The following is a 1,099,965-nucleotide window of genomic DNA, read 5'->3' on the forward strand; positions in this document are numbered from 1 at the left end:
ATAGCCCCCATACAGCCCTCCGCTCGCCTCATACAGCTTCCCGCCCACTCCCCATAGCCCCCATACAGCCCTCCACCCGTCCCATACAGCTTTCCGCCCACTCCCCATAGCCCCCCACAGCTCCCCATAGCCCCATACAGCCCTCCGCCCGCCCCATACAGCTTTCTGCCCACTCCCCATAGCCCCTCACAGCTCCCCATAGCCCCCATACAGCTTCCCGCCCACTCCCCATAGCCCCCATACAGCCCTCCACCCGCCCCCTACAGCTCCCTGCCTGCTCCCCATAGCATCCCATACGGCTCTCCACCCGCCCCCTATGCTGTCCCCATACAGCTCCCTGCCTGCCCCCCATACCACCCTCATACAGCTCCCCACAGCTCCCCACCCACCCTCCATACTGCCCCGTACAGCTCCCCGCCCGCTCCTCATACTGTCCCATACAGCTCCCCACCCACCCTGTACAGCTCCTTGCCTGCCCCCCTACCACCCCATACAGCTACCTACCAGCCCCCCATACCACCCCCATACAGCTCTCTGCCCGCCCCCATACTACCCCTATACAGCTCTCTGCCTGCCCCCCCACCATCCCATACAGCTACCTACCAGCCCCCCCATACAGCTCTCTGTCCGCCCCCCATACTACCCCTATACAGCTCCCCGTGTGCCCCCCATACCGCCCCATACAGCTCTCTGCCTGCCTCCTATACTACCCCCATGCAGCTCCCTGTGTGCCCCCTGTACCACCCCAGATACAGCCCCCTGCCCCAATCTGCCCCCACCCTGCCCCCTACAGCAACACATACATCTTCCTGCCCCTCACACTGACCTAACAGCCTCGCCCTGGCCCCCTACAGGCCCCGGATACCAGCCCCGCTCCCCACTTCCCTGCCCTGCCCCCACCGTGGCCCATGAACCCCCAGATACCATCCTCTTCCCCCACCCTGCTGTCCAGAGCACCTGGGTACTGCCCCCGCCCCCATCCCTGCCACCTACACCCCCAGATACCACCCCCCTATTCCTGCCCCCTGCACCCCTACACACTGACCTGCCCCCCTACACCCCCAGATACCGCCCCCACCCCATCCCTGCCCCCTACACACTGCCCTGCCCCCACCCTGCTTCCTTACACCCCCAGATACCGCCCCCACCCCGTCCCTGCCCCCCATGCACTGCCCTGCTCCACCCTGCTCCCTTACACCCCCAGATACCGCCCCCACCCCATCCCTGCTCCACCCTGCTCCCTTACACCCCCGATACTGCCCCCCCATACCTGCCCCACCCTGCTCCCTTACACCCCCAGATACCGCCCCACCCTGCTCCCTTACACCCCCAGATACCGCCCCCACCCCATCCCTGCCCCACCCTGCTCCCTTACACCCCCAGATACCGCCCCCACCCCATCCCTGCCCCCCTACGCACTGCCCTGCCCCACCCTGCCCCCTTACGCCCCCAGATACCGCCCCCACCCCATCCCTGCCCCACCCTGCCCCCTTACACCCCCAGATACCGCCCCCACCCCATCCCTGCCCCACCCTGCTCCCTTACACCCCCAGATACCGCCCCCACCCCATCCCTGCCCCCCTACGCACTGCCCTGCCCCACCCTGCCCCCTTACGCCCCCAGATACCGCCCCCACCCCATCCCTGCCCCACCCTGCCCCCTTACACCCCCAGATACCGCCCCCACCCCATCCCTGCCCCACCCTGCTCCCTTACACCCCCAGATACCGCCCCCCACCCCATCCCTGCCCCCCTACGCACTGCCCTGCCCCACCCTGCCCCCTTACACCCCCAGATACCGCCCCCACCCCATCCCTGCTCCACCCTGCTCCCTTACACCCCCAGATACCGCCCCCACCCCATCCCTGCCCCCCTACGCACTGCCCTGCCCCACCCTGCCCCCTTACACCCCCAGATACCGCCCCCACCCAATCCCTGCTCCACCCTGCTCCCTTACACCCCCAGATACCGCCCCCACCCCATCCCTGCCCCCCTACGCACTGCCCTGCCCCACCCTGCCCCCTTACACCGCCAGATACCGCCCCCACCCCATCCCTGCCCCCCTACGCACTGCCCTGACCCACCCTGCCCCCTTACACCCCCAGATACCGCCCCCACCCCATCCCTGCCCCCCTACGCACTGCCCTGCCCCACCCTGCCCCCTTACACCACCAGATACCGCCCCCACCCCATCCCTGCCCCACCCTGCTCCCTTACACCCCCAGATACCGCCCCCACCCCATCCCTGCCCCCCTACGCACTGCCCCGCCCCGCCCCCACTCTGCCCCCCAGAGTCCCTGGAAGCGGCGCGGCTCGGCTCGGCTCGCTCCCGCCTGCGCCAGGCTCGCTCCGCAGTCGGGCTCGGGGCTGGAGAAGATGGCGGAGCGGGCGGAGATGTTCTCCCTGGCCCCCTTCCACGCGCTCTCCCCGCCGGGCTGCAGGTAAGGGGGCCGGCCCCGCACCCCTCCCGGAGCCCCCCGGCCGGCCTGGGTCCCCCCGGTCTCTGCCAGCCCCCCAGCTCCCCCGGGCTGGGGCCCCCGGTCTCTGCCAGCCCTCCAGCTCCCCCCAGCACCCCCGGGCTGGGTCCCCCGGGTCTCTGCCAGCCCCCCAGCTCCCCCGGGCTGGGGCCCCCCGGTCTCTGCCAGCCCTCCAGCTCCCCCCAGCTCCCCCGGGCTGGGTCCCCCGGGTCTCTGCCAGCCCCCCAGCTCCCCCCAGCTCCCCCGGGCTGGGTCCCTCCGGTCTTTGCCAGCCCCCCAGCTCCCCCCAGCTCCCCCGGGCTGGGTCCCCCGGGTCTCTGCCAGCCCCCCAGCTCCCCCCAGCTCCCCCGGGCTGGGTCCCCCGGGTCTCTGCCAGCCCCCCAGCTCCCCCGGGCTGGGTCCCCCCGGTCTTTGCCAGCCCCCCAGCTCCCCCCAGCACCCCCGGGCTGGGTCCCCCGGGTCTCTGCCAGCCCCCCATCTCCCCCCAGCACCCCCGGGCTGGGTCCCCCGGGTCTCTGCCAGCCCCCCATCTCCCCCCAGCACCCCCGGGCTGGGTCCCCCGGGTCTCTGCCAGCCCCCCATTTCCCCCCAGCACCCCTGGGCTGGGTCCCCCCCTGCTGTTTTTCTGCCAGCCCCCCATCTCCCCCCAGCACCCTCGGGCTGGGTCCCCCTGGTCTCTGCCAGCCCACCCCCATTTCCCCCGAGCACCATCGGGCTGGCTTTCTCCCCTCCCCCCACCAGACCTCTCCCCAGCCCTCCCCCCACCCTGGCTGGGATGGGTCTCCCCCACATCTCTGTCAGCCCCCGCCCCGATTTTCCCACAACACCCACAGGCTCTCTCCCCCCGCCCCCAGCCAGATCTCCACCCAACCCCCCCACCACTCCTCCCCCGCAGGCTGGGCTGGACCTCTCCTTGTCCCCCCTCTGTGCCAGATCTCGCCCCAGCAACCCCCCGGGCTGACCTGGGCCTCCCCCTGCCCCCAGCCAGATCTCCCCCAACACCCCCGGGTTGGGTTGGGCTGGGCTGGGCTTCGCTTCTCCCTCCCCTCTCCTCCCCACTGCTGCAGTGTTCCCGCATGGCTGTGGCCAGCTCTGACCCAGCTCTGGGGCAGGGCTGTGGATCTGCTGGCCCAGGCCTGTCCCAAGGGGGGCTGGGTGGAGGGCTTGGCACAGCTCTGCCCATGGATGGGGCAGGCCCCTGGGTCTCCCCAGTTCTGCCCTGCTAGGGGCCCTCCCTGTCCTGGGCAGAAAGTGGGGCAGTGAGTCCAGGGACGGGTTCTGGCTTTCCAGGGAAACATCCTGCCCTGCCTCGCAGAATGAGCTGCCACCCTCGCCCCTGTGCCCCCAGCCCTGCAGCCTGCGGCCCTCTGGTGCCTGGCGGTTGGTTTCATTGGCTCTGGTTCCCCTGGCAGGAGCTGGGTCCAGCCCTGTAGCGATCAGGGCTGGGGTGTGAATAGGGCGAGCTGGTAGGATGGGGCTTTGGGCCGGTGGCTGCACTCTCCGCCCTGTTCCGTTCAGGTCCCCTGTTCCCCAGGACTGAGACCCCTCCCTGGACTTAGTTCCCCGGGGCACCGCTGGGGGAGGGGCAGTCCCCAGCAAATGGTGCACGTGGGGAGGGGGCATGCCAGGCACGGATCGTCTTGTGTGTGCTGAGCCCCGGGCCTTGGCTGGTGCAGGGTGATCAGCCCAGCTGGTCCATCCAGCCTGGGCTCCGACTGCCCCTGTGCTGTGAGCCCGGCCCTTTCCCCGGGGCAGTTCCCAGCTAGCTCCACCCCTGCGCTGGTGGGTGATTCCCTAGCCCCCTGCTCAGCCAGGAGGGGGGCCGGCCGTCCAGCTGTCCTTGCACTAGTTACCCCTTGTGCCATGCTGTGTCCTTGGGATTTACGCAGGCTTTGAGCACGTCCCCTCCCCCGCCCTGCTGAGCCTGACTCGAGAGATTTCGCTGTTTTAATCTTTCCCAGGATGTGGCTCCGTTGCTCTGCTCTGCTCTGCTCTGCTCTGGCTGCAGGTTGTTTACTGCCACGCCTGCTGTTTCCCAAGGGCCCATCCCCTCAGGCCCTGGCTCCTGGGCTGGAGCAGCACTTTGCTCCCATGTGGATGGGCTGCAGTGCCCAGCCAGGGGCCCGATTCTGGCCTGGGCAGGCCGGGGGTATAGCCTGGGAGCTGCCAGACCTCTGGCAGGGAAGCTGCATAGCTGCTGGGCCTGCGTCTGCTCCCTCTTGGGGTTTGTGGGCAGGTGAGGTCAGGGTCAGACCCACAGCGGTTCCAGGGTTACCCCTTCCTTGCAGGTCTCTGGGGCAGGGGAAGGGTGGCCCTGTGCCCTGCAGCGAGAAGTCACAGGCCCCGTCGCATAGGAGCGGAAGGCAGCCATGCCGAGGGGCTCTGGGTCTGGGCCGTGCGGCACTTGGTCACAGAGAGTGTTTCATCGCAGGCTGCTGCTGCACCCTCCATCCCCCACTCCTACCCCCACCCCAGACTCTGCAGGTGCAGACCTAGGGATGCCCAGGAGTGGGTGACCGTGCAAGTGGTAATCTCAGGATGGGGCCGGCGTTGGCACCTGGCATCTACAGCATCAGTGGTACCGTGGGCTCCGAGTCCTGCGTGGGTACCGGTTCCGTCCCCGTATCCCAGGAATGCAGCTAGCCAGGGCACTGCTCAGCACTGGACGAGCAGCATCCCCCTGGCTGTGAGGTACCAACATCTTGGAGACTGAGTGGCCATTTCATGGCCCTGTGCCCTCCTCTGCCCTTGTTAGCTCCTGCTCCGCCGTGGGGGAAGAGGACTCCCCATCAGTCTCAGCTTCTTGTGGCAATCCCTTACAGACCCCAGTGGGTACCCTCCTTCGTGCAAGGACCTTGTGGGTCACCAAGATGGAGGAAGGGATCTGCTATGCCAGCCCAGCTTCCGCATGGACCCCCCAGTGCTGAACTGGGGCCAGTGCCCAATATCCACCAGCAGCAGTTTAACACCAGCGGAGGAGGCTGTGGTTCCACTATTCCCCAAGGCTGATGCCTGCAGACGGTGTCAGGGCCTTGCTGGAGGTGTAGCTGTCACCTGTGGGTGCTTTGGGAGAGGTCAGAGAGCCACGGCGCATCATCACCATCACCATCACCACCGATAACCGTGGGCTCAGCGCCCGTTGGTGTCTGATGCCTCTCTCGCTATTTCCTTCCATCTTTCCCTGTCCAGTGCAGAGGGGCTTAGTTTCTGCAGACTGGCTCCGCACCAATCTACTACATCACCTACCCATTCTCTGCGGGGTCTGCCTCCCCTGTTCGAACCGGCCATCGTGCCAAATACCAGCGTCTTGATTTTTCGTTCGTCGTCCATTCCGCAAATATGTCCAAATAGTTGTAGCTTCCATTTTATAACCTTCTGCAGCAGGTTCTCTTGTGGCTGCATCTTCCTATATAATTCCTCATTGGTGACCTTCTGCCTCCATCCTATTCTCAGAATCTTTCTCTAGCAACTCCTTTCGATCGCCAATATTCTTCTCTTCGAATCTTTCGTTATCACCCATGTCTCACATCCGTACAACCTGCTGCTGAATACACACGTTCTCAAGACGCCCAGCTTTGTTCTTAAGCTAATTGCTTTGCTTTTCCAGATCTTACCCATCACCTTCAAACTTACTCTTGCTTTCGCTATTCTAGCCATGGCACAGGCTGGTAGATATTTTGCAGTGGGCAGCGCACTCTGAGTGGTGCTGTCTGGTTCCGATGGCAGGGCAGACCCACGTCACTCCTCCACTGATGCGCCCAGGGCATATGGGAAATGCTATGTGCCCCTGAGGGATTCCTGGTTTTATCCTCCAGCTCCACCCCCACCAGCTAGGGGTGGGTGCAGTGAATGAGCAGGGCAAGCAGCACTTGTTGAGAACTCCCCAACGACTGGCGCTCACTGGATGACCATCTGACTGCAGCCGTGCAGCTCCAGACCATGGGCAGTCAGGCAGTCCGGGGCCAAAGGCAGCTGTACTCATTACAACAAACCCAGCCACAAGACTGTCGGGAGCGGCTCCAGTCCGCAGGTTTGGAGGCCGGCTATCGTCCGGAGCAGCTGTCCAGAAGTCCCCACGTGTAGACGCTGCAGCCAGCACGGTCTCCACAGCAGGCGCTGTGCACAGGGCAGCATGGCTCCAGCTCCCTGGCTTTGAGAGGGATGTTCAGAGCTCTGCAGAGCAGCTCCCCTTTGAAGGTTATCTCAGAGGCCACAAGTTACTCCCTGCACATGGTGAAGGATCTAGGGCAGCTCCACATCCCAGGGGCAGTTACGTACCTGTGAGCAGGTACGTGGCCTGTTCTTGGGGTGCCACAGACCCAGGGAGCCCCCTGGAAAGAGAACTAGATCTCTGAGGGAAAGGGCACCCAGCTGCCCTCAACAGCCACTCAAGCGTCACACGTATGGCAGTTGTTCCACTTCTCTCACGGGGCAGAGGGCTCTACTCAAAGTACCTCCTCGTGCCAAAGATGGACAGTGGTTGGAAGCCAATCTTAGATCTCAGACAGCTGAACAAGTTCATGAAATCGCAGCAGTTCAGGATAACAGTTCTGCCAGCTGCAATTCCCTCATGAGAGGAAGGGGCTAGCTGGGTCTACTTTTGGTAAACTGTGTGCCTACTGCACAGGAAATGCCTATGATTTGCCAGGGGCCAAGGTCATTGCCTGAACCAAATACTCCCTTTTGGCCTATCCTTGGCCCCAAGGAAGCATTCGAAGGTCCTACCAGGAGGGGAAGCTTGTCTTCAGTAGGGAGTGTTTTTCATCTTCCCATAACTCGATGATCAACTACTCAGCCAAGGTTGCTTGCTGGATCTGAAGCCATCTGTGTTAACCATCGGTCTGGCCTCCATCTCAGCCTTTCATCCTTTGGTCACAGGATTCTCCGTTTTTGCTCGTGGGGTAACATCCAGATTTAGGTAGCTAATTCCCCAGCATTAGATCCTGGTTCTCAGCCACCTCATGAGACCTCCATCTGAGCCGATGGTGACCTGCTCTCTACTCCCGCACCAAACCCAAAATAAACAGTAACCTGAGCCTATCTGACTAAACATCTCCTTTCTACCTAAAACAAAAAGCAGTCGTGTCGCACTTCTTTGTGTTGATGGAATACAGACGAACACGGCTCTCTCTCTGTCACTTTCTACTCACCTATCTGTATGCCCAGGTTGTCGTGTGGCTTGGATGTTTACTGGATTCCTTAAGCCCTGCTCAGGTTTAAACATCTCTGAGTCTCTCTCCTCTGGCCACACAAAAGACAGCCCCCCAGCAGGTAACTGCTTCAGTTCAAAAATCCCACCCCGCATTGGCTCACCTGGGTGCTTGCCAGCTGAGAGCCCCCTCTCGCTGGGGTTAACCTTTCGCAGGCATTCACACATGACAGGGTCTCCACATTCACATCCGAGGCTTTTCCCAAAGGTTATGTTGGATTTTCATCTTGGCCAGTCTATCCATCCACTGACATTTCCTTCCAAAAGCTCCCAGTTCTCAGCTGGACTGTGGTCTCCATATCTGGGTGCGAGAAGGGTGTTGGCTTTCTGAGTTCTTAGACAGGCCTAAGCCATTTAGGAGACCTCCTGGATCTGCGCCCCATTCACAGATCAGCATAGGGGTTGCTTGTTCTGCTTTTAGCCTGCAGACACGGGCATTGCATTGTCTCTCTGCCTGCTATGAGTCACTGGTGAAAGCGTTTGGCCACGACACTGGCATTTGAAGACAAAAAGCAGTCAAGTAGCACTTTAAAGACTAGCAAAATAGTTTATTAGGTGAGCTTTCGTGGGACTGACCCACTTCTTCAGACCATAGCCAGACCAGAACAGACTCAATATTTAAGGCACAGAGAACCAAAAACAGTAAGCAAGGAGGACAAATCAGAAAAAGATAATCAAGGGCTACGTCTACACGTGCATGCTACATCGAAATAGGCTATTTCAATGAATAACGTCTACACGTCCTCCAGGGCTGGCAACGTCGACGTTGAACTTCGACGTTGCGCAGCACCACATGGAAATAGGCGCTGCGAGGGAACATCTACACGCCAAAGTAGCACACATCGAAATAAGGGTGCCAGGCACAGCTGCAGACAGGGTCACAGGGCGGACTCAACAGCCAGCCACTCCCTTAAAGGGCCCCTCCCAGACACAGTTGCACTAAACAACACAAGATCCACAGAGCCGACAACTGGTTGCAGACCCTGTGCATGCAGAATGGATCCCCAGCTGCAGCAGCCAGAAGCCCTGGGCTAAGGGCTGCTGCCCACGGTGACCATAGAGCCCCGCAGGGGCTGGAGTGAGAGCGTCTCTCAACCCCTCAGCTGATGGCCGCCATGGCGGACCCCGCTATTTCGATGTTGCAGGACGCAGATCGTCTACACGGTCCCTACTTCGACGTTCAACTTCGAAGTAGGGCGCTATTCCCATCCCCTCATGGGGTTAGCGACTTCGACGTCTCGCCGCCTAATGTCGATTTCAACTTCGAAATAGAGCCCAACACGTGTAGCTGTGACGGGTGCTATTTCGAAGTTGGCGCCGCTACTTCAAAGTAGCTGGCACGTGTAGACGCGGCCAAGGTGAGCAAATCAGAGAGTGGAGGGGTGGGGGGGAAGGTCAAGAATTAGATTGAGCCAAGTATGCAGGCGAGCCCCTATAGTGACTCAGAAAGTTCCCATCACGATTTAAACCACGTGTTAATGTGCCGAATTTGAATATAAAAGCCAGCTCGGCTGTTCTGCATACTTGGCTCAATCTAATTCTTGACCTTCCCCCCCACCCCTCCACTCTCTGATTTGCTCACCTTGATTATCTTTTTCTGATTTGTCCTCCTTGCTTACTGTGTTTGGTTCTCTGTGCCTTAAATGTTGAGTCTGTTCTGGTCTGGCTATGGTCTGAAGAAGTGGGTCTGTCCCACGAAAGCTCACCTAATGAACCATTTTGCTAGTCTTTATAGTGTTACTTGACTGCTTTTGTTTTGATAGTGTGTAGACGAGCACGGCTCCCTCTCTGGCATTTGAAGGACATGGAGCTGCACCTTGGGGCTCAGGCTGTGTGTGTTCTGAGTGTTACGCCCTGCTCAGTGCCCCCTGATGGGCTGCAGCACTCAGCTCTGCAGTACTGATCTGCCACTGGCTCCCCCCACGGGGCCCCAGCAGGAGCTGACCCGAGGAAGGACACGCTGCTCTGCCTGCACAGTAACGAGCTGTTCGAGGGCTGCCGCCCCTGGTGTTCCACAGCCTGCCCTCTTTCCCCTCTGCCACCAGCGTTCCCTGAGGAGCTGCGTGTGGGTTGCCCATGCACCTGGGGCTGTCTTGGTGCTGCCAGGAGGAGGCACTGGGTGTGTGTGTGTGTGCCAGCGAGCGCTGTTAGGTCAATCTCCAACTGAGAGCCACAGAGGTGCCCCTGCGGGGCCAGGCGCCTCCGTGGAGCGGGGTCACTGCAGGGGAGAAGCAGGAAGGCCGGCCAGTCCTCCACGGGGCAGGGTCACCGGCAGCCCCGCTACAGCTAGGCAGCGGGTGTCCTGCACACACAACAGCTGGACCTGGGCCGCCTCCTGCCCTGTGACCGACCGCTGTGCTATGGCCTTGGCATTGGGAGAGCCATGACTGGCAGTCACTCTTCAGCCAGCGTTCAGGCTTTGCTGAGCTCTGGGCAGGCAGCTGCAGCAGGGCAGTGCCTGCCCCCAGACGTGCATTGGTTAGACAGACACATGGAGCATCCCCCCTGCCCTGCTACCAGGATCTTTCCTGCTGGGCCTGTGGGCCTGGGGGAAGCCACAGGGCAGCACAGGGGATGTGAGGGGTGTCTGGTATCATCCAGGCCTGGTGGCAGCATGAGGCCACTGCCCTGATGGGAGGGGAAACAGGAGGTGAAGGGGCTGGCAGGGGCAGGGCCTGTCAGAAAGGCCCAGAGGGCAGCATGTCTTTTTTCCTGGTTCTACTCTGGGCTGCAGAGCTCCCTGCTGTTAGCACCACATTCCCCAGCCTCGCTCCGTGCATGGTAGAACAGATGGGAAATAGAGTCGCAGCCCTGGGTCAGGGCTAAGATGGCCCCAGAAGTAGGGGGAGCACCAGCTCCACCCCCTACAGTCTCCCATGGGGTGTTGGAGTTCAGGGCAGGTTCCTCAAAGAGGCCTTGCCTGCACTGCCTGAGAGGTTAGGTTTCAGGGCATGGTTTATCCTACAGCTGCCTGCCTGCGCTCAGCTTTGTTCAGGCAAAGGGAGACTGGTCCCAGCCCCTGGGAACTGCGACTTGATACAGGGATCTGAGGTGGGGACAGATCAGGTCATGGAACCAGCCCTGCAACCCAATCCCACAGGCACTGCAGAGATTATGGTGAGCATTGAGTGCTGGGGGAGGTGGAGCGAGGGGTGAGCGCTGCGGGAGGAAGAGCGAGGGGTTAGCGCTGGGGAAGTGGAGCGAGGGGTTAGCGCTGGGGAAGTGGAGCGAGGGGTTAGCGCGGGGGGAAGTGGAGCGAGGGGTTAGCGCTGGGGGAGGTGGAGCGAGGGGTTAGCGCTGGGGGAGGTGGAGCGTGGGGTTAGCGCGGGGGGAAGTGGAGCGAGGGGTTAGCGCTGGGGGAGGTGGAGCGAGGGGTTAGCACTGGGGGAGGTGGAGCGAGGGGTTAGCGCTGGAGGAAGTGGAGCGAGGGGTTAGCGCTGGGGGAGGTGGAGCGAGGGGTTAGCGCTGGGGGAGGTGGAGTGGGGGGTTAGCGCTGAGGAAGTGGAGTGGGGGGTTAGCGCTGAGGAAGTGGAGCGAGGGGTTAGCGCTGGGGAGGTGGAGCGAGGGGTTAGCGCTGGGGAGGTGGAGCGAGGGGTTAGCGCTGGGGGAGGTGGAGCGAGGGGTTAGCGCTGAGGAAGTGCAGCGGGGGGTTAGCGCTGGAGAAGTGGAGCCATCCGTTAGCGCTGGGGAAGTGGAGCGGGGGGTTAGCGCTGGGGAAGTGGAGCCATCCGTTAGCACTGGGGAAGTGGAGCGGGGGGCTAGCGCTGGGGGAGGTGGAGCGAGGGGTTAGCGCTGAGGAAGTGGAGCCATCCGTTACCGCTGGGGGAGGTGGAGCGAGCGGTTAGCACTGAGGAAGTGGAGCGAGGGGTTAGCGCTGGGGGAAGTGGAGCGAGGGGTTAGCGCTGGGGGAGGAGGAGCGAGGGGTTAGCGCTGGGGGAGTGGAGCGAGGGGTTAGCACTGGGGAAGTGGAGAGAGGGTTTAGCGCTGGGGGAGGTGGAGCGAGGGTTTAGCGCTGGGGAAGTGGAGCGAGGGGTTAGCGCTGGGGGAGGTGGAGTGAGGGGTTAGCGCTGGGGGAAGTGGAGCGAGGGTTTAGCGCTGGGGGAAGTGGAGCGAGGGTTAAGCACTGAGGAAGTGGAGTGAGGGGTTAGCGCTGGGGGAGGTGGAGCGAGGGTTTAGCGCTGGGGAAGTGGAGCGGGGGGCTTAGCGCTGGGGAAGTGGAGCGGGGGGCTTAGCGCTGGGGGAGGTGGAGCGGGGGGCTAGCGCTGGGGGAGGTGGAGCGGGGGGCTAGCGCTGGGGGAGGTGGAGCGAGGGGTTAGCGCTGGGGGAGGTGGAGCGGGGGGTTAGCGCTGGGGAAGTGGAGCGAGGGGTTAGCGCTGGGGAAGTGGAGCGGGGGGTTAGCGCTGGGGGAGGTGGAGCGGGGGGTTAGCGCTGGGGGAAGTGGAGCGGGGGGTTAGCGCTGGGGGAGGTGGAGCGGTGGCCTAGCGCTCAGGAAGTGGAGCCATCCGTTAGCACTGGGGAAGTGGATCGAGGGGTTAGCGCTGGGGAAGTGGATCGAGGGGTTAGCGCTGGGGAGGTGGAGCGAGGGGTTAGCGCTGGGGAAGTGGAGCCATCCGTTAGCGCTGGGGAAGTGGAGCGGGGGGTTAGCGGTGGGGGAGGTGGAGCGGGGGGCTAGTGCTGAGGAAGTGGAGCCATCCATTACCGCTGGGGGAGGTGGAGCGAGGGTTTAGCGCTGGGGGAGGAGGAGCGAGGGTTTAGCGCTGGGGGAGGTGGAGCGAGGGTTTAGCGCTGGGGGAAGTGGAGTGAGGGGATAGCGCTGGGGGAAGTGGAGCGAGGGTTTAGCGCTGGGGAAGTGGAGCGGGGGCTTCATGCTGGGGAAGTGGAGCGGGGGCTTAGCGCTGGGGAAGTGAAGCGGGGGGTTAGCGCTGGGGGAGGTGGAGCGGGGGGTTAGCGCTGGGGGAGGTGGAGCGGGGGGTTAGCGCTGGGGGAAGTGGAGAGAGGGTTTAGCACTGGGGGAAGTGGAGCGAGGGGTTAGCCCTGAGGGAGGTGGAGCGAGGGGTTAGCGCTGGGGGAGGTGGAGCCGGGGGTTAGGGCTGGGGGAGGTGGAGCGAGGGGTTAGCGCTGGGGGAGGTGGAGCGAGGGGTTAGCGCTGGGGGAGGTGGAGCGAGGGGTTAGCCCTGGGGGAGGTGGAGCCGGGGGTTAGCGCTGGGGGAGGTGGAGCGCTGGGGGAGGTGGAGCGAGGGGTTAGCGCTGGGGGAGGTGGAGCGAGGGGGTAGCACTGGGGAAGGTGGAGCTAGGGGTTAGCGCTGGGGGAGGTGGAGCGAGGGGGTAGCGCTGGGGGAGGTGGAGCAAGGGGTTAGCACTCGGGGGGGTGGAGAGAGGGGGTTAGCGTTGGGGGAGGTGGAGAGAGGGGGTTAGTGCTGGGGGAGGTGGAGCGAGGGGTTAGCTCTGGGGGAGGTGGAGCGAGGGGTTAGTGCTGGGGGAGGTGGAGCGAGGGATTAGCGCTCAAGAAGTGGAGCCATCCGTTAGCACTGGGGAAGTGGAGCGGGGGTTAGCTCTGTGGAAGTGGAGCGAGGGGTTAGCGCTGTGGAAGTGGAGTGAGGGGTTAGCGCTGGGGAAGTGGAGTGGGGGTTTAGCGCTGGGGGAGGTGGAGCGAGGGGTTTGCGCTGGGGAAGTGGAGCGGGGGGGTTAGCTCTGGGGGAGGTGGAGCGGGGGGGTTAGCTCTGGGGGAGGTGGAGCGAGGGGTTGGCGCTGGGGGAGGTGGAGCGAGGGGTTGGCGCTCAGGAAGTGGAGCTAGGGGTTAGTGCTCAGGAAGTGGAGTGAGGGGTTGGCCCTGGGGAAGTGGAGCGAGGGGTTGGCGCTGGGGGAAGTGGAGCGAGGGGTTGGCGCTGGGGGAAGTGGAGCGAGGGGTTGGCGCTGGGGGAGGTGGAGCGAGGGGTTGGCGCTCAGGAAGTGGAGCTAGGGGTTGGCCCTGGGGAAGTGGAGTGAGGGGTTGGCCCTGGGGAAGTGGAGCGAGGGGTTGGCGCTGGGGGAGGTGGAGCGAGGGGTTGGCGCTCAGGAAGTGGAGCTAGGGGTTGGCCCTGGGGAAGTGGAGTGAGGGGTTGGCCCTGGGGAAGTGGAGTGAGGGGTTGGCCCTGGGGAAGTGGAGCGAGGGGTTGGTGCTGGGGGAAGTGGAGCGAGGGGTTGGCGCTGGGGGAAGTGGAGCGAGGGGTTAGCGTTCAGGAAGTGGAGCGAGGGGTTGGCGCTCAGGAAGTGGAGCCATCCATTAGTGCTGGGGAAGTGGAGCTGTGTTTTAGTGCTGGGTCGTCTCACACAGCCACCATTCTCCCAGTCCCAGTGCCCTGGCACCCAGAGAAATCATCCGTCTCCACTCCCCTCCCGCACTCGGCAGGCCGAGTCGGTGTCTGCTTCCCTCCCTTCGCTGGCCTGTTTGCCCTACGTGCCGGAGCTGATGAGCAGCACCGTGGGAGGTTCACAGGCTGGGCCAGAGCCCATAAGTGAAGCTTCTCTCCTGTGACCACTGGGCCTTAGCTGCCATCTTCCCCCACATTGTGCCGGTGTGCGCCCCCTAGAGAGGCGCTTCTGGGGTGAGGCGGCGCCAGCGAAACGGCCCCCCCCACACGTCGTGTGAAAGAACAGGACTCATGGGGACAGGGCTGCCCTCTCCCTCCCTGAGAGGCAGCACTGGTGCTGAGTTCCTGTGCTGCGGAGACCCCTTTAGCTGTGCAGAGGGCCCCTTGGGTGCGCGCTGGTGCCTCTTTTGTGGGCCAGGGCTGCTGGCAGTGTGACCATCCAACCCTCCCATGCCACAGCCTGGCATGGACGCACTGGCATTATCTTCTCTCGCTCCATACTGGCCTGGAGCGACCCCCTCCAGCCTGACGCCCCTTCCTGGGGGACACCCTCTGTTGGGGTTATACCACAGGCCTCTTTGCTTCCTGGGGCCGCATGTCTCACAGCCCCTAGCTCAGCTGTCCCACTGTGAGCTGCCTGAGGGAGACCCCTCACGCTGGGGCCGCCGCACCCAGAGGGAATAGCGCAGCCCTGTTCTCCAGCCTGGCGTGACTCACTCGGAGCAATGCAGAAGGCTTACTGAGGGGAAGGATAGCTCCGTGGTTTGAGCACAGGCCTGCTAAACCCAGGAGTCTGAGCTCAGTCCTTCAGGGGGCCATTTAGGCATCTGGGGCAAATACGTTAAAAAAAAAGAAAAAGCTGCCAGGGCTGCAGTAAGTGCGGTGCTCGCCCCCGGCCAGAGCAGGTTCTCTGGCCCCATCGTAGACTCACAGAAGCCTCAGGAGGTCAGGGAGTCCAGCCCTCCTCGGTGTGGCTGGCTGTGTGGAGCTGGGGAGTGCCGGGGCTGGTGGCAAGGGAGAGGCAGAGGACGCTTTGCTCAGGCTGGGCACAGGCAAGTGCTCTTATGTCTGGCGATGGGGCGCCAGCGGCTTGACCTGAAATCTTCTCTGGGGAGGCAGCAGCTGCTGTCCAGCAGGAGCCCAGCGTGCCCCCCCAGAACCTCAGCCGGGTCCGTCTGTCCGAGGGCTGCACAGGCGGCTGCGGCTGGTGGCCGGGACTGGCCGTATTTCAGGGGAGTCGGAGAAGCCCTTTCTGGAGACATGGGCACAGCCCGGGGGTGCCCACAGCTCTGCTGCTTCCCCTGCCTGGCTGACATGCTGCTGCCCCGGAGAGGTGCACGAGGCCTGGGCAGTGGCACCCCAGTGACTGGCCTGCAGGGGGGTGCTGGGGGGCTCCAGCGGGGGCTGGCCAGGTGCGTGTGCTTGTGCTGGGGGAGCATCCTGCACTGCAAACCGGATGGTGCCGTTCCACAGCTGCCTGTGGTTCAGTCTGCACAAGAGCCTTCTGCGCGTCCTGGCCCGGCCCCGGCCCCGGCCGGAGTTACACAAAGCAGGGCTGCTTGGTCCAGGCCGGTTTGTGGCCGTGTCCCGCTGCTGCTGCCCTTCCTGGCCACGTGCCGTCTGTAGCTCCTGGGAGCCCTAGCTCCAGGCCAGACCCCCGGCCAGGGCTGGGTAGAAACTGAACCAAAGGCCGTCCCGTCCCGTCCCTGAGCGGGCTTGCTGAGGGAGACCAGTGCCAAACGGTGAGCACAAGCAGAGAGCGCTGGTCAGCGTCATCGTCGGGCCTGCTCTAGCGGCAGCCAGGCAGAGGAGGGGACTGAAGTGTGCCCCAGGGAGCTGGGCCGCTCCCTCCAGAACCCCCACTTTTGTTGCTGGGGCTTGTGGGGAGGGGCTCCTTCTCCTCTGGGCTGGGATGGAAGCTGCTGGCCTGGCTCTGGGGAAGCTCCTTTCGCAGGGACGTGCACCCGTCTCCCGCGGGCGAGTGCCACGCACTGCAGGCACAGCCAGCCCAAGCCAGGCTGGGGCCCGGAGGCGGCAGAAGTGTGAAAAGGGAACTCCTCTGGGGACAACAGAGAAAAGTACCTCTGGCAGCTCTGACCCCTTCAACCCCGCAACCCCCTCAAGCTCCCTCCTGCCATGTCAGAACCCCAAGCAAACCCCCTGTGGCCTGGTGGCACTGCCAGAGCGCCAGCCCTGGAGCCTGAAGGGCTCTTGGCCTTGGCTCTGACTGAGACAGCTGGAAGAGCCCCAGAATAAGTCTTCAAATGGACCTCAGCAGGTGACACCAGTGCGCATCCCTGCCCCCCACCCCTGCCCCACGCTGCAGACAGGGGCTGCTCTTTCTCCTGGCAAGTTCAGACTGCTTGTGCCAGCTGCTGGGTAGGAGTAGGAGCCAGTCCCTGCCCACGAGAGCTGGGCTCAGGCCAAGCCCTAGGAGCACCGGTGGTGGGAACCTGGGATGCAGGTTGCAGCGAGAGGAAGACGAGGGCTCACGATTGTTCAAATGCAGGCTGGAGGCGCCAGCGTTGGGTTTAATAGGGCAGGGGCTGGAAGATGTGGCCCTGACCAGGCCCAGCCCTGCCCCCGCTCTCTGGCTGGCTCCTGTGGGGTCCCAGCCCAGCGGGCGTTGCGTGAGCGGCGTGGGAGGCGGTGGCACTGTGAACCGATGTGAACCAGTGCTCCTGCCCTCTGGGGTGAGGGCCCTGGTGTGTTGGCTGTGCTCCCCACCACCTCCTTCCAGACCTAACGGTTTGGGGCTCTCCACCCTGCAGCCAGACCGCCCCGCCAGCCCCAGGGCGCCTGCCTGCTGTCCTGCTTCCCCGCAGGGGCTCTGGGTGAAGGGGGGCCAGCCCTGGGTGGTGCACAGGAGACCTGACCCAGCTCCCTCTCCCTTTGCTCCAGGCCCCCTCAGGACATCAGCCTGGAGGAGTTCGACGATGAGGACCTGTCAGAGATCACGGACGACTGTGGGATCGGCCTGAACTACGACTCGGACCATTATGAGAAGGTGAGGGGGAGACGGGCAGAGAGCCTGGTGCCTGCGCAGGCCGCCCGCATGACGTGCTTCCACCTGGGAGTGGGAGGCCAGAGCTCCTGCTCCTGACCCACAATCCGCTCCCCTGCCCCCCACTGGGTAAATGGGCAGAGCTCAGGCAGGGGGCAGATGCCAAAAGCAAAACCCCTTGTGAGCTGTGACAGGACGGGGTTTCCAGGCACAACTAGAGAAATCCATCCAGGTGCCTTTGCTGAAAATCCAGGCCACTCGCAGCCCCAGGCTGGGATTTTCTTCTCACTAAGGCCAATCCAGCCAGCCCCCACAGCACCTCTGCCAGCCCCACTGGCCAGCCAGAGCCACACCAGCAAACCCCCAGATTCACCAGCTGCTCTACCAGCCCAGACCATCATCATCATCACCATCATAATCATCATAACGGTGGGCTCAGCACCTGTTGGTGTCCAATGCCTCTCTTACTATTTCCTTCCATCTTTCCCTGTCCACTGCAGAGTGGCTTAGCTTTTGTAGACTAGCTCCGCACCAATCTACTACATCATCCATCCATTCTCTGTGGGGTCTGCCTCTCCTATTCGAACTGCCCATTATGCCGAATACCAGGGTCTTGATTTTTTTGTTAGTTGTTCAATTCTGCAAATATGTCCGAATAGTTGCAGCTTCCGTTTTATAACCTTCTACAGCAGGTTGTCTTTCAGCTGTATCTTCCTATATAATTCCTCATTGGTGACCTTCTGCATCCATCCTATTCTCAGAATTTCTATAACAACTCCTTTCGAACGCCAATATTCTTCTTTTTGAATCTTTCGTTATCACCCGTGTCTCTCATCCGTACAACGTGCTGCTGACTACACGTTTTCAAGACGCCCAGCGCCGTTCTTAAGCTAATTGCTTTGCTTTTCCAGATCTTATCCATTGCCTTCAAACTCGTTCTTGCTTTCGCTATTCTAGTTGCTCTTCTTACAGTCTAGATCATACGTTATGTTGCTCCCCAGATATGTGAACTTCTTTACATTTTCTAGTTGAATATCGTCCGCACTGATCTTCCGTCCTATTTTCTTGTCTCCAAATACCATTGTTTTTGTTTTATCGATGTTCATCATCAGTCCGTACCACCTCCCTTCTTCATTTAACACCCGCACCGTTTTCACTAGCTTCTCCTCACCTTCCTCAATGATAACTATATCATCCGTGAACCTCAAGATGTTAATTCTTTTCCCGTGCACAGATATCCCTTCTGCGTCATCCTTGATCTTGTCCATTGCTCTCTCCAGATGTGCGATGAAGATACTTGGTAATATTGGATTTCCTTGTCTTGTACCTCTACTTGTTTTAAACCAACTTCCCAACTCCCCCCATGTTTTCACTGCTGGCTCCACATTATCACTGATATCTTTCAACAATTGTATCAGTCTGCTATCCACTCCGTACGACTCCAACACTGCCCAAGTCACTTTCTGATCTATACTGTCAAATGCCTTTTGAAAATCGACGAAGCACGTGTATACGTTTTTGTTCTTTCATCGAGCTTTCTCCACTATCAGTCTTAATACCAATATCTGCTGGATGGTACTTCTATCTTTTCTGAACCCTGCTTGCTCATCTGCTATATGTTCTTCTATCTGCGATCTTAATCTCTGTCAGTGTCATCACCAGCACCTTACCTAGATGACTCGTTAGGGCAATCGTTCTGTAATTCTTGCACTCCAGTGTACTTCCTTTCTTGAGTATTTTCACTAGCATAGATCTTTCCCATTCCTTAGGTGCCTTCCCTTCTTTCCATGCTATATTACGTAGTTGGAGTATTTCCTGAATCCTGCCTTCTCTGCCGTATTTGATCATCTCTCCCGTGATCTTATCATTTCCAGGGCTCTTGTTGTTCTTCAGTTGTTTCACTGCTTTTTCTACTTCCGCCTTTGAAATATCCATCTCGCTCTCCATGCCTGGGGGAGATCTTCAGTTCTTCAATCAGTCTCTCTGAGACACGTGGGTCCAACTGTGCTTTGTATAGATCGGTGCAATATCTCATCCATCGCTGCACAATCTTCTCCCTTATCAGAGGGGTAGCCGTGTTAGTCTGGATCTGTAGAGCAACGAAGGGTCCTGTGGCACCTTATAGACTAACAGAAAAGTTTAGAGCATGAGCTTTCGTGAGTTAACTCACTTCTTCAGATGCTGGTCCTGGAAATCTGCAAGGCCAGGTATAAATAGGCCAGAGTAAGGCTGGGGATAACGAGGTTAGCTCAGTTAGGCAGGCTGAGTTGTATTGTCATCAGTAGATCTGGAGGTGTGAACTCCAAGAGAGTGGAAGCTGCTTTTGTATTTAGCCAGCCATTCACAGTCTTTGTTTAATCCTGAGCTGAGGGTATTGAATTTGCAGATGAATTGTAGCTCAGCAATTTCTCTTTGGAGTCTGTTCTTGAAATTTCTTTGCTGCAGGATAGCTACTTTTAAATCTGCTACTGTGTGTCCTGGGAGATTGAAGTGCTCTCCTGTGGGTTTTTGTATATTGCCATTTCTGATGTCTGATTTGTGTGCATTTATTCTTTTACGTAGGGACTGTCCAGTTTGTCCGATGTATATGGCAGAGGGGCATTGCTGGCAGATGATGGCATAAATTACATTGGTAGATGTGCAGCTGAATGAGCCCACGATGGTGTGGCTGATCCGGTTAGGTCCTGTAATGATGTTGCTGGTGTGTATATGTGGGCAGAGCTGGCAACGAGGTTTGTTGCATGGATGGGTCCCTGAGATAGAGTGACTGTGGTGCGGTGTATAGTTGCTTGTTAGGATTTGTTTTAGGTTGGCAGGTTGTCTGTGAGCAATGATAGGTCTGCCTCCCAAGGCCTGTGAAAGTGGGGGATCATTGTCCAGGATGGGTTGTAGATCCCTGATGATGCGCTGTAGAGGTTTTAGCTGAGGACTGTAGGTGATGGCTAGTGGTGTTCTGTTGGTTTCTCTCTGTTGGTTTCTGTTGGTTTCTGTTCTGTTGGTTTCTCTCTGTTGGTTTCTGTTGGTTTCTACAACCCATCCTGGACAATGATCCCCCACTTTCACGGGCCTTGGGAGGCAGACCTATCATTGCTCACAGACAACCTGCCAACCTAAAACAAATCCTAACAAGCAACTATACACCGCACCACAGTCACTCTATCTCAGGGACCCATCCATGCAACAAACCTCGTTGCCAGCTCTGCCCACATATACACACCAGCAACATCATTACAGGACCTAACCGGATCAGCCACACCATCGTGGGCTCATTCAGCTGCACATCTACCAATGTAATTTATGCCATCATCTGCCAGCAATGCCCCTCTGCCATATACATCGGACAAACTGGACAGTCCCTACGTAAAAGAATAAATGCACACAAATCAGACATCAGAAATGGCAATATACAAAAACCCACAGGAGAGCACTTCAATCTCCCAGGACACACAGTAGCAGATTTAAAAGTAGCTATCCTGCAGCAAAGAAATTTCAAGAACAGACTCCAAAGAGAAATTGCTGAGCTACAATTCATCTGCAAATTCAATACCCTCAGCTCAGGATTAAACAAAGACTGTGAATGGCTGGCTAAATACAAAAGCAGCTTCCACTCTCTTGGAGTTCACACCTCCAGATCTACTGATGACAATACAACTCAGCCTGCCTAACTGAGCTAACCTCGTTATCCCCAGCCTTACTCTGGCCTATTTATACCTGGCCTTGCAGATTTCCAGGACCAGCATCTGAAGAAGTGAGTTAACTCACGAAAGCTCATGCTCTAAACTTTTCTGTTAGTCTATAAGGTGCCACAGGACCCTTCGTTAATCTTCTCCCTGTTCATGAGCACTTCTTCGTTCTCATCTTTGATCGCCATCTGCTTCGGTTGCCCTTTCCTATTAATATTCCTAATTGTCTTATACACCTCCCTGGTCTTACTTTCGCTGTAATACCTCTCGATATGTTCATATTGCTCCTCTAACCATTTCTCCTTATCCTTTCTGGCTGCTTTGCTTACCTCATTGGATTTCATCCTATATTGCTGTTCTGCCATCTTGGAAACATCTCTTTTGATCTTCAACACTCTTTTCTCTTGAACCAACTTCAGTGTCTTCTGGGTAATCCACTTCTTATTGATCTTTTCTTCTGCTGGAACAGTCTGCTCAATTGCCTCTTCTATAGCGACGACTATCCCTGCGACTCTCTTATCTAGGTCTTTCTCTGTGGCGATATTCTTAATCTTCTCTTCGAGTGCTGTTCTGTGTGCGTTCCCTGTTTCTTCCTCACATGGCCTCACCACGTCTCTTCTTTTCTTAAACTGTGTCTCACATTTTCTTTTGAGTTTTATCTTGATGTTTGCAATCACTAGGCTGTGGTCTGAGTCTATATCCGCTCCTTGGAAAGTTCAGCACTGCTGTACTGACGTTATCCATCTTCTTCTTATCAAAATCATATCTATCATGTTCTTGGACTTCCCGTCATTTGATCGCCACGTCCACGTCCTACAGTCGTTCTGTTGGAATCTCGTGTTGCAAATCACCATCTCATGCTCTGTAGCAGACTCTAACATTTTCTCACCTCGTTCGTTTCTTTCTCCATATCCAATCCTTCCCATGACTCTGTTACAACCTTCGTTATCTGTTCCAATCTTCACATTCCAATCTTCTCCGATGACCAACACGTCTTTCTTCGGCGTGTCCTCCACTGTCTTTGTCAAGTCTTTATAGAATAGCTCAATCTCTTCCTCCGTACTGTCCGACGTGAGTGCATACACCTGAACGACTGAGATGTTGAACGGTTTTGCTTCGAATCGTGCGACCATCATTCTTGCACTCACCGGTTTGTATCCTAATAATGCTCCTCTAGCTTTTTTGCTGGGAAGGAATCCAACTCCTGCTTCATGCTTCGTTTCGTTTCGTTTCCTGACCAAATGACTTCACAACCGCATCTCTCTCCTGATCAACAACCCCCAAATGCTGGTGAGAGGCTCTTTAAGCCTGTTTAACCCAACACCCCACAGATTCTTCCAGACCCCAAAGGGTCCAGCATCAGACCCCGGTCAATATAGACTTGGATCTTACCCAAACAACATGCAAAAGCCAGATCCTTACATCTAATATCTCAGGATTTATTAATGTCAAAGAAAGAGCAGGGCTGGCAAAAAGGACGGGTAGAGCAATACTTTACATGCATCAGTCACAGCTACCGGTGCAGCCAGCGATGTTATTTGCTGATTCTTGACAGTCTCTGAAAGTTCATTTCAGGTCACACAGATTCAGTAATTGGAGGGTTGTAGATCTGGCCCGCTGGAGTCCATGTGCTGGACATGGACCTTGGGAGACCACGAGACAAAGGATCCAAGATGGACACTGCTAAGTCCACATCATCCCTCTGAGGGATGGGCCCCCAGTCCAGACAGGCTGAACTCCTAAGGACTGAAGAACCAAGAAGTCCCTGCCAGGGCCCATCTTACAGCTGTCCATATGTGGAGGGAAAATTCCCTTCTTCTCCATAGGCCTTGGCCCACCACCTGCCCCGGTGACTCTCTGTGCTGAGCTCCCATTCGTCGCAGTCCCTGTGGGAAAACCCACCATCATGAAATGGGCGTCGGCCGTCTGGGCCTTTGCTTGGTCTATTGTCCTGGCTGGGGTGGAGCCCCAGCTCCCTCTGTGACCCTCAGCACTGAGACATTCCTCACACCCCTGCAGAGCTAAACATCTGTAACTTTACCGACATGCGTGATACAGACACGCCAGCAGCACACACAGATTCAGGGCCCCATCAGCTTTCATTTGACAGCTCAGACCCCCCCAGCACAATAGTTGGGGCCGGTAGCCAACCTGGGCACTAAAATGGTTTCCAGACCCCATATAAAAGTCCATCCACGTGACATGACCCCAGACCTATGCCCTGCCCACCCCCCCCGGTGCTGCACACAGAGGTGAACATGCATGTACATGTGAGTGCACTGTGTGTTTGTGCCCATGCGTGTGACTGTGCCCACGCACACAGGTGTGCGCGCGCACACAGCAGAACTCAGCCTGTCTGCATCCTGGGCTGCCTCCTCCCCCCCCCACCCGGCACTGCACTGGGAGCTGGTGTGGCCCCTTCTCTGGCGATGACACTACATGGCCCAGTGTCCCAGCTCGCTCTGCTGAGGCCCCTCGGTCTAAGCCAGCAGCCCCTACCGCTGCTTCATATCTCTCCCCTGCCCCACATCTAATGGACATCCTTGGGGAGCCTCCACTGATCTGATCACACATTACTGAGTACCAGAGGGCTGGTCAATTTAGCAAACCAAGAACTACCAAGATCCATCACTACCAGATGAAGACAGACATATTCAGGCTAGAAATAAAACAGAATCACACAGAATGACAGAATCACAGGGCTGGAAGGGACCTCAGGAGGTCATCTAGTCCAGCCCCCTGCTTCAAGCAGGATCAACCCCCTCAAAGTCATCCCAGCCAGGACCTTGTCCAGCCGGGACTTAAAAACCTCAAGGGATGTGCCTCTCTTTTAACAGAGAGGCACAGGTTACTCCAGGCCTTAGTTCTTAAATCAAGATTTGCCTTTTTCTAACAGATCTCAAGAGTTCATACAGGAGTTTTTCCCAGGAAAGTCTGTCACCTGTTTTACACTGGAGTCCCAACTACATCATAGGCTATTGCAAGAACCAAGCTCAATTCTTTGCTTCAGTTTCTGAGGGAGCTGTGCCCATGCCTGAGCCGTTCTTTTTAGGTGACAAACCTGAGGAACTTGGAGAATCATAGGTTTGGAAAAGACCTCAGGAGGCCATCGAGTTCAAGCCCTTGCTGAAAGCAGGACTGATCCCAATTAAGTCATCCCAGCCAGGACTTTGTCAAGCCAGCACTTAAAAATCTCTGGGGATGGAGATGCCACCACCTCTCTAGGTAGCAGATTCCAGTGTTTCACCACCTGCCTGGTGAAGTCATCATCATCATCAATAACCGTGGGCTCAGCGCCCGTTGGTGTCTGACGGCTCTCTCCCTGTTTCCTTCCATCTTTCCCTGTCCAGTGCAGAGGGGTTTGGTTTCTGTAGACTAGCTCCGCACCAATCTACTACATCATCTACCCATTCTCTGTGGGGTCTGCCTCTCCTGTTCGAACCATCCATTATGCCGAATACCAGGGTCTTGATTTTTCATTCGTCGTTCATTCTGCAAATATGTCCAAATAGTTTGTAGCTTCTGTGTTATAACCTTCTGCAGCAGGTTCTCTTTCAGCTGTACCTCCCTATATAATTCCTCATTGGTGACCTTCTGCATCCATCCTATTCTCAGGATCTTTCTATAACAACTCGTTTTGAACGCCAATATTCTTCTCTTTGAATCTTTCATTATCACCCGTGTCTCACATCCATACAACATGCTGCTGAATACACACGTTCTCAAGATGCCCAGCTTCATTCCTAAGCTAACCACTTTGCTTTAGCAGATATTATCCATCGCCTTCAAACTTGCTCTTGCTTTCGCTATCCTAGTCACTATTTCTTTCTTACAGTCTAGATCATATGTTATGTTGCTCCCCAGATATGTGAATTTCTCTCTATTTTCTAGTTCAATACCATCCACACTGATCTTTCTTCCTATTTCCTTGTCTCCAAATACCATTGTTTTTGTTTTATCGATGTTCATAATCAGTCTGTATCGCTTCCCTTCTTCGTTTAACACCTGCACCGTTTTCGCTAGCTTCTCCTCACCTTCCTCAATGATAACTATATCATCCGCGAACCTCAAGTTTTTAATTCTTCTCCCGTGCACAGATATCCCTTCTGCGTCATCCTTGATCTAGTCCATCGTTCGCTCCAGATGTGCGATGAAGTAGTTTTCCTAATATCCAACGTACTCCTCTCCTTCTGTAACTTCAGACCATTGTTCCTTGTTCTGCCATCTGTCACCACTGAGAACAGCCTCTCTCCATCCTCTTTAGAGCCCCCCTTCAGGTGGGTGAAGGCTGGTATCAAATCCCCCCTCACTCTTCTCAAGACTAAATCAGCTTCTTCTGATAAGTCAAGTGCTCCAGCCCCTGAATAATTTTGTCATCTTCTGCTGGACTCCTACTGTGTCCACATCCCTTCTGTAATGGGGAAAGGGCCCAGAACTGACTCAATACTCCAAATATGACCTCACCATTGCTGAGTAAAGGGGAATAATCACCTCCTTAGATCCACTGGCAGTGTTCCTACTAATGTGTCCCAATATGCTGTTATCTTTCTTGGCTGCAAGGGCACACTGTTGGCTCATATCCAGCTTCCCATCCTCTGTAATCGCCAGGTCCTTTTCTGCAGAACTGCTGCTTAGCCAGTCAGTCCCCAGCCTGAAACAGTGGTTGGATTCTTCCGTCCCAAGGGCAGGACTCTGCACTTCTCCTTGGTGAACCTCATCAGATTTCTCTTGGCTCAATCCTCCAGTTTGTCTAGGTCACTCTGGACCGTATCCCTACCTTCCAGTGTACAGTAAACCTTTCATGCCCAGCAGCCTCAGGGCCGTGCGGTTGCCAGGTGTTCAATATTCTGGATATTAGAGAGGTATACCCAGTAATGCCGAAGACTAAAGAAAAACAAGGTTAGATATTAAGAAACAAACACAAAGGTATACAGAGTACTTTATTTACCAGCACCAGTAGCACTGTATGCTGTAAACTTACACTGTGTTTGCTGTATTTATTTTCGCTGTACTGTAATTCTGGAAAATGTAACTAAAATTTACTTATGGTTAAATGCCGGTTATTTGAGAGTTCTGGATGATAGAATGCTGGCTATGAAAGAGTTTGCTGTGGCAACCTGTCCCCTCAGTTTAGTGTCCATTTCCAGGGCAATTGATTGAAACTATTGTAAAGAACAGAATTATCAGCCACATAGATTATCACAACATGTTAGGTGAAGAGTCAGTATAGCTTTTGTAAAGGGAAACTGGGCCTTACCTCGAATTCTTGGAAGAACTCAACAAGCGTATCGTCAGGGAGATCTGGTGTATTGAGATTTCCTGAAAGCCTTTGACAAGGTCCCCTGACAAGGGCTCTTCAGCGGAGTGAGATATCATGGGATAAGAGGGAAAGTTTTCTCCTGGGTCAGTAGGAACGTCAGGGAGAAAAGGGTCGGTTTTCAAAAAGGAGAGAGGCAAATTGTGGTGTCACCCAGGGGTCTGCCTCAGACCAGTCCTAGTCAACATACTCATCCATTATCTGGAAAAGGGAGTGAAGAGGACACAAAATTACTCAGGATAGGACAGTCCAGAGCAGACTGTGGAGAGTTACAAAGGGACCTCACAAAGCTGGGTGAGTGGACTACGAAATGACAGGTGAAATTCATGGTTGAGAAAGGCAAAGTGATCCATGCTGGAAAATGAGAGGATCTAAATTAGTTGTTACCACTCGAGAGAGATCTTGGGGTTGCTGTGGATAGCTCTCTGACACCATCCACTCAAGGAGTAGCAGCAGTCACAAAAGCAAACGGAGTGCTAGGCGTCATTAGCAAAGGGCTAGCCGGTGAGACAGAGAATCTCTTACTGCTGCTGTACAAACCCCTCGTGCACCCACGTTTTGAACACTGTGTGCAGATCTGGTCGTCACACCTCGGAGAAGGCACATTGGAATGGGAAAAGGGTCCGTAAAAGGCAGTGCCCCACACCAGTCTGTCTGGGGAGTGGGGATAGCACAGGAGTTAGGGGGCAGTGCCCCACACCAGTTTGTCTGGGGAGTGGGGATAGCACAGGGGTTAGGGGGCAGTGCCTCACACCAGTCCATCTGGGGTGGGGTTAGCACAGGAGTTACAGGGCAGTGCCCCACATCAGCCCATCTGGGGGATGGGGCTAGCTCAGGGTTTGGGGGCAGTGCCCCACACCAGTCTGTCTGGGGGGGTGGGGTTAGCACAGGGGTTAGGGGGCAGTGCCCCACACCAGTCTGTCGTGGGGGGTGGGGTCAGCACAGGAGTTACAGGGCAGTGCCCCACATCAGCCCATCTGGGGGATGGGGCTAGCTCAGGGTTTGGGGGCAGTGCCCCACACCAGTCTGTCTGGGGGGGTGGGGTTAGCACAGGGGTTAGGGGGCAGTGCCCCACACCAGTCTGTCTGGGGGGTGGGGTTAGCACAGGGGTTAGGGGGCAGTGCCCCACACCAGTCTGTCTGGTGGGGTGGGGTTAGCACAGGGGTTAGGGGGCAGTGCCCCACACCAGTCCGTCTGGAGGGGTGGGGTTAGCACAGGGGCTGGGGGCAGTGCCCCACACCAGTCCATCCAGGGGGGTGGGATAGCACAGGCGTGAGGGGGCAGTGTCCCGCACCAGTCTGTCCAGGGGCGTGGGATAGCACAGGGGTAAGGGGCAGTGTCCCACACCAGTCCAGGTGAGAGTGGGGTTAGCACAGGGGTAAGGGGGCAGTTCCCCACACCAGTCCATCCAGGGGGGCAGGTTAGCACAGGGGTTGGGGCAGTGCCCCACAGCAGTCCGTCCCGGGGTGGGGTGGGGTTAGCACAGGGGTTAGGGGGCAGCACCCCACACCAGTTCATCTGGGAGTGGGGTTAGCACAGGGGCTAGGGGGCACTGCCCCACACCAGTCCGTCCGGGGGGCAGTTAGCTCAGGGTAGAGGGCAGTGCACAGCGGTAAAGGCTGTGTGCCATAGGAGGCGAGGTTAGGAAGACTGAGCAGATTCGTCTTCGAAAAGAAGAGACTGGCAGCACCAGGCTGGTGTGGGGACAGGGAATCAGAAGGGGCTTTCCCATTACGTATCGCCAGACCCTGCATCACACGATGGCTTTACCGTCGTGTATTGCCAGACCCTGCGTCACGCGATGGCTTTCCCGTCGCGTATCGCCACACCCTGCGTCACGCGATGGCTTTCCCGTCGCGTATCGCCACACCCTGCGTCACACCATGGCTTTCCCGTTGCGTATCGCCAGACCCTGCGTCACGCGATGGCTTTCCCGTCGCGTATCGCCAGACCCTGCGTCACACCATGGCTTTCCCGTCGCGTATCGCCAGACCCTGCGTCACGCGATGGCTTTCCCGTTGCGTATCGCCAGACCCTGCGTCACGCGATGGCTTTCCCGTCGCGTATCGCCAGACCCTGCGTCACGCGATGGCTTTCCCGTCGCGTATCGCCAGACCCTGCGTCACACCATGGCTTTCCCGTCGCGTATCGCCAGACCCTGCGTCACGCGATGGCTTTCCCTCGCGTATCGCCAGACCCTGCGTGTCACGATGGCTTTCCCGTCGCGTATCGCCCGACCCTGCGTCACACCATGGCTTTCCCGTCGCGTATCGCCACACCCTGCGTCACGCGATGGCTTTCCCGTCGTGTATCGCCAGACCCTGCGTCACACCATGGCTTTCCCTTGCGTATCGCCACACCCTGCGTCACACGATGGCTTTCCCGTCGCGTATCGCCAGACCCTGCGTCACACCATGGCTTTCCCGTCGCGTATCGCCAGCCCTGTGTCACGTGATGGCTTTCCCGTCGCGTATCGCCAGACCCTGCGTCACACCATGGCTTTCCCTCGCGTATCGCCACACCCTGCGTCACGCGATGGCTTTCCCGTCGCGTATCGCCACACCCTGCGTCACGCGATGGCTTTCCCTCGCGTATCGCCACACCCTGCGTCACGCGATGGCTTTCCCGTCGCGTATCGCCAGACCCTGCGTCACGCGATGGCTTTCCCTCGCGTATCGCCAGACCCTGCGTCACGCGATGGCTTTCCCGTCGCGTATCGCCACACCCTGCGTCACGCGATGGCTTTCCCGTCGCATATCGCCAGACCCTGCGTCACACCATGGCTTTCCCGTCGCGTATCGCCAGACCCTGCGTCACACGATGGCTTTCCCTCGCGTATCGCCACACCCTGCGTCACGCGATGGCTTTCCCGTCGCTTATCGCCCGACCCTGCGTCACGTGATGGCTTTCCCTCGCGTATCGCCACACCCTGCGTCACACCATGGCTTTCCCGTCACGTATCGCCAGACCCTGCGTCACGCGATGGCTTTCCCGTCGCGTATCGCCAGACCCTGCGTCACGCGATGGCTTTCCCTCGCGTATCGCCACACCCTGCGTCACGCGATGGCTTTCCCGTCGCGTATCGCCAGACCCTGCGTCACGCGATGGCTTTCCCTCGTGTATCGCCACACCCTGCGTCACGCGATGGCTTTCCCGTCGCGTATCGCCCGACCCTGCGTCACGCGATGGCTTTCCCGTCGCGTATCGCCCGACCCTGCGTCACGCGATGGCTTTGCCGTCGCGTATCGCCAGACCCTGCGTCACGCGATGGCTTTCCCTCGTGTATCGCCACACCCTGCGTCACGCGATGGCTTTCCCTCGCGTATTGCCCGACCCTGCGTCACGCGATGGCTTTCCCTCGCGTATCGCCACACCCTGCGTCACGCGATGGCTTTCCCGTCGCGTATCGCCAGACCCTGCATCACGCGATGGCTTTCCCTCGTGTATCGCCACACCCTGCGTCACGCGATGGCTTTCCCGTCGCGTATCGCCCGACCCTGCGTCACGCGATGGCTTTCCCGTCGCGTATCGCCCGACCCTGCGTCACGCGATGGCTTTCCCTCGCGTATCGCCACACCCTGCGTCACGCGATGGCTTTCCCTCGCGTATCGCCACACCCTGCGTCACGCGATGGCTTTGCCGTCGCATATCGCCAGACCCTGCGTCACGCGATGGCTTTCCCTCGCGTATCGCCACACCCTGCGTCACGCGATGGCTTTCCCGTCGTGTATCGCCCGACCCTGCGTCACGCGATGGCTTTCCCTCGCGTATCGCCACACCCTGCGTCACGCGATGGCTTTCCCGTCGCGTATCGCCACACCCTGGGTCACGCGATGGCTTTCCCTCGTGTATCGCCACACCCTGCGTCACGCGATGGCTTTCCCGTCGCGTATCGCCCGACCCTGCGTCACGCGATGGCTTTCCCGTCGCGTATCGCCACACCCTGCGTCACGCGATGGCTTTCCCGTCGCGTATCGCCACACCCTGCGTCACGCGATGGCTTTCCCGTCGCGTATCGCCAGACCCTGCGTCACGCGATGGCTTTCCCTCGCGTATCGCCACACCCTGTGTCACGCGATGGCTTTCCCGTCGCGTATCGCCAGACCCTGCGTCACGCGATGGCTGCAAGAAGCCAGAGCCTGAGGACACCTGAGAGGAAGTGTTTCCTCGTACCGCTCCTAGAAGATCCCGCAGGACAGGCCTATCGGTGGCAGTTGCACAGTGTGGTGGGGGAATTAGCCCGTGCTCTGAGCATTGCTCGCTCTCTGAGGGCAGAGCTGGGCCTGGAGGCAGGGGACCGAGCACTCATTAATTGCCTGCTCCTTTGGTTCCCAGTAGCCGCTGGCACGACCTTTGGCCTGACCGACGGTGGCCAGTCTGGTGTCCCCAGAAGGTCCCCGCTGGCGCGCAGGCTGGGACAGCGTCCAGCCCCTGCCAGTGCGAGTCCTGCGGTCCTGGTTCTGTGCAGGGCCAGGGCACATGGCGGTAATGCCCCAGCCCCTCAGGCTGGCACCCGCCCACAACATGCTGGGGTGCAGAGGGCAGGCCCAAGGCCAGACGCTGCCTCTGCTCTCACAGAGGACAATGCGCTGGCCGAGTCCCCAGCTCTGCTCTCCGGCGGCTCCGGCTGGGTGCCGGGTACCTGCGGCTGGCGCTGACTCAGTGCTCTGGCACCCCTGCCCAGCCGGCGCAGGCTCCGCTACTTGGGCTGAGCCCCTCCAGGCCCCACATGGGGCAAGTGGGGGGCACTGCTAGGAGAGGGAGAAAGGAGAGAAACAGGGGGGCAGATGGACACGGGGGAGGGATGTATGGGGCCAGACAGACCTGGGCTTCAGCCTCCTGCTTCCGGGGAGGCCCAGCCCCTCTCGTTCCTTCACGTTCAGGGATTTGGCAAACACTCCACATCACATTTAAACTCTGACCCCCAGATGGACTGGTGTGGGGCACTGCTCCCTAACCCCGGTGCTAACCCCCCATGGATGGACTGATTTGGGGCGCTGCCCGCTAACCCCCATGCTAACCCCCCCCGGATGGACTGGTGTGGGGCACTGCTCCCTAACCCCTGTGCTAACCCCCCACGGACGGACTGGTGTGGGGCACTGCCCCCTAGCCCCTGTGCTAACCTCGCCCGGATGGACTGCTGTGGGGCACTGCCCCCTAGCCCCTGTGCTAACCTCGCCCGGATGGACTGCTGTGGGGCACTGCCCCCTAGCCCCTGTGCTAACCTCCCCCGGACGGACTGGTGTGGGGCACTGCCCCCTAGCCCCTGTGCTAACCCCCCCCGGACGGACTGGTGTGGGGCACTGTCCCCTAACCCCTGTGCTAACCCCACCCCCGGACGGACTGGTGTGGGGCACTGCCCCCTAACCCCTGTGCTAACCTCCCCCGGACGGACTGGTGTGGGGCACTGCCCCCTAACCCCTGTGCTAACCTCCCCCGGACGGACTGGTGTGGGGCACTGCCCCCTAACCCCTGTGCTAACCTCCCCCGGACGGACTGGTGTGGGGCACTGCCCCCTAACCCCTGTGCTAACCCCACCCCCCGATGGACTGGTGTAGGGCGCTGCTCCCTAACCCCTGTGCTAACCCCCCCCCGATGGACTGGTGTGGGGCACTGCCCCCTAACCTCTGTCCCCCCACCCCCAGGATGGCCTGGTGCTGGAGCGCTCTGAGCAGCCCCACCCCATCTGCACATTCCCGGAGGAGTTCCAGGAGTTCGAGATGATCGACGACGAGGAGGACGAGGAGGAGCTGGAAGGGCCTGGCCTGGATGCCCCACCCTCACCTTCAGCTTCCCCCATCCCATCACCCGGCCTGGAGGAGACGCAGAAGCCGCGGCCCAGCACCCTGAGCCTGAGTGTGCCAGGGACCCAGGTGAGGGACCTGCAGCTCTGTGCAGACGGGGTGGGGAGGTCGGCACGTGGCAGAAGGGAGTTGGGGGCCTGTCTGTGGGCTCAGGGGTTTGGGGGCAGCTCCGTGCGCTGTGTCGAGCGGGTTTAGGCGGTGTCTGCGTGCAGCACTGAGAGGATGGAGGGTCTCTGCCTCTGGCGTTAAGGAGGTTGGGGTTTCTCAGCAGGCTGGCTGAGGGGTGGGAGGGTCACTGAAGGGGCTGGGGGGTCTCTGTCTGAGGCACTGAGGGGGTTGGGTGGGGTTGGTAGGCAACCAGCTTGGCTTAACGGGGAAATCCTTAGTCCGCTTAAACTCAGAAAGTGTGCGTATAGGAAATGGACACGGGGACAGTTGACTGAGGAGGAGCATAAACATACGGCTGGAGAACGCCGGGCAGTGATCAGGAAAGCGAAAGCACGATTGGAACTGCAGCTGGGAAGGGATGTGAAGGGTAACAAGAAGGGTTTCTACAGGCATGTGAACAATAAACAGGTTATCGGAGAAGGTGTGGGGCTGTTACAGGATGAGGGAGGTAACCTAGTGACAGATGATGTAGGAAAAGCTGAAGTGCTCAAGGCTTTTTTTGCCTCGGTCTTCACGGGCAAAGTCAACTTCCACATGACGGTCCTGTACGATACAGTATGGGAAGGTGGAGGGCAGCCATCTGTGGGGAAGGAACAAGTTGTGAGCTATCTAAAAACACTAGATGTGCACAACTCCATGGGTCTGGATTTAATGCACCCCAGGGTACTGAGGGAATTGGCAGAGGTCATTGCTGAACCTTTGGCCATTATCTTTGAAGAATCTTGGACATCGGGAGAGATCCCGGCTGACTGGTCAATGGCTCGGTATCTGGATGGCGGATGGTTTCAAGCGGAGTGCCCCATGGCTCAGTCCAGGGGCTAGTATTGTTCTATGTCTTTATTAATGACCTGGGTGAGGGACTGGATTGCACCCTCAGCAAGTTTGTGGATGACACAAAACTAGCGGGAGAGGTAGATACGTTGGAGGGTAGAGAGAGAATCCAGAGTGACCTGGATACATTGGAGGACTGGGCCAAAAGAAATCTGATGCGGTTCAACAAGGAGAAGTGCAGAGTCCTGCACCTGGGGCGGAAGAATCCCAAGCGTTGTTATAGGCTGGGGACCGACTGGCTCAGCAGCAGTACAGCGGAAAGGGACCTAGGGGTTATGGTGGATGAAAGGCTGGATATGAGTAAACAGTGGGCCCTTGTAGCTAAGAAGGCTAACGGCGTACTAGGGTGCATTAGGAGGAGGATTTCGAGCAGATCTGGAGAGGTTGTTGTTCCCCTCTGTTTGGCACTGGTGAGGCCACATCTGGAATATTGTGTCCAGTTTTGGGCCCCCCAGTATAAAAAAGATGTGGATTTGCTGGAGCAGGTTCAGTGGAGGGCAACAAAAATTATCAAGGGGCTGGAGCACAAGACCTACGATGATAGGCTGAGGGATTTGGGCTTGTTTAGTTTACAGAAGAGAAGACTTAGGGGTGATTCAATAGCAGCCTTCAACTTCCTGAAGGGGAGCTCTAAAGAGGAGGGTGAGAAATTGTTCTCAGTGGTGTCAGATGGCAGAACAAGGAGTAATGGTCAGAAGTTACAGAGGAGGAGGTGTCGGTTGGATATTAGGAAAAACTACTTCACCAGGTGGGTGGTGAAGCACTGGAATGTGCTGCCTAGAGAGGTGGTGGATTCTCCATCCCTTGAGGTTTTTAAGTCCCGGCTGGACAAGGTCCTGGCTGGGATGACTTAGTGGGGGTTGATCCTGCTTGAAGCAGGGGGCTGGACTAGATGACCTCCTGAGGTCCCCTCCAGCCCTGTGATTCCATGATATCTGTGTGTGGCACTGAGAGGACTGGGGGGGTCTCTGTGTGAGGTGCTGAGGGCTGGGGGTTCTCTGCGTGAGGTGCTGGTCAGGTTTGGGGGTCTCTGTGAGGTGCCGAGGGGTGGAGGTCTCTGTGTCAGGAGCTGAGCTCGGGGGGTCTCTGCGTGCGGCGCCGGTGAGGTCAGGGGGGGTCTCTGTGTGCGGCGCCGGTGAGGTCGGGGGGGGTGTCTCTGCGTGCGGTGCCGGTGAGGTTTGTGGGGGTCTCTGCGTGCGGCGCCGGTGAGATCGGGGGGGGAGGTCTCTGCGTGCGGCGCCGGTGAGGTCGGGGGGGTCTCTGCGTGCGGCGCTGACCTTTGTTGCGTGGGATCCCAGTGTGTGTGCCTGCAGTGGGGTCAGGCCGGCAGACGGATCCAGGGAAGGGGAGCAGCCAGCTGTTTCAGCAGGCAGGTGGAAGCAGCTGCAGCTGAGCGCTGAGAGCCTCCCAGAGGGGAGCAGGGGCGAGTGAGATAGGGAGGCAGCTGAGACACTGGTAAGGGGAGACAGGACAGGTAAGAGACCCCTGGTGCTTGCAGAGACAGCCAGGCAGGTACCCCTGCCCCAGTGAGGCCGACAGCCCTGGCCCAGGCTAGGGGAAGGGAAGAGGCCGGGCACCCGGCCCACACAGACAGAGGTGGGCACAGCCTGAACTCTCCGGCTGGAGGGAGAGGCCTGGGACCCGAGTGTGACGGGGCAGCTTCCCACAGTGCACTGTGGGGGCACAGGTCTTGTGTCAAGCCCTGAAGCTGGCTGGGGCTTGGGTCTCTGCTCCCACCAGGTCAGGGCGTGCGCCTGCACCACGAGCCGGGCTGTCGTGCGTGGCGCTGCCGTTTGTGCCTGCCGCTGAGAGGCCGCGTGTGTCTGAGCTCATGGACGGAGAAAGCCCTCCAGGTCCTGGCCTGTCCCTCTCTCAGGGGCCAGGGCAGACCAGTCCCAAGAGCGCAGGGTTTCCACCAGCTCGCTTGTGTCTGTAAGTCCCTTCTCCCCTCCCGCCTTGTCCATGTCATGGGTTAAAGACAGTTAATTCCTGGAGTGTGGAGGACAGTCCGGGAGGGTTGGCAGCCTCCGTCCCATCCTGTCTGGCCTGGGGTGCTGGTGCCCTCACGCCAGGCCCAGGCTGGACTCATCTCCCTGCTGGAGAGCAGGGGCAGCCTCCCGTTTGCAGACAGGCACACCTCGAGCCTGTGTGGCTGCAGGTCTGCATTCACACGGAGCCTGAGCATGCTGCACTGAGGCTGGGAAGAGCCTGGCCATGGCCTGGGCTCACCTCAGAGACCAGGCCAGGCCTTTCCAGTGCCCACGTCACCCACCACCGAAAGAAGGATGGGGGCCGGCCACGCGGCTGCGAGGTGTGGCTCGTTTTGGTGCCATGGGTGTGTGATGCTGACAGACCCGGGTTGCCGGCCCCAGGGATAGAACGTGCGAGCAGAGGGTCTGAAGCCCTGCACTCTACCACGTGAGCTAAAGGCCAGCTGGTGCTCAGCCGACGCTGTGGAGCAGAGACTTCGCTCACCCCAGAGGAGGTGTCAGTGCCTCTGGGTGCTACAGGGGAATGACACCAGCACCGTTAATGCCTCACTCTGAGCCCTGGGCGTCTGAGCCACAGCCAGAGGAACCAGTCACCGTGGGAGCAAACAGGGCCAGGCAGCCTCTTCCCTGGCTTGCTGCTGGAGACCCAAGACAGATGCTGCTGCACCAGCAAATCGAGTGCCAGTGGCGAGTGTGATGCTGTAAGGCGGCCTGAGGGGCTGTAACCCCATGTACATCCCTGCTGGGCCCAGGCCCGAATGCAGCTTCCCACGGGGGCATCCAAACCCCACTGCGGGAGAGGTGCCTGGCCGGGGAGTCACACACCATGAGCCAGCAATGAGGTGCGATGCCAGGGACCAGGGGCATCTTCTCAAAGGGGCATCTGAGAACCCACCACATGGCCACCAGCAGCCGCTGCTGCCCTGGCACCTGGGGCACAGCAGCAGCAAGGGCTGGTCCGGCAGCGAGTAGCTGTGATGCCGCTGCAGTGCCGCCTCGGGGTTTTCCCTGCAGGGTGCTAGGCCCTGGCCCGGTGGTCCAGCCCGTGGCCGAGAAACTCCCAGAGCTGGGCCCAGGGGGACGAGGGGCAGCGGCTCACCAGTGAAGTCCCTGCGAGTCCGGCGTGACCGGGCCAGCTGCAGAGGGTTGCGTGCCGCGACGGGTGCCCTAGGCCTGAGCCGCCCCCGAGTTCAGCACGGAGTGGGAGGAGCCCCCAGGGCGCTCTGGCTTTCCAGGGAGGCAGGGTGACCAGTCCACTGGGCGCATCTTGTGTTGGGGCCACAGACCACAGAGGGGTAACTGGGCTGTGGTGCTGCCCATAGGTCCCTCCTTGGCTTCTGTCACAGGCCGCCTGAGAAGGGAAGAGGCTTGGAGAGGAGCAGGCCACAAGGCCAAGTGCCAGGATGAGGCACAGGGCGAGAAGTAGCCCCACCGTGCCTGGGCTGCCTCCTCCCCGCAGGGCCGGGGAGCACTGCACCTTCCTTTCCACCATCGTGTGGGGCCCTGCCACACCTGCATCCACCCTCCCTCTGTCGGGGAGGGGGTCCTGGCCCTTCCCTGGGGCAGTTCCTGCCCAGATCCCCCCGACAGCAGGAGACTGGCCCCAGCTTCCTGCTGGGAGCAATTCCTCTCTAGATCCATATCAATTATTCTTTCCTTAATTCTGTTCCGTTACACCCAGCTCCACTCCAGGGGTCCTCTTGCTCATTGTATACTGATTTCCTGCTCAAGCACTGCCGGGGGTCGTCTGCCTCCAGGGCCAGTTGCAGGCTGGGGCTGCACCCCCTCCTTGGACATCACACCTCCAAGCCCGGCGGGCTGAGCAGTTTGCATTTCTTCAGCACCAAGTTCTGTTTCTCTAACATCCTGGAGACCAGGCACTCTCAGTTAAACCCAGTGTGCCCAGGGCTGTGGAGAGAGAGAGAGAGAGACTCTCCTTTCTCTGCTCCCCAGCACAGGGCAGCCCCTGCAAATGTAGTTTCCTGGGTTGTCTTTGCTGAGTTGCCCCCTGCTTCCGGCCGTGCAGCATAGAATCACCTGGGCATCTGCTGCAGCTGTATTCCCTGCCGAACCCCTGTCTGCTCCACCGCCCTGTGCTGCACCTCAGCCGCAGTTGCGGTCCGTGTTTCTTTCACTCCGCATGGACGTGATCGCTGGGCAAAATGTCCCAGCTTGTGTAATATGGGAGGTTTGGGGGGCACCACTGAAAGGGTCAATTCAGGGCAAATTGCTCAGCCCAGACGGGGGCCCTCCGCTGCTGGGCACACCAAGCCAGTCACACAGAGTGCTTTGCTGAACACGCCGCTCACGCACTCGCCAGCAGGAAGTCGTAGGAGCAATTCCCTTCCTATGTTCCAGGCCTCCTGTGCTGCCAGCAGCACTGCTCCTTACACAGAAGAGAGGTGGCGAAAGCCAGTCCCACCAAATCCAAAGAGAGTCTTCTGGTCCTAAAGGACCATCCACACTCGCAGGTCAATTTATAACTCAGCTCCTAAGCAGAAAAGCGCAGTGCGCCAAGCCTTCGGCATCTGACGCCTTCGGCATCTCACGCCTTCGGCATCTAACAGTCTTTATTAATAGAAGGAAAGAAGGAAAGAAAGACTTGTTAAAGGAATTGATACGGACACCAGTTGTGCAGTTCTGGCGCAGGTCTGTGGCAGAGAGGGAACAAGCTCCTGGCTTAAGTCAAGTCTCTGGAATACATCCCCTGACAAGATGGGTCGTTCACAGCTTCAGCTTGTGGGAAAGCCCCTCCAGAGGGGAGGGTGGGATCAGAGATAAGATGGAGGAGACTCCAGGGCCCTTTACCCTTGGCTGTGTGGAGAGGCGCCCATGGGTCTCGGTGTAAAAGCGTGTCCCAGAATAGAGTGGGTCATGTGGGCCAGTCACCTCTCCAGCACGACTCAGTTACTTCCAGGTAGCCGCCATCATTCCCATGCTGCTCTGCTGGGTCGCGGTGGGGACGGGGAGAGCTCAGTGCCTTGAGCATTGGCCCTGTAAACCCAGGGTGGTGAGATCACCCCTTACAGAAGCCATTTCAGGTCTGGGGCAAACAGATTTAAAAAAAAGTCTGTCAGGGATGCTGCTCAGTCCTGCAGGGAGGGCAGGGACTGGACTCGATGACCTCTCGAGCTCCCTTCCAGCTCCAGGAGACGTGTATCTCCATATATAATCACAGAAAAGCTCATCAGATGTGGACTGGTTCCTGTCCAGGCCCGTTGCCAGTGCCACACTTCTGTTCACTTGATTTGTCCTGTCGCAGTAGGCTGGCCAAGCCTGCTGTTTGTGTCTCCCAGAAGTGCAAGCACAGAGCCAGTACTCGAAACAAACATGAGCCATCAATATGAAGAGTAAAAACAAAATGAGTGAATCATCAGCTTTTCGTGGACACCTCACTTGGCCCACAGGGTCCAATATCTGGATCACCTGTACTGGGCCAATTGCATGTTTCTGTCCCACATCACTGCTGTGTCTCAGCCCCAGGATTATAGCATCACCCTCTCTTGCACTCACAGCTCCTTCCTGCAGTAAACCCTCCTGTCAGGGACGTTCCCCACTCTGACGCTCCGAGTGCAGAAGGTGGGCCCTGCAGGAGACTTTAAATACCTTTTCTCTATAGGATCTGCTTAAAAAATGTCTTTAGAACACAGAGAGACACACTCTGGATGTCTCCTTGTGGGGTACCCCGCAGCTCTTAACACTCCCATGGAAGAGAATTTGCAAACAAAGAAGAAATTAAGCTGCTCTTTGATAGCTGACCTTTTGGCCTGAGGCATGGATAGACACAGACCCCGTTCTAGGACACAGGAATCAAATTGTTGCCTTAAAATGTAGTGTATTAACAAAACAGAAAATAAAGTATAAGTGGTTGGGATGGGGTTCGGGGTCCCCCTGCACTGCACCCCGTCCGCTGGCAGGAGTGACTCTCACTCAGCAGGTACAACACAAGGTTTATTAGGCAACAGAAGCCCAGTTTCTCACAGAAGCGACAGTACAGCAGCCAGAAACAGTCCTTCCAACCTGTCCTGGGGAGACGACCCCGATGGGTGCCCCTCTGGGGTGTAGCTTCCCCCTCCTCAGGCTGGCTGCCTTCCAGCTCTCCCTTTTCCTAGCCTCTCACTGCCGCCCCCGATTCAAAACCCCAGCTCAGCTCCTCCCTGCTCTTTGTTCAGGCAGAGGTGTTACCTGCCAGTTGTAGCCCCAGGGTCATCCTTAGCCACTGGGAGCTGCTGCTTGCCTCAGACATCCAGCCTGACTCACACATGCACTCCCCCCACTCCATTACATCTCTCCCCCCTTCCAGACCGAACTGAGCGGGGTCACTTAGCCCGTGACCTGGGGAAGTTCGGGGCCCTCTCTGCATGACAGGGCATCAGCAATGGTGTTGTTCCCCTTCACAGGGACCACCTCCATGTCGTAGTCCTGCAGTAGCAGACTCCACCGCAGGAGCTTGGCGTTGGCCCCTTTCATGTGATGCAGCCAGGTCAGGGGTGAGTGATCGGTGTACATGGTGAAACGCCGTCCAAACAGGGATGGCTGCAGCTTCCCCAGCACCCACACCATGGCCAGACATTCCTTCTCTATGGCTGCGTAGTTCTGCTCCCGGGGCAGCAGCTTCTTACTCAGGCACACGATGGGGTATTTCTCCCCTTTGTCATTCACCTGCATTAGCACCGCCCCCAGCCCCACGTCTGAGGCATCGGTGAACAGCAGGAAGGGTTTGTTGAAGTCTGGATTTGCCAGCACTGGGGCCCTGACCAGAGCCTCCTTCAGCGCGCAGAGGGCCTCTTGGCACTGCTCTGTCCAGACCACCTTGTCAGGCTTTCCCTTTTTACATAGCTCCGTGAGGGGGGCTGCGATGGAGCTAAAGTGGGGCACAAACCTCCGGTAGTACCCTGCCATCCCAATGAAGGCCTGGACCTGTTTCTTAGTCTGGGGTGTGGGCCAATCTCTGACAGCCTCCACTTTAGCTGGCTCTGGCTTTAAGCAGCCGCTGCCCACCTTGTGGCCCAGGTAGGTCACCTCAGCCGTTCCCACCTTGCACTTCCCTGCCTTGATAGTCAGACCAGCCTTCTGGAGTCGGTCCAGCACCTGCTTGACCTGGGACACATGGTCCTCCCACGTCTGGCTGAAGATGCAAATGTCGTCCATGTAAGCCAGGGCAAAGCTCTCCATCCCTTTCAGTAGCTGGTCCACCAGACGCTGGAAGGTAGCGGGTGCCCCCTTGAGGCCAAAGGGCAGGACCAGGAACTCGTAGAGCCCCACAGGGGTGATGAAAGCCAACTTGAGCCGGGCATCTTGGTCTAACGGCACTTGCCAGTACCCCTTGGTGAGGTCTATGGTGGTGAGGTAACGGGCTCCCCCCAGCTTGTCTAAAAGGTCATCAGGCCTGGGCATGGGGTAGGCGTCCGAGACAGTGATGGCGTTAAGCTTGCGATAGTCCACACAAAACCGAACAGACCCATCTTTTTTAGGGACTAACACCACGGGAGAGGCCCAGGGGTGGGAGGAGGGTTGGATCACCCCCAGAGCCAGCATGTCTTCAACCTCCCGCTCTATGTCCTGAGCCGTCCTCCCTGTGGCTCTGAATGGCACACACTTGATAGGGGCGTGGGTGCCTGTCTCTATTCGGTGGACAGCCAGGTCAGTGTGTCCGGGTCTGTCCGAGAACAGCTGTTGATGCGAATGCAGCACCTCCTTGATCTCCGTCTGCTGGGCAGGGGTCATCTGGTCTGAGAGGGGAATAGACTCCAGCAAGGAGCCGGCTCCAGTCCTTGTGAGTAAATCCACCAAGGGATTATCCCCCTGCCCCTCCCAGTGTCTGCACACGGCCAGCACCAAGTTCTGCCTGTCCCAGTAAGGTTTCATCATGTTCACATGATAGACCCGGTGGCTGTGGGCCCGGTTCCACAGTTCCACCGCATAGTTCACGTCATTTAGCTGTTTGACAACCTTGAAGGGCCCATCCCAGGCCGCTTGCAGCTTGTTGCGCCGCACAGGTACAAGGACCATCACTTGATCCCCGGTGGCACAGGCTCGGGCCCTGGCGTTACGGTCATACCAGACCTTTTGCTTCCTCTGGGCCATGGAGAGGTTCTCCCTGGCCAGGCCCATGAGCTCGGTGAGTTTTTCCCGGAAGGTCAGTACATACTGTACCACTGACTCCCCTTCAGGAGAGGCCGTCCCCTCCCACTCTTCTCTGAGCAAGTCCAAGGGTCCCCGTACCCTCCTTCCGTACAGCAGCTCAAATGGGGAGGACCCCGTGGATTCCTGGGGCACCTCCCTGTATGCAAACAGCAGGTGGGGTAAGTACTTTTCCCAGTCATGGGGGTATTGATTCATGAAGGTTCTCAGCATCTGCTTTAGAGTCCCATTGAACCTCTCCACCAGCCCATTGGTCTGCGGGTGGTAGGCTGTGGCCCAGGTGTGCCGGACCCCACACTTGTCCCACAAGCTTTGCAGGAGGGCCGACATGAAGTTGGACCCCTGATCTGTGAGGACCTCCTTGGGGAACCCCACTCTGCTGAAAATGGACAGCAGTGCATCCGCCACGGTGTCAGCGTTGATAGAGGTCAGGGCCACTGCTTCTGGGTATCGTGTGGCAAAATCTACCACTACCAAAATATATTTCTTCCCCGAATGCGTTGCCTTGCTGAAGGGGCCCACTATGTCCATAGCCACTTTCTGGAAAGGCTCCTCTATGATGGGCAGTGGCCTCAGGGCAGCTTTCCCCTTGTCCTGGGTCTTCCCCACCCTCTGGCAGGGATCGCAGGACAGGCAATACAGACGGACAGCTGCAAAGATCCCTGGCCAAAAAAAGTTCTGTAACAACCTTCTCCTGGTGCGGTGGATCCCCTGGTGTCCTGCGAGCGGGACATCATGGGCTAGGTACAGGAGCCTGCGCCGGTACTTTTGGGGGACCACCAGTTGCCTCTGGACCTTCCATGGCTCCGCTTTGCATCTGGGAGCCCACTCCCGGTACAGGAATCTCTCCCTGCAGCCCTCCCCCAGCTGTGGAGCTGGGCTGAGACTGGCCAGTTCCCTCAGCTTCTGCAAGGAGGGGTCTCTCTGCTGCTCTGCCTGGAACTCTTTGGCTGGGGCAGGGGCGGATGCTACTTCCCCATCCCTGCCTGGCTCCAGCACCCCTGGCCTGTGAGATCTGGTTTTTGGGGGCCTCCTTTCTCTCAGGGTTGGCCCCTGTGGCTCCTGTGACTTTGGCTGGGCCTGTACCCCTGAATCTGGGGAGCGCACCCCTCGTTTTCTTTGGCTACGGGTCAGGACCAGGGCACGAGGGCGTTCACCTTGCCAGTTCTCCAGGTCAGCCCCCATCAGTACATCCGCCGGCAAATGGCTGTGCACGCCCACTTCCTTGGGGCCTTCCTTCTTCCCCCATTTCAGGTGCACCCTCACCATGGGCACCTTGAAAGGGGTCCCATCAATTCCTGTTATCGTCAGGTGGGAATCGGGTATCATGCAGCCCGGTGCCACCACCCCGGGTCGGGCCAGCGTCACGTCAGCGCCTGTGTCCCAGAACCCCGTGACCTTTTTCCCGTCTACCTCGAGGTGTTTGAGACACTTGCTCCACAGAGGTAGTGCCGCCCCCACTCTGTAAACTGGCCTCTGAGCATCTGGTCCCCCTGAGGAGCTGGTCTGTGGGGCGGACTCGGCCCAATCCGAGTGCCCATTGTCAGCACCACCCAGCTTGGCCGCCAGCCCCTCTTGCTTCTGGGGCCCCACCCAGTTGACTCCATGACCCCCCGGCCTGCTCAACCTGTCTGGGAGCCTGGGGCACTGGGCTGCTCTATGCCCCTTTTGCCCACAGCGATAACAGCCTGGGTCTTGTTGTGTCCCTCGGGCCGGCTGCTCTGTCCGGGCTCTGCTTGGCTCTCTGGGGGGTGGGTGGCCGGCCCCTCTTTCCTGGGCTTGCCCAAGAGGTGGTCCCCTCTGTCGTACAGTTAGAGACCGGTCTCTCTGAGATTCTCGGTTTCTCCGGGGCTCCCTCTCCCTCCGGGACTCCCTCTCTCTCCGAGACTCCCTCTCTTTGTGGGGCTCACTTTCAAACCTGGCCCGGCTGTTTGTGAAGTCATCTGCCAGTTTCCCTGCATCGTGTGAGTCCCCCGGCTTCCGGTCCACGAGCCACACCCTCAGGTCAGGTGCGCACATCTCGTAGAATCGCTCCACGACCGCCAGCTCGATCAGGTTCTCTACGGACTGGACTCCCATTCCGAACGCCCACTTCTGGTAGTATTGCTTCAGGCGGGCGGTTGTATCTACATGGGTTTCCTCTGGCCTCTTCTGCGCCTCCTGGAACTTCTTTTTGTACATCTCCGGAGTCAGCCCGAACTTATGCAGCAGGACCTGTTTGAACCGTTCATAGTCCCCAGGCTGCAGCCCCACCAGCTGGCTGAGCACCGCTGCGGCCTTCTGGCCCAGCAAGGGGGTGAGGTGCTGGAGCCACTCATCTGGGGGAACTTCATGCAACTCACAGGCTCGCTCAAAGGCGGTAAGGAACTCGTCCATGTCCCCTGGGTCCTGACACTGGGCCAGCACACGCGTCTCCAAGTAACTGGCCACCCCGATCCGTCTGGCCCTCTCCCCGCTTACCGCAGCTGGGGCCTCTTGGCGTCTCGCCTCTGCCGTGGTTCGCTCATGCTCCCGCTCTCGCTCGCTCTCCTCACGCTCTCGCTCTCTCTCCTTCCGTTCTCGTTCTTTCTCCTCCCGCTCTCGCTCTCTTTCCTCCCGCTGTCTCTCTTGTAGCTGGCGCTCGTGCTCACGCTCTCTTTCCCATTCCTGGCGCTCGTGTTCCCTCTGCCATTCCTGGGCTTCCAGTTCCTTTAATTTCACCTCGAGTTCCAGCCGTCGCAGCTCTGCGGCGGGGGACTCTGCCCACGATGGACCACCCCTAGCTGAGCGCGACCTGGCGGGCACCGCGTCTGTCTGACGGCGTCGAGCCCCTGCTTCTGTCGGAGAATCCGAAACGCTTCCCGAGGCTGACCAGCCACTTTCTGCCGGGACAGGCTCTGCCCCCCCGGATCGGTCATTCTCTTCCAGCTGGGCAATCAGCTGAGCCTTGGTCGCCTTCCCCACGGTCAGGCCCCTCTCTCTGCACAGCCCTGCTAGCTCTGCCTTCAGGAGTCGGGTATAATCCATCTCCCCGCTGTCTCCCGGGGTATCCACTCACCAGCAGCAGCTGCAGGAATGGCTCTGTTCCCCCTCTGGCTCTTATGAGACTCCTTCCTTCTCTTGTGCTCAGTCAGCCACTGCTGGGAGCTCATCCGTGGGTGCAGTGCATCCCACTCCTGACACCAGTGTGATGGGGTTCAGGGGTCCCCCTGCACTGCACCCCGTCCGCTGGCAGGAGTGACTCTCACTCAGCAGGTACAACACAAGGTTTATTAGGCAACAGAAGCCCAGTTTCTCACAGAAGCGACAGCATAGCAGTCAGAGACAGTCCTTCCAACCTGTCCTGGGGAGAAGACCCCGAGGGGTGCCCCTCTGGGGTGTAGCTTCCCCCTCCTCAGGCTGGCTGCCTTCCAGCTCTCCCTTTTCCTAGCCTCTAACTGCCGCCCCCGATTCAAAACCCAGCTCAGCTCCTCCCTGCTCTTTGTTCAGGCAGAGGTGTTACCTGCCAGTTGTAGCCCCAGGGTCATCCTTAGCCACTGGGAGCTGCTGCTTGCCTCGGACATCCAGCCTGACTCACACATGCACTCCCCCCACTCCATTACAGTGGTTGCTAGGTTTTACAAAGTAACTGGAAAAAAACCAAGGTTGGAGCACAGAGAATTACTTTCATGGGATTCAGTGTAGAAGTTACAGAGTACAGGGGAAATACATCAACCAGCCTCAAAAGTTCTACACCAGCCCAAAAATGATGATGATAAAAAAAGCACGATTGTGTCTATCTTCACATTTCCTTTCTACTTACACATCTACTTACACATGTCCAGATTTATTACAGTAAACTCTTCCATATGTGGCAGCTCTGGGACCGGCAGGTTAGCGGATATTCAGATATTCTGGATAATAGAGAGGTTTAGCTGGCACTGCAGAAGACTAAAGAAAAACAAGATTAGATATTAAGAAACAAATAAAAATGTGTGCAGAGTACTTTATTCACCAACACCAGTAGTATTGTACTCTGTAAACTGACACTGAGTTTGCAGTATTTACTTTCACTGTACTGTACTTATGGAAAATGCAGCTAAAGTTTACTGAGGGTTAAAATTCTGGTTATTTAAGAGTTCCACATGATAGAATGCTGGATATGGAAGAGTTTGCCATATCTGGCCAGGATATTTCTGGGGTCATTCAGCCTGTTTAGGATTAAGCATCTTGGTCTCTGCTCAGGCCAAAGAAAACAAAGACATCCAGCCTGCAACTGCTTCAATTCAGAAATATCCCTGTCTCTCCTCATTGGCTCGCTTGGCTGCTTGCCAACAGAGAGACCCCCTTGTAATTTAAGAGGAGTTTCTGGGCACAGCAGAACCAACCCTGGGAAACTTGCTTTCAACCAGACCACTTACAGCCTGCCCTGGCGTTCCCTTCTCAGTAAGGCGAACCAAGCCAGCCACAAAAGTACCCCTGCCAGCCCCTCTGGCCAGCCAGAAATTCTACAAGCAAATCCACGCAGATTCTTCCAGTCCCAAAGGGGCCAGCCACCTCCCCAGGTCAATAGATACTCAGTTCTTTCCCAAAACAACACGCTCGGCCAGTCCTTTAGAATCTAAAGTCTGAATGTTTATTAATAAAGAGAGAAAGAATAGGGTGAGCCAGAAAAGCCACTGAAGTGATGAAATTACATATGTCAGTCCAAATTAACGGATGTAGGACGCAGCAGCTGGTAAAAAGCTGCTATCTTGCAAGCCCCTGGCAGTGCGTCTGCTGAGGGATGAATCCCCCAGTCCATACAGGCTTAGTTTCTGAGGACAGAAAGACTAAGATGGCCACTGCCTCGGTCACATTTACAGTCGGGGCACTTGGAGGGAAGCTTTCTGCTCCTAGCCACGTACTCAGTGGAAGATCACCGGATGAGGTTAGTGCGTGGCGTTCTGCCATCGGCTTCTGCCTGAACGACACGGCTCATGTTCTTGAGATGTGTATTGAAGCCTGTGTCTTAGTTTTAGCTAGGGCGACCATATCTCCCTGTCCCAAATATGGGAGAGAGGTGGATCTTCCCATCCCACCAAGCCTCGGGGAGCCAGGAAGGAGGTGGCAGCTGCTGGCCCTCCCCATGAGCCCTGGAAAAACATCAGCCACCAGCCCTCCCCGTGAGCCCTGGGACAACATCAGGTACCAGCCCTCCCCATGAGCCCTGGAAAAACATCAGCCGCCAGCCCTCCCCGTGAGCCCTGGGACAACATCAGCCACCAGCCCTCCCCATGAGCCCCGGGAAAACATCAACCACCAGCCCTCCCCGTGAGCCCTGGGACAACATCACGTACCAGCCCTCCCCATGAGCCCTGGGACAATGTCAGCCACCAGCCCTCCCCGTGAGCCCTGGGACAATGTCAGCCACCAGCCCTCCCCATGAGCCCTGGAAAAACATCAGGTACCAGCCCTCCCCATGAGCCCTGGTAACATCAGGTACCAGCCCTCCCCGTGAGCCCTGGGACAACATCAGGTACCAGCCCTCCCCATGAGCCCTGGAAAAACATCAGCCACCAGCCCTCCTCGTGAGCCCTGGAAAAACATCAGCCACCAGCCCTCCCCATGAGCCCCGGGAAAACATCAGCCACCAGCCCTCCCCGTGAGCCCTGGGGAAGCCACAGCTGCCAGCGCCCCCCAGGAGCCCTGGGGAAGCAGCAGGGATGCAGCAGCTGCCCACACTCCCCTGAGGCTCGGGGAATTGACCCCAGCAGCAGCTGTGCCTGCGCAGCTGCTGGCAGAAGAGGTCAGCGGGGGTGGGACAGTGAGTCCCTTTTAATATATGGTGTCCCAAGTACAGGACCGTTCTGCCCAATACGGGACAGATGCTCGCCCTAGTTTTAGCCCGTCTTCCTGGCTGGGGGGAGTTGACGCAGGGTCATCAATCCCACCCCCACACACCCCAGCGAGGGGAAGTGGATGAAATTTCATGGCACATGTGGCCAGTTCTCACGGCACACCACTGTGCCACAACATACTGGTTGAAAAACGCTGCTCCAGACCTTTAATCAGCTCCGTCGCTCTTCTGTGGCCCTTGTGCAATTTGTCCCCGTCAGTCCTGAAATGAGGGGCCCAGCAGTGGAGCCGGTACTCCAGCTGAGGCCTCGTAGGAGCAGAGCTGTCTTGCTTGTCTCATGTCTTGCTCACAGCACTCCTGCTAGTGCCTCCCAGGATGATGTTTGCTTTTTCCCCAACAGCGCTATGCTGCTGACTCATATTCAGCTTGTGATCTGCTCTCGCCCCCAGCTCCCTCCCCCTGCACGCCTTCCCAGGCAGCCAGTTCCCATTCTGTCCATGGGATCATTCTACTCATGGGCTCTGAGGGAGACAGAAATGCGGCATTTGCTTCCCCCTCATCCCCTGCTTCTCAGCAGAGCATTGTCCTAGCTCACCAGCCGCCTGGACAGACCCCGGTTCCAATGTCCTAGTGACAGGTCCAAAGTCGGACCTAGGACAGATAGAGCAGCACGGCTTTTTCTTCCTGGTCAAGGTGGAGTTTGATGGAGATTGAGGGACTTTGCTGTTTCTAAGTCCCCAGTTGACCTTCTGACCGGGGTCCACAACCTGCTAGTGCTGTTTTTCCTCTGGGCACTGACAACCACCTCCTCTCATTCCCGTCAGCGGCTTTGCTCTGCCTTTCTTCTCTTGGCGTGTGTCTGGGCGTGTGTGTGTGTGTGTGTGTGTGTGTGTTTCTGTGCATGTGTTATTTCTGTGCGTGTGTGTGTGGCTGTGTGTTTGTGCGTCTGTTTCTGTCTGTCTGCATGCATTGGGGGTGTGTGTGTGTGTGTGTTTCTGTCTCTGTGTGTGTGTCTGATCTCGGGGGGATCATGCAGTACTGGCAGCATCTTGCCCAACCTGTGGGACCTGTACTCGGGGGAACAGAAAGTCGTGATGGCAGAAGTCAGTGAACCTCTGGGTTGTCCTGCAAAGTCTCCACTCTCAGTTTAACGTCAGTTGCATGAGTGAAGCCATTCCCACAGTGACCCAGTGTGCCGGGGTCTGGGTCTGGAGAGAGCCTAATGCTAGAGCTGATAGAGGAGGTATCTGAGCCTTTATCTATCATTGGAAAATCATGGGAGACCGGAGAGATTCCAGAAGACTGGAAAAGGGCAAATCTAGTGCCCATCTATAAAAAGGGGAACAAGAATAACCCAGGAAACTACAGGCCAGTCAGCTTAACTTCTGTGCCAGGAAAGATAATGGAGCAAGTAATTAAAGAAATCATCTGCAAGCACTTGGAAGGTGGTAAGGTGATAGGGAGCAGCCAGCATGGGTTTGTAAAGAACAAATCATGTCAAGCCAATCTGGTAGCTTTCTTTGATAGAATAACGAGCCTTGTGGATAGGGGAGAAGCGGTAGATGTGGTATACCTAGACTTTGGTAGAGCATTTGATACGGTCTCACATGGTATTCTTATAAAAAAACTAGGCAAATACAATTTAGATGAGGCTACTATAAGGTGGGTGCATAACTGGCTGGATAACTGTACCCAGAGAGTAGTTCTTAATGGTTCTCAATCCTGCTGGAAAAGTATAACAAGTGCGGTTCCGCAGGGGTCTGTTTTAGGACCGGTTCTGTTCAATATCTTCATCAATGATTTAGATATTGGCATAGAAAGTACGCTTATTGAGTTTGCAGATGATACCAAGCTGGGAGGGGTTGCAACTGCTTTGGAGGATAGGGTCATAATTCAAAATGATCTGGATAAATTGGAGAAATGGTCTGAGGTAAACAGGATGAAGTTCAATAAGGACAAATGCAAAGTGCTCCACTTAGGAAGGAACAATCAGTGTCACACATACAGAATGGGGAGAGACTGTCTAGGAACGACTACAGCAGAAAGGGATCTAGGGGTTATAGTGGACCACAAGCTAAATATGAGTCAACAGTGTGATGCTGTTGCAGAAAAAGCAAACGTGATTCTGGGATGAATTAACAGGTGTGTTGTGAACAAGACACGAGAAGTCATTCTTCCGCTCTACTCTGTGCTGGTTAGGCCTCAGCTGGAGTATTGTGTCCAGTTCTGGGCACCACAGTTCAAGAAAGATGTGGAGAAATCAGAGGTCCAGAAAAGAGTGACAAGAATGAATAAAGGTCTAGAGAATGTGACCTATGAAGAAAGGCTGAAAGAATTGGGCTTGTTCAGTTTGGAAAAGAGAAGATTGAGGGAGGATATGATAGTGGTTTTCAGGTATCTAAAAGGGTGTCATAAGGAGGAGGGAGAACACTTGTTCTTGGCCTCTGAGGAGAGAACAAGAGGCAATGGACTTAAACTGCAGCAAGGGAGGTTTAGGTTGGACATTAGGAAAAAGTTCCTAACTGTCAGGGTGGTCAAGCACTGGAATAAATTGCCAAGGGAGGTTGTGGAATCTCCATCGCTGGAGATATTTAAGAACAGGTTAGATAGACGTCTATCAGGGATGGTTTAGACAATACTTGGTCCTGCCTTTGGGGCAGGGGGCTGGACTCAATGGCCTCTCGAGGTCCCTTCCAGTCCTAGTATTCTACAATTCTATGATAGAGCTGTGCCGTGTGGCCTCCCCCATTCCTGTTGGCGCGGTGCTCACTTGCCAGTCCGTGCTGTACTGCCTTTGGAGAGGCTAGCTCACGTGAGGGGCTGCCCCGTGGTGTGGAATCTCAGTGGGGAGAAGGTTGTCGCTGGGGGGCGTGGCACTGGTGTGGGACAGCAGGCCAACGGGGAACTGACCAGGGTTCTGAGGTTCGGGGACTCTGACCTGTCACTCCTCCATCACGGGCAGTGCCAGCCCTGCCCTGGGGGTTATTCTTTGTGGGGAACCCGTCTGAGGGAGGAGAAGCCTTTTGCAGAGCCCTGTTCTGGCTCCCTGTGGCCTTAGCCTTGGCGTCACCTCCAGCCAGGACACTCCTGCTCGGTCAGCCGGGGTCAGAGGTGGGTTGCAGCATTGCATCCCCTTTGCTGGGGGTTCGCTCGTGGGGTGGGGGTGGGGGTGGGGGTGGGGGTTGTACTATCCTGGCCGAGTGAGGAGTGCTTTGCTGTGGAGGACCCCTAGAGACTTATGCCTGTCAAGCACAGCTAGGCTAGACACTCCCAGCCTCTGGCCCTCCCATCCCCCACCCTGGGACCTCATCTCTCAACTCTTCTCTTAAATAGGCACCTGGGTTACAAAAAGCCCAGAGCAGTTTTTCTTCACCCGATGCAACAGTCAACCTGCGGAACTCCCTGCCAGAGGATGTTGTGCTGGCCAAGGCTGTAACAGGGCTCAAGAGAGCACTAGATAAGTTAATGGAGGACAGGTCCATCAGTGGCTGTTGGCCCGGCTGGGTGGGGTGGTGTCCCTGGCCTCTGTTTGTGAGAAGCCTGGGATGGGTCACTTGGTGGTTATCTGTTCGGGTCCCTCCCTCTGTGGCACCTGGCACTGGCCACTGTCGGCAGAGAGGACACTGGGTTCAGTGGCCCTTTGGTCTGACCCAGGCTGGCTGTTCTGATGTTCTGACGTTCTTTCTGAGCAGGATACCCTGAACAACAATGGCAGCTACCCTCCTCCTCTCCCTGCTCAGCGGGCCACCTGGCAGGAGACCCTTCGCCACTCCTCCTGCTCCTCCTCCTCTTCCGCACACGCTGGTGAGCATACAGCCCCTCCCCATTGCACCACAGCCACCCAACTGCACCAGCAGAGGGGCCCTGCCCGGCTGGAGCAGAATGGCGGGTGCTTGTGTGTGTGAGCTCAGCTGTGGTGCTGCTCTTGCTCTGGGCCCTGGGCATGGAGCCGGGTGGGGAACGGGTACTGGGGAGGAGGTGAGCTACTCCATGGATCTGCCAGGCTCAGCTTCTCCCCCAGGCCATGTCTGAGCTTGTGCTGGGGAGAGTCACACGGCCTCCCCACCTCCGCACGGCGCTGCTTCGGCACAGGGCTTCCCTTCGGTGAGTTCCAGAGCTGTCCAAGGGCTGGAGCTTGGCTGGGCCCTGGAGGGCAGAGCTATGCTTCAGCATCTCTGTTCTCAGCCCTCGAAGGTGGGACCCCCAATGACAGAGCAGCCTGCAGAGAGCGGCCGCCCCAGGAGTCCTGGGCCAAGCTGAGAGAACCAACCCTGGGCAAAGTGGTTAAAACCGGGCCACTTACATCCCAGGCTGGAGAGTCCTTATTGCTACGGCAAACCAAGCCAGCTGCAAAGTACCTCTGGCAGCCCCTCTGGCCAGCCAGAAGCTACACATGTAAACCCACAGACTCTTTGCTGCTCCTAATGTCCCAGCCAGCCACCCTCCTTAGTTCAGTGAGAGGCTATAAAAGCCCATTTCACCAAATCCACACAGATTCTTCCTGCCCCCAAGAGACCAGCCACATCCCTAGGTCGATATATACTTAGATCTTACCCAAAAGCAGCACGCTGGGCCAGTCCTTTAGAATCTAAAATCTAAAGGTTTAGTAGACAGAAAGAAAGAAAACAGGGTGAGGGAGAAAAATTGTTAAAGTGACACATTACATACCTCAAGTCTGGATCTGTAACAGCAACGAAGGGTCCTGTGGCACCTTATAGACTAACAGAAAAGTTTTGAGCATGAGCTTTCGTGAGCACAGACTCACTGCAGCATCTGATGAAGTGAGTCTGTGCTCACGAAAGCTCATGCTCAAAACTTTTCTGTTAGTCTATAAGGTGCCACAGGACCCTTCGTTGCTATTACATACCTCAGGTACAGCTACTGATGCAGCCAGCAATGTTATGACCTGTTTTTCTTGAGCGCCTCTGAAAATACAGCCCCTGAAGGACAGGACCTCAGTTCACACAGGCTTAGTTCATGAGGACTGAAGGCAAAGATGGTCACAGCCAGGGCCGTCCTATGGCTTGCCATGTTGCGGGGAATAATTCCTTTCTCCTTCCATAGGCACTGGAGGGTCGCCTGACCAGGTGCCTGCTGGGGCACTCTGCCATTGGCTGCATCCCCAAGTTCCTGGGATGGGTATTTGACATCTGAGCCTTTGTCCACCATCCTGGCTGGGTGGAGATTCTGCCTCCCACCGTCATCCTCAGCTCTAACACAGTTCTGTTGCAGAGATAGGGCCAATATCTAGAACTTGATGAATAAACATGGCACAGACATACAAGTAGCGTAACTAGATTCAGGGCATTACTGTCGTTTGTTAGACACCTCCTTGGCCCAGGACAGGGATCACAGACATGGCGTTATACTTACTGTACAAGTCCGATAACACCACCCATGGACATGGGCCGCAGGCTCGGTGGCGGGGCACCCGGCTTTCAGCCTTTCCCCAGCTCCCACAGCGGTGGTACTTCCGCTGTGGGGTTCATTGCCCTACTGCACCCAGGCCCAGGTCCTGGGTCCCCACCATCAGCTGCATCCTGTGCTGCACCTTCCTCTGTGAGCGCTGGCTGATGGCAGTGGAGGGGCTCAGGGAGGCAGATCAGGGCAGCCCAGCTGCCTCCCGAAGAAAGCAGCCGCTGGGATTTGGGGGACAGAGAAGGTGACCCCCTGACGCCTCTGCAGGCACCACATGGGGTGAGGAAAGGGGGCTCAGAGCTGAGCTCCCACACTCCAGCTCACCACTGAGGCCCATAGACCGGGGCCCTGGGGGGCCCAGCCACTCAACCCAGCCTCCACGCTGGTCGTCTCTGGAAAGAAGAGTCACCCCTCCTGCCCATGGCTTTGCGCGTGGGCCCTGGTTCTTCCCCTCTGGAGTGGCACCTGGGGCCTGTCTTGCTCAGTCCCTGCTGCACGGACTGGGGGTCCTTCTCCCACAGCTGGTGAAGACGTGGCTCCAGAGCAGGGGCTGAGCCAGCGTCTCCATCCTGGCGCGTGCATGAGGCCAGGTCTGTCTGGCGTCAGGGCTGGGGCTGGGGCTGGGGCTGGGGCTGGGCTGGGGCCTGCCCTGCACAGCTTTCCCAGGGGTGCTGCGGGAGAGGGAGAGGCCCTGGCTGAGGGCAGGGGGCTGGTTCAAAGCTCTGAACTCAGCTCTCTGCTTTTCTTTTCAGGGCACCTGTCTCCTCCTCACCCTTGTGTCCAAGAGGGCCCCTGCCTGGGCAGTCAGAGCAGCCTGGGGCTGAGCACTGAAGAGCGAGGGCAGGTCCAGATGCTGCTCACACGCCCTTTCTATGACTTGGAAGGCAACAGACATGAGTCCCTGGCCTATGGTAACCCACCGCCGGAGAGCGCCGGGGAAGATTATAATATGAATATCCTCTCCTCCACACCATGTTCACCACCTTCCCCACCTCACTCCAGCCAGCCGCCCGCTAAACAGTCTCTCTCTCCAACAGGGCCTGCCACTCCTCCTAGCAGAGCCGCTTGCTCTGGCGCCAGCAGGGAGCTCCAGACCTCTGAGGCCAACTCCCGGCAGCCCAAAGCAACTGAAAGCTGCTGTGTAAAGCGCCAGCAAGAAGCAGCCAGCAGCAGGGAGAGCCAAAAGCCCAGTGAGAAGGGGAGCCCTGGGGGTGGCGCTGGGGGGGCAGCGAGCCTGCCTCGCAGCCGGGGCTCCCCCATCACCCTCATCGACCGGGCCAACCGCCTGCCCTCTGAGGAGGAGCTGCCCCCAGGCCGCGCGGATGTTGAAGCTGGGCGGGATGGGGCCGGAGGGGAAGGCCTGGGGGCCCACGCATGTCTGAGAGGGCTGACGGAGCAGCTGAGCTCCGAAGGGGAGGGTCCCCACTGCAGTAGAGCGACCAGTGTACGCGGACTCCCTTCGGGCTCGTCTGAGACCACGTCCCCATCGTCCGACCCAGGCATCGAGGCGGACCTCGCCAGCAGGCACTCCAAGCAGTTCCTGCCCCACAGCCGGCACAGTGACGACCTCAGCTCCCCCGGGTCAGATTCAGACGTGGAGGGGGAAATCGAGGCAGCGTTCGCCTGTGGGGGCCGCCTGGCCAGCAACATGATCTCCTCCATCTCAGAGACGGAGCTGGGTCTGAGCAGCGACAGCAGCAGCGGCCGCTCCTCCCACCTCACCAACTCCATCGAGGAGGCCAGCTCCCCCGCCTCAGAGGCTGAGCTGGAGATGGAGCTTGAAGGGCAGGGACTCATGGGCATCAAGGGCTCGCTGCTGCTGCTGGACAGGTGCCAGGAGGAGGACGGGGGGACCCTGGAGGGAGAGCTCCCACAGAACGCCTTGAGGGACAGGCGCGTGGTGAGGAGAGAGAGCCTGGCTGACCTGAAGCTGGAGGGTTATTACGACACCTTGAACCCAGAGGACTCTTCGGCCCCTGCTGGCCAGACGGACGTGTCAGGCTCCAGTCCTCTGGACCTAAAAATCGACCCCGACCACAGCCTGGAGAGCATCCGCCGCTCCTTCTACCTGCCCGTTGGGCCCAAGCTCATGCCAGAGGTGGACGATGAGGGGAACAGCGAGTATGACTCGGACTCGGAGTCAGAGCCGGACCTGAGCGAGGACTCAGACTCACCCTGGCTGCTCAGCAACCTTGTCAACAAGATGATCCTGGAGGGCTCATACCCCCTCAAGTGCCCAGACGAGTGCTTCTCGCAGGCCCACTCCCTCTGCGACACCATCTCCCCAGCCTCTGAGACCCTGGACGCCCAGCCCAGCCTGCGGGACTCCCCGCTGAGCGAAGCCGAGCCGGGGCTGCCGCCCTGCTCCCAGCAGAGCATCGAGCTGGTGGACATGGAGACGCTGCGCAGCTCGCTACAGGGCACAGAGGACGCGAAGCCCACGAGCAGCAGCCCCGCCCCAGCGCCCTCGCCCCTGGGGAGTGACTCCGGCCCTTGTTTGTTCATGAGCAACCCGACCAATGACACAATCACGCCCGTGTTCCTGGGGCAGCCCGCCTCCATCGACCAGCTGGGCAGCGCGGGGGTGCTGGCAAACCTGGGCTGCTGTGCGGCGCCCATCACGCGCCGCCCGTTTGGCCCCCCTGCCAGCACCCAGGGCTCAGGCCCGGTGTCCAGAGAGGGCAGCAAAGAGGTGGAGCTGGCCCTTGGGCGAGGGGACTGGGCCATCGACAAGGACCAGGACTCGGGGATCCTGGAGGACAACGAAATGATCGATGACATCCGGTTAGAGAGCCCGGAGCAGAGCCCTGATGCCTTCCTGCCCATGCTTGACGTGTCCACGGCCAAAACCAACAGGTGCTTTAACCTGGCCTACTCCCCGGACGAGGCTGACGTGCCCTACTTCCCTGACCGCGCGCAGAGCTTCGAGGAGGACCTGCCTCTGCCACCACCCCCTGGGGACCTGGACCCACGGCCATTGGACGAGTCCCTGGTCTATGACTCCATCAAGTACACGCTGGTGGTGGATGAGAACACGCAGCTGGAGCTGGTGAGCCTGAAGCGCTGCACCTCGGTGCTGAGCGACGCCAGTGAGCTGCTGAGGGCCTGCGACGCTGGCGAGCTGGAGGAGGACGAGGATGAGTTTGGGGAGGGGCTGGCGGCACAGGACGGGCAGAGCTCCTCCGAGGACTCCTCCCCTGAAGCCGACCTCCAGTTCTCCAAGAAGTTCCTCAATGTCTTTGTCAACAGCACGTCCCGCTCCTCCAGTGAGTACCCCCCAGTGCCTGGCCCAGCGGAGGCTCAGCCGCGCCAGGGCCTGTGGGAGAGTCCCTTGCCCAGACAGCGCTGCCCCGTACCTGCAATGGTCCCCTCTTAACCAGACCCTGTCGCGCTGCAGAACGTTGTCCCGCTGGCCCGCACGGCCGGGCAGACAGAGACGCAGTGAGGCGTGTGCCCTGCAGTGCTTGCCAAGGGGCCGCTCTGTACCTGCCGAGGCACCAAGGCCGTGGCTCTGTGTGTGTTAACGGCACTGCGGTAAGGCGGATAAGCTGCTTTCAGACTCACGCCAGCAGCAGCCGCAGGGGCCAGCTCCTGTGCGACGCTGGGAAGTGCCCTGTAACTACACCCTGTCCTGCAAAGCTGCCTGCCACAGACGAGCCCTCGGTCACAGCCCACATCTGAGCGAGTGGGGGTTGAACCAGGGCTTGTGCACCAGCCTCTGGGCCATCTCCCTTCCTCTTCTGAGCTGGTCTCGCCACCGGCTCGGGGGGGTTCTTGTGGGAAGCGTGGCCCCGACTAGCTTTGGCCTAGATGTTCTTCCCCCCGAGGGGCGAGGCCCTGCTAGCTGCGGGCCAGGTGTTCCCGTAAGGAGCGAGGCCTGTCTGGCTCAAGGACAGATGTTCCCCCGAGGGCGAGGCCCTGCTAGCTGCGGGCCAGGTGTTCCCGTAAGGAGCGAGGCCTGTCTGGGTCAAGGACAGATGTTCCCCCGAGGGCGAGGCCCTGCTACCTGCAGGCCAGGTGTTCCCGTAAGGAGCGAGGCCTGTCTGGCTCAAGGACAGATGTTCCCCCGAGGGCGAGGCCTTGCTAGCTGCGGGCCAGGTGTTCCCGTAAGGAGCGAGGCCTGTCTGGGTCAAGGACAGATGTTCCCCCGAGGGCGAGGCCCTGCTACCTGCGGGCCAGGTGTTCCCGTAAGGAGCGAGGCCTGTCTGGGTCAAGGACAGATGTTCCCCCGAGGGCGAGGCCCTGCTACCTGCGGGCCAGGTGTTCCCGTAAGGAGCGAGGCCTGTCTGGGTCAAGGACAGATGTTCCCCCGAGGGCGAGGCCCTGCTACCTGCGGGCCAGGTGTTCCCGTAAGGAGCGAGGCCTGTCTGGGTCAAGGACAGATGTTCCCCCGAGGGCGAGGCCCTGCTACCTGCGGGCCAGGTGTTCCCGTAAGGAGCGAGGCCTGTCTGGGTCAAGGACAGATGTTCCCCCGAGGGCGAGGCCCTGCTACCTGTGGGCCAGGTGTTCCCATAAGGAGCGAGGCCTGTCTGGGTCAAGGACAGATGTTCCCCCGAGGGCGAGGCCCTGCTACCTGCGGGCCAGGTGTTCCCGTAAGGAGCGAGGCCTGTCTGGCTCAAGGACAGATGTTCCCCCGAGGGCGAGGCCCTGCTACCTGCGGGCCAGGTGTTCCCGTAAGGAGCGAGGCCTGTCTGGGTCAAGGACAGATGTTCCCCCGAGGGCGAGGCCCTGCTAGCTGCGGGCCAGGTGTTCCCGTAAGGAGCGAGGCCTGTCTGGGTCAAGGACAGATGTTCCCTCGAGGGCGAGGCCCTGCTACCTGCGGGCCATGTGTTCCCGTAAGGAGCGAGGCCTGTCTGGCTCAAGGACAGATGTTCCCCCGAGGGCGAGGCCCTGCTACCTGCAGGCCAGGTGTTCCCGTAAGGAGCGAGGCCTGTCTGGGTCAAGGACAGATGTTCCCCCGAGGGCGAGGCCCTGCTACCTGCGGGCCAGGTGTTCCCGTAAGGAGCGAGGCCTGTCTGGCTCAAGGACAGATGTTCCCCCGAGGGCGAGGCCCTGCTAGCTCAGGGCAGGTGTTCCCGTAAGGAGCGAGGCCTGTCTGGGTCAAGGACAGATGTTCCCCCGAGGGCGAGGCCCTGCTAGCTGCAGGCCAGGTGTTCCCGTAAGGAGCGAGGCCTGTCTGGGTCAAGGACAGATGTTCCCCCGAGGGCGAGGCCCTGCTACCTGCGGGCCAGGTGTTCCTGTAAGGAGCGAGGCCTGTCTGGGTCAAGGACAGATGTCCCCCCGAGGGCGAGGCCCTGCTACCTGCAGGCCAGGTGTTCCCGTAAGGAGCGAGGCCTGTCTGGGTCAAGGACAGATGTCCCCCCGAGGGCGAGGCCCTGCTACCTGCGGGCCAGGTGTTCCCGTAAGGAGCGAGGCCTGTCTGGGTCAAGGACAGATGTTCCCCCCAAGGGCGAGGCCCTGCTACCTGCGGGCCAGGTGTTCCCGTAAGGAGCGAGGCCTGTCTGGGTCAAGGACAGATGTTCCCCCGAGGGCGAGGCCCTGCTAGCTGCAGGCCAGGTGTTCCCGTAAGGAGCGAGGCCTGTCTGGGTCAAGGACAGATGTTCCCCCGAGGGCGAGGCCCTGCTACCTGCGGGCCAGGTGTTCCTGTAAGGAGCGAGGCCTGTCTGGGTCAAGGACAGATGTCCCCCCGAGGGCGAGGCCCTGCTAGCTGCAGGCCAGGTGTTCCCGTAAGGAGCGAGGCCTGTCTGGCTCAAGGACAGATGTTCCCCCGAGGGCGAGGCCCTGCTAGCTCAGGGCAGGTGTTCCCGTAAGGAGCGAGGCCTGTCTGGGTCAAGGACAGATGTTCCCCCGAGGGCGAGACCCTGCTACCTGCGGGCCAGGTGTTCCCGTAAGGAGCGAGGCCTGTCTGGGTCAGGGACAGATGTTCCCCCGAGGGCGAGGCCCTGCTACCTGCAGGCCAGGTGTTCCCGTAAGGAGTGAGGCCTGTCTGGGTCAGGGACAGATGTTCCCCCGAGGGCGAGGCCCTGCTAGCTGCAGGCCAGGTGTTCCCGTAAGGAGCGAGGCCTGTCTGGGTCAAGGACAGATGTCCCCCCGAGGGCGAGGCCCTGCTACCTGCAGGCCAGGTGTTCCCGTAAGGAGCGAGGCCTGTCTGGCTCAAGGACAGATGTTCCCCCGAGGGCGAGGCCCTGCTAGCTGCAGGCCAGGTGTTCCCGTAAGGAGCGAGGCCTGTCTGGGTCAAGGACAGATGTTCCCCCGAGGGCGAGGCCCTGCTACCTGCGGGCCAGGTGTTCCCGTAAGGAGCGAGGCCTGTCTGGGTCAAGGACAGATGTTCCCCCGAGGGCGAGGCCCTGCTACCTGCGGGCCAGGTGTTCCCGTAAGGAGCGAGGCCTGTCTGGGTCAAGGACAGATGTTCCCCCGAGGGCGAGGCCCTGCTAGCTCAGGGCAGGTGTTCCCGTAAGGAGCGAGGCCTGTCTGGGTCAAGGACAGATGTTCCCCCGAGGGCGAGACCCTCCTACCTGCGGGCCAGGTGTTCCCGTAAGGAGCGAGGCCTGTCTGGGTCAGGGACAGATGTTCCCCCGAGGGCGAGGCCCTGCTAGCTGCAGGCCAGGTGTTCCCGTAAGGAGTGAGGCCTGTCTGGGTCAGGGACAGATGTTCCCCCGAGGGCGAGGCCCTGCTAGCTGCAGGCCAGGTGTTCCCGTAAGGAGCGAGGCCTGTCTGGGTCAAGGACAGATGTTCCCCCGAGGGCGAGGCCCTGCTAGCTGCGGGCCAGGTGTTCCCGTAAGGAGCGAGGCCTGTCTGGCTCAAGGACAGATGTTCCCCCGAGGGCGAGGCCCTGCTAGCTGCGGGCCAGGTGTTCCCGTAAGGAGCGAGGCCTGTCTGGCTCAAGGACAGATGTTCCCCCGAGGGCGAGGCCCTGCTAGCTCAGGGCAGGTGTTCCCGTAAGGAGCGAGGCCTGTCTGGCTCAAGGACAGGTGTTCCCCCGAGGGCGAGGCCCTGCTAGCTGCGGGCCAGGTGTTCCCGTAAGGAGCGAGGCCTGTCTGGCTCAAGGACAGATGTTCCCCCGAGGGCGAGGCCCTGCTAGCTGCGGGCCAGGTGTTCCCGTAAGGAGCGAGGCCTGTCTGGCTCAAGGACAGATGTTCCCCCGAGGGCGAGGCCCTGCTAGCTGCGGGCCAGGTGTTCCCGTAAGGAGCGAGGCCTGTCTGGGTCAAGGACAGATGTTCCCCCGAGGGCGAGGCCCTGCTAGCTGCAGGCCAGGTGTTCCCGTAAGGAGCGAGGCCTGTCTGGGTCATGGACAGATGTTCCCCCGAGGGCGAGGCCCTGCTACCTGCGGGCCAGGTGTTCCTGTAAGGAGCGAGGCCTGTCTGGGTCAAGGACAGATGTCCCCCCGAGGGCGAGGCCCTGCTACCTGCAGGCCAGGTGTTCCCGTAAGGAGCAAGGCCTGTCTGGGTCAAGGACAGATGTTCCCCCCGAGGGCGAGGCCCTGCTACCTGCAGGCCAGGTGTTCCCGTAAGGAGCGAGGCCTGTCTGGGTCAAGGACAGATGTCCCCCCGAGGGCGAGGCCCTGCTACCTGCAGGCCAGGTGTTCCCGTAAGGAGCGAGGCCTGTCTGGGTCAAGGACAGATGTCCCCCCGAGGGCGAGGCCCTGCTACCTGCAGGCCAGGTGTTCCCGTAAGGAGCGAGGCCTGTCTGGGTCAAGGACAGATGTCCCCCCGAGGGCGAGGCCCTGCTACCTGCGGGCCAGGTGTTCCCGTAAGGAGCGAGGCCTGTCTGGGTCAAGGACAGATGTTCCCCCCAAGGGCGAGGCCCTGCTACCTGCGGGCCAGGTGTTCCCGTAAGGAGCGAGGCCTGTCTGGGTCAAGGACAGATGTTCCCCCGAGGGCGAGGCCCTGCTAGCTGCAGGCCAGGTGTTCCCGTAAGGAGCGAGGCCTGTCTGGGTCATGGACAGATGTTCCCCCGAGGGCGAGGCCCTGCTACCTGCGGGCCAGGTGTTCCCGTAAGGAGCAAGGCCTGTCTGGGTCAAGGACAGATGTTCCCCCGAGGGCGAGGCCCTGCTACCTGCAGGCCAGGTGTTCCCGTAAGGAGCGAGGCCTGTCTGGGTCAAGGACAGATGTTCCCCCGAGGGCGAGGCCCTGCTAGCTGCAGGCCAGGTGTTCCCGTAAGGAGCGAGGCCTCTCTGGGTCAAGGACAGATGTTCCCCCGAGGGCGAGGCCCTGCTAGCTGCGGGCCAGGTGTTCCCGTAAGGAGCGAGGCCTGTCTGGGTCAAGGACAGATGTTCCCCCGAGGGCGAGGCCCTGCTACCTGCGGGCCAGGTGTTCCCGTAAGGAACGAGGCCTGTCTGGGTCAAGGACAGATGTTCCCCCGAGGGCGAGGCCCTGCTACCTGCGGGCCAGGTGTTCCCGTAAGGAGCGAGGCCTGTCTGGGTCAAGGACAGATGTTCCCCCGAGGGCGAGGCCCTGCTACCTGCAGGCCAGGTGTTCCCGTAAGGAGCGAGGCCTGTCTGGGTCAAGGACAGATGTTCCCCCGAGGGCGAGGCCCTGCTAGCTGCGGGCCAGGTGTTCCCGTAAGGAGCGAGGCCTGTCTGGGTCAAGGACAGATGTTCCCCCGAGGGCGAGGCCCTGCTACCTGCGGGCCAGGTGTTCCCGTAAGGAGCGAGGCCTGTCTGGGTCAAGGACAGATGTTCCCCCAAGGGCGAGGCCCTGCTAGCTGCGGGCCAGGTGTTCCCGTAAGGAGCGAGGCCTGTCTGGGTCAAGGACAGATGTTCCCCCGAGGGCGAGGCCCTGCTAGCTGCGGGCCAGGTGTTCCCGTAAGGAGCGAGGCCTGTCTGGGTCAAGGACAGATGTTCCCCCGAGGGCGAGGCCCTGCTAGCTGCAGGCCAGGTGTTCCCGTAAGGAGCGAGGCCTGTCTGGGTCAAGGACAGATGTTCCCCCGAGGGCGAGGCCCTGCTAGCTGCGGGCCAGGTGTTCCCGTAAGGAGCGAGGCCTGTCTGGGTCAGGGACAGATGTTCCCCCGAGGGCGAGGCCCTGCTACCTGCGGGCCAGGTGTTCCCGTAAGGAACGAGGCCTGTCTGGGTCAAGGACAGATGTTCCCCCGAGGGCGAGGCCCTGCTACCTGCGGGCCAGGTGTTCCCGTAAGGAGCGAGGCCTGTCTGGGTCAAGGACAGATGTTCCCCCGAGGGCGAGGCCCTGCTAGCTGCGGGCCAGGTGTTCCCGTAAGGAGCGAGGCCTGTCTGGGTCAAGGACAGATGTTCCCCCGAGGGCGAGGCCCTGCTACCTGCGGGCCAGGTGTTCCCGTAAGGAGCGAGGCCTGTCTGGGTCAAGGACAGATGTTCCCCCCGAGGGCGAGGCCCTGCTAGCTGCGGGCCAGGTGTTCCCGTAAGGAGCGAGGCCTGTCTGGCTCAAGGACAGATGTTCCCCCGAGGGCGAGGCCCTGCTACCTGCGGGCCAGGTGTTCCCGTAAGGAGCGAGGCCTGTCTGGCTCAAGGACAGATGTTCCCCCGAGGGCGAGGCCCTGCTAGCTCAGGGCAGGTGTTCCCGTAAGGAGCGAGGCCTGTCTGGGTCAAGGACAGATGTTCCCCCGAGGGCGAGGCCCTGCTACCTGCGGGCCAGGTGTTCCCGTAAGGAGCGAGGCCTGTCTGGCTCAAGGACAGATGTTCCCCCGAGGGCGAGGCCCTGCTAGCTGCGGGCCAGGTGTTCCCGTAAGGAGCGAGGCCTGTCTGGCTCAAGGACAGATGTTCCCCCGAGGGCGAGGCCCTGCTAGCTGCGGGCCAGGTGTTCCCGTAAGGAGCGAGGCCTGTCTGGGTCAGGGACAGATGTTCCCCCGAGGGCGAGGCCCTGCTAGCTCAGGGCAGGTTGTCCCTCCACAGGAGCGAGGCCTCAGTAGCTCAGGGCTGGGCATCCCCCAGGGGCGTGAGGCTGGACTGGCTTGGGCTCGGTGTGCTCCCCGCACCTTGGGGAAGCGAGGCCCGAGTGGCTCAGGGCCAGGTGCTCCTCCTCCGAGGAGGGGGGCCCGACTGGCTCAGGTCTTGTCCTTTGCTCGGCGGGTGAGGGCACCTCCTGCGTCCCTGTCCCCTGCTGTGCTGCAGCGACCTGTCCTGTGCTCCTAGGTACCGAGTCCTTTGGCCTCTTCTCGTGCACGGTGAACGGGGAAGAACGGGAGCAGACTCACCGGGCTGTCTTCAGGTGAGAGTGCCGCCTTGCTGGGCCCTGGGGCAGCTCTAGCTCTGCCCCTGCAGCCATGGCCAGAACCCGCCATTGGCCAGGGCCTGCCCAGCACTGGAAGGAGGAAATGGCTTCGTCCCCAGGTCGGAGCAGCTGACAGATAAGTACACAGCCCCTGTGCACAGGCAGGGGTGAGGCAGTGCCAGGCTGGGCCCTTCCACTTTTCCTGTGAGGCGCATTCATAGGGTGGTGCCAAGGAGTCCTCAGAGTGCTTCCGATTGCCCTGCCTGGGAGGGCTGCCAGGAAAGGGGTGTAATGTGAGGGGGTTTCTGGGCACAGCTAGAGGAATCAACCCAGGGGATCTTTGCTTAAATCTGGGCCACTCACAGCCCCAGGCTGGGATTTCCTTCTCACTGAGGCCAATCCAACCAGCCCCCACAGCACCTCTGCCAGCCCCACTGGCCAGCCAGAGCCACACCAGCAAATCCCCAGACTGCCCAGCTGCTGTACCAGCCCAGAGCAGCAACCCCCAAACTTGGGGGAGTGGTTCTTAAAAACCTATTTCAGCAACTCCACACAGATTCTTCTGGGCCCCAGAGGGTCCAGCCCCAGTGCCTGGTCAATATACACTCGGTCTTACCCAAAATCACCATGCAAAAGCCCAGCCCTTCAGACCTTAACATCTAAAGGTTTGTTAACAAAAAAGAAAGAGGCGGGCGAGAGAGAAGAATGGTTAAAGCGATACTTTACATATATCCGTTGCAGCTGCTGACGCAGCCAGCAGTGTTCTGGGTTGATTCTTAAAGCCTGTGAAAGGCCACCCCGTACGGGGTGTGATTCCAAGTCGCAGAGCTTTAGTTACTGGAAAACCGTAGAACCGACCGGCTGGGGTCAGCGTGCTGGGACATGGACCCTTGGAAGCAGGAACAGGAGCAAAAGACTTTCCCCCAAGATGGACACTGCTAGGTCGACTGCCTGATTGTATCTTGCCCAGGGACCAGGCCCTTTCCCTTCCCACCAGGCACTGCAGAGTCTGCCCCGCCTGCCCCGGTGGGCTGCTGTGGCAAAGTGCCATTGGAGGAGTTGCAGGTGGCAGTCTCACATTCCTGCCATGGGTCTGTTTCTTTGTCTCAGTCAAGGCCACCAACCTGGACCCCATTGTGCATCCTGGGCGCTGAACGTTCTTACACAGTTACAGAGCGATAGGCTGTAACGCTACCGACATGCACAGACTTGGGGCACCCTCAGCTTTCCTTAGACACCTCACATGGGCCCCGGCACACTGTGGGGCCAGGAGATACAACGGACACATAAATGGTGTCCATACCCAACATCAAAGTCCAGTCACCTGACACAGGGCACAGCGCCTCGCTTCCGCATGCAAGAGCACCCTAACCAGCATCTTCATCGCCGACTCTCTGTCTCTCCCACTTCCCCGGCCCCTCTGCCTCAACCCCCCTCCGTCCCTGGCTCCTCCCCACCCCAACCCCCCTCCGTCCCTGGCTCCTCCCCACCCCAACCCCCCTCTCCGTCCCTGGCTGCTCCCCACCCCATCGCCCCTCCGTCCCTGGCTCCTCCCCACCCCAACCCCCCTCTCCGTCCCTGGCTGCTCCCCACCCCATCGCCCCTCCGTCCCTGGCTCCTCCCCACCCCAACCCCCCTCCATCCCTGGCTCCTCCCCACCCCAACCCCCGCTCCGTCCCTGGCTCCTCCCCACCCCAACGCCCCTCTGTCCCTGGCTCCTCCCCACCCCAACCCCCCTGGCACTGCCTGCCCTGTGAGCAGGTTCATCCCTCGCCACGAGGATGAGTTGGAGCTGGATGTGGACGACCCCATCCTGGTGGAGCTGGAGGAGGATGATTACTGGTACCGAGGCTACAACATGCGGACTGGCGAGCGAGGCATCTTCCCAGCCTTCTATGCCCACGAGGTGGTGAGCCAAGCCAAGGAGGGCACAGGTAGGCACCGCCCCTCCCCACCTCCCTGCCTGTGATGCTGGAGTCCTGAGCTCCTTGGTGCTGGGCCAGGGTTCAGCCGCTCAGCACAGCTGCCTGGGCAGGACCCAGCTGGCTTTGTCGGTGTCTGAGTGGCTGGCAGCTGACCAGGAGCAGTCTGCTGCCAATGGGGAGGGAGGGGTCCCCACGCCAACCCCCAGCCCTCCCCCGAGACATCAGTGTTGGCCCCATCCTGCCCCCTGAGGGCTTCCCGTGTGATCACTGAGAAAGCCACCAGGAACCCCCATTCACCCCAGCCCAGCATGGCTCAGAGCAGCCAGCCAGGAGCAGAGCTAGAGCAAGCCACAGCTGCTGGGGTCCTGAGAGCCGGGGCTGAGTGCAGTCCAGCAGCACGCGGCCGAGGGTGCGAATCCAAATGGGATGTCCCAAACACGCAGCGTCAGGGAGGGTGTAGTATGTCAGGGGGTTCTGGGCACAGCTGAGAGAACCAACTCTGGGCAAAGTGGTTAAAACTGGAGATTCCTTATTGCTACGGCTAACCAAGCCAGCCACAAAAGTCCCTCTGCCAGCCCCACTGGCCAGCCAGAAGCCACACAAGCAAACCCCCAGATTCTCCAGCTGCTGCTAATGCCCAAACCAGCCATCCTCCTTACCCCTGTGAGAGGCTATTAAAACCTATTTCACCAACTCCACACAGATTCTTTCAGCCCCCAAAGGGACCAGCCGCACCCCCAGGTCAATATATGTTTAGATCTTACCCAGAAACAGCGCACTGGGCTGGTCCTTTAGAATCTAAACTCCGAAGGTTCATTAGTAAAGAATGAAAGGGCAGGGGTGAGAGAGAAGAACTTAGTGATAAATTACAAACATCAGGTAAAGCAACTGGTGCAGGAAGCAGCCAATGGTATAAGCTGCTGTTTTGAATGTCTCTGGAAATACATCCCCTTAGGGATGGGTCCCCAGTCCAGGCAGGCCTAGCTCTGAAGACCAAGTCGGCCACGTCCAGGGACATCTTTATAGACTTGCCCCGTGGAGGGAAAAACCCTTTCTTCTTTATACAGGCAGTGGAGGATCACCTGATCAGGTGGCCTGTTGGGGCGCTCTGCCATCGGCCGCTTCCCAGGGGACATCAAATTCTTGAAGTCTGAGTCTTTGTTTCTTTGTTCAGCCCGTGTCACCTGAGTGGGGAGGTGACCATGCCTTCCACTGTGATCCTTGGCACAAAAACGTTCCCAAGATAGGTCTAGACCCAATATCTAGGACTTCACATCCAAACATGGCACAGATGTATAAGCAGCACAAACAGATTCAGCGAATCACCAGCGTTCGTTAGACACCTCCCTTGGCCTGCCTGGCACAAGATGGTGCAAACGTAATAGAGTGGTCACAGAAACGGTTCTCATCTTTAATTCAAATCCAGTCACATCTCAGAGGGGCAGGGGAGCCCAGCTGGGCTGTGCAGGAGCCTGGGTGTTGAGGAGCAGGGAAAGTAGAAGCGTGAATCAGACCCCCTGGCCTGGGCAAAGGGTTGGGGAGACCTCAGGTTTCTTCCCAGTGATTTCACATACCCATTGCACCTTAGGTGTGTCCATCCAGTGGGCCCAAGACACAGGTCTATTCTACCGCAGTGCCTGTCAGGGCAGCACCAGCGTGCTCTGTCTGCTCCCAGCCCAGGGCAGGAAGCTCAGTGTCTGTTCTTGTCCCTGTTTTTTCTTTCCTAGTGTTCTCTGGGTGCCTGGACTCAGCAATACGTGAGCCTCCTAGATGCATGCCCTGCTGCTTGTGCAGCACCGTGCCCAGCCCACCATGCCACTGCTTCAAATGCTTGTATCAGAGACAAGAGCCACAGCTGTAGGGCCTGCAAGGTCAGAACTCAGAAATCAAGGGAGGCAAAGCTCAAGCACTTTCTTATTTAGTTTGCAGAAGAGAAGACTGAGGGGCGATTTGACAGCAACCTTCAACTTCCTGAAGGGAGCTCTAAAGAGGATGGAGAGAGGCTGTTCTCAGTGGTGACAGATGGCAGAACAAGGAGCAATGGACTGAAGTTGCAGTGGTGGAAATGTAGGTTGGGGATAAGGAAAATCTGTTTTACCAGGAGGGTGGTGAAGCAACAGAATGTGTTACCTAGAGAGTTGGTGGAATCTCCATCCCTAGAGATTTTAAGTCCTGACATGACAAAGTCCTGGCTGGGATGATTTAGTTGGAGTTGGTTCTCTTCAGGCAGAGGAGCTGGACTCAATGACCTCCTGAGATCCCTTCCAGCCCTAGGATTCTCTGATTCTCTGAGATTGCATCACGTCCCTCTTAGATCTGCAGGGATCAGTGCAAGGCAGCAGCTCAGAAGTCCACTTCCTGTCTTAATCGTAGAATCATAGAATCGTAGGGCTGGAAGGGACCGCAGGAGGTCATCTAGTCCAGCCCCCTGCTTCAAGCAGGGTCAATCCCCACTAAGTCGTCCCAGCCAGGACCTTGTCCAGCCACGACTTAAAAACCTCGAGGGATGGAGAATCCACCAACTCTCTAGGTAACACTTTCCAGTGCTTCACCACCCGCCTGGTGAGGTAGTTTTTCCTAATATCTAACCTGCTCCTCTCCTTCTGTAACTTCAGCCCATTGCTCCTTCTTCTACCATCTGACACCACTGAGAACAGTTTCTCACCCTCCTCTTTAGAGCTCCCCTTCAGGAAGTTGAAGGCTGCTATTAAATCACTTCTAAGTCTTCTCTTCTGTAAACTAAACAAGCCCAAATCCCTCAGCCTCTCCTCATAGGTCTTGTGCTCCAGCCCCTTAATCATTTTTGTTGCCCTCTGCTGAACCTGCTCTGGCAAATCCACATCCTTTCTATACTGGGGGGCCCAAAACTGGACACAGTACTCAAGATGTGGCCTCACCAGTGCCAAATAGAGAGGAACAACAACTCTAGATCTGCTCAAAATGGTCATCCTAATGCACCCCAGTATGCCATTAGCCTTCTTGGCTACAAGGGCCCACTGTATACTCATATCCAGCCTTTCATCCACCATAACCCCTAGGTCCCTTTCCATTGTACTGCTGCTGAGCCAGTCGGTCCCCAGCCTATAACAATGCTTGGGATTCTTCCGCCCCAGGTGCAGGACTCTACACTTCTCCTTGTTGAACAACATCAGATTTCTTTTGGCCCAGTCCTCCAATTTATCCAGGTCACTCTGGATTCTCTCTCTACCCTCCAACGCATCTGCCTCTCCCCCTAGTTTTGTGTCATCTGCAAACTTGCTGAGGGTGCAATCCGGTCCCTTATCCAAATCATTAATAAAGATGTTGAACAACACCAGCCCCAGAACCAAGTCTTGGGGCACTCCGCTTGAAACAGACCAACATCCAGATATTGAGCCATTAACCACTACCCTTTGGGCCTGACTGTCAAGCCAGCTTTCTATCCATCTTATAGTCCATGGATCCAATCCATACTTCCTTAACTTATGGTCAAGAATATTGTGGGAGACTGTATCAAAATCCTTACTGAAGTCAAGTTATATCACATCCACTGACTTCCCCATGTCAACAGAGCTTGTTACCTCGTAACAGAAGCTAATCAGATTGGTCAGGCAGGACTTGCCTCTGGTGAATCCATGTTGGCTACTTTTGATCACTTTCCCTCTTCCAAGTGCTCCAAAATGGATTCCTTTAGGATTCCCTCCATTATTTTCCCAGGGACTGAGGTAAGGCTGACCAGTCTATAGTTCCCTGGATTGTCCTTCTTTCCTTTTTTAAAGATGGGCACTACGTTTGCCTTTTTCCAGTCATCTGGGATCTCTCCCGATCTCCAAGAGTCTTCAGAGATAATGGCCAAAGGTTCAGCAATGACCTCTGCCAATTCCCTCAGTACCTTGGATGCATTAAAATCAGACCCATGGATTTGTGTGCATCTAGTTCTTCTTCGAGTGGTCCCCGTGGGTGCTCCACAGTAGGTGTCGGGCTCGCCCCAGCGCCGCAGATTGGAATTCTTCTAGCAGTTTCCTCAGGATCGCGCATGCGCCGATGTGCGCCGCTCCCTCGTGCACCCTCGGTCATGTGCACGATCTGGTCCCTGCCAGTTCCTTCTCAACCGCCAACAGCTGCAGATGGAATCCGTTCTGGCTCTAACGCCTGAGACAGATAAGACAGTTAATTCTACTTGTTAGCTCATTGTTTTTTACTATTATACAAAAAAAAAAAGCAGCAGCAAAAAAAAAAAGTGAAAAAAAAATAAATAAATAATAAAATAGTAAGATAGAAGAGGAACGGAGGGGAGAAGAACGGACAAAGAAGGCTGGTTAAGCCGTCCGCTACCCTGAAGGCCGTAAATGTTATTTGTTTGAAGAACACAGTGATTAGCGGCTAAGTACCCTATTAACACTAAAGACTCACTGTGATGTCTTCCTCGGGGTTTAAGAAGTGTGAGTCATGCCGCGAGGCTATGCCGGCCTCTGATGGGCATAGTTAAGTGCACTCGTTGCCTGGCGGCGTCCCATGTTACCCAGAAGTGTTCGCACTGCGCTAAGCTTACAGACAGGGCCAGGAAGGACATAGAGATGAGGCTCAAAATGATCTTGTTTGATAAGGCTCTTCAGCATGAGCCACCAGAGAAGCCTCACACAGAAGGGCCCTCTGGGTCGCATAAAAGGAAGGCGCCTTCTTTGACCCCCTCTGTGCAAAAGAAGAAGAAACTTTCCCCGGCTCGATCCTTGCCGGCAGTTTCAGCGAGCAGGACAAGCGGAACGCAGAGCCCTGAACCGCGGGCTGATGAAAGCGGCAGCGCGGTTGCGCACGTGGCTGGGGCCAGCCCTCCAACTATTCAACAGTTGGCTCTGAGGGCGCTGCGGGCGCCAGTGCGGCAAGCACCGGAATCGGTGGCCCCGCCTCACGCGGCACCGGTTCTCACGGTGCCGATGGCGCAAGGGCACCCAGCACGGGGCCCAGCGGCACCAGAGGAAGCTACCCGCACAGCACCGCATATGACAGCACCAAGCGCGGCACCGACAGCGGGGCCGAGATCCCCGGCACAGGAGGGGGCAGCACCCACCCTGCAGGGGCTGGGGAAAGCTAGGGCCAAAACCTGGCACCTCAGTCCATCTCCGGACATGGCTGCGATGCCATTATCACCCAGTCCCCCCCCCAAGATACACATGCCACATCGCTGGGTGGCAACTCCACCGGCCTATTTCAGACCCCCCTCTCCGTTCCTGCAACCACCTTCGCCTTGGCTCAGGCCACCTTCACCCTTTTTGGGCATGGATCCCTATGAGTACTGTCACAAACCAGCTTCGCCATTATCAGTGTCGTCACGGAGATCCCGCTCTCCCAGACATCATGGGTACACTCTCCGATCGTGGTCCAGGTCTCCATCACCGGGCCCGTGTCCGTGTTGTTATGGCCGTCCTCATCATACTGAACACCGACATCGGAGATCTAGATCCAGGGGCAGATCCCCACCAACTCCTCACCAACACCCCTGTATATACTCTCGCTCTGGGAGAGGAACGCAGCTGTCCCAGGGGGAAATAGGTCCAGAGTCCCAAGACTTTCCTTCACAGCCCACGAAGGAGCAAACATACCAGCGAACTCAGGAACCAGAGGAGTTGGGGGAGGTTTATCCTAGCGGCTCCTCCTCGTCCTCCCCAGATGAGGCAGTTGTCCCCGGGGACATCTCCCCTCCAGATGACCTTAAACAATTCCAAGAGCTGTTCAAAAGAGTAGCATACGCGCAGGACGTTCAAATAGCAGAGGTGCAGGAGAAGCATCATAAACTCCTGAAAAATGTGAGACCTCCGGCTTCATCTAAAATTGCTATCCCACTGGACGAAGCCATTATGGAATCAGCCACTAACATGTGGCAGACTCCAGCCTCCATCCCGCCTACGAATAAAAGGGCAGATAAGAAATACTTCGTCCCAGCCAAGGGCATGGAATTCCTCTTTAGCCACCCACAGCCCAATTCTTTGGTGGTCGAATCGTCCCAACAGAGGTCAAAGACGCCTCAGTATAAATCAGGGGGGTCAGATAAAGATGCTAAGAAATTAGAACTGTTTGGCAGAAAGGTCTACTCCTCCTCTACGTTATTACTGAGAATGGCAAACTACACGGCACATTTATCAAACCATAACTTTGACAATTACTCTAGACTTACCTCTCTCATGGATTCCCTCCTGGAGGACAAGAAGCCAGTGTTAAAGGCGATCGTCCAGGAGGGCTACGCGGCCTCGCGAACAGGAGTTCAGATTGCCCTGGACGTGGCAGACACAGCGGCACGCTCAACAGCCGCAGCAGTGGTAATGCGTAGGGAATCCTGGCTCCAGACGTCTGGTATCCCCAGAGATCTACAGGCGAAGATCGTAGATCTTCCCTTCGACAAGCAAAAGCTGTTTGCACAATCAACCGACTCAGTCCTCCACTCTAGCAAAGATTCGAGGGCCACACTTAAGAACTTAGGTATCTACGCTCCTCCGTACAAGAAAAAGAAGTTCTATCCTCAGCAAAGGCGCTACGCTTACCAACCACAACGCGCACAATATCAGCGAGGCTATGACCAAGGGCGCCATCAACAGCAGCAACAGTACAGGGCCCCCAGGCGATGTTCTCAACAAAGTCGCACAACCTCGGGGCAAGCCCAGAGGCAGCAAGTTTGATGGGTATGTCAAGGACTGCACTATCAACACCATTGCTCAATGCCACTCTCACCTCATGTTCCATCATCACCTCAAACTGTTCTACTCCCAATGGCAAAACATCACAACAGACAAATGGGTGCTGGAAGTTATAGCCACGGGTTACACGATCCCCTTCCAGTCACTACCACTGACGAAACCTCCCACCCGGCCTCTTCTCAGGGACCCTTCTCACGAGGCGAGGCTGAAGCAGGAGGTAGATCACCTCATGTTCATAGGGGCGGTAGAAAGAGTACCGGAACAATTCCAAGGAAAAGGTTTTTACTCACAATACTTCCTAACAGAGAGGAAAACAGGAGGCTGGAGGCCGATTTTGGACCTACGGGGCCTAAACCGATACTTGCGCGAGCAGCGCTTCCGGATGATTACAGTTGCCTCCATACTTACGGCACTGAACGATGGAGACTGGTTTGCAGCCCTCGACTTACAAGACGCTTACTTTCATATAACAATCCATCCGGCACACAGACGCTTCCTCCGCTTCACGGTTGGCAGGCAGCATTTCCAATACAGGGTTCTTCTGTTCGGCCTATCCTCGGCACCCAGAGTCTTTACCAAAACCCTGGCAGTGGTATCAGCTTACCTGCACAGGCAGGGCGTGTTTATTTTTCCATATCTGGACGACTGCCTACTGAAAGGGGCCTCAAAGGCAGAGGTCCTACGCATGATATGTGTCACCGCGAACTCGTTTACTTTGCTGGGCCTAGTTATCAACCTCGCAAAGTCAAAGACTGAACCCACGCAAGATATAGAGTTCATAGGGGCGCACATAAACTCTATCGCATCAAGAGTATACCTGCCCGACGCCCGCTTCCAGACCATCAGATCCTTGGTACAAGTCATGATGTACAGCCCCGCGGTGCCGATCCTAACATGCCTGCAACTGTTGGGGCACATGGTGGCCGCCACGTTTGTGGTACAGAATGCCAGGTTACACATGCGAAGCCTGCAGCATTGGCTGGCGAGCATTTACAGACCAGCAGCCCATATCGTTCACAGGGTAGTATCGCACACGACGGAGGTACGGAAGTCGCTTGCGTGGTGGGCAGATCCCAAGAACCTGCTAGTGGGAGTACCCTTCCACCAACAGCAAATTTCTATTTTTCTTACAACCGACGCCTCCCACATAGGATGGGGAGCGCACATTGACAGCAAGGTGACGCAAGGGCTATGGTCCCCCGCGGAACAGACATTGCACATAAACATACTGGAGCTCAGAGCAATGTTCAATGCGTGCAGACATTTTCGGAAATACCTGCACGGCAAAGTAGTCGGGATCAATACCGACAATACCTCCCCCATGTTTTACATCAATCGACAAGGAGGGGCACGGTCCCGTGCGCTATGCGCAGAAGCAGTCCGATTGTGGAACTGGTGCATTGCCAACAACATAACGTTGAAAGCCTCGTACTTGCCGGGTGCCCACGACGTGAAGGCAGATCAGCTGAGCAGGCACTTTGCACTCAAGCACGAGTGGCAGATCCGTTCTGACCTGCTACGATGCCTATTTCGCACCTGCGGGTTTCCCCAAGTTGATTTGTTTGCCACCCAACGCAACAAGAAACGCCCTCAGTACTGCTCCAGAGCAGGAATAGGGCGGGGGTCCCTGGGGGACGCCTTCATGAGCTCATGGAAGGGCCCTCTACTCTACGCGTTTCCCCCCACAACACTTATCCACAAGGTTCTGCAGAAAGCCAGAAGGGAGAGAGCTCGCATGATACTCATAGTTCCAACCTGGGACCGACAACAATGGTTTCCCTTGCTTCTGCACATGTCAGATCATCCACCACTCCCCCTACCGGTAGCGCCGGACTTACTCACGCAGGCTCAGGGGTCCATAGTGCACCCGCTCCCTCAGGGACTCCGCTTACAAGCATGGTTAATCCATGGCTCAGCGCCTTAGAGAGCACGTGTACGGAGGGAGTAAGACAAGTCTTAGAGTGTAGCCGAAGGACCTCCACCAGGAGGACTTATGAACAGAAATGGACACGATTTAGCGCCTGGTGCTCTGCCAAACAGTTAGCTCCTCTTGACGTCCCTATAACTGTAATTCTGGAATACCTGCTGGACCTCAAACGAGATGGGCTCTCTCTATCCTCGCTAAAGGCCCACCTTGCAGCTATATCAGCTTTTTGGCACAAAGAGGAAGGGCCCACCGTATTCGTCCATCCTATCATCACAAGGTTCCTGAAGGGGCTGGTAAACCTGTACCCTCCTTGAAAACCGCTACCACCGTCATGGAGTGTGGACTCGGTACTCCACACGCTATCGGGACCACCCTTTGAACCATTAGCCACAGTACCCCTCCGACTACTTACCATGAAAACGACCTTCCTTCTTGCGATTACGTCAGCCCTCAGGGTGAGCGAGCTCGCAGCAGTGGTGGCAACGACACCCTGCACAGTATTCTCAAAAGAGGTGGTGATCTTATGGTTACACCCAGCCTTTGTTCCGAAAGTTTCCTCGGAGTTCCACATTAACGAACCAATAGTATTACCCTCGTTTTACCCGAAGCCTCACAGCTCCAGCAAGGAGGCGCGCCTGCATCTCCTAGATGTGAGGAGGGTGTTGGCCTTTTACAAAGACAGCACTAAGCCCTTCCAGAAAATGGGCAGGCTTCTGTGTCTCTCGCTCCCAGGTCGAAAGGGGAAGGCCTCTCTTCCCGGAGGATTTCAAATCACATTGTGTTCTGTATAAAACTGTGCTACGAGCTTCGAAAGACCCCTTTGCTAGCCCCGCCCAGGGCTCACTCCAGCAGAGCGGTGGCGGCATCAATGGCCTTCTTCAAGGGAATTGCACTGAAAGACATTTGCAGAGTGGCGACTTGGTCATCTTACGACACCTTCGCCAAGCATTATGCCCTGCATCGGGTGTTCAATGAGGATACCCGTCTGTTGACAGCAGTCCTCTCGAGGGCAAGCTGCACATGAATCGAGTACCCACCTCCTTACTTGGGGTTACTGCTGGGTAGTCACCTACTGTGGAGCACCCATGGGGACCACTCGAAGAAGAAAGAGAAGTTACTCACCTGTAGTAACGATGGTTCTTCAAGATGTGTCCCTGTGGGTGCTCCACTACCCACCCATCCTCCCCGCTTCGGATCTCTGTCCAGTGTTTTTCAGGAGCATCCGGGGCGGTTGGTCAAGGAACTGGTGGGGACCGGATCGTGCACATGACCGAGGGCACGCGAGGGAGCGGTGCACATCTGCGCATGCGCGATCCAGAAGAAACTGCTAGAAGAATTCCGATCTGCGGCGCTGGGGCGAGCCCGACACCTACTGTGGAGCACACACGGGGACACATCCCGAAGAACCATCGTTACTACAGGTGAGTAACTTCTCTTTTTTCTAAGTAGCTGTTAACTCGTTCCTTCCCTACTGAGGGCTCCCTCCACCTCCCCTTACTTCATCGTCTAGCACCGTAGTGTGGGAGCTGAACTTGCCGGTGAAGACTGAGGCAAAAAAAGCATTGAGTATTTCAGTTTTTCGTACATCATCTGTCACTCGGTTACCTCCCTCATCCAGTAACGGCCCCACACGTTCCCTGATAACCCATTTATTGTTAACATGTCTGTAGAAACCCTTCTTGTTACCCTTCACATCCCTTGCCAGCTGCAGTTCCAATTGTGCTTTCGCTTTCCTGATTACTGCCCGGCATCCTCCAGCTGTACATTTATACTCCTCCTTAGTCATCTGGCCAAGTTTCCACTTCTTATATGTATCCTTTTTGAGTTTAAGCTCACCAAGAATTTCCCTGTTAATCCAAGCTGGTTGCCTATAATGTTTGCATTTCTTACTATGCAGCAGGATGGTTTGTTCCTGTGCCTTCGGTAAGACTTCTTTAAAATACTGCCAGTTCTCTTGAACTCCTTCCCCCTTCATCTTCATTTCCCAAGGGATCCTGCTCATCAGTTCTCTCAGAGAGTTGAAGTTTGCTCATTTGAAGTCAAGGGTCTGTATGTTACTGCTCACCCTTCTTCCTTTTGTCTGGATCCTGAAATCTACCGTCTCATGGTCGCTGCAGCCCAGGCTGCCACCCACTTCTATTTCTCCTACTAGTTCTTCCCTGTTCGTGAGCAGCAGGTCAAGCTGCACATGGCCCCTGGTCAGTTCCTTCAGCACTCGTACCAGGAAGTTAGACCCAATATTCTCCAAAAACTTCCTGGATTGTCTGTGTGCTGCTGTATTGGTCTCCCAACAAGTGTCCGGATGATTAAAGTCTCCCATGAGAACCAGGGCCTGTGATTTGGAAGCTTCTCTGAGCTGTCTGAAGAAGACAACGTTCTCCCCCTGAGGGGCTGAGAACACAAGGTAGAAGACAGCAGAGTAGCCTCAGGAATGGAGGTTTAAGGACCCCTCCTCTGTCCCCAGGGAACATGGTTCTGCCTTGGCTGATACCTTGCTGAGGTGCTGAGGTTGGGACATGAACTTTGGCTTGGTGCTGCCTGGGGCTGAGAGCTAGAGACCCTCCCAGGCTGGAGCTGTCAGCTCCAGTACAGTCCTTGGCACTTGTCCAGTTGGCACCAGCTGTACAGCACAGTGGAGCTAGACTCAACTCCAGCCCCAGCGCGCTGCCGGGCTGGGCTGGGTGGTACCTGCAACATCAGAGGTGCATGAAGCTGCCAAGGACCTTTTGTGCCTCTGAGTACTGGACTCCTCTGGCACTCCTCTGACATGGACTCTCTGGCACCATTGTGAGTGCCAGGCTCTGCACACACTGCCACCGTGCCACCGCCATAGCCAGCCGTACCTCCGCGCCAGCGCCAAAGGAGCCACTGGGGCAAACTGAGAGGCAGCAGCTGATGCTGCTCACTCACAAGCTGCCGATGTTCTCGCCTTGCATCAGTCGAGCACTGCCTCCCCAGCAGCTCCGGCGGGCGCTGTGCCAACCCAGGGACTGGACTGTTCCTGCTCTCTCGGAGCTGGCGGCAGGAGCACTTCTCTCCTGTTTGGGTGACAGGAGGCCCCAGGTTCCTCCTCCTCCTGCTTTAGGCTCCTGCTCTTGTGCATCTCAGAGACCTAAATGCCTAAGTCCATCTAGAGACAGAGCTTTTCAGAGTCCATATAGTTGGCCTCTTGTGCCCCATCATGCTTCGTGTTGATGTTATCCTTTAAATCCTTTAAATCCTTTAAATCCACTTTAAATCCACTTTAAATCCACTATCCTTTAAATCCACTTTGGTACCAAATGACTGGAAGACGGCCAATATAACACCAATATTTAAAAAAGGCTCTAGAGGAGATCCTGGCAATTATAGACCGATAAGTTTAACATCAGTACCAGGCAAATTAGTAGAAACACTAGTAAAGAGTAAAATTGCAAGGCACATAGAAGAGCACGAATTGTTGGGCAAAAGTCAGCATGGTTTCTGCAGAGGGAAGTCGTGTCTGTCTAATCTATTAGAATTCTTTGAAGGGGTTAATAAACATGCGGACAAGGGGCACCCAGTGGACATAATATACCTAGATTTCCAGAAAGCCTTTGACACGGTCCCACACCAAAGGCTTTTATGTAAATTAGGTGGTCATGGGATAGGAGGAAAGGTCCTTTCATGGATCGGGAATTGGTTAAAAGACAGAAAACAAAGGGTGGGAATAAATGGTAAATTTTCACAATGGAGGGGGGTAACTAGTGGTGTTCCCCAGGGCTCAGTCCTGGGACCGATCCTGTTCAACTTGTTCATCAATGATCTGGAAAATGAGGTAAGCAGTGAGGTGGCAAAGTTTGCAGATGACACCAAGTTGTTCAGGACAGTCAAAACCAAAAGGGATTGTGAAGAACTACAAAAAGATCTCAGCAAACTGAGTGATTGGGCAGCAAAATGGCAAATGAAATTTAATGTGGGTAAGTGTAAGGTAATGCATGTTGGAAAAAATAACCCAAATTACACGTACTACATGATGGGGTCAAATTTAGCTACGACAGATCAGGAAAGGGATCTTGGAGTTATAGTGGATAGTTCTCTGAAGACATCCACGCAGTGTGCAGCGGCAGTTAGTAAGGCAAATAGGATGTTAGGAATTATTAAAAAAGGGATCGATAATAAGACAAAAGATATCATACTTCCCCTATATAAAACTATGGTACGCCCACATCTCGAGTACTGCGTGCAGATGTGGTCTCCTCACCTCAAAAAAGATATATTGGCATTAGAAAAGGTTCAGAAAAGGGCGACTAAGATGATTAGGGGCTTGGAAAGGGTCCCATATGGGGAGAGGCTAGAGAGACTGGGACTTTTCAGTTTGGAAAAGAGGCGATTGAGGGGCGATATGATAGAGGTATATAAAATCATGAATGGTGTGGAGAAAGTGAATATAGAAAAATTATTTACCTTTTCCCATAATACAAGAACTAGGGGACACCAAATGAAATTGATGGGTAGTGGGTTCAAAACTAATAAAAGGAAATTTTTCTTCACACAGCGCACAGTCAACCTGTGGAACTCCTTGCCCGAGGCGGCTGTGAAGGCCAGGACTCTATTAGGGTTTAAAAAAGAGCTTGATAAATTTTTGCAGGTCAGGTCCATAAATGGCTATTAGCCAGGGATAAAGTATGGTGCCCTAGCCTTCATAACAAGGGCAGGAGATGGATGGCAGGAGATAAATCACTTGTCTTCTGTTCTCCTTCTCTGGGGCGCCTGGCATTGGCCACCGTCGGCAGATGGGATGCTGGGCTTGATGGACCTTTGGTCTGACCCAGTATGGCCATTCTTATGTTCTTATGTTCTTATGATGTTGCTGGCCATGCCACGTGCCCACTGCTTCCAGAGCAGCCTTGCCCATTACACCCGTGTCTGTGTAATATGATGTGGTTTCTGGGCATAGCTAAAGAAGTCAACCCAGGGTATTGCTGCTTAAATCCGGGCCACTTACAGTCTCAGGCTGAGATTTCCTTCTCGCTAAGGCAAATCCAACCAGCCACCACAGCACCTATGCGAGCCCCACTGGCCAGCCAGAAGCCACACGAGCAAACCCACAGACTTCCCAGCTGCTGTACCAGCCCAGACCAGCAACCCCCAGCTCAGATGAACAGTTCTTACTGCACAGGTTCTCTTGGGCCCCAAAGGGTCCAGCCCCAGTCACCAGTCAATATACACTTGAATCTTACCCAAAACAACATGGAAATACCCAGATCTGTCAGATCTAAACATCTAAGGTTTATTCACAAGGCAAGAAAGAACAGGGTCAGAGAGAAGAATTGTTACAGCAGTACTTTACACACATCAGTTCCAGTTATTGATTCAGGCCAGTGATGTTCTATGCTTATCCTTGAAAATCTCTGAAGGACCACCCCCTCAGGGGTAAGGTTCCAGGTTACACGGTTTTAATCACTGGAGAACTGTAGATCTGGCCATCTGGGGTCAGCATGCTGGGACTTGGATCCTTGGAACAGGGACAAAAGACGTTCTCCCCAAGATGGACATCGCGAGGCGCTTCTATAGTTTTCTCCAGAGGAGGTGATGAGCCCTTTCTTTTTCTCGTAGGGGCTTTAGGGTCAATGTCGTCTGAGCCAGGTAAGCCACGGTGGCGAACGGCCGTTGGTCGCTGGCTTGGCCAGCGTGCCCCCATCTCTTACGTGGTAGGTGGAGTGGATATCTGGGCCTCTGATTTCCGTTCCTTTGCTCAGCCCAGCTCACCCGACCAGTGGGCTGCATTCCATTGACAAGTCCCATGCTTCTGGGATGTGGATTTGGCGTCTGAACCTTTGTTTAGCCCATTATCCTGTGGGGGCCGAGTTCACACCTCCCATTGTGAACCTTAGCACTAAAGCATTTCTAATACAATTACAGAGCTAGAACCCCTAACTCTACCTACGAACATAATAGGGACATGTCAGCAGCACACACAGAATCAGGACATCCTCAGCTTTCATTAGACATCTCAGGTGGCCCCCTGGGCACACTGTTTGGGGCCAGTAGATACAATGGACACACAAAATGGCGTCCATACCAAATGTAAAAGTCCAGCCACGTGACACCTATCTGCCTCGGCCAAAGAAGGCCCCCGGGCTCACAGCTGTGCCTGAACACTGTCCTTTGTGAGCCCCCAGTGCATGGCGATGGTGACGGCTTACTTCAGGAGGAGCAGTGTGCAAGTCTTGCTGTGTCTGCACAGCTGGTGCATCCGAGGCTGGCTCCGGACAAAAGATGGACAACCGACAATCCCAGTCCCAATTTTATTAAGGCAGTTCTCGGTATGAAAGCAGCACCAGCCCACATGCCTCAGAGCAGGTTCCACGCAACTCTGGACGTGTGTCCCATGCACCGGGCTCACCTTGGGATTCCTGTAGGAAGTGGCCGGATGCTCCTCGGGGACATGGAGGCTTGTGCATACATGACTCAGTAATCCAGTCAGTATCTGCGGTAAATCAGGAGGCACTGAAGTCTTTCTGCCCTCCATCAGGACATCCACTGGACATGCTAGTTCACACGCCTGCCTGGCTTCTCTCTTTCTTGGCTCGATGGATGATTCAGTCCAGCTTGTCCGTCTTCCTTCCCTTCCCTCCACAAGCCTCGTCCAGCAGGCGTCATCCTGAGGCTGGAGAGCAGCTACCAGTCTCTGAAGACGAGGACTTGACCAGTCAGGAGCTGTCCCTATGTATAAATGATCTGAAGCTTTGCATGGGGTAGCAGGCAGGGCAGGTCTGCCTGCCCCACATCAAAGGCAGTCCTTCACGTTGGCACAGGCAACACCACAGCTGTGGTTTTTGAACCGGCACGGCAGCGCTGTGTGCAGCAGGCTTGGCCTGGCTGCAGCAAACCTTTCATGGTTCTGCACGAGGCACGCAGTGATGCTCCCGTGTTTGCACCTTCTGGGACCATGGAGCCGCCTGGCAGACCATCTTGCCAGGGCCTTCAGGAGGGGCTGTGATGGGCTGCTCAAAACCCAAGAGCTCAGGTTGCTGGTTTAGGCACGGAGGACACCTGGAGTAGATCTGCTCACCACAAAGGAGAGGAGGAAGTGCCATCAGCTCTGCTCCAGGGCACATCACAGTCCAGATGTCATCCTGGGCCCACTGTGCATTCCCTCCCGTGCCTCTCATTCCAGAGGGGGCTCCCAGAGGCAAGCAGGGCTGTGTCAACTTGGCTTTCATAACCCCTGCTTGGCCACGGCATCAGTGGTGCTCAGTGGCTCCTCCCTGGAGAGCATGGTCAGACCCTGGGCACACGTCCACCCTGTCAGGGACCCCGCTTCAGTGCATGGGGCACACACACCTTGTGTGGGATGGAGATGTGCAACCTGCTGTAAAGCCCGTCTGCCGCAGGGCAGGGGAGTAACCATTTTGTATTGACCCTGTGGCTCTACCCACACCGCTGCTGCTGGGTGGCAGGTCTGTTGTTCCCCGCCAGTGGTCCATGGACCGGTGGGAGTCTGCAAACGATGGGCCACATTTCCAAAGGGGCCCACACCTCCAGCTGTCATTGCAGGAGTTTGCAAACCACTGGTATGGATGAAATAACGGGGCTCAAAGAGTCAAAGATGCGAATGTGGTCCTGAAGCTGTCCCGTGTTAAACACCACTTGCTTGGACACAACAGTGCCAGGCTGGCACAGCCCAGTGTTATTGGAAAATGGTGCGTGTTCTCCTTCTTACTGTACAGCCCTAAAATCAATCGCCTGGGCTGTAACTTCCACTCACTCCAGTGTACGGTCTGTAGAGCAGTCCTGCGCTGTGTCTCAGTTTAGTTTGTACTGACATTGTTAGTGCTTTTTCTGTAACTTCTTGTAAAGCCTAGCAAATCTCTAGCTATGCGGCGGTACCCCTGTAAGATGTCTGCATACCCCCAGGGAGCGCTTACCCCTGGGAGAACTGCTGGTTGAGGGCACTGCCGTTAGCAGACACTTCCTGGTCACAGGCTCACAGCCTTGCTCAGCTAGGTCCGACTCGTTACCCAGGGGGAAAAGGGAGAGCGTGAGCCTGCAGCAGGCAGGCCAGGGGAGGGAGGGCAGGAAGGACCAGGACACAAGCTGAGGGACAGGAAGAATGAAGTCTCACATCCCAAGGGGAGTTCTGGATTTGGCTGGAACCAGTGAAGACGGTGGTGCCATTACGTCCCTCCTTCTGGCCAGGTTACCTGCAAGGGTTGGGATGATGGGGGCCCAAGGTCCCAGAAGAAGGGAGCAGTGAAGCTAGGGTTGGAAATCTCACTGCGCTTGCTACTCCCCGGTCAGTCACCGGCAGCACGGTAGCCAGCAGTTCCCCTCTGCTCGTGTTCATGCCCCATCTCTGTTCTTTGAAGGACTCCAGTTCAGTTCTCTCAGCCCGCACATCTCTTGCAGCCGCGCGATCTGAACCCTGCCCAGCTGCTCTATCAGGAGCCCTTTGGCGTTGGCTCATTCGGTCTCTGTCCCTCCAGGGTGGCCAACAGACTTCACCGGGCCCTGGGCAGGAGGGCGGGAGTGGAGGGGCTGAAGGGTTGGGTCTGTGGTGGAAATGGTGGTGCAGGGGGTAGCCTCCCCGAGCACGCTCAGGGCGCGCCACCGAAGGCGCCGGCAGCACTTTCCAAGGGCAGGCTTGCTGCTCCTGCTGGGAACAGGGCTTGCTTCCCAGGGCATGGCTCTCTTCCCAGGTCTGAAGAGGAACCCTTGCTGGGTGGAGAGGTTCAACGTGCAGTTTCTGGGCTCGGTGGAGGTCCCATATCACCAGGGAAATGGCATCCTGTGCGCAGCCATGCAGAAGGTGAGGCCGAGATCTGCAGGGAGCCTGCGGCAGGCAGGCCAGCAACGTGGGTCGCTGGAGTCCAGGGGCACCACCTTGAACTTCTCAGGGCATTGCTGTGCTAACCCAGCTACCGCAGTGCTACACTGTCCCAGCAGGGGGCGCTGTCGGGAACGGGGCAGGAGCGCTGGCAGTGGGGGAGCCCCCAGCTACCCCAGTGCTACACTGTCCCAGCAGGGGGCGCTGTCGGGAACGGGGCAGGAGCGCTGGCAGTGGGGGAGCCCCCAGCTACCCCAGTGCTACACTGTCCCAGCAGGGGGCGCTGGCTGTGGGGGAGCCCCCAGCTACCCCAGTCCCGGCCTGTCCCAGCAGGGGGCGCTGTCGGGAGCGGGGCAGGAGCGCTGGCTGTGGGGGAGCCCCCAGCTACCCCAGTCCCGGCCTGTCCCAGCAGGGGGCGCTGTCGGGAGCGGGGCAGGAGCGCTGGCTGCAGAAGGAGGGCCCTGTGCATGCAGCCATCTCTGCTGATCCTAGCTAGCAGGATCCTGTTTCCATGGCTCCCAGCCTGGCCTCTCTTCCTGCTTATGCTCTCCCTGGGCATTTCCAGATTGCCACCACCCGGAAGCTGACAGTGCATTTGCGGCCACCGGCCACTTGTGACCTGGAAATAACACTGCAGGGCATCAAGCTGATCCTGACGGTGAATGAGTACAGCCGGGATGAGGAGGTGAGGGGAGCTGGGGACCGCTGGGCTGGGACTGAGAGGTGGGGGGATATGGCCCTTCGCTGGGTGACTGGCTGCAAACACGGAGGATAAGTAACAGGCAGCAGGGTTTGTGAAGAGCAGATCACATCAGAGCACCCGGCTGGTCTGGCCAGGGGAAGAAGCAGAGTTCCTACTGATTGCTCGCCCCCATGGGCGGAATACGTATTGTTATCTGCACCGAGGCCGTGCGGACGTGCACCCCTGACAGAAACAGGCTGCCGGCTGCAGGAGCTCTGCTGGTCGGCTGGGAGCACCTGCCTCAGCCAACGGGGTGCATGTAACGAGCCTCTTGGTGAGGAGGAAGCGTGGCTGCAGTATACCGACGTTAGGAAGGCTCTTGATGTTGTGTCACATGACCTTCTCGTTAACAAACGAGGGACACAGTCCGGCCAGAGCTGGCACGTAACTGGCTGGACGAGCGTTTGCAGGGCACAGATGTCGGTGGTTCGGTCTCAGTGAGAGGAAGGGCGCATGAGTGGCCTGCTCCCGGGGTCGGTTCTGTCGCTGTCTCCAGTGAGGGTTTCACTAACGGTGTGGCGCACGCTCGTTTGCGGACAGTCCCTCGCCGGGAGAGGCTGCCGGCGCCGGGCAGAATGGGTGTGTGATTCCAGAGGAGCTGGGCACACGGGAGAACAGGTCTGAGGTAGCTAGAATGACCAAGTTCTCTGCTCAGGAAGGCGCAGGGAATGGGCAGTGCCCACCGAGGACGGAGCGCTGCTGCCAGGTGGCACTGGCAGCACCAGCCGGGAGCCAGCCTGGGCACAAGGAGCTGTGCCAGGGTTAGACTGCGACTTGGCCAATGGATACGTGGCCTCAGCTGGAGCCAGGCCAGGCCAAAGCTTTGGCTGAAGTCTGGCAGCAGAGAGCGTTGCTTTAGACAGGGACTCGGCTCCAGGGGAGAGGCACAAATCCAGCCCCAGGCAGAGAGATGGGACTGGAGCGCGGCCTGCTCCATGCAGAGGTGGGGGGGCTGATCCCAGGCGCAGAGCTGGGTGGAGGGGGCCTGCTCCATGCAGAGATGTGGGGGGCTGGCCCCAGGCAGAGAGATGAGACTGGAGCCTGGCCTGCCCCATGCAGAGACGGGGGGTGGCTGGTCCCAGGCACAGAGCTGGATGGAGGGGGGCCTGCTCCATGCAGAGATGTGGGGGGCTGGCCCCAGGCACAGAGCTGGATGGAGGGGGGCCTGCCCCATGCAGAGACGGGGGGTGGCTGGTCCCAGGCACAGAGCTGGATGGAGGGGGGCCTGCCCCATGCAGAGACGGGGGGTGGCTGGTCCCAGGCACAGAGCTGGGTGGAGGGGGGCCTGCCCCATGCAGAGACGGGGGGTGGCTGGTCCCAGGCACAGAGCTGGATGGAGGGGGGCCTGCCCCATGCAGAGATGGGGGGACTGGCCCCAGGCGCAGAGCTGGGTGGAGGGGGGCCTGCCCCATGCAGAGATGTGGGGGGCTGGCCCCAGGCGGAGAAATGGGACTGGAGCCCGGTGTGCTCTAGGCAGAGATGGGGAGGGAGGGGTCTGGTCCCAGGCGCAGAGCTGGGCTGGAGTGGGGCCTGCCCCATGCAGAGATTGGGGGGCTGGCCCCAGGCGCAGAGCTGGGCTGGAGGGGGCCCTGCTCCAAGCAGGCAGGAGATGAGGCGTGCCGGACACACCCTGTTAGGTGAACATGCTGCAAGGGGGAAGTGTCGCCCTGATGAGGATTTGTGGGTCTGACAGAGGGAGGAGGGGGCACCAGGCCTGGGGGGCTGGGGCCCTAGAGGTGGTGGCTAGGGGTCCTGGAAGGGAAACGGTGGGAGGGTGGGCCTCGGGGGGCCGGCTGGGGGTCCTGGAAGGGGAACGGTGGGAGGGTGGGCCTTGGGGGGCTGGGGCCCTGGGGGGCCAGCTGGGGGTCCTGGAAGGGGAACGGTGGGAGGGTGGGCCCTGGGGGGCCGGCTGGGGGTCCTGGAAGGGGAACGGTGGGAGGATGGGGCTCGGGGGGCTGGGGCCCTGGGGGGCCGGCTGGGGGTCCTGGAAGGGCAACGGTGGGAGGATGGGCCCTGGGGGGGCCGGCTGGGGGTCCTGGAAGGGGAACGGTGGGAGGGTGGGCCCTGGGGGGCCGGCTGGGGGTCCTGGAAGGGGAACGGTGGGAGGGTGGGCCTTGGGGGGCTGGCTGGGGGTCCTGGACGGGGAACGGTGGGAGGATGTGGCTCGGGGGGCCGGCTGGTGGTCCTGGAAGGGGAACAGTGGGAGGATGGGGCTTGGGGGGCTGGGGCCCTGGGGGGCCAGCTGGGGGTTCTGGAAGGGGAACGGTGGGAGGGCGGGGCTCGGGGGGCTGGGGCCCTGGGGGACTGGCTGGCGGTCCTGGAAGGGGAACGGTGGGAGGGTGGGCCTCGGGGGGCCGGCTGGGGGTCCTGGAAGGGGAACAGTGGGAGGGTGGGCTCTGGGGGGCCAGCTGGGGGTCCTGGAAGGGGAACAGTGGGAGGATGGGGCTCGGGGGGCTGGGGCCCTGGGGGGCCGGCTGGGGGTCCTGGAAGGGGAACGGTGGGAGGATGGGGCTTGGGGGGCTGGGGCCCTGGGGGGCCGGCTGGGGGTCCTGGAAGGGGAACGGTGGGAGGGTGGGCCTCGGGGGGCCGGCTGGGGGTCCTAGAAGGGGAATGGTGGGAGGGTGGGCCTCGGGGGGCCGGCTGGGGGTCCTGGAAGGGGAACGGTGGGAGGGTGGGCCTCAGGGGGCTGGGGCCCTGGGGGGCCTGGAAGGGGAACGGTGAGAGGGTGGGCTCTGGGGGGCCAGCTGGGGGTCCTGGAAGGGGAACAGGGGGAGGATGGGGCTCGGGGGGCTGGGGCCCTGGGGGGCCGGCTGGGGGTCCTGGAAGGGGAACGGTGGGAGGATGGGGCTTGGGGGGCTGGGGCCCTGGGGGGCCGGCTGGGGGTCCTGGAAGGGCAACGGTGGGAGGATGGGCCCTGGGGGGCCGGCTGGGGGTCCTGGAAGGGGAACGGTGGGAGGATGGAGCTCGGGGGGCCAGCTGGGCGTCCTGGAAGGGGAACGGTGGAAGGGTGGGCCCTGGGGGTCCGGCTGGGGGTCCTGGAAGGGGAACGGTGGGAGGATGGGGCTTGGGGGGCTGGGGCCCTGGGGGGCCGGCTGGGGGTCCTGGAAGGGGAACGGTGGGAGGATGGGACTCGGGGGGCTGGGGCCCTGGCTGGCGGTCCTGGAAGGGGAACGGTGGGAGGTGGGCCTCGGGGGGCCGGCTGGGGGTCCTGGAAGGGGAACAGTGGGAGGATGGGGCTCGGGGGGCTGGGGCCCTGGGGGACCGGCTGGGGGTCCTGGAAGGGGATCGGTGGGAGGATGGGGCTCGGGGGGCTGGGGCCCTGGGGGACCGGCTGGGGGTCCTGGAAGGGGAACAGTGGGAGGATGGGACTCGGGGGGCTGGGGCCCTGGGGGGCTGGCTGGCGGTCCTGGAAGGGGAACGGTGGGAGGGTGGGCCTTGGGGGGTTGGCTGGGGGTCCTGGAAGGGGAACGGTGGGAGGATGTGGCTTGGGGGGCCGGCTGGGGGTCCTGGAAGGGGAACAGTGGGAGGATGGGGCTCGGGGGGCTGGGGCCCTGGGGGGCCAGCTGGGGGTCCTGGAAGGGGAACGGTGGGACGATGGGCCCTGGAGGGCCGGCTGGGGGCTGGCTGGGGGTCCTGGAAGGGGAACGGTGGGAGGGCGGGGCTCAGGGGCCTGGGGCCCTGGTGGGCTGGCTGACGGTCCTGGAAGGGGAACGGTGGGAGGTGGGCCTCGGGGGGCCGGCTGGGGGTCCTAGAAGGGGAATGGTGGGAGGGTGGGCCTCAGGGGGCTGGGGCCCTGGGGGGCCGGCTGGGGGTCCTGGAAGGGGAACGGTGGGAGGGTGGGCTCTGGGGGGCCAGCTGGGGGTCCTGGAAGGGGAACGGTGGGAGGATGGGGCTTGGGGGGCTGGGGCCCTGGGGGGCCGGCTGGGGGTCCTGGAAGGGGAACGGTGGGAGGATGGGGCTTGGGGGGCTGGGGCCCTGGGGGGCCGGCTGGGGGTCCTGGAAGGGGAACGGTGGGAGGATGGGGTTTGGGGGGCTGGGGCCCTTGGGGGCCAGCTGGGGGTCCTGGAAGGGGAACGGTGGGAGGATGTGGCCCAGGGTCGTGGCTGGGGGTCCTGGAAGGGGAACGGTGGGAGGGTGGGGCCCTGGGGGGCCGGGGCCCTGGGGGGCCGGCTGGGGGTCCTGGAAGGGCAACGGTGGGAGGATGGGCCCTGGGGGGCCGGCTGGGGGTCCTGGAAGGGCAACGGTGGGAGGATGGGCCCTGGGGGACTGGCTGGGGGTCCTGGAAGGGGAACGGTGGGAGGATGGAGCTCGGGGGGCCAGCTGGGGGTCCTAGAAGGGGAACGGTGGGAGGGTGGGCCGTGGGGGGCCGGCTGGGGGTCCTGGAAGGGGAACGGTGGGAGGATGGGCCCTGGGGGGCCGGCTGGGGGTCCTGGAAGGGGAACGGTGGGAGGATGGAGCTCGGGGGGCCAGCTGGGCGTCCTGGAAGGGGAACGGTGGAAGGGTGGGCCCTGGGGGTCCGGCTGGGGGTCCTGGAAGGGGAACGGTGGGAGGATGGGGCTTGGGGGGCTGGGGCCCTGGGGGGCCGGCTGGGGGTCCTGGAAGGGGAACGGTGGGAGGATGGGACTCGGGGGGCTGGGGCCCTGGCTGGCGGTCCTGGAAGGGGAACGGTGGGAGGTGGGCCTCGGGGGGCCGGCTGGGGGTCCTGGAAGGGGAACAGTGGGAGGATGGGGCTCGGGGGGCTGGGGCCCTGGGGGACCGGCTGGGGGTCCTGGAAGGGGATCGGTGGGAGGATGGGGCTCGGGGGGCTGGGGCCCTGGGGGACCGGCTGGGGGTCCTGGAAGGGGAACAGTGGGAGGATGGGACTCGGGGGGCTGGGGCCCTGGGGGGCTGGCTGGCGGTCCTGGAAGGGGAACGGTGGGAGGGTGGGCCTTGGGGGGTTGGCTGGGGGTCCTGGAAGGGGAACGGTGGGAGGATGTGGCTTGGGGGGCCGGCTGGGGGTCCTGGAAGGGGAACAGTGGGAGGATGGGGCTCGGGGGGCTGGGGCCCTGGGGGGCCAGCTGGGGGTCCTGGAAGGGGAACGGTGGGACGATGGGCCCTGGAGGGCCGGCTGGGGGCTGGCTGGGGGTCCTGGAAGGGGAACGGTGGGAGGGCGGGGCTCAGGGGCCTGGGGCCCTGGTGGGCTGGCTGACGGTCCTGGAAGGGGAACGGTGGGAGGTGGGCCTCGGGGGGCCGGCTGGGGGTCCTAGAAGGGGAATGGTGGGAGGGTGGGCCTCAGGGGGCTGGGGCCCTGGGGGGCCGGCTGGGGGTCCTGGAAGGGGAACGGTGGGAGGGTGGGCTCTGGGGGGCCAGCTGGGGGTCCTGGAAGGGGAACGGTGGGAGGATGGGGCTTGGGGGGCTGGGGCCCTGGGGGGCCGGCTGGGGGTCCTGGAAGGGGAACGGTGGGAGGATGGGGCTTGGGGGGCTGGGGCCCTGGGGGGCCGGCTGGGGGTCCTGGAAGGGGAACGGTGGGAGGATGGGGTTTGGGGGGCTGGGGCCCTTGGGGGCCAGCTGGGGGTCCTGGAAGGGGAACGGTGGGAGGATGTGGCCCAGGGTCGTGGCTGGGGGTCCTGGAAGGGGAACGGTGGGAGGGTGGGGCCCTGGGGGGCCGGGGCCCTGGGGGGCCGGCTGGGGGTCCTGGAAGGGCAACGGTGGGAGGATGGGCCCTGGGGGGCCGGCTGGGGGTCCTGGAAGGGCAACGGTGGGAGGATGGGCCCTGGGGGACTGGCTGGGGGTCCTGGAAGGGGAACGGTGGGAGGATGGAGCTCGGGGGGCCAGCTGGGGGTCCTAGAAGGGGAACGGTGGGAGGGTGGGCCGTGGGGGGCCGGCTGGGGGTCCTGGAAGGGGAACGGTGGGAGGATGGGCCCTGGGGGCCCGGCTGGGGGTCCTGGAAGGGGAACGGTGGGAGGATGGGCCCTGGGGGGCCGGCTGGGGTTCCTGGAAGGGGAACCCTGAGAGGATGGGCCCTGAGGGGCCAGGTGGGGGTCCTGGAAGGGGAACGGTAGGAGGATGGGCCCTGGGGAACTGGCTGGGGGTCCTGGAAGGGGAACGGTGGGAGGATGGAGCTCGGGGGGGCGGCTGGAGGTCCTGGAAGGGGAACGGTGGGAGGGTGGGCCCTGGGGGGCCGGCTGGGGGTCCTGGAAGGGGATCGGTGGGAGGATGGGGCTCGGGGGGCTGGGGCGCTGGGGGGCCGGCTGGGGGTCCTGGAAGGGGAACGGTGGGAGGATGGGACTCGGGGGGCTGGGGCCTTGGGGGGCTGGCTGGCAGTCCTGGAAGGGGGACGGTGGGAGGATGGACCCTGGGGGGCCGGCTGGGGGCCGGCTGGGGGTCCTGGAAGGGGAATGGTGGGAGGATGGGACTCGGGGGGCTGGGGCCCTGGAAGGGGAACGGTGGGAGGATGGATCCTGGGGGGCTGGCTGGGGGTCCTGCAAGGAGAACGGTGGGCGGATGGGGCTCGGGGGGCTGGCTGGGGGTCCTGGAAGGGGAACAGTGGGAGGATGGGGCTCGGGGGGGCTGGCTGGGGGTCCTGGAAGGGGAACGGTGGGCGGATGGGGCTCGGGGGGCCGGCTGGGGGTCCTGGAAGGGGAACGGTGGGCGGATGGGGCTCGGGGGGCCGGCTGGGGGTCCTGGAAGGGGAACGGTGGGAGGGTGGGGCTCGGGGGGCCGGCTGGGGGTCCTGGAAGGGGAACGGTGGGAGGGTGGGGCTCGGGGGGCCGGCTGGGGGTCCTGGAAGGGGAACAGTGGGAGGATGGGGCTCGGGGGGGCCGGCTGGGGGTCCTGGAAGGGGAACGGTGGGAGGATGGGGCTCGGGGGGGCTGGCTGGGGGTCCTGGAAGGGGAACAGTGGGCGGATGGGGCTCGGGGGGCTGGCTGGGGTCCTGGAAGGGGAACGGTGGGAGGGTGGGGCTCGGGGGGGCTGGCTGGGGGTCCTGGAAGGGGAACGGTGGGCGGATGGGGCTTGGGGGGCTGGCTGGGGGTCCTGGAAGGGGAACGGTGGGAGGGTGGGGCTCGGGGGGCTGGGGCCTTGGGGGGCTGGCTGGCAGTCCTGAAAGGGGAACGGTGGGAGGGTGGGCCCTGGGGGGCCAGCTGGGGGTCCTGGAAGGGGATCGGTGGGAGGATGGGGCTCGGGGGGCTGGGGCCTTGGGGGGCTGGCTGGCAGTCCTGGAATGGGGACGGTGGGAGGATGGACCCTGGGGGGCCGGCTGGGGGTCCTGGAAGGGGAACGGTGGGAGGATGGGACTCGGGGGGCTGGGGCCCTGGGGGGCCGGCTGGGGGTCCTGGAAGGGGAACGGTGGGAGGGTGGATCCTGGGGGGCTGGCTGGGGGTCCTGCAAGGAGAACGGTGGGCGGATGGGGCTCGGGGGGCCGGCTGGGGGACCTGGAAGGGGAACAGTGGGAGGATGGGGCTCGGGGGGGCTGGCTGGGGGTCCTGGAAGGGGAACAGTGGGAGGATGGGGCTCGGGGGGGCTGGCTGGGGGACCTGGAAGGGGAACAGTGGGAGGGTGGGGCTTGGGGGGCCGGCTGGGGGTCCTGGAAGGGGAACGGTGGGAGGGTGGGGCTCGGGGGGCCGGCTGGGGGTCCTGGAAGGGGAACGGTGGGAGGATGGGGCTCGGGGGGGCCGGCTGGGGGTCCTGGAAGGGGAACGGTGGGAGGGTGGGGCTCGGGGGGCCGGCTGGGGGTCCTGGAAGGGGAACGGTGGGAGGGTGGGGCTCGGGGGGCCGGCTGGGGGTCCTGGAAGGGGAACGGTGGGAGGGTGGGGCTCGGGGGGCCGGCTGGGGGTCCTGGAAGGGGAACGGTGGGAGGATGGGGCTCGGGGGGGCCGGCTGGGGGTCCTGGAAGGGGAACGGTGGGAGGATGGGGCTCGGGGGGGCCGGCTGGGGGTCCTGGAAGGGGAACGGTTGGAGGATGGGGCTCGGGGGGCCGGCTGGGGGTCCTGGAAGGGGAACGGTGGGAGGGTGGGGCTCGGGGGGCCGGCTGGGGGTCCTGGAAGGGGAACGGTGGGCGGATGGGGCTCGGGGGGCCGGCTGGGGGTCCTGGAAGGGGATCGGTGGGAGGATGGGGCTCAGGGGGCTGGGGCCCTGGGGGGCTGGCTGGGGGTCCTGGAAGGGGAACGGTGGGAGGATGGGACTCGGGGGGCTGGGGCCTTGGGGGGCTGGCTGGCAGTCCTGGAAGGGGGACGGTGGGAGGACGGACCCTGGGGGGCCGGCTGGGGGCCGGCTGGGGGTCCTGGAAGGGGAATGGTGGGAGGATGGGACTCGGGGGGCTGGGGCCCTGGAAGGGGAACGGTGGGAGGATGGATCCTGGGGGGCTGGCTGGGGGTCCTGGAAGGGGAACGGTGGGAGGATGGGGCTCGGGGGGGCCGGCTGGGGGTCCTGGAAGGGGAACGGTGGGAGGGTGGGGCTCGGGGGGCCGGCTGGGGGTCCTGGAAGGGGAACGGTGGGAGGGTGGGGCTCGGGGTGCCGGCTGGGGGTCCTGGAAGGGGAACGGTGGGAGGGTGGGGCTCGGGGGGCCGGCTGGGGGTCCTGGAAGGGGAACGGTGGGAGGGTGGGGCTCGGGGGGCCGGCTGGGGGTCCTGGAAGGGGAACGGTGGGAGGATGGGGCTCGGGGGGCCGGCTGGGGGTCCTGGAAGGGGAACGGTGGGAGGATGGGGCTCGGGGGGCCGGCTGGGGGTCCTGGAAGGGGAACGGTGGGAGGGTGGGACTCGGGGGGCCGGCTGGGGGTCCTGGAAGGGGAACGGTGGGAGGATGGGACTCGGGGGGCCGGCTGGGGGTCCTGGAAGGGGAACGGTGGGAGGATGGGGCTCGGGGGGCCGGCTGGGGGTCCTGGAAGGGGAACGGTGGGAGGGTGGGGCCGGCTGCTGCAGATGGGGCCCTGGGCTCAGGTACGCTGTGTCTGCTGCTTCCGTTGCAGTTTGAGCGCTGCAGCCACTTCTTCCAGATGAAGAACATCTCCTTCTGCGGCTGCCACCCCAGGGACAGCTGGTGAGAGGGGCCCCAGAGAGGAGCCCAGCACCGCTCTTGGCACTTTGGGGTCCCAGGCTTTGGAGGCTCCTCCAGCCCAAGGCCCTGCCCCACACAGCCTGTTCCCTGGGGAGTCCCCCTGCCCCACACAGCCTGTGCCCTGGGGAGTCCCCCCTGCCCCACGCAGCCTGTGCCCTGGGGAGTCCCCCTGCCCCACACAGCCTGTGCCCTGGGGAGTCCCCCTGCCCCACGCAGCCTGTGCCCTGGGGAGTCCCCCGGCCCCACGCAGCCTGTGCCCTGGGGAGTCCCCCCGCCCCACACAGCCTGTGCCCTGGGGAATCCCCCCGCCCCACACAGCCTGTGCCCTGGGGAGTCCCCCCGCCCCACACAGCCTGTGCCCTGGGGAATCCCCCGCCCCACACAGCCTGTGCCCTGGGGAGTCCCCCCGCCCCACACAGCCTGTGCCCTGGGGAGTCCCCCTGCCCCATGCAGCCTGTGCCCTGGGGAGTCCCCCGTCCTTCCCAGCCTGTCTCCTCCCCGCCCCACACAGCCTGTGCCCTGGGGAGTCCCACGCCCCACACAGCCTGTGCTCTGGGGGGGCCCACCCCCAATGTGCTTCACACAAAGGACACACATCGGTGGGCAGTTGTGGAAATAGCTGTGAGGGCTGTGGGGAATCGGGGCCCCCCAGCATTGTACACTGGGCATAGCCTGTGTCCCCACATGGCCCTGGGCGTGGATATGCCCTGCCCACAGCCCCAGGGCAGCCCAGGGCTCCTGGGTCCCACGAGCAGGCAGGGCCTGATCCCTCGCGGGGGCTCTGTACTGACCCTGCCCTTGTGCCGCAGTTACTTCGGGTTCATCACCAAACACCCCGTGCTCAGCCGCTTCGCCTGCCACGTCTTCGTCTCCCAGGAGTCCATGCGGCACGTCGCCGAGTGTGTCGGGTGAGTGTGGGCGGAGCAGCCCCAGAGCAGGGCGGGGCGGCCCGTGGGAAGGTGGGGGCTGGGAGCTGGGCTGATGGGGCCCCAGGCTTGCCCTGGCTCATAGCAGCTCTGCTGCTTGGCACTGGTCTGCAGCATAGGCCCCCCCGGGGGTTTGTCCCGGCCCATGGCTGGCCTGGAGCACGGCTCCGTGACCCTGCGGGGTTTGTCCTGGCCCGTGGCTGGCCTGGACCACGGTTCCCTGACCCTGCGGGGTTTGCCCCGGCCCGTGGCTGGCCTGGAGCACGGCTCCGTGACCCTGCGGGGTTTGCCCCGGCCCGTGGCTGGCCTGGAGCACGGCTCCGTGACCCTGCGGGGTTTGCCCCGGCCCGTGGCTGGCCTGGAGCACGGCTCCGTGACCCTGTGGGGTTTGCCCCGGCCCGTGGCTGGCCTGGAGCACGGCTCCGTGACCCTGCGGGGTTTGCCCCGGCCCGTGGCTGGCCTGGAGCACGGCTCCGTGACCCTGCGGGGTTTGTCCTGGCCCGTGGCTGGCCTGGAGCACGGCTCCCTGACCCTGTGGGGTTTGCCCCTGCCCGTGGCTGGCCTGGAGCACGGCTCCGTGACCCTGCGGGGTTTGCCCCGGCCCGTGGCTGGCCTGGAGCACGGCTCCCTGACCCTGCGGGGTTTGCCCCTGCCTGTGGCTGGCCTGGAGCACGGCTCCGTGACCCTGCGGGGTTTGCCCCGGCCCGTGGCTGGCCTGGAGCACGGCTCCGTGACCCTGTGGGGTTTGCCCCGGCCCGTGGCTGGCCTGGAGCACGGCTCCCTGACCCTGCGGGGTTTGCCCCTGCCTGTGGCTGGCCTGGAGCACGGCTCCGTGACCCTGTGGGGTTTGCCCCTGCCTGTGGCTGGCCTGGAGCACGGCTCCGTGACCCTGCGGGGTTTGCCCCGGCCCGTGGCTGGCCTGGAGCACGGCTCCCTGACCCTGCGGGGTTTGTCCTGGCCCGTGGCTGGCCTGGAGCACGGCTCCCTGACCCTGCGGGGTTTGCCCCGGCCCGTGGCTGGCCTGGAGCACGGCTCCGTGACCCTGTGGGGTTTGCCCCGGCCCGTGGCTGGCCTGGAGCACGGCTCCGTGACCCTGCGGGGTTTGCCCCGGCCCGTGGCTGGCCTGGAGCACGGCTCCCTGACCCTGCGGGGTTTGCCCCTGCCTGTGGCTGGCCTGGAGCACGGCTCCGTGACCCTGCGGGGTTTGCCCCGGCCCGTGGCTGGCCTGGAGCACGGCTCCCTGACCCTGTGGGGTTTGCCCCTGCCTGTGGCTGGCCTGGAGCATGGCTCCCTGACCCTGCGGGGTTTGCCCTGGCCCGTGGCTGGCCTGGAGCACGGCTCCGTGACCCTGCGGGGTTTGCCCCGGCCCGTGGCTGGCCTGGAGCACGGCTCCCTGACCCTGCGGGGTTTGCCCTGGCCCGTGGCTGGCCTGGAGCACGGCTCCGTGACCCTGTGGGGTTTGCCCCGGCCCGTGGCTGGCCTGGAGCACGGCTCCGTGACCCTGCGGGGTTTGCCCCGGCCCGTGGCTGGCCTGGAGCACGGCTCCCTGACCCTGTGGGGTTTGCCCCTGCCCGTGGCTGGCCTGGAGCACGGCTCCGTGACCCTGTGGGGTTTGCCCCGGCCCGTGGCTGGCCTGGAGCACGGCTCCGTGACCCTGCGGGGTTTGCCCCTGCCTGTGGCTGGCCTGGAGCACGGCTCCCTGACCCTGCGGGGTTTGCCCTGGCCCATGGCTCTCATCCCCCCTCACTGTGTCCCTTGCCTTGCAGCCGGGCCTTTCAGGAATATTACCAGGAGCACCTGGAGTACGCCTGCCCCACAGAGGACATTTATCTGGAGTAAGGGAGGGAGTCACTATGTCTCCTGCTTCTGCCCCCCATCCAGCCCCACCGATGGCCAGAGACTCTGTCTGACCCCACAGCAGGTGGCTTGGACCCTCTTAGGCCGGCTCTAGTCCCTGCACCCAACGGACTTGCTGCACATCCTCGCTGCTTCTCACCGGGGCGCGGAGAGCCGGCTGCTCCCTCCCCGAGCCAGGCTGGCACGCAGGGAAGCCAAGCTGGGCCTGGCCTCTGCCCAGGAGGCTGATGGGCACGGCCCGGGGGCCTGAGGAGAGCGCCTGCGGGCACCTGTGTGTGCGACCAGCACAAGCCACGGAGGGCAGCAGGCTGGGCCAGGGCAGCTGTTTCTGAGATGGGGGCTGCTGGGGCAGGACGAGCATTAGGAGCTGGGGAGGGTCAGGGGACCAGCAGGCAGAGGAGAGCAGGGGTGGTGGGCAGTGGGACGAAGGGGCGGGGGCCAGAGTTTGGCAGAAGGGGGCGAGCACAGGAAGCTGGGGAGGTAGCCAGGGTAGGGGACATGCCAGGGGGAGGTACAGGGGGCTAGAAGGGCCATGGGGGGAAGGATAGCAGGAGCTAGGGGGCGGGGGGGGGCACGGATGGGGGAGGGGCTGGAGGTTGGGAGGGGAAGTGGGGGAGGGTCTGGCAGGGGAAGGGGACGTGCGTGGAGTGGGGGAGGGGCTGGAGCTTGGGATGAGGAGTGGGGGAGGGGCAGGGGATGTGCAGGGAGTGGGGGAGGGGCTGGAGGTTAGGAAGGAGAGCGGGGGAGGGGCTGGCAGTGGAAGAGGACATGCAGGGAGTGGGGGAGGGGCTGGAGGTTGGGCTGAGGAGTGGGGCAGGGGCTGGCAGGGGAAGGGGACATGCAGGGAGTGGGGGAAGGGCTGGAGGTTGGGAAGGAGAGTGGGAGAGGGGTGGCAGGGGAAGGGGACATGCAGGGGAGCGGGGGAAGGGCTGGAGGTTGGGATGGGGAGTGGGGGAGGGGTGGCAGGGGAAGGGGACATGCAGGGGAGCGGGGGAGGGGCTGGAGGTTGGGACGGGGAGTGGGGGAGGGGTGGCAGGGGAAGGGGACATGCAGGGAGCGGGGGAGGGGCTGGAGGTTGGGAAGGAGAGTGGGAGAGGGGTGGCAGGGGAAGGGGACATGCAGGGGAGCGGGGGAAGGGCTGGAGGTTGGGATGGGGAGTGGGGGAGGGGTGGCAGGGGAAGGGGACATGCAGGGGAGCGGGGGAGGGGCTGGAGGTTGGGACGGGGAGTGGGGGAGGGGTGGCAGGGGAAGGGGACATGCAGGGAGCGGGGGAGGGGCTGGAGGTTGGGAAGGAGAGTGGGAGAGGGGTGGCAGGGGAAGGGGACATGCAGGGGAGCGGGGGAAGGGCTGGAGGTTGGGATGGGGAGTGGGGGAGGGGTGGCAGGGGAAGGGGACATGCAGGGGAGCGGGGGAGGGGCTGGAGGTTGGGACGGGGAGTGGGGGAGGGGTGGCAGGGGAAGGGGACATGCAGGGGAGCGGGGGAGGGGCTGGAGGTTGGGAAGGAGAGTGGGAGAGGGGTGGCAGGGGAAGGGGACATGCAGGGGAGCGGGGGAAGGGCTGGAGGTTGGGATGGGGAGTGGGGGAGGGGTGGCAGGGGAAGGGGACATGCAGGGGAGCGGGGGAGGGGCTGGAGGTTGGGACAGGGAGTGGGGGAGGGGTGGCAGGGGAAGGGGACATGCAGGGGAGTGGGGGAAGGGCTGGCAGTTGGGATGGGGAGTGGGGGAGGGGTGGCAGGGGAAGGGGACATGCAGGGGGGCAGCAGAGGGCCGGGGAGTGGGGCAGGACTTGGGCCAGCATGGAACCAGGCAGGGTCAGAGCAGGGTGGGGGTCTGTGAAGTGTCCGGCCCACCCCAGCCCCGGACGGGTCTCTCCCGGGGTGGCCGCTGGCCATGTGGCAGTCCTGGGGTCCCTGGGGCTGATGGTTCAATAGCTCTCAGCCCCCCACTCTACATCACCCCCCGCGTGGGTGCTGCCTGGCAGTGGCAGCCCGGCCCCATGGCACTGGCCATGCACAAGGCCTGCCTCTGGGCCGGGGGCATTGCTCAGCCCTGGCGCCGAGGACGGGGGTCGCAGCAGGGCCTAAGGCTACACCAGGGTCTGGCTGTCCGCCTGCCCCAACAACGGGCACTGACGCCAGGCGCTGGCAGGAGGAGGCGAGCCTGGGCTGGGCATCGCCCCCAAACTGCTCCTGCCCCACAGCTGCTCTTCCCTCCCACCCCGTGGCCCTGGGCCTGCTCAGCCCCTCTCCCCACAGCACCCTGGGCCGGCTCACCGCCCTTCCCCGCGGCGCCTGGGCCGGCTCACCGCCCTTCCCCGCGGCGCCTGGGCCGGCTCACCGCCCTTCCCCGCGGCGCCTGGGCCGGCTCACCGCCCTTCCCCGCGGCGCCTGGGCCGACTCACCGCCCTTCCCCGCGGCACCTGGGCTGGCTCACTGCCCGCTGCAGCCAGCTCATCCCCAAGTCCCCCAAGGGCCCCTTGATTGTGTGTGCCGCCCCAGCTGCCCCACATGCGCCCTGCCCCCATGGCTCCCACTTGGCCTCTGCTGTGCTCAGCACTTTGCCTGACAGCCCCCCGCCCCCCCGGAACATGCCCCTCCCCAGGAACGCCCACTGCTGCCTGGGCTGGGCTGGGCTGGCCTCAGCGCCCTGGCAGGCCGACCCGGAGAGGCACTGGGCTGGGCTGGGCTGCCCTCAGCGCCCTGGCAGGCTGACCCAGGGAGGGGCTGGGCTGGGCTGCCCTCAGCGCCCTGGCAGGCTGACCCAGGGAGGGGCTGAGCTGGGGGGGTTGCACCTGCGCGAGGCCGGGGCTGGGCATGTGCAGCCCTCTATGCCCGGGGTCTGCGATGGGCAGACCCAGCCTGGCCACATTCACGTGGGGCATAGCAGTGCTCCCAGGGAGCCGGCAGGCCCACGGATATCCCCCCGCCCCAGGACATAAGCCAGGGCACTGGCCCCAGGCTGCCAAGCCAACGCTCCTCCATGCGGAGCCTCGCCCAGAGCAGCTGGGGCAACCGGGCCTGTGAGCTGAGCGCGGCTGGCTCCTCTGCGCTGCTCCCCTGCCCCGCTGCTGTGCCCGCCATTCTGTTGCTTGCCAGCCCTGCCTGTATCTCCGCTCAGTGCTCGTGTAGTGCCCTCGCACCACGGCTCGTGTGCAACTAGTGCGTAGCTCACCAGCACGGAACTCCGCGGCGCCTGTGACTTGTACAAAACCTGGCACTGGCGCTCAGCACTCACGGCGCGGCGCTGTCAATAAAATACCTGCTTGGTGTGACCCTTGGGGCTCAGCCTGCTCTGTGCACAGCCCCTGCAGCCTGGCTGGGCAGCTGCCCCGCTGCCGTCCGGCCCCAGGGAATGGGGGGGGGGGGGCGGCCCAGGCTCTTCTCAGTCCTTCGGCGGGCGTGTAACCGTAGCCGCACATTGGGCACCACCCTCTCGTGCATGGCCACAGCCCCGTCTGTGCCAGCAGGTCAGGGCCCCCCGCCCAGCTCCACAGCCCTTTTTAGGCGGGATCTCGGGACCGACTTCTGCGGCACGTACGGCTAACCCGGCGGGGTCAGCCCAGCCAGCCTCCTGGGTGCCGGCCGCATCCACCGCCAGGTGTCCCAGAGGGTGTGACCAGCCCAGAGACCCCACCAAGTGCCGCCCCCGCCCACGGTGGCCATTCCCGGCGTCTGACACCAGCCCTGCCAGCCTGGCCCCTCGCCACCACTGGCCCTGACCTCGCCTTGATCGAGCGCTTCGGAACCTGCTCCAGTCCTGGGGGGGCCAGCAGCCTCAGGCAGGGCATGCCACAAGCTGCAGCTGCAGCTACAGGGCCCCCCCGGCCCCCCCCCCCCCCCTGTGAAGGGACATGCTAATGAGGCACTTGGCAAGATGCTAATGAGGCAGTGGTTGGTATTAGCATGAGGGCGGCCGCACACGATTTGAAATGCCACTTTGGGAACAGCACCGCCCATGCAGATGGGGCCTTTCAAAAGGCCCCCCCACAACTTCAAAAGCCCCTTCTTCCTACAGCCGGGGGGGGGGGGGGGGGGCTAGCAACTGTCCCCCCCCCCACCACCCGCACCACACTCCCCTCTCACACACACACACTCGCGCTCTCTCGCTCTGCTGCTCTCACCTGCCCCAGTGGGCCCTCCCCAGTGCAAGGTGTGGGGCTGGCCCCTCCCCACACATCTTTCTGCACCACACCCGGTTTTTTTTGAGGGCCGTGGGCATTTGCCCCATCAGCGTCCCTGGTTAGCCAGCACAACCAGGCCAGCCACGCCTTTGGCCAGGCTTGGGCAGGGCTGGGCCCAACCCAAGTGGGTGTGCACTTGGGGGGAATAACATGGCCTTTTGCCACCCCCTCGGGCTTGTCAAGCACTGCCCCCCACCCCGGCCCCCCCCCCCCAGCGTCTCTGCACCACACTGAGCAGCTGCCTGGCAAATTCATGGCAGGGGCCATGGCTGAGACTGTCTGGCCTGTGGGCAGGACCACCAAGCCAGGCTCAGTGCTTTGGGGCTGTGGCTTTGGGGGCTGGGTCCATCGGGGCCCTAGCTGTGCCAGGCCTGTCTCACGGCCGGGCCTTGGCACACCCAGCCGAGCGCACCCACCAGAGCAGTGAAGGGCTTGGTTGCACCAGCAGCCCGCTAGCTCCCTGCCTAGCGCACTTCCCTGGGATGGCGCTGGGGGTGGCAGGACAGATGCTTGGGGGGGGGGGCGGTGGTGGTGTCAGGCCTGCTGGGTGCTTGGCAAGTGGCTGCAGCACTTGAAAGGAGCCTGTTCTACTCAAGGGCTAGTGCGATGGGGGGGGGGGGGTACATGCTGGGGTGTGCACCTGACAGGCAGGTGGGGGGGGAGGCCCACAGGCCCCAGTGCCAGCCTGACACAGGAAGGGATGGGCGGGCCTGGCCGCCAGAGGTGGTCACCTTGGCTTGCTCGGCTCTGCCTTCCCGACAGCCTCTGCCTTGCTGACCGACAGCAGGGGCACACGGGCCAAGCCACACACGCCTGCTGCCTCAGCCTGCCCCAGCTGCCACTCTGCAGGGACCATGCCCAGCTCACCCCAGCAACTGGGGCCTGCCAGGGCAACCACGTGGGCATCGGCTGCCCGCTGGTGTGGGTGGGTGCCATGTGTGGGGCACGCGCTGCAGGAGCAGGTTTGGCAGTGCAGGGAACCCGAGCTCAGCGCTGCTGGGCACACCCAGGCCCTGGGCTTTGAGTGGTGCCCACCCGCCATGGCAGAACCTCAGCAGCATGCAGGTGTCAGCATCCAGGGCCGCCTTTTGGAGCAGGAGCCGTGCCCGGCTCTCAGCGCTGTCGGGGGGTCTGGCCCTCAGTAAGGCCTGGGGTGGGCACTGACCAGCTGTGCCAGCCAGCAGGCACGTGCCCTGCGAAGGCCTTTGGCACCTGTGCTCACGGTCCAACGGCTGGTGCCTGGGTTGCAGTCCAGGGGCAGCACAGCCGGCCTTGCATGGTGTGCTGAGCACACCCTGTTCAGCCAATGGGCACTGCAGGTTCTCGGCTCCAGCACCTGCCCAGGGCAGCTGACGGTGCCGTTGGGTCCTGGCTGGCCCGTGCTGCTGCCCCCACCCTCCTGCCCAATGCTTGGCCCATGTGGGCCACTGGCTATTGGGGGGGGGAGGGCTGCCACCCAGTGCAACAGACTGGTGATGCTGGCTGGAAGGGAAATGGAGGGGGCTGGTGAGCAGCTGTGACAGCCCCAGCAGAGCCCCCAGGCCACGCTCCTCCCAGGGTCATGTGGTGCCCACCAGACAGGACATGCTCCTGCTGCACTGAGGTGGAGCCCCCCGCCCCCGCCTCTGGGGTACGCTGGCCGAGAACAGGGCGGCTGCTGCTGGCTGCCTGCCCAGCACAGCCTCAGGCAAGGCCATGCATGATACCTTACTGGACTGTGGCTGGTGGCGCCCCCCCCCAGCCCCCAACCCCCAGCCGGGCTGGCGGGTGGGGATGTGGGCCCAGCTGAGGCCCTGGGGCTGGCCTGCCCTGCCCAGGACAGCCATGGCTGGGCACCTTGCCGGTGTGAGGCGCTGCCGGGGCAGGGCGGGGCAGACTGACTGGGTTTGTGCAGCACCGCAGGCCCTGCTGGGGGTGGCACAGGGGGCACGCGAGGGTGTGGTTGTGCTTGCATTGTACTGGCTCACAGCTCGCATGCGGGCGGTCTGGCCCAGCGCTGCTCAGCCTGCGGTGTGGGCACCAGGCGCAGTGCTGTAACATGGCTCCTGCCGCTCAGGATGACGTCTGCCCCACTTGGGCTGCAGCCGCTCTGGCAGGAAACATGCGAGGCTGACACAACAGCAGCCAGGCAGGCCCTTCGCTTGCAGAGTGCGTGGGGCACTCACTCGGCCTCGCCAGCACTGACCGTGACGGAGAAGCCGGCTGCCCACCCCGTGGCACTTCGAGGGAGGCTGATGGCTCCTGAACCCCTGGGGCCCAAGGAGGGGCCCTGTTTTACAGCCAGGCACAGAGCCAGCCCCACGGTGGGGCCCGAACTAAGGTGCAAAAACACAGAAGCCAATAGCCCCTCTGGCTCTGGGGGGCTGCTGCCTGCTCCATGGGCCATGCCCGCACGCACACAGACACACCCAGAGCACACCCAGTGGTTTCTTATAAATTTATTACATCATCATAATAATAATAATAATAATAATATAATAATAATAATAATAATATAAGAAACATAGATCTCTGTGGGGGGGGTGTGTGTATCACAACGTCGAGGGGCCAGAGGGGCCTCCGCTGCACCTCCATGGCTCCGGAGAAGGAGACCTCTCCGAATGTCCATACAAAATAAGGTGTGAATCGAACTGACCCTGTAAAATTTAAAAAAAAAACAAAAAACAAACCAAACCAAACCGAAAACCCACAGGTGAGTGTGTCTGGGTGAAAGACCAGGACGTGTGCGTGTGCGTGCGTGTGTGTGTGTGTGCGTGTGCGTGTGCATGCGTGTATGTGCGTGCGCGTGCGTGTGCGCGTGCACGCACATGTGAGACTGGAAAAATGAACCTACACTTTGTGGCTACTTCCAAGCGGTTGTAGCTGGCAGAGACTCAATTCAGCCTTGGTTAACAGCTAGAACTACAAACAGAAGAGCATGAATAACAAAGAATTAATGAATTTAGTCTGGACAAAACAACCAGCAACTTCTTCTTTAAAAAAAAAACACCAAACCCAAAGCAAACCCATTGGCCCCAGTTTATACAGACGCTACCAGAAGTCATTGTGTAGTCATGAGAAATCACAGTCACCCCAGCACATGAGACAGCCTGAGCTACTCAGGCCAGCCTGACAGATGAGCTGCACTTGGGCTCGACCAGACCCTCAGCTAACGTGTCCCGTTCAGCTCCCTGTGCCCAGTGCGCTCAGCCTCCCTGTGATGGCTTTTCAGAACGGGCATCTCTGCTGTGGCTGGGGATGTGGGAGCCACATGGCCAGTACAGCCAGCAGCATAACGTGGGAAGCGCTCGTTACCCAGGGGCCGATGACCTGTGCTTCAAAAGCGAACCCACAGGTTGGTGCAGCTGCTGCCTGACCTGGCAAGTGCATCTGTGACAAGGGCCCCCAGAATCAAGTGGGGACACGGTCGCGAGGGCCAGAAGGACTCTATCCACTCGGCGAAGGTTGCCAGGTCTGAACTGGCCTGCTACGAGGTGCTGAGGGCATGGGCCAGCCAGCTGGGACAGCTGGGGATGCTCAAAACAGAGCCCTGGGCCAACATGGCTGAACTGTGACCCAGTGACCCACCCGCGTGCTGGACGGCACGTGGCATGAATCATGGCCGTCACTGGGCAGACAAGCACAGGAGATTCCCCCCCCCCCCCGCCCCCTCCCAGTCCTGCTTGCTCCAAAATTGGGTCTTAGCCTGGTACACAGTGAGACGCTGGTGCCTGATGTGAGAGGAGCTGCTGAACATGCCTCACCTATTACCTGTGGCCGTGAATGCCCAGCGCCCAAGAAGTCCAGCCCAGCTGGTCACACTGCAGCCTGCCAGGCGACTTCCCAGCCCTGGGGCTGCAGCCAGGCCGCCAGCTCAGCAGGCCGGGGCGGTTAGAAGGCCACCACGGCTATCTGCTGAGACAAGGCTTCTCACGGGCGCTGCAAAGGCTGGCGACGGCCCGATGCCCAGCGCGCACTGGGAGGGTGCTGCGTCCGTCCTGTGCGGGTGACTGCCGGCATGCGCTGGGCCAGGGGAGAGGCCCAAGGGACCGGCCCCGCAGGGCTGGTGACCTGAGGGAGGAAAGGCCCCTTTTGGCTGGGCCAGTGGCTGCCCTCCTGCGTGGGTGGGGGCTGAGAGTGTGCAGAGAGAGCCCTGGAGGCCCGACGCACACTTGGGCTGGGCAGCGCCTTGTTGTGTGTTGCCTGCCTGGGATGAGCCGTGGTGCCCCAGGACTGCTGCGCCAGAGGCTGCAGGCTTGCCTCAGGGGTCACCCAGTGTTTGCTAACACAGGTACGGCTGCAGCTGCTTAGTGGGAAGGACGCGGAGCAGCGCCCGGAGGCGCTTTGCTGGCAGCAGAGGTGCTGCGGCCCTTTCCAGTCCTCTCACGAGAGCTAATGAGGACGCGTCGGAGAGGGGAGCCAGGCTCCCGCTTGTCCCGTCCCAGGCTGAAGGCTCTGCAGGGCTGCAGGCGTGTGGCCCCCAAGAGCAGGAGGCTGGGTGCAGGCTGGGTCCTGACAGGTTTGCCCCAGAAACAGCTGCAGAAAGGACAAAGACCCAGCGCCATAGCGCAGAAACAGGCATTGGGCTGCACTAAGGTGAACACAACGGCGCTGCCCCATCCCACCCTGCAGGGATCAGGAGAGCAGCCGGGGGAGATGTGGCAGAGGGGGATTTCCGGCTGGCTGCTCAGCAGCTGGAGGGGCGGGGGGGAGCGGTATGGAGTATGGGGCTGTGGTGGGGGGGGGCCACAACCTATGAGGGTGTGGCTATAGTGCCAGAGTTTCCAATACACTGTTCGATTGCCACGTGTGGGAAACTGGACGCCACAGTGTGGCACAGCCGCTTGTCACAGCCGCACATGTGGAGCACCCTCTGCCCGCTCCATGCGCTCCCTCCGCCCGCTCCCTTCTCCCGCTCCATGCACTCCCTCCACCCGCTCCACGCACCCTCCTCCCGCTCCATGCGCTCCCTCCACACGCACCCTCCACCCACTCCACACGCACCCTCCTCCTGCTCCATGCACTCTCCTCCCGCTCCATGCGCTCCCTCCACACGCACCCTCCACCCACTCCACACGCACCCTCCTCCTGCTCCATGCACTCCCTCCACCCGCTCCACGCACCCTCCGCCCGCTCCATGCGCTCCCTCCACACGCACCCTCCACCCACTCCACACGCACCCTCCGCTCGCTCCCTTCTCCTGCTCCATGCACTCCCTCCACCCGCTCCACGCACCCTCCGCCCGCTCCATGCGCTCCCTCCACCCACTCCACACGCACCCTCCACCTGCTCCATGTGCCCTCCGCCCACTTCCTCCACCCGCTCCATGCACCCTCTGCCTGCTCCACACGCACCCTCTGCCTGCTCCACACGAACCCTCCGCCTGCTCCACATGCATCTCTGCCCACTCCACATGCACATCCTCGCTCCACATGCACCTTCACCTATGCCCTCCTCCTGCTCCACATGCGCCCTCCGCCTGCTACACATGCACCTCTACCCACTCCACGTGCTCCACGCGCCCTCTGCCAACTCCACACACACCCTCCACCCGCTCCACATGCATCTCTGCCCGCTCCACACACACCCTCCACCCGCTCTCTGGCCTTCCATGCACACATCCTCCACCTGCTCCGCGCATGCGTCTTTTGCCCTTACACACACACACACGCTCCACCCACACACACCCCACTTTGCGCACACGCCCTCCACACATGCTCCCTCCGCCCTTCAATGCACACACCCTCCACCCGCTCCGCGCATGCATCGTCCACCTGCTCCACCCATGTGCCCTTTGCCTGCTTTGCACATGCATCCTCCACGCACACTCTGTCCACCCACTTTGTGCACACACCCTCTCCCCACTCTGCACATGCATTGTGGGGCTTTGTACACAGGGCTGGCAGTGGGCATGTGGGGCTGGGTGCATAAGGCTTGTGGTGGGGCTGTGGGACAGGGTACATTGGGTGGGGCTGGTGGAGATGATGTGGGGATGGGTACATAGGGGTGGTGCAGAGGGGACATGGGGCAGGTGGCTGGGATGTGGGGCCAGTTGCTTTAGGAGCATGGGGAGATGGAACTGCTGCTGATCTGCTGCTCGAGGGCAGCCTGAGCTTGGGACAGGTGCCTGTGGCTGTTCTGGTGGCTCTGGCTCAGGTATGTGATGAAGCCCTGGGAAGCTGTTGCACTTCCCACGTCCCTGTGTCAGTGCGTGACTTACCCAGGCACTGTGGGAGGTCCACAAGGGCACTGAGTAGTTTTCGTTGCAGACTCAGATGGCTGCTGCTGCCCAGGTGTGCTCTTTCTCTGACCCACAGCACCTCCCCACATTGCATGAGCTGATGCAAGGCCCCAAGGATGGAAGCAGAGACAGCTGCCAGTGCGCGAGCTGGGTTTGCTCCTGTGAGCCCAGCGCATGAGTAAGAGCTCACGTAAGGGGAGCCAGCACCCTCAGAGGACCTCCGCAGCTAGTTCACAGCTTCCCTGCAACACACAGATGGGCTGCAGCGATTCAGTGTGCGGCTGGGCCTCCACCGGCAGGTGAGATGTGTGAGGGTCGGAGAGAAACCTCCTGGCCCAGCCCTCTAGCACCAGAAACATTAATGCCTTCACAGGGAACTTGGCATTTGGGGCACACCACCCATCCAAGGGGCCAGGGGCTGGCCCCACACAGGGCATCCAGAACCAATGGGGACAGACGTGTGAGGGAGCTTCAAGACAGGGTGTCACACTTGCAGGCAAAGCTGGACGTCCCTGCAGGCCAGCACCCTCCTGGCTGCCATTTGCTCAACCCTGTGCGTGCTCATCTATTGGCAGGTGGGCCAGCGGGCCTGTACCCTATGGGAGCAGCAAAGGGGAGCCTGCAGCTCCAACCATGGCCCTGGCCTCCTGCTTGAGCGGTGACACGGCTGCACCCAGACACCTGTGAGGGTGGCATGATGCTAATGCCACTTCCGTGGGATGGAAGGGACCTGTTGCCCCAGGTACCCCATGACTGCAGCAGAGGGGATGGGAGCCACAGTGTGGCCAAGCCCTTGTTTAGTCTGTTTCCAAAGCTTTCAAATGCCCAGGGTCCAACAGGAGCCATAGATTCCTGAAAAGGCTTTAACGTGCTCAGTCACAAAGACCACCCCAGAGGCGCACGTCCCAGGGAAAGGGGCAGTGCGTTAAGCCTAGAGACACAGAGACCTGGTAAAACACTAACAAACTGAGGTGCTACAGGTGTCACTAGTGGTATCTGTTCGCTTTGCTGTCCAACATGTTGCTGATTAAAAAGAGGCAAAAGACGGATGAGTCGGAGGCACAGGACCCCGTTGTTTAGCGGCTGGCACTGATTACCAGCTGCACTATGGAACCGCCCAGAGATTCGACATTAGCCAACAATATGCCCTCTTGGAATCTAGACCCCAAACCAAGAGGCAAAAAGACCCCCCCCCCACCCCCCCCAAGTTTGGCAAAAACGCTTTCTGCTCAGTTCCCTACGAGCCTCCCTCAGGCACCCCAAAACATGCGTCTACCCATGCGGCTTCACTTCCTCTCTCACCAGGGCCACTCAGGGCAATTGGCAAAGGACCAGCAAGGCCCAAGGCTCAGCTGTCTCTGCAAGACCAGCCCAGGTTCCTGCTTTCACGTGGTGCTGCTGGAGGCGGGAGCTTCTGAAGGAGCTCGGCCAAGGGTTCTCCAGGGAGACGCACCAATGACCACTAGGCAGGAGCCCAGGCGCTCACTGCAGGCTCATTTCCAACCATGCAGCTTAGCCACTGAATACGACTGGTCCCTCTTAGAGCAGCGCTGCTGTCTGAGCTGGAGACCTCCTCCTCGTGGCACATGCACACCACCAGGCCCCTGGCCACACACGCCAGGCACCCCTGCACATTGGCAGAGGCTTTGCCCAGCTTTTGGGAAACAGGCTTCCTGCCCCTGGGAGCCCAGGCACCACTTGCACTGTCCTGCTGGGCCTAGAGACACGCTCAGCAGCGCCTTCCTGACGGGTCTCTGAGCTGGCTTCAGGGGCCCCTACCGGACTCTGACAACCACTGCCATGCTACTCAGAGGCTCCTCCGGGCGCCTCCCAGATGCCTGCCCTGCTGAGCGCAGGAGATGTCAAACAGCCTACCAGGCCACTCCAGTGCCAGGACAATCTGCAAAAAGCCTGACCATGCCCATAGCCCGTCTCTGCTTGCCTCAGCTGAGGGAACAAGGACACAACCATCAGCAGGGCAGTACCACATGCAGAGCTGGTCAGCGCATGGCTCAAAAGACAAGTGCTGCTGCACAGCTGAGCCTCTCTCAGTTGGCATCCCAGCACCCTACACTGAGGTTTGTTTCTCATTTGCACCAGCAGCACTGACCCCACCTGCCCCTTGCCACAGCCCAGTGATCAGAAGCCAGCCCACCACTTGCTCCACGCAACCAAACACGGCTCTACCGTCGAACACACCGGGTTTACACGGGCCAAGCAGGGCAGGGCCTGCTAATCCCTCCTGCCCCCCGCAGCGCCCCTGGGGAAGGCACGTCAAGCAATATACAGGCCAGACTCTTCAGGGGAACAGAGGAGAGGGGGTGTGCCATGCAACAGTCCTTTTCCCAAGGGCGGTGTTGGCTGGGGAGGGTCACGTGGGGGGGGTGGGGCTGAGCCTGTGCGTGTGTGCGTGCGTGTGTGTGTAGATTGTGCACACCTGGGGCTCTGGGTGTATGGCGTGAGTGGGCGCTCCTCAGCTCTTCGCCCTTCAGTGCAGTGGTCAGAATAGAAAGAGAATCCAACTGGGTTTATTCAGCTAGTAGAAATGCCTCCCCTCCCCGCAAGAAGGCGGCTCTGGAAGAGCCGGCGCTGCCTGGGATGGTCAACTGTCGACCAGCTGTTTGAGTGCTCGCTCAATGTTCATGCGGTGCCCCACACGTGTCACCCCCAGCTCCACAAAGTCCTCCTTGGTGAGGGCCGGCAAGTGTGTGCCCTCGATCTCATTGTCCTCAAACTTGTCTCGATGCTCCACCAAATTGATGCTTTCCAGCCAGTCCCCGACATCGTATTTGTTCCACAGGTGGAGGGGTTTCTGCATGAAGGGGCGCGGCGGGTGCAGTGTGTGCAAGGGGGGGCCGGGGGAGGGGGAGGGGGAGGGGGAGCGGCTCCGGGCACTTACGCTCCGCACCACAAAGCGCACCTCCTTGGGCTCATGCGGGATGGAGAGGCTGGAAGATTTGAGGATGGTGGGAGGTGTCAATCCATAGGGTCGCACGGTGCTGAGAGGGTCTGTCCTATCCAGGGCAGGCTTCACGGGACTCGGCGTACGTCGGCTGACGGGGTAGCGGCTGCCAGGTCGAACGGTGTAGGTGGTTCCGGAGCTCCGCTGGGAAATGGTGCTGAGTTCTCCTAAACTACTGAAAAGTCTGTGGGCAGAGCGATACAGAGAGAGAGAGAGAGCAAAGGGAGGGGGTGAGGCGGCGCTCCCGACACACAAGAACATACAGCTACAGTAGACATGGCGGGGGCAGCCGCGGGGGAGCGGGGACAGCCTGGGACAGGACGGCACTGGGGGACGGCTGAGGGAATGCTGTCTTTGGGGCGGGGTCAAGCCAAGCTTCCTGGGACAGCCCTGGGGGACAGTTCTCGGAGAAGCAGCCGGGATGTGTGTGATTATCCATACCCTGCTCAAACACAGCCCCAGTGCAATAGCTCTGATGCGCCTGGAGGGCTGCCAGGAGGCCTTGACTCGCCCTGCAGACACGCAGCTTTAACCTCAGGCCTGCTTTCCACACTGCTCACAGGCTGAGACAGCCTGGGCCTCCCCCCACACTGCCTGTCCTCTCTGCAGCTTCCTCACGCTGCCTCTATCAGTCCACCCCACTGTGCTCCAGGCAGGAACAGAGCTCCCCCGCTCACACATTCAGCACCTCCGAGGGCGGGCAGAGCCAAACCCGGAACAAGACAGAGGCTCTGAGGGCTGCTCCGGGTACTGTAGTCCAGGCCTCTGCTTCTGTATGGACATGCCTTCCCTTCTGATTGGCTGCCTGCGTTCATTCCCTCCCTCCTCCTAAGTGGGGTGGGGGGCCGTGCGAAGGTTCTGGTCTCTTGGGGTACACCCCCAGGCTCTCGCCAGCCTGTGACTCAATGCGGCACTGTGCTGAACATGCCTCTGAAGGCCCCTTGGAGTCTGGTCTGAGGGGCGCTAGCAGGGACGTAAGGCCTCACTGGCTGAGATCCAGGCACCCCCAGGTTGTCTAGCTTGGTGTCGCTGACATGGGTCCTGCTATCCCCATGCCAGGTAGCTCAGCCCAATGGTGGTGTCTGGGGAGCCTCAGGCTGGGTAGGCTGGCGCTCTCGGTCTGGGTCCAGGCACCTCTCCTCTGGGAGCCTGGCTCTGCAGGCTCGGATGTGGGAATCCCCATATCACAGAGCACGGCCAGCCGGACAGAATGGGTGAAAGTCAGTGCACTGACCACCGTTTAACATTAGTGGGTTGTTGCGAGCTGCTGCTGGAGCAGGTGGCAGAGCCTGCTGCTGGGGGCAGGCAGCGCGTAGAAACCCAGCCCTCTGCCCCCAGGGCTAGCCTCGGGGCTGGAACACTCTGGGCAAGACATGAAGTGCATATGGAAAATGCTGACAGACTCCTCCAGGCTGCTGGCATTGCAGAAATACTCTGGACAGGACAGCAGCACCTGCTGTGTGGCAGGGCCTGTGCTTCCGGGAAGGGTCATTGCATGGTAGCAGAGCTCGCCAGCAGCTCTCATGGCTCTGTCTCCCTGCCCATGGACACAAAACTGCAGCTAAGCTGGGGTGAGATGCTGAAGGATGGGGGTGGATACAGCTAAGCCATCCCACACTACCCAAGTGCCTTGAGAGACAGATGCACCTTCGGGTGATATGGAGGAAGAAGGCTCTTTAACCCTGCCATCGGTATGGGAGCCAGCCAGCTGCAGCCAGCCCACCAGAAAGGCAGATTTCACATCCTGGGGCTCTCAGAGCAGAGCCTTCTGCCAGCCACAACCACTGGGTGGCTTTTTCTGAGCCCGTGTAAGAGCCTATCCTTCCCCTCTCTCTCTCACTGCCTGGACAAGTCCAGCTTTGGCTTCTTGGTTGGAAAGAGAAGTTACTCACCTGCCCTGGGGATATCAGAGCAGAACATCTCTGTGCACAGCACAACGGGCTGGAGCCCTCTGGATGGCTGTGCTCCCCACCCCCACTAGAGTTGGCCAAAACCTTAACTTTTTAGTTCAGTGGCTGAGCTGAAAAATGTTTTAAAAAGTCATTTCATGTTAACCCAATATGACAAATTTTCTTGCCAAAACAACCCACCAATACATAAATAAAAGCATTTTGGGTTGACCAAAACGCTGTGTTTGACCCTGAATGAAAGGTTTCATGCTGGAGTCTTTTGGTTTTGTTTTTGCTGGGGCTCTCTCGCTGAACCCAGCTCATTTCCTAAACAAAACATCACTTTAAAATAAAACGGTTTGACTTTTCCAGGGTCCCCCACTTTGTTCCAGCTCATTTGCTGAATTGAACCTGAATTTGTGAAGAGCTTTGGTTGACCCAGAGCTGCAGTTTTTGGGCAAAATAATTGTTTTGGAAAACCGTTTTCACCTAGCTCTGCTCATCTTTTCACAAAGCCCAGTGCTGCCAACCCCACACTTTCTTGCACACAGCTATCAGGAGCCACTGAAGCAAAGGGGTGGGTGTAGGGCTGGGCTGGCAAGGTACTCAAAGAGGTATAGCTGCTGATGGGCACACACATATTCCACACAGAGCACTGTCAGCAGACACCCACACTCTGGGCAGACTGATAAGCAGTATCAGTTCCCCAGGGAGGAGGGCATGAAAGGACGAATCCTTCAAAAGTGACTGCAGAAGTGCTCTCTCAGGTTGACACCAGGCCTGGAGGCTCTGCTGTGCAAGGGATGGGCTGACCATCAGCTGGCAGCTCAACTTATCTTTGAAATCTCTTGGCGACTGGGGGAAGTCATGAACAATTGGCAAAAGGCAAATGCAGTGGGGAAGGAGATGAATCCAGGGCCTGACAGACCGGCCAGCCTCAACTCATGGAGCAGATTCTCAAGGAATCCATTTTGAAGCACTTGGAGAAGAGGAAGTTGATCACAAACAGTTGACTTGGCTTCACCAAAGGCAAATTATGCCTGACCAACTTGATTGCCTGCGATGATGAGATAACTGGCTCTGGAGATATAAGGGAAGTGGGCGTGATATACCTTGACATTAGCAAAGCTTCTGATATGGTCTCCAATAGTATTCTTGCCAGCAAGTTACAGAAGTATGGCCTGGATGAATGGACTATAAATTATTGATAGAAAGCTGGCTACGTCATCAGGTTCAACAAACAGTGATCACCGGTTCAACGTCTAGTTGGCAACCATTTTCAAGCAGAGTACCCCAGGGCTTAGGCATGGGGCCAGTTTTGTTCAACATCTTTATTAACAATCATTAATGATCTGGATGATGGGTTCATTTGTGCTCTCAGCAAGTCTGTGAATGACACTAAACTGTGGGAAGAGGTAGATACTTTGGCAGGGATAGGGGCCAAGGTGACCTCGAGAAATCGGAGGATTGGGACAAAAGAAATCTGATACGGTTCAACAAGGACAAGTGCGGAGTACTACGCTCAGGATGGAAGCATCCCAAGCACTGTTACTGGCTGGGAACTGACTGGCTAAGCAGCAGTTATGCAGGAAAGGACCTGAGGACGACAGCAGATGCAAAGCTGGACATGCCTCAACAACGTACCCTTGTTACCAAGAAGGCTAATGGCATATTGGGCTGCGTTAGGAGGAGCACTGCCAGCAGACTGAGGGAACTGATTACTTCCCTCTATTCAGCACTGGTGAGACCACATCTGGAGTACCACAACCAGTTTTGGACACCCCACTACAGAAAGGACGTGGGTAAACAGGAAAGAGTCCAGCAGAGGGCAACAAAAATGATTAGGGGGCTGGAGCACATGACTTATGAGGTAAGGCTGAGGGAATTGAGCTTATTTAGTCCTAGAGGAGAAGAGTGAGGGGGGGATTTGATAGCAGCCTTCAACTACCTGAAGGGGGTTACAAAGAGGATGGAACCAGGGGATTGTTGGTGGTGGCAGACGGCAGAACAAGGAGCAATAGTCTCAAGTTGGGGTAGGGGAGGTCTTGGTTGGATATTAGGATAAATGATTTCTCAGGAGGGTGGTGAGGCACTGGAATGGGTTCACCCGAGAAGTGGTGGAAACTCCACCCTTAGAGGTTTTTAAGGTGAGGCTTGCCAAATCCCTGGCTGGAATGATTTAGCTGGGGTTGGTCCCGCTTTGAGCTGGGGTGGGAGGGGGATAGCTGATCTTTTCAGCTCTCTGCCAACCCTAATCTGCCATGATTCTATGATCTCCACCATAGGGACATGGTGCAGACTTGAGGCAGAGCCGTTCGAGGCCAGGCAGGAGCTCTGCTGTCTTCACCCTCATGGACTTGGATCTCTGGGCTGAGTGGGACCATGTGGGCAACAATGAAAGCTCAGAGTTGGCAGGCTCTCCAGGTTAATGCTGTTGGCATGAGGAACATAGTTGTTTGGAACAGGAAAGCTAAAGCCTGATTCTCCCACCCCAGGATAGGAGTGACTCTCACTGATGTTAGTTCAAGGGGAAGAAAAGGGCCTGTAGGAACCAGCCTCCTAAAGGCTGCAGAGAAGCATCAGTGCAGTGAAAACTGTGTGTTATTCGTGAAGGAGCTGAATTCTGCGTAGCTGGGAAGAGACTGGCTAACCAGTTAAAGACTCATTTTGCAGCAGGTGTCCAAACAAAGATTACTGGACCAGAATCATGGTGAGGTGACTCAAAAGCAACAGATATCACAGGATGCTAGAGACAGACTGGTGTGTTCAGCTTTTAACCAGTCCAATGGGAAAACCTTTTTCCACTTCACGTAGAAAGGCTTTCTAGCCACTGTTTTTATGACTCCCCAGTAAGTGCTTTTGCAGCTGCAGGAAGTAACCCTCAGCTCCTCTCATCAAGATTACATGAACCATGCTGCTAGTTGCAAGGATTTCAGGTCTAGGGGAAGTTGTGTACTTTTTTGTGATGAACAGCCCTTACCAACCAACTGCTGAGTACGTGGAGATGCAAATTCAAGCATTCTCAGGTGATCTGTCATGAAAGGAAAGTCCAAAGGTAGATTTTTTTCTTCTAGTGATCCCGCTGTAGCAAAGGCCAGGGTGATCTGAGGCCAGTGTGATGGATCTAGGGAAGTGGTTGCCCTCTCAGTCCAGAAGACAATGAAGATTTCCTGGCATCTTCGCACTGATGAAGTAATGGGCGTAGTAAGTCCCCTTCCTGACACCACTGGGCTGAGGTCTCACCTCTGCTACTTCCTGCCTGAAGATGGCAGTGACTAAGAGTCAGAATATTCTCATGAGCGTTATCCTTGAAAAGGGTGTGATTTGGGGCAGAATTGAATGGAAAGAAGCGTCTCTGGCTGATCTGCAAAGCCCATTCATTGCATGATGCCAAGAAAAAAAACGGTTTTCAAAATGGACAGGAAAGATGCAGAAACTCACAGGACCCAGACTGAGGCTTTCAAATATTCTTTCACAAATGATGAGAATCCAGAAGTGAAAGGCAAAGTTACCACCTTCTCCAAGAGAATTAAATGTTGCTGCCTAACAGGTAATGGCAGAGAGGTCTTCCTCTACGGGTTTGTAGACTGAGGAGGCGGGGCCATCTCTGGCACTGGAAGGGTGTTTGCTTCCTGAAGAATGTGCAATAAACTCCAAGAAATGAAAATATTGAACCAACCCTAATCATGCAGGAACTAACAATGCTGGCTCCTCAGCAAGTAACTATTCCACGCAAGCTTGCAGGAATCGCTGCCATGCTGCTTTCCACACAGTAACACCAGCCGGGAGTCGTTTTACCTGAAGGGTTGAGAGCTCCCTTCAGGGAATGGAGGGCCACCGTTTGTCTTTCACTGGCCTTGTGCCAAGTGATGTGAAAGGAGATCCCTTTGTCCCCCTCCGGAGCATCATTACTGGGCTAGAGGTTCATGATATTTTCCACCCCAAGTGGATGAGAGGATGAAGAATAGGGCTTGCACCCCAGAGAGCTATTTGCCTCACATCTCCAGTGGAGTGGCGTTTGGGGAATCCCCGTGGGCCACACTCCAATTGCAGATGGTAGCTCCGACATGCCTGTTTACCCCTCTCACAGTGCAAGGAGGAGGAGACACACAGCACAACTGAAAGGCAACACATTTAACACTGGTACAAGGATATAGTTTGTTTTTAATACACAATGAGTAAAATTGTCAAATGAGCCTGAGGGCCATAGCCCTACCAGCGTGGCTGGCAGCGAGGGCGGCCAGTGGGTACTGAGGGAATCAAAGAAGCTGGAAGAGTAGCTAGAGAAAAGTTCCCACTGGCACAGACTGAAGACTCAGCCGGATGTGAAGATGGCCGATACCTCCCACTACTCCCTATCCCCTTCTCCAGAGCTATGACTCCTTTGCACCAGACTACATGAAGCTTTCTCTGCTCTGACACTCAGCTAGCAGAGCGTCGAATGAGTCCGTTGTAATCATACCATTTGGGAGCCAGAAAACCCAACACCCCTCAGAAAGGTCCTGGCTCAACCCAGCTCATCACTTATCACAGCCCAACCTGAGAATAGCCCAACGGAAAGACGTCAGCTACAGAATATCTTATGGCAAATATTCACTGCTGATCCCTGCTCAGAGCCACTGCCCAGACCTGCAGCAGGTGCTACACAGCCTAACGAACACAAATCGATGGTGGTCAGTGAAGATCTGTGTCCAGCAAACAGACGGCCAACTCTGTGGTCATGACTGATGAAACTCACAATGTAGCCTGCATTAGGAGACCTGGTGAGAGGACACCCTGAGCCCCAGGCCAGGCTGCAGATTGCTGAGCCCTTCACAAGCCAAGGAAGTGCAGGGTGGCAGGTGGAAAAGGATTCTTCTCCAACTGTAGAGCCAAAAGAGAGACACAGGTAAAACCAAACCATTTAAGTTCAGCCACCTAGCAGAGGAAACCAGAAGCACAGCTGATGCTGACTTAGCTCTTATGTACAGACTGTGAAAAGTTGCATGGCCCAGAAAGGCCCTGACTGTAACCATGGAGACAAAACACCCTCAGCTTATTGGCTTGGGGGACTCTCATATCCACATCTACAAAGCACCAGACACAAAACCTCCCAAACTTATTCAGTGGCTTGCTTTCTTAGCACTCAGGTGGGTCATCACCTGCTTCATGGCTGATCACATCCTACACCTGCTCTTTGGCTGAGCTGTTGATACAGAGTGTCACAGATTGGTCCTTTCTTGCACATTCATGCTGTGGTCTGAGCTCACCCAGATCTTTGGAATGCAAATGGCCCACAAATCTGACTTGTCCACATAGGCTCACCAACACTTCCAAATTAAAGAGCCTGATGAAAACTGGCCACACTTCACCTCCAGGACAAGGAGTTGTGCTTACAGCAATTCATTGCAATGGCTTAGGCTAACCTCAACCACCACCATGCTGGCATCCAGTGGATGCTTCTTCCCCACTGAGATCGCTGGGGTTTTCCACCAACTTATGCATGATATTGTCCGTCCCAAGGAAACTACAACTAGACTTGTCTCTTGAGCAACACAGGAATGTAGGAATTCCCTGAGTGGATTGGACCAGTTGTCCACAGAGGTCAGGAGCCTGGCTCCAACTGTGGCCAGCACGAGTTGCTTCAGAGGAGGTCGAAGATCCCCCAGTAGCAGACATGAGATAATTTAACCTTCACGAAGGTCTCGCCATGATCTCCAATCATTAGAGTTTTGAGCCCAAAAGCACAGAATTATGCATCTCTTCCAAAATGTGTTCTAAGTAGCTATACTAACTATGGAAAGTCTTGCTAGCCACACAAATGCCCAATCCATTTTGGAATCCCGCTAAGTTCATGACCTCAGTGATGTCTCACACTCACAATAAAGAAAAAAGAAGAAAGGAAGAGAAAGAAAAACTCAGTTAAACCAAATGCTATTGAACCAACCCACTCAACTGCACACACACACGCTCTCCCTGGGGAGAGGCTGAGAGAGAATCAACCACATGTGACAAGAGTTAGTCATGTTGCTGAAAACATGCTGGAAGGTGATCAGAGACCCATGATGATGAAAGTGGCTGAGGAATCGTTCTGAAATAGACGCATTGTGCCAATGAGCTCCACTGTGTGCTCATGCGTGGTGAAGAAGTGGTGCTTCTAACACGAACTTGCCACTTTCAGTCTCACTGCACGCCGCCTTTCTCGTGCCGTGAGAGACAAGAACTGCCCATCTCCCTTCTCTAAACTGTTCCACCTTTTATGTAGCTTCACTGTCCTCGCCCCACTCATCTCTTCTCTCACATAACCATCTCAAGCTTTTCAATCTGTCTGGGAAAGGTGTTCCAGGTTTTGACCATTCTGACACCATTCACTCCCCCTCCTTCATTTCTACACAGCTTAATAGAGTTCTACTCGCTCAATTGAGCCTGAATTTGGCATTTCTCGGGGCAAGCAAGACACGGTGGTAGGGTCTGAGCAGCACACTCTCTGCAGTGCAGCAGCTGGCAATGTAAGCCAGGGAGCCTTAGGTATGCACACACAAACCCAGCCCAGAGAGGGAGCTGGTGGAACACATTTGAGCTGTACACTGGTATGGCCATGCAAAAGGAGGCCAAAAGCAGGAAAGTAAGCCTAGGATTTCACCTCAGTGGAAAACAAGACAGACTGGTCTGCCCTACTGTGCGATTCAGCACTGCCTCGAGCCTCACAGCTGCCTTACAGGCCCTGGTCCCCACTGGTCTTGTAAGCAGAAGGAAAGTGGGGATCAGTGCAGGATTTTCACTAGCCCATATGCTACTGCCTTATCCACACTGACAGTTGGGAACAGGTCAGCCTGCAGCACTTAGGATCAGTCACCACCTCAGGAAGCATCTGCTCTGATCCTACTGACAGAGACTGAAAACTAAAAGATCGCTACCAAACATTCATAAACCTGAATTACCCATGGCGAGAAGTAAGAAACCAAATCAACAGGGCCAGACAAATACCCAGAAACCAGCTATTCCAAGATAGGCCCACAAAAGCCAAGAACAGAACACCACTGGTCATTACCTACAGTCCCCAACTCAAACCACTGCAACGCCTCATTAAAGACCTATAACCTATCCTTAATCAGGATGCCACATGCCAGAAGGCCCCAAGTGACAGACATGGTCTCTCCTACAGACACCTCCCAAACTTATGAGGATTCTCACTAGCAACCACAGGCTATACCACAATAACAGTAATCCTGCAACTCCTCCTTGCAACAAACCCTGTTGCCAACTTTGTCCACATATCTATTCTGGAGATACCATCACTGGACCTAACCATGTTAATAACAGAATAATAAGCACATTCTCCTGTTCCCTGACTAACGTCATATATGCCATCATGTGCCAACAATGCCCACACACCATGTATATAGGACAGACTGCAAACACTCTTCCACTAAGAATGACTGGACATAGAAAAGACATCAAAAATCTCCAAATACACAGATCTGCCAGCCAGCACTTTAATGAAGTGGGCCACTCTATTAAATACCTGAAAGTCTGTGTTTTACTGAAAAGGGACTTTAACAACTGTCTGCAGAGGGAACGATCAGAACTAACATGCATATTCAAATTCGACACATTAATGTGTGGTTTGAACAGGGACAGCAGTTACCTGACCCATTATAAGGAGTCTTTCACATACTTTGATGTTTGACCAAACTCTTAACTTCCCCTCCCCACAACCCCCTCTCTCTGCTCTTCTGATTTGCCAAGAACGATAACAAGTTTTCTGATTTGTCAACCTGATAACAATTTTTGGACCTCTGTGATTTATATATTGAGTCTGTTCTGGTCTGGCTACAGTCTGAAGAGGTGGGTCTGTCCCAACAAAGCTCATCAGCTAATACATTATTTTGTTAGTCTTTAAAGTGCTGCCTGCCGGCTCTTTTGTTTCAGCTGAGGGAGTGGCTGCACCAGGCAATCAGTGCTGAGACATGGGCCTGTAGGGGACGCCCCAAGAGACTGGCGGGAGGCATGATACCCTACACGTGTGTGCAGTTCGATGGCAGCAAAGGGGCTTCGTACCCACTGTAAGATACACTGACTGCCGGAGATGCCACGAATGGGCCAAAGAGCTGTGGCCAGCACTAGGCTGGCCCTGCAGGGGATGTGGAAACTGGACTGCGTTTGCCGTGTGTGCAAGAGCAGAGGGCGTCTCCGAATGATTCCAGCCGACACATACACGCAGGGACTGGCAGACCCGAAAGTGGCGATGACATCATGACTCACTTCTGTCAGGTCCAGGCTAGTGGGACAGGAAAGCAACAAGGGACAACACCAAGCGCTGTTCATGCAGCAAAGATAGTAGGAAAATGCCCTGTATGACGACAGCTGGGCAGCAGCCCTTCCTGAAATGGGAATCATACGTGAACACAGCCCTTGCAAACAGCAGCAGCTGTTCCATTCTGCACAAGGAGAGCAGCCTGCAGCCCCTAGGAAAATGTGACCTTGTAGTAGCAAACCTAAAAAATCCCAGACGGTACCACCTGACGCCTATGGTGATGCATAGCGAGTACCAGAGACCTTCCTTGAGGAACCTGTCATGCAAGCCATGACTCTGAGCAAGGGGCAGTCTCGGGTTTTATAGCTGCAGTGCAAGCAGCAAAAGGGGGACAGTGAACACACTTTCAAAAGCCATTTGTAAAGATTTTTTTTTCAAAGGCAGTGGGTACTTTGAAGGCAAACTGCCCCTGGACACAGGCCCCCGAGTGGAACTCGTCTGCTTACCATCAAGGAAAACGCCCCTGGCACTGGGCTATCAGCGTGCAAAGAGCCTGACGTCTGCAACGTACGGGCAGCACCGTACCTGTAGAGACCAGTACAGCTTGGCAAAGCAGCACAGTGGTGCTAATTAGGCCCAAAGACATTGGACTAGGCTTTGAAACGATGCCAACAGCCACTGCCTACAGTTGATGACTTCTTGCCTCTACTGTCCAAGCAGAATCGTTGTGGTCCGTGAAATGCGGAACAGCCACATAGCCCCAGACACAGATTCCAGCCGCCTGACACCGTCTGCAACAGCAGCAGGTGGCTGCACATACAGATGGCCTTAAACCCAGCACCAGAGATGCCGCAATGAGACTCCCAAAAGCTGGAAGGGCCACCCAGGTTGGAAATAACTGCAGATTACAAACCCTTGCCGGTGAAGGGATCAGAGAGAGAGGAGCCGAGAAAACCACAAGACTTTCTGCAGCTGGGCAGGGACAAGAACGTAAAACAGCCCAGAACACAAATCATCTCAGACAGCAAGAGGTGAGGTACACGCACACCTGCTCATTGCAGCGGGGCAGAACGCTGGTCCCAGTGAGACCCAGGGTGCCCACAGACATGCCAGCTCCACCGGGAGGAAAGGGAACAGCTCTTCTTCACAGGAACGCTCCACAACTGCTGCTGGAAAATCTAGCAGATGCTGAGAGCAGGTCTGGCCAAGTCCCAGCCACGAGCAGAGGCTGTAGAGCGGGATGCATGATGTTGAGCAGAACTGGCCGCTGCCCACCAGCAAGCACGTGAGATGCTGGCTCACACTGTATCAGATGCCTCTGTGTAGGAGAACCATTATCTCGGGCTGTCTCACCGAGAAGGGAATGGTGCCAGAGGGGTAGTATTGTTGGGCTGACAATGAACTAATTGTGTCTGGTTCTAATTAACCTTATTGCCAATAACAGTTTCTCTCATGTGAGCTAACGTACCTACTAGCAATGTGCCAGCAGGCCTGACAGCACTGCAAACGGGGCGTGTGTGCTAGGACAGAGCATGGAAGTTCTTACCTGGCCACGGCGCTAGCTAGAAAGACCGGAGGTAGTGGGGGGGCCAAGCTGCTATGTAAGTTCTGCTTGAACATGTCACAGCCCGAGATAGCATCTGTTCAGCCCCCGCAGCCACAGCCTTCCTGAGGGTCTGGGCTGTGGTGCAGAGTGCAGGTGCAGCCCCAGAGCAGTCCTGTGGCGACGCTCTACACAAGGGACACTCGACATTTCTTGTGCCAGGGTTGAATCATCAATTGCCCCAGTGCGAAGGCTCCTGGGTCCTGAGCCTGAGTCTGCAGTCCCCAGACCACAGCTACCACCCAACTGCTTACTAGCACCAGCAGCAAGCATGGACTGCCTGGCCCTTGCTCAGCATAAGCCCAAAGCTCCCAACTGGAGGAGACAGCTGGCCTGTCCGATTGGCTCCCGCTTACCATATAAGCCAAAAGGAGGCACAGGAAGGTGTCTGAACCACTGGACGAACCCCAAGTTAGCTGCTACATTAGCTCCTGCATCTTGCCTGACGCCTGGGCCCGACTGTGTTCCTGATTTCTGCCTTCCAGTCCCATTCCTGACCCATGCCTGATCCTGCTTCTACACCTCACTCTTGGCTTGATGCCTGAGTCTGACTCTTGGGCTGCATTTTCAGGGCTGCTATATTGATCCTGAGAGGAGCTGGATTACGTGGGCAGCTGGCTGGTCCTGGTAAAGGGCATAAGGGCACTCAGAAGCTCTTGTGTGCACGTCTGGGAGGCAGTAAGATGACCCTGGACAAGGGGCTACATTAAGGAGGCAGAATTGTAAATTAAGGTTGCAAAGCGGCTTCCATTCTAGCCGCCTGTTTTCACATGCTAAGGTGACATAAGAACATCAGACCTGCCACACTGGGTCAGACCAAAGGCCCATCTAGTCCAATATCCTGTCTGCTGACAGTGGCCAGTACCAGGTGCCGCAGAGGGAGTGAACAGAACAAGTTATGCTCCATCAAGTGGTCCATCTCCTATCACTGATTCCCAGCTCCTGACAAACAGAGGCTGGGGACACCCTCCCTGCCCACCCTGGCTAATAGCCATTGATGGGCCTGTCCCCCATGAATTTAACTAGCTCTTTTTTGAACCCTGTCAAAATGTTGCCCTTCACAACATCTGCTGACACTGCACCAAGAAATACTTAATTTCACTAGTATTGGAGGGGAAGCCGTGTTAGTCTGGATCTGTAACAACAACGAAGGGTCCCGTGGCACCTTATAGACGAACAGAAAAGTTTTGGGCATGAGCTTTCAGGAGCATGGACTCACTGCAGCATCTGATGAAGTGAGTCTGTGCTCAGGAAAGTTCATGCTCAAAACCTTTCTGTTAGTCTATAAGGTGCCATGGGACCCTTTGTTGCTGTTAATTTCACTAGGTGACCCCTTGTTCTTATGCCACGGGAACAAATAAATAGCCTTTCCTTACGTTTTCAATATCTGTCACAATTTTATAGATCTTTGTCACATCTCCCCACGCCTCTCTCCTCATTTCTAAGCTGAAAAGCCCCCGTCTTTTTAATCTCCCTTCGTAAGGCAGCCATTCCAAACACCTCATCATTTTTGTTGCCCTCCTCTGAACTTTTTCCAATGCAAAGTATCTTTTTTGAGATGAGGTGACCATATCTGAAAGCAGTATTCAAGCTGTGGGCATACTGTGGAGAAATGCAGAGGCAGCAAGATACTCCCTGTCTGATTTGCTATCCTTTTAAAATGATTCCTAGCATTGCTCGCATTTGTGACTGCTGCTTCACATTGAATGGCTGTTTTCAGAGACCTATCCACAGTGACTCCAAGATCTCTGTCATGAGTGGTTATGGCTCAATTATTCCCCATCATACCGTATGTACAGGTGGGGTTATTCTGTCCAGTGTGCATTACTTTACATTTATCCACATTAAATTTCATTTGCCTTTTTTTTTTTTGCCCAGTCACTAAGTTTTGTGAAATCTTTTTGAAGCTCTTCACAGTCTGCTTTGGTGTTAATTGTCCTGAGCAGTTTAGTGTCGTCAACAAATTTTGCCACCTCACTGTTCACCCCTTTCTCCAGATCATTTATAAATAGGTTGGATGGGCTGGTCCCAGTACGGGTCCTTGCAGGACTCCACCTGCCTCTGTTCTGAGAATTGGGACACTGAGCTTACACTTTCCTTGTTTGCTTTCTGTCAGAAGTTTGTCTCAAGTGGCGGTGGACAATATACCGCGCATGGGATGCAGGCGGCCGTTCCAAGTTCTGTGTGCAGCCCACAAACCATGTTTGTTGTTGCCCGTGTGCAGGGTTGCCAGACTCTGCTGGTTTCTATCTGCAGAGGTTTTGGTTTTTTTTTTCCCTGCTGGTATTATTGAAGTGACACGCAGGCTAAGCCAGGGCACGTGAAGAGAGGCGCATGCTGATTGCAGCCACTGACTGTGAGAGCCATGTGCTCCTGTTGCAGCCACTCAAAGTGCTGCTAAGGTTCCAGTGACACATCCTGCAAATTCTAGGTGCACCACCACAGTTAGCAAAACTACCCTATCCAAACAGACCATCTTGGCTGCAACAACCTTGCAGCCCACTGAGCAGCAGGAGGGCCGCTCCTGCACCCCACTCACTAACTTCGGTTGCCCATCACTCCTCTAGGGAATTTGCTGCTAAGCCCTTTATTGGGAGTTGAGTTACAATGTGAGAACATACACTTTTGTTGCTTTGAAAATTCTAACCATGCCCTGGAACACCCACAATGGCCAAAGTCTGACACTTGAAAATAGATCCAGTCCTTAGAAGTGAGGAGGCACTTTCATTGGTTTGAAACGAATAGTTTAAATAAAGCAAAACTGCGCACTGAGCACATGCAATGGCTATTTTTCATTAGGCCAGAAGGTGCACACTCAACGGGAGACAGCTTGGACAGCCAGCATATTTCAAAGCTGGCTAACAGGAAGCACTTGGGTTGCTTACATAAATGTTTGTAGCATTCAAGCTACTCTCTGATTTCTTTCAGTCCTAGCTTGTTTTGTAAACCCTACTGAGACAGATCTAGGTGCTAGGCCACGCACAGAGAAATTTGTTTTTGAAGTTATATAAGCTACATTCTGTCCTGAGTTACACTGGTGTAAATCTGATGTCACTCCATTGACTTCAATGAAATCAGTCTGGTTTTAAACAGAATCAAGTGAGAGCAAAATTTTGCCCAGCAATGTTTCAACAGTGCTGACAGTGGGGTGTGCTAACAGGGTAAAATGTATATGCACATGCACAGATCTGGAAATATATACCCACCCTGTAGTGCTGGTGGGCACCTGGGGATCTGTGCTGATTGGTCCTCATTGGTTTTAGAACCGGGTCTGTCCCTCACTTCCTTTAAAATATTTGTTGACCTTTCTTTCTTCTATTTGTAAATGTTAAATGGCAACACATCTTCATACAGTGCTTTACAAATGAGCAATGCCCACCTCCTGCCTGTGCTGTTCATGGGAAGAGTCACAGCTATATAGTTCCAGTTCAAAACGTAAATTAAGGCTACCTACTTGTAACCAATGTTCTTGAGAACGGACTCTAGATATGTCCACTCTTGGGATACGCATCCGTTGGAGGCACTGAATGATGCAACTTTCTGCTAGCAATGCCTACTGGAGCACTCACATGCCCCCTCCAGTGAAGAAGCAGTTTCTGAATCTGGGCTATAAAAAAGGACAAGGCAGCAGTTGCCGCCTCAATTCCTTCCACTGCTAGTGCAGAGCCATTAGTAGTTACAACTCCGCAGAAGGGAAGGAGCACGTGGAGTGTGAATACGAAGAGTCCATCTCAAAGACTCTTGATAACACGTAAGTCAGCTTAACTTCTCTGACTGTCCTCTGCATATTCCCATTCTCACGAGAGTGTAGCCAGCAGTGTATACTGAGAGATGAATGGTAGGTAAAGAGTCCTAATTAGAACAAGAAAGATAGTACTGAGCTGTTTAACCAGACCAGGCATCTGGTTTAGGCATGATAACAAACACATGATAATTGGTAAACGTGTGCATTCAACTCCACATGGCTGTGTTAGCATTTTCAATTAGTGGGGCATACTTTAAATATGCTCCAGAAGCAGACACTGCTCATGTGGGGTGTGCTCTCAGCAGAGCTAAGTGAGACCATGAGGAGTATTTCTAACTTTTCTACTACACGCAGCCTGACCCATCCAGTTTGTGTAGACCTGGGGTTTCATTTACAGGTACCCATGCATAAAACAGCTTACATGAAGATCTAAAATCTGTGGCGCTATTGAAATAGAAATGTAACAGCCTTAGAATCCAAACAACAAGAAGCCCTGTGGCACCTTATAGACTAACCGATATTTTGGAGCGTAAGCATTCGTGAGAAAAGACCTGCTTCATCAGCTGCATGAGCAGGAGTTCCAGAGGCTTAGGCTTAGGTCCGCCTGTGCATCTGGGCCCATTGTGCAACAAGCGCTCTCCAGAGATTTCGGTCTGATGCCACTGTTTCTGCTTCTTCCCACGTTATACCAATGTTCTTAAAGTCTTCTTTAACCGTGCTTCGCCACGTTTTCAGTGGTCTTCCCCTTTTTCTCTTCCCTTTAGCTGGTGTCCATCGCTTTGTTACCTTTGGATGAAGATTATCTGAAAGACGCAAGATGTGTCCAGCAAGACGCAATCTACGCTCTGCCACAACATCCTGCAGCCTCCGCAGACCACATCTTCATAGAATCTCTTCGTTAGTAACGCGATCGATGTAGGTAACACCAAGGATCTTACGCAGGCATCGTTGGTGGAACACATTCAGCTTATGTGATATCCTTGCAGTGTTTTTCCATGTTTCACTGGCGTAAATTGCAGTGGACATGACAATAGTGCTATAGAGTCGAAGCTTTGTAGCAAGGCCAATTGTTTATGCAGACCAAATTGGGCAGTCTTTGGAACACTGCTGAGGCTTTCCTGATTCTGCAGTTGACATCTGCCTCAACATCCCCATCATTGGACAGCGTGCTGCCAAGATAGGTGAACGACTGGACATCTGCTAAGGACTGACTTTTGACCACTATTGGCGTGTTCACCTGAGCTTTTCCGATCTGCATCACCTTTGTTTTATTCCTGTTTATCCTCAACCCAAATTTACCTGCTTCCTTTTCTAAACTTGTTGTCATGTCCTGCAAGCATTCGCCTGTTTTCTGCAAGCAGCGCGATATCGTCAGCGAAGTCCAGATCCGTGAGCCGGCACTGCTTTTCCCAAGAGATATCAAAATTCGTCGTGCACGTTGCTTTCCTCATAATGAAGTCCACAGCCAAAAGGAACAAGAATGGTGATAGAACACACCCTTGCCACACACCAGAGTCAATACTGAAGAATATTGGTAATGGTAATGTTCACCTCCATGTGAACATCAAGAGAGGAGAAACTGCTCACCTCTACATTAGCTACTGATAATGGGCCACATCCTCCCTGACTGAACTGACCTGGTTTCTCCTATCTTAATGTTCACAGCTCCACATCAGCTGCTGATAATGGGCCACATCCTCTGTCACTGAACTGACCTTGTCAACTCTGGCCCCTCCTCTTGACTAGGACTCCCTCCTTTTCATGAGCCTTTAAAATTTTGACCCTCCTCTGGAACCCCCACTCACGCATCTGATGAAGCGGGTCTTTGCCCACGAAAGCTTATGCTCCAAAATATTGGTTAGTCTATAAGGTGCCACAGGACTTCTTGTTGCCCTCTGATACCTGTTATCCAAACAATGTAACTTAGACTTGACTTGTTTGAATGTGGGAGAGTACTGGGACTGACCGACCCAGAAAGCAGAAATTAATTTTTTGTATAAAATTTTGCAGAGGATGAAGAACTACTTTAGGAAAACGTGCAACTGGAAACTCAGCATTAAGACGTGCCGTTCACTAAACCTTCTGGCTGACATTATCACTATAATAAATACAGTCTAATCAGATGCAGTAGACCGCAAGAAGATAAAGGCTGAAAGAGTGGAGATGGAGTGTGATAGACTTAAGTCCAAATTCCATGAGGGAACAGACTGTCTCACGGGGGGTAAAGAGTTAGCAGACCTTTCAGAAACCTGTTAATGATGTCATCTGGGAAGACAGACTGGCTATGTATTGGTGTATAAACATAAATGTGCCATGAATGATTTGACAGATATATCATTACTCTTTAGAAATGGCAAATGTTTTAATATGGATTGAATAGAAGCTGAGTCAGAATCAATATCTTTACCAGATACCTTTTAAAATGGAAAAGATTTTCACTATGGGTAACATTTCCTAAATTATCTGTTAGTGTTAAGCAAAACATGCACATCTGTAGAGAACGATTCTCTAAGTCAGTCAGCGTCCTCATGTCCACACTGCTAAGTACATTTGCCTTTGCTGCTATGACAGACGGTCCAGAGACACAGGTAAACATCTACAATTCCTTTTGGAAAGAGGGAGTAAGTCCATACATCACTGGTGTCTTGGCCATGCTCAGGTGTCTATATAATCCTTGCTGAATCCTGTCTGTTCTTCTTCACAACCTTCACAATTAAAAGGAAGGGTGGGAAAGTATACATTATATCTGTATGCCAGCAGAGGAGAAGTGCATCTCCTCCAGAGTAGGGTTATATGCTCACTTTTTAACAAAAGCAATGGCACTGGGTGGCGAGTGCTGCAGCAAACAGATCGTTATTTGAAGCATCCTGAAGAAAAAATGTCCTGGATTACAGTGTTGAAGAAGTACCATTCTTGCACCTGCAAAGAGTCTCTGCTTCACTGGTCTCCTAACTGGCTGGGAGAGTGAACAACATGCAGTACCAATGGGGCACTTCTGGTGAAGATACACCAGTCTCCAAACCCTCCATGCAAAGCCATGAGCAGTGGGCTCCTCCAAGTGCGTTCCTCTTAATGCCAGGAGACTGCCAGTCAATGTCAGCCTTCTGGTTCCAGAGAACTCTTGTTAGATAGTTCCTGAGATGCTTGCCTCACCCTGCTTCAGGGGCGTCTGTTGCCATTATCATGCAAGGAGTGAAAAGGCTAAACCACCTGCCCCTCCATGCATGTTGGTTCATTCAACACAAAAGAGCTTTCTGGACTTTTGTTGGCCTGTTAAGCATAAGACTCGTATTCAGTCCTGCAGGAGTGAAGCTTCTTGCCAAGCAGTGCTGAAGGGGTGTCTCAGTCTTCTGTCTGTGGTAACATATGGGGTGATGCCACACAGCAAAGAGAGGAAGAAAGAGAAGTTACTCACCTGTAACAACGATGGTTCTTCGAGATGTATCCCCGTGGGTGCTCCACAATAGGTGTCGGGCTCGCCCGATGCTGCAGATCAGAAATCTTCCAGCAGTTTCTCCTGGATTGCGCATGCGCCGGTGCGTCACGCGCTGGCGCATGTCACCCCCCTGCGTGCCCCCGGCCGCGAGCGTGATCCGGTCCCCGCCAGTTCCTTGACCAACCGCCTCGGATGCTCCTGAAAAACACTAGACAGAGATCCAAAGCAGGGAGGATGGGCGGGTGGTGGAGCACCCACAGGGACACATCTTGAAGAACCATCGTTACTACAGGTGAGTAACTTCTCTTTCTTCTTCGAGTGGTCCCCGTGGGTGCTCCACAATAGGTGACTACCCAGCAGTAACCCAAGTAAGGAGGTGGGTAATCGGTTTATGTGCAGCTTGCCCGAGAGGACTGCTGTCGACAGACGGGTATCCTCTTCGAATACCCGAGGCAGGGCATAATGCTCAGCGAATGTGTCGTAGGATGACCAGGTCGCCGCTCTACAGATGTGTTTTAACGCGATGCCCTTGAAAAAGGCTGTTGACGCTGCCACTGCCCTGCTGGAGTGAGCCCTGGGCGGGGCCAGCAAAGGAGCATTTTGAAGCTCGTAACACATTTTTATACAGGACACAATGTACTTTGAGATTCTCTGTGAAGAGAGACCTTCTCCTTTTGACCTGGGAGCGAGAGAGACTAGGAGCCTCTCCGTTTTCCGGAAGGACTTAGTTCTGTCTATGTAGAAGGCCAACGCCCTCCTCACATCCAGGAGATGCAGGCGTGCCTCCTTGCCGGAGCTGTGAGGATTCGGATAAAACGAGGGTAAAACTATTAGCTCATTAAGATTGGACTCCGAAGAGACTTTTGGAACAAAGGCTGGGTGCAGCCTTAAGCTTACTGCCTCCTTTGAGAATACTGTGCAGTGCGGCGTTGCCATCACTGCCGCGAGCTCACTCACCCTGCGGGCTGACGTAGTTGCAAGGAGGAAGGTTGTTTTTATTGTAAGGAGACGTATGGGAACTGTGGCTAATGGTTCAAAAGGTGGACCCGATAGCGTGCTGAGCACCAAGTCCAAATTCCACGATGGTGGAAGCAGTTTCCGAGGGGGGTACAGGTTTACCAGCCCCTTCAAGAACCTGGTAAGGATAGGATGGGCGAATACCGTGGGCCCTTACTCTGTATGCAGAAAGGCTGATATAGCGGCGAGGTGGACCTTTAGCGAGGATAGAGAAAGCCCGCCTCTCTTGAGGTCCAATAAGTATTCTAGTGTTACAGGTATAGGAACGTCAAGGGGAGCTAACTGCTTGGCGGAACACCAGGCTGTGAATCGAGTCCATTTCTGCTTGTAAGTCCTCCTGGTGGAAGTCCTTCAGCTACGTTCTAGGACTTGTTGTACTCCCTCCGTACACGTGCTCTTTAAGGAGCTGAGCCATGGATTAGCCATGCTTGTAGGTGCAGACCCTGTGAGTGCGGGTGCACTATGGACCCCTGAGCCCGTGTGAGTAAGTCCGGCGGCACTGGTAGAGAGAGCGGTGGGTGGTCCGACATGCACAGAAGCAAGGGAAACCATTGCTGCCGATCCCAAGCGGCATTATGAGTATCATGCGAGCTCTCTCCCTTCTGGCTTTGTGCAAGACCTTGTGGATAAGCGCTGCGGGGGAAACACGTAAAGTAGGGAGCCCCTCCATGAAAACATGAATGCGTCCCCCAGGGACCCCCCGCCCCACTCCTGCCCTGGAGCAGTACTGGGGACACTTTTTGTTGTACTGGGTGGCAAACAGATCGATCTGGGGAAACCGCCATGTACGAAAAATGTGCCGTAGCAGATCGGAGCGGATCTGCCATTCGTACGTGATTGCCAAGCGCCTGCTCAGCTGATCTGCTTTCACGGTGTGAGTGCCCAGCAAGTACGAGGCTTTCAACGTTATGTTGTTGGCGATGCACCAATTCTACAATCGGACTGCTTCCGCACATAGGGCACGGGATCGTGCTCCTCCTTGTCGATTGATGTAAAACATAGTGGAGGTATTGTCGGTATTGAATCCCGACTACTTTGCCATGTAGGTAATCTCGAAAATTTTTGCAGGCGTTGAGCACTGCTCTGAGCTCCAGTATGGTTATGTGCAGTGTCTGTTCCATAGGGGACCATAGCCCTTGTGTTACCTTGTCGCCGATGTGCGCTCCCCATCCTATGTGGGAGGCGTCGGTAGTAAGAAAAATAGAAATTTGTGGTTGGTGAAAAGGCACCCCCACTAGCAGATTCTCGGGGTTTTCCCACCACGCCAGGTATCTGCGCACCTCTGTTGTGGGCAACACCACCCTGTGGACAGTGTGGCATGCCGGTTTGTAAACGCTCACCAGCCAATGCTGCAGGCTTCACATGTGCAACCTGGCATTCTGTACCCCAAACGTCGCTGCCGCTATGTGGCCCAGCAGCTGTAAGCACGTTAAGACCGGAACCGTGGGGCTGTATGTGATGACTTGCACCAGCGAACTGATGGCGCAGAAGTGGGCGTCGGGTAGGTGCACCCTTGCTGTGATAGAGTTTATGCATGCCCCTATGAACTCTATATCTTGTGTGGGTTTGGACTTTGACTTTGCGAGGTTGATGACTAGGCCCAGCGAAGAAAAACGTGTCCGCTGTGACGCGTATCATGTGTGAGACCTCTGCCTTCAGGCCCCTTTTAGCAGGCAGTCGCCCAGATATGGGAAAAATAAACACCCCCAGTCTGTGCAGGTAGGCTGACACCACTGCCAGGGTTTTGGTAAAGACTCTGGGGGACGAGGAGAGGCCGAACGGAAGAACCCTGTGCTGGAAGCGCTCCTGGCCGACCGTGAAGCGGAGGAAGCGCCTGTGTGCCGGGTGGATTGTTATATGAAAGTAAGCATCTTGTAAGTCAAGTGCTGCAAACCAGTCTCCATCGTCCAGTGCCGTGAGTATCAAGGCAACTGTGATCATCCAAAAACGTTGCTTGTGCAAGTAATGGTTGAGGAACCGAAGATCTAAGATGGGCCTCCAGTCTCCTGTTTTCTTCTCTGGTAGGAAGTAGCGTGAATAAAAACCTACCCCTGGAATTATTCCGGCACTTTTTCCACCGCCCCTATGAACATAAGGTGATTCACCTTCTGCTTGAGCCTCGCCTCGTGACAGCGTCCCTGAGGTGAGGCCTGGTGGGAGGCTTCGTCGGTGGAAGCAACTGGAAGGGGATCGCGTAACCCGTGGCTATGATCTCCAGCACCCATTTGTCTGTGGTGATCTTTTGCCATTGGGAGTGGAACGGTCTGAAGCGATGATGGAACATGAGATGAGAGTGGCATTGAGCAAGGGTATTGATAGTGTAGCCCTCGACATACCCATCAAACTTGTTGCCTTTGGGCCTGACCCGAGGGCGTATGGCTTTGTTGAGAATGTCACCTAGGAGTTCTGTACTGTTGCTGCTGTTGATAGCGCCCTTGGCCGTAGCCCCGTTATATTGAGCACGCTGTGGTTGTAAGCGTAGCGTCTTTGCTGAGGATAAAATTTTTCCCTCCTGTATGGGGGAGTATAAATGCCCAAGGCTCTAAGTGTAGCTCTCGAGTCCTTACTGGAGTGAGGGACCGAGTTGGTTGAGTCTGCAAACAGCTTTTGTGTATCAAAGGGAAGGTCCACGATCTTCGCCTGTAGGTCCCTTGGGATACCCGACGTCTGGGGCCAGGATTCTCTACGCATGACCACTGCTGTAGCCGTTGAACGTGCCGCCGTGTCTGCCACGTCCAGGGCAATCTGGACTCCCGTCCGCGATGCTGCGTAGCCCTCTTGAACAATCGCCTTTAACACCGTCTTTTTGTCTTCCGGAAGTGAATCCATGAGGGGAGTAAGCCTGGAGTAATTATCAAAATTATGGTTTTCTAGGTGTGCCCATAATTTGCCATTGTCAATAGTAGGGTAGAAGAGGAATATACCTTCCTGCCAAACAGCTCTGGCTTCTTAGCATCTTTGTCCGATCCCCCCGATTTGTACTGAGAAGCCTTTGACCTCTGCTGGGACGACTCGACCACCAAAGAATTTGGTTGTGGGTGACTGAAGAGGAACTCCATGCCCTTTGCCGGGACGAAGTACTTCTTATCCGCTCTCTTGTTCGTAGGCGGAACGGAAGCCGGAGTCTGCCATATAGTAGTGGCTGACTCCAGAATGGCTTCGTCCAGCGGAATAGCAATTTTGGATGAAGCCGGGGGTCTCAAATTTTCCAGGAGTTTGTGATGTTTCTCCCGCACTTCTGCCGTTTGAATGTCTTGCGTGAAGCCACCCTTTTAAACAGCTCCTGAAACTGTTTGAGGTCATCCGGGGGAGAGACATCCCTGGGGGCCATGGCCTCATCTGGGGAGGATGAGGAGGAACCACTAGGGTAAACCTCCCTCGAACCCTCGGGCTCCTGTGGTCGATGATACACTTGCTTGCTGGAGGACTGTGAAGGAAAGTCTCGGGGTTCTAAAATTAACTCCCCTTGAGACAACTGTGCTTCCATCCCTGATCGGGAGTGCCCACAGGGGTATTGAGCGGCCGGGGGGGACCTGCCCCTGGGTGTAGGCCTGTGGTGTCTGTGTCCAGCATGATAAGGACGACCATGGGAGCATGGGCAAGGGTCTGGGGATGGAGACCTAGACCACTCACGGGGTGTGTACCCCTGATGTCTGGGAGAGCGAGACCTCCGCAACGACACAGATAGAGGTGAAACTGGCTTGTGATAGTACTCCAGGGGATCCAATCCCAGAAATGGTGAAGGTGGCCCAAGCCGTGGTGACATTGGTTGGAGGAACGGAGAAGGAGGTTCCGGATGGGCCAGTGGAGACAGAGGCCTTCGGTGCGGCGTGTGTATCACAGGGGGAGGGCTTGGTGCTAACAGCAGTGCAGCCCTGTCCGGAGATGGACTGTGGTGCCGGGCTTTTGATTTTGTCTTGCCCCTCCCCTGCGGGGCCGGCACCACCCCCTCCCGTGCCGGGGATCTCGGCCCCGCTGTCAGCGCCGCGCTCGGCACCGTCAGCTGTGGTGCCGCGCGGGTATCCTCCTCCGGTGCCTGCAGGCTCCATGCCTGGCGCCCCTGCACCGTTGGTGCCGCGGAGGCCGGTGCCACCTATGGCGGTGCTGCCGGGTCCGGCGCTTGCCTCGCTGACGCTCTAGGTGCTGCGCGTGCCGGCTTTTGTATAACTGGAGGCCCAGCCTCTGCCACGTGCACTGCCGCGCTGCCGCTTGCCTGAGTATGCGGCTGGGGGCTGTGCGCTCCGCTCGTCCTGCTTGCTGCAAATGCTGGCAAGGATTGAGCCAGGGAGAGTTTCCTCCGTTTCTGCACCGAGGGGGTCAGAGAAAGCTGCCCTCCTCTTATGCAACCCAGAGGGCCCTTCTGGGTGAGGCTTCTCCGGCAAGTCCGGCTGGAGAGCCTTATCAACAAGAACATTTTACACCTCATCGCTCCGTCCTTCCTGGCCCTGGCTGTGAGCTTAGCACAGTGAGAACACTTCTGGGTAGCCTGTGATTCCCCCAGGCATCGGATGCCTTCGCTATGCCCCACGGAGGCCGGCATAGCTTCACGGCATGACTCACGCTTTTTAAAACCAGAAGAGGCCATTGCAGTGAGTCCTTTACTGTTAATAGGGTACTTAGCACTTAATCCGTGCCTTTCCACCCCAAATAGTGATCACCGGCCTGCGGGGCAGCAGGCGGCCTAAATGGCCTTCATGTCCGCTCTTCTCTTCTCCCCTCCTCTCTTTTTTTTTTTTTGGCTGATATTCTCTTTGTCTTTGCTTTCTCTTTTTTTTTTTTTTTTTTTTTTTTGTTTAATAACCGAAAACAACAAATTACGCGTGGGAAAAAAAACCACTAAGTAGTCTGACTCTGGCCTTAGCCTGAGTGGATTCCGTCTGCAGCTGATGGCGGTTGAGAAGGAACTGGCAGCGACCGGATCACGCACGCGGCCGGGGGTGTGCAGGGGGGCGGCGTGCCCCAGCGCATGCATGATCCAGGAGAAACTGCTGGAAGATTTCCGATCTGCGGCGCCGGGCGAGCCCGACACCTATTGTGGAGCACCCACAGGGACCACTCGAAGAAGAATTTTACTTTCATAGATGAATTCTGAAGTAGAGACTGAATGGCAGATTTCATCTTCTGGGATTTCTCCCACAAAAGTCAAGCTCTAGCTATTCTGCTGTCAAGGGCTCTTATGAAAAGGATATTTCTGAGACTGTCAATAAGGATTTCTCTTCATTCTTCAGAAATTTTTCTAATGGAGAGCATGTGAACTGAGAACATGTTCATTTTTGGCAGCTAGTTGTAGGAGTCAATCACTGAAATATGGAAAAATAAAAATCCCATCTTCTCAGAAAAGCTGTCAGTATGGACAGACATTTTGTAAAGAGTTGGGGTGCCATGGAAGGCCAAAGGGGAGAACCCTGAGTTGGAAATGACCATGCACTGTGGTATAATTTAGGTACTTCCCATGCAATGCATTTATCAAAATATGAGAGTAAGCTTCTTTGCGACAGAGAGAAGAAACCCACAGACAAAAAGAGGATAATGGACCCTAGAGATAACTTTCTGCTGTGAGGGCTTTGGCCCTACCGCTTTAGTGTCTTCAGATGCAGGACTGAACAAAGACTTCTGCAGCTCTTAGGGATTACGTAATAGCAGACACGATTACGTAATAGCAGACACGATTCCCAGAGGATAAACTCCAATTTTTCAGATTTACTAGAACCTGCTATGACTTTTTTTGCTTAGTAACGTGTTGATTTTTGTACTAAACACTGATTTGTCAGAGAGGGTCCTTGGTTACGACTGGGAAGATTGGTCTGGAGGGGGTCTCAAACTGGATGGTACAACTGTGTTTTATAGTGTGCAAAAACTATTTGTCCATGCTGATCTCTTGACAGTCACTACAAAAAATGGCCTAAACAGTTTCCAGCTGTTAGTCCACCACAAGTAAGGTTGTGTTTGTGGCTCTTACTCTACATGTCAAAGCTGAAGGCTAACTGTAAGGAAAGAAGAAGCAGAGGATGAATTCTTTTGTCTCATGGATTTAAAAGGGCATCGTTTCTAGTGCTGCTGAGAAGCAGAGAGTTGCTGTTGTATTGGTAGTGTTGGCTGCCTTTGCTAAAATCTGAAGATGAAGAAAAAGGCAGATAACACTGCCTTTGGTAGCTGAAGGCAGCTATAAGAATTCTCCTCTTGAAAGGTTACAACAGACCCAGTGAAGTAGCTGATGATGATCTTGTTTCTTTCATTTTCCCCAAGACTCCATCCATTCTAGAGAAGAAAAGCCCATTCCTTGCGAACAGAAGATCTTCACTCTTTGACCTTGTGAGGTGGGGAAGAGTGGACAAGCACAGCCACGCTTGTGCTCTGAAAATTACCACTGCAGCTGTTGGTACTGAAGATGCATCAGAAACATCAAAGGGAGCTCTTATCATTCTGCTCTTCTTCAATAGTGGACGTTTTCCACCTGCAATGCTCATCAGGTGGAGGCTGGGTGAAAAGTGAACTCTCGTCCTACAGGTGACACGAGATAGGCAGTTAGCTAGCCTTGTGTTTAGCGAAGATGAAGAGCATGCTGGTCACACCTGTCTATTAAAAAGTGAGGCACCTTGTTAAGGATCCTGAATCCCTCCCGCAAGAAGATTTACACCCACACAAGGGCAATGGCTGGAAGGACCGAGGTGGCCACTGCTGCACTCTCTTCTATTGCTCCACCCTCAGAATGGGTTCCAAGTTGGGAGGGGGCCGTGAGCACTCCAGTAGACATTAGCAGTCAATGGCTGCACTGCTCATATCCTGAAAGCGGGACTGTGCAGCAGACGCTCAAAGCAGAAATGAGAATTATTAAGATGGGGCTCTTCCCACGCAGTTGGATAGCACAGAAATCACACTCATAATCCGCACAATGAGGCACTAGCATGGAGGCTAAACGTCGTACGACACTCGTGTACTTGTGGATGGGGCTATGGCACCACGACAAGACTCAGCCAAGGCCATGTTCACCCGCTTGAAGTTGTGCCTGATCACTGTCGGCAATGGATGGGGCTTGGGCAAAAACATAAGCTTGTTCAAAGCTCCTGAGCAACTGCATAGGGCTGAGACACAGGACTGCCTGAAGCTCACGCTCATGGTCCAATGGGGATGCTGGGAAAACGTCCCAAAAATCTCACATAACCAAACATGGCTGAGGAGTGGAAACATCACACTCTTTCAGGTGTGTGTGAGAAAGATTAAACATTGGCTAAATCACTGACCTCATATTCAGCTGCATGGGGCAGAGACCAGCTTTACCCATGCCAAGCACAGATGATCTCTTTCTAATGCCTTTGGTGGTGCCAGCAAGCTTGCAGTATCTTGGGAGTGTGTGGAAGTGAAGGGTCTAAGCAAAAGCTATGTTCAGACCCCTCCTGTCTCTCTGCAGCCTCAGGATGGGGGAGGTCAGGATGCCTGCCTCACTTTGGAACTCTGAGAAAAGTTTGGCTCCACACGTGGAAGCAGGGGGCTAGTTTTTCCTGAATCCACATGGCAATGCCCTGAACACTTAGACGCTGTATAACACCAGCCACAGAGGCAACAGGACTGAATGCATGAAAACACAGACATGTGGAGTGAACTCTGACCTAAGGAGGCCCCTCCCTTGCTGGCCCTGGAGACACTGAATGAGATTCATTCTGCCTAACCTGGGGAACACATATTTATCTCCTAGATCGAGCTGGGGGGTCTCCTGTCATACTTAAGGCTTGGGAGATTTTAAATTCGCTTTGTAGGTAGGCCAAAGAGAGAGTGGTTTCTGCCTTGCCTGCCTTTCTGTTCAGAGTTGCTGTGGACCAGTGACCGTGGGAATGGAAGATCTCTGGCCCCTGTGGAAGTGAGTTGTCTATCTGGCTGGAAAGCAATGGGGATTGCAGACTCCTTAGATTTGCCATTTGGTTGCTCCTGGGGTTCTGGCCCCACCTGGCTGGACACGGGGATGGGGAGGCAGCCTCGGCGATTCAGCAATCAGCAGAAATTGAGACAAGTGAAAAACAACCTGTTTGTCAAGAACTTTGCTTGTGCTCTGGACCTGCCTTTGTGCAGGACTCTGATTTCTGTTACTGCTGAGAGACAAAGGGCTAGACAGACACAGCAGGCGCACAACCAGAACACAGTGGGGCATGCACTTGGGGGAAACTCACTGGGTTGGCCCCCTGGACTCTGGAGCACACATCACAGTTTAAAAACGTCCCTCACCTATGCAAGGCCCCAGGTTCTGACCAGTCACACTCAGCACATTCTTGGGATATTCTTCTCGTCACTCTGCAGTAAAAACCGTATTGGTTAAACAAGGACTTCCTCATAAGCGTCACGCTGCCTGTAGCTACACTGAACTGATAAACCACTTGCTTGTCAGTGTAGCACTGGTCACCACCAGGGCGTATGGTGGGGTCAGACCAGGTCTTTGGGCTGAAATTACCCGTGACTGCCCTGTGCAGACACTGCTCACCTATGGTGCAGGTAACAGGGTCATCACAAGACAGTGAATGGCTGTGCTCCTCTGGAAGTCCTGAGTTAGAATAAAGACAAGAACCTGACATGACCGCCTCAGATAATGTTCAGCATCTGGCAGAGAGGACACTCTCCTGTTGCCCAGCCCACATATCCCTGTCTGCATCCGCCATTAGTCTCCCGCCTAAAATGTTACTTCATTTCAGGTGCAGAAACAGGGTACAATTCTCCTTTCCTTGTCTCACAACCACCTCTTGCTCCAGGGCCCACGCAGTGATCTGCAGACGTCTGAGGGCAGGGAAACGTGTACGTGAAGGAAAAGACGTGCTCTCATGGAGCTTGGGCCTCTTTCCGTTCCGACACAAGGAATGGGCTCACGTCCCAGGGAGCTTCTGGGGCAGGTGCAGGAGGAGGGAATGTGGGCGGTGGGGGAGCTGCAAGCTACTTAAGTCTCTGCCTTTTCCAAAACCCTTACAAATGAGAACGCTGGATTGAAAATGTGCTGAGTGACCTGAAAGGGCCCTGTTCCAGGATGTCAGCCTGGGAGCAGGGCTTGGCGCAGAAAGGCTCTCTCTAGCCATCGCTCGCACCGTGTCAAAGCCAGAAGGGAGTTTCCTCCTGGCAACCAGCGGCACATAATATCACAGCACAGGGACACAGACATGCTACTGGGGCACAAGAGGACAAGGGAGAGGGGTTGAAGTGCACACTCCACAGCAGCTTCCACTCCCTCCTCTCCCATGATCCCAGGGCTGTGGGCCAAGAAGGCAGAGTGACTGGCACAGGGCACACAGAGCAGCACCGGGAGGACAACATGGGTTTGCTATGAGATGAGGCATGCTCACTTACACAACTCGCCCACCCTCCTGAGGCCGGAGGCGGTTCTAGACAGAGCAGCGCGGACATGCAGATGTGAGAGCAGGAAGAGAGGCAATGAGAGAGAATGTTAGCATCCGTCCAGGGCCCAATAACAACATGGAGAAGAATGATCTGACTTCAGCCCAAACCGTTCCAGAACCAGTGTGACTCCCAGAACCCATGCTGGCCAAGGGGCTGGCTCTGCACGCTTCCCTCCCATCGCAGGGGCTGTGTTGCACAGGAGATGCGGAGAATGACCAACTCGGCAAGAGAGGGAGAAGTGGTGCAGTTGTATCGAGGAGCTAATATGTGAGCTACGGAGGTGGGGCGCTCTCCCCATTTCCCAGACATGCACTGAAGTCTCGGACAGCAAAGCAATTCTCTACGTATTGCGCTTGTGAGTGAGGAGCAATGCAGGGTCTGGTGACTCCCTCACAGCCGTTTATCAGGCGTAAGCCTGACCTCAGTGGCTTGGTGCCTCCCTGGCTGTGCACCAGCTCTCCCCGCCGTGGTGTATGCACAGCAGTCTCAGCCCCTCATCTCCAGGGATAATGCAGAAGAGAAAGGGCTTGCGGTCTGCAAGTGGCATGACAGAGGCTTGGATGCTCTGACGGGGTTTGAAGTTTACTGCAACGCCGCAGACCGGGGGGCTTGTGTGTGGTTCTTGGGAGATGTTAAAAGAGATCCAGATGATTGGCACCAAAAGGATTCTGGGAGCCAGTTCAGTTCAGGTCAATTCAACATTCATTGAGTTCACATTCCTGCATTTACTGGAGAAAATGGGACATTCATAATCACATGAATTGAACAGCCAAAGCCTGAGACAATCTGACAGTGGTATTCCTAAAGGGAGGGGGAAGGGAATGGGGAGGAGGAGGAGGTGTGGGGAAGAGAGAGGGAGGGGAGAATAGGAAAGGGGAAAGAGAACATATGTATGAGAGAGAACGTGCTACAGAATGAAGAAGAGACTGAGAGCAGTAAATACAATTCAACCCCTGATCTGACTGACCTGGTAATCTGCTGCAGTGCTTTGATTTCTGACTGCTGTCAGGCTAGCGGCCAATGGAATGCCACCGGCCCCTGGAGAGAAAGTTACTCTTTCCTGTGGGGGACAATCCCAGGTTCGTGGGGTATGGAAGTTTGGTTTTTCCCTCCCTGAGAACCCACAAATACATTGAAGAATTCTCCTGTCCACTCAGGGACGCCAAGAGTTTGCCTTCAGAAAATGAGTTTGCGATCAACATCTGGTTCCCACAGAGTAACCGGACCAGACTGAGTGTCAGGAAGGCTCAGGAGAGTTGTCTATTCCCATTCCTGCTGGAATCCTGCTTCTGTCTAGCTCAGAAGAGGAACCCCTAACCATCCCCTTTATATATGTCAAAGTCAAGTCCCTCCCCAATGGATCTAGGGGGACAGGAACCCCGTTTTAGAAGACTGCTCACCACATCTCCCTCCCTAGCAGAACTCCTTCATCTCCCTGAATTACGTTTCTAGACTCCTTGTTTCCTGAAGTTTTGCTCATTGTATTGGGACTGTAGTCAATATTACCATCTGCTACGGGTGCTATGAGCACAAGTGCTTAGCTTTGGATTAATTAAAAGTGTCTAAAAGCAAAGAGGTTGCATTGAGAATGGAACAAATTTCACAAGACCACTGCATTGAACATACAGCTCTCCTGCCTGCATCAGACTCCAAGGGGAGAAAAACAAGCAATTTAAGCAGTATCATTGTTTCAGACATAGCTGTCTTCTCCCAAATGAGAGTCAGGAAGTGAAATGTACCAGCTAGCACTCAGTGCAGTACACAAACCTCAGGCTCAAGTGAGGTTACCCCAGATCCTAACTAAGCTGCAGAACAACGCAAAATCAGTGCATAGTGGGAGCCCCACAACTAACAAAGTCATGTGGGCATCCCCCTAGTGAACACTGCCGGGTTGTAATGGGTTTCTAACGAGCGCGCCGTCTCAGCCGGGTGTCACAGTAACAACTTTGCAGTGCTTGCAGGAATGAAGTAGAAGAGCAAGTGGCCCTCCAAGCTCCTTTTGGAGAGGGTCCCTCCCATTCTTTTAGCGGAAGAGCTCCGGGTGTGAAATGACTTCCCTGGCTTCCCCTGGGCAATTGCGAACAGTGCAACAGGACTGCAGAACACTGCCAAGACAGTGAATGCACACTGAGGCTGTGTCTCTGAGACACCATCTGCGGGGGGTGAAATAGGGAGAAACAGAAACCAAAAACTGTATGACAATCAAAACCATGAACAGCAGCAAATCTGCCATAGGAATAGGAGAGTTATGAGCACAACATCCATGATAACCATGAATGCTACCCCACACTGCGCACTGCCCCACCTGTGTGCCCCACATTGTCTTTGGTAGTGACAGGGGAATTCAGGTCTAATCTGTAAGCGCTTCACTGCTTATAGTTCTTCCATGGGAGACCGTAACCCACTTCAGGAAAGCCCAGCCTCAGCTGACGGGAGAGGGTCTTTCTTCTCCTCCCTATGTATGCAACCTCTGGGAGCCGCCAAGCCAGTCTCTGAATATACTTACACTGTGAGTTTGAGTAAACATGGGGGACTCCAACAGAACCACTCTAAGCTGGCTTGCGGGGAGACTTCTACACTGACTACCTCTATCTCTTGCTTGGCCCCCTGAGCACTGACCCTATGGAGGGTTATCTAGAAATGAGAAAGTCTTGGATTCCTTTAGCTTCCTTTCTGTGACCTTCTCTTCCAGTCAAACTTGGCCAGAAGAGCCTCTCTTTAGTGCTCCGTGACACACAGGCAATCATTTGTAAGGAATAAAGCATCACCGTGGGATTCACTCAGTGCTCAAATCAGCTTTGAGGGGAAGCTGCTTATGGGTCAAGTCCTGCCTTTTCTGGCCATACCAACAGGGGCACGGGCACAGTTCTTACCCAATGTGCAGGTAACTCATCTGAACTCCTCACTCCTAGGTGAGAACCCAGTGGGAATAAATGAGCTGAAGCCAAGGTTTGCTCTTCTACTCACTCCTTGGAGTCATGAGTGCATGAGCTGTGATTAGTACGTTAGTGATCAGATGAGGTGAAGCCAGCTGTGCTTGCTGTGATATGAACACATGCTGAGACTTATTACCCACAATGCCCCTGTCTCCTTGTAGGCAACGCAGATCAACATTTAAAAACCACAAACCCACCCATGTGTCAGGGAGGGAAATCTTTGATTGGTTTCAGATTAGTGCGTCTGCTCAGGATCCCAGGGCTACTTTCTCTGCCGGGAGACTACCACACAAAAATTAGCTCTTCAGGGACTAAACCAGGACCCCTGCCGGTCTCTACAGATACCTGGTCTTTACAGTGGTGTCTCTACAGGGCATATGCTACCGCGTCCTACTGCTGTCTGCAGCGCAAAACCTAAGTGACTGACACAGAGATTAGCTTCTGGAATGCCATGGCAGCCCCTCATTCAAGACACCTGTGAATGGTGGCATACCTTAAAGACCAACGGGCAAAAACAAACCAGCACCCAGCAAGTGTGCAGGTGAGAGGACTTTCAGCAGTTGGACCTAGTGACGGCTTTCTTGATATCCTCTCACATTCTAGCACTAAGTCTCTGCTCAATTTCCCCACTCTGTGGCTATCGCACGAGAAGGCACCATCTCTCTGACATGGCAGGCATGGGAGGCTGGGCCACCTAAGAGTTTCAGACCCCAGGGGTTGTGTCTACACTGCAATTAGAAATCCACAACTGGCCTGTTCTGGCTAGCTCAGAGGCTGGGCTCTGCCACCCTGCAAGGGGCGAGACATGCCTGAGGCTGCAGCCAGAGACAGAACATCTACATAGCAATTAAACAGCACCTTATCCCAAGTTACAGGCCAGCCACAGGTGGCTAATTGCAATGTAGTGCTGAGGCAATCATGGCTGAAGTATGTGTCTGTGACCAGGGACTCCTCCATAATGCACTCCTGAAGCAAAGGATGGACACTCATGAGGGCCTAACCTGCCATCCAAACGACTGCTATCACTGCAAGAAAAGCGAACATGGGGCCCATTCTGCATCCACTGAAGTCAGCTGGAATTTTGCCCCATCTGCATAGGTGCAGGACCTGGCCCAATGTGAGCAGCAGAGGGCACAACAGCATGGGTGGGATGTTCTTCCAAGCCAATGCTTGCAGTACAGCACCCTGTGCCACCCATGCTATCGCGCTCTAGACAGATCCTGAGTTCCTAGCTCAGCTGATTGCAGGTTTTTTCCATGCTCCCTCAGCCCAATATCCAGCTAGGAATCAGAAGGACCACCCTCTCCTGGTGAAGCAGGGGGGGACACAGATTTGTTCACCTAATACTGTGTTCTCTGCTCTCCTTCACCCTACTCCCAACCTTGGGGGACCACCTTCCTGAGGGAGTAGAGGGGAAGTTTGTTTCTCACTTCACCTAATTCTGGTGCTCCCATCTGTACTCCTGCCCTGGATTCAAACCCTGACCTGGAAGGGTCACATTCTCTCCAAACAGGAGTAGAAGTGGTTGTGCTGTTTCTGCCTATACACCATGGGATCCCCAATAGGGAAGGATGTGAGAACAATGGCTCTAAGTTCATCTTTGCCTTGATAAATACCAAACCTGAGCCTCTCCATCAGCTCTCCAGGAATCTGCCCTGGTGGAGGAAAGAAACTTCAGTTCTTTTTTATGCAGAGTTTAGACATCATGAGGAAACAAAGAGCCTACAAGGAAACAGGGGTTGTAACTGCAGTGGCAGAAAGCTTACACCAGAAATGTTACACCATTTGACTGAAACAGAATTAATTGATGAATTTATATAGAAAGAGATAGCTTTACCCTAGGAGCTAAATGTCTAAAGGGTTTTTTTTTCTTCTCTCTCTTTTTCAGATCTGTAGAAATACAAAGCAGTTGTGGGTTTCCAGAACAGCACCTAAAAAACCTCAGTTTTGCATCTAAAACTTTGTTTTAAATGATCCATCTGGCAAGGTCTGTTGTTGCTTTGACATAAGAACCAAAACCAGTACGGAGAACCTGCTAATGTGGATTCTCAGCTGAATTACAGCTGGAGCTTAAAACTGAAATGGCATCAACCCTGTTGAATAACTCTGGCTTGAGGCAAATACTCATTCTCAGACATGCCTGGAGTTCGAGATGACCACTGTCATTGCACGGCTGACCAGCAGAGATGGGGACGGTAAGGTCCAGGTTTCACTTCACCCCATAAGGAATGAGGCTGGATGTCCAGGGCCAGAGGCACGTGACACAAGGACATTAAACGAGCGTGCCACTTTGAACATGTGCTTTAATGCTGTACATGGAACAGGTGAGATCTGACGTAAGGAGTTTTGCTTGCAGCTGCTGGTACTAGGATGTAGGTCTCCAGCCTTGTACACCTTTTCACAGCTTACTATGACTTTACTAGACCTACCACTCATGGATCAAGGAGCACAGGTATCAGGAGTTAAATTTAGAGGTGCTTTGTGATAATGTATGTCACACAGAGATTCCACTATAGTATCCAAGAGCGTCCTTCAATGGCGAGCTCTTGAAAGGCCATTAGTGAGCCAATGTAAGTCTGACACAGCTGTGGAGTCGCAGTACGACAGCTTGTGTTGCCTTAGGAGCTATCACAAGGTAACTCAGAAGTTAGCTCACCTCACAGCTACTTCATGGTATTGGTAGGATTCCCTGCTGCTCTGAACACTGGATATTGGGAGTTGCCATCTAAACTTGAAGGTGGTTGAAGCTAACTTTATACTGTATCTTTATAATCTCCAGAGGCATCTTGCAATTGTCAGTGTGGCACAGGGGCTACGTCTACACGTGAAGCCAACATCGAAATAGGCTATTTCGATGAATAACGTCTACACATCCTCCAGGGCTGGCAACGTCGATGTTCAACTTCGACGTTGAGTGGCACCACATCGAAATAGGCGCTGCGAGGGAACGTCTACACGCCGAAGTAGCGCACATCGAAATAAGGGTGCCAGGCACAGCTGCGGACAGGGTCACAGGGTGGACTCAACAGCAAGCCGCTCCCTTAAAGGGCCCCTCCCAGACACAGTTGCACTAAGCAACACAAGATACACAGAGCCGACAACTGGTTGCAGACCCTGTGCCTGCAGCATGGATCCCCAGCTGCCGCAGCAGCAGCCAGAAGCCCTGGGCTAAGGGCTGCTGCCCACGGTGACCATAGAGCCCCGCAGGGGCTGGAGAGAGAGCGTCTCTCAACCCCTCAGCTGATGGCCGCCATGGCGGACCCCGCTATTTCGAAGTTGCAGGACGCGGATCATCTACACGTGCTCTACTTCGACATTGAACGTCGAAGTAGGGCGCTATTCCTATCCCCAATGGGGTTAGCGACTTCGATGTCTCGCCGCCTAACATCGAAGTTAACTTCGAAATAGCGCCCGGTGCGTGTAGCCGTGACGGGCGCTATTTCGAAGTTAGTGCCACTACTTCGAAGTAGCGTGCACGTGTAGACACGGCTAGGGTGAACAATGGTTGGGTGCCCCACTGCTCTGCTGCCCAGCATTGTCAGCGTCATCTGCCAGGCTCTGTGCTCCAGGCTGTGAGGTGAGCTAACTTCTGAATTACCTTGTGATAGCTCCAAAGGCAACATGAGCTGTCGTACTGCGACTCCACAGCTGTGTCAGACTTACATTGGCTCACTAACGGCCTTTCAAGAGCTCGCCATTGAAGGACGCTCTTGGATACTATAGTGCTATAGTTGGGTACAGGGAAATACTGCTGTTTTGCCACTTTTGTCCAAAATCTTTATCTGTGAACAGAGCACACAACATACTCCTTCTGCCTGGCACAGGCCTAAGACTAGGGAGAAGAGAAGGAATATTAACACTACTTATTGCCTTAACTCTGACCTCACAATCTCTTCGTTAGTCTCAACCTCTTTTTCCATGACTCTCGCTGGATGTTTTCCTGGGGGAGAGAGTCTGGCCAGGAGACACCAACAGAGAATGCAGTTTCTGTCTTTCATCCCTGCAGCTCCCAAGCCAGGAACCCCATGAAACGTCCCAGGGCTGCAGCTTGTATATTCCAAAATCAGGAACAAACAAAACTGCACACCGCCATCTCCGCTCATCAGCTGTTCTTCCAGCTCCATCCAGGCTCTCGTCTAATGATAAGCTCTGGCAATAGCAGTAACTGTGTTGCGGTGGCTCCTCAGAGCAGCGACTTCCCTGTCTTTCTCAAAGCAGGGGGATATTCCTGGGCAGCCACTTGAGACACGGCTTCAGTCTGGCCCTGGCACGTGCCCATAGTGCCCTTCTGAAGCAATGATGGACTCTGGATGAGAACAGCAGCAGAGGAGGCTTTGGCAGCAGAATCTTCACTTATCTTACACTGCAGGGTCAAAAGACAGCATCTGGCGGCAGCAGCAGCAGCTGTGGACTTGGGGTCGTCTCTGGCAGGTGGTATCTCACTGTTCTTCAGCAATCAGGAGGAGCATTCAGGGGCTATCACTGGTGGTGACAGCAGCAGATTTAGCTGGCCCTGCTTCCCTTGTCCTCCGCCACAGCACTGAAGGGACTTAAGGGCAGCCTACTGTGAAAGCCTGGAGTGGCAAGTCCTTCCTGAATATGCAGAACAGGGACTGGGAAGTGTGATGCCTCAAAATATGTGGTGAGGGCGGTTGCAGCTGTTCACTGAACTGTTCTACATATTAATGCCTGGACAGACAGTCATCGAATAAAAGGTCAGAAATCAGCACAGTGGTGGAGAGCACCTCCCATCGCTCCAGAAGAGCCTTTTTACAGTGACTCTCCTGGGAAACAGCTCCACTTCTTGGACACAGACCAGGGGCTCCACGTGTCAGAGAGGAGAGGCCACAGCTCCCATGGAAAGTGAATAATGGACACTGAGCTTCACAACACCAGCCAAACAGGTGAGCCAAGAGCATCCCCGTGTGATGGCTGTGGGGAGGGCAGGGTGCTGGGTGCAGGAGCGAGGATCTCTGGGAAGCACAGCAGAGCAGTGCAGGGCCTGGTGGCATGGCATGGCAAGGCACACACTGAGGGGCTCTCCGGGAAGGGCCAGTGATTGAGGAGGATGCTTGTCAGGCAGTGTAAGAGGCAGGGAGAAGCCAGCATCTCTGGTGACCCACAAGGCAGAGGAAGCTGGTGTCTCTGGCGGCAGGCACATCAGAAAGGTAGGCTGCAGCCATCTGCAACCTGTGGGTGGCAGAGGGTGAGCTGGTATCTCAGTGCCTCTGTGAGACTGAGGGGGAGTGGGACAGCGAGGGTCCCTCCGGCTGAGAGGAGATGGTTTTTTGCATGGAATGTGCAGGTTGGAGAGAGCCTATGTCACCCGGGAAGCAATGGAGTTTGCAGGGTGTTTCTCTGGCCTTGGTATGTCAGAGGGGCACCTTGTCTCTCAGGGCCGTGGAAGACGGAGGCAGGCTGGTGTACCTTGGAGACCAGGTGGGAAAGTGGGAGAGGGAGAAGAGGCATCAGCCATGCACAAAGCTCTCAGCACAGCATACTGCAGTATTTACAACAGTCCAGGTCTGAGCTAGAAGTTCCGGCTTGGGCCCATGGCACGGAGGCGATCAGGGCGGCAGCACGGGGAGGCTATGGGCAGCCAGGGGGAGCTGGGGATCAGGCTCTAAGGGTCGTGGGCACAACTCAGGGGATGCAGCTGACACTGCTAAGGGCCCTTAAGGGAAGAGAAAGGGCAGAGGAAGGCGTGTGTCTCCGGGGTTGGAGGGAAACGGTGTGTGCAGGGCTGGGCTGGGCATGGAGGGGGACTGGTGTCGCCTGAGGCTATAAGACATGGGAACAGGGCGATGCCTTTAGCAAATATGGAAGTCACTGATGTGTGGGTTGGAGCTGGTGTCGGCTGGGCCACGTGGGGGTGAAGGAATCTAATGCAGCTGGGACCAGGAAAGAAGCTTCTATGGGTCTTGGGACTTCATATCCAGGTCTTCGGGGCTGCCACCTTGTGAGTGCTCATGAACTGAGTGGTTTCTGGCCAGGCCCGTAATCAGATGAGAGACCAGAAGAGGAAAACCTGGGGTAGTGTAGGCGGTGGTGTGGCGCTTCGGTGGGGCCGCTCCCCCCGAGTCAGTGATGGTTGCAGAGGCCCAGGTGGCAATAGGAGGGCTGTGCTGCCGGGTGACTGTGTAATGGTGCTAGGAGACCGACCGAGGGTGGAACATTGACAGATGTGATGTAAAACTGAGGCCCTGACTACGCGTGGTAACGACCAGTCACATGGCAATTTTCCTGCCAGCGTCAGCCAGCCTGCATTCCCTTGGCAATGTCAGTGGGAAAGGGAATTCATTTGCATTTCATTAGAGGCAGCGTATCGTGTTCCTGGGGCCTGTCCAAAGCTGCCGCACCCCACCCCAGCGGTGGTCTGCTTGTACGCGATGGGTGACACAGTTCCTATGCACTTACTCTGAGAGCACTTAGGGTCCTTTGGGGTGAAAGGTACTAGCAAAACATCAAATACTACAACCTGTTCAGGACCAAGCATGTAAAAGAAGAACCCACAAGCAAATACAGCAATTTAACAACAGAATCAGGACAGAGAGAAGCGACATGAAACGACAGAAAGGCAATCTGAAGGGGAAAGGAGAGAGTGAGAAAGGTCCACGTTTGTGGGTAGGGTAAGGAAGGGCCCCAAAACCAATCAGGACAGTTTCTGGGATGTCTGTCTCAGCTTTTTTCTCCTCTCTGCAGCAAGGAATCCTGACATCTCTGCATGTTCCTCAAAAGGCATCTTGTGATTACGCAGCATATTTATAGGACACTTTTGCTAACGAATTTCCCTATTTTCCTGGGGTGCCTAAACTCTGCACCGATCCCCTCCCCTGATCAGCATAAGTCTTACCGTGCTGCGACCACAGGTGACTTCTTCCCGGGATCTAAAGGAGGCCCAGTAGGTTCCTCCCCCAGTGATCGTGTATCCTTATTCAGCTGCTGTAACCGGGAACTTAGCTCACTGATCACAGTTGGTTTGTCATCATCAGCCCCGTGGATGGGCCTGCTCTCCATGGGGTCCCCCCATAGCTTGGACCTTCTCTGAAAGAGGTAGCGTGGCCGACCAACACTGGCTGAAGCCAGAGTAGCCGCATGTTGCTGGGAGATGAGCTCACTGTCCGAAGACTGCTTCAAAAGTGGGTCCCTGAAAGTAACTGGCCCCTTGCTGAGCTGGGACTTGAGTTTTGGCTTTGGAGGCACTGGTGGCTTCTCGAGTATAAAAGTTTGTCCATCCGCAAAGGAAGTGTACGTGTCAGTGGGCTCCCCGCTCTCAGAGGACAACGTAGACATACTGGAGACTGTCGAGATGGTGCTTGTGGTCTCCAGGTGATGGTCACTTGAACTTCTGGTGTCCACCTCTTCTACTCCTGAGTCTGCAGCAGACTCTGGGGCTACGGGGGCATCAGAGGGCTTCCCTGAGGGTGTTCCACCAGTGGTAGAAGGTGCTGCTGCTGCCGCTGGTATGGATGGCGTGCTAGGCTTAGCCAGTTGGCTGATTGGTGTGCCAGGGGTGGTGACGAGTACCCCATTTGCAAACTCATCTGGTGGAGGCACCAGCCCAATCTTGGCCAGCTCCTCCCTGGTCTCTTCATCACTCGAAGACAACTGAGCTGGCGGCAGGGTAACTGTGTAGGGCTCCACTTCCTCCTCTGAGCTACCTTGTCCAAGTGTCTTGTCAGATGCTGGACTAACCGGCGACTTTCCCGCAGGGCTGGGCTCAGTCTCCACTTTGGGCAGCTCCGCTGGCACCCTGATTTCCTCAGGAACATCTGGTTTCTCCTCTTTCATCTCAAGTCCTATGTCCTCTTGGCCATTGCTTGTTGCATGGACCATGATGAGGCCAGCTGTCTTCTGCTGTGATGTGTCCACTATACTAATGATCATAGATTTCTTGTCCTCTTGTTTTTTCTCCTCTTTCGCAGGTGTTTCTGCTCTTGTCTCAGTCTCTTTTCTCAGCGTTGTTGGAGTGCCCCATTGGCTTTTTGTAGGGGCCAAAGTCCCAGGAGCTGCTGCTGCCAGAGCCCCTTTGGCGCCGGGCGAATATGCAGGTGACACTAGGCCTTCTAGCTCCCCCCTTTCTGGTTCTTTGGTTTGGACGTCCACAAACAGGGGCGCTGCTCTGTCTGAATCTGGGCTGTGGATTGGGGTGGGTGACCTGGATGGGACTTGAGAGGACAGGGCCCGCTCCCTTGCGGCCAGCGCAAGCGCCAGTGGTGAGTTTGGGTCCAGGGGCTTTCCTGTTAGGGGGTGGATGAATGTTGAGGACGGGCTGCTAATTAATGGCTTTAAAGCTGAGACAGGTGAAGGCAGCAGCACATCTCGGCTTCCTAACAACCGCTCATCGATTGACCTGGACTGTTGCAGGGATGGCATGTCGATGCTGGGGGGGCTCCCTTCGATGGCCCCAACTGAGAGGAAGACAGTGGATTTCCGCCTCTCATCCAGACGACGCTCTCGGTCCTTCATGACTCCTGCTATGGCAGTGGCAAAGGGGATGCTTGATGGCTCGACCTGAGCAAGGCCAGCGTGGTGCTGATACTCGGCGCCACTCATGCGATGGCTCCGGCGCGTGGGAGAGGGCTCCCGGGTGAAGCTTCCCGTGATGGATAAAGCCGCTCTTTCCTGAGCATCCTCCACTTGCAGCTGCTTCACTAGCGGGCTCTTCTTCCGCTGAGGCTTGGTGGGAGCAAAGAGGCTAACATTGAACTGGCCCATGTTGGCGTAAGGGTTGTCAATCACTCGCCCTTTCCGTTTCAGCTTCTCCGGGGGAGTGGCGGAAGGACCAGGCCGAGGGATCTCTGTTGGCTCTACAGGAAGATGAGAGGAGTCCTGCAGGATTATCATGGATCGCGCCCTTTTCTGCCTTTCTGGATATGGGACAGATGGCCTTGCCTGGTCATACATCTCAGCGGCACTGATCACCTGTGGGAGGCCATGGAGTTTGGCCTCCAGGCCTGGCTTAAAGCTCGATCTTATGGTATCATAAACCCTTCCAGGAGGTGGAGGTGGGGAGAAGGATGGGGGAGGGCCTGTGTCAAAATAATATGGAGTCGGAGGAGGGGGCGGAGCTGTCTGAGGTGGGGGTGGGATTCCGTGCCCTTCCCTGACAGTGTCTTGCATCGATGTACTCCGTGGAAATTTCCCATCCATCAAAGAGGCAGCAAGTTTCTCATCTTCACCTAGGAAAACAGAAGCAGAGCAGAGTCAGAATCCAAGGAGGAAGGGAGATGGGCTCTGCTGAGAATTCAGTCGTTCCCTGAGCACCACAAGCCGCTCGGCTTTTGGTCCCCTAGGAAGGGATTCCCCCTGCCCTTGAATTTCTCCTTTTCAGGTGCCTCTCCTATTCTTCACGCTACATGACTGGCCACTAGCATTGCAGCTTGCTCCCTGGTCAGATGAGACAGGCTCCAGAGCAGGCAGTGATTGGGTCTTACTGCCCTTCACCATTTTAAAGCCCTCTATTGGTCCTTTACAACTTGTCCTTGGCCAGGCTAACGAAGCCCAGGGCCAGGTGCAGAGATGCTGTGACTAGACTCCGTGGCTGGCCATGGTCACCAATTACTGATGTGCACAGGAGCATTATTGAGGGCTGACAGAAGGCGGGGCAAGGGGGTGGCCTGCTCTAATGTACACATGCTCCTGTCCCAGCCATTTAGCTGCTGTCCATACCACTCTTCTCTCTGCTCCCCCTCCTTCACGGCAATTACGTAGGTCTAAGCTCGGGGTAGGGTGTTTGAGGGTTGAAGCTGTGTGGGGACACAAGTGCACAGCTGTGGAGCAAGGCCTCTCCCCATTAGCCCAATGCCACAGGGGAACGCACTTTACCAGCACTGGTCGCGATTGTTCTCAGGCCGAGGTAGCACTCCAAAGCCGGGTGGCAGAGTCTGGGCTGGGAGAAGACAGTCTAGGGCAGATACACTGATGTCACGTGCACACGGCAGGGGGCGGGGAGGAGATGTGAGTCACACCAATATAGGTGCTTCTTGGTCTCCCGTGAGAATCTGGCCCCCCTGGCACCTACCCCACCTCACCACCCCCCACCATCCTTTGCCTTTCCTGGCTCTTGTCAGCCTCAGCCTGACCTTCCTTAATGTGCGCAACCCGTCGTGAGCGCACTGTGAGCAGGAGGGAGCGCTGCAGCCTGGTGGGTCAGTTACACTCTAGTACGTTTTGCCCTGTTCTTTAACGCACCCACCCAGCCAGTCTGCTTTTCTAAGGCCTGAGCAGTGTGCTGGGCTGGCAGGGTCACTGCGCTCCAGGAGCCTCAGAGGGGAGCAAGCTGATGATTAAGCGCCCACTTGCCAGCAGCAGCTTTCTATGCAGACGAGTGCTCACCCCAGGCCCATTCATATTTGCTTCATTTGTACTTAAAACACCTGTTTCTGTTCCTTCCCTCTGGGCCCTGCCCACCTCTGCACTTCATTTCCATCGCCTGTGCTGAGGTCTCGTTTAATTTTTAAGTAGGGCCGAGAAGCACCACTAGTGCCATGGCCCAGCAGGAATCAGTGATCACCGCAGGGCACCTGGGGAGCTGGCGATAGAGTTGGGCACTTCAAACAGCCCAGGGACCTCTCCTGTTGTGTCCATGCTAGAAAGAAATTGCTCAGGGCTCAGAAGGATCCATGAAAATGGACAGGGAAGGAGATGAGACACTTTCTCCATTCTGTCCCCACCCACCATTCCAACACTGCTCCTCTATGCCTGCCTTTCAACCCTGCATCACTGCACCCCATCATTTATCTGACCTTGTTCCTCCCCGCATGGCCCTCCACGTTCTGCTGCTGATGCCCCAGGCACCCTGCCCTTCAGCACTGCCCTTCTTGAGCTTCCACAGCCCATTTCTACTGTGATGCCAAAGCACAAGCGCCAACCCTTTCATTTATCTATATTAGCTACTCTTGAAAACAAACAAGCCAACAACCAGAACACTCATGCTGAGCATTGGCCTGGACTGCCAGCGGTGCTAGCCCACCCCAGTGCCTGATCCACTCTTAGGAGTACCAGTTAGTTTTGTCTCTGCCGTCCCAGAGCCTATGATGCCTCTCCAGAACCAGCATTCCCAGGTTTGGTGCCAGACTGGGACATCAGGCCTGTGACTCACCGGACCCTCCTCTTCCCATTCCATACATTTCATTTCTGGGAGCACCCTGGGGAGGAGGTGGGCAGCAAGGCACCTGTGGTGTCATTGAGCCACATCTTGGGCATGCCACCAAGGCTTAAGTTGTTCATTGAGAGTGGAGTCTCCTCAGACAGCCTTCCCCATTGGCCTTTTCTGGCTTCTTGAGGACTTGTCCATTTTGACCAAGGCTTGTTACCCTGGTGGGTCTTCTACACCTTGACCTTAAATGGCTCATACAACATCAACTTTCTCATTCTCTTCCTTGCAATGGACTGCCTGCTAAGAAGTTATTGCATAGACAGTAATCTACATAGTAATAGACATATTAACCTACCACTCCCTCAACTGGCAAAGGGACAAAACTACTGCATCTCAGAGAAATGTGCCCCCTGCTTAGACGAAAAGGGGGACTGGAGAAACCTGGCCCCACTCCCAGACCAGTGTTCTCTGCCCTCCGTCACCAGTGCCATCTCGGCCCCTATTCCTAACTGAACAGCTGCAGAATGTGAAGGTTTGTCTGACAGAAGCACCTCAATTTACATGTCAGCCATCAAGGAAAGGTCCCACAAAGACCACTGGGAGTTTCTAGTCCCTACCAGAAATGGGGACCCAGAGCCAGCAGGGGACATTTGGAGCATGTGCATCTACAATGCAGCTTAAAGGCTACTAATGGGTGGTTCATGCGACCACCCAGCATGCCTGCGGAATCCCACGGCCTTCGGCATGGGGTAGATAATGCCCCTGAGCTGCTCGCTGGAGACCGTCACAGACCTGCGCTGATCTTTATAAGGGTACAGGCAATGCAAGGGTGCTACCCCTCGCACAGACAGATCACCAGTTTCTCCCAGGCAAAACCAGAGCGAGAAGGTGGCCAAGAGGCGACGTGTCACACTTCAGCCAGCCTGTGGTAATCCCACGGGAAAGCAGGGCCCTGGGCCCTGAGATAAGTACCCAGAGGGATAACTGAGAGATTCAGCTAAGGAGAACCAGGTAGGACGTTGGGATTAACAAAGCCCATCCCTTCCTTCCACCTGTCCCCACCAGGTCACCATGTTCTCAGACCCCAAGGAAATGGTGAGGCAGCAGAACTTGCCACTGGTGGCATAAAAGCTTGCAGCCAAGGAGAGGCAAAAGTATGAGGACGTTCCATAGCCCCACACCGAAGCCACAGGATCTCCCCTTTCAGCCACAGCAGCTGCTGTGATGTACCCAGCCCAGCCATGCCAGACTGTTCTATGCACCACCAATGCAAACTGCTTACACACTGTTCCAGACCCAGCACAGAGCACTGCCTCCTTGCTTCACAGTGGATACCAGCCCCCACTGGACTGTCTGCAATCCGGGGCTGCTAGCGCACACCAAACCTACCACACAACACCTTCCTTCCCTGAATCCAGCCAACGCCCCAAGCAGAAAGCCCAGGCTGAGCTGCCACCACCCATTTTACCTGCTGAAAGAGAGCCAGGAGAGCGCGGGCTGCAGGGACGTGCTCCAGGGCCCCCGGGAATGGAGCACCAAGCACAACACGCTGTATCTGTGCTCCCAGCACTGCGCGAGGCAGGGAAGCACTAGCATCCTCCTTGCACAGCAGAGGAGCTCGACCACAGACACACTATGGCCCAGGCTTGAAAGGCAGTTAGGTGCTGCTGGGCTCAGTGTTGGAAGGTCTAAGGCACTACGCCCCATTTTCAGAAGTGACTTAGGCACATAGGTCCTGGTCCTCAGAACTATTTAGGCACCTCTCTGCCTCTTTAGGTGCCTAAATCCACACTTAGGCACCACTGAAACAGTCAAACCTGCTGCCCAGCTGCCATCTAACCCCATAGATATCTAACTGCCCCCATGCCTCTGACCCTGACAGTCAGCTGCCAGTGCAGCACCTACTTTCCCACAGACCGAGAGTGGCTGGGAGCCCTGGCTCACACCAGTCACGTGGGCCTCACCAGCAGGGCCTGATCCCACCAGAGTGTTCCGAGCAGATCCAAGACTTGACCCTTCTCAGATCCCACCAGGGGAGGGCTCGGTGCAGGCAGCAGCACACAGCCGGGGCCCAGGGTCAGGCAGAGCGAGTGCAAGAGAGGAAGACAGAGATGGATGAGGCTATTCCAGCTGCTAGGGCAGGGGTGGCCAACACGCAGCTCTCAAGCGGCACGAAGCTCTTTGAGCAATTAATGCAGACCCTGCTCAGAGCTGTGCATGCAACCAGTGCTTGGCGGGAGAAGTGCATGGTGGCAGTGGCGCCGCTCCGGTGAGTTGCAGGCACCGGGTTTGAGTGGGGGACAAGGGGTGCCTGGCTCTGGGGGTGGGACAAGGCATTGAGCCAGGTTTATTTTACAGATAGAGATATAAAAACTCTTTGCACTCTATCCACAGCTTTGAGTTCATAACTGGTTGCCCACCCCTGCACTAGGGCACGGGCTCTCCAGGCGAGAGTTCACAACTCAGGTGCCCAAGCATAGGCATGTAACTTCGCTGCTTCATTGCTCAGGAGCATCAGTCAGTGGCTAAGGCACCTACGCCCCTCTCCTCTGCATTTCACTCTGGGCTAGATTAGGTGGCTCCCCATGCAGCCTGCTGGCTTCTGAGGACCACTGTCTCTCCCCCTAACCTGGGGGCCTCACTGCACAGGTGGCTGATCATCCAATGACCTTTGAGGATCTGGGGCTTAGGATCCTAAGTCAAGTCACACGGACCTAAACTATTAAGTGCCTAAGGTCTAAACTTTTAAAGGGATTTAGGCACTTAACTCCCGAAATCACTAGCTCTCCAGAGACAATGACAAGAGAGGTAACCAACACCTGGGTGAGGGCTGAACAGACATCACCAGCCATTGTCCTCCAAGGTTGCTACACTGCAATGCCTCACCTGAATGAGGCCACGCTAGGGAATTGCTCAACCTTGCCTGGGCTTGTGATCCCCAAGCACATGGGACTGAGGATATAAAAAGGACCACAGGGGCCTTTCTCCTGCCCCCATCCATGCTGCAAGCAACAAGGACGCTGAGAAGCCTGAAGACTCCAGCAGAAGGGAGTGGCACAGGTTTCAAGGGTGAAATCTGTATACAGGACTTCAAATTCCCATAGCTAGTGGAGTGAAAAAAACTGCTTAATCCAGTGACCATCCAGTCTTCAAGGGCGGAGAGTTTAGACTGCAAACTTTTATATTCTTCTGTTTGAGGAACTAGCGCTGACTAATTGCCTATCATTATAGTCCCTTAAAATCCATCTTTGTAGTTACAAGGCTGGGTGGATTCAGCTGGTGCCTTTCTCCGTCTGATTCACAAGTGCCTCTGGGAGGGGTCATGCCATCTGACTGGGTGCAGGACTCCACGTGCTGTTGTTCTGAGCGGTCACAGTGCCTGGAGAGGTTCACTGCTTGTCACCAGCAAAGCCTTCTGAGAGACAGCCCAGTCTGGAGAGTTCAGCCAACCATCCCAGGCTGCACCTGGGGATTCTGTCACACCCGGCACACACAGCTCTCCTGTGAGCCCCTCAGGGTCTTTGGCTCAAGAAACTTGATGTATGTTGGCACTAAGGCTTTTGTCTCCTGAATCTGAGTCCTGCGCTGGTGACCCCAGCAGGCAGTGCTAGCTGTGAGTGTGCTGGGATAGTCTCACAGCACTAAGTGAGGGTCCCTGGAAACCACCAGGCTTCTTTACTGATCAACAAGCCTCTTCCTGCTGCTTCTCCACTGACGTGCCTGCCTGCGCCTGGCCTGGGCTCGCCACGGTGGGCTTGGACGGAGAGATCACGGAGCACCTCCGAAGGAAGACATTTCTGCACTGTGGGTGAGTAGCTGTTACCAGGCAAGGCCCCTGTGACTGCTTGCACACACTGCTACTCAACGTGCTGTGACACAGCAGCTCAGCAACATGAAGTATTATTCCTGTTTAATTCACACATATGTGCCAGCCTCAGACTATGGATGAGCAGGAAACACCTGTGGCTTCATTCCTTGGATTTACTGACATGCTGGTTCCATAGTTTTGACACATACCCCTCTTCCAGGCCAGCCCAGGACACTCATTCCTATACTTCTCCAGGCCCAGGTGGGTGGCACAGATCACAGTGAGCATTTCCAACCTCATGCCATGTGTGTTCTCACTGGTATTAGTGTCTGGAGCCCTGGCCAGCTCTCAGGCCCACTGCCCTAAGCTGTACAAAGAGGATACTTGCTGTCACAAAGAACTCAACTTTTAGGTTTGTGAAAATACACTGCTGGTGGCTGAAACACACAGTCTTACTCTGGCCCTCCCTCTTACTGGGACCCCACTCTTTAGCTTATGCTCCAAAACATCTGTTAGTCTATAAGGTACCACAAGACTTCTTGTTGTTCTCAAGCCTTACTCCAGATCCTTTCTGCGGTTCTCTGCATTTCCAATTTACAGGCGCTCTTGAAAGCATGGTTGCTATACAGAGCCCCTTTCTGGGTCTGTATTTGCATGTAATGAGTACTTTTTATAACCACTTGCTGAATCTAGGTGGTGCTTTGCACAAAGATTTTTATGTTTCCCAGGTGCTTATGGCCTGATCCTATCTTGAACAACTTCTGGTCGTAAGCATTTTCACACAACTGCTCACACCAGAACCAACAGGTAGCATTTCTCACTCTGCGTGAACTTGTGCGTGTCAGTGGTTTAAAAGCATTGATCGCTGTGTGATGATCTTGCAGGACTGTTCTCAGCTCATTTAAGTTTGCCTCAGCAAAGACGTTTGGCTCTGACGTAGAGGTTTGAGTAGCTGGAACCTTGTCTCTTTCTCCAAAAGAAGTTGGTCCAATAAAAGATATTATCTCCCCTGCAAACTATTTCAGCCCTGTGCTCCTGTGGTGCTTTTGTGTCCCAAGGGGGTGGAGCACCCAAAAGAAAGCAATTAAAAGATGTAGCTACCAAAAGGAGAGTTGATGGCAGAGTTCTGCACTTCTCTTTCCAAGTCAGACCAGCTAAAATCCTCGGCTTGCAGTCAAAACTAGAACTATTCCTGCTGTCTGAAGTCTGGCTGTGTCCTGCTCTCTTCCTGCTGCAAGCTCAACTGGCCTTACCCCATCTTTGGGTCCGTACAAATCCTTGGCTTGCTTGGTTTATTATGGTGAGCATGCTTTAACCGAGCCAGCCTGTATTTGCTTTCACTATCTTCTTTTACCACCCATTCAAGCTCAGCTTTTTCATTTTCTCAGAGCTCATGGTACTTTATACATGTATTTTTGAATGACACTTTGGAACCTACATTAACATTATATATATTACATGCCAGTTGCATGCCAGTCTGTTAAATACTTCACCAAAGTCTTAGACACCTGTTGCACCCTGTTTTGCAGACAAGTTACATACACATTCGATTGTGTGTATTTGAATAGTGCTCTTCAATCTAAGCCTGCAAGAGACCGTGCGGAACCTGTCTGTATAATCACATTCCCCCAAGGCATTGTCATGTGGGTTAATTTCACATCCACAAAATGAAAAATGCACAAGCTTTTATTTTAACATCAGGCAGTCACAACTAGCTCTGTATATGCTTGTTGTGATTATGGTGCACTTGGCACCAAGATTTATTTGGATGGTTACTTTAATTTGTTTATTTCCAGTGCTGGACAGCCCAATCAGTTGTAGAATCTTGCCTTGTGAACATCTTATGGAACCCAATGAAGAATTTCTGTTTTCTTTTCCTTCATCATTGCTCATCAACATTGCCTTGTCCTTCAGCTGTGTGCTCTGAGCTTATTTTGTATTTCTTTGCAGCTCGAGGTTTGGAGAGGGCAGCCACTTCTTGTGATAGCCTTGATTTCACCTTGTTATTAACCACAATAACTCAGTCTCGAATTGGGCCACTATTTAACTGCTCAGATTCACACGCCTTATCCTACTATGCAGGTCGGAAACATAAGGGCACAAGGTCTCACTGTGCAGAGGACGCCTGGTAAAGAATGCAAACCCTTCCAGAGAGTCATAAGAACATAAGAACATAAGAATGGCCATACTGGGTCAGACCAAAGGTCCATCAAGCCCAGCATCCCATCTGCCGACGGTGGCCAATGCCAGGTGCCCCAGAGAAGGAGAACAGAAGACAATGATCAAGTGATTTATCTCCTGCCATCCATCTCCTGCCCTTGTTATGAAGGCTAGGGCACCATACTTTATCCCTGGCTAATAGCCATTTATGGACCTAACCTGCAAAAATTTATCAAGCTCTTTTTTAAACCCTAATAGAGTCCTGGCCTTCACAGCCTCCTCGGGCAAGGAGTTCCACAGGTTGACTGTGCGCTGTGTGAAGAAAAATTTCCTTTTATTAGTTTTGAACCTACTACCCATCAATTTCATTTGAGCTGCGTCTACACGTGCACGCTACTTCGAAGTAGCGGCACCAACTTCGACGTTAGGCGGCGAGACGTCGAAGTCGCTAACCTCATGAGGAGATAGGAATAGCGCCCTACTTCGACGTTCAATGTCGAAGTAGGGACCGTGAAGACGAAATTGCTGGGTCCTCCATGGCGGCCATCAGCTGGGGGGTTGAGAGATGCTCTCTCTCCAGCCCCTGCGGGGCTCTATGGTCACCGTGGGCAGCAGCCCTTAGCCCAGGGCTTCTGGCTGCTGCTGCGGCAGCTGGGGATCTATGCTGCAGGCACAGGGTCTGCAACCAGTTGTCAGCTCTGTGTATCTTGTGTTGTTTAGTGCAACTGTGTCAGGGAGGGGCCCTTTAAGGGAGCGGCTTGCTGTTGAGTCCGCCCTGTGACCCTGTCTGCAGCTGTGCCTGGCATCCCTATTTCGATGTGTGCTACTTTGACGTGTAGACGTTCCCTCGCTGCGCCTATTTCGATGTTGGGCTGAGCAACGTCGAAGTTGAACATCGACGTTGCCGGCCCTGGAGGACGTGTAGACGTTATTCATCGAAATAGACTATTTCGATGTCGCAATATCGAAATAAGCTATTTCGATGTTGGCTGCACGTGTAGACGTAGCCTTGGTGTCCCCCAGTTCTTGTATTATGGGAAAAGGTAAATAATTTTTCTCTATTCACTTTCTCCACACCATTCATGATTTTATATACCTCTATCATATCGCCCCTCAATCGCCTTTTTTCCAAACTGAAAAGTCCCAGTCTCTCTAGCCTCTCCCCATATGGGACCCTTTCCAAGCCCCTAATCATCTTAGTCGCCCTTTTCTGAACCTTTTCTAATGCCAATATATCTTTTTTGAGGTGAGGAGACCACATCTGCACGCAGTACTCGAGATGTGGGTGTACCATAGTTTTATATAGGGGAAGTATGATATCTTTTGTCTTATTATCGATCCCTTTTTTAATAATTCCTAACATCCTATTTGCCTTACTAACTGCCGCTGCACACTGCGTGGATGTCTTCAGAGAACTATCCACTATAACTCCAAGATCCCTTTCCTGATCTGTCATAGCTAAATTTGACCCCATCATGTAGTACGTGTAATTTGGGTTATTTTTTCCAACATGCATTACCTTACACTTACCCACATTAAATTTCATTTGCCATTTTGCTGCCCAATCACTCAGTTTGCTGAGATCTTTTTGTAGTTCTTCACAATCCCTTTTGCTTTTGACTGTCCTGAACAACTTGGTGTCATCTGCAAACTTTGCCACCTCACTGCTTACCTCATTTTCTAGATCATTGATGAACAAGTTGAACAGGATCGGTCCCAGGACTGAGCCCTGGGGAACACCACTAGTTACCCCCCTCCATTGTGAAAATTTACCATTTATTCCAACCCTTTGTTTTCTGTCTTTTAACCAATTCCCGATCCATGAAAGGACCTTTCCTCATATCCCATGACCACCTAATTTACATAAAAGCCTTTGGTGTGGGACCGTGTCAAAGGCTTTCTGGAAATCTAGGTATATTATGTCCACTGGGTGCCCCTTGTCCGCATGTTTATTAACCCCTTCAAAGAATTCTAATAGATTAGACAGACACGACTTCCCTCTGCAGAAACCATGCTGACTTTTGCCCAACAATTCATGCTCTTCTATGTGCCTTGCAATTTTACTCTTTACTAGTGTTTCTACTAATTTGCCTGGTACCGATGTTAAACTTATCGGTCTATAATTGCCAGGATCTCCTCTAGAGCCTTTTTTAAATATTGGTGTTATATTGGCCGTCTTCCAGTCATTTGGTACCAAAGTGGATTTAAAGGATAGGTTACAAACCACTGTTAATAACTCCGCAATTTCACATTTGAGTTCTTTCAGAACCCTTGGGTGAATGCCGTCTGGTCCTGGAGACTTGTTACTATTCAGCTTATCAATTAATTCCAAAACCTCCTCTAATGTCACTTCAATCTGAGTGAGTTCCTCAGATTTGTCGCCTAAAAAGGCTGGCTCAGATTTAGGAACCTCTGTAACATCTTCAGCCGTGAAGACTGAAGTAAAGAAATCATTTAATCGCTCTGCAATGGCACTGTCTTCCTTGATCGCTCCTTTTATATCTTTATCATCCAAGGGCCCCACTGCTTTTTTAGCAGGCTTCCTGCTTCTAATGTATTTAAAAAACATTTTACTATTGTTTTTTGAATTTTTGGCTAGCTGTTCCTCAAACTCTTTTTTGGCTTTTCTTACTACATTATGACAGTTAATTTGGGAGTGTTTATGTTCCTTTCTATTTTCCTCACTAGGATTTGACTTCCACTTTTTAAAAGCTGCCCTTTTCTCTCTCACTGCCTTTTTAACATGGCTGTTTAGCCATGGTGGTTCTTTGTTAGGTCTCTTACTTTGTTAGGTCCCTCTGGAGTGGAACATAGGACATGATAGTATCAGAATGGCTCTGCCTTGCAATCTCCACTCCTCTTCCAGCTTCCAAGGGGATGCACTGCAGCCTTTCGGTGCCAGCTGGACAGCCACCCTGTGCACTGTCACACCCTGGTACTTCCTTGGCATGTAACTTGCCTCCTGGAGAATCTGGGCACGCTAAGCCCACACTTTTCCACTTTGGTAGGTTCCTTTTCCAGATGGAGATTCCAGAGGGTTATTTGCTCCCAGTGCTGCCAGCATGCCTGTGGTCGGGCAGCATGTCCATAGGGACGTGACATTCAGGACAACTGGTGACAGACACTGACCTTTCTCCTCTACCCTGAGTCACAGGGATGGACTGGGGCAGGTTAATACCCCTGTCACATGGCAGGGGTAGTATCCACTTCACTTTCTTCCCCCTTCAGCTTCTCTTATCAAACAGCTCTGCATCTGCCTCGCGCCCAACCTGGCTTCTCCCCACTCCCCAGTCCCGAAAGCTACAGTTCCAGCACAGGAACAGAGCAAATATGTTTGAAATTACACCGAAAAAGACAAACAGAAAGGTGGGATTGACATGACTGCCCGCTGCCCCCAGATCACTTAGATCCTGAATCGCCTCCACACAGAGCCTGGTTTTGCTCTCTCTAGACTGTACGCTCTTTGGGCTGGGTGAGTTTGGGTTACAGGGCCTCTCTGTGACAAACCACAGAGGACCTGAGCTGTGGTAGCCCCATCAGCAACAGCTGGAACATGTGAGATCTGCAGGTCCCGGCTCTCAGCCCCAAAGGAAGCCCCACACTAACATGTCTGCATAGGGCTTCAGGCCTGGCTGTGCATCTTCCCCAGGAGTAATGTCACTCTCTGTGTGGTTTCCATGAAAGCCAATCGCCTCCCCGTTCGCCTTACCTACAGATTTTGTCCGGGGAATTCCTTTACGTAGGGACACATGGGGTTTCTCAGCCCCTGGGACAACTCCCGAGTGAGCTGCCATTCCCTGGCGTTCGAACAGTGACTGGGAAAGAAACAGAGACAGGAATGTCACTCTGAAGCTGGACTCAAAACCCTGGCCTTTCAGAGGCCCCTACCCCTCACTCCTTTCACTGCTTCCTCCTGCAGGCCCATGTCAGTCCCACACTGGCACTGCCCCAATGCCCCTGCCATGTCACTGGGTGCTCCGGACACAGGTGCTCTGGATAATGCTGCCTCCGTCTTCGGCCTGCTCTCTTGCCCTTCTTCTATCCAGAGTCCTCCAGCAACTGCCATGTCCTTTCCTGCCTCGCCTCCTGGAGCCTGAGGCCTCACTCCATCTCCAGTCGCCACTGTCCTCCCCTCCTTTACCATCTTCCCCACATCCCTGACGCACTGCAGGCAGCACGAGTTTGCACTCTGGGCAGACGTGGGGCACTACCCTCCCTGGGGCACAGCCTCAACCCCCATCTGCAAGTCACACCCAGCCACTTTCCAGACAGCTCCATCAACATGATCCCGGGCAACATCTCTGGCCTTCCCCTTGCACTCCAGGACCCTCACGATTCCCTCTCCTTTCACCCGCTACTTTCCCGTCTCCCTCCCTGCCTGGAAATCTCACTAGAGTCCCGCGGTCCCTCTGCCCCATCGCCCATCCCCTCTCTTCTGCAGCTCCTTCCAGTCCCTGTGCTCACCCATGTCCTCTCGGCCAATTGACCTGCCCCCTCGCCCCCGTCCCTGCTCCGGCTCCTTTGCACCCTGGCCATTTGCTGCTCACAGCCGCACGTTTGCAGTGTCGTTTTGGGCCCCTGCTGGAGAGCCGGGAGCCGCAGCCCCCGCCCAAGCCCAGCCCAGCCGCGCTCCTGTCTCACACTGATCTCCGCTGGCGTGATGCGCCGGCTCGTGGGTCGCTGCTTTACAGTGGCTGCCCTGGAATCTGCTTCGACAATGTCTGCTCTCAGCGAGGGCTCAGCTGCTGCCAAGATCTCATCCAGTTTCTCTGGAAATTCAGACATAAAGCACAGGGGTTAGCCAGGCCCCTCCCCCGTGACAGACCAGCTTCGTGGGGGGGCGTGGGGACAGGGTGAACTTCGCACTTGGGGCTGGGCTGCAGACTGGGTGAGACTGAGCTGGGACAGCGGTTCGCCAGTCTCCTCCTTCTCCCTAAGTGCGGCAGCTCCCCTGCACGCTCCAAGCCGCTTGCCTGCACCACACCCAGGGAAGGGCTCAGGCTCTCAGTACTGGCCAGCCCGGAGGAAGCAGCCCCATTCTGCCACCACGGCTACAGTGCTCCCTTCCAAGCAACAAGATACTCTCACATGCCACCTTGTTTACAGGCCCTGGCTTGCTGACAGGCACGGATGCAGCGCCTGCCCCTAAGTGGCCTTGGTCTTGGAACTTCTTTAAAAAGACAGGTACCGAAAAGTGACGATCCCTGCGAGCGTCCGCGCGATGTGCACCAGGTACAGGCTGGCTGCTGCGCAGGGGCCGTGGGAGGTCTGTGGTCAATGGCTGTTCATGTTCTAAGCTCTGTCAGACTGGGGAGCCAAACAGCGGCTTTTGGAAACCAGTGGTGTTTTGAATGGCTGGGCTGCACAGCCTATAGAGGAAAGATGGCTCCCTCTCCTAACTGCTGTTCTCGGAGACGTGGGGCTTACGTGCCGTCCACTGTAGTTGCGTGTGTTCCCCACGTGTTGTGGTGCCGGACGCTCTTCCTGCAGCGGTATCCATAGGGTAGTGGCTCTGGCACCATGTGGAGCGGCTCGCTTAGGAACCAGTATGAGGGGCACTGCCGGTTCCCGCCTGCCTTAGCTCCCTCTTGCTGGGAAGCCATGGAACGGACATGAGCAAAAGATCTCAAATAACAACGGTTACGAGTGCGCGCTCACGTCCATCCCATTACAGGTGAATCCCAACCAGCGCTGTCGGCAGGAGTGCACGGCTGTGTCAACCACAGTGAAGCTCTACCAAATCCAGCATCATCGCTGGCTTCCAGGGTGATGGCATTCTGTGTTGTAAATGTACATGCTGAAGCGCAGTGTGTGACCCTGTAGATGTCCTGGACAGGGTCATGTGCCAGGATGGCAGATGAAGACACACAGACTCATAGAATCCTCGGGCTGGAAGGGACCTCAGGTCATCAAGTCCAGCCCCCTGCCTGAAGCAGGATCATCCCTAACTAAATCAAGCCAGCCAGGACTTTGTCAAGCTGGGACTTAAAAACGTCTAGCGATGGAGAGTCCACCGTCTATGTCCTAGCTGAGACAGCCATCATTAGTGGTGCCAGCCCATACCAAGAACAGACGCAGGTGCTGATCCACTCTGAAATCCTCTGAAAGGGCACAGGACGGCCCTTCATCCTGTCAGGTGTTGGGATGAAAAGCTGGATTGAGCTGCAGAAGGGCCAGGGCACGCCTGACATTCAGCATGTGCAGCCGCCACTCCTCTTCAGCCAAGTGAGGTAAGGGACTGTGATGACCTTATCTAGGTGCTGCGTGGCCAGGGAGTAGACTGACGCCAGCCACATCTGTAGAGGCTGCAGCTTGAGTTTTACGTGTTGGACAACACACATGAATGTAGCCATGCGCCAGAACACCTGGCTGATGTGGAAATATAAAATCACCCGTAGCAAGAAGGCTGGATAAGGCCCCAACTGGATCTCGTCCTTGAGTACTGTATATTGGGGGGCGGGGGGGGGGAGCGGCGGCAAAGTAATGGCATTAATTCTGCAGTTATCTGGCAGAGGTAAAAGCTACAAGGAATGCAGCCTTCTGTGACATGCGGGAAAGGAGAGAAGCCGCCACAGGCTAAAAGAGTGAGCAAGGAGAGGACCAGGTTGAGGTCTCTCTGGGAAACTGGGTACCAGGTTAGGGGAACAGAGTCTGCCAAGGCCTTTCAGAAATCCGATCACCATCTCCTGCCAGAACACTGATCCACCCTGGATGCAAGGATGGAAGGCCGATGGGGCTGCCTGACGCACTTTGATCAAAGATAAGGCACCGTGGTGCTTTAAATGAAGCCTGGTGCACTGGAAGCCCATCCCTCAGAAGGATGTGTTTTCAGAGACTCTCAAGAAAGCAGCTTATACCATTGGTTGCATCCTGCATCAATAGTTTTAATTGATGTATGTAACGTAACACGGTAACAATTTTTCTCTCACACACTGTTTTCTTTCAAAGAGGAAGCTGTGCTAGTCTATACACTATCAAAACAAAAAGCAGTCAAGTAGCACTTCAAAGACTAGCAAAATGGTTTATTAGGTGAGCTTTCGTGGGACAGACCCACTAAGAAGTGGGTCTGTCCCACGAAAGCTCACCTAATAAACCATTTTGCTAGTCTTTAAAGTGCTACTTGACTGCTTTTTGTTTTGACTGTTTTCTTTCTTTCTTCCTTAATAAACCTTTAGATTTTAGATTCTAAAGGACTGGCCCAGCGTGCTGTTTTGAGTAAGATCTAAGTATATATTGACCTGGGAAAGTGGCTGGACCCTTTGGGACCTGGAAGAATCCATGTGGATTTGGTGAAATTGGTTTTCCTAACCTCTCACCTGAGTAAGGAGGGTTGCTGGTTTGGGCATTAAGAGCAGCTGGAGACTGTGCATTTGTGTGTATAGCTTCTTGCTGGCCAGAGGGGCTGGCAGAGGTACTTTCATGGCTGGCTTGGTTTGCCTTACTGAGAAGGAAACCTACAGCCTTTGCTGTAAGTTGCCTGGTTTTGAGCAGTTTGCCCAAGTTTGGTTCTCTCAGCTTGATTTAGACCCCTCGTAATATTACACCTTGGTTGGAGGTGGGACTGAGTGGGAAAACCCTGACTGTGCTACCTCATGGGAAAACACCAAATCACTTGCTAGTTTGTCAGAAACAGAACTTCAGCAAAGCAAAGCAAGCTTCTCATATGAAGACGGCAATAGTTAAATTTAAGTGAGGGATAGAAAATGCATTGATCTTGATTATAACACCAGTTAAAGTATTTCTTCACATGGTGTCTGTAAGCTTTGATTTATTCATCCAGTGGTGAAAATTGTGCCAGAATGCCCTTTACCTGTCTAATGTATTAGCCAATTGGTCTGGGGTTTGCTGTGTGGGTTTTCAGTAGCCAGAGGGAATATGTCTCCCTTGTGGGAACTGCAGGACCTAAGGTTACTGCCGGTGGGGGTGGAATAGAAATGCACAAAAGGATGTGGGTGTGAACAGGAGTGGAAGTGGGTATTGGGGGTGAGGTGGGAGCAGGGGTGAAAGAGTAGTTCTGCTCAAGGTGTAATCCTCACGGCTGGGACGTGCAGGCACTATGTGAGGAGATGCTACACCCCGTGGAAGGTCTGTTCTTGTGACCCTGTAGTCAATGGCAGGGCTTGCAGAGACAAGTGTGCTTTGAGACAGCCATCCCTAGGCAGGAGTACGCATCTCCCTGGCTGATCACTGAGTGCTGGCATGTTTTTCTTTTTCTTTTTTTCTTTCCTGCAGTCACTTGCTAGGGAGCAGAACGTCATCACATCACTCTCCTATGTGTGAGTCCATCGATGGCTGATCAGCCCAGTTCTGGAGCCGTAGATCCTACCATGGAAGGGGCAGGTATTAGTAGTTGGTGAAGGGGCATGGGACAGTTTTTGACGCTTTTTTCTTCTTCTCCACCTCTCCTCATCTGCACTGTGGAGGGACCTCTCAAACTGTGCCACCCCCCAATGGATTTCCGCTCTCCACTGGGGATGGTCTTGGCCACGGCTCTCCCAAGTGTCAACACCAATGCTGCACTTTTTCACATGTGGACTGTGGGAGAAAGAGCAACAGCCATATTGTCATCTGGGCACTGGCACTCTGTGATCGAGGCTGTGGAGGTCTTGATTTTAGCCTGCTGTCTGGATCGTCAGCTTGTCGTGGCGAGGGGCCTGTGTGTTCCAGTGAACCTGAGAGCAATGCCCAGGAAGTCTCGTGCTCCCAGCAGGGTCACCCACGGCGGCAAGATCCGGGGGAGGGTCCAGACAAAGAACGACCCTAAAAGTCCTCCACAACAGAGCAGGCGGAGGATAGCTGGGGTGATGCTGCAGCAGCTGTGAAGGCGGATGAAGGCTGTGGCGGATGAGACTCCCAGCTGGCGTGGATCCCATGCTGTTGACCCTGGGCCTTCTAGCTGTCAAGAACCGTGTGATGGTCGCAGTGCAACAGCCCCCCACATCAAAAGAAGTCACACTAGCAAAGTAATTTGTGATGTGACGAGCTTTCGTGGGACGGACCCACTTCTTCAGACCTGGAAATTCTGATGAAAGTGAGCTGGCACGTTGAGCCTTTAACAGAGAGAGAGAGAGAGAAAGAAAATGAAACGAATAGTGACAAATCCGCTCCACAGGACAGAAGGGAGGAGAGATGGGTGGGTAAGTGGCGGGAGTGGGGGAATTACTTTCTTGCAAGTGCCTGTTAAGTGACTTGCCTGAGATGACTATGAATACCAAAGCTGGGGAAACTGTGCTTGTAATGTGGAAGGTAGTTGTATGGTAAAATTGCATGGACAGTTTCCCCAGCTTTGCTATTTGTAGTCATCTCAGACAAGTCAATTAACTTCACAGACACTGGCAGTAAGTAATTTTCTCCCCCCCTCCCTCCACGTACCCACCCTTCTCTCCTCCCTTCTGTCCTGGGGAGCTGATTTGTCACTATTCGTTTCATTTTCTTTCTCTCTCTCTTTCTGTTAAAGGCTCAACGTGCCAGTTCACTTTCATCAGAATTTCCAGGTCTGAAGAAGTGGGTCCATCCCACGAAAGCTCCTCACATCACAAATTACGTTGCTAGTGTGTGACTTCTTTTAACATGGGGGCTGTTGCACTGCGACCATCACACGGTTGGTCGCTCCTCCCTTCTGTCCTAGAAAGTGGATTCGTTCGTTTTTTCACTTCACTTTCTCTTTCTGTCTGTCTGCTAAATTCTCTTGGTGCCAGCTGGGCTGGAGGGATGGTGGAGAGCATGGGCTGGGAGGAGAATGCTTGTGCTGCCCATGGCCAGTGGAGTCAGGGAACTGAGCACTGGGAGCCACGGCCAAGGCATTCTTCCATTAAGGGCGAGGAGTAGCGTGGTGCCAGGTGAGCCTGGGATGTGTCGCAGTTGTCCTCCAAATCCCCTGTAATAAATTACATTTCGGTGGCACCATGGGAAAGCAGGAGAGAACCGTCACGAGCAGCCATCTGCAGCTGTGGCGCCCTGGCACAAGCTAGAAATGCCCTGTGCCCTGCAGGAGACAACGTCGACCAAGGCAGCCCCCAGGGACGTGGGCTCACACATCCTGCTGTGAGGGACAAGTCCCCAGCCTGACAGAGCTGAGCACTGCGAAACTTCAATTTCAATGTCTTCATCTTCCTCGCAGACACCCCTTTGCCCACCATCACAGCCTGCTTAAATGGGCCTCTTCCCCTGCACTGCCCCCTCCCTCTGAGAGGGATACCCCACTTGATCTCTGTGTGGCCAAGACTGGGCTCTCCCTGGGGCCCAGCTGAAGCCCTTGTAGGCAATGAGAGGGGATGTGCTCCCCCACACCAGGCTGCTCCATGCGTCTGCAGCAGCAGCAGAGCTCTGCTTCTGTAACACTTGTGACTGGCACCAAAGCTCCTGGAGACGGTCCCATGCTCCCTGTGCAGCCCCACGCCTGGCGCCTGCCTCCTGCTGTCAAGGCACAGAGACACAGCTCCCTGGGGCCGGAGCAGCCACTCCGCTAACCTGGCTCCGTAGGCAGCGCGGAGGGTTTGCATCCAGCGTGAGCGTGGCCAGGTCGGTGGCCGTTATTTCACCCAGCTGTTCCATGGGCTGGACGGGGAGCACCCAATGACACAGCAAGCTGATGTCAGGGGGTGGCCTCTCAGGTGTGAGGGACACACGGCTGGGCAAGAGCGGCTCCTGGGATTCTGGGCCCCTCACAGCCAAAGCAATTCCCTGCCCAAAGGGCTGTCACTTCGCAGAAGCTGCATGCTGCCGTTGTCACGGTTGGTAGCCGGGGGTCTGCTGAGACCTGCTCCTTCTGGGGCTCCCGGAGAGCTTTTAGCCCTGAGCAGGGGCGGTGTTGCCCTGCCCCATGGCGCAGTCCTGCCCCACTTTCTGGGGGCACGTTGGAGGGGTTTCTTGGGGGGAGGCAATTTGCGGGGTTTGGCAGGGATGGGAAGAGCCCCAGGCTGCGCAGTTTCACTCACCCCCTTTTCTCCTCCGCATCGAGGCTTGGAATCAAGAAACAAAACAGAGGACATGAACGGCATGCACAGCCCCTGCCCCGCTCTCTGCTCGCCAGCTGCCCTCCCTGGATCTGCCCCATGCTCCCGCCCTCTCCACACCCTGCAGGAGGTGCTGGTCTGCCTGCAGGAGCGAGGCTCTGGCCCCTCCAAGGGTGGGGGTCTCTTCTGCAGCCTCCGAGCTTCTGCTGTGGTGCACGCCACACATCGGCACTTGGGCAGCCCGCGGTCTGGTTTGCACTCACTCCTGAAGCGTGAGGCTAGCCTGCAGCCCGCTGTGGGAGAGGGACAGCCACGGTGTGGTACTGCACCTTGCTACATGACAGGTCACAGGGCCAGGCTGACTCTCCAGTGTCCCACGCTCCTGCCCAGGCTGACCTGAGCCGAGCCCCTCGCTGGGGAGATGATGGAGGAGAACAGGGAGGGTGGGCAGGTAGGTCTCTCAAGTCCCATAGGGGATGAACACCACGAAAGGCCTCTTGGTGGAACAGGGCTCAGCTCCAGGTGCTCTGGGAGGAGCAGGGTGATCCCAGCCCCCAGCCAGGTGCAGGACTGGGGATTGGTAGCGCATCACCAGGGCCTGGAAGGTACGAAGGGGAGGGCAGCCTGCTGGGGCATGCACCTTGGGCACAGGGACTCTGCTGTGAGATCTGGGGCAGAGACCAGCCGCTAGCCCCCTCCCCGGAGAGGTGGGGACAGAGACCAGCCGCTAACCCCCTCCCCGGAGAGGTGGGGGGGCAGAGACCAGCCGCTAACCCCCTCCCCGGAGAGGTGGAGGACAGAGACCAGCCGCTAACCCCCTCCCCGGAGAGGTGGGGACAGAGACCAGCCGCTAACCCCCTCCCCGGAGAGGTGGGGGGGCAGAGACCAGCCGCTAACCCCCTCCCGGGACAGGTGGAGGACAGAGACCAGCCGCTAACCCCCTCCCGGGACAGGTGGGGGGCAGAGACCCGCCGCTAACCCCCTCCCGGGACAGGTGGGGGGCAGAGACCAGCCGCTAACCCCCTCCCGGGACAGGTGGGGGGCAGAGACCAGCCGCTAACCCCCTCCCGGGACAAGTGGGGGGCAGAGACCAGCCGCTAACCCCCTCCCAGGACAGGTGGGGGGGCAGAGACCAGCCGCTAACCCCCTCCCGGGACAGGTAGGGGGCAGAGACCAGCCGCTAACCCCCTCCCGGGACAGGTGGGGGGCAGAGACCCGCCGCTAACCCCCTACCGGGACAGCTGGGGGGCAGAGACCAGCCGCTAACCCCCTCCCGGGACAGGTGGGGGGGCAGAGACCAGCCGCTAACCCCCTCCCGGGACAGGTGGGGGGGCAGAGACCAGCCGCTAACCCCCTCCCGGTACAGGTGGGGGGCAGAGACCAGCCGCTAACCCCCTCCCGGGACAGGTGGGGGGCAGAGACCAGCCGCTAACCCCCTCCCGGGACAGGTGGGGGGCAGAGACCAGCCGCTGCTGCTGTGGGAAGATGTGGGACCAGGCAGTGCCACTAACCACCCGCTCCATTAGCTGCAGGGAAGGGACAGGGTATGAATCCACCCCAGGGATGGGGAGAGCAGAGCCCAGGGGCTAGCCCCCTCCCAGGGAGGCGTGGGGCAGAGACCAGCTGCTCTTCCCATCCCACTCGGAGCCTGGGGGGAGGGCTGGCTGCTAATCACCCTGCGTGGAGTTCCACAGATCTCCCAGCCAGAGGGATCCATTGTGATCTCCCAGCCCAGTCTCCCGCATCACACAGGCCACAGAGCTGCCCCCTGCTAATTGCCAGTATAGGTTCTGCAGCACCCGCTGGTTTGGCGGGGTTCCCATTGTGTTCAAGGTTTCCAGCTTGGTTCACCAGCTGTCAGCCTCCCACCCCCTAACTGCACAAACTCTTCCAGGGCCTGACTCCAGAGCAGAGCCTTCACACACCCCGCCTGGCTGAGAACGAGAATGAAGGACCCCCGCCCGGTACTCTGCTGTGGGGCGAGCTACCTGCACTGCTGGAGAGATGTGGGAGACAGGTTCTCCCCCCTGAGATCCTGGCTGCTAGTCACTGCCCCAGAGCAAGGCAGAGGCCACCTACCAGTCCCTTCTGCTCCGAGCCTGAGGGAGGAACTGACTGCTAATCACACACACAGGCACACAAACACACCTGCCCCCGGGAGATCAGGGCAGGACCTCTCCCTATCCCGGCCTTGCTAGGGGCTGCCATTTCCTTGCTGAGAGTCTGCACCCCACTGCCCAGAGAGCCAGGCTGCTCTCACAGATGCCTACAGTGCATGGCCCATTCATCCTGTGTGCGCGCACAGGTCCTTGCTGGGCGAGTGCCTGGGCTGGCATGTGAGGGCATGCACGTGCCTGGCAGACGCCAGTCTCCAGAGGCGGCCAGCTGTTCCACACACAGCCAGGGACTGTGCCACGCTCCCTGTCACCGCGCAGGCACAAACCTCCACCGCTCTCAAGAGCTGATGGCTGGGTGTGAGAGCACATGGCCTGGGCAGAACCCTCTGACCACGGACACTGAGCAACTCTGCCACGTGCCCAAAGGGAAAGGCAAGAAAGAGGGGCTGCAGGCTGGCCCCATGTGCCACCAAGCACCCGTGGCGGGGCAGGGGCAAGAAGCCAGCAGCTCCCTTCAGGGCTCCGTCTGAGAGGCTTTACCGGATGCCAGCACCTCAGGCTGCCTGGCAGAGGGAGCTGGGTGCTCGGGCAGCCAAGCAGGAGAGAGTCAAACCCCGCCCAGCTGGTCAGCAGAGTGCCCACCACTAGTCTGCGTTTCTCTGGGCGGGGCAGGTGGGCACACGCCTCAGCACACTTATTACACACACAGGCGGGACAGCTGCGAGGGAGCACCAGTGCAGGCCCACAACGCACAAACAAGCGTGAGGAAACCGTGATCTACGAAGTTCTGGTTGAAGAGCCCTGGCATCAGCCCAAACCCAGGCCAGGGCAGAGCTGGGGGAAAGGCCATGCTAGAGAGAGGGGATGGGTAATGGACCCCCCCACCGGGTCTCCTCTCCCACTGTGCGATGCTTGGGGGCAGCTTTGGACACTGCTGCATTTCCATGTCCCAGTGCTGCAGGAGCCAAGGCTGGGGCAGGCAGGCACTGAGCAGGATCCTGCTACTCCACTGTCCTGAGCCCCAGAGCTCAGCACTCGCCTTACTTCCAGCCTGAGCCACATGGCTGGGGGGCCAGATCCTGGAGGTGGGCACAAAGGCACAGGGGGTAAGGAGATTCCTCGCTATCTCTGATGCTTGTGTCTAGCCAGCACCCCCCTGCAGCGCTCTCTGCCCTGCCCTGGTCCACTGACCAGCCAGCCCAGCAGGCAGGCACCACTGGAGCGACTCTGCCAGGCACCAGGCACTCTGCTACGCACGCCAGGCTATGGAATCGCTGCCACATGTGGCCGTGTGCGCAGGGGCTGTGCGTGAATGGCTGAGCTCCTGGAATCAGGTGAGGCTCCCTAAGGATGGACGGGAAGAGGGTGGGGTCTCCCTGGAGCACCTGGAAGTAGGCAAGGAAGGGGGGCTTCATGGTGACCCCACAAAGTGTGGGGAAGGGGGGGGTCCATGGGGTGACCCCGAGAAGCGGATGGTGGAGTGAGGGCTCTGGTGGCACCTGGCAGGGCAGGAAGGCTGAAGACACTGGACTCAGGGGGTGGGGGCCATGGGAACAGCACATGTGCAAGCCGTGGGGGGCGGAGGCCTACGCAGCTGCCTGGAAGCGCTCCTGGAGAGCCCCACCCCCTGCCCGGGCCGCGCAGATGCCGGGGATCGGGTGGGTCTGCGCAGGTTTCTTTTCATGCTGGCTGCATCTGCGGTGGTGGCAGTGACGCTCTGCACAGGGCCAAGCGCAGCAAACTTCCACGTGCGGAGTGGTGCCTGTGCGCCCCCCAAGCTCCCGCCCCAGGGAATTGCGTGCAGCGTGGCTTCCTGCTGGGCGCTTCCCTGCCCCGTCCACGTCCCGCGCCCGCGCCTCATGCAACTGCCCCGCACCCCTTGCTTACCGAGCTCCTCCAGCTCGGCCGTCATGGACTTGGAGCGCAGCGTCAGGGTGGTGCTGGGAGCCCTCTTGGGAGGCGGTGGGGCTGAAAGGAAGAGAGACGGCATTTTGCACTTCTTGTCCAGGAACTTGCGAGGAGTGGCCAGGTGCAGGTGCCACTTCTTCTCCACAGCCTGGATCTCCTCGTACTCGCGGGACGAGGAGTCGCACTGCTGCAGAATCTTATTAAGGCTGCGCGTGGAAGCAAACTTCTTCATTGTCCCAGTCACAGGGTCCTGAGGGCACAGGACAGCCTGGGAGGGAGGGAGGGCGGCCTGCGCCCGGGTAGCCACAGCCCCTCAGCACGTGAGAGTCCCAGCCATGGCGCTTGGCTGCTCGCGCCCCGGAAGTGCCCGGAGCTGCGGAGGTTGTGGAAGCCGCTCTCAGATGGCCCCTCGCAGGCAGTGGGCTGCCCCCGTGACTCGGCAAACTGGCGGCTCCCCCACCGCGCACGCCATGAGCAGCCGCTCAGTCCCCGGCTCCTGCGGGGGCGTCCATCCCCCAGGGCCAGTGCCCACCTCGCCCCGGCTCCGGCCTCAGGCTGCGGTGTCAGGGCCCCGGGGCAGGGCTGCAGACGGAGGGCTCCGTGCCAAGCCGAGGGGCCACGTGGCACCCGTGGCGAGGGGCTCCCTAGCCAGGCCTGCCGGCGGCTCTGCCGGAGAGAGGTGCCATGCCATGGGCTCACGGGAGGGGAGCCGAGTTGAAGGCTTTTCCTCTTCACTTCAGGTGCCTCCTCCTCGCCTGCTCGGCTGGAACAATGCAGGATTCAACGCTCAGGCGTTGCCATGGGAACCAGCGCTTCAGGCTGGTGCCGAGCTGCCTGCATCAGAGACCCCACCAGGGGCGGATTCAGGCAGAGAAGGCTGTTCCCACACAGGCCTCCATTAGGCAGGAAAAGAGGCAGCCCCAGGCCGGGCGGAGAGGGGCCAGGGCTCGGCGGCAGGGGATGCACTGGCCCAGGCCCTCGGCGATCAGAGCCTCGAAGGAGCAGTCTTCCTCCAGCCAAAGGGGCGCCCGGGAGGCCACCTGCTCGGTGAGGCCTGGGCCCGGGTGCGGCCTGCAGGTTCACTCTGCTCCCTGCTGCTGCGGAAGGAGGAGCGGGTGTCCCGTCCCCTGCAGCCCCAGCCAGGCTCCCGCAGCAGGCCTGGAGAGGAAGCTGGTGTGGAGGAAGAGGCAGAAGGGGCCGGAGGCACAGGACGAGGAGCAGGAAGCGGCGCCGGCAGGATCCCAGCACTGGCTCCCGAGCCTCAGTCTTTCCCACGGCTCGTGCTCTCGAGCAGTGACAGTATAATTACAGCTCTTAGTGTCAGCACGCAGAGCTGCCTCCCTCCCCCTCTCCTCGTGTCTTCCTTCCCTCATCGCCTGGCGCCCAGCCACGCTCCCGACAGGAGCAGGCACCGCCCCGGGCTCCTCTGCACGCCGACCCTCGCCGCTAAACGCACCCCTGCTCTGCCCTGCCCTGCCGCCGGAGCCTGCCCTCGTGCGTCACCTGGCCGGGGAAGCTGCTGATCGCTCAGGGGCTCAGACAGCTTGGAAAGGCCCAGGGAGCTGCTGCTGGCTGGAAGGGCCATGCGGGCCCCACAGCACAGGCTGGGAAGAGCCACTCCCCTGCACACCTCCTCCCCACACCAAACAGCTCTCTGATGTTCCACATGCCCCAGCAGGGAGGGACTTCGCAGCTGCCACCCCCCCGTGTGAGCCGGGGCCAAGATCCACACCCAGCACCTTCCCCTGCGGGCTGGGGCCACGAGCCACACTGAACACCTCCCTATGTGAGCTGGGGCCACGATCCGCACCCAGCAACTTCCCCTGCAGGCTGGGGCCATGAGCCACACTGAACACCTCCCTATGTGAGCTGGGGCCACGATCCGCACCCAGCAACTTCCCCTGCGGGCTGGGGCCACAAGCCACACTAAACACCTCCCTATGTGAGCTGGGGCCACGATCCGCACCCAGCACCTTCCCCTGCGGGCTGGGGCCATGAGCCACACTAAACACCTCCCTATGTGAGCTGGGGCCACAATCTGCACTCAGCACCTTCCCCTGCGGGCTGGGGCCACGAGCCATACTAGGCACCTCCCTATGTGAGCTGGGGCCACGATCCGCACCCAGCACCTTCCCCTGCGGGCTGGGGCCACGAGCCACACTAAACACCTCCCTATGTGAGCTGGGGCCACGATCTGCACCCAGCACCTTCTCCTGTGGGCTGGGGCCATGAGCCACACTAAATACCTCCCTATGTGAGCTGGGGCCACGATCCGCACCCAGCACCTTCCTCTGCGCTTGGGGCCACGATCTGCACCCAGCACCTTCCTCTGTGCTTGGGGCCACGATCCGCACCCAGCGCCTTCCCCTGTGGGCTGGGGACACGAGCCACACTAAACACCTCCCTATGTGAGCTGGGGCCACAATCTGCACCCAGCACCTTCTCCTGTGGGCTGGGGCCATGAGCCATACTGAACACCTCCCTATGTGAGCTGGGGCCACGATCTGCACCCAGCACCTTCCCCTGTGGGCTGGGGCCATGAGCCACACTAAACACCTCCCTATGTGAGCTGGGGCCACGATCTGCACCCAGCACCTTCTCCTGTGGGCTGGGGCCATGAGCCACACTAGGCACCTCCCTATGTGAGCTGGGGCCATGATCCGCACCCAGCACCTTCCTCTGCGCTTGGGGCCACAATCTGCACCCAGCGCCTTCCCCTGCGCCTGGGGCTACAATCCGCACCCAGCGCCTTCCCCTGTGGGCTGGGGCCACGATCTGCACTAGGCACCTCCCTGTGTGAGCTGGGGCCACAATCCACACCCAGCACCTCCCCCTGTGGGCTGGGGCCACGATCCACACTGGGCACTTCCCTGTGTGAGCTGGGGCCACGATCCTCACCCAGCACCTCCCCCTGCGCTTGGGGCCACAATCTGCACCCAGCACCTCCCCATGTGGGCTGGGGCCACGATCCACACTGGGCACTTCCCTATGTGAGCTGGCGCCACGATCCTCACCCAGCACCTTCCTCTGCGCTTGGGGCCACAATCTGCACCCAGCGCCTTCCCCTGTGGGCTGGTGCCACGATCGTCACCCAGCACCGTCCTCTGCGCTTGGGGCCACGATCCACACTGGGCACTTCCCTGTGTGAGCTGGGGCCACGATCCACACTCAGCACCTTCCTCTGCGCCTGGGGCCACAATCCGCACCCAGCACCTTCCCCTGCGGACCGGGAACATGATCCCCATCCAGTGATTCTCCCTGCAGGCCACGGCTACTATTCGCACTCAGCACCTCTCCTGCAAACCAGGGTCCCAATCCTCACCCAACATGTACATCTGTCTCATAGAGCAGGAAGGGACCTTGCGAGGTCGTCAAGTCCAGTTCCCTGCACTCACAGCAGGACCTATCACCATCCTTGACCCTAACCTGCCCTAGAACCTTGAAAGGCCCCTCAAGGACTGTGCTCATGACTTTGGGTTTACAAGGTCAATGCTCTAACCATTGAGCTCTCCCTCCCTACCCCTCTTGCTGGCAGGAGCTGTGCCAGACAGCAGCAGAAATTCCCTTCCCCCTCCTGCACAGAGCCACAGAAATTGCCAAAGCCTAATGTGTCTTTGGGGCCTGAGGTGCATCCACTTGCCATGGAAAACCTAGAACCCAGGTGTGAACTTTCTGGTCCTCTGCAGGTGCTTATGTAGATGGCCTGTGAATAATTCCCCTGCCTAAAGCTGCCAGGAGCCCCAGGGCCTCACGGAAGGAGTGAGGGGCCTGCCAGGGAAGCCAGCGTGGGTGTGGGAACATGGCAGACCAGAGCTCTGCCCTGCCCTGGTAGAGGCTTTAAGGTCCTCAGGGGCTCAGGATAAGGAGCCACACCTGGCTGCATGTGGCCCCCTTCCCTAAGCCCTCTGAGCCCTGATGGGACATTCCAGCCCTTGCACTCTTTGGCGGAAGAGTGGGGCAGCCAGAGGAGATGCATGAGGATGCCCTACGGCGGCAGAGGGAGGGGGCCTCTCTCAGCCCAAGCGGGAGCCCAGGACCACTGGCAAAACTCCCTTCTTTTGTGCTGGCTGGAGCTGCCAGCCTGAGACCGTGCGGTGCTGGTGCACTTTCCGCTGCCCACGGGGCAGTGCCGCGACTGCCATGGTGCTTCAGGCCTGCACTGCACGCTCAGGGCACCCTGCAGAATCGGCGCAGGCTGCCTGTTCTCACTGCGAAGCAGCTCTGGCCTGGAGGCCTCAGCTGCAATTCCCGCTGCCTAGCTCCAAACGAGCCAGTGCCCCTGCGCACCCGTCCCACGACATGCCGGGAATCCCCAGGGCTGCCTTCGAAGCAGGGAGCCCTCGCCAGGAGCAAAGCACAGGTGCTGGTGCTCTGCGGCATGGGTGAGCCGGCGGTCTTGGGGAGTGAGTGGCAGAGCATCACCCAAAAGCCCAAGGTCCAGGCAGTGCCAGTCTGTCAAGGAGATGAGGCGTAACAGTGCCCAGTTTCAAGGCACAGCTCTGCTCAAATGGCAGCACACTTGCTTTTAGCTCCAGAGGTGCTGGCTCAGTTCAGTGGTCAGCAATCTCGTGCCTCAGTTAAATGAGCCAGGCCGATGGCATAGGGACCAGGGAACAGGCAACAGAGCTGGAAGGTAGCGACAAGGACCAAGGGGATCAGGCAGCTGAGCTGGGCCAATGGGATAAGGACCCAGGGGAACAGGCGACTGAGCCAAGCTGATGGGATAAGGACCCAGGGGAACAGGTGGCTGAGCTGGGTCAGTAGGATAAGGATGCAGGGGAACAGGCAGCTGAGCTGGGCTGGTGGGATAGGGACCAGGGGAACAAGTGGTTGAGCCAGGCCAGTGTGATAGGGACCAGAGGAACAGATGGTTCAGCTGGGCAGGTCGGATAAGGACCTCAGGGAACAGGTGGCTGAGTTGGGAAGGAGGAATAAGGACCCTGGGGAACAGGTGGCTGAGCTGGGCTGGTGGGAATAGAACCCAGAGGAAAGGGGTAAACTGTGAGGTGGCAAAATTTGCAGATGATACTGAAGTGCTCAAGATAGTTAAGAACAAAGCAGACTGTGAGGAACTAAAAGGATCTCACAAAACTGAGTGACTGGGCAATAAAATGGCAAATGAAATTTAATGTGGATAATTGTAAAGTAATGCACATTGGAAAGAATAACCCCACCTTCAAATACAGTACGAGGGGGGCTAATTTAGCTAGAATGCACCAGGAAATAGATCTTGGAGTCATTGTGGATAGTTCTCTGAAAACATTCATGCAGCGGCAGTCAAAAAAGCAAACAGGATATTAGGACTCATTAAAACAGGGATAGAGAATAAGAGAGAGACCATCTTATTGCCCTTATATAAAACCACGGTGCACCCACGCCTTGAATACTGTGTGCAGATGTGGTCTCCTTATCTCAAAAAAAGTATATTGGCATTAGAAAAGGTTCAAAAAAGGGCACCTACAATGATTAGGAGTTTGGAACGGGTCCCATATGAAGAGAGATTAAAGAGACTAGGATCTTTCAGCTTAGAAAAGAGGAGACTAAGGGGGGATATGATACAGGTGTAGAGACAGACGGGAAGAATATCGACTTGTTCCCATAATATCAGAACTGGAGGACACCAAATGAAATTAATGGACTGCAGGTTTAAAACAAACAAAAGGAAGTTCTTCTTCACACAGTGCACACTCAACCTGTGCAACTCCCTGCCAGAGAAGACTGTGAAGGCCAGGGCTATAACTGTCCCCCAAAAAACCCTATAACCCTATAAAAAGAACTAGATAAGTTCTGGGAGGTTCGGTCCATTAATCGCTATTAGCCAGGATGGGTAGGAATGGTGTCCCTGGTCTCTGTTTGTAAGAGGCTGAAGATGGATGGCAGGAAAGCGACCACTTGATGATGACCTGTTCGGTCCACTCCCTCTGGGGCACCTGGCACTGGCCACTGTCGGCAGACAGGACACTGGGCTGGATGGATCTTTGGTCTGACCCAATTTACCACTGTTTTGTTCTTATGAACAAATGGCTGAGACGGGCCAGCGTGATAGGACTCAGGGGAACAGGTAGCTGAACGGGGCTGGTGGAAGAGGGACCCAAGGGAACAGGCAGCTGAGCCGGGCTGGTGGGATAAGGACCCAGGGGAACAGGTAGCTGAGCCGGGCTGGTGGAAGAGGGACCCAGGGGAACAGGCAGTTGAACCGTGATGGTGGGATAAGGACCCAGGGGAACAGGGGGCTGAACCGGGATGGAGGGTTAAGGACCCAGGGGAAGAGGCAGCTGAACCGGGATGGAGGGAGAAGGACTCAGGGGAAGAGACAGCTGAACCGGGATGGAGGGAGAAGGACTCAGGGGAACAGGCGGCTGAACCGGGATGGAGGGTTAAGGACCCAGGGGAACAGGCGGCTGAACCGGGATGGAGGGATAAGGACCCAGGGGAAGAGACAGCTGAACCAGGATGGAGGGTTAAGGACCCAGGGAAGAGGCAGCTGAACCTGGATGGAGGGTTAAGGACCCAGGGGAAGAGGTGGCTGGTGGTGGATTGGATCCTTGGACTATAATATGGATAGAAATCTGGCTTGATGATCAGGCTCAACGGGTAGTGGTCAATGGCTCAATATCTGGATGGCGGTCGGTTTCAAGTGGAGTGCCGCAAGGCTTGGTTCTGGGGCCAGTGTTATTCAACATCTTTATTAATGACCTGGATGAGGGACTGGGTTGCACCCTCAGCAAGTTTGCGCATGACACAAAACTAGGGGGAGAGGTAGATTCATTGGAGGGTAGAGAGAGAATCCAGAGGGACCTGGATAAATTGGAGGACTGGGACAAAAGAAATCTGATGCAGTTCAATGAGAAGTGCAGAGTCCTGCACCTGGGGCAGAAGAATCCCAAGCATTGTTATAGGCTGGGGACCGACTGGCTCAGCAGCAGTACGACGGAAAGGGACCTAGGGGTTATGGTGGATGAAAAGCTGGATATGAGTAAACGGTGTGCCCTTGTAGCCAAGAAGGCTAACGGCATACTAGGGTGCAACAGGAGGAGCATTTTGAGCACATCTAGAGAAGTAGTTATTCCTCTTTATTCAGCACTGGTGAGGCCACATCTGAAATATTATGTCCAGTTTTGGGACCCCCAGTATAAAAAGGATGTGGATTTGCTGGAGCAGGTTCAGCGAAGGGCAACAAAAATGATTAAGGGGCTGGAGCACAAGACCTTTGAGGATAGGCTGAGGGATTTGGGTTTATTTCATTTACAGAAGAGAAGACTTAGAGGTGATTTAATAGCAGCCTTCAACTTCCTGAAGGGGAGCTCTAAAGAGGAGGGTGAGAAATTGTTCTCAGTGGTGTCAGATGGCAGAACAAGGAGTAATGGTCAGAAGTTGAAGAGGGAGAGGTGTAGGTTAGATATTAGGAAAAACTACTTCACCAGGTGGGTGGTGAAGCATTGGAATAAGTTGCCTAGAGAGGTGGTGGATTCTCCATCCCTTGAGGTTTTTAAGTCCCGGCTGGACAAGGTCCTGGCTGGGATGACTTAGTGGGGGTTGATCCTGCTTGAAGCAGGGGGCTGGACTAGATGACCTCCTGAGGTCCCCTCCAGCCCTGTGATTCTGTGAACCGGGATGGAGGGATAAGGACCCAGGGGACTAGGTGGCTCAGCTGGAGGGACAACCTGTAGGAAAAGGCGGAATTTGCTTTCATTGCTCAGAAATTACCGGCCGTTCCACACCTACCCTTCTTCCGAACGACTTCGTCTGACTCTGGCTTGCGGCTGACGGAGACGACTTTCATCACCAGGTGGTTCCCCCCCTGCCGGATCAGCGACACCACCTGCTTGTGCCCCACCTTCACCACGTTCACCCCGTTCACCTGGGACACAAAGAAACACTCCTCAGCCCCAGGGTGGCAGTAGGAACAGGGGGGCCGACGGTCCCCAGGCTCTGTTCTGAACTTGCCAGGCACTCTGGAGATGTGTGCCCATCAGGACAGATGTGCGGGACAGAACACCCAGGCTCCTGCCCAGAGCCCCCTCCCCACTCTGTACTTGAGCGTTATCAGCTGGGAAAACTGCAGCTGAGAGGCATGAAGGGTCCAAGGGCACTGAGCGTGTCAGGGGCAGGCCTGACACCGGAGCCGATGGGCTCGGAGACGTTGCAGACTGTGTTAACAGAAGCAACCAGTTACCACCAGCTCATGTGCAGTGGGGCAAACCACCCTGCAGCCAAAGCACAGCTCCTCACTGTGCTCATCAGAAATGTCTGCAAAGGGAATTCCTGGGCTCTCGAGACCTATGTTTAAAGGACTCCCATTTCACATGCTTACCACAGACATGCATCCCCCAGCAGAACTAACACAGTGCGTGGGCACAGTGCCCACACACAAGGACCAGTGCTTGAAACCAGGATACGCAGAACAAGGCGTCTGGGTCCCAGGAGGAAAACTACACTGTTGGCTGGTAAAAGGAGCTCACTGCTGTGATGAGCTGTGCCTGCAGGCTGGGAGCGATGTACACAAACTGAAGCATAGCCAGCAGCCCCCCCCTCAAAGCCAGTGGTGGCAAGAGGGACTCACTGGCAGCTGGTTTGCTCCACTCCCTTTATGCTCTTGTGCAGGACAAGAGGCCACTCAGAGCATGTCTTTGGGCACTTTGTGGGCAAGCAAATCTGCTCTCAGGCCCGTGGAGGCCTGTGCATCATAAAGGGAATTCGTATCTGGAGAATCACGCAAAGGTGAACCCAGGAATTTCTGGTTTTATGGCCCTGAGTTTAACTCCCCAGAATTCCTGCACTCCCATTGCATGTCTGGTAAGCTGCTTCAGCAAACAGGAGGGGCCATGATGGGTGTCCTCCCCCACAGCTTTTAGTGTTAGGATCCCGTTATTAAAAACTTCTAGGACATAAACTGGCTGTGATCTGAGGCCTCCTGATGTGCCATAAGATGTAGCCTAGCATGAGACGGAGGAAATGGAAAGATCAGGCACCCTCTAATTAGTCACCTAAGTAAGGGGGCCTGAATTTGAGAGGTGCTGAGCACAGGAACCTCGTAAGTGGAGGTGCAGAGTGCCTTTCAAACCCGTACACGTGGAAGTGTTGGCCTCAAGCTCTCTGTGATTCCATCACCTCCTATGCAGAGGGAGGGTGGTTACCACTGGCACCCGTTTTTGTAAAGGGCTTGGACAACTACTGATGAAATGTGCTGTCTACGCCAAGAGGCACAAGCATTGTGATCATGAGTTCATTAGTGGGGGTAGATGGTGGGTGGATGAGGACAGCTGACACTTACGTCAGCTATTGGTCAAAGAATTTACAAAAAGTTCAAAAAAGAAACTGTGTGTGAGAGAAGAGCACTATTAAGGGTGCAAAATCCTTAATTGCAAAATCACCGGAGCACTATTAAGGGTGCAAAATCACCGGAGCACTATTAAGGGTGCAAAATCCTTAATTGCAAAATCACCGGAGCACTATTAAGGTTGCAAAATCCTTAATTGCAAAATCACCAGAGCACTATTAAGGGTGCAAAATCCTGCCCTGTAAGCTTGGTAAAGCCAAGTTTATATGTTGCCTGTGTTCCATTAATTCTGCCTTCTTGTGCACATGCCTTGTGAGACTCGCCTCTCTAGGACCATGGGCTCATTCAGTGCACAGGATGAACAGCTGCTTAGAAGCTCTTTTCCTGACCGTGGCCCCACGTACCGGACACCAGCCAAAACCTGCTCTGCGTATGGAACGCTGCATTGACTCCTGGTCTTTGCTAGGGTGTTCATCCGTTCAGCAGGCAAGAGACTCGCAACTGGTGAAGGAATTTATAACCACGTCACCCCTGTGGGACATGTGGCACATGGCAGGAGAGGGGGGTGATTTGTACTTTCGCTGCTGCACTGGGGAGCTCAGTGCCGGAATTAGGGCATCGAGCTCTGGGGTCAACATTTTAAAAACGATACAGAGAAACTAGAGAGGCTGCAAAGAACATAACAAGGGGCAGGTGCAAGCTGGAAACACCCTTCCAGTGAGACATCGCAAGAGTCCAATCCGTCCAGCTCATCGAAAGTAAGACTGAACTGTGTCTTAGTTACACTGTATAAGGAGAAAATACCAGAAACGAACGGCTGAGGAAGACATAATAAGAACCAATGGCTTGAAATTAAAGACAGACCAATTACAAAAATGCACAGTGTGTTAACAGTGCAGGTGATTAACCACTGGACCAAACTCCCACAGGAAGCGGCAGCCAATCCATCTCTTCATCATCCAGCCTTTCTGGAAGAGATGCTCTAGCCATAAAAGGAGTGCCTGAAATCCAGGAGTAACCTGGCAAAATACGATGGCCTGTGATATTCAGGACATCACAGCTACCAAGTTGTCAACGTCCTTTTGAAAATATGGACACTGGACTGGTGCATCATGTTCCAGTAATGGTCTTACCAATACCCAGGTAAAATCCAACCCTTACTCCTGCTCACTACTGCCCTATGTATCCATCCAAGGACTGTGTGCATTCATTCGTTTGTTTGTTTGTTTGTTGCAATTGCATAGCACTGGGAGAGCAAGTTGAGCTCACAGGTGCTGGAATTACGACAACCAGGGCAGGGGGCTGTGGCACCTCCAGGTTTGAAGTGGTTTCCATCATATGCAGGGTTTGCAGTTTAGGTCAATGGCTCTTAGCACTCCCACTAAAAAACTGTTCCAGCCCCCAAGGCAGCTTGTTCGCCAGGACCCCTAAACCCTTTTCGGATTCTCAGCTGTGCTGGATACTGGCCCAGGGGCCTGTGGGCATGCCCTGTATCCCTTGTCCTAGCTCTGTAACTGCAGTGGGATGTACTGAAAGGCCCTCTGTTTGAACAGGCCCAGATTATCAAGTGATCCAGATTGCTGTGTATGCCTGCCTGTCCTCAGCACTCTTCATAACGCCTGTGCAACGCTGACCCGTTGCAGAGCTCAACCCCTCTGTTAGATAGCTTTCCCTACCATCTGCCCTACATCCTGCTTGCTGCAGATAAAGCTCTTTACTTCTTGTCCTGACTTCAGTGGACACAGAACAACTGGTCACAACCCTCTTCTGGCTGTCCTCAGGCCCTGCCTCTCTCTTCTCCACTCAATATCAACGCATCCGGTTTCAGCCCTTTCCTGGCAGGTGGGGTCTTCTAAACCGTTTCAAAAATTTTTATTGCCCTATTCTGGACTTTCTCCAATTTATCCACATTCTTCCCGAAGAGCAGCACCAACCTCCGGACACCAGAACTCCAGCGGAGGCTCCACGGGTGCCACGTGCAGCGGAACACTGATCTCCTGCATACGACAATTTCTCTAAGGTGCCTGAGACTACTCCCCTGGGTTTGCAACGTTGCCACATTGGCTCACATTCCACTTCAGCTCCACTACAGATTGCCAAACCCTTTGCAGCAGTTCTACCCCCTAGCCCAGGGGTGGGCAATACGGTTTGATGGTGGGGCCACTCTAAGATTCTGGTATGTCGTCAAGGGCTGCACTTTTCTGTGGAGTAGGGGTGCAAGGTCTGGGACTGTTCTTGCGTGCAGAAGGGAGCTACGGGTATAGTGTAGGGTGTGTGGTCTGAGAGGGAGTTTGGACGGAGGAGGAGGTTGTGACATGGGGTAAGGGATTGGGGTGGCGGGTCCAGGAGGGGCTATGAGTTCAGGAGAGTATTCTGCCCTGTGGGAGGGGTGTCGGAGGGGGTGCAGGGTCTTGGAGGGAGTCAGGGGCTGATGCCAGAGGCAGGCTCTGGCCAGGAGGCATTGACCTAAGCACCTCCTGGCCAGCAGCACTCTGAGGCAGGTTCCCCTTCCTACCAGCAGCCCCTGCACTGGCTGTTCCATTTGGCTCTGTGCTGGGGAGCGGGAGGGCTTTTACTGGATACCATCTGAGACATTTTGCTCATGAGACTAGTGAAAGCCCTGAAATAGGCCATGGAACTAGCCAATAGGAGCTGAGATATTATGTTGCACTACTCTGCCCCTAGCAAAATCTCACAGCTCCTACTGGCTGTACACCGGCCAATGGCAGCTGAGAGATTTTCCTGGGGGCAAGGGCAGTCCATGAAACTGGCCAATGGCAACGGAGATACTTTGCTGGGGGTGGGGACAGCACCTGAAGTTCTCCCCCTTCCACAGACACAGGGGCAGCCACGGGCTAGGGGGCCAGATCTGGCCTGTGGGCGTATCTTGCACACCCCTGCTCTAGCCAGTTACTCTCCAGTTTGTAGCTGTGCCTTTGATTTTTCTTCCCTCAGGGAAGTATTTTGCCCTTGTCTTCATTGAATGTCACCTTGTTTAGTGCAGACCAATTCACTTCTTTTTAATTCTCATCCTCTCCCGCCAAGCGCTTGCCATCTCTTCCACCTTGGCGTCGTCTGAAAATTTTAAAAGCACACTCACCACTCCCTTATCCAAATCATTAACAGAAATATTAACTGGTACCCTGGATCCAGAGGCCTGTCGAACCCCTACCGGTCACACCCTCCAGTCTGACCATGAACCATTGATAACTACTTTCTCAGAATGTTCTTCAACCAGTTATGCATCTGTCTTATCACAACTGCACCTAGACCACTTCTCTCTGGTTTGTTTACAGGAATGTCATGTGGGACTGGGTTTAAAGCCTTATCCCCGTTCACTTGATCAGTAACCCTGCTGAAGAAGAGAATTCAGTGGGCTTGGGATGATTTGTTCTTGACAAATCCATTCTGGCTCCCACTCTCTGGATCATCACCTTGTCATGGTGAGTGGCCTTGTGTGTTCCAATAAACCCAAGAGCGATGCCCTCGGGAGCCTGGTACTCTCGGCACGGTCCCCTGTGGTGACAAGATTAAGAGGGAGGGTCCAGATGAAGAAAGACCCTAGAAGTCCTCCATGGCAGAACAGCTGGAGGGGACGCAAAGGTGATGCTCCAATGGCTGTGAAGGCGGATGAAGGCTGCAGCAGACAGGAGACTCCCAGTTGCCGTGGAACCCATGCCACAGGACCCGGGCTTCTATCTGTCAAGGATTGTGTGATGGCTGCAGTGCAACTGGCCCCTCACACAGGTGTCCTCCTTTGCGTACGACTCTCCTAACGTCAACAGACTCACAAAATAGGAAGGTGACATGAAGACGTCCTACTCATTATCGAGTGACTGCCAAGAGAGAAAGCAGCAGAAATGTAGCACTTTAAAGACTAACAAAACGATGTATTGGGTGATGAGCTTTCGTGGGACAGACCCACTTCTTCAGATCAATTTCATTTCCAACACAGAGAAGAGAGAAGAGAGATTCTATTACTTAATAACCTCCTATCTCTTAGTTACTTGCAAATTAGTGACTCTTTCCAGGTATAGGAGTTACGCCCACTGGCCTATAATTCCACGGGCTCTCCTTTGTTCCCCAGAGATAGGTACTATGCCGCTCTTCTCCAGTCCTCTGATCATGACGGTCTCTTCGTCCCTCAAACTCTATGAGTCCTCAGCCATCCTCCAGGCGTTCTCCAAGATAACATCTAACCATTCCGACACTGCTTCAGCCAGTTCCCGATGTTCTCTAAGGTGAATGCTGTCAAGTTCTATATATGCAAATTCATTCAACTTAGCTAACTATTTTAACTTGTTTTCCCCTATGCTGAGTTGTGTTCCACCCCCTTGTCAATGTTAATTGCGTTAAGTATCAGGTTACAAGTAACCTTTTTATTGAAGACAGAAGCAAAACACACATGAAACACCTCAGCCTTTTGGATACCATCTCTTATTAGCTCTTCTAACTAGAGGGCCTAACCTTCCCTTTGTCTTGTCCAATGTATTCATAGAACCTCTTCTTGCTGCTCTGTCTCCTTTGCTTTTTTCAGCCTTAGCCATTCTAATCTTGTCCACACGTTTGTGCTAATCCTTTATAGTCCTCCACATCTGTCCAGGTTTCCACTCGGGGCAGGATTCCTTTCTGATACCCACGTCATTAAAGAGTTCTTGATGGGGCCATACTGGACTCTTACTGTTCTTTCTTCTGCTGTAGGGCCTCTAATATTGTCTCTTTGAGAAACAGCCAGCTCTCCTCATGCCTCTAAGATTTTCTTCTAGTGAGACAGGTCCACAGGGGAGGGAGACCTCCCAGGGTGTTGTGGTCAGGAAGACACTGTCAGAGTGTGGATAGACCCAGGCTGATGGAGAGGAGCTTGGGGCTGCTGGCCTAGTGGGGAGGCACAAGCAGAGAGCTCACCCCCATTGAGGCAGCTGGCCAGGCCTGGGTTCTCCCTTCCCATCAGTATGGCAGTCAGAGGCGATGTACAACTGGAGAAGCCCCGAGGCTTAGGAGCTCCTCCCTGTGAAGTCTGGCCTGGGTGGTTGGATAAGAGACTCTGTCCAGTCCCGGAAGACAGTGACCTAGCTGCATTTATACACTTCTACCATTGCACATGCTTTTGTCACTTCCTGGCTTGCAGGCAGCAATGCAACACAGCTGCACATGCAGGTCACCCAAAAGACACCCCATTTGCTGCAGAACACTGCAATGTTGTTTCAGCATCATGGCTGACTGCAAGCACATCCCAGCTGTCGCCTGCTCTCTGGCTGGCTTACCAAAGGGTATCATGTCCAGGCTTGATATTCAAGGCCTTGGTTCTCCTATTCAAGGCTGTGGGTAGCTAAAAGACCACGTAGAGCCCTGGAGGAAGACTGCGCTTGGCAGCTCAAATCAGGGTAAAGCTCATTTGTGTAGGGGACAGAGCTTTCTCTGGGGCCAGTCCAGACTGTGGAACAAACACCGCCGGTCACTGAGCAACACCAAACCCTCACCCCCTCCCCTCCAAGTGACCAGCACGTATCTCCAGACAGATTTCCCTTACGTGAGCGCAGCGCACACATCACAAGCCACATTATTTTTAAAAAGCCCACATAATTCCTCCTTGTGCGTGGAGAGAAAAGACGACCCACACGTGACACCTGCTTGTACTGTCACTCACTGCACATCACTCAGCTGCTGCAGTAAAGGGAGCTAGGTAAGCGCCTGAACAGAAGGGAGTTCTCACATTTATCTTCTGTACCCAAACACCTTCCCCATGCCTCACTTCATTCATCTGCTGCCACCCACACCCTGGCACCCACCGGGCCCCTCTCCCTTCCCTAGCGCAGATGCAGCTGCATCCTGGCCTGTCAGTCTCTGTAGCGTGGGGTGTCTATTTCATCCACCCCTTTCTCACCTGCCCAGTGCCACTGGGATCAAGACGGGGAGCTGCTGGGGGTGTCTCTGCCTCCCTTCAGCCCGGATGGGTTCAGCAGGATGATGTCTCACATCACCCCGTGGGAAACTCTTCATCACCACCCACTCCACCATCACAGGCCTCCTGGGACGGCATTTCTGGAATTGCTTCCCTCCTCCTCTGCCACCCATCACTGGAAGCCAGAGAAGAGAGACAAAGCTTGCCAGGGAGCAGGATGCATATGTTCTCAGCCAGCCAGGCACATTACGGGGCTGTTTAGAGACGCCAGGGATGAGGACAGAGTGCCTGTGGTCTCTGGGCACCACAGGGGCTGCGGGGAACACTTCAGGCCTGCCGCCAGCCCAGCGCCAGCACGTCACTGTAGCAATGGCTGCTGCCCACCAAGGGAATGTGAAATGTCCTGTGACTTTGCCTTTTCCAGGTATGGAAGAAGATGCCTTGTAGGTCAGTGCCCAAAGCCAGGCCTCGAGGCTGAGGATAGCGACAGTGCTTCAAAGAGAAATCACACCAAATTCGATGTTCTGCACATACTGGTTTAGCTTCTTGAGGTCCACACTATGGCACAGACCTAATTGGTTGGAGGACACAACTCTATTGAGACTAGAAATCTATCCCAGGTAAGGCTCTGGCACTATGTCTATGGTTCCCTTGTGGAACCAGCGGTAAGCCTCCTTCTCACAACAGGAGGTGACAGAAGGGGATGCGGGAAGATTGGTTTCACTTCATGCCTGGTCTCCAGGTTCTCCAAATAGATCTTCCACCATGCTGGAAAGTTGAGTTAAGCACTCCCACAAAAGTGAGGTAAATGCAGAAGGCAGATCTAATTGCAGAATTGTGTCAGAGCCCTCTGGTACACCCAGGCTTAGATGAATTAAATTTCATTTTCACTGTGCAGGCAGAAACCAATGAAAAGATATTTTCATCAATAACAATAGAAATTTACCAATAGGCAAAGAAAGAAAAATGCTGCGTTAGAAGCTATTCAGCGTCGAAAGCCAGTGATTTCGACTTTTGAATTAGGCTTGTTGCAAATGGCCCAGTGAATGAATTATAAATACAATCAGGATTTGTACATTTAAGAACATTTACTTTGTCATGTTTACAGGTTATAAAGCTCGAACTCCCTGACTCTAACTTTTGCTGTCATTAAATAATTATCTGACCCCCACTTCGAGGTTCCTTCCAGCTTATGAGATATGTATATCTCCATGTTTTACTTTCAAAAACCTTGCTGGGTTTGGAATGGAAAAGTCACAGCTGTGACCACAGCCCTGGTTTCTACGTCAGACCTGTGAAAAGGAAGCCATCAACGAGTGCTTTGCTTCTTCCAGCCCTGCTTAAGGAGTTCAGGGAACTCCTGCCATTTCCTTCTAGTATAAATTGGGCCCAAGAGGCTGTGTCGTACCAAAGGAATTGTCCTACTGGAGCAGAGAATTGAGCCCAGTCACCTGTCTCTGACAAGGGACACCGCAAAATGCTTTGGAGAAAGTTAAGAAACCAAATAAAGGAGTATTCTAGGACAGCCTGTCCAGTGGGGAAGTTTCTTCTTCAGTCCACTCATCTGTTCTTTCTCCTTCTCATCTGACAGTGAGAAACGGCATTTGCCATGACTGCTGTGCAGGGGTTTCGGAAGGTGATGGGATACCTCCACAGCGTTCTTTCCCCCCCATAGAGCTGGTCACTTTGGCTTGGACAGACATCTGCTTCATGACGGCACTGCGATGGGAGACCCAGATGGCCACCAAGGGGCAAGGTACTCAAGCGAGGAATTTGTGCAGGATAAGACTTGTGTTCAAGAATGGCCCAAGGGCAGGAATAAGAGCCAGCTGACATCCTGCTCCATGCCTGGATCTCTATAAGCAGCAGGAACTGGAGTGGGTGTAACTAGCTTTTCTCAGACCTAGGAACTCCACTGACCCAAACTCGGCAACAGCCAGAATAACAGCTCTCACCAGAGCAATGCTGGCACTAGTCTGACCTAGAACAGACTCACACAGCATGCAAGATGGGCAGGCTTCAGGGAAAGCACCTTAGCTTACACCACAGATCCTGTAGGACTGCTGGGCAGGTCTCTGGCCTGGCTTTCACAGTGGGTGTCAGACTAGATCGCAGTGGTCCTTGCTGGCCTTGGGATCAGTGAATCAGGGAATAACTTAGGCTCAACACTGATCATGAGCCATGGACTCAGCGTGGCTTGGCAGCTACTTATCTAAATCTCCTGTCAGCATCTCTAGTGTATCCATCTGATGCGTCCCCTCACACCTCACGTGTTGCTTTGCTTTCTATACACGCCTTGTGCCAAAGGCTGTGTTGGCCTATGTGCTAACACATCGCTATGGCTCCGTGTTTGTCATGCGTGAGCTGGATTCAGAGACTTTCTGTGACCAACATGACTTCCACAGCAACCTGTGTGCCTGGCCAGGGCCACCTGAGCCCATGCCAGGTACACTGGCTGCTGCTGGGGCAGTCTTCATCCACTGCCTCCACCAGCAGGAGTTTGGATGTGAGTGGCGGTGGTGGCAGTGGGCTCTCAGCCCTGCAAGTGGGGTGCAGGGCAGTGCTCACCTGGGGTGCTCAGCTCCGACTTGCACATGTTGTCTCTGCCTGCATGCACCACCCCCATAGCTCCTAGTGTTGTAGTTCCCAGCCAATGGGAGCTGCAGAGCCAGAGCCTGGGTGGAATGGAGGCAGCACATGGAGCTGACAGCTGGAGGTCACTGCTTCCTAAGACCTGGGTAGCGAGCTTGCCCCAAATCTGTCAGGCCTAGCACCTGTGGCAACCCCCTCCCCAGCTACAAAATCCTCCCCCAAGCACTTGCAGCACCTCCCAGGCCACTCCCCACCTCCCAGCACCTGCAGTGACCCCTGCCATCCTCTGGACCACCCTCTCCCATCCCCCACAAGCACCCATGGTGACCCCCCAAGAGCACTCCCCTGTGCTGCCCCTCCAGCACCCATGGTGCCCCCAGGGTTTTCCCCCCACTGCAACTTTTTGCCAGGGGTATATAGGAAAAGTCATGGACAGGTCACGGGCTGTGAATTGTTGTGAATTACAATTATAAACAACTCTGATATTATAATCCAATGGGCTGACAAAGGGGGTGCTGTAGTCATCATGCACAAGACACATCACGACAGGCGGTGACTAGGCAACTCACCAATACCATATTCTACAGGCCTCTTTCCTCTGATCCCACTGAGGAATACCAAAGGAAACTACCCCGTCTGCTCAAGAAACTTCCTGCTTCAGCTCAGGACCAAATCCACACAGACAGGCCCACAACACCCCCGCCAGGAGTATTCTATCTGCATGCCAAGATCCATAAACCTGAACCCTCTGATGTCCTATCATATCAGGTACTGGCACCTGCATAGCAGGACTACCCTGATACGTTGACACTCTCTTCAAATCCTACGCCACTAGCACTTCTAGCTCTCTCTGAGACGCCAGTGACTTCCTGAGGTAACTATAGAACATCCGAAACCTTCCTGAACACACCGTCCTCGCCAACACGCGTAGAAGCTCTCTGCACCAGTATTCCATGTGAGGGCGTGATTAAAGCCAGCAGGCGCACCATCCCCCATGATGCCAAGGCACATCTGGTGGCTGAGCTAACTGACTTTGTCCTCACCCACAACTACTTCCAATTTGGGGACAATTCACACCTCCAAGTCAGTGGCACTGCTATGGGCGCCCACATGGCCTCACAGTATGCCAACATTTTTATGGCTGACTTAGAACAACTCTTCCTCAGCTCCTCTGCCCTCGCATCCCTCTTCTATCTATGCTACGTCGACGATATCTTCATCAAATGGATCCATGGTAAGGAGAGCCTTGAACAAGTCCACAGGGACTTCAACAATTTCTACCCCCTGCCATCAGTCTCAGCCTGGACCATGCCATGCAAGAGATCCACACCACACAAACACTAACCCAGGAACCTATCTCTGCAACAAACCCTGCTGCCAACTCTGTCCACATACCTACACCGGAGTCACCATCACTGGTCATATCCACATCATCCGCGCCATCAGGGGCTTATACACCTGCACATCCACTCGTGTGATCTGTGCCACCATGTGCCAGCAATGCCCTTCTGCCATGCACATTGGACAAACCAGCCAGTCTCTGTGCCAAGGGATGGATGGACATAAATCAGACATCAAGAACTGGACTACACTTAAACCTGTAGGGCACACTATAACCCCCCAGGACATTCAATCCAGTAGCCATTTTTCAACAAAAAGGTTTTACCAGAAGATGACAGAGGGTGACATTGGAATTGGAATTAATTTGCAAGTTTGACACATTTAACCTCGGTCTTAACAAAGATTTCAATTATCTTACACATGACAAAGGTGATTTCCCCACTTTGCTAATGGCTCGAGTGGCACCCATCCCCTTAACTTAACTTAATTTGCTTCATCTGCTATTCCTATCAGTGACAGGTAGCCACCCTTTTTCCTTCTTCTTCCATCCCCCCATCCTTCTCCCTGCTATATAAACCCTGGAGTCTAACTGTCTTCTCCAATAATCTGAAGAAGTACATCTTACCCCCAAAAGCTCATTACCTAATAAATATGTTAGTCTTTAAGGTGCTACAGGACAGCTTGTTACATCTGTAATGCATGTGTGTTTGTGTTTGGGGATTGCTTGCTCGTTGCTTGAAAGATCCTGTGTGCTGAGCTTGTGCTTGTCTGTTTGGAGAGTGATGTGTTGAGCTATTTGTTTGAAGGACCGGGTGCTGAGGCCAACAGTTGGAAGCTCTGAGCTTCTCAATGAGGATTTGAAATCTACAACCCTCTGTTCACTGGTCAAGCCTTAAATGGGTGGCAGGGCTATAAGGAAAACCAGAGCTACATAGAGCCACCTAGTAAGCGAACAGGGAGCTCAGTGAACAGGAACGACCAATGGGACTTTGGTGTGGGAGTTCAGAGGCGGGGTTTGGAGGGGGTTAGATACACTGGGCAGTCTTTAAAACTTCTTTTAGACTAACCTAAAACTAAAACTATCTGATTAATTAAAAACCCTGTGAAGAATCTAATTGTCTGTAGGAGAGAATGCTGGCAGAAGCCCAGCAAGGGAGTTGAGGTTATTCTGCTTATTGCACCCAATGTAGCATGTACAATTACCTTCTCTATGGATGGGTAGCATACGTGTGCATTTCATGGAAGAATCTCCTGGACCTCAGAGAACCTGTATGGGCTTTGAAGGCCAGGGTGGCTGAATTGGAGGAGATAAGAAAGGCAGAGAGATATGTAGATGAGTCTTCCCAGGACAACGCAGAACTGTCCCACCTCCATTCAGACAGCCCTATGCTGTTGAGGAGCAGGAAAGACTCAGAAAATGAGAACACGTAACTGGAGCAGAGCAAAAACCATCCCATAGATGGGATGCCCCTTCCAGGGGATGCTGTGCTATCCTCTCACACTGAAGATATCTCCATGGGGGTGGGAACTCCAGTCCTTATGAAAAGGCAGGTGTTAATAATGGGGGATTCAATCATTACAAACACAGACAGCTGAGTTTGTGATGAAGGTGAGAAATGTATGGTGACTCGCCAGCCTGGTGCAAAGGTTGCAGATCTCTTGAGACACCTATTTACACTTATGTGTAGTGCTGGGGAGGAGCCGGTGGTTATGGTACATGTAGGTACCACTGACGTAGGGAAGCACAGGAGAGAGGTTCTGGAGGTAAGTACTGGGCAAATGAGTTGAAACTCTAGTAAAGAATAAAATTGTCAGACACACAGATGAACATAATATGTTGGGAAAAAGTCAACATGCTTTCTGCAAAGGGAAACCACACCTTGCTGAGCTACCAGGGTTCTTTGAGGGGGCCAAAAAGCATCTGGACAAGAGGGACCCAGTGGGTGTAGTGCACTCAGATTTTGACAAATTCCCTCACAAAGGGCTCTTAAGCAAAGTAAGCTGTCATGGGATGAGAGGGGAGGTCCTCTCGTGGGCTGAAAACTAGTTAAAAGCCAGGAAACAAAGGGTAGGAATAAATGTTCAGTTTTGAGACTGGAGAGAAATAACTAGTGGTGCCTCCAAAGGTCTGTACTGGGACCAGTCCTGTTCAAGCTACTTATAAATGATGGGAAAGGGGTAAACAGTGAGGTGGCAAAATTTGCAGATCATACTGAACTGCTCAAGACAGTTAAGAACAAAGCAGACTGTGAAGAGCTTCAAAAAGATTTCACCAAACTAAATGATAATTGGGCAATAAAATGTCAAATAAAATTTAATGTTGATAAACGTAAATCAATGCATATTGGAAAAAATAATCCTAACTAGATGTACAAAACGATGGGGACTAATTTTGCTATAGCCGCTCAAGAGAGAGATCTTGGAGTCATTGTTGATAGTTCTCTGAAAACATCCACTCTCCGTGTGGCAGCAGTCACAAAAGCACACAGAATGTTAGGAATAATTAAAAAGGGGCAGAGAACAACGCAGATAATATCTTATTGTCTCTACACAAATCCATGAACACTACCTATAGGTGTGGTTGCCTCATCTCAAAAAAGATATCTTGACATTGGAAAAGGTTCAGAAAAGAGCAACAAAATGATTAAGGGTTTGGAACAGGTGCCGTATGAAGAGAAATTAAAAAGACTGGGACTTTTCATCTTAGCAAAGAGGAGACTAAGGGGGATATGATACAGATCTATAAAATCATGACTGGTGTGGAGAAAGCAAATAAGGAAAAGTTATTTACTTGTTCCCATAACATAAGAACCAGGTGTCACCAAATGAAATTACGGGGTAGCAGGTATAAAATTAACAGAAGGAAGCTTTTCTTCACAGAGCACATGGCCGGCCTGTGGAACTCCTTGCCAGAGGATGTTGTGAAGACCAGGACTTCACCTAGTTCTTTTTGGAACCCTGTTAAATTCATGGAGGTTTGGCCCATCAATGGCTATTATCCAGGCTGGGTAGGAATAGTGTCCCTGGCCTCTGTTTGTCAGATGCTAGAAATGAATGCCAGGAGAGGCATCCCTTGATGATTATCTGTTCTGTTCACTCCTTATGGGGCACCTGGCATTGGCTACAGCTGGAAGATGGGATACGGGGCTGGATGGACCTTTGGTCTGACCCAGTGTGGCCGTTCTTATGACCTAAGGTTTAAGAGTCTCAAGTGCCTTTCAAAATTTTACGGCCCAGGGGTGGAACATGCTTTCAGAGGTCTTAAAAGAGCAATTCTCTAATATAGAAACTACAGAACCTGAACCACCAAAAAAGAAAATCAATCTTCTGCTGCTGGCAGCTGACTCAGATGGTAAAAATGACCAGTCCATTGGGCCACACTGCTTTGGATTATTATTGAGCAGAACCAATGGGCAGCTTGGAATGGTGGCTGAAGCACAGAGGGACACATGAATTGTTAGCACATCTGGAATGCAAATACCATCCGATGCTGGCTACAACATGCTAAGTGCCAGCAAAGGCCTGTTTTCATGTTTACCTGATGCTGTAAAGAAGAAACAGGAGCATTATCTCCTGCAAGTACAAACAAATCCTGTTTGTCTGCGTGAACAGTAAGGCTAAAGGGGACTTGTAGGCTCTAAAGTTTTATATTTTTTTATTTTTGAATGCAGTTTTTTGGTACATAATTCTAGTTCTGCAAATTCAACTTTCATGACAAAGAGATTGCTCTATAGTACCTGTATTAGGTGAAATGAAAAATACTATTTCTTTTTTTCACAATGCAATCACTCGTAATTACAAATAAAGTGAGCACTGTGTGTTCCGTTGTAATTTAAATGAATATTTTTGAAAATGCAGAAAGTGTTCAGAATACTTAAATAAATGCTGTTCTATTATTGTTTACCAATGAGATCAGTTGTGTGATTAGTCACAATTAATTTTTTAATCACTTGACAGCCCTATTTAATAATAAAGTAAAATATCAACAAAGCTTCTCTAGAGTTCCCGTACCAGACACCTCACTGACCCTGGCGGAAGGGCTGGGGCTCCCACACAGGTCTTGTTGTGCTCCAGCCTCTTATGTGGATACTGAAGCCATCCTAGCTGCACACTGGTCAGGGCTTTGTCGTACTTTTTTTAACTGATCAGTGTGGCCAGATTCTCAGCCTCAGTTTACACACTGGCACAAAGGGTAATAAGATGTTCTTCATTCTAATACTTAGTACAGCAGAATTAGAAAAAAACACTAAGGAAATTCAAGTGTGGTCCTGTTTGTTTGTTTTTTTTAAACAAAATCAGAAAATTCCCTATATAATATACAGGAAGGCAGATGGAAGAAGAGCCCAGAACTCTACTTACTGCACCATCTCTGACTCCAGCAAGGCACTAGAGAAGCATCATGCTCTGTATCAGCTCAGTGCAGTATATGGCTGGAAGCCCCAGGATCTATGATATTTCCAGCTGTTCCAGTAAGTGAACAATCCGTGGGAGCCTCCAGCAGAGGCACTGGCTGGTACCCAGTGGGCCATTTTTATCTTTATCCTCAATTAATATGATGATTCTTGGCTGATGACAGATAACACTGTGAGAACTAAGCAGGCACCTTCACATTCACCAGTGGCACATACCAAGGCCTGATCTACAAGAGTTTAGGTCAACTTCAGCCATATTAGGTCAATTTTCTTTAAAATGAGTCCACATCACTAAGCCTATTCTGCCGGCTTTAAGGGCAGTTAAAGTTGATTCTGGTACCCCTGCTTTTCACGAGGAGTACTGTTAAATTCGACCTTGAATGATTAACTTTATGGCAGAGCAGCTGCAGTACCCAGAGAATCACAGAATCACAGGGCTGGAAGGGACCTCAGGAGGTCACCTACTCCAGCCCCCTACTTCAAGCAGGATCAAACCCCACTAAGTCAGCCCAGCCAGGACCTTGTCAATCCGGAACTTAAAAATCCACCACCTCTCTAGGCAACGCATTCCAACGCTTCACCACCCACCTGGTGAAGTAGTTTTTCCTAATATCTAACCCACACCTCTCCCTCTCCAACTTCAAACCATTGCTCCTTGTTCTGCCATCTGACACCACTAAGAACAGCTTCTCACCCTCCTTTTTAGAGCTCCCCTTCAGGAAGTTGAAGGCTGCTATTAAATCACAGAATCATAGGGCTGGAAGGTACCTCAGGTGGTCATCTACTCCAGCCCCCTGCTTCAAGCAGGATCAACCCGTACTAAGTCATCCAAATCATCTCTAAGTCTTCTCTTCTGTAAACCAAACAAGCCCAAATCCCTCAGCCTATCCTCATAGGTCTTGTGCTCCAGACCCTTCATCATTTTTGTTGCCCTTAATAAATTCATCTTACTCTTGTAGATTAGACGTACCCTGGGGCTATGTTCTGTCCAACGCGCAAGAGCCTCGTGAGGTATCTTGCTCACAGGGTTGCTAAACATTACTGACCGTTGATAGCCTGTTGAAGAGTAGGTGCTCTTGCTACATGACAGGCCATGAAGTGTGACTACTGAAAGATGCTGTGAAGCTGCCAACACCCACAGCCTGCCTTTCAGGCACAACAATGAAGAAATTAGATTGCAAATGGGCCATCCATGGATAATGGCTGCCATGGCTCATGAAGTATGCAAAGGCGTGTGGCTAGATCACATGATTCTGATCTATGATGCTTTGTACATTGGACAGACTTCAGACTCTCTCAGACAAAGAGTTAATGGGCACAAAACAGACATCAAAACATTCCTGATCCAACAACCAGTTAGTCTACATTTTAATGGAGTGGGTCATTCTGTTAATGACTTAAGAGTTTGCATCTTATTGAAGAAGAATTTTCAGTCTTGTTTGGAAAGAGAAACTGCTGAACTCCATTTAATATTCAAATTCTACACATTAACACGCGGTTTGAACCGGGATGCTAATTTTCTGAGACATTATAAGGGCTCTTTTCCATACTTGGCTTAATCTAATTCTTGACTCCCCCCCCCCACCCCGCTGCTCTCTGATTTGCTCACCTTGATATTTTGTTTTCTGATTTGTCAACTTTGATTACTGTTTTTGGTTCTCTATGACTTAAATATTGAGTCTGTTCTGGTCTGGCTCTGGTCTGAAGAAGTGGGTCTGTCCCACGAAAGCTCATCACCTAATAAATTATTTTGTTAATCTTTAAAGTGCTCCTTGACTGCTTTTTTGTTTTAATAGTATATAGACTAGCACGGCTCCCCCTCTGTTACTATAGTAGCTAGCAGTGTCAAACACTGCTTGATTCAAATCCTATCCAATATAATAAGTGTTGGTTGCGTTTTTTGGTTATTTGCTAGGTAATCAACTTTGATCAGCTTGCTGCCACTTATTATCACTTACAATTTAGCCTTCTGTAGTTAACAAACCTGTTTTATTTTAACCTAGTGTTTTTGAGTGAAATGTTAGGGAATCTCAGCTCTTTAAACAAAAACTGATGCATATCCTAGAATCAGAACTGGAAGGGACCTCGAGAGGTCATCAGGTTCAGTCCCCTGAATTCATGCCAGGACCAAGCACTGTCTAGCGCATCCCTGATAGTTGTCTGCCTCACCTTTTCTTAAACATTTCCAATGATGAAGATTCCACAGCCTCCCTAGGCAATTTATTCCAGTGCTTAAACACTCTGACAGAAAGCTTCTCCTAATGTCCAACCTAAACCTCTCTTGCTGCAATTTAGGCTCATTGCCTCTTGTCCAATCATCAAATGTAAAGGAGAATAATTTTTCTTCCTTTTCTTTGTAACAACATTTTAATACTTGAAAGCTGTTATTGTGTCCTCACTCAATCTTCTCTTTTCCAGACTAAACAAATCTATTTCTTTCAATCTTCCTCATAAATTGTGTCTGTTAGATTATCAATCATTTTTATTGCTCTTCTCTGGACCTTTGAGGGGGAAGCAGGCTAATTAATGACCTTGCACTGTACTGACCATGGTCCAGTGCAAGATTGAATAATTCTGGGCTTACAGTCCAGTAGGGCAAGGCTTGGGAGCTGGAAAATTGGCTGAAGCCTCCGTGTAAAGCACTCAGACAGTTTAGCTGCAGCTATGGTGCCTCCTGCCGTGGGGTGCTGGGTGATCACAGGAACCAGAGGGGGCTGCCTTTTTGTCATCAGCAAAAACCAAGGTGGGAGGTCACGCCGGCTGAATAGTTAGGGAGTAGAGGTTCCAACAGGTTCCAAGCTTCACCCCTGGGGAACATCACTTCATAGGCCTGTTTCCTGACCAGTGGAATGGGAATCACACAGGTGCCTGCATGTTTCCCTGGCTACACTGTCACAGCTGGAGAAGCTGGATGGTTTAACACCCTCTCCTGGAGGAGTCGAAGGAGGAGGTAGGTACGGAGAGTTAAGTAACGAGTGAGGGTAGTAATATGTCACAGAGCTGATGGATTCCAAGCCATTCAGAGACCCATGTGACATGCCCTGGGTCCATGATGGAGAGCCAGAGATGTCAGCTAGGAGGGTCTCCAGAGCTCTGAGCCACTGGCCGACAGGCTCCACAGGTGCTGGACCCCCTCCTTTCTGCACAGTGCTCAGGCTCTCAGCCTCCCTGCTTAGGCTTCAGTCTTCCCCTACCATGTCGGCCCCTTCTGTTATGGCTATTTTTAGCACAAATCGTGGGCTTCTGTGAATTGTTGTTTCTAGCCAAGCCTGTCCCTGACTTTTACTAAAAATAACCTTGACTGAATCTTAACCTTAGTAATGAGCATGCCCAGCTCTCAGAGCACTTTGCAAAGGGCAGTCAGTGTAGCGTAGCTGTGTGCCCTGGGGATGGCACAGGAACACAATGGCCAGCATTTCCTCTCTCTGGAGCCTCAGTCGGGGGCTTACCTCAATCAGAAAGTCTCCTGTGCGAAGTCCTGCTTTCCAGGCCACACCTTCCACATCCACTGACTCCAGGTACTGGAGCGCTGGGAAGGCTGGTGTTGGGGTGAACTCCTCAATTGGAGTCTCCGCTGGAAGAGAAAGAGTGAGCCCTAGTTAACAGTAACAGGAGGGAGGCAACGCAGCATTCGGTGAGGCCTAGAAGAGAAGCACTCCGGGAACATACAAGGCCCAGAGACCAGGCAGAGGTGTCTCTACCAAGCATGCGAGTCCCTGCTCTTGAAGCATGGTGACTTAGTGCTCATTTGAGTGCGCTCATTCCCACAACGTTCATCACTGTAGAATGACCTCCCCAGAGCCACAGAGAATCACATTCATCTTCCCACAAGATGCTCTACAACCACTCACCACAGTCCCTCCTCCCAGAGCCACGTGCGAAACCATGAGATACCTACAGAAACAAGGTCACTTGCTTACTTAGACTTTAACCATGTGACTGGAGAGGACATATGGCCCTAAATACACATGAAATTTCCTTCCCGCCTGTCAACCAAACTCCTCCCTTCCGTCTTCCACCACCAGCTCCCACCCCTCTACCCACCTCATCTGACTTTGCTGTCCTGCCATAGCAAATCATTTTGTCTAAGATGCTGGGAACCTTTTTGGGGAGGATATGGATTGCTCCCTGGTGCGGGGAGAAGGTGAGGATATGCTGTCTGACCGGCACAGAGGGGCCATTGCAGGTATGCAGGAACAGAGAGAAAAATACTGTCTCCGGGACTACTATAGGGTTTACAGGCACCAAAGACTTGAGCTGCTGCTACCCTACCTTACTGGGCTCTACATCTCTGATGGCAAACCAGGGGCTTGCCTCAGCTGGCCCGCACCTCCTGCCTTCTAGCTACTGCTGGTGCAATCCCTGACTCCAGGGAGATGGCTAGCTCAGTGGTTTGAGCCTTGGCCTGTTAAACCTGGGGTTGTGAGCTCAGTCCTTGAGGAGGTCATTTAGGGACTATGGCAAATAGAGGTCAAGGATGGTGCTTGCTCCTGCCAAGAGGGCAGGGGACAGGACTAGCTGACCTCCTAAGGTCCCTTCCAGCTCTAGGAAACATGCATTTCCAATCATATCTTTTTTTTTTTGCTGAGGCAGGATCCACACACATGAACATTGGATATAGGGCCAGAAGGAACCTTCTGAGTCCCCCCCGCCCCCCCGCTCTCACAAACAGCCCCATCCTACCACCCCACTCATAAACCTATCAAGAGGAAGCCATGCTAGTCTATACACTAACAAAACAAAAAGCAGCCAAGTAGCACTTTAAAGACTCAAATATTTGAGTCTGTTCTGGTCTGGCTATGGTCGTCTGAAGAAGTGGGTCTGTCCCACGAAAGCTCACCTAATAAACTATTTTGCTAGTCTTTAAAGTGCTACTTGGCTGCTTTTTGTTTTGAAACCTATCAAGCTGTGCCTTAACAACAGTGAGGCGGCTGACCTGTCCCCATTTCTTCCAGAGGGAGCTGTTCCAGAGCCCCCTCCAATTATGTTTAGAAACCTTCCGATTATCAGTCTGAATTTATGCATGGCCAATTTATCCCCATCTGTTCTTGCACCAACACTGCACTTTACTGCAAACAGTCCTCCAGTCTCCAGGGTGTTTCCTCATGTCTCTGCTCGGCCTTTGGTTTGACAGACCAAAGGAGCCAGGCTCCTTCAGGACACCTCTGTTCCGAGAACTGGGGGGTGACTCCCACACTCATAGCCTCCTCCATCAAGCCAGAGTATAGCCACAGTAGCGCAGCTGGGAAGGCTTGGGCAGTGGCATGGGTTAATCTGCACCCTGGGAGCCAGGGTGGGTTTGCATAGCTAGCCCAAGCCCTTGTTAGCCACTGGCTGGGCTACTGGAGCACCACTGCTGTTTTTAGCTTGTTAGCTCAAGAACTGCTGGTGCGAGGGGGGTATGTGCAAGCTGGGAATCACCCCCTCAGTGCAACACTGACCTAGACATGTAGCCTCTGTCTCCTCTGCAGCGTTACTGCTGGGCTTTGGACCACCCGAGGGGGGAGATGTAAGTGCTTTTACCTAACAGCGTTTGGGCTTAAAATAGGGCAGCAGGGTGGAATTCAATGGAGGTCAGACTAGTGGTTCGAATGGTCCCTCCTGGCTTTAAACTCTGCGAACTACAGCAATGCAGCTTTGCCAGCAGCTTAATACTGGGGAAGCGACATCTACGCTACTGGGCCTTCCAAGACTAGAAACGAGCAAGATGTGTCCCACTGGAGGCTGGGAATCTCCCCTTTCCAATGACATCATTCTCCTAGTTCCAGCTTTACCGTGTCAAACCAGTATCAGATCTTAACCCTCTCTCTGGCCCCAGCCTGGGGGCAAAGACAGAGATGCTATTCCCCAGTGGCTGTGATTCATTTTTAACAGTGGTGTCTCAGAATGTCCTCACAGCGCTGGCACTGTACCTGTGTCTCAGCCCTCCACAGCCTTTGGGGCCATTCGCACTCCCACCCCACACATGTGCAGGGTTGCAGGATGTAAAAAGGAACACTGCCTCCCCCTTTCCGAATGCACTCAGAAGTAACCCCAGAGTCGGAAGGCAGATGGGCATTATGGGTATGTGAAGGGAGGCCTCTTAGAAGATCTACAGTTGCTGGTACTCTTTTCCAGCAACTTCCATGGTCTGGCAGGTCTTCAGATGTTCCAGGACAAGGGTACGGAGCTGGGGCTGTGTCCGGTGCAGGAGTCCTGCCTGTCCCATAACAGCAGGCCACGAGCTGGAGCCTCCACCTGCCCTGAAGAAGAATGAGGCTGGGAGAAGGATTCCCCGGCCTGCCCCGTGGGGCCAAGGGACAGAGCCAAAGTCTCTTGGCTGCTCCGCATCAGCTCTGGGAAAGGGGCGGGAGCCCTGTGGAGCCCAGGCTGGGACTGGAGGAGTCCTGGGGGATGTAGGCTGGAGGCCAGGGCCACAGAAGCCCCAGGAGTGCAGAGCTGTCTGGGGGCAAAAGCCCTGGACCTCCTCTAGTCCAACAAATTGTCTCTGTCAGGACCTATCAGGACAAGGGAAGCACAACCTTTAAGTAACTTCCCTTTCTTCTCTGAGGTGGTCTGCGCATACCCCCACCAGCTGTAAGCCTAGAGGAAGATGTGCTTGGATAGCCATTGGACCTGCCAGGACCTAACAACTCTGTTACGTAGCCCCAGGTGGTACACAAGAACCTTATGTGAATAGATTTGGTCCCAAACAGAATATGCATTAAGGAACACTGGTCACACAAAGTGCTGGACCTACCTCCCCACATGTACATAAGGCTTTTGGGAAAAAGTAGACAGGCTGGGGGTCCAGAACACAGGTGCTCAGATGGGGCATTTCTTACAATTCACCCAGGATAAGCTGGCCTGAACAGAAATCTGCTTTCTGATATGATCTCTTGGATCTTGCAGACTCTCTTGCCTCAGAAATTCGGATGGCAAGTCCTTGACACAAAGAACGTAGCAGCAGTGTGGAGACTCTCCTCCCATCGACCCATCAGACAAAAATGATACAGAACACCAGAAAGCAGGACTTGTGCCTGCAACATCAGACCTAGCCTGCGAGAGGACAAGACTTCCCGGCTCACCAACAACAGCTCTGATTCTGCAAGACTTCAGAAACCTTCCTCACTCAGTGCAGTCAGAAGAAAGACGTATAGGAACTTCCAGTCTCACTCAGGAAAAGGGGATAACCAGTGATGCCGGATCATGCTCAGTGTCCCGTGACCTGTACGTGCATCTGATGTTGCCACTTGTTCCAGATGAGGTTAAAAGAGACCATGAGGGGTGTTGTGCCCTCAGTTCTTTCTTGCTTCTGAACAGACAAGCGGCTGCAGAGGAGAAGGTGGGCAGATACTGGAATACAGAGCATGACCACACGTCTCAAAGGTCCTCAAGTAAGCGGTCATTAACCCTCTCTTCTAACGTGCTGATCTCGCGCTGTATTCCGAATGCAGATTGGTATGGAGCAACAATCAGCTTGGAGAATACAATGGGTAATGCCTGCTGCAAGAGGGCACATTCCAGTGTAACATCCGTGGCTGCCCACTGATGGGTGGTGCAGTGTGCTGTGAGGGTGTGGGTGAAGCCCCTGGTCACTGCACGGCAGATCTCATGACTGTGGAGAGGGCTGTGATTCTGCCAGCTCTGGACCACACAAAATATCCCACAATACATTCAGAGATCCACTGGGATGAGTGCTGTGAGGAGAGGGCCTTGCCTGCTGGACCATTCCGCAATGGCCATGAAGAGGCACAGGGATGCATTGAAGGTGCAAGTCTTGTACAAATAGAAGCCAGCACCCTGTGGACAACAAGGGAGCACAGTGCTCTGTCCCTGGGAGTGACATGCAGCTTGGGATGGGAGACTGGGAGATGGATGAACTGGTTGAGGTGGAATTTGAAGTCTAACTTTGGGAGAAAATTAGGGTGAATGTGCAGGGAGATTTGGTCTTGATGGAAGACAGAAGGGTCAGCCATCCTGGCTGCTCATTTGCTGACCCACTGAGCACAAGTGAGGGCTAAAAGGAAGAAGACTTTCCAGGACAGGTGCGGGAGGAAGCATTGGCCTGTGGTTTGAAGAGAGCCCAGGGAGGGCAGAAAACACACAATTCAGATAGCAGGGGAGGTAAGGACTAGCAGAACCAGTTCATCTGGCCCTGCAGAAAGCTGGTAGTGGCAGGGTGGGTATCACAGAATCACAGGGCTGGAAGGTACCTCAGGAGGTCATCTAGTCCAGCCCCCTGCCCAAAGCAGGATCAACCTCCACTAAGTCATCCCGGCCATGACCTCATACAGCCGGGACTTAAAAACCTCAAGGGATGGAGAATCCACCACCTCTCTAGGCAACACATTCCAATGCTTCACCACCCGCCTGGTGAAGAAGTTTTTCCTAATATCTAACCTACACCTCTCCCTCTGCAACTTCAGACCATTACTCCTTGTTCTGCCATCTGACACCACTGAGAACAGTTTCTCACCCTCCTCTTTAGAGCTCCCCTTCAGGAAGTTGAAGGCTGCTATTAAATCACCTCTAAGTCTTCTCTTCTGTAAACTAAACAAGCCCAAATCCCTCAGCCTATCCTCATAGGTCTTGTGCTCCAGACCCTTAATTATTTTTGTTGCCCTTCGCTGAACCTCCTCTAGCAAATAGACATCCTTTTTATACTGGGGGGCCCAAAACCGGACACAATATTCCAGATGTGGCCTCACCAATGCTGAATAAAGAGGAATATCTACTTCTCTAGATCTGCTCGAAATGCTCCTCCTAATGCACCCTAGTATGCCGTTAGCCTTCTTGGCTACAAGGGCACACTGTTTACTCATATCCACCCTTTCATCCACCATAACCCCTAGGTCCCTTTCCATCATACTGCTGCTGAGCCAATCGGTCCCCAGCCTATAACAATGCTTGGGATTCTTCTGCCCCGGGTGCAGGACTCTACTCTTCTCCTTATTGAACCGCATCAGATTTCTTCTGGCCCAGTCCTCCAATTTATCCGGGTCCTTCTGGATTCTCTCTCTACCCTCCAACACATCTACCTCTCCCCCTAGTTTTGTTTCATCCGCAAACTTGCTGAGGGTGCAGTCCAGTCCCTCACTCAGGTCATTAATAAAGATGTTGAATAACACCAGCCCCAAAACCGAGCCTTGCGGCACACCGCTTGAAACCAATCGCCATCCAGATATTGAGCCATTGACCACTACCTGTTGGGCCCGACCATCAAGCCAGCTTTCTATCCATTTTATAGTCCAAGGATCCAATCCATATTTCCTTAACTTATGGACAAGAATGTTGTGGGAGACCATATCAAAAGCTTTGCTGAAGTCAAGGTACATCACATCCACTGACTTCCCCGTGTCCAGAGAGCCTGTTACCTTGTCATAGAAGCTAATCAGCTAAGCAGCAACCACCCGTCCAATGCGGGGAGGAAGGTGCTGAGTGCTGCAAGGTGAGCGCGTAGGGAGCTATGTGTGAGGCTGGAGTGTTCCAGCTCTCGGAGATACTCAGGGCAGGGGCGAACACACTTTCTCTGTCAGGCCCCAATTCTTGTCCTTGCACTTAGCAAAGACCAGGCCGTTCATCAAAGCAGGCCTGGGTGGGGGTGCTGAAACTGGCTGTGTTCCTAGGTGAGGAGGTCCAGCAGGGTGAGGAGGAGGCTGATTTATGGGCAAGCAGACAGTCTGTGTGGAAACTAGAACGTTGGGGGCCAGCATGGGGCTATGCAGACGATTGTGGCCCTGAGGATCTTGCACAGGACCTGGCGGAGGAGTGGAATGTGAGTACGTGCGTGCGTGCGTGCAGGCATACTGGAGGCCCCCATACCAGGTAAGGAGGAGGCTGTTGCACTTGGAGGCTCAATCCCCACTCCCCAGGTACAGTAGAGGGGGAATTTGCAATTCTCAAGAGTGGCAAAAGGCATCCAGGCAGAGGGAAGTGGCTCCACTGGCACCAGAGAGACAGGCAGCTACCAGCCCAGCACACCCACCTTGTGAAGTAGCCCGGAGGCCAGCACCAAGGGGCCGAGGACGTGTTTGGCTGCTCTGTATGCCTCTGCTCTAGTCAGTACCAAGACTGGTGGATGAATAGCAGCAGGTGAGGATGAAGGTGATGACATGTTAGGCCCTGACAGGCAAACAGGGAGTCAGAGAGGGAGTTCTCCAGATAAAGGAGAAGCAAATACAGGACTCTTAAGTAAGAGGCTGTCTGGAGTGTGTGTTGTGTTTGGGGCTTTCTGGCTGTGGCTGTGCTGTTTTTCTGCTCTGTGGTGGGTGGGGGTTTTTTTTGGTTTTTTTTTCCTCTCTCCTGCCACCCCCCCTCCACCCTCCATGGAGGGCAGACTGGGACTGGCAGCTGGAGACTGTTGGCTTCTAAATAAGCTTGATATCTAGAAGCCTCTGCTGATTGGCTGAGCCTCAGTAAGGGGAGGGACTTAGAGGCAGTTCAGGGCTTTATAAGCAGTGTCCAAGCAAACAGGGGATTGTAAACAAGGAGTCAGAGAGGGAGTTTGGAAGGGGAGTGGAAGGGGCCAGGGACCCTTGCTTTTCTTTTAAATCCCTTTTCTAGGATGGCAGGCATGGATAGTGACAGGTCTGCTGTTGTTACCTGCTCGGGATGTGCCATGTTTGTCTTCCTCCCCGAGGAAAGAAGGGATTTCATCTGCACTAAGTTCAAGCTGGTCTCCAATTAGAGGACTGGAGGCTCAAGAGTCAACCTTATGCTCAATCAGGGAGGATGAAGATTTCCTTGATAGAAGGGAGCATTTAATCTCGCAAGCACAGCAGGCGGAAGAACCGGGGAGGGTGGTAAGGGATGAAGAAGAGAACTGGCAGCATGTAATGTCTAGAAGAAAAAGAAGGCCAGAACATGAGTCCCCAGTCGATATAGAGATAAGTAATCGCTTTCAGGCTCTCTCCACCATTTCTGCGGTGGTGAATGCTTTGGAAGGAGCCTCACAGGGAAAATATTGGAAGGGAACTGCTTCTACTGCAAGACATAGGATGCGTGGTCCTAGGGGTGAAGGTTCAATGACCACCACCCCCATAAGAAAAAGATGGGTGGTGGTGGTTGGGGACTCCCTCCTAAGAGGGACTGAACCATCTATCTGCCGACCAGACCTGGAATCTTGTGAGGTGTGCTGTTTACTGGGAGCTTGAATTCAGGATGTGACTGAGAGCCTTACAAAACTGCTCAAGCCTTCAGAATACCTCCCCTTCCTACTTCTGCATGTGGGAACTAACAATATGGCCAACAATGACCGTGAGCGGGTTACTGCGGATTATGTGGCACTGGGAAGAAGGGTCAAAGAATTTGGAGTGCAAGTGGTGTTTCTTGTCCATCCTTCCTGGCGAAGGGAAAGGGCTAGGTAGGGACCGTCGAATTGAGGAAGCAAATACATGGTTACGCAGGTGGTGTTGGAGAGAGGGCTTTGGATTCTTTGATCATGGGACGCTGTTCCAGGCACAAGGATTACTGGGAAGAGATGGAGTGCACCTAACCAAGAGCGGAAGGAGCATTTTCGCAAGTAGGCTTGCAAACTTAGTGAAGAGGGCTTTAAACTAGGTTTGCTGGGGGAAGGTGATCAAAACCCTGAGGGGAGAAAGGAACTTAGAGGCCGGGAAGAAATGCAAAGAGGAATGTACAACAAAAGTGGACCCCTGGTTTGAGTAGTGAGGGGGGGGGGATCGACTGGTTATCTAAGGTGTTTGTACACCAATGCCAGAAGCTCGAGTAACAAGCAGGAAGAATTAGAAGCCCTGGCCAAGTCCAAGATCTATGACTTGACTGGGATAACAGAGACTTGGTGGGATGACTCACATGACTGGAGCACTGCCATGAAAGGGTATAAACTGTTCAGGAAGAACAGGCAAAGGAGAAAAAGAGGAGGGGTTGCACTGTATGTAAGAGAGCACTATGATTGCTTGGAACTCCAGTACATAGAGGGAGAAAAGCCTGAAGAGAATCTATGGGTCAAGCTTAGTGGTGTAGGCAGCACCGGAGATGTGGTGGTTGGTGTCTGCTACAGGCTGCCAAATCAGGATGATGAGGTAGATGAGGCTTTTTTTGGACAACTGAGAGAAGCTTCCAGATCGCAGGCTCTTGTTATTGTGGGGGACTTCAATTACCCTGACATCTGTTGGGAGACCAATATGGCGCTACACAAGCAGTCCAGGAAGTTTCTGGAGAATGTTGGGGATCACATCTTGGTACAAGTGCTGGAAGACCTGACCAGAGGTCGTGTGCGGCTTGACCTGCTGCTCAAAAACAGGGAGGAACTAATAGGGAAGGTAGAAGTGGGGGACAACCTGGGAAGCAGTGATCATGAGATGGGAGACTTCAGGATCCTGACCAAAGGAAGGAAAGAGAACACTAAATTACACACCTAGGACTTCAGAAAAGCAGACTTTGACTCCTTCAGGAACATGATGGGCAGAATCCCCTGGGATGCTACCGTGAAGGGAAACGGAGTCCACGAAAACTGGCAGTATTTTAAGGAAGCCCTATTGAAGGCGCAGAAAGAAACCGTCCTGATGTGCAGCAAGAGAAGTAAATATGGCAGGAGACCAGATTGGCTTACTGGGGAAATCCTTGGAAAACTTAGAAAAAAACTTGGAAAACTCACAAAAAGGGAGCTTACAAAAAGTGGAAACTTGGACAGATGTCTAGGGAGGGATATAAACGTATAGCTCGAGAATGTAGGGCAGTTATCAGGAAGGCAAAAGCACAACTGGAATTGTGACTTGCGAGGAATGTGAAGGATAACAAGAAAAGTTTCTACAGGCATGTTAGCAAGAAGAAGGTGATCAGAGAGGGCATGGTGGCCCTCCTGGATGAGGGAGGTAACCCAGTGACAGATGATGTAGGGAAAGCTGAAGTACTTAATGCTTTCTTTGCTTCTGTCTTCACGGACAAGGACAGCTCCCGGACTAATGCGATAAGTGATGCACTGTGGGATGAAGGTGGACAGCCTTTGGTGGGGAAAGAACAGATTAGGAGCTGTCTAAAAAAGCTAAACATACATAAATCCGTGGGCCTGGACCTAATTAATCTGAGGGAGTTGGCATATGTTGTTGACAAGCCCTTGGCCATTATCTTTGAAAAGTTGTGGAGATCAGGAGAGATCCTGGATGATTGGAAAAAGGTAAAGGTAGTGCCCATCTTTAAAAAAGGGAAGGAGGATGATCCAGGAAACAAAAGGCCAGTCACTCTTACATCAGTCCCTGGAAAAATCATGGAGGGGCTCCTCAAGGAAGTCATTTTGAGGCACTTGGAGGAGGGAAAAGTGATCAGGAATAGTCAGCATGGATTCATGAAGGGCAAGTCATGCCTGACCAATCTGATTATTTTCTATGATGAGATAACTAGCTCTGTGGATAGGGGAAGATCAATGGCCGTAATTTATCTTGACTTTGGGAAAGCTTTTGATACGGTCTCCCACAATATTCTTGTCGGCAAGTTAAAGGAATGTGGGTTGGATAAATGGATGGTAAGATGGACAGAAAGCTGGCTAGAAGGTCAGGATGTCAGGATGGTGGTTGGTTTCTAGTGGAGTGCCCCAAGGTTCAGTCCTGGGTCCAGTTCTGTTCAACATATTTATCAATGACCTGGATGAGGGGTTGGATTGCACCCTCAGCAAATTTGCGGATGACACTAAGCTAGGGGGAGAGGTAGATATGCTGGAGGGTAGGGATAGGGTCCTGAGTGACTTTGACAAATTGGAAGACTGGGCTGCAAGAAATCTGATGAGGTAAAGCAGTCAAGTAGAACTTTAAAGGCTAACAAAATAATTTATCAGGTGAGGTTTCGTGGGACAGACCCAGGTCTGAAGAAGTGGGTCTGTCCCACGAAAGCTGACCTAATAAATTATTTTGTTAGTCTTTAAAGTGCTACTTGACTGCTTTTTGTTTTGATAGTGTATAGACTAGCACGGCTTCCTCTCTGTTACAGTTTTGTCTTTCACAACATCTCCTGGACAGGACATTCAAAGATTGACTGTGCGTTGTGTCTCCATGGCAACAGGATTTGATGTTGAGTTTACCAATGCGGTACTGTAGCTGGCCGCAATTCCTGAAGCTGAGCAGCCTCAGCAGGGGTGACGTGGGCCATAGCTGAGCGTATTGCGCACCTTGTGCTGGAGAGCAGAACTGAGTTTCCAGGGAGGACCGACACAACGCTTGGTGCTGATCTGTTGATACACAGTGCCACATAACAGACATGGGCTTTCCTCTAGAGGTGGGGTATCTGTAGTGCTGGGCGCTTTAACACCTCTGCTTGTGGCTGTGGTGCACAGTTGGGGTGCTGCCATCTCCATGAGGTCTTTTGCTGCCTCAGAGGTATCAGGTGTCAAGGGCTCAATCAAATCCATCACCTTGTGGTTGGCAGGGGACCCAGCCTGTGATGGGTTTGTAGCCACCTGTCTCTCTGGTGCTGGAGGAGCCACTTCCCTCTGCCTTGATGTTGTGTGGCCAGAGGAGGCCTCAGCTGATTTAGAAGAACAGCGCCCCTCACCACCCAGTCTCTGTCTCTTTGTCACCGTAGAATTGGAGTAGCCAAGCATGCCCACCATGGTGCTGAGACGCTGCGGTGCCAGGATTCTTTCGAAGCTCCTTTAGCTTGCCCTGTGTCCTGCACTGGAGAAGGTGTGCTAAGCGCTGAGGAGTTTGGGTGCTGCTGGTCTCAGGGCTGACTCCCTGAGCCACTGCTGCACATGAAAGTCCCTCTCCTTCGTGGTAGGTGGGTTGAAGGACTTACCAATCTAACAGTGGTCTGTCTAATGCATGTCCCCCAGATAACAAAGACAAGAGTCATGGGGGTTGATGTTGGGCATATGCTTATGGCAGGACTTGCAAGCCTTAAAACCAAGGGCTTGTGGAACGGCCCACTGCTGAAGGTGAGAGATCACTTGATAGAGAATAGGATGTCTTCATGTCACCCTCCTATTTGTGAGTCTGTCGATAGCTGACCAGCCCAATTCTGAAGCCAGAGATCTTATCACAGGAGAGGCAGGTGTTAGTAGCTGTTGGAGGAGTGGCGGGAACTTTTTGACACTCTTTTCTTCTCCACCTGTCCTCGTCTGCACTGCGGCGGGACCTCTCAAATTGCCCCACCCCCTCACGGATTACCATTCTCCATTGGGGATGGTCTTGGGCAAGGTTCTCTCAAGTGTCAACACCAATGCTGCACTTTTTCATGTGTGCCTTCAACTTGTCCTTATATTGCTTCCACTGGCCACCAATGCTCCTCTGTCCTTCCTCCAATTCGGAAAATAGAATCTGTTTTGGGAGGTGCTGATTAGACATCCAAACCACATGTCCAGTCCAACAAAGTTGTTGATGAATGATAATGGCTTCAGTGCTGGTCATGTTCAACTTTTCCAGGATGCTAGTGTTCGTACGCCTATCCTCCCAAGAGAGTTAGCGTTCTCCTGAGGCAGCATTGATGATACTGTTCAAGTTCCTTCAAATGGCACTTGTATGTTGTCCAGGTTTCACATTCATATGGTAGCATTGGAACAACCACTGCATGGTATACCAGGAGCTTTGTCTTGAGCTAGATGTCCCGGTTCTCAAAGACCCTTTGTCTCAGGTGGGCAAAAGCAGAGCTTGCACAGCTCAGATGATGTTGGATTTCTGCATCGTCGACTTTAGTGGAAAGATGACTTCCTATGTATGCACATTTTCTGGTAGTTCTCCACTGACTTCAATAGAAGGTGCATTAGACTGGCCCGTCAGCGAGGGTTAGTAGAGCGTCTTGGTTTTTTGGCTGTTCAGTGTGAGGCCAAGATTCTCATATGCTTCAGTGAAGGCACTTAAGATGGTCTGAAGGGTTGTGGGAGAAAGAGCAACAACCATATTGTCATCCATGTATTGGAACTCCATGAACATGGTTGTCGAGGTCTTGCTTTTAGCTTTCAATCTCCTGAGATTGAAAGTTTCCTGTTCATTTTATACACGATCTTCACACCATCTGGGAGCTTGCCATCAATGAGGTGAAGGGCATGGTGATGAAGATGAAGAACAATGACGCAGCCTTGCTTGACTCCTCTTTTGACCTCAAAGGGGTTGCTTAGGGATCTCTTGTTGCTCAATACTGTGGTAGTCACATTGTTGTGAAGCAGCCTTAAAATGCTAATGATTTTTTAGAGCAGCCGATCATTGAAAGGATGGTCCACAGGGTGCTACGACTCACTGAATCAAATGCTTTGGTCAGGTCAATTAACTCGTATATTGGTTGTGTTCACATTTTTCTTGCAGTTGCCAGGCAGTGAAGATCCTGCCCACTCTTCCTCAGAATGGTTGGAAGCCACACTGGGATTCTGGAGCATATCTTCTGAGTGTGGCGGGAGTTGGTTTGCAAGGATTCTAGCTAAGATTTTTCCTGATGTTGCCAGCACCACTCTAGGCGTTTCGCCGTCTGGCCCTACAGAGGCTACTAGGGAAAAATTTTCTGATACACACACACACACACACACACACACACACACACACACACACACCCCCTAAACTGGAATCGGTGTGAACAAGGACTTGAAGATGTAGTCTAGATTGGCGGTGTCTCAAAAGAGATCGAGACTTGGAGCCTCGGTTATCAGAATGCTTGGAGCGCTTCTGAGATGCTGCTGGTGAAGGTGAAGAGTGACACTTTCCATCAGACGTGGGCAGCGAGAGAAGCACTCCTTGTGGACTCCCCATCACATCTTGGTTCTGAAGTGGAATGCACCACCCCTTTCACGAGGGGAACTTTGAGACAGGAATCCCTCTGTTCTTTGTCCCACTGAGGAAGGAGCTGCACATAAAGTATTTGTCCCCACTTAGCTGGCAGCAAGGCAAACCTAGCAGCTCCTGTCCCCATCCATCACTGGGAAAACAGCCCCGTAATCTGTACACTCATGGAAATTTGGGGTCAGAATTTTTCATAATAATATATCCCCCAGGTGCAAATAATATACCTAAACTGACAATACAGACTGAATCTCTCTAGTCTGGCACTCCCTTGCCTGGCAACATCTGTAGTCTGATATGATTTTAGTTAGCTGGATGTCCACTTACCATAGGTATGGCCAAGTTTTCTGTGGCCTCATGGAGTTTGCTTACAGCCACTAGTCCTGGTTCTCAACGTTCTGTGCTGTTATTTGGCTCCACTTTACCTCTAAATATCTTCTAAGAGCCCAATAAGCAGTAAGCCCCGCAAGCAGTGGAAGTGCTGGTAATGCTGTTAGACAATATCAACCTCCCACGGCTCAGCAAATTCTCTCATTTGGCACCTGTCAGGTTCTGAGGGTACCAGACTAGCGAATTCAACCTGTACTACTCAAAACATAACTATACCTCTGTGCTTTATATTAGTGAGTCTGTTCTGGTGTGGCTATGGCCTGAAGAAGTGGGTCTGTCCCACGAACGCTCATCACCTAATAAGTTATTTTGTTAGTCTTTTAGGTGCTACTGGACTGCTTTTATGTTTTTATTTATAACTACTTACTCTACAGGGACTGGGAAACACTGGCTAACCAAAGCAAATGCTACAGAGGGCTTCAGCTCTTGCAATGGGTGGTGAGAAGGAATTGAGAGGCAGGAAACAAATACACCCCTTTCTTGCCCTTGTCTGAGAGAACAGGAGTAGAAGCCCATGCCTCCCTGAGTAGCAATGCTGGCAAACGTTTCAGTGGGCAAACCAACATGTGCCATGGCGTGTGTCTGTGCACACTCCCGCGAAAGAGAATGTTTGCCTGTAGCTCTGAGGGAGTTCAACACTGGTGGAAGACCTTCGGCATTGGCTAGTCCACCTGAAATCTGAACGCTTGAAGACAAAGTCTGCATCCAGACTGCTGCTTTGGACAGCACAGTATGGGGAGGAGGTGAGCTGCCCTCACGGGTGAAAACAGGATAAGGACTGTTTAGAAAAGCTGGACACGCACAAATCCATGGGCCAGATTTACAGCATCCAAGGGCGCTGAGTTGGCTGATGTGATTGCAGAGCCATTGGTCATTACCTTTGAAAACACACGGTGATTGGGGGAAGTCCCAGACAACTGGAATAAGACAAATACAGTGCCCATCTTTAAAAAAGGGAAGGAGAATCCAGGGGACTATGGACCAGCCAGCCTCACCTCAGTCACTGGAAAATATCATGGAGCTGGTCCTCAAGGAATCCATGTTGAAACACTTGGATGAAGATGATCAGGAACAGTTAACATGGATTCACCAAGGGCAAGTCATGCCTGACCAACCTGATTGCCTTTTATGATGAGATAACTGACTCTGTGGAGATGGGGAAGGTAGTGGATGTGATACAGCCTGACTTTAGCTAAGCTTTTGGTATGGTTTCCCATAGTTTTCTTGGCAGGAAGTTAAAGCGTGGCCTGGACGAATGGGTCGAAAGATGACTAGAGTGTTGGGCTCAATGGATAACGATCAATGGCTTGATGTCTCGTTGGTAGCCAGTATCAAGCAGAGTTCCCTGAATCATCCCAGGGCTGGTTTTGTTCAACATCTTCATTAATGATCTGGGGGATGGATTGCATCCACAGCAAGCTCTCGGATGACCCTAAGCTGGGGGCAGAGGTAGATACGATGGAGGGTAGGAATGGGGTCCAGAGTGACCTAGATAAATTGGAGGATTGGACCAGAAGAAATCTGGTGAGGTTCAACAAGGCAAGTGCACTGAGTCCTGCACATAGAATGAAATAATCCCAAGCACTGCTGCAGCCTGGGGATTGACTAGCTTAGGGACAGTTGTGCAGAAAAGGAGCTGGGGATTACAGAAGTCAAGAAGCTGGATAAGCAACGAGGGGTCCTGTGGCACCTTATAGACTAACAGAAACGTATAAGCATGAACCTCTGTGGGCAAAGACCCACTTCGACAGATGCAAAGCAGGTCTGCCCACGACAGCTCATGCTCAAAACTTTTCTGTTAGTCTATCAGGTGCCACAGGACCCCTCGTTGCTTTTGCAGATCCAGACTAACACGACTCCCCCTCTGATACAAGAAGCTGGAGATGAGTCAATAGAGTGTCCTTGATGCCAAGAAGGTAAATGACATATTGGGCAGCATTAATAGTAGCACTGCCAGCAGATCGAGGGAAGTGATTATTCTCCTCTATTTGGCACTGGTGCACTATCTCATAGAACTAGGAGGGACCTCAAGAGGTCATTGAGTCCAGTCCTCTGCTCTCACAGCAGGACTTATCACCATTCTTGACAGATTATATTTTTTAAATCTAACCTTCCTTAGACCCTTGAAAGGCCCCCTCAAGGCCTGAACTCACAGCCCTGGGGTTACAAGGCCAATGCTCTAACCACTGAGTGAGCCGTCCCTCTGGGAGGCCACATCTGGAGTACAGCATCCAGTTTTGGGGGCCCCCATTACAGGAAGGATGTGCACTAACCAGAGAGTCCAGGGAAGGACAATGAAAATGATTAGGGGGTTGTGACACAAATTCTAAGGAGCAGCTGAGGGATTTGGGCTCATTTATCCCACAGAAGAGAAGAGTGAGGGGGGATTAATAGCAGCCTTCGACTACCTTGTCTACGTGAACTTTACTTCCAAAGAGGATGGAGAGAGGCTGTTCTCAGTGGTGGCAGAGGACAGAACAAGGAGTAATGGTCTCAAGTTGCAGTGGGGGAGGTGCAGGTTGGATATTAGATCAAACCCGTGATTTTTTGTGCTGGTACTTGCTGGTACTAAGTACCGGCATCCCAGCAATGCCAGCTGTGGGATCCCTGGCCGAGTGTTATGGCGACCCTTCCAGCCCCATAGCTAGAAGCTGGCAGTGGGCGGAGCCACACTGGCAGCCCCAGCTGTGGGAAACCCGGTGTGGGTGGCACTGGCTGACTATCAACTCCTCTTTTTTTTTTTTTTTTTGGTTTACAAAAAAAGCACCAGGTCAAACAATTTCCCAGGCAGGGGGTGAAGCCTGGAATGGGTGGCCTAGGGAGGTGGGGGACCCTCCATCTGCAGAGGTTTTAAGTCCTGGTTTGACAAAGCCCTAGCTGGGATGACTTAGTTGGGGTTGGTGCTGCTTTGACCAGGGGTTGAACTAGATGACCCCATGAGACCTTGATCGTATCTGAGTCTATGAAGTCCCCCAGCGTCACAGAGCTGTCTTCCTGCACACCGTAGACAGGAACTTGGGGTCTGGCCCTCTTGCTTCCTAGTAGGATTTGGTTGTCTGTAAGCAGACACCCACTAGTACTCTGTCTCATGCCTTGTCTGTTAGGACACTGATACGCAGCATTCAAGGTAATTTTGCTTTGAGCTGGCGGTGACTTGGGGCTTACCTGTATGAACTTAGTTTGCAGCAAGCCAGGGTGTAAAGATCCAGGGCACTGGCCTGTCATGCACTAGATAGCTATGTGGACCCTTGCTCCTGCACTAGAAGTTCCCTGGTCCACTTTGGCCACCTTGCTCTGCAACAGGAAAAGATTAAATGGCACGTGGCACCAGGGTCCACACAGGCACATAGGGAATGCGTCCACTGCAATAAAACACCCGCAGCATTGCGCCTCCAAGCCTGGGCTGACTGATTCAGGCTCACAGGTCTCAGGCTGTGGGGCAAATAATTGCAGCGTAGACATTCAGGCTGCAGGCTGGACTCTGCACCTTCATACCTCCAGCCCTCTAAGCCCCAGTCGTTGACCGTGTGTAATGTACCCTAAGTGCATGACAAACTGGTGCAGGGTACACTTACACTCGAAGCAGCTGTGAAGGAAAGTTCACATAGACAAGGCCTTGGAAACAGACTTATTTTTTGACAGAGCGTCACTCCCCTCTGGCCTACTCAATCCTTCCTAAATAGGCTTTAGCTATTGATTTTAACGTTCTAATCATGGTGAATCATCCCACCAGGTTTCTGTAATGCCAAACGGATCAAATTTATGCTACTGAGTGAGCAATTCCAATTCTCACTAGTTACCCAGGCTCCTGGCGTTGGTGTACTAGCAATTAAAGAATTTCTTCTTCTCATGTACCTTGGTGTCTTTATTAATTTTGTTCTCACCATCTAGATTTTGTGATGAGTGCTCATTTGACCTGTGTTCATGCTCCCTGTTTGTTATTAGTTCAGTCCACTTCTGACTATTTAGCCAGCTTGTCCTTAAGGAAACTGGACCATGTAAACAGCCCTCTCACTCCATGAAAAGAAGGCAGATTCTCCATAAAACAACACCCTCTACCTTACACCACTTAACTAGGAAGTGTTCACTTCCAGAATCCTTTGCCGTCTGTCCTGTTTCCTTCATAGGACAGGAAGGGGTACAAGAATTCACAGGTGCTCTTGGGAGTCACTTGATAATGAGTAAGACATCTTCATGTCATCCTGAGTCTGTTGGGCGCTGATCAGCCCAATTCTGGAGCTGCAGATCTCATCCCAGAAGGGGCAGGTGTTGGTCGCTGTTGGAGAGGCATGGGGCAGTTTTTGATGCACTTCTCTTCTTCTCCACCTCTCCTCATCTGCACTGCAGCACAACCCCTCAGATTGCATTACCCCCTCTTGTGTTACTGTTCTCCACTGGAGACGGTATTGGACAAGGTTCTCTCAAGTGTCAACGCCCATGCTGCAGTTTTCCACGTGTACCTTCAGCAGGTCCTTATATTGCTTCTGCTGGCCCCCAACGCTCCTCTGTCCTTCCTTCAATCTGGAAAGCAGAATTTGTTCGGGGAGGCGCTGATCTGACATCCAAACCACATGCCCAGTCCAATGAAGTTGCTGATGAATAATAATGGCTTCAATGCTGGTCATGTTCAACTCTTCCAGGACACTAGTGTCCATGAACCTGTCCTCCCAAGAGATATTTAAGTTTCATCTGAGGCCACATTGAGGATACTGTTTGATTTCAACCACATAGAGGTGAACCCACAGGACATGGTTATCCAGTTGTGGGGCTGTGGAGGACTATGTTAAGGGCACATTTTCTAGCCCCCTCCCCACGTGCGGTAAGCACAGCAGATCCTAAATAGGATCTGTTCAGCTGTGGATGCAGCTTCTGGACCATTTTACCACCTCAGTCCTCAAACGGACCGACTGATACATACTTCCAAAGCCTACATGTTGGTCCATGGCTAAAAGCTTCCAGATTTCCCAGTCCTGCCTCAGTCACCATTCACCAGTCGCTGTGGGGCTTAAGTCTAGGAGAGTCATACAGAGAGGAAGATGCCTGGGAGTAACTTCTTTTAATGTGGCGGGGGTGGGGGGACGATTGCACTGCTGACACGGCTTGGTTGCTGATGGATAGTAGGCTCAGGTCCAGTGGCATGGGATCTATGATGACTGGGACTCTCTTGTCCACTGCAGCTTTCATCCGCCTTCACAGCCATTGAAGCATCACTTTTGCTATCCTCTGCCTGTTCTGCCATGGAGGACTTTTACGATCATTCTTTGCCTGGACCCTCCCCCTTGACTTTGTTGCCACAGATGACCCTGCCAGGAGTACCAGACTCCCTGCGGCATTGCTCTTGGGTTTACTGGAACACACGAGCCCAATCACCATGACAAGGTGATGATTCAAAGAGTGAGATGCATACAGCAGCGCTGGAAAAGCCAATGCACGGTATACAAGGTTTGTCTTGGGATAGATGTCCCAGTTCTTGAAGAACTTTTGTCTCAGGTGGGAGAAAGCAGAGCTTGCATGGCTCAGATGATGCTGGATTTCCGCATCAAAGTCAACTTTAGTGGAAAGATGACTTCCAAGTTATGGGAAGTGCTGCGCATTTTCCAGCAGTTCTCCATGGATTTCAGTAGAAGGTGCACAAGACTGACACGTCGGTGAAGGTTGGTGGAGAACCTTCGTCTTTTTGATGTTCAGTGTGAGGCTGAGATTTTCATATTGTGATGTGGTTCAGGGGTCCCCCTGCACTGCACCCCGTCCGCTGGCAGGAGTGACTCTCACTCAGCAGGTACAACAGCAGGTTTATTAGGCAACAGATGCCCAGTTTCTCACAGAAGCATCAGTACAGCAGTCAGAGACAGTCCTTCCAACCCGTCCTGGGGAGAAGACCCTGAGGGGTGCCCCTCTGGGGTGTAGCTTCCCCCCTCCTCAGGCTGGCTGCCTTCCAGCTCCTCTTCCCTCCAGCCTCTAACTGCCGCCCCCGATTCAAAAACCAGCTCGGCTCCTCCCTCCTCTTTGTTCAGGGCAGAGGTGTTACCTGCCAGTTGTAGCCCCAGGGTCATCCTTAGCCACTGGGAGCTGCTCTGCTTGTCTCTCACATCCAGCCTGAGTCTCGCATTTGCACTCCCCCCACTCCATCACACGTATGCTTTAGCGAAGGCACTTGAAATGGTCTGAAGGGCTGTGGGAGAAAGAGCAGCAAACATATCGTCATCCACATACTGGAGTTCCATGATCAAGGTTGTGGAGGTTTTGCTTTTAGCCTTCAGTCTCCTGAGATTGAAAAGCTTCCTGTTCATTCTATAGACAATCTTCACACCATCTGGAAACTTGCCATCCATGAGGTGTAGGGTCATGGCTATGAGGATGCTGAACTGTGATGGGACAATGACGCAGCTTTGCTTGACTCCTTTTGACCTCAGAGTGGTCTTTTTGGGATCCGTTGTTGCTCATTACTGTGGCAGTCATGGTGTCATGATGCAGTCTCATGATGCTAATGAATTTTTTGGGCAGCTGATCTTTAAGAGGATGGTCCAGAGGCTGCTATGATTGACTGAGTCAAATCATTTGGTTGGGTTGATCAAACTCACATACAAGGCTTGGTTTTGTTCATGACATTCATGCAGTTGCTGGGTGGTGAAGACAATAGCTGCTGTTCCTCAGAATGGTCGGAAGCCACACTGGGAGAACTTCTTCTGAGAGTGACAGGAGTCGGTTGCAAGGATTCGAGCTAAGATTTTTCCGTCGTTGCCAGGAGGGAGATGCCACAATAGCTTCCACAGTCCAACTTGTCACTCTTCTTGAAAAGACTGACTGAAGCCTACAGAATCTGCTCCCTGCCCCAGATCTTGAGAATCAGGAGGTGGACTTGTTTGTGGAGCTTTGGCTCACCTACTTTGAAGACTTTGGTGAGGATTCCATCTAGCCTGGTTGACTTGTCGCACATCACCATTTTGATGGCAGCTTGGACCTCACTCAGGGTAGGACGTGTTGCAAGATTGTGCCTAGGCTGTTGCTGAGGGATTTGGTCAAGGGACTCCAGGACCACAGTGGAATGGCAGTTCAGGATCTCATTACAGTGCTCCCTCCAGAGAGAAGCAATGGCTTCATTGTCTTTCAAGAGTTGGGCACCATCCTTTGATCTCGGGGGATGGATTCCGTGGTTTCTCTGTCCATAAACAGCTTTGGTAGCACTGAAGAAACCGCTCATGTCATTGATGTCTGAGAGATGCTGGCGTTCTCACACCTTCTCAGTCCACCACTGTTTTTTTGAGAGCCCTTGTTTTATGCTGCACTTCTGCCTTGGCACGTGCTTCTCTCTTCGTTGTGCAGTTGATGTCACTTTGCCAGGCCCTTAAGGCTTTCCCTTTTGCCTCAATCAGGTGTTCAATTTACACATCATTCTCATCAAACCAGTCCTGATGCTTCCTGGCCTGCTGGCCAATGATTTTTTCCACAAGCTCCAATGATGGCATCTTTCAACTGACACCAGAGTTCTTCCACATCTTTGGGGTGTACTGTTGGCAACTGCCCTTGGAACGCTGTTTGGAAGTCACTTTATCTGATGGGGTCCTTCAAGCCCTGTACGTTCTTTTGTGAGATCTGTTTCCTCTGACTTCTCAAGGTCAAAGGACAGAAGGAATGACAACAAACATCTAGTTTGACTTCCTCAGTAGCACAGGCCAGAGAACTTGCCCAAAGTAATTCTTGGAGCATGCCTTTTAGGAAAATATCCAATAGTGATTTGAAAGCTGCCAGTGATGGTGAACTAGTAAACTGTTCCAATGGTTAATTATGCTCACTGTTAAAAATGTATGTTTTATTTCCAGTCTGAATATGTCTGCACCAAGTTAAAACCCCTGGACCCTTTTTCTGCTGATTGAAAAACCATTTTTGAACATATGTTATCACAGTAAATACCTACAGACTGTAATTAAGTCAACCTCTTAATTGAGAAAAATAGATAGAGTTCTTTGTGTCTAGCAATGTCAGGCATATTTTCTGATGCGTTCATGATTCTCATGAGTCTTCTCTGAACCATCTCCAACATATTAACACCCTTCTTGAACTGTAGGCACCATAAGAGGACACAGAAATCCAGCAGTGCTCACACTAGAGCCAAACAAAGAAGTTAGGTAACCTCTCTATCTATGCAGGGTGGTTAAGCACTGCAGTAAATTGCCTAGGGAGCTGGTGGAATTTCCATTGTTGGTGGTATTTAAGAGCCATTTTAGAGAAACTTCTTGCAAAGATGATGTAGATGGTGCCTGGTCCTGCTGAGTGCAGAGCACTGGACTTGATGACCTCTCAAGATCCTTTCCAGTTCTAGTTTTCTGCGGCTCTGTGATACTTGCAATTCTCCTGTTTGTGTTTCCCTAATTGCATTAGTTACTCTGGTCAGTGCATCATACTGGGACTGCCTGGTTGGGTCCCCTTTAAGCCTTACCCCCAAATGGCTCCCAGTCCCTGCTTCCCTGGACAGAGTGTCCACATCCCGTAAGTAAGGCCTGCATTGCCTGCTCCTAGACTTGAAAGTTTCAGTTAGCCATATGAAGATGTGTATTCATTGTTAGCTTGCGCCCAGTTTGCCAGGTGATCTGATCACACTGAGTGAGAGACCTGCCCTCCTCTTAATTTACCACTCCGTTATGATTGAGCCTTTTGCAATCTTGATCAGTACGAACATAATACAAGAATATCCATCGTGGATTAGACCTAAGCTAACCTAGTATCCTGTCAGCAGCTGATGCAAGGTGCCCCAGAGGAAATTAATGATCTTTAGTAAATAGGATGAAAATCAGCAAGAACAAATCCAAAGTACTCCACTTCAGAAGGAACAATCAATTGCACACGTGCAAAGTGGTGAATGATGGCCTAGGACAGAGCACTACAGAAAGGATTCTGGGAGGTCATAGCGGACCACAACTCAAATATATGTCAACAGTGTGACACTGATACAAAAAAAGCAATCATTTTGAGATGTACTGACGTAAGTGATGTAAGCAAGACACGAGGAGTAATTCTTCCACACTACTTTGCACTGATTAGGCCTCAAGTGGAGTATTGTGTCCAATTCTGGGTAATCTGTTTCAGGAAAGATGTGCACAAATTGATCAAAGGTCTAGAAAACGTGGCCTATGAAGGAAGACTGAAACAATTGTATTTGTTTAGTCTGGAAAAGAGAAGACTGAGAGGGGACATGATAGCCATTTTCAAGTACCTAAAAGGATGCTACAAGGAGGAGGGAGAAAAATTTTTCTCCTTGACTTCTGAGGAGAAGCAGCAATTGGGTTAAGTTGGAGCAAGGGCAGTTTAGGTTGCATATTAGGAAAAACTTCCTAACTGTCAGAGTGGTTAAGCACAGGAATAAATTACCTAGGGAGGTTGTGGAGATATTTAAGAGCAGGTTAGACAAATACCTGTAAGGGATAGTCTAGGTGGTCTTAGTTTTGCCATTAGTGCAGGAGACCAGGCTTGATGACTTCTTGAGGTTCCTTCTGCTTTTATGAAAATGAACAGGTAATCACATAATCAAATCAGAGGTTATTTTGTTTTCTTCAACATCACTAATGAAAGCATGTGGGACTCCACTGGAAACACAATGGGGAATGAAGACTTCCCCATTACAATGACACCCTGAGATCGATCCATTAATGTGTCATGTTAACCTTACATCACTCTTTTTTTAAAAATCAGTTTGTCATGAGGTATCAAGTCAAACACTGTGACAAGGAAAGGCTGGGAGGGGGTGAGAACTAGAGGGAAAAGCAGGGCAGGCAAACAAGCACAGTGTGAGCAGCTCAGCAGCAAGCCACCCTGGGCCAGTTGGGGCCAGCTGGTCCCACTTCAACCTGCTTTTAAAAGAACCCTTTGCCCAGTAGGCAGGGGGGAGAGAGGAGTGTGACAGAAGAGGTGATAAAGGAGAAAAGAAAGCGAGAGGAGAGAAGCGAAAGGAGTTTTTCTAGAGGCACCAGAGGAGGAGAGGAGTGCTCAGCCGCAAGGGGCTAAGGCCCTGCCCAGGAGGCCCCGAGATTCAGTGTAAGGCCAAGCAGACTGACCACACAGGAGGAGCCAATCCAGGAGGGGGAACATGCTGCTGCTGCTGCTGCTGCCACTGCCACTACCTGCAGGAGGTATGGAGGGGGCGAGGAATCATCTGGGGAAGTGGCCCAGGGAAGAGCTGCGCTGTTCATGACAGGGGAGCCCTTCCCCACCACTAGCAGCCACACAGCGTCCCTGGGCCGGAACCCGGAATGAATGGGTGGGGCCCGGGTTCTGCCCAGACCACCATCTCCCCACCCCACCATCTCAAGAAAGGCGACAGTGTCCTGGCCGTGGGGCTAGTTAACTAAACAGAGGCCCGGAGCCCAAGAGCGAAGTGAGCCTTGTCACAACACCTTATAGAAACCTAAGTATATTACGTTCCCATTACTACTGTTATCTGCCAAATGTACAATCTCAGCAAAAGAGAAACCAAACTAATTTGACAGGATCTGTTTTTCATAAACCCATCAACTGCTCCCTTATCTTGTTTGGGATCAAAGTCAGACAGACAGAGAGACCTGAAATTTCCCACCCCATGTTTTCTCCCTTTTGGAACCTGGCACAATATTAGCTTTCTTCTAATCTTCTGGAACTTCCCGGGTGTTCCAAAACTTATTGAAAATCAACATTAATGGTCCAGTGACCCGCTCAGCTGGCTCTTTTAAAACACTTTGATGCAAGTTATCTGCTGATTTCAAAATGTCCAAGTTTAGCAGCTCCAGTTTAACATCTTTCCAAGAGACTAGTGAAACAAAAAGTATGGCATCGCCATAGTAGGCATCCTTCAGTCTGCATAGACTATGGATAGCGCCCTTTATAGTTTCAATTGAGGACTTCATTTACAGCGTCTACTGTGACTATGAAGACGCACACGAGAGTGACAGTCCTTGCTGCATCTCTTGCAGATGTGGTGGGTGTCTGGCAAGTCCTTAGTGTGCTTTCTGTGCGCTCGCTTCTCCTCTGCTAGCTGTCTGATCTTCATCTCGCCCTCCTGAATGCCCTTGTGTAACTCACCATATGATGAGACTACATGATCTATTTTTGCCCAAAATCCAGAACAGAAGTATTTATCGAATATTTTTCCTTTCTTCCGCATTTTTATTCATAATTCTACCATTTCCATCTAGTAATGGACCAATAGCAGAGTCAGGGTTCTTTTTTGTCCTAATATACCCTTCTTACTGTCTTCGGCCTTCCCCTTTGCATTTTGCTTCCACTTTACCAATTTTCTACAGTTCCCAACTTCTGAATTATAACCATTGCTATCAATTTCACTCTTTCCAGGATGTTTTGGTATGTTCCCAAATTTGTTCCACAGTATCCTCTTCTGCGATGAGGTTAGACAGAAGTGCATCTCTCTTGGACAGATCCACTTGGAAACTGGTTCTTGTCACTATATCCTTCAGCTGCACCATGGTGAACCTCAATCCCGGCTTGGTTGCTTCTGTGAGGTACCTCTTGAACTTGAACCTGAGTTTTATTGTGACCAAATGGTGGTCTCAACATACACTTGCTTCTCTTCTAGTGTGCGCATCCTGCATCAATCTTCTGAGAGAACTGCTGATACAGATGTGATCAATCTGGTTTTCTGACTGGTGGTCCAGTGAAATCCAAGTGACCCAGGATCCTTTTGTGTGGAAAAACATGACCACCTGTCACTAATCCTGTCAAGGAACAAAAGTCACTGCACCGCTCTCCATTTTCATTCATGTTGCCTTGGCCTTCTTTTCCCACAGTCTGTTTTCTGCCTGTGTTAATACTTCCAATTTTCTCACTGAAGTCGCCCACCAAAATCAACATATTCTTTCTTTGCTTTCTGACGCACAACGCTTGTAGTTTCTCACAGTTGTACAGTCCTCAGCTGCTTCACTGGTTGATGCATAACATTGCACAAGCAGTACCTTCCACACTTTGGTGAAGAATATGGCTGTGATGATGCGTAATGATACTGCTGACCACTTCATTAAAGCACCAGATACCTCTCTTGATATCAAGCCCACACCTTCTGCGTATGGTGAGCCCTCTTCTTGTCCTCAGAAGATGAGGGTTTCCCTGGTTGCCAGGCGCAGCTGTCTCGATTGTGTCCATCTTGTCTCACACGAGCTCAAAACTGTTCAATCTCTACTGCAATCTGTGCTGTCTTCGCCACTTGATACATGGTCTGAAGGTTCCATGTACCAAACTAGGTGGTTGTCCTGGGTGAGAAAACTGAAGGAAGGAAAGGACAGGAAAACAGCAACCAACAACAGTAAAACGAGAGCAGACAAGGGGGAAGCTCAGAGTCTGTATTTACGGGCCAACAAAGAAGTCAAGAAGGCTGCAAAACAGGACAACTAGAGCTTTGTGGAAAACCTTGCCCAGCAAGCCGAACAAGCTGCAGGATAGGTAAACATGTAAGAGCTCTGTAACACCAAGCGGAAGCTAGCTGGGTCATGGCATACAGTGGATCAGCCAGTGCAGGATAAGGAGGGGCGTGTGCTAACAAATTGTGATGGGGTTCAGGGGTCCCCCTGCACTGCACCCCGTCTGCTGGCAGGAGTGACTCTCACTCAGCAGGTACAACAGGAGGTTTATTAGGCAACAGATGCCCAGTTTCTCACAGAAGCGACAGCACAGCAGCCAGAGACAGTCCTTCGAACCCGTCCTGGGGAGAAGACCCCGAGGGGTGCCCCTCTGGGGTGTAGCTTTCCCCCTCCTCAGGCTGGCTGCCTTCCAGCTCCTCTTTCCCCCGCTTCCTAACTGCCTCCCCCGATTCAAAACCCAGCTCGGCTCCTCCCTCCTCTTTGTTCAGGGCAGAGGTGTTACCTGCCAGTTGTAGCCCCAGGGTCATCCTTAGCCACCGGGAGCTGCTCTGCTTGTCTCTCACATCCAGCCTGACTCACACATGCACTCCCCGCCCTCCATCACACAAACCCAAGCAAGTAGCTCAGGAGATGGAAGGAACACTTTGAAGAGCTAATGAAGCACCCTGAACCTGAACCTCCAGAGTTATCACCTCACCAAATTCACAGCAACAGACCTACAAAAGAAGAAATCAGGAAAGCCATTGTGCATCTCAAGAGCAGAAAAGTGCCTGGTCCAGACTAAATCCCTGCAGAAGCAATCGAGGCAGGTCAAGACATCAGTCAACATGAGGCATACTTTATTTGGGACACGAAGAGATCCCACAAGACTGGAAACATTGCTACCGTATTGAGCTCCTAAAGCTCCCAACCTGAAGGAATGCCAGAACTGGAGGGGCCTCATCTTACTGTCTGCTCCAGGAAAAGCGTTCAGTAGGATTCACTTGGCGAGAATGAAGACAGAAATTGATAGACAGCTCAGCGAAGAACAGACCAGCTTCCAAAGGGAGAGGTCTTGCAGTGACCAAACAACAACTCTCAGGCTGCTTCCACACTCACCCCATCACATTGCAAGGGGCATGGTAATGAGGCAATTCAAAGCAGGCTAATGAGGTGCTAACATGCATATTCAGCACCTCATTAGCATAGTGGCAGCTGTGCAAATTTTGAAGTGCAGACTTTGAATTGCAGATTGACAGTGTAGATGGGGCAGCTTCAAAATAAGCGCCCCACTTCGACATTCCCTTAATCCGATCTAGTGCTGTGGGAGTAAGGGAATGTCAAAGTGGGATGCTTATTTTGAAGCTTCCCTCATCTTCACTGTCACTCTGCAATTCGAAGTCTGCTTTTTGAAGTTTGCACGGCTGCTATTATGCTAACGAGGTGCTGAATATGCACGTGAGCACCTCACTAGCCTGCTTTGAATTGCCTCATTACCCTGCCCCTTCCGACGGGAGGGAGAGTGTAGAAGCAGCTTCAGAGTGATCATAGAACAGCAGCTTGAGTGGAACTGTGCCCCCTCCATAACTTCCATAGACTTTGAAGAAAACCTGTGACAGCATTGATAGAGACACTTTGTGGAAACTGCTGCAACACCGTGGCATCCCATCCAAACTTATTAACTGCCAGGACAGGAATAGGGCATTGAAGACTCTCTGTCCCCTATGGAGCTCACAAACAATATTTGTGAAGATGAAACTGTTGATCTTCAACCCAGATGTGAAGAGTGTGCTCTTGTATGCATGTGAGACCTGGCACACTGAAAGTCTTCAAATCACAAGCTACAGACATTCATAAACAGATGCCTGAGGTACATCTTTGGAGTCAAATGGCAAGACTTGGTCACAAATGAGGAGCTTTGGAGCAGAGCAGGACAAGAATCACTTGACGTTTAAATCCAGAGAGGAAAGTGGGGGTGGCTAGGCCACACTCTAAGGAAACCATCATCCAGCATAGTCCGTGAAGCTCTCACATGGAACTCGCAAGGAAAACGCAAAAGAGGAAGACCTTGGACAACATGGAGAAGATCTACTGGGACTGAAGGACAACAACTGGGGCACTCCTGGAGTCATCTGGAAGTTTTGTCCTGAGCCAGAATGAAGTGGAGGAGACTTGCAGATGACCTATGCTCCACTCGGAGTACAAGCGTTTAAGATGACGAATCAATTTCACTCTTCTTCTGTTTATGTGCACCTGCCTTCTTTTCCCCTCTAGAACAGTCTGCTTTTTAAAACTAGCGTGGCCTTCCTTGATTGTGCCATTTAGGCTCTTAAGTGATTTCAACTCTCACTCACATTTTTCTGATTACATTCTTCTTCCTGGCTGATCTGTCTCCTGGTTTCTTTCAGCTTTATGAAATTGGCTGTAAAAGCTCAGAGAGTGTGCGTGTGCGTGTGCATTACAGAAATGACCAAGTAACGATTACTTGCAAATCTACGATTAATTTTTAGTTCTGCGATTAGGTTCTCTTTATCTGTTAAGACAAGGTCTAACCAAGGATTCCCTTATGCTGGCAGCAGCACTCTCTGAGTTAGGAAATTGTTAGCTATAGGCTATGTCTACATTAGAAGCATCTGTCTACAGAAGTTACTGTTGGAAGAGATGTTCCTACAAAACATCTGATGACAGATCACATCTACACATAAAACTGGATTGATCTTTTGATCTACTCTGTCAAGAAAAGGGCCCCTGGAGCTTCAACACAGCTTTTCTGTCAACAGCTTCTGTCAACAAAATACATGGCACCGGATTTTTCAATCCCTGACCCATTCTTTCGAAAGAGTGGGGACTGTATGGATGCTCTCCATCAAAAGAGCGGATCGATCTTTCCCAATCCACTTTTTTGTGTGTGGACGCACTCTTTTCGAAGATCATCTTTTGAAAGATCGCTGTAGTACAGACACAGCCTGAGGGTAAGTCTACACAGCAGCCTTATTTCAAATAAGCTATTCTGAAAGAGCTATTCTGAAATAGTTTATTTTGAAATAACACTGCTACACACAAAATAGCCCTCAGCTAAACAGAGTGTTTACACATAATAGAGCCTATTTCGAAACAGAGTCATTGGATACACTATGGCTTATCTCTAAATAGGTCAAAATAGGTGCTGTTTCTCATGGAATGAGGTTAACCTATTTCAAAATAAGCCAAATGCTATTTTGAAATGATTTTGAAGTAGTGGTTGCAAAGCACAGATGCTAACGAAGTTATTTCAAAATAAGGGCTGTTATTTTGAAATAGCTTTGCTGAGTAGACATACCCAGGGTGTTTTACCAGGCTGGCACCATGAGATTTCCAGCATGTGTCACTCAAATTGAAGTTCAACATGAAAATCATCTGGATATTCTTGGGAGCAGCACATGCCTTGGCAGCGCCCCCCCCCCCCGCCATAACACCTGAAACCCAGCGCTGAGTTCAGCTGGTGCAGAAAGACAGAGGGTCCCAGCATCGCCCCAGCATCTAGGAGCTGCATGTGCTGGGCACAGAGCCGTGGGTTGTTTCATCACCGGCAGTGAACTTGGCTGGCCAGATGAGACTGGGCACCTGGCTAGTGCTTTAGCTGAACACAGTACCATTTTGGCAAGTGGTTCTCCAAAGCCAGTGCCAATGGCACAGTAAGTGGCAGAGAGAAAAGACAGTTACCTGTCCTGTAACTGGTTTTCTTTCAGATGTGTTGCTCATGTCCATCCCAAGTTGGGCATCCTCTATGGCATACTGGGCGAGAGTCCCTACCCAGGACATCTGCAAGATGCCTTCAGCATTCACTGGTTGGGCCCTCTGCTCTACGCCTTCCCTCCTGTATCACTCATGCACCGAACACTATTCAAAATTTGGTATCTACTCAAAAAGGCATCTTGTAGATGTGCTGGATAGGGACTCTGGCCCAGTATGCCATAAAGGATGCCCAACTTCAAATGCACATGAGCAATCACTCGAAGAAGAACTGGGCTTGACAAGCCTCCCTGGGTCAGAAGAGATCTGAGGGTGCCTCCTGGTTACTGTTGGTCTGTACAAAATCTGTAACACAGAGGTGCCTTTGCTTGACTTCTCTCTCATGATTTGTGTTCCTTGTTGCAAAAGGAAAGCTGACAGACACACCACAAACACACAACAAGAGGCCCTAAAAGGGCAGAAGAAGAAAATGAGGGAGGTCATGAATTGAAGTGAACCAATTCTGAGCTCGCTGCACTTTCAGGCATCCCACTTCTCTGCCCTCACGCGATTCAGAACAGGAGGCAGGGAGGTGAGTGGCTCTAATGAACTTTGCTCTCACAGGAAGCTTAGATGAGATGGGAGACTATGCAGACCCCACCTTGAACAGGACAAAGTAATTTTCCTCTGTTAACCCATGGACGCAGTGGTTCTGTGGGAGAGTAGCAGTAACTCTTGCCTGAGGTTAGGGCTATGCTATGAGCTAGAGAGGTGTCTTGCTCACAGGCACATAAGTGTATTTGTGCTCATCGACAAGTGAACATGAATATGAAGAGCAGTGTATTTGCAGTGCCATTGCTTAACCATGCCAAGTACAAACCAGTCTGAGCCTGCTGGGTATCTACTCACCATTGTTAAGATGGGTCTCTGCTGCTGTGGAAGCTACAGGGGACATGCTGCTATTTGTACTTACGCTAGCCCCATAAAAGCATGTGCACACAAGGAAGAGAATCACACCCCTTGCCAGAAGTCTAGACATAGCCTTAGGGACATCTGGAATCTGTCTGTGTCCATCAGCCTCCCAGGCTGGCACTTGGACTAGTACGCAGATGGGAAATAAGCCACAGGTGGTTCACCAGGGTTAGCCCCTGGTGGGCCTCCAGTGCTTTGTTTATCTGTGCTTGCAGCTCTCACTTCCTGGCTCCCATTGGCCACACGAGGCTTTTGTTGGCCACAGATTGTTGTTCCCGCCAATGGGAGCTGTAGTAAGCAGTGTTGCCATCTGGGCTGCCTCCCACAGCTCCCATTGTCTGAAAATGGCAATCCATGGCCAATGGGAGTTGCAAGCAGCCTTACCTGTGAACATACAGGTAAATAGGGAGTCAACAGCCTACCAAGGGCTAACCCTGGTGAACTGCCTCTGTCCTGTGGGCCACTTATTGCCCACCCCTGGACTAGTACCTCCATCTCTGCAGGCATGAGGGGAGTTCTTGACCTCAGCCTAGCATAGGTCGGGGTGTGCAGGAAGAGGTGATGTGCACTTTCTCATCTCCCACCAAGCAGCCCCATCACGAAGATCAGATCTGAGTGTGGCATTTCAGCATCACTTGGATGGCTGAGCCTAAAATGACCTAGGAAACTCTAAAGGTCGCCATGGAAGTTGTGACATCCACAGCAAATGCCCAGAAGAGTTTGAGCTGGTGAGAATGGAACTCACCCAGGGCAATTTATCTCAGTAATTTCAAATCCAGAACAGACAAATCACTAGCTATGCAAAGAACCTCAGGGATATGCCAGAGGGTAGGTGGGACTTAACCTATGACAGCCACAGCATTTATTTCCTTCTAGGACTCATATGCCAAGGGAGACCACACAGAGGGTGGGTGCCCAGAACAGGTGGAGATGAATGAAGTGGGCATGGTCACACCCACTACAGATCTGTTCTACTCCCCTCTGGACAAAGGCTCAAAGACAAATCAGAGCCAAAAGCATGAGCCCAAGGGGTTCAGCTAAGCTCAGGTGTGAGCCCCCATTAAAGAGAGCATGGTGGTGAATTTACCACAGTCCCTCTCACTCCCCTTCTCACAGAGCTCTAGTCACAAGCCAGACCAGGGAATTCCACTGGGACTACAGTTGACTACGGGAATCCTGAAGCTGCTGTTTGAGGACTGAGAGGGCTGTGCTTTGAATGGTTCTACATTGCTAGCCTGCCCACTTCCCACAATAGAAAGTGCTGCTTCGTGCAGTGGTTTGAGCATTGGCCTGCTAAACCCGGGGTTGTGAGTTCAATCCTTGAGGAGGCCAATTGGGGCAAATAGCTATCAGGGATGGTGCTTGGTCCTGCCAAGAGGGAAGGGGACTGGACCAGATGACTTCCCGAGGTCCCTTCCAGTTCTAGGAGATGTCTCTCTCCAATTTAAAAAAAAGACTGTGGCTACTCCCAGCAGCCCCACCAAACACAAGCTGTCACATATCAAACCTGGAGCTTCTTCTACACAAAAGATGAAGAGCACACTGTCGGCGGCCAGTGGGTAAAGGAGAGACAGTCTAATAAAATAAGCCACCTTCATCACCGTAATGCACACCACCACACGATCTGCTGCCATAGATGTATCCAACAGCATCCCTGGGAGGCTGGGAAGGACCCCTGTCTTGCAGCACAAGAGTGAGGCACACAGAGACAGGCCAGGCCCAAAGGCACACGGGGTGTCCGTGGGGCGGAAGGGAAGTTCTAGGGCCTGTCAGGTGTAGGTCAGACTAGGCCTTGGAATCTCTGTGTCATGGTTCCAGACCCCAGGCGAGCACCCTGACTGTGGCACCATCCTCCCCCTCAGGCGCCCCCTGACCTCTGCCGCGGACGCATCGCACTAGCCATACATCTGTGCTTGGGCTTCGTTTGTTTCCCCACAGCTCGTTTGATGCAAGTGCACAGCCTGGCGCTGGACACATACCCAGGAGGGGAGACGGAAAAGAAGAGGAACTCAGCAGCAGCACTAGGAACAGGAAGGAGCGAGACAGTCAGCGACTGGCTCAGCCCAGGATCCCAGCACCCCTCGCACTGAGGACCAGCTGCTTCACAGGAAAGTGAAAAGCCCGTGTAGGGCACAACCTGACCAGTGGGGCTGCTTCTGCCTGCCAGGGGCTGTGGGCTGCCTTCCAGCAAGAGGGCTTAGACCTCATCACATAGCTGGCAAGGGTCCCTTACTTATCTAACTGCTGAGTCTTCGTTAGATAGCCAAGTGCCTGAGGCAGGGCCCAGGCCCACGTGTTTCCATTTGTCTGTCCAGCACCAGCCCAAGGCGTCCCAAATCAATACAATAGCATTATGGCTGCTGCAGGGGAGGGTGGGAGGGGGGCCATACAAGGCCTGGTCTGTGGATGTGTCTGCACAGGCCGTTCTGGGGGGGTTGGAAACACCCTTGGCACTCAGGGTGGTAACGGTGTGTTACATGGGTGGGCCCAGGAAGAGAGGGGCCTTGTTTGCTTTCTACATTCACATAAGAGGTGGGAGAGGGGAGTCGGTTACCCACAACGAAGGCTGCACTCTAGGCTGGGTGCACCAGCACATGGGCAAGGTTTCTGGCACTGGCAAAGGAGAAGGCAGGGATGCCGCAGAGGAAGCAGCGGGGTTTGGCTGTAGTGCCAAGAGGGGGAAGAGGGTGGGAAGGAGAGAGCAGTCAAAGATGACTCCCAAATTAACAGCTTGTGACCAGGGGAGGGTGCTGAGATCCCAAGTGAGCCACAGCCACTCCCACTAATCAGAGACCTTCACCCCACAGCCAGCCCTCAAAGCGGCCTCCAGAGCCATATTCCTCCCCACGGCCTGCCCCCGCAGCAATACAGCCCCCAGAGTCAGCTGGACTCTAAGCCATATTTATACCACAAATCCCACAAACTCTCATTGGCTGCAGAGTCCCACAGCCAAATGGTCATTGTCTAATCTTCCCAGAGTCTGCTTCCCAGCTAGCAGGAGATGCAAAAATACACAAATGCAAACTAGAGGAGAGGACAAGAGAAAGCCTGAGAGACAGGGGAAAACCTGCTCAGTACAGTAGTAAGCTTCCACCACCACAAATGGAGCTGCGAGAAAGGGAGACGCCATGCTGAGTGCTGGGAAGTTTCATGACACAGTTGGCAGACTATCAGAAATGAATGGGATGGACAGCTGGATGGACAGACCAACAGATGCACAAACGTACTGAGAGACACACCCACTTGCACACAAAACCCTCTGTGATACATGGAGATAAAGGCAATCAACGAAGAAATCACTCATGGGGCTCAAACCTAAATCAAACCAATCTCCACCCACAGCAAGGGCTGGAAAAGAGCAGATCTCCTATGCAAAGCTCACAGCCCCTCTCCAACCCTTCCCTACAGGTACCTGTCCGCCTCCTGTGCAGCAGGAGGGACACAGACAGACATCACTGTTGGCTACATCCTCCTACACTGATCTGACCCCGGAATGCACTTCACCGCCGGGTCTGTCCCAGTTTTCAACCTGAGACTGCTGGAAAAATAACCCTCTGTCCTCCGAGTACCCTGCCCTCCGCATGCTCCAGGTTCAGGCTGACACTGGCTGTCCAATGCAAATCTAGGAGCTCACTCACTCTCCATCCCAGAGGTATTCCTTCTGATAACAATTCCTAGTAATCTGAGCCACAGTAGCTACAACGCGGGCCAGATGCACTGGCAGCCTGAGCCAAGGAATTCCCCAGGACAGCCTTTGGGGAGCAGAGGGGTCCCTTTGGCCCCAGCACGGGACACCCTGCTCAGGCAGGGCGGCTACTGTGGAAATAGCACAATGCCACAAGTAGCAGCGTGGGAACAGAGGTACCCCCAGCACAGTTCTCGCCCCACTCCCCCTGCCCCCGCCCAGCCTGGAGTTATGTCCCAACAGCCAAGATGGGGAGCTGGGGCTGCACGCTGGCCCTTCTTGGAGGGACTCGCCATCTATCACGCATGCAGAGCACAGGGCTTGCACACTGTCCACATGCAGTACGCAGAAGGTGTAACCCCTCGGCATGCAGGGCTCTCTGCACAATGCAGCGCGTAGCAGAGAAATACCAGTGTGCAAGATCTACTATGGAATACCGGGGATGGACAATGCACGGCAACAGAGCTAAACTCTAATGCTCCTGGGCACGACCACAAAGGGACGGAGAGTCACGAAGAGCCCAGCTGCAGAGGGGCCCAGAGGCTGGCACTGTGTAACACCAGTGCAGCCAGCCAGAGCAGGGCCCCACAGATATGACGATTTCCCCTCCCAGCCCCAGCCCAGAGCGAAATAAGCCAGCCCTTACCTTTGGCCCCTCGCAAGACAAACCCGAATCCCTCATGCTCCCTCTTCTGCAGCACGGCCGTCTTCTCCTCGATGATGTAGTCACTGGGCAGGAAAGAGCACAAGAGAATGATGCTAGGGTTAGATTTCAGCACCATGCTGCCAGGCACAGGTGGCCTCTCTGCCTTTCACACGGAGACCTCTTCAGAGCAACCATCGCTCTCAGCAAGGAGCTGGGCACAGTCTCTCTCCCTCCCTCGCCCACAGTCAGAACAAAAAGGCGAACGTTCCTTTCCCTCCCTGGGTGGGCAGGGGTCAGCCCTGGCCGTCTGGCTCTCCCTTCTGCCCACGGATCCCCCTCTCAGTCACCTGCATGTGGATGCAGAGAGCTTACTGATCCCACCCTGGGCTTCCCTTTAAATGATGCCCTTAGCATGTAACTGAAGAGCCAGGCGCCTGAGCAGAGGAGGTGCAGGAGGAGGCAGCCAGCCAGCCATCAGGGAGGTTTCTCTCTGTTGAGACTTTCCTGCTGGCTCTGTGAGGAATAAAAATCAGGAGCCTGACAAAAGAAAAGGTGGCTCTTTAGTTAAGTTTCCTGGGAGCAAGAATGACAGAGTTTATCTCCTCATCCTGACGCTTTGAGCTTCTGTTAAAATACCCCCACCCCCGTTGCTATGTAACGATCTGTCATTAAAAAAGAAAAAGGGGGCGGGGGGGCTTCCATGTAATTGTTCTTTCTAACAAAGCTGCTCTCTGTCCTCGATGGCAGCCAGAGGAGAAGAATGAGAAAATATGCAGTGGTCGGGGGGGACGGGGACCAACTGCAAAGCTCTGAACCCACCCAAGTACCAGAGACCCCTGCAGCAGGAAAACGGCAGCACATGTTCGGAGCTGGGGAAGGGGGAAGGGAGAGGGACGGGAAGAGACAAAGATTCTCTCAGCGAACAAGAGCTTAAATGCAGCCCTGTAAATCCCTCCCAGCAGAGCCGCATGTCTGACATAAGAGGGGAATTAATCAGCAATCCAGTGCCTCTCAGCAGCACAGCCAGGGGGTTTTACACACTGACCGGGAAGAGCCTGCCCAGCCAGAAGGATGGGGGAGCCCCAGATCCACAGCCACATGTGTGTGGCCAGTCAGGCTGACACACCTAGAGTGCAGAAACCCAGACCCAGGGTGGAGGCGCTGTGCAGAGCGGTAAACCCCTCAGGGGACACACACACCAGCGGGAGAAGGAAGCATTTCAGACACCTCTAAAGGCACACTGAGCGCGTGCATGCACACTGCAGTAGAAACACCCTCCTTTAACACACCCAGATGCATGCACTGTGCGTGCACGCGCACACGCACACACGCACGCGCACCCATCTCCAAAGCGCTGGATCTGTGTGCTGCTGCCCTCTACTGCCTGGAACGAGGATCACAGCTGATCCGGGAGTGGAGTCATTCCCTTGTGGCTGGTTCACAACCCACTGCCATCACAGCTGCACCGGAGGGCCAGATCTGGGGCGAGATGAGAGCTGCATTTGGGATTGAAAGCGGGAAATGGATCCCAAGAGCTGCTCTTCAAGGTGCACGAGTGGGCACCAAGCTGGTGACATGGCATCTGCCCTGCCACAAGCCACTGCAGACCACTGTTTAAATTAGTAGGGGGCCCTTTGCATTCTGCCCCAAGCGTAGCCGTGCCTGACAGCAGCTTGGGTGTGCCAGTCCCACACCCTTAACAGAGGCGTTCCTGCTAGAAGTGTCACGTACTGCCGAACAGAAGAACTGTACCAGAGGGCAATACAAAGAGATTCAGGAACACCCGTCTTCACTGCCAGTATTGCGGGAAGAGCTGATGAACCCACTAGAGGCTCCAGTATGAACTGACCAGACCTGATTACCCAGGCACCATCTGGCCTGAGATGTGGAGCGCACTTTGCTGGATCACAGAGCTCCTCATGTGGGCAGTCAGGCCCCCAGCAGGCTGTGGATACACTGAGGCTGAGCACAGCCCAGCACGGGCACAAAATCGGCCATGCATCTGAGCCACGAGGTGCAGAAATGGTCAGCAGAGAGCCGTGGATCTGCAGGGCTCTAATACAGAAAACAGCCTGGGTGTGTCTTACACCACATGGCACCTTTTGACTATGCTGATGTGGTTATTTGGGCCTGCCAGGTTTGGCTGCACCACAAAGGAGTTTATCACCTATGAGGGCTGAACCACAAACACAAACTGTAAGCCGGGTGGAGGTGCAAGAGCTTTGCTTTAATCCAGCAGCACATTTCCAGGACATGGACAAACACAGCCAAAATCCAAGGCAAAGGTTTCTAAAGATGAACTGCTGGGAGAGCCAGGAGCACTCGCAACGTTCCGAGTGCTGACACCTTCCTGGGACAGAACGGTGATGCAGCTGCACTAGGTGTGGAAACGTCCTTATCGTCAAAAGGAACGAGCGAAACTAAACAGGCTGGACAAGAGTATCTGTGAGCTGCACCAGTGGAACAGCTGTCTCAGCTCACTGGGGAAACCATCAGGTTGGCGAAGCACAAGTCCCTACATTTGATTCCCTTGCTGTCTGAATGAAGTCAGCAGGAGACTGGAGCGCATGCAAGCGTGCACGCGCGCGCACACACAGAGCGGTGTAGCATGGCTATACAGCTTTGTTAGCCACAGCTCAGGAGGGTGAGCTACTCAAGACGGGTGAAGCCCAGTGTTACGCAGGTGGCCCCAAATTCATGCCAGTGGGATTGTAATCCCACCTGACACCCCCAGCTATTCCATACGATCTATTAGTCGTGGCAGTTCTATTGTCGACTAGTCTGTATATCACTGTGCCCCAGTAGCCCTAGACGTGGCCTTGCGCTTCCATACAGCATGCGGTACAAACACCGCTGCGCTGTCTCTGCCCAAGGAGCTTACAGCCCAAACCAAGAGACACCAGCTGGCTGGCCACAGAGCGACAGCGGAGCCCAAGGAGACGCCTCTGCTGAAGGCGAGTTTGACAGGTGCAGGAGGTGGTGGCTCTGCAGGCATTGCAGGACAGGAGGAAGCAGACAGGCCACAGATCCCACAGTGTAACAACTTCTAGGGGTTTTTCCTCCTGCCTTTGTAAGTTAAGGTGTCACACAGATGACTCCAGTGGCGCAGGCCTCAGCTGTGAGAATCCCCAGTTAGCACCCTGATGATTTACAACAGGACGGGCCTCTACGCACTGAGTGCAGTGCACAGGACACAGCCCCCAGCCTTCGATGACAAACTCACAACGAACGCGCGCCGCAGTGACTGAGGACGGGCGCGTGATGTCAGCTTGCAAACAAATCAGTTGAGGGTGCTGATAAATCCCTGGAGTGCCAGAGAACTCCCCACGCACACACATATCGACCCTCGCGACCTGCCATGAGGCAAGGCAGTGCTGGGAGCCCTGCAGCAGAGAGCAGCATGCACTGGATTCATGAAGCGGACTTCCAAAGTGCAAGGCCAGGTCCCACTGTGCTGTTCTGCCTGCGCTGGTCACCGGGGCTCCCCACGCATGGCACGGGTGTGTCAGGAGTCTCAGAAGCTGTCAGTGGAGTGGGAAGGCAGCCAAGCCTGCCAGGGGAGGGGAGGGGAGGGGATTGCAGAAGAAAGGCACAGGGCAGAGGGCTCAGACCCACAAAGGTGATACAAGCTCCCAGGGAGCTGGGGGTGGGGGGGTGAAGCACCTATTTTCACTGATCCTCACCCCTCTCCTGCAATTCAGCACCTCCGACAGGGCAGCTCTGCCCAGGAAACAACAGAGTAAGACCTGCCCCAGTTACAGCCAACAGTTCTGTGGTTTGGGCTTTCACCTGCACTGTGAAAAATCCCTGCTCCACCTCACAAGCAGCAGGGCCATAAGCCCAGGTCACCCCCATTAGAATCACAAATCCTAGGGCTGGAAGGGACCTCAGGAGGTCATCTACTCCAGACCCCTGCTTCAAGCAGGATCAACCCCCCCTAAGTCATCCCAGCCAGCACCTTGTCCAGGCACGACTTAAAAACCTCAGGGGATGCAGAATCCACCACCTCTCTAGGCAACACATTCCAATGCTTCACCACCCGCCTGGGGAAGTAGTTTTTCCTAATATCCAACCTACACCTCCCCCTCTTCAACTTCAGACCATTACTCCTTGTTCTGCCGTCTGACACCACTGAGAACAGTTTCTCACCCTCCTTTTTAGAGCTCCCCTTCTGGAAGTTGGAGGCTGCTATTAAATCACCTCTAAGTCTTCTCTTCTGTAAACTAAACAAGCCCAAATCCCTCAGCCTCTCCTCATAGGTCTTGTGCTCCAGCCCCTTTATAATTTTTGTTGCCCTCCACTGAACCTGCTCCAGCAAATCCACATCCTTTTTATACTGGGGGGCCCAAAACTGGACACAATATTCCAGATGTGGCCTCACCAGTGCCGATTAGAGGGGAATAACCACTTCTCTAGATCTGCTCAAAATGCTCCTCCTAATGCACCCTCGTACGCCGTTAGCCTTCTTGGCTACAGGGGCCCACCGTTTACTCACATCCAGCCTTTCATCCACCATAACCGCTAGGCTCCTTTCCACTGTATTGCTGCTGAGCCAGTCAGTCCCCAGCCTGTAACAATGCTTGGGATTCTTCTGGCCCTAGGCGAGTGCTGATCCCCAGACTGGGGATGTTAGGGCAGGTCTCACTCCGTGTCACCGGGGAAGCTGGTCCACATGGTGTGACTAACTGACTAGCGGGTGGGTCTGACCACTGTCTCCCACTTCCCTGGGGAGGGCCCTGGCTGTGAGCTATTGGGTGCTCACACACAGAGCTAGCGCCCGCATTCCCAACTGGCTCTGCAGTGGGGTAGATGTGCAGTGAGAACACCGACTGAATCAAGTCCCACAGGCAGCATGGGAGGAGTGCCTAGCTTGGAAATCCTGCCAGAGTGCAGGCACGAGTGTGAGCTCCCCCAGCATGTTAGCTGTGCAACAGCATTGGGATTAGGTCGCCAGGACTTGGCTGAATTGCTGAGCAGCTCTGAACAGAGGTGACCGGTGTGTGGGTCCTGGGAGGGGGACCACTGGCCATGTGCCCTGCCCCATCCGTGCCCTCCGGCTGTTCCTTGCCCCTGCTCCACCCTGCCTGCCACTTCTGGTGATTGTGGGGTGGCCCCCACCTCTCCTGGAGTGGCACGGCTTGAAAGCAGTGTGAGCTAGGAAGCATGCCCTGCTCTGGGGGTGTCACTGCAGGGGAGGGGCAGAACTATCCCTGCACTCATCAGAAGTGGTATGACGCCGATGGTGAGTGTGTGGGGGGTGAGGGAGGACACTGCTGGGGTGCACGTGCCCCCGTGCATCCCCACACATCACCTATCGCTCCAAACAGCTGTGAATTAAAAAGGATCCTCTCTGGAAAGAAGGAAACATTCTTTGTGTATCTATCTATCCTCCCTTGACTCGTGAGATGAGTCCTGTGACTATACAGTTAAAAGCAACGGTAATACACCTATGCAGAAAGGCAAAAATGGCAATGGTGGTTTCCAAGCCACTGAGAACTTGGAAGAAAATGACCTTACGTGTTTATGGCTCAACATCCTAACAGAACGTGCAGAAGATGAGATTTTAGTCAGTGTCTGCTCACCACCCGCCCTCCACCCAAAGTTCAGTAGGGAACAGAACGACCACTGCCCTAAGTACCTCTCTACAACAGGTGGGTGGAATGATAGCTCAGTGGTTTGAGCATTAGCCTGCTAAACCCAGGGCTGTGAGTTCAACCTTTCAGTGAGCCATTTAGGATCTACGGCAAACAGGAGGAAGGTGCTTCATCCTGCCAAGAGGGCAAGGGACTGGACAAGATGACCCCCTGAGGTCCCTTCCAGCTCTGAGGTGGGTGGGTGGGGTAGAGGAAGCAGTTTGAGCACTGGGGATTTCAGTCTGAGTGACATATGCTGGAATTCCTACATGACAGGTGACAATTTCCAAACTCACAAAGTAGAGCTGCTAACTGGGAATTCTTTATTAGGAACTGATCACAGAGCTAAAATTAACAGCAACAAGGTACAAGTGATCACGACTTGTTCACATCTACAATGCTGAAGCAGAATGAAGTCCATGCCTTCCTGCAGGGAGGCGTTTGTAGGCCCACGGCCTGAAGTTTACCCAGCCAGCCCCAGGGGGTACGTGTGGCCAATTCCTGTACAACAGGCTGGACTTCCCAAAGCAGAGTCATTGTTATTCTGCTGCTGTGGAAGCAGCTCACTTACACTGACTCATCAGAAGAACGAACCTCTGGTCCTGCTCAAATGAGTCATGATGTTGCTTGAGTGAGGGGCTGAGGAGTCATTAACCTTCACTGTGCTGAAAGCCCTCAGTGCAGAGGGCAGCCAGGGCCTGGGCATGACACCACCATGCTGCTTGTGCCAAAGAAGCCAACTTCTGGAGCAAAGATTCTCTTTCTCCTGGGATCTGTGACAGCCTCAATGCACAGTCTGCTGGATTGTACATCCAAGGCAGTACAGCAGCACACAGGACAGCTCAGCCACGAGCCCAGTAACTCAGCAAAACCCAGCGGCATGAACTTCCACAGAGGCTTCTCAGAGCCATCCCACATGCAGCCAAGGCGTCAGGGTGCAGATGGCTGGAGACAGTGGTTCCAAGTGTTGGAGGGTTCCTGCACTCAGTGCTTTCATGGACGCAATCCAGTGTTCCCACAGCACCACCAAGAACACTGAAACTTCAATTAACTTTGGAGGTGTCGGCTTGCAACAAGAAATGCCGACCCCTTTGAGGCAACCACAGCAGGTGATCTACTCCTGGAAAGCTGGGTCTGTATCTGCAGACAGGCGACTTTAATACAGCGTATCTTTCAGGCAAACATAACAGAGTACTTGTAGGGAGCTGCAGGCTGGACTGCATACGGTGCTCAGGGGAATCTGAAGCACAGACCCATAAGGCTAGATGGGGCAGCATGGGCCCTCTGCCAAGAGGCAGGGTTTGTGGTGTCTAAAAGCACTGGTAAGATGTACGTTGGCAGCAGGGAGGCCCGACAGCAGCGTACACCAGGCTCACCTTGAAGGCCAAGGGTGCAGCAATGCTGCTGCTCTGGAAGAGGTAGTGGAGGGGGCGTTGGTTACCAGGCCTCTTCCCCATGTGGGTGTTGCTGGGAAACGGCAGGCGCCTGTGGAGAGAGGGGACTTCAGGAAGGAAGTGTGCAGGGTGCAGCATGAGGGAAGGCACCAGGATGGCAGCAGCAGAAGGAAATGAAAGCGATGAGGGATGTGCCCGGCAGGTGTTAGGCAGGGTTGGAGGTGCACAGGGCTCGGAGGAGGAGGTCACACAGTGGGCTAGGGGGAGTGGCTAGGAAGGCTGGTCTGGCACTGCTGGGAACTGCACGGCCCGCCCCGGCTTGCGTGACCATGACATGAGGCATGTGGGGTCACCCCACGCAGGGGATGCCATTATCGAATGCGCCACACTGTCCCCGCCAGCCTGATCTCGCACACTGCAGACAGCTGAGGTCAGGGCAGCAGGGACGTAGGGGCCACGCTGTTCACCACTGCGTCACCCCGCTGGTACTGGACAGCACCACAGCCAGTTTTGTCCCAGCACTAAGTTGGGGCAAGTCAGCCAGAAAGAGGCCTGGCCAGTATAACACAGGCCAAGTGGCCTTCCCAGGCATACTGCCGGCTGGCTCAGCTACTGAGAGAGTCAGGATGGACTCAGAATCCTGCGGCTGGAAGGGACCCCAGGAAATCGTCTAGTTCAGCCACCTGCCCAAAGCAGGATCCACCCCCACTAAATCATCCCAGCCAGGACTCCGTCAAGCAGGGCTGGGAAGTCCAGAGGGAGGGAGAGACTAGAGAGAAGGCAGGAGTCTCCTGCCGGTGAAAGATCTCACAGGGTCCAGGGCACACCTCAAGGTGGGGGACAGCCCTGAGGCAGGGCCTACTGTTGTGTCTACAGCAGTGATAGGATGTACATTGGCAGCAGGGAGGCCTGACAGGGAGGAAGAGGGAGTTTCTCAAGAGATGCACCAGAGCTACTGGGGAAGGGAGGCACTGATGGAATCAGAGCGAGAGAGGAAACCAAGACAACAGCGAGCTCTGCAGAGGCCAGAAGAAGATGCCAAGAATCAGAGGACGTGACTGGAGCCCAAGGGGTGGAGAAGCTATCGATGAGGCCATCTGCGTTGCAATTTCAATGGACCTTCCGTTACATGAGAAGAGGAGTGAGCTGTTTTGGGCCTTGGCCAGAAGGCCACACCACAGGAGACCCAGAGAGGGACAGCCCATGCTGGGGTAAAGAGGGGGCTTGGGGAAGCAGACTCCGGCTGTGCTGCTTCCAGTGCGGGCGCGAGAGGCGGTGCGTGTGATGCCTTACAGGAAGCAGGGTGGGATTCAGTGAGGGGAGCGATGGAGTCTCATCAGCGGGGCAGCAACAAGGGAGGAGGTTTTCCTAATATTCATCCCAGGGCATGTTACACTGCCCCCAGTCAAACTCCACCAGGCGTCCCGGAACAAGCCTCGGGGCAGGGCAGCCAGGGAGAGGCTCCTCTGGGTGAAGCTGGGTGACTGACTTGGCATTGGATATTGTCCCTGACAGTTATGGAAACCACAGGCAGGACCATCTCTGTTTAATACTAGCAAGGATATTTTGTAACCAAATCTCTGTGACAAAGGGAACAGATTCCTTCAACCAGCTCAAGCGTGTGTACATAAACATGTGCATGTAATTTTACAAATAGCTAAGAAAGGAAAGACCTAGTGGCTACAGTAGCTGCGTCTGATATATGGGCAATCACAGATGTGATGGAAACTTATGCGAGTGCTAGTCACATTTCATTCAGTCTAAGGGAGTCTACACAGCAGCTTTTTCCTGGAATAAGCTATTCCAGACGAGCTATTCTGAAATACCTTGTTTTGAAATAATACTCCTATACACAAAAATACATTTCAGAACAGAAGGCAGCTATTTCGAAATACACTGTCTACACACACAGAGCCTATTTTGAAATACAGCCATTGGACACACTATGGCTTATTTTGAAATCGGCTCTATTCCCTGTCTACACAGATGCTATTTTGCAACAGCTATTTCAAAATTATTTTGCAATAGCAGCTGCACTGTGTAGACACTAGGTTAACTATTTCAAAATAACAGCTGCCCTTTTGAAATAACTTTGCTGTGTAGACCTTCCAAACTGAGGAGTCAATCAGGTACTCTGTTTAGTAAGAGCTGAGACAACAGAAGCCACTGCTCAAGGCCCACATAGTAGCATGATAGAGATTGAGTAGAAGCTGAGCCATGTGGTCCAAGTGGTTGCCTTGGAACTGATTCAAAATGCAGCACATTCATTTGGTTGCAGCTGAGTGTGCATGAAAGAAAGCAGAAAGTGAGCAAAGAGCCAGACACACCCAGGTAGCACGGCTCTGGGAGAAAGCCAAGAGAACAAGCAGAGTACTAGCTGGAGATGAGACTTGGAAATTGTGAGCAAGGAAACTGTCCCCTGTGGTTTGCATCTTTTTTGTAAATAAACAAGATGGCACCAAAGGAATGCCTGACTTTGTCATCAACGTCTCCTTCTAATGGAAACCACCAGGCAAGGAGCCAAATATTGACACACTGCTGAGACCAAGCAATGACTGTAGTATGGAAAACCCATATATAATAGGCATGTATACAGCCCAGTTTTGACATACCACAATTTCCATTTAGTGACCTATTTTGCTGTTGCATGCACTATAGTTATATAGAGCTCTCATGTGACACGGAACTGTCCACTCAGGCCGGGCAATTGAAAAGAAGGCAGGTGTATATAAACAGAAGAAGAGTGAAATTGATTCATTGTCTTAAACGCTTGTACTCCGAGTGGAGCGTAGGTTATCTACAAGTCTCCTCCGCTTCATTCTGGCTCAGGACAAAACTTCCAGATGACTCCAGGAGTGCCCCAGTTGTTGTCCTTCAGTCTCAGTAGATCTTCTCCATGTTGTCCGAGGTCTTCCTCTTTCCTCTGAGTTCCATGTGAGAGCTCCACGGACTATGCTGGATGATGGTTTTGTGAAAGTGTGGCCTAGCCATCCCCACTTTCCTCTTTTGATTTGAACGTCAAGTGGTTCTTCTCCTGCTCTGTCTGAAGGCTCCTCATTTGTGACAGTCTTGCAATTTGATGTGAAGGATGTACCTCAGGCATCTGTTTATGAATGTCTGTAGCTTGTGATATGAAGACTTTTTAGTACGCCAGGTCTCACATCCATACAACAGCACACTCTTCACATCTGGGTTGAAGATCCACAGTTTTGTCTTTGCAGATATTATTTGTGAGCTCCATATGGGATGGAAAGTCTTGAATGCAGCTGTTGCTTTTCCTATCCTGGTACTGATGTCCTTATCTGTTCCTCCATCTCTGCCCATAATACTCCCCAAGTAGGTGAACTGCTCCACATCTTCCAGGTCATCCCCTCCCAGTGTGATGGTGGAGTTGTTGGACTGGTTGAGCCTCACTGTCTTGGTTTTTCCCTTGTTAATGCCCAGTCCACTCACAGAGGCTGTTTTGTCCAGTGTTGTGACCTTTTCTTTCATGTGTTCATGTTGGTGTGAAAGGAGGGCAACGTCATCAGCAAAATCAACGTCCTCTAGCCGTTTGAAGTGCCCAGTGAATGCCTCGTTGACAGCCATCTGCTGTCCTGCTCATAATCCAGTCCATTGTGATCAAGAACAGGAAAAGTGACAATAGGCACCTTTGTCACACTCCCAACAATACGCTGAAGGGTTCTGTCAAGACACCATTGTGAACAGTCTGGCATGTCGAGGGTTTGTACGTTGAATGGATCAGGTTAGTCATTTTGGATAGGATGCTGAGGTGTTACAGCAGTTTCCACAAAGTGTCCCTATCAACGCTGACAAAGGCGTTCTCATTATGTACGGTGGGGCGGGGGAGTTCCACTTGAGTGACTGTTCTGTGATCACTCTGACAGTTGATATTTGGTCAGTATAGGATCTCTCCCTTCGGAAGCTGGCCGGTTCTTCCCTGAGCTGTCTATCGATTTCTGTCTTCATTCTCGCCAAGAGAACCCTACTGAACACTTTCCCTGGACTAGACGGAAACACGATGCCTCTCCAATTCCTGCATTCTTTCAGGTTACCCTTTTTTGGAAGCTTGATAAGGCAGCCATGTTTCCAGTCTTGTGGGATCTCCTCAGTGTCCCAAATTTTCCCAAATAAAGTATACCTCATGTTGACTTATGTCTCACTACCTGCTTTGATTCTGTGGGGATGTTGTCTGGACCAGGTGCTTTTCCGCTTTTCACGTGGGCAATGGTTTTTCTGATTTCTCCTTTTGTAAGTCTGCTGCTGTTAATTTGCAGGTGGTAATTTGGGAGGTTCCATGTGGGCTGCGTGGTTCATTAGCTCTTCAAAGTGTTCCTTCCATCTACTGAGCTGCTCACTTGGGTTTGTTAGCACACACCCTCCTCATCCTGCACTGGCTTATCCACTGTATGCCATCACCCAGCTAGCTTCCATGTGGTGTTATAGAGCTCTTTCAAGTTTCTCCATCCTGCAGCTTGTTCGGCTTGTTGTGCAAGGTTTCCTACAAAGTTCTACTTGTCCCGTTTTACAATCTTTTTAACTTCTTTGTCTGCTTCCTAATACAGTCTCTGATTCTACCTTGGCTGCTCTTGTTTTGCTATTGTTGACTGCTGTTTTTCTGTCCTTTCGTTCCTTCATTTTTCTCAGAATTTCTGCTATAATACATTCTTTGTGACACCTTGTCCTCTTTCCCAATGTTTTATTGCAGGTCTCTCTCCAGGCTGTTTTGGTGTGTTCCCAAATTTGTTCCATGGTAGCATCTTTTGGGATGAGGTTAGACAGATGTGCACATCTATCGGACAGTTCCACTTGGAAACCGGCTCTTGTCTCAAATCCTTCAGCTGCTTCCTGCTGAATCTCAGTCCCAGCTCAGACACTTTTGTGGTGGACCTCCGGAGCTTGAACCTGAGTTTTATCATGACCAAATGGTGATGTTAACCTATATCTGCTCCTCTGTTAGTGAGGGCATCCTGCATCGATCTTCTGAAAGAACTGCTGATACAGATGTGATCAATGTGGTTTTCTGACTGGTGGTCCAGTGAAACCCACGTGATCTTATGGATCATTTTGTTTGGAAAAACCACTATCATCTATCACCAATCTGTTGAAGGAACAAAAGTCACTAAAGTGCTCTACATTTTCATTCATGTTGCCTAGGCCTTCTTTTCTCATGGTTTGTTCTCTGTCCGTATTTATGCCCGCAATTTTTATATTTAACTCCGCCATGAAGCCACTGAGAGTTCCATGCCAGGAAGGCACCTAAGGAATGGACAAGATCTGTGCTAGTGACAATACCCAAGAAAGGAAATACACTGGAGTGCAAGAACTACAGAACGATTGCCCTAACGAGTCATCTAGGTAAGGTGCTGATGATGACACTGACTGAGACATTAAGATCGCAGATAGAAGAACATAAAGCAGGCGAGCAAGCAGGGTTCAGAAAAGACAGAAGTACCATCCAGCAGATATTGGCACTAAGACTGATAGCAGAGAAAGTTCGACAAAAGAACAAAAATGTATACATGTGCTTCTTCGATTTTCAAAAGGCATTTGACAGTATAGATCAGAAAGTGACTTGGGCGGTGTTGGAGTCATACAGAGTGGATAGCAGAATGATACGGTTGTTGAAAGATGTCAGTGATAATGCGGAGGCAGCGGTGAGAACATGCGGGGAGTTGGGAAGTTGGTTTAAAACAAGAAGAGGTATGAGACAAGGAGATCCAATATCGCCACGTATCTTCATTGCACATCTGGAGAGAGCGATGGACTAGATCAAGGAAGAGGTAGTAGGGATATCTGTGCACGGGAAAAGAATTAACAACTTGAGGTTCGCGGATGATATAGTTATCATTGAGGAAGATGAGGAGAAGCTAGCGAGAACGGTGTGGGTGTTAAACGAAGAAGGGAAGCGATACAGACTGATTATGAACATTGATAAAACAAAAACAATGGTATTTGGAGATAAGGAAATAGGAAGGAAGATCAGCGTCAATGGTATTGAACTAGAAAACGTAGAGAAGTTCACATATCTGGGGAGCCACATAATGTATGATCTAGACTGTAAGAAGGAAAGGGAGACTAGAATAGCGAAAGCAAGAGCGAGTTTGAAGGCGATGGATAAGATCTGGAAAAGCAAAGCAATTAGCTTAAGAATGAAGCTGGGCATCTTGAAAACGTGTGTATTCAGCAGCACGTTGTACGGATGTGAGATATGGGTGATAACGAAAGATTCGAAAAGAAGAATATTGGCATTCGAAAGGAGTTGTTATAGAAAGATTCCGAGAATAGGATGGATGCAGAAGGTCACCAGTGAGGAATTATGTTGGAAGATACAGCTGAAAGACAACCTGCTGCAGAAGGTTACAAAACGGAAGTGGCAACTATTTGGGCATATTTGCAGAATGATGAATGAAAAAATCAAGACCCTGGTATTTGCCATAATGGATGGTTTGAATAGGAGAGGCAGACCCCACAGAGAATGGATAGATGATGTAGTAGATTGGTGTGGAGCCAGTCTACAGAAACTAAGCCACTCTGCATTGGACAGGGAAAGCTGGAAGGAAATAGTGAGAGAGGCATCAGACACCAATGGGCGCTGAGCCCACAGTTATTGATGATGATGATGAATTTTTGTATTGAAGTTGCCCATCAAAATCAAGATATCTTCCTTTGCTTTCTGGTTCACCACACTTTGTACTTTCTGAGAGAAGTCTGTTTTACATTCCTCTGCTGCTTCATCGGTTGGTGCATAACATTGTACAACTAGTAGCTTTCGCACTTTGGTGTAGAATCTGGCTGTGATGATGCATGATGATACTGCTGTCCACACCATTAAAGCACCAGATGACTCACTTGATAACATAAAGCCCACACCTTCTGCATGCGGTGCACCCTCTTCTTCACACCCTGAAAAGATGACGGTTTCACCTGTTGCCAGGCGTAGTTGCCCAGATTGTGTCCATCTCAGCTCACACAAGTCCAAAACTGCAAGCTTGTACCATTTTCTCTCTGCTGCAATCTGTGCTGTCTTCCCTGTTTGATACATGGCCTGCACATTCCATGTACCAAACTGGGTGGTTGTCCTGGGTGAGAGAAGAGTCATCTGTGGAGAAGTTTCCTTTTGGTTTCCCTGCCATGCTTCATACTCAATCTGAGCAGATTGTCAACGCCTCCCAAAACTTATGATAAGAGAGAGACAGCTGTGTTAGTATATATACCATAAAAACTGATATCCCTAAACTTACGTATTTGTAGGTTTCTTTGTAGATGTTTTTGTAACTTTTGTTTTTTCTTATGGATAGAGTGGTTAACCCTAAGCCAACCTCTTTTACCTCAGGGAGAGGTGATCCAAATTTGTCTGGTCTCCACCCCTTTGACCTGTCCAGTTTGGGTGACCCTTCCAGGAGCTGTAGCTCCCACTGGCACAGGTCTCTGGGTCCTTGAGACACACAAGCCATCTCTTCACAACCAGGAATTGACCATGAGGTAGCACGCAGAACCTAGAAAATATCAGTACTACCATAAACTCATCAAAGTAACTACATTCCTCAACCACCAACTCAACCACCTTCAGCAATCTACCTTATTCATATTTTTCACAGAATCACAGAACCCCAGGGCTTGAAGAGACTTCAGGAGGTCATCGAGTCCAGCCTCCTGCCCAAAACAGGATCAACCCTAACTAAAGGAGTATGGCAGAAAGGGATCTAGGGGTTATAGTGGACCACAGGTTAAATATGAGTCAATAGTGTGATGATGCTGCAAAAAAACCAAACATGACTCTGGGATGCATTAACAGGTGTGTTGTGAACAAGACACGAGAAGTCATTCTTCTGCTCTACTCTGCACTGGTTAAGCCTCAGCTGGAGTATTGTGTCCAGTTCTGGGCACCACAGTTCAAGAAAGATGTGGAGAAATTGGAAAGGGTCCAGAAAAGAGCAACAAGAATGATCAAAGGTCTAGAGAACATGACCTATGAAGAAAGGCTGAAAGAATTGGGCTTGTTTAGTTTGGAAAAAAGAAGATTCAGGGGGGACATGATAGCGGTTTTCAGGTATCTAAAAGGGTGTCATAAGGAGGAGGGAGAAAATTTGTTCTTCTTGGCCTCTGAGGATAGAACAAGAGGCAATGGGCTTAAACTACAGCAAGGGAGGTTTAGGTTGGACATTAGGAAAAAGTTCCTAACTGTCAGGGTGGTCAAACACTGGAATAAATTGCCTAGGGATGTTGTGGACTCTCCATCACCGGAGATATTTAAGAACAGGTTAGATAGATGTCTATCAGGGATGGTCTAGACAGTACTTGGTCCTGCCATGAGGGCAGCGGGCTGGACTCAATGACCTCTCAAGGTCCAGTCCTGGCATTCCATAATTCTATGATTAAATCATCCTAGCCAGGACTTTGTCAAGCTGGGATTTAAAAACCTCTAGGGATGGAGATTCCACCACCTCTCTAGGTAATGCATTCCAGTGCTTCAACACCTTCCTAGTGAAACTGTTTGTCCCTAACATCCAACTTAGACCTCCTCCACTAGAACTTGAATCCATTACTTCTTGTTCTGCCATCTGTCACTACTGAGAACAGCCTCTCTCCATCCTCTTTAGAACCCCAATTATCTACTTTTTAAAGTAAATAAAAACACATTAATGTACTAGTTTTTCATGTCTGTGAACATAACCCTATTTTTCCCATTTAGTCTTCAGTTTATATAACACACAGTTTTCTAGGAACATAACTATTGTCTTATAGAAGGGTTTACTGCATGCACAACTCCACTCCAGCAAACAGCTCTGCTCTGATTTCTTATTACTACCTCCATCTCCCTTGCTCCCCTATGTACATTCACAGGAGCCCTAGCCCCAACTCCGGGTATCTCTTCTAAAATCTTAAAAGCACAACTACATCCAAGTTACGCTAGCAACTGACCCTCACCCCTTGTACATATGATAAGGGTAAGGTAGAATAAGATTTACAACTCTTTTTATTTTTACAAACAAACTGTATTTGCTGTGAATCGTGTAATACAAATAGTTTATTTATATTTTAACCATTCATATCATATATAATCAATTATTTCAAATATAGTTAAAGCTATGTAGCAAATGGTAAAAGCATCATGAGAAGTTTACATATAGTTTTTTCCTGGATATATATTAAAAAATTAATAGAAAGTGACAAGGAAAAACAAAGAGAAGTTTAACGGATCATTTGATTACTGCCTATAAGCACCTAGAAAGAGAACAAATATTTAATAATAGATTCTTCAAACCAGCAGAGAGAATTATAGCATGAGACAGTGGCTGGATGCTGAAGGTAGATAAATTAAGACAGGAAAGAATGCAAACATTTTTCAAGGTGGCAGTACTAATCACTGGAATTATTTACCTAGGTTAGTGGTGGATTCTCCAGCACTTGTAACATTTAACTCAAGAGTGGATGTTTTCCCAAAAGCTCTGCCCTAGGGATAATGTTGGAGAAGTTCCCTGGCCAGTGTCACAGAGGAGGTCACAGCAGATGACCACTGTGGTCCCTATGAAGATTAAGAGACTCCAGTGCAAATGCTTGTGCTGACTGCAGGTACAGCAGGCTGGTACAAGGCAAGAAACAAACTGTACAGGGTAGATCCCTGCCACTCATGGCTTTGTAGGTCAAAATCCACCATTCAAACTCCACCCAGAATTCAACATGCAGACACTGCAGACTTTGGAGCACTGGCAGGATGTGTCCACACCCAGACCAAGTGCTGCCAGAATGAGCTGCTGCTTCTTCTGTGCTGGAGTTCATCTCTGAGTGGCTTTAAATGTAGGTGCTTGAGGTGACCATTGCAACAGTCCCATCTGGAGGTGGCAGGGACCATGGTCATGAAGGCACGTTCTTCCAAAACTCCTGCTGCAGCCTCAGGAGAAGACAGGATCAGGCCATCCTGGCCACTGCTCTGGAGTGATCACTTAAAAGCAGCCAGGATCACAGCTGCCTTTGTTTCCTTCACACACTACAGTAAACTCTCTTTTAACCGGTATTCAATCAACGGTATTCAGTCAGATACCCAGCACTGCCAGCGGGTTCTATCCTGGTGCCTAGGGTTCCTCTTCCAGCGGGCTGTGCTGTTCACAGGCAGCGAAGGGATCCAAGCCATTGAGAAGGGCCTGGCACTAGGACGTGGCTGGGGAGCCAAGACAAAACTGCTGCACTGCCCCTTGCCATCCCTCCCTGGGCTGTGGAGGCTCCAGGGCTGCTGGGCAACTGGGTATGGGAGAGCATCTCTCCTCTACAGCTCAGCCCCTAGTCCTGCGTGGTACCTCTGGCCAGGCACTGAGATGCTGGGGGCTGTGGATCACAGGCGGGGAGTGCCGTGTACAGGTGGCCGGAGCATGGGGCGTCCTCCATGCCCCCTCCTCCCCATGCGGCAGCACGAGCTGGGGCCTGAGCTGCTGAGCCCCAGCTGGGAGTGTGGAGTGGGCTGCATGAGCAGAAGCAGCACTCTGGGGACCAGGCTGCTGAGGGCTCCGGGGAGGGGAACACTGCTGTAGTGCATCCCCACTGTCGGAGAACTGGTAGGAAGGGATCCCTCTCGATTCTCTGCAATATTTTCATGTCTGGCAGCCTCCTGGTCCCAGGGCTGCCAGACAGAGAGCTTACTGTAATACCCCTGTACTTTTCTTCCCTCTGCCCCCATGCCTGGAATGACTCCCCCATTGTAGAGCACCAGCTGCTCAACTTCCACAGAGACTAAAACCTACAACGAGCTAGTATGGGCCGTTACGTATCCTTTACTAAGGGCCTTGCCACACGGAGACAGGCCATGACAAACTGGGTATGTGCATATAGCACACATGCCTGCTGTGCACTGACCACTCCTAAGGTACCTGCTGTCACACAGGAAGCCTTGGGCAGTGCTCTGGGGCCTACAACTGCTTGAAACATTTGGTGTGTGTTACTTACCAAGCAGCAGGCGATTCCACTACCGATCTACACCCTAGGCTTCCAAACAGCCACAGTAAAGGAACCCCAGACCTCTCAGTGCATTAGGTGGTATCTCTTTAGAGCATGGGTGTCCAACCTTTTGGCCTGCCTGGGCTGCATTGAGTGAAGAGGAATTGTCTTGGGCCGCATATAAAATATATAATATAGTTAATGTATATAAATCACATAATAATGTTAAAAGTTTACGATCTTGTGGGGCCGCATTACTAGCTGTCCAGGGCCGCATGCGGCCTGCGGGCCGCGGGTTGGACACGCCTGCTTTAGAGCATACGCATCTTGGGACAATCCTCCACCTTGCACAATGATGAAAGCAAAGCTGGTTCTCAACAGAGTTCTAGCTAGATGGGGCCTATGTAAAAGTTCCCCTTTCATAGCCATTGAACATGCTCCCTGGGCACATCACTCACACCATCTGACTGCAGGGACGAGGGCATATTTTGACCACTTTTACTCCTCTTGGTCCTGCCAGACCAACACAACTTAGACAGGGAGCTAGAGTTGACCTTACCAAATGCAACATTGAGAGAATTAGTAGCTAAATTTTGCTGGCAGAATCTTTATCTGTTGCTCAACTGTCACTAAGTAAATGGTTATTTAACTGGCCTGCTCGCTAGAACTGAAGATAAAGTGGCTGGCAGAGGTGTGACTGCCCACAAACCAAAGGCACACCTTGCTGGTGTAGATACCACCACCTTCCTCCAGCGTATGTTTCTGCTATACACCCAAACTGAGCAGACACCATCTCTAATGCTGACGAATATCAGAGGGGGAGCCGTGTTAGTCTGTACAAGCAAAAACAATGAGAAGTCCTGTGGCACCTTACAGACTTACAGACAGTTTGGAGCATGAGCTTTCATGGGCAAAGACCCATTTCATCAGATGCAACTGACAGTGTGCGTCTTTGCCCACGATAGCTTATGCTCCAATACATTTTAGTCTATAAGGTGCCACAGGACTTCTCGCCATCTGTAATCCTGACATCCATCTTGAATGGCTTCTGCACTAGGCTCTGCAGTTGAATGGCCTCAGGACAGCATCTGGTCCAGCCCCCTGCGCTGAAGCAGAACCATAACCCTAGCCCATCCCTGACAGGTGCTTCTCGAGCCTGCTCATAAAAATCCAGTGATTCCTGCCTTGAAAGAGCTTAATGACCCCTGTACTGTGCACATGGAAATAAGCAGAATTCCTCTGGCCCAGCAGCAACCTCAGATGAAATGTGCACAGGAAAGCAGCTTTGTGTGGGAGTCTCTTCCTCACAGTAGTTTTAGTAGGGATTGGATGGGTTAGGTTAAGCAGCGGCTCGTAGCTATTTTCATAGAGAGAAATACTCCTGTAATGAACATGCTCAACAGGGTCGGGAGCTACACGTGTGCTTGCTGTTGCTCCGGAAGTTATCACAAGTCTGTGTTGGTTCAGTGGAAGAACTGCAGCCCGTTGACTTTCAGAACTGCAGTGCTGGCTGAGCCTGGTGTGAATGCTCTCCCATGTCACCGCACTGTTCACAAAGATGCTGCAGTGGACCACTTGCATAAAAATATCTTGGCGGGTATTTGGTGAGGTGTTTAAAAATAAATGGAAGACCCTTGGAACAGGAGTGTCTTGTGTTAATCACACACAGGGCACGCTGTGTCATAGCGCAGTTGAAGGGGAACATAAATCTCTTCCATGGGACTGCAGGTGACCGACTGTCCTGTGAGAGGGGGGCACCATGAAGGCTGCTGTGTGGGACATTCTGTGTCTTTGTTCAGTGTTTTGAACTCCTTTATTTCTCTGAGTGGCTGACTCCACTGCAAGAGAGAAGGAGTGCATCCAAAGAAACGATCAGGTATGGAAATATGCTGAATAGCTTCTACGGCATCTCTGCGGCAAGCCAGCTACAGGTCCATTGCTAGATGCCAATGACAACGTTCTAAAGCGTGACACAGAAAGGGCAGAAATGATCAAGTGATATTTCCGTTCTGTGCGTGGAATGAAGCTGGAGGATGTGTCCATCCCATGTGATGCTGTGGATGGAATAAAAGGCTCACTGTTTATAACAAAAGAGAGTCTGAGGAAACTTCCGCTGAAATTGAACATTTCTAAGCCAGCGGGCTCGGTCACCTTCACATCTGAGGCACTCTATGAACCACTAATATTAATTCTTAAGCAATCTTGGAAAACGGGGAATTCAAGGCCTGGAGGACTCTCATTGTAGTCCCAATCTTGTAAAAGGAATGGCACCTGTAGTAATGTGAGCGCCTGACAGTCAGGCTTGGTGTAAAGCCTAAGGCCTAGGGCCTGGACAGCACAAGGGGTTAACTATGTGAACATACGCAAAAAGCTAAGTTGTGAGTCCTGTGCACAGGAATTTGGCAAGGGCTGCTGATACCGTGGAGTAACACCAGGCACTGGCTATATAGGTGAACATTCCATTAAAGGATCAGAATATCTTGTGTGGCTCCAGAGATATTGGAGACATTCTGACCAGGTCAGTACAGGGTCGAGATGACAGCATGACGGACAGTCTTGTTTTGATGCTATCACTACCTACAAGGTAATGGGTAGTATCTATCTATGTCAAGGTGTGTCAACTTGTTACAATCAGGGGTTATGCCGGAATAAGTCATAGACATGTAACTTGTTTGTAACTGGGTGTGAAAGTGTATGTCAACGGAACCGCGTCATCTCCTGCCCACTGAATTGTGTCGAGTCGGTTGTTGTGGCATATGCACGCACGAGCATAAAACCGTAGACGCCCAATCCAGGGGCCCAGGAGGCTAGAGACCATACATCAACGACAGCAAACCTGATTCTAGTGCCTTGTACCTTGCCTGATTTGTGGTTTCTGGAGGTTCTCAGAAGACTGCAGTGTCAACTAACGCCAGGGCTTGCACTGAATTCTCAGAGCATGCGCACGCAGCTAAAGGTTATCAACACAGAAGGGAGCAGAACAGGCATCTGAACTCCACACTGGTAATGGTGTCTCACTACAGACCAGTTAGCCTTATGGTCAGCCTGGCTAAATAGGGAAAAAAATAATTCAGGACTCCTCCAGCTGAGAACTGGCAACTAGAAATGCCTAATTACTGCCAGTTAGAACAGTTTCACAGCAGAGTGGTCTTGTCAAATAAACCTGTCATTTTGTTTTATTTTTTTGACAGGTTTACAGTACTGGTTGATAAAGGTCACAGTGTTGAAACAATAAGCTCCGATTTCTCCAAGGCACTTGGCTTTTTGACACAGGACATTTTAATTTAAATGCCTGCATTACACAGCACTAACAGGGTGCACATTAGATGGATTAAAAACTGGCTGACTGATAGATCTCAAAATATAGTTATTAATGAAGAGCCATGAAGGAGAAAGGATGCTTCTAGAAGTGGCCCTGCAAGGATCTGTTTGTGGTCCATGATGATATAAACCTTTTGTTACTCAAGCATGCAGGTGATATGAAGATTGGTAATAATCAGCATGACAGCTTCTGTTACAGAGATCGGCTCATCTGGTCACAAGTCAACAAATGGTTTTATACAGCCAAATGCAAGGTAATACAGGTGGGGGTCAAGATGGTAGGTTATATCTAAAGGATGGGAGACTTTGTCCAGAAATGCACTGATTCAGAGAAGGACTTGGTTAGGGGCTCATAACAGGTACTCACCTCAGCATGAACTGTCCATGTAATGCTGGCGCAAAAAGGGCTAATGAGCTTTCATTAATGAACTGGACAAGGGAATGCTTATAAAAATCTGTCAGTGACACTTGCTGGGAGGGGTTCCAAGACCTTGGAAACCCGAATGAGCATTCAAGATTAAACTGACATATTAGGAGAAGTGGTCTGAAATCAAGATGAAATTCAATAAACACAAGTGCAAATTTTCGCACTTAGGAAGGAAAATCAAATGCACAGCTACAAAATGGGGAATAACTGGCTAGGGGGTAGCACCGCTAAAAGGGATCTGGGGATTACAGTGGATCACAGATTGAATATGAACCAACAATTTGAATGTACATGCTGAACAGATTAATATCATACTGTGGGCTATTAACAGAGTGTCTGATGTAAGCCACAGCAGGTAACTGCCCACACCTCTGCTCAGCATGTCTGAGGCCTCACCAGGAGTTCAGTGTTCAGCTCTGGGGCAGCACTTCAAGAAAGATGTGGCTGAACCAGAGACAGTCAAAATTCTGTGACTGGTGTGCGCAGGGGGTCAAGGCGGACAATTGTAGTTGTCACTTTTGGTATTGGCATATGAATCAGCGAACCCGCTGCTAATCTCCTTCTTTCAGGAGTTCTGGGGAGAACAGGACGTTCTTCATTACCCTTTACATGCCCAAAACTCTAGTAGCTCTGCATTCAAACAATGACTATAATTACATCTCAGGCTTCAGGGCTTCACAGCTGACTACCTGCTGGGGTCAGGAAGGAATTTTTTCTTCTATGCACAATAATTAAGATGTGTTCTGAATAGTTGCTTTTTTCTGCCTTCCTCTGAAGCATCACAGATGGGCCACAGCTGCAGTCGGGACACCAGATGGGTTAGAGCAATGCTCTCAGAGGGTGCACACTACATAAATACTGTAGGTACATTTCAGTATACAGTAAGTAGAGCAGTACAAACAAGTCATTGCATGAAGTGTCTTAAATATTGAGTCTGTTCTGGTCTGGCTATGGTCTGAAGAAGTGGGTCTGTCCCACGAAAGCTCACCTAATAAACTATTTTGCTAGTCTTTAAAGTGCTACTTGACTGCCTTTTGTTTTGACTTTGCTAGTGCTTTCATGTAGCCCTTTGTAAAACTAGGCAGCTATTTAAATGAGTTAACATACCACCTGGAAGCCCCCCGTGTACCCCTTGCAGAGAACGACTGGCTAGGACTACAGGGATGATGTCTTCTTCTTCTTCTTCATCTTACAACAGACACTTATTAAAAATTCAGCATTGCTTTCCTAGAAGGCTTTGCATTACAAAGGACTCTTTTACAGGTCACTGGGGTAATGACAATTAAGAAAAAGTGAGAGAGAAAATGAAACATTTTCTTGCTTTTAAATTAAAGATGAGACACAGCAGTTTCTTTGCCAAAGAGTAAATTATCATTTTTTTCATTTAGCCTGTGAGCAATTATGAAATTAATTTCTAGCCCTTTAGAACTGACATTGAAACTACATTCTTCTGATGTTTCTTAGTGCTGGGGTGAACCGGCAGGGAAGGGAGCACTGTTAGTAGGCATTATGTAGGAACTGTGGTAGGCAAACCGCTCTCTTTGGGACAGCTGTAGATAAAGCACTTTCTTGAGGTTGCTCAGATGTAGAACGAGCTAGGAAATGAGATTAGACTAGCTAGCCCCAAAGCCGACTGTTTGTAGAACAGTTTGCAAGAGTCACCTGTCCATTAAGCTTTCCAACTCAAAGTAAGTGTAAAGCGAGAAGGGCTTCCTCGCCCCCAGTGAGAGGGAAACCACTGTCCTCTACGTGGTTCTTTGTGGACCCTGCCGTGAAGTTTATTCAGTGCCTCGGTGTTCCAGTGAATGACAGCCACAGAAACACCTGCAATAGATAACTTGGTGCCCACTCACAGAGACACGGGGGCCCTTACAAGTGCCTTCCTTAACTTTAGCCCGGCTGGAAGGGTAATTTTGGATTCTTTCATGGAATCAGTTTAATTGAGTTTGCTTCCATTGCCCTGGGGCACTGCCCTCTCCACCAATGGGACGCATCTCAAATGGAGCCAACAACTGGGGATACCTGGCCTAAGGCGATTCAAACACTGTCAAAGCAGGCATCTCTCCCAGACGAGACAAGCCACTCAGCAATCGCACAGCTGAAACTAGATGAAAAGTCTGTCAAAGACTCAAGGTCTGTCCCCCTAGCTGGTCAGCCGCAGTCCCTTTTCACACGGATGCTCAGCTGAACTGCTTTGTAACGCCACTACCAGGGCACTTTCCCAATTCCTCTTTGAGACCTGCATTACGATGCCTACAGAAAGCAGATCAAGGAGTAATATCAAGGCAGAAGGGAAGAAATGCCATCAGTGAGGTGGTGCTATGTTTGAACAGTGCCCCACACATTTCAGTCACTACCTCTGGATCAAAAGTAGGCAAGAAATAAGCTGTGGGCCAGGAAAGGGGCAGAAGAGTTTGTTCCAGGCCACAGACATCAGTGCAGAAGAAACAGAGGAGGAGCCTGAGTGCAATTCCTGTCACATAACCCTGAATGGAACACTGGCAGTAAGCTCTTTGCACCTCGGCTATCCACTGGCTGTGCAGCTCTGGAGGGCCTATTGCAGGAAGGACAGACGCACACCCGACACTGGGCCAGCTGCAGAAGACAGGAAAATGGCTAATGTTCTAACACTTACACAGGGTAAGTGGGACAACCTGGTTAACTCCAGGTCTGTCAGTCTAACAGGGGACTCAGGCTAGAAAACGCAGCAGCTGATATGGGACTTAATATAATTAATGCCAATCAACAGGAGTCTACAGAAAATAGATTCTGTCAAACAAACGTGAATGTTTTGATGAGATCACAAGTTTGACTGATAAAGACAATAGTGTTGTCTAATAGACTTGGACTTCTGCAAGGCGTTGGATCTGATGCTGAATGACATTCCGATTAAAAACAAGAGCGATAAATTTCCCATGGCCCACATGAAATGGGCTGCAACCAGCTAATGGATGCATCTCTGATGTGACTGTAAATAGGGAACTATGACAGAATGAATCCCACAGGCAACATGTCTTGGCCTTCTGCTCTCTAGCAATTTTATGAGTGGCTTGGAAAAGAAAATGCAATCCTCACTGCTCCAGTGTGCAGATATGTGAGGGGTGGACAATGCTCACACTGGAGAGCTCAGGGTGCAGAAACAGCATGGGGGCACCAGACCTGAGGCAGGGACCTAGAAGGGACTCTCTGTGGCACGGCAGCAGGACAGATGCAGAGAAGCATATCTGCACTCCCAACGGCAGCAGGATATTCCCCAGGAGAGGTCTACTACCCAGAGCTGGAGGTCCCTAGCTCACTGAGACCTGTGGAAAGATTGCCAGCAACCACTGCCAGCTACGATGCCATCAGAGGAGGGGCAGAGAGCTAGGATGAGACCGGGGGGCATGTTAAGTGGACCGTAGGTAATGGACTGCTCCCCTACCATACCCAAGGGAGCTCCTGCATTGGAATCTGGGGGAGTGGGAGGGCCCGGGTTCCTCTCCTCATGGGTTGCTGCACACCCTTGCCAGTAGGCAGGGCTGCCAGGAGCTCCTTGCAATTTATTAAATTAAGAGGGGGCAGAATAAGTATTCTAAGCCCACAAACCTGCTAGCTATTTTGCTGTGATCCAGCTGATCTGCTCCACACACTGGGGGACATCCGCTCACACCTGGAAATGATTATAAAGCCTTTCCCTGCAATTTAAACTAGATGGTATATAATTTTCTCAAGCACCTTGAAGTCTTTCCTTAAACAGTGTCATTGAATTGATCTCTTTCCACTCCTGAGATATCCAGTGAAGGGAGAGATGGCTGGATAAGTGCTCTCCTTCAAACCATTCTAATCTGCTTTGCTGTACTGAGCCTACAGAACCTCTGATATTATCTAACCATCTCTGCACCATTCACTCCACTGCTTCAGCAACAAATGAGCTTCAGCTGCACTTGCCTGCCAGGACAACCCAATCTATAAATCTTGCGAATGCCATGCCATGCCATGGCCTGTTGACCTGCTAGGAACAAGTATCCGCACCTTCACCTTAGGACACTGCCTTCCAAAGCTAGTGAGCTCAGATCTGACCTCAGAGTTTTCCATCTCCTGGAAAGACTTGCCTGGAGAGACTAAGCCAGCTCTCTCCACCCCCACTCTGAAATCAGTCCCCTGTTGCTTCACAGCATCTCAGTCCATAATATTCGGTTCAATCTTTCTGGGTTTCCCCAAAAGGAGTACCCCCATCAGCCCCCTGGGGGATGCACCCGTACACCACTGTATTCACCCAATGCGCCCCTTGATTGGAACAATGCTTTCAGAAGAAAAGATCTCTGCTCTAAAGAATACTAAACTGCTCAGAATAGTCCAGACAAAAGCAGACTGTGAAGAACTTCAAAAAGATCTCACCAAACTGAGTGATTGGGCAGCAAAATGGCAAATGAAATTTAATGTGGATAAGTGTAAAGTAGTGCACATTGGGAAAAATAAGCCCAAGTATACATACAGTATGATGGGGGCAAATTTAGCCACAACTAATCAGGAGAGAGATCTTGGGTTTATTGTGGATAGTTCTCTGAAAACATCCATGCAGTGTGCAGCAGCAGTCAAAAAAAGCAAATAGGATGTTAGGAATTATTAAAAAAGGGATAGAAAATAAGACAAAGAACATTTTACTGCCCCTTCATAAAACTATGGTATGCCCACATCTTGAATAGTGCACACAGATGTGGTCTCCTCTCCTGAAAAAAGATATTTTGGCATTAGAAAAGGTTCAGAAAAGGGCAACTAAAATGATTAGGGGTTTGCAACGGGTCCCATATGAGGACAGGCTAAAGAGACTGTGACTTTTCAGTTTAGAAAAGAGGAGACAGAGGTGGGACATGATAGAGGTATATAAAATTATGACAGGTGAGGAGAGGGTGAATGAAGAGAAGTTATTTAGTTGTGCCCATAATACAAGAACTAGAGGACACCAAATGAAATTAATGGGCAGCAGGTTTAAAACTAATAAAATAAAGTTCTTCACTCAGTGCATAGTTAACCTGTGGAACTCCTTGCTAGAGGAGACTATGAAGGCTAGGCCTATAACAGAATTTAACAAAGAGCTAGATAAATTCCTGGAGGTTAGGTCCATAAAAGGCTGTTAGCCAAGGGTAGGAATGGTGTCCCTGGCCTCTGATTGTCAGAGGCTGGAGATGGATGGCAGGAGACAAGTCATTTGATCACTGCCTTTGGTCCACCCTCTCTGGGGCACCTGGCACTGGCCACTCTTGGCAGATGGGATGCTGGGCTAGAAGGACCTTTGGTCTGACCCAGAAATGGCCATTCTTATGTTCTCATGTTATGTTCTTAGCTGCTGAGACCAAGAGAGGAAACTAGTTCTCACTATTTGCGATCTTTTTATTTTCCAAAGACAGTCAGAGCAAGTCCAACATCATTGGTTCATAGAGTCCCGGATTCCAAGGCCAGAAGGGACCACTGTGATCATTCAGTATCACACAGGCCAGATACATGCCCAACCATAATTCAGAGAAAAAACACCCACTTCTGAGTCAAAAACTGTCAGAGCTGGAGCATCCACCTCAATCCCTGGTAAAATGTCCCTGTGGTCAATCCCTATCACAGTCTGACATGCACCTGGTGACACGGGTCTGTGCCCATGAAATCTGGTAGTGCAACAGGACCTCTTGTTACCTTGCCTCAAGCACTGGTCCATGGCAGAGCTTCGGGGGAGGGGGAGCTGTACAAAAAAGGGGAGTTATGGGGTGATCCAGTGCTGTCTTCTACCCCAAGCATCAGGCAGCCAGAGGTTTAGCAACACTCAGAGCATGGGGATGTGTCCTCCCTGTCTTAGCGAACAGCCACTGAGCGATCCATCCTCCATGAACTTATCCAGCTCCTTTTAAAAGTCACATATTTTTGGCCTTCACAACATCCCATGGCAATGAGTTCCATGGCTTAGCAGTATGTGATATGAAAAAGTATTTCCTTTTGTTTGTAATAAACCTGTTGCCTATTAATTTAATCAGGTGCCCTCTCCCCCAGGTTTTGTATGGTGCGAAGAGGCAAACACTATTGATAGATAAAGCACCACAAATGGCGTATTATCCCTACTGGTATTGATTATAGATCTCTATCATACATATCTCTTTTAGTCATTTCTCTTCTAAGCTGAACTGCCCTAATTAACAGGTGTGTTGTGAACAAGACACGAGAAGTCATTCTCCCGCTCTACTCTGCGCTGGTTAGGCCTCAGCTGGAGTATTGTGTCCAGTTCTGGGCACCGCAGTTCAAGAAAGATGTGGAGAAATTAGAGAAGGTCCAGAAAAGAGCAACAAGAACGATTAAAGGTCTAGAGAACGTGACCTATGACGAAAGGCTGAAAGAATTGGGCTTGTTTAGTTTGGAAAAAAGAAGAGGGAGGGGGGACATGAGAGCAGTTTCAGGTATCTAAAAGGGTGTCATAAGGAGGAAGGAGAAAACTTGTTCTTGGCCTCTGAGGATAGAACAAGAAGCAACGGGCTTAAACTGCAGCATGGGAGGTTTAGGTTGGACATTAGGAAAAAGTTCCTAACTGTCAGGGTGGTCAAACAGGGGAATAAATTGCCTAGGGAGGTTGTGGAATCTCCATCGCTGGAAATATTTAAGAACAGGTTAGATAGATGTCTGTCAGGGATGGTTTAGACAGTACTTGGTCCTGCCATTGGGGCAGGGGGCTGGACTCGATGGCCTCTCGAGGTCCCTTCCAGTCCTAGTTTTCCATGATTAATCTTTTCAGTACAGTAAAACCTCAGAATACGTGGCTTCAGGTTGCGTGTAACTTGCTTCAACAAAAGTTAAGCACAATTTGAAGCTGCTCTGTGGCTGTCAGCCTTCTCCCTGACTTCCCCCGGCCACACGGCTGTTAGCCTGACAGCAGCACCACTGGGAGAAGGCTTTTAGCCTGCCTACCTCCCTTTAGATGCAGCCGCACCACTGGGGGAAAGCAGGGAGAAGTAGGGCTGGTCAGATTCCTGGCTCCAAGGACTGGAGGGGAGCCCAGGCTGCCCCTGGTCCTTGTCTTCCCTCCAGTGGCTGGAGCCAGGAAACTGATCCAGGCTGCTGCCCTGGGTCAGTTTCCCAACTCTGCAAGGGGAGGGGAGCCAGGAACCAGGCTGCTGCCTAGTTCCCAGATGCCCTGAGATGGTGAGAACCGGGAAACTGACCAGCCACAAGTTGGTAGCTTTCCAGGGTCCCACAAGCAGCGGGGAGCTGGGAACCAGGCTGCTGCTTGGTTCCCATCTCCCAGCTGCTTGCATGGCTGGTCAGTTTCCTAGGTCCCATAAATGGTGTGGAGCCAGGAACCAGGCTGTCCCTGGTTCCCAGCTCCCTGCCACTCTGGGAGACAGGAAATTGACCAGCAGTGGTAGGCTAGTCAGTTTCCCTGCTCCTGCAAGCCCAGGGGAGCTGAGAACCAGGCAGTAGCCTGGTTCCTGTCTCCCCCACAGCCCCCGACTTGTGTGAAAATTTGAGTTAAGCAGGGGTTGCAGGAATGCAACCCCCATGTAACTTGAGGGTTTACTGTATGTCCTTTTATGGAAGACATTCCACAGCCTTGATTATCCTTGTTGCTCTTCTCTGACCCTTTTCCAGTCCCAGTATATTCTTTTTGAGAATGGGCCACCAAAATTCAAAGAATTCTAACAGATCAGTGAGGCATGAGTTCCCTATACAAAAACTCTCCCAACAAATGATATTTGTTTATGTGTCTGAAAAGTCAGTTCTTTACTACTGTTTCAGCTATTGGCCCAATACTAAAGTTAAGCTCACCAGCCTGTAGACGCCAGAAGTTCTTCTGGAGTCCTCTTTACAAATCCGTGATACATTAGCTACAATCTGGTACTGAGGCTGATTTCAGTGACAGGTTAAATACCAAAACTAGTAGTTTTGTAATTTCGTATTTGAGTGTCTTCAGAATTCTTAGGTGAATCTCATCTGGTCCTGATGACTTATTACTGTTTAATTTGTCCATTTGTTCTAAAACTTCTATGGACATATCAGCTTGGGACAGGTCTTCAGATTTGCTGCCCAAAAAGAAAAGCTCTGATGTGAGTTGCCCCCCCGACACACACCATCCCCTGCCAGGAAGACTGATGCAAAGAATTCATTTTGCTTCTCTGCAGTAGCCTTGTCTTTAGAGTGCTCCTTTAACACATTTATCATCTAGTAACTTTGCTGCAATGTGACCTGCAGACAACCAGCTCTGACGTACTTAACATTTTTTGCTGTGAGGTTTTGCATCTTTAGCAACTGTCTCTCAAGTTCTATATTGGCCTTTCTTATTATTCTTTCACACTTGTGTTGCTAGAGTTTGTGCTCCTTCCTATTTTCCTCATCAGGACTGATTACAAATGTTTAAAGGATGCCTTCTTGCCTCTAACAGCCTCTATGAATCTGCTGTTCAGCTATGGTGGTACTTTTTGTTCTCACACTGTCCTTTTTTATAGTGACAGAGAGATAGCCATGTTAGTCTGTATTCATCAAAACAAAAAAGCAGTCAAATAGCACTTTAAAAAATAAAAAAATAATTTATTAGGTGATGAGCTTTTGTGGGACAGACCCACTTTTTCAGATCGTAGCCATACCAGAACAACAGACTCAATATATAAAGCACAGAGGTCCAAAAATTGTCATCAAGGTTGGCAAATCAGAAGAGCTGAGGGATGGCAGGAGGGTGTGTGGGGTGGGGAAGTTAAGAGTTAGATAAAACAAAATATGTAAAAAAGGGTCCTTATAATGGGTCAGGTAATTGCTGTCCCGGTTCAAACCAGCTGCGTCTACACGTGCACGCTACTTCGAAGTAGCGGCACCAACTTCGAAATAGCGCCCGTCGCGTCTACACGCGTCGGGCGCTATTTCGAAGTTAACTTCGACGTTAGGCGGCGAGACGTCGAAGTCGCTAACCTCATGAGGAGATAGGAATAGCGCCCTACTTCGATGTTCAACGTCGAAGTAGGGACCGTGTAGACGATCCGCGTCCCGCAACGTCGAAATTGCTGGGTCCTCCATGGCGGCCATCAGCTGGGGGGTTGAGAGATGCTCTCTCTCCAGCCCCTGCGGGGCTCTATGGTCACCGTGGGCAGCAGCCCTTAGCCCAGGGCTTCTGGCTGCTTCTGCGGCAGCTGGGGATCTATGCTGCAAGCACAGGGTCTGCAACCAGTTGTCAGCTCTGTGTATCTTGTGTTGTTTAGTGCAACTGTGTCTGGGAGGGGCCCTTTAAGGGAGCGGCTTGCTGTTGAGTCCGCCCTGTGACCCTGTCTGCAGCTGTGCCTGGCATCCCTATTTCGATGTGTGCTACTTTGACGTGTAGACATTCCCTCGCTGCGCCTATTTCGATGTTGGGCTGAGCAACGTCGAAGTTGAACATCGACGTTGCCGGCCCTGGAGGACGTGTAGATGTTATTCATCGAAATAGCCTATTTCGATGTAGGCTTCACGTGTAGACGTAGCCACCATGTGTTAATGTGTTGAATTTGAATATAAATGACAGTCCTGAGCATCCTCTTTGTAAACGACTGTTAAAGTTCTTTTTCAGTAAAACACAGACTCTCAGGTCAATAACAGAACGGCCCACTCCATTAAAGTGCAGCTGACAGGTTTGTGAGTTAGGAGCTTTCTGATGTCTGTTTTGTGTCCATTTATTCTTTGTTGAAGAGTGTTTGCAGTCTGTCCTATATAGATTGTGTTGGCACATGATGGCATATATGATGTTAGTTGAGGAACAGGAGACTGTGCCCGTGATTCTGTGAATAACATATGATTAGGTCCAATGGTGGTATCTCCAGAATAGATACGTGGACAAAGTTGGCAACTGGGTTTGTTGTAAGGAAAAGTTCCGGAATTGGTATTATTGTGGGCCTATGTGCTTTTCTATGTGATACTGTTTCCTAGCACTCAGTTTACCAAGAGATTTAGGCTGCTTTGCACCAGTGACCCTTCATTATTTACCACTCCCCCAATTTTTGTGTTATCTGCAAATTTTACTAGTGGTGATTGGAAGCCAGACAAATAGGTGCACTGGGTTACTATAAGAGCCTCAGTTCTTTTCATTCTCTTATCAGTCTTGCTCTAATGATAATCATAACCCCCTTTCCAGCTTGCTTCTCTAAAGCAACAAGAGCTAATGACCACAAGCTCAAAGAAGCCATATCATGGAAACCACCTTCTTCAATGTCATCCGAAGCACCAATGGCAGACTAGAATCCCAGCATCCCATTCAGTCTCCACACCCTAGCACTAACCTAATGGTTGTGACATCAACATTACTCAGTCAGATTCCCCCCAATGCAATTCCATCTGTTGTCAAACACTAGCCACCGTCTGTGACGCCACAGGACCTGCCACACTGAATCAGACCAACGGTCCATCTAACCTGGTCTCCTGTTTCTGGTAGTGCTAAAGAGCAGCAGCTTCAGGAGAATGCCCAAGAAGCCACGCACCTAACACATCTGGGATAATTCACTCTTAGAGAACTCCCCCTCCTTAGTAGTAAGCATTTGGCTTGTTTTCTGAAGCACGAAGGTTATATCACTTTCATCCTACCTAAAGTAAAACCCAATCTTTTCTGGAACCTTGTTAAACTCTTGGTCTAAATGTAACTTGTGCTTTGAGTTCAACAAGTTCATTTTATTTTATTCAAAAAGTATTTTCTTTGTTCAGTTTTGAACACAAAGCACTTCGGTTTCATTGAGCAGCTGCAGCTAGTCTGTGCTACAAATGCATTGCCTATATTGCTATGGTTTTTCCGGCAGAGCTGCCTACAGGAGGCCCTCTTTGAGGAGACAGGAGAAGGAATTCTGGCAGCTGAGTCCAACCACTGCCCCACAGGACATTAGTTAAGATGACAAAAGTGCTCTTTTGTTGGCAGAGCTGCATGGAGGTGACAGGTTTCGCCAGCACAGCAATGTTGGCTCGGAGGTGGGATTTTTTTTTTCACATTTCTTGTCGATGCAGCTACGTTGGCATAACTTTGTATACCAAACTAAGCCTCTGTGTTACTGTATTATTAGAGAGTACATAGGAAAACCTAGTTTAATCCTACATTTTAGACTCTTCTCATACTGAATTTTTTCTGTACTCCTGAGCTTTTTCACAACTGTTTCCTTTCTGGTTTTGCTCACTCACTTCAGATGGGATGACCAGAACCAAATAGAGGAGTCCAAGCTGTATCTTCCACTAATATAAAAACATTACAACAATTTCAACAATATCCTCTGTTGCCCTCTTTATACAACCTAACGTTTTGTTTGCTTTTTGACTGCCACTGATCCCCCACCAAACGTTTCATTCCAGGTCTCTATGATACCTAAGTGATAAAAGTGAACTTATGACTGAGTCATGTGCATAAGTAGTTAAATGGTTTCTTCTGGTGTTCAATAACTTGTGTTTGTCAAAAGTAAATTTTATCTGACATCTTCTGTCTAGTCACCCAGCTTGGTTAAGTCCCACCATTTACTCTTGTCTGGAGTAGCTTATATAAACGTATGTCGTTTGCAAATGCCCACCTCACTATTCCCAGCCTTTTCAAAGATAATAAGACACTAGCCCATCCCAGCACGAGGCCTAGCAGAGACCCTGGGAGAACCCTCACCATTCACAGAGCCATTTGTGGGGTCTCAGCCTATTTCTGATCTATGGGAGAACTTTGCTCTGTACCCATGGCCACACAGTACCTCACTGGATCCTCTTGATGGACTTTGTCAAAGGATTTTTGGAAATATATATAAATGACAGCTACCAGTTCTCCCCAAAGGTGCCTAGACACCACACAAGAATGGCCACACTGGGTCAGACCAAAGGTCCATCCAGCCCATTAGCCTGTCTGCCGACAGTGGCCAGTGCCAGGTGTCCCAGAGGGGGCGGACCAAAGACAATGATAAAGCTATTTGTCTCCTGCCATCCATCTCCAGCCTCTGACAATCAGAGGCCAGGGGCACCATTCCTACCCTCGGCTAATCGCCTTTTATGGACATAACCTCCAGGAATTTATCTAGCTCTTTGTTAAATTCTGTTATAGTCCTAGCCTTCATAGTTTCCTCTGGCAAGGAGTTCCACAGGTTAACTGTACACTGAGTAAAGAAGAACTTTTTTTTCTGTTAGTTTGAAACCTGCTGCCCATTAACTTCATTTGGTGTCCTCTAGTTCTTGTATTACGGGCACAAGTAAATAACTTCTCCTTATTCACCCTCTCTACACCTGTCATAATTTTATATACCTCTATCATGTCCCCCCTCAGTCTCCTCTTTTCTAAACTGAAAAGTCCCAATCTTCTTAGCCTCTCCTCATACGGGACCTGTTCCAAGCCCCTAATCATTTTAGTTGCCCTTTTCTGAACCTTTTCCAGCACCAGGATATCTTTTTTTAGGTGAGGAGACCACATCTGTACACAGTATTCAAGATGTGGGCATACCACAGATTTATATAGGGGCAGTAAGATACTCCTTGTCTGAATAGATGGTCTTCTTACTAGAACCTAAATAGAATAAATTTATCAACCCAAAGAATTTCAGTGTGGTTGGAGAGACTCTTTCTGTACAGAGCTGTGACAATTCATTCATACTGTACTATGTTCTGCAATGTCTATCCCATCTCCTGTACTGACTGATTAATTATCCAGGCATGGGAGCGCTGATCTTATCCCCAGGACACCATCAGGCCTATCCCCGTCTCAGTACAGCCAAACTCCTCACACAGAAACCCAGTGCCAGGAGCAGCTCTATGTTCAAACACCATATCAGCTCCTGGGCATTCTGAATGCCTCCCAGCCACGCAGCCCCTGGTCAAGCACACCAATATAACAACAGACACCACTGCTCTCTCCGTTGTTTCTAGGCTTCATGCTGTAATACCTGCTTGTCTCAAAGGCAGCAAACCACATACCATCTCCAAGCCTCCTGGTCTGGAACACACCTCCCCTCTGTCATTTCTAATACAGCTACCCCTCTTTGATCTCACACATGCACACAGAATCCATTCTGTCCTTCTCCAGCAGAGAACCAGAGCGCTCTCTCCACATCCAACGCCCAGGCTCCAGCTTCCAGCACGCCCACCACAATTCCCCTGTGTGGGTCACTATCAAAAAGACACACTTCTCTGATCCCAACTTCTCTGGGGCCAAAAGTACTTCCATTCCTAATCTCTGGTGCAAACCTCAGCCTCTTCCCTAACCAGCTGGACTCCAGTGCTGTCAATGTAGAATGTGGATTGATTGAAGGAACCTCCCTTCCCATGACCTACTGTAGCCTATGAAAATGAAATATCAGTCCCATCGTCTTTAAATATGTCCCATTTTCTGCCATCTTTCACCAATGAGGAAGCCTGGCACTTACCTGTGGGAGGTGAAGTTGTCATATGAACCCACAGTGTAATGTCGAAAGAGACGTTTTGTCCTGTCTTCTCTCGTTTCTGTAAGAAAACAGAGATTTCTCATGATGCTGAGAGATGGGAAAAGAACCATTTTCCTGAAAGAATGTGGCTGTTGAGTAACTATGTATATGTTCCTCTGCCTCAGTGGCTCCCAGGCATCATGCCTCCCTTTTGAACCCTCACACGCCCCCACCTCATCTTTACCATCATCCAACCCCCCTTGTAACAAAAATCAATTCATAATTTAAAATAAACACAAAAACTTGATATAAAAATGTTATTTGAAAACAAAAAGTACAAATAGCTTTTCTTTGCCTCTTGCGGATGCCTGGTGCAGTCCCAGCTGCCCGCCTGCCTGAGCCCTGTGCTGCCAGAGCCACCTGTCCAAGCTGACCAAGACCCGCACTGCTCGGGCCAGCCACCCAAACCCCCACGAGGCCCCAAGCTGGCCATCCGAGCCCCGCAAGCCCCCCTCCTCCAAAGCCAGGCATCCCACCCCAGTCCCTTACTCACTCCACCCCCTTCCCCCAAAGTCAGGCACCCCCAGCCCCCATCTAACCCCATCCTTCTCCTCCTCCCCTTCCCACACTCACTCCCCTTTGCAAGAGGCAGCTGGCTCCATGTGGCTCTTCACCGGCTGCCGGCTTTTTGTAGTGGCTGTGCTGGGTTGCCCACATAAAATGGCAGAGGCTGAGAGCCGGAAGCAGAGGCCGGCTCTTTCTTCTGGTGGAGGGGTGATGGGGTGTTAGGTCGCCTTGCAACCCCCCCCCCCAAATTTCTTCATGCTCCCCCAGTTTGGGAAAGCGTCTCCACCTGCTCCCTGCCAGCACCTGTGTGCACAGACACACAGTCATGCAGACATATCCCTCTTTACCTCAGCAGGCACCCACACAGACTCCTGTGCCGTCATCCACATGCATACCGCTCTGTCCCAGATTGCGTCCGTGCACCAAAACACATCTACTCCTCTGCACACATCCGAGAAGAGTTTTCACTAGGGCTTCCACCCCACTGACTGACCAGGATCAAAGGCTTGTCCCAAACACACCAAACTTTCACAAAGTCACACGGAACAAGTCAGAGGTGAGATAAACACTCATGCTCTGGCTCAAGCTCCCACGGCATTAGGGCTGAAGTTTAAATTGAAACACATTTGATGGGTGCTGGAACTGTTGCAACAAAACACCGCAGCTGGCCTGAGCCCACGCTAAGAGCTATAAAATTGCAGTGCAGACATCTAGGTTTGAGCTGGAGCATCGTCTCTGGGAACGTTCCCCTCGGGGGTGAGGCTAGGGGTGAGCCTCCAGCCCATGCCCAGAGAGCGACCCTGCTTTTTCACAGGCCTGGCCTGCAGCCCAAGCCCTGTAATGCTAACTCAGTTAACACGGGCCAGCTGCAGGTGTTTTAGTGCAGCAGGGGCAGGGCCACAAATCCCCAGGCCAGAAGGGAATACTGTGGTCATCATCTCTGCTCCCCTGAAGAGCACAAGCCAGACACCTGGCCCACAACAGCTCCCACAGCTGAGCTGTTAGAAAACCATCCAGACCGGATTTAAAAATTGTTAGGGAGGTAGAATCCTCCATGACGACTTGTTCCAATGGCTAATTACACTCATCTCCAGCACTACACCTGGTTTCCATTCTGAAGCTGCCTAGGGTGAGCATCCAGCCCCCGGACTATGCTGCACCTTTCTCTGTTAGACTGAAGAACCCGTTATCAACTATCTGTTCCCTGCACACGCACGTAGAAACCATAACCAAGTCTCTCCTTCACCTCCTCTTCGCTAGAGCCACGGAGCTCAGTCTATGTGGTTCACTACTATAATCACAGAACAAAAAAGCAGCCTTGTAGCACTTTAAAGTCATTCGCGTGGCTCTTCTGAGTCCTGGGAGCACCGATCTCAGACACAGGACCTCAGCAGCTGTCACACCAGTACCAAGCGCAGAGGTAAAATAACCCTGTGCCCTGCACTACCTCTTTGTAGACCCAGGATTAAATTAGTGCTTTTGGCCGCAGCATCTCAGTAGGAGTTCACATTCAGCTGGCTCTCTTCAGAGCCCCCAGATGCTGTTCAGAAACCCTGGTTCCCAGGTTCGAGTCCTCAGAATGTAAGCTTGATCCGCATGCTCTGTTTCTACATGTGTACACGTACACATGTATGAAAAGCTACATGAAAGCTCCCCTGTAAGGTACAGGAGCGGGTCTCTGGGGGCAGAGACTGTGGGCAGATCAGTGCTGTGCTAGCTATTCTAGAAGCAGCTGCAAGATCAGGGAGAAGACCGGAGCTGAACTTTGTTAATAAACTAGCCAGCAAGAAGAGGTTGACTTTGGACTTGTCCTGCTACATGGAGCCTGAGCAGCAGGTGAAGACGATGCCTGCTAACTTTGGGCAAAGGAATCCCATGACAGGTGCTACCCATGAGGAAGCAAGACATGTCCCTGGGGTGTGCCCTTGAGCTCAGCTTGGAGAAAGTGCTGGGCAGACCCCAGAGTCCCTTGCAGCCCTCCAGCCCACTCCACAATACTCCTGATCACTCATTGGCTGCAGTTACTAAAGCTCAGGTGGATAAGGAATGGTGGGAAAAACTCCTGAATCTTCCTCTCTGGCAGAAGCCAGCCCGGCTGTCTGGGAATGGGGCCTTTGTGAAGTGGAGGGGAAGGAGCGGGATCTCTGAGCAGAGGTAGGGCAGGGTGTCTGAATTTGTGAGATCAGACAGCTGGTAACCCTGTGGAGGAGCAAAGCTACCTGCTTCTTGCAAAGACATTGCTACTGACGGACGGCTGGAGCAGGTGCGGTCCTCAGACCCACTAGCAGGAGAGCAGCAGCCAGGAGAGAAGCAAACGTAGCACATGCAGGGGGATGCGGCAATGGGCCAGGGCAGCTCCTTGTGCAAAGACAGTGATGAACACAATGCGAGTGTCAGCAACCAAAAGACGTGTCTCCAATTAACACACTGGCAGCACAGCGGCCCCCTCTAGCGCTTCGGCACAGCCACTCACTACTGGCACGAGGGGAGCTCTCCTGGGGCTGTAGTTAATCTGCTGCCCCAAGTGACAATGGCTAGGCAGTTAGAAGACTGAGTCTGTCACTCTAGCAGCGTCTGCCCTGGGGACTAGGCTGGCATGACTGTGCCTCTCGGGGGACAGACTTCTCAGCCGCTTGAGAGATGTTGCTGTGGCGATGTAAGCTTCCAGGGGAGCAGAGCCCTAACAGAGCAGATGGAAAGCAACGTTGCCAATGCCGGTGTTATTCTAGGAAGCTGCAGGGCACTTAGGGGCTAAGCTGCTGCACCTGGGTTTGGTCACAGTATCTAAACAGATCTAATGGAAACGGGGAGTGATGCAAATGACCGGAGAGCTGAAAAAACCTCCACACTGGGGAGCTGGGAAAGAGCCGAACAGCATTAAAACGGGACACGACTGAGCGATACAGAGTGACAGAGAGAGAAGGTAAATCATTGGACTCAATGACCTCCTGAGGTCTCTTCCAGGCCTGGGATTCTATGCAATGAGACAGTTCTAGTCACCCTCCCTCCTAACACAGTAACTGGAACTCCACTGAGATGCCAAAAAGCAACAAGTGAAAACTATGGTGGTAAACAGTAACAGAGAGGAAGCCGTGCTAGTCTGTACACTATCAAAACAAAAAGCAGTCAAGCAGCACTTTAAAGACTAGCAAAATAGTTTATTAGGTGAGCTTTCGTTATTTTTTGTTACCCGAGCCATGATTAATCTGTGGGACTCACTGCAGTAGGATGTAATTAAGGCCAAGATGCTAACAAGATTCAGAAACGGCTAGATAGTTTCACAGACTGAGATCATCTACGGTTATTTGAGCCAGGAAACCTCTAAAGAGGAGCTATAGAACGTACTGCTTTGGGGCATAATCCAACTGCCCAGCAGAGGCTTCCCCAGGAACATATTATTCAATAAACAGCACATTATGGGATTTCCTGTCTCTCCCTTTTTAGCAGCTGGTTCTGGTCACTCCCAGAAAGCAGATACTACATTAGATACACGGCCTGACCTACCTGAGGTTATCTAATGTTATCTTCATGAGCAGCAAACAGGGCAGCAGCCGACATGGGAGTTGCCTGGGAAACGTCTGAAAGGAGCTCAGGTAAGTGTGGTTTTTGGGGGGCTGTGTTGTGAGCTTGTGCTGTGAATATCCATGTGTCTGTCTGTCTGTCTGTGAACATTTGTTTGACTATATGTTTGGCGGTTTGATAAGACTGAAAAGTGTGAACTGGGAGTGCTTTGTTCCAGGTGGGCCTTCAAGAGCTGATTGGATTGGAGGCGAGCCTTGGAGTCAGGCTAGCTAGGAGTCTGATAAAAAGGCAGTCAAAGCAAACACTGTGAGCAGCCAACACGGAGTTTGCCTGGGAGTTTTTCTTGGGCAGCCATATTGTTTGGTGTCTGTCTTATAGTTTTGTTCCTCTTCCGCCGTTCAAGGGGCAACAGAAACATCTGTGGGAACTCTCTGAAGACAGGGAAGAATGGAAAGGGACAAGTCAGCTGTTGTGACCTGCAACGCATGTGCCATGTTTGTCTTCCTCCTGGAAGACAGAAGGGATTTCATATGTACCACGTGCAAACCGGTCGCCATCTTGGAAGAAAAGATTAGAGGACCTGATGCCCGAATATCAAGCTGCTGGTCCGTCAGAGAAGATGAACACTCCGTCGACAGAAGGCCGCATTTAGTCCTGCAGGCACAGCCAGCTGAGGGACCAGTGGGGACAGTACAAAAACCAGGAGGAAAACTGACAGCATGCAGCCTCTGGGTATCTCCAGTTCCAGGGGAGAGAGGTAACCGCTTTCAGGCTCTCTGCATGGGTGAGATGGTGGAGAGTGCTGTGGCAGAGACGTTTTGGGAGTAAGGGAACTTTGACGTGCCCATGGCTAGACTGCTTGTCACTGCTTCAAAGTTAGCACAGTGGGAATTACGCTAACGAGATGCTGCACATGCAGTGCAGCACCTCATTGCTATTCACCAATCTGGCTCCTTTACATGCCCCCTTCGAAGTATGGGGATAGTGTAGACAAGATCAAGGAGACAGGAACAGCAAAGGAGGACCCCTGGTTCGAAAGGAGAAAATCGTCCAATCAGCTGATTATCGAAGGTGTTTGTACACAAATACATCCTGGGGAACAAACAGGAAGAATCAGAGGCCCTGGCACAGTCAAAGAAGTATGAGGTGGTTGGAATAACGGAGACTTGGTGGGACGATTCGCATAACTGGAACACGGTCGTGGAAGGTTATAAACTGTTTGGGAAGGACAGACGGGAGAAAACGAGGAGGAGTTGCGCTCTATGTGAGGGAGCAGTGTGATTGCTCAGAGCTCCAGTATAAGGAGGAAGAAAATCCAGCTGAGTGTCTTTGGGTTAAGCTTATAGGCGAAAGTAAGGATGAGGGAGATGAGGATTTCTTCAGACAGCTCAGTGAAGCTTCCAAATCACAGGCCCTGGTTCTCATGGGAGACTTTAATCATGCAGACATTTGTTGGGAGACCAGTACAGCAGCACACAGACAATCCAGGAAGTTTTTGGAGAATATTGGGAATAACTTCTTGGTACAAGTGCTGAAAGAACTGACCAGGGGCCGTGCACAACTTAACCTCCTGCTCACAAACAGGGAAGAACTAGTAGGAGAAACAGAAGTGGGTGGAAACCTGGGCTGCAGCGACCATGAGACAGTAGATTTCAGGATCCAGACAAAAGGAAGAAGGGTGAACAGTAACATACAGACCCTTGACTTCAGAAGAACAGACTTCAACTCCCTGAGACACCTGATGGACAGAATCCCTTGTGAAGCTAATACGAAGGGAAAAGGAGTCCAAGAGAACTGGCAGTATTTTAAAGAAGCCTTATTGAAGGTCCAGGAACAAAGCATCATGATGCACAGTAAGAAAAGAAAAGGGCAACAAAAACGATTAAGGGTCTGGAGCACAAGACCTGTGAGGAGAGGCTGAGGGATTTGGGCTTGTTTAGTTTACAGAAGAGAAGACTTAGAGGTTATTTAATAGCAGCCTTCAACTTCCTGAAGGGGAGCTCTAAAAAGGAGGGTGAGAAACTGTTCTCAGTGGTATCAGATGGCAGAGCAAGGAGTAGTGGTCAGAAGTTGAAGAGGGAGAAGTGTAGGTTAGATATTAGGAAAAACTCCTTCACCAGGCGCGTGGTGAAGCACTGGAATGCATTGCCTAGAAAGGTGGTGGATTCTCCATCCCTTGAGGATTTTAAGGCCCGGCTGGACAAGGTCCTGGCTGGGATGACTTAGTCGGGATTGATCATGCTTGAAGCAGGGGGCTGGACTAGATGACCTCCTGAGGTCCCTTCCAGCCCTATGATTCTGTGAAAAGCAAATATGGTAGACAACCAGCTTGGCTTACCAAGGAAATCTCTGGCAAGCTTTAGCTGCAAAAGGATGCGTATAAAAAGTGGAAGCTTGAACAGATGACTCAGGAGGAATATATATATATGGCTTGAGAATGCAGGGGAGTAATCAGGAAGGTGAAAGCACAACTGGAACTGCAGATCGCAAGGAATGTGAAAGGTAACAAGAAGGGTTTCTACAGGCATCTTAACAATAAGAGGGTTATCAGGGAGGCTGTTTGCCCATTACCGGAAGAGGGAAGTAAACTTGTGACAGATGATGTGGGCAAAGTTGAAGTACTCAATACTTTTTTTGGCCCTGTTTTAACAGACAAGGTCAGCTCCCGAACTATTGTATTGTAGTGTACAATGCAGTACGGGAAGGTGGAGGGCAGCCCTCAGAGGGGAAAGAACAGGTTAAGAGGTATTTAGAAAAGCTAGACATTTACAAATCCATGGGTCTGGATTTAAGGCATCCAAGGGTACCGAGCTCGACGAAAGAAGAAGGTACACACTTGCTTCATCGATTTTTAAAAGGCATTTGACAGTATAGATCAGAAAGTGATCTGGGCAGTGTTGGAGTCATACGGAGTGGATAGCAGACTGATACGGTTGTTGAAAGATATCAGTGATAATGCGGAGGCAGCAGTGAGAACATGCAGGGAGTTGGGAAGTTGGTTTAACGCAAGTAGAGGTATGAGACAAGGAGATCCAATATCACCAAGTATCTTCATCACGCATCTGGAGAGAGAAACGGATAAGATCAAGGAAGAGGTAGAAGGGATATCTGTGCATGGGAAAAGAATTAACACCTTGAGGTTCACGGATGATATGGTTATCATTGAGGAAGATGAGGAGAAGCTAGTGAAAACGGTGCGGGTGTTAAACAAAGAAGGGAGGTGGTACGGACTAATTATGAACATCAATAAAACAAAAACAATGGTATTTGGAGATAAGGAAATAGGAAGGAAGATCACTGTCACGGGTTTTGAACCAGGAAATCTAGAGACGTTCACATATCTGGCGAGCAACATAAAGTATGATGTGGACTGTAAGGAGAAAATAGCGATTAGAATACCGAAAGGAAGAGCGAGTTTGATAAGATCTGGAAAAGCAAAGCAATTAGCTTAAGAACGAAGCTGGGCGTCTTGAAAACGTGTGTATTCAGCAGCACATTTTATGGATGTGAGACATGGGTGATAACGAAAGATTCAAAAAGACGAATATTGGCATTCGAAAGGAGTTGTTATAGAAAGATTTTGAGAATAGGATGGATGCAGAAGGTCACCAATGAGGAATTATATAGGAAGATACAGCTGAAAGAGAACCTGCTGCAGAAGGTTATAAAATGGAAGCTGCAGCTATTTGGACATATTTGCAGAATACGCAACACACGAAAAATCAAGACCCTATTATTCGACATAATGGATGGTTCGAATAGGAGAGGCAGACCCCACAGAGAATGGATAGGTGATGTAGTAGATTGGTGCGGAGCTAGTCTACAGAAACTAAGCCCCTCTGCACTGGACAGGGAAAGATGGAAGGAAATAGGGAGAGAGGCGTCAGACACCAATAGGTGCTGAGCCCATGGTTATTGATGATGATGATGATGATGATGATGATGATGATGGGTACTGAGGGAATGGGCAAATGGCATTGCAGAGCCTTTGGCCATTTTCTTTGAAAACTCGTGGAGACTGGGAGAGGTCCCTGGATGCCTGGAAAATGACAAATGTAGTGTCTAGATTAAAAAAAAAAAAAGAAAAGAAGGGACAATCCAGGGAACTAAATGTATATCTCGAGAATGTAGGGCAGTTATCAGGAAGGTGAAAGTGCAACTGGAATTGCGTCTCGAGAGGAATGTGAAGGATAACAAGAAAAGTTTCTACAGGCTTGTTAGAAAGAAGAAGGTGATCAGAGAGGGCGTGGGGACCCTACTGGATGAGGGAGGTAACCCAGTGACAGATGATGTAGGGAAAGCTGAAGTACTTAATGCTTTCTTTGCCTCTGTCTTCACGGAAAAGGTCAGCTCCCAGACTAATATGATAAGTGATGCGCTGTGGGATGAAGGTGCACAGCCTTTAGGGGGGAAAGAACAGGTTAGGAGCTATCTAAAAAAGCTAAACGTACATAAATCCATGGGCCCGGACCTAATTCATCTGAGGAAGTTGGTGTATGTCATTGACAATCCCTTGGCCATTATCTTTGAAAAGTCTTGGAGATCAGGAGAGATCCCAGATGATTGGAAAAAGGCAAATGTAGTGCCCATCTTTTAAAAAGGGAAGGAGGATGATCCAGGGAACTATAGGCTAGTCAGTCTTACATCAGTCCCTGGAAAAATCATGGAGGAGCTCCTCAAGGAAGTCATTTTGAGGCACTTGGAGGAGGGGAAAGTGATCAGGAATAGTCAGCATGGATTCATGAAGGGCAAGTCATGCCTGACCAATCTGATTAGTTTCTACGATGAGATAACTGGCTCTGTGGACAGGGGAAAATCAAGGGATGGGATTTATCTTGACTTTAGCAAAGCTTTTGATATGGTCTCCTACAATATTCTTTTAAGCAAGTTAAAGGAATGTGGATTGGATAAATGGACGGTAAGATGGATAGAAAGCTGGCTAGAATGTCGGGCCCAGAGGGTAGTGATCAACGGCTCAATGTCAGGATGGCGGTCGGTTTCTAGTGGAGTGCCCCAAGGTTCGGTTCTGGGTCCTGTTCTGTACAACGCATTTATCAATGACTGGATGAGGGGTTGGATTGCACCCTCAGCAAGTTTGCGGATGACACTAAGCTAGGGGGAGAGGTAGATACACTGGAGGGTAGGGACAGGGTCCAGACTGACTTAGACAAATTGGAAGACTGGGCTGCAAGAAATCTGATGAGGTTCAATAAGGACAAGTGCAGAGTCCTGCACTTGGGCCGGAAGAATCCCAAGCATTGTTACAGGCTGGGGTCCGACTGGCTCAGTAGTAGGTCTGCAGAAAAGGATCTGGGAGTTGTAGTGGACGAGAAGCTGGACATGAGTCAACAGTGTGTCACTGTAGCCAAGAAGGCTAATGGCATATTAGGTTGCATCAAGAGGAGCGTTGCCAGTAGATCCAGAGAAGTGATTATTCCTCTTTATTCGGCTTTGGTGAGGCTGCATCTGGAGTACTGTGTCCAGGTCTGGGCCCCCATTTATAGGAAGGATGTGGATACACTGGAGAGGGTCCAGCGGAAGGCAACCAAAATAATTAGGGGGCTGGAGCATATGACTTACAAAGAAAGGTTGAAGGAATTGGGACTGTTTAGTCTGCAGAAGAGAAGACTGAGGGGGAACTTGGTAACAGCCTTCAACTTACTGAAGGGAGGTTGCAAAGAGGCTGGAAAGAGGCTGTTCACAGTGGTCACGGATGGCAGAACACGGAACAATGGTCTCAAGTTGCGGTTGGAAAGGTCCAGGTTGAACATTAGGAAAAACTTTTTCACTAGGAGGGTGGTGAAGCATTGGAATGGTCTACTCAGGGAAGTAGTGGAGTCTCCATCTCTAGAGATGTTTAAGTGTTGCCTCGACAAACCCCTGGCTGGGCTGATCTGGTAGGTTTGGTCCTGCCTAGGGCAGGGGGTTAGACTTGATGGCTTTTTTAGGTTTCTTCCAGCTCTATTGTCCTGTGATTCCATGAACTATAAACCGGTCAGCCTTACCTCAGTCCCTGGAAAAATCATGGAGGGGATCCTGAAGGACTCTATTTTGTAGCACTTGGAAGAGGGGGAAGTGATTGGGAGTAGTTAACATGGATTCACCAAGGGCAAGTCGTGCCTGACCAATCTGATTAGCTTCTATGATGAGGTAACTGGCTTCCTGAATTGGGGCAGTCAGTGGATGTGACATACCTTGAATTTAGCAAAGTTTTTGATACAGTCTCCCACAATATTCTTGCCCATAAGTTAAGGAAATATGGATTGCATAAACGGACTTAAAGGTAGCCAGAAAGCTGGCTACACAGTCGGGTCCAACAGGTAGTGATCAATGTCTGGTTGGCGGCTGGTTTCAAGTGGAGTGCCCGAAGGATCAGTTCTAGGGCCAATATTGTTCAACATCTTTATTAAAGACCTAGATGAGGGGATGGATTGCATCCTCAGCAAATTTACAGAAGACGCTAAGCCAGAGTGACAGGCAGATACATTGGGGGTGGGGTTAGGGTCCAGAGTGACTTAGATAACTTAGAGGTCTAGACCAAAAGAAATCTGAGGAGGATAAGAACAAGTGCAGAGTCCTGCACTTGGGATGGAAGAATCCCAAGCATTGTTACAGGCTGGTGACTGACTGGATAAGTAATAGTGCAGCAGAAAAGGACCTGGGGATTACAGTAGATGAGAGGCTGGATATGAGTCAACAATGTGTCATTGTAGTCAAGAAGGCTAATGGAATATTGGGTTGCATTAGGAAGAGCATTTATTTCCCGAAAATCTAGAGAAGTGATTATTCCCTCTATTTGGCACTGGTGAGGCCACATCTGGAGTAGTGGGTCCAGTTCTGGGGCCCCCCAGTACAGAAAGGATGTGGATACATTGGAGTGGGTCCAGCAGAGGGCAATGAAAATGATTAAGTGGCTGGAGCACATGACCTATGAGGTGAGGCTGAGGGATCTGGGCTTATTTAGTTTGCAGAAGAGAAGAGTGAGGGGCGATTTGATAGCAGCCTTCAACTTCCTGAAGGGGAGCTCTAAAGAGAATGGAGAGAGGCTGTTCTCAGTGGTGACAGATGGCAGAACAAGGAGCAATGGTCTGAGGTTGCGGGGGGTGGGGTGGGGGAGTTTGGATATTAGGAAAACTTATTTCACCAGGCGGGTGGTGAAGCACTGGAATGTGTTACCGAGAGAGGTGGTGGAATCTCCATCCCTTGAGGTTTTAAATCCTACCTTGACAAAGTCCTGGCTGGGATGATTTAGTTGGGGTTGGTCCTGCTTGGGACAGGGGTCTGGACTTGGTGACCTCCTGAGGCCCCTTCCTGCCCTAGGACTCTAAGATTCTGTACCCTGGCAGCGTCCATGTTCCACAGCATATGCAGTGGAACGGGAGGAAAGGCAGAAACAAAGCAGATGTGAAGGAAGGGTGAACTGAGGACAAAACTATTCTGTGTGTCACTCTTCCTGCACAAAGGTGACAACAAACATTTCTTACATCCGAGGCACTTGGAAACACATCTCCTAACTAAGGAGCTACCTTTGGCTGTCCCAGGGATGCTGAGTAACCACCAACGGGAGTGGATATGCTCTATGCAATGGGGGAGGGGAGGACAGGTCTCCAGGACAATCTCGCTGTTAAGATGTGAGCTGCCTGATGAACAGTTTCACAATCCCAGTTGTGAGACCAGGGCAGTTAGACGGTTGAGTGCAGGAAGAACGCTGTCCCTTCGCTAGCTGAGCTCATTGCAGCAGAAACAGCCCGGGCCTGACTCTCCTGTACCCACAGCCCAGGAATGAGGTGCTCCTTGCTCTCGGGTTTGGGGTACTGCCCCACCAATGTGCACAGCTTAGCAAAGTACTGCACCAACAGCCCTCACAGAGCCTCTCCTGTGTAAGCCGGTGTGACAAGGGCTTGACCGAAGCATTCATGGCTCCAGCCTGCTGCTTTGTGACTGTATCCTTAGCAAAGCAGGACACCGAGTGCAGGTTAAGTTGAGCAAGGGAACTTCATTAAACTGTGTGCACCACTCTGTTCCCCTGGCTGAGCTGCCTCTAGCCTAACGCCTCCCTGTGTTCCCTGTCTTCCTGGAGCCCTCTCTGTCACAGTTCCTCAGCAGGGGCTGGATCCTCCGACTCCCGTTCCACTGATCCTGATTCATCTTCCCCAGTCTACAAACATTTTAATAACGATTAAAAACAACTGTCCCATGCCCAGACCCCATCCTGTGTCCCTTCGCCCCGGGGTTACTAGCACATACCCAAGTTGTAGCATGTACCCAAGGCTGTACAACAGACTTAGCTGGTTAGTCAGTCTTTGAGATAACCTGGTCTCCTCACCAGATGACCACAGCAGTAGTGACCTATAGCTCCCTCTGCTGGGACACTCACTGCTGCCCGTGGCAGTGCCTGAGGGTGTTTCCATCCTGAGGATCTCTGCACTTCTCTCAGCTCCCTCCAGAGGCTGTGTCCACTGGCTTGTGTCTTCTGTTCCTTCTGAGTATATGTCCCTATTACGTAGCTACATCAGATGACTCAGGTCCCACTGCACTCTCATGACTCCTATAGGTTGCTAGGAAGGAGGTGAGGTGGTCAAACACCCATTTGTGTGCAAAGCGCTTGACTTTTTCCAGGGTAGAGTGGAGCTTGTTGACGGCTGTCAGTGAATACAGCGTCCAGAATGCCGTACGTCCCAAAGACAACCTTCAGTTGTTCATAGATTCCCAGGCTAGAGGGACTGCTCTGATTACCTCTTGTGACCTCCTGTGCCAGGGAATTGCCCCAAATAATCTGTTTATTTAGACAAACATCCAATCTGGATTTTAAAATTGTCAGTGATGGAGACTGATCCGTCTATCCTTGTGAAATGGCTCCAAAGGTTAATTACTCCCACTCTTAAAACTGATGCTGTATTTCCAGTCTCAATTTCTTCAACTTCCAGCCCTTGGATTGTGTTGTAGGTTTCTTGGCAAGACTGAAGAGTTCATTATTAAATATCTGATCCTCATGTATGTACCTGTAAATTCCAGCCAAATCCCCTTTTAAGCTTCTTTTCTTTAATATACCTTGAATCTTCCACTCAGTGGCATGTTTTCTAACTGTTTAATCTTTCTCATGGGTTTCTGAACTCTCACCAAATTATCAGCACCCATCTGGACTTGTGCTCGAGAACTCGACATGCACATGTGAAATAACCTCTATACTTCTCCCCGAGAGTCCCCTGCTTATGCACCCAACGATTACATTATCCATTTTAGTCACAGTATTGCACTGGAAGCTCATGTTCTCTGGCCATCCACCCCCAGCTCCCCCCAGATCTTTCTCAGTGACTGCTTCCCAGAATAGATGCCCCCATTTCCTAAAGATGGTGTTCATTCTGAGTTCCTAGATGTATGTATTTACTTTTAGCTTGCCAATCAGTGGCCTACTTCTTGCATCAAGTAGGGCAACAACCTCCCCCCGCCACAAAAAAAAAAAAAAAAAAAAAAGAACAGTAGTCCACTGTAAACAAGTGCTACTCTTTCTTGGAGATAAATAATTCCACTACTACATATTCCCCTGGCCAGGCAGGGGCTCATGGGGTAACAGTGTCTCTGCTGGCAGATATCACTCAACAGGCCAGTGTCACATGCCCCTATAAAGCTATGAAGTTGGGTATTCATTTCCAGCCACCAAATTCTTTCTCAAGCCGGTCTAGGGCAGCTGTCAATAGCCAGATGTGAGGTATATATTTTTGACATTACATCCTTAGGTAGTAAGGTGGGGCAGCCGATTTCTGTCCTCGAATTATCATTCCAGGCTATTCACTCAACTCATTTTTAATTTGAACGTATGATTCCGCTCCTACAGTACCTGCATTTTGTCTTCTGGCCACCTGGGAGTATCACTGTCTTGCCTGGCTATTGTTAGATGTTCTCCCCCGTACCCTCTTTCTTTCCATCAGTTTCCCTGTTGAAACTGGAGACTGAATCCATTGACATAGATTGTTACGTTCTGATCCCTTTCAACAACTCACTAATGCTGGGTATATGAGCCCTGCTTGGGAGGCTAGTGAACTCCAGGGATCACCCTGGACAAGATCTGGGCTGTACCTGGCCGTGCTGGAGGTGCTGCAACCTCTTTGGAGCACTCAGACGGGCTTTGCCATGATTATCACTAGTGATTCGTGGTCTGACTGCACTATTACGGGGCAACCACAGAGGCACTGCTAGAACTGCTCCACGTCAAATATCACAGCCAGAAGGGCTTTTTCTGTTTGGGAGTACCCCGATTCTCCCTCTGACAGGATCCAATGGGCACAAATGCCAGGCTGCTTCTACAGAGGAGCAATACTCAATCCATTTCCCAATGTATCATTCTGAAGCACCAGGGGCTCTCTTTGGTTCTAGTACACTGTTCAAGTCACATTTTTTCTGGGTTGAGTTTGTGCTGTATCCCTGCATCGCTGTAGAAAATCTTGTAGTTTTGCCTCGTGGTCTTGTTCTGTCATTACTCCCTTCACCTACAATGAGGATATTCTCTACAACTACGCTCACCACAGCCAGTTCTTCCAGTGCTTGGATGAACCTTCTGAGGAACTACTCTGGAGCTGGGCTTATACTGACTGAATGCACAGTGACCAGTAGCAATCAAGTGGTGTCCGGGAGGGTGTCAGCAAGCTGGACTCTTTGTCCAGACTCACGTGCCAAAGCCCATTTCCTTACACCACACACTGCAAAGATTCTGGCTTTGGATGGTTCTGGCAGGAGATTATCAATGGTGGGCAGCGGATATTGGTATCTACTCAACTCCTGGTCCACTGGTGTTGGGTCTGTGCAGTTACAAAACTGCCTCATGACTCCTTTGTTACCCACATGCTGCTTACCCCAGCACTGTGGCCTCTGCAGGTGCTCTGCAGACTTTCGTGCTCCAGACATGCAGGATTATACAGTGCGGCTGGAATTTTCTCTCATGGTAAGTAGAGAGACTTCCAGTCACAGATTCCTTGCAGACACCCACTGGCCTTGGAAACATCCCCACGGGGTTTTAAACGTGTTTCTGTGATTTGCTGGTATCCCCCTTTTGCCTCCTGCACTGCAGCCATGACATTCTGACGCTGCTCCCGGATCGTATCCGGGACTTGTCTGGCAGTGTTCCCTCGCTGGGGAATGTGGGGTGCACTGTCCACCCTGCAAATGTGAGCTGGACCGTCCAGTATTTTTCAGGTAGTTGCGATGAGGTCTCATTCTCGCAGGGGCTGCATTATGCTCTCCTTGCACACAGCTACATTGACACCGCACGTTCTCATGGGGGTGTTCCAGTGCAGTTCCCTCCAGGAAATCACACTGCTGGAGGCCCCTTCCTCTCCAAAGAAACTCTTTGGGTGTCTCCCTACTATGCATGGAGGTTGGTATCAACCCATGTGGCTTTCTTGTCCTGTCAGCCTGAACACAACATGCTCTTGGACTTGGGAGAATATTAATGTCACTCTTCTCCGGTGTGCCAGGCTCTGCTTGTATGAGTCTGACTGAATCCTTCTGAGACCTCTCTGTTCTTTCACATGGCAAATGTGGGTCAATTTGCCACACTCCTTGCAGTGCTATCCTAGTGCAGGAGCGAGGTCTCCTTTAGCTGCTCTCTGCTGTTTCCCACAGTAAAAGCATCTTGCTATGGATATGGAACTCTGGCTGCCTGCTCTCTTTCACTGTCATCTCCCGGTACGTACTTACGGGGAGTCATGCCCTCCAGGGCTTCCATCCTTCCTCTTGCAGCTTCCCACTGCATCCCCCATGTCTAAGCATTTGTCTAGTGTGAGACCACCGGCCTGGAGCAGCTCATGCTGCAGAAAGGCCTGTCCTGAACGAGGGAGTTGTCAGAAAGAGAAGTTACTCACTTGTGTAGTAACGATGGTTCTTCAAGATGTGTCCCTGTGGGTGCTCCATGTCAGGTGTTGGGCCCACCCCGGCACCACAGTTCAGAGATTTTCAAGCCGTAGTTAGCGGAACCATGCATGTGTAGGAGCGCACTAGGCTCTTTGTGCTCTTTTGGTCACGTGCGCAATCCAGCCCAATCCAGTTCCTTGAAAATTGCCCCAGGAGCACCTGAAAACCATACAGAAGACCTCCGAAGTGGGGAGGACTGGGTGGGTAGTGGAGCACCCACGGGGAAACATCTTGAAGAACCATCATTACTACACAAGTGAGTAACTTCTCTTTGTTCTTCGAGTGGTCCCCACGGGTGCTCCATGTCAGCTGTTGGGCCCTCCGACAGCAGTGATACCCCTGAAGCAAGGAGGCGGGTAACCGAGTTATGTGCTATTTGTCACAGAAATCACCGCTGCCGGAAGGCATGTGTCTTCCTCCATATGATGATGTATCACATAATGTTTAGCGAATGTGTCATAGGATGACCACGTTGCTGCTCTGTGCGTGTCCTTCAAGGAGACTCCTCTGAAGAAGGCTGTCAAAGTCACCACTGCCCTGGTAGAATGACCTTTGGGTGGAACTGATAAGGTGGTTTTATGTAATGAATAGCACATCTTAATGCAAGATGTAATAATATTCTAGATCCTTTGTGATCATAGCCCCTCGCCCTTCCATCTCTGTGCAAAGGATATGAATAATCTATCCATTTTACGGAATGGTTTTGTTCTGTCTATATAAAAGGCCATAGTTCTCCTCACATCAAGCGCATGGAGCTTTGTTTCTCTATCTGAAGAGTGCAGCTTAGGATAGAAGGACAGTAATATTTTTGGTTTGTTCATGAGGAATTCTGAGGAGACTTTGGGAAGGAATGCAGGATGTAAATGTAGTATCACCACATCTTTATAGAAAGTTGTATGAGGTGGAATTGTCATTACTGCAGCCAACTTGCTGACTCTACAGGCCGATGTTATAGAGAGAAGAAATCCCATCTTTAAGGTAAGTAAATGAAGTGACGTGGTGCTTAGAGGTTCGAAAGATGGTCTAAACAGCATGTCCAGCATGAGGTCCAAGCTCCATGGAGGTGCTATTGGTTTACAAGAAGGATATAAGTTTGTGAGGCCTTTTACAAACCAGGTTGTGATAGGATGGGCAAAACCCATTGACCCTTCCATAGTGTGTCTGAAAGAGGATATGGCTGCCAGGTGGACCATTAAGGATGGTAGAGCGAGCCTTCCTTGTTTAAGATACAACAAATAATCTAGAATTGTAGGCATGGGTGCCTCCAGTGGATGTATTTATCTGGCGGAGCACCAGAATGTAAACCGTTTCCACTTGTAGACATAAGTCTTTTGTGTGTAAGTTTGTCTGCCACATAAAAGTACTTTCTTGACCTGCTCAGAGTACAGGTTCGCCGAAGCATTGAACCAAGAATCAACCATGCCATAAGATGTAATGTTGGTGGTTGAGGGTGGGTCAGAGTCCCTCGACTCCGTGTAAGAAGGTCTTGAACGATGGGGAGGGGGTGTGGAGAGCAAAACGACATTCATTGTAGCAGTGGGAACCAGTGCTGATGGCCCCACGTGTGTGCTATGTGTATTAGATGGGCCTTTTCTAGCCTCGCCTTTTCCCATACTTTGTGAATGAGAACCGGTGGGGGAAAGGCATAGAGTAGGGGTTCTTTCCATGGCATAAGAAAAGCATCCCCTAGTGAGCCTGGGCCAAGACCTGCCCTGGAACAAAAATGGGGGCATTTTCTGTTGTTCTAGGTTGCAAATAGATCTCTTTGAGGAAAGCCCCAGTTGTGGAAGATGCAGCAAAGTATACCCGGAGGGATCTCCCACTTGTGATCCGGTGCAAACTGCCTGCTCAGCAGGTCTTCTGCAACATTGCTGATACCCTGTAAGTATGAGGTGCTCAAGACTATGCCGTTTGCTGTGCACCAGTTCCACAGATGAACAGCCTCTGCACACAATGTGCGAGACCTGGCCCCACCTTGTCAGTTGATGTAGTTGATGTAGTACAATGTGGTAATGTTGGCGGTATTGAGGCTGAACACGGTACCACGAATATGCGGTAGGAACTGTTTGCATGCCGCTCTTAGCTCCAGCATGTTTACATGTAGAGCCATCTCCTGTTATGACCAGTGTCCTTGCACTGATTTGTCCCTCCATGAGTGCTCCCCAGCATATGCTGGAAGCGTCTGTTGTTATAAAAATGGAAGTCTGGGGCTGGTGACAGGGAACCCCCAACAGTAAGCTTTTGGGTTTCATCCACCACTGCAAGGATTTTTGAACTGCGGTTGGCGACACCCTCTTGAGAACGGTGTGTTTCATTGGCATATATATACTGATGCTAGCCAGTGTTGGAGACAGCAAAAATGCAGCCTGGCATTTGGAACCACAGATGTGGTGGCCGCCATGTGACCCAGAAGCTGGAGACAAGTTATCACCTGTGTTGTAGGACTGTGCATCAGGATTTGTATTAGCGATTGTATCACGTGAAAACAAAGTGCAGGTAAACACCCTTTTGCTGTGATAGAATCTAGGCAAGCCCCCACAAATTCTATGTCCTGAATGGGCTCAGTGGTTGATTTCTGAAAATTGATGACAAGGCCCAGAGGTTGAAACATCTTTGTGGTAATACGTATCATACGGAGGACTTCCACACATGATCGGCCCTATGAAATGCAATCATCCAGGTATGAAAACATCTAGGCGGTGTAGATAAGCCACTACTACCGACAGAGTCATGGCGAAGACTCTGGGCGCTAATGACAGAACAAAGGGCAGGACTTTGTACTCAAAATGATCCATGCCCAGTGTGAAGCAGAGAAAACATCTATGGGCAGGATGAATAGCTGTATGAAAATAGGCATCTTGTAGGTCGCAAGCTGTGAACCAATCCCTTTTGTCCAGTGCAGTAGCTATAGAGGTAATGGTGCCCATCTTGAAACGCTATTTGTGAAGATAATGGTTGAGAGCCTGTAAGTCTAGTATTGGTCTCCATCCCCGTTTTCTTCTCTGTGAGGAAGCAGAAGGTATAGAATCCTTTTCCCTTGAATTCATTGGGTACCCTCTTGACAGCTCCTATGGACAGGAGGTGTTCTACCTCGTGTTTCAACAATGTCTTGTGAGAGGGGTCCTTGAAGACAGACTGGGTAAGGGGCGTGGTTGGCCGAAGGGTGCAGAATGGAATGATATAGCCCACAGAAATTACCTCCAGCACCCATTTGTCTGTGGTGATGGTCCGCCACTGCTGGTAGAATGGTCTGAGGCAGTGGTGGAACAGATGGTGCACTGGCTGTTTGCACTGGGTGATGTGTGTTGTGCCACAGTCCTCAACGCAGCAGTCCAACCTGCTGATTCGTTGTTTGTGGTGCAGGGTTACGGCCTTGCATGTTACGATGCCTTGGCCGTCTTTGCTGTTGTTGTTGAAACTCCAGGTCATAGCTACACTGGTGATGCTGTGGCTGCTGAGGTTGGTGATTGTAGCAGTGCTGATATGGGCAGTATCTCTTCTTCCTGTCTAGTGGGGTGTACATATCCAGTGTTTGCAAAATAGTTCTCAAGTCTTTACTAGAGTGTAAAACTGGATGTGTAGACTTGGCAAACAATTTCAGCTTATCAAAGGAGAGGTCTTCCACATTTGTTTGCCCTTCTTTAGGGACACCAGATATTTATAAACAGGAGATTCACCTCATTACGACCACAGTTGTGATAGATCGTGCAGCTGCATCTGCAATGTCTAGACCAATTTGGACTCCTGTTGGTGAGGCAGTATATCCTTCCTGGACTATCAGTTTTAATACGGGTTTCTTGTCATCAGGGAGATATTCCATTAGGGACATCAATTTTGTATAATTATCAAAGTTATGGCTGGAAAGGTGCGCAGCATAATTTGCCATTTGTAACGACAAAGTAGAGGATGGATAGACCTTTAGTTTGAATAGGTCAAGCCTCTGAGCATGCTCGCCTGACACCACAGCTTTATATTGCAGTGTCTTTGATCTTTGTTGTGAGGACTCCCCCATGAGAGAGTTGGTCGGGGGTGATTGAACAGAAATTCCATACCTTTCAAGGGAATGAAATACTTTTGGCCCACTCTCTTATTGGTTGGTAGGATGGAGGAGGGGGTCTGCCAAATATTATCTGCAGCCTCTGCAATGGCATCATCTAATGGAATGGCTACCTTGGATGATATCAGAGGCCTTAGATTATTAAGGAGCCCATGCTGCTTTTCTTGTACCTCTGTGACTTGTATGTCCTGTGTCTGTGTGACCCTCTTAAAGAGCTCCTGAAATTGTCTAAGATTGTCAGGAGGGGCTATGTCGCCCGGGATGAAAGCCTCATCTGGGGATGATGAGGATACATCTGTTTGATAAGCCTCCGTTTGCTCTTCCACAATTTCTTCTGGCTGCTCCTCTATGGGTTCTGGGGGAGCAGGGAGTATTGGTTCCAGGCACTCTCTTGATGAGGCTTACCCGTGCCTCTTTGGAGGTGCAGATGTAGAATGTCTACGTGAGGGACATGACTCTGGGCTCTGTCCCTGGATCTATGAGAGTAGTGTTCTCTATGGTAGTCTTTGCAATGATATGGATCCGAATACTAACAAAAACGTGACCCCGGTGAGGAAGGTCGGGAACGTGAATGTCTCCTGTAGGTATGGTGGTGAAAGGAGAATGGTAGGTGAAACTTACTTGATGATGGAGGAGATGGGGATATCTGCTGAGAGTATTCGTGTGACTAGCATGGCTGTTGTGAGGTAGGAGGAGGACGTCTGAGCCAAGGAGGAGGAGGCCTGAGGAACAGTGACGGGGGCATTAGAGGCTGTTCTAGTACAATTGGCTCTAGCGGAGAACTAGGGGATAGCGGCAATGATACGATAACCACGTCAGGAGAAGGACTATGGTGGTGAGTTTTAGTCTGCGCCTTTCCAGGGTGTCGGACTGTGTAGCTGCCCAAGGTCAAAATGTACAGTGCCCCTGGAACCAGTGCCAATATAGCTGGTACCACACCCGGTGCCATATACCGCCGTATAGAATCTGTCAGTACTGTTTGTTTCAATGGGTTCCACCAGTACCGAGATCTTTAGTGCCATGGGCTTATGTACTGGGCCCTCCAGCGCCGACATTGTTTTTGGTGCCTGGGACGATTGTCTTGGTGCCGCAGTTTCCAGTGACGATCGTTTTGAGGCATGTGAACTCCTCAGTTCCGAGGCATGTGAACTCCTCAGCTCCAAGGCATGTGAACTCCTCAGGTCCGAGGCATGCCTGTGTGCCTGGGGTATATTTGCTGATTGGGGTATATACTGCCGATTTCTACTCCCTAGGCCATTTGTCCCTTTTAGATGTAGAGGGATCACGGCTTTCAGCCTCTCTCCTCCTGCTGGTAGGTGACCCCAGCAAGGATCAAGTGGGAGACGATCTCTTTTTCTTATGGCCAGAGGGAGTCAAAGCAGCTGCTTTGCGCTTTTGAGGCTGTGATGGATCCTCAGAGCGTGTCAGCTCGGAGGTCGTAGGCTAAAGAGCCTTACTGAATAAAATGACCTTTAGCCTCATCTCCCTCTTTTCTGGCTCTTGCAGTCAGCTTGGGGCAGTGGGGACATTTCTGAGGTGCATGGGCCTCTCCCAGGCAGAGAATGCACTTGCTGGGGCCCTTGGAAGCTGGCACGGCTTCACGGCACGAATCGCATTTTAAAACCTGCCGCAGGCATTTTCTTCTTTTATTTTATGAATAACAAACATTATTTAACAATACTTAGCTGTTGTAAACCATCACTAATGGTCAATAAGAACCATCCCTAAGCAACTCTAGATAACTTTTAACTCCTTAAAACTCCTCCTTTTCTTCCTTCTTTCTCCTTTTCATGTTTTCACCTACACACAGTGAAGAAATGCTTAAGACGCTGACAAAGGTGAGGCAGACGACTGACAGACGATTTTGAACTTCTGTTTCAGGCGTGTGTTGGAGCACAAGCAAAGTTCATCCGCAGCCGCTGGTGGCTGAGAGGAGCTGGCTTGGACCGGACTGTGCATGTGACCGAAAGCTCATGAAGAGCCCAGCGCATTCCCCACGTGCACGGTGCGGCTAAGCGCCGAACTGCAGCGCCGGGTGAGCCCGACACCTGACATGCAGCTCCCACGGGGACCGCTCGAAGGAGAGCTGCACGCAGCAGCCAGCGTGTGGAAGGAAGTCACACAGGAGTTCGTCCCCCTCCCTACAGCTTGGGCTGGGGTGAGAAGTGTCTTTCTGCAGCTCCAGGAGGGGGGAGCAATGGGTCCAACGCCCACAGAGTCACCATTAGGGGTGCGGCGCATCACAGCAGTGCAGACCCCCTCCACCTTGTTCCCCAGTAAGGTTGTTACACAGCGTTACTCGGCTGCCTGGCTAGGCCTGGGTGCAGTTTCGGTGGCTGTCACGGACCAGGTCAGTGTCTGCAAAGCCAGGGCTCCAGGGGACGTCAGGCTGTGTTCTGGGGCACACCCTGTCAGCGGCTGCTGCACACGGCTTAGACATGGCCACCACGTTTGGTTGGCAATGCGAGACACTGAATGGAAGGTACGGTGAACAAATGAGACTTTACTAAAGTCAGCACTGCTCTGCCCACATGGCTGGCTGCTTGCAGCCCAGCTCCCCAAGTCCCCTGTGTTCTGTCACTCACCCTCCCTTTGGGGACGAGCACCCTCTGACTCCAGGTTCTCTGATCATGACCCTTTCTGCACCTATGGAGAATCTGCAGGTAAATGCTTTGCCTGAAAAGGAGGCAGAGGCAGGGATTGAGATCTTGCACCCCTTCCCTTCTAGGTAGGGACACTTTTGGGGTGATGCTCCTCTGTGTGCCCCTGCCCCAGCATGCTCTTCCCACAGCCTCAGGGCTGTGATGCTCTGTGCCTGCCACCTCCTGCAAGCCAAACCACACACCTCCACCAGCCGCAGCCCTGCACAAGGAGCTGTGATCTGGGCCAGGCTAGGACGGGGCCTCACTCATCTCATTCCCGTGGCGGGAGACATGAACAGTCCCGGGCCCCAGGAGCATTCAGCCCCGAGAGGTGCATGGGTGTATCTCCTCAGCCCTGTGTGCGGACAGTGCAGTGTCTCCCTCTCGCCAGCAGATGGAAATCTCACCCCAGAGCTGAGACCTGGCTAACTCTAAGGCCACCGCCGGCCAACCTGCCAGTTCTTCTCCCGGCAGCTGGGACACTCGGTGAATCTCCATCAAACAGCTGTTCCAGACGGACACTGTTAGCAGCTACTCTGATGCCGGGAATGACAGAAGGTCCTGTCCGAAGGCCGTGAGTTATATGGGCCCCTGGTGCCCAGCACCAAGACTATTCCCAGCTTGGGGCGAGGCTCCACCAAAAATCACTGCCTCCCGGCGCCTCACCTGCACACCCTGCCCTCTGAGTTTCCTTGTCCCGCTGCAGCCCCACGTGCCCCTGGCCCCGCCTGCCAGCCCAGGCGATTTAAAATGCCCTGGGGAGTCCTGCTGCCACCACCAGCAGAGCAGCAGAGTTTGAGCGGCTTCTGGACACTCGCTCCCCCCGGCTGCTGGCGTGTGCATCCCTGCAGCGAGGGGCAGGGAAGTGGTGTCTCCACGCTGTGCACTGCTCGGAGCGGCACACAGAAACACCCTCCCTCCCAGCCCCAGGAACGCACGAAGCCGCACTAGTCCCACTGCGCTGCCAGTGGTGGGGCACGTGCCCGTGTCTAGCCAGCACCTGGACAGCCCAGGCAGGAGCTCAGCAGTCCCACCGGTGCCGTGCAAGGGTGAGCACACACTCGTGCAGGCCAGGCCGTTTGCAGTGCAGGAGCGGCAGGTTGGTATCGTTCCTGGTGGTGCCCAGGACGATTCCAAGTCCCCACCCCCGACCCACCTTGTCAGGTGATCCATATCTGTTAAAAATAATGTAAACATGGACTGGAAACGGTCCCCCTCTCCTCCCCCAAGCCCCCAGGGCCGCCTATGCTCACATCCCTTCCCCACCTCAGCGGAGCTGTGCTCCCCTCCCTTCCCTTGCGCACCCCTAGGCTGATGGAGGGGCAGGAGCAGCCGTCCAGCGCAGGGGTGAGCAGCAAGGCCAGCTGCTTAGTGCGTCCGTGGGGGCAGAAGGGGCGGCAGGACGTACGAGGATAGGAGTGAAAGGGTGAAGGGGTGTGGTGCAGAGGCTGGGGAACCATTTTGGGGTCAGAGGCCACAGAAGTGAAAACCAAAAAGAAAAAAAATCACCTTCCTAATATTATCCACAGGGCTATGGGGCGTGGATGGGAGGGAGGGTCCAGGAATGGGCTGGGGCTGGGAGGGGGTGTAGGAGAGGAGTGGGGGTCGGGGTGCAGGAGCAGCCTGGTGGGTGGATCTAGGTGAGAAGAAGGGTGCAGGAAGGTTTGGGGTTTGAGATCTGGACGGGAGGGAGGAGGCAGAAGCCGGGTGCCGGGGGGGGGAGTCTGGGTGGGAGGAGGTGCAGGAGGGGTGTGGGGTCTGGGCAGGAGGGGCAGGGTGGGGGTGAGGGGTCAAGGGAGGAGGCAGAAGCCGGGTGCGGGGGGGGGGGGAGTCTGGGTGGGAGGAGGTGCAGGAGGGGTGTGGGGTCTGGGCAGGAGGGGCAGGGTGGGGGTGAGGGGTCAAGGGAGGAGGCAGAAGCCGGGTGCGGGGGGGGGAGTCTGGGTGGGAGGAGGTGCAGGAGGGGTGTGGGGTCTGGGCAGGAGGGGCAGGGTGGGGGTGAGGAGGAGACAGAAGCTGGTTGCAGGGGGGGAGTCTGGGTGGGAGGAGGTGCAGGAGGGGCAGGGTGGGGGTGAGGGGTCCGGGAGGGAGAGTGCAGGAAGGGTGTGGGAATGGGGGATCTGGAGGGGAGGGTGTTGCAGGAGGGGCAGGGTGGGGGTGAGGGGTCCGGGAGGGAGAGTGCAGGAAGGGTGTGGGAATGGGGGATCTGGAGGGGAGGGTGTTGCAGGAGGGGCAGGGTGGGGGTGAGGGGTCCGGGAGGGAGAGTGCAGGAAGGGTGTGGGAATGGGGGATCTGGAGGGGAGGGTGTTGCAGGAGGGCAGGGTGGGGGTGAGGGGTCCGGGAGGGAGAGTGCAGGAAGGGTGTGGGAATGGGGGATCTGGAGGGGAGGGTGTTGCAGGAGGGCAGGGTGGGGGTGAGGGGTCCGGGAGGGAGAGTGCAGGAAGGGTGTGGGAATGGGGGATCTGGAGGGGAGGGTGTTGCAGGAGGGGCAGGGTGGGGGTGAGGGGTCCGGGAGGGAGAGTGCAGGAAGGGTGTGGGAATGGGGGATCTGGAGGGGAGGGTGTTGCAGGAGGGGCAGGGTGGGGGTGAGGGGTCCGGGAGGGAGAGTGCAGGAAGGGTGTGGGAATGGGGGATCTGGAGGGGAGGGTGTTGCAGGAGGGGCAGGGTGGGGGTGAGGGGTCCGGGAGGGAGAGTGCAGGAAGGGTGTGGGAATGGGGGATCTGGAGGGGAGGGTGTTGCAGGAGGGGCAGGGTGGGGGTGAGGGGTCCGGGAGGGAGAGTGCAGGAAGGGTGTGGGAATGGGGGATCTGGAGGGGAGGGTGTTGCAGGAGGGGCAGGGTGGGGGTGAGGGGTCCGGGAGGGAGAGTGCAGGAAGGGTGTGGGAATGGGGGATCTGGAGGGGAGGGTGTTGCAGGAGGGGCAGGGTGGGGGTGAGGGGTCCGGGAGGGAGAGTGCAGGAAGGGTGTGGGAATGGGGGATCTGGAGGGGAGGGTGTTGCAGGAGGGGCAGGGTGGGGGTGAGGGGTCCGGGAGGGAGAGTGCAGGAAGGGTGTGGGAATGGGGGATCTGGAGGGGAGGGTGTTGCAGGAGGGGCAGGGTGGGGGTGAGGGGTCCGGGAGGGAGAGTGCAGGAAGGGTGTGGGAATGGGGGATCTGGAGGGGAGGGTGTTGCAGGAGGGCAGGGTGGGGGTGAGGGGTCCGGGAGGGAGAGTGCAGGAAGGGTGTGGGAATGGGGGATCTGGAGGGGAGGGTGTTGCAGGAGGGCAGGGTGGGGGTGAGGGGTCCGGGAGGGAGAGTGCAGGAAGGGTGTGGGAATGGGGGATCTGGAGGGGAGGGTGTTGCAGGAGGGGCAGGGTGGGGGTGAGGGGTCCGGGAGGGAGAGTGCAGGAAGGGTGTGGGAATGGGGGATCTGGAGGGGAGGGTGTTGCAGGAGGGGCAGGGTGGGGGTGAGGGGTCCGGGAGGGAGAGTGCAGGAAGGGTGTGGGAATGGGGGATCTGGAGGGGAGGGTGTTGCAGGAGGGGCAGGGTGGGGGTGAGGGGTCCGGGAGGGAGAGTGCAGGAAGGGTGTGGGAATGGGGGATCTGGAGGGGAGGGTGTTGCAGGAGGGGCAGGGTGGGGGTGAGGGGTCCGGGAGGGAGAGTGCAGGAAGGGTGTGGGAATGGGGGATCTGGAGGGGAGGGTGTTGCAGGAGGGGCAGGGTGGGGGTGAGGGGTCCGGGAGGGAGAGTGCAGGAAGGGTGTGGGAATGGGGGATCTGGAGGGGAGGGTGTTGCAGGAGGGGCAGGGTGGGGGTGAGGGGTCCGGGAGGGAGAGTGCAGGAAGGGTGTGGGAATGGGGGATCTGGAGGGGAGGGTGTTGCAGGAGGGGCAGGGTGGGGGTGAGGGGTCCGGGAGGGAGAGTGCAGGAAGGGTGTGGGAATGGGGGATCTGGAGGGGAGGGTGTTGCAGGAGTGCTCTAGGGGTGAGGGTTCTGGGTGACAGGTGCACTTGCCCTCACAGCACCCTGGATGCACATGGGCTTGCATCACCTCCCCCCTGCCCCCCGCTGCCAGGCACAGCCCTTTGCTGCTCTGGTTGGCCACAATTTCGGGCAATCAGAACAATGGTAGGAAGCCTCCGGGTCTGGGTCAGGCCCCAGCGTGCCTGACCTGGCCCCGAGGTTCAGGGCTCCAAACCTCTACCCTGCCACAGGCCGGATGCCATGGAGGGGAGCCCCAAGTCTCAGGGTCCGGATTCAGACAAGCTGCAGCCCAGGGGCCGGGGGTTCCCCATCCCAGGTTGGGGCACAGGAGGGAGGGGCGGGGGTAGCATATTGCAGGGCGGGAGGTGCAGGGAAGCTGGGAGGGGAGCACAGGGAGCCTCTGGGGGACCAGGGACAACGGGGGGCACCACGACCACAGGAGCCAGGGGCACCAAATGCACCAAACTGCAGGTTTGCCCAGGGTGCCATTTCCCTAAGGCCGGCCCTGTGCAAGACACTCACCCACGAACGCAGGAGGCAGCTGGTCAGGAGCAAGGCCTAGCCGTGCCCCTTGCACCGCAGGAGACCCCCCTGGGTGCTCCTGGGGGGCGGCTGTGGGAGGGGGTCTGTCAATCATGTCACATCCTCCTCTCTCCTGCGGCACAGGCAGAGTAGCCAGGGAGCACCTGCTGGGAGCTGCTGCCTCAGGCACAGACCCTCGGTAAGTCCTTCGCAGCCCTCCAGGAAGCAGCTTTCAAACTCAGAGCCCTGGGTCTGGAGCTGAGCACCCAGCTAGGGCTATTCCTTGGGCTGGGGCACCAGCAGCCCATAACATTCGCCACCTCTGCAGCAGAGCCAGCGCCGGGCGGGGGAGGGGGGTCACAACCACCAAATTAAAACATTCTTAAGAAACACGCCACACGTAACTTTATCCCCACTTGCAGCTGCCCCCTAGCAAGAGCAATGACAAAGGAACGGCACGCGAAAGAGACTGGTCTCGCTGCCCAGCACGTTACTGACCGTACCCACCGGGGCCTCACAGCCGCGACAACCAGACAGCTGCGAAGACGAATGGGGCCGTCCTGTAAGGACAGTGCCCAGGTACCACTGTGGTGGCACAGTGAGAGCGAACAAAACCCAGACTGGAGCCGAGGTGACTGCGATATCATGGGAGTGGCAACCACAGCAGACATGCACCTCCCTCACCGTACCCACCACCCTAGGTAGTCACACCGCACCCATCCCTATGGCACCCGAGCAAGTGTGCAGTGAGGGCAGAGCCCTGCCCGGGGGGCACCGTCTAGAGGAAAAGTGCCCCAAAACACCCAGCACCTTGTAGCGTGCAGTGAGAACACAGTGAGAGTCAGAGAGATTGCAGCAGTGTCCCACCGGCATGGACCGCGGACACACCCGGTGCTCTGCAGCCGATGGGCGTGTGAGCCACCTGGCAGGCCAGTGCCCACAGGGGAGGGGAAATGCAGCTCACGCTCCCAGCGGCTGGGGGTGAGCGATCAGTCCAGAAGACGGTCAGGCTATGCTGGTGCAGACCGTGTGCAGCAGATGCAGCATCAGGAACACGCTGGATGCCCACAATGGGTGCAAAGAGGCGGCGAGGGCTCTGTGAGCAGCGCAAACAGCTGGAGCTGCCCCACCTAGGTGGCGAGACCACAGTGGCAGCCTGGCAGGCAGCTCCGGTGGTCCCATGAGTGCTGAGTTATCAGACTCCCATGGTTCCAGCCCCCTGATTAGCATGAAGTGACAGAAGCACACATCATCACAGTCACACAAAAGCTCTGCAAACACCAGCCTTGCTGATCTCGGCTGCCGCTGCTGGTGACTCAGTCGTTGGGTTTGTTTGGTCCTGTCGCTGAGCTCTGCTAGGCCCTTTAGTGGAGGGCATTTACCTAGTCCCAAGTGAGACTTCCTGGAGATGGATGCAGGTGCAACGGGGGCTGAAGCTGCCACATGAATCTGCCCAGTCCTGTGCCTGGCTGATCCTCTGCTGAGCCTCATCCCTGCAGACCAAGGGAAAGCTGGGTCCAAGAGCCAAGGTATTAACAATACACTTACTAGCAAGAAGTCACTTTGTGTCTGGAGATGAGATGTTAACAACGTGCTAGAGCAATAAAATGATGTGAATGGTGAACAGAGACCTGCAAAAGGGTTGCTCTTCTTCTGACTTCAAGGTCACTCTGTGTCCTCAGTCAGATGTGACTCTCATTCAGCAGGTGAAACAGACGGGTTATTAGGCGACAGGGACAGAGCGTAGAACAGATTTGTCAGCACAGAAACCAGAAGCCATCAGTACAATCCATCTGAGGGGGGGGTGGGACCCAGAGGATCCCCCACGCTGGAGCCTGGCCCTCCTTCCTCCCTCTCCAGGCAGACAAGAATGCCTCTGCCCACCCGCCCAGTTCCCATTCAAACTGGCCAGGCCTCTCCTTCCTCCTGTGTCTTGTTTCCCAGGGAAGAAAGGGGTCACCTAGTCACCGAGGTTACAAATGGCATGGAGGCCCATTACATACATGCAAGAAGTCATCACACTGAAATTCCCATCACCAACTTTGCACTGAGGCCATGCCTAGAGAAACTGGGGCATCCACCTCATGTCACTACAGAACAGTAGGAAACATATATGCAAACTATCCAGGGGAATAAAATCCTCACTCACCCCACTTTGTCACGCTCACAACAACTCAACAATCTGCTCACATTCAGCCAGGAAAAGAGGTGGCCACTGTAAGCCCCAATGCCTGAAAATGCTTCCATGAATTCTGCTAGTAAGAGTACACCAAAAAACATGCTGTGAGAATTCACAAGGGGCACCCAACCACGCCCCCGGAGAAGCAGCTACACTGGCCATCGCAGACGGTCCCTCTCCCCCAAACTAGTGGAATAGAAGAGTCCAGCTAGCAACTGCAGGGAGCACTTTGTAGCCTGTTCCTAGTGACCGGCTTTGGTCTCCATATTAGGGGCAGAGTGAGAATGAAAGAATGGCCAACTGGACAGCCAGACCAGTATCTTGGCTGACTTCCAGCAAACGCCTGTGCAAATTGCTTCAGAAGGAACGAACAGAAAATGACAATTTTGAGTGATCCGTCCCGTCTTCCTGTCCCAGCTTCTGACAGTCAAAGGTTTAGGGAAAAACAGCTCACGGAGTTGCATCCTTGGCCATTCTGGCTAATAGCCATAAATGGACCTAATCTACACAAACTTACCTAATTCTTTTTTGAATTTAATTATACTTTTGGTCTTCAGAACATCCCCTGGCAACACGTTGACTGTGCAACATGTGAATACTTCCTTATGATTCTTCTAAATGTGCTGCCTGTTAATTTCATTGCTTGACACCTCGTTCTCTTGTTATGTGAAGGGATAAATAATACTTCCCTATTCACTTTTTCCACACCAGCCATGGTTTTATAGACCTCTATCAAAATCCCCCATTAATTCAGTCTTTTCTAAGCCAAACACCCCTAGTCTTTTTAATCTCTCCTCACATGGAAGCTGGTTTATGCATCTAATCATTTCTGCTGCCCTCCTCTTAACTTTCCCAATTCTAATGTATCTTTTTGAGATGGGTGACCAAAACTGCACACAGTATTCAAAGTGTGGGTGTACCACAGATTTATACAGCTGCATGATATTTTCTGTCCTATTATCTATCCCTTTTCCTAATGGTGCCTAACATTCTCTCTGATTTTCTGACTGTTGCTGAATACTGAACAGATGTTTTCAGAGAACAACCCATGATGACTCCAAGATCCCTTTCTGAAATGGCAACAGTTAATTTAGATGCCATTCTTTTGTGTGTATAGCGGGGATTAGTTTTTCTGATACGCTTTACTTTGCATTTATCAACACTGAATTTCATCTGCCATGTTACCACCCACTCACCCCGGTTTGAGAGACTCCTTTGTAAACTCTTCACTGTCAGTTTGGACTGAACTGTCTGGAATAGTTTTGTACCACCTGCAAATTTTGTCTCTGCACTTCGTACTCCTTTCTCCAGATCATTTGTTAAATACACTGGACAGCATTGGTCCCAATACAGATCCCCAGAGGACCTCAACATTTACCTCTTTCAATTGTGAAAACTGACCATTTACTCCTGGTTTTTGTATCCTGTCTTTTAACGAGTTCCTGATCCGTGAGATAACCTTCCCTCTTAGCTTATGAGTGCTCACTTTGCTTAAGAGCCTTTGGAGAGAGACCTTGTCAAAGGCTGTCTGGAAATTCAAGTACACTAAATCCACCAGATCACCTTTGTCAACATGTTTGCTGCCCCTTTCAAAGAATTCTAGTAGAGTGCTGAAGCATGATTTCCCTTTACAAAAGCCGTATTGACTCTCCTCCAACATACTGTGTTCACTTCCGTGTTTCATAATTCTGCTCTTTACCAGTTTCAATCAATTTGCCTCATAATGAAGATAGAATTACTGCCTTGTAATTGCCAGGATCATCTCTGGAGGCTTTTCTCTAAAGAGCAGTACATTATCTGCCTTCCCGTCATGAGGTAAAAAGGCTGATTTAGGCAATAGGTTACATATCAACTCTTGGATGAACTTAATACAGTCCTGATGACTTATTAGTGCTTAATAAGTGGGACAGGCGGACAAGGCCTCCTTCAGACTTTTCTCTCCCTCGAGCCTTGCCTGTTCTCTCACATTGTCCCCCCATGTGTGTGTCATTGACCCCGTCTCTTCACCCTCCATGTTCTCCCCTGCCCCCTCTGCTCCCATTTTGGCCTTGGGATCTCCCTCCCATCTACCTGGTCCCTCCCCTCACAGAAGCTTGCTCCTCATCCGGCAGCCCTGCTGTGGATCTCACTCCTGACCAGCGCAGAGAATCGTGATCCCACAAAGGCAGATGGATTTATGGGCTGTCCGCAGCCCAGAGGCACATCCTCCTCCCAACTTCTAAATATAGCTGCTGCTGAGGCTGTGGTTAATGGAGCTGTCAAGTAGGCACCAGGGACTGCGGCTGATGGATGGAGAGAGAAGAACCACTTGGAGATAGGTGTGGAGGGGGCTGCTCTATATTTAGCGGCGACAGTGTGCAAGAGGACATTAGCATGGCAGCTGACAGAGCAGCGAGGAGAAGTGCCAGTGGAGCTGTGCTCACACAGAGAAGGCAACTCATTGATAGGGATGACGGAGGCTCGGGAGTCTGACAAGGGACAGACCCCAATAGGGAAACGGACGTGGGAATAAATAAACAGAGGAGATGCTGAAAAGCTACTACCTGAAAACCAGTCAGCAGACAGACTAAGGGGATATAGTCCTCACTAAAGCACCCTCAGACTTAAATCATGCCTTAAAACAAATTGCTTTTGTAAAGCTTTTCAAAAACAATTCTCCCTGGCCACGCAGGTTAATACATATATCTAATTAAATGCAAACAAACACAAGAATATTAACAAGCCATGGCTGAGCAGAGAAACTCAGGAAGGGCTGAAGGCTGCTTTGTAACCTTAACTCTGCCCCTTGGGTATATTCATTACACAGTCACAGACTTCTCTTCAGATAATAAAACAGGGCCACAGAGAGTTTGTTAAGTAGCTTAGATCCACATCCACAGCACTGTATAAGACTTGTCAAACTACCACATTCATTATCATAAACACACATACCCCATATGCAAAATTATTCTCTCTGCACTTCTAAGGCCATATTGTCCTTGACCAGGAGGGAGTACTCTGACCCTTCCTCCAACGGCATGCCCATGAGAGGCCCTGGTGTTAGCTAGCTGCTACTACTGGGGAGCGACAGGCTTAGCGTAGCTCTTCTGATAGCAGCACTAGTGTCTGGAGATCTGGGGAGGAGCAGGGCCTTTATCTGCCCCTTCCCTGGCCTGCCAGCATGGCTGCAATCTCCCACTGTTTGGCATCTCTGCCCACCCCCACTGCCCCCAGACCCCAATGCTTATGGAGAGCTGATGGATTTGAAAGGCTTAATTCTTGCAGACTCTGTTACACAGCCAAGTGTCTTCCTCTCTCCCAGCACAGACTCAGCTGTTAGGAGCCATTATTAACGGTGCTGCAGGAAACCTCTGCTATCAGCATGAAAGCGTGGCTGTGAGTAGAAAGCTACAAGCTGGGACTCTGAATTCCAGCCCTGGCTCAGCCGTGGGCAGAAATACCTCCTTCCCCTCTGTGCGCCTCTGATCCCCACGTCACGTGGAGGTGACGAAAGGTCACTCACTGCCACTGTGCAGTCGTGTGTGTGATGCCACGTCCCCAAGCGTCAAGTCATGGACCCTCTACCTCGCTCATGTCACCTGCTGGCGTCATCTCCCAGCACTTGAGCGCACACAGCCAGCACACCCCTACGCACCTTTGTTCTTGCTGCTGAGCACAGCAGAGGCCAGGGTGTGCCAAGACTCCGAGCTAGAGGGAAAGGTGGGCAGGGAGCGTGAATGGCGGAGCTGCTCTCCAAGAGCACCACAGAACAGCAAGTAACCTCGTTCCTCTTCAAGGGCCTCAGTGGTGGGAGCGAGCTGCAGTGCCCAGACAGAGGAGCTCCTGGGCACACCATTGCAGTGCCAGGTGACTACTGGGCATTGCTCTGCCCTGGGCACCGCTGAGCCATGCCACCGAGGTGCCAGCGGCTTGAGAAGAATGAACCCAACTGGCAGGGGAGTCTAGCCATAGAATAATTGAGGCAAACGTGCAAAGTGTCCCACTGGAAAATCTCCGGTTATGCTACTGGGCAGAGCCCGCCTACACCGACGACACAACTCAGCCCGGCCTGCCGCCGCCACCACCAACGACAACTCAGCCCGGCCCTCCTACACCGACGACGACACAACTCAGCCCGGCCCGCTGCCGCCGCCACCGACAACACAACTCAGCCCGGCCCTCCTACACCGACGACGACACAACTCAGCCCGGCCCGCCTACACCGATGACGACACAACTCAGCCCGGCCCACCTACACCGATGACGACACAACTCAGCCCGGCCCGCTGCCGCCGCCACCAACAACACAACTCAGCTCGGCCCACCTACATCGACGACGACACAACTCAGCCCGGCCTGCTGCTGCCGCCACCAACAACACAACTCAGCCCGGCCCGCCTACACCGACGACACAACTCAGCCCGGCCTGCCGCCACCACCACCGACAACAACTCAGCCCGGCCCGCCTACACCGACGACAACACAACTCAGCCCAGCCCGCCTACACCAACGACAACACAACTCAGCCCGGCCCTCCTACACCGACGACAACACAACTCAGCCCGGCCCTCCTACACCAACGACGACACAACTCAGCCCGGCCCTCCTACACCGACGACGACACAACTCAGCCCGGCCCGCTGCCGCCTCCACCGACGACACAACTCAGCCCGGCCCACCTACACCGACGACGACACAACTCAGCCCGGCCTCCTACACCAACGACAACACAACTCAGCCCGGCCCTCCTACACCAATGACGACAACTCAGCCCAGCCCACCTACACCGACGACAACACAACTCAGCCCGGCCCGCCTACACCACCACCGACGACAACTCAGCCCGGCCCTCCTACACCGACGACGACACAACTCAGCCCAGCCCGCCTACACCGACGACAACACAACTCAGCCCAGCCCTCCTACACCGATGACAACACAACTCAGCCCAGCCCGCCTACACCGACAACAACACAACTCAGCCCGGCCCTCCTACACCGACGACGACACAACTCAGCCCGGCCCGCCTACACCGACAACGACACAAATCAGCCCGGCCCGCTGCCGCTGCCGCCGCCACCGACAACACAACTCAGCCCGGCCCGCCTACACCGACGACAACACAAATCAGCCCGGCCCGCTGCCGCCGCCACCGACAACACAACTCAGCCCGGCCTGCTGCCTACACCGATGACGACACAACTCAGCCCGGCCCGCTGCCTACACCGACGACGACACAACTCAGCACTGCACGGCTGTCATGATGCCGACAGAGCTCAGTCCAGCTTGGCTACTGTGACACCGACGCAGCTCGGCTCAGCCCACCTACCACAACGCTGACGTAGCTCGGCTCAGCCTGGCTACCCCCATACCAATTCAACAGCAGGGGATGGATCACTTCATGATTGTCTACTCTATTCATACTCTCTGGGGCACCTGGCACTGGCCATTGTCGAAAGATAGGACAATGGGGTAGACTGATCCAGTACAGCTATTCTTATTTTCTTGCCTCTTACACCTGAAACACCGGAGGCTGGCTTTATGATCTATTTGGTCCTGCCTTCCATTGAGGTCTGAGAGGCAGATTTGTCTTTGGCAACCCCATAACAAGGTGTTTTCTTCAGTGGTTAGATAGACTGTATCGCCAGGCCAGACACCCTGTACTCACAGTGTGGCCTTAACCCAGTCCCTTCCCAACTCACGGGACCCGTTTTTGATTCCCTAGTGACCTGTCCATTATCCTACCTCTCTTGGAAGGTGGCCTTTCTGGTGGCCATAACTTTGATCAGATGTGGTGAGGCCACATCTGGAATAGTGTGTCCAGTTTTGGGTCCCCCAGTATAGAAAGGATGTGGATGTGCTGGAGCAGGTTGAGTGGAGAGCAACAAAAATGATTGAGGGGCTGGAGCACATGACCTATGAGGAGAGGCTGAGGGATTTGGGCTTGTTTAGTTTGTAGGAAAGAAGACTGAAGGGTGATTTAATAGCAGCCTTCAACTTCCTGAAGGGGAGCTCTAAAGAGGATGGAGAGAAACTGTTCTCAGTGGTGTCAGATGAGAGAACAAGGAGCAATGGCCTGAAGTTGCGGAGGGAGAGGAGTAGGTTGGATATTAGGAAAACTACCTCACCAGGTGGGTGGTGAAGCATTGGAATGTGTTGCCTAGAGAGGTGGTGGATTCTCCAGCCCTTGAGGTTTTTAAGTCCCCGCTGGACAAGGTCCTGGCTGGGATAACTTAGTGGGGGTTGATCCTGCTTGAAGCAGGGGGCTGGACTAGATGACCTCCTGAGATCCCTTCCTGCCCTATGATTGTACGGGTCTGAGCTCCGAAACCTCACCTCTGAGCACCCATACACTCTTTCATAAGGAAGAAAGGACGGTACATCCACATCCAGTTTTCGTGACTATGGAAATCTTGCATTTTCACATGAACCAGGACACCTTTCTTCCAGCAACAAGGAGTGAGTTCTCCACTCCCTGGGCATCAGATGTGCCCAGGCCTGACACTGAATGCACAAAGCCATTTCGTACATCACCACAGCTCTTCATTGCAGTAGCTGAGAGGCAGAGGGGCTCCCCACATCATCCCAGAGTATTCACCATGTATCACAGGAGGTCCTGTATCACAGCAGGTCCTGCACTGTGGCTGGGGGCAGAGTGAAGACACCGTGAGCAGTTTTTGCTGGTCTCACTCCCTTTTAGTTCTGTGCTTAACGCCCGGGCAGATGCTGCAGTTGTCTTGCAAACGTGCCTCTCGTAAGCACTTTAGACAAGCAGCACATGGATCCCCTCTGGTAATGGGTTTGCTGCTTGAGTCACACTGCTTAACCCTGAGGCCACTGCATGTGCCAGTAATGGGGGGATGCGTGGAGAGGGGGACTTACTATCAACTCCAAAAGGGTAACTCTTAGAATTACGACAGCTAGGCATGGCGGTATGCTCACCCCGCACTGGTGAACAGCGTGTCAAATAGCCCTCGAAGAGGAACTGAGCGGCTGAACCCAGCGTCAGCGCACTGCTGGGGAATGTTACTTACACGCTGTCAAACTGAAAGCAGCTGCCTATGTATTTCTACCACAGAAAGACATCAAAGAGAAGGCCTGGCTGTTCCTGTAGCCCTAGTCAGTGGAGCCCTGAGCCCTCTGGGGAGATAAATGTTTCCTAAACAGAGCCACATTATTCACTTACGCAGTGGCTGAGTGGATATGGCCTCCCTCCTCCACACTTCCCTATCAATTACAGTCTTCCCCCACCTTACGAGGGTAATTTGCTCCTGAAAAAATCCTCTTAGGGCGAATTTTGGTAAGTCGAAAATGCAATTACCATTAATTTCAATGGGAGAAAATTTTATGCGTTCCTGAGCCCCAACATTTACACCCATTTACGCTAAAACACCACCAAATTCCATTAAAATGAACACAATTACTTCAGTAGTTAACATTAGTTATCATAACACAACCTAACACGGCATTTTCCCTTCCTTAATTACTCTATAATATGGCTGTTTACCTGCTCTCGTTAAGCTCTTTCGTAGCTATCATGCGCCGTACACTTATCACTGCTATAAACTATCAAACCATGAGTACTCTGAGAGGAGAACTCAATGCAACACGCACCAACTACTGTATACAACTGCGAACGACAGAGTAACTTCTACATTTTAATTCCAAAGCAGGCCAATCACATTGCTGTTGTCATAAGTAAGTAGCACAATTTATTGGCAGCCAATGAGCACCCAAAAATGCATTTCTTTCCAATACAATCTTTAAAATCTCACATGCCACTGCTCCAACATGCTGATGCAAGTTGCAATGGACACCTGAAAGGTCAGATTTCGTTACTTGTTGCCAAACAGATTCCGCCAGGTGAGGATCACTAGAAATTGAACGCGTCTGTCAGGACATAAAATCGCACCAGACTGAGAAACGTCGGCGTAGGAGAAAACCATTTGCCACTCACAGATGTTTAGGGCATTGCCAGCTGGACTTGTTCCAGTTCTGTGAAATCAGGGAGGACTATGAGGAAACAATAAAAATCCACTGAAGGATTACTACATTGCAAGGGGAGGGGGCGGTGCCAGGGGCTGGCCGCGTGGGGAGCTAGGAAGGCACAGGCGGCCCCCAGTTGGCAAGGGGTGATGTCTCGCTCGTGTGGGGCTGCGCGGCAGAGAGGCCCGTCCAGCAGCAGCCGAGGCACTAAATGCAAAGGAACGCTGCAGGCGGCAAGCAGCGCCCGAGACACAGCTGCGCAGGGCGGGCGGCAGTGGCCCCCTAGCCGCCCGGGCGGGGTGAGCGGCAGGGGCGGGACCTGGATGGGCTGCGCTCCAAGCAGCCACATCTCGCGGGAGCACCTGGGAGCCCGCGGCCACCAGCTGGGCCAGGGCGCGCTGCTGCTGCTGCAGCACTGAGGCGGAGTCCCAGACAAGCCACAGGTAAAGGCTGGGCCGGGGGCTCCGGGAAAACACCACCGGGTGCTGAGTAGAGATGCACTGGGCGGGATGACGCTACGGGCAGCCAGTGCCTGGAGCCACGGCCTTTCTCCCGCTGCAGAGTGTCCGCATCCCACTGAGGCACACGAAATTCAAATCAGTCCTCGTAAATTCGAGGAAATGCCTCAGAAAACTAAGCAGAGCTTTTAAATCAAACTCTGTGTAAATTTGAATTCTTGTAACCCGAATGGGTGTATCTCGGGGGATGACAGTATAAAAAGTCCAGCAGGACAAGTGGCACCTTCTCCCTTCCCCATTCAGTGCTGGTGCCTGACAACAAGAAGTTCTGTGGCACCTGACAGACTGATAGATTTATTGGAGCATAAGCTTTCATGGGCAAAGACCCACTTTGCCAGATGCACTGTCCTTGCCCACAAAACCTTATGCTCCAATAAATCTGTTAGTCCAGTGGTTCCCAAACTTTTTCGCATCACACCCTCTTTTGATTTTTGAGAAACTCTCACACCCCCCACCTCTGCTTTATCGTCATCCAGTCCCCCTTTAACAAAAAATTCATTTAATGATTTAAAATAAACACAAAGGCTTGATATAAAAATGTTGTTTAAAATTAAAAATAAGCACAAATAATTTTTCTTGGCACCTTGCAGGTGCCTGGTGCAGCCCCGGCTGGCCAGCTGCCAGAACTGCCCGCACCAGCCGCCCATGAGCCTGAGACCTGTGCTGCCAGAGCCACCTGCCTCAGCCCAGTGCCACTGGGGCCAGCCACCTTCCCGCCAGCCCCAAGCTGCCTGAGCCCCATGCTGCTGGGGCCAGATGCACACCTGAGCCACACAAGCCGGAGCCAGCCGCCCAAGCCCTGCAAGCTGGCCACCTAAAGCCAGGCACTACCAGCCCTCCACTCTTACCTCATCCCCATCCACCTAACCCGAGCGAGGCACCCCCATTCCCCCACCTAACCCATCCTCCTCCTCCTAGTCCTCCCTGCCCTCCAACCCACACTCCCTCAACTTTGCAAGGGGCAGCTAGCTCCACATGGGTCTTCGCCAGCTGCCTGCTTTTCATAACGGCTGTGCCGGGTCACCCACGTTAAATGGCAGGGTCTGAGAGCCAGAAGCAAAGGCTGGCTCTTTCTTTGGGTGGGGGGGATAATGCGGGGGCTGAGTCACTTCATGCCCCCCGCCCCCGAATTGCTTCATGCCCCCAGTTTGGGAAACCACGTGTCAATCTATAAGGTGACACAGGACTTCTTGTTGTTTTGTGGATACAGACTAACATGGCTACCCCTCGGATATGTGCTGGGCAGCCTGAGTGCCTATGCGGGTATAACAGGCAAACCGTCATGCCCCATGAAGCTCCTTCTTGCCAGAACCCCAGTCCGGGTGGTGGGAGGAACAGGTGCGACACATCTCAAAGAACGCCGCTTGCTCACTGTGAGTGTATCCCACTTTCCTTCATCAAGTGACTGCCCATGTGCAACAGGAGGAGGGACCAGAGTCTATTTCAACACAGACTGGAAAACAACTCCTCAAGTCTGGCAGCATCTCCCGAGTCCTGAGCCACAGCACAAGAGGAGGCAAACACGCAGCCTGAGGACCAGGCTGCACTCCACAGACATATACACCCAGAAGCTGAATGGGATCTCATTGCATGAAGCACTCTGCCCAGTGCGTGACTCCGAGGGCACAGCACCACCTACCCAGAGCAGGTGAGAAGAAAGTGCTTGAATGGAGACTGATCATATGTCTATTCTCTGTCTGCCATCGCTGTGACCGGGAGGGCGGGGGGGCCCTCTCCACATGGTTGGGGCTACAAATGTGCTGGATTCCACACTTGGAAGGGGCCCATGACCCCGCCTTTATGCAAGGGGGGGTCCTGTGGGTGCTGGACATTTGCATTTGGGCTGCCAGGTGGGGCACACAACACTGCCCCCTGGGCTCAGCGGAGCAGCCAGGGCCACCCAGGTGCTGTGGCAGGGCAGCCAGGAGCAGCAGTGGCATGCATGGGGCCATGCCAGAGCTCTCTGGACTAAGGAGACCGTGCCCCAACTCGTGGTAGTGCTGGCGCTACTGGCAGGACCAGCGCTCTGCTCACCAGGGCATGGCTCCCATGGGCACCAGGCTCCACCCTGTGGCTCTGGAGTTGTTGCTGAGGTCCAGTGGCTTCCCAGCCTCTGGCGGAGGGCGGTCACACCCCTCTCAGCTCTGCCATCCTGAGTCCCATTGTCAGTGGCAGGGACTGGTACAGGGCCAGCTCGGACTGAGGTCAGGAGCCCCACTGCTGGGATCAGCACTGAACGTGGGTGCTCACTCTGACCTCCCTGCTGTGCTGCCCTGCCAGGCCTGGACAGGCTGGAGATGAAGGCGAAGACGTCAGACCTCAGGTGAACAGAGTCCAAGTCTCTCCGGCGGCTGGGGGGGATGCAGGCTTGGTCCAAGCGACACATGACCCACCTGCAGCCAAGTGAGGCCTGATGCAGTCTGTTTCAGAGGCCTCGGGTGGACTGACAGCATAGGCAGGTGCTGAAGTGGAATGTCCAAAAACAGTCTGGCTGGAGGTTCTGGGGCTGGAGGAGGAGGTTTCAGGAGGAGCCAGGTTCTGGGAGACAACGGGGAGATTCAGGCTGGGAGAAGTCAGTTTACAGAAGGGTCTGGTCTGGTCCGGGGAGGGATGTGGGTCTGATCCATCTGAAGGGAGGCACGCGGGTCTGGTGTGATTTGAAGGGTTAGCTGAGCCTGAGCCCAGTCTTTGTGCTGGAGTCTGCAGGGAAGATCACGCAAGGCAGGTCTGAAGAATGAAGCTGCACATAGCACATAATAAAGATTTCTGTATTTTTAGCACTAGGCTTTCGATGGTTTTAAAAGCATCAGAAATGTCAGCCATGCGCTGGCAGCTCCTGTGAAGGGCGTGATGCTGGGCAGGCTCCCCTTCCGTGGGAGCGGCACGTGGCTGGGGCTTTGGCCGCTTTGGCTTTTGTTTGGAAAACCGCCGGGGTTGGGTCTATGTTTTTTCCTTTATCATTTACCTGATGCCAGCAGAGCCGACAGCCACTGCAGGCCCTGGGACAAGGTGGGAGGCAGCCCTGGTGCCACGCCCCCGAAGGGGCAGGGTGGAAGGGGAGGGGCCTAGCACCACTTGGACTGCAGCGCTGGGCACCCCCTGCCTCAGAGGCACACGGAGCACGGGAGCAGCACGGCCGGGGCACTTCAAAGGGAGCCGGAGCTCCAGCTACCACCATCGCCGAAGTAGCAGCAGCCGTGACTGGAGCTCCAAGGCCCTCTGAAGGGCCAGGCCGCCGGACAACAGCCTCCTTCACCCTGCACGTCCACTCTTTCCGACCTCGCCGCAGCTCTCTCCACTTGCAACGTCAGCTTGTACATAAAACCTCTGCAGCTGTGAGAAAAGGTAACCTGCGTGCTGCTCTGCGGACGCCTGGAGTCGCTCCTCGTGCAGGTCGCATTAAGGGTTAGTCCACCTGTGGACTTACGCAAGCATCTGGTACCAGTCAGAAAAATGTCAAGGCTCTTCTGACCTCCCAGGTATGTGAATGCCAGTCCTCCCTTTGGGCCGAATGCAGGCAAATAAATGGGCTTATTGATATGGAAAGATGACACAAATCTCAGGTGAGGCAAAGCAGCTTTGTACGCCAAGCATATCACACCCAGAGACCTGGCTATCAAGCAAGCAGCTCTCCTACACTTCTGGCCACTGAAGCTGCAACCTGAGGTGACAGCTGCAGCACAGAACAAGTAGCCATAGGCTCAAGTGGGAGACCGATAAGTCTGGACACTGCAAGTCTCCTCCAGAAGTGGGGTAGGAACAGCGGGGGAGGACCATGGAAGCAAGTGGCTGGCCTATGCACCCCCATGGCGCTCAAGACCCAGGGGTCCGAAGTGATCTGGGACCAAGCACTTAGGAAAGGGGACAGAGGGTTTGCAAGGGGGTGGGGGGTTTAGGTCTGGTGAGATGGAAACAAGTATGATGATGGTGACAAGCCCATCAGACTGGCTAGCATTTCCTGGGTGCCACAAAGGACCCAGGGCTGGAGCTGACGCAGCAGGAGGAGGAGGCGGCAGAGGCCTAGGCCTGATTTTCTGACACATCCTGTTGAAGCAGTGGAGCAGATAAGTGGTGTGTTTGCTGGGCCAGAGTGATTTCTGCTTGGGCAGGCATGGATTAACGCAAGGCTGCCAGGGAGCCTGTGGAGTTTGCTGTACCATCTGGTCTGAGAGTAGAGAAAGCGCCTCCGGACCTCACAGGGGAAGCCAAAGGACTGCAGGAGGGAAGTGTGTGCACAGTGACAGCCAAAGCCGGGGCCCCAGCTGCTGGCTTTGCTGTGCTTAGCCCAGTCTGCAACAGCGTGTCTGCGACGAGTCCCTCCTCATTCACCCGGCAACAGAATTCCTGCCTTGCGTTCCCAGGCAGCTGTTGCTCTCCCTTCAGCCCCAGAAATTAGAACCTCCAAGTCCAGGCAGAACCTCCATATTGGAAAGGTGACGCTGCAGACCTAGACGAAGAAATCTTCCTGCCAGGCAACTTCAGTCTCTGCCCCCTTTCATCCGAGGTGGCAGCCTGCCTCTCGTTCACCACAGTACTGACGAATGGCTCCACACGAGGCCGGGGGCAAGGCACCAGGAGGGCACACAGCGCTTTCCCTCTGCCGTCTTTGAGGTGGGAAGCAATGAACATGCTGTCTCCTACAGTGCTTTCACAGGTTCTAATGTTGCCTCATTAATTAGCTGTGCCAGCCGAGAGGGTCCTGCTGTTGATCAAGGTAAATCGGGTGGTGTGAGGACTCTTTGATCTCCTTGACCTGAATGCCCAAGTCCTCAGGCACTGGCTAACGATTCCTAATAAGCTTTAAAATAATCAGGAGGGGAAAAATGCCCCCCCCCAAATCTGGAGAAGAGGAAGAGGAAGCCAAGACTGGCAGTGGCTAATTTCTTCCACCAGCTGTTCCTCTGCTAGGACCTTGTTCTGTGCTCAGCATCAGATTCTGCAGATGGGGCAGAGATGAGGATACTGTGTAGGTACAGTGAGGGGAGGAGCTGGAGGGAGGAGCCAGGTCCCAGAGATCTCCCAGGAATATTCCCATAGCAGCTCACACTGTGGGATTGTGATGATAGGCAGCAAGGGGGGATCTGCAAGAGGATCTGTGGGTTCTGCGTCAGGCGTGTGTGATGTAAGACTGCATCTCTGAGTCCCCTGATGAAGACTCGCCTTCCCCGACCATCAAGATGCCAGGGACTGATGCTGGCTGGAGCACTAACATCATTGCTGGCTTCCCCTTTAGAGGGAACCAATGCACCAACGCCTGGGAAGCAGGCAGATGCCAAATCACAAGTTGCACCACTGGTACCGGTGTCAGAGCAGGCCCCTGTGCCAAGGGAGCCATCCAACTCCCGTGCGGCAGGCGATTCCAGCACAGAGAGGTAGAGCAAATCCCTGGCAGCTGTCAACACCTCCTGGGTAGTTGACATGGAGACCGTATCGCCCTACAGTGCCAATGACATTGACCAGGTTGCTCCTGGCACCAGCTCAGTGCTGCCCCCTTCTGGCAGCAGAGCCAATGCCGCTAGTTGGGGTACTGCCTTGGAGAAGGAGCGCTTAGATTTCACATGCACTTTGCTCAGCTCCTCCCTGCACCTCTGACCAGACGTGGAGAGTGGAGCCCCCACCCTGTCAGAGCCGCACTAGCGGGCACGTATTCCTTCTTCAGCCGAGGTCCGGGAGATGGGTGCCAGGACACCGACGACGCTGGCGGAACGCTTCTCACTGAAGCCGCACCACCTGGCACTGAGTCAGACCAGGGATGCCACCTGCACCAGCAGGCATTTCAGCCTAACCCTCTTCGTTCTCGGCATGCATTCCCAGCAATGCTCGCACTGGTCTTCACATATATTTTGCCCAGGCAGTTCAGATAGTTGTGGTTGGGTCACTCACCAGCACCGGCTTTGGGCAAGCTGCACATGGCTGGAAGCCTGGCAACTGGAACATGCCTTACTGCCCATGTCAGAATCCCAGAATGGGAAAATGCAACTAACTCAAAACGCTTTTTTCCAAACAACTAACCGTGTGATGACAGTAACTGTACAAACTACTAAATCACATTACACACAGAACTGAAATAACCTCTTCTGGCACCGGTCACAGGTTCCAACAACAATCACCGATGGCCAGGAGGAACGGAGAGATTCTAGGGCAGCTCTCCCTACACACTTGCACATGGAGAGACATGTCAGCAGAGGCTGCAGCAGGCACTGTTTCTGTGGCCACGTTCAGACACGATGAATGGAAGCGACATGTGCAACTTCTCAGAGAATGGCCACACTTTGCAAGGCACCAGCCTGACCTGACTGAGAGAAGAGAAGATCCCAGTTACTGGCCCACAATGGGGTCAGGTATCTTCCTCTGAAGCAGACAGGGCTGGCCATGGTCACAGTTAAGAAACATCAGAGTTAAGGTTGCCTGTGCAACTTTAATTTGTCCTTTCCTGTCCCTCTTTGCTCCCAGCAGCCTCCTTTAGCTTGCTCCCGTTCTTCCCCGATCTACTTCTGGGGGATGGGGAGGGGACCAGAAATGCTAGAGACTTTCCCCTTAACTTGTTTTCATGCTTTGAAGGATTTAGATAAATGCTGATATGATCTGAAGGGTCACTCATTTTTGGCTGTTAGACGACGTATATAGGCAGATACAGGTTAAAAAATGTTCAACAGTGTCTGTGTGACTTAGGAGCCCAGTACCATTCAGAAGCAGCTTAGGCACCTGCAAAGCCGAAGTCTCCTTGCAAGTCAGCAGGACTCAGGCTTCTTTGGCACTCAGGCATTTGTGAAGGTTTTGCTCACACGTTCGCCATTGTTAAACTACGTAAGAGTCACACACGAGTCTCGCCACAAGTTTACAAATTTAGGCTATGTCTAGGCGGCAGGTTTTTTCAGCATTGTCTGGTTTGACATTCTAATGGTGGAGTAAGTAATATTGAAAAATCACATTCGCATAGGCGCTGCATTGTGAAAAGGAGCGTCCTCATTTCCAGCCACAGGACACAGCCACAGCTTTGAGAAAGCAGCCTGCACGTGAACTGGTAATAGCTGTGCTTCGCACACACACATTCCTTTTCAACCATGGGTGGGGGAGAGGGGCAGAGAGGGTGTTTGGTATAAGTCATTGGCAGAGCTGGAGTAGTTATTTGGAGGGAAAAGCCTCATCTCGAATTATCCTGCTTGGCTGTGTGAAAGCTTTGGGTTTTCCCAGAAACACAGGGGTTTTTCCTGAAGGAAAAAACAAAACAAAACAAATATAATGTAGACAAGGCCCAAGATATATCTGTGCATTTTCCATGTGCAGCCTGGTCCATAGTTAGCTTGACATCTAGCAAGCAGGCTGGGGACTCTGTCCCAGACTTTTCTGGCACAGCTGCCTCTGTAGGCTCAAGGTTGAAGGAAAGGTCGGGGATCAGTCACATTTACTTAATGTAAAAACAAAAAGCAGTCAAGTAGCACTTTAAAGACTAGCAAAATAGTTTATTAGGTGAGCTTTCGTGGGACAGACCCACTTCTTCAAGTGGGTCTGTCCCACGAAAGCTCACCTAATAAACTATTTTGCTAGTCTTTAAAGTGCTACTTGACTGCTTTTTGTTTTGATAGTGTATAGACTAGCACGGCTCCCTCTCTGTTGTTAGTTAATGTAGAATAGTAACAGAGAGAAAGCTGTGCTAGACTATATACTATCAAAACAAAAAAAAGCAGGCCAGTAGTAGTCTTTAAAGTGCTACTTGACTAATTTTTTGTTTAGTTACTGTAGGTTTCGTTTTATAACTAGGAGTACCAGACTCTCTGTGTGCCCATCCCCAGACACGCCTCACATGATGCTTGTTTTTCTTAAAATTAAAGCTCTCTAGGATGGGAACGGAGTGTGTGCAAAATCACACCATCTTCCAGAAATATGGCAAAATCTTCCTCTTCAGGCCCCTTTTCGTCCTGTGCCACGGCACACCAACTCCACACGGGGGTTGTGGGGGTTAACCTGAGCCTACCCCCACAACCCTGCTGAGCATGGTTCCCCCAGAGAACAGGTATAAAAGCTGTGGGAGCAGCTCGGTCCAGGCTGAGACACAAGCATTGAGCCACTGGGAGGGGAAAGTACATTTGCAGAGCAGGGAGAAGTCCAACAGTGCAAGAGGGTCTAAGCTTCATTGTGCAAACCCAGCATTATCGGAGTCGATTCTGATTTGCTTACTGTGGAGGTGGCTTGTTTCCACACACGAAGGGCGTGGGAATCCATCCGACGACTTGGCCTTGGTTGCACTGAAAACTGCACTATTTGCTGTGACTCTGAATATACAACAAAAACCCTAGAGCTAAACCGCAAACAATGGAGGAATATGATTCTACCCTGTTGAATTGGAATTGATGTTTGAAGGCTGAGGCAGTTCAGACATTTACAACCATAAATACATAGTGCTACCCTTAGGTGCATGTTATTTGTCGTTTATATTACCTTAATACCGCGATGCCCCAATCAGGATCAAGACCCCAATCAACATATGCCAAAAACCATCATTTTACCTGCTCAGATAATAGGCTAGAGGCTAGCAGCATAAGAAGCTTAACAGACATAAGATTCAGCATTACACCAGTTAACATGACTAAAACCTGACTGATAGTTTAAATCACATTTAGATGGCACACTCTTGAAAGCTTCTGTCCTCCACTATCACTAAAACCCTGTTCAGCGAATACTCCTGTTGACAACAGTGTTGTGGCTGTAAAATTTTACAGCTCAGTCCCAGACTAAGAACCTCACACAAATTTCAGCTTACTTCAACAATGACAAATGGGGGAGAGAACCATTTGCAAGTACTTGAAGGGAGAGGAATTGTTTATCATGACATACAGAAGTTAGCAGTGGACATAAAAATAAATCAAATTGCAAATAAGATGCAATTTTTAACAAAGATAAACTTAATCACTGAAGCAGCTTCCCAAGCAAAGTGCTGAATGGGATGTCTCTATTAAAAATTTCTTGCAGCTCAGCCCCAGTTATAGGGCTCAACAGCATTCACTTATGTAGCAAAGGAGAATGATTCCCTCCTCTGCAGGAACCACTGGTGGAATTCAGACCTGAGTTAAGCAGAGACCAAACTAGATGCTCATCAAACAGCCCTTCTGGCCTTAGATCCGTTAATAGAGGAACCAGGGGAAAGGGAAGATGTAAGAAAGGGAAAATATAGGACAAATGTCAGTAAAAATTTGCTCATGATAAAATGCATTAGGCTAAAAAAGATTGTTATGGGAAACAGTGGAAACCACATCTCCTGGCTCACAAAAACTCAGGCAAAATGAATGTTAGAAAACAGGCTGCAATTCTACACTGTCTATTGACAGACCAGAGAGCTACACACCCCAAGGATGAGAACTCCTCAGTTTTCATACTGTGCTCACCACTGAGGAGAGAGTATTTGTATCTGGGATTCACCACAACCCTACCAACTTCTGAGCCAGCAATCTGCTACAAAGATGTTCATTGCTTCACCTTTTATTTGTATTCCTTTTAACACTACCCTTTGAATGTCATTATCTCCACTACCAATTTGTTTCACACTAGCTTTGTGAATATTTTAGAATATGCCACCATACCCATCACCTCTTCTATTCTTACAGTACAGTTTGCTGAACTGGTAATTCACCAGGTACAGGAACCATCCCACCAGGTTTCAGTTTTGCACACTGGGCACCATCTTCATCATTCAGTGGCACTTCCAGATCCTCTTGTTTATTTTCTCTTTGTATATGTGTACAGACACCCAAGTGCCCAAATACGTCTTTATTCTTATTATTCATCTGCTGTAGACCATCTGCTTTTTATTTTAAATTGGTACTGTGTGCCAAAGTTTGTAATTAAGGGAAAGCTCCCCTCCCACCTTCAAACTCCCCAAGAAAACATGGCAGATTCAAAGTGACCACAAGCTAAATATGAGTCAATAGTGTGACACTGTTCTAAAAAAAAAAAAAAAAAAAAAAAAGCAAACATGATTCTGGGATGCATTAACAGAAATGGTGTGAGCAAGACATGAGAATTATTTCTTCTGACCTCCTCTGAGCTGATTAGGCCTCAAGTGGAATATTGTGTCCAGTTTTGGGCAAGACATTTCAAGAAAGATGTGGAGAAATTGGAGAAGGTCCACAGAAAAGCAGACAAGAATGATTAAAGTTCGTGAGTTATGAAGGGAGACTGGAAGAACTGGGCTTCTTTAGTTTAGAAAAGAGAAGACTCAGAGGGGACATGATAGCAGTTTTCAAGTACCTAAAAGAGGGTTACAAGGAGGAAGGAGAAAATTTTTTCTCCTTGGCCTCCGAGGATAGGACAAGGAGCAATGGGCCTAAACTGCAGGAAAGGAGGGTTAGGTTGGATGCTAGGAAGACTTCCCAACTATCAGGGTAGTTAAACACTGGAATAAATTGCCTAGGGAGGTTGTGGAATCTCTATCACTGGAGCTATTTAAGAGCAGGTTAGACAGACGTCTATCACATATGGTCTAGACGGTGCATGGTCCTGCTGTTAGGGCAGGGGACTGGACTCAATGACCTCTCGAGGTCTTCCAGTTCTAATGTTCTATGATTCTAAGCCAAGCGGCTGGTAACTATCAGGTTAATTATTGTGGCCTTGCACAACTGTCCAAGAGCACCATGGAAGTTTCCATCTCACTTTGAAGCAGTAGCTATTACCTGCTGCAGGATGTGGTGAACATGAGACTGAGCCACACCTGGCAGCATTTTATAGAACACTTCACTCCCAGGGTGTGCTCCCTTTTAGCCAAACCTGCGCAGAGAAGAGAGCCACCAAGGACATGAGATAATCTTGGGCACACTCTCCCCTCTTTAGGGGGTTCTTTACAGTGCCTTGCTATCACAGGAGGAATTTCCTCAGAAAGTCTACGTACTGGCCTAGGACTTTTAAGGGTCAGTTCTGCTACAGTGGGTTACCCCAGAACTTGGGAGAGAACAGAGTTTTTGCCATTGCACTTGACCTACTCTGGTGGTAAAACCAGCCTGCCATACATTACAGACTGACTGCAGTCCTAAGGTCCAGGACTGTCTCAAATGAGCGTGTGAAGCTAAGGCGTGTTCTCACCAAATACACAGTGATCAGAAAGCAGAGGTATGAATCGGTTGGTTAAAAATACAGTAGATCCTCACGATCAAAAACCCGGGGGAGCCGGGCCACAAGTTTGTTATAGCCAAAGGTTTGTTATTGTGAAAGAACCCTGCCACTGGCACGGGGGGTGGGGAGATGGGATGGGAGAGGGAGAGGCTGACAGCTAGGGACGTAACAGGTTATCCAGTTAGCGTTAGGCTTACTGGACAATGGCATAGCACTGGATCCAATGACCCTCTGGAAGCACATGTGTTCAGTACTGCGACCAAACCAATTTTAGAAAACAGCACAAGAAACCAGAAGGAAGTCAGCCAACTGTCCAACCCAATGCTCCACAGACACCTCAGATACCGCAGTCAGGAATTTACATGTGCTCCATCACTGACACAATAAATGAAAACACCAGAGTGGAACCCAATCACTTCCAGAGCCGGCATTTACTTGAGTTCATATGAGGAAGAAGAGAATGTTGCTTGGCCCGGAGAAAGCGCTCTCTGGAATGGACAGAAGAGCTGTTCAGCAGCATGCTGGGGGTAAACGGCAATGCCCACTTTCCTGGACACTTCTCCGGAAACGCTGCCGACCGTGAAATGGTGCCCATTCGCTGCAGGACCAAGTCAGGTGGGGAGTCCCTTTCATTTCGCTTTACTCTCCCATTTGAGAAGAGAAGCCCTTCGGTTCTGTGTTTGCTCAGTGCGCAGCAAGCAGGGTTCTGGTTCAAGACCTGGGCTTCTAAGCAATCCAGCAATACACATAGCGCAGCATTGTCACTGTCCGTGTCTGTTGAGTCAGTATGACATGATGGATGCAAACAGGAGAAAAGCTGAGAGCTTTTCTTTTCTGAGTATCAGCAGGCTCCATCACCACTGGGATTCGGGGCCTGTTACTAGCTGATTTTTAAGATTTTAAGTCATTTTGATTTTATGATTTACACTCATGCAGTGTGTAGCTACTGTGAGACATGTATCTGTGCCATTCCAAGATGCCTAGATGACTGCAGTAAGAGCAGTAAATCAATAACCACTTACTCAACAGCTAATTTACATACAGCAATTTCACTGGTCTGCAGAGATGCTGGATTAATTGGCCCAGCTGCCCCTCCTGATCAGCCCCCCTCCCACCCCCCTGGGTTCCTGCTACTAGAGAAAAATATCAAAGGACAAAAGGCAAAATCTCTGACCCGCAGAGTTAAAATAAGGAGATTTTAAAGGATATTAGGAACAAACGGACTCCTAAAAATGGTAAGGGTCCATTAGTAGATGGAAATGGTAGAATTACCAATAATAATGCAGAAAAGGCTGACGTGTTTAAAAGGATTTCTGTTCTGTGTTTGGGGTAATTCCTAAAATCATGTTTTAAAATACTTTCTGCTCCATCTCAGGAGGGGTGTTTAAATAATGGCTATGAAAGGTAGACTTTTTTTTTAAATAAGAAGGGCAGATAACTTGCATCCAAGAGTTTTAAAAGAGCTGGCTGTGGTGCAGTCTGGACTGTTAATCTTGATTTTCAACAGGTCTTGCAACACCAGGAAAGTTTCAGAAGACAGGAAGGAAAGCTAACACTAAGCCAATACTCCAAAAAGGAAAACAGAATGACCCAGGTAATTATAGGGTTGTCAATCTGACAGTAAACCCAGGAAAAATAATAGAATGGGTAAGATGGGACTATGTTAAAGCAGGATAATATAATTAATGCCCATCACATGGACTTACAGCAAATAACTCACCTTTTCATTAGGCGACAAGTTGGCTTGATAAATGGTAATAGAGTTGATGTAATATAATTAGACTTCTGTATGGCACTTAGAGACTTAAGTACTGCATGACATTTTGATTAAAAAACTAGAACACTGCAAAATTAACACGGCACACATTAAATGGATTAGTGGGCTCCTGCAGGGATCAGTCCTTGGTGCTCCACTATTTAACATTGTCATCAATGACTTTGATCACAGGGAGTGAATGTTAAATACTGAAGAGGGCAGGTCACTGATACAGAGTGATCTGAGTGGCTTTAAGTTGGATGCAAATAAATAATACATGTTTTAACACAGCAAAATGTAGAAGTCAAACATCTCAGAAAAAAGACTGCTGGCAACGCTTACAGGATGCGGAATTCTATCCCAGGGACTCTGAGAAGGATTTGGAAATTACAGGATTAATCCATCATCTTACACTACCCCCTGCTACGCTGTGGCCAAAAGGATAAGAAGATTCTTGGATGTGTAAGCAGGAGGATATCGGTAGAAATAGGGAGATTATTTTACCTCTGTATTTGGCGCTGGTTGAAAAAGTACTCGAATATGGTGTCCAGTTCTGTTGCACACAATACAAGGATAATGCTAAGTTGGATAGGGTTCACCGAGGAGGTACAAGAACGATTAAAGGATTGGAAAACCTGCTTCACAGTGATAAGCTAACTAGATCGAGCTCCTTCAGTCTAACGGTGGGAAGGTGAAGGACGGGGTGATGTGAGCACAGTCTGTAAGTACCTGCACAAGGAACAGAAAGTCAACAGCAGAGGGCCTTTCAGCCTAGCAGACAATGACAGAACAAGATCCAAGTGTCTGAAGTTAGACAAATTCATACTAGAAATAGGGCACAATTCTTTTGCAGTGAGGGTCACAACATTCCAAGGGCTGTGGTGGATTCTCCACTGCTGGAAATTCTTGAAATCAAGATGGAATGGTTTCCTTAAAAAAAGATATTCTAGTACAAACCCCACCTCCTAGGCGTAAAACAGAAATTATACGAGGGGCGTTCTAGGGCCCGTGATATGCAGGGGTGAGACAGGATGATGACAGGGCTTATTCCAAGTGCTCCATACACAACAGAGCAGTATAATCAGACCAGCACTTGCTCGGTACCGATTTCTGCTTCTTCAGAGAAAGCGAAGAATGAAGACACACGAGCAGTACTGCGTTTCCCAGCCGAGGCCTGTTGGCATGACAACGGTGCTTTGTGCTAGGGCAGCAAAGGCAGCTGCCATTCCAGAAGTAGCAGCATTGACCCTTTTCATCCCTGGCTGGAAACAGAGATGCACCAATTCAGTCTCTGTACCAATCTCACTGGTACCAGCTACTCGCAAGGGGCCTAAGTCCAGATCACAGCCCCAGGCGAGGGTCGCCAGGTGCCCACTTTTCTACCGGAATGCCCAGGGGAAAAGGGACCCTGGCAGTTCCAGTCAGCATCCCTGGCCAGGCTGTAAAACTCCAGTGGGTGGAACAATGGGGCTAGGACTGGCTCCCCACTTGCCCTGGCTTTGTGCAGCTCCGTGGAAAAGGCTGGCCTGTGTGGCCCTTCGTGCAGAGAGAGAGAATTAGAGAAAAGCCACGTGCTGCCCCATCCCCAGCAGCAGCTCTGCAGCGTCCATCGGCTGGAAACCCTGCCCAAGAGCAGCTACAGTGGGTGCTGGGGACATGAGCAGCACGCACCATGTAGAACCGTCTGGCTGTGCCTCTGCCTAGGCGCCAGACACACCGGCCTCTTCCAGGAGCAGCGTGGAGCCAGGGCATGCAAGGATTCTGCCTCAGCCCCGCTGTGCCACTGACTGGGAGCTGCCTGAGATAAGTGCCGCTCAGCTGGAGCCTGAACTTCTTGCAGGTCAGAACCTCCTCCTGCACCCTAACTACCACTCAGACCCCAGATCCCAAACTCCCTCCCCCTTACATCCTACCTCTCTCCTAGATCCCACACCCAACCCTCTGCCCCTTCCCACCTATCAAACCCCTCTGCCCTTGCCTGGAGCCCCTTCCTGCATCCCAAACCCCTTCTCACGCCCCCTTCCCCTCCCCAACCCCCTGCTCCAGCCCTGAGTCCGCTCCCACACTCTAAACCCCACTAGTCCCAGTCTGGATCTGCCCCTGCACATCAACGTCTCATCCCCACCACACCCCAGAGCCCACATTCCACAACCTCCATAGGAGTCAACGGTGTGACAGTTGCAAAAAAACCCAAAAAACAAAACCAAAAGCCCCATCACTTTGTTCTGGGATGCATCGGCAGGAGTGCTGTAAGCAAGACCACAAGATGTAATTCTTCTACTCTGGTCTGTGCCGGTTGGGCCTCAGGTGGAGTGCTGTGCCGAGTTCTGGGCAACACATTTCAGGAAAGGTGTGGACAGACTGGAGAAGGTCCAGAGAAGAACAACAAAAGTGATTTAACATCTAGAAAACATGACCTTTCGAGTGAATACTGAAAGAACTGTTGGTTTAGTCTGGAATAGAGACCGCTGAGAGGGAACATGATAGCAGCTTTTATATACCTGAAAGGGTTGTACAAGAAGGAGGGAGAGAAACTGTTCTCCCTAGCCTCTGAGGGTAGGACAAGAAGCAATGGGATGAAATTGCTGCAAGGCATGTTTAGATTGGTCATCAGGAAAAGCTTCCTGTCATGGATTAGGTTGGACATTAGGAAAAATTTCCTAACTGTCAGGGTGGTCAAACAGCGGAACAAATTGCCAAGGGAGGTTGTGGAATCTCCATCGCTGGAGATATTTAAGAACAGGTTAGATAGATGTCTATCAGGGATGGTTTAGATAGTACTTGGTCCTGCCATTGGGGCAGGGGGCTGGACTCGATGGCCTCTCGAGGTCCCTTCCAGTCCTAGTGTTCTATGATTCTATGATGGTTGTGCACTGGAATACATTCCCTAGGGAGAATGGGGATTCTCCACACTGGATATTTTTAAGAGCAGGTTAGACAAACACCTCTTAGGGATGCTCTAGGTCTAGGTGGCATTTGGTTCTGCCATGCTGGAAGCGGACTGGACTTCAGGACCTCTCCAGGCCCCTTGCAGTTCTAGTTTTCTATGATTTGAAGACGGACAAAGCTGGTGCTATCTGTGCACTGCTGGCATTCAAGTAACTGGTGTCCCACAATCTGCTTTCATACAAATGAATTAGGAATGGAGAAAGGAGAAGGCCTGTTGAACTCTGTAAATAAGTAATGTGGTGGCAGAAGGACCATCGGCGCTTTCTGGCCATGACCTCAAAGGAACAACTGGAACCACTTCCGTAAGCACTTCCTGGTGTCCAGGTGTGACCCTGGATGCTTTCCTTTCCCGGTGCCCCCTTGTCATGTGGGTCTTCAGTGTCTCAGCCCTCTAGCTAGGCATCCAATCTGGGGCAAAGAGTCCAAGAGGGTCTGTCTCTGTCCACACAGCAGTGTCTCCAGCCCTGTCTCTGAGCTCAGTCCCCAGACCTTCTCAGCTATCTTTAAGTCCATGTCTGTGCGGGTGTCCCCCAGCCTTCCTCACTGGAGGATCTTTAAATCATTTAGCCCCTTCCTGGTATCCCTTCAAGTTCTATTCTTCATGTGGGCCTCTAAAGAAGCCTTAGCTCCCTCCTGAAGCTGAGGCCACCCTGGTAGAGTCTGGTGTGGGGACCTGGGCCCTCTGCTACTCCAGGTCCCAAACCAGGACCCTACAAATAGCAGCCAAGTTTAATAAATGCTGCTGTTATTCCCTGGCCCAATTTCCACACAGCTCCATCTGCTTTCCCCTGAACTCAGGGCTGAAGTTCTTCCTCATGGAGTGCCAGTGCCATCAGAACCTGTCTGCGGCTGTCCCTTGAGCTCTGGCAGCCAGCAAGGAGCCCCTTCCTTGCTCCTCTGGTCCCATCAGCAACTGACCTGCCTCAGGCCCCAGGGCCGCTTTCAGTTGAGCCTGCTGTGGACGGATTGACTGCTCTTTTCAGGAGGCATGGTGTGGTGGGACCACAATGCCTGCAGCAGGGCACCTCAAAGGGCCTGCTACAACCCACCAGAGAGACGTTCCTACATTGATTACTCCGAAGAAGGAAGTACAGGACGATCAACAGCGAAAATCACAAAGAAAATCAGCAATGTAAGAATGAGCAGCTTACCCTCCGCTACAGGCAGGGTACCTCACTGGGAAGGACCCTGAACACTGGGGGTGAGCAGCTAAGGCAGCTCTGAGCCTGTTTTCCAGTTGCCTTGCTCAGGAATGGAAGATCTGATACCAGGTGCTGGCTTGTCTTGTTTGATCAGTCTAGTAGCACATGACTGAGTACCTGGTCAGGACTGAGATGGAGATTTCTCTCTCCAAACAGTGGCACTGGTCATCTCAGTAAGTGACGTGGGTGTCCTTCACTAACCGAGAAAGGCATGAAGTGTAACCTGTGGTAAATGATCTCTTGTACTGCTTCAAGTTTCTCATTGTGTGAATAGGCTGAATTCTGAAAAACAACAGGGAGAAGGTTCTTCTTGGGCCTGGGATGAAGTTTTCAAAAGTGCTGCCATCCCCCTTTCAAAAGTGACTCAGGCACTTGGATGCCTAAAATCCCTTGGCCTTCACTGACAAGACTTCTTAGTGTTTGAGTCACTTCTGAAAACAGAACTTATGCTACCAAAATCATGCAAGCGCTTCTGACAACTTTATCCCAGGGCTCCAAGAATGGTTCCTGTCCTCTAGCTATTGTGTCAGGGATAGGCCTATTGCTGAAAATGCTACAGTTCTTCAGCAAAGGGCTGGATTCTGGGGGTATGTGGAAGCAATTTGAGACATCAGAGGTACGCAGTTGGGAAGAATTCAGCTGATGAGGAGTTAGTGACTGCAAGAGCAGAGAAGGAAAACCACTTCCTAGAGTCTATTGCCACTGCAGCATAAGATTTCAGCAAATTTTTGTGATGAAGAATATCTACATGCACCAATATTTTGTGCTAACAACAGACTGAGGGAGCAACAGAGAAAACAAGCATATGGGGTGTTCATAAATGTTTCACAAATTCTTCCATTCAGTGCCTCTCTAGTGACGGGGTTTTGGTTTTTTTTCCCCTTGTCCTCGGGATGTCTGGACAGACCAGAGATCAAATCTTCAGTGCAGGAAACCAACATTGCCATCAGCGTCCACTCATGCAAATTTGTTAGTCTAGCCAAATTCCAAGACATCCCGAGGAAAAAAACTAACAGGAGATTAGTTTCCATAATTGGAGGTTCTTCAAGATGAATGGTCCCTATCTGCACTCCACTGAGAGTTTATCCACGTACACGATGCACCCAGAGTCAACAAATTTGAAAACAGCATCACTGATCTGTGCATACACCATGACTTACCTTCTAGTTGCATCCAAAGTGATGAAGGGCAGGGTGGACTGGTTGCATTTCCAGTTCCTTCTCTACTGCAAATCCAACAGCTCTGCTGCAGAGGGAAGCAGGATGGGCAGTGGAATACAAATAGGGACCACACATCTTGAAGAACCTTCTGCTCCTTCTTCAAGTGATGGTCCCCATGGCATTCCACAGAGGACAAGTAACAAGTGGCAACTAACAGAGGAGGCTATGAAGAGCCAAGATGGAAGGGCTGAGCAGAGGACAGCTTTACTGAAAGAGACATCTGCTGCCGAGTCCTGCACCACAGTATTATGCTTAGCAAAGGCAAGCACTGAACTTCACATGGCCACGTAGAGATATCCTCAAGCGGCACACGATGGCAGCAGGCTATACCCAAAGTCTGGGTTCTCACGGAATGGGCCCACAACCCCAGGGATGTGGAAGTCAGAAAACAGATGGCGTAACGTACCCAAAGTGCACCTGGGAGATTTGTTGCATGTAGACTGCTTGTCCTGTAACTCTTTGGCCATGTCTGCACTAACCCAAATCTTCGAAATGGCCATGCCAATGGCCATTTCGAAGATCACTAATGAGGTGCCAAAATGCATATTCAGCACCTCATTAGCATGCTGCCAGCCGCAGCTCTTCAAAATTGCCGCTTTTCGCTGCTGCGTGGCTCGTCCAGACAGGGGTCCTTTTCGAAAGGACCCCACCAATCTCAAAATCTCCTTCTTCCCATCTGTTGATCTGCTGATAGGAAGAAGGGGATTTCGAAGCCTTTCAATTATTGTGACAATCCATCTAAGGGGATCTCCTGACTGGTCTTAGCCTCGTGCAGGCAGAAAGCCAAAGCCCAGTTGACGTCAAGGGAGTGGCGTCACTGTTCCTCTTCCAAGGGGCGCAGCTTTGGGAAGAAAACAAGTAAGCCAATGGACTAATGTGAAACTGGATTTGGGACGCAGGAAAAGGGAGACTTCATTTTCACAGAAAATTGTGAAAACAGGGTCAGCCGTTATTGGCCCAAGTCCACTGCGTCAGCTCGTCGAAGTGACAGCACCAAGGAAGGCAAACTTCATGGGAAAGAAAGACACAGAACAGAATGGCCAAAGAGCGGTTCGATCAGCATGGATACAATCAGGCTGAGGTCTCACTGGAGAGGGATGGATTGTATTGTACAGCTGGGAAGGTTCTGCTGAGCCCCTTTCAAAACCCAGCAGGTAACGAGTGGCTAAAGATGGATGTCAGTGTCTGTGTGTGTGAAAAGAGTACGGTGCTTGTGAAGCCTCTTCTCCTGATTGTGAAGCTTAAAGTGTATTCCTTCACCAGGGCTAGAGCTTGTGGAAGGAGGGTCTCGGAGGGAGAATCAATGCCACGCTTTTGGACACCCTTCCAGCCTGCTGGTGCCAGACTCAGGCTCTGTAGCCAAAGGCGCACTCTTGGTAGGCTCAGGCTGACATTCAGGGGCATTCCCCACCCAGCCTGGGTATGAGTGAGGCCTCATGCTGGCCTCCATTAGGTGCCTCCAGAGGGTACTGGGAAAAGGCTGGATAGAATCCCGGATTCTTGGATACCCTGCGGGGGAGTACTGGCAGATGCTGCACATTGCTATGATGTGGCCTCCTCCCAAGCAGCAGAAGCACCGTGATGCTCATTGCTGGGCAAGAAGGAGCACAGACAGGAGGCACATATTTTAAAACCTGTGGTCTCCACATTGGGAAATTTATGAGAAAACAACCCCCTGATCTGTTCTACTCCCAAAATTACTCACTACTCATAACGATATAAATAGGAAACCAGCAAAACAAGAACAAAAATAACCACCTCCCCCAAAAAAAACAAGAAAAAAAAAGAAACCCCACAAACTGAAAAGCTGACTGTATACAACTGTGTCACACATGCAGGGAGACAACGGATAGCTCCAACATAGACAATGGGCAGTGCGAAGGAACTGGGGACATCATTGGTCTGCCCTCCCCTTTTTCGCCTTGGACAAAAGCATGAGGCAAGTCAGGGCACTTGTGGACCGATGGATGCTTCTCTGGCTCCAGACGCATGATGTGTATCTGTAAACCTTCAGAGGAATACACCAGGGGCCATCACCCAAAGAACAACTGGAGTTCTTGGAGATGTGTAAGGAACTAACAACCTTTACATTTTTCCCTACAATGTACCTTAACGGGGCAGTAAAGGACAAATAGAACGTGTGTCATTAAGGGACACAGTGACCCCACATGACAAAATTTAAAACCTGAGGAGTTTTGAGGAAATGTGAGGAAATTATCTTAAACTGGACGAACCAAACCAAGATACATTAATGATCAAATAAACAGCAACATACTGCAACTACCACTAACAACTGTGTATAGACCAACTAATATGTGAATGGGTGAGATGGGACACTGTCTGCTTCCTCCGTCTATCTCACAGCTAGGAGCAGTGAAAGGAAGTTACATGGGTACAAATCACACTGGGCTCATGCCCTTGGCAGTTCTGTAAGCTATCACATTTAGCAAATCTACCTTCCTGGTGTCTGGCTGTCAGAGCTGAACACCCAGGAGGACAAGGAGTAGCGAGAGAGAGAGAGAGACAGCAAGTAGCCCAGCCCAAGCCATAACATGAAGTGGAAGGTTTAGACAGTCACTTTGCACAAAGATCACTACAACCAACCCTCCACCCCTGGGTTTTGGCAGTTCTGGTGTTTGATTAAAGCTAGGAATTTCAAAAAGGGGTACCTAAGGCTACACTTGTCCAGGTACCTAAGGAGTGCCTCTTTTGCACCCTTGGGCTAGGCATGATAAAGTGAGATCTATCTGAACCAAACTGAGAACTCCCGTTTGTATTAGGTGCTCAATGCAGGGTTACATTTGGTATGTTTTTGAGGGACTATCACAAGAACCCTGTAAGACAGCAATCTGAGGCTATCAGCAATTAATGACTCAACTATTGCCCTGCAGGTTTGGAATAGTGAGTTTTCTTCACAGGTGGGAGCAAGCCTGGTAACTGGAGACATTGGCGTTTACCCGCTGAGCGCATGGCATGGACAGAGGCCACATTTAAGAAAGGGTGCTGCTCTGAGCAGGAGGCTCACCATGGTCATGGCAGCAGGAGGCTCAGCCCAGACTGAAAGGGAAACAAACTGTGACTTCACAGAAGGGGTGTGAGTTCTGGTTAGGAGTGGGTAAGTCTAGGGACTTTTGCTGTTTTAACAACCCTGTATCAAGTTCCTCCAAGAGTAAGGTTTCTGTGTCTGATAGCATCCTCTGCTAAACCTGTGGTGTTGGTTCTCCTCCCAGGCTGTCCACAAAGGGGTTAGACTACATAGCCAGAATGCCCACAGCCAAGGGATAGCAGCCTGAGGCACTGGTTCCCGGGTCAGGGCCAGCTGGACTGCAGAGATCCATGCACCAAGGAAGGGTTCAGACTAGACGTGTGAGTCTGGAAGTGTGGCACAAAGACACGGAGCTAAAGCTGTGACTAGACTCTCTCCAGACCCAGCTGCTCTTGTCCACACTGAGGACAATATGGTGTTTAATACTGTGTTATTTAAAATGGGCTGTGCCACCCACATGCTCCCACTTCAGTATTTTTTTTTCCCTAAATCCAAAGGAAAGAAGAGAAGCAGTGGGGGGAAAAGAAAATATGTGCATACACTGCAGCATAAATCCCCCTTTAGAAAACACCTACTTACACAACCATGGACTGAATGGTGTCCTGATGCTAATAAAAGCCTCTGATTAAAAGCAAAGAAAAAAAAAAGCAGTTGGCAGCAACCAAGTGCTGTTTTAAATGCAGCTGTAGCCATGCCACAAGGAATGTCCTGCGTATGGACAAGAATGCCAAAGAGATGACAAATGCAGTTATTTTGCTGAAATGTGCAACTCAGGAATGGAAAAGGCCCAGAGGAAATGGATGTTTTACAGTCACAGAAGCAGAGGAGCTTTCAAAACACCTGTTCCATGCAATGCTCAGTACTGAGCCTGGAGGGAGGAGTGGAATGTTGGTGTTCTAGTTAATAATCACAAAACCAAGTTTTAAAATCGACACAGGGACAAAGCACTTCGTCAAGGCAGGCTGCAAATTTCTCACGATGACCAGTATGTTGCAGCTTCCCGATGTTGAAGGAGGGTCTGATAACCTTGAGCTTCTTGCGGTGCAGTGGTGTGACGTGCAGTATAAGGACTGATCTGATGAGTCGATGATCAGTCCAGCACTCAGCTCCCTGCATGGCCCTGGTGATCTTAACATCTCGAATGTCCCATCTGCGACTGATGACATAGTCAATCAGGTGCCACTGTTTTGATCTCGGGTGCATCCATGTGGTCTTGTATTTATCAGCTTGCCTGAAGAGAGTGTTGGTAATTGTCAGGTCATTTTCTGCACACAAGCTCAGCAGAAGGCGGCCATTGGCATTCATGTTACCAACACCATGATGCCCCAGTACCCCTTTCCAGGTCCTGCAGTCCTTGCCAACCCTGGAGTTGAAGTCAACCAACAGGAGAAGCTTGTCACTAGGAGGAGTTGCTTTCACAAGATGGTCAAGGTCCTCATAGAAACTTTCTTTTGCTTCGTCACTGCTAGTCAGTGTGGGGGCGTAAGCGCTGATAACTGTAACGTGATGAGACGTGTTGAGGGGGAAGCAGAGCTTGATCAGACGCTCACTGATGCAAGTTGGTAGGTCAGGAAGCTGGTGCAGAAGTGATGTCTTGATGGCAAGTCTCACTCCGTGGATTCTATCTTCATTTTCTGGGCTGCCTGTCCAGAAGAAGGAGTAACCTCCTTTTGGTTCGCAGATGGATCATTCCTCTGCCAGTCTGGTCTCGCTCAGGGTGGCTATGTCAATGTTATAACGTGCCAGCTCTCTTGCTATGAGGGCCGCTCTTCTCTCAGGCCTCATAGCATTCTCCCTGTCCAAGAGGGTGCAAACGTTCCATGCTGCAAATATCATCTTTCTTTTCACTGTATTTCAACCACTGTGAGGGTAAAATTGGCAGCTGCAGCATGCTGGCCATTTTGGTTGAGACAAGCAATTTTTGGGACACCTTTTCTAGTCCCCTCCCTCATTTTGAAGGTGAGCAGTGCTGTTCCTAAAAAGGCCTGCTCAGTCACTGGGATGCTGCCGAACACCTCTGTTGTCCCGGGGTCAGAGTCGAGAGACCAAAGTCCACAGGCCACCTACGTGCAGGTTTGGAGCTACGACTCCCAGTGGTCACCCCCACCTGTTGCTTCGCCCCTCCGCCATCGCCGCAGGACTCTGAGGTAGACAGAAGTGATGAGAATGTGCAAAGAACCTGTGCGGGAGAATGTTCAGAGTGGAAAAGCCCTTGCACAAGGGCAGTTCCACCCTCTCAACCTCAGAAGCCTGGTTCCGGTAGTACGGAAAGTTGTCACGGCTGGGACTTCCTAGGCTGCAGTGGATGGCCAGGCCGTCTTTGGTGCCTTGTCATGCCCTTTGCTCTCCACAGAGCGTTGCAGAACCACCTTCCTGGTCGTTGGATCTTGCTGTTGATCTCATCTGCCCAGTGTGCTGGGGCCAGTTTTGCATGCTGGGATAGGCAATTCCCTATCTCATTGCAGGTTTCAGACCTGCCAGCTACCCTCACCTGGTTTAGCCCGCCTGTCGAAGCAGTTTATCAGGGTGTGGCCACTGCATGCTACAGCTTCTTGGAGCCACAGGTGAGAGCTGGGTGCCAGGTGGGGACCACAGGTGCATAAACTGCCCCGAAGAGACACAACAAGTCCCCACACCAGAGGTGCTACCCCTCCCTGGACAACCCATACACCCCAAGAGTAAGGGAGAACCAAAGCTCTTTTGGCTGGGATTATTGGAGTAGATGGTTAGAATCCAGGGTTTATACAGCAGGGAGAGGGGTAGGGGGAAAAGGAGGAGGAAAAATGGGGTTACCTGTCACTACTAGGACCAGTAGATGAAGTAAATTAAGCTAAGTAGGATGTGTGCCTTTCCTATGAGTATCACAGGTGGGGAAATTTCCCAATTTCTCCACCTCTGCTCCAAGATCTTACGTTGCTGAGACAGAGGATGGAGACATCCATACAAGAAACAGAAAAGGATTTGATAAGCACTAAAAGAAATGGGCAGGAGGAGAATCAAAGTATGGGGGGAAAAGCCCAACTACATGAACACCCAGCTCAGAAACACATGCACCCGGACTTGTTTCCACAATCACGTGGTCAGTTTGAATTAGGAAAAAGAACTAGGACACAGATACTCCATTACTCCTGGGGGGAGGAATAGGTCAGTGGCTTGAGCATTAACCTGCTAAACCCAGGATTGTGAGTTTAATCTGTGAGGGGGTCATTTAGGAATCTGGGGCAAAACAGATTTTTTTTAAAGGTGTGGTGCTTGGTCCTGCCAAGAGAGCAGGAGACTGGACTCGATGACTTCCTGAGGTCCCTTCCAGCTCTATGAGATGTGAATTGTTATGTAATGGGCCTTAGAAGCAGACACACCTTGCTGGCACTTGGAGCCAGACAGGCAGGCCAGCAACACCTTCCTGTGCAGTTCTCAGCCACAGTTCAGTTGTTACTGCACTGAAAAAAGTCTCCAGTATCTCTGCCTACACAATAAGATTAAGCTGGCAAAAGCTATTACAATATCACCTGGACAACTGAAAACAACAAACTAGATGAATTCTGAGTGAAACCCTCTATGACTGGATGTGGACAGTGCTGTATTTTTATAGAGGCCTTAGTTGTGACTCCATGGTAGTGGGCGTATCAGGCTTCCATTATTAGCTTTCCCCGACCCTTCCACACCATTCATTTTCTACCACACGATATTGCCCTCTGCTGCCTTCGTCCTTAACCGTGGGAATAAGAACATACAAATGTCAATACTGGGTCAGACCGAAGGTCCATCCAGCCCAGCATCCTATCTGCCAACAGTGGCCAATGCCAGGTACCCCAGAGGGAGTGAACTGGAACAGGTAATGATCAAGAGAGCTTTCTCCTGCCACCTATCTCCAGCTTCTGACAACCAGAGGCCAGGGACACCATTCCTGACCTGTCCTGGCTAATAGTCATTAATGGACCTATGCTCCTTGAATTTAGCTCTTTTTTAAACCTTGTTCTAGTCCCAGCCTTCAGAGCCTCCTCATGTGGCCCACTCACTAGCCTAGGCTGCCCATCACTGGTTTACAGATTAAATATCATTAGTAGTTCATAGAATCACAGAATCCTAGGGCTGGAAGGGACCTCAGGAGGTCATCTAGTCCAGCCCTCTACCCAAAGCAGAATCAACCCCCACTAAGTCATCCCAGCCAGGACCTTGTCAAGACGGGACTTAAAAACCTCGAGGGATGGAGAATCCACCACCTCTCTAGGCAACACATGCCAGTGCTTCACCACCCGCCTGGTGAAATGGTTTTTCCAATATCCAGCCTACACCTCTCCTTTCGTAACTTCAGACCATTGCTCCTTGTTCTGCCGTCTGTCACCACTCAGAACAGTTTCTCTCCATCCCTTTCAGGAAGTTGACAGCTGCTATTAAATCACCCCTAGGTCTTCTCTTCTGCAAACTAAATAAGCCCAAATCCCTCAGCCTCTCCTCATAGGTCATGTGCTCCAGCCCCTTAATCATTTTCATTGTCCTTCACTGAACCTGCTCCAGCACATCCACATCCTTTTTCTACTGGGGGGCAGGGCAAAGCTGGACACACTACTCCAGATGTGGCCTCACCAGTGCCGAATAGAGAGGAACAACCACCTCTCTAGATCTGCTTGAAATGCTCCTCTTAATGCACCCCAGTATGCCATTGGCCTTCTTGGCTGCAAGGGCCCACTGTCTGCTCATATCCAGCCTCTCATCCACTTCATTACTTTAAAGCTGTAAATACAAATTTCCATGTGTGGAAGCTCTTAACTGGCCCAGCTTCCCAGCCTATTTGCTTTGACAGAGCAGAATTCTAAAGGCTTCACGAGCACGCAGAACTAAGGTGACATCCCACCTTTGAATGCAAAAGCCAACATAGTTTGTACAATCAAACTGTAACCAGCAGTGGTGTTCTTTGCATGTCTGAATTGTAACTGGCAACTTCCAGACACTGTAGAGCTCATCAGCTGCATTACTGTTGCACCTAGAACACTGCTGTGCTTGGTGCTGCACAAACACAAAACGGACAGCCCATGCCCTGAGCAGCTTACACTCTACGTCTACGGGAAGAGAAAACCCCCGTATATACTCACAATATGCTGCTAGCATGCTGAGACCATTGCCTAACTGCTGTCAAGCACCAGCTTTTCAGTTAAAGGTTCCTGCTATATGGGTTTTGCATGAGGGCTGTTAATCCACTGAACAGCCTTAAGTCAAGCAGAGAATAGTTGTTAATGTTGATATATAGTCCCATCGTTGTGTATAGAACATGCTTGTTAGGGCTAAACGTCCAGAAATCTGGAGTTTTAAGCAAATGATGCATGGCTAATTTGCATATTTGGTTAATACATGTGTCCCTGTTCATACAAACAAAGTCAACATGTTAGTGGAGCTGGCAGCACATCATATGCGCTCTCCCTCTATTGCAAGTTCTCTGGTAGCTACCCTGACTTGAAGAGGAGGCTTACAAGCCCCAGGGAAAGCAGCTAATGCTCTAAGAGCAGCTCAGCCTCTTGTTGCATCTGACCATCTCTTCTCTGGGAACTGCAGCTTGTCCAAAACACTACAGAACTGTGTACGTTAACCTACACACACAAAATCGGCATAGCCCAGAGATACGGAAAGCCAAGATGTCATGCAGCTCATGGCTGGCTGGGAATTAAAGATCTAGTGACCCTTCCGTACAAGGATTAGAGTGCGAACCCAGGTGTCCGGGCGAAACCCCAGCCCCACTAATTCTCCCTACCCTTAAAATTCCCTCTGCACTGCACCTGGTGGTTGCCCCTCTCCCTCCCACATCTCTCATTATGCCACATCATTTGCTGCAGGGTGACCAAGTCCATTTCCTCTCTACTCACCCCCAGTCTCACGCACACCAGCTGGGTCCACCTGCTGCTGAACTCCAGTGACCCACACCCCATCCCCACTTGCTCCTCACCCTGGTCCTCTACAGAATTTACCCCCTCCACCGCAGGAGTTTGCCGAGGACCAAAGGAAGATTTAGGCGCCTCTGAACAGTGAGCCCAAAACTAGGAGACTTAACAGGTCTGAAACAGTTTGGGATGGGGACATGCTTCCTACATGTACAAAGGTGGGTTTGAAGCTCTCAGTAGAGGTGGACTCAATCTAAGGGGAGTTGAAGTCCAGTGCGAGGAATTTAGCAGCACAAGGCAAGAGGAGACAGAGGCTGAGCTGGGGGCTCATAGCCACACACAGGAAGGCTGTGGTGTAGAGGCAGCTCATCTAACGAGATGGAGGAGGAGAGCTTAGGGTCAGAAAAGAGGCCAGAACATAGGCAAGGCAGCCGGATGGGAGGCCTGTGCTGCAGAGGAGATGAGAGCCAGCAAAGTGGAAGGCAAATGAAAGGGATTTTCAAAGCACAAGAGCACAGCTGCAGGGCTCACTCCTGTTTCCTGTTGGATGCAGGTGACGCCTACCAGTGGTGGGGAGCTGCCCTGCTTGGGATTCGGGCTGGTGTGCCAAACCTGAGGGGAGGAGAGCGGTTTTCAGAGCTTTGAGAAAATGGTTTTTAATTGGACCACTTTCCAAGCACCAGCTGGTCGGCTTTGTGAATCAATGCTCTGTAATCAGCTGCTCCACTGTTCTCAGCCCTCAGCCTTTCCGTGCACGTTTCCATACGTGCATGGGCTGCACGAACGACTCCGGGTGGGACCCATCCATTGCAAAGTGCTGAATGTGTCAGGGAACTGTGACTCCACCGCTTCCAAAGAGCCATCACCCTTCTGAAGGAGCCCAGGCCACAGCAGCAGCTGTACCCCAGTAATTTCAGAGAAGAACGCTATAGGTAACCCTGCAGCCCAAGACTATAATCATAGAATCATAGAACACTAGGACCGGAAGGGGCCTCGAGAGGCCATCGAGTCCAGTCCCCTGCCCCGACGGCAGGACCGACCACTATCTACACTATCTACACCAATTTCCTGGGTTGTCCTTATTCCCCTTTTTGTAGATGGGCACTATATTTGCCCTCTTCCAGACTTCTGGAATCTCTCCTGTCTCCCATGACTTTCCATAATAGAGTCAAGTCTGACCGTACTCCTGGTTAGCGACATCCCACCGAGTGCTGTGCTGAGCTCTACAGACTTAGAATCAAAGAATCATAGAAGAGTAGGACTGGAAGGGACCGAGAGGCCATCGAGTCCAGCCCCCTGCCCTCATGGCAGGACCAAGCACTTTCTAGACCATCCCTGAAAGCCATCTATCTAACCTCTTCTTAAATAGCTCCAGTGATGGAGATTCTACCACCTCCCTTGGCAATTCGTTCCAGTGTTTAATCACCCTGACAGTTAGGAACTTTTTCCTAATATCCAACCTGAACCTCCCCTACTACAATTTAAGTACATTGCCTCTTGTTCTATCCTCAGAGGCAAGGAAGAACAAGTTCCCTCCCTCTGCTTATGACACCCTTTTAGATACCTGAAAACTGCTATCATGTCCCCCCTCAATCTTCTCTTTTCCAAACTAAACAACCCAATTCTTTCAGCCTTTCTTTATAGGTCATGTTCTCTAGACCTTTGATCATTCTCATTGCTCTCCTCTGGACCCTCTCCAATTTCTCCACATCCTTCCTGAACTGTGGAGCCCAGAACTAGACACAATACTCCAGGTGAGGCCTAACCAGCACAGAGTAGAGCGGGAGAATGACTTCTCCTGTCTTGTTCACAACACACCTGTTCATGCATCCTAGAATCACGTTTGCTTTTTTTGCAACAGCATCACACTGTTGACTCATATTTAGCTTGTGGTCCACGATAACCCCTAGATCCCTTTCTGCTGTACTCATTCCTAGGCAGTCCTTTCCCATTCTGTATGTGTGACACTGATTGCTCCTTCCTAAGTGGAGCACTTTGCATTTGTCCTTATTAAACTTCATCCTGTTTACCTCAGCCCATTTCTCCAGTTTATCCAGATCCTTTTGAATTATGACCCTATCCTCCAAAGAAGTTGCAATCCCTCGCAGCTCGGTATCATCTGCAAACTTAAGTGTATTTTCTATGTCAATATCTAAATCGTTAATGAAGATACTGAACAGAACCGGTCCTAAAACAGATCCCTGCAGAACCCCACTAGTTATACTTTTCCAGCAGGATTGAAAACCATGAATAACTACTCTCTGGGTATGGTTATCCAGCCAGTTGTATACCCACCTTACAGTAGCCCCATCTAAGTTGTATTTTCGTAGTTTATTGATAAGTATATTATGTGAGACCATGTCAAATACTTTACTGAAGTCTAGGTATACCACATCCACCGCTTCTCCCTTACCCACAAGGCTCGTTATTCTATCAAAGAAAGCTATTAGATTGGTTTGACATGATCTGTTTTTAACAAAGCCATGCTGGCTGTTCCCTAGCACCTTACCACCTTCCAAATGCTTGCAGATGATTTCTTTAATGACCTGCTCCATTATCTTTCCTGGCACAGAAGTTAAGCTGACTGGCCTGTAGTTTCCTGGGTTATTCCTGTTCCCCTTTTTATAAATGGGTACTATATTTGCTCTTTTCCAGTCTTCTGGAATCTCTCCCATCTCCCACGATTTTCCAAAAATGATTGCTAAAGGCTCAGATACCTCTTCTATCAGCTCCTTGAGGATTCTAGGATGCATTTCATCAGGCCCTGATGATTTACACACATCTAATTTTTCTAAGTAAAGTTTAATTTGTTCTTTTCTTATTTCAACTTCTAAACCTACCCTTTTTCACTAGCATTCTCTACGTCAGGCATTCCTTCACATTTCTCAGTGAAGACCGAAACAAAGAAATCATTAAACATCTCTGCCATTTCCAAATTCCCTGTTACTGTTTCTCCCTCGTCACTGACCAATGGCCCTACCCTCTCCTTGGTCTTCCTCTTCTTACCAATGTATTTGTAAAAAGCCTTCTTGTTTCCCTTTATGCTTGTAGCTAGTTTGAGCTCATTTTGTGCCTTAGCCTTTCTAATCTTGCTCCTGCCTGCTCGTGTTGTTTGCCTATATTCCTCCTTTGTAATTTGCCCTAGTTTCCATTTCTTATACGATTCCTTTTTTATTTTGAGATCATGCAAGATCTCCTGGTTAAGCCAAGGCAGTCTTTTGCCATGTTTTCTATCTTTCCTACGCAGTGGGATAGCTTGCTTTTGGGCCCTTAATAACGTCCCTTTGAAAAACTGCCAACTCTCCTCAGCTGTTTTTCCCCTCAGTTTAGCTTCCCATGGGACCTTATCTACCAGCTGTCTGAGTTTACCAAAATCTGCCTCCCTGAAATCCATTACCTCTATTGTACTGTTTTCCGTTCTACCCTTCCTTAGAATTGTGAACTCTATGATTTCATGATCACTTCCACCCAAGCATCCTTCCACTTTCAAATGCTCAATAACTTCCTCCCTATTTGTTAAATCTAGAACAGCTTCCCCCCTGGTAGCTTTTTCAACCTTTTGGAATAAAAAGTTGTCTGCAATGTAATCCAAGAATTTATTGGACAGTCTGTCCCCTGCTGTATTAGTTTCCCAACATATACCTGGATAGTTGAAGTCCCCCATCACCACTAAATTCTGGGCCCTGGATGATTTTGTTAGCTGTTTAAAGAAAGCCTCATCCACCTGGCTAGGGGGCCTGTAGTAGACTCCTAGTAGGACCTTATCCTTGTTTTTTGCTCCTCTGAGTCTAACCCAGAGACTTTCAACCCGTCCATCTCCACCTCTGTCCAAGTGTGTACATTTTTAATACACAAGGCAACACCTCCTCCCTTCTTTCCCTGTCTGTCCTTCCTAAGCAGGCTGTACCCTTCAATACCAACATTCCAATCATAAGTATTATCCCACCACGTTTCTGTGATGCCAACGATATCATAGTTGTATTCATTTATTGCTACTTACAATTCGTCTTGTTTATTTCCCATTCTTCTTACATTTGTATATTGGCATCTCAGACAATGATTTGGTCTTGCCTCCCAGTTTTGCCCTGGCCCTCTTTTTACTCTCCCAGTGTAGCCCATACTCCCTCCCATTTCAAGTTCATCTCCCAGGTATCCATGCTCTCCACTTATCTGCAGGCTTTGCTCCCCTGCCCCCGTTGAGCCTAGTTTAAAGCCCTCCTCAATACATTAGCCAGCCTGTGTCCGGATATGGTCTTCCCCCTCCTCGAAAGGTGAACGCCATCTCTGCCTAGCAGTCCTTCCCGGAAAAGGATCCCGTGGTCAAAGAAACCAAAGCCTTCCTGGTGACACCATCTACTCAACCAAGCATTCACCTCCAGGATACACCTGTCTCTGCCTGGGCCCCTACCTCTGACAGGCAGGATTGAAGAGAATACCACCTGCACCCCAAACTCCCTGACCCGTGCCCCCAGAGCCCTGAAGTCACTCTTGACCTGCTCAACGTCACACCTCGCAGTATCATTAGTGCCCACATGGATGAGAAGCATGGGATAGTAGTCAGAGGGCCGGATAATCCTCGACAATGCCCGCGTAACGTCTCGGCCCCGGCAGGCAGCATACCTCCCGAGAGGAAATGTCAGGGCGACAGATGGGCGCCTCCGTCCCCCTCAGAAGACAGTCTCCAACCACTACTACTCTGCGTTTCCTTCTTGCAGGGGTGGCAGTAGACTTCCGAGCCTTGGGGGTACGAGGCTTCTCCTCTTCTGTACAGGGTAATTCTTGGTCTCCTGTACCGAGTACAGCATAACGGTTTTCCAGTACCACGGTGGGAGGGTTCTGAGCAGGGGTGGGACACTGCCTGCTGCGAGAAGTAACCAGCTGCCAGTGTCCACCCTGGTCCACCTCCTCCAGTGGTTTATCAGCCGTCCTGTGCACTGGGACAGTTACCTCCGCAGTCTCCACCTGAATACTATCCAGGAACTGCTCATGGACTCGGATACTCCTCAACCTGGCCACCTCCTTCTGTAGCTCTGTGATGGGGTTCTGGGGTCCCCCAAGCTCTGCACCCCATCCGCAGGCAGGAGAATCTCTTACTCAGCAGAAAAGAACATAAGAACATAAGAATGGCCATACTGGGTCAGACCAAAGGTCCATCCAGCCCAGCATCCCATCTGCCGACGGTGGCCAATGCCAGGTGCCCCAGAGAAGGAGAACAGAAGACAATCATCAAGTGATTTATCTCCTGCCATCCATCTCCTGCCCTTGTTCTGATGGCTAGGGCACCATACTTTATCCCTGGCTAATAGCCATTTATGGACCTAACCTGCAAAAATTTATCAAGCTCTTTTTTAAACCCTAATAGAGTCCTGGCCTTCACAGCCTCCTCAGGCAAGGAGTTCCACAGGTTGACTGTGCGCTGTGTGAAGAAAAATTTCCTTTTATTAGTTTTGAACCTACTACCCAACAATTTCATTTGGTGTCCCCTAGTTCTTGTATTATGGGAAAAGGTAAATAATTTTTCTATATTCACTTTCTCCACACCATTCATGATTTTATATACCTCTATCATATCGCCCCTCAATCGCCTCTTTTCCAAACTGAAAAGTCCCAGTCTCTCTAGCCTCTCCCCATATGGGACCCTTTCCAAGCCCCTAATCATCTTAGTCGCCCTTTTCTGAACCTTTTCTAATGCCAATATATCTTTTTTGAGGTGAGGAGACCACATCTGCACGCAGTACTCGAGATGTGGGCGTACCATAGTTTTATATAGGGGAAGTATGATATCTTTTGTCTTATTATCGATCCCTTTTTTAATAATTCCTAACATCCTATTTGCCTTACTAACTGGGTGAATGCCACCTGGTCCTGGAGACTTGTTACTATTCAGCTTATCAATTAACTCCAAAACCTCCTCTAATGTCACTTCAATCTGAGTGAGTTCCTCAGATTTGTCACCTAAAAAGGCTGGCTCAGATTTAGGAACCTCTGTAACATCCTCAGCCGTGAAGACTGAAGCAAAGAAATCATTTAATCGCTCCGCAATGGCACTGTCTTCCTTGATCGCTCCTTTTATATCTTTATCGTCCAAGGGCCCCACTGCTTTTTTAGCGGGCTTCCTGCTTCTAATGTATTTAAAAAACCATTACTATCATATTTTGAATTTTTGGCTAGCTGTTCCTCAAAATCTTTTTTGGCTTTTCTTACTACATTATGACACTTAATATAATAATAAAACAGCGGGTTTATTAGCTGACAGGACACAGCATCGTACAGAGGAGTCAGTACAGCAGGCAGAGACAACCAGTCCCATCCATGTTGGGGAGAGGAGGCCCCGAGGGGCCCCCAGAGCTGGGGCCTGGCCCCCTCCTTTGTCTCTCTCTCCCTCAGCCCAGACTAACTGCTTCCAACTCCCAGTTCCAGTTCAAACCCCTCAGGCTCCACCTCCTCCTTTGTCTGCAGTAAAAAGGTGTTACCTGGTCATCAGGGTTACTCTCAGCAGGAGCCCCCCACCCTCTGTGAGCCCCCCCCCCCACACAGGTATCCCCCACTCCATCACATCTCTCCCCCCTTCCAAACCGAACTGAGTGGGGTCACTCAGCCAGCGACCTGGGGAAGTTCGGGGCCCTCCCCTCGTGATCGGGCATCGGCTGCACCCTCAGCGCTCCCCTTGATGTTATCACCTCCATGTCATAAACCTGCTGGGGGAGGCTCCAACTCAGGAGCTTGGTATTGGCCCTTTTCATGTGATGCAGCCGGAGAAGTCCCTTTAGTTCCCTCAGGTTGGTCGGTCTCCCTGCTTCTGTCTCTGGTCCATCAGCCACGTTCTCAAGTCGGGCAGGCAGAGCCCATACAGATGCTGCAGCACCAACAGATCAAATAGTTCTTCTCTGGTCTGGGCCCTGCCCTGTCTGACCACCAGCCCACACAGCTGCTCCAGCACATGTTTGGAATTCAGTTACAGTCCAGTAAAAGAAGGTACAAATGCTTCCACCCTTGGCATTTAGCCAGATCACCACAATGGCTGTGTGCCTCAGTTTCCCCTTCCATGCCACACAATAGGTTTGGAATGTTTCTCCTCATGTGAGAGGTTGCAAGACTAGTTACAGGGAACAATGGTGACATTTCAGAGTTACAGACTCCTTCAATACACAATTCATGCTTCTACATCAATGTTATTATGTTATATGGCTTTTTCCAAACATTCAGTACATGGTACAATTGTACAGCATTTGGTAGCAGCACCCCTTGGTTACAGCAGTCAGCGTGAGTAACAGAACAAACCCATTGCACCTGTACATTTACGTTGCTCTTTGGTAGACCACAACCTTTGTGCAACATCCTCGAGAATCTGGTATTTTGGGGATAAATGGCTGAGGCCTTTCTTAGCACCATCAAGTTCTAATCTTCTCCCTTGCCCCCTGGGGTGGAAATCTGATCTCTCTGACTGTGCCTTCCCTTCTAACAAGAGCTGGGCCATTGATGATCTCAGGGAGACGGCCCCCTCCCAGCCAGCCTGGAAATTTGCAAACCAAACTGCTTTCTGAGAGTTGTTTTGTGAGTCCCAGAAGCAGAATCCACATGGAGGAATCCCTGTTTATCCCTTACTGGCCCACCAGGCCCAAAGCTCCTTTGTCCTTTTACCTCCAACTTCTGCCTCCCCATGGAATCAGAAGTCGAATTCAGTATGAGAATATAAGTGTTTTCACCATCTGAAGATGGGGAATTGCTGGCCCTCTCCTGCATCCTACAGAGACTGACTGTGCAGCTGTTTCACTTGGTTCTCACAGGGCTGCTCACACTCCGATAGTTTTTACTTTACTTGCATTAACTTCCAATTCCTGAGAAACTTTTACACTGCCTGCTTTGGACCCTTGCAGAGCACAGCCAGTGGTTTCACACCCAGGCAGGTCCTGGCCATCAGGAGCTGAAACAAACTTCTCCCCAAGCAAAGGGCTGCTCTGGCTCTTACAGACAGACAAGCACTTTTCCTGTTCACTCTCCTTCACCTCACTCCCACTTTCTGCAGTCCCCACAGACGGGTCAGGAAAAGTTTCAGGGAAATTTTTTTCCTCAAGAGCTCCCCCAAACAATTACTCACCCCTGTCTGGCTCCACAGGGGCACTGCTCCCTTGAGCCACAACCAGCTCCTGGGTTTCACCTACGCCCAGGATCACTTCTGGCCCATCAGGCAGATTCCCACATAATCCCCCTCCAGGCAAACAGCCAGTACCACCAGACAGAAGGTCAGGGTCCCTTTCCTCCCTTCTGCTACCAGCTCCTTTATCTTCATTAGTCAGCATAACTCCATTGCCCATCTGTTCTTGTGTCCTGGCAAGAGGATGAATCTGGTAGGACAGAGTCCTCTCACCCCCACCCAGTAACACCTTAGCATCAGGCAAAGAACAAGTACCAGAATCGTCTGGTCTCTGGGATTCCCTGATGATACTAACTGGATCAGACCAAGTTAAAGCATCATCCCCCCTGAGAGACACAGAGGTAGGCCCACTTCCCATCTGGGCTTCAGCTGCCCTCAGATCCAGCTCTGGGATCTTGGCTCCATCTCGAGCTCCCACAGGCTCAGGCAAAGGATTCACTTCCCCAGAAGCAGAAGCACTTTTCTTGCACCAAGGACCAGTGTCCTTAGCAGGGATACCACTGCCCATCCCAGAGCCATTCCCTCTACTCCAGCCCCCATGGCTGGATTCAGAGACACACCTGGAATGCTCTTTTCTGGTGGATCCTTCTCCAGCCACCCCAGGCTGGTGAATCTTCCTCAGACAATGGGCTAGTTTCCTCATTGGCACCTTTTCCAAATGCAGGCTCTGCTCTCTCCCCAGGCTGCTGCTGCTGTTCAACACAGACAGACAATGGGAGACACTCTTTCCTTTGTCCCAGCTTCCCGGCTGGTCTCCACACACACACAGAAGGTGGAGCAGCTTCTCTCACAGACAACTTGCCATTCCCAGTGGATCAGCTGCTTTCCTGCACAGACACACAGGCACCTTCCTCGGCCCAGGCCTGGAAAACTCTTCGCAGGTCTGTCTTGGCCACTAGTAGATGATGGGTTGGAATCGCTCCTTCCCTCCTTGAGCTGTGGCAGGCCACTCGGTTCAGAGCTCCAGGCAGTCCAGGGTTCCCTGCCCCGATCCGGGCTCACCTCTGCAGGATTTTCCTTAACCCTCAGCTCTGCCACTGCACATCCACGCTGCCTTGTCCAGCTTCTTTAATCTCGATTCGGTTTCCAGGTGCTGCCACTTCACAGCGGAGTTGCTCAGCGTGGTTGCAGGCTCTCAGGCTGATGCCCTCTGCACCCCACGATTCCTGGAAGAATCCCTTCAGTGTGCCAGGTTCCTTGAGGGTCACAAGCTCCCTGGGGTTAGGCCATAGGCCCCTCTGCCCTCTGGGACCGACTCCAACAGACTCTCAGAGGAACCCCTTCTTCAGTGTGACACCCGCTCTCAAGGACCACGACCACACTGTCTTGGGAAGAACTCATTCAGCGTCAGCCTCCTTGTGGGTCACTTGTTTCTGGGGGTTGGGCCCCTGGCCCCTCCACCTTCTGGGACCGACTCCAACAGATTCCCAGGAGTAACCCCTGCTCGGGTGTGGCACCCCCTCTCGAGAACCACGACCGCAGTTGCTTGGGTTTGGCCGCAGGCCCCTCCGTCTTGGGAAACTGCACCTCACTGCCCGTCAGCACACCTGGGTCTCACAGGCCCCTCTTCTTCCGTGGCACCCGTCACTTACTACTGGATGCTCCATCCTCGGGGTGCAGAACATCCCACTCCTGACACCAGTGTGATGGGGTTCTGGGGTTCCCCAAGCTCTGCACCCTGTCCGCAGGCAGGAGAGTCTCTCACTCAGCAGGAAAACAGCGGGTTTATTAGCTGACAGGACACAGCATCGTACAGAGGAGTCAGTGCAGCTGGCAGAGACAGCCAGTCCCATCCATGTTGGGGAGAGGAGGCCCCGAGGGGCCCCCAGAGCTGGGGTCTGGCCCCCTCCTTTGTCTCTCTCTCCCTCAGCCCAGACTAACTGCTTCCAACTCCCAGTTCCAGTTCAAACCCCTCAGGCTCCACCTCCTCCTCTGTCTGCAGCCCAGAGGTGTTACCTGGTCATCAGGGCTACCCTCAGCAGGCGCCCCACACCCTCTGTGAGCCCCCCCCCCACACACAGGTATCCCCCACTCCATCACAAGCTCCCCCACCTGCTGCCTGAGAGATTCCACCAGCAGGCACCTTCCACACTGAATATTCCCCCCAGCCTGGGTATCGGTAAGTGGGAACGGCAAACCACAGTCCTTGCCGAACCACACCAGGATCTGGGTAGAGGCATCCATGGTCAGGCAGCCTGTCTGGCTACAGGCACAAGTGGAGGAGGCAGCAGTAGTGCTGGCACAGGTGTTGCGGGTCTTCCTAACCATTGTAGTCCTCTCTGTCACCTCCCTCTGTCTCGCTCCCCCGGTCGCTCCTGCCTCTGGCTTTTAAGCCTGCTGGCCTCTCTCAGGCCCTCCCCCGATGAGTCACACAGGGGAAGGCTGATCAAGGGATCAAAGCTCAGGCAGGCAGTCCCAGCTGCCACCGAAACTGAAACTGAAACTCCCCCACCTGGAATCCAAGCGGCAGCAGCTGAAGCACACGCTCCCTCCCCCAGCGACCAGCACTCTCACCTGGTCGCTTCTCCAGCGGCGGGTTCACTTGCTCTCCTCCCTCTTAAACTCCCCCTGTCAGCAGCGCCCTGTCCGCCTCGCTCCCTGCAGCCCCTTCTCATGTTGGTGCACTCCTGATCCCAGCACAGGGCCCCTAAGTGTGGCAGAGCCACCCGCCACTGGGTCAGCAGGGACCAAAACACATTGACCTGGGGTCCAGCAACAACTACGGTCTGGTTCCCCCGGGCTACTTCCTGCAACAGTCTGGGCAGGACGTTCTGCAGTCCTCTGGCTCCTCTGGGTAAACAGCAGCAAGAAATCCCACAACTCCTCTCTAAGGTCGCTCTCCCCAGGGCACCTGGCACTGCCCAGAATAGGTTCAGCTTTTGGGGCCTGCAGAAAAGGAGACATTTGACTTCTTCCCCAGCTCCTGCTCAACTGAGCTGCAGACCACTCCTGTTGTACTTCCTGTCTGCCCTATTACTTTTGGCAAGAGAAGCGGGGAGGTTTGGCTTCACCCACCGGCAGCGTCATGGCTCCTTATGTTCACACGGGGAGGGAGACTGCTCCGCTTCACAACACAATCCCTTTTGCTAATGGCTCTTAAAACTCTGGTAGCCCTTTTGACAGCTGCTGCATATTGAACAGATGTGCTCTGAACTGGCCAGGATGACTCCAAAATCCATTTCTTGAGTGGTAACTGGTAAAACCTGTCATTTTGCATGGATAGTTAGAATCATTTTTCCAATATATGTGATTTGTTATTTATTCATCAACATCAAATTTCATTTGTCATTTTGTTGCCCAATCACCAGGTTTGTGAGATCCCTTTGCAGCTATCTGCATCCTGCTTTGGACTTACGTGTCTAGAGTAAAGTAGTACCATCTGTGAGAATACGTCGCACAGCACAGGGGCCAGTACAGAGCTTTGGAGGATGCCATGTCCCTTATGAAATCTAACCATCTAGTCCTCTCCTTTGGCTCTTGTTCCTGATCCAGGGGACGAGCTTCCCTCTTAGCCCAGGGCAGCTCATGTCGCTTAAATGCCTTTGGGGAGGGACCTCATCAAAGGCTTTGTGAACATCCAAGTCCCCCATAGCCACTGGCTGCCCCTTGCCCACAGGCTTGCTGGCCCCTCAAAGAATTCTAGTCAACTGGTGAGGCCTGATTTCCCTGCGCAAAAGCCATGTTGATGACACAAACAACAGGAAGTCCTGTGGCACCTTATAGACTAACACATTTTGGAGCATCAGCTGTGGTGGGCAAAGACGGGCTTCGCTAGACGATATACTGTGTTTACGTGTGTCCAGTCATTCTGCTCTTTACTTGGTTTCAGTCCATTTGCCTGCTCCTCAGGTTCGACTTTCTGAAATTGGGAGAGTCCAGATCTGGGGATTTTCTGAAAAACAAGTGGCCTTTCATGAGCTACCCTTCAGTCTTGTGTATAGAGGCTGCTTTATGCAAGAGATTACATCCCATAGCTAGCACTTCTGCAATTTCAGAAACATTAAGGATGAGCATTATGTGCAAGGGGCAGGGGTGCCAGGGGGTGCTAAGGCCCCTTGTATCAGGATGCTGCTTACTCGCCTTCCCCTTCCCCTCACTATAAAGGAGCGAGGGGAAAGTCCACACCTTGCGTGCATTCTTCTCACTCCTGGCTCGTCATGGTAGGGGGCGGGAGAAAGCGATGCAAGCTGAGTGCTTTCCTCTTGCTCCCTAACAGGGAGAGGAAGGGGAAGAACAGCAAAAGCAAGCAGCTTCCTGGGGACACCCCCCCACCACCACCATCCTCCCTAAAGGGTGCTTCTGCATAGGGCCATTGTAACAGGAAGTGCAGAGAATGTTGCGGGAGAAGTGGGCAAAATGGGAGTGTCAAGGCTGCTCTCCACATCAGAGTGAAAGGGATTCCCAGTTGATCCAGGGGCAGACAAGGGACAACAAGCACAGAGACATGATACAACACAGATTCCTGAAGGGGAGGACAAGCTTGAATGTGGTGGAGAATTACCCAAAAGAAGGTGACATGGTGAGAACAATAGGCCAGAAACAGGATCCCCACAGCTGTGTTTTAGGGTCACTCGAGAGGCTGGACAGGAGGCAATAACGGGACGGACCACAGTTCTAGTAATAAGAATCAAAGGGAAGAGCTGACCTCAGAAAGGCAAAAGGCAGAAGCAGCCACAGCCCCAGCTAGCACGGTCTGTCTTCAGACTGTTCTGTCCTCTTAGGTTTGCATTTACCCTCCCAAGCCAGCCACAGCGCTGCACTCAGCTGGCCTCTTCCCAAGGGACTATCTGAGAACAGGAGTCCTTGACATCAGAATTCACAGGGACCATCTCCTACACACAGGCACAGAAAAGACAGACTGCAGAGTCTGCACGTATCAATATTCAACTAAAGCTTTCCATTTTAAGCCTTGGAACTGAAAATTTCCAATAACCAAGATAGAGAATCTTTCATTTCCAATCACCCTGCCCCAACTCCCTCTCCTAAGTGCAGTCGCTCAGCTCTTGCGCAGAAGAAGATATGAGATTTTTTTTTTCTGTTAGTAATAAGTCAGATCTGAATCAGTCAGGGTTCTGGGAGCCTGTTTTAAGCGATAGCTACGCATAATTTCACATTAGGCTAATGGAGTGCAGAAGTGAGGATGTGAGGCCAGACAGGGAAAGGGATATGTAAGCTGACAGCTGGGCTCGGAAGCTTCAGAACCAGTTTATGGAACCACACTGGGCTGAATTACTGGGAACATTTGGACAAGCACAGATCAGTGAAAGAAAATAGCCGCTATGGCCAAAACTCTTACCAGGTTAGGCTTGCACAAAACAGCCTGTCATGGGAAAGACATGGAGTTTGAGTCCAGAAGATTTTAAAAAGCTGAGCCACAGCTAAGCCTGCCCAGTGCCTGGTGTCCTGACTGATGGAGTAATGCTTCCACAGGACTAAACACTACCCCTCGTAGAGACGGATTTCCTACCACACCACCACAAAACAACCTTCCCCGCTCCCCCATGGCTGCAGGAAGTGCCTGCACTACAGCACCGTGGCAGCAGAGCTGGTGTGTGGTAGCTGTGATGCTACAATACCTGCAGTGTACACAACCCTCAGAGGTCTTTGTTGACTGCAGAAGTGCTCAGGACACATGGCTCTTTCCTGCAGCCATTCAGCACCAGTGTGACAAACTGAAGGATGAGCTAGAGACAGGGCAGTCGCCTCCTCTCCAGTACAGTTATGGCCATCACTGCAGTTGGTCTTTCCATCAGATGTGCCATACGACCACCAGGGACACCAGTGGTACCAGCCAGTCCGCTGCCTCTGTGCACCTAGAGGGCTTCCTAAAGGCTCTCATCTGCACGGCTACAGGCCACAATGGCTCCTCACCGGATGATGCACGATCTTGTTTTGGAGGAAGTCCTGTCCTTCCTTGCATAACTGAGATAAGGTTCAACGTGCCCTCCATCGCCCTTGTAACACATCAGGCCTCCCAGAGGACACTCTACATGTCACAGACCAAGAGAGATCGCAGAATGCACCATGAAAAAACAAAGGCGACAGAGAAGCTGTCCTGTTCCTCTCCAAACTTAGACGCAGACAATATTCCAGTCCGACAACAAACACATTTACGTACGTCTCTGCATTCTGTGAGGTGAAGGACACGAGGGGCCAGAGGGTCCTACAGAAGTACACAGCTCCAGACAGAAATCTGCTCTACTTTCTGAAGGATCCCACAGCACTTCTTCCCAGCACAGTACTGGAGAATCCCAGAAACCACGGCCTTGGTGACTCCATAATACAATGAAAAAAATGCAGTACTCAACCTCATTGCACACATGGACAGCACGGCATTCTCACAGGTAGTTTCTGGATTCACATGTGCAGCCAGACACACACTGGATCCTACCTTTGGCTTAGGACTAGATATTGCACATGTCAACAACATGCCCCTCTCCTGCTGGTGACATCGCGAATATCCATGCAGGGATCAGAGATCTCGCTCCAAGGGCAGTGAGCAGACAAAGCTGGTGCCTCCCAGGACTCATGAACCTCTAGGTTCCCAACTCACCCTACAAGAAGCAGCCCTAGATGCACATGAGTTAGTGCTGCGGCATCTGATATCCACTGCCACCGATGCTTTACCCCAAGCTACCTGCTCCCCTCAACCCAGCACCTCAATCACAGAGGCTCATGGATGAACTACAGCAGATGAAGTACTCAAGAAAAAGTTAGAACACTAGTAGCAAGGCAAGTATTGTGAATGATCACAGAGAGTCTTAGAGGGTTTCACCACTGAAGTAAAGGATGAAAACCAAGTCTCTTTCTCATCCACAGTCAACAACGCAGAATCCAAGACGGTCGAGTTGAGTTATCTGGCATATTCAGGTTGCTAATCAACCCACTTTGTAGCCTAGACACCAGATCCAGGCGTCTCCTGCTGTGAAGAGCTGTCAGTAAATTTTGTTGATAAGAACAACCATCCACCCCTCACCAGCTCATCTTACAACCACAATACCCCTGTTTAGGCTTGGTCCCATTACACACAACAGCAGCAAATATCGAGAACCTGTGGAAAATATCGACGCCACCACCTATGAAAAGGGTCAATGCCCCTCCTGGTTGGTGGAGCACAGTGAAGAACTACAATCACCACTGACGGAAACAGCCGATATCTCCTTCAGACCAGCGCATCTAGCAAACACTTTCAACTGTGCAACAGTTCACCCTCTGCTCATTCGGCCTTGCTCTCACATAACCAGCTGTCACTAGCCTTCCCTTCTTGAGCAAAACAACTGAGGAAGTCACAGCCATCAAGCTCCAACCAGGCATGGTATCAGCCACATCCCCAATGCCTCCCACTCAGGCTCAGACCAAGGCCCAGCACAGAGATGCACTAGCAGCACTAAAACTAATCCCTTTGTGTGGCCGTGGAGAGGCAAGTGCCGACCAACAGGCTGCTGTGCCGCTCTGCAGCCAGCTCCAAGGGCAAGTGTTGTATCTTCTTTCTAGTTTTCAAGAATGGAACAAGCCCCAGCCCAGGTCCATTCTATGACTGACCACACCAAATTTCAGCCTATGAACCACCACGATTGTTGTGCTGCTCTGGAAACACAGACCCAACACACGGCACAGATCATGTGAAAGCTTGTACTCATCCAGAGATCGGGTGATCCCCGCAGCTCACTCTCTTTAGGAAAAGCTGCAAACCCTACTTCCAAAAAACTTTCAAATCAAAGCGATGGCACCCACAACATTAGCACCCCGCTTCTACCCCTACGTCCCAACCTGACAACCCCCAGAGTCAGCCTGACGCCCCCCCCACCACCACCCAAGGCATGTCGGGTTTCTCTTAATGAAATAAATTTACAAGTGCACTCCAAGCAGAGCCCTTACCCTGAAAAGGGAGAAGCAAGAAGGTCCCCAGAAAGCCCCCACTGACTTTGTTATTGCCCCATTTTTTACGTATAAGGCATTTTGGACTACAATGTTGGGCGGCACCATACATCCCTGAGACAGGGACAGCAGCAACACCACATTATGCCAGGACTCTAGGTCGTGGAAAATTTCCCTTTGGGCATCCAATCCCTGAGATCGTGGTGCACAAACACTTCCAGTCACCCCACCCCCCACCCCCTACTGCCCACTTGGGCTGAGGACAGGGAGGGGGTATAACTGGAGATGGGGAAGGGAATGGGCCTAGAGATGGGAAAGGAATGAGGACAGAGCAAGGCTAGAGGTGGAGCTGGGACTGAAGCGAGTTGGGGGTGGAGTGGACTGTGGGTACCACCAGCCTGGAGTTTGAAAGAGGATGGGGTTGGAGCTGGACTGGGCACATGCTGTTCCTTCCAAGCTGCACATGAGGGAGGCTGGCCCAGGCCTGGAGGCAGAGCAGCACTGACTGAGGGTCGGGGTAGAGCTAAGGATGCCAAACCTCCAGAAATACAGTCAACCAAAGCTACCACTCTGAGATGGTGCTGGTCTTGGGGCACAGCAGACCAGAAGCCTGGCACTCCTTCCCCACACCCCATGAAGCTGGCCCAGGCCCCACCACATGCCCCTGTCCTGTGCCCCCTATGGGTTGCGCCACTGTTTTTGGACCACTGATCTGAGGAGAACTAGGAGAGACAATTCAGCCTCTCCAAACAGAAGCACTGATGGTTGTTATGTCACCCTAAGCTGGAGCTCACAGTTGGGGTGGCTACATCCCATTTTGAGGCCACTGCTGCCCACAGAACGTGTCCACTTACAGCCTGAGACGAGGGCTCTACTCTGCATGGAGGCCCCTTTGTGCTCTCAGCCAGCAGCTCAGTTCTGGTGCCAGGGAAAGGTCATTTCCACAACCAAGGGGCCAGTTCTTCCACCTGTACAGTTGGACTTTCTCTGCTCTTCCACCACACCCTCCGTGCCACAAGCTGTGTCTGCTCTCAGTTCTGCAGGGCTCCCCACTCTCCCACTGTGGCTGAAAACCAACTGCCAGCACAACCTTAATTCTGCCCACTCGACTTACCCACAGCCATTGTGAAGCACCTGCACGTGCTGACGGAGCACTTGATAAGCTTGGTGGGACCCAGGGAGGTAGGACAGCGGTGGGCTGGAACAAGGCACAGAGCAGGATAGGTCACTAACACACTGTGATCTGGAGCACTGTGTAAGCTGGGAGCAAACAACGCACATTGAAGTGTGGCTGTTTATAAGGCCATGGAGGATGGGGAATTGTACAATGGGAAGCAGAGACCCTGAAGGTGACTTGGGAGTCATGGTGGGTGATCATGGCCTCGAGGACCCAATGCAATGCTATAGCCACAAATGCTACGATGATCTGCGGCTATCCGGGCAGGGACCACTGCACCATAGCTGGCACAGATGCAATCGCTGTTGCAGTACTGTGCCAGGTCAGGCGCACACACTGCAAAGAAAGATGTAGAAAAATTGGAGAGGTTCACGAAAGGGCAGGAGAACAATCACAGGAGTGGAAAACGTTCCATGCGGTGAACTCAGGGAGCTCAATAAGTTTAATTTATACAAGAGAGGCTTAAGGGATGGCTTCCTTACAGTCTGCAAACACCTCCCTGAGGAACAGAAATAGGGTAGCAGAAGGTTCTTTGATCTATCAGACACAAGAATAAGATCCAATGGCTAGAAGTTGAACAGAGACAAATTCAGACTAGAAAGAATGCACAATTTATTGTTTTCTTTTTTTGCAGAATGGTGAGAGTAATGGGCCAGTGGAAACAAATCCAAGGCTGTGGCAGAGTCTCCATCCCTGACCTTTTCTAATTCCCTTTGACAAACAGATATTACCACAGATCCAACAGTCTCACTTCAACAAGCCTTTCTTGCAGGGCATTTATCCCTGAGGAGGAGTGTGCCAGGTCCCCACAGGAAACTAGATGTTCAAACAGGTACTATTTAAGGAATAATGCATTTCCAGCTGAAGTACATGCTATGCATTTGTAGTAAAAATTAGTCACAAGGGTTATCTTGGGGATGGCCTACTTGGGCAGGGAGGAGCTGTCAGCCAGCACTTGTTTGCTGCTGATGAAATAGTCTAGCCTTGCTCCCTCCCTAGACTTTCAAAAATAAACCAGCAGGGATTATTACAACCACAACCACTTGGAGACACAAAAGGAACTACACAACAGACAGCAAGCCACCCTCTGACAGAAGCCACGTGACTGATCACATGGAACAGATCGGGAGCATTCCAGCTTTCTTCGAGAAGACACCTTATGAAGCCAGGACGCTCTCTTAAAAAATGGATCCAGCTTCCTGGGAACCATCTCCTTCTGCCACAGACAAAACCTGCCTGGGGGGTGGGAGGGAAGAAACTGCTTGGTTAGATAGGAAAGTGACCATGAAGTGAGATGTGGGTTTGGGTTACAAGTCTGTTTTGTAGTGTAAAATGTTCCCACCAATCCCTCTCACAGAATCACACAGAACAACAGAATCACAGGGCTGGAAGGGACCTCAGGAGGTCATGCAGTCTAGGCCCCTGCTTCAAGCAGGATCAACCCCAACTAAGTCATCCCAGCCAGGACCTTGTCCAGCTGGGACTTAAAAACCTCGAGGGATGGAGAATCCACCAACTCTCTAGGCAACGCATCCCAGTGCTTCACCACCCTCCTGGGGAAGTAGTTTTTCCTAATATCTAACCTACACCTCTCCCTCTGCAACTTCTGACCATTACTCCTTGTTCTGCCACCTGACACCACTGAGAACAGTTTCTCACCCTCCTCTTTACAGCTCCCCTTCAGGAAGTTGAAGGCTGCTGTTAAATCACCCCCAAATCTTCTCTTCTGTAAACTAAACAAGCCCAAATCCCTCAGCCTCTCCTCAAAGGTCTTGTGCTCCAGCCCCTTAAACATCTTAGTTGCCCTCCGCTGATCATGCTCCAGCAAATCCACACCCTTTTTATACTGGGGGCCCCAAAACTGGGCACAATATTCCAGATGTGGTCTCACCAGTGCTGAATAGAGGGGAATAACTACTTCCCTAGATCTGCTTGAAATGCTCCTCCTAAGTCACCCTAGTGTGCCATTAGCCTTCTTGGCTACAAGGGCCCACTGTTTACTCATATCCAGCCATTCATCCACCATAACTCCTAGGACCCTTTCCATCATACGGCTGCTGAGCAAATCAGTCCCCAGCATACACTAAGGCTTGGGATTCTTCCACACCAGGTGCAGGACTCTACACTTCTCCTTGTTGAACAGCATCAGATTTCTTTTGGACCAGTCCACCAATTCATCCAGGTCACGCTGGATTCTCTCTCTACCCTCCAACACATCTACCTCTACCCCTAGTTTTGGGTCATCTGCAAACTTGCTGAAGGTGTAATCCAGTCCCTCATCCAGGTCATTAATAAAGATGTTGAACAATACCCGCCCCAGAACCAAGCCTTGCAGCACTCCCCTTGAAACTGACCACCATCCAGGTATTGAGCCATTGACCACTACCCATTGGGCCCGACCCTCAAGCCAGCTTTCTTCCATCTTATAGTCCAAGGATCCAAACCATATTTCCTTAACTTACAGACAAGAATGTTGTGGGAGACCGTATCAAAAGCTTTGCTGAAGTCAAGGTATATCACATCCACTGACTTCTCCATGTCCACAGAGCCTGTTACCTCATCATAGAAGCTAATCAGATTGGTCAGGCAGGATTTGCCTCCTGTGAATCCATGTTGGCTACTTTTGATCACTTTCTCCTCTTCCAAATGCTCCAAAATGGATTCCTTGAGGATCCCCTCCATTATTTCCCCAGGGACTGAGGTAAGACTGACTGGTCGATAGTTCCCTGGATTGTCCTTCTTTCCTTTTTTAAAGAGGGGCACTACGTTTGCCTTCCTCCAGTCATCCGGTTTCTCCCCCGATCTCTAAGAGTCTTCAAAGATAATAGCCAAAGGTTCAGCAATGACCTCTGCCAATTCCATCAGTACACTGGGTGCATTAAATCCAGACCCATGGATTTGTGTACATCTAGTTTTTCTAGATAGCTCAGAACTTGTTCCTTCCCCACAGATGGCTGCCCTCCAGCTTCCCAAACTTCATTGTCTAGGACTGTCATGGGGAAGTTGACTTTAGCCATGTCTACACGTGCACGCTACTTCGAAGTAGCGGCACTAACTTCGAAATAGCGCCCGTCACGGCTACACGTGTTGGGCGCTATTTCGATGTTAACATCGACGTTAGGCGGCGAGACGTCAAAGCCGCTAACCCCATGAGAGGATGGAAATAGCACCCTACGTCGACGTTCAATGTCGAAGTAGGGACTGTGTAGTCGTTGCGCGTCCCGCAACATCGAAATTGTGGGGTCCTCCATGGCGGCCATCAGCTGGGGGGTTGAGAGACGCTGTCTCTCCAGCCCGTGCGGGGCTCTATGGTCACCGTGTGCAGCAGCCCTTAGCCCAGGGCTTCTGGCTGCTGCTGCTGCAGCGGGGGATTCATGCTGCATGCACAGGATCTGCAACTCATTGTCGGCTCTGTGTATCTTGTGCTGTTTAGTGCAACTGTGTCTGGGAGGGGCCCTTTAAGGGAGCGACTTGCTGTTGAGTCCGCCCTGTGACCCTGTGTGCAGCTGTGCCTGGCACCCTTATTTTGATGTGTGCTACTTTGGCATTTAGACGTTCCCTCGCAGCGCCTATTTCGATGTGGTGCTACCCAACGTTGATGTTGAACATCGACGTTGCCAGCCCTGGAGGACGTGTAGACGTTATTCATCGAAATAACCTATTTCGATGTCTCCACATCGAAATAGGCTACTTCGAAGTAGGCTTCATGTGTAGACGTAGCCTTTGTCTGTGAAGACTGAGGCAAAAAAAGCCTTGAGCACTTCAACTTTTCCTACATCATCTGTCACTAGGTTAGCTCCTTCATCCAGTAACGGCCCCACACCTTCTCTGATAACCTGTTTATTATTATCATGCCTACAGAAACCCTCCTTGTTACTCTTCCCATCCCTTTCCAGCTGCAGTTCCAATCGTGCTTTCGCTTTCCTGATTACTGCCCGGCGTTCTCCAGCCGTATGTTTATACTCCTCCTCAGTCAACTGTCCACATTTCCATTCCTTGTATGAATCCCTTTTGAATTTAAGCTGACTAAGGATTTCCCTGTTAAGCCAAGCTGGTTCCCTACCATGTTCACATTTCTTACTATGCAGCGGGATGGTTTGTTCCTGTGCCTTCAGTAAGACTTATTTAAAAGACTGCCAGTAATACTCTCCACTACTTAACTCCACATTCTCTCAACAGAGCCCACTTTTGTGACATTGAAAGTGCCCCCAGGTGCCAGGTGCAGTACAACAGCAATGAAACAGGGCTGTGCAGCTCCTTTAGGGACAGAGTCTGTAGATTTCAGTGAAGAACCAGTCTCAGGAGCTGTGTCTAACAGGGAACAATTCAAAGGGACACAGGCAGGGTCCCAGTGAGCTGAGCGCTGGGGCGGCCGCACAGGAGAGAGTCAGGCGCTGCCCCGCTGATTAGCAGAGCCCCCCAGCCTCCCACACCTGGGAGTGTGTGTTGCTATTGGCGGTACACTACTGCACATGCCCTGGTACTCCTCAAATTTATTCTACCCTTGGATGGAAAAGAGCCAGAGGGAACCCTGGACAAAGGTACCTCTGCTGATAACCTCCAAGGCAAGGACACAGCTTGTGCAGTCCAGAGGAGACTGCCTAGGTGTCTGGTGGCCATAGGGAGCTGGCACCCAGCCACACACAGTCAAAGCTGCCTTGTACTAGAAGCAGAGGGTACGAAGGTAACTCACAGTCTCGGGCGCCAGGACCATTTTGTAAGAGACAGGCTGTGACTCAAACTGCTGTTAATTCACAGAAATCCTACGGCCCGTATTATGTAAGAGTCAAAACAGATTAATCACAGAATCCTTTCCGGCCTGAGAATATACAAGGCAGTGAATCAACACGGTGCAGTGCTACAATAAATCAGCAGGTGGGAAATAGCAGCATGCCCAGAAATTGTACTCACGTAGCTGTGCAGCATGTGTGATTTATTAGCTTTCAGAAAAGAGCCCCTTGTACGTCAGGCACACAAGCTAGCACGGTGCATTCCCCAAAGGAGAGAGCCCTGGAAAGAGGTAGACAGGAGCAACTTGCCTAGATTTCTGCCCCAGGTCAGGGTGCAATTCACACTGAATGCCTGGGTCTAGCTCATGGCCAATGACCACAGGTACTGTGACAATGGGCTTCCTGTCAGTCCCCTTGCTTGCCTTGATGTGTGTGCAGCTTTCAGCCAGTCTACACAGAACTGATGACAAACTCCATTCCAGCCGGGGGAAGCTGAAGCTGGCGCTGGCCCTGGCCCCACTTGGGGAGCTGCTGGGAAAACCTGCTCCAGTCCGGTGCTGGAGATGCAGCTCAAGTCCTATGTGGCTGCCCCCAGGCCTGCACAGCTGCTGGAGGAAGCTGGACGCTGCCCCACGGGGCTGCTGGGAAAAGCCAGCTCTGTCCACAGGGGGACTGCCCCCAGCCCCGTAGGGCTGCCGGTGGATGCCAGCCGTAGCCCTGCACAGCTGCACCCCTGGGGGGATGCGGTCTCCACTGTAGGCTCCCTCCACCCTGACTGCCAGAGAACATGGCCTGCACCCTCCTGCCCTGCTCTCCGGTGCGGTGACATCCCCTGACCTGCCAAACGAGGGATGTTGCTGGACCAGAGAGTGCTGGATTTAGGGTTTACAACCTGTATTATCAGGTCCAATTCTGATAACAAAGGTACGGGCTATGTGACAGGCAAATCAGGGCCAGGGTTTGACCCCCAGATGTATGCAAGGGAAGTGTCAATCTGCTGATTTGGAAAATACTGGTTTCGCCCCCAAGAGAGTTGTAGCTCAGGAACCATTTGCACAAATGAACCCTTACTGGGACCATTTGCCATCGCACGAGTCATGGGAAATGTTACGGCGTTCTCCAGTACGCTGAGTTTGGAGGACTTTGGAGAGGCGGAAAGTTGCACTCAATGCTTTAGTGCAGCCAGCACTGCCCTACAACCAGAAGTGAGTGTGCTGCCTCTAGAGAGTCCCCTTTTGGTCTATGACGGCCCTACAGCAGCCCGGCCCGTCTCTCCTTCTTGGGGCTCCTTAAAAGCTTTAGACAGTTCAAGGTATCAGAACAGATTCCCCCAGATGGGCTGTTGTGACAATTAATCTCTAACTTTTGCTTGGTTCAGAACTTACCACAGAAAGCAGGTCACGCTATCGTCAGCAAGAAGCGTCACAAGCAGGTGCAAGACAACCAGACAGACTACGTGAGTTTGTGTTGATACAGTTCTGGTGACCAAGCAAGGACCTTTAGTAATGCTGTCTAATGTTGGACATTGGTGAGTGATGTTAGCATCTCCGGCCCATGTATTTCTATACAACCGCAAGGGGAGGGCTGTCCAACTGACCTACCCTTTCACGCAGTGCCAGGGCCCACTAGGCCCAAACCCTTTCTTCACAGCTGGGGGAAGCCCACAGCCCTCCTCCTGGGGCTCAGAGAGTGCACTTCTCCTGCCCCCTTTGAATTGCCTTCCACTGGTTCCGACAGTCTCCCCAGAGCTCAGCAGCCTCTTCCACACAGTCCAAAACAGCATAAAACAAGTCTTTGCCCCACTCTGGCTAGACTGGCCCTTCCCTCCACTAACTGCCGCACCCTGGGCATCTTGCCTTGAGCATGGCCATTTCTGGCTCACAGAATCACAGGGCTGGAAGGGACCTCAGGAGGTCATCTAGTCCAGCCCCCTGCTTCAAGCAGGATCAACCCCCACTAAGTCATCCCAGCCAGGACCTTGTCCAGCCGGGACTTAAAAACCTCAAGGGATGGAGAATCCACCACCTCTCTAGGCAACGCATTCCAGTGCTTCACCACCCACCTGGGGAAGTAGTTTTTCCTAATATCTAACCTACACCTCCCCCTCTGCAACTTCAGACCATCACTCCTTGTTCTGCCACCTGACACCACTGAGAACAGTTTCTCACCCTCCTCTTTAGAGCTCCCCTTCCAGAAGTTGAAGCCACTGCCCTTATGTCCATCCCAGTATCTGTGAGGAGGTGACATGACCCCCACATCACAGGCCTAGGGGAAGTGAACTAATTGCATCACAGATGGGGCTGAGGTCAGCTCCCCTTAAAGGGGCCAGCCACTCTGTGACACTGCAGAAAGTCACGGTGTCCTCCTCCCTCCCAAGTCACAGGACCACGCAGGATGATCATGTAAGCAGCCCAAACCTTAGGTGGGTCACAGGGACATGATGGGAAAGGGGCACAACTCACAACAACACATGGCCATAGGAACAGAGGGTTCAGCCTCTGAGAGACAGGCTTTCCAGTCCCCCCACACAGTAGGGGAGAATGTGGGGCTGACAGGTGCCCCCCATCCCTGTACCCTGCCACCCAGCTCCATATCACTCCTTCAGTGTTCCTCCCATTCCAGCCCCATTTGCTGCCCTTCCCACAAAAATTCACAGTAATCAGAACGGTTTGGCACCTGCTGGATTTTCTGTTGCACATCTCAGAAACAAGAGCAAAGCCCCACTGTTTGTTGGGGGCAGCTGGTCCATATTTCACTTTCAGATTTCTGCCAAGGGGAGGTCTGAACATGCAGTACTATGGGGAGCTGAAGCCCAGACACCGTCCATAACCCCTAAGCCATATGGCTCACGTGAAGGCTGCCTGGCCTGACGCTCTTGACTAGTAGTTCAGCATGCAGGCGTTGCAATCTGGCGTGAGAGGTTCTGGGCAGCCACACTGCAATCTTCCTGTAATAAAGTTTTCTATTTTTCCCTCCCAACAGGCTAAGTGCACCACAGGGCCAACGTGCAGCAAACACACCGAGATCAAACAAGGGGCAATCAAAGCCAGGGTCTGAGCCCTGGGTCTGTGCAAAAAACACTGGTGAAATCCAGCAAGCTTCAGAAATGGGGAGCTGTACTTCAGGAACCCTCACTCCAGTGACTTCAAGTGTGGAGCATTTCCACTGCCCTATGCAACAGGGTGTTAATTAACAGTGCCTTCCACTGGCACTTGAGGAATCCATGCCCAGACCTGCCACCATCCTGTGCACAGAGCAGCAAACTGCCTGACTTACACAGCTTTTGGAAGAGCTCTGGCAGGGCCTCCTTCCCACAAGGCCCTGCCCACAAACAGAGCCTCTTTGGAGGGTCATATGTAACTTACGTCTTTTTTCAGATAGTGACAGAGAGGAGCCGGGCTAGTCTATCTACTATCAAAAAAAAAAAGCAGTCAAGTAGCACTTTAAAGACTAACAAAATAATTTATTAGGTGAGCTTTCGTGGGACAGACCCACTTCTTCAGACCATAGCCAGACCAGAACAGACTCAATATTTAAGGCATAGGGAACCAAAAACAGTACTCAAAGCTGACAAATCAGAAAAAAATTATCAAGGTGAGCAAATCAGAGAGCAGGGGGCGGGGGGGAGGGAGAGTCAAGAATTAGATTAAGCCAAGTATGGCAAAGAGCCCCTACAATGTCCCAGAAAATCTGCATCCCGGTTCAAACCACGTGTTAATATGTTGAATTTGAATATAAGAGAGAGTTCAGCAGCTTCTCTTTCTAAAGCAGACTGAAAACTCTTCAGTAAGACGCAGACTCTTAAGTCATTAACAGAATGGCCCACTCCATTAAAATGTAGACTAACTGGTTTGTGGATCAGGAATGTTTTGATGTCTGTTTTGTGCCCATTAAGTCTTTTTCTGACAGAGTTTGAAGTCTGTCCAATATACAGAGCATCTGGACATTCTTGGCACATAATGGCGTATACGATGTTAGTTGAGGAACATGAGAATGTGCCTGTGATTCTGTGAATAACCTGATTTTTTCAGGTGTATGGAAAGCACCAGATGGACTGGCCCCTTGCTAGCCACTCAGGCCATACTAGGCACTGTTCCAGGGGACCAGAGCTCCCTGGCGTGAACAATTCCCACTAAGCCAGTGTCAGCAGATGGTGCTGAATAAGGCTCTTGGCAGAAAAAGCAAAGCACTTCCATGTCAATCAGCCACTTTGCTTTCAGTGCATTAGAATGTCATAAATAAAGCACGAGATGCTCCGGGGAGCCAGCTCCTTATGCAAGCACAAGCCGAGACATGATTAAGGGGACAGAAATCCCTTTGAATCACAGCTTCTACAACACTGACAGCCACTGCTGAAAGAGCAAGAGTCACTCACTTGGGGACATCTCAATCATCTCAAATTTGGCATCCAAACACTCAGTAGTTGCATTAGAAACCATTTCCTTGTAGGACTAAATAATGACCCCAATGGGCAGCAAACACAAGTCATGACACGGAACGTGCTGAAGGTGGGGACTCTGGACTGGGAGCAGCAAGACAATCGCTGACAAAACGAGTAGACTATAATGTGTTATTTTCATAAAATGACAGAACTTTAGGGTTGGAAGAGAGCTCAGGAGGACACCAAGTCCAACTCCCTGCTCAAAGCAGGACCAACCCCAACTAAATCATTCCAGCCAGGGCTTGTCAAGCCGAGCCTTAGAAACCTCAACCTTAACATTAGATTCCACAACCTCAGCAGGCAACCCATTCCACTGCCTCACCACTCTCCCAGTGAAATATTTTTCCTAACATCCAACGTAGATCTCCCCAGTTGTCTGTCACCTGACACCACTGACAATCCCCTGGGGCTCCATTCTCTTCGGAACCCTCCTTCAGGTGAAGACTGCTATCAAATGCCTGCCCTCATGTCTTTTCTGAAGACTAAATAAGCCTAGTTGTGCAGCCTCTTCTCACAAGTCATGTAGCCCACCCCTAGTCGTATTCGTTGCCCTCTGCTGAACTCTCCCCAATTTGTTCACATCTTTCCTGTATTGTGCCCAACACGAGCCAAAATATTTCAGATGTGGCCTCACCAGTGCCAGACAGAAGGGAATAATCACTTCCTTCAATCTGCCGGCTATGCTCCTACTAACGCACCCCAATATGCCATTTGCCTTGTGGGCTACAAGGACACCCTGTTGACTCATACCCAGCTTCTTATCTACTGTACCCCTAGATATTTTTCTGCACAACTATGGCCTAATCAATCCATCCCCAGCCTGCAGCAGTGCTTGGGATTCTTCCATCCCAAGTGCAGGATTCTGCACTTGTCTTTGCTGAACCTCAGATTTCTTTCGGCCCAATCCTCCACTTAGTATAGACCACTGAGGAGCCTTTCCCTACCCTTCAGCACTTCTGCCACCTTAGTGTCACTCAGCAACTTGCTGAGAGTGCAAACCCATCCGTCACCCAGATCATGAATGACCACAAATAAAACCCACCGCAGAACTGAGCTCCGATGGTTTGTTCCTGCATCTTGAGTAGAATCATAGTGCCTTGGGCACTCCACTTGAAACTGAATGCCATCCAGATATTAAGCCACTGACCACAATCCATAGGGCTCAACCATCAAGCCAGCTTTCTACCCATCTTATAGTCCGTGTGTCCAATCCACACCTCCTCAATTTATGGGCAAGGATTTTGTGGGAGACTGCATCAAAAGCTTTGCTGAAGTCAAGGTATATCACATCCATTGACTTCCCTATGTCCACAGAGCCAGTTACCTCATCATAGAAGCTAATCAGATTGTTCAGGCAGGACTTGCCATTGGTGAATCCATGTTGACTACTCTTGATCATTTCCCCCTCTTCCAAGTGCTCCAAAATGGATTCCTTGAGGATCCCCTCCATTATTTTCCCTGGGATTGAGATAAGGCTAACCAGTCTATAGTTCCCTGGATCGTCCTTCCTTCCTTGTTTAAACATGGGCACTACGTTTTCCTTCTTCCAATCATCCATGATCTCTCCCAATCTTCAAGAGTCTTCAAAGATAATGGCCACAGGATCGGTAACGACCTCTGCCAATTCCCTCAGTACCCTTGGCTGCATTAAATTCGGACCCATGGATCTGTGTACATCTGGTTTTTCTAGGTAGCTCTTAACCCATTCCTTCCCCACTAAGGGCTGCCCTCCACCTTCCTGTACTGCATTGTCTAGCACCTTAGTATGAGCAACGAAGGGTCCTGTGGCACCTTATAGACTAACAGAAAAGTTTAGAGCATGAGCTTTCATGAGTTAACTCACTTCTTCAGATGCTGGTCCTGGAAATCTGCAAGGCCAGGTATAAATAGGCCAGAGCAAGGCTGGGGATAACGAGGTTAGCTCAGTCAGGAAGACTGAGTTGTATTGTCATCAGTAGATCTGGAGGTGTGAACTCCAAGAGAGCGGAAGCTGCTTTTGTATTTAGCCAGCCATTCACAGTCTTTGTTTAATCCTGAGCTGAGGGTATTGAATTTGCAGATGAATTGTAGCTCAGCAATTTCTCTTTGGAGTCTGGTCTTGAAATTTCTTTGCTGCAGGATAGCTACTTTTAAATCCGCTACCGTGTGTCCTGGGAGATTGAAGTGCTCTCCTACGGGTTTTTGTATATTGCCGTTTCTGATGTCTGATTTGTGTGCGTTTATTCTTTTACGTAGAGACTGTCCAGTGTGTCCGATGTATATGGCAGAGGGGCATTGCTGGCAGATGATGGCATAAATTACATTGGTAGATGTGCAGCTGAATGAGCCCACGATGGTGTGGCTGATCCGGTTAGGTCCTGTAATGATGTTGCTGGTGTGTATATGTGGGCAGAGCTGGCAACGAGGTTTGTTGCATGGATGGGTCCCTGAGATAGAGTGACTGTGGTGCGGTGTATAGTTGCTTGTTAGGATTTGTTTTAGGTTGGCAGGTTGTCTGTGAGCCATGATAGATCTGCCTCCCAAGGCCTGTGAAAGTGTGGGATCATTGTCTAGGATGGGTTGTAGATCCCTGATGATGCGCTGTAGAGGTTTTAGCTGAGGACTGTAGGTGATGGCTAGTGGTGTTCTGTTGTTCTTCATGTTCGGACCAACAGAACACCACTAGCCATCACCTACAGTCCTCAGCTAAAACCTCTACAGCGCATCATCAGGGATCTACAACCCATCCTAGACAATGATCCCACACTTTCACAGGCCTTGGGAGGCAGACCTATCATGGCTCACAGACAACCTGCCAACCTAAAACAAATCCTAACAAGCAACTATACACCGCACCACAGTCACTCTATCTCAGGGACCCATCCATGCAACAAACCTCGTTGCCAGCTCTGCCCACATATACACACCAGCAACATCATTACAGGACCTAACCGGATCAGCCACACCATCGTGGGCTCATTCAGCTGCACATCTACCAATGTAATTTATGCCATCATCTGCCAGCAATGCCCCTCTGCCATATACACCGGACAAACTGGACAGTCTCTACGTAAAAGAATAAACGCACACAAATCAGACATCAGAAACGGCAATATACAAAAACCCGTAGGAGAGCACTTCAATCTCCCAAGCCACACAGTAGCAGATTTAAAAGTAGCTATCCTGCAGCAAAGAAATTTCAAGACCAGACTCCAAAGAGAAATTGCTGAGCTACAATTCATCTGCAAATTCAATACCCTCAGCTCAGGATTAAACAAAGACTGTGAATGGCTGGCTAAATACAAAAGCAGCTTCCGCTCTCTTGGAGTTCACACCTCCAGATCTACTGATGACAATACAACTCACCCTTCCTGACTGAGCTAACCTTGTTATCCCCAGCCTTGCTCTGGCCTATTTATACCTGGCCCTGCAGATTTCCAGGACCAGCATCTGAAGAAGTGAGTTAACTCACGAAAGCTCATGCTCTAAACTTTTCTGTTAGTCTATAAGGTGCCACAGGACCCTTCGTTGCTGCTACAGATCCAGACTAACACGGCTACCCCTCTGATACTTGACACCTTAGTATGGGAGCTGTTCTTGTCCGTGAAGACTGAAGCAAAAAAAAAAAAAAATGAGTACTTCAGTTTTTCTTACATCATCTGTCACTAGGTTACCTCTCATCCAGTAATGACCCCACACTTTCTCTGATAGCCCTTTAATGGTTAACATGCCTGTAGAAACCCTTCTTGTTACCCTTCACATCTCTTGCCAGCTGCACTTCCAATTGTGCCTTTGCTGTCCTGATTACTGCCTGGCATTTTCCAGCCATATATTTATACTCCTCCTTAGTCATCTGTCCAAGTTTCCACTCCTTATACGCATCCTTTTTGAGTTTAAGCTGACCAAGAATTTCCCAGTTAAGCCAAGCTGGTTGCCTACCATATTTATATTTCTTACTATGCAGCAGGATTGTTTATTCTTATGCCTTCAGCAAGACTAATTTAAAATACTGCCAGTTCTCCTGAACTCTTTTCCTCTTTCCCAGGGATCCTGCCCACCAGTTCTCTCAGGGAGTCAGTCTGCTCTTTTGAAATCAAGGGTCTGTATATTACTGCTCACCTTTTTTCCTTTTGTCAGGATCCTGAAATCTACCATCTCGTGATCACTGCAGCCCAGGTTGCCACTCACTTCTCTTTCTCCTACTAGTTCTTCCCTGTTTGTGAGCAGCAAGTCAAGTTGTGCACGGTCTTTTAATGCTTCTTTAAAACAAAGACAGCTCCCATGGACTCCTTTTCCCCCTTGTATTACCCTCTAAGGGATCCTGCCCTTCAGTTCTCTCAGGGAGTCGAAGTCTGCTTTTCTGACGTCCAGGTTGTCACCTCCTTCGACATCTCTTACCAATTCCTCCCTGTTTATGAGCAACAGGGAAGCTTTGTTCCTCCAGTACTTGCACCAGGAAGTTGTCAGTGACTATCTCTCTAAAACTTCCTGGACTGTCTCTGCACTGCTGTATTGCTCTCCCAGCAGACGTCAGGGTGACTAAAGTCCCCCAGGAGAACCAGTAACTACTGTCTGGAAACATACTAGTTTTCTGAAGGAAGCCTTGTCTACCTCATCCTCCTGCTTTGGTGGTCTACAGCAGAAACCCACCATGACATCACTCCTCTTGCTCTCACCTGTAATCTTAACCCAAAGATTCTCAAGAGGTTTTAGTTTGATACTGGAAGTCTGAGCAATGATACTGCTCTCTTACATACAGTGCAACCCCTCTACCTTTTCTACATCATTTGCTTTTGCAGGTATCTATTTAAAGGCTGGGTACCCAGAGCAGAGTGTGGGCAGCCTGAGAATATTGTGCAAGTAGAAATCAGCAAATCTGAATCGATGGGAACAATACATGGTGGCCTTGCAGAGGGATTGCTCATCCCAGCATCTGAGACAGTCACCCAACCCAAGCAAGAAAGCTTACCTTGTCGTGGATCATACTGTCGCATCTGCACTTCCTCAACGCATTCTGCCGGGAACCACCCAGTCCGTCCTTTCACAGTTCCTTCCCAGAAGCCACCCTCACCGATACTGAGCACTATGGGAAGAGAAACAAAGACACAGCTCAGAGCTGGGAGAGGAGCAGTGTAAAGTACAGAACTGTCAAACTGAAGTGCACAGCCTGTGGACATTAAATCATAGAATCACAGGGCTGGAAGGGACCTCAAGAGGTAATTGAGTCCAGCTCCCTGCTTCAAGCAGGATCAACCCCCGCTAAGTCATCCCAGCCAGGACCCTGTCAAGCTGGGATTTAAAAACCTCAAGGGATGGAGAATCCACCACCTCTCTAGGCAACGCATTCCAGTGCTTCACCCGCCTGGGGAAGTAGTTTTTCCTAATATCCAACCTACTCCTCTCCCTCTTCAACTTCAGACCATTACTCCTTGTTCTGCCATCTGACACCACTGAGAACAGTTTCTTTCCATCCTCTTTAGAGCTCCCCTTCAGGAAATTGAAGGCTGCTATTAAATCACCCCTCAGTCTTGTCTTCTGCCAACTACATAAGCCCAAATCCCTCAGCCTTTCCTCTTAGGTCTTGTGCTCCAGACCCTTAATCATTTTTGTTGCTCTCCGCTGAACCTGCTCCAGCACATCCACATCCTTTTTATACTGGGGTGCCCAAAACTGGACACACTATTCCAGATGTGGCCTCACTAGTGCCGAAGAGAGGGGAACAACAATCTCTCCAGATCTGCTCCAAATGCTTCTCCTAATGTACCCTAGTATGCCGTTAGCTTTCTTGGCTACAAGGGCACACTGTTTACTCATATCCAGCCTTTCATCCACCATAACCCCTAGGTCCCTTTCCGTCAGACTGCTGCTGAGCCCGTCAGTCCCCAGCCTGTAACAATGTTTGTGATTTTTCCGTCCCAGGTGCAGGACTCTACACGTCTCCTTGTTGAACCGCATCAGATTTCTTTGGGCCAAATCCTCCAATTTATCCAGGTCCCTCTGGATTCTCTCTCTACCCTCCAACGTATCTACCTCTCCCCCTAGTTTTGTGTCATCCGCAAACTTGCTGAGGGTGCAATCCAGTCCCTCATCCAGGTCATTAATAAAGAGGTTGAACAACACCAGCCCCAACATGCACAACATGGGACACAAGTCTAGCGTCTAAGTATGGCAACAGGGAGAGGAACCACCCGAGAGCCCTGAGAAAGGGTTGTTTCAGTCCTTCCAGACTCCTCAGCTAGAAAGTGAGAGACCTGGTGTGTGTGCAGACAGAGACAAGAGCATCCCCCTGCTCACAAGAACCCGTGGAAGAGAAAACACAGGTTTCACATACAACAGAGGCTCTTGGGAAACCAGAGTTCAGCATCACAAACGTGCTGCCTTTGCAAATTCAGAGGTCGCCCAGGAACGGGGAAGTACTGTCAGTATGTCACAAACAGAGAAACTGAGGCATGCAGGGGCCAGAGATTTTCCAAAAGCCAAACAGGAAGTGAGTGTCAGAGCAGGAATTAGATCCCAGGAGTCTGAGCCCAGTCATGCTCCCAGAACTAGAAATGCTGCCTCTAAGAAGCATCTTCTTTGCCAAAAGAGATGATGATGTGTCCTTACCTCAGGCTACCTAACTCAGGTTAAAACAGCAGCGGGGACAAGGCAATGCAGATTTAACTCCTGTTATGGCCTGTACAGGAACCTGGGCCTGAACTCAAGTTGCTAACCTGAGTGAAGACCTGAGTGACCTCATCCTCCTGCTCTTTTAACAAGAGTGAAGACACAGCTCAGCTGTCTCAGCTACTGCCACGGCACTTCAACATCAGTGGCAAAATCCTCCCAGCACCTCAGGAGTTACTACTAGCCTTCCTTCCCTGCACCAGTCATTCCCAGCTGCCTCAGAAAACCAAGAAGCCTTCAAATTGCTCCAGAAGATAAGTAGGACAAGGGAAGAATTAAATTTCAGCACCAAGGGTCCCTTGCCTGCATCTTGCCAGCAGCCCTTTACTGATTGAGCCAGGGCACCGGCCAGCTGACACCTCACTGGGTCCCCTGCAGTAGTAAGGGCCAAAATCATTGAAGGTTTGTAAGTCAAATCTATCACCTTTTGTGAACTCTTACAGCAACTGGGAAGCCAGTGCAGATCCCACAGCATGTGTCCCACTCCCTGCAAGAGGCTTTACCCAGCAAGAAGGCCTGCATTCTGCAGGTGCTGCCCACAGAAGCAGAGCCCAGTCTGCAGGTGAAATGCCTGGATCGTGGTGAGGAAAGACTCAAATGCAACAGTGCTGGTCAGGAACTTTACAGCAACCACAGGTGGCAAGAAATGGCCTCCAACACTGTTGCTCCTGGAGGACCCCACAGGACCAGAGGGCTATTCTGAGTAACAACGGGCAGGACACCAAGTCCCTAGAATCACCATTGATTCCTTGGTGATCCCCCCAGCCGCCACAGTTTCAATCAGGTGGAGCCCTGCCAGCTCCCATTCACCCACAACTTAGGCACTCAGGAGATTCATCACCTTTGTCATCCAGGCCACAGCAAATGGAGCTGCAGAACGGGCTCTTACCCACAGGCGAATTAGCAAAGCCCACGCCACCCGTGTGATGCCAACGCCTCAGCTGCAGGCTGAGCCAGAAGAGTAAATGAACCGAACCTGCACTGGGACGGAGAACAAGGAAGACTTGCTCAGTACCACTCCCGGGAAAGAACAGAGCATCTGAGATTCAAGGAGCACAGAGGGTGGATCTGAATTTGATCACCATCAGGTGGAGCCAATGAGACAGTAAGGAGCTGACAATACAGACTTGTTTCAGCAGCCCATGTTTCTGTGTAGTGTCATCAGTGTCACGAAAGGTACTTGTACAGCAAAAAGGTGTGTTCTTAAGTCCTACTACCTGACAAAGGCTAGCTAACACAGCTCAAACTAACAGCCAAGCCTTGGCAGCCCGGCTTTTAATGGGAGTTTGCTCTTCCAGACATAGCCTGCTAGGGAGCCAGAGGTTGAATTTGAGTGTGCAGTTCACGTTAAGAGCCAAGTCACCATGTCTTTACCGCTTTAACCCAACTTACCTAAAGCAGGCTAGCTAACCTGATGTAACACTTTTCTCTGTACTGTCATAGCCCTACACAGCGACTATCACCTCCTTGCACTGTGACACAAGAACTCCTTGTTCATACCAAATGTCCATGTGTCGAATTTCAGTACGGGAGATTTGGGAATTGAGGTTCATATTTAAATTTGACACATTAACGGTTGGTATGAACAGGGACAGCAACTATCTCATGTATTACAAGGGCTGTCTCCTGTCTTTAGATGTTCATAATTATCTCAGGCGAGACGCTTAACATCCCCCTCCCCTTACCCCACTGTATTTGATTTGTCAGTTTTTATTGCAATTTTTTTTGGACCTCTGTGCTATATAATCAAGTCTGGACTGGAATGTGATTGATCTGAAGAAGTGGGTCTGTCCCAGGAAAGCTCATCACCGAATAAATCATTTTGTTAGTCTTTAAAGTGCTACATGACTGCTGCTTTGTTTTGTTAGAATACAGACTAACACAGCTACCTCTCAGCTACTATTTTTCAGCCAGTTATGGATCCATCTGAGGACCCTCCCTCTTATCCCATTACAGCTTTGCTCAAGAGACTTTGGTGGAGGACCTTGTCAAAGGCTTTCTAGAAATCTAAATACAATATATCCACTGGATCCCCTTGTCCACACGCTTGTTGACTGCCTCAAAGAATTCTGCTAGATTGCTGGGGCATCATTTCCCTTTACAAAAACTATGTTGACTCATCCCCAGCAAATTATGTTCATCAACGTGTCTGACAATTCTGTTCCTTATTACAGTTTTCAACCAGTTTGCCGAGTCTGTAATTGCCAGGATCACTTTTGGAGCCCTTTTTAAAAACTGATGTCACAGCAGCTATCCTCCAGTCATTTGTTACAGAAGCTATTTTAATGCTAGGTTACACACTACAGTTAGTAGTTCTGCAAGTTAGCATTTGATTTCCTTCAGAATTCTTGAATGAATACCGTTTAGTCCTGGTGACTTAATACTGTTTGCAGGGTTCTAGTAATAGGACATAGACTTGTCGAGCGTCTCCGGGTTAGGATAAAAAGGGACAGGTGTGTGGTATGTCCCTCTCCTGGAGCAGCGAGCTCCCAGCCAAGCACCAGGTTGACAAAGGCAATCAGCCCAGTGCGTGCACTGTGAGTTGGTGAGGACTTGCACCCCCAAGAAATCAACCGCTGTCCCCCCGACCACTCCCTCACTGAAATGACCCTCATGGAGAGGACTGTGCCTTGCCTGTCTTGGGACGTGCACTGTTCCTGGGACTACACTATAGACTTGTCTTTTTACAGTCCATAATGCTGTGTCTACTTCATTGTACCCAGCTCAGCCTTCTGATTCAACTCCCTCTTCTCAGTCTCACCTACACCAGGTGAACAAAAGAATGGCCATTACTGGGTCAGACCAAAGGTCCATCTAGCCCAGCATCCCGTCTGCCGAGAGTGGCCAGTGCCAGGTGCCCCAGAGGGGGTGGACCACAGACAATGATCAAGCGACTTGTCTCCTTCCATCTACCTCCAGCCTCTGATGAACAGAGGCCAGGGACACCATTCCTACCCCCTGGCTAATAGCCTTTTATGGAGTTAACCTCCAGGAATCTCCCTAGCTCTTCTTTGAACTCTCTTACAGTCCTAGCCCTCCAGCCTCCTCTGGCAAGGAGTTCCACAGGTTGACTGTGCGCTGTGCAAAAAAGAACTTTCTTTTGTTAGTTTTAAACCTGCCACCCATTAATTTCATTTGGTGTCCTCTAGTTCTTTAATTATGGGAATAAGTAAATAACTTTTCTTTATTCACTCACCCTCTCCAAACTGCTCAGGATTTTACCTCATATGGGGCCTGTTCCAAACCCCTAATCATTTTAGTTGCCATTTTCTGAACTTTTTCCAATGCCAAAATATCTTTTTTGAGGTGAGGAGACCACACTTGTATGTAATATTCAAGATGTGGGCGTACCCTAGTTTTATAAAGGGGCAGTAAAATATGCTTTGTCTTATTTTCTATCCCTTTTTTAATAATACCTAACATCCTATTTGCTTTTTTCACTGCTGCTGCGCACTGCGTGGATGTTTTCAGAGAACTATCCATGATAACCCCAAGATCTCTTTCCTGATTAGTTGTAAGTAAATTAGCCCCCATCATAATGTATGTATACTTGGGGTTACTTTTTCCAGTGTGCATTACTTTGCACTTACCCACATTAAATTTCAGGTGTCTGTCTCTCCTGCTCCACTACATCAGCCAGCATGTTACAGACCTCTTCCCCCCAGAGCTTCTAGCTCTGCAGATGGCCCTTTTGGCCTTTAGATCAATCTCTCTCTCTGCAGTGCTCCCCCTTGAAGGAGACCTTACTACTCTTGGATGCAAACCTCCTATGTGCTTATCCTGCCACTTGGCCACCCAACCCTTTCTGTCCATGCTTTCCAGAGCCTGATGCTTTATGGGCAATAGCACAGTGAAAACGTGGAACTCATGGCCTCCCCAGGAAGGGCGCACTCGGAAGCTCTCTGATTTCCTCCCAGCTTCGCTCATCTGAACAAGTACTGATGTACACATGGGAGCAAATACTCCCCATTCGACCCACTTGCCAAACACACCCTCTGCTGGGCCTGTTCTGGACCCAGCTCAAGGACGTACTTCGGGCTCCTCCAGAGTCAATCCCCTCCACAGCTCCTAACATCTGGCGGCCTGAAAAAAACAGCGTGGAAGCTCCAGCAGCCACCAGTGTCTCTCCACATGCCAGCTTGGAAGGAGACTCTTCAGCTAAGGTGGCTGCACTCACTCCAGCTCCCCACTCCCTTCCCTGCACCAGTTTGATTGCTCGCCCCGCACTTCAGGGGTGGCTGCTATGCTCACCGCATGCCATGAGCTGTCCTCAGTCTGTCCTTGGCTACGGCACCCACCTAAGTTCCCCTTTTCCCCCCAGTCCTTCCCGCTTCGGGCTCACTGTCCAGTTCCGGTCACAGAGCACTGCCAGCCAAAGCCTGTCCCTTTACTGCCTCTCCTCTCAGGGAACGTCTCTGTTTTCACTGCTGCATCCTGCAGCTCTCTGGTTCACTGCGCCTTTCTCCTAAGCTGTGGTTCCCTCTTCTAACACAGACCGGGGTCAAAGGCGCATTGGTCCTGCTCCCTCTAAGAGGAACCAACAGAGCCATCCCATTGTCCATAGGATGGTTAGGGTGGCTGCCCCAGAGCCTGCACTTTGCATGTGGAGGGAGGGTGGTCTTATGGCAGCCACCCCAACTGCCATGGACAGGAAGGCCCTCTATAGTGGGGTTGCTCCAACTTCACCTGCAGGGCCCAGAGTGGCCGAGGGGATGCCTTAGGGGAGGGGGACAGGAGAGCCCCCCACTACACTCACCACAGCAGTGGGAGCTATGGGAAGTGGATTGCCGCAGCAGCCTGTCCTGCTCTGCCATCTCCCAGCCAGGTCACTCCACCTCATCATGGTGGCAGGAAGCAGAGCAACCCGGCGTCGCACAGGAAGCAGGGGCAGCGGGCTGGGGCCAAGTGGGGGCGAGGGCTGGTGTGTAAGGGGATTGTCCCACCCGCCACACCACACTACGGACCAGTGACTTCTCCAACCTCCTTGGCTGTAGGCTAAGCCCATTACTTCTTGTGCTGCCTGCGGCGAAGATGTCGTCCACTTCCTCTGTATACCAGCCCTGCCATCAGCTCCCACCTCAGGCTTTTCTTCCCAGCTGGTTTACCCTTCCCCACCGCTCAGGTTTGGTAGCCCTTCCAGCCCTTCCAGTCAGCAGTCTTCCTGACTCCCCAGCTCGCCCCTGTGGCAGGGCCGCCGGCTCCACGTCCCTTCCGAAAGCCTGCAGCCCGTAGTCAGGCCCCCGTCTAGTCAGTATCACGGTCAGGCAGGCCCAGCGTCCTTGGGATCACAGGGGCGGGGTAGGGGAGCTCGGGCCTCTCGGTGGTGGCCATGCACCCAAGCACCAGCTCAGTGGGGAATCCCTCCGCAACACGGAGAACTCACCATATGGCCTCCTGGCACCCTGCCCTGAGTTACCTCCTACCCCATCCAGACATGTAGCACTGCTCAGGGTCTGGCTGCTGCTCCTCTGACCGCCTGCTCCCCGGGCTGAGGCACCTCAGGCTACAGCTGCTCCCAAGCTGCAGCAGGAGTGCTTTCTCCTAGGGCTGCTCTGGCCTTTCTACTAGAGCTAGACCTAGCGCAAGCCCAGCAGGGCCACTGAAGTGGGGCCTGCTCCACCTAGGAAGCCTGGCCCCCATATCCTGGCCAGGGCAGGATGGGTACATCCCCCCACATCCCCCTACTCCTTAGAGCAGTGCTCTTCAACCTCGTCTCATTTTGGCAGATCCCTACAAAAATGTGAACTGGAGACCTGGACCCCTTTGGAAATTTTAGACAGTCTGCAGGACCCCCAGAGCTCTGCAGACCACACAGGCTGAAAAACCACAGTCTTACCGTGTGCTTCCCAAAGCTGAAAACAATACTTCACTGAGGTCTCACCAAACAGAGTGGAAGAGCTGCCCCCTATGTCTTACATACCGCAGTCCTGTTAATATGCCCCCAAGTGATGCATTTGACTAATCATGTTTTTGGCTCATATGCTATTTCTGATCCATTATAACCACCAGATCCTTTTTGCCAGTACTACCACCTCGCCAGTTATTCCAGTGTTTGTAGCCGCGGATATGTACACATGGCACTTCATGCATCTTTATTACATTTCAACTTGTTGATTTCAGACCAACTCTTCCATTTATCAAGATCATTTGGAATTCTAATCCTGCTCTCCAAAGTGCATGCAACCCCACTCACCTTGGGCTCATTGGCATCCTTGAAAAGCATACCTTCCACTCTATTATCCAAGCCATTAATGAAAATACTGAACAATGCCACACCGCTGTGGGACCTCACTAGATACTAGACCAAGGACAGACCTCTGAAGGTCTCCGCTGATGTAACTTTCAAGTTTAAAAGCAAATCATTGATTACCAATCTCCAAGTATGGGTTTTAGAACACTGTGTGCATGCCTTACAGTAATCTAATCTAGACCATACACCCCTAGCTCGTTTGTAAGAATGCCTTGTGGGAGTGTATCAAAGGCTAAGATATATCACAACTACAGCTTCTCCCACCCTCGAGGCCAATAAGCATGTCAAAGAAGGAAATCAGGTTGGTTTGGATTGATTTATTCATGATGAATCCATGTAGGTTAATATTTATCACCTGACTGTTCCTGAGTTTCTTATAAACTGACTGTATAATAATTTGTTCCAGAATATTTTCGGGAATTGAAGTTAGGCTGACCGGTACATACTTCCCCAGGTTGCCTTTGTTCTCCTTCTTAATGAAGGGAGCTGGGCTTGCCCTTCTCCGTTCTTTCACCTGTCCTCCGTAAGTTCTCAAAGATAATTGTTAATGGTTCAGAGACTACTTCAGTTCAGTTAGTCCCTTAAGTACCTGAGGATGAACTTCAACAGGCCCCACAGAGCTGAATACAACTAACTTATCTAACTATCCTTTAGCCACATTTTAGCACACAGGGGCTGAGGGGCTGTGTCCTGTCATGACGGCAGGCAAGCAGGATAGCAGAGGATGGGTCCAAAGTGAGCATCGCTATAAATGAGCCTCCAAATTTGCCCCACCTTTGAGAGGTAAGTGAAAGGTCACAAGGTATCACAATAACCTATAACAATAAATATTAACCGTAAAGGTACAAAAGAAGTCAGCAAAACTGAGTTACTCCAAGAAGGCGACCTACTAATGTGTGTGTTTGGATCATGCCTGGCAAACAAAAAGAGTGTGGCAGCAGAAACCAATGAACCAAAGCTGGTATCCGAAATCAGATTTAATTAATGGGCAGGAAAAAGAGGAGACAGGCTATTCCACTCATCACTCCTTGTGGAGATGTTTAAAAGAAAAGGTTTGGAGAGAAATGTGATTAACTTGTCTGACAACAGTAGGTGGCTGGGAGACAAGGGAACCAGAAGCAAGTTCCACCAGCTTGCCTACCACCCCGGCTGTGCCCTGGAACATTGTGGTCCAAAATGGAACTCATTGGATCTCTGTCCCACTCATCCTGGAAGATGTCCTGATGAAATCAGGCTTCAAAGAAAGATGCTGCCACTGCTGCCACCATTAAATCCCAAACACTCCCTGGGATATGAGACTGCCCACCTCCTCACGTGTCCTTTCCCTTTCCATCCTTCTCCTTCTGTGTTCAGCGCACTCAGAATCTAGCCTAGCCAGTTATGACTGGATATTTTGCTACACTGCTGTAAGCCTGTGACCACGCTGGCAGCTAAAAGTCGTGCCCTAAACAGCGGGATGAAGTTTGCAAGGTCTCGAGCAGCTGATAAGACCATTCACTGTGCCTGCATTTTCCCAGCTCTGAAGCTCCAAGTCAATGTCCACAACCAGAGTAGAAGCTGCATTTCCTATTCATGCTGCTCATTTTTTCCCTTTTATGTGTGTTTGTCTTGCTTTGTCTTTTAGAAAACAGGATAAGACAAAAGCAATGACACCTCCAGCTCATTCCAGCTCACTCTTCCTCTTTCCCCAGTCCCCAAAAGGACAACTCTAATCTCCTACAACTCTCAAAGAGGGAATTTCCCCCAAAAGACTCTCGCTAAAAGAAAACTCTCTAGCTATGGAGATACTGTTCTAGTAAAAGCCTTACTCAGCACTTCATTTCAAATGCTATCATGGCTTTTTCTTCTTCTTCTGGAACTTGAAGGACTTTGATTGGCATGTTTGCCATGGCGCTAAGCAAGCTAGGTCACCCCATATCAAACCCCAAAGGTGATTTAACACCGTATATCGTTTGGCAGTGACTGGGTGATGCTAACACCTTTGACTCGTTAGGCCATTTATTCCACTCAATTAATAAAAGAGCCTGGTGTGGGAGCAGGAGCTCTGCTACAGCAGGAGACCCCAGCCCCAGGGCAGCAGCTTGTTCATGCTTGTTGAACATTTTGGTCCGGGTACTGTTTTGCACCTTTAGAATCACAGAACACAAGAACTGGAAGGGACCTCGAGAGGTCATCGAGTCCAGTCCCTGCCCTCACAGTAGGATCAAGCACCTTCTAGACCATCCCTGATGGGTGTCTGGCTACTTGCTCTAAAACATCTCCAGCGATGGAGATTCCACAACCTCCCTAGGTAATTTATTCCAGTGTTTCACCATCCTGACAGTTAGGGAGTATTTTCTAATGTCTAATCCAAGCCCCCTTGATGCAGTTTAAGCCCATTGCTCCTTGTCCTGTCCTCAGAGGCCTAGAAGAACAAGTTTTCTCCCTCCTCCTGGCAATCCTCTTTGAGGTACTTGAAAACTGTTATCATGTCCCCTCTAAGTCTTCTCTTTTCTAAACTAAACAAGCCCAGTTCTTTCAGCCTTCTCTGGTAGCTCACTTTCCCTAGACCTTTCATCACTCTTGCTCCTCTTCTCTGGACCTCTTCCAATTTCTCCACATCTTTCTTGAAATGTGGAGACCAGAACTGGACACAACACTACAATGGAGGCCAAATGAGCACTGAGTAAAGCAGAAGAATGACTTCTTGTGTCTTGCTCACAGCACTCGTTAATACATCCCAGAATCATAACAAAACAAAACAAAAAAACTTTAAAGTGCTACTTGACAGCTTTTTTGTTTTGCTAGTATGGCTCCCTCTCTGTAATATCCCAGACTCATGGTTGCTTTTTTTGCAACAGCATCACACTGTTCACTCATATTTAGCTTGTGGTCTACTATGACCTCTAAATCCCTCTTCACAGTACTCCCTCCTAGGCAGTCACCTCCCATTTTAGAGGTATGAAGCTGATTGCTCCTTCATAAGTGGAGTGTTTTGCATTTGTTGTTACTAAACATCATCCTGTCTACCTCAGACCATTTTTCCAGTTTGTCCAGCGAGTTTTGAATTATGAGCCTGTCCTTCAAAGCAGTTGGAACCCCTCCCAGCTTGGTATCATCCACAAACATGACCAGCGCACTCTCTATGCCAATATCTAAGTCACTGATGAAGATATTGAATAGAACTGGGAGACCCCACTTGCTATGTCTGTCCAGCATGACTGCAAACTATTAATAACTACTCTCTGAGAAGGGTTATCCAGCCCAGTCATGCACCCACCTTATAGTAGCCTCATCTAAGTTGTATTTGCCTAGTTTACTGATAAAAACATCATGCGAGACCATATCAAAAGCCTTACTAAAGTCTAGGTATGCCACATCCACCACCTCTCCCATATCCACAAGACTTGTTATCTGTCGAAGAAAGCTATCAGATTGGTCTGGCATTATTTGTTCTTCACAAATCCATGCTGGCTGTTACCTATCACCTTATTTTCTTCCAGATACTTGCAGATGAATTCCTTAACTACTTGCTCCATTATCTTTCCTGCCACAGAAGTTAAACTGACCGGTCTGTAGTTTCCTGGGTTGTTCCTTTTCCCCTTTTTATAGATGGGCACTATATTTGCTGTTTTCCAGTCTTCTGGAATCTCTCCCAAATTCCAGAACTTTTCAGAGATGATAGCTAAAGATTCTGATACCTCCTCTATCAGCTCCTTGAGCATTCTAGGATGCATTTCATCAGGTGCTGGTGACTTGCAGACATCCAATTTTTCTAAGTAATTTTAAACTTGTTCTTTTATTTTATCCTCTGAACCTACCCCCTTCCTATTAGCATTCCCCAAGTTAGGCATTTCTGCATCATGCATCTTGGTGGATGTAAGGAATGTGCCAGCAGGAACGCAATGCTGCTGAAGGCTGGGAGGAATGTGTTTCCCAGAGATCATTTGCACGAGAAAGCAAAGGTGCGCCTACCTGATACTTTGCAAACAAAGACTGATGGGTGGCAAGGAAGCAAGGAGATTTTGTCTATTGTAAACACATTGTAAAATCACAATTTATGTTAACACTCAGTATAAGAATTGTGAAATCTCACCAATGCTCCAAGTCATTGTGGGGGACAGGGCAGTCATCATAACTGCATAAGACATGGAGTACACAGGGCTCCCCTGGTTTAAAGCACTGTAAAGCACAAGGGGACTGATATGGGACTGAGTGCCTTGGCTTTGCCTAAGCCTGGGCCATATAGCTATAAGCCTGGTTTGACTAACCCTCCCCACCTGTTAAAAGATAGAGGTGGATATTAGTGTTTCTATCTCATATGAGACTCTACTTTGGTAGGTGCTGTGAGCTGCCGGCTCCACGATCACCACCATGGAAAGGCAGAACCTGCACCAAACGGCATCAGAATCCCACACCACAGAGCACTCCTCTCTCTCCTATGGCTTTACATGGCATCCACATTCCTCTGAGGGAACCCAGGGAGACAATGCAGGCTTGCCCACATCCACTCCTCCTTTGCCCACCGGCTAGCGACCCCTCTTTCCAGCATTCTTGTCAGGGACCCAGAGCCATGGGAATGCATCGCAGCATACAGAGGGCAATGAACCGGCTCAGTGCAGCCACGAATTCCTGAGACTTGGCTCTGAAAAGATTTCAGTGACTTTGACCCAGTTTCTGTCCCACTGCCATGCCCGGGAAACAGCTTGAGACTGTGATGGTACATTTCTACCTGGGTCCCTTGGGCTCTGGGTTTCTTGCTGTTATTTTTTCCACATGAGAAATGGAACACAAGTTTTCCCACTGTTGAATGTCCCTGTGTAAGAGGGAGCAAGCCAGCATCTTGGACAGAAAAATACCCCTTTGCTTCGCCTCCTCTGCCCTGGCTCTGCTAACTCCCAGCTGCACTTACACATAGAATATGCATGCACAGACGGACGCGCAGAGCCATGCAAGACGACATGTTCAGGTGTGTAGAACAGGCAATATACAAGCATGTTTCCTAGAAGAGGCCAGCGTGACCCAGCACTGGTGCTGGAAGAGTCTGGTAAGAAAGTCACCCAGGAGCAGTAGAAACTGCCCCCTAGACTACGAGTCCCTGGAACAACTGGGCACAGTGAATGTGACTAGTTTCTGGTCCTTTCAGCTTGGAGGCTCTGAGGCGCTCTGACTGCTTCAAGCCCACAGGTCACTGATAAGTCAAACCTTACAGCCCACAAACCCCTTTCAAAGGCAGCCAATGCCCTGCGCAACACACTGGTTCCGCACCTCACCTGGCACAATGGGTTTGCCGGTTAACAAATTAAAATGTAATTGCAAGAACTGGCTGTAAAATGCCCAATTACACTAATACACTGGCTGCACACAACCTTCCGGCAGGTGTTTGCAGGGTCTCTCAGCACACCTGATTTCACTAAAGTTTGTTAATACAGGTGCCTAGGAGGGACAGGTTGAGATCCAAAGAGGTCAGGGAGGCTAGAATAAGCCACCCAGACCAACAGGGACACTGGCCTGCCCATCCAGCAGCTGATGGCTGGCCCCTGCATGTCAGTCCAACTCACATTACACCTTGCTCCCAGGCTGGCAGCCTCAGCAGAGACACCATGGATGGAACCGGTCATAACAACAGAACTCAACGCACAGGCTGCACCGACAGAGGGGCTGGCATGTGCACACGGGTACCCATGCCCACAGTCATACCAGCATTCCCACACGGGTACCCGTGCCCGCAGGCGCACCCGCGTGCACACCCGGGTACCTACGCCCGCAGGCGCACCCACATGAGCGTACAGGTACTTGTGCCCACAGGCATACCCGCATGCACACCTGGGTATCTGCGCCCACAGGCGTACCCACATGCACACCTGGGTATCTGCGCCCACAGGTGCACCCACATGAGCGTACAGGTACCTGCGCCCACAGGCATACCCGCATGCACACCTGGGTATCTGCGCCCACAGGCGTACCCGCATGCACACCTGGGTATCTGCGCCCACAGGTGCACCCGCATGAGTGTACAGGTACCTGCGCCCACAGGCGTACCCGCAAGCGCACCTGCATATTGGCCTGCGCACGCAGGTACCCGCAGGCATACCAGATTCCCACACGGGCACCCACATCTGCAGGCGAACTGGCATTTACAGACTGGCGCCCGTGCTCACAGGAAAGAGAGTCACCTGTTCCGTAACTGGTGTTCTGTGAGATGTGCTGCTCAGGTGCGTTCCAAACCAGCTATGGAGCAGGTAACTGTCCCTTCTTCTCGGAGCGATTGCTCACGTGCATTCCAAACTGGGTGTGCGCCGGCGCACGCCCCATTGCCAGCACTTTTTGCCCCAGCCGGTAGCCACTGGGTCGGTGCAGCGCCCCCTGGAGTGGTGCCGATCTGGCAACCAATACACTCGTCCCTCGCTTTACAAGAACAACTGGTTCCCAACTTTCTGCTCGTAGGCGAAAACTCGTAAGAGGGGCACTAAATTCCTGTTAAATTACAGGGAAAGCCCCTGATTAGTCCCTGCGGCTCCCAACTTGGGGAAGGAGCGGCAGCCGGCGCGCTGCTTTTGAGTGGTGACTGACCCTTGGGTTGGGGAGGGTTAAAGGCTGGGGGTAGTTTGTGGTGGTGAGCGGGAGGGAGGGTTAAAATCTGGTGGCAGGGGAGGGGTTCAGGCTGCCGCAGTTTGGGGCCGGCGGGGGGTCAGGTTGCAGGGATTACAGGTGGCAGGGGGTGGAGCTGTGGGGGGTACAGGCGGCCATGGGGGGTCTGGCCGCGGGGGGTGGGTACAGGTGGCTGCGGGGGTTACAGGCGGCCGTGGAAGGGTATGGCCTCGGGGGGGTCTGGCAGCAGGGGGTACAGGCAGCTGCGGGTGGTCTGGCTGCGGGGGTTACAGGCGGCCGTGGAAGGGTCTGGCCTCGGGGGGGGTCTGGCCGCAGGGGGTACAGGCAGCCATGGGGGGTCTGGCCGCAGGAGGGGTACAGGTGGCTGCGGGGTGGTCTGGCTGCAGGGGTTACAGGCGGCCGTGGAAGGGTCTGGCCGCAGGGGGTACAGGCGGCCATGGGGGGTACAGGCAGCCATGGGAGGGTACAGGCAGCTGCGGGTGGTCTGGCTGCGGGGGTTACAGGCGGCCATGGAAGGGTCTGGCCTCGGGGGGGTCTGGCCACGGGGGGTGGGTACAGGCAGCTGCGGGTGGTCTGGCTGCGGGGGTTACAGGCAGCCATGGAAGGGTCTGGCCTCGGGGGGGGTCTGGCCGCAGGGGGTACAGGCAGCCATGGGGGGTCTGGCCGCAGGAGGGGTACAGGTGGCTGCGGGGTGGTCTGGCTGCAGGGGTTACAGGCGGCCGTGGAAGGGTCTGGTCTCGGGGCGGGGGTCTGGCAGCAGGGGGTACAGGCAGCCATGGGGGGTCTGGCCGCAGGAGGGGTACAGGTGGCTGCGGGGTGGTCTGGCTGCAGGGGTTACAGGCGGCCGTGGAAGGGTCTGGCCTCGGGGGGGTCCGGTCACAGGGGGTACAGGCAGCCATGGGGGGTCTGGCCGCGGGGGGGGCGGGTACAGGTGGCTGCGGGGTGGTCTGGCTGCGGGGATTACAGGTGGCCGTGGAAGGGTCTGGCCTCGGGGGGGTCTGGCTGCAGGGGGTACAGGCAGCCGTGGGGGGGTCTGGCTGTGGGGCCACAGGTGGGTCTGGCCACCGTGGGGGGGTACAGGCAGCTGCAGTGGGGCTGGCCCCAAGGGGGTCTGGCTGCAGGGGTTACAGACGGCAGCAGGTTTGGGCTGTGGGGCCAGCATGGGTGTTGGGCTGTGGGGCCACAGGGGTACAGGTGGCCATGGGATCAGGAGCATGGAGGGGTTCAGACTGTGGGGCCAGTAAAGGGGTCTGGCTTCCACGGTTTAGGGCTGTGGGGGAGTGTCAAGTGGCCGGGGGGTGGGGGGCGGGCTGGCAGTGGGGCCGGCGGGGAGTCAGGCTGCCGCGGTTTGAGGCTGCGGGGTCGCGGGAAGTACAGTTGGCAGTGGGGTGTCAGGCTGCAGTGGGTTGGGGCTGTGGGGCTGGCGGGGGGAGGGGAGTCAGACAAGGGGGCTTGGAGACCCAGGGACAGGGGTAAGGCTCATATGAGTGGGGAGTTCACTCACAGAGTGAACTAAGGTAGGTAAACATGTCCCTCGTTTAACAAGGGATGAGCGTATATGCACCGCCCTGCCCCCCAGTTCCTTCTTGCTGGCTACTCTGACAGTGGGGAAGGTGGGTGGGTTTAGGAATGGACATGAGCAACACATCTCAAAGAACACCAGTTACAGAACAGGGACCTGTCTTCTCTTCTCTCCTTCGAGCGATGGCTCGCGCATTCCAAACTGCAAGCCGATGCCTAGGAGGCAGGTTCGGAGCCCAAGGGGGACTGCAGGACAGCTCTACCCACTGCAGCGTCCTCTCTCACATGCTGTATAAGTCCATAACGGGCCGTACACTTATGAATTAAGAACCAGGTGGCCGCCCTGCAGATGTCCTGGATAGGAACATGGGCTAAACACACCACGGAAGAATCACGCGCTCTAGGGGAGTGAGCCCTGATCTGAGGAGGGGGAACCCCTGCCAACTTGTAACATTCCTTGATGCAGGTCACTATCCAGGAGGAGATCTGCTGGGAGGAGACTGGGAGGCCCTTCATCCTGTCAGCCACCACCATGAACAGCTGCTGGGACTTCCTAAAGGGTTTGGTCCTGTCCATGTGGAAGGCCAAAGCCCTCTGAACATCCAAGGTACATTAACTCTGTTCCCTAGGAGAGGAATGAGGTTTTGGATAAAAAACTGGCAATGAAAACTCTCGTGGAAGGTTTCCTGCTATTTAACACCACCTCCCTCACTGGGTATGAGCATGGGAGCTCCACTGCCTTCCACCATGGAGCTTCCAAGCTGTGAGGTGTAAGGATGGAAGGTTGGGGTGATGCAGTCACCCTTCCTCCTGAGTCAACAGGTCCGGCCATAACGGGAGTGTTGTGGGTTTGCAGATCGACACTTCCTGGAGGATCGAGTACCAGTGCTGCTGGGCCAATGCTGGAGCCACCAGGATGACAGATGCCCGATCTGACCGAATTCTGAGAAGGGCCTTGTGGATGAGTGGAGTCAGAGGGAAAGCGTATTGCAGCGGGCCTGACCAGGGAATGCTGAACACATCTGCCCAGGATCCCAGACTCCGGTTCAGGCAAGGACAAAATGTCCGATCCGGCACCTTGCAACAAGGTGCAAGGCAAATGGGTCCACTTGGGTATCTCCCCACTTACGGGGAATGGAGCGCAGCACATCTGGGTATAACGACCACTCCTGGTCCATGAACGACCTACTGAGATGGTCCAGTAGTGAGTTGTGGACTCCCAGAAGGAAACGGGCCTTGAGAAGGGTCTGATGTTGAATGCAGAACTCCCAGGGCCTGAGGGCCTCATGACACGGGACAGAAGTGTGCACCCCCGTCGGTTTATTAAGTACAGTGCTGTCTTGTTGTCTGTGCTCACTGACATGCAATGGCCGGATAAACTGCTCCGAAATGCCTCACAAGTGAGCCTGATGGTCCTGAGCTCCCAAACATTTATACGGAGAGGAAGGTCCACTCTGTTCCACAGAGCCTGAGTTCGGCCCTCCCCCATCTGTGCCCCCTCCCAGGTCCAAGGTGTACGTTACCAGGGAGAGACGGTTGGGGGGTGGGGGGACTGAAGGGAACTCCCGCACACACTGCCTGAGCACCTAGCCACCAGTGCAGGGTTAACAAAATCTGTGGTAGCACCGTTACCACTAGTCTATGTTGTCTCTGATAGGACGGTACACCAAAGCAAGCCAGAGCTGAAGAGGGCGTGCTCGAAGCCTGGGATGCTGGACTACGAATGTGCACGCTGCCATGTGACGCCACAGCTGCAAACAGCACCTGGCCGTCATGGTGGGGAGCCTGACCACATCACGGATAAGAGACGCCATGGCCTGAAACCTGCCACCTGGCAGGAACGCCCTGGAGCGAGCTGTGTCCAAGAGGGCCCCCACGAACTCCACTTCCTGAGTGGGGACCAAAACTGACTTCACCTCATTGACGAAAAGGCCAAGGTTGGCAAACGTCTGACGAATCAGCTGCACACGCTGATGCACTCGGTCCTGCGAACGCCCCTCAACCAGCCAATCGTCCAGCTACGGAAACAACTGTACCTCGCACCTGCACAGGTGGGCCACCACCACAGCCACGCCTTTGATGGAGGCCCTCAGGGCTGCAGACAGACCGAATGGGAGGACTGTGAACTGATGATAACCCTGTCTGCCACAAACCAAAGAAACCTCCTGGGGGGAGGGTAAATCGCTATGTGAAAATAAGCTTCTTGTAAGTCAAGAGCAGCAAACCAATCCCCTGTTCCAGCACTGGGCTGATAAGACCCAGGGATATCATAGGAACCCTTATCTTTTTCACAAACTTGTTCAGGTCTTGTAAACCCAGGATAGGTCTTAGGCCCCCTTTTGACTTGGGGATTAGGAAATATCAGGAGTAAAGCCCCTGCCCCTGAAACTGCTGTGGGACCTTCTCTATAGTCCCCACTGAAGGAGGAACTGTATCTCCTACTGGAGCAGACTCTCATGAGAGAGGTCCCCGAAGAGGGATGGGGAAGGCGGGTATTGCGGGGGGGGGTATGAAGAAAATTGGATGGCGTATCCCCTTTCTACTGTTCAAAGGACCTACTGGTCTGAAGCGATGCTGCACCAAGCAGGGTAGGAAGGGGACAGACGGAAGGAAAACTGAGGCTGTGCTGGAACAGGAACAGCAATTGGCGTGCTGTTCTCAACCGCACCGTCCAAATGCCTGCTTCGGCCCTGGTGGCGGCTTGTGGTGGCCTTGTCCCTGAGACAGCTGGCTGGGACGCCTTCTGCCAGCACGCTGCCTCCTACTACTAGCATCCATTCGCTGCTGGGGAGCAGTCTAGTAAGAGGCCAAGGGGTGAAGTCCCTGTGTTGGGGTGAGGGAGTATGAAGACCCAAAGAATGTGAAGTGGCCCTCGAATCTTTGAAGCTGTGAAGCCCTTCATTGGTCTTTTCCAAAAATAAAGAGGGCCCTTCAAATGGAAGGTCTTGACTTGTCTGTTGGACCTCATCAGTGAGACCTGACACTTGCAGCCATGCCCCCTCATGCATGGCTACCCCAGAGGCCATGACCTGCGTGGCTGCTACCACCATGTCCAGCGCCTCTGGCAGCACTGCCAGGGAAATAAGTTTGTTTTCCTCCACTACCACCGTGAATTCTGACTTGGCCTCAAGAGGAACCAATTCTGCAAAACGTGGCAGTGAACTAGGTGTCCTGTACACATGTCTGCGAACCTGGGCCTGCTGGTTAGCAATGAGCAACTGTAACTCCTCTGTAGAGTAAACAGGCATTTGGCACCTCTGTCCTTTGCGGAGGGTCCCTGGAAGCCCTGTCTCTCCCTGTGTTTCATGTCATCGACCACCAGGGAGTTGGTGGGAGGGTGGGTAAAAAAGCACCTGTTGCCCTGGGAGAGGACACAGTCATGACGCTCCTTACTCTGGGCCATGGGCAAGGCCAAAGCTGGGGTCTGCCAAACTGTCTTTGCAGTACTAGGAATTGTTTGACTAACGGGCAGAGCCATCCCACACGTGCAAAGGAGGACAGGATGTCCGTTACTGGGTCCGTCTCACTCCAAACTTCCTCCACCTGCACACCCCAGCCTTGGGCCGCCCTGTGTAGAAGCTGCTGGAAGACCCTGCCATTCTCCAGAACCAGTGACACAGATGACTCCGCCACCACCTCATACAGCAAAGAGGAGGAGGAAATACCCGCGACATCAGTTTGTAGGGGGAGACCTGGCAGGTCCAAGCCCCCTGCCTGAGGTCCCGGCACCACCTGTGGTGTGGAGGCACGGTGCCTGACGCCAAAGGTCAAATGCTCAGCACCGGGGCAGAGGACATCAAGGTTGAGTCTTGATGAAATGGCACCTGGTCTGACAGTGCCAACAACAACAACATTACCAGGGGCCCTGATGCTGAAACCAACAGAGGCTGCAATGGCTGAGATGGCGCCAGTGCCGGTGCTGACAGCGTTGGGGCCAGCGATGCCGAAGACACGGACGAGGAAGCCTCTGACCTGCAGAGCAGATCCTGCACCTATGCCGGTGGGGGGGTGGAAGGGCGCCCAGTGACGCCGACAGCGCTGAGAGCAGCTGCTGGGGGGCTCCCTGCACCCTCGACGGGTGTCCTACAGCCTGACTGTGTTTCTTGAAACATCCAACGGGTCCAAAAGGGCCATTGCATTACCCTCTGCGCTGTCAGCGGCCACCTGTCACCGTCCAAGAGTCAGTTACAGTGCCTGCGACGGCTGCGATGAGATGGCCTTGTGCTCCCACTCCACCCTAAGCTGGAGTCACAGGAGTCCGACTCCGATGCCAACTCCAGTGCTGAAGACCACGGTGGTGTCGTAGGTCCTGGTGCCTGTACCTCGTGGACTGGCACCTGCACCACTGCCACCGAATAGGGCACCTGAAACAGGCGGGCTGCCCGTGCCCTGGGGTGCTGAAAGTGATCCAGTGCCGCAAAAGATGATGCCGATGCAGAAGACACCTGCGAAACCCCCGGGGTCAGCGTCAGCACTGCGGGTGAGTTCGCTTGCAGGGACAGGCTGCTCCCCGCTAGCTTTGTGCTCGCACTGACTTTCCTCCAGCTGCGAGGGGTCCAGCACCATCATCTGCAACAAGCTCTGCACCGCCCTAAACACATCCGGCATCAAGAGCAGTCCAGGGGAGCGCAGGCGTCTGCCTCGCGCTGGCGTCAAGGCACGTGCCCCATGCTCTAGTCCGTGGTGTGGCAGAGCAGATGATTTGGGAATGTCCCAGAGCTTTGACTCCGACAGGCCCCTATTATGCCTCTTCTTCTTTTGAGGCACCGGGGCTGGTTCCTATGGTGCTGGGTGGACTAGGCACCTGTTCACGACGGTGAGAGTCTTTGGACAGCACCGAGCCTGATGACGGCACTCAAGCACTCTGCACCGATGAGGATCCACTGCACACCCCGACTGGGGACACGTCTGGTTACAGGGCCGCCTCCAGAAGCAGGACTTTGAGACACTGTCCTGTCCTTCAAAGTCCTTGGCTTAAAAGTTTTACAAATGGAGAAGCGACCTCCAACAAGTCTGCGCTGTCTGGGTGAGGGGCAAGTCTGGTGTGGATCACTATTGGGCATCCACTTGCCACGCTTAGATCAGTTTTTAAAACCCGGAGAGCCAGCCAGGCATTGCCCAGAGCCGAGGCACCAAGAGGGATGGTAACTCCCACCTCAATTCTTCCAACAACCTAGCACTACTCAACACTATGGAATATTTACAGGGAATTAAGAACCATTTACACAATAAAGGCTACTAGCTAACAGTCCCAGAGGGAAAGGAGAGCAACCCACGGTGCGGCGAGACAGAACTGAGCAGGGGGGCCAGTGGGACGTTGCATACATTTGTCGCTATATCGGCACCACTCCAGTGGGTGCCGCTCTGACCCTATGGCTACCAGCCAGGGCAAAAAGCTTTCCAGCAATCGGCATGCGCCAGCGCATACCCAGTTTGAATGCACACGAGCAATCACCCAAAGAGCTACCAACATGCGCACACAGCTATGTTCGCCAACAGGCATGTCTGCGTCTCCACCCCCAGGCACATCATCATTCATGCACACGCCATACCCCCACTCACAGCTGTGCCCGCATTCACGCATGCACAAACCCACATACCCATGTTCACATACTGTCTACATCCCAGCCCACAGGCGTGTCCACGTTCACACAGGGGCACACTCACCCACAGGCGTGTCTGTGTTCACAGAATCACAGGGCCGGAAGGGACCTCAGGAGGTCATCTAGTCCAGCCCCCTGCTTCAAGCAGGATCAACCCTCACTAAATCATCCCAGCCAGGACCTTGTCAAGCCGCAACTTAACCACGAGGGATGGAGAATCCACCACCTCTCTAGGCAACGCATTCCAATGCTTCACCATCCTCCTGGTGAAGTAGTTTTTCCTAATATCCAACCTACACCTCTCCCTCTTCAACTTCTGACCATTACTCCTTGTTCTGCCATCTGTCACCACTGAGAACAGTTTCTCACCCTCCTCTTTAGAGCTCCCCTTCAGGAAATTGAAGGCTGCTATTAAATCACCTCTCAGTCTTCTCTTCTGTAAGCTAAACAAGCCCAAATCCCTCAGCCTCTCCTCACAGGTTTTGTGCTCCAGCCCCTTAATCATTTTAGTTGCCCTCCGCTGAACCTGCTCCAGCAAATCCACATGTTTTTTATACTGGGGTCCCAAAACCGGACACAATATTCCAGGTGTGGCCTCACCAGTGCCGAATAGAGGGGAATAACCACTTCTCCAGATCTGCTCGAAACGCTCCTCCTAATGTACCCTAGTGTGCCGTTAGCCTTCTTGGCTACAAGGGCCCACTGTTTACTCATATCCAGCTTCTCATCCACTATAACCCCTAGGTCCCTTTCTGCTGTACGCTGCTGAGCCCATCAGTCCCCACCCGATAACAATGCTTGGGATTCTTCCATCCCAAATACAGGACTCTGCACTTGTCCTTGTTGAACTGCACATTTCTTTTGGCCATATCCTCCCACTTATCCAGGTCACTCTGGATTCTCTCTCTTCCCTCCAGCATACCTGCCTCTCCCCCAGCTTAGTGTTGTCTGCAAACTTGCTGAGGGTGCAATCCAGTCCCTCATCCAGGTCATTAATAAAGATGTTGAACAACACTGGCCCCAGAACCGAGCCTTGCGGCACTCCACTTGAAATCCACCACCATCCAGATATAGAGCCATTGGCTACTACCCGTTGGGCCCAACCATCAAGCCAGTTTTCTATCCATCTTATAGTCCATGGATCCAATCCATACTTCCTCAACATATTGGCAAGAATGTTGTGGGAGACTGGATCAAAAGCTTTGCTGAAGTCAAGGTATATCAGATCCACTGACTTCCCCATGTCCACAGAGCCAGTCACCTCACCATAAAAGTTTATGGTGGTCAGACACGACTTGCCCTTGGTGGATCCATGTTGACTACTCTTGATCACCTTCCCCTCTTCCAAGTGCTTCAAAATGGATTCCTTGAGGATTCCCTCCATTATTTTCTTTGGGATTGAGGTAAGGCTGATGGGTCTGTAGTTCCCTGGATTATCCTCCTTTCCTTTTTTAAAGATGGGCACTATGTTTGACTTTTCCAGTCATCCGGGATCTCTCCCGATCTCCAAAGATAATGGCCACACACAGGCACACCCGCTCACAGGCATACCGGCACTCACACACAGGCACACCCACCCACAGGCGTACCCGCCTTCACTCACAGGCACACCCGCCCACAGGAGTGTCCACATTCACACACCTGCACCTACATGCATGCACCCACAAAACCTGCAGGCCTACTTTCACACACAGGTACAGATGGAGGCTTTGTACAGATGGAAAGACACTTTGCACCCCTTGTGGTACTTCTGATCTGGGTCTTTTCTCCAACCTTCTGCAAGAGTGGCACGACCCTCCTCTTGAAGCGTACAGGAGCTGTTAGATTCAGGACACAGAGAAGACCCTACAATAAGGACTTGGGAGAAAAATAAGTTTGTAACAATTGCTCCAAGGCTGCGGCCACACTACGGCTCAGTTCTGAAAGGCAAACTTTTGAAAGCCAACATCCGAAAGCTCTCCTTTCGACAGAGAGCTGCTACACGCAAACAGCAGATCAAGGCACTGATCCGCCCTTCCAAAAGAGCCCTTCATCCTTTTGGAAACAAGTGGCTATGCAGCCCCAGGCTTCCTTTCAAAAGAACGAGGCAGGAAACACTGCAGATGGGGTTGCATGGGAGGGACCGGGGAGGGGGCTTGCAACATCCCACCACATGCTCAGGAGCGCGTTTGCCCTCCATCCCACGCAGGTCATCAGGGCAATAAACCGCCTCCTCCTGCGCTGGGTTTTCCATGTTGGGAACCTTGACGCCACCATCGCAGGATTCGCCGAGCTGGGGTTCCCAAACTGCTTTCATGCACTGGATGGGACCCTCATAGCAATCTGGTCCCTGCAACACAGTCCAGGCAGCTACATCAGCCGGAAGGGGTACCCCATGGTGGTGCTCCTGGCCCTTGTCAACGCTAACAGGATGTTCATGGATGTCTTCGTGGGCTGCAGCAGGACCTTGCCCCCCACAGGCCGAGGAGGTCCTGCAGCTCTGGCTCTGACTTCGATGGGGCCCTTTTCTTCCTGCCCTAGCTGGAGACCTGGGAGCTCTTCCCCAGGGTGATGCTGGCTCCCTGGGGGGCAAGGGGCTCCTGGCTGCTGGCCATGGCTGGCTTGGCTGTGGTTGGGCCCTTGATGCTGTGCTGGAGAGCGTGTGGCTGCAAGTGTGGTGTCCATACTGCCAGCATGCTCTCAGCTTCCTGCCACGGGGTTCCTGGGTCCCTGAGACTTTAAACACAGCTGGATGCAGGGAGCACAGAACTCATCTGAGCCTGGCCAGGCCATCTCCGAACTCCGGCAGGCTGGTGCCATGGAGGACCTTCTCGTTCAAAAGAGGGCCTCGCAGAACGGCTGCACACATTTTCTTGTGAAGTTATTTTCGAAGGATGGCACGCCTCCTAGCACAGGAACGGAAGAGCAATTGCAAAAGGCAGACACGCTCTTTTGAAAGCAATAGGCCCTACTTTTGAAACTGTTCTCAAAGGAGCTTCCCAATGTAGCCCCGGCCCCAGTGTACGAGGTTTCGCTGGAGTATTTGGTTATGCTACATTAGTAACTTGCTTTGATCAATCCTTTCTACTTCCAGTCACGACAATCCTATTTCTTTACTTCACACAGACATTTTTGTTTATTATCAAAGCCACCGTACGTACCGGTGGCCGAAGGGAGCCGCAGCTGCGCACAGCAGCTCTTTCACGGATAAAGGGGCCAGCGTAGGAGCTTCCTCTGTGTAAACCGTGTATCGACTTGGATTTATTTGGGGAGCTGGTCCTGCTGGAGTGCTGTGCTCCTGGGTGCTGCCAAGCCCCTATAACAGAACCCACCCAGAGCTGAGCTGGTTCAGCATCTGTGTTAAACTGCTGAGGGTGGTTACCCCCACTCTGTGCCTTTGCTGGAGGGAGACCAGAGTTCTGTCTCAGCAGCACAGGGTGGTGGAATGCCCCAGAGGGCAGGTAGGTGGGCTCACTGGTATGATCGGCACACCAGGGGACAGACTCAAGGGGATCTCTGTGATCCGGCACACCGCAGAGCCAGACTGGAGATCAGCCCTTTGGCTCCTCATACACCTACAGTTAAGTCTAACGTCCAGCAGAGGCTGATGCTCCTGGGCGAGCTTGGATTGGGCTAGCATGCTAGCAGCAGAACTGTTCATAGGCTGAGGTGGTGATGGCACAGGAGAGCTGCCCTGAGGGCAGACCTGTCTGGGACCATTGGTGCTTACTCGGAGGCCAGTCTGTCCTCCCGCCTGCCCCACTGCAGCTCAAGTGTATCTCAGGGTCGTAGCTCATTCCTAACTTGCACATAGAACTCCCTGCAGCTGGAGTGCACCCAGACCCTGCAGCTCGAGGCCACCCCTCTGGATTGCTTCTACCCCCACTGCACTCCCCACCCCGAGTCAGTAACCTGCTGCTCCATCTCCTTCCCACTAGGGGCTCAGCAACAGCCCCTTTCGAAAGTGTGTCACAAGAACAATATCGAGAACAACAGGAAGTCCTGTGGCACCTTATAGACTAACGGGTATTTTGGAGCATAAGCTTTTGTGGGCAAAGACCTGCTTCATCAGATGAAGTGGATCTTTGCCCGCGAAAGCTCATGCTCCAAAACATCCGTTAGTCTATAAGGTGCCACAGGACTTCCTGTTGCTCTCAAAGATACAGATTAATACGGCTCCTCTCTGATACTTGTCACCATGCACGAACAGCATCATTACACCTGAAATCAGCACTAATTCTCAGCTCTGTCAGACCCTTGGCAGTGACATCAGGGAATGTGGGGCCCCAGGCTGATGAACCTGCCAGTCAAGGGACATGACACTGCTGGGGCAGAAGGACCTTCAGCCATCAGAGGGGAGGAACAGGACGGGCCCAGGAATCATCACTGATGGGCTAGGAGGGGCTTAAGAACACAGAGGTAAATGTTGAACAGAAGGCGAAATGCCTCCTAAATCCAAGGAAGAGACTCTGAGGACGAAATCAGCTGAACAAGAAAGTGCTTCTCCACTAAGCACGTTGCAGGAGACAGGGGACACCACCAGGACTTCATTCTGTGCCGAGGAGCACTGCCTAGGACTCCACAAATCTAGGCTCCGTTCCCAGAGGTGTCACAAACTTCCATGAGCAAGTCCCTTCCCTCTGCTGCAGTGGGCTATGGACACACAGCAATGCTGATGGGCTGTGACAACAAAGAGAGCTACAAGTGCACGGAAGTGACAACCCAGCATGGACGGTTCTGTACTGAATACGGAGTAAACACTCCCCCAACCAGCACTGGAGAAAGTGAGAGCATTAGGAGATGGACTGGGAGCTGAATATAGAATGGGGACAAGGAGCAAATGGGATGTAGGAGCCAAGGCAGAGATCCCTCTCACAAGCCATCTGCTGCAGATTGCCTTTGCTTCCCTGGCTAGCTTCAGCAGCAGGCAAGTAAAAGCAATTAAGCTCCTGTCCCAGGGATCTGACAAGTCTCCAGGAGCAGATGAGATTCACATGAGAGCTGCTACAGAAGCCACAGAAGCACAACAATAAGAACCAGGACACAGTCTGCAGACTGGCACAGTCCTGGAATCATCCCCAGAAAAAGAACAGAGAAGTCTTGGGGCATTTCTCTGGCTCTGCCTCAACATCAGGGCACTCGAGTGGCTTCCGGCAGCTCACAGCTGTCTCAGCCCTCCTTGGGTGAGCACTTCTGCAGGTAGGGTGGCATGGGGGAGAGGGTTGGTTTCGGTTTTTCCCTCAGTAAGTTACAGAGCGACAGTGTTCTGTGAAAGGCAGCAAAGCTCAGCCGGAGCAATGCCCTGACATGCAGAGAGGGACAGGCAGCATTGGGATGGCCCTTAGTCCCCAGCACAGTTCACTCCACAGGCTGGGACAGGCCCTGGAGAAACATCTGTCTTCAGACCACAGGAGCTTTACCCCTGCTGTGCACAGCCTCCTTGTCCCAAAGGAGCGGAATTGCTCACTTGCCCCCAGCTGGGAACGCTGGGCTCTCTCAGACAGGCTGGGCCCAGGTCACTGAGCACCTGGAACGGGACCCCACATTCTCTGGGAAGCCAGGGGAGAGGGCAGAGGACTGGCGTGAGGCACCCATGATAGCGAGTGCTGCTGCAGAGAGATGCTGCTGCATTCTGGCATGGCTGGAGTTCCCTTTGGGCGTCATGCCCAGGGACACCACACTGATGAGCTTCAGCCAGAAGCAGACAAGGTATGAACTGCTGAGGTTGCTCATTGGCCACCAGGGCAGGAGCATCTCCTACCCAGCTGCACAAGGCACAACGGGACGCCCACAGACGCTGCTACAAGAGGTGAGTCTTGCTAAACACGCCTATTCCTCAGCAAGTGCGTTCTCCTGAATGCATTGGTTACTGTGCATTCCCCGTTCGGCCAGAACCCTGGGCTGTACTCCACAGTCCCCAGGACTCAAGTCTATGGCCACGCAGCGAGAACGTCTCGGCATTCGTCACCCCACAAAGTGATGGAGATCCTTCCGTGGCCAACATTACATACCCCCATCACCCATGGCTTCCCTCCAGGCTCTACTGTCCCCCCGCAGGCTCCTGAGGCAGGGACCCTGTCTCCTGGCCTGTGCTGTGCCCACCACTCTGCCACTGGCCTAAAGATCACAGCAGGAGCCTGTGTCTCTGGCTGTTCCTAAGCTCTGATCTCCCATCTCCAGCTGCTGAGCCGACTTCGCACTCATTATGCTTTCAATTAATCATTTGTGTGAAAATCAGGTGCCAGTCAAAGTCACCCAGGCTTGGGAGGGGAGGGGAGGGGAGGGGGGAAATTAATTTATTCCAAAATTAATAAGGACTTTTCAGACTGATAGCTCATTAATACCAAAGGCGGGGCCCTGATGCAGCTTGGATCAACACAGTGCTTAGTAACACAGATCAAAAGTGAAGTTGAGAAACTTACAAATGCAGCTTCCCCACTGCCGCCCCAACCGCTGCACACTCTGCTCTGCCCCCGCCCCCCGGCACCTCCCGCCTTCCGCCCAAACCGAACTACATCGACCCCGTGTAGGCTGCTGCCTGCAGCCACGTCTCACGCGAGGCGGGCGACAGGCAGAGGTGCTACAGGAGGTGAGCTAGTTCCTGGGTTGCTCTGCCCTTTATCAACCATCTGCAGAGCATCTCTCCCCCGCAAAGCCCATTTACAGCCAACGCACACGAAGGTAGGAGCTGTCTGGATTCCAGGGGAGCTCAACTCTGCAGAGCCCTGGGCCCCGTGCGTGACCCCCCAGCAACAGCTCACCAAATGGGACTTCTGCTGTGAAGTGTCTCAGGACAAAGGGCTCAGCCTACGGTTTGTGACGGGCGGTTGCTACAGGAAGACAGAATCAGGGCTGTGTCCAGGGGCCAGTCACGCATTCCCAGCACCCTGCAGTACTTCAGGACAGCACGGACGCCAGCATGACCTCACACCCCTGTGGCAGAGCGGTACACCCCCATGCCTGATGCAGGACAAAACCACACCCTGGCTTACGCCAGTGCTGGACTAAAGGCCGACCTTAAATAAAAGGGCCACCAGGCTTGCACGTGACCCGAAGGCCTGCTTAGGGCAGCGGTTGGCCGACATCAGCTCTCTCCAGCCTGCCAGAGCCATCTCCCAGCAAGCGCTGCTCTCCAGCCTGCCAGCCCCTCCGCAGCACAAAGCACGGGGTCACAAACCAACAATTCTGTCTCAGCAGAATCTAGGGCCTCCAACAGCCCAGCTCAGCCAAGCCTCGTCCTCAGACAGCAAACCCGTGGGTGGGATTTTTCACCCTCCCCAGCAGGGTTCCCTCGAGTTCTGTCCATCCAGGGGTGGAATAAATTCTTATGTGCAGCCAGGCATGTGCGGACGTACACCGCTAACAGAAACACAGGCTGCTGGCTGGGGGCACTCTGCTAATCAGCTGGGCCGCCCCAGTGCTCAGCGTACAGGAAACACTTCGCCCCGGCCTGCTGCTGCTGAGCCAAGGGAAGGAGAAGGACAGGGCTTGAAGAAGGCAGGACCAAAGCTCAGCTGCCCTGTCAGAGTAGCCACAGGGTATGAACAAAGCAAAAAATAGCACCTTTCAGGGAGCAAACCTAGCCCAAGCTCCTGCTTCTCCTACAGCCTAGCAGCTGCCCTGGCCACCTGCCCTCCCTGTCCCCACCACTGGCCCTAGTCACCCCCCTCATCCCACCCCCAATTGGCTCTGGCCAACCTCCTCAACGCCAACCACACCAGCTGGCCCTCACACCCCTTCTCCTGAGCTCCGCGCCTCATTCTCACGTCCCCCCCATGCAGCGTGTGAGGTCCACTCCTGCTCAGAGCGGGGGCTCTTTGCTGGGTAAAGGGCTGCGCACGAGCCAGGGCTATGAGGAAGTGGACCTCATGCAACCCGTTCCCTGGTGCTGTTTTCTGCTATTAGCAGGTGCCCTTGCCAACATCCAGGCCAGGTGCACCAGTGCCCAAAGTGACAGGCACATCCATCAGGTCCTTGGCTCAAACCCAGGCATGGAGGGGGCTACAGCAGGAGCACCGGCAATGAGGTGGCCCTCTCGCTAGGTATACAGTCAGTCAGTGACAGTGCGGGGGGCTGGCTGGCTAACGAACTGCTTCACAATCCGTTAGGCTTAGAAAACCCAGCAGTAATATTTTACCAAAATCCCTGGCTTGCGTACAGCTAGGCCACCCACAGCTTCCCTCCTACGGACTGGGGTCCAAGGGGTGCTCTTTGGAACCAGCACCAGGACGCAGCTGCCAGATCCCAACCCCAGCCAAACCCACTGTGCAGAACTTAGAGTCCCAGGAGACTTCATCCTCTCTGGGCAACAGGAAAAGCTTGTCTGCCTCACTGGGAGTGGTGAGCACAGCGTGCTCAGCAGCAGGCTAGGCCAGGGCTGTGCAGTGTCCAGGAGAAGCCAGGGTTTGTGGGAACGGAGGGAACACTGCTCAGAGATTCAAGGGGTGCAATGTGCTCAGGGTGGTGGCAGAAGGCAGCAGGCTGTGATGGGATCATGGAGCGAGGGGAAAGCTGCTCAGAGATACAAGGGGTGCAATGTGCTCAGGGTGGTGGCAGAAGGCAGCAGGCTGTGATGGGATCATGGAGCGAGGGGAAAGCTGCTCAGAGATTCAAGGGGTGCAATGTGCTCAGGGTGGTGGCAGAAGGCAGCAGGCTGTGATGGGATCATGGAGCGAGGTGAAAGCTGCTCAGAGATACAAGGGGTGCAATGTGCTCAGGGTGGTGGCAGAAGGCTGCAGGCTGCGATGGGATCATGGAGCGAGGTGAAAGCTGTGTGGAGATACAAGGGGTGCAATGTGCTCAGGGTGGTGGCAGAAGGCAGCAGGCTGTGATGGGATCATGGAGCGAGGGAAAAGCTGCTCAGAGATTCAAGGGGTGCAATGTGCTCAGGGTGGTGGCAGAAGGCAGCAGGCTGTGATGGGATCATGGAGCGAGGGAAAAGCTGCTCAGAGATACAAGGGGTGCAATGTGCTCAGGGTGGTGGCAGAAGGCAGCAGGCTGTGATGGGATCATGGAGCGAGGGAAAAGCTGCTCAGAGATACAAGGGGTGCAATGTGCTCAGGGTGGCGGCAGAAGGCAGCAGGCTGCAATGGGATCATGGAGCGAGGGGAAAGCTGCTCAGAGATACAAGGGGTGCAATGTGCTCAGAGCAGCGGCAGAAGGCTGCAGGCTGAAATGGGATCATGGAGCGAGGGGAAAGCTGCTCAGAGATTCAAGGGGTGCAATGTGCTCAGGGTGGTGGCAGAAGGCAGCAGGCTGTGATGGGATCATGGAGTGAGGTGAAAGCTGTGTGGAGATACAAGGGGTGCAATGTGCTCAGGGTGGCGGCAGAAGGCAGCAGGCTGCGATGGGATCATGGAGTGAGGTGAAAGCTGTGTGGAGATACAAGGGGTGCAATGTGCTCAGGGGGGCAGCAGAAGGCTGCAGGCTGCAATGGGATCATGGAGCGAGGGAAAAGCTGCTCAGAGATACAAGGGGTGCAATGTGCTCAGGGTGGCGGCAGAAGGCTGCAGGCTGCGATGGGATCATGGAGCGAGGGGAAAGCTGCTCAGAGATACAAGGGGTGCAATGTGCTCAGGGTGGCGGCAGAAGGCAGCAGGCTGCAATGGGATCATGGAGCGAGGGGAAAGCTGCTCAGAGATATAAGGGGTGCAATGTGCTCAGAGCAGCGGCAGAAGGCTGCAGGCTGAAATGGGATCATGGAGCGAGGGGAAAGCTGCTCAGAGATTCAAGGGGTGCAATGTGCTCAGGGTGGTGGCAGAAGGCAGCAGGCTGTGATGGGATCATGGAGTGAGGTGAAAGCTGTGTGGAGATACAAGGGGTGCAATGTGCTCAGGGTGGCGGCAGAAGGCAGCAGGCTGCGATGGGATCATGGAGTGAGGTGAAAGCTGTGTGGAGATACAAGGGGTGCAATGTGCTCAGGGTGGCGGCAGAAGGCAGCAGGCTGTGATGGGATCATGGAGTGAGGTGAAAGCTGTGTGGAGATACAAGGGGTGCAATGTGCTCATAGCAGCGGCAGAAGGCTGCAGGCTGTGATGGGATCATGGAGCGAGGGAAAAGCTGCTCAGAGATACAAGGGGTGCAATGTGCTCAGGGTGGCGGCAGAAGGCAGCAGGCTGCAATGGGATCATGGAGCGAGGGGAAAGCTGCTCAGAGATACAAGGGGTGCAATGTGCTCAGAGCAGCGGCAGAAGGCTGCAGGCTGAAATGGGATCATGGAGCGAGGGGAAAGCTGCTCAGAGATTCAAGGGGTGCAATGTGCTCAGGGTGGTGGCAGAAGGCAGCAGGCTGTGATGGGATCATGGAGTGAGGTGAAAGCTGTGTGGAGATACAAGGGGTGCAATGTGCTCAGGGTGGCGGCAGAAGGCAGCAGGCTGCGATGGGATCATGGAGTGAGGTGAAAGCTGTGTGGAGATACAAGGGGTGCAATGTGCTCAGGGGGGCAGCAGAAGGCTGCAGGCTGCAATGGGATCATGGAGCGAGGGAAAAGCTGCTCAGAGATACAAGGGGTGCAATGTGCTCAGGGTGGCGGCAGAAGGCTGCAGGCTGCGATGGGATCATGGAGCGAGGGGAAAGCTGCTCAGAGATACAAGGGGTGCAATGTGCTCAGGGTGGCGGCAGAAGGCAGCAGGCTGCAATGGGATCATGGAGCGAGGGGAAAGCTGCTCAGAGATATAAGGGGTGCAATGTGCTCAGAGCAGCGGCAGAAGGCTGCAGGCTGAAATGGGATCATGGAGCGAGGGGAAAGCTGCTCAGAGATTCAAGGGGTGCAATGTGCTCAGGGTGGTGGCAGAAGGCAGCAGGCTGTGATGGGATCATGGAGTGAGGTGAAAGCTGTGTGGAGATACAAGGGGTGCAATGTGCTCAGGGTGGCGGCAGAAGGCAGCAGGCTGCGATGGGATCATGGAGTGAGGTGAAAGCTGTGTGGAGATACAAGGGGTGCAATGTGCTCAGGGTGGCGGCAGAAGGCAGCAGGCTGTGATGGGATCATGGAGTGAGGTGAAAGCTGTGTGGAGATACAAGGGGTGCAATGTGCTCATAGCAGCGGCAGAAGGCTGCAGGCTGTGATGGGATCATGGAGCGAGGGAAAAGCTGCTCAGAGATACAAGGGGTGCAATGTGCTCAGGGTGGTGGCAGAAGGCTGCAGGCTGCGATGGGATCATGGAGCGAGGGGAAAGCTGCTCAGAGATTCAAGGGGTGCAATGTGCTCAGGGTGGTGGCAGAAGGCTGCAGGCTGTGATGGGACCATGGAGCGAGGTGAAAGCTGCTCAGAGATTCAAGGGGTGCAATGTGCTCAGGGTGGTGGCAGAAGGCTGCAGGCTGCGATGGGATCATGGAGCGAGGGGAAAGCTGTGTGGAGATACAAGGGGTGCAATGTGCTCAGAGCAGCGGCAGAAGGCTGCAGGCTGCAATGGGATCATGGAGCGAGGGGAAAGCTGCTCAGAGATATAAGGGGTGCAATGTGCTCAGAGCAGCGGCAGAAGGCTGCAGGCTGAAATGGGATCATGGAGCGAGGGGAAAGCTGCTCAGAGATTCAAGGGGTGCAATGTGCTCAGGGTGGCAGCAGAAGGCAGCAGGCTGTGATGGGATCATGGAGCGAGGTGAAAGCTGTGTGGAGATACAAGGGGTGCAATGTGCTCAGGGGGGTGGCAGAAGGCAGCAGGCTGTGATGGGACCATGGAGTGAGGTGAAAGCTGTGTGGAGATACAAGGGGTGCAATGTGCTCAGGGTGGCGGCAGAAGGCAGCAGGCTGTGATGGGATCATGGAGTGAGGTGAAAGCTGTGTGGAGATACAAGGGGTGCAATGTGCTCAGGGGGGCGGCAGAAGGCTGCAGGCTGCGATGGGATCATGGAGTGAGGTGAAAGCTGTGTGGAGATACAAGGGGTGCAATGTGCTCAGGGGGGCGGCAGAAGGCTGCAGGCTGTGATGGGATCATGGAGTGAGGTGAAAGCTGTGTGGAGATACAAGGGGTACAATGTGCTCAGGGCGGCAGAAGGCAGCAGGCTGTGATGGGACCATGGAGTGAGGGGAAAGCTGTGTGGAGATACAAGGGGTGCAATGTGCTCAGGGGGGCAGCAGAAGGCTGCAGGCTGCGATGGGATCATGGAGCGAGGGGAAAGCTGCTCAGAGATACAAGGGGTGCAATGTGCTCAGGGTGGCGGCAGAAGGCAGCAGGCTGTGATGGGATCATGGAGTGAGGGAAAAGCTGTGTGGAGATTCAAGGGGTGCAATGTGCTCAGGGGGTGGCAGAAGGCAGCAGCCTGTGATGGGATCATGGAGCAGGGGGAAAGCTGCTCAGAGATATAAGGGGTGCGATGTGCTCAGGGTGGCGGCAGAAGGCAGCAGGCTGTGATGGGATCATGGAGCGAGGGGAAAGCTGCTCAGAGATACAAGGGGTGCAATGTGCTCATAGCAGCGGCAGAAGGCTGCAGGCTGCGATGGGATCATGGAGCGAGGGGAAAGCTGTGTGGAGATACAAGGGGTACAATGTGCTCAGGGTGGTGGCAGAAGGCTGCAGGCTGCGATGGGATCATGGAGCGAGGGGAAAGCTGTGTGGAGATACAAGGGGTGCAATGTGCTCAGAGCAGCGGCAGAAGGCTGCAGGCTGCAATGGGATCATGGAGCGAGGGGAAAGCTGCTCAGAGATATAAGGGGTGCAATGTGCTCAGAGCAGCGGCAGAAGGCTGCAGGCTGAAATGGGATCATGGAGCGAGGGGAAAGCTGCTCAGAGATATAAGGGGTGCAATGTGCTCAGAGCAGCGGCAGAAGGCTGCAGGCTGCGATAGGATCATGGAGTGAGGTGAAAGCTGTGTGGAGATACAAGGGGTGCAATGTGCTCAGGGTGGCGGCAGAAGGCAGCAGGCTGTGATGGGATCATGGAGCGAGGGGAAAGCTGCTCAGAGATATAAGGGGTGCAATGTGCTCAGAGCAGCGGCAGAAGGCTGCAGGCTGCGATGGGATCATGGAGTGAGGGGAAAGCTGCTCAGAGATATAAGGGGTGCAATGTGCTCAGAGCAGCGGCAGAAGGCTGCAGGCTGTGATGGGATCATGGAGTGAGGGGAAAGCTGCTCAGAGATATAAGGGGTGCAATGTGCTCAGAGCAGTGGCAGAAGGCTGCAGACTGCAACAGGATGTAGCACAGAACCGCACTCTCCCCCACTGCCAACCTATTGCTGGGTGCTGGGGAAGGAAACAGGGGCAAGCTCCTTTCTTTCTCTGAGAGCACCACATAGCAGCAACAGCTTCCACTCTTTCAGTGTGAGGCCCCAAAGGCCATGCTGTAGGTGTCAGTGCCCACAGCAGTTCAACTCTTTCTCCTCCTACCCATGGAAAAGAAATGGTAAGACCAGGGCTTTGCTGGTGTCAGCAAACACAACCAGGGAGTCACGACAGCTCCCGCTGGCCTGCTGTCTCTCCTGACACCAGTGCCAGCCCCTGAGGCACCTGGGTGTTGGGTATGTGGTTTAACTAGCCCCCACCCAGAGCAGCACAATAAACAACTCTTCCTGTCGCCTGTCCTAGCTTGCACTGGGAGGAACAGCTCATAGAAAGGAAAGAACAGATTTAAGACACCTGATACAAGCCAGCAGGGATTCACTGCATGAAAACCATCAGCTTTCCACAAACCAGATGCAGTAGCAACAAATGCACAAGGCCTGAAGCTGATGCTGATCAGTGCAGGATCTGTGGTCAACAAATATTCATGATGTATGACTTCCTCAGTGAAGAAGCTCGCATCATGGAAACCTACCTGCAGGATTCCACTAGCTCTGTGCTACCCTACTTTGCTCTCCCCAAATGTCCAGCCCCGTAGCCCCAAAAGGACAAAAAGCCAAGATGGCTTCCTTCTGACTTGAACGCCAAACAAAACAGTGCAGCTAAGTCAAAGTCCTGCGAATTTACCCTTCTACTACCAGAAGGCAGAACCAATGCTAACAGACAGTTTGTGCTCACAAGATTAAAGTGACAGACAGTAAAACACTCCAGACTGATGGTACTGAGACCCATCAACACACGTGCCAGCAAGGACTCAGCTGTAAAAGCCACACAATCTGTGTCCTCACTTGCCTCCCTAGGACTCCTACAGATCTTTTCTGGACCATACTCAACACCTGGTCTTCACAACAGATGGTGCCCCTAGCCTCTGTTTGCCAGAAGCTGAGACAGACAGCACAGATCACTTGATGATCACTTGTTCTGCTCACTTTCTCTGGGGCATCTGGCTTCGGCCCCCGAGTTAGATGGATCTTCTCTTGTCTGACTCAACGTTGCCATTCTTGCATTCTTTCCTCCTCAGCCTTTTGCATGCGCAAAGCGCCTTCCTGCAGCATGGACCAGAACGGGGTATCCCCCACATGGCCTGCTAGCCAGAATCCGGCCCACAGAGCCAGGTGAGGTGCCATTTTGAAAGCCAGCCCCATGCTGGCTGCCCTGGGGCACTTAGGCACTTGGAACCCAGAGCGGCACCTCACTGGACCCTTGCAGTGCCTGCAGTATAGGCCAAAAAGCGGCTCCATTCACTGTGCTGGCAGCTCCCCACGGCTACTCAGGCTCTGGCGCTGACACCGCTCCCCGGCAGCCGCCTGGCTGAAGTCCTTCCACCGCCTCCGGAGCCGACAGCGCTGGCACCTTCCCTGACACTGCTGGGAGGGAGATCAGCGGGGCGGTCAGGGGAGACCAGACGGGAGCACACAGAGGTCTTGTGTGAGACAGGTAGGGCGGTCAGTTTGGGGCTGCAGGGAGGGGTCAGTCTAGGGGTGAGAGGAGGGGGCAGTTTGGGGTTCGGGGGGTTAAGCTTGGGGATGGCAGTTTGGGAATATTTTGTGTTTAGACCCTGGAACATAACATGAGGCCCCCGATGAAAAAAGGCTGGACACCCCTGAACTAGCACTTCCCATCTCCTACATCTGACTTTGACCTTGCTAGTAGAAACACAGAGCACAAAACATATGTAATATGCTAATTTAAAAAATCCCACCCATATTCCTCCTCCAGAGAGGGAGGGAGAAAGAGAGACCCTCACACAGCAAGGGTTAGTCACGCCATCGTACGCGGAAGATCGTAGAATCGTAGAATTCTAGAGCTGGAAGTGACCTCTAGAGTCATTGGGTCCAGCCCCCTGCCCAAAGCAGCATCCACCACAACTGAATCATCCCAGCCAGGACCACGTCCAGTCAGGTCTTAAAAACCTCAGGGGATGGAGAATCCACCACCCCTCTAGGCGACGCATTCCAGTGCTTCACCACCCGCCTGGGGAAGTAGCTGTTCCTAACATCCAACCTACACCCCCCCCACACCGCCCCTGTAACTGCAGCCCATTGCTCCTGGTTCTGCCATCTGTCACCACTGAGAACAGTTTCTCTCCAGCCTCTTTAGAGCTCCCCTTCAGGAAGTTGAAGGCTGCTGTTAAATCACCCCTCAGTCTTCTCTTCCGTTATCTAAACGAGCCCAAATCCCACAGCCTGTCCTCATAGGTCTTGGGCTCCAGCCCCTCAATCATTGTCGTTGCCCTCCACTGAACCTGCTCCAATGTGTCCACATCTTTTCTACACTGGGGCGGGGGGGGAGGGGGGTAGAACTGGACACAATGCTCCAGATGCTCAGATACTACGGCGTGGAGCAAGACACAACACCCCCCCAGACCACTATGGAATGGAGAAGGGCAGCTGCTTGCCCCACAGTGTGAGGAGAAGACAAGATATGCACACGTCACAGACCTGGATGCACGACCCTCAGCACCAGAGCACAGACCCCATGTTCTGCATGCTGATCCAGCCAGCTACCACCCTGCTCATCTCAAGGGCCAGAGGATCCCATCAGCTGTTCTGCAGTCAGTGGAGGCTGCATGGGAGAACCAAGCCCCCACGCGGCTCAATCCTCAGAGCTTGCAATGGAGATTTTAACACTCAACAGCTGTGCACCATGACGACTTTCCAGACGCCAGGATCCCATCTCAGCAGTCCTCAGACAAGGGAAAGATTCTAATGAGCTCCAACCAGCTCTGTCCTCTGGGGCTTCTTCCAAAGCATGGCCTACACACCGAACAAGCCAGCAGCCCTCTTCTCACCCCTCCCCTTCAGCAGCCCGACTCAGGTGTTTCTCTCCCTTACCCCATTAGCAATTTAAACGCCTTTGTCCTCTGCTTGCCAGGCCTCCTAGGGCGGAACCAGGGCTACGGAGGGGCTTACTGCAGTCTTGCAGCAACCCCAGTGCTGCAGCTGCCCGGCAGGAAATGTTAATGTGCTGCCACTCTGGCCACGTTCATCAGCAGTGCAAGGGGGGGACATGCAGGGCCTTGGCGTACATGGTGATCCCAGCTCTCTGAAAGCCCACACTGGTGGTCAGGAAGTCCTAACGCTCAGAAGGAAGGGCACAGGGTAATCAGCATTGCCACACGCAGAGCCAAATGCCTACCAGCCTCAGCTGGGGCTGAGAATTAGCCCTCACCCCTGGGGGAGGTGAAATCTATGGGAGAGTCCCCAGACTCTGGTGCTCCACCTCACTGTCAGTTCTGTTCTACCACCTACTGCTCAGCGCTGGCCTCTCAGAAGAGAAGGGTCCCAGGCAGAGCCCTAGAATTCAGTAAACCCCTTTGTCTGGTACCCAAATCCCACCCCAGCAAAAGGCTGTGACATGTTGCTCATTAATTCCACCCCGGGATCTGAAACGCCTCCTCCAGCAAAAGTGAGTAAACAACAGGCTGCTGCAATTTTCTCACCCTTACTGAATGGGCCCTGCACTGAGGAGGGCTCCAGCTCAGACACTCACAGGAGGACTCTCAATCACAGCTCCAGCTGAGAAGGGGCATTTAAGGAGAGGTTGATTAGGAGAGGCTCAGATCCATTCACAGCAACAACTGCCAAGTAAAACGAGAGCTGCTCAGGGGGCCAGAAGCCTAAGAGGAAGAAATCCTGCTCCCAACCCCTCACTCTCACAACAGACTTGGAAAACACAAACCACAGAGCTGGTGCAGGCGCTTCTTTCTCACAGTCGTCATCTCCACTCACACCCATTCAGGTGTTACGCTGCAATTAGTTGAGGCTGCTGCCCAAATTGTGTACCCTGCTAACAAAGGCTAGAGTTAAATAAAACCCAGCTGTTGGGAAAGCAGGGAATGCTGCGGTGGCTTAACTCTGCCTGAGTGACAGCAGCCTCTTCTCTGCCCCTTGCACATCAAGGCTATGGTGACACTACAGAGTTATTTTGAAATAATTTGCTGGCATCTTGACTATGCACACTCTATTTCAAATTAAAACTGGAACAGACAGTGCATCATTTCGAGACTGGTAACCCTCAATGCAGGAGCAATAATGCCTATTTCAAAATTGCTATTTCACTATTAACAGGCACTGTTAAAATACAGAATAGTGCTATTTTGAAATAAGCCATAATGGGCTCCAAAGGCACTATTTAGAAATAGTAAGCAAGCAGATCTGTAACCACACTTAGGCAGCCAACAGCCAGGCAATGAGATGCAGGCGTTTCAGAACCTGCCCCGTGGCTGGACAGAGGGATGGGAGGGTCCCTGGAAAACTGAAGCTGGGGCTAGGAGCCTCAGCCCAGGTATCCCCAATACCAAAGCCCAGGAACTGCCAGAGAACTCATCCCTTACTGCAAACTGTTCCTGCACAACTGGCACTTTCACTTGAAAGCCCTTTGGATTATGAAGCAAACCTTCCTAACAAGGTGCGAGGGCACAGAAATGCACTGCTGTTCTCCCAAGTCTTCTCTCTGCCTGATGTAGACACTGTGAGGAGTAACAGAGAGGTAGCCATGTTACTCTGTATTCTAACCCAACAAAGCAGCAGTCACGTAGCACTTTAAAGTCTAACGCAATCATTTATTAGGTGATGAGCACACAGACCCACTTCTTCAGATCAATAGCATTTCCAGTCCAGACTGACAGTTACATATCGCAGAGGTCCAAAAAAAAAAAAAAAAGACAAATCAGATACATGGAACTGAAGGGGGGGTGAGAGGGAGAGATATTAATTGTCTTGCGTGAAATCACTATGAATACCAAAGGAAGAGGAACAGTCCTCATAATGTGTTAGATAATTGAGACCAAATGTTAACATATTGAATTTGAGCATGAACTCCAGTTCATGCATCTTCCTTTGTAATCTGCTGTTTCTTTGTTGTAGGATGCATATTCGCAGGTCTTTGACAGAATGGCCCACTCCACTGAAATGCTCATTGACAGGCTTGTGTCTGCTATGTAGCCATGCATTCTTTGGCAAAGGGATTGTCCAGTCTTTCCAACGTACATAGCAGGGGGGCATTGCTGCCACATGATGGCTTATATAACATTGGATGAGGTACAAAAGAATGAGCCCCTGATCTTGTAACTAATGTGATTAGGTCCAGTGATGGTATCTCCAGAATAAACATGTGGACACAGTTGGCAATGGGGTTTGTTGCAAGGAAAAGTTCCAGGACTAGTAGTACTGTGGTATGGCCTATGGTCACTAGGGAGAATTTTCATAAGGTTGGGAGGTTGTCTATAGGAGAGAACAGGTCTGTTACCTAGGGCTTTCCAGAGTGTAGCCTCATCATCTAGAGTAGGTTGTAGGTTTTTAATGATGCGTCGCAGGGGTTTGAACTGGGGGCTGTAGGTAATGCCAAGTGATGTTCTGTTACTGACCTTCTTGGCCATACCTTGAAGTAGCTTGTTTCTGGGTATTCGCCTGGCCCTGTCAATCTGTTTTTTCACTTCTCCCAGTGGGTAATTAAGTTTTATGAACGGCTGGTAGAGATCTTGTAGTTTTTGATCTCTGTCAGTAGGATCAGAGCAGATGCAATTATATCTAAGGGCTTGACTATAAACGATGGATTGAGTGGTGTATGCTGTACAGAAGCTGGAGGCATGTAGGTAAGTGTAGCAGTCAGTGGGTTTCCGGAACAGAGTGGTGTCGATGTGGCCATCAGTGATTTGTACTGTGGTATCCAGGAAATGTACCTCCTGTGTGGAATAGTCAAGGCTGAGACTGATGATAGGATGCAGGTTGTTAAAATCTCTGTGGAATTCTTGCAGAGTCTCTTTACCGTGGGTCCAGCTGATAAAGATGTCATCGACATAGCATAAGTAAAGGAGGGGCAACAGGGGACGAGAGCTGAGGAAATGTTTTAAGTCAGCCATAAAAATGTTGGCATACTGTGGGGCCATGCGGGTGCCCACAGCAATGCCACTAATCTGGAGGTATAGATTGTCCCCACATTGGAAACAGTTGTGGGTGAGAACAAAGTCACACAGGTCAGCCACACTCAACCCACTGATCTGTAAATGTTACCTTATTTTCATTAGACATATCCCCCACCCTGGGTTACACTCACATGTAGTTTATTAAGTGCCACTACTAGATTAAAGGAAGGGGGGGGGAGTCTAGCTTCCAAGCACACATCCCCCCAACACTCACATCCTCCTGCACTCACATTTACTAAGGTGAACTCATGCAGGCAGAGAGTTGCCTAAGGACAGTGGAGGAAGCCAAGGTGTAGTGGGTTCAGCGTGTGTGGCTGCAGTCATGAATCCAGAGCAGCGAGCTGATTGTCAGCACTGTACTCAGGAGCAATCAGTACCATCCATCCTGGAGAGACGGGGAGGGCCCCAGAGCCAAGGCCCTTGGCCTCCTCTGCCTCCCCAGCCAGATGAAATGAACTCCTTCAGAGCAGTGATGGCAAAAACTACTCCCCTATTGCTCTGCATCAATCTTTTTACATGGTTCAGTCCATAGCTCTTGTTCTGTCCCACTGCCCCAGGACACTATACGACCATGAGTCATCACCACTGCCCCAGGACTCCATATGTCAGCAACTAATGGCAGATGGGAATTTGATCTTCTCTTGACGGGACTCTCCCTCTTTCTTGGGTGGGTCTTTTACAGGGCTCAGCTCCCAGTATTCTCTGGCCATCAAGGTCCCATCAAGGCACTTCTCGCACCTGGATTGTCCAGACAGGCTGGCTTCAGGGACTGTTTCTGTTGTGCACATGTAACCCACACAGCTAGGTGTGGTTCACTGTCCCATGTAGTGGTAGCTAGACCACTTCACAGAGAAAAAATAAGCGTCCTCTACAGCCTAAACTGAGAGCCAGCTGGACTTCAGCTCAAGCCGTAGAGGTCCTGCACAGAGGTCCCAGGTTCAAGCCTGCCTGTCACACAGTCACAATTTCCCCTCTCACACAAAGGAAAGCTCACGTCAGGGAAAGCACTCTTTTACAAAGGAGCAGCCAGCGCTTCTAGAGGACTTAGGGTAGTTATAAACAAATTTCTTACTAACTTACCATTCTTAATAAAGACCAGGGTTTCTCAACCAGGGGTACACGAACCCTTGGGGATACACCAAGATCTTCCAAGAGGTACATCAACTTCTGTAGATATTTGTCTAGTTTTACAACAGGCTGTATAAAAAAATACCAGTAAAGTCAGTAAAATCTAGAAGTTTATTCAGACAATGACTTGTTTCTACTGCTTCACGTCTTATGCTGAAATGTACGTAGAATATTTCCATTCTAATTCATTTATTTGATAATAAGATGGTAGAAAGTAAGTTTTCAGCAGCAGTCTTCTGTGATATTTTTGCATGTTTCTGCAAGTAGTTTTTAGTGAGGTGTAACTTGGTGCTGTGCAAAACAAATCGGACTCCTGCAAAGGCTACAGTAATCTGAAAAGGTTGAATGGAACTTGTTTCAAGACCTCAGATTACTTTAGGACCATGTTTCTCAACTGGTGGTTTGCACACCCTTAGAGCTACGCGAGAGAACTGTGGGATCACTTATGTTTTTTAAAGGAGCACTTGTACTGTGCGGAGGCTTTATCCAGCAGTTAACCATTCACTAGTCATTGCTGATGACCTGTGCACAAATGGTCTCAGAGTGGCAGCCATGTTAGTCGGTAGCTTCACAAATAGCAAACACTTCTATAGCATGTTACAGACTAACAAATGTACTAGGTCATGAGCTTTCATAGGCAAAACCTTCTGAAGAAGTGGGTCTTACCTATGAAAGCTCATGACCTAACACATTTGTTAGTCTGTAAATAGGGATGTTAACAATTAACCAGTAAGCCTCATGCTAGATGGGTGATGGATAGACGGGAGGCCTTCTACTGCACCCAGAGCAGCCCCCTCTGCCACGGACAGGGGTTACTCGAGCCTGGCTGGAGTGCCCCTGCCCACAGCGCACCTATGGCTGCTGCCGACTCGCGCTGCTATGGCTGTGTGGGAGCATCCCCCTGCCCAACGACAGCAGCACTGGCAAGGACACAGGCAAGGGCAAGGCCCCCCCAGTATAGAAGGGATGTGGATTTGTTGGAGCAGGTTCAGCAGAGGGCAACACAAATGATTAAGGGGCTGGAGAACAAGACCTATAAGGAGACGCTGAGGGATTTGGGCTTGTTTAGTTTACAGAAGAGAAGACTGAGGGGTGATTTAATAGCAGCCTTCAACTTCCTGAAGTGGAGCTCTAAAGAGGAGGGTGAGAAACTGTTCTCAGTGGTGTCAGATGACAGAACAAGGAGTAATGGTCAGAAGTTGCAGAGGGAGAGGTGTAGGTTAGATATTAGGAAAAACTACTTCACCAGGCGGGTGGTGAAGCACTGGAGTGCGTTGCCTAGAGAAGCTGTGGATTCTCCATCCCTCGAGGTTTTTAAGTCCCGGCTTGACAAGGTCCTGGCGGGAATGACTTAGTGGGGGTTGATCCTGCTTGAAGCAGGGGGCTGGGCTACATGACCTCCTGAGGTCCCTTCCAGCCCTGTGATTCTGTGACACTCCAGCCAGGCCAGATCAGCCCTAGTCCCCGGCCTGTCATGGGCAGGGGTGCTCCAGCCCAGCAGGGCCGAAGTAGCCTCCTCAGCCATCCCTCCTTGTTTAATGTTAACCAGTTAGCTTGTTAAATAGGATTTTACATGCCTCTCTAAGGTGCTATAGGACTGCTTGTTATTTACAACCGAAATAGTTAGTAATGCATGTCCCAAAATCATCCCTGCAAATGCCACAAGCCCCTCCATCCCCTACACAACCACCCCAGACCCATGAGGGCACAGAGCGGGTCAGGTGGGCCTTTGCCATCCCATGGAAGAGGTGCTTACGATGGGGTGGGGAGCTGGCTCTGTGTAAGCTATGCACTTGTACTGTGGCCCAGGAGAAATTCCAGTGCTGCCCATCTGATTCGCAGGGCGCCCACAGCTAGGCTCTGTGCTTCTGTAGGTGATGCACGAAAACTGTGTTCTGTACCTGGATGGAAAAGGTGAGAGGGAACACTAGGCAGGAGAGCACAATGGAGTCCAAGGGGTGAACATGGAACAGGACCAAAACTTGATGAAACTGGGCCAGCCAACTCAGGGTAGTTACAGGCACCAAAGAGCTCCTGTTGGCTGCCTTCAGCCATCAGAAGAAAATGAACACCCCTAGGGCGGGAGCTTCTGGGCCACAGCCTCCAAGGACACAGCTATCCTGCAATTCTGTGCTTGCGGTCTGAGAGGGTGTGTAGCACCCCCCAGAGAGGTTCACGCAGCCAAATGTCAACCCTTCACCCCCAGAACTGGTCCCAAACAGCTGTGTCCTGTACTTATAGTGCGGGTGGTGCCATCCATCCAGGCCCCAGACTTGTAACCCCTGGGCTCCATGGCAGGCCACAGCAATCCCCAAGACAGAGTGGCACCAGCGATGATATTCCCTCTCTTGGTGCAGTGCTGTGCCAACCGCCAGAAGAACAAGGACACTGCTCAGAGGCATCTGTCCAGCTCGCTGTCACTCCTACTTCCCCTCTACAGCAGTGAGCTCTACAGACCTCAAGAGCCAAACTAGCCATCGAGGTTACCTGAAAGAACCTCAGCCATGGGGGTTCATTCTTTCTGTTACTATTTTTACAGATCTATCAGTCCAGCAGCAAAATGCCTGAGTATTATTTTATCCACTGCAATTGGTTAATGACATACTATACCTCTGGACTGGTAACAACTCAGGCAGGATAATAATTACATTGCACAGTTCTTTAACATCATGCTGCAAAGAGCCACCGGAGACATTTGTGGCTCATGAGCCTCAGCCTAAGCACCACTACTCTACTGCATTGCCTTCATGGCAGTCCTTTGGACATGGCCCTGGTCTTTTCATCCAGACCTGGGACAGCATTGACCCTTCTGTCTTTTGGTAATGACTGAAGAAGTGCCAGTCCCCAAAGGATCAGCTGTGTCTGCAACTCAACAAGTTGCCAGACATTTGACAAAGCTGCCTGAAATCTCTGCGATCAGGAGGAAACCGCCCCCCCCCACACACAAATATCCTGCTCTATCCTGTGGTCTGGGAGTCCCCTAGGGCAGGAGGAAGGCTGGATGCAACGGTAGGCCATCACCGACTTGAGACAGAAGAGTGCAGTTTGGCATGCTGGGACTTGTCCCAGGCAGCAACTCTGACAACGCCCACCCAAGCGGGTCGCCAAGCAAGACTTCACATTACTCCTGCTAAGGCTCAGCACAATGTACCCTGGCAGTGCTGACAGCTGGCTCCACACATCCAGGCAATTCCTCCCCTTCATCCACCCGCAGCCTCACCCTTCTGCTTTTGGTGCCCCTGTTTGAAGCCTCGTGCAAGAGAGGCATGGAGTCCTCAATTCCCAGGTGGGAACAGGGAAGCCTTAGACACTTGGATTAAGGCCTTCTTTCACAGCCCCAGCTGGGAAAGCACATGAGCAAAGGTAACAAAAGCCAGAGCACAGCACTTGAGGAAGTAGGTGAGAGGCAGAGATTAGGGCCAAAAAACTTCATGGGGACGGTGACCGTCCCTGTCCAGCCTCCATGCCCCACACTACAAAGGGAGCTGTACAGGAGCAGCCTCTCTCCTCTGCACTGGCCACAGCAGCCCTTGCAGGGTCCCTGAATGTGCAGCTATTAGTTCCTTCCCGGAGGTGAAGGGGACTGTGCCTCTTGTTGTTATTCTGAGGCTGTTAGCTCTACTCTGCCGTCTGCGTAAGTCATGAAGCCCTGCTCACCACGGTTCCCAGGGGCTCTGCTTCGTCAACCCGCAATCCAATTTTCCTGAGACAGAAACACCCACACAAAAATAAACAAGGGAACGGAGCAGATGAAAGGATGAATTCATTTGTGATTAGCAGCCGCCCTCGCGCCAGGCTGCCACTGAGGACAGAGTGGAGCAGGCCCCCGCCAGGGCAGAGAAAAATGAGCTGCTGCAGCTCTTGGCACTGCTGACCAATGGCAGACACGTGATGCTGGGGAGTTCTGCAGCCAGCGTAGTCCACGCAGCTTGTAACTCACTGGGGCTGCACCATCTGCAGGCTCTGGGAACATGCAGAGATGACACACAGCCTTGGAGAGATCCTTCCTTCGCCGTACTTGCCATGCTAAAGAGATACCCTCAAAGTCACTGACCGCTAACCGGCTACCTGTCAGGTGTGAACAACAAAGGTGGCCGAGGTAACAAAAACCCAGTTCAGCCCCCTTACATCACATTGATTATAAGAGTAAAAGATGTCCACAAAGATTTGTACAGGCTGGCTTGTTCAAGTCAAGAGAGCAGTGCTAAGGGTTCTAAAGCACTGGGTCTCAGCTCTTCCACAGTGCTGCTCCCTTGCAAGAGTCTGCTTTCAGCCCCAGGAGCAAGCCTCAGGCTCCGGCTTCAGCATGTACCTTAGCCTTGCAGGGCCTCTGCTTGCCACCCCTCAACGCTGGTCCTGCACTTGCTACTCCCATAACCCATCCTGCGACTTCCTGGGGGTAGCCAGTTTGAGAAATACTGATACAGTACGTAATGCCATACAAGTCATCATCTGTATGAAACTGTACTTTGTACTGACTTCACTAGAGCTTTTTATGTAGCCTGTTATAAAATTAGGCAACTATTTAGATGATTTGCGGTATCCCTGAGAGGACTTCTGCGTATCCCCAGGTTACATGTACCCCTGGTCGAGAACCACTGGTGTAAAGTAAAGGTCTGATGAAGTCAGGGGTTGACATGGTAAGAAGATGAAATTCTAGCAATGAGAGGGAACATTTGTAACAGAAATCACCACCATGTGGTTGGCTTGATGAGTTAATGGGTGAGGCTGCTACTCCTCAGGCATTATTTATTAGCAGTCACTAAATAAGAGACAGGAAGACCTGGGGGCTGGAAGAAATGAGTTTTACCATCCTGACTGCTACCCCACCAACTCCTAGGACCCAGCGATCCACCGTACCACTACTGGGCCTTTATTACATTGATCCTGAGAGCTGAAGCAGCCAGACTGAGCCAAGGCGAGAGACCCAAATCCCATCAGCACCTCCACTGGCTCTGGCTAAATTCTGAATGCTTGGAATATGAAAGCTGAGTTCCTGAGAGGCGCTCTCTTCCCCATGTGTCATGTCCCTTCCCCACTCAACCGTGTCCCACGTCTTTTTTTTTCTCCACTTGTTCTCTGACTAACAAATGTCTGGCGTACCCAGCCAGACAAGCACGAGACCAAAGCAGCAGCTAAAAGCCACACTTTAAATAGGCCAACAATGTTTTTAGCCAGCCAGAATGCTGGATCAGACCATGTGCTGGGCCCTTGTTTCTCCAATAGTGAGGCTACAAGTGCAAGTCAGCCAGAGAGACACAAGCTGCATCACCTGCTTTTGCCATTCTTTCCTGTCCTCTGGTGTGTTGGTTTGGTCTGAAAGCACATACGACCTCATTCCACCTCCCTAGGAGCAATTAATAGCTCTAGCACTATCTCAAACGCGAAGGCTCCACTGTAGAAAGGGAAAGTGGATAAGGAATATTGCTGTGCTGAAGGCCTGGTTTACTTCTCTTATGACTTTACATTTCAGATGTTCTAACAGTTTTTTTCTCCTTTTACTGTGCATTTATTGGAAGGGTAACAAAAGTTTTAAAGGGAGGTTTCTTGTAAAAGCAAGCCAGTGTTAACAATCCCAGGTCATGCTTAATGGCTGGATGACGTAACAGAAGACAAGGGGTCCTTTAACATCTTATCCCTTGGTGGGCAAACACCCCCTTTTCAACACAACACTGCTTCACCTGAAGAAGCTGCTGGTATGATAAAACAGTTACTCCTCTTCTCCTAACTCCTGTTCTTTGAGATGTGATGCTCATATGTCCATGCCAGGCAGCTGTGTGCAGGAGCATGTGCACAGTAGCCAGAAGAGCTTTCCTCTAGCAGCTATCCATAGGGTCAGCCTCAGTGCCCCTGAAATCGCACCTTCATGACACCCAATACAGGGCCCTGACAACCACCCTTCTCACTTCCCTCTTGCCAGCTACTGCAACAGAGGGGAAGGAGTCTGAGTACTGGAATGGACATGAACGACACACCTGGAAGAACAATCGTCATGAGAAGGTGAGGAACTGTGTGGAGGAACTTTTTCATGTGCTTGTTTATTTGCATTTCAATTAGATGATTCGCAAGCCAGAGCTCAGGAGGTGGGTTCAGAGCCTTGAATCAAGGGTACCAGGGCCTGAATCAATGGTGAACCGTTTGCATGGACTAGATTGAAAATCTCTTCCATGTGGCAAAGTAGGTGGCTCTCAGGGAGGGTTTCCTACTGTCCAGGAGGACTCGTCTAAGCTAGTACGAGCAGGAGAGCTCCAAGGGTTTCAGCCATAGAGCTTCCACACGGTCAGGGTCAGACACTTAAGATTTGGGAGGTGTAAAGAGCCATCGTCTCATGTGAGAAGGTCAAGCAAGAGTGGACGCAAGATCAGGTTCTGCACTGACATGTCCAGCAGAGAGACGTACAAACGTTGGAAGGCCAGGCTGGGTCTATGAGAGTGACAGGAGGTCGATCTCGTCTGACTTTGAGGAGCACCTTGTGGATGAGTGTCAGGGACAGTAAAGCATAAAGGAGGTGTTCTAGCCAGTTGAGGAGGAATGCATCTGTGAAGTAAACTGGGGTGAAGTCCTGGCACAAGAAAACTGACGTCTCTGTTGTGCTGCAATGCAAAGAGGTCTCCCTGGAGGGAAACACCCACCTCTGGCCCAACACATACACGGTTTGGTCCACCTATTTGGTAATCTGGCCACTAGGCTACCCAGCCACCCAGGACCCCGCCACAGATGGGTAGTACCTCAGTTTGTTCTGACTGGTGTATGTAAATGGTATGAAAATACAGATGTGCACTCCCGATCCATCTTACGAAACTGGGGGTGTTTGTGACTGTGCTTAATGTGTTAATAAACTACATTTGTAAACATACTAGAATTCCTATAGGGTGAGAGTTGCAACTGTGCACCTCAGGGTTCCTAATCAGAGAATAATTAAATACTGGGCCTGATCCTGGGACAAAGGACCTGACAACCCTGAGGGTGGTAACTGAAAATTTGTAAGTAATCAAAGATGAGGCAACGTCTGCGTTACTGCCCAGACAATGTCCAGAGGTAAATAGGGCCGCTAGACAACCAGCCGAACACAAGGTGCAGTCACTGTGGATCCGTTCGACGGTACTTCCTGCGGTGCCTCTTTACCAGTGTTCATGGGGTACGGCTCTGCATGGCCTCCCGGTGGTGCTGCGGGAACACCAGCTGCCCAGGCTCTGGAGATCTGGCTCTGCTCCCAGCACGCTTACAATATGCACACGGAGCATCCAGCCGCCTGCCTCAGTGAGTCAGCAGACCCCACGTAATGTTCCCCCGGCAGAAACAGCACCTGCTAACGGAGCATTGCCAACTTGTTACAGCAGGAGAAGCTATTTTAGGCAGAGCTGATAACAATGCCTATAGGTATTGTTGTCCTGCACCTTCTATTATAAGATCCTTTTTTCAATTGCTTTTGACTTGCTAGACAAACTGCTAGGGATGAAATTTCCATGTTGGCTCTCTGCTGCAGACTGAAATTTTTTCTTTGTTATCATTTCAGCAAAAATGATTCAGCTGTTCCTCAGGAAACACGATCAGGAAAAACATACTGCCTCACCAGTGTTAAAAACTCTCCCAGTAATTTCAATGAGAGACTCTAGGTGCCTCCATGCTGGAGCAGGTTCTGGTAATTTGACTGGGGGAACATCCTGGTGCCTGGAACTTGCCTTGTAGGAATCCACACGCATTTGGCCAAGTCCAAAGCTAACTGAAAAAACAATACAGTCCACAAATGCTGAGCAGCAGTTTGGCAGGTAACTGATCTATTCATACCATCTGTTCTGGGCACGCTCTGTCCCCAGCAGCTCCTCCATGTCCACACTGGGGCTGAATGCGACATTCCTAGCCATACCCAGACTAGCCCACACAAGTCACTGGGGCAACAGGTACTGGAAGGAGGAGCAGAAAGGCTGGGTCTCCTGTCCTCCGCGCGTTCCTCACACTGGTATCCAGCACAATGAGAAAGTAAGTGGATGGAGAAATACTACTGGGAGGACAGGGCAGAGGCAGCACAGATGAGCTGCAAGAGGCAGAAAGGGCAGAAAGGCTCCCCAAAGGACAAAGATTGGGGGACAGGGTCTCTGGTGATTATTGGACCTAGAAAATTACTCTAGGCTCATTTGTAAAGAGTGAGTGAAAATGAGGTAGGATCTTATGCTAAAATAGGTAAAGACCAATTAAAACTACTTGGACAAGTAAGCTGTCTTCATGGCACCAGAACCTGAAGAAATACATCAAAAATGCTCAAGGAGATGACTGAGAAGATATCTGAGCCTTTAGTGATTGTCTTCAAAAAATCATGGCAGAAATTCCAAAGGCTTGGAAAAATTCAGAATATAGCACCAAAATATAAAAGTGGGAATAAGGATAACCCAGGGAATTACAGACCAGTCAAATTAACTTCAGACCTGGAAAGGTAATGGAATAAATAATTAAACAATCAATTTGCAAAACACCTAGGCTACGTCTACACTAGCCAAAAACTTCGAAATGGCCATGCAAATGTCCATTTCGAAGTTTACTAATGAAGTGCTGAGATACATATTCAGCGCCTCATTAGCATGCGAGCGGCCACGGCACTTCCAAATTGACGCGGCTCGCCGCCGCGTGGCTCGTCCAGACGGGGCTCCTTTTCGAAAGGGCCCCAGCTACTTCGAAGTCCCCTTATTCCCATCTGCTCATGGGAATAAGGGGACTTCGAAGTAGGCAGGGTCCTTTTGAAAAGGAGCCGTGTCTGGAGAAGCCACGCAGCGGCGAGCCGCGTCAATTTGGAAGTGCCGCGGCCGCCCGCATGCTAATGAGGCGCTGAATATATATCTCAGCACTTCATTAGTAAACTTCGAAATGGACATTTGCATGGCCATTTTGAAGTTTTTGGCTAGTGTAGACACGGCCCTAAAAGATAGTAAGACAATAAGTAACAGCATGAATTTCTCATAAGGAAATCTTGTCAAATCAACATACAAGCTCTCTCTCACAGGGTAAGAAACACATGGATATAGAGGAAGCTGTAGATGTTATATATCCTGACTTCAAGAAGGCTTTTGATACTGTCATTTATGACCTTCTCATAAACAAACGAGGGGAATAAAGCCTACATGGGACTAGTATAAGATAAGTGCATAACTGGTTGGAAAACCATTTCCAGAGTGTAGGTATCAGTAGTTCACAACAAAGCTGGAAGAGCATTTCAACTGTGGTCCTGCAGGGATCACTCCTGGATCTGGTTCTGTTCAGTATCTTCCTCAATGATTTAGATAATGTCATAGAGAAGAGGTGGTCAAACTGTTTCTCATGAGCTACTTGAAACTCTTTTATCATTAAGTGCAGCTCCTGCCCCTGCCCCATCCTCTCCTTTCTCCACCTGGACTGGGGTGAAGGGAAGCTTGGGAACTCTGCCTTGCACTGAGGTGCTGGGGTAGGTGCTTCTGCTGTACAGGGGGAGATCCTGGGGACTCAGCCCCATGTGGTACACCTGGCAGGGCTTAGGTCTTTCACAGAATCACAGGGCTGGAAGGGACCTCAGGAGGTCATCTAGCCCAGCTCCCTGCTTCAAGCAGGATCAACCCCCACTAAGTCATCCCAGCCAGGACCTTGTCCAGCCGGGACTTAAAAACCTCAAGGGATGGAGACTCCACCACCTCTCTAGGCAGCGCATTCCAATGCTTCACTACCCACCTGGGGAAGTAGTTTTTCCTAATATCTAACCTACACCTCTCCCTCTTCAAGTTCTGACCATTGCTCCTTGTTCTGCCATCTGACACCACTGAGAACAGTTTCTCACCCTCCTTTTTAGAGCTCCTCTTCAGGAAGTTGAAGGCTGCTATTAAATCATCTCTAAGTTTTCTCTTCTGTAAACTAAACAACCCCAGCGCTCCATCTGTTTGGCTTTGTCAGCGATGACTTCACCAGATTTGGATTTCAGAGGTGCCATCTTGTTCTGGGTGGGTCCTAATGCCTTCTTCATACCCTCGTACATTCCTCTGAGATTACCAAAGTCGGCACAGGTCTGGATGCTGCTGCATAGCTGGAGCCAGTGGTTGTTGGCACAGCGCCTGGCTGTCTGCTGTGCTGTTCTTCTGGCCACTCTAAGTGCTTGCTGGGTGCTCTGGCTCGGTGAGCGTTTGTACCCCAGGAGTGCAGCACGCTTCTTTTCAATGACTGGAATCATCTCATCGGAGTTAGCTTCGAACCAGTTGTTCATGTTTCTAGCTCTTCTTCCAAACACCGATAAGGCCGTGTTGTAAACTGTATCCCTCAGATGTTGCCATCTGGATGTCACATCGGCAACCTCAGGGCCGCTGCGCAGATTTTCCTGGAGGGTCTCTCTGAACTTTTCAGCTTTCTCCGAGTTTGCCATCCTTCTGGCGTCAATGCGGGGCCTTCCAGCAGGTTTAGAGCGGTGCAGCTTCTTGGGTCTCAGCTTGAGCTTGGAGCAAACTAGCGAGTGATCTGTATCACAGTCAGCACTATGATAGCTGCGTGTCAGAAGGACGTTTTTGAGGTTATTACGCCTAGTGATGACCATGTCTAGTTGATGCCAGTGCTTCGAGCATGGGTGTCTCCACGACACTCTGTGCTGTGGCGTCGTTTGGAAGAATGTGTTTGTGATGCACAGATTGCGGTACATGCACAGTTCAAGGAGACACTGTCCATTGTCATTCATTTTTCCCACACCAAAGTGTCCTAAGCTGGAAGGCCATGAAGCCCAATCAGCTCCAACTCTTGCATTGGCATCACCCAAGATACACAGTTGTTCACGAGCAGGTATTTGCGCTACAGCAGCACTAAGCACGTCATAGAACTTGTCTTTTACTTCTGGTGTGGCGTACAGGGTTGGAGCATAAGCGCTGATCAGGTAGACGGGACCAACACAAGTTTGAAGCGTGATCCGAAGAAGTCTTTCTGATCCGCCCATGACTAATTCCACCATTTGTAGAAGGTTGTTTCTGAAAGCAAAGCCAACACCATGCTCTGAAATGGAGCGCTGGGTTGAGCACTACTCCGAGCTGTACTCACGCGAGAATGTTGTGGTTGATGCAGCCCTCGATGCCGTCGAGCTCCTACCAATAATGGACGAACTGGATCAGGAACCAACTGTGGATGAACTGAAGAGAGCCATCGACAGCATTGCAGCAGGAAAGACCCCTGGCCAGGATGGTATACCACCAGAGGTAATCAAATGTGCCGCGGACACACTCCTGGAACCCCTACATGAGCTACTGTGCCTGTGCTGGAAAGAGGGTGAGGTTCCACAGGATATGCGCGACGCTAACATTGTAACGTTGTATAAGAACAAAGGAGACAGAAGTGACTGCAACAACTACCGTGGAATCTCCCTCCTAAGTGTCACTGGTAAACTGTTCGATCGCGTCATCCTTGGCAGACTCCAGAAGGTTGCTGAGAGGGTGGTACCCCGAATCGCAGTGCGGATTCCGCTCAGAGAGGTCTACCGTTGACATGGTCTTCTCTCTAAGGCAGCTGCAGGAGAAGTGCAGGGAGCAGACAAAGCCACTCTACATAGCCTTCATCAACCTGACCAAGGCCTTTGACTTGGTCAGCAGGGATGGTCTGTTCAAACTGCTCCACAAGATAGGCTGTCCTCCACGGTTACTCAAGATGATCCAGTCGTTCCACGAAGACATGAGAGGAACCGTCCAATATGACGGCGCATTATCGGATGCTTTCAGAATCAGGAGCGGCGTCAAACAAGGATGCGTGCTTGCTCCGACATTGTTCGGGATCTTCTTCGTGCTCCTCCTGAAGCATGCCTTTGGATATTCAACAGAGGGCATCTTGCTGCACACAAGATCTGATGGGAAACTGTTTAACCTTGCAAGGCTGAAAGCTAAGTCTAAGCTGCGGGAAGTCCTCATCAGAGATATGCTGTTTGCAGACGATGCTGCTGTAGTGTCTCACACAGAAGACCAGCTTCAAAAACTATTGGATCAGTTCTCCAAAGCGTGCAAGGACTTTGGGCTTACCATCAGCCTAAAGAAGACGAACGTACTCGGTCAGGATGTTGCTGAATCCCCATCAATCAGCATTGACAACTATACATTAGAGGTCGTCCACGAGTTCGTTTACCTCGGGTCCACCATCACTGACACCCTGTCGTTGGACACTGAGCTAAATAGGAGGATCGGAAAAGCGGCCACAACTCTGTCCACATGCAGCAAGAGAGTGTGGAATAACAACAAGCTGTACACTCACACCAAAATGCAAGTCTACAGAGCCTGCATCCTCAGCACCCTCCTTTATGGCAGCGAGACTTGGACCCTGGATGCCCGCCAGGAAAAGACGCTGAACGTCTTCCACTTGCGCTGCCTCAGGCGCATCCTTGGAATATCATGGAAGGACAGAGTGACCAACACCGCCGTCCTCGAGCAAGCTGGAATCCCAACCATGCACACCCTCCTCAGGCAGCGGCGCCTCCGCTGGCTTGGCCACGTCCACAGGATGAATGATGGAAGGATTCCAAAAGACATCCTGTATGGTGAGCTAGCCTCTAGGAAAAGACCTCCCGGACGCCCCCAGTTGCGTTACAAAGATGTCTGCAAGAGAGACCTCAGAGAGGTAGACATCGAGCTGGACAACTGGGAACAACTAGCAGACGACTGCAGCAGATGGAGGCAGGGGTTACACAAGGGCCTTCAGAAGGGCGAGATGAGGATCAGACAGCTAGCAGAGGAGAAGCAATCGCACAGAAAGCACACTAAGGACTTGCCAGACACCCACCACATCTGCAAGAGATGCAGCAAGGACTGTCACTCTCGTGTGGGTCTTCATAGTCACAGTAGACGCTGTAAATGAAGTCCTCAGTTGAAACTATAAAGGGCACGATCCATAGCCTATGCAGACTGAAGGATGCCTACTACTACTAAACTAAACAAGCCCAACTCTTTACCAGGAGAGGGTAAAGCTTTCTAATATTGTTTCTCCCTCTTCACTGAGCAATGGACGGACCCTGTCCTTGGTCTTTCTCTTACTTCTAACACTACAGAATGTCTTCTTGTTACCCTTTATGTCTCGAGTTAGTTTCAGCACATTTTGTGCCTTTGCCTTTCTAATCTTGCCCCTGAATACATGTATTGTTTGCTTATATTTGTTGTTTGTAATTTCTCCTAAGTACCACTTTTTATAAGACTTCTCACCTCTGAGTAGCAAGACGACATTTAGCCATAGCCTTGACTGACAGACAAGCAACTGCTTTGGGATGCACCTGATTTGCTCCTTCCTTGTACTATGCACCAGACACCATACATACATGTCTGCTTTCTTCTGGGAAGAAACAGCACTGGTTTTGCTGGCCTATCTAACCTCCTGAAGAAAAATCAAGAAGGAGAGGTACTTTGGGGACTACAGGACAGACATCAGGCAGGGCGGGAGCCACCTGCTTCTTGTGCTTTCTTCCACCCATCTGGGTGGAGTTGCTTGGGACTGAAAGGGAGAAAGCAAGGGGAAAAAGGGGAAAGAGATTGCCCCTTGCTCCCATAAACCTCACAAAACTCACCAGGTAAGGCATGGGAGTAGGGGTAGGGGACAACCATGAAAACCTTAATTACCTAGCTCATGAAGCAAGCCATCTAGGGTGGAGCATTAATTAATGTGAAAAAGTAAAGCAAATAAAGGGACACAGGCACCAAGTGACAAGAAATCAGACAAATGGAGCACAAGGACACCCAAAGCCAGTGACCAGGGAACATCTAGATCTCACCCCTTTTTTTAGTTACAGGGCAAACAATCACCAATGGCCAATTTCATCCCTTCACTGTGCCCCTGTAGCAACCCACCCTGCTAAAGGGCTTGACAGGGCGTTCAATGATCTGGTTTATAACAAAGCGGCAGATTTCTGTGGAGAAATATTCCCAGTAGGGCTCTTGAGATCTTAAAAAAAATCAGTCATGATTAATCTGTTAAACAATAACAGAATACCATTTCTTTAAATACTGTGGATATCTTCTACATTTTCAAATACATTGATTTCAATTACAACTCAGAAAATGAAGTATATCAGGCTCACTTTATTTTTATTACAAATATTTGCACTGGAAACAGAAGAAATTTTTCAGTTCACCTCATACACCTACTGAAGTGCAATCTCTTTATCATGAAACTTGAACTAGCAAATGTAGAATTATATACAAAAGCAACTGTATATAAAAATGAAACAATGTAAAATCATAGACCCTATAAGTCTACTCAGTCCTACTTCTATTTCAGCCAATCATTAAGACAAACAAGTCTGGTTACAATTTGCAGCAGATAGTATTCCCCTCTCCTTCTTTACAACATCACCTGTCAGTGAGAAATGATATTGGCATGGCACTATTGTAGCCAGCTTCTTAAAACATTTATGTCTGATGTACTAAAGATTCATGTGTCTTTTTATGCTTCTACTGCCATTCCAGAAGATGCATCCATGCTGAGGATGGGCTCTGCTTGATAACAACCCAAAGCAGAGCAGACAGACGCATGCTCATTTCATCATCTAAGTTGGATGCCACAAGCAGAAGGCTCGTTTTCCTTTTTGGTGGTTCAGGCTCTGTAATTTTCACATCAGAGTGCTGCTCTTTTAAGATTTCTGAAGGCATGTGCCATACCTCATCCCTCTCAGTTTGGATGGTACTTCAGACTCCTAAACATTGGGTCCTGCACTGTAGCTATTTTTACAAATCTCATGTTGGTACCTTCTTTCAGTTTTGTCAAATCTGCTGTGAAAATGTTCATAAAACGAGTAACATATGTTGGATAGTCATCAGAGACAAGTGTAACATGAAATATATGGCTGAATGTGAGTAAAACAAAACAGAAGACATAGAATTCTCCACAAGGAACCCTTGTTGCAGATTTAATTAATGCATTTTTTAAAACAAGCATCTTCAGCATGGAAGCATGTCCTTGGGAATGGTGGCAGAAGCATGATAGAGCATACGAATGTTTAGCCTATCTGGCACATAAATACCTTGCAAACATTGTTATCAAGAACAGGAAAGATGACCTCAACAACATGGAAAAGATCTATGGAGATTGAAGGACAACTGGGATACACCTGGGGTCAGCTAGAAGTTTTCTCCTGAGACAGAGTGAACTGGAGGAGAATTGTAGATGACCTATGCTCCACCCCAAGTACAAGGGTGTAAGTCAAATACCTTGCAACACTACCTGCAAAAGTGCTATGTGAACACATTTTTACTTTCAGGTGACAGCATAAGGTCCCATAAATGTAAACAAACCTTTTCGTCTTAGCAACTGTCTGAAAAAGAAGTAGAACTAAGCGTACTTATAGGCTGTAAAACAGGGGTCAGCAACCTTTCCATGGCAGAGTGCTGAAATTCGATCTTTTGACATCTAAGTGCAGTCCAAGCTCCGGGGATACTTTTTAAAGTCACCAACAGCACTGCTTACAACAACTTCATTACTAAAGACGTAGAGCTTTACCGTTTCGTTACCAACGACGTAGAGCTTTACTGTTTCGTTACCAACGACGTAGAGCTTTACCATTTCGGTCTTTAAATCTCCAGCTGGCTGAGTTTTTTAAATATCTAAAAACGTCTGGGATTTTAATACAGGTTGAATGTCTCTTATCCTGGATTCTCTGATTCAGCAACATTCACGGTCTCAGCCAGTCTGGCAGGCAGCCCCACAGGCTGGAAGCAGAGCTGCCAGCAGTGCTGGGAGGGAGCCCCGGTGGCCAGAGGCCAAGAGCTGCTGCTGGCCCTTGGCAGGGAACCACCGCCAGCCACAGGGCAGGGAGCCATGGTGGCCAGGAGCGCAGCACTGCTGCAGTTCCCAATCAAGGGGCCACCACCAGCTAAGGAAGGGGACAGTGACAGTGCAGCAGGGAGATAAGCAACCCCTTTCACCCAGTCTTCTCCTGCCTCCCTCCTGCCCAGACCACCCCCTCTTGCTTCTACATCCCGCCCTGCCCTGACCCTCCCTTCCCCACCCAGACCCCACCCTCAGCCTGTTCCTGCACCCTCCTTTCCACCCATATCGCTCACATCCAGCCCACTCCTGAACCCCTCATCCACTGCTGCTCCTCACCTCCCACCCAAATCCCCAAACCCCAGCCCACTCCTGCACCCTGCCTCCTACCCAGACTCCAAACACCCAACCCCAGCCTGCTCTGGCACCCTCTCTCCTGGCAAGAAATCACACACCTACCCCCAGCCCAACAGGGAGGGAAAGAGAAACCAACCTGCAGTGGGTTCTTCAGGGGTCTATGATGGGGGCTCTGGCCCCACGCTGTGGCGGGACTCAGGCCTGAAGCCCACGCTGCCATGGGGGCCTTCGCAGCAAGGACTCTAGCCCCAGTCCTGTGCTGAATGGGGAGAGGAAAGGCAGGGCTGAGCTCTCGCCACATGCCTTTTAAAATCACCTTGCATGCCAACGGTGGCACATGTTCTGGAGGCTGCTGATCCCTGCTCTAAAGTTTACCATTGTTTTATTTCTGAGTGCAGCCATGTAACAAAAAAATTCTACAGTTGTAAACTGCACTTTCATAATGCAAAACTTGTATGAGGTGAGTTGAAAAAATACTAGTTATTTTGTCATTTTTACCGTGCAAGTATTTGTTATAAATACAATATAAAGTGAAGTGTACGCTTTGAATTTTGTGTTCTATACAAATTAATACAGTAAACTCTTTGATATCTGGCATGCACGGGAGCAGGAGCTTTCCGGATTATTAAATACTCTGGATAATAGTTGGCAGACCAATACATCAGCACGCAGACAATCCAGGAAGTTTTTGGAGAATGCTGGGGATAACTTCTTCATACAAGTGCTGAAGGAACTGACCAGGGGCCATGTGCAACTTGACCTGCTGCTCACGAACAGGGAAGAACTAGTAGGAGAAATAGAAGTGGGAGGAAACCTGGGCTGCAGCGACCATGAGATTGTAGATTTCAGGATCCAGACAAAGGAAAGAAAGGCGAGTAGTAAAATACAGACCCTTGATTTCAGAACAGCAGACTTCAACTCCCTGAGACAATGGATGAGCAAGATCCCTTGGGAAACGAAGACGAAGGGGAAAAGAGTTCAAGAAAACTGGCAGTATTTTAAACAAATCTTACTGAACATACAAGAACAAACCATCCCGCGGCATATTAAGCAATGCAAACATGATAGGCAACCAGCTTGGCTTCACGGGGAAATCCTTAGTCAGCTTAAACTCAAAAAGGATGCATACAAGAAATGGACACGTGGACAGTTGACTAAGGAGGAGTATAAACGTAAGGCTGGAGAATGCCGGGCAATAATCAGGAAAGCGAAAGCACAACTGGAACTGCAGCTGGGAAGGGATGTCAAGAGTAACAAGAAGGACTTCTACAGGCATGTTAACAATAAGCGGGTTATCAGAGAAGGTGTGGGGCTGTTACTGGATGAGGGAGGTAACCTAGAAACAGATGATATAGGAAAAGCTGAAATACTCAATGCTTTTTTTGCCTCAGTCTTCATGGACAAAGTCAACTTCCACGTGACAGTCCTAGGCATTGCAGTATGGGAAGGTGCAGGGCAGCAATCTGTGGGGAAGGAACAAGTTCTGAGCTATCTAGAAAAACTAGAAATACACAAATCCATGGGTCTGGATTTAATGCACCCAAGGGTACTGAGGGAATTGGCAGAGGTCATTGATGAAACTTTGGCCCTTATCTTTGAAGACTCTTGGAGATTGGGGGAGATACCGGATGACTGGAAGAAGGCAAACATGGTGCCCATCTTTAAAAAAGGAAAGGAGAACAATCCAGGGAACTATCGACCGGTCAGCCTTACCTCAAGGAATCCATTCTGGAGCACTGGGAAGAGAGAGAAGTGATCAAAAGTAGCCAACATGAATTCGCCAGGGGCAAGTCCTGTCTGACAAATCTGATTAGCTTCTATGACGAGGTAACAAGCTCTGTGGACATGGGGAAGGCAGTGGATGTGATATACCTTGACTTCAGTAAGGCTTTTGATACGGTCTCCCACAACATTCTTGTCCATAAGTTAAGGAAATATGGATTGGACGCTTGGACTATAAGACAGATAGAAAGCTGGCTTAATGGTCGGGCCCAACAGGTAGTCGTCAATGGCTCAATATCTGGATGGCGGTCTGTTTCAAGCAAAGTGCTGCAACGCTCAGTTCTGGGGCCGGTGTTATTCAACATCTTTATTAATGACTTGGATGAGGGACTGGATTGCACCCTCAGCAAGTTTGCGGATCACACAAAACTAGGGGGAGAGGTAGATGCATTGGAGTGTAGAGAACGAATCCAGAGTGACCCGGATAAATTGGAGGACTGGGACAAAAGAAATCTGATGCTGTTGAACAAAGAGAAGTGTAGTGTAGAGTCCTGCAACTGGGGCAGAAGAATCCCAAGCATTGTTATAGGCTGGGGACCGACTGGCTCAGCAGCAGTACAATGGAAAGGGACCTAAGGGTTATGGTGGATGAAAGGCTGGATATGAGTAAACAGTGGGCCCTTGTAGCCAAGAAGGCGAACGGCATAGTAGGGTGCCTTAGGAGGAGCATTTTGAGCAGATCTAGAGAAGTAGTTGTTCCTCTCTATTCGGCACTGGTGAGACCACTTTTTGAATATTGTGTCCAGTTTTGGGACCCCCGGTATCAAAAGGATGTGGATCTGCCAGAGCAGGTTCAGAGAAGGGCAACAAAAATGATTAAGGGGCTGGAGCACAAGACCTATGAGGATAGGCTGAGGGATTTGGGATTGTTTAGTTTACAGAAGAGAAGACTTAGAGGTGATTCAATAGCAGCCTTCAACTTCCTGAAGGGGAGCTCTAAAGAGGAGAGTGAGAAACTGTTCTCAGTGGTGTCAGATGGTAGAACAAGAAGTGATGGTCAGAAGTTGAAGAGGGAAAGGTGTAGGTTAGATATTAGGAAAAACTACTTCACCAGGCGGGTGGTAAAGCATTGGTATGTGTTGCCTAGAGAGGTGGTGGATTCTCCAGCCCTCGAGGTTTTTAAGTCCCGGCTTGACAAGGTCCTGGCAGGGATGACTTAGTGGGGATTGACACTGTTTGTAGCAGTGGGCTGTACTAGATGACCTCCTTAGGTCCCTTCCAGCCCTGTGATTCTGTGATTCTGTACACTAAATCATAACACTAAAGAGAAACAAGATTGGATATTAAGAAACAAATAAAAATGTACGCAGAACATTGTTCCCAGACTTTTTCTACAAACATCTAGGTACATTTTTAGACTGTTACCCCCTGCCAGCAGGGCACCACCTCAGCTGAGTAGCTCTGGTCAGCAAGAGCAGCTCATGCTGGGTGGGAGAGCAGAGAAATCTGCCAGCTGTACTCTGAAAAGGGGGAGACGGGATAGTTTAGAAGTGTGTTATTGGCAGCTGTTAAAAGAGAAAGCCTGATGGCTACTAGGCAGGTCCTCCATCTAGATCTTTTTGAAGAAACATCTATGTTGTAATTAGCACTAATTATCTCCTAGAATGTTAGCCCAGCGTCCTTCTGCGCTGCCTCTGAGCGCAGCCTGCAGGCTGCTCTGCTTTCTCCATGCTCCTGCCTGGTGTGCGCTGACCAGGGCGGCTCCGCTGTAAGTGATGCTGGCTATTCGAGTGTGCCAGTTGATCAAACAGCAGTTAAACAAGAGTGTACTGTACAGTAAATACTCAACTGACGCATAAGGCTGCGTGTGTGGCCAAGGACATGAAAGGCAAAATTCATGTAAGTTGGGACGGGTCCCCTGTCCTGGCTGCACCTGGCTCCCTGCTCCCATAAGTGGCAGGAAGCCCAGAGCCAGGCACAGCAGCACTGGTCAGTATCCCTCTGACTGCCCACCACTGGCAGGAGCCAGGAAACTGACCAGCACTGCAATGCTGATCAGTGCAAGCAGAGGGGAGCTGAGAGCCAGGCTGCCGTCTGGTTCCTGACGCCTGCGAGTGGCTGGGGGGCAGGCCGGGAGGGCAGATCAGTGCAACTTCGCAGGTGCTCCCCGGCTTCCCTCAGCTGGGAGAGCCAGAGGCTGGAGCTGGAAGGCAGAGCGCTACACCACCTGGCCACGTCCACTGGCTGATTTTGACTTGCACTAATCCAAGTAATGTGTAAGTCAAAATCGCATAAATTGGGGTTTACTGTATATTTGAAAATGTAGAAAAGCATCCAAACCATTTAAATACATTTCTACTGATACTGTACTGTTGAACAGTTCAAGTAATCACAATTTTTATATTATCGGAGGGGTAGCCGTGTTAGTCTGGATCTGTAACAGCAACGAAGGGTCCTGTGGCACCTTACAGACTAACAGAAAAGTTTTGAGCATGAGCTTTCGTGAGCACAGACTCACTTCATCAGATGCTGGTCTTGGAAATCTGCAGGGCCAGGTATAAATAAGCCAGAGCAAGGGTGGGGATAACAAGGTTAGCTCAGTCAGCAAGGGTGAGGCTTACTGACAGCAGCTGATCTGGAGGTGTGAACACCAAGGGAGGGGAAGCTGCTTTTGTATTTAACCAGCCATTCGCAGTCTTTGTTTAAGCCTGAGCTGAGGGTGTCGAATCTGCAGATGAATTGTAGCTCAGAAATTTCTCTTTGGAGTCTGGTCCTGAAATTTCTTTGCTGTAGGATAGCTACTTTTAAGTCTGTGTAGCCTGGGAGATTGAAGTGCTCTGCTACGGGTTTTTGTATATTGCCATTTCTGATACCTGATTTTTGTGCATTTATTCTTTTACGTAGAGACTGTCCAGTTTGTCCAATGTATATAGCAGAGGGGCATTGCTGGCACATGATGGCATAAATTATATTGGTAGATGTGCAGCTGATTAAATTTTTGAATTAATCGTGAGTTAACAGCACTAGTTCCCAGATCAACCCCCTCCTTCCTTTCGAGCCCATGGGCCTAATTCACTGCTCTCCTTCCCACATGGCCTAACCCACCCCTTCTTTGGGCTGTATGCAGCCCCTGCCCTCCTTTCCCTTCCATGCCACTGCCCTTGTGTACCCCTTTGCCTTCCCCCAGAAATCTCTCTCTTTTGCAAAGCTTCCTAGCCAGTACATACCAGGGAAAAGAACTGCAGATTTGTAAAGAAGTTCAATAAAACATAATCCAACAAGAAATGAACAAAAAGCATCAAACAACCCTACAACCAGAGTTCTAGCAATGCAGCATCTGCTTTGGAACACCACCCCATCCACCGGCTTGTATTTTCACTCCCAGCCCCTGGGACATGGGCTTTACCTCCGTCTTGCCGAGGCAGTGCCATGATGCTGTATAAAGAGTGGCAGACAGTGGATAACATTTTCACAAGCACCTACGTCCCATTTGCAAAAGTGCCTAAAAGTACACGGCAAGTCCATGGGCCTTAGGCTGCAATGTTACCCAGGCACTTCAGAGAAAGTCACCTAGACAGACCTTTGTTCATGTTTTGTCCAAGAGTGTTAAATGAGCCAGCTGTTATGTATTCAAACAACAGCAGAACAAATGCATCTCACAGACAAGAGGCTTCCTAATACTCAGAATAAAGCTCCCCTTCTCTGCTGCCACCCTGTCTTGTCCCTGCTAGTTCTATCCCAATGTTCAATCTCTCATCCTCCCTGGAACACACTCCCTTCAGATACTCCACGCTGCTGCTCATTCCCAAATCACCACTTTGCCAAGATGCACCCTGATCACATGAATTTATGCCTGAACTCTTTCCAACACTGAGATAGCAATGACAACTGATTACTACGTCCTAGATTTGGTAGTCCCAGAGGTGTGTAGAGAAACACCAATACTCCACAAACCCTGCCCCATAGTGGGATGCCTACAGCAGGCATTGGGAAGCAGAAGCTGACCGGTTTCTGTGTGGTTACAGGGCTCACTCTCCAGGTTCCATTTCCTGCACGCATCACAACTTCCAATGTCTCTCATCTCACCCACTGAGGCTCTGGGCTTTTTATCCCATTTCCCCCAATGCAGGAGATGGCATTGGCTGTACTTGAAGGGAGGCTGATCTATGTTTGCCAAGGAATACTAGAGCTAAAAGCATGGAAATGAGACACGTCGGGGACTTCCCATCTCCTCCTGGTTCAGACACTCTCCCACAAATGAAAAACTTCACACATGGCTGGCGGGGTGAAGATGGGGAGGGGGTTGAGAATTTTTTTGCTGCTTTATGCTGGATAGAGAAATCCTGAGAAGAACAGTGACTTCCCTGCGGTTCTTCCAGCACTGCTTGAGTCCTGCTCATCAGGCAGCTTCCACGGGGGTTGCGCACATGCCCCATCCTGGCTGTCCCTGTAATCCCCCACTCTCCTGGCCCCAATACCATTCAGCTCCTTTTTGCTACATCAGCTCCATAGTGCTGAGAGACTCCAGAGAAACCAAGGAGGAGGGTGAGCAGAGGGGATCCACACTTACAGCTCCAAGAACCACTTAGGACAGGCAAGGACCTGCACTCTCCTCCAGTCCTGTCCGCAGCGATACACCGACTTTGTACAGTAAGATTCCCTGGAAGATATGGCCTGAAACGGCACCAAGGACAAGCAGTACAGTTCTGCATCCAGGAGGTGAGCCCCTGGGAGAGACAACTTGCACTCCGGGTGATAAAAGTGGGCAAGTATCAGTTGGGGCTGTGCCCCCTTATGTGCCAGCAGGCACGAGGACACACAGAGGCACAGCTTGAACGTATATTGCGATGGGACGCTTCTGAGCCTGCATGCCCAGAATGTGGGTCACCAACATAGACAATGCTCCAAGAAGGGGTTCTCCCTTCTTCAAGACAAATGTTGTTGGCTTTGTTTGTTTGCTTGTTTTAACATTAGAAATTCATTTTTTTCCCCAGGAATACTGAATAGGTGAGTGGGGCACTCCAGATCCCAAACACAGGAATCTTAATTAATTGAAAGGGGAAGTGATTAACCCAGGCTGCATATCGCAAGTGCATGTGTGACAACCCACCTTACTCCAAGCTCACAAAGTGCATTCTAGGTGCTGATATCTTAGTCTTTATGTTCACTCTGCCCATGATCTGGGCACTTTACAGAAACAAAACACAACCCCTGGTGGCTATCCGAAGAGCTTCCAACCTACATGCAGGTACCGCCGTGTCATGCCACAGAGGAGGAAGAGCTGGACCCCTGCAATACCATTGCAAATAGATTCAGTATAGGCACTTGGGTATCTGGCAATCTAATTAAAATCAGATTTACCCATACGGTAAGAGTGGCTGTTCATTAACACGTCAGATAACAAACCCTCTTCCTTGAAGAGAATCACTGTTGCCATCAGACACTCACCACTCCACCGACAGCCACCCAGTGAAGAGAGAGAAGCTCACTAGTGACATGTTCAAAGGTAAGAATTGTTAAAACAGATGACAACAGCAGCTCCATTCAGATCCTCACCAGAGGCTTGAAAACAGGCTGAAAAAAAAAAATCCAGTCACTTACCTCTTGCAAATCTTGTTCTACGAGAGGTGTTACTCAGGTCCATCCCAATACATGTGCGCACATGCCGCATGCACAATCATCAGATATCTTCCCCTTAGCTGTACCTGTTGGGCCAGCTGTGGAGCTCCCTGGAGTGGCCCCAATATGCCAGCGCATCTACGCCACAGCTCGCCCTCCCCTGAACTCAGGTCCTTCTAGCCGACAATTCTAGCATAGGGGAGGTGGACGCTATTCGGAATGCACATGAGCAACACCTCTCGAAGAATAGTTACAAGAGGTAAGAAACCATCTTTTCTTCCTCGAGTGATTGCACACGTCCATTCTGATCGGTGGCTTCCAAACAGTAATACCAGTGGAGGGTGTCGGAATTCAAGAGGCTGCTGGCTACAGGACTGCTCTGCCAAATGCTGCATCGTCTCCGGCATCACACGTGATGGCATAGTGAGTTGCAAAGGTGCGTACTGAGAACCACATTTCCACCCTGCAGATATCCTGTACCTGAACCTGCACAATAAAGACTGATGACGATGGTGCTTGGGCCCTTGTGGAGTATGCCATCAAGGAGCAAGAGAGACAGGGGACTTCTGCTAGCTCATAACACCTTCAAATGCGCAACGTGATCCATGACAATATGCATTGAGAAGAAACAGGCTGTCACTTGACCCTCTCAGCGATGGCAATAAAAAGCTTTTGTGACTTACAAAAAGGCTTCATGTGGTGAATATACAAGTCTAATGTCCAGGGAGTAGAGTGCATGTTTTCTATCACTAGCATGGGGCTTAGGGGAGAAAACAGGGTGAAGAATATGTTGGTTGATATGAAATTGAGAAACCACTTTTGGAAGGAAGTCTGGGTGGGGGTGAAACTGAACCTTGTCTTTACAAAAAAAAAAACTGTACATGGAGGTTCCAACATGAGAGATCTCAGCTCTGAAACCCTTCTGGTCAAAGTGATACCTATCAAAAATGCAATTTTCCATGACAAATAAGGTAGCGGACAAGTGGACAAAGACTCAAATGGGGTCCCCATGTGTTCATGAACCACCAAGCTGGGGCCCCATTGCTTTACCAGAGAGCAACCTGAGGGTAGAATCTACCTAAGCCTTCAAAAATCTGACACCACAGAATTGCAGACCACCGATCTTCTCCCCACCCTGGGATTGAATGCCAAAATAGCTGCGAGGTGTACTGTGACTGAGGGAACTGCTAGGCCTTGGTCCTTAAGACACAGCTGATAATCTAAAATAGTCTGTACAGAAATTTCACTCCAAAGGGACCAGATAGAAAACCGCTTCCATTTAGCCAAATAAGCGGCTCAAGTGGTGGGCTTCCTACTCTCCATGAGAGCCTCCCTTACCGGATTGGAGCACTGCAGTTCAATGGGACTTAACCAAGGAGCTTCCACACTGTCAAACAGAGGGACTCCAGGTTGGAATGATGGAGTCTCTCATGCTCCTGAGCCAGCAGGTCAGGCTACAAGGGGAGAGCAACAGGCAGCACTACGGAGAAATGCAACAACATGGGAAACCGTTCTCGATCGTGTGTTTTACTGACTGAAAACTGTGCTCTGCTAGCGCGGGCCTGACGAGTCGAGAGTCCAGGATTATAGCTATAAACTCTGTAGTAGCCTGTGCCGGTGTTACGGTTGATTTGGGTTTGTTGAGCAGCAAACCCAGATCTTGGAATGTGTTCCTCATGGTCATGGGCTTGTTCTTCAGACGTGGCCTTGATTAAACAGTCATCTAGATACAGAAATACCTGGACCCTGTGTTTGCACAGGTGGGCTGCCACCGCTGCCAAGCACTTTGTAAAAATCCTGGTGGATGATGAAAGGCCAAAAGGGAGGGTCCTGAACTGAAACTCTTCATCCTCAACTACAAAACAGTGAAATCTCCATGGGAGCAGAATGATGGCTATGGGGGAAGTGTCATGTGACTGGATTTTTACATTGGATATGGAAGTTGTTTTATGTGCCCACTGTATCTACTGGCCCCAAATATTGTGCTGAGTGGGGGCAACTTGAGGTGTCTAATGAAAGTTTTTGATGTCCTGAATCTGTGTATGCTACTTAGAAGTGCCTGTATCATGTATACAGGTGAAGTTACAGTTTTTAGCTAAGAGCTATAGCAGGGAATGTTTTAGTGCTAAGCTTCACAATAGGTGTGAACTCAGCACTGGCCAGGACATTGGTCTAAACAAGAAGGTAGAAACCAGGTGCTCAGACACTGAACCCACAACCCAGATGCTTGGGGCTTGTCAATGGAATGCAGCCTGCTGGTCAGGTGACCTGGACTGAGACAAAGGAACAGGCCCATTTCAGAAATTTGGGACTGTCTCCTGGGATTCATCCAATATCAGTTTGCCACAACAGCCCACCTGAGTCAGGTGGAGGAGGACCCTCAAAGGACTATGGGAAGAAGAAAGGGCTTGGTCCCTAAACAGAAGGGCACAAAGGATAGTGTGGACTTAGCAACGTCTGTCATGGATCTTTTGTCCTTTGGATACCTGTGCCTGTTTCCAACGACCCCAGCAGGACAGAGCTACAATGCTCCAGTAACAAACTATGTGATCTAAAATGGACTTTCAGAGACTTCCAAGAATTGGCAAATAACATCGATGGCCTGCGTTAATAAGTGTGATTGATACATGTAAAGTATCGTTTTAACAATTTTTCTCTCTAACCCTGTTATTTCTTTTTTATTAATAAATCTTTAGCTATTTAGAGCTAAAGGATTGGTGACCGTGGTGATTTGGGTAAGATCCAAGTATTTCTTGACCAGGAACTGGTGCTAGACCCTTTGGGCCCAGAAGAATTTGTATGGTGTTGGGTGAAATAGGCTTAACAACCTCTCACCTTAGTTTGGGGTTGTTTTTCTGGGCTGGTATAGTAGCTGGAATATCTGTTGGTTTGCTTTTGTGGCTTCTGGCTGCCCAAAGGACTTGCAAATGTGCTGTGGTGGCTGGTTGGATTTGCCTTAGCAAGAAGGAAATCCCAGCCTGGGTCTGTAAGTAGCTCGAATTTTAAGCAAAGGTACCCTGGATTGATTTCTCTAGCTGTGGTCAGAAACCCCGTTCGATTACAGGAAGCATGCATCCTTCATCTTGAGGGCCACGTATCAGTCTCTGGGATCCAGGGAAGGGATTACAGATGCCAAGGAGACCATGCAAAACCATTTCCATACTAGGAAGGTGTTGAAATAATGCAGGTGTCGGATAAGGCATAGGTCCCTGCCCCTTTGGGTTTTGGAATAAAACAACAGGAATAAAACACCTTGCTCCAAAACTCCTAAGGGAACTCCTTTATTGCTCTGATGCAAAGATGCAGCTGCACCTCCTGAAGTAAGAGATACTCATGAGAGGGGCCCCTGAAGAGAGACTGCAGTAGGGGAGGGAGGAAAAATGGAGAGAATATCCCATTTCCACTGTGCTTAATATCCAACAGTCTGAGGTGATGCACCTCCAAGCACAGTAGAATCAGCATAAACAATTCACAAATTAGAAAAAGTTCAGAAAAGGGCAACTGAAATGATTCAGGGTTTGGAAAAGGTCCCATATGAGGAGAGGCTAGAGAGACTGGGACTTTTCAGTCTAGAAAAGAGGAGACTGAGGGGCGATAAGATAGAGGTATATAAAATCATGAATGGTGTGGAGAAAGTGAATATTGAAATGTTATTTACTTGTTCCCATAATATAAGAACTAGAGGACACCAAATGAAATTAATGGGTAGCAGGTTCAAAACTAATAAAAGAAAGCTTTTCTTCACACAGCGCACAGTCAACCTGTGGAACTCCTTGCCTGAGGAGGCTGTGAAGGCCAGGACTCTAACAGAGTTTAAAATAGAGCTTGATAAATTTTTGGAGGTTAGGTCCATAAATGGCTATTAGCCAAGGGTAAAGTATGGTGCCCCTAGCCTTTAGTCAAAGGCTGGAGACAGATGGCAGGAGACAAATCACTTGATCATTGTCTTCGGTTCACCTCCTCTGGGGCACCGGGCACTGGCCACTGTCGGCAGACAGGATACTGGGCTGGATGGACCTTTGGTCTGACCCAGTATGGCCATTCTTATGTAAAGGGAAGATGATCTGACAGCGAGTCTGGTATTCGGCTCCTGGGTGCACGTTCAAAAGCTGGCTTTATGTCCACTGGCTTGACTTAAACTCTTGCACTCTAGGTGGAGCATAAGTCATCTACAAGTCTCCTCCACTTCACTCTGTCTTGGGACAACACTCCTAGCTGACTCCAGGTGCACCCCAGTTGTCTTTCAGTCTCAGTAGATTTTCTCTACGTTGTTTGAGGTCTTCCTCTTTCATGGCTTTCCTTACAGGTTCCATTTGAGACCTTGATGGACTATACTGGATAATGGTTTTCTGAGAGTGTGGCGTAGCCATCCCCACTTTCTTCTCCTGATTTGAACATCAAGTGTTTTTTGTCCTGCTCTGTTCCAAAGCTCCTCTTTTGTGACAAGTCTTGCCATTTGATGCGAAGAAATGTACCTCAGGCATCTGTTTATGAATGTTCATGGCCATGGGAAGGCTTATTTGGTCCTTGGCCTGTGGAAATCCTTGCCAAAGGAGGTTGTGAAAACCAAAACTTTAACAGGGTTCAAAAAAGAACGAAATTCATGGAGGTTAGGTCCATCAACGGACCAGGACAAGCAGGAATGGCGTCCCTAGCCTCTGTTTGTCCGAGGCTGGAAAGGATGTCAGGAGAGGAATCACTTTTGTGATTCGGTTCAGTCCTTCTGGGGCATCTGGCATTGGCCTCTGTTGGAAGACAGGATACTGGGTTAGACGGACCTTTGGTCTGATTCAGTTTTGCCCTTCTTATGTTCACTACTGCTTTCTGATTTGCTACATGCAGCTGCAACACCCCCGCCCCACAGAACAATAAATCTTCTGCCCAATGTGGTCCATGTTCTGTGCCTCTATTTCTGGGGGCAAGCCCAGTTTGGCCTCAGCACTCCATGTAACTGGCCACGTGCATGACCAAAGTTCCCAGTTGCAGGAAGATAAATAGATGAACATCTCCCACTGGGGGAACAAAGTAGTGCCTTTCAACCTCTTTGGCGGTTGGGGGAAATAAAGGCTGACGTTTGCCATAAGGTTTTGGAAGTGGTGTTGATAGGCTTGGTGAGTAGCAAAGCCACTCTAGAAGGGCTGTCAGCTGCTGCTATGTCCGCCATGGAATCAGCCTCTTCCACTACCTCCTCCAGCTGAATGCGTAGGTTTTTTGTCAGTCATTCCTGGTGACCTTTGAGATCCATAGCTTGCAAAGATGTCACTGAAGTCCGAGCCATGGCTTTGTCATGGAGGAGAAAGACTATGCTCTCAGCATGGGGTCCTCCAGGACCTGTGGCTAAGAGAATCCTGTGCAATAGGTGCTTGGGCTATGGGTGGTTGTCCACTGAGTGCAGGGCCAACTGGGTCCATCAACTGGCACTGCATCTGCAGTTGTACTGGGTCAGGGTGGTGCTGCCATAGTAGGAGAAGCCTCTGTCACTGACAGGGGACCCCTACGTACAGAGACCACCAATGCAGACCTAGAACTCTGGCCTTGTGCCTGGTGGTAGGCCCAAGGGGTCCAGAATGGCTAGTGCATGGTCCCCTGACAAGATGGGGCAGGTGCAACACAGCGGCCATCCTGGTGCCAGGAGCAGTGCAGACACCCATGCCAAGAGTAGCACCAAGAGCACGATCTATAGCTGCTCCTATCGGAGACTGAAGAGTCAAAATCTGAGTATCATTCAGACACCAGCTACGGTGGTGCCAAAACTAGCAAATTCTCTGGCACTGAGGCAGAATTCCAAGGAGGAGTGAGCGCTTGCAAAGCAAAGGGTTTCCTCCCTTGCTGGGTTGGATGAGCAGCCAGTGGTGCCACAAACATCGATGGCTGAAGGGATGTCAGTGCCAGTGGTTGTTGGAGGGAAGCTGGTGTCGCACGCTCATGTGTTGCAGGAGTGTCTGAACCTTGAGGGCCCACCAGTGCCATGGCATCGGCATGAATGGAGTAGGCACAGCCACTGGTGCCGCAATGCGCTTTAATGAAGTATCTGCTCTTAGGTCGATCAGGTTACGTGTGGCTTCAAATGTTCCAGGAGCAGAAGGCAGATCCACCTCTTCTTTCAGCTCCTGGAAAGGGAATCAATGAACACCAGACTCAAAAGGCTCCTCCTCAGGGCCGGCATTGACGATGCCCAAGCACAGTGCTGAGGCCTCCCATGTGAAGAGTCCTTGCGTACCAGCCTCCAAAGGGAGCGACCCAGTCAGCCATCTTTTCAACATAGCACCAGAGAGCAGGGCTGGTGCCACTTGCTCACACCCTGAGCTCTAGCAGGGAAACAGTGCTCGTCTGCTTTGCCAGTGTCCTTCCTCAATGCCAAAGTACTGCACACCAAGGTGGTGGAGGTGCTTGTGACAGGTCATAGGCCGCCATCTCAACACCTCCTCCATTAAGAGCAGTCTGAGGTGGTATTTCCTGTCATCCTTTGTTCAAGGCCAGAAACCCCATACACTTTAGTGACTCTTTGTGTGGGTCACCTCTGGACCTACGCTTCCCTCAAGACTGACAAGGTTTAAATCCCCCAGGCGCGCAGCATGCGGTCCAGGGAAGAAATGCTGGGGGCAAACCTCCCAAACAAAGCCAACCACTGTACACAGATCTTCCTCTAACTAGAGCTACGACTATAACAACCATATACAAGTGCGCAGTGAGAAGGGAGGGACTGTGCTTGCAGAAGGCAAGGGCTGATCACTGCTCTAACCGTCACTGGCGGTTCGAAGGACCTGCGGGTGGGGGAAGGCCGGCTGTCGCATACATGTGCTAGCATACCAGCACCATTCCAGGGGCTCCACTGCTGACCTAGCAGGCATTGCTAGGGGAAACACGTCCAACGATCGTGCATGAACCATGCGCACATGCACATCCCTAGCCGAATGGACAGAAGCAATCACTCAAAGAACTGTTTCAGCAGTATTCCTGCCTGACTGCATCATTCTTGTCCGTGTCATACCCAGTGTGCCAAACAAAACATAAAAAGAACTTTGCACCAAACTCTTAGCTGAAGAGTTTCAAGCATAGCAGGAGCTCAGGTTTTGTGTTCACAATGCTTTTGCTCTCGTACAGAAAGACTACTCCACAGTCCTTGAGCCCTGCCTTTGCAAATTCCCATTAATAATAAATCTACTAATAATCCTAAGCAGAACCCCCTCATGGCGTGGGGGAAAGGTACACTTTACTAGGGCTTGGAGGCCCTGATGTGTGCAGCCCAGGCTGCAAATTGTGGTATGTGTGTGGGAGGGGCTGTATGTTACAAGTTTGCACTGGGCCCAAAAAAATTATGCTTGGGTCCTACTGCTGAGTTTTGAGAACCATCCAGAAAGCAGTGACTCACTGGGGTTGCAGAAACACTTCCTTCTGGGCCTGCCGAGCAAATAAATGAAAGTGCAGTTTCAACATTCACAAGGACTGGCAGTTACCGTCTTTCTTCATGGAGAGCTCTCCATATTTCCACCCAGAGAAATACTGTGATTTCCCCCCGACATTCATCCCCTCAAGGGGGGGGGAGATGAAAAGTTCTAGTTAAACAAGGAGACCGACATAAGTGCTGCTGACCACCTGACGTGAAGTGTGTAAGTAGGATCTGAAAGAAAGGTTACTCACCGTAGTAACGGTGGTTCTTCGAGATGTGTCCCCGTGGGTGCTCCACATTAGGTGTTGGGCTTGCCCGGCGCCGCAGATTGGATCTTCCAAGCAGTTTCTGCTGGATCGCACATGCGCCGGTGCGCGCCACTCCCTTGCGCGCTCCTGGCCACGTGCACGATCCGGTCCCCGCCAGTTCCTTGACCAACCGCCTCGGATGCTCCTGCAAAACACTTAACAGAGATCCGAAGCGGGGAGGATGGGCGGGTAGTGGAGCACCCACGGGGACACATCTCGAAGAACCACCGTTACTACGGTGAGTAACCTTTCTTTCTTCTTCGAGTGTCCCCGTGGGTGCTCCACATTAGGTGACTACCCAGCAGTAACCCAAGACAGGAGGTGGGTAATCGGATTATGTGCAGCTTGTCCCCGAGAGGACCGCTGCCGAGAGACGGGTATCCTCTTGGAATACCCTGTAAAGGGCGTAATGTTTGGCGAAGGTGTCATAGGATGACCAGGTCGCCGCTCTGCAAATGTCTTTTAGCGCAACGCCCTTGAAAAAGGCTGTTGAAGCCGCCACCGCCCTAGTGGAATGAGCCCTGGGCGTGGCCAGTAAAGGAGTCTTTTTGAGTTCGTAGCACATTTTTATGCAGGATACAACGTGCTTCGAGATTCTCTCCGAAGAGAGACCTTCTCCTTTCGATTTAGGAGCGATAGAGACTAGGAGTCTATCCGTTTTCCGGAAGGACTTGGTCCTGTCTATACAGAAGGCTAGCGCCCTCCTCACGTCCAGGAGGTGTAGGCGCGCCTCTTTGTTAGAGTTATGAGGCTTTGGATAAAACGAGGGTAAAACGATAGGTTCGTTAATATGAAACTCAGAAGAAACTTTAGGAACAAAGGCTGGATGCAGCCGTATGGTTACTGCCTCCTTGGAAAAAACAGTGCAGGGTGGCGTTGCCATAACTGCCGCAATCTCGCTCACCCTGCGAGCTGACATGATTGTGAGACGAAAGGTCGTCTTTATCGTAAGGAAGCGGAGGGAAACCATGGCCAAAGGCTCGAACGGTGGTCCCGTTATCGCATTAAGCACCAGGTCCAAGTTCCACGAAGGTGGAAGCGGTGTCTGAGGGGGGTATAGGTTTACCAACCCTTTGAGGAACCTGGTAACCATGGGATGGGCGAACACCGTGTGCCCTTCCTCTTCGTGTCTGAACGCCGAAAAGGTGGCAAGGTGGACCTTTAACGAGGATAGTGAGAGTCCTCCTCTCTTGAGGTCCAGTAAATACTCTAATAATCACAGGCATAGGCACTGACAGCGGGGCTAGCTGTTTGGTAGAACACCATGCCGTGAAGCGAGTCCATTTCTGCTTATAGGTCTTCCTGGTGAAAGTCCTCCTGCTACTTTCTAGGACTTGCTGCACGTCCTCCGTACATGTGCTCTCTAGGGAGCTGAGCCGTGGATTAACCACGCTTGTAGTCGCAGGCCTTGGGGGTGTGGATGCACTATGGACCCCTGGGCTTGCATAAGCAGATCCGGCACCACCAGAAGGGGCATCGGTGGCCGGTCCGACATGCACAGGAGTAGGGGGAACCATTGCTGTCGATCCCACGTTGGGACTACTAGGATCATTCGGGCTCCTTCCCTCCTGGCTTTCTTCAAGACTTTGTGGATGAGCACTGTGGGAGGGAAAGCGTAAAGCAAGGGGCCCCTCCAGGAGATCGCGAATGCGTCCCCCAGGGACCCCCATCCCAGTCCTACCCTGGAGCAGAATAGTGGGCACTTCTTGTTGTGTTGAGTAGCAAACAGGTCTATCTGGGGAAAACCCCATGCGTGAAAAATCGATCGTAGCAGATTGGGACGGATCTGCCACTCGTGCGTGAGTGCGAAACGCCTGCTCAGCTGGTCTGCCTTCACATTGTGAGCGCCTGGTAAGTACGAGGCTTTCAAGGTTATATTGTTGGCGATGCACCAGTTCCACAACCGGACTACTTCCACACATAAGGCACGGGACCAAGCTCCTCCTTGCCGATTTATATAAAACATGGTGGAGGTATTGTCTGTACTGATCCCGACTACTTTGCCTTGTATACGGTCTCAAAAGTGTCTGCAGGCGTTGAACACTGCTCTGAGCTCCAGTATATTTATGTGCAGTGATTGCTCCGTGGAGGACCACAGCCCTTGCGTCACCTCTTCGCCCATGTGTGCTCCCCACCCTATGAGGGAGGCATCTGTAGTAAGAAAAACCGATATTTGTGGTTGGTGGAAGGGTACCCCTGTTAGCAGGTTCTTGGGGTTTACCCACCATTGCAGGGATTTACGCACCTCTGTTGTGGGTGACACCACCCTGTGAACGGTGTGTGCTGCCGGTTTGTAGACGCTCGCCAGCCAGTGCTGCATGCTGCGCATGTGTAACCTGGCGTTCTGTACTACGAACGTCGCTGCTGCCATGTGGCCCAGCAGCTGTAAGCACATCAGAACCGGCACCGTAGGGCTGAAGGTGATGACTTGCACGAGGGAGCCGATGGCCCGAAAGCGAGTCTCTGGTAGATACACTCTCGCTGTAATGGAATTTATGCGAGCCCCTATGAACTCTATGTCCTGTGTGGGGTCTATCTCTGATTTTGCCAGATTGATAACCAAGCCGAGCGAAAAGAACGTGCCTGCTGTGACGCGTATCATGCGTAGTACCTCCTCCTTCGAGGCCCCTTTGAGTAGGCAGTCGTCCAGATACTGGAATATAAATACCCCCTGTCTGTGCAGGTAGGCTGACACCACTGCCAAGGTCTTGGTGAAGACTCTGGGGGCCGAGGAGAGGCCAAACGGTAGGACCTTGTATTGAAAATGTTCTTTGCCTACCATGAACCAGAGGAATCGTCGGTGAGCCGGATGGATAGTTATGCGAAAATACGCGTCTTGTAAGTCGAGGGCTGCGAACCAATCTCCATCGTCTAGTGCCGTTAGGATGGAGGCGATTGTGATCATCCGAAAGCGTTGCTTGCGCAGGTACCGGTTGAGGCCTCGAAGATCTAAGATGGGCCTCCAGCCTCCTGTCTTTTTCTCCGTGAGGAAGTACCTCGAGTAGGACCCTCTCCCTTGCAGTTGCTCCGGCACTCTTTCCACTGCCCCTATGAGCATGAGATGGTCTACCTCCTGCTTGAGCCTCGCTACGTGGGGGGCCTCCTAGAGGTGGGGCCTGGGTGGAGGTCGTGGCGGTGGGAGCGACTGGAAGGGGATGGCGTACCCCGTGGCTATGATCTCCAGCACCCATTTGTCTGTGGTGATCCTTTGCCACTGGTCATAGAATGGTCGGAGGCGATGGTGGAATAACCGCTTCGGATGACCTTGTGCGATGGTAGTGATGGCACAGCCCTGGATCTGTGTGTCAAACTTGTGGCCTTTGGCCCCGTCCCAAGGACGCACGGCTCTGTTGGGAACATCACCTGGGAGTTCTGTACTGCTGGTGCTGTTGATGTCGCCCTTGCTCGTAACCCCTGTGGTACTGGGGACGCTGTTGCTGGTACTGGTACCGTCTTTGTTGAGGGTAGTACTGTTTCTTTCTGTATGGAGGGGTGTAAATCCCCAGGGTCCTAAGTGTGGCTCTTGAATCTTTACTGGAATGAAGGACCGAGTCAGTTGATTCAGCAAACAGCTTCTGCGAGTCGAAGGGAAGATCGACTATCTTTGCGTGCAGGTCCCTCGGTATACCCGAAGTCTGGAGCCAGGACTCCCTTCGCATCACCACTGCCGTAGCTGTGGAGCGTGCTGCTGTGTCCGCAACATCCAGGGCGATCTGAACTCCCGTCCTCGAGGCCGCGTAGCATTCTTGCACGATGGCCTTGAGCACCGGTTTCTTGCCCTCTGGAAGCGAGTCCATGAGGGAGGTTAACCTAGTGTAGTTGTTGAAATTATGGTTCGCTAGATGCACTGCGTAATTTGCCATTCGCAACAGTAGTGTGGAGGAGGAGTAGACCTTTCTGCCAAACAGCTCTAGCTTCTTGGCATCTTTGTCTGTTCCCCCTGTCTTGAATTGAGATGTCTTTGATCTTTGTTGCGACGACTCCACCACCAAGGAATTTGGTTCTGGGTGGCTGAACAGGAACTCCATGCCCTTCGCCGGCACGAAGTATTTTTTTTTTTTTATCCGCTCTCTTGTGGACAGGCGGCATAGTCGCAGGGGTCTGCCATATCATAGTGGCGGACTCCAAGATTGCGTTATCAAGCGGTATTGCTATTTTGGAGGAGGCCGGAGGTCTCAGATTTTTTGAGGAGCTTATGGTGTCTCTCTTGCACCTTTGCTGTCTGGATGCCTTGCGTGAAGGCCACCATCTTAAACAGCTCTTGGAACTGTTTGAGATCGTCCGGAGGATGGACGTCCCCCCGGGCTGTAGCCTCGTCCGGGGAGGAGAGCGAGGAACCACTAGGGTACGCCTCTCTGGACCCTTCCGGTTCCTGTTGGTGATGGTACATCCACTCGCTGGAAGCTTGCAAGGGAAAAATCTCGGGGTTCCATAGCCAGTTCCCCCTGAGATACTTGAGTCTCTGTCCCCGTTCGCGATTGCCCTCGGGGATACGGGACCGTCTGTGGGGATCTTTCCCTGGTAGATTGCCGGTGGTGTCTATGCCCCGCATGATAGGGGCGACCATGAAAGCATGGGCACTGCTCTTGGGAAGGTGACCTAGACCACTCCCTTGGTGCATACCCTCTGCGTCTGGGGAAGCGAGATCGTCGAGAGACCCAGGACACTGGAGAGAGCGATTTGTGATAGTATTCCAGCGGCTCAAACTCCAGGAAGGGCGAAGGTGGTCCTAGCCAGGGCGAGGCTGGTTGTAAAAATGGAGACGGGGGCTCCGGGTAGGCTAGGGGGGAACCCTGCCCCCTAGTTGGAGTCTGCAGCATGAGCGGAGGGCTGAGAAAAAGCACTCCGTAGCCCTGTCTGGAGAGGGGCTGCGGTGCCTTGTTTTGTGTGCAGCCTTCCCCCTCCCTTGAGGGGGTAGCTCCACCCCCTGACGTGTAGGGGATCTCGGCCCTGTCCGCGCCGTGCTCGGCACGCTTATGGGCGGTGCCGCATGGGCGGTGTCCTCCGGTGCCTGCAGGCTGCGTGCCTGTGCGCTCTGCACCGCCGGTTCCCCGGGGTTGGTGCCGCTGCTTGCGGTGCCGCCGGTACCGGCACTTATTTAGCCGCTGCCCTGCCTGCGGTGCGGTGCGGCTATTTGATTATCGGAGGCTGAGCCGCCTCCACGTGGCTCTCCATGCCGCCGCCAATCAGCTGGTGCTGCGGCTGGGGGCTGTGCGCTCCTCCCGTCCCGCTCGCTGTTGCTGCCGGCAGGGATCGGGCTGGGGAGACTTTCCTCCGTTTTTGCGCTGATGGGGTGAGGGAGGCTGCTTTCCTTTTATGGGCCCCGGAGGGTCCCCCCTGCTGCGGCCACTCCGGCACGTCTGGCTGGAGGGCCTTGTTGAAGAGCAGCATTTTAAGCTGCATCTCCCTGTCCTTCCTTGCTCTGGCTGTTAATTTTGCACAGAAGGAGCATTTCTGCATGACATGGGACTCCCCCAGGCACCTTATGCAGTGACTGTGCCCATCAGACGTTGGCATTGCCTCTCGGCAAGACTCACATTCCTTGAATCCTGAATAGGACATTGTTGGTGAGTCTTTCAGTTGTTAATGGGGTACTTAGCACCTTCTCTGTGCTGTTTTCCCCCTCTCCGATAGCCTGCCGCAGCAGGAGGGCTAATGGCCCTAGGCTCCTGGCCTCCGGTGCTCCGCTTGTTACTAGGACTGGACTGAATGCCGTCCCGCTTGTTGTTTCTTGTTTTTTGGTTTTTTTTTTGAAAATAACAACTGGCTAACTTAACAGTAGCCTAAGAACTTGAAAACTTTAAAGCAAAACAGTTAAAACCATTGAATACGCTAACTTGGCCGTAGCCTAGTCGGATTCCGTCTGCAGCCGACGGCGGTTAAGAGGAACTGGTGTGGACCGGATCGCGCACATGGCCAGGAGCGCGCAAGGGAGCGGCGCGCACCGGCGCATGCGCGGTCTGGCAGAAACTGCTTGCAAGATCCGATCTGTGGCGCCGGGCAAGCCCGACACCTAATGTGGAGCACCCACGGGGACACTTGAAGAAGGAATGCTTCCCGCACCCCTACCTGGAAGAGGTGGGAGCGACCCTGAGTGTGTCTGTGTAAATACAGTTTGCTCCTGCTTTGCTGGATATTCAGCAGATTGAGGCCAGGTCTACCCTACCTGGAGGATTGACCCACACAGGGTCCATCTTCCAGAGTTTGATTTCACTTGTCTGGTAGGGATGCAAGAAATTGATCTACTGGGGTCAGCAGTCAACCGGTTAGTGGCTGGCTATCGTGAGGAGTAAGGGAGGTCGATGGGAGAAACTCTCCTGTCAACCGTCCTCAGCGAGGACGGCCAGGTAAGTCAATTTCAGATACATTGATTCTACCCATGCAATTGCTGTGTCTGGGACTGTGTATCCGAAATCAACTTATTTTCCTAGTACAGGCCTGGCCTGAGTGGCACCTTGCCGATTGCACCCACCTCACTTTGCAACCCAACACCAGCTCTGTTTGTATGAAATGAAGGGACAGCTAACACGTGGGTACCAATGCTTGTACTCGGTTTGGAAATAAAGCAGAAAAGCAGGACTGCTAACTATTCCATGGCAAAGGTCACACAGATAGCAGAGAGAAACTCTGGGCTCAACTGTCAGAGCTCTATGAGAGTAAGAGTGGGTGAGGGGACGTTATTCTGTCCAGGAAGCTGTACACCCTCTGCAGGGGCGCTGGCTCGAGTGTCTGACCTGTTCTCTCTTCTGTGCAAAGAAGAGAAGGAAATAGGTGCCATTAGGGACCTCCTTCTTATGTTAATTGTGGTGGAACTAACAGAGAGGTGGTCATGTTAGTCTGTACTCCAACCAAGCAAAAACAGCAGAAATGTAGCACTTTAAAGACTAACAAAATGATTTATTCAGTGATAAGCTTCGTGGGACAGACCCACTTCTTCAGATCAATCTCATTTCCAATACAGACTGACATTTATAAGTACAGAGGACCAAAAAAAAAAAAAAAAAGGCAATTAAAAACTGACAAATCAAACACATAGGAGGGCGATGAGCGGTGGGGGGATGTTAACTGTCCTGGCTGAGATAATTACAAGCATCAAAGGAAGGGAAGCAGTCCTTGTAATGCATGAGGTAACTGATGTCTCTGTTCATACCACGTGTTAATGTGTCGAATTTGAATATGAATTCCAACTCACAAATTTCTCACTCTAATCTGTTTTTAAATTTTTTATGCTCCAGAACACAAATTCTCAGGTCTTTAACAGAATGGCCCACTTCGCTGAAGTGTTCACTGACCAGCTTGTGTGTGTTGAGTTTCATGTCTGCTCTGTGCCCATTTATTCTCTGGTGAAGCTTTTGCAGTCTCTCCAATGTACATAGTGTCAGGGCATTGTTGGCATATATGATGTTGCTGGAAGTGCACAAGGATGCGTCTTTGATCTTGTAACTAACGTGGTTAGGTCCAGTGATGGTATCCCCAGAATAAATATCTGGACAAAGTTGTGAGCACGAGAAAGCTCTCCAGCCGGCATAATTAAATCACCCCAATGAGTGTTAGTAGCTGTATGGGCATCTGCCACCAACATAGCTCTGTCCACACTCATGCGTCTGTCAGCGAAACATTAGGACGACAGTGGTGCTAGTCTAGACAAAGCCACAGCCCTGCAAAGATGAAGAGCTGCACGTGAGACATAAAGGCAAGCAGAAGCTAGAGCCCCAAAGAATGAAGAAGGTTTCAGACAGACGATCAGAGGTAAGCGAAGGTGGATCTGAGGAACAAATTGGGCCAGGCTCAGTAAGCTGCCATCTTGTGTTCCAAAAAGTCTCCACTTCCATTTTAAAAAAAAGGCTGCAGCCTTTATGGAGTATAGCCTTTAAAACCAGAACTGAAACTAAACTAATGTAGTGATGGTGCCTTGAGTGTGGTGAGAGCATGAAACAATAACCCAAAGCAGCATGGTGAGCTCCTTGGCTCAGTACAGTGGAACATTAACCATGAAGCCCAGTGATGGCAACCTAGACACCAGGATCATTGCCTATTTCACTACAGCTCAACACACACACACACAAAAGTGAAACGACAGCCAACCGCAGTATGACAAGCAATATAATCCACTGAGAGCAGAATCTTATTCTGATACTCATCGGAGAGGGGCTTGGGAGAGTACTGTTCTCTGGGTTTGGAACGTGTCCCATATGAAGAGAGATTAAAGAGACAAGCACTCTTCAGTTTAGAAAAGAGGCGGCTAAAGGGGATATGATAGAAGTATATAAAATTATGAGTGGTGTGGAGAAAGTGAACAAGGAAAAATTATTAAATTGTTCCCATAAAATAAGAACTAAGGAACACCAAATGAAATCAATGGGCACCAAGTTTAAAGCAAATAAAAGGAAATTCTTCACACAGTGCATAGTCAACCTGTGTGACTCCTTGTCACAGGAGGCTGTGAAGGCTAGGACTATAACAGGGTTTTAAAAGGAGCTCAATAAATTCATGGAGGTTAGGTCCATTAATGGCTCTCAGCCAGGGTGGATAAGGAATGGTGTCCCTGGCCTCTGTTTGTCAGAAGCTGGAGATGGATGGTAGGAGAAAGGTTGCTTGATTGATACCTGTTTGGTCCACTTCCTCTGGGGCACCTGGTATTGGCCACTGTCAGCAGACAGGATACTGGGCTAGATGGACCTTTGGTCTGACCCAGTATGGCCATTCTCATGAGTACACCAATCTGACCCACCCGATATAAGAGAATCCTACCACTGTGGAATTTAATGAAGGGAGGCTGAGCCAGCAAAGACAGAGCTTGCTCGCTCTTTTACAATAAAAATGTCTGAAAGAAAAGTACTTATTTACCAAAGTGACTTTGATTCTCAAAATGTAGCACATCTGCAGAACCACACGGTGAGAGCACATGAAATGCCACACGGGCATGGGACTGATCTGAAATAAGACAGCCTTTGAAGAAACACGTGCCGGACCCTCTGTTCCAGCATTACAGGTACTTTTGGTTCTATAAAAGCTCTCAGCTTTAACTCTTCAGTTCCTTCTGAATGCGAGGCATGCCCCATGTATCTTCAAAGCAGAGCGGGTCAATGGGGTTCTACAGGAGCACAGTATTCAGAGAGCAAATGTTACTTTGGTAAGTGACCTCTTCTTCTCCTTCACATCTGTATTATCTCCACATATTCCCCCTCAAGGGGGTCCTCCACAGGGCCAGGGTGGTGTAATACTACTAGCTGATGAGTGACGGAACATTGCTCTCTCACATGGACCAGACAGTCTGATCTGGACATGGCCTTAAGAGAATATTACTTTGCATAACTGGACATGAAGATACTAGCAGTAATTGAGCAGCTCCTCAACAGTCTGTGCTTAACAAACAGGTGTAGCAAAATGTATTACCCTCCTATCCACCCCCTGCACAAAAACCTTCAATTTATGGAACATGCAAAATTACTCATGATAGTAAGTCCAAAACTGACTGGAAAGACTTATGAAAAGATCTCACTAAACTGGGTGACTGGGAGAGAAAATGGCAGATAAAATTCACTACTGGTAAGTGTAAAGTAATGCAGATAGGAAAAAAAAATCTCAACTATACATTCAAAACAATTGGGTCTACATTAGCTGTTATTACTCAGGAAGGAGATTTTAGCACCATTGTGGTGAGTTCCCTGAAAACAACTGCTCAATGTGCAGCAACTATGAAAAGAGAAAAAAGAGTGTTAGGAAACATTAGGAAGAGGATAGATATGACAGAAAATATCACAACGCTGCCATATAAACCCATAGTACACCCACCCTTTGAGAACTTCACGTAGCTCTGTTTGCCCCATCACAAAAAAGATATTTTGGAATTGATAAAGGCACAGAAAAGAGCAATGAAAATTATCAGGATATGAAACAGCTTCCACACGAGGAGAGAGTAAAAAGACCAGCACTATTCATCTTATGGAGAAGAAATAGCTACCAGAGAACATGATAGAGGTCTATAGACCAAGACCAGTGTGGAGAAAGCAAGTAATGAAGTGTTATTGACCTTTCCACGTAATACAAGAACCAGGAGGATATCCAATGAACTTTGAGGCAGAAAGTTTAAAACCAACCAAAGACACATTTCTTCTTACAGCACAGAGTCAATCCGTGGAACTTATTGCCAGGGGATATTGCCAAGGCCAACAGTAGAACCAACTTAACCGATATTAGGTATGTTCCTGGAGGGTAGGTCCATCAACAGTTATTAGCCAAAATGGTCAGGGATGCAACCCCAACGTCCAGGAATCTATAAACCTCCGACTGACAGCTGCTGTTACTGGATGACAGGAGACAGCTGATTGAAAATTGCCCTCTTTTGTTCATTACCTCTGAAGCACTTCTGGCACTGGCCACAACCAGAATACAGGACATTGGGTAGGATGGACTATTGGTCTGATTCAGCGTGGCTATCCTTATTTTTTTAGTGTATCTGGCATAGGACCTTCAAGGCAGACAGCATTATGTGTTTTCATCACCTCTGGTATGAAAAGGACTGGCTCAGATCAAATGAGAAGACACAAACAAATTTGAGGAGAGAGAGAGAAAGAGAAAGTGTGTGTGTGAGTGAGTGAGAGAGAGACCACCCTGTGGATCCAAGTTGTACAATCTTGTTTAACCAGGAAGATCAAGAAAGAAAATAGCAGAAAAGAAGCGGTCTCATTTAAATGACAATCCAAGTCTGCCAGACAAACACAGGATGGGATTTCAGGAAATTTTCTCCATTAGGAAAGAAAACAGCAGAAACGTAGTACTTTAAAGACTAACAGCACTTCAAGTGGGTCTGTCCCATGAAAGCTCATCACCAAATAAATCATTTTTTAGTCTTTAAAGTGCTATGTTTCCGCTGTTTTGTTTTGCTGGAGTACAGACTAACATGGCCACCTCTCTGTTTCCATTAGGAAAGGTTCTTCCATTCAAACCTGTGGCTCCAAAACTCTCCTTCTAGAGTACACAGCCTCAGGGGGATAGACACAATAAGAAGCAGGACACCAGAGTCTCCAAAAGATCTTGTGCAGAATACCATCACTCACCTACAGTGAGCATGCTTCTTTGGGACACTTCTCCACGTGCACCTTCACTTCATTACGTGCACAAGAGCAAAAGCTATGGAGAACAACATTTGCAAGGGCTGCACTTACTCCTTGCTGACGACTGCATAGCCCAGACCAAGGAGTGTAAAAGGGTGTCCTCCCAACAACTTCCACTGAGCACTTCAGTGACTCAAACATCTCCATAGTGTACGACACTGGAGCAGAAAAGACAGATGAAGATGGCAGGGATCCACACAATCAGACAAGTGACAGAAACACACTGACCCTTGGTAAATAACCAGGTGGTCTGTCTGTCTCAGCACTGCCTGTAGCTTCTGGTGATTAATTAGCAGTCACTGCAAGAGGACCTGAGGAGTCTTATTCTTCCCAAGTCCAGCATCAGACCTGGATACTGGAGTGAAAGAGTGAAGCTAGATAAAAGCATAAAAAGAGTTCCTGAATGCAGCTCTCTCGGTCTAAAACTGCACACATCTGAGACACTCACAGAATTTACATTAGATCTGGCACAGTGAGCCCTGTGCCAAGACATTAATGTGTCCTGGCAGCTCATAGCAGCTTTGGCTACGCAAGCTTGTCTACTTGTTGAAGAGTCTTTGGGTAGAATGTTATCTCCCTAAGCAACAAATAGGAGAGGTGAGTGGTGAAAACATTTAGTCATGTCCTTGTAATAGTGGACAGCTGTAGAATAAATACCTAGTATGCATAACCTCACCTTCTCAGGCGGCAGATAGGGATTAGAAAACAACACAGACAGGTTAATGTACTGGTGGAAGTAGCAGTCCCAGAGCCCCTTGGATACAAGTTTAGAATTCAGTGTTTTTAAAATCAGGAGGAGGAAACTATCATGACCACTATTCTGGTTTGTGTACTGCAGACAAGAGAATCTTGCCTAGGAATCCCTGCATTGACCCTATAACTCTGGGTTGACCTAGGTGTCTTTTTTAGAATAATGTCCAATCTTGATTTGAAGACTTCAAGTGACAGAGAATCCATCACATCCAAACCTTGGCAAATTGCTCCAAAGGCTAACCTCATTGTTAAACATTGGAGACGTAGCCTCACTTCGTCGTTATTCTGGGTCACCTATCAGGACAGTTGTCTAGCTCAGACTGCAAGGTGAGGAATTCCTTACTGTGATAACAGACTATGTAGAAAGATGATAGAGGGTTTAAGTCCTTGTTGGTTCAAAGGGAGACCCCAGAAGCTGAGTTATAGACTGGAGTTATGGAGGTATGCTGTATTAATTTATAGAGCCAAGGGAGTTAAAGGTGTACTACTTCACTGTTCAGCATACAAAGAGGTCTGATTTGGATTATTTGGGTCCTTCCCCTTTACAGGGACTTTTGTTTACTCTATTTCTTGGCAAACACCCACATGCATTGTAAAGCTGAAAAATTATTGTCCAAACACAAGAGAGAACAAGAAATTAAAACAAGCTTTCATAGTGAAATTAAAATGGAGGGGATTCTTTTGCACAATCAAAATCTTAAAAATCTCTCTTCTTTCAGAGACAAAATATTAGTCTCACTTTTTTAGAACCTAACTTTGATGAAAAAGAAAAGCATGATTTTAACTTTCAGTGTTGATGTGCGAGGGGTAGTCATGTCTCCTATTGCTGATAGACAGATGCAAGGTGGAGGACAGAAAAGTTGAGGAAAATAGGACTTTTGCTGATATCCGGGGCACTCTGGATGGCAGGTTAGTCATGAATGGATACTTTGGCTAACAGGTTGACCACAACGCCTGTAGCTTGGATCCTCTTTCTCTTTCTGGTCAGGATGTCATCTGCTGGGGCAAGGGTGAGCAACAATTTTTAATGGGGGGGAGTCACTCCAAAATTTCACTAAGTGGGCAAGGGCTGCTCTTCTCTATAAATGGGTACCGGGTCAGGAATGAAGGTTCGGTGCAAAAGGAAGCTCAGGGTAAGGGACTGGGGTACAGGAAAGGGCACTGGGTCTGAGAAGAGCCTTGGATAAAGAAAGTGGTTGTGACCTATGGCAGGGTATTGGGACACATCGTGCAGGAGGGGGTATGGGTGCAGAGAGGATTCTGGCCGAGAGGAAGGATGTAAGAGCAGGTGAGGATCTGAGATGGAGCTGTGACCTCGATTTGGTGGAGGAGGATGCAGAGGTTTTGGATAGTGATCTGGGGCGGGGGACTAGAGTGCAGGCTCTGGGAGGTCACATGGATGCATGAGAGGATTCAGGCCCAGGGAGGGGCGTAGGAGGTGGTGTAGGGCCTGGGAGGAAGTTGGGGTGCAGTGCCAGAAGCAGGCTGTGGCCGAGAGGTGCTTACCTAAGCAACTCCTGGCCAGCAGCACCCTCAGGTAGCCCTCCTCACCCACCAACAGCCCAAGCCCACTGTTTGTTACACACGACTCTGCTCTGCGGGGTCCCCATTCCCAGTGCAGAAGAACAAGGGGGTTGAAAAGAATCAATTCTCCACGAGCTACACCCAGAGACCAGCTCTTACTGGCACCACAGCTGGGCCGTGTCTGAGATGCAGAGGGTAGCCATGTAAATTCCTGCTCAGGTAAAGCAGTCAAGTCTGGGCCCACTGTGTTCACCAGGTCCCTCACAGCCTGCCACTTCCGTCCACTCCTGAACTGGTGGAGGCCGCATGGAAGCTGCTGAGACTCACAGTGCTGTTCTCCCCCACGCCACGCCACGCCACGCCACGCCACGCCGGAGATGATGTCTGCATTGCAGGCTGCTGTCCCTCCTGTACAGTCTAGGGGAAGACGAGTGATGATGTTGAGCTGCTCCCCATCGGCTCAGAGGCCAGAAGCTCCATTTAGTGAGTGCAGCCCATCCCCAGACGCTCCACTTCGAGAGGAGCGGCACCACCTAGGTCCTCAGATTCTGAGGCTTTCAAGTCAGACTCTTACTGTTCCAACTACAGCAGCAGCAGCAGCAGCAGGTCGTCCTCCAGGCACCACAGAACGTCCCAGCCAAGGCAGTGGGCCTCTCAATGGCAGACCCCAGGTCAGTGGTCTTTCTGGACTACACAGGCTTTCCACCAAGCCCAGGGATGGAGTCAAGACGCTCACTCAGGTGCTTCCTCAGTCATGTCTGCTACCATTGTCCCACCATACCCAGCAGCCAGGCGGGTATCTCTGGCATCAGTGCCAGCAGCTGCCACAAGACTGTCAATGTCAGCACCAATAACTGCTCACTACACAGCTCCCTCTGCACCAGCGGTTCCAGTAGCTCAGGTCACGGCACCAGTTCTGACTGCAGCACCACCCGAGCCTCCGGCACCACCCTCAGCACTTGTGGCACCCCTGGCACCTCCTGCTGCACCTGCAGCACCAGCTGCAGCCCCATAGCACTGGCTGTGTCTGCAGCACAGAGCGTGGCACCAGCTAGGGCAATGACCATCAACTGCTGTGCCAAAGTCTACAGCCAACATAGCACAGATCCAGACCAGTTCTTGACAAGAGCACTGGCACTGATGCAGAGCCAATGTCAATGCCAGTACCAGCACTTTTCCTGGTGCTAAGACTAGACCAGCCCATCACTGCCCCCTCCCGCCATCCCTCAGGTCACATACCTCCAGAAGGGAGCAGCCATCTATTTGGCTGGGCTCCTCGCCACCGCCCAGAAGTGGCACTTGCAGGAACTACCACTGCCTCAGCCCCAGAAGATCCCAGGGAGTTGCAGCAGTTGCCGCACTGAGTCATGCAGGGTTTGGGCATTAAAGTGGAGGAACTTGTGGATGATACAGCCCCTACGGGAGACATCCTGACCCCTTCAGGCCCTTCCCCTATATCCTTCCCCTTTAATTAAAATCAGCACACCATGACCAAGACCCTGTGGAAGATCGTGGAAGTCCTGCCACCTACTGCCACGTACAGTGAATGGCGGTACTTTCCGACCTCCCAGGGCTACAAACAGTTATACACACACCCACAACCTGCCACCTACCGCCACGTACAATGAATGGCAGTACTTTCCGACCTCCCAGGGCTACAAACAGTTATACACACACCCACAACCTGCCATCTACCGCCAAGTACAATGAATGGCGGTACTTTCCGACCTCCCAGGGCTACAAACAGTTATACACACGCCCACAACCTGCCACCTACCGCCACGTACAATGAATGGCGGTACTTTCCGACCTCCCAGGGCTACAAACAGTTATACACACACCCACAACCTGACTCTCCACACGTGGATGCTGCTAACCTGAGACACAAGCTGGGTTTCCAAGGCCCATCCCCCAAGAACAGGGATGTGAAGGAGCTTGACCTATTTGGGCAGCAGATATTCTCCATGAGGACCCTGCAGTTCCACACCTCCAACCAGCAGGCACACCTGCAATGCCTGCTCGCGACGGCTAAGATTACGGGGTTACCCGCCTCAGTCGAGTTTTCAGTCTTTGGTTGAGGAAGGGGGAAGTGACTTCCAGGGCATCCCTGCAAGTGGCATATGACTTGGCATATGCTGCTACCAGAGTCACGGCCAAGCTTGTAGCAATGAGAAGAGACTCATGGCACCAAATATCAGGTCTCCTCTTTGAGGTACAACAAACTGTATAGGACCTGCCTTTTGACTTTTACCTGGCATCAGCTGTCTGAGTCTGTGGCTGAACTTGGTGCATATGTTCTAGCTTTTTCTCAACAAACTATAAGACCTAAAGTCTTGCATTAAAAAAAAAAAGGGAGAGAAGGAGGGTGGGATTCTTGGCACTGGAAAAAAAATTCACAAAAGATCAACAAGAATTATTAGTGGCTTGGAATGGTTACTGTAAGAGGAGAAATTAAAAAGGATTAAAGAAGAGACTAAGGGGGGATATGATAGAGGTCTATAAAATCATGACTGGTGTGGAGAAAGTAAATAAGAAAAATGTTATTTACTTGTTCCCATAACACAAGAACTAACAGGTAGCAGGTTCAAAGCAAACAAAAGTATTTCTTCAAGCAATGCACAGCCAACCTGTGGACCTCCTCGCCAGAGGATACTGTGAAGGCCAGAACATTAACAGCATTCAAAAAAGAGCTAGAAAATTCATGGAGGTTGGGTCCATCGATGGCTATTAGCCAGGATGGGCAGGGATGGTGTCCCTAGTGTCTGTTTGTCAGAAGCTGGGAATCAGTGACAGGGGAGGGATCACTTGATGATTATTTGTTCTATTAATTCTTCTGGGGCACGTGGCATTAGCCACTGTCTGAAGACAGGGTACTGAGCTAGATGGACCTCTGGTCTGACCCAGTCCTGCTGTTCTTATGTTATTCTCTTCTAATGCCATGCACCAACAAGCAAACATAATCTAATGAGTCAAACTGATCACAACTGACAGCAATTCATGAGGAATCAGGATGTGAAGCTCCCAGATCTGGCTTAATTCTAATAATGTGGCTTTGGTTTTCCAGGAGGAAAAAGCCTCAATTATCAGGTGGCTTCAGAGCAAATCAGGAGAGTTGTCATCACTGATACCCAGTCAGTTTTATAAAAAGAGTTAAGTTTCACAGCTTACACCTGTGGATGGGAGGGCTCCACACACATCTCCCCTGGGCAATGGGGATGTGCTGGGAGCGGCAGGGAACTGGCATCAGGCATCTAGCCCTGCTGCACTACTGGTGGTCACAGTAGGGGTCCCTGGTGGGTTTTAAATCACCCAGGGGTATCAGGTGTGGCTGGAGGATGCGTGGGGTGGCTGCATGCACCAGAGAGAAGAGCTGGGAGATGCACTGGAGAGACTGTGCAGAGACCCCCTCAGCCCAGAGCCCTGCCAGATGGGGGTGTTCAGTGGTCCCAAGATAAATTACGTTTGAGACCCCTGAACTAGGTGGTAAGGTCAACAACCTAGCCAGCAATCTCAGCACATCACAGCCTGCTACAAGTGGGCCTGGGAGCACTCCAGTTCCAACAGCTGAGGCGTGCTTCACACAGATCTGCTTGCCACCTGCTAGGAAAAGGCATAAGGATTGGTCTGCTTTAGAGAGAGAAAAGTCTGGCTTCCCTCCCAGATCTCTTCCCCCTTCCACAGGTCTGGTTCCAGAGACCTCTTCATGCATTCCACAGGGGCCACCTGAAAGATCTCACAGGACAAAACACCCATATGACCTAATAACTGTGTCGTGGACATGGGTGTTCTGGTTCACAAATGTGCTGGATTTGCTGAGTGGTCCTTCTATCCTGCTACTGCGTGTTCCAGATTTCTTGTTTCAGAACCAGGGACAGATCACCATCCTGAGTGCCTGCATAACAGATGGACTCTGCTCATCCAGTGAAATGTATAGGCCTCAGGTTTAAAACAAACAAAAGGAAGTTCTTCACACAACACCCAGTCAATGTGTAAACTTGTTGCCAGGAGATGTTATGAAGGCCAAAACTAAACAGGGTTAAAAAAAGAAGCAGGTAAATTCATGGAGAATAGGTCCGTCAATAACTGGCAGCCAAGATGATCATAAATGCAGACATATGCTCTAGTGTCCTAAGCCTCTGGCTTCCAAAAGCTGGGAGCGGATGGACAGATCACTTGATAACCGCCACATTCTGTCTGAAGCACCTGGCATTGGCCACAACCAGAAGACAGGATACTGGTCTAAGTAGACCATTGTCCTGACCCAGTGTGCCATTCTTATGTATGGTTCCCTGCTGGGCACAACAGACAGGTTCTGCTCCGAGGATGTCCAAGAGGTCCTAGCAGTAAATCATTAATTACCTCCCTTGACAGTTTGAGGTAGAAAAGATTTTTGGTATGGCTCATGCGGATGAAACGCCCGCTACTGTAATTGTAATTGGAAAGTTTCCATGCAGCTTGCAGGGATTTTACTTTTGGCACTGTGTTGTTTTTTAATTTCTGTTTAACTAATCTAATTTTTGTATAGTTCCTCTTTATGAACTTAAATGCCATTGTCTCTTTTGCCTCAGGAGGTCAGGGCTGTTAGTGCAGCCATTCAACACTCTGAGTTATCTGCTTTTAATCCACCAGAACAAACTGATTTCTCAAATGCAATAGTATCCAGATTATTTAAAGAGGAATCCAGCTGTTCAGGAGTCTTTCCTATCCTGTGGTCTGACTATTGGGCCTACAGATTTTATCCCATGTCAGCTTAAATGCAAAAATCATGTGAAAGTTTAGGATTACCTATAATTTTTGCCTAGTTTGAAATTACCATGAAAAAGAAGTTGAGCTGTGTTTAAGAAAAACGAATATTGCAAACAAGTGAGAGAGAACCAGATAAAGAAGATGGAGTATTCCAAACCAAAAGGACCTGCTGATATTTTTCAAAGACTGCTGAAATCATGCTGGGTAAAAAAAGATGTAGACCCAGAAGTTAATGATCCAAAATTGGTGTAACAAATATTAGGCCTAATTGGCAGGCAAAATAATGAGGAGGTGAACTATGCCACCCACTCTTGTCCCTTTTGGGTTTGTTAAACAGAGAGTTTGAAAAAAATGACCACTCATCTCCTGTCCTATTGTAACTTCTTTTATCTTCTCAGATCTTCCCTGACCCCAAGAAAGAAGGAGCAAATTCCGTGGAAACTCTTTTTGTTTTTTCTCTTGTAAGTTCTGAACCATCATTATAAACGTCCTGTCCTCAGTCAGAAGCAGAGACACCTAATTGCCAGCATTGAAGAGGCATGCAAGACCCCATTTTGTCTCCCTTCTTCTTGTGTTGTTCACACATCCCTTCCTTACTCTTATCTTTGTACTTGCTTTTTATCAGACCCTGAAATCAGCACTCCCTTCCCTTTCTAGGGAGAAGAGAACCCTCAACACAGGGATGGGCAGGATACAGCCTGCAGGCTGGATCCAACCCACCAAGCCTTTTAATTCAGCCTGCCCTTGCTGTCCACACCAGTGGGAGCTGAAAGATTTTGCCTGGGGCCTTTGGCAGTGCATCCCATTTCCCTGCTCCCACTGGCTGGTTTCTAGACAATAGGAGCTGAAAGATTTTTTGGGGTGGGGGCAGTGCGCAAAGAAGGTCCTCAGTGCCAAGGCTCCTTAGGTGCATCCTTCTTTGGCACCTGGTTCCTCGAAGAAGCCACTGGCATGCTCTGCTCTAAAGACAACCTGCTGGTGGTAGGATCCCTGGCACCAGGGTCTGACTGTGAAAGAAGAACTATTTTCATGAGAAGGGTTTTACGTAGCTGCTCCCTCTCGTCCCAGGTTCTTGGCTTGAATTCCTGCCAGATTTCACAGTGGCCCTCTTGATGACCTTTGCCCCAAAACCATAAACTGAAGATGCTGGGGGAGGTTGTCACAATTTGGTGTGTGTTTCTTGCAGGACTCAAAACCTGGGGATCACGGAATGCCCTGGGAGCAGGAAGGGAGGTGTGTGTCGGGGGGAACCTGCACTGGAAACTTAAGACTATTTAACTAGTAAATTAACTATACTAGTGCTCTTTTCCAAAGTGTTTCATTCATGACCAAGTCTTGCCATTTGATGTGAGGGATGTACCTCAGGAATCTGTTTATGAATGTCTGCAGCTTGTGATCTGAAGACACCCTAGTACGCCAGGTCTATACTAACACACTAAAGAAGAAGGCAACAAGAATCGAACTGTTACATCGCTGGCTGAAGTTGGAACTTCCCTGGTTCTTGCTAACACCACTGGTGATAAGGAAGCATAAAAGTAGGAGGTGGGTTGACAGGGCTCTCTTATGGGTGCCATGAAGGCGTGACTCCATGGAGTGCGCAGGTCGACCCGACGGCTGCTGCTAGGGGGAAAGTCTGCTGGCTTCTGTGCATGCGTGACCACACACGCCTGACTGGAATTGACATGAGCAAGCACTGGAAGAAGTATTAGAACATGTACTATCTAGTTTGGACGGTGTCCGTCTGTCAGTGCTACATTTGTCCAAGAACTCCTCTTAAACGGTGAGAGCCATGACCATGAAATTTGGTGCACTGCTTCCTCTTACTCTTACCCTCACTTAAACCAATCAGCGTTTGGTGGAGGCTGGAAAGTGGGAAGCGCACGAAATCCCAAGAGTTCCCAGCACGTGGAAGGGAGGGGCACTGACAGGAGGGACAACATACTTCAGACTCACTACTGGGGGCAGTAAGCGCAGGGAGCAGCTCACCCCCCAAGCCCCTGCTCCAGCACTCAGCCACAGTACTGTGCAGGGGGAGCCCCACTGCCCCCACAAAATTAACCTCCCGCTCCTGAGATGCTGCAGCCATGAACCCTTGCCCTGCCCCTCCCCTCCAGGTCATGCTGGGGCCAGAAACCCCACCCCCCAACCCCAAGCCAGGCCCCCCTTGCCACTCTCCCTGGGGCTGGGGGAAAACAGCCCTGCCTCCCCACTGCTGCTGTGCCAGAGCTGTGGCTCTTTTCCATGGCCCCAGCCATCAGCCCCAGCCCCAGCCCCGGATCAGCCCCTTCACTCCTTCTGAGTCAAGGCCTGGGAAAAACATCACAGCCTCAGCTCTGGACCCACGTTCCTGCCGTGGCTGGGGAATAATCACCAGAGCTGGAGCCAGGCATGGGGCTGAGGCTTTTCTCCCAACCCAGGAGGAGCTGGTGGTGTGCTGGGAGGGAAAATACCTCATTTAAATACCCAAGCACTGCTGGCTCAATTTGCTAGTCTTAAAACAAAAGCTGCAGGGCAGCATGCCCTCCTCCTCCCTCATTAGCCCTTTCAGAGGCTGTCAGCTCAGCCACCTAACTGCCAATGAACGCTGGCTGACACAACCAGTCTTCTGGCTCTTCCAAGGAAGAGCATCTGTGGGGGCAACAGAAGATGAGAGTCCAACCAGTGCACTGGCTAATCCGCAGGCAGCCACACAGGAGCAGGATGCTGTAGACTCACCAAGAGAGGAAATGGTGTTATCAAACACTGTTCTGGTGCCAGCTTCAAGGTCTATGGTGATTTGACCTAGGCCATTTGGCAGATAAATCAAAGAATAGCAAAGCTGGGTCCGAAGCTGAAAGGTATTGATCAAGATCAATATGTGAGTATACTGAAAATTCATCTGTTAGAGTTCAAGGTAAGTGACATCTCAGACAAGTAAGAGCGGGTATTTGTATTTGTCTTGTACTTTTTATGTCTAGAAGTTCCAGAGAGCTCACTTGACATGATGAGCTCTGAAGGAAGAATTTGACTCAGTAGCTTTTTGTAAGACTCGTTTTGACCAACATGTTTCTGGATGCAAGGTTCAAACACACACAGCTTGGAGAACTAAACTTCACACTCCAAGATCAGTGTTACCTCAGTTTTTTCCCACCCTGCCTCATTAACTTTGTTATGTGCACCACTATGGAGCTGATGCGCGACACACCGTCATACTCACGCACATAACAGAATTCGCGCGGCGGAGGTGAGGCCCAGGGGTTCAGAGTGCAGGATACAGTTCACAGCTGGGACAGAGGTGAAGGAGTGTGAGGGCTCCAGCTGGGAGTGCACAGCTGTGGGATGGGGCCAGGGTGAGGGACTCAAGGCCGGGACAGAGTTTTGGAGTGTACAGACTCTCTCTGGGGGTGCAGGCTTTGGGTTAGTGCTGGGACAGAGGGTGGGGTGTGGGTGTGGGAGGGAGGGCTCATGACCAGTCAGGGCATGGGGGCTGTGGGTCACAGCTGCTCTGGCTATGGTGGAGGGATGGGTGCCAGGACCAGGATGCTCTGGCCATGGCAAGGGGGCTCCTCCAGGGCCAGCCATCCCAGACCATGGTTGCGTGTCAGCCAGGAGAGAGGTGCCTGGCTCAGGCCACTCCTCCCCCATCCAGCAGGCTGGAGGCTAGGTTGGGGGTAGGGCAGTCCCCCTCCTGACCTTGCATTTGTTTTGAATCTGTATTGGAACAAGACCCAAGACCTTTCGAAAGTTTTTGCAGAACATAATTCTGTTTTCCAGCCAGCCCTAGTTACCAAGTTTCTGAAACTACAAATGTAGAAACTACAACATTCTACAAAATGGCCAAGGAGTAAGTCTTAAGCCTCAACAGATCCAACTGCTTAATATCTTTATTATTAGCTACAAACGCATGAATGCCAGCTCAGCTGCCATGCACCTGAGCCAACCTAGACTGTGAGAACACACCTGTCCCTTTGGAGGCCCCACAGCTACCTGTATGCCTGGTCCTTGCTGGCTACCATATATGCTTGTTCAATAATAATGGAGGATTTCAAGTATCCCATACTGACTGGGTACATGTCATGTCACAATGAAATGGAGAGACAAGGTTTCTTAACAACTCAAATGACTTCTAATCAAGCAGCTGATTCTGAAACCCTCAAGACGAGACACAATTCTCAGTTTAGTGTTGAGTGGAGAACAGGGTCTGGGCCAAGAGGTGAGTATAACTGGACTGCTTGGAAATAGTGACCATAATATAATTAAATTTACTATCCCTGTGGCAGAAAAACCCACTTAACAGCCTAACACTGGCATTTAATTTCAGAAAGAGGAACTACCCAAAAATTGGATTAGTTCAACATATATTTAAAAAAACACAGTGCCAAAAGTGAAAATCCCTGCAAAGTGCATGGAAACTTCTCAAAGACACCATAATAGATGCTCAACTTTAATGTACAAACCAAATTAAAAAACATTATAACAGAACCAACAAAGTGCCACCGTGGCCTAAAAACTGAGTAAAAGAAGCAGTGAAATAAAAAGGCATCATTAATAAGTGGAAGATAAATCTAGCGAGGAAAATATAAAGGAGCATAAAGTCTGGCAAATGAATTGTAAAAATATTACTACAAAGGACAAAAAATAATGTAAAGAACATCTAGCCAAACACTCTGAAAGTAATAGCAATTTTTTAAAGCACATGAGAAGCAGATTGCCTGCTAAACAATCTATAGACTCGCTGGGCGACTGAGAGCCTAAGGGAGCATTCAAGGGCAATAAGGTCATTGTGAAGAAATTAAATGAATTCTTTGCATCAGTCTTCACTGCTGAGCATGTGACGGAGTTCCCAAACCTGAGCCATAATTTTTAAGTGAGAAATCTCAGGAACTGTCCCAGATTGAGGAGTCATTACAAGAGGTTTTGGCACATATGAATTAAATAAACAATAATAAGACACCATGACCAGATGGCATTCACTCAACATTTCTGTAAGAATTCATATGTGAAATTGCAGAACTACTAACTACTATCCTTTAAATCAGCGTCTGTGAACGACTGGAGGACAGCGAACATGACATCAACTTTTTAAAAGGGCTCTAAAGGCGATAGCTAAAGGCTCAGATACCTCCTCTATCAGTTCCTTGAGTATTCTAGGATGCATTTCATCAGGTCCTGGTAACTTGCAGACATCCAACTTCTCTAAGCAACTTTTAACTTCTCCTGTTTTATCTTTTAAACCTATCCCCTTCCCACTAGCATTCACTATTTTATGCATTATTTATTAGGCCTTCTTGGTGAAGACTGAAACAAAGAAATCATTAAGCACCTCTCCCTCTTCTAAATTTTGATATTGTTTCTCCCACCTCACTGAGCAGTGGGTCTACCCTGTCCTTGGTCTCCCTCTTGCTTGTAATATATTTTAGAATGACTTTTTGCTAGTCTTTATGTCTCTAGCTAGTTTGAATTCAATTTGTGCCTTTGCCTTTCTAATCTTGCCCCTGCATAACTGTATTGTTCACTTATATTCATCCTTTGTCATTTGCCATAGTTTCCATTTTTATATGGCTCCTTTTTTGTTTTTGAGATCATGTAAGATCTCCTGGTTAAGCCAAGGCGGTTTTTTGTCATACTTTCTGTCTTTTTCACATGGGGGGAATAGCTTGCTTTTGGGCCCTTAATAACATCCCTTTGAAAATTTGCCAACTCCCTTCAGTTATTTTTCCTTTTAGTCTTGCTTCCCATGGAGATCTTACCTACAAGCTCTCTGAGTTTGCCAAAATCTGCCTTCCTGAAATCCACTATCTCTATTTTGCATGGGTTTTAATCCAGTGTCGGAAGCAAATCCAAGAACACAAAGAATACAAATACCTGCAGTTCAGGGTCTTGAGTTAAGGAGGCTGGAGCCATGTCGCCACAAGCCCCAAGAAACTCTGTCCCCATAGCTCCCATTGACCGGTAATCACAGCCAATGGAAACTGTGGGGGGCAGTGCCTGCCAGTGAGTGGGGTGACAGCATAGAGCCACCTTTTTCAGTTTACTAGAATTCTTTTAGGCAGTCAACAAGCATGTGGACAAGAGAGAACCAGCGGATATAGTATACTTAGATTTCCAGAAGTCTCCCACAAAGGCTCTTAGGCAAAGTAAGCTGTCATTAGATATGAGGGAATAAATGGTCAGTTTTCAGAACGGAGAGAGGTAAGTAGTGGTGTCCAACAGGGCCTATACTGGGACCACTCCTATTCAACATATTTATAAATGATCTGGAGAAAGGGGTAAATTGTGAGGTGGCAAAATTTGCAGATGACGCTAAACTGCTCTAGATAGTTAAGTCCAAAGCAGATTGTGAAGAGCTTCAAAAGCATCTCACAAAACTAGGTAACCAGGCAACAAAATGGCAGATGAAATGCAATTTTAGTAAATGCCAAGTAATGCATATTGGAAAACATAACTATACATATAAAACAATGAGGACTAAATTAGCTACTAACACTCTAAAGAGACATCTTGGTGTCACTGTGTATAGTTTTCTAAAAACATGCACTCCATGCAGTAGCACTCACAAAAGCAAACACAATGTTGGGAATCGTTAAGAAAGGGACAAAGAGATCTTACTGCCTCTATATAAATCCACAGTATGTCTACATTTTGAATTCTGCAGATATGGTCTCACCTCAAAAAATATTATGTTGGCATTGGAAAAAGTTCGGAAAAGGGCAACAAAAATGATTAGGGGTTTGGAATAGCAGTAAAATATAAACAGAGATTAACAAGACTTTGAGGTTTCAGCTTGGAGACAACTTGGGGAGGGGTGTATGACAGAAATCTATAAAATCATGACTGGTGTGAAGAAACTGAATAAAGAATTATTTGCTCCTTCCCTGAATACAAGAACTAGCAGGTCACCAAAGAAAATTAAAAGGGTTAAAACAAAAAGGAAGTATTTCTTCACACAATGCATAGTCAACCCATGGAACTCCTTGCCAGAGGATATTGTGAAGGCTAAGACTACCATGGGGTTCAAAAAAGAGCTAGTTAAATTCATAGAGAATAGCTCCACCAATGGCGATTAGCCAGGATGGGTAAGAATGGTGTCCCTAGCCTCAGTTTGTCAAAAGCTGGAAACGGGTGACAGGGCATGGATCACTTGATAATTATCTGTTCTGTTAATTCAGGGGCACCTGGCACTAGCCAGCGTCAGAAAAGAGAATACTGCATTAGATGGACTTTGGGCTGCCCCTGTATAGCCGTTCTTATGTCCTAACTAAGCCACAATTGCATTTTAAAACAGAATAGTCAGGAAAATTTCAGGCTAAACCAATTTTTCTAGCCAAAATGTAGGATTAAAACTAATTTATTATGGAAACTCGTGGCAGCCTTAATAACTGTGATGGAAATAACATCTCGCTGTCTTCAAGGATTATTCTCTCTTTTATGTTTGCCACTGAGGTGGGTTGTGGTCCCGCTTCCCTTTGCATCGTGCTCATTAGATTTCTTTCCGCAATTCTTGATAGATTTTAGTCGATAAACAATATTACAACCATCATACTGGAATCTAATGAGCTACTTTTCTCTCTCCCGTATAACTACATCTGCCTCCCTGATCGATGGTTTGTCATGTGTTTCTGAGCTTCACAACCTGTAGGACAAGTCAGCTCCCCATATAGGAAAGACCTGTTTACTGGAGAAATGGAAGTGGTCCAAAGAGCAGGAGGACTGATAAGAGGAATAGTAAGGCTTCCACACCAGAAGAATTGAAAAAACACACACGAGATACATTATGATTTCTGTTACCATAGCACTTTGGGTCCCTAGTCATGGACCAGGGACCTGCTGTAGTTTAGAGAGAAGATGTGCAGTAAAGAAGTGTAATGGGGCCAGCACCCACTCTTTAAGAGCACTCCTGAATGGTTGTGTCTGCAGTTTTTAAACCAATCCAGCCCTGCTATGGAGCTTTAACCTTGGGGATTGCTTCCTGGAGACACGATCTTCGTGCGGCTCTCCCCAGCATAAGTTACTCCTCCATGTCAGCAGCCAGCCAAGAGCTTCTTCATTGCTCCACCAGTACCCAGAACCGCATTAGACAAACGAATATACAGGCTGCAAACATTCCTGCTTCAGGGAGCAAACCAACCCCTAACTGAAGCGAACTCTGGTATCTCAATTTTCAAGTATCTGGTATTGGCCAATCAGAACCAGGAGAGCAGACTAGCTGGATTCTTGTTCTGATTTATGTACAGTTATGCACCTTATTAATTCATGGTCTGATTGGTTATCAGGCAGGTACTTACAGACGTGATCAAGTCAGTCCTTAGCATTCTCTTTGCTAAGCAAAATAGGATTCCTTACGTATATCATTCAAATAGGTCACTGAGTAAATCACCATAAAGCAAGATTCAGGATGTCTCACGTCAGAGAGGTCGCACATTCCATGACATCCAGAGACCTTCATGACATTTTCGGCTTCAGTGGGGCAGAGCTACCAGCCGGCTCAAGTCCCCCACAGCTCCCTATTGCCAGCCTGAACCTCCAAACTACTGCAGGCAGAAGCAGGAACCACAGCACCAATAGCTCCCAGGCACTACAGGTGGCATAGGGACCCTGAGCTCTGAGATGCCAGCTCTTGAGCTCCAAGCTACTGTGGGCAGTGGCTGGGGCTGTGGGGGGCAGAACTCTAAGCTGCCACCAGCAGCAGGGGGACCTGAGAGCTGTCACTTGGGATAGAAGCTGGATCCGCAAACCACCTCTGCAGCCTGCACAGCAAGGCTCAGACACTTATGCCTTCTCATCCCCATACTGTTATTTTAAAAGAAGTCAGGGGCAGGTCACAGACTTCCATGAATTGTTACCTACTGCCCATGGCTGGTCCTTGACTTTTAATAAAAAGAGCCACTAAAAAATCGTAGGCATGAACATTCTCATGGCTCTTTCCTGAAGCCTCTTGAGATTCTCAGTACTCTTCTAGTACTGTGGACACCAGAACTGAACACAGAATTCCAGCACCAGCTGCACCAGAGCCACAACAGAGGTAAAATAACCTCTCTCCTCCTAGCTCAGAGTCCCTTCTTTAAGCATCCCAGGACTGCGTTATTTTTTGGGTGCAGTGTTGACCTGGGAGTTCATACTCAACTTACTATCATACATCATTCCCTAAATATTTTTCAGAGTCCCTCAAGCTTTAAATATTGTTTACATTTGTGTTCCTAAGTGTACACATTTAGCAATTTTAAAATTTATCTGGTCTTTTCACCCAGTCTCCAACTTATGCAGATCAGGCTGAACCAATGGCCCGCCTCGTTCCATATTTACTGCTCCCCCAACTTCAGCATCATTTGCTAATTTGACCCGTGGTGATAGGATGTTTGCTTCCAGATCAGTGGTAAAAATGTCAAATAACGTAGGGTCAAGAACCAATCCCAGCAGAACTCCACCACAAAAACTCAAAATACAGTTGATGACAATTGCCTATTTACAATTACATTTCACATTTTTCAGTTAGTCAGCTTTAAATCCACTTCACGCATGCCAAGTTAATTTTATATCATTCTAGTTTTGAAATACTGTGTGGTACCAAGTCAAATGCCTTACGGAAGTCTATTACATCAACACTATTACCTTTATCAATCAAACTTGTCATATCATCAAAAAAGATATCAATTTGGTTTGACAGGATCTATTTTCCATAAACCCATGTCGATTTGCATTAATTACCCTCCTTTAATACTTTATTAATCAAATTCTATGTCAGCTGCTCTATTATCTTGCCTGGGATTTATGTCAGGCTGACAGGCCTCTAATTATCCTGGTCATCCTGTTTACCTTTTTTAAAAAATGGGCACATTAGATTTCTTCCTTTCTTCTGAAACTTCTCTAGAGTTCCAAGATTACTGAAAACTAACATAAAACAGTCCAGTCAGCTCCTTGGACAACTCTTTTAAAACTCCTGAATGCAAATACCTGGACCTGATAATAGAAAAACATCTAACTTTATTAACTGCTGTTTAACAATCTCAAGCGATGTCAGTGGAATAGAAAGATTGTTCTCATCATAGGATTCAGAGAGGTCCACGTTTGTCTGTCACTCTCTGTAATTCTGACACAAGATCACTGGAAGACGGCAAGATGCCATAGGCTCAGCTGCCAACATCATGTCCATTATACTGAACTCATCTCATTCTCCACACACTGCCATTATTAACACATTGGAATGACTACAAGAAATCAGTTCTTAGATAAGAGCAGCTGGTGTGACAAACACAAGAGCTGAGGAGTGTAAAGAGCTCAAATGACTATACTAAAACATGCCAAAAGGCATGGACTTTGCGCACGACGGCTGTGTCTACACTAGCCCAAAACTTCAAAATGGCCGTGCAAATGGCCATTTTGAAGTTTACTAATGAAGTGCTGAAATACATATCCAGCGACTCATTAGAATGCTGGCAGCCATGGCACTTCAAAATTGACGCAGCTCGCCACCGCATGGCTTGTGCAGATGGGGCCCCTTTTTGAAAGAACCCCAGCAACTTCAAAATCCCCCTATTCCTCTCTGCTATTAGGAATAAGGGGGTTTCAGAGTTGCCGGGGTCCTTTCAAAAAGGACCCCCATCTGGATGAGCCGCGTCAATTTTGAAGTGCCAAGGCTGATGGCATTCTAATGAGGCGCTGAATAAGTATTTCAGCGCTTCATTAGTAAACTGTGAAATGGCCATTTGCATGGCCATTTCGAAGTTTTGTGCTAGTGTAGACGTAGCCTAAGTGTTAAGTGAGTTTCCTGGCCAATCTCTGGGGAGTGGTTAACACAAACTGGGATTCTGTAATTATGCACTACTCTGGCCTTTCAAATCTACACTCTGAGGAGAGGGTCGCTGACTAGTTATTAGCTGTCCCTGAAGAATGGAGATCAAAGACTTGAACTATGCAAAAGAATGGATGGACTGTCCAATGGGAGTCTGGCTTCTGAGCTAAAGCTGACAGGAACTTGTAATCAAGGAGGAAAACTGAGGTTTTGTTTTTGAAAAACACCTACCAGAGCTGTACGCTGCAGCTGGGGGTGACCGCTGGTAAGTTTTTAGCATGAGTATAAGTGTTTAGGGTTTCTTAAATGTGGATTTTTTCTGTACATAATGCTTTCGCCCCAAACAAAAATGCAGTTTGCTTTGTGGAAGCTGTTCAGAAACTGGTATTCACTCTTGCAATCCTAAGAGAAAGAGCTGATCCTGGCTGGACCTGTAGGAAAATCAGCGAGGTGCAGAGGGACTTCAACCTTAAACACTGGGTCTGAAAAGAGTGAGTGTGGGTCTCTGCTCCAAGTGAGGTGACTACCAGGAAGCCTAAAACCTTAACAGGGCCCCCTCAAGGAAAATCCAGGTAGTCAATGGGCCAGCTAAACCTGAAGCTGTGACAGATAGCTCAAGTTATGTCCAGATAAGAGCAAAGTGACCCTAGCCAGCAGAAGTAAAGGTTCAAGTGCTGATCAACATGCTGTCTTCACCTTCCCTTGAAAGGGCACAGACCCCATTCCTTGAACTGATGTGAAGTGTTGAGTTCCTGTGACACTTCTCACCAAGTTTTCATGAGCAGGTAACATGAGTGACTAAAAACACCTTCTTGCACTTCCAGATCTCCAGGAAACTCCCCCTCCTCCTTCCACCATGGACAAGAACCTGGCCATGGTGACCCATACGATCATCCCAGCCCAGCTCGACAGCTGTAATTCCCTGGTTCTGAAGCGGAATGTGAAGCTGACCCACAGGCTGCAGCTGACAGAAAGCAGCTGCCTGCCTCTCCGTGATCAAGGCTCCCATGATACATCAGTCCTGTGCTCAAGTCCCTCCAATAGTCCCTAGTCCATTTCAAATCACATTTTAAGGCCTTCGTCTCAACTGTGCATTAAGCCCCACGCACCCAAATAAAAGTAGTTCCATCTACAAAACTACCAAAACAGCTGCATACCTCATACAGTACAGATGACAAATGAAGCACTCAGGGGCCCAGCACAAACACCATCTGTCCAGGGACTCTGGCTGCGTACAGAACTTCTAGATGTGGCAAAGTGAATCCAGACTCTGACTATTGGTCGGAAACACTGCAAACTCTTGCACTTTGAGAAAATCCTTTTCACCACGAGAAAAACAGCACAAAAATGGCTCCCATGCAAACCCAAAAAACCCAAACACCAAAAACTAGAAATTCAAATCAATCAAGCAAACAAAATAACAACCTGTCTGCAAGCAGAGATCTAAACTCCAAAGGGAGGAAAGGCAGGACTTCATGAAATCCACTAGGGGCTTAGCTACTGCTACTGGTCTCACACAGGACTTGCTTACATCCTCTGCTGACAAACGTCCACAGGAAACCCTACGCCAGGAACACCACTAGTTCACATCAGAGTGATTTGTTAGGAATCTCCATGATTCTGGAAGCATAAAGCACACCAGACTCAAAAGACAGCAGGCTCACAAGATTCCTAAATTCACCCAGCGTTTGTGTTTCTGAAGTTGAACCCCCTTTTCTTTTGTTTCTATGAACTGTTTAAGTAACTTACACGTTGAACCTCTACGTTGATACTGTATGGTTATTTGTTACCCACCAGCCAACAAGATAATTAAAAGTGCTAGAGTCCAGATGAACCTTCTCCCTGGCACAACAGCCCAGAAAAATTGCCCCTGCCTCTTCCCTCTCCCCTCAGCTCCCATATATACTTTAATGCAGTGCTGAACTTGCTTCAGAAAATCCACTAGCAAAGTGCAGGACTCCCATCTTGAGGGCAAACAATTAGCTCTTTGGCTGAGACAATCCCTTCAATCTCAATAGCAAGGAATGCTTCTGCTGGTTCCTGATGCTACCAAGACCAGCAGCTCAGACTCTTGCTTGGGGACTTTGTTCTGTAGCATCAACAGCCCTTGCGGAGATGGGCAAAAGGCAAAGATGCTGAGATAAGGAACTTAGCTCTCAAAGTGCCAGGATTTCTCAGGATGGCTCAGTGGATCCCCGCCCAAAAAGGCACAATACAGGGTAAGGTGGCAGCAGGTAACACACCTTCAACCGAACAAGCATTTTTCACACACAGACACCTTCACCCGTCCCACACCACTGACTGAGAGAATAAGACAAAGGGTCATGAATGTGTAACTTTTCTCTTGGGCCTGATCCCAAACAACTCTCCCTGTCATCTTGCCCCATTCAGCACCTGTGTGCAGTCAGCTCCCCGCTTCTCTTTTTAAGCACCCCCTTCCCGCACTCAAACACTCCCTGTGCAGTCAACTACCCCTTCCCTTGTTCAGCACCTGTCTGCAGTATAGCTCCCCCTTCCCCCATTCAGCACCCCATCTGCAGACCGCCTCCCTTCCCTTGTTCAACAACTGGTCTAAGAAACAGATACCCTCTCTCTTGTTCAGCACCTTGACTGTGGTCAGCTCCCCCTTCCCTCATTCAGCACCCTGTTTGCAGACAAAACAAAGCAGCAGTCATGTAGCACTTTAAAGGCTAACAAAATAATTTATTAGGTGGTGAGCTTTCGTGGGACAGACCTACTTCTTCAGATCATAGCCATACCAGAACAGACTCAATATAGAAAGCACAGAGGTCCAAAAATTGTTGTCAAGGTTGACCAATCAGAAGAGCAGAAAGAAGGGGGTCATGTGGGATGGGGAAGTTAAGAGTTAGGTTACACATCAAAGTATGTGAAAGAGTCCTTTTAATGGGTCAGGTAACTGCCCTCCCTGTTCAAACCATGTGTTAATGTGTCAGATTTCAATAAGAATGCTAGTTCTACACATTCTCTCTGTGGACAGTTGCTGAAGTCTTTTTTCCTGCAGAACACAAACTCTCAGGTCTTTAACAGAATGGCCCACTCCATTAAATTCAAATTCGACACATTAATGTGTGGTTTGAACAGGGACGGCAATTACCTGACCCATTATAAGGACTCTTTCGCACACCTTGATGTTTAACCTAACTCTTAACTTCCCCATCCCACACCCCCACCTCTCCTTTTCTGATTTGCCAAGCTTAATAACAATTTTTCTTATTTGTCAACCTTGATAAAAATGTTTGGACCTATGTGCTTTATATATTGACTTTGTTCTGGTAAGGCTATGATTTAAAGAAGTGGGTCTATCCCATGAAAGCTCATCACCTAATAAATTATTTTGTTAGTCTTTGAAGTGCTACATGACTGCCTTTTTGTTTTGAAAGAATACAGACTAACACGGCTATCTCTCTGTCACTGTCCACAGACAGCTCTTCTGTTCTCCTTCTGCCATTCAGGGACGCCTCCCCGGCTGCTCACGAACTCCCTAAAGCACCCTTATTCCAGACAGCTCCCACTTCCCCACACTACAGCACCTCCATCCCCAGACAGATCATTTAGTTCACCCGCCCTCAGACACCTTTCAGTAATTTCATCCATAGACATGCCATTGCAATTGGCACCCGTGAACTCTACCCCAACCTTAGAACACTACTCTTGCACTTATGCTCAGATCCTGATGACCATCCCCAGCCCCCAATATCTTGAGAGGCTGATGCTCTGGCACCTGGGTTATCCCAGAGCCAGCTCGGGCAGAGTGCCCTAGCATGCCGGAAAAGGATCAGCCACTACTTAGACACCCTCCACAGCTTGCCAAGGGAGGCACAGGTTCATTACACAAACTGGTGATCAAACATCTGCCACACTAGCCCTAATTATTGCCAGAAGACTCTGAGGACAGAGAACATGAAAACAGACGAGATCAATTACAAGGGAAGAGTCTATATCTATCAGATTATCCCTCTCACTCCCACAAGAACAACGCACCAGCACCACACGGACAGAGTAAAGAGCAGCCACCCCATCTCTCCTCTGAGAAATCTCACGACAAGCACCTGATTTTGTGACCCTATATTGACCCTTTGCTAGGCCCTTGACAAAGGACACTTCAGTTACACCTCAACAAGGAGAAGCCCAGACAGTGCTGATCCTCCTCACACCTCCCAACTCAGCCAAAACTCACCTCCCCACACTTCTGATGTGTATACCTCCCCCAACTTCCCTCCACTCCACAGTGCCAGTGAGTAAAATGCTGGCACCAGGCACAAGGAATAAAGGAACTGAAGAATCAGGAAAATTACCAGGAAAGAAGGGCCGGGGTGGGGATCACCCACCTTGCCTAAGAAAGTAAGGACAGCCTTCAAACCCAGTAAGGAGTCTGAGTGACTGCATTTAAAAATTAGAGATCAGAGAAAGGGCACAGATGAAAAACAGGGTGATCAAAAGTGACCCATCAGATGATTGCCTCTTGCCTCTTCAAAGTTAGTCATTATATCCAATTCCTCTAAACAAGTAAGCCCATCCCAGAAAACAGCACTAGCAAAAACCCTAGTTTGCAAGCTCGCAGGCAGTATTAGCCAAGAGGCCAAGAATGCCCCGGATCACAGAGACTAAAGACCCATCTCATCTTGGGGAGGAGGTACTCTGCAGCTCAAGAGTAAGAGACATGGGTGTGGCAGTGGCAGAAGTTAGCTGTAATACCATTTCCATGATGACTCTTGCTGTGGACAGAAGACTACAGTCTCCAGATCCATCAAGATGGCACCTTTCACTGCTACAATTAAAAAGATACAAGCAAAAGGTACAGAGTTGGTTTATTCCCCTTTCTTAGCCTCCCAACATGTCAGAGCCAGATTAGAATCTGAGCAAGGAGACACTATCAGTGGATTAGACCAACAGCCCTAGCTCAATAAGGCTTCTTCTGACAGTACCCAGCATATAATGCATTCTAGGAAGCTTCAAGAAATCCTGCTGTGAAAATTATGAGGTTCTTGATCATGGGGGAAGTTTCTTCGTAACTCTGTCAATGGAAGGCTCATTTTTGCCCTGAAGCAGGAACACTTACAGGATTTTTAAAAATCCTTTCTAATGTAACTGAGGATATTCTCTACATGACCTAAATCTCTACTCCTGTCTTAAATTCTGCTATAATTTTGGCCTCACTGACACACGTTGGCAGTCTAGTCCACAGATTAATTGTGCTTTGTGCAAAACACATTTCCTTTTATCAGCTTTATATTTGTTGCCTCTCAGTTTAACTGACTGTCCCACTGTTTATATGTTACAGGAGAGGACTGTAGCAGATAGGTGCCAGGTTCTCTCAAGGTCCCCATGTCTCAACGAGACGCTGACAAACACATAGCTGCACTCAGTCCAGATCACCTGGCTGTTAGTATGGCTAAAAGTGGTATTAGAACTATAAGGTTGAGTTTAGAATTCAGATTTTATTGAATGTTTGTCAGTTGCTGCCTTTATTTCTGTTACTCACAACATCAGTAACAATTCAGTTCTGCAAAGTAGAACAGGAAAGGTTCTGTTCTGAAACTCTATGACTCTGCACATCAGACAGGAGAGAGAGATCAGTTATTTTGAAGAGTTGATCTTCAACAAGAGGAAAATCCATCAATAGCAGATGGACTCTCATGGGTGACTGCAACTTTGATTTCCCTTTATACCATCAATGAGAGGAGAAAAGACAGATGCTGCTCTGCTCCCTTCCCCATAAAGATGAGCCACGCAAGTGGACTCCTCCTAGCAGCTGAGCGTGCAGCTCAGCGTACATGGCAACAGAAGAACAACTCTTTGCCCTCCCCCCCACACCCCAAAAGCAAGTTGGTATCTGTGCTTCTAGGACATTTGGACACGGGGGCAAAGTGGTTTTGGCATAAGCAAGGGACTGCCAGATGTTTAGCCTGGGTTTGCCCTGAAGCACAGAGAAAACTTGCTGATTACGGAGGCTTCTATTACCTTTCAGAATTTAAAATTGTAACTCATTTGTGCATCTACATTTACCCACTTTAACCTTGTAAATAACTCTCTAGTTTCCTTCTGGTTCATAAGTCTGAATTTCTTTTACTATAGGATTAGGTACAAACTTTGTCTATGGTGCAAGACCTAACGTACACTGGAAAAGGGGTGACTGGCCCAATGAGACTGGATTAGAATACTGCCATTGGCACGGGGGACTATCTATTACAAATGTATAGCCACCTGGCTCACAAGGTAGACAGGGGACCGTCGGTGACTCCATGTTATGGCTATTGTGGAGCAAGAGGATAACTAAAGTGCTACTGGACTGCTTTTTTGTTTTGATAGTATAGCGACTAACACGGCTCTCTCTCTGTCACTACTCAATGTGCAAGGCACTACATTCAGCCATTTGGGGGTCTGTCCCACGAAAGCTCACCACCTAACTAATTATTTTGCTAGTCTTTAAAGTGCTACTGGACTGCATTTTTGGGTTGAGTCGTGTAGAAATCAGACAATCTCAGTTTTGTGCCCAGCTTTCTAACCATCTGTCTGAGGATGGCATTCACACGCCTGAGTCCCTGCAGGCAGCGCTACCAGAACAAATCAGAGCAACCATCTACACTTCATCCCTAACATCATTTTATATTCCTATCCATTCAAGAGCACAAAGCAGAGATACATAGTGGAGGAAGAGAGACATCCCATACACTATACTAAACTAGTATTTCGGGGAGAGGGAGAAATGTGGTGTTAACATAGCTTCAGACATAATCTCTCCCATCAACTTGTATGTTTGGTGACATGACGTTTTATGACAAACTTGAAAGTATCAATGAAGCAAATCAATGATCATCAATCAAAATACAAAAATAAAAAGGCAACTGAGTCACTTCAATGTTTCCTCCAAAACTAATCACTTGCCTCATCCCATGGCTTGAGTCAGAAAAAAACGATTCTTGAAACACGTTCTTAAAGGAAAGCCTTCAGTGTTCTGACCCCAAACCAGGTTCAACATCATCTCTTCAAAGCGACTCCTATGCTAGAGCCAAGCAATATTAGTGAGAACCTACACAAGGATGAATTCAGGCAGAACTAGGCCAAGGGTGAGAGGCAGGACTGGCAAATAAGATATTAGGTCCACAGGGAACGAAAAGCAGGTATAAAATTCTGTTTCTACTAACTGGGTAAGTTACAGCGCCGACATGCCAACAGGCCCTGCCTCACCCCACTCACATGGGAACTACAACCACCTTCCTCCTCTGTGCACTGCCCCTTCCTCTCCCACACACCTCCCCGGGCACTGCTCTCTGATTCCTCTACAGTTCCAGGCAGTAGTCAGGATGTGTGCGCGCAAAAGAGTGGTACATGGACTGACCTGCACCCAGGCAAGCCCCCTCATTTCTGCCAGGATGGGACCAGCCCATCAGGAACTGCTTCCAAGCAGAGGAAGTGTCTAGTGTCCTTTCTACAATGCCAAAAGTTTTGTATACGCTCAATGCTCAGAGCCACAGTGAGCAGAGTCTAGAGGTCTCTCGAACCCTTTGGCTCCAATCCCACGCCCTAAAACATGCGTGGAGCACAGCAAAAATCTGCACCACCTGTAAGTTTCTGTGGGCCCCAAATCATCTTGAGTGCACTTCTTGTTTCAAACAGGTGTGCGTAATGCCAGGCTGACAAAGCAGACCCCACTGAAGACAAATCAGGCAATGGACACCTACCCGGGCCACTGCCAGGGCAGGGAGCCCCCAGCCTACACAGCAATAGTCCCAGTTAGACAAGGGAGCAACTTTTTCTGCTCCTACCTCCTCCTGCAGGCTTCGCCTCTCAGCGCTGGAGAGGGACGTGCAGGGGACAGACCCAGCCACGGTCCAGCTGCTGCAGCCCTGCGCCCGGGGCCCTTGGCCACTCCCCTGCTAGAAGGCCCCTGGCGCCGCCTGCCAACCGCTCCCCCCGCTGTGCCCGCACTCACCCTTGACGGCTTCGCCCCGGTTCAGCTGGATCTCGCCCTCACCCTGCGGCGTGTAGCTCTTGACCACGATGAACCTGCGGCCGGGCACGGCGCTGTACAGCTTGCGCTTGGGCCCGCGGAGGGCGGCGGGGGCGGCGTGGCGGGCGGGCTCGGGCCCTGGCCCCGGCCCCGGGGGGGCGCCCTGGCCGCCGCTCGGGCTGTAAACGAAGACATAGGTTATGGTGCTGATGCCCGGCAGCGTCATGGCGCGGGGGCGCGGGGCTCAGAGCAGCCCCGCCAGCGGCCGCCCTCGCACGGCTCCGGCTCCGGCCCGGCCCGGGCCCCGGGGGCCGCCGGCCGCGGGCGGCTCCATGGCTCCGCGCCGCCCCACCCCGGCGCGCTGCCTGCGGGCTGCCGCCGGCGCATGGCCCGGGAGCGGGGCCCCGCGGGGCTCGGCTCCCTCCGGCGCCGCCGCACACCAGGGCCGGGCGGCAGGTGCCTCTGGGCGGCCGCGGCTCCGCCCCCTCTGCGGGCGGGCGGAGACTGACCGCTTCTCCCGGCCCGGCCCGGCCCGGCCCTGCCCAGCCCGCTGCGTGCGGGGCAGAGCCACGTGCCGCGCCCCGCGCCCCGGGCCCCGGGCCGGGATGCGCTGCGGGGGCTGGGGGCGGTGCAGTGCTGGGCACGGAGCGGCCGTGCCGGGGGCGATGCTGTCGCGGGCACTGGGGCCTGGCCATGCCGGGGGCTGCAGGGGGGCAGCGCTGGGTGGTTTGGGTTGGGGCCTGGCCATGCCGGGGGCTGCAGGGGGGCAGCGCTGGGCGGTTTGGGCTGGGGCCTGGCCATGCCGGGGGCTGCAGGGGGGCAGCGCTGGGCGGTTTGGGTTGGGGCCTGGCCATGCCGGGGGCTGGAGGGGGGCAGTGCTGGGTGGTTTGGGTTGGGGCCTGGCCATGCAGGGGGGCAGCGCTGGGCGGTTTGGGCTGGGGCCTGGCCATGCCGGGGGCTGGAGGGGGGCAGCGCTGGGTGGTTTGGGTTGGGGCCTGGCCATGCAGGGGGGCAGCACTGGGTGGTTTGGGCTGGGGCCTGGCCATGCCGGGGGCTGCAGGGGGGCAGCGCTGGGTGGTTTGGGCTGGGGCCTGGCCATGCCGGGGGCTGGAGGGGGGCAGCGCTGGGCGGTTTGGGCTGGGGCCTGGCCATGCCGGGGGCTGCAGGGGAGCAGCGCTGGGCGGTTTGGGTTGGGGCCTGGCCATGCCGGGGGCTGGAGGGGGGCAGCGCTGGGTGGTTTGGGCTGGGGCCTGGCCATGCCGGGGGCTAGAGGGGGGCAGTGCTGGGTGGTTTGGGTTGGGGCCTGGCCATGCCGGGGGCTGGAGGGGGGAAGCGCTGGGCGGTTTGGGCTGGGGCCTGGCCATGCCGGGGGCTGCAGGGGGGCAGCGCTGGGTGGTTTGGGTTGGGGCCTGGCCATGCCGGGGGCTGCAGGGGGGCAGCGCTGGGTGGTTTGGGCTGGGGCCTGGCCATGCCGGGGGCTGGAGGGGGGCAGCGCTGGGTGGTTTGGGTTGGGGCCTGGCCATGCCGGGGGCTGGAGGGGGGCAGCGCTGGGTGGTTTGGGTTGGGGCCTGGCCATGCCGGGGGCTGCAGGGGGGCAGCGCTGGGTGGTTTGGGCTGGGGCCTGGCCATGCCGGGGGCTGGAGGGGGGCAGCGCTGGGTGGTTTGGGTTGGGGCCTGGCCATGCCGGGGGCTGGAGGGGGGCAGCGCTGGGTGGTTTGGGCTGGGGCCTGGCCATGCCGGGGGCTGGAGGGGGGCAGCGCTGGGCGGTTTGGGCTGGGGCCTGGCCATGCCGGGGGCTGGAGGGGGGCAGCGCTGGGTGGTTTGGGCTGGGGCCTGGCCATGCCGGGGGCTAGAGGGGGGCAGTGCTGGGTGGTTTGGGTTGGGGCCTGGCCATGCCGGGGGCTGGAGGGGGGAAGCGCTGGGCGGTTTGGGCTGGGGCCTGGCCATGCCGGGGGCTGCAGGGGGGCAGCGCTGGGTGGTTTGGGTTGGGGCCTGGCCATGCCGGGGGCTGCAGGGGGGCAGCGCTGGGCGGTTTGGGCTGGGGCCTGGCCATGCCGGGGGCTGGAGGGGGGAAGCGCTGGGCGGTTTGGGCTGGGGCCTGGCCATGCCGGGGGCTGCAGGGGGGCAGCGCTGGGCGGTTTGGGCTGGGGCCTGGCCATGCCGGGGGCTGCAGGGGGGCAGCGCTGGGCGGTTTGGGCTGGGGCCTGGCCATGCCGGGGGCTGGAGGGGGGCAGCGCTGGGCGGTTTGGGCTGGGGCCTGGCCATGCCGGGGGCTGGAGGGGGGCAGCGCTGGGCGGTTTGGGCTGGGGCCTGGCCATGCCGGGGGCTGGAGGGGGGCAGCGCTGGGTGGTTTGGGCTGGGGCCTGGCCATGCCGGGGGCTGCAGGGGGGCAGCGCTGGGTGGTTTGGGCTGGGGCCTGGCCATGCCGGGGGCTGCAGGGGGGCAGCGCTGGGCGGTTTGGGCTGGGGCCTGGCCATGCCGGGGGCTAGAGGGGGGAAGCGCTGGGTGGTTTGGGTTGGGGCCTGGCCATGCCGGGGGCTGGAGGGGGGCAGCGCTGGGTGGTTTGGGCTGGGGCCTGGCCATGCCGGGGGCTGGAGGGGGGCAGCGCTGGGCGGTTTGGGCTGGGGCCTGGCCATGCCGGGGGCTGCAGGGGGGCAGCGCTGGGTGGTTTGGGTTGGGGCCTGGCCATGCCGGGGGCTGCAGGGGGGCAGCGCTGGGTGGTTTGGGTTGGGGCCTGGCCATGCCGGGGGCTGGAGGGGGGCAGCGCTGGGCGGTTTGGGCTGGGGCCTGGCCATGCCGGGGGCTGCAGGGGGGCAGCGCTGGGTGGTTTGGGTTGGGGCCTGGCCATGCCGGGGGCTGGAGGGGGGCAGCGCTGGGCGGTTTGGGCTGGGGCCTGGCCATGCCGGGGGCTGCAGGGGGGCAGCGCTGGGTGGTTTGGGTTGGGGCCTGGCCATGCCGGGGGCTGGAGGGGGGCAGCGCTGGGTGGTTTGGGTTGGGGCCTGGCCATGCCGGGGGCTGGAGGGGGGCAGCGCTGGGTGGTTTGGGCTGGGGCCTGGCCATGCCGGGGGCTGCAGGGGGGCAGCGCTGGGCGGTTTGGGCTGGGGCCTGGCCATGCCGGGGGCTGCAGGGGGGCAGTGCTGGGCGGTTTGGGTTGGGGCCTGGCCATGCCGGGGGCTGGAGGGGGGCAGTGCTGGGTGGTTTGGGCTGGGGCCTGGCCATGCCGGGGGCTGCAGGGGGGCAGCGCTGGGTGGTTTGGGCTGGGGCCTGGCCATGCCGGGGGCTGGAGGGGGGCAGCGCTGGGTGGTTTGGGTTGGGGCCTGGCCATGCCGGGGGCTGCAGGGGGGCAGCGCTGGGTGGTTTGGGTTGGGGCCTGGCCATGCCGGGGGCTGCAGGGGGGCAGTGCTGGGTGGTTTGGGTTGGGGCCTGGCCATGCCGGGGGCTGCAGGGGAGCAGCGCTGGGCGGTTTGGGTTGGGGCCTGGCTATGCCGGGGGCTGGAGGGGGGCAGCGCTGGGCGGTTTGGGCTGGGGCCTGGCCATGCCGGGGGCTGCAGGGGGGCAGCGCTGGGCGGTTTGGGTTGGGGCCTGGCCATGCCGGGGGCTGGAGGGGGGCAGCGCTGGGTGGTTTGGGCTGGGGCCTGGCCATGCCGGGAGCTGCAGGGGGGCAGCGCTGGGTGGTTTGGGCTGGGGCCTGGCCATGCCGGGGGCTGCAGGGGGGCAGCGCTGGGTGGTTTGGGTTGGGGCCTGGCCATGCCGGGGGCTGCAGGGGGGCAGCGCTGGGCGGTTTGGGTTGGGGCCTGGCCATGCCGGGGGCTGCAGGGGGGCAGCGCTGGGTGGTTTGGGCTGGGGCCTGGCCATGCCGGGGGCTGCAGGGGGGCAGCGCTGGGCGGTTTGGGTTGGAGCCTGGCCATGCCGGGGGCTAGAGGGGGGCAGCGCTGGGCGGTTTGGGTTGGGGCCTGGCCATGCTGGGGGCTGCAGGGGGGCAGCGCTGGATGGTTTGGGCTGGGGCCTGGCCATGCCGGGGGCTAGAGGGGGGCAGCGCTGGGTGGTTTGGGCTGGGGCCTGGCCATGCCGGGGGCTGCAGGGGGGCAGTGCTGGGTGGTTTGGGTTGGGGCCTGGCCATGCCGGGGGCTGCAGGGGGGCAGCGCTGGGTGGTTTGGGCTGGGGCCTGGCCATGCCGGGGGCTGGAGGGGGGCAGTGCTGGGTGGTTTGGGCTGGGGCCTGGCCATGCCGGGGGCTGCAGGGGGGCAGCGCTGGGTGGTTTGGGTTGGGGCCTGGCCATGCCGGGGGCTAGAGCGGGGCAGCGCTGGGCGGTTTGGGTTGGGGCCTGGCCATGCCGGGGGCTGCAGGGGGGCAGCGCTGGGTGGTTTGGGCTGGGGCCTGGCCATGCCGGGGCCTGCAGGGGGGCAGCGCTGGGTGGCTTGGGCTGGGGCCTGGCCATGCCGGGGGCTGCAGGGGGGCAGCGCTGGGCGGTTTGGGTTGGGGCCTGGCCATGCCGGGGGCTAGAGGGGGGCAGCGCTGGGCGGTTTGGGCTGGGGCCTGGCCATGTCGGGTGCTGCAGGGGGGCAGCGCTGGGCGGTTTGGGTTGGGGCCTGGCCATGCCGGGGGCTGGAGGGGGGCAGCGCTGGGCGGTTTGGGCTGGGGCCTGGCCATGCCGGGGGCTGGAGGGGGGCAGCGCTGGGTGGTTTGGGTTGGGGCCTGGCCATGCCGGGGGCTGGAGGGGGGCAGCGCTGGGTGGTTTGGGCTGGGGCCTGGCCATGCAGGGGGGCAGCGCTGGACGGTTCGGGCTGGGGCCTGGCCATGCCGGGGGCTGCAGGGGGGCAGCGCTGGGTGGTTTGGGCTGGGGCCTGGCCATGCCGGGGGCTGGAGGGGGGCAGCGCTGGGTGGTTTGGGTTGGAGCCTGGCCATGCCGGGGGCTGCAGGGGGGCAGCACTGGGTGGTTTGGACTGGGGCCTGGCCATGCCGGGGGCTGGAGGGGGGCAGCACTGGGCGGTTTGGGTTGGAGCCTGGCCATGCCGGGGGCTGCAGGGGGGCAGCACTGGGTGGTTTGGGTTGGGGCCTGGCCATGCCGGGGGCTGCAGGGGGGCAGCGCTGGGCGGTTTGGGTTGGGGCCTGGCCATGCCGGGGGCTGGAGGGGGGCAGTGCTGGGTGGTTTGGGTTGGGGCCTGGCCATGCCGGGGGCTGCAGGGGGGCAGCGCTGGGTGGTTTGGGCTGGGGCCTGGCCATGCCGGGGGCTGGAGGGGGGCAGCGCTGGGTGGTTTGGGCTGGGGCCTGGCCATGCCGGGGGCTGGAGGGGGGCAGCGCTGGGTGGTTTGGGCTGGGGCCTGGCCATGCCGGGGGCTGCAGGGGGGCAGCGCTGGGTGGTTTGGGTTGGGGCCTGGCCATGCCGGGGGCTGCAGGGGGGCAGCGCTGGGCGGTTTGGGCTGGGGCCTGGCCATGCCGGGGGCTGCAGGGGGGCAGCGCTGGGTGGTTTGGGTTGGGGCCTGGCCATGCAGGGGGGCAGCGCTGGGTGGTTTGGGCTGGGGCCTGGCCATGCCGGGGGCTGGAGGGGGGCAGCGCTGGGTGGTTTGGGTTGGGGCCTGGCCATGCAGGGGGGCAGCGCTGGGCGGTTTGGGCTGGGGCCTGGCCATGCCGGGGGCTGGAGGGGGGCAGCGCTGGGTGGTTTGGGTTGGGGCCTGGCCATGCAGGGGGGCAGCGCTGGGTGGTTTGGGTTGGGGCCTGGCCATGCCGGGGGCTGCAGGGGGGCAGCGCTGGGTGGTTTGGGCTGGGGCCTGGCCATGCCGGGGGCTGGAGGGGGGCAGCGCTGGGTGGTTTGGGTTGGGGCCTGGCCATGCCGGGGGCTGAAGGGGGGCAGCGCTGGGCCGTTTGGGCTGGGGCCTGGCCATGCCGGGGGCTGAAGGGGGGCAGCGCTGGGTGGTTTGGGTTGGGGCCTGGCCATGCCGGGGGCTGGAGGGGGGCAGCGCTGGGTGGTTTGAGCTGGGGCCTGGCCATGCCGGGGGCTGGAGGGGGGCAGCGCTTGGTGGTTTGGGCTGGGGCCTGGCCAAGCCGGGGGCTGCAGGGGGGCAGCGCTGGTTGGTTTGGGTTGGGGCCTGGCCAAGCCGGGGGCTGCAGGGGGGCAGCACTGGGCGGTTTGGGCTGGGGCCTGGCCATGCCGGGGGCTAGAGCGGGGCAGCGCTGGGCGGTTTGGGCTGGGGCCTGGCCATGCCGGGGGCTGCAGGGGGGCAGCGCTGGGTGGTTTGGGTTGGGGCCTGGCCATGCCGGGGGCTGGAGGGGGGCAGTGCTGGGTGGTTTGGGCTGGGGCCTGGCCATGCCGGGGGCTGGAGGGGGGCAGTGCTGGGTGGTTTGGGCTGGGGCCTGGCCATGCCGGGGGCTGGAGGTGGGCAGTGCTGGGTGGTTTGGGCTGGGGCCTGGCCATGCCGGGGGCTGCAGGGGGGCAGCGCTGGGTGGCTTGGGCTGGGGCCTGGCCATGCCGGGGGCTGGAGTGGGGCAGCGCTGGGTGGTGTGGGTTGGGGCCTGGCCATGCCGGGGGCTGGAGGGGGGCAGCGCTGGGTGGTGCGGCCTGGGGCCTGGCCATGGTTAATAAAAGGGCTTTGCTGACTGGCAGTCCCAGCCACACTGTCCCCAAGACCTGCTATCTGTCTAGGGGACTGTAAACTGAGGAAGCCGGTTTGGTTACCTCTGCCCAGGTGTTGTGAGAGGTACCAACTGTGGGCAACACTCAAATAGACTCTCTCCTTGCTATACACAGATTATGTAATTCTTTGGATTTGCAAACAGGTGGAGAGAGGGGGAGAGCAATAGAAGGGAGGGTTAATGCCTAAACAAAACATGTAACCACAAAATGGCAAGGCCTCCTGTCCTGCAAATAACCATTTAAATAAATCCTTTTATCCAACTGAATCCCATTCACAGATGCTGCCTTCAGCTCAAGACAGACTGTGGTACTGGGGTCGACATTTTATGTGATACATAGGCCTCAGATCAAAAGCCTGGTCATTTTTGTACAGTACAAACCTGTAGTCAACGGCCTGAACTGCTGCTTATATGAAATCAGTACAACTCTCTACAAGGAGTTGTAAATCTCACCTCAGTATCATTTTTATTTACTGTAGAAGAAATAGTAATGGGGGATTTGACTACTGGCGATCAATAGTTGGATTTGTAGTAACCAGGAGAAAGTCATAGTGAATTGCTTGCCAGGCGCAAACATTGCGGATGTCCCAACTTGAAGCCTTCTTTAGCCGCCTCCGTCTAAAGGAATTTTTCCATCACACCTATGAACAACAGTCTGATTCTCTCAACCTCCCCCTACCAACAACAAAAGAATAAGAACTCTCTGTGGACTCCCCTGAGGGTCGTAGTGAAAGCCTGGATTTCTACATACAATGCTTCCGCAACCGTGCTCAGGCTGATGTTATATGCAAACAATACCAAATGAGACACAATCTCAACTATGCTGAATGGTGTGCTGTCCACAGTCTCAAAAATAACCCAGACATTATAATCAAACCAGCTGAGAAACGGTTGCTGTTGTCATTATGAAAAAGTCAGACTATGAACAGGAGGCAGCCAGACAACTCTCCAACGCCACATTTTACAGACCTCTCTCCGGTGATCCCAATTTGGAATTCAAAAGGAAATTACAACTACTACTTAAGGAACTCTTTGCTGCTTCCCGGGACCTTATTCAATCAGACACACCATCTGAGCCCCAGCCTGGATTATTCTATTTACTTTCCAAAATCCACAACCTGGAAACCCTGGACACCCTATCATTTCAGGCATTGGCACCCTTACCACCGGACTATCCAGTTACGTTGACTCCCTTCTCAAACACTATGCCACCAACGCTCCCAGCTATCTGCAAGACACCACCGACTTCCTGAGGAAATTACAAAACATCGGAAAAGTTCCTGACAACGCCATCCTTGCCACCGTGGATGTAGAGGATCTCTACACTAATATTCCACACAAAGACAGATTACAAGCAATCAGAAATACCATCCCTGATGTCAACACAGCCAATCTGGTGTCTGACCTCTGCAATTTTGTTCTCACCCACAATTATTACCGATTTGGGGACAACTTATACCTTCAGATTAGTGGAACTGCTATGGGCACCCGCATGGCCCCACAATATGCTAACATATTTATGACTGACCTGGAAAAACGATTCCTCAGCTCTCGTCCCCTATTACCCCTCCTCTACTTACGATACATTGATGACATCTTTATGATTTGGGCCCATGGTATAGATACTCTAGAAGAATTCCACAGAGACTTTAACAATCTGCACCCTGCCATCAACTTATGCGTCAACTACTCCACACAAGAGATACATTTCCTGGACACGACAGTACAAATAAGGATGGCCGGATCGGTACCACACTGTACCAGAAACCCACTGATTGCTATACTTGCCTACACCCTTCTAGCTTCCATCCTGCACACATAACTAGATCTATTATTTACAGTCAAGCCCTTAGGTACAATCGCATTTCCTCTGATCCAACTGACAGAGACCAAAAACTACAAGAGCTTTACCAAATATTCATAAATTTGAATTACCCACCAGGAGAAATTAAAAAAACAAATCGACAGGGCTGAACGAATACCCAGAGACCAGCTACTCCAAGATAGGCCCAAAAAAGCCAAGAACAGAACACCACTGGTCATTACCTACAGCCCCCAACTCAGACCACTGCAATGAATTATTAAAGACCTACAACCTATCCTTAATCAGGATGCCACACTCCAGAAGGCCCTGGGTGACATGCCTGTTCTCTCCTACAGACAATCTCCCAACCTCATGAGGATCCTCACTAGCAGCCACAGTCTATTCCCCAGGAATACCAGTCCTGGAACCCTTCCCTGGAACAAAGCCCACTGCCAGCTTTGTCCACATATCTTCTCTGGAAATACCATCACTGGACCTAACCAGGTTACTCACAGAATCATGGGCACTTTCTCATGCTCCCCTGCAAACATCATATATGCCATCATGTGCCAACAATGCCCAGATGCTTTGTATATTGGACGGACTTCTAACTCCCTTAGACAAAGGGTCAATGGGCACAAAACAGACATCAAAACACTCCAGATCCACAAACCAGTTAGTCAACATTTTAATGGAATGGGGCATTCTGTCAATGACCTAAAGGTATGAGTGTTACTGAAAAGGAATTATCGCACCATTTTGGAAAGAGAAACAGCCGAGCTGACTTTTATATTCAAATTCGGCACATTAACATATGGTTTAAATCGTGATGGGAACTTTCTGAGTCACTATAGGGGCTTGTCTGCATACTTGACTCAATCTAATTCTTGACTTTCCCCCCCACCTCTCCACTCTCTGATTTGCTCACCTTGATTATCTTTTTCTGATTTGTCCTCCTTGCTTACTGTTTTTGGTTCTCTGTGCCTTAAATATTGAGCTTGTTCTGGTCTGGCTATGGTCTGAAAAAGTGGGTCTGTCCCATGAAAGCTCACCTAATAAACCATTTTGTTTTAAAGTGCTTTAAAGTGCTACTTGACTGCTTTTTATTTTGACAGTGTATAGACTAGCATGGCTTCCTCTTTGTTACTATCCTTAATCAGGATGCCACACTCCAGAAGGCCGTAGGCGACAGGTCTGTTCTTTCCCACAGACCACTTCCCAACCTTATGAGGATTCTAACCAACAGCCACAGTCTATATGACAGGAATACCAGTCCTGGGACTTTTCCTTGCAACAAAGCCCGCTGCCAGCTTTATCCACATATCTATTCTGGAAATACCATCACTGGACCTGACCAGGTTACTCACAAAATCACAGGCACATTCTCATGCTCCTCAACTAACATCATATATGCCATCATGCGCCAACAATGCCCAGATGCTTTGTATATTGGACAGACTTCTAACTCTCTCAGACAAAGAGTTAATGGGCACAAAACAGACAGCAAAATATTCCTGATCTACAAACCAGTTAGTCTACATTTTAATGGAGTGGGCCATTCTGTTAATGACTTAAGAGTCTGCGTTTTATTGAAAAAGAATTTCCAGTCTGCTTTACAAAGAGAAGCTGCTGAACTCTCTTTGATATTCAAATTCGACACATTAACACATGGTTTGAACTGGGATGCAAATTTTCTGGAACACTGTAGGGCTCTTTGGCATACTTGGCTTAATCTAATTCTTGACTTCCCCCCCGCCCCCGCCCCTCCGCTCTCTGATTTGCTCACCTTGATCATTTTTTTTCTTCTGATTTGTCAACTTTGATTACTGTTTTGGTTCTCTTTGCCTTAAATATTGAGTCTGTTCTGGTATGGCTATGGTCTGAAGAAGTGGGTCTGTCCCACGAAAGCTCACCACCTAATAAATTATGTTGTTAATCTTTAAAGTGCTACTTGACTGCTTTTTTGTTTTGATACTATACAGACTAATACGGCTCCTTCTGTTACTATATAGCCTTATGTGCAATTCAAGGGAGGATCCAGATGTTGTATTTCAGGTGAGGGCTAATGACCTAGGGAAGGAGAGGGTCTAATTGCCAAATCCAGGCTGCTAGGAAAGAGATTACAGTCCAGGACTCCTTGATGGCATTCTTTGAAGTGCTTCCAGTTCCACACAGGGCTATTAGGCAGAGCTGCAGGGTGGAGACTCAATACATGGATGAAATGATGGTGTTCAAAGGAGGGATTTGGAGCTAAGACATTTTTTGGTAAAGAAGCAGCTGATAGAGGAAGGATGGGCTCCACCTAAATCAAAATTAATCCAGATTGCTGACATGTAACATTACAAATGCTGGAGAGTTTTTACACTAGGAGCTGGAAAGCCAGGAGCTACGGAGGAGCACACAGCTTGGGCAGGTCCATCCCTCAGGAGAGGATTTATTGTAAGGGATACGCTATATCCTGATGAAGAGTGGATAGATATTTAAGTACAGGTAGAAACTGAAGAGAAAAAGGCAAATGAAGTCACAGAAATTTGGTGGAGTGATCATAATCAATGGGGCATGTTAATACCAGGTTACAAAATATATTGGACTAACACAGTAGGTCGCACAAGTGACAGAGTGGCAATATGACTATGTCTACACAAGGCGAAAACTTCGAAATAGCCATGCTAATGGCCAAATTGGAGAATACCAATGAGATGCTGAAATGAATATTCAGCACCTCATTAGCATGCTGCTGGCTGCAGCACTTCGAAAGTGCTACGTTCTGCTTGCATGCGGCTCATCTATACAGGGGTCCTTTTCAAAGGGACCCTGCAAATGTTAAATTCCCCTTATTCCTTTCAGCTGATAGGAATAAGGGGATTCTGACATTTACAGGGTCCTTTTGAAAAGGACCCCCATGTAGACGAGCCACACGCAAATGAAACACAGCACTTTCGAAGTGCCACGGCTGGCAGCTTGCTAATGAGGTGCTGAATATTGATTTCAATGCCTCATTAGTATTCTCCAATTTGGCTATTAGCATGGCCAATTTGAAGTTTTTCCCTAGTGTGGACATAACCAATATGTGGAAGAAAGCATAGAGTCAAATTCGTTAAAATTTTTACATGAATAAAACGGTACCATAGACTCTCCAACTGAAAATCCACACTGGAAGAATACAGACTTCAGTAGTAGAAATATACAACTGACCACCTGAGCAGGATGGGGGCAGTGATTGTGAAATGCTCGGGGAGATCAGGGAGGTTATAGAAATAGAAAATTCAATAAAAATGAGGAGTTTCAACTACTGACTGAGAACGCATTATCTTTGAATGGGATGCAGACCAAACATTTCTAGACACTATGAATGATTGTATCTTGGACCAGCTACTCCCAGAAGGAGAGAGGCCATTCCTGATTTAGTTAAAAGTGGAGCACGGATGTAGCGGAATGATCTATAATAGTGACTATAATACAATTAAACATCATTGTGGGAGGAGGGAATACTTCATAAACCCATCATAGTAGCATTTAACCTCAAAAAAACAACTGTACAAATAGTAAGAAAGCTAATTAAAGAGAAAAAATGAACAACCACAAGAGTAAAATGCCTGAAAGCTGCATGGAAACTCAGTAGAAATAACATAGAAGGCTCAAAATATATATACACTCCAAATAACAAGTGTAAAAGGGGCAGTTAGAGACAAAAAGTCATTCTTCTAAAAGCTGGAAGTCCATCCTAGGCTGTGTCCAGTTTGTTAAGAACTGTCAGCAAAAGATATGCAAGTTGAGCAACGCATTTGCATATCTTTAGCTCACAGTTCTGCCAGGAGAGGCTTTTCCAACTTTCGGCCCACCCACAAAGGGCCAAGTGCCAGGAAAAGAAACCCTGTCAAAACAACCCTTCTTCCTTGTGGAACAAAGTGCATAGGGATGTCAACACTCGAGAGCACCTTGCCCAGGACTGTCCTCAGTGGAGAACAGTAATCCATTGGGAGTAGCACAATTTGCGAGGTCCTACTGAAGTGCAGATGAGGAGAGGCAGAGAAGAGAAGAGCCTCAAAACTTGCACCACGCCCCTCCAACAGCGACCAACACCTGCCCTTCTGTGATAATGGGCTGCTCAGCCACCAACAGACTCACACATGGAGGGTGACATGAAGACGTCCTTCTTGTTATTCAGTGACCGCCACAAAAATAATTAAATATGCAGTGGGCCAGAAAGAGTAAATGACAGTGACACTATAACATACTGGTTAAGACACTCAACCTGAGAGATAGACAATAGTTATGTTCAGATCCCCTTGTTTCAGTGTGTAGAGGGCAAAACTGAGCTGGGGGCTCCCACATCCTGGCTTCATCCCTTAGTCACTAGGAAAAGATGATAGGGGATGCCACAACTTTGTTTTGTTCAGAGATTCATGTTCATCCCCCACCATGCTTTCAAGAAATGGCAAAGGTGCCACACTCCAGATGCAGATTCCAAGCAGATTGTCATCTAAGTCACAGTAAGGGGAAAGTCTTGGGGGACAGCCTCTCATTAGCATCTTCTCTTGGCTAGCTCAGGTGACCCCTTGCCTAGTGTTGTGGCTTCTGTGGATCCCACGCTTGGAAGCCTCTCTCCCTCTATGAATAATATAGTGATCCCAGGTGCCTAACCCAGGATTTATGAACTCTGCTGGAAGGCTTAAGTGCCTGGAACTTAGCTGCTAAATTCCTAAATCCCTTCATAGACCTGGACCTAAGGGTCTCCTGACGATTTAAACTGTCAAACATCAACTCCTCTGGGAGTGGGTGAAGCTTGGGGAAGACAATAGTCAAATTAATAGTTTGCTATAGGTGATGGGTGAAAATATATGATCTTATCTTAACAGAAGAGCATACAAATAAGGTCAACCACTAATGCCAAGAGCTTGCCTCGGCCCAGGGGCTTCCACTCTTTGAACACAGTAACAGAAAGACCACGTGTCCATGGTCTTCAGTGGGGCATTGTTCAGCTTGGGCAATGTGAAAGCATCTGCTCACGTACAAGTAGGAAACACCAGATAGTCTGTTTGAAATATCTTAGTAGTGGTCTGTATAGACCCAGAGGTTCTCTGTATTGAAGCTTGATATGTAGCTCTGCCTGGCAGGTGACCTCTAAAAGGACTGAGTGAGAATGACCACAGTGATAGTCAAAAATGTATGGAACCAGTCCTTACAGAGGTGTTCTATGCTGTCCCATCGAAAGTCTTCTGTTTGGTTATGTAGAGTTCTCCAGGTGGAGAGTTCTCTGCAGAGCTAGCAAGAGGAACTCTTTAAGGCTATACGTACACAAGAGGGGTTTTCAGATATTGTTGGAAAAACCCACAGAACATCTACAAGCAAAATGTGCTTTGTCAACAGTATGTCAACAAAACCTGGCACATCCCCCAGGTGCATTATACCTCTCCCCATTCAGGTATAATGCCTTTGTGAAGAGTTTCTTGTTGAAAAAAAAAGCCATGTAGACGTTCCATGGTCCCTTTTGTCAACAGGCAGGGCTTCCAGTTTGCTGAGCTTCCAATCAGCAGTTCTGTTGAGAGGAGGCCAGGCAGTCTCACCGCTCTCAGGCAACAGAGCAGACTGCTTTTCCGATCCACTTTTGTGTATGGATGTGATCTGTTAACAGCAGTTTTGCCAGATGATCTCTTCCAACAGTAACATCCGTCAACAGATGCTCCTCGTGTAGACGTAGCCTAACAGAAAAGTTGATCTCTCAAGATCATAGGGATATGAAATAAGCCTCTAACAGAGGAGGCTTCAAATGTGGCTGAAGTGTTTCACCTTGTAATTGAGATAGAAAATTCAGAAGAGAAATGGGAGGGAAAGGTGACTCCGTTGCTAGATACTCATGTCCCAAGTACACAAAATATTTTGTTTCACTTGCGGTGCTATCAGAATGTGAGCCTCCTTCCATTAAATTTATTCATCACTCTGGGGATCAGACTCTGGAGAAACATACACATACATCTGCAGTCTGGGAAGAAGGTTTCTGTTAGGCAAGCAGATCTTCACCCCATTCAGAGCCACACTGAGAGCTCTTGGTGTCCTCAGTGTGCTCAACATGGGAAAGAGCCTTTAGAACCTGGCTTGTGGAGAATATCTTCCATAAAGATAAAGGAGAATAAAAAGGTTGCCAAGGGGTCAAGATGAACCAGCTCAATGACCCTAGATATTTCTCCTGAATCTAGACTTTGCAAAATAAAATAATAATAATAATAAATAATAATAATAATTAATAATTAATAATAGTTTTCAGCGCTTATGGTTGCAAAAATAACCTAAAAAGCATCAAACAAATGCAGAGATTTCCCCTAATCCACAGGCATGCTGAAATAGCAGCCCTAAGGATGGAGCCTACCCCCTCATCTCAACAGATCATTATCTGTAAAGCATAATAGCATCAACACTGATTATCAAATGGCAGAGGGATGATCAGCTATAACAACTGACATAACCTGGTACTGACCTCGTATTTTGGTGCCAGGACTGTGTCTTTTCTGGCTGTGAACACACCCTGAAACAGCACCACCGCATCTATTCTTCCAAACTGTCAGGAAGATCCAGGTAACCAAGAAGGGAGCAGCAGGAGCATACAGGACAGCAAAGCCCCATGAAGGGATAGCTAGGCCAGGGAAGCTCCAGAGAGCACACAATTGTAGGTGGATCTCACCACAGGGGATCTCAGACCCAGGGACATTGCAAAGTATGCAGTTTGAACATCTGTAGTCTACTGTGAGCCTTCTCAAGAGGGTGGAGCACAGTTCATGGGTGGAGCCTGGATGAGTACTACTGTGTTCTTCCCCACAACTAAGGCAGTGAATTCTCATGAAAATGTCCAAGAAGTTGAAAATTTAAACTCCATTTGAGCGGCTTTTGCCAAAGTGCCTGATGCTGAAGGTGTATACAAAGAAGGCCAAACTTGATGCACAGGGTATGAAGAGTCCTTTTAGTCCTTGCTATAAGGTCCACCTTGTATGGCAGTGAGGCTGACCCTCAAAACTTCGCATCTTAATTGCACACGTTCTGTGTTGTGTCCTAAACCCTCCCTTGGAGGTACCTTTTATTGCACCAGAACCCCAAGGGACCCCACTCTTCCTTAAGGGTAGTCCCTGGAGCCCAACCAGTCAAACTGAGCAAGACTCCTGAGACTGTCACCCTCTTCAGGGATCAGTGCACCTCAGCAAGCATTTGCAGTGATGTCACACAGCCTTTTCAAAGCAGGATCAGGCTTATTAGTCAACAGGAACACAGAATTGGAAAGACCTGAGGTTACCACAAGACCTGTGCTATTCCCCCAGATTTGGAACAGTCTCTAGGGGGAGCCCCTTCGATGTGCCAGACCCCCACCCTCAAGGGTGAGCCACACAACTCCACTGAGCATGGACCTCGGAGTCTGCAGCACCCCAACCTCACACAGTCAGCGCCATTCAGTAAGTCAGACTCACTCTTATGGAGATCTGGTCACTCTTCAAGAATCAGCACCTAGAGAACTGTAGGTTAAGCACAGCCCATTCTGGTTAGACCAGCCAAGCTTCCTTACTCTTACTGTTCAAGCTCTCTCTGTCTTCCTCTGTCCAACCTCTTTGGTCAGACACCAGGTGAGATCCCTGTGTCCTTCCAGCAGCCAACTCTTATCTCCTGTCTGTCATGTTCCCACTCTTGTGTTCTCCAGCTGGGAATGTTGCTCACTTTCATTCCTCTGGGACACTGGTTGCTAGGTGTCAATGTCTGGTGCCTGGATCTGCCATTGTCTTCTCAGATGCTTCATTAATATGGGACATAGTTAAGTGACACCCTCCCCTGTGTCTTTTAGCCTGCTCTGAAAGCAAACTGTCCTTTTCCACCCACTGGGTAATAATGAAGCGTATAGTGGGACCTGAGGCAGAAGTAAGAGTCATAAAATATTATAAACTACTCCCCCTTCATCACATCATGAAGAATCAAAGGTTAGGACACAGTCCAGGCTCAATAAAGCAGAATTCCCTTGAGTCAAGCTCCTGTGGCAACCACCTTGGTTTCCTTTCTTTGGGTCAGTACCTTTATCTGTCAATTCAAGGAAGAGTTTCCTGTTTTTACCTCAGACACCTCTTCATTCATTGTTCTCTCCCAGCGAAGTCCTGACCATTTTCAACTGGCAGAACTTCCCAACATTAGGTGTTCAGTGGCTCAAGTTCCTGTTGTCCTTCAAGATGATCTGTTGAGAGGGGCTGGTTGTTACAACCCATTCATATGGCTACAGACAGTTACATGACCATAAACTGCTCACAGAATCATAGAATCCTAGGGCTGGAAGGGACCTTAGGAGCTCATCTACTCCAGCCCACTACCTAAATCAGGATCAACCCTAACTAAATCATCCCAGCCAGGATGATTTGTAAAGCTGTGACTTAAAAAATGTGTAGGAACAAAGATTCTGCTTCCTCTCTAGAAAAAAACATTCAACTGCTTTACCCCTCTTCTGTTGAAATAGTTTTTTTTTTCCTAATATCCAACCTACACCTCTCCCTCTGTAGCTTCAGACCATTGCTCCTTTTTCTGCCATCTGACACTACTGAGAACTGGATACAATACTACAGATGTGGCTTCACCAATGCTGAATAGAGGGGAATAATAGTAGTAGTAGGCATCCTTCAGTCTGCATAGACTATGGATCGCGCCCTTTAAAGTTTCAATTGAGGACTTCACTTACAGCGTCTATTGTGACTATGAAGACCCACACGAGAGTGACAGTCCTTGCTGTATCTCTTGCAGATGTGGTGGGTGTCTGGCAAGTCCTTATTGTGCTTTCTGTGTGCTCGCTTCTCCTCTGCTAGCTGTCTGATCTTCATCTCGCCCTTCTGAAGGCCCTTGTGTAACCCCTGCCTCCATCTGCTGTGGTCATCTGCTAGTTCTTCCCAGTTGTCCAGCTCGATGTCTACCTCTCTGAGGTCTCTCTTGCAGACATCTTTGTAGTGCAGCTGGGGGTGTCCGGGAGGTCTTTTGCCAGAGGCTAGCTCACCATACAGGATGTCTTTTGGAATCCTTCCATCGTTCATCCTGTGGACGTGGCCAAGCCAGCGGAGTCGACGCTGCCTGAGGAGGGTGTGCACGGTTGGGATTCCAGCTTGCTCGAAGATGGCGGTGTTGGTCACTCTGTCCTTCCATGATATTCCAAGGATGTGCCTGAGGCAGCGCAAGTGGAAGACGTTCAGCCTCTTTTCCTGGCGGGCATCCAGGGTCCAAGTCTCGCTGCCATAAAGGAGGGTGCTGAGGATGCAGGCTCTGTAGACTTGCATTTTGGTGTGAGTGTACAGCTTGTTGTTATTCCACACTCTCTTGCTGCATGTGGACAGAGTTGTGGCCGCTTTTCCGATCCTCCTATTTAGCTCAGTGTCCAACGACAGGGTGTCAGTGATGGTGGACCCGAGGTAAACGAACTCGTGGACGACCTCGAACGTATAGTTGTCAGTGCTGATTGATGGGGATTCAGCAACATCCTGACTGAATACGTTTGTCTTCTTTAGGCTGATGGAAAGCCCAAAGTCCTTGCATGCTTTGGAGAACTGATCCAATAGTTTTTGAAGCTGGTCTTCTGTGTGAGACACTACAGCAGCATCGTCTGCGAACAGCATGTCTCTGATGAGGACTTCTTGCACCTTAGACTTAGCTTTCAGCCTTGCAAGGTTAAACAGTTTCCCATCAGATCTTGTGTGCAGCAAGATGCCCTCTGTTGAAGATCCAAAGGCATGTTTCAGGAGGAGTGCGAAGAAGATCCCGAACAATGTCGGAGCAAGCACGCATCCTTGTTTGACGCCGCTCCTGATTCTGAAAGCATCCGATAATGCGCCGTCATATTGGACGGTTCCTCTCATGTCTTCGTGGAACGACTGGATCATCTTGAGTAACCGTGGAGGACAGCCTATCTTGTGGAGCAGTTTGAACAGACCATCCCTGCTGACCAAGTCAAAGGCCTTGGTCAGGCTGATGAAGGCTATGTAGAGTGGCTTTCTCTGCTCCCTGCACTTCTCCTGCAGCTGCCTTAGAGAGAAGACCATGTCAACGGTAGACCTCTCTGAGCGGAATCCGCACTGCGATTCGGGGTACATCCTCTCAGAAATCTTCTGCAGTCTGCCAAGGATGACACGAGCGAACAGTTTACCAGTGACGCTTAGGAGGGAGATTCCACGGTAGTTGTTCCAGTCGCTTCTGTCTCCTTTGTTCTTATACAACGTTACAATGTTAGCGTCGTGCATATCCTGTGGAACATCACCCTCTTTCCAGCACAGGCACAGTAGCTCATGTAGGGGTTCCAGGAGTGTGTCCGTGGCACATTTGATTACCTCTGGTGGTATACCATCCTGACCAGGGGCCTCTCCTGCTGCAATGCTGTCGATGGCTCTCTTCAGTTCATCCACAGTCGGTTCTTGATCCAGTTTGTCCATTACTGGTAGGAGCTCGATGGCATCGAGGGCTGCGTCAACCACAATGTTCTTGCGTGAGTACAGCTCGGAGTAGTGCTCAACCCAGCGCTCCATCTGTTTGGCTTTGTCAGCAGTGACTTCACCAGATTTGGATTTCAGAGGTGCCATCTTGTACTGGGTGGGTCCTAATGCCTTCTTCATACCCTCGTACATTCCTCTGAGATTACCAAAGTCGGCACAGGTCTGAATGCTGCTGCATAGCTGGAGCCAGTGGTTGTTGGTACAGCGTCTGGCTGTCTGCTGTACTGTTCTTCTGGCCTCTCTAAGTGCTTGCTGGGTGCTCTGGCTTGGTGAGCGTTTGTACCCCAGGAGTGCAGCGCGCTTCTTTTCAATGACTGGAATCATCTGATCGGAGTTAGCGTCGAACCAGTTGTTCGTGTTTCTAGCTCCTCTTCCAAACACTGACAAGGCCATGTTGTAAACTGTATCCCTCAGATGTTGCCATTTGGATGTCGCATCAGCACCCCCAGGGCCGCTGTGCAGATTTTCCTGGAGGGTCTCTCTGAACTTTTCAGCTTTCTCCAAGTTTGCCGTCTTTCTGGCGTTAATGCGGGGCCTTCCAGCAGGTTTAGAGCGGTGCAGCTTCTTGGGTCTCAGATTGAGCTTGGAGCAAACTAGCGAGTGATCTGTATCACAGTCAGCACTATGATAGCTGCGTGTCAGAAGGACTTTTTGTGGTTATTACGCCTAGCGATGACCACATCTGGTTGATGCCAGTGCTTCGAGCGTGGGTGTCTCCACGACACTCTGTGCTGTGGCTTCATTTGGAAGAACGTGTTTGTGATGCACAGATTGTGGTACGTGCACAGTTCAAGGAGACGCTGTCCATTGTCATTCATTTTTCCCACACCGAAGTGTCCTAAGCTGGAAAGCCATGAGGCCCAATCAGCTCCAACTCTTGCATTGAAGTCACCCAAGATGTACAGTTGTTCACGAGCAGGTATTTGCGCTACAGCAGCACTAAGCATGTCATAGAACTTGTCTTTTACTTCTGGTGTGGCATACAGGGTTGGAACATAAGCGCTGGTCAGGTGGACAGGACCGGCGCAAGTTTGAAGCGTGATCCGAAGAAGTCTTTCTGATCCGCCCATGACTAAATCAACCATTTGTAGAAGGGTGTTTCTGACAGCAAAGCCAACACCATGCTCTCTGGGTTCTTCTTGAGCTTTACCCTGCCAGAAAAAGGTGTAGTCCTTCTCCTTTAGAGATCCCAAATCTGCGAGTCGCGTCTCTTGCAGTGCAGCGATATCAACTCTGAGCCTCTTCAGTTCCTCGTTGATGACAGCGGTCTTGCGGGTGTCACTGATGGCCTGAAGATCTTCAGTCAAGCCGGTCAGCATGGTCCGCACATTCCAGCAAGGAAGCTTAAATTGTCAGTGTTTCTCATTTCTTGCTGATTTTCTTATTGGTTTGCCTGGTGCCCAAATTTCAGTCACTTGTCAGATTCAGGAACCTTAAGCCTCACGCACCCAGCGAGGCAGGTGAACTGTGGCAGGACAGTACCCTATTGGCTGGGGGCTGCCCAGCTTGAGGCAGGCAGTGACTGTCCAGTGAGATGCGAGGATCTCTCCCACTGTCGAAGGCAATGCCTGGCGCTCGTTCTCTATGCCAATCGAGCAAGAGCTTATAATCGGTATCTGTTGCCTCCTGTGTTGATGCAACGCTGTTCAGTGATGCCAGAGTACCTATCCAGGCACGAGCCTGGGCACTTATTATGGAGACTCTGGGCTGCCCAGACACCAGTGTCCCCCTCTCGGCTTTACTGATATAGTCCAAAGGAGAGGATAACCTCCACGTCTGGTACCAGCTCAGCTGCAGGAGTTGCCAGGACAGTGCCAGAAGTTGACACCGAACCGCTTTCAGACTCCACTCCGGATTTTCTGTCAGGGTTTACTCCCTTAGCCTCTCTCCTTCCCAGGATAACCCACAAGGCAGTGGGGTGTGGCGAATGTAGTTAAGGATCCAACTACTTCATGCCTCCCTGTTACCACGAGTCACCATAGCTCCCTGCAGAGCAATGACCTCATATCCCCAGGACCCTCCTCCCCACCTTTCACCGCCCCTCCCCCCAGCTACCATCACCATAGGCCCCTCCCCAACCCACTACCCCCATCTGCTCCCATGTCCGCCCTCCTCACTGCACTGGCCCCTTTCCCCTCAGCTGCTCTGAGCGCCCCCAGGTCCACCTTTCCCCATCGCTCTTCAGGCTCTTCTCTTCAGAGACTCCTTTTCCTGATAGTGCTGCCTTGCAGGGCACAGGTGGAATACCATACCTGAAAAGGACAACAAACATGGGGCTCCTCCCTCGGCGAACTCCCAGAGGCAAACTCCCTTCCCTGTTAGCTGCTGCCCCCTGTTCACTGCTCACCTTGTTCTCTGAGAGCTCCCTTCTTATAGGGAGAGCTCCCAGCTGGTCAGGCCTGGCTCAAAGCCTTGCCTCCAGTCTAATCAGCCCTTGAAGGCTCACCTGGCAGGGAACTCCCCCAATTCACACCTTGCAAACTGCTCTTCTCTGCACAGCACAAGCTCAGGTACCTAGGCAGCTGATCGAGCTGCAGACAGACAGACTTTCAACCACCAGCTCACCACACAGCCCCCCAAATCCCACACTCACCCAAGCTCCTCTAGGACACTTTGCCCAGAGGCAAACTCCCTTCCCTGTTAGCTGCTGCCCCCTGTTCACTGCTCACCCCTTGTTCACTGGGAGCTCCCTTCTTATAGGGAGAGCTCCCAGCTGATCAGGCATGGCTCAAAGTCTTGCCTCCAGTCTAATCAGCCCTTGAAGGCTCACCTGGCAGGGAACTCTCCCAATTCACACCTTGCAAACTAACAGGGAAGGGAGTTTGCCTCTGGGCAAAGTGTCCTAGAGGAGCTTGGGTGAGTGTGGGATTTGGGGGGCTGTGTGGTGAGCTGGTGGGTGAATGTCTGTCTGTCTGCAGCTTGATCAGCTGCCTAGGTACCTGAGCTTGTGCTGTGCAGAGAAGAGCAGTTTGCAAGGTGAGGGGAATAATAACGTCTCTAGATCTGCTGGAAATGCTTCTCCTAATGCACTCCAATATGCTGTTAGCCTTCTTGGCTACAAGGGCACACTGTTGACTCATGTTCAGCCTCTCATCCACAGTAATCCCCAGGTCTTTTTCTGTTGCACTGCTACTTAGCCAATCAGTCCCCAGCCTGTAACAAAGTTTGGGATTATTCCATCCCAAGTGCAGGACTCTGTACTTGTCCTTGCTGAACTTCATCAGATTTCTTTTGGCCCAATCCTCCAACTTATTTAGGTCACTCTGGACCCTATCCCTTCCCTCCAACATATCTACTCTCCCTCTAGATTAGTGTCAGCCATAAATTTGCTGAGGGTGCAATCCATCACCCCATCCAGGTCATTAATGAAGATGTTGAACAATACCAGCCATAGAACTGATCCTTTGGGCACTCCACTTGAAACTGACCACCAACCAGACATTGTGCCACTTACCACTAGTCATTGGGCCCAACTATCAAGCCAGCTTTCTATCCACCTACCAGTCCATGTGTCCAATCCATACTTCCTTAACTTATGGGTAAGAATGTTATGGGAGACTGCATCAGAAGCTTTGCTACAATCAAGGTCTATCACATCCATTGACTTTCCCACGTCCACAGAGCCAGTTACCCCATCATAGAAGCTAATCACATTAGTCAGGCAGGACTTGCCTTTGGTGAACCCATGTTGGCTGCTCTTGATCACTTCCGCCTCCTCCAAGTGCTTCAAAATGGAATCCTTGAGGATCCCCTCCATGATTTTTTCCAGGGACTGAGGTAAGGCTGACCAGCCTATAGTTCCCTGGATTGTACTTCTTTCCTTTTTTAAAGATGGGCACTATATTTGCCTTTTTCCAAACATCTGGGACTTCTCCCAGCCTCCATGAGTTCTCAAAGATGATAGCCAAAGTCTCAGCAATGCCATTTGCCAGTTCCCTCAGTCTCCTTGGAGGCATTAAATCTGGACCCATGGATTTGTGTGCGTCTAGCTTTTCTAAATATCTCTTAACCTGTTCTTTACCCACTGAGGGCTGCCCACCTACCTCCCATGCAGCAATGCCTAGTGCCATAATCTGGGAGCTGACCTTGTTCATGAAGACTGGGGCAAAAAAAAACATTGAGTACTTTAGCTTTTCCCACATTGTCTGTCACCAGGTTGCCTCCCTCATCCAGTAACGGCCCCACACCTTCCCTAATAACTCTCTTATTATTAACATGACTGTAGAAACATTTCTTGTTACCCTTCACATTCCTTGCTACCCTTCACATTCCTTGCTAGCTGCAGTTCCAATTGTTCTTTTGCTTTTCTGATTAATCCCTGGCATTCTCCAGCCATACATTTATACTCCTCAGTCATCTGTCCAAGTTTCCACTTCTTATACACATCCCTTTTGAGTTTAAGCTCTCCAAGGATTTCCCTGGTAAGCCAAGTTGGTTGCCTACCATATTTGCTTTTCTTACTGTACATCAGGATGGTTTGGTCCTGTGCCTTCAATAAGACTTCTTTAAAATACTGCCAGTTCTGCTGAACTCCTTTCCCCTTCATATTAGTTTCTCAGGGGATCCTGCCCATCAGTTCTCTCAGGGAGCCAAAATCTGCTTTTCCGAAATCAGGGGTCTGTATTTTACTGCTCACCTTTCTCCTTTTTGTCAGGTTCTTGAAATCTACCATCTCATAATTGCTGCAGCCCAGGTTGCCACCCACTTCTAGTTCTCCTCTGTTTGTGAGCAGCAGGTCTAGCTGCACACGGCCCCTGGTCAGTTCCTTCAGCACTTGCACCAGGAAGTTATCTCCAACATTCTCCAAAAACTTCCTAGATTGTCTGTGTGCTGCTGTATTGGTCTCCCAACAAATGTCTGTGTGATTTAAGTCTCCCATGAGAACCAGGGTTTGTGACTTGGAAGCTTCTCTTAAGTGTCTAAAGAAATCTTCATCTACCTGATCTGGCGGTCTATAGCAGACACCAACTACACATCATCTCTGCTGCTTCCGCCTCTAAGCTTAACCTAAAGACCCTCAACGGGCTTTCCACCCTCCTTATACTGGAGCGCTGAGCAATCATACTGCTCCCTTACATACATCGCAAGTCCTCCTCCTTTTCTCCCCTGTCTGTCCTTCCCAAACAGTTTATAACCTTCCACGACCGTGTTCCAGTTATGCAAATCGTCCCACCAAGTCTCCATTATTCCAATCACCTCATACTTCTTTGACTGCGCACTGGCATCTAATTCTTCCTGTTTGTTTCCCAGGCTGCATTTGTATAGAAACACCTTAGGTAATTAGCTGATTAGTCTACTTTCTCCTTCTGATCAGGGGTCCTCCTCTGCTGTTCCTTCTTCCGTCTCCACCTACCTCAGGCTTTGTGTCACCATCCTCCAAAGAACCGAGATAAAACCCTTCCTCACTACGTTTACAAGCCTGCCCATAAACATGCTCTTTCCTTTCTTTGTTAGGTGGATCCCATCTCTTCCTAGCAATCCCTGTTCCTGAAATAGAATCCCATGATCAAAGAAATTCCACAAGAGCATTTTAATTCTTCTCCACCCCCCTGGGTAGCAACACCAAATGAGGTAAGAATGAGCATGACCAGGGACTGGATTTTCTGTGATGGTATAAAAAGAGGGCCTGAAAAAAAATGCAGTGGTCATAGCCCTCTTTTGGCATTCAAGAACAGAAAATAATCTCATAAGGGAGGGAGACTGTATCCTTTGTAAGAGGAACACTTGGAAGAGGGACCTCCTTGCAATGCTGGCTGAACAGTGCCAGGCAAACACCTGTTCTCACTTTCAGTAACATTGTAAATAAGAAGTGCCAAGCATTATCTTCCATAAATGTGCACAAACTTGATAGCAGTTGTCTGAAGAGGGAGTAAGACTGAAAGGACTTATTTGCTCTCAAGTTTTACATTTTTTTTGTTTTTGAGTACAGTTATATAACAAAAAAAATCTGTATTTGTAAGTTACATTTTCATAATAAAGACAATACACAAATATACTTATATGAGGTGAACTGAAAAATACTTTTTTCCCCACTTTACAGTGAAAATATTGCAGTGAAAAATAATATAAAGCAGTCATTGTATACTTTGTATTCCATGTTGTAATTTAAGTAAATATATTTGAAAATATAAAAACTTTAAAAATATTTAATACATTTCAATTAGTATGCTATCTTTAAGTGTGATTAAAACTGAAATTAATCCCCATTAATTTTTAAATTGTGATTAATTTTTTAAATTAATTGTTTGAGTTAACTGTGATTGACAGCCATAGTTTAATACGATTGCCAAAGATATAGCGAAGCAAAACACAAGTTTCACAGCATAAACTGGTATCCAAGAGGAAATTCTTTGGAAGCAACTCCAGAATATAGCTCAAGATCAACACCCTGTCAATCACACCATGAAGAACCTGGAGTGCCCAGATAACCCGATGTTGGCTAGACACCAGGAAAATTTGGTATGGTGAGCATTGTAGGTTTAGTGTGTGCATTCTGTTTTGGTGATTAGTAATAAATAGAGGTTAAGAATGTTACCACATAAGACTCTCTCAATGGTGAGAGACCTGACAAGCCTTTAGGGAATGCATGTTATACCCCAAGCCCACAGAGGGGTAGAGCCATGAGACTACAAGGCAGTAGAGCCTGGATCCTACTGAGGGATAAAATTAGGTGCCTTATGCCCTGAGCCCAAGACCGCGAAGGGTTAGGTGCCTAAATGAACAGTGTGATGCCGTAAGCCCACGTAGGTAAAATTGTGCTACAAGGAAGAGGGAGAAAACTTGTTCTTCTCAACCTCTGAGGGAAGGACAAGAAGCAAATTGCAACAAGGGAGATTTAGGCTGGACATTTGGAAAATTTCCTTATCTGTCAGAGTGGTTAACCACTGGATTTAATAGGCTAGGTAGGCTGTGGAATCTCTGTCACTGGAATAATTAAGAACATGTTAATCAAACACCTGTCAGGGATGGTCTAGATAATACTTAGTCCTGCCATGAGTGCAGGTGACAGGAGCAGATGACCTCTTGAGGTCCTTTTCAGTCCTGTGGGCACACTACAGTGTGTGTGGGTAACAAATTAACTCCTAGCCAGGTAAATCAAACTCATACATCCCCCCAAAAGGCTGGTGAGCCAGGAAAGCTCAGGGGAGCAGAGGAAGTCCTGATCTGCTGCTTAGGTGCCTGGAAAAAACTGGGCGTACCTGGGGAGGTGCCCTATTTAGGATTAGTGAGATATATTCATCAAAGCAAGACCTGATGAAATTCATCTTAGGGTACTAAACCTAGTAGAAGCAATCTCCAAGCTATTAACAATTATCTTCATGGAATCACAGTGGATGGATGAGGGGCCAGAGGCCTGGAGAAGAGTAAATATATTGTCTACAGTTAAAAAGCAAGCAAAGGGGACTGGCAAATTATACTCCAATCAGCCTAACTTCCATATGTGAAATAATACAGAAACAAATCATTAAACAATCGACTTTTGGCACTAATCGCTAATAGCAGAAAGCCTGCATGGACTTGCAAGAAAAGTCATGTCAAGTCCACCTCATTTCCTTCTCTGACGCTGTTACTGGCCTAATGGACGGCAGGAAGCAATATGTATGATACATTATGATTTTAGTCAATATAGGGAAATGCAGTCTGCCTTAAATTATTATAAGGTGGGTGCACAACTGGGTGAAAGACCATACTCTTGAAAGACCATACTCAAACAGGAGTAACACTAATTAGGGGATCTGGTATGTCTGAGTGATGAATAAAGATTAAAAGGAACTGGCATACGTAATTTAGCAATGTGACAGCTCATGGCAGGGGGTGTGACCAGAGTTTAGAGGTCTGGGAGGCATGTGAACCCAATGAGGCAGATGGAATACTGACGATTCTGCTAGTTGTGCAATGAAGACAAATGAAATGAAACTGATGTTGGTAAGATAAAAGAGCTAACCCGATTAATTGAGTTGTAGAAGTGTCTCCCAAGAGGCAGGGATGAGGCAAAAGAACCATAAGTACTTGGAACATTTAGTACTCTGCCACACAGACTGAGAAATTGTTATACTGTGGTGCCCACAAGAAGCCCATGAGTATGTGATAATAAGTAAATAAAAAGTCCTGTAACTGTTCCCCTTCTCCATGTCACCCAGTGAGGCCTATACAGTCATAGAGCGTATGGCCAGAAGGCCCCATCAGATCCGTTAGTACAGTGTTCTCCAAACTTTTAATGCCCAAGATGACTTTTTAAATTTAAGTGCAAACCAGGATCTAACCTGCACCTTCCCTGAGATCCTGTCCCTTCCCAAAACCCCCACCCCACTCCCTCTATTCTGCCCTGCCCCCGTTACTTGCATTCTCACACCCTCCCTCACTTTCACCAAGCTGGGGAAAGGGGCTGGGGTTTGGGAGGCAGTGTAGGCTCAAAGCTAGGGGCCAAGGGGTTCACAGTGTGGGAGGATGCTCCAGGCTGAGCCTAGGGTAGTGAGTTGGGGTACAGCAGAGAGTATCGGTTGCAAGCTCTGGGAGGGAGTCTGGATGTAGGAGGGGTCTTTGGACTGTGGCACAGTGTTGGCATGTCAGAGGGGATTCTAGGAGGGGCTCATGAGCAAATCTACACCCTGAAGCCGGAGCTTTCCACTGCAGCTGTTCCTGGCCACAGACTTTGGCCTCCTACAGCTAAACCCAGTAATATTTTTGTCAGTGTCTTTCAAGCACAGCATTTGTCTCTTTTCAGCCAGCCCAGGGGAAGGTCTGAGCAGAAGCTTGGGATGCAGGAGGCAGTCTGGGGTGCTGCTCCAGAAGGGGGATTGGGGTATAGGTTCCTGGATGGCAATTACCTCTTGCAGCTCCCAGTAAGCAGTGCAGCAGGCATAAGGCAGACTCCCTGCCTCCCCAGGCTCCACACTGCTCTCTGGAGGGGCCAGTGCACCCGTGTACCCCAGGGGAGGGTATGTGGCTCCATGTGCTGCCCCTCTTTGCAGGCATTGCCCCTGCAGCACCCATTAGCTACAATTCCCTGTTCCTGACCACTGGGAGCTCTGGGGCAGCGCTTGCAGGCAGGATCAGCTCCTGGAGACCCACCCCGCATGCTCCCCTGGATCTGGCGGGGTGTGCTGATTGCTTCCAGGGGCAGCACGAGGCTGAGGCAGTCAGGGACCCTCCCCTGGGAATTGCCCAACTGCCTCCAGAGATTGTGGCTGACTAGGAGAGGCTCCAGGACTGGTCAGTCAATCACAGTCAGCCTGGATATGCCCACTACTCTCGTGTGACACCTCCACGCATCATGGGCTGTCACCACCAGCCAGCACCCACCCACCGCAGCCAAATGAAAAAGAGACCAATGCAGTGCAGCACACAGAAGAGTGGGCACACCTCAGAAGGAGAACAGCGAGGCCAGGAGTGCACCAGAGCTAGAGACCATCGCCATGGCAGAGGAATGATTAAGGAAGAAGCACCACGATAAACCTGGTATGTGACCCTCACCCACATTGCACAGAAGAGTGAAAACTCCCAGGATCACAGTCAGTTGGACCTGGGGAAAATTCCTTCCCAACCCCAGTTACGACAGTCAGTCACATCCCAAGTGTGTGAGCAAGAACTGGCCAGCCATGTGCCTGAGAGAGGGTGCTCGGTGCCGCCTAACAGCCCTGCCCCCTTTACCCATTGTCCCCTCTCCAGCCTTGGGCGGCCGCGGTGCTTTCGGTAAAGGGGATGATAAAAACCCAGCACACACTGCAGTGGGGAAAGTCCCTTCCCGACTCCTTCAGGGGGCCAACTGGTCAACTGGAGTTTGTAGGAAAATAAGGTATAAACTGGGAGCTGGTACAGGCCTATGCATCATCCTTCTTCCCCAGGTGTCAGTTTTGCAGCGTGCCTGATGCACCTATTGGATTTCACCGTCTGAGCTGACTGCTCCTCATCTGCTGGTTTACACAGTTCTTCTCCATCTCCTTCTGCTAATGAGCTTGTGTGCTGGGCTCATTGCTCTCTGAGGGGATGGGTAAGAATGTGAGCCCTAAATATCTGATATCGGAGGGGCAGCCGTGTTCGTCTGGAGCTGTAACAGCAACAAAGGGTCCTGTGGCACCTTATAGACTAACAGAAAAGTTTTGAGCATGAGCTTTCGTGAGCACAGACTCACTTCATCAGATGTGAGTCTGATATCAGATCACTGCATCTGATGAAGTGAGTCTGTGCTCACGAAAGCTCATGCTCAAAACTTTTCTGTTAGTCTATAAGGTGCCACAGGACCCTTCGTTGCTGTTACTAAATATCTGAGTTTTCTGCCTCTCTTACTCCTCTGTCCTTCTCCAGGTGCGGAATGTGAAGCCTGCCACTAATTGGCTCTAATTAGTAAATGGTTGCATTGCTTTCCATTTAGAGGCAAGGAGCGGATCAGAGACTAAATTTCCAACAGGACTGTGAACATTAAATAAAATATATAATCAGCTTGGAACTGAAGCAATAAAAACAATCAGTTGAAAAGTTTCCAGAGAGCAATGCAGAGTTCCTGCCCACACTGTTACCATTTATCCGGCTGGGGAGCACTCAGATCTCTCTGCACAGCCGTGATCAGAGTCTAGTCTCAAGGCTAGGCACCCAATCCTCAGTGCAAGAACCCACCTCAATGTGGGGCTGTGCCCTGGCCAAAAGTCTGGCCCTGTCTTTTAGGGAATTCTCCTTTTTCTGATTCAGGGTCATGCTCTGAGCACTTTAATTCACATGACCCTCTTGAGGACCTTGAATCCCAGATTTGATATTTGTAACCTGTGCCCACACAAAGCTACTTCCTTGCAAGGTTCTTGCTGAGGTCCTTTTCATGTACCAACTTCCTCTGGGAAAGTCTCCCATCCCTGAACTGGGAGCACGGCCCCACATATTGATGAAAGGTTATGAATAATCTAAGAGCCATACTATTTTACCAAGAGGTACTTACTGGGCAAAATAAAAGTCACACAAGTTAGGTTAGTGCCTCCGAATCTCCTAATAAAGATTCTTTCCCTAAAGACTGTTTGAGAATAAGAGGAAGAACCCCACCCCAATCTGTTAGGAGCTTTAAACAACTTAATTTATTCCAAGTTGAGACACCTAATCTTGCCACTAGCTGCAGCTTTGCATGGGCTTTCTCAGTCAGTAGGTTCAGGAGCAACTTCTGAGACGAGCCATTGAAGGAGGCTTCAGAAAAAAAAACAGCCCTCTCCAAAAAAGTGGCTTTTATAATGAGGCAGATTTAATTCATTCCCCATTTGGACAAAGTTTTCTTACTGCTCCACACGAGTGAGACTCTCCTCGAGCAAGGAAACAATGTGTCCTTCCAGCATTTTGAACCATGGATGTGTCAGAAGGACTAGTGACTTTATCCTTATACTGCGTTCTGTCTCTCTAGATCTTCATTCAGCATCCACTGCCATAGGATAGAATCATAGGGATATAGGGCTGAAAGGTATCCTGCAGGCTATCAGGTACACATACACATGTACACACACATAAACACAAATGTGCAGGGGCAGGACAAAGTAAACGTAGACCAACCCTGACCTGTGTTTGTCCACCCTGTTCTTAAAAACCTTGAGCAATGGAGAATCCATATCTTGCTTTCAAGGCTGTGGCATAATCTGATTACAATACGACCATATAGATCATTGTTGTAATCACTCTTCTACATTTGCAACAAATCTTGTATAAATGTTGTCAAATGAGATGTCTAAGGAAAACGTATAATTTGCTGGTTAGGACTATGATATTTGTATGCTTGTATCGTTTCTGCCTTTGAAGTTATGAGTATTGGCTCTATATCCGATTTCAAATGTTTAATAATTAACCAGCATGTCCTGGAGGGACTTTTCAAGTTGAATGGCTCATCAAGAAATGCTCAGCTGACACTGGCCCATAGCATACACCCATCTGCACTGACTGGACTCTCCTGTGAACACCGAATCTGGAATGTGAGTAATGACCACTGCTGTCACCCAGCAAAGCTGTGCATAGACATGTGACTCACCCATGTCACACCATAGTCCATCTTGTTACCATACTTCTCCACAGTAAGAGCCATGGGATTCCCGCCACAGGGCAGAAGATTAAAAAAGGCCCTGGGAACATCTCCATTTTGCCTCTTTCCTGCTCCAGGTTCTCCACTGTTCAAGGCCCTGAACCAGGGATTTGTGCAATGGCAGTATTCTAACAACAAGACTGAGGTCCTCCCAATGATTTGGAAGTAATAAGTGACTTGACTTGAGCCAGCAGTTTGTTCTATCACTACCACCTGCTTGAACCAAGAACTTTGCAATTGTATGTATCTGATTTCTTTAACTAACTTCAACTGTCATCCTTTCCTTCTTTATTTTTATAAATAAACCTTTAGATTTTAGATACTGAAGTATTGGCAACAGCATGATTTTGAGTGAGATCTAAGCTGTACATTGACCTGGGTTTATCGCTGGTCCTTTGGGTTTGGAAGAACCTTTTGTTTGATGAGTTTGGTTTAATAATTACCCATCCCTACATATGAACCCTCAACATACCAAGTTGTTCATGATGGTGCCTTGACAGGATCCTTCTGCATGGTGTTGGCAGTGCAACAAGAATGCCTCTTGTTACCTTTCCTGTTCTTGATCACAATAGACTGGATTATCAACAGGACAACAAATAGCCTTCAACAAGGCATTCAGTAGACACTTTTCAAACAGCCAGAGGACATTGATTTTTGCTGATGACGTTGCCTTCCTTTCACACTGACATGAAACAATGGAAGAAAAGGTTGCAACACTTGACAAAACTGCCTCAGTGACTGGACTGAGCATTAACAAGGGAAAGACCAAGGCAATGAGGATCAATCAGTCCAACAACTCCACCATCACACTGGGAGGGGATGACCTGGAAGACGTGGAGCAATTCACCTAGTTGGGGAGTATTATGGGCATAGGCGGAGAACCAGACAAGGATATCAGTCCCAGGATAGCGAAAGCAACAGCTGCATTCAAGACTCTGCATCCTATATGAAGTTCACAAATAATATCTGCGAAGACAAAACTGTGGATCTTCAACATAAATGTGAAGAGTGTGCTCTTGTATGGATGCGAGACCTGACATACTAAAATGTCTTCAAATCACAAGCTACAGACATTCATAAGCAAATGCCTGTGGTACATCCTTCACATCAAATGGCAAGACTTGGTCACAAATAAGGAGTTTTGGAACAGAGCAGGACAAGAACCACCTGACGTTCAAATCAAGAGAAGAAAGTGGGGGTGGCTAGGCCACACTCTCAGAAAACCAACATCCAGCATAGTCCGTGAAGCTCTCACATGGAGCCTGCAAGGAAAACTCAAAAGAGGAAGACCTCGGACAATGTGGAGAAGGTCTACTGAGACTGAAGGCAACAACTTGGGTATTCCTGGAGCCAGCTATAAGTTTTGTCCCAAGACAGAGTGAAGTGGAGGAGACTTGTAGATGACCTATGCTCCATGTGGAGTACAAGGGTTAAGTAGCAGTAGTAGTATCCCTACAGGCAGTGCTTCTGATGGTGATACAGAGGAACTGGAGTATCTGAGGGAACAACTTTTCTGACTTCTTGTTAGCCAGTGTGGAGACACAGAAGTTCTCCTTTTGGCTTTTTTTTTAAACTTATGAGTGGAGGACCTCCCCAAGTTTTGGGCTTTGACTTCTCCTTTTCTCATCAGTTTGTCCAGATACTCTAAGCACTGTTCCACGAGAGCATACCTTTTAATGGAAGCCTACCCCAGAGCTTAAATATCCTTATACTTAGAAAGTGTTTTCTTAATTTCTACCCTAAATCTCTCTTTCTTCAGATTAAGACCATTGCTTCTTGTTCTGCTTTCAGTGGACATAAAGACACTTGATCACAGTCCTCTTTATAACATCCCTCGACATCTTGGAAGACTATCATGTGGTTTACCCCTTCAGCCTTCTTTTCTCAAGACTAAACATGTATATTTTTAAAATTTTTCCTCATAAGTCAGGATTTCTAAACTTGTTACCATCTTGTTGCTGTTCTCCGGACTCCCTGTAATTTGTCCACATCTCCTAAAGGGTGGTGCTCATCTGAGGCCTCACCAATGCTGAGTAAAGCAGGACAGTTACCTTTTACGTCTTACATATGACACTTCAGCTAATGAACAGAAGAATGAAATTAGCCTTTCTAGCAATTGCATAACATGGTGGACACATTTAGTTGATGTTCTGCCATAACTCCCAGACCTTTTGCAGCTATATGACCACTTATGTATTTATTCCCCATTTTGTAGTTTATTTGATTTTTCCTTCCTCAATGTAATATTTTTGCACTTGTCTTTACTGAATTGCAACTTGTTGATTTTAGACCAGTTCTCCAATCTGTCAAGGTCATTTTGAATTTGAATTCCATCCTCCCAAGCACTTGTAATCCCTCCCAGCATCAGGCCACCCACAAATTTTATACCCATACCCTCCACTCCATTGCTCAAGTGATTAATGAAAATACTTACTGGTACCAGATACAATATTGCCTCTGCAATACCCTCTAGATAAACGCTTCCAGTTTGGCTGCTCAGTGGTGGAGAAACTTGAAGGCGCCCATATTTTGCTCTTAGTGAGCCCTCCTCTGATTTGATGGAAAAGCCAGGTTGCAAGAGTGCCAAATAAAGAGACAATTTAGCCTCCCTACACATACTTGAGATTCTCCTGTTTATACACCTGAGGATCACAATAGCCTTTTTGGCCACAGCGTTGTACAGGGGCAGCATGATCTGCTGATTATCCCCAGGACACCAAATTCTTTTCAGAATCTGTGCTTTCTAGAATAGTCACACAGGTCCACCCTGAGGCAGACACAGGGCATGGGGCAATCTCCTGCCAGTGCCCCAGGCACAGGGCAACCCTCCCTGCCACATTATCTGTTCCTGCTCCACCCGCATCCTTTCGCTCCCTCCACACCCAAGCAACACAATCTGGGGGGATTATGGAGCCTGGCACAGTGGTGGTAGCAGGAGTCACCACTCCTCCCTTCACGCTTTCCATATGGGCAGAGGGAGCTGGAGCAGTCCACCAGCCTGCTCCACTCCACCCATCTCCTGGCCTGTTCATCACACTGAGAGAGAGTGATGGACAAGCCACAATTTCAGCAGTGAGGAATCCCACAGTAGTGCTGGATGTCCAGAAAGGAAAAGGAGCCCCCCAAAGAGCTGAACTGCTTGAGCCTCAATCTAGGCATCAACAAGGATAAGTCACTAACCAAGCTCTCACCAGCTGAAGACAGTTCTGACAAACGTGTCAAAAGAGCATGTTGGCAGACAACAATCTAGATATCGCTGCTTATAGGTGAACCAGATTTTGGATCACCACTGTTAATCTTGATCAACTACTTCCCATATGCTTCAAGCCAATGGCCCTTCTGAGCTACAGCAAGGCCTTATTTGTGCCCGTACTAGAAGGGGGCCTTTGGTATCTGTTCCTGAACATATTCCCTTCATAGAAGTGTCTCCATGTCAATGCAGTGCAGACTATGATAACTCACACACTGTTGAGAGAGAGAAGAATGATGATATTGATGATTAGAAATGTCACCAGCTCTATTACATTTCAGTGACAAGTGCACACATTTATTATGAGACTTGGTTTTACCCTTTAGATTACTGTTGCAAATCCTTGAGAAAGATCCTCAAAGAAATCTAATTGTATGCCTTAAAATAATACACAGGACCATTAAACTAGCAAAACCCTACATGTCAAAGTGGCTATTCAAAGGTGTGGCTGGTGTCATAGTTTATCCTAATGTATAGGGTAACAGCACCACTTGACAGGTCTACTGCATACCTCCTCTGAAACAAGACATCATAAGTGTTCAGACAATTTACAAGGCCTGTATGTGTGTAGAGAGGGTATATTAAGCCAAACCGTATCATTGGTGCTTGTTGCTTGCTCACTAGAAGAATCTGCCTTCCCTCTCCAGCAGGGCAGGGCTGAAGTACTGGAGGCAGGCTGCCGGGGTCAAAGCACTAACCCAGGGCTGTGTAGCACATGGACACTCAGGAAACTGCATGCTTCAATGCTGACTGGTAGTGTGCAGGCAGGAAAATCACAGCAAAGCAGAATTTTTAGGCACTCAGGGCTATACAGCAGGCAGTGACACAGCCCCTCGCTGATCCAGATGCAGCCAAGGACGTGACAGAGATGCAGGCTTCAGATGGCCACATGGTACAGGGTGAGACAGCGGACAGAGATTTTGGATCTGTTGGAGGTGATATACTTTGTCTTCAGGAAAGCTTTCGATACAGTCTCCTACAAAATTCTTGCCCATAAGTTGAGGAAGTATGGATTGGATCCACGGACTATAAGATGGATAGAAAGCTGTCTTGATGGTCGAGCGCAACAGGTAGCGGCTAATGAATCAATATCTAGATGGCGGTCAGTTTCAAGCAGAGTGCCCCAAGGCTCGGTTCTGGGGCTGGTGTTGTTCAACATCTTTATTAATGATCTGGATGAGGGACTGGACTGCACCCTTCTGATGGGGTTCAGGGGTCCCCATGCACTGCACTCCGTCCGCTGGCAGGAGTGACTCTCACTCAGCAGGTACAACAGGAGGTTTATTAGGCAACAGATGCCCAGTTTCTCACAGAAGCGTCAGTACAGCAGTCAGACACAGTCCTTCCAACCCATCCTGGGGAGAAGACCCTGAGGGGTGCCCCTCTGGGGTGTAGCTTTCCCCCGCCTCAGGCTGGCTGCCTTCCAGCTCCCTCTCCCTCTAGCCTCTAACTGCCACCCCCAATTCAAAAACCAGCTCGGCTCCTCCCTCCTCTTTGTTCAGGGCAGAGGTGTTACCTGCCAGCCTAGGTTAGAGCCCCAGGGTCATCCTAAGCCACTGGGAGCTGCTCTGCTTGTCTCCCACATCCAGCCTGAGTCTCACATATGCACTCCCCCTACTCCATCACATCTCTCCCCCCTTCCAGACTGAACTGAGCGGGGTCACTTAGCCAGTGACCTGGGGAAGTTTGGGGCCCTCCCTGCGTGACAGGGCATTGGCTATGGTGTTGTTGTTACCCTTGACATGGACCACCTCCATGTCGTAGTCCTGCAGGAGCAGACTCCACCGCAGGAGCTTGGCGTTGGCCCCTTTCATGTGATGCAGCCAGGTCAGGGTGAGTGATTGGTGCACACGGTGAAACACCGTCCAAACAGGTACAGCTGCATCTTCCCCAGTGCCCACACCATGGCCAGACATTCCTTCTCTATGGCCGTGTAGTTCTGCTCCCGGGGCAGCAGCTTCTTGCTCAGGTACACGACAGGGTGTTTCTCCCCCTTGTTGTTCACCTGCATTAGCACAGCCCCCAGCCCCACATCTGAGGCATCAGTGAACACCAGGAAGGGTTTGTTGAAGTCGGGATTTGCCAGCACTGGGGCCCTGACCAGAGCCTCCTTCAGTGCGCAGAGGGCCTCTTGGCACTGCTCAGTCCAGATCACCTTGACAGGCTTTCCCTTTTTACACAGCTCCGTGAGGGGGGCTGCGATGGAGCTAAAGTGGGGCACAAACCTCCAGTAGTACCCCGCCATCCCAATGAAGGCCTGGACCTGTTTCTTAGTCTGAAGTGTTGGCCAATCTCTGACAGCCTCCACTTTAGCTGGCTCTGGCTTTAAGCAGCCGCTGCCCACCTTGTGGCCCAGGTAAGTCACCTCAGCCATCCCCACCTTGCACCTCCCTGCCTTGATAGTCAGCCCGGCCTTCTGAAGTCAGTCCAGCACCTGCTTGACTTGGGACACATGGTCCTCCCACGTCTGGCTGAAGATGCAAATGTTGTCCATGTAAGCCAAGGCAAAGCTCTCCATCCCTTTCAGTAGCTGGTCCACCAGATGCTGGAAGGTAGTGGGTGCCCCGTTGAGGCCGAAGGGCAGGACCAGGAACTTGTAGAGCCCCACAGGGGTGATGAAAGCTGACTTGAGCCATGCATCTTCGTCTAATGGCACTTGCCAGTACCCCTTGGTGAGGTCTATGGTGGTGAGGTAACGGGCTCCCCCCAGCTTGTCTAAAAGGTCATCAGGCCTGGGCATGGGGTAGGCGTCCGACACAGTGATGGCGTTAAGCTTGCGATAGTCCACACAAAACCGAACAGACCCATCTTTTTTAGGGACAAACACCACGGGAGAGGCCCAGAGGCTGGAGGAGGGTTGGATCACCCCCAGAGCCAGCATGTCTTCAACCTCCCCCTCTATGTCCTGAGCCGTCTTCCCTGTGGCTCTGAATGGCACACACTTGATAGGGGCGTGGGTGCCTGTCTCTATTCGGTGGACAGCCAGGTCAGTGCGTCCGGGTCTGTCCGAGAACAGCTGTTGGTGTGAATGCAGCACCTCCTTGATCTCCGTCTGCTGGGCAGGGGTCAGCTGGTCTGAGAGGGGAATAGACTCCAGCAAGGAGCCGGCTCCAGTCCTTGTGAGTAAATCCACCAAGGGATCATCCCCCTGCCCCTCCCAGTGTCTGCACATGGCCAGCACCAAGTTCTCCCTGTCCCAGTAAAGTTTCATCATGTTCACATGATAGACCCGGAGGCTGTGGGCCCGGTTCGAAAGTTCCACCACACAGTTCACCTCATTCAGCTGTTTGACGACCTTGAAGGGGTCATCTCAGGCCACTTGCAGCTTGTTCCACCGCACAGGTACAAGGACCATCACTTGGTCCCCAGTGGCATAGGCTCGGGCTTGGGTGTTACGGTCATACCAGACCTTTTGCTTCCTTTGGGCCATGGAGAGGTTCTCCCTGGCCAGGCCCATGAGCTCGGTGAATTTTTCCCGGAAGGTCAGTACATACTGTACCACTGACTCCCGTTCAGGAGAGGCCGTCCCCTCCCACTCTTCTCTGAGCAAGTCCAAGGGTTCCTGTACCCTCCTTCCATACAGCAGCTCAAACAGGGAGAACCCCGTAGATTCCTGGGGCACCTCCCTATACACAAACAGCAGGTGGGGTAAGTACTTGTCCCAGTCATGGGGGTATTGATTCATGAAGGATCTCAGCATCTGCTTCAGAGTCCCATTGAACCTCTCCACCAGCCCATTGGTCTGCGGGTGGTAGGCTGTGGCCCAGGTGTGCCGGACCCCACACTTGTCCCACAAACTTTGCAGCAGGGCCGACATGAAGTCGGACCCCGATCTGTGAGGACCTCCTTGGGGAACCCCACTCTGCTGAAAATGGACAGCAGTGCATCTACCACGGTGTCAGCGTCGACAGAGGTCAAAGCCACTGCTTCTGGGTATCGCGTGGCAAAATCTACCACCACCAAAATATATTTCTTCCCCGAACGTGTTGCCTTGCTGAAGGGTCCCACTATGTCTATAGCCGCTTTCTGGAAAGGCTCCTCTATGATGGGCAGTGGCCTCAGGGCAGCTTTCCCCTTGTCCCGGCTCTTCCCCACCCTCTGGCAGGGATCGCAGGACAGGCAATATAGACGGACAGCTGCAAAGATCCCTGGCCAAAAAAAGTTCTGTAACAACCATCTCCTGGTGCGGTTGGATCCCCTGGTGTCCTGCAAGCTGGATATCATGGGCTAGGTACAGCAACCTGCACTGGTACTTTTGGGGAACCACCAGTTGCCTCTGTACCTTCCATGGCTCCGCTTTGCGTCTGGGAACCCATTCCCGGTACAGGAATACTTTTTCCCACAGGAATCTCTCCCTGCAGCCCTCCCCCAGCTGGGAAGCTGGGCTGAGACTGGCCAGTTCCCTCAGCTTCTGCAAGGAGGGGTCTCTCTGCTGCTTTGCCTGGAACTCTTCGGCTGGGGCAGGGGCGGAAGCTACTTCCCCATCCGTGCCTGGCTTCAGCACCCCTGGCCTGTGAGATCTGGTTTTTGGGGACCCCCTTTCTCTCAGGGTTGGCCCCTGTGGCTTCTGTGGCTTTGGCTGGGCACGTATCCCCGAATCTGGGGAATGCACCCCTTGTTTTCTTTGGCTACGGGTCAAGACCAGGGCACGAAAGCGTTCACCTGGCCAGTTCTCCAGGTCACCCCCCATCAGTACATCCGCCGGCAAATGGCTGTGCACGCCCACCTCCTTGGGGCCTTCCTTATCCCCCCATTTCAGGTGCACCCTCACCATGGACACCTTGAAAGGGGTCCTGTCAATTCCTGTTACAGTCAGGTGGGAACTGGGTATCATGTGGCCTGGTGCCACCACCCCAGGTCGGGCCCCCGTCACGTCGGCACCTGTGTCCCAGAACCTCATGACCTTTTTCCCGTCTACCTCAAGGGGTGTGAGACACTTGCTCCTCAGAGGCATTGCCGCCCCCACTCTGTAAACTGATCTCTGAGCATTTGGTCCCCCTGAGCAACTGGTCTGTGGGGTGGACTCGGCCCAATCCGAGTACCCACTGTCAGCACCACCCGCCTTGGCCGCCAGCCCCTCTGGCTTCTGGGACTCCACCCAGTTGACTCCATGACCTCCCCGGCTTGCTCAACCTGTCTGGGAGCTTGGGGCACTAGGCTGATCTATGCCCCTTTCGCCCACAGCGATAACAGCCCGGGTCTTGTTGTGTCCCTCAGGCCGGCTGCTCTGTCCAGGCTCTGCTTGGCTCTCTGGGAGGTGGGTGGCTGGCCCCTCTTTCCTGGGCTCACCCAAGAGGTGGTCCTCTCTGTCGTACAGTCAGGAACCGGTCTCTCTGAGATTCTCGGTCTCTCCGGGACTCCCTCTCTCTGCGGGACTCCCTGTCTTTGTGGGGCTCACTTTCAAACATGGCCCGGCTATTTGTGAAGTCATCTGCCAGTTTCCCTGCGTTGAGTTAATCCCCAGGCCTCCGGTCCCTGAACTACACCCGCAGGTCAGGTGAGCACATCTCGTAGAATCGCTCCAGGACCGCCAGCTCGACCAGGTCCTTTACGGTCTGGGCTCCCATCCCGAACACCCACTTCACCCACTTCCGGTAGTATTGCCTCAGGCGGGAGGCCGCACCTATATAGGTTTCCTCTGGCCTCTTCTGCACCTCCTGGAACTTCTTTTTGTACATCTCCGGAGTCAGCCCAAACTTTTGCAGCAGGGCCTGTTTGACCTATTCATAGTCCCCAGGCTGCAGCCCCTCCAGCTGGCTGAGCACCGCTGCGGCCTTCTGGCCCAGCAAGGGGGTGAGGTGCCGGAGCCACTCGGCTGGGGGAACCTCGTGCAACTCACAGGCTCACTCAGAGGTGGTAAGGATCTCGTCCATGTCCGCTGGGTCCTGACACTGGGCCAGCACGCGTGTCTCCAAGTGACTGGCCACCCCGAGCCGCCTGGCCCTCTCCCCACTTACTGCAGCTGGGGCCTCTTGGCGTCTCGCCTCCGCCATGGCCCGCTCATGCTCCCGCTCTCGCTCTCTCTCCTCCCGCTGTCTCTCTTGTAGCTGGCGCTCATGCTCACGCTCTCTTTCCCATTCCTGGCACTCATGTTCCCTCTGCCGTTCCTGGCGCTCATGTTCCCTCTGCCGTTCCTGGGCTTCCAGTTCGTTTAATCTCACCTCGAGCTCCAGCCGTCGCAGCTCTGCGGCGGGGGACTCTGCCCGCGATGGACCACCACTAGCTGAGCGCGACCTGGTGGGCACCGTGTCTGTCTGATGGCGTCGAGCCCCCTCTCCTGTCGGAGAATCCAAAACGCTTCCCGAGGGTGACCGGCCACTTCCTGCTGGGACAGGCTCTGCCCCCCCGGATCGGTCATTCTCTTCCAGCTGGGCAATCAGCTGGGCCTTGGTCGCCTTCCCCGTGGTCAGGCCCCTCTCTCTGCATAGACCCACTAGCTCTGCCTTCAGGAGTCGGGTATAATCCATCTTCCCACTGTCTCCTGGGGTATCTAGTCACCAGCAGCAGCTGAAGGAATTGCTCTGTTCTACCTCTGGCTCTTGTGAGGCTCCTTCCTTCTCTTGTGCTTAGTCAGCCACTGCTGGGAGCTCATCCGTGGGTGCAGTGCATCCCACTTCTGACACCAGTGTGATGGGGTTCAGGGGTCCCCATGCACTGCACCCCATCTGCTGACAGGAGTGACTCTCACTCAGCAGGTACAACAGGAGGTTTATTAGGCAACAGATGCCCAGTTTCTCACAGAAGCGTCAGTACAGCAGTCAGACACAGTCATTCCAAACCATCCTGGGGAGAGGAGCCTGACGGGTGCCCTCTGGGATGTAGCTTTCCCCCGCCTCAGGCTGGCTGCCTTCCAGCTCCCTCTCCCCCTAGCCTCTAACTGCCACCCCCGATTCAAAAACCAGCTCGGCTTCTCCCTCCTCTTTGTTCAGGGCAGAGGTGTTACCTGCCAGCCTAGGTTATAGCCCCAGGGTCATCCTTAGCCACTGGGAGCTGCTTTGCTTGTCTCCCACATCCAGCCTGAGTCTCACATATGCACTCGCCCCACTCCATCACAGCCCTCAGCAAGTTTGTGGATGACAGTGAGCTAGGGTGAGAGGCAGATAGACTGGAGGGTAGAGATAGGATCCAGAGTGACCCGGATAAATTGGAGGATTGAGCCAAAAGAAATCTGATGTGGTTCAACAAGGAGAAGTGTAGAGTCCTGCACTTGGGACGGAAGAATCTCAAGCATTGTTACAGGCTGGGGAGCGACTGGCTCAGCAGCAGTACAATGGAAGGGGACCTAGGGGTTATGGTGGATGAAAGGCTGGATATGAGTAAACAGTGTGCCCGTTAGCAAGAAGGCCAACAGCATACTCGGGTGCATTAGGAGGAGCATTTCGAGCAGATCTAGAGAAGAGGTTGTTCCCCTCTATTCGGCACTTGTGAGGCCACATCTGGAATATTGTGTCCAGTTTTGGGCCCCCCAGTATAAAAAGGATGTGGATGTGCTAAAGCAGGTTCAGTGGAGGGCAACAAAAATGATTAAGGGGCTGGAGCACAAGACCTATGAGGATAGGCTGAGGGATTTGGGCTGGTTTAGTTTACAGAAGAGAAGACTGAGGGGTGATTTAATAGCAACCTTCAACTTCCTGAAGGGGAGCTCTAAAGAGGGAGGTGAGAAACTGTTCTCACTGGTGTCAGATGGCAAAACAAGGAGTAATGGTCTGAAGTTGAAGAGGGAGAGGTGTAGGTTGGATATTAGGAAAAACTACTTCACCAGGCAGGTGGTGAAGCACTGGAATGCCTTGCCTAGAGAGTTGGTGGATTCTCTATCCCTAGAGGTTTTTAAGTCCCGGCTGGACAATGTCCTGGCTGGGATGACTTAGTTGGGGTTGAACCTGCTTGAAGCAGGGGGCTGGAGTAGATGACCTCCTGAGGTCCCTTCCAGCCCTAGGATAGAGAAGTTACTCACCGTAGTAACGATGGTTCTTTGAGATGTGTCCCCGTGGGTGCTCCACAGTAGGTGTCAGGCTCGCCCAGCGCTGCAGATCGGAAACTTTCCAGCAGTTTCTCCTGGATCGCGCATGCGCCGGCACGCACCGCTCCCTTGAGCGTCCCCGGCAACGTGCGCGATCCGGTCCCTGCCAGTTCCTTGACCAACCGCCTCGGATGCTCCTGAAAAACACTAAACAGAGATCCGAAGCGGGGAGGATGGGCGGGTGGTGGAGCACCCACAGAGACACATCTCGAAGAACCATTGTTACTACAGTGAGTAACTTCTCTTTCTTCATCGAGTGTCCCCGTGGGTGCTCCACAATAGGTGAGTACCCAGCAGTAACCCAAGTAAGGAGGTGGGTAATCGGTTTATGTGCAGCTTGCCCCCGAAAGGACCGCTGTCGAGAGGCGGGTATCCTCTTGGAATACCCGATGTAGGGCATAATGCTTGGCGAAGGTGTCATAGGATGACCAGGTCGCCGCTCTACAGATGTCTTTTAACACGATGTCCTTGAAAAAGGCTGTTAACACCGCCACCGCCCTGTAGCCGTTGAGCATGCTGCCGTGTCTGCCACGTCCAGGGCGATCTGGACTCCCATCCTCGAAGCCATGTAGCCCTCTTGCACAATCGCCTTTAGCACCGGCTTCTTATCTTCTGGAAGTGAATCCATGAGAGAAGTAAGCCTGGAGTAATTGTCAAAATTATGGTTCGCTAGATGTGCTGCATAATTTGCCATTCTCAATAGCAGGGTGGAGGAGGAATATACCTTTCTGCCAAACAGCTCTAGCTTCTTGGCATCTTTGTCTGAACCCCCCGATTTGTACTGGGAAGTCTTTGATCTCTGCTGAGACGATTCTACCACCAGTGAGTTTGGTTGTGGGTGACTGAAGAGGAACTCCATGCTCTTCGCCGGGACGAAGTACTTCTTATCCGCTGTCTTGTTTATAGCTGGAGCGGAGGCCGGGGTCTGCCGTATGGTGGTGGCTGACTCCATGATGGCTTCGTCGAGCAGGATAGCGATTTTGGATGAAGCCGGGGGGTCTCAGATTTTTCAGGAGTTTGTGATGTTTCTCCTGCACCTCTGCCGTTTGGATGCCTTGCATGAAAGCCACCCTTTTAAACAGCTCCTGAAACTGTTTGAGGTCGTCCGGGGGAGCAACGTCCCTGGGGGCCATAGCCTCGTCAGGGGAGGACGAGGAGGAACCACTAGGGTAAGCCTCCCTCGAACTCTCAGGTTCTTGTGGCCGATGGTGCACCCGCTCGCTAGAGGCTTGCGAAGGAAAGTCTTGGGGTTCCAAAATTAATTCCCCTTGAGACAGCTGTGTTTCCACCCCCAGCCGAGAGTGTCCGCAGGGGTATTGGGCGGCCGGGGGGGACCTGCCCCTAGGTGTATGCCTGGGGTGTCTGTGTCCAGCATGGTAAGAGCGACCATGGCAGCACAGGCACAGGTCCAGGGATGGAGACCTGGACCACTCTCGGGGGGCGTACCCCCGATGTCTGGGAGAGCGAGATCTCCGCGATGATTCAGACAATGGTGAAACTGGTTTATGATAGTACTCCAAGGCTGTGTCTACACGTGCCCCAAACTTCGAAATGGCCATGCAAATGGCCATTTTGAAGTTTACTAATGAAGCGCTGAAATGCATATTCAGCGCTTCATTAGCATGCGGGCGGCAGCGGCGCTTCGAAATTGACGAGCCTTGCCGCCGCGCGGCGCGTCCAGACGGGGCTCCTTTTCGAAAGGGCCCCGCCTACTTCGAAGTCCCCTTATTCCCATGAGCTCATGGGGACTTCGAAGAAGGTGGCGTCCTTTCGAAAAGGAGCCCCGTCTGGACGCGCCGCGCGGCGGCAAGGCTCGTCAATTTCAAAGCGCCGCTGCCGCCCGCATGCTAATGAAGCGCTGAATATGCATTTCAGCGCTTCATTAGTAAACTTCGAAATGGCCATTTGCATGGCCATTTCGAAGTTTGGGGCACGTGTAGACATAGCCCAAGGGATCCAATCCCAGAAAGGGCGAAGGTGGCCCAAGCCATGGTGACGCTGGTTGGAGGAACGGAGAAGGAGGCTCTGGATAGGTTGGTAGAGACCCAGATCTTCTGGGTGGCGTGTGCAGCATAAGGGGAGGGCTGGTTGATAGTAGCATTGCAGCCGTGTCCGGAGAAGGGCTGCGGTGCCGGGTTTTTGCTCTCACCTTTCCGCTCCCCTGCAGGGCTGGCACCGCCCCCTCCTGTGCCGGGGATGTCGGCCCCGCTGTCGGCGCCGCGCTCAGCCCACTCAGCTGCGGTGTCGCGCGGATAACGTCATCCGGTGCCTGCAGGCTCCGTGCCTGTTGGCCCTGCACCACTGGCGCCGCAGGGGTCGGTGCCGCCTGTGGCAGTGCCGCCGGTTCTGGCGCTTGCCTGGCCGCCGCTCTGAGTGCTGCGCATGCTGGCTGTTTGGTAATCGGAGGCTCAGCCTCTGCCACGTGCGCTGCTGCGCTGCCGCTTGTTTGGGTATGCCGCTGGGGGCTATGTGCTGCGCCTGTCATGCTCGCTGAGACCGCCGGCAGGGATCGGGCTGGAGAGAGCTTCCTCCGTTTCTGCACTGAAGGGGTGAGGGAAGCCACCTTCCTTTTATGGAGCCCAGGGGGTCCCTCTGGTTGAGGCCTCTCCGGCACGTCAGGCTGGAGAGCGTTATCAAACGAGCATTTTCAGCTGCATTTCTCTGTCTTTCCTGACCCTGGCTGTGAGCTTAGCACAATGGGAACACTTCTGGGTAACGTGTGATTCCCCCAGGCACCGAATGCATTCACTATGCCCATCAGAGGCCGGCATAGCTTCGCGGCAGGACTCACACTTTGAAGAGGACATCGCGGTGAGTCTTTGTGCTGTTAATAGGGTACATAGCACTGAATTCGTGCCTGTTTACCCTTCGCGTACACCAGCCTGCAGTGGCGGGAGGCCTACTGGCCTTCACGTCCACGTGTCTTCTCCGCTCCTCTCTGTCTTTTTACTATATATATATTTATTTTTAACTCTCTTGCTTTTCCTCTTGTCCTTTTTTTTTTTTTGGAAAGAAAAACAATTTACACAAAAAAAACTCTAGCTAATCTGACTCTGGCCGTAGCCTGAGTGGATTCCGTCTGCAGACGATGGCGGCTGAGAAGGAACTGGCGGGGACCAGATCGTGCACGCAGCCGGGGACACGCAAGGGAGCGGCGCACACCGGCGCATGCGTGATCCAGGAGAAACTGCTGGAAAGTTTCCGATCTGTGGCGCCGGGCGAGCCCGACACCTATTGTGGAGCACCCACGGGGACACTCAATGAAGAATCTATGATCTGGAACTTCCCTGGTCACAAGGGAGGTTGGATCCCTCTGGAGCTGTGATAACCTTAGCACAAAGTCTGTCTGAATGTCAGAAGGAGTGGTGTTGGATGGATGCCTTTCAGTAGGAGGGAGGGATAGCTCAGTGGTTTGAGCATTAGCCCCCTAAACCTGGGCTTGTGAGCTCAATCCTAGAGGAGGCTATTTAGAGATTGGGGCAAATAGATGTCAGAGGTGGTGTTTGGTCCTGCCAAGAGGGCAGGGAACTGGACTAGATGACCTTCCAAGGTCCCTTCTAGTTCTAGGAGATGCATATTTCCATTATTATCATCAATAACCATGGGCTCAGCACCCATTGGTGTCTGATGCCTCTCTCACTATTTCTTTCCATGTGTATTTCCAATTATATCAAGCTTGTACCTCAGAACTGGTACCATTCATGCCCTTTCCTCTGACTCAGGCTAAATTCTTATGAAGAGGGGAAAGAGCTCTTTGAAGGACATGGGGAGGAATCTCTTTGTCAGTGCAGCTATGGAGAGGATTTTTTGCTAACCCAGTAAGAGCACACCTTACTCCCACGAGAAGTCATCTCCTTAGACCCTGAAGTTTTGGCCGTGACACCTGTACTCAGAAGGACACTGCTTGTTGACTGAAGCTGAAGCACAGGGAACTCTCCAGGGTTGGTCTGATTGGGGTTACAAAAATCCCCATCCCATGTTCTTACAGTCAGACAAGAAGAGTAAAGGAATAAATACAATTTTGTATATTATATTTACAGGCTGAAACAGTCGAAGAAAGAAGCTGTGGATACAGGAGAACTCAGCTCAATACAGTAGTAGAAAGGAATTGTAGAGACCCCATCTGTTTTGCCCTTAGTTAAGAGCATGAGGAAAAACAATTACGCAGGTGTGGACCAACAGACACTACTTACTAATAATCTCTGGACTTGGACCCACTGGGAGAAGAAAACTCAGTTACATTTCCCACATAAACCACAGGAAAATCTGGCTACTGTATACGTGAATAAAAGGACGAGCAACTATCTTTAGCACAATTCTCATCCCAAAAGATTTCAAGTATCAGCAAGGTACCTGAGTTAGTCTGTATCTTCAAAAACAACAAGAAGTCGCGTGGTACCTTACAGACTAACATCTTTTGGAGCATAAGCTTTTGTGGGCAAAGACTCACTTCTGACCACCCCCCATGCATCTGACAAAAGATTTCAAGTCACCTTACAGGTTTAAGAATCACCTAACAGCCACTAAAAAGCAGGCATCTGCCAGATGCAACAGGCATAGGAACAAGAAAAGACTCCTATGAGCAAGTGAGACTGCAACACAGTGCAGAGAAAATTAAATGCTTTTGAAACAATGTTTCCCACAGTCATGACACAGCTACACATACATTTACAACTTTTAAAGTATGTGCTGGCTTCTGATCAACAGCAGCATCTGCTTTTTGGAATATGGCTGCAGTATTTTCCAATAATTTACTCTCTCAATAAGTTTATCCTGAAACAATGCACTAGTAATTCTGTCTGCATTTTTTTGACTTTCTCTCTTCATTACAAACACTGTTCATCAAACTGACCACTCATTCCACAGGTCTGTCTGTTCCTGACAAACACAGGAAATGCCAACCAGGGCAACATGTCACCCTGAACAAACATTTTGCAGCTATTAAAGAATAATTCTGACTCATCTAACAAACAAACAAACAAACAAAATCAGGACACTTTGAGGGTTGTGAAAGAAATTCTTGGAGTGTGGAGGCATCTCCCAGCAAACTGAAATTTGTCCCAGAAAAAAATGGACATGTAGTCAGTTTAGATTTAGGATGGCTGAATTTAGTCAGGAAAAAAAATTCACAGATCCTTAAGCGCACCTAGCATGTAGAATGAGGACATAGGGATACCTAGCAATAAAGCTCTACAAATAAATAACAAGCACTAATAATGACAAGTATCAGTGAGGTAGGAGAGTTAGTCTGTATCTTCAAAAACAACAAGAAGTCCTGTGGCACCTTATAGACTAACAGATATTTTGGAGCATAAGCTTTTGTGGGCAACGACCTGCTTTGTCAGATGCATGAGACATCTGATGTCATCTCATGAAGCGGGTTGTTGCCCACAAAAGCTTATGCTCCAAAATATCTATTAGTCTTTAAGGTGCCACAGGACTTCTTATTGTTTTTGCAGCACTAATAATGTAACTCTTCATATTTTCAACGTGTTGTGAAGCAGGAATTAACTCTCCCAACACCCTGTCAGGTAGGAAAGGGAGTGAATCTATGGCTTAGAGTAGGTAACAGGTGGGGATGAAGAAGAGGAGAATCCTTCCTTCTGTTCCCAGCTCAGCTGCTGACTCACTATGGCTACGTCTACACATGCACCCAACTTCGAAATAGCTTATTTCGATGTTGCGACATCGAAATAGGCTATTTCGATGAATAACGTCTACACGTCCTCCAGGGCTGGCAACGTCGATGTTCAACTTCGACGTTGCTCAGCCCAACATCGAAATAGGCACAGCGAGGGAACGTCTACACGCCAAAGTAGCACACATCGAAATAAGGGAGCCAGGCACAGCTGCAGACAGGGTCACGGGGCGGACTCAACAGCAAGTCACTCCCTTAAAGGGCCCCTCCCAGACACACTTTCATTAAACAGTGCAAGATACACAGAGCCAACAACTAGTTGCAGACCCTGTATATGCAGCACGGACCCCCAGCTGCAGCAGCAGCAGCCAGAAGCCCTGGGCTAAGGGCTGCTGCCCACGGTGACCACAGAGCCCCGCAAGGGCTGGAGAGAGAGTATCTCTCAACCCCCCAGCTGATGGCCGCCATGGAGGACCCCGCTATTTCGATGTTGCGGGACGCGGATCGTCTACACGTCCCTACTTCGATGTTGAACGTCGAAGTAGGGCGCTATTCCCATCCCCTCATGGGGTTAGCGACTTCGACGTCTCGCCGCCTAACGTCGATTTCAACTTCGAAATAGCGCCCAACACGTGTAGACGTGACGGGCGCTATTTCGAAGTTACTGCTGCTACTTCGAAGTAGCGTGCACGTGTAGACGCAGCTTATGTGACCTTGGCCAAATCTCCCCACAACTCTCTGCTGAACTTTTAGCCACTGCAAAGTAGGGGGTGGATGGTTATACTTCTTCGCTAATGTCAGAGGGGATTATGGAGCACCTACAAGAGCTCAGATGAAACTGTGCTACAGGTCTGAGAGACATATTCGGCAACCCAAACATGATGGGAGAGATCCCCTGCTTACTGTTTCATCTCCTATTTCCAGCTTTAATGCATAAGCAACATAGGGAGTTGAGGCATCTCTGGGGTGAGGCACAGGTCAAAAGATGCCCTTGAGTGGCTACTGCAAATTACAGCAGCCCCAGGATTGTTCTAATTTATACCCATGTCCTGCACTGGTCTCTGGGCAGCACACAGTACGAGCAGTACAATTGTGGCACAAGCCTTCTTAACCACATCTTTGCCTGGGCTGAATCAGACTGTTCCTTTCCACCAGCACAGTGCACCGTACTTGTCATCAGGTAACTACATAAGAACATAAGAACATAAGAATGGCCATACTGGGTCAGACCAAAGGTCCATCCAGCCCAGCATCCCATCTGCCGACAGTGGCCAATGCCAGGTGCCCCAGAGAAGGAGAACAGAAGACAATCATCAAGTGATTTATCTCCTGCCATCCATCTCCTGCCCTTGTTATGAAGGCCAGGGCACCATACTTTACCCCTGGCTAATAGCCATTTATGGACCTAACCTGCAAAAATTTATCAAGCTCTTTTTTAAACCCTAATAGAGTCCTGGCCCTCACAGCCTCCTCGGGCAAGGAGTTCCACAGGTTGACTGTGTGCTGTGTGAAGAAAAATTTCCTTTTATTAGTTTTGAACCTACTACCCATCAATTTCATTTGGTGTCCCCTAGTTCTTGTATTATGGGAAAAGGTCAATAATTTTTCTATATTCACTTTCTCCACACCATTCATGATTTTATATACCTCTATCATATCGCCCCTCAATCGCCTCTTTTCCAAACTCAAAAGTCCCAGTCTCTCTAGCCTCTCCCCATATGGGACCCGTTCCAAGCCCCTAATCATCTTAGTCGCCCTTTTCTGAACCTTTTCTAATGCCAATATATCTTTTTTGAGGTGAGGAGACCACATCTGCACATAGTACTCAAGATGTGGGCGTACCATAGTTTTATATAGGGGAAGTATGATATCTTTTGTCTTATTATCGATCCCTTTTTTAATAATTCCTAACATCCTATTTGCTTTACTAACTGCCGCTGCACACTGCGTGGATGTCTTCAGAGAACTATCCACTATAACTCCAAGATCCCTTTCCTGATCTGTCGTAGCTAAATTTGAAAGCAGTCATTTAAGGCATCAAGAAATTTAATCTCTGAATCCCGTCCTGAGGTGACATGCACCCAATCAATATGGGGATAATTGAAATCTCCTATTATTACTGTGTTTTTTATTTTGATAGCCTCTCTAATCTCCCTTAACATTTCAGCATCACTATCACTGTCCTGGTTAGGTGGTCGGTAATATATTCCTAATGCCATATTCATATTAGAGGAATGAATTGTTATCCATAATGATTCTATGGAACATTTTGATTCCTTTAGGATTTTTGCTTCAGTTGATTCTATATTATCCTTCACATATAGTACCACTCCGCCACCCGCACGACCTGTTCTGTCTTTCCGATATAATTTATATCCCGGTATGATAGTGTCCCACTGATTGTCCTCATTCCACCATGTTTCTGAGATGCCTATTATGTCAACTTCCTCCTTTGATATGAGGTACTCCAGTTCACCCATCTTATTAGACAGACTCCTAGCATTTGTGTAAAAGCACGTTAAAAAACTACCACTATTTATATGTCCGCCTTTCACAGACGCCTTGGATTTTTTTATATGCGATTGTTTCACATCTGATCTTGCCCATATATTATTTCCCACGTTCCCTATCTGACTAACTTCTAGGGAATCCCTATCTATGGAGCCTCGTGTAAGAGAAGTCTCCGTCCGATCCAGGTGCTCCCCCGCACCAATCGGCTTTCCCCCACCTCTTAGTTTAAAAACTGCTCTACGACCTTTTTAATGTTTAATGCCAGCAGTCTGGATCCACCTTGATTTAGAACATAAGAACTAGAACTGTTGGGGGAAGAGACAACTGTTGAATCAATGCCCAGTACTCCTCCTGACCTTCCTTGGAAGTCTCCATCCCAATATACACCAGCCCCAGGCCTCTGCAGTTTATGAGGTTGGAAGAGATCACAGCACCAGGGAGTCTGCTACAATCATGAATAACAAGCCAACACATTTCACTTTAAAAATGACCTGCACACAGAGTTCCTGAGTCACAGTGGCTGTGGGAGCCGCTTTGAATTTCCTGACAAATTCTCAGCCACAACTCTCATTACCATCCTTCTCTGAATCCCTCCACCAAGGCCCTAAAACCCTTGCTGATGTGTCTAGTTACTGACAAATTGAGCACATTCATTCTAAACTGTTATTTTCCATTGCTCATAGTTTTATCAGAAAATAATCTCCCATCTGAAATTTCTTAATCTTGACGTAAGCACAAAATTTTAAACTTAAACACTAAGAACTTTCTAATCATAAAATTCCCACTTCCCCAATCCTGAGCAAGCGGGGTGCTAGTCTGATCCTCAGCAGACACTGCAATAGCTTAAAAGATGTTCTAGATTACATTATGGCCAATGCGGACTTTTGGGGCTGTTATGCTAGCCAGGGATAATCAGAGTGCAGGGACCCTATCCATACCTCTCCCCAGCTACAGGGAGGGTGCCATATGGGATGTTCCCCATGAAATGACTCTCCTATTTCCAGATACACCAGCTGTAGGGTTGCACTGTTTGGGTAATATGGCGTAAAGTGGCCTGAGCATAAAGGAGAATCTGGTTCATTGCACTTCCAAACACTGTTCAGCTGGGTTTTATACTTCTACGTCAAAAGTAGCCTAATCTTGGTGGCTCATCCTTGGTTTGCGCTTGGTCCTCAAGTAGAAATATGAGCTTTACTAAAATCACAAAGATTTGCGTTTGAAACAATTTGATATAAGAAAATTTTTCACAAAACCTCCACAGAGTAGCCTTTTTCTGACTGACTTTGATAGGATAATGAGCCTTGTGGATAGGGGAGAAGCAGTAGATGTGGTATACCTAGACTTTAGTAAAGCATTTGATACGGTCTCACATGATATTCTTATAAAAAAATAGGCAAATACAACTTAGATGAGGCTACTATAAGGTGGGTGCGTAACTGGCTGGATAATCATACTCAGAAAGTAGTTCTTAATGGTTCTCAATCCTGCTGGAAAAGTATAACAAGTAGGGTTCTGCAGGGGTCTGTTTTAGGACTAGTTCTGTTCAATATCTTCATCAATAATTTAGATATTGGCATAGAAAGTATGCTTATTATGTTTGCAAATGATACCAAGCTGGGAGGGGCTGCAACTACTTTGGAGGATAGGGTCATAAATCAAAATGATCTGGATAAATTAGAGAAATGGTCTGAGGTAAACAGGATGAAGTTTAATAAGGACAAATGCAAAGTGCTCCACTTGGGAAGGAACAATCAGTATCACACATACAGAATGGGGAGAGACTGTCTAGGAATGACTACAGCAGAAAGGGATCCAGGGGTTATAGTGGTCCACAAGCTAAATATGAGTCAAGAGTGTGATGCTGTTGCAAAAAAACTAAACATGATTCTGGGATGCATTAACAGATATGTTGTGAACAAGACACGAGAAGTCATTCTTCCGCTCTACTCTGTGCTGGTTAGGCCTCAGCTGGAGTATTGTGTCCAGTTTTGGGCATCACAGTTCAAGAAAGATGTGGAGAAACTGGAAAGGGTCCAGAAAAGAGCGACAAGAATGATTAAAGGTCTACAGAATGTGACCTATGAAGAAAGGCTGAAAGAATTGGGATTGTTTAGTTGGAAAAGAGAAGATTAAGGGAAGACATGATAGCAGTTTTCAGGTATCTAAAAGGGTGTCATAAGGAGGAGGGAGAAAACTTGTTCTTCTTGGCCTCTGAGGATAGAACAAGGGGCAATGGACTTAAACTGCAGCAAAGGAGGTTTAGGTTGGACATTAGGAAAAAGTTCCTAACTGTCAGGGTGGTCAAACAGTGGAATAAATTGCCAAGGGACGTTGTGGAATCTCCATCGCTGGAGATATTTAAGAAGAGGTTAGATAGATGTCTAACAGGGATGGTTTAGACAGTACTTGGTCCTGCCATTGGGGCAGGGGGCTGGACTTGATGGTCTCTCGAGGTCCCTTCCAGTCCTAGTATTCTAGGATTCTATAATTCTATGACTTTAGTGCAAACTGTCAAGCACCACAGGGTCCAATATGCTTTCTTCACCACATGTGGCGAACTGGATACTGTGGCATGGCAAAGCAGCTCATCAGAGCCACACACCTGATGCACCCTCCACCCACGCACCCCACCACTTGTCCCACCTCCTGCAGCGTGGTGGTGGCTCCAGTTGTGAGGAAGCTTACACAGCACCGGCTCCAGCAGTGGGAAGGCCTCCAGCGGCAGCAGTCAGAGGGGAATGGTGGGGTGAAACTTCTGGCAGTGGCAGGAGGGGCTGGTGGGGAAGGGAGCCTCTGGTGGTGGTGGGGCAGCTTGTGGGGAAGGTGTCCCTCTCGCAGCAAGGTGGCTCGTGCAGGGATGGGGCCGGGGGGGCCGTCTGGCAGTGCGGGGGCCTCTGACGAGTCACCTGCAGTTTGCGGGAAAGGGCGAGTGCCTGGCTCAGAGTGGGAGGTGGTGATGACCCTTAAATTTCTTTCGGACACCACTGGTCTAGCACATCCCTCTCATGAGGTGTGAAGCACTCCCTTCTTTTGTCAGCCTTAGCCAGTGACATCTTTGCCCCGACCCTTGTCTCAGAAATCTACACATGGTCACTCCATAACTCAGAGACATAGTGGGCCACAAGCTACATATGAGTGTGACACTGTTGCAAAAACAAAAGCAAACACGGTTCTGAGATGCATTAACAGGCGTGTTGTGAGAAAGACACTTGGTCTTTAAGAAGTCTAGTGAAGGAATGTCTAACATAGTGAATGAAAATGGGAAGGGCGTAGGTTCAGAAGGTAAAATAAACAGAGAACAATTTAAAAATTACTTAGAAAAGTTACATGTCTGCAAGTTACCAGGGCCTGATGAAATGTATTCTAGATTACTCAAGGAGCTGATAGAGAGGTATCTGAGACTTTAGCTATCATCTTTGAAAAGTTCTGGAAGTCAGGAGAGATTCCAGAAGGCTGGAAAATGGGTAAATATAGTGCCCATCTATAAAAAGGGAAATAAGAACAACCCAAGAAACTACAGACCAGTCAGTTTAACTTCTGTGCCAGGAACGATAACGGAGCAAGTATTTAAGAAATTAATCTGCAAATGTCTAGAAGAAAATAAGGTGTAACAGCCAGCATGGATATGTGAAAAACAAATCATGTCAAAACAATCTGATCGATTTCTTTGATAGGATAACAAGTCTTGCGGATAAGAGAGTAGCGGTGGATGCGGTATACCTAGACTTTAACAAGGTCTCACATGATCTCCTTCTCAATAAAATAGGCAAATATAACTTAAATGGTGCTACTATAAGGTGGGTGCATAACTGGATGGATAACTGTTCTCAGAAAGTAGTTATTAACAGTTCACGATCATGCTGGAAGGTCATAACAAGTGTGGGTCTGCAGGGGTCTGTTTTGGGACCAGTTGTATTCCATACCTTCAACAATTTATATATTGGCATGGAGAGTACGCTTATTAAGTTTGCAAATGATACCAAGCTGAGAGGGGTTGGAGCAGCTTTGGAGGATAGGGTGATAATTCAAAACGATCTGGCAAAACTAGAGAATTGGTCTGAGGAAAAGAGGATGAAGTTTAATAAGGACAAATGCAAAGTACTCCACTTATGAAGGAACAATCAGTTTCACACACGCAAAGACTGTCTAGGAAGGAGTACTGCAGAGAGGCATCTAGGGGTCATAGTGGACCACAAGCTAAATATGTGTCAACAGCATAACACTGTTGCAAGAAAAGTAAACATGATTCTGGGATGCATTAACAGGAGTGTTGAGAGCAAAACATGAGAAATCATTCTTCTGCTCTACTCTGATCTTATTGGTCCTCAATTGGAGTAGTGTGTTCTGCTCCGGGCACCACATTTCAAGAAAGATGTGGAAAAATCGGAGAAGGTCCAGAAAAGAGCAACAAGAATGACTAAAGGTCTAGAGAACATGAGAACTGGGCTGTTTAGTTTAGAAAAGAGAGGAAAGAGAGGGGACATGATAGTGGCTTTTCTGTACCTAAAAGAAAAAATATTCTCCTCATTCTCTGATGATAAGATAAGAAGCAATGGGCTTGAATTGCAGCAAGAGAGATTTAGGTTGGACATTGGGAAAAAAATCCTGTCAGGGTGATTTAAGTCTCGGAACAAATTGCCTCAGGAGGTTGTGGAATTTCCATCACTGGAGATATTTGAAAGCAGGTTAGATAGACAACTGTCAGGGTGGTCTAGATGATACTTCATCCTGCATAAAGGAAGGGGACTGGCCTTGATTACCTCTCGAGGTCCCTTCCAGTTCTAACATCGAGAAGTTCTGTGGCACCTTATAGACTGACAGACTTTTTGGACTAACAGATTTTGCCCATGAAATCTTATGCTCCAAAAATGTGTTAGTCTATAAGGTGCCACAGGACATCTTGTTGTTTTTGCAGCTACAGACTAACATCACTACCTCGCTGATACTTGCCTTCCAGCTCTAGTGTTCTATGATTCTATAACCCACCCCAGAGCACGGCCCTTAATCTTATACCCTGTCTCCAACCTTCCCTTTCCAAGCAAGTCTCCCTCTGCTCTCCCAGCATGGTTTGTGCAGTGCACTGATAGTGCTACAGAAATAACCCAGCCTAATTTACCGCAGCACAGTCTGGGCCTCACTCTGCTCACAGAGAGGTGAATGGCTTTCCTCTGTGTGGCTAACAGACTCCACTCTTCTGCTTTTGTGTCCACCTTCCCTCCTCATCATCTGTGAATTGGTGTCATCCCAGGTACCTGCCTCCTTCAGTTTCTACATTTGATACACTTTTGGGACTTATCTTAGAACTTGTCAGCTAAATGTCTTTGATCTCAGAAGAGTATCTCATGTGCAGAAGAAGCATCTCCAAGCCTAGCACCGCCATTCTTACCCACTCAGGCCTCTCATATGCCTCTGCTGTTCCGAAGCCCTCCTCTTCCTGAATTACTTACAGCTGCAGCTATGCCTCACTCAGCTTTGACAAACTGACCTATGTAATGCCCAAGCCTCAGCTCCACTTCTGCTGCATCTTCCATCCTGACCTAGACCTCTTCCCCATGCTTTTCAATTCCTTCTTTGCTTGACTCCTCCAGGTTTCAGCGTCCTCTCTCCTTTACTACTGCAGCTCCCTTCCCCAGTCTCTCCATTTCCAGCTTCCCAGAGTATGCAGGATTCTCCTATCTCCACCTACTCACAGACTCAAGAAAACCCAAAAGATCCACCACTACTTTCAGACAAGTGCTCTAACTCACCACTAATTTCAGTATCCAGGAGAAAAAAGAGGTTTGTTTTACAGACTTTCCTTGGCTGCATTTCTCCTCTCATCCCCTTCACACAGCATCAACGAAAGAGACATTTCCTCTGCAGCGCTTGCTAACTGGAACAGTCTCTTTATTACTTGCCAGCTCGTTAACTCTCTATTCACTTTCGGATCTGACCTTCCAACTTCTCCCTGTTTCTTTCCTTCCTTATGAGTGACAGCTCCTCGGCAGTCACCCTATGAAGTATGTACACGACTGAGTATGACACACTCTGTAAAGGATTTTGGAAAGGACACTCTCTGTGCAAAATGCTGTTCAAGAGAATGTGGTAGGTTGTAGTATTTACCGCAGCTCCCATGAAACAGGTCATCTCTAGTGCCGTCCAACATGCACCTCCCCTACTCTGGGTCTCTGCCAAGGCTCCACATGACAATTTCCTTTAGCCAGTCTCTCCCACCGACTCTGCAAATTGCAAAGAGACAGAAGGCAAAACAAAACACTCATCTAACCCCTTGCCACTCTGTGCAACAGAATATTGCTCACCTCCCACCTTCTTGGCTGTGCATCTGCCTAAGTCCTTCACTACAGTTTCCATCAGAGATACATAAAGACCTCACACAGAGATACTGCACCCCCCCGGCCCAATTCCTGCACTCAGGGACACAGACCTATCTAACTGTGTGTGACACCGATTACATACACTTGGCCGGTTTATGGGCAGAGTTTTCAAAATGCAGTAAGCACAAAAACTCATCAAAGTCATGGTCCCACAACAACGTTACCTTGGCCACAGTACCAATAATGAAATGGGCTGGTTGCTGTTCATGCTGCTAGCAACACTATTCCAGGAATTAATTCCAGGGAACCCTATAGCCTGCATCATGCAGAAAATCAGACTGGATGATAACAGTAGTCCCCTTTGGCCTTGGAACAGATGACTCTCGGTATTATTTTGCACTTCTCAAAGATCTTTCACTCAGGGCTTTCCACAGGAGGTGAATAATGTCATATTAAGTACACAGGAGAGGGAATTTAGTTAGATCCAAACTGAAATTTATCCAAGAAAATCTAGACAGGATGGTACCTTCCAATGACCACTTGTTAAACTTTCCAAGCAAGCACCTTCATGCTTTCTTCCTGCGGCACATGCATTTGAGAGGAACCCCCTGCAGAGCTCTTTCCTCAAAAGTCTCCAGTACCTGATGCCTACAAAAAGCATGACAGTGGTTCAACTGCAGTTGTGCAGAGACTCCAGCTTGTCATGCTGATCACCACTGGCTTATTGTTCACCTGCACTCCCCAAACTGTCTGTGTCTATCTGGTGTCTCTCATCTCATAGTAGGCAGTCAGCTCTTAGGCAAGGATTGTCTCTTTGTCCTGTTTTCAAACAGCACCTGATGTGATGGGCTTCTGGTCCATGACTAGGACTCCAAGGTGCTACAGTAACACAAATTATAAAAAAGTAACTGTTGTTCAAGTAGGATGGGTCTACATGTGCCCCTTCCTTTTGGAAGGGGCATGTTAAGGAGCAGGTTTGAAATATGCTAATGAGGCAATGCAATGAATATGCAGTGCCTCATTAGCATAATAGTAGCTGCGGCAATTCGAAAGTGCGGCTTTTTGACTCGCGCGCCGCCCGTGCAGATGGGATGTTCCAAAAGGACCCCCCCCAGTTTTCGAAAACCCTTCTTCCGATCACAGCTAGGAAGAAAGGCTTTCAAAAACTGGGGGCAGTCCTTTTGGAAAGTCCTGTCTCTACGGGCAGCGTGCGATTTGAAAAGCTGCACTTTCGAATTGCTGCGGCTGCCATTATGCTAATGAGGAGCTGCATATTCATTGCAGCGCCTCATTAGCATATTTCAAACCTGCTCATTAACATGCCCCTTTTGAAAGGAAGGGGCACGTGTGGACCCAGCCGTAGATTGTCCGTCATCTCCATTCCTTTTCTGTGCTTGATCCTTTGGGGTTAACTCAGTGCTCTTCTGAATGTAGAAGAAGTGGGGAACACCGTGAGATGCTCTGAGGGGGACAGACTACTTCCTGGGTACAGAGGGTCAGATTCTGAGGTCTGGTGGAACACCAGAGATCTCTCACATGTACATGTGAAACATGACTCTGACTGAAAACTCTGACTCTAGCGACCAGCTTAAAAATTCCATGAGTAAATTCTGAAAAACAAAACACGTTCTTTAATCAAACATGGCAGACTCTGTTACACGCTGCACAAAGGCGAGTACAGGCACTCAGTAGACAGGTAACCACTATCGCTGGTCAAGCGCATCACAATGGCACATTCTTGAGAGGTTGTCCTTCACATGCTGCTGTGGTTCAAGAACTTCCAGAAAGCAAAACCCAGGTTATACCTGGGCTCTGTGTGCCCACCAAATCCACTCCCCTTTACAGTGTCACAGATTCCCAGGGAAGTAGAACCCAATCACAGGTGCATTGTACCACCGTAAGCTCACTAACATAACCACAGCAACAGCCTAATGCAATTAAATAGCTGTGTGGCTATATCTGCCCCCCCCTGCCCCACAGTGACTGCCAAAGGACAGAAAAAGCCATGGTGCTTTACTAAGCAATTTTGTCCTATGCAAATAAGACTCCAAAACTCTTATGACTTCCAGGGCATGGCCACAAACTGCACAGGAAGAGAATGAAGTCTGGGCAGAACCACCTTGAGCTGGATACCTGGTCCCAGTGGAATTGAGATTTCCTTTTTGGAAACATTTTGACATGAAGGCACTGGAAATCTTTGCCTGTGCAAACATCACGAAGAGAGGATCAGCCATTGAAGCTGAAGCACATTCACTCTCTGGCAGGTGGTGCTGCAAACAAAACAGCTGCTTTCAGTGAAAGGAGAAACAAAGACTGTTTCTGTTACCTTCAAAGAAGTGTTAACAAAATGCTCACTGTCAATACTGCTGTCTTTTTTGCCATGCTCCAGGCACGTATGTACAGTCAGGGAGGAGCATATTATGCAGATCTGCTAGTTTGTCTTGGTAATATTCTCTGCTCCTGCAGCCAGCTGGGCTAGCCTGCCTTTATTGTATGTACTGATTTGTCATATATTTAGCAGTAATACAAGAAACCTACAGGCCTGTTTCCTATAAGTAAGCAAACAGCTTGAAGTCTATGAACTTTGACCAGATGAACTTTGCAAAGATAAACAGACCAATGAAAACCCCAAGCATGTGGGGAGCCAAAAACAGAGTTTAAGGGGAAGTTCTGACCATTGGTGCATGAGTCAACCACAGAAGCATCCTGGCAATGAACGGATATACCTTAAAGGTACACAAAATACATCTACAGTTAACCTGATTGCTTGGCTATATTACATTTATAAGAAAACATACATTTTTTTTATAAATTTCTGATTTTCCTATGGGATTGGTTCTTTATAATAAGAGGTTTATAGGCTTATATTAAAGTATATTTTGGCTATAACACAAGGAAGCTGCAGGCCACATCGTGTATGTGAGCTAAAGCAGAATTAGCTTAGATAGATGGCGGTGAGCTAAAGCTTAAGGTCCATGCATGGCTGCAACCTTCAATACAGAGGATTTGTTAATGCTGTCGGGCATATGGGGCATTCCCTTTCAAACCTCACACAATTTGGAAAGAACCAAAAGAACCAGCATGCACTTTTGGATAGGTCTGACTTTACCATATGGGTTTTACTATATAACAAATTGCATAATACTGGGCCCGATCTTGGGGCACGAACCTGTCAGTCTAAGTGATAACTGGGAAATCTGAGGTAATTAACAGAATGAATAGGTAATCTGAAAACTAGGCAACATATTGCCACAAAAATAGTTGAATCAGTGAGGACAGATGATGTCATTCTGGGTTAAGGCGTAAAGGAGAGAGTCTTTACGGGACCCATATAGAGCGTGAAGAAACTGAACCCACCAGAAGTGGCTCTAGAAAAGCAGTCACACAGATAAAAGTGCCAAGAGAGAAGGTACTAAGCAACAATAACAAAAGCTACAGGAACATATGTTGCCCTGGAGACCCCAAGACTTGGTCAGCATCAGCTCTTTGGAGGGCTTGTGAGAGCAGTTTTAATGGACTGAGTGAGCCAAATTGGTGCGGATCAGGTAGGGAGTTAGAGAAGAGGACATCTGTGGTTGCTGAGGGGCGAAAGACAAAGAGAGATGGGGTGAAAGGTCAGCTTCCTGAGGCCAGGGAACCAGCACTGGGCGCTTGTACATGGAGGGGTCAGAAAAGAAGCAGCTGAAGATGAGGGAGAGGAAGGTGATGACGCTAGGGAGGTCAGCAGCCGGGAGCATTATAGTCCCAGATGGAGGGGTCAGAAATGAGTCAGAGGCCAGACTGAGGAACAATGATAAAGGCAACATCCATAATTCCAGGGGTGCAGGGAAGGCTGAGGATGAGCGCACTCCCCACTGGAAAGCACTTGGAGATGTTCACGCGGGGTGTGCCACAGATGGGCAAACTACTGTTGTTACTAGTGAAGGTTGCGAAAGCCAAGAGGACAAATGGAACGTGTACCTAACTACAGATCCTGCTAACTAAAGGGCTGCACAGGGGTTAATAAAGTGCAGCATTTGGCCTACAAAACACTGATAGTAATGACATACTGAAGGACAGAGCCAAGGCTGACTCCCAGAGCACATGCCAAGTCTTCAGGATTAGCCCTTAAAAAGAAACATCTTCTCTCTCTCTCTTTAATACTTTTAACCTGAGCACATTCAATGTGAAGTCACTGGGGGAATGCCATGGAGTCTGATGATCTTTCCTGTGGACTCTTCAGTTAGGAAATATGTAAAAGGTGCGAGGACTAATCAAAGCTCTCAAAGACATGTGGCTAGATCATGGTAAACTGGACTGCATCTTATTGCTAGCCTAGTACTCTTCAATCAACTGTGAGTGATTCTTGGCTTGAAACAAAAAAGTTCCCTCCACATGAGAGAAACTATAAAAGGGGAAAGTGACATCACCATGGGGGTCTCTCTCCCCTTGCAACAGTACCTGAAAACCCCCAAGGGACTGGCCAGTGGAAGTGCTGGTCCCAATCTAGAAAGGAAGATTCTTGTTTGCATACACAAGAGCTGCAACCAGCTGGTATGAGCTACCCAGGTGAGACTGCTTGATTCAAACTCTGATCAGTACATAAGACATAGAGGCTACGTCTACACGTGCAGCCAACATCGAAATAGCTTATTTCGATGTTGCGACATCGAAATAGTCTATTTCGATGAATAACGTCTACACGTCCTCCAGGGCCAGCAACGTCGATGTTCAACTTCGACGTTGCTCAGCCCAACATCGAAATAGGCGCAGCGAGGGAACGTCTACACGCCAAAGTAGCACACATCGAAATAAGGGAGCCAGGCACAGCTGCAGACAGGGTCACGGGGCGGACTCAACAGCAAGTCGCTCCCTTAAAGGGCCCCTCCCAGACACACTTTCATTAAACAGTGCAAGATACACAGAGCCAACAACTAGTTGCAGACCCTGTATATGCAGCACGGACCCCCAGCTGCAGCAGCAGCAGCCAGAAGCCCTGGGCTAAGGGCTGCTGCCCACGGTGACCACAGAGCCCCGCAAGGGCTGGAGAGAGAGTATCTCTCAACCCCCCAGCTGATGGCCGCCATGGAGGACCCCGCTATTTCGATGTTGCGGGACGCGGATCGTCTACACGTCCCTACTTCGATGTTGAACGTCGAAGTAGGGCGCTATTCCCATCCGCTCATGGGGTTAGCAACTTCGACGTCTCGCCGCCTAACGTCGATTTCAACTTCGAAATAGCGCCCAACACGTGTAGACGTGACGGGCGCTATTTCGAAGTTACTGCCGCTACTTCGAAGTAGCGTGCACGTGTAGACGCAGCTAGAATGTGATTTTTGGTTATTTCTTAGGTAATCTGACGTTGACTGTATGTTTTCTCTCGTAATCACTTAAAATCTAGTTTCTACTGCTAATAAATCTATTTATATTTTACGTATGGACAGGGTGGTTTGAGTGAAGTGCTTGTGGAAAAATCTTAGCTCTGTTAAAGTCTTGTGCACTGTCCTCTCCACAATGAGGCAGGGCCAGACTGGGTAACACTCTTTACTGGTCAGGCCGTTCAATACGGTAAAATGGTGCAATCCATGGGTGAAAGAATGCAGAGCTGTGGCAAGCTGCCTGGAGACTTTCTACTGTTAGTTCATCCAGTGGCTGGCCAGAGTATTCCTGAACACAGACGGATGTGGCCCATGCCTGTGGATTCTGGTGTGAGTGCAAGCTTGGAGGGCTTTGCAGCTTGTCAGAGTGTCCCATTGTAAGAGGGAACACAGACTGCTAAAACAGAGGGCTGAATGCCTGGCTGCGCACATGGTGTCTCCAGGAAGGCTTTGGCTTCCCCCACCAGGGGATGCTATTCCAGGAAGCACTGCTAGGCAGAGATGGCGTTCACCTTTTGAGGAGAGGGAAGACCCTATTTGGACACAGACTGGCTAACTTAGTGAGGAGGGCTTTAAACGAGGTTCAACGGGGACAGGGGAGAAAAGTCCACGGATAAGTACAGAAGATGGAGACCTGGGAGATGGATCAGAAATGGGAGGGAGCACGGGCTATAACGGCAGAAAAAAGGAGGGTCAGGGCAAAACAGGAAGGCAAGATCAAATTAATGTCTTAGACACCTATATACAAATGTAAGAAGTATGAGTAATAAGCAGGAAGAACTGGAAGTGCTAATAAATAAATACAACTTTGACATTGTTGGCATAACAAAAACTTGGTGGGATAATACTCATGATTGGAATGTTGGTATGGAAGGGTACAGCCTGCTTAGGAAGGATAGACAGGGGAAAAAGGGAGGAGGTGTTGCCTTGTATATTAAAAATGTGCACACTTGGACTGAGGTGGAGATGGACATAAGAAACAGATGTGTTGAGAGACTCTGGATTAACTTAAAAGGGGTAAAAAACAAGGGTGATGTCCTGTTAGGAATCTACTACAGGCCACCTACCCAGATGGAAGAGGTGGATGGAGCTTTTTTTAAACAACTAGCAAAATCATCCAGGGCCCAGGATTTGGTGGTGATGGCGGACTTCAACTATCCAGATATATATTAGGAAACTAACACAGCGACACACAGACCACCCAATAAGTTCTTGGACTGCATTGGAGACAACTTTTTATTTCAGAAGGCTGAAAAACCTAATGGGGGGAAGCCATCCTAGATTTGATATTGACAGATAGGGAGGAACTGATTGAGAATCTGAAAGTGGAAGGCAGCTTTGGTGAAAGTGATCATGAAATCACAGAGTTCACAATTTTAAGGAAGGGTAGAAGAGACAAGAGCAAAATAGAGACAATGGATTTCAGGAAGGTAGATTTTGGTAAACTCAGAGAGCTGGTATGCAAGACTGAGGGGAAAAACAACGGAGGAAAGTTGGCAGTTTTTCAAAGGCACATTATTAAGGGCCCAAAAGCAAGCTATTCTTCTGCATAGGAAAGATAGAAAATATGGCAAAAGACCACCTTGGCTTAACCAGCACAATTGGAACTGCAGCTGGCAAGGGATGTGAAGAGTAACAAGAAGGTTTTCTACAGGAATGTTAACAATAAACGGGTTATCAGAGAAGTTGTGTGGCTGTTACTGGATGAGGGAGGCAACTTAGTGACAGATGATGTAGGAAAAGCTGAAGTACTCAATGTTTTTTTTGCCTCAGTCTTCAGGGACAAAGTCAACTTCCACGACAGTCCTAGACAATGTAGTATGGGAAGGTGGAGGGCAGCCATCTGTGGGAAAGGAACAAGTTTTAAGCTATCTAGAAAAACTAGATGTGCACAAGTCCTTGGGTCTGGATTTAATGCACCCCAGGGTACTGAGGGAATTGGCAGAGGTCATTGCTGAACCTTAGGCCGTTATCCTTGAAGACTCTTGCAGATTGGGGGAGATACCGGATGACTGGAAGAAGGCAAACGTAGTGCCCATCTTTAAAAATGGAAAGAAGGACAATCCAGGGAACTATAGACCCGTCAGCCTTACCTCAATCCCTGGGAAAATAATGGAGGGAATCCTCAAGGAATCCATTTTGGAGCACTTGGAAGAGGGAAAAGCAATCAAAGAAGCCAACATGGATTCACCAGGGGCAAGTCCTGCCTGACCAATCTGATTAGCTTCTATGATGAGGTAACAGACTCTGTGGACATGGGGAAGTCAGTGGATATGATATACCTTGACTTCAGCAAGGCTTTTGATATGGTCTCCCACAACATTCTTGTCCATAAGTTAAGGAAATATGGATTGGATCCTTGGACTATAAGATGGATAGAAAGCTGGCTTGATGGTCGGGCCCAACAGGTAGTGGTCAATGGCTCAATATCTGGATGGCGGTCTGTTTCAAGCAGAGTGCCGCAAGGCTCGGTTCTGGGGCGTGTTATTCAACATCTTTATTAATGACCTGGATGAGGGACTGGACTGCACCATCAGCAAGTTTGCGGATGACACAAAACTAGGGGGAGAAGTAGATACGTTGGAGGGTGGAGAGAGAATTCAGAGTAACCTGGATAAATTGGAGGACTGAGCCAAAAGAAATCTGATGCAGTTCAACAAGGAGAAGTGTAGAGCCCTGTACCTGCGGGGGTCAGGGGGGGAAGAATCCGAAGCATTGTTATAGGCTGGGGACCGCTTGGCTCAGCAGCAGTATGGTGGAAAGGGACCTAGGGGTTATGGTGGATGAAAGGCTGGATATGAGTAAACAGTGTGCCCTTGTAGCCAAGAAGGCTAACAGCAAAGTGGGGTGCATTAGGAGAAGCATTTTGAGCAGATCTAGAGAAGTAGTTGTTCCTCTCTATTCAGCACTGGTGAGGCCACATCTGGAATACTGGGTCCAGTTTTGGGTCCCCCAATATAAAAAAGATGTGGATTTGCTGGAGGAGGTTCAGTGGAGGGCAACAAAAATGATTAAGGGGCTGGAGCACAAGACCTACGATGATAGGCTGAGAGATTTGGGTTTGTTTAGTTTACAGAAGAGAAGACTGAGGGGTGATTTAATAGCAGCCTTCAACTTCCTGAAGGGGAGCTCTAAACAGGAGGGTGAGAAACTGTTCTCAGTGGTGTCAGATGGCAGAACAGGGAGTAATGGTCTGAAGTTGAAGAGGGAGAAGTGTAGGTTAGATATTAGGAAAAACTACTTCACCAGGAGGGTGGTGAAGCACTGGACTGCGTTGCCTAGAGAGGTGGTGGATTCTCCATCCCTCGAAGTTTTTAAGTCCCAGCTGGACAAGGTCCTGGCTGGGATGACTTCGTGTGGGTTGATCCTGCTTGAAGCAGGGGGCTGGACTAGATTACCTCCTGAGGTCCCTTCCAGCCCTATGATTCTATGATTCTGTGATCTCAAAATAAAAAAAGAATCATATAAAAATGGAAACTAGGACAGATTACGACGGATGAATATAGGCAAAGAACACAGGAATGCAGGAGCAAGATTAGAAAGGCAAAGGCACAAAATGAGCTCAAATTAGCTATGGGCATAAAGGGAAACAAGAAGACGTTTTATCAATACATTAGAAGCAAGAGGAAGACCAAGGATAGAGGAGGCCCATTGCTCAGTGAGGAGGGAGAAACAATAACGGGAAACTTGGAAATGGCAGAGATGTTTAATGACTTCTTTGTTTCGGTCTTCACTGAGAAGTCTGAAGAAGGAATGCCCAACGTAGGGAATGCTAGTGGGAAAGGGGCAGGTTTAGAAGATAAAATAAAAAAAGAACAAGCTAAAAATCACTTTGGAAAGTTAAATGTCTGCAAGTCACCAGGGCCTGATGAAATGCATCCTAGAATACTCAAGGAGCTGATGGAGGAGGTATCTGAGCCATTATTTATCGTATTTGGAAAATCATGGGAGACAGGAAAGATTCCAGAAGACTGGAGAAAAGCAAACATAGTGCCCATCTATAAAAAGGGGAATAAGAACAACACAGGAGACACAGACCAGTTTAACTTCTGTGCCAGGAAAGATAATGGAACAAGTAATTAAGGAAATAGCTGATAGGGAACAGCCAGCATGGATTGGCAAAGAACAGATCATGTCAAACCAATCTGATAGCTTTCTCTGACAGGATAACAAGCCTTGTGGATAAGGGAAAAGCGGTGGATGTGGTATATCTAGATTTTAGTAAGGCGTTTGATACAGTCTCACATGATACTCTTATCAATAAACTAGGCAAATACAACTTAGATGGTGCTACTATAAGGTGGGTGCAAAACTGGATAGATAATCGTACTCGAAGAGTAGTTATTAATGGTTCTCAATCCTGCTGGAAAAGTATAACAAGTTGTAGCCAGACAAAGTCTCCCCCTTACAAGCCAGCTTGCTCGCTGCCCCCCCCCACCAAGAAGCCTCGCAAGCACACAGGGCACGGAAACGGCTGCTGACAGCACAGTCTTTGATGCCTCTCATTGAGGCCCAGATGTGCTAGCTCATCATGACCCTGAGAAACAGAAAGTACAGATAAAAGGCTAACAGGCCAAACTGTCAACGGGGAGGGACCTCAGGAAATCAGCTCAGCTGGCATTGATGGATATGATGACCACACAGCCATCCCAGAAGAGGAAGTCTCCGCCCACACAAAAGAATGTCCTGTACTCCTAAATTGCTTATCTCCTGTCTTACAAGTGCAAATTAAGTAAGAATTGCCCTTGTAACAAACTGGCGTCACAAAAGACAGACCAGTATGATCTGGCACCATAGATAAGAAAGAGAATACGTAACCTAAAAGGGGTATAAAAGGTGGGCCCAGCAGAACTCTAACTCTGAGTGCATTCCACCAACTACCTGCTGGTCGGGTCAGGTGATTGCCTCCCGAGGTCCGCAACTGGGGACGCCCAACCTCATATTCGTCTTTCCGTGGAATTGAGTGACCGATCCGGCTTGGCTACGCTGGTATCAAGAGACGCAGAGAGGGTAAGATACACCCATGCAAGGTCTCCTTTCTTTTTGTGCACAGTTAAAGAATTAGAGCTCTGTAACTAGATGTTGTTGTATCAAGATATCATTGTGTTAGATGGTAACAGATATCTTTGTATTGGATTGTAACGTAACCTGTTAACACCTGTACTTTGCTAGCATATAAGAAGTAGACAATAGCCTTTTGTAACCACACGCTTATAACTGTAGCTTAATAAACTTGTAACTAGTTAAGATCTAAGCCCGACTGCTGTTACCCTTTTGTCACTGCAACACAGCCAGCACAATAAAAAGAACTTTAACCGTTTGGTTACCACAGCCTAGCCGTAGGTGAGAGTGCTAGGAGCTCCCAGCTCTCACAGTAAAAAAACTGGGTTGTTTAGGACCCAGGGGAATCCGTCAGCCTGTCCTGGCTGCTCGCAGCCACGAGCTCCCTGCTCTTGCAGTTTAAGACTCGGATGGTAACAAGGGCATAGTTGGTACTTCACCGCACATTACCCAGCCACCAGCTAACACAAGTGCGGTTCCGCAGGGGTCTGTGTTAGGACCGGTTCTGTTCAATATCTTCATCAACAATTTAGATATTGGCATAGAAAGTACACTTACTAAGTTTGCAGATGATACCAAGCTGGGAGGGGTTGCAACTGCTTTTGAAGATAGGGTTATAATTCAAAATGATCTGGATAAATTGGAGAAATGGTCTGAGGTAAACAAGATGAAGTTTAATAAGGACAAATGCAAAGTGCTCCACTTAGGAAGGAACAATCGGTTTCACATATACAGAATGGGGAGAGACTGTCTAGGAATGACTACAGCAGAAAGGGATCCAGGGGTTATAGTGGACCACAAGTTAAGTATGAGTCAAGAGTGTGATGCTGTTGTAAAAAAACCAAACATGATTCTGGGATGCATTAACAGGTGCGTTGTGAACAAGACACAAGAAGTCATTATCCCGCTCTACTCTGTGCTGGTTAGGCCTCATCTGGAGTACTGTGTCCATTTCTGGGCACCACAGTTCAAAAAAGATGTGGAGAAATTGGAAAGGGTCCAGAAAAGAGCGACAAGAATGATTAAAGGTCTAGAGAATGTGACCTATGAAGAAAGGCTGAAAGAATTGGGCTTGTTTAGTTTGGAAAAGGGAAGATTGAGGGGAGACAAAAATGGTTTTAATTCTTTTTGTGGGTTATTATTCTGCGTGCTGTGCTTAAAACTGTATCCTCCCAGAGCTGTAGTGAGTCAGTGTTTGCATTGTTCTGGAGGGGGATGGTAACCCCACCTGCATGCCTTGGCTGGTGGAGACAAGAAGATCTGGCCTACCAGGGCAGGGTGGTTGGGAACCCCAACAAACAAAAAGGTGGGTGTCAGTGGCATGACCAGCACACCAGGGAACAATCCAAATGGGTCTTCTGTTATCTCACCTTGTCACAAAAAGCAAAGCATTGTGAAAGACAGCCCAGGCTGGAGAAGCACAGCTGTTCTCTGTAGTCTGGAGTTTCAACCCCAGGGATCTAGTCACAACCATGTGGACTTTTCCCCATTAAGTCATGTTCATCTGTGTTTTACAATTATGTTCTTTATTATTGTTTCAACCAGTTTGCCAGGTGCTGAAGTCAGAACTACTGACTTGTAAGTGCCAGGATCACCTCAGGAATGCTTTTTAAAAACTGGCATCACAATAGCTATCCTCCAATCATATGGTACAGAAGCCAATTTAAATGGCATCTTACAAACCACAGTCATAATTCTGCAATTTCACATTTGAGTTCCTTCAGCATAGTTGGGTGAATATCATCTGGTCCTGGTGACTCATCACTGTTTAGTTTATCAGTTTGTTCCAAAGCTTCCTTTAATGACACATCAGTATAGGGTAGTTCCTCAGAAAATGACTCAAGTTTGGGAATTTCCTTCAGATACTCAGCTGTGAGGACTAATGCAAAGAATTCATTTAACTTCTCTGCAAAGAGGTTATTGCCTTCAACATCAGTGCCGCCACTAGTTATTCCGCAGACTTCCTGCTTCTGACATACTTAAAATTGTGATTACTTTTGAATCTTCGCTAGTTCTTCTTCACATTTTTTTGGTCTTCCTAATTATATTTTTACACTTCACTTGCCAGGTTATGTTTCTTTCTGTTTTCTTCATTAGAATTTCATTTCCACTTTTTAATGGATGCCTTTGTGCCTCTCAGTGCTTCTTTTACTTTGACAAAAATTCATCTACAGTTAATGATGAAATGAGCCAAAATTTCATCCTAAAACTAACTTTTGGAAAATGTGTCATTTTTGCAAAATCCTGAACATTGTAATACTTGGAAATAGAAGGCTTAAAATTAAAATTCCAATTTCCCCAAAAACATCCCAAATGTCGAAGTCTGCCAATGCCAGCTTAGGTCAGCATTTGCCTCTTATTGGATGTCTTAAGACAATGGAAGCATGCTTTGTTTGTTTGCACCATATCACCATAGAAATAAATTAAGAATACATAAACCAAACAAACCAAGCTTGGTCAAATAATGCTCTCAATCTCCCATCTTCTTTCACTGGCCTCTGGTAATTCAATGGCAGCTGTGTTGGTTTTTTCATCCAGGAAGCAGGTTCAGCCCAGAGTATGAAATCAAATGATTCCCATGCTTGTGCTCTGCCTCATCTCCTACACAGACAAGATGGCATAGCTGCCCCAGAATTAGTCCTAGTGATATCAGCTGTGCAGCTAGCACGACTGAAGGACAGTAGAGGTAATAGATTTGCCTGTATCCTGTACTCTTCTTTCTCTGCAGAGCCTGTTGAACAGACACTGAATAATAGTGGAGGGGCTGCTGAAGCTTAGAGTGCTTCCTGAAAGGGGCTACTGTGTACATCCCAAGGGCCATTAGGATTGCCCTTGTATCCTTTTATCCATGGAAGCTAGCATCATTTCATTCTGAAAAAAAAAACCCAAAACAAACTTGAATTAAACTTGAATTGCAGAGGCATGTTCATAAACAGATGCCTGAGGTACACATCCCTCACAGAAAATGGCAAGACTTGGTTACAGGTGAGGAGTTTTGGAACAGAGCAGGACAAAGAACCATTTTATGTTCAAACCTAGAGAAGAAAGGGTAGGTGGCTAGGCCACACTCTCAGAAAACCATCATCCAGCACAGTCCATCAGGCTCTCACACTGAACCCACAAGGAAAAAGCACATACAGGAAGACCTCAGCCAACGTGGAGAAGATGTACTGAGACTGAAGGACGACAACAGGGTCATCTAGAAGCTTTGTCTTGAGGTAGAGTGAAGTGGAGGAGACTTGTTGATGACTGATGCTCCACTCAGAGTACAAGAGTTTAAGTAGGTAAGTCATTCCGAAAAAAGCAAGGCTCCCTCCAAGGGCAGGTCCTGCACAGTCTGTTGGAGCCCCTGAGAGCCAGAGGACTGCAGTCAGGGGCTCCTGTGCATTAACACCGCTGAAGCTATGGACCTCTCAGCAGCACCCAGAAGCTGTTTGCAGAGAGATCCTCTCCACTGGTTCTCCCTCATCCACTACTGAGAAGAACACTTACTAGCCTCTTCTGGGAGCATGTCTTTAAATTTCAGCACGGAGCCCATATGGTAAAGTCACACCTGTCCAAAAGTGCATGCAGGTTTGCAATTCTGAACCACAAACTTCCTTCTCTGCCCCACAGAATAAGTGTTCCTACCAAACATGTATTAACTTCTCTGAATCTTTTGAGTTTGGGGTTGCACCTGCTTTCTCCTCTCTTTGGCAGCAGATACCAGCATCAACCCCGGACAGAGAGTAAAGACACTTACAATGCTGGGTGAATCTATAATACTTGCACTCAGCCTCCTTTGAATAGGGAGGCAAGTGTCTGCCACAGCCCCCTCACCTGGACCTGTTTTGGCCTCATTGAGAGGTATGACACATCTTGCAGAAACTGTAATGGCTAAAATATCAACCAGGAAGTGAGAAAATTCTTTCATCCTTCCATCTTTATGCCCAGTCTTAAGGCAATTCTCTTTAACTATTCCTGAGGCATGTTTTCATAATCTGGGGAGGCGACACGCCCTCCTCCCCAGGACTGCTTTGGCAGGGAGAAGCAAGAGGAGGCCAATGCTGGCTGTGGATGCTCTTCCTATGTCCCTTGATCAGGAGGTTCTATGGAGCTGTCTCTTAGACTCTGGTACCAGGCTCAGTATTCGAGTCTGGAACTGAGCTGCCCAGTGGGTAAGAGCCACATGTCTCTCCAAGCTCACAGACCTCAAATACAATCTGGAAACTGAGAGAAATCTCCGTGGATTCCCAAAGGGCCACTGGACACACATAATCGCACCGCAGCTGCCTGGCCGACTCCTCAGTGGTACTCTTGTGGCAGGATACACGGAAGGATAGGAACATCAGGCAGGAGAGTGGCTCGGAGGATGATGACCCTCTTTCTGCTGACCATGAAGGCAGGGTTCCAGATGGTGCCAGCCATCAGTGCCGAGATTCAGAAGCCCACAGCGAAGGGAGTGTCATGGTTTCCCCTACGACAATACTGAAGGGTGAGCCCTCAGATTGCATGAAACTGACATGCTACTGAGTGTTGCAGCAATCCTTTTAAGTCCTCCTAGTCCCCAAACCCCAACAACGTGAGCTCTTGCACTGACAGTGATATTGCCAACAGCAGGGTCACAAGGGCCCTGGCAGCTGCATGTGGTTTGAGCATTGGTCTGCTAAACCTGGGTTTGTGAGCTCAGTCATTGAAGGGGCAATTTAGTGATCTGGGGCAAATGAAAAAAAGAAAACAGGGAGATTTCTTGGTCCTCCCAAGGGGGCAGGGGACTGGATTCAATGACCTCCTGAAGTCACTTCCAGCTCTGTGAGATGTGTATTTCCATATATTATTATATTATGTGTTTCCAGGTGCAGTGCTGTAGATATAAAAGGAGCTCCTTCTGACTCCAGACATGATAGACTCTGCCTCTGCTCCTCAGTCAATGATACCGTCTTCTGTATCACCAAACCAGAGGAGTGACTGGGCTCAGATCACACTCTATACTTAAGCCTGTGCCTGGCAGACATTGATGACACGGATCTCACCCAGTCTGCTTCCTGCGCCTTTTCTTAGACACTGGGAATGGTGGGCAGTGGTGGAACTCAGGTCTGCTAGGAGGTTCACTCGTTACTGATGTAAAGGCACATAGTGAACAATCTGTCTCAGATGAAGGTGTCAAAGCCACCCCCATGAGCAGAAACTTTAGCCGGGTTTTAAATCTTTCTTCATGTGAGGCTTAAAGTCTCTGCAAATGTGACAGTCCTTTCCAGTGGGAGCTTCCCCACACCACTTCAAGCAACGTGAATGCAGGTTGCTCTCAGGCACAGGCTTATTGCTGGAAATGAAGGGCTTGAAGCCCAGTGCCAGGGGCATCCTTTGGCACCAGGAGTCAGCTGAAACTTGGAACAATTCTAACTTAATACCAGTAACCTTAATAAAACAAACTTGCCATGAAAAAGAGCACAGTTCACTGAGAGAATCTACAAATTCATGAACAGCAGTTCTAGCAAACACCACAGTGGTAAGAAGGAACTGAGGGGGCTCAGGGTCAGCAATGGCATTTGGTAGCACAGGGTACATGAGCTGCCCCAATGGATGCCACTGATGTTAAAGTTTCCAGTGACTGTGCATGGCATAAACTCACCCCAAAGTGGAACACACATTTGTGATCACTCAAAGAAGAGTGACTCATGCTTATCCTCAACCCACCACATATACTCTGAAAGCAGGGAGAGCAAAACCAATCAATTCAAACCCTCTCATAAGCCAGGAACATAAAGCACATTGATTTTACAAAAGCAAACTGACCAGCCATGGAGTGCTGGGGACAGAGCTCTCATTCAGACTGCTGAAGCAAAATAAAAGCTGTGGGACAGACAATTAATTCGTATTGTTTAAAAAAAGTACACAAGGATGATATAGGGAAGTCAGTTTGTTAAAACCACTAGGGATGGGTCAAAGAAGATTAAAACTAAAATCCCTGGATTTTGGCTGTTGTAAGAAAACTGAAGTCTTAGCATCTTAAAAATATGTAATATGCTTATGAATGCAGGTTGCCAGAATCCTTCAAGAGAGGTGTCTAGAGAAATGGGGTGGGCATCTATACTTCCTTTGTACTTGAAAGGAGTAAGGGAGTTTGTTTCCATTTATAAAAACTGTCTGGAAATTGAACTATTCTACTGTGGTTCTATAAGCTTCAGCCTGTGGACACATGTCACGGAGCAGCCAGTTGTAATTTTGTAGTCTGATATCTCCCCTGTCAAAGATTCCTGCTGTCTCAGGTCAAAGTATACAAATGCTCCATTGCTACTGGACATGGTTTACTTGAATGGGCTAAATGCAGTACTGGGGACTGAAATACCAGGGAGTCTGCCAATGCCAAATGTAACAGAGGTGATGAGACTGCTAGTCATGTCACCACCAGCAACTGCAGCTATCAGTCCAAAGAGCCACATGGTAAAGAAGCCAAAGAGAGAATTTCCTATACTGTGGCTTCAGTACTATACCTGGCTGCATTTTAGAGCAGATGAAAATAGAATGATGTACAATATACAAAATCCCCAGGAAGAAACCTGTTTTTCTTGATGGCCCAGGGAGAGAGAGAAGTAAGAGTCTGTGGAGTCAAGCAGGCCTTTGAGATGGGGAAGCAGCTGTTGTTTCTGAGGACCTGAGAAATTATGTTGCCAAAGCTATGAAAACGGCCTTTACAAACACTTTTGTGGCTCTTAGAACCATTTAACAGCTGAAATAAGAACTTTCAATGGACAAATGTGAGATTCCCTGGGAGTTTTCCTCTGAATGAATGTGCCCTAATAGAGATAAATTAGTCTGCTGGAAACTAGTGTTGCAGCTCTAACGTGCTGCTGGCCTCTGACCCCAGTGAGCACAAAATAAATGGATGGATGCTTCTAGCTTCTCCTACTCCTGAAAACACTGATACAGTAATGCAAAGAAAACCTTGTATTTACCTTTGCACGATGGCCCATGGCCATTTCTTCCAAATACTCACTGGGCAGCTAATATTCAGATTAACTCTGGGACTCACGATACTATGGCTGCAGCTGTGCAGTCCTAGCTGGACATTAAAAATGTCAGAAGTGATGGACCTTGGGAGAGGCAGCTCTAAAATAATGACAAACACTGCAAGTGACATTATTAGACAGCTGACAAGACTAAATCTGTCCCATGATAAAAAATTACTATGGTTTTGCCCATCAGCTGGCTTTCATGAGCTCTCAGCACAGTTCCTCATTTGAAAAACTGACATCAACTTCTCTATGTTTGGCCTTTTCTTTTAAATCTTCTCCCAAACACTGGTTCCATGGAAAGCAATCCAGGATTTGCTGGTTAAGCCACCACTATAAACAGAAGATGAGTGTTACATGGTAGTGTAAAGTGCAGTACCAGGAACCACTTAAAACTCTTGATTCTCTAGGTACTTATTCTAAAAAAGGGTTTTGTTTGTTCAAAGCTGTTCAAGAAAGAATTTGCAACGAGGCCATGTACTCAGGGATGTCTTGACACTTACAACAAAGTTGAGCCTTGTTTGTAAAAAGCAGCTCTTGGATACTGATATTTTATAGGGGCAAACAAAAAGCTGTTTCTCAACCCTGGAAAAAATTAGGCTAAATAGCTGGTTAAAAGATAGAAAACAAAAGATAGGAATAAATGGTTAGTTTTCAGAATGGAAAGTGGTAAACAGTAGAGTTCTCCCAAATATCTGCACTGGGACCAGGGCTGTTTAACATGTCCATAAATCATCTGGAAAAATGACCAAACAGTGAAATAGCTAAATTTGCAGACACTACAAAATTACTCAGGATGGTTAAGTTCAAAGCAAGCTATGAGGATTTAAAAAGGGTTTTCATACAATTCAGTGCCTGGGCAACAAAATCATAGATAAAATTAAATGACAAATGCAAACTAATTCACATTAGAAAACATCCTCACTGCCTGTTACCACATCTTGGAATCACTGTAGATAGTTCTCTGAAAACATCCATTCAATGTGCAATGGCAGTCAAAAAAGTTTACAGAATGTTAGGAACCATTAGGAAAGGGATAGGTAAGAGAATATATCATAATGCTACCACAGTAAAACTGTGGAGTTACAAACTTCACAGGAAGGACATCAAATATATAAACACAAAAGCTTTACATTCACACAGGAAAACAAGACAGGATATATAATTTCTTTACACCACAAATAAGGAAAATTATCCTCTATTTCATAAGACTAAATAAAAATATTAGTTTGTTAGAGAACTACAGAGCTTATTCAGACTATATATAACTATATTTAGAAACGTTGAGTCATAGAATCCTAGGACTGGAAGAGATCTCAGGAGGTCATCGAGTCCAGTCCCCTGCTCAAACCAGGATCAACCCCAACTAAAATGATCCCAGCCAGGACTTTGTCAAAATGAGACTTAAAAACCTCTAGAGACAGAGATTCCACCACCTCTCTAGGTAACACATTCCAATGATTCACCACCCTCCTAGTGAAATAGTTCTTCCTAATATCCAACCTAGCCCTCCCCCACTGCAACTTGAGACCATTGCTCCATGTTCTGTCATCAGTCACTACTGAGAACAGCCTCTCTCCATCCTCTTTAGAGCCCCCCTCCAGGAAGCTGAAAGCTTCTATCAAATCCCTCCTCACTTTTCTCCAAACTAAATAAGACCAAATCCCTCAGCCTCTCCTTGTAGGCCATGCATTCCAGCCCCCAAACCATTTTGGTTGCTCTCCACTGGACCCTCACCAATGCACCCACATCTTTTCTATACTGGGGCACCCAGAATTGGATGCAATACTCCAGATGTGGCTTTACCAATGCCTATTAAAGGGGAATAATCACTTCTCTATATTTCCCTGGATTGTCCTTCTTTCCATTTTTAAAGATGGGCACTACATATGCATTTTTCCAGTCATCCAGGATCTCTTCCAATCTTCATGAGTTTTCAAAGATAATGGCCAAAGGCTCTACAATGACATTTGCTGACCCCCTCAGTACCTGTGGATGCATTAAATCCAGATTCATGGATTTGTGTATGTCTATCTTTTCTAAATAGCTCTTAACGTGTTCTTTCCCCACCGAGGGCTGCCCACATCCTTCCCATACTGCATTGCCTACTGCAGTAGTCTGGGAACTGACCCTGCCTGTGAAGACAGAGGCAAGAAAAGCATTGAGAACTTCAGCCTTTCCCACATCATCTGTCACTAGGTTACCCCCTGATGCGCACAGGTCCCACGTCCTCCCTGATCACCCTCTCATTGTTAACATGCCTGTAGAAAGCCTTCTTGTCACCTCTCACATCCTTTGCTGGCTGCAGTTCCTCTTGTGCTTTTGCTTTCCTGCTTATTCCCCTGCATTCTTGAGCAATATATTTATACTCCTCAGTCATCTTTACAAGTTTCCACTTCTTACACACATCCTTTTTGCATTTAAGTTTGCCAAGGAGTTCCCTGGATAGCCCATTAAACAGAAGGCAGCACCTGCACTAAAATACACAGTTGTACATATGTACAGATCAAATGAAGAAAGAACACTCAAGATAACACAGAAAAACAAGAGTGAAGACGCTACGACTATGTCTACAATAGAGAGTTTTGCTGACAAAACTGGCATTTATGGACAAAACCCACAGAGGGCCCACATGCCGAAGGCATTCAACTGACAGTAAATTGACAGGACGTGGCATTTCTGCCAACAGCATTCTGCTGCTCGCTCATGAGGCAGAATGCGTTTGTCGACGGATTCTGTTGACAGAAAGCCATTCTGGACTTTTTGGGGGGCCCTCTGTTGGCAGATAGGGCTTCTGGCATACTGGCCAGCCCTGTCTGCTGTGCTTCTGGTTGGCTGTTTGTTGAGAGAGTGGCCGGGCAGCCCAGTCATTCTCTGTCAACAGAGTGGATCGAAAGTGTGATCCACTTTGCAGCCTGGCTGCAATTCGTCAACCAAAGTTTTGTTGCAAGATACTTCCGTTGACTAATCGCTCTAGCATAGACACAGCCTATATGACTGAGTGTGCTGCACTGTAACAAAAGATGGTAGCCGTCTGGCTGTTATCCACCAAGGGGGACGCTATAGACAACATCATCCTTACTATGAGTCCCACACCAGTACGAGGATTGGCAGGATTGTTACATGACAATGCTGCCTCTGTGCTGATATTTTCCCCAATTTTTCAGCAGTGTGATTACTTTCGTATTTAAATAAGATATGAAGGCACAGCTGGAATTTTACCAGTAGTAGCTGTCCAACAAAATGCTGCCTTAGGAGACTGACAGCAGACTTCCTAGCAGAAACTCATTTTATGATTATAATTATTGTATGATTTTTTCTCAGACCTTGGCTCCTACCTGTCAATAATAAAAAATCAGTGAAGGGTAAGAGTATTTGTGCAGCCAGATGTGTATACTTCTGTCATATTAGAATGAAAATACCTGTATTTAGAGAGGCATATCTGTAGAATCATAAAATCATAGACTCCAAGGGATGGAAGGGACCTCAGGAGGTTATCTAGTCCAGCCCCCTGCTTCAAGCAGGATCAACCCCCACTCAGTCATCCCAGCAAGGACCTTATCAAACTGGGACTTAAAAACCTGTAGGGACCCTATCTCTTTCCATATCTCTATTATTTATCTGTTGATTTGGATAACATTTGAAATGGAGTCAGTTTTTTCTTTTTTAGAGGCCCCTCCCCTTGCAAGGGCCTGAGCTGCAGCTTAGCTTGCTTACACTTTAATCTGGCACTGACCTCAGCACACCCTGACTGACTGCAGCTCAGGTGGCTTCATTCAGTGGGATGAGCACTAGATGGGCCCCGCTGGAGGGAAGAGGCCCAGCAGAGAAGAGCTGGGAAGCACCTTCTCTTTGAGCAGCAACCTGAAAGAAGCAGCAGGCAGGAAAGAAGAACAGACAGGCTACTCCCACCATAAACTGGAGCTGATGCATGGCAGATCACCTGAACCCTGGAGCAAGGGGCTGGGGTAGGACAGCATGATTCTTTGAGGCACAGAAGGTTTTGCTCATGTCCCTCACAGCCTTCCATGGCATTAAGGACCCTAAATAAAGCTCTGCATTTTGCAATGTTTGCTACACCACTACTCTCCTCATTTCCAGGTCATTAGTAAACATTAAACAATGGGCATAGTACAACACCTTAAAGCCCTTCTGCTACTCTTTTGCCATGATGAAATTTGATCATTTATTCCTGTTGCTGCTTGCAGTGTAGTTGATAATAATGTCTTTTATTGGACCAAGTTCTGATAGTGAGAGAGACAAGCCTGGGGGCCACACCAAGCTCTTCTTTGGGTACTAACCCAGAACTCAGCTTGTCTCTCTCACCAACAGGCATTGGTCCAGTTATAGTTATTACCTCACCCACATTATATCTAATTTATTCCAACTCTTTCCTGTCTCCTACCAGTTCTGATGCATGAAACCATACCTCATAGTTATCTATACTCCTGAACACTTCTGAAAAGTCAAATCAATTCTTTTCTCTTTTATTAATCTAAAAAACTAAACTGCAAGTAGAGTTGGAGAGACAACTTCCACTCAGAGATGATGAGTTGAAGATGACAAACATCAACGGGGCAGCGCATGGAGAGGAATTTTCTGAGGGATTTCCCATGTGAAGCAGGAAAGATTACTTGAACCTTGGAGTGAATTTTTCTGCCTGTTTGTTATTTGTTTGCATTGTGCTTGCTTGCTTTAACATTATACTGAAATCTGTTTTGTGGATCCAGTGTCTGAAACAAGCAGCCAGATACATTAGGCTGAGGGCTCACTAATGAGGCTCTATCCTTTTATCCTTAATCCCTAATCCCTTTAGGACTCCTTGGCTGTGTCTACACGGCACATATCTTCAAAATAGCCATGCTAATGGCCATTTCGAAGATTACTAATGAGGTGATGAATTGAACATTCAGCGCCTCATTAGTATTAGGATGCTTCTGGCTGTGGTGCTTCGAAAGCGCCGCTTTCAAAAGTGCGCGGCTCAGCACGGCTACACGGTGGTCCTTTTGGAAAGGACCCCACACCTTTTGAAATCCCCTTATTCTGATCAGTGAGTGGGATAAGGGGATTTTGAAAGGTGAGGGGTCCTTTCCAAAAGGACCCCCGTGTAGCTGTGCCGAGCCGCGCGCTTTCGAAAGCGACGCCTTCAAAGTGCCGCAGCCGGAAGCGTCCTAATGCTAATGAGGTGCTGAATATTCCATTCAGTGCCTCATTAGTAATCTTCGAAATGGCCATTAGCGTGGCTATTTTGAAGATTTGTGTCCGTGCAGACATAGCCAAGGAGTCCTAAAGGGATTAGGGATTAAGGATAACAGGATAGAGCCTCATTAGTGAGCCCTCAGCCTAATGTAGACACAGCCCTTGAGAACAGGAGTTTATAAACTCAGTTCCTAAACAGCAAGAGGAGCTAGCTAATAGAAGGGCAAACAGGGCAGTTTGGCAAAGGTGTATCAGAGGCAGGTATACTCAGACATATTTATCTGTTAGTCTATAAGGTGCCACAGGACTTCTTGTTGTTTTTGAAGCTACAGACGGATCCAGCTACCTCTTTGATACTTAAAAACATATGGAAATCTTAGGCTACTAATCTCCCACCCCACCCCTCCCAGTAGGTTACCATTTTAATTCTTTGAGTGACTGGTTATATGCATTCCAGTAGGTGACTCACTAGCTGTTTCCATGGAAGAGGGGTTGGAGATCACCTGGTTGCCACCCATAGGACTGCCACGCCAAAGGCTGTGTCATCTCGTGCCTTCTGGGTGATGACATAGTGTGATGTAAAGGTATGACTGGATGATGACATGGCTGCCTGGCAGATGTCCTGGATAGGGACCCACATAAGGAATGCTGCCGAGGAAGCTTGTGCCATGGGGAGTGGGCTCTCAGGGCCAGTACTACTACCTTGGCATAGCAGATTCTGATGTAGGATGCAACCCACTATGAAAGACTTTGGGGCGAGATGGGGAGGCCCTTCATTCTTTTCACTCTCGCAATAAAGAGTTGCACTCACTGATGAAATGGTCTCATGTAGTTAATGTAAAATGCTACGGCATGCCTGAAGTCCAGCGAATGGAGATTCATTGGCATACAGTTTTGGGAAGAACACCCATAAAAAGATGTCTTGCTTTATATGGAAGTGAAGACCACGTTAGGCAGGAATGCTGGACAAGGATGCATGATGTACGGTGGTTCTGAGATGCAGACTCAGAGACTCACCGACCTGGGGTCATGGCCACCAGGAAGGGTACCTTCCAGGAGAGACATGACATGATTGTTAGGGGCCCAAACTGGGGACCCATATGCTTAGAAAGGTCCAAGTTCAGGTCTCATTCAGGAACTGAGTCTTTGACCTGGCGCTACAGTCTGTCCAGATCCTTGAGGAATCTCCCCACCATAGGGTTTCTCCCCACCATAGCTGGGAGTTTCTCTAAAAGGCACTGCAAGAAAGCAAGCAAAGAGAGTCCCACCAGCATATTTATCTCTCCCCCTAGCTTGGTGTCATTTGTGAGCATGCTGAGGGTGCAATCCATCCCACCATCCAAGAAATTCATGAAGATGTGAAACAAAACCATCCCCAGGACTGAGAGTTCAGGGACTTTGCTTGATACTGATCACCAATCAGACATTGAGCCGTTGATCACAACTTGTTGAGCCCAACAACCTAACCAGCTTTCTATCCACCTTACAGTCTATTTATCCAATCCATACTTCTTTAAATAAATACCCGGTCTCCCAAGTACCTATATTATGCAACATATGCACAAATAATCTGGATAATAGTATGAACAATGAGCCAGAAAATTTTGTAGACAATATAAAATTATTCAAAATAATTGTGTTCAAAGCAGACTGTGAAGGGATCTCATCAAAATAAGGGACTATTCAGTAAAATGGCAGATGAAATTCAATGTTGCTAAATGGAAAGTAACACACACTGGAAAATGTTATTCCAACTATATATACAAAATGAGGACCTCTAAGTTAGCTGTTATCACTCAAGAAAGAGATGTTGGTGTCATCTCTGAAAACTTCAGCTCAGTGCGCAGTGGCAGAATGTTCTGAACTATTAGGAAAGAGATAATAAAACAGAAAATATAGTGACACTAAACAAATTTATCCTTTGTTCACATATTGAATATTGCATGCAGTTCTGGTTGCCCCATCTGAAAAGATGTATTAGAATTGGAAAAGATACAGCAAAAGGCAACAAATATGATTGGGAGTCTGGAACAACTTCTATTCAAGGAGGGACTGAAAAGACTGGGACTGTTCAGCCTAGAAATTAGACAACTAAGGGGGGATGTGACAGGTCTAAAAAACCATGAACTGTCTGAACAAAGTGAATAGTAACAAGTTATTTACTGCTTAACATAAAACTAGAATCAGGTGTCACAGGATTAAATAAAAAAGAAGTCGGTTTAAAATGCACAAAAAGAAGAACTTCTTCACACAGTGCACAATCTGTTGTACTCATTCCCAGTGGATGATGTGAAGGCCAAAAGTATCGGTGATTTCAAACAAGAACTAGATAAGTTTATGGAGAATAGGTCCATCAGTAGCTATTGGCCAAAATGGCCCTGCATGCAACCCCATGCTCTTGGGTGTCCCTAAACTTCCAACTGCCAGCAGCTAGGACTTTATAATGAATAGGTCACTCAAAATTTACTTGAGAAGTAGCAGCCATTGAGGGGTTGGTATCTGACCTAAGGATCATGTCCTGGAAGGCCAACATGTGACTGGGAAATTATTGGAGAGAACATAGGTTCTTCCCATGCATACTGTCCAATAAAACTCTGATGGCTTTCTAGCAGCTGTCCCATGTGACCCCAGCAGTGGCTGTCTTCCTGCATTCTGCCCAACCTCATCCAGGTCTCCACTGTTTCATCGGCAAGATGGCAGAACACCCATCGAAGGGAACCAAACTCAGGAGTGAGAGAGAATGTGAAGGCTGGTGCTCAGTTCCATGGGACAATAGGACTGCACCTGCCTCTGGGTAGGAGTGAGTGAATACTGCCAGGAAGTTGGTTTGCCAGTAGTGGATGTGCAATTGTCTACAATATGCCATCTTGATGTCTTCAGACTCAAAATACAGTCCATTGTCATAGCAACAACAAATTCGACTATGGCATCTGATGCACTCACTAGTTTCTGGAGGCACGTAAATAGATTGGGTGGGGGTGGAAGGAGAGAAAAGAAAACCAACTTGTACTGCATTGACTCTGTGTGTGTGTGCGTGTGTGTGTGTGTGTGCACACGTGCCACTTTTGTATCCAGAACAGCTCCTGTTCTCCCAGGTATTTGGTTAGGAAGATGCAGAGCCTCATACAGCAAATTAGTGCATGGTATCATCAGACTCCTTTGGTCAGCCTGTTCCCCTCCCACGTAATATCCCTGCTTCCTTGCAGCCCCAGAGACAAAGCATGGTGCTCAGTTAGCTCCAGAAGCCGGGACTTCCCAGGAAACCCAACATATATAGTGGCTGTGCTGCTTGTCACATCAGCTACATCCAGCACTTCGGTCACAGCACACTCTGCTGAAGAGACAGGCCCGGTCCAGTATCAGCTTCACTGGCTGCAATCGCACCATCCCTTGCACACCAACCCCAAAGCCCTTTCCAGTTCTCTCACAACTGCAGCAGAGAGGCTCTCAAATTCAGCAAGGAACCACAGAGGGGTGCTTGGTGAGCCCTGTGTGTCCCCTCTACCTGCTCCCCACATCCTCTCTTACCTGGCCTTGCTTCGGCTGCTTCTCCTGAGTGTGTGCACGTCGGCCTCCTTCTCCTCCTGCACCCGCTGCAGAGATGGGGAGCGGCTGTGAGCACTCCGGGAGCTGCCTGTGCTCACCAAACTGCTGTCTCCCACCCCAGCCCCAACAGCAGCTTCCTGCATCTGCACCAGCAGCTGTGGGGGCAGGCTGCGGAGCGAGGGCACTGGTGAGTAGGACGGGTGGCTCTCGGCTTTCAAATTGTTGTCACTGGCAGAACGCTGCAGCATGCGGGGGGAGGAGAGGCCTCCTGTGCCAGTGATCCGTCTCCTCTTTGTGTAGCTGGGAGTTTCTCTAAAAGGCACTGCAAGAAAGCAAGCAAAGAGAGTCCCATCAGTTACCAACCATGCAAGAAGCTGAACGCAGCTTTGTAGCAGTCAATGTCCCTGAAAATATTAATTTCTACCAACAATTGATGTTGAACACCACGAGAAAATGCATGTTCTGGTTTATTTCCACTGCTGGCCTCTTGCTCTAGGGTTACCAGGTGCTGCAAGCCAGTGCTGATAAGCAGAATGACTTCCTGGAGACACAGGTCACCCATCATGCCATGTTTTTGTTAATTAGGGTTTAAGATAATGGAACAAAGGTGAGTCTCACCCAATTCTGTTTGTCCAGAAAGATAGTGAGTGTGCAGATCTTGGTGTAAGGCCCTGTGCTGGGAAGTGGAGTGGAAGTCCTTTAGAGCAGGCGTGTCCAACCCGCGGGCTGCATGCGGCTCTGGACAGCTAGTAATTAGGCCCCACAAGATCGTAAACCTTTAACATTATTATGTGATTTATATACATTAACTATATTATATATTTTATATGCGGCCCAAAACAATTCCTCTTCACTCAGATTTCCAAGACCAGCATCTGAAGAAGTGAGTCTGTGCTCACAAAAGCTCATTCTCAAAACTTTTCTGTTAGTCTATAAGGTGCCACAGGACCCTTCGTTGCTCTTCACTCAATGTGGCCCAGGCAAGCCAAAAGGTTGGACACCCATGCTTTAGAGGGAACACAGGAATTGCCAAACTGGGTCATACTTATGGTCCATCCATCAAGTCCAGAATTCTGGCTCTGCCAGCACTGCCAGCACCCGCCTGTCAGCCTTTCACTGGGATGAAAACTGAACAGTTGAAGGGAGGCGTGTAAAAGAGACTATCCCTCCAGCATCTTCACACCTCTTGTTGGACTGACTCTTAGGTGCCCTGTCATGACTCCAGGCTCCCTGTGCCCTGAGCTCAGAGTAGCTGCTGCCATCCCCAATGTTCACACCTGGAAACTGCACTTTCTGTCATTCCTGGCTCCACTCCCTCATCCTCCGGCCCTGTCCTCAGGCACAGGGAGCTCACTGATAAGCACAGTAAGTGCTCTTTACTGGCCACTGCAAGAATACCCCAGACCAATCCAGACTTGATGAACAACCACATGAATGAACTAATTTAGAGTTTCTCCTGGACCTGCCCACAACTCTGAAACAGCCCTATGCCAGCTGGCAAGCCTTAGAGTTCCCTATCTAACAGCTAGTGCCCAACCGCTGGAATTCCCAATAATATCCCATATCAGCTCTCAGCATCCCAAAGGACCGGAGGAGTCCTCAATGGTTGGATGACTGCCCCAGGAGCAAAGCACAGGTCTGACTTCCCAACAACTGCCTACACAGCACACCACTAACTGAGCACATCAAGCAACACCCTCCACAGCCCCTGCCCACCACTCCCACCCCTCTCCTCTCCCCCACTCACTGCTCAAACATGCCAACATCCCCCGCTCCTCCTCTGTACCTTTGGATGGAGTGTGAATGGAAACTTTGACACTTGGGAAGCCAGAGACACCTTTTACCTCAAAAACAGCAAGAAGTCCTGTGTTACCTTATAGCCTAACAGATATTTTGGAGCATAAGCTTTCACGGGCAAAGACCCTCTTCATCAGAAACATGAGCGGGTCCAGAGGAGGGTCTAAATATATAGTCTCATGAAAAGGAAGGAGTCCCAGTCAAGAGGAGGGGCCAGAGTTGACAAGGTCAGTTCAGTGACAGAGGATGTGGCCCATTATCAGTAGCTAATGTGGAGCTGTGAACATCAAGAGAGGAGAAACTACTTTTGTAATTGGCCAGCCACTCCCAGTCTCTGTTCAGTCCTTGGTTGATGGTGTCAAATTTGCAAATGAATTGCAGCTCTGCATTTATTCTTTTACATAAAGATGTCACTAGTGTAGATACGTGAGCAGAGCTGGCACCAAGCTTTTTTGCTGGGATTGTTTCCAGGTTTAGAGTTACTGTGGTGAGGTCTATACTTGCTGGTGAGAATTTGTTTCAGGTTGGCGGGCTGTCTATTGGTGGGGACTGGTGTTTCTCCCCTTTTTATCTGTAGATAGATAACCTGTAGTGTAAATAGTTTCTTTGTTCATAGTCACAGTAGAAGCTGTAAATGAAGTCCTCAGTTGAAACTGTAAAGGGCGCGATCCATAGTCTATGCAGACTGAAGGATGCCTACCTTGTTAGTAGTTAGTCATTAGCTGCTGCAACAAACCTTGGTGCCAGCTCTGCTGACATATCTACACCAGCAACATCTTTACATAAAAAAATAAATGCAGAGCTGCAATTCGTTTGCAAATTTGACACCATCAACCAAGGATTGAACAGAGACTGGGAGTGGCTGGCCAGTTACAAAAGCAGTTTCTCCTCTGTTGATGTTCACAGCTCCACATTAGCTACTGATAATGGGCCACATTCTCTGTGACTGAACTGACCTTGTCAACATGGGCCCTCTTCTTGACTGGGACACACTCCTCTTCGAGTCTATATATGTAGACCCTTTTCTGGACCCACTCATGCATCTGACGAAATGGGTCTTTGCCCACGAAAACTTATGCTCCAAAATATCTGTTAGTCTGTAAGATGCCACAGGACTTCTTGTTTTTGAAGATACAGACTAACTCAGCTACCTCTCTGATACCTTTTACCTCAGTGAAGAAAACATTATGGACATTGTGGAGACTGGACAGATGGACATGAAGGGAAGCATCAGAGGCCTTTTCTACACTAGAGATTGGTCTACACAGGTGACTCAATATGCATCTTTTTACTTAGTCCATATTGAAACCACTTGTTCACACACAACACAATGCATCACAGTGCATTGACTCTGCATTGTTCTGGCATTCTCATTCCAACTACCAAGTGAATTAATCTGTGCTGCTATCCATATGCATGAAATGGTGCTGCAGACTGGACAGATGGACATGAAGGGAAGCAAATATCACAGAGGTAGATGTGTTACTCTGTATCTTCGAGAACAACAAGAAGTCCCGTGGCACCTTATAGACTAACAGATATTTTGGAGCATAAGCTTTCATGGGCAAAGACCCGCTTCGTCAGATGACATCAGATGTCTCATGCATCTGATGAAGTGGGTCTTTGTCCACAAACTCTTATGCTCTAAAATACTGTTAGTCTACAAGGTGCCACAGGACTTCTTGTTGTTCATGAAGGGAAGTGGTCTTTCAACAGCTGACAGCATTTCAACTGCTTTCCCCTCTGCTTTGTCGGAGATTGTTTCCCTGTAGGCCCTACTCTTCCCTTGAATTGAGTTGATCAGATATTCTGTCACCCATTTATAAGCTGTGTATTGCCAGATTTTGTCAAGACTGCATGAGCACTGAATCCCAGAAGCCTGTAGCACTACTGGCTGCCTTCCCCCAGGCATGGCCAGAAAGAGTCATAGGGGAATGAGCATGAGGAGGCTAGTGAAATGACCTCCCCTGAAAGCAAGGATCCCTTTCAGATTTTGATGTAGGTAATAGGAAAGGTAAACACAGTTCCCTCCCTGAAGCAACCAACCCCAATTTCCAGGCCAGGGCTGATCCTATGTAGAGAGCCTTGGCATGTGAATCTTCCTGTTACTTTATTAGTTTATTATTTAAGTTTGAATTTAGTATTAGTAAGTTACACTGCCATATTATCTTCTCTTCTGGGTGACCCTGGTAGCAGTCAGTGAAGGCAGATGTGAGCTAAACACTTTTCTTTATGCAGGACCACTGCACCATCCCTTCCTTGTCCTATGCTGGCCATTCAGCCCCCATGCATGCACCTTTCTGAAGTAGTGGCTACTTCCAAAGGCACTGAGTACCGACCATGTCCAGGCCCAAACCATAGATGGTATATAACTATATATCTATTTTCTTTCCCCTTCCCACAGCTGGGCCGATTGCCCTTGTCAGCCTGGTGCATGGCTGGGAGCTCACTGTTCCAGTAGAGCAGGAGAGGGAAATACCACACACCTGTCTCAGGAGACAATGCAAAGAAGGAAGATTCTGCAGTGGAGTTTGTCCCAGGTCTTTCAGCGAGCGAGATGAGAGGCATGTGGCGTGTAGCCAGGGGCATGTGGTTGAATGAGCAGGAGTACTTCCTAGCTTAATTGCTGGGAGCAACCTGTGTAGTGAAGATGAAACGATGCGAGACAAGAGCAAAATAAATCTTCATCTAAGAGGCTCTGAGGCACAACCTCTGGGGTCACAGCAGGGAGGATCATTCACAGATCAGTGTAAGAGAGATGAACTGAGAAGGGAAAGCAGGAACCATGCATCACGTGGCGTAAGAAATTGGCACGATTTAGAAGAGGGCTGAGCAGACGAGTCCAGCGAGGGGGGGACTCAGAGCAGAAACCAGGGTACAACCCTAAAGTGAGAACTGGTACACAGAGGGCAGAGCAGGCCTTGCTGGACATTCACAGTCCGCAGCTGGGAATGTCACCTACTCGGCCTGCAGTTCAGGTGAGGTACAAAGAAGGTGGCTTTGGAAAGTCCTTGGCCAGACCTGGTGCCTTGTGAACATGAGACATGAAGCATGCAGGGTGTAAATTCAACACTTCACGAGGCAGGAGGGTCCTACAGCTCCAAATTCAGGAGATGAGCAGGGTGACAAAGCAAGAGGATCCTTTGGCTGTTTACTGAGACAGCAGCAAAGCTTGATGGCTCTCGAGGTCTCTCCTCCACCTCCCTGTGGTATGGCGGTACTTTGTCACCCTCTCCCAAGGAGTAACTGGTGTATCACAGTCAGATCCCTGCTCATTACCCAGCATGGAATTGCAGCTGTATAGGAAACTTCTATGCAGTGTACATCATTGGGTCCTCTCCTTCTGTAGGTGGCCTTGTTAATTCTAGAACCAGAGAATTGGAAGGGATATCAAGAGGTCACCAAGTCTAGCCCCTGCATTCATAGCTGGACCAAACACCATCTAGACCATCTCTGACAGGTGTTTGACCTGCTCTTCAATATATCCAATGATGGAGATTTCACAGTCTCCCGAGGCAATTTATTCCAGTGCTTGACCACCACGGTAGGAAGTTTTCCTAATGTCCAACCTAAACCTCCCTTGCTGCAATTTAAGCCCATTGCTTCTTGTCCTGTCAGCAGAGGCCAAGGAGAACATTTTTTCTCCCTCCTTATTGTGACACTCTTTTAGGTATTTAAAAGTTATGTCCCTTCTCAGTCTTCTCCAAAGTCAACAAGCCGATTTCTTTCAATCTTCTCCCACAAGTCACATTTTCTAGACCTTTAATAATTTTTTCTTGTTCTTCTCCGGATTTCTTTCCTGAACTGCAGTGCCCAGCACTGAACACATTACTCCAGTTGAGGACTAACCAGCGCAGAGTAGAGCAGAAGAATTACTTCTTGTGTCTTGCTCACACCATTCCTGTTAATACTTCCTAGAATGTTGTTTGCTTTTTTTCAACAGTGTTGCCTCATATTTAGCTTGTACCCCACTATGACCCCTAGATCCCTTTCTGCAGTACGCCTTCCTAGGCAGTTCCTTCCCATTCTGCATGTGAAATTGATTGTTCATTCCTAAGTGGAGTAATTTGCATTTGCCCTCATTGAATTTCATCCTACTTACCTCAGACCATTTCTCCAATTTATCCAGATCATTTTGAATTACGACCATGTCCTTCAAAGCACTTGCAACCCCTCCCAGCTTGGTATCATTCTTCAGTTGACAGTGGTGTGTGAGACTATGGATTTAGGGAGGGGATGATGGAGGCCAGGGAGACCCTGTGAAACTTTCCACTTCTTCTTGAGGCACTGCAGGTCCAGGACAGGTTTTAGACCCTCTTTTGCTTTTGGGATTAGGAAATGGCAGGAGTAGCATCCTTTCCCTCTCAATTCCCAAGGGACCTTCTCCACCACTGCCAGCTGTAGGGAATATTCTGCTTTCTCAGTGAGGCATTGCTCTTGAGAAGGGCCACTGAAGAGAGACAGGGAAGAGGGTCTGGAAATTGCAGGATGCAACCCAGAGATACAATGCTGAGCACCCAGCAGTCCAAGGTTGCTCACAACCAGGCCAAATGTTAGGGGCATAGGGCACTGAGGAAAGAATACAGTGGATCCAGGAAATTGAATGTGGCATTGCCATTAACCACACCCTCAAAATGTGCCTCAAACTGTCAGGAACAGTATTCCTGATGATGCTACAGCCCAATTGGTGGCAGAGCTTTGCAAGTTTGTACTCGCCCACAACTACTTCAGATTTGAGGACAATTTACACCTTCAAATATGTGGCACCACTATGGGCACCCGCATGGCCCCACATGCCAAATTTTTATGGCTGACCTGGAACACTTCCTCAGCTCTCGTCCCCTAGCGCCCCTCCTCTATTCATGCTACACTGATGACATATTCATCATCTGGACCCATGGGAAGGAGGTCTTGATTCCACTTCGACTTCATAAGAACATAAGAACATAAGAATGGCCATACTGGGTCAGACCAAAGGTCCATCCAGCCCAGCATCCCATCTGCCGACGGTGGCCAATGCCAGGTGCCCCAGAGAAGGAGAACAGAAGACAATCATCAAGTGATTTATCTCCTGCCATCCATCTCCTGCCCTTGTTATGAAGGCTAGGGCACCATACTTTATCCCTGGCTAATAGCCATTTATGGACCTAACCTGCAAAAATTTATCAAGCTCTTTTTTAAACCCTAATAGAGTCCTGGCCTTCACAGCCTCCTCGGGCAAGGAGTTCCACAGGTTGACTGTGCGCTATGTGAAGAAAAATTTCCTTTTATTAGTTTTGAACCTACTACCCATCAATTTCATTTGGTGTCCCCTAGTTCTTGTATTATGGGAAAAGGTCAATAATTTTTCTATATTCACTTTCTCCACACCATTCATGATTTTATATACCTCTATCATATCGCCCCTCAATCGCCTCTTTTCCAAACTGAAAAGTCCCAGTCTCTCTAGCCTCTCCCTATATGGGACCCTTTCCAAGCCCCTAATCATCTTAGTTGCCCTTTTCTGAACCTTTTCTAATGCCAATATATCTTTTTGGAGGTGAGGAGACCACATCTGCACGCAGTACTCAAGATGTGGGCGTACCATAGTTTTATATAGGGGAAGTATGATATCTTTTGTCTTATTATCGATCCCTTTTTTAATAATTCCTAACATCCTATTTGCCTTACTAACTGCCGCTGCACACTGCGTGGATGTCTTCAGAGAACTATCCACTATAACTCCAAGATCCCTTTCCTGATCTGTCGTAGCTAAATTTGACCCCATCATGTAGTACGTGTAATTTGGGTTATTTTTTCCAACATGCATTACCTTACACTTACCCACATTAAATTTCATTTGCCATTTTGCTGCCCAATCACTCAGTTTGCTGAGATCTTTTTGTAGTTCTTCACAATCCCTTTTGCTTTTGACTGTCCTGAACAACTTGGTGTCACCTGCAAACTTGGCCACCTCACTGCTTACCTCATTTTCTAGATCATTGATGAACAAGTTGAACAGGATCGGTCCCAGGACTGACCCCTGGGGAACACCACTAGTTACCCTCCTCCATTGTGAAAATTTACCATTTATTCCCACCCTTTGTTTTCTGTCTTTTAACCAATTCCCGTTCCATGAAAGGACCTTTCCTCCTATCCCATGACCACCTAATTTACATAAAAGCCTTTGGTGTGGGACCGTGTCAAAGGCTTTCTGGAAATCTAGGTATATTATGTCCACTGGGTGCCCCTTGTCCGCATGTTTATTAACCCCTTCAAAGAATTCTAACAGATTAGTTAGACACGACTTCCCTCTGCAGAAACCATGCTGACTTTTGCCCAACAATTTGTGCTCTTCTATGTGCCTTGCAATTTTACTCTTTACTAGTGTTTCTACTAATTTGCCTGGTACTGATGTTAAATTTATCGGTCTATAATTGCCAGGATCTCCTCTAGAGCCTTTTTTAAATATTGGTGTTATATTGGCCGTCTTCCAGTCATTTGGTACCAAAGTGGATTTAAAGGATAGGTTACAAACCACTGTTAATAACTCCGCAATTTCACATTTGAGTTCTTTCAGAACCCTTGCGTGAATGCTGTCTGGTCCTGGAGACTTGTTACTATTCAGCTTATCAATTAATTCCAAAACCTCCTCTAATGTCACTTCAATCTGAGTGAGTTCCTCAGATTTGTCACCTAAAAAGGCTGGCTCAGATTTAGGAACCTCTGTAACATCCTCAGCCGTGAAGACTGAAGCAAAGAAATCATTTAATCGCTCCGCAATGGCACTGTCTTCCTTGATCGCTCCTTTTATATCTTTATCATCCAAGGGCCCCACTGCTTTTTTAGCGGGCTTCCTGCTTCTAATGTATTTAAAAAACATTTTACTATCAACGTGAAGCAAATTCTCACCAGCAACTATTCACCACACCACAGTAACTCCAACTCAGGAACCAATCCCTGCAACAAACCTCGGTGCCAACTCTGCCTGCACATCTACACCAGTGACACCCTCACAGAAATGAAACATATCAACCACACCATCAGAGGCTCATTCACCTGTACATCTATTAATGTAATATATGCCATCATGTGCCAGCAATGCCCCTCTGCCATATATATTGGCCAAACTGGACAGTTTCTCCATAAAAGAGTAAATGGATATAAATCAGATAGCAGGAACAGTAACATACAGAGACTGTTAGGAAAACACTTCAATCTCCCTGGACACTCAGTAGCAGATTTAAAAGTAGCCATCCTTCAACAAAATAACTTTGAAAACAGATTTGGAAGTAGTAGGCATCCTTCAGTCTGCATAGACTACGGATCGCGCCCTTTAAAGTTTCAGTTGAGGACTTCATTTACAGCGTCTATTGTGACTATGAAGACCCACACGAGAATGACAGTCCTTGTGCATCTCTTGCAGATGTGGTGGGTGTCTGGCAAGTCCTCATTGTGCTTTCTGTGCGCTCGCTTCTCCTCTGCTAGCTGTCTGACCCTCATCTCGCCCTTCTGAAGGCCTTTGTGTAACCCCTGCCTCCATCTGCTGTGGTCATCTGCTAGTTCTTCCCAGTTGTCCAGCTCGATGTCTACCTCTCTGAGGTCTCTCTTGCAGACATCTTTGTAGCGCAACTGGGGGCATCCGGGAGGTCTTTTGCCAGAGGCTAGCTCACCATACAGGATGTCTTTTGGAATCCTTCCATCATTCATCCTGTGGACGTGGCCAAGCCAGCGGAGCCGCCGCTGCCTGAGGAGGGTGTGCATGGTTGGGATTCCAGCTTGCTCGAGGATGGCCGTGTTGGTCACTCTGTCCTTCCATGATATTCCAAGGATGCGCCTGAGGCAGCGCAAGTGGAAGACGTTCAGCCTCTTTTCCTGGCGGGCATACAGGGTCCAAGTCTCGCTGCCATAAAGGAGGGTGCTGAGGATGCAGGCTCTGTAGACTTGCATTTTGGTGTGAGTGTACAGCTTGTTGTTATTCCACACTCTCTTGCTGAGTCTGGACAGAGTTGTGGCTGCTTTTCCGATCCTCCTATTTAGCTCAGTGTCCAACGACAGGGTGTCAGTGATGGTGGACCCGAGGTAAACGAACTCGTGGATGACCTCGAATGTATAGTTGTCAATGCTGATTGATGGGGATTCAGCAACATCCTGACCGAGTACGTTCGTCTTCTTTAGGCTGATGGTAAGCCCAAAGTCCTTGCATGCTTTGGAGAACTGATCCAGTAGTTTTTGAAGCTGGTCTTCTGTGTGAGACACGACAGCAGCATCGTCTGCGAACAGCATGTCTCTGATGAGGACTTCTCACACCTTAGACTTAGCTTTCAGCCTTGCAAGGTTAAACAGTTTCCCATCAGATCTTGTGTGCAGCAAGATGCCCTCTGTTGAAGATCCAAAGGCATGTTTCAGGAGGAGTGCGAAGATCCTGAACAATGTCGGAGCAAGCACACATCCTTGTTTGACGCCGCTCCTGATTCTGAAAGCATCCGATAATGCGCCGTCATATTGGATGGTTCCTCTCATGTCTTCGTGGAACGACTGGATCATCTTGAGTAACCGTGGAGGACAGCCTATCTTGTGGAGCAGTTTGAACAGACCATCCCTGCTGACCAAGTCAAAGGGCTTGGTCAGGTCGATGAAGGCTATGTAGAGTGCCTTTCGGAAGATTCGGAAGAGAAACTGCTATACTACAATTCATTTGCAAATGACACCACCCATTAAGAATTGAACAGAGAGTGGGAGAGGCTAGCCAACTACAAAAGCAGTTTCTCCTCTCTTGGTGTTCACATCTCCACATTATCTACTGGGACTCCCTCTTCTTCATGAGCCTGTACAATTAGACCCTCCTCTGGAATCTCCACTTCATTGCATGTGATGAAGCGGGTCTTTGATCATGAAAGCTTATGCTCCAAAATATCTGTTAGTGTATAAGGTGCCACAGGACTTCTCATTATTTTTACCCTCAAAATGAGCACCTCTGGCCTTCATGGTGTTTTGCCACGTCAGGATGAGTTGGTGAGTGGAAGGTAGAGGGGTTGCAATGACTAATACCCATGTATCTGTCCTTTCCCCTCTTGGAGCTCTGCTGAAAGGCCCAGGCCTAGGACATGGTGGCAAATTGACCTGCTTCCTGGCTGTTTTTGGTGTATGCAGGCCCAGCAAGTGGAGGGTTGCTTAAGAGTCCTTGAGCCTATGCAGCCTTGCATCAGTCACTTGGAGAAAAGTCTTTTCCCATCAAACAGCAGGTCTTGGATGGAGGACTGCATCTCCTGGGACAGGTCCATGATTTGAAGCCAGGAACCACACCTCAAAACCACACCAAAGCTGACCACCCTGGCCACCAAATCAGTCACATCTCAGCCTGGCCACTGCTGTACCCTCCTCTATGAGGGCAGTGAACTCTAGGGTCAACTACTGGGGTAGAAAGTCTTTGAATTTACAGAGGAAGTCCAATAAATTAAAGTTAAACCTCCTCAATAAAGCCTGGTGGTTCACCACCCTAAACTGAAAGGTGGCCATTGAATAGATTTTTCTTCTGAAAAGGTTCAGCCTTTTGGCATCCTTATTGTTGGGGGTACAACTTGCTTCCCTTGTCTGTCTTTCTCACTGGCCAGAGATACGAACAGCTAGATGGATTATAAAGTTATGTGAATCTCTTAGGGACTCTGAAATATTTCTTTTGGGCCTGCTTGGAGGTGGGTGGGATACCGGAGGGGGTTTGCCAGAGGGCCTTGGCTATTTTTAGAATTCCCTCAGGTGCTGAATAAAGCACCTCTGCAATGTCCTCCACCTCTATGGCCCAGTTTTCAGCAAGCCTTCTGACTCAGGCTTGGTGTCCCTTAAAGTAATCTGATGGGATGGCCCCAGAATGCCTTAACAGTAACAAGGATGAAGACAGAACTGCCAGGGAGGGCATGGACATTGTCTCCTGTGGAGGAAGGTTCTTTTACAGTGGGCTTACATTTCCCCAGCCCAGTGTGTGATTCAGCTCCACACTCTGTGCATGACACCATTGGTTCCAGGGGTTGCTTTTCCGAGGGCAAGTGTTACAAGAAGGGCACTGGTATAAAGTGTTTCAATATGGCCACTGTGCAGGCCAGGTTGCCACTATGAGAGCAAATGAGCCTCTGCTGTGGTGGTGAGGGACTGAATTCCCTTTCCAACACAGATGAATTTCTTACCACTCCCTCCTAAGAGGGACTGGACCATCCATCTGCTGACCGGACCTGCAATCTTGTGAGGTGTGCTGTTTACCGGGAGCTTGAACTCAGGATGCAAAACTGCTCAAGCCTTCGGAATACTACCCCTTCCTACTTCTGCATGTGGGAACTAACGATATGGCCAAGAATGACCTTGAGCGGGTTACTGCAGATTATGTGGCACTGGGAAGAAAGGTCAAAGAATTCGGAGCGCAAGTGGTGTTCTCGTCCATCCTTCCTGGAGAAGGGAAAGGGCTAGGTAGGGACCATCGAATTGAGGAAGTAAATTCATGGTTACGCAGGTGGTGTCAGAGAGAGGGCTTTGGATTCTTTGATCACGGGATGTTGTTCCAGGCACAAGGATTATTGGGAAGAGATGGGGTCCACTTAACCAAGAGAGGAAGGAGCACTTTCACAGGTAGGCTTGCAAACTTAGTGAGGAGAGTTTTAAACTAGGTTCACTAGGGGAAGGTGACCAAAACCCTGTGGGGAGAAAGGAACTTGGAGGCCAGGAAGAAACGCAAAGAGAAATGTACAACAAAAGTGGACCCCTTGTTCGAGTAGTGAGGGCAGGGAGATTGACTGGCTATCTAAGGTGTTCGTACACCAATGCCAGAAGCCTGGGAAACAAGCAGGAGGAATTAGAAGCCCTGGCCCAGTCCAAGAACTATGATTTGATTGGGATAACAGAGACTTGGTGGGGTGACTTGCATGACTGGAGCGCTGCCAGGAAAGGGTATAAACTGTTCAGGAAGAAGAGGCAAGGGAGAAAAGGAGGAGGGGTTGCACTGTATGTAAGAGAGCACTATGATTGCTTGGAACTCCAGTACATAGAGGGAGAAAAGCCTGTTGAGAATCTATGGGTCAAGCTTAGTGGTGTAGGCAGCACTGGAGATGTGGTGGTTGGTGTCTGCTACAGGCCGCCGAATCAGGATGATGAGGTAGATGAGGCTTTTTTTGGACAACTGAGGGAAGTTTCCAGATCGTAGGCTCTCGTTATCGTGTGGACTTTAATTACCCTGACATCTGTTGGGAGACCAATATGGCGCTACACAAGCAGTCCAGGAAATTTCTGGAGAATGTTAGGGATCACTTCTTGGTACAAGTGCTGAAGGACCCGACCAGAGGTCGTGTGCAGCTTGACCTGCTGCTTACAAACAGGGAAGGTAGAGGTGGGTGACAACCTGGGAAGCAGTGATCATGAGATGGTAGACTTCAGGATCCTGACCAAAGGAAGGAAACAGAGCAGCAAATTATACACCTAGGACTTCAGAGAAGCAGACTTTGACTCTTTCACGAAGCTTATGGGCAGAATCCCCTGGGATGCTACTGTGAAGGGAGAAGGAGTCCAGGAAAACTGGCAGTATTTTAAGGAAGCCCTGTTGAAGGCACAGAAAGAAACCGTCCTGATGCTCAGCAAGACAAGTAAATATGATAGGAGACTAGACTGGCTTACTGGGGAAATCCTTGGAAAACTTAGGCACAAAAAGGGAGCTTACAAAAAGTGGAAACTTGGACAGATGTCTAGGGAGGGATATAAACATATAGCTTGAGAATGTAGGGCAGTTAGGAAGGCGAAAGCACAACTGGAATTGCGACTTGCGAGGAATGTGAAGGATAACAAGAAAAGCTTCTACAGTCATGTTAACAAGAAGAAGGTGATCAGAGAGCGTGTGGGGCCCCTCCTGGATGAGGGAGGTAACCCAGTGACAGATGATGTAGGGAAAGCTGAAGTACTTAATTCTTTCTTTGCCTCTGTCTTCACAGACAGAGACAGCTCCCGGGCTAATGCGATAAGTGATGCACTGTGGGATGAAGGTGGACAGCCTTTGGTGGGGAAAGAACAGATTAGGAGCTATCTAAAAAAGCTAAACATACATAAATCCATGGGCCTGGACCTAATTTGTCCTAGGGTTCTGAGGGAGTTGGTGTATGTCGTTGATGAGCCCTTGGCCATTATCTTTGAAAAATCATGGTGATCAGGAGAGATCCCGGATGATTGTAAAAAAGCAAATGTAGTGCCCATCATTAAAAAAATGGAAGGAGGATGATCCAGAGAACTACAGGCCGGTCACTCTTACATCAGTCCCTGGAAAAATCATTGAGGGGCTCCTCAAAGAAGTCATTTTGAGGCACTTGGAGGAGGGGAAAGTGATCAGGAATAGTCAGCATGGATTCATGAAGGGCAAGTCATGCCTGACCAATCTGATTAGTTTCTACGATGAGATAACTGGCTCTGTGGATAGGGGAAAATCAATGGATGTGATTTATCTTGACTTTAGCAAAGCTTTTGTTATGGTCTCCCACAATATTCTTGTCTGCAAGTTAAAGGAACGTGGATTGGATAAATGGACAGTAAGATGGATAGAAAGCTGGCTAGAACGTCGGGCCCAGAGGGTAGCGATCAATGGCTCGATGTCGGGATGGTGGTTGGTTTCTAGTGGAGTGCCCCAAGGTTCATTTCTGGGTCCTGTTCTGTTCAACATATTTATCAATGACCTAGATGAAGGGTTGGATTGCACCCTCAGCAAGTTTTCACTAAGCTAGGGGGAGAGGTAGATACGCTGGAGGGTAGGGACAGGGTCCAGAGTGACTTAGACAAATTGGAAGACTGGGCTGCAAGAAATTTGTTGAGGTTCAATGAGGACAAGTGCAGAGTCCTGCACTTGGGCCAGAAGAATCCCAAGCATTGTTACAGGCTGGGGTCCTACTGGCTCAGTAGTAGTTCTGCAGAAGAGGACCTGGGAATTGTAGTGGATGAGAAGCTCGCATGAGTCAACAGTGTGCCATTGTAGCCTAGAAAGCTAATGGCATATTAGGCTGCATCAAGAGGAGTGTTGCCAGTAGATCCAAAGAAGTAATTGTTCCTCTTTATTCAGCTTTGGTGAGGCCACATCTGGAGTACTGTGTCCAGTTCTAGGCCCCCATTGATAGGAAGGATGTGGATACACTGGAGAGGGTCCAGTGGAGGGCGACCAAAATAATTAGGTGGCTGGAGCATATGACCTATGAAGAAAGGTCGAGTGACTTGGGACTGTTTAGTCTGCAGAAGAGAAGACTTGGGGGGAACTTGATAATAGCCTTCAACTGACTGAAGGGAGGTTGCAAAGAGGCTGGAGAGAGGCTGTTCACAGTGGTCACGGATGGCAGAAAACGGAACAATGGTCTCAAGTTGCGGTTGGGAAGGTCCAGGTTGAACACTGGGAAAAACTTTTTCACTAGGAGGGTGGTGAAGCATTGGATTGGTCTACCCAGGGAAGTAGTGGAGTCTCCATCCCTGGAGGTGTTTAAGTCTCACCTTGACAAAGCCCTGGCTGGGCTGATCTGATGGGTTTGGTCCTGCCTAGGGCAGGGGGCTGAGCTTGATGGCTTTTTTAGGTCTCTTCCAGCTCTATTGTTCTATTGTTCTATGATTCTATGACTAGGGTTGGGTCATCGAAACTGGTGCTTGATGGCTGACCATAACCATGTGGGAGCGATGCCTCAGATAAGGGGGCTATCTTTCCAGCGATGAGTGTCAGGAGTGGGGAGGTCAGTGCTCCAGTGGTGTCTGGCCCTGTAGGTGAGGGGAATGGCGTACCAGTGGAGATCTACACATAGAGGTCGGCTGGCAGGAGGACTATCAGTGCCAAACATATGGTGACCAATGTCTTCCCATAGACTATCTGTGCAGTATTGATTGTGACCACGAGCACAGTGCTGGCAACTATGTCACCCAACAGGAGACCGAGGCTGTGAAGGATCTCAGGATCTCAGCCATGGAGATGTACAATGCCGGCTCTGCTCCAGGAACCAATGGTGTTCAGCTGCCCTCTGGGCAGATCTCATGGCTGCCTTATCCCCATGGGGAACCATGCCAAGGTCCAATATCATGCACAGCACCAGTGACACCAGGAGAGCTCTCTGATCCATGGCCACTCAGGTGGTCACAAATGTTGATGGTCCCTCCAGGTATGGCGGTCCTCTACTGCTCCCTGAGAGTGGAAGTGGATTCCTCACAGATTGGGGAAGAAGGGGTGTCTCACCAAAGAGGCATCCCCTTGAGGTTCCACAGTAGGAAGATAACCCAAAGTGCCCAGCACCACTTGACTTTTCTTGCCCACTGCCAGGGGGGCGGTCTCATTTCTTCAGCTGCTTCTTGGATACCTGCAAAGAGGAGCAGCCCTGCACACCAAGCCAAGGTGCTGAGGACAGAATCAGAGCAGGAAGACTCTGATGCCAGGTGAAGCACTACCTCCATGAGGACAGCCCTTAGCTGACTGTTATGCTCCTTTTGAGTTCCAGGATGAACATCCTTGTAAATACAACATTCTCCCTTCGTGTTCAGCTCTCTTGAGCGTTTTAGGCAGTTGCTATGGAGATTTCCAATGGGCGTAGGCCTACTGCAGGGAGAACAAGGCTTAAAACCCAGGGACAGGGGCATGTCTCATTCCAGGGCTAAGTCTCCACTGGGACTCTAACTTACAACACTACTTAACACCTATTTAGTGACTACACAAACAAAACAGCAGGTCATGTAGCACTTTGAGGACTAACAAAATAACTTATTAGGTGATCAGCTTTCGTGGGACAGACCCACTCCTGCAGATCTGAGACAGCGCTGTACTGGAAATAGCGCCTTTGTGACTCTTTGAAGTGCCGTGGGATGGCTTTTTTGTTTTGTTAAGATACAGACTAACACGGCAACCTTTCTGTTATTATTAGTAAACAAACTACGTAGAAAACTAACCGCTGCGAGAGTTAGAGAGAAAACAGCTATCCACTTGCAAGACAAGGGGAAGCCACTCCACCAACCTCCCTAGGCTGTAGAAAGGAACTGACAAAGCATAGGGCCAGTGGCATGAGCATAGCATGCCGGAAGCCACCACTGCTGAACCTACAGATACCACTAAGGCAGTATCTTTGACAACTATACCTGTGAGCATGCACACGTTTAGAATGGGATGAATATGAGCAAACACTCAAAGAATACCCGCTGGCCACCTAACCTGACCAGTTCAAAAGGCAAAGGGGCAGAATGACACAGCTGCAGCCTGCACCACACAGGTGTCAGATTTTAATGAGAAAACATGCTTTTGTGAAAAATAAAAATGTTTGATGAGGACATGATTACAGGAAAAAGAGTTTAGTTAGCACTGAAACCCATAAGGGTACAATGAATTCAGCTCCCTCCCAAGGAATAAATGCCCCATGTGCATTCATACACTACAGCAGCTTTGCTCTGGTGGTAGCAAAGCTCTTACTAGCTTTTCACAAACTTACCCAGAGAAAGGCTGGCAGCAGCAAATGCTTCAGGAGATCAATGTAGACCCCTACCTATTCTTCTCTGCACCTTTACCATGTCTGCAGATGTGATACAAACACAATCTAAGGTGGAAATAATGTCCAGTTTTGTTCAGAGATTATGAGGGATCATTCTTTGGGATAGTGTGTGAAGCCTTTCACTCCTGTAGCCTTTCTGAGGGGACCATCCGCATAGAACATATCACAGCATTTCTCACTTGCCTGCCCCTCTGAATAAGAGCAGTGTCTGCCCTGTCACTCGTCTCAGTGTAACATTACCCAGGCCAAGTCAGGCTAAAGGGGATGCAGAGAAGATTACAATCCACCTCGCTCCCAGCTTCACCTGGCTAATGCCACCAGCATCATGCGCACTTCTAAGGTACCACCCAGCCTGCCTGTACGGAGGAGGGGAGAGTTGCCTGGGACCCAGTGTTTCAAAGGGGTCTGGAGGTCTGGAGAAGGCCACTGCTGCTTTGACAGCCACGGTGGCCAGAGCTCCAGGACTCTTTGAAGCGGCGTGGCGGGAAGGAAGCCGTGCACCATGGTCTAGATGGCACTCAGGATTACTGCCCTTGTCCCATCCCCAGCCACCTGTGTCCCACCACTTCCAGGGCCATGAAGCTGAGTCCTCCTTCCCCCACCCTGCAGGGCCTGCAGTGGCTGTTAGTCCTGCTGGCACAACACAACTGCAAAGACAGATGGGGAACTCAATTTCCAACACCATCCACAGAGTGGGGAATACAAATACCAACCCATCCCTCCCCATGCTTCCCTGGCCCCTAGGCATGGCAGCCAAATTGACCAGTATTTACTGTGCAGGTAACAAGCCCAGTGCAAACACCACTCACCATTTGAGCCTCACTCACACCTGGGAAAAAACTCTGGGCGATAAGCCAGAAATGCATGTCAAAAGTGTCATCACAGCCTCCCTAGAACATTAACAACACCAGCTTGCCATTTTTGTTAAATACAGCCACATTTATGTCCCCTGCAGAGGCCACACCCTCAAGCACAGGGCTCTTCTTAACATGGGAACAGCTGATAAATCTGAGAGGAGAAAAGGGAAAACTGGTGACAATATTGTCACCTGTAGTAAGTACAGGCCCAGCATGAGGCCTTAGGCCTGAACTAAAGTAATGGTCAAGACTTTGCTAACAGAAAGCAAAGTGCAGCTGTAAGCTAAAGGAATGCATTGCTCACAGAAGTTGGCAAGAAGAGGGTTGATGTTGCATAAACTTATCTACCTAGCATACTGAAGTATGAACATGGTACCAGAACACCCTACCCTGGAACATTCCACAGATAAGAAAGAACAGGCCGACCCATCCCAATGACAGGGTCAAAAGGGTAATATGATGGATAGAGTTGTTTTGTTCGAACCAACATGTACAAGGTGAGAGGCGGCACCTGACTACGTAGAAGTGTTGTACCTCAATACATCAGGAGTGATGTGTAAACTGTTTGTACCTGTGTATAAGAATGTACCCCTGGGGTGTGGTCTGGGTCCGGCCGAGGGGGCAGTGGAAAGTCCTGCCACTGACTGAGCCGAGTCCATTGACCGTGGGTGCATATTTGTAGCATGCCCTGACTTAGACTAAGAAGTCTACAGGGAACCACTGTTGTGTCCAATACTGCAATACACCTGGCAGACATGCCTTTGCACCTTACTAGACTCTGTGGTCAGTGGGGGTTCTCTTCGGGTCTGCTGTGTCGGCTATCTGCAGAGCTGGGGCAACACACAGAGGGAACACACACATGCAGCCAAGTGATACCAACATTGGAGAGAGCAGAGCACCACGCTGGTAGCATCTGACAACATCACCGACATCATGACACAGTCCCAAAGAAAATCAGAAAGGTGAACCAGTGGTTGCAGCATCTGAGGAATGACTCGGGACCTGACAAATGCTTTTGAGGAAGACATTGCCAATGGAAAAGGGCTATTACCAAGTCCAAAAGACAGGGAGATACAGATCCCTGGCATCAATACAAAGCCAAGACGTCCTGGCATAGCACGTCACTTTTGAGACAATAGGTAATGCAGTACTGTAAGCCAACAACCTGACATATTATGCAGGCACTGGGCAAATATCAGCTACTGGTCGCAAAAGCTCCTACTCCCTGCTGTACCCCTGCGGCACTGCTCCCACAGCCCATTCACCTCCCACAGCCCATCTGAGAACACGAGCGCCTGTGACCTCTTTTGATCCCTCTATTCCTCTTAGTACCTTTGAGCATTGACACTCTCTGCCACAAGCCCTGCAAACCAAAAGAAGCAGAGGCAAAACATGTACTGCCTGTGACTTTGAGCCTCCCCACCTCTTCTGTTGTTCCCAGCATTGCACTGTTGCATGTTGCGGTTTTGTTTCACTGCTGGTTTAATTAGAGGATTCTTTCTGTAGCCAGATAGTAGACTGATTTTAACACATTGTTTCATAATCCAAAGCAACTGTTTCAGTTGCAGATTCATTTATGTTTCTTAATTAATACATTGTTCAATAATACAAACCTTTACACTTTCACTCCTGAGAACACAGCAGTTCATTTTACGCAGAAAACACTTAAGTTTGCACTAATTCATAAGGTTTTCTAAACACACATAGACAAAGACACAAGATACAAGACGAACTGCCACAACATTTCACATCCATCACCTGCACAGAACACTAACTGAACAAAAACTTCCAGCCCTCACCAGCTCCAGGGGTTACAAAGCTGCAGACTTTCAGGCCTGAGACTCAACGTAAGAGCAATAGCCAATCCTGACAACAATGCCCAGGCTGTTTGCATTTTGTATCAGACATCTTCCCAGCTGCTCCAAGCACCGAGCAAGTCTCCCAGGATAACCAGAGAAATGGCCACACCATTAATGTCCATCAAGTTCCTAAGGGCAAAGGATCTTTTCTCCATTAATTTAAGGAGAGCTGAGTTTCAAAAGATCATAGACAGCATGGTGGCCCCTTCAAGCCCACCCTCCATTTATGTGTAGGAAGCTGCCAGAGTGGTTGACAAGTCCTTGGAGCACCATGGAGAAAAAAAGTCCCTTTCTGTTTATGAGTTCTGAGCCTGGATGGGCAGAGGGGGGACAAACACATGGCTCCCATTAATCACCCCAATATATTTTGGGAATTCCAGGGCACCAAAGCTGTCAATAGTTCCTGAACACTACTGTGACTTCTAACTCGGTTCAACAGGACTGTTTCCATGGCATCACACATCTGCACGGCAATGGCCGAACCAGCTGATATCCTTATGTCAAACTGACGTGTTTTGGACTGGCAGTATTTGGGACGGGCTAGTTTCCAGGGTGGAGACAGATGAATCATGGTATTTTTTTAAACATTTGAATGTACCTGCCTTCTGCCATGTCTCCTGCAATGCACAGGATGCACACTGCTTAATATCTCAGCAAAGGAATACGGGCTACCCTGTAGAGAACACCATGCCCCCATTTCAGAGTTTACTGCTCAATGTGTACCCAAGGAGGAACAATGACAGAGGACATATCATCTGTGTACACACTATTACCAAGGTGTGTGCTCTGTATTTACTCAATGTGCCACACAAAGCTATGGATTAAACCCCACATTAGACAAATCCTAGGAGAAAACGTGTTTTCTACACTGTGCTAGTTAACACATTTCAAGTCAGTGAAGACATCCTGCCTGTTGAAGGAAAAGGCTCAGGTAGGGATTGTCAAATTTTGGAAGTAAATGTTTGGTTGTGCAGATGGTGTCAGAGAGAGGACTTTCGATTCTTGGACCATGGGGCTGATGTTCCACGCAGAAGGATTGCTGGGAAGAGATGGCATCACATAACTAAGAGAGGGAAGAGCATCTTTGCAGATGGGCTTGCAAACTAGTGAGCAGGGCTTTAAGCTAGGTTTGTCAGAGAATGATGACCTAAGCTGTGAGGTAAGGGGGGAAGTGGGATAACAGGAAGAAACACAAGAAGAAAGGTACCCCAGAGGAGGATCTCCATTTGTACTGCAAAAGGGGGGCAACTGGCTAGTTATCTTAGGTGTCTGTATGCAAATGCAAGAAGCCCAGAAAACAAGCAGGGAGAATTAGAAGTCCTGGAACAGTCAAGGAACTATGATGTGATTAGAATAATGGAGACACAGTCTCACATGACTGGAGCACTGTAATGGAAGGGTATAAACTCTTTCGAAAGGAAAGGCAGGAGAGAAAAGGTGGAGGAGTTGTATTGTATGTAGGAGAGCAGTATGATTGCTCAGAGCTCCAGTCTGAAATGAAAAAAGCCTGTTGAGAGTCTCTGCTTTAAGTTTAGAGGTTGATGGGTGATGTCATGGTGGATGTCTGCTGTAGACCACGAGATCAGGTGTATGAGGTGGCTGTGTCTTTCTTTAGCTAACTAACAGAAGCTTCCAGATCACAGGCCCTGGTTCTCTTAGTGGACTTCAGTCATGCTGACATCTGCTGGGAGACCAATACGGCAGTACATAGATAATCCAGCAACAAAGGGTCCTGTGGCACCTTATAGACTAACAGAAAAGTTCTGAGCATGAGCTTTCGTGACCGCAGACTCACTTCATCAGATGCTGTTCTTGGAAATCACGACAGCTCATGCTCAAAACTTTTCTGTTAGTCTATAAGGTGCCACAGGACCCTTCATTGCTGTTACAGATCCAGACTAACACGGCTACCCCTCCGATAATAGATAATCCAGGAAGTCTTTGTTAAATACTGGGGACAACTTTCTGGTGTAAGAGCTGAAGGAAGCAAGCAGGGGCCATGCTCAGCTCAAGCTGCTGCTCACAGATAGGAAAGAATGGGTTAGGAGCTATTTAGAAAAGCTAGACACACACAAATCCATAAGTCCAGATTTAATGCGTCCAAGGATACTGAGGGAATTTGCAGATGTCATTGTAGAGCCTTTGGCTATTATCTTTGAAAACTCGTGGAGGTGGGGAGAGGTCCCAGATGATTATTAAAAAGGCAAATGTAGTTCCCAGCTTTAACAAAGGGAAACAGGACAATCCAGGGAACTATAGACTAGTCAGCCTTACCTCAGTTCCCTGAAACATCATGGAGGGGACCCTCAAGGAATCCATTTTGAAGCACTTGGAAGAGGGGAAAGTGACCAAGGTTAGGCAACATGGATTCATTACGGGCATGTCATGCCTGACCAATCTGATTAGCTTCTGTGATGAGATAACTGGCTCCGTGCACATGGGGAAGTCAATGGATGTGATATTCCTTGACTTTAGCAAAGCTTTTGATACAGTATCCCACAATATTCTTACCCATAAATTAAGGAAGTATGGATTGGATACATGGACTGTAAGATGGATAGAAAACTGGCTTGGTGGACAGGCCCCATGGGTAGTGGTCAACGGCTCAGTCTGGCTGGTGGCTAGTTTAAAGTGGAGGGCCCCAAGGATCACTTCTAGGGCCAGTGCTGTTTAACATCTTTATTAATGACATGGATGAGGGGATGGATTGCATCCTCAGCAAATTTGTAGATGACACTAATCAAGGGGGTCAGGTTGGTATATTGGAGGGTAGGAATAGGGTCCAGAGTGACCCAGATAAATTGGATTGAGCCAAAGGAAATTTCATGAGGTTCACCAAGGAGAAGTGCAGAGTCCTGCACTTGGAATGGAAGAATCTCAAGCACTGAGACCAATTGGCTAAACAGCAGTGCAGCAGAAAAGGACTCGGGGATTACAGTGGATGAGAGGCTGGATATGAGTCAACAGTGTGCACTTGCAGCCAAGAAGAATAATGGCATATCGGGGTGTATTAGGAGGAGCATTTCCAGCAGATCTAGAGAAGTTATTATTCCCCTCCACTTGGCACTGGTGAGGCCACATCTGGAGTATTGCGTCCATTTCTGCACCCCCCCCCCCATACAGAAAGGATATGGATGCATTGGAGAGGGTTCAGCAGAGGTCAACAAAAAATATTTGGGGGCTTGAGCACATGACCTATGTGAGGCTGAGAGGCTGAGAGATTTGGGCTTATTTAGTTTGCAGAGGAGAAGACTGAGGGGCAATTTGCTAGCAGCCTTCAACTTCCTCAAAGGGGGCTCTAAAGAGGATGGAGAGCAGCTACTCCCAGTTGTGACTGAAGGCAGAAGAAAGAGGAAGTGTCTAAAGTTACAGAGGAAGAGGTATAGTTTGGATATTAGGAAAAACTATTTCACCAGGAGAGTGGTAAAGCACTGAAATGCATTATCAAGAGAGCTGGTGGAATTTCCATTCCTAGAGGTTTTTATGTCCCAGCTTGACATATTCCTGGTTGGGATGATTTAGTGGGGGTTCATCCTGCTTTGGGCAGGTGGGGCTGGACTAGATGACCTCCTGAGGTCCCTTCCAACCCTGGAATTCTATGATTCTATGAACCGGTAGGGGAAGTAGATGAGGCAGCAACCTGGGCAGCAGTGATCAAGAGATGGTCAAGTTCAGGACCCTGACCAAAGGAAGAAAGGAGAGCATCACAGACCAGACCCTGGACTTCAGAAATGCAGACTCTGACTTCCTCTGAGAAGTGATGAGCAGGGTCCCCTGGGATGCTAACATGAGAGGAAAAGGAGTCCACGAAGTCCAGCTTATTTTAAAGAAACATTTCTAAAGGCACAGTAACGCACCATCCTGATGCACAGTAGGAAAAGTAAATACAGAAGGCGACCAGACTGACTTAACAGAGAAATCTCTGCTAAGCTAAAATGCAGAAAGGAAGCTTACAAGCAGTGGAAACTTGGAAAGATGATTAGGGAGGAGCATAACGATATTTCTCAAGCATACAGGGGTGTAATCAGGAGGGCCAAAGCCCAATTGGAGTGATGTGAAAGGGAACAAGAAAGGGTTCTACAGGCATGTTAGCAATAAAAGGCTGGACAGTTAAGGTGTGAGACTGTTACTGGATGAGGGAGGTAACCAAGCAGCAGATGATGTGGAAAAAGCTGAAGTACGCAACGTTTTTTTGCATCTGGCTTCACAGACAAGGTCAACTTCTAGTCTGGTGCACTGAGTAGCACAGTGTGGGAAGGATGTAGGCAGCCCTCACTGCAGAAAGAACAGGTCAGGAACTAGTTAGAAAAGCTGGACATACCCATATCTATGGGGCTGGATCAAATGCATCCAAGGGTGCTGAGGGAGTTGGCCGATGTGATTGCAGAGCCATTGGCCGTTATCTTTGAAAACTTGTGGTGATCTGGAGAGGTGCTAGATGATTAGAAAAAGGCAAATGTTGCGCCAATCTTTAAATAAAGGGAAGAAGGAGAATTTGGGGCAATACGGATCAGTCAGCTTCTCCTCAGTCCCTGGAAAAAATCATGGAGGGGATCCTCAACAGATCCATTTTGAAGCACTTGGAAGAGAGGAAAGTGATCAGAAATAGTCAACATGTATTCACCAAAGGCAAGTAATGCCTGACCAACCTGGTTTCCTTAGAGGATGAGGTAACTGACTCTGTGGACATGGGGAAGGTGGTGGATGTAATATACTTTGACTTTAGCAAAGCTTTTGATATGGTCACCCACAGCATCCTTGCCTGCAAATTAAAGACGTATGGATTGGATAAATGGACTGTAAGGTGGGTAGAAAGCTAGCTAGATGGTTGGGCTCAATGGGTAGTGATCAATGGTTTTGTGTCTGGTTGGTGGTTGGTATCAAGTGAAGTACCTCAAGGGTTGGTTCTGGGGCCAGTTTTGCTCAACATCTTTATTAATGACCTGGATGAGGGGATGGACTGCATCCTCAGCAAATTTGTGGATGACACTAAACTAGAAGGAGAGGTTGATACTCTGGGGGGTCAGAATAAGATTCAGGGAGACCTAGACAAATTAGAGGATTGGGACAAAAGAAATCTGATGACTTTCAACAAGGGCAAGTACGTTGGCCTGAACCTAGGATGAAGAATCTCAAGCACTGCTACAGGCTGGGAACCAACTGGCTAAGCAGCAGTTCTGCAGAAAAACACCTGGGGATTACAGTAGAGGAGAAGCTGGATATGAGCCAACAGTGTGCCCTTGTAGCCAAGAAGGTTAATGGCATACTGGGGTGCGTTAGTAGGAGCATTGCCAGCAGATCTAGAGAAGTGATTATTCCCCTCTCATTTGGCACTGGTGAGGCCACATCTGGAGTATTGCATCCAATTCTGGGCCCTCCCCACCCAGAAAGGATGTGGATGCAGTAGAGAGAGTCTAGCAGAGGGGCTGTTTCTATAAAATAAATGGCCCAAAATCTGCTAATGAGGCGTGGATGTAAATTCCATAGCATATTTTGGGTCATTCTCCAAAAGTGGCATGTGTAGAAATGGCTAGGGTGAAATAATTATTAAGGGGCTGGAGCACACGACTTATGAGGAATGCCTAAGGGGTTTGGGCTCATTTAGTCTACAGAAAAGAAGAGTGAGGGGGGATTTGACAGCATCCTTAAATTATCTGAAGAGGAGTTCCAGAGGATGGAGAGAGGCTGTTCTCAGTGGTGACAGATGACAAAATGAGGAGCAATGGTCTTAAACTGCAGTGGAGGAGGTCTAGTTTGGATATTAGGAAAAAAATATTTTACTACGAGGGTGGAAAAGCTCTGGAATGGGTTACCTATAGTGGTAGTAGATTCTCCTTCCCTAGAAATCTTTAAGTCCCAGGTTGACAATGCCCTGGCTGGGAAGATTAGGTGGGATTGGTCCTGCTTTTAGCAGGGGATTGGACTTGATGACCTCCTGAGGTCACTTCCAACCCTATGATTCTATGACATGGCTTAGTTCTTTAAAAACTCGGTAGCTGATTGTGGACAATTCTAGGGGGCATCCTCGGGCTGATGACGATGCTCTTTCCTCTCACACATTTTTAAAAGTCAAGCTCTGTATACATGGGGTAGCTAATGTATAAAACGTGTGAGCTAACTCCTATGAGATCGTCTTTCATCTTAGTCTAGAGCAGGCCATTATAATGGTGTGAGCCTACTCAGCAGGAATGCCTTTATTCTGCATTTAGTCACATACCTAGGATCTATCGATCCTAATGTCACTATTTCCATAGCAACTAACACACATCAAAGGTAAAAAGACTGATGTAAGCTCCGAAGGTGGCTTAATCATACCATCTGACAAGTTTCAGAGAAGGGAGAGGTAGGGTATCTTGCCCTGCCTTTACTGAGGCCTCATGTCTCTTTTCATCCTGAGCTCATTATCTGGGGCATTACCAGCTGTGCCACACAACAAACTACTCTGCTTAGTTTACAGAAGAACCTTTATGGTCAAAATACATAACTTTCAAGCTCCTGTAAAAACCAAAAAACCTCCCTGTTATCATAGCAATGTGATGCACTTAATTCTCTATAGTAACAGAGAGGAAGCCATGCTAGTCTATACACTATCAAAACAAAAAGCAGTCAAGTAGCACTTTAAAGACTAGCAAAATAGTTTATTAGGTGAGCTTTCGTGGGACAGACCCACTTCTTCAGACCATAGCCAGACCAGACCAGACTCAATCTTTAAGGCACAGAGAACCAAAAACGGTAAGCAAGGAGGACAAATCAGAAAAAGATAATCAAGGTTAACAAATCAGAGACAGGAGGGGTGGGGGGGAAGGTCAAGAATTAGATTGAGCCAAGTATGCAGATGAGCCCCTATAGTGACTCAGAAAGTTCCCATCACGATTTAAACCATGTGTTAATGTGCCGAATTTGAATATATAAAGCCAGCTCGTCTGTTTCCCTTTCCAGAATGGTGCGATAATTCTTCTTCAGTAACACACATACCTTTAGGTCATTTACAGAATGCCCCATTTGATTAAAATGTTGACTAACTGGTTTGTGGCTCTGGAGTGTTTTGATGTCTGTTTTGTACCCATTGACCCTTTGTCTAAGGGAGTTAGAAGTCTGTCCAATATACAAAGCATCTGGGCATTGTTGGCACATGATGACATATATGATGTTAGTAGAGGAGCATGAGAAAGTGCCTGTGATTCTGTGAGTAACCTGGTTAGGTCCAGCGATATACCTGGAAATACCATCACTAGACCTAACCAGGTTACTCACAGAATCACGGGCACTTTCTCATGCTCCTCTACTAACATCATATATGCCATCATGTGCCAACAATGCCCAGATGCTTTGTATATTGGACAGACTTCTAACTCCCTTAGACAAAGGGTCAATGGGCACAAAACAGACATCAAAACACTCCAGAGCCACAAACCAGTTAGTCAACATTTTAATGGAATGGGGCATTCTGTCAATGACCTCAAGGTATGTGTGTTACTGAAGAAGAATTATCGCACCATTCTGGAAAGGGAAACAGACGAGCTGGCTTTTATATTCAAATTCGGCACATTAACGCATGGTTTAAATAGTGATGGGAACTTTCTGAGTCACTATGGCTGCGTCTACACGTGCACGCTACTTCGAAGTAGCGGCAGTAACTTCGAAATAGCGCCCGTCACGTCTACGCCTGTTGGGCGCTATTTCGAAGTTGAAATCGACGTTAGGCGGCGAGACGTCGAAGTCGCTAACCCCATGAGCGGATGGGAATAGCGCCCTACTTCGACGTTCAACATCGAAGTAGGGACGTGTAGACGATCCGCGTCCCGCAACATCGAAATAGCGGGGTCCTCCATGGCGGCCATCAGCTGGGGGGTTGAGAGATACTCTCTCTCCAGCCCTTGCGGGGCTCTGTGGTCACCGTGGGCAGCAGCCCTTAGCCCAGGGCTTCTGGCTGCTGCTGCTGCAGCTGGGGGTCCGTGCTGCATATACAGGGTCTGCAACTAGTTGTTGGCTCTGTGTATCTTGCACTGTTTAATGAAAGTGTGTCTGGGAGTGGCCCTTTAAGGGAGCGACTTGCTGTTGAGTCCGCCCCTTGACCCTGTCTGCAGCTGTGCCTGGCTCCCTTATTTCGATGTGTGCTACTTTGCCGTGTAGACGTTCCCTCGCTGTGCCTATTTCGATGTTGGGCTGAGCAACGTCGAAGTTGAACATCGACGTTGCCAGCCCTGGAGGACGTGTAGACGTTATTCATCGAAATAGACTATTTCGATGTCGCAACATCGAAATAAGCTATTTCGAAGTTGGGTGCACGTGTAGACGTAGCCTATAGGGGCTAGTGTGCATACTTGGCTCAATCTAATTCTTGACCTTCCCCCCCACCCCTCCGCTCTCTGATTTGCTCACCTTGGCTGCGTCTACACGTGCACGCTACTTCGAAGTAGCGGCAGTAACTTCGAAATAGCGCCCGTCACGTCTACACGTGTTGGGCGCTATTTCGAAGTTGAAATCGACGTTAGGCGGCGAGACGTCGAAGTCGCTAACCCCATGAGGGGATGGGAATAGCGCCCTACTTCGACGTTCAACATCGAAGTAGGGAGGTGTAGACGATCCGCGTCCCGCAACATCGAAATAGCGGGGTCCTCCATGGCGGCCATCAGCTGGGGGGTTGAGAGATACTCTCTCTCCAGCCCTTGCGGGGCTCTGTGGTCACCGTGGGCAGCAGCCCTTAGCCCAGGGCTTCTGGCTGCTGCTGCTGCAGCTGGGGGTCCGTGCTGCATATACAGGGTCTGCAACTAGTTGTTGGCTCTGTGTATCTTGCACTGTTTAATGAAAGTGTGTCTGGGAGGGGCCCTTTAAGGGAGCGACTTGCTGTTGAGTCCGCCCCGTGACCCTGTCTGCAGCTGTGCCTGGCTCCCTTATTTCGATGTGTGCTACTTTGGCGTGTAGACGTTCCCTCGCTGTGCCTATTTCGATGTTGGGCTGAGCAACGTCGAAGTTGAACATCGACGTTGCCAGCCCTGGAGGACGTGTAGACGTTATTCATCGAAATAGCCTATTTCGATGTCGCAACATCGAAATAAGCTATTTCGAAGTTGGGTGCACGTGTAGACGTAGCCCTTGATTATCTTTTTCTGATTTGTCCTCCTTACTTACTGTTTTTGGTTCTCTGTGCCTTAAAGATTGAGTCTGGTCTGGTCTGGCTATGGTCTGAAGAAGTGGGTCTGTCCCACGAAAGCTCACCTAATAAACTATTTTGCTAGTCTTTAAAGTGCTACTTGACTGCTTTTTGTTTTAATTCTCTATAGTTTTTCTCATGTTTTGGAATTTCACTTTAAGGTCACAGTGGTGAATAAGGCCTATTCTGTCTTTATCCTCTGGTTGATGTAGGGAAAAAAAGGTGAGTTTCCAGAAGACAAAAAGCTGAAGTACTTAATGCTTTCTTTGCCTCTGTCTTCACAGACAAGGATAGCTCCCAGACTAATGCGATAAGTGATGCACTGTGGGATAAAGGTGGACAGCCTTTGGTGGGGAAAGAACAGAATAGGAGCTATCTAAAAAAGCTAAACATACATAAATCCATGGGCCCAGACCTAATTCATCAGAAGATCCTGAGGGAGTTGGTGTATGTCATTGACGAGCCCTTGGCCATTATCTTTGAAAAGTCGTGGTGATCAGGAGCGATCCCGGATGACTGGAAAAAGGCAAATGTAGTGCCCATCTTTAAAAAAGGGAAGAAGGATGATTCAGGGAACTATAGGCCAGTCAGTCTTACATTAGTCCCTGGAAAAATCATAGAGGGGCTCCTCAGGCACTTGGAGAAGGGGAAAGTGATCAGGAATAGTCAGCATGGATTCATGAAGGGCAAATCATGCCTGAACAATCTGATTAGTTTCTACAATGAGATAACTGGCTCTGTGGATAGGGGGAAATCAATGGATGTAATTCATTTTGACTTTAGCAAAGCTTTTGATGTGGTCTCCCACAGTATTCTTATCTGCAAGTTAAAGGAATGTGGATTGGATAAATGGACGGTAAGATGGATAGAAAGTGAGCTAGTAGGTTGGGCCCAGTGGGTAGTGATCAACGGCTCGATGTTGGGATGGCAGTCAGTTTCTAGTGGAGTCCTGTTCTGTTCAACATAATTATCAATGACCTGGATGAAGGGTTGGATTGCACCCTCAGCAAGTTTGCAGATGACACTAAGCTGGGGGAGAGGTAGATATGCTGGAGGGTAGGGATAGGGTCCAGAGTGACTTAGACAAATTGGAAGACTGGGCTGCAAGAAATTGATGAGGTTCAATAAGGACAAGTGCAGAGTCCTGCACTTGGGCCAGAAGAATCCCAAGCATTGTTACAGGCTGGGGTCTGACTGGCTCAGTAGTAGTTCTGCAGAAAAGGACCTGGGAGTTGTAGTGGATGAGAAGCTGGACATGAGTCAACAGTGTGCCGTTGTAGCCTAGAAAGCTAATGGCATATTAGGTTGCATCAAGAGGAGTGTTGCCAGTTGATCCAAAGAAGTGATTGTTCCTCTTTACTCAGCTTTGGTGAGGCCACATCTGGAGTACTGTGTCCAGTTCTAGGCCCCCATTGACAGGAAGGATGTGGATACACTGGAGAAGGTCCAGCGGAGGGCGACCAAAATAATTAGGGGGCTGGAGCATATGACTTACGAAGAAAGGTTGAGGGAATTGGGACGGTTTGGTCTGCAGAAGAGAAGACTGAGGTGGGACTTGATAACAGCCTTCAACTGACTGAAGGGAGGTTGCAAAGAGGCTGGAGAGAGGCTGTTCACAGTGGTCACGGATGGCAGAAAACGGAACAATGGTCTCAAGTTGCGGTTGGGAAGGTCCAGGTTGAACATTGGGAAAAACTTTTTCACTAGGAGGGTGGTGAAGTATTGGATTGGTCTACCCAGGGAAGTAGTGGAGTCTCCATCCCTGGAGGTGTTTACGTCTCACCTTGACAAAGCCCTGGCTGGGCTGATCTGATGGGTTTGGTCCTGCCTAGGGCAGGGGGCTGAGCTTGATGGCTTTTTTAGGTCTCTTCCAGCTGTATTGTTCTATGATTCTATGAACGAGGCTATTTTTCCAGACATAAAAATATGGTACTCAGGCCCCTATATGTTTTCTTGGCTGAGTTCACAGTGCTCTCCCGCCTTCTTTCTTAGGTGGTTTCCTTGTGTAACCAAGTTAGTCTGTGTCTTCAAAAACAAAAAGAAGTCCTGTGGCACTTTATAGACTAACAGATATTTTGCATTCTCAGTAGCATACATCAAGAGAGGAGAAATAACAAGTCAGATCAGCCAGGGGGGATGTGGCCCATTGTCAGATTGTAGTGTGGAGGTGTGAACTTCCCGCACAGAGAAACTGCTTTTGGAAGGGGCCAGCCACTCCCAGCTGCTGTTTAATTCTTGGTTGATGGAGTCAAATTTGCAAATAAATTGCAGCTCAGAGATCTCTCTCTCCATTTGACTTTTGTAATTTCTTTGTTTCAGGAATGTCACCCTTAAATCTGCCACTGAGTGTGCAGGGAGATTGAAGCGTTCCCCCACAGGCTTCTGTACATTACCCTTCCTGATGTCTGATTTATGTCCATTTATTCTTTTACGGAGAGACTCTCCAGTCTGGCCAATGTAAATGGCAGTGGGGCATTGCTGGCACATGATGGCAGATATTACATTAGTAGCTGTGCAGGTAAAGGAGCCCCTGACATTAAGTCCTGTGATATCGCTGGTGTAGATATGTGAGCAGAGTTGGCAGTGAGGTTTGCTGCAGGGATTGGTTCCAGGCTTAGAGTGACTGTGCTGACCGGCTTGACTGATGATCTTCAGGTCATCAATGACACCCAAAAGACCGCTGTCATCAACGAGGAACTGAAGAGGCTCCGAGTTGATCCACGAGTTCATTTACCTCGGGTCCACCATCACTGACACCCTGTCGTTGGACACTGAGCTAAATAGGAGGATCGGAAAAGCAGCCACAACTCTGTCCAGACTCAGCAAGAGAGTGTGGAATAACAACAAGCTGTACACTCACACCAAAATGCAAGTCTACAGAGCCTGCATCCTCAGCACCCTCCTTTATGGCAGCGAGACTTGGACCCTGTACGCCCGCCAGGAAAAAAGGCTGAACGTCTTCCACTTGCGCTGCCTCAGGCGCATCCTTGGAATATCATGGAAGGACAGAGTAACCAACACCACCGTCCTTGAGCAAGCTGGAATCCCAGCCATGCACACCCTCCTCAGGCAGCGTCGGCTCCGCTGGCTTGGCCATGTCCACAGGATGCATGATGGAAGGATTCCAAAAGACATCCTGTATGGTGAGCTAGCCTCTGGCAAAAGACCTCCTGGACGTCCCCAGTTGCGCTACAAAGATGTCTGCAAGAGAGACCTCAGAGAGGTAGACATCGAGCTGGACAACTGGGAACAACTAGCAGACGACCACAGCAGATGGAGGCAGGGGTTACAAAAAGGCCTTCAGAAGGGCGAGATGAGGATCAGACAGCTAGCAGAGGAGAAGCGAGCGCGCAGAAAGCACACCAAGGACTTGCCAGACACCCACTACATCTGCAAGAGATGCAGCAAGGACTGTCACTCTCGTGTGGGTCTTCATAGTCACAGTAGACGCTGTAAATGAAGTCCTCAATTGAAACTATAAAGGGCACGATCCATAGTCTATGCAGACTGAAGGATGCCTACTATATACTATATAAATAATGCCAGCACAGGTCAAGTATAAAGATCAGTCTGGACAGTTTTGTAACATGGACTCATCTGAACAACATGCATGTTAGTACAGCTAAATTCTAAGACATGCATCTTGGCACAAGCAATATTCATCTTGCTAATGCGATGGAGGATTGTATTTTGGAAAGCAATAACTCTGAAGGGGCTTTAGGGATCATGGTGGAAACTAACGTGAACATAGCTCCTAGTGCAATATGGTGGATAAAATGCAATCCTGGGCTGCATAAGCAAGAATAGTAAGTAGGAGTAGGAAGGTGGTATCACCTTTGTACACGGCATTAATGATGGTATTTAATTTCAAAAAGGGGAATTACACAAAAATGAGGAGGTTAGTTAAACAGAAATTAAAAGGTAGAGTAACTAGCGTAAAATCCCTGAAAGCTGCATGGAAACTTTTCAAGGACACCATATTAGAGGCCCAACTTAAATGTATACTGCAAATTAAAAAACACAGTAAGAGACCTAAAAAAGAGCCACCATGGCTTAACAACCATGTAAAACAAGCAGTGAGAGATAAAAAGGCATCTTTTAAAAAGTGGAAGTTAAATCCTAGTGACAAAAATAGAAAGGAACATAAGCACTGCCAAATTAAATGTAAAAATGTAACAAGAAAAGCCAAAAAAGATTTTGAGGAACAGTTAGCCATAAATTCAAAAAACAATAGTAAAATGTTTTTTAAGTATATTAGAAGCAGGAAGCCTGCTAAAAATGCAGTGGGGCCCCTGGACGATAGAGACATAAAAGGAGCAATCAAGGAAGATGACGTCATTGCGGAAAAACTAAATGATTTCTTTGCTTCATTCTTCACGGCTGAGGATGTTAGAGAGATTCCCAAAACTGAGCCGTCCTTTGTAGGTGACAAATCTGAGGAGCTGTCCCAGATAGAAGTGTCATTAGAGGAGGTTTTGGAGCTAATTGATAAGCTAAACAGTCACAAGCCTCTGGGACCAGATAGTATTCACCCAAGGATTCTGAAAGAACTCAAATGTGAAATTGTGGAACTATTAACGGTGGTTTGCAACCTATTCTTTAAATCAGCTTCGGTACCCAATGATTGGAAGACAGCTAATATAACACCAATATTTAAAAAAGGCTCTAAAGGAGACCCTAGCAATTACAGACTGGTAAGTCTAACATCAGTATCGGGCAAATTAGTAGAAACAATAGTAAAGAATAAAATTGTCAGACACGTAGAAGAACATGATTTGTTGAGCAAAAGTCAACATGGTTTCTGTAAATGGAAGTCGTGTCTTACTAATCTATGAGAGTTCTTTGAAGGGGTTAACAAGCATGCGGATGGGGGGATCCAGTAGACATAGTATACTTAGATTTCCAGAAAGCCTTTGACACGTTCCCTCACCAAAGGCTCTTATGTAAATTAGGTGGTCATGGGATAGGAGGAAAGATCCTTTCATGGATTGGGAACTGGTTAAAAGACAGGAAACAAAGGGTAGGAATAAATGGTAAATTTTCACAATGGAAGGGGGTAACTAGTGGCATTCCCCAAGGGTCAGTCCTGGGACCAATGTTGTTCAACTTATTCATCAATGATCGAGAGAAAGGGGTAAGCAGTGAGATGGCAAAGTTTGCAGATGACACCAAACTGTTCAAGATAGTCAAAACCAAAGCAGACTGTGAAGAACTTCAAAAAGATCTCAGCAAACTGAGTGACTGGGCAGCAAAATGGCAAATGAAATTTAATGTGGGTAAGTGTAAGTTAATGAAAATTGGGACAAATAACTCCAATTATACATACAATATGATGGGGGCAAATTTAGCTACAACAGATCAGGAAAGGGATCTTGGAATTATAGTCGATAGTTCTCTGAAAACATCCATGCAGCATGCAGCAGCGTGCAGCAGCAGTCAGTAAAGCAAATAGGATGTTAGGAATAATTAAGAAAGCGATAGAAAATAAGACAAAGAATATCTTACTTCCCCTATATAAAACTATGGTACGCCCACATCTTGAGTACTACGTGCAGATGTGGTCTCCTCACCTCAAAAAAGATATATTGGCATTAGAAAAGGTTCAGAAAAGGGCAACTAAAATGGGTCCCATATGAGGAGAGGCTAGAGAGAGTGGGACTTTTCAGTCTAGGAAAGAGGAGATTGAGGGGCGATATGATAGAGGTATATAAAATCATGAATGGTGTGGAGAAAGTGAATACAGAAAAGTTATTTACTTGTTCCCATAATATGAGAACTAGAGGACACCAAATGAGATTAATGGGTAGCAGGTTCAAAACTAATAAAAGAAAGTTTTTCTTCACACAGCGCACAGTCAACCTGTGGAACTCCTTACCAGAGGATGCTGTGAAGGCCAGGACTCTAACAGAGTTTAAAAAAGAGCTCAATAAATATTTGGAGGTTAGGTCCATAGATGGCTGTCAGCAAGGGGTAAGGTATGGTGCCTAGCCTTTTGTCGAAGGCGGGAGACGGATGGCAGAAGAAAAATCGCTTGATCATTGTCTTCGGTTCACCTCCTGTGGGGCACCTGGCATTGGCTACTGTTGGCAGACAGGATACTGGGCTAGATGGACCTCTTGTCTGACCCAGTATGGCCATTCTTATGTAACACTACATCCAGGTCTGGTGCCCATGCTTCAAATTTGGGTTCCAGGAAATCTTCCTGATAGCCTCTTTTTCTACTGAACTCAGCAGCATTTGGATGCAGCGGATAATCTGGCCGAAACTATTAGTTTCTGTAAGTACCACTGGGGCATGTGGCACTTTACAGACTTCTAAGACCAGCAGCCAGACTTTGGTCTCAGTTACATCTGTGTAATCCTGTTGATTTCAGTATAAGGTATCAGAGTAAACCAGGTCAGGAATTTGACCCTGGGGCCCTATGGCATTATGCAGTTCACAGCCCAAATGCTGCTGCTCCTTCCTCCCTTTGAAGTAAACAGGGCTACTCCTGAGCACAAGGATTACTCATCTATGTAATGCTCTGCAGGGCCAAGCTTCCAGTATATTTAGTTTGGCTCTCAAAGTTGTACTCCAGTGGTTTTCAACCAGTGTGCTGTGACACACTGGTTTGCCATGAGAACTGGCCAAGTATACCATGAAAATTCATGAATTTCCCCTCACCGTGGCCCTTTGCAGAGCCTCTGCAGGGGGGAAACTGATGACCCTGCCCCAGCTGGGGTTCAAGCAGCAAGGCTGCCTGAGTCCCAGCTGGCACACAGCTGGTCAATTTCCCCCCAATGGTTGCTCTTTGCAGAGCCGCTACAAGGGGAAATGACAACCCTGCAGGAGTCAATTCACACTAGGAGGCAGCTAAAATGCTCCTTTCAAGCCCAAAAGGGCCAGGGGGAAGCCAGCCCCTCCCTGCTGTGGCAAGTGGGGAGGGAGGGAGGATGGGAGCCTCTTGGAGTTAGGACATGGTTTAAATGTCAAATCCTAGCTCCAATGATCTGGAGGGGAGGGGTGCCTGCTCTCTGGAACTGACTCTTCCTGCCCCAGCTTGCCTGCCTTTTGCACACCAGCAGGCCCAAGTTTCCCACTAATGTAGTAACTTGCTATTTACTCTTTTCTGCATTTTGCACTGACCCTTTCAATTTCAATGAGTTCTTATTTCAATTATTTAATAAAAAGTGTACTTTTACAAATACAAAAAAGCAGTTAAGTAGCACTTGAAAGACTAACAAAATAATTTATTAGGTGAGCTTTCACGGGACAGACCCTGTCTGAAGACCCTGGTCTGAAGATGTGGGTCTGTCCCACGAAAGCTCACCTACTAAACTATTTTGCTAGTCTTTAAAGAGCTACTTGACTGCTTTTTGTTTTGATAGTGTATAGACTAGCACAGCTTCCTCTCTGTTACTATTCAAGCAATGTTGTGTAGCAAACCAAAGCAGGAGAAGGGCAGGAGGGAGGAATGCAGAAGTAAAACTAAGAGGATGGAGAAGCTCCTGAGAGAGCAGCCATTTGGTTTTGCTGTAAATGTGCTACACAAGGTAATTATTAGCTTCTTGATGCTAATTGCTTAGGGGAAAATGTATAATTGTATGTTCCACTGATCGTGTTTCAAATCCCTTTAATATGTTCTTGTTGACATATTTCATGTTTCTGCTACCCTGCTTTCAGTGGAACTGGACTCTGCCATGTGATGGTGCCTTGCAGGACTGGTCCCCAGTCAAAGTCACAGCTCTTTGTGCAGTTTTGTGAAGCTTTTCTTACAGGACTTTCTAAGGAAGATTTGGATTATCTTGGGCAAAACGTTTAGTGTTTAGGACAGAGGTCAGGTTTCCAGGAAAAGAGGAGACATCTCTCCAAAGGGGAAACTGGGAAGGAATCAATACATCAACCGTAAAAACATTTTGTCTCTGGTAGTACTCCTGTCTATAGCTGCCTTAGATACCCACGAATTTGAGCTCAAATACAATGGGCTAGTCTTAGTTCCCTGCCTTCCCTGCTGTGTCATTGAAGCGAGCACACAGAAAGCACACCAAGGACTTGCCAGACACCCACCACATCTGCAAGAGATGCAGCAAGGACTGTCACTCTCATGTGGGTCTTCATACTCACAGTAGACACTGTAAATGAAGTCCTCAATTGAAACTATAATGGGTGCGATCCATAGTCTATGCAGACTGAAGGATGCCTGCTACTACTACCTTCCTTGTTGCTGAGGCAGCATGTTCCAGAGGCTCTGGCTAGCAGCAGCCAAAGCCCCACCTCCTGTGGACCACCTTCACCTTTTAAATAAGCTATTCCACTATGCCTGAGGAGCAAGTTGTTGGTAGCAGTGAAGGCCCCAAAATATTCAGAGTTCCTGTACCTAAACCATTTAGGGCTTTGAAAATAAAAAAATGAGACCTTAAACTTTACACAGTATAACACAGGCAGTCGGTGGAATACCAGTGTGATGCTGCTGAGAAGACAAGCTGCTGCTTTCCTCATGGACTATGGTTTTCTCAGAGATGATCCTTAGGCTGCTTTGTATGGCTATGAGACCAGGCCAACTCTCACTTGGCAGAGGGTGGATACCTGTTCTGCATACCTGCCTCAGCATGCTCTGAAGGTAGTACTCTTGCAGAATATTTACTTCTCCCCAGTTCCTTTTTGCCCCCTTCAGGGAACCCATCTTGCAGGACTCCACCTTTTCCCCCACTGAAACCCAGCAGTGCTTAGAGGATCAAAGCCAGTTTGAGAGGGGTTAAATGAGGTCCCACACCAGAAGCAAAGTGGTTAAAGAGAGGAAATCCATGAGACTTTGAAGCCAGTGTGCAAGAAAAGGCAGGAGAGGGAACCAAAGTCCGAGATGAATGGCTCTTCGCTCACAGGGTCTATTTCACACAAGGAATGACTTGTGGCAAACAGGCACCAGAAGGTGCATGGAAGGAAGGTTAGTTTGCATGCAAATAAAACGGAAAAGAAATAATTGTCTATAGCCCCAGAAGCAGTGAGCCCAGGATAGGTTGTACATGGCAGACACTTTACCAGAGCACAGAGGATATGTTCTTGTCTTCCATAGTTGCCCTCTGAAGGCAAAATTGCCTGTGAAGAGGGAGTACACCACTCAGCCCAAGCAGGCAGACTTGCAAGCTAGCATGCTAAATATTGCAGTGCAGAGGCTATGACACTGGCACAGTGCTGGCTACCTACCTGAGCTCACACCTGCTATAGTTTAGACACACCCGGTAAGTCACTGAACTGAAGACAGAAGAGACCTGTTCGGTCCCTTCTAGTTCCCACCCCAAGGAACCAAAACAGAGATGTTCCTTCTGGTGTTTTACTAGTGCAGTGGTGTCCAATAGAAATTCAAAGGTCACCACACTTGTAGTTGTCATCTTTCCATATTTGCCACATTATATGATACAAAACTTTATTAAAGAATATAAGAATATTTGCATCTAAAAATGCCCTACTCCTCCCCCAGAACCAGGCACCACCGGCCCCTCCATTCTAATTCAGTGCTGGCGACTCACCAAAGCTGTCGGTGCTGCTGCTGGGGCTGCTGCCACTGCCGCCATGCACTTCTCCCACCAAGCGGTGGGGCACATGTGCGGAACAGGAAGATGGCACTCCCAGCATGAGCATGAGAAAGAGCCATATTTAAAAGCTTCAAGAGCCACATGCAGCTCAAGAGACATGGGTTAGTCACCCTTGTGCATTCGCCACAATGCAGTGTCCTATTCGTCACATGGCGAGTAGTGAAAGTACTGGGCACCGCAGTACTAGCGCATGTAATGTCACCATTTGTACAATACGCAATGAAGTCAATGGAGAACTTCTGAAAAACGTGAAACATTTCCCATACATTGGAAGTCATCTTTCCACTAAAATTGACACCGATGTGGAAATCCAGCATCTTCTGAGCCTTGCAAGCTCTGCTTTCACCCACCTGAGACAAAGGGTCTGAGATTGGGACATCTATCGCAAGACAAAGCTCCTTGTATACCGTGCAGTGGTTGTTCCAACACTACTGTATGCATGTAAAACCTGGACAATATACAAGTGTTATCTGAAGGCACTTGAACAATACTATCAACGCTGCCTCAGGAGAATCCTAACTATCTCTTGGGAGGACAGGCACATGAACACTAGTGTCCTGGAAGAGTCGAACATGACCATCATTGAAGCTATTATCATTCATCAACAACTTCATTGGACTGGTCACATGATTCAGATGTCTGATCAGCGCCCCCCAAAACAGTTTCTCTTTTCAGAATTGGAGGAAGGACAGAGGAGTGTTGGGGGCCAGCAGATGTGATATAAGGACATGCTGAAGGCGCACATGGAAAAGTGCAGCATCGGTGTCAACACTTGGGAGAACCTGGCCCAAGACTGTCCCCAGTGGAGAACGGTAATCTGTGAGGTGCCGTTTGAGAGGTTCTGCTGCAGTGCAGACGATGAGAGATGGAGAAGAAAAGAGCATCAAAAACTGCCCCATACTCCTCCAACAGCTACCAACACCTGCTCTTCTGTGATAAGATCTGCACCTCCTGAATTGGGCTGCTCAGCCCTCAACATAAGAACATAAGAACATAAGAATGGCCATACTGGGTCAGACCAAAGGTCCATCGAGCCCAGCATCCCATCTGCTGACGGTGGCCAATGCCAGGTGCCCCAGAGAAGGAGAACAGAAGACAATGATCAAGTGATTTATCTCCTGCCATCCATCTCCTGCCCTTGTTATGAAGGCTAGGGCACCATACTTTATCCCTGGCTAATAGCCATTTATGGACCTAACCTGCAAAAATTTATCAAGCTCTTTTTTAAACCCTAGTAGAGTCCTGGCCTTCACAGCCTCCTCGGGCAAGGAGTTCCATAGGTTGACTGTGCGCTGTGTGAAGAAAAATTTCCTTTTATTAGTTTTGAACCTACTACCCATCAATTTCATTTGGTGTCCCCTAGTTCTTGTATTATGGGAAAAGGTAAATAATTTTTCTATATTCACTTTCTCCACACCATTCATGATTTTATATACCTCTATCATATCGCCCCTCAATCGCCTTTTTTCCAAACTGAAAAGTCCCAGTCTCTCTAGCCTCTCCCCATATGGGACCCGTTCCAAGCCCCTAATCATCTTAGTCGCCCTTTTCTGAACCTTTTCTAATGCCAATATATCTTTTTTGAGGTGAGGAGACTACATCTGCACGCAGTACTCGAGATGTGGGCGTACCATAGTTTTATATAGGGGAAGTATGATATCTTTTGTCTTACTATCGATCCCTTTTTTAATAATTCCTAACATCCTATTTGCCTTACTAACTGCCGCTGCACACTGCGTGGATGTCTTCAGAGAACTATCCACTATAACTCCAAGATCCCTTTCCTGATCTGTCGTAGCTAAATTTGACCCCATCATGTAGTACGTGTAATTTGGGTTATTTTTTCCAACATGCATTACCTTACACTTACCCACATTAAACTTCATTTGCCATTTTGCTGCCCAATCACTCAGTTTGCTGAGATCTTTTTGTAGTTCTTCACAATCCCTTTTGCTTTTGACTGTCCTGAACAACTTGGTGTCATCTGCAAACTTTGCCACCTCACTGCTTAGCTCATTTTCTAGATCATTGATGAACAAGTTGAACAGGATCGGTCCCAGGACTGACCCCTGGGGAACACCACTAGTTACCCTCCTCCATTGTGAAAATTTACCATTTATTCCCACCCTTTGTTTTCTGCCTTTTAACCAATTCCCGATCCATGAAAGGACCTTTCCTCCTATCCCATGACCACCTAATTTACATAAAAGCCTTTGGTGTGGGACCGTGTCAAAGGCTTTCTGGAAATCTAGGTATACAGACTCACAAATAGGAGAGTGACAACATGAAGATGTCTTACTTGTTAACGAATGACTGCCAAGAAATACACAAGTCACTATAGTAAACAAACCCTCTCCCTGAGGCATTTTCTGACTGCTGGCTTATTCCACACTGTTTGTCACTGAGACAATCTAAAAGAATATACAGCTCCTTTAATCTTCCTCATGAATAAACCGTGGGCCCCACACCATGTTTTGCTGCTTTCTTTCCAACTTGTCTGCATCTGTTTAGCACCAAGGTACTCAGAAATCAACACAGTAATCCAGGTGATGCTGCATGAGAGCCCAAAGGAGATGGCTGGCACCCTCTGTCCTGTTCCACGAGGCCTCTGCTGTGCAGCACAAACTGCATCTACTTCTTCAGCAGTCATACCCACAGCAAGCCCTTGCCCTCTCCCATGGCAGCTCCCCAGGTTTCTCCCCTCACTGAAGATCTGAGCCAATGAGATGTGGCATCAGTATGTCTGCCTGAGCTTGGAAGCGTGGCCGTAACTTAAGAGACGACAGGAGGATCACAAGGAAATAAGACGGTTACACAAGTCAGCTGTCTAATTTGACTAAATTTAACATCTTCACTCATAGCACAGGTGAGCAAAGGCATAAGTAGCACATCAGTGAAATACACAGTTGAAGTCAAACTGAATGGAGCTAAAAACACCAGCAAGGGGAGAAGGCTAATGGCATATTGGGGTGCATTAGGAGGAGCATTTCCAGCAGATCTAGAGAAGTTATTATTCCCCTCCATCTGGCACTGGTGAGACCCCATCTAGACCATTGTGTCCAGTTCTGGGGTAACCAGTAAAGAAGGGATATGGATGCACTGGAGCAGATCCAGCAAAGGGCAACGAAAATTATTAGGGAGCTGAAGCACATAACCTATGAGGGGAGGCTGAAAAAACGTGCAAGAAGAAATGATGATTCGAAAAAAACAAGACGTCCTATGGCACCTTATAGACTAACAGATATTTTGGAGTATAAGCTTTCATGGGCAAAGACCCGCTTTGTCAAATGCATGAGTGGGGGTTCCGGAGGAGGGTCTAAATTTGTAGGCTCATATACAGGAGGGAGTCCTAGTCAAGAAGAGGGCCAGAGTTGACAAGGTCAGTTCAGTCACGGAGGATGTGGTCCATCAGCAGCAGCAAGGAATTTCAGAGGATCAGAGGATGAAGGGCCTGTTGAAATGGTCCATTCAGTGTTGCGCAGGTAGGGGCCAACCCATATTGATTGTTAGGGGCCATCCCCCATCATCTCATTGTGGGAGAGTTTCAGGAGATCAGAGAATGAAGGGAAGAATAGCTCAGTGGTTGGAGCACTGGCCTGCTAAGCACAGGATTGTGAGCTCAATCATTGAGGGAGCAATTTAGGGATCTATAGTAAATAGATTAAAAGAAAAAGAAATCTGCCAGTGATGGTGGTAGGTCCTGCTGTGAGTACAAGGGACTGGATTTGATGACCTCTGAAGGTCCCTTCCAGCTCTGTGAGACAGGTATATCTCTATGGCCGTGTCTACACTACCCAAAAACTTCGAAATGGCCATTTCAAAGTTTACTAATGAAGTGCTGAAATGCATATTCAGCACTTCATTAGCATGCGGGCGGCCACGGCGCTTCGAAATTGATGTGGCTTGCCGCTGCGTGGCTTGTCCAGATGGGGCTCCTTTTTGAAAGGACCCCGCCTAATTCGAAGTCCCCTTATTCCCATCTGCTCATAGGAATAAGGGGACTTCGAAGTAGGCAGGGTACTTTTGAAAAGGAGCCCCATCTGGACAAGCCACGCGGCAGCAAGCCGGCAGCAAGCTGCATCAAGCGCCGTGGCTGCCCACATGCTAAAGAGGTGCTGAATATGCATTTCAGCGCTTCATTAGTAAACTTCGAAATGGCCATTTCGAAGTTTTTGGGTAGTGTAGATGTAGCCTATTATAGATAAGGGGAACTTGAAATGGTCCCTTCAGTGGTGCTTGGGATGGGGGGGGTAACCCCCTGAAAATCTTAGTCACCTGGAGAGACTTCCCCATAACAGCAGCAAGCTACCCCACAAATCGTTCCTGCTTTTGGAGCCCTCACCTCACATAAGCCAGGACATGGTGCTGCCTGGAAGCATGGTTCATGCTGAACAGCAGTCACATTTTTATTGGGTCGGGGGCTAGCCACACGATGTGGTTGAGCACAGGAAAGGCTCCTACTGCACGGCACCTGTGGGAGAGGGAGGGGGAGCCCCTGCACAAATGTAAACTGCAGAAAAGAAGTTTCTCAGCTTCTTACATAAGCAGAACTCCCCTAGCAGCCTAGCTGCCACATGGTGTGGTGGGGCAGAGGCTGGCACCAGAGCTGAAAAACAAATCCAAGTGCTCAGCTTGTAGAGGTAGAGACAGAACCATGCACCCTGTGTTGAGGCTATTTTTAAGTGCTCAGATACTTCAACAGTGACAGAAAAGTGACAAAAGGGCATATTTGGAAGAAGGAGAATACAATATGCAATGATAAGTCTGGTGCCAAGCAGTCAGGCAGTCTCAACAGTGCGAGTGCAGTCCAGGGACCTGGAACTTTAGCAAAGGCACAGAACAGAGTTGCAGAGTGATAGCTACTGCATGTAAGAAAGCCCTCCGAGATCTCAGTGAACACTGATCAGGCTGGATGAACCCAATGAGGGAGGAAGAGTGGTTACTGTCTTACTGATGCCACAGAAGATTTCAGAAGTTGCTTGGAGTTGTCTAGATACAGCCAGAGATTTATGGATAAAGGGTTGCACCCATCCCTGGGGGGAAAGATTGCAGATCTGGAGATGGTGATACTGAGATGCTATAAAGCCATGAGCTGTCTTCACCTGCCTGGAGTTCTGGGCAAAGGGCTGAGTCCAGTATTGTGAGGTGGAGGAATAAACATGCAAGGTAAGCAACTATGGAAAGCAACTGAAACAATAGACATAGGAGATTGCACGTGCAGTGAAATCCACAAACCGGCCTCAAGGAACAAAACCTTCATCTCACAACCCTGGGGATTTACAAACCAGATTTCTTGTACACATCAATCAGGTGGGAACTACCAGGATGGAGAAGCCAACAAGCCAGAAATCAGACTGCAGCTTATCAGAAAGCAGGTCTCAGTCTTTTTTTCCAGCTAACAATCCTCCCATCCCACCCCAAAACCCACATTGCCATTGTTCCCACCCCAGCGGGAAGGAAGCATGGCCACTAAATGGCGTGTTCAAAGACAAACACTCTGCTCCATTCACACAATCTGGTTGGATGATTATTTGCTGTTTCTTCTCAAGAGTTTAATCAAAGTATGTCGAGTGGGTTTTTTGCTGCAAAATGAATCACTCTAGTTACCATGACAACACTGTTCTAGCCTGTCTGGTTAATCTGCCACTTCCCTGTTTGCTTTTTGCTCTTTAGGAGAGGAAATGCCTTCCCTTTGATCTGAAGATGCTTCATCCTGTTTGAGCAAGAGATGAGGGAGGAAACTAAACTGGGCTTCCTCAGGGAATTCCCAGCATTTAAAATAGTTTTGTGTCACTTATGCAGAAGCCAGACTAAAATGCAGCCAATCCCAAACCAGTAATCTAATGAACTGAAAGGCAATCAGTGTTTGCTCATTTAGAGATTTTCTGGCCCTGTGTTAAATAGCCATCTAGAAGAGTGCAAATAAGCCAAGAGCAAATGTGTTCACAGTTCCAGGGTGGGAGGGCACATTTACTTTTTAACAGAGGAAATTTACAAAACGGAACAACGAGAATGCACACGCAGAGCTATCTTGTAAACTTCCCAATGCAACTCCATACCACACAGCTCCTGCAAACTTACTCGCTAACCCTTCAACCCAGGCAGGGGAGACAGGCCACTGAAACCAGACATTCCAGGAATTATTACAGACCCCAAACTGAAAAGATGAATGACGGAAGTACTGGTATGCAGGCAAACTCCCTTCAAGGAACCAGGAGCAACTTGGAGCAACCCACTGGCAGTAGATGCCATCCAGGCCACATCACTTCTGATGAGTCCTGTGCAAAGAAGCACTATATAAATGCCCAATTTTTTTTACTTAAATATTTAAAAATTCTCTTCCTCCCATCGTCTCTCCTTCCAACTCCTACTTTTTACTCCTTTGTATCATTCTGGTGCTCAGCTATACATTGTCATCTGCAGAGTCCTCCAAAGACTCTTCCTTCACGAAGACCCCTCCCAAGTCACTTCACGCAAGTCACCTTTTCCAAACCTAAAAGGCAGTCAAGTAGCACTTTAAAGACTAACAAAATAATTTATTAGGTATTTATTTATTTATTATTAATTTATTATTTCCAAACCTGTCTCTCATCTTTTCTTTTCTCTAAACCCAACTAAATGCTGAATGGCAAGCCCTTGTTTTGCCTGACCTCACAGAGACTGTGAGCCTCTCGGAGCTGGCAACTGATCTCCCTCATTAAAATGCAATGTACATTTATGGCATTATAGACCCTTAATTTAACTGATAACTGTTCTCTACAGGCATTTCCCCAAGGATCTATCCACATCCATTTTAAATATCTTAAATAGGGGGTTTCATTCCATCTCTTGGAGATTATGCCTCAGCCAGATGCATCTCACTGCCAGGAAGTTCCTTCTACTCTTCAGCCCATAGTATCTTTGCCTTTGCTCGGTTTCATCCTCAGGAACCCCAGTAAAGAAATCCTAACAATGCCATAGGTGCACAAAAGGATGGATAGAGAAAAGGAAGAGATGACTGGAAACAAGGGCAACACAGCACCCATGTAATGAATGAAGATGGTAAACAGTCTTTACTCAAAATAAGAGTAATAAATCTTTAAATCAGCAAGTCTGGATAACTTGCACCCAGAAGTTTTCAAAAAGTTAGCCAAGGAGCTCTCTGAATTGTTGGTGTTAATTGGTAGTTTGTCTTTGAAAAGAAGAATTTCCCAAGGACTCGAAGAAACCAATGCTGTGCCTACTTTTAAAAGGGTAAACAGAATGCCCCCTTTTGATTGTGAAATGCTAATGGAGATTAAAGAGGCTGCAAAAAAGGAAACAATAGGGGATCTCACCTATCCCTATATTGACTGCTACATGTCACATTAGAGCCGCGTCTACATGTGCCGGCTACTTCGAAGTAGCCGTGCCAACTTTGAAATAGCGCCCGCCACGTCTACACATGGCGAGCGCTTTTTCGAAGTTGAAATTGACTTAAGGTGGTGAGACGTCGAAGTCGCTATCCTCATGAGGAGATGGGAATAGCGCCCTACTTCGACGTTGAACGTTGAACGTCGAAGTAGGGCACATGTAGCCTATCCGCGTCCCGCAACATCGAAATAGTGGGGTCCGCCATGGCGGCCATCAGCTGAGGGGCTCTATGGTCACCGTGTGCAGCAGCCCTTAGCCCAGGGCTTCTGGCTGCTGCAGCTGGTCTGCAACCAGTTGTCGGCTCTGTGGATCTTGTGCTGTTTAGTGCAAGTGTGTCTGGGAGGGGCCCTTTAAGGGAGCGGCTGGCTGTTGAGTCCGCCCTGTGACCCTGTCTGCAGCTGTTCCTGGCACCCTTATTTCGATGTGGCCCGCTTTGGTGTGTAGACGCTCCCCTGCAGTGCCTACTTCGATGAAGTGCTGCCCAACGTCGACGTTGAACGTCGATGGCACCAGCCCTGGAGGACGTGTAGACGTTATTCATCTAAATAGCTTATTTCGATGTCGCTACATTGAAATAAGCTATTTCGATGTAGCATTCACGTGTAGACGTAGCTTAGAACATGTTGCAGAGATAAGATCTCTAGCCATTATTAATGACTGCTTTTTCGAGCAGCTAGTCTTGGAACCCACAAAGGGAGAGGCAATTCCTGATTTAGCTCTAAGTGGCACATAAAATCTGATCCAAGAAATGAATGTAGCCAAACCCTTCAATAACTGCAGCTAGAACATAAATACATCTAACAGTGCTATGGAGGGGTGGGGGTGGTATGCCCAAGGAATCCACACAATAGCATTTAACTTCAGAAATGGGAACTATCCAGAAATGTGGAATCCAGTTAACTAGAAATTAAAAGGAACAGTCATTAAGAGTGAAACGCTTGCAGATTGTATGGAAACTTTTAAAGTACCATTATCGAGCACTTTGAGGCTAAGATTGCTCACATTTGATCTGATTGGACTCTGATTTCCATGTAAATGGGATACAAAATGTGTTGAGTGTACCATCCAGTCATTCTTCTTTGGAACAGTTCCAGTTGCTACAGAGCGAGGACATCGACAAGCTGCTTGCAGGAGTCCGTCTGACCACATCCTCTCTTGACCCCTGCCCTTCTAGCCGGGAAGGGGTCATTGGTTGAGCCAAGAGGATTATTAATGCTTCTTTTAGATCTGGTATAGTCGCAGCTGCCTTGAAAGAGGCAGTGATAAAACTGCTACTTAAAAAGCCTTCACTGGACCCACATGACTTGAATAACTATTGCCCAGTTGTTAATATTCCATTCTTGGGCAAGGTGTTCAAGTGAGCGGTGGCATTGCAACTTCGGGCATTCTTGGAAGAAACAGACTATTTAGATCCATTTCCATCTGGTTTTAGGCTGGGCTTTGGAACTAAAACTGTGTTGGTCGCCCTGCTGAATGACATATGCAGGAAAGTGGACAGCTGGAGCGCATTTCTGTTAATTCTCCTGGACCTCTCAGTGGCTTTTGATACCATTGACCATGGTATCCTTCTGGAACACCTGAGGAAATTGGATTGTTTTGCAGTGGTGCCGGTCTCACCTGTCGGGACATTTTCAGAACGTGGAACAAGGGGGCTGTTATTCAACCCCATGGCAATTGTGCTATGGGATCCTGCAAGGTTTCATATTGTCCCCTATGCTCTTTAACACACACATGAAGCCACTGGGAGAAGTCATAAGGAGTTTTGAAGGGCAGTGCCAACAATAGGCAGATGATACCCAAATTTATTTCCCTGTGACACCAGAACCAGGTATGTCAGGAACATATCTAAACCTGTGTTTCTCTTGTGCCCTTCAAGGCAGCACTAGAAACAAATAAGAGATCTCTGAAAAGAGAAAAATTGGACAGTGACATGGCTGGTAAGAGGTCTGTTGTTGTGACCTGCATGCCATGTGCCATGTTTGTCTTCCTCCCGAATGATAGAAAGGATTTTCTATGTACCAAGTGCAAGCTGGCAGCCATTTTAGAAGAGAAGGTTAAAGGACTTGAGGTGCAAATATCAACCCTCAGGTCCATCAGAGAGGGTGAAGACTTTCTAGATAGAAGGCAACAGATAATACTGCAGGAACAGCAAGCTGCCCAAAACAAGGAGGAGACCTGGAAGCATGTTACCTCCAGGAGGAGAAAACCAGTTCAGGCATCTCCAATTCCAGTGGAGTTAAGTAACCACTTTCAGCCTCTCTTCACACATGATACGGTGGAGATATCTGGGGCTGATACTTCACAGGGATTGGATCTGAAAGAGTCCCCAGGGTTTCTAAGGCATGGGATGCGCAGGCGTAGAGGTGAGACTTCTTTGACCACCACCCCTAAGAGAAAAAGATGGGTGGTGGTGGTCGGGCACTCCCTCCTAAGAGGGATAGAGTCATCCATCTGCCGTCCGCACCTAGAATCCCAACAAGTTTGCTGCTTGCCTGAAGCTAGAATACAGGATATTACAGAGTCCCTGCCAAAAATTGTTAAACCTGTAGACTATTACCCCTTCCTACTTCTCCATGTAGGAACCAATGATACTACTAAGAGCAGCTTTGACAAGATCATGGAGGATTACGTAACCCAAGGAAGGAAGATCAAGGAATACGGCGCACAAGAGGCGTTCTCGTCTATCCTCCCTGTGGAAGGAAGGGGTCGCCTAGGGATCATCGAATCACAGAGATAAATGCGTGGTTGCGTAGGTGGTGTAGCAGGAGAGGATTTGGTTTCTTTGACTATGGGATTCTCTTTCATGAACAGGGATTGCTAGGAAGAGATGGGATGCACCTCACAAAGAGAGGAAAGAGCGTCTTTGTGGGCAGGCCTGCAAACCTAGTGAGGAGGGCTTTAAACTAGGTTCATGGGAGGGAAGGTGACACAAGCCCTGAGGTAAATGGGGAAAGAGGAGGGAGCAATCAAGTGGATTTCCTGGGTGAAGAGGAGAAAGTGGACCAATCGGCCCCTTCTCTAAGATGCTTGTACACGAATGCCAGAAGCCTAGAGAACAAACAGAAAGAATTAGAGGCCCTGGCACAGTCAAAGAAGTATGAAGTGGCTGGAATAATGGAGACTTATATGCAGACAAGCCCCTATAGTGACTCAGTCACTATAGTCTTTGAGTCACTATAGGGGCTTGTCTGCATACTTGGCTCAATCTAATTTTTGACCTTCCCCCCACCCTTCCACTCTCTGATTTGCTCACCTTGATTATCTTTTTCTGATTTGTCCTCCTTGCTTACTGTTTTTGGTTCTCTGTGCCTTAAAGATTGAGTCTGTTCTGGTCTGGCTATGGTCTGAAGAAGTGGGTCTGTCCCACGAAAGCTCACCTAATAAACCATTTTGCTAGTCTTTAAAGTGCTACTTGACTGCTTTTTGTTTTGATAGTTATTCCCTGTTTGTGAGCAGCAGGTGTAGCTGCACACAGTCCCTGGTTGGTTCCTTCAGCACTTGTACCCAGAAGTTATCCCCAACATTCTCCAAAAACTTCCTGGATTGTCTGCGTGCTGCTGTATTGGTCTCCCAACAAATGTCTGGATGATTAAAGTCTCCCATGAGAACCAGGGCCTGTGATTTGGAAGATTCACTTAGCCGTCTGAAGAAATCCTCATCTACCTCATCGCCCTGATCTGGCAGCCTATAGCAGACACCAAACACAACATCACCTCTGTTACTTCCGCCTCTAAGCTTAACAAAGGAGGATCCCAGTTCAAAAGATGAAAGTAGGCCAATCAGCTAACTATCTCAGGTCTTTGTCATAAATGCAGGAAGCCTGGGAAGCAAATTGGAAGAATCATAGGCCCTGGCACAGTCAAAGAAGCATAACATTATTACAGTAGCGGAGACTTGATGGGATGACTCATAACTGGGGCACAGTCATGGAAGGGTATAAACTGTTCAAGAATGACAAGTGGGGAGAAAAGGAGAGGAGTTTAGATTTATGTAGGAGCAGTGTGATTGCTCAGAGCTCCAGCATATGGAGGGAGAAAGGCCAGTAGAGAGTCTTTGGGTTAAGCTTAGAAGTGGAAACAATAGAAGTGATGTTGTGCTTGGTGTCTGCTACAGCCACCAGATCGGGCAGATGAGGAGTTCTTCAGACAGCTAAGAGAAGATTCCAGATCACAGGCCCTGCTTCTCATGGGAGACTTAAATCACCCAGACATTTGTTGGGAGACCAATACAGCAGCATACAGACAATCCAAGAAGTTTTTGAAGAATGTTGGCAATAACTTCTTGGTACAAGTGTTGATAGAACCAGCCGGGGCCATGCACAACTTGATCTGCTGTTCACAAAGAAGGAAGAACAAGTTGGAGACATAGAAGTGGGTGGAAACCTGGGCTGCAGTGATCATGAGATGGTAGATTTCAGGATCCTGTTAAAAGGAAGAAATGCGAGCGGTAAAATTCACATCCTTGATTTTAGAAGAGCAGACTTCGACTCTCTGTGAGAACTGATAGGCAGGATCCCCTGGGAAGCTAGTATGGAGGGGAAAGGAGTTCAAAAGAACTGACAGAATTTTACTGAAGGCACAGGAACAAACCATCCTGATGTGCAGTAAAAAAAACAAATATGGTAGGCAACCAGCTTGGCTTACAAGGGAAATCCTTGATGAGCTTAAACTTAAAAAGGATGCATATAAGAAGTAGAAACTTGGGCAGATGACTAAGCAGAAGTATAAATATGTGGCTGGAGAATGCTGGAGGGGTAATCAGTAAAGCGAAAGCACAATTGGAATTGCAGCTAGCAAGGAATGTGACGGGCAACAAGAAGGGTTTCTTCAGGCATGTTAAAAATCAGAGGGTTATCAGGAGGGTATGTGGCTGTTACTGGACGAAGAAAATAACCTGGTGACAGATGATATGGGAAAGGCTGAAGTACGCAATCCTTTTTTGCCTCAGTCTTCATGAAAAAGGTCAGCCTCTCAGACTATGGCACTAGGCAATGCAGTATGGGAAGGAGGTGGGCAGCCCTTGGTGGGGAAAGAACAGGTTAGGAGCTATTTAGAAAAGCTAGATGCACACAAATCCATGGGTCTGGATTTAAAGCATCCAAGGGTACTGAGAGAATTGGCAGATGTCATTGTAGAGCCTTTGGCCATTATCTCTGAAAACTCAAGGAGATCGGGAGAGATCCCAGAGGACTGGAAAAAGCCAAATGTAGTGCCCAGCTTTGAAAAAGGAAAGACGGACAGTCCAGTGAACTACAGACCGGTCAGCCTCACCTCAGTCCCTGGGAAAGTCATGGAAGGGATCATCAAGGAATCCATTTTGAAGCACTTGGAAGAAGAGAAAGTGCTCCAGGGTAGCCAACATGGATTCACCAAGGACAAGTCGTGCCTGACCAACCTGATTAGCTTTCATGAAGAGGTAACTGCATTTGCAGACATGGGGCAGTCAATGGATGTGATATACAGTACAATTCCTTTAACCTGGCCTCTGATGATTAGGAAATCCTGATGGTTTGGCATCTGCAGATAGTCCCATTTATGGAGAAAATCCAGCAAAATTTGATAGTTTGACATACAACAGTCCCCCAAGAAATGTGACAGTTGTTGCAGGGATGAAGAAGCTGCAGGAGCGCAGGGGTGGTGAAGAAGCTGTAGGAGTGCATAGTGGTGAAGAAGCTGAGGACATGCAGGGGCGGTGAACCACAGCTGGGTGCAGGGGTGGTTTGAACTAGGGTGTGGGGGTTATGGTAATGTCCAATAGCCTGGAAATTTTGGTAATCAGCCCCCTGGCCAGTCCTGGACATACCGAATTAAAGGTATTTTCCTGTACCTTGACTTTAGCAAAGCTTTTGATACAGTCTCCCACAACATTCTTGCCCATAAGTTAAGAAAATACGGATTGAATGCACGGACTGTAAGATGGATAGAAAGCTGGTTAGACAGTTAGGCTCAATGGGTAGAGATCAATGACTCAATGTCAGGTTGGTGGTCAGTTTCAGGTGGAGTGCCCCAAGGATCGGTTCTAGGGCCAGTGTTGTTCAACATCTTTATTAATGACCTGGAGGAGGGGATGGATCGCACCCTCAGCAAGTCTGCAGATGACACTAAGCTAGAGGGACAGGTAGATATGTTGGAGGGTAGGGATGCGGTCCAGAGTGACTTATATAAATTGAAGGATTGGGACAAAAGAAGTTTGATGGAGTTCAACAGGGACACGTGTAGAGTCCTGCACTTGGGATGGAAGAATCCAAAGCACTGTTACAGGCTGGGTGCCAACTGGCTAAGTAGCAGTGCAGCAGAAAAGGACCTGGGGATTACGGTGTATGAGAGGCTGCATATGAGAAAACAATGTGCCCTTGTAGCCAAGAAGGCTAATGGCATATTGGGGTGCTTTAGGAGAGGCATTTCCAGCAGATCTAGAGAAGTTAGCATCTGGAGTACTGTGTCTAGTTCTGGGCCCCCATTTACAGGAAGGATGTGGATACACTAGAGAGGGTCCAGCAGAGGGCGACCAAAATAATTAGGGGGCTGGAGCATATGACTTATGAAGAAAGGTTGAGGGAATTGGGACTGTTTGGTCTGCAGAACAGAAGACTGAGGGGGGACTTGATAACAGCCTTCAACTTACTGAAGGGAGGTTGCAAAGAGGCTGGAGAGAGGCTGTTCACGGTGGTCACGGATGGCAGAACACGGAACAATGGTTTCAAGTTGCAGTTGGAAAGGTCCAGGTTGAACATAAGAAAAATCTTTTTTCACTAGGAGGGTGGTGAAGCATTGGAATGGTCTACGCAGGGAAGTAGTGGAGTCTCCATCTCTGGAGGTGTTTAAGTCTCGCCTCAACAAAGCCCTGGTGGGGCTGATCTGATGGGTTTGGTCCTGCTTAAAGCAGGGGGCTGGACTCAATGGCTTTTTTAGGTCTGTTCCAGCTCTAGGCTACGTCTACACGTGCAGCCAACATCGAAATAGTCTATTTCGATGAATAACGTCTACACGTCCTCCAGGGCCGGCAACGTCGATGTTCAACTTCGACGTTGCTCAGCCCAACATCGAAATAGGCGCAGCGAGGGAACGTCTACACGTCAAAGTAGCACACATCAAAATAGGGATGCCAGGCACAGCTGCAGACAGGGTCACAGGGCGGACTCAACAGCCAGCCGCTCCCTTAAAGGGCCCCTCCCAGACACAGTTGCACTAAACAACACAAGATACACAGAGCTGACAACTGGTTGCAGACCCTGTGCCTGCAGCATAGATCCCCAGCTGCCGCAGAAGCAGCCAGAAGCCCTGGGCTAAGGGCTGCTGCCCACGGTGACCATAGAGCCCCGCAAGGGCTGGAGAGAGAGCATCTCTCAACCCCCCCAGCTGATGGCCGCCATGGAGGACCCAGCAATTTCGACGTTGCGGGACGCGGATCGTCTACACGGTCCCTACTTCGACGTTGAACGTCGAAGTAGGGCGCTATTCCTATCTCCTCATGAGGTTAGCGACTTCGACGTCTCGCCGCCTAACGTCGAAGTTAACTTCGAAATAGCGCCCGACACGTGTAGACGCGACGGGCGCTATTTCGAAGTTGGTGCAGCTACTTCGAAGTAGCGTGCACGTGTAGACGCAGCTCTACTGTTCTATGATTCTATGATTCTGTAAGTTATTATTCCTCTCTACTTGGCACCAGTGAGGCCTTATTTGGAGTATTGTGTCTAGCTCTGCCATCCCCTGCTCCCTCCACCCGGTATGGAAAAGATGTGGATGCACTGGAGTGGGCTCAGAGGATAGCAACGAAAATGATTAGGAAGCTGGAGCAAATGGTCTATGAGGAGAGGCTTAGGGACTTGGTCTTATTAATTTGCAGAAAAGAAGAGTAAGGGGTGATTTGATAGCAGCCTTCCACTTCCTGGAGGGGGGCTCTAAAGAGGATGGAGAGAGGCTGTTCTCAGTAGTGAGGGATGGTAGAACAAGGAGCAATGGTCTCAGGTTACAGATGGAGAGGTGTAGGCTGGACATTAGATAAAACCGCTTCACCAGAAAAGTGGTGAAGCACTGGAATGCTTTAGCTAGAGAGGTGGTGGAATTTCCACCCCTAGAGGTTTTTAAATCCCGGCTTGACAAAGTCCTGGCTGGGATGATTTAGTTAGGGTTGATCTTGCTTTAGGAAGGGGGCTAGACTCATTGACCTCCTGAGATCTCTTCCAGCCCCAGGAGTCTATGATTCTGTGGATAGTTTTCTGAACTCATCTGTTCTGCATGCAGCAGCATTCAAAAAAAACTAACAGAATGTTAAGAACCACTCAGGGGTAGATAACAAGACAAAATATCTTACTGACACTATATAAATCCACGGTATGCCCTCACCTTGAATACTGCATGTAATTCTAGTAAACCCAGCTCAGGAAAGATAAAAATGATCAGGGTGATGGATCATATTCCATATATGGACAGAATAAAAAAAGATAGGTACTGTTCAGTTTAGAACAAAAAAAGAAAAAAGGATAACAGAGGGGATATAATAGAGGACTATAAAATCCATGAATGGTGAGAAGAAAGTCGATAAGGAAGTGCTATTGACCTCTTCACATAATATGAGAACTGTGAGTCACAAAACAGAATTAATAAGAAGCAGATTTAAAACCAATGTAAGAAAGTACCTCTTTACATAAAACACACAGTCTCTCTCTCACTGGCAGGTGATGTTCTGAAGGCCAAAAGTGTAACTCAGTTCAAAAAGGAATTAGATAAATTAATGGACCACAGGTTCATCAATAGCTGTTAGGAAAAAATAGTCAGGAATGCAACGCCATATTCTGCATGTTCCTAATCCTCTGACTGACAGAAAGTGGACATGGATGACAGAGGATGGATCAAGTGTGGCCCCTGACCATTAACCAAAATCTTGGAGTGCCCCCCCATCAAAACTTATTGCCCACCCCCTGCACCAGACCATGAAGTGCGATATCCCTTCCAAAACATTATCATAATTTCATTACAATATCTGGATTTTCTTGATATCCATATAAATGCTCAACCACCCTTTGGTCTCAATCATTTCTGGTGGCAATGACTTTCACAGGTTAATTAGGCATTATATGAAAAAAACAGTTCCTTTGATAAATTTGTAATTAACCCTCAAAGCCTACCTCAGTAAAACCATCCTAATCACATGAAGCAATATAATTCTATCATAGGCTGTGGAATATCCATCACTGGAGACTTTTAAGAGCATCTTAAACAGACACTTATCAGAGATAGTCATGTTAGTCTGTATTATAGCAAAACAAAAAAGCAGTGAGGTAGCACTTTAAAGACTAACAAAATATTTTATTAGGTGGTGAGCTTTTGTGGGACAGACCCACTTCTTCAGATCATAGCCCAGATCATATGTGGGCATTGTCCTATTCCTCAGCTAACATCATATATGCTATCATGTGCCAGTAATGCCCACACCCTTTGTATATAGGACAGACTGTAAACATTCTTCATCAAAGAATGAATGGACATAGAACAGACATCAAAAATCTCCAAATACACAAACCTCTCAGCCAGCACTTTAATGGAGTGGGCCATTCTGTTAAAGACCTGAGAGTTTGCGTTCTACTGAAAAGAGACTTTAACAACCCTTTACAGTGGGAATGCTCAGAACTAACATTCATATTCAAATTTGACACATTAACACATGGTTTGAACAGGGACAGAAATTACCTGACCCATTATAAGGACTCTTTTACATACTTTGATGTTTTATCTAACTCTTAACTTCCCCACCCCACATCCAACATCCCAGCCCTCTGCTCTTCTGATTTGCCAACCTTGATAACAATTTTTGGACCTCTGTGCTTTACATATTGAGTCTGTTCTAGTCTGGCTACGATCTGAAAAGTGGGTCTATCCCACGAAAGCTCATCACCTAATAAATTATTTTGTTAGTCTTTAAAAGCGCTACATGACTGCCTTTTTGTTTTGACCTCTCAGGGATGGTCTAGATAGTGTGTGGTCCTACCATGAGGGCAGGAGACTGGAGTCAATGATCTCTTGAGGTCTTTCCAGTTCTAAGTGTTCTATGATGTGGTCAGAAAGAGGTTCTGGATTGTCAGCCCTGAACTAAATTCTTCTCAGACAGATCTATTGGGAATCATTGTGGCAGTGGCACCAATCCAGGTGCAAAAACACAGGACCCATAAAGGTTGTGTAGGTTATGGGGCTGGTATAAACAATGGAGGGTGAAAAGACTGGCTCTCAAAAGGACTATAAGAAATCAGGACAAATGGAAACAGATGCTTCCTCTCAACAGATAGTAAGGGCTCCAAAAGAGAGCCAAGCGCACCCAGGATGGCTATTCTAGTCTGTCCCCAGATGGGGACATAATAGGTCTCAAGCAACATTCCCTCTAATTTTTTTCCATGCCTGGGCAGAATAAATTTTTTATGTGCCAAGGCATGGGCAGATGTGCACCACCAATAGAAATGCGTGCCGTCAGCTGTGGGTGTTCTGCCAATCAGCTGGGCAGCATATGAATCTCTTTTGGACAGGTGTCCAAGTGCTCAACTTACAGGAAACACTGGTCTCAACTGAAACCCTTTTCCGAATCTACCTGGAAGAGTCAGGCAATACATAGGTGGTGAGAAAAGGGCAGAAGAGAGATCAAGGAAGACAAGACAGCTAGTCAGTGTCATAGGAACTTCTGATTTATTCCTATCTTATTGACTTTGGGGTATAAGAAAGAAGCACTTTTTGTGCTAGGTACTTCTCACTGAGTTTGGTAGGACGCTGAACTACTTACTGACTTCTGAGATGTAGGTTACGTTACCAACTATAAAGATGAGTTTGTCCTGCTGCTGAGTGTTAGCACTTGCTTTGTAGCAGGGGCCTTTGAAATGAGAGAAGTTTTTGATCAGCTAAGCACGTTTGAGTGAGTGGGGTTGGCGTCACCCATTCCAGCTGTGCAGTGGACCTGGGTTTTAAAAAGCACATAACCTCATAATCAATGGTAAGACTGGTGATATGAAGGCAGCTCGGAGATGTATAGTTACTGAGGTGAGTTCATCAGAACAGGAACACAGGGAGATAGTATAGGTCAAGCTGTGCAAGACCCCTGATAGGTTTCTTTAGAACTTGCACCAGGAAGTTATCTTCAACATTCTCCAAAAGCTGCCTGGATTGTCCGTGGGCTGCTGTATTGCTCTCCAAACAGATGTCAGGGTGATTGAAGTCCCCTATGAGAACCATGGCCTGTGATCTAGAAGCTTCTCTTAGTTGTCTGACAAAAGCCTCTTGTACCCCATCCACCCGATCTGGGAGTCTATAGCAGACACCTGTAACGACATCACCTCTCTTGCTCCCTCCAGCCTCTAAGCTTAACCCAAAAAACTTTCAACAGGCTTTTCTCCCTGTACTTACTGGAGCTCTGAGAAATCAAACTGCTCTCTTACATACATAAACAACTCCTCCTCCTTTTCTCTCCCACCTGTCCTTCCTGAACAGTTTATACCCTTCCATGACTGCTCCAGTCATGTGAGTCATCCCACCAAGTCTCCATCATCCCCATCACATCACAGATCTTTGACTGTGCCAGGAATTTTAAGTTTTCCTACTTGTTTCTGAGGCATCTTGTGTTTGTGTGCAGACACGTTAGGTAACTAGCTGATTGCGCTATATTCTCCATACAAATCAGGGGTCCCTCTCTGTTGCATCTTTCTCCTGGTGTTTCTTCCAGGTATCCTGCTGCCCACTTATCTCAGGGCTTAGGTCACCATCCCATGATGAAACTAGATTAAAGCCCTGCTCATTAGGTTTTCAAGCCTGTCAGTTAAGATGCTCTTCCATCTCTTCATTAGGTGGATCCCATCTTTTACTTGCCACTGTGGAGGCCATAACATTACTGATGTCAGGTAATTTCTATGGTGCAGGGAGAAGTGGTGCCAGGACCTCTGGGATCTATATGACTCGGTCTCCAAACTGGATGATGAGTCAGAGCATGACCACCATGGTGATGTTTTTGTCAATGGCCTTGGTGACCAACGCACCAGGGTGAGGTCTATTGAAGACTGGCGCTGTAGCAAATGACCCCCGGAACGTTACCAAGACAAGCAGTGCCAAGGAGACAGTGACCATTGCATCATCACTGGCTTCCCTCTCAGTGCCAGTGGTCCTGGACCTGGTGATGGCACTGGCTGCTGCACTGAAGAGACTCTTGGGGATGCAGATTTGCCGGATGTCAATTCTATTAAGTCCCTTGCTGCTTCATAAGTCTTGGGAGAGAGTAGGGGACCAACTAGCTCAGCAGCAGTACGATGGAAAGGGACCTAGGGGTTATGGTGGATGAAAGGCTGGATATGAGTAAACAGTGTGCCCTTGTAGCCAAGAAGGCTAACAGCATACTAGGGTGCATTAGGAGGAGCATTTCAAGCAGATCTAGAGAAGTTGTTATTCCTCTTTATTCAGCACTGGTGAGGCCACATCTGGAATATTGTGTCCAGTTTTGGGCCCCTCAGTATAAAAAGGATGTGGATTTGCTGGAGCAGGTTCAGCGAAGGGCAACAAAAATGATTAAGAGGCTGGAGCACAAGACCTATGAGGATAGGCTGAGGGATTTGGGCTGGTTTAGTTTACAGAAGAGGAGACTTAGAGGTGATTTAATAGCAGCCTTCAACTTCCTGAAGGGGAGCTCTAAAAAGGAGGGTGAGAAACTGTTCTCAGTGGTGTCAGATGGCAGAACACGGAGTAATGGTCAGAAGTTGAAGAGGGAGAGGTGTAGGTTAGATATTAGGAAAAACTACTTCACCAGGCAGGTGGTGAAGCATTGGAATGTGTTGCCTAGAGAGGTGGTGGATTCTCCATCCCTTGAGGTTTTTAAGTCCTGGTTGGACAAGATCCTGGCTGGGCTGACTTTGTGGGGGTTGATCCTGCTTGAAGCAGGGGGCTGGACTAGATGACCTCCTGAGGTCCCTTCCAGCCCTGTAATTCTGTGATATCCCCTATCTGACTGTCCAGCAGGACAGTCCAGTGGCACCAGACTCAGCAGTCCCAGTTGTGGGGCCAGTTGACGGGGATGGCTCCTCCCTGTCAGTAGGTGGGTACCCTGGCACAGACTCTCCCCCTTTGGCATTGCCATCTTGGCACTCGGTGATTATCTCCACTCAGACCATTTGTGAATTTTTTGTAGCGCCAGAGAGTGGGATCAGTGTCATGCCCATGGTGCTGACATCTTCAGTTCCAGTGAGAGACAGTGCTCAGCTTTCACTGAGGCCTCTTTCTGCAGTGTTACAGAACCCTGTACCAATGGAGGTGCACTGAGGCCTGCTTTGGTGACAAATGTCTGCCTAAAGAAATCCTCTTAGGTGAACTGTCATGTCAGTTGAGAACAAAATGAAGACCGAAGCTAAGATTCAAGGATACATGTAAAAATGCCATGAAAAAATTCAACGTCAATCCAAAATCCTGGGAATCTATATCATTCCGATTGCTATGACAGGGCACTTCATCCTTCGATAGTATATGTGCAAGCCACACAAAAGAACTTCGTCTTAGAAGTTAAAACTCTCAGACTCAAGAATTCTGAAATAGACTGATGTGGTTATTGCAATCAACCATGCAAATCCAATATTGGATGCATAAGCCAGGAGAGAAGCTACAGACTCAAACACTGCCCATAGATCCTCACTGCCACTGCTAACCACTGTCTCTTGAGGCAAAAAGGGACCAGAGATAGAATCACAGAACACTAGAACTGGAAGGGACCTCAAGAGGTCATCGAGCTCTGCCCTCTCAGCAAGACCAAGCACCATCTAGACCATCCCTGACAGGTGTCTATTCAGTGATGGATATTCCACAACATCCCTAGGTTATTTATTCCAGTGTTTAATCACTGTGACAGTTAGGAAGTTTTTTTCTAATGTCTAATATAAACCTCCCTTGCTGCAGCTTAAGCCCTTTGCTCCCTGTCGTAGCCTGAGGCCAAGAAGAACAATTTTACTCCCTCTTCCTTGTAACCCTCTTTCAGGTACTTGAAAACCACTATCCTATCCCCTGTAAGTCTTCTCTCTTCTAAACTAAACAAGCCCAGTTCTTTCAGTTTTGCCTCATAGCTCATGTTCTCTAGACCTTTAATCATTCTTGTTGCTATTCTCTGGACTTTCTCCAATTTCTCCACATCTTCCTCGAAATGTGGTGCCCAGAACTGGACACAACACTCCAACTGAGGCATAATGAGCGCTGAGTAGACCAGAAGAACGACTTCTCATGTCTTGCTCACAACACTCCTGTTAATGCATCACAGAATCATGTTTGCTTTTTTTGCAACAGCATCACACTGTTGACTCATTTAGCTTGTGGTCCACTATGGCCCCAAAATCCCTTTCTGCGGTACTCCTTCCTAGACAGTTGCTTCTCATTTTCTAGATATGAAGCTGATTGTTTCTTCCCAAGTGGAGCACTTTGCATTTGTCCTTATTAAACTTCATCCTGTTTACCTCAGACCATTTCTCCAGTTTGTCCAAATCATTTTGAATTATGACCCTAACCTTCAAAACAGTTGCAACCCCTCCCAACTTGGTATCATCTGCAAACTTAATAAGCGTACTCTCTATGCCAATATCTAAATTACTGGGAAAGATATTGAATTGAACCAGTCCCAGAACAGATCCCTGCAGAATCCCACTTGTTATGCCCTTCCAGCATGACTGCAAACTATTAATAACTATTCTCAGAGAATGGTTATCCAGCCAGTTATGCCCCCACCTTATAGTGGCCCCATCTAAGTTGTATTTGCTTAGTTTATTAATAAGAAGATCATACAAGACTGTGTCAAATGCCTTACTAAAGTCTAGGTATACCACATCTACCACCTCTCCCTTATCCACAAGACTTGTTATTCGGTCAAAAAAAAAGCTATCAGATTGGTCTTGCATGATTTGTTCTTCACCAATCCATGCTGGCTGTTACCTTTCACCTTATTTTCTTCCAGATGTTTGCAGATGAATTCCTTAACTATTTGATCCATTATCTTTCCTAGCTCAGAAGTCGACAGGGCTGAAGCAGTAAATGTCATGTATCTTGATTTTAGTAAGGCATTTGATCTGGTTCTACATAATATTCTCATAAGAAAACCTGGGAAATGATGTTTTGGTGAAATTACTAAAAGGCGGGTGCACAATCTCTCTATATCACACAGGTCACAGTGAACCACAAGCTGAGTAAGAGTCAACAATGTGACACTGCTGCAAAAAAAGCAAACATAATTCTGAGATTCATTAACAGGAGTGTTGTGCGCAAGATACGAGCAATATTTTCTTCTGTTCCACTCTGTGCTGATTAGGCTTCAACTGGAGTACTGTGTCCAGTTCTGGGCACCACATTTCAGAAAAGATGTAGAGAAACTGGAGAGGGCCCAGAAAAGAGTAACTAAAATGATTAAAGAGGTAGAGCATATGACCTAAGAAAGAAGATTAAAATAACTGGGTTTGTTTAATTTGGAAAACAGAAGGCTGAGAGGAGACATGATCATAGTTTTCAAGTACCTAAAACAGTGTTACAAGGAGGAGGGAGAAAAATTATTCTCCTGGATTGCTGGACAAGAAGCAATGGACTTAAATTGCAGCAATGAAGGTTTAGGTTGGACATTAGAGAAAGTTTGTCGGGGTGGTTAAGTATTTGAATGAATTGTCTAGGATGGCTGTAGAAGGTCCATCATTGGAGATGTTTATGAATGTGTTACATAAATATCTAACAGGGGCAATATAGATGGTGCTTTGTCCTGCCATGAGGGCAGGGTACTGGACTTGATGACCTCCTAAGGCATGGGTGTCCAACCTTTTGGCTTTCCTAGGCCGCATTGAGTGAAGAGGAATTGTCTTGGGCCGCATATAAAATATATAATATAGTTAATGTATATAAATCACATAATAATGTTAAAAGTTTACGATCTTGTGGGGCCACATTACTAGCTGTCCATGGCCGCATGCGGCCCGCAGGCTGGACACGCCTGTCCTAAGGTCTCTTCCAGTACTAGCATTCTATGATTCTATATACAACATTAAACTGTACAACTGGCTGAATTCACCTAAAGAGCAATTATGAATGGTTCACTGGCAAACTTGGAGTAGCCATGTAGTGAGGTCTAATAGAATTCACTCCTGAGTCCAGTACCATTTAATATTTTTATGGATGGCTTGGATAATACAGGGGTGAGTGTATTTATAAAATTTTCAGATTACACTAAACTAGGAGAGGTTCCAAACACTTTGGAGCACAGGATTAGAACTCAAATGGACCTTCAGAAATAAAAACATTATAATAGACATACTAGATCAAACTAAAGGTCCATCTGGAACACTTTCTTGTATTCAATGGCCAATGCCAGGTGCCTCAGAGGGGATGAACAGAACAAGTAATCCTCAAGTGATCCATCTCCTGTCTCCCATTCAAAGCTTCTGATAAACAGAGGCTAGAAACACCATCCCTGCCCATCTTAGCTAATCACCATTGGTGGACCTATCCTCCATGAATTTATCAAGCTCTTTTCATAGCATCATAGAACAATAGAGCTGGAAGAGACCTAAAAAAGCCATCAAGTTCAGCCCCCTGCCCTAGGCAGGACCAAACTCATCAGATCAGCCCCGCCAGGGCTTTGTCGAGGCGAGACTTAAACACCTCCAGGGATGGAGACTCCACTACTTCCCTGCGTAGACCATTCCAATGCTTCACCACCCTCCTAGTGAAAAAGTTTTTTCCAATGTTCAACCTGGACCTTCCCAACCGCAACTTGAGACCATTGTTCCATGTTCTGCCATCCGTGACCACTGTGAACAGCCTCTCTCCAGCCTCTTTGCAACCTCCCTTCAGTCAGTTGAAGGCTATTATCAAGTTCCCCCCAAGTCTTCTCTTCTGCAGACTAAACAGTCCTTATTCCCTCAACCTTTCTTCATAGGTCATGTGCTCCAGCCCCCTAATTATTTTGGTTACCCTCTGCTGGACCCTCTCTAGTGTATCCACATCCTTCCTATAATTGGGGGCTCAGAACTGGACACAGTACTCCAGATGTGGCCTCACCAAAGCCAAATAAAGAGGAATAATCACTTCTCTGGATCTACTGGCAACGCTCCTCTTGATGCAACCTAATATGCCACAAAAAAAGTTACCCCAGCTGTCTTTGGTCCTGCCATTGGGGCAGGGGGGCTGGGCTCGATGGCCTCTTGAAGACCCTTCCAGTCCTAGTGTTCTATGATTCTATGCCACTAGCCTTCTTGGCTACAATGGCACACTGTTGACTCATGTCCAGCTTCTCGTCCACTACAACTCCCAGGTCCTTTTCTGCAGACCTACTACGGAGCCAGTCGGACCCCAGCCTGTAACAATGCTTGGGATTCTTCCGGCCCAAGTGCAGGACTCTGCACTTGTCCTTATTGAACCTCATCAGATTTCTTGCAGCCCAGTCTTCCAATTTGTCTAAGTCACTCTGGACTCTATCCCTATCCTGCAGCATATCTACCTCTCCCCCTAGCTTAGTGTCATCCGCAAACTTGCTGAGGGTGCAATCCAACCCCTCATCCAGGTCACTGATAAGTATGTTGAACAGAACAGGACTCAGAACCGAACCTTGGGGCACTCCACGAGAAACCGACCGCCATCCTGACATCGAGCCATTGATCACTACCCACTGGGCCCGACCTTCTAGCCAGCTTTCTATCCATCTCACCGTCCATTTATCCAATCCACATTCCTTTAACTTGCTGATAAGAATACTGTGGGAGACCGTATCAAAAGCTTTGATAAAGTCAAGATATTTGCTAAAGTCAAGATAAATTTTTGAACCCCATTATAGACTTGGCCTTCACAACATAGTCTAGCAAAGTGTTCCACAGCCTGACTGTGCACTGGGTGAAGAAATACTTCCTTTTATGCATATTAAACCCACTGCCTCTTTGTTTAGTTTGGTGACCCCCCTAGTACTTGCCCTATTGAGCAGACAGTATCTCCCCTCCACCTATTGGCAGTGGCTACAAAGAGGTTTATCTATCTGCAGAAAGGCTTGGTCCACTCTATGAAGAACACTTCGTCCCCCTGATGTCCAGTGAATGGAGCCACCTTTCTTCCCCTGACCTATGAGGCTTGGTGCAGAACACTGGTAGGAAAATATATTGATAAATTTTAAAAGTGGAGATGACTTTTGGTAAGAAGATCATGTGTGGTCTCAGCAAGACCTTGTCATTCTAAAAGACCAGGACTGGGGCTTTGATATCCATCACCCATCTCACTGAAGTCTCTGCCATCAGGAATGCCACCTTCCAGGACATGAGAGACAGGGCCAGGAACCATAAGGCTCTAAGGGCAGTACGGTGAGCCGAGAGAAGACTAGGTTGAGGTCCCCTTGCAGGACAAGGTCCCGCACCTGGGGACGAGCCTCTCAAGGCTCCCCTGGAACCTCACTGTCATGTCATGAGAGGAGGCTGCCTGCCTGTCAGTGGTCTCCAGACCCAGGCATGTGTACACTGGAGAAGGTGCAGCTCCACATAAATGTCAAAGAACTCAGAGCAGTTCATCTGGCCTATAAGTTCTTCCTGCCCTGTGTGCAGTCAAGGGGTGAGATTCCTCATGGATAATGCAGTCTCCATTTTTTACATCAACAGGCAAGTAGGGGGCATGCTTATTGGGAGATGGCTTTCAAGGTGCACTTGGATGAAGCTGTGCACCAGACCCTGATTCCTGAGCTACACCAGGGAGTTAAGGGTGACTTGGACAAGAGCAAGAGAGACTCCTGTCCATTTTTTGCCTGATTCATTAGGCATATAGAGGCCTTCCTGCATCCAAGAAGAACCTGCTGGACCTCCTTCAAGAAAGTACACTCCTACATGTTAGACCCCAGAACATCCATGCCAGAACAAGCAGGAACATGAGGTTGGGATACAGGCTTGACCTTGATCCTGCAGCAGGCTGTGGGAAAATTTTGGAGAAATCAGTGTACGTAGAACATCATGCTCATGAACATGCTGAAACACTGCTAGCTGGGTCACACTGGAACAACTGGAACAGCATCTGAAGAAGTGAGTTAACTCATGAAAGCTCATGCTCTAAACTTTTCTGTTAGTCTATAAGGTGCCACAGGACCCTTCGTTGCTCTACAGATCCAGACTAACACGGCTACCCCTCTGATACTTGACTGGAACAATTATGATCACTCAATCCTTGCCCTGTTTGATTTAGTATAAGACCCGACTGATGAAAAGAACTGGCAAGAATGGGTACAAGGAGGTCCTCAGACCTCAACAAGTGAAATATGTTGGAGAGGGAGCCCTTTCCTAGCCCTTCCCCACCCTAAGCCAGGAGCAAAACCAATGGCATTTTCTGTTTTGTTCGGTAGCAAACAGGTCCACAAGGGGAAGTTCCCACCTTTGGAAGATCACATTGTCCACATGTGGGTGGAGAACCACTCATGGTGAGAAGAAAAGTTTCTGCTGAGGTGATCTGCCACAGAATTGCTGATTCTCAGGAGATGGTAGGCCTTCAGATGGAAGTCATGACTGATGCAGAAGTCCCAAAGGAGCACTTCCCGGAATAGAGCCAATAAGTGCTCCCCTCCCTATCTTTTGATGTAGAACATGGATGCTTTTTTGTTCCTGAGGACTGTCACACCCTTTCTTGACCCTAGGGCAGTAAGACCTCACAGGCCAAATGGATCACTCTGAGTTCTTTGACATTTATGTGGAGTCAGAACTCCTCCAGGACACACATGCCCTGGGTCTGGAGATCACTAAGGTGTACTCCCCAACCAAGAGGTGAAGCATCCAACTTAGCTTGAGGGAGGGACCGGGGGGCATCAATCAGGACTCCCTCTACAGTGTTGTCCAGAACTTGACCACCACTACAGGTTGGTAAGGACTTGCAGGGGAATCATGACCACCTTGTCCAAGTGGCCCTAAGACTGGGATTAAGCCAAGGCCAGCCACTGCTGGAGCAGCCACGTGCAGAGCCTGAAATAATGAACAACGTATGTTCATGCTACCATGTAGACCAGCAAGCACAGGCAGACCCTGGCTGTGGCCAGTGGAAGCCTGGACACCTCTCCCATGAGGATTGTCAATGCTTGGAATCTGTCAAGGGGGCAGGAGGCCCTTGCATAATTTGATTCGAGTATTGCCCTGATGAAGTCTATCTTCTGGACTGGTACTAACATGGACTTTTGCCATGGACTAGGAGCCCCAAGGATTGGAAGGTTGCCAAAAGGATTAGTACTCTGTCTTGGACCTGGAGCTGCCCTTGCTCAACCAGTCATCGAGGTAAAGGTAAATCCCAGCATGTGAGGTAGGCTGCCACCACTGCCATACAATTCATAAATACCCTTGGCACTATGGCCAGGCCAAAGGGGAGGACCATAAACTGGTAGTGGTAGGGCACCACCATAAGGTACAGAAAACGTCTGTGACCATGGAAGATTGACACATGGAAGTATGTATCCTTCAGGCTGAGGGTGACATACCAGTTTCCCAGATCCAGAGCAGGAATAACTGAGTCTAAGGTGTTTGCCCCGCCACAAGGATGTTAAATTAAATTATATTATGGCTATTAGTGCCAATTGGTCCAGTTATATTCACCTCTTTTAACGGAGCCTGTGCTCCACTTAGGACTAAATCAAGAATTGCTTCTCCTCTTGTGGGTTCCAGAACAAGCTGCTGCAAGAAGCAGTCAGTTAAGGTGTCAAGAAACTACCTCTGCATTCCATCCTGAGGTAATCTGTACCCAGTCAATGTGGAGATAGTTCAAATCCAACATTATCAAGTTTATTTTTCCAGCTTTCCTAATCTTTGTGAGCACTTTGCTGCACCATCCTGGTCAACTGGTTAGTAGCATATCCCTACTACTATATTTTTGTTATTTGAGCATGGAATTACTACCCATTGAGAGCCTATGGTACAGTTTGGTTCAATTAAGATTTTAATTCCACTTGGTTTTACACTTTCACAAACAGAATTGGAGATTCAATTTGAATTCAACAATATAAAGATCAGAGCGGTAGCTGTGTTAGTCTGTAGACACAAAAAAAAGTGATAAATTCTGTGGCACCTTATAGACTAACAGATATTTTGATGCATAAGCTTTCGTGGGCAAAGGCTCACTTCATCAGATGCATGTATTGGAAATTCCAGAGGCAAGTCTAAATATACAGGCTCATGAAAATAAGGGAGTACCAATCAAGTGGAAGGCCAGAGCTGACAAGTTCAATTCAGTCAGGGAGGATATGTCCCACTTCCAGGAGCGGATATGGAGGTATGAACACCAAGAGAGGAGAAACTGCTTTTGTAGTTGACCAGCCATTCTCAGTCTTGTTCAGTCCTTGACTGATTGTGTCAAATTTGCAAATTTTGTTCGAACCCACAACTATTTCAGATTTGAGGATAATTTAGTCCTTGAAATCAAAGGCACCAATATGTGCACCTGCATGGCCCCACAGTATGCCAACCTTTTTATGGCTGACCTGGAACAACATTCCTCAGCCGTGGTCCCTCAGTGTGCATCATCTATGTGCACTACATTGATGACATCATTATCTGCACCCATGGGAAGAACGCTCTTGAAGAGTTCCACCGTAATTTCAACAGTTTCCACCCTACCATCAACCTCAGCCTGAACCAGTCCACATAAGATATCCACTTCCTACATATCCATCCAGGGCACACCACATAATCCATTGTCTACAGCCAACAACTAAGGTACAACCGCATTTGCTCCAAGCCTTCAGACAGAGACAAACACCTACAAGACCTTTACCAAGCATTCCTAAAACTACAATACCCACCTAAAGAAGTGAAGAAACAGGTTAACAGAGCCAGACATGTACCCAGAAGCCACCTGCTACAAGACAGGCCCAATAAGGAAACTAACAGAACACCATGGGCCATCACATACAGCCCCCAGCTAAAAACTCTCCAGCACATCATCAGTGATCTACAACCCACCCTGGACAATGATCTCTCACAGACCTTGGGAGGCAGGCCAGTCCTTGCCTACAGATATCCTGCCAACCTGAAACAAATTCTCACCAGCAACTATACACCACCCCACAGTAACTCTAACTCAGAAACCAATCCCTGCAACAAACCTCGGTGCCAACTCTGCCCACATATCTACACCAGTAACATCCTCACAGGACCTAACCACATCAGCCACATCATCAGGAGCTCATTCACCTGCATACCTAGGCTACGTCTACACGTGCAGCCAACATCGAAATAGTCTATTTCGATGAATAACGTCTACACGTCCTCCAGGGCCGGCAACGTCGATGTTCAACTTCGACGTTGCTCAGCCCAACATTGAAATAGGCGCAGCGAGGGAACGTCTACACGTCAAAGTAGCACACATCAAAATAGGGATGCCAGGCACAGCTGCAGACAGGGTCACAGGGCGGACTCAACAGCCAGCCGCTCCCTTAAAGGGCCCCTCCCAGACACAGTTGCACTAAACAACACAAGATACACAGAGCTGACAACTGGTTGCAGACCCTGTGCCTGCAGCATAGATCCCCAGCTGCCGCAGAAGCAGCCAGAAGCCCTGGGCTAAGGGCTGCTGCCCATGGTGACCATAGAGCCCCGCAGGGGCTGGAGAGAGAGCATCTCTCAACCCCCCAGCTGATGGCCGCCATGGAGGACCCAGCAATTTCGACGTTGCGGGACGCGGATCGTCTACACGGTCCCTACTTCGACGTTGAACGTCGAAGTAGGGCGCTATTCCTATCTCCTCATGAGGTTAGCGACTTCGACGTCTCGCCGCCTAACGTCGAAGTTGGTGCCGCTACTTCGAAGTAGCATGCACGTGTAGACGCAGCTCTACTAATGTAATATATGCCATCATGTGCCAGCAATGCCCCTCTGCCATACACGTTGGCCAAACTGGACAGTTTCTCCATAAAAGAATGGCCACAAATCAGATAGCGGGAATGGTAACATAGAAAAACCTGTAGAACACTTGTAGAACCTGTAGAACACCTGTAGAACTCCCTGGACACTCAGTAACAGATTTAAAAGTAGCCACCCTGAAACAAACAAACAAACAAACAAAAAAACTTCAAAAGCAGAGTCCAAAGAGAAACTGCAGAGCTACAATTCATTTGCAAATTTGACACCATCAATAAAGGGTTGAACAGAGACTGGAAATGGCTGGTCAACTACAAAAGCAGTTTCTCCTCTCTGAGGCTACATCTACACTAGAGAGTTTTGTAGTCAAAACTTGGAGAGCATCTACACATAAAATGTGTTTGTTGACATAAACTGTCCACAAAAAAGCTGGGTAGATGCTCTGGGGGGCCCTTTTGTTGACAGAGTGGATCAAAAGATTGATCTGCTTTTATGCGTAGATGTGATCTATTGACAGAAGTTTTGTTGGAAACTCTCTAACTTCTGTAGACTAGTGCTTCTAGGCCGCATCTACGCTAGCCCCTTCCTTTCGAAACAGGCATGGTAATGAGTGAGTGGGGAAGATGCTAATGAGGTACTGTCACGAATATGCACCACCTCATTAACATAATGGCAGCTGCGCATACGCTGCTTGCAAATTGAGTGCCACCCGTGTAGATGGGTCCTGTTGAAAGGACTCCCAGACTTTGAAAGCCCCTTCATCCTAAAACCAAATAGGAAGAAGGGGCTCTCAAAGTCTGGGAAGTTCTTTTGAAAGGCCCTGGTATTCACAGACACTGCACAATTCAAAAGTGGCACTTTTGAACCTTGTGGCTGCCATTATGCTAATGAAGCATGGCATATTCACGGCAGTGTCACATTAGCATCTTCCTAACTTACTCATTACCATACCCCTTCCAAAAGGAAGGGGCTAGTGTAGCGGTAGCCCTAGTGTAGACGTAGCCTTAGTGTTCACACCTCCACATGATCTGCTGGAAGTGGGCCAGATCCTCCCTGACTGATTTGACCTATTGATTGTGTGACAAAGTCCCTTGCCAGTCTCTGCGGGTCCCTGCGTTTCCTGGCGGATCTGTGCTGCCTCAGAGACTCACGGAGGTCCCCCTTTTGCCCAGGCCCTTCCAAAGGCAGGGGTCTCCGCTTAGCGAGCCATCCTCATCATAGGCAGGACCAGTATAGGGAGAATAACACCAGTCCACTTGCAGGCCCGCGCCTGCTCCAGTAAAGTGATCCCTCGGGGGAAGGCTGGGGGAAGTCCAGACTCACCCTCTACCCTGGACTCCGGCCCAGGGTCCCTATGAGAACAAGAGGCAACCGGCAGGACCTTTACCCCTGCCCCAAAGTAGTAGCCTCACCCTGGGCCACTTCGCCCACCACTTCCCCGTGGTACCTTTTTGCTGTGCTCCTGCTCGTGCTCCTCTGGTGCACCTCCCAAAACCTTCCCCACTGCTACCAGATGGGGAGCCTTTTATAGGGAGCACAGGGCCTATCTGACCAATGAAGGTCTGGGTCTGGAGAGGGAACAGAAATGCATTGGCCCACCACCCAGTATACTGTCCTTCTAGAAGGCTCTGGAAGCTTCCAGGTAAGGGTCTACCACCGGGTTTACCACACTTGGTACTGCCTTCTTTCCATGAACCTGTATATTTAGAGCTGCCTCTGGAATCTCCACTACATGCATCTGATGAAGTGGGTCTTTGCCCACAAAAGCTTATGCTCCAAAACCCCTGTTAGCCTATGAGGTGTGTGGCAGATCACAGACCACAGCTGACAAGGGTCTGACAGAGGATGAACATTTTGAGTGATGGATGAACTCCTTTTTGTTCCCCTCCTAAGCTCACAGAGGGTACAGTCCTGCAGACTGGATAGGCAGCTGGGACTCATCAGGAGTCAGACAGCAACAGGTCATAATCAAGCACCTGCGACCAGTTAAGGCCTCCAGGCTCCCTATAAAAGGTTTTCCCAGGTAGCAAGAGGGTGTGGAGTGATTCCCAGAGAGGAGGAGGCTGGAGACTTTGAGAGTAAAGCAGAACAGAATGGAACAGATCAGAGCAGAGGTGAGCAACTCCAAGAACAAGGTATGAGGGGGAAGATACCAGAGGGAAATGGTTGGGGAAGAGGTCCAGGTAAAGCTCACTGCTGTGGGATGGGGTGCAAAAGCCCCACAAGCTCTTCCCCTTCTTTAGAATCCCTGGGCTGGAGACCAGGGCTGTGGGGTGGACTGGACTCCCCACCCAGCATCATTTCCCCCAGACCTACTCCACCTCCAATTAGGACTGGCCTGGATGAAAATGGCTCTGTAAAGGGAGACTCTTGCCTTGGGGAAGACCCAGGGCAACCAAAGGGCCTCTGTGAGTCTCTGAGGCACAGAAGGAGCTGCCCAGAAGCCCTAAGGGACTGACACTGGATTTGTCACAGGTGTCACAGGACTTCTTGTTGTTTCTACAATATAAAGATTAATGCAAAGTACTTCACTTAGGGAAGTTAAATGTACAACTTCAAAATAGGGACTAACCAAATAAATGTCAGTAATGCTGAAAAGGCTCCAGGATTACAGATTACTAATTTAATAGGAGTCAACAATGCCATGCAGTTGAGCAAAATGCTGATATTCTGAGGTGAAGTAATAGGACTATTGTAAGTGAGCCACGGAAGGTAACTGTCCTGCTCTACTTGACACCACAGGACTAACACCAGTGAAATCGCTAGGAAAAATTTGGACAAACTGGAGGGAGTCCAGAGGAAAGCAACTAAAATTATAACACATTTAGCAAACCAGACCTATGAGGAAAAATTTAAAAACAGGCCATGTTTAGTCCTAAGAAAAGAAGACTCAGTGAAGACCTGATAACAGCCTTTAAATGTATTAAAGGTTGTCATAGGGAGGATTGTGATCAATTGAACTCTACATCCATGGAAAGCAGGACAAGAAACCATGAGTATAATTGGCAGCAAGGGACATTTAGGTTAGATAATAGGAAAAAGTTTCTAACTCTAAAGATAGCTGAACTCTGTGATAGGGTTTTGAGAAAATTACCATCACTGGAGGATTTTTATAACAGACTGGACAAATATGTTGGTTTAAGTCAGTGATTCTCAACTATTTACCATTATGGCTGCACACTCAGATATCACGTGTGCTGTATCCACACAACATATACACTAGCTGTATGGTTGCTGGGGTGTCACATGGGCTACAGCTGTGTGCCGATTGAGCCAGAGGTTGAAAACCAAAGGTCTAAGTTTATTTGCTCCTGTCTCAGTATGGGGAGCTGGACTTGATGACTCCTGAAGAATTCTTCCAGCCCTACATTTTCATTCAGCACACACAGACAATCCAGGAAGTTCTTGGAGAATGTTGGGTCTAACTTCCTGGTACAAGTGGTGAAGGAACTGACCAGGGGCCATGCACAGCTTGACCTGCTGCTTATGAACAGGGAAGAACTAGTAGGAGAAATAGAAGTGAGTGGTGACCTGGGCTGCAGTGACCATGAGATGGTAGGTGTCAGGATCCTGATAAAGGAAGAAAGGTGAACAGTAAAATACAGACTCTGGATTGCAGAAGAGCAGACTTCAACTCCCACAGAGAATGCATGGGCAGGATCCCTTGGGAAATGGATATGAAGGGGAAAGGAGTTTAGGAGAACTGGTAGTATTTTAAAGAAGTCTTACTGAAGGCACAGGAACAAACTATCCCAATGCACAGTAAGAAAAACAAATATGGTAGGCAACCAGCTTGGCTTACCAGGAAATCCTTGGAGAGCTTAAAGTCAAAAGGGATGTGAATAAGAAGTAGAAACTTGGACAGATAACTAAGGAAGAATATAAATATATTGTCAAAGAATACCAGGTTGTAATCAGGAAAGCAAAACCACAGTTGGAACTGCAGCTAGCAAGGGAAGTGAAAGGCAACAAGAAGGGTTTCTACAAGCATGTTAAAAATAAGAGGTTATCAGTGAGGGCGTGGGCCCATTTCAGAATGAGGGGGCTAAGCTGGTGATAGATGATGTGGGAGAGGCTGAAGTACTCAATGCTTTTTTTTGCCTCAGTCTTCACAGATAAGGTCAGCTCCCAGACTATGGCACTGGGCAATGCAGTATGGGAAGGAGCTGGGCAGCCCTCGGTGGGTAAACAACAGGTTAAGACATATTTGGAAAAGCTAGATGCACACAAATCCAGGGGTCCAGATTTAATGCATCTGAGGGTACTGAGGGAATTGACAGATGTCATTGCAGAGCCTTTGGCTATTATCTTTGAAAACTCATGGAGATCAGGAGAGATCACAGATGACTGGAAAAAGGCAAATGTAGAGCCCAGCTTTATAAAAGGAAAGAAGAAAAATCCAAGGAACTACAGACTGGTTAGCCTTACCTCAGTCCCTGGAAAAATTATGGAGGGAATTCTCAAGGAATCCATTGTGGAGCACTTGGAAGAGGGGAAAGTGATCAAGAGTAGTCAACATAGATTGACCAAGGGCAAGTCATGCCTGAACAATCTGATTAGCTTCTACGATGAGGTAACTAACTCTGTGGACATGGAGAAGTCAGTGGATGTGATATACCTTGAATTTAGCAAAGCTTTTGATAAAGTCTCCCACAACATTCTTGCCCATAATTTTAAGGAAGTATGACTTGGACACATGGACTGTAAGATGGATAGAAAGCTGACTTGATGGACGGGTCCAAAGGATAGTGGTCAATGTCTGATTGGTGGTTGGTTTCAAGTGGAGGTCCCCAAGGATCAGTTCTAGAACTGGTATTGTTCAGTATCTTTATTAATGACCTGGATGAGGGGATGGATTGCCCCCTCAGCAAAGTTGCAGATGACACTAAGCTAGGGGATCAGATACATACATTGGAGGGTAGGGATAGGGTCCAGAATGATGAAGGAAAATTGGAGAATTGGGCTAAAAGAAATCTGAGGAGGTTCAACAAGGACAAGCGCACAGTCCTGCACTTGGGATGGAAGTATCCCAAGCATTGTTACAGGCAGGGTCCCAACTGGCTAAGTAGCAGCGCAGCAGAAAATGACCTAGGGATTACAATGGATGAGAGCCTGGATATGAGTCAACAGTGTGCCACTGTAGCCAAAAAGGCTAATGGTATATTGGGGTGCATTAGGAAAAGCATTCCCAGAAGATATAGAGAAGTTATTCCCCTCTACTTGGCACTGGTGAGGCCACATCGAGGCCGTTTCTATGCAGGCAAGATCTTCCGGAAGAACGGTGCCATCTTCCGGAAGATCTGAGGAGCGTCTACACATGCAAGATGCTCTTTCGGATTTCTTCTGGAAGAAGGTGCCCCCTCTTCCTGATTCTGTATTCCGCTTCAGAATCAGGAAGAGGACCTCTTTCCGGAAGAATCTTCTGGAAGAAGGCACGTGTAGACGTTCCCGGACTGCTTCTTCCGAAAGAAGCAGTTCTTCATGGCGGCAGCCTGCTGGAGAGAGGGGCTGCTTTAGACACCTCCAGCAAGCCTCTGTGGTCCCCAGGTCCTTGCAGCCTTTAAAGCTGCAAGGACCCGGAGACCCCATGGCAGGAAGCTGAGAGTGAGAGACAGGCAGCATGTGCAGGGCTGCCTGCCACACTCCCCCAAAGCCCCGCAGTGCCCAGTGAGTCCTGACCCGCAGGGATGGCCAGCCGGCCAGGACCCCGCACTGCCCAGGGGAGCCCCAGGAAGCTGGACAAGGGTAGGCAAGACCCCAACTGGGCTCCAAAACGGAGGGCCCCCTCTTAGACTGAGCCAAAGCTCCAGGACCTCCTGGGGTTCTGGCACAATGAGGAGGTCCTCTGGGCCACCAGCGGGCACCGGAGGAACGTCCCAGTGTTTGCCTGCCTCGCCCAGGGCCTGGCTGCCCGTGGCCACTCCTCCCGCACACCAGAGCAAGTCAGGTGCAAGGTGAAGGAGCTGAGTAGGGGTACATGCGGGCCCGGGATAGCGCCCACAGATCCAGCCATGCCCTTGCGAGCTGCCCCTTCTACCTGGAGCTGCGGGACCTCCGGGCTGCAGATGACGCCTCCCCACCCTGCATCACTGTGGAGACAGCTGCACCCAAGCCCCCTGCTGCACTGGAGGAGGAGGAGGAGGAGGAGGGACCCACCACTGTGGATGTCCCATCTGATGGGGAGATCACAGGCAGGTCCCTCATCATCATGATGCCCTCCACCGCCAGCAGCCAGGCCCCCTCCAGTCGGGCATCACCTGACATATATGAGGCCACCTCGGGTAAGTGTGCACAGTGAAAAAGCACAGTGGGGGGAGGGGGACACCTGGGCCCCAGCCCCGGGCCCCGAAGCCCTAAAGCCCGTCCCCGGTCAGGGCCCAGGACACACCCATGCCTGTAAGCAGCACCCAGCTCCCTCTCCCATGGAGCACCCCCTGAGCATGCTGAGGCCCCCCCAGGCAGCATAGCTGCATCCAGAACCCCCCACAGCCGAGCCCCTCCCAGCCCACAAGCCCGTCGCCAGGGTGGGCCACCGTGCATAGCACCCCGGCCCTAGCGTCATGCCCCAGTGGATGCCACGGCAAATGCAGGCCAGGCTGCAAGCCGGCTTCCCCTGGCACGTGCCCATCCTGTGGATCTGTGGAGGGGGTAAGCAGCCGGGGAGACTGTGGCGATGCCACCCAGGTCCCAGATGTGGCACTGACTTCCCCCTCTACCCTCACCCTCTCCCTCTTAACAGTGGTACCATCCAAGGGCCGGGGCAGCTGGACGAGGAGCCTGGGGCCTGCCAGCCCCATCCAGGCTGGAGGACCCAGCAGCCCACCAGCTGGGCCCGCACCAGCACCTGCTGTGCAGCGGCCACAGGTGCGCCGGACCTGCCGCAGCCACCACAAGGAGGAGGCTGCGGCCTACACTGCGGCCCTCTGCCAGCAGAACACCCTTGCCGAAAGACAACTGGCCCTTGACAAGGCCGAGCTTCAGTGGAGATGGGACATGTGGGGGGAGATGGTGGGGATGCTCTGCACCGTGTGTGGGGCCCTAGCAGGCTAGCCTTCCCCCAGTTGCCCCCCCAGCCCCCCTGGAGGTCCCCCCAAGACCCTCCACAGTGCCCCCCGAGGCCCCTGCTACTACCCCCCTGCAGTGCCCCCCGAGGCCCCCACTACTGCCCCCCCAGCTGCCCCCCTGCATTCCCCCCTGCTGCCCCCCCCGGCCCCTCAGCTGCTCCTGTGCCGCCAGCCCATGACCCTGAGGCCCAGGCTACCCTACTGCCCCCAGGCCTGCCCAATGCTGTGCTGAGGGCCCTCGCAGCATGGCTTGTGGCCACGGTGGGACTCGTGGAGGGTCACCCAAGCCACAACCCAACCCCTCTGGGCCCTCCGCTGAGGCTGGGCCAGGTGCTGACCAGCCCTACCTGCCAGTGCTTCCAGCCCCATCAGCGCCACGCAGGGGACTGCGCACCCGGGGTGGGAGGGGCGCCCACAGGCAGCAGGGCTTGTGGCCTTCCACCCCATCCCTTGATTAAGGCCCTCCACTGTTCCTGCCCCAGTCCCCATCCAGGTTTAAGTGCCCCTGCCCTCTTACCCCCATGTATATAGTTCACTCCCTATCAGGTTTTGGTTATTATTTTTATTATTCACCATTTACGTTGCTCACGGTTGTTAAAGGTTGAAGGTTAAATACACATTAGCATTCAGCACCCCCCATGTCCCTGATTACTGTAGGGGGTTGGGGGTGTGTGTAGGGGGGGCCTGTGGGGAGGGGTGCGGAGGTTAGTAGTCCCCTCAGCTGAATGCTTCCCGAAGTGCCTCCCAGATCTGGATCCCGTCATGGTCGAGCCGCCTGTCGGGGGCCGCAGTGGGCTGCTGGTAGCAGGGGGCCAGCTCCACCATCCAGCCCTGGGGCAGGGTCACCTCATGTGCATCGATAAGGTTGTGGAACGTGCAGCAGGCGGCCACGACCTGCGGGACGTTCTCCACCCCCACATCGAAGCACGTGAGGAGACACCTGAACCGTGCCTTCAGATGGCCAAAAGCGCACTCGACAGGATACTGGGCCTGTGTGAGCCGGGCATTAAACAGCTCCTGGAAGGGTGTGAGGTCGCCTGTGTATGGGCACATCAACCAGGGCTAGAGTGGGTAGGCCGGGTCATCCACAAGGCAAAGAGGCATCATGACGTCCCCAGTGGTGCGCTCCTGCTGGGGCATGAATGTCCCGGCCTCCATCCTGCGGAATCGGGCAGAATTCCGCAGGATCTGCGTGTCATGTGCCCTGCCCAGCCAGCCGACATAAATGTCTGTGAACTTCCCATGGGTGTCCACCACTGCCTGGAGCATGATGGAGTGGTACCCCTTGCGGTTGACGTATTGGCTGCCACTATGGTCCAGGGCCCCGATGGGGATATGCGTCCCATCAATCACCCCGAAGCACTGAGGGAACCTGAGCAGGGTGAAGTCCTCAACAATGGCATCCAGGTCTCTGATGCTCACCAGCTGCTGCACCAGCACATGCTTGATGACCCTCACAACCTGCAGGGGAATGGGCACACTTGTGGGCATATGCATTTCCACTCCCTGCCTCCCTACTGGGCCCCCCCACTGAGGGACCCCTCCAGCAGTGGCCATGTGGTATCCCTTCTGGGCTAGGCCTACCCCCAGCCCTGCCCCTTCTGGATTGGTGCCTGGGGATCCCCGAGCCTGATGGCACCCTCCTTCCCGCCAGCAGGGCAGGGCCTGTGGCAGGGCTTAGCTGGAGGACGACGGCCCCGACGGTGGATGTGCCCACCCCAAACTGGTGCCCGACGGATTGGTAGCTGTCTGGGGTGGCCAATTTCCATATGGCAATGGCCATGTGCTTCTCCAGGGAGAGGGCTGGCCTCAAGGAGGTATCCTGGCATCGTAGCATGGCAGTGAGCCAGCTGCAGATCTTGAAGAAGGTCTCTTTCTTCATCTGCAGGTTCTGCTGTCCCACTCCCCCATGACGACCCTGTTCCACCAGTCCATGCTGGTGGCGTGGTTCCAGATGCGCTGGACCAGTTGGAGGGGGGCCCAGCAGGGGTGGTGGGGGTTCAGGACCCATGGACCTGGGCCTTTGTCTCAACAGGAGGCTGAGGAGGGTGGCCAGGAGGATGGCTAGCCTACAGGTGAGGGCAAGCCTGCTGTCCTGCGGCTGCTGGGGGGTCCATGCGAGCTGGTCGTCGGGCGCTGGACAGGGATCTGGGTCTGGCTTACTGTGCACAGATATGGCTGGCCTCAGCAGCGTTTGCAGGGAGGGGCTGTTTGGGTGGGGCCCTTTAAGGGGCCGTGTGGCCGGCGGCCCTGGAAGGGCTCGCTGGCTGTGCGAACTCATCCGTGTTGTTTCCTGCCCTGTTCTTCCAGAAGAATGCCAGTGCATGTGTAGATGCACTCTTCCGAAAGAAGGGGTGGCTCTTTCCAGGTCCTGTTTGATATGTAGATGCACTCTTCCGGAAGGTCATCTTCTGGAAAAAGTGCCATGTGTAGAAACAGCCCTAGAGTTTTGTGTCCAGTTTTGGCCCCCCAGTACAGAAAGGATGGGGACGCATTGGAGCAGGTTCAGTGGAAGGCAATGAAAATGATTAAGGGGCTGGAGCTCATGATCTATGAGTGGAGAGGCTGAAGGATTTGGGCTTATTTAGTTTGCAGAAGAGAAGACTGAGGGGCGATTTGATAGCAGCCTTCAGCTTCTTGAAATGGGACTCTAAAGAGGATGGAGAGAGACTGTTCAAAGTGGTGACAGATGGCAGAACAAGGAGCAATGGTCAGAAGTTACAGGAGTAAAGGTGTAGGTTAGATATTGAGAAAAACTATTTCATCAGGAGGGTGGCGAAGCACTGGAATGCATTACATAGAGAGGTGGTGGAATCTCCATCCCTAGAGGTTTTTAAGTCCTGCTTGTCATAGTTCTGGCTGGGATGATTTATTTGAGGCGCATCCTGCTTTGGACAGGGAGCTGGACTAGATGACCTCCTGTTGTTCCTTCCAGCCCTAGAGTTCTATAATTCTATGATTCTATAAATATCTCTCCCACTCTCACAGCCCACCACACCCCCACAAATCAGGTGACTGACTCAAGGGGATAAGATGTTACATCTCCACTTCTGTACTTTGCCACAGAAGATCACAGCTCAGGGAAGGGGAGGGTGTGCGCCTCCCAATGAGCCTTCTGAACAATCCAATGAAACAAAAGTGTGGAGGGACTCTGGAGAGTGATCATATTGATTATGGATGACATTCTACATACGATCCAGCCTCTCATGTCTAATAAGAGAGAAGACAGCAGTCCCTATTCCCACCTTTTCTCCTCTGCAAACCCTCTAGAGCCGTGTCTACACATGCACGCTACTTCGAAGTAGCGGCACTAACTTCGAACATAAGAACATAAGAATGGCCATACTGGGTCAGACCAAAGGTCCATCCAGCCCAGCATCCCATCTGCCGACGGTGGCCAATGCCAGGTGCCCCAGAGAAGGAGAACAGAAGACAATGATCAAGTGATTTATCTCCTGCCATCCATCTCCTGCCCTTGTTCAGAAGGCTGGGGCACCATACTTTATCCCTGGCTAATAGCCATTTATGGACCTAACCTGCAAAAATTTATCAAGCTCTTTTTTAAACCCTAATAGAGTCCTGGCCTTCACAGCCTCCTCGGGCAAGGAGTTCCACAGGTTGACTGTGCGCTGTGTGAAGAAAAATTTCTTTTTATTAGTTTTGAACCTACTACCCATCAATTTCATTTGGTGTCCCCTAGTTCTTGTAGGCTACACACATGGCTACACGTATTGGGCGCTATTTCGATGTTAACATCGACGTTAGGCAGCGACACGTCGAAGCCGCTAACCCCATGAGGGGATGGGAATAGTGCCCTACTTCGAAGTTGAACATCCAAGTAGGGCACATGTAGCCAATCCGCCTCTCGCAACATCGAAATAGCGGGGTCCGCCATGGCGGCCATCAGCTGAGGGGTTGAGAGACGCTCTCTCTCCAGCCCCTGCGGGGCTCTATGGTCACCGTGGGCAGCAGCCCTTAGCCCAGGGCTTCTGGCTGCTGCTGCTGCAGCTGGGGATCCATGCTGCATGCACAGGGTCTGCAACCAGTTGTCGGCTCTGTGGATCTTGTGCTGTTTAGTGCAAGTGTGTCTGGGAGGGGCCCTTTAAGGGAGCGGCTTGCTGTTGGGTCCGCCCTGTGACCCTGTCTGCAGCTGTGCCTGGCACCCTTATTTCAATGTGTGCTACTTTGGCGTGTAGACGTTCCCTCGCAGCGCCTATTTCAATGTGGTGCTGCGCAACGTCGATGTTGAACGTCGACGTTGCCAGCCCTGGAGGACGTGTAGACGTTATTCATCGAAATAACCTATTTTGATGTCGCTACATCGAAATAAGCTACTTCGATGTAGGCTTCACGTGTAGACGTAGCCTAGGTGTGGGACAGGAAAGACAGACTAGGTCAACATTGACAGATCCCCTCTCTATGGGACTTAGTCACCATCAGAGGATTTCAAGCTGTCCGTACCAGTAAAGCTGAGCTGACAGGATCAGAACCAACCATCTCCACAGACACATTCCCAACAGAAGCAACTTCAAGCCCAGTGAACATGGGCAGTGGGTGTCATAGTTCAGGAGAGACTGTGCCTTGCCAAACTGGCAGGAATGGCTCCGCCCACACTCTTCCCCTATACCCTCCTTCTGCTTCCTAAATGTCTTGGCTTCAGTCTTCCTGTGGCTTGGACCCAGATTGGGCCCCATTTTACTAGCACTCCAGGGACTGGGGCAACATCACCCTCCTCTCCTGGCACTCCAGGGAGCTTAGTCTGGGGCAAGGGGCTGGCAGCTGCAGCAGAAACAGGAGGCTCTGAACGCTGGCAGGGAGGTACGGAATGGACAGAGACTTTGGCAGAAGGACGAGGGCTGAGGACTAGCCTCACTCAGCCAGCAATTCACATGCTGCTCGTGCCAGTGAATGTAGTGAAATACACAGCTCCCTCTCTTCTCTGAGTTCTTCTCCTTTTTGATGCTCAATATCATCTGTACTTTTTTGAACCATTTGGCATCTTCCCAATCCTCAATCAATGTGGAAAAAAAAAGTAATGTGTAGAGCTTGAAAAATTAATTAGCTAATTCCCTGGCGTTGCAGGTGCATGCCATCGGGACATGCTTGTTTATGTATGTTCAGTATCCCAAGTTTACCTGACCCAGTTCATATCAGTAGCTCTACAGAACATACAAAGTCAGCATTTTCTTCTTAATTGGTCAGATGATCTCTTACCTCGTCTTTCAAGAGAAAGAGACATAACTTAGCAGCTGAGCCATTTTATAATAATCATGAATGTAATCTCATTCATCATTCGCTTTCTTACCAGTACTTCTGTTTGATACACTTATAAGGAGATTTCAGATCTCCTCAATACCCCCTGGCAGTATTAACATCTCCTTACACAAACAACAGGAGTCTGTTTTACTGATACCAGACCATCATTCTCCAGTGAGTATATGAATAAAATGAACAAAGAGGAAAGCATCAGAAGTGACAGCTGCAGTGAAGATATTAGAGGAGGAGAAAAGTCGAACGATGAGGAGGAGGGAGGCCCAAAATCCCAGACAGACAGCAATGTCTCAGGGGTAAGGCAGTAGCCCAGTGTTTTATTCAATATTTACTTCAAGATCCACACTCCATGAAGTCCAACACATTTCATTTTGCCTCGACACCCCTGGGCACTCTGCTCAGAACAGGCATTTGACCCACCTGTGTGGAGTTAACTCTATCCTAGCTGTAAATGGTAACAGAGAGTAAGCCGTGCTAGTCTATACACTATCAAAACAAAAAGCAGTCAAGTAGCACTTTAAAGACTAGCAAAATAGTTTATTAGGTGAGCTTTCATGGGACAGACTCACTTCTTCAGCCCATATCCAGACCAGGACAGACTCAATATTTAAGACACAGAGAACCAAAAACAGTAAGCAAGGAGGACAAATCAGAAGAAGATAATCAAGGTGAGCAAATCAGAGACAGGAGGGGTGGGGGGGAAGGTCAAGAATTAGATTGAGCCAAGTATGCAGATGAGCCCCTATAGTGACTCAGAAAGTTCCCATCACGATTTAAACCATGTGTTAATGTGCCGAATTTGAATATAAAAGCCAGCTCGGCTGTTTCCCTTTCCAGAACGGTGCGATAATTCTTTCTCTCCTACAGTCAAACTCCCAATCTCATGAGGATCCTCATTAACAGCCACAGTCTATACCCCAGGAATTCCAGTCCTGGAACCTTTCCCTGCAACAAAGCCCACTGCCAGCTTTGTCCACATATCTTCTCTGGAAATACCATCACTGGACCTATCCAGGTTACTCACAGAATCACAGACACTTTCTCATGCTCCTTTACTAACATCATATATGCCATCATGTGCCAACAATGCCCAGATGCTTTGTATATTGGACAGACTTCTAACTCCCTTAGACAAAGGGTCAACGGGCACAAAACAAACATCAAAACACTCCAGATCCACAAACCAGTTAGTCAACATTTTAATGGAATGGGGCATTCTGTCAATGACCTAAAGGTATGTGTGTTACTGAAGAGAAATTATCGCTCCGTTTTAGAAAGTGAAGTGGATGAACTGACATTTATATTCAAATTCGGAACATTAACACATGGTTTAAATCATGATGGGAACTTTCTGAGTCACTATAGGGGCTCGTCTGCATACTTGACTCAGTCTAATTCTTGATCCTCCCCCCCACCCCTCCACTCTCTGATTTGTTAACCTTGATTATCTTTTGCTGATTTGTCCTCCTTGCTTACTGTTTTTGGTTCTCTGTGTCTTAAATATTGAGTCTGTTCTGGTCTGGATATGGTCTGAAGAAGTGGGTCTGTCCCAGGAAAGCTCACCTAATAAACTATTTTGCTAGGCTTTAAAGTGCTACTTGACTGCTTTTTGTTTTGATAGCTGTAAATGCTGTCAGATCCTCCATTGCCCTAAAGAACTCAGGCACCACCAGTTTGTCAGGGGAGGATTTCACAGGAAGCAGACTGGAGGAGGTTCAGCACAGGGCCTGACTTTCTGCACAGTATCAAGCTTAGTTATGCAGGGATTCTCTGTGTAGCACTGCAGAGATGTTGTGAGGACTGGGGGTGCTCCAGTGGACCCAGAGTTTCATGGAATCCTAGAACTTGAAGGGATCTCAAGAGCTCAAGGGGTCATTGAATCCAGTTTCCTGCCCTCACAGCAGGACCAAGCACCCATGATGTGTGTAAGTGAGGCAAGAGCCCTGAGTGATCGCAACTAGAATGGAGGCTGCTGCAGCAATAGCAGACCAGCAATGGTAGCCTGAAGTGAGCCGCATTGCCCTTCCCTGCACTGAGTCCAGCTGCAAGACTGGCGTGAAAGATTCCCCAGCAAAAGCACACAAGCGAGGATGTAGAATTGAAAGACAGAGTTTTGGAGATACCCTCCAAATTGCTGAGTTGCTGATAGTCTCTTTGGTACAGCGACCACCCCAGCCACGACAAACATTTCACCAAACATACTAAATGCAAACAGCCATGGCTTCAGGACACCACAGAGACTTACACAGTCAACCTCTACCCCATCCTCAAGGACAGCACAACACCCACATAGTAACCACCCATGTAAGCTCCAGCACCCAAAAATCCACAGGACATGCCACACCCCACTTACAGCAGCTCTGCTGGTCTCCCTAGACTGCACAATGAAATACCTAAAGTGAGATAGGAGGAGAAAAGAGGGTGAAAGGTCAAACTCACCAACATCGGACTCTTTGTGGGTTTTGATGATTTCAGCCAGTTCAAAGTTTCCTGCAATGATGGCCACCTGAAAAAGAGGAAGAGAGGAGTGAGTGATTTTGATCTGCCCTATCCCCCAGGAAAGATTAGGCCTGCTAGCACAGAAGGAACTGCTATACTACAACCACATGGGCTAGCAACAGCCATTCACTGTGGCAGACTGCCTCAGCCAGCACTCCTCCTGGCTTAGCCCCAAAGCCAGGTGCACAGCCAGCACCCCTGAGGTACATCCTGGTGCCAACAATGATCCACCTTTCTCCTGCAATAACTCCTTATACACACAAGGTGGCAGGGAACTCAGACCTCACAGTTCTTGTCCTTTCAGAAGGTTGGGTGGTGCTGCTTCCACTGTCAACTAGGGATTAAATTTGTGGCTTGGTGTTGCTGTGTTAATAGTCTCATACATGGAGCTTGTAAGGAAAACATTTACTGTCTGATATAGGAGGTTATTTACCAGTAACTGAACTCTCTGCAGGTCTTGCTTTGGCAAAGCCACAGACCTTTGTTATGCTTGTTCCAAGCTGTGCAGGCAGTGGAACCATTTCCAAGCACCAGAGATGGAGCCGTGTTAGTCTGTACTCCAGCTAAACAAAGCAGCAGAAATGTAGCACTTTAAAGACTAACAACATGATTTATTCGGTGATGAGCTTCCGTGGGACAGACCCACTTCTTCAGATCAGTTTCATTTCCAATACAGACTGGCATTTATAAGTACAGAGGACCAAAAAAAAACCCAATAATATAAAAACTGACAAATCAAATCAGATTGAAGAAAGGGAGTGAGAGGTGGGGGTGGGGGGGTGTTAATTGTCCTGGCTGAGATAATTACGAGCATCAAAGGAAGGGAAGCAGTCCTTGTAATGTGTGAGGTATTTGATGTCTCTGTTCATATCATGTGTTAATGTGCCCAATCTGAATATGTACTCTAACTAATAAACCTCGCACTCTAATCAGTTATTAAATTCTCTATGTTCCAGGACACAAATTCTCGGGCCTTAAACAGAACAGCCCACTTCACTGAAGTGTTCACTGACCAGCTTACATGTATTGAGTTTCTTGATGTCTGCTCTGTATCCATTTATTCTTTGTGAAGGTTTTGTCCAGTCTGCCCAATGTACATAGTGTCAGGGCATTGTTGGCACATAATAGCATATCTAATGTTGCTGGAAGTGCATGAGAATGCTCCTTTGATCTTGTAACTAACATGGTTAGGTCCAGTGATGGTATCCCCAGAATAAATATGAGGACAAAGTTGGCAGCGGGGTTTGTTGCAAGGAAAAGTTCCAGGATTTGTATTACTGTGGTGTAGCCTGTGATTGCTGGTGATAATCTCTCTCAGGTTAGGAGGTTTTCTATAAGAAAGGACAGGCCTGTCACCTAAAGCCTTCTGGAGTGTAGCATGGGGGCAGCCTACTCCAAACAATGGCCACAGAACCTAAACCAAGGTGAAATCAAGCTCTGTACATTATCCAGCTTGCAGTAAGGCAAAGATCCTCACAAGAAAAGGAATTGGCACTGAAAGATGGGAGACTGAACATGGAAACATGCACAGAGTGCTAGTTACTGATGGGGACCCTTTCTTTCTCTTTCAAAGAACTGCTGCTATACGGCCTCCCTTCTGGGAAACAAGACACCACTCGTAGTCCTCAGGAGGACTCATATGTGGTTACATAGAGAATGAGTGAAGGACGAGTCTCCTGAAATGAGCATCCAATTGATACAGCAGAGGAAAGTATAAATTGAACTCTATGTAACCTTGTTACACATTCAGAACATTAACACATTAAAATAAAGCTGCTAGAGTTGGTACTGCCCTAGCAGAGTGAGTTCTAACATCTGATACCTGCAGCTTTTTCTGGCTGTAAAAAGTCTCAGTATGAAATGTCTTTAGTTTGGTACAAAAATCCCTTCATCATTAGAATCAGAGAGGTAGATGTGTTAGTCTGTATCTTCAAGAACAACAAGAAGTCCCTGTGGCCCCTTATAGACTAAGAGATATTTAGTGTTTAGATATTTAGATAAATATCTGATAGTCTATAAGGGGTCACAGGGACTTCTTGTTGTTCTCGATCATTAGAGTTCTCTCCACATACAGCAACCCACCAGGGTGATTTGCAAACGGGCTTCGTCCTGCCTATGGGAGTAATTTACAGCCCACTTTATGGACTCAGAGAACTTAAGGCCAGAAGGACAGCCAGGTCATTCCATCCGACCTCCTGTACATCACAGGCCATCCACCCCACCCAGCTTCGGCACACTAAACCCTACAGCCAAAATCAGAGCAAAGTGTCAAAGCCCTCAAGAGACTAGACTGTGTGGTGCCACGGGGTGAGAATAGGAGGACCCAGTGCATCACTGCCCAAGGCCACTGAAATGGAAGAGAAAACATTAAATGTGATGTACTCAGATGACCCTTGCTGTGACCCACATCCACCTGCTAGAGAGGAAGTGGGAAAAAGCTCCAAGCTCACAGACAGAGTGACCTAAGGGGCAATTCCTTTCCAACCCAGTACATGGTAATGTCAGGCTTCAATCATGCGAGCAAGAGCCAGGCAGCCACACAATTGAGAGAGAATGCTCAGGGCATTAGACCACGTCATCCAGTGTCCCATCTCTAGACAGGGCCGTCCCTTACGCTTCAGAGGAGGGAGACAAAAGTCACCAAGATGCATTGGCCAGGGAGGGGGAAGGGGATCCTTTTATCGCTCTGCAGTGAACAGGCTCAGCCCTAAACCATGAGATTGGTAGGAATGTAAGGCATAAGCTGAAAGTGAGCCCCAAAGCCTGAGATTGTTTGTAGCCAGGTTTGTTTGGGATGTGTTCCAACCTGAGTTTGTTCAGGGAGGGGAGGAATGGAAGTGGGATGAGGTGCAGAGAGAGCGGGTCTTAGGAGGAGCAGAGTGGGGGCAAGGCCTTGGGTCAAAGTACGGGTGGAGCAACCCTGGGGAACAGGAAAAAGTCGGTGTCGATGAGTGTGCTAATATTGTCCTTTAGCTTAAATAGCAGATCACCCGCCTGAGGTCTTTATAAAAACCAATATGCTCCCTCCTCAGTCTCCTGTTTGCCACGCTAACCTGACAAGCCAACCTCCTTCATTCGCCTCACATAAGATAGGTCCTCCATTTCCCTGATCATCTTAGCAATTCTTCTCCGCACCTGTCCAGTTTTAATTCATCTTTCTTGAACATGCATATGTCCATGATGGCACACAGTATTCCAAATGGGTGCCTTGCACAGTGGCATTAATACTCTCCCTCTGCTGGAAAAACCTGACTTGATCACAGGATTGCATTTGCCTTTTTCACAGCTGCACCAATCACACTGGTGGCTCAGAATCATCCACTGATTGACCCCATTGCTGGATTTTCTCTCCTCTTGTCATTTCCAACAGAAGAGCTCCCAACTTTTAGCAGAAATTCTTCTTCGACCCTGAGTACACCACCCTGCATTTTGCACTACTTAATGTCATCCCATTTCTGGCACTCCAGTGCTCTAAGTTGTCCACATTTCCCTTTGTATCATTCTGCCCCTCCTCCATATTTCTGATGCCTCTCAACCTCGTATCAACAGTAAATACCTTTAGCGCACTTCTACTCTTTTGTGTCAAGGTCATTAATTAAAATACTGAATAAAATTGACCCTGGAAGAATTCCACTAGTCCCCTTTCTCTAGTCCAACAGTTCATCTTTCAGCAACATGCATTGCTATCTCCCTTTGGCTAGTTGTGTACCCACCATACATTTCTTGTATCAGTCCTCATCTTCTCTAATTTAATTAATAAATCCCTGCAGGTACCTTGCCAAACACTGTACTGAAGTCCAAGTATATTAGACCTGCATTTCCCGCATCTAAAACGACAGTTATAGTGTCTGTCTCACGTCTCTTCAGAACCAGCACTGGGAGAGTGAGTGTCGCAGATGAAGGTACGACAGCACCCTGAGCAAGAATTTCAATCATAAACAATTTTACCCTTGTAAACACTTGCAATGGGCACACAAACCATGAGATACAGAATCACTCTCATAGTTCAGGTGCATATCATTGCCACCAGAAATGTTATCTTCAGGGATAGGCAGTAAAGCAAAGTTTGTGACAAGCTAAAAGGATAAAATTGTGAGCTAAGTCAGAATTATGTTCAAACCCTAAGTAAAGGATGCCCAGACAGATATAGTTTGTTCTGGGTTGTCGTTGTATATACCTCCTGGGAAAGGCACCACCTGCTACATGAGATGTGAACGTATGACCAGTGGAGCTGCAAAACTGAGTGCCCAAGAAAGCTACAGCCCCTGTTGCCTCAATTCTTTCATTAGAACATCAGAGTCTGCAGATACAAAAAACCCCTAAGGAAGAGGGGAGAGAAGGCAAGGAGTTTAAAAATGCAAAGGCAGCTTCTTTGAAGAATGAATGACAAGGGTTTAATTAGTAATAAGGGCTGCTGCAAGCAGGCAGAGGTGTTGGAAACAGAGCTTCATTAGGCGGACCGAGCAATCCATTTTATATGCAGAGGCCCTGCTGTAGGTCCCTGCTCACCAGTTCTGCGTTTGTATTTCTGCACCTCTGGTCCTGCACTGATCTAGTTCTCTTGTGAAACCTAACACCCCCCCACCCCCCCACACAGAAGCCCCCACCTGTTCAAAATAGTGGCAGGTCTGTGGAGCTGCCCCTGACTTCTCGTTGGCTTCCTGGACTTTTTAATAGGCCTGCCAGAGTTCTTTCATCTTCACCCAGCATTGCATAGAGTCCTGGGAGTAACCTCTGGTGGTCACCTCACACGATATCTGCTCATAGACGAACCCAAACAAGACCTAACTGATGTTGATGAAAAAGGAAATGCTTTTAAAAGCTGGACAATCCAGGTCTCCATCTTCCACTGCAGTTGCACAGCCCCATTCATCAGAGTGGTGCAAAACCAGATTCCAGTTTTTCTCACTAAGCTTGGATGACCAGTGACTAAAGTTACATTCTTCCTGCTGCAGCTCACTAGGAAACTTCTTCCCTCCCTCCTGAATGAGGGCCTGGTCACAGTAGCTGCGTCTACACGTGCACGCTACTTCGAAGTAGCGGCACCAACTTCGAAATAGCGCCCGTCGCGTCTACACGCATCGGGCGCTATTTCGAAGTTAACTTCGACGTTAGGCGGCGAGACGTCGAAGTCGCTAACCTCATGAGGAGATAGGAATAGCGCCCTACTTCGACATTGAATGTCGAAGTAGGGACCGTGTAGACGATCCGCGTCCCGCAACGTCGAAATTGCTGGGTCCTCCATGGCGGCCATCAGCTGGGGGGTTGAGAGATGCTCTCTCTCCAGCCCCTGCGGGGCTCTATGGTCACCGTGGGCAGCAGCCCTTAGCCCAGGGCTTCTGGCTGCTTCTGCGGCATCTGGGGATCTATGCTGCAGGCACAGGGTCTGCAACCAGTTGTCAGCTCTGTGTATCTTGTGTTGTTTAGTGCAACTGTGTCTGGGAGGGGCCCTTTAAGGGAGCGGCTGGCTGTTGAGTCCGCCCTGTGACCCTGTCTGCAGCTGTGCCTGGCATCCCTATTTCGATGTGTGCTGCTTTGACGTGTAGACGTTCCCTCGCTGCGCCTATTTCGATGTTGGGCTGAGCAACGTCGAAGTTGAACATCGATGTTGCCGGCCCTGGAGGATGTGTAGATGTTATTCATCGAAATAGACTATTTCGATGTTGGCTGCACGTGTAGACGTAGCCAGTATAATGCATTTCTCACCCACTGTCTGGAAGACTCCAAGCTACAGCTCTCTGCTCTCAGGGGTTCCCCTCCTGTGAAAGGCACAGCAGCTCAGACACTGCTTTTCTCTTCACTCCCACTGCCTACCTGAAGAAAAGTCTGAAGAATCACAGGCTGGTGAGTCCCCAGGCTGTGTGCAGACCATGTTCACCACCCAGCAGCTCATGCGGTGCCAGTTCTGTTTGCTGTGCAATAGAGAATGGGGCTAGCAAAACGTTAGCTCACAAAGGGTCCTGTTCATAAAGCTCCTTATTGGTGGAGCCAGCCAGCCAAAAAGAGACTCAGAAAGTTTTCTAATCAAGGTGAATTCCAGCCAGATTGTTACTTCCGACCCTCCTGACATTCCTGCTCTGCTCACCCCAGACCACTGTCTCTTCCTGAATTCTGCTTTCATGCCCCACTCTAGGTCTCTGCTCCAATGCCCAAACCCTGATGATAGCTAAGGATTCATCACTTGTCTTGATTTCTGACTCTGGCTCTGTTCCCAGCTGTGGTTCCTGGCTCCTGCTTCTAACCTTGAGGCCAGACACCCAGGCCCTGGTCCATACAAAAAGGCACTAGGGAGAACATTTTCAATTTTTCTATTTAATACAATCAACCTCAGGGTGATGAGACCCATGGACCCATACTTGGGACATCCTGGTTTACAGAAGGCAGTGAAACCTGACAGAGTTCTCCTGAGCAGTCCAAATTCTCATCCATTAAGGTGTCAAGATTCACCTCATATGAAGAGAGCTTAGGGCATGTTTACATCGTCAAGTTGTCTCTCCAAATGCCCCTTTTGGCAACAAAACCCAGACAGTGTTCACACTGCAACATGACAAAAGTAGCAAAAATTGCTCAGTATTGGTTACAAAAAAACTTCCACCTCCACAAGGGACCTTTTTCTCTCTACCTACCTTTACTGACAACAATCAGGCAGTGTGTCCCACAGGAAACCTGTTTTCACCTTTGTTGAGCTCTATGATGTGTCCGACAACGTTCAATTAGCTACTCAGGACAGCTCTTTGAATTCCACTGCTCTGCAGTCAAGTAAACAGCAATGCGCCCCTCGCCCCTGCAAGACCCGGGAACTTTTAAAATCCATTTCCTGCTAGCCAGCTCAGCAGGAGAGCTCTCATGACATCTTCTCAGCTGATCAAGGCTGGCTATGGCTCCAAATGCTCACCAGCATGGACCACCATGGAGCTTCTGGATCTGCTTGGTGATTCTGTGTTGGCTGTAAGAATCTCTGCCATTTTTCCTCTCAGCAATGACACCTTTTTAGAAATGACATTCTGTGAGCTCCCCAGCCAGGACTGGAGTACATCGCTTCCTAATACAGGGCTGGGTAGGAAAAAGGAGACTGTCCAAATACATTCTGAGGACAGGTTGTGATAGGAGGCACTGACATATGGAGAATGCACATAATTCTCCTAACTGTGCCCCAACTTGCTGAATAGAGACATTTTAGCCAAAACATGGAGAGGGCACATATTTGACTGACAAAGGAAGAGGCTGCTATGCTAGAGGTCACAAGTCTAAAATTCAGAGGCAGGATATGACTAAATTTCAGGTGGGTAAAACTGGCTTGGTAACTGTAATTGGGTTCACACTGCATCCCCAATTATTCAGCCCCACAGCCCCCGTCTCCAGACAGTCGACACTTCAGTCTGGTATGACACCCGCACTCTTTATTCTCACTGGGTTTCCCAGCAACAGTTCCCAACTACATACAGGCTTCACAGCTACTTTGCATACAACAGGGCTGGCTATCAACAGACTGGGAGGCTCCTATATTTCTTTGCCTGACCTTTCTCTTTCCCCTCCCCTTTTTACTGGATTCCTCCCGGAATTTCTAGTTTTGAGCTAGCATGGCTGGGAGGCACAGCCAGTTACCCAGCAGGCATATTGCTATTTACCAGCCTCAATCCATTCCCCATGATTGGGGCTGGAGTGGCAGGAGCTGACTAAGGGCTACTCAAGCAGCACCCTATCACAGTAACTTTCTACATTTCCAGAAAATACTTTCAGAGCAGGCAAATCCAAAGTGCTTGGCAGCATGGACTCCTTGGAGTCTCTAAATGAGTTCCAAGAAAGATATTTATAAACTTACACTGACACTTACACACTAGCTTCCTCCACAAGAGAAGCAGTCTCCAAAAGACTGGCTCAACCCCTCCAATACTGAACTCTGTCACTCAAGAGACTGTGTTCACAAAGTGAGCAAACTACATTCCTGGACACTTGGTGAAGACCAGAGAAGCTACTGAGGGCAGGTATCCCAGTGAACAATTCACACTGTTTTATTCAGATATGCATTCCAAAGGCAGAGTGCTCCGGGAAAATTTTCCAGAATCCTGGAAAAGCAGGGAGAAGATTATTACTCAATGCTTCCTTGAGAAAAGTGGAAAAATACAAACCAATGCCACTGAATGTGACTGCAAAGCCTGGAGTATTTCTTTCAGGTGGCTCTTACCCAATCAGGGTCTTATGAGAAAGGGCATGGGGGTAGGCATAGCAGGAGGGAGAGTTCCTTAGAATCTGTAGATCCAAGCAGTCCCTTGGCAGAGATTATAAAGACATTCCATGAGCTAATCCTCCATATTTCTTATGCTCCTGATATTCCTATTTGTTCTGCGCAGTACAAAAGAGTAGCATTTTATGGAATTGCACTGTGGCCCATTTGCTGGAACCCAGAATGACAGAATTTACAGCCACTGCAAAGAGTACCAAATGCAGTGTCTGCTATGTGCTATTTGAGCAGCCTTTGATGTCTGTTACTGCAGTGAGATCAATAATGTCTGCAATGACTTTAAGAAGAAGCCCTATACCAGGACAGCTGGGCTATTTTAAGAGACATGGAATTGAGTACTTGATCTTCTCTGTAAATATCCTAATCCTTTCACCTATTCCAACCACCTTTGCCCCTCCCATTGGGGACTGTACATATTTCTCCCACTCACCACGGTGTAGGATCACAGTGAATTATTGGTTCCCAAGCCTCAAAAGGGAGCTGCCCCTTGCACTTCCAGTTAATGAAATGTCCTACTTTTGGGCAGGAGGGATCAAGGACAGAAGGCTCAGGTCCATGCCTGCAGCTAGGCCCCCGGAAAAGTAACTGCATCTGATGCAAACAAAAAGGCAGTCCAGTAGCACTTTAAAGAATAACAAAATAATTTATTAGGTGATGAGCTTTTGTGGGACAGACCCATTTCTTCAGACCACAGCCACACCAGAACAGACTCAATATTTAAGGCACAGAGAAAAAATTATTTTGTTAGTCTTTAAAGTGCTACTGGACTGCTTGTTTGTTTTGATAGTATATAAACTAGCATGGCTTTCTCTCTGTTGCATCCGATGAAGTGGGTCTTCACCCATGAAAGCTTATGCTCCATAAAATCTGTTAGTCTATAAGGTGCTACAGGAATTCTCATTGTTTTTGCGAACACAGACTAACATGGCTACCCCCTGATGCTTTCACGCCATATGGCTGTCCACACGTCTAGGCCCAAGGAAAATCCAAAAGTTATGAGGCATCCAGGAAACCCTATGAAGGAGCCATTTTCAAATCCAGGGCAAAGAACAGAAAGATCAATTCAAATGTAGCTATCTGACAGGGAGAAATGAACAGCTCAAGCCTTTAAGCCGGGTTCAGTAGCGGCAGAAATTGTGCGAGCCACTCCACATGCAGCTTTACTAGAGCAGGGGAACTCCAAGCTGCTGCATCCTCTAGTGTTCAACTTCAGGGTGCTCAGCCGCCTTTTACTCCAACTAGGTTGTGCTGCTGCCACCCACTCTGCTGTTCGATCCCTTCCCCCATGGGCATGCAGCTCAGCCAACGGACCCCATTCCTAACGCTGTGAGGCACAGCCTGGACCCCATGCGTTACTGGAGTTCAGGGTTTCACTGCGTACGCCAAGAACATTCACCTGAAAGTGAGGCAAGCTGCCTGAAGATGCTGCTGCCCTGTGCATGAGTACCTCTGCCCACCACCGGGGAAGGGCACAGACCCTGGGGACTGGCTGGAGACACACTGTTCCCTGAATTCCCTCTTCTGCCTGTTTTCTGTCCACAAAACATGACTCCTGTTGAGAAAAGATGAGGTAATCAGGCTGCCCCTGCCATTTGCTGCCCATTTCTATGTATCTTCATCAACTCAGTTTCACCTGTAGGCAAGCCATTCTGGGACAGAAGCGAGAAGTTCCCTTGGCCTCTGCTGCTGCCCCGGCACCTATGCTGACAGAGGCACCGGATACAAGTAGCTCGGGTTTTATTACTAGCACAGGAATGCGTTCCCAAATAGTAATGCAATAAGGAATCATTTACCAACTACAGATCTCACTTCATATTTGCACAAGCAACACAACAGCTTTTTACTGAATGGTCCCAAACATCAAATAATAAACTCTGATCTGTAGAAGAAGAAATAATGACAGACCCTGGACAACATGGCAGCCAGGCCCATGGCAGGGTGACCTTCTCCTCTACCCCAGAGCCATCACACCAGCCAGGCCCATGGGGTGAGCTTCTTCCAGGTCGCAGGTCCATGGCAGCCCAGCTTGTGACAGGGTCTCTGCCAAAAATAGTTAAGCCTGTAGACTATTACCCCTTCCTACTTCTCCATGTAGGAACCAATGATACAGCTGAGAGTGACTTTGATGAGATCATGGCAGATTACGTAAGCCTAGGGACGAAGATCAAGGAATACGGCACACAAGTGGTGTTCTCATCTATCCTCCCTGTGGAAGGAAGGGATCACCTAGGGATCATCGAATCACAGAGATAAATGTGTGGTTGCATAGGTAGTGTAGCAGGAGAATATTTGGTTTCTTTGACCATGGGATTCTCTTTCATGAGCAGGGATTGCTGGGAAGAGATGGGATCCACCTCACAGAGAGAGGAAAGAGCATTTTTCTGGGCAGGCTTGCAAAACTAGTGAGGAGGGCTTTAAACTAGGTTCATCCAGGGAAGGTGACACAAGCCCTGAGGTAAGTGGGGAAGGAGGAGGGAACAATCAAGTGGATATCCTGGGTGAAGAGGAGAAAGTGGGCCAATCGGCCCCTTCTCTAAGATGCTTGTACACTGATGCCAGAAGCCTGGGGAACAAACAGGAAGAATTAGAGGCCCTGGCACAGTCAAAGAAGTATGAGGTGGTTGGAATAACGGAGACTTGGTAGGACAATTCACATAATTGGAACACGGTCATGGAAGGTTATAAACTGTTTAGGAAGAACAGACAGGGGAGAAAAGGAGGAGGAGTTGCACTCTATGTGAGGGAGCAGTGTGATTGCTCAGAGCTCCAGTATGAGGAAGGAGAAAATCCAGTTGAGTGTCTTTGGGTTAAACTTAGAGGTGGAAGTAACGGAGGTGATGTTGTAGCTGGTGTCTGCTATAGACCACCAGATCAGGGAGATGAGGTAGATGATGAGGATTTCTTCAGACAGCAAAGTGAAGCTTCCAAATCACAGGCCCTGGTTCTCATGGGTGAGTTAAATCATCCAGACATTTGTTGGGAGACCAATACAGCAGCACACAGACAATCCAGGAAGTTTTTTGGGAATGTTGGGGATAACTTCTTGGCACAAGTGCTGAAGTAACCGACCAGGCACCGTGCACAATTTGACCTGCTGCTCATATACAGGGAAGAACCAGTAGGAGAAACAGAAGTGGGAGGAAACCTGGGCTGCAGTGACCATGAGATCATAGATTTCAGGAGCCAGACAAAGGAAGAAAGGTGAGCAGTAACATACAGACCCTTGATTTCAGAACAGCAGACTTTGACTCCCTGAGAGAACTGATGAGCAGGATCGCTTGGGAAAAGAAGATGAAGGCGAAAAGAGTTCAAGAGAACTAGCAATATTTTAAATAAGTCTTACTGAAGGCACAGGAACAAACCATCCCGCTGCATAGTAAGAAATGCAAACATGGTAGGCAACCAGCTTCGCTTAACGGGAAATCCTTAGTCAGCTTAACCTCAAAAAGGATACATACAAGAAATGGAAACGTGGATAGTTGACTAAGGAGGAGTATAAACATACGGCTGGAGAATGCCGGGCAGTAATAAGGAAAGCAAAAGCACAATTGGAACTGCAGCTGGAAAGGGATGTGAAGAGTAACAAGAAGGATTTCTACAGGCATGTTAACAATAAATGGGTTATTAGAGAAGATGTGGAGCCATTACTGGATGAGGGAGTTAACCTAGTGACAGCCGATGAAGGAAAAGCTGAAGTACTCAAGGCTTTTTTTGTCTCAGCCTTCATGGACAAAGTCAACTTCCACATGACAGTCCTAGACAATGCAGTATGGGAAGGTGGAGGCCAGCCATCTGTGGGGAAGGAACAAATTCTGTGCTATCTAGAAAAACTAGACATGCACAAGTCCATGGGTCTAGATTTAATGCATCCGCGGGTACTGAGGGAATTGGCAGAGGTCATTGCCAAACCTTTGGCCATTATCTTTGAAGACTCTTGGAGATCGAGGGAGATACCGGATGACTGGAAGAAGGCAAATGTAGTGCCCATCTTTAAAAAAGCAAAGAAGGACAATCCAGGGAACTACAGACCGGTCAGCCTTACCTCAATTCCTGGGAAAATAATGGAGGGAATCCTAAAGGAATCCATTTTGGAGCACTTGGAAGAGGGAAAAGTGATCAAAAGTAGCCAACATGGATTCAACAGGGGCAAGTCCTGCCTCACCAATCTGATTAGCTTCTATGATGAGGTAACAAGCTCTGTGGACATAGGGAAGTCAGTGGATGTCATATACCTTGACTTCAGCAAAGCTTTTGATACAGTATGCCACAACATTCTTGGCCACAAGTTAAGGAAATATGGATTGGATCTTTGGACTATAAGATGGATAGAAAGCTGGCTTGATGGTCGGGCCCAACGGGTAGTGGTCAATGGCTCAATATCGGAATGGTGGTCTGTTTCAAGCAGAGTGCCGCAAGTCTCGGTTCTGGGGCCAGTGTTATTCAACATCCTTATTAATGACCTGGATGAGGGACTGGATTGCACCCTCAGCAAGTTTGTGGATGACACAAAACTAGGGGGAGAGGTAGATACATTCACAGAATCACAGAATCATAGGGCTAGAAGGGACCTCAAGAGATCATCTAGTCCAGCTCCCTGCTTCAAGCAGGATCAACCCCAACTAAGTCATCCCAGCCAGGACCTTGTCCAGCCGGGACTTAAAAGCCTCGAGGGATGGAGAATCCACCACCTCTCTAGGCAACACATTCCAGTGCTTCACCACCCGCCTGGTGAAGTAGTTTTTCCTAATATCTAACCTACACCTCTCCCTCTTCAACTTCAGACGATTACTCCCTGTTCTGCCATCTGACACCACTGAGAACAGTTTCTCACCCTCCTCTTCAGAGCTCCCCTTCAGGAAGTTGAAGGCTGCTATTAAATCACCCCTAAGTCTTCTCTACTGTAAACTAAACAAACCCAAATCTCTCAGCCTATCCTCATAGGTCTTGTGCTCCAGACCCTTAATCATTTTTGTTGCCCTCCACTGAACCTGCTCCAGCAAATCCACATCCTTTTTATACTGGGGGGCCCAAAACTGGACACAATACTTCAGATGTGGCCTTACGGGTGCTGAATAGTGCTTTTTTAATGAGAAGCAGTAACTATAGTAGTATCTGCTGCCAAGAGAGATTCTTCCAAGCCATCCAGAGCAATTTGTCAAATCCAAGAAAGGCACCTTGCAGGTCATAGCTAAATGCAGGCTGAAAGAGATCCTTAGCAAGTAGTTAGCACATATTCTAAGGGACCATTTGAGGTAGAGTGGCCTTTAAACACTTGTGCAATCATAGGACAAAAAGAAAAAAAATGGTAAAGTAGCACTTTAAAGACTAACAAAATAATTTATGAGGTGAGTTTTCATGGGACAGACCCACTTCTTCAGACTATAGCCAGACCAGAACAGACTCAATATTTAAGGCACACAGAACCAAAAATAGGAATTAAGATTGACAAATCAGAAAAAAAATTATCAAGGTGAGCAAATCAGAGAGCAGAAGGGTGGGGGTGGGGAGTCTGGAATTAGATTAGGCCAAGCATGCAAAAGAGCCCCTATAGTGTCCCAGAAAATTTGCATCCCATTTCAAACCACGTGTTAATGTGTCCAATTTGACTATGAAAGAGAGTTCAGCAGTCTCTCTTTCCAAAGCAGTGTGAGAATTATTCTTCAGTAAGATGCAGATTCTTAAGTCATTAACAGAATGGCCCACTCCATTAAAATGGACAAAGATTCTGTTCTTCAACACAGCATCACCTCTTGAAGGAGAAAGGAAGCATCACCAGACTGGGGGAGAAATCTTGGCTAAAAGGCCTTCGAGCAGCCAGTCAGACTGCTACAGCATGTGATCAGAGAGACATTGGCTTTTTAATCACTTAGCTTGTTTAGTTTGGCATCAGATGCATTTTACTTTTGATTTCCTTGTACCAAGCCTAACTTCCAATGCTTTTTCAGTGTATGACCACTTAAATCTTTCTGTAGTGAATAAACTTGTTTTATTCTTTTATCTAATCAGTGTGTTTGATTGGAGTGTTTAGGATAACTGAATTTATGTGTATCAATTTCTGGTTACAAAATGACGGGCTTTCTATGAGTGTGCACTGCCCAAGAGGATGCTGGGCACTACAAGACCTATGTTTCTGGGAAAAAACTGGGACTGGGAGTTTGCTGGGGCTGCCCTGCAGTGTAATTCATGAGGGGCTGTCTGGCTACAGCTAGGAATCTTCAAAAGTTACAGTCCATCACAGTCAGTTTCACCATCATAGGACTTTAAAAATTGTAAATTGTAAATTTAAATCTGAAATGTCATGCTGTCTTAACTCTAGGGATCCTGGCTTTAAAAAGAACTATGGAGTTGCAAGATTGTTTGAACATTTTGAGTTAAAATGGACTTTGGTATTGGACACAAGGGTAGCTTACTCTACTACTAAAAGAGAGCAGAACTATACTTAATATACCCTAATCGAGGGTGGGCACCCTAATTGTAATCTCACTTACTAAGGTCACATGGGTGAGGCAGAGTGAGATATTTATGGCTGACCTGGAACAACAATTCCTCAGCTCTCGTCCCCTATTACCCCTCCTTTACTTATGATGCAACAAGGACATCTTTATCATTTGGGCCCATGGTATAGAGACTCTAGAAGAATTCCACAGAGACTGTAACAATCTTCACCCCACCATCAACTTATGCCTCGACCACTCCACGCGAGAGATACATTTTCTGGACACTACTGTACAAATCAAGATTGGACTGATCAGTACCACACTCTACCAGCAACCCAGTGATTGCTATACTCACCTACACACTTCTAGCCTCCATCCTACATACACAACAAGATCCATTGTTTACAGTCAAGCCTTTAGGTACAATCGCGTTTGCTCTGATCCTACTGACAGAGACCAAAAACTACAAGATCTTTACCAAATATTCATAAACCTGAATTACCCACCAGGAGAAGTAAAAAACAAATTGACAGGGCCAGATGAATACCCAGAAACCAACTAGTTTAAGATAGGCCCAAAAAAAACAACAGAACACCACTGGTCATTACCTACAGACCCCAACTCAAACCACAGCAATGGATCATTAACGACCTACAATCAATCCTTAATCAGGATGCCACACTCTAAAAGGCCCTAGGTGACAGACCTGTTTTCTCCTACAGACAACCCTGCAACCTTATGAGAATTCTCACTAGCAACCACAGCCTATACCACAACAATATCAATCCTGGAATTTTCCTTGAAACAAGCACCGTTGCCAGCTTTGTCCACATATCTATTCTGGCGATACCATCACCTAACCAGGTTATTCACAGAATCACGGGCACATTCTCATGTTCCTCTATTAACATCATACATGCAATCATGTGCCAACAATGTCTACATACTTTTCATATAGGACAAACAGTACACATGCTTCGACAAAGAATCAATGGATGCAGAACAGACATTAAAAAGTTCTTAACTCACAAGCCTGTCAGCCAGCACTTTAATGGAGTGGGCCATTCTGTTAATGACCTGAAAGTCTGTGTTTTACTGAAAAGGAACTTTAAGAATCGCATACAAAGAGAGAATGCGGAGCTTTCTTTTACATTCAAATTCGACACATTAACATTTGGTTTGAAATGGGACGCCAATTACCTAGCCCATTATAAGGACTCTTTTACATACCTTGTTTTATCTGATTCTTGACTCCCCCCCGCCACCATCCCTCTTCTGTTCTGATTTGCCCACCTTGATTACAATTTTTCTGATTTGTCAACCTTGATAACTATTTTTGGTTCTCTGTGCCTTAAATATTGAGTCTGTTCTGGTAAGGCTATGGTCTGAAGAAGTGGGTCTGTCCAAGGAAAGCTCACCTAATAAACTATTTTGCTAGTCTTTAAAGTGCTACTGGACTGCTTTTTTGTCTTCATAAATTATAGACTAACATGGCTCCCTCTCTCTTACTACAGGAGGGAACAGGTATTCCCACTCAAGTGTGTAGACTCTGCTGAAAGGTCTATGAGCCATGTGACCATTCTCTCCAGTGTTTAACCACAGAGCTGGTTAGCCTCAGCTGAGAGTCCTTGTGTTTTCTTAGGACTGCAATCATTAGTAGACGGCATCTGGATGCATGATATGCATCTGACAAAATGGGTCTTTGCCCACAACAGCTTATGCTCCAATAAATCTGTTAGTACATAATGTGCCACAGGCCTTCTCATTGTTTTTTGCAGATACAGACTAACACAGCTACCCCTCTGATATTAGTAGGCTGGTGTAGGGGGCTGAGATATAGACCTAATGTGGGTGACATTCCCCACTACCCAAGGAAATCACTGAGAGCTGAAATCATGGGCCAGCTGATGGAACCTCAGAAAACAGCATCACTGCTCCAAGGGCGCAGCAGTGATAGGCAGCGGCAGTGGTGAGCGATGCAGCAGAAATGTTTGTGCCCACCACCTCTTGGGGAAGCCAGTGGAAGGGGGAGAAGTGAACACCCCTGAAAGCAGCCCTGGACTCTGGCACTTCACTGACCTCAGACAACAAACTGCGAATGTGGTAAAAAGAGTAAAAGAGGGAGGGGCACATTAAAAATGCATTTGTCTATTGGACTTTGATGCCACAAATGGGAAACTTAAGGCAAAGGTGAGATTTGTGAGGTTGGTGTTTACAAAGTCTTTCAAATCCACAGATCTCTGTTGTATATCTGCACGTATCTGCATCCAACGTGGATATCTAAAGATCCTTTAGATCATGGATCAAATGCAGATATAAATTCTGTATCTGTGCAATGCTCTAGGTGTTTATTACTGTTTGCATAATTCTGAATCACTATATTTGGTTTTTTTCCCCAAATTGATGTGGTGTTCCAGCTCCTCTTAGTAGAAGTTTTCTCTTATTATATTTAGACTCAGTGTTTGCTAGTGGGGAAGTATTGCCTCCTAGGGGTATCAAGGCGTATTTAGTATTTCCATATTTCTGGATTGGGGCAAAGTTGGTTTAGTTTTGTAATTTTACGAGGAACTCCAGGATATCAAACTGACTCTACCTGGCATAAGAGTTACACCTGTAAGAGACTCGAAAATGGTCGACACAGGCTTACCTTCTTTGCTCAGAACATACCAGGTGCTTTATCTTTTAATACCCTTTACCAAAGCTTTCAAAAACCAGACAGCTCACTGGTGCTTCTCCATCATCACCAAAGATGGAATGGCCTGACATTCTCTCACCTGGAATGCTGTCTGGCTGTTGTAGTTCCGAATTTCTTTGCTTGCACCCCGGAATAGGAGGACCCGAGCACAACTCTCCTGGGAGAAGAAAACCAGAGAAGAAAGAAGGAAACCTATTAGTACTGACGTGACTGAAGAAGTGACCTTGGTTCATTCAAGAGTAGAGAGGTCCTTATTGAAAGGGAGAGAAATACGGTAAAAATGTCAGAATTCACTTATATAGATCAAGTCTCTCCAATTTCCCATCTCTAGATCCCCTCCCAGCCTCAGGGGAACTGCCCTCCTGACCACCCACAACCCAGACAAGCTTTGTTTCTCCGCATACCTGTTTAGCACGAGGGTACACGGTGGCTGGAAGTGCTCCGATTATATGCTGTGCCTTGGGGGTGCTGTTACTCATAATCTGGACATGTTCCATCTCTTTCTGCCTCGCCAGCAGTGCTATGCTTCTCTTATCACACAGAACAATTTAGGGGATATTGTGGCATTGAAACCAATGTCCTTCCATCCCTCCTATAAAGGCTTATGTCCCCTGGGGACAGATCCCTGGAAAGAACGGTCTCCCAGTTTAGAATTAATGTAGCTGTCACCCCATAAACTATAAATCTTCTGTAACATAACACTATCTGTTTAATAAGAAATAAACATAATACATAATTTCTCATGCCTGTGGTCTTTCAGACAACCCTAGTACAGATATTGAAGATATTGAAAATCAACCAGGGAAGCTGACCCTGATGGAGAAGCTACCAAGCTCCATCCACATGTAACTGAAATGGAGAATCACACAGGTCTCTCACCATACTTCTGATTTCTCCTGTGGTGAGCTCAGTTAGCAAGACAGGTCATAGGACAGAAGAAGGTCCCAAGGCTGCTTGATCCAATCTAGCTTAAAACTTAAAATATTGGTTGAAATGTCTTGAGAATGCTTTCATGAGAACAGTACTCAGCAAGTCACTCCCCCTAGGGAATTTCCCTGCCAGGCTCTTGTGTGGTCAGCACCATGATTACACTGGTGTTCGCCTCAAAGCAGCTTGGCCAACAAGAGATGAATGGGCAACTGTGAGTGGTTCGCACCTGGGATCAGGTGGCCTAGCAGCTAGGCCACATGGCCAGAGCCTGTTGGGTGGGTCTTCAACCCCACCTGAGAGTCTATGGGTTAAGTTTGGGGTTTGGCCCCAAGAATCTAGTTCCCCCTTTGGTGGGAGAGGAGTTCCCTGGGGGTGGGGGGGTTCCCCACTCCCTCAGTGCCTGGGGGAGGGTCCTGGGCTGCGCCCTGCAGTGGCCAACCATGTGGCAGCTCTGTCTTGGGGCCTGCTGCCTCAGAGCCAGCTCCTGCCTCTTGGCTGGACAGCCCCAAACTGGGCTGGCTTGCCTCCCTTTATACCCCTCCAGGCTTGACACTGGCCACAGGTGAACCGGGGTGGGGCTGATTGGGCCAACAGGCCTTGTTTAACCCCTGCCCTGCCTGGCCTCCCTCTCACACTCTTACAGCAACACACACTTTGCAGGCAGGAAAGCAAGACATTATTGCAACAATCTGCCCTCAGGCAATCTGCTCGCAGCAGCAGCAGGCTCCCTGGCCACAGTTAAGTCTTGCTCTCTCCAGCTGAGGAAAGGGCATTATTCTGGTTGGATGAGGCAGACACATTCGGGAAGATGTCATCATCAGCAGACTGTCAATAATTAACTAACTTGTCAGTGTCAAGCAATGACTTCTTGGGTAAAGGCTGCACTATTTCTTCCTTCAGGGCAATGTACAGCCAGCCCTCTCTAATCTCCACAGAGTAGACAGAATATATTACAGAAGATTGCATGGCCACCTTGAATTGCTGTTTGCGAATGCACTGTAGATCTAAGGTGGATCTCCACCTCCCTCTCTTCTTTTCTGTTTAAAAAGTAGCTTGACTAAAATCCCTTCCGTTGGTACTGTTCTGGAGCTTCTCTATGGCTCCAGTTTGTAAAAGCATAGCACTTGAAGCCACAGTAAGTTCTCATGGGGAGGGTCCCTGAAGTGGGATGGGTGATTGGGGGATGTTGGAGGGACAGAGAGCACAGGAATAGCATATGTCTGGGCAATGATGTCTAACACCCATCTGCCTGTGATTATTAGCATCCACTGATGGTAAAAGGGAGATAGGTGGTGGTAGAATATTTGATAGTTGTGCTATAGAGAGTGCGGTGAGCCCTCAATCAAAACTTCAAACTTGTTTCAAGGCTGGTGGAAGCGCAGCGCAGTTATTCAGGGCTTTGTGCTTCTGATTTCTTGATCTCTTGACAGTATATTGGGTAAGGTTTGTAGGACTGTCTAGCAAATCATTGATTCTTGTACACCTGGTAAGGGGTGTATCTTCTTCTTCTGAATGGGGGAGTGTACACCCCCAAAGGACGCACAGTACTTCTTGTGACTTTGTTAGAACATAATATTTCTTCTGTATTTGCTGCAAACAGTTTAACCTTGTCAAATGGTAAATTTTCCACCTTTGTTTGGAGTTCATTTGGAACACCTGCTGCCTGTAGCCATGAGGATCTCTGCACACTAATTCCATGGTGCTAGCCATTGTATCAGCTGAGTCTAGTGCCATCTGCAATGGTGTTTTCTGCTGCAGTGTGGCCTTCCTGAACTATAGATTTCAGGGTAGATCTTTTGTCCTCAGGCAGCTGAGGTATTACTTGAGAAAGCTTAGCATAGTTATCAAAGTCATGATTGGCTAGTAGCGCTGAATAGCTAGCTATGCATAGTTGGAGCACTGAAGATGAACAAACACTTCTACCAAATAGCCCCAAGTGCTTATGTTCCTTTTCAGCAAGGATGTTTTTGTACACTGGTGATTTCGCTCTGTGGCTGGCAGCAGCTATCACTAAACAGTTTGGTTGTGGGTTCAAAAAGAAAAAGTCCGTGCTTTTTGCTGGTACAAAATATTTTCTTTCTGCCCATTTGTTGGTGAGTGTGGCTGTAGCAGGGTTTTTCCAGACTTCATCTGCTGCCTCCAATGCAGCCTCATGACATGGCAGGGCTAATCTGGCAGTTGTAGGCGGTTGTCAATTATTTAAAAGCTTAGTATCATAGAATCATACAATCAGAGGGCTGGAAGGGACCTCAGGAGGTCATCTAGTCCAGCTCCCTGCTTTAAGCAGATTAACCCTCACTAACTCATCCCAGCCAGGACCTTGTCTAGCCGGGACTTAAAAACCTCCAGGGATGGAGAATCCACCACCTCTCTAGGCAACACATTCCAATGCTTCACCACACTCCTGGAGAAGTAGTTTTTCCTAATATCTAACCCACACCTTTCCCTCTGTAACTTCAGACCATTACTCCTTGTTCTGCCACCTGACACCACTGAGAACAGTTTCTCACCCTCCTCTTTAGAGCTCCCCTTCAGGAAGTTGAAGACTGCTATTAAATCACCCCTAAGTCTCCTCTTCTGTAAACTAAACAAGCCCAAATCCCTCAGCCTATCCTCATAGGTCTTGTGCTCCAGACCCTTAATCATTTTGTTGCCCTGCACTGAACCTGCTCCAGCAAATCCACATCCGTTTTATACTGGGGGGTCCAAAACTGTACACAATATTCCAGATGTGGCCTCACCAGTGCCGAATAGAGGCGAATATCTACTTCTCTAGATCTGCTCAAAATGCTCCTCCTAATGCACCCTAGTATGCCGTTAGCCTTCTTGGCTACAAGGGCACGCTGTTTACTGATATCCAGCCTTTCATCCACCATAACCCCTAGGTCCCTTGCCATCGTACTGCTGGTGAGCCAGTCAGTTCCTAGTCTGTAACAATGCTTGGGATTCTTCCGCTCCAGGTACAGGACTCTACACTTCTCCTTGTTGAACTGCATCAGATTTCTTTTGGCCCAGACCTCCAATTTATCCAGGTCACTCTGGATCCTATTGCTACCCTCCAATGTATCTACCTCTCCCCCTAGTTTTGTGTCATCTGCAAATTTGCTGAGGGTACAATCCATTCTCTCATCCAGGTCATCAGTAAATATGTTGAACAACACTGCCCCCAGAGCCAAGCCTTGCGGCACTCCGCTTGAAACTGGTCACCATCCAGATATTGAGCCATTGACCACTATCCATTGGGCCCGACCCTCAAGCCAGCTTTCTATCAATCTTATAGTCCAAATATCCAATTCATATTTCCTTAACTTGTGGAAAAGAATGTTGTGGGAGACCATATCAAAAGCCTTGCTGAACTCAAGGTATATCACATCTACTGACTTCCCCATGTCTACTGAGCCTGTTACCTCGTCATAGAAGCTAATCAGATTGGTGAGGCAGGACTTGCCCCTGGTGAATCCATGTTGGCTACTTCTGATCACTTTCTTCTCTTCCAAGTGCTCCAAAATGGATTCCTTGAGGATCCCCTCCATTATTTTCCCAGGAATTGAGGTAAAACTGACCTGGATTATCCTTCGTTCCTTTTTTAAAGATGGGCACTAAGTTTGCCATTTTCCAGTCATCCGGGATCTCTCCTGATCGCCAAGAGTCTTCAAGGATAATGGCCAAAGGTTCACCAATGACATCTGTCAATTCCCTTAGTACCCTCGGGTGCATTAAATCCGGACTCATGGACTTGTGAACATCTAGTTTTTCTAGACAGCTCAGAACTTGTTCCTTCCCTACAGATGGCTGCCCTCCAGCTTCCCAAACTTCATTGTGTAGGACCGTCAAGTGGAAGTTGACTTTGTCTGTGAAGACTGAGGCAAAAAAAGCATTGAGTACTTCAACTTTTCCTGGATCACCTGTCACTAGGTTACCTCCCTCACCCAGTAATGGCCCCGGCTTCTCAGGGTATTTGTGTTAAAGTGATCTCCTGGCTGATTGTCACTCTCTTAAACAGGTCCTGGAATTGTTCCAGGTCATCATGAGAAAGCTGGTGAATGTGCAAGAGAGTTTCTCTGTGGGAGAAGGTAGTGGTGAGTCAGGAGAAATTCATGACTTGATATCCTCCAGCTGGTGTGTATCATGCACTTCCAAGTCTTTCTCTTTGTGTGACGAAACTGACAAGACAGGGGATGCCTGCTGCTGTGGCAGAGCGAAGAGTGCTCAGTGCACTTCAGTGACTCCTAATGGGACTGCTGTAGTGGCAGGGTGAGCAATACGACCGAAGCCTGGAGCAGTAAGGCTCATGTGTATGGGGATGGTGGAGATGATCACAGTGATAACGTGCCACAAGGGTTGCACCGGGGGACGAATGTCGTGAAGAGAAAGTGCTTCTGAAGTCAAAATATCTATTCACCCTAGAAGATCATGGTGATAGAAGGGCCTCAGGAAAATGACAGCCTCTCTAGGTGAGCGGACTCTGTAATCTGCAGAGCAGTAGGAAAGAGGTAAATAATAGTACCTCGGTGACTTGCACGAACGGTGACAACCCCTCACAGTATCCCCACAGTGATGGAGTGGACTGGGAGATGTGACATAATGCCCCTCTGGTGACTTGCTTAATGACTGAGGTCTATGGTTTCCTGTGGGAACTCTATTTATTTTAGCCCTGGCTTTCTGCGGTGCCACAGGTGAGAGCCACTGCTGCGGCAGGTTTTGAATTTGTTCTCCCTTTGCCAGGAGGGAGTGTGGTACCACAGGTTCCTCCAGCAGTGGTAACAGTTGTATTTTGACCAGGGCCGGCTACACACTCAGTACAGCAGCCTCCATGGTCTGCCAGTGCTGGTAACAGGCACACCACCGCTTCAAGCACTGCCAATGCTGCACGCACTGAAGCTGTTTTTCCGAAGGCACAGCTTTTAGTTTTTGAGCCAGGAAATGGACTTGGACTTTTGTGTGCCTGATGGTTTCTCTCCCATCTTCACTGTGGGCAGGGAGCATACAGGGGAAGGCTTTGACTGTGCCTGAGTCCCCAGTGAGGAAGGGGGAGCCTCCCTGACAGAAGGGACACTGCCTGGTGTTGAAATTGATTCTGGCAGCTGCTGAAGATCTTTATCAAACAGGAGCAATGCTTCCATTTTAGCTCCCTAGCTTTTCTGGCTCTGGCCATTAAGCTCTTACAGCTAGATCATTTCTAAGGCATATGTGGCTCTCCAAGGCAGTGAATACATTTGGAGTGCTTGTCAGAGGCAGGCATAGGATCTCACTGAATCATAGAATTCTAGGGCTGGAAGGGACCTCAGGAGGTCATCAAGTCCAGCCCCTTGCCCAAAGCAGGGTCAACCTTAACTAAATCATCTCATCCAGGATTATGTCAACCCAGAACTTAAAAACCATAAGGGATAGAGATTCTACCACTTCTCTCGGTAATACATTCCAGTGCTTCACCACCCCTCTGGTGAAATCGTTTCTTCTAATACCCAATCTACATCCCCCCACTGTAACTTCAGACCACTGCTTCCTGTTCTGCCATCAGTGACTACTGAGAACAGCCTGTCCCCTTGCTCTTCTGAGCCCTCCTTCAGAAAGTTGAAGACTGCTATCAAATTGCCCCTCACTCTTCTCTTCTGCAAACTAAGTAAGCCCATCCTCTCCTCACAGGTCATGTGCTCCAGACCCTTAATCATTTTGATTGCCCTCCACTGAACCTGGTCCAGCACATCCACATCCTTTTTATACTGGGAGGGTGTCCAAAACTGGATGGAATACTCCACGTGTGGCTTAACCAGTGCCAGAGGAATAACAACTTCTGTAGATCTGCTGGAAATGCTTCTCCTAATGTAACTCAATATGCCATTAGCCTTCTTGGCTACAAGGGCACACTGTTGACTCATATTCAGCATCTCATTCACTATAATCCCCACGTCCTTTTCTGCTGTAATGCTACTTAGCCAGTTAGTCCCCAGCCTGTAACAATGGTTGGGATTCTTTCACCACAAGTGCAGGACTGTACACTTCTCCTTGTTGAATCGCATCAGATTTCGTTTGGCCCAATTCTCCAATTTTTCAGTGTCACTCCAGACCCTATCCCTGCCCTCCACTGTATCTACCTCTCCCCTTTAGCTTAGTGTCATCCACAAAATTTCTGAGGGTACAATCCACCCTCTTATCCAGGTCATCACTAAAGATGTTGGACCATACTGGCCCTAGAACCGATCCTTGGGCACTCCACTTGAAACCACCCACCAATCAGATATAGAGCCGTTGATCACCACCCATTGGGCCAGGTTTCTATCCATCTTACAGTCCATCTAGCCAAGCCACACTTCCTTAACTTATGGGCAAGAATGTTGTGGGATACTGTATCACAAGCTTTGCTAAAGTCAAGGTATTTCACATCCATTGACTTCCCCACATCCACAGAGCCAGTTACCTCCTCATAGAAGCTACTCAGATTGTTCAGACATGACTTGCCCTTGGTGAATCCATGTTGACTACTCTTGATCACTTCCCCCTGTTCCAAATGTTCCAAAATGGATTCCTTGAGGATCCCCGCCATGATTTTTTGCGGGGACTGAGGTAAGGATGACCGGTCTATAGTTCCCTGCATTGTCCTTCTTTCCTTTTTAAAGATGGACATTATAATTGCCTTTTTCCAGTCATCCAGGTCCTCTCTCTATCTCCACGAGTTTTCAAAGATAATAGCCAAAAACTCTTCAATGACATCTGCCAATTCCCTCAGTACCCTTGCATGCATTAAATCCAGAAACATGGATTTATGTGCATCTAGCTTTTCTAAATATGTCTTAACCTGTTCTGTCCCCACTGTGGACTACCCAGCTCCTTCCCATACTGCATGCCTAGTGCCATAATCTGAGAGCTGACCTTGTCTGTGAATACTGGGGCAAAAAAAGCATTGAGTACTTCAGCTTTTTTCCACATCATCTGTCCCCAGGTTATCTCCCTCATCCTGTAATGGCCCCACACCTTCCCTGATGATACTCTTATTTTTGATATACTTGTAGAAACCCTTCTTGTTGCCCTTCACATTCATTGCTAGCTGCAGTTCCAACTGCGCTTTCGCTTTCCTGCTTACTCCCTGGCATTCTTCAACAATATATTTATACTCCTCCTTAGGCATCTGTCCAAGTCTCCACTTATTCACATCCCCTTTGAGTTACAGCTCTCCCAGGATTTCCCTGTTAAGCCAAGCTAGTTGCCTATCATATTTGTTTTTCTTACGGTGCATCAGGATGGTTTGTTCCTGTGCCTTCGATAAGACTTCTTTAAAAACCAGTTCTCTTAAACTCCTTTCCCCTTCATATTGAATTCCCAGCGGTCCTGTCCATGAGTTCTCTGAGGGAGTCGAAGTCTGCTCTTCTGAAATCAAGGGCCTGTATTTTACTGCCCACCTTTCTTTCTTTTGTTGATATCCTAAAATCTGCCATCTCATGATCCCTGCAGCCCAGGTTGCCACCCACTTCTGTTTCACCCACTAATTCTTCCCTGTTTGTGAGCAGCTGGTCAAGCTGCACATGGCCCCTGGTTGGTTCCTTCAGGACTTGTACCAGGAGTTTATCCCCAACATTCTCCAAATCTTTCTGGATTGTCTCTGTGTTGCTGTATTAGTCTTCCAACAAATGTCTGGGTGATTAAAGTCTCCCAGGAGAACCAGGGCCTGTGATGTGGAAGCTTTTCTTAGTTGTCTGAAGAAATCCTCACCTACCTCACCTAGATGATCTGGTGGTCTATAGCAGACACTAACCACAACATCACCTGTTGCTTATAACTGCTCAGCCCAAAGACTCAACTGGCTTTTCTCCCACCATATACTGGAGCTCTGAGCAATCATACTGCTCCCTCACATAAATCGCAAGTACTCTCCTTTTCTCCCCTGCCTGTTCTTCCTGAACAGTTTATAGCCTTCCATGACAGTGCTCCAGTTATGCGAGTCATTTCACCAAGAGTCTTATTATTCCAGTCACTTCATACTACTTTGACTGTGCCAGGGCCTCTAATTCTTCTTGTTTGTTTCCCAGGCTTCTTGCATTTTTGACAAACACCTTAGATAGTTAGCTAATCGGACTACTTTTTCCTTTTGAACCAGAGGTCCTCCTTTGCTGTTCCTCCTTCCCCACTTACCTCAAGGCTTGTGTCACCATCCCCCAACAAACCTAATTTAAAGTCCTCCTCACTAGAGCTACGTCTACACGTGTGTGCTACATCGAAATAGCTTATTTCGATGTAGCGAAATCGAAATAAGCTATTTCGATGAATAGCGTCTACATGTCCTCCAGGGCTGGTGCCATCGATGTTCAATGTCGACGTTGGGCAGCACCACGTAGATGCAGGGGAGCATCTACACGCCAAAGCGGCCCACATCGAAATAAGGGTGCCAGGAACAGCTGCAGACAGGGTCACAGGGCGGACTAGCACTTCCCAGGCAACAGCTAGCTGCTCCCTTAAAGGGCCCCTCCCAGACACACTTGCACTAAACAGCACAAGATCCACAGAGCCAACAACTGATTGCAGACCCTGTGCATGCAGCATGGATCTCCAGCTGCAGCAGCAGCAGCCAGAAGCCCTGGGCTAAGGGCTGCTGCACACGGTGACCATAGAGCCCCGCAGGGGCTGGAGAGAGCGTCTCTCAACCCCTCAGCTGATGGCCACCATGGTGGACCCCACTATTTCGATGTTGCGGGATGCGGATCGTCTACACGTGCCCTACTTCGACGTTCAACCTTGAAGTAGGGCGCTATTCCCATCTCCTGTTGGCGATAGCGACTTCGACGTCTCACCGCCTTACGTCGAGTTCATCTTCGAAATAGCGCTCGCCACTTGTAGACATGGCGGGCGCTATTTCGAAGTTGGCACAGCTACTTCGAAGTAGCCGGCACGTGTAGACGCGGCTTAGGTGTGCAAGCCTCCCTGCAAACATGTTCTTCGTTCTCTTTGTTAGATGGATCCCATCTCTTCCTAGCAATCCTTGTTCCTGAAACAGAATCCCATGGTTGAAGAAACTAAATCCCTCTCTCTTACACCACCTGCGCAACCATGCATTTACTTCCATGATTCGACAATCTCAGTGCTTTAAGCATTTTTTAAACCTAATGTCAGAGACACAGTTATGTTCTTTCTTTAGTACTTTGTTGTTCTTCGCTGTTCTTCCATGCTCTTCTTCTTTTCTCTCTTTTTTATTTTAAACCAGCCGCATAAGTGAAGTAGGTACAAGAGAAGCGAAACTGATGAGAAGAGGGAAGGTCCCTCCTTTTCCTTCTTATTTTTTTAATAACTGAAATAAGTATGTTATAATAATAGAACTACATATACAACCAATAACTATCTGTAGATTGTTTTCTATCTAGAGATCTGAGCAGAGAGGAGAAACCCATGCTCTGTTTGCACCCAAGGGTGGTGATGAAGGAACTGAGGAGAGAATGAGGCTGCACGCACTATCCCTATTGGTGCAAATGGTGTGCGTTGGGTTAGTGCATGCGCAGCCCCACTCAGTGCTGCTTGGAAAAGTCTCCATGCTGTGGTGCTGGGCAAGCCCAACACCTACCGTGGAGTGCCAACAGGGACAGTACTCGAAGAAGAACAATCCCTTCCCGCTTTCTGAGGGAGGCTGGTACTCCTGCCACTCTCTCACCATTGGTTTATCAAACCAGGGGTTCAGCTGGAAGTAGTGAAGGAAAAAGTCAGACAGAATATCAGGAAACATTCCCTTGCAATTGTATGTGTTAGAGAGCTGAGTTATCTCCCAATGGGAAGGGTGGGAGAGCTCTCTCATGAGAAATTTCATATCAGACTGGACAATATGTGCACAAACGGGTCAATCTTGGACTGGCTAAGGACAGAGAACTATATTGGACCCAATGGCTGTTTCCCAGTTCTAGATTTAGCAAGAAGAGTAAAGAGGATATATCCAAGTCTGCATAGTCTCTATCCCTATGACCCCTTCCCGTTGGTCTCCATGTCCACTGCCCTGGTGACTATGACCCTGTGTCTCCCGTTCAGATGGCCATGTGCCTCCTGCTGCTCTCCTCACCTGATTATAGAGGGCACAGATATGGAGTGCCGTGTTTCCTGAGGCATTCTGTGAAGTCATGTCGGCTCCATAGAAGAGAAGATGCTCCAGGTGCTGCACATGGCCATAACGACATGCCTGCTCAGAAACAAACAATGAAACAGAAAAAAAAGAGAGAAAGGTGATTAGGAAGAACAAGAAGGTCTTTGACCTATTCACATAGGCTGTTTCTACACAGGCCACTTCCTTCGGGAGTGGCATGCTAAAACAGGGAGCGAAAGATGCCAATGAGGCGTGGATGCAAATTCCCTGCACCTCATTAGCATAACATCACGTGATTTGGAGTCCGGAAAACCTTTCTTCCAGACTCCAAAACACCGTGTAGAAGCGCGGCCCCCGGGGGTGCTTCCAGAAGGACGTGCTTCTTCCGGAGTAAAACCCATCTATGACAACTGTAAAATTGTTATCAACATCATGTTAGTTACAGGAGTCCATCTTCTAATGTAGTGCAGTTTGCTAAGTGAAGAAAAGCCCAAAGATACAGAAGGGGAAGGATGGCCACAGGAAGCCAGAATCTCTAGATTACTGAGCAACTGCTTCCTTCTAATCTTGGTTATATGGTGATCGCAGACTCCGAGTCAGAAGGGGCAGCTGCAAAGAGCTGCAATGAAGACCACAGCATGGAAGCATCTCTGTATTGACTAATCCAGTAAAAAGTTCTTTGTTTCTCATGCTAACAGTAAGTGAACTGACAAAGAAAAGCATTTACCTGGGAGTGCCTTAATCACAATTTAATTTAAGAACACAGCCACACGGACAGACAATTATAAAATATAAGGCTCTAATCTACATGGCTCCCATCATGACACTCTTCTAGACTCACCTGGTGGATTTCTTGCCAACCATTCTCATCTACACAGCCCACCTTGGCATAGTCATGAAGCAGAAGCTCACAGCAGTATGGGTCCCCTCCAACCATGGCACTGTGGTACAAAGGAGTTAATCCGCGGCTGTCCTTGTAATCTGGGGAGGCACCCAGGTCTAAGAGCATCTGCAGAAAGAGTGAAAAATTCACTGGGGAGTGCTCTGAGGCCTGAATATTACAAAGATAAAGCGCAAAACATACACGGGAAGGCAGGGGATGGATGTCTCCAGCCCTAGTAGAGTGCAAGGCTCACTCCATTTCAGAGCTCTTTGAGCCATTTTAGGATTAATTAACAACCGTGCAGTGTGTGTTCCATAGAAGTCTGAAGGCAAAGTCCTGACAGCAGAGAGGCCAGTTTCTATCCAGACCACACACAAAAGAGGGGAGAAGGGATGACTGGTGAGCAGAGCACTGTTAAGGAGAGGGCAGCATGCAGCGGGGGAGTTAGGGAAGTGGAAGGGAGACACGTACCCCAGATCTCCCCTTCCAGCCTATCTCCATCAGGGCAAGGTAGCCCTGCCAACACTTTGTGCCTTCCCAAGGACTCACCATCAGGGCAATGTGGTTTCGGCACCGGATGGCCTTATGAAGAGCTGTCATTCCCTCACGAGTCCTGAAATCCAGATGTGCTCCTCCATTCTTCAGCACTTTGATCACTTCAGCACTGTGCTCCAGCTGGGCTGCCATTGTCAGGGGGCATTCTGGAACACCCACCCACCCAGAAAAGAGAAAAGAAATGTCTGAGAAAAATCATTAAATGCCTCTCTCCTCTGACCCCTCTAGCTGCCCATAGGAGTCTCCTGGGCAGTTCTGTAAAAGTGCTTCACAGCTATCCTTTCACCGCAGTAGCATCTCCCTCAGGGAGCTTGCAAAGGCACTCTTTACCTCCTCTGCCAGCCAGCTGCAGCAGCTCTGTTCAAAGATCCCTTGACTGTAGGAGGCTGAACTAGAAGCTGACTTAGCATTATTTTCTGAACCCAAAACACCCACATTTTGGGTGGAGGGGAGGGGAGAGTTCAGGGCAGTGAGAGCGTGAAGCAGGAATAAAGGGGACAAGAAGGGATGGCAGTGAGAAGGTGAAGCAGGAATAAAGAGCAGTTACAGGGTTGTCTGGAATGTTGCAGGGTGGGGGACACCCACTGCAGCAAAAGGGACATAGGGAAGAAATAGATTCTTTCATCTGTGGTTGTAAGACACTTAACACAATGTGCATAGGGTTATTCAAGTTTTTCAGGATGAAGTGGAAACTAATGCATGGCTACAATCTCATCAAAAAGGCCAAATCCCAAATCAGGACATGGAATGTAGATTCCAAGCCCTCTTGTATTAATTTAAATAAATGATTCCCAAATTATGGGTTGGGACCCCATTTAATGAGGTTGCCGGGGCTGGTAATAGCCTTGGGGTGGCGGGGCCAGGAGAAAAGCCCAAGTCCCACTTCCCAGGGCTGTAGCCTAGGCACAGCTCAGGGTTATATGCCCCCTGCCAGTTTATAGCTTTGCCCTCCTTCTCCTCCCCCAATCTATCATGGTGAGCCTATGGCTTCAGCTCTGGCCCCTTTGGCACAAGGCAGGCTGAGGCTTTGGTCCCCCTTCCTGGGGGGGGTCATGTAGTAATTTTTGTAGTCAAAAGGGGCTGTGGAGCAATGAAGTTTGACAATCCCTGAATCAGATGAAATATATGGGCCCAAAGAGAAAAAGATAGTAGCAACTCTGTTACAGCCCAAGGTTCAAGATTTACCTCCTTTCCTTCAAAATACACATAGAGAAGACAGAATGGAAAGTTAACACCCATAACAATATCCACTGAAGACTGGTCAGCTCAGTTATCTTGCCAACTAATGAAAGCATTGTCATCCATGTATAAGTAAGCACTTCAAAAATAATCTGAAAAGCAGCCTCCAGTGCATTTGTGTCAGTCTCAAAGAACTTGAGCTAGCGGCTTTGAAGGACTCACTGATGCGCTTTGACAAGCTCAGCATGCCATACATTTGAGAGGCATCAAAGAAATCATTGCCAGGCTGCATGTCAAAAGCACCACAGAGGTGCACCATCAGTAAGGTGACGATCCATCCTGTTTTTACCAGGACAATCCCTTATTTAAGCTGTCTCACAGGGGTCCCAACTTTTTTAAGTGAATGGGCAAATTTTCCCCTATTTTGCAGGGCTCCTATTCCCTGGCACCTGGTGTCTCAGAGTAGCAGCCCCCACTGTCAGGGAGCTCCTGTGCAAGGTGGCTGCCCAGTTCCGCATCCACCCCACCCGGAGACTGCAGAATCCCTATTCTCAGCAGCTCCCTGCCAGGAGGTCACAGAACCCCCATCCTCCACCCCCACTTGTAGGGAGGCTGCAGAGCCTCCATTCCTGGTGCACCCCCCCGGGAGGCAGTGGAGCCCCCATCCCCAGTGCCTCACCATGGGGCAGTAACCCCCATCTCCGAGGAGCCCTGACATGGGACAGCAGCCTCCCATCCCTGGAGGCCAATGTCCTGTATTTGTCATAGGGCAATGTGTTCACCCTACTCATCAAACATTGTAGCTGCAGACGTTCCATGTCCTCAATATGGCCAACTGTGCGTGCATATGGGGTCAGACTTCAAAGTCCTCTGCCCAGCCATAGATGAGAACTGTGACAATGTTGTCAGCAGCAGCAACAATGGACTACCAAGAGCACCTGAATGACTGTGAATGAATGAATGGTCTTCCTTTATATTGTATCTTTGTGTGTTGCGTGTTGCTTTTTGGTATCAGCCTGAATGTTTTTGCCCAGTGTATAATAGTTCTGCTAAAGTTTTACTGTTTATTGGTGAACATATCTTCATAAAGAGAAACTTTGGAAAAATCATCACACTCAATGGATTAGCTTGCTCATAACCCACTTGGAATTATTCCTAATAAAATGATAAAATGTATAGTTGTGTGTATGCTTTTATTGAATCTTTGTGAAATGGATATGAACATTTGACAGACTTGTTCTTTTTCTATAAATTGAGTTCTGTAGTTTGTGAACACAAATTTCAGATTTTCAATTTTTGAGGGAGGTACCCTGATAATGGGCAGAAATCTTACATAAGAACATAAGAACATAAGAATGGCCATACTGGGTCAGACCAAAGGTCCATCAAGCCCAGCATCCCATCTGCCGATGGTGGCCAATGCCAGGTGCCCCAGAGAAGGAGAACAGAAGACAATGATCAAGTGATTTGTCTCCTGCCATCCATCTCCTGCCCTTGTTCTGAAGGCTAGGGCACCATACTTTATCCCTGGCTAATAGCCATTCATGGACCTAACCTGCAAAAATTTATCAAGCTCTTTTTTAAACCCTAATAGAGTCCTGGCCTTCACAGCCTCCTCCGGCAAGGAGTTCCACAGGTTGACTGTGCGCTGTGTGAAGAAGAATTTCCTTTTATTAGTTTTGAACCTACTACCCATCAATTTCATTTGGTGTCCCCTAGTTCTTGTATTATGGGAAAAGGTCAATAATTTTTCTACATTCACTTTCTCCACACCATTCATGATTTTATATACCTCTATCATATCGCCCCTCAATCGCCTTTTTTCCAAACTGAAAAGTCCCAGTCTCTCTAGCCTCTCCCCATATGGGACCCTTTCCAAGCCCCTAATCATCTTAGTCGCCCTTTTCTGAACCTTTTCTAATGCCAATATATCTTTTTTGAGGTGAGGAGACCACATCTGCACGCAGTACTCGAGATGTGGGCGTACCATAGTTTTATATAGGGGAAGTATGATATCTTTTGTCTTATTATCTATCCCTTTTTTAATAATTCCTAACATCCTATTTGCCTTACTAACTGCCGCTGCACACTGCGCGGATGTCTTCAGAGAACTATCCACTATAACTCCAAGATCCCTTTCCTGATCTGTCGTAGCTAAATTTGACCCCATCATGTAGTACGTGTAATTTGGGTTATTTTTTCCAACATGCATTACCTTACACTTACCCACATTAAATTTCATTTGCCATTTTGCTGCCCAATCACTCAGTTTGCTGAGATCTTTTTGTAGTTCTTCACAATCCCTTTTGCTTTTGACTGTCCTGAACAACTTGGTGTCATCTGCAAACTTTGCCACCTCACTGCTTACCTCATTTTCTAGATCATTGATGAACAAGTTGAACAGGATCGGTCCCAGGACTGAGCCCTGGGGAACACCACTAGTTACCCCCCTCCATTGTGAAAATTTACCATTTATTCCAAACCTTTGTTTTCTGTCTTTTAACCAATTCCCGATCCATGAAAGGACCTTTCCTCCTATCCCATGACCACCTAATTTACATAAAAGCCTTTGGTGTGGGACCGTGTCAAAGGCTTTCTGGAAATCTAGGTATATTATGTCCACTGGGTGCCCCTTGTCCGCATGTTTATTAACCCCTTCAAAGAATTCTAATAGATTAGACAGACACGACTTCCCTCTGCAGAAACCATGCTGACTTTTGCCCAACAATTCATGCTCTTCTATGTGCCTTGCAATTTTACTCTTTACTAGTGTTTCTACTAATTTGCCTGGTACTGATGTTAAACTTATCGGTCTATCTTGTATACAGTGCAGTAGATAATTATCATAAAGGCTTAAAAAAGTCTGTAAAAGTGTCTATGGAAGCTGTAAATCTAATATCCTTTTAAGATGTTTAGATATAAAAATACTAATAATTAAAATTGGCCCTGGTTCCCATGAGATACTTTAATCATCCAGACATTTGTTGGGAGACCAATACAGCAGCACACAGACAATCCAGGAGGGTTTTGGAGAACGTTGGCAATAACGTCTTGGTACCAGTGCTGGTAGAACCAACTGGGGCCATGCACAGCTTGACTTGCTATTCACAAACAGGGAAGAACAAGTTGGAGAAATAGAAGTAGGTGGAAACCTGGGCTGCAGCAACTATGAGATGGTAGATTTCAGGATCCTGATAAAAGGAAGAAAGGTGAGCAGTAAAATACAGACCCTTGATTTCAGAAGAGCAGACTTCGACTCCCTGAAAGAAGTGATGAGCAGGATCCCCTGGGAAATGAAGATGAAGGAGAAAAGAGCTCAGGAGAACTGGCAAGATTTTAAAGAAGTCTTACTGAAGGCACAGGAACAAACCATCCCACTGCATAGTAAGAAACAAAAATCTGGTAGGCAACCAGCTTGGCTTAATAGAAAAATCCTTGGTCAGCTTAAACTCAAAAAAGATGAATATAAGAACTGGAAATATAGACAATTGACTAAGGAGGAGTATAAACATATGGCTGGAGAATGTCAGGCAGCAATCAGGAAAGCAAAAGCACAATTGGAACTGCAACTGGCAAGGGACGTGAAGGGGAACAAGAAGGGTTTATACAGGCATATTAACTATAAGAGGGTTATCACTGAAGGTCTGGGGCCATTAACTGGATGAAAGAGGCAACCTAGCGACAGATGATGTAAGAAAAGCTGAAGTACTCAACGGTTTTTTTTGCTTCAGTCTTCACGGACAAGGTGAGCTCCCATACTAAGGTACTAGACAATGCAGTAACGGAAGGTGGAGGGCAGCCCTCAGTGGGGAAGGAACGGGTTAAAAGCTACTTAAAAACACTAGATGTGCACAAATCCATGGGTCTGGATTTAATGCACCCAAAGGAATTGGCAGAAGTCATTGCCGAGCCTTTGGCCATTATCTTTGAAGACTCTTGGAGATCGGAAGAGATTCCAGATTACTGCAAAAAGTAAATGTAGTGCCATCTTGAAAAAGGAAAAACGACAATCCAGGGAACTAGAGGCTAGTCATCCTTACCTCAGTCCCTGGGAAAATAATGGAGAGTTTTCTCCAGGACTCCATTTTGGAGCACTTGGAAGAGGGGAAGGTGACCAAGAGTAGTCAGCATGGATGAACCAAAGGCAAGTCACGCATGACCAAGCTGATTAGCTTCTATGACGAGGTAACAGGCTCTGTGGACATGGGGAAGTCGGTAGATGTGATATACCTTGACTTTAGCAAAGTTTTTGATACAGTCTCCCACAACATTCTTGCCCATAAATTAAGGAAGTATGGATTCAATACATGGACTATAAGATGGAAAGAAAGCTGCCTTGACGATCGGGCCCAATGGGTAGTGGTCAATGGCTGAATATCTGGACGGTGGTCGGTTTCAAGTGGAGTTCCCCGAAACTCAGTTCTGAGGCTGGAGTTCTTCAACATCTTTATTAATGACCTGGATGAGTGAATGGATTGCACCCTCAGCAAGTTTGCAGATGACATCAAGCTATCAGGAAAGGTGGATTGATTGGAGGGTGGAGATAGGATGCAGAGTGACCTTGATAAATTGGAGGACTGGACCAAAAGAAATCTGATGAGTTTCAACAAGGAGAAGTGTAGAGTCCGGCACTTGGCATGGAAGAATCTCAAGCAGTGTTATAGGCTGGGGACCGACTGGCTAAGCAGCAGTACAGCAGAAAGGGACCTACGGATTATGGTGGATGAAAGGCTGGATATGAGTAAACAGTGAGCCCTTGTAGCCAACAAGGCTAATGGCATATTTGGGTGCATTAGGAGGAGCATTTAGAGCAGTTGTTGTTCCCTTCTATTCAGCACTGGTGAGGCCACATCTGGAGTATTGCACCCACTTTCGGGCAACCCAGTATAGAGAGGATGTGGATGTGCAGGAGCATGTTCAGCAGAGGGCAATGAAAATGATTAAGGGGCTGGAGCTCGCGACCTATGAGGAGAGGCTGAGAGACTTGGGCTTATTTAGTTTGCAGAAGGGAAGACTGAGGTGTGATTTGATAACAGCCTTCAACTTCCTGAAGGGGAGCTCTAAAGAGGATGGAGAGAGACTGTTCACAGTTGTGAGAGATGTCAGAACAAGGAGCAATGGTCTGAAGTTATAGATGGAGAGGAGTAGGATGGATATTAGAAGAAACTACTTCACCAGGAGGGTGGTGAAGCACTGGAATGCATTGCCTAAAAAAGGTGGTGGAATCTCTATCCCTAGAGGTTTTTAAGTCCTGGCTTGACAAAGTCTTGGCTGGGATGATTTTGTTGGTGTTGATCCTGCCTGAAGCAGGAAGCTGGACTCGATGACCTCCTGAGGTCCCTTACAGCCCTAGCATTCTATGATTCAATGACTGTCAAATTCATGACATGCATGGATGTTTATTTTAAACACTCCCCCACAGCCAATACAAAATAACTCAGAGCAACTACATCGACTGACTCTGCTGAGCTTTTATGTTGCATAATTTTCTTTGAGGATTTGAGACACATCTAATGAACTTGATCATACAGAAGAGGACCTAGAACAGGGACACTACCATTGACTAGCAAGAGAAGAACTGCTACTCTTCGGCCACATATTATTTTGCTGAAGTTGAACATTTCCAGAAGTTAGTTCTCCTAGAAAATCTCCCTTCTCCAGCCAACTGGAATATATATATATTTCATTTGAAAAGTACAATAGACCCAAAATGAACCTTGCATAACCCTCTCTATGTAAAAGTTGTTCATATGTACATTATTCTCTAAGAAAAAGGGTTCCATATTTTATACTGGTTTTGATGCTGAAAATATTATCCATCAGTACTCTTTTCTTTCCATCAGTTTCAATAGGGGAGACTCATTGCTATTTTTTTTAAAACTCTGATTATGAAAATATGTTTTTGCTTGAAAACTAGTCTTCTTCAAAGTCCTTTTCCAGATCCAGTTCTTTTGGGATGCCCACAAGAAATCCGCTGACCAACAAAGGCAGATTGAACATCAGTTGGGGAGAGCAAACGTTTATTTATTTAAAACTTGCAAAGCATTTAGAACCATCAAGGTAAACATGCAGCCAACCAGAGGCCTCCATCCTGTTACCCCATCCCTTTTCCTATCTATCACACTCACTTTGTTCTTTTTTTTTAGATTGCATGTTCTTTAGAGACAGCCCCTACTCCTTCTTGTATAGCTATACAATACCCAAAACAACATCACCCCAATCGTAATGGGATACAGAGGGAGCTACCCCAGTGTCAATAAATCCTAATGATTGTATCAAGGTTATGCCAAAAATTATTTACCACCAAGATCAGGCTTTACTCATATAGCACAACACAAACACTTCAGAAAACATCAAAAAGGAATTGCTTCATAATCTCTCTCTCTTTCTCCTACTGGAAAGAACATGTTCAATTTTATTCATATCATCAGAAGAGGAATAAATCCATTTCTGCTTGAGTGTTAACTTTAGCATTGAGAAAATATGAAGCTGTTTTTCTTTTAATTTATAAGCCTAGATACACAAACCATAAGGCCAGAAGGGAGCTGGCCAGAGGGCTTCCCTGGATTAATTCAAGATGATAAATCAGCCTTGACTTGGGAGATAGGTTGCAACCGTACTAAGAAAAGGCAAGAGACTTCCTATAATAGTCCCGTAGCTTTTGTCATTGTCATAGCAAGAATCTGTCCCTGACATGCACAATCTATAAGCAACACGATATCAGTATGTTTGTAGTTGTAGCTGAAAACTCTAAAAGTACCACATCACTTATGACAACCAATGTAGCATACACCTCCAGCTGTGTGCAGGTGAATTGTTCAGTAATGCACCTAATGCACTGAAATGAATTCAATAAGATGGCATTAATTTGTAAGACAGAGGTTCCAAGTAACTAGATTAAAAGATCTTAAGAGACCATTTGGATCACATTGTCCAGTGTTTCTCAAATGGTGGATTCCAATTCCGTTTTAATGGGGTTCTAAGGGCTGGCACTAGATTTAATGGGACCTGAGGCTGCCTGAGCCCACTGCCTGCATCTGACGCCAAAGTCCAACGGCTTCAGCCCTGGGTGGTGCGATTTAGGCTTTGTCTCTAGCTCCCCCGCCACCCCAGGACAACAAAACTCAGGTTTTGGCTCCCTCCACTCAGGGCAGCAGGGCTGAGGTGAGCTCAACCATCAGCCCTCTCTCTTAGTGGTTATGTAGTAATTTTTGCTGAGAGAAGGGGGTCACAGTGCAATAAAGACTGAGAGCCTCTGATTCTAATCTGACCTCCTGCAGAACATAAACCACAGAATTTCACCAAGTGGTTCCTTTGTCAAGCCCATAATTTCTGGTTGAGCTGGTGTGTCATTTTTAGAAAAGCCATCCAACCTGGATTTAGACTCCAAATAACAGAGAGTCCACCATACCCTTAGGTAAAGTATTCTAATCATTAATGAACCAATTTGTGTTTTTCTTCTGAGTGTCCATGCCAGGTTCCTGCAGGCCTTAGACAGTTGGTGGGAGAAAAAGAGGAAACATACTGTGGCTGGAAAATAGTCTGAGCACAGCTGGCCAGCAGAAGCAGAGATGGACTTGCTGGATGAAGGGGCTGCCTTGCAGATTTCCACACTCTCCTGTTACAGAAATTACGTGTGTAGCAGGGCACCTACCCTTCACTATGCCACATTTACTTCTCCCCTTGCTGTAGCTGTCACTTACCCCCACGTCACACAAGACACACTGACAAATATTGCCCAGTCCTGGACAACAGCCTTTTGTAGTTTCAGTATGAATGAAATTTTTCAGTATGAATAAAATTGCCTTCACTCTTGCTCTCTCTGCACCATTCTGGCCACAGCCTAATGCATTTACCACTAGTTCACTTTTCTCCATCCTGACCTACAACAGAGAGTTGGATGTAACCTTTATTAATGGCACTATCTGAAACATGTTTAATATTACTCTTTAAAACCACCTCTTGTACAAGTCTTACAATCTAGTATTTGTTTAAATTTGTGATGTCTTCTAGTCTCTAATCTGGGTGCTCACTCGATAATGAGTGGGATGTCTTCATGTCACCCTCCTATTTGTGAGTCCATTGATAGCTGACCAGCCCAATTCTGAAACTACCGGTCTTATCACAGAAGGGGCAGGTTTTGGTAGCTGTTGGAGGGCATGGAGCAGTTTTTGATGCTCTTTTCTTCTTCTCCGTCTCTCATCTGTACTGCAGTACCACTCAAATTGTGCCACCCCTCATAGATTTACCACTCTCCACTGTGGACAGTCCCAGGTAAGGTTCTCCCAAGGGTCAACGCTGATGCTGCACTTTTTCATATGTGCCTTCATCATGTCCTTACAGCGCTTCCGTTGGCCCCTAATGCTTCTCCGTCCTTCTTCCAGCTCGGAAAACAGAATCTCTTCTGAGAGGTGCTGATCACACATCCAAACCATGTGACCAGTCCAACAAATTATTGATGAATGATAATGGCTTCAATACTAGTCATGTTTGACTTTTCCAGGATGCTAGTGTTCATGCACCTATCCTCCCAAGAGATATTTAGGGTTCTCCTGAGGCAGTGATGGTTATATTGTTCTAGTGCCATCAATAAGCTGAAGGGTCATGGCGATGAAGTTGCAGAACAGTGCTGGGGCAGTGACGCAACCTTGTTTGACTCCCTTTTTGTCCTCAAAGCGATGCATTGTTGCTCAGTGCTATGGTAGTCACACGCTCACGAAGCAGCTGCAAGATGCTAATGAACTTTTAGGGGCAGCCAATCTTTGAGAGAATGGTCCACAGGGTGCTATGATTGACTGAGTCGAATACTTTGGTCAGGTTGATGAAACTCTTCTAGAAGGCTTGGCTTTGTTTATGACATTCTTCTTACAGTTGCTGGGTGGTGAAGATCACGTCTGTTGTGCCTTGGAATGGCTGGAAGCCACACTGCGATTCTGGGAGAATTTCTTCTGAGGGTGGCAGGAGTTGGTTTGCAAGAATTCAAGCTAAGATTTTCCCCTGCTGTTGCCAGGAGGGAGATGCACGATAGTTTCCACAGTCTGACTTGTCGCCCTTCTTGAAAAGACTGACGATCAGCGTGTCTCTGAAAGCTTGTGGCATCTGCTCCCTGTCCCAGGTCTTGAGGATCAGGAGGTGGTGCTGTTTGTGGAGCTCTGGTCCATCTTCTTTGAAGACTTCACTGGGGATTCCATCTTGTCTAGTTGCCATGTTGCACTTCATTGCTTTGATGGCAGCTTGGACTTCTTTCAAGGTAGGAAGCATTGCAAGACCACCACAGTGGAGGGGTAATTCAAGAGCCCATTATAGTGCTTCTCCCTCCACAGAGAAGCAACGGCTTCATTGTCTTTCAAGAGCTGGGAACCCTCCTTTGATCTCAGGGGACTGATTCCGTGGTTTCTTGGTCCATAAACAGCTTTGGTAGCATTGAAGAAACCTCTTGTATCATGATGTCTGTGAGACGCTGGAGTTCTCATGCCTTCTCAGTCTACCACTGTTTTTTCAGAGCCCTTGTTTTACGTTGGACTTCTGCCACGGCATGAACTTCTTCTTTGCTGTGCAGTTGATGTCACTTTGCCAGGCCCCTAAAGGCTTTCCCTTTTGCCTCAATCAGGCGTTCAATTTCCACATCATTCTCATCAAACCAGTCCTGATGCTTCCTGGTCTGGTAGCCAACGGTTTCTCCACAAGCTCCAATGGTGGCATTTTTCAATTGGCACCAGTGTTCTTCCATATCTTCAGGGTGTACTGTTGGCAGAGTCCTTTGGAGTACTAACTGGAAACCACTTTGTCTGATGGGGTCCTTCAAGCCTTGTACACTGATCTTTCATTGGATCTGTTTCCTCTGACTTCTCCATTTGCTGACAACCCTAATTGCCATCAGGGATTGAATAAGGCAGTGATCAGTCCAGCAGTCATCAGTGGTAGTCACTGCATGTATGAGAAGGACATCACACTGACCCTGAGCACAGACAGTGACATAGTCTATGAGGTGCCAGTGCTTTGATCAAGGATGTTGCCATGCGATCTTAAATTTGTTTTACTGGCAGAAGAGGGTGGTTATGGTGACAAACTCGTGTTTCACACATTTTGCAAGGAGGAGCACTCCACTGGAGTTGCAGTTGCCAACCTCTTCTTTCCCAGTAGTTGTCTGCCAGAGGTTCTGACCCTGGCATTCAAAGCCACCAAGAGAATAATCTTGTCTTCTTTGGGGATGTCTTTCAACACTGTATCCAGCTGAGTGTAGAACTTCTCCTTCACATCATCTTCAGCATGTAAAGTTGGTGCATAAGCACTGATAGTTGCCTGTTGGTTTTTGGCAAACTGCAAGCAGAGAGTCAAGAGATGCTCATTGATGCCAACAGGGACTTCAGACAGGATCTTTGTAAGTTTGTTTTTGATGGCAAATCCTACTATGTGAATTCATTTGTCTTCCTTGGGGCTCCTTTCCAGAAAAGTTCCTTGTCTTGGCTACCCTTCTGGTCTACACAGTTCTGCCAGGGAAGCTATACCAATGTTGGATCATTGCAGCTCATGGGTGATAACTGGTGTGCATCTTTCAGATTGCCCACTATCTGGGTTGCCCATTAGGGTCCATATATTTCATGTTCCAAAGTTTATCATTCAATCTTTTAGTGCACAGAGGTGAACCCACTGGATGCAGTTATACAGTCAGGGGGTTGAGGTGGACCATGTTTAGGGCAACTTTTCTAGCCTCCTTCCCATGTGGAATGCTCAGTCATGGACGCAGCAGCTGAACCATGCTACCATGTGAGTCACCAAAACAGAATGACTGACACATACATCCACCACCTACTGGCTGGTCCATGACTAAAAGCTCCCAGATTTCACAATCCTGCTCCCATCATCATTTTCCAGTCGCTGTAGGGCTTAAGTCTAGGAAAGTAGTACACAGAGAAAGATGCTTGTGTGAGACGTCTTTTAATGTGGGGGGGACTGTTGCACTACAGCCACCACATAGTTCTTGATGGACAGAAGGCCCAGGTTCAATAGCATGAGATCCACAATGACTGGGAGTCTCCTGTCTGCTGCAGCCTTCATCCGCCTTTACAGCCAATGTAGCACTACGTTTGCTACCCTCCACCTGCTCTGCCATTCAGGACTTTTAGGATTGTTCTTTGTCTGGGTCCTCTCCCTTGACCTTGGTGCCATGGGTGACTCTCTTGTGAGTATAGGACTCCCTAGGGCATCACACTTGGGTTCATTGGAACATGCAAGCCCACTCACCATGACAAGGTGATGATCCAGAGAGTGTGATGTAATAGGATTTCATCAGGTATTTACACAGAGATGTAAATAAACTAGACATTTTGCATTAAATTTTAAAATAAAACTATTTCAAAGGCTTTTAATATGAAGAAAAATTCTTGTTTTTCATAACCTCTCCTGTAGGATTAATTGGACATTTTAAATGAGTTATATGATGTGAGGGTGACAAAAATTAGCCTTATAATCAGCCCCTATGACAGCTCATCTTAACAGTGTTGCTCCAACTCTATTTCCTTTCAATAGACTCTTGACTCAAGTGATGACATGAACTTCTTTCAAGCTGGATATCCTGCCATGAGGTAGAGGCTACAGCTTGCATATCACAACTTGTCAGCTGCTAGCTTGAACACCCTGCCTTGTGGACACAGGCTATCGCCACTTGCATGCTGCTAAATTTCCCAGAATTCCCCATGTGCACCCATCAAGGATATATGAGTGCTCCCACAAGTCACTGTTGCAGAATATATTGGCTTGCTGCAAGCTCTAAGAAGTTAAGAACCATGTGATATGCCCCAGAGGTCTTTGGACCTCACCTGAGTGAGTGCAACTTTGGTATGGACCCAACAGCTGGAGCATCATTTCACAGTGTGGCTGCTGTTACCCAGGCTAAGTTAACTTGAGCACAGGTAACAAGACTTTTCTCTGCAGTGAAGATGCAATCCAGGGTAAAGCAGTTAGTCCCAGCTCTGGAGAACTATTGCCTCTTCATTATACATTTACAGAGCCAAAGAACCCCCTGACTATCCCTAAGGCTTGTGGGACATCTTAAGATGACTCCACAAAAGCTGGAGGAGGGAAGATTATTAAGAAGTCTGTAGGTCTGAAACAAGAGTTAGGTTCAGGTGGAGGCTGAGAGAGAGAAACAGCAATACTCAACGTTGAAGCAAGAACTGAGAAAATTTAAAGGGGGCAAGGCTACAGCTGGGGCTATAAATACCTGTCAGGGGCATGAAGGTGGGATCCATGAAGAGGGTAGCAATACAGGAGAACAGCTAACTGCTGTGGTGGAGCCCTTGGGCTCATTCATCATCATCAATAACTATGGGCTCAGTGCAGTTGGTGTCTGATGCCTCCCTCACTATTTCCTTCCATCTTTCCCTGTCCAATGTGTAGTGGCTTAGTTTCTGCAGACTAGTTCTGCACCAATCCACTATATCATCTGCCCATTCTCTGTGGGGTCTGCCTCTCCTATTCAAACCATCCATTATGTCGAATACCAGGGTCTTGATTTTTTTGTTTATCATTCATTCTGTTGTACAACCTTCTGCAGTAGGTTCTCTTTTGGCTGTATCTTCCTATATATTTCGTCATTGGTTACCTTCTGCATCCATCGTATTCTCAGGATCTTTCTATAACAACTCGTCTCAATGCCCATATCCTTCTCTTTGAATCTTTCATTATCACCCATCTCACATCCATACAACATGTTGCTGAATACACACATTTTCAAGATGCTCATCTTCCTGCCTAAGTTAATCGCTTTGCTTTTCCAGATCTTATCCAGCACCTTCAAACTTGTTCTTGCTTTCACTATTCTAGTATGGCAATGTGGGTTTGGAAGCTGGCAAGAAGCCATTCCAGGTGACAGAATCCAGGACAGTTCCTAAGAATTCCACCCTCTGATTTGGAGCAAACACAAGGCCTTCTCCAGATTGAGATTTGGGCCTAGAGACAGGAAAAAAGCCAAGTGCTGCCTGAAGAGCCAGATGGATCCATTAGAGATATGATGCTTTTGGAAACTAGTCATCAAAGTACAGCTCTATGGGGATTCCTTGTCACCTGGAGTGTGCAGAACCTAGTGCCACGCAGGAACTAGTGCTTGTAGTGATTGTTGCCCAGAAAGAATCCTGGGTATATTTATTATCTGGATCTTATTGAGATGTAGAAATGCACATCTTTGAAGATGAGCCAAACCAATCTGGCAGATTTAAAGAAGGAATAATAAAGGCTAAAAGTCACCACATGAAATATTAAACCTTTTGACATACCCGTTCAGTATAGAGAGCTGTTCTGGTACATCTTCTTTTATATCTCCAACACTGACATCATTAGATGAGATTACCAGATTATCCACTGTTGAAAACATTTAAAAATTTTTGTTGTTGACCCCGGTTGCCAAAGATCCAGTTTGTCAGTAAAGGCATTAATTTTGTAATTAAGTTGAATTTGAGAAAGTTTATTTTCCTTGCAGTGACTCATTCAATGAACTTAAACACTCGGAAGTATCTGCTAGATGAGAGTGTTACCACTATTGATGTCATTTAACTGCTTCTACAGAGTAGAGTCCTCTTCAATCAGAAACAACTGTACCCCGTCTTTCAATTCAAGTAGATGGGTTGGAATGCTTCCCTGCAGCAGCCAGCAAGCCCTTGCAGTAAAAACCACTGACTCTCTCATCCCATTTCTTCTGACAGCCAGAGCTTCCCTGTGGATCATGATGAGGGTACACTGAGCTTCAGAGGCCACTTTAATTCTGCCAGCAAGCCAAGTCTTTGTACCAGATGTAGCTTTTGCAACACTTGGGTGAATACCTACATGAGGTTCCTGTGTTTCCCATTATAAAGGTTGGAAGGAGTTTAAATATTTCCTCTCCCTAAGTATATGTTGGCACTTCCTTGCAGCATAGAAAGTCTTTTTTTACCATGTTTTCCGAAATGTAGTGAAGACAGGACAGTAACTGCTCCTGAAACAATGGCAGATTCATCAATCTGTAAAGGAAAGAACTTGCTCTTTTTAATGCTTTGTACTACTTGATCTTGTATGTCATTGGACATACACTCAATACAATGACTCACTGTATCATGTAATATTGGAATACAGCTCAGGTGAGTGGTAGCATCTCTGCAATCAATAATCTCATATTTGTTTAGCTGTGGACAGAATAGCCGCGTCTACACGTGCACGCTACTTCGAAGTAGCGGCACTAACTTCGAAATAGCGCCCATCGCAGCTACACGCGTTGGGCGCTATTTTGAAGTTAACTTCGACGTTAGGCGGCGAGACGTCGAAGTCGCTAACCTCATGAGGGGATAGGAATAGCGCCCTACTTCGACGTTCAACATCAAAGTAGGGACCGCGTAGTCATTGCGCGTCCTGCAACGTCGAAATTGCCGGGTCCTCCATGGCGGCCATCACCTGGGGAGTTGAGAGACGCTCTCTCCAGCCCCTCAGCTCACTGGTGGCCGCATGGAGCAGCCCCTTAAAGGTCCCCTCCCGCTCCCTTCCTGTGCAGGAAGCTGAGGGATCATGAAGGCAGCAGCCTGCACACGCTGCCAGCCTGCACCTACCTCAGCCCCCCCACCCAGCTGCGATGGCTGCCCGGCAGCCCCCCCAGGGGACCCCCCCAAGGGGAGCCAGGGCTCACAGCCCAGCCAGAAGGGCAGCCAGGCTGGGAAGCAGCAGGGGGGCCCCTCCTGGACGGAGGCCGAGCTGCGGGACCTGCTGGGGCTCTGGAGCGAGGAGGAGGTGCTCCAGGTAATGGGGAGCAAGAGGCAGAACGCGGATGCGTTCGCTCAGCTGGCCGACAGCCTGGCTGCCCGGGGTCACCCTGCCCGCACTCCTGACCACGTCAGGAGTAAGGTGAAGGAGCTGCGGCAGGGTTACTCCCGGGCCCGGGATGCGGCCAGCTGATCTGGGGCCGCCCCCGTCACTTGCCCCTTTTACAGGGAGCTCAGGGACATCGTGGGCCCCCGGCACACCTCCTCCCCGCCGGCCACCCTTGACACCTTGGCCGACGAGCCCCAGCAGGCCCTGCAGCCGGAGTCCGCCCTGGAGGCAAGCCCCGCACCCCGGGGGCCCCCCGCGGAGGCCACCCCCGGGACATTGCGGCAGGAGGAGGAGGAGGAGAAGGAGGGGGGCTCCTCCTCTGCAGAATGCGGGCTGCAGATCCTCCTCCTGCCATCCCGGAGCAGCAGCAGGGCCTCCGCCCCCCGGGGATCTCTGGACCGTGGGAGCGGACCAACAGGTAGGTACCCCCCTCTGGTGGACACCCCTGGGCTTGAGGGGCGGGGGTAATAGATATGTGTCCAGGGCCCCCCACATGCTCACATGGCCATGGCCCCAAGGACACCAGGGCCATGACCCTCACAGCACTGCATCAGCCCCTGCCCCCCCCCCACCCCGCATGACAGTGCCATGCCCCATCCCCGGGCCAGGGGGGAGCGGAACCTCGAGGGGCCCCCGGGAGGAGGGGGTGGGACACCCCGCAGCAGCAGCATGTGATGGAGTGGGGGGAGTGCAAAAGGGAGACTCAGGCTACATATGAGCAACAAGAGCCGAATAGCTCCCAGGGGCAAAGGAGGATCCTGGGGCTACAGCTGGCAGGTGACACCTCTGCCCTGAACAAAGAGGAGGGAGGAGCCAAGCTGGCTTGGAATTGGGGGGCGAGGGCGGGGGCCACATGTAGAGGCTAGGGGAAGGGAGAGCTGGAAGGCAGCCAGCCTGAGGAGGGGGAAAGCTGCATCCCAGAGGGGCACCCCTTGGGGTCTTCTCCCTACGACGGGTTGGAAGGATTATCTCTTCCGACAGCTGGTGCTGTCACTCCTGGGAGAAACTGGGCATCTGTGGCCTAAGAAACCTCTCCTGCTGTCAGACCCTGCGGGGTGAAGTGAGAGTCGCTCCCACCAGGGGACGGGGTGCAGAGCAGGGGGACCCCTGAACCCCATCCATCACAGCAGCATCTCCCGGGGACGGGGATGGGGAACCTGCAGCACAGGGCTGGGGGGACAAAGGCCACGGCTCGGGGCCCATACTAATGCCTGTCTCCATTCTTCTTCCCCCCCTCCTCTCCTGTGTCCTGCACCTGCCCCATCAGAAGGACCGGAAGAGAGCGCTGGCGAGGCCTCAGTCATCACATTGCTCCAGGCCAGCCCCTCGGCCGAGGACCGACTGGCCCCGCGGAGGGCTAGACGGCGGACCCTGCGCTACCACCCGCCGACGGCGACGGACCCCCAGCTGCTGGCCATCCACCGTCGGCAGCTGGAGGTCGCGGAGCAGCACCTGCAGTTGCAGGAGCGGGCACTGGCCTGGCGCCTGGAGGCATGGGGGGCCTACATGGACACTTTTAACCGCTTGGTGGACTACTTGGCCCCCCATGCCACGCCGGCCGCCGCATCGCCCGCCCTGCCTGCTCCACCAGCCCCACCACCAGCTGCTCCGCCCATCGCCGTCCCGTCTGCCGTCGCCCCGCCACCCACCGCCGAGGGCCGGAGCGCTGAGGGACCCCTGGAGCCACCTGAGCCTTGCTGGGCGTCCTACCTTCCAGTCCGGCCCGCCCCCACCCAGCCCCGGACAGGGCTGCGACCGCGGTGGGGCTCCCGGCCGCCAACGCCCAGTGCCGGGCTATAGAGGGAAGGGGCCTGGGACGTGGCCCCCCCCCTTGTATATAGTTTACAGTTATTATTTGTTGCCCCCCGTTTGCCCCGTCCCCCCCATGTAAATAGTTCTCCCCTTTATCCTCCCTGGTTTTCTTTTTATTATTGAGGACACTGGTTTCTTTGTATTGTTTTATTTTTGTACATATTAGTTTTTTTCAACATGTTTGTACATAGTTTGTTTTTGGTTCAAATATTTACAGTTAAAAAAAAAGGTTCTGAAACAAAAAGACGTTTAAGTTCAGCCACCAGTGCGTGCTGTCATTTGTCCAGGAAAAATGGGAGGCGGGTGCGGTGGGGTGCTCCTTGGTGTAGGCGTTGGGGCAGGAGTGTGGTGGAGGAAGGGACGGGCAGTAGGGGGCCTGGGCAGAGTTCACCCCACGGCCTCTTCATCAAAGTGGGCCCGCAGGGCCTCCCGGACCCAGGTCCCCTCGGGGTCCACCTGCCGACTGGGGGCAGCAGGTGGCTGGATGTCTGCCCTGCCGGCCTCCGCAGCCCAGCCCTGGAAAAAGGTGTCCCCCTTGCTCTCCACCAAATTGTGCAGGGTGCAGCAGGCACCCACAATCTGGGGGATGTTGTTGGGGCCCGCATCCAGGCGGGTCAGGAGACATCTCCAGCGTCCCTTCAGGCGGCCAAATGAGCGCTCCACCACCTGGCGCGCATGGTTCAGGCGCTCATTGAAGTGCTCCTGGCTAGCGGAGAGATGGCCCGTGTAGGGGTGCATGAGCCACGGCCGGAGGGGGTAGGCCGCATCTGCAATGACGCAGAAGGGCATGGTGGTGTCCCCCAGAGGGATCTCCCGCTGGGGGATGTAGGTCCCTGCCTCCAGCTGGCGGCACAGGCCCGAGTTCCGGAAAACCCAGGCATCGTGGGTGCTGCCAGGCCAGCCCAGCCCACATAAATGTCCTGGAAACGTCCCCGGCTGTCCACCAAGGCCTGGAGGACGACAGAATGGTAGCCCTTTCGATTCATGTAGCGTCCTCCACTGTGATGCGGGGCGCGGATGGGGATGTGAGTCCCATCCAGAGCCCCGAAGCAGTTGGGGAAGCCCAGGGTGGCAAAGGCCGCGATGGTGGCATGTGAGTCCCCCAGCCTCACGAGCCTGTGCAGGAGCATGGCTTTGATGGCACGCACAACCTGCAGAAAAAGCACATGGGACAGCACCAATGAGGGGTGAGCAGGGTGTGCGTGGCCCTGCCCTCCTCTGCCCTCCCCCGCCCTGGCCTCCCCTCCCCTCCTCCTCCCCTGCCCTGGCCTCCCCTCCCCTCCCCTGCCCTCCTCTGCCCGGGCCCCCCTCCCCTGCCCTGCCCTCCCCCCGTGGGTTCTCTTACCTCCATGAACACAGCCCCGACGGTGGCCTTGCCGACACCAAACTGCTGCCCCACGGATCGGTAGCTGTCGGGAGTGGCCAGCTTCCAGACAGCGATGCCGACCCATTTCTGCACTGTGAGGGCACGCCGCATGGCGGTGTCCTGGTGCCTGAGTGCGGGGGTGAGCCAGTGGCACAGCTCCAGAAATGTCTGCCGGCTCATCCTGAAGTTCCTGAGCCAGCGGTCGTCGTCCCACTCCCCAAGCACCAGCCGCTCCCACCAGTTGGTGCTGGTGGGGTAGCTCCACAGCCACCGGCGTGTGAGGCGGGGGGGGCGGGGTGCTGCAGGGTTAGGGGTTGAGCCCTGCTGCCCTGGGGGCATCTCCTCCTCCGGTGTACCAAGGAGGTGCTCAGCTGCCTCCCGCATGGCACAGAGCAGGGCAAGCCCTGCTTCTGCCGGGAGGGCTGGGTGGACCTCTGGCTGCTGCTGCTGCTGCTGCTGCTGCTGGGGGTCCATGACTGCAGCGCCCGGGGTCTGTGTGCCTATGGCTCCTCAGACCGCGTGCTGTGCAGCTGAGTGTGTCTGGGAGGGGTCCTTTAAGGGAGCGGCTAGCTGTTGCCCCGGAAGCGCTAGTCCGCCCTGTGACCCTGTCTGCAGCTGTGCCTGGCATCCCTATTTCGATGTGTGCTACTTTGGCGTGTAGACGTTCCCTCGCTGCGCCTATTTCGATGTTGGGCTGCGCAACGTCGAAGTTGAACATCGACGTTGCCGGCCCTGGAGGACGTGTAGACGCTATTCATTGAAATAGCCTATTTCGATGTCTCTACTTCGAAATTAGCTACTTCGATGTAGCGTGCACGTGTAGACGTAGCCAATGAGAGATTTGCAATGCTGTGAGGCTTTGTTTCTCTTGGCAATCAAAAGTAAAACAGCATAAGATGCCTCCAAAGTTTTGGCTGTCATAGTTGCTGATTTATGTATAATTTTTTTTTATTGCTCAAGTTCATGATTTTCTTCCAAAAACTTCCAGAGACATCTTCGCATACGTAAGGTGTTTTGTTTGTATATGTTGCTAGAGTTTATTTGGGTTCAGGTTGTTATTGACCAAAACTTCACTGCATAAAACACACTGTGGACTGTTGCATTTCACATAGCGGGTCTTTGCCCATGAAAGCTTATGCTCCAAAATATCTGTTAGTCTATAAGGTGCCACAGGACTTCTTGTTTTTTGAAGATACAGACTAACATGGCTACCTCTCTGATACTGCAGACTTGGATTGTCTTCTAAGTCAGTGTAAATAAATCCAAAGGCCAAAGCAGAACTGCAGTATTGGGGGGTTGGTTTTTTACCACAGTTATGACTCGTGTTCTCCACCATCTATGTTGGCTTCATCATCCTTCTTCATGCTGCATACAACAAAACTATTCATTGTTTTAACGTTAATTTATTTCAGAAATTCCAGTAGTTTGATTTTTTTTTCTTATTTTCACTACCTACTTTCTCCCTGCTGTTAAAATGAGGGCTGACTTATTTCAGCAACAAGCTGTTGCTTAGAGAAATGACACAGTCAAAATGCCCTTATTATCGTGAAGCACCTAGCTGTGCAGGCAGAGCAGAGGGCAGCAGCTGCTGCTCAGATGTGAAGGTAGCACCACTCACTTGCAGCATCAGAGAACTAAGGGTAGCATGGTCAGATATTGCCACTGATACTTCTCTACTGCTGCTGGTGGCAGCACTGCATTCATAGCTGGCTGCCCAGCCAGCAGCCACCAGTCTTCTTACCTCCTCCATTCCATAATAGCTTTATGACCCCCATCGGGTTGAGACCCTCCATTTGAGAAAAGCTTTTGTAAGAGGCAAAACGTGCACTTTTGCTTGTAGGCAGCTTATACTAGTGGTTCTCAATCAGTGATACACAAACCCTTGAGAGTACACAGAAGTCTTCCAGAGAGAATATCATCTCATCAAGGCTTTTGACACTGGTGAGGTCAGAGCAAACTAAAATTTCATACAGACAATGACTTGATTATACTACTCTGTATGTTATACAATGAAATGTAAGCACAAAATTTATAGTCCAATTAACTTAATGATGATGATGATAATTAGCAAGTAAGTAATTTTGCAGCAATAATGTGCTGTGACACTTTTATATTTTTAGGTCTGATTGTAAAAGCAAGCAGTTTTTAAGTGAGGTGAAACTTGGAGGCACACTAGATAAATTAGACCCTTGAAAGGAGTACAATTATCTGGAAAGGTTCAGAGCCACTGGCTTATACCAATTTCCTAAACTAAATAAGCTAGCTGCTAGCAAAAGCACTCTTTTCATCAGGTAACTAGATCTGAACTAGGACTTCTGCTAGTATAAAAATACTGTTTAAAAACACACTTTCAAAAGTGACACTGTCTCACCCAACATTTCTGTTATAGCCCTACCTGAACTGAGCGAGCACAATGCTTAGCCAAGATCAACTTACGGGTGAAGAACAGCTGATTGAAGCTGAATGCAAAGCAGTGGTGAGGCTGACAACAAAGGAAGGAATTTTAGGTCATCCATGGTCATTGTGCAGTCTCCTTTGGTCACATGCTCATGTCAGCAACTGGTTAATTCGTTCCGTATTTTAGGAGGCTCCTGGACTCCTTGCTGACACAGAGCTAGCACACAGCAGTGTCCACAAATAATGTTTTCTATACATTTTGGTTAGCCAGAGACTCTGTCCCATACTGACAGATTGATGACTGGGCCTCAGTTATGAACCCTTTGTTACTCCCCATTTGGGTGGATATGGGGTGTCTGAGGTAGAGGTGGTACCTTTGACGCTCCGGCAGCTGCGCCTTTTCAGGCGGACGAAAGCCCTGGTCCTCACCCACAACTGAGCTCTCACCGTTGGCTCCTAGCAGCTGTGGTGCATTACAGCGATGCCATCCCCCAGGCAACTGCGTCACCTCACAGGTGAAACACAGTGAGGGGGGTCTGGTCTGTCTCACATACTGACCTTATGAAGGGACTTGTTCCTTCTCCCTTCTAATCCACAGTCTCAATGGTGGACCAGGAGATGTGGTGCTGCAAATAGACAACTTCTGTGAAGGCGGGGAAAGATGCCCCACTGCCTTGTGGGTTATCTTGAGAAGGAGTAAGGCTAAGGGAGTAAACCCTGACAGAAAATCCGGAGGGGGGTCCTAAGGCAGTTCTGTGTCAACTTCTGGCACTGTCCCGGAAACTCCTGCAGCTGAGCTGGTACCAAACGTAGAGTTTATCCTTTCCTTTGGACTATATCAGTAAAGCCGAGGGGTGGGGTGGCTGGTGTCTGGGCAGCCCAGGGTCTCCATAAAAATTGCCCAGGCTTGCGCCTGAAGAGGTACTCCAGCATAGCTTAACAGCGTTGAACCAACATAGGAGGTAACAGATACCGGTTATAAGCTCTTGCTCGATTGGTGTAGAGAACGAGTGCCAGGGGTTGCTTCTGACAGTGGGAGAGATTGTCTCATCTCATTGGACAGTCACCGCCCGCCTTGAGCTGGGCAGCCCCCAGCCAGTAGGGTACTGTCTTGCCACAGTTCACTTGCCTCGCTGGGTGCATGAAGCTTAAGGTTCCCAAACCTGACAAGTGACTGAAATGAGCACCAGACAAACCAACAAGAAAATCAACAAGAAAAGGAAACCATCAATGTTTCAAGCTCGCTTGTTGGAATGTACGGACCATGTTGACCGGTTTGACTGAAGATCTTCAGAACATCAGCAACACCCAAAAGCCCGCTGTCATCAACGAGAAACTGAGGAGGCTCCAAATTGACATACCACCACTCTAAACGAGGATGTGGTTGAGAACTGTACTGCTCAGAAACAATGGAACTGTTCTCTTTTACTAAGAATCTGGTTTGTGCAGGAGACAGAATTTTCTTGAGATGTGGCTCCAAATTATAGAACAAACTGAGGCCCATTCCCAACTTTGCCTTCTCACATTCCAAGGCACACTTCTTTGTCACACCCCCACACACTCCCAATATAAACATGGTGCAGCAACACGGACATATAAAAATATTTTTATTTTAAAGCCTCCTGCCAACAGAACACTGCACCGCAGCACTCACTTGTTTCCTCTTGGGGAGGGGATGACAAAAAAGAAGCACACGTTAGATACGCCAGTCATGTCACATGATGCACTAGTAGAAAGAATTCATATACTATAAAGAGGGAGTATAAGAATACAGAATAGAAAGAACACAACATCCTGAGGGAAATAATTCTCTCACACCAACAGTTCCTGGTAGTATTATTTTATAGCACCCTAAAGTACAGACAAAAAAATGACAACTGCGGAGCTTACTGTCTAGCTTCAGCTGTGACATGATAAAACTGAGTAAAAAAATTCGTATGTAGGGGATGGGAAGAAAGGACACAAATTTCACAGTAAGGGTATATAATTACTCAGGTAAAATAGCTGTGCATTATGCAATTTTTAATTGAATATATAAACTTAGTATCAATGTTGACCACATCTTGTAAGTATCAACTGTGTGCAAAAGTAAGGCTGTGCTGCAACATCACAGATAAACATGTCTTCTCTTCTTACGTCTTTGTTTCTGACATGTTTATCAAGAGGTCTAGGTCTCGGACGATGTCCAGATTCAAGGTTTTTGTCACCAAAACAGCTGTTTTGTATACAAAATCCATGGAGCATCCAAATTGCCAAGCATGTTCTCTTGATGGTAAGTCAACAGAATGCAGCACTTTTGTTGATGGCCATACCTTGTTCCCCATGAGGAAGAATGCCGCTGTTGACAGAGCTCTGTCGACAAATTGTTGGTCTGGATATTCTGGGGGGCCCTCTGTCAACATAAAAGGCCTCCAGAGTGCCCCATCGGACAACCTGACCATGGCATGCAGCACTCTATGGTCCCTGCCTCCAGCTTATCTTAAAGCCACATGGAGCCCAGGAAACCCCGTGGCAGGAAGCTGAGAGTATGTGAGCAGCAGATAAATGTGCTGCTCCTTCCAGTGCCCTCAGAGCCACACTGTCTCTCCAGCCCCAATGGCAGAGGCCACTCGAGGCCCCCCTGGGCCCTCCAGGGACCAGTCTAAGGGGTCCCAGGACCACCCTGGGGCTCCAAGAGGCAGACCACGCCCCCTAGTGGAGCAGGGCTGAGGTCCAGGCCCTTGTGGTCCTGTGGTAGGGAGGAGGAGACTCCCCCACACAAGGACACCAAGGCCAAGCGGCAGAATGCCTCAATATACAGCAGGGTGGCCACAGCCTTGGCCAAATGGGGCCACCCCCAGCCCGCACCATGGAGCAGGTCCGGGTGAAAGTGAAGGTGCTGAGGCAGGGCTACATCCAGGCCCCAGACACTGCCCGAAGCTCCGGGTAGAACCTGCAACCTGTCTCTACTACAAGGAACTCAATGCCATCCTGGGAGTGGGGACACATTCCCACACACCTGAGCATAAACACAGCACTCGAGGCCCCCTCAGCACAGCAGCATTCCCTGCAGACCGAGGAGGAGGAGGAGGAGGTAGCAGCATCCCAGTCCAGCGTGACCATCCATCCTGTCCTGGGTGAGATGGTCCTGTATTTTGGATGCCAAAAAAGCATCCTGACGTATTTTTAAAAAGGGTCTAATTGTCTTGTATTTGGGCAATCCCCACCACTGACTTTTTCCACCAGCAGCTGCACAAGTGCAGCTGCTGGCGGGAATCACTTCCCTGAGCCTTGGGGAAGCAGGGGGAGCATGGGCAGCTGCCACGTCCCTGCCACTTCTCCAGGGCTCTGGGGAAGGTCTAGTGGCTGCGGCTTCCCCAGGACTCAGGGAGTGCCGGGGGTGCCGCTTCCCTGGGGCTCGTGGGGAGGGCTGGCAGCTGCTGCTTTTCAGGGCTCCCAGGGAGTGCTGGTGGCTGCCTCCTCACTCCTGGATCCCCAGGGTTTGATGGAGCCGGAAGGAGCTGCCCCTCCTGCCCATATCTCGGACAGGGAGATATGGTTGCCCTATCCCAGGCCCAAGCCCCACCACAGCTGGATTCCAAGGCCAGCAGTCTCATCCGGGTGCTGAATTACGTGCCCAGCAACCAGCAATGTCCCAGGCATCTTCGGATCTGGGCAAGGGTCCCTCCGCTGAGCACCCCCATGCATTACACTCCCTAGACATGAAAGGCAGACGCAGAGGGGGGGTGCTGTGAGCATCACTCTGCCATCCTAGGCAGGACCTTGCACTGTGGTCCCAGGATGCAGAACCATGTGCAGTGGGAGTGTGCTCCACTTGAACCCAGCAGACAGCCCCTGGGCATGGGTGGCATCCTCCTGCCAGGCCCACGGGAGGTCAGAAGAGCCCCAGGCCCCAGTGGGTGGGGGTCTTCCCAGCACCTGCCACAGATGGAAGCAGGTTAGCCACAAGGGTTCCAGCCTGACCCTAGACACACTGAGGGGTGCAGCATCTGGCATGTGGGCATGCCTGCAGGCAAGAGGCAGCGCATGTGGACAGTGTCATGAGCCACGGAGGTGTGTGTGGGGCCTGGAGAGGCTGCTCCTGGCTCACCCATCACCCATGAGGGGAACCGTACATGGCCAGAACCCCCACTTGCCCACTAGGCAGTCAAGCAGTTGCAGGAAGGTGCTGCAAAAGGGTCCACTGTGCAGGCCACACATGGCTCTGCTCCTGGGACACCCCTGTCTGTTGGCACAGGGGTTGTTGGTTGGTGCTCAGGGTTGAGGGCACGGCCTCAGGAGCTGCACTGCAGGAATGAATTGCACTGTCTCTCTTCCTTGTCTACCTTACAGCTGGACCTACAACATCCAAGGGCTGAACCACTCCCACCTTACCACCAGCCTGAGCCTGAAGCCAGATGGGCCTACAAAGACCTCCAACAGGACCACAGCACCAGCCTGTGGACCATGATGCAGATCATGGAGTGGCAACTGAAGGCCAACAGGGAATGGCAGCTGCAGGCATGGGACCAACTCATGTCCTGCTTTGACACCATCACCGGCGCCTTGGTGTAACATGATGGCCCAGCCACGTGTGGTTGACCCTGCCGCCCCCCCCCCCAACAGTGTGTCCTATTTGCCCCAGATCCTTAAATGGCCCCCTCAAGGGCTGAGCTCCAAACCCTGGGCCCAGCAGGCCAGGGCTCAAACCACTGAGCTATCCCTCCCCTGCCTTCTTCTCCTTGGGTTCATGGCCCCCATCCACTCCATGGACCAAGACCCGCCCAGCCCTTACCCAAAGCTCCTCCATCCAAGTTCTGAGGCCCCCCAACCCCTGTCCCAAGCCCGCCCTTGTAAGTAGTTGCTTGCACTGCACTGTTTGCAAATAGTTTGTTATTACATCATTTCTTTTCAGCACATTTTTCCTGGTTTCAGTAAACTAGTTATTTCTTCACCACACCTTCATTCCTCTTTAGTGAGTGGAGGAAGTGGGAGAGGGTGAAGAGAAGAGTCGTGGTGGGGATGGGGTAGGGCTGTGGACCTAAGGCTCCTCACTGGGGGTGCCCTCTCCCTTAGGGCCTTATGAATCTGCACCCCATCCTGATGGACCTGGCAGACGGCAGCTGTGCCTCCCCCTTGCCTTTCAAAATGTTGCGCATGGGACAACACACCACCACAGTTTGGTGCATACTGTGCTTCTCCACATCCAGTCGAGTGAACAGACAACTTAAGCGTGCCTTGAGGGGACAAAAGGCACACTTGGCCTGCATCCTCGCCTGGTTGAGGTGGGAGCTGAACAGGTCTTGGCTGGGGTCCAGCTGGGCAGTATAAGGTTTTGTAAGTCAGGCCATGAGAGGGTAGGCCATGTCCCCCACAAAGCAGAGAGACATCTGAACCACCATCTCACGGAGGGGAGAAATGTGCTCACCTCCAGCTTCCGGCACAGGCAGGAGTTGAGGAACATGTGGGCGAGGGGTGCCAGGCCCGACCACCCGACTTAAATGGCTGTGTACAGAGATTGTGGAATCTCCATCCTTTGAGATTTTTAAGTCCCAGCCAGGATAATTAATTAGGGCTGATCGTGCTTTAGGCAGAGAGCCAGACCCTTGATTTCCGAAGAGCAGACTTCAACTCTTTGAGAGAACTGATGGACAGGATCCTCTGGGAAGCTAACATGAAGGGGAAAAGAGTTCAGGATAACTGGTAGTATTTTCAAGAAGACTTATTGAAGGCACAGGAAAAAACATCCCAGTGCACAGTAAGAAAAACAAATACAGTAGGCAATCAGTCTGGCTTAACAGGGAAATCTTTGGAGAGTTTAAACTCAAAAGGGATGCATATAAGAAGTGGAGACTTGGACAGATGATTTAGGAGGAGTATAAATATACTGTTGAAGAATGCCAGGGAGTATTCAGGAAAGTGAAAGCGCCAGTGCAACTGTAGTTAGCAAGGAATGTGAAGACCAACAAGAAGGGTTTCTACAGGAACGTTAAAAATAAGAGGGTCTTCAGAGAAGATGTGGGACCGTTACAGGATGAGGGATATAACCTGATGACAGATGATGTGGGAAAGGCTGAAGTACTCAATGCTTTCTTTTGCCTCAGTCTTCACATACAAAGTCAGCTCCCAGACTATGGCACTAGGCAATAAAGTATGGGAAGGAGGTGGGTAGCCCTTGGTGGGTAAAGAGCAGGTTAAGACCTGTTTAAAAAAGCTGGATGAACACAAATCCATGGGTCTGGATTCAACGCTTCCATGGGTACTGAGGGGGCTGGCAGATGTCATTTCAGAGCCTTTGGTTATCTTTGAAAACTCGTTGAGATCAGGAGAGATCCTGGATGATTGGAAAAAGGAAAATCATTATAAAAAAAGGAAAAAAAGACAATCCAGGGAACTATAGGCCGGTCAGCATTACCTCAGTCCCCAGAAAAATCATGGACGGGATTCTCAAGGAATTCATTTTGAAGCACCTGCAAGAGGGGAAAGTGATCAAGAGTATTCAACATAGATTCACCAAGGGCAAGCCACGCATGACCAATCTGAGTAGCTTCTATGATGAGGTAACTGGCTTTGTGGACATGGGGAAGTCAGTGGATGTGATATTCCTTGACTTTAGCAAAGCTTTTGATGCACTCTCCCACAACATTCTTGCCCATAATTTTAAGGAAGTATGACTTGGACACATGGACTGTAAGATGGACAGAAAGCTGGCTAGATGGTCAGGCTCAACGGGTACTGATCAATGGCTCATTATCTGGTTGCTGGTTGGTTTCAAGTGGAGTGCCCCACAGATCAGTTCTAGGGCCATTATGTTCAACATCTTTACTAATGACCTGGATGAGAGGATGGATTGCACCCTCAGCAAATTTGTGGATGACACTAAGCTAGAGAGACAGGTAGATATGTTGGAGGGTAGGGATAGGGTCCAAAGTGACCTATATAAATTGGAGGATTGGGCCAAAAGAAATCTGATGAGGTTCAACAAGGAGACGTGCAGAGTCCTGCACTTGGGATGGAAGAATCCCAAGCATTGTTACAGGTTGGGTGCCAACTGGCTAAGTAGCAGTGCAGCAGAAGAGGACCTAGGGTTTACAGTGTATAAGAAGCTGGATATGAGTGAGCAGTGTGCCCTTGTAGCCAAGACAAAGAAGCATTTACAGCAAATCTAGAGAAGTTATTATTTCCCTCTAGTCAGCACTAGTGAAGCCTCACCTGGAGTATTGATTGCATCAAGTTCTGGGCCCCTCACTACAGAAAGGATGTGGAGGTATTGGAGCGGTTTCAGCAGAGGGCAACAAATATGATTATGGGGTTGGAGCATATGACCTATGAGGAGAGGCTGAGGGACTTGCACTTATTTAGTTTGCAGAAGAGAAGAATGAAAGGTGATTTGATAGCAGCCTTCAACTTCCTGAAGGGGGCTCTCAGTAGTGACAGGTGGCAGAACAAGGAGTAATGGTCTGAAGTTACAGAGGTGGAGGTATAGGCTGGATATTAGGAAAAACTATTTCACCAGGAGAGTGGTGAAGCACTGGAATGAGTTGCTTAGAGGGGAGGTGGAATCTCCATCCATAGAGGTTTTTAAGTTCCGGCTTGACAAAGCCCTGGCTGGGATGATTTAATTGGGAGTCATCCTGCTTTAGTCAGGGGGTGGACCAGATGACCACCTAAGATCCCTTCCAGCCCTGGGATTCTATGATTCTGAACTGTCCGAGGTAGTTGACCAGGGTCTGAAGCAAAATTGAAAAGTAGCCCTTGAATTTGATGTACTTGGCTACATTATGCTCTGGGGAACTTATCGGAATGTGAGTCCCACTGATGGTCCTGACGCAGTTCAGGAAGCTCAGGGCAGTGAATCCAGCCACAGCTTTGTCAGTGTCTCCCATACGGATGACCCTCCACAGCAGGATTGTGTTGATGGCTGTCACAACCTGCAGAGCAAGGAAACCAAACAGACACATCAGGGACTGAGAGAGGGAGAACCTGGGCCCTGGAGGGGGGGTTCCGCGGCACCCCCCAAGCTCTCCGAGAACCCCCCTGTGAAGCCACACCCCCCAACAGTAGATCTGTGCAAGGGCGGGACTGCATAGTCCCCCAGGGGCAGGATTTCCCTCCCACCCCAACCCCACCCAACACCACTTCCTGAGGGTCCCCCTTTGGCAGGACCCCCCCCACCTCCCTGCAAGGGCAGCGTCCCGAGAGTGACTTACCTCCATGAGGAGGGCCCCCATGGTGGACTTCCCCATGCCGAACTGGTTGACTGCCGACTGGTACCTGTCGGGGGTGACGAATTTCCAGAGGCGAATGCAACACATTTCTCCAGGGGGGTGGTGAGCCACAGCCAGGTTTCCTGCCTCTGGAGGGTGGGGTTGAACCAGGCACAGAGCTCCAGGAAGGTGGTCTTCTGCATTTGGAAGTTCTGGAGCCAATGATGGTTGTCCCACTGCCCTATGACCAGCCAGTTCCACCAGTCAGAACTGGTGCCAGAGCCACTTGCGCACCATGGGGGGGCGGCTGCAGGTGTGATAATCTTGCAGCCAGGGTGAGGTCCTTGCGGGTTGTCTCAGCCTCACTCTCCGTGAGGAAGAGGAGGATGGCCATCAGAAGGTTCAGAAGCTGCTGCAGTATCTCTGTGTGGGATCAGTGCAAACCCGGTGGCAGTTCCAGTGGCACGACTCCCTGGAAGTAGCTGTGTGACCCATGAAGACATGAAGCCCCGCTCCAGCTGTGCTGTCCCTCAAAGAGATAGGCATGCCCACAGCAGAGGCAGGAAACAGGCATCTGTGGGGGTCTCTTTAAGAGTGCGTCTTGCCGGCACTCCCAGAAGGAGTTGGTGACTTGTGACCCTGTCTGCTGTGCTTCCAGGTGGGCATTTTGCTGGTAAAGTGGCCAGGCAGTCCAGCCATTCTCTGTCTACAGAGCAGATGGCTCTTTAGATCCACCTTTGCGTCAGGATGCAATCTGTTAACAGGCATTTTGCTGCAAGACATCTTCCGACACAAACTTCTGCCAACAAATCCCTGTAGCCTAGATACAGCCAAGGTATTCACCCCTATTTTGCCTTCTCACTGGAACTTGCATGCACCCACAAGTTCCACTGATATAACTGAGGTCTCTTCTACATAAGAAAGTTGCACCAGAATAATTTGAATTGGCTCTGAAACAGATATAGTTGAACTGGAGCAAAAGATTGTGTGGACACACTTATTCTGGTATGAGTGACTCTGTTTGGTCAATTTGACCAGAATGGAAATACTGAAATAAGAGAGCCTACACAGTCCCTTGTACAAGTTCAACTATAATGGCAAGTTATACCAGTGCACCTTTACAACACCAAAGACGTGATATTAAATTAATGCACATGTGAGAGCAGACACTCTTAGGTTAGTTTAAACCTGACTTACATTTGCTTAGCTTGCCTGATGTAAGATGTAAGTGCATTAGTTTTACTATACTAATTTATTATCACCATTCAGTAAAACTAAATTGCCTCTATATAAATCCATGGTACTTGAATACTGCATGCAGCTGTGGTCACCTCATCTCAGAACATATATTGGAATTGCAAAGGTTTAGTAATAGGCAATAAAAATTATTAGGGGTATGAAGCAGCTGCCATATGAAGAGTGATTAGTAAGACTGGGGACTTTTTAGCTTGGAAAAAAAGAATTAAGGGGGGATATAATAGAGATCTACAAAATCATGAGTGGAAATAAACAAGAAATGCTTCTTCACACGATGCACATCAACCTGTGGAACTCCTTGCCAGAGGACATTGTGAGAGCCAAAATAGTAATATGGTTCCAAAAAGAATTAGATAAATTCATGAAGAATAGGTTATTAGTGGCTATTAGCCAGGATGTACAGAGATGGTATCCCTAGCCTCTGTTTGTTACAGGCTGGTACTGGGCGACAAGGATCACCTGATGATTACCTATTGTGTTGATTCTCTCTGGGGCATCTGGCATTGACCACTGGCAGAAGACAGAATAATAGGTTAGATGGACTTTTAGTCTGACCCAGTCTGACTGTTCATATGCAAAACTCGTGCGAGCTTGTTTGTACATAGGAATGAGATTATTAGAGTACATCCACAGTGGAATAAAAAACCCATAGAATGGATGCAGCTGACTCGAGCTCCCAGGGCTCAGGCTGCAGAGCTAAGAACTGCAGAGTAAACATTTGGATATAGAGTGGAGTCTGGGATCTTCGACCCTCATGGGATACAAGAGCTCTGGCTTCAACCTGAGTTCACATGTCCGAGCAATGTTACAACCCCACAGACCAAGTCAGATGACCAGGCCAGTATTGGGTGTTTAATTGCTCTTTCAACTTGCTCTGTGGGAGCCTTATTTTTAGAACAGCCTTCCAAAAACTCTGTGAATGAGGTCCTCTCCTTCCCATTATTCAGATATCTGCTAAAACCCCACTTCTTTAGAATCCACAATGAAAAGTAAATTTTAAACTGCCAAGCTACTGTTCTGCCTAAACTGACTTGCCACTGAAATCATCTGTGCAGTCAATTATCGGAGGGGTAGCCGTGCTAGTCTGGATCTGTAACAGCAACGAAGGGTCCTGTGGCACCTTATAGACTAACAGAAAAGTTTTGAGCATGAGCTTTCGTGAGCACAGACTCACTTCATCAGATGCTGGTCTTGGAAATCTGCAGGGCCAGGTATAAATAAGCCAGAACAAGGGTGGGGATAACAAGGTTAGCTCAGGCAGCAAGGGTGAGGCTTACTACCAGCAGCTGATCTGGAGGTGTGAACACCAAGGGAGGGGAAGCTGCTTCTGTATTTAGCCAGCCATTCGCAGTCTTTGTTTAAGCCAGAGCTGAGGGCATCGAATTTGCAGATGAATTGTAGCTCAGAAATTTCTCTTTGAGTCTGGTCCTGAAATTTCTTTGCTGTAGGATAGCTACTTTTAAGTCTGCTACTGTGTGGCCTGGGAGATTGAAGTGCTCTCCTACGGGTTTTTGTATATTGCCATTTCTGATGTCTGATTTGTGTGCGTTTATTCTTTTACCTAGAGACTGTCCAGTTTGTCCGGTGTATATAGCAGAGGGGCATTGCTGGCACATGATGGCATAAATTATATTGGTAGATGTGCAGCTGAATGAACCCACGATGGTGTGGCTGATCTGGTTAGGTCCTGTAATGGTGGTGCTGGTGTAGATATGTGGGCAGAGCTGGCAACAAGCTTTATGCATGGATGGGTCCCTGAGTTAGAGTGACTGTGCTGCGGTGTATAATTGCTGGTTAGGATTTGCTTCAGGTTGGCAGGTTGTCTGTGGGCAAGGACTGGTCTGCCTCCCAAGGCCTGTGAAAGTGGGGGATCATTGTCCAGGATGGGTTGTAGATCCCTGATGATGCGCTGTAGAGGTTTTAGCTGAGGACTGTAGGTGATGGCTAGTGGTGTTTTGTTGGTTTCTCTCTTGGGCTTGTCCTGTAGTAAGAGGCTTCGTGGCACACGTCTGGCTCTGTTGATCTGTTTTTTCACTTCCTCAGGTGGGTATTGCAGTTTCAAGAATGCTTGGTAGAGATCCTGTAAGTGTTTGTCTCTGTCGGAGGGGTTGGAGCAAATGCGGTTATATCTTAGTGCTTGGCTGTAGACAATGGATCATGTGGTGTGTCTGGGATGGAAGCTGGAGGCGTGAAGGTAGGCGTAGCGGTCAGTGGGTTTACGGTACAGGGTGGTATTGATGTGGCCATCGTGTATTAGCATTGTGGTGTCCAGGAAGTGGATCTCCTGTGTGGACTGTTCCAGGCTGAGGTTGATGTTGGGGTGAAAGTTGTTGAAGTCCCGGTGGAATTCCTCCAGAGTCTCCTTCCCATGGGTCCAGATGATGAAGATATTGTCAATGTAGCGTAGGTAGAGATGGGGTGTAAGTGGACGAGAGCTAAGGAAGCGCTGTTCCAGGTCAGCCATGAAAATATTGGTATATTGAGGGGCCATGTGGGTACCCACAGCTGTGCCGTTGATTTGAAGGTATATGTTGTCACCAAATCTGAAATAGTTCTGTGTGAGGATAACGTTACAGAGCTCAGCCATCAGATGTGCTGTAGCATCATCAGGGATACTGTTCTGGACAGCATTTATTTCATCTTTGTGTGGGATGTTGGTATAAAGAGCCTCTACATCCATGGTGGCTAGGATAGTGTTTTCTGGTAGGTCATCAATGTCTTGCAGTTTTCTCAGGAAGTCAGTGGTGTCTCGGAGATAGCTGGGAGTGCTGGTGGCATAGGGTCTGAGGACAGAGTCCACATAACCAGACAGTCTTTCAGTGGGAGTGCCAATGCCTGAGATGATGGGGCAATATACAAAAACCCGTAGGAGAGCACTTCAATCTCCCAGGCCACACAGTAGCAGACTTAAAAGTAGCTATCCTACAGCAAAGAAATTTCAGGACCAGACTCCAAAGAGAAATTTCTGAGCTACAATTCATCTGCAAATTCGATGCCCTCAGCTCTGGCTTAAACAAAGACTGCGAATGGCTGGCTAAATACAGAAGCAGCTTCCCCTCCCTTGGTGTTCACACCTCCAGATCAGCTGCTGGCAGTAAGCCTCACCCTTGCTGCCTGAGGTAACCTTGTTATCCCCACCCTTGCTCTGGCTTATTTATACCTGGCCCTGCAGATTTCCAAGACCAGCATCTGATGAAGTGAGTCTGTGCTCACGAAAGCTCATGCTCAAAACTTTTCTGTTAGTCTATAAGGTGCCACAGGACCCTTCATTGCTGCCTTTGCAGTCAATGTATCTTTTCATTCCCCTCCCATTCCTGGCACATTTGGTATATTAATTTGTCTCTCATGTAACCATGTAGATTGTAAACTCTTCTTGGCAGAGACTGTGATGCTGCCAGGCCAAATGCCAGCTCATGCCAACGTTCCCATGTCTCAAATGATAAACGGCTGGAACCTGCACGTGGGTATCATTAAAATAGCTATTAAATTTTAAGAATGTGCTTAGACTTTAGAATCATAGAATCACAGGACTGAAAGGGACCTCAGGAGGTCATCTGGTCCAGCCCCCTGCTTCAATCAGGATCAACCCGAGCTAAATCATCCCAGCCAGGGAATACTTGTGAGCTAGTGCCAGCATTGCTATGACTTGTAACTTCTATATCCCACACTGCAAAGTAACCTCTGAGGAGGTGCTCTGTAAGCCTCAGTGATGTGCAAATCATTAGGCCGGAGAGAGATGTTTATTAGTGTGATGGGTTTATCTTCAACAAAAGGTGCAATAGTCTCCTCACTGGGAGAAGTCCATTGACAGTAGAGGGGCTTTTGTGGGCACTAAGGAGAACAAAATATGTTTATTGTTTTGCTCCCCTACCCATGTAGATAAGCCATGCAAGTGGATGCCTCCTTTTGCAGTTTAAAGAAATGGGATAAAAATCCCCCCAAAAAGTAACTAAGTAACCCTATGCTATTTGACCTCTGTGGCGCAAGGTTTTTCCAGGCTTAAGCAAAATATCCACAATTGCTTAGCCTGTGTTTGCAGAACTTGCTGATTATGGAAATTTCCAATGCCTTTTGAAACTTAAGATCGTAACTCATTTGTCTACCTATCATACAAAAAGCAGTCCTGTAGCACCTTAAAGATTAACAATTTTATGTATTAGGTGATGAGTGAAGTGGACAGAAAGCTGCAGACAGGGGAGTTTAAGAGGGAGAGAAAGTGATCCTGCTGTTGCAGAAGCTACCAGGTGAGAGTGCTGGCTTTTAGAGGTGAGTGAGTGTGCTTAATTGTTTGAATCAGAACTGCCATTTTGATTTCAGGTGGTTGAGTTTCAGTTTCTGTGGCAGCTGGGACTGCCTGCCTGACATTTGTTCCCTTGATTAGCCTTCCCCTGTGTGACTCACAGGGTGGAGGGCCTGACCCAGGCTGGTAGGCTATAAAAGCCAGAGGCAAGGGTGACCAGGGGAGCGAAGGGGACAGGGAGCTGCAGACAGGGGAGTTTAAGAGGGAGTTTGACAGAGGGAGGCCTACGATGGTTAGGAAGACCCGCAACACCTGTGCCACCACTACTGCTGTCTCCTCCACCTGTGCCTGTTGCCAGACAGACTGCCTGACCATGGATGCCTCTACCCAGATCCTGGTGTGGCTTTGCAGGGACTGTAGCTTGCAATTCCCACTCACTGATATCCAGGCTGGGGGGACCACCCAGTGTGAAAGGTGCCTGCTGGTGGAATCTCTCAGGCGACAGGTGGGGGAGCTACAGGAGGAGGTAGCCAGGTTGAGGAGTATCTGACTCCATGAGCAGTTCCTGGATAGTATTCACATGGAGACAGCTGAGGTAACTGTCCCAGTACACAGGACGGCTGATAAACCACTGGTGGAGGAGGAAATAGATCAGGGTGGACACTGGCAGCTTGTTACTTCTGGCAGTAGGCAGGGTTCCACCCCTGCTCAGAACCCTCCCACTGTGGTACTAGGAAACCGTTATGCTGTACTTGATACAGGAGACAAACAATCGCCCCGTACAGCGGAGGAAAAGCCTCACATCCCCAAGGCTTGGAAGTCTGCTGCCACCACTGCGAGGAAGAAACGTGGAGTAGTGGTGGTCGGGGACTCTCTTCTGAGGGGGACGGAGGCGCCCATCTGTCGCCCTGACATTTCATCTCGGGAGGTGTGCTGCCAGCCGGGGGCCTGTATCCGAGACGTTATGGAGGTGTTGTCGAGGATTATCCAGACCTCTGACTACTATCCCATGCTTCTCATCCATGTGGGCACTAATGATACTGTGAGGTGTGATGCTGAGCAGGTCAAGAGTGACTTCAGGGCTCTGGGGCACAGGTGAGGGAGCTTGGGATGCAGGTGGTATTCTCCTGAATCCTGCCTGTCAGTGGTAGGGGCCCAGGCAGAGATAGGTGCATCCTAAAGGTGAATGCCTGGCTTCCAAGATGGCATCGCCAGGAAGGTTTTGGCTTCCTCGACCACGGATGCTATTCCAGGAAGGACTGCTGGGCAGAGATGGCGTCCAGCTTTCAAGGAGGGGAAAGACCGTATTTGGACACAGACTAGCTAACCTAGTGAGGAGGGCTTTAAACAAGGTTCAATGGGGGAAGGGGAGCAAAGCCCACAGGTAAGCGGAGAACATGGAAACCTGGGAGATGGTCAGAAATGGGAGGCAGCATGGGCAACAAGGTCAGAGTAAAAAGAGGGTCAGGGCAAAACAGGGAGGCAAGATCGAATCAATATCTCAGATGCCTGTATACAAATGCAAGAAGTATGGGTAATAAGCAGGAAGTACTGGAAGTGCTAATAAATAAATACAACTATGACATCGTTGGCATCTTGGAAGCTTGGTGGGATAATACACGATTGGAATGTTGGTATTGAAGGGTGCAGCCTGCTTACGAAGCATAGATAGGGAAGAAAGGGGGGAGGTGTTGCCTTATATATTAAAAATGTACACACTTGGACTGAGGTGGAGATGGACGTAGGAGATGGACGTGTTGAGAGTCTCTGGGTCAGACTGAGAGGGGTAAAAAACAAGCATGATGTCCTGCTAGGAGTCTACTACAGGCCATCTACCCAGGTGGAAGAGGTGGATGGAGCTTTTTTAAACAACTAACAAAGTAATGCAGGGCCCCGGATTTGGTGGTGATGGGGGACTTCAACTATCCAGATATGTGTTAGGAAACTAATACAGCAGGGCACAGACTATCCAGTAAGTTCTTGGATTGCATTGGAGACAAGTTTTTATTCCAAAAGGTTGAAAATGCTACCGGGGGAAGCTGTGAGGCAGTTTGGGTGAAAGTGATCATGAAATCATAGAGTTCATAATTCTAAGGAAGGGAAGAAGGGAAAACAGCAAAAGAGAGATAATGGATTTCAGGAGGGCAGATTTTAGTAAACTCAGACAGCTGGTAGGTAAGGTCCCATGGGAAGCAAAACTGAGGGGAAAAACGGCTGAGGAGAGTTGGCAGTTTTTCAAAGGGACATTATTAAGGCCCCAAAAGCAAGCTATCCCACTGCGTAGGAGAGATAGAAAATGTGGCAAAAGACTGGCTTGGCTTAACCAGGGGATCGTGCATGATCTCAAAATAAAAAAGGAATCATATAAAAATAGAAACAAGGACAAATTACAAAGGAGGAATATAGGCAAACAACACAAGAATGCAGGAGCAAGATTAGAAAGGCTAAGGCACAAAATGAGCTCAAACTAGCTACAGGCATAAAGGGAAACAAGAAGGCTTTTTATAAATATATTAGAAACAAGAGGAAGACCAGGGACAGGGTAGGGCCACTGCTTAGTGAGGAGGGAGAAACAGTAACAGAGAACTTGGAATTGGCAGAGATGCTCAATGACTTCTCTGTTTCGGTCTTCACTGAGAAGTCTGATGAGGGAATGCCCGACACAGTGAACGCTAGTGGGAAAGGGGTAGGGTTAGAAGTTGAAATAAAAAAAGAAAAAGTTAAAAATCACTTAGAAAAATCAGATGCCTGCAAGTCAGCAGGGCCTGATGAAATGCCTCCTTTTGGTGTCCAATGCCTCCCTCACTATTCCTTCCATCCTTCCTTGCCCAATGCAGAGTGGCTTGGCTTCTGCAGACTAGCTGCACGCCAACCTATAATACCATCTCCCCATTCTCTGTGGGGTCTGCCTCTCCTATCCGAACCACCCACTGTGCTGAATACCAGGGTCTTGACTTTTCATGTGCCATTCACTCTGCACATCTGCCCGCACAGCTGTAACTTCCACCGTACAACCTTCTGCAGTAGGTTCAGTCTTGTCAAACTAATTTGATTTTTTACAAGGATACCAGTTTGGCTGATCAAGTTAATAGTGTTCATGTAACATATTTACACTTCTATAAGACATCTGACTTCATACAACACAATATTTTGATTAAGAAACTAGAAAAATCAGAATACAACATGGCAAATACTACATTGATTAAAAAGAGTTGGCTGATAGGTCTCATAATGTAACTGTTGATAAGGAATTATTTACAAACAGGTGTGTTTCTAGAAGCATTCATGGCTATATACAATAACATAACAAAACCTGGAAGACACCATCAAGTAGTTACCAATAAAGTTTGCAGATGACACAAAGTTTGGGGAATAGAAAATATAGAGTGATCTGGATGAATGAATGAATATGGTTGAATCACTTCGTAAGCTTGGCACTAGCAAACAATATATGTTTCATCATCATCAATAACCGTGGGCTCAGCGCCCGTCGGTGTCTAATGCCTCTCTCACTATTCCTTTCCATCGTTCCCTGTCCAGTGCGGAGTGGCTTAGCTTCTGTAAAGTAGCTCCACACTAATCTACTGTATCATCTATCCATTCTCTGTGGGGTCTGCCTCTCCTATTCGAACCATCCATTATGTCACATACCACAGTCTTGATTTTCATTCATTGTTCACTCTATAAATATGCCCAAATAGTTGTACTTCTGTTTTATAACCTTCTACAGCAGGTTCTCTTTCGACTGTATCTTTCCATATAATTTCTCATTGGTGACCTTCTGCATCCATCCTATTCCTAGAATCTTTCTATAACAACTCCTTTCGAATGCCAATATTCTTCTTTTCGAATCTTTCATTATCACCCATGTCTCAGATCCATACAACATGCTGCTGAATACACACATTTTCAAGACGCTCAGCGTCATTCCTAAGCTAGTTGCTTTGCCTTCCCAGATATTATCCACCACCTTCAAACTTACTCTTGCTTTCGCTATTATAGTTGCTATTTCCTTTTTACAGTCTAGATCATAGGTTATATTGCTCCTCAGATATGTGACCTTCTCTACATTTTCTAGTTCCATACCATCTACATTGATCTTCCTTCCTATTTCCTTATCTCCTTATTTCCTTTTTGTTTTATCGATGTTTGTAATCAGTCCATACCGCTTCCCTTCACTATGGCTCAATGTAGAGTCATTAATGTAGGAACAAGGAATACAGGCCCCACTACAGAATGTGGGGAATCTATCTTGGCAAGCAGTAATTCTAGAAAAACATTTGAGGATCACAGTAGATTATCAAGTGCATGAGTTCCTGGTGTGATATCATGGCCGAAAGGGCTAATGTGATCTTTGGATATACAAACAGGGAGTAAAGTATAGGAGCAAGAACTTGCTTTTTACCTCTCTCTATAGCATTGGTGAGACCAATAATGGAGTACCATGCCCAACTCTGATGCCCATATTTTTAAGGAATTTTGAGAAATTAGAGAGGATTCAGGAAAGAGTCACAAAAATTATCTGCAGGTTCGAGAAAATGCCTGACAGTGAGAGACTGAAGGAAACCTTATTACCTTACCAGAAAGAGACAGAGGTGATTTTACTGCCGTCTATAAACACTTTCATATAGTGAAAATACTGGGTACTTACGGGTCCTTTAATCTAGCAGGAAAAGGTAGAACAAGAACCAATGGACAGAAGCTGAAGCCAAAAAATTTTAAATCTGAAGTAAGGCACAAACAACTGGAACAAGCTATTAATTGCAGTAGTGTTGGAGCCTTCATCTCTTGGTGCCTTCAGATTAAGACTGGATGTGTTTTTAAACATCTTCTTTAGTGGAACACAAGTTATTGAGCTCAGTCTGTAACTGAATGAAATGTAATGGTCTCTGACATAGAAAAGTTCAAATAAGCTGGCATAATGGTTCTTTCTGGCCTTAAACTTTATGAATGTGTAAAATTGTCTAATGTCATATTCCTCCAACTAGCTGAATCAGCTCAAAATCCAGATTTGAAGTATGAAAGAAATACAGACTAAATAAATAAATTTTGCTCAAGAACTGGGACACTTAGTTCTGAGACATCCGAATCAGACCTCCACCTGTTCTGAACCCCACACTTGCATCAAGCTCCATCAAATCCATTGTGGCTCTGCGACCCCAATAACCACTAGGATCCAACATGATTCCTTTTCTTCTGTCTACATCTTACCAAATGCTCAGAGCTGTCAGCAGCTGCCTGTTCCAAATCCCTGGGCTTCCCTCAAATAAAGCCTAGATCCAAAACCACCTAAAATCCAGAATTTTTCCAAGATACCTTTAGGCACTTTGGGACAGAGCTACTTGAACCTACTGAAGTACTTTGGCAAGAAAACACTAAGAGACATGCTGACTGAGTGTGAGAAGCTGGGTGAAGGCAGCAGCCATGGAGCTTCCTGAATTCAGTGAGGGGTAGGTTTAAACAGGAGATGGATCTGATCTCTCTTCAAGAACAACCATGCATGAGAAGAACAAGTCCCGTCCCTCCCCAGTCCAACCAGGACTAGATGCTAGGACCAACTGGCTGGGGTGCTCTGGGCAGCACTGTGGAGATCAGACCCTCCCCCCACCCCAGCCTCCAAGAACCTCCTGCAGCTGCAGGAAGATCTGTGGTTTCTGCCTTCAAAGTTTGTCTCTGAAGGCAGCATAGAAGTGAGGGCAGCAATCCCACGACCCCCTAACAACAGCACTGTGACCCTTTGACATTTCAGATGTTAACGTCTTAAAACATGAAACAAATTTTCACATCCAGAATGGACAGGGAATAACAAATGGCTAGAATCACACTGGAATGGGGATCCAATCAAGCACAAATGAACACAGAAAATTAACCATCAGAGTAGAGTTAAGTCTAATTCCAGCAGATAAGGTGTCAGGCATCAACAAGTGACAAGGTCCCCATGGGTCAACTGGACATTGACAAGAACAGCTGGAATCACCTAATTCACCTGTGTCACTATTGTTAAAAAAGGTATTAGAGTTATAAGAATGTGTTTAGACTTCACTGAATATTTGTGAGGTGCAGCCTGCCTTACAGCACCTGAATCCCAGATTGTAAGGCAATATTTAAGCATTTATATCGCAAGCTTTTGTGACATTGCAAATCACCAAAGAGAATGAGACTCTAACTACTGTGGAGTGCTGGTCCCCAACAGAATGTGGTATGTCCTAGACAACAAGGAATTTGCATCAACAGCAGACGGAATACTGTGGAGCATTAATGGGGACAAGAGACTTCATTGCTCCATTCTTCTCTTGTCATGAAGAGATCTCCCACCAGCTGAGTATGTAGCTCAGAACCAAAGTGGAGAAGGGAACAAAAACCATTAACAAGGAGGAACTGTATCCCTATGCTGCTTGGACTCTGGTGGTTGAAATGGGGATGGGGGAACAATGTGTTCCTAGGCATAAGCAAGAGACCCCTAGCTGCATAGCCTGGGTAAGTCTCAAAGGGCTTACAGAGCTCAGATATATTAGAAGCTTCTATTACCTTCTCAAATTTAAGATTGAAGATTTAACACTGAAATTTAAGATTGAAACTCGTTTTTATATCTATGTTTGCTTTCTTTAACCTTGTAAATAATTCTCTGGTTTCCTTGCCTGTTTAATCAATCTGCATACAAGACTAAGAGGATTCAAAAAAGAACTGGGCAAATTCATGGAGGTTAGGTCCACCCATGGATATTAGCCAGGATAGGTACAAATGGTGTCCCTAGCCTCTGTTTGTCAGACGTAAGAAATGAATGTCAGCAGAGGGATTGCTTTTGTGATTACCTTTTCTGTTTACTCCCTCTGGAGCATCAGGCATTGGCCCCTGTTGGAAGATGGGATACTGGGCTAGATGGATCTTTGGTCTGACCCAGTATGACCATTCTTATGACCTCCTCTGTCCTGAGAATACTTCTGAATCCCCATGACTGGCTCACCTAGATAACCCGTTGCTGTCCTATGCTTTTATCTAGCCTGACAATCCCAGGCCTCTGTATTCCTCAAAGTAAGTCCTGTCCAGCACAAGAATCCCAGGATCCAAACCCCACTGAGGAAAAACATTACTAAAAAGTCCCAGTCATGTGTTTTTATAAAGGCCCCTATAACCCAAAACCTAACTCCCATCTTTCCCCTAATGTCATTTGCTACCCCCTCAACCAAACCACTACTCCCCAAAAATCCCACTGTCTTCCCAACACAACCAACTGCCCCCAACCTCTTCTGCCATACCCCATCTCTGGGGAAGCTATTCTCACCTCCAGTGTCCGGATCATGGAAGTTGGGGTCCAGTCCCTTCTCCAGCAGTCTGCAGACCTTCTCCACATTTAGCATTTGCACGTACTCCATGAACTTCTTCAGATTTGCCTGCAGTCACAACATCCCAGGAAAATACACAATGTTAACACCCTGTTACTGAAAAAACACACCACTAGCGGAGCACACCCAAGAAAACCAGCAAGTATACTGGAAAACATGTCCACCAGACCCACTGGGGCACATATTCACTCCTAGAACCTTTAACCAGCTAGAGGACTTGCAGCCCATGAGCAACCAGGGTCACTTTTATTGTCCCAAAGACTGGAGACAGCTGAACCATAACAAGGAAGCCAGAGCCACTGCGGCAGATAACTTATTTCCCCTGCCCTCCACCCAAGTCCCCAAGACACACCTCTACCCTCCTACTAGATATATTCTATTCATATACACCATAAAGCAAACCATTCACAGTATATACAACTGACACAGACACACTGTAAACTGAAGTCTCTCTACTCTCTACTTTGTAACTGCTTTTATTATTGATGTCACTTTCTGCCAGGAGCCTCCCAAACGGGGCCAGCAATTAGACCTGTTCTCAAAGGGGATGTTTTTTCTCAGCTGCATATAGCCCTGCTTTCACAGTTTTTCTTGTTTTCAAATTATAATGTTTAGCAAATATATTTATTTTAGCAAATTCCACAGAAATGCATAGGTTCCAGAAGTTGCTGATTTGAGAAGAGAGCCCCAAGCAGATAGATAGCAGAGCTGCATGAGCACAACGGAGCTTGAATATGCTCATTCCCCAAGAGGCTCTAGTTCGGCTTCCCAAATCTGCATGCAAAGAAATTTCTTTCTCTGAGACTTGCTTTATCAAACCCTGAAATAGCCATCTTTGCTGGAAGTGTGAAGGGGTTTTGGGGCAGTGCCTATTACAAAAGAAATAACATTAATGGTAAGTGAGCTGGCTAGCATTACTCTCGGGGGAAAAAAACAAATTTGTCTGAAAACATCAGGGGCACCATCCCAGAAGCCTGCAAGCAAAGATCAAAAGATCCTCATGGCTCCACCAACTATCAGCAACCACAAAACAGGGCATTTGCTGCCTTAGCAGCATCCTCCTTGCTGGGGTAATGGTGGGGTAGATGTCAACTGGATACATTCACCAGTGCAATAAAGGTTCCAAATGATTTAGTATGAAGTGAACACACACAGGCTTTGAACTCAGTTTAAACCAGGATTATATGTGATTTAGCTAGTCAATACAAACAGAACCAAAGGATATGAAAACATTTTTAAAGCTACATTGTCTCCTACAGAAAGCCCCTAAAATCAGCTGAGGACCAAACTCAGTTCTGCATGAGAAAGAAGAGTACAGAAAAATAACCCAAGAGTCACCACAGCAAGTGCTGCAGCTCTGAACCTCGCGTAGCAGATAAATGCTACGTATTCAATCAAGCCCAGTAAGAGACAACAGAAGTGAAAACATACAGAAGAGTCAGTTTTATGAGACACTAAAACCTAAAGCTTGAAGAAATCAATGTGCAGGTTTCATTGCAGCACATTCTGATACTCTGAATTTCCTTGACAGAATAACAAAGCAGGGCCACAAACAAGGGCAGAGGAAAGGAATTCCCAGTTTATTAAAGAGTGTGGGACCTGAAGCCTGATCAGCTTACCCACATTTCAAGCCCAGGTCCCTCCTCAGCTTCCCTGCCATCGCCCACTCACAAGAGGCCCTTGCATTGAGACATCCTCTGCTCACCAGCCAAGGAAAAGCAGCACATGACAACAGCTGAAATGAGTGCCAAATTAAGCTGAGGAACATAGCAGGAACTATGGCTAGCTCATTAGGACATGAGAAGCAGCTCAGAAAGAATTTGACAGAGACGTTAACAATCTGCACCCCACCATCAACTTACACCTCAACTACTCCACACGAGATATACATTTCCTGGAGGCATCCTTCAGTCTGCATAGACTATGGATCGCGCCCTTTATAGTTTCAATTGAGGACTTCATTTACAGCGTCTACTGTGACTGTGAAGGCCCACACGAGAGTGACAGTCCTTGCTGCATCTCTTGCAGATGTGGTGGGTGTCTGGCAAGTCCTTAGTGTGCTTTCTACATTTTCTGGACACTACAGTACAAATCGAGCATGGCCTGACCAGTACCACACTCCACTGATCGCTATACTTACCTACACACTTCTAACTTCCATCCTGCACACACAACTAGAATTATCCACCAGGAGAAATAAAAAAAACAAATCAACAGGGCCAGACGAATACCCAGAGACCAGCCACTCCAAGATAGGCCCAAAAAAACCAAGAACAGAACACCACTGGTCGTTACCTACAGCCCCCAACTCAAATCACTGCAACACACTATTAAAGACCTACAACCTACCCTTAATCAGGATGCCACACTGCAGAAGGCCCTAGGTAACAGGCCTGTTCTCTCCTACAGACAACCTCCAAACCTTATGAGGATTCTCACTAGCAACCACAGTCTATACCACAGGAATACCAATCCTGGAACTTTTTCTTGCAACAAGGCCTGTTACCAACTTTGTCCACATATCTATTCTGGAGATACCATCACTAGACCTAACCAGGTTATTCACAGAATCACGGACATATTCTCATGTTCCTCAGCTAACATCATATATGCCATCATGTGCCAACAATGCCTAGATGCTTTGTATATTGGACAGACTTCAAACTCCCTCAGACAAAGAGTTAATGGGCACAAAACAGACATCAAAACACTCCTGATTCACAAACCTGTCAGCCAGCACTTTAATGGAGTGGGCCATTCTGATATCAGTGAGCTATTCCTCAAACTTCAACTCACACACCAACTGCAAAAGAGGAATATGTTCTCCCAAGCTCCTCCCGAAACCTCTTCAGATATTTCCACACTATTACAATGTGCTTCATACCTGCAACTTATCCAACTCATACAAATATAGCTCTAATGGTCCAAGGCCCCACCCTCCAATTTCAATATCTTTCAGTACCATGACCAGAACCATCTATCTCTTCTATAAACAAATTAGCCCCTAAAGTTCCCCATTGCTGCATATGCTACGGCAGTCCCAACGAAGGAACACAAGTAATTCAGTTCCCAACGTATGGCATTAGGCAATGCAGTATGGGAAGGAGCCGAGCTGCCCTCAGTGTGGAAAGAACAGGTTATGAGCTACTTTAAAAAGCTAGTGGTACACAAATCCATGGAGGGAATTGGCAGATGTCATTACTGAGCCTTTGGCCATTATCTTTGAAAACTCGTGGAGATCAGGAGAGATGCCGGCTGATTGGAAAAAGGCAAATGTAGTGCCCATCTTTGAGAAATGAAGGAACAATTCAGGGAACTATAGATTAGTCAGCCTTACCTCAGTCCCTGGAAAAATCATGGAAGGGAGCCTCAAGGAATCCATTTTGGAGAACTTGGAAGAAGGGAAAGTGATCAAGAATAGTCAACATGGATTCACCAAGGGCAAATCATGCATGAGCAATTTGAGTGCCTTCTGTGATGAGGTAACTGGCTCTGTGCACATGGGAAAGTCAGTGGCTATGATATACCTTTGACTTGAGCAAAGCTTTTGATACAGTCTCCCACAACATTCTCGCCCATAAGTTAAGGAAGTGTGGATTGGATACATGGACTGTGGAAAGATGGCTTGATGGATGGGCCCAACAGGTAGTGATCAATGGCTCAATGTCTGGTTGGTGTCAAGTGGAGCGCCCCAAGGATCTGTTCTAGGGCCAGTAGTACTCAACATCTTTATTAATGATCTGGATGAGGGGATGGATTGCATCCTGAGCAAATTTACATATGACCCTAAAATAGGGAGTCAGACAGATATTCTGGAGGGTAGTGATAGGGTCCAAAGTGACCTGGACAAATTGGGGGATTGGGCCAAAAGAAATTTGATGAGTTCAACAAGGAGAAGTGCAGAGTCCAGCACTTGGGTTGGAAGAATCCAAAGCACTGTTATAGGCTGGGGACTGACTGGCTAAATAGCAGTGCAGCAGAAAATGACCTGGAGATTACAGTGGATGAGAGGCTGGATATGAGTCAACAGTGTGCCCTTGTAGCCAAGAATGCTAATGGCATATTGGGGTGCATTAGGAGGAGCATTTCCAACAGATCTAGAGAAGTTACTATTCCCTTCTACTTGGCACTGGTGAGGCCATATCTAGACTATTGTGTCCAGTTCTGGGCTCCTCAGTATAGAAAGGATGTGGAACCATTGAAATGGATTCACTGGAGGCAACAAAAATGATTAAGGGGCTGGAGTACATGACGCGTGAGGAGATGCTGAGAGATTTGGGCTTGTTTAGATGACAGAAGAGAAGACTGAGGGGTAATTTAATAGCAGCTTTCAACTTCCTGAAGGGGACCTCTAAAGAGTATGGGGGAGAGACTGTTCTCAGTGGTGACAGATGGCTGACCAAGGAGTAATGGTCTGAAGTTAAAGAGGAAGAGGAGTAGGTTGGGTATTAGGAAAATCCATTTCACCAGGAGGGCGGTGAAGCACTGGAATGCATTACCGACAGAAGTGGTGAAATCTCCATTGCTAGAGGTTTTTAAATCCCAGCTTGACATAGTCCTGGCTGGGCTGATTTAGTTGGGGTTGATCCTGCTTTAGGCTGGACTAAATGACCTCCTGATGTCCCTTCCAGCCCTAGGATTCTATGAATACATACAGGGTGTCAACCATTACCAGGTTTTTTACCATTGTGTCACTAATCCTTCCCAAGGCAATTCTAAATTATCTGGTGGTAAAAAGAGTGGTGGCTGACATGTTGTAATGTATATTAGTACCCCCACTGGTTCTTACACCCATGGATCTAAACTAGCATTAGCAAGAGTTTGGGAGAAAAAATAGTCAGTGTGTGCACAGACAAAGGGAATGAACCTGAGATACAATTCCTCGGGAACCCAAAACTCCATTGGCCATTTTTCTGTCTCATCATTCTGTAAATATACTCTACCTGCTCAGCCTTGCTTTGCCACTGTGGCTATATCGTTTTCTCCTGTCCACTATAAACTTGTTATTCTGGTTTATTTTTTCCACGAGCATTAGTTTACACATTTCCAGGCTCCAATCAGGCTTCCTTCCTTTAACACTTCATTCCACGGGATGGCAGCACACACACAAAAAGAGGACAACAAACCTCCCATTGGAAGCTGGTTATCTTCCTACACAGCTTTCAAGAGGCTGTTTTGTACTCTTCCTGAAGTCTCTGGGAAAACAAGTATCTCTCCTCTGTGTCTCTTTCTTTACTAGCCCCAAACAGCTTGAGTATACTCTAGTTTTTCTCCCAGGCAGAATGGATTCTTCAGTATTAATGAGAACATGCCAGCTGCACAATCTTTAATATCTAGCAGAGGATCACCATAGACACCTTTCCAAAACCTTTCCCTCCTCTTTCTTCTCTCTCACTTTCAACCTGCAACCCTATCCAGATAAGAAGGCTGGTGCAACAGACAAGGCGTAAAGACTGCTGCATTTAATTCTCACGTGAAGACAAAATTCCCATTCACTTCAGTGGGGAAGGATTTAGTCACAGGATTCTGTATGATGCAATGTCATCAAACAATAATTCAATATTCACTTACAACTTAAACAATATTGATACACTTAAGATGAGAGTCTAACTCACACCCTCCCACTGCAGCAGGATCCATAGCTTAGTATGCTAGTGCTGTATCCAGCAGGACTGAGAGCCAAATATGACAGTGCTGGATTTGTGCACTTCCATTCATTCTCCTGTTCACAATCTAAAAAACAGCAATCTCAACTTTTCTCTCATTTCCTTATGCCTGGATTCTGTTCCCCACCTTAATTGCCAATCTGCCTGTCATCCTTCAGATCCCTTCTCAAAACCAACCTTTTTCTATAATCCCAAATATATGCCTTTCATTATCCCAAAACAAGTAAAAAATGTTAATGTTTTAATAAACCATGGTGTGAACATGATATATACCATACCATTCCCGCTTGCCTTTCTTGCCTTGTTCACTTCTTCCTCCACTCCTAGACCTATATTTTGTCTGTTTCATCCATTCAGAATGCATGTGCTCCCATGCATAGACCTGTCTTACTCTGCCGCTATCAAGCATCTTCCATGTATTGGGTGCTATTTATAAGTTTTTATTTTCGCTCTTTCCACACTCTGGGCTTTTTTTTTTTTTTTTTTTAAAAAAACACACCGTAGCACATGGTCCCAGCCCAAAGAGTCTCCAATCTAAATGTAGATGTGAGGTGAAGAGAAGATGACATGCCATAGGAAAGTATAGAGGAGTATATGTCAGCCCAAAGGGACGCAGGTGTCTAAACTGAGTATCTTGGTGAGCTAATTATTTTTTTATTTTTAATATAGCAATAGCAATCATTGACTCATCAGATAATAAAGTCTCCTCCTCCTCGTAGAGAATTCACATGGTGGAATGCTCACTACCACATGGACAGCCACGAGGTTCAGAGGGAGCAGCTCACAAATGACATGTTAAAGTGAAGAATTGTTAAAGATCTATGATCAATTTCCTTTCAGGCTCTCACCACAGGCTGCAAAATTCTCAGAGGCGGGAAGATTCTTGTCTGATTGCATCATGTGCTGTACTTTTCTCCAAACCCAGACCATTACGCACAGCCCAAGATAGCGCAATTTTAACTGGGACAACAAATGTTGTGAGAAACCCCTCTCTTCAGAGCATCCTGTTCCTTTGAGGGAAGCCAAAAGATCCAAGAAGGAAACAGCTGCTTTTTGCTAAGGTACATCCTGTCACACTGGACAGGAGTTGAGTCAGGCTGGATACCTGGAGACTGGAGTTCAAGGCATGCCAGAAGATGATCCAGGAGGCAGGCAGGGTCAGGATACCAGAAGATCGGGGGCAGGCAGTAGGAGCAAGTATTCCAAGGGAAGCAGTCTGAAACAGGTGAATGCAGTTGCATGGATACATTTACGTTCCTGTGTTGTGTTTAAATAGGAATTGAGAACAAATCAGGACCCCAGCAGTTCGGCACTCGGCTCCCAGAACTGGGGCACTCTGTCACAGTTCAGTTCCTATTCTGAAAACAGCAGGTCACTTGGTAACAGGTTAGAGCAAACTAGCTTCAAAGTGTGACAGACAGGTAGCCGTGTTAGTTTGTATCCTAACAAAACAAAAAAGCAGTCATGTAGCACTTTAGAGACTAACAAGATAATTTATTAGGTGATGAACTTTCGTGGAGCAGACCCACATCTTCAGATCTGGAGACAGAGCTGTACTGGAAATGACATGACGGTTTTATAGCACAGAGATACAAAGAAAAATGAAATAAAAACTCACAAATCAGATACATGGGATAGAATTTGTACATTGACACTTGGCCTCATTAGAGATAGCAATTAACTGACGCATTACAAAGACAGTTTCCCCATCTTTGATATTTGTAGTGATCTCAGGCAGGGCACTCACAGTCAGTAATTCTCTCCCCTTCTCTCCACCCATCGCCCCTTCTGTCCCATGTATCTGACTTGTCAGTTTTTCTTCCTTTTTTTGTTTTCTGTTTTTTGTTTTTGTTTTTGGTATCTCTGTTACAAAACCATCCTGCCATTTCCAGTACAGCACTATTTCCAGATCTAAATAAGTGGGTCTGCCTCACAAAAACTCATCACTAATAAATTATTTTATTAGTCTTTAAAGTGCTACAGAACTGCTTTTTTGTTTTGTTAGCTTCAAAGCACTCCTGTAGGCCATGGTTCAAGATCCTGAGTTCCTGACACATGTTCTGTTGCCAGTCATGAGCTGTAATTGAGAAAACTCCATGCTTGATAAATAAAAATGTGGGTAGTGTCTGCTAGCCAAGATGAGGAAGGAGTAGGCTGTGAGAGCCAAGACAAGAAGCAGAGAGATGGGATAGGGTCCAAAGCGAATCCTTCTGCAATGGTCACACATAAAAATGCACATTTTTATTAACAAGGCGCTCAAGGGAAAGTACAGAAATCATTGTTAGTCCTCATCTGCTGCTTGCACACACCAGGCACTACACCACTCTGAGTTGCTCTACCAGGCAATTCTCCAGCACAGCTATATGTGACTCCAATTTACTCTCAGAAATGTTGCTGTTTTAGCATTAATTTTGCATGTCAAGAATTAAATCCCTCAGGTCCTTGACTCTCTGCCCTTTGAGCCCAGATCTGCCTCCTAATTGGACGGGGAGTTGTCACCAGCAGAAGAGCTGGCTCATGAAATACTAGTAGTAGAAAACCCCTGGAAAGTTACTTTTTTTCCGTTAAAGAGAGACAAAAAAATGGTGAGGGAAGAAAGTACAGTGCTGCTGGGAAAGTGCATGCATTTTGGCTTTCAATCATGTTAAAAACTTTTATGTACTTACTAATTTGAAACAAGATACAGTAATAAGCACAACAAAGGTCTACCCAATACTCTCAGTCTGAGCCCTGGGACCATCTGGCAGTAGCCTTGTTTTGTCTTCCTTCCCTCCCCTTTACTACCTCTTGTACCCTAAGCCATTTCCCCACAGCCCCTTGCAGCTCCTTGGGACTTTTATAAAGGTCTATAACTTAGCAGGTATCAGGCTGGAGACACTCTCTGTGCTCCCCTGAGCCTGCCCCACACTGCTTCATCTAAGGCTCTATCAGGGAATCAGTCCTTCTCTCTCCCTGGTCCAGATCCAACTGCCCACTGCTTTGCCAAGCAGCTCCTTATAACAGGGCTCCCCCTGCAAACTGCCCTCCCACTGGCTCCCTATAAGCCTTTTCCTGATTGGACAAGGCTCTGTGCTGGCTCCCCCAGCCTGCTTTAAACCTTTCCAGCCAGAGTAGGGCAGCTACCCCACTACAATATGAAAGCATCCCTAGCCTTCATAAGATGCTTGGGGGAGATTTAGGAACTGAGGGATCTGCTCCTAACCATGTGACCAGAGTGGCATGGCTTGTTTGATGAGGCTGAGGTACCAGGAGGTCTTCCTGGCCCATATCAGAGAGAAGCCTCCAGGCCTTCTGCATTAAAATATTTTCCAAAGTGAAGCTCATGAGCTTAGCAAGTTAAGAACATAAGAACAGTCACACTGGGTCAGACTATAGGCCCACCAAGCTCAGTATTCTGTCTTCTGACAGTGGCCAAAGCCAGGTGCCCCAGAGGGAATGAACGGAACAGGTAATTATCAAGTGATCAATTCCCTGTTGCCCATTTCCAGCCCCTTGCAAACAGAGGCTAGGGACACCCTCCATGCCCATCCTAGCTAATAGCCATGGACCCATCCCCCATGAATGTACCTAGTTCTTTTCTAAACTTTACTACCGTCTTGGCCTTCACAACATTCTCTGGCAAGCAGTTCCACAGGTTAACTGTGTGTTGTGTGAAAAAATATTTCCTATTGTTTGTTTTAAACCTGTTGCCTATTAATTTCATTTGGTGACCCCTAGTTCTTGTGTGGTGAGAAGGAGTAAATAACAACTCCTTATCTATTTTCTCCACACCAGTCATTATTTAATATACCTCTATCATATCCCACCTCAATCATCATTTTTCCCAGTGTTATTATAAATCTCTCCTCATATGGCAGATGCTACATACCCATCACCATTTTTGCTTCCATTTTCTGAACCGTTTGCAATTCAAATACACCTTTTCTGAGATGGGGCAACCACATCTCTACACAGTATTCCAGATGTGGACATTCTGGAAAGTAATGATAAATGTTGCACTACATCAAAATATGCATTTCACCCAGAGACTAGAGGCAGTTTGTGATGTTTGTCAGGACTCTGGGCAGCATCTGCAATGGCAGGAAGGCAATTCCTGATCCAAAGTAACAAAATACACTAACTATACTAAAAACTGACTGTACAAGACTAAAATAATAACTTTTCACAGTCTTATTTACAGGATTTTCTGAGAGGCTGAAGCAAGAGAGGATCTGGATCCCAAGTCAGGTCGTGCAGACCTTGGGCCATTGATCTGTACTGTATCTTCTACCCTCACCTGACCTGCATCTGTGGGGGCCAATAAATACTGTTTGATAAACTCTCTGGACTTTAGTGCATGCTGTGCACATGTACCCATGTGAGAAACACACACATAAATTGACACTTAAAGAAGGATGCATTATAAAATGTTTGCAGGCTCTTCAAGTCTTCATAAGCTTTGGCCTGATATGCAACAGGTTCATTTGATCAGATTCAAACTGTACCTGTGATAATAAGGTCTAATTTGAGGAGGCAATTTGCAAAGTCTTTGGAGGCTTGATCTTATAATGGTAAGTCTTGCTATACAACAGGTAACCCTGACCTCATGGCAAATAATTAGGTCCAAGAAATAAAATTCAGCATCTTCCTAGAATGTTTCTGTGTTACAAAATTATTACATGATGTCAGAAATCTGCAAAGAGAAAGATTAAATCCTATAGACTGCAATATATGGACTCCATATGCACTGTACTTCTACAGTACACTGAAGATGACAGTAAACTGCTAGACAGAACAAAAAAGCAGTTCTGTAGCACTTTAAAGTCTAACAAAATAATTTATTAAGTGATGAGCTTTCATGGGACTGACTCACTTCTTCAGATCTGGAAATTCTGATAAAAGTAAACTGGATGATGAGAATTTAAAAGAAAGATTGGAAAAAATGAAATGAAAACTAACGAATCAGCTACATAAAACAGATAAAGGGAAGGCGGGGGGGAAATGGGGGAAAAATTACTTACTGCAAGTGTCTATTAAGTTACGTGAGTTGCCTGAGATAACTAAATATCAAAGATGGGGAAACTGTCCATTTCCATTTCATTTTTCTATCTTTCTGTTATATTCTTATTGTGCTAGTTTATTTTTATCAGCATTTCCACATCTGAAGAAGTGGATCTTTCCCACAAAAACTCATCACCTAATAAATTATTTTTAGATTTTAAAGTGCTACAGGACTGCTCTTTTTGTTTTGTGAACGTACAGACTAACATGACTACCTCTCTGTGACTATTCACCAAGGGTTTGTCTACACTTGCCCCCAACTTTGAAGGGGGCATGTGAATCAGGGCCACGGGAGATTACTAATGAAGTGCTGCAGTGAATATGCAGCACTTCCTTTGGCTAATTTTCCCCCATGGCAACTTCAAAGCTTCAAACTTCGAATTGCTGGCATGCATGTAGCACTACTTCAAAGTCCCTTTACTCCTCAAAATTTGAGATCGATTTGAATGAAACAGTAAAGATTACTTATCAGTGAACCACCATTTTTTCATGGAGCTGTTGGACATAGTGAATTGCAGTTTGCTTGCCGTGAGATTCCAGGTGAGTTAAAAATCCAGGTTTTCTAGTACCTTTCTGTGAAGCATCTGGTTCTGACTGCTGTTGGAAATCAGATGCTGGACTAGATATACCATATGTCTGATCCAGTCTGTCTGCAGCTATGAAAGATAATCCCTAAAAAAGTCACAAGTGGCTCATTTTGGCAATTCCTTTTGCTGTATGACTTTAAGTGTGCTGTAACAAGCCTGTAGTATACACAGTTGAATGGGATACCAAAAGCTCAGAACAAACAGAATTTGATTTAAATATGCCCAGATAGCTTCAAGATATCCATATTTAGATCAACACAGCAGTACTCACAAATCTTTATTTGAAATATCAGGATAGAGACACATTGCAGAACAAATACCTTAAGGCCAAGATCTAACGAGTTCCTCTGGGGACAGACTATTAACCCTGGCACAGCTACAAAAGAATAATGTATCAGAAAATTGTACAGAGATGACAAAAAACCCAGAGAGTTAGTCCCATTTCACATGGGAGAAAATATTAGGTCCCAAACAGGAAGCATCTGGCAGCCTACCAAGTAAACAGCTGTACTCTCCTCACCAGCTTACACCACAACTCCCCTCTGAGGTTCACTCCTAAAAGAGGAACAGAAGGCATCTAAATGAAACTAAGACATTTGCTGGATTTATTTTTGAAGGCATTCAGAAGGCTATAGAAATGTGCACTGGCAAAAACAGAACATCCACACCCAGTCACTGACAACTGAGGAAAGCAGGTTCCAAATGGTAGAAATATTTCAGCGGCTGAAGAGACTACAGCAGAAGAAACTGCTCTAGGACTAAGAGGCTACGTCTACATGAGCCCCAAACTTCGAAATGGCCACGCAAAATGGCCATTTCGAAGTTTACTAATGAAGCGCTGAAATGCATATTCAGCGCTTCGTTAGCATGCGGGCGGCAGCAGTACTTTGAAATTGACGCGGCTTGCCGCCGCATGTCTTGTCCAGATGGGGCTCCTTTTCAAAAGGACCCCGCCTACTTCGAAGTCCCCTGGGAATAAGGGGACTTCGAAGTAGGCGGGGTCCTTTCGAAAAGGAGCCCCATTGGATGAGATGTGCGGCGGCGAGCCGCGTCAATTTCGAAGAGCTGCTGCCGCCCACATGCTAATGAAGCGCTGAATATGCATTTCAACACTTCATTAGTAAACTTCGAAATTGCCATTTTGCGTGGCCATTTCGAAGTTTGGGGCTTGTGTAGACACAGCCAGAAAGTGTTGTGAGATCAAAAGTGAGAGTTTCAAAGATGACATTTATCAACATATCCCCAAAAGTGTAATCCTTCTGCCGGAAGCAGTCAGCAGCAACCAGGGCCAGGTTTAACATCGAGGGTGTTCTTTTCATCCACCCCACATAGAACATAGAACCAGCTCGAGCCCTCACGCAGTAGCCTGGGAAATTCACATGCCCCTGCGCGCCTCAAAGAGGCAACATTTCCCCACTCACAAGCACAGAGTCTAAGTGCAGCTAAGAAACTTTTAATCAAAGAGGCAGAGAAGGGTGGACCGGGGAGTGGCGGGGGGGGAAGCTGCGGGGGGGGGCGGGTGGATAATGGGCAGATGGGGAGTGGTGGGGGTGGGAGGGGCAGCTGCAGGAGTGGGTGGTGGTGGGGTGACGATCGGGGCCAGGAAGCCGGCCACAGCCTGGTTCAGGGTGTCAAGGTTAGCCGCCACCTGGTCCCAGGCCCACCACTCCATGTCCAGCCACTCCCGCAGCATGCTGGAAAGGTCCCGCAGTGCTGTAGGGTGTGCAGCCTTCCCCGTGTCTTCCTCCCCACCCAGGTAGCGCCAGCAGACAGCCAGGCAATGAGCCCACGCAGGGACAGCATGGGGTCCAGGTAGCTCCCCTTTGCCCTCTGTGGTGGGGCTGGTCCGGCCGCTGGCTACAGGAGCTGTGGAGACAAAAGGGGAGATCGGGGGGAACATGAGTCCTAAGCACTGAACCTTGTGCCCCCCACTGCGGGGTGCCCTGTGATGCCCGTGTCCCGAAGTTCCCTGCGTGGGTGCCAAGGGCAAGGGCTGCCCCATGCTGCCTTCCTCCGGGTCCCTCCATAGCCACCGGTCTGTGGTGCTGTCCCGCCCATGTGGTGCTGAGCACCGCGTGTCAGCCCCCTCGTCCAGGCCCGGGGAATGTGGCTGTCTGGAGTCCACAGGCCCCGGGGTGGCGGGGCTGTAGTAACCCTGGGCGAGACCGGATGCCCCCTCCTCAGTCCCAGGGTGACTGGTGTGTGGGCCACCTACCTGTGGGTCCCTCCAGGAAGTCGGGTGAGGTACGAGTGTATGGGACCCAGATAGGATGTTGATGACAAGGGCCCCCTCACTTGAGCCCTCGTCATCGCTGTTGGTGTTCAGCCTCTGTGGGTGCCTGGTGCTGGGCGCGGGTCCGGGATGGTCCTTCCCCTCTGTCCCTGTTTCGGGCTCCTGCTCTGATGTCAGGACCATCATGTCCAGCAGCATGGCCGGAGGACCCACCTCCTTGGGCCCAAGGAGGCGGTCCAGGTCTTTATAGTAGGGGCAACTGGTGGGCGCTGCCCTGACCACCCGGCCGTGTTCCAGGCCTTGTAGTATCCCTGGTGCAGCTCCTACATCTTGGACCTCATCTGGTCTGGGGTCTGGGTGGGGTGACCCTGGCCAGTGAGGCCCGTGGCAAGGTGCTGGAACACCACCGCATTCCTGCACCAGACCCCAGTCTGGTACAGGACCTCTCCATCTGTCCAGAGTTCAAGCAGGACCTGCACCTCAGCGTCTGTCCAGGAGGGTGCCTGGCACTTGGGGGAATGGCTCCCCTCCTGGGAGGGCTCCCTGGTTTCTTTGTGGGCCCCTGGCGTGGGTCGGGGGAGCTGGCCATGGTGCCGAGGAGGGCTCTGGGCTGGCTGGAGCATTGTCGCAGGGAGTGTATTGCACAGCAGCGTGGGCTCCCTACTACCTGCACACTCTCAGCTTCCTGCCTGAGGGTTTCTGGGAGCCTGCATCCTGAAACGTGGCCGGACGCTGGAGCCATAGAGCTCCACTTGTGCTGGGAGTGGCACCACCACCTGCCAGCTGATTGCAGCCATGGACGACCAGCTCTTTCAAAAGAGTGGGCCACAGAGTGTCTACACTTGCACTCTTTTGAAATAATCTTTCGAAGGAGGGTGCTCTTCCCATCCCAGGATGGGAGGACCAACTTAGAAAGAAAGGGAGACTTCTTTCGAAGTTAACATTGAAAGAACGCCGTGTGTAGAGCTCCGTGGGTTCTTTCAAAAGAACTCAGTCTTTCAATCTGGATTTCGAATGTACTTGCTAGTGTAGACGCACCCTCTGTGTGTAGACACTATATTTTGAAATAACTAAGTGCTGCTATGTAGACATACCCCAGGATACGAGAAGTAATTCTGCTCTATTCTGCTCTGATTAGGCATCAACTGGAGTATTGTGCCCAGTTCCGGGCACTGCATTTCAGGAAAGATGTGGACAAATTGGAGAAGGTCAAGAGAAGAGCAACACAACTTATTAAAGGTCTAGAAAATGTGACCTTTGAGGGAAGGTTGAAAACAATGGGTTTGCTTAGTCTGGAAAAGAGAAGATGGAGAGGGAACATGATAACTTTCAAATACCTTAAACATTGTTGGAAGGAGAAAGTAGAAAAATTTTCCTCGTTAACCTCTGATAATAGGACAAGTGGCAATGAGATTAAATTTCACCAATGGAGATTTAGGTTGGACATTAGAAAAACTTCCTATCAGGCTGGTGAAGCATGGAAATAAATTGTCTAGGGGGTTGAGGAACCTCAATCACTGGAGACTTTTTTTAGACCAGTTTAGACTGTAAGGGATGGTCTAGATGGTCCTTGGTACTGCCATGAGTGCAGAACACTGGACTAGATTCTTATTCCTCCTTGTTTATATGTTTGTGGATTTTAGATTTTTCTGCTGGTCTTAACCACAAACTATTTCACTGAGGCAGTGTGCAGCAGTTTAAATCAAGGATATTTAAATAATTTGTTTCATTGATTTAAATCACTAGATTGTTAATTAGGTTGAGGCTTTGTAAATCTAATTGACAATTTATGCTAATGCAATTTTGGGTTCAAAATTATATCAGTAGTACAGTAGTACAGTAAATGTTGGTTTCTTTAAATGTCATTATTGGTAGGGTCTCACTTGAATTTTACAAAATTGCTACAGGCAAAAACCAAAATACTGTGTAAAACAATGCAGCCATGCAAGCACTTCAGAAGATATGTATTTGAATATCCACATAAATGCACCATCAGAGGCAATACCTCTACTGTTTTTATTGAAAACTTTTCTCCTAGTGGTGCAAATTGTTTAAGGGCTCAAAACAAAATTGCTTCAATATTAATGAAAAATTATTTAGACTTCCAATATATTAATAAAGTTAATGTTAACTTATACGTACAGGCCAATTTTTTTAAAAATTGGAACCTAATGTTAGGTTCCCAAGCCTAGTATACGCATCTAATGGTAGAATTTTCTAAAGCATCTACAAGCCAGCTTTTAAAATATATTTGGGCATTGCTATGCTCAGTGTTGCAATGCCTAACTATTTCAGGAGCCCAAATCTCATTTTCAAAAGGGAATTAGTCATTTAGGAGCCAACATCTCATAGAAAGTTGATGAAAATTAGGCCCTGTATTTGTCTGATTCAGTACAGATGAGTACTTTAAATGTGAAATGTCATGATAAAAAAAAATTCTGTACAATCTGAAATTCTACTACGAATTACATAATTAAAGGAATATCCACTGTAGCAACCAAAGACTACAAAATGTGAAGAAAGTAAAGAACTGGCAACATGTAAATTAAAAAAGCTTATTTTTTAAATGAATTTAAATGTTAATGTTTTAAGTTTTAAAACATTTATAATTCTGTTATTCATAATTTTTACCCACTGATGTGAATCAAGTACAGTCAAGACAAACTGGTGCAAATCACACCTGTTTTGGCTCCCAGCACCTGCTGCCTCATATTCATCAGAACACGGTTATAGGACACTGTTCTTTCAGATTCTGCCCTTTTTCCTCTCTCTAACTGAGCCACAGCTCAGAGATCTACTCTGTGCTCCAGTTTCCCTTTGTCATTTAACCAATGGACCCAGGAACCAATCCAGTCACTTTCAGAAAGACATCTCTTGTTTCAAGGCATGGATTCAAAGAAAGTCCTAGTCACCAGTGTGGTAGCAATACCTGCCAAACTCCATAACCACTCCCACCTCATTGTTGTCAACCTGCTGCTCCAACCTCTCTATCCCACTTCTAACCATGACAGCAAAAGGCAGCAGGCCCGACATTTCACACTAGCAACCAATATCTGTCCTGCACACTGGGTGAGAGGTAAACTTGCAGAAGACCTCAAGCTGCTTCATTGTCTCTAGAATTGAGTCTCCCAAGCAGGCTACAGGGGAGAGCACTGTCTAAATTTTTTTACTGCGCCTAGAATCATACCATCTTCCTGTGAGCACCCAAGAACTGCTGCATCCTCCTCCTCCCCCAAAGCAGCACCAAGAAAGTGCATGCAGTAAAGGGGTTTGGCTTTGACTGGTTCAAGGTGGAGGCTGGGGCTTGGCTTTGCCTCTTTCTGGAGTTCTGTCTTTGCTCCCTCCTTATTTTCACAGACACCTACAAACAGACCACAGATCAGTCCCTTGGTGCACCACAGACCATATCATAATTCTTCTGCAAATATCTTAAATCACAGGATGTGTTTGAGGCTGAGCAGCAATTTTACTGTGGTGCCATCAGCATTCTTGCATTACTGGACTTTAACCCATGAAAACAAGATAACGAGGTGCCTTTTTGGATGAAGATTCCTGGATGCTACTTCATCTGATTTTCGTAGTTGGAAGTGACTGGATATCATGCCTGACAACTTCCTAATCCACCTCCTATATAATCTAATTGATTTTATCTGCCTTATCTGTCTGATTATCAAAGTAGTTATATATTCCCATCTATGAAATATCAGAGTATTTAAATATAGTACAGCATTCTCTTTTTTGTTTTGTGAAAACCTTACTGAAGGAAAGTCAAGTCACAGATATATTTTGCATTCAACGCCTATCATATTCTGGTGCAAACAACTCTCCCTTATCATCACCTGTTTTTGGCCTTCACTCTTAATTATGATGTAGGCCTCATTGTGCACCTATCCACTTGGTAATTTTTGGCATTGGAGCATCTTTTGTTTCTTATATGAGTGTAAACTCAAGGGAGTGGTTCTGTGCACAAGAGAAGAAAAAGACCTGGTCTACACAAATAACTGGTTAACTACACGTCTGATTTTTAAACCAGTTTAATTAAATCATTTTTGGGTATGCTAAGCTGATAGAAGCAAGGTTTAAACCAAAATCAATGTCCACAAAGAAAGTTTGCCTGACCATCTGTTTTAAGCCAATTTAAACTAATGTTGTGTTTCTATGTGTTGATGAACCACAGTCTGAGTCATATTTGGATAGTTAACTCCCACCTGGTCTTCCCTTACATTAAAAAATAACAGGGCAGCTTGTCCAGAGACCATCACCCACATTGTTCTTTTATGCTGGAACATGGAGTCATTGGATAAAGCAGAACTGACAGGAGGTAAAGCTTTTGTGATTGTCTCACAATGCCTGTCCTTTATCCAAAAGTTACCCTAGAAGCAAAGTTTCCTACAGTGTAAGATTAGTTGGAAGGTTATCATAGGGCTGTGGTTGCCTTTGGATCTGCATTCCTCACTTCCAACAGGCCAGTTTCACACAATGGGAGTGAGAGAAAAGGAACTGAGCCTTGGACTTTGTGCTGGGAATAACAAACTGAGGTTAGAAAGTGTTTCTACTTGCTCAGATGAATGTGATTTACAAGATATGTGATCCTAGCAGAGCAGGTACCAGCTCAAGCCACGGTCACCATGTCTCAATGGAATATGAACAAAGACCAAGCTGCAATCAGTCTGGTTCACCAAGGTCTTAGTATTGTTAAAACAGATATTAGAATTATAAGTATAAGCAGTGCTTATTTTGTAACAACAACAAAAAAGGAGCAGGTAGTCCACCAGCTGCCTCTCCCCACCCCCCGCCAATCCCACAGCTGAGGCTGCTGAGCTGCTGGTACACAGCACCAGCAAGCACCAGCACACAAACACGACGGAGAATACGTTTAATGGTTAGACTTTATTGAATGCCTGTGAGTAGCAGCCTGCACTATTCTCACTTAACATCTGTATCCCAGAGTGGAACGTAAAGCTATCTATCTGGATTGCCTCTGTAACCATTTAAATCTCCCAAGGAGAGAGAAATTAACTCATATGGAATGTTTTCTCCAACAGCAGGTGTTAGAACCTACCTGAAAAGAAAGGCCCATCAACACCAGGCAATCTGGAGCAAAACATGAAAGAAGACAAAAGACTTCACAGTTTTCTCTTCCCATCTGCATGAAGATGAGTTTTGCAAGAGGATTCATCCCACCAGCTGGACTTTGCAACTCCAAGCAGAACCAGGAAGGGAATTAAAAACCCCAGTACAGGAGGAACTGTATTTCATAGCTGCTTGGATTCTGAGAGGCAGAGATTACTAGAAATCAGAAAAAAAATCCCCAATGTTTAGCCTAAATTAATCCTAAAGGACATACAGAGCGTGCTTATCACAGAAGTGTCTTATTTTTGTAAAGTTATTATTGTAACTAATTTATGTATTATGCCTACCTGCTTTAACTTTATAAATTACTCTCTGGTTTCCTTTTCCTGTTAATAAATTTGTATATAGTTTATTAAAGGCTTGTTACAAGTGCTGTCTTTGGTGTAAGAGGTAAGGTGCAGTTGGCTTGGGCAAATGACTAATCTCTTGGGATTGGAAGTAACCTGAATATTGCATGCATCTGATGAAGTGGGTCTTTACCCACAAAAGCTTAGGCTCCAAAATATTTGTTAGTCTATAAGGTGCCACAGGACTTCTTGTTGTTCTTGAAAATACAGACTAACACGGCAAGCTCTCTGATACTGAATATTGCTGTGATTTCAAAAGCAAACTTGCCTAGGTGACAAGATAAATTACGTGACAGAGCCCAGGGGGACTGTCAGTGACTCCACTGTTAGGCTATTATAGCACCTGACGAGTGTACGTTCAATAACTGCTTGATGAAATTAAGTTCAGAACTCACCACTAGATGGGGAATAGTAACAGAGGGAGCCGTGCTAGTCTATACACTATCAAAACAAAAAGCAGTCAAGTAGCACTTTAAAGACTAGCAAAATGATTTATTAGGTGAGCTTTTGTGGGTGACCTTGTGCCCTCGTTCTCAACAATCTGACTTGAGGTTGATACTCCAGCTCTTGACTGCAGGGGAACTTGATAAGGCCTGTGAGCAAACATCACCTTTCCCTATAGCCAGCACAATAAGGAATGCTGTATTGGGAAAATTCTGCCTTAGCTTCCAGGAAAGGACCTAGATGGACCCAGTAAAGTTTTCTATCTCCAACTTCTGCACGAAAGATGCTATTTTACCTCTGTATTTGGCATTGATACGAACAGCTGCTGGGATGTTGTGCCTAGTCTTGGTGTCCATAAGTCAAGAGGGATCCCAACAAACTGGGGCGGGTTCAGAGAAGAGCCATAAGAATGATTAAAGGATAAGAAAACCTTCTTTATAATAATTGAGCTAGTTGAGTCTACCTAAACAAACTAGCAATCATGTAGCACTCTAAAGACTAACAAAATAATTTATTAGTTGATGAGCTTTCGTGGGACAGACCCACTTCTTAAGATCTAACTAGTTAGCTTAGGTCTACCTAGTTAGCTTAAAAAAGAGATGGCTAATGAATGACTTAATTACAGTCAACAAATATTTATGCCCCAATCTAGTGAAGAAAAATACACCACCATCAGCTGACTGGAAGTTGAAGACAAATTCAGACTAGAAATAAAATACACCATAAAACAGTGAGAATAAGTAACTATTGGAACAATTTAACTAGGCTTCTGGTAGATTCTCTACGACACACAACTTTAAATCAAGACTGGATGCTTTTTTAACACATATATCTTAGGAATTTCTGGCAGCCTCAGGACTGGAAGACTGCTGGATATTTAAATATTCTGAATAATGGAGAGGATCCCTTCGCCATCTGGGGTCTGCACTGTTCCAACATTCCCCTCCCCGAGCCCTGGGCACCGCGCCTCTACCAGTGCAACCCACTCTGTGCTTCCAGCAGCTCTGGCCGTGTCCTGTGTTACCACAGGCAGCAGTGGGGAAGCGGCAGCTGGATCATTGTGCTCTGGCTACCCGTTCTGCTGCACTCCCTGCCAGTCACCGGGATTAAGCTGCTCCCAGCAGCAGGCCTCAGCTTGTGCTGCCACGCAGTGTGGGACAGGGGTGTTTGGTCTGGCCACCTGTCTCTGCTGTGGTTAAGCGGATCCCAGTGCCGCATCTTCCCTGGAAGAGGAAACCCAGGTACCAGGAATAGTGCCTGGTGTCAGTGGTTGTTATCTGAGAGTACTGGTTTAGTGAACACCAGTTAAAGGACAGTTTACTGTATTTTGTGGCATTTCTATGGCCTGTGTTAAACAGGAGGCCAGACTACATAATCACAATGGTTACATAAAGCCTTGCAATCTATGAATTTTAGGATTGTTTCATTATGTGCAAGGCTGTGACTTGAAGAGACCCCAAAATACTGCCATTCAGAACTCCTAGCCACTGGAAACCTCTGACTCCAGATCCTCTTAACATGATTACAAGGCGCAGTTTCTCATGCCTCAGTGCAAGCTGCATATCAGTACCCACAATGCTCAGTGCCAGGAGATGATTTCGCTAAGCAAGTCTGAGGTACGTTTACAGAAGTGGGAATGAGGTTAAGCCTCTGGAATGTGCTTGTGAGGGAGGGTGGGGAGTCATAACTGTCCAGCTGGCAGCCTATTGTTCTGTAGTCCATTATCCTCCATTAGTAAGAAATTACAAGAAAAATCAACAGCCTCCAGAAAAAATCTCCTTGAGAGGAAATAGTTCAAGGGAGTGAAGCCTCTCTCCCTTGAAATGAAAGAAAATAAATGAAATATTTGCCTTATAGAGAAATGACTCCAATGTCACTTACTATTCAGCATGAGGCTGGAAAGCACCATGGAGCTAGGCGCAGGGCCATATTTTATGAAGATGAGAAGATGATATTCCCTTAACATACAGCACACTTGGAGGCTTCCGCTTCAAAGTCTTCCTGTGGCTTAGGAGCAAATTCAGAATAATAGAAAATCTTTTTCAGTGTTTGGTTTGCTCTGAATGGTGACAGGAACTGTAAGAAAAGCAACCAACTCTCATGAGCATGGAGAAGTGGGGTGCCATTTGATTACACTTCCAATTGTTTGCAGAAAGCCATTGAAATACCAATGATCTGAGGGGTTCCACACAGACTGGTGGACATCAACAAACGGGAATTTCACTGATTCCTACCACACGATGTCAGATAATCAATTTTCAGACACATGCGAAGAGGGGTTAATTGTTATCTTAAGAGGCCCAGTGAATGATTCTCTGACCTTGTATGAAGCATCTCAAACTGGAATTGGAGACCTGAAGCCAGACCACCACTTGGGCTGTGATCCAGACCAATTGTGTGTGCCAAGGAGGGTCAAGATTTGTCTAGAATCCATTGACAGTGCTCTCCTCTGACTTTGTGCTCCAGCCTGGTGCTGTGATAAAGAGAATGGTACAGTTGACTCTGGTAGGGGACCTCTTGTTTCTGAGTCAGTAAAGGCCTCTGCACAGTGTAAAAGACAAGTGTGTCACAAGGAATGGTGTGAGTAACTCAGTGGAAGAACTGTCTGCTCTGAATCTGTATGAAACACAAGGCTCGCACAGTGGCGAGGGGGGCTGGACAACAGCTGGTAGTATGGATGTCTAAGTGAGCAGTTTCCCTTGGTGTTAGAACTAACCCCAACATCCCAGCATAGTGTTCGCCTGCTGTCACAACCAAAGAATGATGCAAGCAGCAGCGATCAATCCCCACGTCCCTGACCACACATGTACATTAGCAACCCGTAGTACTTTTTGGCAGGAGTCAGAGCATTAACGCTGATATCCCAGTCAATTTCTAACTCAGCTAAGTACATTCTACTGACCCATCTCCCTTCACCCACCATTACCTCAGCTGGATGCAGAACTGTCCTTCACTTCCTGACCTAAACAGGCACATTAACACTGTTGTTAAACAGCAGCTGCCTTCTGCCCCAGAGGCACACACATTTCTGTAGGTGAAGTTAGTTGTGATACAATAGGAGTTTTCACAGTATCTTTTTACTTATTTATTATGAGATGGAAGCTGGCTACATTTATCAGGACTCAGGCTGTGGAAAAAGACTACTTTTAGTTAACTGCAACAGGAGTATATCATACAGCATGCCTCAGTAGGGCTATGTCTCACATGGTATAAAGCATCTGCCTTATCCAATTAGTGTATTGTAAAGCACAGAGTATGAAAACTCTGAACCTAGAGGTGAAACTCCTTTAACAAATTAACACATCTGTGTACTGTGATGTTATGCTTCTAGATGTCCAAGGGAAGGTCTGCCAGAGATATTTCCTTCACAGACATAGGGGGAAAATTGTTACAGGCTCAGAGAAAGTGGTACATGTGGAAAGGGTGTACATGTAAAAAGATTTTGAGAGAGGCAGTCTGGGTGACTAACATCAAGTATCTTATTACATGTAAAAAAGCCTCAACCCTGCTAATTGTCCACAGTTTAGGTAGTTTAATTTCCTGTACCTGGGTTACTTGCCTTCCTGTCACCCTTGCCCTCACTTCTACCTCAATACCTTAACACTTGTTTCTTGCATTTGTTGTCAGATTACAAATCCTTTGGGGCAGGGGCAGGATTTGATTAGGAGTGTATCTAATCTCCACTAGGCATTCTGGACACTGTTGCAATACAGATAATAAATGCTAAATAACAGCAAGGGATGCTCACCTGGGAGGCCTTTATTCCCCCGCTAGCTTTCTCTCGATTCTCTCTGTTAGAACAGGGGGCACCAGTGTGAGGCTAGATAAGACTGAGCCCAAAGATCTCTCGCCATCTAGGTGAACAGGCCTCTCAGCTCCTCAGACAAACAGCAGGACAGAATTTCTAAGAAACTACAGACCTAAGCATCGCCAAGGAGACTTCATCCTCTCTCTCTCCACCTGCATCTGGACAAATGCCTGACATGATCACAGCCCTTCCCAGCTGCCCAGAACCCCAATGGCAGAACTCTTTCCAATCTTTTGTGTTTTTATGTATAGTGGCTTCTTGTACCGCATGCTGATACATCACAAACAGACTGTCACAAAACCACAGTCCTCAGTATTGTCAAAACAAAGCTTTTGGGGGTATGAATCAGGCACCAAAAGCCAAGAGAGTGGCTTAAATGATGAGTTTTTTTAAAAAAAATTAACTATATTAGTTCCATTTGTCTTTTGGTTTCTGAATACTACAGTTCACATTTTCAGGCTTTTCTCTGTGACCACAAAAACTAATACTTGCTTTGTTCTGAAATGGAAGCAGATGTTCTCACATAATCATATGAAACTGGGAGCTGGATGTTCAAAAAAATAAAAAACTAGTAATAAAATTGAGAAGAGTTGGCAAGAATGGTCAGAAGACAATCCAGCATAAATATGGCTCATTTATCAAAAGGTTATCAGCATACACAAGGTAAGTTTTAAAACTAAACTAAGCATCATCAAAATGTCACCAGTCTGTACTCATACCAAGAAAAATCCTCAACACCCCAACCAACAGCCATAATAGCTTTGTTGAAGAGAGAATTTCAAATTCCAGTACCATGAAAGACACCTACCTACCTTACCTCCAGACATAGCCTAATCATTATTGCCATGAGAAAACTACAGCCAGGAGCACAGATGTGATCAAAACTCAGTGAAAATAAAAACAGAGTACAAGAATCCTCCTTTACTTTTTCACACACACTTTGTAATGCCAAATGTGGCTGGCTATTGGGATGCATTCTCTTGTACTCTACTAAGAAAAGGGAAAAATCTCTTATAGTATTGAAAACAATTTCCTCGAGCAATATGTTATGCACCACAGCACAAGACTCTACAGCATCACAAGCCATGTAGAATCAATTCATGTCACTGTCCTCAGAGAACTATATACTGTGCACTGTGCCCAAAAAAATCAGCCATGTGCATCCATTTTCACAAGGAAAATAGTCTCAAAACTGATACTCCAACCCACACAAAGGAAGGAGTATAATTATACACACCGGTTTGCTTAGAAATGTTGGCAACTGCATACCAATGGTCACATTACAGGGAAATAAACTGCCCTGAGACAGGTCTCAAAGATAGTCCACAAAAAGTGGTTTGCAACTGCAAAATCTTTCCCCTGCATCCGGTGTTCCTGTGAGATCCTACACATCCATCAACCGCAATGGCACTCACACAGCGCTTGAGGGACATCCTGGCATCAACAAACAGCAACCCTACTCACAGAGGGAGTGATGGCCAAGGCTGTAAATGGGAGAACAACAGAGGAGATGAGGATGAAAGCAGAGGGTACCTTGCTTTTCACTCTGGACCTGCTGGCCCCTGAAGTTTGCCTTTTGTCTTTCTGCTCCGTCAGCTTTCTTCCTAGGAAGGAGCCCATGTCCCTTCCTGTGTCCCTCTCCTTTCTCACTCCCTTCTCTCAGTCCCTGTCTCAGGCTCCAGACCAGGGTGTAGAGCTTGCACACGCACACGTTCCACATGCTCTCCCAGTAAAGCAGCAGCAGCAGTCTGTGCCGAGGGGACAAGTTACACCAGCACTGGCTTTCAGGACTGTCTCCTCTCCAATGAGCAGCAGGCGTGCATGTCACACACACACAGTTTGTCTCACTGTGTGATAGCCTCCTCCTCTCTCTTTGCCACTGTATTTCTCTGTCCCTCACAGGGAACAATCTCTCCTTTTGGCTGCTGGGTGTGGGTTTCTCTTTTGTTGCCTAAGTCTTGTGATCTCACTGTGACATCAATGAATGCAACAAATAACACAAGAAAAAGTTAACTAAATTAAATGCACAAGTCAGCATCTTCCCCACAGAAGTCAGGTGGGACTGGAGGCTCAGCTACTCTTTGCATTGCACCATCTGCACAATAAGGCACAGGTTCAATGCAGTTTGGGGAACAAAAGAAAACCCAACACAAAGGGATTATTTTAATAGTGATTTGACTGCAAAGAAAAGCACCTATGTCATTCTCCGTATATCTTTGAGGGTAGTATCTTGCACACAGGCTCAGATGCCCATCCAATATACACTAGTCCTCAGGCCCCTCTCCCTTTCTGAAAACAAGGTCCTCAAGCTGCATATCCACTAGTGCCATTCAACAGTGACTTGAATTCCCTGTCATTAGGAGGGTGTGGAACACTGGTGTCCATTACACGGACTTTCTTGTGTCAAATGTCATGATACTCACAGCACACAAATCTGTATCTTATATTACTCCACAGGGACAGTCTTGTGTTGTGGCAACCCTGCAAAGGCTAATGGAAGGGTATATAGCGAGTCCCATCTGGAAGGATAAACCTTTAGGGGAGATTGTAAGCAGAAAGAAAATTATCTCCTCAAAGTTTCTCCCATTTAGCTGCTGCTGTTGTACAGATCAGCTGACCCTTTTCTGCGCCTGTGTCCGACAGCATACGTCAGCAGCAAAGTTTCCAACATTACTGCCCTGAGGAATTTTGCTGGGAGTTGAATTGAGGAATCCTAAAGCCGAATATCAGACTCCAGCACTGCCATGAGTACTGAGGAATAAACAGGGACATATAGCCTGTGTCTGAAGGAAATTCCACACTGCATTACTAATACATTTTCCCACTTCACATGGTAACAGTACTGGCAGCTGCAGAGGGTGACACTCTGCGCCTGGCGATGGCTCAAGGCAGCCCCAGCTTGGGTAGACCTGAGTCTATGCCTGACAGGAAAAACAAAAGATCCTGCTCCAGGTAGGTCAGGATCAAATGATGGCATGAGGGAAATCTCACACCCATATCCTCCCTTTTCTCTTTCCCTATATATGGGACACCCATCATGAGCTTCTCCATAAAGCCACTAACCTCTTGTCCTTACATTCCTCTCCCACGCTGCTTATGAAAAAATCAGACCTTACTAATGGCCAGACTACAGGAGTCTGAAGTAGCTCATACTTTATTTACAAGTTTAATACTTTCAAATGTGTTGGAACCATCAGACAAGCTATATACACAGCTAACCTCTGGAGCTGGGGACCTTCCCACAGGAAGTGAATCCTCATTCCTCCTTTATCATCCATTGTTTCTCATACTTGCTGATTGAATCTTGCTTCCAATTAAACCCTTGAGAACAGGAAATCCTGTCTTTCAGTGTCCTTGTGTAGGATCCAACACAACTGAGCCTGACCCAGATTGGGTCATTATGCACTACCACTACACAAGTCAACAACCACTAAGGATACCTTGACCAGGCAAAGGGATGGTCAGGCACAAGGGGAAGAAGGGGTATCAATGCTTTAATGTTTGAATCCCCTGGCTTTGGTGGATGAGAGTCCCTGTTTTCTGGTGACAAGAGGTGTATCCCTGCCCTGGGAGTCAGAGCCTGATCCTAGAAAAAGCCTGAAGAAACCCCAGTCCTCTCTGCTATCATCCCTGGAGTTTCTGGCAATAGAAAGCAAGTCACAGAATCAAGCCCCAGTGTCCTGGTCAGTAGAATCAGACAAGACATGCCTAGTCCTAGGTCACTTGCCATCACCATTTTTACGCCATGACCACATGGCAGACTGAGTGGTCAGAACTGAAAGGGCATGACTGTGCTGCCTTCTCCTCTCGATCCCCAGCTGCTCAATCTGAATTGTACAGAACTGTCAAGAAGAGCATATGCTAGTTTTAGCAAAGTTCCTTAAAAAAAGAAAAAAAAGAGTTCTTTCCAGTTTACTGTCTGAAATCTCTCTCTCTCTCTCAAACACACACCTACCTGCCAACCTATTCACACCAATTTTCTGCAGTGTGCTGAAGTGGAGGCTTAGAAAGTACAGGCCCTTCCAGGAAACAACCACAAAAATGCTTTTGCTCTTTTCACTAAAGTTGTCTCCATTTTGAACTTAGTTCATGGTAGGTGACTATTCCCCCAAAAAATCCAACTCACCTGTCCTAATAATGTACACATAGCTTAAAGCCGGAGACCAAAGCAGTGCAATACTGTTTCTGTATGTGAAACAGAGAAGCCCTGCAGTGAGTGCTGTGGGAGAGGAAGGGAGCTTGTCAATGTATGCCATTGTGCTGTACTGGTATGCAGTGACTCATCAATGGCAGTGAATAAAGCAACTCTGCAGCTGGCCCATCATGTGTTTCTCCCAGCCTTACCATCCCAGGGGAGGCTTAGCCCTGACCCCTCTGTCAGAACTCAATCCAGCTGCACATCTGATTGCTGAGGGTACGTAACCAGCTCAGTGTCACAAAGGTGGGCTTCCACCCACAGTTCCATGGGGGGCCTTCGGCTCAGATTGCTAAGTAACACAAATCAGCCCTTGGCAACCAAAGCACATTTTTAGGATAGATTTTGAGGTCTGTGAAAGGAGGCAGTATGGAATGCACACAGATCTCTTCTTCTGCAAGGCTCTCTTTGCCAGTGAGATTCTTTGATACAGATTATGACTTACCTGGAGCTGCTGTCAATATGGACTATGCTATCAGGACTTTGAGTTCCCCTGAGGCTAGAGTCCAGTCTTACCTTTGTGTGGAGCTTGGCAAATTGCTTGTCATCCAGCAGACTCTGTGTGTACACACGCCTCTTGTACCGGAACTGGAGAGGAGAAGGCAAGGAAAGCTGGTCAGACACAAAAGCTGAATAAATGTCAAGGGTAATACAAGGGGATGTGGTCTCGATGAAATTACTATACAGTGAGGGCAAAACTGGCTTAAAGACCGTACTCAAGGAGCAATTATGAATGGTTTGCTATCAAAGTGGGAGAACACATCTAGTGGGGTCCTATTTGGGTCACTCCTGGACCCAGTGCTAATCAATATTTTGATTAATGACTTGAATAATGGAGTGGAGAATATGCTTATAAAATGTGTGTGGACACCAACCTGGGTGGGGTTGCAAGCACTTTGGAGGACAGGATTAGAATTCAAAATGACCTTGACAAATTGGAGAACTGGTCTGAAATCAACAAGATGAAATTCAATAAAGACAAGTGCAAAGTACTTCACTTCGGAAGGAAAAAAAATCAAATGCACAAATACAAAATAGGGAAGGACTGCCTAGGCAGCAACACTGCTGAAAAGGGTCTCTGGATTATAATGGACCACACACTGAATGGGAGCAAACAATGTAATGCAGTTGAGGAAAAAAGTAATATTCTTGTGCTTATTAACTGGATTGTTGTATGCAAGGGTAGGTCTACGCGGGAAGTTAAAGGTGTAGTTCCCCAGTTCTTGTGCACACACTCATAGTAGTTCAACAAGAGCTGGTACAGGTATATATAGCAGTGCAGCTCTGGTAGCACAGGCAGCATCAGCCAAAGCCCAGCTGAGTTGTGCCAGGTACAAACCTGCCTGAAATTGGTGGGTATGTTCTAGGTACAGCTCAGTTGTGCCACTGTTGCCCTGCCTGCACTGCCATGACTACACTCATTGATCTACTCCAAGTAGATGTACCTGGGCAGGAACACCACACTTGCAGCTCACACAGTAGACATGACCAAAGATGCAGGTTAATCATCCTGCTCTTAGCAGCACTGGTGAGGCCTCAGCTGGAGTACATTGTACAGCTCTGGGTGATGCACTTGAAGAAATATATGGCCAAACTGGAGAGAGTCCAGAGGAGAACAATACAGATTATTAAAGATTTAGCAAACCTGTTCTATAAGGAAAGTTTTAAGCGAAAACTGTGCATATTACACTACATCTACATTTAAACCCCTGAAGCTGTGCCACCAGAACACCTCAGTTAGCCACTCAGGGCAGCAGCAGGAAGTGTTCTCCTGTCACTGTAGTTAATCCATGTCCACAAGAAGTGGTAGCAAAGTCAACAGAAGAATTCATCCACCAGTCTAGTACTGTCTGCACCAAAAGCTAGGTCAGCTTAACTAAACCGGCTCAGAGGTATGCATTTTTCATGCCTCTGGATGACGTAGTTGGGTCATGCTAACCTTTTAGTGCAGAGCTTGTATTTGCCTTGGGGAAAGAAGACTGAAAGAGGAACCAAATAAACAGACATCTAATATGTTAAAGGGTGTTACAAAAAGAGAATGGTGATCAACTGTCTTCCATGTCCTCTAAAGGTAAGACAAGAAGCAATGGGATTAATCTACAGAAAATGAGATTTAGGTCAGACATTAGAGAAAACTTTCTAACTCTAAGGGCAGCTAAGTATTGGAACAGGCTTCCCAGGGAGCTTGTGGAATTCCTATCATGAGAGGTTTTTAAGAACTGGCTATCAGTCAGGAAACTATCAGGACTAACAGGAAAGGTCTAGGTTTGTTTGGTCCTGCCACAGTACAAGGGGCAGGACAGTGTCTTTTCTAGCCCTGTGCTTCTATGATTCTATTATTTTAGATCCCAGGCCATTTCACATTTCAACAGCCTTGGTTTGTACAGACTTTAGGTCCAGAAGGGACCATCAGACAATCTAGTCTGATCCCCTGTAATTCACAGGCCATAGAATTCTTTCAGTTAAAATTGTTCTGAGGCAAATAACTTTTATTTGGCTAGCGTATCTCTTCAAGAATGGCATCCAGTCTTGATCCGAGGATGTGAAGAGATGAAATATCCACCACTTCCTTTGGTTATTTGCACCAGGGGCTAATCTCCTGCAGTGTTGGAAATCTGTGCTTTATTTCCAGTTTGAATTTGACTGACTTCAGGTTCTAGGCACTGATTCTGCCTTTCTCCAGTAGACTGAAGTGTCCTGGTATTTTCTCCCCATAAAGTGTACATAGACAGTATAATCAAGTCACCTTGCAATCTTCTTTTTAATAGACTAACCACACAGAGGTATTTAAGTCTCTCGCTGTAAATTGTTTTTTCCAGCCCTAGAATAAGTTTTGTAGGTCTTTTCTGAACTCATTCCAGTTTTTCCAACAAGCTTCTTACCAGGTGAACACCATAACTTAAGAATGGCCATAATGGGTCAGACGAATGGTCCATCTAGGCCAGTGTCCCATCTTCCAACACTGACCAGTGCCAAACACTTCAGAAGAAATGAATACAACATGGCAATTTATCAAGTGTTTTTTTCAAGTGCAATTTACCAAGTCAGATAAATTGCACTTACGGACACCTGGAGTATTGGCTATTATCCACTGTTGGGCCTATCCTCCATGAACTTATCTAACTTTTTTGGAACCCTGTTATGTTTTTGGTCTTCACAACATTCCATGGTAGTGAGTTCCATCTGTTGACTGTGCATTGTGTGAATAAGTACTTCCTTGTGTTAGTTTTAAATCTTCTACCTATTAATTTCATTGGGTGTTATCGAAAGAGATAGTTAAGACTTCTCTATTCACTTTCTCCACACCAGTCATGATTTTCGTAGAATCATAGAATCCTAGGGCTGGAAGGGACCTCAGGAGGTCATCTAGTCCAGCCCCCTGCCTAAAGCAGGATCAACCCCCACTAAATCATCCCAGCCAGGACTATGTCAAGCTGGGACTTAAAAACCTCTAGGGACAGAGATTCCACCACCTCTCTTGGTAACACATTCCAGTACTTCACCACTCTCCTGGTGAAATAGTTTTTCCTAATATCCAACCTACACCTCTCCCTCTGTAACTTCAGACCATTCTTCCTTGTTCTGTCATCTGTCACCACTAAGAATAGTCTCTTTTCATCCTCTTTAGAGCCCCCTTTCAGAAAGTTGAAGACTGCTATCAAATCACCCCACAGTCTTTTCTTCTGCAAACTAAATAAGCCCAAATCACTCAGACTCTCCTCATAGGTCATATGCTCCAGACCCCTAATTGTTTTCTTTGCCCTCCGCTGAACCCTCTTCAGTGCATCCACATCCTTTTTATACTGGGGGGCCCAAAACTGGATGCAGTACTCCAGAGGAAGCCTCACCAGAGCCGAGTAGAGGGGAATAAAAACTTTTCTAGATCTGCTGGAAATGCTTCTCCTAATGCACCCCAATATACCATTAGCCTTCTTGGCTACAAGGGCTCACTGTTGACTCATATCCAGATTATCAACTACTGTAATCCCCAGACCTCTGTCTCATTCTGAATCTGAACAGTCTCAGTCCCTTTAATCTCTCCTCACGTGAAAACTGTTCTGTACTCTTAATTATTTTTGTTTCTTTTCTCTGCTTCTTTCTTAATTCCAATATACTTTTTTGAGATGGGGTGATGAGAACTGCATTCAGTATTCAAGGGCGTAGCATGGATTTATACAGTGACGTTATGATATTTTTTGTCTTATTATCTATTTCCTAATGGTTTAAGGTTGCCAACTCTTCTAATCACACAAACTCATCTACCCTTGCCCACACCCCGTCTCGCCACGCCCCAAGGCAATGCCCCACTCACTCCATTCCCCTTCCCTACATCATTTGCAATCCCCAGGCTCACTCACATTCACAAGGCTGGAAAAGGGCTGGAGTTCTGGCAGGGGGGTGCAGACTCTGGGATGGGGCCTAGGGGTTTTGCGTGTGGGAAGAGACTTTGGGCTGAGCCTGCAACAGGAGGTGGCACTGTGGGAAGGAGTGTGGGGTGCTACTCCAGGAGGGAGCCTAGGGTTATGGCAGGAGTTTGGGGGTACATTGGGGGGTGGGCTCTTGACAGGGGGTTCACAGCTGGATGGGGATTTGGACTGTGGGAGAAGGTGAGGGGGAACTGGCTCCGGCCAGGCTGCACTTACCTTAGGTGGCAGCACAGAGGGTGCTAAGGCAGGTTCCTTGCGTGCCCTGGCTCTGCTCCACTCCTGGAAGCAGTCAGTATGTCCCTGTGGCCCTTGGGGTGGTCACATGGCTCCACATGCTGCCACTTCCTGCAGGCACTGCCCCCCACAGCTCTCCCTGGATGCAGCTCCCTATTCCCAGACAATGGCAGCTGCAGAGTTGGTGTTTGTAGAGGGGCAATGCACAGAGCCTTTGACCCCATGGGCGAGGGACTGCAGGGATGTGCCAGACACTTCTGGGAGCAACAGGGAGGCCAGGACAGGCACAGAACCTGCCTTAGCCCTGCTGTGCCACTGGACTTTCAGTGGCTGAAAATCTCCCAGATTGGCTGCAGTAGCCTCCGTGAGATAGCGCCTGATTCCAGGAGACTCCCAGGGGAAGTGGGAGGGTTGGAAGCACTACCACGGTTCCTAACATTGTTAGCTTTTTTCACTGCAGCCGCACATGGAACAAATGTTTTCATAGAACTATCCACGATGGTCCCAGTATCAATCTCACCAGTACCATATCTATGGTTAAAATCCACACCCTTCTACTCACTACTCCCCTGTCTGTATATCCAAGGATCACAACAGCTCTTTTTGCCAGAGTTCTGCACTACGAGCTCTTATTCAGTTGCTTACCCACTATGACTGCCTAAAACAATCCTAATCCCTTTGTTTGACCATCCTATCCTTATTATTTGTACTCTGCCCACTTTGGGAGATCTGCAAATAGTATGAGCCAGGATTTTATATTTACTTTGAAATCAGTGATGAAAACACTGAATATCAGACTTAGTACCAATCTCTGTAGAATATCGCAGCCCCATAGGATGATGATTCACCACTGAAAACTACTTTCTGAGGTACTACTTAGCCAGATTTTAATCCATTTAATGTGTGCTCTGTTTATACTGTATTGGGCTAATTTTTAATCAGCATGTCAGGAGATACTAAATCAAACACTTTACACAAGTCTATTACATCTACACAATTATTTTTTCAATCAAACTTGTAATCTCAAAGAATGAAATCACATTTGTTTGACAAGATTAAATTTTCCACAAAACCACGTTGACTGGCATTAGTTGTACTTTTTTTATCCTTTATCAATTGATTCCTATATCCGATTTTCTATTATTTGGCCAGCCTATAGTTACTGGGGTCATTCCACTTGCCCTATTTGAATATTGGCACATTAGTGGCACTCTTCCAGTCTTCTGGAATCTTCACAGCATTCAAGATACATTACAAATTAATATCAGCAGGCCAAAGACCTCTTCAGTCAATTTTTTTGGTCTCTTGGGTATAAATTAGCCAGGCCTGATTTTAAAACATTTATGCCTCGTAAATATTGTTTCACATTACCTCCTTTAAGGAGTAAGGCTCTGTTTGATCCCCAAATGGACAAAGCACTGTAGATAGTAAGCAAGAAGGCCCGTGCTCTGTCCCCAGAAACCAGAGACGCCTGCTGAAATAATAGGTAGAACTGAGCTAGATTCAATCCCTGTCTAATTCAGGCACAGAACATAGGAACTGGCAGACTAGATCAGATTCATAGTTCATTTAATTCCCACCTGTGACAGCAACAAGCATTGGCAACTTCTGAGGAAGGAAAAATACCTAGGGAAACTCAGGATAATTTATGATCCACTGCAGTGTGTTTTATGATCCTGCAGGGAGAACTGGGAGGGGAACGTTTGTCAGCCCTAGAGGCTATCCAACCTATGGAATTCATATTTAGTTATTGGTAACCGTCTTCTATAGCAGTTAGTTTACCTCACAGTAACACTGTTTCTTCAAGGTATGCTGTCTGTCCTAGCCATGGTGCACACATATCTATGCGCAGGAGTTTGGCATGCTCTTGCCAAAAGTGCCAATTGCAGAGGCGCATGCATTGTGCACACCCTTGCTCTTCCCCTACCAAGGGCACAAAATATAGACAACCACCTAGGGCTCCTATGTTAAATTTCGAGCTGTGGGGGAAAAAAAGGGTAGCTGATGGTGTCTGCATGTGCGGAGCATGTTAAAGAATCAGTTATTGCAGAGTAAGTAACCATTATTTCTTTGCCCGTGTGTATATGTGGATCCTGCACGTGGTAATTAGCCAGCACTGCTAGGATGGACTGTAGAAATTCATCTGAAAAGAGATGGTCGCATCACCCTATCAAATGGGGCATTTGAGTGAGAAGCCACCATCAGAGAACAATGGTGAGTGAAAATGTTAACCAAAGACCATGTTGCTGCTGTAGATCATGCTGCTGAAGCAGCCCATCCTCAGCAATGTGGAGGCTCAACTTATCAGTGGCAAAGGCTGTTCTAATACAGTCATAAATCCATTTAGAGTCTGTGTTGAAATACCCTTCACTCTGAATTTCACTCAGTTGTTACCACTGATCTCAATCCCATGTCTACAGCACCAAAACAACTCATGAGAAAGTCCTGGTAACTAACTGCTGTGAGAAGGCCCCTTCTTCCCCTTGCAAGCCTGTGCGCTTTGCCCCCACTTTGGCAGCATAGGCCTCAGGTAAAACACCCCGTCTGCCATGTTCATGCTGTCAGCCTGCCCCTGAGTGAAGGGTTTAGACTTCTCACCTTCTCTTGTGGGGAGGGAAGGCTGTTTCAGAAGCTACTCACTCCCCTGCTGCCTCCAGCTTAGTAACCTCTGGGTGTGTGTAGCCCTTGCTTGCTCTCCTTCCTCCCCTTCTCCTAGGAGGGGAGGGTTTAAAAAGGTCTCAGGCAGCCCTGAAATGGAATCACATGAGATTCCACCACTTCCCCAGATAACCCATTGCACCACCTTTCCAGTGAATTTTCTCTCCTTCTTCTTTCATCTTCTGCTGCTTTTCCTGAACAATTTAGAGAGGTGAACTCATAGGCTCAGATTTGTCTCTGGACCTTGGGAGTATATAATGGAAATTGTCCCTGAAAATGAAACAAATAGGGCCAAATGGCCTGATCTAGAATCCATATGGAGATGACCCTATCAGGCCAAGGAGAAGGCATCAAAGGAGCATGGGAAGGCTGAAGAACATGACCTCTGTATGACAAATAGCAACAATATTTCCTTTGCTGGTCCATATCCCTGGACTGGCCCAAAGAGAATTCAGACAGCCTGGGAGAAGGGTTCCTACTACAGATAGGACACAAAGAGGACAAGAAAACTTCCACAGGAGGGGATACCCTGGGGAGAGCCTAACACCGGAGGTGATCTCATAGACCTTCTTGTAAACAGACAGCAGAATCTTTATAACAGAATTTGTTTGTAACAGTCCATAAGGGTTAACTGAGTAATGCTTTCTGACAAGTCCCAAAGAAAAATTCTGCCCCATGGTTCAGCAAAGAGTTAAACTGAGGTCCTAGAAAAGGAAACATTATGAAGATGTACATAATAATTATCTCCAGCAGCCATTACACAAAGGGTGCCTAAACAGGTTCTGCCAACTCATTATCAAAGCACCCCACTTGGTTACTCCAGACTCTCCAATGAACACATATTGAATACAAGGTGTCTGTCCTGATACTCCTAGTTAGAGTCTGTCCCACAGAGAACTAACTGTCAAACTCCCTCTCCCACTATGAATTTGGCTTTCCACAACAGCTACACTACACTGGAGCAATAAAACTGTTGAGCAGAGGACGCAGAACTTTTACCAGAGCAGAACCAACACTGTGGAGCCCATTGCCAGCAAAAACAAACACTGACTAGGAGGCTAAACTCACTGAAAACTAAATGTAAAGCTCATTTCTGTGACTTAGCTTACCCACTGAAACGTCTTCAAACAAGCAAACACACACCCCAGCCCAAATTGTGATGGGATATTCATGTTTTCACTCCGGTCAGGAAAGAAGAGAGATTTTTGTTACTCTTTTTTACTACTTCTGAGACACTCGGACACAACAGTGATGGAAGCCATGTAAGTCAGTCAAAAAGTCAACTAGATACCTCCAAGTAGGGGACAGGAGTGTCTGGATTCAGAGGGTATTCCCTCAGCAGTCGCTCCTCATCCAGGAACTTTCCAGCCCTGCCATTGAAGGCTGGCTGGAAGAGCCCATAATTCAGAACATCCTTCAGGCTGTGGTTCAAAGTGCAGAGAATGCGCTGTTTGGAGACCCAGACAGGAACATCAGGATTTAGCCGCAGACATTTCTATGGAGAGACAAAGAGAGCGATTAGAGGATAGGAATCCAGCATTTCTGTAATTCCATAACCGCATCCAAGAACAACAGTGGCGAGACCATGAAACAAGCTTGGAACAGGAAATCTACAATCTTTTCCATGTCAGTGACCAAGTGGAAACAGATGACCTGCAGAAATTAGAGAATAAATTTCATTAGGTCCCATCTCATCCATCTCCTATTGTGTCAGCGCAGGATCATTTACTATGGCTGTGTCTCCACTACAAAAATAACTTCGAAGTGAGCAACTTCGAAGTTGAGCATCTACACACATCCTACTTCAAAGTTAAACTTTGAAGTAGGGCACTACTCCATTCCTGGGAATGGAATAAGGACATCAAAGTTGGGCTCCCTACTTCAAAGTTAACTTCAAAGTAAGGAGAAATGTGTGCAGACTCTCTTCTGGCTACTTCGAAGTTAGTTCCTCGTGTAGACATCCCTACAGTCTAATCAACATGATTCTATCCTGTCTGGAAATAAAAGTCTCAAGTAGTGGGATGTCCAGGAGGGTATTCCATAGCCTAATGCCATACAGTTCACTGCAGGAAGTTTTCTCCACTATTCAGCTTAAATATCCTATGGAGACAAAGAGACAAACTATAAGGAAATGATTTAAAAACACAAGGCTCAGTCTAACTGTGAGGGGCCCTCTTGAAGTGCAATCTGGAAGTGGAGTGCAGCTGAGCCCTCTTTCAACCCTGTGGTCAGTGTTCCCTTAAGCTAGGCCTTTGTTCAGCTGCTCCACAGAGATCCACACGCCACCCAGCTCACAGGCAGAGCACCCACAGCTAGGTTTTTCTGTTTCTACTGGGGGTGCACATTTTCACATGCCTTGGTGTACAGAGAACAATTTATTCCAGACATGGATGGAAAAGATCTGTGGGAACATTGCCTTTGACGCTGTGATAAGCTGCAAACCTCTGTTAGTTTGCAGTACTTGGTCCTGCCATTGGGGTAGGGGGCTGGACTCGATGGCCTCTCGAGGTCCCTTCCAGTCCTAGTGGTCTATGATTCTATGATTCTGTGTTAGGTACTCCACCCACACAGACATCCACAGGCAGGAACACACCCAGTTGAGCTACATGAATGCTTCTCCCAATCACTCTTCACCTAACTACAGAGAGGCTCCAACCAATCCCTCCCAGCTCCCCAAGAGTGCAACCCTGAACTATACTGTCAGCTTTTCTCTCAGTGTTTAGACAACACATACCAGCTCTTGCTCCAAAACAGATTTTCCAAGCACTTCAGCCAAACCACACTGTTTTAGGTAAACCATAAATCACGTTTATTAACTACAGAAAGATAGATTTTAAGTGATTATAACAGGTAGATGTAAAGGATAGAGATGGTTACCCAAAGCAAAAAAAAAAAAAATAAGGGCACAATCTAAACTCTATACACTAAACAGGATTTGAATCAATCAGTGCCTCAGCCTGACAGATCATACAAGTAAGTTACAGACCTTTAGTACATAGGCTGGAAGTCTCTTCCAGCCCTGGGCCCCTTTCCCCCTTCCAGACATTTTTCCAGATGTTGGGTTGTGGGGTGAATGATGTCAAGCCATGTGGGCACTGTTCCCTCTTTATATTCATAGTCTCTGTGCCTAGAAGACACTTATATTGACAAGTAATGGAGGGCTTCCACGAGTCTCTCACACTACACAATCCATTGTACACTGCTAGGCACTAACGGACAACTGCATTTGCTCCAATCCCTCAGACAGAGACAAACATCTACAGGACCTTTACCAAGCTTTCCTCGGTAACTACAATACCCATCTAAGGAAGTGAAGTAACAGATTGACAGATCCAGAGAAGTACCCAGAAGCCACCTGCTACAAGACAGACCTCGCAAGGAAAACAAGAAAACAGCAGTGGCCATCACTTACAGCCCCCAGCTAAAGTCTCTCCAGCGTTTCATCAGTGACCTGCAACCCATCCAGGACAATGATCTTTCACTCTCACAGACCTTGGGAGGCAGGCCTGCCTCACCTACCAACAGCCTGCCAACCTTAAACAAATTCTCACCAGCAACGATAGACCACAACACATTCACTCTAAACCTGGAACCAATCCCTGCAACAAACCTCACTGCCAACTCTGCTCACATGTCTATACCAGTGATATCATTACAGGACCTAACATCAACCACACCATCAGGGCTCTTTCACCTGCACATCTATTAATATAATATATGCCATGTGCCGTGTCTACACGTGCACGCTACTTCGAAGTAGCGGCACTAACTTCGAAATAGCGCCCGTCACGGCTACACGTGTTGGGCGCTATTTCGATGTTAACATCGACGTTAGGCGGCGAGACGTCAAAGTCGCTAACCCCATGAGGGGATGGGAATAGCGCCCTACTTCGACGTTCAACGTTGAAGTAGGGACCGTGTAGTCGTTGCACATCCCGCAACTTCGAAATAGCGGGGTCCGCCATGGCGGCCATCAGCTGAGGGGTTGAGAGACGCTCTCTCTCCAGCCCCTGCGGGGCTCTATGGTCACCGTGGGCAGCAGCCCTTAGCCCAGGGCTTCTGGCTGCTGCTGCCGCAGCTGGGAATCCATGCTGCATGCACAGGGTCTGCAACCAGTTGTCGGCTCTGTGGATCTTGTGTTTAGTGCAACTGTGTCTGGGAGGGGCCCTTTAAGGGAGAGGCTTGCTGTTGAGTCCGCCCTGTGACCCTGTCTGCAGCTGTGCCTGGCACCCTTATTTCGATGTGTGCTACTTTGGCGTGTAGACGTTCCCTCACAGCGCCTATTTCGATGTGGTGCTGCGCAACTTCGATGTTGAACGTCGACGTTGCCAGCCCTGGAGGACGTGTAGACGTTATTCATCGAAATAACCTACCGAATAATTCAACCGAAATAGGCTACTTCGATGTAGGCTTCACGTGTAGACGTAGCCATGATGTGCCAACAATGTCCTACTGCAGTTTACATTGGCCAAAGTGGACAGTCTCCACATTAAAGAATAAATGGACATTACTCACAGGAATGGTAACGTACAAAAACCTGTATCTCCCTGACACTCAGATTTAAAAGTAGCAGTCCTACAACAAAAAAAAAATCAAAAATAAACTGCAAAGAAAAATTTCAGAGTTGCAAATCATTTGCAAATTTGACTCCAACAAGCAAAGATTGAACAGAGACTGGGAGTGGTTGGCCCATTACAAAAGCAGTTTCTCCAGCTCTTGATGTTTACAACTCCATATTAGCAGCTGACAGTGGGCCACAACTCCACTGACTGAACTGATTTGATTTCTCCTCTCTTGGGCCGTTTCTAATACATGGAGCGCAAGTGGCTAATGAGGCATGGATGCAAATCCCCCATGCCTCATTAGCATAACATCACATGATTTGGAGTCCGGAAGACCATTCTTCCAGACTCCAAAATGCCGTGTAGAAGCGCAGCCCTGAGGGGGCTTCCGGAAGAAGTCCTTGTTCCACAGGTCCGTTCTTCCCAAAAATTTTTGGGAAGGAAGTGGCCTGTATAGAAATGCCTTTGATGTTCACAACTCCACATTAACTACCCATAATGGGCTGCATCCACTCTGACTGAATAGACCTTGTCAGCTCTGGCCCTCCCCTTTCCTGAGACCCTTCTTTAAATTCTCTTCTGAAACCTCCCACTCATGCATCTGATAAAGCAGGTCTTTGCCCATGAAAGCTTATGCTCCAAAATATCTGTTAGTCTATAAGGTGCCACAGGACTTCTTGTTTTTGAAGATACAGACTAACTCAGTTACCTCTCTGATACTTGGTTAAGCAATGCCCCTGGTGTGTGTGCTTGAATTGTACATCCCCTGATTACAATTCCCCTGCTTGTTAATGATTCATTGAGTACCCTCTGTCCTCAAGTACCCTCCTTTGAGTGGTTTGCTTACTTTGTATGCCATTAGCAAACTTACAACATATTTCAGTAACAGCCAGACAGCAAAGTCTCATATGTTGATAAGACTAATGGGATACACATTTGGACAGAACAATGAGTGCCAGCATATCATGATGCTTTAGTATATCTTACATGGCATGCTTTGTATGAGACATATCATGGTTATATGTGAATTGAGAATATGGGGTTCCAGGGTTTTGCTTAGGGGTACCAAAACCATGGCTAAATAGAATAAAAGAAACAAAGGCAAAAAAGCATCCTTTAAAATTCGAAGTGAAATCCTACAAGGCAAAATAGAAAGGAGCATAAACTCTGACAAGTCAAACATGAAAGCATGATAATTTAGGACAAAATAAAATAAAAAAACAACCAGTAACACACACACGCACTCTCTCTCTCTCTCTCTCCCCCACCCCCATCCACCCAGGAAATTTATTTTAAGAACACCATAAGAAGGAAGCCTGCAAACAGTCAGTGGGGTCACTGGATGACTGAGGTGCTAAAGGTTCACTGAAGGTACACAAGGTCACTTTGGAGAAGTTAATTCTTTGCATCAGTCTTCACTGCAGAGGATCCGAAAAAAAGATTCCCACACCTGAACCATTCATTTTAGGTGACAAATCTGAGAAACCTTCCCAAATTCAGTTGTCAGTAATGGAGGTTTTTAAACAAACTGATACACTAAACAGTAATAAGTCACCAGGACCAGATTGGCTTGACCCATGAATTTGGGAGGAACTCAAACATGAAATTGCAGAACAAGTAGCTGTAATATATAATCTATTGCTCTTGTACCAGATGGCTGCATGATAGTTAATACAGTGCAGATTTTTAAAACAGGCTCCATAAGCAGTCCTGGAAACTATAGGCCAGTAAGCTGAACTTCAGTTCCAGGCAAATGGTTGAAACTATCGTAAAGAACAGAACTTTCAGACACATGGATGAACATGGTTTAATGGGAAAGAGTTAACAGGGCTTTTGTAAAGGTAGCTTAGCCACACCGTGTATTAACACTTTCAGAAAGTCTCTCAATGTCCTCCACTAAAGGTTCTTAAACCAAGTAGGTAGTCAAGGGATAAGGACAGTCCTTTAATGGATCAGTATGTGGTTAAAGGAAAACAAGGTAGTTTTCACAATGGACAGAGGTAAATGATGAAGTCCCCCAATAATCTATACAGGATTATTTAATCAGTGCTGTTTAAAATATTCTTAAAGAATTAGGAAAAAGGGGGTAAATCAGTGCCAAAGTTTTCAGATGACACAAAATGATTCGAGATAGTTAAGTTCAAAGTATACAGCAAAGAGTTGCAAAGGAAAAACTCACAACACTGGGCAAAAATGGCAGTTAACATTCATTGTCGTTAACTGCAAAGTAATGCACGCAGGAGAACAATTGCAACTAAACAGATAATATGATTGTGGGAGCACGAGCACCTGGTGGCCGGGCCTCACTTGCAAGGCAGAATGACCATACACTCCATCTTGGAACGCTATCATACAACGGCGGGAAGGTCTGAAGTCAGGCCAGGAGAAAGAAATCAGAAAGTTGACAAGTAGTTGGAGAGTCCCCAAAGAGAACATCCTGACAAGCAGATAGTAAGCCCCCAAAGAGAACAGCTGGGGCTAGTAGCTGGAAGCCCCCCAAAGAGAACATCTTGGTTGTACAACATCAGGGCTGTGTCTACACGTGCCCCAAACTTCGAAATGGCCATGCAAATGGCCATTTCGAAGTTTACTAATGAAGCGCTGAAATGCATATTCAGCGCTTCATTAGCATGCGGGCGGCAGCGGCGCTTCGAAATTGACGAGCCTTGCCGCCGCGCGGCGCGTCCAGACGGGGCTCCTTTTCGAAAGGGCCCCGCCTACTTCGAAGTCTCCTTATTCCCATGAGCTCATGGGAATAAGGGGACTTCGAAGAAGGTGGCGTCCTTTCGAAAAGGAGCCCCGTCTGGACGCGCCGCGCGGCGGCAAGGCTCGTCAATTTCGAAGCGCCGCTGCCGCCCGCATGCTAATGAAGCGCTGAATATGCATTTCAGCGCTTCATTAGTAAACTTCGAAATGGCCATTTGCATGGCCATTTCGAAGTTTGGGGCACGTGTAGACACAGCCCAGAGGGTCCCGGGGGCGGGGGGGGTTCAGAAAAAGACCAAGGACAGAGGAAATCTTGTAACATGTTCTGACAGGCCGGGAGGATAGAAAGCCCAAATTAGGTAACAAACGCTTTAATTGGCCAGGTATCAAACCCCCAAGTAAGAAACAGTATAAAAGGTGATTTAGCAGGAATAAGGGTGTGGGCTCCTGGACACAAGGTGGAGGCTAGCAACTTCCAGTCCAGACAGCAGACCCCGGCCTGATCACCCGGACGTCACCACCACGAAAGGTCCCAACCAAGCCGTATCTCTGACTTGAAGGGCCGCTGTAACATAGTTGTTGGTGAGATGTGGGAGCATTGGATGTTATTGGTAAGTCACATGTACTTATATACAGCTATATGTAACCTAGTGTTTAGCCTATGCCAAATAAATAACTATATATATATATATATATATATATATATATATATAAAAAACAAGTGTTAAGTAATTGTAGTTACGAATAAATGAATCAATCACTATCGGTAAATACCACTAGCTGGTCTAGCTGGGGCTGTATAGAGAATTATTGGGACTTAGAACAGCCACAGGGCATTGTGGTGTTCACAATCAGAGTGTTATTGTTCCTGGTACTCATAATACTGTGGAAACCTAGGTTTTAAAGTAGATACGCTGAATCACATATTGCTGCTACACTATATAAGGCTGCTATAAAGGTGGGGTGGTCGGTCCCGGGCCACCTGACTCCCCCTGCTGTATCACACCCCACGCGCACCCACGGGACCCGGAGTAGGTCGGCACATCGTCAATGATGATGTGTAAATTAGCATTCAAGAAAGAGATTTTAGAGTCATCATAGATAGCTCTCTGAAAATACCTACTCAGTATGTAGTGGCAGTCAAAAAATTTAATACAATGTGAGGAGCCATCAGGAAATGGATAAATAAGAAGACAGTAAACATCATAATGTCACCACATAAATCCACAGTACACCCACATCTTGACTCCTGCATGGAGTTCTGGTCACCCTAGGTAATATATACTTATATATTAGAATTGGTGAAGACTCAGTGAAGGGCAACAAAAATTATTCAGGGTATGTAATAGCTTCCATATGAGAAGAGATTAAAAAAACCTATGACAAGACAGTTTAGAAAAGAAATGACTAAAGGGGGATATGATGTAGATCTATAAATTCAGGAATCATGTTGAAAAAAGTGAGTAAGGGAGTGTTATTTACCCCTTTACCTAACACAAGAATCAAGGGTCATAAAATAAAAGTGACAGGCATTAACCTGAAAAAACAAACAGAATGAGAGCATTTCAAAGGAATGGGCCATTCTGTTAAACACCTGAAAATATGCATTCTACAACAAAAAGACTTTAAAAGCAGATTAGTAATAGTAGACATCCTTCAGTCTACGTAGACTATGGATCGCGCCCTTCATAGTTCCATTTGGAATCATTTGCAGCGTCGACTGTGACTGTGAAGGCCCACACGAGAGTGACAGTCCTTGCTGCATCTGTTGCATGTGTAATGGGTGTTTGGCAGGTCCTTACTGTGCTTTCTGTAGGCTCGCTTCTCCTCTGCTAGCTGTCTGATCCTCATCTCACCCTTCTGAAGGCCGTTGTGTAGTTCCTGCCTCCATCTGCTGCAATCGCCTGCCAGCTCCTCCCAGCTGTCCAGCTTAATGTCTACCTCCGTGAGGTCCCTCTTGCAAACATCTTTGTAGTGCAACTGGGGGCGTCCAGGAGATCTTTTGCCAGAGGCTAGCTCGCCTTACAGGATGTTTTTTGGGATCCTTCCATCATTCATCCTGTGGACATGGCCAAGCCAGTGGAGCTGCCGCTGCCTGAGGAGGGTGTGCATGGTTGGGATTCCAGCTTGCTCAAGGACAGCGCTGTTGGACACTGTTCTTCCACGATATTCCAAGGATGCGCCTGAGGCAGCGCAAGTGGAAGACGTTCAGCCTCTTTTCCTGGCGGGCGTACAGGGTCCAAGTCTTGCTGCCATAAAGGAGGGTGCTGAGGATGCAGGCTCTATAGACTTCCATTTTGGTGTTGGTGTACAACTTGATGTTATTCCACACTCTCTCATTGAGTCTGGACAGAGTTGTGGCCGCTTTTCCAATCCTCCTATTCAGCTCAGTCTCCAATGACAGGGTGTCAGTGATGGTGGACCCAAGGTAAACAAACTCATGGATGACCTCTAACGTATAGTTGTCAATGCTGATTGATGGAGGTTCAGCAACGTCCTGCCAAGTACGTTTGTCTTCTTTAGGCTGATGGAAAGCCCAAAGTCCTTGCACGCTTTGGAGAACGGATCTAGCAGTTTCTGAAGCTGGTCTTCTGTGTGTGACACTACAGCAGCATCATCTGCGAACAGCATATCTCTGATGAGGACTTCCCGCACCTTAGATTTCGCTTTCAGCCTTTCTAAGATTAAACAGTTTCCCGTCAGATCTTGTGTGCAGCAAGATGCCCTCTGTTGAAGATCCAAAGGCATGCTTCAGGAGGAGTGCGAAGAAGATCCCGAACAATGTCGGAGCAAGCACGCATCCTTGTTTGATGCCGCTCCTGATGCTGAAAACTTCCGATAATGTGCCATCATATTGGATGGTTCCTCTCATGTCTTCGTGGAAAGACTGGATCATCTTGAGTAACCGTGGAGGACAGCCTATCTTGTGGAGCAGTTTGAACAGTCCATCCCTGCTGACCAAGTCGAAGGCCTTGGTCAGGTTGGTGAAGGCAATATAGAGTGGCTTCCTCTGCTCCCTGCGTTTCTCCTGCAGCTGCCTCAGACAGAAGACCATGTCAACAGCAGATCTCTCTGCGCAGAATCCGCACTGTGATTCAGGATACACCCTCTCAGCAATCTTCTGGAGTCTGCCGAGGATGACACGAGCGAACAGTTTACCAGTGATGCTTAGGAGGGAGATTCCACGGTAATTGTTGCAGTCACTTCTGTCTCCTTTCTTCTTATACAAGGTTACGATGTTAGTGTAGCGCATACCCTGTGGAACCTCTCCCTCTCTCCAGCACAGGCACAGTAGCTCATGTAGTGCCTTGCATGTTGTCAAGTATCAGAGGGGTAGCCGTGTTAGTCTGGATCTGTAGAGCAACGAAGGGTCCTGTGGCACCTTATAGACTAACAGAAAAGTTTAGAGCATGAGCTTTCGTGAGTTAACTCAGACCAGCATCTGAAGAAGTGAGTTAACTCACGAAAGCTCATGCTCTAAACTTTTCTGTTAGTCTATAAGGTGCCACAGGACCCTTCGTTGCTCAGTAGCTCATGTAGGAGTTCCAGGAGGGTGTCCATGGCACACTTGATTACCTCTGGTGGTATATCATCCTGGCCTGGGGCCTTTCCTACTGCAGGGCTGTCGATGGCTTTTTTCAGTTCGTCCATTACTGGTAGGAGCGCGACGGCATCGAGGGCTGTATAAACCACAATGTTCTCGCGTGAGTACAGCTCGGAGTAGTGCTAGACCCAGCACTCCATCTGTTTGGCTTTGTCAGTGATGACTTCACCAGATTTGGATTTCAGAGCTGCCATCTTGTTCTGGGTGGGTCCTAATGCCTTCTTCATACCCTCATACATTCCCCTGAGATTACCAGAGTCGGCACAGGTCTGGATGCTGCTGCATAGCTCGAGCCAGTAGTTGTTGGCACAGTGCCTGGCTGTCTGCTGTACTGTTTTTCCGGATGCTCTGAGTGCTTGCAGGGTACTCTGGCTCGGTGAGCGTTTGTACTCCAGGAGTGCAGCGCGCTTCTTTTCGATGGCTGGAATCATCTCATCGGAGTTAGCTTTGAACCAGTCATTTGTGTTTCTAGCTCTTCCTCCAAATACCGACAAGGCCGTGTTGTAAATTGTATCCCTCAGATGCTGACATCTGGATGTCATATCAGCACCCTCACGGCTGCTGCACAGATTCTCCTCGAAGGTCACTCTGAACTTTTCGGTTCTCTCTGAGTTTGCCGTCTTTCTGGCATCAATGCGGGGCCTTCCAGTTGGTTTAGAGTGGTACAGCTTCTTGGGTCTCACCTTGAGCTTGGAGCAAACTAGCGAGTGATCTGTATCACAGTCGGCGCTATGATAGCTGCATATCAGAAGGACGTTTTTGAGGTTATCACATCTAGCAATGACCACGTCTAGTTGATGCCAGTGTTTTGAGCGTGGGTGTCTCCATGACACTCTGTGCTGTGGCTTGGTTTGGAAAAATGTGTTTGTGATGCACAGATTGTGGCACGTGCAAAGTTCGAGAAGACGCTGTCCATTTTCATTCATTTTTCCCACACCGAAGTGGCCTAAGCAGGAAGGCCATGAGTCACGATCGGCTCCAACTCTCGCATTGAAGTCATCCAAAATGTACAGTTGTTCGCGAGCAGGTATTTGCGCTATGGCAGCATTAAGCACGTCACAGAACTTGTCTTTTACTTCCAGTGTGGCATACAGGGTTGGAGCATAAGTGCTGATCAGGTGGACAGGACCGGCGCAAGTTTGAAGTATGACCTGAAGGAGTCTTTCTGATCCACCCGTGACTAATTCCACCATTTGTAGAAGGGCGTTTCTGATGGCAAAGCCAACACCATGCTCTCTGGGTTCATCTTGGGCTTTACCCTGCCAGAAAAAGGTGTAGTCCTTTTCCTTTAGAGATCCCGAATCTGCGAGTCGCGTCACTTGCAGAGCAGCGATGTCAACTTGGAACTTTTTCAGTTCCTCATTGATGACAGCAGTCTTTCGGGTGTCGCTGATGGCCTGAAGATCTTCAGTCAAACCGGTCAGCATGGTCCACACATTCCAGCAAGTAAGCTTAAAACTTTGATGGTTTCCTTTTCTTGTTGATTTTCTTTTTGGTTTGTCTGGTGCCCAAATTTCAGTCACTTGTCAGGTTTGGGAACCTTAAGCCTCACGCACCCAGTGAGGCAAGTGAACAGTGGCGGGACAGTACCCTTCTGGCTGGGGGCTGCCCAGCTTGAGGCGGGCGCTGACTGTACAGTGAGATGTGATGATCTCTCCCACCATCGAAGGCAATCCCTGGCGCTCGTTCTCTATGCCAATTGAGCAAGAGCTTATAACCGGTATCTGTTACCTCCTGTGTTGGTTCAACACTGTTAAGCGATGCTGGCGTACCTCTCCAGGCACGAGCCTGGGAAAATTTTTTTGGGCCTCTGGGCTGCCCAGACGCCAGTGTCCCCCTCTCAGCTTTACTGATATAGTCCAAAGGAGAAGATACCCTCTACATCTGGTACCAGCTCAGCTGCAGGAGTTGCTGGGTGAATACCAGAAGTTGGCACAGAACCACCTTACGACTCCCCTCCGGATTTTCTGTCAGGGTTTACTCCCTTAGCCTTGCTCCTTCCCAGGATAACCCACAAGGCAGTGGGGCATGGAGAATGTGGGTAACGATCCCACTACCTCTTGCACCTCCCTGGCACCACGTCCCCATAGCTCCCCATGGCCTGACGACCTCCTCCCCACCCCTCTGCCTCCCATCAGCTACCATCACCCCCAGATACCCCCTCCCTGCCTCCTTGCCCCTCATCCACTCCCATGCCCCCCAACCTCACCACACTGCCCCCCCATCAGCTCTCATCACCCCCAGGTCCCCCGTCTCTCAGCCTCTTTGCACCCAGCCGTGCACAGCTGCAGCCCCACGTCCTCCAGGAAGGTGCCAATCTCGTGGCCCAGCTGTGCGCTGGGTCCCACCAAAGCTACCAACTCTTCTTCTGGCTGCAGCTGCCCCAGAGCTCCACGAAGCTGCTGCAGGATGCGCATGCAGGGATCGTAGGACTGGGCCGAGAAGCCCAGGCAATCTGAGCCAGGCATGCCACCACCTGCCTCCGTGGGCACCACCATCCACACAGCTGTACCACACGCTCCCAATCCACATGCCCACCACCAACACTCCTTGGTCTTGCACCCCGACCTGCACACTCCCCCAAGGCCCACCTGTGTCCTGCTGCCTGCGCTGCACCGTGGGGGTGGCGGGTCCCTCAGCTCCAGCCAGCAGTTGGGAACACCACCACCATTGCCATCTTGCTGCCCCTTACCCCTGTAGAAGTAACTAGCTCCCTCTAAGCTCCCCCTCTAAACTCCCCTCTCAAAACTCCCTCCTGTTAGCAACCACCCTGTTTGCAAGCTCCCTGGTCACTTGCCAGCAGGGTTTAAAAAGCTCTGGCCTTCCTGAGAGCCCCTCCCTCTGCCTACCACTCAGCCAATCAGCATGCAGAGTTTAGATTTCAAACCTTAATCAAGGCTAACAGCTTCCAACTGCCAGCCTGAGCACACAGGCTTTCAAACAAACAGACCGCTCAGCACTCCAAACACCAAACAAACAGAAAAACCCAGGCCCAGAACCCCCAAAGCCAGACACCCACACACTCCAGAGAGCCACTTACCTGAAGGTGCTGTAGTTTGCCCCCTCCTTCCCCAGGAGAGCCTCTCTCAAAATTCCCTCCTGTTATCAACAGTGTTTGGAGCAGATTACATTGGGAGATTTGGGAACTGGGGTTCATACTCAAATTCAGCACATTAATACTTGGTATGAACAGGGACAACAATTATCTCACGCATTACTAGGACTGTCTCCCTTCCTTTGATGTTTGTAATGATCTCAGGCAAGACATTTAACATCCCCCACACTTCACCCCACTCCTTCAGTCCTATGTATTTGATTTCCCAGTTTTTATTGCAATTTTTTTGGACCTATGTGCTATATAACTGGGTCTGGACTGGAAATTCTATAGATCTGAAGAAGTGGGTCTGTCTCATGAAAGCTCCTTACCTAATGAGTCATTTCATTTTGTTAGTCTTTAAAGTGCAACATGACTGCTGTTTTGTTTTTTTCAAACACACAGTTAACCTGTGGAACTCATTCTCAGAGATTATAAAAGCCAAAAGCTTGGCAGCATTCAAAAAAGAATTACCTAAAGAACATTGACCTACTAAAACCAACTACATACACAATATATTACTGGTACTAACTGCTTCTAACTACTTGCACTCCAAAAACCCAAGCAGCTGTGGTATAGGAAATAAACAGTGAAGACAAAAACTGCATGGGGAACTCCGACTTAACCCATTGGCAGCAAGAAGGAACTGAGAGGAGTAGTGGGTTTGTTGCTCTTACATAGACTCTGAAGAGGCTACAGGGAGGCACAAGAAGTGTGCCCCACCCTAGAGGATACTGCTGCTTGGTGAAAGACTCCAGCTTTCAGTGTCACAAACACCTAAGTAGAATACATAGGTACAACCAATTAACAAATCATAGAATCATAGAATACTAGGACTGGAAGGGACCTCGAGAGGCCAAGTCCAGCCCCCTGACCAAATGGCAGGACCAAGTACTGTCTAAACCATCCCTGATAGACAACTATCTAACCTCTTCTTAAATATCTCTAGTGATGGAGATTTCCCAGCCTCCTTTGGCAATTTATTCCACTGTTTGACCACCCTGACAGTTAGGAACTTTTTCCTAATGTCCAACCTAAACCTCCCTTGCTTAAGTCCATTGCCTCTTGTTCTATCCTCAGAGGCCAAGAAGAACAAGTTTTCTCCCTCCTCCTTGGCTACGTCTACACTAGCCAAAAACTTTGAAATGGCCATGCAAATGGCCATTTCAAAGTTTACTAATGAAGCGCTGAAATACATATTCAGCACCTCATTAGCATGTGGGCAGCTGCAGCACTTCGAAATTGACGCGGCTCGCCACTGCGCGGCTTGTCCAGACAGGGCTTCTTTTCAAAAGGACCCCGGCCACTTCGAAGCCCCCTTATTCCCGCCTGCTCAAAGGAATAAGGGGACTTCGAAGTAGCCGGGGTCCTTTCCAAAAGGAGCCCTGTCTGGGTGAGCCGCGTCAATTTCAAAGGGCTGTGGCTGCCCACATACTAATGAGGCACTGAATATATATTTCAGCACTTCATTAGTAAACTTCGAAATGGCCATTTGCATGACCATTTCGAAGTTTTTGGCTAGTGCAGACATGGCCCTTATGACACCCTTTTAGATACCTGAAAACCACTTTCATGTCGCCCCCTCAGTCTTCTCTTCTCCAAACTAAACAAGCCCAATTCTTTCAGCCTTTATTCATAGGTCACATTCTCTAGATCTTTCATCATTCTTGTTGCTCTTTTCTGGACCCTCTCTAATTTCTCCACATCTTTCTTGAACTGCGGTGTCCAGAAATGGACACAGTACTCCAGATGAGGCCTAACCAGCACAGAGTAGAGCGGAAGAATGACTTCTTGTGTCTTGTTCACAACACGCCTGTTAATGCATCCCAGAATCATGTTTGCTTTTTTTGCAACAGCATCACACTGTTGACTCATATTTAGCTTGTGGTCTACTATAACCCCTGGATCCCTTTCTGCTGTAGTCATTCCTAGACAGTCTCTCCCCATTCTGTATGTGTGAAACCGATTGTTCCTTCCCAAGTGGAGCACTTTGCATTTGTCCTTATTAAACTTCATCCTGTTTACCTCAGACCATTTCTCCAATGTATCCAGATCATTTTAAATTATGACTCTATCCTCCAAAGCAGTTGCAACCTCTCCCAGCTTGGTTTCATCTGCAAACTTAATAAGCGTACTTTCTATGCCAATATCTAAATCATTGATGAAGATATTGAACAGAACCGGTCCTAACACAGACCCCTGCGGAACCCCACTTGTTATACTTTTCCAGCAGGACTGAGAACCATTAAGAACTACTCTCTGAGCATGGCTATCCAGCCTGTTATGCACCCACCTTATAGTAGCCTCATCTAAATTGTATTTGCCTAGTTTTTTGATAAGAATATCATGTGAGACCGTATCAAATGCTTTACTAAAGTCTAGGTATACCACATCTACTGCTTCTTCCGTATCCACAAGGCTCGTTATCCTATCAAAGAAAGCTATCAGATTGGTTTGACATGATTTGTTCTTTACAAATCCATGCTGGCTGTTCCCTATCACCTTACCACCTTCCAAGTGCTTGCAGATGATTTCTTTAATTACTTGCTCCATTGTCTTTCCTGGCACAGAAGTTAAGCTGACTGGCCTGTAGTTTCCTGGGTTATTCTTATTTCCCTTTTTATAGATGGGCACTATATTTGCCCTTTTCCAGTCTTCTGGAATCTCTCCGGTCTCCCATGATTTTCCAAAGATGATAGATAAAGGCTCAGATATCTCCTCTATCAGCTCCTTGAGTAGTCTAAGAGTCATCAGGCCCTGCTGACTTGCAGACATCTAATTCTTCTAAGTGATTTTTAACTTGTTCTTTTTTTATTTCAACTTCTAACCCTACCCCTTTCCCACTAGCATTCACTATGTTGGGCATTCCTTCATCAAACTTCCCAGTGAAGACCAAAACAAAGAAGTCATTAAGCATCTCTGCCAATTCCAAGTTCCCTGTTACTGTTTCTCCCTCCTCACTGAGCAATGGCCCTACCCTGTTCCTGGTCTTCCTCTTGTTTCTAATATATTTATAAAAAGCCTTCTTGTTTCACTTTATGCCTGTAGCTAGTTTGAACTCATTTTGTACCTTAGCCCTTCTAATCTTGCTCCTGCATTCTTGTGTTGTTTTCCGATATTCATCCTTTGTAATTTGGCCTTGTTTCCATTTTTATATGATTCCTTTTTATTTTGAGATCATGCAAGATCTCCTGGTTAAGCCAAGGCGGTCTTTTGCCATATTTTCTATTTCCTATGCAGCGGGATAGCTTAATTTTGGGCCCTTAATAATGTCCCTTTGAAAAACTGCCAACTCTCCTCAGCTCTAACTTTCAGTTTCTCTTGCCACAATACATGTAAGTATCACCTGAACATAATATTTCACTGATTTACATAGAGCCATGTTTATCTGAGTATCTCCCTGACTTAACTAGAAGACATTGAATGATCTAAAAAATCCAAAAGAAGTCCTACTAAAAGGTGAAACTAGGTTAAATTACGAAGGATAAAGATAAACAAATAAAACAAGTATTTAGGAGCAAAATTAGAATGGTAAAGGCAAAAAATGAGCTCAAGCTAGCTAGAGACATAAAGGGTAAAAAGAAAGCATTCTACAAACACATTAGAAGTAAAAGGAAGACCAAGAACAGGGTAGCGGGAGAAAACAGTATCAGAAGTGTGGAAATGGCTTAATGACTTCTTTGTTTCAGTTTTCACCAAGACAGTTGGTGATAACTGGATCCTTAGCATAGTGGATGCCAGTGCCAATGGTAGGTTCAGAAGCAAAAATAAGGAAAGAACAAGTTAGAAATTGCTTAGGCAAGTTAGATGTCTTCAAGTCAGCAGGGCCTGATGAAATGCATCCTATAACCAAGGAGGCCAACAAAATTGCTGAGCTTCAGGACAAGGTGTGGTTGTATGCCCCAGGGGTGGGGTGAGTGGGGAGAAAGCTCTATGGTCCCTGAAGAGGATGAAGCCACCCCCTCCATCCAGGGTAAAAGGCCTGGGGCTCCAGTTCTTGCTACTGCTGCAGCAGCATTGACAGCTGGGAACCCTAAGCCCTTTTGAATCATTGGGCCCTAGGCAGTTGCCCTATTTCTCTCTCATCCCTCTGTCGGCAGGCCTGCCTATAATAAATACTCAAGCAGCTGACTGAGGAGCTATAAGGGCCATTAGCTTTGTAAGTTATGGAAAACAGGAGAGACTCCAGAAGACTAGAAAAGGGCAAATACAGTGCTCATTTATGAGAAAAGAAATAAGGACAACCCTGGGAATTACAGACCACTCAGTTTAACTTTTGTACCAGGAAAAATAATGGAGCAAATACATAAAGAATCCATTAGCAAACACATAGAAGATAACATAAGAACATAAGAACATAAGAATGGCCATACTGGGTCAGACCAAAGGTCCATCCAGCCCAGCATCCCATCTGCCGACGGTGGCCAATGCCAGGTGCCCCAGAGAAGGAGAACAGAAGACAATCATCAAGTGATTTATCTCCTGCCATCCATCTCCTGCCCTTGTTATGAAGGCTAGGGCACCATACTTTATCCCTGGCTAATAGCCATTTATGGACCTAACCTGCAAAAATTTATCAAGCTCTTTTTTAAACCCTAATAGAGTCCTGGCCTTCACAGCCTCCTCGGGCAAGGAGTTCCATAGGTTGACTGTGCGCTGTGTGAAGAAAAATTTCCTTTTATTAGTTTTGAACCTACTACCCATCAATTTCATTTGGTGTCCCCTAGTTCTTGTATTATGGGAAAAGGTCAATAATTTTTCTATATTCACTTTCTCCACACCATTCATGATTTTATATACCTCTATCATATCGCCCCTCAATCGCCTCTTTTCCAAACTGAAAAGTCCCAGTCTCTCTAGCCTCTCCCCATATGGGACCCGTTCCAAGCCCCTAATCATCTTAGTCACCCTTTTCTGAACCTTTTCTAATGCCATTATATCTTTTTTGAGGTGAGGAGACCACATCTGCACGCAGTACTCAAGATGTGGGCGTACCATAGTTTTATATAGGGGAAGTATGATATCTTTTGTCTTATTATCTATCCCTTTTTTAATAATTCCTAACATCCTATTTGCCTTACTAACTGCCGCTGCACACTGCGTGGATGTCTTCAGAGAACTATCCACTATAACTCCAAGATCCCTTTTCTGATCTGTCGTAGCTAAATTTGACCCCATCATGTAGTACGTGTAATTTGGGTTATTTTTTCCAACATGCATTACCTTACACTTACCCACATTAAATTTCATTTGCCATTTTGCTGCCCAGTCACTCAGTTTGCTGAGATCTTTTTGTAGTTCTTCACAATCTGTTTTGGTTTTGACTGTCCTGAACAACTTGGTGTCATCTGCAAACTTTGCCACCTCACTGCTTACCTCATTTTCTAGATCATTGATGAACAAGTTGAACAGGATTGGTCCCAGGACTGACCCCTGGGGAACACCACTAGTTACCCTCCTCCATTGTGAAAATTTACCATTTATTCCCACCCTTTGTTTTCTGTCTTTTAACCAATTCCCGATCCATGAAAGGATCTTTCCTCCTATCCCATGACCACCTAATTTACATAAAAGCCTTTGGTGTGGGACCCTGTCAAAGGCTTTCTGGAAATCTAGGTATATTATGTCCACTGGGTGCCCCTTGTCCGCATGTTTATTAACCCCTTCAAAGAATTCGAATAGATTAGTTAGACACGACTTCCCTCTGCAGAAACCATGCTGACTTTTGCCCAACAATTCGTGCTCTTCCACATGCCTTGCAATTTTATTCTTTACTAGTGTTTCTACTAATTTTCCTGGTACTGATGTTAAACTTATCGGTCTATAATTGCCAGGGTCTCCTCTAGAGCCTTTTTTAAATATTGGTGTTATATTGGCCGTCTTCCAGTCATTTAGTACCAAAGTGGATTTAAAGGATAGGTTACAAACCACTGTTAATAACTCCGCAATTTCACATTTGAGTTCTTTCAGAAATAAGGTGATAAGTAACAGCACAGATTTGTAAAGAGAACAAATCATGTCAAACCAAGCTGAAAGCTTTTTTCATGAGATAACAACCTTATGGATAATCGTGAGGCTCTAGATGTGATATATCTAAACATTAGTAAGGCATTTGATACAGTCCCATGTGATCTCATTATCTAATGAGGTGGAGCCACTATAAGGTGGGTGCATAAATAGTTAAATAACTGCTCCCAGAGAGTGGTTATCAATGGTTCACAGTGATTCCGGAAGGGCATAATGCATGGGGATCCACAGGGATCAGTTCTGTGACCAGTCCTGTTCCACATATTCATAAGGAGGTTTAGACAATGGCATAGAAAGTACACTGATGCTTGAAGATGAATATTAGACTGGAAGGGACCTCAAGAGGTCATCAGATCCAGTCCCCTGACCTCACAGCAGGACCAAGCTCTGTCTAGACTGGGGGGCGGCAATCTGCAGCTCTGGAGCCATAAGGGGCTCTTTAAGGAGCTACTTGTGGCTCTGAGCACTGCCATCGCTGACTCCTCTTGTGGTTCCAGTGGCTGCCGCCATTTGAGCAGAATTTATTTTAAAATAAATTCTGCTTAAGCGGCAGCAGCTGTGGAGACACTGAGCAGTTATCACGGGTGGCAGGGCAGGGAACCCAGAAGTGAAAGCCAGCTAGGCAGGGAGCTGCCCCATATGGGCGGAAGTTAACTGGCAGGAGAGCTGGATGTGAGGAGTAGCTGAGCCTGCCCCTGCTGGAGCCACACAACCCACCAAGAAGGAAGAGGATGTTATGGGATGGGGAGTAAAGCCTGGAGATGGGGGTAACAGCTTTCCAACTGGTACAAATAACTGTGTGCACGCCTGCACTGTTATCAAAATAGGGGTGATAAAAAGCATGGTTTGACATTATTTATTAAGGACTGTCTCCTATTCACGTGTGTTGCAGGTCTTGAAGCACCGATTTTGTAACTGAATTTCAAAAAATGTTTCTTCTCACAGTTTCGGTTGCAGACCCGTGATCGAGATCACCCCGATAGGTGTCTGTCTAACCTACTCTTAAATAACTCCAGTGATGGAGATTCCACAACCTCTCTAGGCAATTTATTCCAGCGTTTAACAACCCTGGCAGTTAGGAAGCTTTCCCTAATGTCCAACCTAAACAGCCCTTGCTGCAGTTTAAGCCCATTGCTCCTTGTCCTATCCTCAGAGACCAAGGAAAACAATTTTTCCTCCCTCCTCCTTGTAACCCACTTCTAGGCATTTGAAAACCACTATCATGTCCACTCCAAGTCTTCTCTTTTCTCAACTAAACAAGCCCAGTTCTTTCAGTCTTCCCTCATAGCTCATGTTCTGTGGATCTTTAATCTTTCTTGTTATTCTTCTCTGCATCTTCTCCAATTTCTCCACATCTTTCTTGAAATGTGGTGCTCAGAACTGGACGCAGTAATCCAGCTAAGGCCCAACAACGATTGAGTAGAGTGGAAGAGTTACCTCCCATGTCTTGCTCTCAACACTCCTGATACCAAGCTGAATGAGGTTACAAGTGCTTTGGAGGATAGGATTATAATTCATAAGGATCCGGACAAACTGGAGAAACTGCCTGCATTAATTTCTTTCACCATGAGATTCTCTTTTGTGAACAAGAATTCCTGGGAAGAGATGGGATCCACAAACTGAAGAGAGGAAAGAGAATCTTTGTGAGCAGGCTTTCAACCCTAGTGAGGAGGGCTTTAAACTGGATTTGTCAGGGGATGGTGACACAAGCCTTGAGATAAGTGGGGAAGGAGTAGGGAACAATCAAATAGGTTTCCTGGGTGAAGAGGAGAAAGTGGGCCAATCAGTCACTTCTCTAAGGTGCTTGTACACAAATGCAACAAACCTGGGGAACAAACAGGAAGAATTAGAGGCCCTGTTATAGTCCAAGAAGTATGAGGTGGTTGGAATAACAGAGACTTGGTGGGATGATTTGCAAAATTGGAGCATGGTAATGGAAGGGTATAAATTGTTTAGGAAGGACAGACAGGAGAAAAGGAGGAGGAGTTGCACTCTATGTGAGGGAACAGTATGATGGCTCAGAGCTCCAGTATAAGGAGGGAAGGAAACCAGTAGAGTCTCTTCGGGTTACGCTTACAGGAAGAATCAACAGAGGTGATGTTGTAGTTGGTGTCTGCTATAGACCGCCAAATCAGGGATATGAGGTACATGAGGACTTCTTCAGATAGCAAAGAGAAGCTTTCAAATAACAGGCCCTGGTTCTCATGGGAGACTTTAATCATCTGGACATTTGTTGGGAGACCAATACAGCAGCACACAGACAACCCAGGAAGTTTTTGGAGAACATCAGAGATAACCTCTTGATACAAGTGCTGAAGGAGCCAACCAGGGGCCGTGTACAACTTGATGTGCTACTCACAAACAGGGAAGAACTAGTAGGAGAAATAGAAGTGGGTGGCAAACTGGGCTGCAGCAATCATGAGATGGTAGATTTCAGGGTCCAGACAAAAGGAAGAAGGGTGAGCAGTAATATACAGACTCTTGACTTCAAACGAGCAAACTTCAACTCCCTGAGCGAACTGACGGGCAGAATCCCTTGGGAAATGAAGACGAAGGAGAAATGAGTTCAAGAGAACTGGCAGTATTTTAAAGAAGTCTTACTGAAGGCACAGGAACAAAACATCCTGCTGCACAATAAGAAACACAAACATGATAGGCAACCAGCTTGGCTTAACAGGGAAGTCCTTGGTCAGCTTAAACTCAAAAATGATTTGTATAAGAAATGGAAATATAGACAATTCACTGAGGAGGAGTATAAATGCAGGGCTGGAGAATGCAGAGCAGCATTCAGGGAAGTGAAAGCACAATTGGAACTGCAGCTGACAAGGGATATGAAGGGCAAAAAGAAGGGTTTCTACAGGCATGTTAACAATAAGAGGGTTATCAAGGAAGGCGTGGGGCTGTTACTAGATGAAAGAGGTAACCTAGTGACAGATGATGTAAGAAAAGCTGAAGTATTCAATGCTTTTTTTGCATCAGTCTTCACAGACAAGGACAGCTCCCACACTACGGTGCTAGACAATGCAGTATGGGAAAGTGGACGGCAGCCATCAGTGGGGAAGGTGCAAGTAAAGAGCTACCTAGAAAAACTAGATGTACACAAGTCCATGGGTCTGGATTTAATGCACCCAAGGGTACTGAAGGAACTGGCAGATGTCATTGCTGAGCCTTTGGCCATTATCTTGGAAGACTCTTGGAGATCGGGAGAGATGTTGGATGACTGGAAAAAGGCAAATGTAGTGCCCATCTTTAAAAACGGAAAGGACAATCCAGTGAACAATAGACCAGTCAGTCTTACCTAAATCCCTGGGAAAATAATGGCAGGGATCCTCAAGGAATCCATTTTGAAGCACTTGGAAGAGGGGAAGTGATCAAGAGTAGTCAACATGGATTCACCAAGGGCAAGTCATGCCTGATCAATCTGATTAGCTTCTACGATGAGGTAACTGGTTCTGTGGACATGGGGAAGTCAGTGGATGTGATATAGCTTGACTTCAGCAAAGCTTCTGATACAATCTCCCACAACATTCTTGCCTATAAGTTGAGGAGGTGTGGATTGGATGGACTACAAGATGGATAGAAAGCTGGCTTCATGGGTGGTGGTCAATGGCTCAATATCTGGATGGCAGTCAATTTCAAGCAGAGTGCTGCAAGGCTTGGTTCTGGGGCCAGTGTTGTTCAACATCTTTATTAATGACCTGGATGAGAGACTGGATTGCACCCTCAGCAAGTTTGCAGATGACACAAAGCTGGGGGACAGGCAGATATGCTAGAGGGTAGAGAGAGGCTCCAGAGTGACCTGGATAAATTGGAGGATTGGGCCAAAAGATGAGGTTCAACAAGGAGAAATGTAGAGTCCTGCACTTGGGACGGAAAAATCCCAAGCATTGTTATAAGCTGGGGACTGATTGGCTAAGCAGTGGTACAGCCAAAAGGGACCTAAAAGTTATGGTGGATGAAAGGCTGGATATGAGTAAACTGTGTTTCCCTGTAGCCAAGAAGGCTAATGGCATATTAGGGATGCATTAGGAGGAGCACTGCAAGCAGATCTAGAGAAGTGGTTATTCCCCTTTATTCAGCACTGGTGAGGCTACATCTGGAATATTGCGTCTAGTTTTGGGCCACCAGTATAAAAAGGATGTGGATGTGCTGGTGCAGGTTCAGTGGAAGGCAACAAAAATGACTGAGGGGCCGGAGCACATGACCTATGGGGAGAGGCTGAGGGATTCGGGATTTTTTAGTTTACAGAAGAGAGAACTGAGGGGTGATTTTAATAGCAGCGTTCAACTTCCTGAAGAGGTGCTCTAAAGAGGGTGGAGAAAAATTGTTCTCAGTGGTGACAAATAGCAGAACAAAAAGCAATGGTCTGAAGTTACAGAATGAGAGAAATAGGTTTGATATTAGGAAAAACTACTTCACCAGGAGCGTGTTGAAGCACTGGAGTGTGTTGCCTAGAGAGCTGGTGGATTTTCCATCCCTGGAGGTTTTCAAGTCCCGGCTTGTCAAGATTCTGGCTGGGATGACTTAGATGGAGTTGATCCTGCTTGAAGCAGGGGGCTGGAGTAGATGACCCCCTGAGGTCCCTTCTAGCCCTATGATTCTCTGATTAATAGGATGACATTCAATAAGGACAAATAAAATGTACTCCACTTGGGAAGATAGTCAGTTTCACACATACAAAATGGGACTACCTAGGAAGGAATACTGCCATTAGGGATCAATAGGACCTAATGGAGCACAAGCTAAATATAAGTCAGTGTGAAACTACTGCAAAAAAGCAAACAAGATTCTGGGACGTATTAACAGAGTGTTGCAAACAAGACACAAGAAGTAATTCTGCTCCACTCTGCAGTGATTAGGCCTCAACTGGAGAGCTGTACACAGTCCTGGGCACCACGTTTCAGGAGAGATGTGCACAAATTGGAGAAACTTCAGAGATGAGCAACAGAATTGTTAAAGATCTACAAAACATGACTTATGAGGGAAGATTGAAAGAAATGGGTTTGTTTAGGCTGGGGAGGGATTCTTCACCCCCAGGTCAGTGAGGGGCCACTCCAGCTTGTTACAAGGAGGAGAAAGAAAAATTATTTTTCTTAACCTCTGATGATGGGACAAGAAGCAATGGGCTTAATTTGCAACAAAGGAGATTTAGGCTGAATATCAGAAAAAGCTTCCTAATAGTCAGGTTGGTTAACCACTAGAATAAATTGTGCAAGGTGACTGTGGAGCCTCCATCACTCGAGATTTTTAGACCGGGTAAGACAAACACCTGTCAGGGATGCTAAAGATGTTGTGTGGCCCTGCAATGAGTGCACATCACAAGACTTGATGACCTTTTGAGATTCCTTCCAGTTCTGTGATTCTAGGATTCATATTAACTGAACCAATGGTGTGGGTCTCGCAGTCTGACCCCTGCTATTGTCAGCCCCTAGTGGTAGTGATTCAATCAATATGGAAAGACAGATAGCAGATGCTTGGACAAGTGGGTTTTCTGCTGTATATGTTTTTATTTCTTTACAAAATGTAAAACCTACAGATTCTCTGTAAAAATGTGAATTCCATATTTCTAGGATCCCTGGTCATGACTTTGGTAGCAACTTCAGGCTAGTAAAGTGGGGCCCTAAACACATGACTTAAAGGAAAATGATGGACTGAACATGTCTTGGCACTAAGATAGCTGGAAAATGTAGTGGGCTAAAACAGGCAGTTACATTGGATAAAAATGCAAGTCTTTAATGTACTCAGTGAGTGATGCTTCTGTGACCATAAAAAGTTTAATCAGTTTAAATCTATAGTTCACTTGGATATATTATAGGTGGAAGGTAAAGAGTACAATAAAACAGAATGACTCAATACTGCCACAGGCTATACAAATAATAAGAAGAGGTTCTTACCAATCCAAAGGTGTGGGGTGGAGGGAGAATTGGAGCAAAGAATCAGGAAAAAAAAACCCATAAACATAAATAAAAGGTAGGGGAAACGAATGCTGATTATTTTAAAGATGTTGAGTTACCTAATTGCTTTTTTAAGATTTATCCAGATTTTAACATGAAAAATGGTTGGGCATTTAGGAAATAACAAAACCTTGTAAATATAATATATATACACTAAATCAGTGGTGGTTAGGGGCCTCCATTTCCCATGAGTAGAAGAGGGATGATGATCACAGGAGAGTTGGGAAAACAAAACTCATTAAATCTTGAGAAGTGCTTTGAGATCCACGGATGAAAAGCATTATACAAGAGTTACCCAAGGCTTATATTATGTATACATATATATATTGTGTATGTATATCTTTGCAGAGATAGGTGCCTATGTCTGAGCTGTAGAAAGGCACCTTTCTCTACTAGCAAACCAGGAACTGAGCGGAAGACAAGTGCTTCTGTGCCTAAGATGGACATGAGGCTCAATGTGTTAGATGTGCTCAAAGACCATCTAATACCATACAAAACAGTTGGACTGAGACAAGCTCACTCAAAACCATTAGCCCAGTAGTAAGAGCACTCCTCCAAGCTGCTGCAACAGGATCTGCCACCTCTGAGGAATGCCCTAACCTCTGAAGTCAGTCTTACTCTTTCCCTTGCCCAACTGCTTTTTAATAATTCTGTTAAACAATTATAGTTTAACAACTTCAATCTGAGAGACTGAGGAGACCCATAGCAGGCTACTGTCAAGCCCAGTGCTTAGGCCATTTACCTGCAGAGCAGCAGGGCCTGTTCTATACCTTCTCATCAGACTGTGGAACATAAGAAAGGCCATTCTGGGTCAGACCAAAGGTCCATCTAGTCCAGTACCCTGTCTGCCGACAGTAGCCAATGCCAGGTGCCCCAGAGCAGGTGAACCGAAGACAATGATCAAGCGATTTGTCTCCTGCCATCCATCTCCTGCCTTCGACAAAAGGCTAGGCACCAGACCTTACCCCTTGCTAACAGCCATCTATGGACCTAACCTCCAAATACTTATCCAGCTCTTTTTTAAACTCTGTTAGAGTCCTGGCCTTCACAGCGTCCTCTGGTAAGGAGTTCCACAGGTTGACTGTGCGCTGTGTGAAGAAAAACTTTATTTTATTAGTTTTGAACCTGCTACAAATTAATTTCATTTGGCGTCCTCTAGTTCTTATACTATGGGAACAAGTAAATAACTTTTCTGTATTCACTTTCTCCACACCATTCATGATTTTATATACCTCTATCATATCGCCCCTCAATCTCCTCTCTTCTAGACTGAAAAGTCCCAGTCTCTCTAGCCTCTCCTCACATGGGACCCGTTCCAAACCCTTAATCATTTTAGTTGCCCTTTTCTGAACCTTTTCTAATGCCAATATATCTTTTTTGAGGTGAGGAGACCACATCTGCACGCAGTACTCAAGATGTGGGTGTACCATAGTTTTATATAGGGGAAGTAAGATATTCTTTGTCTTATTTTCTATCCCTTTTTTAATTATTCCTAACATCCTATTTGCTTTACTGACTGCCGCTGCACACTGCGTGGATGTTTTCAGAGAACTATCCACATAATTCCAAAATCCCTTTCCTGATCTGTTGTAGCTAAATTTGCCCCCATCATATTATACGTATAATTAGGGTTATTTTTCCCAATGTGCATTACCTTACACTTACCCACATTAAATTTTATTTGCCATTTTGCTGCCCAATCACTCAGTTTGCTGAGATCTTTTTGAAGTTCTTCATGGTCTGCTTTGGTTTTGACTATCCTGAACAGTTTGGTGTCATCTGCAAACTTTGCCACCTCACTGCTTACCCCTTTCTCTAGATCATTGACGAATAAGTTGAACAAGATTGGTCCCAGGACTGACCCTTGGGGAACGCCACTAGTTACCCCCGTTCATTGTGAAAATTTACCATTTATTCCTACCCTTTGTTTCCTGTCTTTTAACGAGTTCCCAATCCATGAAAGGATCTTTCCTCCTATCCCATGACCACCTAATTTACATAAGAGCCTTTGGTGAAGGACCCTGCCAAAGGCTTTCTGGAAAACTGAGTATTCTATGTCTACTGGATCCCCCTGTCCGCATGCTTGTTAACCCCTTCAAAGAACTCTCATAGATTAGTAAGACACGACTTCCTTTTACAGAAGCCACATTGACTTCTGCTCAACAAATCATGTTCTTCTACATGTCTGACAATTTTATTCTTTACTATTGTTTCTACTAATTTGCTCGGTACTGACGTTAGACTTACTGGTCTATAATTGATAGGGTCTCCTTTACAGCCCTTTTTAAATATTGGTGTTATATTAGCTGTCTTCCAATCACTGGGTACCAAAGCTGATTTAAAGGATAGGTTGCAAACCACCCTTAATAGTTCCACAATTTCACATTTGAGTTCTTTCAGAACCCTTGGGTGAATACCATCTGGTCCCGGAGACTTGTGACTGTTTAGCCTATCAATTAGTTCCAAAACCTCCTCTAATGATACTTCAATCTGGGACAGTTCCTCAGATTTGTCACCCATAAAGGACGGCTCAAATTTGGGAATCTCTCTAACATTCTCAGCTGTGAAGACTGAAGCAAAGAAATCATTTAGTTTTCCCTCAATGGCATTATCTTCCTTGATTGCTCCTTTTATGTCTCTATCGTCCAGGAAGGATGTGAAATGGCATTCACCTGCATTCCAGGTGAGTGCTTTAACTCCTCGGCTAAGGGTTATGAGGGAGGAAACTTGTACTGCAAAAACTTGTGGTTCAGGTAAGTTTCAGCACCTACAGGGCTAGGCACAAGCAGTTTTGTGAGTTGCATTGGTGATTAAAAATAGAATTGAGGCAACTATGTACTTTATGGATCTGACCCTTTTTGTCCAAGATCACATAGGAAGTTTACATTGCAGCAGGAATTGAAACCAGGTTTCCCAAGTCTTGGTCTTGGTGGTCACTCGATAACTAGTAGGATGTCTTCACGTCACCTTCCTATTTGTGAGTCCATTGATGGCTGATCAGCCCAGTTCTGGAGTTGTAGATCTTGTCACAGAAGGGGCAGGCATTGGTAGCTGTTTGAGGGGTGCTGACCAGATTTTGACACACTCTCCTCCCACCCGCCAGACTACTGTCCTCCACTGGGGATGGTCTTGCACTAGGTTCTCCCAATGCCATACTTTTTCATGTGTATTTTCAGCATGTTCTTACATGGCTTCCACTAGCTCCCCCCGCCCCAATGCTTCTCTGCCCTTCCTCCAACTCAGAAAACAAAATCCAATTTGGGAAGTGCTGACCAGACATCCGAACCATGTGACTAGTCCAATGAAGTTGTTGATGAATGATAATGGCTTCAGTGCTGGTCATGTTTCATTCTTCCATGATATCAGTGTTCGTGCACCTATTCTCCCAAGAGATATTTAGGGTTCTCCTGAGGCAGTGTTAATGAAATTGCTCAAGTGCCTTCAAATGATGCTTGCACGTTGTCCAGGTTTTACATGCATCTAGTAGCAGTGGAACAAAATAATGTCAAAATAAAGACAAATGCAAAGCATCCCACTTAGGAAGGAACAATCACTTTCACACATACGGAATGGGAAGTGACTGTCTAGGAAGGAGTAAGGCAAAAAGGGATCTAGGGGTTATAGTGGACCACAAACTAAATATGAGTCAACAGTGTGATGCTGTTGCAAAAAAAGCAAATATGATTCTTGGATGCATTAACAGGTATGTTGTGAGCAAGTCACGAGAAGTTATTCTTCTGCTCTACCCTGCTCTGGTTAGGCCTCAGCTGGAGTATTGTGTCTAGTTCTGGGCACTGCATTTCAAGAAAGATGTGGAGAAATTGGAGAGGGTCCAGAAAAGAGCAACAAGAATGATCAAAGATCTAGAGAACATGACCTACGAAGTAAGGCTGAAAGAACTGGGCTTGTTTAGTTTGGAAATGAGAAGATTAAGAGGGGACATCATAGCTGTTTTCAGGTATCTAAAAGGATGTCATAAGGAGGAGGGAGAAAACTACTTCTTCTTGGCCTCTGAGGACAGAACAAGAAGCAACGGGCTTAAACTGCAGCAAGGAAGGTTTAGGTTGGACATTAGCAAAAAGTTTCTAACTGTCAGGGTGGTCAAACAGTGGAATAAATTGCCAAGGGAGCTTGTGGAATCTCCATCTCTGGAGGTATTTAAGAACAGGTTATATAAATGTCTATCTAGGATAGTCCAGAGCATACTTGGTCCTGCCATGAGGGCAGGGGGCTGGACTTGATGAGCTCTCGGGGTCCCTTCCAGTCCTAGTATCCTATGATCTGTGCCATACAAGGAGCTTTATCCTGGCATAGATGTCATAGTTCTCGAAGACCCTTTATCTCATGCAGATGAAAGCTGAGCTTGCATGGTTCAGACAATGCTGGATATCCACATCAATGTCAACTTTAGCAGAACGATTATCTCCAAGGTATGGGAAGTGTTCCACATTTTCCAGAAGTTCTCCATTGACTTCAATAGAAGGTACATGAGACAGTCCCATCAGCAAGGGTCAGTGGAGTACCTTCAGCTTTGTGATGTTTGGTGTGAGGCCAAGATTCTCCTATGCTTCAGCGAAGGCACTTAAGAGGGTCTAAAGGGCTCTGGGAGAGAAAACAGCAACCATGTTCTCATCTGCGTATTGGAGCTCCATGGAGCCTTCAGTCTCCTGAGATTGAAAAGCTTCCCATTCATTCCATAGACAATCTTCACGCCATCTGGAAGCTTGCCATCAATGAGGTGAAGGGTCATGGGGATGAAGATGCAGAACAATGATGAGGCAATGACGCAGACTTGTTTGACTCCTGTTTTGAAAAGGGGTTGCTTTGTGATCTATTGTTGCTCAATACTGTGGCAGTCATGTTGTCATGAAGCAGCCACAAGATGATAACGAATTTTTTGGGGCATCCGATTTTTGAGAAAACGGTCCATAGGGTGCTATTACTGAATGGCCATGTCTACACTAGCCCCAAACTTCAAAATTGCCATGAAAATGGCCATTTCGAAGTTTACTAATGAAGCGCTGAAATACATATTCAGCGCTTCATTAGCATGCGGGTGGCTGCGGCACTTTGAAATTGATGTGCCTCGCCGCCGCGCAGCTCATCCTGACGGGGCTCCTTTTCGAAAGGACCCCGCCTACTTCGAAGTCCCCTTATTCCCATCTGCTCATGGGAATAAGGGGACTTCGAAGTAGGCAGGGTCCTTTCAAAAAGGAGCCCCATAGGGACGAGCCTCGCAGCGGCGAGGCACATCAATTTTGAAGTGCCGCGGCCGCCCGCATGCTAATGAAGCACTGAATATGTATTTCAGCGCTTCATTAGTAAACTTCAAAATGGCCATTTGCATGGCCATTTCGAAGTTTGGGGCTAGTGTAGACGTAGCCAATGAGTCAAATGCTTTGGTCAGGTTGATGAAACTTATGTATAAGGCTTGGTTTTGTTCAGCACATTTTTCTTGCAGTTGTCGGCTGCTGAAGATCATGTCCACTGTTCCTTATAATGGTTGGAAGCCACACTGGGATTCTGGGAGACTTTCTTCTGAGAGTGGCAGGAGCTGGTTTGCAAGGATTTGAGCTAAGATTTTCTCTGTCGTTACCCAAGTCTTAGTCTCGTCCTCTACCCAGGACATTACCTTATCTCAGAGAAACCCAAAAACACCTGCTTAAATTCAACTTACTTCAATATGTTTCAGTGTTTTCCTCAACTGGGGCCAGCGGTGGCCTAACAGATATTCATTCTGCATTTTCATTAGAATTAACCAGCCTACTTACTGAACACTGACAATTATTTTGAAAAGTCAGAGAATTGGGAGATATAAACTGTTTAGTCATAATAAATATTGTACCAACCTTTTTAAAGAAAACTAAAATCAATCCTGGTAATTACAGGCCAATAAGTTAAAACAAAACAGGGCTGAAAACATCATCAGAGAAATTCTGTAAACATCTGCAGCTACAGTTCTCAGGCTTTCTTACTGCAGGCTGAGACCCTCTTGGGTACACCTCATCTCTCAACCTCAATTCCAGTTTCCCTGTAGCAATTATAATACTTGGTTGTATGAAAAATTAATGTTAGGATATTACTGTGGGGAAAGATGAGAACACATTTGCTTTATTGCAGTGAGTGTTGCTGCTTACTAACAACCTCCTATTTTGTATTTGGGCTATTTCCTCTTTCTTTCCTTTTATCAGCACTGAAACTACCCCCACTATAAGCTCATGTACTCCCTCTAGCTCACTTTGTAATGCAATTCTCTCCTCACCTATATGTTCGTTACCACTCCAATATCATCCACAAAGCTGATGACTACTGACTCTACTCTGACACACACCTGTGATGCAAAGATGTCAATTACTCACTTCATTTAAGTGATTTCTTGCAGTAAGTGTTAGTCCCTTATGCATAATAATTTTTCCACCTTTTCCAGACCTGAAGAAGAGTGCTGTGAAAGCTCAAAAGTTTGTCCCTCTCTCCAACAGAAAAAGGTTTAACTTCTGTGCCAGGAAAGATAATGGAGAAAGTAATTAAGGAATTCATCTGCAGACATCTGGAAGAAAATAATATGATACGTTTGGCATGATTTGTTCTATACAAATCCATGACAGCTGTTACCTATCTGATAGCTTTCTTTGATAGAATAACAAGTCTTGTGGATAAGAGAGAAGCAGTGAATGTGGTACGCCTATACTTCAGGAAGGCATTTGATATGGTTTTGCATGATCTTCTTATCAACAAACTGGGCAAATACAACTTAGAAGGGTCTTCTATAAAGTGGGTGCATAACTAGCTGGATAACTGTTCTCAGAGTAGTTAACGGTTCACAATCACACTGGAAGGGCATAACAAGTGGGGTTCGGCAGGGGTCTGTTTCAGGACTGGTTCTGTTCAGTATCTTCATGAACGATTTAGATATTGGCATAGAAATTATGCTTATTAAGTTTGCAGAGGATACCAAGCTGGAAGGGATTGCAACTGCTTTGAGGGAGAGCATCATAATTCAAAATGATCTGGACAAACTGGAAAAATGGCCTGAGGTACATAGGATGAAATTTAATACGGACAAAAGCAAAGTACTCCACTTAGGAAGGAACAATCACTTTCACACATACAGAATGGGAAGTGACTGTCCAGGAAGGAGTACTGCAGAAAGCTATCTAGGGGTTATAGTGAACCACAAACTAAATATGAGTCAATAGTGTGACACCGTTGCAAAAAAAGGAAACATGATTCTGGAATGCATTAACAGGAGTGTGGTGGGCATGACATGAGAAGTCATTCTTCCGCTCTACTCTGCACTTATTAGGCCTCAGTTGGAGTATCATGTCCAGTTCTGGGCACCACATTTCAAGAAACAAGGAGAAATTGGAGAATGTCCAGAGAAGAGCAACAAGAATGAGGAAAGGTCTGGAGGACATGAGTTATGAGGGAAGACTGAAAAATTGTGTTTGTTTAATTTAGAAAACAGAAGACCAAGGGGACATGATAGTGGTTTACAAGTACAGCAGTCCCTTGAGTTATGCAAGGGTTGCGTTCCCACTCACTGTCGCATAACTCGAATTTCGCATAAGTTGGCGGGCAGATTTTTCCCTTGTGGAATGCATGTTCTGCAGCTGGGGAAGCAGCAGGAGCACCTAGAGCTCCTTTTGAAAGGTAAGTCCTGGGTTGTGGGGTAGTTGGGGAGGATTAAGCCTGGTGGTGGACTAGGGCTGTGGGAGAGGGGCAGGGGGGTTAAGTCTGGGGTGGGTTAGGGGTGTGTGGGGGGTGGAGTTGAGGCCATGCATGGGGGATTGAACCAGGGCAGGGGGTTTGAGCCAGAGCTGGGCCTTAGGTGGTGAGCTGGGGTGTGGGGGCTGAACTATGAGCTGATGGGAATAAGGGGACTTCTAATTAGGTGGGGTCCTTTCGAAAAGGAGCCCCGTCTGGACGCGCCGTGCGGCGGCAAGGCGTGTCAATTTCGAAGCGCCGCGGCAGCCCGCATGCTAATGAAGTGCTGAATATGCATTTCAGCACTTCATCAGTAAACTTCGAAATGGCCATTTGTGTGGCCATTTCGAAGTTTGGGGCACGTGTAGATGTAGCCCAGGTTAGATAGATATCTGTCAGGGACAGTCTAGGTGGTGCTTGGGCTTGCCATGAGGGAAGGGGACTGGACTCAACCTCCATCGGTCCCTTCCAGTTTTGGTGTTCCATGATTCTAAAATATTACCTTACTCACCTTAGAAAGAGAAGTTACTCACCTGTGTAGTAACGATGGTTCTTCAAGACGTGTCCCCGTGGGTGCTCCACAGTAGGTGTCGGGCTCGCCCTGGCGCCACAGCTCGGAAAATGTTCAGCAGTCTCCGTCGGGTCGCGCATGCGCTGATGCGCGTCGGCTCTTCGCGCACTTACGGTCCCGTGCGCGATCCGGTCCCTGCCAGTTCCTGATCAACCGCTCTGGACACCCCTGAAAACACACAAACAGAGCTCCGAAGTGGGGAGGAACGGGTGGGTAGTGGAGCACCCACGGGGACACATCTCGAAGAACCATCGTTACTACACAGGTGAGTAACTTCTCTTTCTTCTTCGAGTGGTCCCCGTGGGTGCTCCACAGTAGGTGATTACCCAGCACTAACCCCCCCCCAGAAAAGGAGGTGGGTACCCGATTTATGCGCAGCTTGCCCATGAAAGGACTGCTGCCGACAGGCGTGTATCCTCATCAAGCATCCTGTGCATGGCGTAGTGCTTGGCTAAGGTGTCATAGGAAGACCACGTCGCCGCTCTGCAGATATCTCTCAGCGCGATGCCTTTGAAGAAGGCCGTTTGATGCCGCCATTGCCCTCATAGAGTGGGCTCTTGGCGGAACTGGCACAGGAGTCTTGCAAATCTTGTAACACAGTCTTATGCAAGACACAATGTGATTTGAAATCCTCTGCGAAGATAGCGCTTCTCCTTTTGACCTGGATGCAATGGACACCAGGAGTCTGTCCGTTTCCCGGAAAGGTTTAGTTCTATCGATGTAGAAGGCCAGTGCCCTTCTTACGTCAAGTAAGTGCAACCGTGCCTCTTCATTTGAGTTGTGAGGCTTAGGATAGAACGAGGGCAGCACTATTGGTTCGTTGATATGAAAGTCTGAAGAGACCTTCGGAACGAAGGCTGGGTGTAATCATAAGACCACCGCTTCTTTTGAGAAGATCATGCAGAGTGGTGTGGACATTATGGCCGCGAGCTCACTCACTCTGCGAGCTGACGTGATTGCCAGGAGGAAAGCCGTTTTAATGGTAAGTAGTCGGGGGGTACCGTAGCCAATGGTTCAAAGGGCGGTCCCGAGAGGGTATGTAGAACTAGGTCTAAACTCCATGACGGCAGTATTGGTTTCCGAGGGGGGTACAGGTTCACCAACCCCTTTAGGAAACGTGAAACAACAGGATGGGCAAATGTGGTTGATCCATCCTCTTCATGCCAAAATGCTGATATAGCCACCAGATGCACCTTTATAGAGGATAGCGAAAGTCCGTTTTGTTTGAGTTGTAGCAAATAATCTAGAGTCGTAGGTATGGTGGCGTCCTGGGGTATTAGTTGCCTGGAGGAACACCATTCGGAAAAACGTGACCATTTGTGCTGATAAGTCTTTCTGGTGGAAGTTCTCCGACTACATTCAAGGACTTGTTGTACTCCCTCTGAGCATGTAGTCTCTAAGGCTCTTAGCCATGGATTAGCCATGCTTGTAGCCGAAGTCTGTTCAGGTGCGGGTGCAGTATTGACCCCCGAGCCTGAGAGAGAATGTCCAGTACTGTTGATAGGGGAAATGGCTGATGTTGAGCCATGCGCAAGAGCAATGGGAACCACTGTTGTCGGTCCCAGGTTGGGACTATGAGTATCATGCGTGCTTTCTCCCTTCTGGTCTTCTCCAAGACCTTGTGTATAAGTGTCGTGGGAGGGAACGCATAAAGTAGAGAGCCCTTCCATGGGATCATGAAGGTGTCCCCCAAAGACCCGTGTCCCATGCCCGCTCTGGAGCAGTATTGGGGACATTTCTTGTTTTCTCGGGTGGTGAACAAGTCGATTTGGGGAAAACCCCATCTGCGGAACACTTGGAGGAGTAGGTCTGGATGGATCTGCCACTCGTGAGTGGGCGCAAATTGTCTGCAGAGTTGGTCCGCCTTGACGTTGTGGACCCCCGGTAGGTATGAAGCCTTTAGGGTTATATTGTTGGCGATGCACCAGTTCCAGAGCCGGACCGCCTCCGCGCAAAGCGTACGAGACCTGGCTCCCCCCGTCGGTTTATATAAAACATAGTGGTGGTGTTGTCGGTATTCACGCCGACTATTTTTCCGCGCAGATAATTGTGAAAATGCCTGCATGCATTGAACACTGCCCTGAGCTCTAATATGTTTATGTGCAGTGTCTTCTCCACGGGGGACCATAATCCTTGAGTGGTTTTGTTGTCCATGTGAGCCCCCCATCCCATATGGGAGGCATCTGTTGTAATGAACACCGTAATTTGCGGTTGGCGGAAGGGCACCCCTGTTAGGGATTCTTGGGGTTTCCCCACCATGTTAGTGAGCTTTGTGCCTCTGTTGTAAGTGACACCCTCTTGTGGACGGTGTGGATTGAGGGTTTGTATATGGTTGCCAATCAATGCTGCAATCCTCGCATATGCAGCCTGGCATTTTGCACCACAAACGTGGCGGTTGCCATATGCCCCAACACTTGTAAGCACGTGAGAACTGGAACAGTGGGGCTGTACATTAGTAGTTGTACGAGAGATTCGATGGCACGAAAACGAGCCTCAGGTAAATACACCCTTGACATGACTGAGTCTATCGGAGCCCCTATAAACTCTATATTTTGTGTGGGGTCGGTCTTTGATTTTGAGAAATTGATGATGAGGCCCAGCGAGGTAAATGTGTTTGTGGTGATGTGTATCATCCGTAATACCTCCTCCCGGGAAGTTCCCTTTAGCAGGCAATCGTCCAGGTACGGGAAAATGAAAACTCCCTGTCTGTGTAGGTATGCTGACACCACCGCTAAGGTCTTGGTGAAGACTCTGGGTGCTGAAGAGAGTCCGAATGGGAGGACTCTGTACTGGAAATGATCCGTACCCACAAGGAACCGGAGGAAAACGCCTGTGGGCTGGATGAATTGCGATATGAAAATACGCATCCTGTAAGTCGAGGGCTGCAAACCAATCGCCATGGTCAAGTGCCGTGATTATTGAAGCCATCGTAGTCATTTTGAAGCACTGTTTGCGTAGGTACTGGTTCAGTGCGCGTAGATCCAAAATGAGTCTCCACCCTCCTGTCTTCTGCTCCGTCAGGAAATACCTGGAGTAGAACCCTTTGCCTTGAAATTGTTCCAGTACTCTCTCCACCGCCCCTATGAATAGGAGGTGGTCCACCTCCCGCCTTAATTCCGGTAGGTGAGAGGGGTCTCTGAGCATGGGTGCGGTGGGAGGATTTGGTGGAGGTAAAGACTGGAAGGGGATCGTGTATCCCGTGTTTACGATCTCCAATACTCACTTGTCCGACGTGATGCTTTTCCATTGTGGGTAAAATGGCTTGAGTCGGTGATGGAACATGTACTGAGATTGGCACTGAGGTACGGTCTTGGCTTCGTGGCCCTCGACGTATCCGTCAAACCTGCTGTCTTGCACTTGGCCCTGCGGAGGCGCTGCCCTGCTGAGGCCGGCGCCTAGGGCCCTTATAATGTGTTTGTTGATGACATCCCTGATCATACCCCCGTTGAAATTGGGTACGTTGCTGTTGGTAACCATAACGGCGTTGCTTAGGATAAAATTTCTTCCTTCTGAACGGTGGGGTATATATCCCCAAAGTCCGAAGTGTTGCTCTGGAATCTTTGCTGGAGTGTAGGACTGAGTCGGACGATTCAGCAAACAATTTTATTTTGTCAAAGTGGAGGTCTGCAATTTTGACCTGTAACTCCTTTGGAATGCCGGATGTGTGAAGCCATGACTCTCTCCGCATTACCACTGCAGTGGCCACGGCGCGGGCCGCTGTGTCCGCCACATCCAGTGCAATCTGCAAGCCTGCTCGAGAAGCCGCGTAGCCCTCTTGCACAATTACTTCAAGAATTGGCCTTTTTTCCTCTGGAAGGAAGTCCATGAGGGCAGTAAGCTTGGAATAATTGTCGAAATTGTGATTCGACAAATGAGCGGCATAGTTGGCCATGCGGAGCAACAGAGTAGAGGAGGAGTAGGCCTTTCTACCCAGAAGATCCAGTTTCTTTATGTCCTTGTCCAATCCCCCAGATTTGTACTGGGACGATTTGGACCTGTGTTGGGACGATTCAACCACTAGCGAGTTTGGCTGTGGATGACTAAATAGAAATTCCATACCTTTCGCAGGGACGAAGTACTTTTTGTCCGCTCTTTTGTTGGTAGGAGGAGCGGATGCTGGGGTCTGCCATATATTAGTGGCTGCCTCCATGATTGCATAGTCCAGAGGAATAGCAATTTTAGAAGAAGATGGAGGCCTGAGGTTTTTAAGGAGTCTGTGGTGTTTCTCCTGCACCTCCGCCACTTGAGTATCTTGGGATTGAGCTACCCGTTTGAACAGCTCCTGGAACTGTTTCAGGTCATCTGAGGGAGAAATGTCTCCAGGGACCACAGCCTCGTCTGGCGAGGATGGGGAGGCATCACTATGGTATCTCTCCTCCAATTCCTCTGGATCCTGGCCGTATTGATGTGATTGCCTTTGTGGAATTTCGAGGTGGGGTTCAATGTCTTTAGACCCAGCCTCTGACTGGGGAACCCGTGATGTTTCCCCAGGTGAAAGCAGAACACTGTGGCGTTGAGGAGTGGTCGACGGGGATCCATAGTGAGACGTCGACCTCCTATGATGACGCCCCGCATAATGATGGCGGTCGTAGCAACAGGGACAGGGGCCTGGCAATGGAGACCTGGACCATGACCCAAGGATGTAAGGGTGGTGCCTGGAATGTCGAGACCTCTGAGATGATACCGATGTACGAGGAGAGCCTCTGTGAGAAGACTCGTAGGGATCTCTGCTAGATGCTGGAGAAAAGCATGCAGATCCCTGTGATGGGCTCCAAAGAAAAGGAGAAGGACGTCTGTGGCAGGCTGAAGGTGTTGCTGCCCGTCGAATCTCCGGTGGTGATCGTGGTGACAGAGGCAGTGCAATTACCTCAGGAGAGGAGCTGCGGTGCCTGGTCTTCGTTTTAGCCTTTACCCTCTTGGGTGGTCCTATTGGTGAACTTGGTACCGGAGCAGGTGTCATGCTGATTTCCACTGCTACCGGTGCCGTCGTCGCCGGTGCCATTGATCCCGGTGCCGTCGATCCCGGTGCCGTCGTCGCCGGTGCCATTGATCCTGGTGCCGTCGTCTTCAGTGCCGATGTCCTCGGTGCCGTCGTCTCCGGTGCCTCTGGGGAAGTCTCGATCAGTGCCGCAGTAGCCGGTGCCGAACTGATTAGTGCCCGCACGGCTCTCGGTGCCGTCTCCCTGGTAACTGCAGGGCCTTGAGTGGTTGCATGTGCCGCAGCTTTACCAGTGGAGGAAGCCAGCGTGCGCGGGCCCTTTGCTACACTCGTCCAGCTCCCAACAGTAAGGGGCAGGGATCGAGTAGGCGAGGCTCTTCGCAGGCCCCTTGTTACACTCATCCCGCTCCCAACAGTAAGGGGCAGGGATCGAGTAGGCGAGGCTCTTCTTTTCTTCTGCGCAGAGGAGGTCAAAGAGGTAGCCTTCCTCTTGTGCGGTCCTGAAGAGCCCTCCGCATGCGTTGCCTTCGATGAGGCAGGCTGAAGTGCTTTGTCAACTAACAGCATCTTCAGCCTCATTTCTCTATCTTTTGTAGCTCTATTAGTCAACTTGGAACAATGGGAGCACTTCTGGGGAACGTGTGTCTCCCCAAGGCACCGCATGCATCTGCTATGGCCATCCGAAGCAGGCATGGCCTCCAGCAAGATCCACACTTCTTAAAGCCGGGGGGATGGCATTGTTAAAACTTAATTCTGAGTCCTGAGGTGCTAATAGCACACTTAACAGTATGTTAGGTGATGTTAATAACCGTTGGCCTTTGAAGGCCGACAAACAAAAGCAGTGGGCCCACCTGGAGGCAGCCGCTGAAGTTTTAAGATAGTCTTTAACTTTTAACAACTTTTAACAGAGTAACTAACTATAATAACTATAGGACTGCTAACTACGAACTGTTAAAAACTATTAACACGAGAAAAAAATAAGACTTATCTGTCTCAGGCATTGGAGCCGGAGAGGATTCCGTCTGCAGCCATTGGCGGTTGAGAAGGAACTGGCGGGGACCGGATCGCGCACGTGACCGTAAGTGCGCGAAGAGCCGACACGCATCGGCGCATGCGCGACCCGACGGAGACTGCTGAACATTTTCCGAGCTGCAGCGCCGGGGCGAGCCCGACACCTACTGTGTCCACGGGGACCACTCGAAGAAGAATCATACATTCAAAGAATACCAGAAGCAGAAGGAATGCTTACCACACACCCTGAAGTGTCACCTACCACCTCACACTGCAACCCATAGAGGGTATCCTCAAACCACTACAACCCATATTTGATGGGAAACACATCCTGAAACAAATCTTTCCCCAAACCCATTTTCTGGCTTTCAAGCAACCCCCCAAGCTCTCCATCAGATTCAAACTTTGCCAGATCAACAGATGCAAAACCTGCACATCTGCAACCTCTGCTCTTATGATGACTGACACACCTGTCAAGATACATGGCTCTTGCATGTCTGTCACAACACCTCTGGCCATCATATACAGCCCCCAGCTAAAGCCTCTCCAGTGCATCATCAGTGACCTACAACCCATCCTGGACAATGATCCTTCACTCTTACAGACCTTGGGAGGCAGACCTGTCCTCACCTACAGACAGCCGGCCAACCTTAAACAAATTCTCACCAGCAACTATAGACCACAACACAGTCACTCTAAACCTGGAACCAATCCCTGCAACAAACCTCACTGCCAGCTCTGCTCACGTATCTATACCAGCAATATCATCACAGGACCTAAAATCAACCACACTATCAGGGGCTCTTTCACCTGAACATCTACTAATATAATATATGCCAGGATGTGCCAGAAATGCCCCCACTGCAATTTACATTGACCAAACTGGACAGTCTCTATGTAAAAGAATAAATGGACGCAAGTCAGACTTCAGGAACGGTTACATACAAAAAAACCTGTCGGAGAACACTTCAGTCTCCCTGGACACTCAGTTACAGATTTAAAAGTAGCCGTCCTACAACAAAAAAAAATTTAAAAATAAACTGCAATGAGAAATTTCAGAGCTGCACTTCATTTGAAAATTTGACTCCATCACCCAAGGAATGAACAGAGACTGGGAGTGGTTGGCCCATTACAAAAGCAGTTTCTTCGCTCTTGATATTCACACCTCCACATTAGCCACATCCCCCCAACTGAACTGACTTCATTCCTCCTCTCAGTTTTTCACAACTCCACATTAACTGCCGATAACGGGCCACATCCACTCTGACTGAATAGACTTTGTCAGCTCTGGCCCTTCCCTTTCCGGAGACTCCCTCTTTAAATCCCCCCCTGAAACCCCACCACTCATGCATTGGACGAAGCGGGTCTTTGCCCACAAAAGCTTATGCTCCAAAATATCTGTTAGTCTATAAGGTGCCACAGGACTTCTTGTTGTTCATCATCCAGTGCATCAAATGCTCCAACAACAATTACATGGGTGAAATCAGACATCCACTACGCTTTTGAATGAACTCACACAGAAACTTGATAAAAGATAAAAACTGCCTATCACTGGCACAAGCAACTTTCACAAAGCAGTTAGCTCAAATATGGAATATCAGTTTCCTCCTCAAAGGAAACCTACACATCAGGGAGACCGACAGAATTGCCAGACCCCTGAACAAGGAGGGGCAAATCCCTGGATGGAAGGGATGAGATGGTGCTGGGCCAACCAGCCCTTAGCACCATGCTCCCCACTCTTCCCAGCCCTCATCACTGCCCAGCATGTACTGCAAGTGCTCCGGTGGCTATTTAAAGGGCCCAGAGCTGCTGCCATAGTAGCAGTAATGACTGGGAGCTTGGGGCCCTTTTGAACTACCAGACCCTGAAGTAGAGCTCTGTGAAGCTCAAAAACTTTTCCACCATAAAAGTTGCTTCAATACATATTTATTACTTCAACCACCTTGTCTCCCCCAAATATAACCAAGTAACAAATAATAGAAAGAGAGGAGTTTGTTTTGGCTTGTGGGTTCGGTTTCGGTCTTGTATGGGTGTAAGGAATGTGCCAGCAGGAGCTCAATATTGCTGAAGGATTTAGGGAGTGTGCCCTTGAGAGATCATTTGCATGAAAATGCAAAGGTGTGCATATGTAATGCCTTGTAAACAAAGCCTGATGGCTAGCAGGTGCCTGATGGGTAGCAGGTGAAGCAATGAGATTTTGTCTATTGTAACCAACATGTTGTTGTAAAATCACGATTTATACTATCACCCAGTGTAAGAATTATGGCATCTCACCAATGCTTTAAGTTGTTGTGGGAGTACAGGACAGTCATCACTGCTGTTTAAGATACAGATTGCACAGGGCTCCCTCCATCTAAACAGTCTGAGGGGGGGAGGGATAGTGGTTGAACCCCCTGGCTGGGAGCCTTTTGGCCAGACAGCCATAAGACTGGTTTGACCAGTTCTCTCCCCTTCTCCCCCCGCCCCCGTTCAAAGATGGATCTAAAGCTGGGTCTATAGCTGTTTTGGTTGAATCATCCTTGGTGGACATTGAGATAAGTGGCGGCTAGGCCCAGAGCTGAACGAAACTGTGAATTGAACTCACTGGTAGTGGAAGCCACACAGAGCTGGAACCACAGGTTTTTGCCTACTGCAAAACCCACAAGACAGAAGGCAAATGACTGGCAGAACACAGCGAACAGGCGGCTGGCAGGAACGACCGGTGTGTGGCCGGGTAGGAGAAGTAGTAGGCGGCCAGCAGGGCATCTGGCAGGTGTGACTGGGGCAAGTGGAATGACAGATCAGCAGAAAGGTGGCATTGCCACAGGCTCAATGAGGGAATGCATCAGGGTGATGTGTCAAGGCCTGCACGGACTGAACAGAGTTGTGACTGGGGCATTTTAAGTGGGGGAGGGTAACGGAAAAAGTGTGGGTGTGTGGATTGTATCCTTACAGTATTGGACTGGTGAGCCTGAGAGGCAAAAGACGCCGCTCATGCCATTTGAGCTGGGACAGTTACTTGATGGTTGGTTATGAACTCTGGCTGTAGTATTTTCCCAAGCTTATGTCCTATGACTTTTCTGCCTTTTTCATTAAACGTTTTTCTACACTTAGACTCTGTGCTTGCGAGTGGGGAAGCATTGCCTCTCTGAGGCACCCAGGGGTGTGTGAGTTTCCCAAGCAACTGGGTGGAGGTCGAGCCACTTCTGTGCGAGATGGATGAAAAGGAACCCCTAGAAGCATTTGATACGGTCTCACATGATATTCTTATCAAAAAACTAGGCAAATACAATGTATATGAGGCCACTATAAGGTGGGTGCATAACTGGCTGGATAACCATACCCAGAGAGTAGTTCTTAACGGTTCTCAATCGTGCTGGAAAAGTATAACTAGTGGGGTTCCGCAGGGGTCTGTTCTAGGACCGGTTCTGTTCAATATCTTCATTAACGATTTAGATATTGACATAGGAAGTACGCTTATTAAGTTTGCAGATGATACCAAGCTGGGAGGGGTTGCAACTGCTTTGGAGGGTAGGGTCATAATTTAAAATGATCTGGATAAATTGGAGAAATGGTCTGAGGTAAACAGGATGAAGTTTAATAAGGACAAATGCAAAGTGCTCCACTTGGGAAGGAACAATCAGTGTCACACACACAGAATGGGGAGAGACTGTCTAGGAACGACTACAGCAGAAAGGGATCCAGGGGTTATAGTGGACCACAAGCTAAATATGAGTCAACAGTGTGATGCTGTTGCAAAAAAAGCAAACATGATTCTGGGATGAATTAACAGGTGTGTTGTGAACAAGACACGAGAAGTCATTCTCCCGCTCTACTCTGTGCTGGTTAGGCCTCATCTGGAGTATTGTGTCCTTTTCTGGACACTGCAGTTCAAGAAAGATGTGGAGAAATTAGAGAGGGTCCCGAAAAGAGCAACAAGAATGATGAAAGATCTAGAGAATGTGACCTGTAAAGAAAGGCTGAAAGAATTGGGCTTGTTTAGTTTGGAAATGAGAAGATTAAGGGGCGACATGATAGTGGTTTTCACGTATCTAAAAGGGAGTCATAAGGAGGAGGGAGAAAGCTTCTTCTTCTTGGCCTCTGAGGATAGAACAAGAAGCGATGGGCTTAAACTGCAGCACAGGAGGTTTAGGTTGGACATTAGGAAAAAGTTTCTAACTGTCAGGGTGGTCAAACAGTGGAATAAATTGCCAAGGGAGGTTGTGGAATCTCCATCGCTGGAGATATTTAAGAACAGGTTAGATAGATGTCTATCAGGGATGGTTTAGACAATACTTGATCCTGCCACTGGGGCAGGGGGCTGGACTCAATGGCCTCTCGAGGTCCCTTCCAGTCCTAGTATTCTATGGTTCTATGTATTCTAGATGTTGAACCTGGCCCTGGTTGCTGCTGACTCCTTTCAGCAGAAGGGTTACATGGGGTTTACTTGTTTTTGTTTCAATTCAGTTGCTCAACAAAGATCCTAAAAAAAAAGAAATTTTACAGTTGAAACAGAGACAGCTCTCACAGGTCCCTGCAAGTACCCTTTGAGCTACATTTAGAAAATCACTGATCTGTAGAAAACACAACAATGGGTGTTAAATTACTTATCTGATAGAATTAGAAAATTAGTGTACAAAAGGGGCTGTAATAAATGCTATATGTGTGGATTTTAGTAAAGCAGTTAATATTGTCTCAGGAAGTCTTATTTGAAAAATTAATTCAAATTAACTTAAATTAACTTAAGATATGTCTAAATTATTCTGGAATAGCTTATTTTGAAATAATGCTATATACTATACTAAATAATGCGATACACAAAAATGCATTTTGAAATAGCATTTAGGTATTTTGCAATACAGCTACCACACGTACACATACACACAACCTATTTCAAAATATAGCCATTGGATGCATTATGGCTTACTTAGAAATAGTGGTGGGTGCATAACTGGCTGCATAACCAGAGAGTAGTTATTTACAGTTCACACTTATGCTGGAAGGGCATAAGTGGAGTTCCACAGGGGTCTATCCTGGAAAGAGTTCTGTTCAATATCTTCATGAACGATTTAGATATTGGCATAGAACATGGTTCCCCAAACTGGGGGGTGTGCCCCCATGGGAGGGGGGGGTGAAGCGACCCAGCCCCTCCCCACCCCACCCCCTACATCATTTCCACCACCTGAAGAAAGATACGGCTTTTGCTTCCGGCTCTCAGCCCCTGCCATTTTACGTGGGAACCTGGTGCAGCTGCTATAAAAAGTAGGCAGCCAGCAAAGACCCACAAGGTAGCTTCCTTCTGCAAATGTGAGTGAGTGTGGGTTGCTGAGGGGGAGGGAGAGAAGGAGGAGGAGGATGGGTATAGATGGGAGACTGGGGGTTGCCTGCTTATGTAGGAGAGCAGAGGAGGAGCTTGGGTGGGCGGCTGGCAGGGCTTGTGGAGTTCACGGGCCTAAGGCAGCTGGCCCCAGCAGAGCAGGGCTTGGGCAGCTGGCCCCAGCATCATGGGGCTTGAGCAGCTTGGGCTGCTGAGCGGGCAGCTGGCCCTGGCAGCATGGGGCTTGGGGGGGCGGGCAGCTCGTCTGCGGCTGGTGTGGGTGTCTGGTGGGCAGGCAGATGGCTACCCCCCATGGCTGGCAGGTGAGCGGGTGGCTGGCCCCAGTGGCATGGGGCTCAGGCAGGCAGTTCTGGCAGTGCAGGTCTCGGGCATGCTAGAGGCTGGCATGGGGCTCAGGCAGCTGGCTTGCTGGGGCTGCACCAGGCAACCACAGGGGGCCCAGAAAACTTATCTGGGTTTATTTTTAATTTTAAACAACATTTTTATATCAAGCTTTTGTGTTTATTTTAAATTATACATTTAAATTTTTTTTGTTAAAGTGGGGTTGGATGATGGTAAAGAAGAGCTGGGGGGCAGGGCATGAAGGTTTTTCAAAAACCAAAAGGAGGCATGTGATGCTGAAAAGTTTGGGAACCACTGGCAAAGAAAGTATGCTTATTAAGTTTGCTGAAGATACCAAACTGGAAGGGGTTGCAACTGCTTTGGAGGATAGGTCTGTTATTTCGACATAAATTTGTGGCATAGACCTACCCTTACATATGACATTATCACACAGACCGGAAACTGAATTTCTGTAAAGTAAGGATAAGGAATAATGGCAGAAAAATTAATGGGAGCATGGCATCAAGTGAGAACATGGGGAATGATGTTAGGTCTAGTTTTATTTAGCATTTTCAGTGTAGTGGAGAAATTGGCAGCGCATTAATTGCATGTGCATACCAAATAGGGAGATGTGTACACCAGTGACTGAACAGAAATTATCCAAATGGACCGACACACTTTAGAGACATGGATAAGGCAAAACATGAGATTCAGCCTGGAAATACTCAAATTAATCAAATTTTAGAAAAACAATCCTCAGCACCATGGGAGAGAGAAACCTGGAAGACAATGGTGGTGTGAAATAGCTGGCAAGAGAGATGTTTGCTGAAGAGTTTGGTTGCAAAAGAAACACACTGCCATGTTGTGAACTGTACACAGAAGCCCAGATTCACAAAGGAACTTAGGCTCCTAATTAAACAGTGACTGAATCAGAAGGACATTGTGCATGAAGCACCAGGCTGTCCAGTTATTCTCACTCACTGGCTGGAAGAGACATTAAGACTGAGACCCACATCGGAATCTCATAGCCCAGTTGTTAGGATGTCTCCTGAAAATTGGGTGAACTTTGTTGAAATCATTATTACCCATCAGAAAAATGGGTGAAATAGAACCCAGACCTTCTACATCTAAGGAGAGTGACCTAACCCAGTGTTTCTCAAACGGGGGTACAAGTACCCTTGGTGGTACACCAAGGTCTTCCAGGGGTACATCAACTCATCTAGATACTTGCCTAATTTTACAACAGGCACATAAAAACACTAGGAAAGTCAGTACACTCTAAACATTCATTCAGACAATGACTTGTTTCTATGGCTTCATATGCCTTATGCTGAAATTAAGTACAATATTTCTATTCCAGTTCACATATTTGATAATAATAAGCTAGAAAGTTAACATGTTTTCAGTAGCAGTCTTCTGTGATATTTCTGCCTGTTTTTGTAAGTAGTTTTTTAGTGAGGTGTAACTTGGTGGTATGCAAAACAAATCTGACTCCTGAAAAGGGTACAGTAGTCTGGAAAGGTTGAATGGCACTTGTTTCAAGACCTCAGATTATTTTAGGACTATGTTTCTCAACCAGTGGTATGCATATGCAAGAGTAGTGTGGGGGCACTTACAATTTTTTACTTTGTTAAAAACAGGTTGAGAAACATTGCCCTACATGCCTCTGATCAACCCTCACTTAGTCACCTAACTCAGTAAGGTGGCAAGACTTGCAAATTCCTTTGTCCTCAGTATCTCCCACTGGAGTGCATTGGCTGTTGTGGAGCCCATTCTTAGGTGCCTAACTCTCCCTATTCATTGTATAGGATTTTGTGGATCCCAGTGATTTTCAAGGCACTTAGAGTTAAATCTTTCAGTGCTCAGTGTTGCAATGTTTAAATCCTTTTATTGACCTGAGCCAAGGGTCTCTTATCACAGAGCAGGGAGGAGAGAGATCCTCTCTAAACTCTTATGGGATTGGAACAGGAATAGTAAATTCAGTTGCAAAGATTCACTAAATTGTCTCTGTTCCTTGATCCCTAGAGGTAGTGATGCTCGCACAAACACATCTGATTCTAAGCAACTTGGGCGGGGGAAGGGATAGCTCAGTGGATAGAGCGCCTTGTAAACCAGGGTTGTGAGCTCAGTCCTTGCATGGGCCTTTCAAGGGACTAGGATAGATTTAAAAAAAAATTTGGCAGGGATGGTGAGAGAGCCTACTGCAAGTGCAGGGAACTGGACTTGATGACTTGTCAAGCTCCCTTCCATGTCTATGAAATATATATGTCTCCATGTTTCCATCCATACCCATGCCACACAGATAAAGATCTAGAAATCAAGATACATTTGTCACCTCAAGACAGAACAACAGTAACTCTTAATACTGAAGGCTTTTACTTACTGATCAGTGAAAAATTCCAGCTCATACAATACACAGTAGGGACTTGAACATACAATGAGAATAGCCCTTAGTGCTCTGCATCACCCCCTGGCTTCTCCCTTGTTTCCAGGCCAAATAAAAGCCCTGATCCTAATCTTGAGGTTCTCAGTGGTTTGGAACAAGCTGACTTCAGCCATTCTCACCATGGCCCATGCACACTGTGCCAGCGGCATAATGGGACTGCATTGACACATAGTGGAATATTTCAAACAAGTAGCAACGTAGCGCTCCTGCACAGGCCCAATAGTCTAACTTACTGGGGGGGACATTTCTGCCCCCCAGACCAGTCCAGAATACCAAAGATGACATAAAAGTAACATTCTTCCCTACCTGCAGGCTGACCCTTCTGTACTGTGCCTCCAGAAAAGCACAACATAGAGTCTGATCTTGTCTCTTTAATCAATCCACCAAGATAATTGTAATACACTCAAACACAGAAATCATAACTGTCCAGAGTGAAATGTTTGGGATCTAGAGGCAGCACTTTCTCCTTAGCCCCTGAAGATAGGACAAGAAGCAATGGGCTTAAATTGCAGCAAGGGAGGTTTAGGTTGGACGTTAGGAAAAACTCCCTAACTAACAATCAGGGTGGTTAAGTACTGGAATAAATTGCCCAAGGAGGTTGTGGAATCTCCACTATTGGAGATTTTTAAGGGCAGGTTAGACAAACACCTGTCAGGAATGATCTAGATGGTACTTGGTTCTACCATGAGTGCTGGGGCCTGGACTTGATGGTCTCTCAAAGTTTCTTGCATTTCTACAATTGCCAGGTCCTAGACTGCTGAACACCCTGCTAACAGAAATTGAACTGTGCCTCCATCTGACATTTGCAGATCACGATACCTAGCTAAGTTCTTAATTTGATCTTATTCCCACAATCAAGGGCATTTTGCATGTAAACAGCTGAACACCAGAGGCCAGTTTCTCTTGTCTGCTAAGGCCACTTTGAGCTACCTAACTCACTCAAGATGATCAGTGGATTCTCCTTGTTCAGGGTTAAAAAACTCTTCCCTGGTAGAGCTCTGACATGGGTAGTTCCACCTGCTCCTATACCAGCTACACTCTTTGGCCCTAACATAAAAGGGAAGGATGGGCTATGTTAAGGTCTTTGTGGGATAGGCAAGGGAGAGGGTCTGGGAGAGCAGAGCTCCATTATGCTCAGTCTTCTCCAAGTGTAAGTGAAGGCTGCCCCTCTGCAGTTCTCACTTGTGCCAGAAATAGGCACCTCTGAATCAGGGAGTTGCTACTTTAATCAAGTCCTTGAATAGGTAGAATGACTGTCATGTTTACATGAAGCTTGTGTGTTGCATTCAAGGTGATGCAACAACTAACTTTATATTAACATCTCATAAGCTACGTCTACACGTGAATGCTACATCAAAATAGCTTATTTCGATGTAGCGACATCGAAATAAGCTATTTCAATGAATAACGTCTACATGTCCTCCAGGGCTGGTGCCGTTGACGTTCAACGTCGACGTTGGGCAGCACTACATCAAAGTAGGCGCTGCAGGGGAGCGTCTACACACCAAAGCAGCCCACATCGAAATAAGGGTGCCAGGAACAGCTGCAGACAGGGTCACAGGGCAGACTCAACAGCAAGCCGCTCCTTTAAAGGGCCCCTCCCAGACACACTTGCACTAAACAGCGCAAGATCCACAGAGCCGACAACTGGTTGCAGACCCTGTGCATGCAGCATGGATCCCCAGATTCAGCAGCAGCAGCCAGAAGCCCTGGGCTAAGGGCTGCTGCACACGGTGACCATAGAGCCCCTCAGGGGCTGCAGAGAGCGTCACTCAACCCCTCAGCTGATGGCTGCCATGATGGACCCCGCTATTTCGATGTTGCGGGACACGGATCGGCTACACGTTGAACGTCGAAGTAGGGCGCTATTCCCATCTCCTCATGAGGATAGCGACTTCGACGTCTCACCGCCTTATGTCGATTTCAATTTCGAAACAGCACTCACCACGTGTAGACGTGGCGGGTGCTATTTCGAAGCTGGCGCGGCTACTTCAAAGTAGTCGGCATGTGTAGACGCGGCTATATAGACAAATCATCTGGAGTAGGAGAATGACATGACAAAAAGGAAAACATTGACTTCATATCCTAATAGGAAGACGTATGAGGCTGGGGAATACACTCCCAACTGCCCTGGTGGAGGCCTTCTTACTTGGGACATTACAACTGGACCAGACAAAAAACTAGAACAGATTTTGCATGAAGCAATCCTGCACTGGCCTCAGCTGGAGATGAACTGGATTGTCAAAATATCTGTTATGTCCTTTCTAATTTCTATGAAAAAAGTAATGAGATTTTGAGCTGTGTGTAAAGACATCACATCACAGACAGAAGTAAGTGCCACTCTGCTGTGATTATCCCTCAGGTTATTCATTTAGTGTTTGGCACTCTGAGATCAGAAAGTTCTAGAGGGAACACAGAAGGGGAAGAACCCAAAGAAATATTTGTGACTTGGGTGACTAACAGAAAAAGCTGTTACGTACCTGCCCTGTAAGTGTTGTTCTTTGAGAAGGACAAGTCCATCCCACTTCAGGTATGCATGCTCCCCGTGCATGGAAACTGTACAGCTTTCTCCTATAGTGCCACCTCTGGGGGTCCTCCACCCACTCATGCTGCTAATTGGAGGCATAAAGCAGTGGAGCTGCCCCAACACACCCACCAATTTCCTTCTCACTGGAGTCCAGTGAAAGGGACTAAAATGTAAAGCAAAGGAGGGTGAATCTGGGAGGGACATGTCCAACACATCGTGAAGAATAGTTAAAGGACAGGGAAAGAGAAGATACTCACTGTAGTAACAGTGGTTCTTCGAGATGTGTCCCCGTGGGTGCTCCACAATAGGTGTCGGGCTCGCCCGGCGCCGCAGATCGGAAATCTTCCAGCAGTTTCTCCTGGATCGCGCATGTGCTGGTGTGCGCCGCTCCCCTGCACACCCCCGGCCACGTGCGTGATCCGGTCCCCACCAGTTCCTTGACCAACCGCCTCGAATGCTCCTGAAAAACACTAGACAGAGATCCGAAGCGGGGAGGATGGGCGGGTGGTGGAGCACCCACGGGGACACATCTCGAAGAACCACCGTTACTACGGTGAGTAACTTCTCTTTCTTCTTCGAGTGTCCCCGTGGGTGCTCCACAATAGGTGACTACCCAGCAGTAACCCAAGAAAGGAGGTGGGTAATCGGTTTATGTGCAGCTTGCCCCCGAGAGGACTGCTGTCAACAGATGGGTATCCTCTTGGAATACCCGATGTAGGGCATAATGCTTGGCGAAGGTGTCACAGGATGACCAGGTCGCCGCTCTACAGATGTCTTTTAACGCGATGCCCTTGAAGAAGGCTGTTGACGCCGCCACCGCCCTGGTGGAGTGAGCCCTGGGCGGGGCCAGCAAAGGGGTCTTTTGAAGCTCATAGCACATTTTTATACAGGACACAATGTGCTTTGAAATTATCTGTGAAGAGAGGCCTTCCCCTTTTGACCTGGGAGCGAGAGACACTAAGAGCCTGTCCGTTTTCCAGAAGGACTTAGTTCTGTCTATGTAGAAGGCCAATGCCCTCCTCACATCCAGGAGATGCAGTTGTGCCTCTTTGCTGGAGCTGTGAGGCTTCAGGTAAAACGAGGGTAAAACTATTGGTTTGTTAAGATGGAACTCTGAAGAAACTTTTGGAACAAAGGCTGGGTGCAGCCTTAAGGTTACCGCCTCCTTTGAGAATACTGTGCAGGGCGGCGTTGCCATCACTGCTGCGAGCTCACTGACCCTGCGAGCTGACGTAATTGCAAGGAGGAAGGTTGTTTTTATCGTAAGGAGATGTAGGGGAACCGTGGCTAATGGTTCAAAAGGTGGACCCGTGAGCGTGCTGAGCACCAGGTCCAGGTTCCACGATGGTGGAAGCAGTTTCCGAGCGGGGTACAGGTTTACCAACCCCTTCAAGAACCTGGTAACAATAGGATGGGCAAATACCGTGGGCCCCTCCTCTGTATGCCGAAAGGCTGATATAGTGGCGAGGTGGACTTTTAGCGAGGATAATGAAAGTCCATCCCTCTTGAGGTCCAATAAGTATTCAAGTATTACTGGTATAAGAACGGCAAGGGGAGCTAACTGTTTGGCGGAACACCAGGCTGTGAATCGAGTCCATTTCTGCTTATAAGTCTTCCTGGTGGAGGTCCTTCGGCTACTTTCCAGGACTTGTTGTACTCCCTCTGTGCATGTACTTTCTAAGGAGCTGAGCCATGGATTAGCCATGCTTGTAGGGGCAGGCTCTGAGGGCTCGGGTGCACTATGGACCCCTGGGACTGCATGAGCAGGTCCCGCGCCACCAGTAGGGGGAGCAGTGGGCGGTCCGACATGCACAGAAGCAAGGGAAACCATTGCTGCCGATCCCACGTTGGGACTACTGGTATCATGCGAGCTCTCTCCCTTCTGGCTTTCTGCACGACCTCGTGGATAAGCGCTGTGGGGGGGAACGCGTAAAGTAGGGGGCCCTTCCATGGAATCATGAATGTGTCCCCCAGGGACCCCTTCCCCACTCCTGCCCTGGAGCAGTACTGGGGACACTTCTTGTTGTGCTGTGTGGCAAACAGATCGATCTGGGGAAACCCCCATGTATGAAAGATTGGTCGTAGCAGATCGGCGTGGATCTGCCATTCGTGCGTGAGTGCAAAGTGCCTGCTTAGCTGATCTGCTTTCACGTTGTGAGCACCCGGCAAGTACGAGGCTTTCAACATTATGTTGTTGGCGATGCACCAGTTCCACAGTCGGACTGCTTCCACACATAGGGCACGGGATCGGACTCCTCCTTCTTGATTTATGTAAAACATAGTGGAGGTATTGTCTGTATTGATCCTGACTACTTTGCCACATATGTGGTCTCAGAAATGCTTGCAGGAGTTGAACACTGCTCTGAGCTCTAGTATGTTTATGTGCAGTGACTGTTCCGCAGGGGACCATAGCCCTTGCATCACCTTGTCGCCGATGTGCGCTCCCCATCCTATGTGGGAGGCATCGGTAGTAAGAAAAATAGAAATTTGTGGTTGGTGAAAGGGCACCCCTGCTAGCAAGTTCTTGGGGTTTACCCACCACACCAGGGATCTGCGCACCTCTGTCGTGGGCAACACTACCCTGTGAACGGTGTGGGATGCTGGTTTGTAGACGCTCGCCAGCCAATGCTCTAGGCTTCGCATGTGCAATCTGGCATTCTGTACCACAAATGTTGCTGCCGCCATATGGCCCAGCAGCTGTAAGCACGTTAAGACCGGCACCGTGGGGCTGTATGTAATGACTTGCACCAGCATACTGATGGCGCGAAAGCGGGCGTCGGGCAGATACACCCTTGCTGTGATAGAGTTTATGCGTGCCCCTATGAACTCTATGTCCTGTGTGGGGTCGGTCTTTGACTTCGCGAGGTTGATGACTAGGCCCAGCAAAGAAAACGTGTCCACTGTGACGCATATCATGCATAGGACCTCTGTCTTCAGGGCTCCTCTCAGTAGGCAGTCGTCCAAGTATGGAAATATGAATACCCCCTGTCTGTGCAGGGTAGGCTGACACCACTGCCAAGGTTTTGGTAAAGACTCTGGGGGCCGAGGAGAGGCCGAACGGAAGAACCCTGTACTGGAAGTGTTCCTTGCCAACCATGAAGCGGAGGAAGCGCCTGTGTACCGGGTGGATCATTATATGAAAGTAAGCATCTTGTAAGTCGAGGGCTGCAAACCAATCTCCATCGTCCAGTGCCGTGAGTATGGAGGCGACTGTAATCATCTGAAACCGTTGCTTACGCAAGTAGCGGTTGAGGCCCCGAAGATCTAAGATGGGCCTCCAGCCTCCTGTTTTCTTCTCTGTGAGGAAGTAGCGTAAATAAAACCCTTTCCCCTGGAATTGTTCCGGCACTTTTTCCACTGACCCTATGAACATAAGGTGGTCCACCTCCTGTTTGAGCCTCGCCTCATGGGCAGCATCCCGGAGGTGGGGCCTGGAGGGAGGCTTCGTCGGTGGGAGCGACTGGAAGGGGATCACGTAACCCGTTGCTATGATCTCCAGCACCCATTTGTCTGCGGTGATCTTTTGCCATTGGGAGTGAAACGGTCTGAGGCGATGATGGAACATGAGATGAGAGTGGCATTGCGTGATGGTAGTGATAGTGCAGCCCTTGACATGCCCGTCAAACTTGTTGCCTTTGGGCCTGTCCCGAGGGTGCACAGCTTTGTTGGGAACGTTGCCTGGGAGTTCTGTACTGTTGCTGCTGTTGATGTCGCCCTTGGTCATAGCCCCGCTGATACTGCGCACGCTGTGGTTGGTACGGGTAGCGTCTTCGCTGAGGGTAATATTTTTTTCTTCCTATATGGAGGAGTATAAATACCCAGGGTTCTAAGTGTAGCTCTCGAGTCCTTACTGGAGTGGAGGACCGAGTCGGTTGAGTCTGCAAACAACTTTTGCGTGTCAAAGGGAAGATCCACGATCTTCGCCTGTAGATCCCTCAGGATGCCCGATGTCTGGAGCCAGGATTCTCTACGCATGACCACTGCTGTAGCTGTTGAGCATGCCGCCGTATCTGCCACATCCAGGGCGATCTGGACTCCCGTCCTCAAAGCGGCGTAGCCCTCTTGCACAATTGCCTTTAACACCGGCTTCTTATCCTCCGGAAGTGAATCCATGAGAGAAGTAAGCCTGGAGTAATTATCGAAGTTATGGTTTGCTAGGTGTGCTGCATAATTTGCCATTCTCAATAGCAGGGTGGAAGAGGAATATACCTTCCTGCCAAACAGCTCTAGCTTCTTGGCATCTTTGTCTGATCTCCCCGATTTGTACTGAGAAGTCTTTGACCTCTGCTGGGACGATTCGACCACCAGTGAGTTCGGTTGTGGGTGACTGAAGAGGAACTCCATGCCCTTTGCCGGGACGAAGTACTTCTTGTCCGCTCTTTTATTGATAGGCGGAACAGAGGCCGGAGTCTGCCATATGGTAGTGGCTGACTCCATAATGGCTTCGTCCAGCGGGATAGCAATTTTGGATGAAGCCGGGGGTCTCAAATTTTTCAGGAGTTTGTGATGTTTCTCCTGCACTTCTGCCGTTTGAATGCCCTGCGTGAAAGCCACCCTTTTAAACAGCTCCTGAAACTGTTTAAGGTCATCCGGGGGAGCGACATCCCCGGGGTCCATGGCCTCATCTGGGGAGGATGAGGAGGAACCACTAGGGTAAACCTCCCTCGAACTCGCAGGTTCCTGCGGTCGATGGTGTACCTGCTCGCTGGAGGATTGCGAAGGAAAGTCTCGGGGTTCTAAAATTAACTCCCCTTGAGATAACCGAGTTTCCATCCCCGCCCAGGAGCGTCCACAGGGGTATTGGCTGGCCGGGGGGACCTGCCCCTGGGCGTAGGCCTGGGGTGTCTGTGTCCAGCATGATAGGAACAACCATGGCAGCACAGGCACGGGTCCGGGGACGGAGACCTAGACCACTCGCGGGGTGTGTACCCCCGACGTCTGGGAGAGCGAAACCTCCACAACGACACAGATAGAGGTGAAACTGGTTTGTCATAGTACCCCAGGGGATCCAATCCCAGAAAAGGTGAAGGTGGCCCAAGCCATGGTGACATTGGTTGGAGGAACGGAGAAGGAGGTTCTGGATAGGCCGGTGGAGACCCAGGCCTTCTGGGCGGCATGTGTAGCACAGGGGGAGGGCTTGTTGCTAGTAGCAGCGCAGCCCTGTCCGGAAATGGGCTGCGGTGCCGGGCTTTTGATTTTGCCTTGCCCCTCCCCTGCGGGGCTGGCACCGCCCCCTCCTGTGCCGGGGATCTCGGCCCCGCTGTCGGTGCCGCACTCGGCATGCTCACCTGCGGTGCCGCACGGGTAACTTCCTCCGGTGTCTGCAGGCTCCGTGCCTGGCGGCCCTGCACCGTTGGTGCTGCGGGGGCCGGTGCCGCCTGTGGCGGTGCCACCGGTTCCGGCGCTTGCCTCGCTGACGCTCTAGGTGCCGCGCATGCCGGCTGTTGTGTAACCGGAGGCTCAGCCCCTGCCACGTGCGCTGCCGCGCTGCCGCCTGCCTGAGTATGCGGCTGGGGGCTGTGCGCTCCGCTCGTCCCGCTCGCTGAAACCGCCGGCAAGGATCAAGCTGGGGAGAGTTTCCTCCGTTTCTGCACCAAGGGGGTCAGAGAAGCTGCCTTCCTCTTATGCAACCCAGAGGGCCCTTCTGGGTGAGGCTTCTCTGGCAAGTCCAGCTGGAGGGCCTTGTCAAACAAGAGCATTTTAAGACGCATTTCTCTGTCTTTCCTGGCCCTGGCTGTGAGCTTAGCACAGCGAGAACACTTCTGGGTAACATGTGATTCCCCCAGGCAGCGGATGCCTTCGCTATGCCCATCGGAGGCCGGCATAGCTTCACGGCAGGACTCACACTTTTTAAAACCTGAAGAGGCCATTCGGTGAGTCCTTTACTGTTAATAGGGTACTTAGCACTTAACCCGTGCCTTTTTACCCGAATCGCAGTCACTGGCCTGCGGGGCAGCGGGCAGCCTACTGGCCTTCACATCCACTCTTCTTCTCCGCTCCTCTCTCTCTTTTTATTATATATTTTTCTTTTTTTTTTTTTTTGATATTCTCTTTGTCCTCTTTTTTTTTTTTTTAACCGAAAAAAACAATTTACACGTAGAAACACTATCTAATCTGACTCTGGCCTTAGCCTGAGCGGATTCCATCTGCAGCCGATGGCGGTTGAGAAGGAACTGGTGGGGACCGGATTGCACACGTGGCCGGGGGCGCGCAGGGGAGCGGCGTGCGCCGGCGCATGCGCGATACAGGAGAAACTGCTGGAAGATTTCCGATCTGCGGCGTCAGGCGAGCCCGACACCTATTGTGGAGCACCCACGGGGACACTCGAAGAAGAAATAACAGTTTTTTTCTTCTTTGTGTGACTGCACATGTCTATTCCACTTCAACTGACTCATAAGCAATTTAGTATGGAGGAAGTTTGGGAGTCTATTTGAAGGAGAATTACAATATAACACTTCTGAATCTAGCATGATCTCCTGAAGCCTGGGAGAGAGCTTAATAAACTATGAAAGTATGAACAGATAGCCAAGTTGCAGACCTGCAAATGCCATTGTTGAGTACCTGACTAAAGAAAGAAGCTGACACAGCTTGTGCTCTTGTAAAATGAGCTGAACCTCTTTCAGGTAGAGGAACCTTAGCTATTATCATAGCACAGAAGAATACAGAAAGAAATCCAACAGGATATGCTCTGTGAGGAGACAGGCTGCACTTTCATTCTGTTAGCTTTTAATCTGGACAGGACAAAGCAGTTGCTAACTGCCTACAGTCATCCAAAGTATGCAGGCTCTCCTTATCTTTGTAAGAGTGAAAGTTCAAAAAAAGTTTGTAATTATATAGATTGATTTAAATGAAGTATAGGTCACCAACTTAGTGAGAATTAAGGATGTGGAGATAAGTAGACTTGTTTTTTCACAATACCATATATGGGCGGGGGGTTGTGTCAGCAACTAGAGAATGCAGTGCAACCATTCCCCATTGCTACATTCATGGAGACATGAGAAAGTGAACATGTAAGCAGAAGTTCAAAGCAGAGTAGGGAGCAGGGGATTAGAGCTCACAATATCCCTAGCCTTTGCAGGGTCTCTTACAGGTGAGAATAGTTCATCTCACCCCTTCAAACATCTAATAGGTATTGAGTTGGAGAACAAACAAGTTTTTCTGCCACAGGAAAATGGAATGCAGAAATAGCTGCATAGCACATCATTTGATGCACGACAAAAACATTCTAGAAATTAGATGTATTGCTTCGATCTCCCAAACACTGATGCGGAGACAGAGACGGTTCTTGCAAAGTCCTGAGGGGCTGAAGACAAGCCAAAATGAAAGGCCTTTGCATCACTAATGAACACTAGCAACAATAAATTTTAAAAGCCTTCTATGGCCACATGGGAGTAGGCGTCCTTGAAGTGCAGGGCAGGGTACACTCTGGGATTTGGAGATACAATGATAGGTACTGGTAAATTTTCGTATCCTATCCAGATTTCGCAGCTCCACCGTATGCTTGTGCTTCTCCTTTGACTTTAGAATGAGAAAATATTGGGAAAAAACCTTTCTCCCATTGTGGCCTCTTGCTGTAAAAGAAACTGAACTTATTGAATAAGATCAGTTTAATGGGAATGGTCCTTGAAAATAGACAGGCAGAGAAGGACAGAGGTAAACTGCAAGTTATATTCCAGTTCCTCACTGCATGGTGCCTATCCATCCATTGCATCATACACACACGAGGAATGTGGCAGCAGGAAGACACAGGACTTAAAGCTGCTGCATCCTACCATGGAAAGCTCTCCCCAGAGGATCACTGAATGATCCCACCCTGGCCAACTCTGGAGGTGAAGTCAAGCACAAGGCGAGATGGGGCAATGGAAGTCAAATCAGCACTAAAGCTAATCTAGTTTACGCTGAGGGACCATTGCACTGTACAGCTGGACCAAAATCAAGCTTAATTTGCCCTTTGTGTGTGCTCCTTCCTGAAATACACACTGTACTCAGCCATAGCCCAAAATTAGAATCTCAAAGTTTAGACAATTTTTAGGGTTTTTTCCTATTTAAAAAGCAAAATAAAGGGGTATTCAGCACAAGAAATAGCATATTTTCCAGTCTGATATCACTAAACACTACTGAAAGGAAAAAAGCTGGAGAGAAAAAATATAGAAAATGTCACTCAAGAGGACTGATCTTATGAAGTGGGTCTGTCCCACAAAAGCTTATCACTGAATAAATCATTTTGTTAGTCTTTAAAGTGCTACATTTCTGCTGTTTTGTTTTGTTGGAGTACAGACTAACACAGCTCCCTCTCTGTTACTGAAGAGGAGTGTTTAGGATAGCTATGTAAAAATAGGCATGTTCTAATGGAAATTGTTTTCCAGCTATACCCCTTAGCTGCGTCTACACGTGCACGCTACTTCGAAGTAGCGGCAGTAACTTCGAAATAGCGCCCGTCACGTCTACACGTGTTGGGCGCTATTTCGAAGTTGAAATCGACGTTAGGCGGTGAGACGTCGAAGTCGCTAACCCCATGAGGGGATGGGAATAGCGCCCTACTTCGACGTTCAACATCGAAGTAGGGACGTGTAGACGATCCGCGTCCCGCAACATCGAAATAGCAGGGTCCTCCATGGCGGCCATCAGCTGGGGGGTTGAGAGATACTCTCTCTCCAGCCCTTGCGGGGCTCTGTGGTCACCGTGGGCAGCAGCCCTTAGCCCAGGGCTTCTGGCTGCTGCTGCTGCAGCTGGGGGTCCGTGCTGCATATACAGGGTCTGCAACTAGTTGTTGGCTCTGTGTATCTTGCACTGTTTAATGAAAGTGTGTCTGGGAGGGGCCCTTTAAGGGAGCGACTTGCTGTTGAGTCCGCCCCGTGACCCTGTCTGCAGCTGTGCCTGGCTCCCTTATTTCGATGTGTGCTACTTTGGCGTGTAGACGTTCCCTCGCTGCGCCTATTTCGATGTTGGGCTGAGCAACGTCGAAGTTGAACATCGACGTTGCCAGCCCTGGAGGACGTGTAGACGTTATTCATCGAAATAGCCTATTTCGATGTCGCAACATCGAAATAAGCTATTTCGAAGTTGGGTGCACGTGTAGACGTAGCCCTAGAGAGCTGCTTGACCACATGACAATTACAAAGAAGGGAGTAATGATAACTAAGGCCTGGTCTGTACTAGAAAATTATACCAGTATAAACTCCATCGCTCAGAGGCATAAAAATCTACACCCCTGAGCAATGCAATTTATGCCAATCTAATGATTGGTGTAAACAGCACTCAATTGACAAGGAAATTTCCCTGCTGACCTAGCTACTCCCTGATCCTGTACCCCTACACCAGCTGGAAAACAGACCCCCATCAGCATAGGTAGTATCTATGCTAAAACACCGCAGAGGTGCCACTATGTTGCTGTAGCAGTCTATGTCTACGTCTACACTAGACACATCTGTCGACAGAAGGGTCTACACTGCACTTCTGTCGATGGTACTATGTCAAGAAATTGTTTTGCCTCAGTAGTAACAGAGAGAAAGCCGTGCTAGTCTATATACTATCAAAACAAAAAAAGCAGTCAAGTAGCACTTTAAAGACTAACAAAATAATATATTAGGTGGTGAGCTTTCGTTGGACAGACCGACTTCCTCAGACCATAGTCTGTTCGGGTATGGCTATGGTCTGAAGAAGTGGGTCTGTCCCATGAAAGCTCACCACCTAATAAATTATTTTGTTAGTCTTTAAAGTGCTACCTGACTGCTTTTTTTTGTTGTGTCTCAAATTTTTGAGGGATAATACTGTTGAGGAAGATGTGGAGTCCTGTGGAGACTCTGTCGACAGAATGCTTTAAGTATGTGGAGACTCTCCAAGTTATGTTGACAGAAGGTCCCTTTTGTCGACAAAACTCTCCAGTGTAGATCCAGCCTATGTGTACACAAGCCTTTGGTATTTGTAGGGTATAAACACCAAGGAAATTGGAAAAATTTTATGCTGGTCCAAAGGGATGTAACTAGGAATACATAATTGAAGCCAAGAACTTTGCTACAGACTAAAATTGTACCTGTTTTTCAGTGCAAGATCTTTGTGTGGACACTCAAACTGAAACACATATCACTTTAGTATAATTCATTGCTGAATTTAGCTAAATTCTTATTGGCCACTGAAACTCATCAAAGTTCCTTTAGAGAGCAGTATAACAAAGTCCCCTTGCTTAGGACTGTAAAACTAAACCAAACAAAGTGCTGGGTATCAAACTGTGGGCAAGGCACAATCCTGGGTGTACACACACACACACACAAACACACACACACACACCCCACTCCAAGGAAGATGGACCAGATGCGACCTTGAGGGATTTTCCTTTCCTGGTTCCTACAATTCTGTACTAAATTCCCAGCGGGAGAGAAGTTCCTTCCTCTGGAAGTGACGTTTTTTGTCTCCTGAGTCACTCTTTGTATATTTTGTCTTCATGCCAAAGGAGGCAGCGGTTTGCGAGGAAGCAAGGCTGTTGTTTTGCTTTTGTTTAATATACTTTTCTGATAACATAGCTTGCTTTAGCCAGTCTTCTTTACTTATGGTTTCATATGTTTGGAATTTTTAGAAATGCTGACAATTAATTTTGGGCATGAATTGTATCTGAGCAGCTTCAGTGAGTAGGATCTCATGTCACAAACCTGCTGGGCATTACTTGGGGACAGTTACATAGTTAATCTCAATGTTTGTCATCAACTCAGATTTTAATAAAAATTATCTTCCCTGGAGAGGGCTGTAATATAGAAATGCAAGGCCACTTCACACATTATGGCTCAGGCTTTTTCTCCAGTAGCAGGTGAATTATGGCTCAATTACACTCACTATGTCCTTCAGGCACAGGAGAAACAGAAGGAGTAGGAGGGCTACAGTGATGTGTTCTTGCACAAATATATTTCCAGATTACATGTTTAGAAACTCATGTACATACGCAACTAGGCCCAAATAGAGAATCCAGTGAGTACAGTCTTGAAACCCGTGTAACTCAAATTTTCACACAAGTTGAAGGGAGATGGGAATCAGGCTGCCCCCCTGGTTCCCAGCTCCCACAGGCTTGCAGGAGTCAGGAAACTGACCAGCCCACTTGGGCTGGTCAGTTTCCTGGCTCCCACAGTGGTGGGGAGCCGGGAACCAGGGGGCCGCCTGGTTTATGTCTCCCTGCCACTTGCAGGACCCAGAAAGCTGACCAGGGTAGCAGCTTTGGTCAGTTTCCTAGCTCCAGCCAGTGGAGGGGAGCCGGGAACCAAGGGCAGCCTGGCATCCGGCTCCCCTACACTCCTTGGAGCCAGGAAACTGACCAAGGCTGCTGCCCTGGTTAGTTTCCCGGATCCTGCAAGCAGCAGGGAGATGGGAACCAGGCAGCCGCCTGGTTCCCAGCTCCCTGCCAATCCTAGAACCGGGAAACCACTCGTCAGGGGCAGCAGCCGCAAGTCAGGCTCCCATCCCTGACAGGAGTGGGGAAACTGCTCCTGTTGGGGGCAGCAGCCTGACTCATGGCTGCCGCCCCTGACAGGAACAGAAAACCACTCCTGGCAGGGCAGCAAGAGTCAGGCTCTTCTGGAATAGCTTATTTTGCTATAATGCTGCTACATACAAAGGCTACATCTATATTTGCATTCCTTATTTGAAATAGGACTGCAAACGAGGGAAATCAAAAATGCAAATGAGGTATTGATTTACATATGTTGTGCTTCATTTGCATACTCTCTTTTCAGAACAGATTGTTTCAAAAGAAAAAGAGCAGTGTAGATGGGGCTCTTTCAAAAATAAACCCCATCTTTGAAAGAACCTTTCTTGCTATTTTATTTCAGGAAGAAGGGTTCTTTCGAAGATGGGGTTTATTTTCAAAAAGAGGAATGCAAATGTAGATGTAACCAAAATGCATTAGCTATTTCAAAATACAGCATCTAAACACAATACAGCCTATTTTGAAACAGAGCCACTGGATGCACTATGGCTTATTTTGAAATAGGGTCTATTCCCTGTCTAAACAGCTGCTAATTTGAAATAGCTAGTTTGAAATAGGTGCTATTCCTCATAGGCCTTGTCTACACTCGCCCCAAACTTCAAAATGGCCATGCAAATGCCCATTTCCAAGTTAACTAATAAAGTGCTGGAATGCATATTCAGCGCTTCATTAGCATGCGGGCGGCTGTGGCACTTCGAAATTGACATGGCTCGCCGCTGCGCAGCTCGTCCCTATGGGGCTCCTTTTAGAAAGGACCTCACCTACTTCGAAGTCCCCTTATTCCCATGAGCAGATGGGAATAAGGGGACTTTGAAGTAGGTGGGGTCCTTTCGAAAAGGAGCCCCATAGGGATGAGCCGTGTGGCGGAGAGCCGTGTCAATTTCCAAGCGCCGTGGCCACCCGCATGCTAATGAAGCGCTGAATATGCATTTCAGCGCTTCATTAGTAAACTTCGAAATGGCCATTTGCGTGGCCATTTCAAAGTCTGGGGCTAGTGTAGATGTAGCCATAGAATGAGGTTTACCAATTTCAAAATAAGCCAACAGATATTTTGAAACTATTTCAAAATAATGATTGAGTTCTGCAGACACTAAGAAAGTTATTTTGAAATAATGGCTGTGTTCACATTCCCTTAGTCTCCCTGTGCTTCAGTTTCACTATCCTTCAAAAATGAATAACTACTCTTATTTGTAAAATACTTCAAGAACTCTTCCTTTTTCTTGGTGGTCAACCAATAATGAGGAGGATGTCTTCATGTCACTCTCTTATTTGTGAGTCCATTGATGGCTGATCAGCCCAATTCTGGAGCCACAGATCTTATCACAGAAGGGGCAGGTGTTGGTAGCTGTTGGAGGGGCATTAGGGCAGTTTTTGATGCTCTTTTCTTCTTCTCTGACTCTCTTAGTCTGCACTGTCTCAGGACCTCTCAAATTGTGCCACCCCCTCATGGATTACGGTTCTCTTCTGGGGATGGTCTTGGGTAAGTTCTCCTAAGTGTCAATACCAACACTGTACTTTTTCTTGTGTGTCTTCATAATGTCCTTATATCACTTCCACTGGCCCCCAACACTCCTCTGTCCTCCCTCCAATTTGGAAAACAGAACCTGACCAGTTCAGCATAGTTGTTGGTGAATGATAATGGCTTCAGTGCTGGTCATGTTCAAGTCTTCCAGGATGCTAGTGTTCCTGCACCTATATTCCCAAGAGCTATTTAGGATTCTTCTGAGACAGCACTGATTATGTTGTTCAAGTGCCTTCCAATGATGCCTGTATGTTGTCCAATTTTCACATGCATACAGTAGCATTGGAACAACCACTGCACGGTATACAAGATCCACAAGTGAGAAGTGGTACATAAAGAGCTAGGCATAATTCATACACTGCCTGCATTGGTCTGTTCCCTTACAAGCTATTCTTTTTCTTCCTCTGTGCTGAGTCTGAAGCTATGTCCACACTACAGCCTGTTGGCATAACTTACGTTGCACAGGAGTGTGAATAAACCACCATTCAACTGATGCAAATTACACCAACACGAGCGCTCACACACAACGCTATGCTGGTTGGAGAGTTTTCACCGCTGACGTAGCTTCTGACATTCCTGGAGGTGCTCAGGCATTTCAAAAAGAAACGGTAACACCTCCAGACTGCACATACTCGCAAATCTCTCATGACACTTCAACATAGCTGCACAGCTGGTAAATTTCTGCACATTTTTGCGTGGATTTTAATTGCAGATTTTCTGATTGTTCTTAATATTTCTGTTCAGTTCACAACCCTTATTGACCAATGTCACAACCTTAAAGGGAGGCAACTATTATTCTCTTATCTTACAGACAAGATAAGAGAGGTTGAATAAATCACTGCAGGTGAAAGAGAAGAGAGTACCCATTCTAACAACACTCTTATAGACAGGCCCAAATTTGATCCACTTTGGCATACTGCCTCTCACATGTAATGGGACAAATTCTGTGCTTGCCAAATCTCTCATAATTTGTTAAAGCAGTACCTAGGGCCTAAATGAGTAAGACCTGGTCCACACTGTGCAACACGCTATACAAATATAGAAGAGATTGACACAATCTCCAAGATTTACTTACCATCTAAAGAGACAAGAGAGAGACATATGGTGGGGGAAAGAGACACAGCATGAAAGTAGCAAGTATCATGTCAATTCCATGATTCAGTTCTGCTTTGTTAGCTAAATCTGTCTACTATAGTTGTATCAGGAAATCAGCTAGATCAGGGTCAGCAACCAAAATAGCAAGAAGAGTCATTTTTTTTTCAAATTTAGTAAAAAACTTGATAATTCAAGAGCCGCAATGCATGTGAATAAGACTTCACTAGCAACATGCTCAAACCACAGATACACTATCACATCCCACAACACACTTACACATATTAAAGGGGGAGTTATCCCACATTTGGAGATCACATATTGTTTGCTATTTAGTTGTTCACTGTTGGGCTTTATTGTGATAAATTGTTCACCATTTATCAAAAATAATCAGGAAGATTTTTTTTAACTTTGCAATTATAGCGTTGGGAGGCACAAAGAATTCCTTAACGATCCGCATGCTGCTTAAAGGAGCCATAGGTTGCAGGCATCTGAGCAGCTGGACAGACAAAAGGGAGTGTGGTTGAGGGGAGCCGGAGCAAAAAGCCACTCAATTCAGGAGTGAGAATGTACCAAGTGAAACCTGCAGAAAGCAATTGATGGCATCAGGGTCTACTTCTCTCTGCTGGAACCACCTCCTGCATTATCAGGGACAACTTCCATCTGGCTGGTTCCTCTCATTATGGACTCACAGACGGGTGACATGCAAAGCCTTAGCATCCCAGAAGGATTTCTCAAGTGACTAGGGCATGTATAAAGATTTATAAAGCTTCTACTACCCACATAAAATAGGATTAGTCCTCTAGTTTTAAATTCAGATCTCCCCAACTCATTTCCTACAGATGGCTCAAACAGGGACACATTACACATAGCTATGCTGCCAAGAAACCCTGATGGCCAGCACTTACTGCTTGCTCCAGCAATAATTGTGGAACTCAGTGATAAAACATGTACAGAGAAGTAGCCATGTTAGTCTGTATCTGCAAAAACAAAAAGTCCCATACCACCTTATAAACTAACAAATTTTTTGGAGCATAAGTTTTTGTGGGCAAAGACCTGCTTTGTAAGATGCATGTAGTGGAGTTTCCAGAGGCAGCTCTAAATATACAGGTTCATAAAAAGGAGGGAGTACCAATCAAGAGGAAGGCCAGAGATGATGAGGTCAATTCATTCAGGGAGGATGTGTCGGTGTGAACACCAAGATGTGGAGAAACTGCTTTTGTGATTGCCCAGCCATTCCATGTGCTAGAACCTGTCTCATTCCAAGGGCCGCATCTCACTGAGATTAATCATAAGATATACCTGCCACATCAATTATTCCTAGAGCAAAATGGTCTGAGCTATGCATCTGATGGCTCTTGATTAACATCCTTCTAAAGAAGGTAAAAAAAGAGGTAAAAAGAAGGTAAATATAAAGAAGAAGAAATAAGAAGAAGGTAAATATGAAGAACCTGGAAAAAAGTTGTTGAAATCATCTTATAATGCAAAACATACTGACTACCTCTACACTAGCCCCTTCCTTTTGGAAGGGGAATGGTAATGAATGAGTTGGGAAGATGCTAATGAGGCACTACCTTGAATATGCAGTGCCTCATTAGCCTAATGGTGGTCATGCGCGATACAAAAGCACCACTTTCAAATCGTGCACCGCCTGTGTAGACGGGAGCCTTTGGAAAGACACCCCCCTGGGACTTCGAAAGCCCCTTCTTCCTATTTGGTTTTAGGAAGAAAGGGCTTTTGAAGTCCCAGGGGAGGGGGCCTTTCCAAAGGCTCCTGTCTACACGGGTGGCGCATGATTTAAAAGCGGTAATTTCAATTTGTGTGTGGCTGTCATCATGCTAATAAGGTGCTGCATATTCATGGCAATACCTCATTAGCATCTTCCCAACTCACTCATTACCATGTGCCTTCTGAAAGGAAGGGGCTACTGTAGACATTGTCACTAAGAGGTAAATTTGAATGTTCTACTGAGTTTTATTGTTGTAGTACATGCATTTTTATTGTCCCCTAAAAACGGAGTGGGTTACATATTGTAGGCTTTGACTGACACAGGCAACAGTGCATGTGAGATGCTGCTTGTGTGAGTAGAGCATAGAAGGGCTTGTCCATGCAAGCTTCAAAAAGATCAGAACTTAATTTGATAATCTTATTTTTCTAAAAAACAAGCTTCTATACTGAACCTGTAACATTTATTCTCATGAGGGAACTGGGTATCCTTAAATGTTACTGAAGAGTTTTTGCCTTTGGGTCACCCGTGTGAATCCAGTCAAACTGAATAGGGATTAGAAATTGTTCCCATCTAATGGCTGAATGGTAGTTTCAATACGATATCAGGTTGGTGGGTCCCAGTGCCAGCTCTCAAAGCATAAACTTATCTCCATGCTTGGCACTAACTGGAAGACTCAGGAGAGAGGCCAAGATCTTCACAGGCCCTGGAAACTGAATTCTCCTGGACAATGTTCTCTGTAAGCTGAGCACTTGGGCAGCTATCCAGGAAAGGTAGTGCCACCCAGCTGATTAGCAGAGTGTCCAGTGCCACCAACAGTGGGCAGCATGAGCTTCTACTGATAGCGCACATCTGCACATGCCTTGGCATACATAGCAAAATTTATTCTACCCATGCATATGTACGGCCAATGCACCTGTGTCTTCAGCAGAAGGGAATGAACCTGTGACCTTAGGGCTAAAGCCCTGTGCTCTACCACATAAGCTAAAAAGCCAGCTGGCTCTCAGCCAAGGCTGCAGACCAGAGCCTTCACTCTCCCTTGTCAGTGGTCTCAGGGCCTCTGGGGTTACAAATAGAAAAAAAAAAAACAGGAGGAATGCTGTTCTTGTCTATACATAGAGGAAGTGTTTCCTAACCGGTGAAGAATGTTGGCAAAGCAGTGTATGTGGGAAGACTGTGCTACTGTGCTCCACATATAAACAGTCCATAGAATTTAAAAAACAAAACAGATTTTACAGTTGTATTCTTTCACATACTTAAATGACCTTATACATAAGGGCTGTGTCTACACTACATTTGCCTTTCAGAAGGTGAATGCAAATGCGGCCAATCTGAAATGCAAATAAGGTGCTAATTTACATATCATGTGCCTCATTTACATAAGAGCAGACACTCCTTTTTCTAGAAGTCTGAAAAATATGAGGAAGAAAGGTTCTTTCAAACACGGAGTTTGTTTTTGAATGAACTCCCTCTACACGTCTTCTTTGTTTTGTTTTTCTGAAAACTGCACTTCCAGAACAGAGAGTGGCTGTCATTATGTAAATTATGTGCACAATATGCAAAATAGCACCTCATTTGCATTTCCAATCAGCTGCATTTCCATTCCCCTTCCAAAAGAAGACTGTAGTGTAGACGCAGCATAGATATCTAAAGCATCACATGAAGCTATACAAAATGTGTTAACTCCGACTCCCCAGTTTTCAGATGCATGAATTCTCAAGGGCAATGGTTTTCCACCTATAGTCCACAGACCTCTGGATATCTGCTGAACATGTCTCAAATTCCCAAAGGTATTCACACCTCCATTCAAAACTTTCAGGGGTTTGCAAATAAAAGGTTGAAAACCACTGCTCTGGGGCAAACACTGTAATAATTTCCACTGTAGCCAAAGAATCCTACAGTAGCAGATGACCTTCCTGCTAAAGGTCCACCAGGAACCACTGTAACTCAAGATACGCAGGATCCCAAATCCTCCCTCCCATACACAGTTTCTACCCGCCACTCCCACTCACCACCTTTCCTTCTTTCTGGGTTTTATCAAGGTTTCTACTCTGAATTCTCTCTGTTGGGAAATCTCTCCTTTCTGGCAAGTTCTGGAGGCTTGGGTGTGGGGGAGTGAATCCCTGGACATATCTCTCTGGATCTGAGAAGGAATGGAAATAGTTCTGTGCTGCTGACTGTACTGAAAGGGACAAAAGAGATGTATACCCACATGAGAGCCAGTCAGGGCGAGTCTGGATCTTGGTAGATCCCTCCACCTCATGCCAACTCTGGAGCTGAGAGCCAGTCCACCTTCCCATTTCCCTCCAGCCACGCATGCTATACCTCACCTGTGGACATTTCTCCCTGCCCATACTGGGATAACTGAATCTCCCATTTCTAAACACAGGCAATTCCTCCACCTCCCCATTCCCAACAATAGAAGTTGCCTTCTTCCTGATGACACCCCCATTAGAGCAAGACCCAAGGGCCTTGTTCAGAACTCAAACATTAGCTGGTATCTCTCAGACCACTAGGAAGTATTTCCTCTCCATCTACCCACTACATGACTCCTTCTCATTGACCCACTGTACCACTCCCTCCTGTGTGGCTAATCTTTTCCCCTCAACCACAGCCTGAGGTACCAGCCCCTCCAATGCTGCCCCCAACCCCCCACATCTCAGCATGAGGGACCAGCCCCTCCCACACTGCTCCCAGCACCCCCACATCCCAGACTGAGGGACCCGCCCCTCACACACTGCTCCCAACACCCCCATGTCCCAGCCTGAGGGACCAGCCCCTCCCACGCTGCTCCCAACACCCCCATGTCCCAGCCTAAGAGACCAACACCTCCCACGCTGCTACCAACACCCCATGTCCCAGCCTCAGGGACCAGCCCCTCCTACGCTGCCCCCAACACCCCCACATCCCAGCCTGAGGGACCAGCCCCTCCCACCCTGCTCCCAACACCCCCACGTCCCAGCCTGAGGGACCAGCCCCTCCCATGCTGCTCCCAACACCCCCACGTCCCAGCCTAAGAGTCCAGCACCTCCCACTCTGCTACCAACACCCCCATGTCCCAGCCTGAGGGACCAGCCCTTCCCACGCTGCTTCCAACACCCCATGTCCCAGCCTGAGGGACCAGCCCCTCCCACACTGCTCCCAACACCCCCACGTCCCAGCCTAAGGGACCAGCCTCCTCACGCTGCTCCCAACACCCCCACATCCCAGCCTGAGGGACCGGCCCCTCCCACGCTGCTCCCAACGCCGCCGATCCCAGCCTAAGGGACCGGCCCCTCCCACCCTGCTCCCAACCCCCACCCCGTCCCAGCCTGAGGGACCAGCCCCTCCCACACTGCTCCCAACCCCCACCCCATCCCAGCCTGAGGGACCCGTCCCTCCCATGCTGCTCCCAAGACCCCCATGTCCCAGCCTGATGGACCAGCCCCTCCCACGCTGCTTCCCAAACTCTTTCCCCTCAGCTGGAGGGACCAGCCCCTCCCATTTTCCTCCATGGCTCTCCCCGACTCCAGCATTGTGTCCTTAAAGGGCCGCAGCCCATTAGTCTTTTCCCTCCTGGCCCTGGGCTATGAGAAGTAGGACCGAGTCCATCTCCCCAGGGCTGTGGGTGCCAGAGTCTGGAGTAAGGCTATTGTTTATGGCACCCTGCTGCTCTACACCCTGGAGGTGGCCCAGTGGGGCAGGCAGCCAAGCAGAGGTCCCATATTCAAGGCTGGTCCTTCTTGTGTCATCTCTGGGCTGGCTAGAGTAGAATTGTCAGGCAACAGATTAGCATAATTTGTTGGGAATAAATCAACATATTTTCTGTAAAGGGAAATCATGGTTTACTAATCTGCTAGAATGCTTAGAGCTGCTAAACAAGCATGTGGACAGCGCGGATCCAGTGGACACAGTATACATCTATTTCCACAAAGCCTCACTGAAGGCTCTTAAGCTAAGTAGGTTGTCGTGGAATAAGAGGGAATGTCCCTTCATGGATTTATAACTGGTTAAATGATGGAAAACAAAGGGTAGAAATCAATGGTCAGTTTTCAGAACGGAGAGCGGCAACTAGTGCCGTCCCCCAAGCATCTGACTGGAACCAATCATATTCAACATATCTATAAATGATTTGGTGAAAGGGGTTAACAGTGCGGGGCAAAATTTGCAGATGATACTAAACTGTTCAAGATAGTTAAGAACAAAGCAGACTGTGAAGAACTTCAATAGGATCTCACAAAACTAGGTGTTTAGACTCAAAATGGCATATGAATTTTAATGTTTATAAATGTAAAGTAATGTACACTAAAAAAAAATTTAATCTACACATACAAAGTGATGGGGAATAATTTTGCCATAATCACTGATGAGAGAGATTTTGGAGTCATTGTGGATAGTTCTCTGAAAACATCCACTCAATATGCAGCAGCAGTCAAAAAAGCAAACAGAATGTTAGGAATCATTTAAAAAGGGATAGAGAATAAGACAAATAAAATCTTAGTGCCTCTATATAAATCCATGGTACGTCCACATCTTTAATATTACGTAGAGATGTGGTCGCCTCATCTCCAAAAAGATATCCTGGCATATGAAAAAGTTTAGAAAAGAGCAACAAAAATGATGAGAGCTTTGGAAAGGGTGGCATATGAAAAGAGATAAAAAAGACTGGGGCTTTTCAGCTTAGAAAAGAAGAGACAAAGGGGAGATATGAATGATGTATATAAAAATCGTGACTGGTATGGAGAATGTGAATAAGGAAGTTATTTACTTGTTCCCACAACATAAAAGCCAGGGGTCACCAAATCAAGTTAATAGGTAGCAGTTTAAAACAAACAAAATAATTTTTTCTTCACACAGTGCACACACAGTCAACCTGCGGAACTCCTCGCCAGAAGACCAGGACTTTAACAGGGTTCAAAAAAGAACTAGATACATTCATGGAGGTTAGATTTATCAATACTTATTAGCTAGGATGGGTGGGAATGATGTCCCTAGCCTATATCTGTCAGAGGCTGGAAATGGATGACAGAAGAGGGACCCCTCAATCATTACCTGTTCCGGTCATCCCCTCTGGGGCATCTCGCATTGGTTACCATTGGAAGACAGACTACTAGGCTAGACAGACCTTTGGTCTGACCCAGTATGGCCATTCTTATGGCTCCAGCCCAGCTAAACCTGGCACGTCACAAGAGTTGACAGCACTGTGTTGGTGCCAAGTCAGCAGGATGAGACGATGTCTCCAAGTTGCTGGCATTTCCATGTCACTGCACAGACCACACAGAAGGGAAGTATGCCTGTGTTGCCATCCTGGAGAGCACAGAAAGGAGGGAGGCTGGGGCACACAGCACATGCACATTTGCTCCTGTGGCTACGGGCTTCGCACCCAGCCTAACCAGGCTTAGGGACAGTCAAGAGAAGCGTTGGTCCTGAAAAAGATGAGAAATAAGGGTTGTTCCAGAAAAGGGGTGTTCTTCTAAGGGAACCCTGTCTACACAGCTGTTTTTGTTTCCAGAAAAGTCTCTTGCGGAAAGACAATCACATGAGCATATGCAAATGAGGTGTGAGATATGTAAATCCATGCTTCATTTGAATTTTTGCTTTCGCTCATCATTTGCATTTCTCCTCCAGAAGGGGAATACTGTCTAGATGCAGCCTTTGTGTCTGTATTTCAGTGCCCAAATCAGAGGTCACTGCAAATATTAGCTGTAATCTCTCTGTGTCTCAGTTCCCCATCTGTAAAGCGCACTGGAGCTGCGGATAGCAAGGAATGTGAAAGGGAACAAGAAAGGAGGGAGGGATAAGGAAAATATGTGAGGAAAAGGCTTCTCCCCCACTCCAAGTAAGGCACAAGGAATGGGGAGGCAAATATAGAGGGATGCTGAAGTCTCTCATCACTCCTTTCTGTGAAGATACATCTGCTGCCAAGAATGCAGAAGAAGGAACAGGCAGGTGCTGCACTGTGCCTGTGCAGTAAGCAGACAATGGACTCTGACCCCTGCTGTGTGCGTGAAGCCCAGAAAGGCACTGCTTAGAAAAAAATTCCATGCGCCTGGCACAAGAATGCACTGACACCTCAAATGGAGCACCCACAAGAACTAATCTCAGGAGACCTTGACTTTAGCAAAGCTTTTGATATGGTCTCCCACAGTAGCTTTGCCAACAAGTAAAAGAAGTATGGATTACATAAATGGACTGTAAGGTGGATAGAAAGCTGGCTAGATCATCAGGCTGAACAGGTAGCGACCAACAGCTCCATGGCTGGTATCAAGTGGAATATCCCAAGAGTCGGTGCTGGAGCTGGTTTTGTTCAACATCTTCATCAATGACCTGGTCGAGGGAACAGATTGGGTTTGCACCCTCAGCAAACTTGCAGATGACACTAAACTAGAAGGAGGGGTTGATAGGCTGGAGGGTAGGGATAGGGTCCAAAGAGACCTAGACAAATTGTTCAAAAGAAATCTGATGAGGTTTACAAAGGACAAGTGCAGAGTCTGCACTTGGGACATAAGAATCTCAAGCACTGCTACAGGCTGGGAACCAACTGGCTAAGCAGCATTTCTTCAGAAAAGGACCTGGGGATTACAGTGGACAAGAAGCTGGATGTAAGCCATCAGTGTGCCCTTATAGCCAAGAATGCTAATAACATACTAGGGTGCATTACAAGCATTGCCACCAGATCTAGGAAAGTGATTATTCCCCTTTATTTGGCACCTGTGAAGCTATAACAGCAGTACTGTGTCCAATTCTGGGCTACCCATCACAGAAAGGATGTGGATGCACTAGATAGAGTTCAGAGGAGGGTAACAAAAATAAACAGGGAGCTGGAACACGTGACCTAAAAGAAGAGACTGAGGAACTTGGGCTTATTTAGTCTACAGAAGAGAAGAGTGGGGGGGGGGTTGATAGCAGCCTTCAACTACCTGAAGAGGGGTTCCAAAGAGGATGGAGAGGGGCTGTTCTCAGACAAATGACAGAATGAGCAGCAGTGGTCTCAAATTGCCATGAGGGAGGTCTAGGTTGAATATTAGGAAAAAATATTTCACTAGGATAGTGGTGAAGCTCCGGAATATGTCACCTAGGGAGGTGGTAGAATGTCATTCCCTAGTGGTCTTTAAGTCACTGCTTTACAAAGCCCTGACTGGGATGAGTTGGTTAAGGTTGGTCCTGCTTTGAGCAGGGGGCTGTATTTGACCTGATGAGATCTCTTCTCTTCTTCACAGTAAGAGGGTAATCAAGGAGAGGATGGGGCCCTTACTGGATGATGGAGGAAGCCTCGTCATAGATGATGTCCGAAAAAGATGATTACTCAATGATTTTTTCTTGCCTCTGTCTTCAGACAAGATAATCTCCCAGACCAATGTTTCTCACCTTTTTTATAAAGTACCCCTTTTTGAAAAAAATTAAGTACCCCCATATTTCTCTCATTACCCTAAGGGTATGCATACCACCAGCTGAGAAACATGGTCCTAAAGTAATTTGAGATTTTGAAATAAGTGCCATTCAACCTCTCCAAATTACTGTATCCTTTTCAGGAGTCAGATTTCTTTTACATACCATCAAGTTACACCTCACGTAAAAACCACTTACTTACAAAAACATGCAAAAATATCACAGAAGACTACTAGTGAAAACTTGATAACTTTCTACCATCTTATTATCAAATAAATGAATTGGAATAGAAATATTGTACTTACATTTCAGTGTAAGGCATCTGAAACTGTTATTGTCTCAATTAACTTTTAGATTGTATGACTAGTGTTTTTAATGTAGCATGTTGTAAAACTAGGCCAATAGATGAGTTGATGTACCTCCTGGAAGACCTCAGTGTACCCTCAAGAATACATGTACCCCTGGCTGAGAAACCATCCCAGACTACAGCACGAGACAATGCAGTAGGAGAAGGTGAGCAGCCCTCAGTGGGGAAAGATCAGGATAAGAACTATTTAAAAAAGCTAGGCATACACAAATTCATGGGGCTGGATTTAATGCATCTAATGGTACTGAGGGAACTGGCAAATGTCATTGCAGAGCCTTTTGCCATTATCTTTGAAAACTCGTAGAGATCGGGAGAGGTTCCGGATGACTGGAAAAAGGCAAATGTAGTGCCCATATTTAAAAAAAGGAAAGGAGGACAATCCAGGGAACTATAGACTGGTCAGCCTTACCTCCATCCCCGGAAAAGTCGTGGAGGAGATCCTCAAGGAATACCAAGAATAGTCAACATGGATTCACCAAGGGCAAGTCATGCCTGACCAATCTGATTACCTTCTATGAGGTAACTGGCTCTGTGGACATGGGGAAGTCAATGGACATGATATACTTTGACTTTAGCAAAGCTTTTGATACAGTTTCCCACAATATCCTTGCCCATAAGTTAAGGAAGTATGATTTGGATACATGGACTGTAAGGTGGGTAGAAAGCTGGATGGGTGGTCGGGCCCAATGAGTGGCGATCAATGGGATGGATTGTACTCTCAGCAAATTTGCTGATGACACTGAGGTAGGGGGAGAGGTAGATATATTGGAAGGTAGGGATAGGGTCCAGAGTGACACAGATAAATTGGAGGACTGGTCCAAAAAGAAATCTGATGAGACTCAACAAGGACAAGTGCAGAGTCCTGCACTTGGGATGAATGAATCACAAGCGTTGTTTCAGGCTGGGTACTGACTGGCTAAATAGCAGTGCAGCAGAAAAGTACCTGGGGATTACAGTGGATGTAAGTCAACAGCGTGCTCTTGTAGCCAAGACAGTTAATGGCATATTGGGGTGCATTAAGAGAAGCATTTCCAGCAGATCTAGAGAAGTTACTCGGCACTGGTGAGGCCACATCTTAAGTATTGTGTCCATTTCTAGGCTCCCCAGTATAGAAAGGATGAAATTGCATTGGAGCAGGTTCAGCGGAGGGCAGTGAAAATGATTAAGGGCTGAAGCACATGACCTATGAGGAGAGGCTGAGGGATTTGGGCTTATTTCATTTGCCAAAGAGAAGAAAAGAGTAAGGGGCAATTTGATAGCAGCCTTCAACTTCCATAAGTGGGGCTCTGAAGAAGATGGAGAGATACTATTCTCAGTAATGACCAATGGCAGAACAAGGAGAAATGGTCTGAAATTACAGAGGGAGAGGTGTAGGTTTGACACTGGGAAAAACTATTTCATCAGGAGGGTGGTGAAGCAGTGGAATGCTTTACCTAGCGAGGTGGTGGAATCTCCATCCCTAAAGGTTTAAGTCCCAGCTTGACAAAGTCCTGGCTGGGATCATTTAGTTGGGGTTGATCCTGCTTTAGACAGGTGGCTGGACTAGAGGACTTCCTGAGGTCCCTTCCAGCCCTAGGATTTTGTGTGACTGTGACACTAACCAAAATATTGGTAGTATGAGTGGATTGAGTATGTTAAAGAAGAATGAAGAGATAAGCTTGGGAAGTATTACAGCTGCTGGCTGACAAATTGATGGGTGGTACCTTGAAGCTGCATATCTGCCCCACAGTGAGTATGCCAGCCCTTAGAAAGGCAGTCATATAACGTATTCCGTTCTCAGACCCTTTCTCTCTCTCTCTCTAAAGCGCCAACTCTTTCCCTTACACTTCCTACTCTGCACACTTCTATTGTATCTTTCTTTGCTAGGAGAACAAGTTGTGTGGATAAAGGGAAAGCAGTAAATGTGGTATACCTAGATTCTATATTCAGTACAGCCCCTGCATGGCCTTCTCATTAATAAACTAAGGAAATGCAACCTAGGTGGCTGTATAACTGGTTGGATAACTGTTCTCAGAGAATAGTTATCAGTGGAGCGCTGGGTCGAGCACTACTCCGAGCTGTACTCACGCGAGAATGTTGTGGTTGACGCAGCCCTCGATGCCGTCGAGCTCCTACCAGTGATGGGCGAACTGGATCAAGAACCAACTGTGGATGAACTGAAGACAGCCATCGACAGCATTGCAGCAGGAAAGGCCCCTGGTCAGGATGGTATACCACCAGAGGTAATCAAATGTGCCGTGGACACACTCCTGGAACCCCTGCATGAGCTGTGTGCCTGTGCTGGAAAGAGGGTGAGGTTCCACAGGATATGCGTGACGCTAACATTGTAACGTTGTATAAGAACAAAGGAGACAGAAGCGACTGCAACAACTACCGAGGAATCTCCCTCCTAAGCGTCACTGGTAAACTGTTTGCTCGCGTCATCCTTGGCAGACTCCAGAAGATTGCTGAGAGGGTGTACCCCGAATCGCAGTGCGGATTCCGTGCAGAGAGGTCTACTGTTGACATGGTCTTCTCTCTAAGGCAGCTGCAGGAGAAGTGCAGGGAGCAGAGAAAGCCACTCTACATAGCCTTCATCGACTTGACCAAGGCTTTTGACTTGGTCAGCAGGGATGGTCTGTTCAAACTGCTCCACAAGATAGGCTGTCCTCCACGGTTACTCAAGATGATCCAGTCATTCCACAAAAACATGAGAGGAACCATCCAATATGACGGTGCATTATCGGGTGCTTTCAGAATCAGGAGCGGCGTCAAACAAGGATGCGTGCTTGCTCCGACATTGTTCGGGATCTTCTTCGCACTCCTCCTGAAGCATGCCTTTGGATCTTCAACAGAGGGCATCTTGCTGCACACAAGATCTGATGGGAAACTGTTTAACCTTGCAAGGCTGAAAGCTAAGTCTAAGGTGCGAGAAGTCCTCATCAGAGACATGCTGTTCGCAGACGATGCTGCTGTAGTGTCTCACACAGAAGACCAGCTTCAAAAACTGCTGGATCAGTTCTCCAAAGCGTGCAAGGACTTTGGGCTTACCATCAGCCTAAAGAAGACGAACGTACTCGGTCAGGATGTTGCTGAATCCCCATCAATCAGCACTGACAACTATACATTAGAGGTCGTCCATGAGTTCGTTTACCTCGGGTCCACCATCACTGACACCCTGTCGTTGGACACTGAGCTAAATAGGAGGATCGGAAAAGCAGACACAACTCTGTCCAGACTCAGCAAGAGAGTGTGGAATAACAACAAGCTGTACACTCACACCAAAATGCAAGTCTACAGAGCCTGCATCCTCAGCACCCTCCTTTATGGCAGCGAGACTTGGACCCTGTATGCCCGCCAGGAAAAGAGGCTGAATGTCTTCCACTTGCGCTGCCTCAGGCGCATCCTTGGAATATCATGGAAGGACAGAGTGACCAACACCGCCGTCCTCGAGCAAGCTGGAATCCCAACCATGCACCCCCTCCTCAGGCAGCGTCGGCTCCGCTGGCTTGGCCACGTCCACAGGATGAACGATGGAAGGATTCCAAAAGACATCCTGTATGGTGAGCTAGCCTCTGGCAAAAGACCTCCCGGACACCCCCAGTTGCGTTACAAAGATGTCTGCAAGAGAGACCTCAGAGAGGTAGACATCGAGCTGGACAACTGGGAAGAACTAGCAGACGACTGTGGCAGATGGAGCCAGGGGTTACACAAGGGCCTTCAGAAGGGCAAGTTGAAGATCAGACAGCTAGCAGAGGAGAAGCGAGCACACAGGAAGCACAATAAGGACTAGCCAGACACCCACCACATCTGCAAGAGATGCAGCAAGGACTGTCACTCTCGTGTGGGTCTTTATAGTCACAATAGACGCTGTAAATGAAATCCTCAGTTGAAACTTTAAAGGGCGCGATCCATAGTCTGTGCAGACTGAAGGATGCCTACTGGTTCACAGTCACGCTGCAAGGACATAACAAGTGGGGTAACACAAGGATCAGTTTTGGGACCAGTTCTGTTCAACAGCTTCATCAACAGTTTAGATAATGGCACAAGAGAGTATGCTTGTAAACTCTGTGGATGATACCAAGCTGGGAGGGGTTGCCAGTGCTTTGGAGGATAGGGTTTTCAAATGAGCTGGAAAAACTGGATAAATGGTCTGAGGTAAGTAGGATGAAATTCAAGAAGCACAAATGCAAAGTACTCCACTTAGGAAGGAACAATCAGTTTCACACCTACAAAATGGGAAATAACTGTCTAAGGAAAAGTACTGAAGAAAGGGATCGAGGGGTCATAGTGGACCATAAGCTAAATAGGAGTCCACAGTTGACACTGTTGCAAAAAAAGTAAACATCATGCTGGGATGTATTAACAAGAGTGTTATTAGCAAGACACGAGAAGTCATTCTACTCTTCACCCATTTGGCCTCAACTGTAGTTTTGCATCCAGTGCTGAATGCCACGTTTCAGGAAAGATGGGGCCAAACTGGAAAAATGTCCAGAGTTATGTGACACATTGAGCCAGGATTTCTTGTGATAATTGTTCTTTATCCTATGGCTTTTGTCATATGAAGCAAAGCCATAGCCTGCCAGGCTTTGTAAGACAAAACTATGCTGCCTATTAGTGCAATGTGTTCAGGGCCAGAGTTGATCAGCAGATAGGACAAAAAGGAGTTTTTCCTGTGGGATGCTATCACGTACCTGTTCTGTACAATGCACGCTTGGGGAGTATCATTTTAAGTCATGATTTCTTGAACCCTAATATCCTGTTAAATTGTATGTCATACCCAGTGGCACTGACAGCCAACACAGGCCCTGGGAGAGGGGGCCTGGCTCCACACCCAGGAAAGGGGTGGGCCAAGGTCAGAAGAGGTGGGGTCTAGTGTATTTGGCCCTCAGGTACTGCCTGGGACTTCTGCCTTTCTCTGAGCCTCCACTAGACATCACTGGCAGAGAGAGGACACTGGACTGAATCCTAGAGGACCCCTGATGCATTCCACTGTAGTCAGTCCCATGGCTCCACTCTTCCCCATAGCCAGGACTGGAATCACTACTGCTTCATGCTGCTGCTATGAGAGGCCTAGGGTAACACTTAAAAACAGCTCATTGGCTTGGAGGGTTATGTCAAATGGACGCTTAATTAGACTCTGGCTCCTGCATGCCTGAGTCACCTTGGAAAATGGGATGTAGGATCCCTTTTGAGGGCCTCACTTCCTTCCACCAGCCTCTCCTGCACACTGCCGCATACACCACAGAGGCCAGTGGGCCTGAAAAGGTTCCTGTCTCTATGCCTATCAGACAAACAGCAGACGGACAGGTGCTAGGAAGCCACTGCATCAGCAATTAAAAAGAACCCTTGCTCTGCTGCAAGAGCCCATCTGCCTCCCTCCACTCCCAGGCCCAGCAGCTCACACAGAGCAGCATTAAAAGAGGAGGCTGTGATTCTAGGTCACAACACCCAAGTAAATTACCATCTCTGCGTGGTGAGAACAATGCAGACCTCAGCAGCCTAGACTATCAAAGCAAATCAATTCCATACCCTACGGTCACCGTATGAGTCTATGGAGGGAAACACTATCACCACATCCATGTACTGTAGAACAGAGCTTAACTCTGGGAACTGGTGCACTTGAAGAAAGAGCATGTGGATCCCACTGCGCCCAGGGCACTGAGTTTGTGGCTCCTGCCCTCCTCCTCCAACCTTCTTCTGCACCTCAGCTGCTTTCTCCTTCGCTCCCCCCTGCAAAGGAGCTGCAGCTCCAGATGCAGCACATCTGAGCATTTTTCAGCCCAACCCTCCTGCCCGACATACAGCTGTTGGGTCTCTTGGGCGGCAGCAGCAGCGGCAGCAGCAGCATTTGACAACCTTTGCTCCCTGCCTCATCCTCCTTGTCACTGGCTGATGTGGGGAAAAAACCAGATGTCCCAGGGATCTAGGAAACAGACAAAACCCTGCGCTAGAACCAACACCTTCCCTCCTGTACTGTACTAACTAAAGCTGGAACTCTGTCCCCCAGCTCAGCATCGCTGGCCAGTCTTGCAGATACAGATCAAAATCTCTTTTACCAAAACAGGGAGATGTAGCCCATGGTGGGGTAGGGCTGGATCAGAAATGGACAAAATGACACTGTCAGTCTTTGCCTGACTTAAGACATTTATTCTATGCAGAAACTGTAATTCTGTTCCCGTGTGGGCACATAACCTTCCTGTTTGTAACAACACAACCACCTTAGTGCTCAAAGACCAAAGCAGGAGCTGACACAGGTTTTTCTCCTCCTCAGATACACTTTTACAGCACTGTAGCACTCTCTATCGTGAAGTAGCACCCTAGAACCCCAGTAATCACCACTGTCATATGGTTCTGTATAATGCACGCTTGGGAAGTAACATTTTAAAAGTCATGATCTCTTGAACCTTAACATCCGGTTAAATTGTATGTCATACCCAGTGGCACTGAGAGCCTCCACAGGTCCTGGGAGGGGGGACCTGGCTAGACACCCAGGAAAGGGGTGGGTCAAGGGCAGAAAAGGTGGGGTCTAGTGTATTTGGCCCTCAGTGCTGCCCAGACCGCAGCACTGCCCCCCTGCTCCCCAACAGCCACACGCAGCAATTGAAAGAGGCCTGGAGCTCTGCAAACTGCAGCTCCCAAAACAGCGGTGGGCGTCCGCCCCTGTCAGCAGGCCTGGTCATATCACTGTACAGGAAGTCATGAAGCATTGCTATACGCATTACTGAAATACTCCTGGAGTTTGGGAAAGGTCCCCTGTTGGCCATTCAGTCAGCTGATGGTTCATCAAGAATCATAGAATACTAGGACTGGAATGGACCTTGAGAGGCCATTGAGTCCAGGCCCCTGCCCCAGTGGCAGGATCAAGTACTATCTAAACCATCCCTGATAGACATCTATCTAACCTCTTCTTAAATATCTCCAGCGATGGAGATTCCACAACCTCCCTTGGCAATTTATTTCACCGTTTGACCACCCTGACAGTTAGGAACTTTTTCCTAATGTCCAACCTAAACCTCCCTTGCTGCAGTTTAAGTCCATTGCCTTTTGTTCTATCCTCAGAGGCCAAGCAGAACAAGTTTTCTCCCTCCTCCTTATGACACCCTTTTAGATACCTGAAAACTGCTATGCCCCCCACCCCCCCGCCCCCCGCAATCTTCTCTTTTCCAAACTAAGCAAGCCCAGTTCTTTCAGCCTTTCTTCTTAGGTCATGTTCTCTCGCCCTTTAATCATTCTTGTTGCTCTTTTCTGGACCCTCTCTAATTTCTCCACATCTTTCTTGAACTGCGGTGTCCAGAAAAGGACACAGTACTCCAGATGAGGCCTAACGAGCACAGAGTAGAGCAGAAGAATGACTTCTCGTGTCTTGTTCACAACACGCCTGTTAATGCATCCCAGAATCATGTTTGCTTTTTTTGCAACAGCATCACACTGTTGACTCATATTTAGCTTGTGGTCCACTATAACCCCTAGATCCCTTTCTGCTGTAGTCTTTCTTAGACAGTCTCTCCCCATTCTGTATGTGAGAAACTGATTGCTCCTTCCCAAGTGGAGCACTTTGCATTTGTCCTTATAAACTTCATCATGTTTACCTCAGACTATTTCTCCAATGTATCCATATCATTTTGAATTATAACTCTATCCTCCAAAACAGTTGCCACCTCTCCCAGCTTAGTATCATCTGCAAACTTAATAAGCGTACTTTCTATGCCAATATCTAAATCATTGATGAAGATATTGAACAGAACCGGTCCTAACACAGACCCCTGCAGAACCCCACTTGTTATACTTTTCCAGCAGCATTGAGAACCATTAAGAACTACTCTCTGAGTACAATTATCCAGCCAGTTATGCACACACCTTATAGTAGCCTCATCTAAATTGTATTTGCCTAGTTTTTTGATATCATCATGTGAGACCATATCAAATGCTTTACCAAAGTCTAGGTATACCACATCTACCGCTTCTCCCCTATCCACAAGGCTCGTTATCCTATCAAAGAAAGCTATCAGATTGGTTTGACATGATTTGTTCTTTACAAATCCATGCTGGCTGTTGCCTATCACCTTACCACCTTCCAAGTGCTTGCAGATGATTTCTTTAATTACTTGCTCCATTATCTTTCCTGGCACAGAAGTTAAGCTGACTGGCCTGTAGTTTCCTGGGTTATTCTTATTTCCCTTTTTATAGATGGGCACTATATTTGCTCTTTTCCAGTCTTCTGGAATCTCTCCGGTCTCCCATGATTTTCCAAAGATGATAGATAAAGGCTCAGATACCTCCTCTATCAGCTCCTTGCACATTCTAAGAGTCATCAGGCCCTGCTGACTTGCAGACATCTAATTTTTCTAAGTGATGTTAACTTGTTCTTTTTTTATCTCAACTTCTAACCCTACCCCTTTCCCACTAGCATTCACTATGTTGGGCATTCCTTCATCAAACTTCTCAGAGAAGATGGAAACAAAGACGTTATTAAGCATCTCTGCCATTTCCAAGTTCTCTGGTACTGTTTCTCCCTCCTCACTGAGCAATGGCCCTACCCTGTCCCTGCTCTTTCTCTTGTTTCTAATTTATAAAAAGCCTTCTTGTTTCCCTTTATGCCTGTAGCTAGTTTGAGCTCATTTTGTGCCTTCACCTTTCTAATCTTGCTCCTGCATTCTTGTGTTGTATGCCTATATTCCTCCTTTGTAATTTGTTCTTGTTTCCATTTTTTATATGATTCCTGAGATCATGCACGATCTCCTGGTTAAGCCAAGGCGGTCTTTTGCCATACTTTCTATCTCTCCCACGCAGTGGGATAGCTTGCTTTTGGGCCCTTAATAATGTCCCTTTGAAAAACTGCCAGCTCTCCTCAGCTGGTTTTCCCCTCAGTTTTGCTTCCCGTGGGACCTTATCTACCAGCTGTCTGAGTTCACCAAAAGTAGTATCGTTCTACCAGAGACTCCTTAGAGAGGGCACATATGCAGCGGTTTTGTAGCATGTTGGTCCCAGAAGAGAGACACACGGTGAGTGAAGGAAAAGTTTTATTGTACCAGCTTCTGTTAGTGAAGCAGACAAGCTTGGAAGCCCCACAGCGATGAGATCTAAGACCAGCTCTGTGCGGCTCAAAAGTTATTGGGCCAACTTCTTTGGGTGAAAAAGAAACTTTCAAGCTCCACAGACCCCCTGAACGCCTCCTCCCCCATCAGAAGCTGGTCCAGTAAGAGACACTCTCTCATCTGTCTGGTCTCATTGTTTGTGTCGGGGTGGGGAACCTATGGCCTATGGGCCAGACCCGCTTGCAGGGAGAAGCCTGTGCTGGCACCATCTTCCCACTGCTGGGGCTGGGAGGGGACAGTTCAGCACAGGGGCTCTGCCCGGTGGGAGAGGAAGCAGCTCCCTGTGTAACCGTCCACAGGCAGACTCAAACCTGGGCCCTCTGGAGCTCAGTACAGGATCTGGCTCCCAGCTACGGCTGGAGAAGAGACCCATCCTGTCTCTTTGTAAGTGGTCTAGGTACCACCCCATAGGGCAGTGACCCACACCCAGTCAGTGTGTGGGTTACATAGGCAATGATGCCCCACCACACCTCCGGGAAGCACCGGGCTGGAGGCTTTTCCCCAGCTGCTCCATTGGCCAGAATCACCACCAATGGGAGCAGCAGACAGTGGTAGCTAGGAGTGGCACAGAACCACATGTTCCCTGGGGAGCTGCGCAAGGCATCACCCTCCTACACCCCCCTAATCCAGACCTCTTGCCGCAGACCACGCCTGCAGCCTCCTCCTGCCCAGATCCCCACCCCCAGCTTGCTCTGTGCCATGGAGTGGAGGGGATCACTGAGCCCTGCATCCCCATCCACAGCCAGGTGTGAGTCTCAGTTAGCAGGCAGAACAGAAATGTTATTACTCGACATGGACACAGCATAGATTTGTCAGCACAGAAGCCAGAAGTGAACAGTACAATCCATCTTGGGTAGAGGGAGGACCACAGGGGGTCTCTAGCCCTCCCTGCTGCTTCTCCAGACCACTGAAACTGCCTCACTCCAGCCCGGTTCAAATTCAGACAGCAAGGCAGTCCTTTGTCCTGCTTCCTGTGCCAACGGTGTCACCTGGCTGCACTCTCCCCACCACCTGCAAGGTTCAGGTCATGAAGGTGTGACCATTGTATACATGAAGAAACTAGCACACCCAAAACTCCCATCAGCAACTAGGGACTGATGCAATGCCTAGGGAAACTGAGGCACACACTCAGGGTTACTACAGGGCAGTAGGAAACACACACAACACAACAAGGGGAATAGAATCCCCACAGTCCCCACTTTGGCAAACTCCTGCATCCATTCACCTCTCCAGACCCCTATGCTCAACCCCATCCTGCACCCGAACTCCCTCCCAGAGACCTCAACCACTCCCACTAATGCATCCTCCCTCCCACCCAGACCCAACCAGCCTGCTCCTGCACCTTACCTCCCACCCAGACCCCAAACAACACAACCCACCGCACACTACCTCCCTCTCACGTCCTTCACCCTGCACCCTACCTCCCACCCAGACACCAAACCCCACAACCCCCTACACCTTACCTACTGCCCAGACCCCAAACCCCCACACTGCTACTATATCATACCTCGCCCAGATCCTTCAACCCTGCATCCTATCTCCTGCTCATACCCCAACCCCCACCCCTCTCCTGCACCCTACCTCCCGCCCATACCCCAACCCCCACACCTCTCCTGCACACTACCTCCCACCCATACCCCAAACCCTGATACCCCACTGCATCCTACCTCCCACTCATACCCCAAACCCCAACACCCTACTGCACCCTACCTGCTGCCCAGACCAAGACCCCCATGCCCCTCCAGCATCCTACCTCCCGCCCAAACTCCCACAGCCTTACAGCACCCTACCTCCAACCCACACCTCAAAGCCCCACACCCCTCCTGTGTCCTACCTCCACCCAGAGCCAAAGCCCCACACCACTCCTGTGTCCTACCTCCCACCCAGACCCCCATACCATTACTGCACCCTACCTCCAAACCACACCCAAACCTCCACACCACCCCTGCACCTACCCACCACCCAGACCCCAAAGCCTCACACTCCTCCTGCACCTATCCACCACCCAGACCCCAAAATCCCCACAGCCCTCCTGCATCCTACCTCCTCTCCAGACCCCACATACCCACCCCCCACAGCCTGCTGCTGCAACCTCCCTTGTTTTTGGCCTCATCTCTAAGCCTGGGGGGCCACACAAAAATCTATGAGCACCACGCCCCAAGAAGAGTTTATCTGTTTTAGGAGAATCCCTGAACCTCGGTCCTGCCTCACCACCATGGGGCTGAAGTGCAGGGTCAGTGAAGTGTCCCCATCAGGGTTGTTATTTTTTATTTGCTTCTCACTTTATGGCCCCTGATGTATTGTTATGTGGATTAATGGCCCCCAACCTCCTCACCTCTGGTGTGTGTCATAACCCTTTCTTTCCCTGAAGTCTGCACTCTCACCAGTCACACCTGTCGTGAGCTCTGTACAGGGATCTCCCAACAGAAATCATTATTGGCACCAACTAGTAGTCTCTTTTCAGCCAAGATCAGAGTTTTCCAGCACGCAGTACTGGGAATGAGGAAATTCAGTGCAAAACCAACTTGGCTGTAGATTTGTGTGGCCTGTGTACACCAGCACATCCTCACGCTTTCTCTCTGCCAGTCCTCTAACTTGCTGTCAGTTTTAATTATGGTTCCGTAAGTACTTTTCATATAAGCTACAACCATGGGCTCAGTGTAGCTATTCATTTAAAAACAAAAAGTCTGTTAGCCTACTCAGTGCCACAGGACTTCTTGTCAGTTTTGAAGATACGGACTAACTCTGCTACCCTTCTGATACTATATATTTAAGCTGCGCTCATCACCGAGGTCTCCTCACTCCTAGTACACCTCATACACAGAGCTATGTCCAGAACTTCAAGGCACAAGAATGTTCCTAAGGCTGTAGAATAAAAACTGCACAATATTGTATGTACTGTTTGAAAACCTGTACTTGATTAAACACCATGTTGAGTCACGAATACACCTCAGAAAGAAGGGTCACAGGAAGGCTCTGCAGGAAGCCTGAGCTCTGGCATTTGAGTGCTTAAACGGGGAAGCTTTAATGATGCAGCAATGGGCACTGTGTGAAATTTCCTAGATTCTCTCCTCTCCTTCCCTCCCTCTCTCTTTCCCACTCCCTTTTTTCTCTTTGAATAAAGACACATGACAGGGAACAATGTTAAAAAGAAAGAATGTTTAAAAGATGGGACTTGGCTCTCCAGGTACTTAGACACGGTGATGCTGACAGAATGCTTCATTTTCAGGCATCTGGGGAAAAAAAAACGCACAGGAACTTGCTGCAGTTTGCAAAGCCTGTCAGGTACCCAGTCTCCCCATACAAAGCATGGGGAGAGACAGGCACCACAGACTGTGATTCACAAAAGCCAGATGTCTATGGTAGCCAGTGAGATATGCCAATGAGAAGCATGTTTCTAAGGCCTTCCCCCCAGACACTTCACCTCGCTTCGCTCCACACTGCAGATAGTGATTCTTGAAAAGGAACCCTGCTCCACTTACATCTGGCTGTCACGGGGAGGCGGGGGGCAGTGTGCAAGGAGGGGGTGCAGACTGTGAGCACAGAGGTGCGGCTACAGTGGAGTCTGACAGAGGGAGGAGGTGCAGTGTGAACATGCATGTGGCTGCAAAGAAGGGTAACATGAGAAAACGAATGCAGGAGTCCACGCGCACGAGTGTGTGTGATGGAGAATGATGTGCAAAGAGGGGATGCAGTCTGTGCATGCACACATCTGGCTGCAAAGGAGGATGACATGCAAGGAAGGGAAGCAGAGTGTTATACATGCATGTGGCTGTGGCAGAGCATGTCATGAATCATACAACACTAGAACTGGAAGGGACCTCAAGAGGTCATTGAGTCCACTTCCCTGCCCTCTTGGCAGGGCCAACCACCATCTAGATCACCCCCGCTAGGTGTCTGTCTAACCTGCTCTTAAATATCTCCAGCGATGGAGATTCCACTACCTCCCTAAGTAACTTGTTCCAGCGTTTAACCACCCTGACAGGAAGTTTTTCCTAATGTCTAATCTAAACCTCCCTTGCTGCAGTTTAAGCCCATTGCTCCTTGGCCTGTCCTCAGAGGCTAAGGAGAACAAGTTTTCTTCCTCCTCCTTGTAACCCTCTTTGAGGTATTTGAAAACTGCTCATGTCCCCTCTAAATCTTCTCTTTTCTAAACTAAACAGGCCAAGTTCTTTCAGTCTTCTGTCATAGTTCATGCTCTCCAGACTTTTCATCTTTCTTGTTGCTCTTCTCCGGACCTTTTCCAATTTCTCCACATCTTTCTTGAAATGTGGTGCCCAGAACTGGACACAGCACTCCAACTGAGGCCTAATGACCGCTGAGTAGAGCGGAAGAATGACTTTGCGTGTCTTGCTTACAACACTCCTGTTAATGCATCCCAGAACCACGTTTGCTTTTCTGGCAATACCATTACACTGTTGACTCATATTTAGCATGTTGTCCACTGTGACCCCTAAGTCCCTTTCTGCAGTACTCTTTCCTAGACTGTCACTTCCCATTCTATACGTATGAAGCTGATTGCTCTACTTAGGAAATACACTTTGCATTTGTCCTTATTAAACTTCAACCTGTTTACCTCAGATCATTTCTCCAGTTTGTCGACATCATTCTAAATTATGAGCCTATCCATCAAAGCAGGTGCAACCCCTCCCAGATTGGTATCATCTGCAAACTTAATAAGCATAATCTCTATGCCAATAGCTATATTGTTGATGAAGATATTGAATAGAAACAGTCTCAAAAAAAATCCCTGGGGACCCCCACCTATTATGCCCTTCCAGCATGACTGCAAACCATTAATAACTATTCTCTGAGAATGGTTATCCAGCCAGTTATACCCTTACCTTATCGTGGCCCCATCTAAGTTGTATTTGCTTAGTTTATTGATAAGAAGATCATACAAGACTGTGTCAAATGCCTTACTAAAGTCTAGGTATACCATATCCTCCACCTCTCCCTTATCCACAAGGCTTGTTATCCTGTCAAAAAGGCTATCAGACTGATGTGGCATGATTTGTTCTTTACAAATCCATGCTGGCTGTTACCTATCACCTTATTTTCATCCAGATATTTGCAAATGAATCCCTTAATTGTTTGCTCCATTCTCTTTCCCAGCACAGAAGATAAACTGACTGGTCTGTAGTTTCCTGAGTTGTTCTTTTTTCCCTTTTTATAGATGGACACTATGTTTGCCCTTTTCCAGTCTTCTGGAATCTCTCCTGACTTCCAGGACTTTTGAAAGATGATAGCTAAAGACTCAGACACCTCCTCTAGCAACTCCTTAAGTATTCTAGGATGCCTTTCATCGGGGTTTCTAAGTAATTAACTTTTTCTTCACGTATTTTATCCTCTAACCCTACTCCCTTCCCACTAGCATACATTACATTAGGCATTTCTGCATTGGCCTTCTTGGCAAAGACTGAAACAAAAGTCATTAAGCACCTCTGCCATTTCCAGGTTTCCTGATATTGTTTCTCCCCCCTCACTGAATAATGGGCCTACCCTGTTCTTGGTCTTCCTCTTGCTTCTAATATATTTGTAGAATGACTTTGTTACCCTATGTGTCTCTAGTTAATTGGAGTTTAGGCCACTTGGGTGCTAAGCTGTTTCTTGTAACAATGACCGAGGCAGACACCCAGCGCCACAGGAACCAGCCAGAGTGGGAGAGGAAGGTGGCAGCAGCGACCATGTGACAACTTTAACCTGCTGGTTAGAGCGTTCAGTCTGGCTGTGGGAGACTCAGGATCTTCCTCCTCTGCTTGCTGAGGAAAAGGGAAATGTCTGTACAGGCCTCCCTCTCCTGAGACAGCTGTAACACTAACACTCTCCGATGTAGGGCTCCCTCACTCTCCCCTTGAAGTTGTTCCTATTTGGGTACTGTGATGTTACTGGGTTTTTACAATACATATAAAGCCTTTCCTGTAATAAAGCTATTATGTTTGCACCTAATCTTGCACCAGGTAGGCCATGCGAGGTGTCTAATGACAGCTGGTGATTCACTGAATCTGTTTGTGCTACTTGTATGTTTGTGCCATGTTTGTATTTAGAGTTACAGATATTGGCTCTATAGCTATACTAGCAATGTTTAGAGCAAAGGATTCACAATAGAAGATGTGATCACTTCCCCAGTCATGTGACATGGGCAGAACAAAAGAACAGAGACCCAGCTGTGGATTCCACATTCTGTGGAAATGGACTGAGGGGTGTTGCCTAACCCAGCAGCCAATGGCAGAGTGACCCAACAGGTAACCTGACCAGGTGATTCTCACAGAATCACAGGGCTAGAAGGGACCTCAGGAGGTCATCTAAACCAGCCCCCTGCTTCAAGCAGGATCAACCCCTACTAAGTCATCCCAGCCAGGACCTTGTCAAGCCGGGACTTAAAAACCTCAAGGGATGGAGAATCCACCACCTGTCTAGGCAATGCATTCCAATGCTTCACCACCCGCCTGGTGAAGTAGTTTTTCCTAATATCTAACCTACACCTTTCCCTCTTCAACTTCTGACCATTACTCCTTGTTCTGCCATCTGACACAACTGAGAACAGTTTCTCACCCTCCTTTTTAGAGCTCCCCTTCAGGAAGTTGAAGGCTGCTATTAAATCACCTCTAAGTCTTCTCTTCTGTAAACTAAACCAGCGCAAATCCCTCAGCCTATCCTCATAGGTCTTATGCTCCAGACCCTTAATCATTTTTGTTGCCCTTCGCTGAAACTGCTCCAGCAAATCCACATCCTTTTTATATTGGGGGGCCCAAAACTGGACACTATATTCCGGATGTGGCCTCACCAGTGCCGAATAAAGAGGTATAACTACTTCCCTAGATCTGCTCGAAATGCTCCTTCTAATGCACCCTAGTATGCCATTAGCTTTCTTGGCTACAAGGACACACAGTTTACTCATATCCAGCCTTTCATCCACCAGAACCCCTAGGTCACTTTCCATCGTACTGCTGCTGAGCCAGTTGGTCCCCAGCCTGTAACAATGGTTGGGATTCTTTTGCCCCAGGTGCAGGACTCTACACTTCTCCTTATTGAACCGCATCAGATATCTTTTGGCCCAGTCCTCCAATTTATCCAGGTCCCTCTGGATTCTCTCTCTACCCTCCAATGTATCTACCTCTCCCCCTAGTTTTGTGTCATCCGCAAACTTGCTGAGGGTGCAATCCAGTCCCTCATCCAGGTCATTAATAAAGACATTGAATAACACCAGCCCCAGAACCGAGCCTTGCGGCACTCCGCTTGAAACAGACCGCCATCCAGATATTGAGCCATTGACCACTACCCGTTGGGCCCGACCATCAAGCCAGCTTTCTATCCATCTTATAGTCCAAGGATCCAATCCATATTTCCTTAACTTATGGACAAGAATGTTGTGGGAGACTGTAACAAGAGCCTTACTGAAGTCAGGGTATATCACATCCACTGACTTCCTCATGTCCACAGAGCTTGTTATGTCATCATAGAAGCTGATCAGATTGGTGAGGCAGGACTTGCCCCTGGTGAATCCATATTGGCTACTTTTGATCACTTTCCCCTCTTCCAAGTGCTTCAGAATGGATCCCTTGAGGATTCCCTCCATTATTTTCCCAGGGATTGAGGTAAGGCTGACGGGTCTATAGTTCCCTGGATTGTCCTTCTTTCCTTTTTTAAAGATGGGCACTACGTTTGCCTTCTTCCAGTCATCCAGTATCTCCCCGATTTCCAAGAGTCTTCAAGGATAATGGCCAAAGGTTCAGCAATGACCTCTGCCAATTCCCTCAGTACCCTGGGGTGCATTAAATCCAGACCCATGGACTTGTGTACATCTAGTTTTTCTAGATAGCTCAGAACTTGTTCCTTCCCCACAGATGGCTGCCCTCCACCTTCCCGTACAGGATCATCTAGGACCATCATTGGGAAGTTGACTTTGTCTGTGAAGACTGAGGCAAAAAAAAGCATTGAGTACTTCAGCTTTTCCTGCATCATCTGGCACTAGGTTACCTCCCTCATCCAGTAATGACCCCACACCTTCTCTGATAGCCCGTTTATTGTTCACATGCCTGTAGAAACCCTTCTTGTTACTGTTCACATCCCCTGCCAGCTGCAGTTCCAATTGTGCTTTCATTTTCCTGATTACTTCCCGGCATTCTCCAGCCGTATGTTTATACTCCTCCTTAGTCAACTGTCGCCATTGCCTACAAGAAGAAAGGGTTTCTCCCTCTACAGGGCAATGTCCCTGACAGTGACCATTTTGTTCTTCTGAATTAAGCCTGTGTGGAATGGGGGGCCCATCCCTCAGAGGATGTATTTTCAGAGACTCAAGAATAGTAGCATATACCATCAGCTGTAACCTGCACCTGTAGCTTTAACTGATACATGTTATTTACCATGTTAACAATTTTTTCCTCTTACTCTATTCTTTCTTAATCAACCTTTATATTTTAGAAGAGGGCTGTTCTGGGTAAGTATATATATGATTGGGAATGTGGCTGGACCCTTTGGGGCCTGGAAGAATCTGTGTGGATTTGCTGAACTAGATTTTCATAACCTCTCACCTAAGTAAGGAGGGTGGCTGGTTTGGGCAGTATGAGTAGCTGGAGAATCTGTGGGTTTGCTTGTATAGCTTCTGGCTGGCCAGAGAGGCAGCAGAGGTACTTTTGTGGCTGGCTTGGTTCACTGAGAAAGGGATTATAGCCTGGGCTGTAAGTGCCCCAGTTTTAGGCAATTTATCCAGGGTTGGTTCTCTTAGCATGGCCCAGAGCCCCACTAACTATCACAAATAATTGAGGAAGGAGTAGAGCAGGGGACTGGACTCTGCTCTGCAACCTCCCTGGGGGGAGAGGAGGAAGTACCTGAACCACCAAGCTACAGAGAGGATCCCCTCCAAAAACTTACCATTAAGCTTCCCCAGCCCTGGCAATTCTGAACTAAAACCTAAGCATGCATGTCCACATTGCTCTTTGCAGCAGGCTAGTGGCTAGCTTCCAGCTGCACTGCAGATGCGCTCAGAGCAAAAGGGCTCAGGGAGCTCAGTCTATTGATTTTAACAAGAAGCAGATTAAGGAGTCATCTGATCAGAGTCTGGAAAGACCAACACAGGGAGCACATTTCTTCAGTGTAGCAGGAAAAGCTGAACACTATTCAATGGCTGGAAACTGAAGGTAGATAAGGCTGCAGCAAGGCATACATTTTTAAGAGTGAGTAATTAACCCTTGGAACAATTTATCAAGGGCCCAGATGTATTCTCCAGAGACAATTTTTGAATCCAGATGGATGTTCTTCTAGCCCATGCTCTAGGGATTATTGTGGGGAAGTTCTATGATCTGTGCTTCATAGAATCACAGAATAATACAACTGAAAGGAACCTTGAGAGCTCATAAAACGCAGTCTCCTGCACTCATAGCAGGATCATACCCCCCAGGTGTTTGTTTAACCAGCTCTTAAAAATCTTTCAGCAATGGAGATTCTACAACCTCCCTAAACAATTTGTTCCACTGCTTTAACCACTGACAGTTAGGAAGATTTTTCCTAATGTCAAACCTAAGCCTCCTTCCCTGCAATTTAAGCCTGCTGCTTCTTGTCCTATCCTCAGGACCTAAGGGGAATAATTTTTCTCCCTCCGCCTTGTAACACCCTTTTAGGTACTTGAAAGCTGTTATGTCCCATCTCAGCCTTCTCTTTTCCAGGCTAAACAAACCTGTTTCTTTCCATCTTCCCTCCTAAGCTGTCTTCTAGACCTTTAAACATTTTTGTTGCTCTTCTCTGGACCTTCTCCAATTTGTCTCCCTCTTTCCTGAAACGTGGTACCCAGAACTGGGCACAATATTCCAGTTGAAGCCTAATCAGCACACCCTAGAGAGGAAGAATTACTGCTTGTGTCTTTCTTACAACACTCTGCCCTAGCCCACCAACAGTGTCACACTGTTAACTCACATTTAGCTTGTGGTCCACTATGATCCTACGATGAGTACTGCAGAAAGGGATCTGGGGGAATCACTTCCCATTTTGCATGGGAGATATCTGTTGTACCTACTAACATACATGCGGTCAAATTACAGTGGTCCCTTCAGCTCTGGAAATCTCAAAAAACATCAGAAAGTTTAATATCTGCAGAAAAGGCCTGCATGAAATTCTCAAGCACTCTGAAACTGCAAGGACTGCATTCAGTCACCTTCCCTCTGGACAGGGACGAGCGATTTCTGTTCACGCCGAAACAGCCAAGGTCAAATGCCATTCAGCAGCCTGAGACACCTTGAGCTGATCCCAAGAAGCCCAGAACATTGAAGTTACAGACGAGAAATCACCAAGCACAATAGTTACATTTCTAGAACACTCACTGTCACTCCCAATAGTTCTGTGGCCCTTTGCACCAGTGTCCAGCTCTGAGCCCTAAAGAGTGCATCCCCAGAGGTCCCTGAAGAGTTCTGAAAGGCCAGAGGTGACTGAGGAGAACTATGGCTGCCTCCTGCAAGGTCCAGCATCACTCCCACTAGTGTCTGCTGCTATGGACAGTGCTGGGTCCCTGCAGCTCCTGAGACATGGCCTTGTTTGCTACAAGGAGCTCACCCACATTTCCACATCTCCCCAACCCAGGCTGCTTTTCATCTTCCATCCCAGTTTAGCATCTTCCTGCTACGAGGGCTGGCTGCTCTTCATCTTGTCAGCTTCCCCTCCTTGACTGTGCAAACAGTCCCTGGCTGGCCCTCCTACCTGCTCGCTGGCTCTGGGCTTAGAGAGCTAGCTGGCACTGTAAGTAAGCCCCTCCTTCCCGAGGCTCTCTGCACTCTTGGTGATTTCCAGGGATAGAGTAGGTGAGTGCTGGACAGATGGCTTCTAATCTGTCACACCATGGAACCAGTTTGCTCTGATTTGCAAAGCTTTGTGCCGGACCCTGCCTGGACAGCCTTAGAATCAAGCACTTACGCACACGGTGCCTTGGCTAAAGCTTTACGGAAGTCAAGACACAGAGACCTGCATGCCCTCTGCAGGAGTCACTAATCCCCTCCCCCACCACTTGCAGCAGCTGTCGCCTGATCTGCAGGTCATCTGTGAATGTCACATCAGTCCCCATTTGTAACATAACCAGACAGACTCCCGAGATTCCTGGGAATGACCTGTAATTCTTCGAGTCATGCCCCTGCCCAGACTGAGCCTGCTGCTCCCCATTCCAAACTGAGCTCCATCCCCCTTGTCGCTGGCTGAGGCCAAAAGGAGAGCACTAAACCAGGCCCCTTTCCCCACCCCGCAGCTGGCACCACTCTCCCCTAGACCGTGCCTGCTACGTACCTGCTCACACCCAAGAGCCAGGGCATGATGCCACTCCAGCAGCACTCAAAGGCGGTGCTCGTGGGGATGAGCATTCCTACCTGCATCAGGTAACTCGAGCTGGAATTGCAGTAAAACTCCCACCCAGACATGATCAGATAACTGATGCTGCTCCCAGGGGTGCTGCAACGTTTGGCCAAGGGGAACACGAGTCAGATCACCATCACATAGCATTTGGTTTGGAGACGTAGTGGGCGCTCTGTTCTGTGCCTGTGTGCCATGCAGCACAGTGGGGTCCTGCCCAGCATGCCCAGCTGTGACCACAGCAGAAACTAACACAGCCTGTCTGACAGCAGATAGCACCTGCCACGGCAGAGGGAGGTCTGACAGCCTCAGTGGTCAACTGTGGAACCACCTCCCCAGAGGGAGTATCTCCCTAAGGCCCCAGCTGATGGCAGACTCATGCCTTCAGCACTGGGGTTCAGAGCCCATCTTTTCATCCTATCTCCTGTAGCAGGGATGGGCCCATTATCCCAATCACGGGCTGAGCCCTTCCTCACTCTTGGCAAAGCTCTCTGCTAAATGTCACAGTGTGGCAGCAAGTTCCACAGGCTGCACAAACCTCTTTCCTTTGAGTAGTTTAGAGGTGCTGCCACTCCGATTCCTAGTTCGGATAGCATGAGCATCCAGTCTGTCTTCTCTGACCAGTCATTACCTCATAACCCTCTCCCTCCTCCCGCCCCCGCAAGTCCTGCCCCTCTGCACTAAGCAGAGCCACGTCATTTTCCCAGTGCCTTCCTCTTACAGCTGTAGTTTTCACAGGCCCAGCTGGAAGGAGAATCAGGCTTTCCTTGCTCTGCTCCGCGTGCACCTTCCCCTCTGCTCACTGCCACTTAGAAGGGAACACAAGCCTTTGATGGGACAGTGGAGGACCAGAGACCAGCACCCAGAGCTTCTGTAATTGCACAGACTCCTGAGAGCCTGCATCCCGATGCAGATGCAAGGGCTCCCCTGACAAAGCCTGTCTGGGAGAGAGGAAGGTGCTCTTGGCCCTGCCAACAGAGCTCCTGCAAAAGACAGCACTACCTCCAGTGGTGCATGCCAGGTACACCTGCCTCAGTTTCCCCTCAGCCATAGAGATCATCCAGTATGGCCTGCTGGACTGCACAGGCCAGAGACCTGCCCCCAAATAGCTACTAGAGCACAGCTGTTAGGAAAACAGCCAGTCCTGATTTTAAAGTTGTCAGCAATGGAGAATCCACCACAATCCTTAGTGAATTGTTCTTGTGCTTAATTAGTCACCTTTCAAAAGTCTGCACCTTATTTCCCCTCTGAATTTGTCTAACTTCTGCTCCAGTCCACTGTATCATGTTAGACCTTCCTCTGCTGGAGTAAACAAAAACAAAAACAAAAACAAAAAAAAAGGCTGTCCTGTAGCATCTTAAAGCCTAACAAAATAGCTTATTATTGGGACAGACTCCTCAACCACCCCTAAAGAGTCCTGTACTTCCAGGCAACTACTTATGGGACTCAGGGAGGCCCCCTCTGTTGCCCTTCACCAAGCCATTTTCATCATAGGCCAGTCAATTTCAGGTGGAGGAGGCTCCCTTCTCCTCCCCTCCAGCTCTACCCCAGGTGTTCAGCAACAATGTGAGGGGGGGGGGGGGGGGGAAGTCCAGTCCCACTCACTGCCCTAAACTCCAGCCCAGGGACCCTAGGCAAGAAGGAAGCCAGTGGAGCATTTCACACCCCCTCAACAGCTCCCTTTCCTGGACCTCTTCACCCACCACTACACTCTGCAATCTTTTGCCCTGTACCATACTGCTGGTCTGGTTCAGCCTTCTTCCCTGTGGCTACCCCACCCTTCTCCTTCCTACTGCCTAGGGAAAGCCTTTTATAGAAAGCCTGAAGGTCTTTATCTGTCCCAGGTGCTTCAATTACAGCCTGATGCTGGCTGACCCTTGATGAGCCCCAGCTGCCTATGCAGCCTGCAGGACTGCACTCCCTGGGAACTTACAAGGGGAACAAAAAGGGGTTTCTCCAATGCCCAAAATGTTGCCCCTCCCCCAGGCACCTGTCAGCTGCAGACTGTGATCTGTCACATTAGGTTATGAGCTTTTATGGGGCAGACCCACTTCTTCAGATCTGAAAATAGTGCTGAAAGTGAATTAGCATGATGAACATATAACAGAGAGAGAGAACACTCGCATTCACTTTCAGCACTATTTCCAGGTCTGAAGAAGTGGGTCCGTCCCATGAAAGCTCATCACCTAATACATTATGTTGTTAGTCTTTAAAGTGCTACAGGACTGCTTTTTTAGTTTTGTGAAGATACAGACTAAGATAGCTACCGCTCTGTGACTATTCACCATGCTGGACTAAAGTACTTCTTTTAAACATATGTCCTCCCTGTAGGTACCCCTAGACTGTCATAAAGTAACCCTTCACCTTCTCTTCAGTAAGCTAAAGACTGAGCTCCTGGAATCCATCCCTATATGATTTTTCATCCTTCGATCATTCTTGTGGCTCTCCTCTGAACATTCCAATTATCAGCATCCCTCTTGAGCTGTGGACTCCAGAATTGGGCAGAGGTTTCCAGCAGTTCCCACCAGATCCAGACCGAGGTACATTAATCTCTCTACTCCTACTCGAGAGACTCCCATTTATGAGTCCCAGGATTGCATTAGCACTTTGGCTGCACCAGGGGCTCATGCTGATTTGATTATCCATCTTGACTCCTCTGGGTCACTGTTTCCTAAGTTAGAGTCCCCCATCCTCTAACTGTGGCTGCTATTATTTGCTACCAGATGTATATGTTTCCGTTCAGCCACAGTCAGCGTGTGTTGTTTACTTGCACCCAGTTTAGCAGGCAGTCCAGACTGCTTGGAATCTGTGACGGGTCCTCTTCATTATTTACCACTTCCCCAATTTCCATGTCATGTGCAGACTTTGTGAGTGGTGATTTTATGTTTTCTTCTAGGTCATGGATAAAAATGTGAAATAGCACAGGGCCAAGAACTGATCCCTGCAAGACCCCACGAGAAACAGACCAACTCAATGCCAAGGCCCCATTTACAGTTCCATTTTCAGGCCTGTCAGTCAGCTGGCCCGTAAGCCCTTTCATGTGTGCAGCGTTAACTTTATAGCATGTTAGTTTTTTAATCAAAGTGTCACATGTTCATGCAAAATGTCTTTGCATTCATCCATGGACAGGGATGTTGCCACTCTCAGCAACAAATTCCAGCCCTTTTATTCCTATGAAGTGCCACAGTGCACAATTCCCTCACAGTGAAAACCCCGGAGGAAAACAAGGCTACAGTGCAGCAGCTTGGCACTCCCACTCAAAGTTCCATTCCCAGGTCCCCCACCCACCCAGGAATTATTAACCACTTGGGCATGCTTCCTTCAGCTCCTACTCCTGGGTGTCCAACCTGAGAGCTCCTAGACCCACTTCTCTACTATGGGCCTGCATCTGCAGTCCCAAGTCAAGTCTCCTGCTGGAGGGATCCCTGCAGTGTTGCATTCCCCCAGACCCTCTTGCCTGTGAGTCCTACCTCTGCTAAGGGGATCCCCCCTCCAGGACTCCTCCCTTGTTCCTGAGCTCCTCCTTTAGCAGCTGTCCTTAACCTGCAGCCCACAGGCCACATACAGCCCAATTAGCACACAGCTGTAGCCCAGCTCAGCTACATGCTAAAGGCCAGCTGCCTGCTGGGGTCCCATGGTGGGCTCTGGCCTGCTCTGTAGTCCAAGAGGGTGGGTTGAGGGCTGCCTGTCTGCTTGGTATGATGGGAGCTCACGATCGGGGTTTCTGGACAGCCATGTGAGCTCCAGGTTCCTCAACCAGTATCTGGGGCAGCTGTCTGGCCCCAAAGGGTATGGAATCAGGAACAGCTGGCCAACCCCACTGAGTGCAGGGTCTAGGGCATCTGCCCATCCCTGCTGGGCCTGGAGTCTGGAATAGCCATGGGGAGGGCAGCCTGATGACCCCCTGTATGGGGGTGCAGGCCCAGCTCTGGGTCCTAGCTCCCACTGCCTGGCCACCAGACCCTGCAGCCCAAGGAACACATTGTGGACTGCATGTCCTTCCCACAATGTGTATTACATTGAGAACCACTGTCCTACTGCCTTCCACATGGGTCTACTACCGCAGAGCGGCATATGGGCTACGTCTACACATGCACACTACATCGAAATAGCTTATTTCGATGTAGCAACATCGAAATAGTCTATTTCGATGAATAACGTCTACACGTCCTCCAGGGCTGCCAACGTCGACGTTCAACTTCGACGTTGGGCAGCACGACATCGAAATCGGTGCTGCGAGGGAACGTCTACATGCCAAAGTAGCACACATCGAAATAAGGGTGCCAGGAACAGCTGCAGACAGGGTCACAGGGCGGACTCAACAGCAAGCCGCTCCCTTAAAGGGCCCCTCCCAGACACAGTTGCACTAAACAACACAAGATCCACAGAGCCGACAACTGGTTGCAGACCCTGTGCATGCAGCATGGATCCCCAGCTGCAGCAGCAGCAGCCAGAAGCCCTGGGCTAAGGGCTGCTGCACACGGTGACCATAGAGCCCCGCAGGGGCTGGAGAGAGAGCGTCTCTCAATCCCTCAGCTGACGGCCGCCATGGCGGACCCTGCTATTTCGATGTTGCGGGATGCGGATCGTCTACACGTGCCCTACTTCGACATTCAACTTCGAAGTAGGGCGCTATTCCCATCCCCTCATGGGCTTAGCGACCTCGACGTCTCACCACCTAACGTCGATTTCAACTTCAAAGTAGCGCCCAACACGTGTAGCCGTGACGGGCGCTATTTCAAAGTTGGCGCCGCTACTTCGAAGTAGCGTGCACGTGTAGACGTGGCCATTGAGTCACACTCAGCCACACCTCCTCTCCTGTGAGTGCTAATGCAGTTCCTGTAGACATCCCTTGCCTCCGGCCCCATTTGCACTGACCACTCGGCTCCTTCCCCACAAGCTGCAGCTTAGCAGGGTTCCCCCGCTCCAGGCAGTGTTGCTCAGAACTCATCCAGCTCACGCCTACAAGTGTCCTGCAGCTCCTTGGCTCAGGCACCTCTGCTGACCCATCTGCCTGTCCCGCCTGTGTTCCAGACAGCTCTCATCTAGGCAAGGGCTACAGAAGCATTCTAACACCTGCACCAAGTTACCAAGAAGTGTCTCTAGGCCACTGGGGAGAGCTCTCTCCTGGCCTCATTAACCCAGTCCCCATGAGCAGCGTAGTTGTGTCAGCAGGAGAAGCTCTCCCAGTGATGTAGCACTGTTCACATTGCTATGTAGGTTGGTGTAACTTATATCACTCGGTGGGCTCATGAATTCACACCCACAGAAGCTGGGACCAGGGGTGCCTGAGGGTTGCCAGGCCCCCGCCCTGGTTCCATCATATACAGGCTTTACAGTTTAGTTCAATGGCTCACCCCAACAATACAAATTGTTCCTGCTCCCCATTGACACTCCTAAGCGACATATGTCGTACTGACATAAACTGTAGCACAGACATGGTCCTACTCTACCCTTTCCTACCTGCTTCCTTCTCAGGCCCAGCTGATGAGTCACAGGTGCACCGGCTCCCACTGCCTCTCCAAGGAGCCAGGCACCCAGCCACAGCTCCTCCCCGTCCAGTACACCCTGGCAGTCCTTCCTGCGCACGGAGCTGGCAGAGCAGGGAGTAGGCTTGCCAGATTTTGGGAAGACTGAGGTGGAACAGGCAGCCGCAGCTGCGGGATCCCCAGCCCAGCGGGGAATTTCCATGACAAGTGCCACACCTCACGGGACAATTTTGCGTAAATGCGGGATGCGGCACTTGCCCTGGGAATTTGGAACCGTTACGCAGATTGCAGGATGTCTGCCAACCCTAACTGGGAACCAACAAGTCGATGTCTACCGGAGATAAGGCCCTCCCCCTTAGAGGGGCTGGCAGCACACCGCTGAGTCTGACCCGCTGCATGGAAACACCTCCTGACTCACTTGTGGCAATAACGTCACAAGCAGCTTGTGCCCGGGCTGGGCCAGCCAGCACCCCTGGAGCAAACTGCCCGCTCACAGGGAGGCTCCTCCCCCTCCCCCAGAAGGGCTCAGAGAGGAGGCCAAAGGCATCAAACCCCCTACCCCTTCCCCGCCAGCGCTGGAGGCTGGAGCCTCTTGTGCAGCCCAGAGACAGCACTGTGGGGCAGAGTTGGAGAAGAGGAGGCCTCAGCTTCCTGCCAGTGGTGCAGTGGGGACAGAGAGGGCAGCCAGGTGGAGAGGCACCAGCAGAGCCAGCCAAGGGAGCAGTTACAAATCTGCCAGGCACATTGCAGAGACTTAATGAGATTTCCACTGTGAGCACTAAAGAGTGTGAAAATCACCTGCTTGTGATCAGAATGCAGCGTGCTGGGGGCTTGGGGGGGGTCAGGGTGTCCACAGGGGAGAGGAGCCGACACATGAGCAGTGAGGGCCCCTGGGAGGGTGGAAGGAGAACAGACAATGCGCTCATAGATGGTGGAGTTGCTGCGGACAGGGAATCTCTCCAGACATGGACTGGGAGCAGAGAGGGCACCCGGAGACAGGGGACACTGGGAGCAGGCAAGGTCCCAGCACCAAGGGCTGCCAGGTCACACGGCTTGTGAAACAATGCCACTCTACCACCCGCTCCTAGCACAGGAAGGTGAAGGGCCTGGCAGGATGGAACTCCCACTCCAGGGAGAAGGGGTGGGAGTAGCTCCAGGCAGCCCCAGGAAGACATCTGAAAAAGGGCTCCCTGCCCTGCACTCAGAGCACTGGCAGCCTGCACACTCAGCCTTGCCAGCCTGCCAGGCTAGCTGCTGGGCAGAGAGAAGAGAGGCTGGACTCTCCCACCCCAGGGATGCAGGACTCACTCAGTGCTGGGCTTCACAGGACCAGAGAGATGCTGTAGAGTGAGTGAAAAGATACAGAATGGGACCCTTTGGGATGGAGAGTGGGAGAGGAACAATGAACAGTGACTAAGAGTGTGAGAGTCTGGCTAGAACAGGCCCTGGATGAAGGGATGATCCCCAAGGGACAGGAGATGAAACTCAGAGAGAACCTGGAGGAAGACCAGCCAGTGAGACATATACAGCCAGAAATCATGCTGTGGAAAGGTCTGGGGCCAGTCATTCCCTGACAACATGGATCCAGTCAGGCATCACCCCTGAGGGATGCCCAGGCAGGACCAGTCACTTGCCGACAGGGGTGACTTTGGGCATGGATTGTCCTCCTGAGAGGAGAGGGGAAATGAGCATGTTGTTCCCTGACAGCGGGTGGATCACCGCAGGAGTCACCCTCTTTTTTTTAGCGCTCATAGCGCAGAATGGGAAGGGACCTTGAGAGGGCATCGAGTCCAGTCCCTGCCCTCACAGCAAGGCCTGTCACCATCCCTCACAGCCCCCTGAACGGCCCCTGAAGCACTAAACTCACAGCCCTGGGTATACAAGGCCAATGCTCTAACCACTGAGCTATCCCTCAGGCTGGGGGCCCATTGCTCCATGAGGGGCTGGATCTGGGAGGGAATCGTTCCGGAGGATGGGCCCATGACCTTTCTCTCCCCAACAAGGGTGGATTCAGCCAGGAATCACCCCCAGCGGAATGCCTGGGGCCTGTCATTCCCTGACAGGGGTGGATCCAGACAGGAAAACCCAGTGGATAGTCCAGAAATTATCTCTGGGGAAGGAGAGAGCGAAGGAAGAGTGGGAAGAGGCAGGCAGGCTCACTGCGACCCTGCCACCATCCACAAGGGACAAGAAGCTGTGGAAGCTGAGGGACCTGGATAAATTGGAGGACTGGGCCAAAAGAAATCTCATGCGGTTCAATAAGGAGAAGTGCAGAGTCCTGCACCTGGGGTGGAAGAATCCCAAGCCCTGTTACAGGCTGGGGACCGCCTGGCTCAGCAGCAGTACGATGGAAACAGACCTAGGGGTTATGGTGGATGAAAGGCTGGGCCGGCAGCAGGTGTTTTACTGCAGCATAGACACACCCTCACTGCCATGCAGCACCCAGCACCCACCAGCGATGCAGCTCCCACTCTGGTTAGACCCACAGACACACCATGCCCTGCTCCAGCACCCGTACTCAACGGATACCCGGCTCCCGAAACCTGCCTTGCTGACAAGTTCCACTCAGCTCCAGCACCTGCTCTCAGAACACAGCATGCCTGGCTATGGTGCTCAGCTGTATCTCTCCGTTCTCACTGGCACACTCTCCGCGGCTGTAACGCTTGCTCTTACTACTGCCAGGCCGGTCCGGCTCTCACAAGCACCCTCACTGCCATGCACTGCCTCGGCACCAGCTAGAGCACAACTGCCTCCCTGGCACATCTGGGCGTTACAGCAGGGCCCACGACAGTGCGTCACACACACCTCACTGATACAGCAGGTGTAAGGGCCGACACAATGTACCAAACCCCATCACTGAGAGAGCAGAGCACAGTGCATTAGTCAAAGGGTGTGATACACTGTGCTCTGCTCCAAAACCACCTGCATCTCAAATCCCCACTCATGCCCTGTGCCCTGCTGACACCCAGCTGCATCACCCCCCTGCTGATACACCGTGGTCTACTGACATCCACTGGTGTCACACACCCACATTGACACACCATGCCCTGCTCTGACAACCGCCCAGCTGTGCCACACGCACTCTAGTACACCATGCCCTGCTCTGACAACCGCCCAGCTGTGCCACACGCACTCCAGTACACCATGCCCTGCTCTGACAACCGCCCAGCTGTGCCACACACACTCCAGTACCCCATGCCCTGCTCTGACAACCACCCAGCTGTGCCACACGCACTCCAGTACACCATGCCCTGTTCTGACAACCGCCCAGCTGTGCCACACACACTCCAGTACCCCATGCCCTGCTCTGACAACCGCCCAGCTGTGCCACACGCACTCCAGTACACCATGCCCTGTTCTGACAACCGCCCAGCTGTGCCACACACACTCCAGTACCCATGCCCTGCTCTGACAACCGCCCAGCTGTGCCACACGCACTCCGGTACACCACGCCCTGCTCTGACAACCGCCCAGCTGTGCCACACGCACTCCGGTACACCATGCCCTGTTCTGACAACCACCCAGCTGCGCCACACGCACTCTGGTACACCATGCCCTGCTCTGACAACTGCCCAGCTGTGCCACACGCACTCCAGTACACCATGCCCTGTTCTGACAACCGCTCAGCTGTGCCACACGCACTCCGGTACACCATGCCCTGTTCTGACAACCGCCCAGCTGTGCCACACGCACTCCAGTAACCCATGCCCTGCTCTGACAACCGCTCAGCTGTGCCACACGCACTCCAGTACACCATGCCCTGTTCTGACAACAGCCCAGCTGTGCCACACGCACTCCAGTACACCATGCCCTGTTCTGACAACCGCCCAGCGGCACCACACGCACTCCAGTACACCATGCCCTGCTCTGACAACCGCCCAGCTGCGCCACACGCACTCCAGTACACCATGCCCTGCTCTGACAACCACCCAGCTGTGCCACACGCACTCCAGTACACCATGCCCTGCTCTGACAACCGCCCAGCTGTGCCACACGCACTCCGGTACACCATGCCCTGCTCTGACAACCGCCCAGCTGTGCCACATGCACTCCGGTATACCATGCCCTGCTATGACAACTGCCCAGCTGTGCCACATGCACTCCAGTACACCATGCCCTGCTATGACAACCGCCCAGCTGTGCCACAGGCACTCCAGTACACCATGCCCTGTTCTGACAACCGCCCAGCTGTGCCACACGCACTCCGGTACACCATGCCCTGTTCTGACAACCGCCCAGCTGCACCACACGCACTCCGGTACACCATGCCCTGCTCTGACAACCGCCCAGCTGTGCCACACGCACTCCGGTACACCATGCCCTCCTCTGACAACCGCCCAGCTGCGCCACACGCACTCCAGTACACCATGCCCTGCTCTGACAACCGCCCAGCTGCGCCACACGCACTCCAGTACACCATGCCCTGTTCTGACAACCGCCCAGATGTGCCACACGCACTCCGGTACACCATGCCCTGTTCTGACAACCGCCCAGCTGTGCCACACGCACTCCGGTATACCATGCCCTGCTCTGACAACCGCCCAGCTGTGCCACACGCACTCCGGTACACCATGCCCTCCTCTGACAACCGCCCAGCTGTGCCACACACACTCCGGTACACCATGCCCTGCTCTGACAACCGCCCTGCTGCGCCACACGCACTCTAGTACACCATGCCCTGCTCTGACAACCGCCCAGCTGTGCCACACGCACTCCGGTACACCATGCCCTGTTCTGACAACCGCCCAGCTGCACCACACACACTCCGGTACACCACGCCCTGTTCTGACAACCGCCCAGCTGTGCCACATGCACTCCGGTACACCATGCCCTGCTCTGACAACCGCCCAGCTGTGCCACACGCACTCCAGTACACCATGCCCTGCTCTGACAACCGCCCAGCTGCACCACACGCACTCCAGTACACCATGCCCTCCTCTGACAACCGCCCAGCTGCGCCACACGCACTCCGGTACACCATGCCCTCCTCTGACAACTGCCCAGCTGTGCCACATGCACTCCGGTACACCATGCCCTGTTCTGACAACCGCCCAGCTGTGCCACACGCACTCCGGTACACCATGCCCTGCTCTGACAATTGCTCTGATATGCTGTGCCACATGCACTCCGGTACACCATGCCCTGTTCTGACAACCGCCCAGCTGTGTCACACGCACTCCGGTACACCATGCCCTCCTCTGACAACCGCCCAGCTGTGCCACACGCACTCCGGTACACCACGCCCTGCTATGACAACCGCCCAGCTGTGCCACACGCACTCCGGTACACCATGCCCTGCTCTGACAATTGCTCTGATATGATGTGCCACAGGCACTCCGGTATACCATGCCCTGCTCTGACAATTGCTCTGATATGCTGTGCCACACGCACTCCGGTACACCATGCCCTGCTCTGACAATTGCTCTGATATGCTGTGCCACACGCACTCCGGTACACCATGCCCTGCTCTGACAATTGCTCTGATATGCTGTGCCACATGCACTCCGGTATACCATGCCCTGCTCTGACAATTGCTCTGATATGCTGTGCCACATGCACTCCGGTATACCATGCCCTGCTCTGACAATTGCTCTGATATGCTGTGCCACACGCACTCCGGTACACCATGCCCTGCTCTGACAATTGCTCTGATATGCTGTGCCACATGCACTCCGGTACACCATGCCCTGCTCTGACAACCGCCCAGCTGCACCACACGCACTCCGGTACACCATGCCCTGCTCTGACAACCGCCCAGCTGTGCCACACGCACTCCAGTACACCATGCCCTGCTCTGACAATTGCCCAGCTGTGCCACATGCACTCCGGTATACCATGCCCTGCTATGACAATTGCTCTGATATGCTGTGCCACAGGCACTCCAGTACACCACGCCCTGCTCTGACAATTGCTCTGATATGCTGTGCCCTGCTGATACCCAGCTGTGTCTTGCACAGACCCCTACATACACTGATATACACAGGACTCCATCTGCAAGACCCATTATCTCTCTTCCCTCAGATCTGGTCACAGGCCCTGACGTAACATCTGTTGTGTCATTGGGACTGTGTGATACAGGAGGTGTCAGAGCAGGGCAGGGTGCATCACACAGCCCCACTGACACACTGTGCCCTGCTCTGATTGGTACCCAGCTGTATGACACACCCTCCCTCTGACAGCTGGGTGTTAGAGCTAGGCATGGGGTATTACACCCCCTCACTGACACACTGTGCCCTGTACTAGCACCCATCACACCCCTGCATTAAAAGACACGCTGGCTCGTGCTCTGACACCCGGTGTAGCCCTCCAGGCACCAAGCCCTCGCAGCAGAATCACTCTTTATCATGCACATGAGGTAGCAGGCCAACGGGAACTTGTTTCAATCGGGCGCTGCCATAACTCCGCGGCTCTCCTGGCTCAGTCCCTCCTGCAGTCAGCGCAGGCTGCACGCAGCCCAGTCCCTGCTCTGAGGCAGAAGGACGCTGCACTGACTTGGGAGCCATGGCCTGATGTGCAGCAGGCTCCGGCTCCAGCCCCAGGCAGTCTCTGCCTCTTGTGCAGCCAGCCAGCCTGTCCCCAGTGCCTCTCCCATCTGCAGCACTGCCGACCCGGCACTGGAGCTCGTTGTGCAATCACTGCATCCCGTCAGGCAGATGCACAGGCAAGTGCGATTCACCAGCCTAGAGTGAGTGGGCTGGGGCAGAGCCCAGAAACCACCCACACCCTCACCCTCAGGCTCATGAGCTGGGCAGTGACCCAGCCTGCTCCAGCAGGAGCGCCCAGCTGAGAGTGTCCCTCTGCTCGGGGGTCGCAAGGGGCCTTAATTAGCCGGGAATTTGCTCCCGGCTTTCCAGACTCAGCAGCTCTCCCAAGCCACAGCGCTGAGGGCGGCGGGGCAGGGAGTCCTGGGCCGAGTCCCCGGCTGGCTCCCAGGGACTGGGGCAGAGTCCAGGCCGGCCCTGAGGAGCCCGGAGGCGGAGAGGGTGAGCCAGGGCCCAAGGGAGCTGGTCCCACCGCCGGGGTGCAGGGCGGGGGGGCAGACACGCCCGGCCCGGAGGGTCCCATGCACGCCCCCAGCCCTCGCCCCTCCTCCGCCGGCTTAAAGTTTGGCCGGGCGCAGCTGCGGGCTGCCCGCGGCGCGGGGTTAAGCCGCGACACCCAGGTCCCTCGTGGGGAAGTTGCGGCCATTCGGTCCCGGTTCTGCCGGCCCCGCTCCCGCTCCCGGCCCCGCGGGGGCACCTGGGGGAGGAGCCGATCCCGGCCCGGGGCCCGGCAGGGGGAGCAACCGCCCCGGCCCCGATCCAGGCCCCGGCCCCGGCCCCGCCGGGCGCCTGGGGGAGGAGCCGATCCCGATCCCGCTCCCGGCCCCGATCCCGCTCCCGGCCGGCCCCGCTCACCGTTTGCTGCAGGTCGGGGATCCCGATGCGCACCACGATGGCGCTGGCGGCGGGTCCCTCCATGCGGGCCGGCGGCGGCTGCTGCGCGCAGGGGGCATAGGGCGTCTGGTCCCGGGGCCGGCCCGCGGGGTCCCCCGGCTCCTCCTCGGCCGCGCGGGGCGGGCGCGGAGGCGGCGGCGGCGGCGGCTGCTCTGGCGGCGGCGGCTCCGGAGTCTCATGTTTGCCGGCGGCGGGCGGCAGAGGCATGCTCCGTGCGGGCGGGGGGCGGCGCGGGGGCGGCGGGGCCGCGGGACCTAGAGCCCGCACAGCGCAGCGCTGGGCCGGGCAGAGAGAGGGATCAGCGCGGGGTCCCAGCCCCCCCATTGCCGCGGGGTCCCAGCCCCCCATTCCCCCCGGGGTCCCAGCCCCCCCATTGCCGCGGTGTCCCAGGCCCCCATTGCCCCCGGGATCCCAGCCCCCCATTCCCCCCGGGGTCCCAGCCCCCCATTGCCGCGGGGGTCCCCCTGCACTGCCGCGGGGTCCCAGCCCCCTGCAGTGTCCCTGGGATTCCCCCACACTGCCCTGCAATCCTAGTACCACCATTGCCCCTGGCTCTGGGATTCCAGCCCCCCAAGATCCTCTGTGTCCCCAGGATCCAGCCCACCTTGCCCTCAGATCCCAGCCCCCAAACTGCTCCAGGGATTCCCCCACACACAGTGCCTCCCCCCGGGATCCCAGCCCCCAAACTGCTCCAGGGATTCCCCACACACTGGCCCCCGGTACCCCAGCCCCCATTGCCTGCCAGGGATTCCCCTGCACTGTCCCCCTGGGATCTCTGCCACACTGTCCCCCAGAATCCCAGCCCTAGTGTCTGGGGATTCCCACTCTGCCCCCTCTGGATCCTGGCCATCCTCCACACTGTCTCCCAGGAATCCCAACTCCCCCCAGCAGTGCACCCCTCAGGATCCCAGCTCCCTGACATTGTCCCCCCATCCCAGCTCCTTACTGGCACAGTCCCCTAGCACAGCCTCCCTGGATCCAAGCGTCCTCCCAACACAGCCCTCCCTTCAGGAATCCAAGCCTCCCCCCCAGCCCCCGTGATCCCTGCTCTTCCGAGCACTACACCCAGGGATCCCAGCCTCCCCAGCAGTGCCACTCTGGGGAATCTCAGCTCTTCCAGCACTGCACCCCCAGGCACTCCAGCCCCCCTTGTATTAGTCCTTCCTCCTCTTCCCTCCCCCTGCAGATCCCAGCTTCTGCAGCACTGCACCCCAGGGGGATCCCAGGCACCCTGACACTGCACCCCTAGGGAAATTAGGGGCTGCCCCCAAGCTCTGGGATCAGCCCCTGTCCCCCAGTTCCCTTGGACTCCATCTGCAAGACCCATTATCTCTCTTCCCTCAGATCTGGTCACAGGTTCACAGGTCTGGTCAGCCTAGGTCAACCAAGACCCCCCAGCCCGGCCTCTGGCCACCAACTGGGCATGGGAATGGGCAGCAATAGATTAGCTTGTTTTTTCCTGATCCCTAGTAATCTGGCTGGCCCCTAGCCAGTGGCAGGGAGGGTTACAGTTCTCTCTAAACTCTGGTCTGTTTTCATGTGTACTGCAGGTTGGAATGCTCTCATTACCTGAATCAGGATTTAAGCCTTGGGTGAGGCCTGAGAAATTGTTGGCCTCACCCCTGTCCTGCAGCAGTGAGTTCCACAGGCTGCCCATGCAATGTGTGAAAAAGGGTTCCCTGTACCAGTTTTCAAGTTGCCCCTTTCGCTGATGGGGTTCAGTGAGTCCAGGCCTGAGCTGTTGTGGGGTGATTGGGCCCCACATCTTCCTGCCCCAAGAGTCAGTGAAGCACTGGTACTCCTCATAGCCCTGCTCACTCAGCAACCCAGAAAGATAGCCAGTGCCAGGCCTGTTGACCTCTCCAGCCCCCGATTGTTCCTGCTGCCCCTCTGCGAACCCCTCTGTCAGGTGACTGGATTTTTATATTGAGTCTGGAAACCATTTTAATGCCCAGGGTGGCTATGGACCCCAAATATCGTGCTGTTGGACCGTGTGAGGTGTCGAATGAAAGCTGATAATGCCCTAAATCTGTGTATTCTGCTTGTGTGTCTGTATCATTATCATGTGTGTATGTAAAGTTACAGATGTTTAGCTCTGCAGATGTGTGAGAAATGTGTCAGTGCTGAGGTTCACAATGGGAGATGGGACTTCACCCCAGCCAAGACAATAGACTGAGCAAAGGCCCAGATGGCCAACACCCATTTCATGATGTGGGGCTTTCCTACTGGGACTGCAACAAATAGAAGCACAGCACAGTGACCCACCTGGTCAGGTGGTAAGCCAAGAACTTTGGCAAAAGAATAGAATTTTGCCTCCACGTATGAAAAACTGTAAGATGGGCCCTGACAGGGACTTTATTTGTTCTTTGGTCCTCATGAGTTAAGCCTGTCTGGACTGGGGGCCCATCCCTCAGAGGGATGATGTGGACTTAGCAGTGTCCATCGTGGATCTATTGTCTTGTGGTTGCCAAGGGTCCATGTCCCAGCATGTGGACCCCAGTGGGCCAGATCTACAATGCTCCAATGACTGAATATATGTAAAGCTGAAATGAACTTTCAGAGACTTTTAAGAATCAGCAAATAACATTGCTGGCTGCACCAGTAGTTATGACAGATGCATGTAAAGTATTGCTCTAACCGTCCTTCTCGCCAACCCTGCTCTTTCTTTTGTATTAATAAATCTTTAGGTGTTTAGTTCTAAAGAATTGATGAGTGCGTTGTTTGGGTAAGATCCAAGTCTATATTGACCGGGGTCTGGGCCTGGGCCCTTTGGTGTCTGGAGGAATCTATGTGGTGTTGGGTTAAACAGGCTTAAGAGCCTCTCACCTGAATTTGGGGGTTGCTGGTCTGAGCTGGTACAGCAGCTGGGAAGTCTGTGGGGTTGCTTGTGTGGCTTCTGGCTGGCCAGTGGCGCTGGCAGAGGTGCTGTGTTGGCTGGTTGGATTTGCCTTAGTGAGAAGGAAATTCCAGCCTGGGGCTGTGAGTGGCCCGGATTTTAAACAAAGATCCCCTGGATTCATTTCTCTAGCTGTGCCCGGAAACTCTGTCCTGTCACACCCTCTACTTCCTAACACCCTGAATGGAAATGGAAGGAGTTGGCCACACACTGCCAGGGAAAGAAGCCTGTCCCTTTCATCCCTCTACCTCCTGCAGCTGCAGAAAAATCTCCTGAGGGACTGGACTGGGGATTTCCCCACATCCACACCAGCCCCTGACTGTGTCCATGCCCACGGTGAAGTGACACTTCCGCAGGCCTCAGTGGAGACTCACAAGGTCACTCCGTTACTCTGATATCATGCAGTTTCCAACCAGGGCAACAACGGGGGCAACGCCCAGCACAACCATGGCCCAGCCGAGGAGAGGCTGCCTCGCTCCTCCCATTCTGGAGCCAGTCATCCACTCCACCTCACTGGGCTGGGAGCAGAACCATGTCTCTGGGGCACAGGAGACCTGGCAGGGCTGGGAGCTAATGCTGGGGCCACAGCTGAGGGCAGGCGAAGGGCTGGGAGTGGAGCACCAACCAGGGCAGGAACCAGAGTTCCCTGTAAGCTGAGCAGTTAGGCAGCCACCCGGGAGAGGTTAAGGTACCGCCCAGATGATCAGCAGCCTTCCCACAGCTGCTCACAGCCAGCAGCATCTGCTTCTATGGGTGGTGCACATGGGAACACGCCTCGGTGCATATACAGATCTTATTCCACCCATGGATGGAAAAAATCACAGGGAACCTTGCCAGGAACCCACATAAAATATGGGCTGCAACAACCCCCAGTTCCCATGCCTATGTCCTGCTCCTGCCCCCATGTGGAGCACCATAAATCTTAAGGATGGCCCATGGGAAAGCCCAGGGGATCCCATTCAAAATCTGTCCTGTGCATTGCTCAGCACCCAGCCCAAGCACCCTGCACTGCTCCCATGGTCTGTAACCAATGTTCCTTCTAATCTTTTCTGTCCCTGTGTCTGGGATGCAGAGGTGTCGGTACTGGAGTCAAGCTGGAGGGGCAGGGGCCTCTTGAACAAAGCAGAGTGAGGAAATGGGGAGGAAGGCCTGCAGGTAGGAATGCCAGGGAGAAGATATGACTGGGAGCAGGCGAGAGGGTGAATGAAATGGCCTGTGACTCACACAGGGCAGAGACCCAAGCGCCTGCATGAGGACTCCCTGCAGCACAAAGACAAAGGAGAAGTTTGGTCAGAGAGGGAGCAGGGAGGAGCAGACAAAGCCAGCTGCAGAACAAAGGGCCAGGAAAGGAACACAGGGAAGTCAGCGCATGAAAGGCAGCAGCGCTGTGCTGGATGCAGCACAGGTGAACCTGGCCCTGTGCAGAGGGACGACGCAGGCCTTCACCACCCCAGGGCCTGAGTGGGAGCAAAGCGCAGCTGGGCTTTGTGCGCAGGAGAACTCTCACCCTAAGGGACACAGCTTACAACCTGAGGGCCACAGAGCAGGAGGGGACATGGTGACAGCAACAAACAGGAGAGCCGTGGGACCCTGTCATTGCCAGCAGAACATGCCCACCTCAGCCAGAAACTGGGGCAGGCCTGTTTGTAGCACTCAGCTCCTCCCGCTGAGGCAAGTGCCCAGCACCCCAGAAAACCTGTACCGGGGTCTCCTGAGCTGCGTCTACACGTGCACGCTACTTCGAAATAGCGGCAGTAACTTCGAAATAGCGCCCGTCACGTCTACACGTGTTGGGCGCTATTTCGAAGTTGAAATCGACGTTAGGCGGCGAGACGTCAAAGTCGCTAACCCCATGAGGGGATGGGAATAGCGCCCTACTTCGACGTTCAACATCGAAGTAGGGACGTGTAGACGATCCGCGTCCCGCAACATCGAAATAGAGGGGTCCTCCATGGCGGCCATCAGCTGGGGGGTTGAGAGATACTCTCTCTCCAGCCCTTGCGGGGCTCTGTGGTCACCGTGGGCAGCAGCCCTTAGCCCAGGGCTTCTGGCTGCTGCTGCTGCAGCTGGGGGTCCGTGCTGCATATACAGGGTCTGCAACTAGTTGTTGGCTCTGTGTATCTTGCACTGTTTAATGAAAGTGTGTCTGGGAGGGGCCCTTTAAGGGAGCGACTTGCTGTTGAGTCCGCCCCGTGACCCTGTCTGCAGCTGTGCCTGGCTCCCTTATTTTGATGTGTGCTACTTTGGCGTGTAGACGTTCCCTCGCTGTGCCTATTTCGATGTTGGGCTGAGCAACGTCGAAGTTGAACATCGACGTTGCCGGCCCTGGAGGACGTGTAGACGTTATTCATCGAAATAGCCTATTTCGATGTCGCAACATCGAAATAAGCTATTTCGAAGTTGGGTGCATGTGTAGACGTAGCCCTGGTGAGCACCCAAGACACTGAGGTGCCCAAACTGCTGCCCCTTTCTTCTGGAGTCTGTGGAAGAGTAGCCTGAGGACAGAATGACAGCTGCCTAAGGAGCCCTTGCCTTGGGCTCTAGCATGTGGGCAGGGGACTGAGCCAGGAGTGACTCCACCAGATTACAGGGAGAGCTGATGGATAAAAGTAGCAGCAAAGGTTCAGAGCACAATTCTCCTGGCTCTGCAGCCAGCCCTGCCAGCAAGTCAGCTCCAAAGGGATCCTGCCCCCTCAGCAATCCATCCTTGGCAGGACCCTGGCCTCCTGTTATACAGCCCCATGGCATCCTGGCCCCCTGCAGTGCACCCCAGAGGAGCTGGGATCCCATTTGAAAGTTCTCCCTGATGCTCACGGTGTCTCTGCTCCCCAGCTAGGCAGCCAGGCCTCACAGGGCAATGACAGACACCCTTCTGGGAGACTCTAGGGGAGACAGGGCTGAAAACAGTCCCATGGAGCTGGGATGACATGCCTGGAAAGGGCCATAGGGCTGGCTCTGGGCCCAGCCTGACTTTTTTTATTAATGATCTGAGGAAAGGGAGTGAAGAGCACATTAATGAAATCTGCTGTTGATATTAAATTGGGAGGAGCTGTAACTAGCAAAGAGAGTAGAGAATTAATATAAAAGGCCCTAAAGAGCTTGGAAACAAGGGCAGGAAAGAACATCCTGAAATCCAGCTTGGGAAAAAGAAGCCAATAGCTAAGGGGGAAAATAATCAGAGAGACAAATCACACCTAGGATGTATGCTGGGTGCACGCATATCCTGCGGGAGGGAAATTGCAGAGCAGCCCAGGCTGAAAGAGACCCGGTTCTTTGGGCTGGGAATCACTCGTCTCGACAGAACACACAGCACCTGCTCTGGGCATGGGACTGCCTGGACTGGACTTAGACACTGAAGGGAGATCACAGAATCCTAGGGCTCGAAGCAGGACCAACCCCAGCTAGATCATTTCAGCCAGGTCTTTGTCAAACTGGGACTTAAAAACCTCTAGGGCCGCAGATTCTGCCACCTCTCTCGGTAACGCACTCCTGTGCTTCACCACCCTCCTCGTACAACAGTTTTTCCCTAACTGCCCACAGACCCAGGGTGCTGGTGATTGGACCTGTGACCATGGGGCTAAAGCTCTCTGTTCTGCCACACGAGCTAAAAGCCACTTGGCTCTCAGCCAAGGCTGTAGAGTAGAGGCTTCAGTCACACTAGCACGTGGGCTCAGTACTTCTGGGGACTACATGCTTCCTTGGGCTGAGGAAGCACATCCCAAGCTTCTGAAAACTTCCAGCAGTTCATCCCAGACAAGCCCCTACTTGCAATCCCAACAGACCTGGGTTGCTGGCACCAGGGATTGACCCTGCAATGATTGGGAGCAAAAGCTGTCTACTCTGCCACTTGAGCTAAGGCCAGCTGCTGCTTATCTGAGACCTTTACTTCATGTTCTGCCATCCATCACTACTGAGACCAGTCTCTCTCCATCCTCTGTAGAGCCCCCCCTCCAGGAAGTTGAAGGCTTCTATCAAATCTCCCCTCAGTCTTCTATTCTGCAAACTAACACCCCATCTCTACTTACGCTACATTGATGACATCTTCATCATCTGGACCCATGGGAAGGAGACTCTGGAGGAATTCCACTGGGACTTCAACAACTTTCACCCCAACATCAACCTCAGCCTGGAACAGTCCACACAGGAGATCCACTTCCTGGACACCACAGTGCTAATACACGATGGCCACATCAATACCACCCTGTACCGTAAACCCACTGACCGCTACGCCTACCTTCATGCCTCCAGCTTCCACCCCAGACACACCACACGATCCATTGTCTACAGCCAAGCACTAAGATATAACCGCATTTGCTCCAACCCCTCCAACAGAAACAAACGCCTACAGGATCTCTACCAAGCATTCTTGAAACTGCAATATCCACCTGAGGAAGTGAAAAAAACAGATCAACAGAGCCAGACGTGTGCCACAAAGCCTCTTACTACAGGACAAGCCCAAGAGAGAAACCAACAGAACACCACTAGCCATCACCTACAGTCCTCAGCTAAAACCTCTACAGCGCATCATCAGGGATTTACAACCCATCCTGGACAATGATCCCCCACTTTCACAGGCCTTGGGAGGCAGACCAGTCCTTGCCCACAGACAACCTGCCAACCTGAAGCAAATCCTAACCAGCAACTATACACCGCAGCACAGTCACTCTAACTCAGGGACCCATCCATGCATAAAGCTTGTTGCCAGCTCTGCCCACATATCTACAGCAGCAACACCATTACAGAACCTAACCAGATCAGCCACACCATCGTGGGTTCATTCAGCTGCACATCTACCAATATAATTTATGCCATCATGTGCCAGCAATGCCCCTCTGCTATATACACCGGACAAACTGGACAGTCTCTAGGTAAAAGAATAAACGCACACAAATCAGACATCAGAAATGGCAATATACAAAAACCCGTAGGAGAGCACTTCAATCTCCCAGGCCACACAGTAGCAGACTTAAAAGTAGCTATCCTACAGCAAAGAAATTTCAGGACCAGACTCCAAAGAGAAATTTCTGAGCTACAATTCATCTGCAAATTTGACACCCTCAGCTCAGGCTTAAACAAAGATTGCGAATGGCTGGCTAAATACAGAAGCAGCTTCCCCTCCCTTGGTGTTCACACCTCCAGATCAACTGCTGGTAGTAAGCCTCACCCTTGCTGACTGAGCTAACCTTGTTATCCCCACCCTTGCTCTGGCTTATTTATACCTGGCCCTGCAGATTTCCAAGACCAGCATCTGATGAAGTGAGTCTGTGCTCACGAAAGCTCATGCTCAAAACTTTTCTGTTAGTCTATAAGGTGCCACAGGACCCTTCGTTGCTGCTTCTGCAAACTAAATAAGCCCAAGTCCCTCAGTGATATACCTGATCCTTGGGCTGCAGAGAGAAGATGGGCTAGACTGCACCAGAGCACTCAGCGCTCTCCTAGCCACTTCCACGGGGCTGTGTGATGGAATCATGGCCCAGTCCAAGAAGGTGGGAGCAAACCCTCAGTGACTTGGTGACTACTCCATGAAAGAACCACCTCAGCATCTTCTGCCCCACACCTCTTCCCCTGGGCTGGGACCTCCCTGTTAGGCCCTGCCCATGCACTTTTCTGTGAGCATGTACAGGAGCAAATGGTGCTCTCTGTTTGCAACATCCAGCCACACCGCTAACATGCTGTTCCTCACGACCCTTTATGAGGTTGTTGGGCCACAGCGGTGGTAAAACTGGCCCCCATATTCTGTGGCGCCTGTGCCCTCTGACGTTTCCCAGCTGTTCACCCCTCTGAATCAGTGGGGAGGGATAGCTCACTGCAGGGGTCTGTAACTAACATAATAGCAAGAAGAGACAATTTTTTTTTTCAAGTTCAGTTACAAAATCAAAATGTCAAGAGCTGCAATGCGCGTGCATACGAGACAGTCCTTAACAAATAACATCAAACCGCACGTTTTAACACTCCATTTTAAGAACAATGCAGACACAGTAATTTGTAATGTGATCCATGTAAATATTTAACCCTTTTCTGAGTCCTAATAGACTCCACGATCAGTCCTATCTAGGGGCAATGACTAGCAGAAAGTAATTGGCGATCCAAAGCAGATCAATTTAGAAGCACAAAGCATAGCAGAGGTCAGCAAACTTTTTTATGTTGGGCCCCACCTTGTGTCCCTGCACTGAGCAGGGCCCCTTCCTCAGCTTGTCCAATGCCCCGGAAGTGAGCAGGCTGTCGGCTGGAGGGGCTGAGCTCCCAGCCTGAATCTGTCCCCACAGATCTCATTTCCCTAAACAAAAAGGGATGGGGGGACACCCTCCTACTATCTCCTAGCTCAGCTCCACACTGCACACGCTGTTCCTGACTTTGGTTCCTGCCAGCAAGGGGAGCAGCTGTAACTTGAGCCGAGGCAAACACAACGCAGGAAAAGCTGGGGGCTGCAGAAAGAGTTTGCCACAGCTGAGCAAACTCCGGACATTTTCAGGCTTTTTGAAAACCTGGCCGGACAGAGAGTTAAGCAGATGTACGCTGACCCTAAATCCAGTGCTCAGAGCCACAAGTGACTCTTCAAAGAGCCACCTGTGGCTCTAGAGCTACATGTTGCCCACCCGTGGCTCAGTGGTTAGCAGGCTGGCCTTATAAACCGAGTATTGTGAGTGCAGTCCTGGAGGGTGGGGGCTGGTCTAGGACAGGGTAGGTTTTCCAAAAATAAATCTGCTAGGGAGGGTGATGAGTCCTGTTGAGAGTGTAGGGGACTGGACGTAACGACCTCTTGAGGTTCCTTCCAGTTCTGTGATACGATAATAGTCATAATCAAGTTTGTGGGAAAATGTGGGAGCCTGTGTCAAATTCATTATTGCTGACGTTCAGAGACCTAACACCAAGTGGCCCCTTCCCTGTCAGTGTGTCTGACAAGGCAGTGACATCTGAGCAGATTTGTTCTATCTGAGCCAGCTGCTCACTGCACATGGCTATGTTTGCCTCTCAGCACTTACAGATTTTATTCCTTTTCATATCTGTTGCATTATTTCACAACAGAGGCAGGAGAGACATGAGTTTGGGGGTTGGACTTGATGACCTCCTGAGGTCCCTTTCAGCCCTAGGATTCTATGATTCTATGATTTACCAGATGATAATTATCAGGATCACTTTTTCTTTTTTGGAATCCTTGGGTATCTCATTAGCTCTCCACAATGTTTAAAATGCAACTATCGAGGCTCAGTAAACATATTCACCACCTCCCAAAAGACTCTTTAATCCAGACCTACTGCTTTGTATACATTCCCTTTCTCTCATTAAAATCTGCTAGTAAAGGAGAGGGAAGCAAATGTAACTATCTTTAAAAAAAAAGTGATGTGCTGACCCTGGGCATTGCAAACCAGAGAGTCTTACTTCAATGCCAGAAAAACAGGCTCAAAAATAGAGACTTTTGAACCATTGTGATGAAGGTGATATTCTGGGAGTTCACCAGAATGACTTCTTCAAAGGAAACTCACACCTCACTAATCTGTTACAATTCTTTGAGGGTGTCTGCAGACGAGTGATTAAGAGAGACCTTCTGCATTACAGCACTGGAGTGGTCTGGAGGCTTCAGGCTGGGAAATTCTAGAGAGGGAGAAAGGATTTCCCTTTATGGGGGGTGGTAATAATTTTTAACTATGACCTATGGACCTCCAGGGAGAAACCAAGACAGACACACACCTGGAAGCCAAGGAGAGTAAGGCCCTCTTGCCACAAGGAGCCAGCTGAGTTAACAGAAAGGGTAGCACAATGGTGACTAGAGTTCAGTATTGGCAATGCAAGACAATGCCCATTGGAATGAATAATTCAAACAGCTCACATCCAGCTGGGTTCTGATGAGCCACAGAGCAAAGAGATCTGCGTGACACCGGGGGCAGCTCAGTGACACATTGCTCAAGGTGCAGCACAACAACCTCAGCCACAGATAACATAGGAGACTGCCTAAGGAAAGGGAGAGGAAGTGCTGAAGGTTTAGTTGAGAAAGAACCTTGGTGAGGAACCCAGAGGAGTTTTAAAATCTGACTGGGCTGGAGAAGGCTGCTTGGCTGCCCTCCCTCCCACCTCACAAGTGGGATAGTGAATGAAATGAAGAGGCAGCTTGTTTGAAACTGGTACACATATTTCTCACACCGTGCATAGCCAGACTGAGGACCTCCCTGCCACGAAGGCTGAGGGATTTGGGCTTGTTTAGTTTGCAGAAGACAAGACTTAGAGGTGATTTAATAGCAGCCTTCAACTTCCTGAAGGGGAGCTCTAAAGAGGGAGGTGAGAAACTGTTCTCAGTGGTGTCAGATGGCAGAACAAGGAGTAATGGTCAGAAGTTGAAGAGGGAAAGTTGTAGGTTAGATATTAGGAAAAACTTCTTCACCAGGTGGGTGGTGAAGCATTGGAATGCGTTGCCTAGAGAGGCGGTGGATTCTCCATCCCTTGAGGTTTTTAAGTCCCAGCTGGACAAGGTCCTGGCTGGGGTGACTTAGTAGGGGTTGATCCTGCTTGAAGCAGGGGGCTGGACTAGATGACCTCCTGAGGTCCCTTCCAGCCCTAAGATTCTGTGATTCTGTGAAGTCTCACCAAGGCCCAGGTACTGGCAGGATTCCAGAATGGATCAGCCACTTATGGGGAATGGCTCCTCCGCCATCATATTAAATAAACTCTAAAAAGTGAAACCTGCTTCTAGCTGCTGGGCTGGGAGTGAGTCACCCTGGATGGTTATTCCAGACTTGCCCATTAAGAGGAGGTTTGCTCCTTCCCCTGAAGCTGCTGGTGTAGGGCCTTGTGAGCTTGGAGAAGGGACAAGATGGGCCCTGGGCTGCTGGGCTGGCCATTACAGAAGAAGATAAGAACAGCCATATGTGGTCAGACTAAAGTCCAATGTCCTGTCTTCCAACAGTGGCCGAAGCCAGGTGTGCTAGAGGAAAAGAACAGAGCTGGTAACCCTCGAGTGATTCCTCCTGTTACCCATTTCCAGCACCTGACAAACAGAGGCAAGGGACACCATTCCTGCCCATCCTGGATAATAACCATTGAGGGACCTATCCTCCAGGAGTTTATCTAGCTCTCCTTTGAACTCTGTTATATCTTGGCCTGCACAACATCCTCTGGCAGGGAGTTCCACCGGTTGACTGTGCCTTGTGTGAAGAAGCAGTTCCTTTTGTTTATTTTAAATCTGCTGCCTATTAATTTCATTTGTTGACTCCCTAGTTCTTGTGTTATCATCAGTGCAGGAATGATTTTACAGACCTCTATCATATCCCACCTTAGGCATCTCTTCTCCAAGCTGAAAAGTCCCAGTCTTATTAATCCAATTCCCAGGTATTCCCTTAGATACCCTTCACCAACTGCTGTCTGACCAAGCCTCTTTGGCCAAACTGCTTTTCCACTCGGCAGGCCAGTTTGCAACAGCTGTGTGATCACTCAGATCACAGCCTGGCACCTCTCCTATCCAGGCATCTGAGCTGGCTCCAGCTCTGCAGGCGGTTCCTTGACAGGGGGAGATCCCAAGGTCCCTGCACCTTGCCTTCTGCAAGCATTTGAGCAGGCTCCAGCAGCCAGATCCCTCAGCAGGGGGAGTGCCTGCGGACTATGCCCCTTGCCTTTACCACACACTCAAGCAGGCTCCAGCAGCCAGGCCCCTTGGCAGGAGTAGTTCCCGGGGACCCTGCACCTCACCTTGTCCAGGTACCTGAGCAGGCTGCAGCAGCCAGGCTCCTTGCAGAGGGAGATCCCAGGCTGGGGGGCTGTGTGCCAGGGCCCTGTTACTGAGCCCTGCTATTGCAAGAGCATTGTGAGTATAACCAGGCCAAGGCCCTCTGTGTCAGGCACTGCACAATGCCCTGCCTCAGGGAGCTTCACAGCTCCAAGCACCATCCTAAAGAGCCTCCCTTGAGGCTGGTCCCACTGCCTGCCTGCCTGGCGCCACGTGCAAAGGTTATGGAAAGAGACCAACAACTCCTGCCCAGTCAGCCTGTCTCAGATCCTGCAGGCACAAAGCAGAGACAGTTCCTCACAATCCCACCTGGCCCCAAGAGCCCCGGGTGTCCTTCACCCCTTCCCCAGTCACCGTTCTCAGGGAGGCAAAGGCCCCCACCCAGCCGCCAAGCGGTCACATGGGGCCAGGGCCTGCACACATGGTATTTTGCCCTGGGCTAGGGCAGGCTGCAGCCCAGGGCCCTGCTCAGGACAGCACATTGTGGATTTACCAGTGGCCAAGGAGCCCAGGCTGGGCAGCAAAGTCCTGATTTCAGACTGGGCAGAAGGCAGGCACGGATGTCCCCAGAGTAGCGTCTCCCCATGGGCTGGAGGCGACTGAGGGCGTGCGGTGGCAATCGCCGACCCAAAGCACTGCACGGAATGTCAGGGCCAGTCCAAGGCAGGAGCAGGACTGTTTGCTGTGGCACCAGTCCAGCTCTACGTGCGCCAGGCCCCACCAGCAGCATGTGCCTGCCTGCCCTTGTCCTTTGCTCTCCGTCCTGCAGCTCCCTGCCCCACAGCACGGCTGTCCCAGGGCATTGGCCTCCCCAGCAGGGGGCACTTGCGGGGTTGGAGATCCCCTGGGCTGCATGGCCGGGCACAGGCTGAGCAAGGCGCCCTGGCCTCACTCGAGCTTTGTTCTGCAGTGCACAGGAGGGGCGCGGCTGGAGGAAGCTGGCAGCGGCTCTCAGGCTCCATCTCACCCGGTGAAGGCTGCGTGTTTCACACACGCATGCCACCCAGCGCCCTCCCTGGTGCTGCATTCTGCTCTGTGAGAGCAGGTGTTCTGCACCGGGGGGAAGGCTCCAGTGTCAGGTGCCCCAGCCGGGGGCACTTTCTGGCTTCCAGAAACACCCACAAGCCAAGCCTGACAAACACTAATGCACCAGGAACCCAGGCTGGGAACCAAGTGAGATTCAGGCCAACACCAGGCAGCAGATGTGCCTGAGGTAAACAGCCCCTCTGCTGGACAGGGAAGAGAGACCTTTGCCTGCAGTGGGGGTGGTCAGTGGCACAACAGCTTGTGGTGCCTTGTGGAGCAGCTCCATGGAGATGCCGCCCGACTCCCCAGGCCCTGTGCTGAGCACCACACTTCTCTGGCTCTGACTGACCAGCTGGAGGGGGAGCCTAAAGAAGGAACGGGGAGCCCCTCCATGATGGAGCTGGGGATGCAGCCTAGGGCTGGCAGGGTGTAAAGCCTGAGGAACCACTGGTGGGTCTGTGTGTGACAGGAGGCTGGGGCTGCTGTTTCCCCTCACTGTTCTGCAGGAACGGGCTGGGAGGAGAGAACACAGCAGCTGTGTGACACAGCTCACTGGGCTGCCCAGTGCTCTGAGCTGTCCTCCTGCATAGCCAGGCCACAGCAACTTCATCAGCATTGTAGAGAGAGGAGCTGAAAGCAGATCAGAAAGAGCATTGATCAGCCTCCACTCCAGCTTCATAATGTCCTCCAGGGCCTGACGGGTAATTCCACAGCCAATTGATTTTCCTTCTCTCTGCTTGCCAAGGTTAGTGGGTCATGGGGGACACGCGACTGATTAAAGGGAACGTCCTGCCAGTTTCTGCTCAATGGAGCATATCTACTTCATAGACTCATTGGAGCTGAAGACAAGGAAGTCCTGGGTGGGCCACCAGGTGCTCTCTGCTGCTGGGGGATTAAAGGGGCCAAAGAGGCCTCCTCACTTCCTGGTGCCATTGAGATGGCCTGGCCAGGCAAGGAGAGGCCTGGGGGCATTGGAAGCTACCTGTATCTCTCCACAAGTGTCACACATTTGTACATAGTTTGTGGGGGTTCTTCTGGTTTTTGTTTTGTTTTTTGCTGTTTTCCCTCCCTGCAAAGACTGCCATTTCTGCGCCCCCCACTCCGAGTTTGGACTCGAGAATTTCATACTCGGAATAAAGAGTGGTGTGCTCCAAGGTGCTGCATTGGGACCAGTACTGCTCAATTTATTCATAAGTGATCTTGGAAAAGGGGTAAGCCATAAGGTGGCAAAATGTCCAGCCGATACAAATTAGTTAAGTCCAAAACTGACTTCAGAGAGTTACTGAGAGGTCTCACAAAGGTGGGTGAGTGGGCAACATGGGGCAGATGGAGTTCAGGGTTGATAAAGGCAAAGTAATGCACATGGAAAAATACAATCCCAATGATACATACAAAATGATGAGGTTTACATTAGCTGTTACCACTCAAGAAAGAGATCTTGGACTCATTGTGGGGAGCTCCTTGAAAACATCTGCTCGATACGCAATGACAGTCTAAAAAGCTAACAGAACATTGGGAATCGTTAGAAAAGGAACTGCTAATAAGATGGGCAATATCATGTCTCCTCTATATGAGGGGTCTCAAGCTCATGTCTCAGGGGTCATTTAGAGACTGAGCAGTTCCACAGTCTGGGCCACGCAGGGCTGCTAGCACACGAAGCCCTATGACCTAGAGAATGTCCATACATTCCCCTGAGCCCAACCACTTCTCTGCCCTCTCTCACCTTGATTGCACAGCTTCCCCCAAAGCTCCTACCTCAAGGGACCGTCCTCATGGCTCCTGCACTCACCACCACCATCCCCCAGGCCAGGAGGGCATCAGACTGGGGTTGGGGTACTTCATTTCACCCCATGTGGGGCTTAAGGAGGCCGGCCCAGATAGTTTTATGGAAGGACAGCCCTGCCCATGCCTCCCCTGGGCCACAGGAATGTGCCAGCAGGTGAGATGCTCTAGCTCTGCTGAGATGCAGGTGATGGCAGCAGGGCCCTGGGGCATTTTCAGTTTGACTGAGATGTGTCACCTGGGAATTTCCCAATGGGAAAATGCCCCAAGAGGTAATCTGATCAGGTGGTCCTCCATTCAGTACATGCTCAGGAGAAGAGACTTTCTCTCCACATGGCAAGCCTATAAAGATGACTCTGGCTGTGGCCATCTTGTCTTTCTGTCCTCAGATCACTGCTTTCATCCGCCATCTAGGGAGCCAGTGGTGAGAACATCTGTGCTCTGAGCTAATCCCGTATGGACTGGGGATCTGTCCCTCAGAGGATGTATTTTCACAGATGTTCTAGATAGCAGCTTCCACCATCAGCTGTAGCCTGTGTCATGAGATTTGATTGAAGTATGTAATTTAAGTACTTTAACAAATTTTCTCACTCATCCTGTTCTTTCTTTCTTTGTTAATAAACCTTTAGATTTTAGATTCTGAACAACTGGCCCAGTGTGCTGTTTTGAGTAAGATCTAAGTATGTATTGACCTGGGGATGTGGCTAGACCCTTTAGGGACTGAAAGAATCTTGTGGATTTGGTGAAATTGGTTTTCCTAACCTCTCACCTGAGTAAGGAACGTGGCTAGTTTGGGCATTGAGACTGCTGGAGAGTCTGTGGGATTTGCTTGTGTAACTTCTGGCTGGCCACTGGGGCAGCAGAGAACTCTTGTGCCTGGCTCGGTTCACCTCACTGAAGAGGAAACACCAGTCAGGGCTGTAAGTAACACGGTTTTAAGCAGTGACAGAGAGATAGCCGTGTTAGTTTGTAGCCTATCAAAACAAAAAAGCAGTCAAGTAGCACTTTAAAGACTAACAAAATAATGTATTAGGTGGTGAGCTTTCGTGGGACAGACCTACTTCTTCAGACCATAGTCTGTTCTGGTCTGGCTATGGCCAGAAGAAGTGGGTCTGTCCCATGAAAGCTCACCACCTAATAAATCATTTTGTTAGTCTTTAAAGTGCTACGTGACTGCTGCTTTGTTTCAATGGTTTAAAGCAATTTGTCCAGGGTACGTTCTCTCAGCGGTGCCCCGGAAGCGCCCTGCTTATTACAGTCCATTACACTACATCATTGCCCCGGAAGCTCCTGCACTGAAACATGACTGTGTTCCCTCTGTTGTGTCACCAGGAACGCCTAGAGATGAGACTTGCTGGTGGCCCTTACACTAAGTCCCAGTCTTTGAGGACCCCAAGCACTGTGGCAGAATGCGTCACCTACACTCAGTGGTGAAAGTAACTTTAATGTCTTACAGGCACGGGGGTATCACAAACCGGGGATGGGGTGAGGGCACGTTGGGTAAGGGTGTGATGGGGTTCAGGGGTCCCCCTGCACTGCACCCTGTCCGCTGGCAGGAGTGACTCTCACTCAGCAGGTACAACAGCAGGTTTATTAGGCAACAGATGTCCAGTTTCTCACAGAAGCAACAGCATAGCAGCCAGAGACAGTCCTTCCAACCTGTCCTGGGGGGAAGACCCCGAGGGGTGCCCCTCTGGGGTGTAGCTTTCCCCTCCTCAGGCTGGCTGCCTTCCAGCTCTCCCTTCTCCTCGCCTCTAACTGCCGCCCCCGATTCAAAAACCCCAGCTCAGCTCCTCCCTGCTCTTTGTTTAGGCAGAGGTGTTATCTGCCAGTTGTAGCCCCAGGGTCATCCTTAGCCACTGGGAGCTGCTGTTTGCCTCGGACATCCAGCCTGACTCACACATGCACTCCCCCCACTCCATCACATCTCTCCCCCCTTCCAGACCGCACTGAGCGGGGTCACTTAGCCAGTGACCTGGGGAAGTTCGGGGCCCTCCCTGCGTGACAGGGCATCGGCTATGGTGTTGTTGTTCCCCTTGACGTGGACCACCTCCATGTCGTAGTCCTGCAGGAGCAGACTCCACCGCAGGAGCTTGGCGTTGGCCCCTTTCATGTGATGCAGCCAGGTCAGGGGTGAGTGATCGGTGTACATGGTGAAACGCCGTCCAAACAGGTACGGCTGCAGCTTCCCCAGCGCCCACACCATGGCCAGACATTCCTTCTCTATGGCCGCGTAGCTCTGCTCCCGGGGCAGCAGCTTCTTACTCAGGTACACAATGGGGTGTTTCTCCCCTTTGTCAGTCACCTGCATTAGCACCGCCCCCAGCCCCACGTCCGAGGCATCGGTGAACACCAGGAAGGGCTTGTTGAAGTCTGGATTTGCCAGCACTGGGGCCCTGACCAGAGCCTCCTTCAGCGCGCAGAGGGCCTCTTGGCACTGCTCGGTCCAAACCACCTTGTCAGGCTTTCCCTTTTTACACAGCTCCGTGAGGGGGGCTGCGATGGAGCTAAAGTGGGGCACAAACCTCCGGTAGTACCCCGCCATCCCAATGAAGGCCTGGACCTGCTTCTTAGTCTGGGGTGTTGGCCAATCTCTGACAGCCTCCACTTTAGCTGGCTCTGGCTTTAAGCAGCCGCTGCCCACCTTGTGGCCCAGGTAGGTCACCTCAGCCATTCCCACCTTGCACTTCCCTGCCTTGATAGTCAGACCAGCCTTCTGGAGTCGGTCCAGCACCTGCTTGACCTGGGACACATGGTCCTCCCACATCTGGCTGAAGATGCAAATGTCGTCCATGTAAGCCAGGGCAAAGCTCTCCATTCCCTTCAGTAGCTGGTCCACCAGACGCTGGAAGGTAGCGGGTGCCCCCTTGAGGCCGAAGGGCAGGACCAAGAACTCGTAGAGCCCCACAGGAGTGATGAAAGCCGACTTCAGCCGGGCATCTTGGTCTAATGGCACTTGCCAGTACCCCTTGGTGAGGTCTATGGTGGTGAGGTAACGGGCTCCCCCCAGCTTGTCTAAAAAGTCATCAGGCCTGGGCATGGGGTAGGCGTCCGAGACAGTGATGGCGTTAAGCTTGCGATAGTCCACACAAAACCGAACAGACCCATCTTTTTTAGGGACTAACACCACGGGAGAGGCCCAGGGGCTGGACGAGGGTTGGATCACCCCCAGAGCCAGCATGTCTTCAACCTCCCGCTCTATGTCCTGAGCCGTCCTCCCTGTGGCTCTGAATGGCACACACTTGATAGGGGCGTGGGTGCCTGTCTCTATTCGGTGGACAGCCAGGTCAGTGCGTCCGGGTCTGTCCGAGAACAGCTGTTGATGCGAATGCAGCACCTCCTTGATCTCCGTCTGCTGGGCAGGGGTCAGCTGGTCTGAGAGGGGAATAGACTCCAGCAAGGAGCCGGCTCCAGTCCTTGTGAGTAAATCCACCAAGGGATCTTCCCCCTGCCCCTCCCAGTGTCTGCACACGGCCAGCACCAAGTTCTGCCTGTCCCAGTAAGGTTTCATCATGTTCACATGATAGACCCGGTGGCGGTGGGCCCGGTTCGACAGTTCCACCACATAATTCACGTCATTTAGCTGTTTGACGACCTTGAAGGGCCCATCCCAGGCCGCTTGCAGCTTGTTCCGCCGCACAGGTATAAGGACCATCACTTGATCCCCGGTGGCATAGGCTCGGGCCCTGGCGTTACGGTCATACCAGACCTTTTGCTTCCTTTGGGCCATGGAGAGGTTCTCCCTGGCCAGGCCCATGAGCTCGGTGAGTTTTTCCCGGAAGGTCAGTACATACTGTACCACTGACTCCCCTTCAGGGGAGGCCGTCCCCTCCCACTCTTCTCTGAGCAAGTCCAAGGGTCCCCGTACCCTCCTTCCATACAGCAGCTCAAACGGGGAGAACCCCGTGGATTCCTGGGGCACCTCCCTGTATGCAAACAGCAGGTGGGGTAAGTACTTGTCCCAGTCATGGGGGTATTGATTCATGAAGGTTCTCAGCATCTGCTTCAGAGTCCCATTGAACCTCTCCACCAGCCCATTGGTCTGCGGGTGGTAGGCTGTGGCCCAGGTGTGCCGGACCCCACACTTGTCCCACAAGCTTTGCAGTAGGGCCGACATGAAGTTGGACCCCTGATCTGTGAGGACCTCCTTGGGGAACCCCACTCTGCTGAAAATGGACAGCAGTGCATCTGCCACGGTGTCAGCGTCGATAGAGGTCAAGGCCACTGCTTCTGGGTATCGCGTGGCAAAATCTACCACTACCAAAATATATTTCTTCCCCGAACGCGTTGCCTTGCTGAAGGGGCCCACTATGTCTATAGCCACTTTCTGGAAAGGCTCCTCTATGATGGGCAGTGGCCGCAGGGCAGCTTTCCCCTTGTCCCGGCTCTTCCCCACCCTCTGGCAGGGATCGCAGGACAGGCAATACAGACGGACAGCTGCAAAGATCCCTGGCCAGAAAAAGTTCTGTAACAACCTTCTCCTGGTGCGGTGGATCCCCTGGTGTCCTGCGAGCGGGACATCATGAGCTAGGTACAGCAGCCTGCGCCGGTACTTTTGGGGAACCACCAGTTGCCTCTGGACCTTCCATGGCTCCGCTTTGCGTCTGGGAGCCCATTCCCGGTACAGGAATCCCTTTTCCCACAGGAATCTCTCCCTGCAGCCCTCCCCCAGCTGCGGAGCTGGGCTGAGACTGGCCAGTTCCCTCAGCTTCTGCAAGGAGGGGTCTCTCTGCTGCTCTGCCTGGAATTCTTCCGCTCGGGCAGGAGCGGAGGCTACTTCCCCATCCCTGCCTGGCTCCAGCATCCCTGGCCTGTGAGATCTGGTTTTTGGGAGCCCCCTTTCTCTCAGGGTTGGCCCCTGTGGCTTTGGCTGGGCCTGTACCCCTGAATCTGGGGAGCGCACCCCTCGTTTTCTTTGGCTACGGGTCAGGACCAGGGCATGAGGGCGTTCACCTTGCCAGTTCTCCAGGTCAGCCCCCATCAGTACATCTGCCGGCAAATGGCTGTGCACGCCCACTTCCTTGGGGCCTTCCTTCTTCCCCCATTTCAGGTGCACCCTGGCCATGGGCACCTTGAAAGGGGTCCCATCAATTCCTGTTATCGTCAGGTGGGAATCGGGTATCATGCAGCCCGGTGCCACCACCCCGGGTCGGGCCAGCGTCACGTCAGCGCCTGTGTCCCAGAACCCCGTGACCTTTTTCCCATCTACCTCGAGGTGTTTGAGACACTTGCTCCACAGAGGTAGCGCTGCCCCCACTCTGTAAACTGGCCTCTGAGCCTTTGGTCCCCCTGAGGAGCTGGTCTGTGGGGCGGATTCGGCCCAATCTGAGTGCCCCTTGTCAGCACCACCCGCCTTGGCCGCCAGCCCCTCTGACTTCTGGGACCCCACCCAGTTGACTCCATGACCCCCCGGCCTGCTCAACCTGTCTGGGAGCCTGGGGCACTGGGCTGCTCTATGCCCCTTTCGCCCACAGCGGTAACAGCCTGGGTCTGGTTGTGTCCCTCGGGCCGGCTGCTCTGTCCGGGCTCTGTTTGGCTCTCTGGGGGGTGGGTGGCTGGCCCCTCTTTCCTGGGCTTGCCCAAGAGGTGGTCCCCTCTGTCGTACAGTTAGGGACCGGTCTCTCTGAGATTCTCGGTTTCTCCAGGACTCCCTCTCCCTCCGGGACTCCCTCTCTCTCCGAGACTCCCTCTCCTTGTGGGGCTCACTTTCAAACCTGGCCCGGCTGTTTGTGAAGTCATCTGCCAGTTTCCCTGCATCATGTGAGTCCCCTGGCTTCCGGTCCACGAGCCACACCCTCAGGTCAGGTGCGCACATCTCGTAGAATCGCTCCACAACCGCTAGCTCGATCAGGTCCTCTACGGACTGGACTCCCATTCCGAATGCCCACTTCTGGTAGTATTGCTTCAGGCGGGCGGTTGTATCTACGTGGGTTTCCTCTGGCCTCTTCTGCGCCTCCTGGAACTTCTTCTTGTACATCTCCGGAGTCAGCCCGAACTTATGCAGCAGGGCCTGTTTGAACCGTTCATAGTCCCCAGGCTGCAGCCCCACCAGCTGGCTGAGCACCGCTGCGCCCTTCCGGCCTAGCAAGGGGGTGAGGTGCCGGAGCCACTCATCTGGGGGAACCTCATGCAACTCACAGGCTCGCTCGAAGGCGGTAAGGAACTCGTCCATGTCCCCTGTGTCCTGACACTGGGCCAGCACACGCGTCTCCAAGTGACTGGCCACCCCGAGCCGTCTGGCCCTCTCCCCGCTTACCGCAGCTGGGGCCTCTTGGCGTCTCGCCTCTGCCATGGTTCGCTCATGCTCCCGCTCTCGCTCTCTCTCCTCCCGCTGTCTCTCTTGTAGCTGGCACTCGTGCTCACGCTCTCTTTCTCGTTCCTGGCGCTCAAGCTCACGCTCTCTTTCTCGTTCCTGGCGCTCACGCTCTCTTTCCCGTTCCTGGTGCTCCAGTTCCTTTAATTTCACCTCGAGTTCCAGCCGTCTCAGCTCTGCGGCGGGGGACTCTGCCCGCGATGGACCACCGCTAGCTGAGCGCGACCTGGTGGGCACCGCGTCTGTCGGACGGCGTCGAGCCCCTGCTCCTGTCGGAGAATCCGAAATGCTTCCCGAGGCTGACCGGCCACTTTCTGCCGGGACAGGCTCTGCCCCCCCGGATCGGTCATTCTCTTCCAGCTGTGCAATCAGCTGGGCCTTGGTCGCCTTCCCCACGGTCAGGCCCCTCCCTCTGCACAGCCCTGCTAGCTCTGCCTTCAGGAGTCGGGTATAATCCATCTCCCCGCTATTTCCCGGGGTATCCACTCACCAGCAGCAGCTGCAGGAATGGCTCTGTTCCCCCTCTGGCTCTTGTGAGACTCCTTCCTTCTCTGGTGCTCAGTCAGCCACTGCTGGGAGCTCATCCGTGGGTGCAGTGCATCCCACTTCTGACACCAGTGTGATGGGGTTCAGGGGTCCCCCTGCACTGCACCCCGTCCGCTGGCAGGAGTGACTCCCACTCAGCAGGTACAACAGCAGGTTTATTAGGCAACAGATGTCCAGTTTCTCACAGAAGCAACAGCATAGCAGCCAGAGACAGTCCTTCCAACCTGTCCTGGGGGGAAGACCCCGAGGGGAGCCCCTCTGGGGTGTAGCTTTCCCCTCCTCAGGCTGGCTGCCTTCCAGCTCTCCCTTCTCCTCGCCTCTAACTGCCGCCCCCGATTCAAAAACCCCAGCTCAGCTCCTCCCTGCTCTTTGTTTAGGCAGAGGTGTTATCTGCCAGTTGTAGCCCCAGGGTCATCCTTAGCCACTGGGAGCTGCTGTTTGCCTCGGACATCCAGCCTGACTCACACATGCACTCCCCCCACTCCATCACATCGGGGATTTGGGGGGAGTTGTGACACAAAAGTACCTGAAGGAAATTTGTGTGTGGGATGGAGTGCAGGGGGCTCAGGGCACAGGGTTGTGGTGCGGGGGGTGAGCTTAGGGTAGGGTGTGAGGGCGTGGGGGAGCCCAGGGCAAGGTGTGGGGAAGCCAGGGCAGGGGGTTGGGGTGTGGGTGAGCTCAGGATGGGGGATTGGAGTGTAGGGTGTGGGGGAGCTCAGGGCAGGGGGTTGGGGTGTAGGAGTGGGGGGGTTCAGGGCAGAGTGTGGGGGAGCTCAGGGCAAGGGGTTGTGGTGCAGGGGGTGAGCTCAGGGTAGGGTGTGGGGGTGTGGGGGAGCCCAGGGGTGTGCAGGGGGTTGCGGTGTGGGTTCAGGGTGGGGGATTGGAGTGTAGGGTGTGGGGGAGCTCAGGGCAGGGGGTTGGGGTGCAGGGGAGCTCAGGGCAGGGGTTGGGGTGTGGAGTTGTGGGGAAGCCCAGGGCAGGGTGAAGGAGTGGGGGGAGGTTCAGGGCAGGGTGGGGGGGAGCTCAAGGTGGGGGTTGGGGTGTGTGAGTGGGGGAGCTCAGGGCAGGGTGTGGAGGAGCTCAGGGCAGGGAATTGCAGGGGGGGAGCCCAGGGCAGGATGTGAGGAGGCTCAGGACAGGGTGTGGGGGAGCTCAGGGCAGGGTGGGGGGTCAGGGGGAGCTCAGGGCAGGGGGTTGGGGAGCTTAGGGCAGGGTGTGGGTGTGGGGGGTTCAGAGCAGGGTGTGGGGGAGCTCAGGGCAGCGGGCTGGGCTGTGGGGTGGAGCCCAGGGAAAGGGGTCGGGGTGGGGGGTCAGAGCAGGGTGTGGGGGAGCTCAGGGCAGCGGGTTGCGGTGGGGTGGAGCCCAGGGCAGGGTGTGGGGGGGAGCTCAGGGCAGGGTGGGGGGGTGGGGGGGGAGCTCAGGGCAGTGGGTTGGGGAGCTCAGGCCAGGGTGTGAGGGCGTTCAGGGCAGGGTGTGGGGGGGCTCAGGACAGGGTATGGGGGAGCTCAGGGCAGGGGATTGGGAGGGAGCCCAGGGCAGGATGTGGGGGGGCTCAGGGCAGGGTGGGGGGGTTCAGAGCAGGGTATGGGTGAGCTCAGGGCAGTGGGTTGGGCTGTGGGGGAGCTCAGGGCAGGGTGGGGGGGGCTCAGGACAGGGTGTGGGGGAGCTCAAGGCAGGGTGGGGGGTGGGGGGGAGCTTAGGGCAGTGGGTTGGGGTGGGGTGGAGCCCAGGGCAGGGTGTGGGAGAGCTCAGGGCAGGGGACTGGGGGAGAGCCCAGGGCAGGGTGTGGCGGGGCTCAGGAGAGGGTGTGGGTGAGCTCAGGGCAGTGGGTTGAGTGGAGCCCAGGGCAGGGTGTGGGGGAGCTCAGGGCAGGGGATTGGGGGGGGAGCCCAGGCCAGGGTGTGGGGGGGCTCGGGAGAGGGTGGGGGGGAGCTCAGGGCAGGGTGGGGGGTGGCGGGGAGCTCAGGGCAGGGAGTGGAGGTGGGGGGGTTCACAGCAGGCTGTGGGAGAGCTCAGGGCAGTGGGTTGGGGTGGGGTGGAGCCCAGGGCAGGGTGTGCGGGGGCCCATGGTAAGGGTGAGGATCAGGCGTGCAGGAGTCAGGTCATGGGGCATATAGGGAAAAGTGCAGCAGGAAAAGGAGGTGAGGGCTGTCCCCATCTGTGACCCTGCCCCGCTGCACTGCCCCGTCCCCAGCCACAGACATGGGAACCAGAGGTGTCAGCTGTGCTGTAGCATCCTTGGGCTCCTGGTTCAGCAACTGCCGTCCCAACTGCTACACTGTTCACTTGGGCCCCTGCACTCAGGGGGCTCTGCTGCTGGCCTCATGCATCGGGGTCCTGGCTGCCCTTTGCTCCTCGTTCCAGCTTCAGCCCCGGGGCACGGGGAGGGTGGACGGGTGTAAGGGTGCTTGTTGAGAACCCGGGTCTCAGCTGGTGACGTTCTTACTGCACAGTGACTCACTTTCACCTTTGCTGTGCTATAGTACAGTGCTGAGGCATCACTGCACCCTTCTGTTGCCACACAGTTCCTGGAAACCACCAGCGCTCAGACACACCTGCCTTCCCTTTGCTCCGTCCCAGCCCCGGGACATGCAGCAGCTAACGTCTCCTCTTTCCCCTCTGCTATATCACCACCTCTCAAGCCCCAGCGCTGAGACACCCCTACAACCCTCTGTTACATCACAGCCCCTGGACCACTCCCATCCCCTGTGCTGAGACACCCCTGTATCCCTCTGTTACATCACAGCCCTTGGACCACTCCCATCCCCTGTGCTGAGACACCCCTGTATCCCTCTGTTACATCACAGCCCTTGGACCACTCCCATCCCCTGTGCTGAGATACACCTGTATCCCCTCTGTTACATCACAGCCCTTGGACCTCTCCCGTCCCCTGTGCTGAAACACCCCTGCACCCCTCTGTTATATCACAGCCCTTCGACCTCTCCCGTCCCCTGTGCTGAAACACCCCTGCACCACTCTGTTACATCACAGCCCTTGGACCACTCCTGTCCCCTGTGCTGAAACACCCCTGCACCCCTCTGTTATATCACAGCCCTTGGACCTCTCCCGTCCCCTGTGCTGAAACACCCCTGCACCCCTCTGTTACATCACAGCCCTTGGACCACTCCCATTACCTGTGCTGAGATACACCTGTATCCCCCCTGTTATATCACAGACCTTGGACCTCTCCCGTCCCCTGTGCTGAGATACACCTGTATCCCCTCTGTTACATCACAGCCCTTGGACCACTCCCATCCCCTGTGCTGAGACACCCCTGTATCCCTCTGTTACATCACAGCCCTTGGACCACTCCCATCCCCTGTGCTGAGACACCCCTGTATCCCTCTGTTACATCACAGCCCTTGGACCACTCCCATCCCCTGTGCTGAGATACACCTGTATCCCCTCTGTTACATCACAGCCCTTGGACCTCTCCCGTCCCCTGTGCTGAAACACCCCTGCACCCCTCTGTTATATCACAGCCCTTCGACCTCTCCCGTCCCCTGTGCTGAAACACCCCTGCACCACTCTGTTACATCACAGCCCTTGGACCACTCCTGTCCCCTGTGCTGAAACACCCCTGCACCCCTCTGTTACATCACAGCCCTTGGACCACTCCTGTCCCCTGTGCTGAAACACCCCTGCACCCCTCTGTTATATCACAGCCCTTGGACCTCTCCCGTCCCCTGTGCTGAAACACCCCTGCACCCCTCTGTTACATCACAGCCCTTGGACCACTCCCATTACCTGTGCTGAGATACACCTGTATCCCCCCTGTTATATCACAGCCCTTGGACCTCTCCCGTCCCCTGTGCTGAGATACACCTGTATCCCCTCTGTTACATCACAGCCCTTGGACCACTCCCATCCCCTGTGCTGAGACACCCCTGTATCCCTCTGTTACATCACAGCCCTTGGACCACTCCCATCCCCTGTGCTGAGACACCCCTGTATCCCTCTGTTACATCACAGCCCTTGGACCACTCCCGTCCCCTTTGCTGAAACACCCCTGCACCCCTCTGTTATATCACAGCCCTTGGACCTCTCCTGTCCCCTGTGCTGAAACACCCCTGCACCCCTCTGTTATATCACAGCCCTTGGACCTCTCCCGTCCCCTGTGCTGAAACACCCCTGCACCACTCTGTTACATCACAGCCCTTGGACCACTCCTGTCCCCTCTGCTGAAACACCCCTGCACCCCTCTGTTATATCACAGCCCTTGGACCTCTCCCGTCCCCTGTGCTGAGATACACCTGTATCCCCCCTGTTACATCACAGCCCTTGGACCACTCCCATCCCCTGTGCTGAGACACCCCTGTATCCCTCTGTTACATCACAGCCCTTGGACCACTCCCATCCCCTGTGCTGAGACACCCCTGTATCCCTCTGTTACATCACAGCCCTTGGACCACTCCTGTCCCCTGTGCTGAAACACCCCTGCACCCCTCTGTTATATCACAGCCCTTGGACCTCTCCCGTCCCCTGTGCTGAAACACCCCTGCACCACTCTGTTACATCACAGCCCTTGGACCACTCCTGTCCCCTGTGCTGAAACACCCCTGCACCCCTCTGTTACATCATAGCCCTTGGACCACTCCCATTACCTGTGCTGAGATACACCTGTATCCCCTCTGTTACATCACAGCCCTTGGACCACTCCTGTCCCCTGTGCTGAGATACACCTGTATCCCCTCCGCTAGATTACAGCCCTTGGACCACTCCCGTCCCCTTTGCTGAAACACCCCTGTATCCCTCTGTTACATCACAGCCCTTGGACCGCTCCCGTCCCCTGTGCTGAGATACACCTGTATCCCCCGTTACATCACAGCCCTTGGACCGCTCCCGTCCCCTGTGCTGAAACATCCCAGCACCCCCCTGTTACATCACAGCCCTTGGACCACTCCCATTACCGGTGCTGAGATACACCTGTATCCCCTCTGTTACATCACAGCCCTTGGACCACTCCTGTCCCCTGTACTGAGATACACCTGTATCCCCACCGCTAGATTACAGCCCTTGGACCACTCCCATCCCCTTTGCTGAAACACCCCTGTATCCCTCTGTTACATCACAGCCCTTGGACCACTCCCGTCCCCTGTGCTGAGACACCCCTGTATCCCCCCTGTTACATCACAGCCCTTGGACCACTCGCATCCCCTGTACTGAGATACACCTGTATCCCCCCTGTTACATCACAGCCCTTGGACCACTCCTGTCCCCTGTGCTGAGATACACCTGTATCCCCTCTGTTACATCACAGCCCTTGGACCACTCCTGTCCCCTGTGCTGAGATACACCTGTATCCCCTCTGCTAGATGACAGCCCTTGGACCACTCCCGTCCATTGTGCTGAGACACCCCTGTATCCCCCCTGTTACATCACAGCCCTTGGACCACTCGCATCCCCTGTACTGAGATACACCTGTATCCCCCCTGTTACGTCACAGCCCTTGGACCACTCCTGTCCCCTGTGCTGAGATATACCTGTATCCCTCTGTTACATCACAGCCCTTGGACCACTCCCATCCCCTGTGCTGAGACACCCCTGTATCCCCCCTGTTACATCACAGCCCTTGGACCACTCCCGTCCCCTGTGCTGAGATACACCTGTATCCCCACCGCTAGATTACAGCCCTTGGACCACTCCCGTCCCCTTTGCTGAAACACCCCTGTATCCCTCTGTTACATCACAGCCCTTGGACCACTCCCGTCCCCTGTGCTGAGACACCCCTGTATCCCCCCTGTTACATCACAGCCCTTGGACCACTCGCATCCCCTGTGCTGAGATACACCTGTATGCCCTCTGTTACATCACAGCCCTTGGACCACTCCTGTCTCCTGTGCTGAGATACACCTGTATCCCCTCTGCTAGATTACAGCCCTTGGACCACTCCTGTCCCCTGTGCTGAAACACCCCTGTATCCCTCTGTTACATCACAGCCCTTGGACCGCTCCCGTCCCCTGTGCTGAGATATACCTGTATCCCTCTGTTACATCACAGCCCTTGGACCACTCCCGTCCCCTGTGCTGAGACACCCCTGTATCCCCCCTGTTACATCACAGCCCTTGGACCACTCCCGTCCCCTGTGCTGAGATACACCTGCACCCCCCTGTTACATCACAGCCCTTGGACCACTCCCATTACCTGTGCTGAGATACACCTGTATCCCCTCTGTTACATCACAGCCCTTGGACCACTCCTGTCCCCTGTGCTGAGATACACCTGTATCCCCTCTGCTAGATTACAGCCCTTGGACCACTCCCGTCCCCTGTGCTGAAACACCCCTGTATCCCTCTGTTACATCACAGCCCTTGGACCGCTCCCGTCCCCTGTGCTGAGATATACCTGTATCCCTCTGTTACATCACAGCCCTTGGACCACTCCCATCCCCTGTGCTGAGACACCCCTGTATCCCCCCTGTTACATCACAGCCCTTGGACCACTCCCGTCCCCTGTGCTGAGATACACCTGTATCCCTCTGTTACATCACAGCCCTTGGACCACTCCCATCCCCTGTGCTGAGACACCCCTGTATCCCCCCTGTTACATCACAGCCCTTGGACCACTCCCATCCCCTGTGCTGAGATACACTTGTATCCCCTCTGTTACATCACAGCCCTTGGACCACTCCCGTCCCCTGTGCTGAGATACACCTGTATCCCCCCGTTACATCACAGCCCTTGGACCACTCCTGTCCCCTGTGCTGAGACACCCCTGTATCCCCTCTGTTACATCACAGCCCTTGGACCACCCCTATCTCCTGTGCTGAGATACACCTGTATCCCTCTGTTACATCACAGCCCTTGGACCACTCCTGTCTCCTGTGCTGAAATACCCCTGCACCCCTCTGTTATATCACAGCCCTTGGACCTCTCCCGTCCCCTGTGCTGAAACACCCCTGCACCCCTCTGTTATATCACAGCCCTTGGACCTCTCCCGTCCCCTGTGCTGAAACACCCCTGCACCCCTCTGTTATATCACAGCCCTTGGACCTCTCCCGTCCCCTGTGCTGAAACACCCCTGCACCACTCTGTTACATCACAGCCCTTGGACCTCTCCCGTCCCCTGTGCTGAAACACCCCTGCACCCCTCTGTTATATCACAGCCCTTGGACCTCTCCCGTCCCCTGTGCTGAAACACCCCTGCACCCCTCTGTTATATCACAGCCCTTGGACCTCTCCCGTCCCTGTGCTGAGATACACTTGTATCCCCTCTGTTACATCACAGCCCTTGGACCTCTCCCGTCCCCTGTGCTGAAATACCCCTGCACCCCTCTGTTATATCACAGCCCTTGGACCTCTCCCGTCCCCTGTGCTGAAACACCCCTGCACCACTCTGTTACATCACAGCCCTTGGACCACTCCTGTCCCCTGTGCTGAGATACACTTGTATCCCCTCTGTTACATCACAGCCCTTGGACCACTCCCATCCCCTGTGCTGAGATACACCTGTATCCCCCCTGTTACGTCACAGCCCTTGGACCACTCCTGTCCCCTGTGCTGAGATACACTTGTATCCCCTCTGTTACATCACAGCCCTTGGACCACTCCCGTCCCCTGTGCTGAGATACACCTGTATCCCTCTGTTACATCACAGCCCTTGGACCACTCCCGTCCCCTGTGCTGAGATACACCTGTATCCCCTCTGGTACATCACAGCCCTTGGACCACTCCCATCCCCTGTGCTGAGATACACTTGTATCCCCTCTGGTACATCACAGCCCTTGGACCACTCCCGTCCCCTGTGCTGAGATACACCTGTATCCCCTCTGGTACATCACAGCCCTTGGACCACTCCCATCCCCTGTGCTGAGATACGCCTGTATCCCTCTGTTACATCACAGCCCTTGGACCACCCCTATCTCCTGTGCTGAGATACACCTGTATCCCCTCTGGTACATCACAGCCCTTGGACCACTCCCATCCCCTGTGCTGAGATACGCCTGTATCCCTCTGTTACATCACAGCCCTTGGACCACCCCTATCTCCTGTGCTGAGATACGCCTGTATCCCTCTGATACATCACAGCCCTTGGACCACTCCTGTCCCCTCTGCTGAAATACCCCTGCACCCCTCTGTTATATCACAGCCCTTGGACCACTCCTGTCCCCTGTGCTGAGACACACCTGTATCTCCTCTGTTATATCACAGCCCTTGGACCACTCCCATCCCCTGTGCTGAGACACCCCTGCAACCCTCTGTTACACCACATGTCAACCTGCATCCCCTCTCCTCTACCTCAGCCCCCAGGTCACCCAGTACTGAGATACACCTGCATCCCCTCTGCTGTGTTACAGCTACTGGAGCATCCAGTATTGAGACATACCAGTGTCCCCTCTGCTCCGTCACAGACTCCTGGATGCCCAGCACTGAGACACACCTGCCTCCCCTCTGCTCCAAACTTCTTCCCCCGTATCAGAGCTGTACACCAGGCTCCTCAGGTACAGTGTGTCTGGGGACAGTAGAGCTGTGCCACGCACTTGGAGGGTCACTTTGTCAGTAGCAGGCCTTTGGTGCAGTGGTGTCCAGTCCAATTCTTTGAGCTGTGCTCACTGAGGCCTGATTTCTGCTGCATCCCCTGCTTCTGGCTCTGACTCAAGCCAAAGACAGCCGAATGTGAAGAGAGAAGGGTGTGAGGGGAGGAGAACCTGCAGAGAATGCAGGGTGGCATTGGAGAGGATATGCTTCAGCTCAGCATCCAGCCTGGCTGCCTTCAGCAGGCTGGGGTATAGTGTTGACTCTCCACTTCCCTGCCATGGGAAAAACCTGCCTGCTATTCCCATGCCTACCTCTCCAGCCCCTTCCCCTATTGTCACTGCCAGAGGAACTGCCGCTCTCCACTACCAGATGCCGGCCCAGAAGCTAGCTTCTCTGCAGCTGCTTGGCCAGGATAGACCCAAGGCCAGAAGGGATCCTTTGGAGCATCTAGTCTGAGCTCCCTCATCACAGAAATGAAGGAACTGTCTTCAAAAAATTTCTAAACCAGAGTCTTTAGACAAACAGCCAATGTTGTGTTAAAAATGATCAGTGAGGAACAGACCCCCACCCCTCAGTAAGCTGCTCCAATGGTTAATTACTCTCTCCATTAACAATTTGCTCCAAATACAGAGCAAAAATATTCATTTAACACATCTATGTTTTCTATATTATTAATAATCAATTTCCATTTAGTAATAGACCAGTACTTTTCTTGTTACCATTTTATTTTCTAATATACTTTTAAAACTCCTTATTTTACTTAGCTCTGCTGTCCACAGAGGTTTTCTTGGGTCCCTTGGCTTTCCTTATAAATTTTCCATGATGCCTAGCTCCTGATTTGTATCCATTAGTTTCAACTTCCCAGGCGTTCCATTAATTTTAGATTGATAAGGTGCGTGGGGATGGCTAGATAGACAGACAGACAGATGTTAATGTCCCTTTTAAACCAGGCCTTTGTTTTTTAAGCAACCTGACGTTCTTGCTCAGTTTTGGCTATCTGGGCGCCTAGTAAAATTTTCTTAAACAATTGCCCAATATTATGCTGTGATGTAGTGGGGGAGAGGTATGTCTATGGGTGGGGCTCACAGGGGTTGTGGGGCGCCTGCTGAGGGTAACCTGGTGACCAGGTGCCACCTCTGGGCTGCAGACAAAGGGGAGGTGGAGCCTGAGGGGTTTGAATTGGAACTGGGAGTTGGAAGCAGTGAGTCTGGGTTGGGAGAGAGAGAGAGACAAAGGAGGGGGCCAGGCTCTGGCTCAGGGGGCCCCGCGGGGCCTCCTCTCCCCAACATGGATTGGACTGGCTGTCTCTGCTGGCTGTACTGAGTCCTCTGTACGACGCTGTGTCCTGTGGGCTAATAAACCTGCTGTTCTGCTGAGTGAGAGTCACTCCTGCCTGCGGACGGGTGCAGAGCTTGGGGACCCCTGAACCCCATCACATAAGCACAGTTTTCTGATTAAATTCTTCCTCTCAACTGATGTGTTCATAATCACTTTCAGCTTTTCGAAACTGGCCCTTTTAAAGCACCAGCTGTACTTACCACTGTTAACACACTGTAAGTGTGGACACGTCCTGACCACTTGTACCTAAGCTACCATTTACTTTTGTCCTGGGATCACTCTCCTGCTATAAGGTCTTCTATAGTACCCATGTTGGCAGCAACACCTTGTGTGGCTCTTTAGAAATCCCAGGGGGAGTTAATACCAGCAGCACGAGACCGACCACTTGTGTCACTTAAACTTAACTTCTGTTCCGCCAACCTGGCCGGGGATTCTGGAAGTGGCCTGAGAGCTGGACAGATCCCTCAAGAGCCTGAGGCTCCTGTTCTCTAACAGCATTCATCGTGGGTGCAGTGTGACCAGATCACACTGCCCTGCATGCTGGCTCCCATTGGGGATCTGCTCACACTAGCCCCAGCCTTGGTCCCTGCTGGGGAGCTGCTCACACTAGCATCAGCCTTGGTTCCTGATGGGGATCTGCTCACACTAGAATCATAGAATCATGGAACACTAGGACTGGAAGGGACCTCGAGAGGCCATCAAGTCCAGCCCCCTGCCCCAATGGCAGGACCAAGTACTATCTAAACCATCCCTGATAGATGTCTATCTAACCTGTTCTTAAATATCTCCAGCGATGGAGATTCCACAACCTCCCTTGGCAATTTATTCCACTGTTTGACAGCCCTGACAGTTAGGAACTTTTTCCTAATGTCCAACCTAAACCTCCCTTGCTGCAGTTTAAGCCCGTTGCTTCTTGTTCTATCCTCAGAGGCCAAGAAGAACAAGTTTTCTCCTTCCTCTTTATGACTCCCTTTTAGATACCTGAAAACCACTATCATGTCTCCCCTCAATCTTCTCTTTTCCAAACTAAACAAGCCCAATTCTTTCAGCCTTTCTTCATAGGTCATGTTCTCCAGACCTTTAATCATTCTTGTCACCTTTTTCTGGACCCTCTCTAATTTCTCCACATCTTTCTTGAACTGTGATGCCCAAAACTGGACACAATACTCCAGCTGAGGCCTAACAAGCACAGAGTAGAGCGGGAGAATGACTTCTCGTGTCTTGTTCACAACACACTTGTTAATGCATCCCAGAATCATGTTTGCTTTTTTTGCAACAGCATCACACTGTTGACTCATATTTAGCTTGTGGTCCACTATAACCCCTGGATCCCTTTCTGCTGTAGTCGTTCCTAGGCAGTCTCTCCCCAGCCTTGGTCCCTGCTGGGGAGCTGCTCACACTAGCCCCTGCCTTGGTCCCTGCTGGGGAGCTGCTCACACTAGCCCCTGCCTTGGTCCCTGCTGGGGAGCTGCTCACACTAGCCCCTGCCTTGGTCCCTGCTGGGGAGCTGCTCACACTAGCCCCTGAATTGGTCCCTGCTGGGGAGCTGCTCACACTAGCCCCTGCCTTGGTCCCTGCTGGGGAGCTGCTCACACTAGTCCCCGCCTTGGTCCCTGCTGGGGAGCTGCTCACACTAGTCCCTGCCTTGGTCCCTGCTGGGGAGCTGCTCACACTAGCCCCTGCCTTGGTCCCTGCTGGGGAGCTGCTCACACTAGTCCCTGCCTTGGTCCCTGCTGGGCAGCTGCTCACACTAGCCCCTGCCTTGGTCCCTGCTGGGGAGCTGCTCACACTAGCCTCTGCCTTGGTCCCTGCTGGGGAGCTGCTCACACTAGCCCCTGCCTTGGTCCCTGCTGGGCAGCTGCTCACACTAGCCCCTGCCTTGGTCCCTGCTGGGGAGCTGCTCACACTAGTCCCCGCCTTGGTCCCTGCTGGGGAGCTGCTCACACTAGCCCCCGCCTTGGTACCTGCTGGGGAGCTGCTCACACTAGCCTCTGCCTTGGTCCCTGCTGGGGAGCTGCTCACACTAGTCCCTGCCTTGGTACCTGCTGGGGAGCTGCTCACACTAGCCCCTGCCTTGGTACCTGCTGGGGAGCTGCTCACACTAGTCCCTGCCTTGGTACCTGCTGGGGAGCTGCTCACACTAGTCCCCGCCTTGGTCCCTGCTGGGGAGCTGCTCACACTAGCCCCTGCCTTGGTACCTGCTGGGCAGCTGCTCACACTAGCCCCTGCCTTGGTCCCTGCTGGGGAGCTGCTCACACTAGCCCCTGCCTTGGTCCCTGCTGGGCAGCTGCTCACACTAGTCCCCGCCTTGGTCCCTGCTGGGGAGCTGCTCACACTAGTCCCTGCCTTGGTCCCTGCTGGGGAGCTGCTCACACTAGTCCCCGCCTTGGTCCCTGCTGGGGAGCTGCTCACACTAGCCCCTGCCTTGGTCCCTGCTGGGGAGCTGCTCACACTAGTCCCCGCCATGGTCCCTGCTGGGGAGCTGCTCACACTAGCCCCTGCCTTGGTCCCTGCTGGGGAGCTGCTCACACTAGCCCCTGCCTTGGTCCCTGCTGGGGAGCTCCTCACACTAGCCCCTGCCTTGGTACCTGCTGGGCAGCTGCTCACACTAGCCCCTGCCTTGGTACCTGCTGGGGAGCTGCTCACACTAGCCCCTGCCTTGGTCCCTGCTGGGGAGCTGCTCACACTAGTCCCTGCCTTGGTCCCTGCTGGGGAGCTGCTCACACTAGTCCCCGCCTTGGTCCCTGCTGGGGAGCTGCTCACACTAGCCCCTGCCTTGGTCCCTGCTGGGGAGCTGCTCACACTAGTCCCTGCCTTGGTCCCTGCTGGGGAGCTGCTCACACTAGTCCCCGCCTTGGTCCCTGCTGGGGAGCTGCTCACACTAGCCCCTGCCTTGGTCCCTGCTGGGGAGCTGCTCACACTAGTCCCTGCCTTGGTCCCTGCTGGGGAGCTGCTCACACTAGTCCCCGCCTTGGTCCCTGCTGGGGAGCTGCTCACACTAGTCCCCGCCTTGGTACCTGCTGGGGAGCTGCTCACACTAGCCCCTGCCTTGGTCCCTGCTGGGGAGCTGCTCACACTAGCCCCTGCCTTGGTACCTGCTGGGGAGCTGCTCACACTAGTCCCCGCCTTGGTCCCTGCTGGGGAGCTGCTCACACTAGTCCCCGCCTTGGTCCCTGCTGGGGAGCTGCTCACACTAGCCCCTGCCTTGGTACCTGCTGGGCAGCTGCTCACACTAGTCCCCACCTTGGTACCTGCTGGGGAGCTGCTCACACTAGCCCCTGCCTTGGTCCCTGCTGGGGAGCTGCTCACACTAGCCCCTGCCTTGGTCCCTGCTGGGGAGCTGCTCACACTAGTCCCCGCCTTGGTACCTGCTGGGGAGCTGCTCACACTAGTCCCCGCCTTGGTCCCTGCTGGGGAGCAGCTCACACTAGTCCCCGCCTTGGTCCCTGCTGGGGAGCTGCTCACACTAGCCTCTGCCTTGGTACCTGCTGGGGAGCTGCTCACACTAGCCCCTGCCTTGGTACCTGCTGGGGAGCTGCTCACACTAGCCCCTGCCTTGGTACCTGCTGGGGAGCTGCTCACACTAGTCCCCGCCTTGGTCCCTGCTGGGGAGCTGCTCACACTAGTCCCTGCCTTGGTCCCTGCTGGGGAGCTGCTCACACTAGCCCCTGCCTTGGTCCCTGCTGGGGAGCTGCTCACACTAGTCCCCGCCTTGGTACCTGCTGGGGAGCTGCTCACACTAGTCCCCGCCTTGGTCCCTGCTGGGGAGCAGCTCACACTAGTCCCCGCCTTGGTCCCTGCTGGGGAGCTGCTCACACTAGCCTCTGCCTTGGTACCTGCTGGGGAGCTGCTCACACTAGCCCCTGCCTTGGTACCTGCTGGGGAGCTGCTCACACTAGCCCCTGCCTTGGTACCTGCTGGGGAGCTGCTCACACTAGTCCCCGCCTTGGTCCCTGCTGGGGAGCTGCTCACACTAGCCCCTGCCTCGGTCCCTGCTGGGGAGCTGCTCACACTAGCCCCTGCCTTGGTCCCTGCTGGGGAGCTGCTCACACTAGTCCCTGCCTTGGTCCCTGCTGGGGAGCTGCTCACACTAGCCCCTGCCTTGGTACCTGCTGGGGAGCTGCTCACACTAGCCCCTGCCTTGGTACCTGCTGGGCAGCTGCTCACACTAGTCCCCACCTTGGTACCTGCTGGGGAGCTGCTCACACTAGCCCCTGCCTTGGTCCCTGCTGGGGAGCTGCTCACACTAGCCCCTGCCTTGGTCCCTGCTGGGGAGCTGCTCACACTAGTCCCCGCCTTGGTACCTGCTGGGCAGCAGCTCACACTAGTCCCCGCCTTGGTCCCTGCTGGGGAGCTGCTCACACTAGCCTCTGCCTTGGTACCTGCTGGGGAGCTGCTCACACTAGCACCTGCCTTGGTACCTGCTGGGGAGCTGCTCACACTAGCCCCTGCCTTGGTACCTGCTGGGGAGCTGCTCACACTAGTCCCCGCCTTGGTCCCTGCTGGGGAGCTGCTCACACTAGCCCCTGCCTTGGTCCCTGCTGGGGAGCTGCTCACACTAGCCCCTGCCTTGGTCCCTGCTGGGGAGCTGCTCACACTAGCCCCTGCCTTGGTCCCTGCTGGGGAGCTGCTCACACTAGCCCCTGCCTTGGTCCCTGCTGGGGAGCTGCTCACACTAGCCCCTGCCTTGGTCCCTGCTGGGGAGCTGCTCACACTAGCCCCTGCCTTGGTACCTGCTGGGGAGCTGCTCACACTAGTCCCTGCCTTGGTACCTGCTGGGGAGCTGCTCACACTAGTCCCTGCCTTGGTCCCTGCTGGGGAGCTGCTCACACTAGCCCCTGCCTCGGTCCCTGCTGGGGAGCTGCTCACACTAGCCCCTGCCTTGGTCCCTGCTGGGGAGCTGCTCACACTAGCCCCTGCCTTGGTACCTGCTGGGGAGCTGCTCACACTAGCCCCTGCCTTGGTCCCTGCTGGGGAGCTGATCACACTAGTCCCCGCCTTGGTACCTGCTGGGGAGCTGCTCACACTAGTCCCCGCCTTGGTCCCTGCTGGGGAGCTGCTCACACTAGTCCCTGCCTTGGTCCCTGCTGGGGAGCTGCTCACACTAGTCCCCGCCTTGGTCCCTGCTGGGGAGCTGCTCACACTAGTCCCTGCCTTGGTCCCTGCTGGGGAGCTGCTCACACTAGTCCCCGCCTTGGTACCTGCTGGGGAGCTGCTCACACTAGTCCCTGCCTTGGTCCCTGCTGGGGAGCTGCTCACACTAGTCCCTGCCTTGGTCCCTGCTGGGGAGCTGCTCACACTAGTCCCTGCCTTGGTACCTGCTGGGGAGCTGCTCACACTAGCCCCCGCCTTGGTCCCTGCTGGGGAGCTGCTCACACTAGCCCCTGCCTTGGTCCCTGCTGGGGAGCTGCTCACACTAGTCCCTGCCTTGGTACCTGCTGGGGAGCTGCTCACACTAGCCCCTGCCTTGGTCCCTGCTGGGGAGCTGCTCACACTAGCCCCTGCCTTGGTACCTGCTGGGGAGCTGCTCACACTAGCCCCTGCCTTGGTCCCTGCTGGGGAGCTGCTCACACTAGTCCCTGCCTTGGTCCCTGCTGGGGAGCTGCTCACACTAGTCCCCGCCTTGGTCCCTGCTGGGGAGCTGCTCACACTAGTCCCCGCCTTGGTCCTTGCTGGGGAGCTGCTCACACTAGCCCCTGCCTTGGTCCTTGCTGAGGAGCTGCTCACACTAGTCCCTGCCTTGGTCCCTGCTGGGGAGCTGCTCACACTAGCCCCTGCCTTGGTCCCTGCTGGGGAGCTGCTCACACTAGTCCCCGCCTTGGTCCCTGCTGGGGAGCTGCTCACACTAGCCCCTGCCTTGGTACCTGCTGGGGAGCTGCTCACACTAGCCCCTGCCTTGGTCCCTGCTGGGGAGCTGCTCACACTAGCCCCTGCCTTGGTCCCTGCTGGGGAGCTGCTCACACTAGTCCCCGCCTTGGTCCCTGCTGGGGAGCTGCTCACACTAGTCCCCGCCTTGGTCCTTGCTGGGGAGCTGCTCACACTAGCCCCTGCCTTGGTCCTTGCTGAGGAGCTGCTCACACTAGTCCCTGCCTTGGTCCCTGCTGGGGAGCTGCTCACACTAGCCCCTGCCTTGGTCCTTGCTGAGGAGCTGCTCACACTAGTCCCTGCCTTGGTCCCTGCTGGGGAGCTGCTCACACTAGTCCCTGCCTTGGTCCCTGCTGGGGAGCTGCTCACACTAGTCCCCGCCTTGGTCCCTGCTGGGGAGCTGCTCACACTAGTCCCCGCCTTGGTCCCTGCTGGGGAGCTGCTCACACTAGTCCCTGCCTTGGTACCTGCTGGGGAGCTGCTCACACTAGTCCCCGCCTTGGTCCCTGCTGGGGAGCTGCTCACACTAGTCCCTGCCTTGGTCCCTGCTGGGGAGCTGCTCACACTAGTCCCCGCCTTGGTCCCTGCTGGGGAGCTGCTCACACTAGTCCCCGCCTTGGTCCTTGCTGGGGAGCTGCTCACACTAGCCCCTGCCTTGGTCCTTGCTGAGGAGCTGCTCACACTAGTCCCTGCCTTGGTCCCTGCTGGGGAGCTGCTCACACTAGCCCCTGCCTTGGTCCCTGCTGGGGAGCTGCTCACACTAGTCCCCGCCTTGGTCCCTGCTGGGGAGCTGCTCACACTAGCCCCTGCCTTGGTACCTGCTGGGGAGCTGCTCACACTAGCCCCTGCCTTGGTACCTGCTGGGCAGCTGCTCACACTAGCCCCCGCCTTGGTCCCTGCTGGGGAGCTGCTCACACTAGTCCCCGCCTTGGTCCCTGCTGGGGAGCTGCTCACACTAGCCCCCGCCTTGGTCCCTGCTGGGGAGCTGCTCACACTAGCCCCTGCCTTGGTCCCTGCTGGGGAGCTGCTCACACTAGTCCCCGCCTTGGTCCCTGCTGGGGAGCTGCTCACACTAGCCCCTGCCTTGGTCCCTGCTGGGGAGCTGCTCACACTAGTCCCCGCCTTGGTCCCTGCTGGGGAGCTGCTCACACTAGCCCCTGCCTTGGTCCCTGCTGGGGAGCTGCTCACACTAGTCCCCGCCTTGGTCCCTGCTGGGGAGCTGCTCACACTAGTCCCTGCCTTGGTCCCTGCTGGGGAGCTGCTCACACTAGTCCCTGCCTTGGTCCCTGCTGGGGAGCTGCTCACACTAGCCCCTGCCTTGGTCCCTGCTGGGGAGCTGCTCACACTAGCCCCCGCCTTGGTCCCTGCTGGGGAGCTGCTCACACTAGCCCCTGCCTTGGTCCCTGCTGGGGAGCTGCTCACACTAGTCCCCGCCTTGGTCCCTGCTGGGGAGCTGCTCACACTAGCCCCTGCCTTGGTCCCTGCTGGGGAGCTGCTCACACTAGTCCCTGCCTTGGTCCCTGCTGGGGAGCTGCTCACACTAGTCCCTGCCTTGGTACCTGCTGGGCAGCTGCTCACACTAGTCCCTGCCTTGGTACCTGCTGGGGAGCTGCTCACACTAGCCCCTGCCTTGGTACCTGCTGGGCAGCTGCTCACACTAGTCCCTGCCTTGGTCCCTGCTGGGGAGCTGCTCACACTAGTCCCCGCCTTGGTCCCTGCTGGGGAGCTGCTCACACTAGCCCCTGCCTTGGTCCCTGCTGGGGAGCTGCTCACACTAGTCCCCGCCTTGGTCCCTGCTGGGGAGCTGCTCACACTAGCCCCTGCCTTGGTCCCTGCTGGGGAGCTGCTCACACTAGCCCCTGCCTTGGTCCCTGCTGGGCAGCTGCTCACACTAGTCCCCGCCTTGGTCCCTGCTGGGGAGCTGCTCACACTAGCCCCTGCCTTGGTCCCTGCTGGGGAGCTGCTCACACTAGCCCCTGCCTTGGTCCCTGCTGGGGAGCTGCTCACACTAGTCCCCGCCTTGGTACCTGCTGGGGAGCTGCTCACACTAGTCCCCGCCTTGGTCCCTGCTGGGGAGCTGCTCACACTAGCCTCTGCCTTGGTACCTGCTGGGGAGCTGCTCACACTAGCCCCTGCCTTGGTACCTGCTGGGGAGCTGCTCACACTAGCCCCTGCCTTGGTCCCTGCTGGGCAGCTGCTCACACTAGCCTCTGCCTTGGTACCTGCTGGGGAGCTGCTCACACTAGTCCCTGCCTTGGTACCTGCTGGGGAGCTGCTCACACTAGTCCCCGCCTTGGTCCCTGCTGGGGAGCTGCTCACACTAGCCCCTGCCTCGGTCCCTGCTGGGCAGCTGCTCACACTAGTCCCCGCCTTGGTACCTGCTGGGGAGCTGCTCACACTAGTCCCCGCCTTGGTCCCTGCTGGGGAGCTGCTCACACTAGCCCCTGCCTCGGTCCCTGCTGGGGAGCTGCTCACACTAGCCCCTGCCTTGGTCCCTGCTGGGCAGCTGCTCACACTAGCCCCTGCCTTGGTCCCTGCTGGGCAGCTGCTCACACTAGTCCCCGCCTTGGTACCTGCTGGGGAGCTGCTCACACTAGTCCCCGCCTTGGTCCCTGCTGGGGAGCTGCTCACACTAGCCCCTGCCTCGGTCCCTGCTGGGGAGCTGCTCACACTAGCCCCTGCCTTGGTCCCTGCTGGGGAGCTGCTCACACTAGCCCCTGCCTTGGTACCGTCTGGGCAGCTGCTCACACTAGCCCCTGCCTTGGTCCCTGCTGGGGAGCTGCTCACACTAGCCCCTGCCTTGGTACCTGCTGGGGAGCTGCTCACACTAGTCCCTGCCTTGGTGCCTGCTGGGGAGCTGCTCACACTAGCCCCTGCCTTGGTACATGCTGGGGAGCTGCTCACACTAGTCCCCGCCTTGGTCCCTGCTGGGGAGCTGCTCACACTAGCCCCTGCCTTGGTACCTGCTGGGGAGCTGCTCACACTAGTCCCTGCCTTGGTCCCTGCTGGGGAGCTGCTCACACTAGTCCCTGCCTTGGTCCCTGCTGGGGAGCTGCTCACACTAGTCCCTGCCTTGGTCCCTGCTGGGGAGCTGCTCACACTAGCCCCTGCCTTGGTCCCTGCTGGGGAGCTGCTCACACTAGTCCCCGCCTTGGTACCTGCTGGGGAGCTGCTCACACTAGTCCCTGCCTTGGTCCCTGCTGGGGAGCTGCTCACACTACTCCCTGCCTTGGTCCCTGCTGGGGAGCTGCTCACACTAGCCCCTGCCTTGGTACCTGCTGGGGAGCTGCTCACACTAGCCCCCGCCTTGGTCCCTGCTGGGCAGCTGCTCACACTAGTCCCCGCCTTGGTCCCTGCTGGGGAGCTGCTCACACTAGCCTCTGCCTTGGTACCTGCTGGGGAGCTGCTCACACTAGCCCCTGCCTTGGTACCTGCTGGGGAGCTGCTCACACTAGCCCCTGCCTTGGTACCTGCTGGGGAGCTGCTCACACTAGTCCCTGCCTTGGTCCCTGCTGGGGAGCTGCTCACACTACTCCCTGCCTTGGTCCCTGCTGGGGAGCTGCTCACACTAGCCCCTGCCTTGGTCCCTGCTGGGGAGCTGCTCACACTAGTCCCCGCCTTGGTCCCTGCTGGGGAGCTGCTCACACTAGCCCCTGCCTTGGTCCCTGCTGGGGAGCTGCTCACACTAGTCCCCGCCTTGGTCCCTGCTGGGGAGCTGCTCACACTAGCCCCTGCCTTGGTCCCTGCTGGGGAGCTGCTCACACTAGCCCCTGCCTTGGTCCCTGCTGGGGAGCTGCTCACACTAGCCTCTGCCTTGGTACCTGCTGGGGAGCTGCTCACACTAGTCCCCACCTTGGTACCTGCTGGGGAGCTGCTCACACTAGTCCCCGCCTTGGTCCCTGCTGGGGAGCTGCTCACACTAGCCCATGCCTCGGTCCCTGCTGGGGAGCTGCTCACACTAGCCCCTGCCTTGGTCCCTGCTGGGGAGCTGCTCACACTAGCCCCTGCCTTGGTACCTGCTGGGGAGCTGCTCACACTAGCCCCTGCCTTGGTCCCTGCTGGGGAGCTGCTCACACTAGTCCCCGCCTTGGTCCCTGCTGGGGAGCTGCTCACACTAGCCCCTGCCTTGGTACCTGCTGGGGAGCTGCTCACACTAGCCCCCGCCTTGGTACCTGCTGGGGAGCTGCTCACACTAGCCCCTGCCTCGGTACCTGCTGGGGAGCTGCTCACACTAGTCCCCGCCTTGGTACCTGCTGGGGAGCTGCTCACACTAGCCCCTGCCTTGGTCCCTGCTGGGGAGCTGCTCACACTAGTCCCTGCCTTGGTCCCTGCTGGGGAGCTGCTCACACTAGTCCCCGCCTTGGTCCCTGCTGGGGAGCTGCTCACACTAGCCCCTGCCTTGGTCCCTGCTGGGGAGCTGCTCACACTAGTCCCCGCCTTGGTACCTGCTGGGGAGCTGCTCACACTAGCCCCTGCCTTGGTCCCTGCTGGGGAGCTGCTCACACTAGTCCCCGCCTTGGTCCCTGCTGGGGAGCTGCTCACACTAGTCCCCGCCTTGGTCCCTGCTGGGGAGCTGCTCACACTAGTCCCCGCCTTGGTCCCTGCTGGGGAGCTGCTCACACTAGCCCCTGCCTTGGTCCCTGCTGGGGAGCTGCTCACACTAGTCCCCGCCTTGGTACCTGCTGGGGAGCTGCTCACACTAGCCCCTGCCTTGGTCCCTGCTGGGGAGCTGCTCACACTAGCCCCTGCCTTGGTCCCTGCTGGGGAGCTGCTCACACTAGCCCCTGCCTTGGTCCCTGCTGGGGAGCTGCTCACACTAGTCCCTGCCTTGGTCCCTGCTGGGGAGCTGCTCACACTACTCCCTGCCTTGGTCCCTGCTGGGGAGCTGCTCACACTAGCCCCTGCCTTGGTACCTGCTGGGGAGCTGCTCACACTAGCCCCCGCCTTGGTCCCTGCTGGGCAGCTGCTCACACTAGTCCCCGCCTTGGTCCCTGCTGGGGAGCTGCTCACACTAGCCTCTGCCTTGGTACCTGCTGGGGAGCTGCTCACACTAGCCCCTGCCTTGGTACCTGCTGGGGAGCTGCTCACACTAGCCCCTGCCTTGGTACCTGCTGGGGAGCTGCTCACACTAGTCCCTGCCTTGGTCCCTGCTGGGGAGCTGCTCACACTACTCCCTGCCTTGGTCCCTGCTGGGGAGCTGCTCACACTAGCCCCTGCCTTGGTCCCTGCTGGGGAGCTGCTCACACTAGTCCCCGCCTTGGTCCCTGCTGGGGAGCTGCTCACACTAGCCCCTGCCTTGGTCCCTGCTGGGGAGCTGCTCACACTAGTCCCCGCCTTGGTCCCTGCTGGGGAGCTGCTCACACTAGCCCCTGCCTTGGTCCCTGCTGGGGAGCTGCTCACACTAGCCCCTGCCTTGGTCCCTGCTGGGGAGCTGCTCACACTAGCCTCTGCCTTGGTACCTGCTGGGGAGCTGCTCACACTAGTCCCCACCTTGGTACCTGCTGGGGAGCTGCTCACACTAGTCCCCGCCTTGGTCCCTGCTGGGGAGCTGCTCACACTAGCCCATGCCTCGGTCCCTGCTGGGGAGCTGCTCACACTAGCCCCTGCCTTGGTCCCTGCTGGGGAGCTGCTCACACTAGCCCCTGCCTTGGTACCTGCTGGGGAGCTGCTCACACTAGCCCCTGCCTTGGTCCCTGCTGGGGAGCTGCTCACACTAGTCCCCGCCTTGGTCCCTGCTGGGGAGCTGCTCACACTAGCCCCTGCCTTGGTACCTGCTGGGGAGCTGCTCACACTAGCCCCCGCCTTGGTACCTGCTGGGGAGCTGCTCACACTAGCCCCTGCCTCGGTACCTGCTGGGGAGCTGCTCACACTAGTCCCCGCCTTGGTACCTGCTGGGGAGCTGCTCACACTAGCCCCTGCCTTGGTCCCTGCTGGGGAGCTGCTCACACTAGTCCCTGCCTTGGTCCCTGCTGGGGAGCTGCTCACACTAGTCCCCGCCTTGGTCCCTGCTGGGGAGCTGCTCACACTAGCCCCTGCCTTGGTCCCTGCTGGGGAGCTGCTCACACTAGTCCCCGCCTTGGTACCTGCTGGGGAGCTGCTCACACTAGCCCCTGCCTTGGTCCCTGCTGGGGAGCTGCTCACACTAGTCCCCGCCTTGGTCCCTGCTGGGGAGCTGCTCACACTAGTCCCCGCCTTGGTCCCTGCTGGGGAGCTGCTCACACTAGTCCCCGCCTTGGTCCCTGCTGGGGAGCTGCTCACACTAGTCCCCGCCTTGGTCCCTGCTGGGGAGCTGCTCACACTAGCCCCTGCCTTGGTCCCTGCTGGGGAGCTGCTCACACTAGTCCCCGCCTTGGTCCCTGCTGGGGAGCTGCTCACACTAGTCCCTGCCTTGGTCCCTGCTGGGGAGCTGCTCACACTAGCCCCCGCCTTGGTCCCTGCTGGGGAGCTGCTCACACTAGTCCCCGCCTTGGTCCCTGCTGGGGAGCTGCTCACACTAGCCCCTGCCTTGGTCCCTGCTGGGGAGCTGCTCACACTAGCCCCTGCCTTGGTCCCTGCTGGGGAGCTGCTCACACTAGCCCCTGCCTTGGTCCCTGCTGGGGAGCTGCTCACACTAGCCCCTGCCTTGGTCCCTGCTGGGGAGCTGCTCACACTAGTCCCCGCCTTGGTCCCTGCTGGGGAGCTGCTCACACTAGCCCCTGCCTTGGTCCCTGCTGGGGAGCTGCTCACACTAGCCCCTGCCTTGGTCCCTGCTGGGGAGCTGCTCACACTAGTCCCCGCCTTGGTCCCTGCTGGGGAGCTGCTCACACTAGCCCCTGCCTTGGTCCCTGCTGGGGAGCTGCTCACACTAGTCCCTGCCTTGGTCCCTGCTGGGGAGCTGCTCACACTAGCCCCTGCCTTGGTCCCTGCTGGGGAGCTGCTCACACTAGCCCCTGCCTTGGTCCCTGCTGGGGAGCTGCTCACACTAGTCCCCGCCTTGGTCCCTGCTGGGGAGCTGCTCACACTAGCCCCTGCCTTGGTCCCTGCTGGGGAGCTGCTCACACTAGCCCCTGCCTTGGTCCCTGCTGGGGAGCTGCTCACACTAGTCCCCGCCTTGGTACCTGCTGGGGAGCTGCTCACACTAGTCCCTGCCTTGGTCCCTGCTGGGGAGCTGCTCACACTAGCCCCTGCCTTGGTCCCTGCTGGGGAGCTGCTCACACTAGTCCCCGCCTTGGTCCCTGCTGGGGAGCTGCTCACACTAGTCCCTGCCTTGGTCCCTGCTGGGGAGCTGCTCACACTAGTCCCCGCCTTGGTCCCTGCTGGGGAGCTGCTCACACTAGTCCCCGCCTTGGTCCCTGCTGGGGAGCTGCTCACACTAGTCCCTGCCTTGGTCCCTGCTGGGGAGCTGCTCACACTAGTCCCCGCCTTGGTCCCTGCTGGGGAGCTGCTCACACTAGTCCCCGCCTTGGTCCCTGCTGGGGAGCTGCTCACACTAGTCCCCGCCTTGGTCCCTGCTGGGGAGCTGCTCACACTAGCCCCTGCCTTGGTCCCTGCTGGGGAGCTGCTCACACTAGTCCCCGCCTTGGTCCCTGCTGGGGAGCTGCTCACACTAGTCCCCGCCTTGGTCCCTGCTGGGGAGCTGCTCACACTAGCCCCTGCCTCGGTCCCTGCTGGGGAGCTGCTCACACTAGCCCCTGCCTCGGTCCCTGCTGGGGAGCTGCTCACACTAGCCCCTGCCTCGGTCCCTGCTGGGGAGCTGCTCACACTAGTCCCTGCCTCGGTCCCTGCTGGGCAGCTGCTCACACTAGTCCCTGCCTTGGTACCTGCTGGGGAGCTGCTCACACTAGTCCCCGCCTTGGTCCCTGCTGGGGAGCTGCTCACACTAGTCCCCGCCTTGGTACCTGCTGGGCAGCTGCTCACACTAGTCCCCGCCTTGGTCCCTGCTGGGGAGCTGCTCACACTAGCCCCTGCCTTGGTACCTGCTGGGGAGCTGCTCACACTAGCCCCTGCCTTGGTCCCTGCTGGGGAGCTGCTCACACTAGCCCCTGCCTTGGTCCCTGCTGGGGAGCTGCTCACACTAGTCCCTGCCTTGGTCCCTGCTGGGCAGCTGCTCACACTAGTCCCTGCCTTGGTCCCTGCTGGGCAGCTGCTCACACTAGTCCCCGCCTTGGTCCCTGCTGGGGAGCTGCTCACACTAGCCCCTGCCTTGGTCCCTGCTGGGGAGCTGCTCACACTAGTCCCCGCCTTGGTCCCTGCTGGGGAGCTGCTCACACTAGTCCCTGCCTTGGTCCCTGCTGGGCAGCTGCTCACACTAGTCCCTGCCTTGGTACCTGCTGGGGAGCTGCTCACACTAGCCCCTGCCTTGGTACCTGCTGGGGAGCTGCTCACACTAGTCCCCGCCTTGGTCCCTGCTGGGGAGCTGCTCACACTAGTCCCCGCCTTGGTCCCTGCTGGGGAGCTGCTCACACTAGCCCCTGCCTTGGTCCCTGCTGGGCAGCTGCTCACACTAGTCCCTGCCTTGGTACCTGCTGGGGAGCTGCTCACACTAGCCCCTGCCTTGGTCCCTGCTGGGGAGCTGCTCACACTAGCCCCTGCCTTGGTCCCTGCTGGGCAGCTGCTCACACTAGTCCCCGCCTTGGTCCCTGCTGGGGAGCTGCTCACACTAGTCCCCGCCTTGGTCCCTGCTGGGGAGCTGCTCACACTAGCCCCTGCCTTGGTCCCTGCTGGGGAGCTGCTCACACTAGCCCCTGCCTTGGTCCCTGCTGGGCAGCTGCTCACACTAGCCCCTGCCTTGGTCCCTGCTGGGGAGCTGCTCACACTAGTCCCCGCCTTGATACCTGCTGGGCAGCTGCTCACACTAGTCCCCGCCTTGGTCCCTGCTGGGGAGCTGCTCACACTAGCCTCTGCCTTGGTACCTGCTGGGGAGCTGCTCACACTAGCCCCTGCCTTGGTACCTGCTGGGGAGCTGCTCACACTAGTCCCCGCCTTGGTCCCTGCTGGGGAGCTGCTCACACTAGTCTCCGCCTTGGTCCCTGCTGGGGAGCTGCTCACACTAGCCTCTGCCTTGGTACCTGCTGGGGAGCTGCTCACACTAGCCCCTGCCTTGGTCCCTGCTGGGGAGCTGCTCACACTAGCCCCTGCCTTGGTCCCTGCTGGGGAGCTGCTCACACTAGTCCCTGCCTTGGTCCCTGCTGGGGAGCTGCTCACACTAGTCCCTGCCTTGGTACCTGCTGGGCAGCTGCTCACACTAGCCTCTGCCTTGGTACCTGCTGGGGAGCTGCTCACACTAGTCCCCACCTTGGTACCTGCTGGGGAGCTGCTCACACTAGTCCCCGCCTTGGTCCCTGCTGGGGAGCTGCTCACACTAGCCCCTGCCTCGGTCCCTGCTGGGGAGCTGCTCACACTAGCCCCTGCCTTGGTCCCTGCTGGGGAGCTGCTCACACTAGCCCCTGCCTTGGTACCTGCTGGGGAGCTGCTCACACTAGTCCCTGCCTTGGTCCCTGCTGGGGAGCTGCTCACACTAGCCCCCGCCTTGGTACCTGCTGGGGAGCTGCTCACACTAGCCCCTGCCTTGGTCCCTGCTGGGGAGCTGCTCACACTAGTCCCCGCCTTGGTACCTGCTGGGGAGCTGCTCACACTAGTCCCCGCCTTGGTCCCTGCTGGGGAGCTGCTCACACTAGCCCCCGCCTTGGTCCCTGCTGGGGAGCTGCTCACACTAGCCCCTGCCTTGGTCCCTGCTGGGGAGCTGCTCACACTAGCCCCTGCCTTGGTCCCTGCTGGGGAGCTGCTCACACTAGTCCCTGCCTTGGTCCCTGCTGGGCAGCTGATCACACTAGTCCCCGCCTTGGTCCCTGCTGGGGAGCTGCTCACACTAGTCCCTGCCTTGGTCCCTGCTGGGCAGCTGCTCACACTAGTCCCCGCCTTGGTACCTGCTGGGGAGCTGCTCACACTAGCCCCTGCCTTGGTCCCTGCTGGGGAGCTGCTCACACTAGCCCCTGCCTTGGTACCTGCTGGGGAGCTGCTCACACTAGCCCCTGCCTTGGTCCCTGCTGGGGAGCTGCTCACACTAGTCCCTGCCTTGGTCCCTGCTGGGCAGCTGCTCACACTAGTCCCTGCCTTGGTCCCTGCTGGGCAGCTGCTCACACTAGCCCCCGCCTTGGTACCTGCTGGGGAGCTGCTCACACTAGCCCCTGCCTTGGTCCCTGCTGGGCAGCTGCTCACACTAGTCCCCGCCTTGGTCCCTGCTGGGCAGCTGCTCACACTAGTCCCCGCCTTGGTCCCTGCTGGGGAGCTGCTCACACTAGTCCCCGCCTTGGTCCCTGCTGGGGAGCTGCTCACACTAGCCCCCGCCTTGGTACCTGCTGGGGAGCTGCTCACACTAGCCCCTGCCTTGGTACCTGCTGGGCAGCTGCTCACACTAGTCCCTGCCTTGGTCCCTGCTGGGGAGCTGCTCACACTAGTCCCTGCCTTGGTCCCTGCTGGGCAGCTGCTCACACTAGTCCCCGCCTTGGTACCTGCTGGGGAGCTGCTCACACTAGTCCCTGCCTTGGTCCCTGCTGGGCAGCTGCTCACACTAGTCCCTGCCTTGGTCCCTGCTGGGCAGCTGCTCACACTAGCCCCTGCCTTGGTCCCTGCTGGGGAGCTGCTCACACTAGCCCCTGCCTTGGTCCCTGCTGGGCAGCTGCTCACACTAGCCCCTGCCTGGGTCCCTGCTGGGGAGCTGCTCACACTAGTCCCCGCCTTGGTCCCTGCTGGGCAGCTGCTCACACTAGCCCCTGCCTTGGTCCCTGCTGGGGAGCTGCTCACACTAGTCCCCGCCTTGGTCCCTGCTGGGGAGCTGCTCACACTAGTCCCTGCCTTGTTCCCTGCTGGGGAGCTGCTCACACTAGTCCCTGCCTTGGTCCCTGCTGGGGAGCTGCTCACACTAGCCCCTGCCTTGGTCCCTGCTGGGGAGCTGCTCACACTAGTCCCCGCCTTGGTCCCTGCTGGGCAGCTGCTCACACTAGCCCCTGCCTTGGTCCCTGCTGGGGAGCTGCTCACACTAGCCCCTGCCTTGGTCCCTGCTGGGCAGCTGCTCACACTAGTCCCCGCCTTGGTCCCTGCTGGGGAGCTGCTCACACTAGCCCCTGCCTTGGTCCCTGCTGGGGAGCTGCTCACACTAGCCCCTGCCTTGGTCCCTGCTGGGCAGCTGCTCACACTAGTCCCCGCCTTGGTCCCTGCTGGGGAGCTGCTCACACTAGCCCCTGCCTTGGTCCCTGCTGGGGAGCTGCTCACACTAGTCCCCGCCTTGGTCCCTGCTGGGGAGCTGCTCACACTAGCCCCTGCCTTGGTCCCTGCTGGGGAGCTGCTCACACTAGTCCCCGCCTTGGTCCCTGCTGGGGAGCTGCTCACACTAGTCCCCGCCTTGGTCCCTGCTGGGGAGCTGCTCACACTAGTCACCGCCTTGGTCCCTGCTGGGGAGCTGCTCACACTAGTCCCCGCCTTGGTCCCTGCTGGGGAGCTGCTCACACTAGTCCCCGCCTTGGTACCTGCTGGGGAGCTGCTCACACTAGTCCCCGCCTTGGTCCCTGCTGGGGAGCTGCTCACACTAGTCCCCGCCTTGGTCCCTGCTGGGGAGCTGCTCACACTAGTCCCCGCCTTGGTCCCTGCTGGGGAGCTGCTCACACTAGTCCCCGCCTTGGTCCCTGCTGGGGAGCTGCTCACACTAGCCCCTGTCTTGGTCCCTGCTGGGGAGCTGCTCACACTAGTCCCCGCCTTGGTCCCTGCTGGGGAGCTGCTCACACTAGTCCCCGCCTTGGTCCCTGCTGGGGAGCTGCTCACACTAGTCCCCGCCTTAGTACCTGCTGGGGAGCTGCTCACACTAGTCCCTGCCTTGGTCCCTGCTGGGGAGCTGCTCACACTAGTCCCTGCCTTGGTCCCTGCTGGGGAGCTGCTCACACTAGCCCCTGCCTTGGTCCCTGCTGGGGAGCTGCTTACACTAGCCCCTGCCTTGGTCCTTGCTGGGGAGCTGCTCACACTAGCCCCTGCCTTGGTCCCTGCTGGGGAGCTGCTCACACTAGTCCCCGCCTTGGTACCTGCTGGGGAGCTGCTCACACTAACCCCTGCCTTGGTCCCTGCTGGGGAGCTGCTCACACTAGTCCCCGCCTTGGTCCCTGCTGGGGAGCTGCTCACACTAGTCCCTGCCTTGTTCCCTGCTGGGGAGCTGCTCACACTAGCCCCTGCCTTGGTCCCTGCTGGGGAGCTGCTCACACTAGTCCCCGCCTTGGTCCCTGCTGGGGAGCTGCTCACACTAGTCCCCGCCTTGGTCCCTGCTGGGGAGCTGCTCACACTAGCCCCTGCCTTGGTCCCTGCTGGGGAGCTGCTCACACTAGTCCCCGCCTTGGTCCCTGCTGGGGAGCTGCTCACACTAGTCCCTGCCTTGGTCCCTGCTGGGGAGCTGCTCACACTAGCCCCCGCCTTGGTCCCTGCTGGGGAGCTGCTCACACTAGTCCCCGCCTTGGTCCCTGCTGGGGAGCTGCTCACACTAGCCCCTGCCTTGGTCCCTGCTGGGGAGCTGCTCACACTAGCCCCTGCCTTGGTCCCTGCTGGGGAGCTGCTCACACTAGCCCCTGCCTTGGTCCCTGCTGGGGAGCTGCTCACACTAGCCCCTGCCTTGGTCCCTGCTGGGGAGCTGCTCACACTAGTCCCCGCCTTGGTCCCTGCTGGGGAGCTGCTCACACTAGCCCCTGCCTTGGTCCCTGCTGGGGAGCTGCTCACACTAGCCCCTGCCTTGGTCCCTGCTGGGGAGCTGCTCACACTAGCCCCTGCCTTGGTCCCTGCTGGGGAGCTGCTCACACTAGCCCCTGCCTTGGTCCCTGCTGGGGAGCTGCTCACACTAGTCCCCGCCTTGGTCCCTGCTGGGGAGCTGCTCACACTAGCCCCTGCCTTGGTCCCTGCTGGGGAGCTGCTCACACTAGCCCCTGCCTTGGTCCCTGCTGGGGAGCTGCTCACACTAGTCCCCGCCTTGGTACCTGCTGGGGAGCTGCTCACACTAGTCCCTGCCTTGGTCCCTGCTGGGGAGCTGCTCACACTAGCCCCTGCCTTGGTCCCTGCTGGGGAGCTGCTCACACTAGTCCCCGCCTTGGTCCCTGCTGGGGAGCTGCTCACACTAGTCCCTGCCTTGGTCCCTGCTCGGGAGCTGCTCACACTAGTCCCCGCCTTGGTCCCTGCTGGGGAGCTGCTCACACTAGTCCCCGCCTTGGTCCCTGCTGGGGAGCTGCTCACACTAGTCCCTGCCTTGGTCCCTGCTGGGGAGCTGCTCACACTAGTCCCCGCCTTGGTCCCTGCTGGGGAGCTGCTCACACTAGTCCCCGCCTTGGTCCCTGCTGGGGAGCTGCTCACACTAGTCCCCGCCTTGGTCCCTGCTGGGGAGCTGCTCACACTAGCCCCTGCCTTGGTCCCTGCTGGGGAGCTGCTCACACTAGTCCCCGCCTTGGTCCCTGCTGGGGAGCTGCTCACACTAGTCCCCGCCTTGGTCCCTGCTGGGGAGCTGCTCACACTAGCCCCTGCCTCGGTCCCTGCTGGGGAGCTGCTCACACTAGCCCCTGCCTCGGTCCCTGCTGGGGAGCTGCTCACACTAGCCCCTGCCTCGGTCCCTGCTGGGGAGCTGCTCACACTAGTCCCTGCCTCGGTCCCTGCTGGGCAGCTGCTCACACTAGTCCCTGCCTTGGTACCTGCTGGGGAGCTGCTCACACTAGTCCCCGCCTTGGTCCCTGCTGGGGAGCTGCTCACACTAGTCCCCGCCTTGGTACCTGCTGGGCAGCTGCTCACACTAGTCCCCGCCTTGGTCCCTGCTGGGGAGCTGCTCACACTAGCCCCTGCCTTGGTACCTGCTGGGGAGCTGCTCACACTAGCCCCTGCCTTGGTCCCTGCTGGGGAGCTGCTCACACTAGCCCCTGCCTTGGTCCCTGCTGGGGAGCTGCTCACACTAGTCCCTGCCTTGGTCCCTGCTGGGCAGCTGCTCACACTAGTCCCTGCCTTGGTCCCTGCTGGGCAGCTGCTCACACTAGTCCCCGCCTTGGTCCCTGCTGGGGAGCTGCTCACACTAGCCCCTGCCTTGGTCCCTGCTGGGGAGCTGCTCACACTAGTCCCCGCCTTGGTCCCTGCTGGGGAGCTGCTCACACTAGTCCCTGCCTTGGTCCCTGCTGGGCAGCTGCTCACACTAGTCCCTGCCTTGGTACCTGCTGGGGAGCTGCTCACACTAGCCCCTGCCTTGGTACCTGCTGGGGAGCTGCTCACACTAGTCTCCGCCTTGGTCCCTGCTGGGGAGCTGCTCACACTAGTCCCCGCCTTGGTCCCTGCTGGGGAGCTGCTCACACTAGCCCCTGCCTTGGTCCCTGCTGGGCAGCTGCTCACACTAGTCCCTGCCTTGGTACCTGCTGGGGAGCTGCTCACACTAGCCCCTGCCTTGGTCCCTGCTGGGGAGCTGCTCACACTAGCCCCTGCCTTGGTCCCTGCTGGGCAGCTGCTCAAACTAGTCCCCGCCTTGGTCCCTGCTGGGGAGCTGCTCACACTAGTCCCCGCCTTGGTCCCTGCTGGGGAGCTGCTCACACTAGCCCCTGCCTTGGTCCCTGCTGGGGAGCTGCTCACACTAGCCCCTGCCTTGGTCCCTGCTGGGCAGCTGCTCACACTAGCCCCTGCCTTGGTCCCTGCTGGGGAGCTGCTCACACTAGTCCCCGCCTTGATACCTGCTGGGCAGCTGCTCACACTAGTCCCCGCCTTGGTCCCTGCTGGGGAGCTGCTCACACTAGCCTCTGCCTTGGTACCTGCTGGGGAGCTGCTCACACTAGCCCCTGCCTTGGTACCTGCTGGGGAGCTGCTCACACTAGTCCCCGCCTTGGTCCCTGCTGGGGAGCTGCTCACACTAGTCCCCGCCTTGGTCCCTGCTGGGGAGCTGCTCACACTAGCCTCTGCCTTGGTACCTGCTGGGGAGCTGCTCACACTAGCCCCTGCCTTGGTCCCTGCTGGGGAGCTGCTCACACTAGCCCCTGCCTTGGTCCCTGCTGGGGAGCTGCTCACACTAGTCCCTGCCTTGGTCCCTGCTGGGGAGCTGCTCACACTAGTCCCTGCCTTGGTACCTGCTGGGCAGCTGCTCACACTAGCCTCTGCCTTGGTACCTGCTGGGGAGCTGCTCACACTAGTCCCCACCTTGGTACCTGCTGGGGAGCTGCTCACACTAGTCCCCGCCTTGGTCCCTGCTGGGGAGCTGCTCACACTAGCCCCTGCCTCGGTCCCTGCTGGGGAGCTGCTCACACTAGCCCCTGCCTTGGTCCCTGCTGGGGAGCTGCTCACACTAGCCCCTGCCTTGGTACCTGCTGGGGAGCTGCTCACACTAGCCCCTGCCTTGGTCCCTGCTGGGGAGCTGCTCACACTAGTCCCCGCCTTGGTACCTGCTGGGGAGCTGCTCACACTAGTCCCTGCCTTGGTCCCTGCTGGGGAGCTGCTCACACTAGCCCCCGCCTTGGTACCTGCTGGGGAGCTGCTCACACTAGCCCCTGCCTTGGTCCCTGCTGGGGAGCTGCTCACACTAGTCCCCGCCTTGGTACCTGCTGGGGAGCTGCTCACACTAGTCCCCGCCTTGGTCCCTGCTGGGGAGCTGCTCACACTAGCCCCCGCCTTGGTCCCTGCTGGGGAGCTGCTCACACTAGCCCCTGCCTTGGTCCCTGCTGGGGAGCTGCTCACACTAGCCCCTGCCTTGGTCCCTGCTGGGGAGCTGCTCACACTAGTCCCTGCCTTGGTCCCTGCTGGGCAGCTGATCACACTAGTCCCCGCCTTGGTCCCTGCTGGGGAGCTGCTCACACTAGTCCCTGCCTTGGTCCCTGCTGGGCAGCTGCTCACACTAGTCCCCGCCTTGGTACCTGCTGGGGAGCTGCTCACACTAGCCCCTGCCTTGGTCCCTGCTGGGGAGCTGCTCACACTAGCCCCTGCCTTGGTACCTGCTGGGGAGCTGCTCACACTAGCCCCTGCCTTGGTCCCTGCTGGGGAGCTGCTCACACTAGTCCCTGCCTTGGTCCCTGCTGGGCAGCTGCTCACACTAGTCCCTGCCTTGGTCCCTGCTGGGCAGCTGCTCACACTAGCCCCCGCCTTGGTACCTGCTGGGGAGCTGCTCACACTAGCCCCTGCCTTGGTCCCTGCTGGGCAGCTGCTCACACTAGTCCCCGCCTTGGTCCCTGCTGGGGAGCTGCTCACACTAGTCCCCGCCTTGGTCCCTGCTGGGGAGCTGCTCACACTAGCCCCCGCCTTGGTACCTGCTGGGGAGCTGCTCACACTAGCCCCTGCCTTGGTACCTGCTGGGCAGCTGCTCACACTAGTCCCTGCCTTGGTCCCTGCTGGGGAGCTGCTCACACTAGTCCCTGCCTTGGTCCCTGCTGGGCAGCTGCTCACACTAGTCCCCGCCTTGGTACCTGCTGGGGAGCTGCTCACACTAGTCCCTGCCTTGGTCCCTGCTGGGCAGCTGCTCACACTAGTCCCTGCCTTGGTCCCTGCTGGGCAGCTGCTCACACTAGCCCCTGCCTTGGTCCCTGCTGGGGAGCTGCTCACACTAGCCCCTGCCTTGGTCCCTGCTGGGCAGCTGCTCACACTAGCCCCTGCCTTGGTCCCTGCTGGGGAGCTGCTCACACTAGTCCCCGCCTTGGTCCCTGCTGGGCAGCTGCTCACACTAGCCCCTGCCTTGGTCCCTGCTGGGGAGCTGCTCACACTAGTCCCCGCCTTGGTCCCTGCTGGGGAGCTGCTCACACTAGTCCCTCCCTTGTTCCCTGCTGGGGAGCTGCTCACACTAGTCCCTGCCTTGGTCCCTGCTGGGGAGCTGCTCACACTAGCCCCTGCCTTGGTCCCTGCTGGGGAGCTGCTCACACTAGTCCCCGCCTTGGTCCCTGCTGGGCAGCTGCTCACACTAGCCCCTGCCTTGGTCCCTGCTGGGGAGCTGCTCACACTAGCCCCTGCCTTGGTCCCTGCTGGGCAGCTGCTCACACTAGTCCCCGCCTTGGTCCCTGCTGGGGAGCTGCTCACACTAGCCCCTGCCTTGGTCCCTGCTGGGGAGCTGCTCACACTAGTCCCCGCCTTGGTCCCTGCTGGGGAGCTGCTCACACTAGCCCCTGCCTTGGTCCCTGCTGGGGAGCTGCTCACACTAGTCCCCGCCTTGGTCCCTGCTGGGGAGCTGCTCACACTAGTCCCCGCCTTGGTCCCTGCTGGGGAGCTGCTCACACTAGTCCCCGCCTTGGTACCTGCTGGGGAGCTGCTCACACTAGTCCCCGCCTTGGTCCCTGCTGGGGAGCTGCTCACACTAGTCCCCGCCTTGGTCCCTGCTGGGGAGCTGCTCACACTAGTCCCCGCCTTGGTCCCTGCTGGGGAGCTGCTCACACTAGTCCCCGCCTTGGTCCCTGCTGGGGAGCTGCTCACACTAGCCCCTGTCTTGGTCCCTGCTGGGGAGCTGCTCACACTAGTCCCCGCCTTGGTCCCTGCTGGGGAGCTGCTCACACTAGTCCCCGCCTTGGTCCCTGCTGGGGAGCTGCTCACACTAGTCCCCGCCTTAGTACCTGCTGGGGAGCTGCTCACACTAGTCCCTGCCTTGGTCCCTGCTGGGGAGCTGCTCACACTAGTCCCTGCCTTGGTCCCTGCTGGGGAGCTGCTCACACTAGTCCCCGCCTTGGTCCCTGCTGGGGAGCTGCTCACACTAGTCCCTGCCTTGGTCCCTGCTGGGGAGCTGCTCACACTAGTCCCTGCCTTGGTCCCTGCTGGGGAGCTGCTCACACTAGTCCCCGCCTTGGTCCCTGCTGGGGAGCTGCTCACACTAGCCCCTGCCTTGGTCCCTGCTGGGGAGCTGCTCACACTAGTCCCCGCCTTGGTCCCTGCTGGGGAGCTGCTCACACTAGCCCCTGCCTTGGTCCCTGCTGGGGAGCTGCTCACACTAGCCCCTGCCTTGGTCCCTGCTGGGGAGCTGCTCACACTAGTCCCCGCCTTGGTCCCTGCTGGGGAGCTGCTCACACTAGCCCCTGCCTTGGTCCCTGCTGGGGAGCTGCTCACACTAGCCTCTGCCTTGGTCCCTGCTGGGGAGCTGCTCACACTACTCCCTGCCTTGGTCCCTGCTGGGGAGCTGCTCACACTAGCCCCTGCCTTGGTCCCTGCTGGGGAGCTGCTCACACTAGCCCCTGCCTTGGTCCCTGCTGGGGAGCTGCTCACACTAGCCCCTGCCTTGGTCCCTGCTGGGGAGCTGCTCACACTAGCCCCTGCCTTGGTACCTGCTGGGGAGCTGCTCACACTAGCCCCTGCCTTGGTACCTGCTGGGGAGCTGCTCACACTAGCCCCTGCCTCGGTCCCTGCTGGGGAGCTGCTCACACTAGTCCCTGCCTCGGTCCCTGCTGGGGAGCTGCTCACACTAGTCCCTGCCTCGGTCCCTGCTGGGCAGCTGCTCACACTAGTCCCTGCCTTGGTACCTGCTGGGGAGCTGCTCACACTAGCCCCTGCCTTGGTCCCTGCTGGGGAGCTGCTCACACTAGCCCCTGCCTTGGTCCCTGCTGGGCAGCTGCTCACACTAGCCCCTGCCTTGGTACCTGCTGGGGAGCTGCTCACACTAGCCCCTGCCTTGGTCCCTGCTGGGGAGCTGCTCACACTAGTCCCTGCCTTGGTCCCTGCTGGGGAGCTGCTCACACTAGTCCCCGCCTTGGTCCCTGCTGGGGAGCTGCTCACACTAGTCCCCGCCTTGGTACCTGCTGGGGAGCTGCTCACACTAGTCCCTGCCTTGGTACCTGCTGGGGAGCTGCTCACACTAGCCCCTGCCTTGGTCCCTGCTGGGGAGCTGCTCACACTAGCCCCTGCCTTGGTCCCTGCTGGGCAGCTGCTCACACTAGTCCCCACCTTGGTCCCTGCTGGGGAGCTGCTCACACTAGCCCCTGCCTTGGTCCCTGCTGGGGAGCTGCTCACACTAGCCCCTGCCTTGGTCCCTGCTGGGGAGCTGCTCACACTAGCCCCTGCCTTGGTACCTGCTGGGGAGCTGCTCACACTAGCCCCTGCCTTGGTACCTGCTGGGGAGCTGCTCACACTAGCCCCTGCCTTGGTCCCTGCTGGGGAGCTGCTCACACTAGCCTCTGCCTTGGTACCTGCTGGGGAGCTGCTCACACTAGCCCCTGCCTTGGTACCTGCTGGGGAGCTGCTCACACTAGTCCCCGCCTTGGTACCTGCTGGGGAGCTGCTCACACTAGCCCCCGCCTTGGTCCCTGCTGGGGAGCTGCTCACACTAGTCCCCGCCTTGGTCACTGCTGGGGAGCTGCTCACACTAGTCCCCGCCTTGGTCCCTGCTGGGGAGCTGCTCACACTAGTCCCCGCCTTGGTCCCTGCTGGGCAGCTGCTCACACTAGCCCCTGCCTTGGTCCCTGCTGGGGAGCTGCTCACACTAGTCCCCGCCTTGGTCCCTGCTGGGGAGCTGCTCACACTAGCCCCTGCCTTGGTCCCTGCTGGGCAGCTGCTCACACTAGCCCCTGCCTCGGTCCCTGCTGGGGAGCTGCTCACACTAGTCCCTGCCTTGGTCCCTGCTGGGGAGCTGCTCACACTAGCCCCTGCCTTGGTCCCTGCTGGGGAGCTGCTCACACTAGCCCCTGCCTTGGTCCCTGCTGGGGAGCTGCTCACACTAGTCCCCGCCTTGGTCCCTGCTGGGGAGCTGCTCACACTAGCCCCTGCCTTGGTCCCTGCTGGGGAGCTGCTCACACTAGCCCCTGCCTTGGTCCCTGCTGGGGAGCTGCTCACACTAGTCCCCGCCTTGGTCCCTGCTGGGGAGCTGCTCACACTAGCCCCTGCCTTGGTCCCTGCTGGGGAGCTGCTCACACTAGCCCCTGCCTTGGTCCCTGCTGGGGAGCTGCTCACACTAGCCCCTGCCTTGGTCCCTGCTGGGGAGCTGCTCACACTAGCCCCTGCCTTGGTCCCTGCTGGGGAGCTGCTCACACTAGCCCCTGCCTTGGTACCTGCTGGGGAGCTGCTCACACTAGCCCCTGCCTCGGTCCCTGCTGGGGAGGTGCTCACACTAGTCCCCGCCTTGGTCCCTGCTGGGGAGCTGCTCACACTAGTCCCTGCCTTGGTCCCTGCTGGGGAGCTGCTCACACTAGTCCCCGCCTTGGTCCCTGCTGGGGAGCTGCTCACACTAGCCCCTGCCTTGGTACCTGCTGGGCAGCTGCTCACACTAGCCCCTGCCTTGGTCCCTGCTGGGGAGCTGCTCACACTAGCCCCTGCCTTGGTACCTGCTGGGGAGCTGCTCACACTAGCCCCTGCCTTGGTCCCTGCTGGGGAGCTGCTCACACTAGTCCCCGCCTTGGTCCCTGCTGGGGAGCTGCTCACACTAGTCCCTGCCTTGGTCCCTGCTGGGGAGCTGCTCACACTAGTCCCCGCCTTGGTCCCTGCTGGGGAGCTGCTCACACTAGTCCCCGCCTTGGTACCTGCTGGGGAGCTGCTCACACTAGCCCCTGCCTTGGTCCCTGCTGGGGAGCTGCTCACACTAGCCCCTGCCTTGGTACCTGCTGGGCAGCTGCTCACACTAGCCCCTGCCTTGGTACCTGCTGGGGAGCTGCTCACACTAGCCCCTGCCTCGGTCCCTGCTGGGCAGCTGCTCACACTAGCCCCTGCCTTGGTCCCTGCTGGGGAGCTGCTCACACTAGTCCCCGCCTTGGTCCCTGCTGGGGAGCTGCTCACACTAGCCCCCGCCTTGTTCCCTGCTGGGGAGCTGCTCACACTAGCCCCTGCCTCGGTCCCTGCTGGGGAGCTGCTCACACTAGCCCCTGCCTCGGTCCCTGCTGGGGAGCTGCTCACACTAGTCCCTGCCTCGGTCCCTGCTGGGCAGCTGCTCACACTAGTCCCTGCCTTGGTACCTGCTGGGGAGCTGCTCACACTAGTCCCCGCCTTGGTCCCTGCTGGGGAGCTGCTCACACTAGTCCCCGCCTTGGTACCTGCTGGGCAGCTGCTCACACTAGTCCCCGCCTTGGTCCCTGCTGGGGAGCTGCTCACACTAGTCCCTGCCTTGGTCCCTGCTGGGGAGCTGCTCACACTAGCCCCTGCCTTGGTCCCTGCTGGGGAGCTGCTCACACTAGTCCCTGCCTTGGTCCCTGCTGGGGAGCTGCTCACACTAGCCCCCGCCTTGGTACCTGCTGGGGAGCTGCTCACACTAGCCCCTGCCTTGGTCCCTGCTGGGGAGCTGCTCACACTAGTCCCTGCCTTGGTACCTGCTGGGGAGCTGCTCACACTAGTCCCCGCCTTGGTCCCTGCTGGGGAGCTGCTCACACTAGCCCCTGCCTTGGTCCCTGCTGGGGAGCTGCTCACACTAGCCCCTGCCTTGGTACCTGCTGGGGAGCTGCTCACACTAGTCCCTGCCTTGGTCCCTGCTGGGGAGCTGCTCACACTAGTCCCCGCCTTGGTCCCTGCTGGGGAGCTGCTCACACTAGCCCCTGCCTTGGTACCTGCTGGGGAGCTGCTCACACTAGTCCCTGCCTTGGTCCCTGCTGGGGAGCTGCTCACACTAGCCCCTGCCTTGGTCCCTGCTGGGGAGCTGCTCACACTAGCCCCTGCCTTGGTACCTGCTGGGGAGCTGCTCACACTAGCCCCTGCCTTGGTACCTGCTGGGGAGCTGCTCACACTAGTCCCCGCCTTGGTCCCTGCTGGGGAGCTGCTCACACTAGTCCCTGCCTTGGTCCCTGCTGGGGAGCTGCTCACACTAGTCCCTGCCTTGGTCCCTGCTGGGGAGCTGCTCACACTAGTCCCCGCCTTGGTCCCTGCTGGGGAGCTGCTCACACTAGCCCCTGCCTTGGTCCCTGCTGGGGAGCTGCTCACACTAGCCCCTGCCTTGGTACCTGCTGGGGAGCTGCTCACACTAGTCCCCGCCTTGGTCCCTGCTGGGCAGCTGCTCACACTAGTCCCTGCCTTGGTCCCTGCTGGGGAGCTGCTCACACTAGTCCCTGCCTTGGTACCTGCTGGGGAGCTGGTCACACTAGTCCCCGCCTTGGTCCCTGCTGGGGAGCTGCTCACACTAGCCTCTGCCTTGGTACCTGCTGGGGAGCTGCTCACACTAGTCCCTGCCTTGGTCCCTGCTGGGGAGCTGCTCACACTAGTCCCTGCCTTGGTACCTGCTGGGGAGCTGGTCACACTAGTCCCTGCCTTGGTACCTGCTGGGGAGCTGCTTACACTAGCCCCTGCCTTGGTCCCTGCTGGGGAGCTGCTCACACTAGCCCCTGCCTTGGTCCCTGCTGGGGAGCTGCTCACACTAGCCTCTGCCTTGGTACCTGCTGGGGAGCTGCTCACACTAGCCCCTGCCTTGGTCCTTGCTGGGGATCTGCCATGGGGCAGTGCTGATGGCTCGCTGGGTAGGGGAAAAGGGTAAATGATGTGCTCCAGGCAGTGCTGATGGCTCACTGGGTTGGGGCTGATGGGGAGTGCAATGCCCTGCCCCTTCTGCCCAATCTCCTGCACCTTCTGGGAATGTGGAGCCGGTGCCCTCCCCACCATCACTTTGCCCAGGGGCCCAACAGTCTGTCAGCCCCTGGCCCTGACATGATGCCACATCTGCTTTGGGCTGCTGTGCAGGCCGATGCCTGAGACTGGAGCCTGACCCCAGTATTTCCAGAGACTTTTACATCTGCATCTTCCCCCACAGACATGTGGGCCTGTCTCTGGCCCTTCCCTCGCCTGACCTCCACAATCCTCACTCCCACCTGCCCATGGGTCAGTGGCTGGAAGGAGCAAATATCATTGCTGGGGTGGAAACCAGGGGTTCTCCTGCTTCCCAGCCAGGCTGGGGTGACGTTCTCACCAATGTGTCATTGACCAGCAGCCAGACCTGTGTACTTTGGTGTTTCTTCACACAAAACAACAGCATCTCCTGCAGCCAGAGCCTCAGCCTGAGGCTCCTGGCCCAGGGGCCTGGGGAGAATGTGGCCAAGGTACTGGAGAACTACCCACCCTAGGGCCCCCATCCAACATCTGCAGTGCCAGCTCAGGACAGGTTTGGGAGCTGCAGCTGTCTAGTCGCAACAGGCTTGGTGTGTCAGCTGTCACCTGCTCCTACCTATGGATACTGCTCCATGCACGGACGTGTGAGCTCCAAGCTGCGCATGCCCTGGATCTGATCAAGTGACCCCCTACACCCTGACGCGGAGGGGTGCTGGGGTAGGCCGTGCATGCTTAGTCCCAGGCATAGACCTCTGCAGTGACGGCTGCACAATGATCAGCTCCTAGTGCCAGGTGTTGCTGCCTTCCTATCACTGCCCAGGCAGTGCAGAGAGCAGCTGCCCTTAGCTAACCTTGCAGCTGTGGCCCTCCCCTCCCCCCCAACACACTGCCCACCCCTGCCCCAGGGCTCTGGACTGTCATCCTAGGGAATCCCTCAGCCTCCTGCCACACCCAAAGTGCCACTGCTCAGTGGAAGGGAGGGAAGGGTCAGTGCTAGTGCTCTGCCCTTCCTGCCCTCAGCAAGCCACAAGCGAGAGGCTACTTATTCTCCAGTAGGATGGGTGGGAGCTGGCTGCTCAGGGAGGGCCAGAGTGGACGTGGTGGAAAGGGGATCAGCCCATGGCAGTTAGGGGACAGTCAATCTGGGGTACTTGCTCTCCTGGAAGGGCCTGGCTGGACCGTTTGAGAAGGGGACAGGCCCTGGCACAGAGGTCCCTTCCCCACAGGGAGGGAGCAATCAGTGCCTGACAGAGAGTTCAGAAATCAACCCTGCATTGCATACAGTCCCAGCAAACCCATCCCTCCCAAGCACACTGCACAGCTGCAAAATTTGCTCCTCCAGTCCCCCAAGTTCCTGGACTGGGACGACTCCAACCCAACATCTGGGCCTGGGGCTTAGCCACTGGATTGGCCAGTGGGTTGGGGTGGGGCAGTGAGCCCACAGCTTTGGCAGATACCAGGTAGCCTGGATCCCAGCCCCAACTCTGGTCACTCCCAAATGGACGGAGCTGGTCACCCCACATCCCACTCTGTCACTACGGTAACATCATATGTTGCTGCTCATTGGGAATCACCAGGGCTCCAGGGTGTTCGTGCAGCTCAGCACTTGAGCACCAAGACCATGTAGGCACGGGAACTTCAGTAACACATTATCTTGGTAACCACAGCTGCACAGCTAAAAGGAGCCACGTGTAAACCTGTGGGCAATCCAAAGTCGACCCCGTGTGCCTTGGGCCTATCTGCAGCCCCTGCAGCCGCGCAGGACCTCGAGGGCAGACGTGGCCCTGCTGAGGGCCTTGGTGGCTCCTTTCTCATGGCAGCAGCTGGACCTTCCCCTTCCTCACAATCTCACCCAGTATATCCCTGGCCCCCTGGTCCCTGTCTGCACCCATCTTCCCCGTACTAACTGGGACCTGACATCATCTGGGCCACGCCCATGGGCTCAGGCTCTTCACAGGGTTATTTATTGTGTGCAGAACAAGAGTTTCCAAAAGTTTTAACTGAGATCAGGCCCTGTCACACCTGATGCTACCCACACACGGAGATGGACAAGCCCTGGCCAGCTGGGATCAGGCTCCGTCACACCCGGCGCTACCCACACAGAGAGAGAGACAGAGAGACAAGCCCTGACCAGCTGGGATCAGATTCCGTCACACCCGGCGCTACCCACACACAGAGATGGACAAGTCCTGGCCAGCTGGGATCAGGTTCCGTCACACACAGTGCTACCTACAGAGAGAGAGAGAGAGAGACAAGCCCTGACCAGCTGGGATCCAGTCCTGTCACACCCGGCGCTACCCACACAGAGAGAGACAGAGAGAGAAGCCCTGGCCAGCTGGGATCAGGCCCTGTCACACCCGGCGCTACCCACACAGAGAGAGACAGAGACACAAGCCCTGGCCAGCTGGGATCAGGCCCTGTCACACCCAGCGCTACTGAGACACAGAGAGACACCAGCCTGACCAACTGGCATCAGGGCCTCTTCACACTTGGTGCTACTCAAACACAGAGAGACAAGTCCTGAGCAACTCGGATCAGGGCCCCATCATGCTGGACGCTCCTCAGACACAGAGGCAATGTCTACACAGCAGGCGCTATTTCAGGATGCCCGCTGTTTATGCAATGCGCCCATCATTTTGAAATATTTCTCAAAACAAAGGGTGTGCTGTTTCAACACCCCTGCACACCTCATTGCAGGAGGATAAGGGATGTTTTGAAATAGCGCTTTATTTCGGCATGTGGTGCTACGTAGACAGTGCCACATGCTGAAATAGCCTATTTCAAACTTGACTCAAAATAAGCTATGCTAGTTGCACAGGGGAAATTGTATCGCTAACTTCGAGGTCAGGCTGATGCGTAGACATAGCCAGAGAGATACCAGCTAAGATCAAGACCCCATCACGCTGGGCACTGCTGAGACATGGAGAGACCCAAGCCCTGCCCAGCCCTGCCGAGGGAGCCAGATCAACACCCCTCCACCTGGCTCCATCTTTCCAGCTGAGATGCCCCATGCAGCCCAGAGGGAAGCCTGGTCCCACCATGCAGCCAGGATCTGAAGCCTTCACTTCAAGCAACCCACCCAGGAGAATCACACTGCAGTCCTCAGTTAGCCACCTACTTTCCCCAGGACACAAAATGCCCATGGAGTACAGGCAGAGCTGCGGGGAGGCAAGGCCAAGCAGTCTGCACCAGCACAGACATGGGGCCTGCAACATGGTGCACAAGCCCCACTCAGTCTCGGGCACGGCCAGCACACAAGCACAGCCACAAGCAGGCACAAGATGCTTCCTGGGCCACCAGAGAAATGGGTTGTGAGTCTCGGACCTCCAAGCAGACACCAGCCCCTGTGCTCTCCCTTCCGGGCAGAGCACACCGAGATCTGCTCCAGCAGCCCCTGGGGATGAGCCCAATGAGACAGGGAAGGAGGTGCAGCACCGTCCTGACCGACAATCCACGGCGTGCACTGCAGCATGGAATGGGGCATTCTGGGCCTGGCTGCAGGCTGCCCTGTGCCCAGCCTCCAACTAGGAACCATTGTGTGCCCTGGAGAAGAGCTTTACTAGCAAAGCTGGCATGCAGTGGGAGCAGCAGTCACTCAGGTCACACAGCAAGCTCCCAGTGCCCATAACTCCACATCCTGCAGGGCTCAGTGACTGGAGCTACTGAGTCTTGAAGCTCCTGGCCAGCCAATCTCCAGGGCTCATCCTGGAAAAGTCCTGGAGACAGCTGGTGGCCAAGACCCAGGGACCCAGAGCCCTAGGCTGGAAGTATCCTCATGCCAACAGCCAGGTGAATGCCACTGCTAATGGCTCCCAGAGGCGTGGTATTGCCAGCCAGTCAAGTCCCAGAGCCCGTGGTTTGCTGCATCCTGTTGTTGCTTGGCCGGCAGAACCCCAGAGCAGCAGCTGGAGGAAGTGCGGGGTGCCCAGCTGGCAGACACCGAGCTGGCAAAGTGCCAGCGCTGCAGGTGGCAAAGCCAGAGCCCGGGGACGCTGGCATGCCAGCCTGTGCAGTGTGCTGGGAAAGGGATTCTGACCTGTACTCACAGGTGGAGTTCCTGAGACCCCAGCCAGAGCAGAGACCGGGGGCTGCGGCCGCCTGAGCCCAGACAGCAGCAGGCCAGCCACCCAGGCCTCCTGACACAGCTGCCTCTGCTTAGCCACTGTAATAGGATCAAGCTGCTCCATCTGTTCATCCCGGCCTGCCAAGCTAATCTCCCTCCTTCCTGCTTCTGCCCCCAGCTGCCCCTGAGGTCCCTCCCTGCACAGGATGGCTGCCAGCCCTTCAAGCGGGGCAGCATCATCCCCTTACATCCCTGACCTGGGCTTGGCCCCCATGACAGCCTGCCTCAGCCCCAGGAGACTTGGCACTTGTGGAGCTGGCCCTGCCCTTTGCTGCCCCCTTGGCCCCTCGGGGAGCAAGTCTGACAAGCTGTGTGGCTGGGGCACTGGGCTGGGAAGTGGGGGTCAGTTCCCTGCTAGGCAGCATGTGGCAAGTCCGTGTGAGTCTCTGTGCTGGTCTCTCTCGGTGACATGAGGGCAGAGTTGCTCTGGCTGCAGGCCTTCCGGGGCAGGGCCTGTGCAGTTCCGGAGCCATACGCCTGCAGCTGCACAAAGCAGTGGCCAGCCAAGCCACTGTCTGGAGGCACACTCAGTCAGGGCTGTGGACTAGCTAACCAATCAGGGACCGTGTTGCGGCGTGCTGGCTGCCCCTGCCTGACCCAGCAGTGACACACGTATTTCCACAACCCCTTCCCCCCACTGAACACACTCCCAGGTGCCATATGCCACAGCTCCCCCAGCCTGGGACCCACTGCAGCGAAGAACCTCCTGCCAGGTCAGAAAAAAGCCGTTTTATGGCATGCGCCAGGGTCATGCAAAGACTCCTGAGCCCCTGGGCCATCGCGGGAGATGCCAAGCCTGGCTGGTAGGCTGGGGTACCAGCTCGCTTTGCTGTCACACAGACAATGAAGGGCCCCCAGGCTGCTGGGCACTGCACCTGCAATCCCACCTCCTGGAGAAGAAGGCAGAACACACTACCCTGAGCCTGCCCTCTGCCCTCCTCATCTGTGGGCCAGCACAACAAGGCCCCAGGATGCCCATGACAGTCCAGCTCCCAGCTGGGGCTCTCAGAAAGGGGATGGGCCAGCTGGCCACCTGGGTTTCTGTCACAGACACAGCACAGGGAGGATTCGCTGGGACGGCTTTAGAGAATCTGCTCAGAGGTTTGGCTTCTGCAAGGCTGAAATAACATGACAACTCTGTGCTGACCCTCCCTTCCCCTGCTCACTGGTACCAGCTGTGCTGAACCTCCCCGTCCCCGAGACCCCACTGTGCTGACCCTGCTCTCCACACCTCTCTTCCTTGGGACCTGGCTGCACTGACCTTCTCACTCCCCCTGCTCCTTGGGACCCAGCTGCTCTGACCCTCACCCTCTCTCTGCTGCCCAGGACCTGCTGCACGGACTCTACTGAGCTGATCCAGCAGTGCCCTGCCAGGGATCAGTCCAGGAGCAATTCTCAAACACACTGGGAAGGGTGGAGGGCAGGGTCTGTCCAGCTTGTGGGATGGCCAAGCCAAAGCCCCATCCATTGCACACTCACTGCACAGACGTGTCCTGCCCAGGAACCGCTGCTAGGACAACGTGCAAGAGAGGATTGTAAATGGGTCAGTGAACAAACACACCCACACCAGAAAGGGCCATAACCTCAGGGGCACGAGATCAGCACAGGTAAGAGACATGTCAGCCTGACTCAGCATTGCACACGCACAAATGAGTGGGCAAAGCCAGCTGCTGCATCTGCAGGCTGGATCACGGTGCTCGCCCACTTTCATGGTACTTATTTGCAAATGGGGCCTGGCATAGATGCTCTGCAACATGGATGGAGACTGGCTGTTCCCAGGTAAGCTCGGGGTTGTACTGGACTGTGCAAATTGGTGTGCACAGTGTCAAAAGGTGGGCAGCATGGGCTAGGCTCTCCATCTGAAGTACCCTGCACAACGAAAGCTTTAGGGGTCTCCTTCCTTTCAGTGGTCAGGTACTGGTAGGATGCTAAGCCTAGCCCACCTTGCAGACACCTGCCACCTCCAGCTAACTGTAGAGAGAAGCCAAGGTGGGAATAGGTCTGTCACCCCAGTGACCTCAGAGAGAGAGGGGGAAATAGCTGGGAAACCTTCTCTGGCCCGTTGCAGTGACCTCTGCTGTCAATCAGCACAGAGCTCTCTGCAAACTGCACCACAGGACAGCAGTTCAACAAGTGGATACCCCAAATGTTAGGGTTTCTATAGAAGCCTGTGAAAAACAGCTATTAATTCCAGTGGTGGGCAGAGAGTGGGAGATTGTGTGATGCTGTCCCCGGGTGTGCAAGAGACCATGCCCAGGAGCTGAGCTCAGGGTGCTAGGTTCTGCAGAGCTGTAGGGTGCATAGAACAAAGCAGTTCTCCCCTTAATGCCACTTTCCTTCTGCTTTTAATGAGTGAATGTTCTGGGTGAGATCACTGCCCCATGCATGGCCAAGGAGCCTTCTCCTTGTCTGCCCTAACCTAACCCCTAGCCTTGGCCTGGGTCTGCTCTTGTTCTGCACTAGAGACCTTGGATTACTAGCTTTTCCTGGGAATAAGAGGGCTGCTGCAGTGTGAGTTAGCCAGAAGCTGCAGAAGATGGGGTGCTCTCCTATATAGATTAGAGGCAAGAAGGGGCAGGAGACCCCAGATACAGGGGGCTGGGAGCTCTCCTGGGGGCAGCAGAGGGCTGGGATCTCTCCTGGGGGCAGAGGGGACTGGGACTTCGGTTTGGAGGGGATAGGGGGCTGGGAGGTCTCCTAAGGGAAACCAGGGGCTAGGAGATCTCCTAGGGACAGCCAGAGGCTGGAAGCTCTCCTGGGGGCAGCAGGGGGCTAGGTGCTCACCTAGGATACATCTACATGGCACCCTAAACTCAAAATAAGATATGGAACTTGTGCTACACAAATTGTGTGTGTCTTATTTCGGGTTTATTTCAGCACAGGCTATTTCGGCAGTGAAACTGTTTTGTTGAAATAATGCACTATTTCAAAGCATCCCTTACTCGTCCTGCAACAAGGCGTACAGGGAGGCCGAAATAGCACGCCTGTTATTTCAAAACTATTTTGAAATAATAGGTGTGTTTCAAAGATGCTGAGTAGCTATTCCGGGATACTCAGGTACCCCAAAATAGCTCTGCCATGTAGACATAGCCCTAGGGGTGTCACGTGGCTGGAAGCTCTCCTTGGGGGAGACGGGGCTGGGTGTTCTCTTGGGGAGACAGGGAGCTCTCCTGCGGACACAGGGGCCTGGGTGTTCCTGCAGGGATGTGGGGTTGGGTGCACGGGGACGGAGAGTGACACGAATCCATTGCAACATCCACCGAGAGGATGGAGAGAGGCTTCAGAGGAACAAAGTATAGGGGAGAGTGGCTATTCCTAATCCCCCTCTCCCAGAACACACAGGCAACAGCAAATCCCACTGGGGCCAGGTTAACTGGCAGGGCTGGGCCTGACAGCTCAGAAATCTGCCCCAACCGACTACATCCAAATCCCTATGCATCTGTCTCACACACCCCCCTTATCGTACAAATCCCACCAGACTAGTAACTGGGGCTCCTCGCTGGCTCCTGTGCTGTGTCTGCCAGCACGCACCCCCTGCACAGCAGTGTACCACGGTCTTCCTCCTGACAGCAGAGCCTCGGCATTCGCCAAGTGCTGCTCATGGGATCGGGGGCTGGCCCAAGCCTGCACTGTGCTGCGGGGTGGGGCAAACCCTGGCACCTGACAAGTCACAGAGTCATAGGATTGGATCTAGTCCAGTCCCCGGCACACAAGGCAGGACTAAGTATAATCTAGCACAGGGGTCAGCAATCTGTCCGAGGTGGAGGGCAGAAATGTGACCCTTTGGCCTCTACGTGCAGGTGATACTTTTAAAGGTCACTGATAGCCCTGCTTACCACAGCTCCATTAATGAATACAGTAACAGGCAGAGCTTTACCGCATAGTGGCGGTTGGTGGCCTCAGCTGGTCTTTTGTTAACCCTCAGGTGGCCTGGCTTTGAGCAAGCTCCCGGCTGCACGGTGGAGGAGGGGTGGGGCTGAGCTCCCGCCTTGCACGCCAATGAAAATAAGCTCTCGTGCCACTCTTGGCACCTGTGCCAGGGGTTGGTGACCCTGATCTAGATCAGTGTTTCTTAAACTATGTTCCACGGAGCACTGGTGTTCCATGAACAACCCGCAGGTGTGCCACGAGCCTTTGGAAGAATACACTGAGGGTACATCCTTTCTGCTATTAAAACCAGGTACAATGTTACTTCTTCACTGCTATGATACCACATTAAATTACTTCATTCTGCTGTATATGTTGCTGTTTGGGTTTGTTTTTTGCTTTGGTTTGTCTGACAACAATTTTTTTGAAGAAAACTTCTTTTGGTGTTCCGCATAAAAATATTATTGTTTGGTGTTCCATGGTCTCAAAAAGTTTAAGAAACACTGATCGAGACCATCCCCAACAGTTGTTTGCCCAACTTGCTCTTAAAAACTTGCAATGATGGAGATTCCACAACCTTCCTAGGCAATTTATTCCAGTGCTCGACCACCTTAACAGTTAGCAAGTTTTTCCTGATGTCTAACCTAAACCTCTCTTGCTGCAGTTTACAGGCAGTGCATCTCGTCCTACCCTCAGAGCACAAAGAGGAAAATTTCTCTCCCTCCCCCTTGGAACAAACTTTTATGTACAGGTTGAACTTCTCTCATCTGGCACCCTCAGGATCTGACCAGTGCCAGACGAGAGAATTTGCTGGACCAAGAGAGATCAATATCGTCTAGCAGCATTACCAACACTCCCACTGCTTGCAGGTCCCTTAGAAGACACTTCTTGGTGGATTACAGTCAAATAACAGCACAGAACACTGAGAGCCAGGACTGGTGGCTGGAAACAAACTTTATGGGACTACAGGAAACTTGGCCCCACCCGTGAGAAGTGGTGGCCGAGCTAATTAAAATCATGCTGGATTATGGATGTTTCAGATTAGAGAGGTTCAGCCTGTACTCCTGTGTACTACACTCCTAATTTAAGCCCTACAGTGACTGGTGAATGGTGATGGAAGCAAGATTGTGAAATCTGGAAGCTTTTAGTCATGAACCAGTATGTAGGCAGTGGATGTATGTATTAGTCGTTCCATTTCGAAGGCTGAGGTGGTAGAACAGTCCGGCTGCTGCATCCACGACTGAGCAGCCCTATTTAGGATCCACTCTGCTCACCCCACATGGGGAGAGGTCTAGAAAAGGTGCCCTAAACAGAGTCCTCCTCAATCCCCCTGACTGGATAACTGTATCCAGTGGGTTCACCTCTATGTGGTAGAAATAACAGTAATCCATGAGGGGGTGGCATATTTTGAGAGGTCCCACCACAGTGCAGACACGGAGAAGTGGAGAAGAAGAAAAGAGCATCAAAAACTGCCCCACGCCCCTCCAACAGCTACCAACACCTGCCTCTTCTGTGGTAAGATCTGAGGCTCCAGATTTGGGCTGATCCGCCATCAATGGACTCACAAATAGGAAGGTGACATAAAGACGTCCTACTCGTTATCGAGTTACCACCGAGAGCACTTGAAACCTGTTATCACGTCCCTCCTCAGTCTTCTCTTCTCCAGACTAAACAAACTCAGTTCTTTCTCTCTTCCCTCCCTCATCGGTCACATTCTCTAGACATCTAATCATTTGTGTTGATCTTCTCTGGACTTTCCCCAGTTTGTCTCTGTCTGTCCTGAAACATGGCACCAGAACTATACACAAGACACCAGTGAAGGTTGAAACAGCACAGAGTAGAGCGGAAGAATTTTTTCTCGTGTCTTGCTCACAACGCTCCTGATAGTACATCCCAGAATGATGTTCACTTTTTGCACTAGTGTTTCGCTGTTGACTTATTTAGCTTGTGGTCCACTCTGACCCACAGACCCCTTCCCTAGCACTCCTTCCTAGGCAGTCAGTTCCCATTTTGCAGAGGCAACTGGTGCGGGGATTGCAGAGGGACACTGGCCACACGCTCCTGCCTCACCCCTCCCCACCCTTGCTCCGCCTATGCCCTGCCCTGGGGTGGCCTGAGAGTACTGCAAGCTAGGAAGCCGCCCTGCTCTTGGGCTGTGCTGCTCAGGGGGAGGGGCAGGACTGCCCCTGTACTCATTGGAAGCGGCAGGGTGCTAACAGTGACTCGGGGGTGGGGTGATGATGGTGGGTTGGTTGTGGCTCTGCTCCTGTGCACCCCCATCCTTCACCAATGCCATTTTGTAAGTGAAATGTACAGAGATCCTATCTCTGCTTCCTTCAGAGTCTGCCAGAATGCCACTGTCCCCTCCGTCCTGGATGCTGGGAGCCTGGGCCAGGCAGAGCCCACTGCCCCCAATTACACAGCACCTCCCGGCCTGCCCACTTCCTCCCTACTAGGTTTCCCTCCCAATGGTACAATGGCCCAAACCCCACGGCAGTCTGTTTCCTGGCCCTGACTCCTTCCCCTGCACTAAGCTCGTGTCGCCCCTGCTGAGTCTCACTCACTCGCCTCACCACATCCCTCTGCAGGCGCCTGCCAGAGTCTGCCCTAGGCTCCCACCCTGCACTCCAGACAGAGGACTGTGCCGACCCCCAGGCCTGCTTCCCAAGCCCCTAGCGGTGGAGGGATGGGCAAGACCTACCTGATGGGAGAGTCACAGGCTGGAGGTTCATGGAAATCCTTTGCCATCAACCTAGGGGTGAGAAGGCACAGAGAAGGCAGGAGTCAGTTGTATGCAGTGCCCCGGTGCCCCTTGAACCCACTCCAGAGCCGGGGCATGCAGGCAGGTAAGCGGGGCCTGTCAGGCATCCATCTGGACAGCGTGCAGATAGGACAAGGAGTGAAGCCTCACGATCATGGGCTGGCCCCAGTCCCTCCCCCTGTCTGCTCAGGGACCCCACCTGCACAGGGTCCTGGTTCCAGAGGGCACAGTCAGCGGTCAGTGCAGGGGTGTCCCTGGTCCAAAGCACACACTCAGGGTTAGCACAGGGATTGGGGGTTCTGGACCCACAGCACACATCCAGGGGTCACTTGAGGAATGGGAGGGGCTGGCTCCAGAGTACATAGCCAGGGGTCAGTGTGCAGATGGGGGTCTTGGTTACAGCCAGGGGTCAGTGGGGGATGGAGCCTGACTCTTGGAAGCTCTGTGAAGGGCTCTGCATGACACACACGTCTCCAGCAGGCCTTTAACAATTCATAAGATGCACTCCAAATTCTTCAGTGGAGAAATCACAGGAACTCAGATTCCTCTGAAATATTTAGTGCCTCTCTTTCTCCCACATCATGACACAGCCCTGGCCTTGGTCCCACCATGATGTGTACGGCCCAGCTATGGTCCCATTCTTGCGTACAGTACACCTGTGACCCTCCTCCTGTGTACAGCCCAGCTATCACATGTGTAATATTTGTAAGACTGACAGATCCGGGTTGTCAGCAGGAGAGAATGAACCTGCAACCTTAGTGATTAAAGCCATGTGCTCTACTGGTAAAAGCCAGCTGCCGCTAAGCTAAGGCTGGAGAGACTTCACCCTCCCTTGTTAGGGTTTCATTGCTGCTGAGGTTACATATTAGAGATTTTCCTGGCCTCTGCTGAGAGGGCCAAATCAGAACAGATTGTTTAAAACAAGGCTTCTTACAGCCCAAGGCTGAGGCCCTGTGTGCAGATACTGTCTCTGCAGGACTTGGCCTTAAAACTCATATTAGGGCTAAATATGGGAACCATAATTCCCAGTTTATTCGTGGTGCTGCACTGAATGGAGTAGAATGAGAGACATGGAGAGATCCTGCAGCAGCGGTTGCTCTGATTAAAGCCAGTCTTGTCAAGGAAAAACTTATTTGCCAGAAGAAGCCTGGCTGTTGGAACCTTGTTTGTATTTTGTAACAGTGCCTTTGGCTAAAACCCATCTCATATGGAAGGGATTTGATGGCACTATGTTGGTGGGAGTGAAAAGCACAATTCCCAAGGATTTTATGACTGGGAATCAAGTATCGGAGGGGTAGCCGTGTTAGTCTGGATCTGTAACAGCAACGAAGGGTCCTGTGGCACCTTACAGACTAACAGAAAAGTTTTGAGCATGAGCTTTCGCGAGCATAGACTCACTGTGAATCTGATGAAGTGAGTCTGTGCTCACGAAAGCTCATGCTCAAAACTTTTCTGTTAGTCTATAAGGTGCCACAGGACCCTTCGTTGCTATGACTGGGAATGACATTAGAGCTTTGTTCAGTCAAGTTAGTGTCATGAACAAAGCTCGTCCCAGGGAAGGAAGGACTTGCCTACGGATGGCTTCTCTAAACGTATGCCTATGGACGATAACTTTGTGCAGAGGAGCAGTGTATCTGTGAGTGAGATTTCTGAAAGCTGCTCTAATGTCTCAGAAGGGACTCTGCAATTAGTCAAGCAGAGAACTCAGTGACCAGGAAAAAGTTCCTCTGGAGCAGACTGAAGTTGATGTTCAGGTTGAAATCCCACCCAAAGAAAAGTTTGTGCAGAGGATGGATTGTTAGCTGGAGGAAGCTTGTGAAAACAAACCCAAACAAGTGACAATGATCTCAGAGGGTGTGACATGACTGGATTTTTAAATTAAATATTTCTGTAACCACGACATTAAACTTGTACTACATCTTGTGCCTTATTAAGAAGCTGACCCCAGTCTGGGCTGTAAGTGGCCTGGGTTTAAGCAATTTGCCCAGAAACCCTATAAATATTACAGAGGCATAGTTGTGTTAGTCTGTAGCTTCACTGAAAACAAAGCAAAACAACAACAACATCAAACAAGCAGTTCTGTGACGCGTGAAAGACTAACAGTTTTATTTATTTGGTGAAGAGGCTTTGTGGGTACGTGGTCTGATGAAGTGGGTCTTACCCACGAAAGATCATTACCTATTAAATAAAATTGCTAGTTTCTAGGGGCTCCAAGATGAGAAGAGTTTGTTTAGGGGAGCCCAGCATAGTCAGCACTGGCTGTGGAGACTGGCACTCTATCTGCTGGGAGTGGTCGGCTGTCTGTGAAGAAAGCTGTCTTGATTTCCAGGTGTGTGTCTAAAGTCAGCCCTGAGTGCTGGTAAAGGGAGAGAACATCTCCAACTGTTTGTCAGCAGCAGCAGCAGGCCTCTGGAGGAAGAGTTTCTTTCTAGTTCTTTGCCTGCAGAAGGTGCCTCTCAGCCTGTGCGGGCTGAAGCTAGTGCAGTTCTCTTGCAGCTGCTGCTCACCATAACTGAAGCCGAGAAAGGGAATGGCCCTAAGTTTACGTCTGCTGAGGACAATGATGCTGTAACTCGATTGAATCCAGTTAGTGCTATGACAGAATCCCAGAGAGGGAACAATCCTGGTGCTTGTTTTTTAGCCTGTTGCTAGTGTGCTGGGAAAGGGTGAGACAAATGTGTCTGATCAGGGTAATCCACTGTCTCCAATTAAATGTAAATGGCATGGGGGGAGCGGGAGGTTAAAATTGGCCTAGTAGGTTTCACGCTTTTTTTATACTGCTGCAAAAATATCAAATGGTTTACACTGTTCCAGAACCCAGACCTCTTCCCCACTCCCAGACTCCTACCCTATCCCTGACTCCTGTCCTCCTGCACACACCCAGCCCTGACTTCCAGTAGCTCACTCACATACCCCAACCCTCCCCCAGCCCTCTGCTCTGGCTGCTGCACCTCTCTCTCACTACCAGCCCACACTCTGGAGGACCGCAATATTGGGACAAGGCAGGTACTTCTTTAGAGCCATAACCACTGAATTGTAGGTGTGTATTTTTAATGTTTATCTATTTTTTGTAATAATGCAGTATATCGTTTAAATGGGTGTACAGTCAACTTACTGTCATATTGAATGTTTGTACCGCTTAGTTCTAATGGACTGCCATTGAACTGGCTTAACTCTGAGTAATTTTACCAGGTGTCCTGTATTTCACATAGGCAAATATGGTCACCCTGTGCCTACTGACAGTGTGGGAATTTGTGTCAAGGAGGAAGTGGTTCCTCTCCTCGTGCAGGCTGAGCCAGAGAACCTGCGTGTTACTCTAAGGAAATCTGCAGAGGGTCGGAGCATGCCTCTGACCTTTTATCTTAGGAGTTGGTTTGTTTGTTTGCCTGAAAGGGGATTGTGTAAAAATCTGCTTGATGGGCCAGAGGTGATTATGTGTGTAAGTAAAACGCAGAAGGATTTGGTTGGGGCTCAGCAGAGTGATGCTTCTGTAGAGCCAGGTAAAGGTAAAGAGTTCCTAAGGATAAAAATCCTAATGGTGATTTTTGCAAGCAGTTTGCTGTGACTGAAGGGAGTGGAATGATTTGAATGAGGGAGATCAGGAGAAATGTCTGAAAAGGATCAGAGGGGGTAGTGTGTATCCACAAAAACAATGAGAAGTCCTGTGGCACGTTACAGACTAACAGATGTATTGTAGCATAAGCTTTCCTGGGCAGAGTGGGACAGACAAAGTGGGTCTTTGTCCACAAAAGGTTATGCTCCAATATATCTGTTAGTCTATAAGGTGCCACTGGACTTCTCATTGTTTTTGTGGAAAGGGACTCCACTGATTTTGCTTTGGAAAGGTCCATTGTGAACTGTTTAGAAAATGTTTCAGATGGACTGAAAGTTGTTTCAGCTGAAGTAGAAACGATCAGAAAATTAAAACAGCCCTGTAAAGACCAAATGGCTGTGGTTGACCAGCTTCCTGGGAAGCCAGTGTTGGGACAGGAACGTTTCAGTTTTGATTCTGTGAGAGGACAGTGTGTAACTGAGGTTCAGAGGAAAGACTGGATAGCTGTAGATGCAGAGCAGCAAAACTGTGCAGTTAATCTCTGCAGAATACAGGGGATGGCAGGTAGAGTCCCATCTCCAGATACTGGGAACACTTGCAATCTTTTAGTGGTCTTAACATATGATTCCATGTGGAAGCCAAAGTTGGTGATGTAGGGACAAAAGAACCATAAGTCGAACATGCCAATGGACCCTGTGGCTTTGAGACAGAGACCAGCTTTGGAAATGGTGGCAGTTAAGCTGAAAACTGAGGTGAAGATTAGCATCTGTGCTGATGCAAATTACCTGTCTGACTGGGGAGAGAGAGACTCCATAGCAATTAGCAGTCCCATGGCAAATGTGAACAGAGAGGACAGACCCAGCCAGGGAGGCCAGAATTTGAGCCCACAGAGCAAGAAGGAAGGAAAAAACTTGGTTTTGTAAAGGGAAGCCACAGGCTAACCCTAAAATGCCAAAACTCCAATGGTGTTGAGTCAAAGATGTAGCCTGACAAGAATGGTATGCTTGCAGTTGATGTGGTCTTGTTGCTGATGTTAGCTTTTGTAACTGATGCCAAAAGTTGTAAAGTTGTGCAATATGCATAGACTTTCGGGAAAATCCTGGAACTTGTGCAGCGTGGTAATGAGGACACTCTGTACGTTTGAAGACCTGGTGATACTGATGTTTCACAGTTGATGTCTATACTGAGGCTTGGAATGTCTCACATGAGAGAGGACATTTCAGAACTAATACACTCAATGAAAAGGGAAACTGAGGCACTCAGCCATATTTCTTGCATAGCCAAATGCCAAGATTCCTATGCTGTTAATTGGATCGCAAACACTGCCAGAGATTGTATGGATAAATTAACTATTTTCTTTAGCTTTTGCCAAGCTCACATAGGACATATAGGCTACGTCTACACGTGCCCCAAACCTCGAAATGGCCACGCAAATGGCCATTTCAAAGTTTACTAATGAAGCGCTGAAATGCATATTCAGCGCTTCATTAGCATGCGGGCGGCTGCAGCACTTCGAAATTGACGCGCCTCGCCGCCGCGCGGCTCATCCCGACGGGGCTCCTTTTCGAAAGGACCCCACCTACCCAGCAGCTCAGCTTACAGGGAACACTGGTCAGAGACTGGGAATAGGATGGTCGAAATCTTGGAAATGTTCTTCTATGAAGAGGGATTGAAAACGGTGGGATTGTTAGCACAGAGAAGAGACAAAGGAGATAGCTGGAATGATGGGGGTAGAAAAGAAGATTAGAAATATCTATTTTCTCTGTCTGCTAGCACACGAACAAGGGGACATGCAATGACATTCAACACTGACAAAAGGCAATAAATACTTTTTCACACACTGGGCTGTTCAGTGTGGAACTACTTCCCACAGAAATGTGCTAAGGCCAAGAATTAAGCAAGATGCAAAAAAGGGTTGAATACTTTGGTGGATATCAGGATAGGCCAGAGCTAGTTTTAGGTGATAAATCTGAGGAGCTGCCCCAGAATGATATGGCAACAGGGGAGGTTTTCGAAGAAATCAATAAATTGAACCAGGGTTGGGAAACTTTTTTGCATCAGGAACCACTGACCCACCAAGAAGATCGAAGTTCAGCCACACGGGCTCAACCCCCTTCTGGGGGGAGGTGCAGAGGCTCCTGGTTTTCCTCTCCAGTGGGGTGAGTTGCAGATGGCAGTTCCAGCCCCACGGGGAGAGTGCCAGGACTCACGCCTTCCTCCTTGCAGCAAGGAAAGCTGGTGTTCATGGTGCCAAGCATGCAGGGGTGCACCAAGGCTCAGGGCTTCCTGCCAGCTGGCCTGGAGCTAGGAACACCCTCTCACTCTGCTGGTGGAGGGAGGAGGAAACCCTGAGCCTCAGCACTGTCCACCCTGGGAATGAGTTGAACTTTGTGACCCAGAGGCCAGATGAAAATGAGCAAGGAGATGGATTCAGCCCACGGGCCATAGAGTTGCCACTCCTGAATTAAACAGCAAGATGGAGGATAGGCAACATGCTGCCAATTTTTGAAGCAGGCTCCACAGGTGAGCCCAGCAATTACAGCCAGTAAGTCTAACTCTAGTACTAGTGAGACTGGTTGAAACTATAGCAAAGAACGGATTGTCAGACACACAGCTGAGCAGGGCTTGGAGAAGTCAGCATGGCTTCTGTGAAGGGAAATCGTGCCTCACCACTTTACTAGAATTTTTGAAGGGGGCATGTAAGCATGGGAACAAGCAGCAGCCAGTGGCTACAGTGTACGTGGATGTTCAGAAAGCCTTTGATAAGGCACCTCACCCAGGGCCCTGAAGCAAAGTGAGCTGCCCTGGGCTAAGAGGAAAGGCTCTCCCCTGGATCAGGAACTGGTTAACAGACAGGAAACAAAGGGTACAAATGAATGGATACCTTTTACAGCGGAGATAAGCAAATGGTGGGTTCCCCTGAGATCTGTTCTGGAACCTGCACAGTTCCACATTGTCATAAATGAACTTGCAAAAGGGGTAAGCAGAGCAATGGTGAAACTTGCAGATGACACAAAACTACTCAAGGTAGTTACATTCAAAGCAGAGTAACAAGTTACAAATGGATCTCACAAAATGAGGCAAGAAAATGGAAGATGAAATTCAATGTTGACAAATGCAAAGTAATACACTTGGGAAAACATAATCCCAGCTACACATAAGAACATAAGAACATAAGAATGGCCATACTGGGTCAGACCAAAGGTCCATCCAGCCCAGCATCCCATCTGCCGATGGTGGCCAATGCCAGGTGCCCCAGAGAAGGAGAACAGAAGACAATGATCAAGTGATTTATCTCCTGCCATCCATCTCCTGCCCTTGTTCTGAAGGCTAGGGCACCATACTTTATCCCTGGCTAATAGCCATTTATGGACCTAACCTGCAAAAATTTATCGAGCTCTTTTTTAAACCCTAATAGAGTCCTGGCCTTCACAGCCTCCTCGGGCAAGGAGTTCCACAGGTTGACTGTGCGCTGTGTGAAGAAAAATTTCCTTTTATTAGTTTTGAACCTACTACCCATCAATTTCATTTGGTGTCCCCTAGTTCTTGTATTATGGGAAAGGGTAAATAATTTTTCTATATTCACTTTCTCCACACCATTCATGATTTTATATACCTCTATCATATCGCCCCTCAATCGCCTCTTTTCCAAACTGAAAAGTCCCAGTCTCTCTAGCCTCTCCCCATATGGGACCCGTTCCAAGCCCCTAATCATCTTAGTCGCCCTTTTCTGAACCTTTTCTAATGCCAATATATCTTTTTTGAGGTGAGGAGACCACATCTGCACGCAGTACTCAAGATGTGGGCGTACCATAGTTTTATACAGGGGAAGTATGATATCTTTTGTCTTATTATCTATCCCTTTTTTAATAATTCCTAACATCCTATTTGCCTTACTAACTGCCGCTGCACACTGCGTGGATGTCTTCAGAGAACTATCCACTATAACTCCAAGATCCCTTTCCTGATCTGTCGTAGCTAAATTTGACCCCATCATGATGGAGTTAAATTAGCTATAACCATTCAAAAAGGGGATCTTGGAATCACCATGGATAGTTCTCTGAAATCATTTGCTCAAAGTGCAGCGACAGTGAAAAGAGCTAACAGAGCATTAGGTAAAGATAGATAATATGACACAAAATATCATAAGACATGGTTTGCCCACACCCTGAATATTGTGTGCAGCTCTGCTTACCCCATGTCAGAAATATATTAGGTTTGGAAAAAGTACAAAGACAAGTAAAGTAACAAAGGGCATGGAACAGCTCTCATGTAAGGAGAGATTACAAAGGCCTGGGACTGTTCCTCTAAGGGGGAATGTGCTAGACAGAGGTCTATAAAATCATGCTTGGTGTGGAGAAAGAGAGTCAGGGAGTGTTATTCGCCCTCCCCATAGTACGAGCATCAGAGGTCACCCAATGAAATTAATAGGAAGAAAGTTTAAGGCAAAGAAAAGGGATTACTTCTTTGCACATCTCATAGCCAACCTGTAAAACTCTTTGGCAAGGGATGTTGAAGTGCAAAACTGTAACTGGGTGCAAAACAGAATTAGACAAGCTTCTGGAGCATAAGTCCCTCAGTAGCTATTAGGGAGGGTGGTCAGGGATGCAACCCTATGCTCCGAGTGCCCTCATCCCTTGACTGCCAGGCAACAAGGATGGATCACTTGATAAATTGCCCTGCTCTGTTCACTCCCTCTGGGCACCTGGCACTGGCCCTGCTGAAAGGAAGGATACTGGGCTAGATGGACCATTGGTCTGACCCAGTGTGGCTATCTGAAGAACAGTCTTATGTTCTCAGCTAATAAAGATACATTTTTGGAAGGGACATTGAACCTCCTGCTTCAGGGCTTCTGCCAAACTCAAATGATCAGAGATCATGGTGAGACCCTCATGGGGGACAGATGACCCCCATCTGCTTCTGTGGGATTCTTACTTTTCTCTGCAGCATCTGTCCCTATTAGGATCTAATCCAGCCTGGCCACTGCTAATGCAATTTGCCCTACACATGTGGGGACTGTTTTAAATGCCCCAGTGGATGGGAATCCCCTCCAGTGTGATACTTCCCACTGCTTCTGCTCCTCAACCCCATTTCCTGGTACTGGTAACCAGTGCCCCAGGCACTGCACAGCTAATGTCTGTCCCCAGCTCTGACTCCTCTGACAAGCTGGGCCCAGTCAGGCACCAAGTTACAAATGGGTATGTCTGACCCTGCGGAATGTGGCGTTGGCTGAATACATTTTCAATGCTGTCAAAGGCATTCATCTGCAGAGGAGGCAATTCCACAGATAAATTCAATGCTCATAACATTAACATCTCCTCAGAACCATGAAATGCAGCTCTGCCAACCAGGGAAAGGAATTTATGAGTTTATTATTGGAGCCAATAAAGAGGAATAAATTATGCAGATGAGCTATGATGTGTTTAGATTGTAACTTTTATGCTTTTGTTTTCATTGCATTACACCTTTAAATCGAAAAGGACAAGCCTGTCAGCTGAGACAGGTAGCCCTGGCCAGCATGCCAGCTCATGCTGGTGCAACAGAGAAGAGACGCTTTGTTCTCGCATGGACTTTACCTGGTGTTTTGTGCTTTACTACACACAGAGGCACCTGGCTTGAGATCGCATCTGCCCAGGGATTGCTGGAGCCACTGGCCCCAGCACATCCAGTGCTGGGCAACACCTGACAGGGCCAGGAGTTTCAGCACTCTAGTTCCCTTCCTCCTGTGACACCTCTGGGCTACCACTAGCACTGCAGGCTCACAGCATCCACAGCAGCTTGTGCCACTTACTGAGCCCTGGGAAAACAAGCTAAAAAGGGGCACAGAAATCAAGAACCCTGGCCCAGAGGAGAGCACACAGAGAGCTTGTCCCTGCCCAGCACAAGAACCTGCTGCAGCCAGGTTCAGAGCCAAGGAAAACAGGCTTGGGCTGGTGAGACTCGCTCTACAAGGCCACAAGCAGCAGTGTGGACGTTTTCATGGGGCTGGGGCACAGCCTAGGCCCCTCCTCCCTTGGGAGATGGCAGAACCTGTCCCCACCATTGTTAGGCCTGCAGTGCAAGTCTGTGGATCTGAGCTGGCTGCTGCTGCGTCAGAGACACGTTTTACCCTGGGCCATTGCATTGGCTTTGGATAGTCACAATAATACAGGCACCCAATACGGCTTGGGTCCTGGTGCAAACACTATCAGTTGTCTCTGTTTTCATCTCTTACGGGTGCAGGACTCTTGTGCTGGCCTAGTATTGTTGCCCCTCAGCCTGAGACGTGAGCCAAAATCCAGTGCCTTCTGTGTTGTTTCTGGTAGGAGGAGAAACTGATTCTATGAGCTGGATATTTCTTTGATGCAAGCCTGTTTTCTGCCCAACAGCAGGCAGGTTCACAATTCCTTGCTAGTCTGCCCTGTGTCCCAAGGAACCCTCTCTGATCCCTTTTGCGGCCACACTCCTGACGGCTTCTCCAGCTCCCTTCCTGACTGCACACAGCTGCAGCCAGTCAATGCCCCAGTCCCTGCCCTCAAGATCAATCCACAAGGAAACCTCTTGCTCAGGCCTAACCCCACGGCCAGTGCCTTGGCTTGTAGCTGCTATTGTTTCTGCTCTCTTGCTCCACAAAGGAGCTAATTGCCTTTTACACAATAGGCTTGCTTGCTAGCGTTCATGCCCATCAGCCTTCTTTTTGCACGTAGATCCCAGACACCCTTTTGCTTGCAGGCACCACCTCCCTCCCCAGAACAGCATAATGAGAACAGAAAAACACAGGACAAAGCCAGCTTCTACCGCAGCCCTGCAACCACAGACCCCAGTGCTCAGAAACTCCAACACTGCCATGAAGGGTCCATGCTTACCAGACCAGCTGCACCTCCAGGAGCATGGGAGCCAGACAGAGCAGAGCACATGGCCAGCAGTGAGGCCAGCAGGGAACACCAGGGCCACCAGTGGCCATGAGGCCAGAGTGAAACAGAGAGGCTGCCTGTGGTCATGAGGCCAGCAGGGAACAGTGGGGCTGCCTGTGGCTCCATCATACTGGGGAGCCTGCCTGTGTCCCCAAGATATGTAGCAGCCTGTCCACCACTCACAGCAACATCAGGGGCAACAGCTGGACCAGCTGCTAGCATGTCAATCATTCTTTTCTCCAGCTATAACCTAGAGAAGGGGTTGGCAACCTTTCCAAAGTGGAGTGCCGAAATTTGACCTTTTGACCTCTACGTACAGTCCGAGGGCCAGTGGTACTTTTTAAAGTCACTAATAGTCCTACTCACAACAGCTTCATAAATAAATTAAGTTTAAGTCTCGGCTCGACAAAGCCCTGCCTGGGCTGATCTGATGGGGTTTGGTCCTGCCTTGGGCAGGTGGCTGGACTTGATGGCTTCTTAGGTCTCTTCCAGCTCTATTGTTCTATGATTCTATGATTCTATAAGACGCAGAGCTTTGCCATTTAGGTGGTGATTGGTAGCATTAGCTGGTCTTTGGTTAACTCACAGGCAGCCTGGCTTTGAGCTAGATCCTGGCTATATGGGGGAGGAAGATAGGGCTGAGCTCCTGCCTTGCACGCCGAAGAAAATTGTCTCACTTGCCACTCTTGGCATCTGTGCTGGGAGTTGCTGATCCCTGCCCGAGAGCAAGGCAGGCCAACGAAGACTGGGCTGCCATACTGCCCACCTGTCCCACCAGACCCAGCACACCAGGGAGAAAAAGCGAAACACCTCTTTAGGAGACACTCCAGAAATTAAAAAAAAACAACTGATGCTCAAAGCTAAACCCCAGGAACATACTCCATTCCCCACCTACAGGCAGGGTTCAGACTCCACTGGCCTTCTGAGTACATTACCACCACCTGATGGTTTCCAGCTCAGACCTTCTCCCCAGGCTTGGCTGCTCCTAGAGCTCCTCCCTCCACACCACTCAGCCCACACCCTGGAGCCTCTCTGCCTCGCTTCCCAGATTAGCTCTTCCCCAAGATGAGAGAGGAGCAAATTCCTGATCTGCATCAGCAAGTCTCAGGACATCTCCTAGGAGTGTCACTATGTGCTGGAAGGTAGATAACCTCTTGCCAGAGCTCCAGATGCCCCAAGGGGAAGCTGAGGGCAGCCCTTGAAAGTCACCTAGCATGGATCAAACTGAGAGCACTGCAGCTGCCCTCACATTGCAGATTTTGAGCCTTCAGTCCCAGCATGCCATGGGCTAGCTCTCTGTCTTTACACTGCAGGCTGGGAACTGGGCCACACCTCTGTACCCAAAGCAAGGGGTGCTGTGGGCTGCCCTGCAAGCATCTGTGCTATAAGTGCTGGGCACTCCCCTGGACAAAAAGAGATTGCCCCAGCCCAGCCGAGCTGGAGCTTACCTCCCTTGCTCCCTAGAACAATGGCTTTCTCAACTGAGAGCTTGTAGACTGCAGCTTTTCCTGCTATTCTTTGAACTCGCCTTAAAGGGCTATAAAAAGCAGGTGGCTGCTGTAGGAAATTCAAACCACTCCTTAAATGAGATAAGAAAATCAGCCTCTTCTCCAGTGAGAGCTTGCAGGCTCTGGGACTGGGAGTTAGCTTTGGCAAGATGCAGTGCAGCCCAGAGCCCAGGGCCATTCCCTGGGGAAATACCCCTGGCTCCTCACAGCCATTTCCTACTGCCCTGCCCTGGACTGGGAACACCTTGAGAAAGAGCACCCCAAGAACAAGCTCCTGCTGAAAACGGGGAGGCTGAGAGAGGAATGCTGCCTCCAGAGGAGCTGCTCCGGGGAATCAGCCAGCCCCTTGGACAGAAAGACGCTGTGCTGCATGGGGAGAGGACTTACTGCAATAGGACACTCCTTACTGCGCAGTCCGGGGCTCAGCACAGACCCCATTCCCAGTCAGCAGCCCCAGCAGAGAGCTGCTGCGGAGAGGAGAGTTCGCTGCAGCTGGGAAGGCTACTTCAATATTTAATGATACAACCGAGTCCCCTGATGAGCCTGCTTCTCATGTTACACAGGGCCCATCCCAATAAGCCGCCTGGGGCAGGGAGCAGGGACAGACCATTTGTAAGAATTTGCACAAACATTTCACTCTCAGGAGGGGTTTAACTCAGCCATGCGGAGCCGGATTGCAGGTGCCATGATGCTGACAGGAGCCAAGCCACCATCCACACAGTGTTTGCCTGTTGCCAGAGTTACGCAGACTCAGCTACATCTCTGGCCAGGGCATCAACTTCCTTCCAGGCTCTTTCATAAATTATTCATGCATTCCAAGGCTCAAAGGAACCACTGTGATCAGCTCATCTGACCTCGCTTTTGAAAAAGCCAGCATGCAGTGCACCAGACACGGTCCCACAGCAGCCTGCCCCTGCCCACAATGCACTGCTGCAGCCCCCCCCGTGCCATGGCAGCCCCCCACCCCACCCACAATGCACTGCTGCAGCCCCCCCGTGCCATGGCAGCCCCCCCACCCCACCCACAATGCACTGAGACAGCTCTCATGCCACAACAGCCCCTCACTAACTCAGCCCCCCGCCACACACAAATCACTATAACTCCCATACCATGGCAAACCTCCTGCCCACCATGTACTGCGCCACCACCCCATGCTATGGCAGCCCCCCTGCCCACACATCACTACGACAACCCTTGTGCCATGGCAGCCCTGCCAGGCGTGGCATGCAGGCTGTGGGTAAGGGTGTGACTTTATTAGTTTTAAAATGCACATGAGAGCATTATTGTAACTGTCCTAGGTTTGCATCAAATCTTGTGCCAAGTGGGCCAAGCGAGGTATCTAATGAAAGCTGGTGAATCACTGAATCTGTTTGTGCTGCTTATATATTTGTGTCACTTTTATATGAGATATGTAAGTATTGGCCCTGTATTTGTAGTTGGAGCTGTTGTCTCTTGGAGAACCCGGCTGGAGGCACAGTGACCCGCAGTGAAGGTTTCCTAGCCAGGGGAAGTGGCTCTGGACTCCAAGCCACATGTGAGGAATGTGGCTGTGGGTGTGTACCCAGGGAGGCTGCCAATGGCAGAATGCCCCAACGGACATGGACAGGTGATCTGCTCATGCAGCAGGCTCCATTGCAAACCTCCTTCCACACAGGGAGGAACGCGGATTTCCCTCCACATGGGCAAGGGTATAAAGGGGACTCCAAGGCTCCTCCATTTTGTCTTCAGTCTTCAGTCTAGCTCATCACTTCAGGAACATCTCTGCTCTGAACCGAGCCTGGAGGGATCGCTGACCCCTCCTAACAAAGCATGTACTCCAGAGACTTTTATGATAGCAACTATTCCATCTGCTGCAAACCTGCGTCAAGAACTTTGTGACCAATGTCTGGAATTTGATTGCTTTAACAGTTTACTCTCACCCTCATCTTTCTTTTTATTCATAAATCTTTAGAGTTTAGATTCTAAGGGATTGGCCCAGTGTGCTCTTTTGGATAAGATCTAAGTATACATTGACCAACATTCTCGTCCATAAGTTAAGGAAATATGGATTAGATCCTTGAATTATAAGATGGATAGAAAGCTGGCTTGATGGCTGGGCCCAACGGGTAGTGGTCAATGGCTCAATATCTGGATGGCGGTCTGTTTCAAGTGGAGTGCCGCAAGGCTCGGTTCTGGGGCCAGTTTTATTCAACATCTTTGTTAATGAGCTGGATGAGGGACTAGATTGCACTCTCAGCAAGTTTGTGGATGACACAAAACTAGGGGGAGAGGTAGATACATTGGAGGGTAGAGAGAGAATCCAGAGGGACCTGGATAAATTGGAGGACTGGGCCAAAAGAAAGCGGATGCATTTCAACAAGGAGAAGTGTAGAGTCCTGCACCTGGGGCAGAAGAATCCCAAGCATTGTTGCAGGCTGGGGACCCACTGGCTCAGCAGCAGTCCAGTGGAAAGGGAGCGAAGGGTTATGGTGGATGAAAGGCTGGATATGAGTAAACAGTGTGCCTTTGTAGCCAAGAAGGCTAACGGCATACTGGGGTGCATTAGGAGGAGCATTTTGAGCAGATCTAGAGAAGTGGTTATTCCTCTTTATTCGGCACTGGTGAGGCCACATCTGGAATATCGTGTCCAGTTTTGGGGCCCCCAGTATGAAAAGGATGTAGATTTCCTGGAGCAGGTTCAGCAGAGGGCAATACAATGATTAAGGGACTGGAGCACAAGACGTATGAGGATAGGCTGAGGGATTTGGGCTTGTTTAGTTTACAGAAGAGAGGACTTACGGGTGATTTAATAGCAGCCTTCAACTTCCTGAAGGGGAGCTCTAAAAAGGAGGGTGAGAAACTGTTCTCAGTGGTGTCAGATGACAGAACAAGGAATAATCGTCTGAATTTGAAGAGGGAGAGTTGTCAGTTAGATATTAGGAAAAACTACTTCACCAGAAGGGTGGTGAAGCACTGGAATGTGTTGCCTAGAGAGGTGGTGGATTCTCCATCCCTAGAGGTTTTTAAGTCCTGGCTGGACAAGGTCCTGGCTGGGATGACTTAGTGGGGGTTGATCGTGCTTGAAGCAGGGGGCTGGACTAAATGACCTCCTGGAGGTCCCTTCCAGCCCTATTATTCTATGTGGCTGATCTTTTGGGAGTGGATGAACCTGTGTGGATTTGATGAGATTGGTTTTCTATAACATCTCATCTGTGTAAGTAGGGGACTCGTAGTGGCACAAGGGAAGCTGGAGTGTCTGAAGGAATTGCTTGTGTGACTTCTTGCTGGCCAGTGAGACAATAGATGTGTTCTGTGTGAATGGTTTGTTGCCATACAGTGGAGGACCCCAGCCTTGGTCTGTAAGTAGCCCAATTTTAAGCAATTTGCCTCAGTTTGGCCCTCTCAGCAGTGCCTGGAAAACCACCCTATATTACAAAGGGCCAGGGCAGAGAGCTGGGTGAGGGCTCTGGACTGGGACTAAAGGGTTCAGAGTGTGGCAGGAAGTGCGGGCTCTGGGAGGATTTGGGTGTGGGAGGAGGCTCAGGGCTGGGGCAGGGGTTCGGGGTGCAGGAGGGGGTACGGGCTCTGGGTAGCACTTACCTCAGGAGGCTCCTGGAAGTGGCAGGTGTGTCCCTGCAGCCCCTAGGCTATGGCACAGCCAGGCAGCTATGAATGCTGCCCCCATCCACAGGAGCTTCCCCTGCAGATCCCACTGGCCACATTCCCAGCCAATGGAAGCTGCAAAGCCAGCTCTTGAGGCAGAAGCGGTGCACGGAGCCTCCTGCTCGGGGCTGCAAGGACACGCCAAATGGCTCCAGGAGCCAGTGGGAGCCTGCCTTAGCCCTGGTGCACAGACTTTAAATGTCCCAGCCAGAAGTGTGGACCACGGCCGCCGGGATCCTTTTTTGACTGGGCATTCTGATCAAAAACTTGGCAACCCTAGTGGCAGCCTCCAAAGCACAACAGCCCTCCCAGGCTCAGAATGCACTGCAGAAGCTCCAGAGCCCAGCAGTCCAACCCACCCAGAATGCACTGCAGAAGCTCCAGAGCCCGGCAGTCCAACCCACCCAGAATGCACTGCAGTAGCCCCTGCGCCTTGCAGCCCCACCCATCCAGAATGCATTGCAGCAGCCCTAGTGTCCTGCAGCCCTATCCACACAGAACGCACTGGAGCAGCCCCCAAACTATGAAGCTTGTCTCCACCCACCCAGAATGCATTGCAGCAGCCCCCATGCCATACAGTCCCACCCACCCAGAATGCATTGCAGCAGCCCCCTCTCATGGCAGCCCGCCCAAGCCCAGAATACACTGGCAATCCATTATTTGTGTTGTTTTCTATCAATCCTAGTATCACTGAATCTTGCTGCTGCACTGGGACAGGCCAGGATGGTCAGGCATCTAGTTTTCACGAGAACATGCGTGGAGAAGGGACCCTGGCAGCTCTCCTCTCCCTCTGCCTCAAGCTCATTGGCCTCATTCTCCTGATGGGCTCTGCAGGAAGGAGCTGGCCTAGCCACCTGAAAGGGACAGCATATGACTGCCTGACCACAGCTAACCACTCTCCTGTCAGCTCCTCTGAGCTATTCCCTAGTCAGTGGCTGTACCTGCAGCTAGGCACACCAGTGGCAGGGGTAAAAGGGGCACTTGCCCAGGGGCCCAGGTTATTTAAAAGGGCCCAAGGGCTGCCACCGCCACTGGTGCCGCAGGGTTAAGGCAGGTTTCTTGCCTGGCCTCACACCACACCTCTTCTGGCAGCAGCTGGCTCTGTCCCTGCAGCCCCTGAGGGCAGGGGCAGGGGGTCTCTGCATACCGCTCCTCTCCGAGATGCTGAATCTGCAGCTCCCATAAGCCAGCAGCTGCAGCCAATGGGAGCCATTGGGGCCAGTGTCGGTGGGTATTGGTGCTTGGAGTACCCTGGCCTGCTGCCTAGTATCCACTTCCAGAGGTGTGTGCCAGTGTCTCGGGAGCCACCCAAGACATGCACAGAACCCTCCTGCACCCCAGGCTCCCGTCTCAGCTCACAGCCTGCACTCTGCACCCAAACTCCCTCACAGAGCCTGCACCTTCTCTCCCTCCTACTCCTCAACCCTGGCTGCCCAGGGAAAGTGAGGATGCGGGGAGAGCCAGTGACTGAAGGGAGGATGGAGCGACTCAATGGGGGACCTCCAAGAAGGGCAGGACAGGGGCATAGCCTCAGGAAAGGGGCGGGGCAGTGGCCAGAGCTGGGGCCTTTGGGTTTGTGTGTCTAGCGGGCTTGCAGGAGCCCTGACCATGCTGCTGGTAGCTCTGTGGGCTTGTGCATGCATGGGACAGACCCGTGACTAGCTGGCCCTCGGCCTGGACTTGTCCTCAGTGGGCCTGCATGGGGCCGAGGAGGCATGCTGCTGGCAATGTCAGCCCCAGGTCTTAGCACCCTGGGTCCTGACATCTCTGGAGGAGCAGCACCATAGTGCCCTGAGTAGACAGTCGCACCCAGCATCTTCCCTTCTTGTACAGGCAGGGCAGGGACAGGGCTCCCGTCCTAGAGGTCAGAGGGGCTCCTACGTTCTGGTGCTACAAATATGTGCTGAGCTCAGCGAAACGAGCCACCTTCCCCCTCACCCAACATGCTGCACCAAGAGGAGCAGGGAACCCAAGCTCCAAGCCTAGGCAGTCCTGCCTGGGCTCCCCCTCTCCTCGGCTCCATCACTGGTCTCTATCAGAGCACTGCAAGGCCCTGAGGCCAGGCAGGGAGGCAAGCTCAGTGCATCTGCACAACTAACAGCCCTGGGATGGTTCCAATATGCAGCAGCTCAGAACAGTCACTGACTGTACAACTGGGAAGGTGCATTCCAATCATCCAGTCTGCAGTGCAACCCAGAGAGCCTGCCCAGCGACCCCTGCTCCAGCCCACAGCTCCTCTGCGATTGGCAGCTCTGCATGCCCCTGACAGCTGTCACGAGAACGCTTCACTCAGCACAGTGTAACAGAGCCCTGCCTGTCACACTCACTCCCTTCCACAGCACACACCCACCCAGCCCGCAGGCACACATGCACAGCTCCACATACAGACAGGCTCACACACCCCTCCCCTGGAGCACATGCGCAACCCAGCACGCAGATACACTCACTAACATCCTGCAGGACATGCACAACCCAGCATACAGACACACTCACAAACACCCCACGACACATAGGCAGCTCAGCATGCAGACACACTCACACGCCCTTCCCTGCAGCACATGCACAACCCAGCATACAGGCACACTCACACACCCCTCCCCTGCAGCACATGCACAACCCAGCATGCAGGTACACTCACACACCCCTCCCCTGCAGCACATGCACAACCCAGCATACAGACACTCACTAACACCCCGCGACACATACGCAGCTCAGCATGCAGACATACTCACACACCCCTCCCCTGCAGCACATGCACAACCCAGCATGCAGACACACTCACAAACACCCCGCAGCACATAGGCAGCTCAGATTGCAGACACACTCACACGCTCCTTCCCTGCAGCACATGCACAACCCAGCCTGCAGACACACTCACACACCCTGCCCTGCAGGACATGCACAGCTCAGCATACAGACACACTCACACGCCCCTCCTCTGCAGCACATGCACAACACAGCATACAGACACACTCACAAACACCCTGCAGCACATGCACAGCTCAGCATGCAGACGCACTCACACACCCCTTCCTTGCAGCACATGCACAGCTCAGCATGCAGACACACTCACACTTCCCTCCCCTGCAGCACATGCACAGCTCAGCATGCAGACACACTCACACTTCCCTCCCCTGCAGCACATGCACAGCTCAGCATGCAGACACAGTCACACACCCCTCTCCTGCAGTACATGCACAGCTCAGCATACAGGCACACTCACAAACACCCCGCAGCAGATGCACAACCCTATATAACAAAGTAGGGTTTGTGAAGATTTAATTTCACTTGTTATGTTGCCTGTGTTTCCTACCGTCTGTAGTGACTCCAGGTGTGTGCCTTAGTTTCCCTAGGCACAGCATCAGTGCATAGTGGTAATGGGAGTTTCATTGTGATGACTTCTCACATGTAGACAAAGAGATCTGAAGAAGTGGGTCTGTCTCACGAAAGCTCTTCACATAATAAGTTATTTTGTTAGTCTTTAAAGTCCTACATGGCTGCTTTTTGTTTGGATGGACAAAGGCTGTGCCCTTTGTAAATTAGGCAACCAGGTGACACCTTTCTTCCCTGAGAAGCCAGACAAAGGTGGGGGAGGGTCCTGGATGGTTTTAATTGGGACTGGGCAGTTGGGTGGGGCACTCTTGTCAGGCTGGAGAGGGAGGAAGGAGGACCAGGGCCCCAGCTCAGGGCCCCTTCTCCCCAAGATGGATTGTACTGACGGCTTCTGGTTTCTGTGCTGACAAATCTGTTCTGTGCTGTGTCCCTGTGGCCTAATAACCCTTCTGTTCCACCTGCTGGGTGAGAGTCACGTCTGCCTGTGACATGCACACACCTAACCCAGCATGCAGGCACACTCACCTCTGCCCCCCGCAGCATATGCACAACCCAGCATGCAGGCACACTCACCCTGCCCCCCGCAGCATATGCACAACCCAGCATGCAGGCACACTCACCCTGCCCCCCGCAGCATATGCACAACCCAGCATGAAGGCACACTCACCCCGCCCCCCACAGCTTATGCACAACCCAGCATGCAGGCACACTCACCCCTGCAGCATATGTACAATGCAGCATGCAGGCACACTCACCCTGCCCCCCCCCCCCACAGCATATGCACAACCCAGCATGCAGGCACACTCACCCCTGCAGCATATGCACAATGCAGCATGCAGGCATACTCACCCCAACCCCCCACAGCATATGAGGCACACACATGCACACAGCAGCACGCAGGCACACACACAAGCAGGCAGACACATGCACATATGCACACACAAGCACTAATGAGCAGGCAGGCACAAACACATGCACACACAACTGGGCAGGCATACACACATGTACACACATGGGCACAGACAAGCGCATACACGGAGGCCAGCACATACACATGTGCACACACGAGTGGACAGGCACACATGTGTGCATACACAAGCACATATGATCAGGAAGGCACACACATGCACATGTGAACAGGGAGGTGCACACATGCACAAGTGGGTAGGCAGGCACACACACATACACACATGCACACACGAGAAGGCAGGCACACGCATACACATTCAAAACGCACACTCACACCCAACCTGTCAGCTCCTTGACAGACATGCACTGCCATGCACCAGGGCATAACTAACCATGGGAAATGCATAGACAAGTGCACTCCATTGTCCTGGCCACATCCTCCCCAAGCCTGTCATTACCCAGACTCACCACAGCTGGACAGGCTGGGCCCAAGGAAAAGGAAAAGTTACCACCCTGCCCTGTAACTGCTGTTCCGTGAGATGGCTTGCACACGTCCCTTGCACACGAGGAGTATGTATGCCCCAGGCATGGAGCACAACAGCTGAAGTTTCTTGCAGGGCATACCAACTGGAGCTGCGCATACACACTTCACACAGGCATGATCCCAGCAGCTGTGCAAAGAGCAGAGCCAGTGTACCCTCCCTCAGCTTTTTCACACTGGAATCCAGGACATACATGCAGATACAGAGGGGAAGGAGGGAGGGTCGTGGGATGGCTGTGTGCAAGGCTCCTCAAAGAACAAGTTACAGAACAGACAGGTAACCATTTCAGTTCTGTGAGTGACTGCACTTGTCCATTCCACATTAGGTGGCTCACAACCAGACCAGAATGGAGGAGGGGTTCAGTGTTTATCTGTGCCATGGCTGCAGCACAACCTTCCCAAATCTAGCATCAGTTCTTGAGGCTTAGGAGAGAGCTCTGTAAACTGCTTAGTTCTGTCCAGGTACAAAGCTAAAGTCCTGCGGACAACCAGATTATGAAACTTCACTTTGTCTCAGTACAAAGGAGGCTTTACAAAACAGGCTGGTGAATATACTAGTTAAGGTGGGAATCAGCCCATGCCATAGTGGACATACCTGTAGCTTGTCATTACAGGTTGAACCTCTCTATGCCAGAACACTCTCGTCTGGCAACATCCATAGTCCAGCACGATTTTACTTAGCTGGATGACCACTTATGGGTGTGGCCAAGTTTCCAATCGTCCTATAAAGTTTGTTTCTAGCCTTTCATTGGCTCTCAGTGTTCTGTGATGTTATTTAGCTGTAATTTACTCCAAATGTCTTCTAGGAGCCCTGTAAGCAGTGGAAGCATTGGTTATGCTGCTAGACAACACTGACCTCCCATGATCTGGCAAATCCTCTTGTCCATCACTGGTCACATCCTGAGAGTACTGCATTAGAGAGGTTCAACCTGTATAACAAACTGCATATGGGAGTCTGGAACTAATGCCCAAAGCCCAGCTCCTCCCTCTGGTGGAAGTAACAGCTGCTTTTGAGAGAGGCAGAAGTGCAGGTCCCATGGAGGTGTGCGGTCTCTGCTCATGGAAAGTGCCTCTCCAGTCCTTTTGAAAACCATAAACCTTCGGGCTGCAAAATCAGACCCCTCCTCTGTAGTGGAGAGAATGCTGGAATTGCTGCCAGACAAGCCTTCAGAGAAGTAAAAGAGACCCGTTTTCTTTCACATTGCATAAACGTTCCAATGAGCAAAGAGAACAGTACCCAGGAAGCAGACGCTGCTGGTGGGGCCACACCAAGAAAGGTCTCCATTTCATCACATAGTTGTACCTGGGGGATGGCCTGCTGTAATTTAGAAGAATGGTCTGAACCTCTTTGGAACACTCCAGCTCTGAATTGGTAACCACTGACCATCCCAGCTGCCAGATGAAAGCTGAAAGGGTTGGGGTGCAACAGCTGGTTGTGGTCTGGGAACTTAAGTCTGACTAGAGCAAGAGTCATGGAGTCCAGGATGGAAAGATTCAAGAGATCAGCGTACCAATGCTGTCCAGGAAGGAGGACAGAGATGAACTTCTTCTGGCTGGAAAGAATCCTGGTTGCATTGGAAGCAACACTGACTTGTCCTTGATGATCAGCTGGCCCAATGAATGAAAGGAGGAGGGGACTGTTTCGATGCAGACCTATATATGACATGTAGATTGTCCTCATATCAACCAATCATTCCAGTACAGGAACACCTAGGCTGCGTCTACACGTGCACGCTACATCGAAGTAGCTTATTTTGATGTAGTGACATCGAAATAATCTATTTTGATGATGAATAACGTCTACATGTCCTCCAGGGCTGGCAACGTCGACGTTCAACTTTGATGTTGGGCAGCACCACAGCGAAATAGGCGCTGCGAGGGAACGTCTACACGCCAAAGTAGCACACATTGAAATAAGGGTGCCAGGAACAGCTGCAGACAGGGTCACAGGGCAGACTCAACAGCAAGCCACTCCCTTAAAGGGCCCCCTCCCAGACACAGTTGCACTAAACAACACAAGATCCACAGAGCCGACAACTGGTTGCAGACCCTGTGCATGCAGCATGGATCCCCAGCTGCGGCAGCAGCAGCCAGAAGCCCTGGGCTAAGGGCTGCTGCACACGATGACCATAGAGTCCCGCAGGGGCTGGAAAGAGAGCGTCTCTCAACCCCTCAGCTGAGGGCCGCCATGGCAGACCCCGCTATTTCGATGGTGCGGGACGCAGATCGTCTACACGTGCCCTACTTCGACGTTCAACTTCGAAGTAGGGCGCTATTCCCATCCCCTCATGGGGTTAGCGACTTCGACGTCTTGCCACCTAACGTTGATTTCAACTTTGAAATAGCACCCAACACGTGTAGCCGTGACGGGAGCTATTTCGAAGTTGGCACTGCTACTTCGAAGTAGCATGCACATGTAGACACGGCCCTAGTGGCCTGCCCTTCAGAGAGGTACCAGCACCACTGCCGAACACTGTCAGGACTTGAGGGGCTGAGACAAACTAAATAAGAGGGCTGTGAATTGATAATAGGCCTTTGTCGCAAGGAAAGATCCTGTGGCTCTGGAAGATGGTCTGGAGTACGTACATCATGCCTGTGCAACCTGAGGGCAGCACGCCAATTCTTGGGATCTAGGAAGAGGATAACAGAGGCCAGGTAACCATGTGACTTTCTCTTTGCTTTGTATTTGTTCAGGATCTGCAGTCCAAGGATAGGCCTGAGGCCTCTCTCAGACTTTGGAATGGGAAAATCTCAGGAATAAAATTTGTCTCCCCAGTACTATGGAGTTACCTGTCCTAGAGGCTCTGGCTGTAAAGAAACTGCAGTTCTGGAAGGACAGCGGGACTGTGAGCTCAGTCTCTGGGAGGGAACAGTGAAATGGGAGATGTTGGGGAACACTGACAAGCTGCCAAACCCAAACCCAGACCCAGACCCAGTAATCAGTTGTGATATGGCTCTGGACACCTTGCAAACAGGACCATGACAACCTACTGCTAGAGGAAGAGACAGAGGGAGATCAGCTCCCAGCATAGTGACATGCTGGCCTTGACGGAGGGCTCAGACAGTCTGTGTTGCTGGCATGTGTTACCAGTTACTATCGCAGGAAGAGGAGTTGGTCGTCTCCTGCTTTGGGATTTGCAGCACCTCTTCCAGTGTTCCAGCTGCCCTGGTGGGTACAAGGCGTACATCTGCCGTAGTGGACATTGAAACTGATTCCTTTTAGGACCATGTGTAAACACCCACCAACTTTAGAGCTTCCCTGGAGTCTTCCAGGAAATGCAGAGTTTAGTCCATTTCCCCACAAACAAATTAGAATGCTGTACTGGGAAATCTCACCTGTCTGCTGGCCCTTTGCTGGGGTTCCAGGCTGCAGCCAAGTGGAGTGTTGTATTGGGAGCGCAGGTTCTGGCACGCCTGCCACAGAGCCTGCACCATCCAGAGCTGACTGCAACAGGGCTCTGACTACTAATCTTCATTAAGCAGGGCCTAATATTCTTGCATAGCCTCATGTAGCAGTTATTGATTAATTTAGCCATATTGTCCCACACAGAGAAATGATATCTGGTCAAGACAGCCAGGTGACTTGTAATTCTGTATTGTATCCAGAGCACAATACATTTTTCGACCAAAAAGATCAGCATTTTTTGATTCTGTGTCATTGCGGGTAGATTTGGAACATCTGTGATGTGATTTTTTGTTGTGTGCAGACCCAACCAAAGAACAAGGGTGAGCTGCATACAGAAGTTCTTGGGACCTTGAAGTGGTACTTGGCGTCTCCCCTCTGTTCTCTCAGCAGTAGATGGAAGAGATGCCAGGGTCATTCCAACTTTTTGTGGACTCCAAGATGGCTTAATTAATTGGCAGAACTACTCTATCAGACCCTTAAATATGCAAGATGCCCACCAATTTACAATCATTCTGCACCATTTCTACCTGCACACCAGCAGAGCTGTCTGCTCTTTTTCATAACTCTTGATAGGTCTTAGAATCATCCTAAATTGGGGATGGATGATTCCACACTATCGCTTCATCAGGAGAGGAGAAAGGTGTACTTGGAAAGGCCGTACAGGGTGGTGCCCTGGTTGTTGTAGTGAGCTAATGCAGCTGATACCAGTCATGGCATGTAATACCTCTGGTTCTTGGTGACTACCAAAGTCAGAACTTAGATCGGCACAGGGCATGACTCTTTCCCTTGGAGGAGACTTGAACATTCCCGCTGTGGGAGAAGCTCAAGAAGTTAGGAGCATGCTCCACAGATTCCAGCATGGCCATGGTAAGATGCTGCACCCCAATTATAGGTATCCCATAGCCATATCCCTCAATCTGCTCCTGTGGAAACATCAGTACCCAGGCCTTGAGCATCATGAGGAGGAAGGCAACATGAGGCCTCCTGTAATATACTTGGGACATGTAAGATCTGACTCCAGACAGGTATAGGAATAACTGGAGGACCATGGAAGAAGATTACTGGATGGAGTACAAAGGACTGGCAGCCAAGATCTATGGTTGGAAGTGAGGGCTTACCCACCAACCGTACCAAGTGTTTGTTTGGAAGATGTACTGAAGCCTTGGCTGTCCTAAGTACTAAGAGCAGCTATGTCAAAGCTGGCACTGAATGATAGGGTGACAAAGCCATAGACAGCACTGGCACTTGCGAAGAAGTAGGCGGTACTGCTAACCTCACCACCTGTATAATCAGGGAGACCAGCGCCCCCGGGCAAAGAAGGTCTTTAGCTGCTGCCCACGTTTCATGAGTTGTCAGTACCAAGAGTTCTGTATGATGTCAAAACCACACAAAGCCCCATCAGTGAAATCATTCTCAGTGGGTATCAGATGTTAGTGCAGAGTCAGTGACTCTACACAAGTGACCAAGGTAGTATGTGGTAATCGGGACTGCCTTGCCAAAGCTGGGGATCTAACTTTGGTGCCCAATCACAAGGTCATAGAAATGTAGAGCCAGTGCCCTGCATGGAGGCAGGACGAAATTTTATCTTGGCCATCCCTGACAGGTGTTTGCCTAACCTATTCTTAAAAATCTCCAGTGACAGATATTCCACAGTCGCCATGGGTAAGTGGCTTTCACCTGTGATCTTCAGATCACTAGGGATCTGCAGACTGTCTAAGATTTCCAAAGGGGTCTGCACCTCCATTCAAAAATTTTAAGGGTCCACAAATGAAAAAAAAAGTTGAAAGTCCCTGGTCTAGGTAATTTGTTCCAGTGCCTAACTACCATGATTGAAAGTTTCTCCTGTTGTCTAACCTAAACATCCCTTGCTACAGTTAAGCCAGTTACTTCTTGTGTGTCTTTCACTGATTAAGGAGAACAATATATCACTCTCCTCTTTATAACAAGCTTTTACGTTTTTGAAGACTGTTGCCATGTCCCTCATCAGTCTTCTACTGGATAATATAAAACAATTAGTTTCACTCTGTCCATATAAGTCATGTTTTCTAGACTTTCATTCAGTTTTGTGGCTCTCTTCTGAACTTTCTCCAATTTGCCCAATCTCTCCCAAACCGTAACACCCAGAACTGCCACATTATTCCAGCTGAGGCTTTCTCAGTGCTGAGTAGCGTGGAAGAGTTTCTTCTCATGTGTTTTTAGAACATTCCTGCTAAAACATCCCAGAATGACGTTTGCTTTTTTCGCAACAGTGTCACACTGTTGGCTAACATTTAGTTTGTGGTCTGCTATAACATCCAGATCCCTTTCTGCAGTAACCCTTCCCAGACAGTCACTTCCCATTTTGTAGGTGTGAAACTGATTGTTCCTTCCTAAGTGAGTATTTTGCATATGTCCTTTTTGAATTTCATCCTATTTACCTCAGACCATTTCTCCAGTTTGTCTAGATCATTTAGAATTATAATCTGATCCTCCAGAGCACTTGCCACCCCTCCCAGTTTGATATCATCTACAGACATCGAAAGCTCATGCACCAAAATATCTGTTAGTCTATAAGGTGCCACAAGACTTCTTGATGTTCTCTAAGCTACAGACTAACACAGCTGCCTCTCTGATACTTGTCAGACATTATTAGTATACTCTCTACATCATAATCACATCATTTATGAAGATACTGGGTCAGAAGCAGAAGCAACACAGATCCAACAAGACCCCACTCAGTATATCTTTCCAGACTGACTGTCAGCCATTGACAGCCACTCTCAGCATAGTTTTCCAATCAGTTACACGCCCACCATAGAGCAAGTTGGTCTAGGCTATATCTCCGTAGAGTGCTAGGCACTGGGTCTCCTTGACGAGCAAAGACTCTTAGGCTTTGAAGAATGCCGATTGTCTGACTTCCGACTCTTGCTCAGCATCAGAGTCGTCCCAAGACATTGGAAGTGCATTGTCTGAGGGGCACTGTGAGGCACTCCAGAGTCAATGGCTGAATTCTGAGAGAAAATGCAATGCTACTTCCATCAGTGTGTGTCAAGCCATTACCTTTCTGGATTTCCTGGACCAAGTCCTGAACCTCCTGCAGATCAGGCACTTACACAAACACTGTAGGCAGCAGGGGTGGGGATCATTACTGGAAGAGATTTTTACAGCTAGACTAGCATTTAAATTCCAGGGCCATTGGCATTTCCCAGTCCTGAGTGTCAATTACATGAAGTAAAAGCCAAATGTCAAAACAATAAAAGGAAAAGCCAAGCGAGCACCAGCACCTAAAATGAATGCTAACCAGGGCTATTCCAACTATTGATTCACAGAGGTAGCCATGTTAGCCTGTATCTTCGCAAAATGAAGCAAGCAGCCCTGTAGCACCTTAAAGACTAACAATATTATTTATTAGATAACGAGCTCTCATGGGCAGACCCACTTCTTCAGAAGCTGAAACAGAACTGAGAAAAAAAACAGAGAGAAAATAATTAACTTACCTTAATTGACACTTCCCAGAGGGTTTTGTTTTCTTCCCTCTTTTCCCCACCTTCCTGTCCCTGCCTCTCCCTCCTTTTTAATTTTTACATTTAACTGATTCCTCAGTTTCCTCTCAATTTTTCTCTCAGTTCCGCTCCAGGTTCTGAAGAAGTGGATCTGGCCCACAAAAGCTCATTAACTAATAAATAATATCATTCATCCTTAAGGTGCTACAGGACTGCTTGCTTTGTTTTGCTAACTATTGGCAGCAGTGTAAAGAAGTTTTGTTTTGTTTTTCTGAGAGCAATGGGAACTTGTGCGAGGGACACACATGCTCCTGCCACCAGTCCCAGCTAGTGAGGAGGGACTGAGGAAGGGTGTGGCAGCTCCTCTTTTCCAACAACTGGACAGGGACATGAGTGAGCAGAGGGTGCATGTGCTACCCTGACGATCTGCTGACTTTGGTTGCTGAGCACACACCTGAAGTGGGACAGATATGTGCAATCACTTGAATTGGAAAGAGAAAGGCACAAAGCGAGAGTAAACCCTGAGAACAGAGGATGTCTGCAGGAGGGGCAGTCCTGGAGCACCTCGTTGCACCTTGAATCCTTCACCACATGCAAGGCATTCTGCCCACAAACCCTTCTCTTCAGCCTCCACCTAGGAGCAGTTTATATACTGGTCAGGGCCCTTTTCTCAGTAGCCCTAGCCACAGGAAGGACCACAAAAATAACCTCCTTGTTCAACTACATTTCCCATGATGCCTTGCCACAGACTGCTGTAACCTGTACATCTACAAAGGCTTTAAGAGCTCCTGCTTGGCCTGAAAGCCAGGGACAGAAGGCTGGACTCCTGCTTTAACCCAAGCTGTTTCCCCTCCATGCCAATGCCTTCAAGTCAGGGGCACAGCCAAAATTCTCCTGAGGAGAGGGCCCAGGAGGGGCCCATTTCCCACGCTACCTACCAGACAGCAGAGGACCCAGTGTGGGTGTCCCATTTTCCTCCTCTGCAGGTTCTTGTTGCTGCGTGCATGTACTGCATTCCAGGAAGCACATGCTGCCACAAGGGGCCATGCAAGTCCTCACCAAGCACCCATCTCCTGGAGCAGACCCAGAAGGGCAGGAGGTGGAGGAAGCAGTGTGAGGAGGTGGCAGCCCAGGGCTTTGGGAAGCAAGGAACCCGGTCGGAGACCTCTCCCTCTCCTGCTCCCCTGAGATAGACTGGGACCAGCCAGGACCTTTCCCCCCGGCCCTCCCACTGGAGATACAGGGACCAGCTAGACCTCTTTCCACCTGCCCCTCCTACCTGAGAGACGGGGACTAGCTGGGATCTCGCCCCTGCCCTTCCCACCCAAGAGACTGGAACTAGCCAGGACCTTGCCCTCCTCCCCTCCCGCCAGAGAATCCTGGACCAGCTTGCACCTTTGTCCCCTACCAGAGAGACCAGGACTGGCCAGGACCTCCCTTCCTCCCTGAGACGCTGGGATCTCCCCCCCCCGGCCACCAGCGAGATGGGAACCAGACAGCACCCCCACCCCCAACCTGAGAGACTGGGACTAGACAGGACTTCTCTCCCCTCCTCTGCCATGAGGTGACCGTGACAGTAAATTTGCAGCAGTGCTGGTCTTGGCCAAGGGAGGACCTGGGACCCCCTTTGTTGCACTCCTGCCTGAAATTACTGCTATAGACACACACGTACACATGACGGAACTCATGCATGCTCAGACATCCCCGCCCCCTCCCTCCCCACACACAAGCATTGTGTAACACCTGGCCCAGCTCCACAAGAAGGAAATTACAAAAGAATCCTGATATTAGCATGGCCCCGGTGCTTGCAGCGGAAATCCCAAAGCGGAACCAAAGTGCATCCAGAAGGGTCAGAATCAGACAGGCAAATACGAGGGTCCCAACACTTACCCTAGAACATTTTCCTACCTTTGTGGGCCTGCCAGTCAGTTTGGAATGCTTGTGGCAGGTGATGGTGTGGTACCCAGCGCTCACAGGAAAAGACCACCCTGAGCACCTACCCACAGACACATGTGCCAGCAATGAACATGGACACTCATAAGTTCACCACAGCCCACAAGGGTACACGGTAACATAGATCCATGAAAGGACACACTGCATCTGAGAAGAGCCTGGTGCTTCCCCTGCACACAGTTCCTTTTCACTAGCACACACTCCCATGTGTGCTCCCTGTGCAAGAACAATTCCTGTTCACCAGTGTGCATACTAATGCATGTGCCTTGTGAAAGCATGGCCACAAGTCACCAGCACAGGCACTCCTATGTGTACCCTGTGAAAGCTGACCCCTGTTCACTAACTTATGCACCCTTACATGTGCCCTATGGAAGCACATCCCCCCCTTCACTCGGGCACACTCTCCCATCTGTACCATATCATTGGTCCTTCTCACTAGTGCATAGATACTATTATGTATGCTGGGAGAGCACGGCCCTTACTAACTGGTACACACACTGCCACGTATAGCTATGAAAGCAAAGCCCCCATTCACCCACACACATATTCCCACATGTACCCTGTTAATTCCCCAGCCTTATTTACCATGCACTCCTGTACGTGCTGTGAAAGTGAGGCCCCATTCACCAGTACATGCACTGCCACACGTACGCTGTGAAAGCACAGCTCCTAGGCACCAGTGCATGCACCTCCATATGTACCCCACTAAATCATGCCCCAACTCCCGCATTGTGAAAGCATGACTTGCATTACGCAGCACACGTACTCCACATATGCCCTGTGCAAACATGTCCCTATTCTCCACCCACCATACGCACCACCACAAGTTCCCTGTGAAGACATGACCCCTTCCCCTCAGCACAAGCGACATGAAAGCACAGCCCCTAACCAGCTGTTCCCGCATTCCCACATGTGCAAACACAATGGCTATTCCCGGGCACGCACACACCTGGGGACACATGCCCACCAGCACATGTGCTCCCCATTCTGCCAGGCCCGTGTTCGTTGTGCCCCTATGTTGGATTAGTTTGGAAGGGGTCCCCACCCTTCCCTGGTGCCTTGGCTGAGGAAACACCACTTGTGGCTAGTTCGCCAGGCAGTGGGAGCCGGCTGGGGGCTGCCCGCAGGGCCAGCACAGCTCTTACCTTTGGAGCAGAGCCTTTTCACGGCACGGGGATAGGATGGCAGGGCCCGAGTAACCATAGCAGCACTAGCGAGTGCCGGGAGCCAGCCAGCATGCGAGTGAGCCAGCGAGCGAGCGAGGAGTGCTGGGGGTGGGGGCGGAGGGGATTCGGGAGAGGAACACGAAAGATAAATTTCTCCTGCGAACTCAGCCCCCTCCACAGCCTGGGGAGCCGAGTGTTAGTTTAAGGTGTTGTCATGACAACCAGAGTATGTGTGAGGAGAGAGGAAGAGGGAAGGAAAGTTCAAAGCCAGCTGGGGGGTGGGGCTGGGCACTGGCTGTCCTGGAGGGAAACCCCACAGGTGCCCCCGCCCCCGCCCTCTGCAGGGACAGGGATCCCCCGGCACAGCCAGCTGCCATGGCGCTCTACCCCCTCCCACTGCCCTTGCTGAGCACCCCTCACCTCAGCACCTTCTCTTGGAAGCCCTCCCGACGGGCGCCAGCCCCACCTCGCCCAGGCCCCACGCCTCAGGGCCACGGGAGCACTGGTGCCTTTGACCGGCAGGGGCACCTTCCTCTCACCAACTGGGGGCAGGAGCAGACCAGGCGTCCCCTGCCCCCAAAAGCAGCCAGACAAGAGCTCCTGAGGAAGGGGCCTGGGAACGTGCAGGGCCGCATCAGCCCAAGACGTGTGCACCTATGCACTCACAACAGGGGCCAGAGGAGACTCCAGGTGAACAGGAGCAGAGTTAGGGTGTCTCAGGTGGGAGCCGGGGAGCCTCCCAGAACCAGGAGGGGCTAAGCCTCTCCCAACAAGCCCTACTTGCTCCAGACCCCCTATGCATGGAACAGCACAGGCATCTGTGTGCACACTGGCAGTGTGGGCATTGTGGGCACGGTCTGACCCTGTGTGCAAGTGGCAGGGATAATACACTTATGTGGGCAGCGCACACAGTACACCCTGGAGTGTGGGCAGCAGGCACAAGACACCACTTTTGTGTGGGAACAGTGGGCACAGTGCACCCCAGTGTGTGTGGGCAGTAGGTGCAGTGCACCCCAGTGTGTGAGAGTAGTGGGCTCATTGCACCTCAGTGTGTGTGGGCAGTGGGCACAGTGTACCCCAGTGTGTGTGGGCAGTAGGTGCAGTGCACCCCGGTGTGTGTGGGTAGTGGGTGCAGTGCACCCCAGTGTGTGTGGGTAGTGGGTGCAGTGCACCCCAGTGTGTGGGATCAGGAAGCACAGTGCACACCTGTGTGCAGACAGAGGGCACAGTACACCCCAATGTGTGTGTGGGCAGTGGGTTCAGTGCAACCCAGTGTGTGTGGGCAGTGGGCACAGTGCAGCCCGGTGTGCAGGCAGAGGGCATAGGACATCCCTGTGTATGGGACCAGTGAGCACAAGACACCACTGTTGTGTGGGACCGTGAGCACAGTGCATCCCTGGTTGTGGGAGCAGTGGCCACAGTGCATCCCTGTGTTGGGGTGATGGGCGTGGCAGCAAACTTCCCAGCCCTAGCTGAAGCCCCCTCCCAGCAGGCTCCTCCCTAGCTCCAGCTCCCAGTGCCAGTTTCAGAGCTCTGACTTTGCAGCTGTTTTCTCATGTTAGCATGAGCCCTGCAACCCCAGTCTGTCTCCCCAGGTGGGGGCTCCCACCATCATAAGAACATAAGAATGGCCATACTGGGTCAGACCAGAGGTCCATCTAGCCCAGTATCCTGTCTGCCGACAGTTGCCAATGCCAGGTGCCCCAGAGGAGGTGAACCGAAGACAATGATCAAGCCATTTGTCTCCTGCCATCCATCTCCTGCCTTTGACAAAAGGCTAGTCACCATACCTTACCCCTTGCTAACAGCCATCTATGGACCTAACCTCCAAATATTTATCGAGCTCTTTTTTAAACTCTGTTAGAGTCCTGGCCTTCACAGTGTCCTCTGGTAAGGAGTTCCACAGGTTGACTGTGCGGTGTGTGAAGAAAAACTTTCTTTTATTAGTTTTGACCCTGCTACCCATTAATTTCATTTGGTGTCCTCTAGTTCTCATATTATGGGAACAAGCAAATAACTTTTCTGTATTCACTTTCTCCACATCATTCATGATCTTATATACCTCTATCATATCGCCCCTCAGTCTCCTCTTTTCTAGACTGAAAAGTCCCAGTCTCTCTGGCCTCTCCTCATATGGGACCCGTTCCAAACCCTTAATCATTTTAGTTGCCCTTTTCTGAACCTTTTCTAATGCCAATATATCTTTTTTGAGGTGAGGAGACCACATCTGCACGCAGTACTCAAGATGTGGGTGTACCATAGTTTTATATAGGGGAAGTAAGATATTCTTTGTCTTATTTTCTATCCCTTTCTTAATTATTCGTAACATCCTATTTGCTTTACTGACTGCCACTGCACACTGTGTGGATCTTTTCAGAGGACTATCCACTATAATTCCAAGATCCCTTTCCTGATCTGTTGTAGCTAAATTTACCCCCCATCATATTGTATGTATAATTGGGGTTATTTTTCCCAATGTGTATTACCTTACACTTACCCACATTAAATTTCGTTTGCCATTTTGCTGCCCAATCACTCAGTTTGCTGAGATCTTTTTGAAGTTCTTCATGGTCTGCTTTGGTTTTGACTATCCTGAAAAGTTTGGTGTCATCTGCAAACTTTGCCACTTCACTGCTCACCCCTTTCTCTAGATCATTGATGAATAAGTTGAACAAGATTGGTCCCAGGACTGACCCTTGGGGAACGCCACTAGTTACCCCCTTCCATTGTGAAAATTTACCATTTATTCCTACCCTTTGTTTCCTGTCTTTTAACCAGTTCCCAATCCATGAAAGGATCATAAGCCAGAGCTCCCCAACAGGCACATGTAGCTGGCACCCATAAGCTAGTGGAAGCCACACAGCTGGCAGACCAGGAACCAATGGCTGGGAGCTGAAGACAGAGACATTCAGACTGGCAATGGCATGACGTTTAGGGAGGTTAGAGGAAGAGCAGCTGGATTTAGCAGCACACATGCTATCTGACCTCTCAGTACTCCAGCACAGACCTTGGCCTAGACTGACCTGAGACTGAGGCGTGAGGAGCTGAATATGCCAACCGCTGCTAGAAGTGATGGGGAGTGTGTGGTGAGAGCTACTGTGGGGCGGCATATCTGGCAGGCATTAGCCCCCAACTCAGCTGCAGAAAAGGACAATGGGATGCGAGCAACATGATTCACTTATACCACAACCAGGCCCCAGGGCCGGGCACACAGGTTGTTGCAGGCTCCCCCAACAAAGGGGCAGGTCACCTGGCAGAATGCAACCACACTTAACATGAGACACAGCACCCATCCCAGCAAGCCCTGCTCTTTCCATACCAGGCACAGGCCCTCCGCTATGTTACCACTCCATTCAGTACAAGTGGCACCACCTCAGTGCCTGCCAGAGCCAAGGCCCCAAGCCCGCTCTGATTTCATCTGCCTGGGACCAACCTCTGGAAGTTGTATCACCTGCCAACCACAGTCCACTTTGGCCATGTGGCCTCCTGCCCACTGCACGGTCTCTGCGCGTGCATGACACTGGGGAAAGATGTGAGACACTCAGCTGTCTGAGGGGGGGGTCTCAGCTGCCCTTTGGGTGGCAAGTACAGGGGTCAGCTCAGACTCAGCAACTGAGCCCAGAGCAAGGTGTGGTGGGTGGTGGTATATCTGTGTGTGTGCATGTGGGGTGTGTGCGTGGGGATGTGCATGTCTTCATGTAGGCATGTGGGTGTATACAGGACATGTGGAGGTGCATGTGGGGGTTAAGTGGATTTTGGGGAGTTGGTTTGCAGGTGTGTGTGGGTGTGATTGCGAATGTAGGGGTGTAAATGGGTGTGTGTGTGTGTGTGTGTGTGGGCAGGTGTGAATGTGGGGTGTGTTCATGTAGATGTGCATGTTTGGATGTGGGAGGTGTGCATCTGCCTGTACATATGTGGGGAGCGCATGTGGATGTGCATGTGTGGATGTGATATGTGTGGGGGGGAGGTGTGCCTGCCTGTACATGTGTGTGTGGGTGTGAATGTGAATGTGGGGAGAGTAAATGGGTGTGTGTGCACCTGTGGGTGGGTGTGAAGGTGGGGGGTGTGCATAGATGTGCACGTTTGCATGTGGTGTGTGTATGAATGTGAGGGGGTGCATCTGCCTGTACGTGTGCGTGGGTCAGTGTGAATGTGGGGGTGTAAATGGGTGTGTGTGGGTGGGTGTGAATGTGTGGTGGGGTGCATGTGGATAAGCATGTTTGGATGTGGTGTGGTGTGTGTGCATGTAAGGGGGTGCATCTGCCTGTACATGTGTGTGAATGTGGGGGTGTAAATGGGTGTGTGCGTGCGCGTGGGTAGGTGTGAAAGTGGGGGTGTAAATGGGTATGTGTGCATGTGTGGGTGGGTGTGAATGTGTGGTGGGGGGCATGTGGATAAGCATGTTTGGATGTGGTGTGGTGTGTGTGGATGTCAGGAGGTGCGTCTGCCTGTATGTGTGTGTGGGTGGATGTGTGTGGGCTGTGGGAAGGTAGAACTCGCTCACAACACTTGCTCTCAGTGACGCTTGTACCATCAGGGAGCTCCCGGATGCAGCTGATTGTACCCACACACTCAGTGCCTGAAGGAGTTCACTATTCATTTCTCTATCAACTGACTTCATACCACGAAATTCAGTCTCCACAGCGCGAGTTAAAATGTTCTCAGCCCCCTCTTCCCATCTGTTCCTGCCCCTCCCTCTAGCACCTTCCTCCCGGCCCTACTGCTCCCTGCCCCACGCACAAATCTGCAGGCAGGATTCAGATGGCTGGAGCAGCTGCTCAATGTGGGGGGGGTTGGGCCCCTCTCAGAGTGTTCAGGGGCGAGAGGCTGCAGCCCCATGCCAGTGAGAACTCCTGCGTACTAACGAGATGCTTCCCTGGAATTACTGCCAGTAACGGAGAGTGCGGCCCTGGGCCGTGCAAACCCTGAGGGACCATGTGGCTGGGCTTGCACCAGGGAGCTGTCCGTGCAAAGCAAGCCCTGGCCACCAGCCTGGCCGGGCCTCCCTCTGTCTGCACAGTGCTCTCTGCTCACCCTCCTGGGGCCCTTGTCACAGAGCCAGCTGGGACTCAGCCCCTAAAGCAGGGCCTGACTGCTCCCCTGGCATGGCATCCAGTACCGGAGCATCACCGGAGCCCCCCAGAGCACAGGGCAGGGCAAAGGGCAGAGCTGCTAGCACTCCCTGCTAGGCAGGAGTAGGAAAGGTCTCAGGGGCATGTGAGCCAAGCGGTGGCTGCGCTTCCCTGGGCTGCTCTGCCGTCCCTTCAGCAGCACGCCCTCCCTGGCCTGGCAGCTCCCTGGGCCAGGGCTGGGCTCAAGGTGAGCAGTGCCAGTCCTGCATGAGGCGGGGCCCCTGAGGCACAGTAGTCACCATCACAAACTCTCTCCCAGCCCCATTAGCCCCGTAACATGTCCAGGGAGGCCCAGCTCCCAGCCAGAACTCAGGGCCAGCCTAGCCAGCACCCCTCTTACCTCTGCAGCGGCTCCTGCTCCTGGGCTTGCTGAGAGCCAGCGTCGAAAGGGAACCTACAGCTGTTGGCTCTGCCCCTTTCCTGCCAGGAAAAGGACGGACACGCTCGCTCCAGCTGCAGGACAGAACCCGCCTTCCCCAGCAGAGACACCTCAGGAGCCCGGGATCCTTTGGCTTATGGGGGCGGGAAGCCCCCAGCTGGAGTGAAGGAGCAACACTGGGTGGAGATGGACTATGGCCGGTATATGTCCAGCTTTGGGGGGCTCTGTGTGTACGTGTGTTTTGGGGCCTGTCCCATGATGTGTGTGTGCATGTGTGCGCGCGCACACGTTTCAGAGGGAATCTGGACATGCACCCGGCGAGGCAGGATGTGCTGTCCACAGACTATCTGCACAGCCAGGAAGCACCTTGCCAGAGCAGGGATTTCCACTTCCTCCTGCTCTGCGCACAGAGGAAATTCCCTTCCCAGCCCTGGGCGGAGATGGGCAGCAGCCTCCTCCCTCCCCAGGGCTCTCTGTCAGCCGAGAGGAATGCAGCAGGCGCAGGGTGGGACAACTGCATCCAGGCTGGGGGCTCCCACTACACGAACTAGGGACTGGAAAGACTGAAGGGGGCTGGACTGAGAAACGGGGCATGATGGATGTAGGGGGCAGGCAGGAAAAAGACTGAACGTGTGGGGAGAAGGAAGGAGTGTGTGGGGCCGAGCCAGGTGGAGCAGGATGGAGCATGTGGAGCTGGGCAGAGGCAGGGCTAGTCTGCGGGTATGGGGTGAGCTAGAATGCGTGGGGCTTGGACTACACGTGGGGCTAGAGGGAGTGTGCAGAGCTGGGCCCAGCCCTAACCTTGAGGTTCCAGTCCAGTCCTTACCCCCAGGCTGAGACCAGCTCCCGCCCGGAGGTGCCGGCCCGGCCCCCGCCCGGAGGTGCTGGTCTGAGGTGCCGGCCTGGCCCCGCCTGGAGGTGCCAGCCCAGCCCCCGCCCAGAGGTGCTGGCCTGAGGCGCTGGCCTGGCCCCGCCTGGAGGTGCCAGCCCAGCCCCCGCCCTGAGGTGCCGGCCTGGCCCCACCTGGAGGTGCCAGCCCAGCCCCCGCCCTGAGGTGCTGGCCTGGCCCCACCTGGAGGTGCCAGCCCAGCCCCCGCCCGGAGGTGCCAGCCCAGCCCCTGCCCTGAGGTGCTGGTCTGAGGTGCTGGCCTGGCCCCACCTGGAGGTGCCAGCCCAGCCCCTGCCCTGAGGTGCTGGCCTGGCCCCACCTGGAGGTGCCAGCCCAGCCCCCGCCCTGAGGTGCTGGCCTGGCCCCACCTGGAGGTGCCAGCCCAGCCCCCGCCCTGAGGTGCTGGCCTGGCCCCACCTGGAGGTGCCAGCCCAGCCCCCGCCCGGAGGTGCCAGCCCAGCCCCTGCCCTGAGGTGCTGGTCTGAGGTGCTGGCCTGGCCCCACCTGGAGGTGCCAGCCCAGCCCCCGCCCTGAGGTGCCGGCCTGAGGCGCTGGCCTGGCCCCGCCTGGAGGTGCCAGCCCAGCCCCTGCCCTGAGGTGCCGGCCTGGCCCCACCTGGAGGTGCCAGCCTGGCCCCCGCCCGGAGGTGCTGGTCTGAGGCGCTGGCCTGGCCCCGCCTGGAGGTGCCAGCCCAGCCCCCCCCTGAGGTGCCGGTCTGGCCCAGCCCGGAGGTGCCAGCCCAGCCCCTGCCCTGAGGTGCCGGCCTGGCCCCACCTGGAGGTGCCAGCCCGGCCCCCGCCCGGAGGTGCCAGCCCAGCCCCCGCCCTGAGGTGCTGGCCTGAGGCGCTGGCCTGGCCCCGCCTGGAGGTGCCAGCCCAGCCCCCGCCCTGAGGTGTCGGTCTGGCCCAGCCTGGAGGTGCCGGCCCAGCCCCTGACCCAAGGCACCAGCCCAGCTCCTGCCCTGAGGCACTGGCTTAGCTCCTGCCCCAAAGTACCAGCCCAGCCACCATCCCAAGGGCACCAGCCTTGTCTCTGCCCTGAGGAGCCATCCCCCTACCCCAAGGTACAGAGCCAGTCCTTTCCCCAGGGTTCTTTAGATCAGACCTCACCCCAGGGTATCAGGCCAGTCCCCACCCTCAGACACCAGCCCAGTCCCCAACATGGGGAACCAGCCCAAGACCTCATCCCGCAGCTGGGACTGGTCAGCACAGTCAATAGCCTCCCGGGGCTCCAAGCACAAACACAGCATGTCACCCACTCCCACAATGGCCTCTCCCACTGGTAGTGGACCAGCCAGCACCAGGCTTTTCTGGCCCTGTTGGCTCTGATTAGGTCTCTCCCCTCCCGCCACCAGCCCAAACCCAGCACTGGGGACAGATGCTCAGTGCCTGAGTCACCCAAGTGTCCAATTAAGAAAAATGAAGCTGGGAAACATGGCCCCTAGCCTCAAAGCCCAGAAGGCAATCATCTAAAACATCATTTAAAAATCCGCACGGTTTTTACGTAACTCTCAAGATTCGGCGAAGGAGAACTGGCTGGGGGAGACAAGGCTTCTCTCCTTGGACATCTTCACCAGGGCCTGGAAGGGGAGAACGGCTCTTCCAGATGCACACCTCTGGGCAGTGATCCAGAGAAACCAGAAAGTGTGGAAGCTGTGGAGCAAAGACACTCAGCTGCAAAAGGGCAGTCATGGTGTCTGGGGGGCACAGTCCAGAGCCCAGAACCTCGAGGCAGCCAAAAGCCTGTGAGCAGCCCCCTGAACAGCAGCTGAAGGGCAGCAGAGGGCCAGCAGTTTGCCTGGGCTTAGAGCTGCAGAGGAAGCCCAACTGATACACTGTCCCTCTTGGTGCAGTTCACGCACAGCCGCATTTGGGCTCGGCTCTGGCTTTCTCATTAGCCAATGGCTAATGCCCCACTGGGGGGCATACAGGCAGCTCAGGGACATGCTGGGGGCTGGAGCAAAGGCAGGGCCGGAGGGACAGACTGATTGATGGCGGCAGTTTGCTGATAGAGACGCTGCCAGATCCCTGGGCCGAGGCAGTGGGAGTGAGCATGAGGGCTGTGCTCTGGGGCAGCGGGGGCAGAGTTTAGAAACCTGGTTAGGGAAGCCAAAGATGTTATCATCATGAGCAGTGATGGGCCTTGGCAAGAAGGGGCATGGAGCCAACAATCAGCTGGGGGAGTCAGGAATATCCAGGAGCACAGGGCAGCCATGGACATAAAGCCACCCTGGCAGCTGCTCTCCACGGTACTGCAGGTCACTCCACGAGTGAGCTACATGCCAGAGATTCAGGGACTGCTTCCCGGGGGCCATGAGGGAAAGCTCACTTCCCGGGCCATGCTGGCGAGAGGAAAAGAGCAGCTCACACGCTGATCTGCATGAGGAAGCTGAGCATGGTGCCATCTCCGTGCAGGTGGGCAGCTCCCTGGAGACCACCCAGATGGGAAATAGATGCTGAGCAAGCGAGAGGAGACCCACAGCTCAGGAGAGCTGCACTGGGTACATGAGTGGGAGGGATAGCTCGGAGGTTTGAGCAGTGGCTGCTCAGCCCAGCATTGTGAGCTCAGTCCTTCAGGAGGCTACTTAGGGGATCTGGGGCAAATAGATTTAAAAAAAAATTAAATAAAATCTGGCAGGGATGGTGGTAGGGCCTGCTGTGAGTGCAGGGGACTGGACTCCATGGCCTCTGAAGGTCCCTTCCAACTCTGTGAGATAGGTGTATTCCCACAGAGAAGCTGGCTTATGTCAGCAAGTGCACATACAGCTGCAGGCTTTGGGGAGTCTGTGTGTGTGACTCTGTGCAAATGTAACCCCAGGGCACTGAGTCAGCAGCGTGAACTGGTCTTTGTTGGCCTAGGGGTGAGGATTTAGTGCTCTTGGTGCTGAGGCCTGCCTTTGATGCTAGTCAGGGAACGACGTGTAAGGCTGATGGACCTGGGTCCTCAGCAGGAGGAATTTAACCTGCAGCCTTATGGGTGTTTGGATGCCCCTGACAAGCCCAGGGGCATTTGATGTCAGCTGCTGTGTAAATCTGAGCCTGGCCTGAGTGTGCCCTAGGGTACTGTATCCATGTCCCTGGGCATGCACAGAAGGGCAGAGGTGTGTGCACAGATCTGAATTGGTGGAGGTGCAAGTGTGCCCATGTATGTGTTTGTGCTACACTCAAGCTGCGTCTACACGTGCACGCTACTTCGAAGTAGCGGCAGTAACTTCGAAATAGCGCCCATCACGTCTACACGTGTTGGGCGCTATTTCGAAGTTGAAATCGACGTTAGGCGGCGAGACGTCAAAGTCGCTAACCCCATGAGGGGATGGGAATAGCGCCCTACTTCGACGTTCAACATCGAAGTAGGGACGTGTAGACGATCCGCGTCCCGCAACATCGAAATAGAGGGGTCCTCCATGGCGGCCATCAGCTGGGGGGTTGAGAGATACTCTCTCTCCAGCCCTTGCGGGGCTCTGTGGTCACCGTGGGCAGCAGCCCTTAGCCCAGGGCTTCTGGCTGCTGCTGCTGCAGCTGGGGGTCCGTGCTGCATATACAGGGTCTGCAACTAGTTGTTGGCTCTGTGTATCTTGCACTGTTTAATGAAAGTGTGTCTGGGAGGGGCCCTTTAAGGGAGCGACTTGCTGTTGAGTCCGCCCCGTGACCCTGTCTGCAGCTGTGCATGGCTCCCTTATTTCGATGTGTGCTACTTTGGCGTGTAGACATTCCCTCGCTGTGCCTATTTCGATGTTGGGCTGAGCAACGTCGAAGTTGAACATCGACGTTGCCGGCCCTGGAGGACGTGTAGACGTTATTCATCGAAATAGCCTATTTCGATGTCACAACATCGAAATAAGCTATTTCGAAGTTGGGTGCACGTGTAGATGTAGCCACAGTGTGCAAATGGCTGGTGGAGCAGTTCTGTGGTGCCTCTCTCTATTCCAAAGCCCCCTGGCTCCCAGTTCCAGGGAGAAGCAGGCCAGGAACTGCAGCCCAGGCCTGGGGGAGGCTCTCTAGGAACTGGGGGGTGCCTCATGGGAGGAGTGCATTGGGGGTGTTATGTAGGGAGGAACTGCACAAGGACAGTGGAGGCACTGAGCTCCCTGGCATGTCTGGCTGTGTTACTTAAACTGAAGGTCAGAGAATACGTAACAAGAGCCAAGCAAGGCAAGTGGGAGGCAGCAGGAAGTGGCGTCTCCCGGAACAGAAGGGGAACATGGAGCCAGGAGGGGGAAGGCCTGTCTGGACTCCCCAGTCTGCCGCTCAGGGTGGCACACAGAGACTAGGGGTTGGGGGTTGGCCAGTTCCACAGTCTGGGAGCCTGTGGTCCCAAGCAGCACTCGGGGCTCCGCTGCAGACCTTGGCTGCTCCATGCAGCCAGCCGCATGTGGCCTCCAGGCCTTAGAGAAAAGACTCTCAGGAGTTTTCCATTCGCCCGCTGGATCCCCAAACTTTACACCTCTTGCTCCTGTTTACCCTGCTGGGTCCGGAGCTGGGCCCTGGCTCCAGGAGGCGGGATGCGGACAGGCCTGACTCACTCACAGACTCCAACAGGTGTAAGTCACTGCTGAGGTGCATGATTTGTCACCGTGGCAACAACATCACATGGCCACACTGAAATCTGCAAAACGCAAGGTTTTCTGTGCTATTCTACATGTTCTCTGACAACCCCTGGCTCACGGCTGCTCAGGAAGGGTGTGGAAGGCTAAGCTAGCAATGCACAGAAGGTGGGGGAGGCGGGGAGGATGCTGGGGGTGGCAGGAGAGCATGCAGAGGAGTGACTGCATGAGCAAAGCATGTGTGTGTCCAGACATTTCAGGGAGCAGCCTGTACAGCTGTCTGTGCATGCGGTGTGTGCGCATCTCAGGGAGAGGCAGCCTGCACGCCTGTCTGTGAGTGGAAGGTGTGCACATCTGGGGGGTGGGGCAGCTAGTACAACTATTCGTGGGTGAGGTGTGCACATCTTGAGGGGGCAGCTTGTACGGCTGTATGTGTGGGTGGGGTGTGTGCAGCTTGTACGGCTGTATGTGTGGTGGGGTGTGTGCAGCTTGTACGGCTGTCCGTGAATAGAAGGCATGTGTGCCTCTTGGGGTGTGTGGAGGCAGCCTGTGCCTCTGTCTGTGGATGAAGGGATATGTATTGGGGGGAGCAGCCATTTCACCTGTCTGTATAGAGGCAGATGCACATTTCGGGGTGGGAGGGGTGTCAGCCTATTCAGCTGTCTGTGCACAGGGAGTGTGCACCTCTGGCAGGGCAGACCAAACGCATGTTGACTGTCTGGGGCATAGCCAGGCAGCTGGCAGAGGTTAGTCCATGGCCAGCCCCAGGAGCAGGGTAGGCATCATGGCTGGGGCTGAGCAGGTGTCTGATTCGCCCCGAGCAGCCATTGGAGTCCCCCTCCACTTCCCCTATCCCTGGGCCATCGGAGCCCACTCTTCACCCCCAGCAAGAGTCATCAGAACCGCCCCTCCTCTCTCTCTTAGGCCCACAGTGATGCTCTGGCCGTGCAGCACTGCTCCTGGGGCCTGCACTCCCAGGGGATTTCAGTGGGGCTTTGGGACAGGAGAGGTCGAGAGTATCAGGGGCACATCCAGCTGGCAGACACCTGTCCACATTTTTGTCGGCCTTACACAAGGGCCTTCAGAAGGGCGAGATGAGGATCAGACAGCTAGCAGAGGAGAAGTGAGCGCACAGAAAGCACAGCAAGGACCTGCCAGACACCTACCACATCTGCAAGAGATGCAGCAAGGACTGTCACTCTCGTGTGGGCCTTCATAGTCACAGTAGACGCTGTAAATGAAGTCCTCAATTGAAACTATAAAGGGCGCGATCCATAGTCTATGCAGACTGAAGGATGCCTGCTGCTACTAGGACAAGCTCAAACACCTTTGAGTTCACACCTTACACCTGGCCAGCCCTGCCCACAACACTGCCAGATATAGGCGCTGACTTCCCCTCAGCCCAACCCTTGACCCCAGCCCCCACCTCCATTTCACCCCACACCACTCCCACTCCTACCCCTACCCTACTCCCTTCCAATCCCTTCCACAAGCCCAAGCCCCCACCCATCCCTATTCCACCCCTTCCACCAGCTCTGCTCCTGTTCTGCTCGCTCCCTGCCCCATCCCACGCCTTTCCCCAACCCTCCGCCCCTTCGCCATCTCTTCCCTGATTCTGCCCCAAGCGCATCCCCTCCCTGCTCTTCATCTCCCTCCTTAAGCTGTCTGAATGCTGCAAATTAGCTGTGTGCAGCACTCCAGAAGTCAGCAGGGCCACCAGCCAGTGAGCGATGCAGGGGGAGGGAGGCTGAGACGAGAGCTTACAACTGATAGGTGCTCAGTGTCACATTATCTGATTAAAATATGACCAAATAGATCACTGTTGCAACTGCTGTTATATGTTTGAACCAAATCTTGTACAAAGTGTGCCAAGTGAGGTGTCTGTGAAAAGCTTATGGTTTGCCCATTGTGATTATACTCTTTGTGTGCATGTGCCGTATTTGGATGTGAAGTTAGGAGTGCTAGCTCTATAGCTAATTTCAGATGTTTGCTGCTGGGAAACACCAGGAGAAGCCTTCACCAATATATTGTGAAGAGGCTATTCAAGCTGAACAAAAGTACTTGACTCACAATGGGCCTTTGGAGAGGCCAACCTGATGAGCCTTCCTGTAAATGATCAGACTAACATACAGGCAATGGCATCCACCTGCAAATAACTGGGTCATGCATAGCCAAGGGCCTTGCCCATGTGATGGCTCATGTGACTGGACACCAGCTTATTGCTGTACAGCAAGGACAGTGGGATTCCCTCCACATGGGAGAAACTATACAAGGCTCTGAGAACTCCATCCTTCTACCTGTCTCTGCTCCAGCCTCTTCCCTGCTTCACCTTCACTACTGTTCAAGCCTCAGGACTTTGGACTTGCACCAATGGGATCGTTCTGACAAAGGAAGTGAGGTTTTACCAATGATTTGGAGCTAATCAGGGACTTGATTTGCTCTGTCAATGCTGCAAGCCTGAGCCAAGAATTTTGATGTGCATGCATTTGATTCCTTTAACAATTCTAATTCCCACTTTCATTTCTCTTTGTTACAAACAAACCTTTAGAGATTAGATTCTAAAGGGCTGGCTAATGGCACGCATTTTCGGGTCAGATCTGATTTGTAAATTGCCCTGGGTGTGTGGCTGATCCCACGGGATCAGAGGAACCTTGTATTTGGTGAGACTGGTTTTCAGAACCATTTGTCCCTGTAACGCAGGGGTGGAGAACCTATAGATCTGGCCTGCAGCATGCCTTGATGTGGACCGCAAAGCTCCTGCAGCAGGGACCCCATGCTGACACTCCAACCCAGCAGCCCCCCCAACCCCCCACAGCTCTCTGCTGTGTGTAGGAAGGGAGTCCTGAGCCCACATGCTGGATCAAGGCAAGTTGGGGCAGATCTGGCCCATGGGCTCTGCCTGGTAGGGGCAGAAAAAGGCTGTATGCATAACCACACCCCCTCCCCCATGGCTGCAGGATTGGCAGTTCAAGAAACTCTGGTCTAGAGGCTTTCCTACACTGCTCCCATTGGCCAGAAACCAGACCAATGGGAGCCGTGGGGGTTGGGGGGAGAGGTACCTGGGAGTGGTGGGGGCATGGAACCACAGGCGCCTCGAGGAAGCTGTGAAGATGTGCTCCACCCCCATACCCCCATAAACTGCCCCCACCCAGAACCTGAACCCCAGACCTTTTCTGCATCCCGCTCCTTGCGCAGACACGCCACCCCAGCCTAATTCTACACCCGACCTTCTGTCCAGACACTGCGACCCCACCCTCATTCTGCTCCTGCATCCCATTTCCTGTCCAGAAACCTCACCCCTTGCCTGCCCCTGCACGCTCCTTACTGCCGAGGTCCCTCATCCCAGCCCACTCCGGCTCCCCACCTCCCACACAGACCATTCCCTGCACTCCTGCACCCCACCTCCCACACGGACCCCTTCCTCCACTCCTGCACTCTGCCTCTCACATGGACCCCTCCCTGCACTCCTGTAACCCACCTCCCACACGGACCCCTTCCTCCACTCCTGCACCCCGCCTCCCACACAGACCCCTCCCTGCACTCCTGTAACCCACGTCCCACACAGACCCCTCCCTGCACTCCTGCACCCCGCCTCCCACACGGACCCCTCCCTGCACTCCTGCACCCCGCCTCCCACACGGACCCCTTCCTTCACTCCTGCACCCCGCCTCCCACACAGACCCCTCCCTGCACTCCTGTAACCCACGTCCCACACGGACCCCTCCTTCCACTCCTGCACCCCGCCTCCCACACGGACCCCTCCCTGCACTCCTGTAACCCACCTCCCACATGGACCCCTCCTTCCACTCCTCTACCCCACCTCCCACACGGACCCCTTCCTCCACTCCTGCACCCTGCCTCCCACACGGACCCCTTCCTCCACTCCTGTAACCCGCCTCCCACACAGACCCCTCCCTGCACTCCTGTAACCCGCCTCCCACACAGACCCCTCCCTGCACTCCTGTAACCCGCCTCCCACACGGACCCCTCCCTGCACTCCTGCACCCCGCCTCCCACACAGACCCCTCCCTGCACTCCTGTAACCCGCCTCCCACACAGACCCCTCCCTGCACTCCTATAACCCACCTCCCACACAGACCCCTCCCTGCACTCCTGCACCCCGCCTCCCACACAGACCCCTCCCTGCACTCCTGTAACCCGCCTCCCACACAGACCCCTCCCTGCACTCCTGTAACCCACCTCCCACATGGACCCCTCCTTCCACTCCTCTACCCCACCTCCCACACGGACCCCTTCCTCCACTCCTGCACCCTGCCTCTCACATGGACCCCTCCCTGCACTCCTGTAACCCGCCTCCCACACAGACCCCTCCCTGCACTCCTGTACCCCACCTCCCACAAGGACCCCTTCCTCTACTCCTGCACCCCACCTCCCACACAGACCCCTCCCTGCACTCCTGTAACCCACCTCCCACACAGACCCCTCCCTGCACTCCTGTACCCCACCTCCCACACGGACCCCTTCCTCTACTCCTGCACCCCGCCTCCCACACAGACCCCTCCCTGCACTCCTGTAACCCACGTCCCACACGGACCCCTCCCTGCACTCCTGCACCCCACCTCCCACATGGACCCCTCCTTCCACTCCTCTACCCCACCTCCCACACGGACCCCTTCCTCCACTCCTGCACCCCGCCTCTCACACGGACCCCTTCCTCCACTCCTCTACCCCGCCTCTCACACGGACCCCTTCCTCCACTCCTGCACCCTGCCTCTCACATGGACCCCTCCCTGCACTCCTGTAACCCACCTCCCACACAGACCCCTCCCTGCACTCCTGTACCCCACCTCCCACACGGACCCCTCCCTGCATTCCTGTACCCCACCTCCCACACGGACCCTTCCCTGCACTCTTGCACCCCACCTCCCACATGGACCCCTCCTTCCACTCCTCTACCCCACCTCCCACACGGACCCCTTCCTCCACTCCTGTACCCCACCTCTCACACGGACCCCTCCTTCCACTCCTGTAACCCACCTCCCACATGGACCACTCCCTGCACTCCTGTAACCCACCTCCCACACAGACCCCTCCCTGCACTCCTGTACCCCGTCTCCCACACGGACCCCTTCCTGCACTCCTGTACACCACCTCCCACATGGACCCCTCCTTCCACTCCTCTACCCCACCTCCCACACGGACCCCTTCCTCCACTCCTGTACCCCACCTCTCACACGGACCCCTTCCTCCACTCCTGCACCCCGCCTCCCACACGGACCCCTTCCTCCACTCCTGTAACCCACCTCCCACATGGACCACTCCCTGCACTCCTGTAACCCACCTCCCACACGGACCCCTCCCTGCACTCCTGTACCCCACCTCCCACACGGACCCTTCCCTGCACTCCTGTACCCCACCTCCCACATGGACCCCTCCTTCCACTCCTCTACCCCACCTCCCACACGGACCCCTTCCTCCACTCCTCTACCCCGCCTCCCACACGGACCCCTTCCTGCACTCCTGCACCCTGCCTCTCACACGGACCCCTCCCTGCACTCCTGTAACCCACCTCCCACACAGACCCCTCCCTGCACTCCTGTACCCCGTCTCCCACACGGACCCCTCCCTGCACTCCTGTACCCCGTCTCCCACACGGACCCCTCCCTGCACTCCTGTACCCCACCTCCCACACAGACCCCTCCCTACACTCCTGTACCCCACCTCCCACACGGACCCCTCCCTGCACTCCTGTACCCCGTCTCCCACACGGACCCCTCCCTGCACTCCTGTACCCCACCTCCCACACAGACCCCTCCCTACACTCCTGTACCCCACCTCCCACACGGACCCCTCCCTGCACTCCTGTACCCTGTCTCCCACACGGACCCCTCCCTGCACTCCTGTACCCCACCTTTCACATGGACCCCTCCCTACACTCCTGTAACCCACCTCCCACACAGACCCCTCCCTACACTCCTGTACCCCACCTCCCACACGGACCACTCCCTGCACTCCTGTACCCCCATCTCCCACACGAACCCTTCCCTGCACTCCTGCACCCCACCTCCCACATGGACCTCTCCTTCCACTCCTCTACCCCACCTCCCACTCCTCTACCCCACCTCCCACACGGACCCCTTCCTCCACTCCTGCACCCCGCCTCTCACACGGACCCCTTCCTCCACTCCTACACCCTGCCTCTCACATGGACCCCTCCCTTCACTCCTGTAACCCACCTCCCACACAGACCCCTCCCTGCACTCCTGTAACCCACCTCCCACACGGACCCTTCCCTGCACTCCTGCACCCCACCTCCCACATGGACCTCTCCTTCCACTCCTGCACCCCACCTCCCACACGGACCCCTTCCTCCACTCCTGTACCCCACCTCCCACACGGACCCCTTCCTCCACTCCTTTACCCCGCCTCCCACACGGACCCCTTCCTCCACTCCTGTACCCCACCTCCCACACAGACCCCTCCCTGCACTCCTGTACCCCACCTCCCACACGGACCCATTCCTCCACTCCTGTACCCCCATCTCCCATACGGACCCTTCCCTGCACTCCTGCACCCCACCTCCCACATGGACCCCTCCTTCCACTCCTCTACCCCACCTCCCACTCCTCTACCCCACCTCCCACACGGACCCCTTCCTCCTGTACCCCACCTCCCACACGAACCCCTTCCTCCACTCCTGCACCCTGCCTCTCACACGGACCCCTCCCTGCACTCCTGTACCCCACCTCCCACACAGACCCCTCCCTGCACTCCTGTACCCCATCTCCCACACGGACCCTTCCCTGCACTCCTGCACCCCACCTCCCACATGGACCCCTCCTTCCACTCCTCTACCCCACCTCCCACATGGACCCCTCCTTCCACTTCTCTACCCCACCTCCCACACGGACCCCTTCCTCCACTCCTCTACCCCACCTCCCACACGGACCCCTTCCTCCACTCCTCTACCCCACCTCCCACACGGACCCCTTCCTCCACTCCTCTACCCCATCTCCCACACGGACCCTTCCCTGCACTCCTGCACCCCACCTCCCACATGGACCCCTCCTTCCACTCCTGTACACCACCTCCCACATGGACCCCTCCTTCCACTCCTCTACCCCACCTCCCACACGGACCCCTTCCTCCACTCCTCTACCCCACCTCCCACACGGACCCCTTCCTCCACTCCTCTACCCCGCCTCCCACACGGACCCCTCCTTCCACTCCTGTACCCCACCTCCCACACGGACCCCTTCCTCCACTCCTGTACCCCGCCTCCCACACGGACCCCTCCCTGCACTCCTGTAACCCACCTCCCACACAGACCCCTCCCTGCACTCCTGTAACCCACCTCCCACATGGACCCCTCCCTGCACTCCTGTACCCTGTCTCCCACACGGACCCCTCCCTGCACTCCTGTACCCCACCTTTCACATGGACCCCTCCCTACACTCCTGTAACCCACCTCCCACACAGACCCCTCCCTGCACTCCTGTACCCCACCTCCCACACGGACCCCTCCCTACACTCCTGTAACCCACCTCCCACACAGACCCCTCCCTGCACTCCTGTACCCCGCCTCCCACACGGACCCCTCCCTGCACTCCTGTAACCCACCTCCCACACAGACCCCTCCCTGCACTCCTGTAACCCACCTCCCACATGGACCCCTCCCTGCACTCCTGTACCCCGTCTCCCACACGGACCCCTCCCTGCACTCCTGTACCCCACCTTTCACATGGACCCCTCCCTACACTCCTGTAACCCACCTCCCACACAGACCCCTCCCTGCACTCCTGTACCCCACCTCCCACACGGACCCCTCCCTGCACTCCTGTACCCCCATCTCCCACACGAACCCTTCCCTGCACTCCTGCACCCCACCTCCCACATGGACCTCTCCTCCCACTCCTCTACCCCACCTCCCACTCCTCTACCCCACCTCCCACACGGACCCCTTCCTCCACTCCTGCACCCCGCCTCTCACACGGACCCCTTCCTCCACTCCTGCACCCTGCCTCTCACATGGACCCCTCCCTGCACTCCTGTACCCCACCTCCCACACGGACCCTTCCCTGCACTCCTGCACCCCACCTCCCACACAGACCCCTCCCTGCACTCTGCTACCCCACCTCCCACACGGACCCCTTCCTCCACTCCTGTACCCCACCTCTCACACGGACCCCTTCCTCCACTCCTGCACCCCGCCTCTCACATGGACCACTCCCTGCACTCCTGTAACCCACCTCCCACACAGACCCCTCCCTGCACTCCTGTAACCCACCTCCCACACGGACCCCTCCCTGCACTCCTGTACCCCGTCTCCCACACGGACCCCTCCCTGCACTCCTGTACCCTGTCTCCCACACGGACCCCTCCCTGCACTCCTGTACCCCACCTTTCACATGGACCCCTCCCTGCACTCGTGTACCCCATCTCCCACATGGACCCCTCCCTGCACTCCTGTAACCCACCTCCCACACGGACCCCTCCCTGCACTCCTGTACCCTGTCTCCCACATGGACCCATCCCTGCACTCCTGCACCCCACCTCCCACATGGACCATTCCCTGCACACCTACACCCCACCTCCCACATGGACCCCTTCCTCCACTCCTGCACCCCGCCTCTCACATGGACCCCCTCCCTGCACCCCAGCTGTCACACGGATCCCTTCCTCCACTCCTGCACCCCACCTCCCACATGGACCCCTTCCTCCACTCCTGTAACCCACCTCTCACACGGACCCCTTCCTCCACTCCTGTAACCCACCTCTCACATGGACCCCTCCCTGCACTCCTGCACCCCACCTGTCACACGGACCTGTCCCTCCACTCCTGCAGCCTGCCTCTCACATGGACCATTCCCTGCACACCTGAACCCCACCTTGCACACAGACCCCACCCTGCACTCCTGCACCCCACCTCCCACACGGATCCCTTCCTCCACTCCTCTACCCCACCTCCCACACGGACCCCTTCCTCCACTCCTGTACCCCGCCTCTCACACGGACCCCTTCCTCCACTCCTGCACCCTGCCTCTCACATGGACCCCTCCCTGCACTCCTGTAACCCACCTCCCACACAGACCCCTTCCTCCACTCCTGCACCCCACCTCCCACACTGACCCCTTCCTCCACTCCTGTACCCCGCCTCTCACACGGACCCCTTCCTCCACTCCTGTACCCCGCCTCTCACACGGACCCCTTCCTCCACTCCTGTACCCCACCTCCCACACAGAGCCCTCCCTCCACTCCTGTACCCCACCTCCCACACAGACCCCTCCCTCCACTCCTGTACCCCACCTCGCACACGGACCATTCCCTGCACTCCTGTACCCCACCTCGCACACGGACCATTCCCTGCACTCCACCTCGCACACGGACCATTGCCTGCACTCCTGCACCCCACCTCCCACAAGGACCATTCCCTGCACTCCCGTACCCCGCCTCTCACACGGACCCCTCCCTGCACTCCTGTATCCCATCTCCCACACGGACCCCTCCTTGCACTCCTGCACCCCACATCCCACACGGACCCGTTTCTAGTGGAGGAGGGGTAATAGGGGACGAGAGCTGAGGAATTGTTGTTCCAGGTCAGTCATAAATATATTAGCATATTGTAGGGCCCTGTAGTTGCCCTCTCGTCCCCTATTACCTCTCCTCTACTTAAGATACGTTGATGACATCTTTATTTGCCCTGATCCTACTGACAGAGACCTAAAAACTGCAAGAGCTTTACCAAGTATTCATAAACCTGAATTACCTGCCAGGAGAAATAAAAAAACAAATCGACAGGGCCAGACGAATTCCCTGAAATCAGCTACTCCAAGATAGGCCCAAAAAAGCCAAGAACAGAACACCACTTGTCATTACCTACAGCCCCCAACTCAGACCACTGCAACGAATTATTAAAGACCTACAACCTATCCTTAATCAGGATGCCACACTGCAGAAGGCCCTAGGTGACAGGCCTGTTCTCTCCTACAGACAACCTGCCAACCTTATGAGGATTCTCAAACAGCCACAGTCTATACCACAGGAACACCAGTCCTGGGACTTTTCCTTGCAACAAAGCCCACTGCCAGCTATGTCCACATATCTATGCTGGCGATACCATCACTGGACCTAACCAGGTTATTCACAGAATCACAGGCACATTCTCATGTTGCTCAACTAACATCATATATGCCATCATGTGCCAATAATGCCCAGATGCTTTGTATATTGGACAGACTTCAAACTCTGTCAGACAAAGAGTTAATGGGCACAAAAGAGACATAAAAACACTCCTGATCTACAAACTGGACAGCCGACAGTTTAATGGAGTGGGCCATTCTGTTAATGACTTAAGAGTTTGTGTCTTACTGAAGAGGAATTTTCACACTGCTTTGGAAAGAAAGGCTGCTGAACTCTCTTTTATATTCAAATTCAACACATTAACATATGGTTTGAACCGGGATGTATATTTTCTGAATCATTATAGGGGCTTTTTTGCAAAGTTGGCTTAATCTAATTCTTGATTCCCCGCCCCCCACTCTCTGATTTGCTCACATTGATAATTTTTTTTCTGATTTGTCAACCTTGATTACTATTTTTGGTTCCCTATGCCTTAAATATTGACTCTGTTCTGGTATGGCTGTGGTCTGAAGAAGTGGGTCTGTCCCACAAAAGCTCACCTAATAAATTATTTTGCTCACCTTTAAAGTGCTACTGGACTGCCTTTTTCTTTAGACTGATGTGGTTTTTGCAGTTTACTGTGCAAATCCAATATTGGATGGATAAGCCATGAGAGAAGCTGCAGACTCAATCACTGCCCATAGATCCTCACCGCCGCTGCTAACCACCGTCTCTTGAGATGAAAGGGGACCATAGTAGTGTGAGGCCTTTAGGGCCTGCCCAGGCTTTTGCTTCTGTCTAGGGAGTTCAAACAGCAGTGAGATACAGTGACTCTTGCTTTGTATTCCCTTCCCCCTTCTGCTTTGAGCTGCAGACTCAGCTGAAGGGAAGAATTTACTTACAAGACTCAGCTGGAGGGTGGGAGCAGAGTAAACACCAAAGTCTTTTGTCCTCTTTAATAAAAACAAGGAGTCCCATGGCACCTCAGAGACTAACCAATTTATTAGGTGATTAGCTTTTGTGAGAGACAACCAGGCAAATCCAGGGGGGTATGCTCCCCAGCTCAGACTGAAGCAGTGGGTGTGTAGAGGGCAGCTCTTTTGGCCAAGGGCTTGGTAGTAGACACAGCCTACACAGCTCCTGGGAACTAGCTCCACCCTCACTAGGTAAGCAGGAGTCTTCTGGGAGTCTTGGAGGGGGACAGTAACCTACTCTGCGTGGAGCTGGGATCCCCTGGGGGGCAGTGGAGTGGAAAGCTCAAGCCTGTCAGGGGCCCATATTTCCCTGATAGCCATGAGGGCAGAGGATTGGACTCCATGACCCTTTGAGGTCCATTCCAGTTGTAGTATTCTGTGATTCACTAGCTTCCCCTCCTCCTTCCCTTAAGCTGTCTCCTTCCCTCTTCTTCTTGCTTTTAATCACCATTCTCTATGCTAATTAGGCAATGTTTCTTGAGGGAGTTGCTCCTACTAATTAATCACTGCAGATTTACCACAGACAGCCTGGCTGCTCAGTCTACCTGGAAACACCTCCTGCACCCAAACAGAAGCCAGAGCCATGGGAGAACACTGGTGTGAGCATCAGGCAGGTGCCAGCCAAGCAAGGGGCTGGAACAATGTGTGGAGTGTATAAGAAGGAAACCAGGGAGCGCAGCAGGCCCTCCCAGTTCCAGCAACTGGGGCCAATGCCCCATGTTTCAGCTGACCACTGGCAAGCACACAAGTGATGCGCTTAAACGTTACTGAACGCCTGTGAATGGCTGCTGCAGTGCTCGCACTTACAGCCGCCACACGACAAGATAATAAGCGAGTTGTGATCTTCCCTGTGCCTATGTAAGTTGCCAGATTAGAGACAGGTTTTATATACTGTGAAGTGCAGATCTCTGATCAAAGTTGTTACGTTCTTCCCAACAGGAAAGGTCCATCAGCCCCACGCAACCACTGTGGGACATTAAGAGGATAAAACTCTTACGTTGTTCTGCTCACCTCGCAGGAGCAGGCTCTGCGCCATCTCCTTGTACCTTGGATGTACTTGAAAACTGTTATCATGTCCCCTCTCGCTCTTCTCTTTTCCAAACCAGACAAACCCATTTTTTCCAAACTTCCTTCGGAGGTCATGTTTTTCTAGACCCTTACTCAGAAATGACTTCCTAGAAAGGAATCAGGGGCTCATAGTGGATCACAAGCTAAAGGAAACTCAACAGTGTAACATAGTTTGGGAAAAAAAGCAAACTTTGTTCTGGGATGTTTTAGCAGGAGTGTTGTAAGCAGGACAACAGAAGTACCTCTGCTCTGTTCTACTCCGCCTTGCTCAGGCCATAGCTTGAGTATTGTGTCCAGTTCTGGGGGCCATATTTCAGGGACGATTGGGAAAAGCCAAGAGAAGAGCAACAAAACTAATTAATGGTCTAGAGAACATGACCTATAAGGTAAGACTGGAAAAAAAACAGATTTGTTTTGTCTGGAGAAGAGAAGACTGAGGTGGACGTGATAATAGTTTTCAAGTACTTAAAAGGTTGTTACAAGTAGTAGTAAGCATCTCCCACTCCTGTATCTTGGAGCACAGGCCGCTGACGATCATTCCCTAGCGTCCCCTGTCTTGGGCAATCTTTCCCAGCTCTGACCAGGTGTATCCCATCTATCCTGTCTACCTTCAGGTCTCTACACCATGTGTTTCTTGGGCACCCTCTTGTCCTTTTTCCTTGTGGGTTCCAACTTAAGGCTTGCCTGGTGATGTTGGTGGTTGGTTTTCTGAGGGTATGTCCAACCCATTGCCCTCTTCTCCTCCTGATTTCTTCTTCGGTGGGAAGTTGGTAGTCTGTTGGCACAGGTCTTAGTTGTTGGTGGTATATGGCCAGTGGATCTGGAGGATTTTATAGAAGCAGTTATTGATAAACATCTGGATTTTTGACTGTTCTCTTTGTCGTTCCCCAAATTTCTGCTCCATACAGTAGGACTGATTTGACATTGGGGGAGGGAGAAAAATTATTCTTAACATCTGATGAAGAAATGGGCTTAAATTGCAACAAGGGAGATTTAGGTTTGACATTAGGAAAAACTTCCTAATTTGCGAGGTCGTTAAAAATTGGAATAAATTCCTGAAGGAGGATGTGGAACATCCATCACTGGAGATTTTTAAGAGCAGTTTAAACAAACACCGGTCAGGGTGGGCTAGATAATATTCTGTCCTGCCATAAGTGTGGGAGACTGGATTAGAGGACCTCTCGAGGGCCTTTCTGGTCCTGTGATTCTTCCTGGGTGCTGCTGTGAGTGGCAGTGCTTGTGCACACAGCAGCTGTGCTGAATGCAGCCAGACCTTGTGTGCAGGCTGCCAGTAAGTGCTGTCTGCAGAGAGAGGAGGAATGAGAGGTGCAGGGACTGCAGTGCTAGGAGCTGGGCTTGTCATAGGCTCCTGTGACACTGGGCAAGTGCCTGCAGCTCCGTGCCTCGGTTTCCCACCTGTCATATGGGGATAATACTCTAGTTTTGTCTAAGTAGGCCAGCAGGTCCCGGGGCAGGGACTGTCTCTTGCTAGGTGACTATAAGGAGTCCAGCACCATGCCTGGGGCTTCCAACATATAAGCAATTCTTAATCACTACGAATAACTGACCAAGATGCTGGGGTTCCGTCCCCCCTGTCTTCTCAGAGCCGTGACTCCCAGATGGGCTTAGCTCCCCCTGGAGAGAGCGAAGAGGCCTGGCCATGAAACACCCAGCACCCCCCTGACAGAACTAATGAGCTCGCTGCTAAGTACTGAGTGTTATTCATTGTGGTGATTACACATTCAGATAAGCAGGAGCTGTGCCTTATTGCACTGTGATTATTGCACGCACTGGGACTAATCAGGGAGCATTTCCTTTTTAAAAATTCTGAAAGTCAGTTTAAAACAACCTGTGAAATCAGCATTAAAGTCAAGACGCGAGTGCTGAGAAGTCGTAGGGTGGGGAACCAGGCATTGGCAGCTGTGCCTGCCCTGCTCTTCCAGTCTAAGGCCCACAACGAGCTGCTTACCCAGCCTCGCTGGCCAGATGGGTGAGTTGAGAAGGAGACCTCTGATGGACAGGGAGCTGCATATGTTCTTGGGGTGAGTGGGTGTAATATTTCAAGCAGTTCTGGGCCAACCTGAGAGAACCAATCCTGGGCAAACTGCTTAAAACTGGCCACTTCAGTCCAGGCTGGAGTCTCCTTCTCAGTAAGGCAAACCAAGCCAGCCACAAAAGTACCTCTGCCAGCCCGAACCTACACAAGCAAACCCACAGGTTCTCCAGCTGCTCCTAATGCCCAAACTAGTAAACATCCTTGCTCAGATGAGAGTTATATAAACCTATTTCACCAAATCCAAAGAGATTCTGCCAGCACCCAAAGGGCCTAGTCACATTCCCAGGTCAACATATACTTTGATCTTACCCAAAACAGCACAATGAGCCAGTCCTTTAGAATCTAAACTCTAAAGGTTTATTAGTAAAAAATGAAAGAACGGGGTGAGAGAGAAGAATTGTTAAATTACATACATCAGTTAAAGCTATTGTTGCAGGTTACAGATACTGGAACAAGCTGCTATACTTGAGAGTCTCTGAAAACACATCCTCTGCAGTATGAGTCCCCCAGTCCACACAGGCTTATTTCATGAGGACTGAAGAACAAGGAACGGTCAGTGCCAGGGACGTCTGTATAGCCTTGTCCTGCAGTGGGAAAAAAACCTTTCTTCATCACGTAGCCAATGGAGGATCACCTGATTAAGTTACCCGTTGGGATGGCATTCTGCCATTGGCTGCTGGGTTGGCCTTTACGTCCCAGGCCATTTCCAAAAAATGGGGAATCCATGTCTGGGTATCTGTTCCTTTGTTCCGCCCATGTCACATGACTGAGGAGAAGATCACACCTTCCATTGTGAATCCTTAGTTCTAAACATTTCTAATGCAGGTATAGACCCAATATCTATAACTCTACGTACAACCATGGCACTGATATACAAGTAGAAGAAACAGATTCAGTGAACTGTCAGCTTTCACTAACCACCTCACTTGGCTCACATGGCACAAGATTTAGTGCAAGCTTAATACAGTGATCACAGAAATAGTTTCATAAGTATTTTAAAAAGCAAGTAACATCACAGTGAGCCAGTCTCTCTGGTCAGTTTTTCTTGTAGCTTGTTTGCAGTGAGGCCTGTTGGAGCCTGTGTGCCCAGGCCTCGCTGTGATCATGCCACCCGAGGTACCATATGCTAGCCCACTGCATCTGCTCATCCTGCGTTAGCCCACTGGGGAGAAAGGTGGCCCCTGTGCAGGAGGGGAGGTGCAGTGCATGGACTGGCCAAGGGGCCCCATGCACAGAACACAGGGTATGGCCACAACCTGGAAAAGAGGATCCAGAGGGTCTCAAGCCAAGAGGGACTAGTGATCCCCCAGTCTAAGCTGTTGTGAGATGAGCCAAGGGTTTCCCTGAATCCTGGAGACAGCAGGTGTTGGGCACAGTCTCCTGCCATGGGGAGAGACATGAGGTGAGGGTGTGCAGAGCTCTGGCTGGCTCCATTCCCATGCCTCAGCTTGCCCTGCAAGTGCACCTGCAAGACTCACGAAGAACCCTCTGAAGGGGCCTGGCTTGGTTCCTGGGCTCTCAGGTGACTGAGGGGAAGACAGGGAACTACAGTCACCTCAGAGCCAACTGAGGACCAGGCCTCAGCCTCCAGGTTCTCAGTGCTAAGAACACAAGAACGGCCACACTGGGTCAGACCAGAGGTCCGTCTAGCCCAGGATCCTATCTTCCAACAGCGGCCAATGCCTGATGCTCCAGAGGGAGCGAACAGAAGAGGTACACTCTCTGGCTGAGGGTGGTGCCCTGCTGGCCCAGGGCTGTCAGCCCCCAGCTTCGTTAATTCAGGGCACTGGACAACAGAGGTGCGGATAACCAGCGCCTGCTGTGCACGGTTTTGTTTTCTCACACTCAGTAAAAAGCGAACAAACAACTCCCTGTAACAATGCACATTCTATGGTTTCCTGGGGCCAAGGGAGTCCTGGATCCTGCCAGTCAGCCCTGGCAGAGCCTGGGAGAGGAGCAGGGGTGGTTTCTCCAGAGGCTGCCTGCCTGTGCTGTTGGTGTTGGTCAGCTGGCTTTAACCACCCTGGTCAGGGCAGAGCCAATGCCATGGGTGGGTCACGCTTGGCCATGCCAGGCCCAGAGGAGTGGGACAGGCAGGCTTACGCACAGGGCAGTATTCTTGGCTTGCCATCCCCCGCCCTTCTGTTGCAAGGATCACACCAGAGCCCATCTGGCCCGGCTTGAGGTGACTGCTGCTCACAGGACTGAGGCAGGGCACCTGGCCCTGGCAGTGGGCAGCAGGAATGTCACCTACTGGTCCTGTGGTGACCAGGCAGGGGCAGGGGCAGACTCTGGCCCATTGCCAGGTAGTGCTATGGGCACAGGCAGGACCAACAAGTGCTCGCTGAAATTGTGCCAATGTGTGTGGTCTCAAGGTCATTCACAGGGGACCCTGTATGTGGCAGAAGAAGCCACAGGTGACAGGGCAAGGGAGCCAGGGAGGGAGCCCAGCCCGTCTCCCAGGTGGTGAAAGCCAAGGTATCAGCAAAACAAAAAAACAGTAAAGTAGCACTTTAAAGACTAACAGAATAATTTATTAGGTGAGCTTTCGTGGGACAGACCCAGGTCTGAAGTGGTCTGAAGAAGTGGGTCTGTCCCACAAAAGCTCACCTAATAAATTATTTTGTTAGTTTTTAAAGCACTATTTGACTGCTTTTTTGTTTTGATAGTATATAGACTAGCACGGCTTTCTCTCTGTTACTAAGGTATCAGCAATGTTCAGTGCAGAGAAACCAGCCCTGGCAAGCCAGCCAGAGCAGAAAGGGGAGACAGGGAGTCCCTGCCCTCCCTGCACCACAGCACAGTCTTTCAGCAGCTCCCACCCGCCTCACCCTGCCAGCAGTTCCCCCAGCTGCAGTCTGGCTCCTGCATGGCTGGATACGGGCATTCTCTGAAGGTCACCGTGCCTGGAATTCACCAGCCACAAACAAAGGTGGGCAGAGAACAAAGGAGCCACAGAGCCAAACTGCCAGGGCATTGAGATCCAGGGTCAGCCTCATACCCCTGGCACTTTCACCATGTCCCCAGCCAGATTATGCTTCATCCCCATGGGTGTGACCCCTGCAAAAGGCCATGGGGAGCTATTCCCGCATGCAACCCGTCCTGACTGTACCCTAGAGGCTGATGTAGATGGGTAGAGCCCTGTGTAGACGGGGCTGGGTCTTGGAGAACCTGCAGCATGGGCTGATTTGGTGCTGGGGAGATGCCGAGACTCAGGGGAGCTGCCCAGGAAGGCACCAGGCTGGGCACACAGCTGGAGGTAGGAGGAGATGCACCAACTGGAGCCAGGGTGCAGGATGTGAGATGGGCCCCAGGCTGGCGTCAGGGCAGGCCAGCAGGCCAGGGATGGGCACTCCAAGTGAGCGCAGCGTGGATAAAGGCTGCTGTCCTGTGCTGGGGCCTTTGCTACAGAGGCTGAGCCACTCTCTGACCTGCCAACATGAGTTTTGCCTGGAACCTGAGCCCAGGGCTGCTGTTCCCTTCTTAGCAGGGCTGGCGCTTGGCTAGTTATGCAGCCCAGCTGCTGGCCCTACATGCACTATGTCAAAGGGACCCTTGCAGCTGCAGCTCCCCTCTCCTACCTAGGACTCAGCTGAAATGACACATCTGGCTGTGAGCTGCCTTCCTACTGCTTTGGCACAAGGGTCTCCAGCACCCAGCATTTCCTTTGCTCCAGGGCACCTCAGGAGCCATGTAATTTCTCCTGCAGCTGACCTGAGCAGCCTGTCCACTGAGAGACATCACCCTTCCAGCCCACTGACCCCCACAAGTGAAACGTGCTCCCTTCCCCCAAGGCCCAGTGGGGCAGTGCTGGGTATGGCCCCTGTCCTGGGGGGTGATTCCTGCCTGGATCCACCCTCTGTCAGGGAGCAACAGGCCCCTTCCCTTCCCTTCCCTTCCCTTTGGGGCAATTCTGTGATGGATCCACTACTTCCCAGGGACCATTGGGCCCCCAGCTCTTCCCTTGGTCAATTCCTGCCCAGATCCACTCCCTGCCAGGGAGTAATGAGGCCCAGCTTTTCCCCCCAGGGGCAATTCCCAGCGCTTGCTCCCTGAGCCTCTGCCTCTCGCTAGGCCCTGGCTGGCAGCCCCTTGGCAGTGGCTGATTGCTCACAGTGTGGCTTTTGCCTGCTCAGTCTGTTAATTGCACCCAGAGGAGCCCGGGCTGCAATAAGCCCTGTCTCCGCTGCCTCTTGCCTCCCTCAATCAGTGAGGGCCCTGGGTTGCATCTGGCCTGTGGCCTCCTGCCTCTTGGAGCTGCACTGATCTCCGAATGCCAGCCCATGCCATTAGCATAGAGTGGGCGAGAACCAGTTCTCGGGGAGCAGCCAAGGAGTGGGATGAGAGGCAGCTTTGTGCAGACAGGGAGCGTGGGTGAGGGGATGAAATGGGGGTCTGTACAGGACCAGCTCCCAGCCTGCTGTGCCCATCCCACCCCAGGTCCATACCCAGCCTGGGCCCAGCCCTGTGCTGGCAGAGCCACAGGGACGCCAAGTACATTCCAGCCCCGGGGAGCCAAACCCTGACACCAAGAACTGTGCAGCTCGCAGCCCTGCCCCCAGCACTGCCTGTTCTCCACCTCCCTTGCAGCCCCTCTCCCTCTGCTGCTTCAGCACATCCCTCGGCCCCCTTTGACAGCCCACCCCCTGCCTCCCTGCCCCCAGCCACACTGGTCCCTGCCCGCCTCTCCTTTACCCTGTCCCCCCAGGCTTTCCCCACCCACCCTCTGACTTCTATTTAATGGCCACAAAAGCTGCCCCATCAGATGGTCAGCCCAGGAGAATCCCTATGTGTTTCTGCTGCACTGGAGGGTCTGGTAGTGCTGGTCAAGCAAGACATGTTGCAGGCAGGTGCTTTGCAAATGTAAGTGCCCACAGGTGGGCTTGAACCTGGGACTTCTGGAGCTCAGTGTAGGAGCCTCTACAGGGTGAGCGCAAAGGCAGCAGATGCTCCACTAAGGCTGGAGAGGAGACTCATTTTTCTCTGTTTAAGTGGCCTAGGTGCCACTACTTGGGACAGTGGCCCACACCCCTAGGTGTGTGGGTTACAGCTTCCCTCAAAGCTCCGTCATGCCCCCTCACTCCCGACTCACAGCCCTGTTCATCCAGCTCTGGGCTCCTCCCCAGCTCTTCAGTCCCACTGTCCACCTAGTCGTGCCCCGCCCGCCCGCCCGCCTCACCCCACTGCAGCCCTTGGCTATCTCAGTCCAGCTTTGCTGACACCCCTCTAGGCCAGTTCATACCGCTTTACTATTCGGGGCTGGGGCTGCTCCCTTCTCCACCCAGTGCTGTGCAGTGCCCCACAGTCCCAACCCACTGCTCCCATCTGGGGCGCCCCACACAGGACTGACTCTGGGGTAAATGGGTCGCAGATAAAGCAGCTGGTGGTTTGGTTTGGTTTGTGGTGTGCGTGGGGTGGGGGGAAGTGGGTGGCTGCTCACCCTCGCGTTTCAGAAAGACCCCGTCACTGGCTACAATGGTGCACAAGCTCTGAGATCAATGTTCTGGGCCTCACACCTCCTGCGGGTTGTTTCAGTTTCACTGCAAAGCTCAGGGCGGTGACAGATGCAGCTCCAGTGATTTGTATTCATCTCATTAGTTCTCTTCTATTCATGCCCCTGAACTGCCGGCTTCTCCAGGGAGATGCTTAGTGTGGGCAAGGAGCAGGAGCTGGTGTGCACTTGAAGTCAGAGCTGAGCTAATGGAAACGAGTGCCTTGGGAGCAGCACCTTCACATGGGCTTCCAGCAGCCCCAGGACAGGGCACAGTACCGGGCACCCTGGGCTAGCAGGTGGGCTGCAGGAGTGTCCCTGCTTCCTCTCAGCGAGACACAATGTGGTAATAACTGAAGAGATCCCCGAGACAGGGCAATATTACTAACCCCTGCCCCGCAGTGCAGTGGAGAACAGCCCTCATCCCCTCATGAGAATTCAGGGGCTGTTGGCTGCTGACCTCTTTAGACGTTCTGATCCTAGGGAGGGGAATGCCCAGTGCACATGGCCATGGGACATGCTAAATCTGCCCCAGGCTGCCCGACCTCAGTCCCTTCAGGGAGCTCCCTTTGTATTCCACAGGCCCTGGGCTTAGCTTGTGGAGGGAGCTGCTGGGCTGACGTACCACCTGCACTCAGCCTGAGCCCTGCTGCAAGTCCAGAGTAGTTCAGACTCTTGCTGGAGGCTGTTACCCTGCCAGAAGCAATGGACCCAGCTGCAGCGGCAACACAGGGCAGCCTTCTGAAGCCAGCATGTGGTCGTCTCCTGTAATCCAGTATGAGCCAGGCCTGAGTTCTGCACGGAAGAGCCATGCTCCAGGCAGAGCCTGCAACGCCAGAGCAACTGTCTCATGGTCGTACGCCTTCCTGGGACCCACATGATGCTTCCTGCATGTCTCACGCTCGTGCCCCCGTCTTTGTTCCCCTTGCAGCCCTGCTGTGCCCATGTCTCCTTTCCCTTGGCTGCCAGATGGCAAGAGGTAAAGTCCACGTGGCTTCCCTTGTCCCCACTCCTGTGTGGCCGGCCCAACAGGTCCAACATGGCAAACTGCACCTGCTTCCCTGCCCCCCGGCAGCTCTCAGGTCCTCGCCCCAGCGAGCACTGCAAAGGGCCATCCACACTGAAACTGCTACAGCGGCTGCTGAGTGGTCCAGTGAAGACCCTCCCAGGGCTGTTCCTGGGGCGAGGGGGGTACTTTCTCCCACTGTCATTAGACTGCCCCTCATTGTCTGGTCTAGCCCCAGCCAACGTCACATGAAACATAACACAACATTCATGCCCCCACCAGGCCCCATCTGTGACCCCTCAGCCTGTTCGCAAGTAGGAGGCGGGAAGACTGGTGACAGAGCTGCAGGGAGACACCTTTGCTAGAAGCTGTCAGCTCTGTGGTTTCCTTTTCATGCCCATCCGTGTCAGGCAAACAGCAAGGGCTCCCTCCATGCCTGCTGCCTCTTCCCCCAGCACAACTTAAATGTATTAGAGGCTCAACTTAAATGTACACCCCAATTTAGGAAACGTAAGAGAACCAAAAAAATGCCACCATGGGTAAAACAATGAAGTAAAAGAGGTGCGAGAGACAAAAAGGCATCCTCTAAAAAATGGTAGTTAACTCCTAGTGAGGAAAATAGAAAGGAACACAAACTCTGCCAAGTGAAGTGTAAAAATATAATTAGGAAGGCCAAAAAAGAATTTGAAGACAGCTAGCTGGAGAGTCAAAAAGTAATGGCAAAATTTTTTTTAAGTACAGCAGAAGCAGAAAGCTGCTAAACAACCTGTAGGGCCAGTGGATGATCAAGATGCTAAAGGAGCACTCAAGGACGATAAGGCTATTCCCAAGAAACTAAATGATTTGTTTGCATCAGTCTTCATGGCTGAAGATATGAGGGAGATTCCCAAACCTGAACAAATCTTTTCAGGTAACAAATCTGATGAACTGTCTCCAATGGAGGTGTCATTAAAGGAGATATTGGAACAGACTGATAAACTAAACAGTAATATGTCACCAGGGTCAGATGGTATTCACCCAAGAGTTTTGAGGGAACTCAAAAGTGAAATTGCAGAACTACTAACTGTAGTTTGTAACCTGTCATTTAAATCAGTGTCTGTTGCAGATGTCTGGAGTATAGCTAATGTGACACCAATCTTTAAAAAGAGCTCCAGAAGTGATCCTGGCAACTGTAGGACAGTCAGTCTTACGTTAGTACCAGGCAAACTGGTTGAAACTCTAGTAAAGAACAGAACTGTCAGATACATTGGTGAACATAATTTGTTGGGGAAGAGTCAACACGGCTTTTGTAAAGGGAAGTCATGCCTCGCCATGCTATTAGGATTTTTTGAAAGGGTCAACAAGCATGTGGACGGGGGGGATCCTGTGGATGTAGTGTACTTTGATTTTCAGAAAGCCTTTGACAAGCTCCCTCACCAAAGGTTCTTAAAAGTTAACTGTCATGGGATAAGAGGGAAGGTCCTCTCTTGGATTGGTAACTGGTTAAAAGATCGGAAACAAAGGGTAAGAATAAATGGTCAGTTTCAGAATGGAGAGAAGTAAACAGCGGTGTCCCCTAGGGGTCTGTGCTGGGACCAGTCCTATTCAACATATTTAGAAATGATCTGGAAAAAGGGATAAACAGTGAGGTGGCAAAATTTGCAGATGACACAAAACTACTCCAAATAGTTAAATCCCAAGCAGACTGTGAAGAGCTACGAAAGGATCTTAATAAATTGAGTGATTGGGCAAAAAAATGGCAGATGAAATTCAATGTTCATAAATGTAAAGTAATGCACTTTGAAAAATATAATCCCACCTATACATATAAAATGATGGGGTCTGACTTAGCTGTTACCACTAAAGAAAGAGATCTTGGAGTCATTGTGGATAGTTCTCTGAAGACATCCACTCAGTGTGCAGCGGCAGTCAAAAAAGTTAACAAAATGTTGGGAATCATTAAGAAAGGAATAGATAATAAAACAGATGATGTTATATTACTTTTATATAAATCCATGGTATGTCCTCATCTGGAATACTGTGTGCAAATGTGGTCTCCCCATCTCAAAAAAGATATATTGGAATTGGAAAAGGTTCACAAAAGGGCAACAAAAATTATTAGGGGTATGGAGCGTCTGCCATATGAGGAGAGATTAATAGGACTGGTACTTTTTAGTTTGGAAAGAAGACGATTAAGGGGGGATATGATACAGGTATATAAAATCATGACTGGAGTGGACAAAATAAATAAGGAGTTTTTATTTACTCTTCACAACACAAGAACTTGGGGTCACCAAATGAAATTAATAGGCAGCAGGTTTAAAACAAACAACAGGAAATATTTTTTCATACAACACGCAGTTAACCTGTGGAACTCCTTGCAAGAGAATGTTGTGAAGGCCAAGATGATAGTAAACTTAAAGAAAGAACTAGATAAATTCATGGGGGATGGGTCCATCAATGGCTATTAGCCAGAATGGGCATGGACGGTGTCCCTAGCCTCTGTTTGCAAGAGGCTGGAAATGGGCAACAGGGAATTGATCGCTTGATGGTCACAGAATCATAGGGCTGGAAGGGACCTCAGGAGGTCATCTAGTCCAGCCCCCTGCTTCAAGCAGGATCAACCCACACGAAGTCATCCCAGCCAGGACCTTCTCAAGCCAGGTCTTAAAAACCTCTAGGGATGGAGAATCCACCACCTCTCTAGGCAACACATTCCAATGCTTCACCACCCGCCTGGTGAAGTAGTTTTTCCTAATATCTAACCTACACCTCTCCCTCTTCAGCTTCAGACCATTACTCCTTGTTCTGCCATCTGACACCACTGAGAACAATTTCTCACCCTCCTTTTTAGAGCTTCCCTTCAGGAAGTTGAAGGCTGCTATTAAATCACCTCTAAGTCTTGTCTTCTGCAAACTAAACAAGCCCAAATCCCTCAGCCTATCCTCATAGGTCTTGTGCTCCAGCCCCTTAATCATTTTTGTTGCCCTCTGCTGAACCTGCTCCAGCAAATCCACATTCTTTTTATACTGGGGGGCCCAAAACTGGACACGATATTCCAGATGTGGCCTCACCAGTGCCGAATAGAGGGGAACAACCACTTCTCCAGATCTGCTTGCAATGCTCCTCCTAATGCACCCTAGTATGCCGTTAGCCTTCTTGGCTACACAGGCACACTGTTCACTCATATCCAGACTTTCATCCACCATAACCCCTAGGTCCCTTTCCACTGGACTGCTGCTGAGCCAGTTGGTCCCCAGCCTGTAACAATGATTGGGATTCTTCCATCCCAGGTGCAGGACTCTACATTTCTCCATGTCATACTATGGTGCAGAGCCAGCTGCTGTGTCATGTCCAGGGACCGCCCCCCTTCAGGGGCCATTGGAGGGGCCCCATGAGTCCAACCGGCTGCCAGGCGGAGGACGCCCTCCTGGTGTGAGGCTGAGCTGAGGGACCTCCTTGCTGTGTGGGAGGAGGAAGCGATCCTACAGGTGACAGTGGGGAGAAGTCAGAACACTGCTGCCTACACCTGCTGGCCACCGACATGTCAGCCTGGAGACAGCCCTGCCACACCTTGGAGCAGGTTTGTTCCAAGAAGGAAGAGCTCGGCACAGCCGTCCAGGAGCCCCGACTGGCACCAGAGATCATAGAATCATAGAATCATAGAGCACTAGGACTGGAAGGGACCTCAAGAGGCCATCGAGTTCAGCCCCCTGCCCCAATGGCAGGACCAAGTACTATCTAAACCATCCCTGATAGACGTCTATCTAACCTGTTCTTAAACATCTCCAGCGATGGAGATTCCACAACCTCCCTTGGCAATTTATTCCACTGTTTGACAGCCTTGACAGTTAGGAACTTTTTCCTAATGTCCAACCTAAACCTCCTTTGCTCCAGTTTAAGCCCGTCACCTCTTGTTCTATCCTCAGAGGCGAAGAAGAACAAGTTCTCTCCTTCCTCCTTCTGACTCCCTTTTAGGTACCTGAAAACCACTATCATGTCTCCCCTCAATCTTCTCTTTTCCAAACTAAACAAGCCCAATTCTTTCAGCCTTTCTTCATAGGTGGAGATGGTGGAGGAGATAGCTCAAGACCATCCGTGACCGACTGCCCACCATGGATGGCCAGCGCTGGAGCCAGAGCCAGAGATCCCATCAGACAGCAGGCCCTCCAATGGGGCCCTGGTCATTGCCCTCTCTTTGGGGCCTGCCACCTGGGTGATGTCCAGCCAGGCATCCCTTGACATCAGCGAGGGATCCTTGGGTAAGTGCCAGGCACGTCACACTCGCCAGGGATGGAGGGGGCACCCACACCTGAACAGCTTGGAGCATGCCAGGCACCCGGCTGATGGCACAACCCCACCACACAATTGAGGGGCGTGCCCCCAGAAGGCAGGCTAACCTGCAGGCAGTGGTCAACACCAGCACCTGCGGATAGCACCATGAGCCACAGCCATGCAGCAGGTGGGGCCTGGGGTGCCAGGCTACACCTGGCTCACCTGCCACCATGTGAGGACCCTGGTGCCCAGATGCCTCACCTTGCCTACTAGTCCATGCCATGGGGTGCGGCAGGGGCCTCACAAGAGTAAGCCCTATCCCCAAGCCAGCAAGAGGTCCATGGGTGGCAAGGCCTGATGTGAGAAGTACCCATGCCACCACTCCCAGAACATCCCCCTCCCCCTGCCCAGGGCTGGGGCCCACTGTCCATTGGGTGGGTCCAGCCCTCAGGGCGGGGCTGTGGGACTGACGGCCCTTCTCTCTCTCCCCTTCCATCCCCACAGCTGCACTGTCTGAGAACTGGGAGAGGCCCAGTGCCACACCGGGGATGACGAGCCCCTTTCACAAGGTCAGGCCAGCAGGTCCAGGAGCAGTGGCCAAGGAGAGGGCTGGGGCACACCCACCACGAGTGCCCAACCAGGCCTGTGGCCAGCAGTCATGGTACCGGGCAAGGAACGATGAGGCTGTCACCAGCACAGCCATCCTCCACCTCCAGAACCAGCTCCCAAAGCGGCAGCTGCGGCTGGATGAGGCTGAGCAGACCTGGTGACAAGAGGCGTGGGACAAGCTCTTGGGTACCCTGCAATCCATCAGCAGGGCCCTTGCAGGGCTGATGGGCCAGCCGCCTGAGCTCACCAGCCCCACCGCCACTTCCCCAGCCACTCAGCCTGCAACCTCCCCTGCTGTCCTGGCCCACTGACTTTGCTGCCCTCCAACCTCCACTCTGCTGCCTTACGGGGCTTCGGCCACTGGCTCCTGGTTCCCCTCACCCCCATCACCCCTGCACTCCTTGCTGAGACTGAACCCACATCCCGATCTACTTATGGTCCTGTCCCTGTGCCAGCCCCCTTGTGGGCCACGGACTCAGGGCGGGAGGAGAGGGTGCAGGCACTGAGGATCATGGCCCCCAATCTCTATGAAGGACTAAGGCTCCTCACCCCCATCCCAGTCCCACCGCTCCAAATTCAGGTGCCCTATCCCCTGTCCCGGTCCCCGCTCCCACTTTATATAGCTTCTCCCCGTAAATAGGTCAGGTGTTAGCTTCCTTGTTGCAAAAGTTTGGTTTTATCTGATAACATGGTTTATTTTTTAAACTCCCCCATGTCCCTCGTTACTGGCCAGGGAGTGGGTAGGGTGGATGGGTGGGAAGGATTGTGGGGGAGATGGGGTGCAGCAGCAGGCTGGAAAGTCCTCCTCACTGGGGCCAGGTGACTCCCTCCCAGAGGGGCTCCTGGATCCAGAGCTCGTTGCAGTGGGTCTACCAGTCTGGGGACATGGCGGACAGGTCCTACCCAGGGACAGCTTCAGCTGTCCACCTGCAGGGGCCATGGTGGGTGAGGTTCCCGGGGCCAGGTCTTGGCCACTGGGGGTGGGGGGCAGCTGCAATGATGATGGCCAGCAGCCCAGCCATGGATCCAGCCTGTGGATCTGGTGCTCCTGTCAGTCCCTGACGCTTGGCTCTGAGCTTCAGAGTCATGGACGGTCTCTGTTGAGCTGCATGCAGCACGGTAGGCCTCAGCAGCACGTGCAGGGAGGGAGCGTTTGGGAGGGGCTCTTTAATGAAGTGCCTGGTCTCAGCTCCCAGAAGGGCTTTCCAGCCGTGCCGCCCCATCCATGCACTTTCCAGCCCCTGTCTTCCAAAAAAGTGCTCATGGCCATGTGGGCGCTCTCTTTTGAAAGACCAGATGGCTCTCTTGGTCTGCTTTTTACGTGTGGACTCAATATTTTGGAAGCTCGTCTTTCAAAAGATTGCTGTAGTGTAGTTGCAGCCATAGGGTGTATCTCCTGCAGCATGGTCTGGTCCATATGAACCTACAGTTCCCAGGTTCATCAGGATAGGCAAGATCACCTGCCAGCCACTATGCTGGCTACTTGTCTGCGGCTTTGTGGGCTTGGTTCTAGGAAAAGCCTAGTGATTTCAGCTCTGTATCTAATGCCAAAACCTCAGCATCTACACACCAGGGAGAATTATCACACAAGAACTACAAACCCCAGCATTACTCAGGACTTTAATTCTATCTTTAAAGATGGAAATTAAGCAAACCAGACTTAAACTACATAGCCAAAGCAACACCAACCTGCTGATTAAACCCCTCTTTCCTCTACTCTTTTACTTCCCAGAGTTCTGCTGAAGGGAGCCCTGTGTGATTCACCTCTTACACATTGATGATGACCATCCTGCAAACACCTCCCCACCCCGCAAAAACATATATATAATAATTTCAAGCATTGGTGCTATTCCACAATTCTTAAACTGGGTGATAGTTTGATTTGTGACTTTACAACAAGTTGTTTACAACAGGCAAAACACCACTGCTTTTTCCTGCTACCCAGCAGCTTTTGCAAAACAAGCAATTATTTACATATACACACATCTCATATACATATACACACCCACACTACTCTTCCTATTTGCATCTCTAAAGAACACATTCCTTCAGCACATTCTGTCAATGACCTAAAGGTATGTGTATTACAGAAAAGGAATTATCGCACCATTTTGGAAAGAGAAATATCTGAGCTGGCTTTTATATTCAAATTCAGCACATTAACACATGGTTTAAATCGTGATGGGAACTTTCTGAGTCACTATAGGGGCTTGTCTGCATACTTGGCTCAATCTAATTCTTGACCTTCTCCCCCCACCCCTCCACTCTCTGATTTGCTCACCTTGATTATCTTTTTCTGATTTGTCCTCCTTGCTTACTGTTTTTGGTTCTCTGTGTCTTAAATATTGAGTCTGTTCTGGTCTGGATATGGTCTGAAGAAGTGGGTCTGTTCCACGAAAGCTCACCTAATAAACTATTTTGCTAATCTTTAAAGTGCTACTTGACTGCTTTTTGTTTTGATAGTGTATAGACTAGCACAGCTTCCTCTTTGTTACTATTCCTTCAGCAGGATTGAGCTCCTGCTGGCACATTCCTTACATCTATATTCAAGCTCAGTGTAAATTATTACTTGGGGAGGGCTACCACTGTGCTTATCTCCCTTCCATTCATAAAGGGTGGTTACTTAATGAGCCTTCCCTGTGCAAACCTTTTGCACAAAGAGAGATGATGTGGGGGGTGTTGATTTCCTGGGAGCCCTAGAATTGCATCCACTCAGAGCTGTGGTTAAAAGTGTCTGCACTGCTCTGCCAGGGAGGGGGGGTAACCCCAATTCTGTGTCTTGGCTGGGGAAGACCAGAGGATCTGGCTTAGCAGGACAGGGTGGCAGGGGAGCCTCAGAGAGCAAGACGGTGGGTGTCAGTGGCATGATCGGCACAGTGGGAAGCATTCCAAGGGGTCTTCTGTGATCACATCCCATCACAGGGCCCATGAAAGGAATGGGCTGTCCACTAGAGCCACTGGGAGGATAGAGAATCACAAGCCCCAGAAGCTACCTATGAGAGAGCCCTGGAACTGAAACAGCTTGACAAAAGGCTGCTCAGGTGGATAGACTGAAAGAGCTGACGTAAACTGGCTGTACCAAATTGGAAGAGCCAGAAGCACCCCAACTCTGTGCCTGGGCTGGGAGAGACCACAGCTTTTGTGGTGGTATGGAGCCCCAGAAGGCAAGACAGTGCACATTGATGGTGTGATCAGCACCCCTGGAACAACACTAAGGGGATTTCTGTGATCCATCCTGTAACAATGACACTGAAACTGCTCAGCATAAACAATGTCCAAAACAGTCCAGTATGGGAACCCAGCAGCTCAGCCTTCTCTGAGCTATGGCAAAAACCACTGAAATCCTTGTCATCTTCTACCAGTGAGACAGAAAAGAAGGACAAGCAGCTAAAGTGATAGAAATCTCAAGTACAAAGTGAGGTTTTCCTTTCAAAACCAGCCTTTGTTCTGTTAGCGGGAGGAAGTTTTCAGAAGGAACCCCCTGCTCTGATACCTTCTTGGGTGGTAACTGCCCTTTGCTGGGAAGAGAAAATGCTTGTTGAGGGCAGATCCTACTGACTGAAGGAGATACAAGAACAAGACAAAAACACACGGAGAGTGAAACGAACTAGAAAACACAGCCTGTGTCTGGCCAGGTGGGAGAGTGCTGGAACAGTTTGTAAGTGGGCCACGGAGAGCCACTGAGCACACTGTAAACCCTGCCTAGGGTGGAAGTCATGCTAATTCTGGCACCCGCCGCTCTGTGCCCCACATGACAGCTCCTGCAGGGGTCTTTGGGACTGACTTACATGCACAACCTCACAGCTCAGGAAGCACAGGCCCAGCACACAGTGAGGTCAGCCGCCCTGAGACGTAGCAACCAGGCACTAGCATCAGCCTGCTTGGCTTTCCGCTGCCTCTGACCGTGGGCTCACCATGGTCTGACAGCACACAGGCTTGGCAACGAAGCCAGATGCTCACTAAACAGGAGGCGAAAGGAGAGCCCTGGGAAAGAACAGCCGAGGTAGGAAAGGAAACTGACAGCCCGGGCTGGGGCTGGTAAGTCTTCATCTGTGCCTACACGGAAAAGGCTACACCGCAAAGTGGCAGAGCTGCGGCTGCATCTGCTGCAATGCTTTGGTGTAGACACTTGCTACAGCCCGGGAGAGGCTGTCCCATGAGCACAAGTAACCCCACCGCTGCCTGCGGAGGCAATAGCTACATACCTGGGAAAGCCCTTCCATTCCCCACACTGCACCTCTACTGCGGCAAGGGCGGCAGAGCTACAGCTCTGGGCGGAATTTCAGACCCCAAGATGCACAGCTATGCCACTGGGTGCTTTATGTGCACGCCAGCCCAGGCAGTGCTGGCGTGAATCACAAGCTATGAGCTCGTCTGCACCACCCCCTCCTTCGAAGGGGCATGTAAATGAGCCTAAGCGGTGAACAGCAATGAGGTGATGCGCTGCATATGCCTTACCTCATTAGCATAATTTTCACCCTGTGAACTTCGAAGTTGCTAACTTTGACGCGCCGGCAAGCAGTCTAGCCATGGGCACTTCGAATACGTGTGCTACTTTGAAGTTCTCTTACTCCCAGAATGTTTTGGGAGTAAGGGAACTTTGAAGTAGTACAGGTATTTCGAAGTGCCTGTGGCAACACTGCTTGCTGGCGTGTCAAAGTTAGCAACTTCGAAATTCGTGTGGTGAGAATTATGATAATGAGGTAATGCATATGCAGCGCAGCACCTCATTGCTATGCACTGATCTGGCTCATTTACATGCCCCCTCAAAGGAAGGAGCTAGCCCTAGGGTTGGTTAACTGGCCAACGTAGTGGTTCCTAGATCACCTCAAAGAGAAAGAATGAGTGTCCTCTATCGCCAAAGCTGAGAGCCAGCTGCCCTTTAGTTCCTGTTACGGAGGCCCCTGCACGAAGCTTTGGAGTTCTCAAGTTCCAGTCTGCCTGCAGGTAGTTATGCTGGACTTAGCTAGGGCTGCAGTGAGACGTCAAAGACCAAGGTTCCCAGGAGGGCGGGAAAGAAGTGCCTGGATGGTGGCACTTATTCCTTCCCTCTCTCCAGCCAGAGTGTTGGATCGATCCATTCCCATCATCCCCCAAAGTCTCTCTCCGAGGCCCCCAGAGGTGAGTGAGGGTTAAATAGTCCAGCCGCTTGTTTCTGACACCCCAAGTTTGGGTCTCTGATTTTTGGTCCTACACATCTCATTTACCCTGCAGGACCTGCACAGAGCCCCTCAGTTACATCAGGAGGCTTTTCACTTGGCTAATTAATTTTGTCTCCTTTTTGCCCACCAGGGACACACTTGGTATTTTTAGGGGGCTAGCTCAGTGGCTAGAGCATTGGCCTTATCAACCCGGGGCTGTGAGCACAATCCGAGAGGGGCCTCTCACGAGTCTGGGGCAGGTTTAAAAAACCAGTTAGGGACAGTGGTAGGTCCTGCTGTGAGTGCAGGAGGCTGGACTTGAGGTCCTTTCCAGTACTATGATATGATATAAGCCCCTTTTCCCAGCAACATTTGTTGGGCTCCATTAGTGCGACACACCAGTAACTCACAGGCAGGTCCACAGATGTGTTCACAAGCAAGGTAAATTTGTAGGCGCAGTTATCATACCTGGCCTTAGCCACATCCCACCCCCCAGCTGGTCTCACTAACCTGAGGCACCCCTGGATGAATCAGTGTGCACAGCTGCCCCAGCATCCCCTTCCCCCTGTGTGATGTAGGGGAGAGACCTGTGTACCTGTGTCTGGCTCACAGAGGGTGTGGGGCTCCTGCTGGGGGTAACCAAGGTGACCAGGTGCCACTCTGGGCTGCAGACAAAGGAGGAGGTGGAGCCTGAGGGGTTTGAATTGGAACTGGGAGTTGGGAAGCAGTTAGTCTGGGCGGGGGGGGCAAGGCCTCGGTTCCGGGCGCCCCTCGGGGCCTCCTCTCCCGAGCATGGATTGGACTGGCTGTCCATGATTGCTGTACTGACTCTCTGTAAGATGCTGTGCCCTGTCGGTTAATAACCTGCTGTTCTCCAGCTGAGTGAGAGTCACTCCCGCCTGCAGATGGGGAGCAGAGCTTGGTAACCCCTGAACCCCATTACACCCCATTAACAGGGCCCTGCCCAGCTCGTGGTGGGGCCGTGCCCTGGGTGAGTCAATGTGTGCAGCCCACCCAGCGTGCCCCTCACCCCATTAAGGGGGCCCTGCCCAGCTCGTGGTGGGGCCGTGCCCCTGGGTGAGTCAATGCGTGCAGCCCACCCAGCGTGCCCCTCACCCCATTAAGGGGGCCCTGCCCAGCTCGTGGTGGGGCCGTGCCCCGGGTGAGTCAATGTGTGCAGCCCACCCAGCGTGCCCCTCACCCCATTAAGGGGGCCCTGCCCAGCTCGTGGTGGGGCCGTGCCCCTGGGTGAGTCAATGCGTGCAGCCCACCCAGCGTGCCCCTCACCCCATTAAGGGGGCCCTGCCCAGCTCGTGGTGGGGCCGTGCCCCGGGTGAGTCAATGTGTGCAGCCCACCCAGCGTGCCCCTCACCCCATTAAGGGGGCCCTGCCCAGCTCGTGGTGGGGCCGTGCCCCGGGTGAGTCAATGTGTGCAGCCCACCCAGCGTGCCCCTCACCCCATTAAGGGGGCCCTGCCCAGCTCGTGGTGGGGCCGTGCCCCTGGGTGAGTCAATGTGTGCAGCCCACCCAGCGTGCCCCTCACCCCATTAAGGGGGCCCTGCCCAGCTCGTGGTGGGGCCGTGCCCCTGGGTGAGTCAATGTGTGCAGCCTCACCTCTCTCACCCCCAACCCTAAGTCTTTCCCCTTTCATGGGCCCTGCGCTGGTGCCCTTCCTCTGGATTATTGAGGTTGTGCAGCCCCAGCCCATGCTCGCAGCCCTAGGGAGACCCCCAGCTTGGGCTGGCAGGCATTGGCCAGGCGCTGCAGCCCCAGGTGAGGCAGGCTCTGGATGCCCAGTGGCCAGGCGGGGGCTGGGCTGGCTGTGTGCTGAGTGCCGCATGCTCTTCCTTTGCTGGCACTCCGCATGAACTGTGCGATTGATCTCGCAGCACAGCGTGCTTGTCACAGAACTGCTCTAATTGGCTTCCTGCTTGCTGGGATCTAACAGGCTGGGCAGCGGCTTGCCAGCCCCGCTGGGGAATTGCCACGTGCCAGCCAGGCACTTCACTGTGGGGATGATGACATGGGCACTGTGCCTTGGCCATGCCCAGGGCTCACTGAGGTCCTGCACGGTGCCTATGGGGTATGCCTCCTGCCCATAGGGGATTCATGGTAGCACTGGGAGAGGCACTGTGCCCCTGTGCCTCCGCCAAAATTTTGATTGTTAAATGAGGTGCTCCATCATGCCCCTTCCTGTTTCTCTGCGTGGCCCTCCCCGCACCCCCTCCCCTTGCAGGCACGTCATTTATGCCCCTGCCCACTGGCAGCAGCAGTGTGTGGGGGCGTGTGTGTGTGTGTGACTTGGCCACCAGTCCTGGGGGCGAGGCCTGGGGCTGGTGTCATAGTTGGGGACCCCCATGGGGCAGCGGCTGGTGGTGTTGGGCAGGGCTCCCTCTAATTTTTCCCATTGTTGGGCAGAATAAATTTTGGTCTCTGCTCCCAGGCATGGGGATGTGCCCCAGCACTACGACAACATGCTGTCTGTTGGCTGCAGGCATTGTGGTAATTGGCAGAGCAGCACCTGCCTCTCTCCTGGGTGGGCGCCCAAACTCGCAGCCTACAGGGAACACTAGTGCTGGGGTTGGGGTGGGTGGGAGAGGGCTTTGGGCAGGTGGGGTTAGGGTTGGAGCTGGGAGAAGGAAAGCTCAGGGATGGGCTGCTGGCAGGGGTGGGAGTAGGGGCATGACTGGTGCTGGTGTGGTGCGTGGGGGCAGTTGTGGGGGTTACGGCAGTGCTGGTGCTCTCCCATGGGGGCCCCAAGCAGGAATATCCCTCCCCCCGGACACAGAGGCCAGGCCTTACAATAGCAGGTAAATGGGGGTCCCTGGAGTGGTTCGCAGCCCTGAGCCCTCACTACTTGGTGGGTTGATGCCTAAGACAGGCCCTGGGGTTTGTGTTGGGCTTGGGAGGGGTGGGCTTCACCCCAGGTCCCCACCGGGCCACAGGAGATGTGGGGGGTTGGGCCATTTACGTGGTCAGCTGCTCCCCCTTGTGGCTTCTTGGAAGAAAAATGCCTGTTACTCTTTAAAGTGCTACTTGACTGCTTTTTGTTTTGGTACCATATAGATTAGCACGGCTCCCTCTCTGTTGCTACTGCTGAATCCTTGCTGTGCCAGGTCTGTGTGTGACCTCGCCAGTCCAGGGACTGCCTGGCATTGCATGACCATGGGAGCAGCTGCTCCCAGCCGAGTCTCTCTGAAGTCTATAAGAGCGGGGCCATACTGTGAGCCCCCTAGCATTGCTTACTGGTTTCCCTGCTCAAACCCGGCCAGACGTTTGAAGAGTGGCAGGGTGGGGTGTAGCGAGGCCTTGCCTGGTGTCTCTGGTCAGGCAGCCACAGGCTGTGCCGTGTGCCGGGGTGGTTTCCTCCAGTTAGTTTCGCTGTGTAAGGAGCAGCAGACCCAGTGTGGAGCTTGGCTAATTTCAGGCCCACTAACTCTGAGCATCATGAGCCACAAACAGTTGAGCAAGCTAAATTGGTGTGAGCAGCCCACCCAGCCTGGAAGTGACGGACCAAAGCCAGCCTGACTCTGTCCTGGCCCATACAATAAGGCGTGCAGACGGTGTAGCTGCTCAGCCTGTCATACTGCAATGACAACACTCTTTTGCGGAGTTATTAACAGTGGTTTGTAACCTATCCTTTAAATCCACTTTGGTACCAAATGACTGGAAGACGGCCAATATAACGCCAATATTTAAAAAAGGCTCTAGAGGAGACCCTGGCAATTATAGACCGATAAGTTTAACATCAGTACCAGGCAAATTAGTAGAAACACTAGTAAAGAATAAAATTGCAAGGCACGTAGAAGAGCACGAATTGTTGGGCAAAAGTCAGCATGGTTTCTGCAGAGGGAAGTTGTGTCTAACTAATCTATTAGAATTCTTTGAAGGGGTTAATAAACATGCGGACAAGGGGCACCCAGTGGACATAATATACCTAGATTTCCAGAAAGCCTTTGACACGGTCCCACACCAAAGGCTTTTATATAAATTAGGTGGTCATGGGATAGGAGGAAAGATCCTTTCATGGATCGGGAATTGGTTAAAAGACAGAAAACAAAGGGTGGGAATAAATGGTAAATTTTCACAATGGAGGAGGGTAACTAGTGGTGTTCCCCAGGGGTCAGTCCTGGGACCGATCCTGTTCAACTTGTTCATCAATGATCTAGAAAATGAGGTAAGCAGTGAGGTGGCAAAGTTTGCAGATGACACCAAGTTGTTCAGGACAGTCAAAACCAAAACAGATTGTGAAGAACTACAAAAAGATCTCAGCAAACTGAGTGATTGGGCAGCAAAATGGCAAATGAAATTTAATGTAGGTAAGTGTAAGGTAATGCATGTTGGAAAAAATAACCCAAATTACACATACTACATGATGGGGTCAAATTTAGCTATGACAGATCAGGAAAGGGATCTTAGAGTTATAGTGGATAGTTGTCTGAAGACATCCACGCAGTGTGCAGCGGCAGTTAGTAAGGCAAATAGGATGTTAGGAATTATTAAAAAAGGGATCGATAATAGGACAAAAGATATCATACTTCCCCTATATAAAACTATGGTACGCCCACATCTTGAGTACTGCGTGCAGATGTGGTCTCCTCACCTCAAAAAAGATATATTGGCATTAGAAAAGGTTCAGAAAAGGGCGACTAAGATGATTAGGGGCTTGGAACGGGTCCCATATGGGGAGAGGCTAGAGAGACTGGGACTTTTCAGTTTGGAAAAGAGGCGATTGAGGGGCGATATGATAGAGGTATATAAAATCATGAATGGTGTGGAGAAAGTGAATATAGAAAAATTATTTACCTTTTCCCATAATACAAGAACTAGGGGACACCAAATGAAATTGATGGGTAGTAGGTTCAAAACTAATAAAAGGAAATTTTTCTTCACACAGCGCACAGTCAACCTGTGGAACTCCTTGCCCGAGGAGGCTGTGAAGGCCAGGACTCTATTAGGGCTTAAAAAAGAGCTCGATAAATTTTTGCAGGTTAGGTCCATAAATGGCTATTAGCCAGGGATAAAGTATGGTGCCCTAGCCTTCAGAACAAGGGCAGGAGATGGATGGCAGGAGATAAATCACTTGATCATTGTCTTCTGTTCTCCTTCTCTGGGGCACCTGGCATTGGCCACCGTCGGCAGATGGGATGCTGGGCTGGATGGACCTTTGGTCTGACCCAGTATGGCCGTTCTTATGTTCTTATGTTCTCTGCCTTACCCTCTCCCCTGAACAGATGCCTGGCAACTTGCTTTGATGGAGCAGGGGCATCGCTAGGAATGAAGCCAGCTAGGAGTTAGTATGAAGCCTATGGCACCAAGCAGAGACCATTTAACCCACATGCTCTCTAGGGAGATATGTTGCCATCCCCAGTGAAGCAGTTGCTTACATTGTTAAAGGAACCCACTGTCACCTGACTGCGGGAGGGATAGCTCAGTGGTTTGAGCATTGGCCTGCTAAACCTGGTGTTGGCAGTGCCATCTGTGAGGGGGCCATTTAGGGACTGGGGGCAAAAGAAAAAAAAGCAGGGGGATGGTGCTTGGCCCTGCCAAGGGGGCTGGGGGGCTGGACTTGATGACCTCCCAAGGTCCCTTCCAGCTCTATGAGCTGTGCATATCTTTTACTCCCAGAGACTGGGAAGGAAACCAAATCATCCCTGACAAAGCTTGCTGCTGAGATGAAGCCTAGAGGAGCAGTAACTCTTGAAGAGGACAGGTCCCAAGAGAAGCTTGGGCTGGACCCATAGAAGTGAGGGTTCTATTTTAACAATCTTGCTTGTTCTCTTTCCTGTTAATTGGGGAGAGTCATTACAGAAAACCCCTATCTGGTATCTCCTTGATGATAATCAGTGACATTTTTGAGGAGAAGAAAAGTTAGTTGAGCTGGGCTGAGGCTGTTAAAATAAATCCCATCCTATCTCCTGAAGATAAGCAAGACACAGGCAAAGAGGATGAGAAAAGATCAGCAAAGACAAAGAAGTCACCATTGCCTTTAACTTTGACTTTCACTCACAAGTTCAATGCTGGAAACACAGCAACACGTGGTTTTATTGGCCAGTCTGTGACCTGGCACACATGAACCAGCAGCAGCCTAGTCACAGAGAGGTAGCTGAAGAGACAAAGAAGTGGGTTTTTCCCGTGAAAGCTCGTCACCTAATAAATTATTTTGTTAGTCTCTAAAGTGCTACAGGATTGTTTTGTTGTTCAGTGGCAGGCTGTTTGGGGCATTGCTTTTTAACTGCTTTTATGGCCACAGTGTCGCAAAATGCAATCCTTGTGGGCTATGCCAGACTACTGAGACAGAAGGAAAAAGGAGAGAGACAGGAAAGAAAAAAGCTAACAGGAAAAGAAAAGGACACACAAGAGGAAGGAAGGACAGACAAAGTGTCACATCCCAAACGGTGACTAGGATTTAGCCAGAAATGGGGTGGGGGGTGAGTTGTGGTGCCACAGGCAATTTCCTTCTCATTTTTTTTCTATCCGTGTGGAATACATTTTTATGGGTGCCGATGCATGTGCAGATGTGCCCCACCAGTAGAAACACAGGTTGCTGTCTGTAAATGGCTGTGGGCACGCTGGTAATCAGCTGTGCAGCACATGAATCTCGTCTGGATGACCACTTCAGCCACCTACATCTGGTGAGTGCTCAGGAGACCATGGGGATGAACTCCTGTGGCTGGCTGCTGCTGTCAACTCCTGCCCCATGCCCTGGTAAAATTTGTAATCCTCTCCCTGGACCGAGCAGGGGTAGGGGGGGCTGCTCAGGCTGAGCAGGGAGTCGGGGGAGATTCAGGCTGAGCAGGAGGTGGGGGGCTGTTCGGGCTGAGCAGGAAGTGGGGGGTGATTCGGGCTCAGCAGGGGGTTGGGGACTGTTCGGACTGAGCAGGGGGTGGGGGGAGATTCAGGCTGTGTTTGAGGTGGGGGGAGTGCATGTGTGAGTCAGGCTAGATGTCTGAGGCTAGCAGCAGCTCCCAGTGGCTAAGGATGACCCTGGGGCTACAACTGGCAGGTAACACCTCTGCCTGAACAAAGAGCAGGGAGGAGCTGAGCTGAGTTTTGAATCGGGGGCGGCAGTGAGGAAGCGGGGGAAAGAGGAGCTGGAAGGCAGCCAGCGAGAGGAGGGGGAAAGCTACACCCCAGAGGGGCACCCCTCGGGGTCTTCTCCCCAGGACGGGTTGGAAGGACTGTCTCTGGCTGCTGTGCTGTCGCTTCTGGGAGAAACTGGGCATCTGTTGCCTAATAAACCTTCTGTTGTACCTGCTGAGTGAGAGTCAATCCTGCCAGCAGACGGGGTGCAGTGCAGGGGGACCCCTGAACCCCATCACACAGGCCAAGCAGGAGATGGAGTGTCTGAGCTAAGCATGGGATGGGGGAAATCTTTGGGCTGAGCAGGGTGATTGTGGGGTCTTGGGAGGGGTTTTCAGGCTGAGCGTGGATGGGGTGTTTGGGTTGTGGGAGTGTTCGGGCCAAGCAGGGGACTGTGTTTGAGTTGAGGGGGTGTTGCTGGGTCCTTGCAGGTGCGGAGGGGGCAAACCAGGGGTGGAAGGGGGAGCTGAACTGTGGGTGGCCTGCCATTGCTCCAGCAACTGTGGCTCCAGCAGTCCCTATCAAAACAAAAAAGCAGTCCAGTAGCACTTTAGAGACTAACAAAATAATTTATTTGGTGATGAGCTTTCGTGGGACAGACCCACTTCTTCAGCCCAGAACCATACCAGAACAGACTCAATATTTAAGGCACAGACAACCAAAAATTGTTATCAAGGTTTACAAATCTGAAAAATTGTAATCAAGGTGGGCAAATCAGAAGAGAAGAGGGGCAGTAGGAGGTGGGGATGTCAGGAGTCGGATAAAACAAGGTAGGTAAAAGAGTCCTTATGTAGGTAATGTGGCAGAAGGAACGCAATGCTGCTGAAGGCTGGGAGGAATGTGTCTCCCAGAAGTCATCTGCATGAGAATGCAAAGGGCGGCAGGTGTGATACTGAGGCTGGGAGGAATGTGTCTCCCAGAGATCATTTGCATGAGAATGCAAAGGTGTGCATGTGTGATACCCTTTCAGGCAAAGCCTAATGGGTAGCAAGTAAGCCATGAGTTTGGTCTATTGTAAATATCAGCATTGACAATGATACGTTAGAGGTTCTCCATGAGTTCGTTTACCTCGGGTCCACCATCACTGACACCCTGTTGTTGGACACTGAGCTAAAGAGGAGGATCGGAAAAGCGGCCACAACTCTGTCCAGACTCAGCAAAAGAGTGTGGAATAACAACAAGCTGTACACTCACACCAACATGCAAGTCTACAGAGCCTGCATCCTCAGCACCCTCCTTTATGGCAGCGAGACTTGGACCCTGTATGCCCGCCAGGAAAAGAGGCTGAACGTCTTCCACTTGCGCTGCCTCAGGCGCATCCTTGGAATATCATGGAAGGACAGAGTGACCAATGCCACCGTCCTCGAGCAAGCTGGAATCCCAACCATGCACACCCTCCTCAGGCAACGTCAACTCCGCTGGCTTGGCCATGTCCACAGGATGAACGATGGAAGGATTCCAAAAGATATCCTGTATGGTGAGCTAGCCTCTGGCAAAAGACCTCCCAGACGCCCCCAGTTGTGTTACAAAGATGTCTGCAAGAGAGACCTCAGAGAGGTAGACATCGAGCTGGACAACTGGGAAGATCTAGCAGACGACCGCAGCAGATGGAGGCAGGGGTTACACAAGGGCCTTCAGAAGGGCAAGTTGAAGATCAGACAGCTAGCAGAGGAGAAGAGAGCACACAGAAAGCACAATAAGGACTTGCCAGACACCCACTACATCTGCAAGAGATGCAGCAAGGACTGTGACTCTCATGTGGGTCTTTATAGTCACAATAGACGCTGTAAATGAAGTCCTCAATTGAAACTTTAAAGGGCGCAATCCATAGTCTGTGCAGACTGAAGGATGCCTACTGCTACTACTACTACTACTAAACATGTAGTTGTAAAATCACAATTGAAGCTGACAGCTAATGCGGGAGTTGTGAGATCTCACCAATGCTCTGGGTTGTTGTGGGGGACAGGGCAGTCGCCTTAGCTGTGTAAGACATTGATTACACAGGGCTCCCTGGTTTAAAGCATTGTATGAGAGAAAGGGAGGGGGACTGGTGGAGCCAGCTTGCTGAGTGCCATGGCCCTGCCTATGCCTTGGCCATATGGCTATAAGCTTGGCTTGACTAACCCTCCCCATCTGTTGAAAGATAGAGGTGGATGCTAGAGTGTTTGTGAAACCCCAAATGAGAGATACCAGGAGCTGAAATCACAGAGCTGAAATCACAGGGTTCTGATTTAGGGGGATCCAAAGCAGAGGGGTTGGGAGTGATGACGGCGATCGGCGGGCAGCTGGTAGAAGTGGTGGTGGATGACCGTGGACAGCCAGTAGGAGGAGCGGTGAATGATGGCAACCAGCGGGTGCCTGGTAGGAGTGGCGGTGGGCGACGGCGGCTGGTAGGAGTGGCAGTGGGCGATGGCGACCGGTGGGTGGCCGGTAGGAGGAGTGGCGGGCGACGGCGACCGGCGGGTGGCTGGTAGGAGGAGCAGCGGGCAACGGCAACCAGTGGGTGGCCAGTAGGGCTGCGTCTACACGTGCACGCTACTTCGAAGTAGCGGCAGTAACTTCGAAATAGCGCCCGTCACGTCTACACGTGTTGGGCGCTATTTCGAAGTTGAAATCGACGTTAGGCGGCGAGACGTCGAAGTCGCTAACCCCATGAGCGGATGGGAATAGCGCCCTACTTCGACGTTCAACATCGAAGTAGGGACGTGTAGACGATCCGCGTCCCGCAACATCGAAATAGCGGGGTCCTCCATGGCGGCCATCAGCTGGGGGGTTGAGAGATACTCTCTCTCCAGCCCTTGCGGGGCTCTGTGGTCACCGTGGGCAGCAGCCCTTAGCCCAGGGCTTCTGGCTGCTGCTGCTGCAGCTGGGGGTCCGTGCTGCATATACAGGGTCTGCAACTAGTTGTTGGCTCTGTGTATCTTGCACTGTTTAATGAAAGTGTGTCTGGGAGGGGCCCTTTAAGGGAGCGGCTTGCTGTTGAGTCCGCCCCGTGACCCTGTCTGCAGCTGTGCCTGGCTCCCTTATTTCGATGTGTGCTACTTTGGCGTGTAGACGTTCCCTCGCTGTGCCTATTTCGATGTTGGGCTGAGCAACGTCGAAGTTGAACATCGACGTTGCCGGCCCTGGAGGACGTGTAGACGTTATTCATCGAAATAGCCTATTTCGATGTCGCAACATCGAAATAAGCTATTTCGAAGTTGGGTGCACGTGTAGACGTAGCCTAGGAGTGACGGCGGACGATGGCAACTGGCGGGCAGCTGGTGGCAGCAAGGGGAGGCTGCAGACAAGTGGACAGCTAGTACTGCCCTGGTGATGTATCTGCGGGCTTTGGGTTCGGGACTGCACTCCAGAAGGTACACCCTGTAACTGTGTGTGGGGTAAAGGGCCAAGAGCCCCAGCAAGAGACTGGGTTCTACTGCATATGCGGATGGTATCTGGGTAAAGGGGGTTTGTCTCTTCTGTGCTGAGATATACTGCATCTGTCACTGTAACCTTGGGGTAGGTTATGGTCATTAAACAAGCCATTTCTATCTCAGACTCTGTGCTTGCGAGGCGGGGGGAGAACCACCTTACAGGCATCCAGCATGGGGGTGAAATTGTCCCAGGCCACTGGGTAGGGGCTTGAGCCGGTTGGTTGTATCCTTGACAGGAAAACCCCACAAGAGCTGAACCCGGCCCTTCTGGCAGGCATCTAGCATTAATAGAAAAGTTACACTTATAATGGGCCAGGTAATTGTCATCTCGGTTCAAACCATATGTTAATACGTCAAATTTGAATACAAAAGAGAGTTCTGCACTTTCTCTCTGCAGGGCTACGTCTACACCTGTATGCTACATCGAAATAGCTTATTTCGATGTAGCGACATTGAAATAAGCTATTTTGATGAATAACGTCTACACGTCCTCCAGGGCTGGTGCCGTTGAGGTTCAACGTTGACGTTGGGCAGCACCACATTGAAGTAGGCGCTGCGCGGGAGTGTCTACATGCCAAAGCGGCACACATCGAAATAAGGGTGCCAGGAACAGCTGCAGACAGGGTCACAGGGCAGACTAGCACTTCCGGGGCAACAGCTAGCTGCTCCCTTAAAGGGCCCCTCCCAGACACACTCAGCCTGCACAGCACGTGGTCTGCAGAGCCATAGGCACACACACCTCGGGCAACGCAGTCGCGGACCCCCAGCAGCGGCAGCAGCAGCAGCAGCAGCCAGAGGTCCACCCAGCTGCCCCTGCAGGAGCAGTGCTCTCCCTGCTCAATGCCATGCAGGAGGCAGCTGATCACCTTTTCTTCGTGGAAGAGGAGCTGCCCCAGGGGAGGAGGAAGCAACCCCAGACCCTGCTGCCACCCCCCACCCCCCCGCCGCACACGCCGCTAGCTATGGAGCTACCCCACGAGCACCGACTGGTGGGAGTGGCTGGTGCTTGGCGAGTGGGATGACGACCGCTGTCTCCAGAACTTTCGTATGAGCCGGCAGACATTTCTGGAGCTCTGCCAGTGGCTCACCCCCACGCTGAGGCACCAGGACACTGCCATGCGGCGTGCCCTCAGCATGGAGAAACGGGTCGGCATCGCTGTCTGGAAGCTGGCCACTCCAGACAGCTACCGATCCGTAGGGCAGCAGTTTGGCATCGGCAAGGCCACCGTCGAGGCTGTCCTCATGGAGGTAAGAGGACCCACGGGGAGGGGGAGGCACCCCTGGGGGTGGAGGGGAGCCCTAGGAGGGGAGGGAAGGGGAGGGGAGCCCTGGGAGGGGAGGGCCAGACACACCCTGCACACCCCTCATTGGTGCTCTTCCATGTCCTTCCCCTGCAGGTTGTCCACGCCATCAACACCCTGCTCCTCCACAGGCTCGTGCGGCTTGGGGACCCGGATGCCGCCATCGCGGGGTTTGCCACCCTGGGCTTCCCAAATTGCTTCGGGGCTCTGGATGGGACCCATATCCCCATCCGTGCCCTGGAGCACAGTGGAGGACGCTTCCTCAACAGGAAGGGCTACCATTTGGTGGTCCTCCAGGCCTTGGTGGACAGCTGGGGCCGCTTCCTGGACATTTATGTTGGCTGGCCTGGCAGCACCCACGACACCCGGGTATTCAGGAATTTGGGCCTGTGCCGCTGGCTGGAGGCGGGGACCTACATCCCCCAGCGGGAGATCCCTGTGGGGGACACCACGATGCCCCTCTGCGGCATCGCAGACACGGCGTACCCCCTCTGGCCCTGGCTCATGCACCCTTACACGGGCCATCTGTCAGCCAGGCAGGAGCGCTTCAACATGTGCCTGAACCACGCGCGCCAGGTGGTTGAGCGCACATTTGGCCGCCTCAAAGGGCGCTGGAGGTGTCTCCTCACCCGCCTTGATGCGGGCCCCACCAACATCCCACAGATTATGGGCACATGCAGCGCCCTCCACAACCTGGTGGAGAGCAAGGGGGAGGCCTTCTTTCAGGGCTGGGCTGTGGATGCTGGCAGGGCTGACGTGCAGCCACCCGCTGCCCCCAGTCGCCAGGTGGACCCCGAGGGGATCTGGGTCCGGGAGGCCCTGCGGGCCCATTTCGATCAGGCCATGGGGTAAAGGCTGGCAGGCCCCCCACTGCACCCCCCACATCCTCCACAACACTCCCTGCCCCTACACCCACACCACAAAGCACCCAAGAGCACCCCCCAACTTTTCTTGCAAATAAAAATAGACCTGTTGTTCTTGAAACCACAAAACATTGAATTCTTATTATTATATTATTATAACAAATATAAATATTATATATTATATGGATAACCAAAAAACAGTGGAACACAAGGAAGGGGAGAACTATTTACATGGGGGGGCAGGTATCATAACATAACAGGGGTCTAATACAAACTATATACAACACAAGTAAAAGGGGATATGTACAAAGGGGGGGGGCGGCATGTCCTGGGCCCCGCACCCCCTAATGTCCAGCGCTGGGGGTGGGCGGCCACGACCCTCGCCTTGGCCTCAGCCCTGGCCAGGGCTGGCTGGGGGCTGGGCGGACCGGCAGATATGGCCGGCGGGTGTCAGCAGGCCCCAGGTCCCCCTTGGCGGATGGCCCCTCGGTGGCGGATGGCGGTGGGTGGAGCAGCAGGTGGAGCGGCGGGTGGAGCAGGCAGGGCAGGCAGAGCAGCGGCCAGCGTGGCATGGGGGGCCAGGTAGTCCGTGATGCGCTCAAACATGCGCATAAAGGCCCCCCATGCCTCCTGGCACCAGGCCAGCGCCCATTCCTGCAGATGGAGGTGCCGTTCCTCCACCCACAGGTGCTGCTCTGAGACCTCCAGCTGCCACCAGAGGATTGCCAGCAGCTGGGGGTCCGTCGCCGTCCGGGGGTGGTGCTTGGTCCGCCGTCATCCCTGCCCTGGGGCTGGTTGGTGCTCCACCGAGGGGCTGGCCTGTAGTGATGGCCCCGGTGGGCTCTCCGGGACCACTGACACCTCACTGGCGCTCTCTGGTCCCTCCGATGGTGCAGCTGTGGAACATGGGGGGGGAAGAAGAGTGGAGACAGCAGTTAGTGTGGGCCCCGAGCCGTGGCCCTTGTCCCCACATCCCTCTGCTGCTGGTTCCCCATCTCTGTCCCCGGGAGATGCTGCTGCTGCTGCTGGGTGTCCCACCCCCTCCCCCCGGGAGACCCTAGGTTCCGCTCCCCCCATCCCCAGGGATGGGGCATGGCACTGTCATGCTGGGGGGGCAGGGGCTGATGCACTCTTCTGAGGGACATGCCACTGCTGTCCTTGGGGCCATGGTCATCTGGGCATGTGGGGGGCCCTGGTCATGTCTGTTGCCCCCGCCCCTCAACCCCGGCGGTGTGCACCGGGGGGGTACACACCTGGTGGTCCACTGCCACGGTCAGGGGACACCCTGTGGGCGGACGCCCTCCTGGAGCTCCGGGACGGGATGGCGATCCGGAGCCCCCCGTCACTGGAGGAGGATTCCCCCTTCTCCTCCTCCTCTGGCATCACAGGGGTGGGCTCCTGGGGGGGGCCCTGGGGTGCGGGGCTTGCCTCCGGGGCGGACTCCACCTCCGGGGCCTGCTGGGGCTCGTCAGCCGAGGTGTCAAGAGTGGCCAGTGGGGAGGAGGTGTGCTGGGGGCCCAGGATTTCCCTGAGCTCCCTGTAAAAGGGGCAAGTGACGGGGGCGGCCCCAGATCGGCCGGCCGCATCCCGGTCCCGGGCGTAACCCTGCCCCAGCTCCTTGACCTTACTGCGGACGTGGTCAGGAGTGCGGGCAGGGTGACCCCGGGCGGCCAGGCCCTCGGTCAGCCGAGAGAACACATCCGTGTTCCGCCTCTTGCTCCCCATTACCTGGAGCACCTCCTCCTCGCTCCAGAGCCCCAGCAGGTCCCGGAGCTCAGCCTCCATCCAGGAGGTGCCCTGCTGCCTCTTCCCTGGCTGGCTGCCGGCCTGGGAGCCCTGGCTCCCCTGGGGCGGGGGGTGCCCTGGGGGCGCTTAGGGGGCTGGCGGGCAGCCATCGCAGCGGGTGGGGGTGGTATCTCTAGGCTGCAGAGAGGCATGCAGGCAGGCCACGTGGCTGTGCTGCCGTCTGCATGCTCTCTCAGCTTCCTGCACAGGAAGGCAGGGGGCGGGGAGCTTTAAGGGGCCACTGCACACTGCGACCATCGAGCTCAGGGGCTGGAGAGAGCGTCTCTCAACCCCTCAGCTGATGGCCGCCATGGCGGACCCCACTATTTTGATGTTGCAGGACGCGGATCGGCTACACGTGCCCTACTTCGACGTTCAATGTCGAAGTAGGGCGCTATTCCCATCTCCTCATGAGGATAGCGACTTCGACGTCTCACCGCCTTATGTCGATGTCAACTTCGAAATAGCGCTCACCACGTGTAGACGTGGCGGGCGCTATTTCAAAGTTGGCGCGGCTACTTCGAAGTAGCCGGCACATGTAGATGCGGCTCAGGCGATCCTTAAAGTTCCTTTTCAGTAAAACACAGACTTTCAGGTCATTAACAGAATGGCCCACTCCATTAACGTGCTGGCTGACAGGCTTGTGAGTTAGGAGCTTTCTGATGTCTGTTTCATGCCCATTCATTCTTTGTTGAAGCGTGTTTACTGTTTGTCCTATATACATAGTATATGGGCATTGTTGGGACATGATGACATATATGATGCTAGTGCAGGAACATGAGAATGTGCCCGTGGTTCTGTGAATAAGCTGGTTAGGTCCAATATCGGAGGGGTAGCCGTATTAGTCTGGATCTGTAACAGCAACGAAGGGTCCTGTGGCACCTTATAGACTAACAGAAAAGTTTTGAGCATGAGCTTTCGTGAGCACAGACTCACTTCATCAGATGCTGGTCTTGGAAATCTGCAGGGCCAGGTATAAATAAGCCAGAGCAAGGGTGGGGATAACAAGGTTAGCTCAGTCAACAAGGGTGAGGCTTACTACCAGCAGTTGATCTAGAGGTGTAAACACCAAGGGAGGGGAAGCTGCTTCTGTATTTAGCCAGCCATTCGCAGTCTTTGTTTAAGCCAGAGCTGAGGGCATCGAATCTGCAGCTGAATCGTAGCTCAGAAATTTCTCTTTGGAGTCTGGTCCTGAAATTTCTTTGCTGTAGGATAGCTACTTTTAAGTCTGCTACTGTGTGGCCTGGGAGATTGAAGTGCTCTCCTACAGGTTTTTGTATATTGCCATTTCTGATGTCTGATTTGTGTGCGTTTATTCTTTTACCTAGAGACTGTCCAGTTTGTCCGGTGTATATAGCAGAGGGGCATTGCTGGCACATGATGGCATAAATTATATTGGTAGATGTGCAGCTGAATGAACCCACGATGGTGTGGCTGATCTGGTTAGGTCCTGTAGGTGCTGGTGTAGATATGTGGGCAGAGCTGGCAACAAGCTTTATGCATGGATGGGTCCCTGAGTTAGAGTGACTGTGGTGCGGTGTATAACTGCTGGTTAGGATTTGCTTCAGGTTGGCAGGTTGTCTGTGGGCAAGGACTGGTCTGCCTCCCAAGGCCTGTGAAAGTGGGGGATCATTGTCCAGGATGGGTTGTAAATCCCTGATGATGCGCTGTAGAGGTTTTAGCTGAGGACTGTAGGTGATGGCTAGTGGTGTTCTGTTGGTTTCTCTCTTGGGCTTGTCCTGTAGTAAGAGGCTTCGTGGCACACGCCTGGCTCTGTTGATCTGTTTTTTCACTTCCTCAGGTGGATATTGCAGTTTCAAGAATGCTTGGTAGAGATCCTGTAAGTGTTTGTCTCTGTTGGAGGGGTTGGAGCAAATGCGGTTATATCTTAGTGCTTGGCTGTAGACAATGGATCGTGTGGTGTGTCTGGGGTGGAAGCTGGAGGCATGAAGGTAGGCGTAGCGGTCAGTGGGTTTACGGTACAGGGTGGTATTGATGTGGCCATCGTGTATTAGCACTGTGGTGTGCAGGAAGTGGATCTCCTGTGTGGACTGTTCCAGGCTGAGGTTGATGTTGGGGTGAAAGTTGTTGAAGTCCCGGTGGAATTCCTCCAGAGTCTCCTTCCCATGGGTCCAGATGATGAAGATGTCATCAATGTAGCGTAAATAGAGCCGGGGCGTTAGTGGACGAGAGCTAAGGAAGTGCTGTTCCAGGTCAGCCATGAAAATATTGGCATATTGAGGGGCCATGCGGGTACCCATAGCTGTGCCGCTGATTTGAAGGTGTATGTCGTCGCCAAATCTGAAATAGTTGTGTGTGAGGATAAAGTTACACCCCATCTCTACTTACGCTACATTGATAACATCTTCATCATCTGGACCCATGGGAAGGAGACTCTGCAGAGAACACTTCAACAGAGTGGGCTATTCTGTTAAAGATCTGAGAATTTGAGTCCTGGAGCAAAAAGAATTTAAAAACAGGTAACAACAACCGCAACGAAGGGTCCTGTGGCACCTTATAGACTAACAGAAAAGTTTTGAGCATGACCTCTCGTGAGCACAGACTCACTTCACCAGCATCTGATGAAGTGAGTCTGTGCTCACGAAAGCTCATGCTCAAAAATTTTCTGTTAGTCTATAAGGTGCCACAGGACCCTTCTTTGCTGTTACAGATCCAGACTAACATGGCTACCCCTCCGATACCAGATAACAGCAAGAAATTTGTGAGTTGGAATTCATATTTAAATTCAACACATTAACATATGGTATGAACAGAGACATCAATTACCTCACGAATTATAAGGACTGCTTTCCTTCCTTTGCTGCTCATAATTATCTCAGGCAAGACAATTAACATCCTCCCACCCCTCCTATGTATTTGATTTGTTAGTTTTCACTGCAAATTTTTTTTTTTGGTCCTTTGTACTTATAAATGTCAGTCTGTATCGGAAATTAGATTGATCTGATGAAGTGGGTCTGTCCCACGAAAACTCATCACTGAATAAATCATTTTGTTAGTCTTTACATTGCTACATTTCTGCTGTTTTTTTTTTTTTTTTGGTGTGTTCACTAGCTTGAGTTGTGAGGAAGGATTATAATACAGGTACCCCAAGAGTAGTGTTCATTTTCTTTTTATTTGATTTCATATTAAATAAACTTTGTAAGCATTGCTCCTTGTTAATTATCCTGTATTTTAGTATACTTTCTTTCCCACCTATGGACTATTTACAATATATGTGTATACAATATCTAGGATTTTTGTTTGTACTGGTGGTGCCTGTCTGCACACTGCTTCAGTATTGATGTTGCATGTGATAAATTTTAACCTGACCAAAAGAAAATTCAATGCATCCTCCTGCCCCGCACACTGTCAGGAAAGCCCTGGTGCACGTGTGTTGCTAGGAGCAGCTAGGAGAGCCCTAGGTGCATGGCAGCCAGGACCCTGGTGCACAGGGCAGGTAGGTCAGGGGAGGGAGATAGGACAGCAGAGGCCCCAGTGCCAATGGACGTGGCTGCCAGCAGCAGGGATGCTGGGGGATAGGGGCAGGGCCAGGCTGCCTGGATTTGGAGCCTGGGGTGCAGAGCCAGCTGGAGTGCCAGGGGTGGGGGGAGATGGGCAATCCCTGGTGTGAGGGAGGGTCCGCATTTACAAAAAAGGCACACCCAAAAAATTCCTGCATGTGGGCCTGAATCGACTCTAGTTTCCAGCCGCCCACACTTAAAGCACCTCCCCATTGGCCTCTTCTCTGTTCTTGCTCCTAGACAAGAATGGTTTCCTGTGGAGGGGTGGGTCATCTTTAGTCATTAGCTGTCAAATGCTCAGGTACCGTAACTGCAACGGCCATTTTCTTCTGGGACTCACCATGGACATGGGGCCCTGGCTCCAGACAGCATCAGTCACATCTACATCTGTGGCTCTCTGCAGACAGCCAGCAATCTTTTCCCACCACTAGTTAACCATGCGGCGCATAAGGAGGGGAAACAGGCATGCACAGTATTCATACAAAAAACACCAGAGAATTCCCACTGCACCACAAGATGTCCCCTGTCTGCAGTCTGGCCTGGCCAGGACTCCTCTCAGGGTCAGGAGACAAAAGGGTGGGAGTGGGAGGGACAAAAGTGTTGTTCCAGTGGAAGCTGGACGCAATGGGAGTTGGGTAGGGTGGGAGTGGTAGTGTGGGAGGGGAGGCAGTGGTAAGGTGGGAGTGGCACCAGTGAGGTAGGGTGGGAGTGGTAGGGTAGGAATGGTACCAGTGTGGTAGGGTGGGAACAGTTTACCAGTGACGCTTAGGAGGGAGATTCCAAGGTAGTTGTTGCAGTCGCTTCTCTCTCCTTTGTTCTTATACAACGTTACAATGTTAGCGTCACACATATCCTGTGGAACCTCACCCTCTTTCCAGCACAGGCACAGTAGCTCATGCAGGGGTTCCAGGAGTGTGTCCGCGGCACATTTGATTACCTCTGGTGGTATACCATCCTGACCAGGGGCCTTTCCTGCTGCAATGCTGTCGATGGCTGTCTTCAGTTCATCCACAGTCGGCTCTTGGTCCAGTTTGTCCATTACCGGTAGGAGCTCAATGGCATCGAGGGCTGCGTCAACCACAACATTCTCGCGTGAGTACAGCTCGGAGTAGTGCTCAACCCAGCGCTCCATGTGTTTGGCTTTGTCAGCAATGACTTCTACAGATTTGGATTTCGGAGGTGCCATCTTGTTCTGGGTGGGTCCTAATACCTTCTTCATACCCTTGTACATTCCTCTGAGATTACCAAAGTCAGCACAGGTCTGAATGCTGCTGCATAGCTGGAGCCAGTGGTTGTTGGCACAGTGCCTGGCTGTCTGCTGTACTGTTCTTCTGGCCTCTCTAAGTGCCTGCTGGGTATTCTGGCTCGGTGAGCGTTTGTACTCCAGGAGTGCAGCGCACTTCTTTTCAATGACTGGAATCATCTCATCAGAGTTAGCTTCGAACCAGTCGTTTGTTCACTCGCGTCATCCTTGGCAGACTCCAGAAGATTGCTGAGAGGGTGTACCCCGAATCGCAGTGCGGATTCCGCGCAGAGAGGTCTACCGTTGATGTGGTCTTCCCTCTAAGGCAGCTGCAGGAGAAGCGCAGGGAGCAGAGAAAGCCACTCTACATAGCCTTCATCGACTTGACCAAGGCTTTTGACTTGGTCAGCAGGGATGGTCTGTTCAAACTGCTCCACAAGATAAGCTGTCCTCCATGGTTACTGAAGATGATCCAGTCATTCCACGAAAACATGACAGGAACCATCCAATATGACGGCGCATTATCGGATGCTTTCAGAATCAGGAGCGGCGTCAAACAAGGATGCGTGCTTGCTCCGACATTGTTCGGGATCTTCTTCGCACTCCTCCTGAAGCATGCCTTTTGATCTTCAACAGAGGGCATCTTGCTGTACACAAGATCTGATGGGAAACTGTTTAACCTTGCAAGGCTGAGAGCTAAGTCTAAGGTGCGAGAAGTCCTCATCAGAGACATGCTGTTTGCAGATGATGCTGCTGTCGTGTCTCACACAGAAGACCAGCTTCAAAAACTGCTGGATCAGTTCTCCAAAGCGTGCAAGGACTTTGGGCTTACCATCAGCCTAAAGAAGACGAACGTACTCGGTCAGGATGTTGCTGAATCCCCATCAATCAGCATTGACAACTATACGTTAGAGGTTGTCCACGAGTTCGTTTACCTCGGGTCCACCATCACTGACACCCTGTCGTTGGACACTGAGCTAAATAGGAGGATCGGAAAAGCGGCCACAACTCTGTCCAGACTCAGCAAGAGAGTGTGGAATAACAAAAAGCTGTACACTCACACCAAAATGCAAGTCTACAGAGCCTGCATCCTCAGCACCCTCCTTTATGGCAGCGAGACTTGGACCCTGTATGCCCGCCAGGAAAAGAGGCTGAACGTCTTCCACTTGCGCTGCCTTAAGCGCATCCTTGGAATATCATGGAAGGACAGAGTGACCAACACCGCCGTCCTCGAGCAAGCTGGAATCCCAACCATGCACACCCTCCTCAGGCAGCGTCGACTCCGCTGGCTTGGCCACGTCCACAGGATGAACGATGGAAGGATTCCAAAAGACATCCTGTATGGTGAGCTAGCCTCTGGCAAAAGACCCCCCGGACGCCCCCAGTTGCGCTACAAAGATGTCTGCAAGAGAGACCTCAGAGAGGTAGACATCGAGCTGGACAACTGGGAAGATCTAGCAGACGACCGCAGCAGATGGAGGCAGGGGTTACACAAGGGCCTTCAGAAGGGCAAGTTGAAGATCAGACAGCTAGCAGAGGAGAAGCGAGCGCACAGAAAGCACAGTACGGATTTGCCAGACACCCACTACATCTGCAAGAGATGCAGCAAGGACTGTCACTCTCGTGTGGGTCTTTATAGTCACAATAGACGCTGTAAGTGAAGTCCTCAATTGAAACTTTAAAGGGCACGATCCATAGTCTATGCAGACTGAAGGATGCCTACTGGTAGGGTGGGAGTGGTAGGGTGGGAGTGGTAGAGTGGGAGGTGAGGCAGTGGCAGGGTGGGAGTGGCACAAGTGTGGTAGAGTGGCAGTGGTAGGGTGGGAGGGGAGGCAGTGGTAGGGTGGGAGTGGCACCAGTGAGGTAGGATAGGAATGCTACCAGTGTGGTAGGGTGGGAGTGGTAGGGTGGGAGTGGCACCAGTGAGGTAGGGTGGGAGGGGAGGCAGTGGTCGGGTGGGAGTGGTATGAGTGCAGTAGGGTGGGAGTGGTAGGGTGGGAGGGGAGGCAGTGGTAGGTTGGGACTGGTATGAGTGTGGTAGGGTGGGAGTGGCACCAGTGAGGTAGGGTAGGAGGGGAGGCAGTGGTTGGGTGGGAGTGGCACCAGTGAGGTAGGGTAGGAATGCTACCAGTGTGGTAGGGTGGGAGTGGTAGGGTGGGAGTGGCACCAGTGAGGTAGGATGGAAGTGGTAGGCTGGGAGTGGCACGAGTGAGGTAGGGTGGGAGTGGTAGGGTAGGAATGGTACCTGTGTGATAGGGTGGGAGTGGCACCAGTGTGGTAGGGTGGGAGTGGTAACTCTGGGAAGTTCACACCCACCCCTTTGTTTGTCTTTCATTGAGCCAGCCTTGCTGGAGCGGGCACTTGTTTCCCCCTCCCCCCCAGCTCTCTCTTTGGACCCCAAAAGTGCGCCATAGGACAAGCAGCCCATCCCCTCCCAACGCTCTTCACCGCTTCGGTCTCATTTTCAACACCCCAAGCTTGCTTCACTGACTTCTAGTCCCACGTCTCTTGTTTGCCAGGCATGATCGGAACGTGATCTTGGGGTTCCAGCAGTCACCCCTTTTGTTTGGTCTAACTCCGCTTTTCCATCTCCCTTGGGTGCTGAGGCTATTGTGATGCTGTCTGAACATTTGCTTCGTTCTGTGGCTCACAGCAGACTTAGGGTCCTGATCGAGGTCCAGTGATTACACTGGGCCCAGCCCTGCCTGGAGCAATGCAAGCTACAGGGCCCTGCTGGCAGGCAGGCCTGGAACCTCTGGCAGGCCCCCAGCAGAGCCCTCGGGTGCTAGCAGGCTCTGTGCAGGCGTGTCGCTGTGGGAGCCGAAACATGGCGGCTCCCAGCAGGCTGCTCTGGCTAGACTCTGCCTGCCAGTCACTTGTACCACAGCCACGTTTTGTGTGTACCACACCCATCTTTTGTGTTGTAGTGATCATGTTTATGTTGTACTGTGCACATGTTTCGTGTGTAACACACACATTTTGTGTTGTACCACACACGTGTTTTGTGTTTTATTGTGCACACGTTTTGTGTGTACCACACATAAGTTTTCTGTCGTACTGATCATGTTTCAGGTTGTACTGTGCATGTTTCGTGTGTAACGCACACATTTTTTGTTGTACCACACACACGTTTTGTGGGTACCGCACGTTGCATTGTACCGCACACACGTTTCATGTTGTACTGCGCACCCATGTTTGTGTGTATCACACATTTTGTGTTATACCACACACACATTTCATGTTGTACTGTGCATGTTTTGTACTGTGTACATGTGTTTTGTGTGTACCACACGTTTCATGTTGTACCACACACACGTTTCATGTTGTACTGTGCACACGTGTTTTGTGTGTACCGCAACTTTTGTGTTGCATCACACACGTTTCATGTTGTACTGCGCATGTTTTGTGTAGCACACGTTGTACCACACACACATTTCATATTGTACTGTGTACGTGTTTTGTGTGTACCACGTTTCATGTTGTACCACACACACGTTTCATGTTGTACTGTGCACGTGTTATGTGTGTACCACAACTTTTGTGTTGCATCACACACACGTTTCATGTTGTACTGCGCACACGTGTTTTGTGTGTACCACTTTTGTGTTGCATCACACACACGTTTCATGTTGTACTGCGCATGTTTTGTGTACCACACGTTGTACCACACACACATTTCATATTGTACTGTGTACATGTGTTTTGTGTGTACCACACGTTTCATGGTGTACCACACACACGTTTCCACAACTTTTGTGTTGCATCACACACGTTTCACGTTGTACTGCGCACACGTGTTTTGTGTTGTACCACACACACGTTTCGTGTTGTACTGCACACGTGTGTTTCATGTGCACATCTGTGACGCACAAGTGCTCACCAGGAGGCAATGCCCTGAGGCTCAGGCTCCGCGCCCCGACGCCCTTCTCAGAAGTGGGCCCAGCCCAGCCGCCCGCTCCAGGCGCTCCCCTCCCCGGCCGGCGCGGTCCCTTTAAGGGAGTCCGGGTTTGGGGACTACAGCTCCCAGAATGCCCGGGATCACGTGACTAAATCAGCCGCTCCCTTTTCACGTGACTAGCTGGTAGGCGCGCGGTTCTCAGTCCCGGCCGTGGGGCCCCGTGTCGCTCGGCGCCGCTCCGCGCCCCCCACCCCCCCCGCCCAGGGGCACGGGCTGCCCGGCCCCCGCCCCACCCCTCGCCCCCTGCCCGCCCCTCCCCCCATGGCACGTGCTGCCCGGCCCCCGCCCCGCCCCTCGCCCCCTGCCCGCCCCTCCCCCCATGGCACGTGCTGCCCGGCCCCCGCCCCTCCCCCCATGGCACGGGCTGCCCGGCCCCTCGCCGCCGCCGCCCCCCCCCCCCCCGGGAGCACGGGCTGCCCGGCCCCCCGCCGCCGCCGCCCCCGCCCCCGCCCCCCCCAGGGTCACGAGCTGCCCGGCCCCCGCCCCGCCCCTGGGCCCGCCACTGCCGCTCTTCCACCGGCAGAACTCCAAGCGCTGCAGGGAGAAGGAGGTGCCTGGTTCAAACAGCCCCGCACGAGCCAGAAACTTCCCCCGCCTCAGCTCCGGTAGCTTCTATAAGCCGCCCTGGCAGCCGGGAACGGCCCTTTCCGGACTGTAGGGCAAGGGGCTGGGCCCTGCGTGGCCATCTCCTGCAGAAGGAGGAGGCTGGAGAGCTCCTGCTCCCCCCTGTGCCGGAACGCCCCCAGCTTGTGCTGCTGGAAGCTGTTAGGTAGCGTAATGCAAGGCTGTCCGCTGACTTTGTGTGTGTGATGAACTGTGTTTTCTCTGGCAGGTTGTCGGAAGAGAGGCCCTGCCCAGACTAGTGGAGCTATCTGGGTAGACACAGGAAGGGCTGCTGAACTGCCACCTCTAGGAGGAGAGACGGCGGGAGTCTTGGCCTTGGAAAGGGGTGTCTGGAGACATGAGGTGGTCATGTGTCTGGCTCATCTCTTCTCTGGGCCCACTAGTCCTGCTTTCTGCAGCAACCAGCCCACCCAACATAGTGTTAATCTTTGCAGATGACCTGGGGTTTGGAGACCTGGGGAGCTATGGACACCCCACTTCGGCTACGCCCAACTTGGACAAGATGGCAGCTAGGGGCTTGAAATTCACTGACTTCTATGCCAGCTGTCCACTCTGCAGTCCCTCTCGGTAGGTCCGGTTTCATCCTGCTCCCCAGTTTGCAGCCTTTCCTAAGACAGAGCAGGAAACTGCCTGGTGGTCTCTGAAGGCATGCAATTGAGATACAGCAGAAAATTGAACTGAATGGCCTCGAGGTTGTCTAATGTCTTCCCAGCTGTCCTGTGTGATGGGAAGCAGTAGCCTGGTAGTAATATCTGCAGGAGACGCTACTGCTAGAAGGGCCAGAGGTGGCCTGGCAGCTGCACGCTCACACTGATGGCTGCACTCCCACACATATTTTATGAGCAAAGCCCAGGCTGTAAGGCCCCAGTGGTACTGGCTTCATGCCTGGAAGCTTTTCCAGGCACTGTCTTCTTTCTGCCCACAATATCTCAAATACTATCTGCCCCAGCCTGTTTGTACAGGGATAGCTTCCATGAGCCTCAAGTAACAGTGATGCATCAGTAAAACAACCATTAGCACAAGAACCCAACTCCGTTTGTAGGACCCCATGTGGCAACAAATACTCCCCCAGGGTGCCAGCGCTAACTTGATTGCTTGGTTAAGTATTTCCTTCAACTCCACATGGGTCATCAGCAAGGCCTGAGTCCACAGTCTTGTGATTTGGTGTGCAGTCCTTTTCCAGCAGTGTCTAGAACACCATGCTGACCTGTCATGTGGTTCAGCTCCTGTGGGAGTCATAACGTGCAAGCTGGTTACACAAGAAGCCTAGCTAAGATGCAGGAGACCTGGGGTGTGTCTCTGGCTCTGGCCTGTTGAGTGACCTTTGGCAAGTCTGTTCCCTGCTCAGTTTCATAGAATTATAGAACACTAGGACTGTAAGGGACTTCGAGAGGCCATCGAGTCCAGCCCCCTGCCCCAATGGCAGGACCAAGTACTATCTAAACCATGCCTGATAGACATCTATCTAACCTGTTCTTAAATATCTCCAGCAATGGAGATTCCACAGCCTCCCTTGGCAGTTTATTCCACTGTTTGACCACCCTGACAGTTCGGAACTTTTTCCTAATGTCCAACCTAAACCTCCCTTGCTGCAGTTTAAGCCCATTGCCTCTTGTTCTATCCTCAGAGGCCAAGAAGAACAAGTGTTCTCCTTCGTCCTTACGACACCCTTTTAGATACCTGAAAACTGCTATCATGTCTCCCCTCAATCTTCTCTTTTCCAAACTAAACAAGCCCAATTCTTTCAACCTTTTTTCATAGGTCACATTCTCTAGACCTTTAATCATTCTTGTTGCTCTTTCCTGGATCCTCTAGTTTCTCCAAATTTTTTGAACTGCAGTGCTCAGAACTGGACACAATACTCCAGCTGAGGCCTAACCAGCACAGAGTAGAGCAGAAGAATGACTTCTCGTGTCTTGTTCACAACACACCTGTTAATGCATCCCAGAATCACATTTGCTTTTTTTGCAACAGCATCACACGGACTCATATTTAGCTTGTGGTCCACTATAATCCCTAGATCCCTTTCTGCTGTAGTCGCTCCTAGACAGTATCTCCCCATTCTGTATGATTGTTCCTTCCTAAGTGGAGCACTTTGCATTTGTCCTTATTAAACTTCATCCTGTTTACCTCAGATCATTTCTCCAATTTATCCAGATCATTTTGAATTATGACCCTATCCTCCAAAGTTGTTGCAACGCCTCCCAACTTGATATCATATGCAAACTTAATAAACATACTTTGTATGCCAATATCTAAATCATTGATGAAGACATTGAACAGAACCAGTCCTAACACAGACCCCTGCGGAACCCCACTTGTTATACTTTTCCAGCAGGATTGAGAACCATTAAGAACTACTCTCTGAGTACAATTATCCAGCCAGTTATGCACCCACCTTATAGTAGCCTCATCTAAATTGTATTTGCCAAGTTTTTTTTATAAGAATATCATGAGAGACGGTATCAAATGCTTTACTAAAGTCTAGGTAGACCACATCTACCGCTTCTCCCCTATCCACAAGGCTCGTTATCCTATCAAAGAAAGCTATCAGATTAGTTTGACAAGACTTATTCTTTACAAATCCATGCTGGCTGTTTCCTATTACCTTACCACCTTCCAAGTGCTTGCAGATGATTTCTTCAATTACCTGCTCCATTATCTTTCCTGACTTGCCAGACACCCACCACATCTGCAAGAGATGCAGCAAGGATGCCTACTATCTTTCCTGGCACTGAAGTTAAGCTGACTGGCCTGTAGTTTCCTGGGTTATTCTTATTTCCCTTTTTATAGATGGGCACTAGATTTGCCCTTTTCCAGTCTTCTGGAATCTCTCTTGTCTCCCATGATTTTCCAGAGATGATAGCTAAAGGCTCAGATACCTCCTTTATCAGCTCCTTGAGTATTCTAGGGTGCATTTCATCAGGCCATGATGACTTGCAGACATCTAATTTTCCTAAGTGATTTTTAACTTGTTCTTTTTTTATTTCATCTTCTAACCCTACCCCTTTCCCACTAGCATTCACGATGTTGGGTATTCTTTCATCAGACTTCTCAGTGAAGACCGAAACAAAGAAGTCATTGAGCATTTCTGCCATTTCCAAGTTCCCTGTTACTGTTTCTCCCTCGTCACTGACCAATGGCCCTACCCTGTCCCTGGTCTTCCTCTTGTTTCTAATATTGTTATAAAAAACCTTCTTGTTTCCCTTTATGCCTGTAGCTAGTTTGAGCTCATTTTGTGCCTTCACCTTTCTAATCTTTCTCCTGCATTCTTGTGTTGTTTGCCTATATTCATCCTTTGTAATTTTTCCTTGTTTCCATTTTTTATACAATTCCTTTTTTATTTTGAGATCATGCAAGATCTCCTGGTTAAGCCAAGCCAGTCTTTTGCCATATTTTCTATCTTTCCTACACAGCGGGATAGCTTGCTTTTGGGCCCTTAATAATGTCCCTTTGAAAAACTGCCAACTCTCCTCAGCTGTTTTTCCCCTCAGTTTAGCTTCCCATGGGACCTTACCTACCAGCTCTCTGAGTTTATCAAAATCTGCCCTCCTGAAATCCACTATCTCTATTTTGCTGTTTTCTGTTCTACCCTTCCTTGGGATTGTGAACACTCTGATTTCGTGATCACTTTCACCCAAGCTGCCTTCCACCTTCAAGTTCTCTACCAATTCCTCCCTATTTGTTAAAATCAAATCTAAAACAGCTTCCCCCCCCGGTAGCTTTTTCAACCTTTTGGAATAAAAAATTGTCTCCAGTACAGTGCAAGAACTTACTGGGTAGTCTGTGCCCCACTGTATTGATGTCTGACTTCCTTTATGAAGTGCTTGGAGATCTGCTTAGCTGATATGCCCAGCGAATGAATGAGAGTCCTCCCAGTGTTTGGCACCTTGTCTCCCTGTCAGAGTTGTGAGGACACAGCTATACATAGCCATCTGGTGAAGGGCAGGAGCTAGAGCTCTGGGCTTGTGCTTTTTAGGGCACTAGTCCCCCAGGGTCCCAGGCACAGGTGGAGTGATGACACTGTCCCTGGGTTTTCTTCCTCTACAATGTGTGGTGGCTGGAACCTGCTGAGTCATGGCAAGGTGATCTGTAGTGGGGCCCAAGCTGTAATCGCTTTTAGCTTGCAGTGCTGGTGCAGAGGGAGGGATAGGGCGTGCACAGCATGTGGGGCCCAGCAGTGTAGCGCTGGTGGGTGGCTTGCAGTGCTGGTACAGGGGGAGAGATGGGGCATGCACAGTCTGAGGCAGGCTAATGTGAAGGCAGCAGGGAGTTTGCAATGCTGGTGGAGTGAGAGGTGATGTATGTGGAGTTTTTGGGGCCCTGCAGCATGGACCCCAAAGGGTTTGCTTTTGCACTAAGAAGTGGTACAGGGAAGGGTGAGGTGTTTTAAGGTTGGGATAAGTTGGCACATGGTAGCGTATGCTGGGGTGGCCTGGTGGCCACAGCCAGCCATTTGGAATCCCTAATAGGGACAGTTCAATTAGAATCGTAGGGCTGGAAGGGACTCAGGAGGTCATCTAGTCCAGCCCCCTGCTTCGAGCAGGTTCAGCCCCCACTAAGTCATCCTAGCCAGGACGTTGTCAAGCCAGGACTTAAAAACCTTGAGGGATGGAGAATCCACCACCTCTCTAGGCAACACATTCCAATGCTTCACCACACTCCTGGAGAAGTAGTTTTTCCTAATATCCAATTGTGTATTTGCAAATCAGCAGGGGATACAGAACCATACTGAGTGACATCAGTGGTGGGCTAACTCAGGGAAAGACTCAGTCCGTAAATGCAAGGTGGCCACAGGAAGTATGGTGCAATCCCAGACTGGGAGGGCTGATTTGAGGGTCATTTTTTGGCAATGCAGATTGCTGAGGACTTGTACAAAGGCAATTGAAATGTTAGAGGATGACTGGAGATTTAAGAGAAGTGGCAAAACAAAACAAAAATTCAGTTCTTCAAGAGCTGCAATGCACGTGAATATGAGACAGTCCTTAATAAATAACATCAGACCGTGCTTTGTGGGACCCCTAGTTTAAGAGCACTATGCACAATATTTGTACCAGTTAGAAACTGTTACTTTCGCCCCTGGATTGGAGAGCAAATGTAGTAGTAGTAGTAGTAGTGGTAGCATCCTTCAGTCTACATAGACTATGGATTGCGCCCTTCGTAGTTCCGTTTGGCATCCTCATTTGCAGCGTCGGCTGTGACTGTGAAGACCCACACGAGAGTGACAGTCCTTGGTGCATCTGTTGCATGTGTAATGGGTGTCTGGCAGGTCCTTGCTGTGCTTTCTGTGGGCTCGCTTCTCCTCTGCTAGCTGTCTGATCCTCATCTCACCCTTCTGAAGGCCCTTGTGTAATTCCTGCCTCCATCTGCTGCGATCGTCTGCCAGCTCCTCCCAGCTGTCTGGCTTGATGTCTACTTCCCTGAGGTCTCTCTTGAACGCTGAACTTGGGGACAGGCTCTTAAGCAGGAAGGAGTAATGTTAGTTTCAACTTTCGAGGTCCCCTTCTCTACCCCCTCGGCCCCCAAACCCACAGCCATCTTTAGGCTTTTCCCACCTCAGCCCCCAAATCCACCTCCCCCATCCTGCAAGCCTGCCCCCCCATCCCCAGGCTTAACCCCTCTCAGCCCCAAACCTGCCTCACCCCCCCACTGGCCCTCAGGACTAGCCTATCCGTGGTGCTTGCTGGGTACCCTACGCTGAGCAGCCATGTGCACCCAGCAGAAGGGCACCCAGCTGGCATGGGGTGTTCCGCTGGTAGGGGTGAGCCTAGTCACGCCCACCGCTCAGGTAGTGGGGTGAGCGAGGGTCTCTGCGGCTCTCTGCTGTCACCACTGAAATAATGGAACTAAATTCTGTTGGTTTAGTGGCCAGATCCCTCTTGCCAGCCATTAAATCAGTTACATTTAGTTCTCTTGTTTTGGCAGCAGCAGGGCAGGGATCCGCAGAGGAGTCAGTGGCGACAGTGTCCAGAGCCATAAATGACTCTTCAAAGAGCTGCAGGTTGCCCACCCCCAGTCTAGATGGTGCTTGGTCCTGCCATTAGGTCCAGGGGCTGGACTTGATGACATCTTGAGGTCCCTTCCAGTTATCTTGTTCTATAAAAAACGAACTTCTGGCTGGAAGCAGATGGGAAGCGCTTGTTCACATGTAGTTAGTGGTCGAGGACCACGGACACAGAAGCTGGGCAGTTCACATGCCTAAGAACATAGCTTTGGGGAAGTAAAGTCATGGTTGCAGAGTGGGAGTGCCTGTCACTGCACTGGAAAAAGCTTGGCGTAGCTGTACAGCACCACTCTAAGCCCTGCTGTTTTATATTGGGGTCAGCAACCCCTGGAACAGGTGCCAAGGGTGGCATGTGAGCCAGTTTTCATTGGCACAAGAGGCAGGACTCCCCCGTGCAGCTGGGAGCTTGCTGAAAGCCGTGCTGCCTGTGGGTTAGCAAAAGACAAGCTAGTACTACCAACTACCATCTGAACCGTAAAACTCTGCACCTGCATTAATTATTAATGAAGCTCTTGTAAATAGGACTGTAAGTGACTTTAAAAAGTATCACTGGCACTTGGACCATACATAGAGGTCAAAAGGTCAAACTTCAGTCCTCTGCTTCGGAAAGGTCGCTGACCCCTGTTGTGTTGTAGGAGCACTCCCTAAGAAGGAAAGGAGAGCGGTACATAACTGGACTGTGTTGATGATGCCCTGCAGGGAGAGGGGGTCTTTGGAGAGCCAAGTGTAGGGAGATAGAGAGATCCTCCAGCTGCACTGGACAGGATGTGGTCAGGATGATGTCTGACAGAGAAGCCAAGGTGTCTTTCCGTGTCCTAGGACGGAGTGAGAGGAGCTCAGCAGCCCCGTGTCCTAGGGTGGGGTAAGAGGATGGGCCAGGCTGTGAGCTCAGCAGCTCTGTGTCCTAGGGCCAGGTGAGAGGGTGGGCCAGGCTGTGAGCTCAGCAGCTCTTGCAAGATCAGGTGCAGAGCCCTCCAGTGTTTCTTGGCTCCTCTATCTCCAGGGCAGCCCTGCTGACAGGTCGATACCAGACACGGTCTGGGGTTTACCCTGGTGTGTTCTACCCTGGCTCCAAGGGAGGCCTCCCACTGGCTGAGGTCACCATCGCAGAGGTGCTGAAGGCTCGAGGTTATGCCACGGCCATGGTGGGCAAATGGCACCTGGGGCTGGGCGCCAATAGCTCCTTCCTGCCCATCTACCAGGGCTTTGACCACTTCCTGGGGGTGCCCTACTCCCATGACCAGGTGAGCCTGGGGCAGCTTGGGTCCTGGGCCCTGGGGAAGAGTTGGGCTGTGGTGTAGGGTAGGATGGGATCCTGGTCCCTGGAGGAGGGTTGAATTGTGGGGTGCTGTGGGGAGGGGTTGCTGCAGGGCAGGGTGGGGTCCTGGGGGAGATACGAAGTGGGCCAGTCTCCCAGATGGTGTGGGGATGCAAACTGGTCACTGGGCAGGAGTGGTACTAGTTTGTGGGTCATTGGGTGCATGGGCTGGTACTAGAATGGGGAGGACCATGTGTCTCGGGGCGGGAGCTCAGGTGGGGGCTAGCGTCTGTTCCCTGGAGAGGGATGCTGATCATTGTTCTCTCCTCCCCTCCCTGCAGGGCCCCTGCCAGAACCTCACCTGCTTTCCCCCAGACACTAAGTGCTTTGGGAGATGTGACCAGGGCCAAGTGCCTGTCCCGCTGCTGCTGAACCAGAGCATTGTGCAGCAGCCGCTCGACTTCCCCCACCTGGTGCCACGCTACAATAAGTTCTCCTGTGCCTTCATTGCTGATTGTGCCCGCCAGGGCCGCCCCTTCCTGCTCTACTATGCCTCCCATGTAGGTACTGGTGTGGGGTGCCCATGTATGCCAGGGCAGGCTGCTTGGTTGGGGTGGGTAGGTGTGGGCACCTGGATGTGCCAGGGAGGGGGCTAGTGGTGGGTCTGGGCACAGCTGGGGGAGCGGGGATAGGCCTAAAGATACTGGGAGGCAGGTTGAGGGGGTGATTGTCTGCTCCCTGTGCAACACAGAGCATTGGCTGTGATGAATGGTCCCTAGAGGGAGCAAAAAGCCACCGGTGGTCTGGTCCCCACAGTTTCCTCTGGCCAGGCAGCGCCAGGACTGATCCCTTCCCTGCACTCTGCTCATGGGCTCTGCTTTCACTGGCTGCCCCTTTGCCCAGCACACCCACTACCCCCAGTTTGGGAGCCAGGAGTACACCGGCCAGGCGCTGCGGGGACCCTTTGGTGATGCCCTTCTGGAGTTCGATGGGTCCGTGGGGCTCTTGCTCCAGGCACTGCAGGAGAACGGCCTGGAGGGAAATACACTGGTTTTCTTCACTGCGGACAATGGGTGAGTGCCAGCGAGCTGGGGAGTGCATCCGCCAATCCTGTTGGGGACGAGAGGCTGTGCGGTGCATGCGGGGCATGGCAGGGGAGATGGCTCTCTCTGCTTTGGGGCAGGAGGCTGTGGGGTGAGCATGGGGTACAGGGGTGTCTCCCTTCCCTGCCTTGGGGGGCAGGAGACTAGGGCTGAGTATGGGGTCTGGGAGGGGGGCTTGGAGCTGCTGGGGTGGGTGGGGCTGATGCAGGGAGGTTTTGGGTGATGGTCAGTGGTGTAGATGGGACAGGGGATCCTGGATGCTCAGGAGGCTGAAAGGTTTGAGGGGATTGGGGAAAGGTGGGACAGGATGCAGGGGTGCTTGGAGCCTGGGGTGACAGGGACCCTCTGGAAAGAGACATTTGGAATTACATTAAGTTACGGAGTTGATCTGCTTCGAAGTTCTGGGTGGCTCAGAGTGCGCCCTTGTTCCTCCACCTTGCCCCCCCCCCACCTCTGCCGCAGGCGGAGGGGTTTAGGGCAGAAGCATCACCAGCCCCATGCTGGAACATGAATGTTCCTTCAGGCTCCTCTGGCCACCTGCTGCCCTGTTCTGCCTGTGCTCCTTGGCCAGCCAGGAGAGCTGAGAGCCTCTGCAAGCTTGGCAGATCCCTTTCCTGCGGATGGCCCCAGGCTGGCTGGGAATGGGAGTGTGGCTAACTTGTGTGCACTCTGACGGGTGCTCTCCCCTCTCCGCAGCCCTGAGACCATGCGAATGGCCCGGGGTGGCAGCTCTGGTCTCCTGAAGTGCGGAAAAGGCACAACCTACGAGGGCGGCATGCGGGAGCCTGCGGTGGCCTATTGGCCAGGCCGGATCTCCCCAGGTAAGCCCTCACTTTGCAGTGCCTGGTGGCGCTGGTGTGCCAGAGCAGGACTTGGGCCAGCCTCTGCCCAGTAGCCCTGCGGTCTCTGTGTGGTCTGGGAGAGGACTAATGGACAGGCCGAAGAGGTCATGCTGACCCCGTGGAACTGGCCCTACTTGCACCCCTGCTTGGTGTGCAGGGCAATGACCAGGGAGCTTGCTGGCAGCAGGGGACCCATGGGCCTCACCCCTGTGGAGAGGGAGCATGGGGCTGCATGCTTATGGCTAGGGGGGCTACAGGCTGGCACCCCAAACTCTAGGCAGCCAATGCTGTCACCCAGGCACTCTTAGCTGCTCTGCTCCAGGCCACAGGGTGGTGCATGGGGGGGCACTGGGTGAGGGATGAATGTTGCTGCTCCTGGGAGACTGGGAGAGCCTTGTGGCGAGGGACGGGACCTGGGGATGGGGGAGGCCCTTGGGCAGTGGAGAGGAGGGTGTCCGCACGCTGCGGGGAAGCAGGGGACTGATAGTACCTGAATCTTTCTCCCTGCGTCTGGCTGGGAGCCAGGTGTGACCCATGAGCTGGCTAGCACCCTCGACATCCTGCCAACTCTGGCTGCGGTGGCTGGCGTGCCACTCCCCAATGTCACACTGGATGGCTACGACCTAAGCGCAGTGCTGTTTGAAGGTGGGAAGGTGAGTGCCCTGGGCTGCAGTGCTCTGCGTGCATAGGGAGAGAGGGGAGGGGATCGGTGTCTGTCAGGCTGCCCTTGACAGTGCGCACTCAGCACGCTGGCTGCTGGGGAGTGGTGGGCCGGGGTGGGCTTGACTCAGGATGTCTTCACTGCAATAACAAACGCAGCACCAAGTCTGAGCCTGGTCACCTGACACTGGTTGCTGGTGCTTGGGCTGTAGAGCTGTCAAACTGCAGTGCAGACATTCAGGCTTGGGCTGGAGCCTGGTGTCTGAGGCCCCATCCTAGCACCTGGCCGGTCCATCTCCTCCCCATCCATGGCTCCAGCACATCCCAGCCATTCCCAGAGCCGTCCAGCCCCCAGGCACTGTGCTGGCACCTCCTCTGTCTGGCCTTGGCTTAGGCACTGTCCTCACTCCCCGAGTACATGGCTCGGTCACAGCCCCTTATGACTCCACCCCTGGTTGCTTCCTGCAGAGTCCCCGGCAGATGATGTTCTATTACCCACCCAGCCCCAGCGAGCTGCTTGGTGTCTTCGCCGTTCGATATGGGAAGTACAAGGCCCATTTCTTCACACAAGGTACTGCCCCTGGGTGGGGGAGGGGGGAAATGGGCAGCCCTGGCTGCCTGCAGCCTTCTCAGAGCTCTGTGTGTGGTTCCAGCCAAGCCCTGGGGACCCAAGCTCAGGGAGGTGGCTTCAGCTGCTGTTTGTATTTCTCTCCCAGGTTCATTGCACAGTGAGACAACCCCTGACCAGGACTGTCATGGGCTGACGCCCCTGGCATCTCATGAGCCGCCACTGCTCTTTGACCTGGAGGCTGACCCTGCTGAGAACTATAACCTGCTGAAGCACGATGCCCCAGGGCCAGAGGTGCTGCAGGTGCTGGAGGAGATCCGGCTGCAGAAGTCACTCTTTGACCAGCGCATGGAGTTTGGGGAAAGCCAGACAGGGAAGGGCATTGACTCTGACCTCCAGCCCTGCTGCGCACCCTTGTGCACCCCCAAGCCCTCCTGCTGCCTCTGCCCCTAACCTCCCAGCTACATTGCATTCTCTAACTCACCTCCTGCCACTGCCTGGAACTCTCCTACTGCTCTAAGGCCTCCTGCAGCTGCTGCTCTCTGAAATCCCTGCACCGGCCTCCCTACAGCTCTTTCCAAACCTGCCTGCAGCCAGGTGTGCTGCATGTGGGATTCTCCCCTGGCCAGACTCCAGCTCCCTGATGCAGTCAGTGGTGGGGCCTGGCAGTACTAGCCCAAGGGAACAGAGTCTGGCTAGCTTTGGGAAGGCTGGCTGCAGGGCTGAGATCATATCAAACCTAGCACAGAGGTGGAGTGTGGGGTAGGAAGCTGGGGTAAGCGCCAGCAGCAGCAGACAATGGGGTGCTTGGCCCTGAACATGGATATAGGGGACTGAGGGCTGACTACATTGGAGAAGTGGGCAGAGCTCCAGGGCAGGTCCCTTCGCCTGCATAGATACACCCCAGGAAAAGACAGTGCTTGTTTGAAGGGTGAAATGAGGAGCAGTGTTTCCATGGAGTTGCTGACTTCCAGGCTCAGCTGATGTTTCCTGTCTGCGGGAGGTGCTACACAGGCCGTGTTCGCCCTTGGGCCAGGGTGGCAGGTTCCTGTCTCAGAGCTGGTGCAGAGAAAGCCTAGTCTGAGCCCTCTTGGCAGTGCTGCCGCCTAGGGAGCGGTAAGCCATGAGATGAACAGTGTGGACCCAGCCTAGGAGGGGCTAGGGCAGCTTCTTGGGGTGTCTGAGGGAAGGTGATCCTGGCTTGTCCAGGCAGGCATGGTACACTTCTGGTTTACTGGCTTCTCAGTGTTTAACCGGAGCTGGGGCTGTATGGCTGCTGCTGAGGTAAGAGCTGGTTGATTGTCACAGGTCATCCTGTACAAATGTCCTGCAAATTTTCTGAGATGTAGAATGTCAAATACTGTGTTCCCCGAGTGCAGCAGGTCGCCTGCAGTGGGGTGGGTCCCATCTAACTCGAGTGAGAACAGTCAACGCTTTCCAACCCAGCTCATCCCTTGGTTTAGAGGCTGCACCAGACCCAGGTAGCAGCATCGACTGACAAAGGAGAGATGCTGCCACGGGGACTCCAAGGGCTGAGCTGCAGGCAATGAGATTGCTGGATTATGTTTGGGTGTGTCGAGGGAGAAGAAAGGGCACAAGCTGCTATCTGCTGTAGAGGATGCTGTGTGCAGGAGTGTTTCCTGGAAGAGCTCCCAGCTCTGTGGGCTGGGCAGCCCTGGATGCGCTGACGCTGGGTGACAAATGCACCCTTGGACGGGAAAGGGACTCCGTATAAAGACCTACGATGCTTTGTCTTTTACCTGTAGCTTCATGTTTCCAAACCCCTTTCCTGGCTTTTAGTCAAACCTGTAACTTGTGCTCTCTTAAATAAACGGAAATCTGGTGTTCCAGTTTGGTGCTGTCTGTTGAACTGAAGTGATGCCAGCAAACGGAGGGGCACTGCTCTCTGAGAGGCGGTGAACGGGTGTACCTCGTAGGTGTGCAGAAGGTACGGGACTGGGGGTTCGTGTGCAATAAGGCAGGGTGTCTAAGATGTAGGCTGCAGAGGGACAGACTGAAGCTTGCAGTAACCTGGAGAGGCTTGGTTGGAACCAAGGCATAACTAGCTGTGTGGAAGTCGGCTGTGAACTAGAGCAGGCCTAGCCTTGGCAGAGGAGCAATGCCGCGTAGGAGTCCTCTGTCACATAGTGGTAGTGAACTAGTAAAAGCAGAGGTGTAACTACAGTTGGATTGTAAGGTCTCTTATCCCATCCAGAGCCGTAGCATAGCCATGTTGAGTGGCTGTGGTTTCTTCAGGACAGGCATGGGTTGGACAGTCATTAGTGATGTCTGCCAGTTTGCCCCATGCCACAGGTGTTTGATGATTCTCTCGCTGTTCATCTGTGGAGTAAATATGCACATATTCTTCGTCAGCTGTGGCCATGGTCTGTGGGCATGTGCTCTGTGGAGAGCGGAAGTCTGGCACTTGCTGACCGAGTCATCAGATAGAGGTCGTGTTAGCTGTAACAACGACTCAGCACGTTGCTGATGGGAGAGGATGGCACAAAACCACATGGCTCTCTCAGGTACCTGCACAGGGACACATGGACCCCTGGGAAATAAAGAGGGGATGGCAGAGTAATGGAGAAGGGTGTCTTGCTTGAACTAGCAGGTACACAGAGAAGTGTGGTAGCTCTCAGGGTCTGGAGTGTCACCTGTATCTTGTTTGTATTGAAGTATAAGAACTCCTAAGAGGGACAGCCAGGGTCCTGGTTTGTTGACTGAGCCAGTACCACTGTCATGAGTGTCAAACTTACAGGTTCTGCCCATTCTTGGCCCTTATGGTCCATGGGGAACCCCCTTCAGCATGACGGCCTTCTCAAGTTAAGTCTCTCGGCCTCCTGGGACTGCACCTCTTTGAGCCTTCAATGAATATCTCGTACCATGAGCCGCCCTGAGTGGAGACCGCTCACACTGGACTCCCAGGGCCTCCATCCCTAGAGGGAATAGTGCAACCCAGTTCTCTGGAGTGGAGCAGCTGTCAGCCAGTGTAAAATAGGAGGGTTTGAGCATACGAACACGGCATAGGCCTGGCTTCAATCAGCACAGCACATCCAAGTCTCCCCTGCATCCAGGTAGGCTCTGCCTGCTCTCTCTGTCCAGTCCAGGAGCCCCTTCTGTCCAGCAAGCGTCTGATGTCCCTCCCCAGCAGCTCCACCCCACTTGCTCCCCTGGACCCCTTGCCTCCCCTCATGCACTCTACTGCCCCGCCTGCCACCCCAGACAAGTTAAAATGCCCCTGTGGTGGTGGTGGTGGGAGGGCTGCCACCAACACCATGAGCAGTGCAGTGAGGCTAAAGCAGCTTCCTGCTGCTCACTCACCCCAGCAGCTGGCACGCGCATCTGATGAACTTTCATGTTACCACCGTGTAGAGTCACTTCAGGACAGAGTGGGCCCAACTACCCCAACATGGCCTCTCTTGGGAGACATGGGGTGCTGCTCACAGCAGACTTGTTACACAGTGTTGATTAGTATGATCCCACCCCCTGAGGAGCAGCCAGCCCTTAGAGAGCCTGCCAAAGTCTGCTCCCTGCCCCTGGAGATCCCAGCTGAAGAGAGAGACAGGGACCAATTCCTGCAGTTTGGTATCTAGGATTACAAACACGTTTCTGCTTCAGAGAGCCAGAAGGAAGGCTCTAGCCTTCCTGCTTGGGGAAGAAACCTGGGAATCACAAGCCAAGTGCAGCCAAAGGCTGAATGCCAGTGAAAGAAAGACGCTCAAGGGTTTACCTTTAAACATCACAACACTACCACAGGGGGCCAACACAGGAGCTCTGAAGTGCTTGGGATTGGCAAGTCTGTGCACAGTGAGCTAGGGGACAGGGAGGTCAAGGAGGCAAGATGAACAGCTGAAGCCATGTGTTCTCTGAAGGGGGGCATGTCCCTACAGCTGAAATCAGGGCAGGGGACACCCAGCATTAGCTGGGGCGCTGACCTAAGATTCCAAGGATTACACCTTATTAGCCCAGAGTCAGTGACTCCCAGGTCTCTAGGGCCCCAAGTTGGGGCTCCTAGCTTTGTCACACGGAATTTAGACATTTGGGCTGTTTCCAAATCAAACTAACCCACATTGCATAACATCGAAATTCACAGCTCCAAGGCCAGCAGTTACCATCATGACCATCTAGTCTCGCCTCTAAGTACCACAAGACAGAGATCTGCCCTGCATTGATTGCGGCAGCATAGGTCTTAGAAAAACATCCAATCTAGATTCTGAAATTGTCATGGATGGATAAACCTCCAGGACCCTTGGTAAATTGTTCCCACAATTAATTACTCTCACTGCCAAAAAAATCATACTTTTTCCTGCCTGAATTTGTCCAGCTTCAGCTTCCAGCCACTGGATCATGTTAAACCCTCCTCTGCTAGGTAGAAGAGCCCAGTATTATTTATTTGGTTCCTGAAGAGGTATGGAAAGACTGGAATTAAGCGGCCCCTTCATCTTCTGGTTGTTAAACTGAATAGAAGCTGATTAGGTTTGAATTGAAACACCGTGTGCTGATTGGCTGAGCTGCAGGCAGAGGGAGGAGCTATCAGGGAGGCCGAGCACTTAAACCCTGCTAGTGAGCGACCAGGGAGCTTTGCGACCGGGTGCTGGCGAACAGGGTGCGTGCTAACAGGAGGGAGTTTAGAGGGGGAGCTTGGAGGGAGCCAGTGACTTCTGCTGCCCTTCTGTTGCCCTTAAACTAAATCCTTTATAACAACCTCTATCTGAAACATTTAATTAACCCCTCATATATAACTAGAGTAGGAAATGGAGGCAGAAGCCCAGCAGCAGAGTGGGGGCTATCCTGTTTATTGTGTCGGGTGCAGTATGTATGACTACCTACCCTGTGGGCGGGTGGCGTATGTGTGCGCTCGATGTAAGGAGCTCCTGGCCCTCAGAGACCGAGTGCGTGCTTTGGAGGCCAGGGTGGCTGAACTGGAGGAGCTAAGGAAGGCAGAGGTGTTTGTGGATGAGACTTTCCGGGACATAGTAGGGCTGTCCCACCTCCAATCTGACAGTCCTGATGCTGTTACGGAGGATGAAAGGCTCAGGGAAGGAGAGCAGTCAAGGGGAGCAGAGGGAAACCATCCCATAGTTGGGACCCTCCTTCCAGAGGGGGGTGATGTATCCTCTCGTGCCGAGGATACTTCTCCGGGGGAGGGAGCGCCAGCTGTTAGGAAGAAGCAGGTTTTAGTAGCGGGGGATTCGATCATTAGAAATATAGATAGTTGGGTTTGTGATGACCGGGAGAACCGTATGGTGACTTGCCTGCCTGGTGCGAAGGTTGCGGATCTCTCGAGGCATCTAGACAGACTTATGGGCAGTGCTGGGGAGGAGCCGGTCGTCGTGGTACATGTTGGCCATTTCAAAGTTACTAATGAAGTGCTGAAATACACATTCAGCACCTCATTAGAATGCCAGCACCTGCGGCGAAGTTGCTGGGGTCCTTTCAAAAAGGACCCGTCTGGATGAGCTGCGTGGCAGCGAGCTGCGTCAATTTTGCAGTGTCGCGGCTGCCGGCATTCTAATGAGGCGCTGAATATGTACTTCAGTGGTTCGTTAGTAAACTTTGAAATGGCCGTTTGCATGGCTAATGTAGACACAGCCCTAGTGGCATAATGTAAGAAAAGGTGAAGTACTCAGTGCCTTTTTTGCCTCAGTCTGCATGGACTAGGACAGCTCCCACAGTATGGTGCTAGACAATGCAGTATGGGAAAGTGGAGGGCAGCCATCAGTGGGGAAGGAATGAGTTAAGTGCTACCTAGAAAAACTAGATGTACACAAATCCATGGGTCTGCATTTAATACACCCAAGAGTACTGAGGGAGTTGTCATTGCTGAGCCTTTGGCCTTTATCTTGGAAGACTTGGAGATCGGGAGAGATCACGGATGATTGGAAAAAGGCAAATGTAGTGCCCATCTTTAAAAAAGGAAAGAAGGACAATCTAGGGAATTATTGATTGGTCAGCCTTACCTCAGTCCCTGGGAAAATTATGGAGGGGATTCTCGAGGACTCCATTTTGGAGCACTTGGAAAAGGGGAAAGCGATCAAAAGTAATCAACATGTATTCTCCAAGGGCACGTAGTGCCTGACCAATCTGATTGGCTTCTATGATGAGGTAACAGGCTCTGTTGACATGGGGAATTCAGTGGATGTGATATACCTTGACTTCAGCAAAGCTTTTGATACAGTCTCCTACAACATTCTTGCCCATAAGTTAAGGAAGTATGGATTGGATCCATGTACTACAAGATGGATAGAAAGCTGGCTTAGTGGTTACGCCCAACGGGTAGTGGTCAATGGCTCAATATCTGCATGGTGGTCGGTTTCAAGTGGAATGCCCCAAGGCTTGGTTCTGGGGCTGGGGGAGAGGTAGATACATTGGAGGGTAGAGAGAGCATCCAGGGTGACCTGGATAAATTGGAGGATTAGTCCAAAAGAAATCTGATGCGGTTCAACAAGGAGACGTGTGGAGTCTTGCACTTGGGATGGAAGAATCTCAAACATTGTTAGAGGCTGGGGATTGACTGGCTAAGCAGCAGTACAGTGGAAAGGGACCTAGAGGTTATGGTGGATGAAAGGCTGGAAATGTGTAAACTGTGTGCTCTTGTAGCCTAGAAGACTAACGGCATATTGGGGTGCATTAAGAGGAGCATTTTCAGCAGATCTAGAGAAGTTGTTGTTCCCCTCTATTCGGCATTGGTGAGGACACATCTGGAATATTGTTTCCAGTTTTGGGGCCTCCGGTATAGAAGAATGTGAATGTGCTGAAGCAGGTTCAGTGGAAGGGAAAAAAAGTTATTAAGGAGCTGGAGCACATGTTCTATGAGGAGAGGCTGAGGGATTTGGGCTTATTTAGCTTACAGAAGAGAAGACTAAGGGATGATTTAATAGCAGCCTTTAGCTTCCTGGAGGGGAGCTCTAAAGAGGATGGAGAGAAACTGTTCTGAGTGGTGACAGATGTCGGAACAAGGAGCAATGGTCTGAAGTTGCAGAGGGAGAGGAGTAATTTGGATATTAGGAAAAACTACTTCACCAGGAGGGTGGGAAAGCACTGGAATGCATTGCCTAGAATGGTGGTGCAATCCCCATCTGTTAAGTTTTTTAAGTCCTGGCTTGACAAGGTCCTGGCTGGGATGATTTAGTTGGGTTTGATCCTGCTTGAAGCAGTGGTCCAGATTTAATGACCTCCTGAGGTCTCTTCCAGCCCTATGAGTCTATGATTCACTTATCTATAATATGTAGGAAAAAGCATTGTGTTGTTATGGGCACCTGCAATTTGTGATACAGGCTGGAGGCAGTAATAAAACAGCACTGGAGTTTCTAAAAATTGTAGATATAATTTTCTAATGCAGAAAGTATTGTCTGCTATCTGGTGACTGCTTCAGGCCTCATTGCAGCAGATAGAGGTGAATTAATCACTGGTCTGGAAACTGGTGGTTGCTTAGGGACCAGTGATCATGACTCAGTATGGGCACAGAGAGGACAGTCCCATCCCATTATATATAACCACCCTTTGCTCTCTAGTGAATAATCACTGCGAGGTAGCTGTGTTATTCTGTATCTTCACAAAGCAAGAAAGCAGGCCTGTAGCAAGTTAGTCTTTAAAGTGCTACATGACTGCTTTCCTGTTTCCTCTCTGGTTTAGTCAGGAGCAGGCACTGCTTCCTCAGTATGTTGTGGGCAGTGCAGGAGATTCCCTAGAAAACCAGTGCTTACGGTGGCTGGATGAGATCCTCAGTCCACTCTCTGCTGCAGCCCTTTTCCTTGTCAAGGACATGAGTCCTCTGCCTGGCTGGGCCCCACTCATGCTCACTAGCCTGGCCTGGGAACCTCCAGGGTAAAAGCTGGTCTAGGCACTGGACCTAACTCCAAAGTACCAATATAAGAAAGCCCTGCACTCTTAGATCAGCATTACCAGAGACCACGGTACAGCAGCCTGAGAGTAGATGGAATGTCACAAGCCATTTAAATCATCAGGGGCATGTCAATAAAACAATTAATAAATGCAGTTTGCAGCAGTTAATGAAACTTAGCCAACTCACATTGGCCCAAGTAACCTTCCCCCCACCCAAGTATATGTGCTGCTTGTGTGGGTGCACGTGATACTTTAGAAGGTTGGCCCACAGCTCTCTTGGTTCAGCAGAGCCATCCAGCAAAAGCAAGTAGGGGCAAAGCAATTTTAACTTGGGACTCACTCCAAGCCAGCACTGAGTGACAGGCTCATGCTCCTCTGAACATCACTGGCCAAGCAGGGTGTAGGGATGCCAAATCCTAGTGGATGAAGGAGGGTTGGGTCAGGTGTTTTGGGCTAGTGGAGGGGTCTGCAACCAAATAGTGAGACGAGACATGTTTTTCAAAATCAGTTACAGAATCAGTACTTCGAGAGCTGCAATGCACATGAATACAAGACAGTCAATAAATCACATAGAACCGCACGTTTTGCCACCCCATTTTAAGAACAACACACACTCAATAATTTGTAATGTGATCCGGTAAATATTTAACCATTTTCTGAGTCCTAATAGGTTCCACGATCAGTCCTATCTAGTGGCAACGACTACCAGAAAGTAATTGGTGATCCAAAGGGGGTCAGTTTAGGAGCATAAAGTATAGGAGGAGTCGCAAACTTTTTTTGGTTGGGCCCCACTTCTTCTTCGAGTGTCCCCGTGGGTGCTCCACATTAGGTGTCGGGCTCGCCCGGCGCCGCAGATCGGATCTTCCAAGCAGTTTCTGCCGGACCGCGCATGCGCCGGTGCGCGCCACTCCCCCGCGCGCTCCCGGCCACGTGCGCGATCCGGTCCCCGCCAGTTCCTCTTAACCGCCGTCGGCTGCAGACGGAATCCGACTAGGCTAAGGCCAAGTAGCGTATTCAACGACTTTATCTGTTTTTCTTTCAAAGTTTTTTTCAGATACTTAGGCTACTATGAGTTAGCCGGTTGTTATTTTGCAAAAAAAAAAAAAAAAACGGAGAACAAACAACAACAAACAAACTACGAGCGGGACAGCTTCAGCCAGTCCCAGTAACAAGCACCGGAGGCCAGGAGCTACGGCCATCAGCCCTCCTGCTGAGGCAGGCCATCGGATGGGGAAAACAGCACAGGGAAGGTGCTAAGTACCCACTTAATAAAACTCAAAGACTCACCAACAATGTCCTCTTCAGGCTTTAAAAAATGTGAGTCCTGCCGAGAGGCGATTAAGGAGAGACAGGTGGATGCGGCTTAAAATGCTGCTTTGGATAAGGCCCTCCAGCCAGACGTGCCGGAGCGGCCGCAGCAGGAGGGACCCTCCGGGGCCCATAAAAGGAAAGCTGCCTCCCTCACTCCATCAGCGCAGAAACGGAGGAAAGTCTCCCCAGCCCGATCCCTGCCGGCAGCAACAGCGAGCGGGACGGGAGGAGCGAGCAGCCCCCAGCCGCAGCAACAGCTGATCGGCGGCGGCAGGGAGAGCCACGTGGAAGCAGCTCAGCCTCCGATGATCAGCCAGCCGCCCCGCACCGCAGGCAGGGCAGCGGCTTAAAACTGCTTTTCATAAGGCCCTCCAGCCAGACGTGCCGGAGCGGCCGCAGCAGCAGGGACCCTGCGGGGCCCATAAAAGGAAAGCTGCCAAAAACGGAGGGAAGCCTCCCCAGCCCGATCCCTGCCGGCAACAATAGCGAGCAGGACGGGAGGAGCGAGCAGCCCCCAGCCGCAGCAACAGCTGATCGGCGGCGGCACAGAGAGCCACGTGAAAGCGGCTCAGCCTCTGATAATCAGCCAGCCGCCCCGCACCGCAGGCAGGGCAGCGGCTAAACAAGCGCCGGTACCGGTGGCACCGCAGGCAGCGGCACCGACCCCCGGGGAACCGGCGGTGCAGAGCGCGCAGGCACGCAGCCTGCAGGCACCGGAGCACACCGCACCTGCGGCACCGCCCTCCAGCGTGCCGAGCTCGGTGTGCACGGGGCCGGAATCCCCTGTACGTCAGGGGGCAGAGTTACCTCCTCAAGGGAGGGGGAAGGCTGCACACAAGAGGAGGCATTGCAGCCCCTCTCCGCACAGGGCTGTGGAGTTGCTTTCTCACAGCCCTCCGCTTATGTTACAGACTCCAACCAGAAGGCAGGGGTCCCCCCTAGCCTACCCGGAGCCCCCTTCTCCATTTTTTGCAACCAGCCTCACCCTGGCTGGGACCACCTTCACCCTTCCTGGGGTTTGAACTGCTGGACTATTATGCAAAATCGCTCTCTCCAGCCCTCCCCCAGACGCAGAGGGTATGCACCAAGGGAGTGGTCTAGGTCACCTTCCCAAGAACAGTGCCTATACTGCCATGGTCGCCCCTACCATGCGGGGCATAGACACCATCGGCTATCTACCAGGGAAAGATCCCCACAAACGATCTCGTACCCCCGAGGGCAATTGCGACCGGGGACAGAGACTCAAGCATCTCAGGGGGGACTGGTTATGGAACCCCGAGATTTTCCCTCGCAAACCTCTAGTGAGAGGGTGTACCATCACCAGCAGGAACCGGAAGGGTGCACAGAGACGTATCCCAGTGGTTCCTCGCTCTCCTCTCCGGATGAGGCTACGGCCCCAGGGGACGTCCATCCTCCGGACGATCTCAAACAGTTCCAAGAGCTGTTTTACGAGGGTGGCCTTCACGCAAGGCATCCAGACAGCTAAGGTGCAAGAGAAACACCATAAGCTCCTCAAAAATCTGAGACCTCCGGCCTCCTCCAAAATATCAATACTGCTTAATGACGCAATCTTGGAGTCTGCCACTATGATATGGCAGACTCCTGCGACTATTCTGCCTGTCCACAAGAGAGCGAAAAAAAAAACAAAAAACAAAAAAAAACTTCATGCCGACAAAGGGCACGGAGTTCCTGTTCAGCCACCCACAACCAAATTCCTTGGTCGTGGAGTCGTCGCAATGTGGGGGAACAGACAAACATGCCAAAAAGCTAGAGCTGTTGGGCAGAAAGGTCTACTCCTCCTCCACTCTACTGTTGCGAATGGCAAATTACGCAGCGCATCTAGCGAACCATAATTTCGATAACCACATTAGGTTAACCTCCCTCATGGACTCGCTTCCAGAGGGCAAGAAACCAGTGCTCAAGGCCATCATGCAAGAAGGCTACGCGGCCTCGAGGACGGGAGTTCAGATCGCCCTGGATGTTGCGGACTCAGCAACAGCGTCCCCAGTACCACAGGGGTTACGAGCAAGGGCGACATCAACAGCACCAGCAGTACAGAACTCCCAGGCGTCGTTCCCAACACAGCTGTGCGTCCTTGGGGCAGGGCCAAAGGCCACAAGTTTGACACACAGATCCAGGGCTACGCCATCACTACCGTCGCAAGGTCATCCGAAGCGGTTATTCCACCATTGCCTCCGACCATTCTATAACCAGTGACGAAGGATCACCACAGACAAATGGGTGCTGGAGATCATAGCCACGGGGTACGCCATCCCCTTCCAGTCGCTTCCACCGCCATGACGTCCACCCAGGCCCCACCTCCAGGAGGCCTCCCACGTGGCAAGGCTCAAACAGGAGGTAGACCATCTCATGCTCATAGGGGCAGTGGAAAGAGTGCCGGAGCAACTGCAAGGGAGAGGGTTCTACTCCAGGTACTTCCTCACGGGGAAAAAGACAGGAGGCGGGAGGTCCATCTTAGATTTTCGAGGCCTCAACCGGTACCTGCGCAAGCAACGCTTTCGGATGATCACAATCGCCTCCATCCTTACGGCACTATACGATGGAGATTGGTTCGCAGCCCTCGACTTATAAGACGCGTATTTTCACATAACTATTCATCCGGCTCACCTACGATTCCTCTGGTTTCTCATGGTAGGCAAAGAACATTTTCAATACAAGGTCCTACCGTTTGGCCTCTCCTCGGCCCCCAGAGTCTTCACCAAGCCCTTGGCAGTGGTGTCAGCCTACCTGCACAGACAGGGGGTATTTATATTCCAGTATCCAGATGACTGCCTACTCAAAGGGGCCTCGAAGGAGGAGGTACTACGCATAATATGCGTCACAACAGGCACGTTCTCTCGCTCGGCCTGGTTATCAATCTGACAAAATCAAAGATAGACCCCACGCAGGACAGAGTTCGTAGGGGCACGCATAAATTCTATTACAGCGAGGGCGTATCTACCAGAGACTCCCTTTCGGGCCGTTGGCTCCCTCGTGCAAGTCTTCACCTTCAGCCCTACGGTGCTGGTTCTGACGTGCTTACAGCTGCTGGGCCACATGGCAGCAGCGGCGTTCGTACAACAGAACGCCAGGTTACACGTGCGCAGCATGCAGCACTGGCTGGCGAGCGTATACAACCCGGCAGCACACACTGTTCACAGGGTGGCGTCGCCCACAACAGAGGTGCGCAAATCCCTGCAATGGTGGGTAAACCCCGAGAACCTGCTAACAGGGGTACCCTTCCACCAACCACACATATTGGTTTTTCTTACTACAGACGCCTCCCTCATAGGGTGGGGAGCACACATGGGCGAAGAGGTGACGCAAGGGCTGTGGTCCTCCACGGAGCAGTCACTGCACACAAATATACTGGAGCTCAGAGCAGTGTTCAACGCCTGCAGACACTTTCGAGACCATATAAAAGGCAAAGTAGTCGGGATCAGTACAGACGATACCTCCACCATGTTTTATATGAATCGGCAAGGAGGAGCTCGGTCCCGTGCCTTATGTGCAGAAGCAGTCCGGTCGTGAAACTGCTGCGTCGCCAACAATATAACCCTGGAAGCCTCGTACTTCCCAGGCGCTCACAATGTGCAGGCAGACCAGCTGAGCAGGCGTTTCGCACTCACGCACGAGTGGCAGATCCGTCCCGATCTGCTGCAACCGATTTTTCACGCCTGGGGTTTTTCCCCAGATAGACCTGTTTGCTACTCAGCACAACAAGAAGTGCCCACGATTCTGCTCCAGGGCAGGACTGGGACGGGGGTCCCTGAGGGACGCCTTCGCGATCTCTTGGAGGGGCCCCCTGCTTTACGCTTTCCCTCCCACAGTGCTCATCCACAAGGTGTTGCAGAAAGTCAGGAGGGAAGGAGCCTGAATGATCCCGATAGTCCCAACGTGGGATTGACAGCAATGGTTCCCCCTACTCCTGCGCATGTCGGACCGGCCACCGATGCCCCTTCCGGTGGCGCCGGATCTGCTCACGCAAGCCCAGGGGTCCATAGTGCATCCACACCCCCAAGGCCTGCGACTACAAACGTGGTTAATCCATGGCTCAGCTCCCTAGAGAGCACATGTACGGAGGAAGTGCGGCAAGTCCTAGAAAGTAGCAGGAGGACTTCCACCAGGAAGACCTACAAGCAGAAATGGACTCGCTTTACGGCATGGTGTTCTACCAAACAGCTAGCCCCCTTTCGGTGCCTATGGCTGTGATATTAGAGTATTTACTGGACCTCCAGAGAGGAGGACTCTTGCTATCCTCGTTTAAGGTCCACCTTGCCGCCTTTTTGGCATTCACACACGGAGAGACAGGGCACACGGTGTTCGCCCATCCCATGGTTACCAGGTTCCTTAAAGGGCTGGTAAACCTATACCCCCGCCCTCGGAAACCGCTTCCACCTTCGTGGAACTTGGACCTGGTGCTTAATGCGAAAAGGGGACCACCGTTCGAGCCTTTGGCCACAGTTTCCCTCTGCCTCCTTATGATAAAGACGACCTCTCTTCTCGCAATCACGTCAGCTCGCAGGGTGAGCGAGCTTGCGGCAGTTATGGCAACGCCACCCTGCGCTGTTTTTTCCAAGGAGGCGGTAACCATACGGCTGCATCCAGCCTTTGTTCCTAAAGTTTCTTCTGAGCTTCATACTAACGAACCTATTGTTTACCCTCGTTTTATCCAAAGCCTCATAACTCTGACAAAGAGGCGCGCCTACGCCTCCTGGACGTGAGGAGGCGCTAGCTTTCTATATAGACAGGGCCAAGTCCTTCCAGAGAATGGATAGACTCCTAGTCTCTATCGCTCCCAAATCAAAAGGAGAATGTCTCTCTTCGCAGAGAATCTCGAAGCACATCGTATCTTGCATTAAAAAGTGCTACAAACTCAAAAAGACTCCTTTCCTGGCCATGCCCAGAACTCATTCCACTAGGGCGGTGGCAGCATCAACAGCCCTTTTTCAAGGGCGTTGCGCTAAAAGACATTTGCAGAGTGGCGACCTGGTCATCCTGTGACACCTTCGCCAAACATTACGCCCTTCACAGGGTATTCCAAGAGGATACCCGTCTCTCGACAGCGGTCCTCTCGGGGACAAGCTGCACATACTCCGATTACCCACCTCCTATGTTGGGTTACTGCTGGGTAGTCACCTAATGTGGAGCACCCACGGGGACACTCGAAGAAGAAAGAAAGGTTACTCACCGTAGTAACGGTGGTTCTTCGAGATGTGTCCCCGTGGGTGCTCCACTACCCGCCCATCCTCCCCGCTTCGGATCTCTGTTTAGTGTTTTGCAGGAGCATCCGAGGCGGTTGGTCAAGGAACTGGCGGGGACCGGATCGCGCACGTGGCCGGGAGCGCGCGGGGGAATGGCGCGCACCGGCGCGTGCGCGGTCCGGCAGAAACTGCTTGGAAGATCCGATCTGCGGCGCCGGGCGAGCCCGACACCTAATGTGGAGCACCCACGGGGACACATCTCGAAGAACCACCGTTACTACGGTGAGTAACCTTTCTTTTTTGTCCCTCCAATTAACAGGGCTCCTCTCCCAGCCTGTCCAATGTCCTGGAAGTGCATGTTGGTCTCCCGTAAGTTATGCGCCATGCTCCATTAGCAAGGGCAGGGACAAGGAGGGGAGCCAGCAGAGGCCATGGGGGAAGGCTGATTGCACTGTGCCCACTTTATGAAATGTCATGTCCCCTGCCTAGTGCTTAGAGCAGAAGCCTCATCTACAGCCCCCACCCCAGAGCTCACACCTCCTGGATATTCCTCATCCCCTTCTACAACCAGCTTCTTGCCTCATCCACAGCCCTGTCCCACACTCTGAACCCCTCATTTTGGCACCCACTTGTCTGGGGGCCCCACAAAAGTCTGATAGTCTGGGGCCCCCAGAAGAGTTGATCCACCCCAGCTGGTGGTGGTTTCCAAAGTTCATGCTGCATCTCTTTCCTCTTTTGTTCAGTCAGTTTGTTGTACATAGACTCAGTGCTTGGGAGAGGGTTGGTTTCGCCTCTGACAGGTACCCAGGGTGGTGGTAAATTTTCCCAGATTACTGAACACAGCCCTTGTCACTGCTAGCTCCACCTGGCAGAAGGGTGACATTAGGAATAGAAGAAATCCAAGTAAAGGTGTTGGTAATCAGAGATGATAACGTTGCATTATTTGGAGTATTGCCAACAGATCAAGGGAAGTGATTAGTTCCCTCTAGTTGGCTCTGGTGAGGCCACATCTGGGGTATTGCTTCCAGTTCTGGGCCCTGCCACCACAGAAGGGATGTGGACAACATGGACAGAATCCAGTGGTGGGGATTGAACATGATTAGAGGGCTGTGGCACCTGATTAATGAGCAGAGGCTGAGGGAACAGAACTTACTTAGTCTGCCAAAGAGAAGAGTGAGAGCAGCCTTCAACTATCTGAAGTGGGGTTCTGAAAAGGATAGCGTTAGGCAGTTCTCAGTGGTGGCAGATGGATAACAAGGGGCAATGGTCTCAAGTTGCAATGGAGAAGGGCTAGGGTGGGTATTAGTGGGGAAACTATTTCACAGGAGGGTGGTGAAACACTGGAATAGGTTTGCTAGAGAGGTGGTGGACTTTCCATCCTTAGAGGTTTCTAAGACTTGGGTTGACCAAGCCCTTGCTGGGATGATTTAGTTGGGGTTGGTCATGATCTGAGCAGAGTGTTGGACCACACGACCTCCTGAGGTCTCCTCCAGCCCTAATCTTCTATGATTCTATATTGATAATGATGCAACAAAAGCAAAGCTGCTCAATACTACTGTGCTTTGGCTGGAGAGAAGTAGGGTAATGTACTAGTGACACATGAGGATGAAGAGGGACTTTCTAGTTCATTAGTTGTTAAGGAGAATGCCAGACAATACCTACTTAGACAGAAACATTTTTGAATCTAAAGACCTGAATAATTTGCATCCAAGAGTCCCACATGAGTTAATTGAGGTGAATGCTTGCCTTCTAGTGTTAATTTTAACTAAAACTTGGAATACCAGGCTGGGGTGTAGACATTTTGGTGGTGCCCAAAAACCCCAGAGCCTGCACCCTTCCCTAACCTCACTCCCTCTCCCCGCCTGCCAAGGGCTCTGAGAGGGAGTTTGGGTGGGGGGAAGGATTTGGGGTGCAGGCTCTGGGAAGGAGTGTGGGTGTTGAGTGCAGGCGCTAGGCTGGTGCAGGAGATTCAGGTGCAGGGGGGAGGGTGCAGGCTCTGAGAGGGAGCTTGGGTGCAGAAGAGGTGAGGGATAAACAGGAGCTACCCCAGGCAAGAATCCTGCACCTCAATCCCCTATCCCAGCCCTGAGCCCCTCCCACACTCTTGAGTCCCTAATTCCCTCCCAGACCCTGCACCAGTAAGTATTAAATGTTAGTAACATTAAATATCAGAACTATTAGAGGCTGTAAAGTTTGCTATATGTTATGCTTGCTATACCCTGCCAGCCAAGCTTTCTGACCAGCAGAAAGCAATGGTGTCAGTGCCACTGGTAAAGATGCATCAGGCAGGTTGTCTGTGTCTGTCAGTGATGTCAAGGCAGGAACAGGCCAGTGCCATCCTAGTTACTGATTATGGCCACCATATGTTATAGAATTTTTTGATGTAGGGGCTAGCGTGATGGATTATGGTTACCATATGGTACAGGGTTTGTTGATATAAGCAACAGATGTTGTGGAACTCTGTGATTTGTTATCACAAATAGTTCAGTACTTTTCAGTGATATTGTTCTGGTAAGAGTGACGAATGTGTGTGTTAATTAGATAAGTTCAAAGGTTGTTTCTAGGCTCAGATGTACCAAAAGCAGAGAGCCGGGATTGTGGAGGTGCTGGATAGTCATGTAAACACTCCTGTCGTGATCAGAGAAGACTGATGATCCTAGGGGTGAAGCAAGTGCTTGGAAACAGGTGAGCCTTGGTGGAAAAAGTACTCAAAACAGTTACTTGAATAAAAGTACTGCTACTTTGAAAAAAATGTGAGTCAGTAAAAGTCAAAGTATCCTTCTGGAAAACCACTTGAGTAAAAGTACAACCGTATTTCCATCTTGATTGTACTCTAGTATCCAGAAGTAAAAAGTAGCCATCCTACTATGGTTGACCACCCAAGTTATCATAGGGAACCATTATTTTTCACACACACATATACATATGTGAAATGTGCATATATATGGTGTATATCATAGAATCATAGAATATTAGAACTGGAAGGGACCTCAAAAGGTCATCAAGTCCAATCCCCTGCCCTCACAGCAGGACCAAGCACCATCTCTATCATCCCTGTTAGATATTTATCCAACCTGTTCTTAAATATCTCCAATTATAGAGATTCGACAACCGCCCTAAGCAATTTATTCCAGTACTTAAATCACCCTGATAGTTAGGAAATTTTTCCTAATGTCCAACCTAAATCTTCCTTTCTGCAACTTAAGCCCATTGCTTCTTGTCTGATCATCAGAGGCTAAGGACAATAATTATTATGTCCCCTCTCGGCTGTCATAGTTTCCAAACTAAACAAACCCAGTTCTTTTAGTCTTCTCTCATAGGTCGTATTTTCCAGACCTTTAATCATTTTAGTTGATCCTTTCTGGACCCTCTCCAATTTCTCCACATCTTTCCTGAATGTTTGGCCCAGAACTGGACACAATACTCCAGCTGAGGCCTAGCCAACATAGAGTAGAGAGAAAGAATTACTTCTTGTGTCTTGCTCACACCACTCCTGTTAATGCTTCCCAGAATCATGTTTGCTTTTTTTGCAGCAGTGTCACACTGTTGACTCTTACTCCACTATCACCACGAGATCCCTTTCTGCAGTACTCCTCCCTAGTTATTTCCCATTTTGTATCTGTGAAATGGATTGTGCTGCCCAAAGTGGAGTATTTTGCATTTGTCCTTCTTGAACTTCATCCTATTTGCCTCAGACCATTCTTCAGTTTGGCAGGACCATTTTGAATTTTGGCCCTATCCTCCAAAGCACTTGCAACCCCTCCCAGCTTGGTTTCAGCTACAGACCTTGATAAGCACACTCTTTATGCTGTTATCTAAATTGTTGAGGAAGATATTGAGCAGAACTGGTCCCAAAACTGACCCCTGCAGAACTCCACTTGTTATTTCCTCCCACCATGAATGTGAACCTTTAAAAACTGCTCTGTGGGCTTGTCTACACTACCACCTTCCTTCGAAGGAAGGATGGTAATTAGGGTGTTGGGAGTTTACTAATGAAGTGCTGCCTTGTACAGGCAGCACTTCATTAAGCAAATTCCCCCCCACGGCAATGCCAAAGTTTTAAACTTCAAAGTACCAGCATGCATCTAGCCGTGGCACACCCACGGGTACTTCAAAGTGCCAGGGCAATTTCCAAGTCCCCTTACTTGATTTTGAGGAGTTATGGGACTTGGAAGTTGCCCCAGCACTTCGAAGTACTGGTGGGTGAGCCGTGGCTAGATGTGTGCCAGTACTTCGAAGTTTAACACTTCGGAGTTGCCGCGGGGGGTGGAATTTTCTTCATTAGTAAACTCCCAACACCCTAATTACCATCCTTCCTTTGAAGGAAGGTGGTAGTATAGACACAGCCTCCTTGTACAGTTATCCAAATAGTTACACACACTCCTGATAGGTTGCATTTCCGTAGTTTACTGATAAGAAAGTTGTATGATCCTGTACCAAATGCTTCACTGTAGTCTAGGTATACCACATCCACTGCTTCCTCTTTATCCACAAGGCTTGTTATCTGATCAAAGACAGCTGTCAAGTTGATTTGACCAGATTTGTTCTTGACAAACCCATGCTGACTGTAACCGTTCACCTTTTTATCTTCCAGATGTTTGCAGATGGATTCCTTAATTATTTGCTCTATTATCTTTCCTGGCACTGAAGTTAAGCTGACTGTTCTGTAAAGTCCTGGGTTGTCCTTATTTCCCTTTTTATAGATGAGCACTATATTTGTCTTCTAGAATCTCTCATGACTTCCAGGACTTTTCACAGATGACAGCTAGTGGCTTGGATACCTCCCCTATCAACTCCTTGAGTATTCTAAGATGCATTTCATCAGACCCTGGTGACTTCAAGACATCTACCTTTTCTAAGTAATTTTTAACTTTTACTTTCTTTATTCCAAGTTCTTCATCTATCCCATTTCCACTATCATTCACTGTATTAGGCATCCAGTCTCCATCAGTCTTCTTGGTGAAAACTGAAGCAAAGAAATCATTAAGAGCCTTTGCCATTTCCACATGTTTTGTCACCGTTTTCCCTCTTCACTGAGCAACAGGTCTACTCTGTCCTTGGTCTTCCTCTTGCTTCTAATATATTTATAGAATGTTTTCTTGTTTCCCTTTATGTCTGGAGCTAGACTGAGCTCCTTTCGTACTTTCACCTTTCTAATTTTGCCCCTACATTCCCATGTTATTTATTAATATGCATCCTTTGAACTTTGACCTAGTGTCCACTTTTTATACAATTCATTTTTTATTTTTAGGTCATTCAACATCTCCGGGTTAAGCCAGCCTGGTCTCACACCCCATTTCCTGTCCTTCCTGTGCAGAAGAAGAGTTTGTTCTTGCACCCTTAGCAATGTCCCTTTGAAAAACTGACAAATTTCTTCAAACATTTTTCCTCATAGTCTTACTTTCCATGGGGCCTCACCTACCAGCTTTCTGAGTTTACTAATGTTTGTCTTCCTGAAATCCACTGTCTTTATTTTGCTGTTCTCTCCTCCTCAGAATGATGAACTCTGGAATTTCATGATCACTTTTCCCCAAGGTGCCAGTTACTTTCAAATTCTTAACTGATTCCTCCCTATTTGTTAAGATCAAATCTGGAACAGCTTCCCTCCTAGTAGCTTTCCCCATCTTCTAAAATAAAAAATTGTATCTAGTGTATTCCAAGAACGTGTTGGATAATCTGTGCCCTGCTGTGTCCTTTTTCCAACAGATGTCTGGATATTTGAAATCCCCCATCACCCACCAAGTTCTGTGCTTTGGATGGTTTTGTTCGTTGTTTTAAAAAAGCCTCATCCACCTCTTCCTCCTGGTTTGGTGGTCTGTAGTAGACCCTTTGCCATGATGTCACCCCTGCTTTTTACCCCTTTTAGTCTAACCTAGAGACTCTCCACAAATCTGCCTCCTGTGCCCATCTCAATGTCAATCCGGGTACACACATTTTTAGTCTAAGGCAAGAACACCTCCTCCCTTTTTTCCAGGCCTTCCTGACCAAACTGAACCCTTCTACACTAATATTCCAATCAAGTGTATTATGCCACCAGGTCTCCAGGATACCAACACAATATCTATGTTTATTTACTAGCATTTCAAATTCTTCCTGCTTATTCCCCATACTTCTTGCATTTGTATATTGTCAACTTATTAATTTGATTTTACCTTCCAGTTCTGCCTTGTCCCTCCTTTCGCTATGCTATTACAGCCCATGCTCCCTCCAATTTCTGACTGATCTCCCAGGTCTTCATGGTTTTCACTTACATGTGGACTTTAGTCACCTGCTCCCCTCAAACCTAGTTTAAAAACCTTCCTCACTAGGTTACCCAGTCTGTATCCATATACTTTCTTACCCTTCCTCAATAGGTGAACCACATCTCTGCTTAGCATTCCTTCTTCCTGGAACAGAATCCCATGATAAAGGAAGCCAAAGCCCTGCGGATAACACCATCTCCACAGGCAGGTATTCACCTCCGAGATGCACTTTTCTCTGCCTGGGCTCCTACCTCTAACTGGAAGACTGAAGAGAACATCACCAGTGCTCCAAACTCCCTCACCTGTACTGCCAGAGACCTGTTGTCACTCTTGATCTGCTCAAGGTTACATCTTGCAGTATCATTCATGCCCACATAGATGAGTAGCATGGGGGAGTAGTCAGAGGACTGGATGATCTTTGATAGTCCCTCCATAACATCTTGGATACGAGCCTGTGGCATGCAGCATACCTCCCAAAATGTCATGTCAGGGCAACAGATGGGTGCCTCTGTACCCTTCAGAAGACAGTCTCCAACCATCACTACCCTTTGTTTCCTCCTCACAGTAGCATACAGGCCTCTGAGCCTTGAGGGTACATGGCTTCTCCTCCTCCCCATTAGAGGATGATTCCTCAGCTCTGGTATCCAGGGCAGCATAATGGTTCTTCAGAACCACGGTGGGAGGGTTGGAAGCAGGGGTGAAGCACTGCCTGCTGTGAGACATAACCAGCTGTCAGTGCCCCCCGAGACAGAGCCATCTCTTCCTCCACCAGTGTTGTTCCAGTAGTCCTCTGTAGCTGGATAAGTACCTCAGCCTTAGATGTTTCCATGTGGATACTCTCCCGGAATTCGTCATGGGCTTGGACGCTCCTCAGCCTGGCCACTTCCTCCTGCAGCTCTCCCACCTACTGCCTGAGAGACTGCACCAGCAGGCACCTTTCACATTGGATACTCCCCTCAGCCTGGATTTCTGTAAGTGGGAAATGGGAGCCACCATCTCTGCAGAACCGTACCAGGGTCTGGGTAGAGGCATCCATGGTTGGGTAATCTGTCTGGAGGAGACAGGAGCAGTGCTGGCACAGGTGATGCGAATCTTCCTAAATGTAGTAGGACTCCCTCTCAAACTGCCTGCTTAGCAGCCCGGTTTGCAGGCACCCCCGCTGGTCATAAGCAAAAAGTTGCTCAGAGGGAATTCCTTTATTCTGATGATGATGCTCTTGTCTCTTATAGTGAATTTCACCTACAAGAGCTTGTAAATCATCTCCAAGATGCATGTCAAATATTCTCACTCATCATTAGTGTGGAAAAGACAGAAATCGGGCTAAGATGCAGATTGCCAGCCGTCTACTACACTCATTGATACCAACTTCCAAACCATGAGCTTATTTTATCACCTGGAAGCTATTAACAAGAATTTGTCACTGGATCAGGAGATGGACATATGATCAGGGACAGCAGCCACCAACTTTGGTTGCCCCACAAAACAATAACTGAAAAACAATAAGCTTATGACAAAAACTAATATCGTGGTTTATAAAGCCTGCCTAGTCAAGCACAACCATCTTCAGATTAGGTTATGTGTACAGCATGCAAAATAGAAGACTTCCTAAAGATATATGATGAGTTACAGGGTCAAAGTCAGAGAATGCCAAAAAAATTAGTTTTTGAGATGCTTTCAAGAGAGACCTGAAATGCTCTGGTATTGAGCCACAGACTTGGGAAGCCCAAGTGGAAGATAGTTCAAGTTGGCAATGCAGCCTGGAGACACGCACCACAGAACATAATAAAGAGTGGCACTCTATCTTCAAAATAAAATGAGTAAAAAATGAGCAGGAAATGATCAGCAGGAAAACTCCTGTCATTGCAATCAATGCCATAAAATCTGTTTGTCCAGAATTGGCTTTTATAGCCATCAAAACAGCTGTGATGCTCAACTGTGACCTCACATCCACAAAAACCAAATGTCTACCAATCGGGGCTGGACTAGATGACCTCCTAAGTGCTCTTTCAACCCTTATCTTCTATGACTGCTTGGTGATATTGAAATATAGAAATCACAACCCATGTGGGGTTTGCTCCCTGGTTCCTAACCGCTTTCTCTGAGGTTGGTGCTTGTGTTTTTGAGTTACTGCAGGACAGCTGGATGCTGATATCTTTCTGGAGGACACTTAACCAAATGCATCAAAAGCGTGTTTTACAGTTCCATGGGCTTGGGGCCCACCTTTGGAATAGATTCTTGAGTGAACCAAAGGTTTTTATTCTATTTCAGAGTAGGCCAAACGGCCTTACTCTGTCCTATACTTCTGGGTCTCCAGCCCTCTGCCTTCACACCATGAGCTCTGTCTGGAAAGTCCAGCTGAGAGAGACCCTAACAGAGACCTGTTTGCATTTCATAGAATCATAGGGCTGGAAGGGACCTCAGGAGGTCATCTACTCCAGCCCCCTGCTTCTCCCTAGCAGATATTTGCAGTGACACACAAGCAGCATTTTCAAAGCAGTCAGGCTCATGAATCAGCTGGTGTGTAGCACTGAATGTCGTTAATCATCACAGAGATGTGCAGGGTAAAGTATAGTCCTTTTTGGTTAGCCCAAAACAGTTCACAATCCAAGCTGTAATGAGCTCTGTTTTCAGGCTCTGGATCTCTTTCTGACTTCCTTCCTTAGTTCCCAGGTGAGAGAGTCTGAGGCACTAAAGAGCAGGCCTGATTCCAGTTCAATTCACACCCCATGCCTGCCAAGGTTTTCTAGACTTAGGTGTCAATTGTTCAGTTGTTAGGGGGTCTGGGTAGTTTCACTCATTCCTTAACAGCCCAGTCATTCCACCTAGATGGGTGGCTGAGACACACTCCACTGTTCCAGGAGCGGCATTAGTACTTTTGCAGTCCTGTAGATAGCAGGACACACAAACTGAGACGTGCAGTGGATTCATGAGAATATTAAAGAAAATTCCCATTTAATAAAGGGTAACTGGGTAACATTGTCTGGCCTGTGTGCTGCAGGAGATGAGACTAGATGATGTAGTAGTCCCTTTTGGCCTTAAAAAAAAATCTACACCCTTGTCTCCAGGTCTGTTCATCTCCCCCTTCCTTTAAGCATGTGGTTCCTGGGCTCTCCTCTGTGCTGTTTCAACTTAGCTCAGCCCCTCAGGGAAGCAAAGTCCAGATGTAGGTCCAGCTCATTCCAGCCTCCTAACAGCGTTTCCTAGCAACATGTGGGAGAATACAGGTATTTCAGCCTAAGGCAAGACCTGATGATGTCACAATGGTGCCAGGGAGTCACACCTGGTGATGGGGTCACCAGCCCAGCTGCCCTTGAGGCTCTTGCCCTTCCTGCTCCTGGGGATGCAGGACTGTAACTCAGAGAGTGAGCAGCCTGTGGGGACTATTGTGGAGATGGCCGGGGCTCCTGCCCCACTCACGCCATGAGCGCAGCCGCAAGCCAGGGCCTGCCCATGCAACTGTGCCCAGACACACTCCCAGGAACCTGAGACCTACCTACCCCTGGTGCCAAGTGTGGTCCCCTGCAGGAGAGGAGGTGGTGGGAGCAGGGCCTTTCCTCACAAGGAAGGGAAGGGGCAGTGGGGCCAAGAATCCATTGCAGAAGAAGGTGGTGGAGGACAGGGAGGGAGGTGTTGAGAGGCTGAGGCCTTTGTGCCCAGGAAGGTGGAGGAGGCAGCAGTGCAGAGGATTTGAACAGGGTTTAGGCTGGTCCAAGTAAGTGTCCTGTAGACCCCAGTTCCAGAAGTGAGAACTTGGGGAACTCAGTGATTGTTTCCAACTGGCCATGAGAGGTCACCAGTGCCTCTCGTAACTCATCTGAGCAGCTGCTCCTGTGAGGGGCGGGGAGCCTACGGCTGGGAGAGTGGAGGGGAGCCGTCAGAGCTTGGGTGGGGTGCGGGGAGAGCCCAGGCCTGGACAACTGGGAGATGCAAGCCAGGAGTGAGGGGTACTGGCAAAACTTGGGGCAAGGGGGAGTCCAGGCCTGGAATGGTAGAGAGCTGTGGGTCAGGAGTAAGGAGCACAGTAGCAGAGCCTGGGGGTAGGGAACGGGACCCCAGCCTGGGAGATTAGGGGCTGTTGGACAGGGCTGAGGGGTAGGCTGTGATGGGAGAATGGAGCCCAGCCTGGGGTAAGCAGAGGACTGGGTGGGGAGGGGGCACCGCCACAACTTGTGGAGGTGGGGATTGATCCTCGGAAAGCCGGCGGACTGCAGGGCGCTGGCAGAGCTGTGTTGGTAGTTAAAACCGCTGGGGTCTCTGTTGGCACTATCTCTGTGGCTAGGGGAGTGGAAATGGCTCTGAGGAAATGCTTTGGATCTGTATTTATTCCAGGCTCTCAGTAGGTCCCTTCTCATAGCCCAGCTGTTACCGCACAGAAGCACATCTACTCATCCTGTCTTTGACTTCTCCACAGCCTGTGGGCGCCGCCCCCTGGTGTCTGGCTACAGCGGGATGCGGATCGTGCGTGGTGTTGATGCCTTGCCAGGGGCATGGCCCTGGCTCGTCAGCATCCAGATCCTGACCCGAACAGGCCTCCGGCATTCATGTGGTGGGTCCCTCATCAGCACCCGCTGGGTCCTCACAGCAGCTCACTGCTTCAAAGCCAAGAGGTGAGCTTGGGGACCTTGGGAAAGGGATGCTCTCACAGCCTAGACATGATACCACTTCTAGTCCCACCCCCAGTCACATTTTACCTAGTTACCCCGTATTAAGCCTAGTAATTTGGGTTCGGCTAAAACATCTTCCAGAAAGCATCTGTTCTGGAGCTGGAGACATGGAGAGAGAGACCCCCACTGCTGCCCTCGGGAGTTTTTTCCAGTCCTTAGTCATCTTCAAAACAAAAAAGCAATCAAGTAGCACTTTAAAGACTAACAAAATAATTTATTAGGTGATGAGCTTTTGTGGGACAGACCCACTTCCTCAGACCGTAGGCATACCAGAACAGACTCAATATTTAAGGCATAGAGAACCAAAAGCAGTGATCAAAGTTGACAAATCAGAAAAAAATTATCAAGGTGAGCAAATCAGAGAGCAGAGGGGTGGGGGGGAAGTCAAGAATTACATTTAGCCAAGTATGCAAAAGAGCCCCTATAGTGTTCCAGAAAATTTGCATCCCCGTTCAAACCACGTGTTAATGTGTTGAATTTGAATATGAAAGAGAGTTCAGCAGTTTCTCTTTCCAAAGCAGACTGAAAATTCTTCTTCAATAAGTCGCAAACGCTTAAGTCATTAACAGAATGGCCCACTCCATTAAAATGTAGACTAACTGGTTTGTGGATCAGGAATGTTTTGATGTCTGTTTTGCGCCCATTAACTCTTTGTCTGAAAGAGTTTGAAGTCTGTCCAATATACAGAGCATCCGGACATTGTTGGCACATGATGGCATATATGATGTTAGTTGACGAACATGAAAATGTGCCCGTGATAGGCCCAAAAAAGCCAAGAACAGAGCACCAGTGGTCATCACCTACAGCCCCCAACTCAAACCACTGCAACAAATTATTAAAGACCTACAACCTATCCTTAATCAGGATGCCACACTCCAGAAGGTCCTAGGTGACAGGCCTGTTCTCTTCTACAGACAACCTCCCAACCTTATGAGGATTCTAACTAATAGCCACAGTCTATACCGCAGGAACACCAGTCCTGGGACTTTTCCTTGCAACAAAGCCCGCTGCCAGCTTTGTCCACATATCTATTCTGGCGATACCATCACTGGACCTAACCAGGCTAACCACAGAATCATGGGCACATTCTCATGTTCCTCAACTAACATCATATATGCCATCATGTGCCAACAATGCCCAGATGCTTTGTATATTGGTCAGACTTCAAACTCTCGCAGACAAAGTGTTAATGGGCACAAAACAGACATCAAAATATTCCTGATCCACAAACCAGTTAGTCTACATTTTAATGGAGTGGGCCATTCTGTTAATGACGTAAGAACTTGCATCTTATTGAAGAAGAATTTTCAGTCTGCTTTGGAAAGAGAACTGTTGAACTCTCTTTCATATTCAAATTTGACACATTAACACATGGTTTGAACCAGGATGCAAATTTTCTGGGACATTATAGGGGCTCTTTGGCATACTTGGCTTAATCTAATTCTTGACACCCCACCCCCACCCCGCTCTCTCATTTGCTCACCTTGATAATTTTTTTCTGATTTGTCAACTTTGCTTACTGTTTTTGGTTCCCTATGCCTTAAATATTGAGTCTGTTCTGGTGTGGCTATGGTCTGAAGAAGTGGGTCTGTCCCACGAAAGCTCATCACCTAATAAATTATCTTTCTCGTCTTTAAAGTGCTACTTGACTGCTTTTTTGTTTTGATAGTATATAGACTAGCATGGCTCCCTCTCTGTTACTATTAGTCATCTTAATTGTTGAATATTTATGCCTAATTTCATATTAGAATTTGCCTGGCTTCTGCCTCTGGCCATGGTTCTTGTTCTGCCTTTTTTGGCTGGCTTGGCCAGGTGTCTTAAGACCTGGTACTCTCACTGCAGGAAGGCATTAAGACTTGGAGCCCTGTGTGGATGCACAAATGTGGCTCTGTGTGTGATCCATATCTGCCAGGATCAGCCCATCAGCTGATCTGCGCTCGGTCTGCCAGCCGGATTTTACTTTTGTTCACATCAGCTGGTTGTGGGGAGGGTGTGCAGAGCACAGATGAGTGTGGAGGAGCAAGGTCTTGCAGGGAAGAGGCAGACAGCGAGAAAGCAGAGACTGGGGGTAAGGAGCAGCACAGATGCAGGGTTAATGTCTCCAGCGGTGTTTTGGCTCCTTCCCCACTCTAGCAAGATAAATGCAGAAGTGGGGGCCAGCAAAAGTACCTCCAAAACCTTATTTACCAGGTTTTGGTATAAACTCTTCTCCTAAAATCCTAAAAACCCTTAGATTTTTGGGGATAAAATTCGCTGCCACCACCCAAGTAATAATAAGGAAACCAGGGAGAGACGACTTGGGAAATCTCAGCCCCAAAAGTAAAAACCAGGACACAACCATTGACCAAGACCAGGTTAATAAAAAGAAAAAGAGAAAGAACTTTTATTACGAGAACAGTATTCGTGCTGCGAGCCTCATGGCGAGATGGAAGAGTCACGAAGTAAAACACATGGGGAGTCTCCACCATGGGCCTAGAACTTAGTTACAAGGAGAGTAAAAGAACATTTCTAAAAAGTGCCCAGACATCAGATCCCACTTCCCAAACCATAAAACAACAAAGCCTAATGGATCTATCTAAACTTCACCCTACTTACAGAAGATTGGAGGGTCTGCTCTTGGAGGGAGATATTCTGTCTCTCTCTCCCTCATGGCTGGAAAGAAGCAGCAAAAGACAGAGAACAGAAGAAGGAGGAGCCAAAATTTAATTCTTACCTACATTCCTATAGGCCAACCCCACCTGGCTAAGGAGGTTAACCCTTTTGCTCCCAGGCTGCTGGCTAACCCTCATGATCATGACAAGTGGGGTGGCAGGTTGGGGAAGGGAATGGATTTGCACTGTGCTGCTGATGCTAGGAGCGCATTTGGCAGCAGCAGCTTATGTCTTATCACTGTGTGGTGGAGGAGAGAAGCTTGGGATCCTGTCCAAACCAATCCCTATGGCAGGGGGTGGGCCCTGCTGCCCAGGAATCAGCCTGTGCCTAAGTTGCTGCCCCGTCAGCTCCAGCCCAAGAGAGTTGGGCCTTCTTCTTCGAGTGGTCCCTGTGAGTGCTCCACCGTAGGTGCTCCGCTGTAGGTGTCGGGCTCGCCCCAGCGCCGCAGATCGGAAACTTCTAGCAGTGTTTGTAGGGTCACGCATGCACCGATGTGTGCCACTCCCCTGCGTGCTCTCGGCCACGTGCGCGATCCGGTCCCCGCCAGTTCCTTCTCAACCACCAGCGGCTGCAGACGGAATTTGCTCTGGCTCCAACACCTGTGACAAAAAAAAAAAAAAAAAAAAAAAAGAGAAACTGTGGTTATTGTTGTTGATAGTTATTAGTTGTTAGTAGTTAGTCGTGTTCTCACTGTTCAAACTGTTGTGCTGTATTAAAAAGAAAAAAGAAAAGAAGAAGAAGGGAGGAACAAAGGGGAGAAGAGCGGACGCAGGCGGCTGCCTTTGGTGGTCTGCTACCCCTGGAGGCTGTGAACATTATTTGGTTAACGATTTCATTAGCCGATAAGTACTCTATTAACATTTAAAGGCTTACAAGCCGCGGCAGAGATGTCTTCGCAGGGCTTTAAGAGGTGTGAGTCATGCCGCGAGACCATGCCTGCCTCAGACGGGCATAGCGAGTGCATTCGCTGTCTTGGAGAGTCTCACGTTACTCAGAAGTGCTCTCATTGCACTAGGCTTACAGCCAGGGCCAGGAAAGACAGGGAAATGAGACTAAAAATGATCCTGTTTGATAAGGCCCTCCAGCCTGAACCACCGGAGAAGCCCCAGAAAGAGGGGCCCTCGAAAGTACACAAGAGGAAGGCGGCCTCCCTAACCTCCTCGGTGCAAAAGAAAAGGAAGCTCTCTCCAGCTCGATCCTTGCCGGTAACACCAGCGAGCAGGATGAACGAAACACGGGGCCCTGACCCCCTGGCTGCTCATAGCGGGGATACAGCAGCGCATAGGAGTGCGCTTGGGCCTCCGACTGATCAGCAGTCAGCACTGAGGGCGCCGCAGGCGCCAACGAGGCAAGCGCTGGAGCTGGCGGCACAGACTCATGCGGCACCGCCCCTTGCGGCATCGACGGCACTGGAGGGAACGGGGCCAAAGGGTGCCAGAGGAAGCTATGCGCAGCACTGCGTACAGCGGCGCCGAGGTCCCTGGCCCTGGAGGGAGCGGCGCCTGCTCTGCAGGGGCGGGGAAAGGCAAAGTCAAAAACCTGGCACCGGAGTCCAGCTCCAGATGTCATTGCGCTGTCGTTATTGCCCAGCACCCCCCCCAACCCCCCGAGATACACACGCCGCGCCGGGCAGCCACCCCAACGGCCTGTTTCAGACCTCCCTCCCCGTTCCTTCAGCCACCATCACCATGGCTCAGACAGCCTTCACCATTTTCCAGCGTGGGCCCCTACGAATACTATCACAGATCATCTCTGCCGTTTTCAATGTTGTCACGGAGATCACGCTCTTCCAGATACCACATGTACACATCCCGATCGTGGTCCAGATCTCCATCTCCGGGCCCTTGCCCGTGTTGCCATGGCTGCCCTTATCATACTGAACACCGGCATCGGGGGTCTAGATCCAGGGGCAGATCCCCACCCACACCCTGCCGACACCCCCTCATACAGTCCCGCTCCGTGGGAGGAACACAGCTTCCCCAGACAGACACTGGTCCAGAGTCCAGGGACCTTCCTTCACAACCCACAAAAGAGCAGGTATACCAACAAACTCAAGGGTCAGAAGAATTAGAGGACATATACTGCAGTGGCGCCTCCTCGTCCTCTCCGGATGAGGCGGGTGTCCCTGGGGACATCTCTCCTTCGGACGACCTTAAGTAATTCCAGGAGCTGTTCAAGAGAGTAGCATTCACACAGGACATTCTAATAGCGGAGGTGCAGGAGAAACATCATAAACTCCTGAAAAATCTGAGACCCCCGGCTTCATCCAAAATAGCTATTCTGCTAGACGAAGCCATTATGGAATCAGCCACCAACATATGGCAGATCCCAGCCTCCATCCCGCCTACAAATAAAAGGGCGGATAAGAAATACTTTGTTCCAGCCAAAGGAATGGAATTCCTGTTTAGTCACCCACAACCAAATTCTTTGGTGGTCAAATCATCACAGCATAAGTCTAAGACACCCCAATATAAATCAGGAGGATTGGACAAGGACGTGAGGAAATTAGACCTGTTTGGCAAAAAGGTCTACTCCTCCTCTACCTTATTACTAAGAATGGCGAACTATGCGGCACACCTGTCCAACCACAATTTCGACAATTACTCCAGACTGACCCCTCTTATGGACTTCCTCCCAGAGGATAAGAAACCAGTGCTAAAGGCGATTGTTCAGGAGGGCTATGCAGCCTCGCGAGCAGGAGTTCAAATTGCCCTGGACGTGGCGGACACGGCGGCACACTCAACAGCCACAGCAGTGGTCATGCGCAGGGAATCCTGGCTCCAGACGTCCGGCATTCCCAGAGATGTACAAACAAAAATTGTGGACCTTCCATTTGATAAGCAAAAACTATTTGCAGAATCAACCGATTCGGTCCTACACTCCAGCAAGGACTCGAGGGCCACACTTAGGACCTTGGGTATATATACCTCCCCATACAGGAGGAAAAAGTTCTATCCCTAGCAAAGGTGCTACGCCTATCAACTGCAGCGTGCACAATATCAGCGAAGCTATGACCATGGGCACCACCATCATCAACAGCAGTATAAGGCCCCCAGGTGATGTCCTCAGCAAAGTCGCGCAACCTCGGGGCAAGCCCCAAGACAGCAAGTTTGACGGCTATGTCGAGGACTGCAATATCAAGACCATCTCCCAATGTCACTCTCAACACATGTTCCATCATCGCCTCAAACCATTTTATTCCCAATGGCAAAGCATCACGACAAACAAATGGGTACTGGAAATCATAGCCATGGGTTACGCGATCCCCTTCCAATCACTCCCGCCACCGAAACCTCCCACCCAGTCCTCTCTCATGAACCTTTCCCACGAGACCAGGCTGAAACAGAAGGTAAATCATCTCATGTTCATAGGGGCGGTAGAGAGAGTACCGGAACAATTCCAAGGGAAGGGGTTCTACTCACGATACTTCCTAACAGAGAAGAAAACAGGAGGCTGGAGGCCAATTTTGGACTTACGCACCCTCAACCGGTATTTGCGAAACAGCGCTTCCGGATGACTACAATTGCCTCCATAGTTACAGCACTGGACGATGGAGATTGGTTTGCAGCCCTCAACTTACAGGACGCCTGTTTTCACATAACGATCCACCCGGCACACAGACGTTTCCTTCGTTTCAAGGTTGGCGAAGAGCATTTTCAATACAGAGTCCTTCCGTTTGGTCTTTCTTCAGCAACCAGAGTTTTTACCAAAACCCTGGTGGTGGTATCAGCATACCTGCACAGGCAGGGTGTGTTCATTTTTCCATGGACGACTGCCTACTAAAAGGGGTCTTGAAAGCAGAGGTCCTATGCATGATACACGTCACCGCGAGCACATTCACCTCGTTGGGCCTGGTTATCAACCTCGCAAAATCAAAGACCGAGCCCACGCAAGATATAGAATTCATAGGGGCGCGCATAGACTCTATTACAGCAAGAGTATACCTACCCGATGCCCGTTTCCGCACGATCCAATCCTTGGTACCAGTTATGATGTACAGCCCCACGGTGCTAATCCTAACATGTCTGCAACTGTTGGGGCACGTGGTGGCAGCCACGTTCATGGTACAGAATGCCAGGCTACACATGCGAAGCCTGCAGCACTGGTTGGCGAGCATTTACAGTCCATTAGTCCATACCACACACAGGGTAGTATCGCCCCCAACGGAGGTGTGAAAATCGCTGGCATGGTGGGCAGATCCCAAGAACATGCTAGTAGGGGTGTCCTTCCACCAGCCACAAATCACAATTTTTCTTACAACAGACGCCGCCAACATAGGATGGGGAGCGCACATTGGCAGCAAAGTAACCCAAGGGCTGTGGTCTCCCATGGAACAGACACTGCACATCAATGTACTAGAACTCAGAGCAGTGTTCAACGCGTGCAGACGCTTTCGGAAGTACCCGCACAGCAAACTAGTCGGGATCAATACCAACAACACCTCCACCATGTTTTACATCAATCGACAAGGAGGGGCCCGATCCCGAGCGCTATGTGTAGAAGCAGTCCGGTTGTGGAACTGGTGCATTGCCAACAAGATAACGCTAAAAGCTTCATACTTACCCGGTGTCCACAATGTGAAGGCGGACCAACTAAGCAGGCACTTTGCGTTCACGCACGAGTGGCAGATCCGCTCCGACCTGCTCCAACACGTATTCCACAAATGGGGGTTTCCCCAATTCGATTTGTTTGCCACCCAACACAACAAGAAATGCCCTCAGTACTGCTCCAGAGCAGGCATAGGACGGGGGTCCTTGCGGGAACGCCTTCATGATCTCACGAAAAGGCCCTCTACTCTATGCGTTCCCTCCCGTGACACTCATCCACAAGGTTCTAGAGAAAGCCAGAAGGGAGAGAGCATGCATGATACTCATAGTCCCAACCTGGGACCAACAACAATGGTTTCCCCTGCTTCTGCGCATGTCATGCCGCCCACCACTCCCCCTGCCGATTGCGCCAGACCTACTCACGCAGGCTCAAGGGTCTATAGTGCACCCATATTCTTCAGGGGCTCTGCCTACAGGCATGGCTAATCCATGGCTAAGCGCCTTAGAGAGCACATGTTTGGAGGGAGTGAAACAAGTCTTGGAGTGCAGTAGAAGGACCTCCACCAGAAAGACTTACGAGCAGAAGTGGACGTGATTTACCTCCTGGTGCTCTTCCAAACAGCTAGCTCCTCTGGACGTCCCTATAACTGTGATCCTAGACTACCTACTGGAGCGGAAACGAGATGGACTCTCCTTATCCTCGGTAAAGGTCCATCTCGTGGCTATATCAGCATTCTGACACAAAGAGGAAGGGCCTACCATATTTGCCCATCCTGTCGTCACGAGATTCCTAAAGGGGCTGGTAAATTTGTACCCCCCACGGAAACTGTTACCACCGTCCTGGAGTTTGGACTTGGTACTCCACATGCTATCGGGACCGCCCTTCGAACCACTGGCTACGGTACCCCTCCGACTGCTTACCACGAAAACGACCTTCCTCCTCGCGATTACGTCAGCCCGCAGGGTGAGTGAACTCGCAGCAATAATGGCAACGCCGCCCTGCACAGTATTCTCAAAGGAAGCGATGACCTTACGGTTACACCCAGCCTTTGTTCCAAAAGTTTCCTCAGAGTTCCACATTAACGAACCAATAGTATTACCCTCGTTTTATCCGAAGCCTCACAGCTCCAGCAAGGAGGCGTGGCTGCACCTGCTAGACGTGAGGAGGGCGTTGGCCTTTTACGTAGACAGAACTAAGTCCTTCCGGAAAATGGACAGGCTCCTGGTGTCTATCGCACCCCGGTCGAAAGGAGAAGGCCTATCGTCCCAGAGGATTTCGAATCACATTGTATCCTGCATAAGACTGTGTTACGAGCTCCATAAGACCCCTCTGCTAGCTCCGTCCAGGGCTCACTCCACCAGAGCGATGGTGGCGTTGATGGCCTTCTTCAAAGGAATCCCGTTGAAAGACACTTGCAGAGCGGCGACTTGGTCCTCTTACGACACCTTCGCCAAGCATTGTGCCATGCACCAGGTGTTCGAGGAGGATACACGTCTGTCAACAGCCGTCCTCTCAAGGGTGAGCTGCACATGACTCGATTACCCACCTCCTTACTTGGGGTCACTGCTGGGTAGTCACCTATGGTGGAGCACCCACGGGGACCACTCGAAGAAGAAAGAGAAGTTACTCACTTGTGTAGTAACGATGGTTCTTTGAGATGTGTCCCCGTGGGTGCTCCACTACCCGCCCGTCCTCCCCTATTCGGATCTCTGTCCGTTGTTTTTCAGGAGCATCTGGGGCGGTTGGTCAAGGAACTGGCAGGGACCGGATCGCGCACATGGCCGAGAGCGCGTGGGGGAGCGGCGCGCATCGGCGCATGCGTGACCCAACAGACACTGCTAGAAGTTTCCAATCTGCGGCGCCGGGGCGAGCCCAACATCTACGGTGGAGCACCCACGGGGACACATCTCAAAGAACCATCGTTACTACACAAGTGAGTAACTTCTCTTTTCCCCCTCTGAGCAGGGCTGGGAGCCCTCTCTCCTGGAAATCAGCTATCTACCACACAGCTGCTCCTGGCTCCACTAGCCAGAAGCATCTGTCCCTCAGCAGGAACCCGGGCTAGAGCTCCTGTGGGTCAGCGTTCTCCAGGCAAGGGGACCCAGGGCAGGGCTAGCACTCGGCTCCTTGTGCAGGGAATTTTGGCAACCTGTTGAGTCCCTTCCCAGCTGGCAACAGGGGGGCAGGCCTGGCGCTTCTCCCCACCCCGCCCCACCCCATCCTCAGCCACTGGACAGAGAAGAAGGAGAGTCCAGCACAGGTATCTGCTCCATTATCTATGACAATGGTCTGTGGATATGCAGGGCTCTAGTTAGGTGTTTTCAAGTCACTTCTCAGTCTAAGCTAGCAGACGGATCTCTGTCTGTCTCTCTCTGTCAGGCACTTTCTTCAGCCTGCAGATCATTTTTGTGGATTTTGTCAGCACCCTCTTCAGTCTTTCCATATCCTTTTTAAAATGTGCACACTAGGGCTGAATGTGGTGTCCAGAATGGTGCTCACCAACACTGCAAACAAAAGTAAAATCTCCTTGCTGCTCCCATTCACTTCTCCTGTGTTTATACATCCAAAGAGCACGCTAGCTCTTTTGTCACAGCAAAACACTGGAAGCATGTGGTCTGTTACTTGTCCGCTATGACCTCTAAATCATTTTCTAAGTTTGGGCTTTCCAGGATGCAGGCCTCAGTCTATAGCTATGGCTGTGTTTCTTGTTTTAGATGCACAACTTTCCATTTGGCTGTGTTAGTCTCGAAGGGTAGGGCTACACAGCAAAGTTATTTCAAAATAACTAACCTAGCATCTACACAATACAACCACTATTTTAAAATAATTTTGAAGTAGCAATTGACTTATTTCAAAATGGATAAACCTCACTTCACAAGAAATAGCACCTATTTTGAAATAGGTACTGTTAGAACAGGGAATAGAGCCTATTTCGAAGTGAGCCATAGTGTGTCCAATGTCTCTGTTTTGAAACTGGCCCTATGTGGTTAGATGATGTATTCTGAAATAGCTAAGTGCTATTTCAAAGTGCAGTTTAGTTTGTAGCAGTCTTATTTCGAAATAACCTATATCTCTTCTGGAATAGCTTATTTCGGAATAAGGCGGCTGTGTAGACATTCCCTAAGGTGCTACAGGAGTTCTTGTTTGTCAAGAGCTAGTAGTTAGGTGGGACAGACTAGAGCCATTAATTCATTTTATGAGACTATAAATGTGTGTGTAGCATGTTTGTGATGAGATGTAATAATATTAGTTATTTTTAAATTAGAGCCTTAGTATGTTATTGCTGGTTTTAAAAAAGAAAATCCAATTTAAGTCAAAACAAATCCTATTTGTTATTTATTTTTTTAAATAATCAATTTTTATCCACACTGCCCGCAAGTCTGCACAAAGAGGGCTGATGGTGCCTGGGGGAAAGGTGTGGATCTGGAGCCAACCCTTTGCAGGGTCACTGCACCCCCATCACTGGTCACATTGCAGGTGCTGCAGTTCCACAGATGGGCTGTGCCTGCCTAAGGGGAAGTGCATCATTTTAGAAAGGGGTTCCCCCACAATAGCCACAACCAGATAACAAGCTTTCACTGTCACCCACCTTGGTCAACACAGATGCTAAGTCATGGAAACACATGTAGTGACCTGACACACTGTAATGTGGATACAACCTCAAAATGAGAGTCAGAATTGTGGACTATGGGGCACTCAAGTAAAGAAGGCACCTGGAAATTGTATTTGGAAATTGCTAGCAGATGCTTCAGAACTGTGATGGTCATGGTTAAACACCAAAGGATGGCTTTGCACTAGTGCAGCAGACAGACAGGGCCTGCCTTAGGCCCTGGATAGCCAGCCCTCCCTTTCAGTGTGTCAGACTCCCAGGGAGCCACACTTTTCCAAAGAGTTAGGCCATGTGGCCTCCATGCCTGCTAAACTGTGTCTCCAGGATGTAGAACTCCTGCTCCTCTTCAGGAACTCTGCCTGGAGCATCTGACCGAAGTAGGCTCCTCTTCAGAGACTTTTATCCTAGTTAGGGATTCACAGCTTCTAAGGCCAAAAGGGCCAGTGTGAGCATTGAGTCTAACCTCCTAATAAATAAAAAAGTAAAGTACGTGGAGATATACATCTCATACAACTGGAAGGGACTTCGGGAGGTCATTGAGTCCAGTCTGCTGCCCTCTTGGCAAGAGCAAGCACCCTGCCCTTTTTTTTTTTTTTAAATGCTTTCACCCCAGGTTCATAAATGGACCCCTCCTGGATTGAGCTCACAACCCAGGGTTTAACAAGCTACTACTCAAACCACTGAGCTATCCTCCATGTGTAACAGAGCTCTGCAACCTGCCTAATGATAATAGAGCAGAGCTGCTATGTTTATAGCTAAACTGCCTTCTTAAATTTCATTACCTTTTTTGTGCTGTTTTGCCTTCTACCATTCCTTAGACTCCTGGACTCTGTCATTTTGTGCTCACTTTCACCCAACTGTCTACCACTTTCAAATTCTCAACCAGGTCCTATTTCTCAAAATCAGACCTAGAACAGTCTTTTCCTTAGTATCTTAAAAAAAATTAAAAAATTGTCTCTGGTACATTCCAAGAACTTGTTGGATAACCTGTGTCCGACTGGTTCTTTTTCCATCTGATGTCTGGGTAGCTGCAATCTCCCCATTGCCACCAAGTCCTGTGCTTTGGATGATTTTATTAGTTGTATTAAAAAAAAAAAACCATCATCCATCTCTTCTTCCTGGTTATGTGATTAAACCCCCACCATGACATCACTACAGGCGTTGATTTTTGGTTTTCTCAAGAGGTGCTAGATCCCCATGCTCTGTTCCAGGCACTGTTCCCATCTGGCCAACCCCCCCCGCAAGGCTCTGCCTTCACTCCACCTCTCCCCAGCCTGTCCTCCACCCCCTCTCCTGAGGCTCCCCCACCCAGCCACTGCTTAATCCTCTCTGCCCCCTCCTCTCCCTCGAGTACCTCCTGCTAGCTGATCTGTGGTCAGCCCTAGGCCACAGATTGTTGGAGGTTGATCCTGCTTGATGCAGGGGGCAGGACTCGATGACCTCCTGAGGTCCTTTCCAGCCCTAAGATTCTGTGATTCTGTAATTGGTGACCAGCCCCAGGGCCTTAAACCACTGGCTGGTGAGTGCTGAGCACCCCCTATTTTTTTGCTCCATGTGTGCTTGAATCCTGAACACCCATGGAGTGAACACCTATGACATCACCCTTATTTTTTACCCCTTTTATCATTGCCCAGAGACTTTCAACCACTGTCTCCTATCACCAGCTCAGCCTTAGGCCAACACCTCCTCCCTTTTTCCCCTGCTTGACCTTTGTGAACAAACTGTACCAATATTCCAGCCATAAGGCTTGTCCCACCAAGTCACTGTGATGCCAACGATGTCACAGTCAGTGTTCCCCCTCATTTTATGTCCATATGTGAAATGTTATGTGCACCAATATGGAGATGATGTGTGGTAAAGCACCATCATACTGGTGCACATAACAAAATTCATTTGCATGTGGCTGATCTGGGGCAGGGATGAGGCAGAGAGGTTCAGAGTATGGGAGGGAGCTCAGGGTTGGGAGCTGAGGGATTGGGCTGTGGGTGGGTTTGAGGCATTTAGGATGCAGAAGGGGGCTCCAAGCTGGGGCCAAGGGTTCTGGAGTATAGAAGAGGGCTCGGGGCAGAAGGTTGGGGTTGGCCGTACAGGGGGGGCTGTATGGGAGTTAGGGTTCCAGAGGGGGCTGAGGGTTGCAGTGTGGAACCTAGGAGGGAGCTAAAGTGGTAGAGCAGGCTCAGCGCTGGGGCTCTAGGTTGGGGTGTGTAGTCTGCGAGGGAGTTAGGGACTCAGGATGTGGGACAGGGCTCAGGGCTGCAGTGCAGGGTCTGAGAGGGAGTTAATGTACAAAAGGGGTTTCAGGGCTCGGGCAGGCGGGGTCAGGTACAGAATGCTGATATGGAGCAACTCCTGTTTGGTGTGGGGGGGAACAGGTGGGTCCACTCACCTATAGGCACCATTCCCTGCAGTTCCCACTGGTCACAATGCCTGGCCAATGGGAGCTAGAGAGGCAGAGGCACCAGGCAAGAGCAGCACTGGGCCAGGGCTTCCCGCTGCTTGTAACAATGCAGCTTGAGATGGGGAAGGAACAGCAATGCACAGAGCAAACGCCTCCCTGCCTGTTAGGAGGGGCTGGTCCAGTACATAGCATCTTTATGGTCTGCAGCCCAGGGCCCTGGGCTGTAGCTCCAAAGCCCCTTTCTTAGTCCGGCCCTGCTGTTAGAGTCAGCGGAGCACATCTCTCCCCAAGCTACAGCAGCTCCCTGCTGGCCCTGCTGCAGCCAAAAGAGCACGTCTGCTCCATGTCCCTGCAGGCTGCTGCTGCAACTGGGGGACAAGAACACTTCTCCAGCCCTAGCAGGGAGCTGCCATGGCTGGGGGCCCCTAACCCTGGGGAGCCCAGCTCTGTGCACTAATCCGGCTGTGTGTGTGTGAGGTACAGCAAGTGTTACGGTGCTTGCTGCGGGACCAGCTCTGCACACTAACTGATCTGTGCATACATGTCTAGGTCCCTGGCTCAGTGGAGGATTGTAACTGGCATCACAGAGCTCTCCCACCTCTCAGACTTAGTGCAGATCCGCTCAGTGCACAGGGTTGTATTGCACCAGGAGTACAATCCACACACGAAGACAAACGACATTGCTCTCATCCAGCTGGACCACGCTGTGACCTTTGATGACTTCACCCAGCCAGCCTGCTTGCCCAGCACCCGCATGGCTGTCACCACCTTCTCCCCATGCTACATCAGTGGTTGGGGCACCACCACCCAGAACGGTGAGGGACTGTGGGCACAGGTGCTGCCTCTTTACTGTGAGGGTGGGGTGGGGGGAGGGAGTCTCAGAGAGAGAAGGACTCGGCCATGAAGGCTGGGCTGCACTAGATCAAGCACACACACGGGGTTGCACAAGCAGAGAAGAATGTCCTACTAGGCTGTTCAAAATAGCCAAGATGAAAGCAGACTGAAGAACTTCAAAAAGGTCTCACCAAACTGAGTGACTGGGCAACAAAATGGCAAATGAAATTTAATGTGGATAAAAACAAAAAAGCAGTAAAGTAGCACTTTAAAGACTAACAAAATAATTTATTAGGTGGTGAGCTTTCGTGAGACAGACCCACTTCTTCAGACCACAGCCATACCAGAACAGACTTCATATTTAAGATAAAGAGAACCAAAAATAGTAATCAAGGTTGACAAATCAGAAAAAAATGATCAAGGTGAGCAAATCAGAGAGTAGTGGGGCGAGGGGTGGGGAGTCAAGGATTAGATTAAGCCAAGTATGCAAAAGAGCCCCTATAATGACCCAGAAAATTCGCATCCCGGTTCAAACCATGTGTTAATGTGTCGAATTTGAATATGTGGGTCTGTCCCATGACAGCTCACCTAATAAATTATTTTGTTAGTCTTTAAAGTGCTACTTGACTACTTTTTTGTTTTGACAATATTTAGACTAGCACAGCTTTCTCTCTGTTACTATTCAATATGCAAGGCACTACATTTAGCTGTTTGGAATAGAGATCCATCAATTACATGAAACAACTCACACAGATCCAGACAGACATAATCTTTCTCTCCAAATGCAAGAACATGGACATTGTACCCAAGGGACTGACAGTGAAAAACCCATTACAATCAACGAACTACATCGACTACAGCGAGCATCTATGCAACATGCTCTCTAAGAAACTGAGGAACCACTTGATCAAAATTCTTTACAATAAATAAAAGGTGATTAAAAATGAACTCTCTGAACCTGAAACTCTCATCAACAATCAGGCATCCATGCAAGACCCCACAGAACGAGGCTTTACTTGTACTAAACAAGAAATTTATAAAACACACTTCCACTTCCGACAAAAAACAAAAAAGAAAAGAGAATAAATTTTCTAAATTACGTCATACCTCAGGATACTACAACTACAACCACAACAGCTCAACTAACAATATTGTTAACCTTTCCAGCTACCAAGTCAGCCCAGCAGAAGTCTCTCTCTTATCCCAGGGTCTTTCCTTCTGCCCTACTTCCTCCATGAACTTAATACAATTCTGCAGTGACCTTGAAGCATTCTTTTGCCGCCTCCATCTAAAGGAATTCTTCCAACACACCTATGAACGACAGTCTGACTCTCTTGAACCCCCCTACCAACAACAGAAGAAGAAGAACTCTATGTGAACGCCCCCTGACGGTTGTAGTGAAAGCCTGGATTTCTACATACAGCGCTTCCGCAACCATGCTCAGAATGACATTATACGCAAACAATGCCAAATGAGACACAATCTCAACTATGCTGAACGCTATGCTGCCCAGAGTCTCAAAAATAACCCAGACACTATAATCAAACCAGCTGACAAAGGGGGTGCTGTTTGTCATCGTGAATAAGTCAGACTAGGAACAGAGGGCAGCCAGACAACTCTCCAACACCACATTTTACAAACCTCTCTCCGTTGATCCCACTTTGGAATTCCAAAAGAAATTACAACTACTACTTAAGGAACTCTCTGCTGCTACTCGGGACCTTATTCACTCAGACACACCATCTGAGCTACATCCTGGATTATCTGATTTACTTCCCAAAATCCACAAACCTGGGAACCCCGGACGCCCTATCATTTTGGGTATTGGCACCCTTACCACCGTACTATCCAGTTTTGTGGACTCCCCCCTCAAACCCTATGCCACCAACACTCCCAGCTATCTCCGAGATACCACTGACTTCCTGAGGAAATTACAAAACATCGGAAAAGTTCCTGACAACACCATCCTTGCCACCGTGGATGTAGAGGCTCTGTACACTAATATTCCACACGAAGACAGATTACAAGCAATCAGGAATACCATCCCTGATGTCACCACAGCCAATCTGGTGTCTGACCTCTGCAACTTTGTTCTCACCCACAATTATTTCTGATTTGGGGACAATCTATGCCTCAAGATTAGTGGAACTGCTATGGGCACCCGCATGGCCCCCACAATATGCTAATATATTTATGGCTGACCTGGAACAACGATTCCTCTGCTGTCGTACTTTATCACCACTCCTCCACTTAAGATACATCGATGACATCTTTATGATTTGGACTCATGGTATAGAGACGCTAGAAGAATTCCACAGAGACTTTAACAATCTGCACCCCACCATCAACTTATGCCTCGACTACTCCATGCAAGAGATACATTTCCTGGACACTACAGTACAAATCAAGGATGGCCTGATCAGTACCATACTCTACCAGAAACCCACTGATTGCTATACTTACTTACATGCTTTGAGCTTCCATCCTGCACCCATAACTAGATCCATTGTTTACAGTCAAGCCCTTAGGTACAATCGCATTTGCTCTGATTCTACTGACAGAGACCAAAAACTACAAGATCTTTACCAAATATTCATAAACCTGAATTACCCACCAGGAGAAATAAAAAGACAAATCGACAGGGCCAGACGAATACCCAGAGACCAGCTACTCCAAGATAGGCCCCAAAAAAGCCAAGAACAGAACACCACTTGTCATTACCTACAGCCCACAACTCAAACCACTGCAACGCATTATTAAAGACCTACAACCTATCCTTAATCAGGATGCCACACTCCAGAGGGCCCTAGGTGACAGGCCTGTTCTCTCCTACAGACAACCTCCCAACCTTATGAGGATTCTCACCAACAGCCACAGTCTATATCACAGTGTGATGGGGTTCAGGGGTCCCCCTGCACTGCACCCCGTCCGCTGGCAGGAGAGACTCTCACTCAGCAGGTACAACAGCAGGTTTATTAGGCAACAGATGTCCAGTTTCTCACAGAAGCAACAGCACAGCAGCCAGAGACAGTCCTTCCAACCTGTCCTGGGGAGAAGACCCCGAGGGGTGCCCCTCTGGGGTGTAGCTTTCCCCCTCCTCAGGCTGGCTGCCTTCCAGCTCTCCCTTTTCCTAGCCTCTAACTGCCACCCCCGATTCAAACCCCTTTCAGCTCCTCCCTGCTCTTTGTTCAGGCAGAGGTGTCACCTGCCAGTTGTAGCCCCAGGGTCATCCTTAGCCACTGGGAGCTGCTGCTTGCCTCAGACATCCAGCCTGACTCACACATGCACTCCCCCCACTCCATCACACGCAGAAACACCAGTCCTGGAACTTTTCCTTGCAACAAAGCCCACTGCCAGCTTTGTCCACATATCTATTCTGGAGATACCATCACTGGACCTAACCAGGTTATTCACAGAATCACGGGCACATTCTCATGTTTCTCAGCTAACATCATATATGCCATCATGTGCCAACAATGCCCAGATTCTTTGTATAGCAGACAGACTTCAAACTCTCTTAGACAAAGAGTTAATGGGCACCAAACAGATATAAAAACACTCCCGATCCACAAACAGGCCATCCAACATTTTAATGGAATGGGCCATTCTGTTAATGACTTAAAAGTCTGTGTTTTACTGAAGAGGAATATTCACAACAGTCTTGAAAGAGAGGCTGCTGAATTCTCTTTTATATTCAAATTTGACACATTAACACGTGGTTTGAACTGGGATGGGAATTTTCTGGGTCATTATAGCGGCACTTTTGCATACTTGGCTTAATCTAATTCTTGACTACCCCCACCGCCCCACTACTCTCTGATTTGCTCGCCTTGATAATTTTTTTCTGATAATAAGACAAAATAGATAATAAGACAAAAGATATCATACTTCCCCTATATAAAACTATGGTACGCCCACATCTTGAGTACTGTGTGCAGATGTGGTCTCCTCACCTCAAAAAAGATATATTGGCATTAGAAAAGGTTCAGAAAAGGGCGACTAAGATGGTTAGGGGTTTGGAACAGGTCCCATATGGGGAGAGGCTAGAGAGACTGGGACTTTTCAGTCTGGAAAAGAGGCGATTGAGGGGCGATATGATAGAGGTATATAAAATCATGAATGGTGTGGAGAAAGTGAATATAGAAAAATTATTTACCTTTTCCCATAATACAAGAACTAGGGGACACCAAATGAAATTGATGGGTAGTAGGTTCAAAACTAATAAAAGGAAATTTTTCTTCACACAGCGCACAGTCAACCTGTGGAACTCCTTGCCCGAGGAGGCTGTGAAGGCCAGGACTCTATTAGGGTTTAAAAAAGAGCTTGATAAATTTTTGCAGGTTAGGTCCATAAATGGCTATTAGCCAGGGGTAAAGTATGGTGCCCTAGCCTTCAGTACAAGGGCAGGAGATGGATGGCAGGAGATAAATCACTTGATCATTGTCTTCTGTTCTCCTTCTCTGGGGCACCTGGCATTGGTCACTGTCGACAGACGGGATACTGGGCTGGATGGACCTTTGGTCTGACCCAGTATGGCCATTCTTATGTATGGCCATTCTTATGATTTGTCAACCTTGATTACTATTTTTGGTTCTCTGTGCCTTAAATATCAAGTCTGTTCTGGTCTGGCTATGGTTTGAAGAAGTGGGTCTGTGCCACGAAAGCTCACCTAATAAATTATTTTGTTAGTCTTTAAAGTTCTACTTTACTGCTTTTTTGTTTTGATAGTATTCAGACTAGCACAGCTGTTATTAATGTGGATAAGTGTAAAGTAATGCACATTAGAAAAATAACCCCGAGTATACATACAATATGATGGAGGCTAATTTAGCTACAACTAATCAGGAAAGAAATCTTGGGGTTATTGTGGATAATTCTCTGAAAACATCCTTGCAGTGTGCAGCTGCAGTCAAAAAAACAAATAAGATGTTAGGAATTATTAAAAAAGACAAAGAATATTTTACTGCCCCTTTATAAAGCTATGGGACACACACATCTTGAATATTGCGTACAGACGTGGTCTCCTCACCTAAAAAATAGAGATATTTTGGCATTGGAAAAGGTTCAGAAAAAGGGCAACTAAAATGATTAGGAGAGGTTCAAGAGTCTGGGGCTTTTCAGTTTCGAAAAGAGGAGACTGAGGGGGGATATGATAGAGGTCTATAAAATCATGATCGGTGTGGAAAGGGTGAATTAAGAAAAGTTATTTACTTGTTCCCATAACATAAGAACTAGAGGACACCAAATGAAATTAATGGGTTGCAGGTTTAAAACTAACAACAGTAAGTTATTTCTCACACAGCACACAGTCAACCTGTGGAACGCCTTGCCAGAGGAGGCTGTGAAGGCCCGGACTATAAGAGAGTTCAAAGAAGAGCTAGATAAATTCATGGCAGTTAGGTCCATAACAGGCTATTAGCCAGTGGGTAGGAATGGTGTCCCTGGCCTCCCTTTGTCTGAGGCTGGAGATGGATGGCAAAAGACAAAGTCGCTTGATCGTTGTCTTTGATCCATCCCTTCTGAAGCACCTGGCACTGGCCACCGTCAGCAGACAGGATGCTGGGCTAGACGAACCTTTGGTCTGACCCAGTAATGGCCATTCTTATGTTCTTATGGTTAACATGAAAATTGGAAACACTATTAGGTAGAAAAGCTGGGTGTGGCCTGCACTGAACTAGAGAACATAATGTAAGGATGCTCTGATGTAAAGGCCTTAAGCACAGATACCCTTCTAGCCAGCCAACATTACTGCTTTCAGAAACACCACTTTACAAGAGGGATACAGCAGACAGCATGTCACCAGCAATTTGAAAAGTGACCCCATTGGTCTGGGAAGGACCAAGTTGAGGTCCCATGCCAGGACTGGCTGTTGGACTTGTAGGCAAAACACTTTTGAACCCTTTCAGAAAACAACTGACCATGGGGTTGGCAAAGACTGATCATTCCTCTGAACCTGGATGGAAGGCCAAAATGGTGGTCAGTTGAACCTTTACTGACTACGTGGACAACCCCCGCTGCTTTAGGTGGAGAAGGTAGTCCAGTATAAGTATTGGCAAAAGATGTTTTGCCCCAACCAGACTGAAAACCTCTTTCATTTGGCCAGGTAGGAAGTCCTGGTGGAGGGTTTCCTATTGCCAAGGAGGACTTGTCTGACCAGGTCCAAACACGCAAGCTTCATTGGCATTTCCACATTGTGAGCTGCAGCAGCTTGAGGGCTGGTTGCAGGAGACAGCTGTTATCCTGAGTAATCAAGTCTAGGAAGAGCGGCAAGATGATTGGAGCTTTCAGGGACAGATGTGTACCAGTGCTGATAGGGCCAGGGCCAAGGCTGGAATTATCAATATCACCGAGACATTGTCCCTCTGAACTTTCAGGACTACCCTGTGAATGAGAGGAATGGGAGGGAATGCATACAACAGGTGGTCCTCCCAGGGAAGGAGGAGTGCATCTATGATAGAGCCTGGGTTGTGATTCAGGAAGGAACAGAACTGCTGGCAGTTCCTGTTGTGTTGTGTGGTGAATAAATCTATACGAGGAAACCCCCATGGTGGGAAGATGGAGTTTGTGACATCCAGGCATAGAGACCACTCATGGCTGTGGAATAACCTGCTGAGATAGTCTGCCAACTTGTTCTGCACTCTGGGGAGATAGGATGCTTCCAGATGAATCTCAAGTGAGTTATGCCTAAGTCCTACACCTTGAAGGCTTCCTAGTACAGGAGAAGAGAGCATGTACCCCAAAACTGTTTACATAAATCATCCATCATCACCAATACATATTTTCCTGCCAGATGGACACAGAAAGTCTGGCATACCAGACAGATTGCTCTCAGCTCTCTAATACTGAAGTGGACAGTGAGCTCTGCCAATGACAAGAGCCCTTGCATCTTTAGGTCCCCAAGATGGGCACCTCACCTCAAGGCCAATTCACCCATCACCAATAAGAGGAATGGCTGATTTCTGTTGAAGAGAACTCATGCACACACTCCGCTGTGGGTTGAGCCACCACAGGAGGGAGTCACCAATCAGAGTCTAAAGTGACCTGAACAGGTTAATACATCAAGGCCAGCTGCGATTGGAGTGGGCAGAGTCAGAGCCTGGTGAGCTGCACTGCATGGATACAGGCAGTCCCAGGAGCTTTGAGCAAGTCTTCACTGTGATGGTAGGGAACTGCCTGAGACTTTGGATAATGATGCCCAGAGTCTGGAAACATGATTCTGGACGCCTGTGTGAAGTCCAACACTGCCCCAAATGAACTCTACGTTTTGAACAAGGGAGAGGATTCATAGAATCATAGGGCTGGAAGGGACCTCAGGAGGTCATCTAGCCGAGCCCCCTGCTTCAAGCAGGATCAGCCCCCACTAAGTCATCCCAGCCAGAACCTTGTCAAGCCAGGACTTAAAAACCTTGAGGGATGGAGAATCCACCACCTCTTTAGGCAACGCAGTCCAGTGCTTCACCACCCCCTTGGTGAAGTAGTTTTTCCTAGTATCCAACCTACTCCTCTCCTTCTGTAACTTCAGACCATTGCTCCTTGTTCTGCCATCTGTCACCGCTCAGAAGAGTTTCTCCCCATCCTCTTTAAAGCTCCTCTTCAGGAACTTGAAGGCTGCTATTAAATCACCCCTCATTCTTCTCTTCTGTAAACTAAATAAGCCCAAATCCCTCAGCCTCTTCTCATGTGTTCCAGCCCTTTAATAGTTTTCATTACCATCCACTGAACCTGCTCCAGCACATCCACATCCTTTTTATACCGTAGAGCCCAAAACTGGACACAATATTCCAGATGTGGCCTCACCGGTGCCAAATAGAGGGGAATAACTACTTCTCTAGGTCTGCTCGAAATCATAGTATCATAGAAGAGTAGAACTGGAAGGGACCTCGAGAGGCCATCGAGTCCAGCCTCCTGCCCTCATGGCAGGACCAAGCACTTTCTAGACCATCCCTGAAAGCCATCTAACCTCTTCTTAAATATCTCCAGTGATGGAGATTCTACCACCTCCCTTGGCAATTCGTTCCAGTGTTTCATCACCCTGACAGTTAGGAACTTTTTCCTAATGTCCAACCTGAACCTCCCCTGTTGCAATTTAAGTCCATTGCCTCTTGTTCTATCCTCAGAGGCAAGGAAGAACAAGTTCCCTCCCTCTGCCTTATGACACCCTTTTAGATAGCTGAAAACTGCTGTCATGTCCCACCCTCAATCTTCTCTTTTCCAAACTAAACAAGCCTAATTCTTTCAGCCTTTCTTCATAGGTCTCTAGACCTTTGATCATTCTCGTTGCTCTCCTCTGGAGACCCTCTCCAATTTCTCCACATCCTTCCTGAACTGCGGTGCCCAGAACTGGACACAATACTCCAGCTGAGGCCTAACCAGCGCAGAGTAGAGCGGGAGAATGACTTCTCGTGTCTTGTACACAACACACCTGTTAATGCATCCTAGAATCATGTTTGATTTTTTTGCAACAGCATCACACTTTTGACTCATATTTAGCTTGTGGTCCACGATAACCCCTAGATCTCTTTCTGCTGTACTCATTCCTAGGCAGTCCTTTCCCATTCTGTATGTGTGACACTGATTGTTCCTTCCTAAGTGGAGCACTTTGCATTTGTCCTTATTAAACTTCATCCTGTTTACCTCAGCCCATTTCTCCAGTTTATCCAGATCCTTTTGAATTATGACCCTATCCTCCAAAGAAGTTGCAACTCCTCCCAGCTTGGTATCATCTGCAAACTTAATAAGTGTGCTTTCTATGTCAATATCTAAATCGTTGATGAAGATATTGAACAGAACCGGTCCTAAAACACACCCCTGTGGAACCCCACTAGTTATACTTTTCCAGCAGGATTGAAAACCATTAATAACTACTCTCTGGGTACGGTTATCCAGCCAGTTGGTCACCCACCTTATAGTAGCCTCATCTAAGTTGTATTTGCGTAGTTTATTGATACGTATATTATGTGAGATCGTGTCAAATGCTTTATTGAAGTCTAGGTATACCACATTCACCGCTTCTCACTTATCCACAAGGCTCGTTATTCTATCAAAGAAAACTATTAGATTGGTTTGACATGATCTGTTTTTAACAAAACCATGCTGGCTGTTCACTATCACCTTACCACCCTCCAAATGCTTGCAGATGATTTCTTTAATTAGCTGCTCCATTATCTTTCCTGGCACAGAAGTTAAGCTGACTGGCCTGTAGTTTCCTGGGTTATTCTTGTTCCCCTTTTTATAAATGGGTACTATAGTTGCCCTTTTCCCGTCTTCTGGAATCTCTCCTGTCTCCCACGATTTTCCAAAAATGATTGCTAAAGGCTCAGATACCTCTTCTATCAGCTCCTTGAGAATTCTAGGATGCATTTCATCAGGCCCTGATGATTTGCAGACATCTAATTTTCCGAAGTAAATTTTAATTTGTTCTTTTCTTATGTCACCTTCTAAACCTACCCCTTTTTCACTAGGGCTACGTCTACACTAGCCCCAAACTTCGAAATGGCCACGCAAATGGCCATTTCAAAGTTTAGTAATGAAGCGCTGAAATGCATATTCAGCGATTTATTAGCTTGTGGGCGGCCGCGGCACTTCGAAATTGACGCGCCTCGCCGCCGTGCGGCTCGTCCCGACGGGGCTCCTTTTCGAAAGGACCCCGCCTACTTCGAAGTCCCCTTATTCCCATGAGCTGATGGGAATAAGGGGACTTCGAAGTAGGTGGGGTCCTTTCGAAAAGGAGCCCCGTCAGGACGAGCCGCGCGGCGGCGAGGCGCGTCAATTTCGAAGTGCCGCGGCCGCTCACATGCTAATGAAGCGCTGAATATGCATTTCAGTGCTTCATTACTAAACTTCGAAATGGCCATTTGCGTGGCCATTTCGAAGTTTGGGGCTAGTGTAGACACGGCCTAGCATTCTCTATGTCAGGCATTCCTTCAGATTTCTCAGTGAAGACCGAAACAAAGAAATCATTAAACATCTCTGCCATTTCCAAATTCCCTGTTACTGTTTCTCCCTCCTCACTGACCAATGGCCCTACCCTCTCCTTGGTCTTCCTCTTCTTACCAATGTATTTGTAAAAAGCCTTCTTGTTTCCCTTTATGCTTGTAGCTAGTTTGAGCTCATTTTGTGCCTTAGCCTTTCTAATCTTGCTCCTGCATGCTCGTGTTGTTTGCCTGTATTCGTCCTTTGTAATTTGTCCTAGTTTCCATTTCTTATACGATTCCTTTTTTATTTTGAGATCATGCACGATCCCCTGGGTAAGCCAAGGCAGTCTTTTGCCATGTTTTCTATTTTTCCTACGCAGCGGGATAGCTTGCTTTTGGGGCCTTAATAATGTCCCTTTGAAAAACTGCCAACTCTCCTCAGCCGTTTTTCCCCTCAGTTTAGCTTCCCATGGGACCTTACCTACCAGCTGTCTGAGTTTACCAAAATCTGCCTTCCTGAAATCCATTGTCTCTATTGTACTGTTTTTCCTTCTACCCTTCCTTAGAATTGTGAACTCTATGATTTCATGATCACTTCCACCCAAGCATCCTTCCACTTTCAAATTCTCAATAATTTCCTCCCTGTTTGTTAAAATTAAATCTAGAACAGTTTCCCCCCGGTAGCTTTTTCAACCTTTTGGAATAAAAAGTTGTCTGCAGTGCAATCTAAGCATGTATTGGACAGTCTGTCCCCTGCTGTATTAGTTTCCCAACGTATACCTGGATAGTTGAAGTCCCCTATCACCACCAAATTCTGGGCCCTGGATGATTTTGTTAGCTGTTTAAAGAAAGCCTCATCCACCTCTTCCAGCTGGCTAGGGGGCCTGTAGTAGACTCCTAGTAGGACCTCATCCTTGTTTTTCACTCTTCTGAGTCTAACCCAGAGACTTTCAACCCATCCATCTCCTACGTCCATCTCCACCTGTCCAAGTGTGTACATTTTTAATATACAAGGCAACACCTCCTCCCTTCTTTCCCTATCTGTCCTTCCTAAGCAGGCTGTACCCTTCAATACCAACATTCCAATCATGAGTATTATCCCACCAAGTTTCTGTGATGCCAATGATATCATAATTGTATTCATTTATTAGTACTTCTAATTCTTCTTGTTTATTTCCTATACTTCTTGCATTTGTATATAGGCATCTCAGACATTGATTTGGTCTTGCCTCCCAGTTTTGCCCTGGCCCTCTTTTTACTCTCCGGCTACGTCTACACGTGCACCCAACTTCGAAATAGCTTATTTCGATGTTGCGACATCGAAATAGGCTATTTCGATGAATAACGTCTACACGTCCTCCAGGGCTGGCAACGTCGATGTTCAACTTCGACGTTGCTCAGCCCAACATCGAAATAGGCACAGCGAGGGAACGTCTACACGGCAAAGTAGCACACATCGAAATAAGGGAGCCAGGCACAGCTGCAGACAGGTTCACGGGGCGGACTCAACAGCAAGTCGCTCCCTTAAAGGGCCCCTCCCAGACACACTTTCATTAAACAGTGCAAGATACACAGAGCCAACAACTAGTTGCAGACCCTGTATATGCAGCACGGACCCCCAGCTGCAGCAGCAGCAGCCAGAAGCCCTGGGCTAAGGGCTGCTGCCCACGGTGACCACAGAGCCCCGCAAGGGCTGGAGAGAGAGTATCTCTCAACCCCCCAGCTGATGGCCGCCATGGAGGACCCCGCTATTTCGATGTTGCGGGACGCGGATCGTCTACACGTCCCTACTTCGATGTTGAACGTCGAAGTAGGGCGCTATTCCCATCCGCTCATGGGGTTAGCGACTTTGACGTCTCGCCGCCTAACGTCGATTTCAACTTCGAAATAGCGCCCAACACGTGTAGACGTGACGGGCGCTATTTCGAAGTTACTGCCGCTACTTCGAAGTAGCGTGCACGTGTAGACGCAGCCTCCCAGTGTAGCTACTCCTAATGCTACTCCTAATGCATCCCTAATATGCCATTAGCCTTCTTGGCTACAAGGGCGCACTGTTTACTCATATCCAGACTTTCATCCACCATAACCCCTAGGTCCCTTTCCACTGTACTGCTGCTTAGCCAGTCAGTCTCCAGCCTATAACAATGCTTGGGATTCTTTCATCCCAAGTGCAAGACTCTACACTTCTCCTTGTTGAACCACATCAGATTTCTTTTGGACTAATCCTCACATTTATCCATGTCACTCTGGATCCTATCTCTACCCTCCAACGTGTCTACCTCTCCCCTTTAGCTTAGTGTCATCTGCAAACTTGCTGAGGGTGCGATCCAGTCCCTAATCCAGGTCATTAATAAAGATGTTGAATAACACCGGCCCCAGAACCAAGAATTGGGGCGCGCCACTTGAAACTAACCGTCATTCAGATATTGAGCCATTGACCACTACCCGTTGGGCCTGACCACCAAGCCAGCTTTCTATCCCTCTTCTAGTGCATGGATCCAATCCATACTTCCTTAACTTATGGGCAAGAAAGTTGTGGGAGACTGTATCAAAAGCATTGCTGAAGTCAAGGTATATCACATCCAGTGACTTCCTCATGTCCACAGTGCTTGTACCTCATCATAGAAGCTAATTAGATTGGTCAGGCACAACTTGCCCTTGGTGAATCCATGTTGACTACTCTTGATTGATTGATTTTTGCAAGTTCAAGAAAAGGCCCAATTTGTCAAAAGTTGCTGTTATAAACCTGGCTTATGTCTCCACTTGCTCTCAGGAGCTGCCCTGGATCAGCCAGTTGTCCAGGTATACCTGTACTTGTCTTCTGTGCAGTAACACAGACATGACTGCCATGCACTTGGTAAATATTTGAGGCACCACTGAGAGCCTGAACAGGAGGATTGTAGTGAGTGTGGTTCACTGCAAATGTCAGCTACCTTCTCTGTGATGGAGTCATTGCAATGCAGTCATTGTGTTGTGAAGTGCCTTTCAAGTCAAGGGCAGCAAACTAGTTCCCTAGATCCCAGGAAGGGAGGATGGACTAACAATCTTAACCTGAATCTGTTAAGATCGTAAAACTCTAGGAAGGGCCTGAGCCCACCTTTGTCTTTCAGTATTCGGAAATAATGGGACTTGAAGCCCTTGCCTCTGAGATCCTGAGGAAACTCTTTTGCTGCCCACAGCAACAGGCACAAATGCAAATCTTGCATGGAGGAGTTGCTTGTGACAGGACTCCCCAGAGAGATGCGGAAAGGGGTAGGAAGGCAGGAAGGCCAAGAATTGGAGGGAATATCCACTTTCCACTGTGCGAATTACCCACTGATCTGATGTAATATGGGCCCATGCTGGGTAGAAATGGGATAGTCATCAGGAGAAGGTAAGGCAGGGTGCATCGTAGAATCATAAAAGATTTAGTGTACTGACTGAAGAGTCTGCACAGGTGCTGGAGGCATCAAAGCCAGGGGTATAGAAACCACCAGGGCAGCGGAAGGAATACAGGTTGCTGAAGCCACAGATGCTAACCTCAAATATGAGCAGAGGCTACGGCTCTGGCCCTGAAGCTGGTGGAAATCCCAGGGAGTTGCCACTGTCTCTGCACCAGCTGGGGGTGTGGATTGTTCTGTGGGATCTGGAACTCCTCTTCCTAGATCTGGAGCAGTAAGACTCTACTTCTGACTCTGAGGACTTGCTGTCTGAGGACCATGGAAGAGCAGAGCCAGTTGGTGCTAGAGTACAGCATCCAATGTTAGGGGACTGGTATGGCTCCCCTGCCCACATGCTCACTGATCGCATCAGAGACCTGTTCCGAGATGACTGGCACAGCATCATCACTGGCTTGCCTTTGGAAGGCACTGCAGATCTTGCAGGTGCTGCCAAGACTAACACAGGCACATTGAGGGAGAAGGCAGTGCTGTAAGGGTAATGATATCTTTAGCTGCCTCAAATATCTCCAGCATGGATGGAATCTGTAAACCCCAGCTTAACTAGACCATGAGAGGGGAGCAGTCTGAACTCGGCTGTCATGAAGGTTAGCAGCATATTGGGCTGCATTAGTAAGAACAGTGCCAGCAGATGGAAATAAGTAATAATTCCTCACTATTCAGCACTGGTGAGGCCACATCTGGAATACTGTGTCCAGTTTTGACCCCCCACGCTCCCAATCCAAATGTGGACAAATTTGAGAGAGTCCAGCAGAGGGCGATGAAAATGATTAGGGAGTTAGGGCACATGACTTATGAGGTGAGGCCGAGGGATTTGGGCTTATCTAGTCAGCAGAAGAGAAGAACAAGGATGATTTTGATAGCAGTGTTCAGCTACCTGAAAGAGGCTTCCAAAGAGGATACAGAGAAGCTGTTCTCCAAAGTGACAGACGGCAGAACAAGGAGTGATGGTCTCAGGTTGCAGTGTGGGAAGTCTAGGTTGGCTGTTAGGAAAAAGTGTTTTATTAGGAAAATGGTGAAGCACTGGAATGAGTTGCCTAGGGAGGTAGTGGAATGTCAATCCTTAGAGGTTTAAAGGCCAGGCTTGACAAAGCCCTGCCTGAAATAAATTAATTGGGGTTGCTCCTGCTATGAGCAAAACAGGTTGGACTAGATGACCTTCAGAGGTCACTTCCAACCCTAATCTTCTTTGACTGTGTGGTCCTGAGGAGGGGCAGGTATCGCTTAGACTGTCACTGAAAAGGCTGAACTCTCAAAGCCCCTCTCAGGCCTGGTCTTTTTGCAGGGGCTCTGGCAAACAGGTTTGGTGCTGCCCACTGCCCAGTGCCCAGTGCCTGCCATTGCAGAGAGTCTTGTCTCAAGTCCATTTTGACACTGACTAATGTTCTGGGGGAGTGCCAGGGTGCCATGCTCCAGTGCCAAGGTGATCAGTGCCAGTCCTGTGGTGCCAGGGTTCAAATGTGGGCACAAAGCCTTCTGCATCAGTAACAGATCATAGCATGGCTCCTTCTCCTGCCAGATTCTTGGCAAGAAGTCTCTGAAGATTTTGCAGCGGTCCTTGAGCTGGCCTTCACCCACAGCCTTCAAGCAAGAAGTGATTGGGCCATTTTTTTTTTTTTGGCTTAAGTGTGCAACACTCTATACAGGGCTTAAAGTATGGTGCCTGAGCCATGCTCCAGTCCTGAAGAAAAGGGCAGGAGGCTAAAAGTGCATTTGCAATGAAAAGCTGCCCAAGGCTACTAGAATATGACTAAAACTATGTACACAAAGAGAGGTCAAGAACTAGGGGAGTTACATTTGCAAAGCAAGAGCAGTGATCATTCCAACTAGCTGATAGAGGGGTTAGAAGGACATGGGAGAGTGGCAGGTTGGCAGAACCTGATATTCAGCACCATGAAGGCGCAACCTTAAGGGGCACCTGAATTGTCCTGACAAATGTAGCTAGGATAAAAATCTTCTGGCAGAGGTGCGTGTGGTGCACACACACATGCCTAGACTGCTGTGAGCAAGCACATAAAGAAGACACTAGAGTTGCAAATTTGTAATATATTAAAAGAAAAACAAAAAAGACCTGCCACCAAGCGTGCTGGAACCTACCATGCCATGCCCCTTCCCTCTGAGGCCCTGCTACTGACTTGCCTTGTCACACCAGGCCACAGCCCTGCCCAGCCTTTTCTCCTGAGGCCCCACTTCTTCCTGTGGAGCACTGCCCCACGCCAATGGTCACTGCTTTTACCTCTCCCCAGCTCCTATGTTAGCATTTGCAACTGCTTCCAGTGCAGGTGAAAGCCTGACCACTGGAGTCCATGGGCATTGAGTCGCATCTGCCTGTTTCAGCTATTTGCGCCCCTGCAGGAGGCCATCATTGAAATTGCCATATAAAACCTGGCCTAAGCTACTCTCCGCAGCTTCACCAGCTCTCTCTCCCATCTACTGACCAGACCCCGCCCAAGTGCAGTTATAATAGATGGGGGAGGTGGAGAGGCACTGAATCATCACCTGAACCAGTTCCTACTTAGTTGGGGATGCCGCCTTGTCTGCAGCGGGGGGGCGGCTACAGCTCACAGCCCTGGCTCTTCAGTTACAACACTGCAATAACCTGCCCACAGAGCATTATCCCCATTCACCAGTGTCTTTGCTTTTGCCTCTGTAGGTTCTACACAGGAAAGTGCTCCTCTCCAGCCTATGTACATTCTTTTAATCAGACACTAAAATAGTGGATAACAGGGCTCCAGCTAATTGATTTGGCCTTTCTGTTTATGGGGGTTCTTTTGAGAAAGTATCATGGGCAGAGGTCAAGTGCTGCTATGGGCCAGTCACTGGCTAAGGGAAGAGCATAACTAAGTGTATCACAGAGGTAGCCGAGTTAGTCTATATCTTTGAGAACAAGAAGTCTTCTGGCACCTCATAGAGTAACAGCTGTTTTGGAGCATAAAGCTTTCGTGGGCAAAGACCTGCTTTGTCAGACGCATGAGACAGCTGATGTCAGCTGATGAAGCAGGTCTTTGCCCACGACCGCTTATGATCCAAAATATCTGTGAGCCTATAAGGTGCCACAGGACTTCTTGTTGTTTCATAACTAAATTGTTATCTTTCTTCACAGTAGGTCAGTGCAGGGCCTAGAGAACTGTACCAGCACTGAACCAGGCTACTAAACTGGCAAGGGGCTGTGAAGCAGGGGGCAAGTTGTATAGCTGATGCTGTCCCACAGAAGACAGAGCGACATGTCAGAAGGAAGAGAACTAGCTGGGGAATGGGCAGCATGATGGCAGCTGGAAGTCACTCCTAGGCAGTGCCAGGTGGGAGGACTAACTAGATCCACTCATGGCTAGCTGGGTGCTAACCTAATTAATCACAGAGCACAGAGGCCTGGTTGTCTATGGGCAGCCCAGTGAAACTTCTGTTCACTGTGCAGCAGCAGCCACCACTGCCATAAACAGGGTGTTAGGGTGCCTGAGGCACAGGACAGCCAGTAACATGGTATGGGACAAGCACTGGTCTGCCTCCCTTGGGCACTGTGTGTCATGCATGTAACCAGACTGGGAGGGAGGAGGGGGCCAAAACCCAACAGAGACATGCAAATGCTGCTCTCTGAAGAAAGCCTGGGAAGCCTAAGCCTTTTTGGGGAAAAATAGGTGGTGCAGGGATTCAGAATGCCTGAGACAGAGAACCTCATCAACCAGCAGAGTATAGGCTGCTGGGGAGGGGGGACGGGCGGGGCGGTCTATGCTGGCTGTACTGCTGAGTGTGAAACACAAGTGAGAACTTCTCTCTTCCCCCATCAGCCCACCCACCTGCCAACTGACATCAGAGTAAACCTCTCTTCTGCAAGGAGGCCAGCAGACCCTCAGTGGGAGCTAGGCAGTGGGAAAGCTGGGCCCAGGGCTTGTCCTGCTGACCAGCATTGTCTCGCTGCCCTCCTCAGCAGCCACCTGTTGTCTTTTGGCTTATAGGGTTAGTTCCTGGGACAGGGACTGGTTCTGCAGTTGTATAGCACTTGGCACTGGGGCCTGGACTTGGAGCTGGTGTGCCCAGGCACTCCCACTGCACAAATAAATGGCAACAGTCCATTTACACACAGGCCCTGCCTGCAGTGGACATAGTTCTACGTGCCCTAGTAGATGGCTGCCTTCTGTTCAGACAGCACCTCCTGCTTGCTTGGCCAGTAGGATTTAACCCTGGGACCATGGCTCTTTGAGCTACCTTGGAAACTTAGCAGTGGGTGATGGGAAGCTCTAGAATGGCACCAGTGCTGCCCAGGAGGATGTTCACAAGCAGTGGGGATGGGCAACTGTCCAGGCCTGATGTCATCCCATTAAGCTCTGTAACCACCTTCACAAGTCCCTGTCCAAATCAGAAGTGTGATCTTTGCAAAATGGAGCCAAGCAGGCAGGAAGAGGCCTCGGAGGCATGATCTCTTGGCCCTTCACGAAAGTGAGCATCCCCTGGCCTCCTTAGGGAGCCTGGGCTTACGGTAGCTGTGGCAACAAACATGCTCCCATTCAGTTGTGCTGTGTCAGGAACAGCACAGACCTAGCTGCAGTGATCCAGGCTATAACAGCCTGGCTGGGCTATTGTCACTCACCCAGCATGCCTCACGGACCCGTCATACATGGCCACCTGTCTGCCCCATGCTATAGTCACAGCAAGGATGCGTTGGATGGCTCAGCTCACTTCATGGTCTCAGGGGCAATCTTCAAGGTCCTCCACAGCACTGGTCTCCACACATTCCCAGAGCACATCTGCCCATGACTAGTGAGCTGTGATATTGGCAGCCACAGGGAAGAAACTTGTGAAGGAGAAGCCTGGCTTTCTGGGCAGCTGGGTCCCAGGCATTGTGGCCCATTAGCGAGGCAAGGTGAATGAGTACAGATCTCCCAGCATCCTCAGGTGTTAGACTCATGCTACTTAGGCTTCTCCTAAACTAGCCACAGAAGGGAGAAAGAGGGAACAATCACTAAAATCCCCAATGGCCCTGCATGAAGCTAGGTGGACACTCGATTCTGGGCTTGAGGGGTGCCTGGGGCTGGGAGGAGCTTCAGCACTGTGAGGACTGCATTCATGATTTTGTGGTTACTCATAGTAATGAAGGGGGAACAGGACACTGGCAAAGAAGGGCCCTAGGCTGCCCTCCTGCTTGCCACTTCTGTTAGTTCCCAACTGCTGGAGCAGGAGGACCCCAGTGGCCAGGGAGAGCGAGCATTCCAGAAGCCAAAACTGGTCAGTGGGCCATATGCTGTGCAGCCCTGTGCCAGGACATGGAGGCATAAAGCCACAGACAGGCAAGGCAGAGTTGAGAGCAGGGTTTGGGTTGGATGAACAGGGACAGAGCTGAAACACTCTCCTTCTCCACAGACATAGACACTGCTGACATCCTGCAGGAGGCCAAGGTTCAGCTCATTGATACTGCAACCTGTAACAGCAGCCACTGGTACAACGGGGCCATCGCCAGCAACAACCTGTGTGCAGGGTACAAGCAAGGAGGCATTGACGTCTGCCAGGTATGCAGGTCACAGCCCTCTCACTGCACAGCCCTCCCCCTTCACCAGCCTAATCCTGCCTGCTCTCTTCAGGCATCCCCCGCCTGTCCCCAGACAGTGGCAGCTGCCTGATATGCAGGCCCTGACCCGCCCCCATTCCCCCAGAAATGAGACCATGCCCGGGGGACATCAGAGTTCTGTAGGCATCAGAGATGCTAGGGCTTGGGGCTGCAGCTGATGCTAAGATGTTGGAGATGGTCACAGGCCATCAGTAACCATCCTTCCCTCTTTCTGCAGGGGGACAGTGGGGGACCCTTAATGTGCAAAGATGTGGTCACATCCCGGTATTACGTGATTGGAATCACCAGCTGGGGACAAGCCTGTGCCCAGGCCTACAAGCGGGGCCTATACACATCTACCCAGCCCTTCCTGGAGTGGATCCTGGAGAACACTGGGATCCTGGAGCCTGAGGAGAAGGAGATGCCTGAGGAGATATTGCCACCACAGATCACTTCCCTTCAGCCTCCTGCTGATGCCACCAAACTTGCACCTCTTCTTCTCCCTGTCCTACAAGAGCCAGACCCCCCACTGGAACCACCATATGTACCCCCCGAACCACCCTACATTCCCCCAGAGCCATCCTCTACCCTGGAGCCACCATACATACCCCCCGAGCCACCCTATGTACCTCCAGAGCCAGCCCCCACCCTGGAGCCACCCTATGTACCTCCAGAGCCAGCCTCCACCCTGGAACCACCATATGTACCTCCAGAGCCAGCCTCCACCCTGGAGCCACCATACATACCCCCTGAGCCAGTCCCACCCCTTGAGCCACCTTACATACCCCCAGAACCTTCCTACATCTCCCCAAAGCCAGTCATTCTTCCTGAACCAGTCACCTCACATAGAGCATTTCTCACCCACAAAGCCATTTATCCCCCACAAATTAATCCCTCCAGACCAGTAATTGTCCTGAAACTACTGATACCCCCAAAGATGTACACCCATACCCATCACAAAGCAAGCAGATCCTCCATGTCACTCAGCAGCCCCTCACCACCAGCTGTCTCTGCCCTGTCTGCAGCCCAGAGGCCTGGAACCAACTAGGATTTTAAGAGCAATTAAATCAAATTGGGAAGAAGAGTCTTGACTTGACCTACTGGGGGACTGGAGAGACTGCCAAGTAGAGCCTGCTGCCCTGAGGGACAATGATCTGAGTGACCCAGTCCATGTGTGCAGTACATGTGTTGAACTTCCCCCTGGATGCCTTTGTGGTTTGTTTAACCTAGGGCTCTTGTAAGGCACTAGTGTCCTTTCTCCTCCCTTGGAGCTGAGGAGTGCACCTTGTTGGCTCAGTGCAGCTCAGGCAACCAAGGTACCAGGTCCAAGTCACATGCAGTGGGGCCCCGCAGAGCTGGCACATGTGGGCCTACCTGGATGTTGATCTGCCTTGCTCTGTATGCACCTTTCTAAAATAATCTGCAACCATAGTTGGCATATTTGCAGAGCTTGAGAGGACAAGCGTGGAGAGTACAGCATGCAGAGTTGTCCAGATCTATTGAGGGGCCTTTCCAGGCCACGGTATCCTGTGTCCACGAGTCCTGCTGGCAAGACAGACATGAGGCATGGGGAGAAGACAGAAGCTAGACGGTCTCCCTTTTATACTGCAGAGGGGAACTGATACACATAGGGAGGCTGTGACTTGCCCAAGTGCACACAGGGAATCTGTGGCAAAGCCAGGAATTGAATCCAGAGTTCCCGAGTGGTAGCCCTTTGCTTCAACCTCCCTGGTGACTTCAGGTTATTAGCCCCTCTACAAAACAAGAAGTCCTGTGGCACCTTATAGACTAAGAGATATATTGGAGCATAAGCTTTCATGGGCAAAAGCTTTCATCAGATGCATTGGAGTGGAAATTCCAGAGGCTATAAAGACACGTAAAAGAAGGGAGTAACAGTGAAGAGGAAGGCCAAAGTTAATAAGGACAATTCACTCAGGAAGGATGTGGTACACTTCCAGGCACTGATGTGGAGATATGAACACCAAGAGAGGAGCAACTGCTTTTGTAGTTGGCCAGCCATTCCAAGTCTTTGTTCAATCCTAAATTGATAGTGTTAAATTTGCAAATGAATTGCAGCTCTGCAATTTCTCTTTGCAGTCTGTTTTTGAAGTGTTTGTGTTGCAGGATGGCTACTTTTAAATCTGCTGCTGAGTGGCCAGGGAGATTGAAGTGTTCTCCTACAGGTTTTTGTATGTTACCATTCCTGATATCTGATTTGTGTCCATTTATTCTTTTATGTAGAGTCTGTCCAGTTTGGCCAATGTAAATGGCAGAGGTGCATTGCTGACACATGATAGCATATATCACATTAATTGACGTGCAGGTGAATGAGCCCCTGATGGTGTGGCTGATGAGGTTAGGTCCTGTGACAGCATTGAGGTGTAGATATGCGGGAAGAGTTGGTACAAAGGTTTGTTGCAGGGAGTGGTTCCTGAGTTAAGAGTTACTGTGGCGTGGTGTATAATTGCTGGTGAGAATTTACTTAAGGTTGGTGGACTGTGTGTAGGCTAGGACAGGCCTGCCTCCGAAGGTCTGTGAGAGTGAGGGATCATTGTCCAGGATGGGTTGTAGATCACTCATGATGCACTGGAGAGGGGCTGTAGGTGATGGCCAGTAGTGTTCTGTTATTTACCTTGTTAGGCCTGTCTTGTAGCAGGTGGCTTCTGAGTACATGTCTGGCTCTGCCAATCTGTTTCCTCACTTCTTCAGGTAGGAAATGTAGTTTTAGGAATGCTTGGTAAAGGTTTTTTAGGTGTTTGTCTCTGTCTGAGGGGTTGGAGCAAATGTGGTTGTACCTAAGTGCTTGGCTGTAAACAGTGGATTCTGTGATGTGCCCCAGATGGAAGCTGATCCAGAGAAGTGATTATTCCTCTTTATTCAGCTTTGGTGAGGCTGCATCTGGAGTACTGCATCCAGTTCTGGGCCCCCAGTTATAGGAAGGATGTGGATACACTGGAGAGGGGTCCAGCGGAGGGCGACCAAAATAATTAGGGGGCTGGAGCATATGACTTATGAAGAAAGGTTGAGGGAATTGGGACTGTTTAGTCTGCAGAAGAGAAGACTGAGGGGGTGACTTGATAACAGCTTTCAACTTACTGAAGGGAAACAGAGAGGAAGCTGTGCTAGTCTATACACTATCAAAACAAAAAAGCAGTCAAGTAGCGCTTTAAAGACTAGCAAAATAGTTTATTAGGTGAGCTTTCGTGGGACAGACCCACTTCTTCAGACCATAGCCAGACCAGACCAGACTCAATCTTTAAGGCACAGAGAACCAAAAACAGTAAGCAAGGAGGACAAATCAGAAAAAGATAATCAAGGTGAGCAAATCAGAGAGCGGAGGGGTGGGGGGGAAGGTCAAGAATTAGATTGAGCCAAGTATGCAGATGAGCCCCTATAGTGACTCAGAAAGTTCCCATCACGATTTAAACCATGTGTTAATGTGCTGAATTTGAATATAAAAGCCAGCTCGGCTGTTTCCCTTTCCAGAATGGTGCGATAATTCTTTCTCTCCTACAGTCAAACTCCCAATCTCCTGAGGATCCTCACTAACAGCCACAGTCTATACCCCAGGAATTCCAGTCCTGGAACCTTTCCCTGCAACAAAGCCCGCTACCTGCTTTGTCCACATATCTTCTCTGGAAATACCATCACTGGACCTATCCAGGTTACTCACAGAATCACAGGCACTTTCTCATGCTCCTCTACAAACATCATATATGCCATCATGTGCCAACAATGCCCAGATGCTTTGTATATTGGACAGACTTCTAACTCCCTTAGACAAAGGGTCAATGGGCATAAAACAGACATCAAAACACTCCAGAGCCACAAACCAGTTAGTCAACATTTTAATGGAATGGGGCATTCTGTCAATGACCTAAAGGTATGTGTGTTACTGAGAAAGAATTATCACACCGTTCTGGAAAGGGAAACAGCCGAGCTGGCTTTTATATTCAAATTCGGCACATTAACACATGGTTTAAATCGTGATGGGAACTTTCTGAGTCACTATAGGGGCTCGTCTGCATACTTGGCTCAATCTAATTCTTGACCTTCCCCCCTACCCCTCCGCTCTCTGATTTGCTCACCTTGATTATCTTTTTCTGATTTGTCCTCCTTGCTTACTGTTTTTGGTTCTCTGTGCCTTAAAGATTGAGTCTGTTCTGGTCTGGCTATGGTCTGAAGAAGTGGGTCTGTCCCACGAAAGCTCACCTAATAAACTATTTTGCTAGTCTTTAAAGTGCTACTTGACTGCTTTTTGTTTTGTTACTGAAGGGAGGTTGCAAAGGGCTGGAAAGAGGCTGTTCACAGTGGTCATGGATGGCAGAACACGGACCAATGGTCTCAAGTTGCGGTTGGAAAGGTCCAGGTTGAACATTAGGAAAAGCTTTTTCACTAGGAGGGTGGTGAAGCATTGGAATGGTCTACCCAGGGAAGTAGGGGAGTCTCCATCCCTGGAACAGCAACGAAGGGTCCTGTGGCACCTTATAGACTAACAGAAAAGTTTTGATCATGAGCTTTCGTGAGCACAGACTCACTTCATCAGATGTGAGTCTGATATCAGATCACTGCATCTGATGAAGTGAGTCTGTGCTCACGAAAGCTCATGCTCAGAACTTTTCAGTTAGTCTATAAGGTGCCACAGGACCCTTCGTTGCTGTTACAGATCCAGACTAACATGGCTACCCCTCTGATACTTGACTCTATCCCTGGAGGTGTTTAAGTCTCGCCTCGACAAAGCCCTGGCGGGGCTGATCTGATGGGTTTGGTCCTGCTTAGAGCAGGGGGCTGGACTCGATGGCTTTTTTAGGTCTCTCCCAGCTCTGTTGTTCTATGATTCTATGTTCTATGAAGGCATGTAGGTAAGCACAGCATTCAGTAGGATTCTGGTGTAGGGTGGTGTTTATGTGACCATCACTTATGAGCACTGTAGTGTCCAGGAAGTGGATCTCTTGTGTGGACTGGACTAGGCTGAGGTTGATGGTGGGGTGGAAACTGTTGAAATCATGGTGGAATTCTTCAAGACCCTCCTTACCATTGGTCCAAATGATGATGATGTCATCAATGTAGCACAAGTAGAGGAGGGCACTAAGGGATGAGACATGAGAAAGTGTTGTTCCAGGTCAGCCACAAAATGTTGGAATACTGTGGGGCCATGCAGGTGCGCATAGTGGTACCACTGATTTGAAGGTATAAATTGTCCCCCAAATCTGAAATAGTTGTGGGTGAGGATAAACTCACAAAGCTGTGCCACCATTTGTGCTGTGGCATCATCAGGGATACTGTTTCTGACAGCTTGTAGTTCATGTGGGATATTGGTATAGTAGTGGTAGTAGGCATCCTTCAGTCTGCATAGACTATGGATCGCGCCCTTTAAAGTTTCAATTGAGGACTTCATTTACAGCATCTATTGTGACTATAAAGACCCACATGAGAGTGACAGTCCTTGCTGCATCTCTTGCAGATGTAGTGGGTGTCTGGCAAGTCCTTATTGTGCTTTTTGTGCGCTTGCTTCTCCTCTGCTAGCTGTCTGATCTTCAACTCGCCCTTCTGAAGGCCCTTGTGTAACCCCTGCCTCCATCTGCTGCGGTCGTCTGCTAGTTCTTCCCAACCGTCCAGCTCGATGTCTACCTCTCTGAGGTCTCTCTTGCAGACATCTTTGTAACGCAGCTGGGGGCATCCGGGAGGTCTTTTGCCAGAGGCTAGCTCACCATACAGGTGCTAACCTGGTGAGGAGGGCTTTAAACTAGGCTTGCCGGGGACAGGGGAGCAAAGCCCGCAGGTAAGTGGAGAACATGGAAACCTGGGAGATGGGTCGGAAGTAGGAGGGAGCATGGGCAACAATGTCAGAGTAAAAAGAGGGCCAGGAAAAAACTGGGGGGAAGTTCAAATCAATATCTAAGATGCCTATATACCAATGCAAGAAGTATGGGTAATAAGCAGGAAGAACTGGAAGTGCTAATAAATAAATACAACTATGACATCATTGGCATCACAGAAACTTGGTGGGATAATACACATCATTAGAATGTTGGTATTGAAGGCTACAGCCTGGTTAGGAAAGATAGACAGGGAAAAAAGGGGGGAGGTGTTGCCTTATATATAAAAAATGTACACACTTGGACTGAGGTGGAGATGGACATAGGAGATGGATGTGTTGAGAGTCTGTGGGTTAGTTTAAGAGGGGTAAAAAACAAGGGTGATGTCCTGTTAGGAGTCTGCTACAGGCCACCTAACCAGGTGGAAGAGGTGGACGATGCTTTTTTTTTAAACAACTAGCAAAATCATCCAGAGCCCAGGACTTGGTGGTGATGGGGGACTTTAACTATCCAGATATATGCTGGGACACTAATACAGCGGGGCACAGACTATCCAATAAGTTCTTAGACTACATTGGAGACAATTTTTTATTCCAAAAAGTTGAAAAAGCCACCAGGGGAGAAACTGTTCTGAATTTGATTTTAACAAATAAGGAGGACTTGGTCGAGAATTTGAATGTGGGAGGCTGCTTGGGTGAAAGTGATCATGAAATTATAGAAATCACAATTCTAAGGACTGGTAGGAGGGAAAACAGCAAAATAGAGATGATGGATTTCAGGAAGGCAGATTTTGGTAAACTCAGAGAGCTGGTAGGTAAGATCCCATGGGAGGAAAAACTGAGGGGAAAAACAACTGAGGAGAGTTGGCAGTTTTTCAAAGAGACATTATTAAGGGCCCAAAAACAAGCTATTCCCCTATGTAGGAAAGATAGTAAATATGGGCAAAGACCGCCTTGGCTTAACAAGGAGATCCTCCATGATCTCAAACTAAAAAAGGAATCCTATAAAAAATGGAAACTAGGACAAATTACAAAGAATGAACATAGGCAAATAACACAGGAATGCAGGAGTAAAATTAGAAAGGCTAAGGCACAAAATGAGCTCCAACTAGCTACAGGCATAAAGGGTAACAAGAAGGCCTTTTACAAATATATTAGAAACAAGAGGAAGACCAAGGACAGGGTAGGTCCATTGCTCAGTGAGGAGGGAGAAACAGTAATGGGGAACTTGGAAATGGCAGAGATGCTTGATGACTTCTTTGTTTCGGTCATAAGAACATAAGAACATAAGAATGGTCATACTGGGTCAGACCAAAGGTCCATCCAGCCCAGTATCCCGTCTGCCGACAGTGGCCAATGCCAGGTGCCCCAGAGAAGGAGAACAGAAGACAATCATCAAGTGATTTATCTCCTGCCATCCATCTCCTGCCCTTGTACTGAAGGCTAGGGCACCATACTTTACCCCTGACTAATAGCCATTTATGGACCTAACCTGCAAAAATTTATCGAGCTCTTTTTTAAACCCTAATAGAGTCCTGGCCTTCGCAGCCTCCTCCGGCAAGGAGTTCCACAGGTTGACTGTGCGCTGTGTGAAGAAAAATTTCCTTTTATTAGTTTTGAACCTACTAGCCATCAATTTCATTTGGTGTCCCCTAGTTCTTGTATTATGGGAAAAGGTAAATAATTTTTCTATATTCACTTTCTCCACACCATTCATGATTTTATATACCTCTATCATATCGCCCCTCAATTGCCTCTTTTCCAGACTGAAAAGTCCCAGTCTCTCTAGCCTCTCCCCATATGGGACCCGTTCCAAACCCCAAATCATCTTAGTCGCCTTTTTCTGAACCTTTTCTAATGCCAATATATCTTTTTTGAGGTGAGGAGACCACATCTGCACGCAGTACTCAAGATGTGGGCGTACC

General features: G+C 51.1%; 3 protein-coding genes and 1 long non-coding RNA gene across 12 annotated transcripts; 3 read left to right on the top strand and 1 right to left on the bottom strand.

The window, feature by feature from the left end:
- The first annotated feature begins 2,375 nt into the window (after positions 1–2,375).
- Positions 2,376–94,655, top strand: MAPK8IP2 (mitogen-activated protein kinase 8 interacting protein 2). 2 transcript variants are annotated; one of them, XM_074984256.1, is made up of 13 exons: positions 2,376–2,440; positions 16,937–17,042; positions 31,685–31,912; positions 50,467–50,578; positions 52,945–53,103; positions 53,230–55,458; positions 62,295–62,370; positions 64,135–64,307; positions 81,557–81,666; positions 82,250–82,369; positions 91,371–91,441; positions 92,269–92,367; positions 94,152–94,655. In XM_074984256.1, exons 1-13 carry the CDS (start codon positions 2,376–2,378, stop codon positions 94,222–94,224), a joined length of 3,621 nt encoding a protein of 1,206 aa, XP_074840357.1. In that variant the 3' UTR covers positions 94,225–94,655. The 2 variants fall into 2 exon arrangements, with proteins under 2 accessions (XP_074840357.1, XP_074840356.1); XM_074984255.1 differs by having other exon boundaries at positions 52,945–55,458.
- An 11,205-nt stretch (positions 94,656–105,860) lies between these two features.
- On the bottom strand, positions 105,861–963,698 carry SHANK3 (SH3 and multiple ankyrin repeat domains 3). 6 transcript variants are annotated; one of them, XR_012642513.1, is made up of 26 exons: positions 963,646–963,698; positions 927,728–927,778; positions 856,606–856,920; positions 750,278–750,481; positions 742,184–742,255; positions 714,154–714,262; positions 671,597–671,748; positions 671,006–671,173; positions 670,144–670,260; positions 659,260–659,337; positions 641,747–641,813; positions 557,993–558,332; positions 475,138–475,334; positions 365,186–365,299; positions 268,879–268,954; positions 233,835–233,917; positions 198,863–198,987; positions 179,612–179,747; positions 171,866–171,946; positions 167,844–167,867; positions 161,548–161,675; positions 160,616–160,721; positions 146,691–149,019; positions 136,851–137,629; positions 136,000–136,059; positions 135,756–135,812 (listed from the first exon to the last, which is right to left on the bottom strand). XR_012642513.1 is itself a non-coding variant. In XM_074976805.1 (25 exons), the coding sequence occupies exons 3-25, from the start codon at positions 856,849–856,851 to the stop codon at positions 107,244–107,246; spliced, it is 5,562 nt and encodes a 1,853-aa protein (XP_074832906.1). In that variant the 5' UTR covers positions 856,852–856,920; positions 927,728–927,778; positions 963,646–963,698; the 3' UTR covers positions 105,861–107,243. The 6 variants fall into 6 exon arrangements, 4 of the variants coding, with proteins under 4 accessions (XP_074832906.1, XP_074832916.1, XP_074832924.1 ...); XM_074976805.1 differs by lacking the exons at positions 136,000–136,059; positions 136,851–137,629 and adding an exon at positions 105,861–107,787 and having other exon boundaries at positions 135,747–135,812; XM_074976840.1 differs by lacking the exon at positions 136,851–137,629 and having other exon boundaries at positions 135,747–135,812.
- A 59,747-nt stretch (positions 963,699–1,023,445) lies between these two features.
- Positions 1,023,446–1,035,867, top strand: ARSA (arylsulfatase A). 3 transcript variants are annotated; one of them, XM_074976852.1, is made up of 9 exons: positions 1,023,446–1,023,515; positions 1,023,798–1,024,156; positions 1,030,597–1,030,837; positions 1,031,193–1,031,411; positions 1,031,755–1,031,924; positions 1,032,651–1,032,775; positions 1,033,322–1,033,449; positions 1,033,925–1,034,027; positions 1,034,173–1,035,867. In XM_074976852.1, exons 2-9 carry the CDS (start codon positions 1,023,927–1,023,929, stop codon positions 1,034,475–1,034,477), a joined length of 1,521 nt encoding a protein of 506 aa, XP_074832953.1. In that variant the 5' UTR covers positions 1,023,446–1,023,515; positions 1,023,798–1,023,926; the 3' UTR covers positions 1,034,478–1,035,867. The 3 variants fall into 3 exon arrangements, with proteins under 3 accessions (XP_074832953.1, XP_074832971.1, XP_074832962.1); XM_074976870.1 differs by having other exon boundaries at positions 1,023,458–1,023,734; positions 1,024,024–1,024,156; XM_074976861.1 differs by lacking the exon at positions 1,023,446–1,023,515 and having other exon boundaries at positions 1,023,784–1,024,156.
- Positions 1,035,868–1,050,974: 15,107 nt separating this feature from the next.
- On the top strand, positions 1,050,975–1,055,496 carry LOC142007569 (uncharacterized). Its single transcript, XR_012643970.1, has 3 exons — positions 1,050,975–1,051,069; positions 1,054,738–1,054,834; positions 1,055,399–1,055,496. It is a non-coding gene; the product is annotated as an uncharacterized LOC142007569 (long non-coding RNA).
- The last annotated feature ends 44,469 nt before the right edge of the window (positions 1,055,497–1,099,965 follow it).

Source organism: Carettochelys insculpta, chromosome 1 (genome assembly GCF_033958435.1).
Source record: "Carettochelys insculpta isolate YL-2023 chromosome 1, ASM3395843v1, whole genome shotgun sequence".
Taxonomy (NCBI): domain Eukaryota; kingdom Metazoa; phylum Chordata; order Testudines; family Carettochelyidae; genus Carettochelys; species Carettochelys insculpta.

Coding starts and splice junctions, on each gene's coding strand:
- MAPK8IP2 (XM_074984255.1), top strand. CDS start 2,376: ATGGCGGAGCGGGCGGAGATGTTCTCCCTGGCCCCCTTCCACGCGCTC. Junction 31,913..50,466: donor TGAGTGTGCCAGGGACCCAG/GTGAGGGACCTG, acceptor CTTTCTGAGCAG/GATACCCTGAACAACAATGG. Junction 81,667..82,249: donor TGTGCGCAGCCATGCAGAAG/GTGAGGCCGAGA, acceptor GGGCATTTCCAG/ATTGCCACCACCCGGAAGCT.
- SHANK3 (XM_074976805.1), bottom strand. CDS start 856,851: ATGCCTCTGCCGCCCGCCGCCGGCAAACATGAGACTCCGGAGCCGCCG. Junction 742,256..750,277: donor CTCCTGTCCCCTACTTGGAG/GTATCTAGTTGA, acceptor TCTCCTCTCCAG/TTCCGGTACAAGAGGCGTGT. Junction 268,955..365,185: donor ACAGTATGATCCACGACAAG/GTAAGCTTTCTT, acceptor GTTTTCTTACAG/AAACGAGAGAAGACAGGACA.
- ARSA (XM_074976852.1), top strand. CDS start 1,023,927: ATGAGGTGGTCATGTGTCTGGCTCATCTCTTCTCTGGGCCCACTAGTC. Junction 1,031,412..1,031,754: donor TGCTCTACTATGCCTCCCAT/GTAGGTACTGGT, acceptor CCCTTTGCCCAG/CACACCCACTACCCCCAGTT. Junction 1,031,925..1,032,650: donor TTCTTCACTGCGGACAATGG/GTGAGTGCCAGC, acceptor CCCTCTCCGCAG/CCCTGAGACCATGCGAATGG.